Source organism: Xiphophorus couchianus, chromosome 1 (genome assembly GCF_001444195.1).
Source record: "Xiphophorus couchianus chromosome 1, X_couchianus-1.0, whole genome shotgun sequence".
NCBI classification, from domain to species: Eukaryota; Metazoa; Chordata; class Actinopteri; order Cyprinodontiformes; family Poeciliidae; genus Xiphophorus; species Xiphophorus couchianus.
In genome coordinates this window covers 23,316,095-24,398,318 of record NC_040228.1, presented here as the reverse complement: position 1 = coordinate 24,398,318, position 1,082,224 = coordinate 23,316,095, and the positions used below count along the sequence as shown (strand labels likewise).

The 1,082,224-nt window shown below is 38.2% G+C and overlaps 38 protein-coding genes, 5 long non-coding RNA genes, 1 other non-coding gene and 1 pseudogene across 118 annotated transcripts; 27 read left to right on the top strand and 18 right to left on the bottom strand.

Annotated features, from left to right (window-relative positions):
- The first annotated feature begins 4,857 nt into the window (after positions 1–4,857).
- kdm5c (lysine demethylase 5C) lies at positions 4,858–36,891 on the top strand. 4 transcript variants are annotated; one of them, XM_028015986.1, is made up of 30 exons: positions 4,858–5,189; positions 6,732–6,759; positions 6,915–7,062; positions 7,662–7,739; positions 7,937–8,059; positions 8,146–8,316; positions 8,454–8,588; positions 17,667–17,723; positions 21,039–21,162; positions 21,804–22,066; positions 22,149–22,307; positions 23,688–23,807; positions 23,891–24,049; positions 24,476–24,657; positions 24,764–24,926; positions 25,008–25,127; positions 25,922–26,116; positions 26,197–26,378; positions 27,088–27,212; positions 27,292–27,439; positions 27,526–27,616; positions 28,834–29,216; positions 29,294–29,432; positions 29,953–30,132; positions 30,595–30,723; positions 31,930–32,652; positions 34,043–34,085; positions 34,170–34,369; positions 35,576–35,770; positions 35,849–36,891. In XM_028015986.1, exons 3-30 carry the CDS (start codon positions 6,919–6,921, stop codon positions 35,855–35,857), a joined length of 4,740 nt encoding a protein of 1,579 aa, XP_027871787.1. In that variant the 5' UTR covers positions 4,858–5,189; positions 6,732–6,759; positions 6,915–6,918; the 3' UTR covers positions 35,858–36,891. The 4 variants fall into 4 exon arrangements, with proteins under 4 accessions (XP_027871787.1, XP_027871778.1, XP_027871798.1 ...); XM_028015977.1 differs by lacking the exon at positions 6,732–6,759; XM_028015992.1 differs by lacking the exons at positions 4,858–5,189; positions 6,732–6,759 and adding an exon at positions 5,231–5,592.
- A 1,054-nt stretch (positions 36,892–37,945) lies between these two features.
- Positions 37,946–64,114, bottom strand: LOC114143767 (PDZ domain-containing protein 4). Of its 3 annotated transcripts, none has more exons than XM_028016080.1 (8): positions 61,742–64,114; positions 50,342–50,395; positions 48,782–49,092; positions 47,624–47,711; positions 46,983–47,081; positions 46,844–46,906; positions 45,880–45,981; positions 37,946–43,261 (listed from the first exon to the last, which is right to left on the bottom strand). In XM_028016080.1, exons 1-8 carry the CDS (start codon positions 61,799–61,801, stop codon positions 41,261–41,263), a joined length of 2,778 nt encoding a protein of 925 aa, XP_027871881.1. In that variant the 5' UTR covers positions 61,802–64,114; the 3' UTR covers positions 37,946–41,260. The 3 variants fall into 3 exon arrangements, with proteins under 3 accessions (XP_027871881.1, XP_027871889.1, XP_027871898.1); XM_028016088.1 differs by lacking the exon at positions 61,742–64,114 and adding an exon at positions 51,018–51,234; XM_028016097.1 differs by lacking the exon at positions 50,342–50,395 and having other exon boundaries at positions 61,742–64,112.
- A 14,439-nt stretch (positions 64,115–78,553) lies between these two features.
- Positions 78,554–84,743, top strand: LOC114148741 (uncharacterized). Its single transcript, XM_028024201.1, has 4 exons — positions 78,554–78,851; positions 78,944–79,037; positions 81,992–82,364; positions 82,492–84,743. The coding sequence occupies exons 1-4, from the start codon at positions 78,653–78,655 to the stop codon at positions 83,506–83,508; spliced, it is 1,683 nt and encodes a 560-aa protein (XP_027880002.1). The 5' UTR covers positions 78,554–78,652; the 3' UTR covers positions 83,509–84,743.
- A 1,703-nt stretch (positions 84,744–86,446) lies between these two features.
- Positions 86,447–100,202, top strand: LOC114149109 (protein-serine O-palmitoleoyltransferase porcupine). 5 transcript variants are annotated; one of them, XM_028024707.1, is made up of 16 exons: positions 86,447–86,611; positions 88,241–88,383; positions 89,304–89,496; positions 90,310–90,353; positions 90,422–90,603; positions 91,945–92,075; positions 92,163–92,183; positions 92,374–92,388; positions 92,483–92,608; positions 93,353–93,453; positions 94,190–94,266; positions 94,343–94,406; positions 94,573–94,658; positions 95,570–95,680; positions 97,510–97,655; positions 99,397–100,202. In XM_028024707.1, the coding sequence occupies exons 2-15, from the start codon at positions 88,248–88,250 to the stop codon at positions 97,609–97,611; spliced, it is 1,389 nt and encodes a 462-aa protein (XP_027880508.1). In that variant the 5' UTR covers positions 86,447–86,611; positions 88,241–88,247; the 3' UTR covers positions 97,612–97,655; positions 99,397–100,202. The 5 variants fall into 5 exon arrangements, with proteins under 5 accessions (XP_027880508.1, XP_027880525.1, XP_027880517.1 ...); XM_028024724.1 differs by having other exon boundaries at positions 95,656–95,680; positions 97,510–100,202; XM_028024716.1 differs by having other exon boundaries at positions 95,573–95,680; positions 97,510–100,202.
- A 1,779-nt stretch (positions 100,203–101,981) lies between these two features.
- On the bottom strand, positions 101,982–106,408 carry LOC114145398 (uncharacterized). Its single transcript, XR_003595677.1, has 5 exons — positions 106,161–106,408; positions 104,630–104,758; positions 104,457–104,488; positions 102,456–102,525; positions 101,982–102,342 (listed from the first exon to the last, which is right to left on the bottom strand). It is a non-coding gene; the product is annotated as an uncharacterized LOC114145398 (long non-coding RNA).
- Positions 105,943–118,675, top strand: wdr13 (WD repeat domain 13). Its single transcript, XM_028018937.1, has 10 exons — positions 105,943–106,041; positions 107,510–107,597; positions 107,694–107,925; positions 109,304–109,413; positions 110,357–110,487; positions 110,574–110,881; positions 114,927–115,107; positions 115,238–115,379; positions 115,767–115,885; positions 117,975–118,675. Exons 2-10 carry the CDS (start codon positions 107,557–107,559, stop codon positions 118,157–118,159), a joined length of 1,449 nt encoding a protein of 482 aa, XP_027874738.1. The 5' UTR covers positions 105,943–106,041; positions 107,510–107,556; the 3' UTR covers positions 118,160–118,675.
- Positions 118,676–125,380: 6,705 nt separating this feature from the next.
- On the bottom strand, positions 125,381–130,812 carry gpr173 (G protein-coupled receptor 173). Of its 2 annotated transcripts, XM_028023752.1 has the most exons (3): positions 129,445–130,812; positions 129,287–129,316; positions 125,381–128,479 (listed from the first exon to the last, which is right to left on the bottom strand). In XM_028023752.1, exon 3 carries the CDS (start codon positions 128,305–128,307, stop codon positions 127,093–127,095), a length of 1,215 nt encoding a protein of 404 aa, XP_027879553.1. In that variant the 5' UTR covers positions 128,308–128,479; positions 129,287–129,316; positions 129,445–130,812; the 3' UTR covers positions 125,381–127,092. The 2 variants fall into 2 exon arrangements, with proteins under 2 accessions (XP_027879553.1, XP_027879545.1); XM_028023744.1 differs by lacking the exon at positions 129,287–129,316.
- Positions 130,813–143,556: 12,744 nt separating this feature from the next.
- ppp1r3f (protein phosphatase 1, regulatory subunit 3F) lies at positions 143,557–158,324 on the bottom strand. 2 transcript variants are annotated; one of them, XM_028006918.1, is made up of 5 exons: positions 156,862–158,324; positions 149,442–149,476; positions 146,626–146,708; positions 146,401–146,427; positions 144,139–144,278 (listed from the first exon to the last, which is right to left on the bottom strand). In XM_028006918.1, the coding sequence occupies exons 1-4, from the start codon at positions 157,746–157,748 to the stop codon at positions 146,401–146,403; spliced, it is 1,032 nt and encodes a 343-aa protein (XP_027862719.1). In that variant the 5' UTR covers positions 157,749–158,324; the 3' UTR covers positions 144,139–144,278. The 2 variants fall into 2 exon arrangements, with proteins under 2 accessions (XP_027862632.1, XP_027862719.1); XM_028006831.1 differs by lacking the exon at positions 146,401–146,427 and having other exon boundaries at positions 143,557–144,278; positions 156,862–158,298.
- A 177-nt stretch (positions 158,325–158,501) lies between these two features.
- On the top strand, positions 158,502–166,295 carry tspy (testis specific protein Y-linked). 3 transcript variants are annotated; one of them, XM_028007117.1, is made up of 8 exons: positions 158,502–160,113; positions 160,449–160,526; positions 160,613–160,724; positions 160,934–161,088; positions 161,209–161,285; positions 161,492–161,694; positions 162,410–162,506; positions 164,811–164,859. In XM_028007117.1, exons 1-8 carry the CDS (start codon positions 159,157–159,159, stop codon positions 164,812–164,814), a joined length of 1,683 nt encoding a protein of 560 aa, XP_027862918.1. In that variant the 5' UTR covers positions 158,502–159,156; the 3' UTR covers positions 164,815–164,859. The 3 variants fall into 3 exon arrangements, with proteins under 3 accessions (XP_027862918.1, XP_027862856.1, XP_027863005.1); XM_028007055.1 differs by having other exon boundaries at positions 158,515–160,113; positions 161,489–161,694; positions 164,811–164,857; XM_028007204.1 differs by lacking the exon at positions 162,410–162,506 and adding an exon at positions 164,971–166,295 and having other exon boundaries at positions 158,527–160,113; positions 161,489–161,694; positions 164,811–164,861.
- A 12,723-nt stretch (positions 166,296–179,018) lies between these two features.
- LOC114144257 (semaphorin-3F-like) lies at positions 179,019–203,466 on the top strand. 4 transcript variants are annotated; one of them, XM_028016905.1, is made up of 19 exons: positions 179,019–179,514; positions 181,528–181,621; positions 181,708–181,844; positions 190,729–190,889; positions 190,996–191,058; positions 191,150–191,269; positions 191,450–191,543; positions 195,303–195,422; positions 195,537–195,682; positions 196,859–196,973; positions 197,064–197,133; positions 197,280–197,424; positions 198,649–198,871; positions 198,954–199,042; positions 199,120–199,161; positions 199,665–199,822; positions 200,886–200,953; positions 201,039–201,166; positions 202,254–202,634. In XM_028016905.1, the coding sequence occupies exons 3-19, from the start codon at positions 181,733–181,735 to the stop codon at positions 202,632–202,634; spliced, it is 2,235 nt and encodes a 744-aa protein (XP_027872706.1). In that variant the 5' UTR covers positions 179,019–179,514; positions 181,528–181,621; positions 181,708–181,732. The 4 variants fall into 4 exon arrangements, with proteins under 4 accessions (XP_027872706.1, XP_027872697.1, XP_027872688.1 ...); XM_028016896.1 differs by having other exon boundaries at positions 181,505–181,621; XM_028016914.1 differs by having other exon boundaries at positions 179,020–179,514; positions 181,523–181,621; positions 202,254–203,466.
- On the bottom strand, positions 192,131–195,083 carry LOC114144279 (uncharacterized). Of its 2 annotated transcripts, none has more exons than XR_003595457.1 (5): positions 194,889–195,083; positions 194,075–194,188; positions 193,652–193,862; positions 193,272–193,541; positions 192,131–193,157 (listed from the first exon to the last, which is right to left on the bottom strand). It is a non-coding gene; the product is annotated as an uncharacterized LOC114144279 (long non-coding RNA). The 2 variants fall into 2 exon arrangements; XR_003595455.1 differs by lacking the exon at positions 194,889–195,083 and adding an exon at positions 194,319–194,385.
- Positions 203,467–204,819: 1,353 nt separating the features above from the next.
- Positions 204,820–212,058, bottom strand: LOC114148545 (WASP actin nucleation promoting factor). Of its 2 annotated transcripts, none has more exons than XM_028023922.1 (11): positions 211,782–212,058; positions 210,971–211,111; positions 210,249–210,335; positions 210,054–210,150; positions 209,723–209,752; positions 209,596–209,625; positions 208,104–208,299; positions 207,826–208,001; positions 205,951–206,507; positions 205,128–205,239; positions 204,820–205,039 (listed from the first exon to the last, which is right to left on the bottom strand). In XM_028023922.1, exons 1-11 carry the CDS (start codon positions 211,878–211,880, stop codon positions 204,981–204,983), a joined length of 1,584 nt encoding a protein of 527 aa, XP_027879723.1. In that variant the 5' UTR covers positions 211,881–212,058; the 3' UTR covers positions 204,820–204,980. The 2 variants fall into 2 exon arrangements, with proteins under 2 accessions (XP_027879723.1, XP_027879715.1); XM_028023914.1 differs by having other exon boundaries at positions 208,104–208,302; positions 211,782–212,057.
- A 2,788-nt stretch (positions 212,059–214,846) lies between these two features.
- LOC114146449 (sodium-coupled neutral amino acid transporter 3-like) lies at positions 214,847–237,061 on the bottom strand. 2 transcript variants are annotated; one of them, XM_028020493.1, is made up of 17 exons: positions 236,826–237,061; positions 232,344–232,458; positions 228,501–228,604; positions 228,331–228,415; positions 227,156–227,271; positions 225,714–225,787; positions 224,445–224,537; positions 223,612–223,696; positions 223,408–223,490; positions 222,550–222,608; positions 222,331–222,456; positions 222,075–222,154; positions 221,903–222,003; positions 220,636–220,760; positions 218,345–218,489; positions 217,383–217,486; positions 214,847–215,960 (listed from the first exon to the last, which is right to left on the bottom strand). In XM_028020493.1, exons 3-17 carry the CDS (start codon positions 228,539–228,541, stop codon positions 215,856–215,858), a joined length of 1,422 nt encoding a protein of 473 aa, XP_027876294.1. In that variant the 5' UTR covers positions 228,542–228,604; positions 232,344–232,458; positions 236,826–237,061; the 3' UTR covers positions 214,847–215,855. The 2 variants fall into 2 exon arrangements, with proteins under 2 accessions (XP_027876294.1, XP_027876285.1); XM_028020484.1 differs by lacking the exon at positions 232,344–232,458.
- A 936-nt stretch (positions 237,062–237,997) lies between these two features.
- On the bottom strand, positions 237,998–244,263 carry apex2 (APEX nuclease (apurinic/apyrimidinic endonuclease) 2). Its single transcript, XM_028043474.1, has 6 exons — positions 244,089–244,263; positions 243,910–243,993; positions 243,574–243,754; positions 242,873–243,016; positions 241,740–241,809; positions 237,998–240,195 (listed from the first exon to the last, which is right to left on the bottom strand). The coding sequence occupies exons 1-6, from the start codon at positions 244,201–244,203 to the stop codon at positions 239,101–239,103; spliced, it is 1,689 nt and encodes a 562-aa protein (XP_027899275.1). The 5' UTR covers positions 244,204–244,263; the 3' UTR covers positions 237,998–239,100.
- A 1,294-nt stretch (positions 244,264–245,557) lies between these two features.
- On the top strand, positions 245,558–264,701 carry LOC114155060 (protein bicaudal D homolog 2). 2 transcript variants are annotated; one of them, XM_028034767.1, is made up of 10 exons: positions 245,558–245,764; positions 247,619–247,945; positions 250,230–250,442; positions 250,551–250,703; positions 251,764–252,240; positions 254,341–255,213; positions 256,715–256,894; positions 259,360–259,511; positions 260,739–261,099; positions 263,182–264,701. In XM_028034767.1, the coding sequence occupies exons 2-10, from the start codon at positions 247,694–247,696 to the stop codon at positions 263,185–263,187; spliced, it is 2,667 nt and encodes an 888-aa protein (XP_027890568.1). In that variant the 5' UTR covers positions 245,558–245,764; positions 247,619–247,693; the 3' UTR covers positions 263,188–264,701. The 2 variants fall into 2 exon arrangements, with proteins under 2 accessions (XP_027890568.1, XP_027890655.1); XM_028034854.1 differs by lacking the exon at positions 260,739–261,099.
- Positions 264,702–276,779: 12,078 nt separating this feature from the next.
- Positions 276,780–291,926, top strand: nt5dc2 (5'-nucleotidase domain containing 2). Its single transcript, XM_028034976.1, has 14 exons — positions 276,780–277,256; positions 279,975–280,159; positions 280,261–280,335; positions 281,755–281,810; positions 281,943–282,036; positions 283,799–283,927; positions 285,185–285,245; positions 285,339–285,441; positions 285,574–285,675; positions 286,686–286,767; positions 286,868–286,954; positions 287,977–288,117; positions 289,832–289,896; positions 290,854–291,926. The coding sequence occupies exons 1-14, from the start codon at positions 276,878–276,880 to the stop codon at positions 291,113–291,115; spliced, it is 1,821 nt and encodes a 606-aa protein (XP_027890777.1). The 5' UTR covers positions 276,780–276,877; the 3' UTR covers positions 291,116–291,926.
- Positions 290,595–290,847, bottom strand: LOC114155250 (uncharacterized). The gene is made up of 2 exons (XR_003597711.1): positions 290,666–290,847; positions 290,595–290,630 (listed from the first exon to the last, which is right to left on the bottom strand). It is a non-coding gene; the product is annotated as an uncharacterized LOC114155250 (long non-coding RNA).
- A 27,236-nt stretch (positions 291,927–319,162) lies between the features above and the next one.
- rap1gapa (RAP1 GTPase activating protein a) lies at positions 319,163–381,620 on the top strand. 16 transcript variants are annotated; one of them, XM_028018546.1, is made up of 26 exons: positions 319,163–319,349; positions 341,223–341,258; positions 353,834–353,927; positions 360,221–360,256; positions 361,315–361,362; positions 361,598–361,636; positions 362,649–362,840; positions 365,233–365,336; positions 365,724–365,802; positions 365,888–365,941; positions 366,880–366,963; positions 368,867–368,967; positions 369,117–369,246; positions 370,608–370,763; positions 370,848–370,919; positions 371,006–371,092; positions 371,187–371,327; positions 372,340–372,462; positions 374,383–374,460; positions 375,239–375,348; positions 376,650–376,766; positions 376,929–377,046; positions 377,650–377,761; positions 379,150–379,226; positions 379,337–379,384; positions 379,506–381,620. In XM_028018546.1, exons 1-25 carry the CDS (start codon positions 319,306–319,308, stop codon positions 379,343–379,345), a joined length of 2,241 nt encoding a protein of 746 aa, XP_027874347.1. In that variant the 5' UTR covers positions 319,163–319,305; the 3' UTR covers positions 379,346–379,384; positions 379,506–381,620. The 16 variants fall into 16 exon arrangements, with proteins under 16 accessions (XP_027874347.1, XP_027874357.1, XP_027874331.1 ...); XM_028018530.1 differs by having other exon boundaries at positions 319,166–319,349; positions 376,911–377,046; XM_028018539.1 differs by having other exon boundaries at positions 319,166–319,349; positions 376,647–376,766.
- Positions 322,224–322,677, bottom strand: LOC114145188 (uncharacterized). Of its 2 annotated transcripts, XR_003595627.1 has the most exons (3): positions 322,663–322,677; positions 322,397–322,585; positions 322,224–322,315 (listed from the first exon to the last, which is right to left on the bottom strand). It is a non-coding gene; the product is annotated as an uncharacterized LOC114145188 (long non-coding RNA). The 2 variants fall into 2 exon arrangements; XR_003595626.1 differs by lacking the exon at positions 322,663–322,677 and having other exon boundaries at positions 322,397–322,621.
- A 1,084-nt stretch (positions 381,621–382,704) lies between the features above and the next one.
- Positions 382,705–385,396, top strand: aurkaip1 (aurora kinase A interacting protein 1). Its single transcript, XM_028018760.1, has 4 exons — positions 382,705–382,840; positions 383,503–383,602; positions 384,573–385,024; positions 385,118–385,396. The coding sequence occupies exons 2-4, from the start codon at positions 383,554–383,556 to the stop codon at positions 385,232–385,234; spliced, it is 618 nt and encodes a 205-aa protein (XP_027874561.1). The 5' UTR covers positions 382,705–382,840; positions 383,503–383,553; the 3' UTR covers positions 385,235–385,396.
- Positions 385,397–387,209: 1,813 nt separating this feature from the next.
- On the top strand, positions 387,210–402,075 carry LOC114145267 (matrix remodeling-associated protein 8-like). The gene is made up of 10 exons (XM_028018749.1): positions 387,210–387,409; positions 393,826–393,852; positions 393,939–394,238; positions 395,378–395,479; positions 395,553–396,014; positions 399,076–399,240; positions 399,350–399,380; positions 400,023–400,102; positions 400,215–400,268; positions 400,347–402,075. Exons 1-10 carry the CDS (start codon positions 387,382–387,384, stop codon positions 400,370–400,372), a joined length of 1,275 nt encoding a protein of 424 aa, XP_027874550.1. The 5' UTR covers positions 387,210–387,381; the 3' UTR covers positions 400,373–402,075.
- Positions 402,076–404,292: 2,217 nt separating this feature from the next.
- On the top strand, positions 404,293–438,090 carry LOC114144566 (segment polarity protein dishevelled homolog DVL-1). 6 transcript variants are annotated; one of them, XR_003595512.1, is made up of 16 exons: positions 404,293–404,779; positions 412,981–413,050; positions 417,509–417,630; positions 420,344–420,462; positions 425,410–425,548; positions 427,266–427,359; positions 427,490–427,559; positions 427,642–427,781; positions 428,272–428,348; positions 429,280–429,347; positions 430,074–430,385; positions 430,649–430,816; positions 430,896–431,111; positions 431,326–431,375; positions 432,300–432,338; positions 434,379–434,429. XR_003595512.1 is itself a non-coding variant. In XM_028017569.1 (15 exons), the coding sequence occupies exons 1-14, from the start codon at positions 404,610–404,612 to the stop codon at positions 432,302–432,304; spliced, it is 1,770 nt and encodes a 589-aa protein (XP_027873370.1). In that variant the 5' UTR covers positions 404,294–404,609; the 3' UTR covers positions 432,305–432,338; positions 434,379–434,473. The 6 variants fall into 6 exon arrangements, 5 of the variants coding, with proteins under 5 accessions (XP_027873360.1, XP_027873370.1, XP_027873326.1 ...); XM_028017569.1 differs by lacking the exon at positions 431,326–431,375 and having other exon boundaries at positions 404,294–404,779; positions 434,379–434,473; XM_028017536.1 differs by lacking the exons at positions 431,326–431,375; positions 432,300–432,338 and having other exon boundaries at positions 404,610–404,779; positions 430,074–430,151; positions 430,251–430,385; positions 434,379–434,875.
- A 3,742-nt stretch (positions 438,091–441,832) lies between these two features.
- Positions 441,833–446,296, top strand: tnfrsf9a (tumor necrosis factor receptor superfamily, member 9a). Its single transcript, XM_028015182.1, has 7 exons — positions 441,833–442,216; positions 442,726–442,845; positions 442,927–443,064; positions 443,157–443,229; positions 443,325–443,437; positions 443,518–443,691; positions 443,790–446,296. Exons 1-7 carry the CDS (start codon positions 442,072–442,074, stop codon positions 443,900–443,902), a joined length of 876 nt encoding a protein of 291 aa, XP_027870983.1. The 5' UTR covers positions 441,833–442,071; the 3' UTR covers positions 443,903–446,296.
- Positions 446,050–469,338, bottom strand: ccdc187 (coiled-coil domain containing 187). Of its 4 annotated transcripts, none has more exons than XM_028015145.1 (13): positions 468,954–469,338; positions 468,637–468,726; positions 459,860–459,922; positions 459,491–459,629; positions 459,248–459,338; positions 453,488–453,566; positions 451,587–452,912; positions 451,116–451,237; positions 448,256–448,318; positions 448,021–448,155; positions 447,840–447,934; positions 447,663–447,757; positions 446,054–447,581 (listed from the first exon to the last, which is right to left on the bottom strand). In XM_028015145.1, exons 2-13 carry the CDS (start codon positions 468,683–468,685, stop codon positions 447,430–447,432), a joined length of 2,409 nt encoding a protein of 802 aa, XP_027870946.1. In that variant the 5' UTR covers positions 468,686–468,726; positions 468,954–469,338; the 3' UTR covers positions 446,054–447,429. The 4 variants fall into 4 exon arrangements, with proteins under 4 accessions (XP_027870962.1, XP_027870946.1, XP_027870954.1 ...); XM_028015153.1 differs by having other exon boundaries at positions 451,116–451,219; XM_028015161.1 differs by lacking the exon at positions 451,587–452,912 and having other exon boundaries at positions 446,050–447,581; positions 468,954–469,331.
- A 1,887-nt stretch (positions 469,339–471,225) lies between these two features.
- LOC114146712 (prepro-urotensin II-beta-like) lies at positions 471,226–474,196 on the top strand. Its single transcript, XM_028021012.1, has 4 exons — positions 471,226–472,354; positions 472,718–472,843; positions 472,994–473,037; positions 473,820–474,196. The coding sequence occupies exons 1-4, from the start codon at positions 472,051–472,053 to the stop codon at positions 473,931–473,933; spliced, it is 588 nt and encodes a 195-aa protein (XP_027876813.1). The 5' UTR covers positions 471,226–472,050; the 3' UTR covers positions 473,934–474,196.
- A 126-nt stretch (positions 474,197–474,322) lies between these two features.
- Positions 474,323–862,955, bottom strand: camta1a (calmodulin binding transcription activator 1a). Of its 11 annotated transcripts, XM_028016512.1 has the most exons (24): positions 862,406–862,730; positions 857,786–857,887; positions 844,944–845,047; positions 696,391–696,458; positions 652,513–652,648; positions 560,321–560,392; positions 524,878–525,031; positions 517,397–517,537; positions 511,905–514,201; positions 510,698–510,824; positions 510,061–510,195; positions 491,030–491,226; positions 490,690–490,886; positions 490,525–490,603; positions 490,075–490,423; positions 488,744–489,219; positions 486,718–486,896; positions 485,350–485,593; positions 484,526–484,597; positions 484,412–484,432; positions 484,125–484,324; positions 483,762–483,836; positions 482,099–482,129; positions 474,323–479,981 (listed from the first exon to the last, which is right to left on the bottom strand). In XM_028016512.1, exons 1-24 carry the CDS (start codon positions 862,428–862,430, stop codon positions 479,949–479,951), a joined length of 5,514 nt encoding a protein of 1,837 aa, XP_027872313.1. In that variant the 5' UTR covers positions 862,431–862,730; the 3' UTR covers positions 474,323–479,948. The 11 variants fall into 11 exon arrangements, with proteins under 11 accessions (XP_027872313.1, XP_027872327.1, XP_027872305.1 ...); XM_028016526.1 differs by lacking the exon at positions 484,412–484,432 and having other exon boundaries at positions 862,406–862,737; XM_028016504.1 differs by lacking the exon at positions 482,099–482,129 and having other exon boundaries at positions 862,406–862,726.
- A 1,428-nt stretch (positions 862,956–864,383) lies between these two features.
- Positions 864,384–873,744, top strand: dnajc11a (DnaJ (Hsp40) homolog, subfamily C, member 11a). The gene is made up of 16 exons (XM_028023778.1): positions 864,384–864,538; positions 865,879–866,008; positions 866,150–866,223; positions 866,838–866,939; positions 867,023–867,148; positions 867,233–867,355; positions 867,475–867,548; positions 867,627–867,816; positions 869,401–869,486; positions 871,499–871,615; positions 871,919–872,074; positions 872,200–872,269; positions 872,501–872,558; positions 872,795–872,937; positions 873,050–873,179; positions 873,297–873,744. The coding sequence occupies exons 1-16, from the start codon at positions 864,467–864,469 to the stop codon at positions 873,320–873,322; spliced, it is 1,677 nt and encodes a 558-aa protein (XP_027879579.1). The 5' UTR covers positions 864,384–864,466; the 3' UTR covers positions 873,323–873,744.
- A 1,316-nt stretch (positions 873,745–875,060) lies between these two features.
- LOC114144408 (F-box only protein 6-like) lies at positions 875,061–878,998 on the top strand. 2 transcript variants are annotated; one of them, XM_028017317.1, is made up of 7 exons: positions 875,061–875,240; positions 875,429–875,511; positions 876,914–877,163; positions 877,256–877,370; positions 877,459–877,554; positions 877,638–877,773; positions 877,851–878,998. In XM_028017317.1, exons 2-7 carry the CDS (start codon positions 875,431–875,433, stop codon positions 877,995–877,997), a joined length of 825 nt encoding a protein of 274 aa, XP_027873118.1. In that variant the 5' UTR covers positions 875,061–875,240; positions 875,429–875,430; the 3' UTR covers positions 877,998–878,998. The 2 variants fall into 2 exon arrangements, with proteins under 2 accessions (XP_027873118.1, XP_027873024.1); XM_028017223.1 differs by having other exon boundaries at positions 875,362–875,511.
- Positions 878,999–880,131: 1,133 nt separating this feature from the next.
- Positions 880,132–885,066, top strand: LOC114145803 (F-box only protein 6-like). Its single transcript, XM_028019421.1, has 6 exons — positions 880,132–880,246; positions 880,382–880,532; positions 883,266–883,515; positions 883,609–883,723; positions 883,808–883,904; positions 884,199–885,066. Exons 2-6 carry the CDS (start codon positions 880,452–880,454, stop codon positions 884,343–884,345), a joined length of 690 nt encoding a protein of 229 aa, XP_027875222.1. The 5' UTR covers positions 880,132–880,246; positions 880,382–880,451; the 3' UTR covers positions 884,346–885,066.
- Positions 885,067–886,380: 1,314 nt separating this feature from the next.
- Positions 886,381–890,293, top strand: LOC114144342 (F-box only protein 6-like). The gene is made up of 7 exons (XM_028017100.1): positions 886,381–886,727; positions 886,865–887,015; positions 888,498–888,747; positions 888,841–888,955; positions 889,040–889,135; positions 889,213–889,348; positions 889,425–890,293. Exons 2-7 carry the CDS (start codon positions 886,935–886,937, stop codon positions 889,569–889,571), a joined length of 825 nt encoding a protein of 274 aa, XP_027872901.1. The 5' UTR covers positions 886,381–886,727; positions 886,865–886,934; the 3' UTR covers positions 889,572–890,293.
- Positions 890,294–891,561: 1,268 nt separating this feature from the next.
- LOC114144565 (F-box only protein 6-like) lies at positions 891,562–896,095 on the top strand. The gene is made up of 6 exons (XM_028017568.1): positions 891,562–892,047; positions 893,948–894,197; positions 894,291–894,405; positions 894,498–894,593; positions 894,678–894,813; positions 894,891–896,095. Exons 1-6 carry the CDS (start codon positions 891,991–891,993, stop codon positions 895,035–895,037), a joined length of 801 nt encoding a protein of 266 aa, XP_027873369.1. The 5' UTR covers positions 891,562–891,990; the 3' UTR covers positions 895,038–896,095.
- A 1,194-nt stretch (positions 896,096–897,289) lies between these two features.
- LOC114144499 (F-box only protein 6-like) lies at positions 897,290–902,390 on the top strand. Its single transcript, XM_028017440.1, has 6 exons — positions 897,290–897,595; positions 900,693–900,942; positions 901,046–901,160; positions 901,267–901,362; positions 901,581–901,710; positions 901,778–902,390. The coding sequence occupies exons 1-6, from the start codon at positions 897,518–897,520 to the stop codon at positions 901,931–901,933; spliced, it is 825 nt and encodes a 274-aa protein (XP_027873241.1). The 5' UTR covers positions 897,290–897,517; the 3' UTR covers positions 901,934–902,390.
- Positions 902,367–907,953, bottom strand: LOC114144619 (cell division control protein 42 homolog). Of its 2 annotated transcripts, none has more exons than XM_028017776.1 (6): positions 907,811–907,953; positions 907,115–907,255; positions 906,961–907,033; positions 906,133–906,242; positions 904,344–904,541; positions 902,367–904,185 (listed from the first exon to the last, which is right to left on the bottom strand). In XM_028017776.1, the coding sequence occupies exons 2-6, from the start codon at positions 907,217–907,219 to the stop codon at positions 904,096–904,098; spliced, it is 576 nt and encodes a 191-aa protein (XP_027873577.1). In that variant the 5' UTR covers positions 907,220–907,255; positions 907,811–907,953; the 3' UTR covers positions 902,367–904,095. The 2 variants fall into 2 exon arrangements, with proteins under 2 accessions (XP_027873577.1, XP_027873502.1); XM_028017701.1 differs by having other exon boundaries at positions 902,367–903,541.
- Positions 907,954–919,713: 11,760 nt separating this feature from the next.
- Positions 919,714–924,074, bottom strand: mfsd4ab (major facilitator superfamily domain containing 4Ab). The gene is made up of 10 exons (XM_028020978.1): positions 923,732–924,074; positions 923,447–923,645; positions 923,096–923,341; positions 922,836–922,998; positions 922,554–922,669; positions 922,236–922,409; positions 920,867–921,014; positions 920,718–920,788; positions 920,464–920,584; positions 919,714–920,346 (listed from the first exon to the last, which is right to left on the bottom strand). Exons 1-10 carry the CDS (start codon positions 923,959–923,961, stop codon positions 920,243–920,245), a joined length of 1,572 nt encoding a protein of 523 aa, XP_027876779.1. The 5' UTR covers positions 923,962–924,074; the 3' UTR covers positions 919,714–920,242.
- Positions 924,075–935,320: 11,246 nt separating this feature from the next.
- lemd1 (LEM domain containing 1) lies at positions 935,321–945,372 on the top strand. 3 transcript variants are annotated; one of them, XM_028020983.1, is made up of 11 exons: positions 935,321–938,879; positions 941,296–941,401; positions 941,529–941,675; positions 941,774–941,832; positions 941,996–942,061; positions 942,147–942,302; positions 942,482–942,568; positions 942,701–942,769; positions 942,913–943,002; positions 944,175–944,239; positions 944,409–945,372. In XM_028020983.1, exons 1-11 carry the CDS (start codon positions 938,691–938,693, stop codon positions 944,707–944,709), a joined length of 1,335 nt encoding a protein of 444 aa, XP_027876784.1. In that variant the 5' UTR covers positions 935,321–938,690; the 3' UTR covers positions 944,710–945,372. The 3 variants fall into 3 exon arrangements, with proteins under 3 accessions (XP_027876784.1, XP_027876793.1, XP_027876798.1); XM_028020992.1 differs by lacking the exon at positions 942,913–943,002 and having other exon boundaries at positions 937,093–938,879; XM_028020997.1 differs by lacking the exons at positions 941,996–942,061; positions 942,147–942,302; positions 942,482–942,568 and having other exon boundaries at positions 937,125–938,879.
- Positions 945,373–946,142: 770 nt separating this feature from the next.
- pm20d1.2 (peptidase M20 domain containing 1, tandem duplicate 2) lies at positions 946,143–950,613 on the top strand. Of its 2 annotated transcripts, XM_028020961.1 has the most exons (13): positions 946,145–946,437; positions 946,547–946,633; positions 947,739–947,974; positions 948,080–948,166; positions 948,255–948,388; positions 948,696–948,815; positions 948,945–949,020; positions 949,098–949,159; positions 949,235–949,313; positions 949,395–949,466; positions 949,548–949,713; positions 949,795–949,894; positions 950,120–950,613. In XM_028020961.1, the coding sequence occupies exons 1-13, from the start codon at positions 946,218–946,220 to the stop codon at positions 950,247–950,249; spliced, it is 1,569 nt and encodes a 522-aa protein (XP_027876762.1). In that variant the 5' UTR covers positions 946,145–946,217; the 3' UTR covers positions 950,250–950,613. The 2 variants fall into 2 exon arrangements, with proteins under 2 accessions (XP_027876770.1, XP_027876762.1); XM_028020969.1 differs by lacking the exon at positions 946,547–946,633 and having other exon boundaries at positions 946,143–946,437.
- A 5,448-nt stretch (positions 950,614–956,061) lies between these two features.
- Positions 956,062–966,147, top strand: LOC114146974 (uncharacterized). Its single transcript, XR_003595997.1, has 2 exons — positions 956,062–956,222; positions 965,424–966,147. It is a non-coding gene; the product is annotated as an uncharacterized LOC114146974 (long non-coding RNA).
- LOC114146936 (acidic mammalian chitinase-like) lies at positions 958,652–977,877 on the bottom strand. 5 transcript variants are annotated; one of them, XM_028021429.1, is made up of 12 exons: positions 977,766–977,873; positions 974,702–974,751; positions 974,599–974,628; positions 963,231–963,435; positions 962,740–962,796; positions 962,461–962,626; positions 961,740–961,864; positions 961,425–961,548; positions 961,152–961,337; positions 960,904–961,020; positions 959,227–959,359; positions 958,652–959,139 (listed from the first exon to the last, which is right to left on the bottom strand). In XM_028021429.1, exons 2-12 carry the CDS (start codon positions 974,724–974,726, stop codon positions 958,883–958,885), a joined length of 1,425 nt encoding a protein of 474 aa, XP_027877230.1. In that variant the 5' UTR covers positions 974,727–974,751; positions 977,766–977,873; the 3' UTR covers positions 958,652–958,882. The 5 variants fall into 5 exon arrangements, with proteins under 5 accessions (XP_027877230.1, XP_027877221.1, XP_027877216.1 ...); XM_028021420.1 differs by lacking the exon at positions 974,599–974,628 and adding an exon at positions 963,533–963,562 and having other exon boundaries at positions 977,766–977,869; XM_028021415.1 differs by lacking the exons at positions 974,599–974,628; positions 974,702–974,751; positions 977,766–977,873 and adding exons at positions 963,533–963,562; positions 963,637–963,699; positions 963,802–963,844.
- A 407-nt stretch (positions 977,878–978,284) lies between these two features.
- Positions 978,285–997,348, bottom strand: nfascb (neurofascin homolog (chicken) b). 6 transcript variants are annotated; one of them, XM_028019686.1, is made up of 29 exons: positions 996,895–997,334; positions 994,977–995,035; positions 994,242–994,395; positions 993,212–993,345; positions 992,579–992,684; positions 992,300–992,490; positions 991,934–992,056; positions 991,514–991,732; positions 991,149–991,260; positions 990,827–991,014; positions 990,620–990,751; positions 989,161–989,304; positions 985,898–986,009; positions 985,645–985,808; positions 985,416–985,563; positions 985,190–985,314; positions 984,992–985,093; positions 984,682–984,879; positions 983,602–983,672; positions 983,270–983,492; positions 982,837–982,952; positions 982,412–982,622; positions 982,176–982,298; positions 981,741–981,914; positions 981,520–981,651; positions 981,234–981,303; positions 979,482–979,493; positions 979,306–979,341; positions 978,285–979,213 (listed from the first exon to the last, which is right to left on the bottom strand). In XM_028019686.1, exons 4-29 carry the CDS (start codon positions 993,285–993,287, stop codon positions 978,982–978,984), a joined length of 3,540 nt encoding a protein of 1,179 aa, XP_027875487.1. In that variant the 5' UTR covers positions 993,288–993,345; positions 994,242–994,395; positions 994,977–995,035; positions 996,895–997,334; the 3' UTR covers positions 978,285–978,981. The 6 variants fall into 6 exon arrangements, with proteins under 6 accessions (XP_027875487.1, XP_027875496.1, XP_027875478.1 ...); XM_028019695.1 differs by lacking the exon at positions 994,977–995,035 and adding an exon at positions 993,584–993,650; XM_028019677.1 differs by lacking the exon at positions 994,977–995,035.
- LOC114146029 (piggyBac transposable element-derived protein 3-like) lies at positions 986,612–1,007,420 on the top strand. The gene is made up of 3 exons (XM_028019767.1): positions 986,612–987,903; positions 990,715–990,723; positions 1,007,410–1,007,420. The coding sequence occupies exon 1, from the start codon at positions 986,695–986,697 to the stop codon at positions 987,802–987,804; it is 1,110 nt and encodes a 369-aa protein (XP_027875568.1). The 5' UTR covers positions 986,612–986,694; the 3' UTR covers positions 987,805–987,903; positions 990,715–990,723; positions 1,007,410–1,007,420.
- Positions 998,251–1,006,459, bottom strand: LOC114145997 (calcium-independent phospholipase A2-gamma-like). 6 transcript variants are annotated; one of them, XM_028019724.1, is made up of 12 exons: positions 1,006,302–1,006,459; positions 1,005,425–1,005,548; positions 1,005,165–1,005,202; positions 1,004,807–1,004,963; positions 1,002,967–1,004,174; positions 1,002,011–1,002,163; positions 1,001,762–1,001,919; positions 1,000,526–1,000,620; positions 1,000,242–1,000,413; positions 1,000,074–1,000,131; positions 999,778–999,972; positions 998,251–998,835 (listed from the first exon to the last, which is right to left on the bottom strand). In XM_028019724.1, exons 5-12 carry the CDS (start codon positions 1,004,095–1,004,097, stop codon positions 998,377–998,379), a joined length of 2,421 nt encoding a protein of 806 aa, XP_027875525.1. In that variant the 5' UTR covers positions 1,004,098–1,004,174; positions 1,004,807–1,004,963; positions 1,005,165–1,005,202; positions 1,005,425–1,005,548; positions 1,006,302–1,006,459; the 3' UTR covers positions 998,251–998,376. The 6 variants fall into 6 exon arrangements, with proteins under 6 accessions (XP_027875525.1, XP_027875544.1, XP_027875534.1 ...); XM_028019743.1 differs by lacking the exon at positions 1,005,165–1,005,202; XM_028019733.1 differs by lacking the exon at positions 1,005,425–1,005,548.
- On the bottom strand, positions 1,007,038–1,009,024 carry LOC114146040 (uncharacterized protein At5g50100, chloroplastic-like). The gene is made up of 3 exons (XM_028019779.1): positions 1,008,702–1,009,024; positions 1,007,430–1,007,618; positions 1,007,038–1,007,343 (listed from the first exon to the last, which is right to left on the bottom strand). The coding sequence occupies exons 1-3, from the start codon at positions 1,008,843–1,008,845 to the stop codon at positions 1,007,140–1,007,142; spliced, it is 537 nt and encodes a 178-aa protein (XP_027875580.1). The 5' UTR covers positions 1,008,846–1,009,024; the 3' UTR covers positions 1,007,038–1,007,139.
- Positions 1,009,025–1,010,873: 1,849 nt separating this feature from the next.
- On the top strand, positions 1,010,874–1,014,067 carry LOC114145796 (monocarboxylate transporter 2-like; annotated as a pseudogene).
- A 13,254-nt stretch (positions 1,014,068–1,027,321) lies between these two features.
- Positions 1,027,322–1,027,393, top strand: trnae-uuc (transfer RNA glutamic acid (anticodon UUC)). Its single transcript has one exon. It is a non-coding gene; the product is annotated as a tRNA-Glu (tRNA).
- Positions 1,027,394–1,043,883: 16,490 nt separating this feature from the next.
- On the top strand, positions 1,043,884–1,081,726 carry LOC114141995 (protein FAM19A1-like). Of its 2 annotated transcripts, none has more exons than XM_028013108.1 (6): positions 1,043,884–1,045,117; positions 1,046,010–1,046,154; positions 1,076,703–1,076,843; positions 1,078,351–1,078,475; positions 1,080,707–1,080,782; positions 1,080,917–1,081,726. In XM_028013108.1, exons 2-5 carry the CDS (start codon positions 1,046,013–1,046,015, stop codon positions 1,080,737–1,080,739), a joined length of 441 nt encoding a protein of 146 aa, XP_027868909.1. In that variant the 5' UTR covers positions 1,043,884–1,045,117; positions 1,046,010–1,046,012; the 3' UTR covers positions 1,080,740–1,080,782; positions 1,080,917–1,081,726. The 2 variants fall into 2 exon arrangements, with proteins under 2 accessions (XP_027868909.1, XP_027868824.1); XM_028013023.1 differs by having other exon boundaries at positions 1,043,887–1,045,117; positions 1,046,013–1,046,154.
- Positions 1,081,727–1,082,224: the final 498 nt, after the last annotated feature.

Sequence of the window (1,082,224 nt, the reverse complement as noted above, 5' to 3'; positions counted from 1 at the left end):
TTTCAGTTTTTTCTCTCTCTCTTTTGAACAAACTTGATGGCTCTAATTTAGCTCCATATGGAGCTAGCGAACTCTGCTAGCGGTAAACGGTTTGTGCTCACATACCTGAAAAAACTGCACACAGAATATAACATGAGCACATGTTGCTACTTTTGCCACACACAATCAAAAAAAACAGTCTATAGCCATATAATTTTAAATGAAACTAAATCTATATCTGATTATAAAGCTTAAGTTTTACTTGTTTGAAGTCATGAGTATGTATGAGAATATTTCCATGTACAGTACCAAGATGTTATAATGTGGCACTGGAAAACCAGAGTGTTCCTGTATCCACTGGCTCACAGTGGGTTTGTAAATAGAGACTGAACTACCGAATGCATACCAGTTGCAGTTTTGCATTGAAAAGAGAAGAAAGTTACAAAAAGAAGAAATCTCCCTTGACTTTGCAATAATTTTCTTGGCTCCATGATGTCCCCATCCCTTGTTGCTGGTTACACTTTGCCATTTAGGCCATTTCTTTATTCTGAAGAAGACCTCAAATATTTGCTCTGTCTTCAACTTCTAAAACAATCGCAGGTTTTTAACGCTGTTCTGCCTTCCTGGTCTTACATCAGCTGGAGTCTTGGGACTTGCTAACACTTTCTGTGTGGGTTTGGAAATCTAATCAGTGATACAAACAATAATATATTTTAAGTATTTCTGAACCTTCTTGCTGTTTTATTGATATTATGATATACCTGCTCTTCCTGAGTATAATCAATATTGTTCGATCATTGTTTTGATCAGTGATTAATTATATCAGCAAATGTTTGTAAAGTATGAGCACATACAGATTCTCTCATTTTGCCATAACCACTGGAGGGTATTCTGATATGTGAAATGTGGTTTTCTTTCACATTATCATATTTTTTCCTTTCTGTCTGTAATGTTGAGTATTATTTAGTGTTAAAATAATTAATTAAGTTTGGATTCCTCCAAACAGAATCAGCCTTTTAGATGACATGACCAACAACATTAAGAGATAGCTAAGTTAAATTTATTTAACGAGTTTCTCTACATTGGGGTGATGTCTAAATATAAGAATAGAAATGTAATTATTAATAAACAACTGACAGTACAAGTCAGAGTTTTGCAAACAGTAATGTCAAACTAATTTGGGTTTTTTATTGATTTATTGTTCCAATTTTGTCCCAAGCTGGAATAATTATACAACACATAATTTAGATTAAAATAAGAAAAAAAAGCTTGAATATGTTGTAGCTTTTATCTGATCCACACAGAGCAAAAATTGGTACTACAGGTTAAAATAATGTTTGCTTGTTCCTTTGCAAGTTTCACTTTAAGCAAATGTTAATTAAGCAGATTTGGCCTGTCTTAAATTCCTGTCTTGTGTAGTAAATTAAAGAAATGCCAGCATTAATGACATTTCTTAACAATTTATCCTTCTAAAAAACCCTCAAGATTTCACCCTGGCAATAGAATAGCTTAAATAAATCATTAAAAGCGCAACATTCATATATTTTTGCTCTTCATGACTGTGAGTAAGCCTCTGACTAAGGCTGCGATCACACTGCTGCCTGAAGTGACCCAATTCCGATTTATTTTTTTATTTGTGCCTTAATGCGACCTGTATCTGAGCTTTTCATGACAGTCTGAACAACACAGATTGGATTTTTTTCCGAATGCCACCCACGCTGCTTGGATATCCGATACGTATCCGATTCTAATGTGACCTAATGGCCAGGTCGCGTCAATCGATCTTGAACGTCATTGATACTCGACAAACGTCACTATTCTGCGCCCTGACTCGCTCAAGCGGGAAGAAAAACGACAACCGTGGCGGACCATAATGAAGGTTAAGTTGTTAATATGCTGCTTCGGTCAGCAACAACTTCAAAATCGTAAGCTATGCTCCACCGTTAGCATCCATGTTTACTTCCGCAAACAGTGAGCACTTCTTCTTCTTCTTCTTCTTCTTCTTTAAGGTGGTCGGCAAAACACCGAGCACACTCTCTACGTGTGACGTTATTGCGCCCTCTACTGCGCATGCGGGATACTTTCAGGTCGTTTGCAGTTCACGCTGGAGAACACATACAGGTCGTATACATTTGGAAGTGTGAACGACCACGGCAAAAAAAAAAAAAAAATCCGATTTGACAAAAGATCGGAATTGGGTCACTTCAGACTGCAGTGTGAACGCAGCCTAAAACTGTATTTCCTTACGTCAGATTTTGGTTATTGTGTTTTTTTCCGTGTTGAGAAAAGCACGCTTTGTGGTTTTGCACATGTGAAGTCTTAAGCCAGAAATGGCCTTCTCCTAATCATCCCTCTTCTGTCACTTTGAAAATCAAAATATTATATTTTCTGATGGCTCAGCATGTCGCTGAAGACTTCTTGTGTGAAATCTCTACAATAGTTAAGAATGTAAAATAGCCTGCAGGTACATAGTTTATTTTTTTTGTTGTTATTTATTAATTTTCTTGTGGGCTATATGTAAGCGTTACCCCCTTTTTGCTACTGCCTTTTTCCAAGATAAAATTGAGCACTGATGTAGTTCGTCTTCAGTGCCATTTATTACCAAAATTACATATTTTTTGATCCAGAAGAGAATAAATCACAGAGAACAAAATTAAATGTCAGTAAGATGCTGAAACTTGAAGAAGATTTTAACTTTTAAAAAGGGATTTTAAGAAAGTTTTGAGAATGTTAAATGGAAAGTATTTGTTGGCTATTCTTTTTATTGTGTCCTTTTTAACTATTCCTGCATGAATATATCTGCACTTATTGAATAGATTGTACTATATAAACATGAATGTACATATTAAACTTTACATAGGCTTCTTATAATTATGGGATGAACTGCTCCCATTCTGTATTCAGGTGCGTGCATGTGAGTCCACTAGGTATGCACATTTAAAGGAAAGACAGGGACAGGAAAGGTTGTCCAAAAGGATTATTGACCTCTTTTCTTCTTTTCTTATTGTTTCATACTGCCAGAGCGAGAATGAGTTACAGCGATTATACATTCAAGGCCTGGGAAATGTTAATATGTCAGTGCACTTATTGATATTATTTTTCAACATGATTTTCTTTTTTTGTGTATGTATTACATGTAATGGAAGAATAGAGAACTGAGATGTGAATATTTATTGCTTCTGATAAATTAAAGTGTCCTTGCAGTGAAGTAACAAGTTTGTGTGTATGATTTATTTTCATTTTCAGAACTTTATAGTTCAGAAAATGTGACATGAAATATTTTTATGGAGTGTGTGTTATGATGCATTTTAACAGAAATGTTATTTTGTTGATCTGAATCATAGGAAATTTAGATAAAATCTGTCCAGTCAAACTTTTAGTTATTTAAAAATAATGATCAAATGTACAGTACCAATAAAAATTAAGGAAATCATTCATGTTTCTTTAAACAATTTCATTGGTTTATTTCCAACTATTTGTTAGTAAGCTGTAACTATTGATTACTTTATGGATTAGTTTAATTTATAAAATGTTGCCAGAGGTGTTCAAAACTAACGAGGACCAAAATGTGAAACAATCTTATGAATAAATAAGAAATTTTAATATGTTGTACATAATAATATACATATAACAATTTAAATAAAAATTTAAATATTTATATTAAATAGATGAAATTTGTTTTATGTTTTCTTAGATGAGCTAACACTTGATTAAATAAATACTTGTCCACATTTTAAGTCAAATAAAGTTAAGTTCCTTTGTGCAGAACATTTTAGCAATAATATCAGTTATTAAACAAGCATTATATTTTGTCAAATGCCATCATCAATTATACATAAAAAATATTAATAAGTATTCCAGTTATTATTAGTCAAATGTAACTCTAAATAAGTGAGTTTTTGACATGGATTTAAATTAATTTACTCAGTGTTTCAGCTGTTTTGCAGTTTTCTGGAAGTTTGTTGCAGATTTGTGGTGCATAAAAACTGAATTCTGCTTCTCCAGCCAAACATGAAAATCAATCTTAATGATTTAAAATTAAATGGTTTTTTTGTTTGGTTTTTCTTTTAACATATTTTCTTATAAAAATCATTATATATAAAAAAGTTAAAAAAATAATAAACTCATCATTTTAAATCATTTGAAACATTGTTGTTATTATGAATTATATTATTTTTTTTTTCCTATTTCTTTGCTTATTTGTTTATTTTTGAAAAGTTATGAAGGCTGGATTATACTATACGTACACTGCAAAAACACAAAGTCTTACCAAGTATTATTGGTCTAGTTTCTAGTGCGTATATTATAATACACTGGAAATAAGGCAAAACTAACTTGTAAGTAACTTTTTTTAACTCAAGAATTCTTTACAATTGGGAAAGAAGTACTGGTTCCATTGGCAAACAGTTTTTCCTTGCTATAAGTGAAATAATAGTACTTTCTCATCAATATTAATGATTTATTTACTTAAAACAAGCTCCTAATTTTTGCAGAAATGTCACTTGTAAAGTTAGTGTTGTCTTATTTCAGGTGTGTTACGATATTCACACTAGAAACTAGATCAAAAATATTATACTTGGTAAATTTGGTGGGTATTTTTCAGTGTAAACCTTACCTCACTAAATCTGTAAAAGTATTGAAAGAGGTGAGCATTTCCTTTTATGATATAACACGGGCTGTTTGAAATATTTCTACTGCTATTTGTAAATACATGTGTATGATGTGATGTCGATATCTTAATTTCCGCAAAAAGACATAAAATAATTTTGACCTACTTCCTCACACAACAGTGTCATTGTGATTGCATGGCATGTTTGCGTACGTGCGCACTACTTTCAGGAAGAAAACGTGAGAGGCGGCGTGTGCATATTTGAGGTTGTACTTCGGTCATGAGAAAAAGCTAAGATGGCGTCTCGTTAAGATGCACAGGATGGCCTGAAGAGAGTGATGATGTTGATCGGGAAATGATTTATCACGACAGTAATTGAGAAAGTTTGAGATTCTCGTTTAGTATTAAACGAACATCAGCCACTCATACATTAAGCCCGTGCGGTTGGCAGAGCGGTGTGTATGGAGAACCGAAGCTGAAAACGGGTCAACTTTGCTAGCCAACAGAACAGGACCGAGCACAGCTGGTTAGCTAACCACCAACAGAGGAAGGAGTGCGGCCACAGTCTTTATCATACCCCGGGACATCGAGGTGTCTTCGGGTCAGTCACAAGAATTCAGCTAGACACTTGTACTATAACGGACTGGATATATAACTGGATTTTTGTTAATGAAAAATACTTTATAGTCGACATTACCAGCGCTGTGTAGTCATGGGTTAGCAGGTCTGCGGTTACATTGTTGACTCCTTCAAGCCACCCAGTTAACGTTAGCAAACGGATGCTAGTTATCTCCACCAGTGGGAGGCAGTGGGACGGTGCTGCTAGGAAAATTTGGAGGCCTTGATGCTAACCCAAGCTGTTAGTGGTGTTATGGCCTCTCGTTGCTGGATAATGGACGTTAACTCGGGTCATTGTCATCAGTAGGAGCAGATGAGTGACGGATAATTTAGCTTCACGGCTTTTGTTTTTTAATACTAACCGTGTTTAACGGCTGTCGCTAAAGGTAAGCTTAGTGTTTTACGTCAGTTCTCACAAGAACTTGCTAACACTGTCAGCTAATGAGATAAAATAACGAAGCTGGTTTGTATCGACATTAAAGTGGAGCTATGAGTAATTTTTGGCTTAATATTGATGTTTTAGGATAGAATTGTAAACCAAGCCCTGCCCACTTATAAGTGGAGATGCCTTTCTGGCCTTTTAATGCATCAGGGTTCATTGACTCAACGCCATTGTTTGTCTGAAGGCCCGTGAAAAATATAATTGACTCTCATTGAAATACTAACATCAAATTGAGTTTATTTTAAGATTATTTTTCATGAATATTCCCGAAATGGATCCAAACCTGCTTCCAAACTCGGTCTGATTGTTGCTGTCTTCTCACATTAATCAACAAATGTTATCATCTGCTAAACATTTGCCTTTTTTTTTTTTGCTTTTGGTTGTGGAGTAAAACTGATAAAGTTTAAGGTTTTGTTTACAGCGTACCTTCATGTTTGGTGATTGGTAGCACTCATTTGTCTTCTGTTTGGATTTGCTGAAGTAGGCCTAAGGATTGCTGTGATCACTCTTCCCTATTTTGTCTAAAAGAAATAAAGCAAAAATTATGGTTGGTTAGTAAATATAACCACCTTCAGACAGCTAAATATAGCCAGAATTAGATGGGACGTATGTAAATATATAAACATGAAAAATGGTTGGTAGATGTTTCCATGTGTTAAGTAGATAAGAAACACCACTGTTACGCAAATTATTGCTGTCAGCTCAGGTAACTGTTGTTATGCTGTTAGGTAATGTTTGAAATTGGACTAAAAAGGTGTAACTTGAGTCCTTACTGGCCCCTCATGTGCTGGGGTTTGTTTTGTTGTATCTGATGTTGGGGGAGGGGATTTCCTGGACAATAAATTGCATCCTGGGGTTTTTCCATCAATAGAGAAGCAAAGATTATAGAAACTACTGTCCTGTGAAAATAATTGAATTGGAAAATGTGATATATTTGAAGGAACCATCAAACTAGTAGTAAAATGAGGAAGTAGTGATTTTGAAAGACTAAGCATGTTAGGTATTGTTTGAATAAACTAATTGAAGTTTGAAATTTTAATTTTATTATATCCTTTATTCAAATTTTTTTTGTTTTCCTGTCAGTGGAAGGATTTGTTGTAATATCCGTCAGGTAATGAAAACATGTTTTGGCTGCTCAGAAATGTAAAATTTTGGCTACAAATAGCTGCACAGATTCAACAAACAGAAATATTGATGATATTATACCCACTTGTTTGTGTGTAAAGTTGTTTAACTAGTTTTTTTTTGTGCTTTTCCTGTTGTCAGGGAAATGGAAGTGGAAGAGTTCATCCCCCCTCCGGAGTGTCCCGTTTTTGAGCCGTCATGGGAGGAGTTCCAGGATCCCCTGGGCTACATCGCCAAGATACGTCCAATCGCAGAGAAGTCTGGAATCTGCAAAATCCGACCTCCGCCGGTAACTACCTGCTTTTGTCTAATTTACGTTGCAGAAACTGGATGTTTTGCATTTTGTCGCCTTTAAAAAGTGTTAAAAGAACTCTGCCCTTCCCTTCAACATGTCTCATCTTGATGAGACATGTTGGAGAGAACCATGAGCTCATCATCTGGGCTTTCTCTCATTGCTTAAAGAGATATTAATCACTTTGCATGTAAATGAAGAAAAAGAAATCTCTGACTTATTCTTTTTTTCATTATTGTGGCATTTAGTAAATAGTTTGAATGATCAAAATCTTTTCTGACTTAAAACAAGAGACGTTTGGTCGGATGTAACTTCAGACAGCTTGGAAAAAAAGGCTTATGTCTTTTTTTTTTATTTGGTGTATGTAACTATTTGTTAATTTATGAATATTCACAGGGGAGATCTGATATTTTTTAGCAATTGCCTAGAAATTTGTAATTAGTCTATAGTAAGATGTGATTTTTCTCTAGATAAGTGTTTCTTATTCAATAACATTAGCTGGAAAGCCACATCTAAACAAGAATTAAGCTCAATCTAAGCACAACTTTCCAGGATAATTCACAAGTTAAAGTATGAATTTCTTTGCTCTCACTCAGGACTGGCAGCCTCCGTTTTCAGTGGAGTTGGAAAACTTTCACTTTACCCCTCGCATCCAAAGGTTAAACGAATTGGAGGTAAGGCTCGTCCTCACTCTAAACTTTGTCCTCCAATAAAACTTGCTACATTTTCCAGACGCATTTTGAAGCAGATGGTTGTTATTGTGTCTCAATTTAATTTCATGCAGCACTAAATGTTCTGCAGCTGTGCATCATGCTGCATCTGTTTAGCCGGTATCGTGACGTTATTTGGGACCGTTGTGTTCTCATTTTAGGCTGAGACCAGAGTGAAGCTCAACTATTTGGACCGCATTGCCAGATTTTGGGAAATTCAAGGTTCTTCTTTAAAAATCCCACATATCGAAAGGCGCATTCTGGATCTGTACAGTTTGTCAAAGGTGAGTAAATCAACATTCGCTGAGGAATGTCAGCTGTTTGTTTATTTGAGAGGATTTAAACAGTGTATTTTTAAATTTTTCCTCAGATTGTGGCGGATGAAGGAGGCTTTGAGCTGATCTGTAAGGAACGACGATGGGCTCGTATAGCGCAGCGGCTCGGCTACCCTCCAGGGAAGAACATCGGGTCTTTGCTGCGCTCACATTATGAAAGGATTGTCTATCCATTCGAAATGTTCCAGTCTGGCGCCAGCCTGACGGTATTACTCCACTCTTAAGTTGTATTTTGCCAATTTTCTAAATTAAATTGCAATAAATAAAAAATTTAAAGAGGCAGGTTATTGTGTTAATAATCTCCATTTTGAACTAAGACTGTTATTTTTTGTTTGATTTGAAGCATTGCAAGCCAAAGCACTATGATGGAGAAGATGTGGATAAGGAGTACAAGCCTCACTCCATCCCGCTGCGACAGTCTGTGCCGCCGTCTAAAATGAACAGCTACGGACGCAGAGCAAACCGGTGCCAGCCTGACGTGAGTCACCTGCTGCTGCTTGTTTTTTATACCTACATACCTCTGGTACCAGTAATGCTTTGTGGAAAACTATTTTTGATGCACACTATCCAACTGCACCTTTCTTCTTATTGATTGATTGTTTTAATATGAGGGAAATTAGAAAATCATGTAGTTTACCAGCGATGATCCATCACTCAACACAATTCAAATCCATCTGTTTGCTTTTATTGTCTATGTTTTTCACCTTGCAAGCTACAACTTCAGTTTGTTCATATATTCAACATATATGAACGTTTTACGGACTGTTGAGTCTATAAGAAACTTGTTTTTATGCCATCTAGGAATTTCTTTGTATTTACAGTTCTTGTGCTCAATCGGTAATTGGGTAGTTTTGCCACTTTTGGTTATGACTAAGTAATTTTGAGAAAATGAATGAAGGTTTAATTAGAAAAAAACCTCACCTTTTCAGCCCCTTACAAAACTTTCCAGAGTTTTTTTCTGCCCCTGTTTTCTCACATTAATACCAGAAAGCTTAATAATTATTTTTTTTTTATTTGAGGTCTTGTGATAAACCAAGACTGCTCTATATAACTAGAAAGGTTAAGAAAAAATATACATTTTTATTTTTTACAAATGAAGTTAAATTGTGCGGCATACATTTGTATTCAACTAATTTTACTCTAATGCTTGTATTACAGAAGAGTTTAACTTCCAGAAGCGATATCTCGTTATGACAAGAGAGTTTCTCGTTAAAACGAAATATAAAAATTCCCTCCTGACTTGTTAAAAAGACATGAAGGATCTCGTTGCGACTCTCCTTCTTCCCACCTTTTCCTCTGGACGACATCTAAGAATCCCAAGAGGTGCTGCGTTTTATTGTTTCAATCTTTATTGTTTTTAAAAGAAGATATTTTGGTTCAAACCAGAGATAAGTCTGTTTTTTTAATCTCGTTTAAACACGATATTGTTCCTAAATTTATTTTCAAGCTCTTGCATTCAAACGCTTCTGTACAAAATAAAATTCAGTATGTTGATTTGAAAAGTCACCTTCTCCTATTTGAATAAACATATACTGTAGTTGTTCTGTTGAAAGCCTCAGGTTTTTTATTATTTAGTAAATGTTCGTGAACAATTTGATTAATCAAGCACATGGCACATAAAGTTGTGGAGATATTGTTATAAGCTAAGTTTTTAACAAATTTAGAGACGATGCAAACCTTAAATATACTCCAGAGTAATGTTTGCCACGTAGAAGAAGGCGCTGTACTCAGATGAGACCAAAATAAACCCTTTTTTTAATATACAAAGTACTCTGTGGTGGAAACGACAGGGAAGCTGGATCTGATGAAACGATGGCTGGAGATGAATATTACAGTCCTGCTGGAATCACAGCAAAACGTGGATCTGCAAAGTATTTACTGAGGAGGCTGGGATACAAATGCAAAGCTCTGTTTTTAGACTCTTATCTGTGAAGATGTCACTTCGCTTTTATCTATTATTCATGTTGGTTTGTTACATAAAATTGTAGTAAAATGCATCAGAAATTAATATAAAATTATAAAAATTTGAAAAGGTAGGATGTTAACTTTTTTTTAAAATGTATTTTGAATTTTCAAAGAATACCTAGCTTGTTGCATAATATACATCTCACAAATCTCAAAATAACAAATGAATTTTAAGGAAACACAATACTATAAAACACCAAAACCAGGAAGAAAATAGCTGACATAATCAAAAAGGAGTGAGTAGAAGTATAGCTTATTGGTCAACAAAAATAACTAGAAAATGTGCATTTCCTGCGAAAATGCTGTGTGAATGCTGTATGCTCAATGTTTTTGGTAAAAATGCAAAAGTCCTACCCGAACTGTATTTGAAACACTTCACAACAGTTTATAAGCTAATAAAGTAAAACTCGCTAAAATACTAATGATCACATCTAGGCTAGCACCTGCATGTTGACCTACAGTAACACAACCCATGCACACATGGGAAAAAAAATACATGTAAATCTAAAATTAGCTAAAAAGCTAAAGCTAGCTTAAAAAATAATGCTAGCACCGAGGCTGGCAGCTAGCATGGTGGCTACAAAAACATTCTACATGCAGTATAAATCCCAGAAACAGGAACTCTTTATACCTGCCCATATGATCCCATATATACATACACTCCCTAGTTTCTTTTTTCCACCAGGGTCTGCATATGAAACAGTTAAATCAGTTTCTGGGCAGGAATAAACACCTCGAGTGAGAAACATGCACCCAAGTTAGAACCGTTCAGGTAAAATTTGTGCTGCCAGGTCAAAGTTCAGTCAGCTTCTAGTCGCATCTTCTTGTGAACAACCATCCACATTTGAAGCCAGCGTCATGACTTCAGCTTTTTGCTCCACCCGAGTCGTCATTGTGTTGCATTGGAAGCTGAAGCCTCTCATGCTCGCTGCGCATGACGGCTGCCTGGATCTGCTCTTCATGAACCTCAGCGCCAACCATGCTGTCCACGTGTGCTGCTCAGCTGCAGAGCGTTTTTCAACCGGGATGGCTCACGCTGTGGCAATATGTGGATTCAATTTGAGGAAATCACATGTACCGTATTTTCCGCACTATAAGGCGCACCTAAAAACCTTCAATTTTCTCAAAAGCCGACAGTGCGCCTTATAATCCGGTGCGCCTTATAAATGGACCAATATTGAGCCACAACAGGTCTCGCAACTACGGTAAGCAGCCGCCGACTTCATTTTTCCCCGTGGAAGAAGAAACGGAGGAAAGCAGACGCCGACTTTATTTTCCCCGTAGAGGAAGAAACGGAGAAAAGCAGACGCCAACTTCATTTCCCCCGTAGAAGAAGAAACGGGAAAGCAGACGCCAACTTCATTTCCCCCGTAGAAGAAGAAACGGGAAAGCAGACGCCGATGCAGCCAGCAGTGCAAGCTGGGTTTTGTGTAAAGACCCCAAAATGGCTCCTATTAAGAGACACGCTTACAACGCAGAGTTTAAGCTCAAGGCGATCAGTCACACAGTAGAACACGGGAATGGGCTCTTTGCACCTGCCGCACTGACGTCGCAACCGCAAGCGCAAATGCGGCTCTCTTTTTTCGCTTTGAGTTACCATGACAGCTAGAAAAGACAAAGTCTTATTTCAGACGCAAATAAAACAATACTATGAACATTGCTGTCTTCCTAATATAATGGGCTTTTAAGTTTTCATGGATTTCCAAACGATCCTGAATTAAGAAGACGGTGGCTTGTAAATATTCGTGCTACCAGTTAAAGCTAATGCAGCACAGCAAAGTTTACAGCCTTCACTTCACTCCTGATCAACTTCTTCAGCCTAAATCAGAAGGTAAAGGAGCTTTCTGTGTTATTTCCATGGAATCACTTCTGTATTCAGCCTGAATGATCGAGTTTATGGGAACGAGAGAGCAGACCAGAGCCAGACAGCCGAGCTACTGATCCACCTGTACAAACCGCTGTAAACACCGTCCTGCTTCACAAGAAGCATGCAAAACTAATAAAGCGAAGTAACACGGAAACCTTAAGGAACACGGCCATATTTTTCTAAAAGCAACAACTCTTAACCTGAACAGTCAGCTGAACTAGAACTCCGACACCAGAGCTAATGTTAAGCTATGGGCTCGTTGTGCTTCAGAAGCAAAAAGCCTGAACCGTAAATTCCCCGTTACTTGGTCTCTGACACTAACGACAATAAACCACGTAATATACTTGAACATAAGGTAAAAACATTGTCCGTTAATGAATTATGAAAAATGTTTAGATACTTAAATAGCACATTTTTACAAGAAAAATGTCCGGCATAAGCTAAAGCTAATGTTAGCCACAAAGTTTAAAGAAAGTAAAACTCACCTTCGTATCTGTGTATAACGAGGCGAACATCTTAAAACCTTTCTCCAGCTTATTGTCGGGGCTTCGGCTTGATGTACATCATTAAGCTGAGGTGCAAAGAGCCTATAGAGCAGCAGAGAGAGAATTTAACATGAACAATCAATGGTGCGGAAGTGGAGGAAGCAACAGCTGTTCATTTTGGGAATGAACGGAGTTTTCAGAACGCTGGTTTGTAATCTATTAATAAAGTTTGACTGACCTATCTGACTATTTTGTCGACATTCCCTTTATCGCAGTTCCATCTAATGGATGCATAACGTAACCCCAGCCTCTACTGTAGCGTCTATTCTATGCGCCTTATAATGCGGTGCGCCTTATATATGAAAAAAGTTTTAAAATAGGCCATTCATTGAAGGTGCGCCTTATAATGCGGTGTGCCTTATAGTGCGGAAAATACGGTACACATTTTTTTTTTTTTTTTATGAATAACCTGTTCACTGCAAGGCAATCATTTCAAAGGTCTGTGTTCTCAAGAAGGCCTGTCGTGATTGTAGATTTTGCTGGACGATAAATTGTCCCAGAAATTATTGCTCTAAACAGTAATATTGTTGTTTTTAGACCATTAACAGGGTTAGGGATGCACAATATATTTGCAATCTCGTTATCTGCCGATATTAGTAATTTTTTTAACATATCTGTAAAAAAAACAAACCGCTGGGCCGATACGAACAATCAATTTTTATTTTATCTGTTTCTAGTTGGGTTTTTTCTAAAGGTGTCAAAACAGTACAGAAAAATACATAATACTGATAAACATCTGTTATCGCCATAACAGCAATATTAATATCGGATATTGATATTGGCCCAAATTTTCATATCGGTGCATTCCTAAGTTACGTAATGGTAATGGCATTATAAACAGCATTAATAAACGTTAAATTCTTATGAACAATTAACATTTGGGGAACTGGCAGACATTTAAATATGCAAAATAAATTAATAAAAACAGAAACAACCAATAAAATGGGAACTGAAGTTTCTGTAAACAAAAATGTCCTTCAAACAAAATAGATAGTTGAGACTGAAGAATTTTATCATCCAGTTTTTTGTAGAAAAAGAGAAAAATGATAAGTCATTAAAATGGAAACTATTGAGTTTAACTTAATTTATCATGTGATTAATTGATTTACTGCTTATTGTAACAGGCCTGTTCTTAAGTTAAAAGGAAAAAAACCATTAAATGAATGATTGTTGCTGTTAATCTGCTCCCTACTCGGTCAGAAGTGGAATTAGGAGTGGACCAAAAATCAAATTCTGATCAGAAAAATCTTAGTCGACTCAGAAAATGTTGTAAGCCTACCATCTTTTAAACGTTCTTTTTCTTTTCTCACATTTTCTTCTGGAATCCAGACAGAAACGCACTATAGGTATAGTGGGGTTTTTTCCCCCACACTCTTTATCTTTCTGGTCTTCCAGGAAACATTTGGGATCTATTTTAGTGTTTCCCCTTTTCTACAGCTTTTAAAAATTAGACTGTTTTAAAGTGTTTCTTTATATCTGACAGGTTGAGTAACTTTGGTGATTAAAACTGATTTTCCAATACAATATCAGAGCACCATAAGACTGAACACTGCACTTGCTCTTTAGTTTTTATGAACTGTAAAGCCTGATGTTTGATCATCAGTCAAATGAGTAAACTCTGCGGTCTTATTATGAACGTCAGGTGTGTTTTCTGTGTTTGACGTGAGCTGCGACTATAAATGAGTTTTTTCCAGCGAACTGAATGGCGTCAGACGAATGTTTGTGTCCAGAAAACGATTCGGTGCACTCAGAGCGGATTCCAGCTTGCTTGCTTCCCATCCTGCTGCTTTGCTTAATTCTGCCGTTATTGCTTTGTGCTTCTGGGGTATTTTGTTTTCTGCTCACATTCTTATGCTTTTCTTTGATGCTTTCTCATCCAAATATACAAAAAGGTAGTTATTTTTACAAGCTGCGTGATGTGAAAATGTGTTTTACTCTCTTGTTTCTATTGCACACACAGCTTCTGGATCAGGCTACATCTGGTTATAACATTCCTATTTTTACATGCATATTTATGTTTCTCCATTTACATTTTTCTCCTTTTTGTTGGTAAATTTTGCAAACTGAATTAAAAGCGATATATGTAGGACAGTGTGTGAGGATGACCATATCCCAAAAATCATGTAATGTTCATTCAGTTAATGGGTTATTCTCTAGTAAAATATCACTGCACCTGTTTGAGTTTGAACATAATATCCAGATATTCTGCTTTCAGTTGTCTGCAGCCTTTTTGTTTTACTAAAGCAACCAAAAATTAGACTGACTTGTCATTGTTACATACCGGCGCATACATTAAATTAGAATAAACATAATCAAAATGTTGTTATATGCATACTCGTTTGGATTTACATGGAGTGTGCCAGATGTATTTTTATTAATTTTGATGATTGGCAGTAGTGTGTTTGTGATTTGTTTTTTTTATACATTTTGAATAGAAACACTGAAAAAGCACAAAAACATTTATAAAACATTACATAGCAGCAAACATCGTCAGTAGAAAAGATTACATAGTTAAATGCTACAAATGCCTACAAGTCTGGAATAATGTTTCATAAGAAAATTAGCTTGAGGAAAATGAAATGTGTAGTCTGAGATATTTAGCCCTTTAAAACTTTTATAGGCTAGATTTTCCCCATTTAATTTATCTCGAGATGTTCAAATTCTCTTTAAGCACTTTCTCAGTAATTCTCTTCTAAGTAATGTTTTTGTTCACTAGATTAACTAATTATTTATTAATATTGCCTTAATTTCAAATTGAAAAATGCATTATTGAAAGGGAAATAAAATGATCTTGTAACTCATTAATTCAAAGTCTTCAAATTATTTGACATTGAATAAAAAAAAAATCAACTGGTAAAACTGCGATAATGTGATGTGGTTGAATATTTTGGTTCACCTAAGAACCGAAATCAGTCAAAAAAGTTTGTATGTTTTTGTTAATTTTGATGATTATGGCCAACTTCAAATAACAACCCTATTCTGTTTGAACAATTGAAACAAAAATGTTTTATTTAAAAAAAAAAAGAAAAAAAGAAGACAAGAGTGCAGATTGCACAGTTCAAGGTTTCCCCCAGAAAACTTGCTAAGCCCGGTGGTTGGGCGCTCGGCAGTCATTCATCCAGCGGCCCACCGTGTTTTTGAGTTTAAAAAAATGCTTAAAGTTGTCAGAAAATTTGAAAATATCAGTTAATAATTATGTGTGATTGGAGGATTAATACCTGAACACCAACCATAAAGTCTTAAAAATGCAAACATTTAAAAAAAGAAACTTGGATAAGCAATGCTCAGCATGGAGGGGGCACAAGTAAAGCCTGGTGGCCCGCCAGACTTATAATACACTGGGGGAAACCCTGCAGTTGTCATATAAACAGCCATGCCACAAATGCTACAAGAAGCTAGCTGATCAGAGAGGCTTTTTCCAGACACACTGATGGAAATTTGAGTGAAAGAAAGAAAAGTTTGGTCAGAAAAAGTTCACTGCAACCGTTTCATTCTTTGCATTGAGCCACTCCCGAACCAGAGACGGCGCCAGAAGCATCTCAAAGGGAGAACAGATTGTTGCCCAATGGTGCAGAAATCCTCTCGTGCATTTAGGTTAGAACCCAGGGTGGCAGAAGCTGCTTGAAGTCCAGCCTGACACAGTTAGCGATGATTGAGGATTCATGTCGTTTGCAGAGGAAGGTGCAGCCGTGTACCTGGAAACTTTAAAGCACTTTTTGTTTTCCTCTTTTGCCAAAACGTCCATTTTTTTTCCTCCAGCAGGACAAAACTTCTACCACACTGCCAAAAGGTCCAATACCTGCTTTAATTATCGCTGTGTTAAGATTCCTGTAAAGTGGTCTCAACGTAAACTTTGAACGTAAATCTGTGAATATACAACTGGAAAAAAATTAAGAGACCTCAGCGCTGAACCCCACTAAAAACCTCCTGGTTATTCCACCAAATATTGATCTCTGAACTCTTCCTGAGTTAAAACATTAGTAATGTTGTTTCTAAATGAATATGAACTTGTTTTCTTTGCATTATTTGAGGTCTTAAAGCTCTGCATCTTTTTCATTATTTTGACCGTTTCTCATTTTCTGCAAATAAAAACTAAAATTCTGCTTGGAATTTTGGAGACATGTTGTCAATAGTTCATAGAATAGAAGAACAATGTTTATTTTACTCAAACATTTACCTATAAAAAGTAAAATCAGAGAAACTGATCATTTTAAGTGGTCTCAATTTTTTCAGAGCTGTATTTTTAAATGCTATGCTGCACTGATGCAGCAATTAATGCAAAAGGAGCCATAATCATCAAAACGATCAGGAGTAGATGCTCAAAATACATCTCTGTGTAACAAATAAATACACATTTTGAATTAAAACACTAAAATGCCTTACATTTTTGATAAAATTACACTTGTATAGTTCAGTGTCAACTTCTCTCCTACTGCACCAAAGTGCTGACAGGATTCATAAAACCACCAGTGGAAAAAAAAACACATAAATTGTTCATTGAAGCAGAGCGGTCTTTCACAATGTGGACATCAATTTTCCACTGATGATGATTAAATATTTCAGATAAAATATCTCCTGTTAAACTGGGTCTTTGTCCTGATTATAAAAGTTGCTAGTGAAGCTTTAGTTCCCATTCTTTTTCACTGTTGAAAACACTCAGCTGTACTGGACAGATTCAAAGGTTTGGACCCAACAAATTAGTTTCTATATCCTCAGATTTATCTTCTTCATGCTGGCATACTGTTTTATCTTGGTGTGCATGAAAAGCAAGATTGTAAGTAAGCATTTAATTGCAGAACTTAAGACTTTTCAAATATTTAGATTTTTGTCTTAAAAGCTGCCTCATTTAAAATACATATCTGGATGCAGCTGTTTGTTTGCCTTCCACAAAGAGGAATTTGATCGTATTAAATTGACATTTAAAACAGATTATTACATTTTCTAAAACAAAACTCGATCTTTGGTGGCCTCAGAACATTTTAATCTGTCAAGACTGCAAATGAACAGACAAAAACACTTTAAATGAGGCAACTCTCTCCAGAACATTCTGGTAAAGGAATATAATGTGCAGATGTTGAGAGATGTTTTATTCTGGCTTATCTTTTCCAGACTTTACTCCCTGCCACTTTCCATTTTCCTTGTCTTAGTTTATTGTTGCTGTTATTGTCTCCCCTTGCAGGGTCCAGAGGATCTGACCCCCCATCCTCTCACCACTGGCTCTCAACTCATCTCTGCGGTACTGCCCCTCTGAGCAAAAGAGCTCACTTTCCGCCCCCTCTTCCCTCCTTTTGCTGTCCCTAACCCACCATACCTAAAAAAAAAAAAAAAAAAGAAAAAAGTCTCACTTGTTTTAAAGTACTAAAACATTACCATGCCATCAGGAATGGGGTGTCGTTTCAGCAAAAAAAGCAGTAATTATTAAAATTGCGGTTATCAGTTTTAGCCTTATTGTGTAAAGATGTATTCCAGAGTTTTCAGGTTTTTACAGATGTTGCCAGCTGTCCCCGAAACCTTTTTGTAGCCTTCTATACGTCTATAAAAAAACATTGAAACTGCTATAAAAAACTAACTCTTCCAGGGTATTTTTGACTCGCTTTGCTCTCTTTCTTTCACCCATATTCTCTTTACTAATTCTTGCCTTTAAATGCTTACTTGCTGAGCTGTCCATGTCCTAATTTTTTACATTTCCTTTGATTCGGCCTGCTCTGCTATCACTTCAGACGCCAACACTGTGGCTGCATGGGTTCTCATTTGAGTGCATTTACGTAGACCTATTAAAAATACTTGTTTAATTAACTACAGAGTACAATTTGTGACTAAAAATAGTCAAATTGGTGAAATTTGCTTCTTTTTTTGCTTGTTTTTAGTTAAAGCTAACACTTCTGTGAGTTTGTCCTACATCATCATGCAAATTTTCTTTTGCTTTTTCTGTTTTCGCTTACAAAAGTGTCAATAGTATTAGAAAGTATGAAGCAAAATTGGAGGAGTGACAGAGTTGCAGCTGCATGACTGAAGGACTTGCAACTAGAGATGCACCGATCAGATTTGTGGCAAATTCCTAATCACTAATTTAAAAAGTTTTCACCTACTGCTCTGGCTTTTTTTTTTTTTTTTTTTTTTAAATCAGATTCTGATTGTCATTCAGAGGTATAACTCATAGTGTTATTTATGAGTGTTATTTAGACACTATTACCTTTAAAAGGGTTTAAATAGTATATTTTTGTAAAATGAAAGAAAAGAAAATACTTCAATGTACATTTGTAATATATTTTTTATTCTGTTAAGCACTTCTGGATGGATGCAAACTGCATTTGGTTGCTTTGTACTAGACATGTGCAATGACAATAAAGTTTAATTCAATTCGAAATAACACTTATGGTGTCTAAATAATGCTAGTAGTGTTTAAATATCGCTAACAGTGTTATTTCTGTTGAGAATGCGCATTAAGTAGGTACATTGGCCCCAGAGGTGACGTCACACCATGTGCGAGAAAGTGGTCGCCATAAAACAGAATTGTAGTTTTAATTTTTAGATCAAAAACAAAATAATTGATTTTTTATTATTTTATTTTAAAATTTTTACCTTTTAAATGTGAGTCTTCCAAAAGGCTGCTAATATTTTTAAATCCAATCTGATCAGTGATGGACGGAGTTTGAAATTGTGAATGCTCCTTTTTACGCCTGAAAGTCTCACTTCTTTTAGAAGGTTAACATATTTATGAAGCACATTTAAAATTACATCATGTTTAACAGCTTAAAACAACAAAAGTTATAAGAATAAACATTAAATAAATAGCTGATATGCATTTGCTTAAAATTATTATTTTTTGCTTTGTCTGAATTTAATCACCTCTCTGAAAAAACAAAGAGCGACCTGCGTCTTCTGCTCGGAGTAAGAACCACAACAAAGAGTCCCTTTAACAGTTAGGTTTGATTTATTTCCTTGTCAGTAAAAGTAAATTACATCTTATTGTTTTGAACAAACCAGTCGTTTTTGTCCTGAGTTTCTGCTTGATGCATTTCTACCTGCAATTGCTTCAGGTGGTTTTGATTCAGCCATTTTGGAATCACTTGGAAATCGAAACATTGTGGAACAGCATCTTTTAGGGCATTATATGTTTCTTTTTCTTTCTTTTTTTTTGTCATTGATTGCATTTTAACAACATCTCAAAGTATTGTGAAAGGCTTTTATTGTGAAACTCTTACCACACAATAGTTTTGAAATTTGCACCCAGCGTTTATTTCAGTGGGTCAGTTTTAGTTGTGGAACCTGTTCAAAATGATGACAGGGTTTGTTGGGTTTTAACTTTTTAAAATGTGTTTTGACTTTTTGCAAGTTTAAACCTGAGTCTGTTAGGTTTTTTTAAGTTTCGATAACTTAAAATGGTATTCTTTAAAATACATAAATCCCTCATAGCAGGATTCAGTTCAGTGCAGGTAAGAGAAAAACGTTGGTTACATGAGAAGAGTTCAGAATATCGTCACACTGAGTGTTTTTCTGTTTTTGTTGTTTTCAAAGATTTGGTATAAAAATACTAAAAAATATAATTTTTTTTAAATACTGAATTTTGTTTTTGTTTTTTATTAATACACAATTTTTTACATTAATAAAAATGTAAATTATAATAGAAAAAAAAATCTGACTTAAAAATTTCTTTTTTTAAAATACAGATTTTTGATTTTTTAACATGTAATTGTTTAATGTTGATAACATTTGTTATAATTTTAAAAATTGAATAAGAAAATAAACTTTTTTTAAATAAATGTTTAAAATTTATCATCATCTAATTTTCTTTTTTTTTTCATAATTTTATTTAGTTTTTCTAGCAAATATTAATTTCTTCTAGAAAGTTTGAGGTTTTTTTGTGTGAAAATAATAAGAAGTGGTGAGCAGGGTTGACTCTTGGCAAGTATTTTTCTCTTAAAGTGTAAACATTGGGGCGTGCTGTGGTGGCGCAGGGGGTTAGCGCGCAGGGGGTTAGCACGCCCCATGTTTGGAGGCCTTAGTCCTCGACGCGGACGTCGCGGGTTCGACTCCCGGTCCCGGCGACCTTTGCCACATGTCTTCCCCCTCTCCTCGCCCTCCTTCCTGTCTGCCTATTGTCACAAAAAATATGAGCCACTAACGCCACAAAAACTCTTCGGAGAAAAAAAAAGTATTAACATGTACAACTCAAGCCTTTTTTAAACTTTCTATTATTAAACATCTTCTAAAAACTTTATTGTTCTTTACATGTTTTAATATTTCATTTATATACTAACAGTATGCAAGAATATGGTGTATGTTGAAACTCCCTCTTCACCATGACTGGTTGCGTCTGCTGGTGGGTTAGTTTTCTAGTGATGGATGCTCCTGTCCTTTTAGTTGCCACTGGGTTAAAGGTTAACATTTCCTTCCTTTGAATCCCTAATCCTTTCTTGTGATGCATTTAGTACGTTTACTTTGTTCTGCACTCGGTGATCACTCGGTTGTTGCTTTGCTTGTGTGTTTGGTGAAGTAGATGCTGCTGTCCGTCCGTGGCTTCATAATGAAAGTGTTGTTTTATTCGCAGCCGGAACCAACAGAGGAAGACATAGAGAAGAACCCCGAGCTGAAGAAGCTGCAGATCTACGGAGCCGGACCAAAGATGATGGGACTTGGACTTGTAGCAAGGGACAAAGGCTTCAAGAAAAAAGGTGAATTTAGTGTTATTTGTCATGTTACAAGGAGTTCAGCTTCCATTTACCATATTTTTGCACAAATTGGAATTATGAAAATTATTTGGGTTAATGGAAACACGGCAATTTAGAAAAAACACGTTTTTGTGCTAGGATGAGGTGGTTTTTCAGCTGTATAGAAATGATTGCATTTTTCAAACCTCAGTTTCTTAGATTAATCACAAAAATGTTTTTGAACAATAAGAAAATTTTTGACTTTCAAAAATTTGTTAGAAAAAATCAGAAATCTTTGGATCAGTATTAATTTTTAAAAAATAATGAAAAATTTTAAATGACAAAATTTAAATTTTTTTGAAATTATAATTTAAATTTTAATATCTTTTTGATATTAATGCGACATTGACAAAGCTTTACACCCACTGGTAATGAAAACGTCCATTTTAAGGTTTTACTCATGACGCTGCTGCATTCGGTTGTGAGTAGTCAGTTCACTCAAGTGACTCAAATCTTTTTTGTCCTACTTAGAAATGTGTATCCAACCTACTTTAGCCAAAAAAAAAATAGTTCTATGACTTAAATCATAACTTTCTTCCATAATTGAAATCCTCCAGAGTTTGTGATAAGTTGAAGACGTTGTTCTTTTTCTCTCTTCTTTTCAGATGATCTGCCTCAGACTGTTACCATCAAGGACGCCACACTTCCTGCTTCTGACGATGCTCCTGGTGACGCTCCCATCAAACCTGAGCATCTCGACCCAGAAGAGAAGCAAACTGATGAGGGTTCATCCAACCTGCAGCTTCCTCCTCTGACTGTTACAGTCAAAGCGGAAGTAAAGAAGGAAGAAGTAAAAGCAGAATACGGAGAGGATGATGGATCCAAAATGACCATGAGGCTCAGACGAAACATTACCAACCCTCAGTGTGTAAGTCCAGGAGTTGTTGCACTTTTAATTTGTTCTGATGTAATGAAATGATAATTGTTTTCTTCTTTTCTTGCTTCCAAAGGTGGATTCTTTTATCTGTCGGATGTGTGGCCGGGGAGATGACGATGAGAAACTCCTGCAGTGCGACAGCTGTGATGAAAACTATCACACGTATTGTCTCCTACCGCCGCTCACCGATCCTCCAAAAAGCAAGTGGCGATGCCCAAAGTGTGTCGCTGAAGTAAGTTGAAAGATTTTTTTTAAAAAAGACTCTAAAGCTGCATTGACACTGCAGTCTGAAGTGAAAGTGGATTTTTTATTATTTTTTTTGGACGTTGTCGTTCACACTTCCAAATATATGCGACTTGTATGTGATCTCAAGTGAGAACTATAAACGATCTGAAAATGTCCCGCATGTGCAGTAGAGGGCGCAGTAACGTCACACATCGAGAGCGTGCGAAGAAGAAGTGCTCAGTGTAAACATGGTGGAGCATACAGTATCTTATGATTTTGAAGTTGTTGTCCGACCGGAGCCAGAATATTAATATCTTAATCCTCATTATCGTCCGCCATGTTGTTTTTCTTCCCGCTTGGGCGTGTCAGGACGCAGAGTAGTGACATTTGTCGAGCATTAGTGACGTCCAGGTCGGATGGATGCCACCTGGCCGTTAGGTCACGTTTGAATCGGATATGTATCGGATATCCAAGCGGCCTGGGTCGCATTCGAAAAAAATCTGACCTGTGTTGTTCGCACTGTCATGAAAAGATCAGATACAGGTTGCATTAAGGCAAAAAGCTCAGAATCAGGTCACTTCAGGCTGCAGTGTGAATGCAGCCTTAGTCACGTCAAAGTTTAGTTTTACAGAAGATTTACAGCAGCATCAGCAGACCAAATTGCTTCATAACAAACACAACATCACAGGCAGATAGATTATAAAATAGAACATAAAATCAAGTAAAAATAAAGACAAATAAGGCGTGCCGTGGTGGCGTAGCGGTTAGCGCGACCCGTATTTGGAGGCCTTCAGTCCTCGACGCGGCCGTCGCGGGTTCAACTCCCGGACCCGACGACATTTGCCGCATGTCTTCCCCCTCTCCTTCCCTGTTTCCTGTCAGTCTACTGTCGTATAAGGGACACTAGAGCCCACAAAAGACCCCTTGGACGGGTAAAAAAAAATAATAAAGACAAATATAAATTTGGCAACAATACCAAAAGCTAGTAGTATGAATGAAAACCAAACAATACCTACATTTTAGTTGCAGCATTTTTCTTTCTTCCTTTACCTTTTCTCTTTAACTTGTGTTGAAGACCAGGGAGAGTAGATGAGTTTTCACTCTGGACTTAAACTGACCGACTGACGGAGAGAGCTTTACAGACAGGAGACGTTTCGGGTTTAGAACCACATATCCAAGCAGCCTGGGTCACATTCAAAAAAATCTGCTCTGAGTTCTTCAGACTGTCATGAAAAGACCAGATACAGGTCGCATTAAGGCCATAAAATCAGAATTGGGTCACTTCAGGCTGCAGTGTGAACACAGCCTAATTGATTTCTTTCAGCCAAAAGAGAAACCAGGGTTAATTTTGAGTTTCCTTACTTATCGCATCTTGTCTTTTCCTCAGGAGTGTAAGAAACCGTCGGAAGCCTTTGGCTTTGAGCAAGCAACAAGAGAGTACACTTTGCAGAGTTTTGGAGAAATGGCCGACTCGTTCAAAGCCGATTACTTCAATATGCCTGTTCATGTGAGTTCAGCTGGAAATTACAGGACTCTTTGATGTGAGATTAGAGACAGAGGTTAAGTGTCCAGCGCTCTTGTTTTGTGTAGATGGTTCCCACTGAACTCGTGGAGAGGGAGTTCTGGAGGTTAGTCAGCAGTATTGAAGAAGACGTGACTGTCGAATATGGAGCAGACATTCACTCCAAAGAGTTTGGGAGTGGCTTTCCTATGAATAACGGGAAGAAGGAGCTCACGAAAGAAGAGGAGGTATGCTGATAGTTTTCTCTTCTTAGCTCATCGGTTGTTAATGGCTTTCCTGTGTCATTCTGTGGTACATTTTGATAAAAATGAGCCTCTTTTGTTTATATAAAATAATACTTTATTTATCCCCACAGGGGGGAACATTTTGTTTTTCCCAGCATAGCACACAATACAAATTAAAATATGTAAATAAATAACAAATAAATAAAGTAATAATAAACATACAGCAAATAACAATGGGAAGTGACAGTCTAACGTTCTGTTATAAATTGTACATAACTGTAATGTTATATGTTGGTAAATACAGGTGAAAATATTAAATTATGTTTTGCATATTCTCCATGAATGATGTTTGTAGCCTGAATTGTTCAAATTAATTGAGAACGAAATCCTTTTCATTGAAACTGAGCCATTTTTGTCTCTGTTGGGCAGGAGTACGCGCGCTCTGGCTGGAACCTAAACGTGATGCCTGTTCTGGAGCAGTCGCTCCTCTGCCATATTAATGGGGACATCTCTGGGATGAAGGTGCCTTGGCTTTACGTGGGCATGGTGTTTTCAACGTTCTGCTGGCACATTGAGGATCACTGGAGCTACTCCATCAACTACCTGCACTGGTACTTCACCTTCATCGCCTCTGTCTGTGTTCCTGTATGAGCATGAATGCAGTAGTAAAGTGTTTAAGTGAAGCTTGAGGCTCCGTTTTCCTCCCTTAACCTCCAGGGGTGAACCCAAGACTTGGTATGGAGTTCCCTCTGCGGCAGCTGAACAGCTTGAAGATGTTATGAAGAAGCTGACTCCAGAGCTATTTGAGTACCAACCCGACCTCCTGCACCAGCTCGTCACCATCATGAACCCCAATATCCTCATGGCTCATGGGGTACCGGTCAGTACTGCATCAGCGACGGCTCAGAGACGAGCCGCTCTGTGGAGCTTCTCCAGTTAACTTCCTGTTTCCAAACTCTAGGTGGTACGCACTAACCAGTGTGCCGGCGAGTTTGTGATCACCTTTCCTAGAGCCTACCACAGTGGCTTCAATCAGGGATATAACTTTGCTGAAGCAGTCAACTTCTGCACTGCAGATTGGGTACGTTTTTCTCACGTTGGTCTAATTTGTAGAGTCACAATAAGAAATAAATCAATTGCATGATAAATTAAAACAAGCTCAGTAATTTCCATGTATTCACTAAATTTATTTCAAACAGGCATAAAGTAAAAAATTATCATGCCCAATTGACGTGCAATTTTACATTATTTGTTCAAAAAGGAGCAGATAGAAGGTCTTCTGATTTCCTGCTCCTCTCGTACTCGGCTTATAAACATTTAAATCTGTAAACATCAAATACACTTAAACTATTTCCATGTTGTGTGACACTTAAAATCCACTTTCTCATCCTTAAATGTACAATTATTTTATACCTTTTTAAAATTATCAATAGCATTTTAGGTCTGTTTTGAGACAACATATTTCCCAGTAAGCTCCTTTTTAACCTGGTTAAATTTTGCATTATTTGCAGTTTTATCTTCTCTCTCTGTTTCTACCAAAAACTGGATGAAAGAAGTCCTCAGTCTGATGCTTTGGTAAAATTATTTGAAGGGCAATTTTGTTTACAAACTTCAGAAACAAGAAATAAAATTGTTTTTTTATTTATCTATTTATTTTTGGATATTTAAAATGTTTTTCAGTTTCAGTGTTAAATGTTCATTAGTTTGAAATTTACTGATACTTAAGAACGTGTTATTGTTTGTATCACTTGATAATAATCTCAAAGCAACAATAAATTCTGTAGTTTATCATCCAGCTAAGTTTATTATTGATACAGGCCTAATTGGCAGCTCTACTTACACGATACTAAGGAGTTTATGTGTTTGTATTTGCAGCTCCCTGCTGGTCGACACTGTATTGAGCATTACCGCCGCCTGAGGAGGTATTGTGTGTTTTCTCACGAGGAGCTCACCTGTAAAATGGCTGCATGTCCAGAGAAACTGGACCTTAACCTGGCTGCAGCTACGCATCGGGAGATGTTCATCATCGTTCAAGAGGAGAGAAAACTGCGCAAGAATCTGATGGAAAGGGTGAGGCGCAGAAGTGAATGGTGATATTTATCTGGAGGTAGACCGTAGCTGACGTTGTGAGGATTTGTCTGCATTTGCAGGGCATCACGGAAGCAGAGCGAGAAGCTTTTGAGCTGCTGCCTGATGATGAGAGACAGTGTGATAAATGTAAGACGACGTGCTTCCTCTCCGCTCTGGCCTGCTCCAACTGTCCCGAACGACTCGTGTGTCTCTATCACACTCAGGATCTGTGCAACTGCCCCACCGAAAAGCTCTACCTCAGGTATAACCTTTGAAAATTAAGTAAAAAATAATGGTGAAACCAATGTGAAAACTAATGAACAGTCATTAAAACAATGGTGTGAAGTGGTCACACTTTCCAAAAGCCGTTAACTGACAATTGTAATTAGAGTTGGACGGAAATGATTAATCATGAAATAATACTCAACTGATTTAGTAATTGATTAATCATTAACTGGATTATACAAAAAAACGCAGTTTTCTGAAAGGACAACATATTCAGAGCCGATATTTAAACTAAAACTGTAGAAAAAATTACATTTCGCTTATAAGATTAAAAAAAACACTTTAGAAAGAGAAGTTATTTCTACCCATAACAAAACAATTGATTTCTGAAACAACTAGTTGCAGCCCAAGAATAATGTTTGTGGCTAATGTTGTAACAAACCGAGACAATGAAGGCTTGAATATTGTTTTCTAGGTACTTAAAAGAAAGATAAATTGATCTTTGGCAATTTGGTGCAGCTGAGAGAACATCTTAGTTCTACTTATCTTGTAGAGTGTAAGCAGAAGCTGCAGTCAGAGAGGAAAAAGTAAATAAGTTGGGTTATCATTAACATAACAATGAAGGAAAATATATAGGACTGAGTATAGAGCCTTGGGGTACACCACAGCAAGTCCCCTCTTTAATTTTTCTGGAGCCACATTTCCCTGTCCAGCCTTTACTCACGGTTTTGGTTTTTACCCTGCAGGTACAGATACACCCTAGATGAGTTGCTGGCCATGCTCCATCGATTAAAGGTTAGGTCGGAGTCCTTTGATTCGTGGGCCAACAGAGTAAAAGAGGCACTTGAACAGGAGGAAGGACACAAAATAGGTAGAAAATCCCCCTAAATGACAAACTAAAACTGGAAGAGAGAAGTTGATCTTTACGTTAAGTGAAATTTTATTTGCAGAAATTCTTGACTTGGAGAAGTTGAAGACGGAAGCAGCAGAGAAACGGTTTCCCGACAACGAGCTTCTCAGGAAACTCAACGCTGTTTTCAAAGACATCGCGTTCTGCCATCAGAAGAGTGCCGAGCTCCTCAGTAACACAAAGACTGGGTGAGATGATTCACAAGCTTCACCTCTTACATTAGCAGCTTGTTTTTATTCAGACTTATAGAAACTTTCATGTTGTTTCCTTTCAGTGATGATAGGATGACTTTGGCTGAGCTGAAGTCCCTGGTTGAGAAAATGCAAAACCTACCATGTGTGATTAAACACTTAAAGGAAGTGCAGGTAAGAAACATGTCGAATAATGTTGCAGTAAATCACGTGTCAAGCTGGAGGCCTGACGGCCAAAAGTGGCCCAACATAGGCTGTTTATGTGGCCCTCCAGACTCCACAGGAACACATAAAAAGAATCTTTAAAGATAATATTTTATCAGTCAAATCAAAGCAGAATAATAATTCAAAAGTGACTGAATTACTCGTTTAGTTGAATCTTCTAATGTATATCTAAAATTGCATAAAAAAAGACATAATTAGTTAAATAAAAACTCTGCAGAATGTGAAATTTTTTATCTGATTAATTGTCATAATAATCGATTAATCGTCAGAACGATAGAATAATCTATTAATAAAATGATCATTAGTTGCTGCCCTATTTTAGACCAAGTGCAAGAGATGAAGATGATGCTGTTTTTAATAGTTGTAACAAACCTAGAGGGGATAAGGTTGTTTTTAGGTCCTTTGAATAAAGATTTAGCAATTTGATGTAATTGAAAAAACATCTTAATTGTATTTATTTGCTTTTCTAATCGAAGGGTCTGAGTTAAATCATCCATAGAAGTCAGACCAGTCATTGAGATCTTGTACAGTGTTAGCGGAGGCTGCAGCCAGCCAGTTTTTATCTGCACATTGCCAGATTACATCAATCAGTCCTTCCAGGGTTTTTTTTGCAATTTCATGATCCCAGGAATGCACGCAAAATCATCAGATCGTTACACTTTTTCACACTAATGCCTAATTGTGAGTTTATTTAAAATTTTCTGCCAAAATAGTCAAAAACACCTGCAGGTGGCAGTATTTCCTACGATTACTTCTGCCTCAGGGTTACTTAGCCTGTGATCGATGTGGCACATTTACTGTTAAACATAAACTAAAATGTTACAAAGTTGCTTGCAAATATTTGTAAATTATATCCACAAAATAAGTTATTTTGTTTGCAAAAATATCATAAAAACAATTGATGAATGGGGAAATTGTTACATATTTAATTTAAAGACGTACTCATCGAATGCTCAGATGGCTACTTATTAATATTTTAACAGTTTAATAGGTTTGATCAGTACATTGTGGTACAACCGGCTCTTTAAGAACATTCATGATCTAAATGTGGCTCAAAATGAAAATAAAATGCCATAAATAAACAACCCAACGTGATCAAACTGTAGGAAGATGTCTCATGAATTTATTTGTCTAAAATTCTTCCTTTCAATGTTTAATTTTTCAAGGTGGTTTTGCAAACAGTTGAGGATTTCCGAAAACAGGCCCAAGTCCTGGTCAACAACAAGGACTGGAGGAAAGAGTCGCCGCCTCCTGAGCAGCTGCAGAGTCTGCTGGAGGACGGGGGCAAGCTGCCCGTCGTGGTGCCCGAGTGTAATTTACTCCAGGGCCTAAAGGCGCAGGGCCACTGGCTGGAAGAGGTGAGGCGCACGCTGGGCACAGGAGGAGGGGAGAAGCACGAGGTGACGCTGGAGGTGCTGAGGAACCTCATGGAGGCAGGCTGCAACGTGGCTCAGAGCGTATCCGTGGAGACGGCCATGGCGGAGCTTCAGGAGCTGCTCACCATCGCTGAGCGCTGGGAGGAGAAGGCACAGATCTGCCTGGAACAGAGGTAACAACACCTAATTCATTTGGTAGCTGTGATGACGATATAGAGACGTCAGATGATCTTTTGTTTCGCTCCTGCAGGCAGAAGCATCCTCTCTCCACCCTGGAGGCGATCGTGAACGAGGCTCAGCTTATTCCCGTCAAGCTGCCCAACATCGAGGCTCTACGGGGCTGCCTGACGCGCGCGCAGGCCTGGGTCACAGACCTGGAGGAAATCCAGGTACGAAGAAATCCAAGCAACACAGTTTATGCAAAATACAGGAGCAGGACCTCTTCGGCATTCCAAACACACAAAACCAAGCAGTTTTAGTTTATACTGCAGATATCTTCACACATAAAATAAGTCAGGGCAACTTTATTTATGTTGCACCTTTCAGCCTGAGACTATTGATCCAAAAGGGAAAATAGATCAAATGAGATTTTTCTAATATAATTTTAGTAATTTGTTTCAGGAATCTTGCTATATATTTTTTTGTTTATCAGGAGATTATAGATTTATCTACATTACATACATTTTGCAAAACTTGCATAATTTCTGAAATTTTTTTTTCTTAATGACCATAAACCAACATACAGACATACCAAAGAAAGAGAAATTTATATATATAAGGAGATGGCATTAGGGAGCTAAATGGTAATAGTATTTTAGTATTTTTGCTGTTTCTTTCATGTTTGTGCTCTAAACCATATAACATGGTCAGGAGAAATGAATGAATAAAGTCATTAATGTGACGTTGCAGAACGGGGAGCATTACCCATGTCTGGACGACCTGGAGGGCCTGGTGGCGATTGGGAGGGACTTACCGGTCTTAATGGAGGAGCTGAGGCAGCTGGAGCTGCAGGTGACCAGCGCTCACTCCTGGAGGGACAAGGCCACCAAAACCTTCCTGAAGAAAAGCAGTCAGCACAGTTTACTGGAGGTGAGCTTCAAACAAACCAGAGATGGAAAACTCAGAACAACTTCAGTTAGCCGTCCTGTTATCTGCTGAAAGCTTTGTTTTCTAACAGTCTGAGTTAACTGTTTTATATATATGCATATAAAAACTAAGAGCCCACTGCACTGAACCCCATTGAAAACCTCCTAGTTATTCCACCAAATAAATACTTTATTGATCCCAAAGGGAAATCATATGTTGTTATAACTCATTAATTCAGATTCTTCAGAGTTACTGTAGATGGTGATGGCTGTTGGCAGGAATGATCTCTTGTAGCAGTCTGTATTTTAATAATATCATTAATTAAAATTAATTACATTATTTTAATTATATAATTAAAATTAACATTTGAATTATATACTTCTCAGTTCCAGGTTTATTGTGTTTTTTGCACCTTGTCAAACTGCTGTGAACGTTAAACTGTGACCCGTCCTTCGCCTGCTGCAGGTTTTGTGTCCGTGTGTGAAAAGGAGAGAGCGGCGGACTGAGCCGGAGCCGCTGGACGAAACTCTGGACGACTCTGATTCCAACACTTTGGGTCTCTCTGCTCAGGCGCTGAGGGACCCGGCAGCTATCGTAAGAATCCTGAACCCCAATCTCCAGGGCACGGGTGTCCGACCTTTGGCCCTTTCACTGATTTTTGCAATTCAAGAATGATAAAAAATGTAGGCGTTTCAGCGCAACTAGTTGACGGAGACAGATGGAGAATTTGTTTTTTATTTGTAGTCTGGGTAAAGTTATTATCAACATGATGGAAAATGACAAAATATTTGTCTCTTCATAACCAAGCTTTTGGAAAAATTAAACAAACGTCTTTTCAAAGACTTTTATTTAAAGTCGGCTTTGCTTCACCCAAACCAGATTTTATTTTATTTGTTAAACTTGGCAAAACATAGAACATATTTTGAAAGAAAGTGACTTGAATCCTGTTTTTATAACTGAGGATTAATTTGTTGAATTGAGTTGAGAACAAAATGTTTTATAAGTTTTAGATCTCCGAAGAATAAGACATCATTTCCTAGTTAATTTATTTGCTTGGTTATTATATTGCTATTAAAATGCTGCATGTTTAGTCTATTGTTCTGCAAGCCAAAACAACAAAAAATGTTTAAAATTATAACTTTTCTGATTTTTATTTTTATTTTTAAAATTCACAAAGTCTTAAAGTGTTTTGGTCTGGTTTCTAGTGTAAATATCTTCACTTGAAACAATACAAAATTAACTTACACACAACTTTTCAGGGAGATATAGGAGCTTATTTTAAGTGAATAATTCCTTAATATTGATGAAAAAGTTCTAGTTCCACTGGCCGATTATTTCATGATCTGGGCACTGCACCGTTACCTAGCAACCTCAGCCAAGCCCAGCCCGTCACCTAGCAACCCAGTTCTAGTTCCACTGGCAGATTATTTCGCTTATAAAAATCTATTTTTCCCGTTATAAGCAACAGTTTTATCAATATTGTGGAATTTATTTATTTAAAACAAGCTCCTGTATTTTGCTGATAAGTTACTTGTAAGTTAGTTTTGTTTTATTTAAAGTTTACTAAGATATTTGCGCTGGAAACTAGACCAAAAACAGTTGGTAAAATTTAGTACTTTTGCATTGCAAGTCCTTTTAACTTGACAATTTTGTCCCACATGACAAAGCCTTTGAACACCCCTGCTCTAAAGAACACAAACGACTCTTTTTCTTTCTCTCTTGTTTTCTTTGTAGATTTGTGTTTTACGCCTCACTAGCTCCAGATACGTTTGTGTGATTGTGTCGGTGTTTCGTTTCCAGGTTTTGGCTTTCAAGGAAGGTGAGCACCAGGAGAAGGAGGCGTTGCTGAGGCTGCAGAAACTGAACTTGTGTAAATCTGGACTCAGCTCGGCGAGCTGTAAGGAAAACGGGCGCTGGGACGAGACCATGGACACGGACACGTCTTACCGTTCTGAGGACTCTGTGAAGGAGACCAGAAACGGCAGCCGCAGCGCCACCGCTCAGTCGGTGTGCGTGTGCGCCGGGCCGCCGCGTGCGCCTCAGCTCCGCTGCCATCTGTGCAAGGACTGGTTCCACGGCGGCTGCGTTTCGTTCCCCTCCCTCCTGCCGCCCTCCAGCCCACAAAGCAACCGTCTCTGCTGGTGGGACTGGGACACCCGCTTTTTGTGCCCTCAGTGTCAGCGGTCGCGCCGCCCTCGTTTGGCCACCATCTTGGCGTTGCTGGTGGCGCTCCAGCGGTTACCCGTGCGCCTGCCAGAAGGAGAGGCTTTGCAGTGTCTGACGGAGCGAGCCATCACCTGGCAGGGCCGGGCCAAGGAGGCGCTGGAGATGCCGGAGCTGCAGCGAGCGCTTCAGGAGCTGCAGGAACTCGCAGAGAAAGAGGAGCAGAAGGAGAAAGACGCAGAAGAGAACTCGGTTATTGTCTTATCAGACTCTGAGGGAGGAGAAGGAGAGGACGGCGTTATCGACTTAACGGAGGACAGTTCACCCATAAAGAAGACAAAGGAACTCGATGCTTCACAGGTAAGTTATGTTTTTCAGATTGTTATTGTTTTTATCAAATCTTAACGTTGGAACTCGGGCTTTAATGATTCGAGTAATTCGATTTTTAAAATTCCCAGAGGCTTTGTTAAGTTACCTTTTAGTACCAGATGCAGTTTTCTGGCCAATCGCCGATTACAATCTTTAAAAAACCTGACCTGCCAAATCCGATTTTGGCCGATATCAATTTTTTATCTGAAATGTTGATCACAGATGACCCGAAATTAAGAATGTTTGAGCCAGTAAAATTGTTGCACCCTTACTTTTTAGTGCACTGTGTTGATTTTCTTTACTGTGTACAGCAAGAAGGTGCTGGTCAGGTTACCTTGATTGGTCTTGCATGCCAGAATTAAACACATCAGTTAAATTACTTAAATATATAAAAAATATGTATTTAAATCCATTGGCTCAACTTATTGTAACCATGTTGGTCTTATAATTAAAGGGATTAAAAATGTCTTTAAAGTCTTGAATTTAAATTATTGCAAAAATACTTTAGTAAACAAAGTGTTTCCTAACTTTGTTAGTAAACACTTTACTAAAATAAAGATTTTATTTTTTGTATTTCGACTTGTCAGAGGTTAACAGTGAGCAAAATAAACCTGATAAATTATTTTAAACTGCTGCTAGTTTGAAATATTTCCAGACCTCTTTCTGCTTTCTGCAGGATTATTAGTGTAACTTTCCTGTTTTTAGCTTTAATTTTTATAATCTGGTTCCTGCTTGTTGTTCAAGAAGAATAATGATGTGGGGAGGGGGTGACTGAAAAAACGTAAGAGATATCCATTTTATAAATTATTAAAACTAGGTTAGAATAGTTTTTTTCTGTTTAAGTTTTAAAAGTTAGCAACATTTCTCATTCAATTCTTTTTTCATACTTATAACTTGAGACTAACAATAATTCAGTTGAATTGTGTTTTAAGGAATAAAATTTCTCGTTAATTGTCCTGCGGTCGTAGCAGGAGGGTTAATAAGACATTTGACAGCAAAGACCGAGTGGGAGGAGGTGTCCCATCAGACAGTCAGTTCCCGAAACCACACAGACAAAAAAAAAAACATTTGTAAAGGCGCACACAGGGTCAGTTCCAGGCTCCCAGACTGCATCCAGAGTGAAAGGCTCATCATCTTTTAAGATGACAAGAGGGTTAAAAAGGACTAAACTATTTATTTATTATTTTCTCATGTATTTATTTTACTTAAGCAGCTACTATAGAACAGGATATTTCTTTTAATTCAATTAATCGTCAAAATAAATAGTAGATTACTGAAATAATTGTTTACAACAACTCTAGATGTAGCAAAACCTGAGCTTTGTCACATCTTCTGTAAACGGGTCAAACTTTTAAATATCTGTCCTGTCTCTGTTTGGCAGGCTGAGTGTCAAAATGGCATCAGCAAGAAGTCAAATGTTACAGGTAGGACGTTCTGCTGGTTTCTTCCTACGGACCGCATCCTGCTGAAGGAACGTTTTTAATGCTGCCCTCTCGTTTTGCTCCCAGGCGTGGAGTCTCTGCTGCCCCTGCTGCCTCTTCTGAAAGGCCGAGTGGTGACGCTGTCCCCCGGCGCCAGGGAGCAGCTGGAGAAGCTGCAGCTGGAAGGAGACCTGCTGGAGGTCACCTTGGACCAGACGTACACCATCCACAGAGTCCTGCAGGCCGCCTCAGACCCTCCCAGAGAAACTCTGCAGACGCTCATTCAGGTCAGGCACAGACATACAGCAAAACATTCTATTGAAATCTAACAAAGACGTTTCAGTCAAACCTACGGATGAACAACATAGAGTGTAAACGTACTGACGAAAAGGTGAGACGTATTAAAACTAAAGATACACTTTAGGCTTTCAGCAAAGGTTTCTGTTTTTATATTCAGATGCTTTATTTATGTATAACTCGTTAAACTCACAGAAAAATCTTAAAATCGTATCCTTAACTTTTTAAATTTCAGGAACACACTATTAAAAAGTGAGTTATTAATGAGGATGGCTTAAAAACTGATTTTAATGGCTGACTAGAACCCGAAACTTACTGTGTAACGTAATAAGGTTCTAAAATCTGGTTACCTTGATTTTTAAAAGCACTGAACAATGCCAGAGTAAGAAAGCGTCAACATAATTTAAATAACTTAAATATATGAACAAAAATATTGTTTTAATTCATGTTGGTCTTAAATGTAAAGAGTTTTAAAATTGCATAACAGAAACCCTTTAATAAACAAAAGATAGATTTTTTGAGTGTTTTGATTTGTCTGCTACCAATCAGAGGTGATCAGTGAAAATGTGATTTTGATAACTGAACGGAGGTTTAAATCCATAACTTATCTGGAGAACAGTATCTGCGTTTCCATTACAAATGTGCACAAGACATTGTCAATATTCCACTAATATGAAACAAAAACACTATTTTGTAATTGTGGTGTTTCCACTAAGTAATAAATGCAATTAAAATCACACATGAATAAGTTTAACTGATAAAAAACATGCCACTCCGTCATGTTCCTACCACTTCCTGTCGTTGTCCACTTTGTGGTTTCCACCAGAAGTAACATCCTGTAGTAGATCATCTGACTCTGTTGAAGCGAAGAAAGTATTTTTCATTTGCAGTTTAGAATACAACAAAAAACAAAACCACCTCATCCTCGTGCCAAAGCTTTTCACCTAAAAATTGGGGTTTTTTTCCCTAAAATTGCCGTGTTTCTATTGAGCAAATTTATTTTCAAAATGTCTAATTGTGCAATTGTATGGTCAGTGTTAACGCAACTAGTGATGATGCAGTATTCCCGGGTTAATTATTTTTTATCTGATGATCAAAATGAATTAAGGACGAAGCAAAATTAAAGAATCTGGCTCCAGGTGTTTTTATGAAACGCTCTGGCAACTGAATTAGTAACATTTTTACTCTCTCAAAAGATCGAGCTTGAGGAGCAGAGGGGGGCGAGGACGAGCCGCGGACGACCCAAGGACAAAAGGAAGAGAAAGGGTCACCGAGGCAGCAGCGCGGACGCAGCAGGGCATCAACCCCAGGACGCCTCCCAGTCGAAGAAAACCTGCCCTCTGAAAAACAGCCCAACTCGTCCTCACTCAAACGTCGAAATCCATCCAGAGGTAACGCTTTGGTTCTCAGAAACGTCTCTAGATTGCTCCTGATTTTATCAAAACGTAATTGTGTTTCTGTTTGCTCAGATTTTGTGATGCGGCCAACATGGGAGCTGCGTGCAAAAACATCTGTCCAGGAAATAGAACTCTCCGTGCCAGAAACAGTGTCAAGTTATAGAGAGATGCAGGACATCCCCCTGTCCCCCTTTCCACTTTCTCCTCCTCCATTTACCCTGACGCCGCTTCATCCCTCACTCATGTGGTCAGACACTAACAGAGAAAGGACTCTTCTTCTGCACTCCACCGTCGCATCGATAACTCAGCAGTATCTCTCATTTTCATTATTATTATTTCGTCACATACTCTTACCTGAACATTTCTGTCCAGACTGTTGAACCGATGCGAGACTTGCCGTTAAAGCAGCTTCTTTGGTTTCAAGTTCTCCGAGGTCAGTCGGTTGCGTTTAGCAACTCCCCACGTTGCTAAACGCTTGTTCAGTCTCAGGACCAACAGCATCACTTTCACTTCCTTTGAGCGCTCATGTTGACCTTGGATAAGCTAATTTAAACTGTTTTTTGGGCCTGAATCCTGACGCTGAGTGCAGGATTTAAGACTGCTGACCTGAGACAAACGGCACCATGGTTACACATTCTTTTTTTTTTCTTTTTTTTTTTTTTAGTTGTATTTAACCTTGTGTTTGAAGCTGTTCCTAGGAGATGTGCATTTTCAACACCCTGAGTAAATTTTGGGAAGTGTTTTAAAAACAGGCATTAATGTTTTTGGTGCTACTTTCCCAGAATAAATATATATGTACCTCTTGGCTTTATCTTTCCATCCTTACCTTCTGCTCAATGCTTTGTTTTTGTAGATGCCATCCTTTTTGACTCCATGATGTATTCCTCTCAGTCTGATCCACCACCTCATTATTTTCACTTTGCAAAATAAGGTTACTTAAGTGTAACTCATCTGGTCTCAATTTGTTTTGTTTGAGCTCAAATGACTATATTATTATTATTATTGTTGATATTGGAGACACAAAGTTGTCGTGAGTTTGTGTATAAACTTTTCATTTTACTGTTGCCTTTGTTTCTTTTCACTCTTGTTAGGATAAAATAAAAGTTTAGAATTGTTTAGGACTTCGGGTCTCCTTATTTCTAACATCAACATGACAATTTGTTGGATGTGGGCGATATGGCTTAAAAATAAAATGTGATATAACTTTTAATACCACTGTACAGTATTAGAGGCACTTTAAATTGGAAAAGAAAATCAAGAGTAAATTTTCACCAAAAATAACTTATAAATTGTCTAGAAAAAAACAAGAACATTTCTGAGTTTCAAGTCAAACATTTCGACTTTTCAAACTTAGACATTTTCTAGGAATAAAGCAATTTTCTGAGATTAATTTTGATTTTTTTTTTTCTAGCAACTTTTAAACTTTTGGAGATCAAAAATTCTCTTGTATTTTCCAGAAAACGATGTTAATGTTTTTTTTGCTGCAAAATATTTTTTTCTCTCTACAGTGGTCCTTTGTAGATTTCTGTTTTTAATCGTTTTGTTTTCTTGCTTTCTTTTCTAAAAAACAAATGACTGACAGGAAATATTTTCAAAAGAGGATCTCATTTCAATCATCCCTTCTGAATTGTAAAAGTATTAGGGCAAGGCTACAAGAATTATTGTTTAATTACAAGAATATGGCTATATTAGCAGAATAAAGATAAAATGTCTTAAAAATTAAGAGTTGATTAGAGAAACAAAACTAGTTACCAAAATCTGACATGACCACCTCAGTTTGAGAATCTGTAACAGTTACACCAAAATATGACTTAAGATGCTCAACATATCTCTGCATTTTTTTTATTTTTCATCTGCACTCAATTTTCTCAAAATTACAACTGAATTATTATAATATAACTTTATTCCTGTACTTAAACAACAAACAAAAAAATTAGATTGGCCCCAATATCCCATTGTAGAGTTGACCTGAATTCAAAGTCGAAATAACCAGAAGCTGTAAAACAGGCTTGTTAAGCAAGATGGCGGCCCTGGTTGCCCTGACATCACTGAACTAGGGAAACCCAAGAATCGCATTAGTGAAAACAAATCCCGGTTTTCCAAAGATTCAATTAAAATCGATTTATCACCCAGCCCTACAATCTGCAGGAGAAATGAACGGACATAGTCTTAATGTTCACAGCATTTATTTATAAAAGCTTTCAAACTGCAGACACATCACAACACTTAACAATTACGTGTTTTTCTTTTCTCTATGCTAGGACTTCAGCAAAGTCATAGAAAGACGTACACAATTAAGAGTAAAAGCCTTCAATATTGAAGCGCATGGGTGGGGAATCCTCTCTGTATCAAACATGCACGAGTTTAGTGGAAAGAAGCAGCATTTGTGCGGGTATAATAGAGAAGATACTCCATATAGGAGGAGCAAGTTTCAGAAAACAGCAGGTGCAGCAGATATTAGGCGAGTTATAGCTTGAAGAATCCATGAATAGCCCTGGTCACAGTCATAAACAGTACAATACCCTAACTGGTCTGCGGGAGTAGAGAACTGCATCATCTTCAGGGCGGGAACTTGCAGTGCCTTGCAAAAGTATTCATGCCTTTTATAGCATTTATATCGGTGTGTTTTATGTGGTTTCAGACTCAAATTAGTTGACAATTTTAAACAGGAAGGTCTCCTAATAGCAAACAATAATATAAAAAAGCAGAGTGTATTTGTGTTAAACTTGTGTAATGCGAAAGCTACCTCTCCCTCTGGCATTTCTCTCATGAAAGTGGATTTATCTGGTAGAATTTCAAACGGGCCAATCAGCGAACAGAAGAAGAAATTGTAAACGATGACGTAGATTTTTTTTTTTTTTTTTTTTTTTTTTGCGCTTGTTTATAATTCAGCCTGTAGTTTTAGCAACGGTAGCGGAGGAAGTGAGCGAAGCCGTTCAGTCCGCGTTGGCCACGGTTCCCAATATTACTGAGTTAACAGTAACGGCCATCTTTGTTCGGTCCGGCACGTCTCTCTTTGCAGCAAAGGGTGGTTGTTTACAGCTCAGGCAATTTCCGGTAAGCTACGGAACGTCGAACTGGCGCATTACATACGTCACGGGGAAAGTAACCATTAGCAATTGGGTAAAATTTAAAACTTGAACTACGAAGCAATCGTTTCTCAATAGTCGAGGGTCCAGATTATGTACGAACTTTGAATCAAATAGTAAAATAGTGTAGAACAATGGACTGTTTTTAATTTAATTTAATTTATTTTTTTACCAGGCTACCTAATTAGCTAGCGATATATATACTGTATATCTGTAAGTGTAAATCCAGCATCTCTTTGAAAGTGAACAAACAGCATCGTGAAGACCAAGAAATGGAGCAGGCAGGTCAGGGATAAAGTTGTCGAGAAGTTTAAAGTTGTTTTGGATTATGAAAGGGAGTTTCACAGACCACAATTCATCATTCAAAAATCAAAAGTATGTCATAGGTGAGACCAAAATTTACATTTTTGGTTGGCTTGAAAAAATTGAAGCATAAAACAAACCTTTTTTTAGAAATGTAACAGTTGACCTTTGACCCAGTCAACTGTAAATCCAATTGATAGCTTGTGGCAAGATCGCAGATGCTAATTTCAGCTGCAGAGTTTCTGTTTTTATTGTGAGAATATGTGGAAAAAATCGGGATGTATGAATACTTGTGCAAAACACTGTTCCTTAGCTTATGAATCAGTTGAAATGACAAGAAGAGCTACAACAGAGCAAAAATACCCAGTTCTTTGGATAATGTTAATCTAAATTGCCTAATCTATTTTTCGGGTGATGATATCAACATCTTGTCTGTGCTTATTAAAAGGTCAACAATATTTATGACCTAAATCTTTTTCTTTTCTTGTTTTTTCTTGTGGAGGCATTTTACATTGATTTTAATGAAAAATTGAACTGGTCCAGCCTTTTTTCTTTTGTGCTTTACAGTCAGTTCTGCCTGAAAGAAAGGCACGGCTCAGCTGCTCATGTCCAAGACATGTCTGTGCTTAGATAACGTGTTAAAAAACAAACAAACAAAACAAACTGGTGAAAGTTGTACACGAACAATGCAAAAAATATTACAAAAGATGCAGCCAAGCAGAAAAAGTTGTCTTACTTGCAAAGTCTTACTTGGACACCAGTTGTCCAGTTTTTATGGCACATGAGTGATTTTTCTTCAATGTTTTCTTTCACAGCTGCATTGTTCTTGGCCCCATTTTCCATTAATTATAAAAAGGTGTTCAAGACCTGTAAACATTGCTGTTTTTATTGGCGAGCTTCTGAGGAGCAGCTGGTGTGATCGTGGTATGTAGCATTGTTTTTGATTATTGAACACTATCTGTGCTTTTTTCCCTTTGTCTCTAGCACTGGAATTGCTACAGGATACTTAAAATTGATCTTTATGTTCACAGTGTATATATATATATTTTTTTTTTTTCTTGCGCTTTTGGAAGAAGTTTTGTTTTTATTACTTGGGCCTGTTGTGTGCCAAATTATGTTATCTCTTTCTAACACTCTCTTTTCATTGCCCATCTAGTAACAAACCTAGTCCACACGTAGCCGGATGTCTGGGAAATTGAATAGATTTTTATGCGATTTGGCCTTTCAATTTCCACATAAACTCTGTGTGATATCATCAAAAACTATTATTAATAAAAATTTTGAACAAAGTGGAGATTTGAGAATTGGAAACCGGAGATTTAGAGGTACATGCATTACAATCCGTGATAAATAATGTTGTGCTAATGTTACATGTGACCATTGTTTGGCCATCAATGGAGGAGAAATTCGACAGAGAATTAGGGCAACACTAAGAAAAAAACCCCAAAACATTACAACAATAAAATCATAAAATTACGAGAATAAGTACAAGAATAAAGTCATATTATGAGAATAAAGTTAGAATATTACGACTTTATGACTTGTCTCGTAACATTATGACTTCATTCTTGTACAAGTTTAATGTCATAATGTTATCCCTTTTTCTCGTGATTTTCTTCTTTTTTTGCTTTTTCTCAGTATGGCTGTAATACTCTGTCGTAGAAAAATGACTATCAGAGACCAAAGATCAGCTGCCTTACAACTATCCAATCATGCCATTCATTGCCGTTTGTTGCTTTGACGCAAATCCCAAACGACATCATCTTGTATTTTATAAACTTTATTTTCTAACACAGTATTTAAAAGTAGTCTCTCTGTCCACATAAATGAACCTTCTGGCATCATATTTAATTCCTAAGAGGAAGTCGTGCTTTTTGAGAAGTATTGTGATTGGCTGATATAGGTTTTAGCTATGCAGTACACTGCCCCCTATGGGTTTGGCATGTTTACTACAACGCACAGTGGAGTAATTTAGTGAGTTCATGCAGATGAACATTTTTCTTAAACCAATCCTGTGTGTGCGGTATTTTTTTAAAATTATGTGGCGGAGATATTTGTTTTTATAAAGACCCGGCTACATGTGTACAACGGCTCAAACTGTGGTAACAGACAGCAGGGGGTTGTAGACTTTCTTCCCGTCTGCAGACCTGCTCCCATGCGCCAGCAGCTCTTGTATAGTGATCCAGTTGTCCAGGATTCTCCGACTGCGCTTCTTCATGCTCCTCCGGTGGCAGAGTTCCAGTATGGATGCAGGTTCCTGCTGCTGTGGCGCCCCCTGTTGACCTGCCGCGCTGCCGCCCTGCTCCCTATCACGCTCCCTGAGGCAGTCGAGACGGCTCTGCATCATGAACTCCCTGCGCCGCCGCTGCTCTCGGGCTTTCAGCAGCTGCTGCTTTCGCTCCTCTTTGCTCCAGTAGCGACCCATCTTCATTTCGCTCACGGCGTCATCGTCCGTCGTCATTCCGCTTCTTTCCTCTCTGATCTTTATGGCACGAGCCTTCAGGAGGCGATCCCTCACGGGTCGTTTGGCCACATAGCGTGAGCCGTCGCTGCGGATCTTCACCTTCCACTCCATTCTGGGGGAAGCGGGCAGCAGAGGAGGGGACAACGCTGAGGGAATGCCATCTGGAATCTGGGGAACATCTTTACATGTGCTGCCCAAACTCATTGGACTCGCATCGTCTCCTAACTCTATAGTGCCCTCTTTGGGGGGATTCCTGAGTCCACCCAGGTGCTCGGAGGCCGAGGGTGTCCTCAGCTGCATGCAGCTCAGGTAGCGTTGAGGGGGCTTTACGTCCGTCTGACGGCGGGACAGATATGGGCTGTTTTCTGCGCTGCGTCCGCCGGCTCTCTCAGCTGTCCAATTGGTTCTAGGGTTGCGTCTCATTCCCCCATCCGAGCCCCTCCTACTTCCTACATCCCGGGACAATGACCTAACCTTTACCCCCGGGCTGGATGTCTTTGCCTCACTTCCTCTCCGGTGAGTTTGCGGAGAGTATGGTTGGTTTAAGTTTGCTTGGATCCCATCCCATCTCTCTTTTTGTCTGGTGGACGGTGGAAGAGGAGACTGTCCTCCCTCCAGACTCTGAGAGGACAGAGATGGGTACTGTTCACTGACCAGAGGCGTGCTCCTGCAACTTTCTCCCCCAGTGTTGTAGGCACTAGTGCTGTCTTTATCAGAGCGCTCTCTCTCAGGAAGCTCGTTGATGTCTGATAGAGCCTGGTGACAAGACTCCTCACTCACCAAAGAACCATTTGTCTCCAAGCGCCCAGCTCCTAACCCAGTGCCTGCACTTGCTCCATTTTTATCCTCATGAGGCCAAACCTTCATACAACGCTCCCTCAGCTGCTGCATCTTCTGCGCTCTCAAGATATTGCGACACTTAAACTCCAGATGGCGCAGCTCTTCTTCTATTAGGGCCATCTCGTGCTGCGTCAAACTCTCATTCCTATTCTCGTCCAGTGGCACATCCCCTTCCTCTTGTTCCATCCCCGGAACATTGCTGTTCTTCTCGTAGAAGCACTTGATCTCCAGCAGCTCTTTGTATCGCTCGCACTCTTCTTCGGTTAGCCCAGGCATCATCATCCGCATTGAATCTGCCATGTAGCTCCTCTCTAAACGTTCCACCAGCTCCAGGCCTCCTCCTCCATTGAAGCAGTCCAGTCCTAGCAGAGAGTCAGTGCTGAACTGAAGGTCTTGGGAGTGCAGTAATGGTGGAGTGTCCCCTCTGCCCGACAAGAACTTTCGCATGCTTCCAGGTGTGTTGGTTGTGTTTGTGTTGGAGGCACTGGTGTGGTCATCCCCTAGTAGGTCGTGTTCTGACGACTCCTCATAGCGTGTGCTTTCATCTGTCCGGCCAACCCCGCTGTCCAACTCTTGGCTGTTACTCAGGACAGTTAGGAGCAAGTCAGGAGAATCTCTGCTCAGCAAGTGAGCGTGATTGTGACTGGAGAGGACACCTCCAATCGCAGCGCTGACTTGTCCTGCACCTTGGACGGAAGGGCTGCTCCTCAAAATGGTACTGCTGCTCAAATGAACGTCGTTGTCCAGAGGCTCCAGTTCCAGCTCGTCTGGGTCCAGCTGGTTTTCATTCTAGCCAGTTAATGAATTTAAATTTTTTGCATTACAGAGGAGAGGTTCAGTGTTGAGAAAGGAAGACATAGAAGAAATAATAGATTAGGAACGCATCTACTCAATTTAAAATGAAAACATTTTCCTAATACTTGCAGTGAAAGGGATAGTATTGTCTTATATGTTCTCCAATCAAGTCACTATTATCTTCAGTTGCTATAAAATGCTGTTTTTATCAAATATAACTTAAAAGAGATTTCAACTGGCAACCCAATATAGAATTTGACTCATATCTTACTTGTACTAACATCTAGAGACTCTACTGGTGGACCATCAGTGTCATTCAAAACGTCCTGCAACCATTGTTCACGGGATTAACTCTAATGTATAAAGACATACAGTCTTCTGCTTAAAGTTCTCACTAATTTGAATTCACATACACAAGAACTTCAGTAACATCCCAATCATTATCCTTAGGGTTCAAAGCAAAGTGCTAAACTTTTGAAGCAGGAGAAGAACAGGGAGAAACATGCTAACGTTAGCTGACTTCAGATAGACATGTCTGGTTAGATTTATTTGTGGAATAAAAGTGAAATCTATGCTCGTCGTCAAACCCCAGATTTAGATTGTGTTGGTTTTATTAAAGTATTGAACTTCTATTGACAAATTCCCATTCTGGGAAATGACTCGGCCTGGAATCAGGGGACAAAAAAAACAACAGCTGTGATTGTAACTCTTCAATTCAGTCTGCAATTCTCTTATCGGTTAAATGAGAGTAGCTGTCCTTTCTGACACCAGGCGGCGCCAAAGGTCTGAGAAACTTTAACCAGTTCAGTTTCTATTGAATGATTTGAAAGATAAAGCGATTAATTATGGTATAGATTTAAAAAAAGGGCTTATTGAAGACTTTTTATTATTCAATGTTAGAATGAGACAAAATAATATTTTTACTTTATGCAGTTTCTTCTTTTTAAGGTTGCAGTTTAATTCAGAAGCTGATGTAATAAATTGAAAGTACTTTAAACACCTTCCTCCCTTCCTCCTCTTCCTCCTCTCTGCAGATTCTGTCTAATTCGTTTGATTTAAAGGTGAACTGCGGGCGTGCCGTGGTGGCGGAGGGGTTAGCGCGACCCACATTCAGAGGCAACGTGGCCTCGACGCGGCTGTCGCGGGTTCGACTCCCCTCTCTCTTTCCCCCTTTCCTGTCAGCCTACTTTGAAAAAGGGACACTAGAGCCCACAAAAAGACCCCTTGCGGGGTGATAAAAAACAAATAGAAAAAAAATAAATAAATGTGAACTGCATGCAGACTGCTAGACGTGTTGTATTGATCCTCTTCTTTAACAAAACCCCTCGTTTCTTCATCTTCCTCACCATCAGATCAAGCTCTAATCTCTTCTTCTGTGTTTCCCTCTGATGATTATTCGTCCTTCCCTACCGCTCTCCCCGGCTTGAATCTTAATGTGGGACAATGCCCCGCCAATACAGATCTTATAAGACCTTCGCGGGTATTTACTCGTCTTTATATATTCAAACTGGTATTGGAAGAGAGCAGAGTTTATTTGTGCTCTGTGTTTGACCTGCTCTGTTTTTAATGAGTGACTTTTAAATCTGCCCTGCAGCACAGAGCGAATACAAATGTTTCTGTGCTCACGTAAACACTGCATGTCTCTGTAATTATATTCAGCAGAAAAAGCTTGGCGGAGGAGTATTGCTTATGTAGGATCTCATAATCTGTTAAAAGTGACCTTGTGAGTTCCACTACACTATTTGTCCTTGTTTCTGTATACCATCTTTGTTTTTAACATTTTTGTGTACATATTTGCAAAAGAGACAACTCAAAGACAAAGAATTATGTTTCTTTTTCCTCTTTCAATTGGATGTTGTCTTCTAAAATGTAATTTAATATCTGGCTTAGGGCTACAATTAATCTTTGTAATCCATTAATCTCTCGATTGTTCTGATGATTAATTGGATTAAAAAATGGCACATACTGCTGATTTTTCATTTAACCACTTAAACGTTTTTAAACAATATTAGAAATACATTAAAACGTGGAAATAAACAAGCATTTAAATTTCTAATTTAAATAAGAAATTATTATTTTTCCCTAAAATACAATAATGTATTTGCATTTCTTTAATATCGGCGTCATCGTTATTTGTTGCCAAGCTAAAAAAACAGTACTTTGAACATCAATATGTGAAAATTAATCAATCAAATGTAGTGCTAATCTGTTGACTTATTATGGATAAACTGAATAATAATTAGATCGTAAAAGGTGTTTAAGAGATTAGTTTTTTTTTACAGACTTTAAACCAGTTGAAGCTAAAACTATTACAATCGATACGTTTTTTAATTTTAAATGCAAAATGTGTATATTTTTTGTACAATCTTTACTTAATTATGCAGAATGTCTACTTTTACGTTTATATACTCCATTAACAGTTAATTGATTATTAAATTAACTGATGATTATTTCAATAATTGGTTCATCACGATTAATCAGATGAACTGTTTAAGCCCTAATCTTGTTACATGAACTGTAAGAGGAACTGAGAAAAACGTCTTTCCAGTTCAACATTCAGAATCGAGTCTTGCAGCTCTCTTCCCCAAAGACTGCATATTCAATTTCCTCACCTCTATCTCAGGCCTTGCAAGGAGCAGGGAGACATTAGTGCTGTCCTCTCTGGTGAGAATAGCTACCGCCTCCTCTCTGTTCTGGATGTCCACTCCGTTTATCTGAGAGGAAAAGAGGAGGATGACTTTATGAGCTTATTCCAGATAATGTAAGGCAGCAGAAGCCAAAGATGGATTCAGTTAAACTGGACATGGATTAATATTTAGGAGGAATTCATAAAAGATACTCTAAGCTACAGAGCCTAACAAGGAATCACACATTTAACCTATGACTGGACAATATACAATATAAGCGTTTCATATAGATAATTATTGATTTAAAAACTTTTTTGTGTTTGTTTTAAATATCTGAAATGGTGACATGATCTTTCCTGTTTTATCCACAGTTTTCACTCCACAATGTTGGTTTTTATTTTTAAGCAAAATGGCGGAACTTAAACTGCTGCTGCACCAGTTACTCGACAGGTTGTTGCTAGGTAACCATAGAATGACTGAGTTGCTAGGTAACCAAAGAGTGAGTGAGGTTAGTTGATTCCACCAACCTTTCTTAGCTGGCCGTGAGAGGTTGAGAATCTAAAATATTTCCTCTGCCTACATCTCCCAGAATGCTGTGCAGTTATGGATCGGAGTTCAGTGACTATTCCATCAGATGTATTATCTATTGATATTAATATATTATTATTTATTTATTTATTGCCCAGCCCTAACTTAACCACTTTAAATATTCTCACATTATAATAACTTGCGATTTATTTTACTGAGAGTTTAATAGCCTAGAAAAAAATACATTAACATTAAAATTAAAATAATTAAGCTAAAAAATGAACTAATTCTGAAAGTGCAGACCAGAGATTTTTATTTGTAAAAAAGTATGGTTTAATTTGAGATGGTCTACCATCTAAGACCCCAATAAAACACATTGAAGTTGGTAGATGTAATATGAAAAAAATTCAAAGGTTTACACCTGTAGTATTCTGTCTCCTTTACGGATCCGTCCATCCATCGCAGCGATGCTGTTTGGGTTCACCTTATAAAATAACAAGGTGTTAAAAACCACAAAATCATCGAAAATATTTAACTAATATAACTTTTCTTGACTTCACCTCTCCCACGTAGATCCCAAGGTCCTCCTCATCATCGGTTCTGTAGCACACCGTCAGACCCAGTTTATCCTGCTGACGGGATTTGTACAGCTCCACCTCCTAGAGCAGGTAAAGAGGAGGTCAGAGGTCATGGTTAATACGTACTCAAGGAAGAACAGCACTACTTAAACATATTCCTACTTAGGACTCAACAACACAAATAAAAAACTTATTAAGCTATAAGCCTTTCATATCAGTTGAATTATTGATTTGTTTTTTTCTGTTTTTAAATATCTGAAATACTGTTATTTTGTAATTTTTAAGTACTCAGGAGGCACCGTGGTGAAATCTTAAACTGCTACTGCGTCAGTTACTTGTTGCTAGGTTACCAGAGAGTGAGTTGCTAGGTAACCAAAGAGTGAGTGAGTCAGTTGATTCTGTTGAGTTTTTTGCTTCATTCAGTGAAGTTACTCACAGTGGGTTGAATATCCAGGAATTTTACTCGACTAAGTAATAATAATTATAATAATAATAAAATTATTCAAGTAAAAGTTAAAAAGTGCAACATAGTAAAAATATTCCTAAAGGGAATTTTTTTCCAAAAAGTTATCAAAGTAAATGTAGCTAGTAACTAGCTAACTCTGGATTTAAAAATCCCTGACCTCGTATTCCAGCTCGTCGTTTCTGTCCACTTCGTGCTGACTGATGTCGAAGTAGTCGGTGGGGTCGTAGTACACAGGCTCCGAGAAGCTGAGGACGAAAACATTCAGGAAAATACCTTTCAATTGGAGCAGCTTCTGGCCTCAAATGTGTATTAAAATGGACCAAAATAACAATATTCAGTTGAATATTTTTCAAATTCAAAACTAATTTATTGATCTCAAAGGTAACTTAAACATTGTTGTAACTTATATTAATTCAAAATTTGTCAAAGAGTTGTTGTAGACAATACAATTAGAGACCTAGTAAACAGGAGTGTCTAAAAGGCCATTTGTGTCCCTTAGATTTTTATTGTGGCTCTAGCTGCAGCTCAACAATGATACAAATTTGTTTTTTAAACTCTTGTTTTGAATAAGGGTAAAATTATTACCAATATAATTTCTTACAATGAAAAAAGTTAAGTACAACACAACATGTTTACAAACAAACTTCCATAATAAGTAGAACCTTGTTATCTATTGTTTTATTGAAAAGACAACTTTGCTTCACCCAAATCAAGATTTATTCAATTTATTAAACTTAGATAAATATAGCAAGTGTTTTGAAAGAAGATGCCCCAAATCCTGTTCTTATAACTGAGAATAAATTTGTTTGACGGAGCCTAAAATAATTTAAAAAGTAAATGCATTTTATTATTACAGCAAATGTGTAAAATCCTTCCTAGATAATTTTTTTTCAGTACATTTGTATGATGACATACTAGGACTGTTAATCTTATAATCTTATATATATTCTAGAAAAAACAAGAACATTTCTGAGCTTAAAGTAAAAAATGTGCTAGAAAAACCTAATCTCAGAAATTTTCTAGTAAAATCTTAAGAATTTCTGAAAAGTCAAACTTTCTCTTATATATATATTTTTAGAAAATTTCTGAAATTAATCTTTTTTTTGTGCCAATTTTCAACTTTCGGAGGTCAGAAATTTTCTTGATTTTTTCTAGACATTTTATAAGATTAATCTAAAAATTTCTGAGTTTTTGGAAATTAACTTTTCTTTTTCTATCTAAAATGGCTCCACTACGCCGTCATACTTTTGACTCCACAGTTTTGGCCCATGTGACCAAACATTTGGACACCCTGTATCGAGCAATTCCCACTCACAGTTCGTTGAACAGATATGGCTCCGGCAGTGGGGGCAGCGGCGGGGAGGGCGTTGGGTCAGGAGGGGGCGGCGCTCCACAGGGATGCTCTCTGCTCCGGCCCAGAGTCAACATATGCTGGAAGCTGATGTCCGTCTGGGTGCAGCTGTCCACGCAGTCGGCCATGCCCATGGTCACCGCCACGGGGCCCCCGGCGGCCGCAGTCGGGGCCGCGCGTCTCCGAGCGCCCCGCTTCAGGATGCTGGACAGCCGGGGATCTCGTATGTCCAGGGTGGGATCTCCAGACAGGCGAGAAAGCTCCTTCGCATTCACCTGCAGCAGAAAATTAGCATAAATACAGATCGGTTTGAAAAACGACAACCATTTCATCTTGTCATTTCATATCCTCCTATTTAGGCCTGAGCAGCGAAGTGCTGTGAAGGCCTATTGTAATCGTATCGTTTCTTCTTATTACGATTCTGCCCCTCTAAGGAATGGGCTTTTTGGGAGCTTTATCGTATTCAAATACTCAAAAGTTGCAAAAGAAACGACTCAACGCCGCCACCTAGTAACTTTCCAAAAACCCTCCGCATTGACCTTACTTCATCGTAGAGACATGACATTTGTTACACTTGTAGAGCTCCCTAAGACGCATAGAAAATACAATTAATGTCATATTGCAAGTCAAACAGGAATTCGGCCATTTTGGATTGAAGTTCTGATTGACCCCATTTTTGCCGTTTACAGCCTTCGCATTTGACCGTTGGAGCTCCCGCTGGTCGCCAGGAGGCCGGAGCGGCGCTGAGCTGTGAGGGCGGCCCGACGCCGCTGGAGGTTTTAATTTTTCTTTCATTCACTCAGTGAATATAAATAGTATTATGGAGTATTAGATACAGATATCAGGGCCATTAAAGAAAAAAAAAGAAGAGAACTGTCACAAAGTCTCAGAAAATTTGTAGAGAAAACAAGAAAATTTCTAAATTCTTAACTTTTGAAACCGAGTTTCAAAAGTTAAGAAGAAAAAGAAAAGAAGTTTTTTCTTGCAAAAAACAAATTTCAAAAGTTGAAAATTTTGAAATTTATCTCAGAAATTGTTTTATTTCCAAGTTTTTCTATAAAATTTCTGAGATTAATCTTTTTTTTCATGCAAATTTCATCAGAAATTTCCAACTTATTTTCTAGAATGTTTTTTTTCTTGCAAAGTTTTTACTTTTCAAACTCAGAAATTTCCCAGATTTTTTTCCTAGCATATCTTTAACTTTTCACGCTTGTTTTTTCAAGAAAACTTCTGAAATTACACTGTTGTTATTAGGGCCACGCTATGAAAATGAGAAAAAGTTACAGTAGAATAAATAAATAAAGTATTTCAATAATTTTCTTGTAACATAGGATTTTCTTCTTGTAATGCTACTCCTTTTAAATGGCTCACATGAAAACCTGCCACTGTGCCTACAATAAAACAAACTGTAACCTTGTTAGTACGCAAAAGAAGATGAATATGCTTTAGCCAAGTGCCAGTTTTCTGAAAGGAACTGCAAGCAAAAAACATCAAGCAGTAGTTCAGAAAGTAAATGAAAGAGACCTTTAATCGACCATCAGCGTCAAAAGAGCACAGCATGTTGCCTACATGACCCCTCTGCAAAGAGAAACAGAAAAAAAGCAATAAAAATGTAGCTTTAGTGAAAAGATTTCTATAACTGGTAGTAAAGGAGATAACCAAGGTTAAAAAGACCCAACATTTCTACAATAAAGGAAGCATGTGAATATGACAACATATTAGGACCATTGTAGACAGAAAATAAAGTAAAAATAAATAAAGATAAACTTCTGCCAAAAAACGGAATTTTTTTAGATTAATTTCTGAAATGTTCTATAAAGTATGATTTTAAAAAGGTGATTTAAAAATGTTTTTCTATATAACAGGCTAAATAAACCTGTTGTTAATTTTTTGCAGTGTAACTTTACAGACATCACCTCGTAAGAAAATGAAGTTTGATAATCCTTTTGATTTGTTTCTGCTGGTTTATGGTTATAACCCGTCGTATTCCTGTCACTGCCGGCTACGCTTTGGGATTTAACTCGGCGCCATAAAGTAATACAACAGGTCCCATTTTAAAGTGTTTTCATCGTTAGCTCAGATCAGCCTGAAGCAGCTGATGAAACGGGCAGAACTGACGATTTAAACTGACATATTGAGCCACATTTTTGACCGAAAATGAGTCGGGATTCAGCCCGTCTCTGAACATTCAGCTGCTGACCTTGAACATCACCGACTCCACGTCTCTCGTTCATCCTCTCCTCTCCTCTCCGCTCCCTCTCTCTCATCTCATGTCCCCTTTCCAGTAATTGCATGTCAAATCAATGTTCCCCTGTGCAGCCAAGCAAAAAAACTTTCCTGCCACATTCGGCTCCTGCTCCCTTGATATTTTCCACTTCTTTTTTATTTTGTATGTGTCTCTCTATATTTCTCTCCTTTCGTCTCTTGTTTTCTGTCCCCACACCCCTCTCTCTCTCTCTTGCCTTTCTGGACTCTGGGTTTCTTTCGCCGTGCTGCCTCAGCAGTTCTGTCGGCTCCGTCCCCTCCCGGAGGAACCGACGCCTCGCCCTCCTCCGCCTCCATCTATTTCAGCCGCTCCGTCTCCTTGTGTGTGTTTGTCCTTCCTTGCGCTAATGTTCCCCCATAAATCTTACTGTCTGTCTTAATGAGCTTCTTCGCAGCAAATGAGATGCTTTGCAGCCAACATGGCAGTTTGGTGAGGAAATGAATTAGTACTCTGTTATCTGTATGTTCTGCATTGTGCAAATATTTCTGCCTTGCATTCGTGATTTTATACAGAAAGTATCTGCATCCCCTCACCTTTTCCACAATACAAACCTATTTTAATACACCAAACAATCAGCAACACGTTTTCAGACGTTTGTGTAAATTTATAAGATAAAATAGTGCATGGACATACAAAAATATGAAGTATTAACTGCTTTTTATTTGTACATTGAAGTTAAATGTATTTAAATGCATGATTATTGTCTTTTTATGTGTACATTATTTGAAACAAATGCACTTTTACAAATATTTTTACTATCCCTTTCTTTTTTTACTTTTGCTATATTAATTTTAATATGAAGTATTGCTACTGTTAATTCAATTCAAAAATATTTTATTGATCCCAAAGGGAAATAAAATGAAATTACTTGATTAAAATTTCTATGTACTCCACTCACTGTAATCTCACAATCTTTTTTAATTTATTTATTTTTTTTTACCAAATATTCACTTCAGACACACACTTGCAGTTTAAGTTTAAGTTTTTACACAATAAAAGAAATTTGTTTTGAACAATGTCTATGTTGTTACTTAGTAATTTTAAAAAATAAATTATTTTAATTTTGTTCTTTAAAATACCAACATGTCCATATATTTTGATCTGTCTGATGATGAAATTTTTCAATATTAAATGATTGATGTTTTGATCAGTTACACAGCACTTGAATAGACTTTTCATTTTTGTCTTTTTTACTCGAGTAATTTCTTTTACTTTTAAAATATGTAAACATATGTTGAAGCATTGCTACTGTTATTTGAGTATAATAATGTTTAAAAATGACTGCTACTTACTTATTATACCAAAACAACATGAGCTTCAGAGAAAGATGAATAGATTAGCCCTAAAACCTCGTGTGACCCACCCAACCAGGGCCGGTCAGAGCCTTTCTGGGGCCCTAACAGCTTTTCTTTTGGGGGGGGGAGAATCATACCAACACCAGATGATTTATAATTCCTAAGCTACTCTATATCTGTAACACACCTAGTATCATTTGTAATTAGCATACATTATGCCAGTGATATTATGACTATTAATTTTAACATTACAGGAGAAACAAAGTAAAAAAATCATTTGGATTTTAAAATTTAAAGTGGTATTTAAGTGTGCCATTTTATTTTAACTATTTGAAACATTAAATTTAATTTATTTTCCCCAGCAATGGCAGCAGCCATCAACAGGAAGAGATTGATCATTATTATTTACAAAAACAACACAAAAGTTGTTTAACCATAAAAATAAAATAAGAGACCACTGCCAAATTATCAGTTTTCTGATTTTAGTCTTTATAGGTCTATGTTTGAGTAAAATGAACTACTACTGACTTTTATTCTACGTACTACTGACATGTCAAAAATTTTGTTTTTATTTGCATTAAACGAGAAATGGTCAATGATAAAGATGCAGTGCTTTCAGACCTCAAATAATGCAAATAAAACAAGTTCATATTCATTTAGAAGCAACAATATTAATGTTTGAACTCAGGAAGAGTTCAGAAATCAATATTTGGTGGAATAACTACGAGGTTTTCAATGGGGTTCAGTGCCGTGGGCTCTTCTTTTTACCAGAGCTGTATTTTTCCATCCTGTCATGGTAGTTTAGTGCTCTTGGGGGCCCCCTGGTGGCGTGGGGGACCCTAAACAGCTGCTTAGCTTGCATTGCTTTGGGACGGCCCTGCATCCAACAGTAGAAAATAGGACGCCTTGTATGTAAAATGTATAAAACTGATTTTACAGGCTTTTGTGAATAAAACAAATGCACAAAATATCTTTGAATAAATCTATAACAGAAGAAAATGTGGGGAAAAGCGTTGTGGTCGGCTGGTATGTTCAGCCTCAGCGCTGTTTGCTCTCAAAGCCATTAGTAGACAGGTCTGTGGTCATGAGTGGCAGGTATGAATACTGATGGAAGAAAACGAAGGGGGATCTCATTTATTATCAATGAGAGGTGCTGAGATTGCTTTGAAGATGACTTCATGGAGGATAATGGTTGCTCTGCATTACAAGCTAGTCCGCTTCCATGTGTTGTTCTCTATTATCTGAGTTAGTAGGTCATCACATCTATCTTCTACTTATAAGCAACACATGTTTTTTTTCCCTTCCAGATAATGAACACCCGGATCTCCACACCCAACGCTTGAATGTGTTAAAAAACTGGAATTAAAATTCATAAAAAGTACTCGAGGATTCGCCGTGTTGGGGGGTGGGTGGCATGTGGTACCGGCAGCGGCGGCGCAGCTCTGGGTGGGGTTGATGTGGAGAGATGAAAGAAATGCAAAGAGTTCAAAGTGTGAAAAAAGCAAAGCATGAAATGTTTAGCAGGAAACGGGGAGAAGAAAAGGGGGAGAAACAAAGAAAACAAGGAGGTGAAGAGTACTTGCAGGAAAACAGACTCCCAACAGGAGCTCCTGGGAAATTATTAAACGGCTGCTGCATAATTATTGTTATCTAATTGTCCTTTAAAGAGCAAACCGATCACAGGAGCTGAGATTAAAACAGGCAACGCCACATTAGGATAAAAAAAAAAAGTCACATGCTAACGTTTCCTCTCCAGAGTTTTGCTTCATGTTCATTTCAAACAGCTTTCCTACAAGCGCAGAAATCCTCACCAGGATCACATTGGATTCCACTTGTTCAGTAATTGATTTTTCTCATCTCCCCTGCTTTGAAGACTGCTGCAGTCACCTCCTCAGAAAATCAATTAATCTGGGGACTGGGCTGACCATCTGCAGCTCCAGCTGTTTGACATCAAGCAGCAGAAGAGGAAGGACCGCCAAAAACAGAGAGCAGGAGCCGCGTTTTCCTTACAAATGTTCGTCAATATTCTGCTGATGGCGGATGCTGTGTTTCCATTAAATAAGAAATTAATTAAAATCATATGTGAATGAGTCATAAAACATCAAGGCAGTAACGACTGTGAACAATCACAGGAGATATATTCATATTTCAGGATCAAATAGGAGCAATAAATCAATTAATCGCATGATAAATTAAAATGAGCTCAATATTTTCTATTTGCATGATTTTTTTATTTTTCTCTTTTCTCTCTTTCTACCAAAAACTGGATGATAAAAGTCTGCAGTTTGGTGCTTTAGCCTAAACTAACCTCTTTTTAAGTGACTACTTTGTTTACAGAGACTTTATAATTCATTCTATTTGTCGTTTCTGTTTTTGTTAACATTTTTTTGTTAAAATTAAAATTTTATTCATATTTGAGAATGTGTTTTTGCATTATTATGCCATTAGCATTAGTTGAAAATGGTCTCATAATAATATTATCGTTTATCGCAATAAATTCTGGGACAGATTATCGTGACAGGAATAGCAAAGAGCAGAGAGAGAAATGATCAATCTCATCCATTGATCATAATAGATAAGGATCAATTATGACTCCAGTGTAGCAGCTTTTTGACCAAACAGTCGACAGAAATTTGAAGAGAAAGCAAATGTGGTGGATTAGCAGTGTTTGATGGAGTCAGCCATGACACGCTGCTGCTGCCAGGAAGTTGAGCCGTTGTCATGACAACCAGTGGACTGTCATAAAACCACAGTATTTAGTCAGAGGCTTATTCAAGATTTGTTGTAAGACTGACAGCTACTGGAGCCCTTCATTGTCATCCACAATGATTCTTTGAAGATACTTAGACAATATGAGTTATGATGTTTAATTTCCCTTTGAGACAAATCAGTTTGAATGGAACTGAATGTATTTGTTGCCAGTTTGACGGTGAGCACACCGCCATGTTGTTTCAGTTCTAAGTCTTGTCATTTGAGCAGATAATCGTTGTTGCTAGTGTGTTTAGCTTCCTTTAATATTGGCAATTAATAACCAGCTTGTACAAATATTTCAGTACACTTTTAAGAAGACAAAACTGACTTACAGGTAACTTTTCAGCAAGATATAGGAGCTTGTTTAAAGTAAATAATCCTTAATATTGATTTAAAAAATACGAGTTCAACTGGCTGATTATTTCACTTGTAACATGGGAGAAATGTCTTGTTATGAGTGAAATAATCTCAGTAGAAATAGTTCATTTTTTATCAGTATTAATAAATTATTCACTTAAAACGAGCTCCTATACCTTGCTGAAAAGTTACTTGTAAAATGTACCGAGATACCGCTCTGGAAAAAATTAAGAGACCACTTAAAATGATCATTTTCTCTGATTTTACTCTTTATAGGTAAATGTTTGAGTAAAATGAACATTGTTCTTTTATTCTATAAACTACTGACAACATGTCTCTGAAATTCCAAGCAAATATTTTGTATTTCTTTGCAGAAAATGAGAAATGGTCAAAATAACAAAAAAGATGCAGAGCTTTCAGACCTCAAATAATGCAAATAAAACAAGTTCATATTCATTTAGAAACAACAATACTAATGTTTTAACTCAGGAAGAGTTCAGAGATCAATATTTGGTGGAATAACCAGGAGGTTTTTGGTCGGGTTTAGTGCAGTCTTCATTTTTTCCAGAGCTGTATTTGCACTAGAAACTGGATCAAAATACTTGGTAGGACTTTGTGTTTTTGCAGCGTTAATATTTTTTTCCAGCCGGGTTTTCTTGTCTCTGTCTCCGTTTGTTTTCCCTGACTCCAGCCCGTATCTGTCTGCAGGTCACTCGTCCCGATGTGTTTACCTCTGGTCGAACGTCGGATGGTTTCTGCGTGCCACGCTGAACGACGGCACACTTAGGTTTGTTTAACGACACGCGTTGTCATGGAAACTGCCTCCTGCTCCACACAGAGCAAAGAGAGAGAAGAAGAAGGGAGCGGCTGCCGGTTTGTCGTGTCTGGGTGGGTCTGTGTGGGTCAGGTAATGCGTGCTAAACACAACATAAAAACCAATATGCTTTATGTTTCCAGTACAGTTCTGCTGCTGCTGCTGTGTCTAATTTATTAGCTTCTCCTTTTTTGCTACCTGAGGCTACAGTCAGTATCGATGGGATGCACGCCGATGGGTGTGTACCGAGAACCAAAGAGAAACGAATATGCAGCAAAGGGCTGAATGTATAATGCATGACTTTTATTCCTTCAGCAAGAGAAGCATTTAGATACAGTTGAATTTAACGGCCTGAATTAACAGCAGAACGTTGCCTTAAGCTGTGAAGTTCTGTAATTATTGTCTGAAAACAGACAACCATAATTTGAGTTTAAATTTTACACTTGAGTAAAGAAAAATAGCCCCAAACTTGAATCCTGTAAAACTGAAGAACATAGCGTGAAGAACCATGAAGCTAAGATTTAATTACGTCTACTTTTATTTGGCATGATATCAGCATTAATCAGGCGGCTGCACAGCCAGATTTTCTGGTTTTCTGATTATTACATGCAAGAAATCAAACTAAATTTAAAAAAGCAGCATGCCGTCCACGATCATCCCTCGTCTGTTTAATAGTTTTGTTTTTTTAAGTTAAAAATGTGCCAGCTCAGGCTTCTGCGAGCCGCCCAGTTTTCATTAGTATTTTCTTTTGCTGCTTCATTATGCCATCTGCGTTTGTTCTGCTGTCCCACGCTCCTCTGCCTCCAGCCAGCAGTGCTGCTTCAGCTCTAACAGACCGCTGTCTGTGGAAATCCATCCCAGAGTATCTGTTTACCTTGCACAAACAACATCTCTGCAGTGGCTCTGCACACTACATGACAACTCTCCACGCTTCATCACTCTTCCTGGCTGTCGCTGTGGACTCTGCTCGTCGCCACGCCTCCGTGTGTGTCAGCCGGAGCTGAAAACGCTCCTAAACGGCAGCAGCACAGTTAATCTCATTTTGACAGATCGGGGAAATCTGTTGCATGAACCAAAGGTTTGATTTTGACCTTTCGTCTCCAAAGATTTGTGGGGGGTTTTTGCTGCACACTTTAGCTAATAGGGATGGGTGTTTATTGTATCGTTTTACTGCAAAAACATAAAATCTTGCCAAGTGCTTTTTGTTTAGCTTACAGTGCAAATACATTTGTAGATTTAAAATAAGGTAAACAAACTTACAAGTAACTTTTCAGCAAGATACGTGAACCTGTTTTAAATCAATGTTTCCAAAAAAAAACAATTTCTACTGAGATTACTTCACTCCATAATAAGACATTTTTCCCAAAAGTGAAATAATCTGCGAATGAAGCTAGAATTTTTAAAATCAATATTAAAGAATTACAGACTTAAAACAAGCTTATATATCTTTCTGAAAGGTTACGTCTAAGTTAGTTTTGTCTTATTTCAAGTAAACAAAGATATTTGGATTAGAATTCAGGAGAAAATACTTGGTAATAAATCTAATTTTATTTGTGTAGCACATTTCAGCAGCAAGGCAGTTCAAAGTGCTTTACATCATAAAAACACCAAAATAAACAATTAAAACACTACATTTCTACAAGTCTTTACACGTCAAAATGTTGGTTAATGTTTCATTAATTGTTTCAAAAGAAACTCTAAACAAGTGGGTTTTTAGTTTAGATTTAAAGCAACTCAACGTTTCGGCTGTTTTGCTTTTTTGCGGCAGTTTGCTCCAGATTTGTGGTGCGTAGAAGCTGAATGCTAAGTAAAGATTTTGGTAATATTTTGTGTTTATTAATTATTGTGAATGTTGATTTTACATAATACTATCAGGATTGATAGTTTTACTTTTTTGTCCTCTGTTTGATGAAACCATCAATAAATACAAAAGCGCAGTATCTCTGATTATTGGCATAAATCACACTTCTTTATGTGACTGGTGTCCTAAAGATTTACAAATGGGAACGTTTTTCAAGAGCATTATTTGTATTTGTGGGGCTGTAATTGTTGTGACACACAGTCACAGTCATACAATTACCTGAAAAAGATGTAATAAATCATTCTTATTGTCACTTTTATCGTTTCACGCAGAATGTTGTGATAAAACTTTAAGTCCATATCGTCCATCGCTAGTGACATGGCACACAGACAAACAAAAAAGATGAATAACATTTTTAGTTTCTGGATATTAAAGACGTTTAAAGAGGCAGATTGTTGCAAGAGATGACTCTTTCAGGGATTGTTTGTCTTATTTCTTTCTTAGATAAGGTTGCTGATGTTGAACCTCTTCTGGATTCATAATCAGCCTCCCTGCACCATTTTTCTCCTCGGCCTTCACCTACAAGATTAGTGGGCCCTCCCAGAGCTTTTGTATTTTAATTCCCCCTTCCTATACGAAGCATTCATATTAATTATTTTGAAGGTCGAGCTGTAAGACTAAAAAGGACCTTAAAAAATGAGTTTGGCCTTTTTCTCTCCTAGTATCATTTGCATGTTTGTGCTCCCTTTTTATCTCATTAGCCTGCCTTTCCTTGGACTCTTCCTCTGTTTCTCGCTCTTTCTCTTTTGGCATTGCCTCTGGCACCAGATGCAGCCAAGTCCAACATGCAACAGAACCCCAGCTGAGGCTTTGGGGCTCCACAGATACTAAAAGTGTTGCTCTGCATAACCGTGAGTGCTGAGCGTTTCTCATGCTCTGTTAAGATGAAGATCTATTTAGGGTTGGGGGATGTGTCACCGGGTCGCCAAGCAGGAACGTTTGTGTGGCAAAGCACAGCCAGATGAGCTTACTCAAAGGCAGACTGAGGTGTCTGTTGGGGAGGCTGTAACCGTGGCAACGCCTCTCTTCACTTTATCCCGGTTTAACAACCCATCCATCCTTCTGGCTCCGAGGCTCTGTCTACTTTTGCACCGTACGATGCTCTCATGCTATCGTAATCACAGTGAAGCATCATTATTCTAATTATCACTATCATTGTCGCTGAATGACTGCTTCATGCAGCAATTAGTAGCACGGATAATGGGATAATGAGCTTATATCTGCATTTAAAACAATAAAAGGAGATGAACATCAAGCCAAAAGAATGGTTTTACCTAATTTTCAACCCAAAATCCATCTTAATTTGATTAATTTTGTTATGAGAGATTATAGCATGAGGATGTTTTGATCTTACATTTGTATTGTTTTGTTCCCGTCCATGAAGATATCTGACAAGATGGCGTTAATGATTTAAAAAGCTTGTAAAGCTGTTGGTTATTGAAATTAATGATTTGTTCTGCTAAAGAGGAAAACACGTCATGTGACGTGTGACTCTCCATAACAATGCCTTGCATATGATTCATACCGCCTGTCTTTTACACATCTTACAAGCACAGCAACAAGGTTTCAGCTTGATTTTATGTGTTAGACCAACACAAAGCAGTGAATAGCTGTTCAGTGGAAGGAAAATGAAGATTTTTATGAATGAAAACCGAAAAGCCTTGCTAGCATAGCCTACTTTATTCTGATACGCTAATATATATTTAAAAAAATAACACAAAAAATTGCCTTCAGACGGCGTGATGATCCGGGAACGCACCATGTTGGTCAAGAAAGCTAACATGTAGCATCACTGTGAACATGCACACCATGAAACATGGCTGTGCTAGCGTCACATTGTGGGGATGTTTTACTTCTCCATTAACAGCAAAAGCTGGAGATTTTAGAAATTGCATGGAGATAAAGTCAGGGCAATTCTGGAAGGAACCGTGTTGAGGTCGGGGAGGAAGTTCCCTTAACAATAGGACTCTAAACACCACTGAAGGGTGATCCATAGGGGGCGCTGGGGCGCCGCCCTCACAGATGTAGAAGAAGGAAGAAAAAAATAAAAATGATCAGCAGTGAGTTTCCACCGGCAGACTCAGTGCTCTTCTTGAAGTTAAATAACCAATTGCGTTGGTAGGTAAAGATAATAAACATTTAGTCACTCAGAATTACTGAATTTAACGTCTTTGGGGCGCCCGGAATTTCGCCCCTGTCATAGAAGATACCAGTTTCTCGTTGCCATGGAGATAACGTTGCTAATGGCGACGGCAGTTGAGGGGAAGCCTAAGAGTTCTGACAATGCGGAGGATTTTCCAAATGACCGGTAAGCTACAGCTTCTGTTCCTCGGTACGTTTTATTAGTTTTAGCTGCTATATTGCTCTGCTCTTTTTTATTTACTTTTTCATCCGCTGCTTTCATTTGTTCTTTGCTTAAAATCAGCTATCAAGGTATGAAGGTGGTTTATTTGACGCTTATATGCTGTGGTTAGCATGATACTAATGGTGTTGCTAGGACTTTTTTTAAAAATTGTTAATAATGATGCTGCTGTTGCCTTTTTTTGAGTTTATGCTGATATTGTAATGTTAATGTTTGGTTTATGTCAGTGTTTTCTGGGTCAAATGGCTGACTGTGAACATTCAAAACATTTCAGCTACACTGGAAATATTTACATCAAAACACACTCGTAAGTAAGAATGGCCCATTCAAAGTCCTGACCTAAATGTATCTGTGGTGAGCCTCTGGCTGAGCTTCAGCTGTTTTCCACAAAATAATGAGTAAAACTTTCAGTCTCTACGTGTGTCGTTTTAAAAAGGATTAATTCAGAGAGTTAGAATACAAAATAGATTAGATTTTGCAATAAAGAATTCAGAAAATGAAAGCTAAAATTTTTCTTTCACTTTAGAATTGTGAACTTCTTTGTGCCACAAAATGGCAGTAAAAGAAAATGCATTGAAATTAGTTGTTGTCAAACTCAGGGCCCGGGGACTAAATCCAGTCCATCAGAAGTTTTTATGTGGCCCTGTAGACCAGTGTTTCCCAACCCTGGTCCTCAAGATACATTGCCCTGCATGTTTTAGATATTTCCTTGCTTCAGTCCAGCTTATTTCAATTGATGACTGATTAACAGGCGTTTGTTGAACTGCAATCAGTTGAATCAGGCATATTAAAGCAGGGAAACCTCTAAAACATTTAGGACAGTGTGCCTTGAGGACCGGGGTTGGGAAACACTGCTCTAGACTCTAGATAGCTACATAAATAGATCCTTCAAAATAAAAGTTGTGTGCATATCATTTTATCAATCAAGTCAAAGCTGTTTTTATCTGTAAACTGCCAAATTACATCAATGACAATATTATTTAACTCATTAAATGCAGAGCCAACTTTTTATTCATAGTTTTGACTGTTTGCTAATGGGTAGTTTTGTAAGTAAATTCTGCCACAACTGACCCATGGAGGACATTCATGATCTTTAATTGGCCCAAAGTGAAAATGAGTTCGACACGCTGTTGTAGCGGCCCAAAATGTAAAAAGTTGAAGGGATGTGAATACTTTTGCAAGGCAGTCAGTGTTAGCTCAGAGGAGGAGAGCGCTCACCTGGAACATCACCCTGTATTGCTCCTCAGGCTTTTGAACCACACACATGTTGCACCCCATGGCGACGGCTGGCAGGGAACAACGGACCCTGCTGGTCCTCCAACCGAAGTTCGGTTCTTAAGGCAGTATTCTTTGTCTGTGGCAGTGGGAAAATCCCACCCTCATTCGCAGGGGGTTGTGGTGTGTAACACCAGTCCTCTTCAGAGTGACACGCAACTCATTCACAGCAGGGAAGGGCACTGTTTAATTGGCTGCGTCACTGTTCCGCTGTCTTTTGTTGTGCTCACACGTTGGAAATTATTTTATTTGTAGATATTTTCCATGGAAATCTGTGTGCTTATTGGCAGATCTCTCTTCACACTCTAACTGTCCTGCAGGTTTGTGCTTCATTAATCAATCAGGCACCAGTCTCAGACATGTCAGTGCTTCTCCCAGACAAACGCGACAGTGCAGAACTCCTGCTGTAGCCAGCTACTCTGGGTCATTGAGATCTAGAGCTGCAGCATCGAGTAGTTACTCCCAGAAGACGCCCGCTGTGGCTGAACTCCCCCACTCTCACAGTGCTACACGTTCAAACAATGAGACCATCTAACAACTTGCAGAGGATGCCTCTTACTCCTCAGTCCCACATTGTCCTACCCTCCTGCTTTGCTCTCCAGGCTTGCTGAGATAACGTGTCTTTGCTTAAAGCCGAGTCAGCACTCTGTCTTGCTCTGGTCATCTACTTAAGGATCAGCATATGGTTAGAGGTATTTCTTAATGCAACGGCACTGAAACTCCTTGAGGGCATGAGTGGGATTGAAAGCTTTGTGTCAGGTTGTGCCCATGACACCATTAGCCAGAAGCTGCAAACCTTTCCTGTGCACTGAAGATAAGGTAACCTGCGACACACCATCCTTTGAGCTACAAGCTGCTCTACTTACAAACACACACCACTATTTATTCAAAACAATACAAGGCATTTATATTAACTGCACCTACCCTGGATCTCAGCAATATTCTGATCGTACCCTTCCATTAGTCCTCGGACGTGGCTCACTCAGTACTCAAACTGCTTCAGGGTGAGACTAGTGATGGATTATGTTTAGATTAGTGACCTCTTGAGCAGTAATCAGACAAGACTTCTAGATGTCGAGAGAAAATCAATAAAAAACAGCCCATGGATCAGTTCGACTTGCTGGCATATTGAGGAAAGGGTTTTTTTCCCCCTTGAAATTCTGCAAACATGTTCCTCAATATTGATAGTTGCCCTGAAGACCTCACTTTTCACAGTTTGCAGGGACCTGATCTCAATCTTAATGCAAGCTCCTCTCCTGTCTCCTTCCTGTGAGTCTCATCGTCTGGGTTAAACCTTCTTTTTCTTTAGTCCTTGAGCGAGGATCGTCGTGTCTAAAAGGTCCATTGACAGGGTTGCACAAACTAATCCTCAGTCAAGGCTCCACAGCACCTGTTTCCTTTTTGCGTAAAGCCTGTAATCCCCCAAACTCCGACTCCTCTCACCAGCCACACACTGAGACGAAAGCTATCTCTGTCCAATTAGAAGCATGACAACTCGGCCAAAACAACCCCAAACTCTGGAGAGCGAGGCGCCAGACGCGCTCAGCAGGCAAGTGTGCTCCAACTGTCACCCTTTTCCATTTTCTCCTGCTTCAAATCTATCTACATGTGTCAGCCCTACATGACTGTCAGGATGATGCTCTGCCTCTCCTTCAGGATGACAAACACAACATGACAGGGTAAATATTGCCTTCGTACATTTAAGAAAAAGAGTCCTCCGCTGGGGAAAAGAAAAAAAAATTCACGTGGAAAAGTCAGTCCATCATGAACAAACAATCCAGCATGTCCAGATATCCCTCCCCTTTTTTTCTGGTCAGGCTGATTGTCGTATCCTCGTCAAAGTGTGATTTTATAGTAAATAAACAAAGTGAAAGCGCTGAGAACATTCCAGGTGGTTGGAGTGGTGAGCAGTGCCTGTCTCAGGTCAGTGATAAATGCCCATCAAGATCAGAGGAAGCTCTAAGGGCTGATTGGAGACGTCTTGCCTTCTCCCTCCGGGGACGCCGGTAAACGCACTCCCCCCTCTGCAGCAGGGGGGAGGCACAAAAGGCACTTGTTTCCCAGCAGCGATGGAGGATGCAGATCTGCACGCAGCACTAACACAACTAAACCCAAATCTTCAGGATCCTGCACCTAACAACTCCCGTTTTCTGTCTCTTTCCCCCTCCACACCCTCCGTTTCTCCTGATTCAGGGCTGGGCTGCTGCAATCTCTTCTAGTCCCCCCTATAATTTTTACCCACACCTCATTTGCTCGCCTCTCGCCCCTCCTCACGCTAGCCTGCCTCCGTCTCCACTCGTCTGCAGACGAGAGAGAGAGCAAGCACTGGAAAGTCTGTGTGTTCGGTCTGTGCAGGACGGAGCGAGATAACGAGCAGAGCTGCATGAAAGTGAATGAAATATGAAGGTTTGCATCAAGACCCAAACAAACAAGGTTCAGTCACTCGTTTCATGGCATTTAGGAAATTCGGACTCCGCTTGTGTTTTTCATAGATATCTTGAAAGGGGGGGAAAAGATGATTGCTCTTCTTCAAGCAGTAAAGATGCAGATAGAGAGCTTGAGACTGCTTCTGCATTCATATGAGGCTTCGCACTGACACAAAGAAAAAGCAAAATGGGGGAAAATAGAAAGGAAAAAAGAAGTGAATAACAGGTGTGACAGGATAAATTGAAAAATGTGGAGGAGAGCCAGGAGAGGGAATGCAAATGAGTGAGTGGGAGAGCAGTGGTGAAGCGGAGATGAAGTGAAACAATGGTTCCCTGCAGTAATCAAAATGACCTGCTGAAGGCGGGGGTAAAACAGACGCACATGGAGATATTCAGGTCTGGGAGATACTTATGAGTTAAAAGTCTCCTTTATTTGATGTGCAGTTCCACATCCAGTGATTTACCATTCAAGGCTTTTTGCTGCAGAGGCTTTTGCTGAACGCCACCAGGCTGGAGAAGGAAGCGAGTCCATAAGGGAGAGACGAGAATTTCGTTAAAGATGCTCTCTCTGCAACCTCATTTATCAGCTTGCCCCAAATAAAGAGCCACATATCCTTGTGTGTCTTTTTCTGTTTTTTGTGTTTATCTTTTTCTCTTTCTCTCTCACTCTCAGACACACACAGCCAATCTACCCCCTTGTGGGATATTGTCCATGATCCAGGCTGAAACAGGATTTCATGGTGGCTGTGTGTGGCTCAACAGGCTTACAAGTATTCCTGCCACAACATTTTTTTTGTCGCTTAAAGCCAGCCAAATTACATTGAATGGTGATGACAAATAGAAACAATGTCAATATTGATATTTACAGATCTATAAGCATGAACAATTCTGCTGCTAAATGTGTGTACAGATGTACAATAAAACCATCCATTTATTGTCTCTACCCGCTTATCCTTGCAAGGTCACAAAGGGTCTGGTGCCTGTCTCTGGCCCATTGGCCGCCTATGGAGGCCAATGGGCCAGAGGCGGAGTACACCCTGGGCGGGTCGCCTGTACACCCCGCCATGCATGCACACACTCATACCACAGAGCAGTTTGGAGGGACAGATTAACCTAAAAGTCATGTTTTTGTACTGTGGAAGGTAGCAACATCAAACCCTTCCGTGCACAGGGAGAAACATGTAAACTCCAGACAAAGAGCAAAGACTGGGATTCGAACCTGCAACCTTCTTGTTGCATTGCAACAGTGCTAACCAGCGCCATTAATAAATATAAACAATACTACTACTTACAACTATTAATGCAAATCCTCACAAATTTTGCATGAAATTGGAATTTCCACCAATCATTTTTATTTTTCCATAAATCTGACCAATCACCTTAACATTTTCTGTATTTCCTTCTTTTGTGACCAACCGTTTTAGCCTCTTCTAATTTAACTTCTTGTTTCACAACTTAAGCTTGTTAACGAGGATACTAATGTTGTTACCTATTTTTAAACATTTTTGTAAAACCACGTAATGGCAAAAATAGACATGAAAAACTTTACAATTCTTTAAAAATGGTGCCACAAAATCAGTAACTTTAGACTGCAACAATCACAGAAAAACATTGCAACATCCTGGGTGGACTGGCTAATAATAATACCAAGACGGCCACAATGCTGAAAGCACCATAATTTTACAATTATCTCCCACATGCACAGATATTTTGTCTGTCAGCTTTACTTAGTAAAGCCCAAAATGCCAAAGGATGGCGGTATCATGTTTTAAAATATTAATCGTATGAAGCGCATCATGTCTGAGCAGGTGGGTCCAACCTGTGCAAATCGTTTCAGGACGTTTCCTACCTAAATGTCACGGTTTGTTATTCATTACTGCCTCGTTACCCTCACCTGAACAGAGGTCACATAACCTGGAGTTCAATGCCCTTTAATTTCTGAGCTGAGCTTCACCTTTGTTCCAGTGTTGCTCAACCCTATTGACCTCTTAACTTTTCATGAATAGAAAGCAAGAATGCAGAGGGAGAGCTGAGGCATTTAGGAATCTACCCATTTTCAGGAAGACAGGGAAGAATTTAGCTTTGTTGTTTTCTTTGTAAAATAAAAGCTGGATGGATGAAACTTTTAGACAATGGAACAATGAAGGAAGTGTGGAAATGCAATCATTCTTTCCTTACTATGTTTCAATTTTCCTTAAAAAGGCTTAGAAAATGATCAAACGTAACCTATTATGCTTCCCTGAACAGGTTAGGATGAATCGGTGGGCTATACAAAACAATTTCATTGCATTTTTTTTTCACAAAATCTTTCCCAGATAAGGAGATTTTATCAGTTCTGCTTATTTTGACCTCCTTTCAGTATGAGTCGTTCAGCGACTCTTGTCACTTTAAATCCAAATAAACTTCTGGTGGCCACAACGTTTACACTATACATGAAAATGGCTGCAAACAGATGCACAATTATACATCCATACATCTTTGAAAGGCATTAGTAGAGTCTCCTGCACAACCAACAAGAACGGACCAAGTGATGGTAAGTCAACATCAAAATACTTTTTTTTTGATGTTTTCCAGCAGTCATTGTACAGCTCATTAAGTGGTAAAACCAGCTGACCAAATGTGCTGGATCTCTGCAAAAACTCTGACAAATTTTTGAAATGGCTCATTTTCCAGACACCAAAAAAAATTAACTTAAAAAAAACCCATCTGGGTGGTTTTTTAAAGGCTTGAGTTGTTTTTAGAAAAAGTGTAAGCCCAAAAGAAGGTACAAAAAGCACATTTTCTATAATAGGTTCCCTTTAATTTAAGTTACATGCATTGCCAGGCAACTTAGGAGCGCTTGTCTGAGATAGTTTCCAGGGGAGTGAGAGAAATAAACGATGCAAGGAGTTCGGAGAGTAGGGGGAACAGAGGGATTTGTGCAGGGGGTAATAGTAGGAAGTGAGGTAAAAAGCCTTGTAGCCTGGTCTAACGGTTCCACCTCCATCCAGTGGATTTCCGCTCCTTCAGAGGGAAGCAGGACCTCATGGCAGCAGCAGATGAAATACAGGAAGAATTTTAACAGAGTCCTCATAATTTATTTACTGCTGTGAGCAGAAGACTGCTAGTACATAACATGCTGCAGGAAGAACCATATTTTATATTGTTTTGCATGCTTGTGTACACACCCACACACACACATAGTGGAGGTGTTTATAGAAGAACAAGCTTGTTTGAGTGTGTCCTCTTTGACGAAGTCAGGCTGGTGATTGACAGGTCATTTAAAATGACCTTTTCCAGAAGCCTCATTCACATTCTGGAGAAGTCACCTTGTGTGTGTGAAAGCTATCAAACATAGGAAACGAGGAGAAGGACTGAGATGACATGAGACAGCAGAGGAACAGATGTGAAGGCATGATGGAAAGGAAGGACAACATGTTTGATGAAAAATGACAGAACACCTTACATTACGTTTTTGTTGTGTTGTTTCAAGGCAGCTCTGTGGTCCATTATTTAGATTCACAAGCTGCTGAGTTGCTAATCACAATATTACTGCATTCATAAAATTATTATTCTACAGAGGACCTAGGAGGATTTGTTCAAGGTTTAGTTTCTTATTTTTAACAATTGTAGTGATTTACAAAGGTTCTGGCCTTTACTGAGCTCTTTACTGTGAATTATTATAGAAGAATAAAAGTAACGCGTTTTGAGCATCAGGTGCCTCTGGTTTACATTCAAAGTCTACGTGGAGGCACGTCAAGGGCCGATGCGGTGCATTTCGAGCGTTTAAAGTGGCGTGATTTGAACCGTTTGACGCATTAAGAGCGTCAAACACGTCCAACGGAAAACAACGGGTAGAGGTGAGGTGCCCTCGACGCGCCTCCGCATAGACTTGAATGTAAATCAAACACGCGAAACGCTAGATGTACAGCAAAATGTCAGGCGTCTGCATTCAGTCATCGAACTAGAAGTGTCATACGTGTTTGGTGTGAACGCAACATTACTGCACAGCCATCGGGGAGAGATTTATTTGCATCTGCAAATGAGTTCGACAAAAACAACACATCTACAAAATATCCAAAATCTCTCAGTTTTTGCTGAACACATCACTTTTTATAGGATTTAATCTCTATTGGTGTGTATTTGAACATTTCTACCAATGGCATTGCTTTCCTTCATTTGCGCAGTCATCCTGGCACAATTCATACTGTGCGTTTATCACATATTACGGGAATCGAAAACATCTGGCTCCATCTCAAGGAGGTTGACTGACACTTAGTCAAGTTGTTTCCTTATCTGACCAAACAGAAACTCCCTTCTGACTCCAGCCGGCTTTCCTTAAGCACTAAAGGATTGTTTCCCAGTCAAAGTAACCTGTATCTGTGCCATAACTTTTTCCTTGCACAACAGTATTACAAAAACATTTCTCTCTGACATTATCAATATGTAGCATTTGGTTATCGGCTAGAAAAAGGCTTACAACTTTTGTCTATTGTTGTCCTGGCGTATCTCTGTAGTTAAGTTGTGATACATTAAGATGCAGAAGAACAGACTGAGCACTTCTTTTTGCTCAATATTTTAAATATTTCTGCTGTCTTTCATCGTTTGTTTTTTCCCATAGAAAGTACCATCTCTGTTTGTCTGTCGTCAGCTTCCAGCCAGTCGCAGCAGATGGTCGCTCATCCATAAGTCTGGCTCTTCTGGAGGTTTTTTCCTGGAGAAAGAGAAACGTTTCCCTCCGCTTTGCTCGCCCAGGTTGACAGACTCCCTCACCATTCCTGGTGTTGTTTTATAACTGAATAGAATTTAATTTTGTTTTGAAAACTAGATTGCACACATCTTTAAATTAGCTTATGTTTAGGTTTGAGGCATGTGCTGGTAATATTTAGGTGCAGGATAATAAACCTGGAGCCTAATCTAGGGTTATTATTACTCTTTATGTAAAAGCAAGTTTAGATGGCCATTTTATGACACATCAAGATCATCATGTTTTCTTGTCTTTTCCATTTTAAAGATTGATTATAGAAACATAAATATTTGTTTCACTACATTTGTAGTTTTAGGGATAAAATGAACTTGTTATTTACTTCCTTGAGACAAATTAAAATAATGTTTCACTGGTTTTGGTTTCACTTTTAGGGGTTAAAATAGGCATTTTCATGCTTTTAACTCCCTGAATAAATTTATTTAAAGTTTGAACTGCATTTTTGCATATATTACATCAATATTTGCTACAAAAGCCTGATATACTTAATGCTTTTTACACATCTTTGTCAGAGTGCAGCCAATGGTGGCACACACCTTATAATCGCCGTCTATGGAGAGTCTCTTTTTTCCGAAATCTGAAATCGAAAGTCTTCCAAAAAGACACAAATCAACGTTCTTTCATGGCCGTCTCAGACCTAACTCCTACAGAAGACCTGTAGGACGACCCAGAACCCAGCATGATCCAGAACCAGGAGTAATCAAATATGAAACCTGAAGGTCAAAGATCCATTTATCGTAAACAATCAACCCACAAGCTGGAAACTCTCATATTTAAAGTTTATTTTCACTTTTAGCAATAAATATGTAAAAAAAACAAATGGTATTTTAAACTATATATAAACAAGAATCTCCTGCAAAAAAATAGAAACAAATGAAGGGGTTTAAAAATGTTTTAAAAGTCCAGAAGGTCACAGAAGAACCCAAATGTGTAACACACCTGCAATAAATAACACAAAGTGAATAGAAACAGAAGCCTTTCATCGTGATTGTGTTGCCTGAAATTCATGTGTTTATATATATACATGGTGACTAAATCAAGGTTATTAATGAATATATGTGACAAACTGAGGAGTGTAGCTGCTGCACAGCAATAATAGGAAGTGTGTTTTTCTGTTTATGAAAGTGATAAGCGTGAAGCAGACACACTTAAGAGATGTTGAGCAGAATTGAGTCTGCCAGTCACAAACAGGAGGACAATCTTGAGGGGCATGTAAGCCCTCTTAAACAAATTAATGGCTTTTGGTGGTGATCAGCGCGATGGCAGCTGATTCCCTGATGCCAGCCCATCAAATCCTCACTCATCCATGCTATTCCCAGTTCTCCAAGGCTCTTTGCTGCTCTGTCTCTTCAGACAAAGGAGGAGATGTAAATGTAGAGGTGAGACTGAGGAGGGAAAGAATTAAAACAATGTCTTTCTGTTGTTGCCACTTTAAAAATGCATTGAATCTTTTCCTCAATAGGATCCAGCAGCTTGAATATATTTGCCATGAAACAGAAGGAACAAAATGTAACTGGAAAGCTGGAAGTGGATTGAGAGAAAGTTTGGCACAGGCACAGAGGATGTGAAATAGCCTTAATTAATTCAGCTTAAGAGTCTGTAATGCTTGAATGACTTCCTGTTCCAGCTGCTGCTTCTGCCTGGATCACAGATGAACTCGCATTTAATAACAGGGCGGAAACTTATCTCATCAGCTCAGGAGAAACGACAGGATTGTCACGGTCTTTTGGTTTTCTACATTTATATACTTACATTACCTCTGATTTAACAGTGCAGGATTTTATCACATTATAGAGAGAAACATCATGCTTTTATTAGGGGTAGACCAACACAAAGTGGGGCATCAGTGTGAAGTGGAAGGAAAATGACACATTGTTTTTACTTTTTTACAGAAAAAGTCAGAATAGTGTGGTTTGCATTTCACTTTCGGTCTTTTGCCTTTTGTATGTAGACATTCTAATATTAACATATTTCCTAATAAATTATTCCTTTGTAGCACTTGCTGTGATGTATTATGCTTCCTTTAACAGGTTACGATAAAGAACGTGTTCATAAAATTTTTTTTGCACAAAATGATTCTTAGATAAACAGATTTCAGTCTGGTCACTTCTGCCTATTTTGAGCTGCTTTAGGACGTCTTGTCACTTTCAATCCAAATAAGCTGCTGCTGGCCACGCCCCCAAATCAATGTTTACACTCACATGAAAATTATTGATAACAGATGAGAAATTCTACAACTGTACATCTTTGAAAAGCAGAAGTGGAGCCTCCTGCAAAACCAGTAAAATTCAGAAAGTGGTGAGTCAACAAACAAAAAAAAACAATTAACTTTTCTAGTAACCACTGTAGTGACCTGTATGTACTAAAACCAGCTGACCAAATGTACTAGAGATCTGCTTGGGTTGCTAGGTAGCGGCGCAGTGTGACTTAATAATTGGGAGATTTCTGAAACGTCTCATTTTCCAGACACCAAAAACATGAACGTATTGCTAAAATAAAATGTCTGGATATTTTTTTTAAGTGATTGGGTTGTTTGTAAAAGCAGTTGAGATCCAAATGGAAATATAAAAATGTAAAAAATGTGGATTTTGCATAATAGATCCCATTTAGGAGTCGCTGTCCTCCCTTAAGACCAGTAAGGGTTAATGGTTTCTGGAAGAAAACCATTGACAGGTTTTCTTTCAGGATTACTTTTCATTTAGCTCCACCCAAATTAAATACCTTCTAAGCACAACTGGATTTTATTCAGGAGTATCAGAATAAAATGGACTAAACACATATGCAATCCACACTTTTCAGATTTTTTGTAGCCCTGCTGGCTGTATAATAAACCGTAGCTGGAGCATTTTCTATTGTTCCACTCCCCCTCCCTCCTTTAGCATCATTAATTCACCCAGTCAATAAAGATTGTATGATTCACCTAGAAATGTATTCAACAGCCCACATCCCTCACCTGTTTGTCCCTGGGGACACTGGAGCATGGACACATTCGGTCCATGATGCATTATTAAGAGAAAACACACAAAATCCAATTAATTCCACTTTATCCCTCCATCTCTCCCCCTTAGCAAGCCTCCATCCCCAGAGGATCTCACCTAATGTGATCCCCAATGCCCATCTACTTCTAAATGTGAGCTTTTACAGCCACAAGCTGGGGCATTTTTTTTTTTATAAAAGAGCTGAGCTTTTATTTACCAGATTAATGAAATAAATGTAGCTTCTTCTTGAAATTGCAGGAGCTGCAGGGAGCGTGAGCAGAGTTTCTGCGTGCACATATGAAGGTTTTCACAAACCGTGCTGCTTCTTCTTCTTCTCCTGTCAGCACAGGCGTATAATAAACAACATCTTTCCCACCCAGGTGTTTTCAGACATCTGCGAGCTGTGACTCCTCTCCTCCCACACACTCCCACTGTTTCGCTGCAGGCAAAGCCGAATCAATACGTCATTAGCCAGTCTCTCTGCTCGCCCCGTGGTCTACATCCCTCTCCACTCTTACTCCATTCTACCTCGCAGTTCACACTATTTCACGCTGCTTTTCCCCTCCCTTCACCGCTCCTCTCATCGTCCGCCGACCCCCTCTTTTTTACTCTCCAGCCTTGCTTCTGGCCTATTGTGTGTTTCTGTGCAATGCTGATGTGGAAGGGAGAGGGAGGAAAGAGGGATAAGGATGATAGAAGGGGGTTAAAGGTGTAAGAGAGGGATTTGAACCAGAAGTATGAAGGAGGGGGAGGCGGTTGAGGGCGAGATGTGAGGGTGAAATGATTGTTGTAGTGGCTGGATCCCTGAAGGAGTGAGTGGTGGCAGGAACGACAGCCCCATTACTTCCTGGTAGCAGTGGCAGCTCCTTGGGGCTGTTGGGTAAACAGAGAGGCTGTAAAGGTGTCAACATGGCCAGGTAGCGACATCACTCACGGGGAGCAGTCAAACGAGTTAATGAGCATCGGCGAGTCAGGCCGGCCGCAGGCCAGCTACAATAATATTGAATGTGTTAATAATGGAGGGCTGAAGGAAACATAAGCCAGTAAATAAAGAATTTAAGAATATATATGCATGCGTTAATGTCAATAAAACTGGAAATGAATGCAATTATTTCCATAAAAAGCTCAATTATTGCCTTCAATTTGAAACAAAATGATAAATGTGGAAATCATGAATTTAAATTTGCATTCGTCAAATGTATAAAAACACAAAATCCTACCAAGTATTTTTGGTCTAGTTTCTGGTTCAAATATATTACTGCACATGAAATAAGACAAATTAACTTAAAACTAAAATTTCATCAAGAAATAGGAGGCTTGTTTTAAGTAAATAATTCCTTCATATTGATGAAAAAGAATTTGTTCTGTTGGCAGATAAATTAACTGATAACATGGAAAAAATGTCTTAACAGTGAAATAAACTAGATCTTTTTCATCAATATTAAGGAGTTATTTACTTAAAACAAGACTCCTATTAATCCTAAAAAAATTAACTGAAAGTTAGTTTATCTTATTTCAAGTTTACTAAGATATTTGCACTAGAAACTAGACCAAAATTACTTGGTAAGATTTTGTGTTTTTGCAGTGGATGCCATTTAGGAAGCATAAATCGAGCCTTCACAACCCCTAAGACTTCTTCTGCTCTCTGTAGTTCACCAGTTAATATTTAATATTTAGTCTCACATCAAAGCATTGAGCTAGTCTCTCAAAAATATTTAGGTTTTTCTCACGTTTAAAGCTGTCGTTGTGTAATTTTGTTTCATGAAAGCCGTTTGAAGCTGCAGTCCTTTGTCACAAATCAAGAAAGTACTTACTGACAACATGAAAGGCTTCAGAAAATAACAATATGCCACAGTTTAAAGACATTTAACAACGTTTTACAGCCTGGAAAGAGTAACGAAGATATTTTTAAGGAGTTTCAATTAGTTCACACTGGTGAATCTTTCAGGGGGTGATCTTCCAAAATTACTCCAGGAGTGCTACACAAACTCACCCAGAAGAACCAAAAACAGATAAAAACCTTCAGGCTTCTCTTGCTTCAGTTAAAGTCCGAGTTCGTGATTCAATAATAAGGAAGATGTTGTGTAAAAATGACATCAAGGAGAGTTTTAAGGCCAAAATCACAGCTGACTAAAAGTAACACATTCACCAAAGAATGGATCAATAATCCCAGAGATTTATTATCTATGCCAACATCATTCACACATCCTTTATTACTGTTGTATCCATGAAGTTCTGGTCCAGTTTGTTGGCTGTCCAGGCAGTTTCTCTAACCTTTAGTCTCTTCTTTTTCCATTACCAAACTTTTCTCAAAATGACCAATTGCCACCAAAATAATCTTCCTCCTGACATCTGAGAATAACTTGAATTACTTGTCCTTCCTGTTCTCTTGCATCTATCCAGAAATAACCTAAATTGTCACTATGACTCATCAAATTCACTTAAATTGGTTGTTTCAACTTAACAGTTTCTGTCCTTTGTTGTGCTACAGCAAAGAAAATACTGAAATTATTGACCTGAAAGCATAATAAAGAAAGAAATCAATATTAAACATTCAAATGTTTATGATTGACACATTTAAATTATTTGAGATAGATTTATTCATCTTTGTGTGCTGCTTTTTTAAATCTATTTGAAGTTATAAAAATGAATTCATCGTTATCTATTAATTGAATTGTGTCTCCAAAAACAATTTGTTGAAGCACTATGAAGTCTTGCATCTTAATCTCTTCATCTTTTCTATTTTCTTTCCTCTATATTCATCCGTTCACAACCCGCCCCACCCATTTAGATATAAATGTAAATGTTTACTTCAGATTCCTCTTTCTCTCTCTTCAGAGAAGGGAGGACTGAAGAAAGTGATTAAAACACGGATGCTGTGCAGCGATTTGAAACCAGTTCAGAGACGCACCTCAGCCACAACGGGAACGGAAAACAGAAAAAGAAACGTGAGTGAAATAAAAACAATGCATGAGGACCACTGTTAAATTCAGACTTCTTTCTCAATCACCTCCTGATTGGTGCATCTCTGAGGCTCCAAGAGGAATAATGAAACATGTGAGGCTGCAGCAGGTCTCCAAAAACAAGAAGGGAACCAGGTTTTAGCTACGGTGCCATGCTTGCTGCATAGAGAGGCGTTGGCAACACCAGGGAGGGTGCAGATGGAGGAGTCACCTTGAGGCAGAAGAGGGGAAGGCGGAGGAACGGCACGTAATGCCAATATATTAGTTTTCAGGTCATGATCCTGCAGATATATTGAGCAACACTCTAACTGATCAGCATTTTCAAATGGAAAAAAACTTAGTTTGTGGCAACATTTCATGAAATGAAGTGGTATTATTAAAGAAATCAACCAAAAAGGAAAAGAAATGGAAAGAACAATCACCTGCTGCCTCTGTTTATGGTTGAACATAAACCATAAATGTTTTTAAATTTGAACCAGAAGACATTTGTTTTCTTCCAGCGCAACTGGAAATTAAATCACATTGATTGTATTGATTTGCCTCTTTGTCACAGATTTATGCTTCATGATATGTCGTGTTTCATAACAATTGGAGAAGCAGCTTTCAGCTTCTATGCACCGCAAATCTGGAACGAACTTCCAGAAAACTACAAAACAGCCGAAACACTGAGTTACTTTAAATCAAAGCTAAAAACCCTCATGTTTTGCATTGACTTTGACTCATAATAAGTGGAACATTAATCAATATATTTGATGTATTGATGATTTTGATTATTGCATTTGACAAAATGCAAAGTTTCTTACTGATTTCACAATTAATGACTGTTTGTTGTTTGTATGTTTTCATGACGTAAAGCACTTTGAACTGTTGTGCTGCTGAAATGTTCTATATAAAAAAACACGATTGATTGATTGAACAAATTAAACAGATTTTAAACTATCTTTATGCTAATGCTGGGTTGGATTTTTTAAAAAGAGCATTAAAGAAAAAGAAACCAGATTTAAATGTAGTTTCATTTCTTTTAAATGTTGACAACTATAATTTTATTTCCACTTCCAAATTATGCACTACTTTCAGTAGCATAAAATCCCAATACAACTGTGAAAATGTTTGTTTTAGTCTCTCAAGTGCTGAATAAGTTGGTATGTGAACATTTTTACACGGTGCTGTGACATGGGGGATAATGTTTGTTTGAAGGAAAATTCAAAATTGGTTTAAAAGAAAAAAAGAAAACAAAAAAAAAGTTTAAAAATTCTTTTTAAAAATTGTTTTATCATGGTTTAAAATCCATAAAATTGATTTGGACATTGTTTCCAATTATTTAACCACAGTGACATCTGCTGGTGAAATACAGCCACTGATTTAAAGTAAACCTGTTAAATTCTTCATTATATTTTCCATATATTTAAACAAAGAAACATCCTGTGGGGCTGTAAATGTGAAAGTATTATTACTCATTAATGACACAAAAACGTAATATTTTACCAAAACTTTAAAGGTTAAATATTTCTCTGATATCACGAGTTTAAAGGTGGATTCTTCATTCATTTTGTTAAATAAATAAGCGTCCAACCTCAAACAGTTGTTTTAGAGATATGCAGCACCAGACTCGTGATTCCCCGGCCACGGTTCGGTTTAACCTTAATTCATAGAAGCATGAATAAAGATGACCCTTTTTGTAACTGCATAACCTTGTGCCCATTTTAATTATTTCTGTAAAACTAGCCTGAACTTGTCTAATTAAGAGAAACGATCCCTCAGTTCTGTCAGCGTACCCCTGAGAGCGTCGCTAATTTTATTCTTCACACTCTGTTCTATTAAAAGCATTTTTAATGAAGAAAGTGAGCAGGCAGAGAACAAGGCAGGAAATCATACCAATGAATGACTACATGTCTGTGCACACATAATAAAACAAGAAGCTTTAACGCTTCAAACCACGGCTGGTTCTTCAATCTGAGGAAATCTGGAGCTGGAGGCTTGCTCAACATGTTAACCTCTTTAAAAAATTTAAAAATCTCAATGTACAGCTTTTAAACATAATAAATTAAAAGAAAATGGAAATGCACAATGATTTTGAATGGTAATTCTTAACAGCTGTAAAGTCTGGCTGAATGTGTGAGGATGACGCAAAGGAAAAGTGACGCATTTAGTCTGACATAAATCAACAGTTTGTGCATAAGACTAGAGTAAATTAAACAAATAAAGTAGTCAGGCTCTTTGTAGGATGGGAATGTGTAATTTATAAATCAAAAGTGTAAAAAAGAATTTTGCGAGTATGCCTCATTAATAGAAAAGCACTCAATTTGCAAATTTTCTTGAACTCAAATTAATGAAGAATATTAATAAAATATATATATATATATATATATATATATATAGTATATACTGTATATACACATACATACATACATCCTCAGCAAACTGAGTAGGATTTGGGTCACTGTTTCTTTGAAAACTTTTGCAGTATTTAGCCCAATATAATACATTACATGAAAGCAAATTCATTTCCAAATTTTATATAAAATTAAAGAGAAAGTAGAAAATAATAGTACTTTTAATACTTTACATCAAATTTTCCATTTCCATTGTAATAATTCTATATTAAGCATAAACGAAAAGTATCTGATCTCGCAAGCCACAAAACAAGAACAATAATCCAGTTCTTCAATTTAAAAAGAAAAAAAAAAAGCTGGAGAATAAATTTTGTGAAGAAATTGAAAATGTTTCGGTTAAATCTGTAACCACAACCAGCAGGGGGCCTCGTTGAACTGTGTTTTAACATTATTAATATGATTTAATATTGTACAAATTAGTACAGCAAACAAAATTCTCTTCCAATGAATGATTAAACGTAGGTGGGACAATAAAACAAGATATTTATTGTATAATAGTAAGACATGATCTTCCATTTTGTTTACTCATACTGAACGTTTCAGTGATCTAAAACTCAGTTTTTCCTTTTCCAACGTCAACATTTCACAAATGAGTTTGAACAAAAAAATGAAATAAAGTTGTGTTTACCATTCATTTCAACTTGGCTCTCACCATGAAGAATGGTCTAGTACATGTAACTTTTAGAAGAAAAAATTCAGTGCACTATAGATTGTAAAAATCTTCCTATTTCAAGTGATGGACAAAAATATTTTAAACATGGTATAAAAGATAAACGAACAGTCGATCGGTTTGGTCGTAATGCTGCGTTCCAGTTGTTTCAGGAACTGGGAAATTCCGATTTCTCAAGCTGAAAAATTACTGGTAGGCCCTCTTACTTCTCACTGGGAAAGTGGGAGCAACTCTGACTACCTCCAGTTAGGATGTATACTCACATTAATATTAATAAGATGTGGTGGAAATGTTTATTTTACAAGACACATGTTAAAGTGCGTCAAATATCAATGTTATATAGCGCCTGAAACACTAAACTAACAAATTAAAAGTGAGGTTTGTTTATGGAAGATAAAGCTTAAAATTATGTTTGGCGACGCCATGTTGAAGTCCAGGCTTCTTAACAGCTAGAATGCTGTCACCAACGTCAGGACGTCAAACCTAGCTCAGAGTTCCAACTTCCGAGGTAACTAAACGCAGCATTGAACCCCTGGATGTCTCTCCAACCGCTCTGTGTGACGTCATCAGAGGGATGCGCGCGCTTCTTAGCAACGGAAGCTGTGTGTTTGGCTTCTGCCGTTGACTTCCCCAACACACCTCCATGCTAACGCTGGCTACGGCTTTCTTTCAGCGCAATAATGCCGAATTGTTGCGTGACCGGCTGCCATAACCGCTATTACCCCGGTTCCACCATAAGGTTCTACAGAGTTCCCAGCGGGAACCGGCAGTTCCAGGTCCAGAGGAGGCGTTTATGGATGGAGGCGATCCAACAAGCCAACGGGAGCCGCAGTGAAATCCGTGCAGACGCTCGCATTTGTGGCGTTCATTTCATCTCAGGTAGCGTAAGGAGCTGCTTAGCAGTGAGCAAAAAATATTTAATAATATGGTTTTGCTCAATATTCTCTTCTTTAACTTCTTTTTGTTCCCAGGAGAGGCTTCCACGGACCCAGACAGGCCTAATTTTCTCCCCACGTTGTTTACATGCAGTAAACTACGCCAGGGTCCAACTAGAAGGGCAAAATGGTAACATATATTGACTATTATTTTTAATTGGATTAAAGTATCCAGTCTAAATACTAAATGCATTGCTACATTTTGGCTGGGACCTACATTTAGACAAAATACTAATACTAAAGATCAGCATAAAGTGCTTAAACACTGCAGTATGCCAATTATTGCCGTATTTTGCTGTTAAATATGATGGCGTTTTCCAATTTGGATACATTGAAAGGCATTATAACAAAATTGGGCATACATTAGGAATTATATTTGAAAACACAATGTTTGTACCCCCATTTGACTTATCTAAATGTTTTTACACCATCCATTCCTACAACAAACATTCATATCACCGTACCAGCAATAATTGTGTAAAACAGTGAAGAGCTCAGATGAAGCCAAATTAACTTGGTGTAAAGAAGAGTCGCAAAGTGCAGCGCAAAATTATATTTACAATATATTACAAAATCCTGCAATGGTGAAACGATTGGGAAATATTGTGATAACTACATAAGTTGTGGTGTATTTCGTTTTTCTTTCCTCTCTTTTTCATCTGTGCTTACACAATTAATAAGTTAACGTGGAAAAAGCAAGTTCATAATACTTGGATTATATTAGTTAACAATTATTGAACTCCAATCAGTTCTTTGCCATCTGAAAAATGAACACATTGATATGATGATCTATTTTGTTGCTCTATTAAGATACAATTGGAGATCTTTTCTGTTTTTTATACATATATATTTATGTACATGTACTTATTTATGAAAGAATATTGACTACATATTCTTAATATGCTGAGTCACACCAAGACTTCATCAAAATGTTTATGCTTCCTTTTGATTTTATTTTTGCTTTGGCTTCACATTCAGACTCCACACATAGGAACATAAAAACATTTTGTGAGCATAAGATGTTTAATATAAAAAAAAAAATCCTACATTTCCCATAATTTACAGAAAAGAATTGAACTGCTTTAAATATTGAATATATTAATATTGATTATGTTTCGCTCCAGTAATTGCTTAATTTGTCATGCATTATTTTCCTAAGAAATGTGTTTTTATTGATCTTTTCAAGCTAAGCCCGTCAATTTGAATCTTTGCATGTGGTTTATTCGCCTCAGTAATCATCGTTCAGTGAAAGCTGCTAATCATCAGGTTTATTTGAAGCAGAATTTCATAATAAATTGAAGGAAATGTAAGTAACAAGTGTGCTTACGTGCCATCCCTGTGTTTATTTGAGCATACTTCATGTTAAAAAACTGGAGCACTTCTCATTAAATGGTCTACCAAACAGGGTTACACGTCGTGTATACTTGTTAATAAAAAACATCAGTGTGTGTGCTATTGATTTGAGATTTAAACTGACAGAAGAGCAAATAAATGGTTTATAACTGCAAGTCTAATCATGTTTTGCGCAGATGATGCGTATAATTATGAGCAGCACAGACACTTTGCTGGTTTCCAGCCATGCAGCTCTGTGTGCAGCAGACTGTGGTGCCTTGTGCATTCTGACAGCTTTCTGTCAGAACTAGCCGACTTCTGTCTTTGGGCATCAGTTCCCCTTCTCTGCAGATGAGCCTGTTTCAGTTCAGCGCAATTTGTTCCTTCGACAACTATCGACAGAAACAGCCCAGAGGAATTGTGTTTTTGGAGATACTAGCACAGTCTGGTCTAAGCTCATTTACCATTTGCACTTGATTAGTTAATGGCATCTGCTAACAGATGATGTTGTGAATAGGTAGAAGTTGTTTAATTTCGCCTGTCAGTGGTCATAATGTTACGCCTGACTGGTGCACGGGTAAGCCCAATAATATTTATAAGTTTACTATTCAAATTTTAATATGAAAAAAGAAAGACAGATATCCTTCTAACCACTATAAAAACGTTTAAAGGAAGTATCCCTTTTTTTATTTTTACGTTTTAGTAGAGATGCGCGATATATCGGCACCAACATGGGTATCAGTGGATATTAGTCATTTTTTAACATATTGGTGTCAGGCCAATATTTCCATTTTTATCTGTTTCTGGTGTTTTTTCCCAAAGGTATTAAAACGGTAGTGAAGTATATGATATCAGAAAATATCGGTTATTGGCCATAACAGCAATATTAATATCTGATATTGATATTGCCTCAAATGTTCATATTTTATTACAATTTTTGTATCTGATTAAAAAAGGCATGAAGTTACTTATGTCCTTTTACCCTGCATTATAAATACTGACCAGATTTTTGCATGTTTCCACTGGTTGGAAGGCATCCCTGCCATCACCCTAATCTTTATCTCGCTCCACAAATCTTCAATCACGTTTAATTCAGAACTCTGGCTAGAAAAATCCACTCCAACTTACATGTTGGTAAAAAAAATTAACTAAACAAAAATATGTCAAGGGTATAATTAATTTTGGGCTTAATTGTTTGTGTTTCTCAGTCAGGATTGGTGAGAAACTAACCCTGAGCTTAACTTTTAACTTTAACAACTTTAAAAATGTTTAAAGTTGACAGAAAATTTGAAAATATCACAAGGTAATTATGTATTATTGGAAGAAATTATTACCAATACCTAAACACCAGCTATAAAGTCTTAAAAAAGCCTAACATGAAACAATGAAAATAAATACAGATATTTTTTTTGCACTTTGATTCAGTTTCATCCTCATTAAAGTGTACAAAATGTTTTTATCCTTTATCCGTGACTTGTTGTTAGCATGTGGCCTCCCTATGTATTCACACACTACGTTGCCTTTGTGACACAAACTGTTTCGTCAAAGAGATTCTTTAATCCGTCTTTGCTATCACTATTACTGATGTGTTAAAAACGTAGAATAAATTAACAATTCATAGCCTGGAGGGGACGCAAATACAGCCAGGTGGCCCTCCAGGCTTATAATACACTCTAAATCTAAAATTACAAGATTTAAAAGCATTGAATGTCATACTATGCCACATTATTAGATCTTTTTTTGTTCTCAAAGGACTTCTTCTGCCTGTCGAAGAAGTCAAAGACAGAAAGCGAATGTGGAGACCAAAGACATATCAGCAAGGGGAGACGATAAAGAGAATGAAGACACGACTACTGTGAGAGACGATGAAGAGACTGAAGACACGACTACTGTGAGAGACGATGAAGAGACTGAAGACACGTCTAATCTCAGAGACGATGAAGATGCTGCAGACATGACTACTTTGACAGAAAATGAAGACATAACTACCCTGAGAGACGATGAAGAGACAGAAAAACCACCAACCCAACCTGCAGCTGAGTCTTTAATGGACCACCAGTCCTCTGCTTTGATTGAAACTGCAGATGAATTTTTACCGGAAATGCAAACTTTGCCAATGTCAAAGGTAGCAGTCACCACCTCTTTGTTGTACTTTCATACACTTGTAGACTTGTAACTTTGCTTTTTTTTTATTTAATATGGTTTCTTTTTTTAGTACACTAGTAATCTATTCTGGATTTTTTGCCAAATAGGAGGAAGAAACAGAAGATGAGAAGATCCATGATAAAGACCCAGAAGTGACCGAATGTGAAGCTGAACCTGAAACGATGGAGACAGAAAACAAATCCAGCCCAAGTCCATCACCACAGAAACCACTAGGAAAAAAAATAGATAAAATGAATCCTGTTGTGCTCCTAAAGCCTTTAGTTTTACCACAAGGTGCTTATCACGTTGACCTGAGCGCCTGTACCGCGGTGTCGTCCACAGAGCAGCGTGAAGACACGAGTCAGGGAGGATTAACGGAGTCGACCGCCAGCAGGGATCAGCCGTCCTTTCCTTGTAACCTGTGCGATCGAACCTTCACTACAAGCCACTACCTGAAGCGCCACAAACTGCTTCACGTTCGAGACGTGAGGAAGTGCCTCAGGTGTGGCGCGCTCTTCTGCCGCCGCCACAACCATGTTTTGTTCCAGACACGGACCGAGCCTCTACCCGAGTCTGAGGAGAGTTCCTCCAGCAGCGAGGACGAACCTCTGGACTCAGAGCGGGAGAAAACAAGCAAAGTAACAGGAAAGGCTGACCACGCTTTGAGGGTTGAGACTGACACACCTGCAGACAGTCCTGCTCCCAGTAACACACCGTTACTGAAGACTTCCAACCAGACGGATGTCAGAAAACCTCTCCTGGTGTCGGTGAAACCTGCTGCTGTTCCCTCTCCACCCTCTCCGATCACCAGGTTCCCCAGCAACCCAGGAACCATGTTTCAGATTAAACCGCTCCTGTCGGACATCTCTCCCGCTTTGATACGACCAAATCTTCCTCAACAACCCCAACTCCCACCTTCCCTGAAGATCTTTTCCACTCAGCACCTCACCTCGGCCTTGCTCGATGTTCAGAGAAACTACGAATACATTTTAAGCAAGCCTAAAAAAGTCGAGGTGAAAGTCAAGGAGGAACCAGAAGAGCCGGTTCAAATTTGCCCAGTTAAGGAGCCAGTAAAGCAGGTCAAATTGGAGAAAATCGCTTATGACCTGGAGATGGTAATTTGACTTAAAGCTGCTAACCTGACTTCAGTCAAACTCACTTGAGATAAAATGTGTCACCTATAGAACAGTGTGCAATGGTTTAATCCAGATTTTATTGTAAATCTCTACGTAAGACAATATCTTCTCTTCTCAAACATGGCTCCCACACTAACCCTAACCCAAGGCCTTTGATGACATCACATAAGGAAACCAATCAGAGTAAACATCCTAAATATTCAGATATTTTCAGTCAAATTCCACTGTTGATGTGGCAGCATGTCTCAGAAATGGAGGAAACGTTGATGCTAAGCTTTCATGAAAAGCTTTTTTACTCTTATTTTTCATAATCTGGAATCATGGAATTTTTCTCCTAAATCATAAACTTAAACCATTTTCAATATAAATGTAAGTCAAATGCTTCTCATAGTCATTCATCCAGATTAAATCTTATTAATTTCAGCTGATCAGACAGATTTCTGTGCCTCTCATGATGTCATCAAGACAAACAACAGAATTATGAGGTATTTTTTGCTTTCTAAAACAGTATTTTTTGTGAAATAATACAGCGGAAATCCACATGTCATTACCAAATCATGTTTTTATTTTAGATATAAGTGTGTTAGAAAAATAGGAGGGAAATCCTACTCACTCCCAGGTAATCATGATTGATTTGTCTACTGTAACTAAGGTGTAAAACTGCGATCAATTTTCACTATTAATTATTAGAGGACTGCTGCTCTAATAATTATATTTTTCATGTTTTTGGGTGTTGGATTAATCAAATAAAATTTTTAGCTATTGATCTACATGACGTTATATCACTACTGTTGGATTTTAAATGACACCTTTACATGTAATTATTAAGTCGGCATTCAGGCTGCAGCTTATTTTATAGTTTTTGGTTTTTTGTATTCAATCAATTTTTTTTGCACAGAACTAGCATTAGCAGTGTTCCACATTCCGCATTATTTTTCTTTTCATTTCAGTTCTCTTATCTACCTCAGCCAGCTGTAAAAGCAAATAAAACTTATTTTGTATTACAGATGAATGCTGCTTTTGGACACAATGTATGTATGTTTAAATACTCCAGTATTTCTGATATAAAAGTATTAGATTTTTGTGTAGTGCAGTGTGCAAACTAAAGAAAAGTGGCAACACTGATTCCTGATTTTCTTCCCAGAAAATGCCTGTCAGATTGTAAGATATGAACTAGTTTTGCAGCTGCTTTGTTTACTGAATAAACAAAAATTTGTGTCACATTTGTTGTTTTGCACTGTGTAGATTTTACTTTCACCTCGGGTCATTTTCTTGGCATTAATGTTTTCCATAGACGTCCCCAGATCTTTTTAAGCTGTGAAACAAATATAGATTTTTGTAAATGACCTGTAAGCTTTTTGTTTTTCATTCCTGATTTAATTTTTCTAGACTTGAGAGAAGCTAAAATCATGGAAAGTTGATGTCTGATTTCCTTTTTACTTGGACACAAAACGCCAGACATGTTTCCGTTAGAACATAGTTTGTACCTTTTTAAAAGTTCAGTACATGCTTGATATTCTTGGCTTTGAGTTCTGTTTTTCTACTGCATGAATAGTTTAAAATTATGAGGGTAATAAATATTATAATAGTGATTATGTTGATAGATGCAGTTCTTTGAATGCATGTTATTAGATAAATCAGAATTTGATCTCCTTTATAGGAACACTTTTGATTTTTACTGTGGTAAAAACTTTATTGTGATAACATTTTTTACATATCACTGAAAATGAAAAAATTATTAACCAGCTGAAGAAGAGATGCTCCAAACTATGAATTTCACACTGTGTTTTTCTTTATTTGCAAACTTTTGGCTATAAATTTAAATGTAAAGGAGTTTGGAAATGAGACCAAGATCCAAGTAGTGTAAATAATTTACACTACATTGAAAATTTATTTAGAACTTATCATCGTTTCTATTACATTATAGCTTCAATGTTTAGCTTTTTTATATTTGGGAGGTCAGAAATTTCCCAGTTTTTTCCTTGAAAATTTCTGAGTTTGTTCTAGTAAATTTACAACTTTTGAAATTCAGAGCTTTCCGAGTTTTTTCTCTGATCTTAATTTTAAAAATTTCAGAGTCTGTTCTAACACATTTTTGTGTTCTGGATGTCAGAATTTATTTTTTCCTTGACAATTTCTGAGGCTAATCTCAAACTTTCTGAGTCATTTCTTTTTCTTTTAGCAAACTTTCCACTTTTAGAATTCAGAAATTTCTATGTTATACTCAAAAAATTCTGAGTTTGTTCTAGCAATTCTTTTAATTGTTTTAACCTTTTTTAGTCAGAAATGTTTTTTTCCTTGAAAAATTCTGAGGTTAATCTAACAATTTCTGAGTATTATTTTTAGTAAATTTAAAATTTTTAAAACTCAGAAATATCTAAGTGTTTTTCTTTAAAATTTCTGAGATTAATATACATTTTCTAAATATTTTTTACTCAAAGGTTTTCCAGGGTAATCTCAAAATTTTGGAGTATTTTTCTTTTAGCAAATTTTCAACTTTTGAAACTCAGAAATTACCACGTTTTTTTCTAGAAAATTTCTAAGCTTAATCTTTAAAAAAAAAAATCTGGCTTTGTTATAACAAATCTTCGACTCTTGAAGGTCAGAAATTAAATTGTTTTTGTCAAAAAAAATTCCGAAATTGTTCTCGAATTTTCTGATTTCTTTTGGCAAAAATGTACTCCTCCTTATTTGTTTTTCAGTGGCCCTAATACATTTAAAGAAACAAAAGCATTTATTAACCACCTCAAAAACCCAGAGGGCCTTTCTGTGTCCATCAGCCAGAGGTGCACCTGAGTCCATCTGCAAGCTGTACACGTCCCATTGGTTCGGATGCGCCGGTCACAATGGCCGACGCCTCTGACTGGATGCTTTACGCGTCAGTTCGACGCACTCAGAGCTCTGATTGGCTGGCACATGTTCTCGCGTGCCTTCATACACGATAAACCAGTGGTGCTGATGCTGTGACAATGGGAGATATGCACCATCTGAACTGAGGGTCCGGCAGCGGCTGCACGCAGGCTTGACGGACAGCAGAGAAAACATCCGGATAAAGACACAAGGAGGAACCTCCTGGTTCTGCCCGGAGAGGGTGAGTCTTACCCCGGAAACCAAGCTGGCATTCCCGAGCCGTCCAGTAAGCTGTGTTTGAGGCTGGGGAGCGAGTCTCAGGTACGATATCCTGGAAATCCTGCTGGCTGTAGCAGCTTCAGGGCGTTTAAGACGTATTTTCTTCATGGCACGCCGCACAACGCACATTGAAGCAGCCGCGCTGTTTATTAATGCAGCTGTGAGTCAACTCATCCCTTTGCTGGACTGCATTGCGGAGAGCAAGCCTTGCAGAATAGCACCTAATAATCATTCATATTCGGTTAACACACTGATCTCAAGACCCGATTTCACCTCATCGGTTTGCAGCTTTCACGTGTTTTCCATACTTTGATAATCAGATGAGGACGAGCAAAACAGTTGCACCTGAAATTTCATCTGTTCCAGATTTTTTCTGCAGCTGCTGCATGAATTATCACAGGTTTGGTTCGATTTGAGTGGGATGTGTTGACACTGAACACAATAAGCAGATACAGCGTGACTCGGATGCACACAGTTCGCAATCGGTTAATCAAACTTTAATTGTAGAGCACTTTTCAAACAAACCAGTGTGACGCAAAGATTGGAAAACAGTCATAATAGAGCGAAGCACTTGAATGCATAAATTAATTATGTATGGAATAATTATTAATTGTCTGCATTTTCTGTATTTGACAGTTTACAAGTATTTTTGGTTTAGTTTTTTGTGAAATGATTACCTTGGAACACTTAAATTAAGACAAAACTAACTTACAAGTAACTTTTCAGTGTAATGTAAGAGCTTGGTTTAAGTCAATAATTCTAAATATTGATTTAAAGTACTAGCTATTAGTGAAATAATCTGCCAATGGACATTTTTCCAATTTAACTTGCAAAACGGGAAAAACGTCTCGTTCCAAATAGTCTTTTCTCATCTGTATGAATGATTGACTTAAAAGGGTAAAGTTATCTTTCTTGCTGAAAAGTTACTTGTAAATTAGTTTTCTCTTATTTCAAGTTTACTAACATATGTGCAATAGAAATTCAACCAGAAATACTTGGTAAGATTTGTGTTTTTAGATTGTATTTGCAGTTTCTACCTTGCTACCTTAGACAAATCTAATAATAATAATATTTATTTATTTAGCCAGGTTTGTCCCATCAACATGTCTTTTACAAGAAAGATCTGGCCAACATAGTGGAAGAAAATGACTCAAGTAAAACAATTGCACTTCTGCAACTTGAATGTAATGGGATCAGTTTTGCTTTTAAATACATTCAGAGATATGAATGTATTTATACATAGGCCTGCTGTGTCTGCATACATTTAAGCTCTGGTTGCAACCGTGATGTAGTCGGAGAGGAAAAATAAAAGCTTTATTCCTTCTTTCTGTTCCGACGCATTTTGTTTTAAACTTGTGAATATGTTTTAATTTGTTTTACTTTTGCGGAAACAGGTTGCTGTGTGCATGGCGCACATACAGAGGTGACCATGTTACTTTTAAGAGACAGTAATGAGTATGATGAAACTGCATGATGACTATAGTCTTAGAAAGTGAGGAAACGCAACAAATAAACAGTTTAACTTTTACAGCATAACCCCTTCTAGTTGCTCCATAAACCAAGGTTGTTTGGCTTCCATCTGCGTCCCCAGTCCAGAGATGGGAGTGTTCAGCCGGCAGAAGTTTTTCCAGGAGCTCACTCATGGCTGCCTGCTGCCTACAGCTCAGCAGGGCCTGGAGCAAGTATGGCAGCTGCTGGTTATCTGCCTGCTGTGTCGCCTGCTCTGGATGTTAGGTGAGCGCTTTGGCTACGTTCACACTGCAGCCCGAAGTGACCCAACTCCGATTTTTATTGATTGATTGATTGATTGATTTATGTGCCTTAATGCGACCTGTACCTGATCTTTTCATGACAGTCTGCTTGGATATCCGATACGTATTCGATCTTTCCTTCTTCTTCTTTTGTGTTTCATTGGCGGACGGCAACCAATATCCGATCCTTTCAAATATGACCTGATTCAGGTCTTAGATTCAGGAATCCTAACGGTCAGGTCGCCTGAACGTCATTGATACTCGACCAACGTCACTATTCTGCGCCCTTATACGCAAAAGCGGGAATTAAAACAACAACCATGGAGGACTATAATGAGGATTAAATTGTTAACATGCTGGCTCTGGTTGGACAACAACTTAAAAATCGTAAGCTATGCTCCACCGTTAGCATCCATGTTTACTTCCGCAATCACTGAGCACTTCTTCTTTTCTATTATGGCGGATCGCAAGCAACATTAAGGTGCATACCGCCACCTACTGTACACGAGTGTATAGCAACACTACTTTACATCTGTTACATTTTGTTTTTTAATGTTGTATTCTGAAGATAAATAAATAATGCTTTCCTTAATCTGTAAATATCCACTATGTTTCCTTCATCTCCCAATATTCCTTTCACTGAGCACGTCTTCTTCTTCTTCTTCGTTTTTATGGCGGTTGGCAAAACACCAAACACGCTCTCTATGTGTGACGTTATTGCGTCCTCTACTGCGCATGCGGGGCACTTTCAGGTCGTTTGCAGTTCACAAAAAAATTTCGATTTGACAAAAAAAAATCGGAATTAGGTCACTTCAGGCTACAATGTAAACGTCAGTCATTTTGGTGCTGTTTACCTTTTTAAGTTGCTATCTCGTAAATGGGTTTTAAAACTTACTTTGTCAGGTCTCCCTTCCTTCGTGAAGCACCTGTGCACGGTGGCGGGAGGTTTCTACACGCTGTACTTGTTCTTTGAGCTCCACATGATCTGGGTCGTCCTTCTCAGCCTGCTTTGCTACCTCTTCCTCTTCCTGTGCCGCCATTCGACCATCCGAGGAACCTTTCTTTCTATAACGGTTCTCATCTACCTGCTTCTTGGGTAAAAATGTCGTTTTCAGATACCTGAAATAGGTATCTGACAGATAACAAATAGATACCTATTTGTTTTTCACATAAAGTGGCATTCTGCCACATAAGTGGCAGAAGTTACACTGCCGCGCAAACAAATATTTTAGTAAACTTGAAATACGACAAAACAAACTTTTCAGCAAGATATAGGAGCATGTTTTAAGCAAATAACTCTATAATATTGATCAAAAGTACTAGTTCTATTGGTAGATAATTTCACTTATAGGGAGACATTTTTCCCATGTAATAAGAGGAATAATCTGCCAATGGAACTATTACTTTTTCATGAATATTTAAGACTCAGAGTAGAGCCGCTGCTCCTTGACGTCAGGTGGGTTGAGGTGGGTCGGGTATCTGGTCAGGATGCCTCCTGGACGCCTCCCTGGTGAGGTGTTCCAGGCACGTCCCACCGGGAGGAGGCCCCGGGGAAGACCCAGGACACGCTGGAGGGACTATGTCTCTCGGCTGGCCTGGGAAAACCTTGGGATTCCCCTGGAGGAGCTGGAACAAGTGGCTGGGGGAGAGGGAAGTCTGGGCCTCCCTACTTCCCCCGTGACCCGACCCTGGATAAGAGGAAGAAAATGGATGGATGGATGAATATTTAAGATTTATTGCACCTATGTCTTTGTGAAATGTCACTTATTAATTACTTTTGTCTTATTTCAAGTGAACTAAGATATTTGCACTAGAAATGAGACCAAAATACTTAGTATTTGGTAAGATTTTGTGTTTTCACAATGTGGACAAACTTTAAAATCTTAGTATTTTTATCTATCTTGATCAGGGAGCTGCACATGATGGATACCACCAACTGGCACAAAATGAGAGGTAATGCAGAGTCTGTTTATCTTGCTAACGAGCGAAAATATTACAGTAGTAATTTGTAATCTGTGTAGGTTCACAGATGGTAGTTGCCATGAAAGCTATCTCCTTGGCTTTTGATCTGGACAGAGGTGTTGTGACCAATGTTCCCTCACCCATCGAGTTCATGGGCTACATTTACTTTGTGGGCACCGTCATCTTTGGGCCCTGGATCAGCTTCAACAGCTACAAAGAAGCTCTAGAAGGGCGTAAGTTGGTAAGTTTGAGGCAGTAAACCTTAAGTGTTGGAAAATATTTAGAGATTTTCACACACAGTTAGCTTACCAAAGGATTGTGCTTAAAAATAATAATGGATAAGTAGCTTAAGATTGAAAAGAAAAGCAGAAGATACCAGTGGAAAGGGAACAATGCCAGGATTACTTATGAGATTGGAGCAATTCATGTCTGGTGGAATATTTTTCAGTTTCTAGGTGTGAGTTTCTGAAATTTTGTTTTTAGACACTTTTATAATACACAAAGGTGGGTAGAGTGCTCAATAAATTGTACTCAAGTAAGAGTAGCATTACTTCAATGTATTTTTATTCAAGTAAAAGTTAAAAGTAACCATCCAAGAAATTATTCAAGGAAGAGTAAAAAAGTATTTGGTAAAAATTCTACTGAAGTACTGAGTAACTGATCAACTTATCAATCATTTTATGTTTAAAAACTACATAATCAGACGGATCAAATATAAAGTTAAGTGGAAATTTGGTATTTTAAGAACAAAAATGACAATAATTTATAAAAATAACTAAATCAAACAAAATACTTTTTTCCAAATCTGCTGCTTTCAATTTAAAAAAACTTATGAAACGTTAACAAAAACTGCAGGTGTGTCTGGTGAATTTTTGATTAAAACATGTTGGTTTTTCATTCAGTGGGTAGAAAATCCAGAATTTTTACTCAAGTAAGAGTAGAGACACTTCATAATAAAATTACTCAATCAAAAGTAAAAAGTATAGTGTAGTAAAATACTAATGAAAGTAAATGTTTTTCAAAATAGTTACTCAAGTAAATGTAATTGAGTAAATGTAACTAGTTACATGTAACAACTCTGACAACACATAGCATGGCACCAGTACACAGATCGAGGTTTTCCTGACCTGTGGCTGCACTGCGCCCCATGCTGACTAACTGCATTTGCAACACGTAAAATAAAATAAAATAATTATTTATGTTGGGCTGAAAGAAAACAAAGATTAGAGTCCAGACTTTTAGGATCTAAATAACTCAAAATGTCCCTGCATTGACTTGTTTTTGGTTTTGTCAGTCACATTTACCAAAACAGCAACTCCCTTTTTATTAGGATGAATAAAGACAACAATAAGTGTGTTAAGAGAATAAATGTTTTTATTTCAGGTTGAATATATTAAGATGTTTTGTTAGAAATGCCTAGTAGAGAAATACTCTGCCAAATTTCAAAATTAAAAGACACTTTCTGTTGGTCTAATGGAAAAAAAATCCCAATAGAAAAGGCTGAATTTGTGATTTTTTTTTTTTTTAGCCTTGACAAAATGTACCAAGTTAAAGTCAGTTTTAACTTGTTTCTTCTTCCCAGAGTTTAGGATGGATTTTAAAAGTGTCTCTTAGCTGGGTGAAGAGCCAGATCTGCCTTGTCGTTTCCAACTGTGTGGCTCCCTACCTCTTTCCCTACTTCATCCCCGTCTATGGAGACAAACTCCTACGAAGGCGAGTGATGCACAGAGCTACGTTTAAATGAGTTGTAGTCTTAAGTTTTCTATGAGTTAATGCTAGTGTGGCCTGTTGTGTTTACAGCAAAAAGAGGAGGAAGATCAGGTGAGTAATGGTGTAAAGCTCTCCTGGTCAGTCTCATCATTGTAGATGATTTAGTTGCATGGTTGTTCTGTTAACCTGTTGTTACCATCCTTCATGTGCACCAGGGTCTCCCATTTTCCATTTCATCACCTAGAATCATCGCAAGAAAAGACAATGTAATATTGTTTTCTGTTTCCTCATGCTCTCCCAGAGGCTTGCTGGCAAAGTATGTTGTTTATTCCTGTTGCATAGTCAGTAAAGTTGGACTTTAACTGTGATCGGATCATAACAACCATCTATATGTTCCTGGTTTGCGTTAGGTGGCTGCTGGCATATGAGAACACAATGTCTTTCCACTTCAGCAATTACTTTGTCGGCTACCTAAGCGAAACTACTGCAACTCTCGCGGGGGCGGGCTTTACGGAGGAGAAAGAGAACCTCAAATGGTGAGAAATCATTCACCTCCTTTAAATTTGACCTGTTATTTGTGCTTAGGTTAGGTTAGGATAGGTATGTGGGCTTTACAGTACATGTTCATTACATTTGTTCCACAAACTCATTAAAGGGTAATAAGATTTTAGTCTGCTCAGTTCTGCCTATTTGAAGCTGTTTTAGGGCGTCTAGTCACTTTAAATCCATATAAGTTGCTGCTGGCCACGACCCCCCAACTCTACGTTTACATCACATGTGAAAGTGGCTGAAGACAGATGTGCAATTATTCAACCGTACATCTTTGAAAAGCATTAGTAGAGCCTCCTGGACAACCAACAAGAATGCACCAAGTGGTTTATGGATAGTAAGTCAACAACAAAATATTTGTCTTTTCCAGCAGCCTTTGTACAGTACTTACAGAAGTAAAACCAGCTGGTCAAATGTGCTGGAACTCCACTTGAGTTGCTAGGTAACGGGGCTGAGCTTGGCTGGGGTTGCTAGGTAACGAGGCAGTGCCCAAAGATTGTGACTTGAGGATTTTGAAGCAATTAATTTTCCAGAAACCAAAAAATATCAACTTATTGCCAAAAAATGTCGAGCAGTTGGGTTGTTTTTAAAAGCAGTAGAGAACCAAATGGATAGAAAATGTGCAAAATGTGAATTTTGCATAATTGTTTCCATTTAAGAGAAGAAAAAAGCATCCATCTGTTTTATTTAATTCCTGTCAAACTCCAGCGGGTTTCCGTTTTGCGTTGCAGGGATCTGAGCGTGTCCAAGCCGCTCCGTGTGGAGTTTCCCCGCTCCATGGTGGAGGTGGCGACGTCATGGAACGTGCCCATGTCCCGCTTTCTGCACACATGTGAGTGGCTGTCAGCAGCGACTGCTGGACTGATTCATGTTAATATGAGGTCACCTACGCAGTCATGAAATGTTCAGCATTTTAAAGGTCTCAATAATTATGGAAATAGAAAAGAATATGGGAATTTCACTTATATCTATATTTTGTTCTTTCTTTCTTTTGTCCCTTCTTTAGTTTGTTTTTTTGTCCTTTGTTCTTTCTTTTTTTCTTTCTATCATCCTTTTTCTTTTATCCCTTCTTCTGTTGTTTATTTTGTTTGTTTGCTCTTTCTTTCATTCTTTATTTCTTCCTTTTTTCTTTTTGTTCTTTATTCTTCCTTACATTCTTTTTTCCTTTCCGTTGTCTTTTTAGTTTTTTCTTTAACCTTTTGTCATTTTTGTCATCTTTTCTTTTGTCATTTCTCTTGTTCGTTCTTTTATCTTTTAGTTCTTCCTTTCTGTCTCTTTTTCTTCCTTTTGTCTTTTTTATTGCTTTTTTTTTCTTTCATCCTTCCTTTCTTTCTTTTTGCCTTGCTATTTTTTGTTCTTTTGTTTGTTTGTTCATCCGTCCTTTCATCCTTTTCTTCTTTTGTCCTTTTGTCTCTTTTCTTTTTTATAGAGTATGTTTTTTTTGGTTTTTTTCAGGCTTCATATTCATATCCTGCCTCCATAATGTTTTTTTAGATATTTAGATTTAATATGACACATGAACTTAAACTCTGGATATTTGGGTTTGGTGTGTCGTGTTCTTCTCTCAGATGTTTTCAAGAGTGCCGTCAAATTCGGGACGTTCACTGCCATCATGGTGACGTACATCGCCAGCGCGCTCTTACATGTGAGTTTATATAACTTTATCTTATTTCAAACGTCTTTGTATCAACAAGATTGTTGAAGTTTTTTGTATATTTCAGGGTTTAAGTTTCCATCTGGGTGCAGTTCTGATATCTCTGGGGTTCATTACGTACGTGGAGCACGGTAAGAGCCAAACTAATGGTTCGTCTTCTCCACATGAAAACATTTCCATTTAGAGGAAGTATTTAACTGCTTCCGTTCAACATACTGCTTGTCATTTTCCTCCATGTCTGAAGAGAGTCTGTCATTCGTTTATTTTTCCTAAGGCATTGACTCTGTTTTATTTCAGTTTTTCGGAAGAGGCTTGCCGCCATATTTAACGCTTGCGTGCTTTCGAGGAAATGTCAGCCAAGCTGCAGTCACCAAAACAAAAAGGTAATGAGTTTGCAATGCGGCGTTATGTGTTCGTATTTTTAGTTGCTTTTCAACTAAAGGAAAATAAACTAATTAAAAATATAACTAGAGAAAAAACTCACATCTCAGCTCCCCAAAGTCAACCAAAAAAAAACAAACTCAGATACACATATTCATCACCGAAGCAAAGCATCTTCGTAAGAGGCACCATCAGTTTGGTAAAACCTCCGAGTTTGAAAAATAGGAAAGAAAACATTAACATTTTTTGTAAAACCTTTGTGTAGATCCTCGTAAAGTGCATTTAATTTTCTGAAGCTTTAAATTTTACTTGTTTAATTGTCTGTTTTAGCTACATTTTCAATTCCGGTTTAAACCGTAATTATGCTGAACCAAAGAAGATTACAAGTTTCAGACGTCAGGTTTTTGTTTTAACCGAACATCAAATGAATTTGTTGCCGTTTTTTAGATCTGCTTTTCTCTGCACTGTATTCAGAAATGTAACAATGAAATCGCTCGTTTGTTGTTGCTGCATTGATTGTCGAGCAACACTTAACAATACCAGACTATCACTTTAGGAAACATGAGATCTTACACTTGATGTGTGACTAAAGAAGCATGAATATCATATTGTGATGCCTACATGGAGTGCTGGAGTGAAAATACAGTAATCTGTTGCTATTCTTGAATATTTCAGTAATTTACTGAAATGTTACCCAGCAAAAACATTCTTAAAGATAACATTATTTAGTTTGGAAATAAATATTTATTTCAAGAAGCTGCCATATATGTGCTGCATTTCTTTCTGTAATTACATTCCTTAGCTTATGCAGACTAAGTTATGTTATTATGGGTCACATACTTTAAAATAACACATCCAGTCAAGGCTGCATGAGATCCAGAGTCGCCTACCATAATGCTTTCTCTGTTTGCAGAAGCTGTGGGTGTATATGATTAACATAGCATTTTCTGCTTTGGCAATACTTCACTTGACATATCTGGGCTCTGTGTTCAACTCCAGTGTGGACTACATGGAGGAGGATGAGGTGAGATGAGAGGCTGCTGCGCCACTGAGGAAATGCACATTTTGCTGCAGTAAAGCAGCATCTGAAAGGAAAGAAACAGAGAAAATTGTGTTTAATAAACAGCTAAACAGACACTGCTGCACTGCAGGTGATGTGAATCTGTGATTTAATCTTTTTTGTGTTTTCCTCTAAAACTGTCAGAAGTGGGCAGAGCACCCAGAAATTATATTCAAGTAAGAGTAGCACTACTTCAACAAATTTTTACTCAAGTAAAAGTAGAAAGAAGACATCCAGGAAATGGCTCAAGTAAGAGTAAAAAGGTATTTGATAAAAAAGTCTACTCAAGTACTGATAATTTAAATTAAATTCAAATCAATAATTTAATATTTAGAAATTACATCATCAGATGGATCAAAATGTAAAGTTGAGTTGAAAATTTTGGTATTTTAAGGACAAAAATTACAATAATTTATAAAAATAAAATATAAACTGCAGGTGTGTGTCTGCATCTGGTGAACTTTGGTTAAAATATGTTTGTTTTTCATTCAGTGGGTAGAAAATCCAGAAATGTTGCTCAAGAAAGTAGTAATAAAATTACTCAAGTAAAAGTAAATCGTACTTTGACTTTAAGATCGGGAGCCCATTCGCTTTATTTCTTCTTCTGTGGTATTGTTAAATTGTATGCACCTCTTATCTTGTCCTGCGGGAGAGAGGTGGGTGTCGTTTATATATATATATATTTTTTTTAATCTAAATACATCCAGTTTATATTTATTAGGCTGGTTTTTGTTATTGTGTAAGACTCGTGTTTCGAAATAAAACATTTTCAAAACATTTTAAATTTTTATAACTCCAATTTTCACTCTTACAATTGTAATATGTAAATCCATTCCTATAAGTGAACTAACAATTGTAAAGTAGCAGGAATTAATTTTAGTTTTGTGTACCGGTAGTTGTTTTCTTTCGAATAAAACGAGAAACCATCCATTCGTCACAGCCCAATTTTAAATTAAACCAGCCAAATGCAGAAAGGGTCCGGTTACACAATCCGACATTTGTAGTGGATCCTGTGTGTGAAATTAGCCTAACTTTGATTTGATTTTTGCGGAAATCACACACCAACATCAGTGAAAACCTTTCACGCTGCTTCTCCTTTTGGAGAAGGACGGTGACAGATGTGAGTCGGCGTGCGCATCTTTTTAAAGATCTTTGGTGGCTCTATTTATATAGCTCTGTGACAAGAGAACACAACATTTGTAAAGTATTTATAGTGGAATGCTACGTAGCTTTAAGCTGTGTTCACACTGCAGCCTTAAATGACCCAATTCCGATTTTTTTTCTTCTATGACTGTCTTTTTCGGCTGCTTGGATATCCAATAAATATCAGATCTTTTCACATGTAACCTGAATCTTAGCGGTCGGGTCGCCTCCGGAACGTCATTGATACTCGACAAACGTCACTACTCTGCACCCTGATGCTCGCAAGCGGGAAGAAAAACAACAACATGGCGGACGATAATGAGGATTAAGTTGTTAATATGCTGCTCCAGTCAGACAAAAACTTTAAAATCGTAAGCTATGCTACGCTGTTAGCATTCATGTTTACTTCCGCAAACACTGAGCACGTCTTCTTTTCTTCGTCTTCTTTTTTATGACGCTCTCTGTGTTATTGCGCCCTCTACTGCGCATGCGAGACACTTTCGAGTTGTTTACAGTACACGCTGGAGATAACAGACAAGTCGAGCACGCCAAAAACAATCCGATTTCACAAAAAAATCGGAATTGGGTCACGTCCGGCTGCAGTGTGAACCCACTCTATGACGCGTGATTGATGTCATCGCCTCCTGCAGGACGAGATCACCCACCACACCGTCCAGAAGTGGTCTGAGCTGAGCTGGACGAGCCACTGGGCCACGTTCGGGTGCTGGATCCTATACCGCCTCATTCTCTAACAACTAGTGACCGAGAAGAAGAGGGAAGCAATAACGAGAAGCAGGTTTTCCCACTTTTCTGTACTGTGACTTCACCCTGCATCAGACTTGCAGTTTTCAGGTTGTGCTGTATGTGGGTCGGGGAATGCTATTCTAACCTTCTGGGGGCTGGTTTTGATATCTGTGAAAAGAAAAGGACAGACCGCAGCGCCTTTTTTCTCTCTCCCTTTTGTCTGTTTCATATTCTATTTTTATCTGAGGCTCAGTCATCATGGCCTCCTGTTGTGGCAGCGTTTACCACTGTCTCACTGTGACTCACAATCAATAACTATCAGCATGGCGGACACGTGACGGTGCGCGTGAGGCAGACGTCCTCCAATGGCGACAGCCCACCATGTTTCCAGCTGTTTCCTGGTCATGCAAAGCCTCGTAAAACTTTTCACATTTAGTAGTTTTTAGTGGGATTTTATGTCTTATCCCAAGATAAAGAAGGGCAAAATTGTGAAGTGGAAGAAAAATTTGGGATGTAATTTCAGCTGCAAGTCATTTTGGTTTGCGTCAAATTAAGTTTTTGTTCGTTCTTATTTGCAAAACAGCTTGGACTTTAACTAGGACATTCTAGAATATTTGTATGATTTGATCCAAGGGTTCATCCAGTCGTTTAATATCCTAGAAAATGCTTACATTTCAGTTATGGTTTGGAAAATGTTAGATATGCAAACTGCACAATTTTCTAATACAGTGAAATTTAATGTTTGATTAAAAGCCTAAATTTGGCTAGGTTAACCATTATTTACAGCTAAAACTAGATATTTTATGCACTTAACAAAAAGACGTATTTTTTTCAGACTGACTTAAGTGAAATCAGAATAAACTTACCTTGTTTAGAGAATTACCCACATTATTTCTGGTTGCTAAGTAGCAGAAAGCTTAGCAAGAACATTTTTAGAGATTTAATTTTTTAAAATTTTCTTTATATATGGTGTTTTAAGCATTTAATTTGAGCAGGAAATTTACCATAACATGATTTGTTTGGATTGTTCCAGTGTAATGAATATTTTTTTATTACTAATTGCTCAATGTCTAAAAATAAAAACTGGCTTACATTTTATATATTAAATAAAATTATTGAAATTTGTGGACTTCTTTTTTTTGTTAAGTTAGTGTTTTATTCATGGACCTGTCAGGTGTATGACCTTAATCTGAGGGGAGACATTGCAAAACATAAAATGTAGTTATATTTTAGTTTATATTGTTTATTGTAATAAAGTAAAGTAGGAATAAATTATATAATAATAAATTGAATTATTTTTGTTTATTTGTGGTGTTTTTATATCCAAAGTTTGGTGCTGGGAAAGTTAAAAAATTTACCTGGAAAATCATTGAAAATGATTAGCTCTACATATTTTCCCATTAATTCTGACCGATGCATCCCCACAGCATGCTACTGCCGCCACCACCACCATGTTTCATAATGCTGATTACTCATTAATGTCTAAATCATTCACTGAATTGTATTTAAATTGAGAAAACAAAAGGGTTTACAAAATAGGGTGACATAAATAAACTTGTTTTTGGGTCTTTGTTAAATATTTTCCTTCCACTTCATAATTAGAATCTCAGTAAAATACATTTAAGCTTTTGGTTGTAATGTGACAAATGTGAGACGTTTCAAGGCGCTGCACTGGTGACGTTCCCTAGTCTTCTTGTCCTCAACAAATCTAATTAAATGTCCAGAATCAATAATGCAGTTTCCTGTGTCTCTGTGATTTTTATTTTTATTTTTTATTCTTGTTTTTCTCCCAGCCAGCCTGCATCGTGGCTGCTTGTTTGCGGTTCTGTCAGGGAGCCTAATCAAAACCCACAGAATTGAATTTTTTATGAACCCTGGTAGGCAGGTGGAGCATGGCTAAAGGAGACAGCCGGAGACTCTGGCTGCTGTAACCAGTCGATTGTGTGGAACTGCTTCCAATTTAAAATACAAGAACCCAGGAAAACCAGCGCACGTCTCTTTCTCCTCCTAGGAACCAACAAAGACTTTATTTACTGAAATCAACAAGCACATGTTATTACTAGACTGCATTTTTACCACTAACTAATCCTCCTTTTGTGATTTTTAGATATATTAACGGTTTTAGATGATTCAATCAGATTTTTTTGCTAGTGTAGTATCCTGATGGTGTTTTTTTTTTGGTCTGACTTGAATTATGTCCTTAAACATGTGATTTTGATTTTTTTCCCCCTATTCTTTCTACAATGTAACTTAAGAATCAGGGTATTTGAGATGTATTAACAGAAATTCTCTTTCAGTTTTGTGTAAACTAAAATAAAATGATTCGTTATTCTATACCAAGCATTTCTCTTACCTCCAGGTTATTACTTAATAGGTGCTTTTAATGATTTACCACCTGATGAACGAGTATGAGTGTGTGCATCAGAAAATTAAGATTTGGTGTTAGATATGAGCTTTTGTTGATGTGCCAAGTTTCTGCTGTAGTGCCACTCAGTATAATAACCACTGTAAATACCTTATATTTGTGTTTTGTCTCTAAATATGTAAAACGCAACGGCATACCTGTGATAATTTTATAAAATTTTACATGAAACGTCAAGATGCAGTCCTTGTTTTGATTTAGTGAATCTCATTGAGAAATTATTTAATTTTGATACTACAATTCAAAATGGATTTAAAAATAGATTGTTAAAATATAAAGTATACATTTAATTTGGATTCTTCTGAAAATTTATTTTCAAAAAGTATAAGATAAGACTAAAGAATAATTTTATAACACTGATGTGGACGTTGATCCAGCTGGAAAATTAAATCAACATATCGATGAAGCTTCTCAGCAAAACATCTCATTCTAAATATCTGCTCTGATTTGGGTCTTGATAAAAACATGAAAAAGCAAAACCAGCGGGTGACGTAATGGCACTACAAATGTTTACCTACAGAAACATCCCACTGTTAGAAATATTTCATTCCTTTATTAATTTAATTTTAAAAAATATCCTCGCCGTCGTTCTTATCCCTTTAAATTGATCTGAAAAGAGGATTTTGAACCACGGAGCAGGAATTTGATGATATTTGTGATTATTGCGGCTTAAAATGACTGATTTAGCGGCATCTTTTTCAAAAAGTAGCGATTTTTAAGCTTTATTTTTGCAATTGTAAAAGTAAAGCTTACAAAAAAAAATTTACTTTGTCATTATTATTCCGGGCATTAGCTAACAAGGGATATACAATTGGTAACAACCGTAAGTCGTAAAACAGGAAGTTAAATAAAAACGAGGGAAGGGGATTGGTCAACATACGGCCGAGTCGCAGTGATTGGTCAGAAAATAAAGAAATGGCGAAAACGTTAAAGTGATTGGTCAGATTTTCGGAACACTTACAAGAAAGTTGATTTGACCAGATACTATTAAGAGTAATAACTACAATAGAGTAATAGTATTAAATTAAAACCATCTCATTTACTTCACTTGTATTGTTTTTATTTACAATGTGGTTCTGGAAAAGTTTAAAACTTACCTTGAAAATGCTTGAAAAGTGCTTGATTTTTACCTTGGGAAAAGTTTACAAACCCCGTTTAAATGTAGAACATTTTTTTCGAAATATAGTTCATTCATTGAAATCATATTTGCAGTTTCGTCTTACTCTGTATTACTGCTCTAATAATCCTTTTTTGCGTTTGCATACCTCAGTTAACGATTAATCGATGACTAAATTAGCCAATGATTATTGATTTGATTTGTCACGATTAATCCAATGAATCTTTTCAGCTCGAATTTTAGTTTACCTCGTCCCTGCTGTACAATGTAGAATGCTAAGACCAGATATGGTTAACAACATAATACATTATATGTTATTATAATAAATTATAACATATAACAGTGAACAGTCTTCTTTACTTGTATTGTTTTTTTCCAATGTGTGGTGCTGGAAAAGTTTGAAAACTTACATTGAAAATGCTTGAAAGTGCTTAAAGTTTACTGTGGGAAAAGTTTACGAACTCAATTTAAATATATTTTTTCAATAAAAATGTATAATGTATGTAATTAGTATACATTATACCAGGGCTATCATGACTATTAATTTTAACCTTAGAGGAGTTACGGAAAAAAATAATAATAATTTATTCAAATTATATATACAGTTTTGACTTAAAACTCTAATTGTGTTTTGTCCCTAAATATGTAAAACGCATACAGTAATATAATTACTGCTTCATAATGTTAATTTTAACTTTGTTAGTTGAAGTAGCGATGAATCAATTATTAAATTAGCAGATGATTATTTCAACAGTCGATTAATCCGATTAATTGTCTCAGCCGTACAATAAAGGCATCGTTTTGATTACATTTACTAAGATGGTACATCACAAGATCAGCCGTGTGTAATAAATATTCTTTATTTGAAATAGTATTTACAAAAAAACGGATGAACTGTTTGCATAAAGGAGGGATTAGTCTGGTCCAGTCTGTTTCTTCACATCCAGTGAGGAAGAGTTTGGGTTAGACAGGCTGAGAGGAGCAGATGGTGATGGATGGAAATCAGTTCTGCCTTGTGCCTCTCTGTGGGGAAAAGCAGATGTTGTATTGAAAGGCTGCACAGCGGCTTGAGAAGGGAAGGTTCGCTCAGCCCCGTCTCCCCTGAGGATCCCCGTGTTTACGACGACAGGACCCCAGCAGCGTCTCCAAAGCCATCTTCACAAACGCCTGGAAGTTATTGCTTCTCTCCCTTCGGCTGTCCTGCGAGGGGACAAAACGGAGACAGATACCTTCACTGGGAACACAGCAGGCTTTACTACTTCCTGTACTACAAAGTTGTTTACGTCATCGTCTGGATTTTGGTAAATGCTTACCTCCTTGCTTCTTGTTATCATCTCCTTTCTGATCACCTTTTTTCGGCTGTTCTTTAGGACTTTGAGGTTGCTGTAAAATTAAAACTCAAGTAAATATCATTAAAAAATTTTAATATCTTTATTTTGAATGTTGCTCAGGGCCGGTCAGAGCCTTTTTGGGGCCCTAAGCAGCTTTTTTGGTGGCCCTCCATCTCCCATACCAACATGTAAACACCAGAGGATTTATCATGATTTAGCACACCTACTATCATCAGCACCATTTGTAATTAGCATGCATTGTACCAGGGCTGTTATGACTATTGATTTTAACCTTACAGGAGTAACAAAATAAAAGTAAAATTGGGTTTTGAAATACAGAGTGGTATTTAAGTGTACCATTTTATTTTAACTATTTGAAACACAAAATTTTATATCTTATGTTTCCCCAACAGTGGCAGCAGCCATCAACAGAAAGAGATTAATCATTATTATCTATAAAACAAAATAGAAATAGTTTTTTCATGTGTGATAGCAGTTAGCTTGCAATTTTCAATGTTATTTAAATATATATATATATATATATATATATATAATGCTAATTTTGTGCTCTTGGTGGCCCCCTCGTGGGGTGGAGGGCCCTAAGGAGTTGCTTAGCTCGCATTACCTTGGGCCGGCCCTGAGGCTGCTTCTCCAAACACATAAAAGCAGCATTCAGCTTCTATGCACCTCAAATCTGGAACAAACTTCCAGAAAACGGCAAAACAGCTGAAACACTGAGTTCTTTTAAAAGCCCAGCTGTTTGGAGATGATTTTTAAGCATAATAAATGGAACATTTACCAACATATTTGATGTGTATGGATGATTTTAACAATGGCATTTGACAAAATAAAATGTCTTTTATTGGTTTATTTTAAGTTTATGATGTTATTTTATATTTTCAGCATTTAATAAATGGGAAAAAATAATTACTGGGAAACATTCAAAAGTTTTTTTTTGTAAAGGAAGGAATTTATAATTTAAGGGAACAATGTGAATTAAAAAATGAAAAATTCATAATTACAAGGAAAAGCAGATTTGGCTGAAAATCAAGAAATGTCCAAACATAAAATAGTTTAAAACATCATTTAAGAAAATGGTCATCACTGCGTATCACAATGTGAGAAATAATAATAAATATCAATGTTATTGTTTCCATTTAATGAAGCTGTCAAATATTACTGCTTTATGGAACATTTATTTAAAAAAGAACTTGCTAAAAATGATGCTTGCTCATAATGGCATGTGATCAATGCACTGTACTATTTATAGATGTATAGAAAATACTAAGACAGCATTAAAATTAAGTTATTATATATTGTAATTTATCGGATGATACTTTAGATGTAAGATGGGTGGGTTTAAAAATAAGTTCATACTTCTGCACACTCCTTTGAAAGTGTAAATATACTTTACCGCTGTTCTTTTGTTTTAAATTTATTTTTTAGTATAAAACTTTATTATTTTATTACACTTCATTCAAATAGAGACAAACTCAAACTGTCATGTTGCTGAAATGAGCTGTAAGGACTTGCCATTTATTGTATCGTTTATCATTTATCGTGATAAATTTCTTATCACGATAAATTCCAGGTAATGATGTTTGAGAAACCCTAAAACTCTCTGTTTTGTCAGGATTGATAGTTTTACCATTTTCTCCACTGTTTGATCAATAAATACCAATAAATTCAAAAACATTACCAACCATGTGCAGGTTAGAAATAAAATGAACACTTCTTTATGTGACTAGGAGGAAGTTACGAATGGGAATGTTTTTCAAGAGCATTGTTTGTGTTTGTGGGGCTATAATTGCTGTGACACATACAGTTCCCTTAAGAAGATTTAATAAATAGTTTTAATTGTCACTTTTATCGTTATCACAAAAGTACTGTGAAATATCACAATAAATCTTTAAGTTCATATTGCCCACCCCTGTGTGCTATACAGTTAAATTGATTAATTGAAATATAAAAGTGAGTATTTACCTTGGTAGCTGACTTCTTGTCCGACTTGTTACCTGGATGTGGTTAAATTACAAGATGTGATTAAAAATGTACAATACAGCTATCGTTTATTTAATTTTAGCTTTGATTTAGTGTTCAAATAATAGAAAATAAAAAAATGATTTTACAAATTTATCACGGTCCATGCTGCTCACCTTTCGTTCCTGGCATGTTGGCTGTTCTCCAGAGTCTTTTGTGTTTTTTATTTGGAGGGGAAACGCACTGTGCTGCCCGAGTCGACCATTTATGGGCCGTGCTGGTGAATGGCTCCGTCACTGGGGCCCCTTCGAGAAAGAGCAGCGAGAACAAGCAAAGAGCGCGGTCAGCTGAGCAGCGTGTCCCCCGGCTCTGCGGGCCTTTGCTGAGCCAGGCGAAACCTTCTAATATCACCATTGTGAACTTACTGGAACTGGGCGCCCACCCATTGTTTGAGGCAAGTAAGGATTCCCATTGTGGTAAATTATATGGTTTTATTCCACTGAACTGAATCAAGAATGGTCTCACATCATATAAAAATACTTCTAATGTTGTCAGAATTGTATTGTATATGAAGTTTTGTTGGTGTAGAGTATCCAAACATTGAAAGATTAGCACTACTTTAACATATTTTACTCAAGAAAAAGTAAAAAGGAGCTGTCAAAAACATTAAGAGTAAAAAGTATTTGGTAAAATACTTGTCTTTTAAGTAGTACTGATGAAAGCACCAAAGATTACATAATCAGATACTCCAAAATACAAACTTATGTGGAAACCTTTGGTATTTTAAATATCAAAATGAACGTTATATAAATTACTTAACAAAACAATAATAATGATTGTATTGTAATTATTAAATAACATAATTACAAAACAAAACAAAACATTAGGAAAAAGAAAAAAGCACATTGATGTAATTTAGCTACATACAGGACATGTGTGGTTTGATTTGATTGATAAAATAAAGACATTACAGGCCACATAAAAACTTGTGACTGATTGGAGGGCTTTGAGTTTGACACAAAAATCAATTAATCGCATAATAAATAAAAAATGAGCTCAATTATTTCCCTTGATTAATAATCTTTGAAGGGAAATTTTGTTTACAGAGACATCATAATCCATTTTATTTATGGTTGTGTGTGGTATTTATTAGAATTTTATTTATGTTTTGGGCTGTTCATTTTGGATAATTAAAATATCATCCAGTTAAGTTGTCTATACAAAATTAAAGTTTATTGATTTCTGAAAGGGTGAAGGAAGGTTATGCAATGTATTACTAAAAAATCGTCTCAAAACAACATTTTGTCGTTTGTCTCAATAATTACTGCGACAATTTATCGTCCAGCACAGATATTTAATTGTGACAGGCCTGCATTTGCAGTAAATAATTTAAACTAGCCATATTGTTTAAAGAACCCTCGCAGAAACTTCCTTTCTCCATACTCAAATTAAACTGTGTCAGTGAATCTCGGTGGAAAGAATAATTTATATTCGAGATTCAGGAGATTCCGCATCAGCCTGAGTGGGTTTGGTCACGCGGGTCACGTGACTTGACAGGAACAGAAGCGATGGAGAAAAGCTAAGGAAGGTGAGCCGTTTCTAAACATATTTCACCATCTGTCTTTGGGATATCACGACGGTATGACACTTATCTGTTGTGTAGCATTTCTACGTGATACAGTCTTCAGATCGGCGTCAAATACTTACAAATAAATCAGGTTTTTTTCTGCCGGAGCAGTGGTAAAGTTGTACTAGCTTCCTTGCTAGTTGCTAACTGATGCTAGTTAGCTTCGCTGCTGCCAAAATGCTCTTCTGTTGTGGTTGTTGCTGGAAAAATATCCAGTAAAGACGCTTTTCCTGACTTTATATGGTATTTTAAATGACGCTTTTCTTGTTATATTCGCATGTCAAAGGGAGATACTGAAACATGCAGCGATGGCATAATTTTTTCTTTGCTTCTGCATCATCACCTGATTCAACCGACAGTTGCTGTTATTTTTTATCTGAAGAGTTTTATGTCAAAATAATTAATTTTATGTGAGTTAAATAATTAGCATTTTTACAGCTGACATTCTGAGTTTATTTAATTTTACCTTTTCGTTTTTGAATTTATTTTATGCACCTCAATTTACATTGCAACCTGTGAGAAGATGGAGCTCACAAAAAAATACTTAATTATAAATACTTTAGTAGTTACAGTAAATGCAAGTTGCCTAACATGAAAATGTTTTTATTCATTCAAGAAGTTAATGTTAAAACAGCTACAAGTTCTGCCTTGGAATAAAGATACCAATGTTAAATTATTGTTCAAATTAAACATTATATTTAAATTCTAAAATTAATGTTTAAATTCTTTCTGATAGAAAAACATATCCTGAGATATCAAAATTAGTTGACATTTGGTAAACAGATAGTTGAAATACATCTGCTTAATGTTTTAAAATCTATTTGTTATATGGTAAATCAGATACGGTTATGTTTTACCAACACTGTTCCATCTATGTCAATGATGGAAAAAAGATGGTATTCTGAGTTTATCTACTGTATCAACAGAAATTCTTGATATTCTTTACCCATAATACCATATAAATCTGTTTTTGAATCAAAGCAGGTTAATTTACATAACTTCATAACCCTGGAGAAAATAATTCAAAGTGCTTTTTACAAATTAAATGAACAAATGTAAAAAAACAAACAACTTTTGCTGTCCTATTATTGATGAAAATAATCAACAGATCAGCCCTACGCTGTATTGATGTACAAGTATTTTTTAGATGCATCTTTTGCTACAAATAATCAAGTGTTTGCTAAATTAATGCTAAATTATTGCTCTTTAGGCAATAAAAAGCTTATGTTATTATTTAAAAAATAAAACATTAGAAATATATTTGAAATAAATGTACTTCTAAGATTTGTTTAGATTAAGCTTCAGTGGTGAAATAAAAAATTTAAAATGCGTTAAAAAAATCTTTTTTTAATGCATTTAGTTGTCGGAATAATCAATTATTAAAACAATAACTGGCTTTAGCCCTGAAATGTGAGCTTTTGTTTCCCAGGACTCTGCCCCGGCAGCGGCTTCCTCTCTACCCAGAGTGATTGTGGAATGGCAGCAGTTTGGCAGCAGGTTTTGGCAGTGGACGCAAGGTAAGACACAGCCACGCACCTGATGACCAGGAAGTGAATGAGTCATTTTTTTAGTTACGATTATCTGCGCCCGTGTCGCCTCTTTTCCCTTTGCAGGTATAATGCTTACCGCACGCCTACCTTCCCACAGTTCCGAACTCAGTACATCCGCCGACGCAGCCAGCTGCTCAGAGACAACGCCAAGTGTGGCTTTGAGCCAGGGCTGCGCAGGCAGTACCTGAAGCTGCGCAGTCAGCTGTTGGCCCTGCGCTACGGGCCGCTGTCTGAGCAGAGCAGCTTCAGGGCCAGCAGCGTGCGTAGCTCCCGTACCACGCTGGACCGCATGGAGGTCAGACTCAATGAAACGGGACAGTAGGGAAGAGAGAATAGGGAGAAATGTGGTTGGAGATGGGATTTAAAACACACAAGTCAAAGCCATGCAGCAAATTGGTTGCTGTGCATTAAGCTGAGCAGCTTGGTTGAAATGGCTGGTGCTAATAAGAAGATGTAGTTTTATTTTGATCATATTTGAGGGCTGGGTGATATGCATTAGAAATAAAATCAACATTTTGTTTGTTTTTTCACACCAGATCTGATTTTGTCTTTTAAAAAATAAATTGCAAATGACAGAAAATATTTTCAAAAAGTGACTTTTTTGTTTCTGGTGTCCCTTCTGTAAGTTGTACAATGGAATATGAGGGCCAGGCTACAATTATTTTTGTATATTTACAAGAATATAATCATAATATTAGCATAATTGAGACTATTTTACCAGAAGAACGTTTTAAAATTTCTGTAGTTAACACGATCAGATATGGCCACTGAAGTCCGTGTGGAGTTTAAAATGACCTTATCACTGATAATAATTTAATGTGTTACAAGATGAAGCATTTCCTTTTCTGTGAACCAAAGTATATAACTTCAGAAGATGCTCAAAGTTCCTCATTTCAGTTTTTTGTTAGTTTTTGTGTTGTAGTTCTCATAAAATTACTACTTTATTCTCCTAATATTAGGAGTTTATTCTTGTATTTCTATGACGTTTTTCTTGTAATATCAAAGTTTCCCTCAGTGTATCATAAGCCTGGCGGGCCACCAAGCTTTACCTGTGCCCCCACCAGGCTTAGCATTGTTTATTTATTTTATTTTTTTAACGATTGTCTTTTTTAAAGACTTTATAGTTGGTGTGTAGGTATTAATCTTCCAAAAACATGTAACCATCAAGTGATATTTTCAAATTTTCTGTCAACTATAAACATGTTTTACCTCAAAAACATGTTGGGCAGCTGGATGACTCCCCAAGCACCCCGAGAAACGGACTTAGCAGGTTTCTTTGGGAAACCTTGAGTATTATGACTTTATTCTCATAATTAAAATATACATATTAGCCTGTCCCTAATATTTCACTATAAAGTTGACCTAAATTAAAGTCCGAATAAATAGAATCTGTGAAGAACGCTTGTCAAACAAGATGGCGGCCGTGGGCGTGCTGACATCATAACCAAGGAGTGCTTTAGTGAAAGAAAAACAAGGTTTTCCACAAGTTGACTCTTAAAAATATAAAGGTGCTTTATTGCCCAGCCCTGCCATATATTAAATAGATTTCTTTATTTGTAAATATATTATTTATAAACAGCTGATTTATGGTTATTTGAATAACTTTTTCCAGTCTTAACGTTAACTCATCCCTTTGAGATTCTCTCTCTGCTTATGTTCTGTTTGGTCTGCAGGACTTTGAGGAGGACCCCCGCGCTCAGGGGGCCCGTGGTCACCGCCGGTCCGTCAGCCGAGGCTCCTACCAGCTGCAGGCCCAGATGAATAGAGCCGTCTACGATGAGAGGCAAGAAGAACAGCGACTACCTGTTCCTGGTGTCGGTGCAGGGATGCAACGAACGATTATCTATTGATTATTCTCACAATTAAACCGTCACATTCTGTAGATTTTCCATTTAACTAGTTAAGCCTTTTCTTTACAATATTAGAAATACATAAACAGATTATTTTAATTTATATTTTTGAATAACAAAAAAAACATTTTATTATCCAAAATGTCACAATGTAGCAATCCTTTGGAGAATTTGGATTGATAAAGATATCAAAATCCCACTTGAGGAGTTTTGGGTAAAACATATTTACAGATAAAGATGCTTTTATGTTAAAAATGAAATGTACATATATTTTTTGTACAGTTTTGGCTTAATTATTGCTTTGAATATGGCTGGATTTTTTTTTTTCGGCAAATGGCCTTTCCTTTAAGGAATCAATTACTAAATTTGTTGATTATTTTAATAACTTGTTCATAACAATTAGAATTAGTCTAATCTGTCTGAGTAAATTCCTACCCAAAAAACAAAAATCTTTCTGAGTTTGAAAAGTAGAAAATTTGCAACAACAACAAAAAAACTAAGAAATTTTTTGATTAATCTCAGAAGCTTTTGAGAAAAATGTCTTGGAAATTTCCAAGTTAGAAAATTAGAAAATTGTTCATGGGGAAAAAAAGGAATACATTTCCACCAAAAAGTCAAAATTGTTTAACTTTCCAAACTTGGAAATTTCCAAAAAATTTTAAATTGTACAAGATTCTCAAAAATTTCTGGGATTAATTTCAAATATTCTGAAATTTTTCTAGCAAATATTTGACTTAAACAATTTTTATAGGAAAATTTTGAGATTTTATTGGCAGAAATTTACTCTTTTTTTTTTTTTTTCCCATCTATAATGTCAATAATACCACGTCATACGTTTACACACCATTTTTAATTTTTTATATGCTTTTGCCCCAGGCCCCCGGGCAGCTTGGTGCCCACCTCGGTGGCAGAGGCAAGTCGTGCCATGGCAGGAGACACAACCCTGAGTGAAAACTACGCCTTTGCTGGCATGCACCACATATTTGACCAACACGTTGACTCTGCTGGTACGTAAATCGACCTCTAGGCTAAATCGTTCATACAAACATAATTTTCACTTAGTTTTTTCTATTTTTTTCCTGCTTTATCAAAGTCCCACGTTTGCAGTTTGCGAATGACGACAAGCACCTCCTGGCCTGCTGCTCGTTGGACGGCACCCTGTCCATCATGGCGCTGTCGCCGCCTCCTCCGAGAGTGAAGCTGACCCTGAAGGGTCACGGCGGCCCCGTCACGGACTTCGCCTGGTCTCTAAGCAACGACATCATCGTGTCGACGTCGCTGGACGGGACGCTGCGGATCTGGAACGCGGAGGACGGTCGGTGCATTCGGGAAGTCAGAGACCCGGAGTCGAGCGAGTTGCTCTGCTGCACCTTCCAGCCGATGAACAACAACCTCACTGTGGTGAGTTCCTCCGTCCTGTGGCTGAAATCACGTCATAAATTTGCTTTTGTTGATTTATTGATTCTCCTTTCAAAAGCCACTTTTACTGCTTAAACAGATTTATTGTTACAAAATTACGCATAAAAATATTCTTACTTACTCAAGAGAGATTGTATTTTTAATGAGGTTTGGCTCATTAAACACATCATAAGTAATGTTTACCGTAAGAAGACAGTTTGGTGACAAAAACACTGAATTCACAAAACCGTAACTTAATTTTACACAAATGTAACTTTATTGTTTACATTATTTTTATTTAAGGAGTTAATTAGTGATCTTTTGTGTTTTTTGGGCTTAAACTTTAATAATGATGGTCTTTTATTAGGTTTCAAAAAGTCTTAAACTTAATTTCCCCCAGTGTATTATAAGCCTGGTGGGCCTCCAGGCTTTGTTGTGCCCCCACCAGACTTGACATTGCTTATTTATTAAAGTTTTTTTTAAATGTCTCCATTTTTTAAGACTTTATAGTTGGTGTTCAGATATTAATCTTCCAATAACACGTAATTATCAAGTGATATTTTCTAATTTCCTGGCAACTTTAAACATTTTTTAAACTCAAAAACACAGCGGGCCCTTGGTGAACGACTGCCTTAGCGCCAAACCACTGGGCTTAGCAAGTTTTCTGGGGGAAACTTTAATCATATAAATTTTATTTTATTCAACATTTCAATAGTTTTCGATATTTTAGCTTTTACATTACCAATATGAGCCTTCTAAAGCAATTTGTTGTCAAGTATCAACCCCAAAAATCTGATTTCATACAGTATTTCAGAACTGTTTCATATTTTTTTACTTTATTCTTTTACTAAATATTGCAGGTTTTGTTTTAAAAGGTAGACAGATCATTTGTAATTTCTTCTCCTCTCTCCAAAAATAATGTAAAAATATGGTTGTAAATGAAAAATGAGAGTTCACATTATCCACTACTATACTCCAGTGAAAGATGGCGTAATAATATTCAAGATAAGGCAAAAAATTAGGAAAACTACAGACATTAGAGAAGTTGACAATCATGATCTAAATGTTCGAGGATCTCAACAGTTGTTGGGATTTCTGGTCACGATGTCTAAGAATCCTTAAAATAACTTCAGTATTTATTTCAGTAGTATAATCATAAACTGAAAATGTTTGTAAATCCATCTTTTAATTTGGCTGTGTTTTCCTGGTTAGAGATAATTCATATGCAGTTTGGAGCAAATCGGTGAATAAATGTGTGATTTAGATCCAGACGTATGCAATAAATCAGGGGCCTAAATCCTGAGATTCATCAAATTTACTGGTGAAATTATTTGCACATCTTGCTGTATGAGAATTTCTTTAAACTTTGAAAATTATTTGCGTCATCAATCGATCTTCTGGAAGAATGAATGCTGGACTTACCGGTTGTGTTTTGTTTTAGGTGAGAGAGTAAAATTTAGATTTTTTTATTTCAACAGATTTTGGCTGTTTTCCTTCCTTTAGTCTCACAAGCAGCTTTTATTTTCTTTTATTGTTATTCCAAATGTTTCCTGTGTGTGAAGTTTATTGATAATCATTGCACGCAGAAGGAAGCCCTTTACCTTGTTGTAAATGCCTGAACATTGATTAAAATTTCACTATTAAATGTCAGCGCTTGTAACCAGGATTAGAGTTGCAGAAATTTTTGAATGATTTTATTTTTAACCTTTTTCTTTGCAATGATGAATTATCTCCCTGAGGAAGCTGTTATGTAAAGTAAGAGTTGTTTACGTTAATTTATACCGCTATGAATCATGGGGGAAAAGTGGGTTTGGGTTGAAACCAGGGCTGTTGATGTTAACATGCAATTAATCTGAAAATTTTAACACTTTAATATAACATATGTAAAAACTGAGAATCTTCAGACCTGCTTGATTTGAGACAGTAAAACATTTTCTTAAACTTTTTCTTGTTTTTTTAAAACCACGCATACAGTGTGCGCAGTTGCCCAGGGCTACACCAGAAAGGGGCGGAGAAAATAAAATGCATCTTATCTGACGGTTGTCCAATAAACAGGTTTGCTACGACTTGTACGCATCTGTAGTGGAGTAAGTTCCCCTTAGGTCAGAGGGTGTACAAACTTTTTGCAAGGGGGTGGCAACTGTGAAGTTAAAAGTAAGCCGCAGTGGGCCATAAAAATTTTAATTTATTTATTTTATTATAAAAAAATGCAGAAAACACTTCTACATATGCAATATTTAAAAATGTAATAATTTTAAAAATAATTTTAGATGTATTCTAAAATGACAGTTTAGAAATAAACTAACCAAATTAATTGTGTTGATCCACCTCAAAAAAATCATGCAAAAAGTGTAAGCAAAAGAAATCTGGGAGACTTTGCACATGCAAATTTGCATGCAGCCTTTTGTGCTGTGGAGGATAAATAGGTGACTGCTTCACCTATTTAGTTCACAAGAACTAATGGCATTTATTTCAGTCATAATCTTGCGGGGGGTGACCAAGGTTCCATCACTATGTGACAGCTGGTCAGCAAACCTGGCAAACATGATTGACATGGCAGCACTGAATGCACATGTGCTTTATCAGGCATGCATTGGGGTGCAGGAGAGACGGGTGGACTTCCTGGTTGAGCTTGCAAAAGAGTTCGGTAACTCTCATGTGAGTGAGAAGAAGGCACACAAGGAGAAACTGCTTCGGCAACAACCTTCCACACCCAGCTCAGGCAAAAGGGCGAAGTGTCAGGTCAACCATCGATGCAGGATGCGTGTCCTGAGGCCGAAGCATCATCAGTGACCCCTCACACCCCCACCATGGACTGTTCTCCCTGCTGCCCTCTGGAAAGAGGTTCTGCAGCATCCGGTGCAGGCCCACCTGGTTCCGAAACAGCTTTTTCCTACTTGCCATCAGACTGCTGAACTCTTACCTGGACTGCACTCAAAAACTGGTCTCCACTTTATACCTTGCACATGTACAGAGCTAAATAACTTCTATTTTACTGTCAGTCCTGCACTTTATATTTTATATTTAGATTTATATTCATATTTTATACTGTATTTTATTTTACTCACAACATTGGAACCTCAAACATTGTCCTGAGCCGTATGCAACGAAATTTCGTTCTGTATACACCCTGTGCATTGAAAATGACAACAAAGTCAGTCTAAGTCTAAGGAACAATTGTGCAACTGTGAGATGCGTTGAGGCCATTACCAGGGTACTTATAAGGTAATGGTCTTATTTACAGAACAAAAGCACCTGCTAGATAAAATCCTTCAGGCCAGTCGGCCCATCTCTGGACTCCAAAGGTAGAAATACAAAATGGCCTTTCTCTGGTACTCCTAGTGATAAGGAAAAGGATTAGGGCCACCGAAAAAAAAAATATATATATTTTTTTATCCATCTATCGTGTAGATAGAAGAATTCTGACTTCAATCTCAAAATTCTGAGAAAGGAATCTCAGATTCTGAAATTCAGGAATCTCAGAAATTCTGAGATTAAACCAGAATCTAAGACAAAAAAGTCAGAATTCTGAGAATAAAGTCAGAATTCTGACCTGTCCTTTTCTATTTATTGCCCTCTTATTTAGGTAAACAAGCAATAGTTACTGGATGTTTTTGGTACTATCAGGTTAAAATTAAAGCAAACATTTAGAAAAGATGAATAGTTTGTGTTGTTGGTCAGGTTTTCCATTTTAATTTATTAATTATTTGCACTAGAAACCAAAACACTTGGTCAGATTTTGTGTTCATGACTACGTCATCATCAAAAAAAATTTTAAAAACATTTTTTTATTTTTCTGTCTCATACCAATCACAATGCAGTGACAGTTTCAACAAATTTGTAAAGTAATATTTTTTAAATAAAAGTAACATATTGCAGCTTTAATCCTGATTAATCGCAGGGCTGCTTGATTAATCTGATTAAACACTAGCTGAAACATTTCTATGTTTCTAGTCGCAGTAGATCTCGTGTAGATCACTTCTGAGTGTTGGTGTCTGCGCTCCCCGCCGTCCTGATGAAGGTGTTCTCGCTCGGTGTCGTGTTCCAGGTGGGAAACAGCAAGCACCACCTGCAGGTGGTGAACATCTCCACTGGGAAGAAGGTGAAGGGGGGCTCCAGTAAGCTGACAGGCCGCGTGCTGTCGCTCTCCTTTGATGCTCCGGGGAGGATCCTGTGGGCTGGCGACGACCGCGGCAGCATCTTCTCTTTCCTCTTCGACATGGCAACAGGTACAGGCGCATCATTTCCATCTGACTGAGGCCCGAGTGTCCGCATTACAAATTCTAATCAGCTTTTCCCAGAATAATGAGCAGCAGCTCCTGGTGTGTCTCCGTCCGTCTCCCTCCTCTGTCCCTCCAGGGAAGCTGACCAAAGCCAAGCGGCTGGTGGTGAGCGAGGGCAGCTCCATCTGCAGCATCGCCGCTCGCTCCTGGATCAGCCGCGAGGCCAGAGACCCGTCCCTGCTGGTCAACGCCTGCGTCAACAAGCTGCTGCTCTACAGGTGAGCTTCATTTATTAGCAGCTTGTTTACTCACTGCTGTTCCTGTAAACTCTAAACAAGGTTCGGACGGCAAGTCAAACGTTTAAAAATGCTTCCACTTCAAGCAGGTGTCTTCAGAGTTTTGGAAACTGTTTCATTTCTGTGTAAAGAAAATAAACATTTTCTTTATTTGGTCATAAAGTGCAATATAATGTTTGGCTAAAAGCTTAAATTTAAATGCTTGGTTTTGGGAGGTTTACTTTTTTTTGTTTAAGTATTGTTTTTATTTCCAAAGTCTGGTCCTGGAAAAGTTTGAAAACTTTCCTTGAAAAATGCCTGATTTTTCACTTTTCAAAGCTATAAATACACAGCTGTTTCTCATTCATTGAAACTGTTTCCTAATTTCAGGGTTGTGGACAACGAAGGAACGCTGCAGCTGAAGAGAAGCTTCCCCATCCAGCACGGATTGCAGCACGTCCACAGCATTTTCTGCCCCCTCATGTCTTTCAGACAAGGGGCCTGTGTGGGTAAGGAGTCCTGCAGCTCCCACTCTGGTGGGCTTTGTGCTCCTGCTGGGGTCTCTTAGCAAACCTGCTGCGATATCTGAATGAAAAATGAGACCAAACTGCACAGCGAGCTGCAGGCCGTCCAGTGCAGAGAAGGAAAAAAGACACAGATATGAAATCAAAAATAGCACCAGGCTGCTTTCGGATTGAAAGGAAATATCTGGAATTAGAAAATTACAGCAACAAGGCGGCCTGTTGTTCTGCAGCACGTTGCAAACATGGTCCCAGCACCCCCACATTTCACTTTTATCTCCTATTTTTATTTCACAACAAGCCGCGCCGGTGTCTGGATCTCACTTGGGTTTCCCAATTACCAGAAAAGTTAAAAATATCTGAACTTAAATAGAGAAAAATGATCGTTTCTGTCAGAGACGATGGTCTGAGCGAGTACCTGGTGCTTTTTACACTCATTTGACTGTTTTAAATGCCATCCTTTACTAAATAAAGGTTTGCAGTTATTGCTTGTTAAGTATGAAATAAGTAGTTTTAATACTTAATTCTGTTGAGAAGTTTAAATTCAGTTGTCAGATGAATGTCACAAATTTTTATTTGAATGTTGCATGTTGAAAAGTAGAATTTTCAATAATCCAAGAACTTCACAGACAGACTTAAATAAATCTCCACCGATCTCTGATAATATTTAGTCAAATCCAATAACAAAATCTAATTAAAAAATATTTAGTCAGATTTCTCCTTGCAAGTTGCACTGTGACGCTTTGTGGAGCCATAAATGAGCTTCGGGGATAATTGTACGTGGTTGTTTGACAAGTTTTCTTGGCACAATTTCTCTTGGGTTTTCAGAAATGTTCGGTATTGTTGAGATCAGGACTTTACAGCAAGAAAAAGACAAAACAAAAATGGCTTCCATGGGGGAGTTCTGATCATTTATCGTGTTGTTTGCCATTTATTGTGGTAAAAATCGTCATGATAAATTCAAATTAATGATGTTTAAAACCTCACAAAACTGTCATTTATCGATAAGTATCAGTGGATTTGAAAATATGATTAAGTGAATGAATGAATGTGTGACGCAAATCACACTTCTTTATGTGACTGGTGTTTTTAAAGAGCAGTGTTTGTGTTTGTGGTGCTACGATGCCGTGCAGTTATTGTTTCTTTTATTGTTATCACAATAATAATACCACAAAATGTCCTGATAAAACCTGGAGTCTGTGTCACCCACCCCTCGTTCTGAGACAAAAACACAAAATCTCAACTCAAACTTGCTAAAAACATCTAGATTTAAACAAGATTTATTTTCTGTCGTTTTCACTACAAGGAAAAATCATGGCGGAGAAAACATAATCTGTTTTATACTCTCTTGCACTGAATGTGGCCAGTTCATTGTTTTCTATATTCATCAAAGCTGCAGTAACTTTTATATAAAATGTTGTTTTTTTTAAATGTAGTTTAATATGAGACAGATAATCTACTGCTGTCAGAAGAAATGTACAGCTCCCGGTCAAAAACAACCAATAAGAGCCAGCCTGTTGCAATAACCAATAAATCAATTAATCATGATAAATTAAAACAAATTTAATAATTCCCACTTGAATAATTTAATATTTTTCTCTTTTCTGTCTCTCTTTCTACCAAAAACTGGATGACAGAAGTCTTTAGTTTGGTACTTTTTTTTAGTTTACAGAGACTTTATAATTCATTTTATTTGCTGATTTTTTTTTTTTGTTTTGTTTATTTTCCAGTTCCAGTGTTAAATGTTTGTGAGAATATAAAGTTTATTAATCTTCGAGAACATGTTCTTGCATTATTGCAACATTTTATTACTTGAAAATTGTATCAAAGCAACAATATTATTGTTCATCACAATAATTTCTGGGGCAATTTATTATCCAGCAAAATTTGTTACTCTGACAGGCCTAGCTGTCACTCAACCTCATGTACTTGCTGCTAAATGAGCTAATTGTGGAGAAACAACTTACCGTTACAGGAAAACCATTTATTTACCGTCATCGGTGCTAACTAGCATGATCTGTACTGTCATCCCAATGTTAACCTTCTTCTTCTGTCTTTAACTCTCTTTGCGTCTCAGTGACCGGCAGCGAGGACGGTTGCGTCTACTTCTTCGACGTCGAACGCAACACCAAGGCCATCGTCAACAAGCTGCAGGGTCACGGCGGCCCGGTGCTGGACGCGAGCTTCAACTGCGACGAGAGTCTGCTGGCGTCCGCCGACTCCACCGGCATGGTCATCGTCTGGAGGAGAGAGCAGAAATGAAAACCCGAACAAGCTTCCATCCACTACATATGAACATGTATGAATAAAGACCGGCCTGCTGCTCTTTACCGTCCAATCCCACCGTGTAGGTCTTCACTGGAATGTATCAAACATCTAAAGTAGTGAAACTAAAGTGCAATCAGATAGAGCCTCTATCTGCGTGGGCGGGAAGAGACCGTCCTCCTGCAGCTGGAACCGACTTCACCACCATGCATGCGTCATGGCTCACCTCCAGCCAACGTGAAGAGGACGCGGTGTAATCTTACTGGAAAAAGCAACACTTTATATCACACTGATGTTCCCTCCGGCGTAGCTCCCTCACTATTTATGTAACTGTTATTCAAGCAGTGTAATCAAGTGTTGTTTGCTCTCAGTCGCCTGTTTGCCTTTGAGACCCTGTGCATGAAACAAGCAGGTCGTTTATCACTAAATGTTGCCGTGTTTATCAGTGTGTTTGTTCGTGTGTGTGTGGTGATTCAGATAATTTATTTAACACAATAAATGGCTGCATTGTGATTTATTTGTGTCAAATGTTTTAAATAATTTGAAATATCGGAGGAGGGTGCAAATATTTGTTGAGATCAGCAGGGGTGTCCAAACGTTTTGTCATGTGGGATAAAATCAAGTCAAAAAAATTATAAAATAAAAATGTAAAATCAAGCAAATAAAGTTGCCTTTTGTTTTAGATTTTTTAAAATTTAGATCCAAAATAATTTTGCATATTTTCTTTATTAAATTACGTGTTTTTCAAATAATTTTAAAAAGACGAGAATAAATTAGTTGGACTAATTTATTCTCTATTTTGAGTCACTTTCCTTCCAAATTCTTGGTAGGATTAAATAAAAAAATAAATGTTCTTAATCTAAAAATTTAAAAAGATGAATACTTCCTATAATTTTTAACATTTATCATTGTAAGACATTTATGTTAATTATTTTACCCTGATCAAAAATAAAAAGTTTAATAAACAAACTGCAACTCATCCGTGAGCTGCAGTTTGGGGCCACAAAAAAAATCAGTCGACGGGCCACAAATGGCCCCTGGGCCACCCTTTGGACACCCCTGATTTAAACAAACTGGATTTCCTTCAACAGACTTCACTTCTAAGCATAATCTGGAAATGTTATGTAACATTGAAATTGAATCTATTCCAGAAATGTAAAGGGACAGTAATTATATATATATATATTTATATATATACAGATATACAGTATATATATGTATATGTACCTTTTAATTTTAAAATAAAATTTAAAAACATGTATTTTATGAAATAAAATAAAAATTATACAACATTTTTATAAAATAAAAGTGCTGTATAATTTGAAACTTAACTTAAAAGAGACTTTGCAATTTAACGCCTTGAAATTGGACCTCTGTCTCTTTAAGAAGCTCCTGTTCTTCCCGAGACACTGCGTCATTAAGCCCTTAAAGGGGCAGTATCATGCATTTTCCATAATATGGAAAACACATAATACGGAATGTTGATTTATAAAAATAAATCAACAGTTATTTGATTTTATAGCAAAATTAAGTAACTGTTACCTCCAGTAGCTATAAAAATGTAAATATCAGACATGACTTTAAAATAATTTCACTTCACCAATTTAAAGCCTTGAAATTAGGCCACTGTCTCTTTAAGAAGCTCCTACTCTTTCGTCTATCAAACGTTAACACTTTTACCAGCGTTTAACTTGCTGCATTTCCATTAGAGATCTTTGTCACTGTTATGCTAATGTAAAAAAAAACACAATTTTGTAATTGTGGTGTTTCCATTAATTAATTAAATTGATATCACATGTGAGTAAGCTTGTTCATGCGATGAGTCATTAAAACTAATGGCAGCGATGGATGAAAACATTACATTAGATATGTTTATAATTCAGCCTTCAGAGGAGACGTCGGCATTTTTACTCAGGCGTTGGAGCGAGAATCCTCTTATATTTAGGAGCGATACGTATGTGGCGTTTTCGGAAAGTTGTAGTTTACGATTTTACAGAAGAGTTATGGATTCCACACGTTCAAATTACACTTTTTATGAACTCTGTGAAGCTGTGAGAGATCTGATGGAACCAGCTGCACATTCTCTGAAAAAACAAACAAACCATACATTTTTAACATTATTATTCTCAATCTGTATTTGAAGTTTATTTGGAATAGGTCTGAAACTATTTGTTTTATTATTTGAGCAATTAATGATTTTGATGATTAATTGGATAGAGTATTAGCCTTTGCTAGCAAGGGTATACTCTCTTGCTAATAAAGTTTTCTCTATTAGCAATGTTACTCTTGTTAGCAAGGCTAGTACACTCTTGCTAGCTAGCACAGGTATATTAGCAGCTATATTAGCAGAAGCTATTGGGTCTGGTTCCTGCAGTGGAAAGGGAGGGAGGAGAAAAACTAGACAGCTAGCTAAAAAGAAAAGCTAACTAAGAAAAAACGCAAGCTAGCTAACTAGCTTAGAAGCTATTTTCTTTTTTTGCGTTGATCATGATTAAATGCTAGATTATCGCTAGGTGGCAGGCTCACGTTTCGTCTAAATCATTGGATCATTTCTGTAACCCATATGATGCTGATCCTTCTGCGCAGTAACAGCTTGGTAATTTTTGTTTCTTTTGTCCATTTCTGATGTGATCCAGGTCTTAAAACGTTTTAAATTTGAACTGGTGAAACCCTGAATATGTTGTGCTACTAAATAAATCAAATTATTTCTGTGAATATAATGTTTTAGCACCACAATATTTTCTGAAGAGAGTAGGAAATCATAGAGATGGGGCAAAAAGAATGTCTCATTATTTGTTTGTGATCCAATACTTTAGGTCTCCTGAAGCCATAAAAGTGATGCATTGGTGTTGCATTGCCAGAATAATGCATTATTGATACTCCAGAGATTATTCTTGTATTTCAGTATCCACACTGTTTTCAGGAGAAAAGAAAATCAGATTTAAAAATTAATTTTACAAGCATGGAAACTGTAACCTTCACTGATTTTATTATTATTTAATGCTCTGCATATTAATGTTTCTGCATCCACGTTACCAGCAGTCATGGTCAAATTCATTTTTTAAAAATTTTACGATGAAACTGACTTGACTTTCTAGAATAATACCAGCTAAAGATGAAAGTTTCAGGTTGTCAGAGTTCACAGTTATTTGAAGATTTCAAAACAGCAGGAAAACTTATACAAGGTCAACAGAAAAACTCCTTTTTAAATATACAGCAGGTGTGTTTTCCCTAATGGGTAAGGTGGCCTTTTTGTTGTGATGGGGAAGAGGGAAGCAGACTAAAAATAAGCAGTCAGAGATGAGGAGGCAGACGCCATGCAACCTGTCAAACCTGGAATATTTTGAGGATTCTGCTCACAATGGAAACATCTCTGACATGCACAGCCTCAGAGCTCCAAGGCAGACAATAGAAATTAGCTTGCATTCATTTTTGAAATATAAGCTAATTATTTTTTAGTGTAATTATACAGTCATCCACTGTCTGGATTTCAATCAGACTCTAATTAGGACAAAAGCATATTCCTCCATCATATGCATTTTATCTTAACGTAACATAATTATTCAGCGCAGCTTCTTACATAAAGTTTGTTTTATGGATGCTTTTACCTGAAGTGCAACTGGCATTCAGCATCATGTAGCTTTTTTGTTGTTGCATCAGACGTGGTTTTATACCTGAAATGATGTGTTTTTACCAATAAAAACATTTATAAGGTACACAAAGGAAAACTAATTTTGGATGGACATCTTTTTACAGTCAGAGTTTTGAATCTGTGTGAGACGTATGAGTCTAGAGAGAAAATATAATGTTTAGTTTTCACCTTTTTGTCTCCATTTATGCCGTTTTAGAGACTATAAACCAGAATTTGTAGACAAACGTCTTGGGGGCATTTTCCAAAAATCAGTTAGTTGTCAGCTAGTCCATTTGATCATGTTTATCATATTTCTAATAAAGTGTGCTTTATTAGAAATATGTGACAGATTAACTCATGATAAATGAATTATGGTTTTAACTTTACTGATAAACTAAACATTTATGACATCCATTTTTACTTAACCCCCTCTGATTCCCTTATGTAAATTCAGGAGGAACCAATAGTTCCAGAAAACACATAATTAGCAAAAAGACTTTGTAATTTAACAATAAATTATTCTGTTCTGTTAAAAAAATATCAGCGAACAAAAACAATCAAAGTTTGTAGTAAAGTTGTTAAACCATCTAAAAGAGAAACAACTGCAAACCTAGAGAAGTATAAATCATAAAATCAGAAATCATGGGAACCTGTAGAGATCAATACAAAATCAATAATACAAGTTTAGATATCAAAACTGAATTGTTTGGTTTACATGAACCCAAAAATTATATTCAAGTAAAAGTAGCAGTACTTCAACATGTTTTTACTCAAATAAAAGTAAAAAGTAGCCGTCCAAAAAATTACTAAACAAGTATTTGGTTGGTACTCGACTCAAGTACTGAGTAACTGATCAAATTATCAATCATTTAATATTTAAAATTACATCATCAGATGGACCAACATATAAAGCTGTGTGGAAATTTTTGTATTTTAAGGACTAGAATGTAAATAATTCATACACGTAACATGATTAATTACAAAATAAAAAAAATTAGACAAAAGATTTTTTTCAAATTAGTTTCTTTCAATAAAAAACTAATAGAAACTGCAGGTGTGAGTCTGAATGAAAACAACCTTCCTTCAGCGAGGTTACTCAGTCGAGTAGGGATATTTTATAATAAAGCTACTCAAGAAAAAGTAAAAAGTACAGTGTAGTAAAACATTACTCCTAAAGGTAATTTTTTCCCAATAAGTTTCTCAAGTAAATATAACTAGTTAACTACAGTATATACAGTATATAACTAATATAACTATTTACTGGTCCCAAAACATCTGAATCAGCCTTTTCCCCACCTGATAGCGTTCTGGAGAGATAATTTAACTATTTGATTCAACACATAAAGATGCTTCTGAGAGGTGAAAATGGAGACCACTGGTTTAAATCCATGTGTTAAAATGGCCTAGTCAAAGTTCTGGTGTAAATAGTAAGAGGAATCCTGTGGCCATAAATGACAAATAATGTTTGCAGACACTTCAGAGCTATTTTGAAAAGAAGTTGATAGAAACATGACTGCTGTCATTGCAGCAAATTGTTATTCCTTAAAGCAGCGGTACGACACTTTTATAAAAAATATATACATTTTATATTTATATAATTTTTTTTTTTTTTACATATTTGTTGAAACTGTTGCTATGTTGTGACCGTAGGAGTCAAATAATCTATGAAAAAATCAAGCTCGTCTTCCTTCTCCCTATGTGGCGCTGCTCAACCCAGCACAGCCTGTCATGAATGCTAATTCTAGTTAGCATCCAGTGACAAAAGATACCGCTACAAGAGATCTATCCTGCCAATAGCCATCACTGTCAACAATAACTTTTTGAAAAATTTAATTAATGAGTGAACAAGATCCCGAGATACTTAAACTCCTCCACTCCTCCACGAAGCTCTCGATTTACCGGTCGATCTACGTTCCCACCCTCATCTATGGTCATGAGCTTTGGGTCATGACCGAAAGAACGAGATCGCGGATATAAGCGGCCCAAATGGGTTTTCTCCGTAGGGTGGCTGGGCTCTCCCTTAGAGATAGGGTGAGAAGCTCAGTCATCCGGGAGGGACTCAGAGTAGAGCCGCTGCTCCTTCACATCGAGAGGAGCCAGTTGAGGTGGCTTGGGCATCTGGTCAGGATGCCTCCTGGACGCCTCCCTGGTGAGGTGTTCCGGGCACGTCCCACCGGGAGGAGGCCCCGGGGAAGACCCAGGACACGCTGGAGAGACTATGTCTCTCGGCTGGCCTGGGAACGCCTCGGGATTCCCCCGGAAGAGCTGGAAGAAGTGGCTGGGGGAGAGGGAAGTCTGGGCCTCCCTTCTGAAGCTGCTACCCCCGCGACCCGACCTCGGATAAGCGGAGGAAGATGGATGGCTGGATGGATGGATAATTAATGAGTTACAACATTTAATTTCCCTTTGGGATCAATAAAGTATTTTTGAATTTGAATAAATGGTAAGTTGTTCCTCCACAATTAGCACATTGACTGGCGCTAAGACCCTACCCCTGGCTCTGATTGGTTGCTTTTCGTCAAGAGCTATGCATTTGTTCAGGCTGCACAGATTGGGTAGAGATGAATCTTTTCACAGATTATGTGTCTCATAACAAACTGTCATGACAGTAACATATTTTTTCATAAAAGCTACATACTGAACCTTTAAAGTATTGACATTGGATAACTACTTTTTACATATTTTATTAACTGTAAAAACAATTCAAACCATATGTCATTTTCCACCTCATTGTCTATCCCATAAAATCGGAGTGAAACATGTCATAGTTTATGGTTTCCACATGACTAAGAAAGTGTTCACACTGCTGCCAGAAGTGACCCAATTCTGATTTTTATTCTTTGTTTGTTCGTTTTTTGCCTCAATGCGACCTGAATCTGATCTTTTCATATCTGGATTGTTTTCTAATGCGACCCAGGCTACTGGGATATCCGATAGTATCTGAACGGCCAGGCCGACCTGAACGTCACTGATACTCGACCAACGTCACTATTCTGCGCCCTAAATACGAGCAAGCGGGAAGAATAACGACAACAATGGCGGACGATAATGAGGGTTAAGTTATTAATATGCTGGCTGCGGCCGGACAACAACTTTAAAATCGTAAGCTATGCTCCATCATTAGCATCCATGTTTACTTCCGCAAACACTGAGCGTTCCTTCTTCTTCTTCTTCTTCTTTTTATGGCGGTTAGCAAAACACTGAGCGCGCTCTCTATTTGTGACGTTATTGCGCCCTCTACTGCGCATGCGGGACACTTGGAGGCCGTTCGTAGTTCACACCGGAGTCACATATATTTGGAAGTGTGAACGACCACGGCAAAAAAATAAATAAATAAAAAAATAAATCAATTTCGACAAAAAATTGTAATTGGGTCACTTCATGCTGCAGTGTGAATGCAGCCTAAATGTGAAAATGTTCAAGGGATGTGAGCAGTTATGTAATTTTCTGTACTGGAAATAAATGACAGGTAATTTTAAATCAGACGTTAAGTGTTAGTTAGAGCTAATGTCAAAACATTTCTACAAAGGATGTAATTTGCGTCACCGAGTCGTCACGTCTCGGTCCAGGCAGGTCATGACTCAGAATGCATCAAAAGTAGAGTCTTTATTGATGAGTGGGCCAAAAGAACCACCTCAGTTAAACTTTACAGTTACAGAATATCATCTCGCAAAAGAGTGCCAGATGTAAAAATTATGGACCTCACTTTGCCTTTTCCGCATCAACATCTGTACAAGTTGTAATACCCGGTCTGGAACCTATGAAATGCAGTGGAATGCATGCTAGAACAGCAGGCTGTGCAAGTGTCCACATTTAAAAGATCGACTGCACATTAATATCTCTATGCCTAACGCACTGAAGGTCAGACATTTGCATTACATGAATCTTAATTTGGAGAAACAATTCAGTGCAGACTGAGCCGGGATCCACACAACAGCCTGATTTCGCTTTGATTTTTCAAACACACCATGATCCAGACACTCAAATCATGACATTTATGTTGAAATATAGGAGGGCCTGGTAACATTCGAGTTTCCTTCATGGCGCGTCTTCTTTTGCGTTGTATTCTGGTGAAAGCATACAGTAACAGTACAGTACTTTAAAACATTCCCAAGACCATCATTTGCTAATAAATATACATTTGCTATTTTTTTAAACTGATGTAATATACGTACATCGTTCAAGTCATTAAATCCTATGCCATGTTTGTAATATACAAGTGCCCCTTTTTTAATCTTATCCCCCGATATTTCACATTTTTAGCACATTAGCATAAAAAAAAAAAATCAAACCACATTTTCAGTTGCAGAAATTCATTTAAAGGATAAATTTCCATAGGATGGCAGCTGAATTTTGCAGGACTTAGACAACAAAGTGTGGCTGCCTTCATTTTGACTCAGTATTACTGAAACCTATTGTATCAACATTTCTCCTGTCAGTCTCATTCTGCCTTTCTCTCCCTTTTTGCTCACACACACACCCTCTCACACACACACACACACACACACACACACACAAATGCTATAGAAAAACACACAAGCAGGAATGTACATTCCTGTACAGTCTATACAATAAGAAATCAAGTCATATTTCAAAATAGTGTCATCTGCTTTAACATGTATTGTTTACAAATAAAGCAAAACAGGCAATTTTTTTTTTCATTATATGATACAAAGAAACCTGACACGCCCTAAGTCCAAAAAATCAAGCATGTTTGGGGGGCTTCTGCGTTCACAACAGCTATTTAAATGAATCCAAGGGTATCGGGTCCGCTTAATATTCTGCAGTCTTCTTTGAATTACATGAAAAGGCGTCCAGAGGGGTCTGTCGCTCCATTCAGACCCCTTTGAGTTCTTTGATGTGTTTCAGAGTTAGCATCACTCTGATCAACACTTTCTATTCACAGTCCACGGCACATTTCTTCAAGGGGCGTTTTTATCCGTTTAGGGCCTTATGTGACACAAACTGGTTCTCTGCGCCGTGTCCGTCTGAAATAAGGCAACGTTATTTTGAAAATGGCATCTGTCACACCTAATTGGAGTGGTGATTGTTGTGATCTTTCCAAGCTATCGTTCATAAGTCAGAAGTACACATCGCCAAACGTGTTGCCAGGGGTTTTCTAGCGCCCCTGTTCGGACCGTTTTCACCTCACGGGACATTCTTCAAGACAATCCTGAATTTGGTAGCAAAACCTTGATCTTGTTGTGCAAAACAACAAATCAGACACCAACACTTAAGAGGAAGTGCACTAAATCCCCTCTGCTCTCTCTAAATCTGAAACCTGGACCCTAATTTCCTCTCACATGATGCAGTAGGCCTCATCCTGGGGCAGATGTTGTTTAGTCCTCCAGTAGGTGGGGAGGTGGGCTCGCAGCACTTTCCTCAGATCCTCATTGAGCAGGAGACAGAAGATGGGGTTGACGCCGGCCTGGGCAAAGCTCATCCACACCGTGATGGAGAGGTACCTGTGAGGGATGGTGCAGGACTGGACGAACACCCTCCAGAAGCAGGCCACGATGTATGGCGCCCAGAGGACGAGGAAAAGCAGGGTGATGGTGTAGAACATCCTGCCCAGCCTGCGCTCTGACCGGACCTCCTCCATCCCAAGCAGCCGCCGGTGCTGATTGTGTAAATTCTGCCTGATGCCCAACAGAGTCGGGGGCATGGGGCCGCGACCGAACCCCGCGATCCAGTTGGCTGCAGCTTGGCCTGTCGCTCCGGGACCGTGAAAGGTCCAGTTCTGGCTGATAGCCGGCACCAGTTGGACCGGTTTCATCTTACGGTGCCTGTACTCAAAGAGCAGGAGCTTGGCGTAGAATCCGTGAGTGGCCAGGACGACCACAGCCAGCATCAGCATGAAGCCAAGGGTGTCGTTGTTCTTCAGGTGGCGGTGTTCAAAAATGCACTGGTCTTCATCACGGATGAACTCGTAAGTTCCCACGTTGAAGACGGGAGGGAACGCCATGGCGACGGCCAAGGTCCACACCATGCAGATGATGGCGGCGCAGGTCCAGATGGTCATGCGTTTGGCGTAGAAGCGGTGGTGGGCGATGGCGAGGTACCGAGTGACAGCCACACAAAACAGCATGAAGGCAGCATGAAAGCAAAACAGAACAGACATGAAAGCCACAACTTTGCAACTCAATTTGCTGTAAGGCCAGTCCGAGCTGTTGTGGACGGAAACCAGCACAAAGGGGAAGCAAGCGGCGGAGCGGACCGCATCGGCCAGGCACAGGTCCAGGAGAAAGAAGTAGGGGGCCTTGTGGAGTGTCCTGTCTCGCAGCACCAGCATGGACACCAAGAGGTTGCCCACGAGGCTGACACAGATGATCAGCCCCAAGAAGACCAGCTTAAAGTAGGCAGACACATCTGTGGCAGAGAGACCCCCACTGCTGCCATCACTGCTGCCATCACTGCTGCTGCTACTGCTGCCACCTTTGCCCGGTCCGCTCTGGGAAGCCAGCACAGCCAGTAAACTGCCAGGGCCATCGATGGCGAAGCTCTGGTTCGACATTCTATCACCTTCTGAGAGAGCCTGCCTGATCCGGGCCCTTGAGAAAACAGCTATTATCCTCCTGCCGCCGCCGTCGTCGTCGTCGTCTCCCCTTGGTCTCTACAAGGAGAGGCCGAGCGGATCTTTCCTACACAACAGAATCATCTCTCTTCTTTGTCCACGGCTTCAGCGCCTGAGAACAGAGACACACATTTCCGAGGTTTAAACTAAAAGGAAAACAAGATGTCTGACCTGCGTGTTGGTGAACTCAGTGGATACAAAACACACAATTGTCGTGTTGGACGACACGGCTCTAAAATCTCTGCCTTCCTGTTTCCCTAACGCTGGGATCAGATCAGCAGCTCTACAGCATGCCAGCTCCTTGGCTCTCTCAGTAATTACCTAGCCCGTTGCTAAGATACTACAGCTCACATACTTTGTGCAAGTGTGGGTGTTTGAGTGAATGCATGGGGGTGTACAGGGATGGAGGGCGGGTGGAAACGATGGGGGGGGGGGGGGTGGAGCAGACACAGCATAACCAACCCTGGACATGTCCAACAAACAGAGATGTTGTAAATGAGCAAAAGGACATTTTATGCTTTCCCCTGCGCTCCGCCGTTTGAGTGCAGAGGAGCAGAATCTGTAGCATTCGTGGCAGAGAGCAAATATGGGGATGTAGCAGCAGAGCAGGAGCAGCCATTTGGGTTTTTTTCTTTGACTCTGCGTCTGTGTGAAGTGTGCTACCTCACTCAACAGGAGGCGATAAAGTGATAGTGATAAAACAATGACAATTAAACAAGCCAAATCTGAACCAATTTGACCATTTTATATATTTATATATCCATATATTTATATCTACATATATAAATATTATGGGCGGAGATGATAACAATGCACAGGGACACTGGTTTGGGTGGGCCTTGTCAATGTAGGCCACGAACATCACATTTATTCCCTCCAGCTCTATCTTTAAACAAAATTTGAAAGCAAATAATTTCACCTGATTAAATGGCTGCCAGTCCAGCTAGGCCTGAAACACAGGGTGGAGTGAAAAACAGATGAACAGGTGTCAAAATCACCTCTGCTGGGTGTTTTTTCTCCTCCTTTTTTTTATATGTGCATGTTTGAAACGGAGAACAGACATGAATGATAACCTACCTTTCATTCCCTCATTGTATTTTTGTCTTCTCTTAAAAAGCACGCACCAAAAAAATAAAAAAAAGATCCCAGTCGCTTTGTTTCACTGCTCGTCAAATCGAGAGTAAGACACATAATAAAGCTTCATGCCTCTTGATGTGCTCAACAACACCTGTTATGCATAAATCCATCCAAAAGAGCGACATGGAATAAACATGAGACGCTGTCGAAAACCAATAGTAATAATCAACAGCTGATCGAGCAATCCAGAATGAGGGGGATGTGTTTAAAATAGTAATAATAATAATAATAAAAAATCCACCGCCACCCTTTTACAGGGGCAGAGAGGGAGGGAGGAGATGGAGGGATGTGTTCAATTGAATATCATCCGAGAAAACAGATTTTATGTTGCATCACGAAGATGGGATGGCATCTGCTTTTCTCTGATCATATATTTCCAATTGATGTCAGAATCTCGACGCTTAGAATAACCCACCCACCATCGCTGGGGAGGGGGAAAAAATCGCGGATCCCCTAAATAAAACGTCTTGGTGTGCACAATGGCTAGTGGCAGCAGGACAATTAGTCCACCCAGACAACAGCCTCGATACGCCTCGGTTTCCCATCTTTCGGTCAAAAATTAAAAAAAAAAAAAGAATTAAAATAAACAAAACAAAAAGCGATGCATCTGCCCCTGAATTGTCGGTATGTAGTCTTTGTTTTGCTGCCGTAGCGAAGGTGGGCTACATCTTACTGGTCCACAATAAAAGCCTCCATGACAGATGGAATATATGAGGAAAAACCGAAGCCCAAAAAAATCCAGCCGAGGTATATTTATATATAAATATATTTAAAAACAACGCGAGGACTGAACCTCGAAGACGCTGCGCTTCGACGTCACCTTTAGGATTTCATCAAATAACGTAAAAAAAAAAAAAAAAGCGAAGGAAAACAGCGCGGCCAGGATCAGGCGAATTATTCCTGAATAATCCCAATTATGGCTGCTAGCGAGGAGCCAGCTCGCACATTCGCGGAAAGCGTCGGTTTTATTCGGAGGGAGAGAGAGAGAGAGAGACAGAGGAGGAGGAGAGGAGGAAGAAGAGAGGAGGAGGAGGGAGAGACAGGAGGAGGAGGCGGACCTGCTGTGCGGTGTTGGGGGCCACGACTTAAAAAGCCTCTCAGGGATCCGGGGAGGTTGAGGCTGTTTTCTACCGCATGGACACAGAGAGGAGCTCCAGCTCTCCTCCTCCGACACGAACCGGGCCGGATGGACGCGCCGCACAGGCCGTCAATAACACCGCATGTAGTGGGAACATGGAGGAGGAGCGGCACGTTCAGCCAGACATGTCTGAGATTTATGAGATTAAAGTTTCTAGAAAAAATATAACATTTATGAGATTAACATCTGAAAGTTTCTAGAAAAAATAGAAAATTTATGAGATTAACATCAAAACGTTTCTAGAAAAAATAAAATTTATGAGATTAACATCTGAAAGTTTCTAGAAAAAATAGAAAATTTATGAGATTAACATCAAAACGTTTCTAGAAAAAATAAAATTTATGAGATTAACATCTGAAAGTTTCTAGAAAAAATAGAAAATTTATGAGATTAACATCAAAACGTTTCTAGAAAAAAAAATAGAAAATTTATGAGATTAACATCAAAACGTTTCTAGAAAAATTAGAAAATTTCTGAATTTGAAAAGTTGAAAAATTGCTATAAAAAATCAGAAAACTTTAGATCAATCTCTGAAGTTTTCTAGAATAAAAGCTTCAAAAGTTGAACATTTTACTAGGAACAAATTCCGAAATTTAAAAAAAAAACAAACAAAAAAAAAAAAAACTGGAAATTTCCCAGTTGGCAAAATAAAACAAATACTAGAAAAACTCAGAAATTTTCTAGAAAAAAAATCTTGCAAATTTCTCAGCTTGTAATGTTGAAAATGTTCTAGAAAAATCTCTTATATTTTCTAGAAAAAGAACCATGGAAATTTCCAAGTGTGAAATGTCAAAAATTAGCTAAAAAAAAATCGGAATATTTGAGATTAATCAAAGAAATTTTCTAGAAAAAACACTGAAATTTCTAAATTTGAAAAGTAGAAAATTTTCTAAAAAAAAAAAACCTGAAATTTTTTGCTTTATCTCAGAAATTTTCTGGAAAATAAAACGTGAAAATTTCTGATTTTGATCATTAAAAAATTTACTAGAAAAAATCAGAAAGTTTTAGAATAATCTCAGAAATTTTCTAGAAAGAATTAGGAAATTTCTGAGTTTGAAAAGTCAAAAGTTTGCTAGAAAAAAATCTGAAAGTTTTTTCTCAAAATTTCTGAGTTTAATGCCAGAAATGAAGTTCTCCTTTTTTCCACAATATGCCGTTGAGGTAGAAAAAGACTCTGGTGAAGAAAAAAGTGGACAAGGTTCCCATTTAGGAAACTATGATTCCAGGTATGTTTTTGATGAGGGAAAACATTCTAACATGAAATAAAGCTGAAAAAAGTAGATTTTGTTTTATTTAGTTGTTTAATTGTTTTATTGATGTTTGTATTGAATATCTGTGAACTGGACTGATTAGATTTTTCTAGGACTCTCCTCTTCTCGTCCTTTTCTTGAAATAAACCTTTTTATTTTTGTGACGTTTAATGCGACAGACCTGCCCAGAATGCTACATAATTATATAATTCTGTACTGTTATTAGGTTCGTTTTATTCATTGCCTTCGTCAAGGTCAGCTGATTTCTCTAATTCCCAGACTTTAAGACAAAAATATTTTATTGCCTCAAAACTAAACTCTTGCAGTAATCTTTATTTCTGGTCTGTTGGTGGTTCAGATTGCAGCAGCTTTATGCACACATTGCTGCATATGCATATGCTTGTTTTATAAAGAGTATTAATGTCTTACTTTTCATTTTTCAGTCAGTAAATGGTTAACACGATTTTATCTCTCAGGTCATCTGACTTTGTTCACTCCTTGAGGAAGAAAGTAGGACGTTTCTTCGATCTGCTCTCTACTTCCAGTCTGCAAATGTTTGAAGGGTTTAATGCATGTTGGACTCAAAATTGTTTAAAATACATAAAAATAATAAAACATTAAAGAAAAAGCATGCAATAACCTGTGTTTTGTATAAGTGATTTCCTTAGAAACTTGTTTTGAGACACCAAACGACGGCATTAATCTTTATAAAAACGTTTGTATAGATCATTTTTATGTGAAAGGCCAACACAAAAGTGGCAAACAATTGTAGAAAGAAAATTACACATAATTCAAAACATCCTGTCATGATTGTTATTGTCAATAATGAAATAAACCAACTCTGACACTTGAAAATAAAGAAGAAAAACTGATTTAACTGTGAGTTAGTCAGGCCAAACATCTAAAAATAATAATGTTGTGTGAAAGTGTTACTTAGATTTCAGTTGTCTAGATTCGCTGTTACTGTATTCACTGTTCATAAAGTTTATCCATGATATTATTCTGAAGTCAATTTAAATTCTGCTTAAACTTTTACTACTTTTCCAAAAATAATTTCTTCTGATTTTTCTGCAAAAGTCTGAAAAAAGTGGACTAGTGTTGTTGCGCAACACCCCCCCCCCTCCTTTCTGTCTCTACTCTCTCACTCTCGTACTTCCTCTTCTGAGAGGGGAGATGTGCTACCAGCTCTCCGTCTAACGGGTCCGTTGAGTTTCCTAAATCTGCTGGGATTTACCCTGTCCAGAACTGAAGTAAACTCTGTTTAAGCTGGTTTCGAGAAACGATTCGCCTGGTTATCTGACGGCCTACATCCAGGTGTCCCACCCTTCTTCCCCCTGTGAATTAGCCAGACTGAGCAGCCTACAGCCAACTAGTTTCACAGAGCACACCTGTTAACGGTCGCTCGTTCTCTATTTTGCAACTTGCATTTGTTATTGAACCAGGTAGGTTTTAGTGACTCGGTCGAGTCCCAAGGATGAGGTTTTAAATATGGGCTACCAGCAACCTAAAAACATTTTCCACCTCTTCCTCTCCAGAATCAAACATCACAGCTATTTTACAACCATCAAAGAACTTTAAGGTGACTCATTAACTGAATGTCCACAACATCTTTTAGATTTTCTTTATGCTAAATATTTTATTAGTAAGGCATTTTTGCAAGGGTCAGTACAGCTTAATTCAGTAGCAGAAATAATCAAATAAGTAAAATCAATCATCTAGTCTATCTTTCCCTACTGCTGATACTGAGAACTAAAAAAGGGAACCTTTGAGAGAGACGGACGGAGTTTGGCGCCTCGAACCCCAGACCTGGCACGATGATGAAGAAGGTGTTGCAACAGGAGGAAGATGTTGATCGATGAAGGCCAGGATCTCCGCAGGTCTGATGAGCCTCCTCTCCGCATGGATGCTGAGGTCACACAGGACTTGGTGCTGGCAGGAAAAAAGGCACCAGTTCTTCTTCCTTGTCTTTGTCTTCATCTTTGTCTTTGGGGTCAGAACCCAGCCGATGAGAGAAGTGCGATTCGAAGCCACAGATTGTGGGCCAGACGGGTTGGTCTCCATGTGCAGGACAGTCTCCGGCTCCGTGGCCCCGGCTCTTCTTCAGCTGCAGAGTTTTTTGTCCATCTCGATCTTGGCTCGAAGCTGCCCGGAGGATCCAACAAAAGGTTCCTCTTTTGCACTCACCTTATATAGGGTTCATCCACCCCCCTGGTGCGCCTGCTGTCTGCTTAGACAGATGATCTCATATCCATCACTGTCTTACAGACATTTCCTGATGTCTGTGCCAATGTCTCAGGGTTGCTCAACCTCCTGTGTCCCTTGCCTGCACAACCTTTCACCTACTCTCTACCTCCAACATATCAGTGATGTTTAATTGCAGTTACACCTTTTTACACCATTTCAAGTTTAATGTCAAAATCACATTTATATCACATTTATTTTCTTTAGCTTCTCTGATTTAGCATTCATTTATAATTTTATAACCATAACTTATATCACATTTATTTTCTTCAGCTTCTCTGATCTATCATTCATTTATAATTTTATAACCATAACTTATTAATTATTCTTATTATAATCTTAATGTGAGTTATTACAGATGTTTTTCTGAAAAGAAACCAAGAATAATACATGATTCTAATTATTTACTACTAAAGTTACAGTTACTTGTTTTTCTTGTAGTTCCCACAAATATAAGTGTATTATTACAAGTAAACCAATATTCATATAAGTATTTTACTTTGAATCTTATCCAATTACTAATAATGTTTAGATTTAATTTTTTAAAACTTTCATGCTTTAAAATAGTCTCAGCTATTTTTATAAATCTGCAGGCTGGAAACTTCCTCTTTTTCCAGGAAACCTGCTTTTCCTGTTTAATGACTCTCTCTGACTGACTATGATTTCTTATGATTAGATAGAAAAAAGTAGAATTAAAGCAAAGTTTGCATGAGACAAAAACAACACACACAACCAGATTTATTTTATTGACACTTAAGTCTACTGTTGGGCCTTGATATCACTTGAGTGATTCATTTTAAAGATAACTTTATTATTACTGTTAAACTAAAATCTCTAGCATGGGGAAGTGGGATGAGCTCGGATTTTCTTGACACCCCCTCCACGAGGTCAGACCTTTCACATGCTGGGAGTCCATCACCCTCCTGCAGTTCGCCGTCCTCATCCACTAGAAAGAGAAGAGGTTCGTCTGGGATGTGAAGATGCAGATTCTTCATCCTCAGTTTTCACAGAGGGCTCAGTGTAGTCATCAAAACTCCACTTCTCTTGACACCCCCTCTTTGGAGTTTTGATTTCCCCCATGAGGTGATGAATGTCGAAGAAAACTTGGATCGCTCTGATTCTTCTACAGGAACCTTCGCTGGATGAACTGTCGGTTCTTCAGGATGTGGAATGGTTCTTTAGGGAAGATGGGCTGAGACAGAAGGCCTCAAAAAAAAAACTTTTCTGGCTGTTCAGCAGAGCAAAGCAAAAAGCATAAGCATCATGACGCTTTATCCGTAATCATGATCCTTTTCCATTTTAATCCATCAGGTTGTGACAGGAGTTCTTCTTTAGCATAATCCAATTTCTTCACGGCCCTCCCAGTCCAAAGCCTTGAAGTTGTTCTTTGAACGGCAACCTTCCTGTAATAGTGGCCAGTCTAATATAGGATGGCATGGTGCTTGATTCTCTGGCCATCTTCTTGTAATGTTCTGGTTCGCTGTAGCTAAGAACTGGCTTGAGCACTGCTTCCTCATGGACCCCTTTCTTCATCAGTAGTACTGTGTTGAAGTTCAGTACTTACTTTACAAAATCTTGGGCGTTGAATCTCAGCTTGATCCCCGTAGTTGCAGGCCGATCTTGAGCTTTAATCCAAACTCTCTGCCCTGTTTTCAGTGACACTTCAAGCTGCAACTTCCCTTTTCCTTCTCTAAGCAAAAAGGAGAAGTGTCTTCGCCTCCCTGCTTTCTGTGACGTGAACGGAGTTCCTCTGCAGGGGAAGACCTGCTCTTCTAGCAGTTGTCACTGTGTCCATCAGCACCAAGAGGTACTTCTCACCTCTCTTTCCTGTTATCCCATTGGCTCTGCTACATCCATGCAGACTGAACCCCATGGGACTGTGCTCTTGATGAACAAACCTTCCATCCGCTGCCCTGGGTGCCCTGCGTATCGACCACATACCTCAAAGTCACACAGCTGCATCGGATGGGCTGAAGGGACATCCAGCAGTCCTGCTTGCTCAGTTCTTCACGGGGGTGTAGCACGCCTGCATATTCGAGGGCCTTATGCACGCACCGTACTACCTGCTCCCCGTGCTACTCTAGGACCACCTGTCCTTAGGTGTTCTGTCCCACCTCGACACCGGCAGAGACAACCTTTCTTAGTGGCACGAAAGGTCGTCATCTTTGCCCCTCCATAGGGCTTCTTCTCAGGTGTGCGCCTTGTCGCTGCACCTCAAGTTTCGGGCGGAGCCTCAGTTCTGCTTTCTTCTTCCATAAGTTGTGATGAGCTACTTGTTTCCCTCTCGCGCTCTCAAGCTGCTTCTCTCGGGTCTGTGTGATGACTTTAACCATGTCTGCGTCTGTGGGATGATGTCAGCTGCTGGTGTTTGTTCCTCTGTTGCCGGATGTCTTCTCGATGGCTGCAGTGGAGGACGCGGTGTGCTTCCTCATCCATCGTCGGCTGATGACACCTTTCTCCGTCTCCTCTGCATGGTTGCTGGCTGGTCTGGTCAGCATTACATCACGAACCACTCCAGCAAGAGTGAGCCAGCTTTCCTTTGTCAGGGGTTGATGTTTCAGTTCCTCATTCTTGGAACCAACTTCCCCACTTGCTTCAGGTCTGAGTCACAGTAGCTGTGTAGAAGCTGATGCAGTTCTGTTGAGGTCTCCTCCTTTTCCAAACGATCTGGACGGCCGGCTTCCTCCGGTTTCTTCCCCAGATTTTCCTCCTCGAAGTGATCATCCATCACTCCGTCTCTCTGTCGGTTCGAGTTGTCTATCCCCCAAAGCCTCTCTTTAGCCTTCGAGCAGGGATGGGTCTAGACTATGTTGGCTACTAGCTTCACTGTCTGGATCCGGTCATTTATCCTCAGTAGAAGCTTTCCCTCACCTGTATGCTATACAGTTACTGCAAGGGTTGTGACTGACGGCCTTATCAGTCACCATTAACTCTATTCCCTAAGAGTTAACCATCCAAGTGAGCTATTCAGAATCACACATCTGTTTTTACTGACTTGGTTTATGGGGCCCTCCTACTCCGTTGGACTGGGCCCCACGTTGGGCGCCACTTGTTGTTGCGCAACACCCCCCCCCCCTCCTTTCTGTCTCTACTCTCTCACTCTCGTACTTCCTCTTCTGAGAGGGGAGATGTGCTACCAGCTCTCCGTCTAACGGGTCCGTTGAGTTTCCTAAATCTGCTGGGATTTACCCTGTCCAGAACTGAAGTAAACTCTGTTTAAGCTGGTTTCGAGAAACGATTCGCCTGGTTATCTGACGGCCTACATCCAGGTGTCCCACCCTTCTTCCCCCTGTGAATTAGCCAGACTGAGCAGCCTACAGCCAACTAGTTTCACAGAGCACACCTGTTAACGGTCGCTCGTTCTCTATTTTGCAACTTGCATTTGTTATTGAACCAGGTAGGTTTTAGTGACTCGGTCGAGTCCCAAGGATGAGGTTTTAAATATGGGCTACCAGCAACCTAAAAACATTTTCCACCTCTTCCTCTCCAGAATCAAACATCACAGCTATTTTACAACCATCAAAGAACTTTAAGGTGACTCATTAACTGAATGTCCACAACATCTTTTAGATTTTCTTTATGCTAAATATTTTATTAGTAAGGCATTTTTGCAAGGGTCAGTACAGCTTAATTCAGTAGCAGAAATAATCAAATAAGTAAAATCAATCATCTAGTCTATCTTTCCCTACTGCTGATACTGAGAACTAAAAAAGGGAACCTTTGAGAGAGACGGACGGAGTTTGGCGCCTCGAACCCCAGACCTGGCACGATGATGAAGAAGGTGTTGCAACAGGAGGAAGATGTTGATCGATGAAGGCCAGGATCTCCGCAGGTCTGATGAGCCTCCTCTCCGCATGGATGCTGAGGTCACACAGGACTTGGTGCTGGCAGGAAAAAAGGCACCAGTTCTTCTTCCTTGTCTTTGTCTTCATCTTTGTCTTTGGGGTCAGAACCCAGCCGATGAGAGAAGTGCGATTCGAAGCCACAGATTGTGGGCCAGACGGGTTGGTCTCCATGTGCAGGACAGTCTCCGGCTCCGTGGCCCCGGCTCTTCTTCAGCTGCAGAGTTCTTTGTCCATCTCGATCTTGGCTCGAAGCTGCCCGGAGGATCCAACGAACGGTTCCTCTTTTGCACTCACCTTATATAGGGTTCATCCACCCCCCTGGTGCGCCTGCTGTCTGCTTAGACAGATGATCTCATATCCATCACTGTCTTACAGACATTTCCTGATGTCTGTGCCAATGTCTCAGGGTTGCTCAACCTCCTGTGTCCCTTGCCTGCACAACCTTTCACCTACTCTCTACCTCCAACATATCAGTGATGTTTAATTGCAGTTACACCTTTTTACACCATTTCAAGTTTAATGTCAAAATCACATTTATATCACATTTATTTTCTTTAGCTTCTCTGATTTAGCATTCATTTATAATTTTATAACCATAACTTATATCACATTTATTTTCTTCAGCTTCTCTGATCTATCATTCATTTATAATTTTATAACCATAACTTATTAATTATTCTTATTATAATCTTAATGTGAGTTATTACAGATGTTTTTCTGAAAAGAAACCAAGAATAATACATGATTCTAATTATTTACTACTAAAGTTACAGTTACTTGTTTTTCTTGTAGTTCCCACAAATATAAGTGTATTATTACAAGTAAACCAATATTCATATAAGTATTTTACTTTGAATCTTATCCAATTACTAATAATGTTTAGATTTAATTTTTTAAAACTTTCATGCTTTAAAATAGTCTCAGCTATTTTTATAAATCTGCAGGCTGGAAACTTCCTCTTTTTCCAGGAAACCTGCTTTTCCTGTTTAATGACTCTCTCTGACTGACTATGATTTCTTATGATTAGATAGAAAAAAGTAGAATTAAAGCAAAGTTTGCATGAGACAAAAACAACACACACAACCAGATTTATTTTATTGACACTTAAGTCTACTGTTGGGCCTTGATATCACTTGAGTGATTCATTTTAAAGATAACTTTATTATTACTGTTAAACTAAAATCTCTAGCATGGGGAAGTGGGATGAGCTCGGATTTTCTTGACACTAGTAAATAATTTCATTTAAAACCAAACACATAAACACTAGTGTAATCCAAAGAATAGTACATAACAGATTAAATTAGCTGTAATTCGGAACAAACTAACTCTGCCACACTTGAAAATAAAGAGGAAAAACAGATTTAACTGTGAATTAGTCACGCCAAACATCAAAAAATAATAATTTTGTGTCAAAATGTAACATAGATTTCAATTGTCTAGATTGTTTTTAATTAAATTATTTATTGAGCATATACTGCTGATATCTTTCTGAAGCTGAAGCAGCAATTTAAATGCTGCACTTCTTTTTGAAAATGAATCTGCTGATTTTTCTGTAAAAGTCTGAAAAAGTGAAGATAGTTAATAATTTTATTTAAAGGTCAAACACACACGCCAATAATCCAAAGAATGATTAAATTAGCATCATTAACTGACTGAAACACAAACAACAAAATAAACAAGAGGACAATTAAAGCCCCTTTAGCATCAGTTGTTTTTTTTTTTATCATCTGAAGCCGTCCATGACATTTCAGATTATAATCCTGGTTTGTTTTTCAGCCTTCATATCCGTCTCTCAGCTTACAAAGCCTGAGGCGCTGCAGGATACTGCGACTTCAATGCAATGTGTGACCTTTGGCTTTCTTCTGCAGCTCATGTTGCAGTTTGTGTTCAGGAAACGCAGCGCGCTCTGCAGACGCTGGCGTTATTTTAAAAGTGACTCCGGTCTATTCCGCTCTGCACAACAATGCCACGTCTCTGCATTAAGCTAAACAAACATATTTTGGAAAACAGATGAAGACAATAAGGTCAGACAAGAGGGGATTGGATCGGGTTTAATTTTGGGACGTTGCAAAAACGTTCACCACTTCAAAACATTTGACTTTGTGCTTAAATTCATTTGTGAGGTTCACAAAACAGAGTTGTACAGTTTGGTGCAACAACATCGAGAGTTTACTGGCATGAATCAACTGGAATTCCCGTCATCGATATCACTTCTAATTCATTATTTACTAGTGACTGAGGCAAAGTCATTTTCATGCACTTTGAAAACAAAACTATTTCAAGATTTTGTGCCACACTGAAAATGTAATACTCCACAACTTAAAATAAAAAAGTACGCGTCACCAACGACATGTGGACCATTTTAAAACGTAACTTTCTGGCAGCTGGTTGCTGCCATCTTGATATTCTGGATGCATTAGAGACCATATTTAGAAAAGACGGAGGAGTGTCGTTATCCCTCGTTTGAGTCACTGCCAGGTGTAAAGCTTTGCCTGCATAAGCACTCAGAAGAGTTCTCCCATGAGATTAAAATGTAAAAATATATTCTCAATTTATTGCACCATTACACCCAAAAGCTTCAGCATTCGCTCAACCTTTAAGTGTGTCAAAAAAGTTCAGGTAAAGAGACAAACTAGCACCAGTTAGAGGCAAATCACAAGCTTTTATAGTTATGCTGGATGCTGGGTCCATTAGCTTTAGCAGCTAGCATGCTGTGATGCACATTAAGTGGCTAGTTTTTGTTACATTTACCTCAGACGTCAGAGGTTTGATCTAAATATCACCCAACTTGACCTTGTTGCAGTTGGAAAACCAGTCAAGCTAAATAAAATTAGCGATGGAAGATAATAATGTATTTCTCATTCAAAACATGAAACTGGATGTTCAATAACAGACATTGTGTGAGATACAAAACAATTTATTACAGCAGCAGTTTCTGAACACATGGCAGCCATTTTGGATTCCTAACTGGGGAGCAAAAAGTTGCCGGCTAACGCAAAAATTAGCTGTGGTGCATAGTCACACCTCTTTGGAAAACATTTGGCAAAATATCTGCTAAAAATAAAGTGAATTATGTGAGATTTCCATATTTGCTTGATTAGCTGTTTTGGTCAGAGACTAAATATTGTTAGCATAAAAAGGTAACAATCCTGCATTTTTCTTGCCTTTTCTACACTTGAACCTTGCAGAAATATGAACTTAGGAAAGGAAGGTGTGCAACTCTTTGTGTTTAATGAAATTAAACCTTTCATAAATGCAGATAAACAGTTTTTAAGTGAAGCTGTTGCTGTTTTTTAAATGCATGGTGGCCATTTTGGAACTTTCCAAGTTAAAATTTGAACTCAACTTTACAATTTTAAGGGATGCTATGGTTTATTTTCATACTTCCCAGTTCAAATGGGAAACACTGATGAATGGAGCAACAACACCAATTAGTTTTTCTGTATCTGGGAACATAATTCACAAAAAGCATAAATAAACATATCATTTATAGTAAAAATTGTACTTCTTACCTCCAAGTTACTTTACCTGGGACTATAATTTAGACAAAAACTATTTCTAGAGCAGATTAATCAAGTTTACCTGTTTTTTATATGAAATTGCCTATTTTCACGATTATAGAAGTTGCCTTCTTCTTGCCTGGACAAATATATATTTCTCTTTGAAAACTTTATGGGAGGCTTTTATTGTATTTTTATTTTTATTAATACAATTTTAGGAATTCAGTTAACTGGGTCAACTTGAGGACAGCCACCCTTAAAATAGTAAATATGTGCTTTAAAACGGGAAACTATTAAGAAAATAAACATTTTCTAGAAGAATGAGGACATCAGAATATGTTAATAATTTATCGACTTAATAAAATCAACAGCAAGCCATAAATAGATCAAAAACTGCGGCTTCATCAGTTGGATGTTACTAAAGAAATTTCTGACAAAATAAACAGTCTTACTAAGATCCATTTTTAATGTAATTCTGAAACGCATGAGGACGTTAGGAGAAGAAATAATAATAATAACACTTTAGAAGGTGCTGTTTTTTTAAGAGTGAATGTTCTCTACAAAACAAAGATGTTTTATAGATAAAACAGAAATCAATAAGAGACTTTAAGGCACTTTCTCACTGGCGTCACTTTTAATTTTACTGGCTATATTCATCTTTTAATACCTGAACCTGTGCTACACACAATGAGTGCAATAAAAAGTGCATCTTAACACTAACTAGACAATATCACATGATACACTATTAATATTTTCACACAACAAGAAAAGATAATTCATCGATTGTCTACAGAAAACAATTGTGCTTTCCTTTTGCTATTCTGCTACATACATGGCGTAAGCCTGCAAAAGTCTTCATTCCCCATTAGATTTTCCATATTTTGGTTAAATTAAAGTGACAAACTTCAACATATTTTGATCTAAATAAAGTAGTTCATAAAATCATGCATCGTTTTATTATTTTCAAACGGGAATCTGAAAATGAATCTAAGCAAAACAGATGAAACTCAGATTTGAAGGAAATCTCAGTTTTTGAGTCTTGCAACAAATCCGTAAGTGGATTTAGCTAAGACATGAATTTGCTCTGATCATTTGATCTCTGGCTCTATGTTCAGGTGGAAGGTCAACTCTGCTCTGATCTGAAGTATTTCACAGCTTCCTGCAGATTTCCTCACGGTATTTAGCTTCATCCGTCTCCTCTTTAGCTCTGACTAGCTCCTCTGCATCTCTGCATGAATCCACTTTACCGTAATCCACTACTTCGTGTTGATCCATCACATAAAATCCCAAAGAAATAGTTTGAAGTTTGCACTGTAGTTGTAGCACACACTGCAAAAACATTCAATCTCACACTAGAAATAAGAAAAACCAAGTAACTTTTTAGCAAGAAATTTGGGTCAATAATTCCTTAATATTGATGAAAACGTTTTAGCTTGTATAACATGTAAAAGTTTTGTTATAAATGAAATAATTTGCAGGATTATTTACCTAAAATAAGCTCTTATATCCTGATTGTAAGTTAGTTTTGTCTCATTTCGTGTACTAAAATAGAAACTAGATCAGAAATATTTGGTAAGATTTTGTGTTTTTGAAACGTAACAAAATGTGAAACAGCTGAACGGGGATAAACACTTTTACGAGCCTCTGTATGTCTGAATTTTGCACCAAATCTAGAGACGTGAGCGTTATTGAACTCATTGGCTTCTTTTTGGAATCATTAAAAGGCACTTCGCTTGACAGCAGATCAGACTGAACCTTTGGAGCAAATCCAGAAGAACCAGAAGCAGCTGAAGTGCATCACTAGTGTAGCGGAAAACTTTAAATGTGTCCGTTTGATTTCCTTTACTCAGCTCAAGCATGCAGACGAGTTTCTAAATAAAGTGTAAGAAACAGAATCAAATAGATGTTTGGTATCATTGTACCCCGTATACGGGCCTGTTTCTCTTCTGATTTTCTTTAGTTCTTCATCTCATACTTGTGCGTGTGTGTGTAAATAACTGTGTGAAACACTTACATCGGGTTTCTGCTTCTCTGACCAGAGTCTTTGAACGCTTCAAATAAAGATATAAAGACAAAGATGGCTCCTTCTCCGGTTTATTGAGCAGCTTCTCTACCCTCTACTAACGAGTTTCCACCACACCAGAGAGAGGGAAACACCCAGCAAGAAGATGTACGGCTTTAGATCGATGCTGTAGTCTTCGTCTTCAGACATCAGGCCTAGTGGATCGTCGAATGAGGCAGAGTGAGGAGCGGCGTCTTGGCTCGGCTCAGCGGCGTTCGCTGAGGGTCTATCTTCATCCTCCTCTTCCAAAAATGCACGAGTCTCAGCTGCAGGTCTTCTGTCTGCCTGACGTTCTGCAGATTTTGTGGACATTTCTAAAAGCCTTTCTTGTTGGCTGAATTGTACAAGGACTTCTTCCATCAGACTGGAACAGGAGACACACTCAGCAGCCATGCGCTTGTCTCCTGCTGCTGACAGAGGACAGAAGCGAGGAAGAGTTTCCACTCTGTCAGCCTGAGACTCGTCTGATCTCTGTTCGGGTTCTTGAGATGAAGGACGTGAGGGAGACGGCGACGCAGCGGGACGGCTGTGCACAGACTGCTCTGGTGTTTCTTTCTCGCGCACCCGGTGGAGTAAATGCGAAGGCTGAGACTTATCTGGTTTGAGTGCAAAGGCAGAATTGGACTGAAGGTCGGGTTTGGAGGATGCTGAAGGTGCAGCAGGTGTGGACAGTGTGGCGCCGGTAGATAGTGGCCTGTGTTGAGATGTGGCGGAGGGACCGGACTGATGAACGGGTTTCTGTTAAAGTAAACAAAGAAAAAACAATGAAAGCTCACAGCAGAGAAATGATTTGAAATCAACAGAAAAGCATTTTAAAACACACCAATGCTTTTCATAAACTTCATGCTGACAGTGTGACGGTGAAGACGTAAAGACATAAAAAGTGCAGGTGAGAAAAGGTCAGTTCTCCAAATCGTAAATAGTAGGACCTCTTGTTAAAATGAATTAAAAATCAATCCATTTTATAAAAATATAAACATTAGTTTTATGTTTGCCTTTCATTTATTAAAAAACTGAACAGATCAAAATACAACCTCTAGGAAGACGTTTATGATCATTTTTACGTACAGCCCTATAAAAAAAACATCCAATGACAGATTGTTTTTAACAACACCGAAAGTTATAAAAATAAACGTTTAAATTGAATGAGAGAAATTTTTAAAATATTTTTGTTACATTTTAAGGAAACATCACACATTTGCTCCACTTATATTAACTATTATTATACAACTCTGACACCAGAACGACATATGGGCGTAAACCAAATACAGCATTAATGTAAACTACATTTTTTTTAGTGTTTAAATATATTTTTGGGATAAAACTGGCAATTATTATACGATTTTTTTCTTCTTTCTGCTGCCTTTCATTTTATTGATATGTATATTTTTTCTATTGTATATAATTGTGTAGTTTCTAATGAAATGAATAAATTTCATAACTAACTAACTAACTAACTAAATTTTTTCTAGACAATGACTAAAAAGTAAAAAGAAAAACTTTAAATCACCAGTTGTCAGGCAGGTAAGAAATGTCTTGGCTGGTAAAAATTACGACATGGTTGATATACGACTAAAACTCCAAAGTTACAACATTGCAAACCTGTAATTTTACCCAGAACACAAGAAAACACAACAAAAATGTATTTGTTATAATTGTGATTTGTAGCAAACAAAGCAATAGTAGGGAAACACGAAATCGGTATCTGTGTCACAAACAGTTTACAAATCATCCCAATTTCTCGTCACCAAAACATCAATTTGACGATGAAGCAGTCTTGAATCTTGACGGGTCTAAAGCAACTAAAGTTGGATGGTATCGGGCCGTAAAAGACAGAAAATGTCGAACAGATTAGAAAGTTGTTAAGGAGAAAAATAAACCACAAAGGTCAGAAGTGTGAAATGTTTTAAAGTCTAAAAACAATTTCCACTTCCAACTCAAATTTCTGTAAATTAGGATTCTATGATTCATAAATACTCCCAACTATTCAAGGTTCAGGTTGAATTGAAGTCACTTTATAGTAACAACCACTGCTAAATCAATTAAACAGTCGTAAAAAAACAAAACAATAAGAAAAAGATCCTCCAGTTATGGCTGGACAATAAATCAATAACAATATATATCGTGATAGACACTCTTAAAATATCAACAGATAATACATATGACAGAATATTCAATAATTTTATTGAACTCTGATCCAGGACCGCACAGCATTCTGGGAGATGTAGGCAGAGGAAGGACTAGCTGCTCAACCTCTAGCAGCTAGCTAAGCAAAGTTGGTGGCATGAACTAACTCACTCACTCTTTGGTTACCTAGCAACAACCTGCTGAGTAACTGGCCCAGCGGCCGTTACCAGTTGCCTCTTAACTGATTAAAACTACAGAAGTTAAAACTGTGGATAAAATGGAAAAAGGTTGCACCACCAGTTAAGTAGTATTTTAGATATTTAAAACAAACACAAAACTAATCAATATTTATTGATATAGACTGATATTAAACGTTTATACAGTGGTACATTTTTTTCAACCATATTGTCCAGCCCCACCTTCAGGACAACCAAAAAAACTAGCATCAAGTCGTGATATAATGCAGAAAGCATGCATGTGGATACTGAGTGAAGTGACAAACACAACGGACGCAATCAGATCCGTTCTTTAAACAAGGTGACATAAAGTTTATTGTTAGTTTATTTCTGAAAAAAATGCCTTACTCTATAATCTCAGTTTTAAGTTTTTTAGTTCCGTCTATGGTCATTATTCTGCAAAGACACAGACATATTGCAAACGCCAAAAACCCCAAAGAGCATGCAACATGAAACGAATAGAAGACGTGCTGCAGGCGTGAGAAGTGAGACATTACCTAAGTTGTCGCTGACGCTTCAATGAGCTGTGAACAATATAAACAACCAAACCAGAGATGATATGTTTTTTAAAGTTGAACTGAAATGTTTTAGATCCATGATTCTAACTAATAAAGTGAATAGCTTTTTCTTATTACTTGTAAAGTATGAATTTGTAATCTACTGCATGATCCGTTGTACTTTTGCGTTGAGTTAATTTCTTCTTCTCTTCCTTTTATCCTTACCTCCACATCGATCTCAGGATGAATGATGACTGGACACGCAGCTGATGGCCTGACTAGTTCTGCTGTTAAACTCTCTGGTTCCTCTGTTGATGTGAAACAGAAGAAATAAACTCAAAGATTAGAGATGAAAACAGGAAAAAGCAATACCAGGGTTTAGACAGGACTCCCAGAGTTGAACTTGCTACTTTTTACTACCTTTTTTACTACCTCTACAATATTTTTACTACCAACACAAAATCAAGGAAATTTCGCGCCGATTTTCTCAGTTTTGGGAGAGCGATGATCGGTCGATATTTACGTGAAGCCAATCTCATTCTCTGATCTTTTCTACTTCAGCAAAGATCTAAAAATCAGCCACTTTCCTCTCCTGCTCCGCATTGAGAGGTGTGACTGATAGACCGGTCCACCAGGTCAAATCTGCAAGCTTGTAGTTTTCAAAAGTGACCCCACTGTTACCAACTCAGAGACTTTCTTTCTATATTTAGCGACATTTCAATAAAAAAAATGGCACTAGCTAAAACTGAAATCGGCAGGTCAAATTTTTTATAGATTGATAATCTATGATCTGCGAGAAAGCTGCAATCGGTGCACTGACTCATGTAAGATGACGGCTCATGTAAACTTTATCCTACTTACTGTGACTTTATCTTGACCAAAACATTACATGTTAAAAACAGAAAGCACTATTTTTAGTGCTTGTCCTAAATCCATAACACTTAGCATATATATATATATATATATATTTTTTAAAGAATATCAGTAAAATGCAATGGCATTCCAATTTCACAAGCTGATGTTTTATTCTCAATAGAATATTAGTTTGCTACTAATTGTCAACACCAGGACAACTCAATAACAAGGTTCAAGGTTTTTATATTTTACAGGTCATTAAAAAGTTTAAATAAACAAATGTCCATGTGAAATTTAGTGTTTCGGTGACCAACACACCAACTCTGTCAGATCGTTGTTACAATTAAAGCAGCTGTTTAAATTAGCTAATCAACCACCACTGTGTTCAGATGATCATTTTATAATCCCAAAAAAAACATCAAGCCTGAAAACATGAAACTGTTAAGGACTAGATGTGTTGCCCTTTGTGTGGGAAACGTTTACGGTTCAGGCTTTTTGCTTCTGAAGCAACAACAAGCCCTATAGCTTAACAGTAGAGCAGCTCTGGTGTCAGAGTTTGAGTTCGGCTGACTGTTCAGGTTCAAAGTTGTTGTGCTACCATTTTCTTTAAGGTTTCCATGTTATTTCGTTTTATTACTTTTGCATGCTTCTTGTTAACAGCTCAAATAGGACGGTGTTTACAGCAGTGTGTACAGACACATCAGTTGCTCGGCTGTCTGGCTCTGGTCTGCTCTCTCCTTCCCATAAACTCTCTTTCAGGCTGAATACAGAAGTGATTCCATGGAAATAACACAGGAACGGCTCCTTTATTTACCATCCGTCTCCCCCCGGTAGTTTTAGGCTGCAGAAGTTGATCCGGAGTGAAGTGAAGGCTGCAAACTTTGCTGTGCGGCGTTAGCTTTAATTGGTAGCAACGAATATTTACAAGCCACCGTCTTCTTAATTCAGGATTGTTTGGAAATCCATGAAAACTTAAAAGCCCATTATATTAGGAAGACAACAATGTTCACAGTATTGCTTTATTTGCGTCTGAAATACGACTTTGTCTTTTCTAGCTGTCATGGTAACTCAAAGCGGAAACAAGAAAGCCGCATTTCGCTCATACGGATGTGACATCAGCGCCGTACGTGCAAAAAGCCCCTGGCAGTGAAATTTTCACTTGTGACTATGTTCACACTGCAATCTGTTGTTAGTGGTGCAGTTGGTGTTATTTAACTTACTGTAGCTGCTGCAGTGTTCAGAGCAGCACAGCTCTGAGCTTTAGGCCCTGTTTACATGACAATGATCCAACGAAAATAGATTTTTTGTTCCATTTCTGTTAACACATTTACATGAAGACATTCTAATGACAATCTTAGGCCCTGTTTACACAACAACCTCTGGTGAAAATGGAAGAGTTTTGCTGCCTGTCTGCAGCTCCCGTCCGTCGCTGGTAAAACTTTTAGCTCGTAGCTGAGCTTGAGTTTGAAGTTACATCGCTTCGTCTGGCACCAAAAAACAAAACGGGATCTGCTCCATGGTGGAGCCTCAACCCGCTCAGGAATCCGCTGCTGATGAATGGTGGATGCTCCGGTCGGTGTGATTTGATCACCGTCCCATTCCAGGTCAAATTTAGATTTTTTTCCTGCATACTTTACAAAACGCCTTTCGGTCATTCCTAGTCTTTGAATCTCGGATCACCGAGCCAAAGTTGTGAAAACTTAGATTTTCCCATGGCGAAGCGGAAAATGACTAGCTGGTCTCAACACGTTAGGCAGTTCCAACACAATGCATGCGCACAGCAGCTTGGTGTCTATCAGTGACAGCTCAGGTCCTGCCAGTACGGTAATTATAATTTTTTATACAGATTTTAGTAAAACAAACTTAAAACAATAAGTGAGCATCAATGAAAAATTTTAAATATTTTGAAGGGATGATGAAAAATTGACTACTTTTTACTACCTTTAGTTACTTCTTACCTTTTACTGGCCTTAATTTGAGCTAATTTAATTTGCTACCTTTTACTACCATACGGAAATCCTGAATGCTATAAAAACATCAAATGAAGAAAAGCATGTGAGAATAATACAAAGTTATATATAACATAGCATAAATCACTGTCAACATTTATGTAGCAACATATTTTAAAAATGTGTTCAATAAATAAGATGATGAAGCAACAATTTGTGTGGATGTTTATTCAGTACCTTCTCCTTCCTGCTGATCTTCCTCTGATGTCAGGCTGCAAGAAAAGAAAGCACATAATGTTGAGCAATTTTTAAACATTTTCTCAGTTGTGGTGAAAATGAATAATGATAAAATAAAACATACATACAAAACGCATAAAACCCTATAAATTTTGAGGACGATTAACATTCCTATTACTGTGGTTGCATAATAGATTAAACTTCCTACAGATTAAATTTTGCTAAGTAAACATTAGAATATATTTAGTAAAAGTGCTAATTAAGAATCAGGAACCAAATGAATGAGGTGGAAACATGATGATCAAGATTTACCAAAACAGAGAGATTCTGATATAATTTAGATTTAGAACATTTTTTAAATATAATATTAGACTTGCATAAAAAATGGAAATAAACAAATAATTTGATTCTTTTAAGAAAATAAACATTTCATTGCCTAAAATGCCAAAACGTGACATTTCTTTAGTGAATTTTAACTCTGTGAATATAGAAAAATTACATTTAAAGAGTTTTGGGTAAAACATATTGACAGGCAAAAGTGTTTTTATCGTAAATGTGTGTATATATATATACTTTTGAATATGGAGAGAACTAGAATGTTTTTTGACTTAGTACCCTAATATGTTTCTTTTTTTCTCCTTTTGTCCCTTCATTTCTTATCTACGTGTTGTCATTTCATCCCTTCCTATCTAAAAATAAGTCATGGACTTGAACCCTTGTGTGATCATTTATTTTTCTTAGCAATTAGGTTTTTTAAAATAATTATAACATATTTTAATAACATTCATTTTACCTTTGGGATAAAGCAATTGAATTATGGCAATAAATAGTTTTAAAAGGCTCAAATCTCATGTAAAATCTTTATTACATTCTGAAAACCATGCCTTATGCCCCAATTTTTATGCATTTAGGTTCTGAATCAGGTTTGGGTCAACCGATCCTGAAATATGACTGATTAGGAACCTCTAACCAACCTCTTGATGATAAATGTTATATATTTGAGTCATAAAGCCGCATTTCTTTACAGAAGAATAGGCAAATTTGAGATATAATCTGATATAATCCAGGCCACATATGGTAAAAAACAGCATGAATGTTAGCCAATATGTCTCACAATACGTGCTGTTTAGTGGAACACAAAATGTTTTAATTATTTGTAAAGGGGTTTTTGAGAAACACCTGCTGGTTGTTAAATGCCAAAAATGAATGTATGGAGAGCAGTCGCTGACGGAGCTAGATAAAAACAAACACTTTGAAACAGGAATGTTGTCCAAGGGTTTTCAAACGACGGGGCGACGCCACGTTGCCAAGAGCCCGAGGTAAGCATGCCAAAAGCTGAAGACGTGTGACACGCATGTGACAAGAGCTGCAGGAGCTTCTTGTGTTTTATTCCATGGTCTGCCTTCTATGATTTAAAAATATGAGCCATACAATATATGACCAAGATTTATGTGAAACTATGATTTATGCAATTCAATAAATTATTTCAATACTTTTAAACTGATTTAATTACAGAATCAAACTTATTGTTGAAGATTTCTGACTTTTAGAATAATGCAATTTGAGTTTTACCGGCTTGGTTACAAAGTTTAACGTTGCATTTCCAGAGTATGTCCGAGTTAATTCGAATGTCTGGTCTGTCCCTTGACCCTGAGCATGACATTGAAGGAAAAAATAGCTTGCTGAAGCCATGAGGGCAGGTGTGTGTGAATTTGATTTATATCACATTTATATATATCTGTTAGCTAAGTTTGAATGTTTCATTCTTTTACTCAAGAGAAATAAAAATCAGACAAATTCAGGTTTACCTAAATATTTTAGATAATTTCATAAATTATGCATTCATCAATTATCTTAATCTGTATTGGATAAACCATCAGAAACTATCGCCAAGCAGCTGCAGAAGTGGAAAATGTACATGATGGCTATCAGTTTATGAACTGTTTGATCCTCTTTATGTGTCGCTAAGACGATGAGGGACTTTACCACAGCAAGATCTACCATCTATCATGATGTTACAATAAATAAGAGGATTATTTGGCTTTGATAGACTGCAGCCTCTTAATTACATGTGGGGCAATTCCTCTTATGAGTCATAGAAAAGGTCAGAGTTAAATTTTAGTGTGAGGGGAAACGCCAGGACTGAAAACGACACCTGCCCTTTTCCTATTTTCATCACGTCACACACCACGCGGGCCACTGGCATTCAGCACAGGGTGTGAGCTTTCCGAAAAATCTCTTCCCGGGCAAGTGGAAAAAACTGAAACAGAAATAAGAAATTCAAAGAAACATGCCTTTCGTGTTGTCTGAATATACGTCATAATTTGGATTCGGGTTCCTCCGTGGCAAAGCGTCGATCACTGAGGTGAATGCTGGTTTTAGCCAGAAAGGCTCAAAGGGTATTAGTAAGGAGATACTGCTCTGTAGCTGCTGCCCCTGTGTCTGTGTTGCAGGGATCGCTCTATCTAGGAGCTAATACTGACCTGTAACGTTTCCTTGAACAGGTTGGGATAGAGCCAACACATTCATTACATTACAGATAATGGTCAGTTCTGCCTATTTTCAGCTGTTTTGTGGCGTCTTGTCACTTTAAATCCAAATAAGCTGCCTGTAGCCACGCCCTCCTCAACTCAACATTTACAATGGCATGTAAATGTAACTATGCAATCAAAGATCTTTGAAAAGCAGAAGTAGAGCCTTTTATACAACCAACAAGAATGCAGCAAGTAGTTTCTGAATGGTAAGTCAACAACAAAACACTTGTCTTTTCTAGGAGCCATTGTACAGCACCAAACATACTATAGCTCCACTTGGGTTGCTAGGTAACAATGCAGTGCCCATCAATTGTGATTCAACAATTGAGATGTTTTGAAAATGACTCGTTTTCCAGACACGAAAAAGACATTAAATTGTTGCAGCAGAATTGATTGCTTTGACTAGGGCATGCAAACTGGCTAAGGACAAGCACCCGACAGTGTACACAGATAGCCAGTATGTTTTCTCTACACTGTTTTATTTTGCGAAACAATGGGAGCGTAGAGGAATGACAACCTCTACTGGGAGACCAATAACACATGCATCTTTGCTTAAAGATCTTTTACAAGCAATACAACTCCCAACTAAACTAGCTGTATGTAAATGCGCAGCTCACACAAAAAGCAAAGATGAAGTTTCAAATGGAAACAGACTAGCTGATAAAATCGCTAAAGAAGCTGCAGCAGGGAAGCATAGGAAAGGTATATTCTCAGCACAGACTGAAGGGGAACAACAAATGATAGACAAAACAGTACTAAAAGACATGCAGGACAATGCACCACAGGCTGAGAAAAGGCTGTGGATAACTAAAGGTGCAAAAATGAATGTCGGGAACATTTTTGAGGTTAATGACAAACCAGTGCTTCCTAAGTCTTTATTTAAAGCAGCAACAATTGTGTCACATGGGCGCTGCCATGTGTCGACTGGGGGGATGGAATGCATAATAAAACAGCATTTCACAACGTATGGTTTAAATTCTTACTTAAAATCTTTTTGTACTGCATGTCCAGTCTGTGTGAAATACAATCCTCAGGGAAACATAAGGCCAAAACGAGGCAGGTTCCCAAAATCATCTTATCCCTTTCAAACTATGCACATGGATTTTATTGAACTTTCACAAAGTGGGCCATATAAATATTGTCTGGTGATGATTGATGCTTTTTCTAAATGGGTTGAAATAGTTCCAGCAAAGCATGCAGATGCTTTGACAGTAGCTAAAGCTATTTGTAAAACTATCATCCCAACACATGGCATCCCACAGACTGTTTATAGTGACAATGGACCACATTTTGTTAACCGAGTGATACAAAACATGGCTACACACTTGGGAATGACATTAAAAAATCACTGTGCCTATCAGCCACAGAGTGCAGGGCTGGTGGAAAGAACAAATGCTACTGTGAAAAGTAGATTAAGAAAGTGCATGGCAGACACTGGCCGATCCTGGCCAGAATGTTTAGACTTGGTGAAGCTCTATATGAGAATCACATCAACAGCTGATGGTCTAACACCTTTTGAAATAATTCATGGGAGAGCTTACAGATTGCCTCTGTTTGCTCCAGACATACAAAAAGCTGATGAAGAACCCACAGACAACGTATATGAATTTCATGTATAGCTTTTGCAAAAGGAGAAGGCTTTGAGAACTCTTGGGAGAAGGCTCTGAGAACCTTTTCTCCGAGGAATCCACAGAGCGTTCTGGGCTCCCTTACAACGGCTCCTGTTTTTATTGTCTAAGAAGGACAGGCAAGGGGGCAGTCAGGAAAAACAACAGAGGTCGTAAAGCTTCTAACCCAAACATCTAACAACCCAGGTCTAGATGTGATATCTGATCAAAGGTCTGAGCCCGGTTCAAATCTCGGTCAATACTGTCAAGAAAACAAAATACGACTGCTCACAGGTGGTTACTAAATTAGGGGGTGTTCTTGCAAAAGGGTTTAAAGTCTGAGAAACTCATTGTTATCTATTTCCCGTAAAGTTGAACAGACAGTAGTGACCTCCAGGTCATTTGAAGAGAACACTTTAAACAGAAAATCACAAAGATCTATAGACTTAATGTGAACTAGAGTAAGAAAATAAAATGATAATACCAAAAACTCTCTAACAGTTGCTAAAAAAAATTATTTAAAAAAGCTGGATGTTTTTTAAGCACTTGGGTTGTTTTTAGAAGCAAATGGAAGAATAAAAACATGCAAAATGTGAAGTTTGCAGCATAGGTCCCCTTTAAAAAATTTTCAATTCGGTTTTTCAAAGATTTTAAACAGAGACACAGTAACTTTTACTTGTGAAGATGAAGGAAAAAATCCCATTTTTTTAAAGAACCTAAAAAATATATTATCTATTTGTATTCAGAAATAACCCACCTTAATAAAATCCAATGCAAACATCTGTCATCAAAAGTCACCTAATAGATAAACAGAGTTCACAGTGTGTATTTTAATTTTAGCATAGATACAAACATGCATGTGCTGGAATGGCCTATTCAAAGTTCAGAACAAAATCTACTTGAGGATCTTTGGCAACACTTGAAAACTGCTGCTAGCAGATGCTTCTCATTCACACTGACAATATTCACATTTAAAAATACTTTACTAATCCCAAAGGGAAACTAAATCTGGGCTGTTTTGTAAAGCAGAATGGGGGAAATGTATTTAAACCTCTAGATTTAGCATAATCCTAAAGACTTGCAGCTGTAATTAATCAAATACTGATTCTGGGCGGCTTAATAACAAAAGTCCACATTTTTCTTAGTTAAAAAAGTTTAAAAACTATATTTCTCTATTCTTCAACTGCACAAATGTCCTCTACACTGTGTTGGCCTAATCAGATACATGTCAATAAAATATTTTTAAGTTTTGGTTTGTTGTTGGTGGAATATGGAAAATGTTAAAGGGTTTAATACTTTTGGAAGGCATCGAGTTCCTAAATATAGCTATTTTCTGAAATCAGCTCAGTTGTCCTGTTGGCATCAATGACAAAAAAAAGTGGACGGCGGACAAAAGGCTCTTAAGCCGATTTAAGTTTGACCAACAGTGAACTCTGAACTGTTCAATTCACAGCTGTCTGAAGTAAAGCCTAGATCAAATCATCAGGGGTCTTCCATTTGTACTTCAATTTTAACAGAAAAAAAAGTGTTTTATTTATTGAGAATGACAACAGTATTAAGTATACATTAAAAGATTTACTTTGTTTATTTATATATATTAAAATGTAAGATTTAAGAAGAAATATCAGGTTTATTTTATAAAAGTGCAACCGATGATCTAAATGGTTTGATTGTTGTGTTTATATAGTTACAATTTGATTCTACAAGTTTAATATTTTATTTGTGTTTGAGTTTGTTCACGTCTCAGCGAATAATAACCAGTTATTGATTATTGCTTTTAAGCTCAGACAGTTAAATATGTCCTCCTCTCTCATATTCCAACAAATATGTGTTGAATGCTGTTATTGGTGATGTTCTTAAGAGGAAGCAAACTCTGCTCAAGGCCCCATACAACATACAGCCCTGGTGTACTACTGAGTTCCAGTTTTACCTGGAACTGGGAAAATCCAACTTCCCAGTCAGGAAAATCAACTGGGAAACTGGGAGCAACTCTGACTACCCCCACTTACAACTTGTGAGGTGGACTTCTCGTTTCAATATGACCGCTCTTTGCACCAATAGTAGTAAGATGTGGTGGAAAAATGTTTTTTCTTACTAGACACACATGGCAATGTGAGTCAATGTGATTGCCAGGGCCGACCCAAACCTTTGCGGGGCCCGATGCAGATTTTTATTTGGGGCTCCCCCATACCAACAGATCAACACCAGATGCTTCATTATCCCTAGGCTAGTTTAAATTTGTAACATACCTATTATTAGCATCATTTGTGATTACCTTACATTGTACCGGCTTTAATAAGTCTATTTATTTTAACCTAACAGGAGTGGCAAACTTTTAAATATATTGGATTTTGAAATGCAAAGTGGTATTTAAGTGTGTCACATTATTTTAACTATGTGAAAGTAACATCTGCAGATAAACACAGAATTTACAGCAAACAAGTTGCTTCACATCTTATATTTACCTAACACTAGGAAGAGATTAACCTATTATTTGTGCACCACCTATGTTTTTTATATGATTTTTTAAGGTTTTATTGGCTCTAGTGGCCTTTATTTGATAGTTAATTGACAGGAAAGTTGGTAATGAGAGAAGGGGCAAGACCTGCGACGGCAGCGTCAAGGACCAAGGCCTCCATACATGGGTCGTGCTTAACCCCTGCGCCACCACAGCACACCCCGTGTACCAACCATGTTAACTGTGTTAAACTATTGTTTTTTCATGATTGTTTTGTTTAATCATACTTTTTGCTGACATATTGGTGTCACCGTAATGAAACTCTGACGTCTTAACTACAAAACTGTTATCTCGTGTCTGATGTCAAACCCAGTTCTGAGTTCCCACTAACTAACTGGAACACAACATTTAAGCTGCAGTATGTAACTTTTAGGAGGGTCTTAGCGCTGTCAATCACCCTCTGTGTGGTGATGCTCATTCACCACACAGCGGCTAGCAGAGTCTGTTGTGAATGCTTAGGCTAAACAGTTTTCCTGTAAGTTGTTCCTCCACCATTAACACATGAGAGTATATGAGGTTGATTGACAGCACTAAGACCCTCCTCCTGGCTGTGATTGGTTGTTTTTGGTTAGGAGTGGTGCATTTCTTCAGATGGCAAAAGTAGCTCAGGGAGGAGGTGGAGGAGATTGATCTTTTCATGGATTATCATTGTCATAACGACATGGTGACAGTTTTAACCAATATACTAAAAAAAACATATTTTATTAAGTCACACACTGCAGCTTTAAAACTGATGACTTTCAGGCACATAAAACAGCTACCTGTAGACTTTCGGACTCTTCAGGATGCTTCTTTTTTGTGCCATATCAGTGCTGGTCTGGGCTGTATCATCTTCATAGGACAAAAGCAGCGTCACAGCGTAATTCCTGGAAAGGTTATTGGCCCAGTAATCACCAACCGAGGTTTCATAGCGCACGACAAACTCAATGCGTGAGCCGTGCGTGGTGTACGGTGGTGCAAAAGACAGCTTAAAGGAGAACTGATCAGTGTTGTCGACGTTAGATCCAAACACGTACTCTGCAGGGTGATCAAAGTAAGTGCCCCAGCTGTCCATGGTTGATCTGATGTACACCGCTTTGTGGAAGGAGATGTTCAGGACTCGAATTACTCCACTGAATGCAAGCGGCTCGTCCTCTAATGGGGATATCCGTTCAACTTCCACTTTGTTGGAGCGCACAGCCTGTAGCAGGACGCCGCCGCTGGGAACGTGGAACTCCGGGTGCACTCGATAGGTCGGCTCCCGCTCTGCTTTGCGGTATTTCGCCTCCTCCTCCTGCCACTTTGCGGTGTCTTCCTCGTCCGAGTCGAAGGCTACGAATTCGCGCACATCCACCAGGTCTCCACCTGTTGTGTCGGCGAACGAGACCCGCTTTCCTGCAGAGAGCGCCTGGTGGATCCGCATGTACTCGGCTGTCTCGTCGAAGATGGACGCGCCCCGCTTTCTGGGCACCGGGGAACACCTGGGGATGAACCGGACATCATCGGTGTCATCATCGTCCTCATCATCCTCCTCATCGTCGTTTTTCTCAGCGGCGTCCGTGCGTGAATGACCCTCCGCCTCTCCGGCCGACTTGCTGGTTTTAATCGTTTTGAAAAGGCCCTCTTGGCTTGGTATGGTTAAGAAAGACATATCTGCAGAAGAGTGCATATGTCGCCTTCAAATTACACACTTGCAAGTACTCATGGTTTGAGGAGTGTGGATCCAGCGTATCTGCGTTACGCACGGAGAAGCCCCTCCGTCTTGACAACGCGTGTGACGTTAAATGTCACCCGTGAAAAACCTGGCTTTCCAGTCCTTGTGACAGACTATCCCCTGGCTAAGATGCCTTTATGCGGCGCTGCTTGGCAGCTCTTCTGAAAGCAGCAGCCTCTAATATTAGTGCTGGTTCCTTTGACGTGACCCAAATGTGTTTTTTTAACTGGTGTAATCCTACTGCACCCAATGCTTCTACTCAGTCCGGGCTGACTGAACGCCCTCTAATGGAGACAGTGGGTAAAGAAACCACTCTTGACACATTTACTCAGTTCAGCCTTTGAATGAACTGATGAATAAATAAAACAATAAACTAAATAATAAAAACTAAAAAAAAAAAAAAAAAAAAACTCTACGGAGATATATAAAAAAGTGCGAATATTAAATAGGAAATATCTCAGGATTTGTTAGGATTTGTGCAATTTGATTTATCAGCATTTTGGTGTTAACATTCGCCTTTTGCACTGATCAAAAACTAAATAATAATAATAATAATAATAATTAATAACTAAGCAAAATTCAATAAAATCTACCTGACAAAAATGAATTTGATTTTATATAACTGAGAATAGATTATACCTGTTCCTCTTTCAAAGCATTAATATAAATTTTGTATTGAAAACTCATATTAAAAACTGAAAACAATTTAAATGCATTGTTCAACGTTACTCTAACAAACCCAGAAATTAAAAAAATGACTTTAATACTGTTTAAATGTTATATATGGAAGAACTGAATTTCAATATTTGGACGTCGTGTCCTTTTTGCGCAGTTAGCTCCACCTCAGCTAGAACGCCATGTAAACACACCCTTGCTGATGATTGGCTGAGACGTTTTAGCGCGGCGTGGCGTAGCCAATCAGAGGATTGTTTTTCTCTGGCGTCGTTTCACGGGTAGTAAGCTAACGGATAATGCAAATCTAAACTTATCTGGAGAACGCGGGTAGTTTTTGGAAGGGTGCATTGTGTTGGTAGGTTTGAAAGACTAAATAAAGTACTTCTTCTTGGGATTATATTGGCGGAGATGCTGTGGTGTCTTCAAGGCGAGGATTCAATAATTGGGTAACGTAAGCTAACGAAGTTAGCTGCAGCTTGCCCATTTTAACGTTCCGCGCGAGGCCGCGGAGAGTTACGAGAGCTGCTTCCTGATCTGTGGTTACCAAGAATGTAGTTTAAGACTACTAAATATATCGTAACGTTGCGCTAATTGTAGAAGTTGTTGCGCCAACTGTGTAATCGACCGCACTTATCTTAAAGAGCCTGTTGGCCTCCTAGCCTGTTAGCACGTTCGCTAGCCTGCTAACATGAGTGAAGTGACTGACTACAAACAGTCCGGTGACCCTGCATCGAGGAAACGGAGCTTATCACTCGAGGAGGACGAAGACAATGCAATTCCTCATAAGTCCGCTAAAGTAAGTGACGACGCAAATGGAATTGGACAAACTTCAAAAAGTTGCGAAAACAGTGAAGTTGGAAGTAAAGAAGAAACTCAGAGGAAGCCAAAAGATACTGTTGCTGAAGAAACTTCTGTGCGGACAGATAAGGCTTCGGATCATACAGATAGCACCAGTGAGCAGCCCGTCAATAGCTCCAGCACTGACGGTGACCATGCCGACATCACCGAGAAACCGCAGTCCTCAGAGGCCTCGGCACCCACCAATTCAAAAGAGGAAACCCAGAAAACAGCTGAATCAATGCAGCATCCATCAACTCCTGTGGACCAGTCCGACTCCGCAGCCATAGCAGCTGCTGAAGCACTGGCCAGTCTCACTGGCGGAGACGGAGAGGAAAGCCAAGAGACTCCGTGTTCATCTGCAAAAGTGAGACCAGTGAAACATGGAAGTAAAAACAAACAGCGGCCAGGCCAGCAGCCTTCAAAAGTTGGCTCAAAAACACAGGCAGCTGCAGACAGCTCCACATCAGCACGGAGTACCGACAGAGAAGATAAAGATGATGCTGCCGAAGCAGACGAAGGGGATGAATCCGTCTCGGGATCTTCCTCCACACCCAGCTCCTCTTTCCCATCTGACAATGAGGACAATGATGATGGGGAGTGTGCGATTGTGTCGGTCAAAATGGCCCCAGAGATGAGGCAGTCTGTTGCTCTACTGGCACAAGTGCAGATGAGACTTGAGGCTCTAGAGAAGAAGAGCGTCAGACTCCATCAACGGCTGGAGCTGAAGATTAATCGCCAGAGACGCCCGCATCTTGATCAGAGAAGCTCCATCACAAAAACCATCCCGGGGTTTTGGGTAACGGCTGTATCCTTTAAATCAAAATGATCCCATCTACTGAGTGCACCAATTTATCAGTGCCGATTTTGGGAGACCGGGATCAACCGATGCTTGCATGTGGAGCTGATTGTGTCCCGCAATCTTTATCTACCTTAGCAAAGGTCTAAAAATCACCCACTGCAACTTTGCGACTTTCCTGCTATATTTAGCAACTTTTTAGACAAGAATAATAGGCTCTTTTTAAAAAAAATAAATAAATCAGCGATTAGACAGAAAACTGCAATCGGTGCACTCCTACTTCCATCTTGTCTGCTGCATGTTTTCTTTCTTTTGTTGTTTTTATCTTAACATCAACTCCTCAGCTGCTGAACCATCCTCACCTCTCTGCTCACATAGATGAGACCGATGAAGATGCTCTTAGTTACATGACTGATCTTGAAGTAGGTTTGGTTGGCCCATATTTTAAATAATTTTGACAAATCTCACTTTAGTAAATGCAAAGCAGAATAATTTGTGCCATTCTCAGGTCGAATCTTTCAAAAACACCAAACTCGGCTACAGGATTCGCTTCCACTTCCGACGGAACCCATATTTCCAGAATAACATCATTATGAAGGAATTGCACCTTGGCATGGGAGGTAAAAGCTGTTTCCTTGTAAACTGAAAAAAAAGTGATGATATTCTAGAAGCGTGCTATAAAAGAGGATGATTTAAAGTTATTTTGTGTAACTCTGAGTTTGTTTCCAGGGAATGTTTACAAGTCACATCCAAATCTGTCTGCTCCACAGTTTAACTACATTTTCAGTGCGACTGCAGTGGTACATGTTTGTTTTTCTGATGCGCTCAGGGTCACCCATGTCATTCTCCAACCCCATCCTCTGGCACCGCGGACACAATCTGACCGCTAACAGCGAGCCCAGGAAGTCATGCCGCGGCGTTTACGAGACGTTTTTCAGCTGGTTCAGTGACCACAGCAACCCAGTGCAAGACGATGTAGCACAGGTACAGATCACTGCTAGCTCAAGTTAGCAGTTAAGTTGCCATAAAGTTGATATTTGTGCCTGGTGATGGTGACAGAGCCACCTGTTTTCAGGTGATTTTATTTTATTATTTTCTGTTCAGATACTGAAGGACGACCTCTACAGAGATCCACTGAGATACTACCTCACTCCTCTCTGGGAACCGAGGGAGAACGGCAGGTGAACCAGACAGATCCACACACAGGATTATATTCTGATGGAGGAACAAACTGCAAGTTTAGAAAGAAAAAAAATCTGAAACGCTGTTTCCTTAAATTACAATTTACTGTCAAATGAGATGTTTTCTTGTTTTCATTTTGGTGTTTGTCCAGAATAACTATCGTTTGTTGCTTGCATGACCGTCTCTATGCTTGTTTCTCCAGTAGCGCCACAGAGGCCAGAGCGGCTGGAAACGGAAACGGAGATGATTGCGTGGTAATTTCTGACTCGGACGACGAGCCGGGGGAGGACACTGGTGATGCCGATCGAGGCCGCAACAGGGAGGACGAGGAGGATGACGATGATGAAGAAGAAGAAGGTGTAGAAGAAGAAGAGGAGGAGGAAGAAGACGGCAGGCGAGCGAGTCCAGGTCGGTGCAGAAACAGAACTGTTTAATAACCGAAGTGTCCAGGTAGTTGGAGTTTTTGTTGTAACCTTTGTTTTTAAATGTGAGGCAAGGTTTATTGGACTTTTATAACTTTCAAAAAATGTATAATTCTTAGACTATTTCAGATTTTCTTGTGTTACAAACAAAAATGTCAGTTTATTTTATGGTGATTGACCACAAAGAGTGGAGATAAATGATGGCTTTAAAGATTATTTACAAATAAAAATAAAATAAATGCATTTTTATTTGTCTCCCCATTACTTTGACTTCAATATGATCCAGGGCAACCAATTATATTAAAATTCACACAAGTAGATAAAGATCCATCTGTGAGTAATTTAATATAATAAAGCTCATAAGAACAGATGGAAACTGCTGTAATGGATGAAAATTCTTGTGATAGAGTCGGAGCAGGATCTTCTTAAAGAGGCAAATGTAATTTCAAGGCGTCAAATTGCAAAGTCAAATTTATTTTAGTCATGTCTGAGGTATACAGTATTTTTATAACAACATAGTTACTAGATTGTGCCATTTTATAGCACAACGTGCCTGGAAAATACAATACTGCTCCTTTTAATGAACGTTAGAGAGCAAACAGCATCCTGAAGAGCGAGGAATTGTAAACATGTTGGAGATAAAGATAGTCAAAGCAGGTTTGGATGATAAAACGGTATCCTAAGATTTGAATGTCTCACAGAGCTCCTTTTAATCCATCATGTGAAGATGAAACGGGGTGACACAACCGCAAACCGACCCAGACACGGCTGTCCATCTAACCTGACAGGCCAGGCAAGGTGACCATTAATCAGAGAAGCCCCCAAGACGCCGAACGATACGGCTTCACAAACCATCACAACACTCTTCTCTGTACTGTAATCGTCAGTATTCAGTTTTAACTCTCTGGTTTTTGATCAATACAAATGGAAAGAACAAACTAAGATCAACATTATTAATGGCTAATAACATTTCTTTTTTCAAAAACACCCATAAACTAAACACAAATTCCAGCAAACATTGTAAGACATCAATTAATACTGAACAAATATCAATTTATACTTCCTTAATATTAATGTATAAAACTCACTTGCTGGTTAAAAAGTGGTGGCTCCATGCACCGCCTGATGTTCCACATAGATTATGTATCTTATTGAATTTTTAAAGCTCATTTTTATTATTTATTATGGCCATTTTGTGCTCAAGTTAAATATTGTAATTGTTTTATTTCTTCACTATGCAACACCATGATGTGGGAATGCATTTCTTCAGCAGGGACAGCGAATCTGGTCAGAGTTGATGGGGAAAATGGATGACAAAACCTTTTAAAAGCTGCAAAATTATTAATATTAGGGTGAATGTTGATATTTCAGCTGCTGTGAAATGTTTTGTTCAAATCTCAACGATCTGTTGTTAGATATGAAAGTTGACATTTGCAGATTCTATCCATCCAATCTCAAGGTTTCCCCCAGAAACCTTGTCTGGTGGTTGGTGCGCTAGGGCAGTCATTCATCCAGGGGCCCATCATGTTTTTGAGTTAAAAAACATGAAATTTGAAAATATCACTTGATAATTATGTGTTATTGAAAGATTAATACCCACACACCAACTATTAAGTCTTATAAAATGCAAACATGTTAAAAAGACTTGAATAAATAAGCAATGCTTAGCCTGGTGGGCTCACAAGTAAAGCCTGGTGGCCCGCCAGTCTTATAATACACTGGGGGAAACCCTCCAATCTGACTGATCTTAAACTAGAAGAATGTCCAAAAATTCCAGTTTCTATTTGTGCAAGACCTTGAGACGCAAGTTATCGATTTAGTTGATTGAGCTTATAGATATAGTAAATATTAATTAATATTTTTCTTAAAAACCTGAGTTTTCTCTCATGTCAAGAGCGTTGGCTCTTTCCACAACTTGAAGCATTACATTTTTCAGATGTTGAATAAAAAAAAAACATAATATATATATATATATATTTTATTTTGTTTTCGCATTTTATTCAACTCAGACATATTTATACAAGAGGTTGCTGAATTGAAACATGAAAAGTAAGGGTGCACCGATTTATCGGCGCCGATTTCCTTAATTTTGGGAGATCCATGATTGGCTGATATTTACACGTGAAGCCGATCTTAACCACCTCAGAAAAGATCAAAAAGTCTCCTGTTCTGCAGTGAGAGACGTTTGGCCACCAGGTCATGTCTGCATGTTTGTAGATAACAATCGTCATCCCTCTGTTGCCAACTTTGCAACTTTCTTGCTATATTTAGCAACATTGGCAGGCCAGGCTTTTTTTAGATCGGTAATCAGCAATCGACCAGAAAACTGCAACGGGTGCACCCCTAATAAAAGTATAAAATATGTGAAGTGCATGAAAGAGATGTTCATGCACTGTTTGTGTAGAGAAATGGAGACATTATTAATGCCACTTGGTGTCAAAGAAGTGAACAGAAACTGATATACAGCTCCGAGGCCACTTAAAATGATCAGTTTCTCTGATTTTACTCTTTATAGGTATATGTCTGAGTAAAAATGAACATTGTTCTTTTATTCTATGAACTACTGACATGTCTCTGAAATTCCAAACAAAAATTTAGTATTTATTAGCAGAAAATGAAAAATGGTGAAAATAAAAAAGGATTTGTGCTTTCAGACCTCAAAAAATGTAAGAAAAATAAGTTCATATTCATTTAGAAACTACAATACTAATGTTTTAACTCAGGAAGAGTTCAGAAATCAATATTTGGTGGAATAACCAGGAGGTTTTCAATGGGGTTCAGTGCAGTGGACTCTTCATTTTTCCAGAGCTGTTTTTTTCTGCTGTCAGAGAGGTCTACTATCTGTAGTGAGAACGATACTTTGTCCTGTTAATTGTATACATCCTCAGCGAGGCCGTTCAAAAACATGGAGCTTTAGTCGCAAAGACAGTTGTTTCTACAAAGTGATAAATCAGAGTGTTAGTTTGTATAAATTTTTTTCCACTCCAGTTCTACACCACTTCACGACGTCTAAAAATACATTAAAGTTAAAGTTAGCGATGTGAGGAAATGTGCGAGGCTCTTTCAATGCACTGAACGGACAACAAAATGTGTCTTCCTCAGATGAGAGCCAGGAGGAGGAAGAGGAGGGTAGTGGAGAAATTGTGATCGATGGTAAGACATCACCGTTTTTCACGTTCTCTGTTCAAAACAGGAGTTGAGGAACAGAATAAGATTCCGTTTCATCTTCTGGGATTATTTCTGTGTTGTTTTTATCCTGCAGGCTCTGAAGACAGCGATCAGGAGGAAGAGGAGGAGGCCTAAGAGGAAAAAGTGAAGATAAACGGATGCACACCAGTCAACCGCAGCGTTAAAACCACCTGCTGGTGTTCTTTAGGTCCTCTAAAGACCTAAAGAACTTTAGAGTCTGTGCCTCCAAACCAGTCCTGGGTCATCAGGACGCGGACGCAGGATCTCTGGGAAGTCATCTGACTGACTTCAGCGCTCTGGTTTTTATATTGTGGCTGCTGCGTTGTGTGTGTTTGAGCAAGCCGCCGTAGGGACCAGAAACTGGGAATATGAAGAGGAGACGCAGTGCAAACATTGAATCGTTCTTCCTGGTGTCATTTTTATGCACAAAATATCAGTCTTTTTTTTTATTTACCTAAAATAGACAGACGCTTTTAAATCAGGGTAAACTGTAACAGTAAAGCCAAGGCAGCATGTCTTTTCTCTCTATTTATAGTCATTACTGTGTAACTCTTTCCTTTTATATCTGCGCACATTTTCAGGTTCACTGTCCCAACTCCAAAAGTTCAAAAAGATAGTTTCTATGAACCGTTTATAACACCCGACTTGCATGTAGTTAGATTTAGCCGATTCGTCACTTAATACTGAAATCATCAGAGGCATTAATATTGATCTTTTCAAGCTGTTTTTTAACTTGACGCATGACGAAGCGAATATGTCATGAGCTCAATTTGATATAATGATCGTACATTTCAGATGCACTGAGTACAGAACCAAAATGTCTTCTCAGGGATGATCATGGTGGTCGTTTTGTTGAAATAACTTGGCTAATTTTAAATCATTTATGCTTATACTTACTGTTGATTGTGTATAAAGAAATGTGGACTCTACTGTCGTATATAGGAACAATAATTATTTTGATAGACTACCAGTGTGTTTATCGTTTTCCTCTGCCTGTGCCGTCACGTCACATCCACACCTGTAAACTATCTCTGATGTTCGATAATCCTCACATAATTTAATCTGTGTTTCTGTGGATTCCCAGGTTTATGTAAGGCGCCCAAACAATGCGTAGGAACTTTGAGCTTTCTTTAGACTTAAATACAATTTGAATAACCGATGTAAACATCCAAAGTTTGTCTTTTAAGATTACATTTCTAAAAAAAAACAACAACGTTGGTATTTATGGGTCTCCTTTTACACATTTGTGTTATGGCATGCCTGTTAGCAAAAGTTGTAAGACGAGATCAATAGCACACTGCTGTGTAGAGGAATATTGCTGTGTGGTATAAACTTCAAATTCACACCAACTTGTAATGCAGTGCACTGTTAAAAAAAAAAAAAAAAAAAAAAAACCAACAAAAAATAGCATTTGTATTCGCTTGATTTTCTTAGCAACAAACCTGTAAATACTACTTCAGCAAGGTTTTTTGAATAAGATTCATGTTTTAATTCGTGGATAGTTATCAAATAATCAGGATTTTGTCTTTGATTGTTTTCTCAGACATTTATATTTTGTGTGCTGTGATTTTTTTTATCGTTGTTTTTTAGAACGGTGTAGTTTATTTCTACTTTTTGTCTTTTTGGTTGATCTTGTTTGCTTTAAAGATAAATGTCCACCTTTTGACTCGGATCTAATAAATAAAATGCTGTTTGACTTTGCTGATCGTGAGTTTTACATTTGAGCTGTTTTGAAAAAGTATTCATCCAAACAGAAATATGGAGTATTTTAGAGAAATTTTTTGCCAAATTCCAACATTGAGTAGTAGGTAACAGTGAAGTGGAGGGAAAATGAGCAGTTTTTCATGTTTGTAGAATCACCTTTTCTCCAGTTACATTCTTTTGGGGGTATCTAGAAACTTGATTTTTTTTTTTTTTGTTCATTCTTCTTTGCACAATAGCTTAAGCGGAGTCAGATTGGATGGACTACACCCATTTAAAAATTAAATTTGAACTTTAAGAGGGTTCAAAAAGCCAGACAGATGTTGGAGTTGGGGATTTCATCCTTGCCCGTTACGATTGATGGAAGAAATGGTTTGAATTTCCTCCTTCGCTTACATTTCCTCTGGGATTTGGGGTTGTGGTTTAGTTATTTTAGCTTTTCAGAAGCTAATCAGTTGTAAAAACTATTTCTTGTCATGGTTTCGCATCTTAATGACTGTCCAGATACAAAACCAGAAGAAATAGTTGCCCAAATATGCAAAAGAAACAAATGAACAAGAGTAAAATTAAAATAAAATCAGAACTGATGTAACATGCTAACACCATAAATGATAAAATTGTCAAAAAAAGAAAATTGCAGCTTCTAGCAGGTTTTCTTTCAGGGTTGCCCTGGATTTAACGTCTTCCTTCTTAACTTTAACCAGTTTCTCATTCCCCGCCATGATGCTGCCTCCACCACGTTTCATTGTGTAGATCCAGATTCAAGGTGGTAGGAAGTGCTAGATTTCTTCGACATTGTTTTTGCATGCAAGCTAAAGATGTAAATGCTAATCTCATCTGATAGGAACAACTGTTTTCCACATATTTTGCTGTGTGTAGCAAACTGAAAACGTACTGAGGTGCAATATTTTCGGTTTTTTTGTCTCCATTCAGGGTCTCCCACAGTGTATTATAAGCCTGGTGGGCCTCCAGGCTTTACTTGTGCCCCCACCAGACCAAGCATTGTTAATTTATTCCAGTTTTTTAAATTATTTCCTCTTTTTAAGACTTTATAGTTGGTGTTTAGGTATTAATCTTTCAGTCTTCCAATAACGCACAGCTATCAAGTGATATTTTCAAATTTCCTGCCGACTTTAAACATTTTATAGCTCACTCGGCTGGACGACTGCCCTAGTGCGCGTAGCACCTGGCTTAGCAAGTTTTCTTTCTTTGTTATTGAATCGTGTTGTCCACTGATGACAGAGAGCTAAAGTTGGGGAGGCAGAAAAGAAAACTCGAGGGCAGAAAATGAAATTTAAAAAGCTTTCCTAAGTGGCTGACAAATAGCAGGTATGTTGTTCCAATCTATCAAGAGGAGGATTGTAAATATTCAGGTTAGCTTAAATTACTAGTAAAACAACAGGTCAGGTCATTGTTGTCCTGTAACTGTGTGCTGTAGTTTCAACTATATAGAGGTGCAATAATGTGTCAGTACACAGTGTAATAACATAACATAATTTTCTGATTTTTATTTGTACAGTAGAAATAAAAATCAATGTTATTTTTGTTTAGTGTATCACATAGAATCCAAATAAAGTTAATTAATATTTATGGTTGTAAAGTGACAAAATGTGAGAAAGTTATTTTAATGTGAATTTGAGATATACAACAAAATTACATTTCCATATTTTATGTGCCGAGCTCTTTAACATGTTTTACCTCAAATCACCACAAGGCGGCAGTGTTAAATTAAACTTAAGTTTCTATTGCTGGACATAATAGAAGAAGGTTTGGCAATTCATTGAAGATTCAAAGCAGTGTTTAAGCTTTCAGGTGTCAATAAAAAGACAGGGCTAACTGTAATAAAATGATTAATACTGATGTATGGATGTGACTTATAGAAACTTTGAGATGGAGTTAGCTGTAATGCTTTTATTTCAGAGAAAACAAAACGACTCCTGCAGCTGCTTCTTGATGTTTTCCATCTTTGATATGACAGCGGTTGTGTGATCCTGCTAGCGTGAATGCAGCGCTGCAAGTAGCCCCGGGAAAGGCATTTTTGGACAGGCCCTGACAAAGGAGCAGCAGCTCTGTTGCAACAGTACACTTAAACCCTTGATTCCACTTTTAATGCACAGCTATAAATATTCCACTCGCAAAAACCTGTCCTGGTGTGGACCCAGCAGCACCCAGAGCATGCAATCTGGATTAGGCCTACACTATTAATACTGATGATGAAACCCATGGACTCCCCATGAAGGGGGCCCATGCTAAACAGTGTTTGTCTCCTCTTACAAGCAGCTTAATCCAGCCCACCTAAAAGCCCAACGTGTTTTCTTAGATATAAATTAATAATAGGGTTGGTTCCTACAATATTGATTGTGACAAACTAAGTACAGATTGCTGGGACAGCAGAGCTTTCTTCAGGCTGTTTTGTGGTCTGGGGGTTGTTTGTAAAGCCTTTTGTTATGTGCGGGGCGGCAAAATCCTAAATGGATTCCTCTGTGTACACTACACTCCCCTGATCTGAGCTCGTATTTGTACTGTACACAAATCTTCTTGTCATGCCGCTTCATGTTCTCATGTTTTCAGTAGTTTTTCCAAGTCTCAGACCCTTTTAGAGGGAGTGAAAAATGAAAGGGTTGCACACAAAAGCTAATTCTTCATCTGCAAGATTGATGATTAGGAGGGTATTCTCTCCTGGAAAGACTGCAAGAAAAAAAACCTGCAGCTTCTCTTTGAGTCTCATCTATTGTAGATAATCTCAGAGGCTGAGGTGGGGCCCCTGAATACCAACAATCTGTGTGTGAGTGTGTGTGTTTGCACACGTGCACATGCTTTATGCTCCTTCATAAAGAAACGGCTCGTATCCTTCTATGCATGCAGTAGTATTTTGCAGGAGGTTGTGTGCGCCACTTACCGGCTGACAAGTTTTTTTCCCAACACTGCTTTTCCGCGAAAGTGCGATTCTCCCCCCGTCATCAGATCAAGAAGTCGGGAGCTGCAGAGAGGGGAAAAGCAGCCAAGAGTGAGAAAAGAGGACAGAGCGGGAATGATTGAGGGAAACGGATGAGTGCGTTGATAAGAGGAGCTGCCCTGGCCCTGACAGATACACACAGCAGATGGATGACTCTTATCAGGGAGATCACAGAGAGCACGCTCACGCCTAGGCCCAGTTACAGAGAGCCATGATCACACCAGACAGACGAATGGGCCTAACCCCCAGCAATCAGAGCGCATACTGTAGACCCCTGTACAACAGTACACACTCACGCACACCCACCCCTACACCCCTACACCCCTACACACACACACACACACACACAGTTGACAGAATGAACAGATTGCGGCGCCTGCGATACCTTAGCGTCTTTGACATTGAAATTCACCTGCAGTCTGGTGTCTGAAGGATGGGTGTGATGAGAGCAAGGGTGCGAGTAAAGATAAGAGAATTCAATTTAAATTCAAACAGCAGGAAAGATGCATGTGTGTTTGGGCTTCTGTGTCAGGATGCACACCGTCGCTGTGCTTCCATCGGCCACATAGTTGAACAATACGGCATTTTGAAAAGACATTTGCTTAATGGAAATGCAGCAATTTCTAAAAAAAACTCTTATTTTTCAATAAAAAAAAAGTTTTATGAGGTGAGGTGTTTGGTTTATTTTGAAAAGCTGAAATGGAAATACTTTTTCCTCTTTACACGAGTCACATGATCAACAACCGGATGTTACCACTGGCACAAACTACTACGAAGAAGTCGACAGGAAGTAGTGCGGCATGATTTTTAGCAAACTTATTCTGATCTTAATTGTGTTTTATATTTTATTTTCTGCAGGTATATTATTAATAATATTTTTTATATTATTTCTAGAATTGCACCACTGATGGTGACAGCACGTTGGAGTAACTCTGTACTTTCACTGAAATTTTTTTCTCTTTTTCAAACATTCATTCCTGCCTTTTTGGAGGAAAATTGCTTTTTTTGGATAACTGTTCCTTCTTGTTCTATATATTGATTTTATTTCATGTCCCTTTGGGATTAATAAAGTATTTTTGAATTCCATGGAAACACAGCAATTACAAAATTCTGTTTTTTCAACATTAGTGTAATATTACCAAAGTTTTGTGCACATTTGTGTTGAGTTTCAAAGTAAGAGATTACCTACTTTTTCAGCATTTAACTTTTTTTTTTTTTTTTTTTTTTACAAATTCTCTTAGGACAGTCTGGATTGAGTGGAAAAGCAGGAGTCACGGGATGTATTAGAAAAAATGGGTTTTTATTTTAACCCAAAAGGTTACACTTACAAAAAAAATCTATTCTTGCTCATAAAAGAGGACAAAGAAACAGGAATGAATTCAGCTAAAAATGTGAACAAACTAATTAGCTGACAGCACAAATGAAATATAATTGACTTAAAGATATAACACACAAGGGTATGTATAATACAATCATTAACTACAACAAACAACACAGTACAGATAAGTTTGTTAATAAACTAAACAGTAAAGAATGAAATCAAATGTTTTTAACTTTAAATACATAAGCTTCAGCAAAAACTGTTGGTGCAATCCAATCAACACCATGTATTTAAGTGTGCTAATCCCAGTTAAAGCTGGCAAAAGAAACAAAACTTAATCTTAAGCACAAACAAAGATGAACAATGAGATTCTAAAAATACATCAGTAAGCTAAATGTGAACACTTACAATGTATTTAAAGCAACCAATAAACATTTTATGGGAAACTAAATGGTTGTTGTGTTTAAATGAGGTGCATAAGAGAGTTACCAGCCATGGTTTTGGCCATCACAAGTAATTATTTTTTTTTTTTAAAAGATGGAGCAGGAGTCTTGCATTTAAAAAAAAACAAACACCACTTTGGACTGTTATTACACTGCAGCAGCACTTAACTATTAACCGGCTGTCACCGTGGCATCTTGAGAGGGTGCTGACAGATTTACCTGTTAAGACACATCGTTTTTACTCTCACTCATCCTCGCCATCTTCTTCTCAAGTACAGTAAGTCTGCACCCTCCAAGAACAAAAACACACCCCGCTGTTATTTTGCAAGAGAACTTCTTCAACAGCTGTTTGTTCTCCTTGCTGAGTTTTATTGCCGAGGGAGAGTGCCAGTCCTGTCTTCAAGGCAGATGGCGGCTGGCTGGCCCCGCCGGACACGTGGCGCGTTGGACTGCTGCAGACGCTCTTCCATCGCCTGGAAGCTGCAGCCATCCTGTGCCTGCACACTGTTCTGAGTCGGAAAGCCCACTTGCAATTCAGCGCGAGGTGAACAGGCTGTGACTGGAATGTGTGCCATGTATGCGCCCTTCATGTCAACAATGTTTTCCATAGTTACTCCTCTTTGATAATCAGCGATGTGTGAATTTCATGGATGACAGGCAGCACCTGTTCCTTTCCTTACACGTTAATGTTTACATTTTTTCGCAGCTGTAGGGTGATGATTATTATGCTGTGGAGCTGCAATCATAAGAAATGTCTCTTTATTTTTCTGTACTATGTGCAGTGACTTGCAAGAGTTTACATTCTGACACCCTGCAACCTCTATAAACATTTGTTTTATTGAGATTTAATCATGACAGAGCAACGCAAAGATGTTAATTTTTGTTTCTCAAATATCTCTAAATAAAATTTAAAACATTAATCTGTAGGTAATTTAATAACCTCAATACAGGTGGCCTGTTAACTCTTATTTAACTATTATTTTACCAGGAAGTCCCTTGAGATAAAATCTCTTTTTCGAGGGCCAAGAGGCACACTGATGTACGGTATGCAAAACAATAATAAAAAGGCATAGAAAATCAAAACATCATAAAACAGACTTAAGTACAAACTAAACATAAGAATGAGATTTTATAAAATTATTTAAAAGAGGCTTAAAAGTAGCAGTCACAATGTTTTTAAAAGAGTTTCATATGGGAACACTGCAAAAACACAAAATCTTACCAAGTATTTTTGGTCAAGTTTCTACTGCAAATATCTTAACATAGATTTTCCCCAAGTGTATTATAAGCCTGGAGGGCCACCAGGCTTTACTTGTGCCCCCACCAGGTTAAGCATTTATTTAGGTTTTTATTTTAAATTTTTGCATTTTTAAGACTTTATTGTTGAAGTTCAATTGTTAATAATCCAAACTTCCAATAACACATAATTATCAAGTGATATTTTCAAGTTTCCTGTCAACCTTAAACATTTTTTAACTCAAAAACACGGTGGGCCGCTGGATGAATGACTGCCAGAGCGCCTCTACCACCGGGCTTAGCAAGTTTTCTGGGGAAAACCTTGTAGTACCATTGATATAAGACCAAACTAGCTTACAAGTGAATTATAAGTGATAGAGGAGCTTATTTTAAGTCAATAATATTGATGAAAAAAGTACTTGTTCAACTGGCCGATTAATTCACTTATACCTAATGGGGAAAAATGTCTTGTTATAAGTTAAATAATCTGCCAGTGGAACTAGTATTTTTTAATAAATACTATTAAGGAATTATTAAGGAATATTAAGGAATTATTTACTTAAAACAGTTTCCCATAGCTTTCTGAAGTTGGTTTTCTCTTATTTCAAGTATACTAAGATATTTGAACTTGAAACTCGACCAAGAATACTTGGTAATATTTTGTATTTGTTAAAATCCCAGTAAAATACATAGAAGCTTGCGGTTACTTTTCAAAATGTGGAAAATTTCATGTATGAATACTTTTGCAAGGTGTTGTATATAATTTACTCTGAGGACCATGGTTTCCCAGGCCAGGGCATGCCTCTAGGTTGCAGGCATGTTCAGACACTCTTCAGTTCATCAATATACCACAGGAGAGATCAGCAGGAGGACAGATAATAGGTTGTTTTTCCTCCAGGGTACAAATACTATGTCTCTGAAATTGTAGTGATTGATGTGTCTGTGGAAATACGATTTATCTGGAGCTTCTGGTTGGCCTGAGGTTATAAATGTCCATCTCAAGTAGGCATGGGGATCTTCTGGACTGATCTTTTGGCTGACCAGAAAAAAACAGATATTGTTGTTTTCAAATCCACACTGTTTGTTTCAATGCTGCTAGCGAGACCTGGCTTCTCTTACTCTCACATCTTCAACAAAATATAGTGCCTTACTAGAGTATCTATGTCATTCAAATATACCTAGATGCTAATTTTGTTTTGCCCATTTATCTCAGATTTGATGGAGAGCATTTGCTGACTGCTAAAGAAAACAATCCCCACAGCATGAAGCTGCCACTGCCTTGTTTCACAGATGGAATGGTGTGTTCTCATCTGACCAGAGCACCTATACTCCACCTATACCCCGCTTGGACTTGACTTGGAAACTGGATTTCTTGTGTTGTATCTTGCTTTTAGTAATTGTTTTCGTCTTGACATTTTTTAAATGAACACCAGATTTGTGGAAGGCACAACCAGTAGTAGCTCTGTCAGATTTTTTCCATCTGAGTCATGCATCTCTACGGCCCAGTCTTAGCTGCTTTTCTGATGAATGCTGTGCTGACCAGTCAGTTTCGGTGGATGGCTGTACTCATTCTGTGTTCAGATTTTGCAATGAGGGGTTCTCCGTGAAAAGTTTGAAGCTTGGGGTATTATTTTATAACGTAATTGTGCCTTAAAAGGAACGTATTATGAAAATAAATCACATTTAGCATGTTTTTGTACTTCCATTTGGGCTTCCTACTTCTTCTAAAAACAACCCAGCGCTTTTCGTCAATAAGTTTGTGTTTTTTGGTGTATTGAAAATTACATGTTTCGAAAACATCTCAAATCTAACGTTACAAAACCTTGCAGGCACTCCCCCTCACCTAGCAACCGCAGCAAAGCACCGACCCGTTACCTAGCAACCGAAGCAGAGCTCCAGCGTATTTGGTTAGCTAGTCGGCCCGCTGTACGATAGCTGCTGGAAAAGATAAATGTTTTGTTGTTGACTTACCATTCAGAAGCCGCTTGCTTCATTTTTGTTGGTTGTACATGAGACGATTCCTCTCCATACATATATAATTGCGCTTCAGCCATTTTCACGTTTGAGAGTAACCGTTGAGTTGGGGGCGTGGCCAGCAGCAGCTTATTTGGATTTAAAGAGACAGGAGGCCCTAAAACAGTTCGTTCTCCATAACTTTCTTTTGGACTTGTCTGTTGTGTTCCTTGGGATTCATAATGCTGTTTGTTATTTAACAAATGTCTGAGGATGTCACAGAACAGATTACATTACACTGGTGGACTTTTTTGGCTGATTAAGTCACTTCTGCAGGTAAATGGTTGCACTTTAGGCAGTGAATTACTGCATGTCTCTTACTTTCAAGATTTTTATTTGCTAATTTTTTGTAAAATAATGTAGGATTTTTCCTTCTACTTCAATTTTATGCACTATCTCTTGTTGGTTTTGTTTAAAAATACTCTATTTTTTCCTTCTTTTTTTTTTAATTAACAGAAAATTGAGAAGCATTAAAAACAAAAATATGGAATCAGGGCTGGCCCAAACCTTTTTGGGGCCCTACGCAGATTTTAATTTGGGGCCCTCCATACCAACAGGTTAATATTGATGAAGAAGTACTAATTCCACTGAAAGTTAAATAAAATAATAATAGGTTAATCTCTTCCTGATGTTGGCTGCTGTTAGGATAATATAAAATATTAAACTTGCTAACTTGTTTGCTGTAAATTTGCATTTTGTCCACTGATGTTACTTTGAAATAGTTAAAATAATATGGCACACTTAAATATCATTCTCTGCATTTCAAAATCTAAATATTTAATTTAGTTTGCTCCTTCTGTAAGGTTAAAATCAATAGCCTTATTAACACAGGTACAATGTAAGCTAATTATAAATGATGCTAGCATTAGGTAAGTTGTACAGAGCAGTCTGGGAATGATGAAGCATCTGGTGTTAAATAATTATTGGCTTAAAACAAGAACCTATATCTTGCTGAAAAGATACTTGGAAGGTTTTTTTTGTCTTATTTCAAGTGTACTTATATTTGAACTAGAAAATAGACCAATAATACTTTGTAACATTTTGTGTTTTTTCAGTATTTGTATTTTGCTGTACTTTTTACTGACTTTGTTTTACAGTTTATCACATCAAATCAAAAAACATTAAAGTTTGTGTTTGTAACGTAACGACATGTGAACCAGTTTAAAAAGGATGGAATCCTGTTATACACTCCAGTGGTGTGTGCGTGGCGGTGTGATAAGGATAGCTGATGATGCAGGTACCGATGACGTCAGCCGGCGCCTATAAAGCGCTGGGAGCTGGTCAGTGTCCTGGTGTCCGTGTCCAAAGTTTAGAGCACACGGAAACTTAAACTCTGCACACAGTCGTGACTCACTTCCTGTGCTGGAAACAGAGGGATGCCTCCTGCAGGGCGGGAGACAAAGACTCCCCTCCTGGTCACACTTTGACGCACAGCTGCTGGCAGATCATCTGGCTCACACCCAGGTTTAAACATGGCATTCACGCTTCGCCGGTGTCAAAGTCGTTTAAACTTAAGCAGGATCATTAAAAGATAAGCAAATAACCAAAAGCTTTGTGAGCCCTGCCGCCGTCGGCACTCCTCGCTGAACTTTATACACTCAAACACCACAACTTCTCGTGTGTTTGTTTAACTGGACTGTCTTCCAGGGCGCTCTGGCTCAGAATACACTCCCAGTTTGCTTTTTTTGTCTTCAGTCCCCCCATCATGCGTCACAGCCCTCCACAAAGATGAGAGGTGCTCAGAAGCGGCTTCAGTTTCAAGCTCGAGGCGCTGTTAACAGGATGGGTGTCTTTTACACCCAGCTGCCCCCCACCTCCTGTTTTGGTTGCTTTGTCACTGTTGTCATGAGTGCTTGTGCCAGCCAGGGAGGAATCCCGGGAATCTTTTTGGGCTGACCCAGCTCTCTTGTGGCGCTGAAAAGCGATGGTGACACAGTCCTGGTAGTAGGCCCCACTCCTCCAGCTTTAATAGTAAATTTCAGCTACTGCTGATGCGTTAAGAATAGCCTGTGACTCTCACAGTGCTAGCGGGGGGAAAAAAAACAACATTTGTGTAAAAAAGTGTGAATTCCCATCACAAAGTGCAGCTGAATTATTCAGCCAGGAGGAAAGTACTGGAGCAGCGTGTTAGACTTTGGCCTCAGGTATAAACTGACTTTCCGTCTGCTCAGAGAACTCAAATACCCATGGGGCATGTTGATCAAATAAGATATTCAAAGCTTTAACTTTAGATTTAAAGTGAGTTTCTGCTGCTGGTGTCTGAGCTGAGAAAGCCTTTGATGTGCATTGTAACTGGTTGTAAATAGATCAGTAGGTAATAGTCTTTTTATATGGCTGCTTGTAAACTCTCCTCCCCTCCCACCATGCATCACTGTCTTTATGGAGGCTGACAAACAGATTTAAAATGAGCAAAACAAAAAGAAATTTGAAATTTGGGACCAGAAGCATTTTTTTTGTATACATTTTTGTCCTTCATATGAAGTTCGCAGAAGAAACATGTACAACAATCACATTATATGCTGCTAACTTTCTCTAAATCCTCTAAAACACGTGTCAAACTCAAGGCCCGTGGGCCAAATCTGGCCCACTATAGCTTTTTATGTGGCCCTATAGATTCTAAACTAAACATTGAATCTTCTTAAATATTAATCAAATCTATGCAATTTTTATCTGTTTACTGCCAAATTATGTCAATCAATCCCTCCTGTTTCTTGCGAATTATCGTGGAAATTCACGCAAAAATCAAAAACTCCCTGCACTTTTTTGCACTAACACATAATTGAGAGTTTATTGCAAATTTTTCTCAAAAATTATCAAAACATTTTTTGCTTGTGCTGAACAGCTGCCTCATCTTTAATTGATATCAGATTATAGTCCATGATCTTAGCAGCTGGTAATAAAAAGTTGCATTTACCATCATAAATAAGAGCAAATATTGCAAATATTTCCAAATTAGCAAGACAAACACTTTGAAAAATCACTGAAAGTATTACAAAATCCTGGAGGAACTGAAATAATGTTTATTAACATTATTTAATTTTATAAATGTATAGATGTTTAAACAGTTTGTGAGCAGGTTTTATCAATACATTCTGGCACAATCGGCCCTTTAAGAGCATTCATGATCTTGATTCGGCCCAAAACAAAAATGAGTTTGACATCCCTGATCTAAAATATCTCTGATTGGACTACAAGCGGATTAATTTAACTTAATTTATTTGATAAGGACAGAAACATTATTCAACATTTCTACAATTTATGTCAATATAAACATGCAGGAATTAACACAATAACTAATTTTCATCCTTATTCTGAGACAAGTGAGCAGAAAAAAAACAAACAATTCGCTGTACAAATCACAGGACAGAACATTAAAAATAGTAAAAGAAATAACATTAGTAAAAGAAAAAAATTACACAAAAGATAACTAACTAACAGACAGAAACAATTATATAAAAACACAATACAAGACCCTCCACTAACAGAGGAAGATGAGTAAATAACTGGTTTCCTTTCAACCAGTGATTGAGTTTCTTTTTTCAAAAAAATCAGGTTTTAGTGTTTCCCATATATTCTGGTTTCTGTTATATGAATGTGTCTCTGACCAATTAAAACTTTATGCTGTTTTCAATTTGAATGATAAATTCAATGTTTGATAATTAAGATCAAATTGGAAAGTGTCTCTGAATCTGTCTGTATGACTGGATTAAACTGAATTAACTTTTCTTTCACCTGTTCTTGATGTGAAATAAACTGTAATGAATCATGAAGATTGATTGTTTGTGTGGGATGAGATGATGTTTGTTTTAAAAAAAATCACAATTTATGTTTCATAGTTTAAAGCTCTCGAAGCTGAAGTACATAACTTTCTTTTAAAAAATATGTTTTTAACATATTTCTTAAAGCTGTCACCATGTGATGACAGTATGAGACAGATAATCTGTGAAAAGCTCCTCCAATCAGACCCAGGAGGAGCATCTTAGCGCTGTCAATAAATCTCATGAACATGCTGCTAAATGTGAAAATAGCAGAGAAACATTGGTGGCCATGCTAACTAGCCTTAGCATTAATGGCAGCCTCAGGGAGAAGATGTATTGTAGCAGAAAGAAAAGGGTGGAGAAAAGGTGCCGCACACAGGCTTGATTGACAGCACTAAGACCCTCCTCTTGAGTCTGATTGGTTGTTTCTAGTCAATAGAAGGCAGACCAGCTTGATTTTTATTACACCTTATCTATCTCATATAATGTCACAACATAGTGACAGTTTCAAAGAATATGTAGGAAAAAATTATAAAAGTTGCAGCTTCGACCATGACAACATTTGAAAAGTGCCCGCTATTAAATTTCAGCTTGGAGCCTCATGCAGGCAGGCATGGGTGGGCTGTGCTCCGCCAGCACCGACAGGGTTAATCACACCCATATGGTGCGCTGAGAGGTTTGGTCCAATGCTGCTGTGGGCCAACAGGAGAGGGAAGGCTGGGTGGGGGCAGAACAGAAGGGAGAGGACAGCGGGGCAGATCACTCTCCCGACACCTGCACCTGGTCACTTTGGTTCCCATTCAATCACCAGTTCCAGTCCGCTTCTCCGATCCGTGGACCAACATCTTGATCACATCACCGATGGTTTAATGGGCAGAAACTTTTGGAGATTGTGGGACAAGCGTTCAGGGATCTGATGCCATTTTCTCTTTCTTTTCTTTTTATTGTTACGCAGAAGAATGCCTTCGGATAAAAGCGACTGATTCGGCATTGTTGTGTTTTTTTTTTCTCCCACGGAACTATCACTCCTTTCGGATTGTTTTATTCCTGTGCAGGTCTGCTGCTGTAAGACATTTTTTTTTTTGTTTGTTTCTTTTTTTCTTTACCAGTTCGGTCTCCAAAGGCGCAAAACCCGCGGAATGCCGCGGTAACATCTCGCAAGTTGTGGCTGTTTTCGCAGAAATCAAAGGTAAGGACATTTAACTTAACCCCGGTTTAACTTTTAACTCGCGTTTGGTTACTCTGTAGCGCAGTCTCTGGTCCTTTAGAAAGCCGGAGTGCGCGTATTTGTCCCGGTTCCTATTTCTGGATGTTGAGTTCACAGGTAAGTGCGCACTCCTCCGCTTATGAAAGAAGCTGAAAGAAATCCTGTAATTATTTAAAGGGAAGCCATATATTATTACAGCAGAACTTCAGTCTGTCCTGAGGCTCCCACCCAGCACAGAAACCCAACAGAACCGCTGTGTAAATATACCACGAAGTCAGTCCAGCACACAGTGGTGACATTTATAATTATAAGGAAATGACAAAGAAAATAGAGCGTAAATTTACACCAAAGTGGTGTAAATTGTACCAAACTGTAGACACATGCTTGGTATTCTATTATCTGATAATTTTTTATTATGACTTATTAAAATAATTTCTCAATCTATTATCTTATCTATGTGACTATGCAGGTGCAATCCCATAAATCAGAATATCTTTAAAAAGTTCATTCATTTCATTATTTCAGTTAATAGCTAATTCACTATGTAGGTTTATTACACTTAACGTTGTACATTTCACATTTTTATTTCAGTCAACTTTGATTGAGTAAACGTAAAACAAAAAAGTGACAACATTTTCAGACAATTTGATTTAAATGTTACATGAGACTGGTAAAAACAAATTTCGGGAAGTGTTACGTCCATTCTTTTTAGTAGAAAGTTTAGTGGAAGGAAAAAGTTTACTAGAAAACATGCACAAACAACAAGGAAAGCTACCAGCCTCACTGCCAAAGTAGTACTAGCACCTGGTTTAACGATTATAACATCATAGATCCCCCATGGGAGACACCAAACCCAATAATAAAAATGAGCTAACAACGGCTATTAAAGCTACCAGAGCAGCTCAGCAGAGATCTCCAACACACTATGCCTCATTGATGCCTTAGTCTTGCCAAATTATCCCCTTTCAGTAGGCCAACTGTTCTTTAAAAATGCTCTTTTATATCCTGTGTTGCATCTAACTCAGCCATAATTAAATTAACAGGAATAAATCTCGCTCTGCACTCAACCAATCCATGTAATGTACGAGTTCCACATTTTAAACTGAATAACCGAGCTCATTCTGTGATGTCCTAATTGATTGTGAAGCACTAGCGCTTTACTTGCTGCGGCTGTGAAACATCTGATGGAGGGAATCGGCGTCAGATTCGCGCCGCGATGCCAGGAAGGTTGTTTAAGGTGCTGCCAGCGAGGCCTCTGTTTCTGATTTTCCATCGTGTTCCAGTCGTTTCAGTTTCGATAGAATGTTCAAAACGTCTTTCTCGGGAACATGTTTTCCAGATTACGAGTTGCTGCCAAATCTTTTGTGAAATCACGCTATTTAAAAAAAAAAAAAAAATCTTTTTCTTTTCCAACACCTCCTAATTTCCAGGCGACTGTGGATCTCATGAGGTTGGAGAAGAAGCCCAGGGGATGTGTTATAGACCCAAGCAAAGCACACCTTAAGGGAGACCATTTAATGGATGTTATGGACTCAGCTTTTAGTATTCATAATTTATATGGGATCCTCTCCAGCAAAGTGCAAATGCATAATGAATGTCTTGAGTTACGGTCTAACAGTTGGACTAAGTTTCACAACACGCCGTAGCTGTCAGGGATTGTTTCAGCCGGGGTTACCTGCTCCTTTGAACTGTCATGTCCTCCACTCATCAGCTTCTCAGAGCGCTTTGTTGAAAGAAAGAGTGAGGGAGAGCCAGAGGGGAATCATTGATTGGCGTGTTCATTGTCTTCTCTGCGCAGGTAAAACGTGAGTGAAATACGTGCTGAACTAAGTGCTGTTTGTAGAAGAATTTGTCCGAGATGAAGGCTTGGTGATTTTAATCTCACGTAATTGCCAGACTTCTTGGCCTGGCGAGCTCCGTTTTGCAGTCCTAACACATACCTCACTACATTTACACTCTAAATAAATAATAGGGCTGTCATATTTTCCAGAGCAGGTGTGAAGATTTGGACGTTATTCTCTGCTGCCTAACTACGCGTCTCGTCTGAGGAGGCTGCAGGCCAGGCGTCTGATCAGAGACATCAGAGAGAGTCCGTCCTTCCCTCTTTTTTTCTGTCTCCCATTTCTCATGGGGCACTCTATAATAACGCTCATTCCTCTTTCTTCTTTTGTCCAGATTTAGATCTCTGTGGGCTACCTGCATGACTGTTACCATGACAGCATCTGGAGCCCAGCTCCTCCTGTTGGCCCTGTGTGTTTACAGAGTCTGGGGCCTGCAGCAGTCTGCGCCGCGGGTTCGCCTCTCCTTCAAAGGTGAGCTCATACATATGAAGTAAACTCCTCTGCCTGCGGGTTTTTTTTTTTTTTTTATTATAACAGCTTATTTGTTTGGTTCTTGTCCGGTTAAATCCCTGGCAGACTCGCAAACTTGTTCACACCAGAGGTTTTGCTTCCGTTTTATGAATATGTAAAGAGCGTACTTCCTGCCGCATGTCAAACTGCGGAGCGCTGAAAACAAAAGGTGGATGTTACGTGTGGCTGGTTACACGTTGTGCCCTTCGCCAGCGTTTCTCCCCACACCCTGAAATGCTCACGCACTGTGATGTGACCTGTCAGGCTCTTCTTTGTTGCGATGTCGGGTTACAAGAGGAAAACGCCTGAAACTTGATCCCAGGAGTGAAATGTATACTTTAAAGGGGACGTATTGTAAAAAAATTCACATTTTGTGCATTTTTGTACTTCCATTTTGCTTCAGAAAAATCACACTGATGTTTTTTGGCAATAAGTTCATGTTTTTTGGTGTCTGGAAAACACGCCATTTCAAAAACCTCTTGGTTATTAACTCCCATGTAATGAGAGCTGCGCCGTTACCTAGCAACCCCAGTCAAGCCTATTCCGTTACCTAGCAACCCAAGCGGAACTCCAAGACATTTGGTCAGCTGGTTTTACTGCTATATGCACTGTACAATGGCTGCTGGAAAAGACAAGTGTTTTGTTGTTGACTACCATCCACAAACCACTTTCTGCCTGGTTGATTGTGTAGGATCCTCTACTAATGCTTTTCAAACATGTACAGTTATATAATTGCATCAGCCTTTTTTATGTTTAAGTGTAAACATTGAGTTTGGGGGCGTGGCCAGGAGCAGCTTATTGGGATCTAAAGGGACAAGACGCCCTAATTCAGCTCAAAATAGGCAGAACTGAGCAAACTAAAATATCATTATCTGAGAATGATTTTGTGTAAACCTGCTTTGTGTAGCCCATAGACCTATCCTAACCTGTTCAAGGAAGGATAATAGGTCGCCTTTAAGATGTTAAAGACTTGACTTCTAGGTTTAAAGCTGAGACGGGGAGAATCTGGTTTTTTGAAGCCTTTTTTCTGTGCAGGTATTTGGGATTTTCCCCTTGTTCTCGGCTCACCTGCGCTCATTAACTCTGATGGCAGAGACTTTTCCTCACAAATATGAGGACGACACCTTTGATCAAAACAATGCCAGGTGATTACTGTTATTTCTGCCTCCCTGTCATGGTGTCACATCAAGTTGCGGGAAGGGCTCCACGTGTAAGAACACATGCCCGACGCCGCATGGACGTGAAAATGAGAGGTGTGGATCAGATTTATAACATTCTTGAGTGCTTTGATGTGCAGCTGATTCAGGAGGCTTTGGTTTCAAAATAAGGTCTAGACAGCGTCTTATCTTGTAGTAGTGCATGGATTCAGTGATAAAAATGCATGATTTACATTTTAAAAAGCAATCTGAGGCAGATTAGGGGTAATCATGAGATCTATGGTTGACAGAAACACTGGCGGTGTACGTGCAAAGCTGCTGTGCATTCTTCTGATTTTGTAACACTGACAACAGCTGTCCACATGCTGCGGATAGCTGCAGAGACAGATCCATCCTAGTCCTGAGAGAGTAATGGCCATGCTTTTTTATGTGACCTTTCACACTAATCCCTCTCCCGGTAAATAGCTTAGCAGGGTGTTTTTGGAGCTTGGTGCGCACACTAGTTGATGGATCAATCGCACAAGTTTGGTCTTGAATTTGCTCCTTCTCAGACTCATGTAAACTCCAAAACTGAAGTGTTAAAGCAACTCAATTTGGGTCGTGTTTTTCTAACCCAACTCTGGGACGTATAAGACAACATCAATGTGTTTTGATTCAACACCACAGGGAGTTTGACCCAGAATATTGGGTTTGAGGTTCAACCCCAATATTCTGGGTCACAATGCAAGGTTTCCCCCAGAAAACTTGTTAAGTCTGGTGGTTGGGTGCTAGGCCAGTCATTCATCCAGCGGCTCATCGTGTTTTTGAGTTCAAAAATGTTTAAAGTTGACAGGAAAACTGAAAATATCACTTAATAATTATGTGTCATTGAAAGATACACCAACTATAAAGTCTTAAAAATGCCAACATTTAAAAAAATAATAATTAAAGAAACAATGCTTAGCCTGGTGGGGCACAAGTAAAGCCTGGTAGCCCGCCAGGCTTATAATACACTAAGGGAAACCTTGTAATTTATACTAACATAGGTAAAGGGTAGTAAGAGAATCTCATTGTTTAATAACCAGGCCTGTTGCAATAGGCAATAAACCAATGAATCGCATGATAAATTAAAACAAGCTGAATAATTTCCATTTGAATTTTTTTTTTCCTTTTTTCTTTCTCTTTCTGAATAACAAAAGTCTTCGGTCTGGTGCTTTGATCTCTTCTAGCCATTTTTTTTAAGAACAGTTTTGTTTACAGTGACTTTATAATTAATTTTATTCATTTTGTCTGTTGTTTTGTTTATTTATTGTGGATATTTAAAATGTCTTACAGTTCCAGTATTAAATGTTAATTTGAATTTAACGTTTATTGAACTTTTAGGATGTGTTCTTGCTTTATTATGCCATTACTATTATGTTAGTTGAAAATAGTCAATATTAATGTGGACTGTAATAATTTCTGGGACAATTTATTGTCCAGCAAAATGTGTTATTGTGACAGGAATAGTGATAAACCACCATGGATCCATAGTACAATGGATCCCAGCCTATTCGCTGTTTCATTATTTACAAATTTTCCCACTCTCAAGTTTTTCTGTGCAACATAACTCCAAATTTTTGGAGGGCTATTGTACATATAACAAAATTTAAAACAGACAAGATTCAATTATCCCAAATACTGGCTTTGTAAACTATAACATTTGATTCAAGTCAAAATATTTCAATTAACTCCTGCATTAATTTAGTTTTATAGTGATTTTTGTGCAGAACATCACACCTCTCTGCTGTGCTGCTGTGCACACCTCCAATTATCTCTATAATTGGATTTTTTTATAGAGGAAAATTCAATTATAAATACTTTATTTTTCTCCAGGGATATCAAATAAATTTGTGCTAAAAATACAGAATGATGTAGTCAAGACAAACAGATGGTGCTCAGTGTGCAGAAAGAAAAAGTGTTTTGTAACTTCCAAATTTTACTCAGACAGTTTAGCTTGAAGGCTGGTTGTGAATCAGTGTTCTACCTTTTCTACCTTTACAAAAATCTATAATTTTTACCTAGAATTTCATAAAATTCAATTAAAGTGCATCTTTCTGTCCTTTGCCATCAGCAGAAGTGTCAGGTGTGGTGTAGGTTTGGTGTAATTTACTATATGCTGTTTTAAATTAATTGAATTGTTTTAGTCGGTTTCATTTGGACAATCTGTTTTTTAATGAAAGATAACAAAGGTATTTATTTTCTTGCAAGAGTGTGAAAATTGGAAGTGAGATTTAGAAAATCCACTTGAGCATCTGTCTCTCAAAAAATCTGTGCACATTTTTAGGTCAACAAACCCAAATACTCATCACAATGTTAGCAAGAGACATATCCTTTAAGCCTTTTAGTTGCTGCTTTCAAACATAAAATGTCTTAAAGATTTACAGACCAAAAAAAAAACAGAAATTTATATTTGTTTTTTAAAAACGTTGAATGTTCAGCTTGTTGCTGAGCATGTACAAAAAAAAAAGAAGGAAAAAAAAGACAATTCAGTTATGTTTGCATTTTAAGTAACATTTTTTTTTTTTTAATGTTTGCCCACCAGTACTTTAGCACAGTGATTTCAGCCTGACTGGCGAAAAGTTATAACACCATTGGCTTAAAAAAGTAATCAACACATTTTACTTGGAATCTCTTTTGACTTTGTGACTCATTAGTTGGTCAAAATGTTGAACGTTGCGCTAGCTAATTAGCAAGAAAAATGCTAATTATTTGGACAGTGGATCAGAAGGTACTCCTGCTGTAGTGGGTTTGAACTGCGTCCGTTTCAGTCACTTTGCGATTGTGTGTTTGGGCAGGACACTTCAGCTGCGTTGCCTGCTGCTGGTGGTCATTGGGCCGCTGTGGCCACCGTCAGTGTGTGAATGTGTCTATTAATCACTGATTGTTGTGTGGAATGGTTTAGAATCCTTTGACCTATACTATACAAGTACCCATTCACCACAACTCAACCCACTGGCATTAATTTTATTACTCAGCATAATTAACCTTGTGATGAAGGAGTGTTCCGTCCAGTCATCAGCGTACATTGTCAGATCGCCATTAGCGTTGCACAAACTGTATAAGCTGTCATTTAGTCAGCCACGTGACACCATGACGTAGAAGTTAAATCGTCTGACTTAGCCGTTAACCAGTGAGACCATCATCACGGACCGGGCCGTGGTTTGTAGGTGACTGCAGCCAGGCCCTGCTTTGAATACAAATAGAAATCTAGCCATCTAGTTATCATTAGAAACTATTTATTGACTTATTTTGTGTCGTATCTTGTAGCGTATGCTGAACTCCTCCAGCAGTTTGTTGACCAGCTCCTCCAAATGTCGCGGACGTCTTAACGCGCATGCGCACGCATGTGTACTCACTGCACGTCTGCTACTCTGACAGAACAAGGAGCCGTTACGAGTGGGAACGTAGTCTCACGGTAAAGTTCGTGTCCACATGCAAGCACGAACGCACACAAAGATGTCCTCAAGAGACAACTTACTTTTTGATTTCAGCTCAAACTGGCGCGGCTCGTCGCGGCTGCCTCAGTTGTCATATCCATCCTAGCTTGTAATTTTCGGTCATTTTCCCGGTTCAAATTTTCAAATGGGGCGATACAGAGAGAGTCACATGATGTCATAATAATATCGTCAGAACGTATTGTGTATTTTTGGTCACAGATAATTCATTTAAATTTTCTCAGTGTTATGATTATTTTATTTTGCACACCTTGTTTGTCATTGTTTACTTGAATTAGAAGCAATTATTTAGTGGGTTTTTTCTTGTCTGAGAAAAAAACCCAACAACTTATTACAGTTCATGAAACCTCTTTACCATTTTTCTATTTCAACTGCTGGAAGAGGATAAGCTAAATCTGATCAGGTTTCCGTACAAAAGTGGGATCTTTTAAAGAATGATCTGGTCTCTTACTTTAGTGAAATTTCTGGATGTTCTACTTCAGTGAATGAAGAACACGTTTGTTTTTAACTGAAATTCAACACACGCTTGCAGTTTTAGTTAAAGTCTCTGAAGTTTTATATGGAAAGAAACTGATTTTGAAAAATGATGATTTGGCCTGATTCTTTTGCTATTTCGTAATTATGTTATTTACATAAATAATTTTGTTCTTAAAAATACCAAAATTTCCACATAATTTTATATTTTGGCCTGCCTGATTATGTTACTTTTAAATATAAAATATTGATAATTTGGTCAATTGGGTTTCCTTTTTACCAAATGCTTTTTATTCTTGAGTCATTTCTTGGATGGTTTGAGTAAAAATATCTTAAAGTAGTCGTATTCTTACTTGAGTGCAATTTTCGGATAGTCTACCCACCTTTGACGATTTTGTTGATGGGATTTGACAAAATCTAATGTTTATTGCTTGTTTCATAATTGGCATTAAGTTTTTATGATGCATAGCACTTTGAACTTCCTTGTTGCTGAAATGTGCTATACAAATAAACTTGCCTTGACTTGACGTCTCTTACTTAACACATTGAGCCACAACTTTTGACCCAATATTTGCTTGGTCTGTCCTACATTTGGGTTGAGAAATGACCCTGCAGATTCTGTGTCTGCACTGAGCTCTCACACTCAGCCGCTTGTTAAAGGTTTTAGATCGACTCTCAGGTTTTAGTCATAAAGCAGCACTCTGCGGACCCTTCCCCCTAGAACAGAACAAAACCCAGAGAGGTTAGGATTTAGTCCCCAACTGTTTTCTGCTACTCCCAGGATTTATTGTTCATTGTTTGTGACAGCAAGCCCCTTTGTTCCTCGAGGCGCCTGTGGAGGAGGTTTCGGGGCATGTGACTCTTCAGAGCGATCGTGCCGGACTGAGTGACATTCTGAGGCCACATGTGGTCTGCAGAGGACAAGGACTTCATGTTGATTTTCAGGAAGTTGGGTCAATTAAGGAGATTTCAAAGGAATTAACTGAAGCTTGTTTGATTTGTTGGTTCAGCGTTGCTAGAAAGCAGAACGTGAAAGATGTGTAACTTGAGCCGTGTTTTAGACTCTCGTACCCTTACTGTGCTGTCACCAGGCAGTTCATACAGAAGATGGGTCTGGGACTAAGTGGTTCTGGTCATTATAGTGACTCAGTGACAATACGCTGTAACCTGAGAGTTCATAGTGGGCCCCATACTGGACTTCCCAGAATGTCCTACCCAGTGTTTCCCCTATCGATGTCAGAATGTTGTCAGACGATAAGTGTTTGCTGAATGTTTACCAGATGATGGCAGGACATTGTTTGCTATTTTTGGCGAACAGAGACGAGTACAGGGGTGCGGCGTTGCTGCATTTAGCCCGTTCGGTGAATCCACCATGACCGTGTTGGAGCTCAGCCATTGGGACTTGTTATCCTGTGGGAACAGAGCCGGACTCTGAGACTCCGTCCCGCTTCGACCGGAGATCCGACTGCGAGGCTTATTTTAGTGGCACCTCCACTGCATCCTGTTAACGCGGGCCTCAAAAGGAAGATGGCAGGCCCTTTGATGTAAATAAAGATTGCACTTCCTCTTGAGTCCCTGTAAGTCTGCTTCTGAGGGTCTCAGAGAACATTTGTCATTGTTTAAGCCTGTTGTCTTTAACATGCCTCCATCATGTCGCAGGGAGCACATATGGTGGCCAATATTTCAGACATGCCACAAATGTGTGTGTGGGTGTGTGTTGGGGTGCTTTCCATGTCTTTAATCTGATGCAACGAATTAGTGAATTGTTAAAGGGAATCTATTCTGCTTTCTTTTAAACAAGTTAGGTCAGTTTTATGATCTATACAAAACATGTTCGTTGCATTTTTGGCACAAAATCATTCTCAGAGGATGAGATTTTACCTGATCAATTCTGCCTATTTTGAACTGCTTTCTGAAAGAGCTATTTTAGGGTCCTATCACGTTTATGCAAATTATTTGTTGCTGGCCACACCCCCAGCAGTTAACATCAAAGCACGTGTCTTTTCCAACAGCCATTGTGCCAACTATAATTAAAGCTGAACAGAAGAAAGTTTTTTAAAAGTATCTGAAAGCCCTGTTAGAAGCAATTTACCTATAGCTGAATTGTTTAATTATTGTATATAATATGAAATTATCAACATTTTGTATAAACTGTAATACATTTCCATTGCTGTTTATATTATATTTGAATGATTTCTACTGCATAATGTGTGTTTTAATAATGGACCACAGGACGAGTAGCTGGGTCCTATTATGTACTGCTTTCAGAATGAGCCGTGTTAGGGTTCTGCCACCTTTATGCAAATAAGGTGTTGCTGGCCACCTGTCTCTGCCAACAGCCATTGTACCAACTATAATTAAATAATTAAAGCTAAACAGAAGAAAGTTTTTAAAAAGTACCTGAACAGCATCTTAGGAGCAGTGTGCTTGTAACTGGATTGTTTAATTGATCAACATTTTGTATAAACTAATTAAATTTTAATTGCTGTATTTGAATGATTTCTACTGCATGATGTGCGTTTTAATGATGGATCCCAAGAAGAGTAGCTTGTAAATAAACAAACAACATAGCAATAAAACCAGCTGACCAGCTCCACTCTGGTTGCTAGGTGAGGAGCTGGGATCAGTTGGGGTTGCTAGGCAACGAGGCAGTGCTCACAGGTTGTAATTTAGGATATTTTTATTTAGCACTCACCTGTTTGTAGAATCAGTAGAGACCCAAATGGAAGCACAAAAACGCGCAAAAAAGGAAGTTTTGCATAAGAGACTCCCTTTAAAAACGCTGCATGAGTCAATTGCTCTTGTAATAGTTTCATTGGATCAGTTGGGGTTGCTAGACAACGAGGCAGTGCTCGCAGATTGTGACTTAGGATTTTGAAACGACAAATTTTCCAGACACCAAAACATATTAGCTTGTGGCCAGAAAATGGTTGATTTTTTTTGTTTATTTAGCACTCAATTCTCTCTAGAACCAGTAGAGACCCAAATGGAAGCACAAAAACTTGCAAAAAAATGAAGTTTTGCATAACAGTCTCCCTCTAAAAGCTTTGCATGAGACTGGGCAACGAGGTCAGTTGGGGTTGCTAGACAACGAGGCAGTGCTCACAGATTGTGACTTAGGATTTTGAAATGACTAATTTTCCAGACACAAAAACATATGCACTTATTTCCAAAAAATGGTTGTTGTTGTTTTTTCTTTTTTTATCTAGCACTCAATTATTTCTAGAACCAGTAGAGATCCAAATGGAGGCACAAAAACGTGCAAAAAAATGAAGTCTTTATAATAGTCTCCCTTTAAAAGTTCAATCAAAGCTTTTAGGAGAACAAAAAAGAGAAACACTTTCCACTGCTGCGAGTCTTAACAGGTTACGCTCTGCTGAACACAGACCTGATCTTAAGAATTAGCTGTGAGTTCGACTGACCATGTTTCCTAATGGAGCCACATGGCTTTTCCTCCAGTGCATGCACTGCTTTAAACCCAATCAGACACCAGAGCACATAAAATATTGAGATCTTAAAAGCGAATATGCTTTTTCAAAACGCTCAATGTTGAGTCATATTTAATAAGTGACACATATTTTCCCCCCCAAAAAAACTTGAGTGTGTTGTTTCAGGGACTATAAGTTCATCCAAGTTGGTAATGAAAATATGTTAAAGGCATAAGGGGAATAGCAGGAGTGCTCTGCCTCCAGCCGAAGTGCTTTTTTTTAAAACATTACTGTAACATTTTCCACACAGAACTCATGGACACAAAAGCAGCGCGACCCTTCAGTTTTTCCTTCAACACCAGCGACTACAGAATCCTCCTCATGGATCAGGACCAGGGCCGCCTCTACCTGGGCAGTCGGGAGTACCTGGTTGCTCTGGACATGCACAACGTCAACAAAGAACCGCTTATAGTGCGTTCAAGCTCTCTTCTTAAATCCACTCTGCTATTTGGCATGTGGTCCTAAATCTCTGAGTAGTGCAGTGATCCTAATGTCTGGTGTTTTTTCTCTAATGCAGATCCACTGGCCAGCCTCTGCAAAGAGAAAGGGAGAATGCCAGATGACAGGAAAGGGCAGACAGGTGGGACCTTGTGCTTATATAAAAATTAATCCTTCTTTCCAGATGCTGCAGCAGTGATAGAATTCCATTTATCTTACTCCTCTTTGTCCAGGGTGAATGTGCCAACTTTGTGAGGTTGATTGAGCCGTGGAACCGCACCCACCTCTACACCTGCGGCACAGGGGCGTACCAACCCATCTGCACATTCATCAACCGAGGCTGGAGGGCAGAGGTGAACACGGCATTTACAGATCCCCAAGTGGGATTTACAGCAAAACGCCCCAAGCAGCGCAGACCTGGAGAGCTTTGTCCTGCTAAATATTTCAGGACGGCAAACTGGGACACTGATTTGTTTATGATTTTCCTTATGCTCTATTTTTATGCACACTCTCTCTCTGATCTGCCTCTGCAGGACTACCTGTTTAGACTGGTGTCTGGTTATATGGATTCAGGGAAGGGAAAATGTTCCTACGATCCTAAGCAGGAGAATGTTGCCGTTTTGATCAGTAAGAAAAATGCCTGACTAAGGCTACGTTCACACTGCAACCTGACGTGACCCAATTACGATTTTTTTTTTTTGCCGTGGCCATTCACACTTCCAAACACACCCTGTATGTGATCTCCAGTGTGAACTGCAAACGACCTGAAAGTATCCCGCATGCGCAGTAGAGGGCGCAATAACGTCACACGTAGAGAGCGTGCTCAGTGTTTTGCCAACCGCCATAAAAAAAAAAAAAAAAGAAGAAGAAGTGCTTCGTGTTTGCGGAAGTAAACATGGATGCTAACGGTGGAGCATAGCTTACGATTTTAAAGTTGTTGTCCGACCGCAGCAGCACATTAACAACTTAATCCTCATTATAATCCGCCATGGTTGTTGTTTTACCTCCCGCTTGGGCGCAGAGTAGTGACGTTTGTCGAGCATCAGTGACGTTCAGGTCGGATGGACTCGACCTGGCCGTTAGGTCCATAGACATAATATATGGATAGACGCCTCATGGGCCGCTCTCGCCTATTGGAGCTGACGAGATTTAGGGCGGCCATCTTGGAGCGGTATACCACTCCACTCAGCCTTATATATTTGGCAGGCACAATAAAGGATCAGCGCATTTAATAGATCATAACACGCTGAACAGTAATCACATTGTCACATAATTAAATTTTAGGCATACAGCTATTAAAATTGCATGTATAGGAACGTATAGTTTAGCATATTTAAATAATTTTGGTGGAATACAATGTTTTAAAGTATGACATGTTTTGCAAGATACAACCAAAGATGCAATTTATTCACACACATTATGTATATATTCCGATAATCTCATATATACACACATACACACATGCATACTTATCTGTTGTGACAGTATTTACATATTCATTACATTTTTACACAATCTAATAGCCTTGAAATAGGACAGTTTTGCAGAGCTTTTTTCTGGTGTTGCCTTTCTGCAAACCAAGACATGTGACTTTTGCAATGTGGTGCATCCTTATCTTCAGAAACACAGACACAACCAATGACAGCAAGTCAGAATGGTGATTGTCAATGCCAAATTGTGTCTCCTGAGTGTGTTCCCCAAGCTGGAAAACATCTTCTGTTCCAATGTCTTCACGGACTATGTATGTGACGGCGGACAGCTTAGGAGGATGGTTTGGTGAAGCACCACGAATCACCCTCTCTGCAGCTCTCACCACCTTCACTACGCCTTGTGAGGGAATCACTAACCCGCCATTATTTTTCAAAGTCAGAAGATGGTAGTTCTCATCAAATGAAGACGGTGTGGCATCTTGAATCAAACTGACTCGACATGGGTCACAGGTTAGTTTACGCAGAATCTGCCTCACAACAAATCCAGATATGTAAACCAAGGCATTTTCTACCAGACCACCAAACTTGGTCGGAAGATAGCTGTGGTCGTCCAGAATGGCTGAAATCCTAGCAAAAGGACAGGGATGCTCTTCATTAGATTCAGGAGAGGACATTTCAACAGCAGACAGGGACACGGTGTTGTCTTGTGCTGCCACATTGCCAGTCTCACTGGGTGTAACCCCACACCGAACCATCAGCCGGCGGAAGATGGCCTGGAACTGGCATGCTGATGGGTTGTTATTCCAGCCACCTTGAATGGAATACAGGGATACAATACATGTGTTAATCATACGACATAACATATGAACACATTCATGAAGTATATTTTATGAAGTTATTCTAACTGAAAGGACATCAACAGTACCTGACGCTCTGATGGAATTAAACAGGAGCTCCAAGTGATCTTGGCTGAACCTGTATGTGAGGACATACCGCTGCACTTGGAGCAGCGGTATGTAATTTGGGGAATATTAAGGCTACCTTTGTAATGTGTGCGGATGTGGGAGGGGAAATCTTCGCTTCTCTCTAAGGTATTTGTATGCCTTTGGGCCATGGAGATGAAGTGTGAGGGCAAACTCTCTATATTCGTTGGAGTATTCATGGCCCTTTTTCTCCATAAACTCTAGTTGTAGATCTGACAATTTAAGAGGAAAAAATATAAACTCTTCTTCTGATGTAGCTCAGGAGGAAAAATAAACATACAAGAAAATGTACACAAATTTTGAGGAATTAATTTTGAATTACCAGAGTAGAATTCAAGCCGTTCTTTGAGTTCTTCAGTAATGAGATTTTTTTCACTCAATTCCCCCAAAAGTGACTTTGCTGTGGTCTTTGCCCTCTTCTCTCTGGCCATGGTGTTTTTCTTGTCCCGCTCCAGATATTCCACTCTTGCCAACGCTATCTTATGTTTTGCAGTGACAGCGGTAAGAGAAGCTGGCAAAGCATAGCAATGATCCTAAAGACAGAGAGATGGACATCACCCATCACTTAGACATCACTATGGCACACTTTCTTTCAGACGACAGCAGCACTGTGTGTGTCTTCAACTATGTTGGTTTTATTTGTTTTATTTGTGACAACATTCAACATGAGGGTTAGAAAATAATTTAGATTTTAATATGATCTTGACCATTATGATATGATATTTACAATAGAAAAAATACTCACATCATTAGACTGAGGTTGCAGGTCTGAACTACAAGTTTCTGGGTCATCTTGAGAGGCCACATACTCACTACTTTGGGCTTTTGTGGAGGTTATTGTAGTTCTGTAGTTTTCAACCTTAAATGTAAAAACCTTATGAATATGGACTTCACAGTATATACTACCTGTACATAAACACACATATATCCCTTAAGGCTAACATTATGCACATTTATGAATGCTAATGAACTTTTAATAATGCACCTACTCTTTGAAGGTGAACTGGGAAGCTGAAAATTGATGGTATCACATCAGCTCTCAGTCTGACAATCAGACTGTTTTGTCAAAATCCTCCGTTTTGAAATGCTCACTGCATAGTACAGATGAATCACTTGCAATGAATCCATCCCTCCTCAAAGCTATTTCCCACCTCTTCCTCCTCTCTTTATCTTTTGGAAACCTTTAAAACAAAAACGTGATATCTGGGAGTGTGTACACAAAAACATTGTCCGAATGAGGTCCATGTTATTTGCAACGGTTGAAACTAAGGAGCCTTGTTGCCTGCTTAAGCTGAGCATTCAGAAAAACGTTACACTCACTATTTTTGATCTTCATATTTTAAAGAACATAAAACTCCAAATTTGATTAAAATTTGTTGATAATGATAATTAAACAAAGCTACTGAAATTGTGAGTAGGCCTGTTTGAAACATATTCCTGTCATCAAATCTCCGGCTGAAGACCGATTGCTAACATTTGCTGTCATTTCGCTGGTGGGCATAAATACAGTACAGTAATATTACATTCACAACATACTAACAATAATATGTCATTCTTACTTGTGAAAAGTTATCCCCCGGCCCCTGACATCAACAGTTCGTAGATTTAAACACGAATAAGCCGAGCAGAACTGAGGCATCTTCTGTTGTTTTGGTTCAGCAAAGTACGAGGGTATACCGCTCTAAGATGGCCGCCGTATTTCCTGCGCCGGAGCGGCCAATGCGGCGTCTACCCTTATATTATGTCTATGGTTAGGTCACAATTGAATCGGATTCGAATCGGATATCCAATCGGCCTGGGTCGCATTTGAAAAAAATCCGAGCTGTGTTGTTCGGATTGTCATGAAAAGGTCAGATACAGGTCGCATTACGTTAAAAAAAAGAATCGGAATTGGGTCACTTCCGGCTGCATTAGACGCAGAAAAAACGCACCCAAGCTGGTCAGTAAATGGTGGAATCTTTGTGTGTTCACAGACGGAAACTTGTACGCAGGTGTACATATTGACTTTATGAGCACAGACGCTGCTTTATTTAGGACCATGGGAGGGAGGACAGCAATCAGGACGGAGCAGTATGATTCCAGGTGGCTCAACGGTGAGTAAGTGTGGGTGTGAAGAAGTAAAACGCCAATGATTACACGTTCTAGATCCTCTCATTTCATTTTGACAACCACTCGTTTCAGTCCTCTTTCTGCTTTTTATCCTCCAGAGCCGGTGTTTATCCAGATCCAGCAGATCCCTGACAGTGCAGAAAAGAATGATGACAAGCTTTACTTCTTTTTCCGGGAGAAGAGTCTAGACACCAGTGGTGGGGCGAGCCCCACGGTTTTAGCCCGGGTGGGGAGAGTGTGTCTGGTAAGCAGAACCACGCTACTAACCAAATTACTCCATGAACATTTTCACATCTTTTCATGCTACAACCACAAACCTCTGGGTATTTTATTGGATGGAGGGACATACAGTAATGCATAAATGTGATGTAGAGGTTTCCAATGTCTCTCTAATAATAACGATCTAAAAAGTCACTTAATGAGCAAATAGAGTGTGAATATTAAAGTAATGATCAAAACAATCCACCTCTACCAACAGAGTTATGTTAAATAGCTGTTCCTCCAAGATTTTGCGATTGTTTTAGTGTTTGTTTTGCAATCAAAATTGGAGATATTGTGGTGCCAAATTAGAAAGGAATTTTTATAATATTTGCTCTAATGTATGATGTTAAATGTGACTTTTTATTACTCGCCGTATCAATTGAGGACTATAACTTAACCTCAAGTAAGGCTGAGGCAGCAGTCACTTATACTCAATGTCTTTGATCAATTTTGATCCAATTTGCAGTAAAATCACAAAAAATTTGAAGATTAGTTGATTTTGTGTGAATTTCCTGGTTTGTGAAAAACTGGAAGAACATATTGATGTAATTTGGGGTCTAGAGGGCAAAATGGAGAGCTATGGGCCTTGAGTTTGATGCATGTGATTTAAAATGTGATCTTAAAGGGGAACTAATATGCACAACTAACATTTTGCATATTATTTTACTTCTATTTGGGTCTCGCCTGCTTTTAAAAACAGTCCAAGCATTTAAATCAACCACCTAACCATTTTGTGGCAATAAGTTGATGTTTTTTTGGTGTCGTTTCAAAACGTCTTGATTGTTGAATCTGTATGCTCTGTACAATGGCTGCTGGAAAAGACAAGCAGCCAATAAAACAAAAAAGCGTTTTATTGTTGGTTGTGCAGGAGGCTCCACTTGAGCTTTCCAAACATGTACTGTTGTATAATTGCGTATCTTTTTGAAGCTATTTTCACATGCCAGTGTAAACATTGAGTTGGGGGGCGTGGCCAGCAGCAGCTTCTTGGGATTTAAAGTAACAAGACACCATAAGGAGCAGACTAAAATCTCATTATCTAAGAATGATTTTGTACAAAAAATGTAATGAACATGTTTTGTAAAGCCTACAGACCTGTTCTAAACTACTCAAGGAAGCATACTAGGTCACCTTTAGCCATGTCTTCATATTTATCTTGCAGAATGATGAAGGTGGACAGAAATCCCTGGTGAACCGCTGGACGACATTCCTGAAGGCGCGTCTTGTCTGCTCGGTCATAGGAGACGACGGAGTCGAGACGTCGTTTGATGAACTACGTAAAGCCCTGAGAAAATTGTCTCCCATTTCGTGTTAGCTGCATCTGCTTGACTATGATTTTAATGAAATGCATGTCATTGTTTTTCCAGGAGACGTGTTCATTCAACCAACACAGGATGAAAGAAACCCCATGGTGTACGCTCTGTTCACCACAGCCGGGTGAGTCATTTTCTGGAATCCAGGTTCACAAATTCAAAGTAATTTCTTTGTTTTATCAACACATTTTTGTGGCTAATTTATTTTCTAATTTCATGGGTTGGGTTTGGCACCTTTATTTAAATATTTGTTGTTTGTTTTTGCTTAAGCTCTGTGTTTAAGGGCTCAGCAGTTTGCGTATACTCAATGGCTGACGTCCGCAACGTCTTCAATGGACCGTTTGCCCACAAGCACGGCCACAACTACCAGTGGACAGAATACACTGGGAAGATTCCCTATCCACGGCCTGGAACAGTAAGTTTCATTCTCATTGTCTTCACAGAGAAATATGACAAGAAAGAGCAAAAATAATTCAGTTTCTATGCACCACAAATTTGGAACAAACTTCCAGATAATTGCAAAAAAGCCAAAATATTGAGTGCTTCTAAATCTAGGCTAAAACCCCATCGGTTTAGAGTTGCGCTTGAAACATAATTAATGAAATATTAATCAATAACTTGATGTGTGTTCTATGACTTTGTGTTTTTATGATGTAAAGCACTTTGAAATGCCTTAAATTTGCTATACACATAAACTTGATTGATTGATTGATTGATCGATTGATAAGGTGGGATACTTAGAAAACACTAACACACTATTTGTAAAATGTAGAGTATTAAAATTCATTGACAGTATAACTATTGACAGTTTTAATTCTTTACAAACCCAAAATATTTACGAAAATCCATTCAAAATTTGTCTAAGGAGGAAATTTATCAGTTAAGGGAGAAATTAAACTTTCTGAATTTAAAAAAAGAAAATTCAGAAGTAAAATGTTTGTGTATCAATAAGTGGAGTTAAATTTGAACATTGTCCAATCATAAAACTGTCCAAATGGATTTACTAACATTACAAATGGCTGGATTTACTATATCAGGGTTTCCCCCAGTGTATTATAAGCCTGGCCAGGCTAAGCATTGCTTATTTATTTAAGTATTTTTTAAAGTGTTTGCATTTTTCAAAACTTCATAGTTGGTGTTCAGGTGTTAATCATCCAGTCTTTTAATAACACATAATTATGAAGTGATATTTTCAAATTACTTGTCAACTTTAAACATTTTTTAACTCAAAAACACGACGTGCCGCTGGATGAATGACTGTCGAGCGCCCCGACCACCAGGCTTAGCAAGTTTTCTGAGGGAAACCTTGTATGTTATATTATTAGTCAATTATTGATGTTGGTTTTGTTTTGGACCTTACCTTTGTTCTATCATCCTCTGTAATTAAAATTTAATAGATACTAGACCCGTGGGTTAACTATTAAATATAAGTTATGTAAATGTATTATGTATATGTAATAAATGTAATATGATGCAGGTGGTTAAGGAGGAGAAGTATTGATAAGTTTGTACTTCCATCCACTCTCTTGAATATTTAAGATAAAAGTTTTGTAATTATGTTTCATGCTGTAAGTATTTTTGTACATATTCAACATGACAGTGGTGTAATCAAATCCTTTTTCCTCCCTATTGCATCCAGTGTCCAGGAGGAACCTTCACTCCAGGCATCCAGTCGTCCAAGAACTTCTCTGATGAAGCTGTGAATTTCATCCGCTCACATCCCCTCATGTTTCATTCAGTGTATCCTATCCATCGCCGCCCCCTGGTGGTGAAAACCGGCGTGGACTACCGGTACACGGCCCTTGTGGTCGATCAGGTGGACGCAGTGGATGGGCGCTATGAGGTCCTATTTTTAGGCACAGGTGAAATAGCAGCAGGACAGATGGTTGTAATACATTTTCATTGAGAAATGTTAATAATCAACAATATTAATGTTACTTTTAGACCGAGGCACAGTGCAAAAAGTCATCGTTTTGCCCAAAGACCCAACAACCATGGAGGAACTGACTCTAGAAGAGGTTGAGGTTTTTCGGGTATGTCTCCGTTTGCCTGTGTTCATTCAATCACAATAACCATATAAGTTTAAGTATTTTTCTTCATTAAATTACAGACCAGAGTTCCTGTTAAAACAATGAAGATTTCTTCAAAAAGAGTAAGCTTTTTTTATTCTTCATACTGGAGACACTGCAGGTTCTCAAAAAAGTATTCGTACCGCTTGAACTTTCCAGATGTTGTTACAATATTTGAAAACACCCTTCTCTTGGTAACACATGGTGGTGGCAGCATGAGGCTGTGGGAATTCTTCAGAGGCAGAAAATCTAGTTAGAGTTAATGAAAAGTAACTAAATGAAGAACTATCCTGGAAGAAAACCAGTTTGGGACTTTAATAAACTGGAGCAGAGGTTTTCTTTCCATCAAGATAACAACCGTAACATGAAATCAGAGCTATTAAATAAGGTTTTTTAAACTAAACACATTCGTGAGTTTGGCCCTTGTTCCAATCACAGACATTGATGTTTGCAGCTGAGATGTGTCAAAAATCTTTGCTCTAGATATTAAAATGTTCAGAAGGTACGAATACTTTCTCTACTACCTTTGTTTACATGCATCTACTGCCTCTTTGAGTTGAGCCCGTTTTTGTTTGTGTTGCTACAGCAACAGCTATACGTGTCATCGGACGCGGGGCTGACGCAGGTGTCACTGCACCGCTGCGGCGTGTACGGCAGGGCCTGCTCCGACTGCTGCCTGGCCCGTGACCCCTACTGCGCATGGGATGGAGAGAGCTGCTCTGCCTTCACCCCTTCTACCAAAAGGTTTACATCACCTCATATTATCACTGTGCAGTTATGTTGGGTTTACTGAAGCACACCTGACAGTCTGAGAGACTCGGTTCAATTGGGGAGCAAAGTCATGACATTTGTTACATTTTCAGCTGGTGGGATTCACTTTCACACGGCACCGGGTCGAACGAACCAAACTCTTTAAAAAATCTGTTCCCCACTTCAAAAACACCAAATCTTACCAAGTATCTACTTCCTAGAGCAAATATCTTAGTACACTTGAAATAAGACAAACTAACTTACAAGTAACATTTTGGAAAGATAGAGAGGCTGGTTTTCAGTAAATAATACTTAATATTAATAAAAATGTAGTTGTTCCATTGGCAGATAAATTAACTTATAACATGGGAAAAATACCTTGTTATAAGTTAAATAATCTGCCAATGGAACAAGTGCTTTTTCATCAGTAATAAGGAATTGTTTACTTGAAATAAGTGTCTAGTTCTTGATAAAAAAAAATTAACTGTAAGTTAGTTTTGTCTTATTTCAAGTTTACTAAGAGAGTTGCACTAGGAACTAGACCAGAAGTACTTGGTAAGATTTGGTGTTTTTGTAGTGCCCCACCCCCAACATTCTGTCCTCGCCTGTGGTGGCGCCACACCAAGAACCACTGAAAGGAACAAGACAAAACGCTCAGAAGAAGACAAGAGTTGAACTTCTTTCTTGATAAAATGTAAAGAAAATTGAGTGGCGTTGGATTTTAGCAGTTCCGCTTTTTTGTTTTTGTATAAAACGAGCTATTTCTCCCACTAGCGCTAGACTCCCAGCTTGTGTTTTAGTTGTATTTACCCAGAATCCCCTGCGCTATAGTCCGCTTCCTGCTTTTGGAGCAGCCTCCGGTCCACTTGGCGTTCATATATACTTGGAGTTCACTTCGAACGAACTGATATTTAGGTTTGTAGGTGGACCAGAGTTAACTTTTTTGATCTGAATCAGAGTTTGATTACAACACTTCTCCAAACAAACTAGAGTTTGATTAAAGTGGACTAAAAAGGACTGGTGTGAATGAATCCTTTAACTCTAATACTTGTTGTAGGAGGAGCAGAAGACAGGATGTAAAGCACGGTGATCCACTAAGACAGTGCAGGGGCTTTAATGCCAAAGGTAAGATGGAGGTTTTAATTGTCAAATATAATAAATATGTTGTTGTTTTTATTGTAAGCTATTTTTTTTCTGTTTACCTGCGCAGTGGAGAAACGTCTGAGAGAGACGGTGCAGTTTGGGGTGGAGGGCAGCAGTACTTTCTTGGAGTGTCAGCCTCGCTCCCCTCAGGCCACAGTCAAGTGGCTTTACCAGAGGGAGGGAAAGAGGAAAGTGGTGAGGAAGTAAAATTTATTCATTGCAAGTTTAATAAGAAAAGACAAATCAAAAAATAGTGGTTTAAGTTTGGCTGAAGTCACGATTCAGTAATTCCAGTCTGAACCTCCTACCTTGTGTTCTGGATTAAAACCGTTACCAATGTTGACGAGAATAACCGCTGTTTCCCAAAAATAATGGTTAAAAAATTTACTATTTTATACTGTACAAATTGTACTTATTCCAACCACTTACTGTTGTGAGAGAGAAAAAAAATCCTCAAGCTACAGATTTTAGCATCCCAGTTCAGTTTTGCTGCAGCGCTTTTCTGTTCATTTGGGTTTCATGTGACGCACAAAAATTGCTAATGGTTGTCAAAGAATTAAAAAACAAAAGAAAAAATTTTGAAGCTTGACATGCAAACCCAATTTTTTGTAATACGACCTGTATCTAATCTTTCCATGACAGTCTGAATAAGAAGAAGTTTGATTTATTTTATTTTTTATTTTTGCCGAATGCGACCCAGGCTGCTTGGGTGTCCGATCTTTTCAAATGTGACCTGAATCTTAACGGTCAGGTCGCGTTGAACGGAACGTCATTGATACTCGACAAACGTCACTACTCTGCTTACTGATACGCGAAAGCAGGAAGTAAAACAACAGCCATGGCGGACGATAATGAGGATTAAGTTGTTAATTTGCTGGCTCCGGTTGGACAACAACTTTAAAATCGTAAGATATGCTACAAAGCTATTAGCGTCTATGGTTACTGCAAACAATGAGCACTTCTTCTTCTTCTTCTTTTTTATGGTGGTTGGCAAAACACTGAACACGCTCACTGCGCCCTCTACTGCGCATCCGGGACACTTTCAGGTCGATTGCCATTCACAATGGAGATCACATACAGGTCGAAAGTGTGAACGACCACACCAAAAATAATCAAATTTGACAAAAAATTGGAACTGTGTCACTTCAGGCTACATTGTGAACGTAGCATAAATGTGTTGAGTACTTTCTTATGCTGCTGGTGCTTTGTTGCATCAATTGTTAGTTCTTTAGTTATTAGAAGGATAGAAATCTAAACTTGTTGCTCATTCTTTGACCTGTAGCTGAATCGTGTTGGAGGAGTTCTGAAAACCAACCAGGGAATCCTCCTGAAGTCTCTCAACCAATCAGACGCGGGGCTCTACCACTGCCTCGCCACCGAGAACAACTTCAAGCACACCATGGCCCGCGTGGCTTTGCGCATCCTGGATCGGGACATCGTTTTGGCGCTAACCGCTCAGGACGAGGACGAAGAGCCAAAAACCCGCCAAGCAGGGGCGTACCCTCAGTCTCTCGTCTCCTCCACACCTTTCCCACCTGAGATCAGACTGATTAACCAGTACTGCCAGTCTTACTGGGACCAAGTCAACCCCAAACAGCAGCAGCAGCAGCGGAAACGCACTAACCGCAGGCACACAGAAAGTCAGGACCAAGGTCTTGGTTAGGCGACGGGACGGTCCAACACCGGTCTGTTTGGACTTTATGCTGGACGTTTTAGTTCGACACACGTTTGTGTGTCACTTCCACTCATTTCGGGGGGGGGGATGACGCCATTGTTTTATCATTAAAGTGTTGTTAGTTTTGCAAGTTTGAACCCAGTAAATCCATATTAAATATAGTTTACACTACTGATGACCACATTCTAAATGATGCCATAGTTACCAAACAGCAGCTTTATTACAGTGTATAATAATGTTACTGTTGTTAAAAAAAAAAATAAAAGAACTGTTCAGTGGAACAAAGCACACTTTTCACACAAACTTGGTTTTCTTTGCAAAAAAAAAAAAACGCTGAATGCAATAATGCAAATGATAAGCCTATAGTTACACAGGTATGCTTTCCTTTAAGTATCTCCAAACAGAAGTGTAATATATTAATTGTGAATATAATATTAACGGTCATGACCTGTTGTTTCGGTTTCCCTGTATTGTATGATGCTATCATGTTGATATATATGCATATTTTTTGCATGCATACTGTTGTTCGTTGTACATTTCACGGTTGCTCCCTTGTTGTGTTCTGATGTTGGTGAGTTGTAATGTTAAGCTAATTCCATTGGATGTTGATATTTACTGCCCTCCCATTACTGTCCTGTGCTTTGGTGACCTGCAGTATGTGAGTAGTGAAGTTCTGTGTAGCGTACAGTGTTCTTCTTCCAGTTATGCACTTTGTTGTTGGTGGCATTCATGGGAAATGGGGATCTTTGCACAGATGTATGACAAGAATTTTTTTTTTTTTTCAATGTACAGTATGCGATAAAAATGGGAGCGAACCTGGCTTGATGTAGTATTGCTTGTTATTCTGTCATCCTACACTGTTTCTAGAAATTTTGTCAGCAAGGAGACAAAATACCAATATACGGAAATGGATTAGGGCCACTGGAAAAAAAAAAGAATAGTTTACACTTTAATTTCAGAATTCTGACTTTAATTTCAAAATTCTCAGAATTCTGACTTTAATCTCAAAATTCTGACTTTAATCTCAGAATTCTGAGAATTGAGAAAAAAGTCAGAATTCAGACTTTAATTTCAGAATTCTTATTTAAACTGAATTCTGAGTTTAAAAAGTCACAATTCTGACTTCTCAAAATTCTGACTTAGATCTCAGAATTTTGACTTTAATTTCACAATTCTGACTTCAACTTTCATCTCCGAATTCTGAGAATTGAGAAAAAAAATCAGAATTCAGACTTTAATTTCAGAATTCTTATTTTAAACTCAGAGTTCTGAGTTTAAAAAGTCACAATTCTGCCTTCGACTTTCATCTCTGAATTCTGAGAAAAAAAAAGTCAGAATTTTGAGAAAAAGAATTCTCAATTTCACTCAAAATTCAACATTTTTACTTGTTTTTTACAGATATGAACATTGCTGCATATTTACATTTGTGTTGATGGATGAGAAACGGTTTATTTGCCATGAAAGCATCTAGTGATTGTTTTGAAGTCTTGGTGAGATGTCAGACATTGTTAAAGATAAATTGTCCCAGTAATTATTGCGATAAACGATAATATTGTTCTGAGAGAATTTTCAAGTTATATTTTCATAATGACATAATAATGCAAGTTCGCCTTTTCTTAAACTTTCATTTTATAAAGAACTCTTAATGCTAAAACTGGGAGATATTTTAAATATCCAAAATAAATCACAACCAAAAATAATACATAAAAAGAAAAAAAACCACAACAAAGACCATAAATAAAATGGATTATGATGTATCTCCAAACAAAAACAAAAGTTAATGTTTTCTCATGGCCGTTTCCTGACTTTCAAGGATAAACACAAAGGCTTTACTTAAAGGGGATGCTCTCATGTCTTTCCCCTTTTGAAGAGTGGCTAACACAAATGGGTCCCTGTGTAACCTCATATGCAAACCCCAGGGAAACAAACTTGTTAGAAGTTGCCAGACCTTATGATCAACTCTCCACTTATTTTTTTACATAAATTCTTCAGGAATTCTGATTATTTTGTTAAAACAACAATTTATTACCTTTAGATTTAGGTTTTTATTTTGCCTCCATAAATGAATGTGACCACATTCAAGGTCGGGTTTTCTACAGAAGATAATCAGGAGGAGTATCTGTATCCATCACTAATAATTTCTTCACATAATTTTAAATAAGAAACGTTCAGCCTTTTTAATGAACCGTTTGTCTTTATTAACTCCAGCACAAATGCAAAAACAATTTTCCCATAAATACGAGTCGTTTTCCAGTTTGAAACGTCACATGTAACAGTTATTGAGCTTAAAACTAATATCTAATAAATTCAGAATCCGCAGCTGCCGGTGTTTTATCAGTCGTCCCATTCGTCGTCATCATCATCGTCATATCCTGTATCTTCTTCACTTTCATCTGCAGGAGCGAACAAACACACACATGAAGGGGTCTGTTCTGTTTTTGTTTGGGCTCAGTTTTCTTAAAAATGTTTACCGATGCTTACCGGAAGAGTGGATGACTTTACTCCTCTTCTGCATGACCATCATGAGGGCCCCTACGATGCCCTCTCCTCCGTCTGGCGTTGAAGGCGGCGGCGGCTCAGAGCTTTCTGTTACCTGCAAAAAGAAACACACATTAAATAGGTTTTATTATGCAAAATTCATATTTTTGCACATTTTTATATTTCCATTTGGGTTCCAATAGCTTCTAACATTTCTAAAACAGGCTAAGCACACAAAAAAAACATCCAGTTGTTGTTTTGGTCATTTTTGGTGTCTGGAAAATGACACAGGAAAACTCCCAGATTATTAAGTTACAAGTAATGGGAACTGTGCTGTTGCCTAACAACACCAGCAAAGCAAAGCCCAGCCTAGTTACCTAGCAACTCCGGTGGAACTCCAGGGCATTTGGTCAGCTGATTTAACAGCTGTATGCGCTTTGCAATGGCTGCTGGAAAAGATAAGTGTTTTGTTGTTGAATTACTACTCAGAAACCACTCGCTGCATTCTTTTTGATTGCACAGAAGGCTCCACTTCTGCTTTTCAAACATGTACGGTTGTATAATTGTCCATCGTTTGCAACCATTTTCACGTGTGAGTGTAAACGTTGAGTTGGGGGGCGTGGCCAGCAAATTATTTGGATTTAAAGTGACATAAAAACATCTCATCCTGAAAGGAGCAGAGCACTGAGCAGACTAAACTCTCGTTATCTATGAATGGTTTTATGCAAAACCTGTTCAAGGAAGCATAGTCAGTCACCTTCATGTTTGTTTATGGATGGAAATTTAATTCAAAGTGTAAAAATATGAGGAAGGGTTTATTTTTTACTTTTCTGAGACTCTTTCCAAGTCGGATCTGATCGAGCAGGGCGCCTCTGCCCTCTCCTCCTCCGGAGGAGGAGGATGAAGGAGCAGGTGGTGGAGGCGCGCCACCGATCTTTGGAGGAGGAGGGAAATCTGAAGGAGCAGAAGCTTGAGGAGGCGGAGGAGGAGGAGGAGGAGGAGGTGGCGCTCCTCCCCCACCACCCCTGCTGGGTGCAGAGGGGACAGGGGGTGGAGGGACACCCATAGAGCGAGGCTGGCTGGATGGTGGCGGAGGAGGTGGCATGCTGTGGGAGGCCCGTGAAGACGGAGGAGGTGGAGGGCATGAAGAGTGGACCGGTGTAGGCGGTGGAGGTGGGCCTCCTCTGCTTGTTGGAGGAGGAGGTGGCAGGCCGCCGCGGGATGGAGGCGGTTGAGGGGGAGGAGCTCCGCGCTGCGCCTGGCCTGGGATGGGAGGCAGGGGGCCAGAGCGACCTCGGGAGGGAGGAGGAGCTGGGGGCCCGGGGCCCGGCACAGGAGGCAGGGGCCCCTGTCGGCTGGAAGGAGGAGGTGGAGGAACATCACCTGTGACGTAAACCGAAGGTTAGAAATGAACCCAATTAAAAATGCAGGATGTAATTTTAATTAAAAAAATACAACTCTGGAAAAAATTAAGAGATCACTTAAAATGATCAGTTTCTCTGATTTAACTTTTTATAGGTAAATATAAATGTTTATTCTATGAACTACATACATGTCTCTGAAATTCAAGGCAAAAATTTGGTATTTATTTGCAGAAAATGAGAAATGGTCAAAATAAGAAAAAAGATGCAATGCTGTCAGACCTCAAATAATGCAAATAAAACGAGTTAAAATTCATTTAGAAACAACAATACTAATGTTTTCACTCAGAAATCAATATTTGGAGGACAAACCAGGAGGTTTGCAGTTGGGTTCAGTGCAGTGGGCTCTTAGTTTTTACCAGAGCTGAATGTTTTTACATATTTATTAAAACTTCTCCTAGAAACTACCAATCAGAACCAGAAGGAGGGACTTAACGCTGTCATTCATATGAATGGCTTAGCACCACAATACATTAAAGATCTGCTGTTGTCATAGCAACCGTCCAGACCTCTCAGGTCTTCTGGTTCTGCTCTGCATCCCCAGAAGCAAACATGGAGAAGCAGCATTCAGCCTTTATGCACCACAAATCTGGAACATCTGGAAAACTGCAAAGCAGCCGAAACACCGAGTTCCTTTAGATCTAGACTAAAAACTCACCTGCACAGAGTTGATTTTGAAACATAATAAACAAAAAATTTATCAAAATTTTGATTTTAACAACAAGACTTAGCAAAATGTAAAGCTTCAATTGTTAACTGTGTGTTTTATGATTTTGTATTTTTGTGTTTTTATGATTTAAAGCACTTTGAAATGCCTTGTTGCTGAAATGTGCCATACAAATAAACACTAATTGATTGACTGATTGATCTGCTCACATCCCCTTGGTCCTCTTCACTCTCTGCTACACAACAACTTCTTCCCGACTGCAGCGTCTGCCATGAATGCTAAGGCTAATTAGCATAGCAATGACAGCGGATAAACGGTTTTTCTGTAACAGTAAGTTGTTTCTCTGCCATTAGCACATTTAGCAGCGCATACACAGGGTTGAGTGACAGCGCTAAGGCCTTCCTCCTGGCTCTGATTGGTTGTTTTTGACAGGAACGTTCATTTCTGTCGATTTAGAGGATCTTTTCACAGATTATCTGTCACAGTATAGTGACAGTTTTAATAAATATGTTTAAAAAATTTAATTTTTTTATTTATAGAAGTTACTGTAGCTTTAGTTTCAGCATTTGGGAAGCAGAGGATTAATTAGAAAGATGGAAATAAAAAGTCTGACCTCGGTTCACCTCCCTTTTCACGGCCTCCATGCCTCCTGACTGCTCTATGACGTTATAGATCAACTGGGACGTCTGTTCATCCTTCAGGTCAGACATGGAAATGCCCGCCTGGGATAACAGCTTCGACAGATCCGGGTCCAGGTTGTTGGGGTCCCATCCTACATGCGTTACATGCCTGTCAGAAAGAGAAAAAAAAGAACAAGCAGAGTCCATTTGTGAATGCCAGAATAAATTAATTTGAGACATCTGGTTGCGTTTTAGGAGCTCAAATCCTTACTTAAATCCACTTGGTGCTCCTATGTCAGCCTTGGAGATCTTCACGCCTTTTTTCTTGTCCTTTTTGCTCTTTTTTCCTTTGATGGAGACGGCTGAGGGAATGGCAGGGGAAGGCATGGAGCGGTAGCGCGAAGACTGGATGTCCGGGTTCTGGATGTCCACTGTGGCCATGTGGAAAGATGGAGGGCTGGGAGACGCTGCTTTAGGGAGAAATAAAAGCTTTAACATTAACACATATGGACAGAGTAACAAAAATTATATGTGACAGTGGCACTACTTTAAAATATTGTTACTCAAGTAAAAGTAAAACGTATCTGTCTAAGAAGAGGAACTGAAGAGTACTGAGTAACTGATCAAAACATCAATTGATTAATATTTTAAAAAATAACACAATCAGACACAACAGGATATAAATTATGTGAAAAATGTTGTTGTTTTAAAGACCAAAATGAAAATAATTAATTTAAATAATTACAAAATCAGGTAAAAGATTTTTTTCCCCCCTGAAATCTTTCAATATAAAACTTATGAAAGTTTAATAAAAAACTGCATGTGTGTGTCTAAATTGTTGGTTAAAAGATTTTTGTTTATCAATCATTATGTAGAGAATCCAGAAATTTTACTCAAGTAATAGTAGAAACACTTCATAATAAAATTACTTGATTAAAAGTAAAGAATACAGCATCGTAAAAATACTCCTAAAAGTATTTTTTCCTCAAAACTAATTAAGTAAATATAACTAGCATACTACCCAACTCTGGGTCTTAATAATAAAAACAAAAATTATGATAAAATATTTCAGATGCAGCCATACTATTTACTAAAAAACCTGTAAAACAATAAAAACTCAACTGATACTGTATATTCTAAGAGAAATGTTTCGGACATATTATTAAAATTTTATTGTTTGCAAGGCGACTCGCAAACCTGACTAAGTAAACTCAGCAAATGGCCCAAATATTCTAATAAAATATTCTAATATGCTACAAAAACATAATGAAAGTTTCCAACTTTGAAGTAAATTTTTCTTTTTAAATCTAGTAAAATTATATTTAATCATTCTGACTTTCGAGAAAATATGATTTGGCTCAGCGAGCAAACAAAGCAAATGTTCGGACGACGTTCAGCAAACGTTGTCTGAACGTTCAGACAGAACGTTCACTCCATAATATAATTTTTCTTCTTTTGTTTTTTTTACTGTAATTTAATTTTATTTTATTAAATTTATTTAAAATGTTTATGGCTGTTATTATTTTTATTCTTATTTTTTTTAACCAAATTTTTTACTTTTTTCTTCTTATTTAAAGCGAATACTTCTGAATGTACTTTGTACGTCTTCCTGACGTTTTTATAAATGTTGCTTTACGAAACTACCAAAACGAACTTAGGCGCTACAAAGTTATAAAAGTCTCTGGGTTATCAAAACACACAAAAACTTTAATGTTGTTTTAGTAATAAGGCGAGGAGAGCTATGAATCATGGGAGATACACACCAGGTGGAACAGGAGGGAGGGAACTTCTGTCTGCAGCGATATGGAAAGAGAAAACACGTAACATGTTTGTGATGCATGTTTCAAATAAAGTTTTAGTATTAAACATCCGGTCCAGGGTTTATCTTACCATTCTTCGGTGGGGGGCGCTGTTTCTTCTCTGTCGGTTGTAAACAAGCCACCATTTTGGATCACAGCATCAAAGATGTCACAACAGCGCCGTGAATGCACAGAATTCAATTAAAAAAAAAAAAAGAAACGCAGAAATAAATGAATAAACAAGTAAAATAAATCTGTACTGTCTGTATGAAGATGTAACACCAACAAAATGTTGATTTCACAAGTAAAAAAAAAACAAACTAATTCCTAAAGAGGACAACTTGAGCTTAAATGTTTATTTTTTTCTAAGAGTAAGAAATGTTTTTGCCCCTCTGTGCAGTGAGGAAGTTGTTCATGCTGACCTTGTCGGTTGTGTCTTTGGTTGATTTTCTCCATGATGGTGCTTTGGAAGGCGTCCGCTTCCTGTTGGTCCGTAAAGTTCAGCCCAACCTGACAGTCCTACGAATGCACATCGAATCAAACACTATATGAAGAAATGTGGAACTTGTAGAGAAACCTTTGACTTATAAATGCAGAATGTGCAGGGAATGTCTTACATCTGCAGCAAAAGTATGAAAGTACGGCAGCGGCGTCGAGTAAACAAGCTGGTTGTAGAGCTCTTGCTCCCAAATTTGCCTACCAGCCTGAGGGGAAAAGATTTTAATCATCTCTCAGGTAAGCTAGGTAATTTTAATTATAAAGCACATTTTCAGCAGCAAGGCATTTCAAATTGCTTTACATGAATTAGAAGAAAACACAGACAAAACCAAAAGAAAGACAAAAATGTAAAAGTATAAAACTACATATAGTTTCCTCATGTTTAAGAATAAGAATAATTAGTTCATAAGTTATAAACCAGTAGCGGTTTCTTTAGATTCTTGTTCTGATAAAACTAAATGTTGGTTCCAGTTGTTCTGGGTTTAGTTCTAAATTTATTCAGTATAAAGCTAAATGTTGGTTCTCCACGCCTGGTTCTTGTTCTGGGTTAAGTAGATGGTACTGTTTAAGTTTGTTCTAGATTTGTAAACTAACAGGAGTTTCTCTTGGTCTCATTAAAAGTATAAAGCTACATATTGGTTTAATGTTTAGTTTATAAAAGTAATAAACTAAACAGTTTTCTGTTTTAAATGTTGGTCTAAAGTAAAAAGGTACTCCACAGTTTGTAAAAGTAATGAACTTTAGTAATTTGTGTGAACTATTTGTGACTTTTCAAAAGGAGAACTTAGTGGAAAACACCTAAAGATGAGCGTGATTTGCTGGTTTTTGGTTGTTGTCTGACCTTCAGGTCGAACATGCGTATGAAGTAGGAGCGCTGAGGGTTGTCTTTGACGAAGCAGAGCACTCCAGTGTGCTGCAGACTCCACATGGCTGGGCTGTGAGGCAGAGCCATGAACAACTGGGCCACTGCTGTGGCCATCGACTACACCCACACACACACACACACACAGAGAGAGAGAGAGACGTTGGACACAGTTTAGAGCTGATATGACTTGTTAAGGCATTTTATTGCAGTTCAAATGTAAATTTGCAGTTTGGCGACGATGATTAACTTCCTCCTCTGCTTTCATTTGCTCTGATAAGTTTTTCTTCTGTTTTCTCTGTCGCACCTGCTGTTTTCAAGCTTTGCAGGTTTTTAAATCCAACAGAGAAACTCTGAGCAAATCTTTACTTTAGTGGATTAAAAAGAATGAAGAACAGACTAACTTCTGCTCTGCTACGAGACTAAACACAGTCATGAAATCTAATTTTGACAGAGGAGGAAGAATCGATACAGCCACCATTTCCTGTTACAGCTACCCACTTTCTTGATGACCCAATGTAAGAAAACGTGTATTTACATCCTTTACTAAAAAAAAATCATTGCAAAAATAAACACCTGATGTCTTTTTTTTCAGAAACTAATAACTAAAAGTCAAAAAACTGAACTTACAAGAAACAGATTCAAATATGTAACCGTTAATTTAGCGATTCACATCAGGATATGACTTTAGCTACTTCAAAAAGAAGAGAATGAGACTGAGTAAAGCCTTGGATCAGAAATGAGAGTAAATTAAGAAGCTTATCCGCCTCCCTGCCAGTTGTGAACTTACAGCACACCTTCTGCCCAGGAGCTCCTCCAGCTTCTCATTCTCCTGTTGGCTCAGCAGGGAGCTCGGGATGCTCTCCGGTTTATTTTTCCCACGGCTCATTTTCCTTCTCACAAATGCTCCGGTTTATTTGAAATTAATATCTCCTGCATTTGCTAGAAATAAATAAAAAACAACAAACAAAAACGTCCTCACAATGCACTGCCAGAAAGGAAGTTTCTCTTCTCTGTTCTGTGCACACATCAGCTCAAAGCAGGAAACGGACAACCACACTTCTCTAACCCCCACTTTTCTTCTCTCGCTCAGAGTCGATGCGCAAATCAACTTGTTACTTCCATTTTTAGAGAGTGAGAGAGAGAGAGGCAGGCGGTGTGTGTGTGTGTGTGTGTGTGTGTGTGCTCTTCTGCTGCCAGTGCCTTCATTTTACAGCCATGCAAACAAAAACTTTTTATCTCAAACAGTTGAACATAGAGTGCATTAAAAGGGAAGTTTTTTTTTCACTGACAATAAATTAAACTAAACTTTTCCAGTTTTTAGAGAGATTTTTTTTTTTTTAGCTTTTAACAAAGTGGAAAGTTTGCACACATTTCCTTAAATATTTGTAAAGCTATCTTTCAATAAACTGCATGATTTGGAGTGAATTATTTTGGTATTCTTCAAGAAGCTTTTCACTACTGCTTGCTGCAGCTTTGGCCGATTCCCTCTGACAGAACTCATGTAACTGAGTCGAGTTTGTTCAAACTCGTTTAAACTTTGCCTGCAAACTTTCAGAACTTTGTTCTAGTCAAATGATTAACCTTGTTGCCCTTTAGGATACTTTGTAGTAAATTCAGCGGTCTCATTGACAATTTGAAAAACCCATTTGTGCCGACGCTTTAACTTCCTGTTTGTCTTGCTGTGTTGCACATTATGTTCTTTCTTCTTCACCAGATCCCTCTGCAGGAAACAATTATGCTGCCACCACCGTACTCTACAGTTGGGATGTTTTTTTTTTAGGCTTGCAAGCTTCCTAAATTTTCCTCTAACTATAGCAATGGTCACTGAGACCAATAACTTTTTAATAAATGTCTATAAAAAATAAAAGGTCTTTATCTTTGAATATATCCCTTTCATGCATAGTGGTCACTACAGTGGACAGCGTTCTAAAAGCCATTTTCTTGTGCTTCCTGTGGATTTTTATGTTATAAATGCACACAGACCACTGAAGTGGACACTAATGCATCATAAAATATACCATCAACTACTGGCCATCAGCTGCAAATGCAAGAAATTATTTTTGTTAAATACAATATGGCCGACAGACAAAAAAGCAGGAGAACCGACCCGGTCCCTCCTTCTACTGTAGACGACTCTTGCAAGTAAAAAAAAATATTGTGACATCAGATAACCCCTAAGGAACAATACTACTGATGTATTTTTCGAATAACAACTTTGTATTTGGACAAAATTACAACTGATCACATAAAAATAAAAAATAAAAAACATTTATTTTTACAAAAAAATGTTCCTACCTTTTTTAATGCCTTAAGAAAAATTTTTTAAAATGGAAAATAAATTCTGACACAAAGGATCATAATTCATGCATGAAAGGGATGTTTGCAAACAGTAATCTCGTGATTTCAGACTGCTTGGAGTAATGGCTTCTTCCTGTCTGAGTGGCCTTTAGGTCCACATGTGCGGTAAGTGGCGGTCATTTACCGGCTAGCTGCTTGCAGGGTTTGCCCAAGGTAACAATTAATGATGTACATGGACCCGAAGCCCCAACAAGTAAGCTGGAGAAAGGTTTTAAGATGGACGCCTCGTTATACGTTCACAGATACGAAGGTGAGTTTTACTTTCTTTAAACTTTGTGGCTAACATTAGCTTTAGCTTATGCTAGTAGGCAACATTTCGCGGACATTTTCATTATAAAAATGTGCCATTTCAGTATCTAAACATTTTCATGTTTTATTTTGTACCTATTTTTATTTTGTACTTATGTGTGTTTATTGTCGTTAGTGTCAGAGACCAGGTAACGGGGGATTTTACGGTTCGGGCTTTTTTGCTTCCGAAGCAGGAAGCGCAACAAGCCCATAGCTTAACAGTAGAGCAGCTCTGGTGTCAGAGTTTGAATTCAGCTAGCTGTTCAGGTTCAAAGTTGTTGCTTTTATGAAAAATATGACCATGTTCTCCGTATGGTCTCCGTATTATTACTTTTACATGATCCTTGTGAAGCAGGACGGTGTTTACAGCAGTTTGTACAGGCGGATCAGTTGCTCGGCTGTCTGGCTCTGGTCTGCTCTCTCGTTCCCATAAACTCTCTTTCAGGCTGAATACAGAAGTGATTCCATGGAAATGACACAGGAACGGCTCCTTTATTTACCATCCGTCTCCCCCCAGTAGTTTTAGGCTGCAGAAGTTGATCCGGAGTGAAGTGAAGGCTGCAAACTTTGCTGTGCGGCTTTAGCTTTAACTGGTAGCAACGAATATTTACAAGCCACCGTCTTCTTAATTCAGGATCGTTTGGAAATCCGTGAAAACTTAAAAGCCCATTATATTAGGAAGACAACAATGTTCACAGTATTGCTTTATTTGCGTCTGAAATACGACTTTGTCTTTTCTAGCTGTCATGGTAACTCAAGGCAGAAGCAAGAAAGCCGCATTTCGCTCATACGGATGTGACGTCAGCGCCGTACGTGCAAAGAGCTTCTCTTCAGCTTCTGCAAGTATTTTGGTTGATTTAACAACAAAACACATAAAAACATGTTCATCACTTCAGCAAAAAGCCTTCCCCTGGTGATTATTATTATCAGACTTGTGGAGGTTCATGATTCTCTTTCTTATATGTTGCCAAATTTGATTTGATTTTGCGATTAGGTTAAAAAAAAAAAGGAAATGTTTTGTGTTAAAATGCACCCAGAAGTGTGTCTCCATTTAATTCAGTGATTCCAAACATCATCATCTGATTTTCCAAAACTTCTATGTTGCAGACTAATCTCAATGTTTGCAAATATCTTAATTTGAAGACAGTATTGTGAAATATTCTAAAAGAAAAAACCAGCATATGTGGATTAAAAAAGACAGACATGTAGAAACAAAAGATTTTTATTGCAATATGTTAGTAAAACCAGTCAGAAAATGAACAGGTTGCTTCACAAAGGTCCAAGTGTTTTGGACCAATTTCACAGAAAACCCTTTATTTTAACCTTATCAATGGGTAACATACTGAAACGTTTCTGAACGTGATGAAGCTTGGTAACACTGGATGCTTTGAGGCTCTACTTTTACACCTGATAAATTAAAAAGAGGTAACTTTTCCATCAATATAACTACATAAATACACTCTTTGGTCTGCAGCTAAACTAATATTTTAAAAAAACATTGCGTTACTTGTGCAAAAACCTTTTTCTGCATTTTGGCTCACATGATTGTCAGGAAATTGTCTGAACAGCAGCAAAATCCTGCACATTGCACCGGATTATTTGGTCACCTCAGACTCTGCCTGAAAGATAGTAATTCTTTACATCATTCACAACAAGAGACATAAAAAATATCACATTAGATGAACTTCACTTCATAGATAGTTGTTTCTTTACTAAATAAAACAATCTCTGTGAAAATGCAGTCATTGTTCTTTATATTTTTCAAGACACATGTAGGGGAAAACTATTCTGTTTTGTTTGGTGAAACGGTAAATAAGTGTAATTTGAAATATTAGGGAAGTATACTGGAGGGATGTTGGCAGTGACTGAACTATTCCATGGAACACTGAAGTGGGATTTCCAACTTAGTCATGCTGTTCTCATTCATCCTCTTGCTGCCATCTTCACCCTGACTTTGAGCGGCGGACTCGGACAGAACAAACGTCGTGCCATCCTGTGCTCCCTCCTCCTCAACAGGACATTTTTCTGCGCCATCACACGTCAAAACATTTTCCTGATATCGACGCTGGCGAAGGTTCTTCATTTGTTTTTCCTTCGTTGAAAATCTCCAGACTCTGGACCGGATCTCAGCTGAACGGGGTTATTTTTTGGGAGTGTTTTGGTTGACATTCTGTTTGTAGTACCTTTGTTCAGTCACAGCATATGTAGCGCGAAGCTAGTGGGCGCCTCCGCTTCGGGACTTTCCGGTACTCCAGTCGATGAATATAAATGACAGGCTCATGATCATAAAGATGAAACCTAATGCTGCAAAGCATGCGGCCTGCAGGAGACATAAAGAGAATATCATGTGCCCATTAATTAGATTTAAAAATAGTAAAGCAAACATAAAACACAGTGAGTGTGTTTCACTAAACCTACGTTCACACAACAGGTAAATGCGGCCCAAATCTGCTATTTTTTTGCCCTTATGTGACCTACACAAGGTCAGGCTGTTCAGTCTGAGCAGCCTGATTCCGATCTTTTCACCCAAAGAAATATCTGACCTGTGCCGCTTCCACAGGTGGTACTGATTTGTTTTCAAAGCGTCTGCAGTCTGAATAGTCACGTTGCATTTTATTCAGCTTTTTATGTCATTGATGTGAGAAATGCGTCATAATTCTGCACCAGAAGCGATAAATCAGGATGTAAACAATGGTTGAAAATTATGATCATAAACTTATGGCAGAAGTCTGTGTAACTAAAGCGGGACACATCACAATCCAACCACTTCTGGTGCTGATCATTACGCATCCAAACAGATTTCTCTATATAAATTACAGTCAAAACGCCACAAAAAATCGTCACTATTAGTTGTGGTTTCTTTTTATTACCTTCCTCTGTCTTCTTACGATTTTGTCACGGTACTGTCGGCTCTCGTTGCTGAGTAAACTTTAGAATCGATCCGTAAACGGCTCCATCCATTATTACTTCCGTAAACAGGGCGCTGCTGTGTGACGTCAACGTCCTTCGGCGCATGGGGTTCGTTTTGGAAACGTGAACTTTTTCACACGGAAGTCTCACTGCGGTCAGGTTCAATCAAAATAGGTGAAAAACTTCGCCCAGAAACCACATTCGTGCGGCACGAACCGCTGCGTGCACCCCCCAATAAATACCAAAAACATGCCGCTCGGTCTGGAGAGGGGAGCTGCTACTTCCGTTGCCGTTTCGTGTCACCATGGCGACGTTACCGTGACAACGCTTATTTGATCGAAAAGCTACGCTCAAAAAAGCGTTTTAGCCGATTTTTAAAATGTATTTATTAGCTATGTTTAGCATACGGAATGTAGTAAGTCAACACGCTCTTGACAGCATTTAAGCTAATGTTTACACACCGAATGTTATTTTAGTCAACATGATAACAATCACCTGCATCCTACTGGTAGCACCAACATGCTAGTGATAGCCCTCATGCTAACGTTAATCTAGTACCTAAAATAAGCATTTTAGCTATTTTTTAAAATTTTATTTATGTTTATCATATTGAATGGGTGGTGATACCACACATGCTACTGAGTAATTACATGTTAGTCAACACAATAATGGTACTGATAGCATTTTAGTTCACACTAACATTGTTGGTAGTTTTCAGCATCAGAACGCTGGGTTCCAACCAACAAGCAAGCTTTGGTTAGTAGTATAACTGACTATGCAAAAAAAAAATCAGAATTAAGCAGCAAGACCTGCTGTAGCCTTAGATACGTACCTGAATCTTTGGTTTTGACTTGAAAGGCTCCTGCTCTTCAGGAACAATCCGGATGTAGAAAATAGCGGGTAGGATGAAAATGAGACTGGGGGCCGATGTGGCTCCTGCACAAGACAAGAACGGAAAGCAACAAGGATTTTTTATTGTAAATGGTTAATTTGACTGTAGAATATCAGTAAAGCACTGACAATGAAGTTTTACAACATTGAAAAATTAACTTATATCAGTTTTTCCATTCAAAAAGAGAGGATTTTATATGTTATATAGATTCACTAAACCACAAGTGATTAATTTTAAGCTCTTTTTTTAACCAGTTTTGATTAATAGATTCTCTCTCTACAGGGTTTTGTCTCAGACCAATTTAAAGGCCACTGAGATCCTGGAAGATATTGGTACTTTTGGTAATGTGGATAGGTACCAAATTTAAATTAGCACCTCCACAAAGCTTTTTTTCTTAGCAGAACTCAATTGTAAGTGTTTTAAAACTTTTGGCTACACTGTGGAAAAAACACAGTGGAACAACACCAGTAGATGTCATGACTCAACAATTCACCACCAACTGTGAAAACCTTGAAAAAAATTCAAAATCCTCTCTTTTTCTTTCCACTCAACTTTCTATTACTGTACTTCGATATAGCTCTTTGAAGAAGTAGCTTCTTTAGCAATGACGACTGTGAGTTATCCTCCTTGTGGACGATGTCAAGTCCACAAGATTATTTAGACATGACACCATCTCTTTATTTTATTGGTCTCATGTTATATTTATTTTTTTAAGGAACAAAATTAGGCCTATATGTTTTTATTAGCTGTAAATCATAAAAATATAAATTAAGTTTCAAATTTATAACCCTTTACTTTTCAATACTCTAATTAAATGAGATGGACCTGAAATTTAGAGTGGAGTTCACACTATAGCATCTGCAGTGAGGCTCCTATTTCTTTTCCCTGCAGTGCGAACGTACCGATGACGCCAAAGATGTCCTTGATTGAAGGGACAAATATAACGAGCAAATTGACCACAAAGATGAGACTGAATGCAATGAGGATATGTCTGGCCCAGTGGAAAGGCTTATCAGGGAAGAAGATCTGGAGCACCGCTCTGCGAATCTACAAAAAAAACGAGATAAAAAGAAGGGGAAAACAAAATCAGTTCCTTTCAAACACAAACATTGAGCATAAAGACTGCAAAAAAAATCCTAAAACATTTAAAGAAAATTTTATGTGCTCTTTAAAGTGATTAGGAAAGAAAGATCAAGCAGTTTACAAAACTCAATAATTTGCTTAAAGGTTAGCTTAACTTGGTTTTAGCACAAAATTTTGACCTAAGTTTGTTGTATATATTTGTTACATAAATTAAAGACACATAATATTTAAGGATATTTACATACATTGTGTATCCTTCGAATGGCTACCATGCTCTTGAACTGATGCTAAACTAAGCTAAGCTACATGCAGGCCTTAAATTCACATTGGGATAATCTGATGACATCAAACTCATATTGATCTTTCACTTTAGGTATTTGCAAGAAAAATAGACTCACTTATAAAAAAGGGTAGAATTATTTTAACTGTAAAAAGTTAATTTAGTGTCATCTACAATCAGTTTTCTTTTTTCTTCTTGTGAACAAAACAAAACGGTTTTCATAACTTCTTGTTGCATCTGTAAGTTAAGAAGCAAAGGTTATTACAGAAGCTCCCCAGAGTCGATATGGCTAAAGGAAGTCGACCTATTTCCTTTGTTGTTACTGCGTCAGTTTCAGTACCCTGTTAGCATAAAGTCAAGATGGTAGATTAAAGATCCGATAAGCCCAAACAGTAAGAATTTGGACTGGGGGTAGGTTCAGCGTTGTTCAACGTAGGAACCCAAAATAGCTAAATTTGTCTAAGCTAAATCCAAAATTTAGCAACTTTAAATTCCAGGATTTAAAACTACTCTTAGGGTTTCAAATAATAAAATCTTAAGCAAATATATAAATTGCAGTTAAAACAAAAATACCCCCTTGCTATTATCATACTTACATTTTTCATGTCATTAAGCAAATATAGGTATGTAATCTGCATGTAGATTAAAAATAAACATCAGTTTGGTTAAAGCTGTGAAAGAAATGCCTGTCTAAAGTTAATGATGAAATTAATAACTAAGATAAATTACTATTTTAAAACACTTAAAAAAATTGTCATACACTAAAACATTTGAAGGTGGTTTAATTTGAAAATAAAAGTCCACCTGCTGCCTTGAAAATGCAATTTAAGTCAAAAATTAAATTGCTTTGGTTTTAACTCAGAAATTAAAATTCATGGAGTTGATTTAACAACAAGAGACAAGTTGTCTAAACATTGGTTTTTATGTTCATTAATCTTGAGCTGCGAGTTTTACCTTAATGATCTAATTTAAATAAAATAATTATTTCCCAATATGCAAGAAAATAATGCTCCACCTGGTTAAAGAGCCACATTTCTCTATTATTTTACTCACAATATGAAGTTAAAATATCTACTTATTTTACTTTAGAATCATTTAAACTCTTGTTTCAAATTGCATGAATAAAATTTCTGATCTGATAATGAATTTTATTAAACATCACAATGAATTCAGCTCAGAAACATTTAGTGTGAACAGGACATTATCCTCAAGTTGCATTAAAATAAACATTTGCTTTAATACAAAAACATGCAGGATACAAAAACATGCCGCTAAGCATTCTGGGAAATAGCTCCCACTCCTGTTTTTTCCTCTTCTTTTAGTTTCTTTTAACCTAAAAACTCTAGTTTATTCAACTATTGGAGGTTTGACAAAATTAATTAAAAGTTAACACAACTCACTACTGCAAGTTTATCTTTCATAAACTCACATATTTAGATTCAAAATCCAAAACTCATTAATTTATTTGACTTAAAGAGTAGAAGAGAGCAGACACGACTAAATGCGGCTCAAATGTTTTACAGTGTGGCAGAGAATCAATCTCCCCTATTAATGTTTTCACTTTATGAAATTGTTAATCGAAGCTTTTCTAATTAACGGATGTTTTTTGGGGAAACTAAGGAACTGAACAGACAACAGGTGAAAAGAGACAAAGTCTAAAGATTAAACATAGAAAAGAGCTTTAGTGGATTAGAAAGTTACTGAGAAAAAAGTAAATATTTCACCAATAAATTATTGGTTTGATTTTCTGCTCATCGGTTTTGTTGTGTAGTCTGTTAGATATGTGGGACCTATTATTGTACATCTGAATACTTTCCCACTGTTTCTTACCGGGAACAGAACCACGGGGACAGTGAGAGTGACGGCCACCAGTACAGCCAGACGCACGCAGAGAATCAGGACGTCCAGAGGATCCACTTTACTGTAGGTGTGAAGCAGCTCTGCCTCGACTCCAGCTACCCAGAGACAACACAAAACACTTTACTTAATTTTTCTCATTTGCTGCACTTTTCCAGACATAAGTGTTCGTATTTTTTTCTGTCAGTGAATTGTCTCATGCTACACCAGTACTTCTCAAATAGTGTCAAAAAGTCTGGTTCTTTGAAATAAGCGGTTCTTTAAATAGTCATTTCAAAGTCCTGCGGCTGATTTTTTTTATTCTGATGTGTTAAAAAATTAAGTTTTTCCTTATTTATGAGTAATACCAACAATAACTTTACAAGACAAAGCATAAAAGCGTGAACGTAAAATGTTCTTATCCCTTCTGACAAGCTGAAACATAAGCAACAATGTTGCAAATTTAAAATGTAAAACTATAAACTTTTTGAAAAACAAGCTGAATGCATTTTTATAATTTTAAAAGTTTTACTGTAAAATTGTACATCCCAGTGAATCATTTTAATTTTCTCTGTTGACTGAGCAGTCTTGATTAAATGTTACTAAATGAGTTAATGAACTGAATTTGGAAATTGTTTTGAAACTTAAAACAATAAAATAAGCTACTACCACATGGAGAGCAATTTCAGCCAAAATTAATTAATATAATTAAATAAATGATTAAATAAATAGATGTGTAAATGAATAAATAAATAAAAAACAAATAAGTGTATAAATAAAATAAATAAATGTATAGATAAATAAGTAAACGAACAAATAATTGAATAAATATAATAATGAATGTATAAATAAAGAATAAATACATAAAATAATAAATAACTCAATACATAATTAACTACGAATAAGAATAAAAAAGCCAATTACTTATTTATTTAGTTTTGGCTGAAATGGCTCTCCATAGTTTTAATATTTGGGTCATTTAGTGGTGGAGCCAGTATGAAGTAAAGATAAATGATTAAATATGATCTGACAGAAAATAATTGAGAAACACTTTACTATGCTGTAAATGACATGGTGACTGTTTCAGCATATATGTAAAAATATTTTATATACACTGCTCAAAAAAATAAAGGGAACACTTAAACAGGTGTTTAACACTTAAAGTGTTCCCTTTATTTTTTTGAGCAGTATATATATATCTATATATATATAGATATATATATATAAAAGTTATATATTGCAGCTTTGGAGAGAATCCTACCGTAAAAGGTGAGGTAACCGAAAATAGCGGTCAGCAGATACATGACAAACATTGCCAGGATGGAGATGTTGGCAACTTTCTGCATGCGCTTCTTGTTGGCACTGCAAGAGGGGAAAAAACTTTATTATCGCTGTTCTACATAGCAGAGACTGACTATGACGTCCTGACTTACTTCCGTAACTCTGTGTAGATGGGCAACACCTCTGGGTGGCAGACAAAAGCGAAAGCTATGATCGGGATGGTGTACGCTGCCTAAACGCCATAACAAAGTAGAAGCCTGAATATCAGCGATCAGATGTTCGCAACCCAGCTGTTGACACAACGCGCCTCACTACTGTTGACTTTACACACTCTGGTGTGTACTTGACCTGTGCAAAGCAGGACATGAAATGCACACGGCAATAAAGGCGATGTGGTGTTTTACTGACCTCGGAGTTGATGGTAAATAGTTTGGCATCACATGTTGAATTAAGCTTTGAGAAGTCATCATCATGAAGGCTTGTAGTATTACTGGAATCAAAGAAGCAGGGGAGGCTGAATTTCTTGTAGATGACCTGGACAAAATGCATCCACAAATTTATTAAAAGACAAATATTTGATGGGAGAGCAGCTGTTTATATTTTTTCTTTTCCATTTTGATGACTCACTGAAATAAGGAAAAACACCATGCAGGAGAGAGAGAAGCCACTTGTATAGCCAAGGTACCCTGGAGTCCAATAAAAAGAAAATAACATGATTATTTAAGTTATTTTTTATCACTTTCAGAGTCAGACATGAAAACAGACAACAAAAATGTCTACATGAGAAGAGCATGAGGAGTGACAAAACAGCAGGCTCTTTTCCACTAGACCGCCTCGAACCGGTTCGATACCGGTCTTCTGTCAGAATGGGAAACGTGCAGCGAGTACGGATGCGTGCGCATGCGCATTAAAATGTCCGCGACCGACAAGATACGACGAAAATAAGTCAATAAATTGTTTTAAATGATAATTACACGGATCAGCGCCGAAGCGACAGCGGACCGCAATCATTGATTGGCTCGTGATTTACGTCACTAAAAACTGCAATCGGCATTTAGCATTTAGCTGGTCCACACACCTTACCGGTTGGTGGCAGTAATGCTCACCCAATGTTTTTTTTGACAACCGCCAATAAATTTCAGTAAGAAGAAGAAGAAGCGTTTAGGCGGAGAGCTGTTCAGTATGACCGCGAATTAGCAGCGCTACTAGCCGCTAGCAGCTAGCCGTTCTGAAATACGGGGAATTTCTACAAGACAAAATAAAATATCTGGGTTTATTTTATTTTAGTCCATCAGAACCAGGTCGTCGATGAAAACATTTGCTGAACACAGCTGCTGCGATAACAGCCCACCCACAGTAACGAGGAACAGATCGTACAATGGAGAAGCTCGGTGCCTGGTGGAAAACCGAACTGCCCGTTAGCCGGTTGGTGCGCGACGTGCCAGTGGAAAAGCGGCCAAAAGAAGGTGAGAGTGGCCGACGTACCGAGCTGCTTCATGAGTGCAAGGGGAAGAATGATGATGGCACTGACAATGATGATCAAATACCTTCCATCCAGGAACCATTCTCTGCGATTTGGCCACACAAACAGGTGAGAAAATCAGAATGCAATCAAGCAAAAAACGATGACAACAAAAAACTGAACGTGCCATGAGAGAAACCAAGAAGAAATGTGAAATAAATGCTTACCCTGTGTTTACGTGTTGTTTACCAAGAAAAGCTTGAATAACCAGAGGGAGCTCGGACTTTACAATGTAAAGATAACTGGACATGGCTGCAAACACATAAGAACGAGGTTATGTTGTTTGTTTGTGTATACTGTATTTTATGACAGCAAAACTATTATTTTTACTTTTTAATTCAAATATATTCTGTCATATTCATTAAATTAGAATATGCATTCTGGGGATCATTTGTGAAATTAAAAGTACCTTCTGAAAATAACTGTTAAGCATTAAAAATAGTTTTCATTATCTGTGAAAAATCACAATAAATAATAGGAAATAAAGGCTTGATAACATCAGTCTATGTGTAATTAATCTATATAATGTGATTCACACTGCAAAAAACACAAAATCTTAAGTTTTTTTGGTGTGTTTTCTAATTTAAATGTCTTAGTTTTGACTTACTGTATTTCAAGTGTACTAACTTGCAAGTGATGTTTCAGCAATATATGGGAGCTTGTTTTAAATAAATAAGTCCCTAATATTGATGAATAAGTACTAGTTATAAGTGAAATAATCTACCAGTGGAACAAGTACTTTTTCATTACTAACTTAAAATAAGCTATTTCTTGCAGAAAACTTACTTGTAAGTTATTTTTGCCTTATTTCGAGTGTACTCAGATATTTGCACTAGAAAGTAAACCAAAAATACTTGGTAGAACACTCAGTAAACTAGGTTACTGGAATAAATTAACTTTCCAGTTATATTCCAATTTATTAAAAATGACTGTATATTGACATAGGAAAAAACCCCCAAGATAATATAGAAATGCATCATAAGAGATGAATTAAGAATACCTCCAATATTGTGCACAGTGATGACGATGGCAGCCAGCATTTTCCCCGGGGGTCCAAAAGCTCGATTTCCTAGCTGCTCATACGCACGGATACCTGAAAACCAACCGTGGGAATAAATATTAAGACTCCATTTGCTGTCATCCATTTTTAAAGATGTGTTTTAAAGGGCTTAAAAGTATCTTTTATCACAGAAAAATAATCTCACACTGATTTTAGCTACAATCAGTTTTTCAGTAGTGGGGAAAAAAAATCTCATGTAAATTTTGAGTGTCAACTTTGCATTATTTGGTAAATAATGACACTTTTAAAGAAAAGTTGTATTAAAATCAGCATTAAAAGTAAATTGAAAGAATCAACTTTGCATTAGAAGTGTAATTATTTACCAAATGACACTTCATGACAACAGTCAAGCATTCATGAAGCATTCATGACACTTCTTGTGTCATTCTTATCAAAAATTTTCTGTAAGAATAAATGACGACCAGTTTTTAGTTTGCTGTTAGAGGCCACCAAGTCTTTATTTAAGATGTTTTGGTATTTTGAAGAGTTCATGATGTCAAGCACTCTCAACAGGTTTCCAGAGTCTTTAGAAGAAAAACTTGCTCAAAGCATAACAGATTCCCCGCCATTGTTACCAGATGGAATGAGGTGTTTTTCTATCCATTAAATCCACCATTTATTTTAGACAAAACCTTACCTGGAGTATGTTTGGCAAAAGTAACCATTTTAGTCCTATTTTACCAGTTCACACATCTTTAGTTAAAACTCAGCAGGGTTTCTGTTTACCTTCGAGATGGTAGGGCAGAAAAGGTGATTTCCTGGCTTTAATTAGTGTTTTGGTTGTAGATATGGGCGTCGAATCATTTTTTTGTGAGTATTTCTTGCTATATTTCAATGGCTTGTTCGATTGTCTTTCCAATTTTGAAGAACAGCTAAAAGAAATTGGTCTCAGTGTCACCTCCTAACTCTTCCCCTGGGAAACAAACTTGTGTGCCATGAAATAAAAGTTTCTAGACACTCAGATCGAGTAACATCTGAATAAAAAATGCTTCAGTAACATTTCTTTTAAAGGGATATTGTTTAGAAATATTCTTCTTAATATCTGATTTTTCCCCCTATACTGAATAAATGTACAGAATACAAAAAAAATTTCAGAGTGAAATTAAACTACTTTTAGGCTTTTACAAATCTTTACCAGGAACGTCAAAAGTTTTCCTACTTATTAAGGCATAAGTGGAAAAGCTATGTAAGTTTAGTTGAGCCTCTTACCTACAACTCCGGCACATTTTAGCAGGAGGTGAATTGAATATGCAGACAGAAGAGCGATGAACAACAACAGGATTCTGAAAGACAAAAACCACATCTGTTGGCACTCAATCATAAAAGTAAAAAAAAAAAACAACAATAATTTGGATTAAACCATTTTTATAATAATTCCTGAGATTATCATTTCAGAACAGACACTTCCCACACCCACCACATGGTTCAGTCCAGCTCCAGGAAGGCGTGACCTGATCGGGTTTCTATATTTAACCATTTAAATCTGATTTACAGGAGCTGTCTGCTCTAAGGCAGGTTCTGAGATCAGAACCTACCAGTAGAAAAGCTGTTCATGGCGTAACGCTGTTTACATTACACCTGAACCATAAAAAGGATTCCAAGAAAGGCGAACGTGATTTCACAGAAACATTTCAACGAAACTTTGATCATTTTAACAAGATTGTCTAATAATCTGGAAATCTGAGCTGTATCAAATGACACATCTATCTATCTATCTATCTATCTATCTATCTATCTATCTATCTATCTATCTATCTATCTATCTATCTATCTATCTATCTACCTACCTCATATTTATTATTATCTTTATTATTAAATGTATTATTGATAATGGTAAGGATTATAAATATTAATTTATTAAAAATAAAATACTATTTTATAATAAAAAAATTTAAGAAATATTTTTATTTATTACAATATATTTATAATAAATAAAATATTTTTATTATAAAGTAATAAAAATAATATTTATAAAATAATAAAATTATTTTATGAATAAAATAATTTATAGGAGTAGGAATACTGCTGTTATTCCTACTTAATAACGGCAGTAGGATTAACAACAATGTTAATTAAATTATTTTAAGAAATGTTCACTATTGGTATTTAATAATAATAATAATTTTATTTACTTATATTTTTACATCTTGGACAAACAATTGCATGAACATGTAAGAAATCTCACAATCTGTTAATTTTATTTGTCTACGATTCTAGAATATTATCTAATTCACATTGTACCTTTAATTAAATTTTTTAAAGATTACGTATTTGTGAAGTCATAAAGAAAAAGGCACAAAGTGGCTAGAAAAGCTGAGATAAAAGTACTACAAAATAAACAAAAAAGTGATTGAAATTCAAAAGAGAAAAATGTAAAATGTGCTGTCAGTAGATATAAGACAATGTTTTCAAATAAGGATATTTTGTTAAAATCCTTTTACTTCCATTTGCAAACCACATGTTTCAGTCCACAACATAATTCCCAATAAACTCGCATGACAAACAGTCCTGCTGTAATTTTTAGAGAGCAATCAGGGATTCACCAAAAATCAAATAAATATCACAAGCAGCTGATGAAATACAACACTGTAGTGTGTTTTCAGTCTGTGCACTGAGCAGATGGATAAAACAATTTAGTTTAGTTTACTCACATAAACAGAATGATTCCTGTGTTGGACATTGCATATGCGAGTCCCAGGATCCCACTGCCCATGATGGCGTTACTAAGGTTAAAGATGGACATGCCGAATGACGTCTTTCCCTCAAACTGAAACAAAAGACATGAAAATGTTTCTTTCTTTATGACAAAAAAAGAAAATCATTTAAAATGAAGGAGAAATATATGGTTGCGTTCACAGTGCTGCCTAAGGTGACCCAATTCCGACTTTTATTTTTTGCCTTTATGCGACCTGAATCTCATATTTTCAATACAATCTGAACAATACAGGTCCGATTTTTTTTTTTAATGCGACCCAGGTCACTTGGATATCCGATACGTATATCGATACGTATTCGATCTTTTCAAATGCGGTCAGGTCGCATTCACCGACCTGAACGTCACCGATACTCGACCAGAGTCTCTATTCTGCGTCCTGATACGCCCAAGCGGGAAGAAAAACAACAACCATGGCGGCTTAAGTTGTTAATGTGCTGCTTCGGTCGGACAACGGCTTTAAAATCGTAAGCTCTGCTCCACCGTTAGCATCCATGTTTACTTCGGAAAACACTGAGCACTTTTTCTTCTGCCTCCTCTTCTTCTTCTTTAGATTCTAACGGCAGCTTGCTGTTAAAATCACTGAACACTTCTTCTTCTTCCTTAGATTTTAATGGCAGCTTGTCATTAGATTTTTTATTTTTTTTCTCCCCTCCAGGGGTCTTTTTTGGGCTCTAGTGTCCCTTATATGAAAGTAGGCTGACAGGAAAGGGGGAAGGCCATGTGGCAAATATCGTGGGGTCCGGGAGTCGAACCCGCGACTTCCGCGTCGAGGACTCAAGGCCTCCAAACATGGGTCGCGCTATCCCCTACGCTACCACAGCACGCCCTTCTTTAGATTTTAACAGCAGCTTGCATCCATTATTAACACTGGACACGTCTTTGTCTTCGTCTTTTTTATGGCGATTGTGGCAAAACACTGAGCACGCGCTCTATTTGTGTCAATATTGCGCCCCCTACTGCGCGTGCGGGACACTTTCAGGTCTATTGCAGTTCACACTTTAGATCACGTACAGGTCGGAAGTGTGAACCATGCCAAAAAAATCCAGTTTGACAAAAAAAATAGGAATTGTGCCACTTCAGGCTGCTGTGTAAACGTAGCCTGAAACTCACATCTGTGAAGTGAACTTCTTTCTTTATGCTGGTTTTATGTGGGAGAAACTCAGAGTTTTCTTCCATGGCTTCAACTGAATCAAACCTACATTGGAGGAAGAGTCAAAGTGTTAACTTAAGATCAACTCGATGAACTTGATCGTCATTCTTGCTCACGTGGAGTTACTCACCCGTCATCTCTGCTGTGTCCATTCATCTTTTGAAGCTCCATTTTTATTTTACTTGCTGTGGTTGGGCTGGTTCTGGTTGAATGAGTCTTTGAAACTTGAAATGACTGGAAGCAGATAAACAAACGCCTCATTATTGACACATCCAAAAGAAATCCCTGCAAATCATAAAATCGCTTAAGTACGGGGAACCTTTGGTGTCAGCTGGATTGATTTGGACATTTAAACTCATAGAAAGTACAGACTAAGCCAAATTATCTTTCATCTTGAATCGTTATAGGGTGTATCTTACATTACATCTGAATGTATCACCTTCTCTCTTGTTTAACCTGCTTTTAAAGTTGAGATAAGATCTTGAAATGTATCTTACAGGAAGCACCAGCAGTATTATCTGCCTGATACAATCCTAATGCAACGGTGGCACACTTTTAAAGGTTATATAAGCATCATCGCCTGCCTACACTGCAAAAACACAAAATCTTACCAATATTTTTGGTCTATTTTCTAGTGCAACTGTCTTGGTACACTTGAAATAAGACAAAACTAATTTACAAGTAACTTTTAAGCAAGACATAGGAGCTTGTTTTAAGTCAATAATTCCTTGGTATTCATTTTAAAAACTACTAGCTCCATTGGCAGATTATTTCACTTATAAGAAATTTTCCCCATGTTATAAATGAACTAGTGCTTTTTCATCTATATTAAGAATTATTCACTTAAAAAAGCCATCTTGCTGAAAAGTTACTTTTAAGTTAGTTTGTCTTATTTCAAGTGCGCTAAATACTAGACCAAAAAGAAAAAGAATACAACACATTTTCTTATTCAGTAGGGTTAACATTTTTTACTACCTAGTTAGAATAGAAACCAAAAAGACTGTAGTTTTTAGAGATAGGCATATCGGACTCAATCCACAGGGTTGTACAGCTGAGTCAGATCACTTTTTCAAAGATGTACATAATGTTAATCAATCAAATTTTATTTGTATAGCACATTTCAGCAGCAAGGCATTTCCAAGTGCTTTACATCATAACAAACACAAAAACACAAAGTCATGCAACATAGAATCTACATTCAAAACACGACATTAAATCAAGTGCCATCATTAAATTAGTACTTGATTAAGTTTCGAATACAATTCTAAACAAGTGTGTTTTTAGTCGAGATTTAAAGGAAGTCAGTGTTTCAGCAGTTTTACAGTTTTCTGGAAGTTTAAACAAATATTATGGCTGACTTAGATGTTTGGTGTTCATCCACGTCCCTTTACCCATTTGGTCAAGTTACAACAGGATTTTATTGGGATTTATTTATTGGAAAGTAGTGAAGACTTGTGAAATGTAAGAAAATTTGTGGTTTCTATATTTTCTTAAAGACTAAATGGATTTAAGTTCAGCCCCAATGAGTCAAAGCTTTTTTTAGAACCAGATATTGTAACACTAATAGCTGACAGTCCACGTGACATTTTTCTACTTTCTTCTTCTCAAAATAGTTCAAGCTCAGATAATTTGGATGGAAAGATTATCAATTGGAATTTGCTCTGGACTTTGATTGTGCCATGATAGCACATGAATATGCCTTTAATGTCGACAACATCGAAGGTTAAAGATGGACATGGTGGATAAAGTCTTTCCCTTAAACGGAAAGTAAAATTCCCAACAGTTTTACTTTCCTGCTGGAACACCAACTACAGAATAAAGTTCTTTACAGCTTCTAAGAGTTTTATTTCAGAGATTGTTGTGTTTTTAGCAACCTCGGTTTTCCCATAAACTCTGAAAATATCTCCACAGCATGATGTTACCACCACCAAGTTTCTTTATTGCTGAGCTGTGAATCTCTGCAGCTCCTCCAGAGTTAACTTGGGCCTGTTGGCTGCTTCTGCTAGTTTAGGTGGATGGTAAAGTCTTGGTTTCTGGTTGCTTTACAAATATGCACTAATTTGGGTTTGTCCGTCACATAAAATGCTTATGAAATATATTGAAGTTTAATTGTATGAGTGCTTTTGGATCCACTGTTTCCAGGAAACATAAAATGTAGATCCAAGAAGTTCAACATTTGTTTTTAAGAGTTCTGCTTTCTAATTTAGAGATGTTAGAAACAGAAATCGGATGAACAAAGAACCTCTGCTTGGTGTTCTTTTAAACCTCAGTTAAGCAACTGGAGTCGCTTTTTAAAAATGTTTTAAAAATCATTATTGATTCCCAAGAAAGCTAATTTTACAAAACATATAGTCACAATATCTTAACGCTAATTTCAATATGAAGGAAAGACATGGTAAATAAAACAATAGTTACAACTGTATTTCCCAGAGAAAGATTAAAATGATCGGGATGAAAAATGGGATAATGTAAAAGAAAAAAAATAAACGAGACTATAACTTGTAGTTGTAAAATGTTTGCACATTTGGCAAAAATGTGGTTGTTAAATAAGGATATTTGTACATTTTCTGAATTCTCTGTTGGTATTTTTTTGTTTGGCTTGCTTGGTTTTTAGAGAAATTTGTATAATAATTTGTCAAACATGTATGTAATTAATTACGAAATTGGCTTTTTACCAAGTAATAATTTGGTACCATGCATCTCACCTTTTAAAAGATTAATGAAACCTCTTTTTATAAATAAACAAAAAAATGATTAACTAAAAATACACAAACTAGAAACAGAAGAGAGTCTGTCACTAAAAATAAAATCAGATCTGAGTTTCACGTAGTCTATCCAACTTCTCCACCACATCCAGCCTCATGATTGTTGTTTCTTCCATTTTATGCATGTTAAATGTTACATCCATCCATCATTTAGGGTTGGCTTGTCCTGTGGTAACCATTTTCTTGTAATGTTATTTTTACTTGCTGTTAAGACTGGAGCAGCTTTAAGTCACAAGGACTCGTGTTGCCCTAATCTCCTATGGGACGCGTAAAGCTGGCATGGACACCTCTGGGAAAACCCGCAGCTCTGTCCTCCGGCCCTCCAGGGTCGTGGGATACTTCCTTGTTGCTCCAGAGTCAAACTTCCCCCTGGTTTCTCACATATGACCTCCAAAGGGCACTTTGTCACCAGACTTGACCCGCCGTCGAGAATTTCGTACAAAACCAGAATAATGAGCAGTTCTGTCGGCGTACAACCACCCATAGAAGTTGGCACTTGGTAGCAGCCAGCTACAGAGATAAACAAAGAGCGGCAGTGTAAATTGGTGCCGTTTAGACTAAATACAGGGTAGTGCTTTCCCAGAAGGCTAGCCTGAGGTCAGGTTTGGTTGGACTCACTTTCTTCAGCTGCATACCCTGTAACTTTCCCAGGGCGGACAGCCAATTCATGAAACCACTGAAAGCATACCAAATGTCAGGAACAGTTTGCAACTAAACAAGTCTTTTGTTGGGTTCTGACTCTTTAAAAGGCAATGTTTGCTCTGAGCAAGCTTCACATATTTTAATGAGGATGGAGACTAGAAGAGGGGGTGAGCAAACTAGTCAAACCTGGTTAACAAGGAGCACGACCCATCAAATACGTCTTCTGTTTGATTTTACACACAGACAAAACAGAATATGTGGATACCAGGCGATAAACACAATAGCAGCCCTGTTATTTTTATTCATAAATACCAATTAAACTGACCCAAAATACCCTCTCTCTGTGCTCTCATTATAAAAACATCACAATAAGACATTAAATAAAATGTTCTCAGTGAGAACAACATTTTCATTGACACATAGTAGATCATTCTTAATATTTGGCTGAGTGTGCCACATGGCTTTTGTCTGACGCAAGACTCACACACTATTGACAGTTAGCCCTTCCCTTCCCTTCCACATCATCTACAAACCAGTGAGACTCACACAGTTTAGCAGCAACTTACTCCAGATGTAGATCTCCTTTATGAAATAATAAATCCTGATGGAAGTTTGCCTAAGTTTTCCAGAATCCACCAGTGTCTGTGTGGAGTGTGGCTCCAGGGAGTCTCTCCAAAGCTCCTTGGTAGTGAAGAAAGGAGAGTGTGAGGGAGATTAGAGCCAGAGCAGGAAATGGGAACACCCATTTTTAACCCTTTGTTAAACCCCTCACAGGTGGTGTTAGAGCTGCACGTATGCAGGCAGGGATCCGCTTACCGCCGAAACAGTCCAAACACTGGTGGCTGTGTGAAGGCAATGAAGTGCCGGCTGTGTCCAGAGAAAGTGATTACTTCACAGAACCCCATTATTTATAACTATTTCTGTTAAAGACTTTGGTTCAAATCCCATCTTCTTGCTGCTGTTCTCTAAAAATGTAACAATTTTTTTCTTTTACCATCTTCTTCACTCTGTAAGTGGTGAGATAATTTAAGTTTGTCACAGGTAGAGTTTTAAACTTTTAATCAGCTGTGGATTTAAGTGAGTGGCTACTTACTGTAGCTACTGTTGAATAGCCGGTTATTTCTTTGAATGTGTGGCATGTTTTCTTGTCTTTCCCATTTAGAAAAGTGGATGAGTGGAACTTTAAGGTGAGGTATTAATTTAAAAAAAAGGTTTAACTGCATTTATTTCATAGGAATAATTATTTTATATGAACATGTTACTTATTAATGCTGGAACAGAGTCAAAATAAAAGCTGATATTTTATAACATAATATATAATCTACATTTTCAGCATGAGATTATTCTACTCAATGAAATTTATTTTAAGCTATTTGTATGCATTCCTTCTTTACCAGGAGTGTATAGAAATGCTAAAAACCATTTATTCTCAATAATTTTTCACATTTTTCCCACAAACTTCAATTTATTTGATTTGGATTCAGTGTAAGAAACCAATACTAAGTAGGGAATAGTAGTGAAGAGGAAGGAAACTGATTTTTAAAATGTTATGCAAAGGAAAAACCCTGGAATCCAGAGCAACCAATCGCCTTCAGGAGCCACTTAATTACTAATAATTACAGTTTTAAATCTCTACAGCTGTTCAATGACTGACAGACCACCAGTTAGGTATCCAAACTTTTAAGGGAGTGATGTTGGGTTAATCATTCAAAAACAATTTTTTTAGTACATTTTTATATCTACCAAGACCTGGTTTTCCACCTGCACTGAGCGCGTTAACCTGAGAGGTGTGGTGCGTTTTTGTTCGTCGCCTCACTGAGTAAATAGTTTCAATAAGAGTTACAGCTGCAGGCTTTTTTGGAATATATTTGAACCAACTATGCAAATCCAAAAGACCCAGTGAATTAAAATCAAGCCAGATTGGGATTATTTACAGTCAGATTCCTAATCAGTTTAGGTCTGGACTTTGACTGGGCCATTAAAACACATGAATACACTGCAAAAACACAAACTCTTACCAAGTATATTTGGTCTAGTTTCTAGTGCAGACATCTTAGTACATTTGGAATAAGACCAACTTAAAAGTAACCTTTTAGCAAGATATAGGGCAATGTGAAACTAATTTCTGTTTTGGGCCATATCAAAGATCTAAATGTTCTTAAAGGGCCGGTTGTGCCAGAATCTATTGATAGAATCCATTAAACTGTTTAAATATCAATAAATAGCTGTTGATTTCAGCATTCAATAAGTAATATATAAAGAAATAATATTGAACATCTTTTCAGTCCATCCAGAATTTTGTGATGCTAATTTAGAAATATTTGTAAGAAATGTTTACAATATTTGCTCTAATGTATGATGTTAAATGTAACTTCTTATTAATAGCAGTATACATCCCGGACTACAACTTGAGACCGAGTAAGGCTGAAGCAGCAGTCACTTAAACACAATATTTTGGGCCAATTTTGAGAAAAATGTGCACTACAATCAGAAACATTTTTTGATTTTGTGTGAGGTTGGTATAAATGGACTTATTGATGTATCTTAGACTTTAGAGGGCCACATAAAAAGCTACAGCGGGCCAGATTTGGCCCCTGGGCCTTGAGTTTGACACATGTGATAGAAAAGTTTATTTTATGTAAATAATTCCTTTATATTGATTAAAAAATACTTGTTCTATTGAGAGATAAATTCACTTAAAACATGAGAAAATGTATTGTTATAAGTTAAATAGTTTGCCAATGGAACAATGACTTTTTAATCAATTATTTACTTAAAATTAGCCTCTATGTGTTGCTAAAAAGGTACTTTTAGGTTAGTTTGGTCTTATTTCAAGTTTTCTATGATGTTTGCACTAGAAACTAGACAAAAATACTTGGTAAAATTTTGTTCTTGTAGTGTATGACTTAAGCTAAACCATTCTGTTGTCCATTTGGCTGCATGTTTGTTGTTGTGAACCTCCACTGCAGTATCAAGTCGAAAGCTTTTCTTTCGGGATTGCTCTACATTTCCATCCATCCATCCATCTCTCTATCAACTCTGAGCCGCTTTATTGCTGCCTCTATGTTTCACGGTGAACATATTGTGTTCACAATGATGTTTATTCAATAAATGTTAACACTTATGCCCATATTTATGTCGCTTTATCCCATAACACACTACAAAAACACAAAAGTATTTTTGTCTAGTGTCTAGTGGAAATATCTTAGTACACTTGATATAATAAAAAAATCTAACTTACAAGTAATTTTTCAGGATGTTGTATGATCTTACTTCCAGTAAATAATCCTTTATCATTGACTTTGGCTGTGGCTCTATGGTAGAGTAGTCGTCTTGCGATCGGAAGGTTGTAGGTTCGATTCCAGCTTCCTCCTGCCACATGTCGATGTGCCTCTGGGCAAGGCACTTAACCCCAAATTGCCTACTGATCTGCGTATCGGTGTATAAATGTGTGCGTGTTTGTGAGTGCGACTGGGTGAATGTGACTCTAGTGTAAAGCGCTTTGAGTGGTCAAAATGACTGGAAAAGCGCTATATAAGTTCAGTCCATTTACCATTTACTTTAAAAGGACTAGTTCCATTATTTAACTTATAACAAAACATTTTCCCAAGTTATAAGTGAAAAAATCTGCCAATGGAAGTAATAGGTTTAATCAATATTAAGGAGTTATTAAATAATAAATCATTCTTAATGTTAATGACAAAATGCTTGTTCTATTGGCAGATAAATTAGCTTATAAAATGGGAAACATTTCTTATTAGTGAAATAATCTGCCAATGGGACTAGTACTTTAAAAAAAAATCAGTATTAAGGAATTATTTTCTTAAAACAAGCACATATATCTTTCTTAAGTTACTTGTAGGTTAGTGTTTTCCTTATGTCAAGTGTACAAAGATATTTACACTAAAAACCAGACCATAAATAGTAAGATTTTGTGTTTTTGCAATGCTAAAAAGTTACTGAAATGTGAAAATATATATATATCAATCCTCATAGGGGGGAATACTTCTACAAGGAAATGTAAATATTGACCATTCAAGCAAAGAAAAAAATGGGAGAGTAGAGAATGCCATCTGAGGTTGCTGGTTTGCATCCTGCCCGTCGCCATGGCGATGGTAATTAGCTTAGCAGATCAGTGCTTTTTCAGGATGCGTCACATGTGACTGAGGAGCTGCAGGTGCTGTTCTCAAAACAAACTACGAAACCTACACACACGCAACAACGGAAGTGACACACAAAAACCCAATACCCCGACCGTCACCACAGCTCGGGCAGAAAGTCTTTCAGCCCTTTTCCCCTCCGACACAAAACATTTTAATATTTAGACGTCATGTGACACGTCAGCAAAGTAATAAAACACAAAGTGTACTCCAGCGTAAAGGTGGATTATGGAAACAAGACGAGTACCATCCAGTTGTGCTTTGAATTAGAAAACAAAATGGCACCAACTTGTGAGACATAACATTTCAGTTGGCTGATAAAGTTCAACTTAGAGATACAGGCTTTAACAGCACTCCCACTTTATCTCACTGTGACACAAAACTAGCTGGAAAAGATGTCGTTCAGTTACAGATTGTATCTAAGGCAAGTTTCCTCAGCTGGTGGAGTTTTTAATATCAGTCTTATAAGGCATAATCTTAAAGGTAACACATATTTCCAGCTATTTGCTGTTTATTTGCAGAGCCCTTACACATGGTGCGATTATAGGAATTGAAAGAAACTTCACTTCTGATTTCAGGAATCAGTAACTTCAGAAGGTACAACTAGATAAAGTTGTTCAACAAACAAAGTATTTTTTGTTTCAGCAGCCATGATTTTCTACTTCTACTTCGTCTTTTAAAATCCCACCTTTGCTCTGACCATTTCACCGGTAAGACTAGTCAGCATTAACTAATCCTTTAACAAAAATAATAATAAGAACAATTCTAAGAAAGGATATGAGTGTTATTTTTTAACCCTAATTCTATCACTAAATTCAAGTACTTTACTTTTCTTCTTTTCTTTTTTGTCACATCACCTCGCTACATATTTAAATCTGAAACACTTACAGAGGAAACGCTGAACACGTGGAGCGCTGTGAAGAGACCTCTGCTGCCGTCCACCTCTCACAGAAGAGGTTGACGTCTTCAGTCCAGACAGATGTGAAAGACAGGAAGGGGAAACGTCAAAATGTGGGGGCTGATTTATGCCCAAAGTATTATTTCCAAAGAAAACTGAAGTTGCAGCAAAGAATGAGCAGCTGAGAGGAAAAGATGGTGGAAGGGAAGAGAAGGTAGTGACTACGCGCGTAAAAATGTTCCTCCCCCCGCCACCCCTTTTTTTCCCCACTCGGGCTTACATACTGTACATAGTACTCTGTTACATAGTACTCTGTTGCATGGTACTCTGTTGCTTAACAATCCCATTTTTGGGAAAAAAAACAACCTTTAATATACTTCAAAATAGTTTATTTTTTAAAACCGTCCTCTAAAGTAACACAGGATAATGTCTGTGGATTTAAAACTGCATTTTCCCCTAAATAGTGAACTCATTGTCGTGCTTTATTATTGTGCTTATGCAGATATTACAGAAATGTACTTTTCATTTTATTTCAAAGCTTTAACTTTAGTTTTGAGCCTAAAACATTGCCATCCAGTGGGTAAAAATGGGTTTAATGTAACATTACTAACTAAGGGTGTATTCACAACAGTCCCATTTAGTCCGCTTCGCTTGGGAAGTGTGAATGCAAATTTGAACTCTAAAAAAGCAAACTCTGATCCGTCAGAACCTAGGTCTCGGTCCGGTGGAAGTGAACTCTGATGCGGTTGGAAGGCAGTGTGAATACAAACGGATCGGAGAACTGGTGATGCATGTCACTGGAGAAATCCTACCGCTTAAATCTGACACTGCTCCATTTTTGTTTACATTTTGTGAAGTTGCGCTGGTCTTCTTCAGAGGCTTATGGGTCAATTCCTTTACTAGTTCTTGGTGCAGCGCCACCACATGCGATGGGGGGGAACAGGTTTTTCAGTTCGTTTGGGTCGTTTCACAGTGCAGCTGTGGCTGAAAATTAACAAATGTTGCAATTTTTGTCCCCAATCGAACCGAGTCTACACGACTATCAGGTGTGCAAACACCCTAAGGTTCCCGAATTTTGCCATTTAGAATTTGTTAGTGAAATTTCTGACATTTTAGAAGAAAAAAAAAGTAATTTAAGCAACCTTATGCAGTAAAAAAAAACAGGACATCATTAGTAAAAAAAATTAAGAAATCGTGGTTTCGTCTCCAGTTTCAATCCAAGGCTGGGTTGATGACAAAAAAAACATTGTCACAAAATTACGGCTTAATTAATCTCAAACTGTATTTTAAAGGGTCTCTAAACAAAGAAGAATATATTGAATATTCAGCATAGATTAGTCTGGAAACTTTATATTTTAGACGGGAGGTGATTAAATGCAGTCCAAATTTCATAAAAATACACTGAAACGTTCTTGTAAGTGTCACACTGCTTTTTGACTAGATATGGAAATAATCCATAAAAAAAACTTGGTGAGATCGATGGAAAAGAAACATAAATAAAATAAACTAAGTTAATTTGTTGAGAGTTCATGCTGCATGAAAGGTTGTAGCTCTCTGAGCTGTGAGCCATTTTGTTCACATTAAAAGCAGACAAATTTTATATCTATTAGCAACAAATAGAGGTGGGAAATTATTGTGTCACTTCTCAAAAACGCTGAAATTTTAAGTACCTGAAAATATATTTTTTTAAATCACAGTTGGGATTGTTTCTTTTCCACTCTTGGTGCAAAGAGAGCATAAATATTCTGTCTCCTTGCATCTAATTAGTTTACAGTGTAGCTCATTTTATAATGCTTAAGCTTAAAATTTAGAGCAATAATTTGACTATATCATAGTGAGAGATATTTTACCTTCACCTTTGCACTATTGTGAGAAATACTAAATGTTGTGCTAGATTTAAACAGTAATTAATCTAACATGTCAATTATTGTTCAACCTATAGAATGTCTCAAAAGCTAAAAAAGAAAACAAATTTTAAGGGAATATTTTATACATACATTTGTTAAAACAGCTCAACATTAACAATAAACTAAAAATTTATTATTAGACAGCTGGAATCTATACATCTGTAACCTTTTATTTTGAAATATCCTTAAAGATCAACAATTTATTTCTATTTGCATGGGAGTAAAAAGAAAAAAAGGACTCATAGAATATAAAACTATTTTATTTTTAAGTCAGACGAAATAAAAATCTATAAAAACAGTGAAATGAAGAGGCGTGTGAGTGTGATGGAGTTTTAACAGTCGCGCAACAGAAAACGTGTTATTTTCCTTTTTCTACCCACATGAAGAAGTTGCAGCGCGCCTCAGGGTTGGAAGTGTGTCCCTGAGGCCGTCCACACACAAAGAAATGTTTGCCCATGTTTGGGCCGTCTTTTCTCACAGTACGGAGCACACAGGGCTCCCTGTGCACCTTGCAGCAGGGGGCCGGGGGCGGCCCGTGAAGCACAGACTTCCAAAACACAGATGATGCCCCCTTCTTGACATCCGATTGCCCCTCAGGGAGGCCAGAGGCCGGCTGTTTGGCCTTCACCGCGCTGCCTGTTTCTCCTGCGGCGCTGCTGGTGCACAGCTGGGACGGAGCGTCAACAACAAGCTCAGTGTGTTCGGTCGTGCCGCCCGTTCCTGAACGCAGCTCACCGGTTGCGGATGCCTTTGGCTTGCTGTGCGATGAGGTAAATTGGTCCAGACCAGGTGTGTTTTCACATGGTTTAAGATCTGTGAGTTTGGGTTTGAAAAAAGAAAGGAGGTTACCCTGCGGCTTTGAGGGGGTATTTGTTGTCTTTGACTTTTTCCCCTTTGGGGCAGCAGATTCTGACACCGATGATCGTTTTTTACTATCGCCACAAAACGGGTTCATGTTCTCCCTCTTTTCCTCCTCTTCCTGGGATCCAGGTAAAGCTTCCTTCGACTTCTGGTCCACCTTCACCAGGAAGCGAGAGAGTTTCTGCTGCTTGCCGGCAAACTCAGGCAGGTAGCGAGTGCAGAGGGGAGGAGGTTTGGAGCAGGGAAGAAGCGAACATTTCAGGTGCGCCCAAACGGGACAGTGATCGGAGCCCTCAACCTCCGGCATAATGTCTGCCCCCGAAAACTGCTCCTGGGCCAGCCGGTGGTCCGCAAATATATAATCAATACGAGTGCCGTAGTTAGTCTGTCGGGCTCCAGTGAGAGTGGACCAGCAGGTGAAGGCGTTGGTACGAGTTGGGTGAAAGTAACGGAAGATGTCTATAAATTTTCCCATTTGGACACAATCTGTTGTCTCTGATTTTTTATGATGTTCCTCCTCTTCCTCTTCTTGGACGCTATTGTACAAAAAGCTATTCAGCCATTTCCTCCCAGGATTCTCAGCAAAATCCTCCTGTGAAATATAAGAAAAACATTTGGTAATTGAGCAGGAACAGGTAGAGTAATGGCGAAATGAAGGTGCAACCTCTTTCTATTCCAGGAATTAATGATTCTGATCATTTAAATCTAACCTCAAGAACAGAACAAAGACAAAATGAAAAAGCGGTGTGTCAAGCTAAGTATATCCTCACTGGTTGCATAAAACTTCAGAGGGAAAGTAGCAAAAAGGTCATCATATGATAAAATGAAATTCCCACATCTATAAGCTACATATATATATTCCTTTATTTAATCAGGTAAACCCCATTGAGATCTAGATCTCATTTTCAAGAGGAACCTGAGCAAAAAATTTGCAATACATAGCAACCTGGTTACAAGATAAAAACAATTAATACATATGCACAAGTATAAAACAATAAAAACAATTTAAAAACAATGACACTGTTTCATAGAATCTTGTTGCCTATCTTTAAGAACTGCTCGAAATAAGTCCAGTGAAATCATTTCCGACATCTTAAGTTCAGACTGCAACTGATTCCACGCTGTGGGGGCCAACACACTGAATGCCTGCTTCCCTTTTTCAGTTCGAAAGCGTGGGACATGCAGAAGAATAATGTTATTGGAGCGAAGAGAACGAGAACTGACAGTTCATGCATAAGTTGTGGCAATTTGCTAATGTGTGGCATAAAAATGTGTTTGCATAATGTACCAGAACCTTCAGAGCCACATAAAGACAGTTACAAAGTCGGCCTTCTGTCACCTGAAGAACATTTTCAGGATTAGCAGACTAATGACTCAGCGAGATCTATAGAAACTCATCCATGCCTTTATCTTCAGTCGCATTGATTACTGCAACAGTGTCCTCACAGGTCTGCCTGAAAAATCAGAGAGATGATCCAAAACGCTGCTGCTTGCGTTCTGACTAAAACCAGGAAGACAGAGCGCATCACCCTAGTTCTAAAGTCCCTACACTGACTCCCTGTAGCTCAGAGAATAGACTTTAAAATACTGCTGTTATTTTATGAATTACTGAATGGCTCAGCACCACAATACATTAAAGATCTGATGTTGTTGCATCAACCTTCCAGATCCCTAATGACTTCGTTTTTTTTTTGTTTTGTTTTTATGATGAAAAGAACTTTGAACTGTCTTGTTACTGAAATGTGCTAACAAATAAATTTACTGATTGATTGATTGAATGTCAAAGCACGGATCTTTTCACCTCATAGTCCGGTAAACTCGGTTTGATTGAGACCAACATTGCAACATTTGTTGCACTTTCAGCTGGTGGGGGTTGCTTTTATAGTCCACAGTGTCAAACGAACAGAACCATTTGAAAAACCTGTTCCTCTCCTCGCCTGTGGTGGCGCTGCACCAAGAACTACTGAAGGAAACGACTTGAAAACCTCCATAGAAGACATGAGCGCAACTTCCTTCTTCATGAAATGTAAATAAAATGGAGTGGTGACATTTTAAAGTTTGCAGGCTTTCTCTTGAGTCTTTGAAAAATACTATTACATGTACTTCAATCACAGCAGTTTCAAAGCTTTTACTTACAATATCTCTTGGGTCACAGTGATCTATCTGCTGATGAGAAGTATTCACATCTCCTAAAACGATGACATGGCTGGAGAACAGAAAAGACAGTTTAGAAATTTGGTAGAAATAAGCAGAGGAATAGCAGAGTTAAAATGTAAACATTTTGTCAGATTACAACCACAAAGTTCAAAGAATTTCATTAGGATTTTATGTAAAGGAGCAACAGAAAGTGGAAAATTAATTAAGTACACCAGAAATGCTTCTGGAGGATTTCTCTGCCAGTTGGCACAACTAAAAGCAGAACCTTTTGACTTTTCACCTCAGATTAAATGGAGATTTTCTGTGAATTTAGGTCTGGACTTTGGCTGGGCCTTTATAACTCATGAATGTTTGAAAGAAAATGATGCTTTCACCACCATGCTTCACTGTGGGTATGGCGTTTTCATTGTGAGGTTCCGTGTTGGTAATCTATCACAAATAGTTTTTTTAAATGTAGGTCAAAAAGTTAAATTGTGGTCAAATCTGGCCACATCTCCTCCCATGATTGTCCTCTGCATGGCTTGTGAAACTTCAAATGGGAATTATTATGCAACTAGGTCAATGAAAGTCCACGATGATGCAACCTGCTGGGTTCCCCTAGTTTCCTTAGAAGATTTTTAAGCTATTTTGAATGATAAAGAGAGCTTGATTTATTGCTTGATAACTAGGATCAACTAGAATGTATGTGTAATTGAAATTAAATAACTTTTTTTTGGTAAAGTGCTTCAAAACGTAATTTGTTGTGAATTGGTGCTACATCATTAAGCTGAATTGAATTGTAGCTTTCTTTCTTGAAGCGTTTCCATCAAGTTAAGATCTTTAGTGGTACATGACCATTTTCAAATTCTTCCACCTGAGCCGTGAATCTCTGCAGTGTTTCTTTACACTGAAAACAATGTAAATAAAAATATCAATAGTTATGGTTGTAACATGACAAAATGTAGAAACAAGGGTATAACTGCTGCCAATTATTTATGGACAAACATTTATATTTTAACTTTTGAAGCTGTAAAGTAGTAATAATATTAAAAGAAAAGTAGTTTGTGTTGTAATTGAAACGTTTGTGGTAAAAGCAGGAAACACCTGTGCCAAACTCTTCGTTCTACACTCACCTCCCGCCTTTTAATAACGCTTCGGCCCGACACTGTAGCAGCTTGTAGAACTGCAGCTTGAACTGCTTTCGCTCCGGCTTGTCTGGGTCAGCGCGTGGGCAGTAGACATTTATTACGGTAACAGTCTGCTCTGTGTCTTGACCCCTGTGGATGGGAAGCAAAAAAAAAAATCAAGCACTGCTAAAAATCAGATGGGTTGTTTTTAGAAGAATAAAGTTTGGGATGTGGTTAATATTAATTAATAACCAAAACATCTGAATGCAGAAACTAAATTCAGTCCCTATTCTAACAAATACATTTTTCATCCATCCATCCATCCATTTTCTGTAAACCCTTGTCCCTAGTGGGGTCCGCAGGGGTGCTGGTCTCCTAACGTTTAGGGCGAGACGCGCGGTTCACCCTGGACAGGTCGCCAGTCTGTCGCAGGGCAACACAGAGACAGGACACACAACCATGCACACACACACTCACACCTAGGGAGAATTCAGAGAGACCAATTAACCTAACAGTCATATTTTTGGACTGTGGGAGGAAGCCAGAGTACCCGGAGAGAACCCATGCATGCACAGGGAGAACATGCAAACTCCGTGCAGAAAGACCCTGGACCTGGAATCGAACCCAGGACCTTCTTGCTGCAAGGCAACAGTGCTACCAACTGCGCCACTGTGCAGAAAAAAATGTATTTTAAATTTTTCTCTTACATTATTTTGTGCTGCGTGATGACGGCTCGCCCCTCATTGTCCAAAAGCTGCAGCTCTTCACTTGAAAAGTCACGGTGGTCACCATAGCATCCAACAGCTCCTTCATGGTTGGTAAGCAGGCCTGTGAGTCCCTCTTCAGCAGCAGAAGGAGTGGCACTATCCCTGCAGTAAGTCGCAACACCTGTGAACACCAGGCATGGGGGAAAAAGGTGTTGACATAAGTTTATGAACTTCCTTGTTCTGCAGCACCTATCTTTAAATAAACACAGCAAATCTTCTTTATCATAGTTTGTGTGATTTTTATGGCTGGGAATGCTGAATAGATGCGTTGTAAACCTGAATAACCGCTGCGTCCTCGACTGTAGCTGAAATACGAGTTGTAGCCGTCAACAATAGCCGTCCGTTCATCCAGCAGGTCTCCTGAAAAGCATAAATGAGTTTAACCTTTTATTACTTTTCATAACAGAGCTCTGATTGGAGCACAATGTGCAGCAGTTTCTGTTTTTAACACTTACTTGTGACTTTTGTCTCCTGAACACAAATTATATCTGCGTCCAGGCTATCAAGAGCCATTTTTATCCCGCTTTTAAACGTCCTGATGCCGTTAATATTCCAGGTGACGAGCTTCATGGTTTCAGACTTAAACTAGAGAGCGGCAAAAAGCCACTGTGAAAAGCCGGAAGTAAACCGGATGTTGGGGCCGACGCAAGCGGAAGTCTACTTTTGCCTTTTTATTTTTCATTGGCATTTTATTAAAACGCTATTATTATTGATTTCAAGGTGCTTATGTTTAATATTTATGAATTATACATCATTATATATTTTTCGGATAGAGACAGTAATAAGCACGACGCCGAGGTTGATGTTAGATTCTTAACTTTAGCTTCAGAGTCAGTCAGTAAAGGGCTATTTCATATATTTAAAGAATATGCAATCTTCAATCTGCTCTGAATCAAAATTTAAGTTACTCATAATGGTCAAAGCTCAGCTGAATAATTTCATAACACTCACGGGATCTTTAAAATTGTGATTGGTATTTGGAAGATTATTCTCTCAGACAGAAAAGTATGAATAGTTTCTTGACACCGTACATTAGTTACAAAATCACAGTGTGTGCTTAAAAGGAACTGACAAGCCTTTTAGAATAATGTAGTCTAAGTCTAAGATTAACTGAAATAATTTGGTGGTCAAACCAAAAAAGATGAGAAAACATTACAATTTCAATGTTTTTAAGTGTTTATATATTGTATATTTCATTGTGGAATAACATATTAGAGCTTTGAACGATGACACACCTGATCACACTAAGTAATTTCCTAAAAAGACAACACAAGAACTGAGTTGTCAAAAATATTTAATATTTTAAAAAGAGATAAATATGAAGCGTTGTGCAAAAATATTTTAAAGACTAACATAAGAAAATTAATACAAATAAATAAGATAATTACTAAATAACAAATTCAGGCACACATTTAAACATTTTTCAGTGTGTAACTTATAAAAGTAATGCTTACAGTAGTTAATGTGCATGTTAGAAGAGGTTATAGTGTTACTGTCTTCACTTGAAATGGCACAAAAGGCTCAGTAGCGTGAAACCAAAAGTCTCACTTTAACATAAACTGTGGGTGTGTATCTGTGTCCAGTGTATTTTTGGCTAAACATCAGAATTAAATGGGATACATGCATTCTTGACGTGTCTGTAGATTATTCATAAATTTCACACAAGAGTATCAATACTTTCATTATAATATTAGTTAACGAAGTCAACAGAAAAATTAAAACCACTCCTAAAAGTAAATATACAAATAAACGTGCACTTTGTGTTCTTCTTTATTCACATGCAGTTCAGAACTTCTCTTAACAACATTAAAAGTTCAAGTACGTTTACTCAAATTTCGGAACCGATCACAGATTAAAACTCTGCGGTTCTATCTGCAGTACCCTGGTGGTACATAAGGGGGCGCCGCTGTGCCCTCACGTTTTCAGCGCGCGCTTGACACTCGACCCCTCGGCGAAACGAGGGAAGCAGGTGGGTTGGGAGGAAGGGGAGCGGCTGTTCGCTAAACCAAACCTGGTACCGCCGCTAACTAACGTGATCAGGAGACCGCTGTTGCTGAGCGCTCCTCTGGAAGGAGCAAGGTGGCGGTTTTGTGGCGGCAAGCGAGCTCCACCGTTGAAATAAAACAGCAAGGTGAGTACGTAGTTTGGCTACTGATGGCTGACTGTCCGGGCTAATTAGCTTGTCTGATAGGATTCAGCTGGGAGAGAGATAGAGAGATAGAGATCTCTGTTTAGTTTAGTTAGTCCTCTGCTTTGAAAACGTATCAGATGTAGATGCTTGATCTCCAAACTCTGCCAGTAAGTCAACATTATGGCTTCATTTGCTGTGTAGATCACATTAAGCTAAGCAACCGATGCTAACAGTCTGGGCAGTGTCCTGTTTCTCTGTACCGGTGTCGTGTTCGGTTCTGTATCCCTGTCAGGCTATCTCTTATCATTTATATAACAGGTTAGTCTAAGAAAATCAGTAACATACGATTGAGTTCTTGTATTTGATACTAAGAGAGACTGCTTCGTGAGCTGGTAGCATTAGATGCTTTCAGGAGGACTAACTAACTACATCATCTGGGCGCTGGACAACAACCGGGGCAGCTGCTACACCCATCTTCGGTCGAAGGGTGTCGACGACTCCCCACGTCAAAGAAACATAAATCCACGTTTGTTTGTTTGTTTGTTTTTATAAACAATACTTTATTCTGTAACCGGCATCTGTAATTCCATAGTTTGGAAGCCAGGCAGATGCGAGAGGATTGAGCTCAGCCATCTCACTGCAATAATGGGATCCAGTTTCTGTCTGTCTGTCGCTGATGATCACAGGAGTCATTCATACCGAGCTTTAAATAATTTGAACGAGTCTAATGTGCTGTCTCTGAACGCAAACCCTTCAGTTTTACATGAGAGCATAAGCAGAGTCAGCGCAGAAACATGAGATGGACATGAAATGCTTACAGTTTGGTAATTTTAGACTTTAGCCTCACCAAGCAGAGGTTCAAGTTAAAACGCTTCCTAACTCAACTATTGACAATGTTCATGTTTGCGATTCTAGTAAAGTTGAGGCACTGTGTAAGCTATACATAAAACATAATGAAACGATTTGCAAATTAAATAATAAAATGTAATAATAATAATAAAATGTAGCTTATTTGGTTTTGAAGTTTTAAATTCGTTTTTAACAACTGTCTACAAACGTCTGGGATCTGAAGAAGCAAATTGGTAAACCTGTCACAATAATACATTTTGCTGGATGTTAAATAATCCCAGAAGTTATTATGTTAAATGTTAATATTGTTGTTTTGAGACAATTTTCAAATAATATAATGGTAATGTCATAATAATGCAAGTACACCCTCTCAAAGAGCAACAAATTTTTACTTTCTAGCAAACATTTAACACTAGAACTGGAGGAAATTTTTATATCTAAAATAAATAAACAAAACAACAAATGAAATAGATACTGAAGTCTTTGTTAACACAATTTTACCCCAAAATGGAGGCTAGTTGAGACCATTGCACCAGACTGGAGCCTTTGGTCTTTGGTAGAAAGAGACGGAAACAATCAGTCGTGCAAATGGAAATGATCAAGTTTGTTTTAATTTATCATGTGGTTGATTTATTCCTGCAGGCTTACTATGAGTTTATAGTGGAGGAAACTCCTTGAAACCCAACTAATGAACTGTAAAACCATGGTGCAACTAATGTTACCTTTTTTGATGTGCTCCACCAGATATGCAGGCATTTTTTTATTGTACCGTAATTTATTTTTGATTTATCTGACCAGACAACACGTTTCCACTCAAACTCTTTTTAAATCAGCTTTGTCTCAGGACCGCAGCGTTCGCATATGGTTTCTTCTTTGCATGGCAGAGCTTTTACCTACATTTGCGGATGGCTTGGCGGGTGGTTTACAGACAATTTGTGAAAACCTGTCTAGCGTTGTTGGCAACAGAACCATCCCAGGTGTCAATGTTATGCCTCTCGTTTGCAGGGCGGTGGTTATGAGGGTAGAGGAGTGAGGGTGTGGCAGCGGATCGTCGGCAGATAAGCGCGAGACCAGGTAAAGATGTTGGAGACGGATGCCGACCCGACGGGTGGAGAGGTCGAGGAGGATGTGGAAACAGACATGGGCAGCAGCGACATGAAGGCCGAGGTGATGCGGCTCACGCTGGAGCTCCAAGAGGCGACGGAGGAAAAGCTGCAGGCCGCTCGGTACGGGCTGGTGGTGTTAGAAGAAAGCGCCGCCCTCAAGATGAAACACACGCAACTGGAAGAGGAACACGAATCCCTAAAGCTGGAGCTGCAGCAGCTCAGAGAGGTAAGACGAATGTGTTTGCCATCAATGTTTTAAATGATGCAACCATCAACAAACTCTAACTAAAAGGTCCAAGGTGAATTTTCTCAATGATGACATAATCATTTGATCCAGCATGGGTGATAAATTTACAGTGATGTGCTTCCATGACCTTTTAATCCCAGACTCAAAAGTCAGTAATCCTCCATTTATAAATATTGTTGTGTGATATAACTATAAGCCAACGGGATAATTTAATTCTACAATGTTGGCAGAAATGCAAATAACATAACGGTGCTATGTCACTACTCCTACTGATAATTTGAATTTTCACAGCTGAGGAGCGGCTCGCAGCGTTTCTCAAAGCCGTTTAAAAATTCCTCTTTTTCCTCTTTATATTTGCACCTTTATGAGTCATAGATTTAAATTTGTATTAATTATACTTTAGGAATTATTCCTCTAAAATAAAAGCTTGTCTTCATTTGTGGCCTAAAAGGAAATTAAACTTTGTCATGTAATGTCTGAGGCATCATGAGGATAGGATTATCAGGATGTCCACCGTTTGTTCAGAAACACATTGTACAGCTTTATGGGTTTAATTAGATGCAAACAGTAAACTCTGTGTCTCCCTGCGAGCTCTCACTTTCCCAGGAGGAATCCTGAACTCTAGTGGCATTCCTGTTGGCTGTTGGTTGGTTCTGACTGGAAACTCAGAAAATCTTGCTTCGTAGTGCGAACAGAACAGAACATTAGTGTTTTGCTCTTGCTAACAATGATTTCCACTGGCTTTTACTCTGTTTTTGACTTGATTTGTTGACAAGTTGGCATATTCCCATCAATATGAATAGTAACGGGTAACAAATACTAAATTTTTTGGGGCAAAAAATTAAAATAAGGTAACATTTTGCACAATTTTACTTTATGTGCAAAAGAAAATACTCCATGGTGTTTAAAAAATGTCCATCATACATAACACACTGGGGGTGCGGCCAACAGAATCCCAGACAACTGGGAGTGGGAGTTAAGTTTCATCTGGACTTCAGTACCATTTGTTTAAAAGGGCCAATCCCAACTGTTTGATCAGCCATTCCTAATACATTTTATTAATGTGTGTATTTTAGACCCTTGAGTTCAGAAATAATCTGAAACACTAGCATACTAGCATGTGAGGGAAATCAACATACTGTAAACTTTATGAAGAGTTATACCCAGAGTAGTAAATAAGCTAAAACTGGGAAAAAAAATCAGGGTTTCCTCCAGAAAACTTGCTAAGCCTGGTTGTTGGGCGCTAGGGCAGCCAGTCGTGTTTTTGAGTTAAAAATATTTAAAGTTAACAAGAAATTTGAAACTATTACTTGATAATTATGTGTTATTGGAAGATTAATACCTGAACACCAACTGTAAAGTCTTTAAAAATGCAAACATTTTTAAAAAGACCTAAATAAATAAGCAATACTAAGCCTGGTGGGGGCACAAGTAAAGCCTGGTGGCCTGCCAGGCTTATAATGCACTGGTGGAAACCCTGAAATGTATACATTTTGCATTGAAGATAAACAAAAAACCCTTCGTCTGTAAATATCTTATACTTAAAAGTTCTCAAATGTCAGATTTTGCTTCACCTGGTTCAAATTCTGCATAAAGAAAAATCTCTTATTAACCACCTTTCGCTATCCTTTTATCAATTAGTTGATCCAAAAACTAATCAACAAATTATTGAAATAACAATTGTCAGAAGAAGCTTTACAATTTATTTTTATGTGATTAATTGTCAGGATAATCATTAGTTGAAGCCTTTCTTGGTAATAAATGTTGCAGAGAAACATAAAGGTATTTTTCAAACTCCATGTTAGGACAAGCACTTTCTGAAGGGTCACAAGCTTACAGAATTTTAATTCTTTCATAATCGGCTTAAACACAATTTCTTGGATATTCAAGATTTAAGGAAAGCAGTGTGAGCTAGTGCCTCCAATTAGCATTATTATGTAACAACAAAGCGCTTTCCAGTGAAACATTTTTCAGCGTTTATTTCATCAGTAGCCATCAGTGTTCTGCTTCCTGATTATACAAAGCTGCAAGTAGATGCATTATGCAGCTATAAGCCAAGCATTAGGCTTTTACTGTGTTTCTAGAGCACCATAGATAGGAACAAGACTATTAAAGTCTGCGTTTATTCCTATCTTTTTTATGAATCTAGGATAACTTTGAGTTGTCCTTGATTCATCCATCAACTCGGTGACTATTTCACATAGATGCTTGTGAGATACTTCACGGTTTCCCTCCATTTTTTACTTCTTTTGTTTGTGTAAAGGCTTTTGCAGATTCTGTGAGCAGCCAGAAGCGTGCAGCTGCTGATGGAGAGTGTCGGGAAGAGAGCCTGCTGCAGGAGACGGCCTCCAAAGAGGCTGCCATGGCAACCCGGATGGAGGAAGTTCAGGCTGAGCTCAAACAGACGCGTCTTGCTCTGGGCAACGCCCACGCCGAGCTCGACAGGCTGGGGGGGCTCTCCATCCAGCTTAAGAAGGTACGCTGTGTATCCACCAATCAATCCTGTCGGAGCCTCTTGTATTCAGTTAATTAATCAATATATGAACTTTCCAGTCTGAATTGAAAGTTTTCCTATGTTCTGTAGGAATGTGAATGTCTGGAAGCGGAGAAGAACCATTTGAGGGATGAAATGAAGGAATATAAAGTACGTGAGCTGCGTCAGCTACAGGACAACGGCGAGCTGGAGGAAGAAAATATCTCCTTACAGAAACAAGTGTCTGTGCTAAAGGAAAACCAGGTCAGTTGTCATTTTGCCATTTTTGTTCCCGTTGCCTGTTGAGTTTGTGTTAATTGTGTGTATGTAGCAGGGTTTTATTTTAATAATATTACAGATGTTAAGTTTGTCAAAATGTGTTTATGTTTTCTTTGAATTTATTTTGTTTAGTCAAGAAGTTGTTTCACATTTATTGGTGTTAAAAGCAATTTATCTATTTTATTTGTATATTTTAATATATTTCTAATATTGTATCAAAAAGGTGGTTAAATGAGAAACCTGTGGAATGTGACAAATTTTTAATCCGATTGTCTGAATAATCGATTACTAAAACAATCGTTTGCTGCTAAGCAGTTAGCTGCTTTCCAGCTACAGCTCTGTCCTTAAACAGCTCAGCAAGATTGCAGATAATATTTAAAATGTGTTTGGGGTTTATTTATACAGATGTGGGTTTGCTTTAAATAGCCTGCTGGGTCTGATGTGTTTACACAACCTTACAAGGATTTCCACCTGGGAAAACTCTGTTTATCTGTCCTTGCTCCCTTAGTTCTGTTTTAAATAAACTGGATGAACCAACTGCAGCACACGTCAAAGTGTTGCTACAATAAGATATGTCTTCTCATACGTTTTGTCTTAGCCACATATTTCGCCAACAAGAAAGGAGCTCTCTAAGCAGTCTGCCAAAAACTGGAATTTAAGTATTTCCCTGGCATTTAATGGATCTAGAAAACAGACACAGAGTTTGGGAAAATACTTAAATTTCCAGATTATATTCCTAAATCTAATTGTCTAAAGTTCTGTATGTCCATTTGTTCGTCTGTCCAGTTAGACATAAATTAATTTATTTATCCGTCTCTTTTTCCACCTGTTGGCCAAACACTAATTAGTTTGCCAATTTTTCCATTTCTACATCCTTAAATCTTACATAAGTCCATCTGTTTACCTTTGTGTCTGTCTGTTGGAGCCTGAAAAGAGTAAAATTTGTAATGTTTTTTAAGATAATAGTAAGGAGAAATATGAGAATTTCTGGTTGGGTGAAACTTTAGCTCTATTTAAAGAAAATACATACGTTCTCTGCTTTTAGGTGGAGTTTGAATCAATAAAGCTTGAGCTATCCCAGAAGAACGAAGAGCAAGATGAGCTGCGAGCGCAGCTGGATGAAGCCGCGAGGCTGAGGGAGATCGCAGAGCGGCAGCTGGACGAGGCCCTGGAAGCGCTGAAGGAGGAGCGGGAGCAGAAGAACAGTCTACGGCGGGAGCTCTCTGCCCTGACCCTCAACCCGTTCGACTCCGTGGGGAACCTGGAGCTCCATTTGGACCAGCTGGATGACAGCCAGGAGGAGGGCCGCGGGGGGGAGGGCGACGCTCAGGAAGAGACCCAGGACAGCAGTCACACCAACGGATCTGCACCCAGCTCCAAAAGCAACGGCCTCGTCCATCGCTACTCCACGCCGCGCAACAGCGACGTTTTCCTGCGTCCTCCAGCCTCAGGCCTGGTGTCTGACCTGCTGAGTGAGCTGCACTTTTCAGACAGTCAGAAACTAAAACAGCAGCTGCTACAGGTATGCAACAGAACCAGCCTTACTACTCATACAAATATTACCTTAATGATATTGAAAAAAACTTTCCCATTGAGTTTTAGAGGTGGAGTATTGTGTAAAATCCACCTTTTTGAGCTTTATGTCATGTTATAATGCCATTTCTTCATCAAAAAAGTTCATTCATGTTTGGGGTATCCTTAAACCTTTAAGCCCGGTAGTTGGGCAGTCATTCAGCCAGCGGCCTGTCATGTTTTTGAGTTACAAATTGTTTAAAGTTGACAGGAAATTTTAAAATACCACTTGATAATTATGTTTTATTAAAAGACTGGAAGATAAACACCAACTATAAAGTCTAAAAAAATACAAACATTTAAAAAAGACTTGAATAAATAAGCAATGCTTAGCCTGGTGGAGGCACAAGTAAATCCTGGTGGCCCGCCAGGCTTATATTACACCCAGCAGGAAACCCTGGGTGCCTGAACACTTGCTCTCACAAAGTTATTTCCACTGAACCCCTTCTTGGAGCTTCCACCCCACAGAAAACCTCCCACCGCGCCTTCCCCTCTCAGCTCCTGCAGACTAGCGGCAGCATTAATTAGTAAACACCTGGTGGAACTAGGTGTGAGTGTTTTTTGTATCGTTCATCTTGCTTTATGGTAAATTTCATATTATAATAATTTTACTAAATAATCTTATTTAGGACATAGGAATGTTTTTCAAGAACAGCATTTGTGTTTGCGGGGCTATAATTGCTGTGACACACAGTTAAAGCCATAGAGTTACCTAAAAAAGAAACAATTCATATTTCTTATTGTCACTGAGCTCCTAAGAACAGTGGTAAACGGCATCATGGAGGAGCATTGTTGTGGTGACGTGCTGAAGGTGGAGTGTCGGAAAGAACAGGAGCTTCTTAAAGAGACAGAAGCCCAATTTCAATTCATTAAATTACTTTTAAGTCACGTTTGGTATATGCAGAATTTTTACACTAGCTTAAAATAATAGATTCTTGATTGAGCAATAAAATGGCATTATGCCTGGAAAATACAAAATACAACATATTTAAATAAAAATACTAAATTAGTGTTTGGTTCAGTAATGGCTGATTTATGTTTCTCTTGATGGTTTTCTTTTTTATCTTTTATGATGGTGTGTTTTGTAGTTTAAAATATGTAAGAGTGACAAAAAAGAAGGGGATCAAATATTTTTTCACACTATCATACTCTAGGGCTGAGCACATTACTTTTGAATAAAAACACACCTGTTCATTCATCTTAAATGAGTACTTGTGTCTAATCATTAGCTTGCACTTGACATCTTGTCTCTACCAAAACAAATCACTAATCTCATAAATCTGTAGATTTTAGATGAAACTCCTCTTTGTCTGTTCAGGTTCAGTTAAATACTAACATCCATTATTGTCCCGAGTGAGGGAGTTTCAGCACCATTTAGTCTGTGTGACTAAGCTGTTAGCTGGCACTTCCTGTTGGAAACCACATCCGCTGCACTGTTGCGTAACAACTGCTTCACTGAGAAATCTTAGTCCACTCCTAGTTATTGTCAACGCAGCTTCCTTCTAAGAGAATGTGTCTCGAATAATTAAGAACATATTGAGTTGTCCCTTCTCTTTGTTTGGAGGAAATACATTATGTATGATGCACTTAAGTTGGGGGCTTGGGTTTAAAAGCTCCTGTCTAGCAGATGTTTGGTCTCTGGATCTGCATTAAAAATGCATCAAGAGGAAGAGGGAGGGGAGGTCTGAGAAATCATCCTTTTGTTTTCTTAAAATAAATAAAGTCAGTTTGAATTATTTGAATGAAAACTATGAGTGGCTAGAGTTTTTTTCTACTGATGACATTCGCTTAGAGGTTATTTTAGTGTTGTAGTTTAGCCGCCAGCCAGCAGAGGGCGGTTATCCTGAATCTGGTGTCAAACTGCCTGGGGAAAATCCCGGTTCTTTCCAAAGGGCTAACCTCTGACAGCCCCATTCAGCGTTACTGTCACGGCTCAGAATGATTGACAGGCGTCTAGCCACGTCCCCTCAGTTTGCGGCTCATTGGGGCTAATTTTGGTTGGCCCAGGACCATTTTAAAATGTTTTTTGTGTATTTGTGTGTATTTTCAGACAGAAAGGGAGAAATCCAGCCTGGGTAGCAAAGTGGAGGAACTGCAAATGCAGCTGATGATGTCCAAACAGGCTCTAAGTCAGCAGGAGGACAAGGTTGGTGCTCTCACTCAGCAGCTGGAAGCCGCGCAAAGTAGTCCGCATCCAAACCCGGAGGCAGAGGAGAGGCAGAAGGTGGAAACTGGAGAGGACGGCAGTGAGGGGTTCGACTACGAGGTTGACACTAAGAGCAAAGAGGTGCTGGAGGCACGAATGCGCGCGGCCAGCGAAGAGCTCCTGAAGCTGCGAGACGAACTCTCTCAGGCGGGCGCGCGGTACAACACCCTCGAGCAGAGATACAAGCAGGAGAAGGAGCGATGGCGGGGCGAGGCCCAGGAGCTGGCCGACAAGATCCGACAGTGCATCAAGTCCAGCAAGCAGGATCAGGAACGCATCGGCGAGCTGGAGAAAGAGATCGGAGCCACGCGGAAAGTGGCGATCGATTCTGAAGGGCATCTGAGCGTCGCTCAGGAGGAGCTGTTGGCTTTCTCTGAGGAGCTGTCCAACCTCTACCACCACATCTGTGTGTGCAACAACATCACACCCAAACGGGTCACCCTGGACTACTACCGGGACAGTGCTAGGGGTGGTGGCGGAGGAGGAGTGCGAAGGTCACACCACGTCTTCGCCCAACACAACGCTCAGAAGAAGCCTCGGGCAAACGACATGTTCATCTCCAAAGCTGCGGCGCTGCAGTTCATGGGCGAGGTGGACAGCGCAGGATCCAGCGCAGACTCGCTGACCTGTCCCGGGTCCCCCACTCTGGATTTCAGGGACCCGTCCAATGTGTCCAACCTGGTTGCTGTCATCCGTTGCCAGATCAAGCACCTCAGGGTAAGAGGGCAGCGTTTATTTGTACAACACATTTCAGCAACAAGGCAGTTCATAGTCCTTTACATCATAAAAACATCAGTCGTCAATTATGAAACAAGAAATACACATATTAAAATCATCAAGCAGATGTACATAAAATATATTGATCAGTGTTCCAGTTATTATGAATCAAAGCCAGCTCTAAACTGGTGGCTGTTTAGCCTTGATTTAGAGGAACTCAGTGTTTCAGCTGTTTTGCTGATTTCTTGATTTGTGGTGATAGAAGCTGAATGCTGCTTTTCCATGTTTGGTTCTGGTTTTGGGGATTCAGAGCAGAACCAGAAGACTGCAGGATCAGCTGCTGCTGAGGACTGATTTTTCAGGCAGACCTGCAAGGACACTGTTGCAGTAATCAACGCTGCTAAAGATAAACGCATGGATGAGTTTCTCTAGATCTCGCTGAGACATTAGTCCTCTATTCCTGGAACTGTTCTTCAGGTGATAGAAGGCTGACTTTGTAACCATCTCTATGTGGCTCTGAAGGTTCAGATCAGATCTCTAGTTAATTACTGTGATAACTGAAGCAGTGCATTGACTCTAGATTGTTCCTCTTTAGGTCCACAGATAATAACTTCAGTTTTTATGGTATCTGGTGAAAGTTATGTCACATCCACACATTGATTTGTTCTAAGCATCTTTTTGGTGCTTGTATGAGTTCAGAGTCACCTGGTGACATTGTAAAGTAGCATGTAGATGGTAAATATGAGGGTTCCCAGGATTGAACCTTGTTGGCAGCACCAGCTCACCTCTTACAAACAGGAATAAATCATTTCCAAATCTTATTTTCTGACTGCTACTAAAAGCCAGGCTGATATTCAGAGTGAAAGCTTTTTCCCCTGTACAGATTTCCTTGAACCTGACATTGTGTTCAGACAGCAAATGTTCTTGAGCGCCTCTCAAATCCAGCGCCGGTTCAGGGCTGTACTGACACGTGCCTGTGTGAGTTTGTTTGAATGGATTGGATTACCAGGGGTCAAAGTTGAGTTGTGGCCTCAGGAAAACACAATCCTTTGAGCAGACATTATCTGAAACACTGGAAAGCTTGTATTAGTTCTTTCTCTGACGTGAAAAAGATTTCCATACACAAATTAATTCTACAACTGAGTGTGGGCATTTATCTTGTCATGTATCGTGATAGATTTCTTGTCATGTAATCGTTGTCGAGATAAATTCAAATTAATGTTCAAACTGTACATATTGTCAGGATTGTTATGGATTGAAGTAATGAATAGTTCTTATTGTCACATTTATCTTTATCACAATAACAGTACAAAATATAATGACGAAACGTAGTCCAAATTGCCCACCTCTACTCTAGAAATTTGAAAGTTGTTGCTGAATATATTGTAAATAATATAGTGATTTGTTATTTTAAACTGTTGCAGAAGTGCAAGAGATTTAGCAAAGCAGAAAGAAATCCATTAAATCACTTTTCTCTATCCCTGTGTGCGTGTCCACTCAGGTGGCTGTGGACCTTTGCCGTCAGAGAGGAGCGATGCCGTACTCTGGGCTCAGCAGCAGCGAGGAGTCGGAGCGGGATACCGAAAGCCTTTTGGAGGAAGTCCTAAAACTCAAATCCCTTCTCAGCACAAAGAGAGAGCAGATTGCAACCCTGCGTACTGTCCTGAAGGCAAACAAGCAGGTAAACGAAGCTGCAGCGCTTTTCCTCGTCTCTTAGGCTATTTGGTTATTCCAGCAGCATTATCCGTCAATTCAGGCTAAACTTTTGTGCAGAAATGTGATGAACGCATTATGTATAACCCATAGACCAGTGTTTCTCAAACTTTTTTTCAGGCTGAGGACCACTTTACCCCATTTAATACACATTCACGGACCACCTAACCTGAAATTACCCCCACAATAATGCAACATCTTAATATATACAACCTGAAATTAAAATTTTTGTCTCTTAACTAATATTGTTCCTCCAAATGTGAAGGGTTTTGCAATAAAACCATGAACAAGTCATTTTGAGTTATTTACAGATTCTGAAAGTATGGATTGTAAAAAGTTCTTTACTTCAAGTGTTGTGTGCACTAATAGCATTTTAGGACTATTTGTAATTTAGAAGCATAAGAAAAGAAAAATAGACTTGAGTTGTGTTGGCAAAAACAAACATTTTCTTTCAGCCAGTAGATAGCCGAACATAAATAATGTTATTTTAGGTGTTAAGATGCAGTTAGTCAGCGTGGGGCGCAGCGCTGCTCACCGCCTCAATGCTATTTATCATAAAAGCATTCAAAAACAAAAATTCTACAACTCATCCTGAGAAACTTTCCACCATAATCTTCAGGCTTTCTTTTTAGTGACTCTGTCTTCAGTCATTTATCCATTATTATTTTTAAACGCAATCCTTTGGTAAGCTAACTGTAGCGTCACACTTTGAGCTAACAAATGGCAAATTAGCAGTTGTAACGCGGAGCACAGTTTGAAAAAGACTGCCATAGACGTATCATAATCTCTTCCAGGAAGCATAATAAGCCGTATCACTCTACTTCACCATGTTGGATGCATTAAGTTGCTGCCATCTGATTGGCTAATATGCATATCACCATCATCAGGTGTACCTAATAAAGGGGCCAGTGACTTTCCCTTTTCCTTAGCATTTTGAATACTGAATGATTTTTAGACTTTCCAGAGCTTAAGCCCGCTGTCTCCTCCACTCGTTTATCTCATCTGACCTACTTCTGTCGTTTCTCTCGGTTACTCCAAACACTCCCCAGGTGACGCTTTTGTCTGGAATTGATATATTCCATGTTTATTTTCGCGTCACACAGTTAAACTGATGATGCTGTTACTGGGACAGACTGGGCTCAGGACTCCGGTTCGTCTATAATAAAATATTCATAATACTGCATTAGATTTGGTTTGTCTTTACCATCACTGGAGTGATGCAGATTCCTGCTTAGCTTAGCATTGTCCTGTTATTCTGGTACCAACAGAACGCCTTAATGTTCTGTTTGAAGAAGCGACCCGCTGCTTTTCCTGATGTCAGTCAAACGGCATTCATTTATTTTTAGTCTGAACTGAAATAAACGACTCTGGTTTAGTCGTTTGGTCGTTTATCATATTTTTCACTAGTTTTTTTTACATTTGTTTGCTTCAGTTTTTTAACTGTTTTTTCGCAGAACTTCTGCCAAATAATTCAGATAAAAAGCTTAGTTTGTGTTAATGCCAAAACCACACTGTTAAAGAAATGCACCGCTGCTTTGTTGGTAAAGTCTCAGAAAGGCAAATATTGTTGTTGCATTATATATATATATATATATATATATTTATTTTTTTTAAATGTGCGAATGAAACCATTAAAAACTTCTTACTTCAAGGTTCGTACAGCTGCTTTTCAATTTGATGTTTCAAGATTAGGAAAGTGCTTGATTATTGTTAAAAGTCCTTGAAAGTGTTTGGTGATCAAACTGCTCGGTTTTGTTTTAAACGTAATCGGTTTGATCAAATGCCTAAATTTTGAAAACATTAAAGTTAAAACCAGATATTTTTATACAGCCGATAAAGACGCACACACATTTTTTTGTCACTGTGTAGTTAAAGTTACCAAAATTATTTCTATTTGCTAAATGCCAGAGAACCTGGGAAAATGTTTTTTTTAAATTTTATTTGTAACTTTGAATGCTGAGTTTAAGCATTTAATTTGAGCAAGAAGGTAATTTACCATAAGGCGATTTGTTTCAATGTAATGGATATCTATTATTCCTAATAGACTTATTGAGCCCTATAATTGAAATAAAGGTTGAATATATTTTATAGGTTAAACAAAGTTATTAAAATTGGGGGATTTTTTTTGTTGAATAATGTTTTGTTCTTGGATCAGTCTGGTATTTGAGGTGTGTGTGAGATACTTCAAAACATAAAATTTAGTTATGTTTTAGTCATAATTATGCTGTAGAGTACTATCAAAAATATTAACATTAATAAATAATATCATATATGTTGAATTGGGACTGTTTTCTTTAGTTCATTTGTTTATAACTAAATTTGGTGCTGGAAAAGTTTGAACACCTTCATTTGCTTGAGTTTTACTGTGTGAAAGGTGCACAAACCTTGTTTAAATGTTTGATCTTGAGGTCGTTTTTGTTTTTGTCGTTGCAGACGGCTGAGTTGGCCTTGTCTAATCTGAAAACCAAGTATGAGACGGAGAAGAGCATGGTGTCGGAGACCATGATGAAACTGAGGAATGAGCTCAAAGCCCTGAAGGAGGACGCTGCCACCTTCTCGTCTCTCAGAGTCATGTTTGCCAGCAGGTAAGGTTTTTATTTCTTTTATTACCCATTATAAGACCTGACAAAATATTTTTAAAAGTTTTTTCTAGCACTAAATACTTTGTAAAAGCACTCGTTAATGGTTAATGAGCTTACTGGTCTTATTACACCCGTGCACGCTCCACAGTTTCACGTGAAGATTATAAGCCACATGCTCTGCCTTGTGCGGGGAAAAGGACGGGCCGATTTGTCCGGTTCAGGCGGGTCATGTTAGGGAGGAGGTCCGGAAGAGGTCCGAACGTTTGCGAGTAAAACTCAACAAAACCAAGATCACCAAACTTTCCCTCAATAAATTCCTCTGCTCAATTGGAAAGCAGTGATTACACCAATGCAATAAACTAGAAATATGCATAATTCTCAGATTTATTTATTTTTATTTATGTAGCAGGCGTTAAAGAGCTCAGAGGTTCATGGACAAGTATCAGCTTGTCTGGTCTTTTTGCAGACATTTATGAGCTGCTACTTGATTATCCTTCAGAAGGATTCAAGAACAGACAGTAATCAAGGCCAGCTGAAGTCTGATCCAACAGATTATAGCTTTGGAAAAGGTTCTGATTCAAGCCTAGGTTAGCGATGCCACCATGTGGACGGATGCTAGAACTGCACAAGGACTACTCGCCCTCCGTTCACCTTCCTACTTCGTTTTGTTTTGTCTGTGGCTCTAAAACTCAACAAAATGCTGTTAAAGATGGTGATGAACATATGTAGCATCATAGGTTTTATAAATGTGGCATCATTAATTTCAATCCTCGTTTTGTATGAAGAAAATCATGAATGTTCAGAAATTCCTGAAGTGATCAAAACGTCTTTTTTTTTGTCGGTGTCAAACAATGCAATTAGAAATGTTTTTGCACGATTGCATTCTTCTGCAGGCCATAACGTCACAAAGCGAAGTCTCAGATTGATTGACGATCTGCGTTCGTCTGCAAAAGTTCAGATTTTCCATCTGCAGCATTTTCTGTGTTGGAAATGCTCCTTGACAGCTCAGAAATCAGATTTTGTCTGAATGCAGCATAAGTTGTTGTTTCAGTTCTCCGACGTAATTAGCAACATTTCAGATTCTAAAAGTCGTCTTATTTGCGGTGCTAGTTGGTATTTGTTGTAACACACTCACTTTGTCTTTAACCTGACTGTTTTTCTGTGCCTTTTGATGAGCTCCTGCCCGCCTGTTTGTGCATGCTGCATGTTGACCCTGTCCACGTCTTTCAGGTGCGATCAGTACGTCACCCAGCTGGACGAGATGCAGAGGCAGCTTGCCGCTGCTGAGGACGAGAAGAAGACTCTTAATTCCCTCCTGCGCATGGCCATCCAGCAGAAACTGGCCCTCACTCAGCGCCTGGAGGATCTGGAGGCTCCTCAGGCCCCCCGCAGCCTGAACAGCAGCCCCCGGCGCTCCCGGGCCAAGGAGCTAGCCGCCAAGTCGGGCCGGGCCTCGCGCAGCCCCCGCAGCAGCCCCGGCAGGCCCCAGCTGAGGAGCAGTCCGCGGGCCAGCCCCGTCCTCGGCAGCAGCGTCCCCGCCTCGGCCACCCACCACTTGCGAGCTCTAACCCGAAGTCTCCACACAAGCCCTGTAAGAACCTCCTCTTCTCTTTCTTCCGACAACAGTTTTCACACGAGCAGCCGGTCCCACGGTGGCCGGGGTCTCCCAAGAGATGCCACCTTCATTAGAAGTCGTAGTATCAGTGATGTTTTTAATACGGAGGTGAGTCATAGACGTTCTCTGCCTCGTAAAGACTCCACCAGTTCTTTGAGCAGTAACTTAACAGTCAGTTCGAGTGATAGACGAAGGGCTGCGTCAGGCCGGAGAGCTTCGGTCCCTGTGCGCCAGGACACATTCATCAAAACTCGCATTGCTTCTTCCTCTTCCAGCAGGCAGAAGTCTGCTTCCTCTTCACATGCTGATGATCTAACCTCCTCTAAAGCTTCGCGTGTGTATCCTAACACAGCTAAAGCATGGGGCGAAAGCCGGCAAAACCCAGACCCAAAAACACACCTAGACGCCTCTGTGAGGAAGAAGCAGAACAGGTCAAAATCTGTGCAAGGAGCAGCTGCTAGCAGCTACTTGTTGCCGTCAGAGTCGGCCCATTCACAGCCAAACTCCAGACACTCAGCGGCCCAAACAGTCGCGGCTCTGTCTGCTCACAACCTGCCTGGTAAGCCCAGGATGAGCGGAGTCTGCAGAGAGTCTAGAGGCAGATCTTCCACTGCCGTAAATAGAAGCACAGAGGAATCACACAGTGCTGCCAACAGGAACTGTGGTAATAAAAGTCAGGCTGCATCTTCCAGGGCCCGGAGCTCTCATTCTAAATGCTCTCGCAAGAAAAAGTAGCAGCTTTATGATTAGAAAGTATTATAAATATATGAGACGTTAAATTAGCTGCTTTGTATGTCTTCTGTTTTGTTTTGTACCTTTGTTTTGGCAAGAGATTTGTAGGTTTAATTGGTTTATTGCTGATTGTTGCATGGCTTGTAGTGACTTGTAAACGTTTTCATACCACTTGAACTTTTCCACATTTTGTCAAATTACAACCACAAACCTCTATGTGTTTTATTGGGACTTTATTTGAGACAATTTCTCAACTCATTTCTACAAACTTAGGCTTTATGCATCAAAAGGCTGAAATTTTTTGCCCGTTATTTGCAAAACATCTCAGGGAACTACAGTTTTCACCCCACAAAATGACTAATACTTCAACATCTTTTACAGAGAGGCTTTTTTATTTTGCAGGGTGATTTGCAATATTAGTTTTGCTTCATGTATTGCAATTTCCTTCTACTCTTCTGTAAAATTTTTACGTGACTCTCGGTGAACTGCAGATCTGATGTTTATGGACGGAGTTGCAAGAAAAAAGCCATGGCTTTCATGACCCCCCAAAATTAAATCCTATTGACAATTAAAATGATTTCTCTCTACTGGCACCAACATTCTGCTTACAATCAACACAGATTCATATAAAAATGAGCAGTAGCAACTTAAATGTGTTGCTTTAAGTCTTTTAAAGCGACAAATTCCATTTATAAACTCAGTTTTTAATTTTTATGACTGTTCAGACTGTGTGATTCTCAAGAAACGTTGCAAATGATTCATTGGGATGTGCATTTTCAGATTAAAGAGTAACTTTAAAAACTGTAAACATTGGTTATTTGTTAGCATAATCAGCTTATTCCATTCAAAAAGGTATGTAACTTTTTTTTGTGTGCAAAATTTGCTACGACATTTTTCTTTTTAGTTCCACAGACTTCTGTATCTCGTCTCCTCCGGTCAGCTCTGTACCCTGGTGTGCTGGTGGAGGCTCCGTCTTCTACTGGGTTGAACATGTTGTTTGAGCGCTGCTGCCCCCTAGTGACTGGAGGCTTTATTGTTCGAGCATGAATAAAAAAGTTTTTTTAGGTTTCTATTTGTGGAGCTGGAATGAAAGTTATCTATTTCTATCTTTATACTTCAGATTTACTTTTTTTCACATAAAGTCTTCATAAAATACATTAAGGTTTGTGGTTGTAACCAAAACATGGAAGTTGTAAGAATGATTTTGCGAGTAACTGTAGGACATTTGCTTGTCATTATCATTCACTCATATTATCAGTTCTTTTCTTTCTGATTAAGTTGAACTTAATGTTTTTGTTTTGTCTCTGTCTCCCCCTGTTTCCGTAGCGCTGAAACACTCCCACCATCACTCCAAAACCCCTCTGCTCCATAAGGACCAGTCTTCATCTTGTGACTTCCCTTCCACCTGGCTAATTCCTCCATCCTCCCTGCTTGACCTGAGACATCCTGTCCATCCCAGATATGACGCTGCATTAATCCCTCTCTGCCATGGAGTGAAAAAAAATCTGAAAAGATTAAAAAAAAGACAGAAAATCTTCCATCCCAGCCTCTTGCTGTGGAGAAACCTGCATGCATCCTGGAGGAGGCTGAAGAGTCTAACCTGCTGCTCATTTCTCTCTCATTGACTGTGTCTGTTTTGTCTTTTTCAATGCGGTATATTGTGGTGAACCATCGACAGTATTTATTCCATAAACAGAATCTTTCTTGTACAGTATTTCCTATCCTCTGACTCAGATTCAAGGCTGTGATCTGTTCTCTGGAGGCGTTAACGTCCTCACACCCTCTTGCCTTTAACCTGGCAACCTTGTCCGGGCTCTATGGCTTTCTTTTGCATCAGAAAGACATTAGCTCCAGGTTTTCCCCCAGAAAACTGGCTAAGCCTGGTGGTTTGGCGCTAGGGCAGCCGTTCATCCAGCGGCACGTCATATTTTTGAGTTAAAAAATGTTTAAAGTTGACAGAAAATTTGAAAATATCACTTTGTAATTATGTGTTACTGAAAGATTGGAAGATTAATACCAAAACACCAACTATAAAGTCTTAAAAATGCATAAAGAAACTTTTAATTTTTAAAAAAATAATAAATAAGCAATGCTTAGCCTGGTGGGGGCACATGTAAAGCCTGGTGGCCCGCCAGGCTTATAAAGCACTGGGGGAAACCCAATGATCGTTTCTTAAAATGAGCAGCGGAGATTTACCGACAGATCTAAGTGGAGCTTGCTGTTGTCGTTTAACTCCCACCTGTCTTTTTTTACCTTCTGACTTTCCTTGCCTGTCAGCTACACCCTTTAACTAGAGGTCAGTAAACAAGATTGTTTTATGTGGAAATAGATCAGCCATAACGTCACCGACTCAGGTCAGAACCATAAATATTCAGATTGACAGTTTGAGAAGTCTTCAGTGGAGGTCTTACTTTACAAACTATGCAGACCGGTGCCTATTTCCTGCCTGACTTTTGGTTCAACACTAGCTGCGTTTCCATTACAAATGTGCGCAAATCTTGATTTAAAAAAAAAAAATTTTTGAGAGGGAGGTCATCCAGCCGATATCGGCCCTTGGCCTCCCCCTCAAACGGCTGCTTCCTCACCCCTTAGTACATGTAGATCTCCACTCCCGTCCTGATGTCTCGAGTGGCGAGGTGGGTCGGCTAGGCCTGGGAACTTTGCTAACACACATTTGACATTAAAGTTCTTGGAAGAATGGTTCATCATTCGGCCAAAGGTTGCCAGCTGCGGATGACATTCGCTCAGGTGGACCTGAGAGTTAATGCAGAGTTCCTTGTCCCCATACTGGGAAAAAGTAAATATATGATTTTTCTCTCGCCTTCAGGGACCCTTGGCAAACATTTTTTTAAAAACCTGAAATAAATAAGCAATGCTTAGCCTGGTGGGGGCACATGTAAAGCCTGGTGGCCCGCCAGGCTTATAAAGGACTATTATTGTGCTTTATAAGCACAAACTTTTGGGGGAAGCCCTCAGCAGCACTAGTGACTTTACCACGGAAGTCACATAAGATGGATCTCTTGGTGAATGCCTTGGTCGCAAAGACCCTGTGGAAGAGAAAATGCATTTAATTTATTGAATTAACATAATCACCTGGAATAAATAGAATTTTGAATAAGTTTGTTCATGTGATAAGTCATTAAAAATTCGTCCGGTAGCGCTCACCATCTATCAGCCATCAGAGGAGACGTTGGAGTGACAAACCTCTGCTAGGGAGCGGCTACGTGTGCAGCAGTTTTTGCAATTTTACCGAAGAGTTGTAGAGTTAACATTTTCAAATGATAAAGCTTTTTATGACGCTGTGAGAGATCTGGTGGAGCCAGCCAGCTGCGCATTGTCCACGAAAACCAAAAACAAACTTATCTTCCTCCTATTTCCTGCCGTCTTCATTGTTTCTGCCAGTAGTAATATCCGGTTGTCGATCACATGACTTGTGTGATGCGAATACAAGTCTTTCCATTGCAGTTTTGTGAATTAAGCTCGCAAAAATTTTATCTAAAAATTTGAGTTTATCCCAAATTGGCTTGTCTCTATTAAGCAAATTAATTTTTGTAATTTCAATTTGTGTATTTTTATGTTTGATGGAAACGCAGCTACTGGCTGCAGCTTCGTTAAGAAAAAAGCCATTTAATGTCCTAAACATTGAGCCGCTTTCGGGAGTTATCTTCTGTAAGAATCTCACTCGACATGAAACATCCCAGCATATTAGAAAAATCAAGAAGTTTATATGTTTCAGTTAATTAATTCAAAAAGTAAAACTTTGGTTTTTAAGATTATTGCTTCAAGCTAATGGAATCCTAACAGTTTCTCGGAAAATTGCTAAAGCCAGTAGAATTTCTGCATCAATGCATGAAGGTGATCACTGTGTGACAAATTGGTAGCTTTTCTGTAATGTTGGATTGTTTCTCTGCTATTAGCACAGCAGCAGTTTTGAGTGGTGTGTACACAAGTGTGATTGACACTGCTAAGACCCTCCTCCTGTCTCTGATTGGTTGTTGTTTTTTCTGACTGGGAGTGGTGTATTTCTGCAAATTGCAGTAAGACCACAAGGGGGAGCCAGAGGAGTTTTTTTATTATTATTATTTCATTTATTTATTTTCACAGATTATCTGTTTCATAATCTATCAGGATATAGCGAAGGTTTCAACAACTATGTAAAAAATGTATTTTTTATACCTACTGAAGCTTTAAACCAGGTTTTGGTTTGTTAGAGTGTCACCTTTTTTTAACATTTTTTCCTTCCGTCTAACTTTTAGCTAATATTTTGCAAAAACATTTTGTTGTCTCAACAACTGATTCGCTCTTTTATTCGTCTTGCGTAATATTAGAATTTTCTGAGAAACGATTTGGATTTTCATTAGTTATGAGCCATAATTCTTAAAATTAAAGTAAATAAAGTCTTGTGAGATGAGTCTGTTTCATATTTTGAAATGATTTTCTGAAATAACTGAACTTTTTATTGATTATGGATTTTATTGGCATGCAGCTGTGTGTTTTGACAGGTTGAATTTAGATAAAGTAACGCTACATTTCCTTGTTTCTCTATTTTATTAGCTTCCATTAGCACTTCAGTCTTTCTGCTCTTTATTCTCTACCACAGCTAATCAACAAAAATTCACATTATGCATTTCAGATTAAATAGTTCTGTGCTCTAGTGTAAACGTATAGTAATCACAGTGAAGCTGCTGCTTGAGTCCTGTGTTTTCTAACTACGATAGTGTCTCCTGCTACTAGTGAAGATTTTGCCTGTTGAACATAGATTCCCCTGAAAACATTAAATCTATTAATGCTATATGAAGAAAACTGCAGGTGGAGCGATAAAAGTGCATGACTCTACGATAAAGGATTTCATTGTCGGGGCATCTCTGTGATCCAAGAGAGTCGCTTTATTCTGACGGTCACCTGGTTCGTTGACATCATCTGGAAATCAAATCGTACCATTCTCAACTTTTGAGAGAAACAATCAAATATTTGGAATTTTAATGAGGAATTATTTTAACAATTTACTGACCATTTGCTGCAACATCCTGCTTTTTCATTTCTGTGCCTTGGTTTTGGTTCTTTTTTTTTAATTCTCCACATTGCAGTCATTGTTCATTGACTTTTATTGGTGTAAGAATTTGTTTTAACTGCTCTTGAAGTAGATTGAAGCTTTGATAAAGGTGACGTTTCATTTTGGTAAAATATTTTCACTTTTTAGCTCCTTTTGAGGATTAAGTAATCCTGAAATGTTATCTGCTGTATTTATTATGGAAAATTGCTGCTGTGTGGAAATAATAATGAAAAAACAAAGAAGTTTAAGGTTCTGACTAAACAGTAAAAATGCTTTAACATAATGTCATGTTGCACTGAAGGTTGTAAAATTATCTATTTAACTCACCCTGTGGATAATTTATTGCCCTTTGCTGTATAATATTTTAACTGTATTTAATTGGTTTGCATTTCCTGTAAATCAACTTGTTGTTCAAACACTCCAAACAAGCTGCCTGAGGGTCCTCAACTTTTTATGTAAATGCAAGTTGACCTTTGTTGACCTTCAGAAGAATAAAAAGCCGACACTGTACACCGTTTCAGTTTTGGGATGAGTTTGTGATCGTTATTTACACAGAAATGAGTTCTTAAATGCTTTTATTTTTAAAAAACAAAACTTCAGATTGTAAGAATGTCACTTACGGTGATGCAAACAATAATTGTATTTACACACCATAAATAAACATACAGTCGTTTTTCCCCTCATTTAAGTCGAATCTAAAACTTTTCAAGTTTTATGTTGGAATTACCCAAATTATTCTATTTGTTTGAAGCTGGAAAACTTGCCCAGAACTTTTTTTTGTTGTAACTTTTCTCAAATTCAAATGTTTCCATACATTTTAATTGACTGTTTGCAAAAATCTGGTTTCAACAGCATATTATCACATGCAATGCAAATATTGGTATCAAGTTTTAAATTAAATTCATGTGTTAAAGTTGAGAGTTTGCAGGAACTACTTGGTGCTTCATGAGTTTCCGTTTCTCAGGGGTAAAAATATGACGTGACACACTAGCCCATTTTGTTTTTTCTTCAAAGTTAGACTACCGACATGCACAACTAACAGTTTGATAAGGGATTCAAAAGATGGCAAAGTGGCATATTTGTTCTGACATTTTAACAGCTGAAAAAAGCCTCATCTGTCCTACCATCACAAACATAAATGTACAGTTAGCTTATCTCCACATGGACTTTAACTAGAACTGTGTGCTTTGGTCAGATAAAGTTAAGATTTCTTTCAGCAACAAACACTCTAGGTGGGTTTAGCATGAAAGAAATAATAAACATTTAAAAAGATAATCTTACACTTATTGTTTGGCTGTTTTTCTTTGAAAGGCCTGGAGAATGTAAAGGTAATAATTGGGTGTTCTAGTAGGATAATGATCCAAAACACAGGATCAAACCAACAGTGGAATGGTTAAATTTAAAGGAAAATTCATCAATCTAGAGACACTGCAAAGAGAAAAGGTCAAAGGTCTCACTGTGCTGCAGACATGTGAAATGTTCAAGCTGCCTTTCTGTAATGTTGATAAAAAAATATTTATAAAAAAGGTTTTTTTCACATTTCTCAAATTTAATGTGAATTTTAATTTTTCAGTGCAACTTTAATAAAGAATTTATTTGTTTTAAGAGGCTTTTCTTATCTAGAGGTGAATATGAAGGCGGTTTATCTTGTAAACAATGTTAAAGGTTCTTTGTAGAACCAGTGTTTGTTTGGTTTTTGTCCCTTCTGGGTTGCTGTAGAAACATGTCTGTGAAACAAGATCTTTCTGTATGAAGAGTGTTAAAGGCTTACGCTGCTTGTGGCTACGCCTCTCATGTCTAATTCAGCAGCTAATCAGCGCGGGTCTCACAGGTGGATTTTCCACCCACTAATCTGTAAATAGAGAAGAAGTCACCATCTACCCTGTGAGAAAAATGCACCTCATGTTTTCACACAATCCTTTAGAAAAGAAAGTATTATTCTGTTCAAATCCGTGTTCCAGTCCGAAATGGAAAAAGACTTAGATTAAGGAACAGTTTTCCTGGGAAGCTGACCTCAGCAAAAATGTGCAAGTTTTCCCTAATTTTCATAATTGTGGTAGTTTGGAAAGATTTTTACTAAATCTCAGAGGTTTGCTTGTCTTGCTTTATGTAACAACCATACCGTAATACATAGAAAAGAATTTAAAAACACCAACAATGTTGACCAAAGTGCTGCACAATCCAGCCAAGCATAACAGCTAAAGAAGAGACAATATGCACAAAATATGAAAATGTTAAAAGGAAAGAAGCATAAAAAAACAAAACTAATATGGAATAAAACTGATGTCACATTGACGCCTGACCTTAATTTAAAAGTCAGAGAAAATATTTTAAACAAGATTAAAATAAAAGTAGAGGAGCAGGCCTTAACATCCATTTAATTATCTGATTGTCGGTTAATTCAGTGAAATGTTCATGTTTACTCTTGATGTTTTGTCACACGTTACCCAAACTGTAAAACTCTGTTATTTGGAATTTCAGAGTATTTCTCATTGGGATGTAAATCCAAAAATTATTTATTTAAAAACAACAATGAATGAAGTTTGACATCTTTTATTCTTCACTCTGTACAAATATGCGCTGTATTAAAATGTTAGTAACAATTAGTAACAAATTTCATTGTTACTAAAATATTAGTAACAATATCAATTGTTACTAATATCAATTGTTACTAATATATTAGTAACAATTTTTATTATTACTAAAATGTTAGTAACGTTTTCTGTTACTAAAATGTTAGTAACAATGTTCATCGTAACTGATTAAAAATGAAAACTGAACAAGATGTAACAATAAATATTTGTTATTAAAAATGTTAAAACAATGTGAGATTAAATGTGTATAAGTTTTGCTCTACACACACTTATTTAAAAGCTTTAATCAACCAGCATTTCTATAAACGGCAGCAACAGTTGATTTATAAGCTAGCAATATCAGTAATAACAAAAACCTCAGTAGCCTAAAAAATACAAAGCTCAGTTTAGAGCAATGGAAGTAATAATCTCTGGTCTAAAAGAGGCAAAGGTTAGAGCCTAAAATAAAATTCCTAAGACATATTTAAAGCTTACGCTGCTTACTCTGATGTGGATTATTTCGCTCCAATGTGGGTTTGCGTTTCAGCAGAAAGTCCAAGACGAGCGAGTTTATCGTTGGAGCTTGTTTTGAGCCGAACAAGTTAGAGCAATTTTATATCACAGATAAGGCAAATTTAAGATGAAATCGCAGCAATCTGAAAGAAACATTCAGGATTTAGAGCTTCTTGGAAGTTGTTTTGCATTCAGGCGTAAGGATTTGATAAAATCCTGAAGATGGGATATGCTTTTAGTTCATAGGTTAGTTATACAAGGCTTCACATTGGAACAGTCAGCTTCATTCATAACTACAACTCAACTCGTTTCATGCCAGATGGCTTTGCAACATTGCTGTGGATTTCTTTCAGTCATCTGGTATGGGTTTTCTTGTGCAATGTGCATGTGTTTACACACATATTTAATCAAGTAGAATATGTGTCCCACTGAGACTCATTTTATAGACTAAAAGTACTTTTAAAATAACTTTGAAGCAGGTATTAAGCACACTTTTCTGATTTAATGTCATGTTTTCATCAGCTCTAAGAAGAAAATAATCTCTGTTTTTTACAGAGATGGGTGCAGTATAAAAAATTGTACTCTGGTAAGAGTAATACTACTTCAACATACGTATATTACTCAAGTAAAAGTAAAAAATAGCCGTCCAAGAAATGACTCTAATATGAGTAAAAAGAAAAGGTATCTGGTAAAAAGGCAAATCAAGTCTTGAACTGATCAAAACATCAATCATTTAATATTTGAAAATAACATAGTCAGACGGACCCAAATATAACATTTTATGGAAATGTGGGGTATTTTAAAAATCAAAATGAAAATAATTTATATGAATAATATTTTAGAAAAATAACAAAATCAGGCAAAAGTAATATTTTTCCAAATTAGTTTCTTTCTATATGAAACTTTTACAAAAACTGAATGATTTATTTTGGTTAAAATAAGCTTAGAGTATCCACAAATTTGACTCAAATAAAAGTATCGATATTTCATGATAAAATTACTCAAGTAAAAAGTGAAGACTCCCCTAAAACAGTTTTTCTTGAACGGCTCGTTTGCGGGGGGCGCCCCCTAGTGTTCCGTAAGGAACTGCATGTAAACAGCCGTTTATTTATTTTTTTGTTACCGTGACGTCATCCTAAAGCGCGACGCTACACCTAGCTTACCAAAGGACGTGTTTATAAATAATAATGGATAAATGGCTTAAAATCGGATCACTCAAAAGACAAGATGGAGATACTGGTAGAACGAAAGCAACGTCAAGAATAATCAGAGGAAGCCAAGAGAGCGTTAACGGTTCGTTCACTGGCGATTCGATTCTTTCGAACGGCTCTATGCCGCTAACGGTAGGACTCGAGTCTCAGTGAGAATTTTTTTTTGTTTTTTATGACTTTGCTTGCTTATGTTGCTCTGCTCGCACATGATACCACTGTTGATATATATTTTTTAAATTAAAAATGATTAAATTAAATTAGTTAATTTAGTTTTCATTCATACAACACTTGGTAGCAAATAACTACTATTTTGCTACTCGATTTCCATGTGTTTGACATGATTGGAAAGCTTAAAATTCACACTTTCAGAATCTGTAAATAACTCAAAATACCCCGAGTACAAGTGTCGTGTCAACAATAGTGTTCAGAGGCTGATCATTTTTTTAATTTCAGGTTGTAAATATTAAGATATTGTGTTTTTACGGGGCGAGAGTGTTTTAAATAGGCTAAAAAAGTTTGAGAAACTCTGTCCTAAATGTAATTTTCCCCCCAAAACGTTACTCAGGTAAATGTAACTCGCTGCTACCCAACTCTGGTCCTAAAGTATAAATATTATTTGTAAAAGGTTTCCTTTAATGTCTGATTTTCTTCTGCTTGATTACATTTTCAAATCAGAGCAACAGCATGTCCTTTGTGGTCATCTGAGACATGTGACAGGACTGCTGCCTATAACATACTGGGGTCTTTGTCCTATGAACCAAGGTTAAACAACAATTCATACAGAGCTGGAGCTTCTCATGCACTGCAAAAACACAAAATCTCACCAAGTATTTTCACAAATATATTAGACTTGAAATAAGATTGAACTACTTGTAATTAACCTTTCAGCAAATAAAAAGTGCTTGATTTAAGTCAATAATTCCTCAATATTGGTGAAAAAGTACTTATTCCATTAGCAGATTATTTCACTTATAACATGGGAAAAATGTCTGGTTATAAGTTAAATGAAATATCAATGGAATAAGTACTTTTTCCGCCAATATTAAGGAATTATTGACTTAAAAAAAGCTCTTTTTACCTGCCGAAAAGTTACTTGTAAGTTAGTTTTATTTTATTTCACATGTACTATGATATTTGAACTAAAAACTAGACTAAAAATACTTTTGTGTTTTTGCAGTACATGACAAGCTCCAGCTTTATATAAACTGTTTTTTTTAACCTTAGTTCATAAGACCAATGTTATGTTATTTAATCATTATTGACTTAAAACAAGCTCCTATTTCTTGCTGAAAAGTTATTTGTAAGTTAATTTTATCTTATTTCAGTGAGCTAAGATATCTGCACTAAAAACTAGACAAAAATACCTGGTGAGATCTTGTGTTTTTGCTGCGTTTTTCTATTCCATGTTTCAGAGTTCAGTTAAAGCTCTTAAAAATCCCAGCATGAGCTCGTGCTGAGCTCAGAGTCTGCGGTTAGACTGAGTGATCTGTTGCTCCTGTTTATAACAACAGAAAACCACCAAAGTTGTTTACAGCTCTCAGGCTCGACACCTTGTCTTTATGGACTGCAGAGTGTTTTAAGAAGTTTGTGTGCCTGCAGGGAGTGGTCAGAGGAAATCTGTTTTGTTTTGGCCCGACTGGAGCCCTGTGGGCGTGGGACTCGAGTTGCCATGTCAGGCTGCAGCCAATCAAACCGACTGAACGCTGTTGCTGTGTGCAGGGAAATTTAGGAAAAAGAAGAAGAGGAGGAGAGGGTTGTGGGGGTGGGGATGAGAGTCTTGAAGTTACCGCTAAAGTCCATGAAACTGGATTCTTGTGTTGGTCCTTGAGAGGGGAAAAAAAAGAAACAGGGGTTAGCTTTGTTGTTGGAGGTCAAATAGGTCAGAATTTTAAGTCATGTGATTTTACAGGGAATGGGGATGAAAGAATCAGTTTTTTGCTGCTTGTGGCGTCTCTCTAATGAATCGCTCATGGAGAAGGCAGAGACATTTGTCTGTTTCTCTTAAACGTGGAGAAAGTATGCGAGGAAGGCGGTCAGTGTGAGTTACGATGAAGCCCAGGAGCTCAGGAGAGAACGGCAGACGTCTCAGGAAGACTTTTTAGTTACTCACTCACCCCATTCCTGCTGGTTGTTCTGGGTAAATTGTCATCGACAAGCTGATTTTCAAGTTTCTAATCTGGTGGTGTGTCTTAGACCTTAACCAGAAGCTGGGAATTATTTATTTCGCTGCTGTGCTGAACCTGTAATTTCTTCCAGTTGTGAAGCTCTGAGCTCTGAACGCAGCCTTGTCACAGTTTAAATCTGTCTCGTGGAAAAACGTAGTCCTGGACAGAAGTAAACATTTGAGATTAGAGCATCTGCACTCACAGTTAAGAGTGACCAAACCCTGTTGATATAATCAGGATGAGCGCCAACGCCGACTTCTTCTAAATCATTTTGAGAAAAAAATACAAGAAAAACTGCATCGTGATTTTTAAGTAATGTTAATATTGCATTTGATACAGCTCTGGTAAAAATGAAGAGCCCACTGCACTGAACCCCACTGAAAACCTCCTGGTTATTCCACCAAATATTGATTTCTGAACTCTTCCCGAGTTAAAACATTAGGATTGTTGTTGATAAAGGAATGTAAACTTGTTTTATTTGCATTATTTGAGGTCTGAAAGCTCTGGATCTTTTTGTGATTTTGACCATTTCTCATTTCCTGTAAATAAATACTACATTGGAGAGTTGTCAGTAGTTCATAGACTAAAAGAACAATGTTCATTTTACTCAAACATATACCTATAAAAAGTAAAACCAGAGAAATCGATCATTTTAAGTGGTCTCTTAATATTTTCCAGAATTGTATATTTTATATGTATATTATATATGAATAGTTCAATCACAGCAGAAGCTGTGATTTTTACAAAAAATATTTTCAAGACAGTTACTACAGTTTACTGCTGAATTAGTAAATACTAGTCAGAATTACACAGCAAAAGAACAAAGGAGAGATTATAATCAAATTACTGACATTTTTCACCTTCTTTGACTGGACCTCAGATAAATACAGGCCTTGTAAACATATTTATATCTGTTTTATTATTATTATTATTATTATTAATTATTTTTGTCACATATAGTCAACCACAAACTTTGTGCTAATGTGTATTGACAACACAAACTAGCTCATAAGTATGAGGTGTATAAAGAAGTTCCCGGATTGTTTTTAACAAATAAAAGTGTCAAACAAAATACAATAAAATTTGGAAGAAAGGGTTCATCAGGAAAGAGGCCAAGAAAGCCATGGTAACAGCCGTGTTGATCAACATGTCGCAACGTCAGGCTGATATTTTCCTTCATGGAAGCTGGTTATAGTTGATGGAAGATGGATGGAGATAAATGTAATGGTCTAGATCAAAGGTATTAAACTCATTTTTGTTTTGGGCCGAATCAAGATCATAAATGCTCTTAAAGGGCCAGAATGTATTGATAAAACCTGTTCACAAATTCTTAAAATGAAATAATATTGAACATATTTTCAGTTCCTCCAGGATTTCACGATTGTTTTGTGATTTTTAAAAAATAAAAATCAAAGTGTTTGTGGTACTAATTTGGAAATATTTGCAATATTTGCACTTATTTATGATGGTAAATTTGACTTTTTAGTACTCGCTGTAAATATTGTGGGCTGTAATCTCAATTTAATTATGGCTGAGGCAGCTGTTTAGTACAAGTGTGAAAGTTTTTAAAAAATGTTGTGGAAAATCTGCAATTAACTCCCAATTACGTATTAGTGCAAAAAAGTGTGGGGATTTGTTGATTTTATGTGAATTTTCACAATAATTTGCAAAAATTGGAGGGACTGATTGCTATAATTTGGCAGTAAAAAGATAAAACTGCATTGATTTAATTGATAACATGATATTTAAGCACATTTAGTGTTTAGTTTAGAATCTAGAGGGCCACATCAAAAGCTATGGCGGGCCGGATTTGGCCCACAGGCCTCGAGTTTGACACATAGATCAACGCAAAAATGACAGAATGGCCCAGTCAAAACCCAGACACAAATAAAAATAAGATGAAGTTCTAAGATGCTCTCCATGCAGTCAGAAGTTGTTCTTATGTTAAACTATGAAGTGAAAACATGGAGGCTGTTGGTTTTGGGGGGATGGGCTCATGGCGTCTCCCACTGGCAACGCAGCATTCGAAGGCCACAATAATCCTGCGTGACAAGCCTCCATTTTGGAAAGGCACGTTTTCCCGATAACAGCTTTGTCTCGGTAGGAGGTTTTTGTGGTTTTGGTGTAACAAAACCAAACAACATTTTGCATATTTCCACAAAACAGAGTGAGGAGTAAAAACCGTCCATGTGCATAACCGGCCCGCGTGCAGCAGTGACCTTTCACCTACTAACACTGAGAGAATTAGAAAGCTGCACAGCTGAAATCCATGTGTTTAACAGGAACTGAAAAAACTATTTGTTCTCACCAGACTATTGTTCTTCTGAGATTTCACTGAGCTGGAGATGAGGAGGTGATGAAACACGCAGATAAACGTCCCGTTATCTCAACTGGTCACAAGCGCAGCTGACAACAGCTGCCTGTCATTAAAAATAATAAATCCTACAGTTTTAAACTCAGTGTAGAGCTGGAAAATGTGCAAATAACTGACTTTTTATGCATGTTTGTTTCTGGAAACAGAACCTTTGCTCTGCTTAAGTCTGTGCGTTTCTCTTCTGACTCACCGTGTTTCAGTTCTGTCTGCAGCCTCCAGCTCAGAGGAGCACAGTGACCCTGCATGTGCCTAGTTCTGCTGGAGCCTCTGGAATCTGCTGCTAAGAGCTATTCTTACATTTACCTCACAATTTCATGAAGCATTTATTCCCACGTGTCAGATAAACTTTGAAGAAACTGTGATAAAACCCAGATGCTTTGAAAATATTAGGAAGAATCTAACAGCTGCTGGAAGGAAGGATCTGCGGTTAACGCTCATTTGTGCACCCAGGATGCAGAAGACTATCACTAAAGGAGCTCTGCACTTCTAGAAATGTAAGTTTTTGGCAATTCTTCTTTCCAAATTAGCTCAACCTCAGTGAGACTGGGTGCAGAGCATCTGCGGGAGTGTTTGAGTTTTAGCATTAGCTTTTTTCAGTTAATTTCCATTTACAATCTCAATGGATTGTAATACACTTATAGATGTGTTTTCGCCAAGAAATGTAAATATATTTTTTCCCTTTTCCTTATAGATGCATTTTTGTCATGAAATGTATCCATATTATTTTTCTTTTTCTTATTTTTCATTTTTGTGATGCCTTTAAGTCAGTCAGTTTTTGTATCGGACGTTTCAGCAACGCGACAAAACACAATGAATTGAAAGGAATTGAAAACAAAGCGCCACCACGTTTAAAAAGGCATTTCCGGAACACATTAAGAAACTATAAACACTGTTTACCGCTGTTTCAGTAACTCAGATAACAGGGGTAAACAGCAGCTAAGCGGTGATGTCAGTGCTTATGATAGGAGCAGTGATAAGAGGCCCTTCCCTTCCACAGTGGGGCACTAGTGGGGGTTTTGAGTGGGCGTGGCCTCTCCGAGCGAGGTTTGTTTTCATGCTGCTGCTAGTTGAATCCTGCAGTAGCACAGACAGCAGCAGGAGCGAGGCGTGTTTACATATCTCCGTGCAGAAAAATGTCTTTTAAGACCGTGGGCACCGTGCTGACACGGACACTGTGGGCCCGGGGCAACAGGACCCCTCCACTCGCCAGATCTCCACGCGTGAACAGACTGTCCACCTCGTGCAGGGCGCTCGCAGGCTCGAAGCAAATAGGGAAAAACAAGGGGCAAAGTTGCAGCTCGGACACGGACAGGCCGAGCGGCGGAGACGCGCCGTCATCCAGCGAGCCGCCGCACAAATGCGGCAGCGGGGAGAAGAAGAGGCAGAAGGAGACCGTGGGCGCCCCGGGCGCCAGCGGCGTCAGGAGACGCTCGTTCACGTCCAACGCGGCGCCCATGGACCAGACGTCGTTCCTCTGGAGTCGTTACAACGACCTGAAGCGGCTGGTTTACGGTAAGCACAGGATCCCCCCTTTGTCCTCGTAACCCCCACCCCACCCCACGGAAAGCAGGCACCCCCTTTTCCACGTCACCAGGCAAATGAAGATGTTTATCTGTAGCCAGCGAGGACATTTTGTACGTTTGAGGATTCCCCTATTGTGTCCTCATTTTGCAGATTTATGCTCGTTCATAAGTGCAGCTGGTCACTTCTGAGCTGAAGTTGTTTTCAACGAGTCAGCATTTATTTTCTACCGTCACAGATCAACTAAAACAGTAACTTTGTGTTGTAGTTTATCCACCTCTGTGCAATACATGAACCACTAGCCATCAGTCAATAATACTGAGAGTATTTATTTAGTAACAATGCTTGGTTGACTTCTGCCTGCAGAATCTGTGTTTTAAACCACTGGCACTCTGCAGGACTCCATTCCTTTTGGATTCATTTCTGGAAACTCCCAACAATTTTTATTCCTACAAACGCATCATCCCAACTGTGTTCAGTTGGATAATAATGAAAAATGAATTAGATTTATGCGTTTGAGATCAGTTATTTATTGTTATGTGTGTGGTAGCCTCCCTGCACAATGAAATTCTTTCTTTACTGTGTGCATTTGCTTTAATGCATGAATTTGGATAATATTGTAGTCCCTCAATTTTCTGTTGTATTTAAATTTTCTACCTCTATGACCTCTATACTTCATAGTTTACGTCTCTTTTATTTATTAACCAAAACGTTGTTATCTGTAGCATATAGGCATCAGGTTGGTGTTATGGAAAGAAAACTTACATCTTCACAGCTGATGCAATTAGAAGTTCTGTCCAACAAGAGATTTAGTTGGTTTTCTGTGGCCAAGCTGTAACCCTGTGTGTTGCTGCGCAGTTCCAGCCAGCTGGATGAATAAAGGTCTCGTGCACTTTCTCCTTACAAGTCAGACACTTTTGACTGTTTGGAAATATTTTGCTCCCTGACAAAACATGAGAAACTGTGAGGTTGAAATTACAGGAGCGCCACCTGCCACTGGTCAGCTGTTGATTAGCTGAATGCATGGAAGAAGGGAAGACCTGCAACAAAAATATTGAGTTTGAATAGGAATGTCTGGATTAATGTTTAATAATTTTGACTTAATTTTGTCCTTAATTCTGAACTGTATTACAAGGTTTCCCCCAGAAAACTTGCCAAGCTCGGTGGCTGGCTGCTTCATTCAGAAGCCCGTCGTGTTTTTGAGTTAAAAAATGTTAAAAAATTGGCAGGAAATTTTAAAATATCATTTGATAATCATGTTTTATTAAAAGATGGGAAGATCAATGCCTGAACACTAACTATAAAGTCTTAAAAAACGCTAACAATTTAAAAAATATTTAAATAAATAAGCAATGGTTTGTTTTATAAGCCTGGTGGCCCGCCAGACTTATAATACACTAGGAGAAACCCTGGTATTTGATGTTAGAGGCTTATATCTGGGGCGTCAACTTAAATCTGATTACAACACTTTAACCTTAATCAATATCTTCTCTCATAGAAACCCGCAAGGAACTCTGTTGCTCAAATATTGTTTTTAATGTTCTCCGTTACGCAAAGTTGTGCTACTTTGCCTCTTGGCGGTAAAATAGTTTAAAACTTGCACAGTATATTTGCATTACAGGGTTGTTTACATTGGCTTGGCTGCAACTGTTAGCAGATCTGCAAACAAAGTAGAAGTCCAATGCAACAACCCTCTAAAGTAAACAAAACTGCTTAATTACAGTAAAACTCAAAAGGAGCATGGCGGCTTTTCTTAGATTTGCTATTCCATCTATAAGGGTTTCATTATTACATTATTGCAGAAATGCTAATGCGGTTTTACATGTATGATTTTAGATTTTCTCTCTGACGTAAACTAATGTGCCTGTAACACTGTTTACAGTGGAACGTGGAAGTACGTACAGTACCAGTACGCCACTGGGTACACTGTGTTTTTCCTGTCTGGGTGCGCTGCCTCTCTGAATGTTGACGCGCACAAAAAAAAAAAAAAGAAGTTTTCTCAGCCGCCGACTTCTGCTGCAGATTCTCAACTAGAAAGCCAGTCATGCATTCCCTTCATGTTTACAGTTTTACAGATTTTTATCTTGTGGATGAATGTCTTTGTGTGAAAAGAGAGGCGCTTTTAGCTGCAGGGCGTCCAGCCAGAGGGTTGCTGAACGCACGCCTTCTGCCCAGCTGCGGCGCTCATTGAACTGTCCCAGGAGGGAAGGTCATGACCTACTTTCCCACATAGATCTGATGTAGTGTTCGCTGATACAGTGTCAGCGGGGGCATTACCGTCCGAATGCAAACAGATGAATCTGTTCGCATCGTGTCGCGGCTTCTTAACTCGCTGGGCAGGAAGCGGATAAAGCAGAAGTAACCTGCGTTACAAGGCACTCAGGAGTGGCTTTCAGCCGCACATTTCAGTGCACAGAATGTTCTTTTTGGGCTGAATTAGTTTGGTCAAAAGTCAGTTGACATCTGAGAACTGCAGGCAGGTTACGCAATCCCCGCCGAGCTCGCCAGCCCCTGGCTGAAACAAAAACAGCAGCAGGAGAGTTTAACTTCTTTGCTCGCTGCAGAAGTGCAGAATCAGCAGCCGCTGTTAATCCTCACCTTGCCCACATAATCACAGGGTTTTCTTTCCCTCTTTACTCGAGTCATTGTTGTCCCGTCTGATGTGATGTGTCAGTATTTGAACTCCCATCTGTCTCTCTCTCTGCTCAGACCTGATCCCTCCCGGTGCGTGTAAAAGCCTGAACTCCTCGGTGATCTACGCCAACAACGAGGTCAGCTTGGAGGAAGTGGACATCTACGGCTTTGACTACGACTACACGTTGGCTCAGTACTCCAACGCGCTCAATGCTCTGATCTACGACACAGCTAAAGGATTCCTGATTGAGCACTTTAAGGTATTGAAATAAAACTAGCAGATTTGTAGAGGAAGGAAAATATGAATAACGGAGGTTTTAAAGTTGAGTTAATTCATGCACTTTGTATTTCTGCATTGCAGTATCCTGAGGAAATTGCAAAATATGAGTACATTCCCAACTTTACTGTCCGAGGTCTTCACTATGACATCCAAAAGGTGAATATCTTAAATGTACTATTGCAGAAAAATCTGTGTGTATGCAGGTGTTTCTTAAATAGGAATACAATAAAAATATATTTCACTAATTTTTATCATGTAGGTCAGATTCATTATGCATTATTTCAGTTGTTTATTTCTGTTAATTTAGCATGTTTTGTCCTGCAGCCAGTGAAAGACCAGATTTCACAGACACTTACAATATTACTTATAAAAACTGACATTTTCTAAGTGATTATTGCCATGTCATGGCTTCCACAGTCAGGGGAAAAACTGCTGATTTAAAAATTCTCCAGAAAAAAAATACACAAGAAGGGGAAGGACACAAAAGGGTTAGGGTTATAAAGCACTGGGAGAAACTCGGCGTTAGCGATTGGGTAAAATCTAATCCAATTAAAATGGAGTCCATGCCTCCAGCAAACAATCGTTTCTCAGGACCCTCATCAAGTCCAAAGTAATTTTACACCACGTAAATCTACTATTAAATCAACCTGCACTCTGTTAGCTTAGCAGCAGTAACACAGGCTGATCAGCTTCATGCCTCCATGCTAGATGGACATTTATCGTATTGTTTATTATTTATCACAATAAATTACTTCTTATGATAAGAATTTGGATTTATTTTCGTCGCAATAAATTGTAATTAACAATGTTTAAACCTCCCACAAAGCCATCTGTATTGTTGGGATAATTATGGTAGTTTTGCTATTTTCTCCAATGAAAATATCAATAAATATAAATTAATATGAAAATATGATTAAGTTCAGTTACAGTTACTTTTTTTATGCGACTGAAACGTATTACAAATATGAATGTAAGAGCAATGTTTGTGAAGCTATGATTGCTGCAGACACAACAATACAGCAACCTAAAAAATTTATAAATAGTTTGTATCGTTATCACAATACTACCACAAAATATTGTGATGAAATTTGAAGTCCAAATCGCCAACTTCTACTCCACACTGCAAAAACACAAAATCCTGCCCAGTATTTTCTAGTTTCTAGTGCAAATATCTTATTACTCTTGTAATAAGATAAATTAACTCAAAAGTAACTTTTCAGTAAGATATATTAATGAAAAAGTACAACTTCTATTGGCAGATAAATTAACTTACATCTTGTTACAAGTGAATTAAACTAGTAAATTTCAATATTAAGAAATAATTTACTTTAAACAAGCTCTTAAATCTTGCTGAAAAGTTCCTCTTGAGTTAGTTTTGTCTTAGATATTTGCACTAGAAACGAGACAAAAGTATTTGGTAAGATTTTGTGGTTTTGCAGTGCATGCTCAGGCTGAGTTTTGGGTTATTATAAGCTGCAAGTCATAATTATCACCACCCTGTTTAATCCACGCAATAGATAACTTTTTTTAAATTCTCTGTTTGTTCAAATAAAACCCTTTTTCGCTCCTCTGTAGGGACTCCTGATGAAAATTGATGCCTTCCATTACATTGAGCCAGGAACAGTGTACCGGTAGGAGCTGCCGATCTTTTCTATCTAAATAAAACACATTGATTTATTTCTGCTTCCCTGCTGCTCAAGGCAAAACATTGTTTGTTTTGTCAGATAATATTATCCTCTAAACAAAAATGTTGCTGCCCTCAGGGGTCTGAGTCCAGTGTCGGACGATGAGGTCCTTTATCTCTACGGGGGGACTTTCCACGTCCCGCTGTCGCAGGACAGTGGATTCTACGGAAAGGTTAGAAGGAGGTTTTTTTTAATTTAACGAATCATGTTTGTTTTCCTCAGCCACATTATTTTAGTTGTGAAACAACTTTTGAGCAATAGCTGGCATGTGTTCCAGTTACTTCACTTTGTTTTTGGATTTTCTCGCCGCTTCTTTCAAGTGTAATCGGTTTAGTGTGGCACTGGGCTCACCATGGTGCAGATTCTGCAGGAAAATAACGATAATAATCTCATCTGGCCACGGCTAAACAAGCAGAGGATGCAATCTGGCGGTGTTCTCAGATATTGGACAGGCTGGAGCATTGCATAAGACCAAATCCTAACTTTGGGGATCTTGTTTATCCCATTGGCGTGATGAATCAGCTGGAAAGCAGCGTTCCCATCTCTGAAGCACTCTCTGGAAAGATTTCCTGTGTTCTTGATTTCCTCCGACTTGCACGCAGTCAGGAAAGGCAGAAATCTTTACTGGACGTGGAAGTTGAGCCAACATGAGTCCAACAAAAGCAATTATGAGTGAAATGTTGGGTTAGGTTGGCATTATTTCTTTGGGCAGACATTTTAAATCCAACTTTTTCCTAAATAAACTTAAGCAGAAAAGTTTTTGTGCGGCTGTAATCTCATTGCCTTTGTTTACAACGAGGCCTAATAGTGGCTAATACTGTTATGTTAATCCATTTTGGGCTGAGTCGAGTAATCAGATCAATCGTAATGAGTTGATTAGTCAAATAATTGTCAACTAATTTGGTAATCAGTTAGACGTTAACTGGACTATATAGTTAACACATAGCAAAAGGACAGTTGATGAAAGAACAACTTGATTAAGCCAAAACTGTACAAAATATAAAAACATTTTGCATTTAAAATGGAAAAAATAAAATTGTCTGTAAATATGTTCTACCTAGAACTCATGAAGTAACAATTTTAGCTTCACCAGGTAACATAGCACCTGTGGTATCCAGTTATTAATCAATTAATCCAAAAATGAATCAACAAATCAGACCTACAGTGTACTGATTCAAGCAGAAAGTGCTTATTTTTTTAGCTACAGATTCATCCTCTGCTAGAAATTATTAAGCGTATGCTAAAAGAATGCTGCGTTGTTGCATTTTAAGCAATAAAATGTTTAGTTTTTTATTTTAAAAAAGGATTCTATGTATTATTTGAATCTTTTAAAGTACTTCTAATATTGCATAAAAAGGTTGACATGGTTAAGTGAAATATCTGCTGAATGTGCCAATTTTATTTATTTGATTAATCGCCATAATAATTGACTATTAAAATAGTTGCTAGCTGGAACCCTAAATTGATAATAAAAAAAAAAAAGGATTATGGATGCACAATATTGGATTTTTGGTCGATATCCGATATGCCGACATACTAAAACTCATTTGGCCAATAACCGATATCAATGTTAATATTTTTTCCTATATCTACTTACCAAAACTACATGTCTGTCTTTACTGTGGAATTAAAATTCTGCATTCTCTTTGTCAGTTTAGCCTGCTGCCTAATGCAAATGCTAAAAAGGACGCTGGAAATGATGCAACACTTTCAACTTGCACTTTAATTTCAAATTTATTCATGACATTTTTTCTCTCTAAGACAATGACAACACTGTTGCAGGCATCATTGTCACTGGTTTGTCATATAAAAAAACCCAACGTATATTCTTCTATTCTATTTTGACAGAATATCCGATGTTAAATTTTACGGCTAACATCGGCCGATAATATCGTGCGTCCCTAAAATAAATAATAACTTCTTCCTGTTCGCAGGGACCGAAGGTGAAGCAGTTCATGGACATCTTCTCCATCCCAGAGATGACCCTCCTGGCCGTCGCCAACGACTTCTTCATTACCAACGACATCGAGTACGACCCGGTTCACCTCTTCAAAGATGTTTCTGTGAGTTCCTCTGCGTTTCCTCAGCATGTAGTTCATTCAGTGCTGGCAGCGAATGCAGGGCAGGGCAGCGCAGCGCAGGGCAGCGCAGGGCAGGGCAGCGCAGGGCAGGGCAGAGTGTGTATGTGACTGTTTTCACATCCAGTCCCTTAATCCTTCAGCTGGAGGCTCAGGAATCTGCTGAGCTGTGGCAACATTCACGAGCAAAGCCAAGAACAATCAGTGCTTTTCCTCTTTAGCTACAAACGTGTCATTTTCCGGGAACACCCGGGGAAAATCTATAAAAAAAAGCTCACTGAAGGATTCCTAAATGTAACGCTCTGAATCCCAAAATCAGCTTGTTTTAAAGTTTAATATAGTTCTTACATTAAGTAATAATATCCGTTGGACCTTTTTCACATTTCGTCTCGTTACAACCACACCCCAATGTTGAAAGGAAGGTCAAAGGTCATGTTCGAAGTTTGCCATAAGACATACAGGAGACACAGGAAGCATGTAGAAGATGGTCTCCTTCCAAAATGGAGCTTTTTTACACTTTGAGGTCAAAAACTAAACGTCACCTTGAACACAACAGTGAAACATTACGAGAATATCCAGAATATTACAACTTTATTCTTGTACGACTTTGTTCTTCGAATTATTTTCTGAATTCTCTTTGACTTTTTTGTAATTTTATGACTATATTCTCATGTTGTTATGACTTTATTCGTGTAATATTGTGACTTTATCTTCTTAAATTTATGGCTTTATTCTTGTACGACTCTATTCTCAAACTATTATGACTTTATTTATTTTGTATTATGACTATTTTGTAATTTTATGACTTTATTCTCATATTGTTATAACTTTATTAACGTAATATCTTTATTCTCTTAATTTTATGACTTTATTCTTGTACATCTTTATTCTCAAAATATGACTTTGTTCTTATAATTTCGTGACTTCAAATCAAATTTTATTTCAGTGCTTTACATCATAAAAACACAAAAACACAGTCATGCCGTACTAAAGAAAAGTTTAAATAAAATTATGAGAATAAAATTATAATACAACGACAATAAAGTCGAAAAAGAATAAAGTAAATGTAATGTTTCAATTGTTGATTCTGTGTTGCTCTTAATATTCTTTTGTAATCTATGAGATAAAATCCAAACAAATTTTACTCAGGTCTGTATTTTTAACGCGATAAACTTAAAGGTGTAAATACTTTTGCAAGGTGAATATGCGAAGAATATAAACAAATTTGTTTTTACACTGTAGGAAGCAATTGGCATGGTTCATCTCAAAGGTTACATGTACAAGTGGATCATGCAAGACCTTGGTAAGAAGCAACTTCCTCTCTTTTCTGCTTTAGTTCTTAACCTGCATGTTGCTGCACAAACTCAGTCACACTTTGCATCGTTTTCTCTCACAGACAAGTTTATTCTGAGAAAGGAAGAGACGGACGCTGTCCTTCATCGGTTGGTCAGTCAGGGGAAGAAGCTGTTCCTCATCACCAACAGTCCCTTCAGCTTTGTGTAAGTCTGAGCCCTGAGAGGTCTCCGGCTGCTGCAGTTCATTCTGACTCACAGGAAAGGAAATGTTAAAAAAAGAAAAGAAAGAAAAGCCATGTTGCAAGTTGTTATGCTGTATTTTTCCTCTCTGTGTAGGGATAAAGGAATGACGCACATGGTGGGGAAAAACTGGAGAGACTTCTTTGATGTTGTTATCGTGCAGGCAGATAAACCTCACTTCTTCACCGACTGTATCAAGTAAGTAACTGCTATTTTTTAAAGTTTATTGGGAAAGTAGCGATTAAAAGTAAACCTTTTTCATATTTTGCCACATTGTGGCCTCGAACCGGCTACATTTATACGAAACCGCTGCCAGGAAACTCCTGGTATTTTCGGATGTTTTTAATTCGGAAAAGGTTCCACGTTTAAACGGTGCCATCTTGCGTCAGCTGAGGTTGCTATGCTGACCACGAGATGGCGCTGTCATCTTAAAATATCACCAATCGCGCATGCGCTTTGCTTTTGACCCTCAGCTTCTTCGCTTACGCCTCATTAGCTTACGCCTCATTGAAAACAATAATGCGTCTCCCTCTACCATGGATGATGGAACATATATATTCCTTATCAGAAATTACTACAGAAAAGTTTCATTAAGAGGCTTGGTTTCAAAAAGAGCCGGTTTTATAAGAAATTCTCCGATGTAACGGGACGCACATCGGATCCGACCATTTTCATGGCGCTTCGGATCAATTTTCTGGCAAAGCGACTCGCATAATCATGTCAAGGTTGTAACTCTAAGTTTAATAGACAGCTGCTGGTAAAAGGAAAGAAAGAAAGAAAGAAAACTCTAAAATTAATAAATAAACCTGGTCTTGTGTGTTTGTTTTTCAGTTGCCAAGAAAATCATAATTTTTTCACCAAACTTTCGTCATTGTTCACTTCAGCCTGACAAATATTCAGCGTTTTCCAATACATTCTGTGTATTTATAATTTTTTTTATTACTGATATAGAAGGATGGAAGCTAGCTGATAACAATGTAAACAAAAGAATTTATTTGATCTCTTTCTTTTCCATAAGAAAGAGATCAAATAAATTCTTTCTTTTGAGAAAGAAAAATATAATGTAATGTATTAACGTTTATAGAACCTAAACAAACAAGCATTAAATCCACAAAACTGATAGAGAACATGCAAAACACTCAAATCTGTTTTCTGCTGCTCGGCATTTAGTTTCAGAATATGATCTCAGCAACATCTTTTTGTTTCAGACCTTTCAGGCGCTTGGATAATAACGGAGACCTGCGGTGGGAAAAGATCAACCGTTTGGACAAAGGGCAGATCTATAAACAGGTTAGTAATACGTGTCAGTGTGCGGTTTTTCACTCTAGGTGTGTTACAAGATGCTGCAGCTGCATGCCTGTAAGTGAACTTGGTGTGTTTTGTTTTTCAGGGTAACTTGTTTGACTTCCTCAGACTGACCGGATGGCGAGGATCAAAGGTTCTTTACTTTGGAGATCATCTTTATAGCGACTTGGCTGTGAGTATGGAAGCTTGTTGATTTTTTTTTTTTCCCTCAGTAAAAGTTCACATTATGACTAAGCATTAGGGGAAACATGACTCAGCTCCTCTGTTCAATTTATCCGGTGGCGTCAGTGTGTGATTAAAGCAAAGTTGGAAATTTCATTGGAACATTTGCTGATGAGTCTTGACGACGTGACCTGAGGAAAATAAAGAACTTTTTTTTTTTTTATTTAACGTTGCTCTGAAGAAGATTTTTGTACATTTTGGTTAGCTTTGTGCAGTTTTTAACAATTTTAATTTTTTTTTTTTACAGATTTTACTAATAATTTAAGCATTAAACTGTATCTCTGGACAATTATGTTTTTATTCTTTGACTAAATGAGAAATTAAAATATTCAGATTGTGTATTTTTATCTGCACATTTAGAGTTCTCGCAATGTTAATGAAGTATTACAAGGTTTCAGTCTCATTTTAAGTCTGGATAATGAGAAAAAATAAGAGAATGGAACATTATTTGTATGTCCAGGTTTTAATTTCTTATTAAAATGTTTGAAATGAGTGGATATGAACAGATCAAACCCCAGACCTGCACCTTGGACAGGATCAGCATTATATCAGTGGTTTCATTATCTACTGTGGCAAATTTAGAGCTTGACATCTTAGACTCAACAAACCAGAAGTACAAGCTTGCGACTGTAGATGTTTCATGGTCAGATGCTGTGCATTTGATGAAACAGATAAAGACATCGATCAACATCATTTTGGTTTTTAATGCCACTTAAATATTTAAACCTGAAGCAGCAGGGCTGATAAAATAAAGAAATCAATTTTATGCTCTATATGTCTTTAGTTATCTCTCCGCCTTTGTTGCTTTTCTTTATTATTCAGAGTTAATTATTTATTGTGGATCAAACTTCTCTGCACTGTTGCTTCTCCCCAATGAAAAACAAACATTTTAAAATACCTCTGCTCATAGCTAGATAAGAAAACTGAAAGTTCATCCAACCTTTCTGTCTTTTTTTTTTGTTGTTGTTGCAGGATCTGATGTTGCGACACGGCTGGCGCACCGCAGCCATCGTCCCAGAACTGGAGCACGAAACCAAAATAGTGAGCGCGCACCGCTACGCTGTGACCCTGACCTGGCTGCAGGCCCTGACCGGCCTGATGGAGCGGCTTCAGGTGAGCAGTCAACACCCAGTTCGCTCAGATATGTAAGGTTTTTACAAGCATGATTCTGTTGACTAAACACAAATCTCGATCACCTGTTGAGCCGCTTTTGAACCCGCGCAGACATTTCCAGACGGCGAGGCCAAAGATTTTTTACAGTAAAATCTTCTTAATCAAATAAGCGGTATTTGTTTTGAATCTTTACGCAATAACGAGCCAGGAAGTTCTAGCATTTAAATCTGAATACAAAAGCTTTCCTCTTTTAAAAGGCAAAAAAAAGCACCTTTTTTCCAGAATGAGACATTGTTTTTTTCTCTCAACTAACAGGAAGCTAAACTGCTCTCAGCAACTATAACAAAGCTATAATCTGCACCCTAATAGGGCTTGGCTTCTGAACAGGTCTGTCTAAACTTGTCCACAACAGGGAACGTGCTGAGCATTTTTAAACGAAATGACCTCAAACGCTTCGTCACTCAATTTCCTCAGTGACTTACTGTTCTTTATGTATTGAAGTAGCTTATATGTAGACACCTGCCGGTATTAGTAATGTTTTAGGACTGCAGGAGACCTTGATGGCAGCAAAGGGCTCATCACTAGTCTGCATTTACAGCAAGACGAATTGGACAAAATAACAATAATCATATTTTTTTTAGGACCTTTGATTTATGGGTGTTTTGTTCTGCATTATGAGAAAAGAACACAACATATTTTCTCATCTTGCCCCTTTGTATGTTGATTTTTTAAAGCGTTTATTTAAATTTGCACTCTCTGAAATATGTGTGTTAAACTCAAGGCCCGGGGGCCAAATCTGGCCCGCCGTGGCTTTTTATGTGGCCCTCTAGACTCCAAGTTACATCAATAAGTCCTTCCAGTTTTTCACAAATCTGCAAAATCAACAGATGACCCACATTTTTCTGATTTTACTGCAAAATTTTCTCAAAATTGGCCAAAAATATTAGATTTAATAGACTGCTGCCTCAGCCTTACTTAATGTCAAGTACTTCTATAAAAAAAATTCACATTTAACATTATATATTGGCACAAATAGTGTAAAACATTCTTACAAATATTTCTAAATTAACACCACAGAACAGTCCTGGATGGACTGATCAGTGTGAAAAGATGTTTAACATTATTTCATTTTAAGAAAAACGTATTGAATGCAGAAATAAACAGATGTTTATTGATATTTTAACAGTTTAATGGGTTTTATTTATACATTCTGGCACAACTGGCCCTTTAAGAAGATTACTATTTGTAATATGGCCCAAATAAAAATAAGTCTGACACATCCAACCTTTCCATCAGATCCGGTTTTATAGCAAAAGTTGCAAATCTTCACAAAAACTGACTTTTTGAGCTTTTCGTAAGCAAAGCTGTGCACCGATTTCTCTCTGAAGTGAAGACGTAACGCATGTGGCAGCAGTAAAGGAGAAGTAGCAATGCTGAGTAAAATTAGACAGACACAAAGTCATGAAGTACTTATTAGGAAGCCGCCACACACAAGTGACCTCTGTCACCTTTCCTTATGGAGGAAATGCCTTCAGAGACAAAACTTCAGTTTACATGCCTCTGCAGGATCATGTGGAACCTTTTGAGCTCCACATTCAGCAACTGTTTGCATTTTTATCTTTAACTGAAGATGAGATAACACTTTTCTCATGACAGAAATAATCATTGCCGAACTGCCTCAGTCTGATGTTTGAATGCATCTGTAATATTTCAGACACACCGTGACCCAGCCTCCAAAAAAGTTTTTCTGGAATGGCAGAAAGAAAGAGAAGAACTGCGGTGAGTCTCTAAACTTGCCTTTTAGTCCAAAGCTCCACCCAGTAAACCCACTGACCTCTGACAGTCTACACAGTGCTTCCTGTTGCCAAGTGCAGCCCCTATACAAAACAATCCTTTCTATAGCCTTTTGTGTCGCCCTATACATCTAGTCTGCTCTGTGACGTCTGCATGCAAAGTAATGTCGTGCTACAAGCATAAACTGAACGTTTTTGGCCTCTTTACTCCATTCTGATTACTGCTTAGCTTTCAGGAGTTGTTCGTTTATGTGGACAGTCATTTCTTTATAGGTTTCCACTTTCCCTTGCAGCTTGTTCATTAATGTTCTTGAATAAAACACTCAGACTTTATTAGCCTAATTGAGTAACTTCTGAATTTAGTGACTGCATAATAAAAAGGGACCTAACTACACTTTTCCTATTAAAATAGCATGTGATTATTGTGCATGATCATGTTTTTTGAATGTTTTTCTTGACTTTTTATGCTTTAAGTCTGTAAATATGGAAGTTTTTTAAAAATAAAAGTGTTTCAGAAAATGTTTCAGACTATGTCTGAAGAATCTCAATTTTCCAAGTTTTCATATTCAAGAAGATTTAAAAGTAGTGATTTTGTTCCAGATATTAAATATATTATTATACATCACTGCAAAATGTAGGCTACATACTAGCTTGGTTTTATCTAAACATGCGTTGATTTTTTTTTTTTAAAGCAAAATTTGCGCTGTGGACTAGCTAACCCTATGTAGCTAGGGTACCTATGTACCTACATGTACCTATGTAGGAGAGAGGCTTTTAGGTCAAAATAGGTAACGGATTTAATCTGCCTTATACAATATTAACTTTTAAACTTTTCAGATTAATCACACGCCCTATTAAAAAGATAAACAAGTAGGAAATGTCTTTAAAGGCGAGTATAAGCATGTATTTGTATTAACTTCTCTTACAAATTTGTATCCCTCAGGGTGATGACAAAGAACCTGTTCAACCCTCAGTTTGGCAGCATCTTCAGAACATGCCACAACCCCACCTACTTCTCCAGACGCCTCAGCCGATTCTCAGACATCTACATGGCTTCTCTCAGCTGCCTGCTGAACTACGACCCCTCGTACACCTTCTACCCCCGCCGCACGCCCCTCCAGCACGAAGCCCCCCTGTGGATGGATCAGCTGTGCACCGGCTGCATGAAGACGCCCCACATCGATGACATGGCCAGCATTCGATGAGAGCTGTGCTCTCCCCGCTGACTCTTCGGACACATTTTAGGTCAAAAGTGGCAAACACTTGAGGTAGCCGGAGCATTTAGTTCCTTTTAACAGGGTCTGTTTTTATCCAAGAAGGTGCTGCACAATTCCTTCCACTGGACACTGCTCACTCGTAGAGGAAACCTCCTCACTGGGTCCACTGGAGGGCGCTGTAGAGCTACAGTTGACGTGTCAATGAAATGTGGTACAAGATTGACAGAGGATTGGTGAGAATGGGGAAGCTGTTTAATACTAAGCTGCATCGCACAAATAAAGAACTAAAATCTTTTATAATTCTGTGTTTACCTTATTAACCCCAACGTGCTGCACTCTTCGTGTAATTACAGGTGCAGCAATGAACAAAATACCTCACTATGTTGAACATAATCAGTGGCGCATGGAGTGGAAACTAACCGTTTAGTGATTTGCATATGGATTGTGACTTCTTCAATCTGATTGGTCGGTTGGTTGCTAGGCAGCACAGCGTCCGTCCGTTGCTCGCCTGAAGACGACGGCAGAGGCCGAGTACAGCTGCTAAGTCACACTTTAGCGCTGGCGAGTGAAATGTTTCTGAGCGAAGGCTGTGGCTGTTATTAACCTACAGGAGCTGCTGCTGCTAATTTAACCAAAACAGCGACACAAGTCTGGGTCCAACTGTTTTTGTTTTTGTTCTGTTTTTTCGCGCTGTCCCGCCTTTCTGGAACCAACTGTGTACTTCCTGTTGCTCTTTTTGTTTTGATGCAGCGTGAGATTTGTTGTGATGGGAGTTATCAATAAATGCAAACAGCTAACAGAGTGGTTCATGTTTACTTTTATCTGCATTTTATCGTAGTTATTTTTATACCGACCACGAAAGGTTCCGGATGCTGGCTTGGATGCAAAAGCATGTCAAGATGTTTCACATTAATTAATTTTTTTTGAATATTTATAGATATTTTCAGTCATTGTGTATACTTTTGAGACTAGTTAGCAACCTGGTAGTCAAACTGCCTTGAAAACAATAATTCACAAACTACTATTACTATTTCAAAATATAGAACATCTACAAACCTGCCGATAAATTAGGTCTGCACCACATATCGCAAATGTATCGTTATTGCAATAAATCAATTAAGTAGAGTCCGTTCAGGCTCTCTGTGTAATTAATATAGCTCTTGATACTTAAAGCTGCAGAATTTCACTGGTGTTCTTTGGTTTAAAAGGCAAAGAACTAACAAACATTTTTCAAATAATTAATAAAATATATTTCCATGTCCCTTTTGACAATCATTTTCCTGATCCACGGTGGCAGCAGAAACTTTTGTCATTTTATTCACAAACATGTTTTTAAAAAGTAACTTTTTCCTTCAAGCTGCCACTAAGCTTACTTTTCATTTAGCCTATTTTTATTGTACTTCTGCAATATTTCAAATTTCTAGGATATTAAATGTTTAGTTTTCATTATAAGTGGAAAATCATCATAATGAACAGAAACAAAGGCTTGAAATATCAACCTGCCTGTAATTAAAGTGTAAAATGTATTTCACCAAGTATTTATGTTAATGAAATTAAGGAACTTTTGAAATAATATTCCTATTGATGCACCTGCATGTTCATGTATCATCTGAACATTTAAAACTGTTAAATAGTTCAAATGCATTAATATACTTGGGGTGGACGGTTTTTAATCTTATCTACCTATCATACTTGACCAACTGATGATAATTCTACATTATTTTAATATTTAAAACATAATGAGGTCAAACAACTTTTTATATGAGTGGGAAACAGATTTAACAGTGAAACAGTGAATTGGTCACTTACTGGTGTTTGCATTTCATGCTTCTGTGACTCCAGTCTGAATTTGAGGGTTTTTTTTCTCCATCCTAGCCGACCTTTTCCACGCAATCGATTGGAAATCAGGAAATTAGATGAGAAGCTTCACTTTAATGAGAAACAAATGAGGTGGAACAAATGTATTTTACACACTGTTGTTGGGAAACACTTAATATCCTGTAAATTACATGCAATGAATAGAGAAACCTCTTCAGCACTGATTTGTATGACATCTGCTCAGATTGTAGTGTTTGACAAATTTTAAATTCCTTTCTCCTTTTTATCTATTTTTACATTTCACCATTTTGTTGTGGCTTCTCATGTTGAACTTTCTTCCTCAGAGCCTTGGTGTCTGTCCATGAACAGCTGCACGCTCTGGTTTGTGTGCTCAGACAGCCACTCCCAATGCGCCGCAGCCTTTTCTATTATTAAACGTAACAGGACCTTTGCTTTCACAGCTAGAAATCTCAACGTTTGAGACATTCCCAGTGATGGAGGATACTCCATCCCTCCGCCTTGCAAAACTAAAACAACAGAAAGAGAAGCCCCCCCTCTGTGGAGAACTCACAGCCCTTCATGGCTCAGGTTTCTCTATTGTCATTCTTTAAAAGCAGCACCAAACCACAACATGTTTATTTTTTATTCATGTGGTTTGCCTTTCTGCCAACAACCACTGAATAAACAGACGGGTAAAGCTCTGCTGAAGGTGGAGATCTTTAGGTGGAGCTTTAGCAAACAGATTGTGAACATGAGCCGTAAAGATGGCCGCCTTTATGTAGAGACCAGTCGGTCTGTCTCCAAAAATCAATATTTTGTCATGAGTACATGTAGTAATTTGGGATAATTTAAAAAAGATGACCAAAGACTTGATTAAACTACCGCTTTGAATGTGTTTTCTCCAACTTTATATTTCACTATAAATTTGTTCATTTAGACTTGAAGCACGTTAGATGTGGTCCTGCTTAAAAGTTATTTTCTCATTTTTGTCCTTAACTTTGTTTTCTGCAACAATGCTTTGATAGGGAACTTTTTTTTTTTAGTATGTAATTATCGACCCTTTGCAGGTGACGTCACTCTATTCGAAACTCCGCCTACTCCACCATGATGGACGTCCAAACAAAAACGCACCTATGGTGGCCTAATATCGCTTTTATTTAGTTGCTTTCGCAGTAAAAAGTCACCGGAAGCTGCGCGGTAGGCTGCACGAACAGACAAGGATGAAAACCAAACTTGTCATTTTATTTTGTAACTTTTAACGAGGAAAAATACAGCAGCGATTTATAGCAGTCGTCAATCTTAATGGCGTTAATGTTTTTTAAAAAGGTTTTGTTGGCTCCAGTGGCCTTCATTTGACAGATAATCGACAGGAAAGTGGGCAATGAGAAGGGAAAGACATGCGGCAAAGGTCGCCAGGCCGGGTCGAGGACTAAGGCCTCCATATATGGGCTGTGTTTCACCCTTGCGTCACCACAGCACCCCCCATGGCGTTAATATTAATGTTCATATACTTTAAAAGTAATCATGATTACAAAGATCAAATTTTGCATTATGGCGAAGGTAACAGTTAGTAACCATGGAGATAATGCCGCACCGTCATGTAGCCTAGCATGTAGGAGGAAAAAACTGGTTAGCATCTCGTCGTCTGTACGTTTTAATGCTGCTCCAGTTTATGGGAAATGCTGTTTATGACATAGTGACATAAATTATGTGGTGTGAATTCAGGCAAAGTTGGAAATTTGATCAACACGTGAGGAGGGACAAAATATGGGTCGCTTTCTGAGCCAGCGGTTTCATGCTTCTGTAAATACCGCCATCTATAAGCCCCAACCAGGTGAGTTACGTTCACAGACAAATTAGCTCGACTCAAACAAGTGGAAGGCCATGAATAAACTGACTAAAACAACTAATGAAAACAACTTCAGTCTTATGTCCGTCATGGCGTCTTGAATAATTAAGTGACGTAGTTGCGAACAGTCAATATTTTACAGTCACTATTTAAAACTTGAAAGATATTCGCTTGACTTTTTTTAAAGGATTGTTAAGTTTTACAACACAGTTTAAGTGATTTATTTTTGTCATGTTTTCTAAGCACATTGGATTAGAAAAGTTTTGTACAGGATTGAACATGTCTAGGAAAGAAAAGCAAACACTGTGAGCCTGAGATTGTTTATCCTAAATTTAATCTTGATGCAAAATAAAACCGTTTCAATTATTATAAATTATTGTCATCCTAAATAAATGACTTAAAATACTGATTCACAAAATCAAAGCACTGAGTGGTTTACTGTCTTTTTTTCCTTTTTGTGATGTTTAAAGAGAGTTTCTAAGAAAAGGAAATTTAAGATTCATTCAAACTTCTTTTTAGAAAATGGATGCATCGCTTTCCTACATCACTAAATTATTCATGTGCACGCTATATTTTTGAGCCATCCTCGCTCAGAGGAGGATTTCTCCAAAAACTACAGGAAATAGCTTATTACAGTGAAAGCAAGCTGCCTCTTTGATCGTCCTGAATTGAACCGTCATCGTTCCCACTTCTGCACCTCACATTTATTCTGGATTTCCACCACAGATTGCACCTGTGCTGTGCATGATAATTGAGTGTTTGCTTGACTTTTTGATGTCAGTCTTATTAGCAGCCAGCCACTGGTTATTTCCCCCCCTATATTTCCTGGAAAGGATCTGTCTTTGTTATGCTCTTACTCCTTAGAGAGGTACTGCACCCTTGGAAGTAGCCTCTCTTAAAATGTGAGCACTCTTGAGTGCATAGCATGCAAGACTAATTCTTTAATTTGGAGGGTTGGATTTGATGCAATGTCATTGCGACTCTGTCGGGACGCATCAAGATTAAATTCAGTTGGACTCAATAATAAATGTCTGGCATACTTTCAATGATGCAGAGTGCAGGAACGGTAGATTAATTTCCTGCTGTGAGATTTTTGTATGAAGAACGCTGAGTTATTTTACCTTATTATTGATCCTGATACCTTCCTGCTGGCTCTATTGACTCTTCTTCTGCTCCATATCTGTCTCAGAGGTCATAATTGCTTTTTTTATTTTTTATATTAAGTCTTTATTTAGCCAGATAAAAAACCCATTCAGATCAACATCTCTTTTACAAGAAAGACTTGGCAAGAAAGACGGCAGCAGCACACATCTTAATAGACAGTAAAGTAAACAGAAATAACAAAAATAGACATTAGAAATAAATAAAATGTGAACAAATTGACAATGAAGGGCGATATTTAAGATTTAAAACACAAAGGCACTGCTGACAGGATATTCCTTTGTCTGTTTTTTAAAAAAATTGTGAAAAGCTTCAGCTCTGCTTGGGATTTTATTCATGAATTTGAGAGAGGCACACTTTTGATCAAAACAGAGACATTGCATCTGAATTAGCAGCAGAGTGGGTTGTTAACATTTACTCATCATTCAACACAAATTGCCTTCCTTCCTCAGCCCACTTGTGAATGAATATTTATAGATTTGCTTAAAAGAACATATTCTCATTTGACTCGATTTGCTGTTCAGCACTAATGATCTCGTTTCCGCACCACTGAGCTGTTCGACTGGGGAAGGGATCCACTTGTAGGAATATTATTTAGTTCAACATTTTTAGAGCTATTGAATTCTCACAGCGACGACCTTTCAAGGTAACCCTTTGATTGTTGCGCTTCACAGATTAGCTCAGCATCACTGGAAGGTTGTTCGTTGCAGGACACCCAGCATATTTCCTGACTCATCAGCAAGCCCTTCTGCCCTGCAGGACACTCCTGTGTACACAAATGCAGACGTTTTGAAATTATTTTTGGAAATACCAGCTGTTACGAAGCAGCGACTGTCTCTGCCTACGCACATCCACAGGGCTTTTTTGTACTTTGGCATGCGAAACAGATGACAAATCCAAGATTTTGTCTTGGAGATTAAAGTGTTTGTTTTTTTAATTTATTTGATTCCATCTTTGTAAATGTTTCTCCTTTAGATCAACTTTGACTTTTGGTCTTTATACCTAAAAAGACTTAGAGTGGGATTGAAAAAAAGTAAAACAATGATGTTGAGATAAGTTGTTTGAATAAGCTCTAAATTATGTTGAAAGCATAAAACCCAACATGACAAGAACAAAATCTTACATAACAACCAGAACATTGCTATGTGCTGACAATGTTCAAAACATAAAATTATGTTCTGAAAACAATATATTTGTTGCGATATATTGCAACGTCATTCGCTGTCAAATATATAAGATGGAAACTTGTATTGAACCATTTAATCATTTACATAATTTGCTGAAAATACATAGTTTCCACAAATCTGAACCGGAAGTGATCCACACCATCTTAGTAGGCAAGTGGATGAACAACGAAAGCCTCACCATTGTGCATTGTGTGTCAATGCATTGTGTCAGTGGATTGTGCGTCATTTTTTCAAGCCCACTCTAAATCTTTTCAGGTATAAAACCATAAATTATATTGCAGCGGCAGCGCGGCTGTGCATGTGGAATAATAGTCTTTTTGCCCTCCAGCAATGTCCGCATGCGCGAAATTTCCTTATGTAAACAATAACATGCAGGTCTATATTTGTAAATCTGATTATGAATAAGTTAGTGCCTTAACCTCACTGCACGTCACTGGTTTAAATATAATTATATATATATAGATTTAATTATACATATATATTTATCCGTATATGTATAGAGAGGAAGATATATATAGATTGATATCGATATGTAGATATATATATACATATATATAGATTTATAGAGAGGCAGATATAGATAGATATATCTTGCCCAGAAGGATAAAGTTTTCAAAAATGTTTCCAATTTGTATAGTTTAGACTTCTTAAAGGCTCATTTTGTTCCATGTTGTTTACATTTTCTTTTTCCAAATCTCCCTTTAATTAATACATGTGGTTGTCTTATTTTGCCCTGCGACAAACTGGCGACCTGTCCAGGGTGTACCCCGCCTCCCGCCCGGAACGTAGCTGGAGATAGGCACCAGCAACCCTCCCGACCCCATTAGGGACAAGGGTGGACAGAAAATGGATGGATGGTTGTCTTATTTTCTGTTTAGAATTAGAAATAAAAATCTTACAATGAATGAACATGAGTACTGATGTTGAACGTGGGGGAAGCCGGAGCACCCGGAGTGAACCCACAGCTACACAGGGAGACGTTTCCCACCGTGCAGTCCTGGCTTTTTCATATTAAAATGTCCAATTAACAACAACAGTAGCTTTTTTTCCAATTAGCGCCAACCACCCAACCCACACATGGCCCCACCCCCCTTTTAACTCTAGTATACTGGAGACATAAATTGATGTCTACGCTGGACGGATGTTACTTCTGCCTTTGAACTGGCGCAGACATGAGGGAGTTAAAGCCTTTTTGATTCGCCTCCACAGAGAAATCTTTTTCATGGGGCTCTCTTCTGGTTCAGAGACGTTGTTCTGCTCAGCTGATTCTCCAGCTGCTTGAGTCTCTGATTCCTCAGGTGTTGTTTGGATTCCATCTTTGTTTAATGTAACCTTTATCTGTGGAGGCGATGTTCTCTGTTTTTCTATGAGACCACTCTCCCGTTTTGTGCAAACTACCTGTTACATCTTCTGAGACTTTGCAAGGTTTTGTCTCTAGTTGCTCAGAAGCTGTTTGTGGGATCTCTAGTGTTTCTAAATCAGATTTTGGTGTCTCAGTGCTGTGGATCAAGTTTTGATCTGTCTCTATTTTATTTACAACAGTTTCCAGTTTAGCTTTCTTTGCCGTCTTTCTCTTTTTCATGCATTTTGATTTAGTCAATGGCCTTTGGTCATCTGGCTGATCCCCATTCTGTTGTATTTTAGTCACCATTTCGTCTTCAGTCGCCTGCTGTAATTCACCAATCACTGTTTCATTTCTATGAATCTCAGTTATGATGGAGGAGGCTGTCTGATACGGTGGCCGACAGGTGCAAATGCGCAGCAAAAGAGAAAACATGCAAACAAACAAAAAACACGCGCACAAATTAAATGCGGCAAGCAAAAAGCGAATGAAATGCAGCAAACAAAAAGAGAGACGCAAACAAAAAAGACACCCCCGAATGAAATGCAGCAAACAAAAAGAGAGACGCAAACAAAAAAGAAGACACCCCCGAATGAAATGCAGCAAACAAAAAGAGAGACGCAAACAAAAAAGAAGACACCCCCGAATGAAATGCAGCAAACAAAAAGTGAGACGCAAACAAAAAAGAAGACACCCCCGAATGAAATGCAGCAAACAAAAAGTGTTGAAAACGGAAGTGCTCCAGACCACTAGGGGGAGTCAAAGAGTCGAGACCGAGCCCAGAACGGTATGACTGACACAAAGTCTATCACGCTACCCATAAATTATTCTGTTATTCTATAATATTATAAAAGACGGCGTATCTGAAAAGAAATATAGTAATACGTACCTTTACTTTCTTTCAAATTTCTTTCTCTGAATCTTGCATCTGGTCCCATAGAAATGAATACTATTTTCTTTGACTCCCCCTAGTGGTCTGGAGCACTTCCGTTTTCAACACTTTTTGTTTGCTGCATTTCATTCGGGGGTGTTTTCTTTTTTGTTTGCGTCTCTCTTTTTGTTTGCTGCATTTCATTCGGGGGTGTCTTCTTTTTTGTTTGCGTCTCTCTTTTTGTTTGCTGCATTTCATTCGGGGGTGTCTTTTTTGTTTGCGTCTCTCTTTTTGTTTGCTGCATTTCATTCGCTTTTTGCTTGCCGCATTTAATTTGTGCGCGTGTTTTTTGTTTGTTTGCATGTTTTCTCTTTTGCTGCGCATTTGCACCTGTCGGCCACCGTAGTCTGATCCCCAACTATTTCGGAAAAGACGTTTTCCGGTATTGAAACTTCATCTTGTTCAGTGTCTTCCACAGAAACTTTAATATTGTTGAGGGTCTCCGGCTCACAGGCAGCTTTCATTGCTGCCTTTCTTTTGTTCTTGCACTTAGATTTCTTTGATGGTTTCTTGTCATCTTGCTGGTCCCCACTTAGTTGGGTTTCAGAGACAGTTTCATCTTCATTGATCTGCTCTACTTTAGCGATCTCTGTTTCAATCATATAAATGTAAGTTTTAATGGAGGCTATATGATCCACAACTGTTCCTAGTATTGAAACTTCCTGTAGTTTATTGTTTTCATTATTGGGGATCTCCAGCTCACAGGCAGCTTTCATTGCTGACTCTGTCTTGTTCTTACCTGTAGATCTCTTGAATATCTTGGTCTGCTGATCCTGATGCCCATTCAGTTGCGTTTCAGAGGGCTGTTTTTGTAGCACTAAAGAGATCTCAGTTTGTGTCCAAATAGTTTGATAAACTGGTTTTAATGGATAACTGGATTCGAGCACATCCATCTCAGTTTGAGTTGAAGTTGTTCGACTGACTGGTTTTACTGCATAGCTGGTTTCCTGTAGATCCATCTCAGTTTGCGTTGAAGCAGATTGATAATTTACTGTTTTCTGCTTTGGGATTTCTTGCAAATCTGTCTGAGTCTGAACAGAAACCATTGACCTCTTGCTCTGTCTGCTCTCTGAGAGTCCTTTCCTCGCCAGCTCTTGCTGTTGTCTAAGTTTAGCATTTAGTTTTTTATTTGTATCGAACATCTTATCAAGTTGTTTCATTAAATATTTCTGCATTTCGTTGTCCGACGGTTTCAAGTTACCTCTGGTTTCCAGCACATCCATCTCAGTTTGAGTTGAAATTGTTCAACTGACTGGTTTTAATGGATATCTGGTTTCCTGTCCATCCATCTCTGTTTGTACTGAAGCAGATTGATAATTTAATGTTTTCTTCTTTGGGATGTCTTGTGAATCTCTCTGAATTTGAGCAGAAACCATTGAATCCTTGCTTTGTCTGCTCTCTGACAGTAGTTTCCTCACCAGCTCTTGCTGCTGTCTAAGTTTAGCACTTAGTTTTTTTATTTGTATCGAACATCTCATCAAGCTGTGTCATTAGGTATTTCTGCATTTCTTTGTATCCCAATTCAGTCTCCTTAAATTTGGCAAGACATGAACAGTTTGTTTGACTTGTTGTCTTGTCAGAAGAGTGGGGCAGATTTTGAATTTCATTTAAACAGCCTCTTTGAACATTTTCTGCAGTCTGAACATCAGGAACCTCAGTTAAATTGTCTGCCTGGATGTTGTCCTTGGGCTTACCCGTAGAAGGACTTTTCTTGCCTTTTTGATCCAGTGTCTCCAGCGCTTTGGCGATCGATTCATTTTCAGTCACCAGTGAAACATCCTGCGGTTCAGTATTTTCAGCAGAAACCTTAAGCTCTTGCTGCTCCAACCAGACTGCAAATGGCACCTTCTTCTTCTTGCGCTTGAGCAGATTGGGTGGCTGTAATTCCCTTTCGACAGTGTTGTCAGATGCAACGTGTTCGACTCTAGGTTGGTTGGAATCCATTGTATCCTTTGCTTGTTTCAGATTCTAAGCTAAAATCACTTCTCTAGAAACTCGGTATAGATTTCACGTTAAGTTTGATGTTGATCTCCAAAAAAAATGTACACCAAAAAAGTTCATGAAAAAAAGTGGAAAATCTTACACCCAAGATAGATAGACTGCTAAATAAATTCTCAAGAGAAACGTGTCAACAACTGCTGCTAAACGAGCTTATATAATCGCTGGTAAATAGACTGAACTTATATAGGGCTTTTCCAGTCATTTTGACCACTCAAAGTGCTTTACACTACTACTGTTTTAGTCACATTCACCCAGTCGCACTCACAAACACATTAATACACCAATACGCAGATTGGTAGGCATTTTGGGGTTAAGCCCAGAGGCACATTGACATGTGGCAGGAGGAAGCTGGAATCAAACCTACAACCTTCCGATCGCAAGACAACTACTCTACCATAGAGCCACAGTCGCCCTGGTGATGTCAGAACTCTGCCTTCGGAGTTGTATTGTGATGTCACATTGTGGTTTGATGTTCAGAGCGGGCTAGTTTGATGGATTTTTTATTAACACGATGGATAAGCACGACCTGACTGCAGAAAGAGTCAGTGGGCTTTTAAACGGTCACTGGTTGCCATAGTTAACATTGACTTGCGGTCAGGGGAGGCAAGTGAGGCAGAGCAACACCTGTCATAATGGAAACATATAATGATAAAATAATTTATATTGCTATTTTCACCCTGTGGTTTGTACTGTAAAGTAATTATTTTTTATTTAGCTTAACCAATTTTGATTGGTTAAGCTAAATAATATATGAACTGATTTTCCATAATTTTGCTTATGTATTTAATGTACAGTGTTTCTTGTCACCAACTGTGTGTGTAATGTGTTTCGTGTGCTGAGGAGCGATCAGAAACGGCAGAGAACAGATTTTAGGCGAGGCAGGCAGTTCTCTTGCCTCATGTCAGGGGCCGCTCATGATCCCAGACATCGTGATTCCACAACTGCAGATTAAGAGACAGTAACAGTGAGCTAGCCATACAGTAAATTCAAGTGCAGCGATATATTTATAGTTTTCTCCTCGTACCACAGCAATCACTTATTAATAATGGCAAAATAAACATTAAGCCTAAAACCATGTTACTGCAACAGGCTGACTGTTCTGCTCTTTGTGTGGGAAATATTTCAATGTTTTTTTTTTTAGGGACGTTGTTGTCAGTTGCTATGATGTAACACTCACAATGTGTTTACAGCTAATAGAAAAGATAATAAGACCAGTGCTAGGTTTGGCTACGGGAGTAGAGAAACGTGTAAGTGCCATAGACCAGAAAATAAGTTTAAGCTGCCGGCTTATTATTTGTTGAAAAGAAAAGAAACAACATGACCAACAGTTGACGTAGAGTGACACAAAATTCAATCCAAAATAGTTTCCCCGTTTCTTTCAGAATATTGTATTTAATCCCTGTTTGAAATTTAAACCTAATGTTAGGTATTAAAGGATACTATTTATTTTAACCTAGGTTATAGATCTATTTAAGTTCAAGTTGATACTGTTAATCTATTTAATTTACAGTTTGGTTGTTTTTTAAATCTTTTTAAATCTATTTTAATTATTTAGAATTCTTTTAAGAAGTTAAGGTTCTTTAATTTCCTATTTTAACCATTTCTTGTTTCTATTATAACCCAACAGACAATTTTACACACTAACAGTAGATATTGAATGTGGTTCGAGAAGAGAAAAAAACCAACAAAACACAACAGAAACAATCCAGCAAAAGACCGAATAACTTGTGCTTCAAATCAATGTCTTTCCTCTGTGATGATCCTCTGATTTCTCTGAATCCACTGTTTTTTTCAGCAGGAAAACATGGGCAGGTCATACCAGTTGGATGATTCCAACGTCTGCGTAGCTCCTGCTAGGCGGCAGTTACAGGACTCCTGGGTTACGGCTCGCCATCTTGTTTCTCACTAGCGGACTCAAAGTCAGAATTCAAATAAGATACACCTTTTAACTCACCAAGTCTAGTTCTGTAACATATAACACTCCGAACGTAGTCAGTAAAAAAAATGCAGAAAGCTCCTCCTCCAAAAATGGAAAAGGTTTTCCGACAACAGGTAGACTTTTTAATCGTCGATTTTCTCTTATCTCTCTCTCTTTCACAGCACAACTCTTAGCTTCTTCGTTCTCTCTGCTTCTTCGCGCTCTCTGCTTCTTCTTCGAGCGCCAGAGAACGTAGCAACCCGGTTGGCTGAAGCAAGTCACATGGGCTACACGTCAATGTGACCCTTCAGAATAAGAGATTTTACTCAACTTGACCGTTTTAGCTGCTGACAAAATAAATCTCCGTTTTATATGGTTTTAAACTAAATAAAATATAACATGAAATACAGCATTTATAATGTCTGTAATTATTATTTTTATATTTTTAACTATTTTAAGATCTATTTATTCTCTATTTATTTTCTATTTATGCATTTTATAGCTATTTTTATGAAAAGGCTTATATATAGTGAGGGCTATGTTAACCTGGGTTACAATGTCAACGAGTCTTGAGTTTAAACAGGTTTTCCCTTTGCTGTGGAGCACAGCACGAAATTAATAATGCCTAAATTTCCATGTTTCATTGAGTCAACTGAATTATTATATCGCGGCGGCACGGCTATGGATGGCATGTAAAAGAATGGTTTTTGCCTTCCAGCGTTGTCCGCATGCGCGAAATTTCCTTATGTAAAAAATAACATGCAGGTATATACTGTACACTCATGATTTCAGACTGTGGCAGGAAGCCGGAGCGCCAGGAGAGACACCTGAAGATTTCTTTTTGATATTTTACTCATGAAATTCTATTGCAAAATGTATTTCTGACATTTTGTAATTAAATGTCGGAAATACATTTAATTATTTCTGAACCTTTATTCTGAAATAAAGGCTCTAGTAAAATGGGTTATGAGAGAGGGGATTCAAACCCAGGACTTTTCTTGTTGCAAGGCAATAGTGCTCCCAACTGAGCCACTGTGCAACCATTTTATTCACAAAATTAATGTTTTACTCACACTTAAGAGAATTTAGAGACCAATTAACTAAACAATCATGATTTTAGGCTGTGGCAGGAACCCGGAGTGCCCGGAGAAAAACCTACAAACAGGAAACCTGTAAAATCTTTTTACCCTTTAATCCCATAAATCTTTGTTTTTCTGGTCGTGAATGTTTCAGTAACTGAACCCATCAGGACACACATGTTCTATCCCAGTCTCAAACTCCTCCAGCCTCAAAGAACTTGCTTATTTTCTCATCTGGGATATTTTCTGAGAATACATAGTTTCCACAAATATGAATCAGGAGTGATCAACTCCATCTTGGTAGGCAAGTGGATGCACAATGATGGAAAAATATGTGCATGTAGAATATAGTGCTTTTGCCCTTCAGCGTTGTCCGCATGTGCGCAATTTCCTTCTATATAGGGGGTTCTATATGTGTAAATCTGATTAAGATTAAGTTAGTGCCTCACCAGCTTTGCACCTCACATCACTGGTATATATATATATATATATATATATATATATATATATATATATATATATATATACTGTATATACAGTATATATACAAAGAGAGAAAGAGATTGATATCGGCATGTAGATATATATAGTTGTCTATATATCTATAGACATCTATATATATTTATAGTGAAACATATAAATATAAATAAAGAGAGAGCTTGATATCAATATATATATATCCATCCATCCATCCATCTTCTTCCGCTTATCCGAGGTCGGGTCGCGGGGGTAACAGCTTCAGAAGGGAGGCCCAGACTTCCCTCTCCCCGGCCACTTCTTCCAGCTCTTCCGGGGGAATCCCGAGGCGTTCCCAGGCCAGCTGAGAGACATAGTCCCTCCAGCGTGTCCTGGGTCTTCCCCGGGGCCTCCTCCCGGTGGGACGTGCCCGGAACACCTCACCAGGGAGGCGTCCAGGAGGCATCCTGACCAGATGCCCGAGCCACCTCAACTGGCTCCTCTCGATGTGAAGGAGCAGCGGCTCTACTCTGAGTCCCTCCGGGATGACTGAGCTTCTCACCCTATCTCTAAGGGAGAGCCCAGCCACCCTACGGAGAAAACCCATTTCGGCCGCCTGTATCCGCAATCTCGTTCTTTCGGTCATGACCCAAAGCTCATGACCATAGATGAGGGTGGGAACGTAGATCGACCGGTAAATCGAGAGCTTCGCTTTTTGGCTCAGCTCTTTCTTCACCACGACGGACCGGTACAACACCCGCTTAACGGCAGACGCTGCGCCAATCCGCCTGTCGACCTCCCGCTCCCTTCTTCCCCCATTCGTGAACAAGATCCCGAGATACTTGAACTCCTCCACTTGGGGCAGGACACCCCCCCTGACCCGGAGAAGGCACTCTACCCTTTTCCGGCTCAAGACCATGGCCTCGGATTTGGAGGCACTGATCCCCATCCCGGCCGCTTCACACTCGGCTGCAAACCGCTCCAGCGAGAGCTGCAGATCACGACCTGATGAAGCCAAAAGGACCACATCGTCTGCAAAAAGCAGAGATGACATCCTAAGGCCACCAAATCGAAACCCCCTCAACACCTTGGCTGCGCCTAGAAATTCTGTCCATGAAAGTGATGAACAGAGTCGGTGACAAAGGGCAGCCCTGGCGGAGTCCAACTCTCACCGGAAACGAGCCTGACTTACTGCCGGCAATGCGGACCAGACTCTGACACCGGTCATACAGGGACCTGACAGCCCGTATCAAAGGGCCCGGTACCCCATACTCCCGGAGAACCCCCCACAGGGCTCCCCAAGGGCTCCCCGAGGGACACGGTCGAACGCCTTCTCCAAGTCCACAAAACACATGTAGACTGGTTGGGCAAACTCCCATGCACCCACCAGGACCCTGCCGAGGGTGTAGAGCTGGTCCAGTGTTCCACGACCAGGACGAAAACCACACTACTCTTCCTGAATCCGAGGTTCGACTATCCGACGGACCCTCCTCTCCAGGACCCCCGAATAGACCTTGCCAGGGAGGCTTAAGAGTGTGACCCCTCTATAATTGGAGCACACCCTCCGGTCCCCCTTTTTGAACAGGGGGACCACCACCCCAGTCTGCCAATCCTGGGGAATTGCCCCCGATGTCCATGCGATATTGCAGAGTCGCGTCAACCAACACAACCCTACAACATCCAGAGCCTTAAGGAACTCCAGGAGGATCTCATCCACCCCCGGGGCCTTGCCACTGAGGAGCTTTTTAACCACCTTGGCGACCTCGTCCCCAGAGATTGGAGAGCCCAACCCAGAGTCCCCAGGCTCCGCTTCCTCAATGGAAGGCATGTTGGTGGAATTGAGGAGGTCTTCGAAGTACTCTGCCCACCGGCCCACAACGTCCCGAGTAGAGGTCAGCAGCACACCATCCCCACTATAAACAGTGTTGGTGCTGCACCGCTTCCACCCCCCTGAGACGCCGGATGGTGGACCAGAATCGCCTCGAAGCCGTACGAAAGTCTTTCTCCATGGCCTCTCCAAACTCCTCCCATGCCCAAGTTTTTGCCTCAGCAACCACCCGAGCCGCATGCCGCTTCGCCCGCCGGTACCCATCAGCTGCTTCCGGAGTCCCACAGGCCAAAAAGGCCCGATAGGACTCCTTCTTCAGCCTGACAGCATCCCTCACCGAAGGTGTCCACCAACGGGTTCGAGGGTTGCCGCCGCGACAGGCACCGACAACCTTGCGGCCACAGCTCCGATCGGCCGCCTCGACAATGGAGGCACGGAACATGGTCCACTCAGACTCCATGTCCCCCACCTCCCCCGGGACGTGTTCGAAGTTTTGCCGGAGATGGGAGTTGAAGCTCCGTCTCACAGGGGATTCCGCCAGGCGTTCCCAGCAGACCCTCACAACACGTTTGGGCCTGCCAGGTCTGACCGGCTTTCTCCCCCACCACCGGAGCCAACTCACCACCAGGTAGTGGTCAGTGGACAGCTCCGCACCTCTCTTCACCCGAGTGTCCAAGACATACGGCCGCAGATCCGATGACAAAGTCGATCATCGAACTGCGGCCTAGGGTGTCCTGGTGCCAAGTGCACATATGGACACCCTTATGCTTGAACATGGTGTTCATTATGGACAATCCATGACGAGCACAGAAATCCAGCAACAGAACACCGCTCGAGTTCAGGTCGGGCGGGCCGTTCCTCCCAACCACGCCCCTCCAGGTCTCACTGTCGTTGCCCACGTGAGCTTTGAAGTCCCCCAGCAGAACAAGGGAGTCCCCAGGAGGAGCATTCTCCAGTACCCCCTCTAAGGACTCCAAAAAGGGTGGGTAATCTGAACTGTCGTTTGGCCCGTAAGCACAAACGACAGTCAGAACCCGTCCCCCCACCCGTAGGCGGAGGGATGCTACCCCCTCGTTCACCGGGGTAAACCCCAACGTACAGGCGCCGAGATGGGGAGCAACAAGTATGCCCACTCCTGCCCGACGTCTCTCACCCTGGGCAACTCCAGAGTGGAAGTATGTCCAGCCCCTCTCAAGGAGACTGGTTCCAGAACCAGAGCCATGCGTCGAGGTGAGACCGACTATTTCTAGCCGGAACCTCTCGACCTCACGCACTAGCTCCGGCTCCTTCCCCACCAGAGAGGTGACATTGCACATCCCAAGAGCCAGCTTCTGCAACCGAGGATCGGACCGCCAGGGTCCCCTCCCTTGGCCGCCACCCATCACACAGTGCACCCGACCCCTTCGGCCCCTCTCACGGGTGGTGGGCCCATGGGAGGGGGGGCCCATGTTTCCTCTTCGGGCTGAGCCCGACTGGGCTCCATGGGTAAAAGCCCGGCCACCAGACGCTCGCCATCGTGCCCCCACTCCAGGCCTGGCTCCAGAGTGGGGCCCCGTTGACCCGCGTCCGGGCGAGGGAACACCAAGTCCAAGGTTTTCCTTTGTCATTGGGGTCTTCGGGCTGCACTTTGTCTGGTCCCTCACCTAGGACCTGTCTGCCTTGGGTGACCCTACCAGGGGCATGAAGCCCCAGACAGCATAGCTCCTAGGATCATTGGGACACTCAAACCCCTCCACCCCAATAAGGTGGCAGCCCAAGGAGGAGATATATATATATATATATATATATATATATATATACACATATATAAATTTAGATATAGATATCTTATATGACTTTGATATATAATTTAGATATCTTGCCCAGAAGGATAAATAGTTTTCAAATTTTTTTCCAATTTGTATAATTTATACATCTTAAACCAGGGGTCTCAAACTCCAGTCCTTGAGGGCCGCAGTCCTGCAACTTTTAGATGTGCCTCTGCTGCACCACACCTGAATAGAATAACTAGGTCATTAGTGAGGCTGGGAGAACTGATCTACACAAGGAGGAGGTAATTAAGCCATTTCATTCCAGTGTTTTGTACCTGTGGCACATCTAAAAACTGTAGGACAGCGGCCCTCGAGGGCTGGAGTTTGAGACCCCTGTCTTAAAGACTCTTTTTGTTCCATGTTGTTTACATTTTCTTTGTCCAAATCTCCCTTTAATTAATACATGTGGTTGTCTTATTTTCTGTTTAGAATTAGAAATAAAAATCTTACAATGAATGAACATGAGTACTGATGTTGAACGTGGGGGAAGCCGGAGCACCCGGAGTGAACCCACAGCTACACAGGGAGACGTTTCCCACCGTGCAGTCCTGGCTTTTTCATATTAAAATGTCCAATTAACAACAACAGTAGCTTTTTTTCCAATTAGCGCCAATCACCCAACCCACACATGGCTCCACCCCCCTTTTAAATCTAATATACTGGAGACATAAATTGATGTCTAAGCTGGATGGACGTTACTTCTGTCTTTGAACTGGCGCAGACATGAGGGAGTTAAAGCCTTTTTGATTCGCCTCCACAGAGAAATCTTTTTCATGGGGCTCTCTTCTGGTTCAGAGACGTTGTTCTGCTCAGCTGATTCTCCAGCTGGTCGAGTTTCTGATTCCTGAGATGTTGTTTGGATTCCATCTTCGTTAAATGTAACCTTCATCTGTGGAGGCGATGTTCTCTGTTTTTCTACAAGGCCACTCTCCCCTTCTGTGGAAACTACAGGAACCCTACCTGTTACGTCTTCTGAAACTTTGCAAGCTTTCATTGCTGCGTTTCTCTTCTTCTTACGTTTATATTTCTTTGACGGTTTTCTCTCATTTAGTTGTGTTGTGGACACCGTTTCTTCCTTGGTCGCCTGCTGTGGTTTACCGATGACTTTTTCATTTGTGTGAATCTCATTTTTGATGGTAGTTCTCTGATCCCCAACTGTTTCTGGTATAGGACCTTCTTGTAGTTCACTGTTTGCTCCAGAAATGTTTTCATTATTGACAGCTTTCAATTCACAGGCAGCTTTCATTGCTGCCTTTCTCTTGTTCTTACGTTTATATTTCTTTGATGGTTTTCTCACATCTTGCTGGCCTCCATTTATTTGGGTTTCAGAGACCGATTCTTCTTCAGTGATCTGCTGTACTTTAGCGATCTCTGTTCCTTTTGTATGAATCTCATTCTTAATGGAGACTCTCTGATCCTCAACTATTTCCGGTACTGAAACTTTTTGTTTACTGTTTTCTCCATTAATGTTTTCATTTTTGAGGGCCTCCAGCTTACAGGCAGCTTTCATTGATGCCTTTCTCTTGTTCTTATGTTTATATTTCTTCAATGGCTTTTTCTCATCTTGTTGGCCCTCACTTTGTTGTTTTGTGGAGACCGTTTCTTCTTCCATCGCCTCCTGTGGTTTACCGATGACAGTTTTATTTGCATGAATCTCATTTTTGATGGTAGCTGTCTGATCCCCAGCTGTTTCTGGTACTGAAATGTCTTGTTGTTCACTGTTTGCTCCAGAAACCTTTTCAATTTTACGGGTTTCCAATTTAGATGCAGCTTTCATTGCTGACTCTGTCCTGTTCTTACCTGTAGATCTCTTGAATATCTTGGTCTGCCGATCCTGATGCCCATTCAGTTGTGTTTCAGAGGGCTGTTTTTTTAGCAATAAAAAGAGCTCAGTTTGTGTCGAAATTGTTTGATAAACTGGTTTTATTTGGCATCTGGATTCCAAGACATCCATCTCAGTTTGCGTAGAAATTGTTCGTCGGACTGGTTTCAAGTGACATCTGGTTTCCAGCACATCCATCTCAGTTTGCGTTGAGACGGTTTGATAGACTGGTTTTAAAGGATAACTGGTTTCCTGTACATCCATTTCTGTTTGTACTGAAGCAGATTGATAATTGACTGTTTTCTGCTTAGGGCTTTCTTGTGAATCTGTCTGAATATGAACAGAAACCATTGACTTCTTTCTTTGTCTTCTCTCTGAGAGTACTTTGCTCATCATATCTTTCTCCTGTTGAAGTTTAGCATTTAGCTTTTTGTTTATATCGAACATCTCATCAAGCTGTTTCATTAAGTATTTCTGTACTTCGATGTATCCCAATTCAATCTCCTTAAATTTGGCAAGACACGTACTATTTGCTTGACTTGTCTTTTCAGAAGAATGGGGCAAATTTTGAATATCATTTAAACTCTCTCCTTGAACATTTTCCGCTGTTTTATTATCAGGAACCTTGGGTGTCTTGGGTGGCTGTAATTCCCTTTTGACAATGTTGTCGGATGCAACGTCTTCGACTCTAGGTTGGTTGGACTCCATTGTATCCTTTGCTTGTGTCAGGTTCTAAGCTAAAATCACTTCTCTAGAAACTCGGTAAAGACTTCACGTTAAGCTTGATGTCAATCTCCAAAAGAAATGTGCACCAAACAAAGTTGAAAATCTTACTGTGAACTGCTAAAGAAACGGCTGCTAGACGGTTGTGATGAAAGTAGATGATGAGCTTATATAATCGCTGGTGATGTCAGAATTCTGCCTTTGTAGTTATATTGTGATGTCACACTGTGATGTCACAGTGTCGTTTGATATTCAGAGCGGCTAGTCTGACGGATTTTTTATTAACACGAAAGATGCGCGCGCAACTTGACTGCAGAAAGAGTAAGTGGGCTTTTAAACTGTCACTGGTTGCCATAGTTACCATTGACTTGCGGTCAGGGGAGGCAAGTGAGGCAGAGCAACACCTGTCATAATGGAAAAATACAATTATAATCTGCCAGAGGAACAAGTACTTTTGATAAATATTAAGAAATTATTGATTTTAAAAAACCCTTTTAGATCTTCCTGAAAAGTTACTTGTAAGTAACTGTCTTAATTTAAGATATTTGCCCTAGCAACTAAACCAAAGATACTTGATAAGATTATGTTTTTGCAGTGTTCAGAGCAATGTGCAGAGATATCTCTCCGTCTCCCAAAGTATTTATGAAATGCTTAATCTGATCAGAGCATCTTCTTCCACATTTAAAAAACTTTAAATAAACTTAGCTTATTTCAACAATTCCCTCCTCCATAAATAGCAAATTTGTGAGGTGTACGACAGAGCCGTGAATCTCTGTTAATTTCTGCTTTGATGATCTTTTTGCCAGGTATACCCATTTGAAAATAATTACAAAAACTGTATTTTTCCCCCCACTTTTCAGTTATGCTTTACAATGTGTTGGCCTATCACATAAAATCCTGATAAAACACATAACATGACTGATGCATGGCTGCTTCAGTAGTTGGAACCGTTCCTCTCAAGAAAAAGCTCTTCCTTTAAAGTCATAGTTGAGGCCTTTCTGAGTGGATTTCCATGTCCTGCCTCTGAACCATGCTCTCTCTGTAAACTGTAAAACCCTCCACAGATGCAGAAAATGCCCAGCAGAGGGCACTTTGACTCTGTCTGCTGAGATGCACTCCTCACACTTTAATAATAAACGCATGCTGATGTACATGTTGCAACTTTTCTGTGCCTCCACATACAGACAAATTGGTCCATCATACAGTGATGTTTTGGTGGAAAATAAATAGTTTAAATTCAGTTTTCCCAGCCTGAGTTGAAAGCAAAAGGACTATAAGTTACCCTTTGGCTGTTTGTTATTTCTAAACCCAGCCAAGGGATTTAAAGTGGAGTGCTTTTTGGGCTCGGTCTGTCGGTGCTGTGGCGAGTGATCTATTGATCACCTGGCAAAGGGACAAAGTCTTCCTTAGTCGCAGGGATTCATCAATCGTGGAGCTGCCAGCAGAGAGATAGTATGGCACTGAAAATCTATTAGAAGAGAAATAGATCTTTCTCTGCAACGCAGATCAATATGCAACATGTCCTTGTGGCTGTTCCTTTATTCTCTGTCCAATCATAATTGTGTGAAGGAGATTGGCTGCCACGATATATTGATTACATAATCAATGCAGAATTGATGTCAAAATTAACTTATTGGTCCCTTCTTAGAAATCCGATGATGCCATTTATTATTTAAACAATAAGATGGACTGATGAAAACTATTGAAATGAGAACATAGAAATTACAAACACGGCAAAAACACAAATTCTAATCAAGTATTTTTGATCCTGGTGAAAATATCGGAGTACACCTGAAACAACACAAAAATATCAGACAAGTGACTTTTCAGTCAATAATTCCTTAATATTGATGAAAAGTACCAGTTCCACTGGCAGATTATTTCACTTATGAGAAAAATGTGTTCTGCCAGTGGAATAGTACTTTTCTTTAACAGGGACGTCTAATAAGAAGATAAATGAAGTGAAATGCAGCACAATCCTGGGGTAAAACTCTGTTGGAGGCTGCAAAAGATTTAAACTGCTGCAGCAGCCAGAGTTGGTTTAGATTAAAATCTGGTCATATGTTAGAATAGCTTGATAGGAGTCCAGAATGTTTTCCATCCATTCTGGCTGAAACTGACTTGTCTGCAAACACAATTAAGCAAAAAATATTAATGCGTAGATATGAAAAGCAAAATACTAACTGCAGTGAAAGTTGAAAGCAAGACACAGAAGCTTGTTTTGAGTAAATAATTTCTTAATATTGATGAAAAGTATCGACCGATTCAGTTTTTGTTTCTGTATCTGATCTTTTCATGACAGTCTGAACAACACAAGTCGGATATTTTTTCAATGCGACCCAGGCCGATATCCGATACGTATCCTATTCAAATGTGACCTAACGTCCAGGTCGCATCCATCCGACCTGAACGTCACTGATGCGCCAAACGTCACTATTCTGCGTCCTCTGCAAGCGGGAAGAGAAATAACAACAATGGCGGATAATAATGAGGATTAAGTTGTTAATATGCTTCTTCGGTCGGCAACAACTCCCAATATGTAAACTATGCTTCACTGTTAGCCTCCACGTTTACTTCCGCTAACACTAAGCACTTTTTCTTCTTTTTATAGTGGTTAACAAAACACTGAGCATGCTGACGTTATTGCGCCCTCTACTGGGCATGCCGGACACTTTCAGATCGTTTGCCCGTTCACACTGGAGATCACATACAGGTCGTCTATATTTGGAAGTGTGAATGACCACAGGGAAAAAAAAAAATCCTTTTTCACAAAAAATCGGAATTGGTTCACTTCATCCTTCAGTGTGAACGCAGTCTTAGTTCCACTGACAGATTATTTCACTTACAGCATGGGGAAAATATCTTGTTATAAGTAAAACAATCTGCCAGTGGTACAAGTACTTTTTAAAATCAATATTACTTAAAACAAGCTCCTATGTCTTACTGAAAAGTTACTTGTATGTTAGGTTTATCTTATTTCAAGTCTACTAAGATATTTGCTTTAGAAACTGGACCAGTAATGCTTGGTAAGATTTTGTGGTTTTGCAGTGTAAAAGCAGGACAGAGCTAATTTCCCCTCCTCTGTCCACCATATTATTCTGGCCCTGGGTCGTGCAGCCTATGAAAGGCCACAGTGTGCGAGATGAGGCTGTGTGTGGTTTCTCCCAGGGGCCAGAGTGACATGTGACCTCAGCAGGAGGAGGATGTGTTCGGTTCCTCCCCATCAGACAGACAGCGATCCATACTGTAACATCTTGTATCATTTTCAGTTGTCTGTTTTGTGGTGTGTTCAAAGCATGTTTAAAGTCCAGCAGAGGAAGTGAAAGTGATATATTTTTATAAATGTGTTGCATGAAGTGTAGAAGGGAGGAGAAGTGCTGAATTACAAATCAAATATGACACCTAATCCACCCTCAAATCTCTCACCGTGACAGTGTGGCATTAAAAAAAGCCCCCCGCCGCCTCCCCAGTGTGTCCTATCAGGTAATTCGAACCATCCAAAAATAACAAATGGCTTTAAATAATGTGCCTCGGCAGCAGCCGTGCCTGCTTACGCTCAGAGAGCTGCTGGAGCTGGAAAAGTGCATTGAAAATGGGATCTTCACTGAGCTAAAGCGCGGATTATTTCCTCATGCTTCAAAGCACAAATGGCCTTTGAATGTTCGCTCCCTTAAATATTTGCATGGCACCCCTTTCTCTACGAACTCTCCCTCTTTAAACATCCAAGTGCACCCAGTGTGTGAGCTCCTCGTTCATTCATATTAAGGAAAATATTTACGATGTAAACAGCACAGTGGTCACAAGCAGCACAGAGTAAATATTGGGGATTGATTGAGCTCTCTCCTTTTCATCAAGTCTGTAGCTTTTTGAAGTGGAAACAAACAAAAACAGCCTCTGGTTGAACCTCTGATTTGAGATATTTTTAATGGTAACAAACCAGAGAAAAACCATGTCAGTCATCTGCATTTTCAATTTCATTTCTAGATTTATTATTTTTTTTGTGCAAAAGACCAACAAAAAGTAGCCCAAGATTGTAAATTATGGATTTTAAAGTTTTTTTTATGTATTATTTTAAAATAATTTGATTCACCTTAATAAAAAGAGGGCCAAAACGGATAGATGCAAAATATATTTGTGGTAAAATACACAAAAAGACAAAACAAAACAAAACAAGAGATCTCTATTTCTTTTTCTTTTACTGTCAATCAACACAAAGTGTTTTGAAAATAAAAATAAAAACTGACATTTTCTACAAAAATCTTGGGAATTCCTGAGTATCAAATGTTGACAAATTTTCAACTTTTGAATCTCAGAAAATTACAAAAGTTGCAAATTAATTTCAATTTATGATTCTTTTGTAGATAAAGAAATTAATGTAGCTACTTTATTTGCTTGATTTCATTTTTTTTTTCTACTTTTGATTCAACAATTTTGGCCCACATGACAAAACGTTTGGACACCCCTGGTCTGTGCTAACCTTTGAACATCTTGTGAGGCTGCAGGATGAAAACAATGAGAAAAGCACAAAACTAGTAGATAAAATTGATGCGTTTTAAATTTTATACTCGTATAAGGCAAACACATTAAAGTATACAGAGAAAATTAAGTTCTGGCCAGATTCACAATCCACAGCCTGAGGAGAAAATACTTGCTATGTTGTTGCGTAAACAACATCCGCTTCCTTAAAGGCAGGTATGTCCTTCATCTTCTCCGCAGATTTCCTGCGAGGTGAAAGCAGGACTGAGGATGAATGAGAGGTTTTTACCTCCGTTCTGTCCACTCCCTCTCATCTTTTATGTCCTACGCAGCAGGCATGCTCCAGCATCTATCCTCACTGCTATCCTTTCGTCGGCACAGGCTGGAAATAAATTATTGAGTTTATGGGGCAGTATTTTAGTCAGTCACAGACACCGAGTGGGAGGAAAAGTGCTTTTTATGCCTATAGTTTACAACAAAATCAATCAGTGCAAGTTTAAATATGTTGATGTTGTCCAAAATCTGTGTTTTGGCTGTTTTTAGCCATTTTACTTTGTCGTTGTGACAAAGACTTGTAATTATTTGTCAGGGATCTCAGTTTGTTTACCCTTGGGAGTCTTTTTCTGTGAATCTACTTTCTGTTTTTGGACAAAAGAAGAGCCTGAACTGCTTGCAGCTCTGGGACTTGTTCCCGAGGTGATGTGATTAAAGGCTTCTGTCTGGGCAGCGCCCATTTAAATGTCTTAAAAACATTACTGCTACTTTAGCTAATTGAATTATAGAGAGAGATGACTGACACTTCTAACAAAGCTGACATGTGAAATCAACAATGTGGCACCTAAATAACCCAGGCTGTGTTTATACTGTCCTAAAAAGCACCCAAAGTTTAGATATTACATCTTCAGACTGACTTCACCTCCTGAGTGGGTCTGAGTGCATATTTTAAATGCAGCGGAAATCTCAAATTCAGAATGTTTCAAAATGTTTTTTTGATTTTTGTCGACTTCAGTCGAAGGAACATAAGTAGATAAGTCAGAAAGTAAGACAATGCTTGGTTAGACTTCTGCATAATTTGAAATTGTTTGCAAACAAAGGGGACGTAGGACGATGTACATTCAGTTCCCTTTTCGTCTGATGGCTATTTTTAATATAAGGATTCTGCAGGTTGTGAAGCTCCTACATGAAATTAACTTGGTTATAATATTCAGACAATGTGCCACTTTAAACACAGCTTTATCTCTTGATTCTACAGATCGGACATAACATATACAGCTCCATGTGTAATAAATTCTCTTTTTGCTCCTTTTATTGCTATTTTGAGCTCCACTGAAATGATAGGCAACTTTAACCTGATTCCTTTGTGTTTTGATATGACTCCTTGATAATTCAGCCTGGAACAGATTACAGTGCAGTTCTATTTAAAAGTGTACTGACTAAACTGTGATTGTAACATTTAATGAGTAGTTTGTGCAAAAACCTAAAGTACAGCTTTGAAGGCCGTGCACAGAAAAGTACATTGTGGTTTTTAAGAATTAGACACCTGGAGACAAAAACTGGCATGTTTTGAAAGTTGTAAAACCCCAGCATACACAGCTTTGAACTGCTATTGCCAGTCATATCAATATTTGTTATCTGACACTTTCTTAGAAGCAAGGGATGTCCAAAGTGTGGCCTGGGGGCCGTTTGTGGCCCTCGGACTAATTTTGTGCAGCCCCAAACTGCAATTAAAAAAATTCAACAAATCTACCCACAGATGCAGATGGAGAGTTTTAATTTGTAATCAGTAAATATTGGGCGTCTTTATTTGCTTGATTTTAGGTTATTTTCTTTGGCTCGCCACTCTACGTTTGAGTCTAAATTTTTGGCGTAAAGTTTGGACACCCCTGTTTCGAGCCATGCATCTGTCCAGAACAATTACTACACGGCAAAGAAGTAAAACCAACACAATCAGCCAAGAACTGTGAGGATTTTAAAATAAAGCAGTGATGTAATTATGGAGCAGTGATGTAATTATGGAGCAATGATGTAATTGTCTTTCAGCCTGATTGTGGTTGTTTCATAAACCCATTGATTAATTAAGTGCTCAGTAACCAGAAGTGCTTTGCAGTTAATGTGATGCAGGCATCACCGTTGGTACTCTGAGATTTTTACTTCCTAGATTGGTGCTTTTTTTTTTTGATGGATTTATGATTAAAAGCTAGATTAAGTGTCTTCCAGCTAATAACAGTCATACTTCTTACCCGTCTCTGCTCCTTATGACGCTGACCTTCCATAAAAAACAACGTGAACGCTTTGACAGTCAGCACCTTTCAGACAGCTGGCTGATGCTTGATCTCGGTCCCTTTTATTCAATAATCTGGGGCAGCATTAATGCATCGTTGTCGACGCTGGTCGTTAATCAGGCGCAACAGGAAAGTCCAGAGACTCAATTTAATCAGTGCAGATGCAGTAAAAGCACTGCAGGCATAACTCTGAGTTAACATTCCCCTTTGTGTGCACGCCAGAGGCTTGCAGAAGATGAAGAGATAAGAAAGTCGTTCAGAGGTCGTCACCTGCCGTGCGGTACGCAGGAGTGGAGCAGTTCAGCAGAGAACATGTCCGTTATTGAGACATATCTGAGGAATGCTCATCTGATGTCTACAACTTGTTGGATTAGCTGTCCTGTTGTGGAAAAAGAGGAAGAACCGGTGTTACTAGACTGTTACATAAAGTCAAACTCTCACTGATATGCTTCCTTTTAGAAGAAAAAAGCTGAATTATCTGACTTACATTGTTTTTTGAGTGCATTTAAATGAATAAAACAAATTTAACTTAAAGTGTTTCCTCTGTATGCCTATAATACACACATTTAACATATTATGTGGACGTTTGGGGCTAATTTACAGCCATTGTAATACAAAATGTAATACAAAAAAAAAATTCTATATGAATACTACAGAAAGTGAGATACTGGGAACACACAAACCCGTTATTTTTTAAATCAAATGTCCTGAAATTCTGGGATCGTGTAACATTTAAAACTGTACGATTCATGTTTAAAGTAACTTGGACACAAAATAAGAAAGGTTTTGTGGCAGAGAGGGGGAAGGAAATTTAAATAAAAAAAGCAATATATTAGAACAACCAAAAAGAGCTTTTGTTTATCAGTGTGGATTGAATGATGAGTTTTAAAAAAAGTACAAATATAAGCCATAAACAGTTTAAAAAGGGCCAGAAATGCTTAAAAATGTATAAATAACTGTACATTTAAGGAGGAGAATGTGAGATTTAAGTGGAAATAATTTAAGTTTATCAGGTGTTTGGAGATTTGAATGTTTATAAGTTGATGAGAGAGAGGCAGGAAATCATAAGATGTATCGATACCTGCTCCTTTTCGGACAAGTAATGTACAATTGCACGTCGATCGTGCGTGATAATTGTTTTAATTTCTATCAGAAATAAATAAATAACATAAACAAGAGGGAGGACGCGTCGTGTTTGTGTGGAAAGCTTGTCCCTGCGTCTCCTGGTCAGCAGCCCCCGTTTCTTCACAGCCTTCCTCCTCAGTGTCCTCCTCATCCTCTTTCTTCTCTGTCCGTGAAGGAGGCGTGGGGGCTAAAAGAGGAAGAGGAGGAGGAGGAGGCAGGGCATGTCAGGCTTTGGGGAGTGGAGCACAGGCGGCAGGCAGTGCATACAAACACACACCCCGACACGCACACAAACACGCTCAGTCAGCGTAAGTGAACCAAGCGCCGGCTCCACTCAGCTGTGAGTTGACTGGCTCTGTTTTCGCCAGTATGCCGCAGAGGAAGAGGAGTTTCACTTTTGGAGCCTATGGAGGGTAAGAATGAATGAGACTGATTCCTAATGACTCGCTTTAATGTGTGACTGAGTCTGAGTCTCTGTTATTAGCTGCTGCTTCGGTGACTGCGGAATATTTTCTACTTTGCCGTTCCTACACGGGAATGATGTCATTTTTATCGCCTTATTCCTGCATGTCTTTCTTTGTGTATTTATATCTTTTACTAATGTTGTTCAAGCATGAGATTTTGATACTTGAACGGGATCAGTGTGACCAATAAATGAACTTAAAATGGGGGGACATAAAACATTCCAATAGTATTAATCTACAGAAAAAGACAGCAGTTATACATATATATATTTTAGATATTCTTGCTTTTTATTCAGCATTTTTTTTAAGGTTTGTTGGTTTTTGCTGCGGCATTTTCTTTATTTTCTCTGACATGCTGGAATGTTTGCAGGACACAAAGCATTAGTCAGCAAGTATTTTTGATGGGCATGAGGTAAATAGGTGTCCCGGTGCAACTGTTGCCTGGCAGAAGAGATCGATTATGTGTTTGTGTTTGAAAATGGCCTGCAGAATGTCTTAAAAATATGCTACTGTTAATTAAGAGGTTGCTAAAATGACCGAGCGGTACCAGCGTTGGTACACACAGAACACATGTTCTGAATTTTCCTGTTCAGATCACGAACTCTTGGCCTGAAAAATGATCCCATGTGTGAAGAAGGCTTGTAATTCTCCAGAGGAAAGTGCATGCTGAGCATGAACGCAGCTTTGCACTTTTTTCCCGCCTGCCAGCATATTCAGGTTTCCAGTTGTCAACGTTGCGAACATGTTTATGTACATGCAGTGTTGATGCTGACAGAAAAAAAATCATAAACTTTTAAGACGGCAGCTTCGCTCTTGATCTGAGGAAAACTTGTTGCTGCAATTAGGCATGTCACGATAATTAATAAATCAATTAATCTCATGAGAAATTAAACCAAGCTCGCTTGCATAATTTATCGTTTTTCTCTTTTTCTTCCAAAACTGGATGATAAAAGTCTTTAGTCTGGTGTTTTAGTCTCAACTATCCTTTATTTTGAAAGGCAGTTTTGCTTACAAAAACTTCACAATTAATTAAATTTTTTGTTTCCGTTGTTTTGTTTGTTTATTTTTGGATATTTAAAATGTCTCCCAGTTCCGGTGTTAAATGTTCAATAGTATTTAAAGCTTATTGATCTTTGAGAATGGGTTCTTGCATTGTTATACAGTTCTATTACTTTAAAATGGTCTCAAAACAACAATATTATAGTTTATCGTGATAACTTCTGGGACGATTTATCGTCCAGCAAAATTTGTTATCGTGGCAGACTTAGCTGTAATTTTTCAATAATTTTATGGACGAGCATATCTTGTTTTCACCAACATTCACGTTTGAATCTCAAACCCTTTCATTTGGGGTGCCACAGGGTTTATCTTTAGTACCCCTTCTATTTGGTGATACATTCATCGTCGAGAGTCAAACTAATTTTCGTTTTGGGCCAAATCAAGATCATAAAGGCTCTTAAAGGGCCGGTTGTACCAGAATGTATTGATAAAACTTGTTCACAAACTGTTAAAATATCAATAAATTCTTAAAATTAAATAATATTATTGAAAAAATTTTCAGTTCCTTCAGGATTTTGCAATTCTTCTTGTGATTTTTTTTAATACCAAAAATGAAAGTGTTTGTGGTTCTAATTTGGAAATATTTGCGATATTTGCACTAATTTATGACAGTGAATTTGACTTTTTATTACTCTCTGTGTAGCTCATGGAATTTAATCTGACATCAGTTAAAGTTGAGGCAGCTGTTCAGTACAATAAAGAAAGTTTTTGACAATTTGAGAAAAATCCACAATAAACTCTCAATTGTTAGCACAGAAAAGTGCTAAATTTTGCGTGAATTTTGACGCTAACTCTCCAGGAGGGACTGATAACGTTTGTTAGTAAATAGATAAAAACTGCATTGATTTGATTGATGGCATAATATTTAAGCACACTTAGTGTTTTGTCTAGAATCTAGAGGGCCACATAAGAAGCTACGGCGGGCTGGATTTGGCCCACAGATTTGGCCTTGAGTTTGACACATGTTGTCTCGGGCTTATAATAAAAAAAAGTTTGATCTTTTTTAACCTCTTTATGCTGATGACTCCTGTTGCTTTGGCTCTCTGAATACCACAATGTTTGATGAAATGGCTGACTCGTATCGTGATTAACACTTGCATTCGGACATTTTGTTATTGTCCCTGACCTCTACATCGTTCTGCTTACATCTCCGACCCCGCAGCGCTTCATATCTCATCTTGTAATCTGAGATTACCTGGTCACAGGTTGTATTAACACCAGAGGAGATGGATCTTTAAAATTAATGGCACCTTGGTTGTGAATTGGGCTTTTTCATTATTTTTGTTAGAAAATCCTTAATTTGATAAATTATGATAGCTTTATTCTGTTTTATGTTATGTATGGTTTGTTTTAACCCGATTTATATAAATACAGCTCTGTTAAAACTGAAGAGCCCACTGCACTGAACCCGACTGAAAACCTCCTGGTTATTCTCAAATATTGATTTTTGAGTTAAAACATCAGTATTGTTGTTTCTAAATCAATAGAAACTTGTTTTCTTTGCATTATTTGAGACCTGAAAGCACTCCATCTTCTTCGTTATGTTGACCGCTTCTCATTTTCTGCAAATAAAAGCAACATTTTTGCTTGGAATTTCAGAGACATGTTGTCAATAGTTCATGGAATAAAAGAACAATGTTCATTTTCCTCAAACTTATACCTATAAAAAATAAAATCAGAGAAACTGATAGTTTTGCAGTGGTCTTGTCATGTTTGGTTCCAGTTTATGAACCCACATGCACGAACACAATCAGGAGACGCGTGTGCAAAACAATAATGAAGTTTATTGACAAGAGGGAATAGGGTTGGGGAGAAAACACGGAGCAGGAGTCTGGAAGGGGCAACCAGTTCAGCCACTGTCAACGAGGAGAAGCTGTTAGAATATACGAATTCAGGAAGGTGGATGAATATATATATTGACGAAGGGAAAGGCTTACTAGGAGCGGATGGATGTTTCCTTTGGAGCAACAACGGACCCAGGGGCGGCGTGGAGAGGCAACGAACCGTTGGAGGGCGGACAGGTAAGTCAGACTGAGTGGAGGAGCGAACTGACGGCTGGTCGGAGTCCGGGACAAACGACCCACAGAACTCTCCTCTCGGAAACCTCCGGAGGAATCCAGGTAAACCTGACAACAGGAAAAAAACACAGGAGGCGATTATCTCAGGAAATGCTCAGAGGGCCAACTCAGGAACGATTTGTTACCAAGGTAAACAAACACTCAGGCAAGGAAGTGTCAGCTCGCCGCTTCTTAGATACTCCCAGCCTCAGTCAGACAATGCGCCACAGGTGTGTCCCCGGGTTTGACCCGACGCCTCTCCAGGGGCTCTGCTCCTAGGCGGCATCTGGTGGAGGAAGTGGGAAGCAGCAGGCTTCCACAAAAAACAAAACAAAACACCGATCCTGACAGTACCCCCCCCCCCTCAACGGACGCCCCCTGGCGGCCGAGAAGAGGTGGACGGCAGAGAGGCGGCGTAGTCCCTTATCAAAGAGGGGTCAAGAATAAAAGAACGGGGAACCCAGGAACGGTCCTCCGGGCCGTAGCCCTCCCAGTCGATGAGGTACTGAAACCCACGACCTCGCCGACGGGAGTCCACAATCCGGCGGACGGAGTATGCCGGGTGACCGTCAACATCACGGGCGGGAGGAGGGGGTTCGGCCGGAGGGCAAAGGGGGCTCGACCGGACCGGTTTGACCTGGGAGACATGGAAGGTGGCGTGAATACGTAAGGAGGAGGGCAGACGAAGCTGTAGAGCCGTCGGACTGACAACCGACAAAATCTCAAACGGACCAATAAATTTGGGTGACAACTTCCTGGACAATGACTTTAGGGGAATATCCTTAGTGGACAGCCAAACCTTCTGACCAGCTGTATAGACTGGAGCCGGCGTCCTCCTGCGGTCGGCCAGACGTTTGTTTCGTGCGGCTGTGTGGTTGAGTGCGGTTACAGTCTCCTTCCATATCTTATTGCAACGGCGGATATGATGCTGAACTGAGGTTACCGAAATCTCGCCCTCGTCAACGGATAACAAAGGTGGTTGGTACCCCAGGGAGACCTCGAACGGAGACAACCCTGTAGCAGAAGAGATGTGGCTATTGTGGGCGTACTCGACCCAAGGGAGATGCTGAGCCCAGTCTTCGGGGTTGGAGGAGGAGATGCAGCGTAAGGTAGCCTCCATCTCCTGGTTCATCCTCTCGGTTTGCCCGTTGGTCTGGGGATGATAACCGGAAGAGAGAGCAGTTTTGGCACCCAATGCAGAACAGAACTGTTTCCAAACCTGTGATGTGAACTGGGGGCCCCGATCCGACAGGATCTCTTGAGGCATGCCATGCAGCTTGAAGACATGCTTAATCAATAACTGGGCGGTCTGAGCAGAGGTGGGAAGCTTGCGGAGAGGAATGAGATGGCAGGATTTCGAAAAGCGGTCAATGACAGTAAAAATGGTGGTCATACCTTTAGACGGGGGTAGTCCAGTAACGAAGTCTATGGCAATGTGCGACCAGGGTCTCTTGGGAATGGGAAGGGGCTGTAACAACCCTGCGGGAGGCTGGTGAGATGACTTGTTTCTCGAACAGACGGGGCAGGCGAGAACAAACTCCTTCACATCCTTGTGAACAGAGTCCCACCAAAACCTTCGATTAATTAACCCGACTGTGCGGCTCATACCTGGGTGTCCGGAGAATTTGGATGAGTGTATCCACCGTAGGAAGCGGGATCGGACGGAGGTGGGAACATAGATTCTCCCTTGGGGACAGGACTCGGGTGGGGGCTCCAGGCGTTGAGCCTGACGGATTATAACCTCTATTTCCCATGTCACCACCCCTACGGTGCAGCTAGGGGGTCATTAATGTACTTCTCCATGGTTTGGCGTTCGGGCCGGGAGATATTGTACAGACGACTGTTGGGTAGTGGGGCGCCAGGCAGAAGGTCGATGGCGCAGTCGTATGGACGATGAGGTGGAAGTGACAGGGCTTTATCTTTATTAAATACAGGCGCTAGATCATGGTATTCAACGGGTACAGAAGAAAGATCGGGGGATTCACTCTCAGAAGGATCCTTAGTTGGGGAGCTCGAGGGAATAGCGGAACGAAGGCAAGTAGCATGACAGTTGGACGACCAGGACTCTATGTGAGCTTTAACCCAGTTAATGTGAGGGTTATGGGCAGATAACCAGTTAAATCCTAGAACAATGGGAGAACTGGCAGCACTGAACACAAAAAAGGATATTGATTCAGTATGGTTACCTGAAACGACAAGACAGACTGGCTTGGTTTTGTGTGTGATATGAGGTAATGCTTTACCGTTAAGGGCAGCAACACGGAGGGGAACCGGCAGTGGTTCAACCTCAATGGACATCTGCTTGGCCAGAGTTGAGTCGATTAGATTTTGTTCGCAGCCCGAGTCGATAAGTGCTGACAGGGGAAGAGACAAGTGATTATTTATGAGAGTTGCCGGTAGGATGAGACGAGATTGGGTTGTGGGTGTTGGCTCCAACAGTCTCCTCGTCGTTACTGTCGGATCTGGGGGTTTAAACGGACTTGACAGTTGGCAATGAAGTGGCCAGACTCACCACAGTACAGGCAAAGACGTGAATGTAACCTCCTACGTCTCTCCTCCGGGGTTAAGTGAGTTCGCCCCAGCTGCATGGGTTCAGGCTCCGGAAGAGGTGTCGATGCCGGGGATTCAGGACAAATAGCAGGTAGGTTCTGAAAATGGGATCTAAAAGGTGAGTCACGACGGTTTCGTTCTTTAGCACGTGATCTGATGCGGTTATCTATCTTTATGGTGAGTTTAATGAAATCTTCTAAAGTCTCTGGTTCATCTAAAGTGGCTAGTTCATCCTTTACCTGCTCACTCAGAGCGTGGAAATAAGCGCTCTTTAGCGCAGCTGCGTCCCAACCAGATGCTGCAGCTTTAATTCTAAAGTCAATAGCGAACTCAGAAACTGTTCCTTGACCCTGCTTGAGAGTCCACAGCTCTCGGGAAACTGAAGTCTTGTCGGTGTCACGACAAAAAACCTGCTTAAATTCCTTCACAAACTCAGAAAATGTGCACCCAAAGTTGGTGGGGGAGGGAAACTTAGCCTCAGCCCACTCCAGAGCACGTCCAGTTAGCAAGGATAACATATAAGCTATTTTGGCATTATCATGGCGAAAGCTCTGAGGTGAGTGGTTGAAAATGATTCCACATTGCAAAATAAAGCCTTTACACTTCCTCACCTCACCACAGAATTTTTCAGGCGCTGGCGGTCGTACCTCCGAAAACGTGGCGTGGCTAATAGGATCCGGAACTTGAGCTGCCGCTGGTGGTGCGCTCGGGTCCTGTGCTGGTGAAGAAAAGCTATATTAAAAGGCAGAGCTCTTGTTTATATTCAGGGGAGGACTAGAGAAAAGTCAACCTGCTCAACTGTTACAATCTCATACTTTAAGGAGTTAACGAGGATACTTTTTGGATACTTCCACAAAGTGTATACTTGAACACGCCATCACAGTATTGAAGCCTAAAGTAGCATTCATCCCATTGGTTGTGGCTGTGTTTTCAAAGAGTAAGGAAAGTGAAACAGAAAATAGAGATAGGAAATGGTTGATCAAATGCTAACACTTCCAAGAGTATCAAATCAAATCAAATTTTATTTGTATAGCACATTTCAGCAGCAAGGCATTTCAAAGTGCTTTACATCCATCATATCAAACACAGAAACACAATGCAACATAGAATCAACAATCAAAACACAACATTAAGTCACGTTCCATCAATAAATTTGTAATTGATTTCGTTTCAAATACAATCCTAAACAGGTGGGATATTATCGGAGGAGACGCACAAAACTATCACTGCACCTGACCCACAAGAACACAACCACATCTCCAACGTACATCATGTGCCTGTCGCAAAACCAGCACAAACCACACAAATACAGTCCACATGCCCATAACGTGCATGGCCCACTAAAACAGCTGACCTATTCTGCTGTTTTTTTCTTTACAAATTATGCTAAATTATAAAAATGGGAAAACAAAGCCTACCCGTGTGATCCACAGGAGGTGGAGGATGGAGATTCCCATGTTCAGGTGGTGTATAAGGTGTCCAGAAGAAAGTCCAGAAGGTGAAGCAACAGTATATGCTTAATTTCTACTCTTTGGGCAAACATTTAGACTAGATTTAATTGTTTAACCCGCAGTTTTAGCACGATGCTCAGAAAGAGTGCGGCAGATGTCACGGTTGTCCAACCTGATAACCCGTCAGCTCTTCAGTTCGCAAAACCACAAAGAAAAAGTTAATAAACCAGCAACCCCACCAGAACCGTGCTCGCGATAAAAAGCTCAGGCAGGATCCAAACAACCGCCGGAGGGATCAAACTCTGCTCATTAATTTTTAGCTTACAGAAAAAGCGCCAAGCCATCAAATAAGCAAAAGTAATCTGATATACCTGTGCCCACCCCACAGACTCACACAGATGCGGGCTTCATACAAGACGCTTTGACACAAAAGGTCTATTTTCTCTGCAATTTTGTTAATTGCAAAGAGGATTAGATAATAAACAAAACAATCCCATAACTATTTACGTAAAGGAAAATCTCAGGGTAACCTGCATAGCTTCACGCGCTACTGCCAGAAGGGTTGGAGGTGGTTCAGATGTCTTTTCAGGACGCTTAAGAAGTGTTCCCACTAGGAGAAGAGGTGTATGCTGAGCCAAAGAACGGATGCATAGATTGGTCTGCTGTATTTGACCTCGTTATTTGTTGTTTGTTTCATCTTCTGCAGCTAGTGGAACAATTGATTGAAGACAGTGGGGGAGTGAACGAGCTTTCTATTTTAAGCAAACAGTAATTTTTTTGTGTGTGGCAGTGGCCTGGAAAGGCATTACTCTTGACATTTTGGTATGTCAGCCTGATAGATCAGCGGGGGATGTGTAATACACCCTGCCTGCTTCATTTTATTGGCATTCAATGAAAGAAATGCAGTCGCCAAGGAGCTCAAGATACAAGAAACCGCTCTCCCAATCAACCTTTGATGTAGCTGGTATTTGTTTGCACAAGGTAGATCATGACCTCGCTGAGAATTGCTATTTTCTACAAAAAGGTTTGCAGTCCAGATTGATCATGAAGTTGTAAAAATAACTTTTTTCTGTCTATTACTTGTAGAAGATCACATGTTTGTTAATAAGATGATGCATACTATAGCTATGTGGCTTTGTCTGGTGGCTCTGCTCATAAACTCCTAATCATGACAGAGCTATGAACTGCTAAATGAGCGCCCTCACAGTCTGAACAATGAAGCTCTATGTTGCATAGAAAAGCTGGAAGAATGCTCGTCAGTCCTGTGAAAAAAAGAAAACAGCTGAATGGAAAGATCGGCATTGTTTTGAAATCTGAGATGTTCTCTGTTGTTATTGGTAAGGTCATCTGGTTATTTGAAAAATGCCATTCCTGCAAGTAAACAAGAAGACAAAAAAATGAGAACAGTTTGGTTTATTCTGCAGATTCTGAGAGGAATTTAACATTTTAGTCTGAATGAAAAAATGTTCCTTTATATTCATATATATAAATCAGCCTTTTTTGACAACTTGTTGTTTAAACCTTACACTGTAAAACATTTAAAGGTGGTTTAACCTGAAAATGAAAGTCCACCTGCTGCCTTAAAAATGCAATTAAAGTCAACAATTAAATTATTTTGGTTTTAACTCAGAAATTAAAGTTCATGAAGTTGATTTAACAACAAATACAAGTTGTCTAAACATTGTTTTTAAGTTAATAAATCTTGAATTGTGGGTTTTAACGTAATGTTGCGATTTAAACCAAATAATTATTTCACAATATACAAGAAAAAAACTTCCCTCACAAAGTTAAAGAGCCACATTTCTCTGTTATTTTAACTCACATTATCAAGTTAAAATATCTACTTATTTTACTTTAGAATAATTTAAATTTTTGTTTCAAATTGCAAGAACAAAATTTCTGATCTGATAATGAATTTTATTAAATATTACAATGAATTCAGCTCAGAAACATTTAGTGTGAACAGGACATTATCATGAAGCATTAAAATAAACATTTTCTTTAATAACACACAAGAGTCAGATCAATATAACGCACTTCCAAGCTGCTAAGCATTCTGGGAAATAGTTCCCACTCCTGTCTTTTTCTTCTTTCAGTTTTTTTAAGTGCTAACCTAAAAACTCTAGTTTATTCAACTCTTGGAGGTCTGACAAAATGAATAAAAAGTTAATAAAAATTATTACTGTACGTTTATCTCACACATTTAGATTCAAAATCTAAAACTCACTAAATTTATTTGACTTAAAGAGCAGGTGAGAGTAGACACAACTAAATGCAGCTCAAATGTTTTACAGTGTACTGCGTTAAGACAAAAGACAACAGCGGAGAAACTAATTTTGTTTGAACAAAGGTAAGCGTTGGCATGATTAAAGATGACTGTGCAGCAAAGCAGAGCTGCTGGAGGCCAGGCAGCGCGTTCAAGCACCCTTCTGAGGGCAGTGGCCAAACAAACAGCAGTTGCAGGGCAACCAGAGGGCCCTTCAAGGGCCCTGAAGGGGGCCCACCATGCATATTTACTGTAACAGTCAACATTCACATTCATATCTACAACCGCAAACCATCTGTAACAAAAAGGAAGCCGAGGCATGTTAGCTTTAGTCATCTGTCTAATGTTGACCATAACTCTAATGTTCAATACATTTTTTCTTAACTATGAGTATAAAATCATGAACAAGTCCGTGCGATAATTGGGGTGTCAAACTCATTTTCATTTTGGGACAGATCAAAAATGTTCTTAAAGGGCCGGTTGTGGCAGAATATGTTGATAAAGCCAATTAAATGGTTAAAATATCAACAAATAGTCGTTCCTGCAGGATCTTGTGATTGTTTTAGTGCTCTGTAGTAATCAAAATGACAGATTCTGTGGTGCCAAGATAAAACTGATTGTAAAGACGTTTTGTGATAATGTATGACGTTAAATGGGACTTTTTATTACTCACCGATTCATATTTTGGGACCAATTTTGGAAATATTTGCAGTAAAATCTGAAAAAAAATGGTAGATTTGTTGATCTTGTGTGAATTTTGCAGATCTGTGAAAAACTGGAAGAACTTATTGAAGTAACTTGGAGTCTAGAGGGCCACATAAAAAGATTAAGTGGGCCAGATTTGGCCCCCGGGCCTTGAGTTTGACACATGTGTTGAAAAGCATCATGACAGTAAATCAGGAGTGTCCAAAGTGTGGTCGGGGGGCCATTTGTGGCCCTTGGGTTGAGTTTTGCGGCCCCCATCTCCAGATCAAAGATGATATAAATTTGACAGCACAGATGATTGATGTAGATTTTTTTTTTTTTAGTCAAGGTAAATTAACTATAAACATAATTTTCTTAGAATAGAAAATGTTGAGTACAACACAAAGTATTTGTCTTTTTATAACTAAACTTTTATAAACCTATAAAAAATGCAAAATGAAAATTCAACTTTGCTCCTCCTAAACCAGCTTTTATTTAATTTATTTAATAATAAAACCTAAATGCTTTTCTGTTAATACAGCAAAAACTTTCTAAAGTTTTACAATGAAAAATGTCTCTTTCCTACAAAAAACAAACCAAACAAACACAAAAAAATCTACTTTACTTCCTTGAATTTATTTTTATTTTCTTGGCCCACAAGTACTTTTTACTCAACTATTTTGGCCCTTGTGAATAAACGTTTGGACACGCCTTCAGTAAATCCTTAATACATTATATTAAAACTTAGAAACGTCCTTTTTCAGTGCATTTAGAAAGTTTTTACAGAATTTCCTTTTACATTCTGTGTTTTTATAGGAATTTATTTGACAGTACAATAGAAAGTAGTGAACTGTAAATGTGTGGTGAACATTTTTACTCAGCCCCCTTCATTCTGATACCCCCAAATGAAACTGCCTAATTTATAAATCCATCTCTGAATATAACTGTCATTAAATACAAGGCAAAGCTACAGGAAATCCTTACAAAGTCTAATTATCCACCCGTAATATCAATGGAAAGGTTTCTATGAATCATGTGTGAGTGGCCCAGTCAAAGTTCAAACCTTAATTCAACAATAAATATGAGGCAAAACCTTCAAATTAATGTTCACAGAGATTCTCCATCCAGTATGACTTAGATTGTGCTATTATTTTAATGGGAACATATTATACTTTTTAATATTTCAATACAAATTTTGAATAATAAAATATGAATAACACTGAATCAAAGATCAAAACTTCCCTGATCCACAAAAAGACACAAATCAATGAATTATTAAAATAATTCATTGATATATAATCAGAGAATCAAGAAACGATTATCACACATGCGTCAAGCACACAAACATTGTTGGTTTACGCTGGACTCTTGTCATAAATATCCCTGTGGAACCGATGTGTGTTTGTTACGGTGTTTCTTACTGTACCGCGGCGCCAAATGAGGACATTCAGCGTCTTTGTGCTCATTTCTGTGGGCTGAATGAGCCCATTGACAGCAGCTCAGTCAGCCCACACAGGCTGCCCAGATCTGCTCACGTTTACTATTGTTTTGACAATGTTTCTGTTGGTTACTAATAAAGAGCATTTTTCAGAACTACGAGCCTTTAGAGCGTCTCAGTGTCAACTGTTGTTTTAATATTACCTAGAAAAATGTGAAATGAGGGTCTGATGTGGATGTTAATGTGAGTAAGACGGATCCAATGATTTTAGATTCGAGGTTATAATAGTTTAAAACTAACAAAATAGCAAAAACTAAAAAACTGAAAGATTTTGTTAACTAAAAATAAAATGGTAAATAATAGTGAGAAAACTATAACTAACTTGAACTATGTCATGCATTTATAAAAGTAACTAAAACATGCTATAATTATAGATATACTATCCTTCATTTTTTGTGTTTATCAATTTTTTTATTAGCCTTTCAAATTTAAATGGATATTTTTTTTGGTACACAAGCAGCTTATGTCATTTGTCAGCACTAATCCACAAAATGGCAACAGCAAAAGTTGTGAGGAAACACAAGTCAGTCAGTTGTAAAGCAATAATTTAATATATCTTTTTGAAAATGGGATTTTCTGTTGAGCCCAATCGATGTAAATATAATCATAATACAATACTTTGACCTTTTTGAATTCTGCGCCTAAAAAGATTACAATAACTTAAAAACTGAAGAAAAAATAAACTATATTTAGTATTTAATTAATAAAAACTAATAAACATATTCTGACTAATTAAAGCTAAATGAATTAGACCACATGTGTCATATTGAAGGCCTGAGGGCCGGATCTGGCCCGCTGCAGCTCTTTATGTTGCCCTCTAGACTCCAGATTACATCAATAAGTCACTGCAGGTTTTAACCATTCTACAAAATTCACATAGAATCAACAGATCCGCAAATGTTTTCAGATTTTACTGCAATTTTCTCTCAGAATTAGTCATAAACATTGGATTTAAGTGACTGCTGTCTGAGCCTTACTTGATGTCAAGTTATAGTCCGTGACCGATACGGCGATTTATAAAAAGTCACGTTTAATATCTTACATTAGTGCAAATATCGCAAGAAATCCTTACAAATGTTTCTAAATTAGCACCACAAAATCTGTGATTTTGATTACAAAAAAAATGTTTAAGAAACACTTTCTGAATGCTGAAACAAACATGTATTTATTGATATTCTAACAGTTTAATGGGGTTTATCAATACATTCTGGAACAACCAGCCCGTTAAGTGTATTCAGATTCTTGATATGACCCAAAATGAAAATGAGTTTGACAAACAAAAAAGTCACGACAAAATAAAACTAAACTACAACCCTGGTTAAGCTGCTTTTAAATTAAACTCACAACATTTGCCATGGACTGCTAAAGAATTACATAAATGTATGTAATGTGGGCTGCACAGTGGTGCAGTTGGTAGCACTGTTGCCTTGCAGCAAGAAGGTCCTGGGTTCGATTCTGCATGGAGTTTGCATGTGACAGACTGGCGACCTGTCCAGGGTGACCCCGCCTCTCGCCCAGAATGTTAGCTGGAGATAGACACCAGCACAACTCCCGATCCCTCTAAGGGACAAGGGTGTTCAGAAAACGGATGGATGGGTATTTCAGGATGTCATTTATTGCCATAGACAGCACAGAAAGATACAGTCTGTATAAATGTGATGTAGGACATGTGACCACAGGAGTCTGCCATTTGTGTGAAGTGAAGCGAGATCACATGATTGGTCATTTCTCTGTCAGGGTTTGCATCCCCACCCCCTCATTCTCCTGTCAAACTTCCCTTTCCCCACTGTTGTGCTGCACTTTCTGTGTTTTTGCTGTCAACACATATTTTTATCCAGAACCAGGGAGAAGTGTTGCCTGGAGAATTGGGTTGTCTCCTACTTTCTGTCTGAATCGGTCCGTTCAATAAAACACTATGGCGTCATGCTCAGTAACATCCGCTAAAAACAGTGTTCACACTTTCTCACATGTTTTCTGCTGTTTGAAATTAGGATGTAAACTTCATTAAAAGGTTATTTTCTTAAAGAGGGAGGTCAGATTTTTTTGTTGAGAATTTATGAGAAGCCAGTATCTTATCTGAAGTTGAAACTTCTCTGAGAATCTTCATTAGGATAGAACTGAGATTAATCAGATGCATTCATCCATCCTTTACAGTTCATAAGTTTACAGTAGATCAAGGGTGTCCAAACTTTTTGTCACGTGGGACAAAACTGTAGACTCAACTGTAGTTGCGGGCCAAAAAAATCCAACTAAAATCAAGCAAATAAAGACGCCCGATACTTACTGTAGAGCCAAAACGTGAAAGGGATTTTTACGACGATGTATTAGGGAAATGGTAGATGAAAAAAAGGAGTACATTTCTGCCAAAGACTCAGAAATTTTGTGATTAATCTCAGAAAATTTATAGAAACTTTTCATCCATCCATCCATCCATCCATCCATCCATCCATCCATCTTCCTCTGCTTATCCGAGGTCGGGTCGCAGGGGTAGCAGCTTCAGAAGGGAGGCCCAGACTTCCCTCTCCCCCAGCCACTTGTTCCAGCTCCTCCGGGGGAATCCCAAGCCGTTCCCAGGCCACCCGAGAGACATAGTCCCTCCAGGGTGTCCTGGGTCTTCCCCGGGGCCTCCTCCCGGTGGGACGTGCCAGGAACACCTCACCAGGGAGGCGTCCAGGAGGCATCCTGACCAGATGCCCGAGCCACCTCAACAGGCTCCTCTCGATGTGAAGGAGCAGCGGCTCTACTCTGAGTCCCTCCTGAATGACTGTGCTTCTCACCCTATCTCTAAGGGAGAGCCCAGCCACCCTACGGAGAAAACCCATTTTGTCCGCTTGTATCCGCGATCTCGTTCTTTCGGTCATGACCCAAAGCTCATGACCATAGATGAGGGTGGGAATGTAGATCGACCGGTAAATCGAGAGCTTCGCTTTTTGGCTCAGCTCTCTCTTCACCACAACGGACCGGTACAGCGCCCGCTTGACGGCAGACGCTGCGCCAATCCGCCTGTTGATCTCCCGCTCCCTTCTTCTCTCATTCGTGAACAAGATCCCAAGATACTTGAACTCCTCCACTTGGGGCAGGACACCCCCCCTGACCCGGAGAAGGCACTCTACCCTTTTCCAGCTCAAGACCATGAGCCGGAGAAGGGTAGAGTGCCTTCTCTGGGAAGTAGAAATTTTTCGACGATTGAAATTCAGAAATGTCCATGTTTTTTTCTAGAAAATTTCTGACATTACTCTCAAAATATTGGGGTTTTTTTTGGCAGAAATTTAATACTTTCTTTTTCTACAATGTCCCTATACGCCGTAGCAAAATTTGCACATTTTCTGTATTGAAAGAAAAATAATTTTCATGACGGCCTGAACCAGGCCACTTGGATATCCGATACGTATGTGAACGTCATTGATACTCGACAAACGTCACTACTCTGCGTCCTGATGCGCGAAAACGGGAAGAAAAACAACAACCATGACGGAAAATAATGAGGATTAAGTTGTTAATGTGCTGCTCTGCTCGGACAACAATTTTAAAATCGTAAGCTATGCTCCATTGTTAGCATCCATGTTTACTTCCACAAACACTAAGCACTTCTTTTTTTTTTATTGCGGTTAGAAAAACTCCGAGCACAGTCTGTTCGTGTGACGTTATTGCGCCCTCTACTGTGCATGCGGAACACTTTCAGGCTGTTTGGGTCACTTCAGGCTGCAGTGTGAACGTAGCCTTAGTTAGCAACTGATGGTTTATGAAAAGGTCCGAAGTCCCAGGATGATTGGGTAAAGTTTAGTTAGGTTATGATCTGTTTACAGTGTTTCTTACATTTTGGGTTAGAAAAATCCTGAAGGAACATGCCACAGCGCCAGATTTATGTCCGAGTAATGAGTCGTGATTTTAAGCTGGATTTCTTCGGGCTGGATTTACTTGCTGTGAGCAATGTCGCTGATTTGATACGCACTAATGGCCTCGGCTAATTTTTAAAGTGAGGGAAATGTTAAAAAAACGTTTGCAGAGAGAGGGAGGAAATCTCATGCAGATGAAGTGGACCTACTTTCTTGTAAAGTGCCACAGCTGTTGACACTGGTGGGTCTCTCCTTGAGCTTTCTCATCCCTCCTGGATGTTTGTTTCCATGACTACCACTGGGTAGGCTGATACCTTAAGAGCAAGGAGGAATTACAAATTTTGGTGTAATATTTGCATGTATTGCTAAGCTTTTAAAATGTTGTCATTCATGTGGACTATTATTACATCTCCCAATGGGATTAGGTGTAAAAACTTTACTCAAAACGCAGATTATACGAACCCATTTGACTTTCCGTATAATATGGTATAAATTCCACTTTATTACAGAAGTATTCACATAACTTACACTTTTTCACAGCTTTTCACATTACAACTGCAAAATAAATTATGTATGTTTACTGGACTTAACTTTAAATTTTTTTTTCAAATACAAAAGTGTTTTTAGTGCAACTAATTACCATAAAAAGAGAGACAGAGCAGAAAACGAACATATAAAATCAAATTAGATCGAACTTCTCCCCTTACATAAAAACATGGAGAATAGGTGACAATGAAACTACAGCCAGATCTACAGTGGAAGGGTTTAGATCAAGTCACATTCAGATGTTAGGATGGCCTAGTCAAAGTCCAGCTCAAAATCCAACTGAGAATCTATTATGAATCTCTTTCTGAGTAACTACAGGCAAATAGAAAAAGTACGTGACACTTTTCAGATTTTTATATTTAGAAATACATTAAAAACCATGTTATGATTAGAATTTTGATTTATCGTTGTCACAATAAATTACAATTAATGATCTTAAAAACCCCCAAACTGTCCACATTTTCTAGATGGATAGTTTAGCTTTTTTTCCTCCACCGTTTGTTCAATGAGAGCATCAGTAAATATGAATAAATTAGAAAATATGATTACCTCAGATACTGTGTGCAGTAAAAATCACACTTTTTTATGTGACTGGTGTCCTGAAGAAGCAAGTTGCAGATGGGAATTGCGAATTGCATAAAGTTCACTAAAAAGAAGTAATAAAAATAAATAAATAAATAAAAAAATTCAGAATAGTGCAGCACAAAGCATAACTCCAGAGTTATGCTTTGTGCATAAATTCAATAGATTGTAGCTTTAAATGTGATGTATGTGAGCACATTCAAGGGATAGGAAGACTTTTATAATTTATTTAAACACCTTATATATAATACCTGTTATCTAGAACCTATTTTCACTGGCAAATCATTTGTGCAGCAGTATCTCTCCTCTGTCTCAACTGCTGAGTTTTATGTTTTTCTACTCACTCAAACTGTTTATTTAATATTTGCTCCAAAGATTTTGATATTTCCGCTTGGAGCCTCGTTCTTTATTCCCGGCACACCCTGCTTGATCTCATTTTATGGGAATTTTGTAAAACTTGAGAAGGGATGAGCAGCAGAGGAAGAAGTTCAGAAAAATGTTTTTGCAAGTGATTCATGCAAAAACAAACTTTCTCTCCAGACTTCAGTTCTCCTCGTACCTGGCTCCAGGCCCTGCTTCCTGTAACTAACTCTGTTTTCCGACAAGGAGGAAGTTTTAAGCTTTCATTTTATTCTTTTGCAAATTTCTCACCAGAAAAGGAGAAGTCCTAACTTTGTTTTTTACTTTTGGTTCCAGCGTCTCCTCTTTTTGGGTTTATTGTGATTGGCTGCGGTTTTGTTTGTTATTGTTGAATGAATAAATTAGAAGCCAGTTTTTGCCGTTACTATTGTTCTTTGCATTCCTTTCATTCCACTTCTTTTAGGTAATAAGTAGAAATAATTACAAAAGTTTGAATGATTGACTTCATATTTCACTTTCCTTTTCCCATGAAAAAGAAAGTTGCTCTTGGAGAACAAAAATATGTTTCATTTCAACACAACATATCTCCATATTATGGCCTGATTATTACTTCTGTTTTATAATAAATATACAGACGTAGATGTTGAGCCACAGGGTTCTGTGTCTCAACATGAAGACAGATGATCTGTTAATTTGAAGGTCTCAACATACACTTATCCCCATTTAACTTCTCCAATTTTCATCATCATATGAGCCTCCATTAAAATAACAAAAAATAAATAAATTCAGTCAGTCTGTTTAAGAATAAAGAGTAGAAATGGCACATTGCTTTAGCTAACAGGTATAAAAGTTGCTGGAATGATCAGCAGATATGAAATTGCTATAAAGGCAGACCATTTACCTTTACAGCACTTTGTAGTACGTTTGTTTAGCTACCAGTTAGTACTGCCTTCCCTTCAAATTTATCTTGTAAGTTGAAACTCAGAACTGGAAATGACTACTTCTCAGTTGAAAGTCAGGAAATAATGGGATTTGCTGATTTTTTCTTTCTTCAGTTTTTTATACATCAAAGCACTAAAAGAACATGTTTCCTTATAGGCATTGTACAGTAGTTATTTTGCCACTAGTTTAATGCGATACAAGCTTTCAGAAGTACAAATAAATTTACTGTTGAAACTTCACATCAAAATAACAATATAATAATAATAATAAATAATAATATATGACTAACGTTCATATATTTTTTTAATTAGAAAGATATCAAATACAGCATTTTGAAGAAGGCGTATCTAACCATTGGTAACCATGGAGACAGTGCCGCCCCGTCATGTTAGCCTAGCATGAATGAACAAAGCTGGTTAGCATCTCGTTTTTTGTATGTTTTAAGGCTGCTGCGGTTTAAGGGGAAACGCTATTTACGACATAGTGACATAAATAATGTGGTGTGAATTCAGGCAAAGTCGGTAATTTGATCAACACGTCAGGAGTGAGAAAATATAGGTCGGTTTCTAAGCTAGCTGTGTCAAACATTTGTAAATCCCGCCGTCTTTGAGCCCCAACCAGGTGATTTACGTTCACAGACTCAGACTTAAGCAAGCAGAAACCAAGGTAAAACTGGCAAAAATAACTTGGGAAAACTATATCTGTCGCTTCGTTCAATACTCAGAAGATCAACATTTTAATCTTATGAATACTACGAATCAACCTAATCCCCAAATTATTCAGTCTCCTGAAAGATTTAAAGGGTTTAAATTTAAGAATAAATACTTTTTGATTTAAACCAACATCTTTCTTCTAACTGGAATAAATAATTGCATTTTGGAGAGGCCCAGGCAGAGTCTTGACATGAAGCTGAATTTATGGAGGATCAAAATATTACAGTGATGCCAAGAAAAACCTGGAGTTCATCCCAAATAATACATTTATAAGATACCGGTAGAAAGGTGCAGAAAGCTGATCAACAATTATAAAAAGGATTTAATTGGTTTAATGCCAACAAATATTTTTCCTATGATTATGAAAAAGATATAAATAGTCTTGGACTTGTAATTTTAATGAAAGGGAAATGAGAACATAACCATTTTGCATTTGTTTTTAACTTCTTTGTTGAATTGTATAATTTCAAATTTAAATCAGCCAACAGTATCATTCTGGACTTTATTGTACCACCCAGCTCTGGTTATCCAGTTGTCATTTGGACTGTACTTTTTTTTTCATTTTTGGAGTTGTTTTACTTGCAATAATTAGCCAAAATTTCTATGTTCAAAGTTGGAAAAATCTACTAAAGTTAGAACCAGATATGTCCCAAATCTGTCCAAAATTCTGTATCCAGTTTGGCTTTTTTAAATATAAATTGTTTCCAAAGTGGTGATGGCAGACTGCATCACTTAATTCGAGTGTTGAACTATTATGTCTGTAGTTGTTGGAATATTCCTTAGGGTTTCAATGTGTGAAAACAGAGGGAAAATATATTATCCTTGGCTTGTTTTGCTAAGTTAGCATCACAACAACGAGTGAATTGTGCCTCCAGAATGCAGTCAACTCATTACTAGTTCAACGCTCCGAGACAAATCTACCACAACATAACTCACAAAACTAAAGAAGTGATCATAGCAAGGTGGCACTGTGTTGTTGGTGTTTAGATTTGTGACAGGAAGAGTCTGACTTCTGTCCAGAAAGCTTTTATTCAATATTTTTATATAGGTTTGCTTTCTAAGTGTAGATGCAGATATTTTAGTACAGGAACAACATTCACTTTTGTCGCGTCTGCATGTTTGCTACAGCAGCTGCAGCCATGAATCACCTTCATCACATAGTGACTGTTAATATTAGGAAAGGTTCCTCTGTTTTTATCTATGTGACATTTCTGTTGATAAAAACATGAAAGAATGCTTTAGAGGCGTTTACAAAGTTAATCCTTCAGGACTGAGGGATTTTTTTTCTACACATGTACTGCCATCTATTGGCAGAAAGTGGTTTCATATTTTCATCCTTCAAAGTCTCCCACACTAAATTATGATACTGTTTCTGGTGTGGGTGTTACACTGACCCATATTTATAGAACATGTATCAAAAGCAGAGCCACGAAATGTTTCACAAAACAATTAATCTATAAAACAACCAATTTTTGCTATAAAAATGGCTTTTTTCAATATAAAGACCAAAAAGAGTTTTGAGGATTTTGTTTTATTTCTCCAATTAAATCCTTCTTGACAATAAAAGAAAAATAGACATTCTCTGATAGAGTGTCATTTTGAAACAAATAATGAAGGGATTACAAGATCTTCCCCATTTATGCATCAAATAGATGTCCCTAATTATGTGATATTTACAAAACTAAAAAAAATGCAGCACAGGACAGAGTGTCTGTTGGCTGGCAGAGTGTTTTTCATTATGTTATTTTCATTTACATAATGAAAATAACTAGTAAAGAAAACAATTTGAGAATTTAAAAAAAGCAGGGACGGAAGATTAATGTGAACTAATTGTGGCAAGAATTTAATCAATAAATCACAATAAAAAAGACGAATCAAAGCATGTAATATATGAAGGCCTGGTTTCTAAAAGATGATGCTGAAAATATTCTGATATTAAATAAACAGTTTGGTGTCAGAATAAGGAAGATAGAAATCGGGACAGGCTGTCAAATGAGAAAATGCTTAAAGTTGGGATTTAAAGGAGGGCAATGATTCATCTGACCTGATTTCTTCTGGCAGGTCTTACCAGATCCTTGGGGTCTTGACTTCAAGTGCAGAAAGACCTCTGCCCGAGGATCTTGGCACACGCCTGCACATACAGCTCAGAGAAGACAAAAGAGGGATGTGACAGAGGCCATGAAAGGCCACAAAAGCAATCAGTATAATGAGATTTAGGCTCTGATTCAGGAACAGATGACACATTTTTTCTTGTCTTGACAGTGAGTTATGAGCCTTACAGCTAAAACTCAACCAGGATAAAATTCACTTTGTCTTAAAAAGAAAAAGAACAGAGAAATAATCAGCATCTAATTCCTGAAAATGATACTTCAACAGATGGCAAGAGGCACTTCAGTGCAGCTATTTTAGATTTTTCAGATGAGGTTGGCTAAAGTGTGTGCAATGCAAAAGCGTTTCTCAAGTCTTTCAGGAGTCGCCTGTTTCACTTCCTTGATACTCCCAGTAAATCAAAGCCACTTTCCAAATTTTTAATAGTAAATAATTTAGAAAACCATGTACCATTCCAGCTGATCTGAACTGACACATGAAATCTTTTCTGCAGGGTTAATTTATGTGCCAGCAGGTGATGCTAATGTGCTTTTGACTGTCAATAAAAAGTTTTATTGAAGAACTGCTTCAAGTGGTACAGAAGAGGATTACGGCCACTGAAAAAATATAATCTGACTTTAATCTCAGAATTCAAATTTTGTGTGAATTTACGTCAAAATCCAACATTAATATATAAAACGAATCACATAACTACACCTTCCTTGTTAGGATTTGTAACCTTCCACTTTATTTATACTGAAAGCCTAACTAAAGTATGAATGCTGTCCTGAATCTTGGCTAGATTTATTTGACGGTTCATAAACAATTGAAACAATTCTGATTCTATGAAAAACGTTTTTCCCCCCCAAAAAAAATTTAAATTCAAAATTTAAAAATACTTAATTGATTCCAGAGGGAAATAAAATGTACAGGTACACGGCATCCAAAACAAGAAGAAACAGTTGTCAATAAAAAAAAGAAATATTTTCCACAGAAAGCCAGGAATGAGTACAGAGCTACTCCAACATGCTGCCGCCCTGAACGGTGAAAGTCTAGGAATATTGTCCCTAATCCTCTTCCGTACAATAGAGCCTTTAAAATGCGCTTTTCATCTGCTATTTTTAATCTATTTTAGGGTAAATAATCTGAAAGAGAGTGTAATGCTGTTTCTGTTTTGTGCTTTTTTAAAGAGTGGACAAGACCTTCTCCAAGGCAAGAAGTATTTGGTGAGTACTTCATCAATTTCAATCTAAATAGTTTGTGACAGGACTCTGAACAGAAAAAGGAAGCTATGTTTTACAAGTTCCTTTAAAAAGAAAACCCAACCCGGTTTGAAAACATTGTGTCTCTCTGGAGTGGAGTTCGGTGTCGGTGACTCAGACTGTCCTTGTGATGTACGAATGTGTGGATCCGTCCACCAGCTCCACTGTAAGTAAGACGAATGAGGCTGTGAAAGGTAGAGCGGATCAGTCCATGCTGCTGTTTGTGCAGAGCTGCCAAGGTTAGAGAGAGCTGTGTGTGACACACACAGGCCGACAGGGATGTGAGCATGCACACGACCCGCCGCTGATGCAGGAACACAGCGACGGTACCACTGAGTGGTACTTTACCACAGAAATCATCACACCTTCCCACTGGAATACAATAGAGGGGGATCACTCTTGACAGCCAGGCCTGAATTACTCAGTGACTGGCCCAGTTTGCACCGGCTACAGCCTGACTGTCCGTCAGCTGCATCTGCTTCAAACCTAATGCCCGCATCGTGTCTAAAGAAGGCAATAGAGATAAAGAGGAAGATCGAAAACTGAATACAAAACAGCACAGGAGATAAAAGAATGAAGAGGGAGGGAAGGAAGGATAAAAGACTGGTTGAGATGACTCGAAGAAGAGAGATGGTCATGTCTGCTTTACATCAAAGAAGAAAAGTAGGATAATATGAGTCTCTCTTTAAAATTCTGAGAACACTGCAGGATGGATTGGTTGGCACTTTTCCACTGTGTCACTATAACCTTTTACCGTAATGGGAACAGATTCACAGGAGGAGAGGTGACTGCAAAACTTGTTGTTTGTGGCAACGTTTAAGCCGCCTGATTACTGTGTACAGAGTCATCCTCTTAGAACAGAAAAGAATAGAAATAGCCTTTACTGTTGCTCAAAAAGGAAATTCAGGTGTAGCAGCAGCATCAAATGTTCACACATAAAAGGTCTTAAATTGTTAAAACTATATATATAAAAATAAGATTAACAAGATAACATAAAAATTACAATTATTGGGAAAGACCAAGCAAAGACAAAAAAAATAAATAAAATCGGATTTCACAAAAAATCAGAATTGAGCATTAAAAGGATCCAGGATTAGTTGAACATGTTGGCCTAAATATGTTACAATTTTCCTATTACATAAAATAATGCTGTTTGTGATATGCCAAAACTCCTAATTACTTCAAAACTGTACATCTTTTGTTATATTTTCACCCATGGAGGTTGCCATTTTTTCACCGATGGGTTGATGAGACGGATAATCTGTGAAAAGATCAATCTCATCCACCTCCTCCCTGAGCTACTATTGCCGTCTGAAGAAATGCACCACTACAACCAATCCGAGCCAGCAGGAGGGTCTTAGCGTTGTCAATCAACCTCATGTAGTTGCTGTTTAATGTGTTAATTGTGAAGAAGCAACTTAGCATCCTAGGAAATCTCCACCATCATCAATGGCCATGCTAATTAGCATTAGCATTCACAACAGCTTCTCCTAGCTGGTGTATAGCAGAAAGGTTGAGGAGGATATGTAAAAAATATAATTTTTAAAAAGTTACATACTGCAGCTGTAAGGCTTAGGAAAGTAGAGACCTTGTTTCATTGTGAACTGTAATTTCTAATCTAAAGCTCAGCATGCTGCATGTGCTCTCAGTGGGTATTTGTTCTTAATCTGTTCCATGTATTCAGTGTCAGGAATTGTTCAGTTTTCTGGGTCTTATAGCTGATTAAACGTTAAATGACCATCTCCCATCTGGTGGGTCATACACAATAAATAGATGATCCTCCAGCCCTGTTTTCATGCTCTCCAGGGAGGCCTGTAATTGGTTGTAATCCGGTCTTGCTAAGCTCCCTCGATGGGAGGAAATGGGAGAGGAGGGTTAGTGTGGATAATGGCTACACTGAGATGTTCTCGGAGGGGCCTCTCTCCTTCTCTATCTCTGCACAAATGAACATACATTCAGACACAAAGTGCACTCCGGCCCCTTGTCCCTGAAGCATGATGGATGGATTACTGGAGCTGGTTACTCCCTGCCTACTGTTTGAAAGGGCTCTGCTGATGCCACTGCTGCCATACATGTGCTTCAGCACAGATAACTTACCGAAAGCATAGGCTTAACTTTTGACCAACCTTTTGGTGTCACTTTTGCTGGAAATGAACAATTTAGACAAGACTTAAGAAGTTAGTATCCGTCTTAATGGGTTGGGTGGAAATCCTAACTCTGATTTTCTCTCATCACTTATCAAGTTAAATACTGCCGCTTTCTGTCCAGACCTATTTTTTTAAGTAAAAAAAAAAAAGTCCATCTTCTGTTTTCAAAGGATTCTTGTTTTTGAATGGACTTCAAATTCAATTCTTCAGAATCCTCACCCCTCTGATTGTGCTAATCGATATTAGGTGTCACTGTAAACACCTCTGTGTTTATGTTTACTGCCCTGTCTCCAAATATTCCTCTTCCTACCACACGTTCAGTTGTGACAGGTGTCAGTTCACTCGTTCACACCGATCAGCGCGCGTCTAGCTGAGCTGTCTGAAAGAGCGACCGTGGTGGGAGAGCACGCTGTCAAGGCCGATGAAGACAAGACTTTCTCCTTGTGAGTCTCCTGCTGTCCGACCAAATATAGCACGGGAGTGACAAGCTCGCCCCTGGTTCTGCTCGTCTCAGTAATCCAAGTGCTGCCGTGTCATCCATCATCCGGCACCAGTAACAGATGTCTTTAAAAAAACATAAAGCTCAGATGACAGCCGGCTACTGAAGGCGGAGATAAGAGCCAGACGACTACGACAGGACATTTGAAATTTATGTTATCGGAATTTTGCAGCTTTTCAGTTTTAAAGTTTTCCTCTTAACCTGCAGAAACTTTTGTTTGTACTGCAGAGATGTTTCGACTTGAGTTGAGACAAGGTATCCTCAGGTATTTAGGAGACAGGGCCTGTCTCTTTATTGATGGCTCTGTCCTTCAGGATATGTTCTTGGGGACACGATTTTCCTTTTGGAGCCAGTTTATTGACATTAAATGTGAAATGACTGGTGTGGTAAGGCAGAGCGCTGAAGGACGTTTCATCTTTTCCACCGCAAACGAGAAAAAAAAACATATGCCCTGTTTATCTTTATTAAAAGAAATTAATATGTATTGCACACCAGTACCAGATTGTAATTTCAATATCACCATAGCAAACATCTGTTTGACTGAAATGTCCCAGGGGTTTCTTAATCTAAACAGACTTTAAACTGGGAGTGTTTGAATCAACATCATCTATTAGAAACAGGTATTTGTTATGAAACATGGCTTCCCATGGTAGGAGCTGCAGGTTTTGATGAATCCATGAAAAAACAAAACAAAAAAACCCAAAACAAACTCACCACACTGTTTATATTCCTTTGCAAAGCCAGGCCTTTAAAGATAATTTGATTTTGCAAACCTCGCCTCAACAATCAAAACCAATGGGCTCCACTAAGAAGCTGCCAAGCACTCTGAAAATTAAAGTAATTGATGCCTGCAAGGTGGGAGACACCTAGTAGAAGACAGCAAAGTGTTGCAAGGAACCCGTCTGCTCAGATCCTAATGCTATTAAGAAATAGGAGACTTGTGCTGTGGGAGATTGTGAAGACTTTATGATGGAGCTGCTTGCAGAATTGCAAAGAAGGCAAATAGAAATCCACATGAATCCATGATAGTCTTAGGACAATTTAGTTATTATTCCGCACTATTTTTTATTTTTTTTTTACTTTTGCCATCAGATATGCAAAAATATTAAACTTTTATGACGGGTTCTTTAGGAAAAAGCTCTTACAAATATATCCATAACCCTTGAGATTATCTACCTTTGATCATTGCAACCACAATTTTTAGTTTAGTCCCATAAGATTTTGGATTCCTTAAGAAGATGAAAAATAATCTAAAAAAGAAATCTATACAATTACCTTTTATTGGTTCGGTTGTTTGGCTAAATGACCTCCAATATGACCTGATTATGTCAATGACCAAATTTTAAAATAACTTTTTTACCATAAACATACTTTGTCTTTCTGCTTGACTTGAAATCCTTTACAGTACATCAACCTTATAGTTTCATTATCTAGCTCAAATGCTGCACAATTGTCAAAACAATCACAATCAAAGCCACAGCAGGGCTCAGACAAACTGCAGAGAAACCTTGGTGGGGATGCAGAGTTCACTTTAGTGTGGATGTGATTGGCACTCCTTTTTTGCCTTGCAAATGTCCTGATTAAACCAGGTAATTTGTTTAAGAGTAAGGAGAGGCAGGCTTTAAAGCATTTAAACCCAGCAGGGAAAGCCTTTAACGTCATGCTGCTTGAAAACTTAGAATTAGGTTTATTTATTTAATGTAAAACATTTATGCAACTCTATTAGTTCATGGAGTGAAAGTGGCGTGAAAAAGTGTTAATATCTCTTGATGTTTTCCAGTTTGTCATGAACAAACTGGAAAACATCCAGTTTTTTTTACTTAAAGGAAAACCACAACCACAAACGTCAATGCATTTTATTGCAAATTTAAATTACAGAGTAGTATGTAAGCATAAAGCAAAAGGAAACTGATACATGGATGAAGAAATTATTCACTGCCAAATTCAAACATTTTGGCATCCATTTGTATTCAGTTCTATTTACTTGGATACCCCAAAGTAAAATCCTGGTTGTCCAAGTCCATAATTGGTAAATTAAGTCAATTTGTGTGTAAATTGATATCAGTATGAACCCAGCTCTTCTCTAAAGGCCTCAGTTTGTTAGCTAACATTAGCTAACAAACTAAAACAAAACTAAATAGATTAAGGCACACAGTCAAAACCTTGCTGATATAGTTTTAAAGCATGGTAACTTTATAAATCACTATCCCAAAGTTTGTTTATCTCATAGAGCAAAGTTCATTGGAAAATGGAAAGAGTGTGGCACAAGTGCAAACCAACCAAGATGTAACTCTTCAAATAATTTGACAGACCAGTCAAGGAGAATATTAATTTGAGAAACAGTCAGACCAGCAGCACATGCAGCTGTATGGCTGTACGCACTCTGCGTACCTTGAGATTTTCCTTTAAGTAAAAAAAAGAAAATAGTTATCGGATTTTTTTTATTATTTAACCCTCTTTAACTAAATTATTAACAAAATTGTGGAGACAAAAAAGGTCTTTTGTGTCAAAACATCCTGTATGTAGTCCACATCTGTGTGCGTCTGTTGGGATGGGTCTAAAATTAAATTTTATTGGTCAGTTTTACTTTTGTTTATTTGGTGGCTTGCTGCTGTTTCTGTAAGCTAAGTGTGACTATAAGGTGTCTATGCAGTAAAGCTAGCTAAAAATTAATAACCAGACTCTGAACCATCCCGCAGTTCGAGGGGTGAGTGATCCCTGCCTGAACTTTTTACCATGTGTGTGGTTCTGGTGGGGTCACCGGTTTAGAAAGAGCAAATATTTATTTATTCAGATGTAAAGCTGTTAGAAACTTAATCGTATAAAGCAACATTCCTTCAGTTGTGCTTCAACATCCATGGCCTGTTGCATAAAACCCCAATAAACTACAGAAAATTTGTAGCTAAAATGTGATAAATGATCAAAAAACTACAAAGTTATGAACACTTTTGTAAAAGCTCTTTATGTGCATAAGGAGAGGAAGTAAGAAAACTTTTCTGGGGTGATGCTCAGAGCTGTTTCGCAGCATGCCTCCTGTGACTCATTACTGTTTGTCATACCCCAGTCCCCAAACCCTCCTCCACTAAGGCTCACAAGTACTAATTAAATCTTTCCTCGAGCAAACATACACTTGTTAATTAATTAAACTTAATATATACAGTATATACAGTATATACAGTATATACAGTATATATATATATAATTCCAATAAATCATTGACACTTGATTCACATTGAGCACACATCCTGACTCTTTTGTTTGTCTGGCTGTAATCCCTTTGGAATTACGGGATCCAGTGAGCTTTAGCAGCATTTGAGCTTCAGTCTCAAAGGATGTTATCTAACACTTTTTTGATTGAGAAAAGCTTCCCAAAAGCTGAAACTGAGCGGCGAGGCGAGGATACAGGAGCAGAATGATGCGAAAACTTTGGGACGGCAGTGATTCTCCAAGGATCCGAGCAGAAGGGAAGGAGCAGAGGCCATTTCACCGGGCTAATGGGATGGGAATCCCTGATAGCGAGGTCAGGCGGAAGGGATTACCTCTGGGTCTCGGTAGAGGACACAGAAACAGGAGGGTGCTGTCAGTTTAAAACCAACTATCCATGTCCACACGAGCAAAACACAAAGCTCTACAAGACTCTGTCTTTTCGTTCTCTATTTTTATATTATTTTTGTATTTTTTTTTTAAATGATGTGAGTAATCTGTCCCAGAATTGGTATGAGCCCGCTGCACTGATCCATGATAAAATTCCAGCTAAATTTAATCAGATTTTAGGCAGGGCATTCTTATTAGATCATGGTGTTTTTTATCTATAAGCTCAAAGCACTCAATCAACCCATCCAAATTCCGGTGTGCTTTTTAAGGAAATAAAAATGACAACCCTCTTACCTCGTTTTATGAATAAAAAAATTACTGGAATCTGACAAATTGCTAAGCTTGTTTCAATTTTACAGCTTGCTTTCTAATCCATGAAGCTTTGGATGACACCAGCAGTATTTGTTTGTTTCCGTACGCAGCAGCTCCTAATAGAGCCCGGCATGAGGGCTGTGCTGTAATCCCTTATTATCTGCTCATGTCTGACACACAAAACGCACGCCGCACACACACCGGACCTCGGTTCAGGTACCGACTATAAGAGGCCGCCTGAGGAGCAGACTGACGGGAAAAGGCTCTGCATAAAAAGACACAGCTTCTGACATTAGTCGAGTGTCTCCTGGGAACTGTGCATGTCAGATTAGTGCAGGAAACGCACATGCTCACAGGAGATTTCATCAGACTCATTATAGTAATTAAAAACCTCCCCACTCAGGGATTGTCATTCCACACAATGAGCTTTATGGAAGTTGTAACGCTTGTTCAACCTTTGGGAGTTTAATGTTAAACTAAATCACACTGTTTCATATACTTTTTTGGAACAAATGTGAAAAAAAAAATTGTTGGCACTGCAGGGAAAGACATGTGAAAAGAAGCTTTGAAATAAACCTTTAAAGTAAGAAGCTTTTTTAAAAAAAAAAAAACAAAAACAACTTTCACAGTTATTTGTGCCCCTGAGAATAATTTAAAAATAAATATTTGCTGAACTTTTTAAAGTTGATCAGAGTTTATAATATTAATCTGCACCTTTCTGTTTTCCTGGGATTTAAAAATGATCCAACGGAGAGCCCATTTTCTTTTAACAAAACAACTCGCATGTCATGACAATAATCCCATAACATAAATTCAGAATGGTTTCAGGGATAAAGCAGGGAAGTTGGTAGGAAGAAAAATGGTTAACAATCCTCTGTATGCTCAAAAGTATGTGAAAAATTATCGACCCTTTGCTCGTGACATCACTCTCTTCGAAACTCGGCCAACTCCGCCATGACGGACATAAAAATAACCTAGACGCGCTCCTGTAAAGCCAGCCAAAAAACGCATATATGGTGGCCTAATATCGCTTTTATTCAGTTGATTTCGCAGTAAAAATGGTCACAGGTTGCTGCGCGGTCATTATTATTGACAACCTTTGACATAATCGCGGCTTTGCAGCGAACACGTTATACAAGGTAAGAAGACTAAAGTTTATTTATTTTGAGAAGGTTCGAGTCTGACCCTTGGTAACCATGGCGACAATTGTGCTATACAATGATGCTAGGCAATTATCATGTAGTCAGAATTCTGACTTTAATCTCAAAATTCTGACTTTAATCTCAAAATTCTGACTTTAATCTCAAAATTTTGACTTTAATCTCGGAATTCTGACTTTAATCTCAGAATTCTGACTTTAATCTCAAAATTCTGACTTTAATCTCAGAATTCTGACTTTAATCTCAGAATTCTGACTTTAATCTCAAAATTCTGACTTTAATCTCAGAATTCTGACTTTAATCTCAAAATTCTGACTTTAATCTCAGAATTCTGACTTTAATCTCAAAATTCTGACTTTAATCTCAAAATTCTGACTTTAATCTCAGAATTCTGACTTTAATCTCAGAATTCTGACTTTAATCTCAGAATTCTGACTTTCTGACTTTAAACTCAGAATTCTGAGATTAAACTCATAATTCTGAGTTTAAAGTCAGAATTCTTTTTTTGTTTTTTTCGGTGGCCCTAATCCTCTTCTGTACAGAACAAGAATCAAACACTGAGAACTAACATTTAGCTTTATACTTTACTAATCTAGAACAAACTTAGAAAATACTATCTACTTAGCAACCCAGAACAACTGGAACATTTTAAAGTCTAGTTTTTCTTTTGCTTTGCTTGTTATTGTGCTTGTGTTGTTTTTCTTCTAATTTATATAAAGCACTTTGAACTGCCTTGAGGTGCTTTATAAAAAAGTGCTATATAAATAAAGCTTCTTCTCCTTCATCATCTAAGTGTTAGATAGTAGTAATTGTGATAAAAAATGTTTTCCCCTAATATGTGATGAAAACAATTCTTATATTTTAAGGCTTTTTACAAATACTACCAGTAGTGCCAATAAATGGAACCGTGACTGTATTTTTATAATCATGAATGGTCATGTACATTTGTGTTTTTTTTTCAACATGTAGCCCATGTTGGTTGCCCTAGCAACAGCTCCTCCAAGCTCATGAGACAGCATGGGATTGAAGGATAGCCCCTTTCCCTCAATAATCCCTACTTTCTCTTTCCAAGCAGCTGAAATGGGGGAGGGTTGCTACTTTGATGGGTGGAAGGGTAGCAAGTATTATAGGCTCAGTGGGACTGTAGTGGAGCTTCAGGTTTCAAACATGAATGAAGGATGTAGATGCAATGTAGGAAAAGACAACTAAAGAGTGCAGATGCGTGTTGGTGTGTGTGTGTGTGTGTGTGTGTGAGAGAGAGTGGTGAAGAGAAGAGGGGTGTGAGTGGGAGGGTTGAGAGGAAAGGAGGAGAATAAGAGAGGATGCTGGCTGGAAGTATACTGCAGTCTGAAGAGCTGAGAGTGAGACCAGCAGGTGAGCGACGGATGAGGAGCGAGTAAGCAGAGCGAGTAGCAGAGACAGAGAGGATCACCGAGCTCAGGCAGGAGGAGGGGGAGGCTCAGGCGGTGAGTCATCGGTCCAGAGTGCGGGTCGCTGTCCGGACTTCACGGGGAGCGCCTGGCTTCCTGCTGCCACTCTCTCTCTCTCTCTGTGTGAGAGTAAGTTTGCAGCTCTGCTCTGAGCTGGACGTCAGGCTGTCCCCATGAATCTCCGGACGGTTTTCGTGCTGCTCCCGTTTACCAGCTGGGGTGTGTTATGTAATTTGAAGTGGTGAAGTGGTGCAACGAACCGATCTGGGCTCTTGTGGTGCAGCTCACGTTTATGAAAAGGGAGTTTGAAGTTGAGATTTTTAACTCTCATTTTGATCTGAATCTTTCTAGGAATTTGTTGTCTCCAGTTTGTCTCATTTTATGAGTGCAAGTTTGCACCAGTATTCCCTACACAACATATTCTTTAAATAGATTTCCAGTCATAAATTTACCCTTAATGTGTGCCTCTGTGTTCTCCATCGATTTGCGGAGGATCGGTGAGAATGAAGAGTCCAGGGTGGCTGATGCCCGGTCGTATTGACCTCCCGCGGGGAGAGCTGCTCGGGAAGATGTGGTTTCTTGTTATCCTGAGAACCGGATCATGTTCAGAATTGTTCCCATTTCATTTGGATGCTTTCTTGATTGCACAGTCGCTCGTTGTGTAATAGCTTTGAGGCAGCGCTGGATGTTAATGATTCATGCTCTGTTTTCTTCACCTACATTTGAGTCTGAGTGCACTCAACAAATGTGAGCCCAGATTTGAGTCACTGTTTGCCTTTTCCACAGCCTCCACAGCGGCTCCAAGCATTCCCTCTGCTGTACCGTCATTGTATTCTTGCAGAATTAATCGCTTTTGGCTCAGAAGCGTTCATTTCTCAAGAGGTTGTGCTCTGAATATTACTTTATCTGGAGTGCACAACACCTTCTACATGCAGGGAAAATGATATATTTTTCACTGCCGGGGCTTCAGCTTTCTTTCATCATCAAAGACAGCAATATTTAGATTCAGTTTCTATTATTAATGCATCAGGATAATTTCAGGTCGTCTTTCATGCTTTTTTAAACTGACTTAATTCATTAAACAAACTTCAGCAGAATGTGGCCCCCTGTCAGTGCACATTCATCAAAGTTGTTGTGGAGAAAAAGCCAACCTGGTTAAGTTTAGAACAAAGGATGCGTGAAAACAGCTTTGCCATCAGCAATTTGCAACTTGACTGAATTAGAGAAGAGAGAAAACTTTTGAATAAATGTGAAGCTTTTCATATTGTGTCCCCTGGTAGATTAAGTATTTTTTATTTGCAGCTCTTCGAACTAAAAGAAAGGTGGAAAAAAAACATCCAGAAATATTTAGTTTTTTAATTTTGTATAAGCAAAAAAAAAAAAAAAATGCTTGTTAATATTAGAGTAACATAAATACATCTGGTTATTTACTCACAAAGGTAAAAGACCAAAATTGAAATTAGAATTCTGTAGAGGATTTCTGAAATTTAATTTTTACTCAATCTTTGTCTGCTGTGCTTGGATTTTAGCTGATGATAATTTCTCTTTAGAAAACATTTGTAATAAAAATATTCTTTGCTCATCTATGCCTTGAGCAGTTGTTAAATATGTATGTTAGGAGCAGAGGCAATGTGACTCCACATTGTGGGAGAGCAGTTGGTGTTGCTGTTTTATTTTAAAACAAGGACAACTGGCTCTAGCATATGACATTGCTGATTAGCTGTGTGTATGGTTAGAGTGGCTAGTGTGGCTAGCATGGAAAAATATACTATTTCTTATCCTTCTTGCATTTCAATGACAGTGGGAGATATGCTGCCTTAGATAAATAGAGCTCCAGCATCGTCTTACTAACCATTTGGACCAACTACTTCAAGCTGCAGCAATTTTCATCCACAAAACTTCACAATTGCAGCAAAGATAACAACATTACATAATCTCTTGCAACATTGTGCAAACACTCTGTGCTGAGGAAGGTTCACTTACTTTGGGATTCTCAAAAATGAAAGTGAAACTGATGGCATGACCTATGTTTTGATTAATTTAGGAAATAATTATCTGAGTGCTTGAAACTGAATTTGCTGGTGCTCAGTTGGTGTTATATGGAAAAATACAACAAGACGGTTATGTGACAGCAAAATTATTGAACCACGTTCTGACACAACTATACACTGTGAATTGAACCCAACTATTTAAATCAGGAGTTCATCAAAACACACATACCAAAATTTCATGTTTCACCAAATCTGCTTCACCTCTATAACTATATTTGATATGTCAACGTACATCAGCAAGATAGGAAAAAGAAAGGCAGTACCTTAACCCCAAGTCTAAGATTTCCGATACATATATGTAATTATAACATGTGCTGTGGCAGATGTTTAAGGCTCAAAAGGATAAAATAAAGCAACTTTGCTGTATTTGATTCTGCCTTTCTATTTTCTGCTGAAAGTCTCATTCTGTTGCAAACTGAACAAACTACAGACACATCTCCACATGTTTTACTATATATGACTTTATTTTCTAAACCTCACTAATACTGAAAATGGCTATGTTTGGATCTTCCTCACTGAGTATCAGTCAAATGAAGTCAAGTCATTTCTGCAAAAAAGCATTTATAGTAACGTTACAGAGTCACCAAAACAAACATTAAGCATCACATTTCCTCAAATGCCACTATCTAAATAATCAATACACACCAAATGTGTTGATCAGTGTTCGATTTTCTACTTATGTAACTTCCAGAACTGTTTAAAGACAGTTACAAAGTCAGCCTTCTATCACCTGAATAACATTTCCAGGATTAAAGAACTAATGTCCCAGCAAGATCTAGAAAAACCCATATAATACAAGTGTTTATCTTTAGCGTGTTGAATTTTTGATTCTCCATGTTTGGTTCTGGTTCTGGTTCTGCAGAGCAGTCTCTACAGCAACTTGGTGGTGCTTAGCTTGGTGCTGTCACTGATCAGAAAAAGAACAGACATTTAAATTTACGACAGGGCGGTTATCCATCAGGGTTAATCCAATAAAAAAATTGCCCGGTTACAGCCACCAGACTGTTTCTTATGGTATATCTTGTTAAAATAAATAAAAATGTTCAAAAGTAAAACATTTAAAATACATCTGATCAACATAAAAAGATTTAGATAGCTGTGGTCCGTAAATGAATGATTCGGGATTTACACCGACATGAAATGTATAGTTTCCGTCTTTTCTTAGAAATTCAATTCCAATTTTCAGTGTGTCTAAATTAAAGAAGAAAGCCTCCAGCCAGAGCAGTGTTTCAAACACAAGTGCCTGTTCTGGTAACCTTCTCCATGACATTACCTTTTCGCTGTTCGATCTCAGACTAAGTGACCTTTTCTGACCAAATCTTTTTCTTGCATCTCTCTGATTGTAGGAAACAGGATGGGGCTGACCCCCGAATTTCTGCACCAATAGAGCCCCAGCTGTTGCAGCCTGAACTGACCCACAGCACCTCACCTCTTCACAAGGTAGGGAGAGGGGACCCAGGGGCATTAAGTCTGAACCGTGACCCCCTGACCTTATCTGTGTGACCCCCTCTATCTGTGATCCTTTGTTATTATCAGTCTCCTCACATTCTGTCTCGTGTTCTTTTGTCTGATGTGCTTTTCAGTCCTGCCTTCTTTTGTATAACTTGTGTAATTAAAGCACACAAAGCTCTGTGGCTGCAATTATTATGTTTGACTGACTCGATTAATAAAGGCCTATTTTTAGCAGGAAATAGTCAGCCTCACGCTGACAAATTTTCGCTCCAAGCTGAACGAGCATGATTCCATCAGAACCCACAAGTCACAGCCCATAACAGGACTTGTCTTTTTTTCATTTCAAAAGACATTGTCACCCATAACATCATCAGTCATGTGCGATTAAAATAGATCGCAGCTGAGGCGGATTCACTTTAGAGTTTAGCTCATTGTCAGTCCTAAAAATATATCACAGGGCCGGATGTATTTGTTGGCACCGCTTGTAACGATGGACAGAAGCCTAAAGATTGATTTGGCTTTCATTTCAGAAGATTTCACAAAAATCCAACCTTTAATTTGGGCATATTTTGTTAAATACTCATTAAAAAGTAGAAATAGAGCAATCCCTTTGCCACGTAATCAATATCAATAAATAATACATCTGATAAAATATTCAATTATTTCAGTGAACTTTGACCCAGAAATGCATGGCATTCTGGGGGATGAAGGCAGAGGAATGACTTTAACCGCTCACGGCTAGTTAAGCAAGCTTAGTGACATCAACTCACTCTCTCACTCTTTGGTTACCTAGCAACGACCTGTTGAGGAACAAGTTTTCATGCCTCATAACTGCTTAATGGAGTAGTGAAAACTGTGGGCAAAACAGGATAGGTTTTGATTTAAGTAATTCAGATAATTGAAACAAAAAAACGAATGAATAATTATTATGGTGACACGTTTTTCAGCCATATTGTCCAGCCCTTCATCGAAGCTGTCCAGGACAAAGCAGACTTTATTCCTTGAGCTGTTAAGACTATAATCTCTACTTTAGTGTCTTTATATTTAATCTCAGACATAGAATTTTGACTTTTATCGAACACGTGAACATTTGAAATTAAAATTTTAGCCTTTAAGTTTAACCTGAGGCAATCTTGTTGCCTCAGGTTAAACTTAAACACAGCGGTGGTAATAAACTTAAGTATTGTAAAATGTTGAAACATTTACATTTCTTTCTGTTCTATCTTTTGTGTATCCACTGAAGTTATTATTAAATCCAGATTTGAGTCTATAACAGTCAAATAGGCCATTTTTGTTTTAAAACCAAATACAAAAGGAAGTTCTAAATTTCTGACTGCAGAGGATTTATATTTATTTAGGAGAATCAACATGATTTTGGAACAAATCAGGGAAAATTTATTCACTTTCACCTTCACAGCTTCAAGCAAATCCACCAAACCGCTGAAAACCTTCAGGCTTACCTTTTCCACATTGAATAAATTAGATGTGGAAAGAAAAACCTGCCAGGGGTATTTTGTGAAAATAAAATTTAGATAGAGCTACACTGTGTCCGTGATTGTAAGCGGATAACATCTCAGTTATGTCAGATTGGTTTTCTAAAGGATTTTCTCACTATCCAACATTTCTCACTACCTGACTTAATCTGTGGGTGGCAAGGGGAGTGGGGAGAAAAAAGGATTAGGAATGGGAAAAATTCGAAGCTGGGTTGTTGAAGAGTCACTCTTGATCGCTGCAGCACTCTGAAGGTATCTCACACCTGCTAGTCTCGTTATGCAACTAGGAAGAATATTTGAAACCTCATCCTTTTGCAGGTCTTTGACAGCAAAACAGTAGAGAATATGGTTTAAATTCATTTATTTTATAAATTACCTCAGTTTTTTGCGAAAATTAATGGAAAGCATAGGAATGAATACGCATCAGCTTAATAGGGCAAGACTCAGAGGGACTGTATCAGTTTAATCAGAGCCCTGCAAAAAAAAAACAGGTCAATCTGCAATTAACCCCACCAGGTCTTACATAGTTGAACTAGTACTGTACTCGTACATTTTCATGAAGACAAACAAAGCCACCTGCATTCTTCAAACGTTTTTTTTTATGTCAAAAGCTTTGAATGTCATGAAAATAATTAGCTGTTTTACATAAACCTTAGTCGTTAACCTCTGCTTTGCTTTTTGAGGAAGTTTCATGATTCAACCCTCCTTCAGTCAACCATCTATATCAGATATTATTAAAGCAAATTGCAGTGGTTCCGCCAAATATATTTTGATTCAAAGAAAACTATTTCAGCTGGACCCACTTCGCGAAGAGTCCTAATGAGCTCTGTGAGGCTGCAGAGAGTTGCAGCTGAAACATCAGGAGCGTAGAGGTGGCGTTGTGTGTTTAATCTGTGCATTGTCATAATGACGATCCTGCTAGCTCTCATAATGAAAGGTTGCAGCTCTCACACCTGCTGTCTATGCTGGTCCGACTCCCCAGAGATCCTCCCCCACTTCCTCCTCTGTGTCTGCAAAATGACGCGGGTGCATGCCGTCTCCTCGCTATTCATTATGTTTATACATGCAGTGCATTGTAAAAGTATTCACACCTACACATTTTGTCGTATTTATTTATTTCAAACAGGTTTTTAAAAATAAAGACAACAAGCAGCCAATAGGACAAGAGAAATCTGGCGTACATAACCAAGACCAAAAATAATTTACTTATCACTACTTTTCTGTTTAAAAAGGAGTAGGAAGAAGTGATTTATTTATCTCAATTTCATGAAATATTTTACTTACCGCCTCAATCATTTTCAGAAATTTGTATATTAAATACATGATTTGGTATTAATTTGCCTGTTTGATTTATTGTGCTAAAGAACCTACAAATAAGCTATATTACATAAAACAGAATAATTACAAACTGACCCATAATAATAATAGTAATAATGACAATTGTGAATAACAACCGGACATAATTATCAACTTCTTGCCAATGTACACCATAAAATATACTTCATGATCTGAGTTCTCTAACAAAATAAAATAAACTAATGATGATAATAATGACAGTAAAATAACAATATGCTTCTAATTATGATACTACATATTATAATTACAGTAATATATACAGTATATATATATATATATATTTTTTTTTTTCAAATTTCCTACAAAAATTTGTGGCATGCTGATTTATTCTACCATTTTTACTCTGATACCCCTAAATAAAATCCAGTGTGACCAACTGATTTTTGGAGTCACTAAGTCAGTATAAAGCGTCCCGCTGTGTGTAATTTAATTTCAGTGAGCTGTAATCCATCTGTTCTGAGAAGGATTTAGAGATTTGTCAGAGAACATTAGTGACCAATCAGTATCATGAGGACCAAGGAACACACCAAACAGGTAAAGGTAAACATGTTGTAAATAGTTGCTAGGTTACAGAATAATATCATAAATCCCAGTCAGGGGAACTGAAACAGTAACTTTGGAGGAGCTGCAGAGATCAGCAGCTTAAGACGGATAATTTTTGAAAAGACGGCTTTCATCATGCAATCTTTCCTTCCTGGAGAAATGTAAAGAAGTATAAAAATATGTAATTTGCAAGCAGACACAGCAAATGTGTGGAGGAACATTAACGCATCACATCGACCTGAACGTGACATCACCATGAAGCATTAGTAAAGCATATTAGTTGATTTAAAACAGAGACAACATGCAAAAAATATTAAAAAAAGATGGAAAGTTAGTTTCTATCTGTAGTTCCTGACTATGTGAGTTAATAAAACAGTTTTAAGCAATCATAAAAGTTCATTGAAAGTTTCATATACCGTATACACAATCACTGTACTGTCATAAAATTGCCCAACTTCTGCTCTGGAAGATTTCTAATAACACTTTCCTGACATTACAAAGAAAGTCCTTCAGGTCAGGGGAAAGTTTAAGACTTCCTGGGACTTTGTTCCATTCTCTAATGCCTTTGAATGAGAAAACTGTCTGCAAATGTGGAGCTACCTTTGGGTTTTCTGTAGTCATTACTGTTGGTGGAGCTGGAGCTCCTGGTTGTGAACTCAGAGCAGAACTGGAAAAAGGTTTTCAATGCTGAAGCAGTGGTATTACTCATCATTTTAAAATAAGCAGCACTTTAGAAGAACACATCTTCATTAAACACAGAAAGCCTATTCACAAAACCTACTAGAGGCTGTGGTGGTTTTTGACCCTGACCAAGTATGTGGCATTTTCTAGCATTTTGACCCTGACCAAGTATGTGGAAATATTACAGGGTATCTATACTAGATTCTCACCAATTTAGTCATTTGTTGCCACATTTTTCTTTTCTGTGTTGTTAAATCTTGCTACCCTTTTGTTGGTTGTTAGTTGCAACCGTTTATGACAGCAGAGACGTTGGACTCCACCTCCAGCTGTCAGTCAGGATGCACATAGTGTTTAACGAGAGGCGGATGATGTGATCCCGATTTCATCCTGTAACTCTCCAAAGAGTTAAAGACTAGCGAAGACCTCTAACTTCACACTGAGGATTGCTTATCTACGTAGATTTCAGGCTTTGCACTGCAAGCCGGCTGATGACACAGCGTGTATCTGCCTGAGGATCTTGCCTCTGGGTTTTAGTCATCAGGGATGTAGCTTTAGTTCAGGATGCAGTTACCTGTCTGAGTTGGCAGGGAAGCTCAGTAGTCGTGACGAGTTGAAATCTGACGTTCTAAAGTTAGTGACAGTGAAGTGCTTTGAAGCTGTAGGATTTTAGTTTTCAGTGAGGCGAACAGAAACGATGGCGGAAAACCTTCGCAGTCGCCAACATCATCCGATGGTGACAAAGACACACTGGAGGAAACCGAGCATTGTAAGTGATTTTATTTTGAAAACACTGCAAATCTTCAACAGAAGTTAAACAGAACAGAATGAAAATTAAGTCCCAAGCCATTCACTTTATGCTAAATATTTTTTTACATTTTACACAGATGTACATTTTGTTGTGTGAAAAATGTTAACGTTTTCTAACGTTTTAGTGAAAAGCCAGGAATCGTGCAGAAGCTCTGAGCTTTTCTGCTCCTAATCTTTGGTTGCAGCCAGAATTGTTTACTTTCAGGGTTTGTGGCAGACTATTGTTTGCACATGGTGGAGAACTTTACTCAAACTCACACAAAGCTAAGACATGATTGCTCTGTACACAGAGTATTTGTGTCGGGCTTTGCGGGTCGTAGCGTTCAGCCGTCTCTTAACTACACCGGGTCGATAAAGTCCACGGATTGGTGCTGCTCATTGTCAGCTGTTTCAGGAATGTTTTGCATGTAAAAACCCAATAATACTACAAGGCGTTGCCAGGGAGAGTTGTTCAGATGATTTGCATGGAGCATGTGTAGGGTGAGGCAATTACAGGTAGAAAAAAAAAAGCATTTTTTGCAAAAAGGTAAAATGTTTGGACAGATGTGAAAAGCAATTACAGCTATAAATACTAATCAGGGGATTTCAGAAGGCAGTAAAACTAACTATTTTGTTTTTATGCCACAATTTTTTTGTATACTTCACTTTGTATTTGTCTCTCATACGTAATCCTGAAAGAAACACTACTTAAGATTTATAAAGACAATTGGCTGAACTGGATTTTATTCTAGGATGTCAGAATAAAATCCTCAGGGGTTTATTTGCTAAAAATATTTTGAAAACCAATATCATTTTCTTCCTTCTTTTTTTCAGTTATGTGCTTTCTGTTGATTTGCCACATAAAATCCCAACATGTTGAATTTTGTTGCTGTTTACATAGTAACAATACTTTTACAAGGTACTGTACGTATTACAGTAATTTTCACTTAATACTTAAACCTTAAAATAGTCTGTTGCAGAAAACTAAAAGGTATTACCATCTGCCCTTTTGATAAAATACACAGATTTGACCAATTCCTTGTATTCAGAAGTATATTTGCTAAAAATGTTTTGAAAACAAATATTTTCTTCTGTCTTTTTTCTTTTTAATCCTGTGCTTTCTGTTGATTTGCCACATAAAATCCCAACATGAATAATTTAGTTGTTGTTTAGATAGTAACAATACATTTACAAGTATTATAGTTATTTTTAGCTAATAGTTAAACCTTAAAATAATTTGTTGCAGAAAACTGAAAGGTATTACTATCTGTATTTGATGAAATACTGCAGAACTGATGTTTGGTCCTACGTGATTACCAAATAAAATGGTAATCACAAAAGAAGCTTAATCAATTAAGCTTCTTTTAAAGTAAACATTCACGTCTGTCAGATGAACTCAGACATGTCATCTCCTCTCCTCAGACCACAGATTTATTTGAAATGATTGAAAAGATGCAGGTAAGATGATGCATAGATCCGTGTATTTCCGTCTCGCCGCACTAAGCTGAAAACACTAACCAGCCGGTCTGTCTCTTTCTAATTCTGCTGAATCTCTTCCTGGCGATGACACTCCTTATCTTTTTCTGTTTTGTTTTGTTACTGAATTGAATCTTGAGTCTTGCTGGTTTCACACCAGCTGCTTTTCCTCAGCGTCTCTACCAATGTTCTGGTGGAGACATTGGCTGACAGCGCTGTAAGCTTATTATCTCAGTTCAAACACTATCTCCTGGTTTTCTGAAGCTTTTGGAAGGATGTTTTAATAAGTCATGAAATCCCACACAGAAGAGGCTAAACAGTTCTATGATGGAGCTTATCAAAAGGCACAGCATTTCTGTGTGTTTGCAGTTTATGCTCCAGTGATGGCGTACACACATTAGTCATAATTTTCAAAAATATCAAAAGCACTGCAGACAAGAAAGCTTCCAGAAGCTTTCACATATTTCATGTCTTGCAGTTGCTTTTTGTGCAAACAAATATATTTCTTTCGATGGAAACAGAGCTGCATAAAATATATTTACCTTAATAAAATCTAGCCTTGTCATGACTGCAACACCATTTCTCCATTTCTGCATCCTTCTCCCTGTTGTCTATCACACACACACACACACACCCACACCTGAGTGAGAATGGCTGTGAAGTATTTCCACTCAACTTTGCATTTTTGTAAGCCTCCAGCGTCCAATTCCCACACTTCTGCAGTTTGTTTACTACTTTGCTTCCACTCCCCACCCTACACTGTCCTCTAGTCTTTCAGTATCCCTTCCCCGTCTATGAAACGTATCTGTTTCAGTTTTTTTCCATCTGTCCCTCTTTGACACTGCTTTGCTTCCTGCCTCACGTCTCCTGGGAGAAGTCTGCCGTTATATAACGAGTTTGATCCTTTTCTCCCAGTTTGTTGCGTTTTATTTTTAGACTATGATTATTACACTGCTCTGCGAACATTGTTTTTTGTGTGTTTGTACTGGGACGTTTTCTTGTGTGCGATTTCTTCTTTTATTGTCTTCTACCTGTGACAGGGCAGCAGGATGGATGAGCAGAGATGCGCCTTTCCTCCACCTCTGAAGGTACGACTTCGCTTTTACAGGCACTTTATTTTTAATTATATATAACCCACACTGAAATATCTATGTAACATTGTAGTTCTGCTGAATTGTTGAATGAATGATTTGAACAAAACTTTGAAGGGATTCTTTAATAATGGGATTAATAATAGGATATAAGAAAGATTACATAACAGCTATATAACTACTCTATCAGTGTATATTTAGAATATATTTTTATTATGTGATTTTTTTTCAGACTGAAGAGGATTACATTCCATATCCAAGTGTTCATGAGGTGGGAAAAACTCATCTTTTTTTACATTGAGAGAAAAATTTGATCACCTGCTGATTCTGTATGTTATTTATCTCGTAAAGAAATGAACAGTTTCTAATTTTTAATGCTTACTCCATGTTTATTAAAGAAAAACAGATCTGTCACAGACATAACATTACATAATACATAGTTTAAAAGTCGAGAAAATGTGTATCTAGTCCTTTAGTAGGACATTGCTTAGTATTTGGCGGAGAAGGAAATATGTTGCATCCATCACTAAGATATTTCTTACAGATAGTTTTCCATTTTTGCACACAAAAATGTGAGTTTTGGTGCATTTCTCCTTATAGAAACTTTATACTTGCTCGTGGTCATTTTGCCTCAACCTACTTTAATTTGTACCGTCAAACAAACAACTTTGTGCAGATTTTCTAAGCCATATAGTATTAAGCTATTTTTCATGATCGTTAAGTATTCTGACAATGAAATAAATCAAAATTCTGCACTGTTTTTTTATTAGAAACATCACCATCTTTCTCATGCCATTAGAATTTAATTTGCATGGATTTCTAGACTGAAGTTTTTTTTGATTTTATTATAAATTTACTTTTTGGTTTCAGGTATTTTTTTTTTTTTTTTACTAGGTGCTTCTTGCAGATTCTCCTCTGACAGCCTTTTGGTCTTGGCCAAGGGTACAGAGAGGTAGAAAAGAAAGATATTGATTTTGTGAACTGGTGTGCATTATATCGTGACAAATAGTGATTACTGATCAGGAGTGATTAACTCATTAATCTGGAGGTTAAATGGGTGTGTAGCAAATCTGGAAGCCAGAAATAAGGCTGGGTTTTCGATTATCAAATATTTTTCACTTAATACCATCTAGTGCATTTTCACCTTCTTTATGGATTATCTTTCTCTGCATTTAAAAGAAACGAGAGAAAAAAACTGCAAAACCAACAGGGAATCAAATTGCTCTCTCTCTCTCTCTCTCTCAAGTTTTTGCAGTGCTGATTTTCACCCATATATTCAACAGGTGTTGGGAAGAAAAAGCCCCTTTCCTCTCATCCTGCTGCCACAGTTTGGTGGTTACTGGATTGAGGGAACCAACCATGAGCTGAGTGAAGCTGGGGACCCGGAGCAGCACCGACCGCCGTCACCCAGCAGCCGCACTAAACTGGAATGTAACACAACGGCCACACTGTACAGGAAACACTTCCTGGGCAAGGTGAGCTGCATGACATGCAAATTATATTTACAATATCAATGCAGCTTCTTCTCTTTTGATCTGAACTTTATCAAAAATGGTGAAAAACACTTAGATTGTTGTAGGAAAGCCAGACTTTGCATTTGCAAGCTGCATCCTCAATGCATAGAAGTCATACAGAAACACACCAACAACAGGTATCATTTTTGTCATAAAAACACAAACAAAACCTTTCTGGGCTTAGTATTTATTTCTATGTCTGAAGAGAAGATTCCTGGAAAAGCACAAGTCTGGTACTTCTTTGTTCCATCCTCAGACTGACAGCTTGTACTATATTTACATTCAGAGCTGTTCAAACTTAAAGTTGGAACTTTATTGTTGAATATTGCAGTAATATCTTCAATCTTCTTTTTCTTGTTTTTTATCATCTCACAACTTTCTGTGAAATTCAGAAATTCAGGCCAGTTAATGTAAAATACATCTCTTTCCTTTGGAGCGTAAATGAAAAACATTTGAAATAAAAGCAGCATCCAAGCAGTCTTTTCCAAAGGTAGAACTGCAGTAATGATTGCGATTCAATATTTAGGGCGCCTCAGTTTAAACTGAACAATAAAAGAATAAAAATAGCATGGTTTTTAGTTTCCTCTGCTATATTTTGGCGTCTCTAAAAGATTGAATACAAAGTATTAAGTACAGATAGTATTTATCACGGATTAGAGAAGCACAATCTCATGTCGGCCTCCTAAACTCAAGTTACCACACACAGAGGGCTTCATCAACAACGCACCAAATGTGACACAAGGACAGGAACACATAAATGTAAAAGATGTCACGTAACTAGTCCAGCCTTTGTGTGCGTAGCAAATGAACTCAACCATTTACAAATATGAAGATGTTGAAAAAAAATGGCATTAAGGCTGTAAAAGTTCAAGGGTGTTCCTGTTTACTTGTGAGATTCTATGTTTTATGTTTCTGCGCTTCAGTGTGAGGATTCAGTTGTTTGTGGTCTTTGCTGAAACAGAGACTCGCAAACTGACCTCCACTTCTAGTTTTAGGAGGATGTTTTACATTTATCAGAGTATTACTTACGTAATTTTTAGGAAACATAAAGGAGTTGGCTTTACAGAGTGCCAAAAGAGCCACAGTTTAATACATAAATGAGTCATTAAAGGTTTTTATAAGTAATTGATATAAATTTTTAAAAAAATGAATTAATACACAAATTGCTAATGATTTAAATGTGTCAGTGATGAGATAAAAAATAAATATTTGAAATTCATTAATTAAAGGTTACAGTTTTGTAAAAAAATTAAGAGACCACCGCACTGAAAACCTCCTGGTTTTTCCACCAAATATTGATTTCTGAACTCTTCCTGAGTTAAAACATTAATATTGTTGTTTCTAAATGAATATGAACTTGTTTTATTTGCATTATTTGAGATCTGAAAGCTCTGCATCCTTTTTGTTATTTTGACTTTTTCTCATTTTCTGCAAATAAATACTACATTAGTTCATAGAATAAAAGAAGTTTTTATATTCATATAAAGAGTAAAATCAGAGAAACTGATTATTTAAAGAGATCTTGTACATTTTTCCAGAACTGTATATAAGACCATATACTTTAGTATTTAATTATTTGTGCTGTGAAGTTGTTTAAACGGTTTAAACATTAGTGTCTCATCAAATAGATGCTAATGTTTAACTGGTAAACCTGCACAGCAACTCAGTGTCAGATGAGTTTTATTATTAAGAGCAGAAGAAGTCAAACCATTTTACTGTGATGTTTCAGGCTGGAAGATAATATGAATTTGCAATGCGTCGCATTATGCAATGAATTATTCTACAGGCTTAAAGGGAAACGATTATTAAGTAAAATAATAAAATATGTTTTCAGTGAATAAACATCCATTTTTGGTTGTGAAATACTTGGTTTGTTGTATAGTTTATAAATAATCTGTTGGTTTTCCGTTTTTAATGATTTAAGTACTTAATTGGGGAACATTTAAACCTCCAAAGTTAGTTGGTAATAATAAAAAAATAAACCTGGTTGTGTAACATTCTTAAAATCTCTTTTTCTGTGTGTAAAGTCTTAGTTGAAATTGTAAATAGGTTAAAATAAAATGTGCTTACTCACTAATTTGCATTTGCAGGTTCTTCCACTGAGAATTTCACCATTTTTCCACCCATGCTGTAAATGTGCTGAGGTGTTAATCTGAGTTTGAGCGGGAGAAAATATCTTGTGCAGTTAAACTCGGATGTATCTTAAGATGTTTTCCACATCTGTATTAGAGACGTTAACAAGTTTGTCTGTGTTTGACTGGTGGAAGTACTGCAGCAAAAGGACAAATGCATTGATTATCTGGGTTTGTTTTTGATGAATACTAATGGCGTTGCGCTAACTCTGTGCCCTCAGGAGCACTTTAATTACTATTCACTGGACAGTTCCCTCGGACATCTGGTGTTCTCCATAAAATATGATGAGATTGGTGACCAGGAACATCTCCGCCTCATGCTCAGGTAACACTCAGTATGTATGTATGTGTGCAGCCTGTGTGATTCTCAGCTTTACAAAGAACTGTTGTACAGGCTTAAAGGAAAATTCACCACTTTCAGCAGCTGAAGAGCTTCAGCAAATGCAGCGTAATAATTTTTCTCCTGAAATCCCCTGTGTGGTGATGATGTGTGACTGGATGGACACGTCGTCCTGCTGTTACTGCAGCAGTCATAAAGCTAAAGAGAGTGTCAACAGAGCTGTCATCTCCAACGACGGAGTAACAGATGGACAATTTAGGCCAGTGAGTGGGTGTGATAGGAGGGACAGAAGGCAAAGAAAGGGGAAGATGGACGATTGGTTTTTGTTCTGTAGCATCTGATGGATGAATTATTGCTTTATAACTTCAACAGAACCAAGCTGAAAACCTACCAAGATGTGATCCCCATTTCCTGCCTAACAGAGTTTCCCAACGTGGTCCAAATGGCCAAGGTGAGAAGAGATGCATTTCTGTGAACAATAACTGATCAGTCGTCTCATCCTGACTTTTTCTTTATTTTGAAAATTTAAACCCAAGCTGGTCTGTGAGGAAGTCAACGTGGACCGCTTTTACCCTGTCCTCTATCCAAAAGTAAGTTGGCATCACCAGTTTTGCATTTGTCTCTCTCAATAATTTAAAATTTAAATAGTTTGACAAGCAGTAGTGGGCATTACGGCAGTGTCAAGAAGTATATATAATGATTTAACTATTCCACAAGCCTCAGTGTATTTTATTTATATGTCACAAGATACACCAAAAAGACAAAGAAGCCATTCACAGTTCCTCTGGTCACATAAAACCAAGTTTGGACATTTTGGTTTTCTTGCAAAGTTCCATCTATGGCAGAAATAAAACACTGCACATCAGCCTTGACACATTTTCATAGTGAAACATGGTAGTAACAGCATCATGCTGTGGAGATGCTAGTGTTAAGCAGGGGCAGAAATGCTGGTCGGGGTTGATGGGAAGTGGGATGGAGCTAAAGACCGGACAAAATAGGAAGAAAACCCATCAGAGGCTGAGATTTGACTTAAAAACTGCTCACAGACCCAATCTGATGTAAGTTGATCTACTTTGCTTATTATTTCCAGCAGATTCTGTTTCTAGACGTCCAACACTGACAGTCATAATCTAAGGGGCTTCCAGCTGTAATCACAGATCCATAAATGTACTTTATAAGTCTGAATAAAATGCACAAAACTCTTTCCAGATATTTTTCTAAAATAATTAAGACATTCATATCACTTCATCACCAATTTGTTCTTTTACCTCTGAATTTTTTAAAACCAAACTACTGAGACAAATTATTCAGAACTGGCTGACTAAAAACTCAACATATCCACTAAAATAAGTCTCACACTGAATTTGTTGAGTAAAATTTTGCAAATCATTTGCATACCTTCGATGCACAGAAAAGAATCGAAGGGAAAGTAAGAAATACTTGCTAATCAAGCTCAATTGGTTGCAATCAATCAGCCCTTATCAAGAAGATGGTTGACAAAAAATGCCTTTTGTGTGTGTTTCTTTAGGCTTCAAGACTCATCGTCACATTTGACGAACATGTGATCAGCAACAACTTCAAATTTGGGGTCATCTACCAAAGGTTCGGACAGGTGAGTAACAGAGCAGGTGTGCTGCAGGAATGCCTGGAACCTGCTGTTCGTGTTCCTCCTGTGAACAATGAGCATGCATATCCAATGCAATTTCTTATTTTCCTCAAGGAAGCTGATTATGCTCAGTCCGTCTTGTGCTAATTATGTCTTTCTGTCAAAGCCAGTCATTGTTGCTGCCTTCAGCTCACCCTCTCATTTTCTGAGCCAATCAGTTCCTTTGTGTCAGGGAGCAGAGCTGGAAGGACGAAAGAGCAACTCTGAGCTATTCCAAGAAAACCTGCAGGTTCTGATAGGCACGTGCTGATAAGACCTCAGAGTAGCCGCTTTTAATTTTAACAAAGACTCTCTGGTTAGGGTGACATTCAGGAACTAAGAAGATTATAAACAAAGGCAGCTTCTTTCTTCTTTATTCTGCCTGTTTTAAGGTAATAACTCCTCTTCTCACTATCAACTGATCATCACAGTTTAAGCTAAGAGGATTGTAACCACAAGCTCCCTCATCTCTGAAGGTTCTGTCTAATTTGGCTGCCATATTGAAGTTATCACAGCACAATATGCGTATCTTTATTTTTTGTGCTTGTGCCATAACTGCTGCTCTGCCAAACAAATGTTCTCTGCTGCTCTTCTCAGTCCTTCTACTTGATATTATTAAACTAGACTTGGAAAGTACTATTGGAATTCATTCACCTTTTCAAAAAGTTATTTTTCACTTTAAAACTGTAAACACTAAAGTATTTTCTTGGAATTGCACATAATCAAAAAAAACAAAAACTAGGAATTTCATTTTAGAAGTAAAGCCTATAAATTTATCGTTTGCGTTTACATTTATCCATATTTACTTTCATAAACTTAAATAATGTGCAACCAGATTATCTTTATAACTCCCTAGCTGTACAAATCCTTCAGAAGGTTGTTTTAGAGAACAATAGTGAAATAAATTGCATTAAAATCAACAAGAAACACAACAGAAAGGTCAGTAATAAAGTTGCGAAGAGATTTAAAACAGGGATGGGTTAAAAAAATTACAAGATTTGAACATCTCACAGTTAACTGTTCATTGGTTTACATGCAAAACCCCATGTGTGAACACTATTCCCTCATTCTATGAGATGTTTTTTCTTAAGGATCTGCAGAAAAGATCAGAATTTTAATGTTTTGAATATCAAAATTCATGTAGGTAGAATAATTACAAAATAACAAAATCAGTCAAAAGAAACTATTTTCCAAATAGATTTCTTTCAATATAAAACTTAAGAAAAAGTCGTTTGGCTAAAACGACCTTTTCATTCAGTGGAGTTATTCACAGTAGGTTGAGAATCCAGAAATTTTACTCAAGTACGAGTACTGACTGAACCTTCATAATACAATTACTCAAGTAAAAGTAAAGAGGACAGCATAGCAAAAATACTCCTAAAGTTCATTTGCACACACAAAATCCCAATGTAGTACATTCAGCTCGTAACAAACGAAGAGTCCACTACACTGAAACCCATTGAAAACTTCCTGGTTATTCCACCAGATATTGATTTCTGAACTCCTCCTGACTTAAAACATTAGTATTGTTGTTTCTACATGAATATGAACTCGTTTTCTTTGCCTTATTTCAGACCTGAAAGCCCTGCATCTTTTTTTGTTATTTTGATTCATTTTCTGCAAATAGATACAAATTTTTTTGCTTTGAATTTTGGAGACATGTTGTCAGTAGTTCACAGAATAAAAGATCAATGTTCATTTTATTCAAACATTTACCTATAAAAAGTGAAATCAGAGAAACTGATCATTTGAAGTGGTTTCTTTTTTTTCTTCCAGAGCCGTATATGTGTGGTTGTAATGTTATAATGTTCATGAAATATGAATATGCTTGCAAGAATTTTTATTTTTCTATCCGCTTCGCTGGATTCAGACGTCAGAAGAGGAGCTGTTTGGCAACAGCGAAGAAAGTCCTGCCTTTGTAGAGTTCCTGGAGTTTCTGGGAGAAAAGATTGAGCTACATAATTTTAAAGGGTAAGAGTCAAACAATAGTTGTCAAGGCTCTAAACGAACTCCACCATACTCCTATTTGCCTCCCATCATGCACGCTGCAGGAGCAAATGGTCACGCTTTCTGCAGTGATGGTGGAATATCCTGTTAGACATGCTTCTGTTTACTTGCAGTTTCCGCGGAGGGTTAGATGTGACTCATGGGCAGACTGGCACCGAATCCGTCTACTGCAACTACCGCAACAAAGAGGTCATGTTCCATGTGTCCACAAAGCTGCCTTACACAGAGGGGGACACGCAGCAGGTAATGCAACACCATGGGACACTGACACACCTTCCGAGATTCATATCAAGCGGTCAGACAAGTTCCCCTCTGGAGATAACAGTACACCATTTCCCTGTTTACCCACGCTGAGTTAGAAAACAGAAATGCATAAAATGTACACATGATCCATTACCGTTTGCATATGTGAGCTGATTTTACAGTTCTCGTGTGTCGTTTTTTTTCTCACACACAAATACTGATTAGTAAATGCTAGTTTACACACTCCAGCATGTCACATTTTGTACAGACACAGATGGGAATGTCTGTGTTAACATGCTCAGCCTCCCAGCCAGCAGTAGTGGGTGTTATATATATGCCAGGTTGACCTAAAACAGCGAACTCGTCTGGCTGACTTCAAGAGAAATAGCGCCTCTTTGTGGTGGTTTGCAAATTTACGTGCTGGCAACTGAAAGCAGAATGCATTTGCTCTTTAATGTTTGCATTTTCTGAAAATGGAGGGTATTCATCTGATAGATGAAATATAGAACTACATCCTTTACACCTGCTGTATTTTATTTATAGTTGCTTGTGGTTCTTTTGCTTTATACAATTGGAAATGTGCAAATTTTACAAGCTTAATGTCATAAATTATGAAGGCGTTCTTGATTATGTTCCCAGAATACTTGAGAACTAAATTAGCAGTGGGGTTTGTTTTTTGGCTTTGAAGTTAAACTTTAGGCATTACACATTTTTCGTATTTCTGTTAGTTTCCGTCCACAAACAGTGGTTTGCTTGAAAGAAAAAAAGTCAAGTTTTCATCTCATCTGAGCAGAGCTGTGTGCTCTAAATGACTTGCAGAAAACTGCAGGTGGGACTCTGCAGTAGTTTTCTTTTCTCCACTCTTCTGTAAAAGCCTGATTTGTAGAGGTCATGTCTGCAAAGATTCTCCCACCTGAGCTGTAGTTGTCTGCAGGTCCTCCAGAGTTAACATGGGACTATCTGCTTCTCTTCCTAATACAGAATATAAATTCTGCTTTACATTTCTCTATAGATTTAATTCTGTGTTTTTTGGTCTTATGTTGCTGTTTGTTCGCTAATGTTCTCTTAACAAGAGACTTTCACAGAATAATTGAATTTATACTGACATAAAACTACCCTTGCTTGTGCTTTTTATTAGTTACTTCTGAAGTTAATTGCAATACATTTTACTTAGGAGTGTCAGAGTAAAGGAGGTTGCATGCCTTCTAGTTTTAAGACATCTATTGGTGAGAACCATTGGTTTCCATCTATTACATTACTTTGTGGTCTTAAGATGAAAAAATGTGATCACAAACTTGAAACATTTGCAGATTTCATGTTAAATATAACCACAAGCTCGTCCTGGGGATTTGTTGCTACAGTTGCAGAGAAAAAGGCACATAGGCAACGACATCGTGGCCATCGTATTCCAAGAGGAGAATACTCCCTTTGTGCCGGATATGATCGCCTCCAACTTCCTTCACGCTTACGTCGTGGTCCAGGTGGTCAGCCCCTGCTCTGACAACGTTGTCTACAAGGTAATCTCCTCACTTTCCTTCTTTCTGCTTCTTCCAGATAGTTAATGTGAGTAATTATTCTTCGGCCTTAATATTTGTTCCCAGGTTTCAGTCACGGCTCGGGATGATGTTCCTTTCTTTGGTCCAGCTCTGCCAAACCCGGCCATGTTTAAAAAAGTAAGAAACACAAAGCTTAAGAATCAACCTTGTCATCATATTTTAATTTCAAACTGCTTTCCTCTCTCTGCTTTGCTTTCATTTAGGGCCCTGAATTTCACGAGTTTCTGTTTACAAAGCTAATCAATGCAGAATATGCGTGCTACAAAGCTGAAAAGTTTGCAAAGCTTGAGGTGTGTTCTTGAACATTTTTTGTCAAACATAAAAAATCTGCACATTCAATTTGTTTTTCATTCTCTCTTTTGCATTTGCGTGTTTTGGTTTCAGGAGCGAACACGATCAGCTTTGCTTGAAACGCTTTATGAGGAACTCCATGTGAACAGCCAGGCCATAATGGGAGTTGGAGGAGAGGATGACAAGCTGGAAAATGGGAATGCAGGAGGAGGGGGATTCTTTGAATCCTTTAAGGTAAACAGAGAGTCAGATGCACAAACTGCACTGCCATAAGAAACTATGTAAAAGCAAAGTCCTGTTTGAAATGTGCAAATCTTTAATCCAGGTCCAACATACTTTAGCGTAATTTAGGATTACATTTTGTATGTTTTGAGTGTTTCCACAGACATTTTACTGGCTAATGAAAAAGGAATTTGCACCATTCTTGTTGTATTGATCTGCAACCTTTAGAGGTGCTGCTGCAATTAGTTATTTGGAGACAGCTCCTTGTTTCCAGGCTTATTTAAGCCTGAATAACCGGCTGCCGTCTGTAACTTTATCAAGCAGACAGAATTGAGCAAGATATTGATTTTCTCCATAATTCACTGCACAAAAGAAAATATTTGTATTTTCAAAAATGTCAGCCTATCCATACGGCAGATATTGCTTTTGCTGGTATTATAAAATGATAAAGATCCATGTTATAACACTGACACATTGACTTTTTGTGACCTTTGTTTTTTAATACCTGTCATTGGATTTTTCTTATGGCTTTTCTCTGGCAGCTCAGGCTCTTGACACTTGTACACAAGCTGGGCTGTAAGAGCTTTATCACTGTCTCCCAGTTGGTGTTAAATCTGAATGAAGTGGATTTCTGCAGCTCTTTGCTCCTCTTTGCTTCCCGGCTTTTCTTCCTCGTGCATCTCGGCAGTAACTTGACGCTGCGCTCTCTGCATGCCTCCTTGCTGCCACACTTTTTCACGATGCTGTCACCAATTCAGAGCGAGCGGGCGGATTTCGGATTGCTCTGCTTCTCCGCTGCGTTACATCCAACTGGATTTAACGACTTTTAGCAGCTTGGTGGTTTGACATCTGCTCACTCTTTCTTTGTCGTCCTGCCATCTACCTAAATATAATAACTCATCAGCAGAGCTGTCTGCTTCTTCCTTTTCTGTCAGTGGTAGTCAAAGACGTGATCCCGGTTCCTGTAGGGGACAAATATCAGTGCCATCTGAATGTATCTCCTCCTCCTCATCTCTTTCTGTAGCGGGTGATTCGCGGTAGGAGCCAGTCAATGGATGCCATGAGTCTAACTTTAAAGAAGCCATATGCAGTCTCCAATAACCTGAGCAGCCACAGTCCTGCAGAGAGCCCTAAATTTCCTGGGATAGTAAGTACAGTGCCTCTCTTCGCCTCAACTAAGGCGAACCTTGCTACCTCTGCCTCCTCCAGCACCTCTACTAGCGTATCGCCTCTTCCTCACACGCTTGCTGCATTAACTTCTCACATTGACGCACCCTTCCTTCAGCCGAGAAGATCAATAACGGACTGCTTTGGTCTGGAAGCTGCCTCTCATGTTGCAATTAGTTATGAACTGTCTGCAAGATGGAGTGAGAGGAAACTGAGTGGTTATCAGGCTCATGGTGATGGTTTGGGGTTAAAGCTGTCCTTTTTAAATCCTAAAGCATCTGCATTCTTCACTGCACAAAACATAAAATCTTACCAAGTAGTTTTGACCTATTTTCTAGTACAAATATCTTACTTGAAATCAGACAAAACTAGTTTACAAGTAACCTTTTCTAGTACTTGTGCTAGTTCTTTTTCATCGATATTAAGGAATTATTGACTTAAAACAAACATCTCACTGATATGTTAGTTTTGTTTTATTTCAAGTGTCTAATATCTTCACTAGAAACCAAACCAAAATTACTTGGTAAGATTTTGTGTTTTGCATTGTAATACAAGCATAATAATCTCTAATGTGTTCCAATATTTTGCTAACAATATGTCTGCTATTATGTGCACAATACGTTAAGCATGGGTTCAGTTGATAAGCACAGAAAATTGTTGAATGAAGAAAAGGATGAGAACCTTGTAACGTTGCCTTATTTCAGGATGTTTGTAGGCTAAATTAACTAATTCAAAGCATCATTGTTGTTTCAGCTCTTTAGTCTAGCAATAGTACTTTTCTAATCTGAGCTGTTTACAAGGTTTTTATCCGATGTTACCGTTGCATTCGACTTACATCCACCCATCATGGGGATTACTATCCTAATAATGGCATTTATGTTGTTAGATGTATTTGGAGAGACCTGGCTTCTATCTGTATGAGTTTCCTTTCCAACACAAGTTAGGATGGGTTTTTCTGACCATTTTTGGTCCGTTGTTGCCAGAGTGCTAACAACACACTAGCAATAACAGTTCAAATTCATCATTTAAAAACCTCAAATTATTTTTATATTCATGTCCATGATAGCTGCATGCAAACCTCTGAACATACAGCTCTGGAAAAAAATAATAGGCCACTTAAAATGATCAGTTCCCTTGATTTTACTCTTTATTTGTACAGTATATATTTGAGTAAAATGAACATTGTTCTTTTATTCTATGAACTGCTGACAACATGTCTGAAATTCCAAGCAAAAATGTTGTTTTTATTTACAGAAAATGGGAAATAGTCAAAATAACAAACAAGAAGCAGAGCTTTCAGACCTCAGATAATGCAAAGAAAAGTTCATATTCATTTAGAAACAACATTACTAATGTTTTAACTCAGGAAGAGTTCAGAAATCAAGATTTGGTGGAATAACCAGGAGGTTTTCAGTCGGGTTCAGTGCAGGACTCTTAGTTTTTTCCAGAGCTGAACAATGGGGAAAAACAGACAGATACATTGAACAGGATTTATTGTTGCAACCGTCAGTAAAAATGATTTCTTTCTTTTTGAGAAGACGCTCTCTAACGGTGTTTAGCACATTATGATGACACCTAATACTTTATCGTCCGCTCCTCTCTGCTGCTTTTTTTAATCTCTTCTTCATCATCTTCCTCACAGGCATATGTGGCTTACATAACCGGTTCATCATGTCTCTCTCCCATTCAGCTGCCTGTGTTGCCCACGGAGCCAGACTGTCTCCATTTGTATTCTCTAGTTAACTTATGTTTGACTGACATGACTTACTGCATGAAATCTCATATATATTTGTATAAATCTCATGTTTTCTCTCCTCTTCCTCCTCATCTCTCTTTTTTTGTGTCATCACCATCCTCTCCTCCTCCTCACTCTTTCTTCTTCTCTTCCTGTCTGCCTCAGTCATTGCTTGTCCCAGGCAAAAGTCCCAGTAAATATGGACGCCGTGGCAGTGCCATAGGGATAGGAACAGTAGAAGAGGTTCATGTCTAATTACTAACTACTTTCTAACTTATTTCTGCTGCTTTCTGTTGCTTTTATTTGTCTGCATGGCCCCACTGCATCAAGGCCGAACATGATTCCCTGCACATTTCAGCTCCTCTTAATTCCTTTTGGAAATCTAATCATTTGAATTGTTTCGTTTTAAAAATCACCCAGAAAATTAAGAAAATGACAGATCCAAAATGATATTTAAATGCTAAAGTTCATTTTAAAACTGACACACTTTTTCTCATTTTACTGTTTTCTGCTTTGCTGCAGTAGGTTCTATCTTTCTAGTGTTTCTCTACTTTGTTTATGTCCAATTAGTTCATTCAAATGATTCAGTAAGCCCCCCTTACAGAGGTTTCACAAAGAGAATTGCCTTGCTGCTCTCTGAAGCCGCACAAAATTAAAATCTTTTTTAAGTTCCTAATTTGAGACCTTTAAAATGGAGACTGAATGAACAAAGCGGCTGCTGAGAAAGCATATTTACAGCCAGGCTCTGCAGCCTTTAAACTAATCTTTTATCTCCCGCTTCAGCGCGCTGTTCTCTGACAGGGGGGACTTTCACCTGCTATTGGCATGAAAGGCTTATCTCTCCCATTTTTCCTCGTCTTTGTAGCACCTGAAAAGCCACATATTACCCCAATAAATCAGAATGAAGTATTTTTGGAATTTGCTTTCCTTTTAAATAAAATTTAGACTGTGTTGTGGATCGGAATAGAACTTTAGAAAGTATTCCCACAGTCTGACACTGATTTTCTGCTCTCCCTGCCAGTCTCTGATTATCCCGGGAAAAAGCCCAACAAGGAAGAAGTCAGGTCCTTTCAGCTCCAGGCGAAGCAGCGCCATTGGGATTGAAAACATCCAAGAAGTCCAGGAGAGAAGGTGGATGGAGACTGTTGTTTATTATTACTGTGCTTTGAACTTGTTCTCATTTTGTCACATTACAACAACAAATGTCAAGATATTTTATGTTATAAACTAACACAGAGTAGTGCGTATTTGTGAAGAGGAAGGAGAATGATAAATATCGTCAACTTCCTAAAATAATGAACGATGTCATGTTTTGCCAAAAAATTTAAATAAAAAAAAAATCACCACTTCTTTTTACCAAAAGATAATTTAGACAAAAAAAAAACTCACTAATAATCCATTATTTTATGAAGATATTGAAAAGTATGACATGTATCTGTATTATTTCCTTCTGCTCTGGTGCCTTTAGACAATCTACATTTAATATTCACCTGTGCATAATTTCATCTCAGTATAAGACCAGCTGTTCTGTGAAAGCCTCTGAAGTTTATTAGTGAATAAACAGCATCAAATGAACTTGAAATAAGACAAAACTAACATTCAAGTAACTCTTCAGCAAGATATAAGAGCTTGTTTTAAGTCAATATTTCTAAATATTGATTTTAAAAAGCAGTTTTATGTCAGAAAATGTCTTGTTATAAGTAAAATAATCTGCCAATGGAACTACAACACGTGTCAAACTTAAGGCCTGAGGGCCAAATTTGGCCCGGTGTAGCTTTTTATGTGGCCCTCTAGTCTCCAGATTAAATCAGTAGGTCCATCCAGTTTTTCACAAATATGCAAAATTCACACAAAATCAACAAATCTCCACATTTTTTCTGCCTTACTTGATGTCAAGTTATAGTCTGTAATTGATACGACGATTAAGAAAAAGTCACATTTAATATTGCAAAACTTCCTTACAAACATTTTTAAATTGGCACCACAAAATTTGTAATTTTGATTGCAATAAAAGACTAAAACAATCACAAAATCCTGAAGGAATGGCTATTTATTGGTATTTTAATTGGCTTTATCAATACATTCTGGCACAACCGGCCCTTTAAGAACATTCAGAGTTTTGATATGACCCAAAATCGAAATTAGTTTGACAGCTATGAACAAGAAAGTCCATTGGCAGATTATCCCACAATTTGAACATCCAGTAGTGGTTATCCTTTATCTAAAGTTGGGAATGGTATTGTCACAACTGCTCAACAATCATTGTTTACCAAAATGACCAGCCTGTGTATGAATCAGTACAGCAGCCAGGAGGAGCTTCAGAGATCCACAATGAGTACCTGCAGCACTCTTGGTTGCTTTGTTGGTCATTTCTAACATTAGTTTTTTTTTAAGCTTTGTAGAAAACATATTTTTTGTATTTTCTGTAGCAGCAGAGACACATCTCCAAACACTCAGAAGACTCCTGACAGTGGCCATGTTTCTCAAGACCCGAAATCCGACAACTCAGACCAGAGCTCTCCTGAGGTCCTCACAACCACCAAGAACAGGTGAGCATAACAGATTGCAGCAGCATAGCATGTTTTTTTTTTAGCAGAACTTGTCATGCGTCGCCTTGCATAAGCATGGCACCATGTTGTAGTGCTGTGTGCGATGCATTTGGTGGGATCAGAGAGTGATAATCCAGGGTGCAGCTCCTATCTCTGTGGCAGGACCCCTTCCATCCCTGAGGGCAACGACCTCTCTCGTTCCTCGTCCAACGCCAGCAGCTTTGCCAGTGTGGTTGAAGAGAACGAAGCCGAGGCAGCAGAGGACTACGACACAGGCATGGTGAGTGAGAAACTCTGCAGTATGTAACTTTAATTAAAAAAATATGTTTTTTACTTGTTTGTTAAAACTATCTCCATATTGTGACAGTTTTAACAAACCTCTTCCTCCCTGTCCTACTGTTGTCCTTCTGAAGACATGCACCAAAAACAACCAATCAGAATGAGGAGGAGGGTCTTAGCGCTGTCAATCAACTCATGTACTCGCAGCTAAATGTGCTAATGGCAGAGATTCAACTCACCATTACAGGAAAACTGTTTATCTGCCGTCATCAGTGGCTATACTAATTAGTCTGAGCATTCATGACAGGCTATGAGCAATATGCAGTGTAGCAATAAGAAAGAGGGAATGATCAGCGCCATGTGGAGGGGTGATTGGCAGCGCTAAGACCCTCCTCCTGGTTCTGATTGGTTGTTTTTGGTCGGGAGAGGTGCATTTCTTCAGAAGGACAACAGTAGCACAGGGAGGAAGAAGTTTTGTTAAAACTGTCACGACATGGAGACAGTTTCAACAAATATGTTTTTTTTTAAATAAAAGTTTACAAATATGTGAAAAATACTTTTTAAAAGTTTCGTACTGCAGCTTTAAGTCTCTTGTGACACCCAGGAGAGTCTGTCATCAGCCGGGACGCCTCACAAGCGCGACTCCCTCACCTACAGCACCTGGTTGGAGGACAGCATCAGCTGCACCAGCAGCAACAGTCGTGGCAGCTCTCCAGGTTAAAACCTTGTGCAGTCTATTATAAATGACATAAGAGCGATAATTTTTAGACACCATGCAACACTATAATAAGCAATAGTCAGTTCATTTTGGTTACTACTCAATGTTACCATTAGGTCAGCAAAAGTCCCCATTTCTGATAACAACAGTGAACTCTAAAGATAAAGTTGCAAAGAGATTTTTCATGTGAAACACAGAAAAAAGAAAAAGTCCCTCTTGTGGCAACATTATGAGATCTTTGCAAGTTGCAGATTCATCATTATGATGAGAGTTTCTGGAGCCTTCGGGAAAAACAACTAACCTCAATTTCTTTTTCTGAAACTGCAGAGAAAATATCCTGCTAAGAAAAATACTTTTTAAAAATATGATGTACATGTCAGTTTTTGTGATAAGTAGTTCCCAAGTATCATAAAAGAATAAGGCTTACCTTGTAAAAAATATACTTAACACTTAACCTTTTCACATTGCATCACATAACTAAAGACTTTAATGCCTTTTATTGGGATGTAATGTGACAGACTAATACAAAGCAAAGCAAAAGATGTATACATTTTACTATAAATTATACATGTTTTTAACCCTTTCATGCATAGCGTTTCTAAAAGCCATTTTTTTGTGGATTTTTATGTTATAAATGCACACAAACCACTGAAGTGGACATAGGGCATCATACAATATACTATCAACTACTGGCCATCCACTGCAAGTGCAAGAAATCTTTTTATTAAATACAATATGGCAGAGAGACGAAAAAGCAACTCAGGACTATCCAGTCCCTCCTTCTACTGTAGACGACTCTTGCATGTAAATAAATTATATTGTGACATCAAGTAACCCCCAAAAGACTATTACTACAGATGTATTTTCCAAATAACACCTTTGTATTTGGAGAAAATTACAACTGACCACCTAGAAAAAAATCAAAACTTTTTTTTTTTTAAATTTGTTTTGTTATAAATTTTTTTCTTTTACAAAACATTTTTTCCCCACCTTTTTCATGTCTTAAAAAAAAACAAAAGGTTTGGGGGAAAAAAAGTGACATAAAGGATCCTAATTCATGCATGAAAGGGTTAATTTAATTGATTATTTGTTTGCATATCTACTTTTACTCTAATACCTCTTAGTGACTATTGGTTGGTAATTCACTGACATCAGATGAAGCACTGTGCGATTCATCAGCCATGGCCCAACAGGAAACCCAAAAAGACACAACCGGAATGCCACGTACTGGCTGGATACATCATATACATCACTATACATAATTCTCCACTTTGCATTGGCCTATCGCATAAAATTTCAATAAAATATGTTAAAGTTTGTTGTTGTATTGTGACAAAAAGCAGTCACTAAGGTTGATTTTACTTCCTCTGCTGTCCTGTCCCTCAGGGCCTGGTAAATCTGATCGAGGGAAAGCTGCCGACATTCGGATCAAACTAGAACGATCACATGACCATCAGTCATCAGTGAGTCACCTGCAGTTATTTTACATTTTCCACTTCCAAATTTCTGCATGTTTTTTATATCTGTGATTTATTAGTCTTTTATTTGATTATTTGTGCTTCTCTTTGTACAGAACTGTTAGCCCTGCCCACCTGATTATATCCTGAATCTCCATCTTCAGGTTGGACTCATATCATTCAACACTCTTACTATGATCAAATGGAATAGACATCCTGTATGAAAATATAAGTGATCATACGTTGCTGGTGAGTTGTAACCAATTGCCTGTTTTCTCCCCAAAGCAGTCCCATATGTCTCACACCTTCTGAGAACCATGCATTTGACATGACGGGTGAAAAGAAGGAGAACGATGATGAAGATGAGAGAGGACTATCAGCATTTGGCTGCTCAGGGAGGACATGCATCCAGAAACCCAGAGGACACTAGGAAGGGTTACGCACAAAAAGGGGCCAGATTTTTTACATCCTTTGTTTCCTTCCACTCATTTCTTTGCCTGTTTCCACATCCGTTGCCTGGTTGTACTTTTTATTATTTTTTTATTTTCCTGGCCTTTGTTGTAGTTGTAGAAGTGCACATTTGATCTGCAAATGTAAATGTTTTATCTGTGAAAATGTCACTTTTGTTTAGTTGTCTTGTTGAAGTCATGGCGTTCTGGCTGTAAAACGTACAGACTGTGCTCTTAGCTGTCATTGTGAGGAAACCTTCAGACTAAAGATAAAGACAATTTAAAGGGCATTTATCATCATGTTTAAAATTTCACCTTTTAAAATTAGGCTTTTTGTTTCACAATGGCAAAAGATTCCTTTCCATTTCTGAAGTGGAGCAATATGTAAAGATATGTGAAAAAAGGAAAATAATAACCAAGAATGCAAGTTGCAAAAGAGTGATGACATTACGTGTTGGACCCTGCACACGACAGACACAATAACATGTTTTTTAGACGATAAATTGTTCCAGATATTATTGCGATAAACGATTATATTGTTGTATTATAGATAATAAAGAAAATATTGATAATAACGCAAGTTCTCAGAAGTCAACAAGCTTTGATTTTGATCAGAACATTTCACACTGAAACAAGATTTTAAATATCCAAAATAAAACACAACCAAAAACAATAAACAAAACGTAAATAAAAACCACACACAACCAAAACTATAAATAAGTATATTATCATCAGAATGGCAATTATTTAGCTTATTTTTTATCATTTAAATTACATTGAGAAATCTACTGAATAGATAATTGTTTTGGAAAATATGAGTTCTTACCTCATTGTTTCCACCAATTTGTGTAAAGGAATATAAGTGCAAATTGTATTTATTTATTTATGCTTTTCTAGTGTTAAAGTACGATGACATTTGCCCTTTAAGGTTTTTCGCTTAATAACAATCTCTAATATAAATTCTGAAGGATTTAGCACGTAACGTACATCAGAAAAGTTTACTTGTGTAAAATCCAAAGAGAAGAACATGATTGATGCACTAAGACACTTTCTATCTACTTTCTCCAAATTAAGCACATTTAGCAAACGATAACAGTTTACTGGAAAGATGAATCTCGACTGATACTCTTAAAGTTTTCTTGGCCTTCAAGTTTATGTTACCTCAATATTTCCACCCACATTCTCGCCTCCCAAAATACATCAATTGTATTAGATTAAATAATAGTCAAACTTGATTCGAGGAACGGAAGAATTGGTTGCATTGCCTGTAGTAATAAGTCACTGCCTGTATGACCAATATAGTCATAGTCATGTTATTTTCTTACTTCTGTCTTTCTCTAACCATGTTTTTATTTTTTCCTTGGTTCCTGGTGAAGTGTGAGTTACACGGTACCTCTCTGGTGATAACACTCAGCGTCCTGTCATTCAGCTTGTATATGTTGCTTTGGTGTAATTGTAGTCTTTACCTGTGACACCTGGCTTGTTTCAGGGCTCTAACCTTGTTCAGTGCAGTAAGTTTGCAATGCAAATATGATCAAACCATGTATATTTATTTGCTTTAAAAGTGACTAAATCCAAACTAAGCTACTGGTTTTGTGTACATATATATAAATTTGACAGGAGTACATATATTTATAGCCGGTGGATTTTCAATTGGGAGGAGCAACACCATAAGTTTACTGCCAAGTTAAATATTTACTGTTGTTTTATGTCATGTATTCTTGATTTCAGATTTTATTTGGACAGTTTTGTAGATTTTTAAAGGTTTTCAGACTGTAAAAGGGAAAATGTCTCTGTACATCCCATTGACCATTTCAGTTGCCTTATATCACACAACGACAGTGTAAGTAAAGCCAGTGCAGGCAACAGTTAAGTCATCAGGATTTCCAATGAAATGAATGTTTTGTTTTTGCTTGTTTTTACTGTAAATAAATACCCCAAGAAGTTTAAAGTTTGCTGGACATTGTTTTTACAAACACACACACATGCACACACAATCTTCACAAAGCCAAAGAGAAACTTCTTTAACTAAATGATTCGATGGGAATTTTATTCCCCCAGAATAAAATTAGAGGATTCTGACAGTCCAGAAGCAGACGACTTCAGGCATAAGTCAAATAGCCACAAAGAAACTTAATGTAATCATGATTAAAAATAAATCTGCTCATGAAACAAATGACTCAGTGGAAACATGTTTCCATAGACGTTCACAATAATGCAAATTCACAAAAAAATAAATACGAAATATGGGCATATCTGCTGTTGATATCGTCACATCATACACTTAAATAGTTCTGATCATAAATTATTTTCCTGAAACATTTTTCTAATAAGTTTATAGTAATTTGATGTAATTAAGGACTGTCCTATATTGTGCTATTTTCATTTAATATTTAAGATGGTTTGATTAAAGTGGAATGACACATTTTTATGTGTTTTTTTCACATGTACTGCTGTAGCACAAAATCTGTGTTGTTTAGATAGTACTAAACATATAAACATGTAATTGTGTAGGATAAATATCTGTTTTTTGTCCTCAACGCTCCGTTTATTTTGGAGGAAGAACTTTTTAAAACTACAATTTAACTCATTCTCTGGTTAAGCGTGGTGATGTATTTGTGTTTCTTCTTGAGACACTGCTGAACTCCGTCAGATCCACAAAATAATTGTCTAAATCAAGAGGTGGTTCACATCTAGACACAATACTTCCACAGCCATCTTACATTCCAGATTCAAATACTATAGATATTGAATAAATACAAAACTACTTTAAAACATAAACTAAAAATGGTCTCTTGTTTATATTCTGGTCACTTATAATTACGCCTACGTGAGAAGAGAGTATTAGATTATTAAGGCTTGGTAGCGGACTGTGTAATACAATATACAAACTTTTTTCATATTATTTTGTAAATGTGATGTTTTTCGGTTTGCCCTACAACCACAAAAATGGAAATAAGCTATAGTTAATTATTTTCACTATAATTGCAACCCATTTAGCTGTGCCCGCCATTCGTTTATGTCCAAATTCAGGGTACTTGGCGTCATTCGGTTCTCGCGGAACCATTGTTCTGTAGTCGAAACAGGAAACGTAGTAAACACATGTTGCACCTACCGGAAGTTAAATTCCTAAATCACATTGACAAGGAAACCCGGTCACGAAAATATTTGGTAATGTAACATTTATTTTCATTTCATATATTGTCAGTAGTTGTGTTGTCGTTCTGTTTAACACGGGACTTTATTCCTCTTATGGAGGAATATTCCGTAATGTAACGATTTTTAAATCCGCATCCACAGTTAGCTGGATAGCTAGTAGCAAAGCATCCTTTCAAATACGAAAAATGCCGTTATTGCTATGGTTTCTTGGCTTGGAAAGGGGTGAATGGACTCTGGTTCTACTTTCAATTTATTTTATTCTGTTGTTTGATCAATTTGCATTACTGTCTGTGCATACTCTGAATTTTATTTGGCTAATTTTGTGTCACTGTGAAATATATTATCCGCAATCTGGATTATTTTACGCAACATTCCCTGATCTACAAACCCAGCTGCAAATAACTCTTGCATTGTTTTAAGACAGAATAGTTTGCTTAAATTTGAGAGCTGGAAACAAAATATTCTTGCCTTTATTTGGTAAATCTCTGTTCATAAACTAATCAATCAGATTAACTTTTAGTCGCTTTCTGAATCAACTATGATGCAGCAGGGACACAACTAAGACTGATAATTTCATTATTCTTTCTAATTACCTCCGTTTAATTGTCTTTATCCTTTGTTTTGCTTAATTTGACAACGCAGTTGTGACTAATTCAGCTCTATCTTGTTTGCAGGACCTCTGATGAAACAACCCATTACTGATGAATTTATTTAGTTGATCGCTGATGATGTTTGCCTTGAGAGTTGTCCCACGTTTATTAAGTAGAACAACCAGTAAGTATCAACAAAAACACAATAAAAATTTTACTATTATTCTAAATTTTTTCCTATATGCCTCCTGAGAAAATTGCAGCTTAGGAAAAAAAATTTATTTTGTATTTTTCTCTGTAGCTATTACCTGGTGATAATAGTTCCAACAGCTTTCTAGGAAAACGTTTTCAGTACTAAAATCTGGCATTAATCATTTAATGTGCCCTTGACTTTTTCTACATCTCAAAAGGAACACTTACTTAAAAAATGTGAGCTAAACATTGCATGGTTTAAAATTATTTTTCCACATGTGGCATGCATCTAATTGCCTTCCACTGCGACTAAAGCTGCAGGTCTTTTAAGTGGTTTATCTTTAATATCTTTGTTCATTTAGAGAGTGAAATGTTTGATGATTCATCTTTGTGGAAAAAGAAAAGCTTAAACTCTTCTCAGATTGAAAGTTGAAGCAGGTTCTGTCTCTGTTGGATTTTATTTTATATTTTTGCTCAGCTGTTCTAACAACTGAATTTTATCTTTGATTGTGGCTTTATGTTTGGGGTAGACCTGGAATGTGAACCTCTTGACTAAACTCAAGTCTTTTTTGACCCCTTAAGTTTTCTTTGTGTATTGTTTCCTACCTTTTATTTTCCCAATACTCTTACCAAGGGGTAGTAAAAAACTCTACGTCTCATTCTACGTCTGACACCATGTATAAAATGGGTAAACATTTATTTCTAAATCTGTATAAGATAGCTAAAATCTGCAAGACTATAAGTTTAAAGTTGGCCCTTTTTTATGTTTCTCAGTTGCAATAAGGACACGACAGAAACCTGTTTTTTATTATCTACCTATGCAGCTGTGCTCAAACATTTCACATCACTAAATGTTTAGATACAAAGGGTTGCAGTTGCATTGTGTGAAGTTTAAAAATTGAGTTGAAATGATCATACTTTGGAAAACCATCTTAAATTACTCTTTCTCTTTTAATTCCCAGATGGAGTTCAGGTTCATGGAGGGATTCTGAACACGTGCCTTCCATCTTCCTGCTCATCGCTACAGCAGAAACTAAGAAATTACTCGACAGCAGCAGACAACACGCCTCCTCCGCGATGGGTCCAGCTTGAGCCGGAGCTGGAAGAGGCTCTGGTGCCGCGGAAGCTTTCGGTGAGTCCGCTGGAAAGCTGGCTCTCTCTCCGCTACTCCCTACCGCCGCTGCTGCAGTCGGCGCCGCCGCAGGGAGACGTAGAGCTGCTGCAAGAGAAGCTGCTGCCGCCGATCTCTGTGCCCGTTTTGGAGGACGGGGAGGGCTCAGCAACACCCATGAGATGTAAGAATGTTTTAGAGATCCGGCGGCGAAAGATGAACCGGCATAAGTACAAGAAGCTGCAAAAACGGACAAAATTCTTGAAGAGAAAAGTTTTGGAGAGCAGGGGGAGAAGAAAGCAGGTGAGGAGCAAATGGTTGAATGTAACCCTGCTGTTCTCTTTCTCTATGTGTGAGCTCTTGTCAGATAAGCTTGGTTATTTATGTTGTGTGCAGAAAAGATTTGAGGAGGATCTTGAGAGGATATGGAAGCGAGCCGGACTGAAGAAAGCTCCGGACGGCTGGGCCGCACCTAAGATCTTTATTAAACAACACGGAAAAAAAAGGAACTGAGAAACACTAAAAACAAATGTTTAGTCTGTGTTGCATCTTTCCCACCAGCTGACCCTGAACGCCTCTCTTCATCGCCAGGTCATAAGGTCACGATCCCTGTGGGTTCGATTAAGTTCTGCAAATTCATCGTCTAAATAAAGATCTCACTCTCATTTCACTCAACATGTTTTTCTTTTGTTCCTTTTTCTACGTCCAGTACTTTGAATAATTATTTAGAATCCTTTGACTTTTTCACATTTTGTCATATTACAGTCAGAAACAACAGTTAATTTGATAAAGCAAAACAAAAAGGATAATGGTGGCATGGGAGAAAATTTTGAAATATTTTATTGATCCCAAAGGGAAATTAAATGTTGTAACTCATATTAACTAATTTTTTTCAGAGTTATTGTAGACGATGATGGCTGTGGGCACAATGAATCTGCTGCAGCAGTCTGTATTACAGTGAATTTGAAAAAGCCTCTGACTAAAGACGCTGTTTTTCTTATGAAGTCTCATGAAGAGTATGGTCAGAGTTGTTTCTAATTCTATTGATTTTATGCAAAATCATTTTTTGCACCGTCATCCCTAATTGTTCAACAGTAGTCCCCAGAACAGAACCTGATGTGATTGATAGTTTTTAAAAATAATCTACAAATAAAAAGTCTGAAATGTCTGACATGCTTTAATGTTCATCCCAAATGAGTCAATCCCATGTTTCTGCCAGCTTTACCAACTCTTGATTGCAAAAAAAAAAAAAAAGGCAAAATTCAGTCAGATTGGGGAGAATCGATGATACTGATTTAATAAAGAAGTCGATTCTTTATTTGAATTAGATTTGTACTTTGACTGGGCCAATCTAACACATTAATATGCTGTGGTGTATTCCAGCCTCGAACAAGTTTTCTTCCAGGACTTTTTGATCTCCATTCATCTTCACATCAACTCTGAACTTCCTCTCTGTCCCTGCTGAAGATGATGACGATGCTTCATGTTTCACATTTTGGGCAGTGGTAGGTTTCTGCCACATTCCCATAATGCATTGCATGTCGGCCAGAAGATTTAATTTAGCTCTCAGCCAACGAAAGCATCTCTTATTTTCCCACGGTTGCTACATGGTTTGTGGAAAAGGGACTGGCTTCTTTCAGCATTGGATTTCCATTTTCCACTCAGCCATAAAGATCAGGTAGGTAACCAGTCGGTCTAATTCATTGGTTTTCACGATGCTGTTAATTTTCTGGACCTTCATTGATCAGCTATATTTATTCAGAGATTTAAAAAATGTAGCAACTCTTATTTATGGCTATTCGATTACATGGAAGTGATTACAAATCTTTCATTAAAGACTTGGAAAACCCATATCGCTTTCCTTCCACTGTAATTATGAGCTATTTTGTGACGATATATCAATTAAACCGCAAATAAAATAAGATGTCGTTCGTGGTTTAGGTTCAAAGGTTGTGATTTTTGTTAGTCACTAGATGGCGATATTTCGCCGTTACATAAACTAAGTAAACGTGACATAATTTGGTTTTGAGTGGTTCGGTCTCCAAAAGGCATTTTAATAATCCTTTAATAATGGGTTTATGAGTTTGGAAAAATCTGCAAAGATTCTTCTGGACTTCTACGAGCGAGTTTTGTTTAACTTAAAAAAAAGAAGAAGACGGAAAGTGAAGGGGAAGTTTTTCCATCTGGGAAAAACTATCATGGAATATGCGCGAAAAGAAACCAGAGTCCAAACAACAGGCTGTAAAATGTCGGGGGCAAATGTTTCAACAGCATTCATGCGGAGACTTTGGAAAGAAACAAACATTTTCTTGGAATAAGGTTTTGTTTATAGTGCAAAAGAAAAAAATGTGAGATCTCTTGTAAGAATAAATGTGTTTGCGAGTCTTTTAGATGGGGATTAAAACACATATTTGCACCTTTTCTTTGTTTTCATGACCTTTTTTTAAAAGTTGGTGTGTGTGTGTGTGGCCCAGCGGGCCGGAGCTGTGGCAGGGTTGAATTTCATGGCCTGGTGAAGGTGGAGCTTGTGGAGCTTCCAGCCTGCAGGAACACAGCAGAACCCAGCTGCAGCTTCGCAAAATCCTCAGTGTTTCAACTGATGTGCACAACAACACCACCTCTGACGGAGCCACACATCTGCTGCAAGCGCCGAGGAGAAGATGCGCCTAGATATGAATCTCCTACTGAGTAAGTTCCTTGTTTTGTTGTTGTTTTTTTTAATTTTCATTTTTTATCATTCTTGTAGAACTTGAAAAAAGTCACAAAGGAATGTTTGTTTTAATTGGATCCAGGTTACGAAGAAAGAAAAAGCTGTCAAGATATATATCCACTTAAACAATAGAGATTAAGTCATAAAATCTGATGACAAGTGGGTAGTTACACTGATGACAGCAGCAACACAGAGGGCCACATGTAAACTTGTGTTTTGTGGTTAACAATATGCTGGTTAGGGCAGCAGAAAATGACACACTGAGGTGTTTTTCTCCCAGGAGGGTCAGATCAGCTGAGAGAAAACCATATTTTACTGTGTTCATCCGGAAACCCGTCATGTTTCATGCTTGATTGGTGACTGTAATAAAATAAAACCCTCACAAGAGCTAATTTTTCCCCCCGACAAGCATGTATTGTTAAACTAGCATTAATACTTTTTAGATACACTGAGTTTTTATACAAGTTTCTCTCTTTTTTAGGTTCAATCAATAGTTGCTTCTTGCCTTTTTTTTTTTTGCTTTTGTTGCAGTTGTGCTGGTGGCATTTTTTGTTTCTTTTGCTGTGTTTCTAACAAAGAAATTAGGGAGTTATTACACTGAGAAAAACCCATAATGCAGGATAGAAATTAAACAAAATAAAAATGTTTTTTTCTGTATAATTCATTATAAACAAACTGGGTTTTTAACTTTTACTGCCACCTAACCTCATGAAGTATTAAGAAGTCTACTGTATTTTGTGTGTAAAAAGAGAGCTGAAAAACACCAACTTAATTTGGGAAATATATAATAAATCTTCATTAAGTTACTAAAATAGTTCCTAAATTATTTAGTTAACTTCCTGGTGTTGTTTTTCATATATTAAATCTCAAATAGACCTTTGTATGTATTTATGTCTCAGGAAACAAACTATTTTCAGATTTTCTGTTCTGAATAAAAAAGATTGAGTTTTTTACTCATAAAACATAAACCTCAGCCTTCAGCACGGCTGTTTTGGCTACGACTGACTCCGTCCTGCTTTTGCACTTTTGCAGTGATCTCATTGTTGTTTTTTTTTTTTTTATGGATTCAGCCCAATGTGTTTCCAGTTAGCTGCAGTCTGAGAGCAGGAGTCAGCACAATCCAGCAGCCGGTGATTATACGTGTCAGTAATGAGTGTTTTCACCACAAGTGGGTCGCTCTGGGTCCGGGGCGACGTGGAGCAGGAGGAGGGGGTTTCATCCGCAGCATGTTTATGATGGTCGGGTCTGTTTTAATGATCGGCCACAAACAGCAGAGCAGCTTGGAAAAGATGAGAACTGCTGTTTGGATTTGGACTGTAGCTGCATGCAGCCAGTCATTGGAGACAGAAAATGACAGGGAAAGAAGAATAAGTGTGTTTAGACTCTGAGACCAGTCACCCTTCATCCCACTCCGTCCAGCTTAAAGTGGCCCACACATCACAATGTCATCAAATAGTGCTTTTATTTTTATAGGTTTGATTCAGCTGTTGCACCTTATGAAAAACAACATTCTTCACATCACACAAGACCACTAAAAATGTTTTTACGTTCAATAAATTAGAATATTAATGCAAAGTTCATTTATTTTAGCAACTTTATCACAAAGATAAACACATTGTATTGATTAATTACACAGAATTAAACATTTAAAAGGATTTATTTTTGTTAATTGTGATGATGTTCCACTTACAGCTAATGAAAATATGACTTTTAAAATTAAAACATTACATTAGACCAATAAAAGAATATATTTAAGAAAAAACATAAATGTGAACTTAATGAAACATGTTAAATACCTGCTTTAAGGTTATTTTTAAAAGGTATATAGTATTTAATCTGACAAACGAGACTTATTGGGACTTAAAATGAAAAGACTGCTTAAAATGATCTGTTTCTCTGATTTTACATTTTATAGGTATATGTTTTAGTAAAATGAACATTTTTCTTTTATTTGATATTTTATTTTCTTAGTATTTATTTGCAGAAAATGAGAAATGGGCAAAATAAGGAAAGAGATGCAGGGCTTTCAGACCTCAAATAATGCAAATAAAACAAGTTCATATTAATTTAGAAACAACAATGCTAATGTTTTAACTCAGGAAGAGTTCAGAGATCAGTATTTGGTGGAATAACTAGGAGGTTTTCATGTGTAACTTATTGAATATGACTGTACTATGTTATGGCTTACACAGTAATGCGGAGACTCCTGACTTGATGGTTGTTCATCAAAAAGACAGAAAAAATGAGTAATTGCATAAGAAGTCGCCTGTTCGCAAAATGTTGTGTCCAACAAGGTTGGTGGAACGTTAAGTGGAAGAAAAAACTGCAGCCTCGAGAGATTTGTGAAGCCAAGACAATTCAAGAGTTACACGGAGAATGAAAAATATGCGTTATTGTTTTAACTGAACATTGTAATTATCAGAGAAACTGAATCAACACTTAGCTATCAGGTATAATTACGAAAGTAAACACTTGAAATATATCGCTCTGGATGTAATGAATCTGTGTAATATGAATTAAAATTTTTAAATATAATTGTTGAAATAAAAAAAGTTTTTAAAGACATTCAGACTTATGTAGATGCCTTGTTTTTAGGTAGAAATGTTTTGATAAAGCTAATCTTGAATGCTATTTCTAAAACTCATCTCTGTCTTCATTTCACTCACCATGTCTCAGTTTGTGCTTGAATGTCTAGCTGACTCTGCAGACAAACATTTGTCACGCTTAGACTTGTGACTACATGATGAGTAACTCACACACTCACATAACTCATGAATGACAACATTTCTGCTTACAGATCAAATTTATTTTTTACAACTTCACTTTTCTTTACCTTTCAGGATTCTCCTTCTGCTTCATGCGGTTCGAGTGACAGCAGCCATTTGCTAAATATCTGTTATTATCTCCGGTAATTCAGTAGCACGTAGTTAAGCCCTAAAACAGTCTGATGAGTCAGTGCCAGTGTTTTATAAGAGACAATTACAGGGGCTGAGGCACTTTTGTTTCAACATCTGCATGAAAGTATGCTTCAGTGAAAGAAAATAAGTCAGTAAAGTTTTCCAGAATGAGGTGTTTTATGTAGGGTCGGCGCGGCTGCCAGATCAGATTTTTACGTTTTAGAAATGTCATAAAAAAGTCCCAGAGTTTTATCAGCTATACCTGCAACATCTTACAAGTGTTTTGTGTTATTTGTAGGTCTAAAAACACATGGCAGATCATTCTGTTTAAAATATGTGACAACATGAAACCTGGATACTAGGGGTGCACCGATTTGTTGGGCAGCCGATTTATCGGTGCAGATTTTTGTAACTTTAGGAGATCGGTGATCGACCAATTTTACATGTGAAGCCAATCTTATCTACTTTGGCAAAGGACTAAAAATCAACCGCTGTCCTGATTTGCTCTCCAGTGAAAAACAGGTTTGACTGACAGACCGGCCCACCAGGTCATGTCTGCAAGATTACAGTTAAAAATTATCTCTCCATTGTTGCCAATTCAGCAACTTTCTTGCTATAATGAGCAAAAATTCCATACGAAATAAAATCGGTATCGTCCAAAATTGGAATTGGCAGGTTAAGCTTTTTAAAAGATCGGTAATCGGCGATCAATGTCAAATTTATTTATATAGCACTTTAAAAACTGGCTTAAGACTGCACCAAAGTGCTGTACAAAAATGACAATAAAATAAGTTGATGAAAAGATAAAGAAAAATAATATGAGAAAAAATATACTATAAGTATAACGTTAAAATAATAAGAGTAATAATAAGTAAAAACACACACAAGAAAGAAAAAACAGAAATCAGATCGGCCACAAAACTGCAATCGGTTCAAACCTACTGCAAAATTCAAACAATTTTCTGTGAAAATAATAGAAATTAAACTAATCTTTTAAATACGATTAAAAAACAAAGAAAGTTTTTAGTTTAAAATGCAAAGCATGTAATACTTTACTGTAATCGCTGTGACTGCTAAAATGTTACAAAACTTAGATTTTTATACTTACAATCCAAATTTATTTCTTTTTCCGACTTATAAAAAAAGCCGGTTGCCCCTTTTATATGTTCCACCCTAAAATGAAAAGCTAATATTAGTCATTCTAGATTCCACATCTGGTCTGTTTTTGTATTTATTCTCCAGAAATGTTGCTTTCCAAAATTTATTTTTCTTGTAAGTTAGAGAAAAATAGCAGCCTGCTGACAGGATGTGGGAGAGGCGCATGTGTCACTCTATGCATCATACAGCCAGCTAAGTAAACTGGGATTTTTTTGTCTAGCAACTCATTAAAAATAGTCTGTGTTGTAGAAGTTGTAGGAAAAAATGGGTCAGAGGTTTTTATCAGGCCGATTCTGTGTTTTTTTCCCCCGTTTCATGTAAAAAAAAATGATTACAATGCAACAGATTCTGTAATTTTTTCCAAAGAATCTTCAAATATGCACAAAATAGAGTTTGATCTATTTACAAAAGTCAATAGTTACTCTTAAACACTGAACAATGCACAGACCTCAATCTGCGTTTTCCAGATGTTTTTTCTTCTTGTCCAATAAGAACATTCAACACAAGCTACAAAACTGTGTGACAGCACTTGGGTTTTTATGGCTTGGTGTTTTCATTGGATGTCCAGAGGAAACACAGGTGTTTGGTCAGGTTCCTGGATGTCGGAGAACAGGCTGTGGGTTGAATTGGAGCCTCTGCAGGATCACGGCCCTGCAGAAAGCCATCCGCTGTCACCATGAATAGAGGCTCTGTGTGCTCTGGCAGCATCCACCTCCACTGGCCTTTCAGTAAACAGACAGCCAAAAAGCACAGATGATTAGAAATAGCAAGTGAGCAAGTAGGAAAGTCACCAGAAGGAGAAAATACAAACAAGAAAAATTTCCAGGGTATATTGTACGTATTTAGGGATGTTTTTCTGAGTGACTCCACTTTGGGATTTTAGTTTCACCCTATTGTTTTTTTTTTTTTTTTTACATTTTCCCTTCTGTGACTTTGAACTGAACCCACATCTGCTGAATCAGAAAGTTTTTACTGTCTTGGCAGTGCAGATCCAAAAAGCAGTACTGCAGCTTTAAGGATGGCAGAGCCTGACACAAAGTGGTGAAAAAGTATTTGCTCCCTTAAAAAAATCTGTCTATTTTTTATGTTTTTGGATCATAAATTCTGATATCAGTCAAAGGTAAGTTGAGTAAATACAAAAAACAATTGTCAAATCTAGGTTTTATTTATTAGTATATTATGTTATCAAACTTCTTTTTGTGATTATCACATGTATTAGAGAACTTCATTTAAATTTATCTGCAACTCTGTGGTCTGAATCCAACATCCAACATGAGGCTAAAATGTATCAAACAGCAACAAATTTTGCCCCAAAATAAAGAAATTCAAGAATAGATGAGAAACAAAGGTGGGTTAATTTGCCCTTCTCAGTGTCTGACAGGCGGTAGAGGTTGGCCCGCTTTGCCCTGTGTATTGTCTTGAAGGCTTAACGCCAGGTTAAACCGTGGAACAGATTAGTTTCCTCCACATTAACAGAAGTTTGTGAAACTATGTTATGTGTTTTATTCAGTGTGATAACTCACATTTTGTCAAGAGTGTTTATTTTTCCGAGGTTAATTACACTTGGTTGCAAAAAAAACAACAAAAAACAAATTTTCTATGTTTTTTCCAACAGAATTAGGACTATTTTGGTCAGGTTTTTATTCTAATTTGATTTAGAGAACTCCAATCTTCTGACTAAATTGATTAAATTTTTATGACATTATCACAGTGTATTAATTAAATGTTACAAACTTATGTGAGAACAGGTTATGCATTTTGATGCTCATGTTGTTCAGTGTATTGGCATAATTGAGCAAAACCAATGTGATTTTTGGATTCAGCACATCAAAAATTACCCCAAAACGATTGAAAAACCTAAATTCTTTTGTTGACCAGTGCTATTTAAGTTAAGGTTTGCAGATTATTTTGTTTATCCCAAGAGTGAAAGTAAAACAAAGATTTAAGCCCTGAAGTCCCTAAACATGGCAATTTAGTAAATTGTTAATATTGAGTACAATCTGAGTCTACTGTCATTTACACAATGTCAGCATATATATTCTTATATATTCAATGTTTGACTGATATTAAAGCTCTATTGGAGAAACTGTGGATGTTGTAAACAGGTTTATTTGAAGACACTGGAATGTGCGGCCATTTTAAAGCACTTTCGGGTATTAGAGACTGAAATATAGGAATTGGTGGTGGTTTGCCCAGGGTGCCAAACAGGTTAGGACCGCCTCTAAGGTGCTGTTACTCCAGTAAGCCACACTGAGGGAAGTGACCGACCCAAAAGAACCCAGGACAACATTTTAATAAAAGCATCAAAATCTAAACACCATGTCTTTTTTTTTTTCCAGTTCTTGCCGTTCTCTTCCTGCCACAAGGTAAAATATTCATCCTTCTGAGCAATGTCTTCATGAAAGACGAATTTCTAATGAATTTATGTAAATGTGTTAATGCGTTGTGTCAGCTTGGGGTCAAAGCAGCAGGCCTGCTGTGGTGGAGGCCAAGAACATCACCCTCCCTGCAGGCTCCAAGGCCGTCCTGCCCTGCCACAGCCCCCGCATGGTGTGGACCCAGGACAGGCTGAAGGACCGACAGAGGGTGGTCCACTGGGACGTCTCCCGCAACAGCCCTGAATATTCGGTGGACCGGGTTCTGGACATGTCGCCTGGAGCTCGGCAGAGGGTTTACAACGGCTTTAATAAGGGACGCGTCTCCATCCCGGACTCGGCTTTCACCGACGGAAACTTCTCGCTCATCATCAACAGTGAGGCTGTTTTGGTTTTCTGTAGCGCTACAGTGCCTCATAAAAGTTTTAACAACCGCTGAATTTTTTATGTTTACAGTTGCAAACTTCAGCGTGAAACATGGAAAATTGCTGGGTTTTTTAAATATTATCTCAAAAACTGTGTTTTGGGGTATCAGTCAACCAACTTTGCTGCAAAAAAAACAATTTTACCAAGTATTTTTGGTCAAGTTTCTAGTGCAAATATCTTAGTACACTTCACATAAGACAAATATAACTTATAAGTACATTTTTAGCAAGCTATAGAGGCTTGTTTTATGTCAATGATTCCTTATATTCATGTTCCATTGTCAGATTATGTCACTGGCAACAAGACATTTTTCCCATGTTACAAGTTAATTTATCTGCCAATATAAATAGTAAGGAATTACTTACTTAAACCAAGCGCTTATTTCTTGCTGAAAAGTTGCATTTAAGTTAATTTGTATTAAGATATTTGCACTAGAAACTAGACAAAATTACTTAGTAAGATTTTGTGTTTTTGCAGTGCACAATTTTCTGTTTATTCGGTCAGTACTTAATACATCTGACACAAAATAACGCTAAAACTGAATGATGTAATTTTTTTAAATTCAGCATATTGTGAAGATTTTAGCCATTTATGATATGGAAAGACAGTTTGCCCTCTTCATACAGGAAAAAACTGTGGTTTTTAAGAAAATAGCCGCTTATCAATTAATCATTAGTCAATTGATCAGATCAACCAACTCTATATTAAATCATTAATTGATAACTTGCAGCCCAACTTGCAAACATTTATAATAATTGTTGAGCAGGGTTTTCCCCAGTAAAACTAGCTGAGCCTGGTGGTAGGGGGCGCTGTAGGGCTGTCATCCAGCGGCCTACCATGTTATAAGTTAGAAAATGTTTAAAGTTGACAGAAAATTTGGAAAATATCACTAGGTAATTATGTTATTACCTAAACCTAACCACCAACTGTAAAGTATTTAAAGAGACAAACGTTAAAAACATAAATTAAATAGATATACAATGCTTAGCCTGGTGGGGTTGCAAGTAAAGCCTGGTGGCCCGCCAGGCTTATAGAGGGAATAGAGGGAAACCGTGGTTGAGTGTTTTTTAAATTATTTCTTGTCTTTCAGATGTTGTAAACACAGACAAAGGAGTTTATACCTGCAACTTGCACCACCACTACTGTCAGATTCACGAGTCCATTCAGATCCAGCTCAACGTCACCAAGTCAGGTGAGGCCATCAGGCGGTGCAGCAGAATAATTCAAACTATCAGCTGAGATTCACAGTGATGTGGTTTTTCCAGCTCGGAAAGAGAAGCGCTACTGGGACGGAGAGAAGAATGTGTTGGTGGTGCTGCTGGGCAGCTCCATCGTGCTGCCCTGTGTGAACCGCCGGGCCCTCTGGAGAGACGGCCTCCAGGAGGACCAGCAGCAGGTGGCGCACTGGGACTTCCAGCCCCCCGGGGTGCGTCCCAACAAGGCTGATCGACTGGTGGACCTCTACGCCTCCGGAGAGCGACGGGATTACGGGCCTTTGTTTGCCCAGAGCAAGATGAGGGTGGCAGAGGACGCGTTCACGTACGGCGACTTCTCACTGACCATCTCTGACCTGATGCCTGAGGATAAAGGCCTGTATTCCTGCAACCTGCACCACCACTACTGCGGTCTGCACGAGAGGCGCATCTTCAGGCTGACCGTGGGACCTTCGCTACCGCGTGAACCCACAACGCCTCCGAGAATCTTCTTGAACGATGAGCTGGAACCAAGTAAGTGAGTCAGGCTTAAGGGAGTTCGACCAGAGATTTGTTTTTCGGGCATCTACTTCTCCTGTTTTCCTCTCTTGGCTTCCTGGTAATATTGTGGACAGAGGGAGTTTATTGCTCTGGGTGTTTTTCATATTTACCCTCATAGTTGGTCAGTTAACTCAGACTTTGCTCCTGCCAAGTTTCTCCTCAGTCCTCCCTGTTTTTTCTGCTTGAGCTAAAGAGGGAGGAGGTTCTGTTGAAGGAATGTAGAGACCAGTTGAGTGAGAACGAAAGGAAGAGGTGAAAGGAAAAGGAGGCAAATCTTTCTGTAGGTTGATGACCACTAATGTGGGATTTTTTGAATCAGTTTTTTTTTGCCTTTCTTTCTTTAGAAGCTTTAAACCGCCTGCAGCGGAAGTGGTGTAAATTTCCCCACCAACTGTTTTATATTTTACAACGCTTTGTGTAGCTTCACACATTTTAACTGCGCTTACTTGAAGAAGCAGACCAAAAAAGTGCTGTAATTTTGGTGTTAGGGTGGGGATATCTTTCCTTTTTGTTCTCCTTTAACCTAATTTTCCAGAAAGTCCCGGCCCTCTGTCTAGACCAGTGCGGTATCGGCTCTGCTGTTTATTCTTTCTCAAGCAGCCTCTGCTGCTCTGCTGATGTGTATCGGCGTCTGGCAGGGCCATGTTTACTCGCAGTCAGAGGAAGTCCATCTACATCTGTTCTAAATTTGGTCCAGCTGTTACATGAAAGAACAAAGCGAGGCTGAATGCATGTCAGACTATAGATTCTCCTCCCCTCCTCAATAGCTGCCAGCCCGTTTAATAACTCTATAAATTACGCTGAGAGGAAAAGAAATGCACACGTGGAGCCGTGGGATCCAAATTTGTACGAGGTGTTCAGCCTCTCTTCCCACGCCATCGAGCTAATCTCGAACGGTTTGCTCTCTCCCAGGTTTCCTAGCACTTTTTATCAGAAACGACAAATGTCAGGAGAGCTTTTCTTTTTCACGCCGCAATCGCTCATGTCAAGTACAAACCGACTGTGTCCTCCTTATCACAAAGAAAACATTTTGCAAGCTGTCAACAATTCAGCTCCAATCTCAGTCTTTGAAAATGAAGATGCTTTTCTTCGGTTCATTGACTTGCAAATGATTCATGGCCCGCTGAGCAAAAGAAAACAACATTAAAAAACAAAAGAGAGAGCGAGTTTCTGCGAGCAGCATATGTGAAATAGCCTTTGACACGAACAGACTCGTCTGATCTGTCAGGATGATGTTAATGGGCGGCTCCGGCTCTCTGCAGGTCAGTTGTACTCCACAGAGACACTGACCTCAGACTTGTCTCCATTTGCATGCATATTAGGTACATTATACAGTGGCAGCTGATAATTAGCTCCAGCAGTGGGTGGTGGAGGTGTTTTATCTTTTATTTTTTCTTCACGTTTGGCTGGTTTAGGAAGCCAGAGGTTTCCTAATCAGTTACGCCATCTTTCTAGTTTCAAGGAAAGAAAAAAAAACCTCTCTTCTCCACCTGGACGATTTGCTTTCATCACAAAAACAAAGTTGTCTTCATCCTGTTGCCCGTTTACTGCCCAGCACTGAGCTGAATGATTTATTTTCCACTCACGCAGCAGCTGGATTTCTGGGTGTTTGCGAGAAGACTTAAAAATTGCTGTGAATGGAAAACTAATGCAGACACGCAGGCTGACCACATCACTGAAATTGCCTCGGCTTCCTCACATTTCTCCTCTTTTCTGGTCAGTCTGTGTTTTTACTGTGGAGAAGAAAAACATAACAGCTGCATGACACCGGGCCTGGAAGCCATTACGCCGTTCTGACATTTAACTTTCCCCCTTTTCTCTGGAGGGAGTAAGAACTATTCGATGCGTTTTCTTTCCAGAGGTATTCAGAACCTTTAAACCTTTTCACCTTTAAGTGTAAATATTTCTTAGATATATGAAATATATCTAAGATTATTGATATATTACAGCCACATGTTACAGCCGCATGTTTTCCAGGGTGTCTTTACAAGCTTTGCACATCTGGACTTGAATATTTGCTAAACCTAAATCTTATGTTTTTAATTGGATTTAGCTCTGTGTTGACTGAGCCCAACACTTGAATATGCTTTGATTTTAAAGTAATCATCGTACGTCTTGCTATATGTTAAGAGTCTAGATCTCTGCATCGGTCTCAAGGTTTTTGTTTGTTTTTTAAAATTATTTTGTATTTAGCTTCATCCATCTTCTTCTTCTCATCAGCTCTGAACAGCTTCCCTTCCCCTACTGGAGGAAAGCATTCCCCAAGCATAATGCTGCTTCCGCCATGTTTGAATGTTATGCTCATGATAATAACCAGCCCTCGTTTCTGCCACAAATAACATTTTGCACATATTTCACTTACGGTATCATCTGAGCAGAGCTCTTTCTTCCTCCTCTTATGTTAACTGTATTTATTAATCAGGTGGCATTTAAAGGAAATTTAAATGCACTGGATTTTATTTATGGGCATCAGAATATAAAAGCACGCCGCACATTTCAGAATTTTGGTGGCTAAAAATATTTTTAAACCATTTTTCTTCCATTTCACAATTATGCACTGATTTGCATTAGAGTTTGAGCTATACTAACAGTAACTTGTTATCATTTAAATGGTTATCTCTTCAGTTAAAGTTGCATCACTTTTCCTGAAGGTCCTTGTAGCGGCTAAAATCCTATATTTTAGGCTACTGGTTGTGTGGGTTTTACATGCGCTCAATTAAGATTCATCATGCCGATCTTCAATTTGACTTATAATAAAGTCATTTATTGTCAGAACAATGTCTGTTGTCTAACTATTTCCATTTAGATCCACATAAATTCAACATCAATCCAAACCAAGCACAGTAGAAAACTGTTGCCTCTTCCCATTAACAACACCTGAGCAGAATCATGGTTGACTTTAAATAACCCCATCCCCCATCAGACACTCAGAACTCAAAATGAAATACGCCCCCTGGTGGCAATAAACAGAGGAAAGGATAAATGGCTCCTACAGTCTTTGTTTGATTTCCCCCCCCCCTTTTTCTGCCTCCAGAGACGGAGGAGGTTTCAGAGGACAGCCCCCGTGTGGTAAACGTCTTCCTCCCTGAACAACGGGGTTATTTCGTGCAGCACCTGGGCTACTTCCTGGCAACCTTCCTGCTGCTGGCTTTCATTGTCATCGCTGTCATCGTGTTGACTAGGCGACAGAAAAAGAGAGGTAATCTGTTTGTTTTGTTTGCTTTTTAGCTGCAGTCTTTCATTCTGTTTTGATGTTTTCTCTGAATATTTAATGTATTTTCATTCTGATCACTGGTTGCTTGTTTCAGGGTTGGAGTACGAAGTGGGTAGATCTGTTGGGTAAGACATGATTCTTTACTAAATACTAAAATATTCTCCTTTTTACGTTATGCTAATAAGAGTGCCTATGTAGTGAAGGAGTACTCATTTTAACCCAGAAAAGGAATTAGATTAGTCACTCTTTAGCTTATTTTTTTTAAGAAACTGTAGAGTACTCACTATTTAGACCAATATTGTACTTCTTGGTTAGTTTTTTAGATTATTATGCAGCCCAGAAAAGGAATTGGAACAAACTTAGAATCCAGAAAAAAAATTCTTCCAGAGCAGGGAGATTTAGTTTTTATTATTACTTACTGTGGAGTACTCATTAGTTTTACAAATTTAGAGCACACTTATTTAGCAACCCAGAACAAGGATTAGAACAAACTTACAATCCAGAAAGACTAATTTAGCAACTACATTTAAGACTCCTGTTCTTCCAGCCCACAAAAGGAATTAGACCAGAGGATACTTATCACCCTGAACAGGAGCACCTAGTTTACATACTTTAGATCAACATTAGATTATTTTTCTTCTTTTGCTCTTTCCTTTGGTTTGTTATTTTGTTTGTATTTCCTTTTAATTCCTGTAAAGCACTTCGTATTGCCTTGTTGCTGAAAATGTGCTATAGAAATAAAATTACCTTACCTTTTGTGTTTGCAGGGGGACTATGATCAGTGAAGGTGAGATAGCATTAGACTGCACAGAGATGAGGACTTACAACCAAGACTCCTTGAATTCAGGTACACTGAACCTAATTTATCCTCAAGCAGCAAACACACGTGGCTTCTTCTGGCTACTAATGTGCTTTTTTTTTTTGTCTGGTTACCCATGTGTTTTCTCCCGACTCCACAGAATTCAAAAACAACCTACTGAAAGAAAGAGATATGGTGAAAGAGTGCAATAAGGGTGAGACATTTTTCAATGCAAGTGCAGGAAAACACAAGCAGACACCGAAAGCTGAAGACTGTCCTCTTTTTCTTGCAGAATTCGATGGGAGGATGTGGAAGTGAGCGAGGCATTTCTAAGATGCTGCTGGCAGGTCCAGGGCAAACACTGGCGGCATAAAGAACGACGGAGAGAAAGAAGGAAAAGAATAAAATAATGACACAGGAAATCCAGGAGAAAACACAGGAGGATTACTCCCTCTGCTGTAACAAGAGCAAACAAAGCTTTTCCACGTTTAAAGGCTTTACTCTTTCTTTTTTACCCCCTTTTTCTTATATATGTACAGCTTGCAGTTTGATCAACAAAACTATATGGTTAGCTAGATTTTGTCCACATTTATTTTTTTCAGTTATTGTTGTTTAAAAGCATTCAGTTTTTTGCGATATGTGCTATGCATGCTCTCAGATCACTCTTTTTTTTATTTTCTAATTTTTTTTAACTTTCAATCTTTTGCAGAAATTCAGCTGTACTGTAATATGTAAACTATACAATACAATACAATTCGGTCTTATTTATAAAGCACTTTAAAGTAACACTATTGGGAAAAGTCCTGTACCCCAAAACAAATAAAACAGACAAAAACAAATCAATAATTAAAACATTAAAGCTTACACCTCAAGCTGTGTCAAAAGCCAAAAAGCTACGATAAAAATTAAATATAAGGTCAGTTTATGATTGAGACACATGTATAAGTGATATACATTAATATGGGCAGTGTGGTTCTCAGCCCAGGGTGTTATTTAGTTGGGAGTTTTTAATGCTTATTTGCTTGTCCAGTCCATTGGGGAATGAGCGCCCCCCAGTGTTGGGAAGGCAAAAAACGTTCACCTCCGGAAGCCTAAGTCGACCACAACACATATTTCTTCCAAATGCAGCAGTTTACTTTATTTAATGTGCTCATCTAGCTTCACATCTAACTCTTTTGGTTGTTATAATTCACAAATATGTGCAGCATCAGGGTGAATTAGCTCAGTTCTGACTCTGACATGGCAATGTTTTGAGATTGAGATGCAGATTATGGCCTGCAAACTCATTTTGTGGAGGGTAAAAAATATTAGCTGCTAAAACTTGGAGGTTATTGGGAAGTTACAGTCCATGACTGATAAGGTGAGTGATAAAAAGTCATATTTAACTTCATACACTAACGCAAATGTCATAAACATTCCTCACAAATATTTCTGAATGGGCACCACAAAATCTGTGATTTTGATTTCAAAATAACACAAAAGCAATCACAAAATAGTGAAGGGACAGCTAATTATTAATATTTTAACAGTTTAATGGGTTTTATCAATACATTCTGGCACAAACGTTTAACTTCGATTTTGATATGGCCCAAAATGAAAGTTTGTAGAGGGTTTGTGTGCACATGGCGAAGCTCATCCAGGTATTTGTATGTCTTTTAATGAACAAATAAAGAACCCCAACTTATTTTCTTTCTCAAACTTCCCATTTAAAAGTTTTTCCTCAAAAGGAAAATTCATTTATTTCTAACTAACAGTGATCAGAACTGAGGGTTCAGTCAGTGGAAACTCAGGAAATATCTGAATATTACAGAAAAAGATTAAATTGGGGACTTGAAGATGTCATGACCTGGTTAGTACATGACTAATTTTATTAAGGTAACCTGCATGCCAAGCTTACATTTACTATGAACTGTGTAGCTTCTGTCAGGTATTTGTGTCTGTTATTGTAAATCACAAGCGATAGCCCAGTCTGTCAATTATTTGCAGTGCCTGTTTCTCTGAAATAAAGATTTTCTCTCATTACAAATATTTTCTTTGGATTAATTAACAGAGCTCGGAAAAAGATGTAACTGTGGTCTAAAGATAAATCATAAAATCTAGCTCTTTGGTCACTGAAATGTATTCAAAATGTCAAGTAATTTATTTAAAAATCAAATCTATTTTATTCTCATACAATATTTTGTTTCGTTACACACAGATATATCTAAAATCCTTGTTTTATCTCATTTTTAAATTGTGATGATTATGACCTGTATCAATAAAATTCCAAATTAAAATTTTTCAAGATTTTTAAAATGTTTTTTTTCCTAGAATAAAATTGAATTAAAAATTTTAATTAATAATTTTAGTTTCAATTTAAAATTTAATTAAATGTAATTAAAATGTTTATTAAAATTAATAAAATAATTCAATTAAAATCAAAACAAAAAATTAACTTTTTTTTTTTTTTTACAAAAACTAATGATAATACTGACTTTTAAATTAAGAAACGTTATGTTATGTTATGGACTACACAATCATGGGAAGACTACTGATTTTAAAATATTCCAGCAGCTACTGACAAAAAAGGACAAGCAGCAAGGATTGAAAGTTGAGTGGAAGGAAAAACGTGAGGTGGACAAAGACTCATGAGTAAAAGCAAAGCCCATCTGCTGAATCTGGAGAAGATTTGCAAGGTGTAAACTGTGGCCAGAGTCAGTTCTTCCAGAGAAATGTCCCTGCAGAGAAGCATCCAGGACTTGGATTTGAACGATGACATTCATTGATCTGCTTCTGAATCAGAAACAACATTGGAACCGTCTTACCTGGGCTAAGGAGAAAAAGGACGAAGGACTTTTAGATTAAAGGGAATTTTTCATTTAATTTGTAACATAAGTTGATAAAGTTTAAGTTTTGGGAGCCGTGTCAGTTCAGGTGTTGACCCACCGAGTTTTATCAAGTCCAAAGTCAACACTGTTATCGACTGGCACATTTTAGACAGGGAAGCTTCATGGAGATTCTGATTCCAGTTTCCACCATGGCTTGGTACCCTAAAACTACCAGTAACTGGTTTGACTGGGTAAACTGGCCTGAGTCCCACAGAGAACCTAGAGTATTGTCCAGAGGAAGATAATCTGAGCTACACTAATATCTTAGAAATTTTATCTGTAAGAAAAAAACACATTATATAGATAATTTATACACAGATGTTTCAAGGTCTTTGTTTCTGTTAATTGTCCATTTACAGCTAATGAAAACATGACATTTGAAATTATAATATCATACCAATAAAAAAAATACAAATAAAAATGTGGACTTAATGAAAAGCATGTTTAAGTTTAATGTGACTCATGCTCATGGAATATATATTCGAGTTTGTTAAATATAACATTTTACAGTAGGCTGAGATGACTGTATTAGAAGTACTTGTTTGGTCAAAAACTGGATTTTTGGTTTGTCTTTAGCTGTAAGCCATAATAATCTTAATCAAACTTTTTGAAACGGGGGCCAAAACTGTAAAGTTAAAAGTATTCATGGGCCACAAAAATTGTATCTGTTTTGTAATAAGGATTGCAAAAACAATTATTTTTGTAAAAGCAAACAAAGTACACAATAGCTTAAAGAAATGTACTAGCCTGATTTCTTTACAGGAATCTTCTCTAAATCGTTTTAGATATATTCTAGGCTACAAGAACATGATATGAATGAGTCCCTCCTTAAAAAAACAAAACAAAAAAAACCCCCAAAAACTATTTTAACCTATATTTAATACTTTTGAGTAAAAGTTACTGTATGTTTGAGATGCTACGCACTGTCTGTCATTGTCATATTAATTTTTGTAAAATTAAAACAAAAATTTAATTTTTGTGCTGTTCTTTTAAAGATTTCTAGTTTAAGATTATTGAAATTTGTTTGCATCCTTTTTAATCAGTGAAAATTTCACTTTAATTTGCTTGAAGCAGAACAGTTTGGTGAAATAAATCTGCAATAAATATCTCCTGATCTAAATTAACTGTAATAAAATCACTTTCTACCGTTTCAGTTTGACTAAAATGACTAAAAACAAATTCATTTATACAATATATTATCTATTGTGATGCATCTTTATTTTTTGATGTAAAAAAACTAAATAACAAGACGTGCCTATAGCTTATTTGCGCTTTATTAGACCGTTTCTTTGTTTCCTGTACAGTGGGGTGAGGGGGTTGTGTAAGACGCAGCTCAGACTCGCCACTAGATGGCAGCACTGTCTAACCAATTAGAAAAATAGCAATATTCCCAACTCCATATCGCAAGGATGTGGACTGTCCCTTCCTGTTTTAGTGCCGAGAGAGCCACCGTAGCGCCTCAGACAGTAGCAGGAATACAGGCACCCACAACGCGATTATGTCCGGATTTTCGCCGCGTTCGTCGGGCACACGGAGCCGCACTACGCGCCGCGGGCTGCGCCGCTTTCGCTGTTAGGCGACGCGGTTATGCTGTTCTCCCGGTAGCTGGTAACATAGCAGGCCTGTTTATTGCGCTGCCAACCCTTGTTCCTTTCCTGTGTCAATGATTGTCCTCCCCTCAGTCTCTCATGGCGGAGACTAAAATAATATATCACATAGACGAGGAGGAGACTCCTTATCTGGTCAAGCTGTCTGTTCCTCCGGAGAAAGTCACTTTAGCGGATTTTAAAAATGTCCTCAACAACCGACCCGTCAATAGCTACAAATTCTTCTTTAAATCCATGGACCAGGATTTTGGGTAAGTGGCCGGTTGTTATTATTATTATTTGATCTTTTTTTTTTTTTTTTTTTTTTTTTTCCATTATTATCCAGCTCGGGTTGCTGGTTTTCAGGGCCCAGATAGATGGAACATCAATTGAGTCGGGCTGCAGCCTTGTTACCTGCGTGTAAATTGTAGTTGCATGTCTGTCTCCATGCTCCTGGCACCTGCTCATTATTCCAGGCTGCCCTGCGCTCAGCGGAGGAGGCACACGAGTTGTTTGAAGTGATACCAGATCCGTCCGGAGCCCTAATGACGCTGCTCTGCACGGATTACACACACAGACCAGACCAGAACCCCCTGCTCCTCTTATTAATGACAATATCCCAACCAGCTGCAGCAGCGTGAGGGTCTGACAAAAGGTTCATGCCCAAGTTCTCAGGTTTCAAAATATTTGGCCTTTCTTTCACTTTCCCCTTCGCGGATTAGTCACAGCATGTGGAGTTTTTTTTTCTTCCTTTTCTGTTTCCAGAGGTCTGCTTAACTCATTAGGGCTATCATAGGAATTAATGTGTAAAGCAGGTGAATCCTGTGAATAATAACCCTCAAATATTCAACTTCTTAAAGCCTTCTTCTAAACAAACCAATGAATATAAATTAGTAATGCGCGGATTAAGCTTGGCTCGTACCGATTCCCAGTTTTCCTCCAGGACTGACTTTCCGATTCTGATTTTCATCGATTCGTCTCACACTATTGCATTCAGTTAGTTGTTAATCAGTATATTTTCTTTTTATAAAAGTAATTTTTTTCAATATCTAAGACGTTTAAATGTAAATCAAATTTATAAGTATAAAAACAAAAACGGTGGAAATCGGAAACTCTTTCTAAGCCATCATCTTTACTATTTGAGCTGCAAAACCGCACAATTTATGAAGTGCAAATAATAAATAAGCCCAGGACTACTCATGTGTTCCAGTTGTTGTTTTATTGCCTTTGCTGTTTAGCTAATAACTTTATAAAAATTAATCTAACTTTGTTCCTTCCTCGTCTACTTTTGGAGTACTTTTCCTGTGATGGAAAAAGCTTTTTGAGCTTAGAAACTTTGATTATGGTTAGGATTATTAGTATTCCACAGTTTTTTGCACGAGGAATATAAAAACAAAATGCTCTGCTTACATTTCAAAATGAGATTAAATTAATTTATTGTGCGATATTTAGCAGAAATGTTGCCCTATTTTGGTCGTGTTTCTTTTTGATAAGGAGTATGTTTTATTTTTAGAACAGCCGAAGCTCTAACTATATGCAGCGAAAGATTAATATTACAAAAAGTTTGTGATGAATCTTATCACATTTTTCTAATTCTAGGTAAACCTTATAGTTACCTTATTCTGATCTCTAGTGGTTTTGAAAACACCAGGAAACAACATGATTATCCCCATTTATTCATCAATGTTTACACGTTTTCTGACTTTTAATAAACTTAATATGTTTATTGGTTTGATGCATTTATCAAATAGGCAGAATCAATGTAAAATCTAAATATTTGAGCTGCTGATTATCAATTAGAACTGATTGGAAAACATTGCGAGACTCCCATGGATCTATAAAAATGCTTGTTTGTTCTTTTCGAGGAAAAACAAAACATTGCTTTACTTGTTTATCCCAGAGTAATAGTGGTTAAATGACACTCAAATTACCATAATGGAGACAAAGTGTTGCATTTAACATGTTTAAATAAGTTCTCATTTAAAAGAAATAGAGCATGCAGACTAGAAATGTTAGCAAAGAATCACACCAAATTCGAATTTCCAGTTGTTTTGTTCAATAGCTAAGATGTCATTTCTAATTGGTATTTAGGAACTAATTGATTAGAAGATATAAGAACAGCAGTAAAACATTTCAAGCCTTTTTGTGAGTGTTCATTAGTTGTTTTAATAATAGAAAGAGGAGATCTCGCTATAAAATGGTTTTATGGTTACTTTAAAACAAAGACAAATGACGCTAAGATTAGCATCTTTTATTAGGAATTAGCGCAGGTAGCCTGAGCAGCTAACTTTGTTCCAATGTACACTGTTGCTTTTTTCTAAGCTTCCCTGCTTTGCTGACTTTTTTTTTAGAAAACCTCACTAATACTGAAAGTAGATTCATTTGTGTTTCTTGGAAGAGAAAGATTGGGTATTTTAGTCTGCTGACATCTGATCAATTTGAATATTTGAATATTGATTTTTTATTTTTTTTTTTTCCGTTTTAATTTCAGAATGGGAGCTTCCTTTCACGTTTCTTGTCCTCACCTTGTAACTTTGTCCTGGCTTTCAGGAATCCCAGCAGGTCTCCAGTTTGCTCAGTCAGCCAGCGGATGAAGTGTGTGTCATATGTGGGCACGGGTCACATTAATATGCAGTGCTGTAATCGTGAGCATAGTTGGAGGAAGTGATTCCACAGAGCCAAACATCACTTATTTCCACTGCGTTCTGGCCTGACGAGGGAAACTGGCTCTTCCTGGTTGGCGGAGTGCTTTGTCCCCGGCTCTGGCTTCCTGCCTTCTCGCTGCAGGCTGGGCTTCTCGCTGGGCCTCAGGTGATCAACAAGCAGATTATGGAAACAAACAAAGCATATTTGCTCACTCCACATGGAGACATGACTCAATTTTCCTGAGCACTTTGCTATGAACGCCAGACGTTCTTGCATGATTGTGCACCGAACGGCATATTTCCACACTGAAAAAACAACAACAAAACAACAAAAAAAAGGCATCTCGACATTCACTCTGGGCGCCTTATAGTACTGGCACAGTATGGAAGTGAAAGGCTGTCAAAGGCTAAGAGAAAAACGACGCTTTGTGGTAGCCATACTGGCTGTGCTGCATCCAGACAGACAGTATGGCTGCCGGAGAATTAGCAACCACAGAATAAGAGTGCAGCGCAGAGAGGGAAAACATCAAATCCCCTTGCAGTTATATTCAGTGTTTGAAATGTAAATGAGCAGTCAGTGCTTGGTCCTCTGTAGTAGACCCCCTGTTGTGCAGAAGGGGGGAAAAAAAGCCAATTTCTTGAAGGATTTCTGGACTACATTTATGCTTGCCATATCAGCTCTTAAAGCGACCGCCACACAGATTTGGTAAACGTTTTGCAACCTATGTGAGCTCACCACAGAGAACATGGCATTTCAGGTTCCCCAGAATGCATTTCACCACCAGCTACAGCATTTGTATCCACACATCAGAGAACAGCAACGTAAACAATGCATTTTGTACAGATTTATGCTTAATTTATTTTGGTTTTTCACGTTTTCTACAATTACAATCTTCTGTCTGTCAGGACGGATAAAACAGAAAGGAATCACGTTTGGTTTGTAGTGACACAACCCACTCGCCTTTTCATTTCGGAAACTTCAAGGTGACGTTACAGAGTTTCGCCGTCGCCGCTGGCAGTGGTGAGTGGGTTCGAGTCCTCACTATAATTCAAGTCACAGAGACTCTCTGGTACTGAGGAAGCAGCCAAGCTGAAGGTCTGAAAGAAACAGGCTTGTTTGTGACTCAGAAAGTAGAGGGGCTGGCAGGGGGATCTATCTTTTGCAGAGATTGTGATGCAGAGCTTCTGTAGTTGAAAGGATGAAATTCTGCAGCTTTTTGCTCAGATGTGCTCCTTTATCTCCTCACGTACGTTTGAGGACAAATTTGAAGGCTGTGCTGCAGTTTGTTGTCATACAGCGTAAACAGCAACACTTCCACTGTGGTAATGAATTCATGATAGTGAAATTCATTACCATGAGGGAGAGAATGTTGACTAAACTATCACATTTTAGGATTTAATGCTGTAAACACTGTTATTACAATTAAATCTATAAAATATAAATGTGAAAAAAGATTGAGGTAGTTCTTAAACAAATGTAAATTGAAGGACATTTTATTAGTCCTGTATATTTATCAGATCTGCTTTTCATTTTGACATAAGATTTAAACTTTAGTTTCATCCTGTTAGCATCCAGATTGCTCAGGTCTTCTGGAAAATGTGTTCAGATAAAACCCAAAGTAAGAACAAAAATCTGTGAGCTGTACTGTAATTTTCAGAACAGTCTTACTGAAGACTTGAGGACTATTGTTGTATTTAATAGAAAACTTAAGATTAATCCTTTTAGCTTGGCTTTTGGCTAAGCTTTGGTAATTAGGATTAATTATTTATTATCAAGTCTTATGCAAAGTTATCATTTGAGTTATAAAGTTATCGACTTTATTTCTTTTTTTGTGATGTATTCCCGTGATTAATCAAATTTATCGCCGTTGTTTGAATTAAATGCATCTACTTAAATGCCGATGGAGGAAAAATTGACAGATTATAATCTCTTTGCTCGTCTATCGATGCAGATAAGCCCAAAATTATTCACACCCCTGGCAAATTTAGGTTTGAAATTATTTCCTTTCTACCATGAAGTTTTTAACGGAAAATGACGTAATTTAAGCATCCCTTAAAAGAGAATAGAACAATATTTTTGGAATCATTTTTCAGTTTTTAATTACTTTTTTCATTAAAATGGCATGCTGAGGTCGGAAGGCCACTTTACCATCACCCTAATCTTAACTTCCTCCACATTTAAAAAAAAATCAGATTCACATTCAAACTAAAGGATTGTTTTAAACTTTAATCTGCTGTGTTTCTCCTCAAAATGGTAATATAAATGGAGATAAATTTATAATTTAGTACAAAAGTCTGAAACTTTTACAACCCAAAGAGCCATGTTTGCTTATTTAGAGCAACAAATATTATCTGAACTTTAAAAAGTACAACAAATTTACAAACAGTAGATACTTATCTGAAAATTTAAATTGTATTTTTTTTTTTTAAAGAACCACAATTTTCTGTCTGTTTTAGACTTTTAAATAAAGAAAAATTGAGGTTTGGAAAAAGTGAATTGATGTATTTACTATGTGATGTTGTGTGTGTGTTTTTTTAAAGCACATAACCTCCAACCTCATGACAAAAAAATAAAAGATCTACAGAAATATTACTTGTTCTTTTACTGCTGTGCTGTTGTGGAAATCCAGTTTATTTATTCCATGTAAAAACTTGCATTTGTTTTGATATTTCTATTTAAAAACATGAGTTCCTTCTCTATCATTTTTAGACAAATATTTAGAGCCACAGCGGGAGGTTCAAAGAGCCACTTAAAGCTGCAGAGCCGCGTGTAACAATCTCCTTATCTACTGAGGCTGTTTCTAATCCTTCTACCTACAAATATTCAGCTTTTTTGATTCTGCCCACCTCAGACTGCTGCTGTGTGCTGATTTCTACCTCCTTCTGCTTTTTGGTTCAGGCTCAAAGTTTCCCACCGCGTTCTTCTTTCAAATCCCAAACAAACACGCCTTGATCTTCTCCAGATGGGAAAATATCTGCTGCAAAATATTTTATAATTGTCAGGGTGTAACTTGTGCCATTAACCTGTAAAATCTGCTGAAGCAGTCCAGTGTAATGACTGAGTGGCAGCTTCACACCAGACTGCGCGTCTCTCCACACGTGGTTTGTTTGTGTAACATTTTTAGTGCCTGAGCATGTTACCAGTTCAAGAGGGCAACGCAAACTTGTCCTGATATCAGATGGAAGCTGTTAAAGATGTGATCTGGTGCAGATTGAAAATCCAGCAGCTCAGTCCTGACAAACAGAGGGAAGAAGCATGGCTGCTGTGTTATTTATACAGACCACTCCCACTTCCTCTCAAGTCACCTTACAGCTGTGGAGAAGAGGATGCAAACACTTCCTAGCTAGCGAGCAGCCGGCCCGGGACGGCCGGGTTCTCATCTCCCTCCCGTTTCCTCCCTGAGGTGGAACAGGCCACAGCGGCAGAGTCTTTGCTCTGCGGTTTCCACAAGGCTGCGTTATCTCTGCCCACCACTCCCAGCTATACAGCTCCCACAGCATCGCGCACACACGTAAAAACAACAACAAAAAACTTGGCTAATCGTTTCAGTTAGCGGGGAAATTCTGGCAAACATGAAGTGCTGGAGAAAAAAAGGAAGCTGTAAAGTCGCTGCCAAAGACACCCCTGCGTAAAATCTTCTTAGGATTTTCTGCTGCTCAAGTCGTGCCTCTCCCTTTCTATAAATCCTGTTCAAAGCCAAGGAGCTAATGTGAGATCTCCACAGAGTTTTAGAAACACTTGGTTGTAACAAATCAGGGAAAATCCCAAGAAATAAAACCACATAAAGACATGCAGGAGAGCAATAAGCTGAAAACTGCCAAATATGTCACTGTAAGCCACTTTACGCGCTTTCCCCTCTGCTAGCGCGACAGACCAAGCAGGTGTGGAGTCTTCTCGCTGCTGAACCGTGTCCCAGCAGGTCAAAGGGTAACTGTCAGGTATTTTTGTTGGGAATTTACTGCTGAATGCAGCGAGGGAGCCTCTCACACCGGAGGACTCTATTAATACACAGTGCAGCGCCCTGACACGCTGTCACCATCGCTCTGACTCATCCATCTGTTCATTCATCCATCCATCTCTCAACTATTGAATAATTATGCAGCAGGAATTTACAAACAGCAACTGACTGTTTACTTATTAGGGATTTCCTCTAATTTTACCCAAATACAGTTGAAAAAGAGATAAATCATATTTTTTCTCGCTGTCTGACATTGATTCAGACTCTATTGTTCCTGTTGCTACGATTTTATTTAGGATCCCATAAGTCCAATCTATTTGTTAAATGCCAGAATGATTATGGAGATCCTTTTTTAAAAGAATTGAAATTTACAAAGGCACATGTGTTTCATTACTACAGCGGTGTCAAACTCATTTTCGGTTTGGACCAAATCAAGATCATGAATGCTCTTAAAGGGCCAGTTGTGCCAGAATGTATTAATAAAACCTGTTTACAAACTGTTAAAATATCAATAAATTCTTAAAATTAAATATTATTGAACACATTTTCAGTCCCTCCAGGATTTCACGATTCTTCTTGTGATTTTTTGCAATAAATATCAAATTGTTTGTAGTACTAATTTGGAAATATTTACAATATTTTGCGCTTGTTTATTTATTTGCTCATTGATTTGATCGATAACATAATATTTAAGAACCCTTAATGTTTAGTCTAGAATCTAGAGGGCCACATAAAATGCTACGGCGGGCCGGATTTGGCCAATGGGCCTCGAGTTTGACACCTGTGCATTAGTATTTAATCGAATTGCTTTTTAACTTGCATGACGTTTTGGGTATCCCATCTTCTAGATTAAAGCAGCAATATGTAACTTTTATTAAAAATAAAAAAAGGTTTTTACATATTTATTAAAACTGTCACCATGTTGTGACAGTGTATAATATGACACAGATAATCTGTGAAAAGATCAATCCCCTACACCTCTTCCCTGAGCTACTGTTACCGTCTAAAGAGATGTACTGCTCACAACCAAAACCAACCTATCAGACCCAGGAGGCGGGTCTTAGCGCTGTCAATCAACCTTTCTAATGCTTTTCAATGTGTTAATGGTGGATAAACATGCTACCGTTACAGGAAAATCATTTATACACCATTATCAGTGCCCATGATGAGGAGGCACACACAGAGTGATTGACAGCCCTAAGACCCGCCTCTTGGCTGTGATTGGTTACTTCTAGTTAGCAACCAATCTGAGCTCGAATTTTTTTTTTACAGATTATCCGTCTCATTCTATACTGTCACAACAGTTTCAACAAATGTGTAAAAAATATATTTTTTATACATTTGTATAAAATGTACACAATACTAGTTAAAGCTGCAGTTACATGCTGCAGCTTTAACTAGTATTGGAGTGCAATATCCTTTTTCCAACCGTTTTAAAAGCTTGGTGAGTGGTTTGGGTTCATCTTGTTGATTACATTTATCAAATGTTAGCGGCATCTGTGTGTATCTTTAGCTGTCCAGCCCTTGAAGCTCATTGTGAATCATGAAAAGCTTTGCAGGTTATCATTTCTGATTTATGATCTTTCAAACATGATATTTCAACTCACCTCGTTGTGCCCGGTGCAAGCAGGCAAACAAACTTGATGTCCAAGTGTTACTGATACGGACTCAAAGTGGCACCAGTGCTGCTCTTTAAAGCTCACCGTGACTTAAAGCTGTCAGAGCCATTTTGAAAAATGTGACTGTCAAAGTGTGAATGTGGCTCTGTGCTCGCCAGTGCTGTGTGGAAGTGCAGCGCTTCCTGGTTATCTAAGGTGATTCTGTCTCTGCCTCCCAGTCCTGTAACTTATGTGTCCTCCCTCTCCACAGGGTCGTCAAAGAGGAGATTTCCGACGACAACGCCAAGCTGCCGTGCTTCAACGGGCGGGTGGTGTCCTGGGTAAGTGAGATGGGTGGTGCAGCCTCGCTCTCCCTTTCTGCCTCGGCTGCATGTGAAACGCAGATCATTCAGTTGTAGAAATGTTGCACCTCCTTAGAGACTCTTAAAAATTTGGCCTCGCCACTCAGCCGAAGAGTAGAGGTGTAAGTGGGGGCCATTAGATATTAACACCCTCCTCTTCTGCATTGAATACTGTTACTCTAATCTTATCAGCTAATGCACTGTTGAATTAAGTAACCCTGTAGCGTTTGTGGCGCCGGACTATAAACATGAACTAAAGCTCCCATTTGGGAACAATAAAAAGTGTTTGTGGTATCGGTGAGAGGAGGATTTACATCTTCATCTTTGTTTTTCCCTACAGGACACAATATTTCAGTTAAAGCGTTTAACATTGATCTAAAACTAAAGTATACGATGTATAATTTAGTTTGACAGGCCACTTATCCAATCAGCTTCATGGATCTTTTGTGTTGCTGCTACGTTTTATTTTATTTTGTTACTTTCCTTTATTGATCTCTGTGGGGGAAATCATTATTCTGCTAGCCTGCCTCCATGGGAGGTCAGAGGTCAAAATTAACCACACTGTGTTGGCCGTGCACTTGTTAGGGACTGCCATACTCAATAAGAGTTAATTAGGGTAGACGGTCACTGACAGCAGGACCTAAGGTATTGACTAACGCCTGAGTCTGTGCAACTTTACGACAGCGCTCATTAATTTACTTGTATTTATTTATGACGGGGGACAGTGCTAAAATTAAAACAAAGTAATTGTTGCTCCACACATCGGCTCTCTAGCCAGTGGCTAATATGCAGATCAGTCACTGATTGGTGATCAAATGCTATGAAATTAAATCAAGATCAAACAACTACCTGCTTAAAACGACATACAAATAAAAGTAACAGTTTAAAAGTTACCCATAGGCGTTGAGATTCTATGGTAACTTTAAGTAATAATACACATTTAAAACCAAAAAACACATTTCTTCTTAAATGGTCGTAGTAATGATCGCTACAATTTGTTTGTTGTTTTGTTTTTAAATCTTTATATTCTACATTTAAAATCTCCGCCTGGATATTTTTTGCTTATTTTAACTGTACGCAGTTCTTTAAATATATTTGCCCATTTATCCTTAACAACTTTCAACATCTAGCAAGTTATTTTCGCCCCTCAGATGGGGTGAAATTACCGTAATAACCCGATATTAGCTGGAACGGGCAACATCTCCCCTTTCAGAAATTGCTGAAATTTTCAGATTGCACAAAGTGTGGTGGAATTAGGTTCTGCTAATTTGGCTGGATCGTCGGCGCTACGTTTAGGACTTATAGGGTTAATAATTACACATTAGGAAAATGTAGACTAAACGGCCATTAAATCTAGTAATTTTTAGTTTCTTATTGAGCGGAAAATAATACAGTATTACAAGCTGATACTTACTAATTAGCTGACTTATTTGTAATTAGCTAGCTAGCGTGCAGTGAGCTTCTTTACAAATATTTCGCCCAATTGTAATTTTAAAACAGTAATATCTTCAAAAAGTAATTTGTGGCGCTTCTTTAGTTTCCACACAGTGACAAGGACAAAGAGCCAAAGCTCTGTTTCTGGTTAGTGAGAGAAAAGTGATGGAGTCTTTTTCTGCCGCTGACCGGCGGTGGCAGCAACAGCTGGGGGAGGGGCGGCGCCTCGTTTGTGAAAGAAATCGAGATGCTTTTGCAGGAATCTTATTAAAAATACATTACACTCTAAGAGCCCAAATGAAGGCAAACAATGTTGTTTTAAAACCTATTAAAACCTTTGCTATACCTTCATTCTGGTAACATGTCATTTTAACGTTTTTCAAAACGTTTCTCATTGTAAAGAGAAATATTTCTGAGATTGTTATTGACCTTTCTTTTTAAAAAAAATAGCTTAAAGGATTCAGCATTCATTATTATTATTAGTGTGTGAAGTGTCTTCAATAGTTCACTCAAAGTTTAACAGATATTGATAACTGTTAGTTATAATTTCTCACATCTCCTTTATGTCATATAAATTATACTTAAAGCTGAAATTCTGCTGCTAAACCATAAATATTTTTCTTAATACAGAGTTTCTGTGTATTATTTGGTTGGTTTTATCTGATTTACTACACTTATGTACGTATTTTCTCTATTTCTGAGCTGTGGTGTAATAATTTTTGTCGCTTGTATTTTCGCATTTTTGGAGACAGTTCTTTAAAACTTTATACAAAGGAACTGTAGAAGAGCATCTATAAAGTATTTTGCTGGGTTTTGCTTGCAAATATAGATTTTACATGTACTTCAACCAGAGATACATACTAATTTGACTGAAATGTGAATATCTGATTTGACTGAAGCGAACCGTACACTTACGTTAGGATCCGAATTGTGTACAAACTAATTTGCAAACAGTGGAGCAAAATAATTAATAATCACAGCCAGATTGTCCTCAAATGTAGTAAAAAACATCATTTATGACTACATACAGTAGTTGGTCTTTCTTAGAAAATAGTTTCAGTTTTACCATACCATACCATACCAACTTTATTTATAAAGCACTTTAAAACAACCGCAGCTGATACAAAGTGCTGTACATCAAAACACAACATAACAATAAAAAAACATAAAATAAAAACTTACAATTTAAAAACAAAACATACAATTTAAAACTAGATCCCGCTAGAGTTGAAAGCCAAATAAAATAGATGGGTTTTAAGACGAGCTTTAAAAGTGGACAGTGAAGGGGCCTCCCTGACCTGCAAAGGCAAGTTGTTCCATAATTTTAAATAATTTTAAATTTAATCGATGTCAGTTGCTGTTCAGTTTTAGTTCTGCAAGTAATAAATGTTTTGCTGAGCCTTCGTACAGAAAAGGCTGTTTGCTGTAGGTGCTGCTTGTGACCTTGTTTCCCGGTGATTTAAAAAGGAGGAAAATCACTGAATGCATGAAGGTATTTGCAGCATGAAATAGGAGATGGTCTCTGATTTATCTGAAGGTATGCAAGTTTTTTGCAAATCTGCTTAACATCTCGAGATGCTCCTCAAACTTTAGAGAGTTTAAAAGAGAAAATTGACATTTTTTTAATTGTTATATGAAACATGACTTTGAAACTATGCTGAGCTAGACTCTAAACCTAGAAAGAAGTTTTGTTAAAGCAGATGCTGCTAAATTATTATCAACTAAATACAAAGCTGTTTTATCACCATACATCTGGAAACCTGCACTGGTATTTGATTTTGGCAAATTTAGAGTTTGTCACCTAACATGAAGAGAACCAAGAAGTGAAGTTTAATTTTCCAAAATAAGCAGCTCTTATACATGCTTCCCACATTTAATACACATTTCTTTATTGAAATTGTTTATTGTTATTAGTCTGATGTTAAATGTTGTGGTTGTTTTTATGAATATTTGATGAATCGATCTGTTCCATTAGGAACCCGTGCTAAATTGTATAAAATTTCTTGTGACCCATTTCATCAGTGTTCAGTTCTCATGTGAATCTGACTCAAAAAATGTTTTTATGTTTGTCAGATTGTCAGTTCATCACAGAAAATCATTGGAAGTCCATTTTTATTCATCCACTTGATTTAAAGAAATGTCCAATTTCGCATATTGTAAAAACGTTGTACTGCATTCAAACAGAGCAAAATATGTTATTGCTATTCTAGTTGTGTTCTCGGGGAAATGTTCCAGATGAAATCTGCAATTACTAAGATCAAACAGAACACGGCAGGAAGTAATAATGTTGCAGATTTTTTGAAAATCTCAATTCTCTAAAAGCAGAACAAGACTTCTCCACTGCTTTTATGGGAATCTACTTTCACCCAAATGACTCCTTGGATTAAAATAATGACAATCTTTTCTGTCACAGAGCAAAGGGACACTTTCTATAGAATATGGTCAAAGTGGATGGAATAACCTTAAGTCTGTTAGATCTGATTTTTGATTTGCCTTGCCGCCACTCCCACCCAAGTTCTTGTTTGCTTGTTTTTGTTTTGTTTCTTTTATATATATATGTATATATATACAGTACAGACCAAAAGTTTGGACACACCTTCTCATTGAATTCAATGAGAAAGTGTGTCCAAACTTTTGGTCTGTACTGTATATATATATATATATATATATATATATATATATATATATAAACAAAAGCAATATAATGTAATTATGTTATTATAATATAACATATGCTATCTCACAAAAAGAAATCTTATAAAAAAAGATTAATCGTTGTCCCTGCAGCTGCTCATTGCTATAACCTTCACTACTCTGGTTCAGATGAAAGAATGGCATCATCGTTTTGTAAAAGCATTTTGAGACTGCAGTTTTAAAGCATTTTCCTGTTTTCACTGCTAACCACTGCAGTTATCATCATTTTTTCCTAAAAGATATTACCTCTGACTGCACTTCTGCCAGTCAGAAATAACTCTGATCATTTATCCTCCTGCTCCCTCTCAGCTGGTCCTGGCAGAGAGCGCTCACTCTGATGGAGGGTCTCAGTGCACGGAGAGCCACCCAGAGCTTCCCCCTCCCCTCGAGAGAACGGGGGGCATCGGAGACTCGCGACCCCCGTCCTTCCAGTAAGTAGGCTGTCTGCTGCATGTCATGCATGCATGCAGGCGTGTTGGCAGATGTTTCCATGCGCCACCCGGGCCGTTTCTGCTGCAGCCGGTCCATATGTGCTAATTAAAACTCATCGTCGTTGTCGTCATCGACTCGTATGGGAAGTGTAGGTGGCTGCTCACGCTGAGGTGTGATTATGTAGCATGAAGAAGTGTCCTGAAGTGTTGGAGAAGGCACGGGTGTGAGAATTTCTCCCACCCACGCAGCCATGAAGCGGCGAGTCGCTCCAGCCATCTATGTAAACATGATGCGCTCGCCGTCAGGGCTGCTGATGCTTGAAATAGCCTCTGCAGCGTAAACATCTTCAGGCAAATACTTGCTCTCAGTGAGACCCATTGTGTTCAGTCACTCAGAGCATTCATCCGTTGCACGGCTAATAAAGACGCGCAGGCCCCCAAAAACACATCAAAGGTCAGAAATAGAGCCGGGCCGTGGCCACCTCGGCCCAGACTTTAACTTAAACCTGGCTGATTATAAAATATCACACCGGTCACCAAGTGGCCGCTAAATTTAGCTGGCAGGGCAGCAGAGGCCGTTACAACGCTGCAGCAATAAGACTGAGGCTCTATATTGAGAACATGCAATCTGTCATGTCGCAGTCTGTCTCTTTATCCACTGTTTGACATCTCAGCTCGCTTTTGCCCTCTATGGACCGCTCCCCGCAGCCTGGCTGTCAGCCTGGCTGATGATTTTATTGTTCCCAGCCAGATTTCACTGCTGCCACCTTGTGGCGCTAATGGCAACGCAGTCCTTCCTCGCAGTGCCTCATTTCCCTCCACCCCTCTTCCTCCTGCGCTCACTCTTTCTCTTTCTCTCTTTACCGTCAGGCCTTTCTCTCAAAGCAGCGTTACCTTTGCTTATCCAGCCGTTCCTACCTCTCTTGAATATTATTACCACTCCATTACTTCTTTGTCTTTTATTCATGCATTTCACGTGTTTCTCCGCATGAATAGCTTTATTTGAAAAATAGGTGTTTGGAGCTGAGAAAGGGACACACAACTGATGTGGCTGTGCTTGCTAATCCGGATTAAAGCACGCATCTCTATTTCCCAAGAGAGGGGCAGCGACGACGGGCAGCGGTAGGGGGAGAACGAAAGGGGGCGTATATTGAAAGAGGGGCAGCATTTGTTCACCGCTGTATCTGAGATAATCTCCCTCCGGATCAGCGGCCATCGACACCTCTCGCTGCCGTCTAATCTGCGCCGCTGTTCGTATTTGCATGCGTGCGCTGACCTGCGCCAGGTGCACCCATTAGTTCTTTGCAGCAGAAGCGTGCGAGCACGCCCCATTGAGCTCTTCATCCCGCTGAGTGAACACGGCATACACAGAGTCCTGTCTGCTCTGTTATGTTTAATTTGCATGGATTATCCACACACACCGCCGCTGAGCTATGAGAGGTTATTGTTTTTAAACAAGGCTGGGTGATGTTTGAAAAGGAGAGATGTCATTTGAGGTTGTTTTCACACCTGATAGTCCGGTAGACTCGGTTTGATTGGGGAACAAAATTGCAACATTTGTGGCATTTTATGCTGTCTCACTGCAGACTTCAAACTAGCTTGTTCTCCACCTTGCCTGTTGGTGGCGCTCCAACTGGAATCAGATAAGGAAACGACAGCAAAATCTCAGAAGAAGACACAACCACAACTTCCTTCTTCACAAAATGTAAAGAAAAACGGAGTGGCGTCAGATTTTAGTGATCTCTTTTGTCTTTGGTATAAGACCAAGAGCCGTTTCTCCTACTAGCATTAGACTCGGATTTGTTTTGATTGTGCATTTACCCAGAATGCGCTGCGCTATAGTTCACTTCTGACTTTTGGAATAGTTTCCGATCTACATATGTATATATATTTATTTATACACATATAGCACCAGAGTTCACTTCAATCAAACCCAGACTAACTGTTTTGGTCCACATCAGTTTGATTATGCATTCACACCTCCTCAAATGAACCGGACTTTGTAGATAAACAAACTAGAGTTTGATTAAAGTAGACTAAATATGGCAGGGTGCAGATGCACACATTCTACCTGTGATTTTTCATGCAGGTGTTTCTCACCTGCCTAAGTGTGTGTGACAGACAGTTGAGTTCTCACCAGCTTCAGGTTTCCAAGGAGCCCAGTGGCAGTTTGAGTCCCCCGGTGCCTGAGGCCGCCATGTTTCCAGCCCACTGACTGAATAACAATCCTCTCTCCTCCCAGAGCTGAAGTACACAGGCCGGCCCGTTGCTTTGCCCACACCTGATCTACCACTTTTCACTTTTTACGTGATCCGTCACTCTTCCCCATCCGTCTCTCCCCAAATCACGCTCCAGGCACCATCTGGGCTTTTCAATAGATCTCATTAATACTAGCATTGTCCGGAACGGCTCCCTCTCAGGCTATGTGGTCATTAATGACACTTAGTGCGAAACACATCACATGCCGCAGAACAATGCATCTGCTATTTTGGCCCCAGAGGGAGTGAATTTGAAACAGAGTGGCGATACGAGCAGCATATTCCCCTGCGGCCGAATGGCACAGGAACTGATATTGTAGCACATGGAAGGATGCTGGAGGTTTTGTTTAGGAGTGCCTGGTCGACTGGAGAGTTACTTCAAAACGTTCCGTGTGGCAGCGTTGTTTGAAACCCCCCCCCAAAAAAACCAAAGTGTCCTGGTGTGTGTGTTGCAGTGCCAACGCAGTGAGCAGCCGCGACGGCCTGGACACGGAAACGGGGACGGAGTCTCTGCTGAGCCACCGCAGGGAGCGAGAGAGAGAGCGCGCACGCAGGAGAGCGAGAGAGACCGAGCGTGAGTATTATCAGACAGACGCAGATTGACGTGGTAAAAAAGTCTCATTATCTCGTCATTTTTTTGGTGTCATTACATCTCAGTATTCCCTACTGTAATTTGTAAACCAGGGGTGTCCGAAGTCTAACCTCAGTTCTGGAATTGAGCCAATCTGGTCTGCAAACATAGCTTTTTGATGGAGATGTACACTTTTCCATCTTTTAGGGCTTTTTTTCCACAGATATGCAAGTAATATTTTCTCAGATTTTCTTAAATGGTCAATGCAAATGATGGTCAGTATAATTTTCAAGTCATGAAAGGAAATCTTGCAAGATCTTCCTTATGTTCTGTATCTGCAATTATTTACTGATCCTTTTTCTGTATTTAAATAAAAATGTAAAATTATGTTTATTACTGAGTGGAAGCAGGAGTACCTGGAGAGAACCCACACATGCACAGAGAGAACATGCAGGAAGACTCTGGCTGGGATTTGAACCCAGGACTTTTTTTGCTGAAAGGCTGTGATCAGTAGTAAAGGTTAATAAAAGCTTCACTACAATTGGTTTCAGTAAATTTGATTAAACCAAATCAAAACAAATGAAAGCAATTTCAGATTTTACAAGGGAACCATTTACTATCTGGTTTCCACTTTACAGCAGCCAACTGTACAGGGTATCGGCCACATAAAATGGTCATAATGTGACCAAAATCAAGACACAGCGTAACTTTGCAGAAGGTTCTAGTGGTACGACTCGTTCTATAACCGCTTCACATTCTCTGTAGGAAGAAAATAAGAAGCGAATTAGTTCACTGTGGGTTAAAGTTTCTGGAATTTACTGTCTTGCCCAATAATCATCTGCTTTCCACGTCTCAGGATTCTGATTTCCTCCTGCCAGTCACACTCCAGTCTGAACGATGGTTAGATCTGGTCATAAGACTGCTTTTTATGAAACATTGGTGGGAAATCTGCAGGAGTTGTTTCTGAAATACAAACCACTCTGACATTATGTACTTGACTAAAGAGAGGATTTAGGTGAAACATGAGTCACAGATTGCGCTGCTTGCACTCTGCTGTTGCTGTTTACAGCTGAACTGGATTTCGCTCTCCCTCTGTGTGTCTCCCCCGTCCTCCTCACAGCGAGCCAGGCTCCCTACTTCCTGCGCCGCTGGCTCATTAACCCAATACTCATTAATTTATGTGGTGCAATTAGGATGACAGATCAGCATCAGTTTGGGGTTGTAGGAAGGGCTCTCACATGCTGGAATTACATTCAACCATATTATTAATACAACTGCATGTATAAAGTGATCACTTCTTTAACGTTTCCATATTTTGCTACTTTCTAGCCACAAAGTTGAGTGTGTTATATAATAGACCAAAACAGAGTAGAAGAAACTGCATTTCAGTCAACTTTACTCTTAATTCCACCTGAATAAAATCAAATGCATTCAGAAGCCTTCTAATTTATAGAGTTAATCTTTATGTATTCTATTCTCTGTATAACCCATCTGTTCTTTTACAGTCTCAGAGATTTGTCAGAAAATATTAATGAACAAACGGCATCAGATGGATCATAGGTTAAAGATGTGGAGACGTTTAAAACAGGAACAAGTTATACAACAACTCTTTTATCCAAAAATAGAATGGCACAGAAAGAGCTGGCCACTTATGTTAGCCGACAGAGAAGGAGCCTGGAGTCTGGAGAAGCTCAGGTTTGAGATTTAAGTTGACAGGGTAATTATTATTCCTGCATTCTCCAAATCTGGTCCTCATGGAAGAGAAAAACACAGAAAATATGTGGAATAAAATGCTCTGGTCAGATGAGACCAAAATGTATCTTTTTGTGCCTCACTATAAACACACCAGGCCTGCAGTGAAACATGGCGATGGCAGCATTATGCTGTGGGAATCCTTCTCTGCAGCAGGGCCAAGTGAAACTGATCAGAATTGATGGGAAAATGATGGAGCTAAAAATACACAACAATTGAGCAATGCTTCTTCTCTCCCCTTTTCTAATATGCTACCTATTTTCTTTGGTTCTAGTGTCCTACAGTTCTTGTGAAATGTTTGTTATTTATGTAATAAAGGGGAAGCTAGATATCATTTACATACTTGAAGTAAGTAATAAAAAAACTCCCAACAATATACATACAGCCAAAGGTACAATAAAATAGTTTAGCTCAAAGCATCTTCACCTGTTAGAATGTCCAATTGAAAATCTGTTGCAAGACTTTAAAATTTTAAATTATTCTGCTTTTTATCTGGCTGTTTTTATAGAGGGATGGGCGAAAATGTCCATCTATAGATGGGTAAAAATAAAACTTACAGATGCACCAAATACAAACTCAGTAGGTGACATCAATATAAATACATGCCACATTTTTCAGATTTTTTCCCAGCTGTACCAGTATGTGCTATTTTCTGCTGGTCTGCCCCATAAAGTCCCAGTAGAATAGCCTGAAGTTTGAATGTAAATTCCTCTGCAGGACTTTCTCTCTCTCTCTCTCTCTGCTTTCCCAGAGATTTATCTTCTAATGCTCTGCTGGATTTTGTTAGGATCTTGATTTGGCAACAGATTCCTTCTCACTGCTGTTACAAGCAAACTGAACATCTGCTGTTTTGGCTTTGTTTTCGGGTGAGATGTAACCCAGACGAACAAACTGGGCATCTTCCTGCTTCCTCCACTCCATTTTCTGGTGGGTTACCACATCCTACGCGACTCTTCGGCGAAACCCAGCCCCTCTTCCCGTCTCGCTGCCCCTTATTGCCTGTATGTTTGTTGGAGCTAATTAAATGAAACCACCAGAGGGAGCCAAGATGGCCCCTGAGGGTTCACCAGCAGCTCAGCAGCTCATCAATCTGGCAAGCAGGACCTGGTGAAATGTAATTCGGTTTGTCTGAGTGTGGAGAGCTGGATGTGAAGACATATGAAGCAGGAAGTGGCAGCGCCCCACCTTGCTGCCTCGCTGCCGGCAGCATCATGATGAGCAGCAGGAATTTCCCTGACACCTTATCCATACGCTTTAGGTGATTCCTCCTTAGTGTGAGAATGCTCGCTGTTGCACGGTGATGAGTTGTTTGTAGCTCCACCAAACTCATCTCCTCATATTTGATGATTAAAAAAAAAAAAAAAGATGCTGTTGGATATTTTACAGATCTCGAGGGGGAAAAGTGTGATGTGGATTTTGTTATTTTTCAGGTCTGCAAATGTATAGAAAAAGAAGATAATCTGGAAAAAAATAGTGCTTATTAATTTTAGTAAACACTAAACGTGGTGCCCTCTCCTCCATTTTGTTTTTTCTGTTTTCCTTCCTTCCCTCCGTCATACCTGTTTCTCTTCTTGTTTTGTTTCTTGTGTCCTACCTCCTTTCCTTCTTTTTGTTAAATATTTCCTTCCTTCCTCCTTTTATATCCTTACTTTTGTTCCTCATTGTTCCTTGGATCCCTCCTTACATATTTTCATCGTTCCTTCCTTCATTCTTACTTTCTTCATCTGCACATCCTTCCCAAACTAGTGAACTATAATATCTTACACTGAACATAAACACAGATGCACGTAAATGTTTGGAAACATTTTAGATGAAAAATGTTAAGAAACCAATTTGTGATCCAAATGGCATCCTGGAATCTGGAAAAAAAAAACTAATTTCAATGCATTTTTTCTAATAAAAGAGAAAAACGTATTGAGAGTGCTGCTTTTGCATTAATTGTAATGATGTTCCCTGCTGTCTGGATTGAGGTCAAAGAAAATACAGCTAAGCCAAAGCACTTTTGCCAGTATTAAAGTATTAACAGAGAGCAGAAAGGAAAAACAGCCTCTGAAATTAAACCGCTCTCTTTTCGATTTAAAGGAGTCTTGCATTTCTTTTAATGATATAAGTGGTGTATAATTGTTTAAGCTTAAATAAAGTTGTTTTTTACCTGAAGAAAACGGCTGCAGGTCGCCTATAATCCCAAAACCAATGTTCTTTGTTGTTGTTTGGTGGAATCCTGTCATCTGATTGGTTGGAGGCAGATTAGTTTGAGGGTCTACTGTATAGCTGCGTGCCATATGAGGAGTGAGTGAGTGAGGGAGGAAAGGAGGAGGAAATACTTTCTCTTCACTCTTTACTCACTTTGTCACTTTGGGATGGACTTCCAGCTGAGGTGAGGTGACGTTAAATAACGATTCAGGATTCATTTACTGGAAACATTAGCGTTTCTTTGTGATTCGTTATATAGTGGGTTTTTTTTGTCAAAATATAACATCGTAATGATTATTTAGCTACAATTCTTTACTTCCTGTCAGTGTGTTATGAATCATGCAATATCTGTAATTCATATATTAACAGTTTGACTGTCTTTGAGGTAAAATGCTCACTTGATTTCGAGGATTTCTGCTTATTCTCCTTACTGTTCATGTCTCTGTTGTAGATGAACTGTGAGCAGCCAGCTGGTGGCTGAGGCTTAGAGAGCGGCTGGCATCACAAAGACGCACATTTTCAGTCTGGCTCCGTGAACCTGCACACTTGTTTTTCTTTCTTTCTTTTTTTTGCTCTGTTTTGTTGTTATATTGTGGGGAAAGAAATATGCCTGGGTGAGAATCCTGACCCGTTCATGTGCAGTAGCTCAGCTTTCGTCAGGGCGGAGCTAGCCATGGAAACCCCGGCGTGGCTGGAATGTTTTACTCGCTCGAGGCGAAAACACGGGCGGCCACGCCTTTTTCGCCTCTTGACACCTTTCCGGCAAGTCCGCTGTTACCCCGAGAAAGCGCCGCCTCAAAGGCAATGTACGTACAGATCGGGGTGAGAATTTCTCCAAACTTTAGGAGCTGCACTTCCAGTTTCCGCTCTTAAAAACCTCTCTTGTGTATGGTTTTGTTGCTCCCTGATTCCTGCTTTTCCCTCTCATTCTGATCCAAGCCTACGATGAGCAACATGACCTCAGATTCTGACTCACAGCGCGTCTTCTGCTCTCTTTCTCTGCAGTCCCTCGCATCAACGGTCACTCTAAATCCGAGCGCACCGCCAGGGACTCGGCCATGGGTTACGACAGCGCCTCGGTAATGAGCAGCGAGCTGGATTCCAGCTCATTTGTTGACAGCGAGGAGGATGAGGATGCCAGCAGGTAACGTGCCACCTCACATCATAAGATGTGCTTCTAAGCCCCTCAAACACTGAAAGAAACGTGTGGGGGGGAGATAGCGATGCACGTAAGTCATGGTGGGTCACATATGGTTCTGTTAAAATGGTCAGAATTTCAGATATCAAACAAATGTTACTATCAGATGAAGAAACACTCAATAAATGCATTTTTAAAAATAATTTAATGTATCAAAGGGAAAAAAGTCGACCAAACTGACCTGGTCCTATATGAAAAATAATCGTTCCCTAAAAATAACGATTTTTAGGGATTCCTCCAACTCAGTAATCAGAGTTGGAGGAGTTTTCCATTCTACTCTGCAGATTTTTTAAAATTCAGTGAAGCGTTTTAGATCAATTGGATTTAAGTTTAGACTTTGAGTAGGCCACTCTAGGCGAGTTTGGTCATGTGACAGTGATGGCGATGCAGCACAGTATTGTGGGAAGCAGAGAAACAGTAAAGTCAGTGAATTATATATGTAATAAATATTGGTAAATATTGCATATAGGTGGGGTGCTCTGGTGGCACAGGGGTTAAGTACAACCCACATAAGGAGGCCTTAGTCCTCGATTCAGCCGTCGCAGGTTCGATTCCCAGCCTGGTGACCTGTGATGCATGTCTTCCCCCTTCTCTCATTACCCGCTTTCCTGTCAGTTCACTATCAGATAAAGGCCTGTAGAGCCAATAAAACCTTTAAAAAATACATTTATATTGCATATGGGTCATAAAGGCATATGGGATATCAGTACCGGTGATTTCATATTTGTGCATCCCTAAAACAAACATCTGTTTATCAGATGTTTTAAGAGAATAGGCTTTACTTTACAGCTTTATGGATTTAAATTCTACAACTTTCTAAGTTTAATCGAATAACATATGATTAATTACATAATTATTGTTATAAAATATTTTTGCTTTGGCTTTTGGTTGTTTGTCTTGTTTCTCTCTATGCTGCCTTGTGATGGATAGAAACGCATCGATCCATGTTTTTTTTTACTGCCGATACAATACAAATATCTGAGATTTAGTGTCGGCCGATACCGACCAGATGCAGCAAAACTTCGCTGAAATGACTTAAAATGTTTATTTTTTAAAAAATCAAAGACATAAATGTACTGTTTTACAATTTATTTTCTAACTCTGCATCAGTAAAGCACATCTAAATATAACAATAGCTTCACTAGCTTGATCAAACATTTAAAAACAACTTCAATTTGTTCAGTCAATAACAGCCATTCTACAATAAATAACAAAGAAAGTGAAACAATAGGTTGACCACGTTGGTCAAACATAAAAAAATAAACTGCAATCAACATATAATGTGAAATAAATAGTAAAACATAGAATTATACTGAATAGATTTGCCTTTATTGATTGAGCTCATTCTCGCTAATACCCAAAGATTTATTTCAGTATCAGGACCAATACAGATATAAATATTCAATCGGTTTGTAACAAGCAGTTACAGTCCAAGTTTATTGTTGCCTGCAAACAAAACATTACATTTCTCCACTCAACCTTGACTCACTCACGTATTTAATTATCAATGTCGATTGAAGTTGGCTCCCAAAAGAAAAACAGCTTAGGGACTGAAGCGGTCTTAGGGCAGCTTGCTTTTATCGACTTGGCCTTTTAATCGGCTACATCTCATTTTCTCTCTCATTCTGTTTCTGAAACATCATCTTCCCTCCTTGTGTTTTAGGCTCAGCAGCTCCACAGAACAAAGTTCTTCTTCGCAGCTCATGCGCAGACACAAGCGGCGCAGACGGAGACACAAAATGGCCAAGATAGACCGGGTACGCACTTCTAAGCCCCATCACCGCCAGAGCACAAATGAACGCTGACGCCGAGCAGCGGAAAGCGATGAGAGAGCTGATTGATATGGACTCTGTGTCACTTTTTATTTACCTCTTTCTCCCTTTCTAGTCTTCATCTTTCAGCAGTATCACAGACTCCACCATGAGCCTCAACATCATCACCGTCACACTCAACATGGGTAAATGAGATTTGCACGTTGCCTTTTAGTTTTTTTCTTTATTTCTTACTCCTCACACTTTTTTTTCTTTGCTTTTTGACAGAGAAATACAACTTCCTGGGCATCAGTATTGTAGGCCAGAGTAACGACCGGGGAGATGGCGGCATTTACATCGGCTCCATCATGAAGGGAGGAGCCGTGGCTGCTGACGGCAGAATAGAACCAGGAGACATGCTCCTGCAGGTACACCTCCACTTTTACAAATTGTTTGTGATGAATTGAAAAATCATGATAAGTATCTGTCTTCTTCACGTACACCAGTGACTCTTTAGCTGCCACAGTTAATGCGTCACAGATGAGACGAAAAGTCATGAATGTGTCTACGCCTGTGGTTTTTAAAGCATATCGATAACCACATCTTATTCACTTCCGTAGCAAGGCTTTTATGTTGCAGTTTTCCTTTCTGCGGTTGCCGTCTTGTGATCTCTGTACGTCAAGAGTTTTGTTGTTACGCATCGTCTGAAGCACGTGAAGGCTGATTGTATTTTCTGTGATCGCTGCATTTTATGTACAGTTTAGGATTTGTATGAATCTGAAGGCCATAAAGCTCTAAACACACCATTGTAAACAGAAATATCCAAACTTCCTCTCTCACCAAAACGTTCAAAATGACTTCTAGGTCCTAAAAAGCCGCACAGTGAAACCTGACCTTAATGTTTTGTATGTGTATCAGGTAAATGATGTGAATTTTGAGAACATGAGCAACGATGACGCTGTGAGGATCCTGAGAGAAATTGTTTCTAAGACTGGGTAAGAGCATCGAACTCACTCAGTTACTGTTGGAGAACAGCATTGATTCGTCCAAAACTTTCTGTTTGTGCTTTGTAAAAAACATTAAATGCTTCAGTTATATCAAAAAGTTGGATTTATATTACTACTAAATAATTTTTTAAAAGATTGTTGAGGCATGCCGGCTGTCAAATTGTCACATATCTCCCTTACATCTTTATTGCAATACATTGCTAATACATGCAATCCATATTTACTGTCACCCTCATTAAGATTTGCTAAAAAAAAAAACCTTCATTTTTTACTGAAGTGGTTTAAAATAATCTTGTCTTTCCTATTTTTAAAATTAGATGACAGAACTACATCTGTGTCAGATCTTATGAATACTGATTAAAGGATCATTGTTGAACAAAAAAAGTTAAATATAAATATTTTAAAAAGCTTCAGTTATGGTTAGTTTATAGGAATTGCTCTGGGTTTTTTGTAAATGTTACAGCTGACTTTTCCCACAAATGCACTAAAGTTAAATGGTGGATTTTTTTCTAAATATTTCAGTGTGAAATTATGCTGCAGCAGTAAAAGATTCCCTTATTTTAATTTTTTGGGCACATTTTCACACAGATTTGAATAAATATGAAGACAGATGTTAGTTTACGACCCATCGGGGTTTCCATAGTTACACCCAAACCTGCTAATGTATAATATTCATACAGCTGCATCACCGATTTGTACTAAACTGTTTTTCAGCTTATTATTATTTAAATGTAATTAAATACTATTTAATAAATCTGATAATCTGTACGTAAAGAGGAACAACAATTTTAATTAATAAAATTTTCAGACTTTGTCTTTTATTTTTTAATATGCCTCTCCACTCTTTTCAGTTTATACCTTATATTTGCAGATGTTTGTGTTTTTACCCTTTACTTATTTTTAAATTCTTCCATTTTAGCCCTATTAGTCTCACTGTTGCCAAATGTTGGGATCCGTCTCCGCGGAGTTACTTCACCATCCCTCGTGGTAAGATCTTCCTCGGTCATGCAAGATGACGCTTGCAAAAAGTATTCACACCCCTTGAACTTGGTCACATCACTACCACAAACTTCAGAGTAATTTAATGTGTTTAGCAAAAACACAAGGTAATGCGTAACAGAAAAGTTTTCTGTGCATTTGTATGCAAACCCTTAAGTCCGCACTCAACCACCGTTTCTGCAATTACACTTACCAGATGTTTGGACTTCTCTATTAAAAGAAAAGCGTAGCCACAGCATGACGCTGCAACTTCCACTTTTCAGAAGAGTCTGCTCAGAATGACATGCAGTGTTAGTTTTCTGAAAGATTGCAGGAAACTTCTGTTTTCTTCTCAATTAATTGTCGTTTACTGTGTCTTAACATGGCATTTGGCTTCATCCAGAACTTCCTCTGGCTTCTTTAAAACGATGGCTTTCTGGTTGCCTCTATTACATAATCATCCTCTTGTTTGTTGTCAGATTAAACTCTGATGATCTTAACAGATGAATGTACTAATTAGGTGACTTTTGATTTTATTTAGGACCTAAATAAAATCCACAAATTTTTCCTTTACATCACAATTACCCTGCTTTATGTTGGTCTATCACATAAAATCCCAAGAAAAGGCACTTAAATTTGTGGTTGCAATAAGATAAAATTAAACAAGGGTGTAAATATTTTTGCAAGATAAAATGTTGAGTTAGTTACCTGAGCATTTTTGTTTAATATACTCAGCGGAGCCAGTGAGACCCATCGACCCTGCAGCCTGGATTTCTCACACCACAGCGCTGACGGGACCTTTTCCACATTATGGTAAAGACAGCCAGAGTCTTCTTTATGAAAACACTTTGAGTAATAATTCAGATTCTGGTAAACATATATATATTTTCCCCCATTCTTTCTCTATCTCAGAATTTGATGACCTGCCTCTGTCGGTTGGTAAAACAGACATGGCAACCATTGTGAAGGTGATGCAGCTGCCTGACTCTGGCCTGGAGATACGCGACAGGATGTGGCTGAAGATCACCATCGCCAATGCCGTCATAGGTGAGAAGAGCAGAGCAAAACGTTACAAGCACACGCATTCTGTGGTTTTAAAGCCAATTTACTGTAAGTCGCACAGAACTGAACAGAAACTACAAAAGATATTCACTACACACAATGTTGTGAGCTGTGATGGTATCAAAATTACTAGTGCTTGCACATTGTAGTCTCTGGGGTCACTTTGTTGTGTCAGCAGCATTTCCAGCGTGTGTCGCAGCTGGAGCCACCATGTCTGCGTGTTTCTGTGTGTGTGTTGCTGCGTTTAGGTGCTGATGTGGTGGACTGGCTTTACTCCAGAGTGGAGGGCTTCAAGGACCGGCGAGATGCAAGGAAGTACGCGAGCAGTCTGCTGAAACATGGCTACCTGAGACACACCGTCAACAAAATCACCTTCTCCGAACAGTGCTACTACACATTTGGGGACCTCTGCCAAAGTATAGATGCTTATTCCTTTATAATTGAGCCCCTCTGTTACTTCTTTATGCTTATTTGATCCTTCTCTCCCGCTTTAAGATATGGCGTCACTCAATCTGAATGAAGGATCCAGTGGCGGAGGCTCTGAGCAGGACACATTGGCGCCACTACCTCCCACCACCAACCCCTGGCCTCTTGGCGGGCAGCCGTTCCCCTACCCTCCATTTCCGTCGGCGCCCCCCTGCTTCCCGCCGGGATACTCCGACCCGTGTCACAGTTTCCACAGCGGGAGTGCCGGTAGCCAGCACAGTGAGGGTGAGCAGCGACGATGGCGCAAGACGGGCCCCCTCGGTTTTCCATCACCAAATCATTAATTAATGTAATCTGACTCAAACTGTCTGTCACACGACGTCCGTGTTAGCAAGCGTGTGACTCATGCTTAACGCTAGCCGTTCTGGCCCTTTGCTTTTGGATTGCCTTCTCCATCGTTCAGTCTGTGTTTTCTAAAACGCGTCCTGTTGTCGTCAAGGTCAGTCATGAGAGCGTTGAGTCACGCAGCTGACAGCTCTGCAGTACTGGGTGTGTACAAAACGCTATAAGACATCTGATCAGCCGTGTGATCCGGAATCACAAGCAAATCCCATCTGTTTCTCTATGAGTTCTCAGATGATCTTGGTGATGCATGATTTTTATTTTTTATTTTTTTGCATTGAAAGAGCGCAGAGAACCTGAAGGTTTTGGGGGGGAAAGGGTTGGAGTGGGAATATTAAACTGATCTATTCAGCTAAGCTATCGGTTTGTTTTTCATCACTGTGAGTGATTCATCTAAGCATGGCCATATCTTGCTTTCAGCCATTCTTTTCACCAGTCTTTGCAAGAACGGAGAAAACAGACTTAAGAGAAAGGAGGGGTAGCCGCTGCGCTGCAAAAACACAAAAACCTACCAGATAATTTTGGTCTAGTTTCTAGAGCAAATATTTGGTACATTTGAAATAAGGCAAATTTAACTCACAATTAACTTTTAAGCGAGATATAGGAGCTTGTTTTTAAATCAGAAATACCGTAATATTGATGGGGAAAGTGGCAGATTATTTCACTTCACTACCAAGCCATTATTCCCTTGTTATAAGTGAAATAATCTGCTAGTGGAGCTAATACTTTTTCATCAATATTAAGGAATTTTTGACTTAAAATAAGCTCCTATGACTTGCTAAAAAGTGTTAATTTTGTTTTATTTGCACTAGAAACCAGACCAAAAATACTTGGTAATATTTTGTGGTTTTTTTGCATTGTATTTATGCTAGACCATAATTTGTTTAGTCATATGCATGTGTTTGTTTTTGTTGGATTATAAGCCATGATTTATTCAGCCGGACAGGGACAGGAAAGCAGCAGGAAGCGGAGTTAGTTGAAAGGCAGTGGAGCAGGTTTAGGATGGGGACGTCTGGCCGGTGAGGTGTGTGTAATCCTGTTGTTCCCTCTGTTTCTGCTGGGCTACGGTAGACTGAAGGAGGAGGTAGTCCCAGGACACTGGGGGAACCGGTAAGCCTGCTAACCCCCTCTCCTCCTCCTCCTCATCTTCCTCCTCTGCTGCTCTTCTCACTCACCATCCAGTCTCGCTCTCCCTCCGTCCTCTCATCTTTTTCTCCCACACTCAGCATTCTCCACCTATCATACCGCAGCTTTAAGGTTTTCTCTTTCTTCTCTTCTCCCTCCATCCTTTGCCAGCTCCGTGATTTTTTTTCTGTTCCTGTGTATCCTTTGTGTGACTCTCCTGACAGTCGATTTCTCCCTCTCTGCACCTTTGGGCATGCGTTTGTTCTATGCGCTGGGAGGTGCATGATGCAGGATGATCAATCTTGAGGCTTGTGCTGCTTGGGGACAATCATGCACCACTTTACCCAGTGCTGTTGGGCTCATTGCAGGAGTTGAAATGTTGTTTTTGCAACGTGTGGTACACCTCCATCAGTGTAAGCAGCACAGCTGCGCTAAAACCGCCTTTTTGAGGTAGATTTGATGATCTACTTAGTAAGTTACTGAAACGAGTTGTGCTTTTTCTGATGCTGGTGTGTCACGTTTGTTTGTGCAGTGCCTTGCAGACATATTCAAGCCACTTGACCCTTTTCATGGTGCATTACAACCACAAATATTATCGTATTTATTGAGATTTTATCTTGTAAATCAATATAGTAGAGCATTGTGGTGGATGACTGGTTTCAGGTTTTTAGACGTATTTACATCTGAATGTCTCTACCAGCTTCATGGAGACTACTTCTTTTTTCTGAAACTTGCTGCAGATTTTTAATTGAATTGGGGTACAGACTTTGACTAGGCCATTCAAACACATAAAAATACTTGGATTACATCATTCTTTTGTAGCTTTGGGTGTGTGTTTAGGGTTGTTTCATGTTTTTTTCACCCTGTAACATGTTTTTACCCTGCATCCATCTACCCATATAATCTGATCCCCATCCTTCTCTCTGCCCCCACAGCATTATACTGCCACAACTGTGGGGATGGAGATGTGCATATAGCATTTACTTGTTGTCCAAAACATTAATTTTCCATTCCATGTGCCTCAAATGGCTCTTAAATCATTTGTAGTAAAAAAGTAATACTAATGTGTTTGAATAAAGATATGATTATGATTTTTGATGGGATGATTTCACTAAATATACACAAAAGATGACTCCAAAACAACCGGTGATTTTTTTAATGTCCTTTTTAAAAACCGTTTGTTCTTTCAGAATCAGCTTTGTAGTCCAAGGCTGTGAGCCCAAAGAAAACGTTTCACTTTGATTTCAACCGATCACAGATCACATATATATATATATATAAAATATATATATTTTAGAGGAAATAAAGGATTTTTTTATAGAATTTTCTACAAATATAGTAAAAGACAATCTATAAATCCACTTTATTGCAAAACTTTTTCGTCTGATGATTGTTTTTTGAAAGCGAAAACGCATTTTTTATTGTGATCTATCAAAATTAAAGCTCATGTAACATTTGTCGCCCAAAACAAGTTTTATTTAGATGCATTGAAGTTCAAAATGGCTCTTTGTTTGGAAGAAAATTCCAAAACTATTTAATTTCTTGACGTAAAATAGAGTTAATTTTCTGGTTGCAATGTAACAATTTGTTAAAAAAAATTAAAAATTCAAGTGGTATGAATGTTTTTCCAAGCGCTGCTTTCACTGTGAATGTTTGTGTCTTTAGAAACAGCAGCTGCAGGATGATTGTAGTTGTGGTGGATCTTTAAGCTCAAACCTTTGACTTAATCATGTTTTGCTCTTGACTGGTGACTCTTTCCTAGATAGCCTTATAAAATGTCACATCTTAAACAATAAGCTTTAATGTATATTATCCGGTTTAGAGTTTCAGCTTACAACGTCTCCTCTAAGCTGTTGTTTAATGTGTGACCTTTTACTATTTTCCTGCAATCAGTTTCTGGTTCTGAGTCAGCTCCATCTGATCTGTTGCAGCTGCCACTCAGTGTGTTTTGGGCTGTTTTCTGCAAATGCTGCAAAAGGCCCGCTTGAAGCATCTTTTTTTCTTCTTCTTTGTTTTTGTCAACAGGAAGTCGAAGCAGCGGATCGAACCCCAGCGCAGGCAAAGACAGACGCTCCCCGCAGGAGAAGGCTCAGAGGACGATGTGCTGCGAGTCGGAGTCGGGCGTCCGCGGAGCGAGGCGGGGCGACCGCTCCGCCAGCCAGATGAGCCACCACAGCCACGCCAGGTCGAGCCTGAGTCACAGCCACTCGCACAGGAGCCACTCGCTGTCCCAGAGCAACCACCCCTCCTTCGGCTACAGCCACACCCCCTTCACGCAGGCGGGGCCGGGGTCCTGCGCGCAGAGCGAGCGGAGCCACGCCTCCTCCTACGGCCCCCCAGGCTTGCCTCCCCCTTACTGTCTAGCTCGCCTCGCCCCCAAACCCTCAGTGAGCAGCAGCACGCCCCCCGGAGCGCCGCCGGGGAGAGAGCTGGCGTCCGTTCCCCCGGAGCTCACTGCCAGCCGCCAGTCGTTCCAGCACGCCATGGGCAACCCCTGTGAGTTTTTTGTGGACATCATGTGACAGGACAGTGCCTTCAAAAACAAAACAAAAACACAGTGAGCACAAAACAATCCTCCCTGAACTCACTTGCGTGTTTTTCTTTTTTCTCCTCAATCGTTTGAGCACCCTTAAAGCTTCTGTATGTAACTTTTATTAAAAAAAATGTTTTTTCTTTTTATTATTTCTTAAAACTGTCATGACAGTATAGTATGAGAGACAAAATATGAAATATTCAACTTCCTCTACCCCTTCCCTGCAGAAATACACAGTTTGGTCAGAAACAACCAATCACAGGCAGGAGGAGGGTCTTATCGCTGCCAATCTTGCTCATGTACCTACTTCTCACACTGTCCTCCTTACTCTCTACTATGCTACATCTTCTTCCAGATAGCAGAACCGGTCATGAGTATTTAGTTTAATTAGCTAAATCAATATACAGATGAAAAAATTAAATGCACTAACAAATCGGCCCAGGTTTCCTTTATTTTATATTTCTCATCTACCTCGACAAACGTCTGAAAACGAACCGCTGAGACTTGACTGACAGACCCACCAGCTCATGTCTGCACTTTTGCAGATACGAATAGTGACTCTACTGTTACCAACTCACTGGATTTCTTGCTACATTTATCAACATTTCAGACCAACAGTAGAATCAGCAGGTCAGGCTTTTTAAAGATCATAACCAGAAAACAGTAATCGGCTCAGGAAGAGGCAAAAACCCTGTGGGATTATATGAAGTCACCACCTAAATATTATAGAGAAAATATAATCCAAGAATACAATGCCTCACCAGTCGATCATTAATTTATTAAATACAATCATATTGAAAAAATAAAAACATCTGCAAAGCATTAATGAAAACTTAATAAAATATGTAATAATGAAAAAAGTTACACAATTCAGTGCAGTTTTAAATAACGTTTAAACTCTTAAAGGTCTTTTACAGAATGCTAAGGCTAGTTAGCATGAACACCAATGATAATGGATAAACAGTTTTCCTTTAACAGTAAGTTTGTTTGAGCAGCACATGGCCAAGCATGATTGACAGCAACACCTTCCTCCTAGCTCTGATTGGTTGTTTTTGGCATTTCTTTAGACAGCAATATTAACACTATGAGGAGGTAGAGGTCTCATATTAACCTATCACAACATGGTGACAGTTTTAGTAAATTTATAAAAAACAGATTTATTTTTTAATTAAAGTTACGTACCGCAGCTTTACGTCCAGAATGTAGATACCACCCAGGCCCCTCTGTGGCCCCTCTGTGGCCCCTCAGCTTCCCGATGTCCACAGAAAGGAATACGGGCTGCGATAGCACAAAGGAAGGATTCTTCTCGCTCACAAGCACAGGTGCTCCACCTGAACCCCGTGCCCTTTTTTTACGGACATGTACAGTTTGTGAAACGTTTGTGCTGTTTGATGTGGTGACGTCTTCGAAGCTGCCACGCAGATATTCTGGGGTAAAACCTCGGACATCGTCTGTTCAGCGAGACCTTTACCTTGGCTGGAACTGGATCTCAATCCCCCAGACCCAGAACCCAAAACTCTGGACTTGCGTCTGTTTGTGTCCAAACCTCCACCGTTTCTGGGGCTTCCTCGCCAGCAGCTTGCCTGAGCTCCGACTTGCCAACACTAACCGAGATCTGTGGACCCAACAACCGGCTGCCAGTTTGACCAAGGCTGCGCCGTGCATGTCTGAACTGCTTTAAAGAAATTTTATGAATTAATTTTGTTTGAAGTATTAGCTAAACTGGAGGGGAGGAGGTTCCCTCTTGTTCTAAAGGATGAATCCGTACACTGGAAGATTTTGTGATGTTATTTATGTGGTCATGTTGCGTTGATGATGTTCTCACAGTTTGTCTCCTCTAAGCCTCCTGACAGACAATCAGACATCACCCTTTGTGAATCAGAGGCTACTTTCCGCTCTCTCAGCCATTTTCTGTCAAAAGTGCAGTATGTGTCAAAAGTCTACACACCCCTGTAACTGCAAAAGGTTCTAAATAAACCATTTTTAGAACCTTTCCCACCTTTAATGTAAACATATTTTCTCTATTATTCAACTGGAAAACAAGCAATTCTGTCAGAAGGTGAAATGTACAAAAGATAAGTGCGGCACTTACCTGGTTGCATAGGTTTCCACAACATTAAATGAATGAACTTGATTCAGTCTTCTTGAGTTCATATCTGACATGAATTATAGAGAATTTCATGAACGTCAAATCAATTTCAGCTGTGCCAGAAGGATTTTCCTCACATTTGCATTATTCAGCTAAAGCAGAAGCTTAAGGAGAGAATAACAAAAGATCTTAACAATGTCACTGTAAAGAAGTACTTTTTCAGAAGAAAAGTACCAGAAAATAACTATAACATAAATAAATCAGTAGTTAGAGAAAATATATAACACTCAAACTGGATTATTTTTTATTTTTTTTAACATAAGAGTTTCATGCGGTCTAGCAACAACTTGAATTAAATCTCCAAAAATCCTGTGGAACTAATGACTTATGATTGGATGAAACCAAACTCTCACAAAATGCAAATTACAATGAAAAACACAACATTCCCCAAACAGGAAATTGTAAAAAAAAACCCCAACAAACATTAAGGTGGAAAAAGTTATGAAATAATTGATCAAACTGTCACATCTTCACGTCACGAGAAACTTCCGTTTCACCAGGCGTGTGTGGACGTTTTACATGCACTGCGTCGTTATTCCCATCAGGTGAGACGACCTGGACATTTCCAACACTTTGATTTAAGCACAGTGACACCAGCAGAAATGTGAGCACAACTATCCAACTGCCAAACCAGTTTGCTGTTGCAGCGTCGTAAGAAGTCGGTGAGAGAAGCCGGCGCCTCACATTATGTGGTGGATCGCTCTTTCTTATGTCAGAGATGTTTATGTTGCCAATTCTCTGTTTGTTTGTGATTACCATCAGTTTCTTCTCATTTCACATGAGTTTAAAGTGACTTCGAGGGGAATCCTGGCCAACAGAATAACCAATCCCCTTGCCAAACAACGGCAAACCCCTGACGCATCTACTAAAAGAATATCTACAACAGGGAACTAACACTCTAGTTTTATGAGCACTTTTTCATTTTGTCTCTCCCTTTAAGTATGACACACTGTTTGCAATCAAAGCTTTCTCTTTCATTTTGTATCGTTACAAAAGAAGAATAAAATGTACATAGAAATTTATTATATATAAGAATTAAAAATATATCTGTTCAACTTTTTGTCTTTATTGTCCTTTTCTAATCTTGCACATGATAAATCACTGGAATCATACAAACACACGCTGTGCTTAGTCAATTGTTGACGCCCCAATTGATTGGTCACAGATGAAGAAAGAAACAAATTTCCTCAGCTAAATGAAATTATTTTTATTCAATATTTGAATGAGTTTAGGGAGAATTCAAAACCCTGATTGATAGTTCTATGTTTTTCGAAATCATCAGAACGTTTTGCTTAATAACTTTTAAAGTTTTTCAGTAATTAAGTGAAGCATTCCTTCGCTGCTTCTGTGTATCTGAGGGTTACGTAGGAGGAGGAAACCTCGGCTGTCCATCCCTCTAACACTTTCCAGCAAGAGCAAAAAAAAACAAACAACCTGTATTCCAAACTCCTCCCATAACAGAGCTCCTAAATACTAAGTCTATTAGCTTAGCCACACTTTAGTGGAACCCAATGGAGCCAGCAGTTTGGTATTCAAGATCTAGATCGAATTCATCTGAGTATTAGTGAGGTTAAAAACAGAACCAAAAAGGAGAGATTTGCTCTTTCTTTACCACAAAGCTGCAGGGGAGGCACCAATCTGTTTCCTGCTGTAACCTGAATGTGCAGTAAAACAGTATTTTACGCTGGGTTAGGGTTTGGGAAGTTGACAGGTGTAAGGACTTGAGGTAGTGATTTCTAGACAACTAAGTCAGAACATGTCCAAAACTGCAGCTCTATTTATATATATATATATATATATATATATATATATATATATGGGCACATGTGGTCTGATCCAAAAGATGACTGACTGTAGCTCAGGCTGCTAGAGATGCAAATTCTGGTTTTGATAGAAAACTATCAGAATATAACGCAGTTCTACTGAGTACCGTAGTCCGGGTCTCCACAACTTCTGCTTTACCATCCTATCGGATTTTACTTTCACATCAAACCCAAAATCTTATCTTGAAAATAAGGAGCCTTGCCTACTAAAATTAATTAAAGACTCCTGCATCAAGATTGTGTAAACTGCATTAACACCACAAGATGGAGACACTGCACTAATAGTGAAACAAAAGTTTAATTTCTCACAAGAAAATGTATTTTGAACTTTGAGACGCCATATATATAAATATATTTTTTGTTTGGCAGCGGTATCAACGATGCTCCACTGGGAAGAAAATGGTGGTAAAAGTAAAATAAAATAATAATAACAATAATAAAAACGCGCCACACCAAACGTGTCATGATCTAATCTGCGTTCACAGTTCACGCTAACACCCTCCTGCGTGGAAACTCCGAGTTGGGTGTACTTTCCCAGTGGGTAGATGTTACTTTCACAATGTTCAGACACCCAAAATGCAGCTCGAGACCACCGGTTAACGTGTCCCACCAACCACACGCGCGCACGCGCGCACAGACACTTACAGACAGGCGCGTGAAAGGAACGTTCCCACTCACGAGAGGGGCGTCAGTGGTCAGGAAGGAAGTGACGTCGGGTATTCGATATTTTATCACTCAGCTGCAGAGGCAGATTAAACAGCGCGTCGAAATATCAGAAGCGACCTATTTTAAACAGCGTGCGTCTGTAAAATTAAAAGCGCAAATAAAAATAAGTTGTCTTTTTCTATCAGAGCTGACGCGACTGTCACCGAACCTACATGTCAGCCTACATGCGACTACATGCAGTCATTTACCAGCAGGCTGAACGTTAATGATACTTACCGAACGATTTAGGAGTATTTCCCAAGTCAGTATGTTAATAGGGGGGGGGGGGGGGGGGGGGGAGTTTACATCGCCTCACAGCGGGCAGGGGGCAAGGGGGCGTTTAGGGGTAAGAGTGGGAAGTGTTTCTGAGACTTTTGACATCATATTTGTGCAATCTGTACATAGAGGGAGGTGAATCAAAACTTGCGTGTTTCTTTAGAAGGTCAAAGATCATCTTTTATATGTCAGGGGAATATGACAAAAAAATGACACAGAGGTGATTTGGTAATGATGTTTGAATTGTTGTTGTTGATTACCTGACTATGAGTGCTGGTATGCCATAAATTTCCCAAATTTAAGACTTACTGGAAGGAAACAGTCTTTTAAGAGGAAATAGATAACAATCATTTATTTTAGTTAGATTTATTTTCACTTAAAAAAAACAAAACAGCATTGGGCTTTTATTTTCAGTTTTGCTATCTCAAAACAATATGTGTGATTTAGAAAGAAACGGAATTTTTTAAAACTTCAGGCTTAATCAGTGTCACATGGTGTAAAGCGATCATAAATTGTATTTCACATAATTCATCAGGATGCTTGCTTGACTCAATACAATGAAAATATGAGAAGACGTGTATGATATCATCTTTACCCGTAAAAAAACCCCAAAAAAAAAACAGTTTTTAAATCCACTGAATCTATTGTGTGGCACAGTTTAGGTTTCTTTTTTTTCTTTCTATTTTATTTGTTGTGGACTCAACAAGCGAAAAGTTGATGTACACTGGAAACTGAAAAAATCCACACCGGGCGCGATTGATTTCTAACAAGAACCCTGGAATCAGCATTTCTGATCAGGTCAGGTTTGTTTCTGCACATGGCTGTTCATGTTGAAGGGAGAAGAATGAAAGCTAAGCTGTCTGATCTGTCTCCTGGAACAAAAAGATCCAGATCCAGGACCGAAACCAGTTTCCAGTTTTTTTTGGTGAGTGCAAAAATAACCCAAATGATGATGATGATGATGATTTTCCCGTTCTATAAATTCATCACATATGAATCTAGAAAAGTGTAACGCACATAAAATCAGTTTTATGTTGGTTGTGCAAACTACTGAAGACAGGTTTGTTATGAATTATGACGGTCGTGTTTAGGGGAAAGTTTTTCCCATGCGGGAGCATCAAAAACTGTCACGCATGGGACTTCCAGGTTAAAGTGGGTCATGTTTGCGGTTCCACTTCCTGCTGAAAAAGCCAGGATGGGAGTGTTGGCGCTATTTATTCTTTATTTCTTTATTCATTTGAATTTTGTTAGTTTATTCTTAAATTTCTAGTTTTTGTATTATTTGCAGAGTTTATTTGCAGGTGAATAATTGTTGATTCTATTTATATTTTGTTTTATTATTTGTTCTTATTTTCTAAGACAGGAGGTAAGGTGGATCAATCCACTTTCTATAAGCTGGTAAAGGACCAGCAGGCATTTGGGTTTGGGGCCTATGGTTTTTACCAGAGCCACAGAAGTAGACAGGAGAACAAAGAAAAGTTTGAACGTTGTAAATTTTTGCTGAAAAGGAAAAATAAAAGCAACCAAGATAATCAACAAGTTTGGACATTAAACTTCTTTTGCCTGCTTAAAGAATCTTGACCCCAGTGCCTTATAGTGGCTGATGGACCTTTGATTGGTTGTTTGGTTTGACAAACAATTGCCACTACAGGGAGATTTAAAAAATCAGAGAAATGTTTGACCTCTTTTTCCAGCTGTAACAAGGAATGGAGTGAAATAATATTTGTCTCAAATAGATGGAAACAGAAGAAACTTTAATTGATCCAAATTGTCACAAAAATATTGAGAGTAAAGCATCCAGACATATATGATACATCTTATATCATCGGGGTAAATGGTGTCGTTTGTTCTGCTTTTCCTGCTGCAACACAGTTCTGCATCTTTACATCATTTATTGTGCCTGACCTTCACTGAAATACATTTTTTTTCTCTCTTTTTAAAGTGCTAAAGAAATGCAAGAATGTCATTTTAATTTAACTTGTGTTCAAATTTGAAAAATAAAAGAGCTTCAGCTTTCATCAGCTTTATGCCCCGCCCCCCCCAGTCATAAAAGGCAAGCCCAGCTGGTGGTGCGCTGAGTCTGAGCACAGAAAGGCTTACCAGACAGCGCTTCAGCTGGATACAACCTCAACTCAGTGAAGCTGATAGATTCTATGCTCAGAGTAACATATCAGAAAAAGCGAGCATTTATTTCTTGGATTATCTCTGCGTTTTGGGAGCTGACACTTCAGGATGACCGGGTTCTTCTGGATGCTGGGTCTCACTCTTCTCGCTCAGGGCTTCCTGTGTATCCTTGGAGACGTTGAAGTTGGCTGCAAGAAATGGGTTCCAGACACACAGGTCAAAGGCAACATTAAGTGTGTTGAATGTCGTCCTGGTGAGTGAAAAATCAAAGAATGAAACAATATTTTGTTAGTTTTATGCATATTATAAGTGATTGTGTAATTAGAAGGAATGTAACAAGAAAAAAAAATGCAGTTAACATTTACAGTGTTTGACATTTTTGGTGAAAAAAAAAGGCACAAGTTCTTAAATTTGCTTGAATTGCTCTGTAACCTTTAAACAGCCAAATGTAAATGGAAAGAAAAAAAAAAGTAGTATTCCTGGCTTTGGGGAGTTCCTCTGTGGTGGCTGCATGTGACCAAATATAGTTTCAGTGGTTTTTCACCTAATACCACAACAAACGCTTGGCTGATACGACTGATTAATCCAGTCTGGGATTCCTCTGACTAACAGGATTCACTCAGATGTTTTACGGCTATGATTCACAGTTGTCAGAGTTCTGATTTGCTGGGGGAGATAACCATGTACATAAATCATACAGTGTAGATACTCAGAGCTGTTGGTGTCTGATTTGTGATTTTACATGCGTGGATTTCTTTGCAGGGAATCGGGTGGCCCAACAGTCTGGCACAAATCCTCAAGAGCTTTGCACTCCGTGTGAACGTGGAACTTATACACTTAAGTCTTTGGCTTTTGAATGTGCATCATGCACCCAGTGTATTGGTATGTTATGACATTAAGGAGAAATATACATTTTTATTGTAGCTCTATCTCATTCTAATTTCTCATTTCCATATTTTGCAGGTGCTCTTGTCCATTTGAAAGATTGTACCCCCAAAAGTAACACACAGTGCGGGTGTAAAAAAGGTCTTCGCTGTGGAAACGCAGAATGTTCCTTCTGCGTGGACGAGTGTGGAAAAGGACAGGAACCTACGAAAAAGCGTATGTATATCTGTAAATATTGGGTTGTGGCCATTGAGCAAACTTGATGTTTTGGAAATCAGCTTAAAAAAAACCCAAACTATCTTTTACAGGTGACTGTGCGCCTTGTCCTAAAGGAACCTTTAATGACCAAATTCACCAGAAGTGTAAACCCTTCAGTACCAGGTGAGTTATCTTTCTCCCTTAAACTTTTTTTTTTGGCTGCTCAAATGCTGATTTAACAGAGACAAATTAAACTAACTGGGATTCTTTCCTCAAAGGTGTCCAGATCCAACTCATATTATTGTATTCAAAGGAAATACATCTTCTGACATCCTATGTGAATTTCCACAACCTCCGACAACTCTACCCGTGACCAATCCAGAGAAACCTGGTAAGAGAGGAACCAGTGGATGCTGTTGAACTTTTATGCTGATTTTCAGTGACAGTAAAATGTATCTTCTTGCTTTGAAGACGGGAACAAAGAACATCCATGGCCGATGGAGTCATTTGCGGCCATTGGGGCCCTGATGATGTGCCTGGTCGTCTTTATCGTCCTTGTGTCGGCGCTGATCCATTGCAACGGCAAAAAGGAAAAGGCACAAAGAACTCCCTCAAAAACACCCATCGTTATTAGTAGCCCTTCAGGTAATGATCATTTATTTTTAAACCTCTTCAACGAAGCAGTATCCAAACACAGTGCGAGAGTATTAACTTTTGTCATATTATTTCCCCTTGTTTCTTAGATGAGCCAAGGACATTGATTGCTATTGAATGCAGTTTTCATGAAGCCCAGCAGGAGCAGGGAAACAGCACAGAGTCACTCATATCTAAGGACTCAGAGCAGGAATTTGTGTGAATGCAAGCAAAGTGGCGTCTACAACTGAGGAAAACGTTTTTATCCTAACAAGATGGGATTCTTTGGCAAACTGAGCCATAAGTTTGAAGGATTTTGACCTAAAGAAGACGCAGAGCTGAAATGACAGAACGAAGGTGACATCCCTCTACTGGTTGTTTACTATTTATCCTTTGACTGTAAATACAATCACAAGAGGAAGGGGAATTCTGAGATGGGGGGGGGGGGGGGGGGGGGGGGGGGGGGGGAAACCAAGTGGACTTTAACTGTGACTTTTTTAATGCAAATAACAGCAGCCACTGTTCTTCCCCTACTGGAGGACAAAGCAGCTTTATTAAGTATTTTAAAACACTGCACCCTACTTGACATTTAAGTCTTAAAGATTCTTCGTAAAGTGTAGGTATAGTGACGCTGGTAACTGTTTAAGCTATCATTTCTGTGGAAAAAAGTGTGTGTTGTATAGTGCACGCTACAGTGTTGTTCAATTTGAAAGTACAGTGCAAGTGGGCGTTCAGCTTTTAGTCATTTGTCATACCGAGCCCACGTACGCCTTCCTGGTGCAAATGTTAGCCTTTACCTTCGTTCCATTGATCAACCTAGTTACCTACTGGTTTTTTTTAGTTGTTGTCTTTTCTGCTGTGTGTGTGGCGCGTATTGTCTGGTTATTAATAGTGTAAGTACGTAAACGAGGCCAAGAGACAACAGCGCTGCTTTTGATCAGCTGAAACCACAGATTTACATGCATGCTATAAAAAGACAAAACCATTTCCATCCCCACTGATTGCCAGTGAATCAGACATTTCTTACTTTAGTTCAGTTAGTTACCAGCAGTAAATAATTGAGAAAATTGTTAATGCATACACCAAGACTCCAGTGCTTTTAAACAACGTGGGCAAACCCAGTTGATGACGACGTAGCTTTGTCAGCTTCTGATAGGTTGATTCAGAATATTTGACTTGAATGGATGTATATACCTGTGAGTGTAAACTTCAAACAGACTACTGTACTTACAAAAACGGGTTTTTGAGGAGGTCAGTGATCCTAAGTATACATTTAAATTAATTTCGACCGACTCAGTTACACCTGTAGCTTATGGAAGCAGATCTTTTGACCAAAGTGATGCATCTTAGTGCAATTCTACTAAATATGACTAAATGTACTAAATGTACTAACTTGTTACGAAATGTTATGCCTTTTTTTAAGGATTGTGTGCCTATATCTGGTTTCAACTGTAAAACTTGTAGCTATATTTCACTTCCAAGTAGCACTGAGAGATTTAACTTGGTTTATTGTGAATGTACTAATGTAGCCAGTTGGCTGTAAACGTTGCAGAACAACACAGCATAAAACTTGATGTTAACAAAAACTTCATGGGCTTTCCAGCTGTTGCTTAATTGCTAATCAGAAAAAAGTCCAGAAGGGGTTTTCCCATTTTGTCCTTAGGGGTTCAACCAGCAATGAGTCTTCAGACTGGATGAATTTAACAACAACAAAAACTTAGGATAAGCACAAGCAACTTGACTCATGCCTCTTGCACAACAGGGATCACAAGTAACCTTTAAGGTCATTCATTAGTCATGGCTCGAGTTCATTTCAGTGTCATATCAAAGAGATAAAAACTTGGCAGCTTTAACTTCAATTATAGATCAACTCAAGGCTTCAGGGTCAAGTGGAAACCCCCACTGCCGTTTTGTTTCCTGTAAAACTCCTGCACTTGAACAAAGTAGGTGGCCGGGGAGATAAGACCAACAGGAAGGGTTGCGTTTTTGTTTCTTTCTTCTTTCGCTTTTTTAAAAGCCGCATTTCTGGCTCGAACTGTAGCAGGCGTTATTTCTTAACAAGATGGAACAAAGAAATACTGTGTGTGGGCTTCTGGTGGAAACAAAGTAAGCCCACATCTATTGTAATTTATCACACAAGTGTGTAGACTATGAGTCACTGGTCTCAGGGGGCGACGGGCAAAATTCTCTGAAAAGAGCCAAGACATACGCTGATTGTAGCACTTTATTTGTTCTGTCATCTGCTGCTTAAGGTGAATGACGCACTCCTAAAGATCTTTTCCACCGTTTATTGAAGTCAGAAAATGGATTCATTCTGTGTTGTATTTAAAGTTTTACATTGTACTTTTATCACATTTTTCAAACACCAAATAAATGATATATATATTTTTTATTTGTTGTGCTTTTATACAGAACAGCTGGAAATAAAAACAGACTATTCTCCAGCAATAGGAGAATTCCTTATATATGCAAGTACATATATAAGGAAAAAAAGAGGAGGAAGTAAAGCACAAAGAAGTCATTTCAGATCAAACAACAGGAACAAAAAAAAAATCCCAAAGTTTTTACTCATTAGAATGTATATTAGTGCCTGGTATGAGGTAATTTCCCACATAAACAACCAGATCTTTGGTGTCACAGTTCACCGAATAAAAAAATGTAGCAGAAAGATCAACATGATTGTAGGAGGTTTTAGTGTTGGACCAGGGAGTGGAGCTCATCCTGTTAAAAATACTGTTTTGTTTTGTAAAAGCGTCTATACTCCTTATGTTTTCCACATTCCTCATGTTACAACCCCAAACATGAGAAGACGTTGGGGGATTTTATGTGAAAGCCCAACACAAAGTAGCAACTCTGACTGTCATCTGCTCCTTTGTATCTGGAAATGTGAAGTAAAGGGATAATTTTGTGTACAAATCTGAAAAGTGTGGCATTTGAGCAACAAGCGGTTGTTCATTTGTAAGCGTAGACATTACATAATGTAGATTTTTACTTGTAAATACTTTTTAAAACAGACAACTCCATGTTTATCTGTCATGAAAAGCCAATAAAATACACTGCTTTGTGGTTTAAACGTGACAAAATATAAAAAAGAAAAACTTTAAGAGGTATGAATACTTCTTTCAGCAATGAATTAAAAAAAAAACTCCTAATGTTTTTATCAGTTTTCATTCTCAGGTTAGTTCATTTGATTGTCACTGTACAGCTGTAAACAATAACACTTGAAAACAAACACAAAGGGAGCACACATGCAAGTGCAGGTGATTAAAAACCATTTCACGTGCCATCAACATAATCTCTCTTCCCTTTTGGCTTCGGAGTAAATAGTTTGTGGTTAAACCAAACTGAAAGGTGTCGTTTGGGGCTTTTGTCCAAATCCCAGCCAGGAAACTTCAAACGAATTGTATCTGAGCTAATTAATGTCAGGCGCTCTGACTTCAGCTCATATAAAAACCGAAAGGGTAGACTTGTCACAACATTTGGCTACTTATAAAACAGCAAATAATAATGCTATTATTGTTAAATTAAACACTAAATATACACATTTTAAAAAGTACTTCAACAAATTAAACATTTCCCTTTTGGTTCTAGTGTCCAATAATAATGCGTCCTTGCTTTACTAATCTAAAGTGCTTGTCTTTGTTTTTCTTTCAGTTTTTGATGATAAAGCAATAAACAATGAGAAACCTTTGTTAGATTAAAATGATCTTATAAAAAACCCCATTTCCCATCAGCACAATCTGTTTAAATTTATTGTTGCTTGCATCCTTCCCTTTTCTCTTTGGGTTTACTCCGTCCAGATTTATCCGCCTGTCGTTTTGTCGGTGGTATGAACGTCGGCTCCTCCAGGGTTAGGTCCTGTAAGCCGGATTGGGCTGTGGGGAGCGCCTCACTGGTTTGACCTGTAATTGACACAAACGTTGTGAACACAAAGTTATTGTTTCAACTGTGTAATGATGAGACTCATCTGTCCTGTTTGTTACCACTTTGCCCTGCTTGGAAGCTCTCTGGGACGTGCACTCGCCCCTGGAAGGTCGGGTCCAGCTCCTCTGCTATGTTTCTCATCTGCTGGGCTTTTCTGCAACGGCAGCATCTGTCAGTTTGTTAAATGCATAACACAGAATTGATGCTTTAATAATACAGATACATTATTTTCTTACGGTATGGCGTGAACAGGGCTGGGTGGCTGGTTGTCTGGTGAGCAGTCTTCAGTCGGGGAGGGGAGACCCTCCGAGTCGAGTCTTTCTCGATACACCTGAAGAAGAAGACATAGATCCTTTTGATCCTTTTATTTATAAAACTAATTAAACTTTTATTTCCTGGTGCACAGAGCACGCGTACCTGTCTTTCTCTTGCGGCTCGCCTGTCGTGGTGATTGATCATCGCTCTGTGTTCATGCCAAGATCCTGGCCCTTCCAGTTCACGAGATCTTCGCTTTGCCTTAATTTCCTGCTTCTGCATAAAACGTGCAATTTCCTACAACAAAACAAAACAAAAACAAAAAATCAAGGTAGGATATCACACAAGAATTTAAAGAATATTGTTATGAACAAAACACAGGAATTCGCCATTGTACCTCATCTTGTGCAACCTGAGCTACCCTGAAGTCCCCCTCTGGATAGGAATTGCGTAAAGATGTCTGTAAAGAAAGTAAAGAACATTATTTCTTTTCATTTTCCTCCTGTAACAAAATCTTCACCTTCAGCACCTTGTAAAAGTATTAACACCCCTTAAAATTTGTCCACATTTCTCATGTTACATCCACAAATGTGACTGTCTTATTGGGGTTTTAAGTAGTAGACCAACACAAAGTAAGTGCAGGATTTTAGTGGAAGGATTTTGGTGCTTGTTTTTCCTTTCAAATAATCTGAAAAGTGTGGCCTGCATTGGTATTTTCCCCATCCTGGTTCAATGCAGTTACAGCTGGTAGTCCTTGAGGAAAGTCTCCAACAGCTTTCCACATCTTGAGACAAATGTTTGCTGTTTTTTCCTCACAAAATAAGTCAAGCTTAGTCAGATTTGATGGGATTTGTCTGAAAACAAAGCATCAATGCTCAATTAGATTAAGATCTGGACTTTAATTAGGCCATTCGAACTATCAAATAGGCTTTGATCTGTAGGTTGTAGTTCTGGCTGTACGTTTCAGATCGTTGTCCTGCCAGAGGCTGAATCTCGACTTGTTTTAAGTAAATTTACTGTCAAATAAACTCCGACCACCTTCCCTGTCCTTCCCCACAGCAGGATGCTGTCAGCAACATTTTTCTCAGTGGTGATTATGTGATCACTGTTAATCTGCCATTGCTACTGTTTGTAGGTTTGTAAATGCTTAATTTTAAAACCATCCAAACATAAACATCCATCTGCATGTTTCTGTGCCTTCTAGAAGGCTTGTGGTAAACTTTAAGTATGATTTTGTATGGATTTCTTTCAGCGTTTGTCACTCATCTCTAAAGAGCAAATTTATGCAGTGTGCGCTAGAACATTTTATTGTTAGGTAATATATAGACTCTGAACCTAGCAAACTTGTCTGGGCTAGTTCGCTAGGTTCACCCAATATCAGATGTTATTTAGCAGCAGCAGCAGCTTGGGAACCAGACTACCTTGTCAGGTGTGAACTCTGTCCTACTCAGGACTTGCTCTGACTTGTTCATGACTGTCTGATCTCGTGATTTTGTTGTGGAAAAAAAGAACTATTACCAAGCACAGTCAGGTGAAATCACTCAATCAGGTTTATTGAGTGATTGTCCTACAATACAGAGAGCTTGTAGGACAATTAATGAAGCAGTTCTGGGTGAAAACCTCTCCCAGGCATAGACAACACATGAGCTTTATACCGAGGATAAGGGATCCAAAACAAGGGGCGAGACAGTCTGGTTCTGATGCAGCTGTAGAAAACAACTTCCAACCTTGTACATGTAACCCAAATAGCTTTATCCGGTGGAAATGTACAAGAATTTAGAATAAACCCAGAGCAATATAACTAGCAGATATTACCTTATAATAATTTTCTACTACAGATTTTGATTTAGAAGTGTTTGGTAATTAATTGTTTTCACAACAACTGGAAACAGTCCCACAACCTGAAACTCTCCAGAGTTACCATGGCTACCCGTCTTTATCCTGCCTATTAATTTGTGACAATAAGGCCTCATTAGATTTGCACGTGTCGCATTCTTTTCATTTTTAGATTGAACATTTTTTTATAACCAAACTTCTACACAACTTTATTCCAGTCATGTCTGCTTTGTTCTTTGGTCTTCACGATGCTAATTGTTCATTAATGTTCTGTAGAAAATGTTTGAGCTTCACATAACTGCTGGCTTCACAAGGAGCAGGGCTGCAACGATTCCTCGAATGATTCGAGTTCCTCGATTATAAAAATTCCTCGAGGAAAATTACCTGCCCCGAAGCTTCGTTAAATGATGTTTTATTATGTAGCGCACCGTGTTCCGGCCGGGTGATTTTTTCTGTTGCGCAACGCTCTCACTTTCGCAAATTAGTTGTTGAAGAAAGCTAAGCGCTAGTAGTATAAAGTTCTGGGGGATTTCATTGAGTTATGCCTGAGTACAGCAGCCCTTCTCCTCCCAGAGCTGCTGCCTGGTGGTGATGAAGAGAAAACGGCGGTGATGTAAGTGTAGCTTTAAGGACAAACCAGAAAATAAATTTCATATCGCAAAAAATGGGCGGCAGAGCGCATCGTGGCAGTACATAGCTGGTAGGTGTGTTTCAGTCGCTCATATGGACATAAAAGCTACAGATGGCTGGACAAAGTGAGAGTTCACCTATTAAATGGACTGAAGATGAATACATAAAGTAAAGACTGGAATATAAATAGTTTTAGGAGTGTCTTTGTTAGCCTGCATCTTTATTATTAAATTGAATATTTCAGATTTTTATACATTTTTTGTCCAGGTCAACTTAAAAAGTGAGCCATTATTGTTACATGTTAATTTTCTAAACTACAGAAAAGCAATAGTAAAGAGTCACAAATACAAAAATTTAAGCCAATGTTGACATCCGATAGTAATACTGCTGTTATGGTAGAATTTACCAATATTTTATTTGATCAAATTTTTATTTGATTACTCGATTAATCGTCAGAATAATTAATTAATTAATTAGTTTCGATTACCAAAATAGTCGTTTACAACAGCCCTAATACTGAGATTAAATTAAATTTAACGAGCGTGGCTTCTGTTTACTGACTGGATGGCAAAATCATTTTATTTAGGAGTGAAAGAAATACCTTTTATTTGTGAAAAACAATTTAAAAATAGAAAAAGAATCAATTCAAAATTTATCAAAACACATCCTTTCCTTTTGTGCTATAAAAATGCTTTTTATTTTTGTTCGTCTATCTTCCAAAATCCTAACAGTAGTGTTTGTGGTTTTCCAAAGGCATTTATATAATCTGTAAAACGTCTTCGATCCCTTACCCTCCTTAGCTGTTTATCTTCCTCCTCCTGAAGCTTGCGGGCCAGTTCTTCATCTTGTAGGACCTGATTCAAGTCTCCCGGATCCAGGCCTGCCTCGCTTGGCTCTGGTTGCAGATAAGCCCCTAAGCGGGGAAAACTCACTGTGATTACAGTGAAATGTATCACAAGATTGATCAAAAAAATTTATGACTCAAAGCCCAAGGTTATTTGGAATCACACCAAGAAATGAGAGGATGAAGTTGGAGAAGTCACTTTGCAGATCAAGACTTGATTGGTAAAACTGCAGGCACTGAAGAGATATAAAGTTTCTAGACTGAAAACAGAAAAATTTCTCACTTCAGACACCAGAGCCACAGGTGAAGCCCACTCCCACAGCAATGACTGAGTAAAGATTAAGAGATCAGATGGAAAGAACACATTGGAAGTGTTCCCCTGTGCAGATTTAGAGTTGGCTGCAGGTCGGGGTGTTACCTGCTGCTATGTGCCTCGACCTGTGTCTGGTCGAACCCCTGCTGCTGCTGAAGCTTTGGCTACGATGTAGCGCTCGTCGCCTTGGACGCTCTGCTCTTCTCTCCGCCTCCTGCTCCTCATCTGAACTCAATGTTTCTTCTGTGATCTTGTGCCAATGCCTGCGTTCGCTCGTCACCCTCTTTACTCTGGTATGATTCGCTTTTCTCTCTCTGTTATTCTCAATGTTTACGTATTTGTGTTCGCTCCAACTTGTGCCTCTGTCAAAGATATGAGGCTCTCCACTATTGCGGTCACAAACCTCTCTGTTATAATTACGCCTGTCTTGGTCTGCTCTGTGATCTCTCCCAAAGCTTTCTCCGCGTGACAATCTCCTCCTCTGCCTGATATCTCCATGGAAACTGTGCCTAGTGGCAGTGGCTCGTTGGAAGGCTCTCTGATGTAGTTGGGAGTCACCATAGGAGACCTCACTCCCATAAAGCACCTGGCTGTCTCTGCTTTGAGGCCTTATCTGCAGCGGCGCCCCACTGCCACCAACCTTCACAGGCACACCTCTGTCCTGCAGAATGTGGCCGAGCATCTCCCACACCTTCAGGCTGTCATTCTGCTGCATAATCGGTTCTCTCGGATCATCCTGAAAGCGGACGTGTTTATCGGGGTTCTCCTTGCAGCTCCAGGTTCTTGCCAGGTCTCTGTTTCTGTGTCTGCTTCGGTTGTGTACGCTCACCGATTCGCTGCGGCGACATCGCCTTTCGCAGGCCTCGGCTGGCCTTCTATCTGCTTCCTGAGTCCTGCCTTCATGTTCATCGCTGTCATAATCCACATTCCTATATATCCTGCATTGCACGTTATCATTTTCGTAATAGTCTTCCTCAACGTTTTCGCTCTCCTCCTTTCTGCCTGTTAAGTCCTTTGCGAAGCTGCTTCGAGTGCACAGACTTCTGTAATTCCTCTCTTGTGGGGGTCTTAAAGAAGTCTGTTGTTGACGAGGTGCAGTATTTGCTCTGTCATACAGTCGCCGGGCCCAAAGAGAGAGCTGTTCAGTAAAAACAGTGTCCGAGTCTTCTGAATCCTCATTCACAGGCTCTCTGAGCTCAGGCCTTCTTTGCCTGCTGGTATCTACATGCCCTTGATTTGACCATGAAGTTGTGCTGCTCTGAGATGCTGCTCTCCTGGGAGAACTAGTCTGAGGCCCAGTTAACACTGAACCACGATGAGTGGTAGAATGCTGCCACCTGCTGGTGACAGGCGAGTACTGCTGCTGTCCTCGGTGAGGGCTGCTGAATGTGTGGTGGTGAGAGGACGGCAGCGCAGGATCACTGGTGCTACCTTTAGCATTGATAAACATGCAAACAAAAGCAATAGGGATGGGAGAGTCTGTTAGTGGATGGTGAAAGACAAGTGCAGTTAATAACAAACCTAAACAGAATTAAAAAAGCTGCAAGTGCAAGAGTTATACAAGTAGCTTTACACCTTTAACAGAAATGTTTTCTATTTACAGATAGCAATGTGAAGCATGCTTAAAAACACAACATGCGACGCAAATGACAGATTTAGAGCAAAACTACTGCTTCAAATCCGTTCTCAGACAAAGGACATGCTTTGAAAAATATCAAAGTGATATTTTTGTGCCATTACACTTTGATTCACATTTTTCATATACAAACAAACACAAAAGATTGTATTTCAGTTGTAATTAAGACAATACACCAGAGCTGATCCAATATATGCCTAACTGGACCATCTATCATCTGTAACCCAGAAATGAGACTCCATGTCACTTCGGCTACGATCCAAGACCAGAAAAACTTCTAAAGAGGCAACAAAAACAAAACCTAGCTATACAAAAAACAAACAATCAATCAATCAAAATGGCTGTCAATTTGTCAAAATGAAAAAATTACCTTCATGAAAATCCTCCTGGTCTTGACTCCTCCTCCTGACCTGCTGCTCCTCCTCTTCCTGCAGCTGTTTAGCTATTTCCTGTGAAAACACATTCATACGTAGTACTTTATTAAATCAGTTTCAATGTATTTTAAATCAGGATTACTGTAATATTTCCATTTGTTAAATGGCAGAATAATTAACAAAGGAGAGAGTTTTCTCCTGATGACTTTGTGCCATCATCCTTTGGAAGATCAACAGAGAAATTCATTACCCCCATAGAACAAGCTTAGTACCAACATGGGCTGAAAAGCCATGCAGGGAGGAAGAAGACAACATAAAGAGTCAGGTAACAGTTTGAAAGTCAATGTAGGGACAAATAACTTTTTGGATACACCATGTGGTCTGTTGAAACTAAAACTGAAGCGTCAGGCCGTAAAGACCATTGTTAAATTCGGAGGAAAAAGGAATAATTCAAGCTTTGTGGTGTGGGGGAGTTTTGAAGCAGGAGGAAGTGGGTCTCTAAACAGATTAGATGAAATAATAAGGTAAAAACATTATATAGAAGTATTAAACCATCACTTCAAGACAGAGAAGTTATAGTTTGGCTACGTTATTGTTAAGAAATTTAGCAAAAGAAATAGTTAATCTAATTTAACCCCAGACAGTAACAAAAAAAGGTTGCACTTTTTTTTTTCCATACGAAGTTTTGAAAGTATCTGGTTGCAACTGTATGATCACGCTTAATTTGGAGTAAAATTTTCAGTAGTGAATAATAGTTTTTTTTTAGTGTATCATCGACATCTTGCATTGGATTACATTTTAAAATAGTTTCTCAATACTATCTACCAGGGACTGAAAAGCTTCTCAGACACATGAGAGGCAGGAACAGAATTATCTGAAAAATACAAATGTCAACCGAGACACTAAAAACGATACAAAGTGAAGAGAGCAACAATCAGCATCTTCTCAGTCTACTGTCCTATTTTTAACTCTTAATACATATAGACAATCTAAACAGTGCTGGATAACAAGCAGCTTTCATCAGCTAAACTGCTTCCATCAGCTGTTAATTATTAATTTAATCCATTTACTGATTAGTTATCTAACTAAATACTAAAATCTTACTGTTTTTATAAAGTGTTATGAATCATCTCTCATCTATGGGTGTTTTCCGTCTGAATTAATCAGCAAAACTCTTTCCCTCTAGTTGTTTTAAGCAAGCAGCCAGGTCTGACATGAACACCAATAAAACGAAATGCAGATATAAAATGGCTGGCATGTAACACTGTCTGTTGGGATTGTTTTGTCATTTCTACTAAAACTTGTGATGGGAAAGACGATTCAAAGCAACCTTGATTCTTGAATCACTGTTACTTTCAGCCAGCAGAGGGCAGTGTTGCATAAACTGAAACAAGACAGAAAACGACAGTAACTTCATCACATAAGAACAAAACATTCAAAAAAGCATATTATACACCCTATTAATCTCTTTGTTTAGGATTATAATTTTACTTAAAACAAAGAAGAAGCAATTTAATATTTTACTTCTTAATTTATTTATTCCTGGGAAACTGTTTCAGACTAACAAAGTGACAAAAAAAAAAATCTAATCATACAGACTACATTCAGGAGATGATCTTTCATTCCTGACTGGTACAAGTCAACAGGACACACAGTGATAACACGCTGCCATATAGGATATGGAGTTAGTGATATTTTGTGATCGGGGTTAAAAAACCCACCGCTTGGTCTCTGTCCTCTCTGAGGTGAAGGCCGTGTAACACCTGGGTGCTGCTTCCTAAGAAAAGCGACTAATTATGTTCTTCAAAGATCAGCAAATTCTCCTTGTGTATTTCATGAAGTCTCTCTACAGGCTTCTTTTGCAATATAAATCAAAACAAACAGCAAGCACAGCTCCTTTTTGTCTGCAGCAGGGGCCACTTTGCCAACATCAGCACATAATTAGCAGCTTGCCATGACAGGTTAGGTATTTAGAGCCACAGGGATCTGGCATTTAAAACTGCACACCCCAACGCCTTCTGTGTCTTAATTAAAGACAACCTAATGGGAGGCAAATGTTTATCAACCACTTTGGATTGGCCAGTTATTAAATAAGGTATTAACAGACCTCAGCACAAGGCCTGATGGTTTGTTTGGTTTTAAAATAAACATTTACATCGATGCATATGCAAGAGGTAAACAGACCTAAAGAAAACATGAAAAAACTTCAATTACTGTAAGTTGTTTCTCTATAAATTAAAATATATTGCTTTTAAAAAAACAAACAACTTTGTTTTATCTTAACATTTAGTCAAATTCAGGTCAGTTATATTACCAAAATGATTTCTATATGCTAAATGCTTTCTTGTTATTCACAGGCTTACATAAATGTCCTTTGTATTTGGTAGAACTGCTTTTGTAAAGTGTGTTGGGTATCTTTCCACAAGCTTATCACACAGTGTGTTGCTCACACACACACACACACACACACACACACACACACGCACACACACACACACACACACACACACCTTTTCAGCTCCGCCTAAAAAATTTCCATAGGCCTAAAATAAAGGCTTTCTCGTGACTACTTCAAAACATCGACTTTGTTTCCACTTTGTAACAAATTTTCCTGTATGACTGGGGTTACTGCTCATTTGGGAGACTCATTTTTGCCTATATTCTTCTCAGATGTTTCTTCAATATTTATATGTAATCATATTTCTATTTGGTGAAGGGTGCCAGCAAAATACAGCTACGACATGATGCTGCCACCATAGCACCTCACAGTTGGGATGGTGCACATTTCCCCTCCAAATCATGATAACTATTGCAAAAGACTCAACTATACAAGGGCGCCACAGTGCTCAAAAAACCCAAACCATGACACAACCACTGTCACCCTTTCCTCAGGAAATTGAGTCAGCTTTATTAAAGTGGATTTGTCTCTTTCAACATTCAACTAAGAGTATAAACATGAATTTAAACCTGACCCTTTCAGCAAAGATGAATGGCACTCACTGTCTTTCAAGAATGTGCTTTTATACGCAGACTTGTCTAGAAAAAGGAAACTGCCGCGTAAAGAAAAATATTATGGTGGAGTGGCCTTGAGGCACAGAGTGCTGGACCAGATGGGGAGTTTTACTGCAGAGCGATTTTTTTTCTTTGCCGTATGCAGCGTAGCTGTTTATTTCTAATGATCTAACATAACCCAGTGTGAAGTTTTAGGATTGGCCTATAGGGGGAAGATGAAAACAAGCGAGAGGTGATTGATGCTTGCCATCTGGCCCCACCATCATGTCCAGATAACATTCTGTTCCATATAACAGCTTTCCCTGCTTTGTTTTTTTAAGCAATAAAACAAACTGATCAGTTTCAAAAACAACAAGCATTAAGAATAACCTTAGGTCACTAGTTAGTTAGGTAAAACCCTGTCAAGATTAGAAAAATACAGATGCATCCAAAGATGAAAATAATTTCCCTCCAATGCACTGCAAAAACACTTACCAGTATTTTTGTCTAATTTCTGGTGCAAATATCTTGGTATGCTTTAAATAAGACAAAACCAGCTTACACGTACATTTTCAGCAAGATATGGGAGCTTGTTTTAAGTCAATAATTTTCTTAATGATGAAAATGTACTAGTTCCATTTGCAGATTATATCACTTATAAAAAGCCAGTTTCCCTTGTAATAAGTGAAATATTCTGCCAGTGGATCTAGTACTTTTTTGTCAATATTAATGAATTATTTACTTAAACCAAGCTCCTATATCTTGCTGAAAATGTACTTTTAAGTTAGATGTGTCTTTTTTCAAGGGTAATAAAATATTCGCACTAGAAACTAGATAAAAACATAAGATTTAGTGTTTTGCAATTAACTGTGAAAATCTTGCAAAACTAACTGAGAATACTCTAATGGTTTAAATGTAGAATTAGCCACCAGAGAAATCGCTTCAGGAATCATCCAGATGAGCAGCTGACAGGTTGGGTCTCTGGTTAACAGCTGGCTTGTCTCCTGCAACCATCTAGAGGGACAGCGAGTTCATCCCAGAACCACTTTTCTGCAGTTGCTGGCAATTACTGACTCAGGTAGTTATGAGAGTGAAAGCAAAGTTGAGCATATTTCGCTCCCTGATCTGTTCTTGACAGGCAAATGTCCAGAGTGTCATATTTTCTTGTAGAAATGTGATTTTCTCATTAATTCACCAAACATGTTCTACTTTTAGTCTAATATCTGAAAGTGATTAGAAACCTGTAAGTGATTTAGTTAACCCTTGTAGACCAAACGTAGCGGTGACGATCCAGCCAAATCTGCAATACCGTAATTCCACCACACTTTGCGCAATCTGAAAAATTCCAACAGTTTCTGAAAGGGGAGACGTTGCACTTTCCAGCCAATATTGGGTTATTATGGTAATTTCACCCCCGCTTTAGCAGGAAGTGAAATTAATCTGAGGGGCGCTCTTTTGGCAAATTACGAAAAGTACTGCTAGATATTGAAAGTTCTAGTTGTTATGGATAAATTGGCAAATATATTTACTCACAGGACATTTAAAAATCTCTGTACAATTAAAATAACCAGGTGGATATTTGAAATCAAGACTCAAAGGGCTAAATTATGATTAATTAGCATTAGCATTTGTTTTTTCTAATTTTAATAAATGGACCATTCAATCACCATTGTCTGAATAAAGTATAGTTTTCTTCTTTCAATCCATTGTGCTCTAAAATCTGTAGCTCAAAAAGGAGCTGAATGTCAAGTTAAAATGTGCAACTTTCTTGTTTTTGGTATAGATTCTTCTAAATACTTGTTTGGCCCCCACAAACAAGGAATTGTACTTTTTAGGAGTAAATGACCAGCAATAACATGAGAAAGTCTTGGCATTTTTACATAAGCGCTTATTGCGTAGCAATAATCAAAAGTTTATTTTTATAATGTATATTGACTTTACCAAGTTTTTGTCCAGTTTTGGTTCAGTACAACGTGGCAGAGGTTTAAGATATCGTTAACATAATTGGCATCTTTTCACAATTTGTTTGTTAGCCCCTTACTGTTCCAATGGTAGGCTGCCAGCTGGTAACTACACCCTTTGCCTCATAAACAAATGTTTTGCGCGTGACTCAAACTCTTTAAATTGCCCCAAAGTTGATGTTCTTGGGGATTAATGGTAACATTTCAAGAATAAGCTTGCCTGTGTGGTCGCCTGGACACAGAAAGATCCGTATTTTTGTTATTACTAAACTTCCAAACAATCCAGTTCAATAAAATGTTCCAGAGCAAACGGCTAAGTCATTTCAATGTAACCAGCAGCTGTGCAAAACCAATTATGTATTATTCTACCTTACAAGTGTTGTTTACATGTAAACAAAAAAATCCAGCATCCTTAACCTGAGACTGAACCTGAATCCTATTAGCACCTCCATGTGGTGTTCACACCATATGTGAAGACTGACGCTCTTATATATGGACTGTTTTTATAAAGAAAAAACATAAAACATCTTAGAGATAAGTTGTGCAAGTTATTAATGGTGCTATTAAGCTATGAGTTGGTAAGATTTGATTGTTGCATTTTCCTGGTACTCTATGTGCATTCCTGACTTTTGGGAAATTAAATTTTTATCACCATATTAAAAACAGGAACAAACAACACTAAAACATCTCCAATTTACATATTATGGAAGTTTTCCTAACATATAAATATAAACATATAAATCTGTTACTTCAAAAAGATTTTTTTTAAGTATAAAATTTATTGCATTTATGCACAACACTCACCTCATCGTCCTGCTCCCTCCTGTGTACCTCCTCAGCGCGTCGCTGGAGCTCTTCTTGAATCACCCGGGCGTATTCAAAGTCCTGCTCCTCCCTGTGCAACAGGAAAGGAAATGGCTTCTTATGCTCATGAATTACTAAAACAAATAATCTGATCTCAGAGCAAACACACTGCATGTGGGAAATTCCCCACAATATATTTTTGGAGCATCAGAGTGAGTTGAGAGAGAAGCTGGAGTGACTTACATTTGTCTGGAAACCTGTTTGAGCAGGGCGCTCTGCTGAGCCCGCTGCTGCTCCTCCTCTTGCTGCAGCCTCCGGGCTACCCGGATGTCATTTTGCACCAGTTGGTTCTTCTGGATATTGGTGGTGTAGTATTGCTCAACTAAAGGCAGAGAACAAAAAGATAATATATACCAATATAAATTGGATCTGATTTGCTTTGGACTTTAAATGTATCCTACAAGAAACAAATACTTTTTCTGTGCAAAGAGTCATGCAAATAATGATTGTTAAGTAACAGTAATACTGAATTACAGTTCAATGCAATCAAGCAGCTCAGTTACTTGGTATTGTGAGGTTTAGCTATTTATACACGATTCATTTTATACTTACTCTCCTGCTCTTGCAGGCTGTGTGCCAACACTCCATCCTCAAGCACAGCAAAGTTCTGGCAAACTGAAACAACAGATACCAGAATCACTTCAGTGTCCAGTCAACAGTTGTTAAATATTTAGCAACAATAAAAGATGAATTATTAATATAAAATTTAACTAAACCAAATGCTCAACCATGTGGGACACCAGCTGAAAAGCATATTTGGATTTACAACTTCCTATTTGACTAAATCAACAAACTACAGGAAATTGAAGTGACGTAATTTATCTAATTCCACGGTAACTGTGGACATTGTTTTCATATTTAAAGGAACATAACACAACAATCCCACATGAATCCATTGAATTAGGTAAGCATGATATATCGGCATCAACAGTTACGTTGGCCGTTGTTAGTCAATTTTTTAACACTTCAGTACCGATAATTACAATGTGCAGATTTTAATAACCGATATTTATTCCCATTTTACTGTTTGTGTCAGCATTATGTGGTTGTTTCGAAATGGTCAGAAATAGATCAGTAAATATTAATACTGGACTTTGATATTGGCCCAAATTTTCACATCGGCGCATCCTTACATCAAACCTTATAACCTCAGGCCTGAGACTAAATGCACTGGATTCAGCAAGAACAGATTTAAGATGATCTAATATTTGATTCGCAACAGGTTTTTCCAACACTTCAGACATTTACAAATCAACATATGATCACTACATTTTAATATAACTAAATCAGTTTTCAGTGCACTGATCTCTTTAAACGTGATTTTTTCTACTCTATAAACATAATCAGCTCATGTGAAGTTTTCAACAATCGGAGCACGTTAGTCTATTCTGCTTCAGATACTCATTATAGCACATATATAGTCTATGTTTTAATTTGCTAGTATCTTGTTCACATTTTTAGCATTGTTTTGCAGGAGCAATTAAAAGAAAAAAAATAAACTCTCCAAGACTCTTGGTCGCTTCAGGATGACTTGAGAATAGTTTTTTATTTTAATAACTGCTTTTGACACAAAGGCTAAACAGTGCAACTATCATTTTTACATAAATTACAGCCTAAGTAGATTTCAGTGTCTGTGAAATCTGGATTCTAACAAGACACAGACTTTTAATCAAAGCACACATGTGGCTAAAATTAGCACTCATCACTTATTTCACAAAGATGTGTGTGCACAGCCGTTTCTCAATTTAAAGCAATGTTTTGCTGAAAAACTCTTTAAGATTCAAGCGATTGGTAGCAGGCATGGATATAACAAACAAATGAGCATGCAAAGTTTGTGAGCTATAACCTGCTGCCTCTAAAAACAAAGTGTTCTGGTTCAACATATTAAGGCACTGAGGCAAACAGAGTTTAAATCTTATTTTTATGAAACTAATATCTGCTGCCTATGATGTAAATCATAATTTATCAGCCATTATATCTATGTTATTCCATAGAAAGACATGACAGAAACTAAAACACAGCCTGAGTGTTTACACATCTGTCAAACAAACTGAAGAGTAACTCAAATAAAGAGACGGCACCATTGCTGCATTTCGTTCCTCTCAATTTCTAAAGCTCTTAATAACTCTCAGTCATCAGATAAAAATGCCAAACAAGCTAGCAGGTTTTAAAAAAGTAGGTTATTTACAATAAAGGCTTTGAAATACAAAGTGAGTAGCAAATGACACGACTCAATGTGAGGGTAACATACTGAGGTTATTATGTGCAGACAGCAGGAGCCATCGGTGCAGCTCACTCACAACTGAAACATTCAGAATTTGACTCCTTCCACATTTGAAGACTGTTTTTCTGCGCTTATATTTCTGTGCCCTTTCAAACTGCCTGCTGTGTTTTTAAACTCGACACTTATTGACAAATATAGTGTCCCAAAAATGTTGCTATAATTCAGAAAACCAGACACATAAAACCCCAAAATTACAGACCATAGAAACACTAGTTACAAAACATAATGGGGGGAAAAAAACTAGAATAAAAAAAAATAAAATAAATAAAGTTATTCAAAATTGTGCATACTCTTGCAGTTTTTCTGAGTGTCAGTCTTCTCATAGTTTTAAGGTGAAGCTTTTAGAAATTCACTGGTTCTGTTTGTCTTTGTTGTTTCGTGTTTTGGTCCATAAGGGCCACCATAAACGTTTTAATTGCTTTCAGATTCACACATAAATTACCGGTAACACTTTTTCCCACTTTAGCAACCACAAAGTTTCTACATCTGTTCAAGCTCAACATGTCATATTTCAAATATCTCCAGGTTTAATGCCCAATGTTTGACACCTACAGTCAGAAGTTTGTTCAAATAACAGCAGATAAGTTTAGTGATCAAGCTTGCATGCATGTCATTGCTTGTTAGAGATTTTATTTGTCTTTTTTTTTATATGACTAAGGGAACGAGACAGGGCATAAAATGTGAAAATGTGGATGTTGTGTCACACCATTTCTTTTCTTCCAAACTTTTTCAGATTTAGAAAACCTCAGAAGAAGATTTACTTCTTCTGACTTTTAAATACCGCAGAGGAACTCTGTGAACCAGATCAAATCAGGTTTTCATTATTCATCCAACAACAAAGAACTGCTCTGGAGTTAATAACCAGGACAGCTGCCTAACAAATCATTTTGTCGTCGTTCTAGCGGTATATCACACATGGCTGTTAGGAATGCCATATTTTGTACCATTGCTTTTACCAGGTGTTATGTTGTTTTCACTGCGTCATTTTTCCTTGCCTAATAATCTCCTGGCCATCTACAGAAAGCGGTTAAACGCTCTAAACATATTATTTTCTATTAGTCAAAAAGTTATTAGCCGACTCAATCAGAAAATGGATGAGTTTCCTTCTATCAGAATCACTCCAAACAATTTGAATAACATTTTTCTATTCATTGCCTTGACATTTGACCAGTGTGAGAGCATTGACGCTCTCACGCTCTCATACCAGATATCCTTAAGTTATGACTTTGTTAGCACAAACTTTTTTGTCATGTCCAAAAGTCTGTGGAAGCCTGTTTTAGCTGTTGCATCCTTTGAGGTTATCGGATGGATAAAAGGTTAACAACAGAGCGTTATTTACTTCAAGTAAATATATTCTAACGCCCCCTAAAGGCAGGAGGATGTAAAGCATTCACCCTATTATATGGAGCATCGCAATAATAGATGTTTCAAACCTGGCAAATATGTTCAGAGAGCACTGGAAGCAGAGATTAGAAAGACAGGAGTGAGGAAAACATGGATTCATCACAACTGTCATTTTAATTTAATAGTGCAATAGACTGTGATCATTTGTGCAGCACTATGTACGATCAAGTGCTACTGAATACACAAAGCAAAACTGATTTTCGTTTTTTTTTTTTTTTTGCTGTAGACAAGAAAGAAGTTATATTTTTGTAGAGAACCAGCCCAGACACCACTAAGCCCTGAAGGAGTCAGTTTACACCAAAAATGAAACCCATTTGCCCCTGGAAGCGTCAAACTATCCCAACAAAGATATTCATTGCCACTTACACCTGTTGTGGAGCTTAGGGGAATATCCGCTAAATGGATCTCCAACCTGCATGTCGGCGAGGGAGGGGCTGAATTTAAGTCTTAGCCTCATCCGGCAGGGCAAAGTGACAGCTCGGAACAGTTCCCTTTTAATTCCAGCACAGACAGAAGACCTGGCAGATGGAGAGATGGGGAAAAAATGGCGCGTCTTGTCTGGCATGAGCCTAAAGGAGGGTGTGGTTGTGTCTGAAATGTAGTTTAACTTGTTTTTCCTAACTCCTTTAAAGTGTGGTCACATTACGCCTTGTGTGTAACAATGACCGCTGAACAGGTTTAGAGAAAGAAAGTGTAGCATTCAGGCCTGATGGTAAAAGAAAAAAAACATGTTCAGCGCAAATCCAGGGGCGACTACCGTAAGCTTCTTAACAACGGCTTCTAACAAGCCTGTCTGTTTTCTAAGAGGATAGTAAATCAGAACGCACACATTAGGTTGCAATGTTTATACACAAGAGGGTAAATGTTAGGCACTCTATTGTTAGATAATTACTGAACAGGAAACTATGACCTGCATGATTTTTGGTGAACAGCTTCAACCTACTGAGGAGAGCTGACAGAAAATCATTCAGGACAAAATTATGCAGATTATGATAGGCATGCAGCTCCAGGGAGCAACACTTCACACACACAGAGACAGTTTTCTTCCATCTCCATTGCTACTTGGATAGCTGCAGTAGTGAGAGCCTGCCAACAAAGAAAGCAGCAAAAGGAGAAAATGACAAGGGTTCTATTTTCAGCCAAAATGTCCCACTGACCGCCCACACACACACTCTCTCTCTCTCCACCTCTCTGGACCGCTCCGTTTCTCCTCGCGTTTTCCTTTTTCTGCAAAAGTTTTACCCACAGACAGCTTGCCTGTGGCACGGCTCAAAGCGTCTTGTGGAGAACTGCTCCCGAGCAGCACCAGAAGTAGACCTCGCTGTCGTTGAGAACAAAGGGAGGTGAGGGGGGTAATGGGACTGGAGGGGTCAGCTGGAGAGACTGAAATTAGGAATGAGTGAGAGGTGGGGGAATTCCAGTGGGAGCTGCGTTCCCAAAGCACATCAGGGCTGTGTCAAGAGGAGCCAGAGGAGAGCCAAAACAGGAATAGATAAGGGGGAGGGAGCAACAAAAACAAAGAGAGCTGGCTTAGCCAAGACACTTCTAGCTAAAAAAAACAAAAAAAAACAACACAATGTAGGTGAAAAGGGACAAGGCTCTTGGGAATTCCAGCAACATCGAGATGTTAACCAAACAAGCCCGGTGTCAGCAAGTTCAGGAGATCTGCCTGGTCAAAGTGGATAATATTGTGCAGGGTGGGGGGGCGAATTATCCTGAACAGACATACTGATTTACATACTGCTATTGTTCCGCTGACAAGTTTATAGATGCTATTACATGCTTTGTTTGTGCGTTTCCCTCGGCTCGATTAAGCATGAAAACTGCAGAGCTGCACAGAGTGGCCTTTGTGTGTGGAAACAAGAGTGGAGTGCTGAATTATCTCCCCTGATAAAAGACATGCAGACCTACTCCTAACCCATTCATTAGTGTGGACATGCCAAAGACAGAGCCAACCATCTATATCCAAGCCACAGCTCAGAAATTCCTAACCACTGAGTGTTTTCCTATTCACAAGCAAGCAAGGGCAGCATTTTTTGGTCTGCAATGTAATTTTAAATACTTTTCTGCAGTATTAAGTGACTTGACTTAAAACAACAACAAAAAAACATTTTAATTTCTCTTTGTGATTTGTGGTTTGTAATTGTGAAGAGGATGGAATCCATGGGCATATTTTACAAATAAACTCTGAAACGCTTGGCGCACATTTGCATTCTGCCCCCCTCCTCTACTGAATACTTTATAAAACCACATATCAGTGCAATTAGAGCAAGTTTTTTCACATCCGCAGACCAAAACGTTTGCTCATTCCTAAATAAATTAGTTATTTATCAAGTCTTGCCACAGATTCTTAAGTAAATTTGTCTGATTGGGGACTTCTTACAAAATATGGATATTTTGAATCCATCAAATCTGACCAGCTTCTTTGTCACCACTGAAGAAAAGCATCCTCAAAGCACGTCACATTTTGCATGCAGGCCAGAAAGTTTATTTTGTTTGATCTCACCAGCTGCTCAACTGCTTGTGACAAACTGCAAACTGAACTTTTTGATGCTTTCTTTCAACATGGCTTTAGCTTGCAACTCTACAACGATCAACAGACATGTTCACCTGAGCTGTTAATCTCTGCAGCTCTTCACCAGTTCAGGAGTTAGCGGTTCAGTTCAGGTAGACATAGATGACTTGATAAGTGTGCATCTGTGCCATACTTCTTCCATTTATAGACGATGAAACGTGTTCTAAACGTATCATATTGTTCTATAACAAAGCCCTATCCTAAATGTCTCCACAACTCTGGGTTTTATTCATGGGTGATAAATCAATTTCATCAATTAATTAACATTTTTTTTTTATGAAGATTTAAATTTGGGAAAATCTGTGTGTGTCCCCCATTCTCGTGGCTCTTCTAGTTCAGAGTGATGTCGGCCCACCCAGCACCCACCATCTTGCTTTACCGCTTGTATTTATCTGGTCTTTGAATTCAGGATAACTCCCAGAATGGTGATTTGAACATATGTTGTCATTTCTAATTTCTTTTTTTTTTTTTAAAAAAAGACAGGGAGAGATTTTTTTTTATTAAAATAGTAAATTGGATGAAAATTGGTATGAAAAAAATCTGAGCTCTTATTTCAAGGCACATCACATCCCTACATGACAGTCTTTACAGATTTCTACTGAAAGGATTTTGACACTTTTCATTTCATCATTATGCACAACGTTTTGCTAGTCTATTGTACAAAATACCAATAAAATACATTGAATTGTGTGGTGGTGACAGAGCAAAATGTGAAAAAAGGTCAAATCGAAAAGCTACTTTACAAAGCCATTGTATATCAGTAAAGATAACCTAAATAACTAGGACACATAAGGATCCTTATGTGTTTTGCATTCAAAGGATCACGTTTTTCAGTCATTCCCTAATGTTTATCTGCCCTCAGCATACCAGCGAAGTCAACGACAAATCCAGTTGTGTACAGTAGAATCAGTGAACCTTTGTGTGGAAAATTCCCTCCTACTCTAGCCCACTGGTATCATCCTCTTCCTGCATAGATGGAGCCAAAGAAACGAGCCACAGGAAGTCTACACTGCTCACTGAAATGAGTCACAACACGGCGTTATCAAGAACACCGAGACTTTTCTAATGAACTTGACCTTTGGGCTGAATAAAAAGACTATTGCAAGTCAATTAACAGACATTTAACAGCTGCAGCGGTTAGCTTGTTTACAAAAGACAGTTGTTGAATGTTTCTTCCAAGGATTTGTAGAAAATAAATATTAGTTCTTTGTGATTTTAGGTCACAATTTAGAAACAAAACTTAGAATTTCATCTTTCAAAATGCTGAAACTTTTTTTTCTTTTCTTTTTTTTACCCCTCCAGGGGGTCTTTTGTGGGCTCTAGTGTCCCTTATATGACAGTAGGCTGACAGGAAACAGGGAAGGAGAGGGGGGAAGACATGCGGCAAATGTCATCGGGTCCGGGAGTCGAACCCGCGACGGCCGCGTCGAGGACTCAAGGCCTCCAAATACATGTCGCGCTAACCGCTACGCCACCACGGCACGCCCAAAATGCTGAAACTTTTAATTCCATAACATTGATGTCATTCAAAAGTTCTTTCAATACCTTTTCAGGTAAGCAGCTGTTTTGTCATACAAACAAATTCTGCTGACATACCTGCCAATTTATTAGGCACATCTAAGAAATTGTTTTGTTAATACAAATAGCAAGTCACCCAGTCACATGACAACAATTTAATACTTGTTGAGCATCATAACAGTCAAGAAAATGATTTAAGTGACTTTGAACGTGGCATAGTTGTTCTTGGTTTGAATATTTTAAAAACTGATGGTCTCCTGGAAGCTTCACACACAACCGTCTCTCAGCTTTACAGAGAATCGTCCTAAAATATAAAAAATATTCAGAGTGGCGGCTGTGGATGGAAATATGACACAACAGTTGAGCTGAAAGGAAATCAGGTGGACTGGTTCAAGATAATAGAAAAAGTTTGCTGTGGCTCAAATAACAACTCATTGCAACCAACGTTCCCGGAGGACCATCTCTGAAAACACAACGTGTTGACCTTTGAAACAGATGGGCGACAGCAGCAACGGTATCAAGTGCTACTTCTGTCAGCGACGAACAGGAAACTGAGGCGACAATTGGACAACATGGAACGGCCCAATGAGTCTTTATCTCCGAGTCTGAATTGGACGCATCCCGCTTTGAATCAATTTTCAGGCTGCTTGGGTTGTAATAGTGTTTTCTTTGCACGTTTTCAGCCCCTTGATGCCAACTGAACATCCTTTAAACACTATCTGAGCATTAATACTGCTCGCGTTCTCACTAAAACCAGGAAGATAGAGCACATAACACCAGTTTTAAAGTCCCTCCACTGGCTCCCTGTAGCTCAAAGAATAGACTTTAAAATACTGTTGTTAGTTTATAAATCACTGAACGGCTCAGCACCACAATACATTAAAGATCTGCTGTTGTTGTATCAACCTTCCAGACTTCTCAGGTCTTCCGGTTCTGGTCTGCTCTGCATCCCCAGAACCAGAACCAAACGAGGAGAAGCAGCATTCAGCATCTATGCACCACAAATTTGGAACAAACTTCCAGAAAACTGTAAAACAGCTGAAACACTGACTTCCTTTAAATCTCAACTAAAAACCCACCTGTTTAGAATTGTATTTGAAATGTAATCAATTACAAATTTATGGATGGAACTTGACTTAATGACTGATTCTATATTGCTTTGTGATTCTGTGTTTGTAATGATGTAAAGCACTTTGAAATGTCTTGCTGCTGAAATGTGCTATACAAATAAAATTTGATTGATTGATTGACTGAATACTGTCCGCATCACTGTACAGATCTCCATATGGCTACTTCCAACAGGATAATGCAACATTTGCTCCATATCATGATCAATTAAGACAGTTCTGACAGTAGAAGTGTGTCCTAGCGAGGTATAACAAATGAAATAGTCCTTGTAGCGCAGTGTGCAGTTTAGTAACAGAGGCTGGTTTCTTACCACACTGACTTCTTTCCAGCACATACTTTCCAAGCACTTGTGGCTCTATCAAGGCTGCAATTATATATTTCAGTGTGTGTGTGTGTGTGTGTGTGTGTGTGTGTGTTTACCTTCTTGGACACGTGGAAGGTTGGACTGGTCGATCTCCAGCTCTGCCATCTCTGCCCCACTTTCACTCCTTCATGGTGTTTTAGAAGACCCTGACACATCACAAAGGAGGGGGTGGGGGTGTTATGGGAAATAATTAAATGAGTCTTGTAGCAAAACAGGGGAGTGAAAATGAAAACACTTGAGTACTTAAATATGTAACTTAGTCAGCGTGGAAGGTGTGGAGACAGAAGAGTACAGTGTTTGCAACAGTGTAAACAAATATGTCGGCAACGTAACAAGCCAATAATCGATACAGGTAAAATTATAATAAACCTACCAGCTTCCAGCTCGCTGCCCACGAAGGCCGCCGTGTCGTATATGTGTGTACACGCAGCTTATTCAACAAGTACCCAACATAACAACGAAGTGTCAACTTCTCCAAGCTCTGTTCAGTCCCACCTTCCTTCTTCTCCCTTCCTCCTTCCTCTTTTGTGGATCTCAGCAAATTATCGGAGCTGTCACCAGCGCGCCTGGCCGTCTCTAACGCCTGTGGTTTCGGTGTGAAGCCTTCGGGAAAGCGGCGGTGCTTGACCCCGACAGAAACAAAGAGGTGTCGGCTCGGTGAGAGAAACCAGAGGGGACAAAGTTTAGCCAGCAGTCTGTGGGGCTGTTCCTTCACAGCTCCTGTTCGGCGGCGGCGGCGGGGGCGGTCATTCAATGCTGCCTTCACGTACACCTTCAGCCTCCGAATCTTCATTATCCAAATTTAATCAGCTGGAGAAGTGTTTGCTAACATTAGCTTGGCGCTTTCAAGCCTGTTTTAATTAACACCAGTGAATATTAGATTGGGAAAAAAAGGTGAAATATGTTGACTAAACAAGCTTAGTAGACAGAAACAATTGAATCAATCAACGTAGGTAAGGGTTTGTTTGGTTCTCATTGTTTTGCTTTCAGTTTATAGATAGCTTTCTCCCAGCCGTCATCACCTTACAGATGGTTCTCACGCATTTAATTAATCCAAATAATCCAGACACTCAAATTTCCTTTGAAGTCTAAAAGTTGAGACATTAAACACTTTTTAAGTTTTATATGTTATTGTGAACCGTATCATCATCAAACAAAACTCATCTAAACCCCAAAAGTGCCATTTTAGAAATATGTGTAATGTGAGAGCTGGTCATAAACTAACCTCACGTTTGATGCAGAAATTTCAGAAATGTACAAAAACTGGGTTACATTTCTTTCCATCCGTGCTATTCGGTTCTACACCACTGATTATTTAAAGCCTGTAAGGTTTCAGGCCATGTCTGTGGTTTCAGACTAGGATATTAAAGGATCAAAAACGAAGAGCTTCAGTAGAAATGTCAGCTTTACCCACAAGAACAAATATCTTAAGTTAATAGCTTCCTAAAGAAAACGTTGCCCTCTAGTGGTTGTTGTAAGATCAACAACCGTGGAAACGAATGGTCACATAAAAAAATAAATAATCGTATGTAGACGTTTTCCATCAAGAAAATAAAAGTCATCTGTCTCTTAAACAAATGAATAAATGAACGATTTAACCAACAAACGATTTAACTAAGATGCTATTGTGCTGCAATGACTCACAATAGTATATAGTATTTCTAATGTAATAATTTCTGACTGATTTTAGATCATATTCCAGTGTAACAACAAAGAAAGTGATAAAGGCAAAGTGCTCCTCATGAATTAAATGTTTTGGTAAAAACATTTAATTTTTTAAAATTATTTGGTAAAAACATTTTACCAAATGTTTTGGTAAAAACATTTAATTATCCAACACTAAACAACAGCATTTTAATTTTGAAAAGGAATGCTTTTTTGTTTCTTTTTTTTACAAAATACACAACTCCTTTTTTAAAAATGATACAGGATATAACAGCAACACTATAATTCAAAGTATTTGAGAGGTGTTGTAAGGACACAACAAACCATTTATTAAAAGGTAAAAACAACTAGAATTGTCATTTTTAGCAATCTTGTTAAAGTAGATGTACAGAATCAGTCAAAGCAAACAAAATAAATGGATATGATTCCATATGCATTTATCAATATCTTCAGGGAATGAATTATACAATAGCTTATACAACTTATAAAGTTGGTTATCTAATTATGTCTGGACAATTTTGCTCCACAAAAATGGGATTTGGAGTCACTCCTTCTGTTGTATAAATAATTTTATAAACGATAAAGTCTGTGTCTGGCATCCAAGTAAACAGACAGAAAAATACGAAGTATGTGTCAAAGCCAAACAAAACAAACAAAAAAATCATAATTGATGGTCTATGGAACACAAAGTTGGTGGATAGTGAAGCTCATTATCAGAGGCAACAGCAATTTAAGGCAAAACAGAAATTAAATTAGTTAAATTCTCCGTTCTCCGTTATTAGCATAATCTTTATCAATTTGTGTTTGGCTCTTCCTACATTTACTGTTTCTTGACTAAGTGTTTTGTAGAGCATTCAGCTTTATATAAAGTTCGAATGTCAGAATTAAAATAATTGAAATTTGAACATCTACAGACACACATGAATATAATATCAAACATAGATTAAAATTTTCAATTATCTGCAATTTAGGAAAATCTAGATTGGTGAGATGTTTGCTGTGGGAATGTCATAATAATAACTAGTAGTTATTATTATGACATTCTAATACAGTTTTGGTACAATTAGTACCAAAACTGGTATTCAACTTCCCAAGCAGAAAATGTAATGTTGCCTCTTCAGCTGCCCACAAAATCAGATGAGTGTTTGAATACTTAATTCATGCCTCTAGTAAATATGGAAATTGCAACCGTAGGTGGAAAATGTAACTTTTTAAGTAGCTTTCATCTTTTTGAGCAGCAAAGCTGCTATTACACTTTCCAACCACACTGGATACACTCATAAAGGTTTGGTTTATTGTATGACTAAGAGGAGGAGAAAGCAGACCTAGTGTTGCAGAGCCTTACCAAGCTTCTAAATATTGTGCATTAATCAGGCTGAATTTAGTGACCCGTGGAAAATCTCCTGCTGCCTTGAATTGATTTAAAATGTCAGACAGCTCATAGAAAGGAGGGTTATGAACACTTTAGCCTGCCCTGAACTTCTGATGAAGTAATTACTTTGGTTTATTAGGATCTCTCTCTACTTCGTATGCAACAAGGTTTTAGGAGTCAGATGACCTAAACCACTTTAACAAGGCGGTAACATAAAGGTGGAAGTGATTCATCTGCGCCGTTTGTGTACCACCTGCTCCCCAGTGTGGGTGTTGACATGACAATCTATGCACCTGCTTTAATAACATTTATAAACTCAGTAAAATTGGTTAATCAAGCCAAAGAGCTGGTAAAAACATGACCGGTGGCTCTGGAAGACAGTGCGGTGTCTTCTTATTGAGTCCATAATTCACCTGTGTGTCCCTGTTGATTTATGCCAGCGAGAGCGGATGTGACTCTGCATGTAGCTGACGACTGTCAGCAAACAAAAGTGTGTGCGCGTGTGCCGTGCCAGTCAGGTGGACCCAGCTGCAAGTATATAAAACAGCTGGGGCCACTGCGCATTCAGAAGTCTTCACCAGAGGACCTGTGTGCAAATCAGAACCACTTCCCACAACAGCATCAGACAGTAATGAAGTGCAGCCATCTCTTCTCCTGGGCCTTTGTACTTGTGGCCTCTGCCACCCTGCTGGCCCACCCTATCACAGAATCGGCTGAGATGCCCTATCCAGGACCAGGTGAGCAAAGGATAATGCCTCTATTATAGCTTTAATGAAAAATAATCCATCAATTAAGACGGGCAATTAGCATTTTCAGTCGTACAATTTAATTTTAAGAGATTAATGACATCACAGTCTTAACCTGGGGCCATAAAATAATTACCTGAGTGCTGCAATGCTCAGCAGTGATTTTTCTGCCAAAGTTCAGCTAGCAGGCAGAAAAATGTGACTGGTTCTGTTAATGCGGTCAATTTTCTGTTGATTAGAAGTGACTTTATGTGCTGCTGTGGATTAGAAAACATTCGGTGTTTGAACATTTTTGATGTTTTTTTAATACATTTTTCAACTACCTGAAATGTATTTATTTATGTCTGACCTCAGCGTCAGTGGAGGATCGCATTATCGTAACGCTGGATGACGAGTCTCTTCCTGAGCAAATGTTTACTCCTCAGGACGGTGCAGCTCTCCGATATTCCACTTTTACATCTGGGGAAGTTAACAGAGACGGTAAGAGACACTTTTAAGAACAAATTTGAAACCATTTTTCTACAATGTTCATCTACTTCAAGTATGGCCTGAAGAGAAACATTGCAAAGACAAGGTGTTAGACAATGGATATCTCGAATATTTCGAATCTCTTGTGTTCTTATCCCTCAGGTGTCAGGACGACAAATCTGGTGCCAAGAGGAGTCAAGAGAGAGGTGTGTGACTTCAAACATTTACATCCTAAAAACGGGAAAGAGAAATGCAAAAAAATCTTAGCCGCAGAACCTTTAAACAATATGTCTCTTGAAAAATTACAATCTAAACTGCATTTTGCACAGATTTTATGACATACCAAGGTAAAATGCGTAATTATGCAGCTGAAGGAAAATGAAAATCATTATGAGAAGATGAAAAGTGTGGAGTGCTTTTATTACTTTCCATTTCTGGAGGTGAGGGTCTGCCAGCATCACACAAATAGGGCAACCCGGTCTTTCTCCCTTGCAAAATAACATTGAATTGATGGTGTAAAGATTTTGATGTGTCGCGGGACAATTAAACGAATGTATTCCCTCACCATGATGCCTCCACCACCATCCTTCACCACAGGGATGATGTGTTAGAGGTGATCAGAAATGTTAGTTTTGATGAGATGTTCAAAGCGCTAGACATTGTAAAACCTAAACCTATGACTCTTGAAAGCAATTGGATTTAATTTAAGGGTATCAGAGGGGCATGCATACAAATGCAACCCATACATTTTCAAATTTTTCTTTGTAAAAAACAACATTTGTAAATCATATACTTTTTCCCATGAACAATTAGCTTGTATTGGTCTATCACATGAAATTTCAGTAAAATTAATTGAAGTTTCTGGTTAATTAACACTTTTGAATACTTTTAAAAGGAACTGACCTGCATTTCTAATTGAAACTGTACACTTTTATATTAAACATGGTACTATACTGTAGATATCTAACTATTATATCTTTTCTTTCAGATCTTATTAGAGAAACAAAATCTTCTGAAACCTTACAGCCGCTTGCTGGGCATCCGTAAGCAGTTAAGGAAGAGAAATGGAAATTCCGAGTGTTTCTGGAAGTACTGCGTCTAAAAACCAAGCTAATTGGATATCTGCCTTACAAGAAGCAGTGCTTAATACTGAGGAAAACATATGCTTGATACACTTTTCAAGGGCAGACAAAGCAAACATCACACTCCATGCATGCATACATTACATGTTTCCAAGGTTCAAACCTTTACTTTCAGTTGATTTACTGTCAGATTTACTTTTAAACTGTGGAAAGTCATGTTAAGATCTGTGTACGTATTCAAAATGATTTGAGATGTAAAAATCAAATGCTACAACGAATAAAAATAAAATAAAAGTGTCAGATATGTCATTTCTCTGCAGTTGTTTTTAACTGAAATGTACTGGTAGGAAAGTGGAAGAATAACAATAAAAGTAAAGGACGAAGCAAAAAGACATGGAAGAATAGGTTCTCAAGTTTTCTTCATTTTCTCCTTTTTTTATTATTTTACAGCAGAAAGAATATAAAGCATTCAGAAAACATCTTCCATATTTTAAGGGCAATTCAAAATGTTTTGCATGGCTTCAGCAGCAGAAATCTCTTTTTTTTAAAAACATATCCATTGAGTCAGTGACGCTTGTACATGCACAATTACAAAAATAAAACTTACAAACAAGAAAAGGGAAGAAAAAGGAGGAAAGCATAACACATTAGGAGAACCGAGAGGAGATGGACATTTTTTCTAAGGGTGGGGAGAGGAGAAAACTCGGGTCACATAACAGGGAAAGACAGAGAGAAAGACAGCTATAGAGGAGAGGAAAAAAGATCTAACACTAGTTCACATGCAAAGTGTCGAGAACCCATGACTTTCTATCAAAGCAGGGCTATTTTTTCTTCTCTTCAGTTTGGAATTGATGAAAACGTGCAATTGGGTAAAGGGTGCCATATAATTGCTGTCAATAAACTACTGAATGCTTGTCTTGCAATACTGGCATTTGCATAAAGAGTAAGTCGACTACACGTGTCCAGTCATTTTTAAACTTTGCTAGGCCTGATAGGGCTCCACAAAATAATTTCTTTATTGCTGTGTCAACACGTGGATCATACTGCTGAACTGGTTTCTGTTCTGTTGCCCTGATGCGCCTACCTTTCTGCGGTTTGGGTGCTTCGGAAAAAGGAAGAGGAGGAAAGGCAGATTCTCAGGTCAATTTGCAGAACATCTTAGAACTGATAAACGCTGTGTGCTAAACAAGTGTGCCTGTCACTCCACCCTCGAGAAATGGCAGTAAAAAACAAGATTTGCAGTTGCAGTTTTCATAGAACTACACCTAATCTTAAATACCCTCTACAGTTTGACACTTAAATAAATTAAAGGCCTAAAGAGTAATGCAGATCTTCATAAAAGTCATTAATCTCCAAGAGCTACATAGGGTTGGAGTCCATTTCAGGGTTCCACCTGTTCAAGGTTAGTAAGACGAAATTTATTGTATTAATTTACTTTAAACATTGTACAATGAAACCTTCAGTTCCATGTGTTTTAACCATTTGTGTTTTCGGGTTTTAGCTTCCTCTGACGTGAAATGCATGTCCTGCTCTGTTTCCTCCTCCCCATTTTGGCACCCTGAGTAAAATACAAAAGGGAGGTCAACCAACGCTAAATGCTTATGTGTCCATCTGTCCTAGAAGTGAGTTTGGTGGTACACTGACTGAGTCTAAATGAACAATAAAAAGCAAAAGAAACATCTAAGAAACTTGTTGCGAAATATAAGTCTGTCCTCATGCTCTGCCATGAAAACATCCGTAGCTACCAAGTGCTGATCATTGGCTTCGTTTGCAGGTTTTGTCTCCCCTACAATCACATTTCTCCCCTCTATGATACACCAAACCAGCTGCTTACTGTTTGCAAACATTATGTCTTAATCAAGTCTATCTGACTACCAGTCCAAAGAAAATAAGCATGCTTTAGGTGCAGCTCAGTCACCCAGTTAACTATTTACCATGCAAGCATTATAAATCCTTCTCCCACTTTTTTCCCCCAAAACATTGCATTGGCTATGCATTCTGACCACAAACCGGAGGATGAGCGCAAGGCAGCAAACCCCGATCGTGGCGTTTCTAAAAAAGTCAAGCTGTTCCAGTAGAAAATGGAAGAGGCAGAAAAATGAAAATAAAGCCGTAACGCGGACAAGCTGGAGCGCTCCACTTCTACTGTGCAGAGGAGTGAGTGTAATGGTGCGATTGTGTGACGTACTCCCTCAAGATCAGGTACACTGAATGCATTCTGCAACAGGTGTTATGAGGACATGAATAGGCACTTTCTACATAAACATTGCAAATAAAGTTTACACATCAGGTGATTTGGAAAACAGCACGACAACAACCAGTTGTTCCAGAACATCAGAGAAATATCTATAGATCCTAATGATGTAAAAAATAAATAAATGAAAATCAAGTTTTTCAGTGGCACTTGGCTGAATTTTCACATGTTTGGATACAGAGTACACTTTCTGGCAGAATAAGAATTAGACAGCAGCCAATAGGCACCTAAAAGGCTCTAATTATTTTCCTAAGCATCCTATGTTGTTTTGATATTGTCCAGTGTGTCACAAGAGAGGCTAGTGCTATAATTTACACATAAATATATTACAGTCATGTTTAGCTTATTGATTTTTCATGGACACGTCTGAGATCATCCAGTGTTTCCTAGAATCACATGAGCATCTTTGACAGTTTATTTTGTAGTTTTTCCAACTCCAGCTTTTGTTTAATACAGCCTTCTCATAAACTTTCACTCGACCTCGTTTAAAAGCCATGTTTGCGTGACGTAAAAAAATTAGACCATGCTGCATATTTCTAAACTTCTCCATCCTCTAATGTAACCCATCTTTTGTAAAATTCAACTGAAAAACAGTTTTGCAACGTTATTGTTAAAAAAAAAACCCCATCATAACCGGGTTTCATGAATGTTTCCACAACCTTAAACTAAGACATTTTCCAGCCACCTTTTGATTTTACTTCAAAACTTTATGCCAGAAGAAATGTTAGGATGTACAAAAATAAAATATTGTTAAACTTTAAATTGCCAAATTTTCAGAATAATTGTGTAAAAACGAGTTTGCTATGAGGGCAGTGATAAGTAACTGAAGAAAATATAGGCAGTAACATCACAAAGGTGGTAGAGTTTGTAAACAGTATGGGTTTCTGTCAAATAAAACATCCAGTCCTGGTTAAAAACTTCCTAAAAATCTTCTGTGAGATTATTCATTTGCGCAAAGAACAAAAATGTAACTTCTGTGCCACAATTCCAAAAGGTTTGCATGGCATAAAAAGAACATTACACGTCCCCAAAAGTATCCCACGGTAAAATATGGGTCTGGCAGCATCATGATGTGGGGTTTCTTTTCTTCAGATAGTTTTGAAACGGCTTAGCCAGAGTCCTGAACTAAACCCAGCAGAAAATATGTGGCTTCATCTGACAAGGACTGTGGAAAAGATAAGTCCATACATTTAGAGATTTGAACACATTTGTCTTTGAAGACAAGATGTTGAACCAAATTTTGATTCAGTTTCATCACTTAAAAAAAAAAAAGTCTTTGTTTTTCAGTTGAATTCTACATAGCTTACAATTCTGATGGGAAGTTTAAAAATTATTTATCATGGCTCTATTTTTTTATTTCACAACACAAAGACCAAGACAACACTGCAGGATACATCTGCCTTTGGCAATCGCTACTGGAAACATTTCTAAAAAAAAAAAAGAAAAAAAAGACACATGCTGTGCAAAAAGGTCAAACTACCGTCGTTTTCATATTACAAATCTCAATCTATGAATCATAAATCAAAGGTTAGTGCATCAGGTTGCACAGCTGAGGTGATGAATTCAGTCTGTTTCAGTGATAAAAACAGCAACACCTGTGTTTGCTTTGTCAGGATCCAAATGGGAAAGGCATCCGTTTACAATCTTTGAGTTCAGACAAGATACCTCTATGATCGTCACATTCCATTTTTACTGACAACAAAAATCAAGCACATATCTGATGTGGTATATTAGGAGATGAACAGAACCCTACGATATATCTGGATGGTGGAAATATAATGAACTTGCACTAAAATGCCCTTCGTTTGAAAATGAGTCCCTTTACAAGTTATGTTTTCTTCAATCCTCAGTCAGTCAGGATGTTATGGTTTTCGTTCCTTTGAGTGTATTTCCCTGTATGATTATCTGTTCTGCAAAAATGGACTTAAATAAATTCTTAAGCTTCATAGCAATCGTATACCTTGGCACCATTGGCAAAAGTTTCTTGGGAGCCCAAACCAAACAGATGATGACAAAAAAATGAAAGTAACTATAGTGGATTTAAGATAATTTTTAAAGACCTCTCCTAACACTAAATACATTATTTTTTTTAACTTTTTCATATGCAATAATATCATGCTTTAGCAAAATGTTTGTCTCCGGAACAATCAAAATAAAGTAAAATACTCTAATAGTGAAATATTTTTAATTTTACAGAGCATAGCCACTACTGCTTTAGTTTTTTCCCCCCTTTTAACTCTGTTCATACTTTTCATGCACTTAGCTCATCTTTATCCCAGATATTTACACTATGTACAAACAATAGAACCATACTTCTTAAGCATTCAAACAAAACTATACAAATATTCTGTTTTTGTCTTGTACCTGTTTTCGACCCATTTTTAATGAATAAAATAATATATTTCTAAAATACAATCCCTGTAAGGGAACATGTTCATTTTCCCCCTACATACTTGCAGCCTTCTTTTATGTACAGAAATCACTCAATTGTCAAAAAATATGGATTTGTCAAACCCCTATTTTGGGACAAGCTTAGGGACCCCACAAAGAATCTCTAAGACGTCAAGGCAATGTATGTGATTTTCCCCTCAGAAGCCTGCAGAGGCTCCGGAGTTCAACTCAAAAGAACAATAACAACCTGCATGACTACAAGAGTTACAACACAAAAAAAATTATAAAAAAATTGACATTTTGCTCCCCTCTGGGAGGGGAACCAAGAAGAAAACAAAATAACTGGGAGAACACGGATATTAGCTTAATTACAGAAATAATAACGGCTCTTATGAAGAGAAATGTAGAAATAAAATGAAAATCAGAAGAAAGACTGAAGAGCTAGACCATAAACACACAAGCAAAGACTTTTTCTGTCTAGAAGTCATGCATTTTTTTTCTTGGTAGGATTTAACAACATATAGCCTGATACAGCTCACCAATACATTGGACATGATGGAAGGAGTACATTGGACGTTATGAAACAAATTCAAGTAATAAAGGGACTATATATATACACAATAAAGCATAGTATCTTTTTAAAAGAACATGTTTTATCCCCAATCTGCTTCAGCATGAATGTTTGGACCCCACTACATTCATTTGTAGCTCCAGCCAGGCGGGCGGACCGGTGGGGTCGAGAAAAGAAGGACTGGAAAGAATACTAAGTTTAAATGGATACTGTTAAATCACCAGCATTGGGTTTAAAGTGGGTGGGGTATGTGTGGGTGTTAAAAAAAGAAAAATCTGTCTTTGAGTGAATTTATTGGTCTTAAAAAATAACCATGAAATACAACGAGAACCCAGAGTGTTTCTGCATGGTCTCCTTGTCCTTTGAGATTTTCTGCAACAGCCCTAACTTTCACCTCTCGAGATCTTCACGTTTGACCGACCGCCTGTCCTCCGTCGTCCCTCATCACTGTCCAAAACCTCTCCATAGCTAAAAAAAGAAATAAAAATAAAAAGCAGTCCATGAAAAAGTGCAAAAGATGCCATGAAGCCAATGTTCTGCACCCGTTGCCCCAGTTCTTTGAGTTCATAATGCTGTTGAAGTCACCAAGTCAGTGGAAAGAATAAACATGTAAAAAAAAAAAAAAAAAAAGCTGTCATACAACGTGATAGCAGTTGAACCATTAACACTGCTCTAGTAGTATTAATAATAGCAGTGCTTGACCCGATGTTTTTTTCTTTGTGTTCTGTTCTCTTGTAAAATGTCTCAGGTACAAACAAAAAAAGAAAAGAGGAGTCAGGAGAGTGATGTCACATCGCAAGGGGGCTCTTCTGAGGGGTCTCATGTGCCCTGGCCCTTTTCAATTCTTTCACCCTGAAACACAGACAGACGACAAATCGTTAATGGAAGAGGAAGTTAGCTGCACAGAAAATGACACACACAACCATAATCGTAACACTATCAAGCAGGACTAAAACATAAAGCTCAGGTCATCAGGAGCTACGTCTTTTCTGGGAAAAGATAAAGAAATTCTTACAGTGTTGCAAAGAAATACACACAATTAGTCATTTACAACAGCTTAAAAAATCATTACTAAGAATTACATAGATTATGAGTTTACATTGAATAAAAAATATCAGCTTGAAACACTCAACAAGTAATAGATTATCTAACTTCATCAGTCGACCAATCTTCCTCAGTCTTAAATTTTTGTAAACATATATTATTTCTCTTTTCATGTTTTCCTGCATTACAAACAGACATGGTATATTTTTTGGGGATTTTATTTGACAGAAAAACACACAGAGTGTCTGTGAACAGCATCTAAATTCAATTTAGATCCGTGACTGATCCATTCAGTCACACTGCTATGCTTGTATCCAAAACATTACTCCGTATCTCCAGCTTTATGTTTAAGCTGGAAGGGAAAGGCTTTCACAGCTTTGTCTACGATAAAGCTTAGAGTTTCCCACCTGAGCTGAAGCTCTTTGCAGTTGCAACAAGCCTTTAGCAATCTCTCTTATTAATGCTGCTGTTTACAGATTGTCTTATAACCTAAATCTGCTTCTAACTTTATCTCTGACCTGTGTGTTGAGATACTAGATCTTTATGATGCTGTTCACTGATGTTCTCTAACAAACCTCTGAGGCCTTCAGGAAAAAACTGGATTCACACAGAGATAAAAATCACACACATCTATTATTAAAGAGCTAAGTGGTGTGTGAGGGCAATTAATTGCACTGGATTTTAATCAGGTGTATCACAGTAATGAGGGGACTGAAAACAAATCTGAATACAATTTTGTGTTTGCTTGTGAACTGTCAGTAAACAATGCATTGTTTCCACTTCAACTTCACAGTTATACGCAACATTGTTCTGAGTGAACAATGTTGACCTTCAGAGTTAAGACTGTAACATGACAGAATGTGTACAAAACTACATACACATACAAATATACATATATGTGTAGTTTTTGATTCAAGGAATGTTTGTGGAGTACAAAGAAATCCCCCAGTATAATTTGATGGAGTTCATCCTGCTTGATTACTATACAGAAAGCAAGCGCTGCAAGATACAGAAGAGGTCACACAGAAACTGGGATCTTGTGTGTGAAATTATTGAATCACAAAATATTGTTTATTCTCTGATCCCAACAAGAGGACTGCTGCCACAACATTATATATAGCAGATGAACCTATTGCTCTAAGATCAGGTTAGCTTTTTTCTTATTAAAGGAAACCTTAAAATACAGCTATTTGTTTTTAAAGTTATGAATCCCACAGAAAATGCTTCACAGAGATTAGTAAGCAGAAATTGAAGGGAGGACGTTTCCCCTCACAGTCTATCGAGTGGCTTGAAATAGAGCATACAGTCAGCCAGCCAGCCAGCCAGCCAGCCAGAGAGACAACTAGAGAAACAGCAGGTTCATAGCATGCCTAAAAGTAGAAGAGCAAGACCCATAGTCGTCACCACTTGACATGCAGCAGGATAAAACAGAGTTAAGAAAAAGCTTCCCGCACTGTATAACTGGGAATTTGCAAAACCACAGAAAGCTAAATGAAAAGAAAAAGAAAAAAGTGCAATTTTCAAGAAGAGAAAGAGAAATAAGGAGAATCAGAAAAGTCTCTGTTAAGTGTTGCAGTGACATTGTCATTCATAAGCGTTTTGTTAGTTAAGGAAGTCTCTGATCTAAATCTGAGCGTCTCAGTTCACCTGTGGCTCCAGCCAGCAGCCTTCATGCAAGCAGGCATCAAGCAACAGTGATGGAAAATGAGAAGGACTGGGAGGGAAGAGAAGAGAACATGAGGAAGGAGAAAAAGGGATAGACCGCCATGGATAAAACTTCAGAAAGAGATACGAGCTTTATTAAAGAGCGACAGTAAAACATAAGAGAGGTCTGGGAAGAGAAACAGATGAAGAAGAGAGACAAAGAGAGAGAGAAAGAAAGAGAGGAAGGGAGTCACGAACTGAGTTGCTGAGGCTGCACTCACCCGCTTGAACAGTCTATGGTCCATCAAGGGGCTTGGCATAAACAGCAAAACAATACCAGACAGCTATTAGCACACAGTAGGCACTGTGAAGGAGGGGCAGGGGCAGCTGGGGGCGGAAGGTGGAGCTAAGGGGTGGGAATATCTCTAACTAATGATTATTTTCAAGAAGATGAAAAATAAATAATTAAATCTAACACACCCAAGCAAAGAAAAAAAAAAGAGAGATGGACAAAATTATCTGGTTACAGTAGTGGTGAAGAAAGAACACCACTGTGCAATATCACCACGGTGGGAAATGATTGAAAGTTAAGTGGTATTAGACAGGGGTGTACTTGCTGCTGTAACTTTTATTGTGGCTTATTGATTATTTAAATGGAAACTACACGTCTGTGTGACGAGCCAGCAGAAACGGAGACGTTTATTTGGAGTGTAGAGCAAAAGGATTGACATCCCTTCAAACTTTTCCACAGTTTGACCCGTTAAAACCACAAACATCAATGTATTTATTGGGACTTGATGCGATAGGATAGCACAAAGTAGCAAACTGGATGGACGTTAAAAGAAACATTTTTAATTCTTGTCCAGTATCGTTGTCTTGTTGGAAGGTGACCCCTCTGTTCCTTTGTACAGACACAATTCTTCTCCTAATTGTTCTGAATTTAGCTCCATCTATATTCCTATCACCTCAAAACAGGTTTTCTGTCCCTGCTGAGAAAACATGATGCTGTCATCACAGTTTTTCATGCTGTGAAAGTTTTTTTTAGGCTGTTGCACCTCACATAAAGTTTGCATGAAGGGCATTTTGTTTTATTTTGATGTGAATTACGTCCTCAAGTTGCTTGCTGTAAACTATGAACTGAACTTTTTATGGCCTGTCAGTTGTAGTTGAAGGCGTGCGGCCATGTCTTGAAAGATTGGCAACTGTGTGGTTTTGTTGTTTTAGTTTTCAGATGATTGACTGTTCAGTATTGCTTGGTTTTCATGATGCTTCTCATTTAGTAACATTAGCTGTGTTTCCATGACAAATATGTGCAAAACTTTGTCAATATTCCGCTAATGTCACAATTACGATGTGTTCATTAAATAAGAAATGCAATTAAAATCACACGTCAATAAGTCATTAAAAAAACATGGCACACTGTAATCTTCCAACTGCTTCCTCTCACCTTCTTTGTAGTTTGCGCCAGTGACACCATCATGTGGTGTGGTGCAAAAAAAAAAAGTTTCCATTGCAGTTTTGCAAAATAAATCAATTTTGATACACTCATCCTTGCACCAAAGCTTTTAAACGAGTTTTTCCAAATTGCCGTCTTTCCTTAAGCAAATTTATTTTCAAAATATCAAATCGCCCAATTATATGGTCAACGTTAAGCCACTTCTTAGACCTTCACAGAACATTTGTATTCCCCCTAAGATTCAGTCATACAGGTCAAGTTTATTTGAAGTGGACTTTATTTAGGGTTACCAGAGAAAAAGGGGCTTGACTACAAACGTCCACTATAGACTACTACACTTAGTGTTGGTGTAACACATAAAATCCCAATAAAACACATTGACGTTTATTGTTGGAACTTGAAAAGTTATGAAACGGTTGATGGGGTGTGAATACTTTTGAAAAGCCCTTTTATTGACAGTGCTGGCTGGGGTCGCTGTCTGGACCTACCTGTGGCGGCAGCGTCGTAGGAACCTCATGATCTTCCTGGCAGCCTGATCCTGCCTCTTCGTGAGCAGACTCCCTCTATGAAGCAGCAGAAGCACTTTGAGTTAACTTTATCACTCAGCGAAAAAAAAAAAATCTAAATCACAATGTATTTAGTAAGCAAAAAGAGATTACACATCATCTCTCAAACTTATTTTTGCTAATGATTTTGTTGATAAATGACTCAAGACATTAAGCATTTTTCAGCCCTGCAGACAAGCCTCATAATTTAACTGTCACTTTATCATTATGTAGCAAGATGAAGTGCTTCTTGCCGCATCCTACAGTCTACAGCAGAGCGGATACACCCTGTTACTTGGTGTTTACCTCAGTTTGTGCTGCACCAGGGCGGCAGCAGCCCCGCGGTGATGGGGCTTCAGCTTCCCAAACTCCTTGTAGCTGCGGTAGTATTGCTGAATGAGTACAGCCGCCCTCCTGCTCTGCTGGAACTTCTTTTGTTCGTGGTAGCTGCGAAATTTACTCTGGATAAGGATGGCGGCCTGCGTCATCTTCTTATAAAGTGCATACTAAGGACAAAAACACATCGACACGTCAGGACTCGCTCGATGACAGTCGTGCTGTGGCTTCATGCTAGAATATGACCAACAAGTTACCTTTAGGGCTATCCATGTCAGCTTGTAAATGAGGGGAAAAAAAGACGCGTTTCGAATGTTTGCTCTTTAAACGTATTCAGACATGGAAACAATATCGCGGCGTTCGTTCCCTACCTGCTTGTATTTCTTGTAGCAACGTTGTATAACAGCGGCAGCTACTTCCTGTTGCTCCCGGAGTGGCCGCCCCTGTCGGAAAGTAGAGTGGAACAGGTAAGAAGTTACAGTAGGAGCTCCTTTCTGCCACAAAGGATATATGTAGCTTGCCGAGGTCATGGTTAGCGCATGACCGCCTCAGATAAAGAGCACACTTTGTGGACAAACCACCTGTCAAACAGTGGAGGAAGTGAGCTGCTGCCCAACAGAGTCACCTCAGAATCAGCTGGCAGATGGGCTAAAGACAACTGTGAACGACAGTGAACAGTTTGTGATAATAAAACTTATTGAAAGTATCTCATGGGTGGGTGGGAAGTTCAGGAATGGGACTGGGCAACGAGGAAAAAAGAGACAAAGACAAAGTGGGAGCTCATTGCTTAATAAATGTGTCTAAGTAATGCAGGGATACGGGGTCAGTGCAGCTCCCCTAAGCAAGGCCATGCTCTGCTCAAGCCACCTTTTCCATGCTGGAACCACAGGGACAGATTTGTGTTTCCTCTTAATATTCTGGTACAGTTAAAAATAGACATACAGAGAATTAGACAAATATAGAGACTGAAATCAATCAGTTGAAACCATGGTTAGAAACAGTACAACACAAGAGAAAATAGGTAATAAGCCACGTTACATATGCTGAACTTCAATCCATAGCCAGATTAAAGGGAATCCTTCATCCCTAAAATCCAAAAACAGATCCACCCAGTTACACCAATCCTCAGCCTGTAGCTCTATGAGTCTGGGCTACAGCATAGACAACTTTCAGGACCTGAACACCGGGACTGTACCTTGTACTTGCGGAAGGCAGTTTGGACCAATCGGGCAGCCTCGTACAGCTCTCTCTGCTCTGGATCTGACAGAGTCAGCTGGGCCAGGTCTCGCTCCACTTTGCTGTTGGAGGCGTTGATGAACTCACTCCAGTCGGACGGGGAAGGAACCGCAGTCCTCTCCAACGGGCCCTCTCTGAGCGGAGACCCCCGAGGACTCAGGTTAGGGTTAGATGATTGTGTCAGTGGCTCATTGTACAGAGATCTATAAAAAAAAGCACAATTTATCATTTTTAATTTAAGCTATTTTAGTCTTCTCTGTATATTATTTTCTATAAATCTGCATTAACATTATGAGATGAAATTAGAAAGAAACAAACTTCAGCTACTAAAATGTTTGAATTTAACACTGTATTCTTTAAGCTTGATTTTGCCCGCCAACTGATTATATTTAGGCAGTCTCAAAATTTGATAATTCAATAAATAGATTTTCAGAATAAATTTATTGGCTTCTGCTAATAATGCAAAGTTTCACTTTTAATGGCTTCCTTCATATTTGTTGGATTAAATTACAATCCTGTGAAAAAAACCTTTTGCATCCTTACAGATTTCAGAAAAACTTTATTTGAAGGGGTGTGCATAAGATTGACATAACACGCGTCATGAATATGAAGGAGTCCTCATGAATGTTTATGACTGTTAATTTGATTTTGATCATCAGAAATATATTAATTTTCCAGATTTTAACCTAAAAAACTGACTTTGAAATGCCTGCAGTGGGGTTGGATTAAATATAATAATTTAGGTTTACTTCATCACAGATTGGTTTGGAAATAAATTTAGAATTGACAGATTTTGTCTATGTTGGAAATTAAAATAAGTTGGATGATCTGAAATATTTAGGTTTGATAAACAGAAGAAATCTTTACGGGGGACAAAAACCTTTTCACAGTAGCCATGCTTGCATGGATTTGGAAAAAAAGTGTTTCTTTTTGCTTCTCACTTCAACATTGTGTCTTTTTTCGTTAAATTGTTAAGGAATCACATTTTTGGATGACATTCAAAAGAGTTTTGAAATACAAGCCCCTAAAAATGTCAAATTCTTTTTTTTCTTATATTCAATTTCTTTGTATTTGAGCAAATGAAACATAATCTCAGTTTTTACTCAAATATGTAAACTTTATTTAATATATCTTTTAGTTTTCTTGTGACATCTACAAATCAAAGGTTGTATTTAAAAGAGTACAAACCCATGGTGAGTTTTTGTAATGTATATATATGAAATAATTCATCAAAATTGAATCTTTTAACAAAAACAAACTTGGTTTATGCATATAGCACAGCAGTGTGAAGTTCGTTGTATCTCCCCTTTTTCACGGTCCTCCTTACCGTAGGTGTATGATGCTTGACAGCTGTTCTACGTCTCCCAGGTAGCTGGCTAGCCAGTTCATGGTGGTGCTGACCGCCGATGTGTCTAAAGGCCCAGAGTCTGCAGCGCTGAAGTTCTCCCTTTTGATTCTTTCTGGTGTTGCTTCAATGATTTGTTCTGCCAGAGTCATCATGTTTACCTGTTGTTTTGAGAAAAACAAAGATGACTAATGTCAGCACCTATCTAGTTAATTTTCGTCACGATAATATATGCATGCAGACTACTTATGCATACTTGTTTAATGCTTTTGGCCCCGAGACAATAATTTGGGATTTTAATAATAGGACGGAAGATAATAATAATAAAAGTGAAATTGCTAGAGGCTAGAAATACTTAATCTGTTGGAGGAGTAATTAGACTGATATGGATGTCTGAAAGGATTTCTTGGCTGTTGAAGACAATCAATAAGTAGAGTTTATTATGCAGTGATGGTCACTGACATGGTGCCAAGCTGCTTTGTTGTATATTACCTACCAAATGCAGGAAGTGCTAATATTGTGCACCCATACAGCACCCTACTTCTGATAGTACATATGCTTTGCAGAAAATCAATTCATGTCTGCACATTTTCACTAAATTTTAATAAATATTGACAAATACATACTGTATGTTGGAACCACTTGAAAAAATAGGAAGAATTTAGTTTGAATAATACACATTTTTTCTCACCAGCAGAGACAGTATATGTAGATGGACTTTATTTTAAGTTGGAGCCTTTTTGCTAACTAAATCTTTTTAATATGGACAGTGTTAGGTACAAGACAACATATTTCGTTTTTATCAATCTTGCCTTTTGCTTTTATTCAAATTTTATAGCAAATAACACCACAAACACCCAGTGACTTTAACTCAAAAGGACACTTGAGCATATTAGTTCATGATACTTGGCTTTTTCATAAAGAGTGTCCAAATCATGTTCTTATTCTAGACCAAGCAACAGAAAACTATTCAACCCAGAAACTGTGGGTTATTGTAGAACTTAAAAATTAATAAAGCTAAAGTTGGGGTCAACAAAGTTGGACAAAGACTCAAATATATCTTGCCACCATGCAGAGTGATCAAAATTTCAATTTTTCCAAGCTCACAATTAGAGACCTGAAGCAAATAGTGTGGCATCTGGAGGTCAAAAGTTTCCATAATAAAGATCAGACAACATTTATTTGTCAACCTGTTGGTTGTTTGGGAGGCATGTCAGGAAAAAGCCTTTTTATCCTATGTTCAGAGTTTGCACCAGCTGGATTTGGGGTGGAACAAGGGATGAAAATGTGGAAAAAACATCATGCCTCATACATTATGAGGCATGATGTTAGAGGGCATTGCATCATAAAGTCCTTAAAAATAACCAGAGAGTTTTAACAAAAGTCTGGTGGACAGAAAATTTAAAATAGGTCATCAGTATGTCCTTCCAAAGGACAAAGAATGGAGATCTGAAGAGAGAAGCAGTGACTCTGGACTATTTAGAGAGATTGTGCTAAGAAGAAAGGATAAAAATGAAGATTTATTCCTGTTTGTCTGGCCCAAGTGGGTTGTGCAAAAATACTGCCAAATAATTGTCAGTGTGCGACCAATGCTTTGGTAAAAAACTATTTCTTAACATGCTTTTTTAAGTTGTAAAATTTAAATATAGATTTTAGTGAAAGATTAAGATTTAATTTCTTTCTTCTTTTCTTTATCAGGGTTGCCAATAAAAACAGTCCAGACGCTACAAAAACACAAAATCTTACCAAGTAGTTTTGATCTAGTTTCTTGTGTAAAGATCTTAATATATCAGATTTTTTTGTTTTGTCTTTGCAGTCTACTGTAAGTGTTGTCTCAGTTACTGTACAAGACTATGTATTTCATATCTGTAATAAAGTTGCCCAGATGTAGGTTCATCTGTTAAATTTATCCTTCTGCTGCAATATAGTTGGAGTTTACACACCAAGATGTGTGTAAACTATCTTGGTGTGAAAGAGTGAAAGATCTATTTCACTCTTTTCTGCTCACCTGTAGGTCATCCATCTGCGTGAGACAGTCCTGATTCTCCAGGTCCTCTCGATACGACAGCAGTTCTGAATCTGCCATTTCTCTGTCCGCCATAACCAGCATGCCCAGCTGCTCCCGCTGCCGCAGTCGGTTGACCAGCTTCTCCTTTCCTAAACTGCTGCCTCCACTGATGCCCAGCGCTTTCTTCCCCATGCTGCTGTGGGAGAAACTCTCTCTGGAGTTCCACCTGGTTGTCCCAGTGCTGCCTCCTGTTGGTAGACTTTTGTCAGCGCTCAGGCCCTCCGCGGACATGCTCTTGGTGCTGGAGGACAGTTTGTGGAGCTGTTGCTGCTCCAGGCTCAGAGGAACAGACATGGGCTTGTCGGGTCGATTATGAAATAATTCCGGGTTAGGTTTATGTTTTTTAGCCAACGGGAGATCTCTTTGGCCCTCGCTGCTGTAGCAGTTAGAAGGTTCTGATCTCGGCCTTCTTAAATCTGCAAAATAAAAAAAAGATAAAGTGACACCATTAGCTGAAGATTCCATTATCACTTTTAAGTCAAGACTACAGACTTGCAAAATGTCAATGTACTCTACTGGATTTTATCTGATGTCAATGTGCTCTGATCAAAACCAGTTGACTGTAGCTCTGGCTGCATGTTTCAGGCTCAGATTTCAGATTTTCTACCAGGATTTGCTCTATATTTAACTCTCTTCACCTTTTTTATATAAGCATCTTAGTACACTTGAATGAAGACAAAATTAACTTGCAAGCAGCTTTTCAGCAAGATAAAGGAATCTGTTTGAAGTAGATTATTAAATATTGATAAAAAGTACTAGCTCCACTGGCAGCTCTTTTCACTTAAAAATGTTAAATGGAAAAAAAGGGAAAAATGATATAAATGAGAAAGAAATCTGCCAGTGGAACTAGTCCTTTTTGTCAATATTCAAGAATTACTGATTTAAAGCAAGTTCTTATGTCCTTTTAAAAGTTTACTAGCAAGTTTGTTTTGTCTTATTAAGTATCTTAGTATACTAAAATATCGGCATGAGAAACTAGACAAAAATGTCTGTAAAATGTGGTTTGCAGTGTATATGACCTTCACAGCTAGTCGGTTGCACTGGTTTTTGATTTGGGTGTCAGAGTAAATGCCACACTTTTTACATTTTTATTTAAAACAAATTACATGAACCATAAATCATTTTGTTTTCAGTCCACAATCATGTCTTGGCCTATTAAATAAAATTCCAATGAAACACATTGAGGTTTGTCACTGTAACATGGTAAAACTGAAAAACGTTAGCACTTCAGGTAGCGCACTTATCAGCAATCTTTCTGTAATCAGACTAACCTGGGTTGGGGCTGGTGGTGCTGGGTGTGGTTATTGTGTTAGCAGGACCTCCTTTCTTGTTGCCAGGTGCTACTATGCTGTCGTTTGCCCAGCTGACCATCCAGCTGTCGGAGGTGGGCGCATCGGGGGCTGGGGAGAAAGACATCCGAGTCGTTGGCGGTAGAGAGGCGGGCGGCTGCTGCTCTTCCCTCTGCAGTTGCTCCAGACACTCAGCCAGCTTGGTGTGGCCACGAGAGCGAGCAATTGACAGGGGCAGACGACCCAAGGAGTCTGGGATGGCAAGGGCCCGCCTGTCCCATTTATACAGGACGACTGCTGCCTCCAGATGACCAAGCGCACATGCCCACATCTGGATTGTAAACAGACAAAAGAACAGCAGCAAACAAGTCAGAAAAGTGAAAAGTTGTAATTTATAAACTGTTTCCTCAAAGGGAGAGCTTTGGTACTCACCAGAGGTGTACAGGAAAAGTGATCAACATTTAGAGGGTCCACTTCCAGCTCCAAGTCAATACTATCAGCATGCTTATTGCTGCATAAGAGAGAGAAAATGATATTTGTTGTGGTGCACTATTATGATGAATTACTGTGGCGGATGCTGGATAATTTCATTCTCACCGCCATTTGATGAGTGTCTGAATGAGGGTGGCATAGCCCTGGCCAGCAGCCAGGTGAAGGAGTGTCATCCCTCTGAAGGTCTTGGAGTGGATTAAATGTTTGGACTTGGCCCAGCAAGCTCTGCTCATCATCTTCTCACAGACCACTACAACACGGCTCTCAAAGGAGCTGCTGGCCTGCGTCTGGCCAGATGCACACTCAAAAACAAAACACAAACTGCTATTAAAAAATATTTTGTTTTATGCAGTATTTGTATCAATAAGTGATGGAAAAGTTTAATGAATGTGCTTGGGTTCTGCCACGTGCAACAATAATCGTCCAGCATGATGAGGCTTTTTACCTGTGACTGACTATTGTTCCCTCCTCCGGCCCCTCCTCCACTACCTCCTCCTACTCCTCCCCCACCTCCGCCTCCTCCTGCTCCTCCTCCAGCGCCACCACTCCCCGCACTGCTTGCCTGCTGGTGGCTGGCCATCTCTGCCATCCTCCTCTCCATCTGCTCCAAGCGCTCCAGGATTGACATTCTGAACTGGTTATCTGGGCAGAAAGTGGGAGACAGAAGAAGAACGCGTCAGCATCAGCTGTGAGGAAACAAAAATGTCAGTATGCTCATTACAGCACCAAAAGTCCTTAATCCTGACAACGCAAATTATCACACAGTACGCACCACAAGCTGCACCAATATGGTGCTTTGAGGAGTTTCAGGGATCTCACTGTGGCAACAGGAGGCTTACAATCATCCATTTAAGAGCAAATGTCCAACTCCATTTTACAGAGGAAGCAAAGTTGATTAACCTACTATACAATAATAATCATGTTATAAATAACCTGTCCAGTGAAAATGAAAATGCTATCGATGAGAAACTTAAAAAAAAAAAATTACATTAGTAAACGGATAGAGTGCCCACGGACACCTCCGATTTGATCTTTCATGTACAACGGCTTTATAAAAAAATGATTAAAAAAAAGGTGAATTTCCAAGTTTTTCTAAATGTGACAAATCAGAATATTTACTATTGCATACAATAGGATGGATAATAAATAAATGACAATAATGACATATGATCAATATCAGCAGAAAGGACATCTTATGGAATGTTCAGCTAACTCACTTACTCTTTGGTTACCTAGCAACTCACTTACTCTCTGATTACCTAGCAACAACCTGTTGAGTAACTTGAGCAGCAACAGTTTCAGGTTTTGCCACTGTCCCTCACAGCTGCTTAAAAAATGTAAAAAAATAAAATGCATTGAGTGAAATAAGAAAATGAGTACAGCAGCTTGAGAAGAAAGTGTGGACTTTAAACCAAAATCTAATAAATAATTATCAATATTGGCTAAAATAAAATGTTTATATTGTAATTTCAGTCATATTGCCCAGCCCTAACATACACCAGTTATTGTGTTAAATTCTAAATGCCTTTTTGTTACATTTTATAAAGATTTTTTTAATCAGATAAAAACATTTTGAACATTTAGTTCCTAGTTTTAAAACTTCCCCATTTAGTCTATAATTGCAGAGTGGAATAAGCATTGTTGTTATTTATTATGCTGTTACATTTGCTTGATTAAGTCAGATGACAGTAGACCTTTGATTAACAATTACTTTTAAAGTGTAATTTAATTGATTACTGGCTCTGTTAATTATAAAGAAATACAGAATATATTAGTGTTGACTAATATTGAAATACTGAGAAATTTCCTTGGTTTTTGCATAAATGGGAAAAAATCGCTTAAGAAAAAAAAAAGAATAGAGAAAAGATATATTTTTGATAGATTACACAGCCGATTAATTTTTGAACTTTAAAAAAATTTGACCAAAGTTAGTCACACTAGACATCCCATCAGTCAATTGTAAATGACTTTCTACATTACACCTCTTTTACAGAGCTGTTAAGCTCCAGGGCACGCACGAAATTTGAAAGACAGCACACTTCAGACAAGACTCTAGAGATACCATTCTACTGAAGGTCTTTTCCAGCTGATTAGATACAACCCATTATGGCCCTGTTCCCTGCACCTGTTTGGAAAAGAGATTAAGAATCTGACAGGACAACATAAATCAAAACCTATACAGCTATCTCAGGTCCTTGAAAAAACAACCTTTCCCACATCAAGATGGATGGAGGCGCATTTGATGACAGGAATTGAATTTTACTAGAGGTTTGTGGCGATCAGAGAGGTTATACTGCCACAGATATGACATCTGCGCAACAAAAAATGATATTTTTTATAACACAACAAAAAATGATATTTTTTATAACACAACAAAATTTACAAAAAACATGTCAAGAAATCTGATCTTATATTGATTCTATTAAGTGAGTGATTTTAAGAGCTAACGTTCTACCTAGATTCCCCTGTCATTGACTGCGTTGTTGTTTTTCATCAGCCTTTACAAAACCTTTTAAGCCTTCTTGGCTGTATATTCTCCTCAGGTATACCTTTCATTCTCTGTGTAGCTTTCTTACGCAGCATCCCCTTAAAAGTATACTTCACATAATTGGTGGCTAAGATTAAAAATCATTTGGGTCCAATGAATTAAAGCCTTTTTAGTCTAGACAAAAAAAAAACAATTCCATAAGTAAATCTTAAATTACTTATATTTATTATTGTAATCTTATAATCTTTACTCTCCCCCATCTGAATGAAACAAAATATATTCACCACATATACAAATCGCCCCTTTAAGATTTAAAAAAATTATACTGCAATGTTGCAGCAACTAACAGATTGCTATACAACATTTCAGGCTAATCTGTACAAATACAAATTCGCTCACTTCTGCATGCTAAATGCTTGAAGGGATGCTAGCCCGACCTGCTTTTTTATTATTTCAGCTAATAACTAACTGCACTACCTGACCACTTGGGGGCAATCACAGAAGATGCTCAGTTGATTCCCACAGATAAATCCCAGAATGAGATAGTGATGGCATAGCGTATGTAAAGAACTGTAAAGCGCTTTTTATTTTCATTAACATCAAACATGGTAAGAAGGAAAACAGTATGTCAGCAGTTTAAAATGACAAAATTACATTTCTCCTTTAATTTCTAAACAACATTGTGTAGCAAACTTCATGATCTTTGCTAAAGAGTTTGAGACTTAATTTGTGTTAGTAGACCAGACTTTTTTGGTAGCTCGGGTCTTTCACCAGCAAAGTTATCAAACTACCCCACTAATAAAGAGTTTAACTTTAATATGCTTTATAAAGACAAAAGTTTGGATTCTCATTATCAATACAGAAGTTTCGACCAGGTGCAGGACATGTTGTCACTTCAAAAATGGGTAAATTTCTAGTTTTCTGCTAAACAGCACTTTACATTTTGCTGTTCAGCAATTCACTAATCTTTAAACCGGCTGGGAATAAATAAAAATATTTATAAATATTTTATAAATAAAAAAAATTGCAGCTCATAGATGGTCCGGTTAAACAAAACAAAAAATGGGCACTTTATGAGCATCAGAGTGCATGTACACACTCCTAAGGTATGCCATGTACAGACAGTGGACAGAGAGCCCACTGCAGCAGGGAGTATAGAAGACTGCATTAGCATTCTCCATTTAGCTACTATGAGGCCGTTTCTGTGGCAACCTGCTGCCGAGTGGTAACTAGGCGACAAGAGAATGGCTGTGTGTGTATGCCCTGCCTGTGTGCTATTGGCTTATTGATGAAGGGGAGGAGAAGGACCCAGTATACAAGACAAAATGTAGATAGACAAACAATAAAAATTAAATTTATAAGTCTTTTCCTGCATGCCATTTTTTTCCAGCGCTGATGCATTAGGGACCCGATGGTTTGAGGTGGGGAGCCTTCACAGCATGACCCGGTGACATTTGCGCTTTATGGTGTCTTGGCACCCCCAGCTAAAGGCTCCATAGAGAGCTAATGTCACAGTGAGACACAGTAAAGGAGGTCAAGTAGCTTCTATCATTGGGAAGAAAAAGCATAATGCCACTGGCTGATAAATTGCTGCTCTCTGTGACAGTATGCTGCACTGTGAAAAATGGGCTGAAAGAACAACAATGAGGCCCCTGCCTTTAATTCCTCTGTGTGCTGTACACTACCTAGGTGAGCATCCTGTCAGATCAGCATGTCATTTTCATAATAAACAGCAAACTGCTCAGAGTGTTTGTACAGCTTCCCATTAGGCCGTATTTATCTTTGCCCATCAACATATTGGCTTGTGGACGGTAGGGAGGTGAGGAATTGCCAGCCTACTCTGGTCTGAGTGCAGGAGTTGAGAGGGGAGTCAAAAGGTAGAGGCACATGCCTTCATATAAGGTTGTGCTCTCATTTTGCTTTCGCCTAATCGGTGGGAAGAGATACAAACGCAGAGATGGAGGGAAAGAGTCGGGGATAGTTAGCAGTAGGCTGACATGTCTTTGTTCAGACCCAGTGCTGCAGTGTGCTGCAGTGCAGATGATGTCATCTCCACCTGCTGCCTGCTGCTCCAAATGCGATGCACGTTCACTGCAGAGGGAGGATGGGGGTAGAGACGAGTGGGAGGAGACAGGGAAGGTGAACAGCCAAACGGTACTGTAACAACGCTGTGACGCCATGAGGGCCCTCCCCCTCTCTGGTTTACTCCCTTGTGACAGTGCACGGTTGCAGACGTGGTCATTGTCACACATTACGACCAGATTTTCACAAGGCATTTTAAAACAGCCCTGCCTGCAAAAAATGTACTAAAAACTCTCTGTAAGAAATTTAAAGTGTGCTCTTTCAGTCAAGTTGAATGTAAAATTAGTGGCTTTTATAAAGTTTCTGTAAATGAATGTGGAGATTTATTCTCATGCTTTTATTGGAATGCCATAATCTCCTACCATAACCAGACAAACATTTACTCGCATTTCTTTTTAACATTGCATTAAAATAGAAATTACCTCACTACTTTACTGAATTAAATCCCAAACATTACAATCTCAACCCTCTGTGGACCCGAACTCATTCAATTCCAAGTTATGCAAAAACATAATTTACTGAAAATTAAACTAATCAAAACTACTAACACAGCTAAGATTGGAAATATTTTTCTACGTAAGTGAATATGAAATTGTAAATGATGACCCGATTATATGCTGCATACTTTCCTATGTGTATGTAGCTATTAGTTTCTTTCCTTGAGGCAATCTGGATTGATCTCAAAGATAAAAAACATGAAACTCCAGCAAGAGGCACAACTGAAATATGGGGCTGTGGGCCCCGAGGGCTCTGGAAATCACACAGCATCAATTCAGAAATCTACAAGCTAAAAACCACTTAAAATCTTTTGTTTGATTTTTATGTTAAGATCTAATAACTTAAACACTGCTATTTTAACAATTTCTGCTTCCTAAGTCTGAGCTACAGTGAGTTCATATTCTAATTGTCAGATTTAAATTCTAGTATTGCAAATCACCCTAGATGTTTGGTCTACTATCTAGTGCAAATATTTTAGTGCACTTGAAATACGACAACAAAACTAACTTTAAGTAACTTTTCAGCAAGATAGAGACGCTCATTTTGAGTAAGTAAATTATTGATACAAAAATCACTAAGCATTGGTGCCAATTTATTTCATTTAAAGTGAAATAATTTGCCAGTGGAGCTAGTACTTTAAAAAAAAATCAATATTAAGGACTTATTGATTTAAATCAAGCTTCTACATCTGTCTGAAAAGTTACTTGTAAGCTAGGTTTGTCCTATTTCAAATGTAGTAACATCTTTGCTCTAGAAACTAGATGATCAAAAATATTTGGTAAGATTTTGTGTTTTTGCAGCTCGGACTGTACAGGAGCAGCTTCACTAAACAAAACTAAGCAAGTTAAATGAGGAAACCACAAAGATTATAATATAACTCAAATTACCCTGAGCTTTACAGAGCAGTAAGAAAAAATAATTTGCACTGGGATAAAAGTATGCAAAGTGTCTGTAAATTACCTGCTTATTTTTACTCAGGGGAGATAAATATCCCTAAATAAATAAATTTGAAATGAACTTTTTACCCAAGGACTACATAATCTGTAAACAATGTGAAGTGATTGTCGAGCAAAACATCAAAAGTGAACTTTAGAAAATGATGTTTACTCAAAGTCTAGAGAAAGGGAATGAACTGATGTGACTCTGATAAATCTCCCAGCAGGAGTTAACTCACTTATTTTGATTTGATCACAGGATCATAAGTCACATGGCCTAAACAGAGAACTGCTGGAACTGGTTTAATATTTACAAAGAAATATTACATAAAATTTGCATTTTAATATTTTTTCACATCTACATAATTATTTAAAAGTACCTAATAGAAATAAACGGATCCAAAATGACTTGTTATGGGGTAAAACAATTAACAGATTGTAAATTGAGGTAGGATTTGAGATGAAGTTATTTGGTAACTTTATCGGGATATTTTAAATTCACCCTGATTAGAATAGTAAAACTATCAACGAGCAACAAATGTAGATATGTTTCTAAATTATATTCTATTAAATTTTTTGGTTAAGTTCTGTTTGTTTACACAGCACCAAGTCACAGCAAATTTCAGCCGAAGTCGCTTTACAAGACAAACAGATCCAATTCATATCTAATGGCTCCATTTTAACAGGAGGAATCATTCAGCAGAAACTCAGTATGAGTGACCCTGTGCTGCAGCCAAATTTAGCAAAAGAGGAGAAACTGAGAAAGTCACAGTTTGTTCGAGGAAAATCTCTCTAATCAGTTTCTAAGTATTGTAGTTTAAGGTGTTCTTTATGGGTTTTTATAATATTTGTGACAAGGCATGACTGCTGTTTTCTTAACTCCAGGTTCTGTCAAAGGGCACCGGAGCCCTGAGAGAGAAGCAAGGATCAGAGGACTTTCTATGGTATAATCTACAGTGGTCTACAGTATCTGATCAATGACAGCTCTAGGACATGGCAGCAGCTTCTCATGAGACAGGTTGATATACTCAGGGATAAGGGAATAAAGGACAGCACTGCTTATTAAGACCCAGCAGAGCCTAATGTCAGAGCAAAGGGGCCACAGGAAGAAAGAAGACAGCAGGGGAAGAGCGAGAGTAAACCAACACCAGAGTGAAAGGAAAAGAGAACAGGACAGGAGACAAGAAGAGGTTCATGAAGAGGAATAGGGGAAAATAGAAAAGGGCAGGAATTACAGTGCATGACAAGACGGGGTCTGCTGGTGAAGCAGGATGGAGAATTTAGTTGACCCTACTTAGAAATGTCAAGGATGAGAGCAGGCAAACTATTACTGGAGTGAACTACAACTGCTGGAGTGGAGCTGGAGAGTCTAAGCACAGATTTATGGACCTTACTGTTGTACCATTTCAACAGTAAATCACTGAAATTAACAAGTCTTTACCACATAATGTCAATACACAGCACAGAACAAAAACCTCGACAAACAACCACATCAATTTGACTTAGGAATAAATTGCGTTTCCGCTTGCCATACTTTGGGTTTGTTATTGAAGAAAGGCTGTCATCTTTCAACCTGAAAGAGCTCACTTCTGATTGACTATGACGGAACATCTTTAATCCTCACATCCCAACCTCTGGTCCTGTTCATGCCAATCAAGTTCAGAACTGAACCTCATTATCTTCCTGCAGCTACGCACATCCTCAGATGTAAACCCTATGGAAGGACCAGAGGCCGACCTCCCTCTGGGTCTTTGTGTGGGCTGATTGACAGGGGCTAGTATTTGTGACCATGGAGAGGAAGAGGCCACACCATCTGTCAGCCGCCCTCGCAGCTGGAAGACATGGCAGTGTGCGCATCAAAGACATACTATCCTCGCTTTAAGTTCTTCTAAGAGCAGTGATTGAGTAAGATTTTAATTGCTCAAAGATCAAGACCATGTAACTGAGATATCCATAATTTGTTTAGAATCTATTTGTCCAATCATCTGCTATTCGGTTTCTTTAACTTGTGGCCAGCGGTGGGACGGGACGCAGGGCACACCCTGAGCGGATGGTTCATCTGATGTATTACAAGGTTTGGAGACAGACAAATGCAATAATAATTTTAAAGGTGTAGTTTTAGATCTCTCTGCAGCTACAGAGAGATCTGTGCCTTGTAAATGGAGTCACATCCCTGAAACATTTATATATTTGTAATCTTATTACCAAAAAATCGGAAACTTGGTTCCCGCAAGTTTTATCAAGTGCCCCTGCTCTAACACCTGATTAAAAATAATTTAATTCTCATTCAATTTTTATTTCAGTCAAGTGACTTCAACAATGAAAACATCTAAAACATGCAGGAGACAAACTTCCCCCTAAGATGCACCAACACAGAGTAGCACATAACTGTGAAGAGGAAGGAAAATGGTTTTATATACTTTTTTTTCAACAAATACAAATCTTAGATTTTAGTCTAGTCCTCAGTACTTTAACACTCCTAAATAAAAGCCAGTGAAAACTTGCATTTAGATGTGACATATTAAGTTAAGATGCGTCATATCAGAATAAATTAGCACCACATATCAGGGAGGTCAGAGTTAGAGAGATAAACTTTAAACATCTCAATGAAGGATATTAAATCCGCAATCCAAAAATGGAAAGAATATGGCTGGACTGCAAACCAAAGGAGCTCTAAACTGAGAAATTAGAGAGGCAGCAGAGAGATGTTTAGTAAATCTGGAGGAGATTTAGTGCTCCCAATTTTTTGGCCTTACTTTTTCTAGTTTACAAATGTGGTATTTATGAAAATCTTGCAGGAAGAAAGTCCATATTGAAAGAAACCCATAAAAAGTCCTGTTTCCTGTCTTCCACAAGCCATGTGGTGAACATGTGCTCTGGTCAACTGACACCTAAAGCAAACATTTAAAATAGTTTTTTGTCACACATAAAGCAGTCATGTGCAATGAATTACAGTATGTGTTGTAAAGAGGCTCATTTGTCAGATTAAAAGTACCTTATGAAAACCGCAAACATTAGTAAACATCCATTTCAATAAGCCCAAATTTCTGTATTAAAACTTAATTTATTAGTTCAGATATTGTATTGGATGATTGTTTAGATATTGTAATTTGAACGTAGTGTTTTCATTAAATACAGGTGGAAAATCTTTCTTATTAACAGGAATGAAGGCTGTAAAACATGAGTTGATGTGTAATTACTTGAATGTGTTTCACTTTGGGAATTGAGTTACTAGCATAAATATTTTTTTCAATAATATTCTAGTTTATTGAATGAGTCTGCATATATGGCACAAGAAATAACTATTTCACCCTGAACTCACCATTAAAAGTGGTGGCAGTATTATGCTGTGGAGCTGGTCAGAATTAGTAGGAAGATAAACGGCGATAACCACAGAGCATTCCTGGATGAAAACCTGTCAGAAGTTGCCACTGACTAAAAACTGAGGAGGAGCTTCACTTAAAACCACAACCCCAAGCACTGACAACACTAGACTAATTTAAATCACATTCATGTGTTTGAATGGCCCAGACAAAGTCCAGATATAAATCAAACTGAAAATATGAAGCAAAAGTTGAGGACTGACGTTCACATATGTTGTGTATCCAATCAGATTGAGCTTGGCTAAAGAAAAATGGGCAAACTTTTGACTTTCTAGAGGCGTGAAACTGTAAGAGACACAGCTCAAAACATCTTTAACTAGAGTCTGCAATGTTTTCATTCAGGGGGGTGGAATACAGTTGTAAGCCATAATTTTAAGATTTTTATTTAAAAACAAAAAGAAAGGAAAGGTAAAACAATAGTCCCTTTTCTTTCTCCTTCACAATTTTGCAATATCTGTGTAGAGTTACCACATATGAACCATAAGGTTTACCTAACAGAAAACCTGTAAATACAATATGGACGTTTGTGATGAATACAGCATTTTAAGGTACAAACAGGCATTTAGCCTCACCTCACTTGTTGTGCATAAAAACATAAAAAAGCCACCTGTGAATTATTATATCTGTTGCAATGCTTATATGCTGCATTTTATTTTTCACCAGTTTAGCCAGACATTATAATAATCTCTAACAAGAGTCAAAGGTGTTCAACACATCTCATCCTCTTCTTCTGGCATTTATCCAGTTATATAAGTCAATATGAGTGCAGTCTGGACACAATAGATTCAGTGTGTCACACTGAAAGTAAAATGCCAAGAGAGGAGACCCAGGGGATTTACTGTCATCTGCTTTTATACTAATGGAGTAATTGTATTGGCTTTTTGTCTTAGGAACAGGACAAGCTGTATTTTCCAGATGTTCAGTAACAAGTGCATTTCATTTAGCTTCCTGTTTATGCAAACAAATGGCATGAGCTTGAATTATACAGCCGCAGACAGAACAACTTAAGATGAGAGCAGGAATTATTTTAAAAATGAAATGTCTCAATAAATAGAGAGAGAGCTCAAGGGGCAACATACTGCTGGCTAAATGAAGCCCCATATGTTTAATCTGTATAAGCCTCAATATTAATCTTTTTTCAACAAATCATTGTAAATTCAAGTTTAACTTTCATTCTTATGTTAGAACAGCAAACAAATAAGAAATTGTGAAGGCGTCAACGTAATTTTGAAACTATACAATTTATATGGTAGCCCTGAGGTGCCACAAATTCAAAAACACAACATTAACATAGCACAATTACAATTTACCAATAGGCCACTGTTAAAGTATGTGTGTGTTCATCAATAAAAATAATTTATCAGATTCAGCTGTATCAAATGTAATTACTGTGCCCCAAAACAATTAAATAATCACATCAAAAAGTTTTTAACATTGTCATTATTATTTTTTTTATTCCTAAATATAATAGTGTGTGAGAGATTCTGTCAGTGACATTCATTAACTTAAAATATTTTGCAGCGCGGCACTTTACGACGTTCGGCCCATTCACTTGTACTAACTTGCTGGTAGATAAGCCACTTTCAATATGGCGGACGCTATAAAGTATCGCAACAACAGGCAGACCCGCTCAAGCAATAATTTCCGGTTCAAAAGCACTGTCATCCAATCAGCGATCTCTCAGGTCTCCAACTGGAACATACCCTTTCCGTTTTGTTAATGTTGTAGTGCTTCGTTAATGAACTTCGTTAACTGTGTTTTTGAATTTGTAATTGTGCTTTCTTAATGTTATTGTGCTTTTGTAATTGTGTTATGATAATGTTGTTATGTTTTTGAATTTGTTGAAGTGGTTTGCACCTCAGGGCCACCGTAAATTTATCTTTGGGAAATCTGACTCAGAGTTAGAACCTCTTTTTGAAATAAAAGTACAAATGACAAACTTCAAAACAAAACTTATAGCTAGAAAGGAGAGACAACTGGAACTGCATGGACATGGAGTGAGTAAATCATATTTTAGATTACACATGCATATCCTCAAAAGCACACAGAATTATGGCAATAAAATCCAGAGTAGTAATCTTCACACAAGCTTTACGCATGATTTAAACTCACTTCCATTCATCTATGCAGCGCTAGCTTACAGAAAAAGTCATCTGAGGACACTACACAGAAAAGGTAAACAACTACAATTTATCGTAGTGATGCTACACTACTATACTTCCACAATGAATAATAGAATATCTACGGAAAACATTGTTTTTCTCTATTTTTAAGAAAGAAAACCCAGAAGGCAACTTATATGCATGAGAGAAGTCAGTCATAGTAAGAATACTATCTATACTTAGGTGATTCAGGGTTACTGGGTACATATGAAGTGGCACAGGGCACTTCATTCCTATAGCACCTTAATGCACAGTTCAATTCAAATCATCGTACTCCTGCTCCTCTGCTGTGCTTTATCACCTGCAGATGGAAAAATTCCCATGACATTGCTGCTGTTAGCAGATCTACAACTACAATTACTCCTTCTGTCAGTACAAGTAAAACCAGAGGAGCTGTTACACGAACAACTACTACAGTGGTTAGGTTCGGTAGTCACACTTTATAAAAGCTCCAAGTTACAATCCATAAAAAAACTTAACAGAACTAGTGAACCATGCAGCTCTGGAAAAAATAAGACCAATGCATTTTTTTTGCCATCATCATCTCTACACGAATGACATTATATTCTAGAATTTTTGTTCAATTGCAACACTGATCATCTGAACCCAAGAGCATTGTGAAAATCTGCCAAGACTCATGTTACTCCATCTAATATTTATTTTTAAACTCTTACTTAGCTTAAACATTAGTGTTGTGTTTTAAAAGTGAATACAAAAGTTTTCTCAGCAATATTTGAGGTCTGGAAACACTGATTTTTTTGTAAATAAATGCCAGAAACTGGATTTCTATTTGGTAGGAATGATGTCAGTTTATTGAATAAAATAAAAATATAAATTAAGCTACATATTTTGTTGTAGTCTTTACACATTTTCCAGAGCTGTGCTTTAAAAGACAACATTTCTGCCACCTCCAAAGTCTTCTGTCCTCAATTGTTTTCTTTTAAAACCAGAAACTGATTTTCCTCAAAGCAGAGGCAAGGCATGGTCGACTCCTGATACTATTATCATGCATAAGAAATAAACAAAACTGTGCAGCCTTTTTGTTGCTGGCTTTCGGGCAACAGTGCAGTAAATGCATTTAGTTTACTGCACCATTACTGGTAAACATTGCACATGAGCAACAGGTAGGTAATGCACAAGAAGAATCTTCATGTAACTAGTTTGGAAAAGTCTGGCAAGCAGAAACTACGGAGATAAAGCTGTAAAAGTCTTTGTTCACGGCTGTGTGGTGCTGAAAGCGGTCTGAGCTGTGGAGAATCTCAGCAGCCACACACATGGCCCAGATAAACTCAGCCGAGCTTATGGATGCGACAAGCCTTCATTGCGCTAACAACACGTGAAACTGCACCTGGGTCACGCTGACCCTTTGGTTATCACCATCCAGATACAAACACCCGGAGAAATAAGTATTTGGAAAATATGCACCCTGAAGCATAACTTTAAAAGAAGACCGAGAATGGTTTGTTTTTTTAAGTTTCGGAGGTCGCCCTAAAACGCACGAAGCGCAAGTCGTGAGTCAGGAGTTGCTTAGTCTGAGCGCTTTGACGCATGAAACAGTTGGTAAGCATGTGGCCGAAACAACTCCGCTACAGCACTGCCACTACAGGAATACAGTAAAACAGAATAACTCTGCATGCGGCGCTCAACGAAGAAGAAGGAAAAAAACGTGGAACTTGTGGCATACACAATAGGCAACCCAAAGACAACACAATCACAAGACAGCACAGCACTACAGTTATAAGGTTGAGCTCAACACTTCTAACCTTCTATTTTATTTTCCATTGGCAGAGTCCACCTTAATGCCAAAAACACAGCCCCTTTGTCTGTTTGGAAATGCAGGTGTCATTCACTGGCATCCTGACCCAGAGAAGTCCAAGCAGGGCTGCGTTTCTTTCAAACCTGCCACTCTAAAGCATGCTGCTACACGTAGAGGAAAAACAACAGAAAAAACCAGCATATATATCCTTGGTGTAGACTGAGTCTGACTCTCAACAGATCACTCGTCAACAATAGAACAAAGTGAAGGAAAAGAGCGGCGTGCAGAAAGAAGGAGAAGAAGACCGCTCATGCTCTTCCTCCTCTAATAGCCCACTCCTCCTCCTGCTGCTCTCCTCTTCACTTTGTTTCACCTCGCGCACATGCACGCTCTCCTCGTGTTTCTAGTAGTCGCTGCGACCCCCAGCCTGCAGTAAAATGACAAATACCGCCGCGAGGAAAACGTTGTGCGCACGTGCAGCCGGTAAACAGACGCCCTGATTCCCGCTTTGTTGCGTTTCCTTCAAGAGTCGCGCTCCGCAACTACTCGCTCTTTTAAATTTTATATATATATATATATTTTTTAAAAAAGAAATCGCAGTTCCAGCAGATTTGTTCAACTAAAATCAAACCAGATTTTTTTTTCGTGCGCCCTCACACGGAGTCTCTCCCACAAACGCGTGAAAAGCGTTTCTTCCCGCAGCGCGATCTGATGTTTTAAACCAGAGCCACTTCTAACCGCGGGAGTTTGCCATGTTTACCCAAACACGCCCACTCCTCCTCGGCGCCTGCATTGTGTGTACACGCTTTGCCATTTGTCATGCCTCGGTACAGTCAATAAGGCTCTCTTAATCACTGACGGTCAGCTCGTCTCCGAGCGGGGCTCTAATTCTGCCGCCGCTCGGCTCGCCGGATCTGGGATCGGGGACTTTATGTGGCAGCGGCTCTGCGGCTCCGAGAGCTTTTCTGTCCTGCCTATGGCTCCGTACCTGCAGTGCTGCAGAGAAAAAGCGCCCCTTCCCCCACTCTGCATTATGACAAATCAAGGCAGGCAGGCAGGCAGCGGTGCCATTAGCACATCACAGCACAGTTAGTCTTCCATGGGAGAGGAAACTCACAGAGCCGAACGGCACACCGCTGCGGACCCGCACTAAATATTGACACGAATGCCGCTTCGCCAGACCCACAGCCCGTTAATCAGTAGACTGACTATAGAAGCTTGGGAAAGGAAACAGAGGCTGCCACATTAATGTCTCTGGGAGTCACGGTGTCTGTTGTGCCTCCAAACAGGGCATAATAGTTGTAAGGAGTGCAAATAGCGACACTCTACCCTGACAAACGTGGATTTAATGGTTACTAGAGCGGACAAGATCCACAAGGATTCAAGCTTTAACAAACTTACTGTCAACCCACGTGGATTTTTAAAGCGCGCTCAGCAACAGTTGCTTTCCACGCAGTGTGGTGCTGAAGCACTGTCTCACACACGCTGCCTGCTGGAAGCTCCTTATTTATTTTAGGCCAAGTCCGATTCCATCTATTCACTTAGAAATTTTTAGCTCTTATTTAGACATGAGCCATGTACAGACGGGGTTAAAAAGTTATGGTTTCAACTTCTAAAACCCTGAGTCATGTGGTTTAAGATGCCAGAAAGTGTCACAGGCTTCTAAAACTGTATGGAGTATGATGTAATGCAGTGTCTCCTGCACTGCTCCAGCCCAAACTGTTACTGCACACTGCCAGTCAGTTGGCTTAAAGCAGACTCCTACACTTTGCTAACAGATGAAAGAAAGACCAACTCAGCTTTCTGGAAATATTTAATTTAGCAAAACACTTCGTCACTCATGGGGAGGAAGCTGCAGTGGCATCCATCATTCTTTTTAAGATAACACAGATGTACAGCTGGAAAGATACAAGCAGAATTTTAAAGCAGCTGACTGCAGTCTGGCTAGCCAAAAAACTAGAAATAAATTGCCTTCCAGTATTATATTCTTGTGATCACATTACTCGTGATGCTTTTTCAATAGAGGTATGGAAAAAAAGAGCAATCAAATTCTACTAAACAACTTCTCAAGTTTTAAGGAATAAAAACGCTGAGATTTTCCATCATATCTCTTGGAATGGTTCTAAGTTTTATTAATGAGATACCATAGAGAGCACCAGAGTAACTCGAGTTGCACAGTAGTGCTGCTGCTTTCCAAACTATAGCTGCATACTTCTAGTCAGCTGGCTGATAGAAAGCCCCTGTACATTTCTGTCGCAAAAAAAGAGAAGTGTGGCCAATTGGTCTTATTAAAATAAACTACAGTAGGCAGTTTTTAGCTTTGTGTCTGTAAAGCAGCCGACTGCAGGCTGACTACACCAGGAGACGGTAATTAGTTAGAGCTAATTCACCTTTTATAGCAGCTTCTTATACTTGTGCCACTTTAGCATACTGGCAAATGTGTATAACCAACAATTAAGCTACTAAGGAATATGAGCATTATAGGTGTTAGGGGCATCCTGACTAGTTATCGTGGATCAGTGGAAGGGCTTTGTAGCTCATGAAGGCAAATATATAAGATGCTTGGTAACAAAGGGGTTTAAACTTTATTTTTAAATATAATTACTGATCTGAAATATTTTTTCAACTATACATTTTTAATGGTGAAACATTCACGGTAGTCTCTAATGTGAAATGTTGTATTCCATAACAAGACAAAATTCTTAATTATTGCTAATGAGTCTAAAAAACATGCAAAGGTAAAATATTTCTCAATTCAAAATATTGTGCCATCACAACAGCCATAAGAATGCAAAGTTTCATGTATTTTCTTGGATATTATATTAATTTCTTTTTGAAAAGCAAGAAATCCGTATAAAATAGTGTCATATTTTTGACAAGAGCAAAAAAAAAAATAAAAACAGTATTGTCTATGTTGATGTATTTTGCTGCAGAGTAAAAATCTACATGCTATATTAAATTTTGAGACACTTAATAAAAGTTCTTGTTAGAATAATTCTCAGTGTACCTTAAATGGTTTAAAGATCATTATACTTACAAAGTCTGCTCTTCTGAACCCCAATACCAACATTATAGATAAATTTGGAATATATGATCAAAAATTGACATAAATTTACATTATATTAAAGCAGACTTAGTTTTAATTCAGTGTGGGTATTTGAATTATTATTCAAAAAGCATCACTGACATATACTGCAAGATTGATAACTGTTTAGATAAAAGATATGGGCATTACTTGCAGGAATGTTTAAGTACCAGTAGAATGGAATCTGTGAAAAATTATGATATATGCTTTCAGCATTACATCATTCCTACTGTGTTTAAACCACTGCTTAATATGAGTGCCATGAGAATAATGTAATAAAGAATAATATCAAAAACACCAAAAATATGATTTCGTTTTAGTCACTAACTATTCTGATATGTGGGTGTGACGTCTGCCACACAATCACAATATGTCTTCTCTCACAGCCGGCAGGTATTGTTATAAATATAACCATTATCAACATTACAAAAATTACCGTTATGAACATAACCATACCTTGTCAATATCTGACCAGTTTTCTACAAATAAATGTAACTATGAACAGAAAGCACAGAACTTATTTTGCTAAATTGTAGACAAAACAAAACTGATCGATTTGGAATTTTTCCAGTTATTAAAAATGTCACAAATGATTTTCCCTCCATCCCATATGATCCAGGCTTAAATAAAAAAAACAGCCAAACATTACATATATAACCGCTTATTACAACACACCACTGTTCTAAAAATAGACACAAACATGACGTTACACAACAAACTGTAAGATATGGTGTGCAAGGAGTTAACATAGCTAAAGTAATAGGGTGGGTTGTGTTTTCCCTGAGACAGTCGGCTCCTCCTTAGCTGCTTCTGTGAATGGGCCAGTTAGGCAGCAGGGTATGAATGGCGGAGGGATCTAATCATGCTGCCATGTATGTGAGTCGCCATGCAGGTCTCTATTTCTCACTAGCGCTCCTTGAAGGGCTGTCTGCAATGCAGCTGTCCTGTGAGCCTGTAGTTCATCGTGCCCTACTTTATTCTGTCAATGCTCAAACACTGCAGCAGTACCTCTGCCAGCAGCTACACACACACACACACACACACACACACACACACACACACACACACACACACACACACACACACACGCATGCAAACACTTAATGGCTTTTATATGCATCATGAAGACCTACAGCAGGCTCACTGATACACAGACATTAATTGTTTGAATGTGAAACTACAACTATAACTAATCCACAAAAGAGGAAAGAAAAGTATTTCTTTGCAAAACTAGCCACATAATTATGATTCATGTCCATCTGAAAGCAATCAATCAACTAGTCAAATTTTATCTATATTTATAAAGCTCTTTTTTTATACAGTGCAGCAATGTGAAGTGCTTTACAGAAAAGAAGCATCCAAACAATTCCCTTTGATTAAACAAAAACAACAAAAGAATCCCACACATTTCCAGCAGAAAGATGCCTTAGCTTCACATCATATGGTAGCGAACCCAATAACCCCACAGAGGTTATTACATAGCAACACACTAAAAAACACAAAAAGCATCACAACCAAATACCAAATATCAAAACCAAAGATGCCAAAGAAGGGATGATATTCTTTAGTAAATTAGAAAAAAAATGATTAATAAAAGGTGAGTAAAAGCAAATGCTAAAAAGTACATAAATATTTACAATAACTAATATAATAATCAGATGATAAATCAAAATAAATCAACTAAAATAATGGATAAAAATAAACAAATGGAAAAAAACAAATGGTAAAACAATGAAAATCTTTTAAAACTCAGATGCAGGGCAGATTTAAACCAAAGCAAGAGCAAATAATGGTTGTAAAATAAAATAAATTCTAAATAGCTGCAAATTCAGATGATAAACATACCACAGACAACAGATAAATCTTCAGGTCAAACCAGCCAGAAAATGGCTCAATAATAATTTTTTTTTTGTGTGTGTACAGTCGAAAAGTCAAAGTTCTTTTTGTTGTCTCATACAGTAGCTGTTCTTTTTGCCCCAATGACATCATTGGGGCATAGAATTTTTCAAAACCAAAACGGAATAAAAGATCATGTGAACTAAAACCTCAAACATAATCTCTATTTATGCATCATGCCAAATAAAGAGCCAAATCAGTGATTTTATTCTTACTATATTTACTTTTAAATCTGACATGACCAATAAAGCATTTGTAAACACAGACTGTATGCCAAACATATTTTATACACAGTGACAGTTCACTTAGCTAACAAGTAAAAATCAATTAGAAAGCCCTCCGCAGGAGTTAGTCAGTTAACCAAGCAGTCATGGTTCTAGACTGTGGGAGGAAGCCAGAGTAGATGACAGACTTCACGCAAACACAGGGACAACATGCAGACTCCCTGCAGAAACACCTCAGACTGCAACTGATTGTTCTGAAACTAGAACCTTCTTGGTGCAAGGCAACAATGCTGCCAGCTTACAGCCAAATGAAGGACGGATCTATACATTTATATTGTTAATGTCAACTTGGTTCTTAGCCAACAGGAGCAGCAACCAGTCTGGTCTTCAGCTGCTTCAAAGTTTGACATATTTTTCATTTAGAGATGGTTTTCAGCACACAATTGCTGTAGAGAGAGATTACACGAGCTACAGTTGCTTTCCATTAATCTCAAACCAGTCTGTTCTCTCTTCTCTACACAAATGTTACTCACTAGATATCTCCTCTCCTAAGAAATGGTTGTCCATAAAATCCCAGAAGACTGGCAGTTTCAGAAACACTCAAACAAGCCTTTCTGGCATCAACAACTAAACTGTTGTGCCTGAAATGTGACTTCAAAAACAAAACATTCTGATTGGCTTGAACTTGAGCATGATTTATTCACCTAAAAGCTTCATCTAAAAGCCTGAGTGCATTAATTTGATTTCAGTCAGCCAATGATGTGATTGACTGATCAGCTATTTGTGTTAGCAGTCAAAAGAACAGGTGTACCTAATGAAGAGGGTGCACCATAACTACTCAAAACTGGTAAAGCTACACGGAAAAATTTTAATTGGAAGGTTTGAACTGACAGAAAAATCAAAAACGACATAAAAACATCTCCTGTTGCTGAAATGATGCAAATAGAAAACTGATAAGAGGACCTACCGTCCAGTGAAAGCCAGTCGTGCTGAGAGGATGGCAGTGATGGGAGAGCCCGAGCCTTGTACTCGAACACCACAGAACTGGAGATAATCTGATTACTGATGGCCACCTGTAGCGTCACCAGGCCTGTATCGTGAGCTGAACAGAGAAGACATGATAAGACTCTGGGAGAGCTTATTCAAAGTGTCACAAATTCTTAAAACCTTTATCTGAAAGTGCAAATAAACATTAACCAGCATGGATAGTTAAGTCGATGTTGCACAACTAGCAGATTTAATAATGGAATCAGGAAGAATGAAGTCTTAAAATAATAAAAAACTAAACTTTAAAACACAAATGTTCTAAAATAAGGTGGTATTAAAAAAAGTTGTCATCCAATAAACAAACTAAAAATTGTATACAATCTTTAATGAAGTGGAGAGATTTGCAGTAATGTTTCAGTCAAGACTTTTTGCATCAACAACAAAATAAGTTACAATATTGCATCAAGAAAGGGCTCCTTCACTTATACCACAAATAAAAAATGATCCTAATATATTTTTATTTAACACTGATGCTAAAGTTTGTTTATTAATAACATAAAAACAAAATAAAGCAGAAACTTTGTTTGCAATGTTAAGAACTGTTTCCTCTTTGCTACCTGGGCAGTAGCAGCGCAGCACCCCTGGCTGGATGAGCGAGGCCGGAACCGAGATCTGGTCAAACAAGCAGCTGTAATTTGAACTGGCCTCCTGCCAGGGACCAGTGATCAGCACCTTCACTCCACCCTGAAACATACACGGTGATTAAAGAGGGCTCACAATACATTAGTAGAATTAAGTAGATATACTCGCACTTAAAGTTAATCTCCCAGCTGCAGCGTAAAGATGTTGAAACTCATGTAGGTGGCTAACCACTTAATTAAATTAATCTCTGCTGCCACCATGTGGACATTCAATGATATTTTCTCCTAAATCACCACCAGCACTGACTCGAGGTGCTTTGGTGCCACCCAGTGGCTAAAAGTTGGCATTACAACGGCAACACAAAACTTCAAAAATCATTTGGATAAATGGAGTCTTTAAAAGCTACTGGAGAACATATCTTGTATTAAACAAAAAACACCAACAAAAACACTTTTCACCGAAGAACACAATATGATGTTATTCTCCATCTATTAGAACTTACTCACTTTTCAGTGATTGTTAAATTAGTTGTACAATTTTACAAGTGCAGTAGGTATCCAGTAAAATATCACACTGGTTTGGATTCCATATTTCGTGATCGCTACACTCTGTCATAGCAGCAATAACATTTTCTTTTGTTAAATTTGAAATATTAACTAATGTTTTTATTGTTATGTTATTTATTTCCACTATTTTTGCACACAACTTCATATTTTTTATCTGTGAAATGAAATCATCTCAAATTAAAGGAGATGTTATGATCAGTTATTTACCAAATACTTGTCAACTCTTAATGAGTGATTTCTTGGGTAGCTACTTTTTAGTTTGACTTGAGTGAAAATATATTAAAGTTGCTGCTTTTACTAATTTCTGGTACATTACCCACCTCTGGTTTGTAGCCTGACAAGCAAAGTTATAAGTGAAACGTTTGTGAAGTTATTGTTGTAGCCTGTGAAACTTGGAGCTGTAAATACACCTTAACAGCCAAAAGTTAATAGAACAGGTTCATTGCATATGAATTCGTTGCTGCTGGACAGCTATGAGATTTCATTGAAACATTTTAAAGTAGACAAAAGCTTTGGCCTTAAATTTGACGTTATAGTTTCTCTCAGGTTTTTGATTTCAGTTTTTTGTGTTATTCCATACAGGCGAGAAGAAGCAGAGAAGAGTCGAATCTCTCACCTCAGGATAGGACCACTCAGGGGAGTAGTCAGTGACCATGAAGAGACGACCTGTGGCCTGTAACATCCCCAAAGCCCCTTGGGCAACAGCTGCAGAGACGACCTCTGCAACATTCATGTAGGACAGCGATCCAGCTTCTCCGGTGTTGCCTCCTGCTCCTGCGCCTCCGCTTAGTGACTGAGGGCTGCAGCAAGGCTGAAGGCAGAGCTCTGAGGGGCTGTAGCCCGAGCCTCTGGCTCCTCCGTCCTCCTGGCCCTGATGGGGGGGCCCACTGGCTGGGTTCTGATTTTCAGCGTTGTGAGATGTGACTAGCTGGTGAGCATACAGGGCACCTCCAGCAGACATGGTGGTTCCACTGCCGTCCACTGAGATGAAGTCATTGATGAGGTCAGAGAACTGGTTTCCAAAGGATATGTCAAAGTGGTCCAGACTGATCTCCATGCCAGCTCCACCAGCTCCTCCATTGTTAGCTGCTCCGGTCAGACCTTGATGGGCTCCCACTGCATTGTAGAGTCCTTGCACCATACTTGTGCCTTGGAGGAGAGGCTGTAGCTGCTGGGTGCGGTTGCTACCGTCACTATTTCCATTATGCATTGTTACTCCTTCACCTGTAGGTCCTGCCCCTCCATTGCTACCATCTGAAGCCTGTTGCATGTAGTGCTCTGGTCTCCCCCCCTCTCTGTTTGCTGCTCCACAGGCCTGAATGTGATCCCCTGGCTTGAGGAGGTTCTCGCCACCATTCTCTGTGGCTCCAGTCTGAGCTGAGTTGACATTACCTGGTTGTTCTAGACCAACAACCTCTTCGTGTTCTGTTCCCAGCCCAGGAAAGGGCCCCTGGTACTGCAGCAGCTGGAGAGAAGCCGCTTGGGCAGACCCCTCTGTGGGTGAACCTCCATTACAATTGGCCCTGTGTTGCATCTGGCTCTGGTGGTGATGATGAAGGTGGCCATTGCTGGAAGGGGAGTCAGTTTTTACCACTTGCAATCCCATATAAGCTCCAGAGTCATGGGAGTTGTGCTCCATAAGATGTGATTTCTGGCCCATGCTTGACCTGGCCTGCTGCGTCTGGCTGGTTTGAGAAGCATCCTGAAGGAAGAAGCTGGGCGAGCGATTCTGGTGTTGCATATGTGGACTAGAAATGGCCTGACCATAGCTCACTGTGGTAGCACTAGAAGAATATTCTTGCTTGGCATCAATGGCACTAAAATCCATCTGCTCCAAAGTGGTGCTGGGACTAAGCCCCCCTCCTGAAGGAAGCAGTGAGCCTGTTGGGGTCAGACTAAGACTGCCCTGACCTGATCCAGCACCAGATGACACCCCACCACCACAGTTCACAACTCCTCCAACCTGGTAACCACTTTCTTTCATCTGCTGCTCAAATGATGTGTCTTCTGTCTTGATGTTCTTTACGAGAGCTGAGCTGAAGGGGTAGCTATTGTCTGACAAGTTGGGAGAGCGCTGGAGACTCCCGTTGGTGCTACTGCTGCCGCTGGAGGAAGAAGATGTTGAGGAGGAGTTGCCCTCTGTCTTCATTGCGCTGCCGCCGTAGGTCTGGCCCTGTTTAGGGTTGTTCAAGAAGCAGTCAGGATCAAAGTTCATATTGGTCTCTGGAATCTTGATGGTTCCAGAATCAAGACTGCTGGTTAGCACCAGTTCTTCAGACACACTCGCTGTAGACAACATTGACAGACTGTCTCCTGCCGTGGTAGTCCCAGGTTCCCCTACTCCTCCTCCTCCGGGGAAGGCAAATTTGTGTCGATCAGCGGTCATGGACAGCACCAATCCCTGTGAAGTGGCATCTGCACCCATCAGATGAGCATTGGGACCCCCAGTTGGAGACATGCTATAGACAGGTTCTCCAGTGACCTCAGACATGAAGACACTCTGGGACAGGCCAGACATGACAGACGGAACATGGGTCATCCCTGTCACCACGGGGCTGTCTGCCATGTCTGGATCACTATTGAGTCCGCTGCTGATGGACACTGGGGAGTTCTGCGTGGTGTCAGGGACCTCCACTTGGTTGGTGGATGACACTTCTGTGCTGTTTTGGTGCAGGAGGACAGGCTTGTGGACTTTGCCATTGCGTTTCTCTCTGGCACTGCCACCACCTCCTCCTCCTCCCCCAGAGCTTTTTCCTCCACCATGGGCACTGTGTTCGGTCTTCCCTTCAGACACATCATTGTTTTGGACCTCAGAGTGTGTACTGCTGTATCCACCAGAACGGGGGTCCACTTTAGGGGAGATGATGCGGTGTTTGCCGCTGTTGCATTTGTGGTGTACACTGCTCCCTGCACCTATATAAAGAATGACAACAAACATATTCTTTGAAATGTCGATTAAACAACACAATTTAATAAGACAGTCATATGAACAAAAAATGGGAGTGTTTTTAGTATTCATGAATTAGTAATAAGCGTGAACTTGAGACAGCTAAGTATTTTGTAAGTATATAAATATTGAAGTAATACTGCATAATCTGCCTTCTTGAAAATGAAAAAAAAGACATTTAAGTCCAATTCACTTAGAGAAAGCCACTTTATATCACAAAGTTTATAATAGAGCAAGTACCTTCAGTACTTTGAAAAGTACACTCATGTGTTCTTGGTACTTAACTCTGGACTCAAGTTAAAATGAAACTTCCATGTTTTTCTGTGTTTGGGTCCCTCACAACCACAATACATGACCAAACATTAAAACATTTGAAAAGCAGGGGAACAGCTTCAATAATATTGAGACAAATATATGTGCGTTTAAGGGAAGGTGCAATACTTTGCTCTTAAAATTAACAAATTAAATAGAAAATGTTAGGCTTAATCGACATGGCATCGATAATATTGAATTGACATGGGTTATGTTATATAGATGTGTTAAATTCAAAGCAATCAAAAAGTTTATTTCAACAAACCAACTAAAAAAAGTGACACTTTACATACTTTGCTGTTTTTTTCTGTTAATTTTGATTATGAATTACAGCTAATGAAAGACTGGTGTACATCAACCAATGACAGTTTTCAAATGGCAAGATAGCCGTAAAAAGAAAAAGGTGCAAAAGAAATAAGGATGACATCAGCCTTAAGGGATTGTAAAGTAGAGAATTAAGAAGTTTGAGGAAGATTCTTAAAACATGTGTTGCAGCTGGAGCCAGCGTTTCCAAAAGTCCCCACACACTTTATGTGTGTGTGGTGACGATGGACTGGACCTATTGCATTACTTGTGTTAAATCAACTCTGAATCAGAGGGGACAGAAGAATCTGTGTTGGGCTAAAGAAAAAAATGGCTGGTCATTTGCTCAGAGGTCCATAGTCATCTCTTCAGAGGAAAGCAAAGTTTGCATGTAATTTGGAAATTAGTCTGGCAAAGAGCGGAGAGGCACCGACTCCAAGTTGCTTGAGATTCAGGTCAAATGATGGTGATTTGGGGAGCCATGCCATCTGCTGCTGATGGTCCACTGTGTTTTCCTGAGTCCAAGTTTAGAGCAACCATTTACCAATAACATTCTGAGCACTTCCTGCTTCCCTGTGCTGAAAAGCTCTGTAGAAATGCTGATTTCATTATCTGACAGGACCTGACACCACCCTGTGCTGCCAAAAGTATCAATATCTGCTTTAATGCTTTAATTAAACTATTGAATAAATAATCTTTTTGATGTTCTAATTTGCTGAAATGCTCATGTTCATGGTAAATAGGTAAAAACAACAATATGGCTAGATGATGTGTGATTATTAATAAAGTAATGTGAGTTGAGTTTTTATGTTTACAGGTATCAAAAAGCTTTTTTATATATAGCTGAGCTTTTTTTCAGAGCTTTTTATATATAGCCATTTACACATTTAAATAATATGGCAACTTGGGGTGAAACACAAAAAGTAAAATCCTACATTGTACATGATTAACATTTTTTATTTTATGGAAGCAACATTTAAACACAGCTGACCTGTTAAAGCTAAATTAAAAAGTAAAATAGTACACCTTTTTTTGTCCTCTCATGGTAAAATAAACATGAAATTACACATTTCATTGTTTCCTTTTTAATTCTCTGTAATCAAAATGGACACATTCTTATGAAAATAGAAGATAACCTGCAAACTTTGGGATTATTCTGTATTTCGTTTTAAAGTTTAACTTCAAAGAATAATTTTAATGTGATTATTTAAATAATTTTGGGTGAGATGCTGTGCTCTCTACTTTTCTGACGGGAATTCTGGGCATTTTTAACAACAGTTAACATAAGTTACAACAGAAAAAAAAGGAGCAGCTGTCTGAGCTTCAATAAACACAACTGATAGCTGAAACGCTGGTCAGGATGCTTTGTGAATGTGGAGCAGAAACTACATGGAGGACAAGGTGAAGGAAGTTTAATCTCATAAATGTTTATTGATCTTTATGGGGAACCTGAGACTGGGAGCATATTAAATAGATAAGCTTACAGTGCTATTGAGAAGACCGGAAATACGGGCAATAAAATGATTTCCCATGACCTGACTGCAGGAACACACACACATCCTTTATCAATGCCTGTATATCCAAATATCTAGCTTAGATTTTAAGTGGATAAAGATACTGTTGATTGGATGTTTTTATTATGTTCTAAGCCGAACACTTTTTTTCTTTGTTGTGTCCCTTACACTTTTACTACTTTTGAAAAGTTAACAATCAATTTATTGTAGCACCATGAAAGATAGGAAAGACAAAATATTTTTTAAAGCATTTTTGTCATGTACCATGAAGTAAATGCATATGAAAAATACATTTGAACCTGGAAAAGAAATGATAAAATTCAACTTATTTCACATATTTAGTTTTCAAACTTTTTAAAACAACTTTTAAATAACTGGATTGGCAAAAAAAATTATATTATTTTCACTTTTTTTGCTTTGAGAAGACTTTGGTTGTAAATTGGACTATAAAAATAAACCGAATTAAACAAATTGAATTGTAAGGAAGTGGGTCGGTATCTTTCAGACCTGGTGATGCAATAGGCTACATGACACGCCTGATTTATTTAAGCCTTTAAACATGCTAAAGAATTTGACATGCCATCTAATTCTCCTTTGCAAATGCTGTAGTACCTTAATAAATAATTCTAAAATAGCACACTGATGTGTTCCTGAGCTACTTAACTATCATACAACCAATGTTATGATCTATTAAAAAAAAGAGTCAGAAAAGCCCAGAGAAATTTTGTAAACTGACCTGAAATTGCCCATGAATAAATATGTTAATTTAAGTTCTCTCTTCGAGGCACAGGGAGCTTAGGGAGATAAAAGATCAAATGTCCAAATAAGTGCCGTAAAATTTAAACCAGCTGGGCTATTACAGAAATGACCTTAACATGGATAACCGCATGTAAAAATATTCAGCTGACACAACTCTGAGTTGTGAAAGACCTCAGTCACTTTGTTAAATTTATCACACAAACCATTGTGTTTAGACGTTTCTGCAAGTTATTTTCTTCATAAAAAGTTACTGCCCCACCCACTAGCCCTTACCCAGGGTACCCGTGCAGAGGCAGTTGTGAGTCCGGGGAGGTGGCTTAGTTTGGTGGCTGTCCAGAATCTGTTGCACTAGCTGCTCCACTGAGAAACCAGAGCTGCTGTTCCCATTGCTGCAAGTCCACTTGATGCCATGAACTGCCGGGAGAGAGGAGGAGACAGAGACGTCAGCCAGCCCAACAGACCACCAGCCACGCCAGCCTTCCACCCCCACCCACTGCCCCTGTCTGACTGCCGGTAGTCCCCATCCTCCACCGAGATCACCACTTTAAAAGCACGCAATCGCAATAGCAAAGCAGAGAAATTCAAATGTCTAATTTTCCACAAAAATCTACTTATCCACATACGATGTTTAGGTTAGAGATGTCTTGCGTGTTCTTCTTTTAAAATGTTGTGATAATGTTTTGAGCAGGTTTATTTTGCCAACTTTCCTTTATAATCCTAAGAAGCCTCACAGATCTGGTGGGAAGTTCAAATATAGTCACAGGGATCAATGCTCCTTTGTATTTGAATGGGTTTTTTTTTCAGGTTGTGCAGTGTCACAGCAATTTGATAAATGAACATTAAATTTCAGAAACAAGAATTTGGTCCACAGATTCATTGGGAATTTCCTCTAATCCGAAAAGGTTAAAATATTTCCAATTAATGTACATTAGATAGTTGCACCTCAACCACATGCTTACTGTAATTCTCAAGATTTTATAATAAATAATTGGATATTTGACTCCTATTCTTGGTAGAATACATTTAAATTTGCTAGTTTTCTGGCGCAAACCTGCATGTAAACACATTCTGCAAATTTCAGTAGGGCACAAGTTAGGATATTCTAGAAGGTTAATAACCTTGTGCATTAAAAAATAAATTTTAATAGGTAATTTCTTTGTCTTGTTGAAGCAGCTTGCTTTACATCTTTATATAGTGTAAACCTTTAAATTAAGAAGCTGCTTTAGATTATTGAGTGATGTCGCTAAAGTGAGATTATTTGAGAAATAAATTGAGACTTTTAAACATTAGAGCACTTCACCAACTTTTAAGAAAGGCTGTGATATCTTCATGAAGGGAGGTAGTTTTGCTGCTAGAGAAATTGGTGTCAGACAATAAGTGGAATTAAAAAAGTGAAGGATTATCTTCTGATCCTCCTACTTCAACTCAAATCAACAATGACCTGATTATTTGGCTCACATCTGTGAATTATGTGTGGTGCTTTTGATACACCCCTGCTTTATAGTTAAGATGTAATAGAATGATTGGTTCCATTGTTGTTTTGCATCAGGATGAGGTACATTAAATGTATGAATTTTATTTTTGTGCAATCCAAAGTGGTCAAATATAATAAACTAGGTTGGATTCCCTTCTGAACTTCTTTGATTCGGCAAGGCAGAAGAAACATGTCTGAGATTTTGCTCCATGATGATATGATGGCATCATAGATTTGGTGCAATAAAGGTGGCTGCACAGCCACGCTGAGAGTCTCCCATTTCACCACATCCTAGACGATGGAGATCTGGTTACTGTGGAGGTCACTGGAGTCCAGTCAATTATCATTAACATTTTCAAGAAACCACTTTGAGATGATGTGTGACACAATACATTATCCTGCTGGAAGCAGTCATCAGAAGATGGGCACACTGTGCTCGTAAAAAGTGGGTACAGTCAGCAATAGTAATATAGTAGGATGTGGCATTTAAATAATGCTTCATTAGTATTAATGGGCCACAGTAAAAATATTTCCCATACCATTATCTGTTATTATGAAACATTTGTGAGCCTGGGCAGCTTTTCCTGTGCTTAGAGCCACATGGGACTGGTGTGGTCCTCTGCTGCTGCCCATCTGCTTATATGTCTTGTAGTGTTCAGAGATGGGATGGCGTAGACTGGTCACAGTGGTACTAGATTACCCAAATCAGAGGAGGAAAACTACATTCAAATTTGTCTATATGACGTCAATCAGAAGTTAGATAATTGACACATGGACATAGTTGGGTGTTCCATTGGGGAAAAGATCAGAAACTCATCTCAAAATGGACACAGAAGGCTGCCACTCAGCAGTCTGTACTTCCTTCCTAAGATGTTGGCCTCAACCATGTACCAAAAATGTATGGACTTTGCTTAAACACTGAACTGAACTCTTATAATTATGCCAGTAAAGGTTGCTGATGGTTACAAAACATGAACAGTGTAAGCGTAATATTCAAAGGGAGATTTAAAAAATGTTCTTCGTTGAACAGGTTAGGATAGGTCTATGGGCAATACAAAACATGTTCATTATAGTTTTTGCACAAAAAGATTCTTAGATAATGAGATTTTATTCTGCTCAGTTCTGCCTATTTTGAACTCCTTTCAGAATGAGCCGTTTTAGAGTCTCTTGTCACTTTAAAACCAAATAAACTGCTTCTGGCCGCGTCGCCTAACTCAATGATTACACTCGCATGTGAATATGGCAGGAAACAGATGCCTAATTATACAACTGTATATGTCTTAGAAAAGCATTAATAAAGCCTTGTGCACAAGCAAGAATGCAGTAAATAGTTTCTGGGTGGTAAGTTAACAATAAGTTTGTCTATTCCAGCAGCCATTATACAGCACAAACAGTGGTAAAAATAGCTGACCAAACATGCTGTCCATTGCTAGGTTGGGTAATAACACACTGTCTGCTGATTGTGGCGTAACAATGAGGAGGTTTTTGAAAGGGCTAATTTTCCAGACATCAAAAAACATTAACTAATTGCCAAAACAACATTTGAGTGGTTTTTTTAAAGAGCTTAAGATGTTTCCAGAAGCAGCTGAGACCCAAATCAAAGTATAAAATGTAGTAGGTCCCATTTAAGCCAATGCTTGTTGGAGTGAATGTATATATTTATGATTGTATAAATAATTTTGACTGTGTTTTAATTAGACTTAAATAATCTACAATAAACTGGTTATGCAGCCAAATTCTCATATTTAATTCATCAAATTAGTTTGCTGAATTACCATTTCAATTTGAACCCCCCCCCCCCAAAAAAACTTGTTCATCTAAATCAGTGGTTCTCAAACTTTTTTCAGTGATGTACCCCCTTAAATTATATTTTTAGTCAAGTACCCCCTGACACGGGCAAAACATTTTTGGAATAAAAAAGAGGTACAGAGATCGTGGACGTAAATCCCATTAAAACATACTTTTCCATGTACATTATGTACTTCGTCGGCTCTGGTTTTGCCTTCTTTTTCACTTTATCTGTACTTTCAGCAGCATTGCTGCTACGCTTTAGCCACGTCTCCATAGTTACAGTGTAATCATGATAACGATAGGTCGTTGACGAGTGCCCTGGGTCCGTGGGTCAAACTAACTTGGTGGGGGGGTCCGTTTTATTTTAAAGTATATTGAAACTAAATACTGAATATAAAATTCAGTGCATGAACACACATTTATATTTTATCGAACTTTTTACAAAATAATTTTTCCCAAGACTTATTATGAGGAGCCTACTGATTTTTTAAAGATATTTTGAAAAGCTTCACGTACCCCCTGCAGTACCTCCACGTACCCCCAGGGGTACGCGTACCCCCATTTGAGAACCACTGATCTAAATCACATAAAGACAAACCTTTTTGTGGCATTTATGGCAAATCATGAGGATGAGGATATATAAATCTCACACTGCTTAATTGAAAATCTGCTCTTTACTTTCCCTTGTCTCAGTGTTGAACTTCCTGCTGCAGGATCCTGCATGTCAGTGCTGATGAAACTGACAAAGAAACTTGACCTAAACTCAAACTCCACCACAATCTGTGACTTTTTTCTTAAAACCTGTGAAGAGGAAAATCACCAAGCAGCTCCTGCTGTACCGAGGGAGAAAGGTAGCCTTTCTCCAGGAAAGTTCTCCTCCCTCCCTCAGTCACACCTCAGTGGTACCTGCTAATACTTTCTATTGCTCCACTTGTCAAGCAGACATGATTTCTGATGGGACAGATAGTGCTTTTTAGTGGTCATAAAAGCCTGGTAGGAGACACCACTGAGTGCTACAGTGCTCAGGCTCTCAACCGGAGAAAAAGGTAATATTTCAGAGCAGAAGCATATTTAGCCTATCAGACAAAATCAAGCCAGCTTTAATTTAAGTCCTCTACACTTCAGCAGCTCTTACGGCTATATATGAAAGTGAAAAATATATAAGGAAAGAAAAACGCAGAGAATTTGCTGTTTGCATTTGAGATAAAAAGGACAAGAGAATCTGGTAAGAGGATGGAGGTACTTTGGATTAAAGATAAAAATTGTTAAATTAAAGTGGAAAAACATTGGGAAAGACTAAAGACTGAGCTGGGGCTCAAACTTGACAGCTTTTAGATCTTCTGCTAGATTATAAGCTGTCACCAGCAGATGTCCGTAGAGCCACTGTGATCAAGCAAAGATTACATAATCCCCTGACAACTCATAGTTGCGTGTTATAAAAACATTATGAAATGAAATTCATTTATACTTTGTTCCAGAGAGACTGATGTGAAAAAGGATACAGAGTAAACATAAAAGAAAAGATTAATCTAATATCAATTTAATTGCTGCACAAATAATTGTTTGTATCTGGAGATTTGACTAAATGACGAGGCTTCACTCGCCATTAACCTTCTGACAGATGCAATGCAAATTGTACAAATGAGTTGATGCTAAAATCTCTGATAAAGACATAATGAGGATAGCAGCACAACCGGAATGCTTCTGCACGTTCACTGGGAAGCTAGTGAGAATGCTGCAGGACAGAAGAGCGTCCTTTCTGCTAATCTGACTCTGACAGTGTGACAGCAAGAGCGAGAGCATAACACGACAAAACTCCATCCACCAAGCGGGGCCATGCCTTTGTCTTAACAATCTCGTCTCCTCTCCTTCCTAATCGCTCATGCCAGATTGCCACAGTCCTCCTCATCTAGACGAGTGTCACCCCTGAAGGCTCTGGGTGGCTGATGTACAGTTACCCCTGTGTCTGCCTGTCTGCTCTTCTCACTGACTGTTTAATTCCAAAGCGGACATGACAGGAGCAGCGGCACTAGGTTTAATCCTGGGCCGATCCGGCGGAGAAACAAAGCAACAGCCAAGTCAGATGATCACTCTGATGACTGCCTGCTGTCATAAAAACGGCAGCACCACATCGTGAGGAACTTTGGGAACAACATAGAAGAGTTCCCACAGGAAGGCGTATTTGTCCATTTTGCCTCTTTGGTCCAAATCATCTACCCTGAGGATCAGGCTTCTGCCTGTCAGAGTTTGTTAGAGCTGCTGTCAGTAAGGCCGGGGGACGTAGCTGTGCAGTGTACGGTGTTTGTTTCATTAGACGCAGAAAGTAAATCCAGCTGGCTGTGTTGGAGCTGTGGACTGATTGAGTAGTAATGTCACGCTCTTACACTCCGCCCAGTTTCTCGCTCCGTACTTCTTACCCAACACTACAGCATGCTATGGATGACGATGCCTGTTTTTAACAGAGCTTGAGCATTTTAAAAACTATTCAGTGTTTTTCATTTAGGTCACAAAGTGACGGATATAATCAACTGGTTTTCATTTTTTCAGTGAATTATTTTGTGGAGTATTCATTCATGCCTGACATAAGACAATAAAATTTGACAGGAACAAGTGCCATAACTGCAACATTGTGCTCACAAAAAATTAAAACAAGTAAACATAAACCTATTAATACTTCCTAAACTTTTTAAAATATTTTGTGACATTAAAACATCACATCCAAAAATATCAATCAATGTGTTTGATAAACCAACACAAAGTAGGCTAGAAGAGTTAAATGGAAAAAAGATAATACATGACTTTCAAAATGTCAATACTTTTTGCAATTACAGCTGTAAATATCTTGGGATTTGTCCCTACAAGCTTAGTGCATTTAGAAACTGAAATATTTTATCATTCATTTTTGAAAAAAAGCTCAAGCTTAGACACATTAGAAGGGGAGCATTTATGAGAATCCATTTTAAGTCCTGAAATAGATTCTCAGATAGATTTATAGCTCGACTTTGACTAGGCTATTCAAATAAATAAATAAATAATCTGCCAGTTGCAGAAAACTATTCCAAATCTAAATAATTCAAGACAAAACTTGAAGTCTAGACATCTAACCGTCACTCTGGTAAAAGGTACTTTGAGATAAAGTTAGAGCTAAGCTTCAATTTGAGACAATGTAACGCATGGCTTATTCACAGCGTCCTTATTCAAACTTTATCCTCGTTTGGGGTGAGGGTTGCTATCTCACATAACCATTAGATGGCAATGTTTCTCCATGAACGAGGTCATGTCGGCGTGCTCTGTGCTTCAGGAGGAAGGGGAAAAAAGAAAGAGAGTAGAAGAAGAAAGACAGGCAGCAAAAACAGAAAGAAAGCAGGAGAGGGAATTCTTGCTCTTTATGTTGCCCCCCTTATGTTGCCTGGCAGCTAGAAGGCATCTCACTCTCAGACACTTTGTCCCAACAACTGCTAACGTTAATGACTTCACGCATTATTGCAAATGGAGCTTGATTTGTACATTAAGCCACAGATGTAATGAATATAGTGGATCTTTGTTGCTCTGACGCTGTCCTGAGGTAAGACTTTATGTTGAAACGTCTTAAAACTAATGCAGTGTTGAGGGGGACAATATAGCCCAGATTTCACTGATGATGGCTTGGACTGCCTACTCAGTATGCAGCTTATAAAGCTGCTGACACCTTCCTCTTCACCTGGCCACATCACCAATAATTGGCCATCGGAATATCAGTCACAGCTCCGCTGGCCCCTGACAGACACCCTAGAATCACAGTCTGGTTGTTAAAAGGTATCTTACAGGAACTCAGAAAGTTTTTTACTGCCTTCACAAATTCCCCTTTTGGACATTACCATCATCAGACAAAACCCTTGCTTTTTCCAAAACATTACCTCAGTCTTTGCCCAGATGTATGGTCGTAAAAACACACATTGCAACTTGCTGATCTTTGGTACGCCTAATAACAAAGGGAAACAATCCATTCAGGAAGGAAGGAGACAGAAAGAGGCTGGGAAGGGGTGGCAGGGGATTTCTAGTGAGTCTAATATTCTTGCTCACATGCACTAACATGAATCAATAACCAGCTTGTTGCCCCTACTCTGCCTTGACTGCCTCTATGGTCCAGACAGAGGGGAGCTGCTGTCTCAGCCTGGCCAGATGGTTGCCAGAGGTCAAGGGAAAAAGCTGAACTATGACCCAGAAGCAGCAGACAGCTCCGGGAAGCGGATACTGTATTATAGCAGTCTAGGAATACTGGCAGAAGATGATTGCTAGAGTTAGGTGCTATGGAAACTTACTGCAAACTTCAAATTATGCGCTCCTCTTAAAAAAAAAAAAAGAAAAAAGAGACTCTGTAAAGCTGAATAACATGCATCCATGAAGAAGACTGTTGTAGTCTATTTTACTAAAGTTTAATAGTGGAAGCTCAAAGTTAAAATGACAAAAAGAAAAAAAAAGTTTTCAATGCAATTTTTCAAATACTAACACATGGGCTTTAGCTGTCCAATCAGCTCCTCTTTGGTCCATTTGGCCCATTCCTTCTTGTCTGTATTGATGGAGCACAGGATTGGTCCGCATGGTTTCCCACAATCCTCAATAGCTGGAACATTCAAATAGTGGACAAGCACAATGTCTGGGTTCTGTAGAGAAAACACAAAAAAAGCAGAGCAAGTTAGACAGTGTGATTAAACAGGCAGTCTGTTGTATTGTTTGACAAATTAAAGATTAAAGACAGTGTAGAACTCTCCCATGCAGGGGGTTAAGGGTAACCCTAACCCTGTAGTAGTAGTACATAGTTAATTCAGTACAGATGTGAGTGCCTTTATGTGGGAAAAGCAAACTGGGTTATGTGAGGTAAATGTGGCTGAGCTTAAAACACTTCTGCGGTAAACCTCACACCGACAAAAGAACCCAAGAACAAGAAGAGGAAACGTTCAAGCCCTAAAGCCAAGCAGCAGAACAAATCAGGGATCAGAAATTGACTGTAATCTCACTCATTATGTGTCTGCCTGTATTTCTGCATCTCAAAACACAACAGTGCATACCAGCGGGTGAGCTAATGCGGGTGTGTACACACATTTGCATGTGTGTTAATTACAATGTGTGTCAGCGTAACACACTTATGGCATTTTGACAAATCCTCCCACATAGTGTGATGATGCCCTCAATTAACTCTGGCGGTATTTACCAAGTCAAAACTCAACAATTTACTGCATGCAAATGATCACTGGGTTACGTCGGCAAATGTTTCTAAATTGACAGAATATGAATAATAGCATAATGTTATGCTGGTATAAATACCATAAAATTCCCTTTGATTACCCAACACTTACACAATGTCCCTCAAATATTGATAAAATATTTACCAATATTTTAATAGTTTAAGTGGTTTTATCAAGACATTCTGACACAACTGAGCCTTTGAAAAATTAAAATGAGTGTATGACACCCGACAACTTTGTACATTCTTCCTTACAACCAAAGTTTTCCAGCCTTTCCAACAATTTCTCAATAGTATTTAGGTCTAGCATATGAGTCTGATTTAATTTAAACCATCTCCTTGTAGAACTGGCTATAAGTTTAGGTTTATGCTCCTTCTTAAAGAGGAACTGCCACCTGAGTCTAAACTCTTTTGGACTCTGTAACAGATCTTCGTCCAGAGCTGCTCTGAATTTGGTTCTATCCTCCAGCCGCAGCTAAACAGAGCATCCCCACAGCATCATGCTGGTGTGTTTATGGTTATCTGCAGTGCTAGTTTTCGACCAAATACAGCATTCTGCTTACAAACAAAAAATTTTAAATAGTGCCTTCTCCCACATATTTGCTTTGTACCTTATTACTCTGTTTTGTCAACAGATTTTCCTATAGGATATTAGGATCCTTGCAGTCCTGTTAGAGTTACTATGGACCTTGTTGCTGGTTCTTCGATTAATGGCGTCCTTGGCTGTCATATCTTGGCAGGTTTGATGTTGTGTCATACTTTTCAGTTTTCAGATGATGGATTAAACTGTGCTTAATGACATTTACAAAGCTTGAAATATTATCTTTTAACCTAACGTTGCTTTAAACCTAACCCTAACTGCAGGAATGATCTGTTTTGTTCATAGTTTCTGGTCGTGTTATCAGTTGAAAAAGAAAAATACTTTTCGTTTTTCTTGTACTCCTCTATTATAAACCATGTTATTTTGATCAGTAATTTTTAAAAGATATTATAAACACATGGTTGATATTATTTTCGGGGAACAAACTAAAGCAGATTCTCCTGTTTATGCGAGTCAGCAAAAAGATAAAAAAGAAACACTCACGTGTGCACACACTTAGATCTAAACAAGATGCAGGAATAGATGAACCAACTTTGACTTTGATCGAGAAAAATGTTGTGACAATGTGTGTGAGCGCACTGGGGTGTGTGTGTGTGTGTGAGTGCAGTTTGAAGCTTCATCAGTACTAAGTGGCAAATAAATCACAGTGTTGCTACTGTAGGGCTGTGCTCCCTCTCTGTGTGAACCATTAATCTGAGAAACAACCCCCACCTTCCGCTTCTCTGTTATATCAGACAGGGGTGTGGCTGTGACGCGCAGACATACTTCAATAAAAACATCTTAAAAAACACAAACAAGTCCCGCCTCTCTGTGATGTGTCTGGGCTTCTGTAGCTCAGTGGCTTGGAAAGCAGGCTGAGGTAGACAGATGACCTTTCCCACAATTTCCCACCACGAGCTGCAGCTGGGCATATCAGTGCTTTATTTCCCTGCTTTCCCTGTCCCCTGTCATCAGTTCGGACACTAGGTGATGACTGATGCCCTGATTGGCTGGTGATATCACAGATGGTGTGCAGTGTCCCAGATGGCAGCGCCAGCTGTGTCAATAGTCAAGAGATGCCCTCAATCTTTACTTGAACTGAGAATGTAGACAGCTATGTCTAATTATGAGCGGTTGTGAACATGTAGATGCAGGTGGGGGTTAGAATGCACACACGGACACATGGCACATGTTTCAGCATGTGTAAAAAAGAAGCGGGAAAGCACAAAAACAGACAGAAAAGGATAAAACTCATTAGCATAGTGTAGAAGAGACACTTACAGGACACACACACGGGCTAGTTGGAAACAATCATTCACATGGTTACACACAATTTCCTCCATTCAACACCCACTCTCCCAACTGTTTCTACCTTTTCACCAGGAACAACACAGGTATGCATCCACACTTGCAGAACTCGACACAAAGAAACATTCCCATTTTGCATGTCTGTGTTTTACTCTTAAGAGTCTGCTCTTGTTTGGAAGCCAATGAGGGAGCAAGAGGTGCATGACGTCTGCAACTTTTCACTCTCTCTCACAGTTACTTCTCTCTCTCCACTTACTTTACAGCATATTTAACAGTTCTTTCCCAACTCAGGTGCACTTCCACGCGGAGACGAAAACAACACAATGAAAATGTAAAGCACCACATAAATCTATCAGGATGGTAATTTAATTTAATTTCCTGCTGGCTGCTTTCTTTTTCCACAGTGTAATACCAGGAGTTGGTTCTCCAAGAGCAGAGGGAAAAGGCTGAGGGGGAACTTTTTGCCTGGATAGTCTTTTTTTAGAGAAAATGAGATCTCATTAACTTATTGATTAATTGTGTAATGTAGTCTTTTGGTTGTTTTTTTCCCCTCTCATTTCCCATGCGGATTTCAGGGCAGCTTTCCAGCCATGCTTCTGCATTGCTGTGGAGAAGCAGGCAACAGTTGCAGGAATTTGTAATGTGCAAAGATTATAAGAACATTTTTCAGCATCTGTTTATGCACCTAAAACCTTTTGATTCTCAACTAACATGTGTCAAGAAAATCCGAGCTCATCCCACTTCCCCATGCTGGAGATTTTAGTTTAACAGTAATAATAAATAAAGTTATCTTTAAAATTAATCACTCAAGTGACATCAGGGCCCAACAGTAGACTTAAGTGTCAATAAAGTTAGTTTAACAGTAATAATAAATAAAGTTATCTTTAAAATGAATCACTCAAGTGACATCAAGGCCCAACAGTAGACTTAAGTGTCAATAAAGTTAGTTTAACAGTAATAATAAATAAAGTTATCTTTAAAATGAATCACTCAAGTGATATCAAGGCCCAACAGTAGACTTAAGTGTCAATAAAATAAATCTAGTTGTGTGTGTTGTTTTTGTCTCATGCAAACTTTGCTTTATTCTACTTTTTTCTATCTAATCATAAGAAATCATAGTCAGTCAGAGAGAGTCATTAAACAGGAAAAGCAGGTTTCCTGGAAAAAGAGGAAGTTTCCAGCCTGCAGATTTATAAAAATAGCTGAGACTATTTTAAAGCATGAAAGTTTTAAAAAATTAAATCTAAACATTTTGAGTAATTTGATAAGATTCAAAGTAAAATACTTATATTAATATTGATTTACTTGTAATAATACTTACACTTATATTTGTGAGAACACTTATAAGAAAAACAAGCAAATGTAACTTTGGTATCAAATAATTAGAATAATAGATTATTCTTGGTTTCTTTTCAGAAAACATCTGTAATAACTCACATTAAGATTATAATAAGAATAATTAATAAGTTATGGTTATAAAATTATAAATGAATGCTAAATCAGAGAAGCTAAAGAAAATAAATGTGATATAAATGTGATTTTGACATTGAACTTGAAATGGTGTAAAAGGTTATAAAACTGCAATTAAACATCACTGATATGTTGGAGGTAGATGGTAGGTGAAAGGTGACAGGAAGGGAAAAAGGGGAACTAACAGGAGAGCAGAGATGATCAGCACCTTATATGGAAACAGGAGGTTGAGCAACCCTGAGACATTGGCACAGACATCATGACATGATGTCTCTTAAGACAGTGACGGATATGAGATCATCTGTCTAAGCAGACAGATGAACCCTATATAAGGTGGGTGCAAAAGAGGAACCTTTCGTTGGATCCTCCGGGCAGCTTCGAGCCAAGATCGAGATGGACAAAGAACTCTGCAGCTGAAGAAGAGCCGGGGCCACGGAGCCGGAGACTGTCCTGCACATGGAGACCAACCCGTCTGGCCCACAATCTGTGGCTTCGAATCGCACTTCTCTCATCAGCTGGGTTCTGACCCCAAAGACAAAGATGAAGACAAAGACAAGGAAGAAGAACTGGTGCCTTTTTTCCTGCCAGCACCAAGTCCTGTGTGACCTCAGCATCCATGCGGAGAGGAGGCTCATCAGACCTGCGGAGATCCTGGCCTTCGCCGATCAACATCTTCCTCCTGCTGCCACACCTTCTTCATCATCAAGCCAGGTCTGGGGTTCGAAACGCCAAACTCCGTCCGTCTCTCTCAAAGGTTCCCTTTTTTAGTACTCAGTATCAGCAGTAGGGAAAGATAGACTAGATGATTGATTTTACTTATTTGATTATTTCTGCTACTGAATTAAGCTGTACTGACCCTTGCAAAAATGCCTTACTAATAAAATATTTAGCATAAAGAAAATCTAAAGATGTTGTGGACATTCAGTTAATGAGTCACCTTAAAGTTCTTTGATGGTTGTAAAATAGCTGTGATGTTTGATTCTGGAGAGGAAAAAGTGGAAAATGTTTTTAGGTTGCTGGTAGCCCATATTTAAAACAACATCCTTGGGACTCGACCGAGTCACTAAAACCTACCTGGTTCAATAACAAATGCAAGTTGCAAAATAGAGAACGAGCGACCGTTAACAGGTGTGCTCTGTGAAACTAGTTGGCTGTAGGCTGCTCAGTCTGGCTAATTCACAGGGGGAAGAAGGGTGGGACACTTGGATGTAGGCCGTCAGATAACCAGGCGAATCGTTTCTCGAAACCAGCTTAAACAGAGTTTACTTCAGTTCTGGACAGGGTAAATCCCAGCAGATTTAGGAAACTCAACGGACCCGTTAGACGGAGAGCTGGTAGCACATCTCCCCTCTCAGAAGAGGAAGTACGAGAGTGAGAGAGTAGAGACAGAAAGGAGGGGGGGGGGGGGTGTTGCGCAACAACACATGCGAAGCTATTAGAGACAATAGTTCACTCACTACCAATGACCTTACAGACCAAATGTCATCCCATTCCAGAGCGAGAAGAAATGAACACGTAAATTAGCCCTTTTAGCCATACCTCTCTGAAATCAAAATAAAAATGTTTTATGCCACAGCAAAGACAGACAGGGAGGAACCCCATCTATTTGAAGTTAAGTTTTGGCAGATTCGCCTATTCATTGATTTGTTTTGTGGAATTGAACTCTAAATTTCATCCATCATCATCCTCTTATCCAGGGTCGTGTCCCGGGGGCAGCAATCTAGGCAGAAGGCCCAGCCCTCCCTCTTCCCAGCCACCTTGGCCGACTTCTCCGGGGGAAACCCAAGGTGTTTCTAGGTAAGTTGAGAAACTTTGTCCCTCCAGAGTGTCCTGGGTCCTTCTGAGTCTCCTCTCGATGTCTGGAACACCTCACTAAGGAGGCGTCCATTTGCAAAGCGGCCAATCAAGAAGAACCATTCATTTTACTTGATATTGATTGGTTGAGCCATCAAGAGTGGAGATAAGGAAGACTGTGGATGTTAGCTTCTATGGTAATGCCAAGCTGGTTTCCACTGTGCGCACTAATGCATATTACAGTACATTATATTTGGGTTTTGAACAATTAAAATAGGCAATTATATACATTTTAGAAAGAGTCTCAAGGATTTACACATTTTCACAGTTCACATTGTCTCCATTAGAGCTGATAACCAGAGCCTCAATGCACCAATTAGTGTTATTTGTGAGCATGAAGTTTTCAATGTAGCAAAATGTGCTGCCTTATATTATAAACCTAGAGAATGTTTAATGTATTCTCTAGATCTGTAAATGTCTATAGATTATGTTATTAATATTAAGTTATTAATATGAATAACAACACTCCCAAAACTCTCAATGTAATTTAATTTAGTATCAAATAGTTTTCTTTTTCTCAGTGTCTGCAATTCTAGCAATGCAGATGTTGGGCAAATCGCCAGAGATTTGGAACAGAACATACATCTGCTTAAATGTCTACAGAATCGTGTTTTTTGTGTGTGTTTTTTTATTTTTTTTTACAGTTTTTACAGTGTTTGTCACAAGTGGTTATTCATGCTTTGAAATTTATAGGTAGCGTGCCTGTCTCCTAGGTCTCTAAGCTGCTGTCTCTCAGACATTCCTCCTAACATCCTCCTCCTCACTAGATAAATTGCCATATAAATCATGAAATGAACTCCAATTCAAGTTAGAGACTGGGTAATACATTGATGTCTGAGTTTGGTGTAACGACATCACTCTTTTGCAACTGAAAAGCAAAGAAAAGTAAATAAATAAGAACGATGATGTATTTGTCTTTAAACCTATGACAACCATGTCCCAGAACAGTTCCTGTGCACAACTCATGCACAGGAACCATGATATTGTCAGGAAAGACAAGATCATATCTAGATACACTCACACACTTGCTTCAGAGGATCCCAGTATTTCCTCAAAGCAATTAGCATTACATGGCACGATAACTTACTCACCAACTATTCATACAAATTAAAGCCTGAATATATCATGTATGCTTGTGCGTGGCCAAAATTTCAATGTGGCTTGAGTTGTGTTTATGTTTACTGCACCTCCCTCGAACAGATGGAAAGATGTTGAGCTAATTACTAGCAGAGTCTTGGGGAGTCAGCCACGGGGGCGGAAGGCCTGCTGAGTGGGTGGTGGTATGCCTTCTTGCCCCTCCTTTTCACCAAATTTTGCTCATAAACACCAGCAAACAAAGTCAAGGACGCACATTTAAGAAAACCCACATACTGAGTATGCTGAGATTTTTTGGAGTCAAAGACAAAATGCACCATACACATATGAAAAAAAAGGTTGATGTGTCAACACTTCCACACACATTCAAAAACACACGCATGCATGAAGATATGCAAGACATCGCCATCGCAACCGAAGGATAAAGGTGCTGTTGTAGCCTGGCAACAGGTTTCTCTGGCACCCACGCACTTGAAGGCAGCCAGAGCTCCAATGATCTCTCAGTGACTGCCTACCTCGTCCTGGAGTCAAACACCCTGTTCCACTCCCCAAAACCGCAAAGTGAGAAGAGGAACATAATCATTAATGGAGCAAAAAAGACAAGGACAGTTTCGATGTCAATGTTGACATATACTGTGACCTTCTCCTTTATGTGCTCTATGTCATAGGGCTGAGGGAAAATGTACCTCACTAAGAATTGTTTAAAGTGCTGTACATATATTGGTAGAAATGGCAACAAGTGGTCAAGTCTTGTCTCCACTGGCTCATTAAGACTCTGTGACCCTGCCACTCTCTTAAAACTACTCCATGTAGCTGCTACCTCAAAAGCTCACAATAGCTCATTAACAAGAAAAAAGGCAAAGAAGAAAGACAGAATTTGAGATAGAAATCTGTAGAAAGACACAGAGGCAGAGACAGAAAGAAGAATGAGGGTAACAGCTCTAATATTGTCATTCAGGCGGCTCTGCTCCATGATTGTACTCTACCGGAGAAGGCCTCGCTTTCACAACTCGTGCACAGGAGAGATAAGAACACCATTAACATGAAAGGATCTTAATTGAGAGGGGATGCTTCATGGAACTCGGATGAGCCAGGGAGTGCAGGGGGAAACCTTGTTCCACTGCGATAAAACAACCCACACCAAAGAGTGGAGGCTTCAAAAGGCCCATCAGCGTACCATCTGGGTTAGGGGAAAGCCTGGATTTTTCCATCTCAATCCAGAAGAAGGAAAAACAAAAGCAAGAAAGAAAAATAAGAAATAAGAGATGGGAGGACATTCATTTCAATAAAAAACAAAGCAAGAGAAGTCTATTGTTTCATTGCAAACATTCTACAGTAACTGAAGAGGAGGAATATATCTTGGCTTGTGTGTTGTTTATAAAGGTATATGCACTTTTGTATTTCTGCCTGCCTACGTAAAAAATATAAATAGCAGATGAATGAGTGTCGAGAGAGATATCTGTATGTTAGCTGGTGTACGTTCATCAGTATGCATGCAGAATGAGTGAAATGAGCTGTGAGTCTGAGGGCATTGACTGCATATTCATGCTGTTTATGTGCGTAATGCATATTAGAATTTGTTGAGCGTATCCTCACATATGTCTGTGCGGTTTTAAGTGTGTATGAAACACCTGGGAGTCAGATCTGTGCGTTTCATTCTTGTTCTTCTGAATTCTGCAGATTCGAAATGCGATTAAATTCTTGTGCACTTTGCTGTGCGGGGGCAGTTACCCTGGCAGTGGCACAGTGATGGATAGCGTGGTGTGCCAGTCATTAGGCTGCCTCCTGGCCTCTGGCACCGAGGTTGCACTCTTAAACACTGCCCTCCCCCACCTGTCCCCAAACACCCCTTCTCATTTCAAGGTCAACTGCGTCCATGGTGCTGTAGGTTCACCGCCACAAGTCACAAGACTTCTTCATTTTTGTAGGGAACGTTTATTGCTCAGTGCCCAAGGGAGTGTTTTGGAGTGTGGGGGTGGCTGGCTGGTGCAGTGCCTCGTGCCAACACACAGTAACAGAGTCATCCACATGCGGAGCATCAGCACACATGCACAGAGGCTCGCACGAGAACTGTGGTAAACAAAACTGCATGTCAAACCTTCCAAAAAAAGCAACAAACAGCCTGAAGCTCCAGTTGAGGAGGCAGAGCAAACCCCTGTTTGAACCCATTTCTTTCAGGGTCGCCTGTGACAATCTCTTTGTTTAAATGTTCCCAGTTTAAAATATAGATGCCCTAATTGGAGTGTGGAGCCTATACGTTAAAGCTTATTGCAACAGTTTCCCTCTGCTCCACTCAGCTCTGCACCAACAACAACTCAGCTAAGCTACTACAGTGCCTGGATTTACTATCAGGACAGTGGTAAGAGATTAGTCATTGACATATTTTTATGCCTTCAGAACTAATCCTGAACTAGGTTTTTGTGGAATATCCTCATCAATTTTTCAGAAACATTCCTCAGGTAGTGTTTAAACATTTTTCAATTTGTACTTATGGGCCAAGGATTTAACATATTATTGAGAAGGTACTTTGCATACCTTGGTTGTAACAAGTGGTTATTTGACTTTCTGCTGCCTTTCCATTATTTCATATATGTCCACACAGCTGTAAATATTCTCACTTTTGTACCCTTATCTGAAAATCTAGAGATGGTTTTGACCAAAATAAAACGTTTCTCAGATCAGTCCATCTGATGTCAGCAACCATGCCCCATTCTAAGTGATTTAAACCTCTTTTCTTCTCCATTGTGTTACCCATTTTAAAATTGGTCTTCATAATGAGAAAGCAAAGCACACTGAGTTGCTGCCATGCCATTGGGTGATTTCCTTTTTTTGTTTACAAGCAATTAGACAGCTGTAGTTAATAAAATGCATGGTGAAAGCGCAACAATGAATGGTCTTACTATCAGTCCAGTGGTAAGTGATTGCACTTACAGAAGTTTTATAAGATATAATACCTCAATGTCTGTGAATGATGTGGTAAGACAGGAAACAAAGCAGAGGCTGTGATTCATAGAGTATTTATACCCCACCTCTTTTCTTTCACTACCTCATGTACTGGGTGGGAGACACGAAAGGCATTGCTTGGAACTTTTGAGGAACAGGAAGAGGCCAACATGTTTGAATGCGTTTCATTGGAAGCCAGGGGCTGAGGCCTGTGATGTTTAATTCAGCAGCATATAATCACTCCGATGGAGCTGAGAGTGGGGCTTTAAATAACTCAGCTTAGAGGGGCAGAACTGTTTCACTCTGTGTGGGACAATGCAAGGCAACACGTGCATGTGTGTGTGCAATTGCAAATGTGTAATTGTTTTTTTATGTGAGTGCCTTTTGCAATTCTTGCATCTTAGTAAGAGCACAAGTCAGAGGGCTCCACTATTTTTGTGCGTGGTCCTTCTTAGAGTTGAAATATGTTATTCGGGTAACAGACCACAGCAAAAGGTATGTGTTTGTTGCTGTGGCAGGCGTCTCAGCACATTAGAATAAAAGTGCAAAGGGCCAGTACTCGTAGACCTGAATATGGAGAAGCTTTTGGATGCCAAACGGCCAGGCAGTAAGTCAGGCGGTGAGGTGGGCAGTGAGGCATTGGAGGCCCTTTAGCTGCTACAACTCAACTCACAGTTTACAACCTACTTATTCATCCTAAGGCCCTTACAGACCTCACTGGCTTCTCCATTAGTTGTGGTGGTCCCAAGTGAGAGGCCAGGCAGTCCAGGGGCAAACTAAGAAAGGGCCATCACAACCCCATCCAGCTGCCGTAATGGCCTTAACACAGCCCATGGCACTGATCTTAATATTCAGTGACTGAACAGGTGATACTGATTCACGCAGGAGTGAAAAGAGGTAAAGCAAGTCTCTAAATCAACTGCACACCCTCCCTTCATATCCCCTTTGTTTGGTCTCAAAATAACCTCTTAACCTCTTTCAGTTGCTTGCCCCCTCATTTTCATCTCTTCTTCTTAGGGCAAAGTGCAATTCATTTAGTGGAGGAAACACAGGAAATGCCATGTCTTTCTTCCTCTCTCTCCCTCCCTCCATCAGCTCTCCCTCTTCTGCTCTCACTCCCTTTCATATCAGCGCCGAGTTTGATTTGTTTGTGTGCGTTGTCGGTTTCCCCTGTGCCAGTCGACAAGGCATGCTATTTATGTGCCTCTGCCCATGTCTGTGAGCGAATCAGGACTTCACAGGAACAGCCCAGGGAGTGAGATGTGCTGGTGCATTTCTAAACAGGGAGTCGCAGGGAGGACTGAAGTGTGTCCAGTTATGAGATAGGCCAACTTGGCCACTATCTGCTTCTGCATTACCTCACTGAACAATAATAGATAATGGAGCTTGTTGGCATCAATGGCAAAGACTGAGACTGTAACTGAAAGCTCACCTGGTCACCAAGTACATAAATACAGGAATATGTAGATATCTGTACTCACAGGAAATGCTTGAGGGAACTGGAACACAATGGTTGTGTAGCGATACAATTATGGACACATTTTCAAAGATGTGCAAAAAGGATTAGAATAAATTCATGTTGTAATGCAGCAGCATGATCTCACAGAAAATGATACTAAGAATCCAACCTTTAATTGGAGTACCTTTATTTTGTGGGAAACAAATCAATGTTTAGAAATAATAATTTTTAACAAAATCACCAGCACTGCTGGTACCCCTGCTGACAATACGTTGTACATTTCCTCTGCCCGTGGGACACACTTAATCTTCTCCAATAACAATTCACACGCTTGGGGCATACAGAAAACAGAGTCTCTGCCAAATCCTCTCTGCACAATCTCTCTAGATAACAGAGACTCCTGGGTCCTTCTGTATGATCTGATTTGTTCTCGTCAGCTAAAGCTTTCTAGAGCATTTTGGTCTGTGGATGGATATGACATCCGATGAACCAGTTCTGGGTTGATTTTGCCATATGTTTTGGGTATTTATTCTTGAAAGATCCAATGGCAACCCATCTTCAGTTTACTACTCGAGGTCACAAGATGTGTAAAACAAGATGCATCTTTGGTTTTTTTAATCTATTTTGAAACTATATATAAGTTAATAATGTACTGGAAAACTTCACATTAGAGGTTAGAGTGGTTATTGTGCCTATAGAAATATGTTGACTGAATTGAGTTTGCAAGACTTCTTAGTGATTTTTTCTCTCAATTGTGGCAATTGTGGTATACGCCTATTTATCTTAACCATCCCCCCACTTTACCAAAGCAATGGGCTTAACTTACCCTATGGGTTGGGTGGTGGGTTAAAAATTAAAGAAATGAAATAAAATGAGATTAAGTCTTAACCTTGGCTGAGCAAAGCCAACTGTTGCCATTAATGTCCCAGTAGAGTTAAGCAAATTCGGAAACATGGTGACCCTAAGCTGCCTATTCTAGCTGTTGTTATCCAACAGTGGTCTTGGTCTGTGTGGCCATTGGTCTTTTTCAGACAGTTTTAAGAAATGCTGTGTGAAATCATGCTACTCCAATAAAATATTAATTTTACTGATTTCACACATCTTCAATGATTGCACCACCAAATTTATCTACATGTGTTTGGTCAAAACTCCTCTGCTGAGGCTGTGTACTCTGTCAAATGTGTTGAAGGGCTCATTATCATTACTGGACTGAATATTGGAGCAAACCCTGAGCTCAGCTTTGTCAAGACCTCTCTGGAGACACACACACGCACACCCCCAAAGACACATGCACACCATATAAATGGGTAATCAAACGTCTGCCCTTGTGGGGAAAAAAAAGCTCAAATAGTTTCTAAGCAACCGATAGTGTATATTGGTTCCAGATGAAAAATGAAAAATAAAGACGGCATGTGTGGTTGTGAGCGTGACAGAATAAAAGAATGAGGTTGAGATAAACAGTGCATATTAGAGAGAGATAGAAGCATTTATGGGATGAAGTACAGAGTGGTCAAAGATAAGAGGCTGTTTTATTTGGATATGAAAAGAGACAGAGAAAAAAAAGGCTCTACCAATCTGATCGACAGACTGCAGCTTCCCAGCTCCTCCACAGGGGCAGTGTTGACTGCGGGTTGAGTTGAAATCCACAGATAGTTAGGGGACATGGGAACGTGTGATCAAATCACAGCTCAGACACAGATCATCAGGGGAATAAATAAGTAGCTTACACCCTGTTGCAAATGTGTAACACTGCAGGGGAAGAGATTATGCAAGAATAAAGGCACAGGCTGCAGGAAACAGCCTAAAACGCAATCCTGTTCATCATCACAGGTTCAAATGCAATACACAAGGGTCTGCCCTTTAACACAGTGAAAGGTAAAAACTGAGATTAGTAAATATGTTAAAAGAGTGGCGTGCAAAGAGGCGAAGAAGTTTTCTGAACATTTTTGTGTTGGGTAGCTAAAACAAAAACAAGCCTGCTTTAAACATGATTCAACAAACAGAAAGAGTTGCATTTTGTTTGTTTATCTGTGCGCAAGCGTGTGAAATGTGAGAAGCCAAACACCGTGTAATAACGTCTCAGTGTGTGTGTTTCCCCGAGATACAAAATTGTGATCACATGTGTGCATGTTTTTGTACATCTGTCAAAAAAAAAAGTATGTTGTGTGAGAGCTAGTAAGAAGAGTGCTATCTCAAGTCAGCAGCTGCCATGGAAAGGCATCCCAAAACAAGCACCGGGCTGTGACAGCGACAGAGCAACCGCAGCCTTCTGGTGGTGTAATAGGAAATTAATTGAGACCATCAATATGGTATTAATCATTAAAGCACAGGTGCTGAGGTGGCACTTTGCTGATTGCTCTACTGTTGGCAGCACTTATATACACAAAGAGTGAAAGTTTAACCTGCTGTTTCGCAAAGAAAATGCAGTAGGGGGCAAATTGAGAAAAGTAGAGACAAGGAGTGATCTCTCACTTTAAGCTAAGAGGCCAGACTTTTCTGTCACCTATAGAACAACATGTCATGATTGGTTACTTTGCTATTTTGTCATTATTTAATACAGTTAGGGCCACCCGTCCTCCCAAAAACACTTCCACATGCACATGACTCTGATGACATTATTGTGAGGTGACTGATCAGCGCTGCTTTTGAGTACATGCATTGTTTTTACCCACTTCATTACAATTCTACTCATTCTGTACAGCTGCAGTACAATGTGAGAACACGGGGAGGATTTCAGGAACAATGCATAGAAGCAGAACCAGGCTTGGTTGGAACGGTCAGATTTTATTAGCAAAGATTTTCAGCAATCATTTCGAGCCAAGTTGTTCGAAAACCCATTTACTTCAGTTAATACGTCCCATTAAGATGAACTTCAAGTCCCAATGATTTTTCTTGCAGAACTGCCGCTCCATCTGTACTTCCACCAAAAATTATCGTTCTTTAGACTGCCTCACAACGAGCCACATCTTACCGCTAGACTGTTTCCGTTTTTCTACACTGATATTCTGCAAATATCCTGTGGTGTTTTTTTTAAAGTTCAATACAAATGCACGCAATGTATCTATTGAAAGTCATCCCACTCAGTTGTACATCAGTGTTTTATGTACAGTAAATTTGTATTACTATTATTGATGTTTTTGTTAATCTTGTTTTTTATATATATTATTTTACACTTATGGAACTCTTTGTGAACTAATGCTGCTGTTACATCTGAATTGTTCTTCTAATCTCATCGTATTGGCACCTGCAGTATGACCTATACATGGGTTCAGTAATATTTACAATTCAAACAGCCATCCTGGTAAAAAAAACAAACGAACAAAAAAAACCCTAACCTTTTTCTAGCATCATGGAAACTACATAATCTTTAAGAAAGATTAAAATATTCATTACCCTCAAAAATGTAGAATGAAAGATTGTTTTCATTCAGCCAAGAAGTTTATTTCTGGAAGTAAACGTGAGGCATTTTTTAATTTAAACTGTAATTATTCATACCCTTCTTAACAATCAATGAAAAACCTTTCTTGGTATTACATTAATCAAATTCTTCCTATAATTACTGAGAAGCTTATTGAATGTCTCCACTGCTAAATTTGACAATTCACCTGCAAAGAGCTCCAAATCTTTGAGGTTGGAATGCCTCCTAGCCATCACCCTAATCCTTAGCCCCCCTCAACTGATTCTCCAGTAGATACTTGTCAGAGGTTTGTCTTTTTCCACTCATATGCGATTGCATAAGTGTGCCCAGTTTTATCTGTGTGTATTATAAAGCAGACACTATTCCACTTAGGGGTAAAGTTTTAAATTTATTCAAAAAGAGGAATGTTATCTGGGTAAGCTAAAGAAGTCAGAGTTCTTCTTTTAGTGGAATAAGTTTTTGAGACCAGCCTCCTGTGACATCATTGACCACAACCCAAACAAAGCAGAATTACCAGATAGTTTCTTTGGGGTGCTTTTGAAAAACTTTGGATTTTGTGAAATCTATCCTTTTGTTGCCCAGCTGTTATTTCGGCAGTGTACATTTGTTAATGAAAAAACAAAATACACTAATGGATGGTGTTTTCAAAGGCCCTCAGGTCAGGGTTTACACAGAGAAACACAAATTCTTTCTACTTCAATTTCAACTTCCCACAACAGCTCCTTAAACACTCAGTCAGAAATTTAAAAGTTACTCTCAAAGACATTCATATCAGAAAATGTCAGGTAAACTTCCCTGCAAGCCATGTTTCTAACAACATCTAATCCTTCGTGAGGCAAAACACACGGAGGACTGGAGTGCCGGCGTTAATCAGTCAGAGGACAGCCAAATTGCAGCAACTACATTAAGCTGTTAAGCACACCACGTCTCCAAATTGTTGAAGGTGCCTTACTGAGATGAATGTTTCGTCTCATGAATAATACATCACACACACATATTCACAGATAAAACCGGGTACACCTATGTTGTGTATGTGAGCACGTATGAATGGAAGAGCACACGAAACCTCGCGTCCGTCTCATTGACACAGCTTGACAGCTGAGCAGGATGGCGAATCGCAGAGTGGCAGAGTTCAACGCTTTCTTCAGGCAGAGTAAAGTCCAGCATCAGCCGGCCTCCCAAAGCATCTCGCAGCAAAGCACCTCTCCACGTCTGTCAGTGTCAAGGCTGAGCTTATGAAATGTTTATGATTCAGGAACTGTAGATAAGATGGAGATTGATCTGGATCGAAAGGCAAATAAGACTGCCAAAACTCGGAGTCAGCTGAAAAGCAGGCAGGAAGAACGGAGCAGAGGAAGAGGAGGAGGAGGAGAGGAGACTTAGAGAAAAAAATGCATTAACTCGGGGGTCTAGCCCTGAGAGAGTGCAAAGTAATAAATACTTCCTCTCAACTCGCTCTGTACTGGACTTACAGAACAAACGTTGACAGGTCATCTCGATGAGCTGCTTGGTGCTGTTTGTCAGAGAGCATGTTTGAGCTTTTTCTTTGTTTGATTGCTGTCATACTTGACACATGCAGTTTGTGACTACTGGAAGTTTTATTCTTCTATGACGTGTTTAGAAAGCAGCAGGTCGACAATGCTGTTTTCACAAACAGCAGGTAAAATTCTCTGCCCAAGGAAGTTAAAGGTTTCGCTGCAATCTTTTTTTTGTGGAGTTTTGTGTTCTCCTCATGGGCATGCAGGTTCTATTATGGCACTCTGGCTTCCTCTCACAGTTCAAAGCATGCATGTTGGCCTCTCTAAATTGCTCCCAGTAGCGAGTGAAGTGATTTAGAGAGACCAACATGCATGTTTTTGGTCTGGCAGAGCACTGCAAAAAAAATCACCAAATATTACCAAGTATTTTCATCTAGTTTCTATTGTAAATATTTTAGAACACTTGAAATAATACAAAACTTAGAAAATGTTTCATCAATATATAGAAGCTTGTTATAAATCAAAAATTCCTTAATATTAATTAAATGTGCTAGATCCACTGGCAGATAATTTCACTTACAACAATACATTTTTCCCCAGTTTGAAGTGAAATAATCTGCCAGTTGATCTAGTACTTTTTCATCAATATTTAGGAATTATTGGACTTATTTGTAAGTTAGTTTTAACTTATTTCTAATGTATTAAGACATATACACTACAACCTAGATAAAATACTTGGTAGTCTTTGGTGTTAAAACCCACATGCATAGGAGAAACTCTATGAAGTGCTTCAGTCCTTCTGCTTTTGTTAAGTTTTGCAGAGCACAGCAGCCTGAACACACCTTCTCCACATTGGAACATACTGGTGGCAGCATTATGCCGAGGAGGCACTTTTCTCCAGCCTATAAAATCCAATAAAACACACCAAATTTTGGAATTTTTATGCGACAAAGTTTAGGGGGCACGAACACTTCTGCACAGCTCTGTTTGAGAAGAAAGATGAAGTAAGACTTTTACAAAAGCAAACATGTCAGATAGAAGAGGCACATTTCCATAGTGACTTGTCTGAAGGAGATAATTGGACTTCAGTTGAGAAAAAGGAGGACTTGACTGTCTTCAGAACCCTGGTGCCGGCACATCAGCTTTAATTTAAGGCCTCTAACACCCTAGCAGAATGCGAAGGGATGTCATCAAATGGAGCGTTTTTCAAAGGCCAGAAGTATGTGCATGCATGCATTCATTTGTGTATTTGTGTGTCTGCAGCTGGGCCAGATAGAGGGATAAGACCCTTTGATGAATCTCCCAGTGGCCCTGGCCAGCTTGCAGGAGCGGAACAGAGAAGAGGCCACCAGAGAGTTAGGGTCCAAGCTGTAGGGCTTGTTCTCTCCCTCCCTCTCCCAGTCAGCCTTCCCTTTACCTCCTCTGATCAATACTAGTTTCTAATCACTGAGGACAGCATGGTAGTCCCCTCGTTCTCTCATCTCCTTTCTCAGTTTTTCTTCTCACTTTTACAACCTCTGTCTCTACCACACTATTGCCAGCTAGCATAAATTAAGACGCACTGGCTTTCTTTCCCTCTCCATGCGTACGTGCCTATACGTGTCGCCTTTTCAGCCAGGCGCTTCTCTGCCGGTGTTTTTCTGCATATTTGTGAAAGGGAATCAGTTAAAGTCCCTGTAAATGCACGAGCAGGCTTATACAAGGCTGCTAAAGTGTTTGCATGTGTCTGTGTGCAACAAGATAAGAGAATTTCCCTTAGAAAAGCAACACAAACATAAACCCCAGTGAATAATGTGCAGCATGCATAAACTTGAATAATAACACGTCCTCTCATTTTGGTGGCTTTATCCTAGTTATCTAATTGCCTATGTGTTTTCCCCCCCCTTTAATAAACTAATGAATGTTGTCGTGTGGAGGTCTGGAATCATATAGGCAGCAATAAGACGAGCTGCTTTAAATCCCCCACACTGCATCAGAACAGCTGAATAATTTGTAGAAGAAATAATTACGGGGCAGAAGAGCAGGCATCAATCCTGGAACACCGACGCTGCCCTCGCTGGAAACTACCTCACCCATAAGCCAAGGCTCCATTAGGTATTGTCTGGGGCCTGCAGGCTAATTTGTTTGCATCAATAATACATTCAAAGGATTTATCTAACTTGCAAATGAGCGTTCGTTTACTGGTTCAAGAGGCAAGGAGGAGGGTAGGCAGCAGGAGAGTAGGTGTGAACAGCTGAAGCAGCTGGTTGGGGCTATCTGGGACGCAGTTAACTCTTTATGGGGCTACAGAATGGTGGTCCATATTTAGCTGTTTGGTTATATTTAAATGTGTTTGCTTCTGACACTCAGCGGGAACAGCCACAGTTTTTGTAGGGCAGGGACGGGGCCAGGTGTGAGCGGCCAACACTTGGAACGACATTAGAAATGAACCGGAGTCCCACTGCAATCACAACGCATTACCTGCTGCACCAAATGCTCTCTGATCAAACGCCAAAATGATGCAATGACAAAAACAAGAGCAGGTCCACGTCTCTCTTAGAAGAAATGGTGGGGACATTAGTTAGACATGGTGGGTTGTCTTCGGGGGACGTTTGTATCCTCTGAGGATGGACCCTTTGATCTCTCGGCTGTCGTTGGGCCGGGTTGGAAGGGTGAGGAGCAGGTCATAGCAGAACCGAGCGAGCAAGAGAGAAAAAGACCAGAGAGACAAGAGATTGGAGAGGAGGAAGGAAGCTGGCCACGAACATATGCTGCCTCTCGGTGCCAAGCCTCGCTGGCTCAGGCAACCCACACATACGCTGCACTGCTGCTGCTGTTAGCACTCAGGCCCTCTCCAACACATACACCATGGCACTACTTAGTCAAACAAAGCTGGAGAGATGACTCTGGAAAGAGACAGGGTCTCCCCAGTCTCAGCGCTGCCAGGACAGGGTGGCAGAACACAGTCTGATCAAACACACACACGCGCACGCCCGCGCACACACATGGATGAACAGAAAGAGAGCATGAGCGGTGGCTAGCAACCCCAGAAATTTGTGACGACTCTGATGTTGGTCAACACACACAACACTGTCGGATAAACTGTGATATGAACTGACAAACTTTTATAGGCTCCTAATATGCTGGCTTCTTTCACTTTGATGAATTATTGGTGCAGGCTGCGAAATATTAATTTGTTCATGCCAGACTTTAGATCTGAGCAATACAGTGGGAGATGAAAAATACATTTTGTGTGCTTTTTTTTTGCCTACTATGAACTTGAAATACAGTGAAATCATTACTTTCTGGTGTCTCAGGGTCTTACATTTCCAGACTGTGAGTCATCCTGTTGTTAGAATATCCAACACATGAGACGTTTAGATTCTTACTTCAGCCACTGTTTGTGATGAAAGAATGATATTATGAATATATGTATACATATAGGTTGGAATGACGATGAGTATATGCACAGTGGGCCTTGAAAAAGTATTCTAATGCCTTGAACCTCTCCACATTTTACATAAAAATCACTCTGTCACTTTATTAGGATTTTATGTGATAGACCGTCATAATTCAATCTATAAAAAGTATATGGATCTGTTTTGTGAAGGCTACAAAAAATAACCTTCGATGTAGTTTTAACAGCTGTAGAAAAAGTTTTTAAAAAGTTGTTGTTAAAACACAGTGTTATATAAGCTGACTCTGGAGGAGTAGCAGAGATCCAAAGCTCAGACAGTGTTAATCTCAGCGATCACTTGTGAACAATGTGAAAGACTGCTCTGGTCATATGAAGCTAAAATTTACCTGGAAACTGTATGAAAAATGCTGCGTGGCAGATCACTGTAACAAAGCGAGACATTAAATTGGTGTAAATACTTTTGCACGACCCCTTAAGACTCACAAAATCACGGGATGTTAATAATTTGTCATATATTTTATAATTAACTGACTAAATGGTTGCACAGTGGCATTTAACTCAAATTAATCTGACTTTCAGGTGGCGTAATATATCTGTAAAATAATAACTAACTAATAATGAACTGCTGCTTTGTGGCTGCGAGGGATCCAATGAAATGTTCCCTCTGAATGGCCTCCAAACAAAGCTCGACACAGCTCCATACTGGGATTTAAATCAAGGGGATAAAGTGAGAACGCAAACCAAATCACATTCAATTTGCCCGCTGACACACACAGACGCACCAACTGGCACGCACAAACACCGATTTGTGTTCAGATTCCTTGTGAGCCCACTCATATTGTAAACTCACACAAGAATGCAGACACACACAAACACCCTCAGACGCCGAGATATATGATAACAAATGCTTGTATAACACAAAAATCAAATTCAGGGTTCATCTTGCAATCTGAGCCTCGCAAACTCAATTCCGCTCGGCTGCCTCGGCACCGTGTGCTCCACGTCTTTTCCATGTGAACGAATGGGGTCAGTATCGTCACATAAACATCATCCGTTGCTCTCGCTTCCCTCCCTCTCTCCTCCCCCTTTCCTCTGTGAATGGATGCTGAGCACTGGTGCATATCTACACAGGGATGGCAAGGGCACCAAGGAGAGAAAATCAATACTATATCTCACCACTAAGCACAATCCCAACCAAAAGCAGCTGGAGTTTGCAGGTTGCTCCATAAACTGGACGGCTTCATCTGCCTGGCCACTGTGTCGCTGGATTGCTACAGTAATGCACTACAGCACAATGGCCTGGGCCAGAACCTGCCAGACACAGAGGTACACACACACACAGAAAAAAAAAAATACTCACACGTACACAGAGACAAACAGCATACTCCCAGGGGCTTAGGAATTGCAACAGCAATGAGAAAAACTCTCGAGAGGCAGGAGCAGAGTTGACAAATACACTCTCCTTCCGTCACATCCAAGGAAAAATACCTCTGGACCATTTAGCCCACCCTGACTGCGCCTGTGTACAGCCACATGTGCACCCCCCCCCCCCCCACACTCACCCTTTCGCCGACAACTCACACGTATACATACAAACACAGAGATGGCCCCCGAAAAAACCTGTTCTAAAATTAGCAGATGGGAAACAGAAGTGGGGTTATTATTATTGCACACACGTCCTGCCTGGTCCCACCAAGGAAGGGGAAGAGACTAATGATTTTCCTGGTGCAAGCAATTAAAAAACTATTTGTCACCTGCCAGGCCGCATATGACGTTAGGAGCCTTGGCAGAAGAGCAACGCCACGTAGAGGAAACACACACACACGCTAAAAGTGGGTTGCACCATGACGTGAGGTGGATAAAAGGACGTCTTGTGAAACGGGTAAAGCTCGAGAGTTAAATGAAAACAGGCAGGAAAAGGAGAGGGGAATGAAGCAAGGATGGAGGAGACGGGTTTCATAAGAGGGGGACAGTGTGGGGCTGAAAGGCTGATTTATTTGGGCAGGTGAATACAGGCCAGTCAGAACCTCAGACAGCACACTGCCATCAGGAAGTCATGTAATATTTAAAACACAGCCAGTAAAAGTCACTCTCCTGCTGCTCGGCTCCTGGCTAAAACAGAAATATATATTTTTCTCGAATGTTAACAGCACAAACACAGAGAAAGTTCTCCTATAACTGTAAATTATACTGTGTCTACATCCAACTTTTTTGGCCTCCTGAACAGAAAAAAACATGAACTTTTTCTTACTGAGCTGCTAAAATCTCAGTTGAATATTTTTAGGAAAAAAAAAATAAACTGAAAGCTGAAAAAATAAGGATTTATATTTTGAAGAAAATCAACATTTTTGTAACGCCTTGCAAAAGTCTTAATGCCCTTTGAACCTTTCATATCTAGCCATGGGACAACCACAAACTTTAGCATATTTTAGGGAGATTTTATGTGTAAGACAAAAAAATCACAAAATAGACATGGTTTGGAAAATTTTATATATAAAATTTAGAAATTCAGCACCTTGTACAGTTTTGTGTGTCTTTTTCAGCTTTCCACATCTCACAATTTAACAAATTCTATGCAGAACAGCTCAATCTGAGTCAGACTGGATTGAGAGCATTTGTAAACATTGACTCTCTCTCAGATTCTCAGTTATGTAAAAATCTGGGCCTTTCTAAAATATAAATACAGTTTGATCTAAGTCATTTCGTTGCAGCTCTGGGACGTCGTCATGTGGGAAGGTGAATCTCCTTCTCAGTCTTTTTGCAGCCTCAAAATACCTACCAGAGTAATGCTTCATTTAACTCTTATTTAACTTAAAGAAATATAAAACCACATCATAATGCTCCCACCACCATGTTTCACAGTGGGCATGGTGTACTCAGAGTATTAGCTTACCATTACACAACACATTTTGCCTGGAGGCTTAAAGCTACCTTCCTTATATTTGTTGTGTCCTCAACATGACTTGTAGCAACTACAAATGGGAATCCTCACTGATCCTGGTTTTTTATCTGTAAAGAAATTTGTAAACCTTTTCCTGTGCATGTTTTAAAGCTGTCTACTCTGCTAGAATCTCTGTATTAGGCTGTATATTTGGTAAACAGAAAAATAAAACAGCATTAGCTGAATTTTCGACGAAGTCTGTTGAGAACACAAAATGATTTTCACTGTTGCTCTGCTGTGCCCCGTTGAAGTGCGGCGGGAGGCGGATTTATCATCTGCACAACGCATGAGGGTCAGGATTCCACACGAGGGGCGCTGAGGCTGTCTAAAACAGCCCGCAATTTATAAGGAAATGCTCCATGATTCTGCTGCACCAGGCCAATATTCAGCTCTGGGGCAATGAAAAGAAAACAAAAACTATATAAATTCATAAAGTGTGAGGAGAGTCCTGAATATTGTTAAAGCGCTGCGGTTCAGAGACGATCCCTGATTTGGCTTCAAGTGGCCGCCCGGCCGCAGTAATTTATGAGGCAGCTCGTTAACACCGGGTGATTTGCGCTGCTCATTTGCTCCCGCTCATCTCGACCAAATGATATCATCTCCTACTTCTAATCTTCTAATTCTAATCGCCATCCTCCGAGCGCCCCCGCCACCTCTTGTTTTCCTCTCCTCCCGCCATATCACTTCTCCTAGCCTCTACCTTCCTCTCCTCCTCATCCTCCTCATCCTCGCTGGCTTGCGTGGGCGTATTTTGAGACGGGGGAGAGCAGACGGAGATGGGAGCAGAGCCGTTCCACTGAAGCGTGCGCGCTCGTTTGCGTTCGGTATGGCATGTACTCCCTTCAAAAAAAAAAAAAAAAAAAAAGACTAAAAGAAGTGTGGTTTGACTCTGAAGGCTGAACGTGTGCTCACAGTTACTTTTTCCACCACCCCCTGCTGAGAGAGAAGGAGTGCGGGTCAAAAAGGAGAGGATGTTTTTTTCTTTTCCTTTTTGAAACTTGCAGAGAGGAGATAGCTCGGTAATGTTGAGGAGATAGTCTGGTTTTGCAAAATAGAGACAGATGGAGAGGTGGGATGGGGGTGGGTTGACCAGGAGAAAGGGTAAAGAGAAAGCGTCAACCAGCAGCAAAAGCAGCAAATATTGCAGTTTTAAATCGAAGACAGTGTTTTGGAATCATAATGGAAAACTGCGGAGCCCTGCTGGACTTCACTCTCACTTCAGCTACTAAATTGATTGAACCACATTGGCTGAATTTCTTTTTCTTATCTCATATCATTCCTATATCTCTTTATCTGTAATCCAGAGAGAAATCAGCCTCTTTCAAAGCAAAACGAAGCAAACCTCCCCCAGAGACACAGATTTTCACAATGAAAATTGCCAATTATAGAAATTTCAATCAGAGCTGGTTAAAGTGGTGGCTGGTTAAAGGGGAATTGAGATCGATAACTGACTGAATGCAGAGTGGCTTCAACGACTCCTGTCTCGCATCAAAGGGAGCTTTCATACCAACTCCTTTCTGCTCATCTTAATTGTTGCCCAACACTTCCCCGTCTCCCACCCTCACCTCCATCCCGTCTTTCCCTGCCTCATCCGTCCCTCACATCCAAGTGATTGTGTCGGTATGTCGGGCCTCATCCACGACTAATTGGGGCTCAGAGGAGTAATCAGGGCAGGACAAATCAGACAGTTCTGGTCATTAGCTGTGACCAGTGTTCTCTGGGAAGCTGGGAGACACGTGCACGGCTCTGCCATCACGCCTGAGCCTGCAGAAATGACACAGGCAGACTAAAGGCTGGACGCGAGTGGGAAACGGCGCAGGTTTGTGACACTGATTTTTTGTTGCTTTTTGACACGCACTGAGATAAATAAAACAAAAGTAAAGGCCCGGTAGAGAGTGAGAGGAAAAAAGTAGTGATATTTTCTCCTAAAATATTCAACACATAAGATTTTAAGTGTCGAATCAACGTTAATCAGAGCATGGTTGTAGCAAGAAAGACTTTTAAATTGTTTTATATTAGAAAAACGAGAAGTGTGGGTTGCCACTTTACTTTGAGTATATAAATATAGAGTAAATGAAACCAATTGTTATCCAAAGTCTGCTAATGACTTAATAGATTATAACTCTGTGTAGATTTTCTCAGAGTAAAAGTGTATTCAGTTTGCATTCAGAAGTCATATTTTCTGAATTGCAAGTTGGGGAACCAACAAGGAAATCAAATTTGCCATCCAGTCCCAAGTTCAGCGTTTAACATCTCATCTAAGCACATAAAATACAGCTGAATACAGCAAATATAAACTATTTACTCACACTTTTGATTGTCTGAATCTGACTAAAACAGTGGCACACATCACCAGTGTAGTAAAAACCCACTAAAGACCACGTTCCTTTAGTGTTTGAAGTCATTAAATAGAGAAAAATACGTTGATATTTTAATTTATTGGTGATAAATTAAAAAAACTTTCACTGGTTTTCTGATGTGCAACTAACGTTCAACTCACATCATACGTATTTTCTTCAACTCCCAAGACAAATCAAATGTTAAGTCCCATTGACTGTTTGGTGTGCCAGTCATGTGACTGCACATTTTCATGATCACACCATTCCCACTGTGAAACACAGGGACGGTAGGATGATGCTGTGGGCATGTTTGTCTTTAGTAAGAACAGATAAACTGTTCAGAGCTGTTGGGAAGGTGGATGGAGGTAAATAAAGGCAGAAAAAGACTTCAGACTGAGTTCACCTTCCGGGAGCAGGAAGCTGTAAATACACAGCGGAGCTACAATGGAATGGTTTTGATGAATATTTATATCCAACATTAATCTTGTTGTTATGGCCGAAAACCAATATTTATTGAAATAATATACATTTGACTACCTCATCTTGAAAACATGACCAAACCGCTGACTTCCCCACTGCTTCAGTTATACTCTCCACCATCCTCTGCTGCATCACTATCATTGTCACATGATTGTACCAATAAGACACGGCAACCTCCTCCACTTCCCTCCAGAAACAAACGGCAACAAGATGGAAATAAATATCAGTTGGAAATATCAGCCAAGTTGTATTTTAAGTCATCTTAGCGCTTATATATTGTGGATTCTTAGCACAGAGGATTTAAAATTGGTCTTCACAGGCACTTTCCATACGATCTGAATGTTCTTAAGCTTTGGTTGCAAAGAATGTACAAAAATGTAAAGTCCAGATATGCTAAGCTTGCAGTAAAGTGCCCCGAAATATAGTTAAAGCTGTATCTGACAGCAAAAGTTGATTGTAAAAAGTACTGGCTCTTTAGGGTGACGTAAGTCAGACATGCATCTTTTTCAGAGTAAGAAATTTTGAAAACAATATTTCAGTTTCTTTGTACTTCACAAATATATGATATATCCCCAGTTATTTCAATAAAATAAACTCACAAAATGTGGAAATTTTGTGGAGAATTCATCTTTTTGCAAGGCACTGTATATATATCTTCAATATGGACAAAATAGCTTTTTTTTAACATTTACAGTCAATATGATCTCAGACATGTGATTTCAGCTCTGCATCCATTTGATCTTGCCCATAAACCCAAAGCAGAGACGAACACCATGTAAAGTATTGGGGTCAATAACAACATTGAAGTCACAAAATGTAAACATGTCGATGTCTCCTCTTTCTGAGAGCGGGAGCAGGACTCCAGAGCAGGATGAATGTCAATTCGCCTTGCTGGCAGAGCCTTAACCTTTCAGGAGAACTGAATTATTTAAGCACCACATACCTGTTGTGGGACTCCGTTTCTCCATCTGGACTGAGGCCGGTTAGGAGGCTGCACGAGCCTTTGGCCACGCAAGCCTCCTTGGCTGCAGAGGGAAAATGGCAAGACAAATGCGGCGGGGGATTTGTGATAATTGGCCATGCTGGTGGGCCAGGCAACAAGCCTACAGAAAAGGTCGCGGGCACTAAGGAACAGATCAGGCTGCCACAAAGAGAGAAAACTCAGCGTGCCTCCAGAGGTTTGCTCAACTTCTCTCTCGTTCATTGTATCGAAAGAGGGTGCATCAGCTGGGGGGCTCGCAATTAAGCAGGAGAGTGACCTTCTGTTTGTTTGGAAGACAGAAGCCTCAAAGTCACTGATTTTGAGTAGAAACCAAGTTAAAACTTGTATAATTATTTAAAAGCGCAAAGAGAGGAATTATAAAAAAAACTACATGTAGCTACAACGGGTGGAAATGGGGTAACGTTTGCATGATGGCACAAAAGGAGAGGAAGAGGGAGACAGTGGAGCCACGGGGACGTGGCTCACACCCCAACGTGCTCCTGAAACAGCTGTTCTCCTCATGGTGGAGAGAGAAGGGGATGCCAAGAGCAGCGTGATGCTGAGAGCCTCCATGGTCTCCCACCGTAGTGAGCTCCAAAGTCTGATACACAAAGACAAGGATGTGCACACGCTGACAGGTAGGAAAACACACACACACACACTCTTACAATGCATGTGATGCCACCTGTACTTGCTCAGTCCAGCATCGAGGTTCTGAATTTAGCAGTAGCATTGGCTAAAGTCAAATTCATACACTATGAATCTGAACTCCGACTCCGTCGAGGTGCATTTCCATTTGATACAAACAGCAGCCTGCATAGCTGAAGGCAATTATATAGCTACAGCCTCCGTTTGCCCTGAGGTTGCAGACAGCCAGTCAGAACCTCACCAGGCTTTACCAGCTCTCCACCCGCTCAGTGAAATCAACAGAATGGTGCCCGGGCTCATCCATGATTTATCTCGGTGAAATATTCATTATGTTGCCTTGCATAGTCTGGACGCATCTGATGTGCATCTGGACCTGACAGCTCTGCTCCGTCATCACACATCACCTGAACTGTTCTGAGTCAGGCACCTGTCTTCCAGCGCTCAGCACAGAAGCAACTCAACTGAGCTGAAAGAATAGAGGACTCTGATAGATATAAAATATCCATCTGTCTGCCTTTAGCCTGCAGGCACGGGCCGCTGTGGATATCCTGCCTGCGCACCTTAACAATGGACCCGCACAGCAGAGGAGCTTCTCAACATTTCTCATTCAATTAGGCAGACGAGAGAGGCCTCCGTCTTTACTAGAGCCGAGGCGTGAAGCATGATGAGTACACGTGTTGGTCCCTGTACATGATCTGCCGGCTGCACTGGCTTCAGGTAGTTTGATAAAGTAATACAGCCTAAAAGTAAAAAAAAAAAAAAGGAGAGGAGAGGAAAAAGTGCACAGTGCTTCAGCACCATGGACAGCTCAGCTCAGTTTAAAGCGCTAAGGGCTCTCCTTAATCGCAAAGTTATCATTCTGCCTGTCCAATTAGGTAACCTTTGAATTAGTCTATAAATTAAAATTGCTGAAATATTGTCTAATAGTGCCGAAATGATCAGGAGGACAACAGTGACAAGTCATTTTCCAACATAACACTAATTCAAGTAGTTCCAAAGTCATTATTGTCCGAAGGACTAATGTAATAGGAAAAATGTAACTGTGGTGAATGATGGTATTAATAATGTATTCATGTGAGACAGAGACTAGAGCAAAGTGGCCTAAGCTGCGAGGGGTAAGAGCGAAAAAGAGATAGCTCTGAAGAAACAAGGTCGTCAGCATTCCCTCCTGCCTTACGAGTCATTTCATTATCTCGCTCCTCTCTCCTCCTCTTTAAAAGTGGGGAAAGCGGGAAGAGGCTATTGACCCCTCTCTGTGTTTGAGTCAGGCTGCGGGACAAATGAAGTTTTCCCTCAGACCCCCTCCGTAATCATATCATAATTATCTCCCACCTCCGTGGCCCCGCGGGCCAGCACAAAACTCCACTGTCTGATTTGATGGAGAGCCACAAGCGGGAAATTACATTCGATTAACACTAAACAAGAGAAAGGGACAATCGAATCAATCAGCGGCACCTGGACGGACAGGGTTTCTTTTTCTTTACGTGCGATCTCGATAAATCACAACATCATCAAAAATGTAATAGTATGTTATTGATATCAATTAAAAATGTAAATTCTAATAGACTGATTACACACAGACTGATACATCTCAAGAATTTAAGGAAACTCAATCTGTTTCTCAAAAAATGTGAATGTTACATAAAACCAGTAAAAAATTTGTTTTAATGTCAAATTCCAGCCTTGTTTCAGACTCTAACAGTGAGTGTTAGCTCTGTTGCTTCAGCACTTTTTTCTACAAGGTTTTTTCCTTCCACACAACTATTTATATACGTAGATCCAGCGCTCTGAACAGCCGGCTCGTTTGGAAAACGACCTCGTAGTTCATGCTCCTTGTAGACGGCGTCGCTGACTGTCTGTCACAACTTGGACGTATAATGTCTGAATTAAAAATGACCTTCTGTAGTTTTATGTAATATAATTTTTTTACAGAAAATTTTTTCATGAGTTTGTAACCCAGTCCAAACTAAAGGTGTTTGTAATGAGTTCAGTTCATAGAAGGAGTGATAATTTAGAATGTATCAAGCATGTTTGCTTAAATATGTTAAAATTGTTATTAAGTGTTAACCGGAAACTGTATTTACCAGTTCTTAAAAAAAAAAGTAATCTTCACCATATTTTATTTTGAAAGGGCTCATGTTTGTAAGAGGAAGTGGGGTAGAGCAAAGGAACTTGACTGGTCCGTGGTTGGCTGAGGGTCAGGAAGGACAGGAGAGGGAAAAAAAAGAGACAGGAAGGAGAGGGATGAACCGCGCCAAAAGAATAGAAACGTAGCAGAGTTTTAGAGAACAAGTGTTTTGCACATAATTTGACTTTCAACTCGACAGTTTTGTTGATGTGTGTCAACACTGCACACTGTTTTGCCACTGCTGTGACGGTTCCAGACCGGAGCTCACCGTACCGTAGGTGTACCGCTCGCTGACGCATTGACGTTCATTAACACAATGAATGGACTTTGAGTACTGTAGCTAACTCAGCTAACAGACAATTCAGCTAAGGTTTCCGTCGTGGAAGCTTTACGAGTTGAGCTTGGACCAGCGAGCTGCGCTTATGCTGAGAGTTTGTGGCGGGGCTGGAGAACTGGATCTGCGTTGGACTTCTCTGGTGTTCCTGGATCCTCAGGACTACCGGACTGGTTGGGGACCTGAGGACATCTTGCTGGCTGGGACTGAGGACGGGTGAGGTGCCGAGAGGGTTCGGGTCTTCACTTGGAGCGGGGTGCCCAGTTCCACGCTTCGTCGACACATCAGGCCTGCAAGGGTTTTTTTTTTGGGACTATATTTTAGTTAGTTATTGCCGGCTTAGCTGAACATTAAAGTGTGGGCCCACATTGATTAATATAGGTTCTAAAATCAAAAGAGTGAAACATTTTGCATTTTGTGCATTTGTTATTGTGTTTAATATATGTTCAACTCTCATACAGGTGTGTGTTTGATTTATTCAGAACTGTATTTGGAGTGTATTATTCCTATTCAAATCTATATTATTTGGTGAGAAGGAAAGAAAAGTACTAGTATATCATTACTCTAAGGTGAGTGAAACTCAACATAAGTTTAAACACGAGAGTGTAATAGTTATTATTTGTAACTTAATGAGTTTAAGGAACTCCGGGGCCCTTACCTACGTTAGAGCGGTATAATTGGGCTACAAGTTGTAGATCTTAATCAAAAATGAAATAAATACGAACTTAAACAACATCACTCTGTGTGTAATAAATCTACTCATATAGATAGTTTGTCTTTTAGAATTGAATTTCTGAAGTAAAGTAACTCTTTCCGGGTGTTCTGCACCCGTATATTTAACACATTCCTGTTTAAATGTTGTGCATTGAAGTAGCTTTTATACATATTTTTTATACAGCTTTATATTTGTATATTTAAAGATAAAAAATATGATAGGATTGTTTGATGGTTTTTTGCGATGTTGACTTTATTTAAGAGCGATCTGCAGAGCTCCGCTTCTCAGCAGCCTTTTGGATTCAGTCTTTGTAACCCCGGGTTACTGCAGTGGCTCTTTTTTCCCCAGTCTTAGTCATTTGCTGGGCCAGACATTCTGAAGGGGTCTAATGCCATTGGGAGGTGGACGTGGTGCGGGGGGATGGAAGGATGAGCAGATTGAGAGTGAGAGGTGAAAAGAACATAAGAAAATGAACGGGCTGAGAGGAGACCCCCCTCCCAGGTCTTTATTCCTGTCCCCTGTCTCATTACCCAGGCTTTGACTCAATAAAGAGTGGATAAGGAGTGGATAAAGAGGCACACACACCCCTGGTTAACCACCCCTCCCTTGTTCCATAGATTACTTTTTCCTAACTTCCCTCTGTCTGTCCTGTTTCTCCCTTTTTTACATACTTTTTTCTTCAATCTTTAAAATCTACCTCCCTAATTCTCCTTCCTTTCCCAGCCTAACTTTTTGAAAGTTAAGTCCATGAGACTCTCCCATTCACAGCCTGCCTCTACCCTCTCTGTCCTCTGCGTTCCCTCCCTGTCGGTGCTGTGTAATAGGAGTTATTTTCATCCCTTTCTCTCTGTGACTGCCGGATGGCTGAATATTTACATTTTTCACTCACTGCTGACCTTTCCCTGTTGCCGCTCTGGGAGCTCCAGTCTCCTTGCCGCTCTGATGTTGACAGACTACTGCCTGCAAATCTCATATGGACACAGCAAATGGTACACAGGGACTTAGGAACAGTGCGGGTTCAGAGCTCAGAGGAATATGGAAAAAGAGAGAGAGAGAGCGAGGGAAAAAAGAGACTGTAGCTGAGGAGAGTGGTAGAGGTGTCCAGCTGCAGGAATCTGCACCTCCAGTATAAAAACTACTGGGATCCTTGTTCCTGGCACACATGGCCTGAACAGAGATGTAAGTCAGGCTTTCCTAGAAAGTAACACACCGAAGAAAATGCTTGTTTGGGAGATTTTATTTGGCAGCAGAGGTTGCTTTTGTCTTTAAATAAATAGCTGTGTACATATGCAGCAACTCCGGGATTTGGGAGATACATAGGAAGATTCACTAAGCAGTGAGGGAGGCGAGAGCCAAGGATTCACAGTTTCTATCTGATCCTGCATGGGAGTTGGAGGAAAACAATCTAAGCAGACTTCTCAAACTTTAATGACTGCGTGTTTATGTCTAACAGTGAAAGGTTGAAAATGAAGGATGTAGTGAGTGACCCAGAGTGACCCCAACATTTGTAGCACAGGGTGTAAAAGTGTTTTTTTTTTTGAGTGTCTGAATGTCCCTGTGCAGTTTGTGTAAAACAAAACTTGGCTCCCTGTAAAACAGCTCCTGTCACGCCTATCCAGAATGAACTACACGTAGGTTCACATGTTTTCAAATTGTAAAACATATTTTCATTCTCAGATTTGAGCTGACAACTACATTTTCCACTGTTGGCCTGAAAAAAAAAAATATTTTTCACATTACTATCACATGTTTTTAATGGGAAAATGAAGTGCGAGAAATCTGAATGTGATTTGATGTTTGCAGTGTTTTGTTAACACAAAACACCTTGAACCTTTCTCACATTTGATCAAATTGTAACCTCAAACTTCCATGTATTTCAATGGAATTTAATGAGATACATCAAAGCAAACATGTGTGAAGTAGAAAGAACATTTCCAGTTTACAAGCAAAAATATGTTTATTTTCTCCTGCCCTATTTACTCTGAAACTCCAAAATAAAATCCAACGCAACTAATTGCCTAAATTAATAGTATGTAATTTAATTCCATAAAAACACAGCTGTTCTATCAATGGCCTGCTAGTTTGTTAGAGAGCGTTAATCAACAAATGAAGTTTAGGGAACAGAAGACGATGTATCAGGGATGTGGAGAAGGTTATAGGGCAATATCTTAACATTTTGATATCAAACGGAGCACCATACTCTCCATTAACTGAACAGAAAAGAAAAGAAATGCTATGCGACAGCTCCACACCTTCGAGGATATAACTGTCCACCTAAACCAGACAGGAGAGGAGCAGCCAAGAGCCCCATGATAACTCTGGAGGAGTTGATGCACAAAGCCCAAGTGGGAGAATCTGTTGATAGAACCGGTGTTGGATGCAATCCACAAATCTGGTCGTCTTAGCTGTTTTACACAGAATGAGCAAAAGTCAGTTGAAAAAGACATAAAAAAAGCAGACTGCTGAAACTGCAGCAAAGAAGGTGAATCTGTTCTATAAAATTCCATTCAAAAGCTTTAAAGTTGAAGGTCGTAATGAGACAAAATATGAAACACTTCAATGGCTGTAAATGTTACGCCACAGAACCGGGTATTTAAATTTTCTTCACAAATTTAAATACCCGGACTCTAGATTTTAATTCACAATCTTCACAGCTAATTATACAGGTAGAGATGTAAGAGAGTTAAAAGAACTGAATGTTTTCTATAGAAGATCGCTTAACAACCTTTCCAATAAATAAAGCTAGATTACTTTTTAATAATATGCTGAAAGTATAATCAAGTGGGTTCGTGTACAATAAAGAAAAAAATTGCATAATTAGTTATGCACACTGAAATAAGAAAAGCTTGGAAGGGGACCACACAGCACGAAAGAGGGGCTTGTGAAGTTTGGTCTGCTGTGAGAATGCTGTTACTCTGATTATTGTTTTTATGATAATGTAGATTTTCTTCTTTGATCATTTTCCCTTTAAAGTAACGCTATGTATGATCCGATTTTGAATAAACAAAATAAAAATAGTTAGTTTAAACACAAATTTCATTTACTTTTGAATAAAATTTGTGCATCACAAGAAAACACCCACCATTCAAAATAACCCCTATTTTTTCCCATCAAGAAACCCATTGAGAGGCATAAAAAAACTGTTTTGTTTCCAATTCACACAAACACTATTAGAAGATTTTGATTATATGTCCTCAGTTTAGTCTGAATGGTGGTTTTGCCCTGCATTTGTAAAAGCAATGACAAATTGTTTTTCTGTGAAAACCTGTGTTCCTGAGCCAGTGCTGTAATTTACACTACAAAATCAGGTCCCTTTTTAATGCAGTGCTGCCTGAAGGCGAGACAATCACAACCATGCAGCATTATTGTGTGGCTTTTTTTTTCTTTTTTATCTTTTCCCTTGTGTATTGAAATTTCTCTGGGTACTCTGAATTTTTTATGAATTGCTGAAACATAGATATTAAAATTTCTCATTTCTTTGCAATTTTACATTGGGAACATTTATCTTAAATTTTGTGGAAGTCCTCTTTTATTCAGCATGTTGTTTCTCCATCTAGAACTCATAGATATATGTTTGATCTGTTTCACATTTTATCACATTACAAATAAAAACATAGGTTTTTGTGATAGAAATGCATTTCTATTTCCACCATGTTTCACTTGAAAATAACTCAAACTCAATCAGATTGAATTAAGAACATAAAGGACTAAAACTTCAATAGATAAATAGATTTAGATCTGGACTTTGAGTGTTAAATTTCCACCATATACATCTGGCATCTGACCTTTAAAGCTACATTTTTATCTTTGACCAGAGCTCTGCTGTGTCCCCTTCGCAAGCAGAACTTTTCATGTGTTTCTTTCAACAATGACCTTCATCTTGCCACACTGTCAACAGATTTAAACACCAGAAATGTGAGTTAATCCAGAGTTACCACGGCTCTCCAGGCAGCTTCTCTGTTTAGTGCTCTCCTTGCCGACCTGTCAGATTATGTGGACGGCTGTGGCTCGACAGGTTTGCTGTTGCAAAAAAACTCTTTCCATTTTTAGATAATGGATTGAACAGTGCTCTGCCAAATACAAACTCATATTTTTTTTTGGTAAAATAAATAAAATAAAACCATGTGTTAAAGATACACAAGATTTTTATGCCATTGCTAAATATTGTGATTGAAACATTCAACTTGCTCTTCTTTTTTGTTATAATCACTTTCCCCCCATACCTGAAAAGCTTTAGCTACACAGTCATTAGCACTTTGCATCAGGAGCAGCTTGCCAAATATATTGATAACTTGTAGCAAGTGAATTAATAGCCTTTAAAATATAATAGTCTTCAACATATTCCATCAAAGCAATCATTTTCGGCTGTGATTTTGTACATATTGCTGTTGGAATGATGATCGCTTTTCAATGCATTGTGCCGCTCTTTGTGCTGCGCTGGTCGATCACATAAAGTCCCAATAAAATATACCGAATTTGCTGTCTGTAATGTGACGGAACAAGAAAAACTTGAAGGGGTCTGAACACTTTTGAAATGCTCTATAGACATCGAAAGTATGAGAGACCCATTGGCTCCATAAACTCCTATTCTTGGTGAATGCGCTTACACACTCTTAAAGCTGTGTGTGTCAATGGCTGTATCATGCACCCTCCAACTGTAATGGCTGCCATGCAAAGGGGAGAACGATGAGATGTATTGGGGAAGATGATCAAAGGGCTGCTATTTACAACCACTCTCGGGCTGCAGACTGGACGACCAATGGTAAGCACACTGTACTGTACAGGGAAGCTCTTCCATCAGGCTTTTACTGCCCATCACCGCAGCTGTTAGGCAGGGGAGATGGCAAAGCTTTTAGCGGACTGAGATACCGTCCTGCTGGACGGCTTGTATGGGCAATGCCATCAGACAAAAGAATGACTGGGAAAGATAAGGGAAATGGAGGCTGGGGAGGGAAAAGGGAAGGAAGAGAGAGGGAGGTAGAGAAGGAATAAGTTGATGCCTGCCTGCTGGCTGTCAAAGTTAAACGCTTCGGCTTAATAGAAACTGATATCCGGCGACTCGTTCAGGTTTTTGTGAATGGGGGAGGGAGAGGAGAGTCTGGGAATTAAATAAAGCAGGAGAAGAGGAGGAGTCCTTACCTGGAGCAGCCAGTAGCACCTGCGGTGGAAGGTGGGGATGATAGAGGAGTGGACATAGCAGCCATACAGACACTGAAAGGAGGGCAGAGAAAAGGAGAAAGGGGGACAGAAAAAAAGTGCATTACATTACAGGTAGAAGAAGGCAAAGGTTTGACCTCTCAGCCGACCGTGACACCTGTGATTTTTGAACCTGCAACCTTTTCCCTCTACTTCATAACTCCCACTAGAACCATTGTTCTTGAAAACAAAGACAATGACCTCGAGGCAGACAGGGGGTGATATTCACCAATGAACTCCTCAGTACCTGCTCCTGACTCCAATATTTTCTTTTTCTTCATCCACTTATAACCAGCACTTCCCCTTTAATGAGCTTTGTGTTACAGTAACTTGTTATAGAGAACTTTATTTCCAAAATAGTAATTACAAGATCAGATATCTTGTAGGCAAAGATGCATGAAACCCTTGCAAAAGGTGTTTCTTTTTTTTGTTCTATCTGCACAAGGATACGATGATGTTTACGAGCCGAAGGTGTTGGCAGGTATTGTCAGCTTCCACCCAAAAGCTGGATTGTGTCATTATTTTTCGGTTGTCTCTGTCAAAGCTACAAAAATCATTATTGTCCTTTGTAAACTTTGCACCAGCAGCAGAATGCTTTCAACCACGGAAAAATACAACATCTAATTTATGGCAGCATCTAACATGGCAGCACAGCAGCAATGTCGTGGAGAGGCATTAAACATACAAGATCTAAAGAAGCTTGTCTCTGCCTGTGCCTCATTGGGTCTGAGGATGTGCAACATTTGCAGTGATGCAGTATGACTTGTTGTGGATGCCCCAGTAAAGTTAATTATTGTTCAAATAAAGTAAAGTCAAGTTAAAGTTGGACTTGTTAGATGATTGCACTCATCAGCATGCATACCATGTGAGCTTTTGCCTTTTAATGATGCACTTGAACCATTCTTTCTTTCAAGAGAGGAATGGATATGCAGCGTACAACATTTCAAAGTTGTCACGAGTTTGAATTCATTATGGATTTTCTCTCATCCACACAGGGTCAAATGTATGCATGCGAGATCAGATATATACGTACACGCTACGGATTTCTGTTCCTTGACGTCAACAGGTTTCTGACATATTTCTATCTGGTCATTTGACTACACTTCTCATGTGAAATGGTGGAGGTGATGTACAATGGTTTCTTTCTTAGCATAAATCTGTCTTTTAAAAACTGTTTCTACAGGTTGAGTGTAGATGAGGTTGGGGCCATAAAAGCAATTAATGAGGTGTTAAAAATTCTCCTCTAAACCCAGATTTAAATCCTGTTTGAGATTAGAGATCTGAGATTAAATGAATGCACCAAATTCATTTAACCGGCAAGTAAAATTTCTTGCCAGATTTATATAAAAAAAAGTTTAACATTTACCCCCTTTATTATTAAAGGGGGTAAATGTAAATATTGAAGCCTGCATATAAACATTTTGACCATGAGTAGAGTAGAAATAATTTCTGTGAAACTTGTGTACCAAGTTCTTATTTTAAGATAATTATCACACACTGGAGAAAGAAATAAAATTAGAATTAAAAGACAAAGATTATGAGTGTATGTATACTTCTGATTAGAACAGCATAAAAGAAGATCTCAAGTTTGCTTGTTTTTTTAAACAGTGATTAATTATAATTAAAAACACTGTTTACATTGGCCCAATGCTTCCCGAGTTTCATTCTGCTGGGAAAGAACTCTTAAATTCACCCTGCCGAGAAACCCAGAGCATAACTAAAGCACAGTGTTATTAATATCCTTATCGTAAACAGATAATACTTCGTCTCGGGGCTCATTACTGTGGAAAGAGCAAGGCAGGGCTGATAACGCCCCCTGGTATCTGGCGAAGAGGCCAGGAGACATTCTTCAGCAGCCAGAAGGAGAGGTGAGTGCAGTAAAGCATCACACACCGAGAGACGGAGCAGAGCTGCATTCTTCCGTCCTCTCTCCTTCTCAGTCCTTTGTTAGATTCACAGTCCTGACCCTGGATGACCTAATGGGAAGGCTATACTTTTTCTAATTTATAGCAATCTATAATACTTTACCACTGCTCAGTTATCACCAGGTTAGTTATAGGCAATGAATTTATTATACAGGGAAATTAGTTAAAAAGCAGCCAAGAAGTTACAAAGGACAACAAAGACAATGATTTGCCATCCCAAATTTCTGATTTCAGTCCCTTGAAAATTTGTGGGGGGACAAACCAGCCTTAGCTACACCAGCAATAGGTGTAATATGGGTAGTAGCATGCAATCTTTGCCAATGATTTGTTTTTAATTGTATGCTAGACGAATTTGGTTGATTTAAAAGCAAGGTTTGTCCAGTATTTTTAAGCAACAGATCAAGCAGGCAGGTTGAGAGGATTGAGTTTCACTTAAATCCTCTCTGGTTTAAATTATTGATAAGGAATCACTGCCTGCTCCATATCAGAGCATGTACACATATGCACAGAGGTGTAGTCTTGTCTTCCACACACGGACATGCACACAGAGACACTAACCTGAGCTTCAATATTCAGCAGCTGTACTGTATGTGTTCAATAAGTTGAGGTGGGTTTCCTGGGGCGCTGGGAATGAGTAGGCAGCAGAGGCAAGGGGACAGGCACCGTGGGAGGGATGAGGGAGAGTGTTTTAATATTGGGATGGTGGGCTGCGTTGCTCGGAGGACCGAATGATAAATAGATGCCTTGAAGTGTTCTTTGTGCTTGTCTTGTTTAATTAAAACCTAGTTAAAATGAGAAGGGCTCGCTGAGGTGGATAAACATTGATTTGCCAACATCAAACCCTCTGATGAATGTACGGCTACAAAGGGAAGGCAAACAGATGGAAGGACGCATAATGACGCTAAGAAAGTGCTTACAGATCTTAGAGATACGCGTGTTTATGTGTGCGTCCAGCTCATTCACAAGAAAGAGAAAACAATTCACAGACGCCATCAGCCCTTTCTGGTTCTCCAGGTGTTCCATTGTTCTGTTCACACCTATTTGTTTGCTGATTTCAATACCACCCAAAGTGTGTTTGTGAGCGTTTGAGAAGCTGCGCTCCTGCAGACTGCCTCATTTTCTTATGTTTTTGCTGAACCCTCATCTATTACAGCTGTCTGGTATAGGATGTATGCCTCCTCCCACTCCTATAACTCTACCATCCATTACTCTACGCTGGCGTTGGACAGAGGCTTCCTCCCACAACCACAGTGGAGTGAACATCACATTACAACCACCACAGCTACACACATTTGTACTTTGCAGCTTTGTGACTATTTATGTCATAAACTGGGCTTTGTGAGCTTTCAAGGGATTACCGATGCAAGGCTGTGCACTGATCTATGAGGCCTTAAACAGTTTCACTACTGTCATGTTCTGCAACAGTTTTGGGAAAGGTGCTTACAAGCAGAAATGCCAACGTTTTCTCTTCGACACTTAGCATTATGTGCCAACACAAATGCTGATACAACGCCAAATTTGCATTTATTTTGATGGCAAATATGGAATAGCATACCTTTACGGAGTAGATTAGGATCGATTGCACATTTAAAGCAAGTGAATTTAATTTTGGTGGCCTACTTAACTTACTTTATGTGCTTTGACTTGTTTGATTGATGGCATTATTGATCAAAAGCATAAAATCTGGGTTCCTTCATATTTTTATAGCAAAGTCTGTACATTTATCGACAAAGATTTTCTGTTTCCATGGATCTCAGTCTTTTTAGTCATTTTAAAACACAGATAAGAACCTTTGCTAAGTTCGAGTACGTGGATGGTTAAATAGATGGATGCATGGTGTCATCAAGTAAAGTAGGAAAAATTTCTTTGCTAAAGTTTAAGACTATTTCAGTCACTTCAGATATCCTCATGAGTGTGCCTTTGGCTTTGCAACCCTGCAGAGTTTTTGCATGCATAAAACACTAAACGATAAAGAAAACTGACTCTTAAAAAAAAACCTAAGTAAAAGAAAAAGGCACTTAAAATGTATTGTATCCCTAATTCCGGCTCCTGAGCAGTTACTCACAGATCAGGGTTAATATTGTTCTAGCCTTGAGCGCTTGGCCCCCTGAGAGTGACCTGCAGCTGGACAGTATGACGCCGCTTTGACATGCTCGACACGACTGACAGGTTTCCTGGCGCAACAAGCCTAAGTGACTGGGGTGAATGGGGGAGTGAATAAATTAGCCCCGGGGCTGCTCTTCTTCCCCTCTATTTGCCCCCATTACTCAATGACACAAAGCGGCATGGCAGACAAACAAGCAGCTTAAAGCGTAACACAACAGTTGAAGCTGTCAGTGCCAATATACAGAAGACATTAAACACAACGCCAGCCTGGGAACCTTGTACTAGTTCACTATTTCTAAGGTCTTAAGTACAAAAACAATCGGAGGAACAACAAATAAAGTATAGTTATTAAATCATAAACCCACATTGTTATGTTGTTGGTCACAGCATCATGCATATTTATAAAATATGATTGAAGCAACACAAAGTAGAGTATGATTGCAAGCGTGGAAGGAAAATTATTTTAGTTTTTTTAAATTCAGTATTTAAATTCAATCCCCTTTACTCTACGTACTACGCCTAACTAAAATCCAATGCTATAACCTTCAGAAGTCTAACTAGATTCGACCTGCGTGTACTTTTTTTCTTATGTTGTAACTTCCTGTTTTGTGACTGTACTTTGATTATGACACAAGCAACGAAAACCAAAGCCAAATTCCTCGTTTGCGCCCACAAACCTGCTGAATACAACTATAAATCTGCTAAGACATGATTAAATGGCTAAAATGACAGGAAGAGTAACAAGAGTAATAATCATGGAAGAAGAAAAGAGGCTCATTGCAACTCTGGAGGAGCAGCAGAGATAATGTAGCGACACAATATATTAGTTTAGCAGTTTTATGAAAAACAGTCAAGAAGAAACCTGCTTGTAGTTTGTTAAAAGCTTTCAAAAGGAACACACTAAACACGATTATCTGATAGGAACAGGACAAAAACACATCAACGTAAATACTTAAGTATTTGTGTTACACTAGTGACACAATGTTGATGGTGAGAGTCAACAATGCAAAGGTTCAGACCTAAATCATATTGAGAATTTCGGAGAAAACTTGCAAACTGTTGTTCAGATACATTCACCATCCAATCTGGCTGATGTTTTGTTGATGTTTTTTGGAAATAAGAATTGGAAAAAAAAAAAAAAAAAAAATCAGTCTCCAGATGTGCTGATAGCAATATAACTGCTACAACTGCAGCGAAAGGTGGCTTCCTAAAGCTTTGCCTTGGGATGGTTCAGAAAGTAGTGATAGGCCTGAATCATTTTCCCTTCACTCCACAACTACACTCCACTTCATGTTGGTGTGTCACAAAAAATTCACATAGAACACAATCAAGTACGTAATGTGACAAAATGGGGAAAGGTTTAAGAGCTACGAATCTTTTTGCACGGCGCTGTATATAGACCCAAACCCCCGTATATGCACCGCTCATCAACCCCAAGCACTTATCAGTAATTCAAAGCGCATATCAGTTGCTGGTGTTTCTACTGCTTTCTGCATGCTGAGCGTCTGGGTGACAAAGTGACGGCAGAAGAACCATTATTTGCTGTCTATGGGCTGTGACAGATGACAGCACATTGCAGGGCAAGCAATTAAACAATAATTATACACACACATATTCTCTCATAAAAACTGCACTTTCCCAGCATGTAATTTAGAAAATCTTCAGTACAGTGGTATGAAGACATTGAAAAAAATACATGTGGTCTCAGACAATGCAAACGCAAGAACACACAGACACGGTGTCACTAATCTGAATGTTTTGTTAGTGTGCTGTCATGTGTGCAAATGAGACACAGAAAAATGATTTAGAACAGTTAACAGAATAATTCACAAGAAGTATGACCGTAATGTATTTATTTGCTGTCAGTCCAGACAGCATGAAAAAGGAGGAACAGCACCCCGTGTCCTCATGGAGCGAATTCATTATGCATTGTCACTTAAGCAAGTGGTCAAGGCGATGAAACGGTGATGAGGCCCGGTGAAAGGATATTACTTCCTAGAGTCAACGTGTCCACTCTTCCCTCCTCTTGGGGAGTCATCTTGAGTAGAGCTGGATTGCAGTTCACCCAGGGCAAACAGTTTATTTTAAAAAAAGCCTTCAGATTTAGAACCAGAGCTGCTTGCTACCTGTAAAACCTGTGCAGGCTACTGCCACATCAAGCCCGGAAAGCTCGGCGCCCCGACGATGTTGCGCTTACATTTATCTATCACAGCTGGCAGGTGTCAGACACAGCCAGAGATGGGTTTGTAAAATGAAACGTCGGTGAAGGCAAAGCTGGCAAGTCAGAGTGAGACTGAGGGAAGGGAAACTCTCTCATTAGACCATAATGATGTGTGAAAACAGTCCTAATCAGAGCGTGGCACCTTATTTAAGCTGGCAATTTGCTGTTTTCCTGCAGTGATGCAAAAATTCCACTGTCAGAGGCTGCAGCACATCTGTCTTTTGGGTTGATTGTCAGTCCCAGCAGGAAAAACAGACATGCTTTGTTATTATTAGTACACAGATAAAAAGAATAGCTAGTTTAACTTTTTACCATCCAAAAAAAGACACACTCTTTACCAATTCGGTTCTTCCAAGGATAGTTCTCCACTTTGACACATATTTGACTTGTGTCCTTAGTCAGCATTTGTTCCAATACATTACCATTCAGGATATAAATATTCTCTACTGGATATTCTGTAAATTTGTCAGAATTCACTGGATTGAATGACTTGATTCGAACCATTATATATTTGTTGCGATGGACACCCACCTGGTAAAGTCACTTCTGGCTCACTGCTTCATTAGAGGTAATGTATCATTTTGTGTGTGCGGAGGGGTGTGTGTGTGTTTGCATATGTCTGTTCACATGGATGCCTGGGGCAGGTGATACAGCCTGGGGCGCAGCAGCATAAATAGAGCTCACACTGCAGCCAATCAGACGGCACTATCAAACTCTATCCGTGAAGGCAACGCAAAATCCATACGCAATAGCGATTCATGAACCATGCAAAATTCAAACCAGCCTGACCATCGACAGCATCCATGATGACTATTGATCAGCCCACGATTTCTGGCTCTAAACAGATGTGATTGGATGACTTACCGCAGAAAAGTGCCACTTCCAGTTTGGAGGATGAGCTCATTTTCGACTGATACCATAACGCTCTGTATCTCACCTGCTGTCTTTACAGTCAATACACTCTGCTGTACTCTCTCCGATCGTTCGGCGGGAATCAAATTATCCATAGTGTCTGGTAGGGTGGCACTATGCCCAGAATGCCTATAATATGCAGGATATCGCTTACATTTTGATTTAGAGAGAAATGGGTAGTTCTGGAATGGCCCAGTGGATCTTAAACCAGCTACTGCCTCCCTTTTTAAAAAAAATTCTTCTTTTACACGCCTTTAAATAGGCTACAACTTGTGGAATTGTAACAGTATAATTTTTCAATGCATCTTCAGACTTAAGAAACGGTTGATGAGACATTATACATAATAAATCAAAGGAAGCTTAGATGTATCTCCCCAGTCTTCTGCATCAGACCAGCTGCAGCCTCTAAATCAGTCAAAACTGAGCAAGCTACAAAATGAATCGGCAGGCTGTTCCCGAGCTGAAAGGGGGGCAGAAAATAGAGAACAAACCTAAATTCTTCAACAAAGCAAAACAATTGGCGCTCAGGAAGAAAAGGCATGTGTTATGGAAATGATTGGCCCTAAAAATAGAAAGCTCATTGTAAAATAAACAGAAACGTTTGATAAACAGGCTCAGAGGAGGAGAATTAATTAGCCACGCTGGACATGTAAACACCGCCATACATCAAGTTCAAAAGGAAAACAATAACAGGACCAATGCGGATTGAGAGAAACCTCTGACCACTTGTAGCGCTAAAAAACATAATTCTGTTTCACTTCATTTCTGAAGAGCAGAAAAAAAACAACTAATTAAGAACAAAAGAAAGGGAAGGCATTTCGTGTGAAGGGAAGCTGTAACAATAAAGCTGCTGGGAGATTTTTATTTTACTGCAGGAAATAAACATGAGGAGTATGAGAGACGGAGAAGGGGAACAGAGAGATACAAATGATGGACAAGGGGGTAAGGAGCTTACGGTCATGCTTCTGTACATGCAAGAGGAGGCTTGCACACAAGCCCATGAACGTCTGTCTCCCTGACTGAAGACACAGTGTCTGTTGATGCTAATGCTAGCCAGCTGGGCTCTCCGCCAAAGGCATTAAGGGGAATCGAATTCCACCAAACTAGCTTTAATCAGCAGGTTTTAAGGTTAGAATTACTTTCCCTCTCCACCAGCCTGCTGGCCAAGGTTAAAGCAGACACAGACGGGGGCTGGGCAGGCTCAGTTAATGGCTCTATGTTGTGTGCCACCATTCGCCAACATGCGAGGACATACATACAAAAAGGTGAACTGACAGCAATGTCAGAAAACAAATAAGTCCACAAAAATGGAAAAAAAATAGAGGAAACAACTGGTTCCTTCAGAAATCACACATTTTATGCAACTATACTGCTATGACAGATAAAAGGATACTGTCTTTAGTTATGTAGAATGTGAATGTGTGTTCACAAACCACTCAAAACCATGTTTTTAAAGTTTTGAGTTTGCTCAAATAATTTCTTCCTATTTGAGCAAACTGAGGCTGAGAAACATTTCAAATCTAAAGAATAATTTAATCTAACTATATATTCTTTATTTTAAACCTCGTTTCCATTCATTGCAGTTCTGAATTTCCAGAATATTTTTATGAAAAAGGAGATTATAAATACATAATAATTGCCAGTGATCCTTTATTGGTGGATGACCTTTATTGGAGTCACATAATCACTTCTTTTTCTGTAGACTGTGACTGTTATATAGAAAACTACTTTGAATCACCAGTAGTTGTGGAAACAAATCATCCTAAAGGTAGACAAAGACAGATCTATAGGTGGGAAGAAATGTGCATTGGCAGGTGGGTCAATAAAATTGCAAAAGGTTGAAATAACTAAGGGATGAAATAGTCTTTGTTTCCCTAGATTGCCCTTAAGTGTGTGCATGGTTTGACCTTTGTGTACCTGTGTTAACCCATGATGTACTGACGACCTACCCAAGGTGTAACCCCTCTTCTCCCCCAATTACCGCTGGAGGTAGCCACCAGCCACACAAGCAAGCACAGACGGATCAACACAGGATAGGAATCTGACACATTTTGTATTTTCATGTTATTGCAAATATTACTGGAAATGGATGGATGTTTTAGCATTAGATTTTTTTTTTGGGGGGGGGGAGATTCTTTTCGATGGATAAAACTGACGTGTTTAACAAATATCTCCAGAGAAGTGAGGTCAGGGCCTTTAAGTAAGGCAAAAAAGAAAATGTTGAGAAAGTAACACAAAAAGAGAGTTTAAACAGCTTTTGCAGACGAGCAAATATGTCAGGCTGATTTCTTTTTTACACTTCACAAAGAGTCCAGTAAGGTCTGCCTTGACCTCAGCATACAACAGCAGTCAAGGCATTGATGCCTGTCAACAAAAGAAAGCTCGGGAAACCTTGCAGCTCTTCTGTCAGCTTCTCAAAAGTCAATCTGTGTTCTTCTATAGTACACACACTGTGCACATAGTCCTACACATGCAATGGGAAGAAATATTTCTTTTTTACTTTTTCCTTTTTCTTATCTTTCTTCTCTCCTTATTGACTTTGCTTCACATGGAAGAACATGGACTTGCTGTGGAGATGAATTACAAACTAAATCTGCAGCCATGCTACCACTGTCAGCATCAGCATTGTTAAGGATTGTTCTTACCAAGAACACAAAGAACTATGTGCATAATAGGTCTGAAAAATCTGTGAATGTGACAGATGAGACTTTATAATCTGATGCTAAATTTATACAGTGCAGGTAAAAACAAATATGCATCCACTGACCACGGGCATGAGTATTAATTGTGGATCTTCAGAGATGCATTCAAACCACATAACAATGCTGATGAATTTAGAAAATCTATTGGATGCACAAGTTTGGAGTCATTGTGGATTTGTTCTTATCCACATGGTTTTACGTAATTATAAATAAAACTATACTAATATTTTTTTAAAAGTTCACCTGCCAATTGCAGAGAAACCACACACTGTTTGCACCCCTCAGCAAACTTCAGGCAATAATTCTGACTAAATATTTAACCCCTTAAATAAGAACCCCATTTCTCTTGTTTAATTATTGACCTGATTTAAACCAGTTTTGTTGTTTATTTCAGCTGTTCTAAATGACTTAAAGTTTCAACCATATGTTAATTTGAGATGAAAACTAGGATTTTGGAGGGTTTTTATTTATTTATTATTATTTCATCCACTTTGTGCAATGTACTAAAATCACTAGCAGTCGATTTTGTGAACAGTGTCCTGCAGAGCTCAACTCTAGGCACATTTAAGTGAGGTGAGAAGCACCAGAGTGTCAGACCTGATCATTCAAAGCTGTCTGTATGTACAAATTTGGCCATGTGTGGATTACAGAAAATTCACAATCCATTCAAACTTGTGAACTCACTTCTTGCTCTTTGAAGATCAATGAAAATGTGTGAAATTCCACCCGAAAAGCAGAACAGTTCGAACACAACCAAAATAAAAGCGTTCCTGCCCTCAGTAATCATATACAGACTTTCACTGGTACTGTATGCAAAAGATGAAACTGCAAAGGATTCCAGATCACTATCTTAAGACAACACTTCCTTATCGCCTCACCTTTGAGCTGACCTACAGATCACCTGTCTAGAAGAGACACGCGAAAAATGTCTTGCAGCAAAGAGTAATGTGCATCTCTTAGCATTACAAGCTAGGTCAAATATGACAGGCTCTTCATTCCATTAAAAAGTTGAGTAATGGACACAGCACAGAGGTTGTAGAGACAAGGGGTCAGAGGTTACACTTTAGCTGTCATTTTTCAGTGGGCGCGGAAAACAGCTGAGTATGGGGAGAATTTCCTAGGCCTGATCTCTTAGTGAAACACAAATGCATGTGCTGGAGGATGGCCAAAGCGGTGTCAATGCAGAATCTGTACGCATGTACCGCTAAGAATAACAGCAGAGACGACCGCAGGTACAGACGTGTTCGTGGTACAACAAAAACCCAACAAAAGGCAAACATGTTTCTTATCGTAATAATAAATTAGTCGCAGCGTAGCTTTGTAAGACTGATCCTGCTTATTAAATTCCAATGGCAGTGTGTGAGTCTGTCAGACCGCTGATTAACCTTCGCTTGTGTTTGAAAAAGGTAAGGATGGAAGTGTGCAGAGAAGGGGAGTGTGTCCTTTGCATTAATGAGAGCAAACATCAAACTTATAGTTCCTCCCTTAAACACACACACACACACGCACAGCGGAGACCTGGTGAAGATGACGTCAGGGACCCGGCTTCCCTGCCGTGTATTATACCGGGCGGACGTGCTGCTTAATTGTGGGAGAGAGCCCAGATTTGTAATGCTGCACCGCTCTGTTAGGGCTGATTAGCAGACGCTCATGCCCTCTCCCCCCGCGGTGATCTATAGGCACTCAAAATTTCTAATATCTCCAGTGTAAGCAAGGAGGAGCTGAGAGGGACTGTAAATCATGACAGGTTCTACTGAGTGCAGGAGTGAAAAAAAGAAGGAGACGGATGGAGAGAAAGACTGAGAGTGAGTTATTGAGAAAAATATTCAGCCTGTATGGAAACATGAAGGAGGGAGAGGAACGGGGTGAGGGGGAGAGGCGGCAGAGCACATATAGGTGGAGAGGAGCACACATCAAGGAGACATAAAAGAGTTAGGGAGGAGAGAAGAAAGAAAAGGAGAGGAGATATGATTACCAAGGAAACAGCAAGAAAAGAAATCCAGTCGGGGAGGAAGAGACGGAGTGTGTGGAGTAGACAAAGAGGAGAAAGAGCATAGGAGGAAAAAAGGGAATAGGAGGACTGAGAGACACAGAGACAGAGGGAGACGGAGAAAGAAGAGGATAGAATGAATGCTAACAGGGAGCCCAAACCCAATGCTGAGGCTTTATCCTTCACAGGCGGAGGAGCAACAATCGCAAACACATTTTCTCTCGCCCTGGCCCTAAGAGAGATAAAAAAGCAATTTGTATTCTATTCCTATTCAGCGTCGCTTGGCCTGTTTCTCTGCCTGCATATTTGTAAACACAGCTTTGTCAGAGCAGCTTAATCTTCCCAACACAAACACAGACTACAGGAAGGAGGGGCGAGGAAGGGTGAGTGGGGAAGAGCGGCGATGAGAGGGGGGATAGGGTTTGAGGATGAGGTGGAAAAAAGAGAGAAAAAGTGAAAGGGGTAAAAGGGGTGAGGAACGAAGGTAAAGGGACGTTTGGGAGGCAAGTGAGGGGTCATGAGAGAAAACGGAAATAAGACTTGTTACTGTCTGTGGTGCCTTATGATGTCCTCATGTCAACTGTGAAGGACCCAAACTCGCACTCGCTCATTATTCTACCCACTGGAGTAAAGTTCAACAGGCTGGATCACTGAGAGAGCCAGAAGAAGAAAACCCATAAAACCCATCTTCATAGTATAGCCTGGATGTGACAGATGGAAGAGGTGGGCGCTTGTGCTTCTCTAACTGTCACCAAGCTTAAATTAAGTGCTTAGGCTGCACATTCACCCTGACATCTAGCGTTCCAGGCCTGGACTTCCAAGCTTTCAGGGGAACCAAAGTGCACATTCTATACAGGCTAAATAACAGAGTCATGTGGAAGGACAATCACATCACTGCAACTGACTGACTATACACCCGAGCAGAGACAGAGAGAGAGACCCACGCACAGATAGGGAGAGGGAGAAAGAGAGGCGACTTGGAAGTGGTGATCGTCTGGGTGCACATTCGCTCACAGAGGCGTGAAATTAGGCAGAGCGACACCTGCCAATACGCATTGCATTAAAGCCTGCTAGGTTCACCTCACTCTTCGGCCTCTCGAATCATGCCGCGTACTCTCTCATTCCCCCTCATTCTGCTCCACCCTATTTTCAGATCTCTTCATTATGGCCCACAGCGCCCAATTAAAGACTGATAGCCACTCCATTCACTTCCAATACAGCATCGTGGGCGAGATGGTGCTACACTTCGGAGCGTGGCAACAACCCTCATCAGTTTCTGTGCAATTCTCTTCCTATTCACACTCTACAGGCCCAGCTGCAGTTGCACGCCAAAGCAGCTGGATTAGCACAAGTGAGATTAGTTACCATCATGATGTCAATCATGGAGGCACCGGATAGTCAGAGGAAGTCTTATTCAAACGGAATCTGCACAAAGCTTTGCAAAGCTACTCGCGGTCTTTTGAATCCTTCCCATCCCGTTACATTGTGTCCACAAACTTTATGTATTTCATTGGAATTTCATGTGACAGAAAAAAAAAATTGTGCATGTGCAAAAAATCCATTCTAAGCAGTCAACTTCAAAAACACATACTTGAAAAATAAATTTCAACCAATTTCTTTCAGAAGTCATCTAATTAATAGATTCAATCACTGAGCAATTTTATCTCTGTATTCTGTAAATCCAGCTGTGGGTTGTTGTGAAGAGGAAGATGAAAGACACCGAACGCAACAAGACAGACGACCTGAACGCTGCTATCAAAGCTGACCGTCTCCATGCCACAGTGCACTGATGCAGTGATTTATGCAAGAGGAGCCCCAACCAGGTAATGAGTGCCAAGAAATGTACACACTTTTAAGAATCCTGACATTTGTTCTTAAAACATATCTTTTTTAAATGGTCTAATGTGACATTTAAATTTTCTGAGACACTGAATTTACATTTAAGCCACAATCATCAAAACCGCAAAAATTAAGAGCTTGAGATACTTTTACTCCATGTGTAATAAATCTCTATAAAATGACTGTTTCATTGTACTTTTACACAATATTTTATTTTATAGAGCTGAAATAATGTATTATCTACCTCTCTTCAACTCAAAACCTAAAATAATAAGGGGTTCATGAAGTTATTTTTCTTGTAAGTAATGCATCTATCTTTATGTTTGAGCTTGTAGGGATTGAAATGAGGCCTTACTCCAACCTGTCAGCTAACTCAAGTGTACACTGTTTTGAGGCAAACTTGTTAACTTGGTTGCTTGTTTGCTGTGGCAGCACTTACAACAAGTGTGGATGCAAGACAACTTCCCTCTTTTGTGTAATATTTATCCATCTGCATCCCACTGTAGATGAGTAATGCAGGCAAAAATCTCTAACTTCCCCAGTGCTCCTACTTGTGGCTATGTGTGTGTGCGTGTGGGGGTGAGCGCGAGTGTGTGTGTTGAGAGCCCTGCAGACAGAGACGCAGCCAAGAGACAGATTTGGAGAGACAGGGATTGCCACAAACAGACAGAAATGAGCAAAGAAAGACAGGGAGAACACGCAGCAGGCAGATGGGAGAGCCTGTGAGCCCCCAGGCAGGCCTGTGTTGAAGACTGTGGGGAACGCGACTGAAGGAGACCGTATTATGTGCAGATTGTGAACGGGGGAGGAGGCTGGTTAAGGGGGTGAGGCGAGTAGACAAGAGAGAAGGAGAAAGACAGAATGAGGGAGAAGGAAAAAAATCAGCCAGTGAGCCAAAATGAGGGAAAGGAAAGCAAATGAAAAGTGACACTTTAATTCAGGGGGCTTCTTCTGGCTGAGTTATTATGAGATGTTTGTAAGCTGACTTGTTCCTGCATCTCCTGGCCTTGTGCCTGACTCACGCTCGCTGAGGAGACCTGTGGCGCTAACCTGTGTTTATCTGAGCTGCACAGCAGGGGACAGCACTCTGCCACCATGCTCAGCTTTGATCCTCCCACTTTCACCATGGCTTCCCCCTCTGCGTCCCTCCTTCACTCCCTCCTTCACCCTCACCCATATGTAAAATGTCTCTGTACCAATGCTCCTTTTGATATGGTCAGAGTCTCACTTCACTCTTAATTAATTGCCATTTCTCTAATCTGGGAGGCAAAGGTTAGCTTTGGCTTCACAGACACACTTCTGAACACAGCACAGTACCAGCGCTTCACATGAAGATAACGACCGAGAAGAGAGAGAAGCGAACTACATCAAAAAGAGCGAATCTGTGAGCACGAGAGCAAATGCACATGGAAATAAAGGAAGAGTAACAGGAAGACAGGGTGAGGCAGACATAAACACAGAGAGAAAAATGGTTTTTGCAACGGAAATTATTTGACTTTCCAGCTGGGAAAATTTAGGTGTCTGAACGCGAGAACCTGACCAGGGTACGAGATTTCAACGACAAGAGGGAGACAAAAAAAAGACCCATAAGGGCTTTTCCTCAGTTCGGGAGGCAGCTACAAAGCAGACAGATAAAGGAGACAGGCAGATAAAGGAGACAGACAAATAGAGGTAGAGCTGGAGCTGCACACAGCCAAGACGTGGCAGACAGGTACAACCTGGCAGCCAAAATAGACGAAGATGGGAGGAGTGAGGGAAAAAAGCAGCTCTTAATGAAGCAAATTTAATCAGCCAGAAGGATGCACACACCTTCCTTACACGTTCAATACAAATATATGTAGAGCAAGAAACACTAGAACAGGGATAGATCCATTTAGGAATATGGGGAACGAGCATGATGAGAAATGCAACAGAAGAGCAGGAATGGAAAAAGAACCTAAAGCAAAGTCACTGTGAACTAGAGAGAGAGGAAGAGACTGAGACAGACGGAGAAGGTGGTGGAGGGGGGTGGTAGTCAGCTGGAGTGCCGACAGGTCTCCGGAGGTTGTAATATATAGCAGCGTTTCAATCTCTCAACAGCAACTCCAGCCCTCCTTTTTCATATCCTTCAACAGACTGAGGACGGAGAGATACGTCTGTCCTTCGGAGCCAAATCGGCATTCAGGATGATATAATGTGCACATTTTTTGACATTATATCCCAAATCTGGATGGTTATTTGTAACTGGATGAGAGCGCTGTCCCCATTCTCGTTTGAGATCTCAAGGTTACCAATGGTAAAGAATAGATATGAATGCCCATGTCAGACACGTTTCTATGTTTGTCTTGTAATGTCTCCGCTCTCCCTGAAATCTCCCTGAGAAGCTCGAGTCCAATGCATGATTTATCTGCTGCATGCGCCATTAATCCAGCGACCATGCATGCCTCTGTCGAATAATTGATCTCTATGCTACTGCAACTAAATCCGTCAAAAGAGTGACATCCCATCTCCCTCCTCGATGCCTTTACTTCCTCTTTGGTTCTCTGGAAACCACTGCGTTCCAACATAAAACTCAAGCTGCTCCAACAAGAAAATCTAGTTAGTATTTTCACACCTTTTGTGGTCAGCAGAGCTGTGGAGGAAAAGGGTTAGAGTTCGCCAGAGAAGTGGTGTGTCATTATGGGTGAGTGTGAGAACGGTTCCGCCACCAGAGGGAGTTTTGAGTTTATATTCTGAAAGGAGGCCAGACCGATTGCAATAACACACACAATATTAAGATGATGTAGTTGACAGGGTAGTTTTAAAGTGCCAGTACCATCAGGGATCCAAGCAGCAGTGACCTCTTGAGATGGTCAGCTCCGAGTTCTGTGTTTAGATCTCAACAAACAGCTGCGTGGAGCAGAAGGGGAACAATAACCTTAATTTATGCCCACCCTCACTTCCTCCTTCTGCCTATCTGTTTGACTTGCTTTTGCATACTGCATTTAAAGTAATAAGTACAGTATCTCCTTGGATGCCACAGTGCTATAAATCAGGGGAAAATAGACCTGTCATCTTAGTAAACAACGCATGCGGCGAGTTATCATTAAAAAGAAAAGAGTTCTTGAGGACGCCTAGTCATGCATGAGGATGAGCGTTAGACCAATCTACCAATCTCCTTGGTCTGCCCTGAGTTTCAGAGGAGGTACACACAGATATGGTACAAGCTATACAACACCCATTGCACTTACAAGAATCGATGGAAAAAGAGTTATAAGTAACCTTAAAATGAATAGATTTTGTGTTGCAGCATAGTCTCACAATGAGTTCATCAGTTCATTAATTCAGCGAGGGTAATAAATCACATTAAGAAATAAAAGTTTGTTTTTTTAGAAAAAAAACCCCACCAGTCCAATAGTTATTAACAATCCTCTTTAAATAAATACAGCTAAACACTTTGCAAAAAAAAAAAAACACTTTTATTCTCTTTGACTTGATCAGAATATTTAGAAACTTCTAATAAGAAACCCATGACTTTCTGTGCGCCTGTGGTATAAATATGTCATGAAACAGAGAGCTTTTTCTTCTAGGCACTCTTCAAAAAGGGGAAGACAAGAGAACATCCTATACAGATATGTGTACATCTTTAAAAGTAATTGTAAAATACTTTACAATTAATAATACTGTTACAATCAACCCTGGATGATGAAGTTTATGTTGAAATCACACATTGTAGAAGGTTGGTAATTGAGAATAAAAGATCTCTAAAGCAGCGATTGGCCTCCTGAGATCACTGAATCTGATAAAACTATTAGTATTACACACCAACCTGTTACTTAAAAAGAAACAGGTTGCTCTAACAAATGTAAAAATGAGGACGTTACCGAACACTGTTGGTTGTAACCAGAACAATAAAACTGCAAAAACACCTAATCTTACCAAGTATAATTTCTAGTGCATATATGTTATTAGACTTGAAATAAAACAAAACTACCTTATTGTTTCAGCAAAATATAGGAGCTTGTTTTAAGTAAATAGTTCCTTAATATTTATAAAACAGTTCTAGTTCTATTGGCAGATAAATGTAGTTATGACAAGACAATTTACCCATGTTATAAGTTAAATAATTGCCAACGGAACTAGAACTTTTTCATGAATATTAAGGAATTATTAACTTGAAACAAGCTCCTATATCTTGCTGATAAGTTAATTTTAAATTGTTTTTTCTTAATTCAAATGTTCTAGCTGTTTGTGCTAGAAACTAGACAGAAAATACCTTGCAAGATTTTGTGTTTTTCCAGTGAAGATTTGTTCAGACGATTCAAAGACGGAGCTGTTGCAAAACATTATGGCGAATGTTGTACAATAGGTCTGTTCCCCCCGCAAATAGGTAAAAACCAGGAATTAACTCTTTGAAAGCCAGGACATTTGAAATAAAAATTAGGTTTCCTATAAGCTGGTCTCCCAAAAGTCAATGCACATATGGATCAATAGGACAATGCTGCAAAACATGTGTCCAAATTGACACAGAAAGGGAAAACAGTCTCAAATAAACCTTTACCAGTCAGTGTCAGACCGAGAACAGATAACTAACCTGAGAGGTCAACTGACAAAAGAGGACCTAAGAGAGGACCAAAAACTCTGGATGATTTAAAGAGAGTTTCCAAAGTGGAATAAACAGTGATTATTTCCATTGTATGCAAAAAACTGGTGAAATGTTCTAGAAGAAGTTCTGTCATATTGGCCAAAGGGGATTATAACAGCAGGTTGCCAATAAATGTAGCCCCCATAATTATGTTAAAAAAGTGTACTCAAAAGAATTTAAAGCTTTTTATGCATCTTCACAAGGGGTTCCAAAAAGTGAGAAGGGTGCTATATAAACCTTAAAAAAACAGAAGGGGAGATCTAAGATTTTTAATTAGTTTTATGATCTCTACAAATAGCCTTCGCAGTTAGAAAAAGGCATCATGGGGACTTGCTTGGGAAAGCTTTTGAAGTAAAACCTACCATTAATATATGTGCATGGACATTCATATGTCAAACAGTTATTAAAGGAGAATAAATATGATCTTTTGTGCCGCAATTCAGACAGCAGAGGACGGAAAAACATTCTGCCCTTGTCTTGAAATGTGATGTGCAGTTAAGGAGGGTAACTGTTCCTAAATATGCTGAAAATGTTGATTTCCCCAGAGCTTGAAGCACAGATAAAGGCTTCAAAAAATAACATTCTGATTATGATATTTACACTATATTATGACTTCTTATAACAAATGGTGCACAATCATGGACTCATTCAATCATACCATGTTGGTCGAAGTGACATTAGTAAGATTTAGGTCAGTGCTCAGAAAATGAGCTCCGGATTCGATTGCAGAGACGACATTGTTCAATGTCACAACAGTGCCATGAAAATTTAGGATCATTTGTTATGTTGAGCTATCAATGTTTATGACAGTCAATCCATTCCCAAGTAAGCTGTATGTCAACCTTTGTGGCAGCTTTATGACACATGGATCACATGAAATGTCATGGAATGTCATCTATGTGTTTGCAAACGCCAGAGCACACGTGATGGATACAAGGGTCAGAGATAAAATCGCAGTCTTTAACACATGTCTGCAGAGTAGAAGTGGTGCTGGTGATGTTAATCAGGCGTCAGTGTTTCTGCGACCCTGTGTAAGGTGGCAGCTGGATGGCCTCTGGCAGCTATTTGCATGCTAAGCTGCATATCCCACTCCCATCGCAGAGGCCCGTCAGGTGTAACCGATTTGAGGTTACGGGCGGCTCTTTGCGCTCTCCTGTCTGGACGCGATTGGTTTGAATCCCCGATGTCTGTGTGCATGCATCTCCTGGTTTTTCCAAAGGGAGTATAGATGGAGAGCATGGAGGTCAGAAAAACGGGGAATGAAAAATTTACCAAAAGAGGGAGAAGGTAATAGATGGTCAAGAAATGTGGAACGTTAAAAGTAATTTTGAAAAGCATTCATACCCCTGGGACTTATATTTAGCACAACTGTGCCACATACTGTATGTCTATGCTATTTATTTGGAATAGTACAAAGTTCTCAAAAGGGTATAAATGATGAATGGTTTTTAAAGATTTTCAAATAAAAATATGAAATGTGTGATTTCTTTACACCAATACCTCTAACAGGAATCCACTGGGCTAGACAGATGGTACCAAAAAACGTGTAATGTGTGATACAAATCAAACACTGTGCATCACCTGGAACACACCAAAAATGAGTGAGACATGGTGTTATCAGAATCATGCTGTGAGAATATTTTTTTTATTTTCTAACAAGGACAAGGAAGGCAGTAGTAGTAAGTGAAACAATTGATACACACAGCAATTCTACATCTAAACATGTTAGATTTCAAACAAAAACAACACTATGTCAATCAGCAAAAAGTCAAGGATACAATGGAAAGGTTTAGGATAAAATATATTTATGCTAGAAGGACCTAGTCAAAGTCCAACTGAGAATCTGTAGGAAAATTTTGACACCGATCTCTGACCAATGTGACTGCAGAACTGGCAAAACCGTGAAGCTGGCGATCGCAGCTACAAACTATTGTCTCAGAAGATGAATACAAATGCATGCCACACTTTTCAGGATTTTATTTATTTTTTTAAATCACAATATATTCTACTTTGTGGTGGTCACATATCTAAAAAAAGATGAGAAAAGCTTAGAGTTGTAACAGGACAAAATGTGAATAGGGGTTATGAGTACTTTGGTAAGGTAATCTGCCGACCTGCAGATCATTTAATGAACTAGAGTTAACACTAAAGCCAGAGTTCTTCCTCTGGTGGAGGACTGAAACCATCTAGTCTCAGTCCTGGAAGTTTCTCTAAAGAGGACACAGAAGCTACAGCCCATTAGCTCCACGAAAACACGTTATATCCCTGAGAGATACTTGATGAGAATGAAGATGGCCACATCTGTGTATAGCGTGCCTGCAAACAGGCCTCCAGCACTAGTTGTCCTATACACTAATAGGCTTCGGTGAGGCCAACAAAGTGCTGCGACTGCACTTTTAAAGTGGGTGGAATTACTCTGTTACTGAAATCGTAAAAAGGGGCACTGTGTAGAGAGGGGGAAGAAATCTGAGCCTCAAGTGTATAACAGCTTGTCTTCTGAAAGGGAGAGCTCACACGCACTTGCATCTCCAGACACAGAAACGTGTCTTTGACACACGCCGACTTAATTAAATTTCCATTTCCATCAGATGTACATGCTTCATCTGACTCTGCCTTGTGATGATTTCATTCGTCCTGCCAGATAAGAGCCACTTGAGCTCCAGAATGCATGTCAGCCTCTGTCTGCAGCTGCCATCCTTTAGACGTACTTGGTGACAGAGGGGCCCTGGATGTCATCGGCAGCCTGACATCCCGCGAAAGCTCCTCCCACTGTCAGGCCTCCCTCCCCTTTAGGCCTTTTCTTGAGAAGCCCCAGAGCTCCTGCCCTGTCTCATTATGTGGGCGAAATGTTTGTGGGTCTCTCTGTGTCATTCTGTCGCTCTGTCAGCTAGCATAATGCTTCCCAGTTGGCGCCCAGCTCCCTCCACCACCTCACCCCACCGCCCCACACACAGCTCGGTTCGGTTTGTGTGTCTGTCAGCGAGCCTGTCAGAATGGTCTTTTAATCCAAAAAATTCATTTCCTCCACCACTGGATTCTTGTCACATTGCTCCAAAAAAAAAAAAGGAGAGAGAGAAGGCACAAAGAGTGGCTATTAAAGTCTAGAGGGTGTCCACACTAATGCACGACTCAAATGTCACTCAATTTACAACTGACGGATGTAAATACAATACCTGGATTTGTCCATGTGTGTTTTCAATTTGTTCCCAATGCTGTGGGTAAAATTTAATTTAGTAGGGATATTTACACAACCAGATGACAATGGGGCATTGGGGAGTGCTGGTGAGAGTTGCCTTCCAGCCTGCAGATTAATAAAAGCTTGTGCAAAGATCCAAAGGATGACAAACAGCGAGAACTAACAGCACAAAACAACAGCGAAACAATCAGCTTCTTGAAAAGGCTTAAATGACATTTAATATATTTACTGGCAAACATAAACATAAATTGACACTGGGAGGCTGGGAGGAGTGAATACAATATCTGTGATTGCTATTACTGGCATAAGCAATGACAGCGCGCACTAGATTGGAGTGGTATATTGAATTTCATGTTCTTTGAAATGGAGTCTGAAATGTGAGATTTGTCTTTTGCCTCTGAATAGTTTCCACCAAACCGCCGCTTGCCTCTCTCCCCCCCTCTTCACATACGCCTTATTCGCTCTCATTTGGAGACTGGCACATTCAGTTAACTAACGCAGGGGATACGGCAATGCTACACTATTACCCCATTCTCTCAATCGCCTGTCAAAGGAGTGGAACATCAGATGTGATTTGGGGATGCTTTCTTCTTGTTTCTGTTTCACATCAGAAACGTACCTGCTGGGAAGATTTCCCCACTATAAATTTCTCCTATCTGCAGCTGAAACGCTATTCATCTCATTACGGTTGATTGGGATCCTCATTACATTAGAGGGTGCGCGCACTGGCGTGTGTGTGCATGTGTGTTTTCATGCATGTAAATAAAGACAAGAGATAATGAGCAGAGAGAAAGGGAATGGGAGAGAGGGAGGGAGGAGTGTGTTAATGAGTGTGAGATGTGCTGAGGTCGCTGTGTTTGTTCTGTAATAGTGCGTTGCCGCAGAGCACTGCCACCTGAGGTGGGTGATTAGAAGTAATTATATAATTACACAAAATGTGATAATAAACAGCACAGAGGGAATCGGCTCCATCTACTTTGCTACATCTCATATGTATATATTCAAAGACTAATTTTCTTATGTGCAAACAAATACATAAACTAAATCACTAATCTCTACAAAAAAAATGACACATTGTCATCATTAGCTTTTGTCATCATTAACAGTAAATCGCACTAAACTTTTCCTGTCAAGTTACAATTCTCCACATTTTTTTAATTTGCTTATTTCCAGAACAATGAAGAAGATATTTTTAAAAATGTTTTCTTGTTGCTCTCTTCAAATTCTGAAATTCACATTCATAACCATTATTTCATCTCTAAATAAAGTGGGAAAGCAATGGGAGCAGATCAAAAGCATTCCACATACCTTAAGATATCGCACACGGTTGCAAAAAAACAACAGTCTAAAGGAAATACCATCAAATGGTAAGAAAATGTAATACTTCAGAATAAAGAAAAATAAACAAATATCTTTTTATTCCTTCATTGAAGAAATATAACTTATATATACAACTCTGGAAAAAAACTAAGAGCCCACTCCACTGAACCCCTTTGAAAACCTCCTTGTTATTCCACCAAATATTGATTTCTGAGCTTTTCCTGAGTCAAAACATTGTTGTATTGTTGTTTCTAAATGAACATCAACTCATTTTCTTTGCATTATTTGAGGTCTGAAAGCACTGCATCATTGTCATTATTCTGACCATTTTTCATTTTCTGCAAATAAATACAAACTTTTTGCTCGGAATTTCTGAGACATGTTGTCAGTAGTTCATAGAATAAAAGAACAATGTTAATTTTTCCAAACATATACCTATAAAACGTAAAATCAGATAAACTCTTAATTTTTCCCAGAGCTGTATATATCTTATGCACCTTATAGTCTTAGCCGACCAAAAATGAAAAAGGTTTATTTTGATTTAATGTCAGAAAGTGAGAGAAAGGTGGTTTGCCTTTTTATATAGTGTATGTAAATATCTAATTTCAACTATACACGCAAACCCATGCACATTTCTGCACCAACAGAGAGGGACGGACAAACCCATTCACACCCAGATAATTCCAACCTGATACAAAAAGTAATGGAACACTCACACTTGTCCTCCACTCACACCTGTGAGTAAAAACCGATTTGCTCCGTGACACACAGTAACGGCCAATAAAACAAGTGCTGACTCGCTCCCAAAGGCAGTCGAGGGGAGCGGGGGGACAAATGAACACAAACTGGGAGTAAAAAGCTGCTCTCAGGAGGATTTTGCCTTTTCTGTAGTCCTCATGCTCCTTCCTGCTTGAGTGAGAAACACTATCTGAAAGGGCCTGCAATTGTCCGTCTCATCTCTAGACTAGCTGAAAGAAGAAACAAGTGTGAGGGGGGCGGGAGCGGGGATGGTGGGCTGATGCATCCCTCGGCTCTATTTGAGAGCAAGTGAAATGGCTATTTTATTGTTAACTCCACTTAGAGTAAAAGCAGAATGTAGCTGGGTGTCCATGAATCCAAGTGTGAATGCCTCTGACCTTCAGCTGGAATATGTGGTTTTACATTCAGTCTGTATATTCCGGTCAAAAAGGAGCACAAAAATGCACACAACGCCAATGACAGGAGTGACTCAAAGCACTTGGAGTCAATGGGACCGGTAGAGGTAGAAAACACATCAGCGCGTGAGGGAAAAGTAGTGAGAAAACAGTATGGCAAGGAAGCAGAATAATTACTACTAATAAAGCTTAATGGAATTCAGGTCTCACGTCAGGTGCAAGATGATATGATTACCGCAGGGCGGCAGAGAGAAATTGGGAGCTGATCCGTTAATCCCACCGTCCTTTTGTCTGTAATTCGGTGAAAATATGTCTATCTATATGTGTCTGTCTCTACAAGATGAAGAAGTATGCAGAGTTAAATTTCGCACAGCAAGCACATGAGTTTAAAGTATTTAACATTCATAGCTGCAGAGCATAGAGAGCTCTGAAATTCAACAGTGTATCCGCAAATTGCATTAGATTTTATATTGGATTTTACTTTATTATTGGTGAGTGTTAGGGTGCATGTCTCATGGTGTGCTCTTTGAGAGTCGCTCACTGTGACCTGAGTGTCCCTGGTAACAGAGCATTCGACTACAAGTCAGTGGTTTCTCATGGTTTGTCTCATTGTGTGCACATGCAAGTTCAAATAAATGTTTGTTCACATGCACAATGGCTGAACTTTTCAACCGTCTCTCCATCTCCAGGCCTCCTGCTGATGCCTACTGACCTTAGCAGAGAGTCTCAGCCTGCCAGCACAGACAACCAGCCTGATGGTTGAAAAGATGGTTCACACTTGGACATCATGGGGTGTTGTGTAATCAGGTTTGTGCAAAATTGAAAACATTTTAAAACTGTTTTCAGGAAATTCGTCTGTTTAGGCTTTATGTTACTAACAAAGTATCCTTTCATAGATTAGATTTGTGTGACAGTCATTCAGGGCATGGATTCCAAGGTAATGTTTTCAACATTAATACTTTTTAATTATGCATTTGAAGCACCATTTTTAAATGTGGATGATTATACAAGAAACAACTGCATTATGTGACCACTTTTCTCAGCAGAATTAGCAGAGTTCACTTAAATTGGTTGGTTTCTGGTGAGAACTTGGCTTCAGAGGACAGTATAGAAATATTCCATATGGTTAAAGTTTGGGGATGTTCTAGATGATTAATGCCATTTAAATTTTTCCATTGTAAAATTGATTTTGAGGTGTGTGTGGGATCAGTTCCATTGGGCCACCTACTTATGGCCAGTTTCTCAACCATTATTCTCAAATTAAGAGAAACGGGAATGAGTAAGGTATCTGTTCCTGTACCAACTATCAGGCATGGTAGTGGTACCTTCATGCTGAGGGTCTATTTTCTAACCAGTGGTACTGCTAGCATGTGAACCAGGCTATATATATATATATATATATATATATATATATAATTTCCAGTAAATTAAAACTTGTGCACCAAATTTTGATGTCATATTGTACATTAGGGGTGTCAAACTCATTTTCACTGTGGTCCATATGAAGATCATGAATATTCTCAACAGACAGGTTGTGGTAGAATGTATTGGAAAAGTCCATTAACAAACTGTTCAAATATTAATAAGCACTTCTTAAAATAATATTGATCATCTTTTCTCATTGATCAGTTCCTCCAGTATTTCACAATTGTGGTTTTGCCACCGGGGGTCCGGCGGTGGCGTAGGAGCAAAGTGTGACCCATGTATAGAGGCCTTAGTCCTCAATGTGTCACGAGTTTGAGTCCCAGCCCGATGACCTTTACAGCATGTACTCTCTCTCTCTGTGTGTCAAATAAGGGACTCTAGAGCCAACAAAACATTAAATAAGAAAAAAAAAAAAGAAAAGAAATACTGCCACCTGCAGGTGGGAGTTTGTCACTTAAATGAGAACTTCATAAAAATATATGACTGGATTTGTCTTACATAATCAGTCCAACCCAAAAGTTTTTAATAAATTTATAATTAAGAGCCAAAGTTTATATGGTATGCCAAGCTTCTGTCTATATGAGGACAAGCATCATGTCCCTAAACACCCAAAACAATCGATTGCATTGTTTCCCCTTCTTATACTCATACTTATTCTTCAGTTCTTAAATCTACCTCAACTTTCATGATGTTCCCAGCTTTCTTCTGGTTTCAACATGGCTGCAGCCGAGAAATTGTTAAAGCATGGTGAGCAAAGAAAGAAGCGGGCGTCATTAGCCCGGGTGGAGATGCCTTTTCTCAGCCTTCCTCTATCTCCCCACAGCACCTGCTCCCTCTCCAGATGAGATCAGGAAGGTGGGGCAGTGGAGGGCAAAAGAAGGGTGCAGCACAAGCACGCTCGAAGCAGGAAGAGAGGCAGATGAGGGTGCAGAGAGGAGATGGGAAGGAAGAAGGCTGTGCATGGAAGATATCAGCCCAACCCTTAAACCAGGCTCGAGGCGCCCGTTATCGTGGCTTGATTTCTTGCTACGCTGCTCCACATGCTCGGTTCATTGTAATGGCTCTTGGGTGTGAACATGGACGTGGCAGCTGCAAGTCAAAAGGATTAGCCACTTAAAGAGGAAAAGATGTTTATTTTCAGAGAAGCAGGCTTTTAGCACATTTATCAAAAATAAGCTTCCAAGGCAACAGGGAAATTATATTCCCTGCGGGAAAAATCTGCTTTCTATATTTTTTAAAAAAAAAAGGTACCCACGGTGTAAACAAATGGGAATAAACATTGTTAAAGTACAGGTAAAGTCACAACCTCCCCAATAGGAAAAGCTATGATCAGTAAATCACATTTTGAACACACCTAACAACCAAAAACTACAACATTTTTTTTTTCTTAGCATATGGTCGGCTTTCAGCACTAACAGAAACAAGACCATTTTTCATCACCACTAGAAGATGAAAGACCCATATGAATCATTATGTTTACATAATAGCATATTGACCTTGTGTTGTAGGAGATAAAATACACTTCATTTCAGAGAGCAATATGAGAAGGCTGTTTTCTCTTTATTTTACTTTGCACAAAAGATTATGTTGCCCTGTTGCCCTATATTATATACAGGGTAATGACATAATTTAGCACAACCGCAGCAATGCTTACTCAAAGTAGCTGAAATGTAACACAGTCACTACATTATCTGAGATGTGCTCAAATGTAGCTATATTAATCCTCAGAAATCTGACTTTTTGGAGTTGTTTTGTACTCTGACAAAGACGTTAGGAAATAGCTGGAGATGTTGAAAACATGCTGTGTTTATGAAGTGAACGTCAAAAAATTTCTTAAGAATTGATCTGATTCAACCAGTTCAAAATTCTTTTAAGATAATCCCTAATAAATACAGGAGTAGCTATTCCTCCTGGTATTATAGACTTTAAATGAACGCTGACATTTTCTGCTTAGAATATTAAAGGGTACATCTACATCTACAAGGTGAAGCATCTCCAGTCAGAAGATGCTGTTACCTCTTCTACTATTTAAAAAAAGTAATGGATCGTGATGACATGGTCACATCATTGAGGGGTGACTAAGAAACACAGAGCCTAGAAAAAGCCAAGGTGGAACCAAAAGGCCTGATCAACTTGTTTTGTAATTGACTATGAAGTTTTTTTCACTGTACTTTTTGTTTGCTTGCCGGTCTAAATGTGACCTTCCCGCCAAAACTACTGCGATGAGTTGACATATTCCATAATAGCAGCACCATGGGAGGTGTTGGAAATGAAAACCAATGCGGTTAAAAGCTAATTATCAGAGAGAGTTGACAAAAGATTTTGGACCAAAGTAAGAATACTCTTAAATCGGGTTTGTTCCTCATCCTTCTGCCTCCTAAAGTTTTCCCTGAAACAAAAGCTTCCACTTTTGATTTCTAAAAGAGATGCTGACAGAATTTTTGATGAATTTATATTGTTTATTAGCTTTTAAAACAAATTAATATGTTTTTGTTTACTTATTGAAATAGATTATTAGGTTTATTTAAAATGTTCCCCATTCTTTTCACAAGCAGGAAAATAGTCCTTCTATTTCAGTTGTCAGACTTGTGATTAAAAAAAAAAAAAAAATAAGTTCTATGATGCACAAATCTCATTTATTCATATGCAACAAGGAGGCTCCCAGATTAAGGAGTATTTACTCTTCAAGTTAATTTATGATAAATATGATGTTAATCAATGTTAATAATGAGACATATACAATTTTTACATAAATCTAATTTAACATGGCCATTATTAATTGCTACATTAACTGTAGCCTGTTTTTCCAGCAACACCTTCAGTCCTCGTTTGTGATTGTTGCTGCTGTTCGGGGCCTTTATATAGTGGCACAAAGTTTGTAAAAAGGTTTTTACTGCCAGCCAATCTCAGAGCTTGTTGTGTTTTTACAGAGCATCATCTCTACTTTTAGTGTGGGGGTGGGATAACATACTGGATGTTTATTAGACCTCGAGTCAATGCCCAGGCAGGAGTGCAGCTATAAAACTGCCCGCCATCGCTGGCCAGTGGAGGCTGTCAACTGGGTCGCGAGTCTGCTCAGGCCAGATGCCACTGAGCCGCTAGGAACTCTCCTGCCCCCTAATGCCCATTACCGCCAAGTTGTCCTGGAAAGGTCTAGGAGTCATGCACACACACGGGTTGTCTGCTTTGTTTATTGTGACATGCAACCGCAACCGGTATGTAATGAAAATTCAAAATAGTTCCATTGCAATCCAGTTTACTACATAAACATCTGTGCAGTCTCGCCAAGTATGTCTGCCTTTTTTTTTTATTTCCTATACAACAAAATTCAGCAGCACCCCATTTAGACAGCTGCCATGCGTGGCAGAGCAGGTAGTGCACGCTGAACTCTGGTGGCCCTTCCTGGATTTATTTTAGAGTCCTTTGTTCTTTAAAGGGAAAACCGATCACTGACCAGAAGCACTTCAGAGACCCCTGTGGCAGCATGAGTGAGAAGCCTCACTGAAATGCTCAGAATCATGCACACACATCACGTCAAAGACCTGGGGAGAGTGGTGAAATGCTCGGTGCTTAGGACCTGATGGACGCAGCCGGTCCCTTCCTCATCGATCTTTTCCTCAGACCATTTAGCACCTCTGCTACTATGGGCTCCGTGGCCACAGCTGTGTCTGTGTGGCCTCACCCCGCTGTGAATAACAGGAGGATCATGAAAGACAAAATATCAGTCGGCATTTGGGCTCCATCTGATACACTTTTAGGGAATTGTGACTATGTTATGGAGCCGAGGGGAACGGCACCATCTTTATTGCTCTTTAATCAGAGGAGTGCAGGCTGGGTAAAGATCAATGATCTTTGAGTGTTAACATTGACTTGGGCCTACAACTCCCAATCAAGGGCCCCTCTCCCACCTAATGTTACATTTAATGAGCCAATTAGTCCACAATGGCGTGGCCGGCATCTTAAACTGTTGTTTACTCTGCATTCATTATTAATATCTCTTAGTTAGGTATGAATAAAATTAAAAGGAGCAGGGAGACCATTAGCTCCCCATGGTGGATGCTTATTAAGATAGGATGCTTTGTTATCTGAGATAGGGGTGGGGTGGTAATTGTTTGCGGTGGGTAGGATATGCTGGTTCAGTAGCAAGAGCACTGTGATTTATGCAACCTTGGAGATGTTGTTGCGTGCATGTATGAGACGAAGTGGTGTGGTTCGCTCTAATGCCTCTGAGAGAAGAACAGCCTGCTTTCAATGGCTTCAGATGCTGCTTTAGTTCCCTCATAAACACTTTCTGTTCTTGCCCTCTTCTGCCTTCCCTTCTATTCCTTCCTCAACCCCCACTCCTAGTTTAATAGACATCTCTGGGAGGGGACATGCAAATTTGTTTTATGTCCCCTCTCTGTCATTGTCTCTCTGTTGTTTATTGTTTCATTTCCCACATTTTGAATATTTGTAGAAGAGTAGATAGCCTTGCAAAAGTATTCCAACCCCTAGAACTTTTTTTTATTTTATTTTTTGCATTTTGCTATGTTTCAAAGACAAACTTCAAAGTGCAGCACATTGTGGTTCAAAGCACTGCAAATGTGTGAAGTGGAGGGGAAATTATGCCACAATTGCAGCCGCAAATCTTTTGAGAGTATGTCTATACAAAGTTATGCATGCATAGATTTAAGTTTTTGCTTATTCTTTGCAAAAGTAGCTCAACCTCAGTCAGTTTAGATGCAGAGCATTTATGAAGAGAAACTTTTTTTTCATCTTGTCTGAGATTCTCGGTGGTTCGTTCTAACCTTTACACTGTAGCACTGGCTGTATATTAGGCATTGTTCTCCTGTTAGAAGGTATCCCTTCATGCCAGTCTCAAGTTTTTTGCAGGACTGGCCTGTACTTAGCTCCATCCTTCCTCCTACCAACACTAAATAATGTGAAAACACACAAAAAACTAAAATTTCAGATAAAAAGTTGTAATTTCCCATCAAAACCTCCAGTGTGAACACAGGCTAAGAAACCTAAGAGGCCTTCACAGAACAGCTGGACTTACACTGAAAATAAATGAGAGGTCTTCTGAAGGAAAGTGGTTGTACTGTATTTAATTTAGTTGTCAAAGTAAACTGAAACAAATTAAAATATATTAAACAGTTTTTGGACTTTTTGTTTTTAAAGCAGAGTTTAACAACAACAATTCTTCCACTTCACTATTATGTGCTACTTTGTGTTAATCTATCACATGAAATCGTAAAGAAGTACAATGAAATTTATGGAGAGAAAATGTGGAACCATTTAAAGGATAGAAAGACTATTGCAAGATCCTGCATAGGTGGTCACGTTGGGTCCCTTTTAAACAAGTTTTAAAGATATTAAAACTACTGATCATTCAACAGAGCAGGAGGCGAGTCAAACTCAAACATGTCCGACAATTGTCGTCGACTTGTTCAGGCAATTCCGGATGCGTGTTACGTGGGGACCGAGACGAAAGTCTGATGGGGCTTTTTGCTTGTTTTGCTGTTCCTCCTGACAAAGATAGAGTAAGAGTGTGTGTATAGAGGCTGGAGCAGAAAAAAATAAATCAAAAAATCAATAAAACATTAAAATCGCTTCAGTCAACAGAGCAAGAGCCGGCTGCATCCAGCAGCTCTTTTGCAGAGAAAGATTCTCTGCTGCTTCAGCTGATAGGAATGGCTCTAAATATTTAGTGGACAAAGACGGGTGCTCACCTCAAAGAGGCTCTGGTGTTTCAAGAAGAGAATTACCAGAATATTACGCTTTTTGGGTGTGATATAGTGGTTACTGACTTCAGGCTTGGTACTTATGACCAATCATTTTCATTTCCTTTTAAGAATTTATAAAATTAAATGATCAGTGAACCAATTTAAAATGACTTTTGCCAACCCCAAGGCATCTGACTTAAAAGATAGTGACTTAGGGGAACAGTGATTAAATTATAACAAAAAATCTGCTAAAGGCCATATTACAAGTAATGACAAATGGCAACATTTGTGTTAAAGTCCTCTTCACCCCTCCTCGATTCAATCATTCCTCTGCTCCTCTGCGGGCCCCAGTTAGAGCAACAGGGTAAGCCTTTTTGGTTACACTGCTCTACGCCGCCGAAGCAGTGCATAATAACTCAGCCAACATCGTGATGGAATGTGGAAGCAATTGCTTTCAAGCTTCGCTCTTAAAATAGTTGTGGTGGCAAGCCTGCTGCTTTAAATAAGCGGCTGAGCCTGTCTGGAGAGCATCCTTAATCCCAGTGGTGAGAGACACTCCAACAGGAAGACACTGGGGTGAAAAAACACTCCCGCACAAGAGAGACTGGAACAGTTTACAGCAGGTAACTGTGGGATGCAGGATTCACCGGCAGGGCGAGATAGAGGGTGCGTCACAGAGCATGTGGAGGTTTGGAAGGGAATATATGGAAATGAGATGGCTTACCTACAAATACCCTCAAACCTGCGCTCACATGCTGCTAAAATACGCCTCTCTGGGACACCAGAGCATAAATTTAAAAATGTAAATTGAAGCTGGTCAAAATAATTGAAAACAAATACTGGCAAGGGGAAACACCGAGCCTTGAAAAAATATTTGTACGTCTTGAACTTTTTCATATTTTGTCATCCTTGACCTTCAATTCATTTTTATTGGGATTTCATGTGAAAGACTGACACAAAGTGGTGCATAATTATGAAGCAGAAGGAAAATGATATCACCTCCTATCACAGTTACAGCTTCAATTATTTTAGGATACCTCTCTACAATATTTGAACATGTAAAGACTTAAACTCTTGCCTATTCTTGTTTGGAAAATAGATGACGCTTCATCAGGTTGGATGGAGAGTATCTGTGAATATCGGGATTACGTGTTGAGGGTGAAGTGTGTGATTTTACATCACACACATGAAATTTTAGTCTCATCTTTTCATAGCACTTTCTTCAACATCCTTACAGTGTCCCCATGGCTTGTGGAAAACTTTGACCAGATATCCTATGAACAAAGGTTTTCATATTGCCACTTTTCAATAAAAATGCAGATATAAAGTGCACAGCTAACATCTATCTTTCATCAGTCTCTTTCACCTGAGCTGTACATCTTTGCAGCTCATCCAGTGTTAAAACTGCGTAATGCTTGGCTTGCACAAACTCTCTGGTCGGGTAGATGGAAATGTCTAATGCAGTTTTTCTGCTCTTTCCATTTCTAGATGGGGAATGAAAGGTGCTTTGCTGGATGTCTAAAATGTTTCTACATTCACAGAACAAGTGGAGGGATATACTTAGTAAATAAGAGCTGGAAACTATTTTATTAGGGTCATTTCTTAAAGCTGTTTGTTGCACTGGATTTTATAGACGGGTGTCAGAGTAGATAGGTTTACAGACAAATACATGAAACACTTTTAAAAGTTTAATTTGGAAACACTGCTCTACTGTGTCTTGGCCAATCACATACGATCATCATAAAATACGTAGAAGTTTGCTGTTTAAACCTGTGAATTTAAGATGTTATCAATACTTTTTCAAGGATTATCAAATAGAAAAACACAGGCAGTGTAAAAGGAAGCCAAGAAGGAAGCATCAGGGTTCACAGTTCACCATCTCCACTCTTTAGATTCTGCTTGTGCTTTCTTCGAGTTTGTGCCAGCTCATGCTCCGTTCCAGCTGGATGACATAATGCTGGGCCAGACAGGAGGTGAGGAGGCGATGACGTCACCCATCACCTTAGCCAGACCTCGTTTTCATGTTTACGCACACACACACACGCCCCCACGCGCACGCACACACACACACACACACACTCCAGCTCCCTTCTGAGAACGCCGTCCATTACGCAAAGATTTTGGCTTGTCCCCTTTACTTGGTATTTTCATTCTTCTCTTCTTTTACCGTTTTTCCTGCCCCACCCTTTAATTCTGTTCCACTCACCGCTCCATCCAACGCCCCCCTACACACACTTCTCTCCCTCGCCGCCTGCCACCCTATCACTTCCGTCCTGCCTCCTTCCTCTCTCCCACCCTCTCTCCCTCTGTACCTGAGGCTCTTGTTCTTTTATAGCAAATTGAACCTTTCACTCTGAAAGAAATAATTACTCTCTGGAGAGAAAGGGGACTGCCATGGAATGCTGATATGACACACAATGTCACCTTGCCACTCAGAAGCTGCCTGCACACCCAGCTCAGAGAGCGGCGAGTGGGGCGGGGGAGACGGATTTGAGGGAGGGTCATAGAGCGGGAAGGGTGAGACTGGATATAGAATAAAAGTAATAGAAAAGTATCAGAAAAGAGAAAAGGAAAAGCTCCGGAAAGGGCGAGGGAGAGAAAACTTCTTGCATCGGTTAAAGAAAACAGGAGATGGAGGCAGAAAAACCACAAAAGGACATGGAAGGTAATCAGCTGGGGCGAATAAGTGAAGGAATGGCCAAAAAAAATTCAATAGAGATGGAAATTACACTGACTGAGAAGACTGACAGTTGTAGATGGAATTGTACAGGTGAAGTGAAAGAAGCGGACAAGCGGGAATACGTGATAAAAGGGAGATAAGTAAAGTTACAGGGCAAAAGTGCGAGTGAGAATGAGGTCTTTTCTGTGGGTTGGGGGATGTGGGGGGTAATAAAGGGTGGAGACAGACAGGGTGTGTTAGCAGAGCCCTGACTGGGGTCAAAACATGGGATACATCCATCTTCATCCGTTGGTATGAGCTGGTGAGCAGGAATAGCGAGAGCCGTGAGCCGAATCGCTGCCATTTGCACTTATTACCCATCATGCCTTTCAGGAGAGCGGCCATGCGGTCATGCTGTGGGCCTCCGAAAATGTAACAGTCCTCTTTGGGGCTGTAGGGTGGAGGGGACATGATGTGATTATGAGTGGATAGGAGAAGCTGAAGATTGAGAAATTTTTTTTGTGTGTAATTGAAAGGGTGTCAAACTAATGTTTTACAAATTCAGGACAGGCAGTCAAACAATGTAAAAGTAGTACGCAATAAAAGTTAAAATAAAACCAAAACTAAAATTACCTCAGAAAACAAAATACTTTCGGATTCACTACTATGTTTTTCACACCAAACTGCAGTAATTGCTACACAAACAAGAAAAAAAAAACACATTAATAACCAACAAATTAATAGTGATGCTAGCAAACTCAACAACTGTCTAAAGATATTGAATAAATAAACAATTTGTTTAAATCTTCTCACATTTTCCAATGTGTTTCCGATATAATAAAGATATCTGAATAATACCCGAATAATGCCAACAAGTAAACAAGGCTAGTCAGAGTAATCCGTCCACTACTGATAACAAAAATAAACAAACTTGAGAATAAATATATATATAAATAAAAAAAAATCATCAATTTGTGACTTTACTCTTTTGAACCTGAATATGTGCTTTCAAATGATTTCTATAACATCTGTAAACAATAACAAAAAATAATGGGATAATTTCCTTCATCTATGATAAACTGAAGGTTATTAAACAGTGACAAGAAAAGTTGCATCATAAAACAAATTGACATAAATTAATTAAACTAGTATTGCAATGATTGCACACATGAATATCAGTTTGTTTAGTTTACAAGGAATCCTTCTCTGCCTCAGAGAACAGTTGTTAAAATTTATTCTGTGCATCTGGGGAGAGCTTTATTAACTCTGAAAAAAAATAATCAAATGATAGATTAAAATTGTGTCTGAATGTTATACATTATGTGGATGCCTATAATTACACAGTGGTTTTTAATCAAATAAATCAATCTATTAAAACTTGCTAAATCTAATGGCTGAAACATATATTGCTTTGATTGCAAATTGAACTAAATGAAATTATGCAATAAGAGGTTTCTAAATGAATTTCATATTTTGTTAAATGGCAGAGATGTACTGTCGTTACAGAAGAACGTGATTCCACGCAGAAAAGCTGTTTGTTCATTTTGATGGTTGGTAGTTTCATTGACATGGCAGATTATTCAGTGCTGCTGGTTCTGAGGCTGTCATACAGAAAATGTACAGCAAGTCTGGAAGTTAATCCTTCACAAGAACCAGTTCAGAGTTTTGCTTGTGATGATTAAATCCTTGTTACTTAAGGTATTAGTTCACCACTTAAAATTTTCTGGCCATTTCAGGTTCATTTCTCAACTTTAATGAGCTAAAGCCTGAGACAAAAAGTTGTATAATAGTAGCTGATGTATCAAATATGTCCTTGCGTAGCATCTGTAATCTGTTCTTAGCCATCTGTTTGTGTGATGGTCAAGTTTACAATGAAACTCTAATTTATTCTGTATGTATTCTGTGTGAATCTCTACTTAAAACAAGATTCATTTTGATTTGAATGTTATTTAAAAAGCAGAACATGTTTGATGTTTGACTTCAGTAAAAGCCTTACTTAATTTAGGGATAACTTTATCTTACGAAACTTTCAATTAGGTAATAAAATAAACTTTGTCCAATTAGCAAAGGTGTATTTATATGTATGATGGTGAACAAGCTTTCCAGTTCAATCATTGATTTCTCTGATGAGCAAACTGAATTTAGGGTGTGGGGGAAAAAGGACTTACTTCCTTAGCAGCATAACCAAAATGCAAAATGTTCTGTGTTTTTAGAAAACAAAACATATACCTAGATATATAGGTATATGTTTGAGTAAAATGAACGTTATTCTATGTGTTCTACAACATGCCTCCAAGCAAGAATGTAGTATTTATTTGCAGAAAATGAGAAATGGTCAAAATAACAAAAAAGATGCAGTGTTTTCAGACCTCAAATAATGCAAAGAAACAAGTTCATATTCATTTAGAAACCAAATACTAATGTTTTCACTCAGAAAGAGTTTAGAAATCAATATTTGGTGGAATAACCAGGAGGTTTTCAATGAGGTTCAGTGCAGTGGGCTCTTATTTGTTTCCAGAGCTGCACATATAACATGTTTTGAGTGAACCTATATATCTTGATGCAGCTGTTACATCTTAATTTTCACACTGTGGGACAATAAAGACTATTTCTATTATTTTCTATTCTATCTAAACACAAACACTGTAAAAGTTAAATACTTAAAGTTAGAGTACTTGTGGTTGAAAATCTTTCTGTGCTGGAACAAGACTATAAGTTTGTTTCCAGCTCTAACTAGCTTGGAGACAGACTTAACCCTGAGGCAGTCGTTGCCAAAGAACACCACTCCTTACCTGGTGTTGTCAGGGAAACGGTATATATGCCAGCTTATTAGAATAGATTAAAAAAAAGTTTTATCCAAGCTTTACAGTTTCCTTATTCCATGATAATTTAATGACTTAATCACAGTTAATTATTATTACTGGTTGTTTTTTTTTATATGGAAAATAAACCACTTGACTGTGAAAAACCAGGAAGGTGCTTGTTAGTCATGTTTCCACTGCCAAGGAGGACCCAGTAGAGGTATCTGCTGTGACAGAGGGGATTCTCTGCATCTATAAAACTTGTTTGTGTTCACTAATGACTGCAGCTGTGAAACTGTATCATTAATTTTATATGTTATTGATCGACCTATGCTTGTGGGTTTTAAATACATATTAAGGAGGAAGATTCTGGATAAAGAAATTTTAAATAGATGCTTTGGGTTGTAAGCTGTGGATTGATTTTATTGATGTTTTGTACTTTCATTTGAATAATGAAATGTAAATTGGCAAATATTACATGTGTCTAATGTCTACATCAAAATAAAAATGAATAGTCATGAACCAGGCTTTTAATTACTCAATTAGACCAAAATGATCTCGCAATAGCCAAAGTTAAACTAATTTAGCTAAATTAGTTTATTTATGTGCTTGTTTGCTTGTGCAGATCACACCTTGTAGTAAAAAGAGTGCTGGAGAAGAAAGGAGAGGAATTCTGATGATGTTTGGCTGCAGTTCTGGGCAGGTTTCCATATCAGTCTGGAACCCCTTGGAAAAAGGAATTAATAGAGTTGAAGGAGGAGTAAAGTGAGAAGATTCAACGTTTAATGTTAAGACCAAAATTATTTATACCCCCGGCAGAATTAGATTTTAAATGATTTTCCTTCAGCAGGAAGTTTGTTTCTGAAAGAAAATGATACACATCTCTTAAAAGATTATAAAACCATGCAAAAGAATGTGATTTTCTTATGCTTGTAATCTCAGAAAGGAAAAATGTCAAAGAATATTTATATCCCTCATTATTCAATGGACAACTCTTTGACATTCTTGCAATCAAAACATCCACCTGCTTATAACAAGCTTTTTGCCTTTTTCCAATGGTATTTATGTGCTATCAGCTCCATATCATCACTTTTACCCTAATCTGTAGCTCCCTCCCTCTCCATCAGATTTATGTTGAAACTCTGGTAAGGCTTTTCAAAAATGCTGATGTGACTTATAGTTAGCTTGAAACATGTTGATAAAATTAAATCTGCTCCAGGTACGAATATTCTTTGGGCTTAACTGTAAGAGATCCGGAAATACATGCGGCTTTAAAATGAATTGTTGTGTAACTATAAGTAAATCATTCAAAAAAATATATGCACAAGTTATTTTATTAGAGCACACTGTAATGATTTGCTAAAAAAGAAAAGAAACAACATCCTGTTTTTCAGATGTGGCACTGACATGAGAGACTAAGCTGAAGATTACTTCAGACCATCTGCGCACCCAAAATGGCAAAAGTCCCCTAAGGCTCAAAGAAAGAGTAGCAAAAGGGCCTTAAAACTCTTAAGACTGCAATATGTTGAAGCCTGGTAGCGTCTACAAGAAAAAGGTCAATCTAAAGGAGCCCCACAACTCAAAGGGGTAAAAAGAAGCTGCAGCAGTTGCTGGTGTGGTATTAAACACTTGGGTACTTTCTCAGATGATCTTTATCAACACTCAGACTATTCAAAACAATTTTGGTGGCAAAATGGAGAGGTCGTCATTGTTAGTTGGATATTTATACAGTCCTTAAGTATATACTTAGCGGGCGCTTTATATGTATCTACAAAGACATCTATTATCCGAGAACCCCCAAACACACACATTTCTTTCATCTCAGCTTGTGAAATGAGAGCTATTTTTAATATCTGCTCGACTGCTTTCTGAATAATGGGCAAATATTACTCAAGGTCACATCTCATTTGTCAGGCTGTGAGTTGAAGGAACGGCTCAGTGCACTAAGGCTAACATTCAGCTTTTATTCCGCTGATAAAATCCACATTGACTTTACGACTACAAGCAGTTAAAAAACAGAGAATAAGAGGCATTGGCATGTGCATCAGAGTGAGAGTGCTGGACGAGCACGGCACGCCTCAGGAAGACCTATGTTTGGTACAAATTGGCGAAAATCTATCAGCTTATTGCCTTGTGATGTTTTAACAAAATGCCAACGGTGGCAGGAAGGAGTGGCTCTGGGGATAAATCATGCTGCCTCTGATCCCGTGGCAGCTTTATCACAGAGATGTTCGCGCAGTAGCTGAGGTGATCAAACAGGAGCATTGATGACTTCATCCAGATCTGACATGCACGGCACTACAAATACCTGGCATCTCTCTGGGCAAACGTTATTTGATCCTGGGAGACAAGCTTACGACAAGGTGGAACAAAACAGTTACTCTTATGTCTGAGACAGTGAATGACAAGGCACAGTTTGCCAAGTGTGTTTATGTTGAATATAAGAAATGTAGCAGAAAGAGAGGACAGCACCCTGTCGTGCCTTTCAGCTATATTATTAATCATAAGGGTATGCTGTTTACTGTCATACAACTGTAAACTATTACTGTGCATTGCCTGTGTGTGCTTGCAACCCCACAACCCCCAGTCTTAGGTTATTAAATCCTATAGCCCCCAGCATGCATCTCCAGCTACGATGCTTCCAACTCTGGCCTGAGACTTTTATCTTCCTCCCCAACACACAGGCATGGCACCTCCATGATGCTTTCAATTTTCTGCTCTGTGCTTCTGTGTTTTATGAGCCTGTGCAAAGGTTCCAGACTGACTGCCCGGGCTGACCTGGACTCCCTGCATGTCGATGCGTGCGCACTGGCTAGGGTGACATCAAGGCCACCAGCCAACCAGCAAAGGGCCCCGAGGCGTCATCAGCCAACCACAGAACACCCGGCCACCCCATCCACAGATAAATATGAAGGCATCAGGCTCCACACATGCTGGCAGTGCTGCTCTCTTTTCTCACTTCTCCTCTCACACACACAGAGAATCCGTAACGCGCAGTAGCGGGCCGAGGTGACAGTTGCTTTTGTCCAAAATATTATAGCTTTTCATAAGGCTCATTCTTTGCTCTGAACAAAAAACAAACCCTAGATTTTCACTGGTGCAGCAAAATAGTCTAAGCAGATATTTGTTTTTGTTCCAGTTCCTGTAAAAAATGAGTTATGTGAAACTGACAGAAATAAAATAGAAATCCCACGGTTACCTAAGCAGATGGATGCATGAATAAACCTTCCATATAGTCAGAGGATGTAAACAAAGACAAGTACCCATGTCTAATTATATTTTAAACATCCACTGACAAAGATAAGATAAAACGCATCTTCTGTCTGCTTCAATTTGTGCACCAAGCGATCTTAGCATTAGTTCAAGCTGGCTATTTGTCGCATCAGCAACTTATTGAATAGAGGTACGTGAATTTTTTTGTGCAATTTATTTAATAAAAATCTGGTAAACGAATATACAGTAAATCATCACAAATATTAATAACACAGAAACTGCTTTACAAAATCTCTGCATATAAACAATAATGTGTGATGATGAGAAATTTAGCAATACAATTATCATCATCTGTTATAATAAATAGAGACTTTTAAGGATGCATTTTTCTGTTTTTCTTGAACGAGTGATGTTACAACAAACAACTTCAACTACTTTGACAAACAAGAACTGGGTGCACACATGTAAATATGTTTTGGGTTTTCTCTAATCCAAACAGCATGCAACATTTACATAAAGGCTCAGAAATAAACTGACTAATATTTGGATAAAGGACTCTTAGCAACTCGAAGAGAAAATACAAACATTGTATAGCTGTCTGCAAGCCTTTGAAAAAGTTAGTGGAGTTTGAGAAACTGGTTGGTTTTTAATCACAGTCTACACATTCTCAATAGGGTTGTGTTCAGGGCTTTTTAAGAAGCATAATGTTAACCTGCTTTATCAATAGGAGAAACAGTTTTATTGTGCCTTTAAGGTCCTTGTACGGTTGGAACATCTTGTTTAGCTTTTAATTGGGGGTAAGGATTATTATTCTGTCTTGGATGTACCGGTACTAAATCCACATCCAAAGCCTTGTACAACCAATATCAAACTTAAAGTTGTATGAAGCTTAAATTGTCACCTCTAATGAAGGAAATTGATCGGGATGTTCCAGAACAACTTAGGAACAACAAAGCTTCAAATTAGTTTTACTTGGAAGATGCTAGAACACCAACATCACTGTACACTGTGGAAAATTTTGACATTAACGTGGATTGAGGGTTTGCAGATAAAAAAAAAAAACTAACTTCAAAATCATCATCTTAAGCCATGGTAGAAATCTGCAATTTTCCACATGAATAAGCTAAATGTCCAATGGAGAAAAGTTTTACGGTCAATAATAGCAGTGGCTTTATAATGCTGAGGGTCTGTTTTAATGTCATTCATTATGAACTGGTGCACCCAAGTGAATAGAATAATGGAGAAAGTTTATTCAACTTGACTTCAAATTAGTTGATTTGTTGACATAAGTGGGTGAATAAATAGGACAAGCATCCAAACTGCACATTGAAACTTGCTTTTGAATTGGAAAAGCAAGCTAACAGTAAGCTTCTACTTTATTATAATTTATGCACCGTATATTAGCCCTCCTGTAGTCTTAGCGTGATGCTCAGGAGGAGCACGGCAAGTGTCATGGTCCGACCACCAATTCCTGAAACCACACACACAAAAACTTGTAAAAGCACATGCGGGGTCAATGCGACCCAACTAGACCGGACAGAGTAAAAAACACATGGAGTCCAAGTAACCACGTCTCTTAAGACCGTGGGGGGACGGGGGGAAAGGGGTTAGACAACAGTAGTTCTGTCTGTACAATTTTATTGCTGGTTAGATTGGAGAAAAAACACAATGCAGTGAAACTTGTGCTTCCACGCTTTGCTTTCTTAATTTACTTAAGTTATTGTATTTTTAAATTGCTCTGAAGAAGAAATGGTTAGGAAAGCCCAAAATTAGAATGACAATCATGTAATGTATGTAAACTACTGACTAGAACTTTCACTTTCCAGTAGGACATACAGTAGTAGCTCATGTTAGTATCAGTTATTAAAAGAACTCGTGTATTCTGGCTTGAATCTTAGTTATTGCCTTCTGGCAGTCCAGGGATCCAAATCAAATCATTGCATGCACTGAAACACTTTGGACACAGGTTTTTGTCAGGTGTAAATAGAAGTCTGATGGAGGTAATTCAATGAGGAAGAAATAAAGCCTTTAAGGGTAAGTGATGGTCTAAAGTCCAAGCCTCAAACTGAAAAGGGAGAAATAAATAAAAAAAGGAAAAGCGCTGCTACAAGCTCTCGAGGTGTCTCCCTTTCAGAAGTATGACTTCTTTTACCTCCTTGTCATGCATTTGCACCTGTAAAAAGTGGTCAGAGGGGGCAGGGTTTAGGACCTTGTCAAATCCTCCTCAAACCTAGGGATTCACACACTATTAAATATAAATCTCATGTGACCTATGAGGCAAGGATGGAAGACTTTAGCTCTCCTGAAGAGGCTTGAATAGCGAGCACAGGGTTTTCCTGTGTGGGAGAACATTGTGTGATGCATTACATTTCACTACCCAGCACCCATAGACCACCGCTTAGCTGATCTTTGAAAGATATTGCTTATAAAAGAGATGACTCTAGGCGACGGCCAAGTTCTGTAGTTTTATTACACCTTGGGGCTACAGCGGCCTGTCTTTGGAGAGATAAGGTTGTACCCTTTTCATTTTGTATCCTCCGGCCGATATTTTAAGCTGGCTTGTTAAGGGCAGGCGAGCTGAACACTGGAACAGAGTTTGATGCATAGCTTTACAACAGGAGCCGGGCCCATAACGCTCAAAGGCCGATCATTACTGACCTTAATAGCCCAGTCTGCATCTGGGCTTGATTGATCGTGCCTAGCAGGTTGTGAAATGCACCATCTGGAAGGAAGGAAGGTGAGATGGGCAAGCAAAGACGAGGGGGGGGGAAGCAGGCAACATCAGCCGAGCACGGAAGAAGAGAGTAGGCAAGGAAAAAAAAAGCTAATCTGGATCATCTTGTACTGGAATTGATGGCCAGAGTGGGATGTTGTGGAAACTTAACTGCACTAAGAGGCCAACCAAGCACCATAAACACCATCCCCGACATAAACAACAACACTTAGCTAGACTAGGTGTATACAATATTCAGGAGAAGGATATGCTGCTTGGTAACTCTAGTTCACATGCTTAGTGAGGCTGGAAAAAAGTCAGCGTGGCTTGGGTGGGACAGCTGCCTAGTAGAGTAAGCGCAATATGAGTTATATCAATAAGTGTGATTTTGAATGCATGTGAGTCCACTCAACAGTGTGTGAGGAACAGGAGGGGGTTACACAATGTGTCCTGCCACAGTGCTTTTTACGACAGAACCTGCATAATGTATGATCCTCGAATGGTGCAGATTACAATACAGCACTCAATATTCTGCAGCACAGCTGAAGCCAAAATACCATTAGGTCACCACTTTCTGTAAGCCACGTACCAAAGAGATGGCTTTGACTACCACAAGATGAAAATTAACTTCATCCCACTCAGAGGTTCTTTACATTGAGTATTAAATCAACAAAAGCTGGTTATCCAGCCACACAAAGTCTGCACTCTAAACAAAGGTCACGCTTAGAAATAGTCTTACTCTAGCCATTCATGCTCAATAAAATTTCACAATTATAAATATTTAACTTTGCAGAACCCTGCTGAGAAGCTCTTTCGTGTCTGCTGAAGATCCCAAGAGCCCATCAGGCTTGCATTCTCCATGCTTATGCTCTCCTCTCTGTGAGAAAGTAATGGCAGATGCGAACAGGGCAAAGTAAAGTGCATCAGGCTTCAAAAAAAAGAGAAAAAAAACCCAGGAGACTGAAAGACTCCCTTTTTGCACTTCATTAGACCAATTATTTGGCCTGCTGAGTCATTTGACCCAGCCCAGCCATGTGAGTTATGATAAATGCAAAGAGGGTCTACAGCCCTGTGAAATGTTTAGCATCAGCGCATATTCCAGCATTTTGTATAAAAGCTGGTACATTCCAGACCATGTTGAACATCATAACTTCTCCAATATAAAATTGTTAAACAGCAAATTTAGGTATGCTGTAATCAGCAGCATAAAATGTCTTTGGGGCCAGTTTTACACCAGGGAGGAGGAAAGGAAACATCTGGTATCAGCTAGATTAGGAAATGGAACAAGAGAGAGAGGAAAGAGGAATTGTAGATAATTGTGTCTCTAGTATTTGCATTGTAACTTGCAAAAGTATTCATACCCAGAGGAAATTTTGTTGCTACATTTTATATACAAGTAAAGAAACAACTCTGCACGATGCTACCGCCACCGTGCTTCACCTTAGGGATAATTTATTCAGGGTGATGATGCTACTGTTTTATTCAAAATTCAAATATACTTTATTAATCCCAAAGAGGAAATTAAATATTGTTTAGCTCATTTATTTAGATTCTTCAAAGAGTTATTGAAGATGGTGATGGCTGTTGGCAGGAAAGATCTTCTGCAGCGGTCTGTTCTGCTCCCTGTTGTAAACCACCCTGTTGCTATGGTTACGCATCATAACAAAAGGGCAAAATTATGAAAAACATTGCAAAAAAAAAAACAAAAACATCAGCCCAACCACACAACATCCCAAAAAAAGAAGGAGAAGTTATCCACAAGAGATATTTTCTTCCAAAAAGGAAGGAATGAATGTTTGAGAAAGAGAAAAATATTAAGGAAAGTACAGAGTACAGTACAACGTGCTGCCACTCTCAGCAGAGCAGTTCTAGAATTTTAAATTCTAAAATTTAAGCAAGGCAAAAAGTTAAGTTTTTGTCTCATTTGACCAAAGCAACTTGTCCCATATGTTTACTTTGTCACCCCTTTAAAGCAGGTTTCCTTATGGCTTTCTTTAAACAATGGCTTTGTGTTCACCACAAGTCAATAGATGTCAGATTTGTGAAGTTCACAGCTAACATACAGTAAGTCCTGTCATACTGGAGTTCTGAATCTATGTATCTCCTCCAGAGTTACCAAGGGTCTCTCTGTTCTGCTTTTGTGGTATTGATACTATCAGTCTATATGCCTTTGTGTTTCCTGTATATTTGTATGTATTATCGGACATCTGGTAAGGTTTCTGAAGATCTTGTGCATGTGCATTTGTGTTTGTGCTTGTGTGGGAGAAAGGGGAAAACGATGACACAGGGCCAGGTGGAACGGAGACTTCTGTCGCTGACTCAACACCTTTCTCATTTTATTACCAAATCATCCATGACAAACAGCTCTAGTGTTTGGCAAAGGTGAAGCAGGCAGGATAAGAGCTCTGATGAGAGAAGTGGAGGTCATCCGCATATGGTAAACATTGCTTGGTAATGTAACATGTCTGTGTCACTTCAGATGCTACCCTTGCATGTTGCAGCCATCAATATGTCATTTTTAGATACTCTGATGTGACAGTGATGGCCTTTACTTCCTATAAACCTAGATTGTTGAGACACAAAGAGCTGGTGATGGAGAAATCTCATCACCTGAGTGACTATCACAAGAAAATGCATTGTGACAACCCAATCAATAAACGATATAAAACATAAAGTAAATATTCTTTGCAAATATTTAAAGCCAAGTCAACCACGGGAATGAAAAGAAAGGCTTTTAAAGCATGCTAAAAGCCAAATGCATCTAACCCAGTGCGGACCACATTTATTATCTGGAAAAGGTGTGTAAATCTAAAAATAGCATATTTGTACAGTGAAAATAAATCGATTTTTTTTTTCAGGAAATAATTGTTTCTAACAAAATCTCCAGTGGCAATAATATTACCATTCCAATTCTTTAAATTACTTTAAAATAAATGCAACTGAAGCACTTTGTAAAATGTAAACTTTACTTTTTTATGTTCAGGGGCTACTAATTAGTAATAATTAGAAACAGAGTCTAATTTCTCTTGGTCAATGGCCCAAATTTCTAAAGCTTACTGAACTGCAATAAAGAGTGTCATGTAGAGGCTGTCTGGTCTCAACTGGAACTATTCTAAACACCAACTACATGCCAAACAGTTGTTTGGGACAGAAGCCAGAAAAACATTTTTCTGCTCTCTCTCACAAACATAAATTTATGTAGTTTATTAGACTACAAGGATATTAACTGTGCACTTTGGTGAGATGAGAGTAAGACAACAGTTTTCAGCAAAAAACAATCCAAGTAGATGACAAAAAAAGGATGAATATCTGAAAACGCGTTCCAAAGGATGGTGGGCAGTTTGTAAAGCTGTGGGCCTGGGAATGCTGTTAGCATCAATTCATAGCACCCAGTCTGCTACAGCCTATGTAATGTACATGTCATCAGCAATTCAAAGTTTTGATGCTGCACCAAGCACTTTAACAATGGGTCTCCAATTCACCAAACAGCAACAGAGTCAGATCTCAATCAGAAGAAGAACTCTGTGTTTTAACTGAGTCAAACGTTGCATAAACAAAATGGTATGCCTGATGGTGTTTACTGACATGTTAATGTGGACACTATTAAAATCCATCCATCCATCCATTTTCTGTACACTTGTCCCTAGTGGGGTGGTGTGGGGTGCTGGTGCCTATCTCCAGCGAACGTTTCGGACGAGAGGTGGGGTACACCCTGGATAGGTCGCCAGTCTGTCGCAGGGCACTATTGAAATCATCACTTTAAATAAAAATGTGGTGAGCTCCATCAGAAAACTGAAAATGGTTCATCATTAAGTATTTGAACATGATATTGATCCAAACATATGATTAAATTAACACAGAAATAGTTCACCTGACATAAAAACAGTCTTCAATGGCGAAATCTGTTCCAAAGCCAAAACCCAAATCTTGTAGGAGTCTCTAACAGAAACTATAGGGACTATATCGGGGGTCAAAATTCCCTTTTGTTTGTCTTAAGAGAAGGTAAGATGCGGGCTGAAAGAATTTTTCAGGGATGGAGTCAGTAGCACCGGTACCTTGCAGCAAGAAGGTCCTGGGTTCAAATCCCGTTCTGAGGTTGTGTGTTCTGCCCATGGATTTATGTGGGAGCTCCCTGGGTTCTCTTGTTTCCTCCCAGAGTCAAGAAACATGACTGCTAGGTTAATTGGGATCTCTAGATCGCTCTGAGGTGTGAGAGCGTCTAGCTGTTAGTCCTGTGTTTCAGTGTTGCTCTGCGATATTATTTTATCAGTCAAATTATATGTAACTGAAAAGATGCTTAATAATATCCAATTTCAAGACGTTTTCAGCAAATGCAGAGGCATATTTAATATTTGTTTATATTTTATCAGTTTGCTATTGGGTAGTTTTATCAATATACTCTGCCCTTTAAAGATATTCTTGATTTTGATGTGGCCCAGAATGAAAATGAGTTTGACATCCATGGTCTAGGGTGTAAACTGCCTCTCGCCCAGCGGCCAATGGAGACAGGCACTCTGTGACCCTGCAAAGAGAAGCAGGTATAGACAATGGGTGCATCGATTTCCTTTCCCAACAGATTAAATGTTCAGTTTTTCAATATTTTTCAAAGTGAAATTTTGCTCCTGGAATAAAAGGTGAATTTATTTGAAGAATTTATACACAACTACATCAGAGTTTTTCAATAAAAGGTTGTTTTGGACCTTAAGCTGTGTAGTGTTACTGAGCAGATGCTGAGGAGTACGGTTAGAAGGCAGGCCTGCCATTCCTGATGTCAAAGTCTTATGGTCTCTGTGCGAGGGAGCAGATTATCCTGATTGACGGCTATAAGATGCTAAGGATGGAGCTCAGAGCGCAGCGAGGCTGGGCGTTGGAGTGGAATGGAGTTCATTCATGAGTTACGAGTGTTTCAGTGATGTAGTAAAAGACGAATAAATCCTCCCAACAGCTTGTGAAAAAAATACAACCTTATGCTTGTGATGGAGACTCATACAAGACAACAGACTCAGACACTGAGGGCTGACACACATACAGTTTGAGGGAAAATCTAAGGAGAAATCGACACCAGGTACTGTTGCGCATCAAACTGTCATGCCATTTCAACTTCCGCTTTTTTTCCCCCCCTCAACTAAATTTTACATTTTACTCAGAGCCAGGATATCACTGAAAACACATAAGAGCAGCACTGCAGGTTGTCACGCTGTCCTCTGTCAAGTAAATGTTTCAAGGAGATTTTCTCCACTGACGAGGCGGTGGAGAAAAGCGTGAAGTCCCGAGTAGACAAGGAGCAAACTGATATAAATACCAACACTGCACAGACATCTTCTTTGCCTCTCAAGGACCCAGACCTGCAAGGACAAATAAGTGTCCCTATTGCTGTCCCTGAGTCCCTGTGCTTAAAGAGGCCAGGTTAAGGTTAAGAGGACCTCAAAACGGCCAACCACCAATGAGCTGATTTACAAAGTCTCATCTCTCAGGAACTCCGACCAGGGACATGTTTTTAGCCTGAGATAACCTACTTTGAAAACCACAGGATCATACCAGTCTTACAAACATTAACCCTATAAGACCAAAGTTTCAAATCTTTGCCTGGATACTTTCGCTTATTTTAATGATATGCAGTTCTTTAAATGTCCTGGGAGTAAATATATTTGCCCATTTATCAATAACAACTGGAACTTTCAATATCTAGCAAGTGATTTTCACAATTTACCATCTATTAAAGAGCACCCGTCAGATTAATTTCACTCCCTACTGTGGCAGGGGTTAAATTACCGTAATAACCCGGTATTGTCTGGAAAAGCAACATCTCCCCTTTCAGAAACTATTGGAATTTTTTAGGTAGAGCAAAGTGTGGCGAAAATACGGTACTGCAAATTTGGCTGGATCATCGCCGATACGTTTGGTCTCGAAGGGTTAACAATCCAAGGCAATACGCTACAGACCAAATAAAAAATCAGGTTTTAGAAGAAATTATTACTTTAAGAATTAATCCAAACTAATTCATTTTCCACTGTCATAAAAGTATGTTCCTCTATCAGGCTAAGTGCTTTAGAAGCTCCCTGTGGAGACCAAGTGTTAAAGATTAACATGTCATCACAGAAGGAGCAACACAGACATTTTGACAGTTACACTTGTGAGCCGAGACTAAATCTAACACCTGCCTCACACCTCCTGTCCAAAAGCGCACCTGTTCTGACACAGGATAGGGCTTAGAGCCATTCCTGGAGCTATGTTTACACCTGTCCCAGCCTCAGGGAAACACACTGCCCTGGGTTGGAGTGCGACAGCCAGGCATCAGGAAGATAATGGTCGAAGCTAGATGCAAAGAAAAAGGAAAAACAAAACAAAGCAAGGGATTGATGGAAATTTTAAGTTAAACTGGGATAGAGAAACGTCAACGCATGAGCATGCTCAGCGGCAATGTGGTGTCGAGGTAACATTGATGCATGGTGTGACCTTACTTGTAATGCCAGCCTTAATCTACGCAAGTGGAATAAATGAAGTGGGTCCGCTGCGGACGTGTCACCCAGACTTATAAAGACAAATCCACCGCCGCTTTGAGCTGTGTACACGTATTCATAAAAGTCAGAGAGACGTTTCGACAGAGCAGAGTGCCCAATACTCTGCTCTGCTCTTGGTGACAAACACCAAGCTCAAGCTGTTACGGCTGCATTAAGCTGTCTAACTCACTGTGGTGGTATCAGAGGTGAAAAGACAACTCAGTAAGAACATGACTTGACATGTAAACAGTTTTGTTTTGCTTTCTTTATAGTTCAAATCTATTTTCCACTATATCAGATATTCATACCAACTGAACTTTTTATATTAACTATGATTTTATGTGATTGTCCAACATAAAGCAGAGGATTGTTGTGAAGGGGAAGGGAAATGGCCTCCATGTAACCCTAAACCTACTCATGTAAAATTTGGGGGGTCAAAGTAAATTGAACCAATTACAAATGTTCACCTTTCTTAAAGAAAAAAAAAGATGCCTTCCTTTCTATTTGACAATAAAGCACAACTCAGTTTTGATCTATTTTGAAATCCTAATTAAATACAAAAGTCTGTGGTTGTAAGCCAGCAAGTAGAAACCATCAAGCAGTGTGAAAACCTTTGCAAGGCAAAAAGTATGTCAAAAATGTGTCGATTAGAATGATGGTCTGCGAAAGTGCATAAATATTTATAAAAAACTTGGAAAAAAAGACAATACCTCAGCCTTCCACTCATTCAAGACGAACCAATTTATTGCAAAACCCAATATGCTGACTCTAACGCATCTTGTCATAACCGCTCATTACGGTTTAACGATTGATATCCTGACAAACAATCTTTCCAGCTGGATAGCCAACTGGCTTTCCTGTTAGCAGTCAGTTCATACTTGGCTGCCTTTGGGGCATGTAGTTTGAGCAAAGTGCCGTCATTGATCACTGTGAGTTAAGTCAGTTTTCTGCAGAGCCGTGGGAGCGCACCGGATTGACAGAAGGCCTTCCATGATGGATGTAGGACTGACAGCGGACATACGGATGCTGAGGTCTGACACATGCAGTGTTTGCCAGGATAGAGGTGTGTCTAACATGCCAAAAAGCCTCTGTGCACTCTTGCCCCTCCCATCTACCTCTGCCCCCTGTCCAGCTCTCGCTCGTACATGGCTGTGATTAATGCCCCCAAGCCAGGATGATGATAATAATGGTCATAATTAATCAAGGGTTCTTCCTACACCTCTAGGAGCCAACAGTGACCTGAAAAAAACACCCAGACCTCCTTTCCCATGGTCCCCTCCTTCCTCTCTTCCTCCCTCCCTTCTTCCTTTCTTCTTCGTCTCAGTGACAGGCCTGAACCCTGGGCCCGGCAGAAAGAGCCATGCATTATCCTGCCATCACCACTTCTATTTATATCACACCGTCCATCACTATCACTTTACTATCCTCCACAAGCCTTTACTCCGCCCACCTTCCCAAAGTGGAGTTTTCTTGAAACTGCCCCATATTTCCTGGAGGAATAATGCTGCCTATGCAAATGGTCGGGAGTCAAACAAGCAGCATCGGTGACAGTGAGAAACTAACATCATCATTTTTTCTGACATCCACAGAAACAACATGCAAAACAAAAAGAGCCACAACCTCTTGCTGTTTGAGGCCCAAGAGTCTCCCTCTTTTCCATTGGTAGTATTTTCTTGAAGACTTGCCATGCTGTATACACATGTACAATAGGAAGAACTTCTATATAGAAGAGTGTTTATCTCTTAAATACTTTCAGTATATGTGCAAGTACAGAATGACATGTGAAATTCCTTGGCGGCTGCCATATAACAGTAGCCTAAAGCAATGGAAAAGTTTTTTTTTTTGTCTCACCTTCGCTTTATTTCCCTTGGTGAGGAGATACAAAGCTACTTTGCTCGTCTGAGTTGTACGTGCCAGGCATGTGTTTAAAACCACTGCCTTGTCCCTGAGCTACATCAAATGCTTCTTGCATAATACTCCTTTTTTATTTTCACTATCATGTTATATACGTGTTGCACAAAAGTACCAAACCACTAAGTGCATGCAGGTGCTGACAGTGCTTACACATCACAAAAAATATTAACCCTACTCTCGAAAAGCTAAGGTACAGTGAGGAAGCTCAGACTAACCTAAAATAACTTGTGATACATTGAGGGGATTTTTTGTCCAGCTAAAAGCAAAAGCTGTTTTATTATTATGCTATTTAAGTATTCACACCTTTTGGACTCTTTCTATATTCTGTCACATTACAAATACAAACGTCAAGGTGTGTTTAGTTGGGCTTTTCTTTTTGTATAGATAGACCAACTCAAAGTAGGGTATGAATATGGAGTTATGCATGGTTTTCAGAGCTTTTTTACAGATGCAGTTTTAAAAGTGTGTCATTATGTACTCAGATAACTACACTCTGATTATCCCAAATAAAATCTAATTGTACTCATTGGAGCACAAAGTTAGTACCCTGGATGTAATTTGGGGGTATCAGAAAAAATAGGGCTACATACAAATGCACGGCATACTTTTCAGATTTTTATTTGGAACTAAAAGATTTTTTAGGCCATACTTATGATTATTTTGGGTGTAACTTTAAATTATTTTGAAGTCTGTGATGTTAACAAAATGTGAAAAAATTCAAAGGGTAAACATGCTTTTGCAAAGGACTGCATGCTCACTGATCATGTCCTGTATTTGTTGACACTTTTACATTCTAAAACGTTTAAACTTAGTTTTTTTGGTGAATCTTGGTCAAATCTTCTCTCCTTGCATTACCTCTGCGTCAAGCCTCGCTGCCCACAGTGGATCCTGTCTGCAAGAACAACAGCATGTAACATCTTCAAAACTGTCAGAGATACACCAAGCACTGGCCTACATTTGGTGTGCAGAAGACCTGTGCTTGGTTGTTGTTATATCACATTCTTTCTACTGCATTATAAATCATATCAGCTCACACTTAGCTACACAAGGATAGCAACAAGCAAAAAATCCCATATACAAATTTGGTACATGATCCGTTTTTATCATTACCGTCATCACTGACGCTGTGTGTGTATATGCACTAAAAATTCACCATAGATCTGACTCAATCTGAGTCAGAGCAGCACTTTGCAGATTTACTGCGCTTCCTCTTTGTATTTGTGCCAGAAAGCTTTGTGATCTTATTTCATTCTGAAGTAATAAAATTAAACTCTTACATCCCACCATGGGCAAAACATGAACAGTTTGTTTATACTGCTTCAATGTGCCTACAACTGTGAGAACAAAAAATGCATTTTTAAAAGTAATTACAACCTCGTTGGTTCACATCACAAGTCACAGTAAAAACACAATCTGCTCTTATATACAACCATAAATGTGAAACAAACCATAGCAATCCATATGTTTATTACTGGATCAGAAACTAAGCAACATGTTTTCATAGCATTAATTTTAGTATAACTATCTGAATATGTATTCACAGCATTTTAAATAGGACCTGTGTTGTGTCTTAACAACATCTTAGCTTTTGTCTTTGTTGTTTAATGTTGTTGTCCCACTGCATGATCCATAAATGTGTCAACTGCTATATAGGTGCCCTCAGACGACCTATTTTTTGGAAACTGTTCTAAACAAATCATTTTCCTTTTTTAAAGTGATATTGTCAGGAAAAGTCAAAATATAGCTCCTGTGTGTTTGGCAGTTTCTTGGAGAGCTGTATTATTCTAAATTGAACTTTTCTGGGACACCATTTTCCTGGAAGACTGGTAACTGCCCTCAACTGCTTGTAAATGATCGATGTACTTGAAATGGTTTTGACAGTCCTTGTAAATTGTCCCAGAATAATGGGCAGAAAATTTCGAAGATCATTGTCCTTCATCACCAGGATGGTGCTGACATGCATAATTACAATCCAGTACACATGTGGATACTTCAGATTAGCAAACTATCAAAAGCTGAGGTGCTCGCACTTACAGATGATAAGCTAATCAACCACATTTGATTATTTAAGAGATCTGGCTGCTACTTATCCTTTTTATTCCAATTATATGAACAGGGTACAATCTAGCTCTGGTTTGGGTGTAATTTTAAATAAACAAATTCACCACCTAGTGATTAAAATTGACCAGATTTATTCTGATCAACTCTGACTTGTTACTGGCAGGTGAACTTGTAAAATATGCTATATAACATGCAAAAATTACAGGAGACAGGCCCTCAAATATTGGAGTTTGTCACCCCTATTGTAATTGCTAAGTCAGAAATCAAAAATCTGCACCAATTAGTCTTTTTCTGGTCTCATCAGTGATTATATGTTATGATGTTTCATGTCTTCTTGTTCATTTGCACACTTGATTACCAAATTTAGGGTTCAATGATGAGATATGCATTTTAGTGAAGACATGGTCCACACATGAACATCTCAGAAATTTTTAAACAATTTTAGCACATATTAACAACAGGTGTATATTACAGACACCTCACAAGCACAACGGATGGTCTATTAAATGCAATCATATCGTGTTTACAAAACAATGTATAAGACATTGTCATTTATTTGAACAAAGAATCAACAGGTTTTCCTTCTGCCTATGCTGATCCCGTCTTTATCTACAATAAATTAAAATTATATTTTAATCACTTCCTATGAAATCAATTTTGTTGGCTGACAGTCAACGACTGTCAAACTGCCTTTGTCAAGAGGTTTCAGCACAAAGCGTTTCTGGTAGTGTTACACTCTGAATTCATCTGGGTCAGAGTTTATTAGGTCAGATAGCCTGCAGAGAAATGGACTGAACTACAGGCAGGTGAAAAGAGGCCAGAAAAGAATATCAGGAAGAAGAAAGAGGTGGAAAAACATATATCTGGAATAAGGTACAGCTAGGTCAGGCGTTGCTGGCAGCAGAGCAGTCATCCCCAGTCATCGGGGTGAAGAAGGGAAGAGCCTGAAGGCATTGAGTCTACCACTGGTCCACCATGTGTGCGCCACAAAGAGTCTAAAACAGACTTCTTATCGCTAGCACTATAGGTAATTTCCACTGAACACGAAGATCCTGCTGATAACCTTGCTGAACCTTATCTCTCTGCAGAAGGCTGAAGACAGCGAGGCAATATTGACAGAAATGTTTTCAGATTATATTCTCATGACTAAATCAATACACATATGAACCGTCTCCTCAGACTTGAGTTAGCAAATGAGTCATTGTGAAGGTCAAACAGTTAGCCCATTAAAGAGGCAGCTAGGTGCACAATTTGGCAGCAAATCTCCACCTCCTCCTGCATGGCATGGAGGTAACAACCTTGAGGAGTTGATTAGCGATAGAGACAGCTCCCACGACATAGGAGAGCCCCACCTCATAAAATCTTGGGCTCGGCAGCAGAATAAGAGAGCCTGGGAGAGGGGAACTAGAGGGAATTCGAGGTAGAGGAGCTGCCTGCCTCATCTTTTACAGGACAAATTAAAACCACAGCGGAACAAGTCATAAAACAGGAAATAATGAATTCAATTATACTTTTTAGTGTTTAGCGGCTGCTGGTGAGATGTGCTGAGTGGGCAACATGAGGCAGCGGGCACAGGCTGATGACTGTGTTGGTGGCGCTGAGCTTTGCTGAGGGCTGCGTGTGCTGACTGCATGTCTTCATGCCCCTAGGAGCAGTTTAGACCTCGACAGGGCCTTCATTAGCAAATGAATGACTCTTAATTGGCCTACAAATACACAGGATGCTTGTTGTTGATTATAGAGATTTTTCTATTCTTTTTAAGGCACTTTGACACAAATTGATAGAAGAAAAATTATGATTTTACATATTTCCTATTTTTATTTGTTTAACTGGAGCAGGTCTTATTTGCTTTGGGTTTTGGCTTTGTGGCTGCCTAACAACTGAAACTACAGGATGCCGAGGGAACTAGTAGTGGTGCAGCGATGCATCCAGCCCATAAGATGAGGGGATGCACAATGTGTTTTGATTTTGACCAGTTAATGTATTTTAGATTAAATGCAATCCATATTCTTGGAAAAATTCTAACAAAAATGATCTGAGCATGCAACTTTGATACTAATACCCAAAAATACATACAAGAATTTCAAGAACTCACCTTAATATCTGAGCATCCCTGTTCACTCCTCAAAGTGAAACGGGATATTTCCTATGATCAGTGGTACCATTTCCATCCATAATCAACAAATAAGAAACCCAGATTAATGTGGCTGAAGAGTCTAAATCTTAAGCAACCACAAAAGGGCAGTCAGTATGTCTGCTCCTTTCACTATGTCCAAAAAATGCCAATAATATCAGCTTGATATTAATAAGCAATATTAGGCATTTAGCTGCTTTGGATTACATATTTGGTTTGCAGCAGAAACTCTTACTTTCTGAAGATTTAATTTATTCTAAAACTTAGCTACAACAAGGGAAAGTAATACCATATTTATTAATGGCAATTATTTTGGGATGCAGCTCGGACCGGATTAAACAGCCATTGACTGGAAGATGTGTCACTGGAGCTCCCATTCTGAATATTTCACAAATTGAAAATACATGTAGGCCCATTTGCTTTTTATTTTTATCTTAGCTGTTTACTGTGTCAGTATAACGGTCCCTTAATTATGTCACATTATTTGTGAAAGTTATGTTAGTCTGCTCTAAACACTGCATTGCATTAAAAGGCTTTTGTACAATGATTTTATAGCCTATTAAATAAATACACCAATATTAGCAATAACCATCAGTAACCAATATTTACCAGTATCATATACACTGTATAAAAGTGGAAATTTAAAGGGTGTGTCATGTATGGTTGACAAAGAGAGGGAAGTACCGTTGTTTACTCAGGGCACCGGTCAGTCCAGGATGTCCCTACGGACAGCTTGGGTGCCTGGACAAATTTAGCAAGAAATTCCCCGGACGTTTTGTGATGTTTTGGTATTGCAAGACCTCATGCTGCGTTACAACAATTTTTTGTGAGCTTGGAGTTGTTGAAATTTTATGACAACACATGCTGTCCCCGGTTCAACCTGATCGCTCGATTAAATAATTCTTCAATCAAGGCAAGTGTCTTCTGATCTCTGAAGGTCATTATCGCATAAAAGAGGCGTCTTTTCTCCAGGGACCAAATACAGTAAATAAACAGAAACGTGCACCTAAAGAAATAGATAGGGCGGCTTTTAGCACAGGCAGTGCTGACCTTCATTTTATCAGAATGACAGACAACGCGTGACTTTGCTTTGTCAGATTCAAAAGCAAGACTATGACATCTAATAAGGGATTCTGAGAAAAGATTCTGGGACATATTCCCTTTCTTCAGCCTATCTATATTGCTCTCGACTTCCCCCTCCGCCTCTCACAGTCTATTTTTTACTCTTTTTCAATCCGCTCTCGTTTGTCCCATGGCAGTAGTAACACCTCGGCAGGAGGGAGAATCACAGACAAGAGTCCTGGTGTCCTAGATTCAGCAACACTGGCAGGATCACGGCTCATACTGGCCTGTCCTGCCGTACAGGACTGAAAAGAAATCCATAGATACCACTGCAGATTAAGAACACCATAAAAGAGAACACAGGACGTTTACTCTCTGCTCACATGCACAAGCAGATGATGATAAAAGGGAAACATGTTTTTTTTTGTAGGATTATTTCATGTTTGTTATATCAGTAATGCCATCAGCACACTATTTTATCTATGTGTACCGGCGTGTTCGTGTGGGATAACCGATAGTACAGCAGTATAAAAGGAAAACAGAGTAAAAAGTAAACATAGATTTAGGACTTTATATTGATGGAACTGAGAGTAAAGTCATAATGAAAGGAAAAATAACTTAAAGGAAAAAAATGACAGAAAGAGAAAGAACAAATAATTATCTCAGGAAAGTCGGTGTCCCCTCCATGCTCACCCACGGCCAAGCTGCCAATTAAAAGCCTGATTAAAACCGACAAAGTGTCTCCAAATGAAGAAAGAGCTGTTGGAGGTCTTGACTGCCGAAGCCTGTCAATTACATTGCCAGAGGAAAGCAGTGATGGAAGAGCAGAAAGGGGGTGGCAGTGTCATGAGACCTTTCAGTGTGTATTCTCTGTCTTTCTAAGCACCTCCACAAATATGGATATGTAATAATTTCAAGGCGTTAATTCAACTCATACTTCTTTTACGTAATTTTTGACATCTACAGTGTTTTTATAACAACTGAAGGCACCATAAGCCTAAAAAATACATAATAACACCAACTTAACAACCTTTTATCAGCAGTAGTTTGTCTAATTTTTGTGCTTCAATGTGGCCCTTTTATTGCCTTTTTGGCAATAAAACTATCAGTCTTTAAAAAAAAAGAAGAAGAGGTGAATCAAGTCCATGCATATTTGTACATATATAAAAAAAATTATTTAAAAATGAATAATAATAATTCATTTGAGAAAAAATAGCAATAAAAATACATCCTACTGTTACATATGGCCCTATCCGTTTAAATATTAGGGAATAAAACAATTTTTACAACTTTTTAAAATGAGTTTTCAAATACATATCTGAATTAAAAAACACACCAAAACATTGAAATTCAACTACTATACCGATCACCCATAAGAAAGCCACTGGAATGCAAAACAGAAATGTTAAGTTAAAACCATTGCAAATGCATGCTTTTCAAAAAAATATTAGGAAATAAAAATCAATTCAGTACTTAATTCACAGCAGATCTGAGAGCCAGAAGCATTTTTGTAATTATTGTGAAACCTGCATACATTTAGATATTAATGTTTGTGCAGATAACTGGCAAATCATTAATATTAAGTAATAACAAGCTTGGTCCAAGAATGGAGACACATGACAGTACATTTTAGATGACAGTTCATAATTTAACCACCCCAAAAGCTTTATTTAAATCAAAAAGTGCTGCACCTACAACACATCAACCCTAATCAAGCAAAAATGTAACCTTTTTCATTAAAACATAATTAATATAGGCATGTGGCTACTACTTTATGCAGGAAAGGTATCATACAATGAACATAGAAGGTATGACAAATCACGCACAGCAATGACACAATGTCCTTTTTGTTTCCTCCTCTTTCATGTTGCCATTGTAAGTCACAGAAGCCCCAGAGTGATGGGCTCAACAGCAAAGCCCTCAATCCCTGATAAACCACCCACGGTGTACATCAGCTGCTAAAATATGATGGTATTCGTAAGGTCGTAAATCTTGTTTTAGTGGGATGGGAAGAGAAAAGAAGCGCTTTTCTCCCCTGTGTAGTTGCAGGCGCATCCCTGTAGCCCATTCCACCTCCATTTAAGCTAAATGTCAACTTTTCAGCCCCTTTTCCCTCCTTCTCTGCTTCCTGTGGTTGTCATTTGTTTTAACACTGGGTGAGGAAAGTAGGAAAATAAGTCAACAGGAAAAAAACTAAAGAGAATTTCTTGGCATTGGCTTTGGGGGTTGAGTGGATGGCCTGAAGTTCTATGGCTTACAAAGTGGAGAGAATCCAGCGGAGGGGTAAAATGGATTCCCAATCTGTCTGTATCTCTAACCCAGCAGCCAATGATATGAGTAATAGGGGCTGCTGTTTGGTACAACAAAGTTCTGCAGCTCAACCAACAGAATAATGTCACATCCCAGTAGGACCATGATACTCTAATACTTCATATTTCTTTCTTATTACGCAGATATGAATCATCGTTAAAATCCCTTATGACATTCTTTGAGTTTAATTAAGTTTAATCAATTTTAATATTTATTTACCTTTGCGGTGCCAAGTAAACGTATTGCAAGATGCTCTGGAAAAACTCTCAGTGAACTAAAGCCAGATGGCTGTGGATTAGTAAATAACTCCTGTGCAATGTCATGAGGAATGAATAGAAACACTTTGGCTGTACTATTGTCACTGTCAGTTCACTGCAATAAATCATTGACAGCACTCATCTACTGCAGCACCGGTTACCCCTCCATCCAATAGGGGAAAAAAATCTAAAAAGAAAATCTGCTTGAAACTCCATGTGTGAAACAGGATATTAAAGCATTTGTTCAATTTATTGAAGATCTTTACTGTTTTTGCCACAGTCACCTTTGAAAAGTTGGCATTTGGTGAAGAGCAACAGATGATAAAGGTTGCATGGCTTCTAAAACAGATTGCTGTGTAGCAAGCATTTTCATTCAGCATGGAGAAAAATACAGAAAGACAATGGGAGGAGGAGAAGCAACACACCATTGCTAATACTCAATACACAGAGCATTTGATGAAATTAAGCTCACAACACTTTACCTGAACAAGTGAGCAATAACAGGCAGCCTGGGCAAAACTAATGGCACAATAACACAACAGAGTAAATGTTTTAACATAAAAAACTACAACAAATAACAACAAAGAAACTAAAATATAAGAAATTTATTATGAAGAAAATCAGTTTCTGGCCAAACTGTTACGGGACATCCATAAAACACTGTATGGTACAACTGATCTTTTTGCTCAAAGACTTATTCAACAGAGGTGCAACCACTCTTAATATTTAATTGTACAACCCACAGAAAAATAAATGCAAGTTTAAAATGAACCCTCTAAGTCCCTGTCACTTCCCCCTACTTTGGCATTCAGGCTTTATAGGAATTCTATTGGAAATATTGTGAGTTTGTGCTCTTCATACATTAGCATATGTGCTGTCGCTGTCATTTCCAAACCTTTTTTCCTCACAATACACAGTATAAAGCAATATGAAGCTAGGTCTGACTATGTCAGTGCACCCATTCAAATGGATTCTTGTTCAAAACTTAAAAAAACATAACTGCCTTGTTTACAGCATTTCATTGTCCTGAGTAGACAGCACTGAGAAAAACTGAGATATACAGCAAATAGAAATACATTATTAAAACCCAGAGCACAATGTATCTTAAAAGAGTATTATGGTATGTCACATTTTCAAAACAGAGTCCTAAAAAATATTGAAAGTACTCACTTAAATAGGCATCGGACTGTGCTGCTATTGGATTTTAAAATACATTTTTCCAAAACAAAGAGAGTCTTTTTATCTTCCTATCAAAACAGGAAGGCATTACCATATATGGATGGTGCCATGTTGTATGTAAGCATACAGACTGAACATCTCTCATGTATATTATTAGCATGAAGTGACTTAAGGTGAGGCCACATGACATTTCTGTGGGTCGCCTCTATTAGACAGAGTGCTATGGAGTTTGAGCGGTATAACACACACACGTCCTTGGAATAGTGTATTTCAAGGACACCATTTGTCCTTGAAACACATTACTCCAACCATACAACAGCTACATTACAATTGTACAGTTAAAAGACAAACTGAGTGATTCTGTGGAGAAAAGTGAGACACGCATAGACATTGTATGTTGTTCTAATATAAAACATTTTGGCGAAATGAAAACGATAATCTCTATTAGCATCAGAGCGACAACGGAACCAGAGAAGAATTTGCGACATCTATCTGAATGCTAACAGAAGGTTGGCTTACAGCTTTTGTCACAAATAGTTATTCCCACAGATATAAATTTTAAATGCATTCATAGGTCACCATTTTGTTAAGTCTACAAGCTTTTAAACTCAGATTACAGTTCTTGTACTTCCTCGTCTTTACTGTTTATATTACCACATAATTGTTCATTTTAAGAACTCAAATTAGAGCTGGAGACTTTGCTATCCCTACATTTGTCCTGTGTAACCATTGTGGTTATGTTTATATTTTTTTGGCACTACAAATGATAAATGGCATGTACAATGATGTATCAAGTCCACAGGACACCAAAGTGCTTCACACTACATTCAGTCTTTCACACACACATATTCACACGCTAATGGTGGCAAGCTACTGGATAGTAGCCACAGCTACTCTGCTTCAGTTTGCCATAGGTGAGGCAGCACCGGTGACACCAGGTCCTCCAACCACAACCAGCAGACAAGTTGAGTGAAGAGTCTTGCCCAAGGACACAATGACAGAATAAAACCAACAGCCCACAAAGTTCCAAAAATGGCAGTATATGCCTTTTAGAAGCTTTGAAATCACAAACTTAATTTACCGGTAGTCTTTATTTTTTAAAAAATACTCCAATTAGATGCACTTTTACTTCCTGAGACAATACTGAAGATTCAACAGGCAACTTAAGATATGTCAGACAACAATAAATGGCATTTTTAAATTCTGCAATGCCTTCCTGGCACACTTCAAGTGCTAGTGGTAGTGTGAAAATAAAATAAAAGGACAAGCTGAACAGTGCCTCAAGTAGTGCAAAAGATACACAATGAATTCTGTGCTCTGGTCTTGGCTGTAAGAGCCACTTTGCTGACTGTGTCCCCTGTGTGCCAGAGCAGGACGACAGTCCTTTGTGTTGCAGAAGTCTTGGGCCATTGAATTCCCCGTGTCAGCACTTCTTTGCTGGGGACTGATCCCCAGAGGTGCTGATTCTCCCTGGGCACCCCCACTGTGAATGACGTCCACCTTCTGTTCACATCCAGAGGGGTAAAATGGGCCACAATCTGACCCATTTCAATGACTCCCTCCACTGTGTGAACCCAACTGTCCTTAAAAGCCTAAAGTGATGATAGGAGAGGTCATCTATAACCACTAGGAAAGCAGGCACACTATTATCAACTCTAGATGGTCTCAGAAAGACTCTCAGAAGGTAAGTCGCTCATGGACAGAGAATGACTTTTGTGAGAAATGATGGCACATCTCTGCACTCTGACTCTACTTAAAAGGATAGTTTTGTCCTCTATGTTTTTTGTGTTGTAGAGATTTTTTCTCTTGCTAGTTTAATACTATCACATTTTTACACTACTTTTAAGCATTTGATATGTCCTTTCTTGTCTTACACAATGATTTTGCCTCAAGCTGTTTATTACAGAACATGACTGTGGGCTATAAGATGTCCTCTATGAATTGCTAAGTCTGCATTTAAATTGTCTATGAAGAAGAAGAACTTCCTATGAGCAAGTTTTTCTCACCTTCCCATTTCCTCCATTTACCAAATGACAATATGAAACGTTCTGTTGCTTGTGTTACAAACAGTACTACGCTCTTTTTAGAACTGTTATGCAAACGCCACTTTTGTAAGATGATCTGGGACATCACAAGCATATTTATCATATAAAGAAAAGCATTATACTCTCCTAAACCATACTAGCCTTAACCAGCATATTCTAATTAACTATAGAAAGAAAATCTGTTACAAAAGGATAAATAAACTCCAAAGACTATCTATAAGTAACATTTACAAGGGAAACTTTGTAGTCAGGGTTGTTCATCAGGAATATACATCTAGACTTTTAATCTAATGCAACTTGTTGCATAGAGGCAGACTTTTTCAAATTTTCAACACAGAAGTGTGTTCTGAAAAATCACAAAATCTTACAGTGTACTTTTTTGCATAGTTCCTAGTGCAAAAAACTTAGTTTACTTTAAATAAGACACAACTAACTTACAAGCAACTTTTCAGTGAGACATATGTTATTGTTTTAAGTCAATAATTCCTTTATATTGATAAATAAAAAGCACTAATTCATAATTTCCCAAAGTTTCCTGTGTGAGAGATTTCAAACAAGCAAGTCATGGCTAAAATAGATTACCTTTCAGACATATGAAAAGCATCATCAGACAATTCCCAAAATCTTACAATGCAAATAAGAAACTTTGGTTCTCTCTAAAATCACTGAGCCCCTTACCATACAGTAAAAAATTATCCAGCATTTATCTAGCTTTTTAAGATTGTTTGTTCTATTCTTATGACTCAAATCTGTCTACTGGTACCTATAGCTGTCAATTCTGTCAGTAGATAACTGTGCATCTGCAGGCCAAATGGTGAATTGTGAATTGATTTCCTAGTCTTTTCAGGAACACATATCTGTTTATTCATCACAACAGCTTAGGACAACAAATCAAAAATAAAACAAGAACTAATTGTTCAGATACAAGACCCTACTTTTTCTTTATTCACTTAATAGATTGATATGGTACATATATATGGTATCATATCAAAATGAACCAAAATCTCTGAGGAATTGTTCCAGCATCTTGATCTATGCAATGAAGAATTAAAGCAGCTCTGTTACTGCTAGCAAGTGTAACTAATAAAGTGGCAAGTGAAGTTATGCCAACACATTGACCTGTAGCAGCCGGCCTTGTACGCTCTACTCATGAATCTCTACCAACTATGGTAAGTCTTTTCCAAACTCACAAACACACTGAGGCTTGTCGTGCATTTTCTATCAGTCACTCAGCCAATACCCAGTTTCCCAGTTATTTGACAGAGCGTTCTTCAACTGGGGGCGCACAAAAATTTGCAGAACAAGAACAGAATGAGGTACTGCAAATGGTTTACAAGCTGGCCTCGGGCGGAACATGGTGATGGAGAAGGTTACAATACAGGTCCGTCCCACTGAAACTTTTACAGCCCGTCTGGATGGAAATGTTTTCATAAGCGTATCAAATTCATCAAGGGACTATTTTATGGGGGGTCGTAAAACAAAGTGTGAAAAATACATTGCCACAGGCCAGAGAGGGTTTAACTTCCAATGGTCCTGGTGTGACCAGGAACTGAGCCTGAGCATCTCTCAGCAGAATATGTTATTTCTCTCCAGAGTAATTTCACGGTCAACATGGGCAGAGTTGCAATACTTCGGATGCTCATAACACAGGTGGGATGGCAGTTCAAGGCAGCATCATAACTATTGATGTGTAATTGTACACAGTCACAGAGGACACCATCAACCTATCTGGAACAACTGAATCAACTAGCTCCTTATCGAATAAAGTAGCTTACTGTCATACCAGTTGATTACATTGCAATAACAAATACCTACTTGGAAAAACATATAAAAAAAACACCTTGACCTACTGTGCAATCGACAGGACTTTAAACTCACTTCTGAGTTTCGGATGAAGTGGTCAAGTCTTGATAAAAGTGCTGCAATTTTTTTCCTTAGATGTCTCCCTGATGGACAGGCCAGACGCTATAAGATGACCGTCTGGATAATATCTTAGATAAGAGTGTAGCTGCAGGGGTCAGATGAAGACGCAGAAGACGGGGAGAAAAGAGTGAGAGAGAAGAGGAGCTGCAAATGAATGCAAAAACTGTAGAACACCTTGACAGGCAGATATCTTGCTATGCACGAGATTCACCTCGGGGGACGTCTGGCTAATTTCCAATGAAAACAGCAGACTAGTGAGGCAGGAGGCAGAAGGAGGAGGTAACACAGAACAGTGAAGAGGTAAACTATTTTCAGTTCGGAGACAAATCTAGTCACTTCTGTTGTCTGTACTTGCTAGAGAAAATTTGCTGAGGATAAATAATGGTAAAACAGGTTCTTGATTAAGGAGTTCTGATAATGGTATATGATTCTTTTAATATCACTTTTCCATAAGGGGGCTCATTTGCATATTTATTGGGGTGCCATGGCTCCATTGTATGTCATCTCTGCATTTCTTAATCTAAGCCCCAACAAATAGAAACAATCTTATTGCAATTACAATATCACTTACATTCACTTTTTTTCTCTCACATGCAGCTTCAGCTTACATCCCAAACGGCAGTGAGGTGCACACAGAATAGCAAACAAGTTTTCTTCTAGTCTCATCCCTATAAAGGGAAATACGGTCCCTTTGGTCTCCAGACACACTTGATATGCAGCCTCTGCAAATTAGCCAAAAGGCTGCAAATGCGAAATGACTTGATATTCTAATCATCTGCATGATATCACAGCACAAAGAAAAGGGAACAGTCATCTGTATTGCCTTGATTAGTGAAGAGCGCAGGCAGAAGAACGCTATTGTCTGTGTCAACTAGAAACACTCATTTTCCTCCAAGAGGCCTCTGTCTAATAGAGGTGGCCAGGAGAAAATTTGTGCAAATATTCCAGCTGCAACAGAAAGGCTGCCTCATCAACAGTGGTGGTATATATTTGGAGGTAGTGGAAAGAATGAAGGAAAAAAAAGAAAGGAAGGAAGGAAGGAATGAAGGAAGGGGAGAAAATAGGTAAAAGAGTGAAAACAGAGGTTGCTCCTAGAAAGGTCAGGCTGATTGTCTCTGCCCAAATATGCTGGCCTTTTCAAAATTAACTTGGCAAAGGCGATATTTTCCACAAAGGCGGCATCATGAATCAAAGAAGCGTCTATAGTTCATCCCTGAAAGCAAAGCAACTTGCCTCCCTGTGAGCTCCACTCTTCCTACTGATGGCCCACCCTCCCATATAGCACTGACATCTCCAGTAATTATGTAATTAACACCATGGCAGGCCAGATTTCAGAGAAAGTACATTATAATTGCATTCGGTCGTTCATTAGTTTGGCTAAACATTTGATACACTGTGCACAAGTGTGGCAGGGGGCCAAAGGCTGCTTGTTTTTTTTGGAACGCAATTGCTGTGTCAATGTCTTGATTGGTTCCTGCTTGATACCGCTGACAGTACAGGTTTTTTTAATTCACCAATAATTACCCTCAGTCCCTGATACAATAAAAAAGTCACTGGTCTCAGCTAAGATAAACCAATTGGCTGCACTCCTTTTGTCCCTTGCCTCATGGTCTGTTTTCTAGCGTGAATTATGTCCAGCAGTTAACTTGGGAGTGAAACTGATGTTAGAAATGAAGAAGCAACAAAAATATTAAAGCAGACAGTTCAGCTGTTACATTTTTTTATGCACAAGTACCACTGGGAATAATTTGTAATGAAAAAAAATCAAAGGACAGTTCTACCGTATATGGGTTTAACTGTACAAGAAGCTTCACATGGTCCAGACCTATTTGTTTGACTGGAATGTGGAAGTAAAATATCTAAGTTTCAACCTTTAAAAAGTTGCTCTATAAAATCACTTTCTCACTGAGAGTCACACAATTAAAAGGAAATTTGTCCCAATTTGCTAACCTGTAATGAGATACTTTTCGTGTGATTAGTGGATCACACTATTATGATGTTACTCTCCAGTTAGGCAGACAGACCACTGGGTCCCAGTAACACCATATTCGTCCATGTCCCTGTGATGATTTCTTCAATTAAGCCTTCCTGGCAGAGGAGGCCAAATGCTTAACTAGGCAGAATTGGAGCTGCCACTAGCTAGAGGTAGCAATGGGCTCCACTTCAACAGCTCATTCATCAGGGCCGGTGCTACCACTGGGCCACCTGTTCTGACACCATGCAGGGTTGGAGTCATTTGCATTCTGCTCTGACCGCCTTCTTTCGCCCTCCTCACTTTCTCTCTTTCTCTCCTTTTCTCTCTGTACAGGTTCTAAAGTTTCTCAGTGGCAAGTCTGGCAGATAATTGAATACCGGGGTTTGATTTAGTTTGAAATCAGTTTGGGAAGGGGCTTTTCATTCATTATGCACCTTTGCTTTGGCACTACGTCTAAAATCCCTCAAACTTTGGCATGGGCCTCCGACGTCGTCAATTCAAAGTGAAATTAAGTAGCCTAGAATTGGATTGACAGGCAAGCATGATGGGCCATGTTGTCAAGGGGTGTGTGTGGACTTTTTGTTTCCTCCGCATTCTTGGGGTGTCTCTCTCCTTTGTGCTCTTTGTCACCACCAGGTGTTGCTGTGAAATAAGGAGAGAGGTGTCGACAGGAGGCAGCCATGCACAAAGCTTGACATTTTAGCCATCTCCCTGCAGAGACATAAGGCTATTGTGTGGGTGGATGTGCATATCCCCAGATGTATAACAATTTGCTCTGTGAGCATCCACATGGGAATATGTGCAGGCCTGTATTTCAAGTTTGAATATCAAGTCCATGTTTGCCCACAATTTTTCCTGTATTTCTACCTTTGATTGTTCCACATTCAATATGAAAATATGCTGAAAGTTCAATTTGGTTATCCTTCAGATAAATAGGAAAATATATACCACAATCATAATAGGTACAATTTCACCCTTAAATTGAAAGGGAGAGGTAAATGTACATAACTTCAAAATGTAAGAATAAATTGCCATGAGTTAAGGTTTTTTTACAAATTGCAAGAAATACTGTAGCTTGGTTTACAGTTAATTTGTTGCAACCACAAACTTAAAAAAATGGATTGGGATTGTATGTGGCAGACTAACAAAAAGTGACACAGTGTAAAGCTGAAGGAAGAAATTACTGAGTTTTCAGAATCTGAAGCTTACTTGGCATTACCTTCCCCGACAAACCTGAATGAAATGGTTGGACTCCCTCATCAGCAGTCTTGTCAAGTCTGCAGATGACTGGTAGTGAGCTATTTGATCCAGGTGGTGGTGGTGGTGGTATTATTGTGAACTGGACTCTAAAAGATATCATTCTAGCTGGCCATATGTTTAGGATCACTCGTCACAAATTTTAAAACGGGACTTCTAGTATCCTTCTTCCTTAGTTGGTTGTCTTCTCTGCACCACCTGCTTACTAATCTTGGATGCTTCTATTATTACTAGTGGTCTATTTGCCAAATCTGTCAGGGTTGGTGATCAGCAATGATCATTTTACAGTACATTTATACTTTTAATTTCCACACATTGTCGTAACAGAAACTGTAAGATGTACAACGTAATCCTGGTTTAAACTTCAAAACCTTACCCCTGAACTGTCTGGTATGTACCTGGTATACAGCTGGGCTCCATCTCTTAACAAGTGACAATTAATGGCAAAACGTTGTACTTGTGTCAGTGCAGGTGTATTGCAGAAAGGGGGTTTAATACAAATTAATGGCACACTTTTCTTATCAGAAGGTAATAATTCTGTATGTTGTTGTAAATTCTTAAACCAGACATCGATCTCCGGCAAACAATTCCAGCTCGTGAACTGCAGCCTAAAGTGAACTTCAGCTCAATGCGATTGAAATAGCTGACTTGGTTGGTCAAGAAACTTTTTCCTTTAAGAAAGTCTTTTCTTCTTTTTTTTTTTTTTTTACTTTACCTTACCATTTTGGATTGCTGTAATATTGAATGATGAAATGCATTCAATTTATTTTATTGCATTTAGCTGAATATGTAAACACAGTCCATACAGTCCCACATTCACTCTCCATTTGAAGAAAACTCATCAATAACTGCCGCTTTTCCAGTATCAATGCATTTGCAGCCAAACATACCCAAGCTGTAACAAAGCCTCTTGCACATATAACAGATGAGCTTACCACAGACTTCCCCATCATGTGGAAAGAGAACGATTTTTCTTTTAGCTAACAGAAACCTCTGTTCCATAACACAACACAAACATGACAATAACATAGCTGGCGATAATGCCAATAATTTTTTATTTCACTCTTTCACAAAACAGCTTCTAAATCAATTCTGAGCTCTTTCAGTAAAAAAAATTATATTTTGCCAAAAGAAAAGTACGAGTAGAGTATTAACTTCACAGCAAAGTCTTTGGACACATGCAGCTCACTACATGTTTTTCTCACTCTACCTCATACATTAGCTCCCTTATTTTGCCTGATTCTTGACTCATTGTCATCTGGCTAACTTGAGGCTGTGGTAGATAGCTCAAGCCCCTGGATATGATAATCCGTGGGCTGCTCTGACCTTGGGAGAATGTGTTTGCGATGTGTCAGACCCCCTAATTCATCAGGGACAGGCCATTAGCTAACTATCCAGGCACACAAACACACAATGGAACAGGAAGGAAAGTTCTTGGGGAAACAGCAGTGCCCCTCGTTCCTGAGACATCATTAGTTACTGCCTTTCAAAACTGCTGAATTGGGACACTTACCTGACTTGGCCCATTTTTTGCACCATAAGAGCTAAGATGTTGATGAATGAATGCATGGAACTGTCACTGACAGGAACTGGGGACAATAGGGTTAAGGATATATTGCAGCTAAACTCTGAAAAAGATGTAAACAATGAAGGGTGCTGCATACATTCTGTTTACCTTCCACATTTACTTCAATTAACAAGTTATTAATTTATATCATCCAAACATTTTCAATCCCATTGCATTGCAAATGAAGGACAGGGTATGCAAATTGAGTATTTTCAAAGAATTTAAAAGATGGTAAGGGGCTGCCTCATGAGGTCAGTGGTTGGTAACAGCCTCATATATCTAGATGCCAAGTGAGATGGAATGGTAATTACTCCTGTGCATCTCTGTGCACAGAAACAGCCTCTATCTTGTAAGCAGCAATGTTTGACAGCCTCAATAAGAGACTTGCACTGCACCCCCTGCCCTCCGCCTACATGCCCCTGTGACAAGTGGTCAAACCCATTGTCTGGTGCCCCCCAGGCAGGGCATGGGTGACATCCCCCCTCTGATAATCCTGCCCATCACATCCATCATGCCACCCTGGTCACCCCACGAGAGGGCACAACTGAGGGAATCTAATCAGGCAGTCTAATTGCAGAGCAGGGGTAGCCAATACCAGACCTGAGAGGCTGGCTCTGCCTGGGCAGGCTCAGAGGACGTCAATAACACTCAGCGGGTGTCGATTCATCAAACCTGCTTAATGTCATTAGCCCTGAGAGGCTCGCTTTTCCCCACTGCACCACATCCCCACCTACCACCATCACCCTCCCAACCCTCAATCTTATTCATTCATGCATCAAAGTTTCTCTGACTCGCCTCCTCTTCTTGTTGCTACATCTATTCATCACTTGGTCACATTAGTTTTTCCCCTACCTCCTATTATATGCGATATGTTTACCCTGCATAATAATTTCGAGACCTGCTTAGAAAAATATACATCTGTCTTTCTGTGTTTGGGTAGTTAGAATATGAATGCGTTTCACGTCTCTGTTTCATTACAAAACTTCCTGACTTTCTAAGTTCCACCTTGATTTGGTTTTACTCTTCTGCCCCAACATGTTTCCCCTCCTGCGCTCCAACAACATGTGGCTTATATTCCAGCTGTTTATTAAACAATGCCAGAGCCTTCTAGGAGCAGGTGATGCAGTCAATTACTCCACAATTACCTGGGTAATTATGCAAAGGAGGAGAGAGAAGAGTGGCATCAAAGAGATGAAGAGAACTTTGGCAGAGGTGTATTGGCTAGGCTAGCTGTGGTTCGGGGCCCAGAATAGAAAGAGATTGAGACCTTGAAATGACAGTGCCAGAAGCAATGCACCTATAAAGGACGATGCATGGTTTTCCATGCCGACAACATATATTTGTGCCAAATTAACATCCAAGAACACAGGTTTGAAAAGTCAGTTTCTGACTCAGGACACTGACATTCTGATGTTTGTGTCTATGCAGAATTTCAAAGTACATTTGTAAGTCAGCTTTTCATGTCTCAGACCATAGAAAAAGGGGGTTTCAACTATTATGAATAAAGGTGTTTGAAAACCAAAGCACACACCGTAATTTTGCATCTCCTAGAATCACATTTAGAAGCAAAAAATAGACTTTCTGTTGTAATTTTGTAGTTTCATTTGCATAATCACCTTCTTATAAAATAATTTTGATTAATCTCTGTAAAGAATTGCTTCAATTCACTGTGTTTTCTTTGTATTAATTCCCAGCTTTCTTGACATCTTAAACATTTCAGTCAGACTGAAGTCTGAACTTTGTAGATTATACTGCTGTATTTAGGATCATTGTCCTTTTATACAACCCATTCATGCCAAGCTTTAACCGTTGGACATATCGTTTCACATTTCACCCAGGCATACGTTCATATGCAGAGGAACCTTTTAGCAACCTTTCCAAGCAAGCTATGGTACATGGACTGGTTACCAGTGTTAATGTACACCAAGATTTTTAAAGGTTACCATTACAAAACTGCTAAAACCTTCAGTCATGAAGTGTTCAGCAGCTATCTGTTGATGCACACTGCAGATCAAACAGCTGAAGGAAGGCTACTACACCTTTCTCCACCTTACAAGACGTCTGAAAATATTTCCAGTTTTGAAAACAGAGTCAGAGTGTGGAAACTAACAGACCACTACCCATCTCTCTTATGAACACTATTTTAAAACAACTGATTTTAAAACAACTACTTTCAAAAGCACACTTTTGAAAGTAGTTGACTGCAGGCTGGCTATCTGAGAAGATGAAAAAAAAGAGAAATAGATTAAATCTCATACTGTTTACAAACGATACTTGTTTGGTCTTTTTTAACTGCAATGTCATAAATATTAACATTTATGTATCCATGCTTTCTAATTATGTCAAATCTGAAATATAACACTTGCGATTTTTTTGTAATTTCATTGTTTAGTGCATGATCTGATACTAGGGTTAACTTGTTGGGATCTACAGTCCTGGGAAAATTTGCAGCCGTCTTATCCATTGTCTGCTTTGAGTAGCCATATTGCATAATTTTTTGTTTGTTAATAGACATAAAACCTTTTCCTGATTGATGGACATACTGTAAATATTTGTTTCTTCAACAACATTGAAATCTTTTACTTTGGCACACACACCTGTATGTTCCAGATCAACACATTTCCCAGGAGCTCATTTCAAAGTTAACAGTAGTCTAGTCTTCTGAAACCCAGGTGTCTTTACAGCTTTACAGGAGGCAAGAAGCAGGTCCAGGTGTCAAATAATGGCTGCAGAAGTACACAGAGATTTGAAAAGACAGAGGAGGAAAACAATCTGAAAAAACAATAAAGGTTAAATAAGAGTTGGCAAGAAAATCAGTAGAGGGTTGCACGTAGCGCGTGTCGTCTCTAGAGCAGAATCCGATTGAATAAGTAGAGCGGCTTACTCTGTTGTTTTGCTTTAAAGATCCTTGTTAGCGCACATAAAGAGCAGTCAGAGTTGGTAGCATGCACATTCTCTTTCTCTCTAAGAATACTCACTGCTGCTAACAACCAGTGCTGCTCTGCAATCATCCGTGTGGACTGTTTTACACATTGACAGTGAAGCTCTTGTCAAGTGGGCCTGGCAAGCATATCTTGGGGTAAATTGAAGCATACAGTGGCTACTCTGAAACAAAATGAGTCAGATGGGAGAAGAGGGTCTAGCATATTTTCTGCCACGAGTATTTTGTGCACTTGGACTGAAGATATTTTTCACTGGCAGGGTGAATACTAAATTGCTCTGTGTCAGCTCATCCCTTAAGGAGTATTGTTGGTGGGTATATGGCTTGCCCACACATGGTTTCTCCAAATAGCCTCAAGCCAGTAAAGCCATCTTAACTCTCTCCAGGCATCTCAATGTGTTGCTGAGGCTGAAATTTTGCTTGCCTTTAGTTATGACTCTTCAAATTGAGAATTCTGTGAAATATTTGTCTTCATGTTTCTGATCAAATTCTAAATCCCTGGGACATTTGCAGGTAGAGAGCACTGTATTATTCAAAAGTATATGTCAAAGATGGAAGCAAAATAAAATGTGGTTCTTTTTCTTCCCTTTTTCTTGGTTCAACTGACTACGAATAGTTTATGTCTTATGTGACAGAAGTAGGTGGTCACATGACCGTCATGTGTTAGTGAAGATGGGCATGAGGGAATAACTTCACAGCTCTGTATCTTAAATCTGTGGGATTAGGCTCCATTAAACATGGAGCACTGCCAAAGCTTTATCTCTGGATTTTCACTCTGAGACAAAGGAGAGAGTGCAAGGGGGAGGGGGACTGGGAGCGAGAAATAGCAATGAAATGTCCTTCACCTTTATCGACCAAATTATATAAAAAAGGAGGCATGAGGAAAAATTGCTTGCCTGGTCAACAGTACAATGGTGCATAGCACTCGTGAATAAAATGCCAAAATGTTTAAAATCCAGGCAGGAACGCTTAATGCTGGTCACTACCTCTATAGCTATGTTTAGCACAAACACCTGTTCATATTCCCTTGGCACACTGGCCACTTCAAAAGTAATGACCACTGTTGATTATCTTTACCTCTTTCTCTGAAAGAAAAACCCTCTAGCTTTTTCTTTATTATGATGTATATTGATATCTTTAATTAAAAAGATTATCTTTACTGTATCTTAAGACAGTAGTAATGCATCGAGGAGCAAAGACTTCTCACACTTAGAGGACTTTATCTGTGTCTACCTTCATTTTCACTCCGAGAAATGACCTATAGCCTCCCTGTAACTAGAGCCAGAATAAGGTGAGCATGCTGGGAGTCAGGGTGGTCCAGTGATGAACACCCTCAGTGTCCCCCCTTCATCCTCTTCCTCTCTCTCTCTCTCTCTCACTCCTCTCTCTCCTCTGGGCAGTTATCGATCGGATCTGCTCCTCTCTCAACTGGAGCCATGATTCATGTTGTTCCGACCGGTCTTCACTCACCACACACAGACACAGCTCAGTCATGCTCTTTCGTATCTATGTGTCCATCTGTCTCTGCCTGCTCTCCCACTCTCTGCCCTCAGGCAAGTCAACCTGCTGTCCATATATAAGGCCACTGTGGCCTGGTTTGCTCTTGAAAGTTCTGTTCTGTTTTGTTTTTATTAACTCTCTGAATATGCTTATATTATCTGTTTTTATCATAAAGGGTAAATATTATGCTTTATCACCAAAGAACCTGTAAAGTTCAAAAGTGTAAAAAACGTATATGAATCTTAATTTGGCTTTCTATTGTTTCTCAAACTACATACCAAATTAATATAATAATTTGAAAACACTTTTGGTGGCAAAAATTAATTAACTGCCCTTCTTTAACCCTTCCATGGTCTTGACGTAATGCTCAGGAGAAGCATCGCAGATTTTACAGTCGGGTTGTCCTGTTCAGTTCCCAGAACCACAGACCAAAAAACAAAACAAAACAAAACAAAATAAATCCAGTAAAAGCACACGCAGGATCAGTGTGACCCGGCTAGATTGCCCACAGGTTTAAAAGCTTGTAAAACTTCTGTTAAAACTTCGGGAGGGTTGATCACTATATTTGGATGGTGGAACACCACGTTAATGTATGATCAAATATGTCTTATGCATGTGTGGCCACTTAAAAAGGAGTTTCCTGCAAAGATTGTCTATGTAGGAAACAACTGAAGACAAATGCCTTCTCAGTCTCTCTCTTACTCTTCCCTCCCAAGATTTTGAGACATTTAGACTCTTTGATTTAAGGGAAGGCACAACTCAAACTTGACAGAGGAGGACACAAGACAGTTCATCCCAGAGCTACAACTGATAGCTCGAGCGATGATTAAACAGTGAGACCATGGAGGCTACCGCAGCTGCTCTTTGTGATCAAGAAGCGTCTCAGGTAAGAAATTGCTTTCTTACTGGTTATGTTCTTTCTGTGTCAGTACAGCAGGTCTGACAATGTCCACAGATCTCATGAAATCAATAATAATTCTCTATAAATGCCTCTCCTGCATGTTTAGCAACAATAATTAGCTCAAGCTGAAACTCATTTTTTTCTGAATTTTTCAGTGAAATGAATGAGAGCTTCTGATTTTACATCAGTATTCCCACTTCCCTTCGATCCTCCATGTTAAACATTAATTTGTAGTGACTTTTATGGCCTAACAACACATTGGTAAGGGCACACTAGCTGCAGAAGGACTGTAGAGTTTGACATTGGCGTGACACACTGGCCTCAGTGCGATGTTTCCCAGTAAAATTCAGACTGATTTTGTATCGAGACTTACATACTACCTTATAGCTTCCTGATATTAAGTAGGCAATTCTAGTCAGTTATTATTTAACCTTTCAACCTTTAATTAATCAGGAAAAAACTCCCTGAGATAAAAGATCTCTTTTACAAGAGTGTCCTGACAATAATCCTGTTAAACAGTTAGTTACAATAAACAAAGTACAATATTTATAATATTTTGAAAATGTTATGATGCACAAAAATATATTATTTTGAATAATAATTACAAGCTAAACAAGCCAAGTTTAAATCCGTTCGTGACATGCTGGTTCAGCAGCTGGTTAATTAGCTGCTCTCGAACTGCTGCTCTCAGACAACATTTTCTTTCTCGTCCTCAATGTATAAGTCCACATTTAAACTTTCACTTTATTAACTAAAAAGCAAGCTGAAGGCTTTGCAATGCCTTCTTGTGTCTTGGTGGACATTGTATTATGAACTGATAGCTGAATTTGGTGTTTCACTTCTCAGGCGCACCAGAACCAAATGTGGAGAAGCAGCATTCAGCTCCTATGCACCACAAATCTGGAATAGACTTCCAGAAAACTGTAAAACAGCTGAAACAGGGTCCCTTTAAATCTAGACTAAAAACCAAGAGGGTTAGAGCTGCTTTGGAAACATTATAAATGAAAAATTATTCAACAATCTGATGTGTAACATCATGACAAAATGTAATGCTTCAATTGTTTACTGTGCATTATACAACTTTGTATTTTAATGTTTTTATGATGTAAAGCACTTTGAAAGGCCTTGTTGCTGAAATAAAATGTTACTGATTTAGGTGCTTGTTTTGCATCTTTTACATGTTTTCTAACATATTTATTAATTTCAAGACTACAAATGAATATAAGTATTGTTTACAACTTACTATTTTGGAAGTTGTAAACAATAAGACATCTACACCCTGTATTATAAAAGTCTCAAAAACTGTGTAAAGCCACACATTCAGTTAAATACACGAATGCATTTCCCATGTGGCTGCTTTTACTAATGCCAAGTTAAATCACGATCGTGTTACAAAAGATTTGAATTTTTATGTAGGTGATGTAGTATTTTAAAAATATACATTGTTTTTTTCATGTCCCAAAGTGTGCCAATTGTTGCAATGCTGAACATGGATCCTTCTTTTTAAAATAAATATATAAAAAAGCAAAAACAAAACAGAGAAAAAGAGAGCAAGCGAGAGAGAAGCAGAGATATGCTTAGGCCTTGCAGCAGCAGAAGCACATAAAAGCCTAGCTTCAGCCAAGGCCCCTGCTCCAATGTGTAGAAATTAATTGAGTGAAAAAAATCTGCTGTTTAAGGTTGAAGTGGGTTATGGGAGGCAGTGTAACAATTGTTTTCTGTTTGCCAGTGGCTATATATCGTTCATTCCGGCTTTCTCTCTTCTCTCCGCTCAGCACTCTCCCTCTCCGCCCTCCCGCCTCCCTCACCATCCATCCACCTTCTAAGCCTCTCTTGCTCTCTTCTTTCTTTTTCATCAGTCCTCTATTTTCTACCTTCTCCAGTCTTTTTATTTATTTATTTATTTTATCTTCTCATTTTCATCTATTACATAGCAAATGATTTTGGTGTCCTCAAAAGTAATTTTCCAGTAATAACCGCTTGTATTTCAAAAACGGGTTTTGGCTAAATCTGCTTATATGTATAATTAGTGTGACAATTCATTCACAGGTGTTGCATGACTTCATATAATGGCGCTTTTTACCATTTTAGTCATAAAAGTGTGTCAGAGAGGAAGAGAAAGCATATGCGTTTGTTACATTTCTACATGGCTACATCGTTATGGAGTGACAGGGGACCAGTGTCAACACGTAACGCTGAGCTATCTTAGCAAACCCCTAGGGCTTAGACGAATGATATTTTCTCTTCACATTTACATGTGCAACAGAAAGTCTCCTGGTGCCTTCCATTTCAACAACAAAAACAACAAAGGTTAAACATATCCATTGATTAACATCAACAGAACATGTTAAATGCAAGACAAAAAGGGGACATCTATTACAAAAACACAAAAATATCCTGCTCTTCACTATAAAAACAGCGTCAAAGGAGCCAAAGGATCCTGTAGTATGATCAATGCAATTAGAGCACACTAATAAAGTGCTGTCTTTGTTTACTATCCGTTTAAGTATTTTCGCTGTAGCCTGAAGCAAAGGAGTTTAAACCTGTTTCCTGTGTTAAACCCGTCTTCGCCACCCTTTTCTGTGAATATCAAACCTTGCAATATCACTATGAGAAAAGCAGAGTTGCTCAGCCTGCATAAATCTATACAAACACTTCCCCATTCTCTTTGAACTTTGCAGTTCAACTCATTATACCTATTTTGAAGAGTGGATGCTTGAGCTTTGGATACATTTTGATTTTGTCGTTATTAAATGCAACACGGCAGCAAATTACATCTAAACTACTGTTTTTCTGGTTAATATTGCATGGGTTGAAATGCAGTAGCCAGCAGAAAAAAATCCAGCTTATAATAAAGAAATATACATGTAGCCGATGTGAGAGATGCTTCTGTGTAGCAAATTGATCTCACTGCAAACGTCAACAGAGAAATATACATATATATATATTTTTTTTTCTTCTTTTTGCCGATGAAGCAGAAAAGCTGTTTTGGAAAAGCAAGACTGCACAAGCGTTTAGAATAAAAGGGCAATATTATCTCTTGACTCTACACTTAAAAATCCATGCCTCCTTTGCTCCCCTGTAGCTCCCATCTTCCACTCCAAATCAGAAATATGTATGAAGAATCAACTATGAAAAGAAGAGAAAAAAGTTTTTCCAAGGCTGTGCAGTAAATGCAGCTCATTATAAATATTACTCACTTCAAATTTATTAGATACATATTAAGCTATGTAAAAAGCCTTAAGATGTCTTTATCATGCATGAGTCTAATATCAGACAAAAGAGCTAAGACAAACCTTATTAAGTAGATAAGAGAAGCCATGTACAAATACTGATTTTGCAATAAAGAAGATTTTTAATTTACAGTTTATTTTCTTAGTTTCTGGTTAGTATTATATGATTTCCTGGAATTAAAATATGAGGTCACACAGAGATCCATTTACTTAGCTGAAAAGACATCAACATGAAATTCATGTATTCATCTTCAAACATTATTATAACTTCTTGTTTTGTAGTTATTGTTGTAAAGCACTTTGGTGCAGCCCCTATTGTCTTTAAAAGTCCTTTATAAATAAGCTGATGTACATTTTGAAATGGCAACAAGAAAAAAGGGTTTTTGACATCAGAGCACTAATAAAAAAAGTTTAAAGCAATTAGAACCATGATAGAAACGTTTATAGAAACCTCATCTTTATCCTGGAACCATACACAGTTAGGATGGTGATAAGGGAGGTTAAAAGTCAAAGCCTAACCCTGAAAGCAACACATATCTACTGTTAAGTACGAGGAAGATCTGTGATGCTGTAGACTTTTTGTTCTCTCTCAAAAGCCTTAAGAATTTTGTTGAAGTGGGTGAAAGAATGAACTCTGTGAAATAACAGGATATTGTGAATACAAATCTGGTGGAACTGGCAGAACACTGAGACCTGGTCAGCACTTTATCTTTCAACAAGGCCGTGACCTAAGGTTTTGGTCTTGAGAAATTAGTCAGCAGGCACAAAATCAACTTTTTTTTTTGGCTTTCTGAGACTTTTTCCACCCTGAATAAAAGTACTCTCAAAATAAAGGTTAGGTTTTTGAAATAAAAAGGTCTCAAATTATGCTAAAGATACCCTTTCCCACAATTTTAGCCTGCTGGTGTCAGGCGGGTGAAAGGTCCTATACATTTTCAGAGGGAAACCAAATCTTGTTCATAAATATACAGGATACAGAACTCAAACACTAATAAAAATATTGAGCATAATTGTTATTATCAATCTAAATTGTACTTCTTGCCATAGCAACATCCTGAAGTTACTAAATCACTGAGCTAGCTTCCCGTTTGCCAAAGAATTGATATAAAATTCTGCTACAAGTCTATAAAACACTAAATGACCTTGGTCAGAAATAAATGTAGCTTGTCAAGTATGAGCCATACAGACCTCTTGCTCATGGTTACCAAGGTACGAACTGAACAAGGTAAGACAGCATTTAGTTTTTATGCTCCTGTGCTCTGGAACAAACTCCCTGAACGCCTGAGATGTGCAGAAACTGTCGGCTCCTTTAAATCAGGACTGAAAACATTTGAGTAAAAACAGCTTTTGGTCAAAGAATCTAACCAATTAACTGTTTGTTTCTTTTATGCCTTTATTGTCTGCTTATTTCAGTCAATTCTTGGCTATTTTTTGTCTGTCTTTGCTTTGATGTCCTGTAGAGCACTTTGGATTGGCTTGTGTATAAATGGTGATTTACATAAATAAAACCGTCTTGCCTAGAAAACATTTAGGAAGATCTGTTATGGCTTTTAGTTGAAAATTATAAGTGTCTCCTATCTGGTGACCCCTTACAAAATGTTCAGGAGGCACTGCTGCTTCAAAGGAAATATAGGGGAAAAAAATCAGACAGAGGTAAGAAATGCATTAAGAAAAAAGAAAGATAAAGAAGCAAGATAAAATCAGACGAAGTTTTAGTGAAGATGTGCTCAGAAGATGTAAGCATGAGCCATTTTATGCAATTTTGTAAGCCTTGCTTTGATTTCAGCCGGGAGTCAGATATCAGCTGACCCCATGGAACTGGCCTCTAGGCGGGAAACCCCAGAAATGTATGCAGCAGCCAAAAGCTGGCTTTAGATCATTAAACACACATTTTACAAAGAACTGTAAGAGGGGTGAGAGCTTGAGCGGTGCTGAACCGACCTGACTTTCTTTGAACTCCTGCCTCCAAATTCATGTGGATCAACAGCGCCCAGGAATGAGCTGAAGACTACACCAGAGTGGGCTTTCGGTGCTTAACACTGAATGCCGTCAGATTTGGCAAGGCTATTTCTAGAGGAATATGAATATCTGAGGAGTACACTGGCCTCGCTCTGTGAAATAGCAAAGGGCAAAAGACTTGGTGAAAGGTGCTCATTATCATAAAACTCAGGCCCCGTTTTGCTCATGGGTTTGTGTTTAGCTAATGAGACCAAACAAAAGCAGAATTCGCACTCAGGAGCAAACCATCGAGTCACAAAAAGTTTGCTTGCAGCCCACAACAGTTTTGTTTTGTTCACTCTTTTTACAAATCTCTTGCCCTGACTTTTGCGTATCGGGCTTTAGCTCTGCTTTGATATTCCCTGAGGGGTTTCGTAAATTAAACTTTGTTGATTCGGTGCGCAAAAGTTTAAAGATGATGAGCAGAATCTCTGTTTCTTCGAGTCATTATATGTCATCCTGTGACCCATTATTCTTTTAAACTTCAATATTTCTATACACCCAGAAGGGATGCATGCATAGACGCTGCTATAGAATGCCTCAATTAAGCACAGCTTATAAATGAGAGGCAAAGTCCTCAAGTTCTGGAACAAATTAAAATATCTTCCTGTCCGTTTCCTAGAGGACATCTCATCCCTCCCCTTCACAGTACACACGGACCCCTGGAGAAATGCCTCAGCATGACAACACTCCATGAGGCAACAAGTGGTAAATTAAATTACCTCAGTTGACTTTAATGCACAGTTTCTTGACAGGCTCTATATGCTTTATACTCTGTCTCTACAGCAACCATTCTAAAATTAGCCTCTCAAAGTTGGCTGCTGGCTTGAAAGGGTGATAGATAGGTCAGTATAAAAGGCAAACCAAGGGTTTAACTGCTGCTGAGTGATTTGGCAATTGTAAGATGTAAGAGACAAAAACTAATTACTATGGGCTTAAAGAAAAAGCACAAGTAAAGTGGACGCTCCTGAGGATGAAAGTAAGCTGTTCATGTGGGACGGCTTTAGTTCAGTTGCTAATAACTACATAACAGCCCTCATTAAGACCAGGCAGGGCAAGATCACTGCTTTCATCAACGTTCCAGGAAAAAGAAACACAATAAGTAGAATGTGCAGAAACTTACATTTTTAAAAAATGCTCCTAATAAATATCTCAAAATAACAGAAATGCACCTGCTAATCTTCTCATTTACATTAAGCAGCCACTTCACTAGGTACACCATGCTGGTACCAGGTAGAACCCCATTTTTACCTTCAAAACTGCCTTCATTCTTGGTAACATTCAACAAGGTGTCTGAAATGTTTCTTAGATTTTGGTGCATATCGACATGACAGCTTCACAAAGTTGCTGCAGATTTGTCAGCTGAACATCCCTGATGTAAATCCCTCCCTCCGCCAATCCCAAGAGGGATTTGTTAGGTTGTGGCATCTAAACATAGCTTAGATAGTACCAAGGGGGCAAAAATATCCCTCACATACACATTACACCACCAGAAACCAAGGCCGTCAAAACAAGAATAGATTAATTGATGTTTTCATGTTATTTAAGCTGAATTGTGTCCATTCTCATCAACAGAAAAGATTTGTCCACATAACTCAGCCTGACTGGACATTTTTGATTTTTTTGACCACTCTGCAAATCTGAGAAGCAGTTGTTGGTGAACATCCCAGTAGTTTCTGAAATATTTATAACATCTCTCACTAATAACTGTACCAAATTCAATGCAACCCCTTTGCTCCCCATTCTGATAATTCTTTTGAAATTCAACAAGTTATCTTCACCACTTTAGAGTTGCGTTCATGTGTGAATTGAACAAGTATACCTGAAAAAATGTGGGAAATAATGTATTTTTTTTTAGGTTTCTGTAAGCTAAACAGACTCAAAACAGCACTTTTTACATCTCTTTAATAAGCAAATATTTATCATTTTTTAAAAATCAGAGACGTAATAGATTCTTTTGAATGTTTATGTTATGTAAAACCAAACTGTAACGGATGCAAGTAGTAGTAGATTTCTAACAGTTGCTGTGTAATTACCTTCCAAAAACTTAAATAGGACTTAAAGAAGAGCCTTTGGCTTGTAGTTGAGTACTTCATCAGGTCATTTTTATGGTAGTTTATTTAGGCAAGATTGTGTTTGCTTCATATTAACTGAAAAAAAAAATCACTGATCAGCAACCCCTGGATTTTGAGAGCTTAAGGTTAGGGTTATAACCATGGTATCTGTGTTTATAATACCACCTCCAGGTCGGATTTACTTCTTTCACAATCAGGTAATTCAAAAGTGAGAAGCTAGTTGCACATTTCCAGAAAAGAGAATGAAAAAAGGCTCTTAGAGAGGAGATGAAATGATGGAACAGGAATCAATTTGCCGTCTTTGCAGGCATTCAGCCGCCTGCGCTCCAGCAGACAGCATGTAAGGCTGAATAAAAATGTAGAATCTGAAGTTTTGTTGCTTTGATCATTGCCTGTATTAGTGATTTGATCTTAATTTCACAGCTCGCTTGGATCAGGGGCAGAAGGTGTCACCGCACTTACAGAAACTCGGGTATGTGTAGTGCATAACTCTCACATATACTCACAATCTGGTTTTATCAGCCACTGCATCTCTATAACAGAGCTACTAACTGAATGCACATACATACACCCAGGGCAAATCTATTTCACACATGTGCGTCCAGTTTAATTATAAGTTACAGACACCACTCACCCATGCGGGTTTGAAATTGCAAAATGTTATATTTCCCCACCAAAACTTTAAGCTAGCAGACAAAAATAGTGTGAAATGATCAAGTCATTCATTTGAATTTAGACCAACATGTTTCCCTAAATAGGAAAGATCTATGAGTGTTTGATTTGCTGCGAAACAAAAGGCCGGACGGCTAAAACACAAAGGAACGAAGAGTTGAAGGTCATGTGATATTGAAAGCCAATGCGGTGGAGCATCCAATAGCATCCACTCCATTATAACATTAGCAACTAATGTTTTGACATTTGTCTTCATTATTATCAATGAACAGAGCCGATTGAGCCACCAGCATGCTCCATTAGCTTCCTTCATTGCACAGTTGCACAGTTGAAATCACACATTAGGGTGGATCCAACATAAAATGACAAGTTATCAGGCCTAAGGATGCACCAGCTGATTATTTACGTGGCGGAGGGGGAGCGAGGAGTTGGGTGAAAGGATAGCAGGGTGTAGCAGAGGCAGGAAAGGGAGTTAGGGAATTGGCAAAGTACTGTACTGGCATTAAGATCTGAGGAGCATGGAGGCACAGAGCAACACAGCACACCTTAAGAAGAGAAGCTCATTTCTATCGGTATAATTAGCCTGTGGTAATGAAATAAGTCAGAGGCACTGCCACCTTCACTTAAGAGGAAATCGATCCGTGTTTGAGGAAGTTTATTAAACCTTCGGAATAATGGGGAGAAAGGATAGAAGGGGTGGAGGATTGGAGGAGATGGTGGTTGAGTGTACATTAACAGATAATCAGCTAAGTACGGGTGGAAGCTTAACAAGAGGCAGAGTATAGATCTGTAAAAGAGGGTAAATGCATATAGTCTTTTTAATCTTAGGTATTTTAAACTACAGTATAAATACAGGGAGTATTATGGTAATATAAATTATTCTGTCATTATGAGTCTTCTTACATTTTTTTGTATCTCTCTCCTTTGAGCCAAACGTTTGGAAATCATTTAAAGCGATTTTAAGAAAAAGGTTTTCTGAACTTCAGATTATTTGGGGGAGTCTTAAATGCTTTCTCAGACATTTAATAAAAACTTAATTCCTACAGGAATGCATAAAAAGTCTTCTTAATTCAAGAGATGAACAAGTGCTTTGTCGACAATAAAATAAGAAAGAAGACATTTCAGATTAGGCCTTTAGGCGCTTTTTTTAGTAGAATCCTGGAAAAAGAGACAAAAGTTCTTTATTTTTGGAATTCATAAATAAATACCAAAGATAGCCTGACACAGACAAATGAAAACTTTTCTGTTAGCACCAACAAGGGGGTTACTAGAGACAGAAATCTTACACTACATGATCAACTAAAGGATGATGCATCTCCTAGGTCTTCGAATATAATTTTTTAAAGATGTGATTTTCAGATACTCTCCAAATTCAGTGGATAATTTTTCTTTCAAACTAATCATTCTTGTTTTATTCTTTACTTGTTCACTCTTTTTAAGTACCACTGCAAAATACGTGGTCATGGTCAATTAAATGGGCTCAATTAAAAAGGAATGGAAAGAAAACTGTTGAAGTCAAAATGAAAACTATGAAAGCTTTGAAACTCCCACAATCATGACCACTTTAAAAGATTAGAGGAACGACTGCCTGTAATGAAATGGGGGTCATTTAAAACTCTGCACAACTTGAATTTACAGTGCCTTGAAGATGAATTACTGGACTTCAGTTTTTTTCATATTTCAAGAACAAATGTCTACATGAAGTATTTAATTTGGATTTTGTGAGAGACCAACAGAAAAATTTAGATAGTTGTGAAGTGGAAGAAAATGTAATTAGGTTTTACCAAATTTGAATAAATAAAAAAGTGAAAAATATACTTGTGTTTTTAATCTGCTTTACCCTAATGCCCCTAAATAAAATTCCAGTCAACCAATTGCCTTCACAAGTTGCCTAATTAGAGTCCTGAGTATTGCTAATGTCAGTAAAAATAGTTATTCTGTGAAGGACCCAGACGTTTGTTACAAAACATTAGTGAACAAAGAGAAATAATCAAGACCTATGAAGACAGCAGACAGATATGAAGTGGAAAAATTTCCTAAAATATTATCTCAAGCTTTTAATATCCTGTTTGAAGTTTCCCACCAACCATGTTTGAGACAAAGCAAACACATGGAAGAAAATGTAGTTCGTTTCAAAACCAACATTCAGCACATGGTGGTGTCAGAATAATGCTGTGTTATGATTTTAGGTAATAATTGATGAGATTGTAACCACTACTTAATTTAATTAGCAATACATTCAGTAGGAAAGTTACTTTTGTTCTAGGGTCACACAGGAGGATGATAAGCATAAAAGTTTTAACAACTCAAGTTTATTTTTCTTTCCCCACAAAAAAATAATAATCCAGGTAACACTAATTACCTTAATAAAATTAAGGTATAAAACTTAAATTGTCCACCCTTATATAAAAATATCAAATTAATATATAGAAAATTGAGGGTAGTTTTTTTTAAACAGTAGCTTTAAAGCTTATTTCAACAAAAGAAATTACATATTCCAGTTAGTCCTTCAATATAACAGTTCAGTCGGTCAGTTCAGTCAATGTGCACATAAGTTGTCCGTTATGAAAATGTTCATGAACAAATAGTTTGTGGAATAAAAAAAAAGATTTTGGGGCCCTCCTTTTTGTTCAATAAGCTTATCTGTTGTCCACGCAAAATATCCAGCTCCAGCAGCACCAGGCCCTCCAGTCCCTCCGTCTTTCCAGGCTTCAGTCCGAGTAACAAAGATGGCGGCGGAACCCTCCTGCTTCTGGAACCACTGGCTCGTTCAGGTATCGGTCGTCCAAAAAACCCCCCAAAAAAACAACCTGCATGCAGAGCGTTAACCGATCATGCAGGTATACAGAAATCATAGAAATCTTTCAATTACCTCTCAGTGAAAATCAAATTAGCGTTTAAAATAAACCAAAAACGCTCAGTAATAAAGAAATTACTTAATAAACATCACTTCACCATAAACAGTCTCATTTCACAGAGGTATGCTGCTTACAGAGCGACACTTTATACTCTGGTTGGGTTTTTTTCCCAGTTCGAAAAAAACTGAGCAACGTTAGCTCCAGCTAGGTAGCCATTCTGCGTAAGTAAGCAGCTGAAAATAAAACAACAGACTCACCGGAGAACTCTCAGAACAGAATGTACATTATCCAGTTCAAAATAAACAGATTTCTTTCATATCACAGCAGCACTTATGCATAGTAACTTCTCTACTTCTGCTGAAATGTGCTTAGTCTGCCATTTCTTTTTTCTTCTTCCCTCTTCTTTACTCTTCTTCTCGTACCGACACAGGAGAAATGTGGGTCTAGTGCCCTCTACAGGACATTCTAAGAACTAACAAACACATTAAACATACAGACAGATCAGCATAGTTTATGGGGGTTACAAGATAATGAATTAAACCAATTACAATACAATCAAACCTGTAGGAGTCTGCAAAAGACTTAAGGCCGGGATGAAGGTTTACCGTTCACAAACACAGCAGCTTAAAATGACTCAGTTACACTGAAGTGGTTTACATTAAAATATATTTATGTATTAGAATGACCCTGTCAATTAAAATGAGAATGCGTTACAAGTTTTAAAAATACTGCTCACATTTTGCTCAATCTAACTGAGCAGGAGATATTTGCGGAAGAAAATTCAAATATTTTAGTCTTTGAATGACATGTGAAAGTTAGTTCAACAGGGTATAGTCTAAACCACTTAATACAGTTTAACAAGCAGATTTCTACGTATAAAAAACTTTAAATTACCTTAAAATCCAAATAAAATATACTGATGGGATGTCTGTGAAAAAAAGTGGAAAAATGTAAAAAGTACAAATACTTTTGAAAGGCACTGTAGGTGTGATGTCACTCTAACGGACAACGTCAATTAATAACACAAAGTGATAACACAACCTACACTGGATTGACAACTCTGTAAGTTGGACCTTTGCCAGGAACTAGTGAACAACTTGAACATCAGAAGCAGGGTGGTGAGATAACCACTGATGGACGTTTCTTCTCTGGTTCCCCAAATGCATGCTGGTTGATGTGGGTTCTGCTTGCTCATTTATCCAGCCGTCTGGCCAACTCACCTGGAGTGATGGGGGAGACGTCGGGAAGGCAGGCTGCTATTTCACGGCCTGTTAAGCGCTAATGCCGCAACATGCCCCGCGCTCCAATTTTAGGGAACAGGGAGCATTACCGCCCAACTCAAGGTTCTCTCTGTGTGGACAGTCGACTCGGACAAACTCAGAAGCAGGGCGCAGGGGATATCAAAGAGGGAGATGTACATGGGGGTAATAAAGGCACTGAAAAGTCCAGCAGATGAATTAAACGAAATAGAGAAAGGGGGATGAAGAACACACTGAACAGTAAAAGGTGGACACCTTGGAGAGTGTGGAGAAAAAGAGTGGGGCTTCGGTTTACACGGACTGCTGAGCCAGCACTGAATAGCAGAGAGGACAGAAGCACACACTGACATCTACTCCTGCTATGCAAGAATGCATCTGGCGGTCCCCAGAAGGCTCATGCCCCTATACTCACAGCCTCTCCCCCGCCAGAGCTACTGAACATCACTAGCCTGACCCATCCACAACACTTGTCCCCAATGTGCACTAAATCTGGCCCATGTAATAACCACAGAGCCTCTATTAAGCACTGGGTGACTGGGGAATCAGAGCAGCAACAGCAGAACATGAATGAACACCCTGAACAGGAAGGCAGAGTAAGGTATAACAATTCTTTTTTTCTCTGTTTTCAGAATATGTGACATTCATTTTGTACAAAAACACAAAAACAAAAGGCCGGTTTTCAAAATGAAGTCTAGTGTGGAAATTGATAGCTCTAAATCCTCCACCATCATATTCACAAAGCAGAGGGTAAAGGTCCAGTCATTTGTATTTGTTGACAGTGAACATGACTAAGCATGATGCGTCACAGATTCTATCAGAGGCCAGTTTCAGCAGTGATGGATCACCTCTCTTATTGCCATGCTCTGTCAGTCTGAGGCCTGAGATGTTTAAGGACATGAGTCAGATCTTCACAGGCTCCAAAAGGTGAATGTTCACACACACACACACACAAACGCGCACGCAGGGGTGTGTGTGTGTGTGTGCGTATGTGCACCGCCACACACCCACACACCAACAGAGAAACATAGAGGCCAAAAAACTAAACTCAGTTAATTAGTGATGTATGTTTGTTTTTTTTCTTTAAAGCTTGTTTCTCCAGATGTGGTTATTATATGAGACAGAGATGATATGTGGGAGTATGTGGGACAAGCTATCTAGTGTGAAACTAAAGATTATTTTAGTAATCAAGGATTAATCAGATAAAAAAGTGCCACATGCTGCAAATTTTTCATTTAACCACTTAAGCTTTTTTTAATGCAATATTAGAAATACAATTAAATATTCAAATAAATAAACAGTTCAATTCCTTTTCTAAAATCAGAAAAAAACATTTTATTGCCCAAAATGCACTAACAACATTCCTTTACTGTATACATGATAACTAAATAAATACTTCTATCAATACAGAAAAGCTCAGGCCTTTCTAACATCTATACAATGCAGGGCTAATCTGTTGGTTGTTTTCAGGATTAACTGATTAATAACTAGATAGCAAAAGTTGCTTATTAGGAGATTTTTTTTTCCTACAAAATTTATTCCAGGTGAAGCTAAAACTATGCCAGGGTGTCTGGGTAAACATATTTACAGACTTTTTTTTAATTTTAATGCAAAATTGTAATTTTTTTGTAATATTTTGGCTCAATTACTGCTCTGACTGCGTTGTTCTTTCATCAAATGTCCTGCTTTTGAGTTTGTATACTCCACTTAATGATTAATCAATTGCTAAATTAATTGACAAACTGATTCTTACCAATTAATCATTTCACCACTAAAGCTATTCCAATCTGCTAACCGTATGGAAAAGTGGTTACTGGGAAACAAAGCATCACAACAAGCCTGTCAGCTTCTTCAAACCGACCACATGACTAACTGCACTGTTATTGAACCTTCAGAGTTGCTTATATCAGAATCACTGTCAGAAGCATGCAGGGTTTCCATGGCAACAGACAAAACTCATATTATAAGTGAATTCTGCATCAATATGTGAATCTGCAACTCCTGTTTTCACTCCAATATGGTGATTATGCTACAGGCAAAACCTCAAAAACAATTTTTTAATTTGCTGCTATAATTTGGAGGTAAGAGAGTTTATACTGACAACATAAAGGGCCAAGATATTATTAATTTCTCTCTATTTTTTTTGTGTTTTGTTTTGTTTTATTGATTCTGGTGAGTGCCAGAGCCTCTGGTTATTATTGAGTTTTTTGTCCAACAAAGCCAATAATAACAATAATAATAATAATGATACCAATAATTCAATTATGAGCTGATTTGAAAAGAGAGCATATATAATTAAACTGAGAATAGTGTGGTTTCCATCAAAATCAAAAACAATATTAATCTTAATTTCAGAATTAAACCATAAGGCTTTTTTAAAATGTAACAATAACATACAGTATTTGAAGACAGTATTATACATCTCAGAATATCATACTTTACAGTATCAAACATGAGCCTCTGAAAAAGCTAAAAGTCAAAAGAAATATCATTTAACATAGGCTATTAAATGTTTAATATAACAAAAATATTTTTAAATAAATCATTTTTGTCATATAGAGCCACATTTCTCACTTCAGCAAAACTGAAAGAACAGAAATTATTCAGCTTTTAAAACAATTTTCATCTCTGACTTTTTACCACCATTTTGTTTGTTTTCTTTCAGATCCTTTCTAAATTCAGAGCAGACTGCCACCAGTGTGCAGAACTGCATCATGAAATAGAAATCGTCAGGACAATTTACAAGACCTGACAGCTTTGTAAATCACCTCAATACTGGTCAGCAAAAGAATAAATAAATCCCAACTATGCAATAATAAAAACACACAGATCTGGATATTCTTTTAGCCGTCTAACATTCTCGTAGAAAAGCAATAGGTTTTGTAGGAGCACTCTCATTAGAAAAAGATTCATACATGTGATGAGTTACTGTTTTTTAAAAAAATATATTGAACATGTTTCCCATCTGCCTTTCCCACATTTGGTAAGGGTACATCAAAACTCACACAATGCAGGCAAACCGTCAAGTGTATATTTGTTTGACAAATTTACCATGTTGCCTGTTAGGAATTATTTGGGTCACTGCAAATACGACTGCCAGACATGGCACAGTTCGTGAGCACAGCTAAGCTGATTATTTGCTGGAACAAATAAGAAGTGTGAAGAATGCAAAGCCATGACTAGACAGAAAAACATCTTTGCAAAAACTAAAAGGAAGAACCCAATCATTTTAAAATTTAAACGATATTACCTAATGTTACGTATCGAAATGTTAGGATTCTTCCAAATAAGAAATTACTTGAATACTATCAGATTTCAATGTCTAGAGTTGTGTTTCACAAAAAGAAAGCAAGACTGAAAATTTATGGAAGGAAATGAAGATCAGAAAACATGGAAAGAAATTCCAGAGCACTGGAGCAGAGAAGGATGGCTCAAATTATCCTTACAGGAGACCTCTTGAAATTATCATTACCAACATATTTAATTTAATAAATTACATAAGTAGTGTGCAAACTACATATCAATTATTTATTTAGTAAGTTGGCCTTTGTAATCCTATTTACATCTGTCGAATCTTGTCTTGTTCTGTTTTCACATAAACTGCATTTTAATTTGGTTGGATTCTTAGTGAAGCTGCTCTCAATCAAAATATACCCTGCTTTAGTTGTCAAAAAGAAAAATGAGACTGAAATTTGGAGTGAAAAGAGCCCGGATAAGACTGCAGTTTTAATTATAGCACTACAAGGCTGGTGTTCCTCTTTGATAAAATCCTGATCCTGTTTAAGCACATCAGCTGACAAAATTGTCACTCACATTAATTAAAGAGAACATTTGTGCTGCTATTTCAGCTATACTTAGCTGTATAACAGTTTGAGTGAAAAGTTAGGACTGACAGAATGTAGCAGGTCCTTTTTCTTATCTGCTAACATAAACTCTAATTGATTGCAACACCAAGATCGGGGGGTAAAAGTACTAAGGGATGGGTGACAAAACTGTTTTTACCGTTAAGTTTAAAGTGAGGGGAGATGCATTCATGATCAATAACCATTTCCAACAAATAAAGGTAACAGTGCATCTAACATCCTAAAAGGGCCCCATAGCAGTCACATTACCTTCCCATTGAAGAAAAATCTTAAAATTTGCTCTAAAAGTTTCTCAGTTTACAGATTTTTTTTTCAACCCTCTATGCAGCAGCATCTAGTATCTCCAGGAAGAGTTGTGCACCATTGTCTGTTTAGCTTTTACTAATATAAGCTGTTAAAGTGCCTCAACTTGTTGCTGAAGTCATTAGATATCCAGCCAAAGGATCCTAAGGGCATTTGAAGGTTGCCTTTCAAATGTAAAATAATGGCATCTTTATGGACAAAGTTTCTAAAAAAGTTAATTAACCTGCCTAATTCAACCTGTTTGGATGCAATACAGTACATGTCCTAAGCTTTTCTTGGGCAGACACATTTTGAGAACAAAAGAAACAACAACTATAAGATGAGGTAGAAAAAATAACCAGTAATTGATAGAAGTAAAACAGTGACAGACTGAAGTACCTTTTTACTAAAGGTGAATAATGCTAAAAGATCTTACCTTAAGGAATGTTACCCAATGATTTTAACAGTAATTACAGTTGCCAAAAACAAAAACTAGCTATGGTACAGGGCACAACCTTGTGCTTGCATGACACTGAAACTCACTGTACTATTAGTAATGAGCAAGTTGAGTAAAGCAAAAAAAAAAAAAAAAATCTGAAAAGAGCCACCGTGAAAAACTTTCCAATGCATCAGTTAACCAGAAATGAATATCTAGAGTAACACAGTGGAAATGACATTTGCTAAATAAGTGTACTTTTGTTTGAAATCAAAACTTGTGGATATTATCAAAAAGTGACAGAAAGTATTGCCTCTGAACATCACGAGCTATGCATTTAGATGCTCAAGAGCAAACATGAAAGTTGGGCAGCTCAATGCATTCAAAGATCTGGAGGTTCACTCAAGAACAACAATCATTACATAAAAACACTTTTGTAATCCATCGAAACTGACAGTCTATGGAATATCCGAACCATCAACCATTGTATATTAATGACAGTATAATAAAATGACCCGTCTAACTAGAATCTTCACTAGCTAAAATTATTTGTCATAGTCCAACAGGATAGATGTGTGCAGTCTGAGCAGGTTATCAGAACTCCGCAGATGACACTGAACTGGCTACGCGAATAAAGAGGCCATTTTCTTGAAGTGACAAATATGCAGAGGAGACAGAGACAAAATGGAGAGCAAAATCCCTGAAGGTAGAAAGCCCAAGCTTTGTCTTTGTCACACAGTGTGACAAAGACACACAACATGACACCCCGATGTGTGCACCATGGCTGTATACTTTGTGTTTGAGGTTTTTCTGAATGGAAATCAAAAATCCCAAACCTCTCTTATCTCAATCCCTCAACTCTTGTTCTTCTGGTTTCATTGCTTGTTACTTAATCTGTCAGTAACAACAAACCTGAATCCAGACTTTGGTTCTGCTGAATACTTTAAAAGTACAACAATGAGTCTTTGTGTCTGATTAACACCTCCTACATCAACCCGTGTTTAAACGCTGCATAAACGCCACTGCAGGTCCTACAGGTGAGTGGAGAATGATACAAATGGCCGTTTTATGTCAGGAGCTGGTGTGGGCAGTGACTTGGTCTGAGGTGAGGGAACACTTGCTCTACAGTGCTGCTTTGAGCCAGCAAGATTAATGTAGGCTCTCTGGAGCAAAGGCAACAACCACAGCTTTAATAAGGTACAAACAATCGGTTCCACTCCACTGGCTTCCCAGGGAAAACTATTGTTGTGCTGCATTGTTTCTTGGTGTGGTTCCTTGGAGAAATGTGTCTACTGCACCATGCGACTGTCTCCGTTACAGCCAGGGGAGAAGTCAGTGTAGGCCTTCGTTTGTCTGTGTCAGAATGAACGTTGGCTCTCACCCCAACTCTTTCCCCCATCCTTTCCTTTCACATTTAGTTTCTCCCACCCCTCCTCAAACTACCCCACTCACCTCAACTCCCTGCACTTTCAGCTTCATGTGATCTTCTCGCGTGGTCTTCCCATCTTTCCTCTTCTTCCAGCAGTAGCCGTCCTTTCTGTACTTCACCTTCTTCCTGTTGTACAGTATCATCGACCCATTCTGCGGCCTGGAACCACAAAGGAGAGAGATTAAATGAGATAAGAGGATAGGCAAAGTACAGCACAACCAAGGAACTCACTTCGGAGACGAGCAACGAGATCTGACACAAGTTTCCACCCTGCAGAAAATGTACCAGAAACCTAGATGACAAGAATTCTTCATGGAGATTCTCGGCATTGGTATTCACGGTCTGACAACGAACAAAGCATTCCTCTGCATTTTTAGAGTGTGTGCCCTGCCAGAAGTTACAGTGCGATTCATTGCACGGTAAATTATATAAAGGCTAGTGGCAGAAAAGTGTGGAGGAGTGAGGTTCCATCATTATCTCTCATTCATCCAACCTGAATGGTGCTGGAAATCCACAGTGAAAAGAGAAGATTCTCTCCCACAGTCCATTCATAATTAATTCTCCCTCCACCAGACCACAGCCTGTTGCTTCACCATGATATAGTGTAACTGTTTGATGATAATTTGCCTTTCCACTTAGATTTGTAATAGAAACATTTGGCATTCTGTGCTCAACATTAACAGAAAGTGTAACATAAAATATGTATGGCCTTTTTCAACAAGTAGCATGCAGTCACGGTGGATACAGTTGTGTGTATTGGTATTTGCCTGTTTTGCAGAAATGCTTTGTGTTATCACTTCAAATCAATTCATATTGCATATTTTCAGGCTTCCCCATCATTCAACACAAGTGCATGCATTGACTTGAGAGAAGATATACAATCTTTCTGCAGGGACAGACTTATACAACATCCTTTCACCATCAACAATTGGATGTGCATGAGATGTACACTGTCAGAAAGACAAATCCACAGAAACATGTTCTGCAAATAATTTAGAAGTGTGTGCTACAGAACAGAAACCTTTAACGTTCTTTTTTTGGTATGTTTAATCTGCAAGAAGACCTTTTTTTATTTCATTAGCACAGATAAAAGTATTGCTGGTGAGAAATACATCCAGACTTTGGAAATGGAAAAGAAAGTTAATAAAATGATCATTTGGTTGGGCATTTAGATGGATTGGTGACCTATCACTGCAAATGTAGAATGCCTATTTCCCAATAACCGCTGGAGATAGTCACCAGTATAGCCATTGGGATGATTTGGTTGGCATGGCAGAACAGCGCTGCTGCCACAGAAAAGTACAAAATTCATGGATTCAAAACTTCAGCAACAGAGAATCTTTACATGGAGTTTAAAAGTTGAGTGAATTTCTAAAAGATCCTCACATGTGATTGATTGCAAATGGTTATTGTATCCATAACTCTTGGTGCTACTACAGCTTTAACTAAATAACACTTTACCTACCATCAGTGTCGGATGTTTTTCTGCAGTACTCATAATTTGATTTGCAGCTAATCCAAACTGCTGGATTCTTGAGATATGTTGAAAAGCTCTGTAGAACATGTGTTATATGTTGTTATACATATCCAACACTAACCTCTGCTGATGCAGAAGTTTTGCAAGTGCCAATCAAGAGTCACAGCAATGATCTGACTAAAAATCATTACCTCAACTCGCGCTATGCTGGGAAACCTTTATCTGACCCTCATATTAGCACGTTGAATGCCTTCTGTAGCTCCAATAGCAATATAGTCCATCTATTGTCTGAATAATTCAGGTAATAATTATCAAACTGCTTGGGATACTCATAGTGTGCATAAAAATGGACTCTTTCATCACACTAAATGCTTACCTGTTTGTCCTAATAAATATGCACCATACACAACGAGAGCGCATCATAGAGAAATTATTGATATGATAAATCTTGATATTTTACAAAATGATTTATTGATATACATTGTTGGATACATTTTTAATTTTTCAAAAATAAAGCACCCAAAAAGTTACATGATGTTCGTCAATGTTTGGTATTGGGTTGATCTTTATTTCAGGAAAATTACCTTTGTAAAAACTGATTTAATTAATCAATTGCTGCTATATATGATTTGAAGAGAGAAAGAAAAAAAAAACTAATCTACTGAAGGGCTGAATGCCATAAAATGGTTGTGAACTATCAGTCTAAAGCATGTCTACTGAAAAAAACTTGATTGTGGCAAGACCTGTTTTTTGTCTCCAAAACCAACTGCAAAAGTTTGTGCAAAAACAACTATGGTAAATGTAGACTCACCACACACAACTATTTACAGTTTGGATCTTACTCAGAAAGAAAGATTTATGTCATTGTTGCTCCTGCGAAGTGAGTGAGAAGGAAAGACACCTGCCCAAGCTGCTGAGAAGGCTGGGTAGCTGAGGGAGGCTTAAGCATTCAGGCAGCTGGTAAGCTGTGTTAGCCCTCCGCTCAGTTCTCCCACGTATAGACAATGTGCGTGTACACAACAACCCCTCCTCTCCTCCAGAAACACACAAACACACAAACTCAAACAACTAGAAAAACACATCAAAGTAGAGAAAAAAACGGGTTGATTTGTGCTTTCTGTAGCAATAAACAAAAAATAAATAAATAAATAAGAGCCGTTGTTTTGCATTGTTTTGTTGTTTACTGTAACATTTTCTTTTTCACAACGTTTATTTATAACCCTGCATGCATCATTTTGCAGGGCTGCCTTTGGGGGCCGTGGCGTGTGTTTATCTTAGAATCACTCATCAATCTTTTTTTTTTCTTGCCGGATCTTGGGGGCCGGTGGGAAGAGGAGGAGAAGGAGGAGGGGGGGGGGGGGGGTCCCCGCGGCCCCCGCGGCCCCCGCTCTGTGGCCCCTGACAGCACCTTCTAATGAGAGACGCCACTCATACACTGATGCGCTCACTCTGTGCTGATCTCCATGCCTCTCTCTCCCCTCCCCACAGCCCCTCTCTCCTTCTCGTCAGTCAGCTCAGGCTGTGCACCAGGGAACGTCTCCGTCTTTTCCCTTGCGCCGACTTCTTTTCTGTTCTCTCACCCCTCCCTCTTGTTTCATCTGTCTCAGGATCCCTCACCTCAACTCACCCACACCTCCCCTCTTTCCTGCCATCTTCCCCTCGCCTCTTGCTTTGAGCTTTGAATACTTTGCAGAAAACAGCTATTAGGAAGACATTTTTATTGGTCATGCTTGAGAAGTTGTACTCTACCACTCAAAGGCTGGGATGTACACAAAATATAAATCATGTTCTACTTTGCAGGATCCCTAATGTCATCCATAGTGGGGCAGTGATCATAAATAGCAGCAGGGAATTTTGCAGACTGTTACAATCAGCACATGCTCTTCTAAGGATTTGCATCCCAGATTGCTCGAGTTACCATAAAAGCTACCGAGTTCAGACTCCAACAGCTCTACTTGGGATCAATCGAACCTGAAAGTGACCCATCTAAAAAGTTTGATGGTATTATTTATTACACTATCATTCTGCGGTCTTGTCCTTCAAAAAGTTATTAGAAGTGTGAGCTTCTTAAAATGTAGCCCAGCATGAGACAAAAAGATGGGCGCAGATGAGATAAGGTAGAAAATCAATTGACATAGGGCTATCTGATCTCCTCCAGAGCACTGGAAATTGGGGTGAGGCTTCGGTGTCAAAGGCTCAATGCCGCATTTATCGGCTCGGTGCAAAAACTTATTCGCTCAGCTATTTTGGAGGGAGCATTTGGTAGACACTATTTACGATTCAAGGCACTTTGAACTTAAAGACAGCCTAGGCGTCCACTCTGGGCAGGATGGTAGACCAGTTAAAAAGTCTTGCTTTGTCAACATAATGCATCTCTTCTCCCTCTTGTGGTCTCGCTCTTTTTCTCTTCCGATTCTTTCCCACTACTGTTTACTTAGGCGCTTCAATTAATTTTATCAGAATTACACATATTTATACATGAGAGGAAAGCTAAAAGCTGTGTTCTTGTAAAAAGCATGACAGGTGGCCCTTTTGTCTCAGATACTGAAATGTAGCAGATTAATATGGAAATGCAGGCTTCTGTCAAAGTGTTCCACATCCGCCTTTCCTTTTCCTCCTTTGAACTTTTCTGCGATAATAAGATTTACCCTCAGGACGGTGTTAGGCCTTGTCCACTCCTTTAGGAAACATTCATTTACTCAGGTAATGACATTCGCTCAATCAGATTTGTTCATTTGAAAAAAAAAGTCAAAGGAGGGAACAGGTTTTTTTATGAGGCAGTTGACGTGCTTAGAATCGGTAGCACAGTAAGACCAAGGGAGCGATTGCAAAAAAAAAAAAAAAAAAAAAAAAAAAATGTATAAAATCTCGGCTTTATAGTCTTAAGGCAGAAATAGAGAATATAAGATGAAGAAAATCATAAACAGAGACAGGAAAACAAATCTGTTAAAGAAAAAGGTTGGTGGAAAAACACTGGTGATTCATGCCGGAATTATGGGAGAAAAAAAAAGAAAATTTAATGTGGATGTATTCATTTACAGCTGCTGTCATGCTGGTTCCTGTTTTGCCATGTGGTTGGCGTATCTAAAAATGCATTTTATGTGGGTCTAAGTGTGAAGAAATAAAGCATATTTTGTGAGACATCAAATCCTGGTACGACTATGAAATATGCCTTGTTTTTGATGCTTCTCTCTTTTGTGTGGTGTGTATGTCGCAATGATATCACAGTGGGGTTTTTTTTCCATGTTCAATAATCACAAAATGAAAACCCCAAAACTTTATGTGGCGCTAAGGAATTCCCTGAAGTAGGTACATATTTGAATTAATTGACTGAAAAATAAAATAAATGAATTTAATCAACTTGTAGGTCAGCTGGTTGTCCGTTGCAGTTTTTCTAAGATCCAACATGAGGAGGTGGATACATTTTCATAACCGTAGATAAAGCATCTGCATGGTGTAGCGTAAGTTTAAGTACCTGCTTCAAATGACGTGGCATAAACTATACCACCACTGGACTTTAGAGAAGTGAAGATGGTGATGAATCCCACCTCATTTTCTGGCAACCCAATGGATGAGTCTGGGTTTTGCAGTTGCTAGGTTTATGACATTAATATTATTATTGTAAAGTTTGGTGCAGATGGCATTATTGTTCGTTGTTGTTGTTTTCTGAAATTGAATTAAGTTCCAGCAAAAACCTTTGAGATAAATAAACGTGGAGACTGTTAGCCAGGCTTTCTCATCCAACATCAGTGTCTGACCTCTAAGGTGCTCCATTGGAACAATGGTCAAAATTTATTCACAAGATGCTCATTGAAGACAGCCTTCTCAGAAGGATTAAGCTGTTGTGGCTGCAAAGGGTGAGCAAACACCATATAAGAAGCTTTGTATCAAGACAAGGCTGCATATAAAAAAGTCTCAAGGCGCTTTTTACAACACTTTTGATCATACATTATATAGTATGTGTGGGAATGCAGATGTTTTTGGCAAGTTGTAAAATCATTGGCAATATGAAATAGACCTAGAATGTTTAATTTGTGAAGGATAAAACAACAATGGACCAAAATGGACAAGCTCTAAACTTACATACAGTGTATGAACAATAGTTGTAAGACAAAAAACTGGTGGATTACTTTCAAAAACGTTTTTAAGCTCCACATTCACAAATGGCTTGTAAGACTTAACTGTAAAGCTTCTTCTGTACAATCATACTTTAGAAGCAGTCAGCACACAGATACATCTGTGAGGGATAATCACACAGTATAAAACATGCTCTGTTGTCAGATCTATCTCTCTGGAAGAGGTGAATGGCACATTCTCCTGGCTAAAGACAAAATGATTATCCAGATTGGTTTAATGAGGCAAGTCCAAAAGTCAGTCTTTTTTTAATGGTATGCGTTCCCCCTGTAAAAACCAACTAAGCATATTATAAAGTGGGAGGAAATTGTGGGAACAAATAAATAACATAAAATTATGATCAACCACACGGCAGTAAGCTGCGTCCCATTTTACTGCCAAGACAGCCCTGACCCATTGAGGCACATTGCACAGTTGCTCAGATTGGATTAAGGTCTGTGAAATTTAAAGGCCAAGTCAACAATTAAACCTGTTGGGCTTCTCAAATCATTCATGAACAATATTTGCTTTGTAAAAGGTAACATCATCCCACCTACACTTCCTCAAAACTTTACATTTGCACAGTTTTTCAGTTTCTAGCACATCAACCTCTTTGGAAACAAACTTTACTCCCTGCCAGATGAATTCCAATACCTAAATGGGTGCCATGAAGGGGTAAAAAGTATTTTTTACTTTACCTGAATGGTTATAATTTTATCAGTGCATAAACCCCTGATTAAAAGATTTTAATTTCCCTTCTAACCTGCTGGATTTGAACCAAATTTTAAGCTGGGTATCAAAATGGTAAAGGACGAAATGTAAGAGACAACAAAGTGATTTATTGAAAATATGTTTCAGTGGTAACAAGCTGTTAATTATCTGATCAAAAGTTTTAAAGAATAACCATGAAAAATCCAAACTAAGTGTCCAAAAATGATCGAGAAGTAGATTCACTCTCCGTTTTTGTTGAATTCTTCTGACACCCAGCCAAGCATGTGAATTTTTCCCGCCTCGTTGCGACACTGATCCATATGGTGAAGACGGCTTTATGAAAGATATAACATGACTACCTCTAATGATTTATTATTAGAGAGATGTTGTTTTCCTGGAAGAAGTCATTTGTCAGAACTGCAGCATTGTGGTGTAGGATGGCGCCACAGATGAGGACCCTCAGTCCAGAGAAATGTCATCTCCACATACCCAGCTGTGGTGTGATGCATCTTGAAGCTGCATTGTTCCACTGATGCAAAAAGCTCACAGATAACAATGGAGCCTCCTCGACTATGATGCAAGGAAATGATCTCCAGAGGGATCTCCTCGTCATGCCAGCAGCATTGGAAGCCATCAGCAAAGTCCAGAATAAACTTTTTTCTAAGCAGAGCATTCAATGTTCCTTCTTGATTATTCCCTTTTTAGGTCAAAAGGAGTAAGTTTACACACATAGCCTTTAATCATGTTTTTTTTGTCCTTTCATTACAGATGCTGTCTCATGGTTCTTGAGCTCAGCCTGCACCAGTAAAGGGCTTATTTTGACAGATTACAATTTGTTCTCTGTCTTCACAGACATCCTGCCGGATCCTCAGGCACACCACAGGTGAAGTTTGTTTGGGGTTCACCACTCAATTTTTAAGAAATTAAAAATGACTGCCTGGCAGCATTCAACCCTAGAAGTGAAGGTGCTTTGCAAGGCGCCTTCTGGATCTCAACAATCCTGTCATGTTAAAACATAAAAAGCCTTGCTTTTGCTATCAAGGGGTCATGAAAATGTGAATCCCTAGCAGAGTATTGCATGAAAGGCAGATATTTCAGAGGATTTTCAAGTATGAGGCTATTGGTCTTAAACTTTTTACTTGAAGATTAACAACCGGTTTGAGTTTAAATGAAGCATTCAATCAATTGTCTCCTCTAGTTTCTTGCCTCTTGCAAGAAACTGATCGTGATCAGGAAGTTTAAAAGAATATGGTCTTATATTAGATTTTGATCCAAAATCTGCAAAGTATAAATAAAAAAAAAAAATCAGTTGGTATGTGAGTGATGTGCCACATGCATGCATAATATTGCAACGTAACGTAAATGAACACCCTTTTCTAACCCCACCAGGTACTTTACCAGGTATAAAGTACTAGGGGGAGAATTCTTCAGAAACTGTCAGGTCTGTTTTCTCACTAATTTTGTTTGCAGAGTGCCAACGTTCAAATCGCCACATATTTTTCAGTGGTTTTTTTTATATTATTACTTCAATTATGTTTGACATCATTAGAAAGCTAAGAATATGCCCTCTCACAATCTGTAAAGAACTCAAAGGAAAATTGTTCCCGATTTTTTCATGGTCAGTCGCAAATATATATATATATATATATATATATATACTGTATATATGAAACTCCACCCCAGTGCCACTAAGTGTCATTCTGAGTGACAAATTTGTTCTTGAAAACTCCTGACAGAGCCTTTTAGAGATATGCACAAAGTTTCCAGTCACCCTGCTCAATGTAGTAACAAGTAAAATGAGAAAACATAAATAAAGCAGTGATGTTGATCATTTCTGTTTCTGTCAATCACGGGTGAAATATAGATCACCCATGTGAAAATAAATGTGCGCATCTCCAGCTGTCAAAACCGACCAGCGATATTTCACACCTAATGTAATTACATCGCAAGCAATGGTGCTCTATTAGATGGCACATCATCTGTGAGTTGTAGACGTGCAAGTAGAGAGGTGCCGGCTTCACATTGGGAGCGCCTATCCGAACGTATCACGTGCAATTGATGACTCGCAGATAAGCTGCTCCTTTCAGCCCTGCCAAAGCATGCATCAGGAAGTGGGGCGTTCGCTAAAACTACTTTAAATGTAAATCTGCCACGGCCTCGAGATTGAGATTCATCGTCTCCACTGCTCCGGAGCTCGCCAACTCCCTCCCTGCCAGAGCTCGTACGTCGAGACGCTGCCGGTCGACTTCCTTTTTGACTGCAAATGAGGCCTCAGCACCTGGTCACTGCAATGCCCACAGTTCCTAGTACTTTGGTCTAGAGTGGCCTCAACTCTCAGTCGTGAATGCCTAATGGTATATGATAATTAAGGGTGTAAGGCGAAATGTGGTGCGTAAGTCGGGCTCAGTTGAAACAGGTTTTGCGCCATCTTTTAAAATCTCATCACATAGACTCTTTCACTTAAAAAAAAAAAAGTTAGGTTGCCTGGTGTGTACTGTTTAATTTAACAGAATCACTTTTATTATGCACATAACATTCGAAAGAATTAGGAAAGAAAACAACAACTGACACAAATTAGTCCAGTGAATCATCAAGTTAAGTTTGCCAAACATGTTGAAACATACTGATTTCCAAGGCTGTGCAGATGGAGCTCAATGTTTGTTTACCCAGCGTGTTGAACTAAATACCATAGTAATGATGAGAGGGTAGCGGAGCCATTGGAGTTGTAATTCAGAGTAGGAAGACAGATCGCACTCCTCCCTTTTCTCTCTATCTATACTGCCTACAATTGCCACAGAACTCCAGCCCCAGCCCCCTGCCTTCCAGCAGGAAACAGATGTTCCCTCCACACTTATCTCAATGAAAAAATCACAGACAATTTACAAAGAATATAAATTACGGTTGTAGCTACACATCAGTGTCTCTGTCCCTAGAAGACCTTGTAAAGAGGATAAGGGTGAATTGGTGTGTGTAGGGCGGGTGAATTGTTGTGGGTGGGGGGGGGCAACATGAAGCGAATGGAAGCGGTAGGGGGAGGGAGGCGGGGGTCTTATCTGGTCCCCAGCAGCCAGGCAGAACGAGAGGGCGGCTGGTGACTGGCGGTGATGCCGCGCTGATAGCACTAAGCTGGTTTCATGCACATTTCAGGGAGGCTGCCATCACTACTCAGACTTGAAGCTCTCAGCTGCTGCCAGTGGATGAGGCTGGGATGGTATTTATAAATAGCCCATGTCATACAGTGGTTACAGCTCTCCATTCTCTGTGTCAATGCATACTATCACACACAGAGCAGTAAGGACTATGTGCAGTCATGATGTACAACTTCTGTGACAGCAAATTTGAATTTCACAGTTTGTAAAAGTTGTGGCCCGCAGGTCATTTGTTATTCACTTGAAATGCATGCTGTCAATGTCTGTTTGCAGGTGGGACTGTGTGGGACGAGGACATACAATGTGCTGGGTTGAAATGTTGATACTGTTCATCATACGGTGCCTCAGAAATGCAAAATAAAGGCTTTGAATTTTTTCACATTTTATCAACTAAAGATTTTACTGTATTTTAATGGGATTTCATAACCAATGCAATGAGTCAGAAATGTCAGTGGAGGGAAAATGATTGCTTCTGAGAATCTGACTGGGCCGGTGTAACGCATGAATAATGTTTGGACCAAACCGTCAGAGGGTAGTGATCTTCTATCTGCAGTCTCAAATCTTTTGCATACTCTGACAGGCTTTTATTAAGAATTGTCCTGTATTAAACCCCAGACATGCTTTTTCAAAACACTTTTTCTAATTCCTGCTGATGACTCATCCGTACAGCAGGATGTCATCCCCAAATTATTTATCTGTTTGTTTGTTTTATTGTTACCTGACTAGTCCACCTGCTCCCACATGTTTGATGTGTCTACAAAACAGCTGCGTACCTTAAAAACATCCAGGAAGTTTTTTGTTTTGCTTTCTTCTTGTGACTTTGTTCAAGTCAGATTTGTGGATCTCAAAACTTTTAGTTGTCCTGTTTGCAGATTCTTTCATCTGAGCTTTGAAAAGTTTCAGCTCCTTTGGAGTTTGCATAGTTCTGTTTGACCGCTGCTCTGATTATTGACGGATTGAAAGTGGAGATGTTCAAAGCTTGGGACAGTATTTTATAAGCAAACTTTGTTATAAACTTTTCCACAACTTTCTTCCTGACCAGTCTGGAGTTTTCCGTAGGATAAAGGATTTTGTTTATTCTCTGATGTTTCAACAAACCTTTGAAGCTTTCATAGAAAAGCAGAATTTATACTGAAATTAAATTATGTTCAATCTATAATCTAATAAGGTGTCTTCATAAGGCAATTGCACGGCACACTTTGATCACAAAACGCTGAACTGAATTGTTGAGGATTTGTAGCTTTGTACCTAAATAGGTTTTTCTATCGTGTGTGTTGTGAATGCTTTTTCATTTTCTTTACTTTTCATGTATTAAAAGGGAAAAAAGTGACTGCAGAGATGTTGATTCATGTCTCACATCCTCCTTGCTAATCTCCACAAATCATCCATGGTGGCTCTCAGCACATTGTAAATAAAGGTGCCATCAGATTGTAGCTTTTCTACAGCATGGCCTCTCCTGTGCAACTGCAAACCAAACCTCTACACAGCTGCCTTATTATGACACTTTGTAAAGAGGATGTTTTTGTATTTTCAATAATGCATGGCCAGCAGGGAATCACGTTCAACCTTATTTTGCGTCATGCCGCAGAGTTGCTGTTTTAGCAGCTTGAGCTCCTCTACAGTACAAAAATACTAATGCAATTAAATGGAAGATGTACTAGCCTGCAGTAACAAAAGGTCAGCTGTTCATTATTAGCAAAAACTGTGTTGCCTTCTACTAAAATGCGAAGCAGGGGAATTTAATTGCAAAGTTCAAAATAAAGTCATGGGTTTTATATGGTTTAATACCTAAGATAAACATCAGTCAAGATGTTTAAAAGCATAAGCTCTGATGCCTAAATAGAAATTATAGGTTATTAAGTGGAAAGGGCAGAAAGTAAAACACTAAACTATGGAGCTAAAGTCAAAAGAGCTATATATAAATAAAACTTTAAACAGAAATGGCTCATTCTGAGTGATGTGTACACATTTCTTTTCAGTTGTTTAAACAAATGGCTGAATTGTTAAATAATATTATTATGATAGCAGCAGATGATAAAACCAACATGTGAAAAAGCAAACTGTGTGTCCCCAGAGATCAGTACAGCAACAGGATGGATCGAGGACACACTCCTTCCCACGCATCGTGGCACATGCCAAACCGAGCATATGGATCACCTGGATAAAGCCCCTCCTTATCGCTCCTCCAGAGCACTCAGTGCCACTGAACTTCCACTATTGATTCCAGTGACGGAGCACAGCTAAGGCCAGCTATTGAACCACTTATTATTAATTCACAAATCCTGCCTTGTCCACAAAAAAGTGAGAGAACAAAGCACACACTGTAAGAACAAGCTGAAAAAAAGCAGGATAAAGGTCAAAAAACTCAACTTTCTCCAAGTGACAGAGCCGCTGAGGTAGAAGTGATGCTTTTCAGCCTATCAAGTTATAAAGCTAATCTCAAAGTCCCCTCTGTAACAAAACAACCTCAATATAACTCTACCAAGGTTGGTGTTGAGTATTTCGAAATAGAGAGTAATAAAAATGGAGGGAATAAAAATAGAGAGATGGATAGGAAAACAGAGGAGCAAAAGATGAAGCTATTTTTTTCTCTCTCTTCTTCTCCTAGGTCCCATATTAGTCTGGAGGATAGACCGATGACGATGAAAGGCTAAAATTGAGCTGTAACTCTATCTGGGTGCTGGAGCGAATCAGAAAGTCTATCCCACCTTTCACCTGGGAATCACAGCTCTGTCTGTGCCCTGTCTGGTCACCATACCAACCAAAGCCAGGCATCATGGCTTTAATTGGAGCCAAGGGCTCGCGGCAGCTCAGGCGCAAATAGAAGGCAGGAAGAAGGACAGACATTAACCGTAGCTAAATGATGGTGGCCATGCAGATCAAATCGAATTTCAGGCTTTGCTTGAATTGCAAAGCTGATACAGTCTTAAGGTAGCACTAAATATATTGAAGTTACCTTGCTGAAATGCTTGCTTTGGATTCCAGCTTGGAGCAAAGCTGCTTTTTTCTCTGTCAGTAAAATCCTGATACCACACACAGAGTATGCATAAGCATCATCACACTGTGAATCACCTTTGTAAACACAAAAGGTGCCAAAAATTAAGGTATACAGACCAGCAAGACTACTGAATAATTAAAGGTGGTGATGATATGAGACAAATCAGACCATAAAAGATGCATAGTGCCTTTCAACACTACTCATAGCTTTTGAACTCTCTCACATTTTGACATAGACACAAGTTTAAAAACTCCCCCCCAAAGAAATACATATTCTATGATAACAAAAAAGTTCATCAGTACAAAGACAAAAGCAGTAGAGACTTTCCCCGGCGGCATCTCAACCACACCCACTGCAGCTTCTTTTCTGATGCATCCCAACACCTCAGGAGTCTGGTGCAACAAGAACGGATACTGTAGGTGGAAGAAAATACAACAACAACGTCTGTTGTCTTATTGAGATTTTATGGGCTAGACAAAAACAGAGTGGTAAATACTTTTGGATTAGAAGGATAATTCTGTGTCTTTTACAACCTTAGTGACGTCCAACTTCTGGTACTTTCTTCCATAACTTTGTTGTGGAGGAATGCTAAATGCAGATTTTGGTTTCCAAAATGCAAATATGACTTTCTTTCAACAACAACTTTTTTATTGTCATCAATTTTCACACTTCTCTGGTGTGTTTCTTCCCAGCAATCCTCAGAGGCCTTCACATAACAGAAATTTACCTAAATTAAATTGTACACATGCAGACTACTCATTTGTTTTATGAAGGAAATTGGCTCCACGGGATGAAAGTTTGATGTTCATACTTTTGCACGGCGCAGTAGATAAATGTAAATTAGTTGTTTATACATCTAGAATAAATTAAGAACCAAACTATTGAGCGCTTTGAGCGGCAATTGATAACTGACATTTGTCAAGAAGAAAGAAAAAAAAATGTAAACATAATTTTTAAAAAAGTAAATGTCACTGAGTAAAATCTTTGACCTTCGGCATTAAACGCAAGCAGTTAACATAATGTATGCCAACAACAATATCATGCCAGCATGAGTTCTTTCATCTTCCTAAAATAATACATAGACCAAGCCAGCTTTGCTGTTGGTAATTAGTAGTAGCGCTCAAACAGATTTACAAACTGAACTAAGAGTGAAATCAAACGGCTGCAGAAAAGCAGTGTGTGGGACAAAACAGTATGATCGGGCTTTAAAAAAACTAATTAAAGCACCGGCTGGTAAAATGATCAGAGTGTGGTTGTACTGGGACATTTCCAGTTGGGAATGTGTGTGTAACAGTGTCAATGTGGAGCAAATAATTCACTATAAAGACTATAAAACCTCTAAACTGAAATATGTTTAATATCCTTTGTGTTTTTTGAAGATTAAAAGTATAAATACGTTGCCATTAGATGTACATTTTCCACAGACTGATTTACTAAAACATTTGCCAAAAAAAAAAAACAGTCAGCTGCCATTGAATGAGTTGTACCAGCTGGCTGACTGATGTCTGTCCAAGTAGAACTTCATAAACCTGTGCCACCATGTAGAAAAGTCATGAAGCGTAACTCATGGCTTGAAATATTGGGATGCACAATAAAAAATAGGTAAGTTGAGGAAATGGATTAAATTGTTTTGTGACAGGTGACTTGTTATATTGAAACCTTGCGTTTTACTTCTAGCTGGCTGCTTCTGCTATGCTGTAGCCTCTTCACACTGATTCATCAGAAAAATGGAAGCAAACAGAGATAAGAAGGAAAAAAACTGTAGGCTAGGATGTACATAGGTTTGTGTGTGTTTGCAACTCTGTTAGTCATGTGGTCCCACAGGTCTCAATGGTGTCTAACACTCTATTTCTCTGGGTATGTTTGTATATGATGACCCCTGACCTCGGACCTGACACATGTCTGCGATCCCTCTGCTGTGTTTCTGATGCCACAGCCGGGGGCCAGGACCTTACACACACTCCCAAACACACAAAGCAGGAACGAGTGAATCACAGGTGAAGCCAACTCTGTTTCACTTTCTTTATTCTCAGATCCATGATACCCAGACACTAAACACAATACAACAGGGCATCCACTGAATTTATCTTTTTCTATCCTTCTATGTATGAATGTATGAATACATTCATAAAGTAGTCAATGGGGCTCACCTCTAATCATGAACGCCGCTGCCTTCTCATTTTCTAAATTCACTGGTCCATGAAGTGCAGAGTGAAAAACATAAACAGTCTCTCCATATGAAATGATCCACACAGAAATGTTATATTAAAGGTTGAGTATCACAGACAATTTTTTTTTAATTATTAGGTTTATCAACCTAATTACAGAGAAATTGAACTTCTTGTTTTATATATATACAATTTAAATCCATAAAATGATCAATTCTCACCAGTGGTCGGAAACGCAAAATTATGATATTCTTCTGATCAGTAAATGTGGCAAAGCTAAGCTAAAAAGCAACTAAGGGATTTCAAATTTATAAATAAAACAGAGGAAGGAAGCTGTTTAAAAGAAAATTCTTTTCTAAGATATGTTGAGACATCGCTGTAGTTCGTGTAGGCTGCGAGAAAGTGAGGGAAAGCACAACTTCGATAGAAACCAGGAAGGGCCAAAATACATCCAGGTACATCAGTTTTATCCATTTGAGATTTCAACCTCATTCTGTCATGAAAAACATAGAAACTAAAATACTGGCCACATTGAGGAAATCTTGGAGACAGGGTAAGGATCTGACTTCTCCATAAATTACGCACAAGATTTTAGTTACACTAAAAAAATGGAAAAGACATATGTACCACCTAAAAGATTCACTGTATTTGGTTTATGTAAACCATGTCTTCTGTTTTGTTGTCGAAATATTAGTGCTGGGCTCATCTATCCAAAAAACTTATCTGGCCTTCATGGTTTTGATTTGACAGGAAGTATTTCCTATAAATATCCCATGACAGTTAAACTTATACAGTTGCTCTCTCATTAAACATGCTTTTCATATCAGCTGTAGCAAGAGCCTCTAGTAGGTTATTTGATTGTATTTAAGGGTTTTTAGAGATTTCTTTTGGCACTTTGATTCTGCTCTATGGGTGAATTGACTTGGATTGGGCATATTGGTTTTTCAAAGCTGACCTCAAATTATTTTTAAATTCCTTACCAGGCTTTAAAGCTGCTACATTTTTCTTCCTGAAGTCCTCAGATAGCGCATTGGATCCCTTCATGGTTCTTGCTTTGTCCTCAACAGTCAGAAGCAATTCAGATTAGATGTCTGAGGTTTAAATAGAGAAAGCCTCCTTCAAATGGCCGAGTAGCAATTGTGTAGTTATATGGACCTAATATGGTATTGTCTGTGTGCAAAATTATATTGTTATGCAAACCTTATGCAAAATGTGTTTTCTTTCATTTTAAGTCTTTATATTACTTGAATATTTCTACAATGTTAACATCCATCCATCTATTTTCTTTACACCCTTGTCACTAGTCTCCAGCGAGACGTTTCGGGCGAGAGGCAGGGTTCACCCTGGACAGGTCGCCAGTCCATCGCAGGGCAACACAGAGACAGACAGGACAAACAACCATGAACACACACATCTATATCTAAGGAGAATTTAGAGAGACCAATTAACCTGACAGTCATGTTTTTGGACTGTGGGAAGAAGCTAGAGTACCCGGAGAGAACCCATGCATGCACAGGGAGAACATGCAAACTCAATGCAGAAAGAACCTGGGCCGGGAATCGACCCCAGGAGGTCAATAATTCACATTGACCTTTAAATCTTATTCTGGCTAGACTCAAACAACTCCACACAGTTTGGAGTGGCATGAACACACCTAATAAACATTTGTTTCTACCTTAGGGAAAAGTAGATTTGTAATCATCTATTTCTAAAACCGTAAAAAAGTTTATCTATAGTGTGGCACAGTGAATGACTTTGACACCCATTCTGCAGAGGCATTTTCAACCCACACCAGTATCCAGGCTTGTTGCACCAACCTGGCTGATTAACTATTTCCCACATATTTGAGATACCGGTGAGACTACTTATCTGTCACCTTAGCAAGGGGATCCTAGGAGCTCATGCTGGGAGTCAGGGAAACAGCAAGGTAAAAGTTAGCTTCTGACTTTTCCACCTTTCACTGTCTAGCAACAATAGGATACAATCTTGAATTAGGGCTGTGTTTGTCGTGTAAATAAAACACCTATCTGAAGTGTAACAGTCATTTATAACCAATCAGCCACTCATGTTCTTTAAAAGAGAATAATACGATATATAAAGTTGTAGGATTCAATTGCCTATGCATAAGCCCAGATGTTCCTCCTTCTCTGTCAAGTTTATGGGGGGCAAATAGATTTCAATCTGGCTAACGCTGATGTTGTGATAAACTACATCTGGAAGAAATCATGAGAATTTACATCATCTTCTGACATTTAACTACACACTCCACACACCATCAGCGTGGGGTGCTCTTTCGATACCAGGGTTTTGAGCATGCCTGCGTAAGAGTGTGTGTGAGAGTCAGAGTATGCGTAATTAAATATCTATTCCTGACATTTACCCTTTCCGTCCACATGGCTCTCGGCAGGAAGAGGCAACCTGGGAATGACAATCTTGAATCCTGCAACATATCACATTTTTTGTGTGTGTGTCGGTGTGTGTGTGTGTGTGTTTGTGCATCTGTGTCAGAATTGGAATACACAGTTATTAAGGGGGAGGCCTGCCACTCATGTGTCTCCAGAGGGTGAGGAGACCAGACACCATATATAAAGGATAAGGGAAAAGGCAGACTAACGGGAGAAGCACAGAGAAGCACAGCTAATGAAGGAGAGGAAGGAAGTGGTGAAAGTGTCAAGACACCCATTGTATCACAGGCCAGGAGCAGTAAAGACAAGCTAGTGGCCTCTGCAACTTTAAGATTGTCATTAAACTCTTGCCTTAGTCATGTTTATGGTCGGCTTTGTGTGTCAGAGGAGAAGGGGATCGTAAAGCGGGGCTTTGTCTGTTTGCCATTGATTTATTTCCTTCGTTAGGTTGATGACACTGCCTGCTTATGATGTCCTAGCACAGACTATAATTACAGAGCACTTCTGTCTTTATTGATGTCACTTTGTTAGTTTAATTATGCTATATTGGGTTTTAGAGTCGTGGCAAGAGCAAAGCTATGATGTAGGGCAAAAATCATCAATGGAACATCCTGTTTTGAAGACGTCGGGTGCACAGAGTTGAGAGATAATTATTTCATAGACATATAAAGTAGACTTTATGCATCTCAACATCTACAAAGACAAAGAAAAGGTAATCTAAAAATTAATGACTATTCCATCTGTGTTATAAGCAGAGACAGAGGGAGAAGGCGGCATGTGTGATGAGGGCCTGAATGGAAATGAAACACCTGGGTTCAACCTTGAGAGCGACTGTTTACACTCCCAATCCCCAGGTGCTGGAAGTGACTGAGAGTCGTGGAAAAACCGTCAGTGGGTCTGTGAGTGAGAACAAGTGTGTGTGTATAGACATTGTGTATATGATGGGATGGGACTCAGGGGGGAAGCAGTGCCACGTCAAGGTGACCGTCGAGTGAAAAAGGAAGAAGGAGAGGCCACCTGCTTGCTAGCGATAGCAAAATGAGGGTGACAGCCATCCACCTGTCTAAGAATACTCTCATTTCAGACCCCATCTGCCCAACCCCCTATGGGATACCTCCTCCCAAGGGGTACTCATGACCCTCGCTGTGTTTCCACTCATTTGGCCTCCTGTTCACTGCCCCTGAACTTGAAGAAAACTGCAACTGCTCACCCGATCAGAAGCCATCCCGGTTTGCTGTAACACGGCATTGCACAAAGGTGGCTTTGAGTAGTTTTATTTTGCTTCTCCTCTTCTTCTTTCAAAGTGACATAGCCCGCAGACCTTACTTGTAAGAATGGGCAATAAGTCGTCTGGCTTGACTAAGTCATCACACATGGCCAACAGGGAAGGCTTTTATTTGTTCTCCTTTTCTTTCTTCCCTGATGTTCTCCAAACTGAAAACTCATCATTATGTTCTGTAGCACAGATAATAGTTGGCTAACAGCAGAGCAATTTGGCAAGTCAAACAATGGCCACATATAGACCACTGTCTATTTTTCTTTTTTCTTTCTGCTCTCGCTCCCTCTGTGCATGCAGGTGCCTATGCTTCTTACATTGGAGTGTGGAAAAACAAACACAATCAGATTCCTTCAGGGGACTAATCCACCCTGCGGATGAATCGCTTTCTTCGAGGATGACTGTCTGACTGAAGTCAGGGGCCATTGTGCGACTCCCAGGGCTTCTGACTCATGGTCTGGACCTGGGGCTGTGTTTGCACTTTCTCAATAGGTTTCAACCACATAACCGAGTAGGGTCTACGTGGAAAAGACCCAGCAGACTTCTGACATGTCTTATGATCTCTCCCAGTCCCTAAGGGCAAAAAAAAAATCCTGCTATACTTTTTGTTCTCTTGGCTGAGAAAAATCTGTTCATGAAATCTAACTCTCAATGACAGAATAGAGAAAAGGAGGGACTTGACAGATGAAGAGAAAAAGAATTTAGAGCATATATTAAATGCAGTCAGAAAAATTCAAGTCAGCCAAGAAAAATATTAAATACAAAATGAATGCTATGGTGCAAAATAAGACAGCCATTGCAAGGAAGATGTAATTTTGAGAAGGTTGCAAAGGTTTATAATTCTGCTATCTCTTTCTCTCTCATCTCAGGCTGTTAGATCTTTTGCATGTTCTGCTTGGGCGGGTAATGATTTATGTGTTACACAATCTTAGATCATCTTGGTTGCTTCGTCAGAAAATAATGCATTATAACTCATATTCTTGGTGGATGTCAGAAGTTGAAACAGAAACTCTTTTGGCAGCAAGATGTTGTGTTGCAGAATCTACTTTTTCACTCAACAGATGTAGATCATCGGTCTGTTTATAGATATGCCAACGAACAAGTTGTTGAAAACAATCTGTTGATTTTCAGCTTGATTAGCTGTGACCAGCGATGACTGGGTTGGGAACCTGGTATGAGCCTTTTTTGCTGAGCGAAGAAAAGTAGTTTGCTATTTAGGAATAGAAATTCTTTATAAATCAATGAGCTTTAAACTCACTTGATACAGGGACCTCAGGTGGTACTTGGAATACCCTCTGCATTACGCAAAATAAATTAGCTATATCCACAATGAATAGCAAACAAAAAGGCTATAATGTAAAACAAATAAGCCAAAACAGCAGATGTGTAGTTGAAGCAGTTGGATCTCAGCTTCTCACAGTTGCTACTCAAACGGAAAGTGGATTCAAGAATATTTCAAGGTACAAACTGAGATAGACAATAATTAACAGAGAAATACCAATGAAATCAGTGTTCTGTTTACCTCTGAAGCCAGAACTTAAATCGGAAAATAACATCAAGTCCACCTCAACTTTGTTCTACTTGTAATTTGGAAAACCAGTAGGATTTGAAAATTTGTTCATCCGCCAAACAGGAGAATTACTTTTGGTAATACAAGCTTAAGGTAATAGAAAAGTGTGAGCATTTGTTAGTAAACACCTGAATTGGCACACTTTATGTTTTGACTTAAAGTAAAACCCTTTTTTATGTGACTGGTCATCTTTCTCTTTGCTCTTCCTCAATTCCCTTAATTTGATACAGTTAAAAGCCTCGCAGAAAAACTAGAAAACGTATATTGGCTGCTGTTGTCATATAATTTTGTTTTACATTTCTTACAACTGAAACTTAATTAGCCAAAATTTGTGTCTGCATGTCATAACCTAGATGGAAAATCAGCCACAAAATGTTTAAACCTGATGTAGTGATTTCTTTAGAGCCACAAAATGATTTTTATTTGATTCACATGTGATGTTGATCTGATCCCCAAATGTACTGGTGTGCAAAAGGATCAAGGATCTAGTCCTACTTAACAATAGGTCACAGTTATTGTTAACTTTTAATGAAATAAGAGGAAAGAGTATGAAAATGCTTTTTTTTTTTTTTTTGCAGTACACCAATGACCAAGTCTCTGTAGGTTTATGTGTTGTCATTACAGCCAATATTAGTAGCCTGAAACTGATAGAAGAAGCAGAACAGTATATATGGCTCTCCAACTTTTCCATTGCTTGTGGTGACAATTAAGTTGCTTGAATGGGTGCATGAGGCATCAACAGAAAGCAGAAAAACAGATAATCATGCAAAAACCCATCATCTTTCTGCATTATGCTTCAGGTAATTAGCATGTCTCAGCCATTAAACCTGCCAAGAGATAGACTTCTATACTGATATACAAGTACACACATTTACATTCTTGCAGATGCACAAGCACTTACTGGAACAAAACATCAAAATGCATATAACCCTGTATAGATGATAGCTATTAGAATAGATCTGTGTCTCACTGCAGGCCCATTCCTGTGAGCTATCACAAATCCAAGTGAACAGGGAGACATTTCTGGGGATTCCTAGGATAACACATGGAGAATTGTATTTCAAATCCAAGCGCTGTTAGAGACCCAAAAGACTTCTTTATAGTGCAACAAATGATTACTGTTGTGCACTTTGATCAAAATGTTGCTTCAAACTTATGCAGGACCTCACGGGGAATCTGAAACAGTTGCCACTCCCGTGATGAGTCTATGCTGCAGCTCAATTCTCCTATAATCATTTGCTGATCTTCACTGGTGATTTAAAAATACACTTCTCATTAATCTTTGCTTATCACAAAAGCTAAATTGTCTCCCGCAGAAATTGCATTAGTGCGTGTTTTGGCCAAAGGCAAGAGACAGCAATAGATAGTAACAGGGTTTGCAATGGGAAGGCAGGGGAGCATGGGCGAGAAAAGGGACACTGACAAACTGAAAATAAAATAATGTGTAAATAAAGAGCAGAAGAAGATGGAGAAAACAGGGAGAAAAATGGAGTCTAAATAGAAGGAAGGTATAATGCTGAGAGAGAATGAGGTAGAAAAAGAAAGAGGGGGATGAAGAGGAAAATGGGAAGGTTGGTCTCATTACTAGAAGACCTTTTCTCTCCCTCCAGGCTTAGGTGACCCCAGTTCTTTACCCTTCTGCCTTTTCACACCACTAATCATTAGGTTTTAATCACCAGGATATTGTCCCCCTTTGTCCCTACCCCTTTCTCCCCTTCTTCCCTCCATGTCCTACTCTGCGCCCTAGCCTTTGCCAAGGTCCAGCTAATTTTATTCTAATTGGCTGTGTAGCCGGGAACAGGTCTACTCTGCTGACTGTCCCCATCCATCCACTCGTCCATCCATACATCATGTTCCTCTGACTGTCTTCTCTGTTCTTCCTGTCTGTCCTCTTCTCTCCTGCTGCCATCACATCTTCACACCTGTGCTTGTTTCTCCATCTCCTCTCTGCCTCTTCTTTCATTTCACCTCTAATTTTTCTTCTTAGCCATATGCTGCCGCTACACCCCCCCATCTGTCTTTAATGCCGCTTACTGACATCGCAGTTGTGCAGCCGTTTTCCAATTTCTATTCTTTCTCTCTCTCTTTCTCTGCCGTTGACCTTACATTCTGCCAGACAAAACAAATAGCCTTGATGTTGTCTGCCAACAAAAAGCTTAGTGTGACTGCCTCGATCCGCACACAATGGCATGAAAGAAAAGTGAAGCTGTTCAATTAGGTAAAGCTGAGGGCGGAAGTCCTACTTTCCTTTTATGAGGGAGCGAACAGACACGACAGATGATGGTGGAAAATAAATGAGAGAGTACCATGAGCAACAAAGTACGAGGAGATGAGATGCCTGTTGGCAAATAGGTACAAAGAATCAAGATCTGGGATCTAAGCATCTTTTTTCAATTTTTCTCTGCAACTAGAGAACATATTTTTTGACTAAAAAACTGTTGCTACTACCATATAAAAATGATTTCTGGAGGGTATAAATATAACCCAGTAAAATTATTTAAATTCAAATCAAGCAGATTAGTTTGTAAATGTAAAGATGTGTGTTGCACTTATTTTATTGGTTAATTTTAAAATTTTATGCATGTTACCTGCCCAAATGTTTGCATTTTAGCCTAATACGAAAATCTTTAAGAAGTAGATTTTAGTACAAGACTTACTCTTTTTTATTGTTGTTTCTGACTAGCTTTACTTTTAAATCTTAGCTCAAAATGATTTTTTATTGCAAAAACTACCAAACGTTTCTTGTTGTCAGATGGAACCTTAAAAAAGGTAGAGTCAGATGAAAATCTTTCGTTACAGTCGTTCACAGTAAAAAAGAAAGAAACCCTCAACTTTTCCTTTTTCCTCTGGATCAACAGCTCCAATAAATTTTCATTACACCTGTGTGAAGCGCTTCAAATAGAGCCACAGAAGCAGAAACTAATTACTTTCTAATTTATTGACTAATGGCCACAGCCCTGGGAGACAGCTGCAATTGTTCTAACAGTCCTGCTGCTCTGACTGCACTCAGGTCCACTTTAGATTCATAACCAAAATAATTTATCATTACAAGCACATTCAATTGAACCGTATAGACCATAACAGTGGTAATTTATATCATTTTGTTGTTAGGGATGTTATTTTTTTGTCCCTTGTCTTGAAAGGATGCAACCTACGCAACTGGACTGTTGGAAGCAGATGATACTGGTTTCAGGCTTACTTTATGCTTCAAAGATTGCTTTGTTTGGTGCCTCATTATCAAACTGTAAAGCCTTAAAGAAAACAGGATTGATTTTTTTTTCTTTGCTGGAGTGTTATCTGTGAAAAACATGACTAAATTTAAGCATGTTCAAAACAACTTAATAGACACATTTAAGGTTCCAGATTTCTTTTTTTAGCCGGGCATTTTCTGTGCTGATAACAGATGCATTTCCTGTAAGTGCCCTATCCCTTCCTTGCTGGGAAAAATGGCTTCCAGGATGGTAATGTCCCCATCATCAAAACTCAAATGGTCACCTAGTGGTTTGAACAGTGTGATAACAACATTAGCCATGTGTCAAGCATTTCTTAATCACTATAATGGATGCCATTTGTGCATTGATGGGATATTCTGTAGCTACTTTGAGATGGCATTTTCCATTGGTGTCATTAACATCGAATGTCCATATGATCATGCAAATTCATTATGTAAGCACTGATTAGCCCTGACCTTGCCCTCTAGGAGGTGAATAGTTTGAAATAATGACAATAAATCCCCAGTACCGTATGTAGCGTGCATTTAGATTTGTGTAGCATGCAAAAGCTTGAGAATATCAGGGGTAATAGTAAGATGCGTCCACACTTTCATGAACATATGGGATTTGTCAAAAGACTATCGGGAACTGTCAACCAAATCCAAAACATTGTTCACCAGAGATAGAGGCAGATGGATGTTTTCCTGCTTTTAATGCAGGAAAAAAATCGTTATAGCATAGAAACTAAAAAGTTGAATTTCAAGTGTAAGTGCACAATTATTGTTGATACAATCTCACAAAAGAACTGTGGATTTTTCCAGCTCCTAAGTCTGCTTTTCTAATTCAGACCTGGCAGTTTATGTTTTGCAGAATTCTGATTATAGTCTTCAGATGATGAATTAGACATTAGTTTGCTTCAGACTTTTCCACAACATGTTCCTCGGTCCTCACGATGCTCTTTGGCTAGCAATATTTTCTGCTAAACCTTGAAGGCCTCCAACAAACAGCTGCAATAATTTAAAAACAAATACAATGGACTGCATTGATTATCTGATGTCCAAAAAGAATCGCTTGCTATTAGCTTGTACTTAGACAGGACTATTTAGAAATAGACACAACCTTTTTCACATTTTATTCATAAAAAGCATTGAAAACTTTCCTTTCATTTTCTGTTTGGTGGACAGGGTTTGTTACATCCAAATAAAATACAATCAGATCTGTGGTTGTAATGTGGCAAAATGAGGCAAAGTACAAAAGGCATGAGAAATTGTCTGTTCTTAAAATGGCTGCAGGTAAGTCTTGCACATTGTTGGGAAGTGTGCAGGTGGATGTTTAGAAGTGAATTCAGTTTTAAAATGTTAAGTGGAATATTATTGACTTTTTAACATGGGGTCAATTTTACCTATTAAGCACTTCAAGTTTTTTAATGTTTTTATGGAAATATCTAGATGATATCAACACATTTCACATAAGAGCTCTCTTCAAAATGAATTATTAAAACAAATCACCAATACACATTGAAAGAATTCATGACAATATGCTTGTTTATTGCTGGAATCCATAATTTTTTTTTTTTACATATCTTTTCCAAAACAAGAAACATCCCCAAAGATCGGGGTAAAGTTCAAGCAAAATTTGAATCCATGAATTCCATATTTTCACAGGACCGATAAACCATTCCAACTATTTTGATAATTCCTGCAGTTGCATTGTGTTTGTTTAGTTTTGGAAATGACAGTAGTGTGGCCCTGTGGGAGGGCCTGAACGCTGGCAGCCTGTCTCTATGGGAGGCAACCTTCACTGACACGACACCCCTCGATTCAAAACATAAAATCTCAAATTTACATTTTCACCAGTGTTTCAACCTTAAAAAACCAATGTATCTACAGAAACTTTAAGAAAATGGGTATCCACCTGCGTCGGTAGGTGACATTTTTAATATTCCTGTTTATTGTGCTCATCTAATCTTAAGGTTTTCAGACAGCAAAGCTTTTTACCACATGATCAATAATATTCAGCTGGCCACAAAAACAGAGAAGATGGTGTGTTTGGAGGGCATCTCCTGGGACGGACAATAAGGACACAGAATAAAGCTGAGACCAGAAACACACAAACAGCCGGCACACGCAACACATATACCCAACCTGTCCTAAATTTCCGAGCCCCTCATTTACGTCAGGCTCCTGTTTAAGACACAAGGCACTTAATGGAGCACAGCCAAAGCACGGCGTCTGTTTTTTTTTTAAACTTGTGTGTAAGTGCATGTATGTGCTATTTAATGCTGCTATGTTGGGCTGCTACAGTGTAGGCTGGAGAAAGAAAAAAAATAGGCAAATATAGGAATAGATACATGCATACATATCTATACAGATAAGTGGCAAACATGGTAAAGCTTAAAGTGTGGAAAATAATGGTGGAAATGAATGACATTAAAAGAAGTATATACTCTCCACACCTAAATGAAATGCGTCGGCAGCAGGACTAAAAATTCAGTGAATAACAGTTTTTTTTGGCATAAGAGATAGGGAGTGAAATCAATTTCAGGGCCAAGTGTGGTACCAAGGTCGTGCAGAAGGACAAAGCTCTGTTGATCTGTTCATATCAATTTGCTCCCTCCTGAAGACAGAGAATGCAGCATGCAGTGCTGCATCTTTAAGAAATATTGCCCAGATAACGGTGCCATAAAACACATAATTTTACAGTCAAACCATCTCAGTCTCCAATGCACTTGGAGCGGAAGCCATTTTCAAGCAACATAAAGTTTAACATGGCGCTACATCTGCCGAACCGCTAGCTTTCACACTACATGGGACTGGGCAATTTAATTAGGGGACATGGGATAAGTGGGATTAGGCGAAGGCCCACCCTCTCTATTTGGACCCGAACTCTCAGGAACTTGAGATCATTTCTGCAGTGAACACTGAATTATTTTATCCAGTGAAAACAGTGGCAATGTTTGTAAAATATGTATAATTTAAACTTTTGCAGATCATAACCGCGCCACACAGTTCTTGGGTAGATGTAAAGTGCTTTGCAAAATTATTTGTACTCCCTTTCAGTGAATATTTACATTCTGCGCTTTTAAATGTAAAAAAGTGTAGAATGTGTTGAGCACCTTTTTTGCTGCAATTTACAACTGCAAATCTACTGAGGTATGTCTATACCAGTTCTGCACATCTCGTGACTGAATGTTCTACCCATTTCTCTTAAATTACAGTAGTTCAGGTTCAGGCAGATTGGATGGAAAGTGAACAATTTTCAAGTCTAGGGGTGAATTATCAACTAAATATAGGTCTGGACTTGGTCATGGTAACATCAATAGGTCTGTTTTAAACTATTCCACTGTAGCTTTGTCAGCATTTTTAGAGATGCTACCTCGTGTAACTTTATGGCATTCTTCATTAAGTCTGTCAAGAATGACTTTGTTTTTGCCACTCCTACATAAAACCTAGATTTGTGAAGGACTGCACAACTGGTAGTTGTCATTGTGACAGAATCTCCTACTTAAGCTGTGGATCTCAGCAATTCCTCCAGAGTAGGACCACTTGGCTGTTTATTTTATTAATTATTGAATGCTCTGCTAGTTGAGCCATACTCTTTTTAGATGATGGATTGCATAGTGATGAGTTATTGGACTTAAAGGGCTAAATACATGTACACAACACCCTTTTCAAATTATGGCTAGTAATGTGTTGGCCTACCAAATACAATGAAGGATGAGAATTATTTTGCTGATGCTGTTCAAATGTCCCTGAACAATATGCATGCTTCAAGTAAATTCTGTAGAGCCATGATTTCCAAAGACATGAATATGTACTTTATCACTACATGCAAAATACTACAAAATCTTAGATCCAGCTGTCTAGCCTGCACTGAACATCAAAATTAAATTGAACCTTATTGACAAGGTAAATTTTTTAAGAAATGTCTGTGGAGATCAAAAGTACAGTTTGACTTATGAGTGAATTGTGATTAGTCTGAGGAGTAGACGTTGAACAACGGGCTTTCTCTTAAAAAGTTGGGAAAAATTCCATCTCTTTTAAGGTTTGCCTGATGTCTAATGGAGTCTCCCTCCACTGAGCATTACAACTACCTGAGAGAGAGAAAAGAAATCATTATCGCACCCTAATTCAGAACAGTATGGATTACAAATTGTCTGGGGAGAAAAGTTTGATTTTTACCCTGACCACCTAAGAGCTAATTCCCAATATAAATTTAATGGATCAATGGCAATGAAGGATTCTGGGGGACCGTAAGACTTTCAATAGTGAATTACCATGAACAACTGGGATTAGAGAGCTGTGTGCAGTCATACAAGAGAAGAAAGATCTATACTGGACTCAGAACAACATTTTAGTGCTTTAAACCTTTTGTGCTTCTTGGAATAATGTAGTACGATCACACGCATCAAGAAAAATAAATGTCTTTATATAAATGTCCCACTGTGAAGTTTGAATCACAAGACAAACTCTCAAAGCCCGCCCATACAAACGTGAGATGTTGGCTTTTAGGTGAGAAGGGAATAGCCAGACGAAGGCACAAAGGCAAAACTTCAATTAAACCGTAATGGGAATCAATTTGTTTGCCTTAATTACTTTGTTAATTTGTTGAAGCATCGACTTCAAAAATTCCTGCGTCATAGTTTCAGCTGTGATAATGGAGCCGTGCAGGCAGGGAGGGGCGCTTGCTTGGGTTGAGTGCTTTTTAAATGGCTCACCCTCTGCTTCTAAACAAAGTGCTCAGTGTGTCTTCACACCCATCTTTGAGTCTGTTTTAACGGGGTGTGTCAGTAATGAGGCCCTCCTGTAGTGTTGCGCACCGCTCCTCTGTTGGTGCAGAAAAGCACACCCCCGCCATGCCCTGACATTCTGACAGATAGAAGCCGTGGAAAGCATATGGCCAACGTGACGATGCCCCCCTACGTCCTCCAAACTGTCGTAGGGCTCAAGCATAATGAGTGCTAGAAAGATGGGACCAGGTCCTACACATGGACGACATTAGTCATCTCATTTTTCCACACATGCCACAAATCAGTGAGAAAAAAGAAAATAACCCTTACCTGGTGTAAAAGTGGAGAGATGGCATAAGTTTGCGACTTCATACACAAAAAAAACAAGTCTCCCAGAAAGTGTACTTTCAATTTACAAGAGCAAAATGCGTTTTTCAGATACATTTTAAATTTAAGCATAATAAAATCTAATGTTCAACCAATTTAGTTGGTGAGCTTACCTGTATGGATTGGGTGGTAAGAGGATTTACTGTAGTATCCCATAGCAGAGGTACTGCGTTATTCATAACTGATGCAAATTTGATGCAAGTCACGCTAGAAAAACAAGGTTAAATAGATTACAAGTGTACTTTCTCTTGTCTGTTGTATAAGTAATGTCATCTTCTCCACAAAAATGTCTTGTGTTTAGTAGAATAACTTGAGTGAACATCACACTATGATGTTGACACAACTTGCCAGTGCAATATCAGCAATAACCTGTTTGATTTTCAGTGGAATAAATGCATTTAACCTAAACGTACAGAAAATATGGAGTTAAAAAGTTGAAAAGCTTTTTAGTCCTTTACCTCAATAGCTGGATAATAAGAAGCTCTTGTATTGCTTAAAGTCCTCTTCTGATTAACTGAACAACCCTTAACTACATTTATATTAGTTTTGACTATTTTTGAAGCTCTTATGATTCCATTTCACTTGACACATTTCAAACATGTGTTTAAGCCTTTAATCACTTTTCAAGCTTCCTTCTTTGCACTGACAGCTTGATTCAAAATCCAAAGTGATGAACCTCTAGGACATCTAACTGTCCAAATACCAAAAGAGACCAGAACAGCGTGTCGTCTCAAAGTAGCCTGTGGCACACAGAACCCTACTGGAACAAAAAAAGGCCATTTGCAAAAACATAAGATATTTAGAAATATCTTTTTTATCTTTATAAATCAATGGAAAGGTGTAAAAAGTGCCTTAGATAAAAATAATAAAGCCTTGATAAGTTATGAAACTGATTTAGTTTCTGATAACACATGAGATGGAGGCATTTATAGATGATAAAGTAATTTAAAGTAGATGGTATTCACTTCATTTGGTAGACTGTCTTACAACGCTACCAGGTATTTTTTGGACACAGTTAATAACATGAAACAAGTGGCTGTTGGCCAATCCAATCACCTACAACGCCAGAATAAAGTAAAGTGATAGACAGTCAGGTTAAAAACAGTCACAGAGAAATTATGGTCCAAAGGGGAATGAGAGACAGTTTGTTTGGTCAGAAAGTGGCTGTTCTTCCTGTCAAGTGTCAGAGCTATTAGCCTCTAGAAGCTGAGGTCTACAGTGACTAGACGTGATTTTAGATAAGGCGCCCATTGAGCCATGCCCTCGACATGGACTCCCTCTGGCCCAGATTCCACTGCCAGTTTCATTCCCCTTCTCTATCTGCTCCGTTATCCCACAATGTCTAGACACCTCCCAGCATGCACTGCTCTAACCCAGCCAACTGGGGTCTCTCTCTCAGCTTTTCTGGCCTCTTTCTACTCAACACAGCGTCACAAAAGCCATAGGAAAGGTACAGAACAATGCCAGGGAGTTGTGTCTCTCTCTTTCATTCCAGGCTTTCACTGGAAGATTTAGAAAAGGATGCTCAGCATTTGTTTCGGTCCTTCTCTAATAGCGACTCTATTATCTCAATGCAAGTCTTAGGAAAAACTAACACGCAGTCTCAAGCCTTGACTGAAAGTGTGTGGCATGCACTTTCTAACAAATAAAAGCAAGTGGAAATCTCAGAAAGCATTTATTTTAGCATAAATTACTGTATACCAGAATATTTTAAATTAGCAGATTATCAAACAGATTCCTACTTAATACACAGGTTCTATGGCTAAGGTTGAAAGTTGCAGAAATGTTCTGTACATTAACCCCGTTCCCCAAAGACAGAAGGGTGGATGCTACAGATTAATATCAAAGCTAATGGAATATCCTTTAACCTCGCTGCAGTAGAAAGCAGGGGTTGCAATGAATTACCTATCCTACACACAAAGCCAGAGCTTCACAATTATGACTGATCTCTATTAAATTACACGGATTGAATCAGAGATCCTTAATTAGGCCCCAATAAAAGTGTCATGTGGCTTCTGAAACCTCTGAGCATGCCGTGATTGGATAAAAATGTGAAAACATACTAAATGAAATTGGTTTACCGCTGAGCCTGCGCCCCATGACTCTTGAGTAGAGCTGCAAAGCAGGGGGAAATAAAGTGAGGAAAAATAAGTAAGAGAGAAAGAGAGAGAAAGGGGAGAGATGCAAATGCAGAGAAAGAGCGAGGGGGGAGTCTCAGAGCGAGTCACACCTCTTTGCCTCAGAAAAGCTCTTAAATTCCATGTGTGACCTGGGGGAGAGAGCTCTAAAGAGACAGCCTAAGACGCTGTGATACAGAATCTGACTGTTGCTGTGAGCTAATACAGTCTCCATAAGCCTAACTAAAAGTACTGCTAAAGGTGTGGCACAAATATCCAGGGGTGAAGGAAAAACCCAGTATATGCTTAAATCTTGTGTGCATGCAAAACACATATTAATACATAAAACACTCGTAACTGCACTGAATCTTGAAGGAGCATCCATGGTGATGATGTGAGGTTATTAGAAATAGCATTTCTTTGATATCTGCTAAATCAGTTCTAGGGGCTGCTTCAGACAGAGAAAGGTGACAAGATTTTCATGAAAACACAATGTTGATAAGGTAAAAGTTGATCAGAAGATATTAATTTTGCACTTCAAAAAGCAAAGTCATTTCTATGGTTTGGGACCAGCCATGCAGGGAACATGACAAGAGTGCACTATGGTCAGGTGAAGCCGAAATTAAACCTTTTAGTCCACATGTAAAATGCTATATGTGTCAGAAAATGGTCTCCCTGAACATATCCACAGTGAAACATGGTGGTAGCAGCATCATGCTGTGGGGATGCTGTTCCTCAGAATGGACAGAAAAATCACACAGTTGATGGTAAGATGATGATAATGATGGAAAAAAAGTCTGGGAAAGATTTGAGACCTAAACATATAGGTACAGTAGAGTGAATGAATCAATGCATCATGTGTTAGAATGACCCAGGCAAAGTTCAGACCTAAGTGGAAATGAGAATTGTAGAAAGTGTCAATCCAGATGTTACCTCAATGTTGTTACAAGGAGAAATGTGCACAAATCTAATTCTCCAGATGTACAAAGCAGGTAAAGAAAAACTATTTCCACTGTAATTTCTGGAAAAGGTGTTCCAACAAAGTATTGACACAGAGAAACTGAATACAAATCCATACTTTTTCGATTTTTACAAAAGAATGTAAAATCCTGTATTAGTTTCCTTCCATTTTTCAGAATCATTCGCTCGATTGTGTTGGCCTATTTCATAAAATAACAGAAGACATTCAAGTTTGTGATTGAAACCTGAAAAAATATGCAAAAGTGTAAGGGGTATAAATACTTTTGCAAGGCACTGAACACCACAGCTTTCTCTGCTGAAGCTTACTTTCTGGAGTTTTCTCTGTTTGTGTTCCTCCTGGCTTCACTTTAAAGCTGCATCCGTTCACTCTCTCCAGTAAGATCCTGTCTCCTTCTCAGAGGACCGTCTTTTTTATGATGTAGGACTTGCTTCTGAGGAAGCAACACACTGTCCTGGTGAAGACGCTGTTCCCCACTCAGAAGACATCCTTGTCTGTCACACATGCAGATGCTGCACTGATGCAAACTCTGTGTGGCACACAGAGTGCAACCCCCTCCATTCCTTCAAAGCGCACCTTCAGTTTTCTCATCTTACTGTGACCTCCCCCCCTCAGGGTTCTTTTGGGCCCAGGTTGCCTTTGAAGGCCAGGAGTGTAGGATGAGGTGGAAGAATGAATTTGTGGTCTTGCTGTCTTTTCCTAGTGGAGGAGGGACAGAGAAGCTGTGTGCATCTCTAACATCAAACAGCATAAACCTAAACTTAGCCAGCTTAACCTCATAAACAACTGCCTGGTTGGTAGAGTTCCCCGTTTTAAATATCAACAGATGTCCCATCATCATCCATTCAAAACAATTGATACATATAAAAAGGGCATTACAAAAATCTAAAAAATTCTTAAGACACAATGAACAAAATCACTGCAGAGAGCCATTTTCCATTTTTTTTGTACATTAAGGCAAATACATCTGAGACTTTGTTGTTTCTAAAAACTGGAACATAATGCTTCCCTGCTCCCCTGGACCCACGCATTGCCTAATGTCAGGATGGAAAAAAGCTTTTAAGTGCTTTAAACCCCTGATAACCCAAATGCTTGGTCTCCCTCCTGTGAGGCATGTGTTTGTCATAAAAAAATGAAATCCACAGAAATAAAAGCAAAGATGGGGGACTTTCCGACATTTTGGTTGCTGGGGATTTGACATCTATAAAGGCATTAACGAGGCAACTGAGAGCAAAGAGGCTCCAAGATGTGTTACATGATGACATGGAAAAGCTAAAAAATAAATAAATAAATAAATAAAGGGGGGAAGTGTAAGGCTGCAGTCTCATAGTGGAGTACAGCACACACTGGGCTTACTTTTTTGCCCTCCCATCGTCTTGCACATTTGCCGCTTATGTTGTTTATGATGTTTTCTTATTTTTTGAGAACATGGAATCTGGAAGAAAAAAAAATGCAGATCTGCTGCCACAATATGAAGTGCACAAACAAAAAACAGCCCCCAACCACCTTCCCACTCGCCACTAATCCTCTCATGCCCTAATTGTGGGTGCAGTCACCCCTGATTCACTTCTTCGGGGAGGGAAAAAGAAAAAGAGTAAAAACTCCAGCCGAAAACAGACCTCCCTGTCTCTCTTTCAATATGATTCCTCGCCAGAGGACACCAGAACAGTAGGTGGTACTCTCTCTCCATTTCATTTCACTTTTATCTCACTTCCCCTTTGCCTCTCCATCTTCTTGTCATTTCAAGCACTCTTTTTTTTCCCTCTTCTTCTCCAACTGTAAATCGCCTAAGGTGATTATGGATTGTGATGGAGGTGGGTGGAAAAGGCGAACCCCCTTTCTTTGTTTCTTTAAAATAGGTTTAATATACTATCACCAAGTACTGAGAACCCGTGTTACACTTTTAGCATTAATTTGGCGGTACAACAAAACTGCGCTGCGATCAATGTGGTGTTGTAATGAAAACAGAGGATGTGGTCAGCTTACTTGCTGCTGGGATAATTTTACTATTACTGCTCATTTTTAACTTTCTGAAATCCCCAGATTTGCAATCACCTTAAACTCATCTATTCACAGAAAGAAGAGTTTCATTACTGCCTTTTTTTTTTAATGCCTGAGCTCATTTAAGACATCAGAAGGAATTCCTAGAAAGCCGCCTGTGACTGGAGTCTGTGCTTTGTCTGAACATCGCAGCCTCTGTTGAGAGACACTGTTGGAAACAGAGGGATGCAAGCCGTCACAGCATCCCTCTGTTTTCCTTTCCGTCTCTTTTTCACTTGGTATGTCTGATTCCTGTGTTCTTTTTTTTCAGGATTAAAAAATAAGGTGCATATTATTGGAGATTATTCAGTTTATTTTAAATATTCGGGTGTCAAAGCTTTATACTCTGATGACACTAAAAACAGTAAAGCCCAGAACAATGGATTCTGCTCACTGGAACACTTTTATTTTGCCCATTAAAGAGTGTCAACAGGACTCTGTCATTGGCCTCTTATTTGAAGACACTTTCAACCTACTCTGAAAGTACATAAAACAGAAACCCCACAGAGAGAGCTCATTCCACTCTGAGAGGGCTAATTTAAAGGAATATTCCTGACTAGTTTAAAGTCTGGCTAGAGTCAGGTACAGAAATAATTAGACATTTATATGGAGGTACTGTTAGGTTTAAATTATTTTCATTTATCCAATAAGATATTAAGTTATTTTACATTTCACTTCTTGTTTTGCGTCAAGAACAAACTTATTTAGCAGAATAACAACTATGACCACACAGTAAACGTAAAGAAAATATTCAGATTGAAATAAAATATTGAACACAGAGTACGGAGTATGTCTTTTATAGTTTAAAGTTAAAAAAAACATGAAACAAAAACTTCTTCACCCTTTGTTACCCTCATCTGAGAATAAAGCAACAATTTTCCATTTGTAGAAGTCATAAAAAAGACTCTAATGAAGAGAAATCTGTCAATCTTAATTATGTTATTTCTTTTAAAAAGATATTGAACTGAGATATATATTTTTCCTATTTCTACCTCTTTCTGAAAAAGACATAAATATTAATTAATCCAATCAGCAATGGTTCTCACCTTTCCAACTGTGCACTCCTCTCAAATGTGCATGACAAAAAAGATTTGAATAATTCATCAATTGTCTTATATTTGAATTGATTAATTCACTTATGCAAAATTAATACATGGCTATCTTGCATATCTCGCCAGCACCATCCTCTCCCATCTTTAATGAAGCAGTTAAAGTAGTATGGGCCTTGCCTTGAGTAAAGAACTCAGTGAGCAAGAGGGTGGAGGTGTGCTAGCCCAAAGTATCAATCTGATACATTTATAATGATGATGTTTCATCAGAAACAACTGTCTATCTTAAGAGATTAAGGTAAGAAGTTCCCCTGAAACAGCTCTAAGCTGTTTCTTAATCACAAAAAAATTTTAAAAAAGAAAAGTAAAGTAACCAGGGCAAGCTTATTTTATTCATACACCACCATTCATACATCAAGAAATTCACAGTGCTTTACAGGGAAAAATGAACATATTAACTAAATAGTTTAAAACAAAGACTACACTGCAAGAATAATGGTCAAATGTAATCACAATAAATGAAAGAAACATTCAATACAACTGTAAAAGCAATAAATAGCAAATATTTTATGAAAAGACACTGATAAAATAACCGAGGTCTTGTGTAGTTCTTGTCGTGGGGACACTAAATGAACAGATCAAGGTTTGCCGTTTTATCCTCATTGTAGCCGAATGTTGATTATACTGTGAACTGTGTTTGCCCATGATGAGGTCAAAAGTTCAAAATGATCAAAAACAATAACTGTTGCCTTTTTTCTCCATTAGGCTGACGGATAATCTGACCCATGTACTCGCTGATTATATGGAAAAATATAAAAAAGGTTGTAGTACTCCATAAACCATTCTAGGGGGAGCAAGAGATATTGAATAAAAACAAATCAAGAAATGAGCCTTGGGAAACCCCACATGTAATCCTCAGATTTATTACCAAGTAAAAAGTACTCCTAGATTTCTAAATAAGAGCTCCACCAAATAATAGACAATTTGATATATTTATAGTGCATCAATAAATAAAGGCCAGGCTTAGCGTTAAAATGACAACAAATGATAAAAGTGAGCTAGATTTATAACAGTAAAGTGTAGCTGCAGAAAAGGTCTGTGAGCAGTAACACGTCTCACTGCATAAGGCCTTGATGAAGAAGATGAACCCGAGCCAGGTTTCTGCACTTGCCTTTGCTGCTTACTGATGATGAGTGCAAAGGTTCTGTCCTGCCATTTCACATTTTTGCACTATTAATGATGCCACATGGCAACTTATCATCCAATGTACTTCCTGTACTGAGAAGCTCAGTTAGGGCAAAGAAATGGGACAGAATGTGTGCCAGTGCGTGCATGCGCTTGTGTTTTTACACTCATGTCGTGCCTGTTCTTCACTGGTGATTCACCCAGCTCTCTGGCAGGAAGCCAGGACCTATTTTCTCGTCTTTACATAACAGCAAACAATATCATTGAAACTGTGTGTCCTTTCCTTTCTCTCCCTCCTCCACCTCCTCCTTCTGTTTTTGTTCCCCTGATGCTTCCCGGTCTTCCTTACCCCACCTTCCTGTCTGTGTGGGACCTTATAAGACCTCACTATATTTTTGCTCTCTGCAGCAGCACCACAGTAACACCCATGGGATCGTGATGTGACGGGTGAGGAACAGGTGCTATCTGACCACACCCAAAGAGAGTGGTATGGTACAGCAGATTCAATAGAATGGCACAGAAAAGTGCGTAGGATGTGAACCTGTTTGTTTAACTGAAATGCCCCCTGGGGACTTCCTAAAGGCCTAGAACGCACTATCCGTTACACCATATGCCTACAGGACAGTAACCAGCTGGGCACCAGGGCATGATGGGCTGAAAATAGGGATTCAAAGGCAAAATCCTTACTGAGCTGGCCAACATACTGCCATTCGGCCCCAAGAGAGTACCATGATGACGTGGCAAAGAATGGTACATAACAAGGTGGGGAACAGAGGGTGGTGGAAATAGAAAATCAAGGGGAAAAGAAAGAGGGACAGCAGAAAACTTTAGTGAAACATACAAAGTTGATGAAGAAAAATCCAGGAGAGCCATTGTATGTGAGTGTTGTGTCAGGCTGTGTGTAGGAGAGGTGTAGGCAGAGTTTAAAGTCTGGACAGCTCAGTGACTCAGGTGTGAATAATATGCTGCATCTACCTTGTATGAGTAAAAGGGAGCCAGGAGAAGAGACTTTGGACGGCATATAGAGCACGGGTGGTTGGTATGTATGTCTTTAGGAGGCAGATCAGCTGTGCCTATGGCCGGCTCCGCGACAGCCAGGCTGCACGCTGCTCACCGGTGCAGAAGCGCTAATTGAATTAAGTCTTTATTATCAGGCTGCAGAGGCAGCACTTCTCCCCATCTCTGCCCGCTTGGCTGACACTTTCTCCTTGAACACCTGCTTGACATCAACTTCCTCTTCTATTTATTTATCCCCTCTCTCCTGTGGCCAGTTACTGGCTACATTCCTCACTCCCATCCATGCCTTTCTCCGAGTTGGCATGCTAAACAAAAACAGGGCTATCATTATTTTTTATGCTACATTTGTTATCTGTACTTCACAAGGCTACTCAACTTAGAGGACCTGCCTTAGATAACTTTGTCACAGCTTCACAATTTTGTATTAGTTCCTACCCAAAAACAGCAGCCCACACTTAAAAGCAGTAATTCCTGATCCTGGGATTTATTGGAAGCTGTTTTGAGCATGAAGGGAACAAAAGCGATAAAACTGGATGATTTTCTTTGTTCTGTTGAATGGCCTCCAGTCTGCAAGCTAGCCAGTGTAGAATACAGCAGCTGGGATGTGAACTAACATATATCTAGTCCCCTGTCCATTTCCACTAGCCTCAGGCTTAGGCTGCTTCCCAGGGCTCAGAATGGGCATTACTTTAGAGGACAGACAAACATGAGGCTCTATCACGTTGGCCAGCAGTCTGAGGCTCATGAACTTGGCACAACACTAGCTGTAATCTATTGACCGCTTGCATTCTCTTCTCCAGTGCCCCCAAACCACAGGGCTTTTCTCTATCTGTCACCTAAATCCATTGCTCACCTCAAACCACCTCTATCTGCTGTTTACTCTGGTTTGCTCCTTTTTCTTCCCCCGTATATGTCACCTCAATCCTTCTCCATTCCATCTCTTCCCTGTTCTTTCGCCTATTTGCGTAAAAACCGTTGTTCCCTCACTCCTTTACCCCTCCACCCCATCCATCACCATCCCTCCCATCTTCATCTCGCCTGTTCGCTTCTCTTATCGACATGTTTCCATTTTCTAAACTGCTCTCGCTCAATCAAATTCACTCTTCCTCCGTAGACCATTTTTCATTTTCTCTTTCATTCACTCTTAGCTTCATGCTGCCCGGGTTTGCCTCACTCCTGTCCACTCCACTCTCCCCGGTGGGCTTTATTCCACACAGCCCGCAAAGACACCAGGTGGGCTTTGCTGTCCTTGTCACGGCTGTTCACTGGACGGAAGCAGCGGGGTACAGCGTCCTTCAGGGCTCGGCACTTTGGAGCAGCAAAGTGTCAGCACTCCGCTAGCTAAAGTTTTACTGAAAGAGTTTAGAGTGGAAACAAGAGAACACGTGAAGGACAAGCAGAGGGGAGAGATGAAGGCATTGACACCAGGTCACGTTACCGAACTGTCTCTTCACGTTAACTTGACATGATGGATTTATTTCATAACTGCAGCTTGGGTCAGTGCCACTAGCCCTCCTGTCCTGAATCCACTGTAATTTTATGAAATACCTCTTCATCTATCGTGCCTTTGTTCCTCTTTGCATTGCTCCTCCTTTGTGCCATTCCATCACAGCATCTCAGCCCTGCTGCTCCTTCCTGTCCTTTCTCCCCTCTCCTCTGAAACTCTGCCAGTGAGCCAGCCAGTGCCACAATGCATTAGGACCAAACACTATCCGACGTGCTTCTCAGGCACATCTTACACATCAGTCTCTCCACCCTCCTATGCATACACTTGCATACACCATCAGAAAGTCCAGCACTTCTTCACACCATCTGCCAGACCGGGTGACAGAGATGCAGTTTACACATAAGGCTTGAGGGAGGTCTTATTCACAGTGGCAGACTCACTCCAGCACTACCTCTCTTATCAAAACAAAATTACATGGCTCAAACAAAGAACTTTTTATTGTCAGACTGCATAAATCTTCACTTCTCGTGAAATTCATTTTTTCCCCAAAGATATGACAATAAAAAAGGACAGTCATAAAAAAGTGGTCATACCACCTAAACTTTTCATATTTTGCCACAAGACGTCAAGGTAATTTTAGGGATTTTATGTGATAGACCAACACAAAGCAGTGCATTTTGAAAGCAGAAGAATCAAAGTTGTATTTTTTTTGTATTCAGCCCCCATTTATTCTGATACACCTAATTAAATCTAGGGCAACTGACTGCCTCGAGAAGATCCCTACTTTATCAGTGTGTAGTTTGATCTCATCATAAATCCAGATGTTTAGTAAAGGCCTCACTGAGAACATCAGTGAACAAACTTTATAATTATCAGTAAACACACCATACAGGTCAGGTAAAAGGTGAGATGTTTTATGTATCAAAAGCTTTAAAAATTATTCATCATTCCTATTTCAATTAACACTAATGTATGACTTTGGTTTATGACATAAAATCCTACTAATTTAAATTGAGGTTTGTCATAAATTAACAAAATGTGAAAAAATTTAAGGGACATAAATACTTTTGCAAGGCTTTGTATACGTACGCAAGAATAAAATACAATCCCCTTTCTTCTCTTATACACACATCAGATTCTGAATAAAGTCACAGCCTCTATACACAATAGCAAACAAAACAGTCATTAGTAGATTTCAGGCTCCCTTTTAGGTCTGCTTCTCGCCGCTGTTGGTGTACCCGCGCCTCTGGGGTGGCGCCGAAGCTGTAGGTTTTAATAAAAGCATTGTCTTTGGAAGTTGTCTGAAGGGACTTGGTTTCATTTTGGAGGGCTGCTGCACTTGCCGTAGATGCAAGAGTAGAGAGGGCTATTGCGCTGGGACGCGGGGGCTAGGAGGTTCAGTGTCATTGTGGGACCCTCGAAGGACTGAATCTTATTGTTTGATAGTTTCAATATACAATCTGTTGGTGTGTGTGAGAGAGAGAGAGCGCGAAAGAGAGAGAGAGAGAGAGAGAGAAAGTGTGCATACTTCCTCTATTCATACAATGTATAAATTTGGCCAATCTAAACTTGTGTAAAACTCAAAGCACACAGCTGTCACAAACCACTGCATCAGCTTTCTAATAGATTCACAGCATTTTTTATATCGCAACAAGAAGTCATATTGATAAAACACACACTGTGCTTTGTGTGTGTGCGCACATACACACACACAAAGAAGTGATACAGAGCAAACTCTTTTGGTTTGAAGAGAGTTGCATTTAACCATACTCATAAAATCAACAAGAACTATTAGTGCTCCACTGTTCTACCATGAAACTGCGCAGTGGTAACAAGACACTCAGTATAATGAGTTATCTCTCTACGACACACAGGTGTCCATTAGGTCTTTGGGCTGACCAGTCTGTGACACCATTCAGTCAACAGTTACTCCATCTGTCAGCATTCAAACACCTTGGAACAAGACCCTCAAGGGGACATTTGTGTCATCCATGATGGACAATAACAGCCTGCTCTCAACAGGAGCGCAATGTTTAGCCCATGATGAGGTCAAATCAAATGTTAATGTCTGAATTTGGAACCACAATTCTTTGCGATCCTCCCGTTTTGCCTCTGCTCCCACAGGTACCTTCAGATGCCATCAGCAGAAGCAACACGGTCACATCTTTAAAGAGGCAAAAGGAAAGAATGAGTAAGGCTATCCAGAAACCAGCAGTAGAGGAAAATCCTAATTGTGCCTATAAGTGTGTTCCCTCCTGTGGAGCGAAGGTGCAAGGTAACGGCCATCTTAAATCACAGCCTGGCTGTGGCCTTCATTAAAGCCATAATGCCAGGCTCTCCCTTTAATGGAAATGGAAGGCAGAGAGGCTGTTGGTGTAAATTAAAGTGTAAGGCCCGAGTAGGGAAAGATTTCCCCGGCTCTGACAGGTGCAGCCTGAATTAGCTGCAGTGCTGTTCGAGCAGTCAGTGGGAGAACACTGGTATTGATTTTAAGCACTGTTGCACTTCCTATCTAAAAGGGAATGTGTATTACTAGAGCTAAGGACATCAATCACTCAGCATTCGACCACTGTCCCCTGGCATGCTTCGGATTTGAAATGATAAACAAACAGAAACAGACCAAAACAAAAGAGTGGAGCTGACTGAATCGGTCCTGTATGAATGATACTCGTACGCATCGGAATAAATCTCACAACAGACATCTGTGCGTGCATGCCGTTGGTCCACTTGATTTAATCTTCCTTGTGTTGACAGGATGCCATCTCTATTCAGGGCATGTCCTGCATTGTGTGTCACCTTGGTCAAACAGCTGGCGTCAGCTCCTTGAGCTCAGGCTGCGGTTCACTCCTCTGTTTATGACCTGCATGTGTCAGAGCAGTAGCATGCGTGCAGCGCAAGCGGTGCAGCGCTGTGCCACTCTGTGTATGACCCCGCTGCTTATCTCTGCTTTCCATCATACCCCGCTGACCCAGTCTAGAGATGCAAGCTGGGGAAGAATTAGCCTTCTTAGCCTATTCCTCACAGGGGTCAACCCACAAACAGACGCGCAGACTTCGCAGCCGTAGCGAGACGCATGCATGCACCGTACAATTTGCAATGACAAATAATGCAGGAGCACTTGACCGCAGGTGTCCTGGCTATGACCTCTCACACACAACCTTGAGCATAAAGCTTTTCATGTAAAAGGCTGGCAATCAATCAGATCCAATCAATCACATGCAAGATAAGGTATTTTCACGCTCTACCATTCATCACTACACCAACCCTTTCACTGACATCAACAAAATAAAAACATCCAAAAACATTTCTTCCCGTCTTTCACACTTGGAAACGCACACCCACATACACACACGTACATACCACGTCATGGATTGATGGCTGTGATAAGGCATGGGATGTGTTGTCAGGTGTTTTGTTATCTCTGTAAGTGCACTCTTGGACATATTCCCTGGTGACACATCTGAGCTACCACAACACCTGGACCAAGACACGGCCAGCATGAGCCACCTGGGAATTGACCAGCAGACCCTCATGGTGACAGATTGTAGCCAGGAGCAACTTGTGAAGAGTTTGTCTAAAAAGTCACAGCATCAAACCTTGCCCATTTTCAGCCTGTCTCATCCTGTGCTTCTAAGTGCCAGGATTTCTGACATTTTTGATGCTCTGGCAATATGAGCTGCATTTCAGCTTTTTGCGATGCAAAGAGAGTAACAAAGATGAAATGTTACCCACTGCGAAGCCTTTGAATATCCACACCCATGAAGGGTTTTTCAACATTTTGTCATGTCACAACCACAAACTTCAACCTATTTTAATAAAAAATAAATTGATAGATAAAAAAAATACAAAGAAAACTAATTAGGCAATTTTACTACACAAAGATAATTTGATCTAAAAAAAATTATTGCAGCTCAGGTTATATGTAGTAATTGACTTTGGCAGGATTTTTTAAAATTAATTTTGTTGTCAGTGCTGACCAGTTTGTCAGTCTCTTTCACAGAAAAGCGTAATACAGCCACTGTAATGTTTCACTGTGCAGACAGTGCATTTGCTCTTTTCCACTACATACATTTCTTGTGGGTCAAAAAGTTGGTTGTGTTCTTGGCCCTTTTATGTAATGCAGGAGTTGTGAAGTGCTCTATAAATTGTATTAAGAGATTTCCCCACTTTAGCTTTGGATCTAAAAGAGTAACCATGGGCCCTTTTCTTTAATAGTTGATCAGTTCTTGCGTTACCTGTCAGTTTAGGTAGAGGCCACGTTGTGGTGGATTTAAAGGCTTGAATAATTTTCTATAAGATACTTAAAGTTTGAGATGTTGTTTTAAGGCCTAACCCTGCTTTAAAATGCCTTATTTATAATTTTTATGAATATTTGGTATTCATAATGACCACCACCAGATGGTAAGGCTGGTGGTGGCCTGGTGCGCCCGGTGTGAATGTGTGTGTGAATGGGTGGATGACTGAATGTAGTGTAAAGCGTTTCAGGTTCCTCTGGGCTTGATAAAGCGCTACACAAGTACAAGCCATTTACCAATAATTGAATGTCAAAAACCACGTATCCTTTTCCTTCCTCCTCACAACTATGGCCGACTTTGTTTTGGTCTATCACATAAAATCCAATAAAATACACTGTGGTTTGTGGTTGTAATGCCACATAATGTGAAAACAGCTCAAGAAATATGATTACTTTTGCAAAACACTGTATGCAGGCCCACATCTGAAGATTTATAGGCTTTACGCTGAACTCCAATTAATTGATTCAGAAAGCCGGTGGTTCTCCTTGATTAGAAAAAAACAAAACAAAACACAAAAAAAAGTAAGACGGTACACAGCTCTTTCAGTCGGTAATTACACAAGCGAACATTTTCTAATTGCCAGTCTCTTTATGCAGAACTCTTATCAGTGGCTCTCAAACGCAGAAGGAGGAAGGACAGGGTGAGAAATGGGCCTTATGCCAATGGGCCCATGAACATTTACACATTGGTGGGAATTGTCTGAAATGCCAAAAAAGTAATCCCAGCTCTCTAAATAAATGCAAGCAAAGATTCTTATTCCAAATGCATGAAGGTGTAAGTTTTCAGAGAACCGTGTGAAACAGAGCGCGTTGGTTATGGCAATGAAATGATTGGTTTGTCTGACAGCTTGACAGTAGTCACGACAGACCACAACGGGCCAAGGATGTGAACCCTCCCGCTGTCTGATCTTAGTAGATTAGTCAAAGCAACTCAAACAAAAAGCAATCTAGTGCTGTCAAGTGTCAAAGTCATATGCATTATTAATATTCATCCTGAATATTATAAATAAATACTTTACACACTTTCCTGCCACAAACACACTGCCTAACATTAAGTTTTATGGGCTGAAGTTAACTGAAAAGCCAAGGGGGTTATTTTTTTTTTCATCTATATGAATACATTAACGAGCCGCGTGAAGTGCAATTTCAGAAACCCCTACACATTTCCAAATATCATAGTTACTCTTGGCATTTTATTCCACATGTGGGTGTAACTTGTGACCTCGACTGCTGAGTGCTGAACGTGCCCACAGATCGAAATGTATTAACATACCACTCAAAAGCAGATGTTGTGCTAATGCCGGTTATGTTAATTGGCATGCTAAAAGGCAGTTATTAGTCAGTATTAATATTCTATGATGTATTTGGAAACTGTGAACTTTTCAAAACAGCAATCAGCAGCATGTAAAATTAAACATCCCCACTCTGAACTTGAGGGCTCATGCAACTGTCTTAAAAAGATATGTATAATGAATTATGATAATTTTTGTTCCTTGCATGTAATAGTTTTGAGGCTGTGAATTAAAAAAAAGAAGAAATGTTTATGTTTAAAAGAGGGCAGCAGTGTAATTGTCTTACCTTGTTTTAGGGGATGTCGTTAGCCACTCTTCATGCTTTTCAAATGTTATCAAGTAAGCTGCAATCTCCTGTGAAACAGAGAGGAGAGAAAAGGAGTAAGGCTTGAATATGTCATCTTTAATCACTGTTCTCTTGTGTTTGTAATACATTTGTGAGACTGCTTCATTGATATTCAGACAGTCTAACCAGCAGAACAAACACGGGAAAAGATGGAAACAGGGGCAGCGTCGGGGAGTTCAGGCAGGTAAGCGCACCCGGATAGAAGTAAAATGAAAGACAGAAGTGGGATGCAGCTGAGGTCAGATCATCTTTTGAGACCATCTTTGTTATGAAAGCTTTGATCAAGTTCTCCTCTGAGGACATCAAGGTGCTCTCAGAGAGATTGACATCTCTGTGTTTAAGAGCGAAGAGCTTTTAACATTTTAGGTCCGATCCTCCCCCAAATCCCTTTGATCTGCCCTTGACACTCCTCTATGGATCAATCCACTCTTTAACCTTTGAATAATAATTACATCCAAGTCTCACAATATTGACATGCGTGCGTACTGCTACTTCAGAAAAAGCTGTAGATCCTTTGGAGTTTTTTGTGTACAAAGAGATGCTATAGACACTGAAATAGTAATATATATATATATATATATATAAAGAAGCCTTAACTGCCACTGGCATAAATAGAGATACTTCAAACACTTTTATGTTTCCCAACCTCATCCTGCCCACTGAATCCGTCTGAGTGAAAGGAGAGAACACGCAAGGCCATTTTCCCACCAGAACTAATAGGCAGAAATAAGGAAACTTTAAATAATGGTTGACAACCTAATGATTACTAGTGACAGCCAGCAATTCAATCTGCACTGGAATGTTTGACAGACTCTTACAGAAAGTAAGATACAACAGCAGACTCGATGCACTCTTGCACAAAACATTGTTTTCTCATTTATTAAGAATATATATTTTTGCTTGAATGAGCGCCACATTTGAGGCAAAGTTGTCCACAGAAACAATAAAGAACATTTACACTTCATTGAGTAATAGGATCCTAAGTGTTTATCAATGAGGCTGCCTGTTGGATTAGTCAGGCCTCACAACTAGACAGTAACTCTTTCAAATTTAAGTTAAGGCCTTAATGTGCCAACTTTGCATCTAACCCTGTTCTCTGAATACAGCAGTAATTGGAATGTGAATTTATGAATGCATGATTGAAAGCATTTTTTTTTTTTAATCGATGTATCTGAAATTGCTGGTTTAAGGCCCGAGCAGAACTAAGAAGGTTCAGAAATGCATGGATTTATGGTTGACTGACAAAACCAAAACTATATTTCCTTTATTGACCATATTAGTCTTTAAATAGTTTGCCATGTCATCACATTTTCTCCAACTTCATAACAGGAAAACGCTTCATTATGCAATTTATGATGAAAAGGACATCATATTTAGAACTGAGTGATAGGAAAGTGCTGTGATGACTATGTATGGTTTTTACTTTCAAAAATCAAAACTGAGAATAATTTAGAGCAGAACTGGGTGACAATTTTTATGCTTGTCTCAATCTAAGTTAATCCTCATATAAAAAAAACATTATTGGAAATAAATATTGTTGCGCTTTGATGAACAGAAATCTTTTTTGTAAATGTTGAACGGTGTTTTGCAGTGTAGAAAATGCAGTTGGTTAAAGCTGGATAAATATTATAGATTTTGACAAAAGATGATTAAATGCAATCCACAATCCTTAAAAAAATATTTTTTGGACCACATAATATTCACCAACATCAGCATCATAAGTCACTTTCAGTGTAAGGGAATATTTTGTTAAAGTACTCTATTGTAGGGAGTGTGCTACAAAATTAAATTAATTGTATTTATCTATTGTATATGTATAATGGTAGCAGATGATGACTGACAAATGATGTATCTAAATCTTCTAGATAATTGGCCTATGTCACAAAACATATGTCCATCTTTATTAGCAAATTATTTAATACAAATTAAGTACAATTTGGAAAAAAGCAGAAAAATCTACTTCAGTGAAGCACACAACAAAAGAAAATCAAAATTGCTTTATAGAATCCCTGAGACTCTCCAAGACCTCCATTTTACAAAACACCTTGGTATGCACCACTGTAAAGAGTTCTCATTGGCTCATCGATGGCGTGCCACAAGTGTGACCTGGCACAGACTCAGCCGGCTTGCGATAACCCGTAGGGATGCTGCAGGGTGTTGCGGTGTGAGGGGTTCCCAGGCTGGCAGACATCCCAGATGAAGAGGGGGTGGTAGCATGACTGGTACTGTTGCCTCCAGGAGCAGGCTGTGAGATAATGCAGCGCTGATTAACTTCCCGTTCTCCTGGCCTAACGACCAGAGGCACCTAGGCCATGACAAGAATAAAGTGACTTAAGAAAAAAGATAGGAAGGGGATGGGGCTGCTCTTCCGCTTTGTAACTTCTGTAATTTAGCAGTGAAAAAAGCAATAAGACACTGAAAAAAATATATATATACGGCTACTTGACAGAGAAAGTATAAAAATGCATGGGTGATATGTGAATTTAGTAAGGATTAGCAGGTACTGTTAATTAACTAATAGTAACACTACTTTCCTCCTCGTGTTTTTAACTAAATTACATCGGCGATTAAATTAATTCCTTTTCTTCCCCTGCGCTCATTTTGGGAGGGATAAATGGCAACAAGAAACTCGTTCAGTGACCTCTGTGCTTCTGAGCACCCAGCCTTTTCATCACTCTTGTCATTAAAATTGAGCCAGAGCTTCTGTCTCAGTGGACGACGATAATATACAGGGCCACATGGCCTCGTATTAGGAAGAATCCAAACAAAACAACTACAAACTACAAAAAAGTACACCTCTACCTCCGGCTTTTTGCTCCCCCCCCTTATCTGAACAGATGCCAGGGATTATTCCAAGCCCCCGACCAGCCATAAAGGTGCAATAATCTTATGGCGAGGAAACAAACAAAAACAGACGTGCAGCCATTAAACAGCTGCAAGGAGACAAAGTTTGCATGGGGCGGCGTTATGAGAGGCTAGCGCACGTTCAGGTTGAGCAAACACGCTTGAGGGTTAGCGCAGAAGGTGAGGAGGCGGGGGGAAATGCGTAAGCAGCACGCTGAACACTGATGGTGCATCAAAGTCAAAGCAGCTGCCGTCAGTGGGCTCTGAACTCTATCTGCTGACCTCGCTGCCTCTAGACTGCTCTCCGTCGCTGGGGAAATATTCAGTGAAGGCTCTGTGAACACACACCTCCTACCTCACTTGGCCCTTATAGTTAGAATCCACCTCATGTAAGATTGTTTGAACTTCATTTCGTTACGCCTCAGTCCTCCCCTCAGTTTGATCCTAACTAAAGCTTTATCTCCAGGTGTTGTTCTCCACATCACAAATTAAGGCAAACTCCCATGCAAAGCAGATCTATATGAAGACGAAATCAACATAAGCTTGCGGCAAAACAGAAGCAGAGACAATAGCTAGTCCAACTGACAAGGTGGTTTGCAAGAAAGGGCGCCTTTCATTTTCCCGAGGAGACGACAACCTGAAACTGTTTGTTGTAAGTGAGCCGTCTCATTTGTTTCTTTTGTCTCGGCAAAAGCTACGACACTGTTAGCAGTGGCAGCCGCATCTGAACATGACGGAGCAGTTCCAGAGCTGATGGAGACGGGGAGGCACAAGTGTTTGTTCTTCTGTCTGCCATGCCAGAACCACAAGGTCTGATTACTGGTTACCTGCCTGTGCATGGCACTTCATTAACATGCTTTCAGGAGCTGTCACTCCTGCGCTCATCAACATGTTCTCTGTTCTCATATCCTCCACACACACGCGCGCATGCACACAACAACTCCATTCGAGGAAGTGTCTCTTTCCCATAAACGCAGAGGTGAAAAGGAAAGCCACCAGGAGAAAATTTCCGTTCTGAGATGACTGGCTTTTACTGTCTCGCTTTTCAAATGATATTTCCACTCTGAAGGTACAACATTTCCTCCAGAGAAAATCATCTTTGAAGCATCTACCTATTTGAAATCAGAAATGACACTGAAATATTCATCCCAATTTTATGTCTTTGCATCAAGACAGGATGCTAGGAGCGGAGGGCAATACATTTTCAGGAAAACATGCATGTTTGGGTTCATCCCATATCCTAATATTATTAGGTTTTAAGGTGACTTCAGCAGAAACTGCTCCTGAGCCTGATCCGATGAATTTTCCAAAGTCTGTGCATTTCAGACCTCAAAAAATGTCAGTAAAAAAAATGTGGTTCTTGTTTGATGGACACATTTTGATGTAGATTTACAGTCCCTGGATGACCAGAGTGTTTTCTCGTTCTATCAGCACCAACTTTGATTTATGTAACAACAAAGAGAGGTGTTGAGAGGAGCAACGCCTCAGCATTTGGATGACAAACCTGATCCCTAGAAACAACTGTCACTGTGCCATTACAAGGGATAGATGAGTCTTTTGGCATTATCTGAGGACAGATCAGACACCTGTCTCTAAACACCATCCATAATGTTTCTGCTTTCCTTCTGCAATTTGGGCCTTTGAGTTGAGCAAAATAACAACGTGAAAGCAACTCGGAATTTGAAAGAAAGACATTTTCAACCTTGTTTTAAAGGACACACACTTACAGTTGTCTGTCAGTAATTTAGAATATCACTGAATAGTAATTCCATTTAAAAACATAGTGATAAATATATTAAAACTTTTTCTTGTTAATTTTGATTATTTGGTCTTAAAGGTAATAATAACAGCATAACATTTATTTTCTTAGAAAATTTTAATATTAAAAAAACAGCATATTTAACCAAAAACTATGATGACTTGGCCATTGTCCAGCAGGAAGTCGCTGACATCATCCATCTAGGAAGGTACAGTAAGGTATAAAAGGTCATTGCTAAAGAAGCTGGCTGTTCATAAAATGCTCTAATGGAAAATGAACTGAGAGGAAAACATGGGAGAAGGTAGTGAGGCAAAATCCATTCAAGATTTTGGCAAAGACATCAGAAGGGTCTCACCTGGACTAAGAAGAAAAAGCAATGGATTTTCCTCAGTGCTTCAAAGCCCTCTTTTAAGTTTTGCATTTGCAAACCAAGGTCTCAGAGTTTGGTTGAAGTCCAGTCTGAAGTTTCCAGTCAGTGATGACTTGGGTAGTCAAGTCATCTATTCCACTTAGTTTCATCAAGTCCAAAGTCAACGCAGTAGTCTATCTGGAAATTGCAGAGCACCACTTGCTTCTCTCTGCTGTCAGCAGATTTTCCAGCAGGACTCTGCCCCTTTCTACACTGGCAAAAGTACCAATACTGGTTTCAATGACCATGGTATCATTCTCCTTGATTGGCCAGTGAACTTTCCTGACCTAAACCCCACAGAGAATCAATGCAGTATTGTCATGAGGAAGACGAGAGACACCAGAACGGACAATGGAGACGAGGTAAAAGCAGCTATTAAAGGAACCCAGGTTACATAACGCCTCAGCAGGCTGATCGCCTCCATGCCATCCCACAAGGCCTCTGTAATTTAGGATACAGGAACCCCAAACCTTTATTGAACACATACCATAAAGTACAGAACACAGTTTGCAGTAGGTTGGCATTTCTGTGTTAAAAATGTAATGGTCCTTGTTACATTCTAATTTTACAAGAAGAAAAAAGTTAGAATATTAAAAAAACATAATTTAAATAAAATACTCTGGGTTTAAAGTATTTACACAACACTGTATATTATTTTTACCGTTGTATTCCAATTTATTGAGATGTACCTGTTTCCTAACTTCACAATTTAAGGCAGTGGTCCCACAGATTTTCTTCTGGGCTCCCCTAGTGGTTCCCAAAGATTTTATGGGCCCCCCTATACATTACAATAAAATCCCCGCAAAAAAGAAAAAAAAAAATCAACTGGGCACACACATCGTTCAACCAGACATAAACCTATACACATATTTTGTTTTCAAACTCCACTGAAGTTTATTTCACACTTCAAGTTGCAACAAAACAAACTACAAACCATCTTTACAGTGAAACACTTTTGTGTAACTGTTTATTTTCTCATTCACCCATACCGTGAATGGGTATTCACGGTATGGGTGAATACCGTGAATACCACGCTCCCCCTCCAAAGGCACTGCGCCCCCCTTAGGGGACGAGCCCCACACTTTGGGAACCACTGATTTAAGGGAACAATTGATAAAAAAAAAAAAACACAGCAAATCATTCCTTACAAAGTCGGCTGCAATCAGTCTTCATCACTCCACCAGAAAATAGAGGGAAAAAATTATTTAACTCAAAAAACATATGTTTGCCCATTACAGAATTGTTCCAGTTATATTGGTCCTCCAGTGACACTAATGAAAACACACTTAATAAATAGCCATATTAGAAGAACTAAGTTTAGAAACAGTATTGATTGCAGTAAAAGCTCGAGCTAATGAAATGAATATGAGAGAGCAGAGTAATGTGAAAGAATAGATGGAGGGAAAGTCTGAGCAGAGCACAGCGCCTCCAGCCTGCCTTGTGGTGAAGTCTGGGGAATGCATCCTCAAAGCTTTGACCTTGCCCTGCACTTGAAAGCAGGAAGTGGGTGAAAAGGGAGGGGTTGTGGGGAGGGGGGCAAAGGAGGGATACAGTGAAAGGAGCCCTCCCTTATGACCTGGGTTTTTACTGTCGAGTGCCAGGTCATCTGATATTTCCTCCAGGGCAGCCCAGGAAACCAACCTTACCAGGGCCAGGCACAAATGGACTTGTGATGTGTTTGGGAAGGGCAGAGGGGTTTGCTGAAGCACCAGGCAATCACGAGATTACAGTCCCCCACACACACACACCCCCACACACACAAAAAAACCTAATGCAATTAGACACAGATGGAGATGAGCAGAGGAGAAGAGGATGAAGGAGGAGGGTTGGGGAGTTACTGAAAATGGAGAAGATAATCAAAAAGGAGAGAAGAGGAAGAAAGTTTGAAGTTTTTTTCCCCCCCATGACAATAAAAATGGATTTAAAACAGTAGAAGTGTGACGACATGGTGATTAAAGAAAGTGTGCTTTGGTTCGATTCTGCAAGCAAAAGCACCTAGGTTGAATATTATCGCTCTTTTTTTTTTGTTTATACTTCATGAATTCTTAATGCACAAGCAATGATGTATCACACACCATATCTTCGCAATCTCATATGGTCATATTCCTTTTTTTATGATCGAGAAGGCATTCAGATAGACGGGGAAAATTCCAGCCACCTGTAACCTGCAGCTCGCCTTAAAGGCTGTCTGAATATGTGTTATAGGGGATGCAGAGGATTCACTATGAAGACAAATGGTCAGGGTAGACAAAAAGAGGCAACTTAATGGAGATGAGGCAGGAGAGAGGGAGAGTCAAAGTGAGAAAGTTTGGAAAGTGAAAGTAAGCTACAATAGTTTCCTGTTGACAGATGCACTTGGCATCTGGTGGAGAGGAATGAGGCTATTCTACGAGTCCCTGTGCTGGGTTAAAAATATGCCCTCTACACCATGCTGCTCATAAGGATCTGCATGGGGTCTCCCTCCTGACAGGGAGGAGTGGAAGTCACACTGTGTCCACTCTGTTACTCCACTGTGAAGAGAAAAAGAGTTGTTGTGCACCTACTTCCATATAATCAGTAGCCATCCTGCATTTTGACAGCTGATGAGTTGAAAAGAAAATAACGCATGGATAAATCTACAAGGGGATTGACATCAAGATAAAAATTATATTTACATTCGTTGGACAAAGCCATTCATTTATCTGAACCCTAAGTATGAAGGTGTGAAAAGGTTTTGACATAATTTCTTGGTAAATTATGTGATAGTACAAGAACATTTTAGTGGGGAAAAAAATAGTAAAAGAATATATATATATTTTTTTTTAAGAAAATCACCATCTTTACAATTATTTGTACCCCTGTTTCAAATAGTTTGTGCAACATAAAAATGATAGCATTTAGTTTTCTCCAATAATAACATAATATTGGAGCATTAGGAGCTTTGACCTTTCTTTGCACAAGGGGAGGAAATAGTAAAGCTAACATTTCAGACAAGTTTGATGATTTTTTAAACATCACTAAATTGGAATTTATCATGACAATTATAAATTAAATTCTTATCATAATAATTAATAAACAATATGACAAATGCCTGCCCCTACATCATCCTGATAGGACTTAGGTTTCAGGAGTAAGGTGTCCATGGATGAAGGCTTATTTTCGACCTGGGGAATTATCTGTGTCGACTGGCCATATGTTTTGAATTAATATCCTGCTGATACCCAGTGATGACTCTTTTTCAGTTTTCTGGCAGAGTACACCAGATTTTTTTTAAACACCTCGTGGTATTTTCTAACATGCTCATAGTATGATTTATAACAACTGATGTCCCACAGTAACACGGTTCCTTTGCTGTACTGAACCGTGGATGTGGGTTGCTTTTATTGAGAACACGTTCAATATAAGTCTGGTCAAACACTCGGGTGGCAGTGGCTCAGAGGGTTGCTAGTTCAAACCCCTGTTCATCTCAAATGCGACATTCGTCACATCGTACATCCCTGCGGTTTTCACATTTTTTTTATGGCGACACATTTGCAAGGTTAGAGGAGAAGCATGTCGGTCAAGATGTCAGACAATCTTAATTTTTTTCAAGACAATATTAATTTATTCATATTAATTTATAACACTAAATTGGAATAAATTTATTGACTATAAAGGCTGGACTAAAAAAAACAGATTTAGTGTATGATTATGCCACCGCTATAAAAGATGAATTACTTGTAAGATGTTTTACATATCTTTAATGGTGTGCTAATAAATATGGCCAGCACTGCAGTTCTCCAGCATACAACCACATCTTTATCACGAAGTCTTGGCCATACGGTGGAAGCAGTATGAAGCAACATGGCTCTGTTTATCCGACTCACTGTGTGCCCTTTGATCTCCTGCAGTCCTGCTTTCTCTAGCATTATAAAACATGGAAGGAGCAAGACAAACCATCCACTGGCCTACATTATACATAGTTTTGAGATCAATTTGGCATCGATTCTGGATAGTGATGCCTTCCAGTAGCTGGTCAATGCTTATCTTCAGCTTTCTGCTTGGCATGCTGGTCACAAGACTGTTCTGGAAAAAAAAAAAAAAAAAAAGGCATTCTCATGGGTGGAGGACTCATCTCACTTCACCTCCCTGCTCCCACAATCAATGATACCTACAGCAGCTGCTCTGCCAGCGCTCTGTTGTGTTTACTGTACTGCTTCTTTATGCTATATATGCTAGAGCAAGTATTTGCAGTAGTGACAACAATAGCAGGGGAGCGGTTTAATTTTGGAAGGTTGTTGTTAGAAATAAATGTGTTTTGTTCGCGGGAGATAGATCAACATTAGCCTGTTATATTGACTGCAGGCATTTTCTGTCATTTGTGAGAGAAGTCAAAAAGAAAGAACATCTTTGAGAAAAATAGAAATTCATTTGAATTGCAAGACGACCCACTCAACCATAGCTGAAGTTGTGCACTAGGCCACAAATTTCAATCATGGTTTTATCTGACCAGAGCACTGTCTTTCACAGGTTTGGGATTTCTCATGGCTTTCTGTCAACATTGGCCTTCTTCTTGCTAATGTGAGGCTGCTGGGACTGAGTGGGAGGAGTCTTACAATGGGGAAATTGTGGGGTTGATCCCAGATTTTCCTTCCATCATACGGGAATGTGTTGGTCACTTAACCAAAAACTCCAACCGATCTGTGAGTGTGGCCAAGTGAATTGGGGTGTACAAAAAATAACTAGAAGAGCTCTATATAAGTTCAGTTAATTTATAATTTATTCATTTAAAGATTCTTCCACCTGAGCTGTGGACCTTTGCAGCTCCTTCAGAGTTACCATGGACCTGTTGACTGTTTTTTTGAATGATGCTCTTATTCCCCAACCTATTAGTTGAGGTGCAGGGATATGTACCAGGATGAGATGGTTCAGGATTCACTAACTGTTTTCATACATAGAAAATATTCTAGGGTGAACATCAATATGATTAAGTGTCTTAGAGACACAAGCAAATAAAAAATAACTAATCAATGCATTTAAGTGCTCCTGTTGCTTGGATTTAATGTTTAATGTTTCTTTTATTTTCACTGAATGAGAAAGTTGCCACGTCATGCTGTTGGGAAAGATTAGAGAATAAGACACAGATCAGCCAAAAGAGCCGACTTTAGTGTCATGGCTTTTGTCTATGATGGGTTTTTTTTGTTGTTTTTTTTCCAAAAACTTTGAGTACAACATAAACTTTGAGAACTCATAAGTGTGAATAAGAATAAATCAGCAGCCACGTACACTGAGTGAGGAGTCATCATAAAGTTGACTAAGATGAAATACATCCATCTTCTTGTCAGCCATGATTAAGGCGTGTTATAACTCAATGTTTGTTACTATGCACAAGACCCATATGGGACCACCCATTGTTGTATCCGTGAGAGCCGTATGTAGAGTGATGATTGCACTATATATTTTTTTACTCTTCTTTCTCTCCCTCTATTTTCGAAGGTCTCTAACCTCTAACATGTCTCTGAGACGTGCTGCAGTACTGACAGGAATATAAAGTATGGCGTTCCTTAAAAAGGAGAAAAATTCCATAAAGGGCTTACTATATTGTACAGCACACGGTGTCCAGGCTTGCTCCTGATGGCCCAGGGCTGCCTGACCTCTTGCGCCTGCACTGCACGTCCTTTTCATCAGCTATGCAGCTGGATGTGTGTTTCGCTCTGTTGACAGCCAAACCAAGGAGAACTGAGGGTGGCCAAGTCTGTGTAATCATGAACTCCCCACAACCCCGCTACCAAGACTCCTGGCTGTTTCGCCGCCTCCGTTTCCCAACTTTTCTTCCGTCTAAACTGTTCGCCAGAGGACAGAAGCACCGCGGGAGGAGTCAAAATTACAACGTGTCTCCTCGATTTCCAATTCTTTCCTATATGTCTTTTTATCTGACGTGTGCTTTTATTTTGGTAGACAGCAGATATTGGAAGTGCCATGTCTGATTGAACAGCCAACAGCTAGATGGTCTATTTGATTCCTATTACAATTTCAGTGTTTGAAGGAGTGCGGCTATTAACGGTACATTTTTGCCTTTCTTATTCTCCCTTTGAAAACGGTCTTGCAGCGAAGATCCAAAGAGAAGCATTAAATGTCGCCAAAATATGATTCATGTATTATTCTTTTCAGAGAAGAGACATTGTGGGAATCTAAGCTCAAATATAACCGAAATGTTCCCAAAAGTCAAGGAGAGGCACATTTATGCATGAATCAAGTGGTAGTGGAATTCAGAAGGTCAACACATCGCTTATCAATCACCTGATGTCAGCTTTCATTTTAATACTCATTCTAGACTGATGCAAAGGAAGAAGAGTGGAGCTCAGATTCTCCCACATTCAACACAACTGCACAGGATTCAGCCTTGTGTGGTGCTGAAAGCCTATTTATTTCAGGCTCTAAAATCAATTAATGCTGGCATTATCCTTTGAATTGCACTATTCACTGCAGCCAAATGAGCAGGGCACCCTTGCATGAAAGTAATTTTGATTTTTAATCCAAGAACCCTCCCCAACCGGAACCACCTACAGGTCAATCTCCTGAACTCCAGATATCTGTGGCGCTGGAGTCATGCACATGTGCAAGCTGGCTTCTGTGACAAGAATGTGTTTATGAGTTTGAAGCGTGCTGTGTAGCATTCGGGTGATGTGCAGACAAAAATCCTCAATTCTCGCCGGTCTCTCGCTGGCATCACATAAAGAAATCACAGATAAATGCAAAAATGATGAAGTAGGTCTTGGAAAAATGATGATAGGTAGGGACAATAGAGAGAAGGGGAAGACAAAAGAGGTAGATAAGAGGAAATCCAAGAAATAAAATCCCACTGAGGTATTTTATGCATAAAAGTGCTAAATAAGATTTGCTTAATCAGCTTTAAGATCTTTGCTATAGGAGACGATACACTGATTTGCAAAAGTATTCGTACCTGTTGAACTGCTTGTCATTTTGTTACATTAAAACCACATACTTCAACATATTTTAATCAGCAAGTTATTAGAGAAAACAATACATGTTTTTCCACTCTGTTTTCATTTTAGTTGAAAAAATAAATATATGGAAAGTGTCGTAAAAGAGCTTTTTTTCTGATGCATGCCCCCTCCACCACAGTCCTCAGATTTCATTTGCCTCCTTTTTTGCTCTAATACCCTTAAATAAAACATAGAGTTATCAGTTACCTTTAAAGGTCTCCTGCTAAATACAACACACAGGTCAAGGATGGAATTGTGGAGCAGCTTAAAGCAAGGAAAAGCCAAAAAAATTCTATCCAACTTTGAGAATCTCACAGAAAAGCAATCAATCTATCATTCAAAAATAAAGAGAATATGTTGAAACTGCAAGCCTTGTAAAATATGGATGTCCACCCGACAGGTCAAGCAAGGTAAGCAGTAAAGAGAGAAACCACTAAGAGGACTTTGCTAAGGAAATTCAGAAGTAGATGTATTTTGACAGGACGACTATGAGTCATGTACTTGACAAATTGGGCCTTGCTGAGACTTGTTTGTCACAAGTCTTGAGGGGTAAAAGAGAAAAGCTGGGGAAAAAGTTACTCTGGCCTCCTTTTTATTATGTATGAACCAGAAAGTTTATCACAGCATTTATAAATAGTTATGGCAGTAATGATAAAAGTAATAAGTTACTTTCTGGCAAAAGACTGTGTGGCTGTGATAGCATCCTAATGCAGTCAAAACCACATAATCACAAATACTTTTCTTATAAACATAAACAAAACAAAAAAACCAATAAGATAAATCAGCACAGAACAACTTACTGAATAGTCTACATCAGGACACCAGTAAAATTAAGTAGGTATATTTTATTGCTAAATACCAAACAATAACTGCATTCAAACATATTTTTTTTATTTTATTGATATTTATTGCTGGCTTCAGCAACAATGTAAAATATAAATATCCTTTATTGTCCCACAGTGGGGAAGTCGTGGAGTATAAATACAGTAAAAGTTGCAATACTGAGAGTTTTTCCAGTTTTTGAGTTTCTAAACATCATCATGTTAAATGTATCATCATCAAAATAAATCAAAGCTGTTATGATGATAGAAATAATAATAATAAAAAAACTGGTATTATAATTGCCCATGCCTACTATGCATAGTGGCAAACCAACGCTACATTGTACTGAGCAAACCACTCCCACCATAAGACAAGGCGATGACAGTACATGCTGATGCTTTCCTTCAACAGGGACAGAGAAACTGATCAGATGTTTTAGGAAGATGAATGACGCCAAATGCAGGGAAAGAAAATCTGTTAGATGCTGCAAAAGAACTGAAACTGAGACTTTTAGCTTTTACCTGTGTTAAACAGAATGAGACAAATTGAGTAAATTGAGACAATTGCAGTAAAATAAGGTTCTACAAAATACTGCATCAGGAAGGTTAAATACAAGCGTGTAGGAAAAGAGCAAATGAAACCTTGCTTAATTTTTCCTTCACTTCCCAACAATGTACTACTTTGTGTTGATCTTTTGCACAAACACCTAAATGTACATTGCCATTTGAGCTAGTATGTTACATAAATTTACTTCCACCAGGCACAGTATAATTATAACTCTGTCCTGTCCATCCACAAAGAGTGACACGCTGAGCTCCTGTAGGAAGGGAAAAAAGACATGAATACAGGAGAAGCCTGAAATGTGCACCAGAGAGATGACCACATCCCCGCTCAGGCCAATTAGCCAGCAGAAACTCTTTCATTTCCCGTACAACTTGTCAGCATGAAAGGATCACCCTTTGTCTGTCAGACTCGTGCTTTTATCTTCTTCTGCTACGTCCTGCACACAGTTAGTCCAGCAGGAAAACACGCGCACAGACGTGTAACCCTTTAATTCAGCCAATGAACAACTTACATTCCTGCGGCTCCCTGCTCTGTTCCTGTCATCTCTCGGTTTGCCAGACAGCGCACACGCCTCAGCAGAGCAAACATATTCACGTATGACCAGCAACCACAAGCGCAGACGCTCATACAATAGAATACCAGTCAAATCCTTGCATGAACAGCTCTCATTTTATCTCCCCTCAGCTGCTGCCATCGCTCTGACTGATGTGATTGTTAGTTCAGAGAGAGGACTTTTCTTTAATTGAAGTGAGCGTGTGCACATGAGCGTGTTGTGTGTGTGTAGCGATCTGTCCAAAGCATCGGCTGGCCATGGCTGTATTGTTTGGCCTATCAGACAAGCTGTCAAGTACTCTGCCTCCCTCCCTCTAGACTCTCTGCCGCTTTGTGTTGACGTTACAATAACGGAAATATGGGACTGTGAAGGTCAGGGACGCCTGAAGCCGAACCGACCGGCAAAAGCCAGCATTCACATTTCCTCATGCCAGACACATACATTACACTAACAATCCACCTAAGATGCAGTCAGTGAGCACACAACATGAGCAATAATCACATTCAATGACATTTTTACTAAACTGACATTAGAAAAAGCTGAAGTGGATCTCTTGAGCGCAGCTCCATAGATTTCTCGTTTGCTCTTTTTTCCCCCCACAAAGCAAACTTCCCTTAACTTTTCTGCTTCTATCTGCATACTGCCATCTGCCTCTTACACACTTTCAGTCTCTCTCACATCTCTCCTCTCTGAAAGTTCGGCCCGTTGAGAGAGGCTGCTCTTTGTGAAGGCTGCACTCGCAGACGGTCAGAGATCGATCAACCAGACACTCCGATGTCCTGCTCCCTTTGTGAGCCCAATCTGCCTCTCAGCACCTCTTCTCTGTTTATCTCCCACACGTCTCTCGCTGGCTGCATGCTCTTAATTAAACATGCCGCATGGCTATTAATTGTCAACCAGATTCAATTTGTTCCCCGGGCACGCCATGAATGGGCCTCTCCTCCCAGAACAAAGGTGTCCGAACAACCGTGTCAGAGTTGGACAAAAGGCCCACGGCATCACTTCTATCTCAAACAAGCGGAGCTGCTACTAAGCAGCAGGCAGCCATTGAACGTAGTGCTATCCACACAGGTTTCCAAGAAAAGCTGCTCAGTGACATTTAGACTAAAATGGAAGAATTTTATCACAGTTTAGCCAATATACCTTTTCAAATCTGCTTAATTCATTTATAGATATATTTTTTTTTTACAAGCAAACCCTTCAGAGATATCTTAGAAGTTGGAATGGGCTGGTTACCAGTGTAAAGGTACAAAATAGTCACTTTCTATTGTACACAGTTTGAGTTGCTTATTAACACAAATGGCGAGTCAGCCGATCTCATAGCAACAACTCAATGCATTTAGACAACTAGATTTGGTGAAAACATTTTGCTGAAGCACAAACAAAGCATCAGACTAGAAAAAAAAAGGGCTTTTAAGTGATCATTGAACATGCCGTGATTGTTGGTGTCAGACTTGCTGGTCTGAGTTTTCCAAGAACTGCTGATCAACTGGGATTTTCACATACAGCCATTTATCGGGTTTAGAGAGAATGGTCCCAAAAAAGAGAATATATCCAGTGACTGGCCGTTGAGTGGACAAACCTGCCTTGCAGGTGTCAGGGGTGAGGAGAGAATGAGCAGACTGAAGTCAAGATGACAGAAAAGTAACCAGTCATTATAGTCAAGGAATATGGAACCGTTCTTGAAAGCACAACTTTGAAGCAGATGATCTGAAAAAGCACAGGCCCAAACCAGATACCACTCCTCTTAAGTACGGAATATAAAACTCACACTGCAGTTTCAACTTCAGCTAGCAGCGTTTTTTAAATTTTTTTTTTAATAAAAGGTGCTTTAAAAAAAGCTTTGATCACTAAGTGCTATATAAAAGAAAACTAAAATGGCTAAACTTCCTTTTATTGCACACTGTGATGTTCTCATTTTTATGTACTCATCATGTAGCAATTCGAACAATCTCGCTGTGGAAATGTGCTGTACAAATAAACTTGCTTTGCCTTTAGCACCAACTCAGCCTACCTTACTGTTGCTGCTGGTCATGTCCATCCCTTAATGACCACACTCTTCATTTCCAGCAGCATTTTATTAAAGGTCAAATCATTTCAAGCTGTCTTCAATAACATGGTAATGAATTCACAGTACTCCAATGGGGTCCACAGTCAGTAGATCTCAATACAATAGAGCTCCTGATGTACTAGAACGAAACATCTCTGTCAGGGAACAAAACGTTGTGATGCTGTAATGTAAATGTGGAGCAAAATCTCAGAGGGATGGTTGCTACAGTTTGACAAATTTATGCCATAAAACTTGAGGCAGGGGGACAACATATTTTTGCGAAGGTGTATACCCCGATTTTAAAAAGTATTTTAGAACTAAAGATTTCAGGTTTAATGTCCTTAAAATTAGTTGAAAGAGAAAATGCTGGAGTGACCAAAGTATCTGATGTGCTGATTAAATCACGGAATATATGTACACCCTCTATCACTATGCTGTGTTGCTGCACGCTGCTGGCCAGCTTTGTTAAAAAGCAGATGACCATACTTTTTGGGGGTATTTTTGCACAAAGCCAACTTTGGTTGTTTCAGAATCAGAATAGAGGGTTGTTGTGTGGAAACCAAAAGGGCACCAGTAACACTGTTTTAAAAAAGTCTGCAGCCACCAGGAGCATTTCTACCATGAAGCTAAATGTAGCCAACAATTATTGTGTTCCTCTTAATAAGACAATGGCAAAAGGGCACAATTTCTGGCTCAATGAGCATTTGAAACTACTCCCAAATTGAGCAAGTTTTATTCTGGTGAACTGGATTAGATAGATTTTTTTTTTAAAGAATAAATGTTTTAAAATCAAAATAGCCATTACGTGGTATGGCAATATTATTATTGTACAATAATTATTACTATGTTATGTTGTTTTAGCAGAAGTATGGTTAATTGTCGCTGTTCAGTTTGAACGGAAACAGATCAATCCTTTCATACATTTTAGTTTTTAATTTATGTGTCAAAACTGTGATATTTTTACTCAAGGTTAGCATAGCAAGAGAATCTTATACCAGCCCAAATCTATTTGGAATCAAACAAATAAATAACCCTGCGGTTGCTGAGAGGAGCAAGCGGCAGCCAAGGAACAATATAATTTATAGCCATGCATCAATGTTACTGGAGGCTGCTCCAGCTTTGAGCCAGAGCCCACAGAGCCAAAATATCCATCCCCTTTGCAATTCCATCAGCTGTCCCACCTCTCAGTCACCCCAGCCATCACCCCAATCAGTGCTCCCTTTCCAAAGTCCAAAAGCTAAAGGGCCCAGGCTGGTGCCAAAAAGGTCTGGCTTGGGTTACTGTGTCATATAAAGGCATAAACCAACCCGTTCTGAACCCTCTGAGTCACACACAGAGCAAAACCCAAATCAAAAGCTCATATAAACTCACACTGAGACCTACATTCCATTGTGTGGCAAGCCTTGTTCAAACACTATGTTGTAGAATTTTTAATGAGAGTTTGACGAAGGTGCTGTAGCATATGGGGAGAGGAGATGTTTTCCCTTGTGGGCTTCTGTGCTTGCCTCTTCAGCAATCCCAATATTTTTGCTGCTGGTGAAATTCACAGAGCATTTGAGGAATTACTTATTTAAAAGATAAGGTTTCCTCTGTTGTCAGCAAAAAAAAAAAAAAAAAGAAAGAAAGAAAAGAAACACTTCTTGTCCATAAGAGGCAAAAACCAATGCGGTGTGAAATCAAAGATCACCCAGAGACAAATAGCACTAACAGGCAGGAGCAGGGGTGACAAACGCTCCCTCTATGCGCTCCCCAAATTAATTAAGACCGGAGATTTAACGTAGCATCTCTCTCACAAAGGAGAACAAGCAGCCGTGTTATTGTTAAAGCAGGACTTCTAAAAGAACAACGCTCCTCTTTTCACTGTGGTAATCACAGCATGTTTACCCATGTCTCCTAAATGACTGCTTCATTGAATGTTTTATGTGGCAGCTTTGAGAAGTCATTGATCTCTGTCTAGGCTCTGAGACACCTCCGTCGAGTCTGCTTCAGTTGCATAAGTCCACCTGCTTTCAGCCCAGAATCCTTGGGGCAATGCATTGAATGTCTTACCCCAGGCAGCCTGCTAATCCGCCGCATTCGCAGGTGTCTCTGTCTGGCCGCGAACACAAGATAAGCACAAGCCTGAAGGAGACAGCAATGGCCAATAGACACGAAGTGCACAGGCGGCCAGCAGAGGAGACGGGCTGAAAACAGCAGGTCTGAGACCGGGCCCGAATAATGACGCCTCATCTGGGAGCACCCAGCGAGAAACATCTGCATCCCCTTATCTCCACAATGGCTTCACAATCAAAGCGACAAGCCGATCATTTACTGGATTACTCTGCAGTAAGCTGCTGTCTAATGTTCACTCACAGATTAGTGTGGTGGAAATGTTTACACCAAGTGAACCGGGGGGGGGGGGGAAGTTGTCTCGTCTTAGATAAGAACGAGGGACCGGCATGGTGGCCCTAGGCATGGCTTCAACTGCACTTACCAAGCATTGATTCCAGCTACAATTTTCAGTGAGCCAGTCGTGCTTGAGAAATTCTAACAAGCCAGGGTTTAATTAGTCCAAGAGAGTAATTTTGAGACATGTAATGTCGAATGGTATCGCTACAATTAAAGCATTGTGCCAGTACTAAGGTGGAAGCACAATACTCTTTAAATACAGTCAGGGGTCTAAGTAAGGAAGATGAATTTAATTTCAATAAATGTTGAATGGTCACAGTTTGGGCCAATTAATTTTACACAATGTAGTTGACTCCAGACAGAAAGCCTGAGAGAAATAAAAGTTTGGGTAATTAGATTTCCTATCAAGGGCAGTCACACCACACTACATAATATCCAACATTTAACAAACGCTTCATTTATACTGCATTAACAATGAGGGCTCCATGTCCTTGATGTTGGTGAAATATGGAGAGGGGAGCTCAGATCGTACCAATCACGTGTAAGGGCATGCTCAGTTGTACCTTTTGGCCTTTTAATGGTCATTTATTGTTCATCAAGTGTGCGTGTGGGTGAGAGCTTGCAGGTCCCTACGTGTGTTTTATGAGTTGTCTCCTCCAGTTGGGGGCAGCACTGCCCTGGCCTCAGTGGCTCCATGCACTCATCCATCCCACGTCTTGTCTAATTAAACATCGTTAACATTCATCCCAAGGTCTTATGCAGATGAGCACAGAGGGAATGTGGTGCACTGCGCATTAAGAAAACAACTCGGGGGGTGGCAGGGAGGTGAGCGCTGGGATGAGATGGGGTTGTAACCGAATTGAGACGTGCCTGGATATCTCCGATTTGACCTCATTCATCAATTAATTACCACCATTAGTAGGAGGTGATGTGGAACCAAAGCTGAAATCACTGCACCGTGGCATCTCCACCACCAATTTGTTGTCCGCATGCGTGTGTGTGTATATGTGTGTGCTCTTGAAAGACAGGATCCCATTAAGAAGTGATCCAGGTACGTTTGAGTGTGTCTGTGTGTATGTGTACCTACTCTATGACCAGAAAGGCAGACGTGTAGACAAAGTGACAGGCATCAGGCCAAACTCTGCCATCGCTGTCTCCTCAACAGAGCTGTGATCGCAGCTCAGTCCTGTCATGTGGCTGTCACTCTATCATTCACAGTCATACAAACACCATACAATCACACCTCACCACTCTGCAGCCGTACAAACACCTACCATGGCCCCATCTTGAAAGGCACCCTTTGTTCTTTATAGAACAGTTGCTTGCGGTGCATTTGGGATGGAAACTTGAAAAACAAGCGGCAACTGTGCCCTTCCTTACATGTTGACTTCCCTAGTTTATCCCAGGAGTCATAAACCCAGTTGTCTGATGTTCACACAAAACAAAATAAGAATAATTTAAAGAGTAGTGTATCAGACAAGCAAATGAAATTAATAAAAGTTGCATCAGCAAAACATTTTATAAATAAATTTCATACCTAAATAAGATTTCATAAAAAAGGGCCATGGTATACATACATATTATACATACGAGGACAACTTCGTAGGAGTTCCTGGTAGAAATGTGTAAAAACCCTTATTTTATTACAATAGCATTTTTGCACAAGAGAAAAATAATTATATATATATGTGTGTGTGTGTGTGTAACTTTAAATTTAAGCAATTCTTTAGAACAAATCCAATTGAAGAATTTTTCAAATTAATTCTTCGCTTCTTTCAGTTGTCAAACTATTTCAATAACTTTCTAATTTAATGAGGTATAAATTTCACGTGATAAAAAAGTCCAAATCTTTAAGTCACTGGTCACAGGGCTGAATGACAACCCACTAAGCACAGGCGGTAAGATGGTAAGGAGATTTATAATATCCTGCATAACTCCCAGTTGGAAATTCAAAGCAAGGAGTGGATCCCTGGGTTCACCAAGTCTCCAAAATAATCATTATGCATCATCTGTATTCAACTGGTGGCTTGGGAGGGATGCAGTAGAAAAGATTTTTCCTTCCTGTAATCACAAATCCAAGTATGTGGAGTTTTCTAAATGTGATTGCAACATGTAACTGTAAACAGGGGATTTGATCAGATGAGACTGAGCATTTTGGTAATAATCACTCCAATAGGGTCTGGAGAGGGAAGAAAAAAAATGACTATGAGAAGATGCATCTTGTGCCCACTGTTAACCCCTTGTACACCAGCACATTTTTGCTTAAACCACCACAGAGCTAGGGTGGTGCATGTATACCACTAACATCAGTTAAGACATTTTAAAAACATTTCAAGGTTCTTTGCAGTTTGTGGTCAGAGGTTAGCCAAATTATGCTAAATTTAGCTCATTTACATTTTAAGTAGCAAAGTAATAATTGCTGCTCAATTTAGAGTTTGCTTGATACGACACAAATACGCTTTATCTGTAAATGAATGGAGACAATAAAGGTTTATGCATGGTGGAGGATCTGTGATGCTGAGGGGTTGTTTGTCTTCCAAATGTGCCACAGAACCTTCTCAGAGTGCATAACATCAAAAACATTTTTAAAAATCTAATATTTTCTGTACAAATTAGGTAAATTATGTTAGTAAGCCAAAAATAGATCATCACTGAGTGTCTTTGTCTGGGGTTTTCAACTCCAGGTCTCAAGGGCTGCAACTTTTAGATATGCCTTTGCTTCAACACAGCAGAGTCAGATAATCAGCTCATTAGAGGGACTCCGGAGAACTTTGCTCCCAACTGAGGAAGTGATTCAGACCTTTGATTCAGGTCCGTTGAACCAGGGACACATCTAAAAGTTGCAGCACATCGGCCCTTGAGAACTGGAGTTGAGTACACCTGGTCACTGTGGAATAATTACTCAAACCATACTGAGCCATATAAACAGAGAAACAGAAACGGTTTCCACTTTTTCCCATGACCAGCTCATTCTCTAGAGTCTCCAAGTAAAATAGAAAATATGTGGGTTGAGCTGAAAAGAACACAGTAGAAGAGAAAAACCAGGATTCTGGACAATCTAGACAACAGACTGCTCAAAGACCCTCTGTATGCTCAATGATTGCGAAATAACTGTTCTGTTGGCCAAGGGAAAATATATAAAGTATCATCAGGAGGCAATAGCAATTGTACCTAAGCCTAAAGGTCTGATTTCTTTTTTAATTTCCAGTGTGAGATTATGATGCTGCATGAAAAGATTTACCAGAGAGGAAATAAACGAGTTTCTGTCTATCCAGGTATGTTTAGTTGACAAGCTCTAATGAATTACTACTTTGTGTACTGTTTTCATTCCAACACTCTAAAATGGGCTTGATGAGCTTGTAATGACAGATATAGCCTGAAGGAGTACCTTCCAAGATTCGTGTAACAGTACAAACATGACTTACTCACATATTTTTGAGGCCAACTTGATGGCTGGCCATGCACGGCTGCACAGCCCAGCACTTCCTAAGATCCTGTTTGTAACTGTCTCTGGAACAAGAGCCCAAGGGAGGAGCCTGCTTAAACTCACTCACCTTCACCGCTGGCATCAGATGCATCTCTGTGCACAGCAGGCTTCCTACACGCACTCAAGCACACAAGACAAGTGTGCATGTTTTTAAAAAATATATATTCTAGCGTACAGACTTGTCACACAGGCCGTGTGCAAACACAGCACAGGGTCAGCACATCACATGGAGTCCTTTGCAGAAATGAACAGTTTTCCTCAAAGGACCTGTGTCAAATAGGCATGCATGGAAAAGCAGAAAAAGCACTTTGCCCCTGCATATATACCTGATGCAGGAGAGCCAAAGTGTCCTCAAATCTTCCTCCACCAACAGCCAATAAAGTCACCTTCACAGATTACCGGCTACTATTTAGTGACATGTCGCTTCTATAGATATGCAACTGGCGATAAGAAAGACGTAAACAAATTTGTGGGTTAAGTGTGGCGAGAGATCAAACTAAAAGCAGGGGGCGCTGTGTAGATGGCTAAGTACTGGTAGTGAGGGTGAGCAGGCGGGCTCAGGAAACGATGATGAAGTGCAGCATTAGTGCGGTGATTAACTCCTTTCCTTGCTCTTCCTCCTCTCGTTCAGTCCCATTTCCTCCCACTGTGAGAAGGGAGGGGAGTCTCTGATCAGTGTGTGTGAGATTCCCTTGACACACCGTCCATCTGTGAATATGAGATGGCAAGCCAGCATGCCTTCTTCACCAACATTCTGCTGAGATGCCATCTCAATGCCTCTCCATTACAAAACCTTTCCTCTCACTTTCTCAGAATAGAACTAAAACTTTGATAAGATGTGCAATATTTAGAATCACATGATGCAGGGTAAAGCTAGTTTGGGCTATACTAACCTAATAATATTAATTTTCTTGGGACTGATGTAAACATGGTCAAGACCGAAGCTCATATTTCCACATTTCTCTGCCCCACTGTGGTTTGTAGTATACACTCAGGCAAAGGTAGAGAAGAGTTGTATAGAACAGGATAATTCATTTTTAAAGCTAGAAAAGCAGACGGCCCTGAAGAAAATTATGATTCTCAACAAGAACGCGTCAAAAACCTGGGCTAAAAAAAACGTTGGAGTCCTTCGACTTGATGAAGTGCTACATAAACGCAAGCTACTTACTATTTTACCATTTATACTGCCAAACTCACCTTCAAAGATGAAATTTATTCTCCTATTTTCTGCCATCTCAAACCACAACTACAGTGGAAATATAGAGAGAATAAAATAGCAGTTCTACTTTCTCTTAAATAAGAAAATAGAACCAAATATAGGTAATTAAATCAAATAAAATGTCTTCTCAAATGTTTTCTGCAGCATTTAGGTCAATGTATAAGGATAATTTACAGTATGTTGAACAATTTTTATGCTACATTAGCAAGATGTTTAAGATAATCCTACTCAAAAAAAAAAAGATAACATTAAGTTAACTTTTACTGGAGACCAGACTCCATATCACAACGCTTGGTAAAAAAAAAACCCAAAAAAGTTCTTTGGCTCTTGTAAGGGAAAAAGGCCCACATCAGTATGGATCCTCCACCACACTTAACACTTAACATATTATGTCTGTTTCAGATGCTCATCCTTTGTCTGTTTGAAAACCTTCAGTTTAATTTCAACCTTACCGAGTCAAAACTAATGGTTCTAATTAAAGCCCAAATAATGTCTCATTAAATGTAGTTTTAAAAAAAAAAATCTAATTTCCTATGAGGAAATACGACAATAAAGTAGCACACAAATAGCTAAAAATATATTTTAAGACTATCGGTACATCTTTACAATGCCATGTGGATGGTGCTATAGCACAAGTAACTTAAAAGCTGAGAAGGTAGTACTTAAAGTCACTGGTTGTACCTCAGATTACGTTGCAACTCTTGAAAAACTTTGTTACATTTTTACAGCTTAGTACCAAAATAACAAACTTATAGCTCTGAAAGCATATTACTAAAAACCTACCAGCTACGCACTAAAGTGCTTTGACAAAGTGATATTTAATTTAAAAAAACAATAAGGGCTGAAATACAACTAGTTTTACTATGTATAAACCTGTCTGGGTTGTAAACAATGAAGCACAAGCAGATATTTTAAATTTAATTTTATAACCCAAAACAGTTTAATATAAAGAAAAGGGGAAAGTCTAGTGATGATACAGCTCACAATTTTGACAAAGGATTTTAAGTATTTGTTTTATAACTATAGTCTTTTTAGGATACATATGTTTTGATTAAAAAAAATTATACTATTTTATACTTACTTGAGGTAAGATTTAAAGCATTGTCGTTTAGAAGCTAGTAAATACCAAAACTTGACTTCAATTCACAAAGGTCGTTCTTTTCTTTTTACTATCGAAGAAACCAATTTGCACCTCTTTAACTCGCCATTCTGCAGTAAAAAAAAACGTATAGGCAATCCTGTGTTTATGAAAATAATGCTTTTATTACTAGAAGTTAATGCTGTTTGAGGCAAATTTATCCCTCTTACACGCTTGAAATAATTTCATATAGATTTCAGCCCCCTCAATAGGTAATGGGAGTGCTGTTGAACAGAGGTCAGAATATCATTCAGGCATGGCTGTCTGGAAAGCACTCAGAGGCTCCTCAGAGATCCCGTTCTTATGCAGACTGAAAATGATGCCTCGCGAACTGCACACAGTGGATGCATTTTTATAATAGTTCAATAACATTTTGGCACAATTTCCTCCCAGAATAATCTGCCTGCTTGTAATTCCATCAAAACTTTGTATCATTTGAGGATTACTGCCTCTGTTCTCTGCAAAAAGGGGATAAAACCCATGAAATAGAGAAGCACTCGCACACGCCGGCAATCAATGCTAATCACAACAGCATTTACAATGTTTGTGAGATTTTGTAGACTTTCACCTGTTATAAGCATCATTAAGTGCCCTTCAGTAAAGGTGATTTTACAGTGGTTTGTGTATCTTCTCTTATCTCTACTTCTCCCCTGAGCTCTTATAAATTCTCAACAATTACATGCCAAGGTTTTTTTTCCAAGAGTAAAAATTACCTCTGTCTCCTTTCCTTTCTCTCATCCTGGCATCGCTCATCTATTATTCAGTTTTTAATTTGGCTATTTGAGGTTTGTTCCCTCGTTTGGCGACAAGTAAGCCTCTGCTAAACAGGCACCTTATCCATTACACTAAATCTAGCGCAGAGCAGACAGCATTCTGGAATTGACCATTAGTGGGGTTATTGATATAACCACCATTCCCTCTCGTCATTATCCCTCTAATTTATCCGTAATTGTATAGCAGCTTTTTGGAGTTATTCTCACCTTGGATGCAAAGAGAACGTATCATCACTTTTTGAAACTTTGGGAGGGAAAAAAAAAAAAAAAAATCACTTTATAGAAGAATTGTCACAGAAAATTCCAGATCTCAGTCTGAAGCTTTTGTATGCGTTCACAAAAGTTTCCAAATTGCAGTGGGCTTTTAGTGAGGGTTTTCACTTCTGTGCTTCTGGCCATCGTAGAGAGATAAACCTCTCCGACTTCTTCAAACTCCTATAATCATATGCAATTGTGGTAAAGCAAAAAAAAAGAAAAAGAAAAAGAAGACATGCCTCTTTACTGGGATCTATGGCTCATTGTATCTTATGTGCCACACGAGCCAAGGATCAATAGCACTCAATAGTCTATTAATAGGCAAGTCCTGGCTCTGTTCAGACTGTAGCACCAGCCTGTCCACTAGAGCGGGCCGTGAAAAGAAGACGGTGCAATAGAAACCAATCCTCGCTCCTCTGTTAGCAGCGAAAGCCTCTTAATCATCTCAGTTTCCCATTGACTTACCGCTTCTCTCCGTCTCGTTGAAGGCCCGTCTTAGAGGGATACTTAACCGACCCTCCCTTATCCTCTCCTCGCCACAAAGAAGATGACTCTGCCTATTGAGAAGCTTGGAGGAGAGGTCAATGAGGTTTTCCTAAGTTCCACTGTCACATAATTCCATTTTAGACTGATACATTTGTGTAATTACTAAAAAAATATGCAAGGATTCCTGTGTTAGTATAATACGGCATTTCAATGATTACAAAAACAAGGAATAAAACACATTTATTACACACTGACCACCACCCTCATTCAGTTATAATGATAATAAGCTATAACAGGCAGCTCATAGGCACTTGGACAAGTGCAAGTACATCTTCACTCTAAGTATAAGTGATCCGCCTAATAGACCGTTGAAGTTATGTGACAGAGACACCAAAATAGCACTCCAGTCGCTCAGTCGTGCAGGCAATCAAAGGACACCTGAGCAATATAAAACAAATATTGATATTGATCCACCACGTTTAATTTCCTCCCACCTCTCATAATGTAGAAAACATCAAACAGAGCTTTGGGACTTTAACTGCTTACCTTCTTGAAGAGATTAAAGCCACAAATTGAAGTTTTTTATCGATTAAATTGTGTGTTTGCTCATGACTTGTGTGTGTTTTTTGAGAGCGTTCATCAAAAGATATTCTTAAATTTGAAATCAATTATTTTTACTCATTGACTTGACCTAAAATAAATATGGTGTCAAATTCCTCTGGCAGCCTACAAATTGCAAATCACATTTAAGTCTTTATGTGCTGTTTTTTGGTAAGAAATGGGCGTGTAATGGGATCTTGATGTTCTGCTATCAGCAGATCCCCCCACCAGAGCCATGGATCTCTGCAGTTCCTCCAGGGTTACCCATGATTCTTCGACTAATATTTGCCTCGCCAAAGCTGTCATTTTGGGTAGACGGCCATATTATGTTACATTTGCAGTTCTTTGGATGATGGCTTGATCTCTGTGAGGTTTTATTTTGGGGTAATAGAGTAAGGAAGGCGAATATAATTACACAACTGACAATGATGTACAGAATTTTACTTGGTTGCTGGCAGTTTTGCAAGTAAAGTTCTTCTGGCAGCTGTGAAGATGTACAGAATGTACTGCAACATTTCAAACCTTTGGTACCGCCGCAATGCAAAAAACATAATTTGCACACTGAGTGACAGACAGAATATGAACAATTTGTAAGCACTGTGAGAATACCGCCACTTGGTAACCATTAACCATTAGACCAACAAAGCTGAAGTGGGTACCTGCATTCGAGCTTCCCATTGATGATAAACTAAAGAGTAATTTCACATTTTTTAAGATATATGAACAGTAGGGCTGCACGGTGGCGCAGTTGGTAGCACTGTTGCCTTGCAGCAAGAAGGTCCTGGGTTCGATTCCCGGCCGGGGTCTTTCTGCATGGAGTTTGCATGTTCTCCCTGTGCATGCGTGGGTTCTCTCCGGGTACTCCGGCTTCCTCCCACAGTCCAAAAACATGACTGTTAGGTTAATTGGTCTATCTAAATTCTCCCTAGGTGTGTGTTTGTGTGTGAATGGTTGTTTGTCCTGTATGTCTTTGTGTTGCCCTGCGACAGACTGGCGGCCTGTCCAGGGTGTACCCCGCCTCCCGCCTGGAACGTAGCTGGAGATAGGCACCAGCAACCCTCCCGACCCCATTAGGGACAAGGGTGCACGGAAAATGGATGGATGGATATGAACAGTAGCTGTGCCAATCTAGATCAAAATTCAACAATAATTTTAGTGTAATAGGTTTTCAGAATATTTTCTTGGGGTGAAAAGCAGTTTGAGGCTAAGAAAATCTGCATTTTCTTTGTAAAAACACAAAAAAGTGCATTGTCAATATGTACTTGGCACTGGGACTATATAAATAATTGGAAAAACAGACGTTAAAAGTCATGTATTGCCTATTTAAACCTGAACTCAATTATTAGCGCAGCTGCAAAACCATATTTTTGTGAAAAACAAGAGATTCTGCCTTCACAAAACATTTCTAAAATCTTGCCTCGCTCTGATGAGCACACTGTATCGTCATCGCTCAAGTAAAAATGTGAGGAAAGATGGAGAAGCAGTCATTCATATTTTCTTTTCCTAATATTTTCCCCTCTCGATTCTTCTGCTATCAGGTGCACAGCCGGTAGAGGCTGAAGCTAGGAAGGGGAGGTGGTCAGCGTCACATGATCCCCCCTTGGTAGTTGAACACCACCCCCCTTTTGGGAGATGGGGGCTGTCACATTCGTCTTTGTCACAGTGCAGCATGCCACCCATTCATCAGGCCTGCCAGCAATGGCATCCCTTTCCTCTCTGTGCCCGGAGAGTGGGCACGTCTGGGCCTGACTGGTTCCCAGATACACACAGAGAGCAAAACACAGACACTCTGATGGATTCATTTATTAGGCCTTTCATTACCCAGAGGGCCAATGGTGAATCGCAATGCACTAAATGCCGCAGCTTTGCACAGCTATGCAGCTGCCCTCTAGGCCTTCAGCTACCACGGACAGGCTTTCAGAGGACGGACTAATCTTCAGCACTGTAACTCATTAGACACCGGAAATTATTCATAATACTGACTTATATGAGTAACTTGAAGCCTAAAACATTGCCACAAAAGTTCAATTATGCAGATTTTTACTCATCTGTAACAAAACAAACCTTCAGAGTATTATATTATGTTAAAAAAAAAAAACACTAGTCACTGTCTGGCATATTCCCTTCTTTTTACTGGGAATTATTGTAAACAGTTCATCGCTTTTGTGAACCTTGTTTAAAAAAAAAAGCCAGCCAAGAATCAGCGCTTTTGTCCCAGCAGCCTGCAAATTTAAAAAGCTACTGGAGAGAAACCAACCACCAAGTAGATGTGTGAGGATAAAGTTCAATACTGCCTGCAAAACTTAGTATTATTGATTGCCCCGGATGGTAAATTCAATATAGTCTAAAGAAGTTAGAATTGTGGATCTACAAGCCAAGCAATTCAATAGTGTTCATCTCATGCAATGGTGAGGATCTGGGGTCTGTCTGATTCAATCCCAGAAGCCGTGGAGAAGGCTAGCAGGGATGAGAGAGCCAACAAATGCAATACGCTGCAGCTTCAGAGGCGATCCGAGGAGTCAACAAATTTAATAGAGCCACTTTATCCCCTCGTATGTTCGTGCAACTGGATTTAAAGTGTGGAGGTTCCTTCTGTGAAGTTCTTATGAGCTAAGGAGTTTATCTTACACAAATGGACGTCTGTGATGCATCTTTCAGCGAGTCCAAGAAGGGCCACTGTTTAATTGGAGCAAATACACGGCGTGTGTTCACCAGTGACGAGGAATGCTTGTGAAACTACCGCTCAAAGTAATGTCTGTCACAACGGTGGCAGAATTTCTTACTGCACCTTGCAAAAAGGTACAATCACAAACTCCAATGTATTCTACTATGATCTAATTTGCATGCATTAAGTAGTGCACGCAGTTACAGCAAGAATTATTCATCTGCCTACTCTTTTTTTATTATTACAGGAATCAAACCTTTTATAATTGCTAACCACACAATGCATTATTGTCAGCTATGTACCCTGGAAACAACGTCTGTCATAAAAATACAAAGGTTCGGCACAAAGAAGTGGTTAAATATCCACGTGATGAGTTCCAAATCTTTGAAGTTGGAAGACTTCCTTTCCATCACCCTAATCTTTAGCACATTCCACATATTCTCTATGAGATTCAAGTTGTTGCTCTGGCTGGGCCACTCCAAAACATTTAAATTACTGCTAGTAATAAGAAACAATGTTTCCCCCAGTGTATTATAAGCCTGGCGGGCCACCATGCTTTACTTGTGCCCCCACCAGGCTAAGCAATGGTTTATTGTTTTTTTATTTTTATTTTTTTTACTATGGCCTTTTCTTAAGGCTTTATAGTTGGTGTTTAGGTATTAATCTTCCAGTCTTCTAATAAAGCATAACTTCCATACATAACTATTAGGTGATATTTTCAAATTTGCTGTCAACTTTAAACATTTTTTACAGTTGACAGCATGGCGGCCGGCTGGATGAATGACTGCCCTACCTCCCAGAGCACTGGGCTTAGCAGGTTTTATGGGAGAAACCCTGAGAAATGTTGGTAAAATTAGAATAAATTGATACCTAAATTTGACAGGAGAAGGAATAATACCTCAAAACAAAAAATAACAAAAAAATGTCCAGCCAGTTGCAACTAATTTTATTGTCCCTGCAGAAAAAGTATCTCCACAGCATCGTACAGCTACCACCATGCTTCACCATATGAATGATGTGTTCAGGATGATGTGTAGCATTAGTTTTCCACAACACCACCTGGCTATGTAGCCTGAAAGGACAAGAGTACTCCGTTTCGCAGTCAAAAGAAAGTCAAAATAAGTCCTTTTATAAAGTTTGCTTCAAACCACGTAGACAGAATTACTATTTAGTTAAGGACACATCCATTTCCTCCAGAGTAATACTCTACGTTAGACTTGGGTATAACCTGTAAATTTTTAGCGTCAGATATTCCTCAGACGGAGAAGAGACCGATGGGAACAGACTGTCACAACAATAAAGAGGTCTTCATATGAGATGAGAGAGATGCTCATTTTAGAAGCACTGTTGAAAAATCCAAATCATGTAATCCTGCGAGACCGTGTACGACTAAGACAAAGGCACAATGGCGACAGGACTCATCTCACCCAGGACATTTACAATCAAGGCCAAATTAAGTGTGGCATAAATTAGCCATAGATAACATAAACTAGCGCACGGGGGATGGAGAAGGGATATGATGTACATCACTCAAGAGGATATGATACATGTCTTTTCAATTAAGAGTTTGAACAATGTCAAAGCTTTGCTTTAAAATAGGCTGTAATAAAAGAACTCATTTGAATATTTGCTCCATTCTCTCAAGATATTAGGATGAGGAATAACCCGTTAAAAAATGGAGAAGGAGCACAGTAAGAAGCAAGGCTCTTTTAATTGCTGGCATGTTTGTTTCCCTTTATGTGACCCATGACAGTAAAATTAGGTTCAAAAGCAAACAAAAAGAAACAGCTGAAAAAGCATTAAAGTGTGTTCCAGGAGGAGGTGGAGACGTGCTAGGAATGCTCAGATACAACTTTATCTGTGAGCAACTCTGAATAACACAGGGGCTGGTTGTAATCCCAACACTACGCTGTGCTGCACTGTCAAGCAGCTAATAAAAATAGGCTGGTGGCAGATCAAGTCTGTGATTCAAATGCATTCAAAGCCTTTCTTAAGTGAACTGCAGAAATCCCATTCTCTCTCATTTTTTGACCCACCTCTCCCCGCCTGCTTTCCAATGGTTCTCCACACGTCTCTCCCCACTCCCGCTTCATCTCCCCGTCTCCCCTCTCTCAGTATCATCGCTAAATCTATTTGGAGCTGCCGCTGGGAGCAATTGACCAGAAATGGGTTTGTGTACATTTTGAAAACAACGTCTGTCATAAAAATACAAAGGTTCGGCACAAAGAAGTGGTTAAATATCCACGTGTCTGGCCGCTGGTACCCCCTTAGGTGTCCCCAGCTAGGGAAACTGTTGACTTGGAACGACATCAGAGCAGCCCACCCATTGTACTGTAGCTTTGCTTTAGCAATGTGTGTACTGCAAAAATCAATTCCTTGTCTGTCTGGGACTGCTATTTGTGCTGCACATTCTATTACCACGGTCTGCCCATTCAGACAGCAAGCTAGGGTGACCAGCATGTACAAATGTACTGCTATCACAACAACAATACCTCAGAACCACCCGCAGAACAGCTGCGCCCGGAGAGACATCGCACTCTCTCCTTTTGACGAATCAAGCCGTGGGCATGGCACCATGTGACAGAACCGCTTCCATTTGTTGGAGTGAGATAATATGACTTCAGCTAAAGCCTTCTGAACCTCAAAGAGCACGTTCATCTTCATGACTTTGAATTCATTACCCATCAAAGATAAGTCTCCTTTTCACACACGGAGCTCTATTTGTCAGTGTCACCACACAAAGGAAAGGGGAAACTTTTTCATGCCAAACATGCCTCCAGTTCAACTTTTGGTTGCCCCCTTGAGCACTGTTTTTAATTAAAAGAACCCCACGCCCCCTTCTCACTTTCTTCACACCTTCTCTTTCTTACAGGAATGTCTCTTTGATACCATTTTATTTTCAGAGCTTTGAAATAGTTATGATAACATATCTTTCAATTACAGTTTTATTGTGACTACCACCTGGTTGTCATTCAACTCCTGTTACCGACCTCAAGGAACAGTATAGCCGCTAAAGGGGCAAAGCGATGGGTCTGCATAGAAACGGCTCTCATTTTCACCCATCGCACACACACTAGAAGGAAAAGGGGTACCAGTAGCTGTTTTATCTGCAAGCCGAGGGAAAAGGCACCACCGGGAGAGACGCTGTGGGGTGGTGGCAGATAGGGAAGGGAGGACGGCAGATGAGTTGAACGCTGTGTGAGGGGACGGCTCGGACCCAATTCCCTTCATCCCAAACCTCTGCTGCTTCTCTCTTCACACTGACAGGCGGTGAGATTGAGGGCTAAGATTAGCAGCCACTTTCTCACAGAAGGCCAGGGAGATACAGTATTAAGAATGAATGGCCACATCATGTTGTCAATGTTGTAACCTTGGCAACAGACGGGAGTACTATTTTCGTCCCCATCATTGGCCACCAGGATGGTTCGGCAAGAGATACCAAATCATCTCTGGGTATTGTGAGGATTGCTCATAGGCACTTTTGTAAGGAAAACTATTGATGATATTTTCACTAGAAGTATGACTATTTTACATTCTTTTAAATGAAGCAGTAAAATTAAAAAAATTTACCTGTTCAGAAATACAACTGCACAATATATTGACTCGTATTTGTCAATGCAATATGATTGTGTGCAAAATCATAACTGCAAATGATGGTTTTGATGCAATATTTGGTGGATTGACATATTTCAAGTCGCATGTATTCACTCCAGTAATGAGGCCAATAATGTATTTGGCCAGTTTTAGTGCCCAAAATGGTAAAGCTCACAGAAAGTAATGGGATATTTTGATGAGGAAATAATAAAGTGCTGCCCAGGGTGGAAGGTACTGAGAATAGAGTTATAAACGGAAGACTTTTACCAATTTTGTCTCCTCCTTGTTGTTCTAAATATTAAATATTATTTGAATTTTTACCTAAATTGGAATGATCAGAAATAAAATACAAAGACGATTTTAAAAAGACCAATTAGTTGTAAGAGTTTGAATTTATTGTGGATTTTCTCAAATCCAAAAAAAGATCAAATCTGGAAAATTACATGTTCACCAATATATAATTGAAACTCACTTAGCAAGTTCATTTCAACCACAACTCAAGACCAGATCAAGATAAGACCAAGTGAGAGAACATTTTAAAGACTATTGTTGTAATCATTATGTAGTTGTTGCTACAAACAGAGAAAATCTCCCTGCAACAGCCCGATAGGAAGTTAACATGTAACAGGGCTCTATACTAACTTGATGCAACTAACTTGATGTCACTGATGCAACAAGCTGGTAACAAGTTAAAAAGAAAACCAGACGACTCCAAAGATCACACACATCCAGTCAAATGTTAACCTATTTAGCATCAGCTGCAGGCAGAGTGAGTGGAGGCAACAAGTGGAGGTGGAGGACTTGACTCACTTAGCGTTCCGTCTCTGTGTTGTTCAGACAGAAAAACACCCTCATATTTTAGCTGAAAAAATGTTTCTCTCTTCCTTTCTAATCCCTCTCATCTTCTCACTTACAGCATATAAGGGCACAAGCGGCAACATTGAAAAAGCTGAAGGACTGTTTGTTGCATTTCGACACACAAAGTTCTAAAATAAAAGGGGATTTTTGTAAGATAAGACCACGTTTTTCAAAATGTGGCCTCCAGACAAGCCTCGAGTATCACAACACTAGTTTTCTGGTACTGGTACAGCGCACAGTGTGGGTGGAATAATTACTAAAAGAGTGTTTTCTCTGCAACTTGCTAAGGAACATTTACAAAATTGTCACTGTGTAGGTATTCAAACATTTGAGCCCATGTATGATGCTGAGTGGATTCAGGCAGGGGAAAAAGAAGACTTCTGCACCCAGTTAGAAAAAAAATAATTGAAACTAAATTACAATGAGAAACATTAGAATGAGATTATTACAAGTAATGAGGGCGCACACTTTTCTTAATACAATTGTATCTTTTGAATGCCCCATGAGAAACCTTTAAAACACATGTTGAAATTGGCACAACGGCGGCTCACTCTTCTCTTATGCAATGAGTCAAAGAGTTGTCAGCAATCGCACTAAAAGACAAGAATCAACCAAAATGAACTCCACAAATCTGTTGTTGAAATTCACTGAACAGATGTCAGTCATAAATTTCAAAATAAAATGTGTCTTTTTGAACAACAGCAACTTTCCGACTTCTAACGCCAATGGAATCGCATGAATCACAATACAAGTGCTTAGTAAACCACGACCTCATGCTGGGAATGAGAAGTGTTTGATGTCATACGTTACATTGTATTACGTTGACTCATATTTGATGCAAATCATACACAAATACTGCCACGATTCCAGGAATAAACCTACAGGAGTTCAAATTACTTTGAAATATTGACTTATCTCCTGCTACACAACAGAACTCAGGAAGCTTAACATGCTAGGCTGCGAAGGCTTATCAAGGGCAAACTGGCACACAGGCTGGTGTGAAATCATCTGTTTTTGTTGTGTGAACTACTTTCTAATTTGCTTCTTCCCTGTGATTGTTTTGCGTGCGGAGTCAAAGCGTTGTATTAAAATCTAATCTTCAAACACCAACCTGGCTTCCACTGATCAGCCACAGGCTATTCATCACCGCTATTACCTCACCACACATTTTTATCCCTTCCTCCTCCGGTGCTGCTGGCCAGCTTTGCTCCCTCTCCGTCTCCATCTGACTGACCTCACCTCTCTCCCTCTCAGTCCCAGTTTTGATTTACAGCCTCCTGTTCACCTCATTGCTCACTTTTCCTTGCATCTCTTCGTCAGTTCATTCATCCCCCCCCCCGTCACTGAGTTCTTGCTTTCTTCTTCCCCATACGAGAATGCATCTTGTCTTACTTCCATTAACATCATTACAATCTAAGTATTACACATTGGGCCACCTGCTGTTCAAACGCCATTATGAGACATTTGAAGATCAGGGTGCAACTAGATCTCATGGCATGAGATGTTGCAATATGAAAATGTAAGTTGCTCTAACTGAAATCTGGCTTTTAAAGCTCCATCAGGTAAATGTACGGTAATATTGTAGGATATCGTTGTAAAGGTGAGTGATTCAAGCTTGACACCATGTATCTATTTTTGAGACTCTTAATTTGAAGTATAAAAGGAAGTAATTCTTAAGTTGCTGCCCAAATAAAAAATATATGAAGTAATAATCAAAACATATATATATATAAATTGTGTAGTTTCCACCATGTTTAATTCTTTTATTTGGAAAAGATACTTAGAAAGGTACCAATGCTAAAGTTTGCACCAGCTTCACAGATTTCCGTAAGCCCAAAATGAAAGAAAGATTTTCATTGTACACAGTATCATTCTTCATGTTTACTTCAAAATCTAAAAAATACTTACATCTTTCGTTAATGTCACATTTGTCAAGAACATTTAATCTTGTTAACCTTAACTATAGAAAGCAGGAAAGCTTTAATCTGATTTAATGTCAGTGATAAAAAAAAGTGGTGTTTCAACTGTATTCTTAGACCTATTCTCAAAGATTATCACTCATAATCTTTAAGATTTATGTGAATGCTGTCCATGTTGCATATTCCTGCTTAAGGGATCATATCCAATCGAATCCTTTTAGATTTGAGGTTCCAAAATGTTAAAGGTGTTCACTGTTGTGACATCCCGTTTGCTGCAAAAATTAGTCAATAAATTGTACTATCTCCAACACTTATAACTCTGCATTTTGTTTTTAGTTCAGAGATGCGTTGCATGGATTTTGTTAAAGTCAGGTGGAGTTTTTTCTTTGGGAGGAGAAACTGCTGTTTTTGTTGTGGTTGAAATACGACAAATTCTTCCACAAAATAGATTGTAATATTTTCTCCTCCTCATTTAAATCAATGCAGTACCCAAGCAGAAATTGCAAAAATATCCTACAATTGAATCAACACTTTTCTAAAACAGTTTAAACAACATAACCTTTGTGAGGTGAGGATTTATTGCAGTGTCACTTTATTACGGTGAAAAACTACACACAACCGTAGAATCTATATGTATCATCCACAGTAAAAATTGTTGGCGTCACTGAGTACTGATATTACTTATCAACATAGTGTTGCAGTCTAAACATGCAGCTGCTCACAGAAGTTGTTTTGTGCCTATAAGAATATCATTCTCATCTGCTCTAGTAGTGCTGTGCACACGCCCAGCAGGGGGTTTCACTTTTACTTTTGGAGAAACTTAAAAATAGCACCACTTCAGGGCAATTTAGCCGCAAGTGTTTTCCCTCCACTTCTTGTCGGCAACTGCAAATGCTCAAAAACTGGCGGACTGCTGAATCTGGAGGATTAGGGAGACGACTCTTTGATCAGAGCTGGGTGAGCTCTGAGATGTTTTTTTTCTTCTTTTTTTTTTTATATATATATAGATTTTTTTTTTGCTCTCTCTTTTCTCATTCTTCATTGTGCCTTCCTTTTTCCCTTGTCTTGCTCTCCTTTTTTTCTCCCTTCCACCGTTTCTTTGGCTATGCCCACTGGCACCCCAGAGCTCCCAGACAGAAGGTGGCAGTGCAACATAGTCGAGATAAATGGGTGTACGGAGGGGTGGAGAGTGTACATCAGAGAGAGGGAGGCACGGGAATTGGGACAGCACATGAACAACACATTTCTTGTACAGATGACATGAGGAATAAGTAATCCCCAGCCATTTCTGGTCTGACTCAGCAGTCATTTCTCTGTCTCCCCCACAGGAGATAAGTCTAATGGAATCGCAGCATTAGAAGTGCTGCATAGCCAGGTTTGGTAAAACTCACAATACGCCTCTTTCTGTTATGACACAGATTTGTTTGCCTTTCTGCCTACCAAGGGGCCTGTGTTGGAGGCTGCTGCCCTTCCTTACAGATCAGCGTGGGAGGGGTCCTCAGCATGGCAGAGGTTGGTCTTAGGATGAGGTGGTTGCAGCATTTCCTTTATCAAACTTTCATCTGATTCGTCCATTGTGCGAGGAATGAGAACTGCTATAGGCTGCTATGTAATGGAAGACAGCTATGGACTCATGAGCAGTTACACAGACAGCAGCACATCTGTGTGCCGATGAAATATTCAGGAGAAAGACAGCTCTAGAGAGGAGCCTGAGCTACAACTCCTCCACACTTCCTTCACCAGCGTTAATGATTTATCAATAACTCTACCCTCCCGCAGACTTGCCTGCAATTTTTTTGGGTGCACCTCATTAAAAACACCTGCCTGAAATGGGGAGGGACTCCACATCAAAAATAGATCTATACTAAATATAAGAGCGGCCGCGAGTGGGCAGGTCCGGCCAGAGCAGAAGCTTTACAGGAGGAGATAGAGAGGTTTAGCAGCCCCCTCTGCCCCTAACCACCCACTACCCCATTCCAACTGCAAAACATAGCCCACAGTGATGTAGGAGTTGCAGCCACTGAGCACATTGCGTATTTTCACCTGTAAAGTACACTCCATGCACTTCTTTGGGGCTTTGAGTCAGAAATGCTCAGAGATCTGTTGAGCCTTAGTGAGGTAAAGAACAGTTTTTACATCCCAACACCGAATATCTCCACTACTCTGTAAACTGGGTTTTACTATCAGTTGTCGGTAGTTTTTATTTAATATGTTTTGGTTTTGTTGGATCAATTTACTCCTTACTAGTTATTTCACTGCCCGTATATTGGCGTACATCTCTACCAGAAATTATACATGTTTTTGCAAAGTAGCTCAAACTCAGTCAGGTTTGGAAGAAGGGTGTCGGTAAACTGATTCTAGTTTTCCCACTGTTTCAGATTCATATTTATGTGTGGACATTAACTAGGCCTTTTTAACATATGAGTGATACAACCTAAATCATGTTATATTAGCTCTGATTTAGTGTTGTTGTTCTGCTGGAGGGAGAAGTTCTTCCCTCGTCTTTTGCAAAATATAGCAAGCACTTCTCAGCTTTCCATCAACTATGAGCAGCTGCTCTGACCCTACTAAAGTAAACCGTCACCACAGTATGAAGACGTCACCACCAGGATTGACAGGTTTGTTAGATTTCTAGATATAAACAGCTTGGAATGTTGTTAAAAACTTTTTCTTGCTTTAAACTTCACCATAACTTTACAGTTTGCACCTTTTGCAATTTTTTTTAACCAACCCAGTTGCACATTCCTCTGGATATGAGTATTTTTGTTTATAACGCCACAGTATTTATGCTGAAATTTTGCCCTTACTGTACAGTATTTTTATCCTTCTGTTTTTATATATTCTTTTTTATATTCTATCTTTGTGTAAGTCTATTTTCTGTTATTGCCTGTCACTTTGCTGCTGTTGCAAAAAAGAAATTGCAGAAGTAATATAACAAAAAGTGAAAAAAGGTTGAATTGGTAATAAGTTTGAAAGAGACTCTTAACTGTCTCTCTTTGATTTGAACGTTTTACTTAAAGTGATGCAGAATTATTTGCCTTACTGTACCATAACATTACGGTTATAGTGATAACTCAGGTAATAGTTGAAGAATCCTTCAGATTTCCATGGCAAAGACTGAGAATAACTGTATAGTATTAGCTGCGCCTTCAAAGTCAATAGAAACATCAATACTAGACGGGGATAGCCTCGTTGGATAGGAGAGTGTCCAGGTATAGCTTTGGGGAAGAGAATAAAGGTACCAGGGTGTAAAAGTGAATGTTAAAACTATAAAAGCAGTGGGTCGATTCACAGGGAGAATAAAGGGAGGGGCTTGCACAAAAAGTTCATAACCATAGAGGAAGCCTATTAACCTTGGTTGGTACTTTAAATGTCATTATTTTGAGCTGACACAACAAAAAGGCCTGCAAGAGCTGTTCTCTTAGCGATGCGCCATGTAAATCACTTTCACAAAAAGGAAATTACTTCCCGGGGCCCAGTGTTATTAATCTAAATTCTCTGGTTAGTCAAATTGTTGCACATAATAAATATGGAGCAGCTCATGATGCTCATCTGCTGTGACATCCCATTCTCGCCAAAACATTTTTTTCCCTCATTTTCTCTTTATTCATGTCTCAATGGCGCTCCTGAAAGAGACAGCTCTACTAAACAGCTCTAACACTGAGGGGTAGGATGGGTGGGAGGAGGACAGGGCTGCAGAGACACTCTGTCTCTCGCTCATCTTCTCATCTTTTGCTTATATGATGCCTGTCTTGGCTGGCTTCTCTCTCTTGCATGTCTTCATCTATTCTCTGTCTCAGACTGTCTAGCTTGACGCCACACGCGCACACACAGACGCAGAATCACACACACACACACCCTCACACACCCCAACATCTCTTCTACCCTCTAGCTGGCAGCTGCAGATCTGTTTGCCAATATAGAGCAGACCAGATAACTCACTACGCTGTCATATTAAAATAAGCAGCCTTGACAGAGAGATCATTTGCATGCACCCCATCACCAAATACCAAACTGTCTCGTGTTTTCCACAGAGGCCATGCCATCAGAGTGGAGACAGCGAGACCCAGAGACACATAAGAAGGCTGGATAAGGGGGGGAAAATGCGATTAGGGAAAAAGAAAACAGAGGGAGAAGAATCAGAGTCAAAACTCAGAAAAAAGTCCCTCTTTTCCAAACAAACCGCTACGATTATGGTTGTGATCATGTTGGACGACAGAAACTATCTAAACAACTTAACCGCCCCTTGATTCAGCATCTCCAGGACTCGCAGGACTGTGTCCGATGGGCCTCAGGATTGCTCTAGACTGCATGCATGTATGCGTACATATGTAAGTATGTGAACTTGTGTGTCCTGATTATGCAGGTATAATTGTGTGGAGGTGGGGAAAGTGGAGTCTCAAGGTCAGGGTGGTGTGGCTCATCAGTTCTAGCCTCTATCACTTTAATTAACTCCTCCGAGGGGCTCAGGAAAAGGCCCTTGTTAAAAATTCACCACAATGGGGCTGACAGCCATTGTACGAGAGGAAAGGGGCAACATGCAGCTTGCTAAAAATAACTCCTCAAAGCCCAGCACATGACTGGAGAGATAGGCCATTATGTAATTTCAGGGCCATGTAAAATTTGTGTCAACGTGAACATTACCTCCATTTATAGGCTACTATTATCAAAACAACATAAAATATTCCTTGTGTTTGACTGCATGTAAGGCAAAAGAGTTACAAGGCTCCTCTACATCCAAGAGAATTTCTTTAGAATAAAAAGTAGCTGCAGACTGGAGAATGCTAAGTCAGGGTGACATGAAGCGTAGTGTTACTTCAGGACAAGGCTAACATCGTGTGGAGAGGACTAAAAGCAGAGGCTGTGTAAAAAAGCCACATATATAGGGAAGGAGAAGATGTTGGATCTAATAATACCTCATTTGTGGTTTGTATACAATCTTTTTTCTTTTGAGAAACATTTAGTTGAATCAAAAGAAGCAAACACACATTTGCACATTATTGCAATTGGCAAGAAGCCCATCCTATTTTGTGTCCTCAAAGGCTTGGTTGTGGCAGAATGTATTGATAAAACCTGATAAATGGTTAAACTATTAATAAAACGTCTCTGGATTCGTTGATTACTTCTTGAAATTAAATAATATTGAATATCTTTTCATATCGATCAAATCTGGCAGTAAGCAGATGATATTGATTTGATTGATAAAATAATATTAGCACACAACTGTTATTTGTTATAAAATCTAGAGAGCTACATACAATATTTATGGTGGGCCAGATTTGCATCTCAAACCTTGAATTTGACATCTGCAGTGTAGATGACTCCAGTCCAGAATAACAAGGTTAATCAGTCTAGAACTTTATATTAGCACCAATTGTGCTTTTAGCGCCTGATGGTTAGCCAGTCATTATGTTTCCTGTTTACAATTAGGTGGATTAGTTGTTTCAGTCAACACAACAAGGCACACCATGTATTTCCTTCTTTACTTCAAAAGAGAAAAAGTCCTATACATACAGTAGATACAACAGGAAATCAAGCTTAAAAATAACCTTCAAGTCAAGGGCTCATAACAACAGCAAACTTGCAGATAGGAACTGGAAGGGGAATGCAGATCAGTAGCACCTGCAGTGCATGTCAATTTAACACACTTTAGACTTATCTCACTGAAGAACGTTGACACATATAAGATTCCGCCTTGTATTGTATTATCAGAAATGTCGATGCTTTTGATGAGAAGGGATCTTTGGGCTGTGTGCCTACTAACTAAAAGCTGCTGCTGTGAGCTTGTTAAACAGAAAATAATAGGAGTGTATTTTTTGATGCACATAATACACTTTGTGATTTGTGGAACCTTTATTTGTTTAGCTTTCTTAAAAATATTACAACCTCTTCTTGGCTCACTCTTGGGTATTTCAAATCATGTCTTGTCTCGGATAAACCAATTAAAACTGAAACTCACCCCCCCCCAAATTTATTGTTTTTATCTCTTTAAAAAAAGATATTACAAACAAGTCAAATGAGTGACAAGCACTGTGATAGAAAATAAAATGTCAATCTAATTGATGGCAGCATACACCATTTCAGGAAACAAGGACATCTGTTGTTTTATGAGACCATCAAAGTTCAATTTTCACAGCAAGATGCGATGTGGAGGGTGGCAGAGGACAGATCTGTATCACTGTGTTTGTGGATCAATTGAGAACTTTAATTAGCCAAAGGGTCAGGGCAGCCACTGCAGCAGGCCCAGGTAAAGCTCATCAGTGAGGGGGCTTACAGGTGCCTTCAGCCCTAATCTAACCGCCCATCTTGCTGAAATTAAAGCGGCAAATGGGAAATTGATTTCTAGCCCCCCTCCCTGTCCACGGCAATATCTTTTTTGTCTTAAGGACATTAGATTGGTTTGCACTTGCCTAAGCTGTTCTTTAAAACGTTCATTATTGATACGGAGTCTGGGGTGGCAGACTACCAGGGCGACCGCGGAGAGAATGAACCCTTAAGGAGTTATGTGAACTGCTGACTTTTTTTTCGGTAGCAACAGGTCATTCATGGAAGAATCCTCAAAACAAGTTTCATGAAGACAAAAGCTTTGACCTTTCCACTCAACGATCATCCTGAGCTTCTGCTGAGACAGCACCTACTGCAAGATTGAGAAGATTAGACCACTCTGAGTGAGCTGGGCTCAACCCTTCAAATAGAACCTCTTGCTATCATCCTGAAGATCAACTTAAATCAAACACGTTAGTTCTAAGCTAAAAGAAAAAGCCCCTTGGCTTTCCATCTTGAAAGAACACAAGGCACCCCGATTCCAATCCATGAAAAGCTCAGTGACTAAAAATACAATAAAAAAAAAAGAAAGAGAGAGAAGTGAGTCAGCAGAATCTTTAAAATGATGTGATGGTAAAGCCGTGGCTACTGATATCACATACAATCTAATGGAGTCTAATTCATTTCCCTCCCTGCATGTCACTTCTCTCAGATCGCAAGATCGCAGTTTCTGTTGTGCGTGTTGATGTTTTCTACTTTATGGCAGGATGCTATTTGTCATTCTAATGAACCTCTCTGTGGGAAAAAAAGTTCCCAGGGAACATTTCTCAAGATGTCAGGGAGCAGAGAATGTAAAGTGTGCAACACAGTTAATTCAAGTGGGCCTGCCCTGCAGGGAAGAGGCCGCTGCTGCTGTATCCGTTCTTAAAAGGGGACAACTCATGCCAAATTAGGGAGGGAAGCAGAATATTTAGGAACAAGTGTTGAAGGGTCTGTTTGCTTCATTTGGGAAACATCTAATGTAAACCTTAGTCAGAGCACCAAGCAGTAAGATGAACAGACCTTGTTTATCTGAGGCTCCAATACAGACCTAATAGCCATGTGTACACTGTGTAGCTTTATAGTCCCAATTATTCAAAAGCCAAAGGAAGCAAAAGTGCACAAAGCTAAAGTTAGTGTGAGAGCAGAAGAGCTCATTCTGCACTGTAGAGAGAGAGAAGGAAGTAGCTTGACTGTTGTGTGCACGTGATAAATCTGCTGGTATGCCAGGGCTCTTTTCTCATTTGTTAGGCAGCCATGTGTGAAAATGTTAATGAAGGCCCATATAATCTAGGAAATTCTCACTATTAGAATTTCCTTCACGTAGCCAGGCTTTCTGCTTACACACTGACTTTTGTGCGCATCAATCCTTCTCCTGTCGTACTAATAATAGACCTAATTGCCTCAGTCAGCCCACTAGCTTTCTCTTCCTCTATGCATCTCAAAAAGGAGAAGGGGACCGTCTCATCACAAACTCCTGCTAGAGAACCAGCAGTATGTTAGCATGTTTACCTGAAACCAGATATTCAAATACACTGTACAAAGAGACACAACTTTTTCTGAAATTGAATCAGATAAAACAGTTCCTGTTTTAGGCCAGTTAAAATTGGAAATAAAATTGCTAAATACAAGAACAAGAGAAGACATTCTTCATATTCAGAAGTTTGAATAGATATTCTTAATATTCCTCCTTAAGCTTTTTACGATAATTTGCTGATATTTTGTCTCATCCCTTCAGACCGACCAGAAGAGACTAAGTACACAACATTTTAGTTTTGACCACAAATAATTTGTGGCCTTCATGATGATCTCTCTAAAACACTAACTTTGTTTTCCTGAAAAGACTTTGTAACTGATTTAGTGGGATGCTGAATATCATTTATGCATCTATAAGGCCCATTTTTACCCAAGCTTTCACTTATATTCATAAAATATTCTTTCTCCATGATACCATCGTTTTTATGAAGTACATCCGTTCCTTGTGTGGCACCCAATACCCAAGAAACCCGATGCTATCGCCCCTTTAATTCACAGTCCGTTTGTTCTTCCCAGGCTTGCATTTTCCTCCAGATGTAAAGATTGTTATCATGGCCAAACACTTCAATGTTAGTTTCATCATGCCACAAAAATAGGATTTTATCCTTGACTGCATTGTCGAACTGTAATGTGGCTTTTTATGTTGCTTTTCTTGAGTAATGGCTTCTTCCTTGCTTATTGGCCTTTTGCCCATAGTTTCTTTCACTGTGGAAAATGAGAGTCTTCCATCAGCATCAGCCAGCATCTTCTCAAGGCCTTTCGCTTTGTTCTGGTGTTAGTTCACAGATTTAGCACCAAAATGTGTTCATCCCTGGGATACAAAACCAGTTTTCTTCCTGAACAGTATGATTCTTGGATGCTCTCGTCGTATTTAGAGTTGCAAATAATTCTTTGAACAGATGAATGTCTGGAAAATTGTACCTGAGATTATACCAGCCCATAACTCGGAATAATCCTGACTTCATTATATCTCTCAGTGATGTCACAGAAGGATGCAGTTTAAGTTGTTGCCTTATAATGCATCTCCAGGTGTGCCTACATCAAACTTGAATGTTTTGAATTAATGTGGAAGGATATAAATCCATGATCTCATCTCTGGGTTTTCCCTAAAGATGATGGCACAAAAAGTTTTATATGGTTTGTGAACTTCAGAACAATAAACTAAAAACAGTCTCTTCATTCTGATACTATAGATAAAAATAGTTCTGTTAATCCAAGCTGACATAAGTCATGTTTTAGTCTGATTTAAAATTAAGAAAGTGAGAAAATAGATTATATATATTTACGGTGCCTTAAATATTATGCACTGGCATGCTGCACCTGTCTAGCTTTCATCATCTTTTCTTCTAAAATATTAAGCATCCAGATGCAACAATATTTGCTGGGACGCTGACAGACAGTGGAACACTTTTTTTCTCTCCTCCCTCCAGCTCATTCATTATAAATACGGCAGAATAAAAGTAGGCATTGTGACATGATGTCCCCCGCTAACCTCAAAGACCCGCTGTGTTTGCACTGCCTGTTCTACAGCGGACAAATCTCTCTGAGTGCCAAACAGTTCCTTGCTTGACAATGTTTAGCTAATATTTCACTTCATCCTGTCCTTGTACACATAATGTGAAAATATGAAGATCCCTTTTGAATTTCCTGCTTGAATTAACATTCAATGAATCTGAGTGCTTCTTTCCTCTCGTCGCTCACGAAGGCAGAATTGCGTAATTACACTAAAAGGAGAGGGAGAGGTGAAGGTTTGGCATTCTTAATCTCTCAGAGTAGAGCCTCTTTAAGACAGTAGTGGCTGTAAGGCGAAAAACATCCATAAACCTTCAGGGAACTACTAGCACATCAGACCATTTTGGTCCAAGACTTAACATGGCACCCAGCTCCTAAAAATACCCATAAAGTATTTTCAAAAATTAGAAAAATATATATTACTTTGAAGCCCTTTCCAGACATACATCTATTAGGAGTGGATCAAAAAGCATGTAAGTAATCTTTATGCAGCCAATTTTACAGATTAAAACATCACAGCTAAACTAGTGAAAATTAAACAAAACAAAACATAAGTTCTAAGCTTAATGAAGGATTTATTCAGACACTTTTTAAAGGAGTCATTGCCTATGAAATTCCACAGTGGAAGTGCAGCTAGTTGAAATAAATGATCAGGTTTAAAAATCTGATGGAACACTTAAACTATGTAATTACAATACATAGTTACTTAAACTGCTAGAACAACATGAATAATCACCTTCAGTTTATGATGTGAAGCTAATCTTGTTAATTTCATAACACTTTCTTAATAGAAAAAATAACTAATTTGTACTAGAAGAATAACATATATTCAAAAATGATTAGTCAAACACAATTTCTAACTTTAAAATGGCCAATGTGTTGTCAAATTTGAGGAAATGTGATGTCAGGGGCAATGATGAGACGCTTTGTCTAATTAGAGATCATTTGATGAGAATTATCGCTCAGCCATTGTTTAATGACTGTCGTACAAATGATTAACTCTGACAGTTTATCTAACTCAGATTCCTTAAAGGAACAAAATAACTCAATCTTATTTAATTAAACATAGTAAGAGTTGCCAATTTTATTCAAAAGCTTTCCAAGATGAAGTTAAAAAGACCCAAAAACACATTTCTGGAGGATGGAGTATGAGAGGAGTACCAAAAATCAGAGGCAGGTTATGACAAAACCAGAACTGTAAAATTAGCAGTGTACAGGAATCATCAATACTAACCAGAGAAAATAGTGAACTTTTAAAATTGTTTTTAAAAATGGTTTTTGTTTTGATTTTTTTTACATGCATTCTTTCTCTAACGTGGTAAAGTCCAATAACTTAGTGAGGACAGGAAACAGTCATCCTGAAACAATTATGGTTTAAACTGATAGCCAGAAGACAACAAGAAAATATATGGATGCTCAAAAAGTTATGGACAAAACAAAATTACCCATTTATGGCTTGTACCATCACGTTAAGAGATTCATACAATTAAGTAAGGGCAGACGCACCAAAGGTTTTCAACTCAACTTTTTTTATTATTATTATTACTGCAACTGCTTTTGCCAGTCAGAAATAATGACTGGAACAGCATAATTGGTGCAGCAGCTCATGCAGTTCTCAGATCCCTGTGGCTTGATGGTTGATGCCATTATATACAACATATGGGTGTAATTCACAGCTATTTTCAGCATCATTTCTACTTGGTTATAGTTGGAGAATCCAACTTTAATGTCAAATGAATGCCACATTATTGCTTGCTTTAGCAACACCGTCAACACTATTGGGACAACATGCTGAAAGTTTAGTAATATATTACAATTTTGGGTTTTAGACAAACCCAACTTAATGAAAATGTATTCCCAATGTGTGCACTCAGTTCCTCCAGACTAGTGGCAGCAAAAATGCACATTTATTGAGATCATAATATAAACTAATTCTCAGTCTAACACTCCTAAGGACAGCTGTAAACAACACAATGGAAATAAATTAATACATTTAAATTAATAAATTGTTGAGATGATATACTGTAGGCGGAGAGCAAAAGATTCTTAAAGAGACAAATTAATTTCAAGGCGTCAAATTTCTTTTTATCTATGTTTTATATATACAGACTTATTGTAGCAAATGAAGGTAACATAGTCACTTGAATGTGCTATAAAGTGGCAGCTGAGATGGTAAGTTAACACCTGGAGTTACTCCCAAGAACCCGAGTAGAGGATCAATGTCATAAACTTTGGCTGTTTGCTGCCACTATTACAGATGGGCCTTTGATAGGTTGTGTCGTTTCATATTTACAAACATGGCAGAAACGAGCCATCAAAAGAACATTAATATAAACCCATCAATTGAATGTCAACACATTCTCCAAATACCAGGAAAAAAAAGAGATGTGGTAAAGCTAAAAAAATAAGAAAATGATGACAAGGCTCATTTAGTTTGCTTAGGCTTCTGCAATATAAGCCAGTGTGGCCCACAAACACACAGCGAGTTATAAAACACAAAAATAAGACTGTCAGGGCTGCCAATTATTTAAAGCAGTGTAAACTTGCATGTCACAAACATTGTCATATAAAATGCAAGAGAGTACACAAGTGTAATGAAATGATCTGATCTGTGATGCAAAAAATAGTTTGAATGGGCCAATGTAAAGTATAACTGAGGGATACTGAAACAGTATTCGGAGTGACATGAGAAATATCTGTAAAACAACAGAACAAATCATTGACAGGAGATGAGGCATTTCATTTAAAAAATAGCGAAGCACATTTGCAAACTCTCAGAAATAAAAGTTGTTGTTTTTTTATCAAATAAATTTGTCACTAATATAACTATAAAATCAGAACATTAAGTATATGTATATGTATAATATGCATATTATACATATTATAATATGTATAATATGCGTATACATATTACACGCAGTTACAAACCAAGTAGGTATATGCTAAACTGTTTGTTTTGTTAATTTTTATAGCCCCTAAAGTAATTTCTATTGCTTTATCAAATCACCAAAGCAATGTTTTGTTAATTTGTTTTTTTCCCCTACAATTGCATATATGTAATAATGGTTTTCAATAATTTATTTTAAGTTTTATCTGCTCCTGATTGCAAGGGAATAATTTGGTTAGCTAGTGTTTTGCTTTTGCTCATAATTATTATATTTCATTTAGTTTGCCAACAGAAAATGTGCAATCGCAAAACCCAACTGTCACCTCTAAATTGCATGTGTTATTTTGAATAATTCGGTGTACTTGCACAAACACACACTTAAAATGCGTTCGTACCCTTTAGGCTCGTTTTGGATTTTTATGAAGGAGACTACCACAGCAGCCACAGATAGATGAGCAGGTGTGCTAACCCGGGGGTCCGGATGCCTTCCAATTAAGACACATAGAGGCAAAAACGCTCTTCCACACTGACCTCGCCTGCATACATGAATTTCATTCATTTCAGACACACACTGACCACCTGTATCTCTGAGCCATCCCTCCTACTGCTCCACCTAGCAGATCTATTTACCCGACTTGTATAATAAACCCAATTTAATATGCATCCAGCTGTTTGGAGGCACAATGTACACTGTATACTGTTTTTGATTAAAAGTTCCAGTATGATTGTAATGTTTACATCGTGCCACTTTTGCTGTCTCTGTGTGTGGGATTTGCATTTGCACATGTTCATCAAATGCAACTGTTACAATCACTCTCCAAGATTGTACTGGCTGTCATCATCTCGCTTCATGCTTATGACTAAAAGGGGGAATGTTAAGTGCTTGCTAAGCTGAAATACTGTTCACTGCATGACTGAAGTCAGCCAGAAGTCAGAATATAGACTGTCATAAGCCAAAATTTGTTGGCTATTATTGTCATTAATGAGTTATTTACTACTGCAAATAGTAAAAACAGAGCTGAGCAATATGGCTGAAAAACTCACTGAAAAACTATCAATAATTGTTGATAGAGATAATAACTGATTAGATGTTTGTTTTAAATATCTGAAATACTTCCAGATTGGTGGCATGATTTTTCCTGTTCTATTGAAGCCGCAGTCATGAGGCACAGTGACAAAACAGTATACTCCTGTTACTCAACAGGTTGTTGCTAAGTAACTAAAGAGACTGAGTTAGTTGATGCCACCAACCTTGCTTAGCTCACCATGACAGATTGAGCAGCAAAAGCCTTTCCGCTCCCTACGTCTCCCAGGATGTTGTGTGGTTCTGGATCAAAGTTCAATGAATATTCTATATATTGAGTATTTTATCAGATGTATTAGCCATTGATTTATATCACATGTCTATTGCTAAATATATTGTTATATACAAGATCAAACTCAATGCAAAGTTTAACAGAAGCACATAAAGAAAGACTTGAAATATAGCCAAAATAAATAGATTGTAAAAAAGTAATTTGATATGAATAGAAATTCAATTTTAAAGGTTAAATTTGTTCCATTTTAAGGTAAACTTTGGTAGTTGTAAGTAAATTCTGCAGATCATATTTTTAGGAACAGGGAAAAAAATAGTTTTATCTTTTTAAGGTTGACCATTAGAATCAATCTTATCTAAGCCATTTGTCTCAGGATTTGTTGAACATCTCCAGAATGCTCTTTTGTCTCAGCTTGAGTGACACTGTTTTCTGAAAGGTTAATTGCTTCTTGTAGTAATAAAAGGCCAGATTCCTGGCTGTGATTGACACAGATAGAGGTTCTTTCCCTCCATGTCGAGGTTTTCCTCTACATCCATACTAAACTGCCAGGTCAGTTTCAGACAATTGTGATTTATTATTAATGACATTCAGTGCACTTCCTGTGACATTCCTTTTATAGGGTCTTGTGCCTTTATGTGGCCCATCTAAGAGAGATGCTTGTCCGCCCATGGCCAGCTTTATGGCATTTGAGAGAATAAATTTTTCCAATGTCACAGCTAGAGCCAATAACGACTTATTTGATGCTAAAGATCAAATGATTCATTCTGCAATTGTGCATGAAAATTTACTTTTAAGTAACAACAATAGAAATAGCAGAGTAATAAATCCTTTGCCCCTCTGCTATGAGATTACTCTCGGTCTGCACAGTCCTGGAGGTAAGACACAGGGACAAAAAGATGACATAACCATTTACTAACACAGCTTGCTCTGGAGAGATTGCTTGGGATATATATTGGGTAGACGAAGGTTTAAACCGGCAAGAGAAAAAGTAGCAGAAGAAGTAGCTGAAAAAAAATAGGTGATGCCTGATTTATATTCAACCCTCAGTCCAAAAAATCCCTCGGAGCAGCTTTGTGGTTGGAAAATTTTGAAACTTTTTGAGGCAAAGTTGCACATTACATATAGCTGCAAATGAATCCATGGGAAGAGTCAAGCGAGGCAACACCTCCAATGCCTCAGCAGTTTTTTTTCTTTTCTTTTTACACACATTTGGAAGAGACTGAAGGTCAGCCTGCCTCCTCATCAGCCCTTTGGTGAGGGCCACACAACACACAGAGCAGCTGGAGGTTGGATGCTTAGGGTGCACAGCAGCCTATCATTGACCACCACTTCCTGCTTAATTACCTCCCTTCCCTGGCCCAGTGTCCATCCACCACACTCTAGTAAGTAAGGCCAGGGTGCTCCTAGTCTCATTAAAGCCCCTCTAACTGAGGCAACATGCAAACATCACTCGGCACCATTGAAAACTATTGCATAAGCAGGAAGGTTCAGCCAGACATAAGGAAACATCTTACGAATACACATCTCATCCAAGGCATATTAGTCATAAAATTACTCCTCACCGGCAGGTGTTATAGTAGTGATTCATGCATACTGCATCCAGGTGATTAGTCCCCTAATGGGTATACTAAGCACACAGAAACACACTCCAGCACTATCCCCCTCCCATAACAAGCTTTGATTCCCTCCCATGCCAGCAAAGTTTCCTTGTCAGCGTCTTTCCCACCGCGACCGAGATGGAAAAAGCTACTTCACTTAGAGGTCTTATTTGTTTGCCTGTTTGTTTCTCCCTGTTCGCTTTCATCTTTATCTTTTATGACTGCCCCCTTCTCCCAATCCAAACTCCCCAGAGAGACAAGCGTGAAGTGGGGGACTTGGGGAGGCGGACGCGTAGGCAGGAGACTGAGGGGGGGCTCCTTTGAAGAAGGTCGAGGAGAATTGAAAATGGCCGGTGTTATGAGGGAGGCGAGATGAAGAAAGCCAATCTGCCTATGAGGGCAAAGAAGTGGGAGAACAAGTTAGAAAGAAGAGGGATAAAAGTAATTTTAGAGGGAAAGGGAAAGTCTTTTGGAGCCTGTTTGTTTATAAGGGAAGGAAATTAAGAGTAAGTGACAAGATATATTTTCAAATTTGTTAGAAAAATTCTTATCCAGACTTCCATCTCTGTCAGTTTAAGACCAAAGGCTCATGCAGTGCACACGAGGGCCACAAGGAGGTGCTGTAGCAGAGGGTGCTTTGACAAGGAAGCCCCTCTCACCAGCAGTTCTGCTCATCAAGCAGTGTGCCGCTCTAGAGGACAGGCTGTTTTTCCACTGAGATAGAACTGTAACTATGCATGCAGGTCCTATAAAAACTTTTTGCTCACCTAACAAGAATGGATAGCAGTCGAAATTTCAAACAGTCCTTGTTTTGTTGCAGCTTTTTGATATTTCTTAGCTAAAGGCAGCAAGGATCTAACCACCCAGAAGCATATTTGTAATTAAGATGTTCTGTCTCTCATCAAGCTCCTTTGTTTTTTCATTTACGGTTTCACAATACTCTCTTGTTTGCCAATCTTCTAGGCTGTAATTGTTATAATTGTGCTGCACGAAAGAAATGAGAAGAAAACAGTCAATAGTATGCACACATATTATGAGGTAAACTAAATAGGAAACTACACATACTGACTGCTATATAAGATACAGCTTGCTAGTGCCAGTTAGTGCCTCTTTTTTCTTCAGGACAGCCAAATTATTCATGGCAGAAATTGATAAGATACTGTCACACAGTTACTGTAAATTTGGATCTGTACATCCATGATGCAAATCTCCAGTTTCATTATATCACTGAGATAGATACGCTACTGGATTAATAGGTAACTGTTGAGGCCACTGACATGCTTTAATCTCATTGTAATTTTTAAGACACCAGTTTGAAATGATTTGCGCTCTTCTGACATGGTGGTAACGTAACCATCAGAAAATTTGTAACCTGGGTTTATGACAGGCTATGCATGATCAGCAACAATACTCTGGCAGGATATGACATTTAAGCAATGTTCAGTTGGTAGAGGGCTCAACGTGTGTCAAGAAAACGCCATCTGCCATTACACCAGTGGTTCAGACCACCATCAATTGTCTGACTCATTGCCACAATGTGGGATGAATTCATGCTTTTTTGCCACCCTTCCATTTGAAAGTTGATGCTCAATTTGTGATTTATCGCACCACAGTAATATATATTTTTTTCAATTTGTCATTATCTAGCATAGGAAAAAACTGTGGGCTTTTTCATATTCTTAGCTGACAGGAATGGTAGATGGTGTGGTATTCTGCTGCTATAGCTCATCTACGTCTGAAAGTAGTGCATTGGACTACTTGGTTGACAAAGCACTTCTGCCTTGGTTGTCAACAACCAAGCCAGTATCAACAACATGCCTTGGTTGTTGAAATTGCTGCCCTGTCTCATATCAAAACATTTCTGTCAATGGGATGCTTTTGCTTTTTTGGACGATATTCCAAGACACACACGCACACACCCCCACGCCCAGACACGCCTACATACGAGGTCATACATACTTGAAAAATCCCAGCAGCTCAGGAATTTCTGAATTACTCAGATGAGCCAGCCTGGCTACAAACCAAACATGCAGTGTTCAAAATTGCTTTAATTTCCTTTCATCAATGATAAGGCTCTCCTTGCACTTAAGCAAGCTGTCTTCATCACATCTAGATGTCTAAATGCATTGAGTTCCTATCGTGTGATTGATTGATTTATTACTTGTGTTAACCAGCAGTTAAATAGGTGTACTTAATCACATGGTGTGGCGACTGAGTATACACGCGCATTTGGAAATTTCTCCCTAATTCAGGCTATGATGGGTGCCACTTCTTTACTTGCAGGCTAATTTCTTTAGCTAGCACTCTCTGGGGCATTTGTGTTGTAATAACGAATGAGGTGATTTGTTTCTTTCTCTCTTTCATTGGTGTGCTGCCTCTGCTGTCCCCAAAGGTTTGGGCCGTACAGAGCCTGTAAGATGGAAGTCAGTATATTAATCAATATGTTGACAAAATAAAGCAGCCAACATTCTGCCAAATCCCAATGGTCTGCATCACTTCTCATCCCAAAATTCACAACGCCACCGAGGTCACCCTTTTCTACGCAAATGTAAAACACTGGTTCCTTTTTTAGCCGTATCATACATGACGACTTATGCTGCTTCCAAAGGACACACACTGTCACAAACACTCACTTCCCAAATCATGTCCTTGACTTTGACTCTCACCCAGCAACAACATTTGCAAGTGCAGATAAAGCTCTGGGTGTAACATAAATGTGCTGCACATAGAATGATTTGGAAACACTGTCCTTAAACATGCCTTATGGGCAGTTTTGGACTTCAGCTGAACTCAATTTGGTCTACAGACAGCTAGAGAGTATGTTTCACAAGTCAAGCAAAACTCAGGTGTAAATACTAAGCAAAAATGAATCAAACTATTCCTTCTTAACTGTTCTCTAAACTCTTTGTTCTCCATTTTTCTCTGTAGCTGACAAGTTCCGCTGAAACTGACTGTCTTCCTTTATCATTTCTTCCTGCTCTCCCTCTTTCTCCTTCCCACTTCCTCTCTCTGACTGTGACCCTTTTTTGTTATTTGCTATGCTGCATTTTTCGTTTTCTTACTCTCTGCCAACCGCTCTCTTGTGCAAGGCTTTTTGTGAGGACCATTCCCTCCTGACGTTTACAAATGAAATGAATGAAAACCATTGGTACGTGACTACTCTACAGAGAGACGCTCCATTATACCTTGGTTTACTCAAAAAGAAGCTTCCCGTGATTGGCTAAAAGCCGGGATACCGCACTGAAAACTGTTACCAAAGATAGCAGAAGATTCAAGGAAGTGGAATAATGGTGGGCTTAGAGAGAGAGCCTTACCCAATGTTTTTTAGCCCTTTGAAAATTGATTTATTCTTACCGATCCAACAGACCCCATGTATTCTCAAGCAATGGATGAAGGATGAAAGGTATCATTTGTCAGAAACCCACTGGTCCACTCAGGAGAGCAGGAATTGTTTGTGAACATGGATAAAAATCCTGTGTATACGCGCACAGTTATGTGTCATCTCAGTTGCTTTTTTACTTCAACTCTCCAACTCTTACATTGACAAATTGGGTAAAGTTTTTTGGGGCAAGATATATGATTGTGCTTCTATGTCCCCTTCAATAGTCTTTAAATCAAACTGTACTAGGAATGGGCCAGTATGAGATTCCCAAGGTATAAATACCTCTGTACCTCACTGTATGACAGTATTTACACATTTTAAATAATATAACATGCAACTATAACTAAAAATAAAGAGGTCAATAAAATTCATTAAAAAAACCCCATAAAAAATAAACATAAAAAACCCCCCTGAAAGTTAGATTTTAATGTGACTTTGAACAGAATATTACAGTTTTTACATTCTGTTTATAGAATAACAAGCTGATATAAGCTGGATAAAGTTTCATGTATTTTATATTGAAAGAAATTCAGTTGAAAAAAATGTTTTTTGTCTTATTTTTGCACTTAAAATTAAACAGAGGCACACAGTTGTTGATGAACTAAGATTTATAAAATTTCCTCAAAGCAATAAAATTTACAGTACATTTTAATTGCGCATGTAATGTGTTTCGGAGGTTTTCTCCTTAAACACAAAGTTGTCTATGTGAAGGATGCTATGCCAAAAGGATTTTGAAAACACTTCAAACTGCTCCTGTAGATCTATTACAATTCTGTAAATTCCCAACATCTCATTTTAGATATTTAAAATACACTTCAAGCCATAAAACCTGAAGTAATAAAAATTAATGAAGTTCTCAACACTCAAGAGTTTATGTTTTTGAACAATTTGGGGGAAGAATATCGCTGGTTGGCTTGTTTAGAGAAGTTTTCTGAAGTTCTGGAAAACATCAAACTAATGTAATTACTTTTTATGAACCTCAGACAGAAGCATTTTTGATTAAATCAGCTTTCCTGTGAACACAAATTCTCTTTATGAGATCAACAATAACTTTGTGCGTCCTGAGTCGTGCATTAAGTGTAAGCAGGATCTCTAAGTTAGAAAAGCCTCATACAGCAACCAACAAAAAGAAAATGTTTCTAGGCTCTAAGCATGCAGATTTAAACATGATGCATCAAGGGTAAATGAAAACCAATTTTGCAGATGTTTGCACAAAGACAGCTCAGCTAGGGACCAATGAAACTTGTTTTTTTTTCCCCTACATTTTGAAATTCTATTTGTTTGTTTTTTGTAAGGTTTAGTTTTTGATTTTTTTTTTTTTATTACACTTAACTATGTTTTACAAAGTAAACACTCAACTATACAGAAAAAGTATTATAATAGTTTAATAAAGACACCATGTAAATTTTTTGTTAAAATGTTAAATTAAATTTAAAAAACATAAGAGTTTATCAACGTTAAATACATTAAACTTAAATCTTTTTTTGGAAATAGAAAAAGTTACACACTTCATGAGAGTAAAATATTTGACATCTTATCCCCACACGAGTTTTTGTCGAAGAGCCCAAACAGTTTCAACAAATGCTTGAAAACTATTATATAATCTTCTGACATCACTTGACCTAAAATGCAGAGACCTTTATCAGTTATTTATTACCATTTATTTGTAAAGGACTATTTGATCCAACACATCATACAAAATAAATGGACATCTTGCATTTAGTAAGACTCTTTGCTAAGTGGAACAGTGCAAATGATATACTGCTAACTGCCATCTAATGTTTTGATATGACTTGTTGATAATTTGGCTTGCAGCATATTCTCTTTACAGTTTCAGTTAATCATGTGCAGATGCAACTTAGACAAACAGAAGCTCCCGTGCTTCATAAACTAAGCTCTTTGCTTTGAGCAAATACCATAAATATTAATGTCTTGTGTAAGAACTCAGGCCTCTACCGCGCGGCTGTGAGCTTGAGCAAGAGATGAGTTCTGGCAGAATGGGTTACATGAAACAGACAAAAACCTGCACATCAAGACCTGTATTTTAATTTAAGCCTAGGATAAACCCGGATCAAATTCAAGAACTCTACAAAATCTCCCGTTTTTAATTCTATTTTATTCGTCAAATGCCTTGATTCTGCCTGTCTGTTCTGCATTGAGTAAATCATACACACTACTCATTCAAAGAAACTCCAAGTGAAATAATTGTGCCTTTTTTGTCAATGTTTGCTATAAATGAGTGAATAAATATCCAACTGAGTTGGTGGGAGTGGTCAAGGTCACAGAAGGCACGAGTTATTCAGATCTGTATTGTCTTTTTTGCATGGGAATATGACCAAATATATTAAAACAATCTAATTTTTCTTATATTACCAGGCAGCACAATCAGCTCAATATTTTTGTGTCGTATTTCCCATTCAAAGTAAGTGAAATGAAGCCTAGCATTTGTTTCTTTTTTGTTGTTCCTCACCTGTATCAAACTCAAAATATTGGGGTGTGCCGTGAATCACGATCAATACGCAGCGTGATATGCCTACGAGTTAAGATGTTAAAAAGGAAAATGTTCAACCTCAAAGGAAAATATATGAACAGCTCTGTTTTCTTTCATCTTGTTTCCCAGGGTAGCTGTTATGTTTCTCTCTGTTTTATCGACCTTGAAGCTATGTAAACATCAGTTCAACACTAAAGAAAAAGTATTTTATCAAAGGGATATTTTCTATGACAAAAACATTTTTTTATGTTTAGCTTATCACATTCACATCTCTCAATAAATTGATACAAAGGGTTTTATTTTTTTTTAACTTTGTGACAACAGTCATTATGCTGCTAGCTTTGAAAAGAGCGTTATCGCTTTTGCAGATTACATGAGGTTCTTCATGATTTTCAACCCTTTAAATTACATGACAATAGCACCAGGCATTAAAAATATTCCACTGGTAATGTAAGCGGGGAAATGAGGGAAGCTACATTGGCCGGGAATAAAAAAAGATGCTTTTGTGATGGAAGAAGCCTGAGCAGATGTCAATCAAACACTCTGAGAGGCAGCTCTGAGTCCTGGGAGGGGTGTAATGGAGTTCAATGTGAAGACAAGGACGCTTTCTTCAGTAGACGTCAAAACTGTAATACACAGATCAGTGTGCTCAAATAAAACAAAATCAATTCGAACAACATCAGCGCGGCACTGGGATCCCCCACCCCCCACCTCTCAACCCCAATCCATCCAGGACCGTCCGGTCTTTCAGAACTCTGCCGTGATAGCTGTCCTGCCTGCATCCAACCCCCCCGTTTCCTTGCTCTCACTGTTCACATCCAGCCTTGCTTCCTCTCATCATAAATCCACAAACCACTGTCTAGCATGCTCCATCTGTCTCCCTCACTCATGTACTGCTAGACAAAACCTCTCTGCAACCCTAGCCTGCCAGCAGCCTGTCCTCCAGGCTCAGTTTAAAAAGAATGAAAAAGACTAAAAAAGTGGAAAAGCGTGCTCAAAGTATAATGTAAAGACAGCATGAAGATCCACTCATGTCAATGTCACAGCTGATATTCATCTCTGTAAAACAAACTTTCTGTGGCATTGTAAAACCTTTTTGAAACTTATACCAAATGGATTACAAAATGTATAATGTCTGTCCGGTACTTTTATGCAGATACTCTCCCATATTGCAGCCTAGTCTAACAAAATGGACTTTATAAAACATACACAGAATGCAATATATGTAGAAAAGTTTAATTTTGGTCTTATCTAGCCAGATAATTTTTTACATCTTTACTACATCCTCTGCATATCTAGTGACAAACTGCAAACAAGAACAATGAACACTTTATTTATTCAATAGCTTTCTCCTTGCCACTCTTCAGTAAGTAGGGGTGCACCAATTTATACGCCGGCCAATTTATCGGTTCCGATTTCCTTAATTTTGGGAGATCGGTGATCAGCCAATACATGTGAAACTGATCTTCTCCACTTCGGTAAAGGTCTAAAACTCAACCACCATGCTCTCCCATGAAACTGATAGACTGGCCCACTGGGTCATGTCTACACATTTGCAGTTAACAACAGTCACCCTACTGTTGCCAACTCAGCTACCTTCTTGCTATATTTATCAATATTTCAGACAAAAAAATTGGTATGGGCCAAAGCCAGAATAAGCAGGTAGGGCTTTTTAAAGATTGGTAATCAGCAATGGGTGAGAAAACTGAAGTTGGTGCGCCCCTGATAATAAGGTTAGAATGCATGAATAATTCTCAGTGATTTATAAGTTCTTTGTTGTAACTTGACAAAATGTGAAAATTTTATGGGTCATTAACACTTTTGGAAAGCATTGGAAAAGTGAAGAAAAAAAGCCAGATAAAATCTCAAACAGCAGATCAATGAATTTTGCCAGGACAGATCATTTATAACTTTGACATTCTTAACATTTTCACAATATTTAACCAGACAGTCAACCAAAATATGTAATGAAGAAAGTAATTCCTTTTCTATGTTGTCCTGCTAAAATCTACTAAATCATTGTAGAATTGATGAGTAAAATTGTGGCAGCATAATCAGTTTCATAATCAGAAAGTTAAGCTTTGTCAACCTTTTAACTCCTTGAACACAGAAAAGCAGCGCTCTGCTTTGAAAGTGGCATGAGCATGTATGCTAGTTTATGCTCCCTCAGAGATAAAAGATGCCCCAAAAGAACCCAGCCCAGCAGTCCAGACTGGGCTCATTACATCCGACCCAACCTTCCATATACTACCACTAGGGTCCTGACCGCACAGTGGGTCGACGCCCAGCCACAGGGGTCCATGTGTTAGCATTCAACAGAGGGAAGAAAACAACACCAGTGGGCTCATATCATCATCCGCCTCAGAACTCTTAGGGCCTGACACCTCCTCACGGTGCTATTGTTTCGCCTGAGTGCTGCTCTCTTGCCCTTTTCTCTCCACTACAGCGTGCGGGAAAGGGCTGCACTGTCAGAGGGTTGGGGCTTGTTTAGACAGCAGGGGACCCCGGCGGCACACAGTGGCAAACATCAACTATGATTGGTCAAGTGAGGCGAAAGAGAGCTTGACGGGAAACTAATCTGACTGATCCAGGCCCCTAGAGAATTATATCCCTTGTGTATAACACACAACATAACTGAGAGGGGAATAAAAATGCTTTACCTGTTGATGACCAGAAGAGGCCCGGAGGATCCAGACATTGGGAGAAAAAAAAGAAGAAAGGAGACCATTATGTTGTTTGCTTTGTGTATTTTTGAAGAAATACATGCAACGCGTAACCGTAATAACACAAAAGACTTAAAGTGAATATTTTCTGTTGGATTAAGAGACATTTTGATGAAAGAAAAGCTGTGAAGCTTCATTCTTTGAAGCAGCTCTGTGAGTTTTTGTTTTCTTTTTAAGTCCCTGTGTACCAAGGTGTTTGATGTGGAGATGAGCGAGAAACAGTTTCCTTGCACTCAAACTGTTGAAATGTGTCACTTTTTCTGAATAAAACTAAATGTGAACAAAACAAGATTGGTATAAACTCTAGTATTTGAGTTTGAATGAAGTTGTGAATGTCTGGACTAGATCTTTTCACATTTAAAAAAATGTATAATACAGATATGTATTATAGAGTAAAAAAACAGTGACCTTGGTATGAACTGGCCACTGACAATGCAAAGCACAGTAAGAAAAGCATTCAATTTACTGTACGAGACTGCTGACATGTAATGATATATGCATGCACTTCGCATAGCTGCACTTTTAGTCACTCTGTAAATCAGAAGGTCAGAGCAGCTCCTTTCTCAAGCTTAAGGTAGGAAGTAAAAGACATGCAAACTAAATGTATAGAATAAAAAAACTATAATGTTAATCTCAAAACTTCTGGGCGCTTTATTATTATTATCTATCAATGTGTATAAGTAGAAAATTGCCTGAGTTAAATGGCCTATGTGTGATTGTAAGTGGAAGGTTGTTGTCTCTGGCTAACTCCACTCCTGCAGGTCAAGTCTGATTACAATAATCACAGCAAGAGTCACTGATGAGCTGGGTGTCCTAAATGACTTTCCTTATGGGCAGAAAGAAAAAAAGGTTAATTCCGTTTTTTTGCAGTTATGGATTTTCTTAATTTAAGTGTGAAATGATATAAAGTATTCATGTTATTTTGATTCTGTTGCTGTAAGTCTTTCTGCATATTTTGTGCTGTAACAAGAAATTATGACATTTTCTATATCTATCAGATATCATAAAAATTGCACCTTCGGTGGTGTTTTTTTCAGTTTTTTTTTTTTTTTTAAATTAAGCGCTTTCACTCCTGCATGAGACCTGCACAGGGTTCAAGTGGCATCAGTCTAATTCCCCACTCAAAGTTGATCAGATCAAGTACTGTGGGCAATGAATTACTTACATTTGAAAGCAAATTTTTTATGCTGCAAAATCTCTTAATAATAAGATCAAACTGTATGAAAATCTCTCCTCAAAGTTTGTGGCAATCAAGTGTCTGAAGAACTTAGGGCTGCATTTCTCAGAAGCAAGAAAACCCCATCCCCTTCTTCATAGATACATTTAGCTGAAATGTCTTCCATCATCGCTCTTAACTTTGCCTGCTGACCATGTAACACAGCAGCTGGAAAGGTTCCTTCTGTTTAGATTTACAAAAGGATAAACATAAAACTTTAAGCACTTCATTCTTTTTGTAATGTTTGTTTTTACAATTTACCTCTGTAGGGATTTCTGCTTCACAGATATTCCAGTTAATTTAAGTCTATCTCTTCGGTTTAAAGCACTCACACTGTGTTTTTACAGGAAATGCAATTTTTCTAGATCATATTGATGCTCCCGCCAATCTGTCTCTTATCCCTGAGACGTTTAGTACTTGCTTACGACCTATTACTACGTTCCAGCAGCCAAGATTTTTATATGCTGTGTGAAATGGGTCTGCAGACTGAACACCACCTGTCATCAACACAAACAGCATGCCATCAACAAACACAAACCAAAAACTGTGTCCCACCATTAACGTAGACTACTGATGCAAAAGTGCTTGTCTTGCCACAACCATTTTTGTACTGTAATGCTTCTATTAGTTCCTCCTTCCCTTGTTTCTAACAAATAGAACCAATTTACCTCTCTTTTACACATAATAAAATGAATGATGATAAAACTGGGATGAGCATTTGTGGGGGGGTTTTTGCCTCCTGGAAGACAGGAGACCCATTGAATTTCATGAATAAATGAATGAATTGAAATTCATCTAATGATACCTCAGGAATCATACCTCAGGAATCCCCTTAGCAAACACCCCCACACTGTTAGACTTCAGAGGAAGCTCCGTCAGTACGTAGTTCCACAAACAAATTTAATCTTGCTGAACAAATGGAGCTGGGTTCACTATGGTAACAGCACGTAACACCTTCCTCCAATCTGTCTCTTTGTGCATGCTTCTTCATTAGGATTCATAGATCGGCAAAGAAAACAATTCTTTGTCTCTCATTTGGCACCATATGAATAATTGTTTTTTTACACCAACACAAGATAAAAATATAAATCCTTTTTTTTTCTCTAGGCTAAATAATCTAGATCTTTCTTCTTTTGTAGAAATGACTGAATTCATCTGTTCACCCAATAGCTGCAGGTTTAGCTGTTTCACAACACAGTTTTGTTTAAATTAATTAAGGTTAATTTTAGAAGAAACAAGTTACACTGCTGTTTACTTATCCAAAGCCAATTAATTTATTAACCCTGAATATTTAGAAAAAAAACCCAGCATTTAAATGTAGAAGACTGAGGTACACATTTGTATACTTATGCTTTTTTGACATTACAAAAGCAAGCTGTTTCAAAAATGAGTTTGGAGACCACAACATGCCCTAATTGATATGACCTTTAATTGCTCATCCAGTGCAGTAGAGAGAAGAGGAAGACATCAAGCTAGTCCACAGTGGCTTGGGCTAAAGAGGCGCTGTGTAGATTGGCCTATACTCCCAGGCCCCGTGGACATAATTAAACCTGAATAACAAAACACTTAGGACAAGTGTTCTGCTCTCCTGAACAAGATCCTGAAAACATTCAGGACACCAACTTAGTATTGGTATTTCAGTTGGCCAGTGATTCAGAATGGCAGTTTGTGGAGCTTAAAAAATAAGTCCATGGATAAAATTGGGATCGCTGCTAATCTTCAGAGAAGATATTGAAGAGAATCATTTCAGATTCAATATTTTCTTTTCAAGGGGGCTGTTATGCAAAATTGACTTTTATTAGCTTTTTTATCATGTAATAATGTTACTCTCTCATCAAACACATTGCTTTGATTCTTTCGTGCATGTTTGAGAAATCCTTGAATCTTCTATGGCAGTCATGTCTAAATGCTTGCTAATACAGCATGCCACCCATTTCCACAAAGCTCCTCGCTGTACATTATTTCTACAAATGACCTTTGAATTTTGTGATGAGTTTAGTAAAGTTTAGAAAAATCAGAGAGAAGTTAGGGACATTTGCTTTGACGTATAAATGGGGATAATCTTATGTTTTGGTTTGAAACCACTACCTACCAAAAACCAGCTTCAAACTTTTAAATTTTTCTCTGATGTGTAAAAGCCATTGTAATAAAAAAAAAAAAAAAAAAACTATTTTCAAAATCAGAAAGTCACACCTCAAAGAAAAAGAAATTAGTATAAGTCAAGAAAAACCTGATCGACCATAACAGAATATGATGAAATCATTGTATTCTTCTTCCAAGGAACCTGAGGCATGCTTTCACTTTTGTTACAATAATTGTTGAAGAAAAAAAAAACAAAGTGTACACACCTAAGTGTCATACTTAGGAACAAAGGACAATTAGCAATTTGCATCATAAAGTAAAAGATTAGTGCATCTCTGAGACCTTCCAGATAAATGAGAGTAGATTTTCTTTAACTCTTCATTGATACATGAAAAAGTACAAACCCTAAGGAAAATATCCGCACTTTGTACTTTAAACTTTAAATAAATCATATTTGGTTTTTTTTCTATAACCGGCCACTGGGTTGATGAAACACTCGGCATAACGTCTGCACACTTTGTATGGAGAGCACAAGCTGGGCAACTGGACTTTCACATGGAATAAGACATCACTAATTTATACAGAATACCAGAAGCTTTGAGTGAGTGCTCAGCTTGAAGTAAGCCAAAGGTTCAAGCTGTCCACTGGGGATGTGAAAACAGTATGTTTAACTACTATGTATTCAGACCAGCAAACTGCTGGTCACCACGTGATCCCCCTGGACAGGCTCACTGTTGGCCTTTTGCAGACCCCCATCATATCCACCTGCAGTCTACCTACACCCCAGAGAGCTCCCAACACAGAAGCCATATGAATGCAGGTGCTGGCCGTCCAGACGAGGCCCTCATTAGCTTTCCTGTGGCTCACTAGCTAGTGATTGCAGAGGCCTAGGCTGCCTTGCCTTGAGGGTGGGGACAAGTCCTGATTGAGAGCATGCTTTATTACAGAGGCTTAGGTGGGGGCTTCAGGATTAACACATAAGTCTTCCACCTTCATGGGTGCGAAGAGCACTTGTAGTGCTCCATGCAGCTGGAGGCGGAGAGCAGCCCAGGGAGTGAAACAGCTTTTCTCACTTTGCATTGATAGACTGACCAGAGGCTTAACTCACACATCCTGGAGGTCGAGATGGATTTATGTTACTAACAGCAGTCAGCCTAAATCTCCAAAGGGCAGACAGAAGTTTTTGAGATGGTAATTCAAGTTAATTAGTTTTAATAACTTAGGTTTCGCTGCATAAGCCTGGGTATTTATGCGACGCTAACATTTTCAGACATAGCTACGTGAAAGACCCTGCAGCGGCTTGTAATTGTTTCACAATTTCCACCACAGGGGAGAGCTGGTAAAAGGACTGGCAGCTTGTACCCTTTCCTCTCAGAGGTCTCTTACAAGTGGGCAAACCTTAAGCTAAACTGCCCTTCAAACTCATGCTCGAGTAGGAGCAATATGTGAGAAAAATTGCGCCAGCTTTATGCAATACCTCATGAAATATTTCTTGACATTGCTGTTCCTACAGTCAGCAGTCAGCTCTTACCTTGAAGTGCATCTGAAATGCTACATCTACGGTATGTGCATAAGACAATATTTGATTGTGTTAAAATACTTACTATAAGCCTCGAAGTAGAGACCCAGAAGAATAGAATTGGATTGTATTTGCATGCCTCTGTACTTACTAAATAAAAAAAATGCATTTTTAAATTAACTTTTAGTTTGCATTCATGACTGATGTTTATAGTCGACAAAAAGCCCCCACCTCTTCTTTTATATTACCACAACCACTTTCCTCAGATGATTAAGTGATAAGAAAGGAATTCAAAACAATAGTGGAACAAACAACTTTTCGCTGCTGAGCCTTTTGCATAATGATGATGCCTGAGGGCCAACCGATTCACTGAAATCTGCTCTCTGTGGGGAGAGGGAAACCTAAAATAGCACCCTCTGATTGTCACACAATTGGCTTAGACTGCACTGTGCAGCTGTGCTCCAAGCCTGTCTGTCTGTCATTTAACTGATTGCTGCATGAGCATGACTGCCAACCTATCAGGTGCATCATCACTGAGATGTGGGCCTGCGAAAGCACGCCACAAAATTTATCCCCGGCTTCTTCCAGAAACACGGGGGTCAAAAAGCTGAGTGTGTACGGAGCACAGTGTGCTGCTGCATTAAACAGTTTCTCCAAATGTATTCCGGTTTTGATTATCATAATGCCACAATGGCAGAGTTCAAAGCATGGATTGTACAGCTGCAGATATGAACAGAGACAACTCCCACCCTCCTATTATAGGAGAGGAATAAAGGGAGTAGGAGAGAGAGAGAGGAGAACAGACAGTGAATTCCAGGGCAGTCCTTGTTAATTACTGGGGTAACAGTGTGATAAAACACTCATCCACATCTGAGGACTATTACTTTCTGCCAATACTTCCACCTTTGTTTTCAAGTCGCCAAATAATATGAACATACATTACTCCCTGAGGAAACAATTTGTGTTTACCGTTCATATTTAAGGGTTGCTGAAGGCTAATCCACAGTACAGTGGGAGATTAGTCCATCCTCAGTTGTTTTAGTCAAAAAGCTTTGTCATTATTATGACAAGTCAGAATGCATTATGAATCAAACTGAAATTAATTTGCAGCCAAAATATGTTTCATTACTGAGTCGCCTCATCAGTTATGGCAATTTTTCAGCTTTGAGGAGGAATAATTAATATCACCTTGAAAACATTTTGTTTCCGCAGTGTTAAAGCTTGTAGAACATCAGTTACAAAAACAAAACCCAGCACTGTAGCCTGTCTTTGGCGTCATATCTTCAACGTGCTCAATTGGTGGCAACTGCAGGTTGTTTTTTTTAACGGCGCTCGGTGTGTGATAACATGCTGTATCTCAAAATATTAATTAGTCTAGTCTGTGTATCTGATTACCGACCCGCCTAAAGTGAGGGTGATAAAAATGGTGTGCGTTTTATCTGCCGTGCTCTCTGTTGAAAAGAAGTTACAGATAAAACCGGTATCATGAGGTTCATGGATGATGAATCATGTCCACAGTATTTTCTCTCCCTTCCGTAGTCAATAGGCCTGTAACGTGAGCACAGCACCGGGCTGTCCCTAGGCAGGCTGACTGAGCCCGCTAATGAAAACAGAGGAAAGGAAGGGAGAGAAAAAGAGATGGAGAGCTCTGTCTGAACAAGCACAGTAGGGATACCTTCAAGGTCATTTCCAAAGAAAAAAAGAGGAGGGGTGAGTTAGATGTTGAGAGACGAGATGAGTGAAGTGACGATGAGACAAGAAAATTGCAGCCAAAGAGAGAAAAAAGGAAACTTTTTTGCTGTATATACAGTACCTTGCATAAAGTCTTTATCCATAAAAACTTTTTGACACTTTTTCCTATTGCAACAAAACTGAATGTTTACTATCAAGAATTTATATGGTGACCAACAAATATGAGCAGTTTGGTCTGACAGAGAGAGAGAAAAAGTATGTATCTTTTTATTCACTGTATAAACTTCTGGTTTTGAGTGCACTTTAGATTTTTTTAAAACAAGTAACATTTTACATACACTATTTTTTCTTGCTCTATCAAGTACATCAACATTTGTGGCTGTAACAGAAAAAAAATTATATTCTACGAGTATGTATACATTTGAATGGTTCTGTAATGATGACAAGTGCTGCAGAAGTCTAAATAATTCCCTAATATTTTTACAGTTCAGTTATCTTTTTAAGTGCCGAGGATAACATGGACTGTATAGCTATAAAGCAACACAGCAAGAATAAAACTGGCGGGGACTAGCTAGTGCAAATAAATAAATGGGCCATGTTTCACTTTTATGAATACTTTAACATTACTTTATCAATAACAAATAAGACATTTTTTGATAGCTCAGCATTCAAAGTAATAGGCAGTGGAGCAATCCACAGAGCCAGCTGGAAGTGTAGAAGTAAATGTGTAGCCAGAGAAGAAACGGTGCCTGTCATAAGGATATCAAAAAGCTGGACTATTCCAATAATGCCCAAGTGTGGACACACACTGAGGCATGACGTTACAGCAAACCTATTATCTACTTTTCTGTCATTTTGGCCTTTCTACTACAAACTTGGGAACACATTCAATTTCAGCACCGGAGCTGTCTGCCTCTCTGACCATCACACTCGCACTCTTTCTCACACCCTCACTGATTGGGTGTGTCCCCTCGGGGAGAAGATGGTGGTTTTAACAGCGCTTCACCCAACCTTAAAAAAACACTTAGCACCATAGATCTGGAGTCGACTTTTTCCCACTATTAAAGGTGTCAGTGCTGCTTGCCACTAATCAAAAACAGGCCTGCAAACAGAAATGCAGCGCCTCACAGAATATGTCACAAGAGATAGTTCTCCAAATGGGAAACTTTTCAAAGGGGGGATACACTCAGGAATTTATGGTAAGACGAAAGAGTATATGTGTGTTGGTGGGAGATCTTTGGGGTGCAAGATAACAATTCAGTTTCAGAGATATGTCAAATAGGATGAGAGAGAGAGGGAAAAAAAATGCCTTGGATCTAAAAATGGGAGGTCTTAAATCACAGATGGAAATACTGCTACCTCCACACTCTGATTCTAATCTCTTCGTTTACTGGAGTAAGAAGCACAAACCTTTCAGCTACAAAAAAGCAAAAAGCTGGGGGGTGTTGGTCCTGAAACCCTGAACTGTCTAAACAGGACACTTTCTGCCACTTGGTGGTACAATGACAGGCTGTTCTGGTAAGACTCCTACAGTTTCTATGGTCACAAATGCAGCACAAGGGCATATGAAACACACATCCACAAACATAAGCAATTGCAAACGCAACGCCCTTATAGCTCTGTCTCATCATGTCGTTTAATACGAGGATCAGTAAATGCTGGGATGGCAATCTCCAGTCAATCCATGACAGCTGGAAGCCAAGAGCCTTTCATTCCCTGTCTCAGCGCTCCTTTGTTTACAGGTGGTGTTGTTTGTCATCTCTTACCTTTCGATAGCCCAACATCTCACTCGATCAGGCTTTTGTCAAAAGAGGCAGGTGTGTTCAGAATCACACTCACAGATGGGAATTAGGCAAAGGCTGTTACACTGACGAAAACGAAAGACTCTTGGGCCTCTTACTCCATTCAATCAATATGCAGGATAAGACCAGCCAACATCAAGAGGCAAATGGGAACGAAGCAATAAACAAAAGTTGCAAGCATTATTACAAAGGTACCTCCAAGTAGCTACGGTTGGCTGCAAATATATATGGTTAGTTAGAAGTATATCAAATAATTATGCTAGCCAGCGAACATGCATAAGCAGATCGATACGCTCTATGTTTCCATAGTCAAGCCTTTTTCTTTTAAATGGACAGTGTACTGCAGTTTGCACACTGTTGTATCTGCATAGCTACATGCTTAAAGGTGTTGCTACTTTAGGTAATGCAAGCATCCCTCCAGACTATGCACACTCATAACCTGACTCAATAAAAATCTGTTTCTTGGTTTCTCAGCTGGTGTGGCCAATTAGTGTGAAATTTAGTGACAGAACTGTGGAGGAGATGGGACAGTCCTTGTGTAATTATTGATCTAAGTTTACTTGCCTGCTTGGCTACATGTGGGGAGAGGAGGACACAGTACAGGGTTGTTCTCCTACAGTGTCTAATTAATCGTGACATAATCTGATACTATAGCTTAAAGTTGTTGAGGATTTGTGATACCCCCACTGGTGCGTAGACTTCAGAGTGCTGTTCGTTGCACCGTAATTGCAAAGCTTTTTCTTGGTGCCACAATTAAGAGTGGAACCCAGTACTATTATATCCTCTATTATAATCTCTTCCAGACCCTATTTATCCCTGTTCTAGTTTGGTCGCTTTTCTTTTGACACTGTGCCAGTCTGCACAGCACAGAGACACTAATCCTTGTAGGTTTTTAACAAAGACCCAAATAGTTTCATGCCTTTTGGCATATACCCATGCCTATCAGTGTCAGTGTCAGACAAATTGTAGCACTTTGTTCAACTGTGTTGCTTTAAAGAACAATACAGATGAGTTGGAATAGATTGGATAGTAGGGACGATGATAATTCTGGAGGAGCTGTAGATATCCAAAATTATTACAATTAGAAATCTATTATCGATAAAAAGACAAGAGCAGTCGTGTATGTAGTTTAACAAGTAGGAGACATAACAAGTATAGAATAATTAGTCTTTTGTAACATGTTTTTGTAACATTGCGGTGGCAGTATTATGCTGTGGGGATTATTATTTTTTAGTTGGGGCTGTAATACTTGTCAGAGTATATGGTAATGTCAATGGAACTAAACAAGGTGCAATCACAGAAGAAAACCAGGAAAATGTTCCTAATCATACAACCAGAGTTACAATGAACTGGTTTAGGTCAAAGTACATTCCAATTTTAAAATAAATTAAATCCAAGCCATAAATCCTATTAGATTGTGTGGCAATGCTATCCATTTATTCTGACTAAGTTTGAGCAATATTGCAAAATATAATGGACAGATATTTCCATTTCAAAGTGTGCAAATCTGATAGTTACATAAGCCAAAAGATCTGTAACTGAAATTGCAGTAAATGTTGGTTCTACAAAGTATTGACTGCGGGGGCCGAATACACCACATGAAATCCCATTAAAAACATTGACGTTTGTAATTCTATTGCAACAAAATGTGAAGAACTTCAAGCAATATAAATACTTTTGCAAGGCACTTTGGATTTCAGCTGTTTTTACTTATTTTTCCCATGATCCTATTCAGTAAGTTCTATATTCTGGGGGATAGCAGGGAAGGAGGAATAACAACACAAGACGAACTGCATAGAAAGGCTGTTTGTAAAGCACATAGAAGGAACTTCATCTCATAATGAACTTTGTGGGTCAGACAAAGAAATACTGTGCGAAAAGCTGAAATAGCATCTGACTCTTGGATCTGAGCTGCATCTCCAAGAGATGCTAACCAGCATCTTTCCTTCTCCGACCACTGTCTGGGATTACTTCTAACCAGTCACTCCCTGTAGGTTCCTCTGCAGTGCTTCAGTCAGAAAGACAATAATATTTATCAGAAGAACAGAGGGGCTGCACAGAAAAAAGGGAGAGACAATTTAAGTGGTGTCTTTGATAAAGCAGTGTTTTTGAAGCACAGCCCGCTTAACTTCAACAGGACAAGAGGAAATAAGGATGGGAAAGCGAGTCTTGCTAAGGTGCTCCACATCAATACACACCACAGGTACCTGGATGCCTCCCAAACAGAGGAGAGACTCTAAAACCGCCTCTCCTCCCTTTAAACTTGCACTCTTTGATCCTCTCTCTCTTCAATGTAGAGATTGTTACTGCCTGCACCACTGAGAGTTCAAGCACCCCACAACCTCCACCATTTTCACCCAGCTTAGTTTCTGCAATGTCTGCTTCTCCACTCTAGGTAAACTTTGGAAAAAGGACAGAACAACTTTTCCTGGGTAGCAGCCATTTTAAACAAGTTGTTGGGCTGTAAGATGGCTGGAATAATGTGAGTTAGCAAATAAGTATGTTAGTGACTTAATGGTACCATTTACTGACAAAATTACCGCTTTTCTATCCTTTATCTACTTTCATTCCTTTGTATTGATTTTAAGTTTCTGTCCTGGTTTGTAGGGTGAAGAGGTGGCATGGCTTGCTTTAAACGTAATTCCTTTGGCTTTTGCCAATTAACAGAGGTGCAGCAATGACTCAAGATACCGATGGACCTTACCAGAGGGGCCGCTTTTCATTGGCTGATGCCCATTCTACGTGGTCACGTGCGTGACCGTCTCACAAACACACCGTTAGCTTCCCGTTAGCTAAGTACAGCATAATGGCAGAACTGATACAACTTCTACACCTTGAAGCCTGTCTGCTACACAGTCTTACGTTAGCTAAACAGATCAATATGCAATGTGTGCTGTATCTGACATACACTAAAGATTTTATTTGAGCAGAAAAGGCTTTGGACTAAACTGTTACTCGTGTTAGCCACGTTAGCACCAAGTACAGCTAGTCAGTCAACCATCGCTGTGTTCAGGGAAGCGCTGATTAATAATCGAGAAATAGTAACGGACTGAATGTTATGTTTTTAACGTAATCTTTGCTCGTCTTGCGGGGAGCAGGCGGTTGCCACGGTAACATGTGTGCTTAAACTACAAAGAGAGATAGAGAGTAAAAAGGTAGGAGTGGTTTTGAGTTGATCACCTGTTCGGGTTATTTTACCTTTGTTTCCCTTTGCTGTGGCGCATTACAGCCGCTGTAGTTTCTAAACGTTGGACTAATTACCTCGTTCGTTTGTGAGTTTATGTCATTCACAACAAACATCAAACAGAACAAATATATTTCATAAAATTTTAGCAAACAAATGGCTTCTACCGTGGTAATTATGTGAAATTAAATTAATTATATCCCAACTTCAGAAGATTTGCCTTTACCTTTACAGAGCTCTTTGGTTCCTCCTATCAGTCTGTAGCTTCTCATATTGAGGTCATCAAACCAAATTTCAGATCTACCATAACTGACTGACACCTGCTGACCTCAGGTTTGCAACCAGCTTGTGACTGAGAAACCAGTAACCTCCTCCCAGATGATGACATGAACTTGTTAGTTCCTCTGTCCATTGTAGTAGCTGAAATATTGTGAAAATCCGGTAGAAATTATGCACTAATCAGTCATGTTTACATAGAAACAACGCGCCGCGAGGCTTTGTTTGTGATACTTGGGGTCACGTGGGTCGGTTGTGGGCGGAGCTTGGTAAGGTCCATGTGACCCAGTAGATATCCCTACAAACAAATCCAGTCTCTCTTAGGCTTCAAAACAAAAAATATTCCCTGTCATCTTTAATCTTTACTTTTTCTTTTGTTCATTTAAGTTTGCTTGATAAAGCATCCAGACTTGAATGTGCCTTCACTCAGCCAAGGTGTTTTAAAGTTTTCCAGCACATTTATTATGATAGTCACTCAGAGCTGGTTTAATAAGATTTTTACTCCTAAAAAGATATTTTTATATCATCCACCCTGTCCGCACTAATCTTCTGCTGTGTTTGCTGTCTCTTCCCCATCCACATGTAAGCTACGTTTTTACTGGCTAAAACTGACACAAGAAAGCTTCCATGCAGATTGGATAACCCAAAGATCATTACAAACTGACAGAGATGCCCAATTTGTGTGTCATCACCACAGTTTTCAGGGTAACAAATCTTAAAAAGAGCAAAGCTGGATTTTTTTTCCCCCCATACCCATCTCACTTTGTCCTGATGGACAATATATCCATTAAGCTTTCAAATGTGCAGAAAAACCAGATGTTTACATAAGTGTATGTAAAGACACTGATATAAAATCAGACTTAAGCCTTGTTAATCCTGTTTTAAGTTTACGCACCTGCAAAATGTCACAATAAAATGAGCATTTTTTCTTTCGTCAACGCATACACCAAAATTTCTTTTATTGAAATAATTTGGGAAAGAATTGATGATGACATCTTAGCCTCTTAAGGATTCTGTTAAGTTGATTTACAACATTTTAATAAATCAAGGCTTATTTTAAGCAACCACATTTCAGATATATTAATTCCTTGTGTGACATGATGGAGAAATAATAAAAAAATAAAATCAGAAAGAGAAGTGTGAGCCTCTATATGTTTGGTTCATCTTTTCAAACCCTATGGGATGTCCAGCCATCATACCCAGAGACGCTCACTTATATTAGCGAATATTAATACTTTTGGAAAATATTTAAAGTCATACAGTGAAATGAGGAAAAATTTTAATTACATACAGTATATAGACATCTGTTTGTTTTTGAGCTTGCATTTGAACTGCAACCCAATCTATGTTAAATAGAAGAAGCAAACTAAAGGATGGATGGATGTTTATGGTAAGGTGGTTAATTGTAGCAGTATTGATGTTTGTTTGGAATAGCTTAACTATAATTGATTTTGAAAATGTGTAGTGTAAAAAGTTTAGTTTCAGAGGAGTTGATTATATTCTGCTGCCAGAAAGTTCAGAAAACATTTTGAGGAGTAAGAATGCAGATTCTCCACACATGACATGTTTCAACTCTTCTGTTTATTTGGATATAATTATTTAGTCACTCTTCACTTCAAACTCCCTTCCTGTGGCTGTGAGATACATTTTTTAAGAAGTGTGGGAGTAATTTTAATAAAAAAAGGAAACAGTCAAAAAGAACAAACTAACAAAAAGCTTTGAGACTTTTTGGGAAATGCTTGTTATATGAATGTTTTTGGGGGGACTAACCAGGGATGCTCTTTTTATTTACAGGAAAATGTCTCACATTTTGCATTTGTTCCAGTATGAGTAGATTCATTGTCTCTTTTGTCACTATTTCATGTGATTACTTTAGCGCTCAGTGGCATGTTTACAGGATTTTTTCTTATGGCAAAATAGTTTGTTTTGTGAATGCCAATGTTATTGTATTTTGCTGCTGTTATAGTTTGTGTGACAAATTGCTACCCTTGGACATTGTGATGGATTTTCCTTCTAACAGATTTGCTAGTAGTTCGATGAAGGCTTTTGGCTTGCCTTTCATGGATAGTTTGGTTCTATTAAATGTTCAGCAGCAGAAAAGACAATCCTTGGCAGCACTGTGTCGTCTAACAACCACTATAAAGTGGACACAGTGGAGTGGTTTCACCGTTCTCAGCCAACTGGAGGTGGGCGACAGATAGGGCTCTCCCTTCCCATGAGAGCAGAAACTGTTAACACAGCAATGGCTTCGGCATTGCTGAGTGGCACAAACGCAGGGAGGGGCCGCGTAGAGAGAGGACTCACCTCTCTCTACCCTCCAGTTTCGCTCATCGAGCAAAAAAGCTTTCTCTTGTCTCATGGTCTTGTGTAATGTGCGTCAAGATCCCTGGAATTCAATTATTGATCCTTTTTAGCCGTGCCTGTAATCTTCCTGTTCCGGTCATATGCTTTGGGTGCCAGCCAGTGTCACACACTTTTCCCAAAAGGATTTCTTTTATTACCAGCCACTGAGAGAAAAACCGTTGCCAGTTATAGAACTGATCTGGATCCATTCAGCCTGCCATTTGCCTAAACCTAATTACATTACATTAGGGGGAATGCCTCCATAAACTGTGGAGGTATAACAGTGTACTCTCTAATGACTGTTCAATTAAACAGAGAACACCACGAGGCATAGAGGGCCCAAAAAATGAAAGCTGCAATATTTTAAATTTACAATCTCTTCATGAAGGCCAGCAAAAAGTAATTAACTGACAATTCATGTCTTGAATGAGACGACATCATAGGGGGAAATAAAAACATCCTTAAGAAATCTCAAACCTGTAATAACAGCCAAAAATAAAACTGCAGTTGTTATTCTAGGGCAACTAAAACACTGCGGGTGCTGGTCATTTCATTCCTACCTTTTGTGGTTTTGTTGTACAAAAGGGAGCAGTCTGTCACAGGACATTTTGTACCAAACACGTAATTGTACCTCATTTGACATCTCATACTTTGACAACTTTAGACTTAATCTTGTTCTCTGTATTAAAAACTGTAAAATAATTTAGCTATATGACTCCAATAAATAATTTCCAACAGCAGAAAGACTCTTTAGGGTTATTTCGGTTCTAATCAGGAGACATAATCTGTCATATTTTGTTAGTCTGACCCGAAAAGGGATTAGCTCAAAAGTGAAAGGAAAAGGACAAGGAAAACAACACATGTGCGAACTGACATATATGGGTTAGCTTAACATTTTCATGACACATTTTCTTCATTAATAATGGAATACTAAACTATAAAGAAATACTACTGGTTGGTCTTGGAATAAAATGGCAAACGTGGGGCTACATATAGGAGTAAAATACTCCACTACTTATATGGTTAGTCCCAGTACATGAAGCATTTTTATTGTTTCTAATGGTCACAAATATTGTGTTTGTTTTGGGATGAAGAGTGTAAAAATGACCATTTCTGTGTAGTTTTCTGCTGCAGTATCATTTTCTCATTTTCTTTAGATCAGCTGACCAAGCTCCAGTCACAGTAGGTGTCTGATGCAAAGAATCCATGACAGTCTTGGTTAGCTATATATTATATAAATATGCAATACTGACATAGTATTAACTCAAAACTATGTGTCTCCATACCCAATAGACACGCAAAGCAGATACAATATATTGGTTTTGGTGTTAATCAGTTTATTTGTCTCATTGGCTGATTAATACCCTTCAAGTCATTTTATCAAGTGTCATAATTCTAGTTACATCATGCATTTGATTTTTTAAAACTGATAAGTTTAGCAAAATCTTAACGTTAATAAAATTGCTTTTCATTAAGGTTGTGTGAACTTTTGATAAGTGACTTGATGCATCAAAAAAACTTAGGAGAAGTTAGTGAGGAGAAGCAGAGGGAGGGGTGTGTGGGCAATGTCATCACCTCTGACAAACATGCAGTTGTGTTTAATTATCAAGTGTTTACTTTGCTGCCCCACACGTCAATCGCACAGACCCCCAACAACCTGACACAGTGGGAAAGCATGCTATTAACAAGAGTCAACAGAGCAATGATCTGTTGCTGGTGTTCCTGTCTTGCGTTGGGCAAGGATCTGTACCCCCACCACTTCGCTCCACCTGCCTCTCCAGTCTGCCGAAGTTAATTTATCTGGGTGATAAGCAGGTGGACAAGAAGGGGGGGAGGCCCTCAGACTGAGCAGCACTGTCAGACCTGGCAGACTGAGTGACAATGCTAATAGCCAGGTCCCATTAACCTCACCGCACGCTTCACCTTTATCTACCACACAAAAGACTGTTTGTTTGCTTGTCTGATGATAATATTTACCTCGTGATTTGGCGGCTGCAGACATGACAAATATATTTGTGCATTTTGAGGAGGCAATGTGATTCAGGTAAAATGGAGGCGGTGGTGAAGGGAGGCAGCGCTCTCTGCAGCTCCGGTCTTTGATAAAAGGTAATGTTCTTTGCCTAATCTGCAACTTTATAATAAAAGAATGCTCTTGTTTCTCTTTACGCACTTTTAAATGAACAGGGTGCTGGTCTGCTATTATTCTATCATGCTCCTGGCTTACCACTATGCAGTGCAGTTCAGCTTCATAAAACACAATGCATGTGCACATTGCACTAGTGCATTTGGGCAGTTTATTCTCATCTTGGGGCCGCAGTCTTATAATGAAGAAGTTGGGTCTGAGCATATCGGCAAGTCCTGTGGAGAGCTCAGGGCTCTTGCGCCAGGCAAAAGACTAAGAGATATTGCTTTAATTGGAGAGTTACTGATCCTGCAAGGCATTTGGCTGCCAGACGTTAGCATCAATGCTTCTTGCTGTATTCTGCTGTGCAATCAAAAAAATGATATTGGGGGGACAGCAGGTGATCCATAAAAGCTGTGTTTTAAAGCCTTGTTAATTATTCTTTCAGAAGTATAATGAACAATGGGGATAAAACCTTGTGTGGGGCAAATCTATTTGTGTAAGAGGAGGAGCCTGCTTGATTTCTGATGCAGTCAGAGATTTTAGCCCCTTACCTCTGTCAACATCAGTATCATTATTAAATGTGTATATACAGGCTCCCTGCTTTGATCTCTGAAACATAGCTGACAGGTTTGATCATTAGTTGGACACTCTCAGATAAGAAGTTCAGATGAAGATCAAGTCATTTAAAAAACAAAATAGCCCCTGCTTCAGCTCTGAGGTTTTACATTTTTTGAAGATAATAAAAATAATCTGGTCATTGTCAGTTTGCAAAAATATTTAAGTTTCACCCAAGGTGAAAGAAAACTTATAAAACACTGTCATCTCTAAATAAAGATGAAGCAAAATGAAGAAGCTTTGTGTAAAATTATGTACATCTAGTTATTGAGTAGCGTGTAGAGCCACATTTAGCAGCAATAACCTGAAGAAGGTGGTTGATGGGTAACTTCATCAGTCTCTCTCACTGTTGAATTTTGTAATTTATTAAAGATTATTTATTATTTTTTGCACAGCTATCTTCAGGTCCTGCCACAGGGTTCCAAACGTGTTAACATCAGGAGGATGACTCAGCCACCTTGTTCAAATGCAACTTCCTAAAACCTACAGAGTCCTGGGTATTACTTTTGAGAAGGGAATGTATCCATTTTAAGTCAAATCATACTTATCCAGTGTTTCTTTTTTCATCTTACCAACATGGACTTTAACTTTCACAATGCTAAATAAGGCCTGCAGATTCTGAGATGGAGTTCTTGGGTTTTTGTAATTTCTCTGAATGTTTAACAGTCTATCCTTTTCAGTTGGATAATTGCCAATGGTGAATATGTCTTTTCATTGCATTGTTGTTCAAACTGTTTTGGAAATCATCTTATAATCCTTTTCAGGATTACAGGCAGCAGCAGTTCCCTCTCTGAAGCAATCTTTGATATTGCTCTGCTTTGGAAATACGTTAAGAGAAACTCTGAACTCCCCAGAGCAGCAATCAGCCAAACTGCTATTTTTACAAAGATGGTAACACTCGCTGATAAAGTAATCAAGTGAATTTGAGGTATACTGTAGTATTTGATGGCTGCTACTCTTCCTGTTAAATCCTATAGAAGCAGAAATTGTAAGCTTAGTATTCACAAAAAGCTGTTTGACGTTTGATTTGTGTTGTTTATTAAATATTAGAGTGGGCAATCTATTTATATTTTTGCAGATATACATTACATCCCATTTAATTTTGTTACATATTTTATGCCATGAATAGTATAAGTCTAAAACAGGGTGTTCTTTTTTTCTTTTCGATCTGTGTTCATAATTGTGCTTTTTATGCAAAATAAAGCAGATGCAGAACATTTTATAGTTTGGCACAGTAGCGGCACATGCATAGATTAACTCCTATTTGATTAAGCAGCTGTTGTCTCAGTATGAGGCTGTGCAGCACATCCCTGACGTAGACCAGGATCTATGCTTCAAGAATTTTGTTTCAGTGTAGTTTTCCATATTTCCTTGTGTGGAACAGACATTGTATTCTGTCTTTGGCTGGAGAAGGCTTAATACATCGCAGGCCTGCCAGCTCTATCGCTCTGTAAGAGATATGAGAAGAAGGAGATTAGCTCAGCTACCCATCCATGACCTTGATATTACGATGAAGACTGATAAGAGCTTTCTTCCTCCACCTGCTCAAAGCCTGCAAGGCTGTTTAAACAGCCGGCCAGGCAGTCACCATCCATTTTAAGCAAATGTCTTCTCCCGGAGTTCAATTTTTTAGCTATTCTTTTCACTATCCACAGTCAATTAATGATGTCATATGCTAGCGGTATAAAACAAATGCATGCCATGTACTGGAGCCTTGAGAGACAGATAATTATGGAAAGCAGAAGAGCTTAGGAAAATTGATGTACAGTTGGAAGTCTTTTGGATTAAAAAAAAATTCCACTTACACAAATTTCCTTTTAAAAGTTTTGGCAAAATTTACTTCACTGTTTCCTAAGAAGTTTGACTGTTTTTTCTCGTTGTGACAAATTTATTCCTTGCTAACAATGAGATGAGATTACTTTAGAGCACAATATGCTTTACAGAAACAGATCTGAACCCAAAAAGACCACAAAGCAGCTGTTTAAAATAATGAGCAGGCCTAAAGTAATCTGAGCTTCATCCTCACCTAACAAAGAGATTAGAAAGAAATGTGGAGCTCAAGTGCCCCGCATTTGCTGACTGTGCTGCCAGAGTTTAGTTAAGTTGTTGCTTCCGTAAGCAGCGACAAACTTTGTGTATTCCTCCTAAACCAAATCCACTAAGATGCTTTATGGGTCTGAGGGAATGCCACAGATTTATTCTAGTTAACACAAACACAGGACAGTGCAATCATAAGATATATTAATCAATGCTTCCATTTTAAAGCTTTCAAATTGCATCAAATGCAAAGCTGTTCAGAAAACATTCAAATAAATCCATGACAGGCATTAATTTTCTGGAGAAATAATACTTGAACTTGTTTTTACATGACAAACCGGTCACGTAAAATTGGAAATTGTGTTAATGAGAGCAGTTATATTGAAAATTCAGCCATTTGAAAATACAAGGGAGAACTAAACATGTTCAGGTCCAAAGGTCCACATATACATGCATATACAGTATATGTACATGTGTATATTTAAAAACAAGTTATCTCTATAAAATATAACAAATGAATGTGAACTAGCTCATGTTGTGAGAATAAAGTTAGTGGCAATAAGGAGACAAATGAAATATTTAGTCACTATTTAAGCTTTAGGTTTCTTGAAAGACTAAATTGTTTTATGTAACCTTTTCATACTCAAAAATAAAGTTTTCAGTTAAGTAGCAACCAAAAATCTGTTGCATTATTTCTTTCCTACATAAAAGCAGCCAAAAATAGAATTACCTCTCTAACTGCTATATTGCTTAACTTTAAAAAAAACAACACATAATATATCTGACACATAACTCGTTCTAAAATACCTGAATAAGAAAAGTTAAATTTCCATCTTTACATTTGCTGTAGATCCTATCATGGCCATTAACTTTGCACTTTACCAGACATTTGCTGTCATATAATAAGCTTGTTTTTCTGAGCCATTAATTTCTGTCTTGTACTCGACCTGTACAAAACAAAGTAATGGATCCTCTCCTTTTCAAATGTAGATTTGGTATTTATGATTGAATATCAGCCTCATCCAATTATCCACAGTCCATGGCTGCTCTTCTTCGCTCCATTGTAAGCTTGTTTTCTTCTGTTGAGTTAGAAATATGGCTTATGTTTGGCTGTTTTAGGTTCAAAGCACATTTCCTTTGACAGATTTCTAATATTTCTTACACAAACATTGGCTCCTCTTTCTGCCCTTTTGTTGTATATTTCCTTTGTTGTGCGTTTCCTTTCTAGGCATACCGCTTTTAGTTTTCTGTCCTGTCAATTTGACATCTTCCTTGGTCTACCTGTGTGTTTTCTTTTAACAAGTTCCCATTTTGTTTGTACTCTCTCTAAATTTAACACTCAGCTGACTGGGAACCGCCACACTTCTTGTTAAGTAAGTTCTCAAAGGAATTTAATAATCCTTTCCAGTGTTTTAACTGACAGCTTTCTTGTTGATGCTTGTTTTTTGTCAATCAGGTTGGTGCAAAAGATTGTTAGTGTCGGCAAGCTTTAAGTACGGAAAATTGTCTCTTCTTTCTTCTAATTTTTGCACACCTTCAACATAAATCACAGCAGCTTTGTCCAACGTCTTGAGGTTCCAGGCTATTAAACTGTAAAATAGTCATTTTTGCTGCACATGTAAGATTTGTAATTTTTTTCCACAAGTAAAGAAGCTGAATGATTGCACTCCGAGTGTAGTAACTCCCATAACTCCTGCCCTGAGGTTGATTCTCTGTGTTTTTTATGAACCAAGAGCTCAGTTGGCAGTGACTTTATGTAACCGCAGCAGTTGTTTCCAAAATGACTCTGGCTTATCCAGATGTTGCTTTGCATACTTGACACATTTGTGATGAGGTGATGATTCTCCCATGTGGTGTCTTTGTGTAGAAGCAACACAGCAGAATAATATTTTATCTGAAGCTTCACCTTCTAAACCATGATTTCCACAGTACCTGTTAACTGGCATGTGTTTATTGATGTGTCAGATTAATCTGAAACTGTAAGCGCTTTTATGGCCAGTATTTTTCTGACTGGCATCCTGAACCTGTCATTCTTCTCCTCAAGAAACAATAGAAGAAAAGATTCATTTTGCATGTATCGTACACCACAATTAAGATCAAATTCAAAGTAATACAGCAACAACGGGAAAGGTTATTTTTGCATATTTCCTATCACCAACACCACATGCTTCCTCAAGAGGAAGGAGTGCTGGAAAGTCAACTCAATGCATTTGGCATTCCTTAGAAAAATCTTCTACAGCTGACTTTGACTGTACCTAGTGGGGTCTTGCATGAACTGTGCTCTCGACCAACACACGTTCTTCAGCAAGGCTCATTCAGAAAATAAAAACTGTTCAAAAATGTTTTACCCATATAACTTAACAAAAATAGTAGTGATCTGTGTGGTGCTAGTTTTTGGAGAAAGTCCAAAGGGAGCACTGAAGTCAGGTGAAAATTGAGCAAGTTCTCATCCCGGCTATATCATCGCATTAACTGCAGCTGCAACTCATTCAAAAAGCTGCTGCCAGAGTCCTGACCAACACCAAGAAAGTGGATTATATCACAGCAGTTCTTAAATGACCACCCTGGCTTCCTGTTTGTTAAATAATACTCTTTAATATTCTGTTATTCATCTACACAACATTAAATCTTCTTAGGCCAAAATATGTTCTAAGTTTTTTGTCAACTATGAATCAAATAGACTCTTACGTAATTAGAGACTTGCTTACTGTGTTCTCGTGATCAGAAATAAACAATGAGAGATAACATTTTACTTTTATCCTCCTCAACCCGACAACAAACTCTCTGAAAATCTGAGATACATTAAGGTTGTTGGCTCCTTTAAATCTGAATTGAAATATTTTAATTTGTTGCACCTTTTGGTCAAAGAGTCTAATGAACTGTTTGCTTGATCACTGAAGCGTGGAAATAAAGATTAGAATTGGATTTATACCAAAATGTTTATTTAAAAAAAATGCTTTTGGCTATTTAACATACCAAACTCTCTTTTTATCTCATTGCTAATATTTACTGTAGATGTCTTGTAAAGGATAGCCTTGTATGATCTGTGCCATATAAATAAATGTGCCTTCCTTTTAGATTTAAATGGACTTGATATAAAGTAAATGTGTCTAGTAAAATGTCTTCTGGCCGTGTTTGAAACAGATTTGAAACCAAAAATAGCTTCTCTCACAGTTGAAAAACGTATGCAAGACCATTATTTTATTATTTTAGTTTTTGAATACTGCATGCATTACTGACCCACTAAAGTAAGCATATGGACCCAACCTACTCTATGGCCTAGTTCTTGACAGTAGTAATTCCTTACTCTTGTAAAGCCTCTGCTCTTAGAAATAGTGTTTCCACATGTCTCCACTGCTATGACACTACATGTCTTTTTAGTACTCATTGGTTATTCAGCTTGGATTCCATGTCTACAGCTTACTCATTACTGAGTCTCACTAAAAGCACCTGCAATTTTCCACACTGGGCTGGTATGTCACAGAGGAAATGCTGAGAGAGCAAACCTTTCTTTTACTAGAAAGCACAGAGTATTAAAGAGATGGCATTAGGACATGATGAATAAAAAAAATATCTCTCTTATATTGGGCCAAGGAGCTGATGGGATTTTTATGCTAGACTGAATCTCTGATGCATTCTGCAAGCAACAACTGCTCAGAACATATTTGTTTGTTACTAATGTAGCGGATAGCTAATAGACGCTACCGTGCTTTAAAATAGAGAAAATGTAATGAATTTTGACAAGATTCTTTTTTTTTCTAGCAGAGGGATACATTATCTTGAGGGGGGAAATACATATCCAAGTATTTGTTTAAAGAATGATAAACAAATTACAGAAAGCACAGTGCGTGACTGTCCACTCAGTTTCTTTTCTGAATCTAATTTGCTTTCAAGTCAAGAGGAGTTTGCTAAAGTTCAGCATATTTTGTTGTTTTTTTGTTAATGTATGATTATAATCACTTTATCGTGTTTGCTTAATTAACAGATATGAGTTCCAATTTTTCAAAACAGAAATAGAAGAACTTAAAGCATTTATAATTCAAGATTGAAATAGTCAAATAATAGCATATCGTGTCCTTAACTTGACCTGGTTATTTATATCTCTTTTGATAAGTCTGTAGAATGCTGTCTGACCATTAAATGAACTAATCTTTTTTTTAAGACGGGAGGCTCACAGAGATTGAAGGCTTAAATGTATAAAAGGCTGAAGAGAGAAAAAGACATAGCTTACAGGGAAACAACAAGAGAGGTGTAGATGGAAACCAGGAAGTGATGGAGACGGTGTTGTGCCAAAGTTAAGCGCTGATCCATGCCGAAACAGATGCATTTGATCACAGCAAATCTCAGGCTCAGAGCATAAATACATAATAAACAAAAATTAATAGAGGCAAGCTCCATGCATGTGTTTCATCAGCCTGTAAGTTGCCACAACAGTGACTGGAGCAGAAGCATCCATGTAGATGCTGCTTAGAGTACAGACTTGTTAACATATCTCTGCCTCGCAAAGACGTACACGGAAATACATTTCACCCACATTTAATTAAAAAAAACTATTCAAGTTTATGTAGGAGGAATTAATAAATAACAAGAAATGATACAAGGAAAAATGTTTCTGCCAGACATGATGTTTAAGCCAAATTGGATCAATATCTCTGAACCACTGTTACTATGTAGAGCAAAGCAATTACTGTAATGTACAGGCTACAGGCTAGATACAGAATACAGTGTCTCACATTAGAACAGTGATGAAGAAGGAAATGCAGCAGAGGCATTCCAGTTGTTTGACAATCCAGTGTCTGCAAAAACACGTGTATTGTTCAGTAACAGCAGCTTAAAGCTAATTCTATAAGTGGCTGGAGTGCTGGAGAAGCAAAGAGAATGACTCTGAGCTTACATCTGAATTCTATGGCATGCAATTAAACCGCCATTTTCTCCCAATAGTCCAGCAGAAAACACAGGGAAGTCAAGTATGATGAATTAGTCTAATGATTTCACAGTAATATTGCTCGGACACGGAGCTGCAGGAAATTGCTGTTCCCATGTGAAGGGCTTAAAATTACCCCCGAAGATATGACTGAACTTTTGCCATTGTATTTGTGGTTGTCGTCATTATTCTGTAAACATTTTTGATTGTTATTTACTTATTTTTCTCTGCATGGGCGTCAGCTGGATGTACCTTGGTTGCTATAGCCATTGTGGAATTGTTTTCTCTTTTGCATTCTCCCTTAAGCCCTTTCCTGTCACTCTGATCAGATGCTATAGCAAATACATAAACCCTAATGGGATACTCATGTTAGGTACCGACTTCCTCTCCAAACTCCTGATTTCCCTCTTCCTTCCCCCTCTGTCTCCTTGCCAGAAAGTGAATGACCGTCCCATATGAGGCAGAGAGATGCGTGACAGAGTTTGCACGTTATTGTACAGACAGTCTCAGATGTCTGGCCTTTGCAGTGAAAGAGAAAGGGCAGGGAAAAACTTGATAGAGAACACAACACACACCCACACGTAATGCCAGGAGGCCTCGGGGGTGAAGGGCACAGGAGTCAACCCGGCAGTTCGGTGGTGAACGCTAATTAGCACACAGTTCTGACCTTGACAAGCCATCCTCTCTGCTCCGTCAAGAGGCAATTGTTGCCACAATCCAACACAGACTGAAAGAAAAGCCTCAGCTGAATGAGACCTATTGATGGCAGAGTGAGCAGCGAAGAGGCAAGGAGACAGGAATAAAACACTGCTACAATGCTTGACTCATTCCCTCAGCAACTTGCTGTGACTTTGGCTTGTTGAACCCTGATTTGGATACATTACACAACTCTGAAATGCAAAGAAAACAACAACAACAAATCAGGGTAAATAAGATCTGCATATTTCAGGCTGTGCCACTCTGGCCTGGTCAGATCCTTTTAGCCCTATTTACGTGATTAACAAAGGCTATAATGTTTTGTTTGAGTAGATTAAAGAGCCCAGGGTACAGTCAGGGGGGAGGTGCATGGAAAAGATCATGCTCAAGACATTTGTGTTTACATGATGAAAGTAAGTTAGTTTTCACAAAAAGTCTTTGTCTGTGCCAAACCAAAGGGATTTAGATAGAACAGAAGCTGAAATAAGAAAATACGTGAAAAGAAAAACTTCAAATAGAGACAGTTTAAATACATTTTCACATTTTGAATGCTCTGTTAGGAACATGGAAATTACTTAAAAGAAAGATTTTTAATATTTCATTCTGGTGTAAAGTTAATGAGTAACATTGCACTATTTTGTGCAATTTAATTTGAAATCCCCCAAAGATTTCATCCAACACAGACCTCACATTACTGAAGTGTGTAATGGAGTAGTTGTACTAACTGGTCGACTTTTAGACAAGCCGATGACTTTTTGTTTCACATCTATTTGTCGCAATCACATGACAGGAACTGGGTGGGAAATGTCAGATAGTTTGAACTTAATTAGTAATTAGTAAATTATCAAAGGGGTACTGCAAGCCCTGGCAAAGACTACCGGAATATCATGCAACTTGTTACATGTTTGGCTCTTATCCGTTTAACTGATTTTCAACATGATCAGTGTCATCGTGTTGAAGGTCCTATCAAGGCAGCATTAGTGTTTATAAAAACTCTGTATGACAGCAGAAAAATATCTATCACTGTTGTTGTTGGCAGGTCGGTTCATCTTGCAAAGTCAGAGAGCCGCTGCCTGGAGTCTCTGGATCAGCAGGTAGGTGCATTGAGTTTATCTGTGCCCTAAATAAACTGTAATAGCTTATGATAAGTTTAATATATAATGTTCCAATGTGTACAGCTGTCTAAGATATACATACACCAAATCACTAGTACCAGCTGTTGCTTGAGAAAAATACTAAAACTCGACTTTGTGTAACTTTTCAGGTCACAGGGACAGAAGTTCACCAGAGCTGGTGCTGAAGAAGTATGGAATGACATTCTTTTTATATTGCGTAACTTACTGCTGTCCAAGTCTTTTGTCGGTATTCGCTGTGAAAATACCTTATAAAGCTTGGAAGCTTCTGTGAAGTCTGCTACTGCGTTTCTGTGACGTTTTAACGACTAGTCAAAGTTGACTTGACTTTTTTCATGTTGACCTTGACTTTAAAAAATATAACATCTAGGGTAATGATGCACTCAACTCTAGACCGAAGGTCAACAATATTGGATCTTGAATTAAGATTAGGAAAATGTAGCAATCCCCATTTCATTTTTAGAAAAGATTTTAAAAAATCAAACTATTTTAAAGAATATGTAATCATAGCAGACTACAGTAGCACAGTTTGGGTTAGATGCGCTCATAAAGGGAACAGTGATCGTGTTGTTAAAAAAAAGTGCTAAAATGCATTTAAAAAAAAAAAAAAATCATTTCCAACAGCTTTTACAGAATCCTTGTTGTTATTCAGGATTAATTAGTCAAGTATTTGCATGAAATAGCCCTTTAGAGTCAAAAGGAAATGACACATCTGATGCCAGCCTTATTGTTTTAATTGTTCTTAAAAAAGGTTTGCATTTTGTCTGCTACTCTGTCACTGTATTATTTATTTATTCATTTGCTCTTGGCCAGTCTCTCATGTATTTGTTACTAATCTGTTACCAACTATTTAAGCCAAGTCAAATCCTGAAAGAAACTCTGATAGAGCTTCATGAGACAGATTCCACTTATCTAAGCTTTATGAGAAATATATCTAATATTGACTGCAATATTGCAATCCAGCCTGATCAAGTAGGGCGGAGAGTGAACTTATGACTACTGACCACTGTGAAGATCATCTAGTATTAATTGACTAGTGTTCCTCTCAACTTTGTAGTCCCAATGTTTCCTTTTCAAGTTTACAATATTTTCTGGATGCAAGAGTGAACACAGCCACAGAATTGTCTCTTGAATTTGCATCACTGCCTATGGGAGCAGGAGTAGACAAATACCCACAACTACTGCAGAGACATTTGCCAACTGTATGCTTTCCACTGAAGACAAAAGCCAGATGTTCATGAATATTGGTGGGGTTTTTTGGCTTGTGGGAAAAAAGAGCAAAAGAGTGGAAATGAAACATGGAAGACGTCAACCCTCAGAATCATGTTCTCGGCTAAGCAAAACATGAAAAGTGTTTGTGCATTTGGCTTTTAAATTACAAAGGTAAACATGTTAATGTTAAACGTGGCACTTTGTTTTAATGTAGGGATTTTATAATATTTAGAGAAATTCCATCCATTTTGACACGTTAGTGCTTAAGAATTAAAGTAAAAACTATTATCTAACACTAATTTGTAAATACAATGAAGCCACTCACTTGTTAGATGGCTGATTTCTCATTGTGAAAAAATATATCCCACAGATGTGCTTTTGAAGGAACCATTAGGAAAATGATGAACTCCAATCTTAACTCTAAAACTGCAACACTATTGAATACCATGAGTAAAATTTAAAAAAGAGTTCAAACATGCAATTAGCACAATTAGGCATAACACTCTCACAGTAGTTCACCTTGAGAAGTACCACAAAATCATATAATTATAATATTTCACAAAAAAGTACAACATAAATCTGAATCTGTATCTAAAAGCAACAATTACTCCTTCTGCTGCAAAAATATTACAGAGGTAATTAATAAATTGATATGTAGACTTATGCAAAAATATAGAATAAAACCCAGCTAAATTTATTATTTGTTTTCAAGTGCTTCCATTATCCATTTTGACCATTATGGTCTGTAGTGGCACAAGTATAATAAAGTCATATTTATTATAGTCAGGAGTTATTTAGTCAGGCTATCTGCTCAGGAAGCCAGGCTGAAGTCGGATATTTAATTGACATTCAGCTTGAAAGTGAAATGTTTATTAAGATAGATGGGAGATTCTCATTTAGCTTCCACACAATGATGGAGGTGACTGATACTCTATGTTCCTTACAGCTAAAGAAAAAACTCACACGCTGTGGCATTTTTTGTGGGATTTTCTTCAAATCTAAGGAATGGTATGAACTAAAATGAAATGGTTGCCCTGTTGAAACTGTGGCAGCTTAAAATCTTGACAAAACCTTGATAAACACCAGTAACCAATCTCGTGCCCATACATAATGAAATCCAAGAATCTGTAAAGATAACATGCAAAAATAATCTGTTTGTGACTAATCTTTAAGCTTTACCTTTATACATTTATGCATTTTTGAGTTTTTTCCACATGCAAGAGAGCCTGGGGAAACTGGGGAGAATTTAAATTAAGAGTCAAGCTTCTTATAAGGCCAGTTTACTATTAGAAACTTGTTTACATGCATAACTTGTCCTGGGTTGACCCTAGTTAAAAATTTATGGAGGAAGTTTCTCTATCTTTCAGTCATAACTGGAAATAAAATCCCTCTAGAGCAAATACGTGGCTGCTTTCTCAGGCTGTCTCGGAGCACAAACTCAGCCCGCCTTTTAAGCTGTCTGTTCACGCTATCCTCATCATCTCTATGTCAGTTTCTGACTTCCAGGGGAAAACTGAGGCTCAAGGTCAAAGTGTCACAAAATTTCAGGCAAACTTTCCCCTGATAGTCAGAGCAAAGTAAAAGAAATATATGCAATCTAAATCCTTTGTTTGGAAGCAGCAGAGGAGAATGTTAACGCTACTACTCAGCTCATTACTTTATAACACTTTTAAGCTGAAAACTTTATGTGCTTAAACATTACTTGCATGTTGATAAAACGCCGTGCAGAAAGTGTTAGAATCTATCATCTATTACATTAAGTACTGCGTTTAGAAGTTAATGGGTGTCTGTGGAGTACAGGAGCATTGTGTGGAGTGAGTTCTGTGTGAGTAGGCAGCCATCAGGGAACTGAGCCATGGCCATGTGCTCAGCAGAGTATATCAGGACCGACAGTGACATCAAGGAGTGGCGACAAAGCCTTATGACGAGCATGAAGCATGCTTCTGTGTAGGTGTTGGGGTCAGCCTCCAGTTACAGGGTTAATGACTAGCAGTATGGGGGAGGCCATCTAATCCTCCTGTTGGCCATTCGCAGCACGGCATTTCCCTGTCAGCACAGCTGTGTCTGAGATGGGGGTGTTCAGTGCCACAAATAATGGGTATGAACACAGGATAAAGATTTATCATGCATATTAAATCATAAGACTGGCCTTAGAGTATATTGTATAAAAGGATGAACAGAACGTGGCATGAAAACAAAAGAAGGGGAAGGAAACCATAAAGAGAGAAGAGCTGGGGCCTGAGCCAGCTCTCCCCCAGCTGGGATATAAAGATGACTGATATCTGCTCCTCTTCCAATCCAATCTCTTTATGCTAAAATGAGCCAAAGATAGGAGCTAAGAAAAGGCAGAGGAAGGAAACAGAAACTACTTCTTCCCTTCCTAAAGTTTGTCTCAGTTGAGTTGCAGACTTCACACTCTCTTCCTCACCCTCTTCTTGTTACCCACTATTTCCCCGACTAACAGACTTAATGTTTGTGGTGGCAGACAGGCAGACAAACACCAACATCAGGTCCCTGGACAGATGTGCTTCCCAGTGTTCTGCACAGAAAACGGATTGTTCAAATGCTGAATAATTACCATGATAATCATCTCTATCCCACAAGGGTCTGAAAATGCATACCTGACATCTGACATTTGGCACCCATCGCTCCTTTCTCCCTTTCCCAATCTGCATAATCATATTCATACCTAATTTACATGCATATGTTTGGAAAAAAAAGAAATAACATTGTGAATGTTCAACATTGAGACATAGGCTTCATGAAAACTAAATATAATGCATCAACGATAGAGTTGAGGATGTTAGAAGATCAATCAATATAAACGTATAAATAACTTCAGTCCTTTGTCTAATTATTTTCATATTTTATTTGTTATATTCAGACATTTATCTATTTTTTCTTTTCAATTCTCTCAGAGATATTTAAAAATGACAATAAGAGCTAAATATGTAGTTCAATATTTAGTTTTAGATATATTATTTTGCCTTTAAATAATGTAAAACAGTGTTATTGCCATGTCTGACTCTAGTGAAAGGACAGGTCTGGGGTATTCTGACCTTTCACCCACTTTAACTTCTCTGTCAGCATCTTATAACACAATCTATCTTCCTACATGAGCAACGTCACAGAATAGTAAAAATGCAAGTATTGTAATAACTGTGTTCAGCTGAAAAGATATGTTGTTTTTATACATGTTTAACAGTCTTTAATTATAATAAATTAATTTAAAAGAGAAAAAAACTACAACGTTAAATCGTAAACTTGTGACTGCAGCTCCATACATGAGATAGTATTTCATCTATAATAACTATAGAATAAATAGTAAATTCAGATGTTTCTAATTGGCTGAATAGGGCAATGTTGGTGTATGTGTTTGAATATTTATTTCTTACTGGCTAATCAGACTCATGATGGCTCCTTCTCCTGCCCTTCCAATATCCCACAGAAACAAACCACAGAAATAGCACAACTGAATGAGAGCAAACACTTGATTACCATTGATAATAATAAATATAATCCTTGGAAACATGTAATTAATAAAAATTATGGCCTTCTCTTGTAAATAGGGCCTTCATACAATAACATGAAGGACACATTTTTGTGTAAAATGCTACATAAAAAAAAAGAATCACCTCATTAAATCTTAAGGTTTTTTGTTACAGCTGTATTACATACTGAAAATACAAAATAAATTTGTTTTCACACACATTATTGAACCTAGACATATTTAGAAAATATAACAGAATAGAAACCTGTGAGGTTGCATAACAGAAAAAAAGTAAAAAGAATAAAATATGTGAAACACTTAATTCCCAATGAACATTCAAGTTAAAAATTAAGCTCTGGTGTCAAGACAGTTTAACAATTAGTAGTGAGATTGGAACTTTGTACTGTTAGTTGTGCATTCAATTCAGCTACCTTCGTGTTGTAGTGCCTCTAAGAGGTGATTGAGGTTTTTCTTGAAGGAATGTTAACTTATGACAGCATTTTGCATTTTGCCATGGACTGTTCTTGGATGCCACTGTCATGATTATTTGTCGTACAACTATCAATTGGATCTACTTAAGGATGACCAGTGGTGCTCTCTTCTGGATGGCGGCTACACCACAACACTAAAAGATCAGTTTAAATGAACATTATTAGTCAAATTTAACATGTTTTAATTAATTAAATAACCACTATGCAACAATTAATTGTTGATATATATATATATATATATATATATATATATATACAGTATATACATGAGTGTATGTGTATGTGCTGGGTTTTATTGACGATACATTGAAAGGAAAAAGGAAAAGGTAAAGTCAGCAGTATCACATTATGTCAGAGATTTTACTGCACATTAAGCATTAAGAGCTGTTACTATTCAGTTTTCAAGTAGGCATAGAAATATACTGTATTATTGCAAGAATACACAACTATTCATAAGATGGTTTTATCAATGTTTATCTCTGAGTCACACAGTTTGAACATTTTTGCAGCTTGCCTGGTATGTGCTGCACTGAGAGACCTTAGTACATCAATTACAACAGAAGTCTCTATGCTTCATAAACGCTTAGTAAGCTTTTTCTGTCCACACATATCAGACATTTATACAGCATCAGGAGATAACAAGTTTAGAAATGGTGAGAAGTGATTAGGCAAAGCACTTGACAGATATGGGAAACACTGTTACTCCTTGTTTAGCACTTGCACAGAAGGCATCAGACTGAAGGTAGAGCACGATGGGTCCCACCCTCCCCCTCTGCAGCCCCCCAGTCACCCTCCTCTTTCCTGGGTAAAACACATGGCCCACTGACAAACCAACAGCTCTTCAGAGCAGCTTGGCTTCAGCGTGAGTTCCAGTCCCTCTCACTCTGAATCATGCATGCTGAGATGAGACAGCAGTCCAGCCACTCATATTTCCTCAAAAGCACAGTCACTGATACAAAGCTTGACTGGCAGCCAATATCCATCTCTGTAGCTTTTTGTTGCCTCCACCTGAGAGAAAAGCCCTTAAACTGTTATGGCCACTCATTCCCTCTGAAACCCTATTATGGCTTTTATTACAGAATGGCTCAAGCACAGGGTCACCCCTCAGTGGATCATCTGATCTGGCGTACCATAGGGGGGGGGGCGAGTGTTTCCCTTGCTAAACAAAGACAACTCAACAATGTCAGGGCTCCCCATGTATCGTTTCTTTGTTTCTCATTAAACACAATTAGGAGAATTTCAACTGGGATTCCTGATCTTCCCCCCTATTTTTTATTTTTTTTGGCAGTTACCCTTTTAAACAACCTGAGGAGGATTTTAACATGCTATTACCCTTTGACACAGTGTTGGCATTAGAAGCAGAAGAGTTTTGAGATATTTATCTGGGATATCAGAGAGCAAAATGGAAAGCAGGGAAAGACCTGCGCTCTCCTGCACGAAAAGATGGAGAGGGCGCCCGGGGGCAGCGGGGTTGGAAGGCCCCAGCCGAGGCCCTGTCCACTGTAACCTGCCAGACACCGCCTGAATCCCATTTATTCTTTGTGACCTTAAATAAAATGCTGGCTACCCCTGTGGGCCCCATGTGAGGCTAAAACCAAATGGGCTGTGCTCACCACACTTTCTACCCCACTGCTAGAGAAAATGAGCTTTATCTGTGGGGGAACTCAGGGCCATGTGACTAAAATGCCCCCGTCCCTGCATGAGTTTCCCCACAAACCTCGTTCTGCAGTTAATCTTCAAAGCTGGGGTCATTTAATTACTGGCATTTGGTATTAGAGTCCTCCAATGTGTCAAGTATGTTTAATTTATTTTGCAAAGCCTCTACTATAGCTATACATTGCAAAGACAGTTGACAGTGAGAGATATGTTTAAATTCCTTATCATGAAAATGTCCAAACATTCTCATTTCGCACACGTTCTCCAAGGTGACATGGGGGCTGTCTGACAAAGGTGCAACTTAATTACTGCAAAGGAGCTGATAAAAGAAATATGTAATCCTAGTTGATTAAGTTACGTTGTTGAACCAGTGGGCGGTGACAAGTTGTTGAAAGGTGAGAAACTGTTAGATTAAACTCAGTGTGAGCCTCTCTGTGCTGTCAAGGACTCAAGGTACACAATTCAATGCCCCACACATTTAAATTAAGCTCTTATATCTGAAATCAGTTAAAATTGGATCATAATTGAGAACTGTGAGGAACACGACACAAGGTTTTCGACAATTTAGAACAACAAATCTGACAAGTTGGAATTTGACATTTTATTTAACCCCTAAATGATATCCAGTGCAGGTACGTACAGATGGGGGTTTGCAGGGTGTGTAAGCACCCTGCTTCTTTCCTCCTTGTTGCTCCAAGTGCCCTATCTGTTTGCTTTTTTTTCTTTAAGAGTGTGGGGATCTGCCTGTGCCCCACAACAATAACATTTAACTACTAATAACAATTTAGCTAATTAAAACCTTGATTTCCACCTGAGGAACATGCCTCAAAGTGCACATACAGCCTGCCTTCAGCTGCTTTTTGATTTCCTTTCAACTAATCTTATTACCAGGCATGTCCTCACCGCTGCACACAGGATCTGGGCTGGAGGTGAGAGACCGCGAACGTAATACTGATGTCGAACTTCAGCGGCTAAAAAAAAATGTTTGGTCCATAACATTTGCAGCTCAAATCCGAAAATGCCACATAAACAGTAGCTTAAAATACTGTACTAATAATTTGGACTGCAGTATGAATGGAAAGCCAAACCTGCCACAATTTGATAAATCAAAATCTCCCAAAATAACGCATGAATATATCATTCTGCAACCGAGTCCCCACCTAATAACAATGATATAGTATGATGCGACATTGCGTTAGATTCTTGATGAATATAGGTTGCTATTTTTCTGCCTGATAAGTTATGTTGTTGTAAGATGTTTAAAATATTTTTTTCTTTACGCTCATTGCTTTTGTTTTTTTGACTTTGAGCACCCTCGCTTCCAAAGGTCTCTGCACAGCCTTGATCCAGTACAACCACTTGGATTCATAATAAGTTACCTAAGAAGCACATAATCTATGTCTGCAGGCCTCGAAGGTTTGTTAAAGACGAATAATGAACAACATGAAGACCAAAAGAAGATCTAGGATAGTAAAAGAAGGGCTGGGGTAAATAACAAGTTTTTACCATCTCATAGAACACAATTCAATCCATTATGTAAACATAAAAAAGCCACTACTGAATTGCTGAACTGCTGTGGAGAGAAGATAACCAAGATACCCACATTATTAAATCCAGAGAAGCTGCAGTGATCCACAACTCAGGAGGGAGAAGATGTTAACATGCATTACCATCCGCTCCACAAATTTAGACTTGATCAAACAATGGCAAAAAGAAAATCATTGTTGAATGAATGGTAAAAGATTTCCAATTTGCGTTTGCCCTAATTCATGTAGTGTCAGTAAAAATTGTAAGGAGGATGAAACTCTAGCCAGTCTGGACCAAAACTGGACTCTCTGGTCTCCAAGCAAAATGCTAAGTGCAAAACTTCAGTCTCCTTATGTACGTAGATGATAGAAACATCCCTGAACAGATTTGCAGCTGTATTTGCAACATAAAGTGGTTTTACAGTGTATTTAGTAAGAGGGACGAAATACAAATGTGCACTGTACTATTCAGATTTTAAATTTTTTAATATTTTTGAAAGGTAAAGATCATTTTAATTCCACTTCACATCATGAACTGCTGTTTGTTGGTGTATCATATAAATGCTCAACAAATTACACTGAAACTTGTGGTTGCAACATAAAATGAGTACTTCTGTAGGTTTCAACAAAAAAATATTTCGATGTCCATATGTTGTTCCTTGCAAATGTCTCCTTGTATTTCCAAACATGTGCTGTTAAATTTCCAGTCCAAGCACAGGAAGTTCTCCATCCTCTACATAAAACCATGCAAAGTACTGGTGGTTTTCAAGTGCCCATTACACGTCCATGTGGACCCAAAAGTCTGCATGAGTGACTCTAATTAAAGTGGAGTTAATCACAAATAGCTGGATAGGTCCACAATTGAGGCATATGTTAAGAATGAATTACTAATTAGAGCGGCAAGCGGTGAGTGAAGTCCCAGGCTGCTTGAGAAGTCTCTGCACGTTACTAATATATGAAAAGGTATAAACAAACAGCAATCTGGTTGTTTAGCTCCTCCATCCCACTTACAAGGATCCAATTATGGCAGATCCCTGGAGCCGCCAATACAATCAGGCAAGAATGAGTTGGCGAGATGATTAACTAGGAAAGCCATACACTCTGTATGGCTGTTTTACCAGCCAGCAAGCCAGCCACCCAGCCAGGCAGCAAGCCTTACATGACAAGGGTGGTTATGGTTGTGGGTGAGCCCGAGGGCTTGACTCCTACAGCAGACTAGTGGATGGCCCAACACAACAGGCAACAGAAAAAAAGCACAGTCTGAGCGGCAGATACTAAATGTAATAGGTTCAAGCTAATTCACTGGATGGATGGCTTTTACAGCACCCCATAGGGTGATACTCCAACAATTAACACTTAAAACTTCTTGAACAATGCTCATGCCACTGCTCTCTTAGCAGAACACACCTGTACCAGAGGCAAGCCGTAGCATGGATCCCTCACAGTTTAATAATTGAGTGTTTTTGTATTACAGGCAGGGACAAAATACAGCAGAAGCCTCCCATCAGGTCAAAATCCCATGTGTGAGCTGATGGAAAGTGATCAACATTTTGATCACAGCTGGTCGGATTTAAGACATGAACACCGAAAGCAAAGGTAGCCTCTGTCAGCACAGCGGCTGTAAAAACCCTCTCCAGAGTACACCGCTTTCAATACATCCAACTGTGCTTTTCACAACACATTCAGCAGGAATATCAGTGTGCAGCCGAGAGGTAAGCTGGGCGATGGATGAAATGTGCTTTTTTTGCCATTTATCATTCAGCGCTGGAGGTTGTGTACAGTTAGCCATCTGGATCACAGGGAACTGTAAAACATTTTCCCTCACACCAAACTGCAAGGAGCAGCTGAACAACACAGAGAGAGAGACAGGAAGGAAGGAAGAAATAAAGGAAGGAAGTGGTTGTATGCTGTGAACATACAACAGTGTCATAGAACTGACAATAATGATTTGTTAACATCAGAATATTATTTTCGCATAATTTTAACCAGAATATATTAAGATGACAATTCTTAATTCTGTCTCCAAAGCAATGATGGTGACATAAATAAAGTAAGAATCCCCCATTTGATGACTTTGTGTTTCTGTGTTTGATATGATGTAAAGCACTTTGAAAAGCAAGGCGCTGCTGAAATGTGATATACAAATAACATTTTATTGATTGATTGATAAATCTCAGATCTGAACCCTGATTTACAAAAGCCAAGCCTTCAGACTCTTAATACTCAGACTTGTGGTCAACAATCATTATCTCATGTAATTAAAGTTAAAAATAATCTTTTAAGTTATGATACATTACATTCGCCTCAGAATTCAAAGGTTGGATCAGGGAACATTCAGCCAAGTTTAGCCTTTTCTAGTTCTAAATCATTAAAACCTGACTAATATGAAACCAGAAACCAGAGGGATTTGCTGATTGTTTTGGTGCTAAAATGACCAATAAAAGATAACAAAATTGTTTCTCTTTTATAGAGTTAACAAAGAAAGGTTTCATCATTCTGTGTGTGCAAATACATTCATGAAACAACTCAGCATAAGTGCACATAAATAGTTAATAACTGCAACTTTCATAGCATTTAACATATGACATAGCCTTACTGGATAGTAAATTTGGGACTGCTCAGGGAACCTACAACTTCATGGTTGGATCGGATTTCAGGTGATTCAACACAGATTAAACATTTACATTTTGTAGTAATTGCTCTTGAGCCTAACTTGACACCCAAACACTTAAGATACATTTTAATCTTTTAATATTTAATCCAACATGCAAAACACTGATTTGAGCTGCTTCAAAAAAGCATTGAATTAATAAAGGGTAACATTTATCCAATTAGGTGTATAAATATGCATCAGTCATTCCTGAAATTATTTTAAGAATTTGAGATCTGCTATGTTGAATTTGCAAATAAGTCAAAATATCGTTTATTGTCACGTTTAATATCTGTCACACTTATAGCATAGGTGTTCACATTGTCCACTCTATGGATATATAGTATGAAGTAAAGGCTTTTGAGGCTCTTCTTCTCCTCAATCTGGGTCAGAACATTTTTTGGGGGGAAATCATGTTTTAAATCTGCATTTAAACAAATGGTTACATGTCCCATATTATGAGATAAAGTGCAACATAAGGAGCGAGGCGATAAAATGTGTATCTTGATAACCAGGAAGTGTCAAAATAATGATGCAGCTACTTTAGTTTATCTGTGAGAAAATAAGATGTCTGAGGCAAGATTCCCTCGTTTCATTTCAATATGATCTTTATGAACCTACAGCTAACACATGAACAGATTGCTTTGATCTATTAGCAAACCATGGTTTGCAAACGTTGCTGACTAATAAATGAAGTGCATCCTTTTCATAAGGAAAAATTATGCACATGCAAAGCAACACCTATCCGAGCTGAAGTCTGTAATTTATGTGCTGGCTTGCTTTTAATCCTTATTACATGTGGTAAAGAGATTTTTAATGAGTTTCAAATCCACCTCCACAGGTTTAACTTATGTCTCAGGTCTTTACAGTGGGTGTTAAACTCAAGCCTAATGCATCTGCTTTTAGGACTAAAGTCCAAATCAAGTTAAAGTCTGAAACTAGAGTCAACATCTCTCTCATGCGTTAAATTAAGCCTCAGGATAGAATAGTAAATGTTTGGAACTCATAACCCACACCAGCGAGTGATAAAAGGGAACTAATTGGTATGGATCCAATAAGACAATGTTATTTTCAGTCATTAAAGACTTGAGACTCGACTTGGATCTACAGAAAATGGCTTGTGCCTCTTCGGTAGTAGAAGCTGCAAATCTGGAAGCTCACAAGTACACAAGGAAGCAGTCAGATCTTCACACAAGAAAGACACCTGCAGACACACCGCTGGAGGTGAACAGCTTGATACAACCAATCCTACACACACATTTGTAGACAAACTCACAAACACAAACTCACAGCAGGAACCCAGCCGAGCTTTAAACTGTGCATCGCTGTCCACGTTTCAGAAACACAGCCCACCTTGATTGCCTTTTTTTTTTTTAATAAAGACCTTCCGCACCACTTCAATTAGAGACACTGATTGGTGGCCGTCCTTGTTCCAGCAGGAGGCTACTCAACTTTCAGCTCAGTCCAGCTTTTAATCCAATCTGGATCCACCTCCTGCTCTGCTTCTTCTTTGGTCTCACTTAAAAATCTGGCTATTATGAGGGCATCTATGTGTGCCTTTGTGCTTGTTTTAAAATACAGTACACTAAGTTAGTACAGCCGTGCCTGGCAGCCAAGTATTTGTTTCCCCTTCCCCGGTGATTAATATGTGGGCTTGTGGTGGAACTGCAGGGAGAGAAAGGGAAGTTGGACTGGGGATTTGTTTGTGGTTTAATTAGTGCATTCCTGGCAAATTCTCCTGCCATAATTATGGCCAGTGTTATTTCTGACCTTTCCATGTTGTTTCTTGCATGCTAGGCTTTTGTTTGATCATGTTTGATTCAAGCTTTTGTTTTAGTGCATTCTGTTTAACTACAGCCATCAACGTTGCACAAAAACAAAAACACTTTTACAAGACGGAAAAACAATATTTGCATCTATTGTCCTTTTTTTCAATTCTTATTTACATTTGAAATAGCAAGTTTTTCAATGTGGAGTGATTGGGATCGATGTCTAGGACGCCTACTGAGAAGGGAAGAATCCACGTTTCTAAACATGCCATCATTTTTGCTTTCATAAAATTTGATTTTGGCAGATGCTCAACATTCTCAGAATATGTGAATATCTTCTTGATGTATGCATCCACCAGCTGCCTGTCAGAAATTAATATAGCAAATGTATGTGTTTTCCACTCTTTGACATCTTCTTTGTACATGAGGGAGGAGATGAGAGGCAGAATGATTTAGATATGCATGTTAGCTGGAGAAAGACAGAAATATAAAGCCATTTTGGGAGAAGCAACGGCTTTACTTAAATCACTGATAAGACAGAAATATTCCTAAGATATGCATTTAATTCCCAGATATTAACTTTGTCAACTATAATTACACAGATAGCCTTTTGATGTCAGTTCTCAATAACATAGCATCCACTATGATTTGTCAAAACACATAACCAAAACACATAAAGCCACACCCAGACAACAAATGCCTGTCACACACCCAGCCATTATACCACAGATACAGCCTTACCCTATAGACACTACAAAGGCTCAAGTACAAGTGTCTGTAATGTGCATGCATATATGCATGCACGGATGCACACAAAGTCAACAGTTAAATCTGGGAGCAGAGTCTACGACGGGGGAAATGTCTGCTGCCTGAGCCTTCGAAGGGTGGCAACGGCTTCCTGTTTCAAGCTTTTCTTTAGTGAAAATGCTTAAAACGAGCCAAACGAGTGCAGTGCTTATCCAGCAAAATTGCTGCTAGATGGAGCAGAAAGTGCACAAATTTTCTATGACACCCCAGTAATGAGGTTTTATATTGACCCAGGCATTGAGTGGAAGAGCTCTGTGCCCCTCTTATCCTGAACTCAGTCAGCTCTTCTCAACCTCTGTTTAGCTCCATGAGAGCAAAAACAAAAAACCAAACAAAACAAAAAAAAACAAGTATGGGCTCAGAAGAAAGAATAGGGTGTGAATTCAAATTGAAAATAATTTCTGCCTTTTTTAAAACTGTGATGGAATTATTTTCTGTATCAACAAAAATAGATATTTTCTTCTATCTAATTTGTACATTGGCAGAAAACAGGCTGCTTTATTCCAGTTTATAATAAATGCACACTGACAGCTATTTTAATATCTCAAGCTGGTAGAAAGTAAAACATTCTTAAATTAAATTGAATCACTTAACTTTGTTGGGGTTTTGCTTTCTTTAAGCTCTTTATTTCACTAAAGATGTAATATTATAAATTAGGTAGTGTATTATCATGGCATATTTTTTTGTGAATGTAAATTGATGATAGATAAAATAGGTATGCAGTGTGTCCTTTTTAAAAAAAAAAAATCAAAACTAATAAGAGGATAGTGAAATTATTAAATGACTAAAGGTAAATATGTGTTGGTTTCTTGTTTGTTTTTCTGGTAAATATGTCAAATTATGTTTTTGTAAGCTATGCCGAATTAAAATTGTTTGGGTTTTTAATGAATAGCCAAATAAAAATTAACAGAGGCAAAATCCTATGTTCTGATTAAAGCTGTGCAGTAGAATATATACATAGACATATATACTGTATATATACCATGGTTTAATCTGTTTCATGCTTAATGTGCGTTTGTGCACAATGTTTGTGCTCATTGTTATCAGCCACAATCACATTAACTTGTGTGCCACTGCTGTAATTTTCCAGTAAATTGCTCTAGGATGTTAATGTATGTTTGGGAATCTGTTACATTTTGTACATTGCTTTGGAAAGTGCACACCTCCAGAGAAATCTTTCTGTTTCCCTCTGAGAAGCAAGCTTCTATGTTCCTCCCCCACCCATTAAACTGTCTACTGATTTTAATGACGGTCAGAGAAGTTGATGTGATTGGCCAATACTAAAGCCTGCACCCACGGCACTTGAAGAAAATATTCATCTGGAACCTGCTAATACGTTTCGTGTTAAGGTGGGTTTTCAGCTATCGACGTTGGACGTTTGCCTTTGATAATTAAACCTGAAAAAGTCATTTTTGTATACACACTTAAGGAATTAAAAGGATATTTTCTTTACATTTTATGAGCTGAAATCACTGCAATCCACACAATGCTTTCCTCTGATTTCATATATTTGATTTGTTTGTCACAGAGTGAAATATACTTTAAGCTAATCTATAATATATGAAAGAAGTGTAATGGTTGGCTTGTAGACAAAACTCTATAAACCAAAGTGCAACAGCTTTGATAACTGTGCATGCTTTCTGTTTGATCAGAGCCTCCCTGAAGAAATTCCTCCTCCCAAGTATCCTAAGGGCCTGAGGCAGTGGTCCATGATGCACAACCTTATATCCTACAGCTGGAGCAAGTAAAGGTCAGCACTGGATGTTTGTTAAAACCAGGGTTCTGCTAGCTTTAGCTACTGCATGATATAATAACATGTATACCTAAAACCAGATACACAACATAAGGAGAATATTGTCTCACATTTAATGAGACTAAAAATTACCTGTTTTATATTAGGTAAGATTTCTAAACTTATTTATGTTTGAGTAATGAGAGAGGATATTTTTTAGATCTATTTATTTATTTATTTATTAGAATATATTTACATACTGCTCATATTTCTGAATGTGATTGCTTCTACAAATATTTTTGCTCTTTCTCCCTAACAATTAGAGTAACTTTTGTAAGTCAAGTTTGTTTCTTTAAGTTTAAATATACGTTGTTAGCTAAGCTAACTTATTTGTGGGCATTGTATCTTCGACGTGTATAACTTGGGTGAAAGTTTTGGGTCCACAACATGTTCTTTCCTTGTTATTCCATAAACAAAACACACCCTAAGCATGATGCTGCCCCCATCAAACTTTACAGTTGTAATTGTGCTTTTCTTCTTAAAATGCAATATTGGTTGCATGAAAAACAACACTTACATTTTAGCTTAATCAGACTAAAGAATACATGCCTCAGTGCATTTGCACACTACAATAAATTTTTTTTATGTCGCTTCTAGTAAAGCCCACCATCTGACATAAATGTAAGGCTCCAGGTTGTGAGCAGAAAACTGGCCATGATGTTGTCTTCTGATTACCTCATCAGGATAACATGCACCGAACTAATTTAAGAAACTGCGTCACAAATGAGTACTGAAAAGTCAGCAATCCTCGAATGAATTAAAAACGCATGCTTGGGTGGAAATCATTTTGGTACACATCATTTAAAATGGAAACTCGCCATTTTAAGAAATGTTTTTTTAATTGAAATGATCTTAGGATTCCAAAAAAAAAAAAAGTTCATTAAAAGTGTTATTTGCTTTGGGAACTGAGAGACACTGCGTCTGAGGCAATTTTGTGCCTGTTTTCTATAAAATCTGTCTGAGGTGCCAGGATTCAGCATGCGCTTTCTGACAAACATAAGCTTTAAAGGCCACTCACAATGCATTAAGAATGTTTTCTTTTTGACAACACATCAAAATGTGACCTTTAAATGATTCTTGTTATCAGGGACACTGAACAAGAAAATCAATGGGATGCAGCTAGAGAGGAGGGATTAAAGCAGGGCAAATTGATCATTCCATTTCATTTTCATCTCGATTTGATGTGCCAGCCATACACACCTAATCTGACCACAAACTGCTTTTAACACTTCAGGGAAGAATCCTTTGAAGCCAAAAAATAAATAAAAAAAATACAACAATCTCAACAAGCTTCTCAGTTACAAAACCAGCAGGGAAAGGGCACGATCCTTTACTGATAGTTAACCTAAATAATAAAGAGCCTGTTTTTCCTTTTCCCATTGCCTTTTTCCTTGCTTTTATGGTGCGCCTCAGTTCTTTTGCCTGTCTTCACCATAGGGAATACACAGCGCCAGAGCTCATTGTCTATTTCACACAGTTTGTGGGTCCATCAAACTGCAAAAACAAATACATTAATCATCAGAACACACTGATAGATCATTAATTATTGTACCTCACTGTTGATGTCACACATTGTTGAATCCTATCATGGCTAATCACATCACTTTGGAGGAACTTCATTAAACATCCAGTTCATTTACAAAGCCAAGTCTGGACGCGCGTGCACAGAGTCAAAGACACAAGAGGCGATATACATTTTCTTCGTTTTTCAAGAGGCTTTCTGCAAGCATTAAAAGGAATATCTGCCAAAGAAGAATTGCTCTATTTTCTGTCCTCCTGCATGCAGTTAAGATTGGGAGCGTATTACCGCTGAAATGGCAGAGCTCAACAGATAACCACGATAACAAAGATAGCAAATCTGGGAAATGAAAAATGGCACTTCTTCTCTACAAGGAGATACATCAGTGTTTATTAAATCAATGCCAGACAGAGAAATCTGAAGGTAAAATAATGAACCACTTATAAATGATCCTTGCTTCCCTGGGCCTTACCTGATCAGGCTGTTCAGGGACCACCAATGCGATGCATATTAGGAGAGGTCTATTAATCCTTGTGCCTCCTCATAGCTGACTATAAAACGGCTGAGTCCTCTGTGACTTACTATGCACATCCTTTATAATTTTTCATTGTAACTAAAAAAAAAAGTCAGACACACAACTTTCATTGATTGGGTGTAAAAGTTTGGGTGGTATGTGTGCTTTTTTTTTTACACAAGTGTGGGTATTTCATTATGGCGCTCTGGGAAACATTACACAGCTCGGCTACCTTTCACACAGCATCCATGGCAACTGGAGAGGCTCCTCTACCGGCAGAAATGTGCTTTTAATTGAGTGACATCTAATCAGGCAGTGAAATACAGCAGTTGAGTTAACAAAACAGGTCAACGAGGGACAAGGACTACCAGCTGCAAACCCCATCACGGCACAGCGCTTAGCCGGGGTGTTGACCAACCCATATTAGTCAGGTTTTAATGAACTAAATTATAGGGTTGCGTGTATTCTTCACGAGATCCTTGGGTGAATGTGTGATTGGGGATGATGAGCCCTTCTAAAGACTACACCAGCTTTGGGAGGAGGCATGTCTTTGATGTGCTGAAATTAATGGAGCTGAGGCGTCTCACATGCTATGCCTTACCACATACTAAAAAGGCTCAAAAGGATGAATTTTTTAACATCTGTGTGTTTTTTTCATCCCCATTTCTGTAGGATGTTATATGCGGTACCAGGCGTGTTTATCGTTTAGTTTCTCCATCAAACATTACATCTACTTGTAACCAAAAACAGCGTTCCCTGCTTATTATCATATGTTGAAACACTACACTGTGGGACACCATCAGCTCCCCTCAACCTGGAATTATCAGCGAGGACAGTAGACTGCAGTGACACACACAGACAGAGGGGGTAAAGGCACAAGCCCAGCAAACTGCCTCTCTGCGCTTTGGGGAATCATTGGAATTCATGATCTTTTCTCAGTATGCTAACAATAATCTTCAGCTAACTCTGTCTCGCACATCACTAGGCATGGCAAACACTTGTCTTCGCCGAGTCCCAGGCAGCTCCCCCTCGCCATGCAAATTTCAGGGCTGTGCCTCCCTTTGTATTACAACAATGTCCTCAACCTTTGCCAATCACTAGCTTCCGTGCAGCAAGATGACAAAACCGCTGCTCCTGAGTGGCTTGATACAGATGCTCTCACTCACAGAGGATTTTACTTTGATAAACCTTTAAGCTGTAAACAGCAGCTAAATGGGCTTTTTCTGTTTGCAGATCGCAATAAGACACACATTAACAGGCTCTAAATGTCTCTACTAAACAAATGCGCCATCCCTGAAGTAACTACATCCCCACTACAAAAGGGTACAGGATTCTTTCTTTAATATGCTAAGCAGGATATTATAAATGTTTCTGCAGTAAAGTTTGCTGGCTAATTTAAATGCAAGCAAACCCAGGCTGCATTTGTACATTCCACTATGTGGAAAACTGCAAAAAGAACTCCTAAATTAAACATCCTTAATGGATTATACAAAGGGTGGAGCTACAGGCATTACAGGGTCATGCAAAAGTCTTTGTAGAAACTGAGGTTTTTCAAATTTTTCCAACCTATAACCACAAGTTCTACAGTAATGTCTTTTATTTTATGTGGCGAACAGAAAAAGGGGCACAAGAGTAAAACAGAAGGGAAACAATGCATTATTTTCAACATGTGTCTTTTAAATGAATATCTAAAAAGAATTGCTTTTCAGAGTAGTATGATGAGTAAATGGGGACCACCTTTGTGTAATTTAATCTCACTTTAAATACACCTCAGGGGTATTTTAGACAATGCTAGTAAACAAACAGCTCAATGAAGAGCAAGTAACACAGCTGACAAGTCAGCAATAAACTCAAGAGAATATCCCAAACACTAAACCTCTAACAAAGCACCGTTTAACATAAAAAATAACGGAAGGAATATGGCAACTAATAAAAACATAGCCTTCCACTTTGATGAAATATGAGAGAAGTAGCTGCCAAGAGGCCCATGGTTACTCTGAAGGAGCTGCAGAGATCCCTGGCTCAGGCAGAGATTTGATATTCATATATTTTCCTCCAATCTAACTGAACTTGAACTATTTTGCAAAGGCTGAGGAAGAAAAACCAAAAAATGTACAGCTAGAAATGCTGTAACAAATTTTCTTCTGCACTACTCTGAATAGACTCCTATTTAAAAACTTGTAATTATGTGTCTTTCCACAACCCTTCCTGTTTGACAGTCAGTGAGACATATATCTTTAACAATGGCATCAAGGAGTTATTAGCATCTGCTTCATTTATTGATGAAATTCGTTTTCTGTTTTATGTATCCCTCACAATTGAGTGTGAGAGCATTCTAAGACAAATTTCCCTTTAGGCACAGTAAAGCTGAAGCCTGAGAGCTGAGGTAAACAGTAAAGATTAGAACAACAGATGGTTCTGATATAGTCAATTTGCAGCATACTACTAAAAGAGGTGCTGAATATGTTATGAGTACCACTGAAGACAAATAAAGATATAGCCATAAGCTCAACTCAATAAATTGTTTGCTGATGTTTTAACAGCTTTTTGCCACCTCGCAAGTTTTAAAGATTTACAACATTAAGGTATAAATTTTTGGCAACTGTGAAGAAAAAAAAATACTACATTGTGAAAAAGTGTAACTATATGACTCCAGTGTGCAACTACCCTATCTTAGGGTTTCTTCATTAACATTAAGGCGGTAATCTGGTGACTATTTTATGATTTCAATCACTTCCTAAAATGCCTCTAAAGCGGCACGTCTTATCTTATTCGCGGCATTATTACAGAACCATTTCAACGGCCTCACCTCCAGAGTGAAGCTTTGATGGTGTCAAGTGGGAGACGACAACCAATTAAAAGAAAATCAGTCAAACAACTCGGGGTCAGATCTCAAGATGCTCCCAATCACTCATAATTTCCTGTTGTTATGCTGCCTTTCGACTGCTCCTGATTAGTCTGATAAGTTGGCGCGCACAATGGTCAGTGCGCTGGAGCTCCAACCGCGCCTCATCAAAAACAAACATAGGTGAAGATTCCTGCACCACTAAAACACTACACTTATCTGTCTTTCCTCTGATTAAGTTCAGCGGCCTTCTGAGCGTGGTTATGTTACCGTAAACAAACAGGAGCAGAGGTAAGAAGACTTCCGAGCGGCTGAAACAATCCTGGCAGGACTCTGCTTAGTTTTAGGAATGCAAAAAGCTCGAAGATTATAGGAAAGGCATGCGTGGGGTCTGGCAGGACAAGGCAGTAATCCTTATAGTATTTCTGTTCACGTCCTCCGCTGTTAGTCATTACTGTGTGCAGACGAGGGGTGATGTTTACTCTGCTGAGACAAGCAAGTCTACTGCTCTGGGTTGCAACCTTGTGACTTGCTTCTCCCTCCTGCTGCCAGCTCTCCGAACGTCGAGCCCTGGCCCTGCCACACCATCAGCCTGCTGGCCTACTGCTGCTTCTGAATGCCAACCGATTATAGAGAATAATTTTTTTTTTATAAAAAAAATTTAGTAAGATAAAAGAAAAAAAAAAGAGAGAGAGACTTTTCTTTGCATACTGTCTGTGTGGTGGGTGTTTGGGTGTTATTTCAGGAAATAATAGCATAATACACACAAGGGATGTGAGTCTGCAGTGCACTGCTGTGCCACATTGCCTCCTTTTGTCTTTAGTTTCCTTGTGTTGTCACTTTCAAACATTACCTCTGCCCACACACTCACAAAAGAGAAAAAAAGAAAAAGAATAGAGGAAGGGAGAGACTGATGGTGACAGAGACTTACTGCATTACACAATGTGCGAAATAGGGAGTTGTAATCCTTGGTAATAGATTTAAGAAATCAATGGAAATATGGTTAGACGTTTTATCATACAATGATGATGAAAATAAATGACAGAATGAGAAAGAAGTGAAAAATGTTTGCAAGAGCAGCTGATAGCTTATTTGTGGAACTCTAATGGCTGAAGGACAACAGAGAAAAAGTAAACAAGAAAAATAAAATAAAACAGGAACATAAATTAATAGGACACTTAAATTCTGATTGATCAAACTGAATATGGAGGAAAATCATATGGCAAGAGGACAGAGGAAAACACAGCACCTTGCAGAAGTATTGCACCCTCTTAAACATTTTGACATACAGTATAACAACCACAAACTTCAACATATCTTATTAGAGATTTTTTGGCCAGGCCAACTCAAAATAATACATAACTGCAAAGAAAAACCAAAATAATACTTGACTTTCAACATTTTTTGTAAGCAAAAATTTTAAGAGTGTTATTCATATGTATTCAACTCCTGGATTTAATATTTTGTAGAACCACATTTTCTCACTACAATTTTTGTACATCTAAACCAACCTAAAGAATTTTTTCTATGAAATGAATAAGCTTTTTTTTCTTAACATTCTTTGGCACAAGTTGCCTTTATTGAACAGTAAGTTGACTGGAAACAGGGCGGAGAGAGGGAGAAGACATGCAGCAAATGGCCTGAAACTGGGAGGCAAACCCAGGACAACTGTGCTGAGAACTTCAGCGTCTGCACATGATGTAAATGTTCTACCAACTCAGCTGCTCAACTCTTCAAGATGAATGTGCTTTTGATCTAAAAAAGTTCACTGAATTCCACTGTCCTAAAAGGTCTAGGTTTGTTCCAGCTTCTAAAAGGTTTTCACCCAGGATTTCCATGTATTTAGCTCCATGTTCCTGTTGAAGAAAACCATCTCCACCACCATTTTTCACATTGTTAAGGGTGTTTGTTCACCATGCTTAGCATTTGGTATGAATGGCATAAAGATCAATTATAGTCCAGACTGACCTGAGCTCTTCTTTTTGCTGTGTCTCCTGTATGGATTGTGACAAACTGAAGAGAGGAGTTCATTTGGCTTTTCATGCTTACAGAAAGTTTGGGTTCGGTTGTTCAAAACTCTTTCCATTCTCAAACAATGACTGAAACGGTGTTCCTGAGATTTTCAAAGCTGCTTTATAAATTCTCCCTGACCTGTCTGATGTGGTTCTTTGGTATTCTTAATGCTGCTTGTTACAATGATTTTCTTTATGAGTATCAGACAGAGCTGATTACTTATGCACAACAAAGTCATGGAACGTCTACTTCACAATAATACCTTGTTTTTTTTTTTGTTACTAAAATTCTAAATAAAATACCTTAAAATTTGTAGTTTTTCATGTCAAAATGTGGGAAATTTCGAGTGGTATTGATATTTTTGCAAGACGCTGTGGAAACAAAACAAATGCGTGAAATAATGGCAATGAATGTGATTTCATCATGGCAAAAAGGTTCAAACCAACATAAAGCACCAAATAAAAAATGAAATGATTACCAAGCTTATGCAGGAGATCAGGGGTCAGAGGTCAAGTTCAATATAAACACGGAAGCCATTATGGCGTCTGCATGGATGTCTCTGGAAGAAATAAACAAGGAGGTGAAGTAAGTACACTTCAGGGTAAGTGCTGTTTAAGTCCTACAGCTACTTGACAATATGTAGCACTCAAATATTAATGTGACACAATGCTGTAGTAAGCACTGATTCACAGCAGTACACAACTGGTGGTGCTCAGTTTCCTTAAGTGGTGCAAGGCTATTTCAGAGTTTAGTGATTCGCAGACACACTTATTCCAGCCCTTTAAAGCAATAGAGGGCATCTTTTTTTATCATCCCATAACCATGTCTAGGCAATAAATTTATGTTTGGTCATTCTGAAACCTCTCAGCAAAATTAGGCAGACTAAGAAAGCCTCCAATGCAATGCTAACACATCACTGGTGCTCTTTGTGTCATGATTTCAAGCCCATATCTTCAGCTCCAGTTACACACATAGTAGATGTCATAAGAGCACATACACTAAGGAGAACAGTAAAACAAAGTGTGTGTCTGGTGCTTTTTTGGGGGGGGTGGGAGGGTTCCTCTAAAATAAATAAAGAAATAAGAATCCTATAGTAGGTGCAGCAAACAGTCTGCAAAGCTCCAGCACACTGAAGACAACAAAGGCATTACTCTTTGCCAAATGAGGAAAAACTACACAAATGGCTGTGCAGTCCAAGCAGAAAGTGTTCATCTGTTTGAGTCGGCACAATTTGTTATGCATAAAATGCTTCACTTTTGTTGGAGATGGTTGAATGGAATGGAAGAGAAATGCCCCAAATGAAACATACTCTCTGAAATATTATTCAAATACTCTACACTGCATGTATTTTTTTTTGTTTCAAAATTTATTTTAGCTATTTTCTTATGAACCACAGTAGCAGCAAGTTGCAAATGGTGCTCTCGTTCAGTGACACCTCATTCTTTCCCAATTGCTGATGGATTAATTGAGGGATAAAGAGCACAGGTCCTGATGTTTTTAATTGGGTACTTTGTGGATACACAATTAAAATAAAAGACAAAAAATATGCAAATATCACAGGAAAGCATAATGTGTCCACAAAAACATGCATATTCTAATTAAGACCCATTGAACTGTTCCTTTTTAAGTAAAACATAAAAATTCATGCAAAGGCATTCAACAGGACTGATGGTTTACTTGTCAGGGAAAGAAGACAGAATATGTTTTGTCAGGAGAAATGTGCTGCAAGGTCCTTGGCACTGCCTGAAAAATGAAATCCAAACAACATCAGATGTAAAACAGCAGCTCTGTACACATTAAGCCCTGAGGCAGCATATCAGCAACAGGAAAGGGAAATACCTTTCAAAACAGCCCTAGCTTTAATAGGTGTCGAACACTTCACGATCAACTCTCAAATAAGTGTATTTTGAGATTCCTCTGTAGTGCAGTGAAAAGCAATGAAACAGTAGGGGAAAAAACTCAAGGGCTGGGGAGACACTTCACATGATTCTGCATCTGTGAATGATTAGTTTCACTACCTAAGATAAAACATGCGTAGCAAATGTAACCTCATCTTAATTTGCATGTCACAGCGAGGGTGGAGGAGTTGGGGATCCTCGCTCAGAAGACAGACAAAATTGCTACACAGCAAAGCCAAGTGCTGTACAAATGCCTAAACGCCTAGCCCCGCACGTGTTTTCCACCCATCATTAATTGTCTGATCTTTGTGGAAAAGGAAATAGCACGAGCATGAGCAGACGGCAGTTCCCACAGGTATTGGCTGCTAATTGCCGTCAACTGTTCAAGGAGTCCTTTCTGGAGAAAACAATCTATTCCTCCTATTCTCCTCTGCAGAATTCACATTGGAATTTCTTGGGAGTGCAAGATAAATGTTTATACCATAATTACTACTAATTGCGCAAATAATTGCAAATTTCTTGTGCCACCTAAACCCACAGTAAAACAAAGGCAATCTTTGTGGCTGTTGGCTGTGAAATTGAAACAGTCCAATTTCTCCGGTCTGCCTTCCAGTCATTCATTATCTAGCATTTGTATCTGCTTTGTGGTAAAAAGCCAGACTTTGCAAGGAGGGGAAGAGAGACGGGGGATGGGGGGAGTGATGACAGGGATTCAAGGATGCTCTGAATGTAGACACGCTGTTGCAAGCATCTCGCCTCTCCTAACAAAACATCAGAAAAGCTTCAAAGCCCCATGCTTTACGCTTTGGAACACATCTCCTGATTATACCCATGGCTCCTTCTTCCAGAAGATGAAAAAAGGAAACAAACAAAACATCATCTGTAAATCGAGGTAGCCTTTTGCAGAAGGTATTTTGCGACTAATCCCTTTCATTCCAGGTCAGTACAATATTAGTGCTTCTTCCCTGCTCTGATGGTCAAATCACATTTCAAAGATTCTGTGTGCCTCTCATGCAGGGAAGAGGGGAAAAAAGAGAGGGCAGCAGGGAGCTCCGGCAATCCCCCATCTATTAAAGACGAACCAATCATCAAAGACAAATTACAGTACACTTGACTGGGATGTGCAAATTCCAAATTAGATGCAAGTCATCAGAAGTTCAGCATGGCAATATTTTGCATGTACAAATTGACAATGTCTGCTTTCACATCCGTGTTTAATACTGTAATAGGATAAGAAATAAAAACATAAATTTCATCTGAGACTATAAAATTAATTTACGTTACAACTGAGCTCAGCGTAAAAAGATGTATATGTTTTTTATAGGAACTGCGCTTGATCATTGACTGGAAATTGCCTCACTGATAGCATAATTTAACTCTTTTTTTAATTTAAATTTAATTCAAAATTACTTATCTCTTTAATCTGTTTTGTTGGTGACAAAATCTGTATTTCTGTCCTTCTCCAAAAGCAAAAAAAGCCATAGATTATAATTCAGTGTCTTGTTTTTAAAATATATGTCTCCCTTTTTGCAACGTGTTGCTGAATTATTTCAACATATTGATAAGACATTTGTGATAAGTGTATTTCTATATGACAATCCTGTCCTTTTGTGTGCTTTTAGAACAAGTTAAAAAAGTCATTTGAATTTAAGATTCTCATCCAACTCCCTGCTGCTTTTGCTTTTAAAAATGTCCAACACAACAAACTCACTGCTCTATGAATTCTTTATGCAAATCCTCTAACACAGCAACTGTGCGTCTATTTATATTGTGCTTTTCCAATCTTGAACCTTCCTGATAGCAAAGTTGCTTTCCTTTTAAATGACAACATATACTGTACAAAGAACGCATTTACCAAGCAGAAATGACAAACACTTTAGCTTTAAATATTAATTTTTGGAGATGTATGAACAGTAGAAACTCAATTTTCCTTATATAGTCAACATAAGGTTACATATTAAACATAGCTCAACATAAGATTTATCAAATATGCTAATAAAGATATGAAGCAGCAGTGATACTGTGACACCTACACCGTCTGGTTTAATACAACTTTGTCCTGAAGCAAAACATGCCCGGTTCTTCCTGTATCTGGCAATAATGAATCATGCTTTCATCAACCAAAAGCCATGCACTTCTACTCTCCACCTACTGAAGTCCACTCCAGCAATCCTCAGCATAATTCTCCCTTGGTCCACTTCAGGCTTCACCTCTTCTTAAAATGCATGAGGGCAATTTTTATTTTTTTTTTTCCAGAGACTCTGCGACGCAAGCTTGCTGCCTGAAGCCATTACCGAGCAGCTGATGCAGACACTGCAGATGGACATGTGTCATTCAGCTGAGCTGTCAGATGAGGAACAGTCAAGCGTCTGTCACCCAGACAGACACATGAAGAAATTTATCCTATATACCCTACCCCCCCACACACACTGAGACTGAGACAATGCAGAACTGTACATTCTGACATTCTGAGGTTTTTGGAAGATAAAAGGCATAACTGACTTTTATTTCTTGCTTTTTTGCTTTTCATTTCATAAAAAACACAAAGATTTATCATCGAACTAAATTCTCTAAATGGTTTCCCCCAGAAAACTTGCTAAGCCAGGTGGTTGGGCGCTAGGGCAGTCATTCATCCAGGGGCCCGTCGTGTTTTTGAGTTAACAATGTTTAAAAACGTTGACTGGGAATTTGAAAATATCACTTGATAATTATGTGTTATTGAAAGATTGGAAGAGTAATACCTGAACTAACTATAAAGTCTTTAAAAAACGTAAAGAATTTTTAAGTCTTTTAAAAAGACTTCAATAAATAAGCAATGCCTAGCCTGGTGGGGCACAAGTAAAGCCTGGTGGCCCGCCAGGCTTATGATACACTGGGGGAGACCCTGTTATATATATATAACAATTGTTAAGGTAGTAACAATTCTTATCGCCTCAACCCGTAGTGGTGGAAACCACACAGGATGAAGGACACAGACTATGTGAATAAAAAATAAGACTTTCAGCTGCTTCCATTCACGGCTGGGTAATAGAAATTAGCTACTTTCAGAAAGAAAAGAGTGCAAATATTCAGTATAATGTTTAAAAATCCTTAACTGACATTGTGAACAATAAACAACTACTACACACTAATTCAATTCAGCTTAATTTCATTTAATTTTAACCCCAAAATTAAGGTGTGTCCACATTGTTTCATGCAAATACCTGTTATGTGCTTCAGTTAGTGAGGACTTTATTGATGTTTGGTAATTTATAGAGCACTGCAGTCAATAGTCAACAGTAATTGCTTCCTGAGGACATCAATTGTTGACATGTAATAAAATGTAAATGTGTAATAAAAATAAAGATACTTGCAGTTTGTGGCAAAATAAGATAGAAAGCATATAATTGTGTGAGCATATAAAATAACAACTCAGACAATTATAAATTGTTTAATTATATTTTATACATCTTTTTGTATTTGTCAGTACAAAATCTATTTTTCCACAACATTTAAAAAAAAACTTAAAATGATTTGTGAAACTACTATGTCTCATCAGTAAGTAGCACAACCTTCCATCATTCCCCTGCTGGGATTTCCATTGTATATTTGAAAAGGAAGACAGCCAAAATGCAGTTAATTTAAACAATAGAAACACAGACAGACAATTACCCAGCCCATAGGGAGTCACAGACTAAAGAGCTGGTCAATGTTTCTGTGCAACATATGCATCAAAAAGGCTGGGTCAGCTCATTCTCCTCTTGCTCTCTAAGTGCATCTTCACCTAATCTATGTCCAAGGGTGGGAACAATTGCCACATCACTGAGGTGTGAATACGTTGATGAATTCACCCTTTACTTTTGACACCTGATATGTAAAAGCCCGGATTATACTCAGAAGCAATGAGTGGTACTTTGACAAAGTCAATATTTCTCTCTAACATGCAGAGTAGGCATGCAGACTAATGACAGACCCGGTATATCACCAAATGAGTGCACAACAGGGGTAGACGACTGGAATTAATAGCTCCAGCAACAAATGACCTGACAGGACAACTGCAAACACACAGACAGACAAAACAGCATAAAAACAAACACACACACGAGCAAGTACTGTCACATACAAAACCACAGTGTATTTATTCCTTAAAAAAAATACAGCAGCCAGCATACGGATACAGTAAATCCAGAGAGGACTGCCAGCATGTCACTATGTGTGAAAGAGAATAATATTTGCAAGTGCTGCTGTGATTTCAAGGCTTCTCCATCAACAACATTGTGCTGTCACTACTCTGTGATTTTCACCCATGACGGGCTTTTTTTTTTTGTTTCAGGCAGTTGTGGTCAGGTAAACAGATTTTTATTTTTTTCATGTCTTCAATAGAGCCCACAACTCATTTAATGCACCCCCTGACACCTTCCCCTCTCACTTCTTATACTCCCTCTCCACCCTCCCAGAGCAAAAGGCTTATCATGAAAGCACAACAAGGATATATTGTCAGGAATTTTACTTTTAGGTAGCCCTGATTGAAAGAGGCTGCATTTGTGCTCTCAAGTACACCCTTCCTCTATTCCCTTCTCCATGGTGCACAAGAGTGCCATTATGGTTGCTGTGGACCTCATCCATTCATCATTCTTCTCACCTATGAAGCAAAACACACATATATCAACCATAGCTTCCCTCCCACTTCCCTAAATCATGCTTTGTTCTGCTGTGTGTAAAGAAAACTGCCTTGGCTTTGGACATCAACACCCGCTGAGCTAAATAAGAATGGAGACCTTCACTTTTTTCTGAACTGCAAACATTATTACAATCTCGGAAAGTTAACAAAAAGTGATTTGGGTATTGTGAGGGAAGGTAATATTTCTGTATTTAATATTTGTATTAGGAATGACAGAAAACGCTTTTCAGAGTTTTTAAGTATCTCATTTGGGAAGGGAGCAATTTCAGTTCAATCCACAGGTTTAATGGTTGTGTTTGGAGCAGATATTATCATAGGAGTCTATCTTAACAGCCTGCAGCTGGCTGGAGTTGTTTTGTCCTCTGCATCTTTTTTTACAGGGTTTAGCCTTAAGCCTTCTTGTGATTTGAAACTTTGCAGGTGATATCAGGTTTCATTACAATAAATACAGAATATTAGAGCGAAGATCACAAGCTAAAGAAAACAAGCAATTTTCTAAAAATATGACAAAAATAAGAACCATTATGCTCTGAAAATTACACTAGAAATTGTTCTGAAATGCCTATTGTCTGCATTTAACATGCAATGAAAATAGTCTGTTTGCCAGCGATAATCAGTCTGGTGAGACTGTCAAGCTCCATCATATACTTAGGATTGATGATTCCCAAAATATCACTTTGCTTTCAGACTGCAAAAACTGGAGGTTTTCAAAGTAGGATGGGATGCAGATATTTCTGTTACTGAGCACATTTCCTTTCTAACCAAATCCCAGTCTTTGTCCAAGAGCCAGACAGCCTATATACTTTAAAGACTAGACTTAAAACTTTCTTATTTTGTAAAGCTTAAAGCTAGAGAAGCTTAGGTTGTCCTGATCTACACTTTACTGCCTAAAGAATTGGGTCACTTGTCTTTACACAGACATGAACTTTTATGGCATTCCATTCCTAATAGGAAAACTTTATGGTACTGGTTCATACTTTGCTGCTTCAACAATTTCAACTCTTCTGGAAAAGCTTCAACAAGCTTTATTAGTGTGTTTACAGGAAATTTAAACCATTCTTCCAGTAGAGAATTCAGGAGACCAGGCACAAATATTGGAGGAGAAGGTCTGGCTTACAGTCTATCCTCTAATTCATCCCAAAGGCTCGGTCAAGACAGGTCCCTATGCAGACCAGTCGTGTTTGTCCACATCACTATCACTCATTCATGTGTTTATGGACCGTGCTATGTGCACTGGTGCACAGTTATGCTGGAAATGAAGGGGTCATCTCCCAACTGTTCCTACAGTGTCATGAGGGGAAAAAAAGCATGCTGAAAATGTTTTCTTTTGCTGTAGCGCTGAGCTTCACTGAAACAGAAAAATTGAGATGAACTCCTGAAAATCAACCCACACCAAAACCCTCATCGAACCAAACTTTATTCTTGACACAAAGCAGTCAGGCAAGAGTTGTTCTCCTGGCAACTGACTAACCTGGATTTGTCCATTAGCTTGCCAGAAAGATGATGACATGACATGATTCTTCACACCAGAGAACATTTCTCCACTGAGTCCAGTGGTGGCATGTTTTATACCACTTCATCCATTGCTTTCGATTGCACATAGTGATGCATGGCTTGGGTGTTTGGCCATAGAAAACCATCCCATAAAATTCTCTACACACCTATCTTGTGCTAATCTGAAGAGCACATTAAGTTTTCAGGTCAGTGACAATTTAGTCTGCAGAAAGCTAGAGACCACTGCCCACTGACGTTCCACAGAAGCAGTGATTTTGTGACCTACAACTTTGTGCCTGTGTTCCTAACAGCTGCTGAATATTTAGCAGTAAAATATTCTACTTCTGGATTTATTGGAAAGGTGGCATTCTCTCACTGTACCAATTTATAGAGCGACTGAGACTGACCCATTCTTTCAGAAACGTTTGTATTAGACGTCAGGATGCTTAAATGCTTGATTTTTATAAACCTATTGCCATGGAAGTGATTGGAGGACCTGAGCTCAATAGTTTGGACTGGTGACCCATTACTTTCAGCAATATAGTGCAACTCAGTAGTTTTACTGCTATTAACCTAGGCTGTCGGAGGATATACTGACACTTTTTCTTGCCTTGATACTCTCCCTTACGGCGTTATTTGCAACTACAGTATTGCTTCCATTAACTTTGTGTTCTCTCTTCATTAGACCCTTAGAACCTACACCTGGCTAAGTGCCTCTGTGTTTAGATGTCTTTCTTGGAGAGAAATAATGACAACACATTTTTCTCTTGTTGCTAAGATAGCTTCATTACAAAGCCCTTTCAGGGTTTAAAAGAAAAACACATCCTAATTGACCATTGATTGTCACTATTACCAGCATTAATTTATTGTACTTTTTTTTTTAATGGAAAGTATGCTAGGTCCAGTAAATCTGTGTTTTGCTGTTTCTCATTCCTAGATAGTGTCAATAGATTGTCAGCACAGCTGCTTGGTAACTTTGTGTACTCCTTTTGCTTTCTGGCACAATGATTCTATATTTACAAGCGTCTTTTACCTGGACAGAGCCACTGACAGCTGCTGCTGTCATTAATGCTGAGTTCTTTTTCTTTGTCTTGTTCTCACTGAATGTGCTCTGGGCTAACTGCTTATGCATGTCTTTGACTGAAAGGCTTGTTAGCAGTTAATCCTGCTATTAGTTTTCTGTTCTCTTAGTTTAAATTTTCCATTACAAAGTACTCTTAGCACAGTGATTCTTTGTTTGGCTGTGTCTCTTTCTTGGATGGGGTCACTGATGTTTTTTACTCCCTGGGATTAAATGATCAATCATTTTTGCTGTGCTGTATGTTAATTAGATTTGAATTTAACTACATTAGATTGTAGATTAATCTTAGAAAGTAACTGGGCTGTAGATGAATGGATTGAATTTTATATTTAGATATAAATGAGACCTGCTTAAGAAAAACATTTGTGGTGAATTGACCACATTAACTAACAATGTACTCAGTTATTCTTTGTTACAAGCTTCTTTTATTACATTTTTTAAAGAAAGGGTTTATAATCATACTCAGGTGTGTAGTTGGTTTAATCCCTTGTCCGTAAACACTTTTATAAGAACAGCTGACTGTTTAACTAATGTGTGCTCACTAAGATCCTTCACAGATTGAAATTGTTGCTGAAACAAATCTGAGTAGAAGGTAATCCAGGTAGTCAGAAAATGATGAAAAGCATCATTGGTAAGATTGCCAAAGATTTTTCAAATGTGCATTTGGCAAAGTAATCACACAAACACATGATACAGTATCAGTTGTTGGCTATGAACCTGCCAACAACTGATGGTATTAAGTTTATTTTGTGGTGGGTGTCACAAAATAAACTCTAGATTGTTTAAATAACCACAATGCTCTATAACACATGTGTCAAACTGGAGGCCTGAGGGCCAAATCTGACCCACCGTAGCTTTTTATGTGGCCCTCTACATTCCAAATGACATCAATAAGTCCATCCAGTTTTTTGCAAATCAGCAAAATTCACACAAAATCAACACATCTCCACATTTTTCTCTGATTTTACTGCAAATCTTTTGCAAAATTGGTCAAAAACATTGAGTTTAAGTGACTGCTACTTCACCCTCATTTGATGTCAAGCTATAGTCTGTAACTGATACCGTAAGTATCAATTACAGACATTTACAGACACATTTAACATCATACATCAAACATTTCTAAGTTTGCACCACAAAATCTGCAATTTTGATTGAAAAAAACCCACTAAAACAATCACAAAATCCTGGAGGAACTTCTATTTATTGATATTTTAACAGTTTAATTGGTTTAATCAATATATTCTGGCACAACAGGCCCTTTAAGAATATTCAGAATTTTGACATGGGCCAGAACAAAAATGAGTTTGTTCTGGCCCTGCTCTATAACAAAATAATAAATGGTGTAAACACACAATGTGTTAAAATAATACCAAAAGAAACATTTATTGTGGATCCTCTAACTTTAATGTCCTAAAATATTTGTCCCCCAGCTCAAGTCAGAAAGAATAAATGCATGCAGAGAAACACAGAGGTGGAACTGACTCAATAGTAAACTTTTGAGCAAGAAATTCTTGCTGCCTTACTTCTTTCTCTATGCATAATTTCAGGCTATTGTTCCTTTGATTTGTAGTCACAGTGCTTGGTTAAAATGTTGGCTTTTACTCTGTGTATGGCTGGGATTTAAAAACAACTACTTCTTAGAATTTCCATTTAAAAGAAAATGAATTTAAATGTTATGTAAGCTTCAGCAATTACATCTACCAAACTTTGCATCAGACAAAAGGAAATGTGTATGCAAATAGGGTATTTTTACAGATGTTATACATTAGCTACTAATTAACAATTTCTTGTTTTACAACTTTCATTGACATCAAATAGTTACCCTTTAAAATCTAGATAATGATGTATCCCGCTGGGGCAGCACAATAGATAAAATCCCTGCACACGTCTTTTGAGTCTTTAAGGATATTTAATAATCAGTACAGTTTTAACTCAGCTGGACATCTTTTACTAGTAGATGTAGGATGGCTAGTTTGCATATTGTATGTATGAGAAAGTTAATTGTAGTGGGATTATTTGCCATTTATTCATTACACAAGCTATTTCTGTTGCATTATTCATCTTCGAACAGGATCCGGGGCATGTTTTAATCATACTGAATGCAGATTGACAGTGCTGTGTCACCACTCTTTTCTAATGAAAAGCCAGCAGAAAGCTAGCCCATCTTTGTTCGCTGCTGCAAATGTTAAAGCTTGAACAGATTAAAAAACTGTCTGTGTGCAAATATCACTGAAAGTTTAATGAAAAGAAGATGTTTACATGTTTTTTTTCTTTTTTTTTTTATAAAAGGGATTGAAAACTCCTATCAAAATGGACCGCTTTGCTTGTGAAGCAAGTTGCATTGCTGTGTGCATTGCTGTGATATATTCAGGCAACGCAGTAGGTGGGCTCTGTCCTTTTAATCTCTAATCCTTCCCCCTCTCAGGAGGAGGAGAGTGTGGGGATCAGAGAGCAGAGAGAAGGTATCCTCTTCTGGACACAGACCAGTGCAATGGCACTTCTCCTGTCCCGTACTGAAGCTGTCACTGCCGGTGTCTAGGTCCATGAGGCAGGCAATTTCAGCATTGTGGTGTGAATCGATACCCAATCACATCACGTTCACAGGCAGCACATCAACCTGAAGAGCCCATAGCGCAATTTACAGCATATTGTTTTTGGCCCTGGGAGCAAACAGGCACTAGCAGCAATAGAAGCATCATGGCAAAGCAAGACAAGGCCTTGTCATGGCTATAACAGCCTTATCTCTGACCACAGAGGTACTCATACTAAACAGCAGAGCCAAGCAAAGGCTCGGGAACACACAGAGTGCATAATGCATCCACTGTTTTAATTCAGTGGGAGGATTAAGAATCATGGTCTTAACACAAGTGTATCATTTTAACTAGACCCATTTAAAGTATATCTGTCACCAGCTGTGTATCAAATGTACTTCCCTTTTAGTAATTTTCAGTAAATGTCAGGGACAAGAGATGTCTAATAATGAAACACATTTCTTTGTGAAATAAAACCAAGCCGACCAAGAATCAGGTTGCAGGAATACTATGAACCACCACAATTGTAAAAATAAAATAAAATAAACAGCAGTACAGCCTTGCAAATATGTATCCCTCTTTACCCTTTTCATATTTGGTCATGTTAAAACATTAAATGTCCTAATTATTTGATACACTAACATAAAGCAGACTGTACTTCCCAAGTAGAAGAAAAAAACATACTTGAGTTTTAACTTCTGTACAAATAAAAATCTGGAAAGTTTGGCAAGCATTTATTACATTCAGCCACCATAAGTAGATATATTTTAGAACCAGACTTTCCTGCGATTACACCCAAATGCCTTTTTTATTTTCCAGTTGACAGCTTTGCACATCCATAAACTGATATTTCTGCCCAAGTTTAGCTTAACTGGATGGATTAACTGGATTCTGTGAACGTCAAATTTCAAATCAATTAGATTTAGGTCTGGACTTTAATAGGTTCATTCTGGCACATTAATTTGAACTAAATCATTCTAATACAGCGCTTACTACATGTTTAGGGTCCTTCAGCCTCAGTCCCTGGTCTTTTGCAGACTCAAATTTTAATAATAATGTTTCTTTCAGGTTCCCGTTATGCACAACTTTGAATTAGATACAGTAGTTGCATTTTATGTTAGCAACCAACATTGACAAACCAGTCGGAATAATATGAATTAAAGTTTTTGATTGTAACATGAAAAGTAACTGCAAATAAATATTGAAACATAGCACAAAAGCAATGTCTGAACATAATAACAGGAATTCACCAGTGAGCTGAAAACATTGCAGGTGGTATTAAAAGAAGCATACTCTGAGGTTGTGACAGATTCATCATTCAGTGTAAAGAACATAATGTTTGTTTGTCTGCAACTTGCGTCTTGCCAAGCCAACAAGTGGTTTCTATGCACACCTGCAATCACGATATGGTTCCACCACGGGGTTCCTTCAATGAAGCCAGCAGCCATGCTGTGAGCTCCGTGTGCTGTATGGATTAGAGTGGAAACCGCATCGTATTCTCCAGAGAAACACAGACTGAATGACCATGGCTGGCAAAGCCATAAGCGATAAAAATATATATATTTTTTGTTTTGTTTTGCTTTTACCAACAGAATTACAGTTTTGACCTTAGACAGGAAATTACACTGAAGAAAGGCAATTATGAGAGTAAAATAATTGAAAGGAAAATAAAAACATATATTTTGTGTATTTCAACTTGTGCAAGGCTGCTACACACGGTACGAGAATGTGTTCTTTTGACTCAGGTAATCTACTATTCTTTAATATTAAATCAGTAACCTTATCAGGAAAGCACAACAGGAAACAACCCCATTATTGGTAAAAATGTGAGACATATCACTGCTGTTTGATTGATGCAGCTATTCCCCACAGAGATAAAGCCTCTACTTCAACCTCAACTACAGAGGACGACACAAAACACTGTACCTAAGATGGTTGTTATGACTACGTAATTCTTTTTAAATGGTGCTTTTATACAGAGCAAAACTGACTGAGGCAAGTCAAGGGCATAACGACTAAAGCATTTTCCCCTCACAGTTCAAAGCTAAGATCAGCTTTTTTTTTCTGTGATCTTTGAAATGCAGTCGTGATGTGGGTGTGTTTGTGCTTGATTGGAGAATCTTTTTGTAAGACAAAATCTCTCACATAAATACAGTTGGAACAAGTTTTGAACATGAGCAAAATCTAATTCCTGTTATCATTGCTAGATATCCCAGTTAACTTTTATTCACAAAGGAAATGGCACAATAGTTGATAAAAAAAACCAAGAATAAACAATGCTATAAAACTTAGCAGATTAATTTTAAGCGATTTAAACAATTAATGTGATATTTTTATATCAAAGTTAAAAAGTAGCACACAGAGAGACAGGTTAATCTCCTTTTGTTCAGCACTTAGTGGACAGTCACAGCTCCTTCCATTGCTGTCGTTATCACTGCTTCCACCCACTTATGGCCTTGGGGAAGATGTAGACTGCAACTCGTCTCTGTCAATAGTCATGAAGCGATGCCAGCGACACTCTTTCTATCCTATTCCTGCACAGGCAGCCTACACCAGTAACATGAACAGGAGTCAGTAGTGCTGCATCAAATGAATGTGTGAACCTGCAAACACGGCTAATTTGGGGACAGTGATCCAAAATTCTGCTGTGGTAAGCCTTTGCTTTTGTTATTCCATTCTAAAATATGCTATTATTTCTAAAGCACTAAGAAATGCAAGTCATTCTTTCTCCAGAATCTATTTTTCTAGCTAAATTTCTTTCTTTTGTTTAACTTTCTGATTTTAGGAAACAAATAGTATGGAATAAGGAAAAGAAACCTAAAATAAATAAAGGCTATAGAACAATATCTAAAAAAAGATATCAATATCTAAATAACATTTTCATGTTATCCAAAGGGGAATAATTCTTTGTCTTATTACATTTTCGGAGAGACTTGTGACTTTTCCAATTAGATACAAAATTATTGGTAACATAAAAACACGATAAGTATAAAATCAATAATTTTTGTTTTTACTATAAGTATAGCTGAGTTCTGAGTCAAATTTGAGTTCCTTGTCTGAGGTAATATAAACATATTCTTTCATATTCATATCAACTTGAGTATTAATTTTGAGTCGCTCTCTTACATTCTCTAGCAAATCAAACTAAAAACAAATATAAGATCGTTTTCTGCTCTGGAGCACATTGTTTTCCCATAGCAGAGTCAACCAACACATCTTCAGTGAGATGACTTGTAGAATCTAAAGAGAAACGGATCAGTGGCTTTGTGCTGACATTTCCATTTACAGATAGCAACAGCTAATACCTTTGCTCTGATTAGAAGCTGTAATTTCTCTATTTGAATAGCAATCAATAAATTCTGTACATTTGTGCACGGTGCGCAAGACGCTCATAAGCAATGTGAGTGCGTCTAGTATTTCTGCATATCCACAGATAGCCCAACCCCCCCGGACCCCACACCTTTTATTACCATATTACAGACCGTCCGTCTTTTACCGCCACGGATGATCTCCACACGGAGATCAGTGTTCGTGTAGATATATATAAATGTGCATTTTCATCATATCCTCACGCCAAGCAGATTAATCAGCAGTGCATTCCCCTGCCAACCACACCTCATCCATATTCCTGCTGGCTTATTGCAGGGGGAGCAGCTGGTGATAAAGCAGGATCGATATGCAAAGCTAGTAAAAACATAGCGAGTACAAGAGCATGGCACAAAGGCAAAAGACTAGAGATGACAGGACAGAGAGGAAGGGAAGGTGTTAAAAACTTCAGCTGCAGCATGTTAAGATGAGAAAATGAAGGGCTACACATTCTATGCAATAGGTTAAGACAACATAAAATATTCCTATGTCACTCCTTAGGCTATGGTGGTTCAGATAATTTTATATTAATTTTACAGCATGTTAGCTAAACTTCAATATGTGCACATGAAAAATCCCTATGTGCATTACAAGGTCCATTGAAAAACCCAACAATTGAAGGTTAACTCTTCAGGCACAGTGTAAATCTTTTATATCCACACCGAGTGAAAACAGTTCATAAGTGCAAAAATTATTTTGACTGCAAAAGTCAAGCTGCAATATAACTTGGGACACAGTACCTTTAAACCTTTCTGACAGGTAAACCTGGAAAAGCATCAAAGATGTTCTCTCCTTGTCATATCCCCAAAACTGCTACTGAGAATGGAGTGACAACTTTATTTCTGATCTGTTACATAAATCAAGGAAAATACTGTGAAAGTCAGCTCTTCAAACTAAGAAATTCCCAGTGCTTTCTAAGCTTCGAAGGATTTCTTTAACAAAGTTTCACACAGGAGTGAGAGGGGAAAAAAGTAATTTCTTTGACAGGCAGACATTATGTGATAGAGGAGACTTTTCACTGCATTAAAGAATGGGGCTCCAAACAACAAAGAGATAGCAGCTGTTTAAAAGGCCAATTTTCCAGTCCACATTGTCATTGTCACACTCTTAACTCCAAAGGCAGACATGCACTCTGGCATCAAAGGCCATTGATTTTCTAATCAAGAGCAAATGATGATTAAGGCATATCTGCCCCCTTATCTTTCCGTTTAAAATCCTCCTTTCTGGATTCAATTTGACTTTGGCTGTTTTGCTACTGAGGGGAATCAGGACAGTCAAAGACAAAGACACCTTGTAGAGACAACAAATGGTGTCATAAATGATTAAGGCTGGTAGAACAGAAAATGATCATCCACCTTTTTTCTCCCTATAGGTCATTGAAAGCTGGTATTGTAACCTTTTTCTTGTCTTATTTCTCTACATCTGCAACCTAAATGTGCCAAACTGTTTGGCATTGACATTTCAGAACAGCATGTAGTGCTGTTTTAACCCTATCACTACAAACATTTGATAGACTTATTTTGTGTCACATACACTTATTTCTTAGACCTATATGCAGAAACTTTATACTTTCTTCACTAATCTATTGTACAGCGTCCTGTACTTTCCTCGTTCCCTCTAGTGGAGGATCTAAGTACTGCAGGTGGCCAATTTAACTTAAAAATCCACAACGCCTTCTAAGATATCTTTTGATTATTTTCATCAGAATTTGAAAGTTAAGTTAATCATAATTTTTTTCACACAATTTATCAATGTAGCAAATCTTTATTTAGATAATAGATATTTTGCAAGTTCAATTTTTAAAAAACAGAAACTTTTCTTAATGAGGCTTTAAACTTGGAACACATGCAGAATTTTTGCCTTTGGAAATGTATAGAAGTACATTTAAAGAACATATTTCACAGATAATCTAAGTGCTTCACAAGGATAGCATAAAGGTTTAAGTGCAATTACAAGACAAAATACATGTTTCAGGTTTTATTCAGATCATTTAAATAACAATGAGATAAATCTTATCTTTTAAGAATGTCCTCAACTGCTTTTACAAACAAGTCAAAATTATGTAAAAGGAAAATTGTTCCACATTCTAGTCGTAAGCCATTTCCTTTAGTTTGGTACAGGTAACCAGTGCTTAAACATGAAAACTTTATGTTCAGCAACAGTGGAAGATGAAGCGACACCATAACAAAACGACATGGTGATCATCGCAGACAATCCAGAGCCTGAGGACTCCCACCATCACTGAAGTCAGCTGTTTTTAGGAACATCAAAGCTTCCCAGTGAACTACACGAATCAAAAGAAAGCTTTATGTTGACACTGATCAACAAGGATCCGGTGAGTAGCTTGCTCTACGTACATGCTGGTTCATTTCATCCCCTTCACCATTTTGTACTTTTGTAGTTTTGTCCTTTTTGTAAATATTAAAAGAAACTAAAGTACAATTGCAAGCCCAGCTATCTGTAGCACAGAGTCCCTTACTAACAATTCACACACATAACACATCACATTTGAGTCTTTTTGTAGCAGTAGTGCAATGTCTATGGACCAATTTGCCTCTTCGTCAATTCATACCCACATTTTGTACCCATGTGTTGCCATTTGCAATGATACTCTACTGACAAAAGTCACAGGATTTAAAAACATGTTTAGAGTAAAAGAGGCACATTACAAAGTTCCCTGTCATGAGCATTTTAGACAGTAAATTAGATAAGCAAGTACAAGTTATAGTGTCTACAACTTATTCAAAGCATTCACTCTTACAATCACCAATGATGACCATGGCAATGTGATACAAGAACAGATAAGGTACTATTCATGTTTTAATGGAAAATTAAACCACTCATTAAGTAATTTATCATTTGTTCCTTGTAACATATAGTAAAAACATAAAAATATACACCTTTGTCTTCATTGAATGTAAAAATGTTTTTTTTATTTGTGTGTACCACTACACTCCAAACACTTAATATTTATGGGGAAAGCTGCTTTATAAAACTGTAGATATGGAAGAAACTTGGTAAATCCACTATCGCTGCATGTATTCCCACCTCAGTGCTCGCCTAAATTCCCAAACTGGGTAGCAATAAACAATGTTAAAAAGGTTGGGAATAAAATCCCCATTTCTTATACGTTGATAACATTAAGAAGTAATACCACAAAGCAGAGCTTGGTCACCCTAAGGGTGCAAATGCTCATTTCTTAGCAGACTTCAATTATCCAAACTCTCTTCCCTGGTAGGTCTTCCTATGTATATGTTTAGCCTTTGTGCTACACCTGCCTGAGGATGAGGGATTAACTTCCATCCGGCTCCCTAAGCTTAGTTTGGACTTTGGGTTTAGTCGTCCTTCAGGACCAGCCTGGAGCTCAGCTTAAGAAAGACACCCAAAGCCTTCATCGCCTCAGCGGCCTCTCTTCCACTCACCCTCTATTTGCACCGTTCCAGCTCAGATCGTAAACACTGAAATGGAGGCAGAAAGAATCAAAGACAGATGGGCATCATCAGTCCCTGACCTTCAGGCAATGTGAGCTGAATATGCAAAGCAATATGTTGCGTTTTTAAATGCATTGTTCCCATAGTGGAAGCAGGGAAACAGAGACAGACAGTATAGACAGGCGGAAAGAAACACCTTATAAAACATGCAAGGGCCAATATCTTTGATGAATAGGGGTCATTGTGTTACAGCTGTTCATACTCAATACTCAATTTTAATGAGTTATTACACCAGGAAGAATTTCCTCACAGACAAATAATAAGAAGCAAGGACACTCATTTCCAGATCCATAATTTCCAACTCGCAACTTATAAGTGTTCATCACACCTAAACCAGAGCATGATTGGAGGGTCATTCGTGGTGGGTTTTATTCTCTGGTGCATTCATCTTGTTTCCTATTAGCTTTCCCACAAGCCTCTAACTCCGTGATGTCACTATACCTGAAGCGATTGTGAAGCAGAGCATCCATCACGATGGAGATGAGATAATTGTGGGATATCTTTGGCTGCACAGTGAGACCTAACTTGAGAGCAAGAGAAACTGCAGAAACAGGAGGCTATTGTGTTCACAAAGTCCTCTCCAGACAGATGGTATAACAGAGGGAACTAGTTTTGCTTTTACTACTTTCCTCTATTTTTGATGCTTACATATGTTGCCTCTCAGAAAGTAAAGATTAAATTATCCCTCCAAGAATTTCTTGACCATATTGAGTTATACTGAAAGTATTATCTTTCCTTTTAAAACCCAGCAGACTGGAACAGTGCCTTACAAAGGTGTTTATAAGCATTAAACATGTTTTATTTTGTTACATCACAACCAAATTGTTGTGATGAAGGTGGAATGTCAGAAAGAGTAGGAACTTCTTAAGGAGACAGAACAATTTCAAGGTGCCATGTTCCTTTTAAATTATGCTTGATATAACAGTTACTTGATTGCGCTATAAAATGGCATTATGTGCCTGAAAAATACATATTATAAGTTCTTAAAAGATCTCTAGCAGTGAATTATATTTTTTTAAATTATCAGTCATCATCTTATGACTTTAACATTTCGCCAAATTTAATTCTGACTTTTGGTGAGTGAGATCATTTAAATCTACCTGCAAAAGCAGAAATGTGTAGCTCAATCATTTCCATCAGCAGATTGCTGAACCATTTCTAGTCCCCCATGATTTCCTCTACCTGTCCTTATCATGGAACACAATGTACCAATGTAACCCGCACCTTCGCTAGGGCAAGATTTGTTTTCTTATGGAGAGGTTTCTGTAGATTTTAACCTTAATCCTGTCAGCTAATGTGAAGGCACTGATCCGCAGCTGTCTTGAAGGTTATCTGTGCATGTTTCACACCCGCAGCATTCATTATTTACATAGCTGCTCCCCTGAGGCACCAACCACCACAGGAGGTGTAGATGGGAAATCTACCTCCCAATCTGCCAGTGACACATCCATATCTATACTGCATGGCTCACTGACTCAGGAGGATGTCATGTCAAGATTATCATCCATTCCCTGGAAACTTCATCATCATTGGCACCAGAAGCCCTGTCAGCGGATCAGGCTGGCGAGTTTGCCTTTTAAATCAGGGGTTCCCCAAATGTGGCAGCTCAAGGGACAGCTGTAGGGAAGAGGGACTTGAACTGAACACAAAGTAACAACGCTTCACCAATTAAACCCTATATGAGTATGATGATGAGGATCCTTGTCTTTTTGCTTCGTCATTATTTGCTACCTTTAGTTTTGGCCATTTTATACCTGTCTACCAGAGGATATTTCACACCTATTATTGGGCAATTCATAGCCTCATGGGGAACGTTTCGTACCTACTTTGACAACCGACTGAAAGTAATTTTCTATATTCTTTTCAGAGTTCAGTGTTAAGAGATGTGGTTTTATGACTCAAATAAATTATGTCTTTCAGAAGGAAGTTGCTTCAAGTTATTCTGGTTTGCTCAGAGGTCATAACCCTAAAATGTCAGCTGGCAAAAATGAGGATGGGAACCAGAATAATTCGAAATTGTGTATAAAGACAAATTTGAAATAAGTATAAAACAAATAAGATAAGATACTGGGAGAAAATAGCATTTTATCACTATTTATCTGCATAATACATTGAAATACTTGACTACATAAAAATATCAACTGATGCATAGATTCAGTACCTGGGTACAAAATGGTTTGTTTTCAGGAATGGCAGGAAAATACCTAAGGATACCATACCAACGTGTCAGTATAGACGGTGGGAACACAAGGGGGGCAAACTGACCTCAGCCTGGATGTGGGGCAAAAAAATCATCAACACCAGTCTGTTTTCATTTTATGTTCCCTAATCAAAGAGGTCATGGATATCCAACTGTGAACAAAACTCTGCTTGATTTGTTTTGTTTTCTGAAGCAAACAAAGCTGATTTTATTTTTAAATCCAGCAAACATTTAGAAGAATGTGATCAGAGCTAATAAAAACAGTACATCTGCATTTGGAATTTGTAATCTCACATAAAAGCCTAACTAAAAGAGGTAGCAGCACATACTGGAAATATAAAAAACATGACTTTAGCCATTATCCAAAAATAATAAAAGACATAAACCTTCTATGTAGGCTCTAACTTTTAAATGTCTTTAGAAAAAAATGAGCTGAGACATCAGTGGGAGTATATGGCAACAAAATTAAGGTAATTATATTTTGTTAATGTATAAATTACTCATTCACCTAACTCCCATTCACTTATCTGGAGTGGCATAAATGCATCTGCAGCTTAATGCAGCAGTTTCATTGCCTTATCCCATCCACCCATGGATAATTAATTCTAATGATACTTTTTATCTGTGACAGCCATTACGATAAACATCAATGCACAAACCCACTCATGCGGATGTGCTATTGAGCGTAGCCTTGACCTTTCGGGACCCCCTCGGACCTCCAGAGACGTGTGTGAAAAACACCCTGAACACCTACGCCTACTCTTTAGTGTTCAGAGGTTGATTTGATATTAGTGTGAAAGGAGTATTTATAGAGTAGCACCAAGCTTCGTTCCCACATCCTTCCACCACCCTGAGCTCGGCCCAGACACTATTGGCAGACCTGCTCACTCACTGGAAAAGCCATCATGTCAGCAAACTGGCAGAGGATAGCATGTTGTGCTAACAGGTTTGGGGGCTGCATCAAGGAAGCGAGTGCACTTCATTATATCAGTGACAATACACTCTTGTTTTTTCTTTAATGTGTTATTGCACATCAGCAAGACGGTGTCTGAAAATGTCATTATATTTTATGTTATTTTTCACACCAGATAAAAACAAACCCTTTGCTTCCATCAGTATAGAGACGCAGCTATTGGCTCGCACAAAATGATGCAATCTTGAAAAACACTTCTGAGCCCGTGCAATGGGCCTCTCTCTCAGTTAGCATTAAATCAAAACAATTTCAAATGTGTCTGTGAGGGTGTTAATAAATAAGAGGCTTGTGCTCATCAACTAGTTATCAAGTGGGAGATCGATGACGTCTACATGTAGAGTATGATTCATCTGTAAGGCAGCATTCATGTTAGATTTGTAATGTTGCCCTGATAGAAAGAACATTCTGGCTTTAAATCCCAGCCTGCATCTCCTGATCATGCAGGTGGGGGTTCAGTTTACCCTCCTGTAGGTTTGTACGCCCATTTTGTACATTGCTATTTCATCACTCCCTAATGCTCACCTGTAGCATTTCAGTTTAGTTTGGTCATTAAAAAATGCTTCTAAAAATTCTCAATTTATATCTTGCAATTTATATCACATTTATACTGTTACAATAAATAACTAAAGGTTAAGATGACATGAGAGAAAAAATAAACAGATGAATAAATTCAGGACAAACCGATTTAAATATTTTTTGTTTTTTTTTAAAAGGACTTTTATAATTTGGACAAATTTGCAAACTATTTCTCTAACGAGTAACAGTTGAAAAAGGACAAACAGCTTTTGCATACATAGATGTGCTAAAAAAACATAGATGTGCCAAACAGGTGTAAAGAGCGATGTAAATTAGATAAATAAGTCAAAGACCATCAAAGAAAAGTTTATATAATCATGTGCAAATGCCTTATATACCACCAACTGCCCTCACTGCTCCAACAGTATTATCCATTGGCTTTCCAGGTGTTCCTCCGTAGAGGAGCTTTGATCAGCCTATCACAACAATTCGCTCTTTCATCTTGGAGAATGTAATTTGGTTAAAGGGAGATTTAGAATCAAGGTTCAGCAGGCCCCGTTCTTTTGTTTAGTATTCATGATGAGTATGGTAATCTAGTGTTTCTTTAATGAAAGTTATCAGTAACATAAAATTCTCATTAATACAGAGTATGAATATCCAACAGGAGAGGAAAGAAATAGGAAGAAGAAAAAAATAGCAATATGAGAAGTTAGAAAAACAAAAAGCACAGGAAAGGTAGCTGAAAAAAGTAACAGATTAAACTGGCAGTTTCCATTTAATTTAAAAGTCAGCCTTCAGAGTTTTGATGTGGGATTGTTTGAGAAAATGAAGTTCTTTTTGTCTTACAGAAAGGCATGTCTACTGCTATTTCAGCAGTTTATCTTAGGAAGCCTATCAAACGAATGACTGCAAGTCTAGCATACACTTTTACTCATATCATCAAAACAAGTTCAAGACTCCTGAAAACTGTGAGACACAAGAAGAGAAAATAAGGTTGCTTTTATGTTATTCAAATAATTTCAGAACTAAGAATCTAACATCATCTTCCTGCCTTGATCTGGGTGAAAATCTATAGTCTGCTCTTGTAAATTACAGCAGTTTTCTTCTGCCAATAATAGTAGTTTGTGCTGTTGTGTCGGTTCAGAAAGCTGTGTCCCGAGGCACTGATAGAACAGTTAACAACTGTGCATGACATAAATTATTGTACAGTTTAGAAAATCAGTGAAGTATAAGACATTCCACTAAATATGATTGTGTCCTTGCCTTCAAGCAAAGTTGTTTGTGTGTGTTTTCTGAAAGCTGGAAGATTGATTCTGTTTTCCAACCTACAAATGTGCAGGTGTTTTATTAGCTGTACACTTTGTGAGACAGAGTCAAACCACAAAGAAATGCTGTTCCTGACCTCCCAGTTTGACCTTTTCAGTATTTGTAGTGTAGCAAGGAGAAATGAAAAGTTCCACTCCACTTTCTCGGTTTAATACAGTGAGTAAAGGTCTATTCCTGCATTTTCTTTACTCTGTGTGGAACACATCAATCTAACTTGGTGGACCGAACTTGTTTGGATGCCACTGACTGAGTACCATCGCAGATTAAAAGCTAAATTATTAAGCCACCAAGTCCAGTTGATAAATGTTGTGCTGTAGCTCAATACATTACAGGCATGTGTGGACCAGCCCTTCTGTAGGATTTATTATGCATCGGGAGAGATAAAGGCCATTGATTGTCTCCAACAAGGTCACAAAAAGGTCTCTTTTCCAAATGGAAAGGTCTATCTCCTGTTGCAAAAAAAAAAAACTAACAAAAAAAAACTTTAGACTCATTTGGTCATTCTGTGCAATAAGTTTAATCAAATTTGTGGGAAGAAACTATAAACTGTCTCACATCTACCAGGCATTCAGAGCGATAATGGGCTGTATTTGTATGAAGGGATATCTCACTTTTACATTATTCATAGAGCCGTGGAAAATGCAATGGCAGTGCTAATATAATATTGACCTAACCCCAACACTACATGAATGGCAATAGAGGCACGCCTTAAAACACACACACGAAGATGCACACACACATCTGCAGAAAGTCTTACTGGAACATTTCTCTTCCAGTTATAATCAATTCTCAAAATATGGATGATAACTGGAAAGTCAATAGACAGGAAACTTATCTTAAGGGTAAATCTTCATTTTAAAAAATATTTTATGGGGCACTGGGTGACTCGGAGCGTAGAACTCGCGCACCATGTGCAGAGGCTGTACTCCTTGTTGCTGCTGTCCTGGGTTCCTTTCCCAGTCTATGGCTATTTGCTGCATTTTCTCTCTCCTCTCTATCTACAACAAAAAAGTATTTTACATTGTATTTATGAGTACAAATTTGGAGTGTACCTGTATTTAGGTTTTCCAAGCTGATACTTTTTATAATTCTCATTTTCTATGATTTGCAGCCCAACTTTAGCCAGACCTAAAGGAGAGTTTCTCTGAACAGCCATTCTTATGTTCTGGCACAGATTCTCAATTGATTTTTTTAGGGGTAGCAGAGTAAAGGTACCTGAATACAAATGCTCAACGAGCCTCGTAATTATGCATTAATTTGCTATGGCTCATCACATTAAATCCCAGTAAAATACTTTGAAGTCTGTGGCTCTAAAGAAACAAAATGTGATTTTTCTTGTCACAAGTGTTTTAGAAAGCACCGCTGACTTTTCCACATTACTAATAAAAAATTAATTTGTATGCTATCTTGCTGTGCATCACACATGATTGCCAACAAATAGCACAACCTAAGAGTTAATGCATGAAATGCACATAGTTGAGAGTATGCCCTATTGAGAAAGTGCATAAGGGAAACAAGCATTCATGCCTCAGGTCCAGGGGAGATTTCTAAGCATTTTCATTGTTAGATACCATCAAAGCACATTTACTCCTTTCTACTTATAGTATATAAACATGACTTTGAAAAATACCCTGCAGTGGGAGAACAGCCGAGCCACTGAGGGTCCATGTTGCCTCATCAACAGAGATTTCAAAAGGCAGTGCAGAATTTCAATGGTGCTTCAAGGTTCTGCTAAAGGACAGGCTAAGGGAGTGGGGAAAAAGGGAGTGGAGGAGGACAGGACAGGTTATTAAAGACTCTAGCAATACTTAACACATCAATGTTTTAAGTTGAACCTGGACTGCAAATGCTAACCTCAAACTATGACATAGCTACATGAAGCTCCAACAGTTCTGATAAACACAACATAATAAAAAAAACAAGCCAAATACTTAACAGCTAAGAGAAAAAGTCAGACTTTTGTCACTGTTTGAAGAAAGTACTAACAACCTCTGCTAAGTGTGTGAGAGTCAGAGTGCTGTGGTAGACATTTTAGCTATCTGTAATGTACATTCATTCCAATACGTTTCAGGTTCAGTGCTTTACAAGCTCTGACATACAAGGGATTAAACAAGCTGGGTATCTGAAAATACAGCACTGGAAATGTTGAAAGTAAAAATCCTATCTGTGTACTTTGTTTAATTAAAAACTCATTCGCATCATTCATAAGTTTTGTGTCATCCTTGTAATGTTTTTTTTCTCTCAGATATTTTTCAAAGCAACAAAATCCTTATTCTGTAGTGAAGTATGACAAGGTTACTTCTGAATATTGCTCACAAGCACCTCCCTTGCAGTGACTCCATCAACTTTGCCTGGTAGAGATAGTTCTCAAATAAGTTGCACAGATCTGTTGTGGAAGGCAGAATTATGCATAAATACAAAACAAAAACAAAGCGGAGAGCAGAGCGAAAGAAAACAAAAAACATCTCATTTTATTCGATTTGGACAGAATTTGAGAGGGAGAGAGTGAGTACTGCGAAGAAGCTAATCTGCTTTGTGGCATTCAGGTGCCTAAAGCACAACAGAGCAAAAGCACAAAGTAGATTGAGTCCTGCCCATCCTATGTGTGACTTTTAAAAGAAAAGATAATTGGAAACAACACAGGTTGAATGTTCTAACAAGGGCTTCAGAAGAGAAGCCCAGCGAGAGCCTCCTTGTTTCAACCTTTCCTGGGCTAAAAAGGCTTTTTAAGAACTTTCTCAGTCCTGATTTCTGGGGCCTGTGGGATGGATCATTACGTCCTTGTCGGCTTTATTTTTTCAAATTCAAATTATTTTTATTGATGTGTAAACATCTTAAAGAGGACATGGACTTCACATGAACAAAGGGCTCAAGGACTTCCAGCTTCTCTGAATCCTTCTGGACCAGGATCCTACAAGCTGACTGAATGGGAGGCTTTGATAAGAAAAACCTATGAACGTACAGGGGGATAACCTTTGATACTGAAAGACAAATATACTATCCAAAAGGTCAGTGTGACCTATGCAGGAGTTATGTTACAAAGTAAGATATATATACCCTTGAAAATGAGCATAAAAGTGGTTTTGCAGGACTGCAGATGGACCTATATATGCTCGAGGAAAACAATATTAATAATTCAAGAATGTTGGCATTTTCTTTTAACATATATCAGTTAAAAAGTAAAGCATATTTGATTTCCAAAAAGAAGGCATTTGACTCAGATTCTTAACAGATCTGCTAGTGGATTCTTATGTTACAAATCCCTATTGCTTTCAAATAAAAAAAAAACACACACAAAAAAACGTTTGTAGAAGGGGAGAATATAACAGCCCACTCAGCTGAGCACACACAGACATGAGAGACTGGCAAATACCCATGTCCCTTGTCTCTGAGTTTTAAAGATGTCTAACATATGCAGTCGAAGAGCTAAAAATACAAATTGTACATGGACAAATGTGTCTGTTAAGAGCATGTTTTCTGCAAATGTGTCAAAACTGCAAACCTCAGCTTAGCAGTCTTGCTTGAGCAATAAAAAAAACTTTAGACATTACTGTAAATGATTGATAAAAGCAAGAAAAGGATTGCATTTTATTGTTTAATCCATTGCTAAAAACAAGGTCAACGTTAGCCTCTGTTCCAGTTCTCTGACAGTGAGGTGGTTTATTTTGATGAACGCCTGATGTAGCTGGGATGTAGAGGCACAGCCATGCCTGGAGCTGTCCATCAGATAGAACAGGGCATGATGGGCTAGGATCCAAACGGGCCCACAGAGAATCCCAGCCTGCTGTTGTTGCTGGCTCCTCATTCTCAAGGATCTTTAAAGATCAAAGAGCAACACACAACAGGAGAGACAGTAAGACGGAGATAGGGATACAGACAGATAGACCAAAGAGGGTGAGTAAGGAAAGCAGGAAGGATGCCATGAATCAGAAGAACCCATATGGCCCTCCACTGATTAGGCCTCCTACCGAGTCCAAAGAACAGTCAAAGGGATTTCCTGGAGAACGTCTGTGAAACATAAACTCTTGAGTCAGGGCAGCTTCCCTCCATCCGGAGCCAGATGAAGCATCTTCCGATTTCAGCTCCATCCAAACATGTTGCAGTTTGTAGAGTGGAAACAATCTGCTTCTTTGATACTCTAAAAAAATCCTCTTTCCTCTAAGGAATAGCTGAAGCTATGCTTTTACTCTCTGAACAAAAATAAAAAGAAACATGGTGTGCTTCTGTTGTTTAACCTCTGCGAAATACAAAATGGGACAAGCAATAGAGCTGAACAAATATGGAGCTTCATGGAGCATTACGGAAAAAACTAAGAACATCTAAAAATGGACAACAAAAATACGGCTGAAAGAAAAAGGCTTGGAAACACGAACTCAGCCAAGCAAAGGCACAAGTTTATTGGAGATCCCCACAAGGAGTTAGTGGTGATGGATGTGCTCAATCAGAAAAGAGTGTTGAGTCTAAAATGGATGTGGTCAGAAACTACAGGTGATGGATAAAACACCAGAAATATCACACAAACCTTTTGAAACAAGCATTATATTGTGAAATCAGTTTAGCAGTTAAATATATTTATTTAAAGTCATCTATCCAAGCTTCAGGAAACACTTAAATTATCCACAATGGAAAGAAGAAATGAAGTTCAATCTTTTCTCTTAAGTTGAACACATTTTATTAAATTTTATTTATGATAGTTCCACATGAATATAATAAATCAAATTATCAAACATAATTTCATTAAAAGTTGATCCTTTAATGTGTGGCTTTCAATCAAAGTCTTCCCAATAAGTTAACAGTCAATTTTAATGTCTGTTACCTTCATGAATATACAGTATATCTTCTGTTAGGTAGACAAAAACGGTTGGTAGATAGGTATGATTCCAGACCATCTCCAAAATATATTATATGGTGGTACATCTCTAGTGATAGATTATTTACAGCTGACAAACTGAACCGATAATTAAAATCAAACGAAAGAAAATTAATGAAAACAAATGACCAAATGTAAATAAACATAAAATGTGCCCCTTTTTGCTAAGTTTAATCTTTTGGAATGAGTTCAAACTCTGTCAGGTTTCACACGAACATTTATTGTAGCTTTATTGGTCCACACAATAAAGCTAGATGATATCCAGATTCATTCCAATGCTAGACAAAAAGCCAAAAAGCTTTTTAACATTATAAATGGTCTAGTTAAACACAAACATAAACTAATCTCTGAACTTATTAAACTCTTGCATGAGTCTTCAGCGTGTTTCCTTTCTTTACATGGTTTCATATTCCTTTTATGTGAAAACGCAACATACTTAAATGTTAGCCTGCTTCATTTACAGTACAGTTCAATTCAACAACAACCAATTTTATTCAAATATCAACCATCAAGGCAAAACAGACCCTAAGCATAATACTATCCATATTCCACCAAGCTTGTTAGTTGGTCCTGAAGTTTCACCTTGACTCCTTCAATTATGCATCTTGCCACTGTGGCCAAACAGTTCAATAAGAAATATTAAAAAATAAACAAATCAACCTTAAAAGGTTTTGTGAAGAAGTCAATGTGGGCAGCTGCATTTTGCCATCATGTTTGAAGTTTTAATTTTGGAGCAGGGTCAACCCTGTGGTTGAAACCCTCTCAGTCAATGGAAATTAAAATCATAAACACAAATCAAAACTGGTTTTGAAATGGGCAGGCTAGCATTAAGATTTCTGGACTATCACGACCTCAACCCTATTGAAAATCTGTGGACTATGCTTAAAAGTTGAGCTTGTGCCAAGAAACAAGCAAGTTTAAATGAACTCTACCAATTCTGCCAAAAAGCATCACATTTTCATTACACCCCGAAATAGAGCATCCTAAATGAGTCGTTAGAAGTTCAAAATTAATGCAGGTGCTAATAATCAGCATTTGTAAACTCCTAACATAAACTGTAAATCGATTCCTAAAACCATTAATACTGTTTATGGCTGATAAGACTGTCGGAGGCGATCACAAATATCATAGGGTGATAGGTGGAGAAGATGAATAATCGTCCAAAGACAGGAGTAAACACACATGGGCACACCAACTGTTTTCAATTCAGATTAAGAAAGTTCTTTTAGAGACATAAAGAAAAGATCATGCATGTAATCTGCATTTTACATTCAAAGGTGTATGATTGACAACCATTTTCCACATAGTTTGTTTTATTATAGAATACAGCAGACCTGATATCAGAAATAATAAATTGTGTAACATTAAATATTTGTAATTTTCTAATCTTGTTCAAGCCTTAAAGTTTAGCATTAGTGCAGTAAACCAGCATCAACCTTGTCTGGTACACAGAAAACACAATTTCTTTCCAGCTCACGTTTTTCTAGATGTAAGCTTGTAAAATCAGATTGTTCAGATGTTATTCCCAAAACGTTACGTACACTCACTGAACAATAAAGCACCGGTCATGAACAATACTTTTGATCTGAAGCCATATGCATAATTCAAAGTATAGTAATTTTATGCTTCAGTATTTTAGCAGAGGCCCTCTTGTATGCAGCAATTTCCAGATGCATTTGTGACAGAACGTTAAACCACTTCTTTGTATTCCACAGGGTAAATATGACTAAAGGCTAAAGCTGCTTTTAATTTTGTTGGCAGTCAGTCTCTATGTATCTTATTTGAGTGTTCCCTCTTTGTTTAAGTGTAATTTTTCTTTTTTTTCTCGGATGTACCTCCTCTTTGAGCAGACGAATACATCTGAATTTATTTTTGATTAAAATGTTGTCCTGTTTGATGTCACTTCTCCTTTGTGTAAAGATGATTAGAATGCTGTTGCAATTTGACAGTTCACATTTACTTCAACTGCTTTTCTCCAGGTCATGTCAAAAAATCCACTCTTTTCATTCATTTAAGATTAGACCATTTTTAATAAGTAATGAAAGTGACTGGTTTCTAACATTAAAATAGCTTAAATAGCTTAATCATGCTAGCAGAGGTTTCCTGACATTAATGTAATTGTCACTGCAGATATGACTCAATAATCTAGTAAAAGAAACGTGGATAAGTTCTTCATCTAGTGACGACTTGAAATACAGGAAAGAAATACAGAGACACCAGAAGATGTTTTGTTTTTCACAAACAGATTCGGTATATTAACAAAACACTCCAGCATGTGGCTATGATTTACAAAGTTCAATGATTAGATAAATTCAGAAAGGTATGATGGTAGACGATATGATAATACTGCCATTCAACTTTTTTTGCGGCTGACACGCAAGTATTCATTCACACAGACGTCTAGTGTATATGGAAAAATATAACAGTTTATTGAAGCGTGGATGCGCACATCAAAGAACTCATTTTCCTTTATCTTGTAAATAAAGTTAAACTCCATTACAAAAATGGTTCTGCAAAGAAAAATCCTGACCAAGCAATTCAGAGAGAGAAAGGCACAGATCTTTCCATCTATACCTGAATAGCTTTGCAGCTCAGTGAACACATGAGGGAAAAGGAAAAGAGACGGAAGATAAGAGAAAGGAGGGAAACTGGAGGAAGTGAGAGATGGGGAAGAAATCGAAGACACAAGCTGGGTTCAATTTAGAGGCTTCCCACAGGAGGTGGAGTGACCTGTATACGCTACAATAGAGGTCATGCAATTTTGAGTGGATACCCCGGTCTTCAGAGGATACTGAGGACCCCTGCCTCGATGTGCACATCCAGGGGAAAAAGAAAAAGGTCCTTGCAGCATGCAGAACCCCCTTGAGTAACCTGACTGGTGGGTTCCCATTACAGCTGCCTCGCTACACCGTAGCCTCGCAATTGACACTTCACAGTACGCTACAACACTAGCAATCAGTAAAGCTATCAAGCTCACAGGACGCAACTATGTAGTCAGTCATCCATAGAAACTCTACAACATCCTTATTTTCCTGTCCTGTAGCCAAATGTAATGAAAAAATAACCAGGAAATGTATCATTTAGTAAACTGTAATTGGCTGGAAACAGTTTAATGCTCACTTTAGAATAAGTCGACGCAGATATAAGTTAGCCTGGGTGTTTTTGAAAAGTTGGCAAAATGCAATAACTTTATTTTTGCGGAAGGAATACATATTGGCATTTCCCAATCAATTCCCAACAGAGTGGTTTAGCAACAGGCTGAAAATATGAAAGAGCTGGAAAAAAAAAAAAAAAACTTGAACTTTGGCGTAAAAATATAATTTGCAGATTCAGATCTAGTCCGACACAATTCAGCTTTTCAGTACCTGTTCATGGACAAACATATAACCTTGAAAAAATTAAAAAACAAAAAAAAATTACGGCTAACAAATAAACAGAAGGATGGACAAACATGACCTTTAATTTCTGCTGATTGCCCTGGAGAAGTTAATGAATGCTTCTGTAAACATTTGCAAATGGTGGGAGTTATTTTAATTACTCTCCTCAGAGAAAGTCGTGTATGGCAAGGAGCTCAAATGAAGATAAACATTTAATCAAGCATGACCTTGCGTTCGATTAGGTGAATGTCCATGAAAACAACACTGTCAGTTTAGGTTCTGCAGAGTAATGACCAAAATGCAACAGAATGGGCAATAAAATGTCAAATATCAGCTTATTTGGGTAGCTGGGTGTTTCTAATACAAAGCCATTCTAATCCATTAAAGAAAGCTTTCGTCAATCCAGAGTTTTAATGAGGTCAGGATGTTCTAAAGGGGATGCCCCAGCTTCTGCACTAAAACTGTCAAACCAAATGCCAAAAATACACCACAACATCTGGTTTGTTTCATTGTTACAGACTGAGGTAGAATTCAATACAATGTTGTAAACAACTGAAGAAATGATCTATTGAATTGTTTAAAAGAGAATACAAAATATAATTGGGTGTATGTTTTTTGTTTTATTTTGTAGGGAAATCATTTCAACATTTTATTTAAAACTACTGACATATTTCCTATTAGCTAGGAAGGTAATATTTGAATTTAGGCTGTAAGCACCAGTTTCATCAACAACTTATTAGTATTCACATGTTGGACTTTTTATATTTTTGTCATGTTACAGCACCTTTATATACATTTTATGCAAAACAGTACATTATGTTTTTTAACATTTGTTTTCCGAATAAAAATATTGAAAGTGTTGCACTTCTCTTAAATATATGTTGTGTTTTGCAGGAATAACAGCTGCAAGTGTTTTTGGGAATGCCTCTGCGAGTTTTCACAATAAAATCCATGCCCTTTTGCTTTTTGCAAAATAGATTAACTTAATGGAAAGTGTCTGTGAACATCCATTTCCAAGTCTTGCAAAAGATTATCCACTGGAGTTTGATAAGTGATTATGTTTTGGTCTAACTCTAAACCGTAGATGTCCAGCTCCAGTCCTCCAGGGCCGTTGTCAGTTTCACATGTGTCTCCGCTAAATGCAGTTAATTTAAATGGTCCAACAACTCATCAGCATGACATGCTCTGATGATGCATGCTAATGAGCGACCAATTTGATTCAAATATGTTGAAACAGTGAAAGAACTTTCTTTCACTGGTTCAATGACCTCTTAACCGTCTTTAAAAATCTAATTTGTGGAGTGTATGACTAATAGTTTCCACACCTGATTTATGGATAAATGGACTCTATTTACCAGTAAGGTGATTTCAGAAGGTAAAAGATTCATTTTTATGTAAAAATGTATCGTTTTCCTTTCACATTTATGTGCAACTTTGTGTTGTTCTCTCAAAGAAAGTCCTAATATAATTCATTTAAATCTGAGGATTTAATTTGACAAAATGTGAAGAAATTCAAGGGATGTGGATATTTTTTCAAAGCACTGTACCAGTTAATTTCCTCCTGCAATTACAAATATGGCACAGATGGAAGAGAGCGCATCACAAAGGGTTTATATTTGCAACAACTGCAAAGGCATGAGACATCTGACTGTAAAATATGATTGGAACATGAAAACCAAAATGTGCTTGTTTTTAGTTTTGTTTTTGCTCATCTTTTGCTTTGGCTGTTATAGCTGACCCACAGCCCACAAAGATATAAACAAATCCAAAGTATGCATGTAGTTTTAGGAAATAATTAAAAAATCTCACCAGGTTGGCGCAGTATACTTTTCCAACAGACTAGAGATATTAATTAAGTAAGAGTTTTCCTACAGATAAGAATTGCCCCTTTGCTAGCTGGGAATGAGATCCATAACGCATATGTGAGATGAAGACCTTTTGTAGTCGTATCTTTTTAATTCAAATTAAAATGTAAAAAAAAAAAAAAAAAAACATTAAAAGAAGACATTTCTTTATCCAAGGAACAGATGCATTTAAGTGAAAATGATAAGATATTCTCCTGACTGGTTGTATTCACAGAAATGATGGATGCGTAAAATGAAAACAGCAGGGCCTAAGATAGCAAAGTGGCGTGGAGGCGGTTAACACAAATTATGTTTCAGTCAGCGATAAGGAGTGAATGATTGCACTGCACTGCATCCTGTGGTATTTGTCATTATTGCACCTTCCTTCTTACAGTGATAACTGTGGATCTATCTGATATCAGCCTTAATTTCATTTGTTGTGGTTTTTGATCACCACCCCCGCCTGTTCCACCCGCTGCCCGGTGAGTCCGCAGAGTGTTTCTACTGGCTATCCTGCTCTGTCCTGAGTGGTGGCATATTGCATGTAGGCACCACGCGGTGCTGCTGCTGGCATCGATGTGAGGCACAGAGGATTATTCCTGACGACAAGGGCATTAAATGTGTAGCAGGCCGGTGGAGGTCTGAGCTGATGCTCTCTTGTCTGTTTTGGTTCAGCACCAGTTCAGAAGCAGTTTCCTCTGAGCCGAGAGGAGGCTCACAGTACTCAGAGCGTTGTGGCGTTTATTAAAGGCTGAGGGTGTCACACCAGCTTAGACCAAGTGTCCTCCTTCGACCAAGACTTCATGCTGTACTAGTCTGCCTCTGCTTCTAAAACGGAGTGCTTTGCAAGGCAGTCACTTCTTCACAACTGAGGAGTTTTCTGTTTGTCCCACTTAAGTCTCTTGTTAAAAGCTTAGAAGTTTACATAAACCCAATTGATCGCATCCAGCATACAACATTCAAAACATACATACCGTGATTCTGCACTGAAAAGACCTGGATAGTGAAACTGGACAGTAAAACCATTAAAAGTGCCTTTGAGGAGCATTCATATCCCTTATACTTTTTACAATTTGCCCTTTTACAACCATATTCTGCACATAATTGTGAAATGCATATAAAAAGATATTTGTTTTAAAAAATTGTAGTAAAGAAAATCGAGAAAGTCTGATATTTATTGTATTCAGTCACTGTGAGTCGTAAGCTACACAGAAAAAAAGTGCAATTACCCCTACAGTTAATTTGGGGGTATTTTTCCCCCCATTCTTTTGTTTTATATAGCTCAAGTTCAGTTAATTTAAATGGGTATTGTGTAGAATCTTAAGTTTCCAGGTTTTGTTGCATATTCTGAGTGTGATATAGGTATGGACTAAGCCCTTTTAATACTTAATATGCTTTGATCTTAATTATTTCTTTGTAGCTCTGCTTAAACGTATAAGATAACTTTCCTGCAGGAAATGTAAACATCTGGTCTCATCTGACCAACACATCTTTTTGTTCACATGTGGATGTCTTACAGTTTTATTTTAAAAATTAATTTTTTTCTTGTGTGAAACCTACAGAAGCGAGACAGTTGCACCTAAAACTGCCTTATTCTTTAATACAACCTAATCATTGACTTGACCGATCTGTATAATTAGGTGACTTCAGCAAGAAATTTGATTTAACAGGATTTTACTTAGAGGCAACAGTGAACACAAATGCATTTAACATTTTTTCATATTTTTATTTGCAAACATATTTTAGGCAGGATGTATTAGTTTCATTCCCCTTCACAACAAGGCGCAGTTTTGTTTTGACTGAAAACCTTTATTGAAATTTGTAAACCGACAAAATGAGCTAAAGTTCGAGGAGTATGAATACTTTTTAAAGCACTGAAGCTGAAAAGAATTAGTCTACACAAAACAAAATGACCACATTTAGATACACCATCTTTAAACACGATAAATAGTTGGAGCCATGCTAATCCGAAGTGAACCACATAGATAAAAGGCTATCCTAAAAGCAGTTGTAGGCGAAATTGTAATTCTTGAGAGCAACTCCAGTCCTGCATTCCAGCCCGACCAAACATCGAGCCGACTCTGTTTGATCCTGAGAGGGATATAGACCTAAAGCCTTTCCTGTGTGAGATGTCCTCCTTTAAAAAGATTCTAATCTCGGCCCAAGCGTCTGGCAAAATAGAGGTTGTTGTGCTGGAGCGCCAAACAGACAGTTGGCTTCAGACCTGAGGGGAATGCTGTGAAGGTTCGTTTGTATGTGTCTCACCTGAGAGGCATGATGACATCAACGGCTGAAAGAGCAGTTAAAACCAACAAGGTAAATACAGAGTCTCTGAACAATTTCTGTTTGCTATGGCGACTTACTTACTATAAGCCGTGCTACCACCTTGTCATCGACAGATGAGAGATCACTGAAATGTCCCTGATAATTGCAACGGGACTAAAAAAAGATGCTTCAAACAAAGCAGTTCTGTTTTGTTTCCTTCAGTGGTAGCTCTTTTGTGTTATCAACAACTGTCAGGTAATTCTGTCCTTCTGATAATTCGAAGGCTTCCAGCATATCCCTACCTTGCATGCTTCTCATGACTCACTGACGAGATGCCATTCAACCTCTCCCCTGAATTTTGATTCAATTGGTTTATTTAATTTTCCAGTAAATGCTGAAAATGTATTCCTGAGCACCTCCTTCAAATCAAACCACACAGGGGAGTCATGAGGTGGGTGGAAATGAATAGCTCTGTTTCAGCTTTACTTCAGGTCACCAATAACACCACAACCCCAGACTCAGTCACCTTCAAAAAGTACTGTGCAAGTGTTATAAAAAACAGAACTACTCCAGAATTGAACATGAAGCGACTGCAGTGAAAAGTGGACAGCGGTACAGAGACAATAAATGTTTTATGAATATTCCTTCATACAACTTTTAAGCAGTTTTTCTCTCAAGTCAGGAATTCTTTATTGGAGGTTCACCAGTGCTATAAATGAGCTCCAACTAAAAATAATCCAGCAACACTGAAAATTAAGGATGTCCTGATCCAATCCCAAACTATTTTTAATTGATAGGTATCAGAGTTCCTGACTAAACTCAACTTCTATTCCCTGTTGTTTGTAATTTAACCTTGACTAACTATAGTTAGTCAGCATGTAATGCAGAAATACAACAAATCACAGTTTGTTTTGTGTGAACAGTTTCTGAAACAGTAGTTTAAATGATGGATGATTAATTTGTCTTTATCTAACAAAGCATGTTTTAAGCGTAAACTTGCTAGCCAATCACCCATCTCTGTAGACGAGTCAGTTTCTGATGAACTCTGAATATGCCGATCCAGAACTGTAATTTTCTTTTCAGGGGGTTATTCTTATGTGGATTTGGACGTTTGCTTGGAGTAACTGTGATGCTAAAAAATAAAATCAATCTTTATCTTCTGCTTTCTAGCATACACATCCAGGTTTGGGTTAAAATACCTTTGGCGCAAAATAAAGATGTTTGGAACCTCCTCACACACCAACAAATCCTTGCACATGAGCTGTAAGACTGAAGCCAGGACTGGATGTTTTCTTTGGAAGAAAATGCTTCTCAGAAACTCACTCCTTGGCCAAAACATAAAAAGAATACAGGGGACTGTTGCCTCATGCAGAACACAATGAGTCCTTTTTGGAAATCGGTGTAGTTCTTTCAGCATTTCTCTCCTCTCAGACCAGTTTCATGTAATTTCAATTTTTTTTTTTTTACACTAGTTTCCTTTTATTTTCTCCAGACACTGATCACTCTAACTGTGCTATCATTTAGAAATATTTTCTGTGAACATTTTATATTCTCTTCTTCTGGCTGTTTTCTGAACTGGGGATTTAACTAAATGATGTAAACGTGTAGAAGTCTGAAAAATCCAACTGGGATAGTTCAACTTTATTTCAAGTAAATCACGTTCAACAAAATTCATGGTAGAACTAAACCCAATGTCTACTATGGGTTTAGTACACAAAGGTGTGCACTGATTTGCAGATGTAAAAAGTCTTGGTTATGTCTCGGACATGTCGGATTAGGGACTTTTATTCTCAAGAACTGCAACTGCAACATCCCTTACCTCACTCACAATTAGAGCCTTGGAAGTTTTTTTTTCTTAATTTCAACTTTAGCCCCTGTGTCTGTATGAGAAGAGCAGAGCAGAACAATGAGCAAACAAGAGAAGAAACATTTTTGAGTGCAAATATATCTGGTTTTTTGTTTGTGAAACACAGCCAAACAAACCTCTAAAAGAGTTGCTCACTTGGAGTTGTCGTCTTTGCTCACTCTGCCTGCACGCAGATTTTACTTAAATGTTTGCAGCAACAACTATTATTATGATGACATGCTCTTTGAAATTGTATCTCTTTCGTCTCATCTCCCTCAAAGTTTTGGTTTTGTCTCAGTCTTGCTCATGGTCTTAACTTGATATAAGTTCAGGTGGTCTTGACTGCAACACTAGTGTGCACATTGATTTAACCAATGCTTTTCTCTTCAGATTTCTTTATGAAAAAAAATGCTCATTGGACAAAAATCAACAACTGAACCAGCTGGGTTACTTTAAAAAGATAATTTTCATCAGTTGCGATTTTAGACTGACCTTGACCTAATTGTATAATAACCATGATCAAATTGAATTGAATTTGAATCTATGTGATTGATTTGATTTGAGCTGATCACAGATTTCTGGATGTTAGTAGAAATTGTCTTGTAAAGTTTGAGATGACAGTGAGTTGGACCTACATAAACTGAATTAAACTCAACTTAATCTTTACAAACAAGTAAATTCTAAAACCATGTACCCAGATTGACTTTAGCAACAGATAAAGAATGCTTACACAAATGAATCAATCATCAAGATAGCTCCTGCTTAACCTCAATCAATGGATTAATAGATACATCAAAGCAGATTTAAATATTTCACACTGTTATTTAACTTGTGGGCTTCCGACACACTTAATAAAAACTGTTCCAGTAAAATATTATTTTTTTTGTAAAAACACATAATAGTAAGACAAAAGAGGAATAATTATGATATATAACATACAATAATGCACTCGACTCAGGTTTCTGAAATATCAAAAGGGGGAAATTAGTGCATTAAGCCTGCTGAGCTAGTGCCAGAAATATGCACAAAATTGATGAGGTGTCACTTTCAGTAAGAGTCACACAATTGCACCGACAAGAGCCTCTCTGATCCCTCCCCTCCTGCCTGTCTGCCACCACCGAGGCACAAACACTCGGATCTGCATGGTCTGCACAAAAAAGAAATGTCCTTGGTTTTAGGAAAGGTTACCTCGCTCTCCTCGGCCTTGGCAAACATTATTGGCATGCATAACGTGACACCAAGAAAGCCGCCTATTTTGGTCATTTTTACTGCGTTCCCTCATCAGCAGGCCAAACGTCCACAGAACAATCTGCAGCCCAGCGACCAAAACAGAGAGATGATTTTATTTGGTAGCAGACGACAGTCCGTGCTAACAACTGTGGCCGACAGCCTTCCACAGCAAATGCTTAGACTTACATTTTGAGATCAATTTCAAAACCATGTTAATTAATTTAGACTGCTGGCAGCACAATGCAGGTCAAACAGGGCAAACAAGTTACAACATCAGCCAATTAGAAACACACAAGCGTTTTACATTTTCTTCATAACTAGGGCAGGTCTAGTGTGAGCCCAGACATGACAGATGGAAACTTACAGAGGATGGAGACCGCGAGTGATGTAAATTATACGGAGCTGGGCAAACTCCCTTCTGTGGTAATGAGGACTTTAATTTTGTTTTCTTTACAACAGAAAAGTTCATGTTTTAAATTATTTTGTAAATATAAGCACAACAGAAAATCAATGTGAAAAAAATACTTGCTCACTGTAACTGACAGGCCATCTTTTTGAATATCCTGTTTCACAACACAACCCTATCTGGTGCCTTATTATCTGGTTGTTTTTCAGTTAATTAACTTTCATCACCGCAGATGACTGTATTTATATGGCTGCAATTTGTTAATCCCCAAAGCACGGATGGTTGATTTTTGCGCATCGGCCTTAAGATTTGTCATCGAGTGTATTTAGGTCTAATTACTACCAGTTTTTCTCTGAAAAGAGAACAAGATTTTCATCCATCAATAGTGAAAATGAAAGCAATAAATTCATCAACCTATCCCCAGAGAAGGAGAGCAGGCTGACAAATGAGTTCTGAGGCAAATGAAGCAACACAAGTCCCTGTTTGGGAATTACAGTATAACATGTTTAAGACTTATGTCTACTTTCTTCTAGACTCCAAGTGAATAATTCATCATAAAAACTGTTAGAAACTATTCCCTATGTCTTAACATATTTTACTTTGTATGCCAAGCATACACAGCACTGTTAAAATCGCAGTTTCTTGTGATGTAGCGAAACATAAGGCTAAGCTAAATCCTTTCTAAACCTTTTTGCACATGTGACATTTATCTTTTAACTGAAAAGCGAACAAATCTGTTAGAATGAAAAAGAGGTTGCATAAAAATGCACACGTTTGAACTAATACTCTATTAAAGTACCTTTTGATTTAATTTCATCATTCAGTCTTACTTGTTAGGAGTAAAATCAACATGCCATATTTTGACTTGAAAGTCTCTCAGATTGTGAGGATATTTTTTGTCCAAAGCCCTCTTCGGCTGATCCTCCAGATTTAGTTCTGGACACAATTTTTATTAACACCAGTTTATATTGCCAGTTTAATTCCAGATCCCATAGTCACACCAAAACTTTTGAAATTATCTCAATTTTTAAAATGACAAATATGACAATCTAAAAGGGATATGTAGATTTCAGAGAGTTATTCAATGTCATTTTTTAACTCAGCGCTGCTAATTCAAGCTTTTTTTCTATTATAACAAATATTCTCCACTTTATTACACAGAATAGTTTTGAATTTAAAAAGAAATAAAAGTATCTGAAGACTATCCTCACTTATGAATAAAAGCATTTGTGCCTAAACTTGCTACAAAAAGCATAAAAGTACATGACGTTAGTTGACATGTTCCTAGATTATAAATGATTGTTAAATTGTCTCAATCTTAATTAACCATGTAATTTTTTACAAGACACAAATTTCTCTGTGTAAAATGCTGTATTGTTTCTTGTTATTCTGTTCATGTTAAATAAAATTAGTTTGAACTGTCTTCAGTTAAATTAACACAAAGGGTTATGGTAATTAACTTTCACCCGACAAAAGATAAGCATTTTGATCAGTATTTTATACCAAATGGTGCTTCCTTAAAGAACAAGATCCTGAAGAGTGAATTATAAAATCCAAATACAAATGTCTGACAAATATCTGGATATAAGCAAAGTATAGAGGAAATGTTTAGTGATTTTTTTGCATTTTGTTACAATCTACCTCACATTTACAAGTGAAACCAATCACACTCTTGCAATGGATTTTATTTCTTTAAAGTTGTGATTTCATATAAAACAAATTTTTAACATCATATCACTTCAGATGTTTGTCAAAGTAATTAATTGGTTTCTTAAGATCAATTTTAATAGCAGCAAATGATATAGTCAACTTTAAAATTAAAATACTGAAAATAGCAGCCCATAAACAGAAACAAAAGTTTAATAAAATCACAAGCTTACTCATCTCATACTTTCACATGAAGCTGATGTGAGCAGCTTGTCTCCACTGTTTAAGGCCACTACAATAGATTGTGTGACTTTGTTCTGAAGAGAGTTGACATGACTTACAAATCTGTTTAAAAATGGTCTCTGAGAGCAGCGTGTCTGCTGGAAGGATATCTCTGCGCAGAGATGGATTTAGTGGAAGCAGGACTGATAAGCAGCGGCGTCCTTACCTCATTAGTGTTCCACCGGTGCCTCTCCTTCGGCAGCGACGTGCATTTTGGTAGACATTCAAGCAGCTTCTTGGGCAGGTATATTTTCAAATGTCCATGTTCATCTACAACGAGAGCGAAACAGAAAAGAATATTAAGCAACGGCTTCATATCTTATTGACTCACTTGTCTTCCCTCTTTATCAGTCTATCAGTCTCTCGGCTTTAAAACGCTGACTATAAAATAACTATCCCCAGCTGAATTAGGAAATTAATTTAAGAACAGCATAATGCATACATTTTAGTTTGTGGTCGGCTAAATTATTTTACTGTGTAATGCAATCTGTCAGGGGAGTTTACCAGGAATTTTTCACTGTCAACTTGGAAAGGCTGTGTCTATTCATTATTTAGACACAATAAACACCCTTGAGTGATTTTATGGTGTATGGAGAGTTAGTATTGGAGGATGTGTGCTGCCCTAAAGAATGTGGGGTATTATTCATGGAAATAAATGCAATTACCAGGGCAATTGCTTAAATCATAATGTATGTATTTCAAGCTACAATTTACAAGAATTATCAAACTAAGATTTACAGACAAACCTTTGACGTAAAGAAATCAAGTGTATATTTCTTATCGTTGCTCTCTTTTGCAAAATATGCTAAATATCTTATAGTAATACTGAATAAATTTGAAAATTATTCAAGTTTATTTCAGTAACTTAGTTCACTATTATAGAAATTATTTCCACAAACAGATGTTTCCAAACCTTTCTGTTAAAAATTATAATTTTCTGCTTATTGGTAATGAAAACACAACATTTAAGATTAAAACAATTCTTATTTACTTTGTTTGTGATGTAGTTAACTTAAAATGTATTTTTAAATGTTATGGTTCCCAGATAATATGCTCTAGTTTTCAAAAGTATTTATACCCCTTGATTTTTTTTTTTTGTATGTTGTATATTTTGTTATATTATTGAGATTCAAGATCAATCCTCTGTAGTGCATAATAGTGAAGTGGAAAGATACAGGATGCATGGTTTTTCAATATTTCTTTTTACCAACTAATACCTGCAAAGAGTGTTCTGCATCTAAATGAGTCAATACTTTGCAACAATAGTTTTAGCTCAATACAGCTGAATGTAAAATATAAATGACCAGTAATTCTCAAAACTTTCCATAGATTCAGACTTGTTTCACAATAATGACAATCTTACTAGCTTGCTTTAGTTTTGAGCTTATGCGCACATTCGGCCCAAAACATATTTATCTTTGCTATAGAGAACATGTCTCCTTTCTTAACAGTCACTTCCAAATAACTGAACTTTACAGGCTTCTGGAAATTATAACTAAGGATTCAAACTTGCCTGAGAGATTTTAAATTTTTGGATTTTGTTACAAATCAGCACATGTGAGTTGATGCCTTAAACACATCCACAGAGGTGCATCTATTTAACATAATAAAGATTGTTGATTAAACTATAATATATAATCATCTGGGCTTTCCCAAGTTTCTTATAAGCATTGTAACTGTAGCTCTATGTCATGTTGAAGGTGTGTATTTGGACCCAAATGCAGTGAGCCAGAGATAGCTTGTGAAGGATGTTAAATAAAAATGATGAACAAAAAAAAAAACTTACAAAAATCAGGAAGCCAGAGCAGAACAAAAACCATAAATCCAAGGATTTATGGCAGCAGGGAACAAACAGAGAAAATAACAATGTATAACAGGATTAGAGAGGAGGAACTAGCCAGCAGTATGAGCAGGAGAAGGGTTTAAATACTGTGAGGGTGAATGCTGGAACAAAAGACCGGGGCTGATGAGCTAACGGGCGCAGGTGTCACAAGAGAGAGAGAAAAAAATGGCACAGTGGGCGAGGGAGAGTACACAAGTGACTAGGAAATGAATATAACACTAAAGTATAACTAGACCAGGGGTCTCAAACTCCAGTCCTCGAGGGCCGCTGTCCTACAGTTTTTAGATGTGCCACAGATACAAAAACGCTGGAATAAAATGGCTTAATTACCTCCTGCTTGTGTAGATCAGTTCTCCCAGCCTTGCTAATGACCTAATTATTCTATTCAGGTGTGGTGCAGCAGAGGCACATCTAAAAGTTGCAGGACTGCGGCCCTCGAGGACTGGAGTTTGAGACCCCTAAACTAGACCAGAGTAACAAGTAATAACTGGAGACAAGAAATAAACATAACTAGAAACACTAAGAAAGACTGAACTAAGGTAAAACAGAAACAAGACTGAGAGATTTAAAGAAAGAGACTGAAGTACACAGAATAATCAAACCTCAAAAACAACTCAAAACAACTCAGCGCATAACAGTCTATTTTTCTGAAAACCAAAAACAGATTTTTGTCTAGGATTCCCCTACATTTATTTATTTCACCCTGTTCCTACTGCAGAGAAGTACATTCACAGCTCGATTCTGATCCCATCTTGTTTTATCCATGGACAGGTGTGGTGAGGGTGATGTGAAAGTATTAGTTTTCTTCCACACATTGCATTTTTCATGCAAGCCAAAAGGTTTAATTTTATGCTCATGTGACATGTTTGCTGTTTGAAAGAGACTTTTTATGGCTTTCCTCTTGTTATTCTTCCATCAAGGCCAGATTTGTTGAGCACACCACTACTGTAGTAGCTGTCGTTAATTTCCTCCTAAACTGTGGGTCTCTACCTCTTCGCTTCTGTGATTAATACAATATCAAAAGATATGGATATTTTTGCAAGGATCACTTAATTCAATTTGCTACTTAGTGAAATAAAATATCAATGCTGTAAGTAAATTTATGATCACTGTTAAATAAATTCAAATACTATCTTGAAAAAGTAAGGCAGTAAAGTCTGAGCAGATGATCACATCAGGCTGTTTCACTGAGAAAGTATTTTAACGTCAAAAAAAGAACAAATACAGGTTGATATTAACTGTATACCTGAAAGATGAATTTATATTATTCATCTAGCTGCCAACTTCCCATTTTTATAGGAGCACAAGATTTATAATGATTAAAAGCAGTGTAACAATGCATTTTTATGTGAGACTATTTAATCCATGTGAAAATGAATCTATTTTTCAGCTGTAATGTCTGCATGCCAAACTGAATATAAATACATTTGCTCAGTATAATGCAAATGACTCCATCTGTAATGCAATAAAGCTTAAAAATAAATTTCTACAAGAAAACAAGCAAATACCTGGAATTGAAATGGCTTTTTTGTGATTATATAAGTGTAAAATGGGAGAAAATGAGAAATAAAGTGAGTGAAAAGAAACAGACTAGATGTCAGTGGTAGATATCAATGTTCAGGAAAAGAAAGAAAAAGTTTTCAAAATGTAATCATTGAGATAGAGTCTCTGTGGCTTCTCTGCTGCCTATCACACAAATATAGTACAGTGTCACTGCCCCTGAACATCCATATGGAAAATTCAACCCAGTTGATCCATAGAGACAGAGCTGGCATGAAGCCTCTGGGTGTAACGTGTAAGGTAGAACATCACTATACCCAAAGGAGTGGCGAAGTAGATTTGTAAAATCTGCTACACCAGCCTGTTCCTGTAATACTACATGTAGACTCAGTTTTTTATGAGCTGCACACGCAATCATTGGCTTAGCCCAATTAAGAATCACATCCAGCATCTGCTGTGAGGTACCGGCACAGTGGTTTTATCGTCAAAAGTGGAGAACAGGCTGTCACTGAATGACACAAGGTGAAGGAAAGATAGAAAACTATAACTGCCTTAATGTGCAGTCTACTTACAGGAGCTTAAAATGGGATAAAATAAGCAAAGCGAGCCCACACTTAGATTAAAACTTGAGGGAATTTCAGCTTTATATTGTACATTAATATTAGCTGAAATTTGATAAACGTGTGACAAACCTAGATATTTTTTTTTCACTTATGGCAACTTCTTTCTGTAGAGAAATTAATAGTTCCCTGAATCACCCTAAGGCCATACAGTGCATGGCACCAACATATTCAGTATGTAAAATATTAATAGATATTAAACTTTTCTCATGTTGTGTCACATTTTAATGGATTTTTATGTTTTAGATTCACGTGAAGTAGTGCATGCTTGTGAAATAGCTGAAAAACTTACAGATGCTTTCAATCTTTTTTTTTTAATAAATGAAAAATATGTGCATATCTATTCAGAAACCCCCAGAGTCCATACTTTGTAGAATTACCTTTAGCTGCAGATATAGCAGTAAGTGTTTTGAGGTATGTCTCTCGCAGCTTGCATATGTAGAGACTCAAGATTATGCCCATTCGTCTTTGTAATTTAACTAAAGCTCAGTCAGATTAGATGGTGGGTGTCTGTGACAGCAGTTTTCCAGTTGCCAAGATTCTCAGTTGGATTTCGGTCTGCACTTTGGCTGGCCTATTTAAACAAGTAACTACTGTCATATCCAAAAAGTAGGTAGCAGGTATTGAACAACCTTTTCATTAAGCCCAGATTTGTGTATTAAAAATGTTTTTTTATTGATCAGTGTCAGATTTCCATTCTCTGTAAAAGGAAAATCATCACAATTAACAGAAATAAAGGCTACAAAACATCAGCCTGTGTGCAATTAATCTACATAAGACGATTTGTTTGGTGATTGAGTTAGTGAAATGACTAAACCTTTCAATAATAATCTAATTACAGAATGTGCCTGAATGCTTTTATTTATTCCACTCCACAGTAGCTCTGGCTGTATGTGTAGGGTTGTTGTCTTGCTAAAAGTTAAACCTCAATCCCCGTCTTAAAAATTCTGGAGCAACTAACAAATGTTCTTCTAGGATCACGGTTAGCTCCATCCATCAACTCTGACCAGATTCCTGGTCTTTCCTGAAGAAAACCGTCCCCTTGTCATGATGATGAACAGTGCTCTGTGAGGTGTTCAGAGATTGGCATAATGTTTTTATAACCTAACCATGACCTAAACTTCTCTACAACTTTATCTCTGATCTGTCGGTTGTGCTTACTGGTCTTTATGATGCTGTTTGCTTGATAATGTAACTCTGAGGCCTTCACTGAACAACTGGATTTACTTAGATATAAATACACACAGGTGAACTCCATTAATTAGTTGACCTCTGAAGGCAACTGGTTGAATAATAGTGAAAGAGGCAAATACATAAATGCACACTACTCTTTTCAGAAATATAATTTGCAAAAAAGCTTGGAAAACCACAAATCCTCTGCTTCCATTTCACAATTATTTGTATTAGTGTGAAAATTCCAGATTCAACAAATTCTGCAAACAGATATGTCTGTGAAAGACATTCTTACTCTTTTAAAACATTTGGAGTAGGAACAAAAAAAACTATTTTAAGAGAGTTGCAAATATTTTCATCAGTGGTTGTAAAAAAAATTTTAATTTTTATTTGCACTGGGGGTTTTTTTTGGGTGGGGGGTTACTACCTTATTTGCAAACCAGTGGCTTTGGAAATTGGTTTCCTCTCCAAAATACTTTGCAGTTGAAACCTCTATGCATAAGTTGGAGCATTAAATCACAGCTGTGTTTAACTTATAAATTCTTTACAGGCAGGATCGCTCAACTCTTTAATACCTAAACTACATACTGCAGCACCATCATGTTATTGTGGCTGGTTTTTAAACATATTGCTGTTATAAATCTCAGTGTCTTCAAGCAAATACTACATTTAATTCTTCTTCTCTTCTATATTTGATGTTGCAAAATTTTCAGAGGATTATAACAGAAAAGAAATACCGAAATATATTGTTAAACAAATTACAAAAAAGTTATCACTTCCTTTGACTGCCTATTTACTTACAGTTTTTTTTTACATTGTCCTCATTGTCCCTTCTGACAAATCTAGCCTTCTCAAGATTATATTTTTGTAAAATAGAAAATTTTCAGTAATTTATTTCACTCTTTAATCACTGATGAAAGTTTAAAGTTTAACAAAATAAAGTGACCATTTTACTTCACAAGGCAAGAGAAGGTGAGACTACTTTTCAGGTTTGGGAACTAAGAGATTACTGATGTGCATGTTGATTACAGTGTCAAAACTCTCCATCTGTGCCATAAAGGTGTTCTCTACACATCAAACTATTTCCAGGTGTTACTTTTACAGCATATAAAGTATAACGGAAATTCCTTTAGACTCCTCTCCCGTATACTGTGAAAATACGATTTTACGACAGACTCCATATACCGTACAGGCAGTAAACTGCATTTGGTATGAAAAACAAACTGTGGATTCAAAATGCTGACTTTCAGTATTTTGATACTGTGTGCATTGCTCCAGAATAGCGAAGTCAGTCAGCTGACCTCAATCCAACTGAGCATGTGTTTCACTTGCTCTCGACCAGACTCAGGGCAAAAAGCCTTCAAAACAAGAAAGATATGAGCGTGGCTGCAGCACAGGCCTGGCAGAGCATCACCAGAGACCATGCCAAGTATCTGTTGTCGTCTAAGGATCATGAATTACACAATCAAAACAACAGCACAGTCTGCAACCAAATATTTAACATATATCTAATTAATCGCAGTGTCTACATTTTAACAATGAATGCTATCTAATCAAATGTAAACGTCGGTGTTCACTGTATCTGCCTCTGATACAGAAGAGTATTCCAAGCTGCTCCGGCATCGTTTTAAATGCAATTGTGTCTTTTTGTTGTTAAGTACGCCACGTGTTTTAGATGTGGCACTTCAGATCAACACTGTTGGCATTCTCTAATCCAGGAGTCCTTGTCTAACTTCAAAAGAAGGAGTTTGTTTGTTTTTTTTTTTTTACACGAGCACAGTTCTAACAAAGCTCTCAAAGCTCGCAAGCGGAAACTCAGCGTAGAGGAGGGCTTTCTTTTCACAGCAATGCACGCTCAAAGTTTTTAAAATTCTTTTACATCTATTTATTCACACTAATAATATCTGAGCTTCGATTTCTTCCACTGGGCATTTCCACTTCTGAAGAAGGAACTTCCAAAAAGAATTGCTTATTAATTAAAGATCTGCCCACTGTGGAATGAAAACTACCGCGATGTGTGCATCAGCCGAAAACAACCCCAGGGAGAATACCTTAGAAGCCACATTTGGACTATACTTAATATACAGTAGAGTTCCCAAATCAAATTGTATGATTTGATTAGTGCTTAAAGAACAAATACATACATAACCATAAGCTAATGGCACACTAAAATAACTCTGCTTCTCTGCGTTTTGCATACGAGTCTCCCTTTAAGGTTTAATAAGAAACTGAGATTAAACAGCAGGCTTAATAACTGCCTGTAGCTGGTAGCTGGGGAAAAATACACAGAAAAATACAATTTGGTAGTAACACTAAAGTGCAAGACAGGCTGCTACAAAGGTTTGTTACATGAGAGGATGTGCTGAGCTGAGCTGGCACACTGCAGCCAATTACATTCCAGGTCCTGATGAGCAAGTGAGTTTTGCTCACATACAAAAATCTAAACAGAGACGGAAACTCCTTTCAGCACAAAGGTTTGCAGCTTTTATGTTACAATCACAGGCTGTGTTTGTGCCAAATAGCGGTCGCCTGCACATGCTGCTCCATAATTTACATCACCCTGGCTGTAAAGATATATTTTTCTCTGCTGATGTTTGGATTATCACTGATCTTGGCTGCTAAGCAAACACTTGGGCTGAATTTAAGGGTATTTGTCATGCTCGCTTGCTCCAGCCCCACCCTAGAGATGAGAGCGAGGGTCATGAGACTGGAAAGGCTGACAAAAACAAATCTTTAATCAATATCTAAACCCTGAACGCAAAACCCTCTCTCTTCTGTCTCTGTCTGGGAGCGCTCTGGGAGTGACAGTTTTTCTTTTTAATCTGTGCCTGCATTGTGGAGAAATTGCAAGCTAATGTTTTGGCTATAGATCACTCAACAAATCGCCAGTGGCGGTGCATATCTAAAGCAACTGTTTGAATGCTAACACTTTCCACAAAGGCTAATATGGCTTGTAGACATGAAGAGCACTGTAACTATGTTTCAACCTGAATCACATCAGAGCTAAGTTACACAGTTTTGCTGCAGATATAGAAACTTTGGATACAGCAATAATCTGTAATTTTGGTATTTCACATAACAGCAATAGCCTTACAAAGATATGGTTATCCCTTTTGTCACAATACAAATACAAAAAAATGCATTTCTATTGTGAATGTATGTGACAAATCAACACATATTAATGAAAGAAACAAATAATTTATTTTTTTTTCACAGATGAAAATCAGTGATTTTGTATTCAGGCTCCAGGGTAACAAATTATCTTCAGATGCCACCTAGTTATTAAGTCAATAAGTAATGTATTCTTAGCATAAATCTAGATGTGTGTTGAAATTTCTGGCCTACATATAAAACTTTACATATAGAGGATAAATTAACGGCACACATTCCACTGAACAAACCAAGCCTATAGGGAAATGGGTCAGATTTGATGGGAAGGTAGCTGCAGCTAAATACAAAACAACGACATATTTATCTAATATTTATTTGTAAATACATATGAAAATCGTGTTGTCCTTTTCTTCTATTTCATAACTACCAAAACAAGGTAGTTATGTTCTACCTTGTTTTGGTTAATCCCGCAAAATCTCAAGTAAACAAGTTTTTTGTTGCAATATGATAAATGTGGTCAAGTTAAAGAGAAAAATACCTTCACAAGGTGTTGTATTTACAGACAGATAACAGAAATAAAGAAATATATGTTTTTGTTTTTTTACCGGCAACTCAAGGGGTTGTAAAGAGACTATAAGCAGAGGATAAACATCCATCAATCACTCGAACAGAATAGAAAAAATTTACAATTTGATTTTCTGTTAGTTTATCCCTGCATGTTTAAAGAAGCCAATAAAGACGAATATGAGCACTCTGCCAGCATGATCGCAGTTACCTCAGATAATTGAGTTTACACAGCTAACTGTGGCTTACTTGTTTATAAACATTCAATTCTCATCACTGACCAGTAAGAAGTGCTGAGAAATTCATTTAGGTCTAACACCACTGAAGTCCAGAATCATTAAACTGGATGAGTTTCCCTGCACAAAACGACATCTTAGAGTTTAGTTTAAAGACCTTTACAGATACATCAGTTTTAATGCCGTGAAGGACCATTATAAAACACCAATGTCTTTCAAAGAAACAAATCTGACCACTGTTTTACATGCAGCTGCAGTGTATAAAAAAATAAGCCATAAAATACTGAAATATAATGGGATATATGAAAATTGGCAATGAAAGAAAGTGGAAAATTAAATGTAGAAAAACTTCTCTACAACAGGCCAGATGTCAAAACAGCAGTGAAAACTCAGAAAATGGGTAAAGAGGCATAAAGTAGTAACAAGTTGTTGGCAGAGGAAACAAAAAGTAGAGATGAACTCAGACAACCAAGGAGATATGGTCAGCTGGTGACATGCTGCATTCTAAAAGCACAAAATCTGAAAGCGAGACGTGAAAGAATGAGGAGGAACAAACAGGAGGTACAAACTTGCAGAAGAATTTTCAGGATATTAGTTTTGAGTGCATTCATTTCTGAGGAAACGTTTTTGTTGCCTGTGAATCTGTGATTTGCACATATCCCTGTCAGAAACTATAACAGTACGCAAAAGGCAAGTACCAATTTCTTTCCGACAAATAAATCCAACTAATAAATTAAAAACTGACTTGATTTTTATTACAAACCAAGTACAAGACATCTCTTCACTCTTTATAATAATTTTATATGGATTCCAAATAACAAAACAAAAACAATTTCACTCTTTTACCTCTGTAATTTGCAGAACCATTTCTACAAAAGTGCCACGACATGTAGACACTTTTTTGTATCCAAAGAATTTCCATTTTGCTCTTTACTTCTTATTGTTATTCTCGCAAAAATGCTTGCAGTCCTGTGGCACTGTGATGCCATCTTGCTTGCACTGCTCTTTTGAAGTCTGCTCATTGATTTTCAATTATGTTTGAGTCAGGGTATTGTGAGGGCCAAGGCCAAACCCTCAGCTTCCGCTTCTTAAGGAGCTCCATTTTGGACTTTGATATTTGTTTTAGGAGGGTTTCAGTTGCAGAGGCCCTCTTTCTCTTTTAACTTTTAACAGAAATACAATTTTTGTTTAGTTAAATGTGTCAAACATAAAAGTGTCCTCTCTCCAAATTTATATAATTGAGCTGTTTGCCTATAGTTTCACAAAGGGGTCACTTAATTTATAGTTTAAATTTTTTGCTTAAATTTTAGGCACAATTCTATTTTGCACGAAATCCTTCTGTTTAAAAGTATTGCTAAAATTGTGAGACCGATCAAGTTTTTCTCTCCGCATATAAGGCATCTACTCAGTGAAAAGTTCACTGCAATGTCAAGTTCTGCTTATTTTTCTTGAAGGCTTTTTGCAGTTTAATGCGAGCTACAGTTTGCTTCTCTAGCAATCCATCAAGGAGTTTTCTCAAAATGTTCTGTTTTCCTCAGACCTCGGCTTGACCTTCATCATTCCTGTTAACTTACTTTTTCCAATTGAATCGAGAATTACAAACTAACTCTAAAAACATTTGTCTGTTTACTTCTCGTGACTTTCTTTTGTGTCAAGGTTTTAAAACTACACAAAAGAATTGAAGCTATGTCTGAATTTCTTTACTGAACTGTCCAAGGTCCTGATGGCTGCTGATAGGAACATGGAGAAGAGTGAGCAGACTTGGATTTAAAATAGCAATGCATTAGTGTAGGACTGGGAAACCAATTATGTTTATCATTTGGCCCATGGCCTGTTTGATAATACCCTTACATGCAGTGAAATTACTCACCACCCACCAGTGTAAAAGAGAAAAAAAGTCTCTGACAAGTAAACCTTCATGCTGTGATGTTACAAAGCAAACCAAAACAAAGAAAGCAGTTCATGGCCTCTAGAGATAGCATCTAGGATGAGTGTTTGACCTGCAATGTACACAACAGCTGCTGGGAAAGATGTGAGGGAAGTTTTTTTTCCCACTACTGGATACATGCAATATAGAAATTTCTGAGAATCTCAATGGACATCATCTTTTATTTGTTCTGCAACTAGACAAGAAGCAACATGTGCAGTAGTATTGCAGCTTTTCTTTTTTTGGCCATTGTTTACAGCTGCACTTTTAATGCTTCACCAGTGGGAACACAGGGTACACTGTAGATTTATGTAGCATAATAAGGAGAGACTGTCAAAAAAAAGTCAAACTGCTAAAAATAAATAATGAACTAAAAAACATTAAAAAAAACCTCGGCCTATTACTGGAAGTTCAACAAACATGCACACATGGTTAACTGCCTGCAACAAACTGAAAATGACTCTTTATGTGTTCTCAGCCCTCAGTGAGCTCACCCATCCATAAAAATCCCATCTCAAGGAGAGCAGAGGTGAGGTCTCTTTTTCTCCACCTCTCTTTCTCTCTTCCTCTTGTTCTTTTTTCACTCTTCTCCCTCTTGCTTACAAATGCGCGCACAAAAGAGCGCCTTCTTTCTGTATCATAACTACTCCCACAATTACTCAGACGATTACTCAGATCAATGGTTTGCCTGCCTGCATTCTGACTGTCCCCCCCTCCTTGGTAGGCAGAAAAAACCTCCAGGCTGAACACATTAAACAGAGTGTGTGACATGGGGGACAGGATAGTGTAATATCACGCAATAACATGAGAGAAAATAGAAAGACTGGCAAAACATATTGTCAGTCAGAGCTGTCACACATGAGGGGGTAACACAAAAGTATATCAGCAATGTATCTGTTACAGTCTACAACCCTGTTTCATAGATCTGCACAAGCGCTCCCCTGCCATTAAATCTCTAAGACGTTCTCGGTTAAAGAGAGCAAAACAATGTGGTGCTGTGGAGCTCTCCCAGTGGCAGTTATCACTGGTGAAGCACAGAGCCTAACAAGGGGTTGAGGTGATTTCATGCTCTCTATTTAGAAATGACAATACATGAGCACACTTAATTACGCAGTCTCTAGTCTAGATCAACACGGTCTTCCAGCAGTGAAGGGGATGGTGTATTCATTAAGAGTAAAAGGGACTCCTTTCTGCTGAGAAACAATCGGCTTCACAGAGGGGGACAGTTTCAATGTGGGAAACAGACAGAAGGCTAAAAAAGATCAGACGTATTTTCTAAAAAGGAACGAAAAGAAAGTCATCCAAAATAAAGTCAAGACTTTGGCCTATATTTCTGACTGATGTGTTTTGGTTGTGACGAAATAAAGCGACTGTGTGCAGAACTGTGAGTGCAGTCAGGCAGTTCCCTCAGAAGCTGGTTTTTACAAGTCATAAAAATCCTCTGTGATGCTTCTTTTTTTCTCCCTCTCTCTCTCTCTCTCTCTCTCTCTCTCATCTTTGTTCTTTACTCCCGGTCTGCAGTTTTCACACAGCACAAAATGTAATGACAGGAAGACAAATAATAATTCAATTTCAATATCACAGAATATTAACGTTTAAGAAATGCATGAATATTTTAGTTCTATGCTGTTTAACCTGCCAACATTTTTAATTTGCTCTGTTGCTTCCTCGTCATCAAAGGAAGCTTTGAGAAAAGCAGACAAAAGGCAAAGTCAGAGTCATAATTGATGGCTCAGGGCTCAAGCTTTCTCTCTGAGGGTCTGCTCAGGTCCTGATCCCGTGGCCTCAACCTGAAACAATCACTCTTAGTTAACGACAACACTTCAGCTATTGACAGCATGATCCTGTAAAGCAGACACTTCAATCAACAGAGCAGCCGCAGGAGGTGTTGTGTTGGAGGGGAAGAAAACAAGGGAGGGGGCATGGGGACGGATGAAAATCAAGAAGTAAATAAATGAATTGATGAATGAATAATAGATTGGCCAGCTAGTGGTGACTAGCAGCAGGAATGCAGTATTAATAACTGACTCTTACTGTTCGTCTCTGTGTCATCACTGATACTCTTAGGTGGACCATGGCCAGCATAACACACTGCTGATCTGTACATTCGATCCGGATTACGAACTTTCTTCAGTCCTTTAGGAGGCAAAGAGAAAAGTAGAGAAAAATCGAGGAAAAGTAGTATTCTTCCAGCCTGTGACAACTAAGCACAATCCCCATGCAAAAAGTACACAGAAACAACACAGAATATTTAAATACATACAGACAAAGTGCGTGTGTTAGAATTTTAAATAATAAGTTGGAAAATGGCTTAAAAGAAAGGCATATTTTATTGCAGCTGTACAATAATACTCCAAAAAATTTCTGAAAAATTCAACCTTCTACTTGAGCACATTTATTCAATTTGAGAAAAATCCTATCTGTTATGAAATAGTTCTTTTTTGTTTTTTAACAAAATCAGCAATACCACAATACAATAAATGTAACTATAGCATTTTTTTCACAATGTATTTTTTACTAATTTAAATAGTAATCTGAGTTTCTAGGGATTTTGAATTAGTAATTAATAAGAATAGCTCTGGAAGGTAATTTTTTTTAAATCTCCAGATCTCACTGTACGAAGAACTGCAGCATCAAGTGACATCATATGGTCACCAAATCCCCACAAAAACCATAATACTCTTTCTATATGCCAATCAGCTGGTTGAAAGGAATGTGAGGAAAAAGTCTTATGTTTTACCATCACAAATGTAAACATTCGAGATTTTTACAATCTACTGGGACTTTCACTGAAACTCTCTGCATCAGTCAGACGAGGTTACAATTACATTTATCCTCAAAAGATGCTGCAGGTGGTTAAAACAGAAAAACAATATGTGGGAAAACTCCTCGTTTTTTCCCACATGTTAAGTATGGTAGACGATCTGTGATGCTGTGGGCCTTTTTTATTTCTCAACACCATGGGAACGGTTTTAAAGGCATTATATTGTGAACTTTATTAAATGCCATGTCATATTATATTGCAGCTGAAAATTGGTTATCTGTGGTCATTTTGAAAAGGATAATACTCAAATCAACTCAGAAATAGCTTAACTGGGACAAACCTAACACAGTCCAGAAACCTAAATCGTATGGAAAGGACTCATGAAAATATATAAGGAAGTTTATAGTAATTGACAATATCTCTCTGATTATAAATTCTCATTTCTTCAAAGGTTACATCAGATTATGTGTGGTGCTATTCCCAATAATTGCAGCATCACATTTTGTTAAAAACAATAATTTCTCAAAATTTAATTCTTACCTCCAGCACATCAATTCACTCAAATTAAAGGTTGGATTTTTAAATGTTTTTATTATAATATAATACTAATGCAATAAAATAAAGCATTATTATAAAGCTTTTAACACTTCTTTATCATGGAGGCAAACAATTTCCAGAGAACTGTATTAAACACACAAATCACGTTTTTGTTGCCCTCAGAAATGTTTTATATCCTACAAGGAAATAAATAAGTAGTAAGGGTCAGTGTAGCTGTGACCCTCTTTGATACAGGCAGTAACATTTCTTATTGTTTAAGTGGTAAACTGAATGATTCAATACAATCAATCAGTTGAGACCGTGCAAAGCAGTACGTAAAGGTCTGCTACGTGCAGGAATCAGAAGCGATACGTCTCAGCAACCCCAGACACTGCCCGACTAACATCCATCCATACCTCACTGATCCAATTAAAAGGCAGAGCAGAAAACCCAGCACCTGATTCACTGATTCAACACAAGACCAAGGGAAGAAACAGTCTGTCCTACAACACAAGGTTCAAATCTTCATGCCTCTTTTTACAAAACAGCATAGAAATGTTTGTATCATTGCTGCACAAGCATTTTTTGGAAGTTGAGGGCTCACTGTGTGCTTGCTTGATGTTTTGCTGGCGTCTCACATTGCATTCTGATAACATCAAGGCGCGCATTAAACCGCACTGCTTAAAAATAAGAAAATAAGGTCTGTTTTAAATCGCCCACCTTTGTTGACCGTTTTTCCGTTCCTGTATTTGCATTTTTCTTATTTTGAATGAATATGAGCTTACAAATTTTGGTCTAAAATTTTTTTTTAAATCAAACTGTGTGAAGATTCAACTTTAGCGATTAAATAAAATCTTGAGGCTTGCCTTTACAAATCCCCTTGCTTCACATATGACTCTTGTACTGAAATATTTGTATAAAACAGTGACCCGGCAGATTTTTTAAGACTGCAGGCTGTAGTTTTCTCTAGAGCAGTGTCATTGTGAGGCATATCAAACCTGTCCTTTCAGTGCCCTCCTAGCCTTGTGCTTTAAGTAACGCACACACTGAGATTTTTAGGTGTGTGAAGGGGAGTAAAAATACCCCCGAGGGCCTTGAGGCTTGAGAGAAATACACCAGGATGTAAACATTACACCACAGAGTAAGTCCAGGTCATGGCCTCTCATTTGTTATGGACCTTTCGTGAGACCTGCCAAACAAGTGTGAGCCATCAGCACTGCCCACAAGCCACAAGGACAAAAGGTTGAAGTAGGGGGGGAATTCCTGACTTCATAGCTGAGAAAAAATGCACAGGTCCTCGTTACACAAAAACTGCGGTGAAACTCGTGTCCTGCATTAACGAAGAGCACAAAACGAAGAAAAAAGTGGAAGCAAAGACTTCTGACAGCTCTATATAAAAGCTGTGAAGATCAAGTCTGCATGAGACGACATGGCATTTACATAAAGGTGTGAAGTAATCTCCCTCTTTCCCTATGCTCTCCACCCTCCTCCTCCTTTTTCCACTGACCGGCCTCTCAGGAGCACTGAAAATAACTTGACCGGCTCAGCAATGGGACTTTCAAGCCTCGGTTTTCAGTGAAAAGCTTCTTTCATTGGAGAGGCTACACTACGACTCTCAGATACAGCCTGCATGTTTAGTTCATTTAATGTTAGGAAAAGACTTAAGACTACAACATAGTCAAGTCATTACTATCACAAAACAGATGTCTTCTTCTTTTTTTGTCCAAGCCCCAGACAGAGTCCAAAGATATGAGAGGCTCCTTAGCTCAATAGCACCCCCTGGTGGGACTTCTTTTGGTGGTTGGCACACTGACATCCAAACCAACTAAAACCACAGTGTTTAATCTCTACCTTTTTCTAAGAACGAAAAACAATTTAAAACACTGGCAATTATGCAAGAAAAGAATTTATCTTCGAAGTTGCTGACGCTAAGTTTGACAGAGTTGTTTTTTTAAATAGTCAAACACAATAAAACATTAAGAACTGATTGGAAACAGCTGAACCTAACGTGCAACATCTTAAATTATGCAGCTAGTTTTAAAGTCTAGAAACTCTTTTTGCTGTACCCTGAGGCTATTAACATAAATAAACATAAAAATAGAGTTTTATCGTATCCAAAAAGAACATAGTGTTTCAGAAACATTATTGGACTCACAAAAAAAAGTTAATAATGACAGAGATTTGCATGCCAAAAGGGCATAAACAGCTATTGAACACCCCAATACTGTCACGTAAATTTGAAAATGCATTTTAATATATTGAAATTTGTTGCGATAACAAGAGCAATTAGATAACTCAGCCAAGCCAAAGTACAAGTACGAACGAAAAGCTGCGTTTTAGTCTATCGTTCCCTTTATTTTCATGCAGGCGTAATTTAATTACTCACCCAAAAAATCCATGGGCCTTTCTGAATGGGCATAGATCTCTCATGCATATGAGTTGTAATAAAATATTCCACTAAAAAGGAAATAATTAAGCCTGGTGCATCTGGTTCTCAGTGAGCGAAGCGTGTGAAATCAGCTGAGAAGGGGGAGGAAAGTCATCATTCTGTCCTATGTGTAAAGTAATGTAATGGGCAGGCTGCAGGAAATCCTACTCTCCATCCTCCCTCTTCATCTTCTGGTGTGATGGCATTTCAAGCGCGACAGGACATCTCAAGGCAACACAATGGTTTCATACTCTTGTTTCAGACCGAATGTAGGGCAAAAAAAAAAAAAGTATTGGAAAAACATTATTTAAAAATAGATCACAGTTCGCTGAATGCCAAGGAAAAAACGCTCGCGCTTCAAGGAAGAACTGAACGACCCTCTACAACTTACATATTTTAAAACAGGCGTGTCTTAATTATTATTTCAGGGTAGCCAAAACAAGCGGCTGGAAAAAAGGATAAACTAACAGAACGGAGCTCTGAAATAAGAGAAGAAGTTGGTCGATCCCGATGACATGTTGTCATTAACTTAGCCTTGTTGGGAGCAACTTGCACTGCACGTCGTTTTGACAAGAATCCGGAGCACAATAAACGGTACACGCGGTACTTTTAACCACGCTGACAATTTGTCCCCGTGGCGTGTTTTTTTCTCTTCTTTTTTAATAATGTGGGCTATGCTGGGAATACAGCGGCTGGCTCCAATGAGAGCTAATATTAGCTGGCTAGTGATGTCTCCACGTTTCAGCTGCCTCTGTGTGTTCGGAGGAAAACAGCGGCGCCGTTCTCCGCCGAAAAAATTTTCTCTCCACTCGTCTCACGCTCGTGACATCCCCGCGCGGAGTTGCGGCCGCTCCGTAAAAAAAAATACCCCCACACCACACCGCGGTCACACTGTTAAATTTAATCCCATTATATTTCTTCTTACCTTCCGGCTTGTTTTCGGCAGCCATTTCCCCTTCACGCGCAACATCCTCCTCCTTCCTCACGACCGTGGGTACCACGCGCGTGCACGGCGAGGACAGCACGAGGAGGGACCGGAGCGGCACGCGGCGAGTCGGTCCGACCAAGGCGAACTTACTATTGGCTGCAAGGCGGTGAGTGACGGAGGGGCTCCGAGATGAAAAACAACATCTCTCCTCACCTTGGCACCTCCAGCTGGGATTTTGTTCCCCCCGTTTATTGGTTGTATTTTGAAGGCATTTCTGAATTAAGCTGCTTTTAATAAAACTGTGGGTAAAAGAAAGATAAATAAAACTATATCCGATGCTTTTTGAATAACCTATTGAGTCAAAACTAGTTTGAATGTTTTATTTTGAGGTTGTAGGTTGTCAATCCAGAGACACCAAACTCGTTAGTGTCATGGAGTAACAGGGTAGGATCCCTTCACTAGAAAAATATTCACCTTTCTTAAACATGTGAACAAACTACAGTCCATATAAAACAATAACAAATATCGAAACTCGACATTTCTATCTGTCTGACATTAAATTAGACTATATTTTTCCTACTTCTATTTTCTACAGGCTACTAAAATACATGTAGAGTTTGCTTTATAGAAGTTTCATCACTTTTGTGTAATTCAAAAGTTGACGTGTTACTGTGCCATTTCAGAATTTATGAAATCCCACATAATGATGCCAGAGCTTTTTAAGCTTCTGATAGGTTTATTCCAAATATGAGTTAAATGGTGTCATAACTGTGGATGTCACTGGAAAGGATTTCTTGACATCCACTAGTCTGCTTCATCCTTGAGTACATTTGACAGATAACTAAAAAATGCCACTTTCATCTGTTTAAACAATTATATGCAAGAAGAAACAAAATGGGAATTTCCAGTCATTATTCAATTCAGAAAGAAATACTGGATGTGTCCCAGAGGAGAACATATTTAGGTCCATAATGTGCTTATTCACCCCTGAATAAAAACTAAAGACCTCTTGAAGAGGCAGGATGAAGCTGGTGAGAGTATTATTATATTGCCATGTTTCACATGCAGAATGACAAGCAGGACACAGAATGAAAAGGTAAACCAAAAGAAAATGTACAATGCAGGGAAATTTGGCCCTCTGAGTTCGGCACCGTCTTGAGGACAGTGTAGGAGTTAAGAGGCATAGAACATAAAGAGGGATGCTTTTGACAAGAGAAATGGATCTGAATGGAGAATCTGCTGAAGGCTTGCATTCTGGAGGAGAGTCCAGTCGGAGTCGAACAGATGGTTTGTAAAATATTGTGTGTTCATGAACAGGGAGTGTTGTAGACTGGGCAAGCAGATGGTGACTTGAGAATGATGGAGCTGTTGTGGACAACCATGGAGTGGTGGAAACATTTGGTGGAGTTCTGACGTTTGGTTGTGGAGTCGAGAAGCTGCAGAAGACAGTGAGAGTCCTCAATATGGGAGGGACTGAAACTACGTGAAATGTAGTGAAAAAAGACCTTTACAATAATGCAAGGCCACCAAGAGGAAGAAGTTATATTATAGCTGAAGCTCTGTATTAAAGGGTGATGTATGCAGTTCAGTTTAGGTGGTGGTGCTGAAAGAACAGCTCCCTTGCTGCTTGCATGACCAGATATAAGTCATTGCAGAGATTTTAACAAGAAAGGAAAAGGTAAATACAAATACGTGTATACACCCAATATCACGGATTTTGTTGGACTGAAACCTGTCAGCCACTGTTTTAAATGTCACAAAAATAAAAAATAATAATTTATTGAACACTGACGTCATTAGAACCCCCCAGACCCCAAATATTTTCTGCTTTATTAATCTTTTTAAAACATCTGGTACAAAAGTAGAGAGTTGTCCTGTTTTCCGTACAAACGCGCCTGATTGCGAACTGACGTGTGAAAAAAGTTGCTTGACTTGAATGTGTGAATTTCCTTTCCCTTTTTAATTTCTTTCGCTCCTGCCACCGGAGGGCGACAGACAGCGCAAGAGAGCCTTTTCTGCGAGGGGAACGGCACGAAGTAGAAATGACCGGGCGTAAACATGGCGTCTGCCTTGGACGACGATGAGATCTGCAATGATGATTACTATTCCCTATTAAACGTTCGCAGAGAGGTACGGGATACACTTGTGACGCAAATGATTTTTTGTACTGATGCATACATTAGGTACTCTTTAGTTGCTCTAAAGCTGATAGCCAACAGTTGCTCGTTGAATGAGATGTATGTGACAAGGTAAGCTAGCTTGTGACCCACGACATTGATTAGTGTGCACTGACATTTGAGTTAGAAGCCGAACAAGACTCTGTGTGGAGTATTGAGTTAAAGTTTGGTCAGCGTGAATCGTGTTTTGTGGAAGTAAGGTAGAAGAGTTCCCTCTTACTATGATAATCTGGGGGCTAATTGACAAGATAGTTTCAGTTGTCATGGATGTGCTAACTGGCTAGTGCTACAACTCTAACTGTTAAGCTCCAACATGCTTACAGAGTGGATGTGATAGTTTATCTGTGATGTCAGAAAGTGTTCGTTCATGGTACTTTATTTGGTCAGCTTCAAGTGAATGCTATTAAGGTTTGACTTATGGTCACTGTGTTCTTTATGGTTAGAGATGTGATTCTTTAAGAAATACCACTATAATTACTCACCTCGTGTGTTTATTTTCTGGCAAGCAGGTGGCTGTAGACTCAGTACTTAAGATCGGTTTTAGATCAGATCATTACATTTTCAAGTAAATTATTATAATTGTGTCCTGACATTTCTTCCATAGTACAACCTGTTGCATTACTAAGAATTTAAATGTACAAAGACACACAAAGCAAATTATGTTTGTCTTATGAAGCAATAATTTTGCAAAACCAAAAAATTAAAGTATGTTGATATCTAACATAAAAAATATTTATGTTAGATATCAACATACTTTAATTTATCTAACATAAATAATATTTATGCTAGATAAATAGTATCTAATGTGCAAAGCTAATGTGTTACTGCTAACTTGACAACAGTTTTGATCATCATTATACCAAAAGTCTTACTTTTAAAAGCAAACTATCATTGAAAAGTGAAATAAATACACAATATTGGTATCAAAATATTGAATTATGCAATAGTACTATGTTTCTAATAACATACATGGAATACAAACCAGCCAGGGCATACTATATACAATATAATACATCTCCTCATTAGTACAGCGGTGAGTATCCCCGCCTGTCACGCGGGAGACCGGGGTTCGATTCCCCGACGGGGAGTGAAGTTTGTTTCAGGTCCCTCTTGAAAATGAGATCTAGATCTCAATGGGGTTTACCTGATTAAATAAAGAAATATTATTATTAACTATCTGGGAAAAACTCAACTGAAAGCTTGAGGTTGCAAAGTTGCTACTTATTGGTGTCACTAAGATGTTACTTAGATCAAAAGTCTCATTATGCTCTTACACTCTGTGGTCCGCTTTAGGCCACCCAGGAGGAGTTGAAAGCAGCTTACCGGCGCCTGTGCATGCTATATCATCCTGACAAACACCGCGATCCTGAGCTAAAGCGACAGGCTGAGGCTCTTTTTAACCTTGTACACGAAGCTTATGAAGGTAGGTCAATCTTACAGTAGTATTTTCTCTTCAGCTTAGCCTAAACAAGCTTAACCTAATTTTGACTGTTTTGATTTACTTATACTTTATATAATTCAGAAATGCTCACAAGTCTTCAATTATTTATTTATCTTGTTCTAGTGCTTAGTGAACCACAGGCACGAGCTATCTACGATATCTATGGCAAGCGAGGGCTCGATGTGGATGGATGGGAGGTAAGTATTATAGATGGTGTAGTGGCAACAACTCTAAAAAAAGGGGCAAAAAATGTATCTAGAAACAATAGTCAGACTACAAGCAAGAGAAGTCTACTGAGAACACTATGACAATATCTTAATAATTTTTTTAAAATACTTCATATTAAATTTAATTTTAAATGCCACTTGTACATTGTTTGCCACATATAAACTTGTCCAAATGCCAACAGAAAATCATTTCTTTTTTGAAAGATTGTAGATTTCTACTTGGAGAGCTTGCACCAAAAATTTAACTCGCCTTCAGTAATAATAGATGTTAAAGAACCTTACAAAACTTATTTTCACTTTAAGTAAATTGCCTGCAGAAGTTGGTTTGTATTGCAAAGAAGGATAGCTGCCGTTCAGTAAAACCACGACTGTAATTATGAACAAGGTTTCAGTATAAGCTCTCTTTTGCAGTTTAGGTCAATTTTGACATATATGTTTATTAATAAGAAATATGAAGATGTTTTTTTTTTTAATAGCAGCTTTAAAAGCATGATGTGACTGTGCATCACTTTTTCTTCAAGTTAGTTAGCACTTAGTTATTGTTTGCATTTGCTTTGTATTCAGTTCCTGTCCTCTTCCTCCAGGTGGTGGAGAGGAAAAGAAGTCCTGCTGAGATTCGGGAGGAGTATGAACGCCTTCAGAGGGAGCGAGAAGAGAGAAGGCTTCAGCAACGGACCAATCCAAAGGTGTGTGTACACTAAGATGAAAACCTCTCTTTAACTGTTGTAGGTTCCTTTGTGTGCAACACTAATCAATAATCACTTCACAGGGAACGATAAGTGTGGGCATTGATGCCACAGACCTTTTTGACCGGTATGAGGAGGACTACGAGGATATGGTGGGAGGCATGCCACACATAGAAATCAACAGGATGCATATATCACAATCTATAGAGGTACATGACTGGCCTATCTGTTGTCTGTCTTTGGCTGTCAGGAAGGTGTTTGATCCTGTTTTTCCTCTCAACGTTCCTTTGCAGGCTCCTCTCACTACAAAAGACACAGCCGTTTTGTCTGGCTCCCTGTCTACCCACAACGGGACTGGAGGTGGCACTATTAACTTGGCTTTGAGAAGAGTTACCTCAACTAAAGGGTGGGGTGAGGTATGCTTCATTCTTTCTATTTCTGGTTATGTTTGTCACAAAACAGTTTTCTACCTGTCTTTTAGGAATCATGTTGATGTTTGAAAATCTGGAGTGTTTTTCGTTGTCTGTTTACGCAGGTAGAGTTGGGGGCCGGAGACACTCATGGACCTCTCTTTGGAATGAAGATATTTCGGAACTTAACGCCTCGATGGTATGTTTAGCAAAGTAAAATCCTGTTCGAAGTTGAGTCACAGCAGCTCCAACGATCTTTTGTTTTGCTTTGTCTCAGCTTTGCAACGGCTCAGTGTGGGCTCCAGTTTTCTTCGCGGGGAGTTCGTCCTGGGGTGACAACGGTGCTGGCTCGCCACCTCGACAAGAACACAATGGGCTATCTGCAGTGGCGCTGGGGAACCCAGTCCTCCATGAACACCAGCGTAGTGAGGGACACAAAGAGCAGCCATTTTACCATCGCAGTCCAGGTTAACAAGCAATTCCATTTACCTATAAGAGTATATGCATGTGTGCTGAAATGCAACAGTTTGGATTTTAGAAAATAAATCATTCCTGAGTTTTTCCCACCTTTTAAAGTGACTTATTACAACTTTATTAAAAAACAAACTGAAAACTCTAAAATAACGTGGCTGCATAAGTGTGCACACCCTGAAGCTAAACTTTGTTGAAGCAGTTTTGATGTTGTTATAGCACTCTATCAGCATAGCACATCTTGACTTTGTAATGTTTGCCCTCTCTTCATCCAGTCTGTCAGACTGAGAGGCATCTCCTGTGCCCAGCCCTCTTCAGATCCCCCTACAGTTCCTTAGTCGACAGCCTGAAGCTCTCTACTCGGAAGCCCGAAGCTCTCCACTCATAAGAGAAGAAGAAAATAACTGAAAAGAAAGAAACTTATTTCTAAGCAGAATAGATCTAAACAGATAAATTGTCCACACTGGGAAAACAGCAAATCTTCTCATAGATCGTTTCTGTAAAATAAGTATTGTTGGTTTTAGTCTTCTCCTGCTGGTCTGACCATTTTTTGTCTGATCTGCTGTGTGTTTGGCGCCATCTTCTGACTGGGGTTATTATTGTCCTACCAGCATTCTGAGCATACAGATCATGATAGTTTTATCTCACAGCCTTTGCAGTAGAACAGATAATGGAGTGCACTAGTAGATATGCATTTGGCTTGATTAAGGCTCAGTTGTAAAAAAAAAAAAAAGTCTTCAAAGCAGGATGATGCTGCCACCACCATGCTTTATTGTATTCTTTGTGGTGATTGTTGCCTTTGCACCAAACAAACATTTTGGAACCAAAAAGTTCAACCTTACTTACATCAGACTCTAACACTTTGTTTCACAAGCTTGTGGGAGACGTGAAATGTGACTTTGCTAAATTTAGCTGGGCCTGGATCTTTCTCTTTGTTAGAAAAGGTTTCCATCTTGCCACCTTATCCATTAGCCACTACATAAGAAGAATATGAAAGATTGTGACTTGTGCTGTACAGCAAGTACCTGCCAGAAATTCCTGCAGCTTCTTGAATTTCGTTGCAGGTCTCTTGACTGCCAGTTTTCATCTCGTCTTTTTGTTAATTTGGGAGGCCATCCAACTCTTGCCGATGTTACCTTTTTATAATATTTTCTCTCCTTCTTCACTGTGTTTTGTGAAATGTTCATCGCCTTAGAAACCCATCTCCTGACTAATGACAATGAGATCTTTCTGATGCTTTGGAAATTCTCTGCGAACCAGTGGTTTTGCTGTAATAATCGACTTGAGAAACTATTAATTAAAACCTACTGGAGCAGCTGAACTTTATTTGGCATTAGTCGGAGATACTTTAAATCACGGCAGGTGTGCTCTGACTCCTATTGAACATGAATTTTAATGTGGTGGTTAATTCTGAACACAACTACCACCCCTGTTCCAAGAGGGCGACACACTTATGCAACCTGCTCATTCAGCTTGTTTTTAGTTGATTTCTTCAGGTTATTCAGTGATTAGAAGTTCTTTATTTCCTCCAGAATCAACAATCTCCTGTTAAAGTTGTGCCAAAATGTGTGTCTCTGCAGCTTGGCGTTCCTCACACCTTTATGATGATGAGCTACCAGTACAAGTTTCAGGATGAAGACCAGACGAAGATTAAAGGCTCAGTAAAGTATGTTGTCAGAACACACTATATGTGACGTAATGCAGTTGTAAATTTATATGAAAGGTGAGAAAATTACTTTCAGAACCTCTTGAGGAAGTCCCAACAGATAAGTCATATTTGTTTTATAGATGATGTTGCAGAATTTTGCGACTGCAAAAGATGTCAGTATTCAAGTAACAGAAAATGCAACCCTTTCACAGACAGAGATTAACTTTTAAAAAGTAAAGTGTAATCCAAGTTGAACTAAATACACTTTTTGTTGCTGTTGTTTGGGACTAAACTTTACATCAGAAATAACGTAATGTACAACAACAGCAAAATATCCTCCTCCCCCCCCCACACACAAAAAACAGTTTCCTTTCAGCATTCACCAGGCAGGACACCACCAGGTGGCGCTTAATGAAACTCTTTCCTCTATTTAATCTATATCGGGGGTCTGCAACCTTTGGCTCCGGAGCTCTGGACTTTATACTTTCCATAATGGCTCTTAATAACTTTGGCTTAAAGTGATAAATAGCCAACTTGTGTTTTCTAAATTCATATAAATGCAGTTTTGTGCAGTTTTTCCAATGTTTTATTGCATAATTGCACTGAACGTACTGGTACACCAACAGTACCAGTAAAAAGAAACTGTATCCATTCTCTTTTTGCAAATGTTTTCTTTATTTTAAACCCCCAAAAATTAATAGTACCTTTTTAAAAATTACACTTTTCCAATTGTAGATATTTATAAAATAAACAGATTTTCTCAAAAGGTCATGTAACATTTGCAGCCCTTGATGAGTTTTATTTGGTTGGACTAAGTGTGAAAATTCCACTTTTGGATTATATGGCTGCAAACCACTGATCTACTGGGATTATTAAATTCCTGTTAATTTACCTGTATTATTATAATTTATATGGCAAGGCAGGCATATAAATTATAATAATAATTTATATCATATATTTTCATTTTCATCATGAAAAAATATGATGAAAAATTTGCACACTTATGATTTGAAACAACCTGAGAAAGGTCTGTCTTTAAATGCTAAGCATCAATTACTGTTTTTCTGTATAGATTTAAAAACCATCTTCCTCATTTAGTTTTATGCTTTGGTTCTTAACACATTGCATTGACATATGGGTGATGAATAAACTCACTATTCTTGCCCTACTCACCAAAAAGATGCCATCTTTGCCCAGTATTCATGAATTGTTTGTTGCTCATGCAAACTTTGACATATGAATTTGTGCAATTTGATGTGGAAAAAAAACCCCTTAATGACCTTAACCATCATCCTTTACCCCGAAGGCAAAATATATTATTGATTCTCTGACAGTCTTTTCAAGTTAAATTGTCCGGAGCGTTGTTATAAATATAACATGCAGGTTAATCTTATTAATTGGAATATTGTGTGAAACTACATTTATTTTAGAAATTCAATTTAAAAAATGAAACTCATTTATCACACCTAGTAAGATATTTTAATCATTTATTTCTATTAATTTCAATGGTTATGAAAACCAACAGATCAGTCTCTCCTAAAATCAGAATAAGAGAATTTATTAAAGAAATGTCAGCTTATTTTAATTTATGTAATGTTCAATCCTCTCAAGGCTGCAGTTATTCTTGTTGTTTTTGCACTTTTGTGCCACATTTGTTCCTTCTACTTAACTTACTAATAATATATTTTATACATCCCTCTATGAACAGATACTTTATTTAGCACTGATCTGGTTTGCCTTAATTTCTTGAAATATATCATTTTGTGTGTGTTTGAATCTGTATCGGTTTCACCTTTTGAATTAAATTACTGAACTAGATTAATTTTTCACTGATTTTGTAGTTTATTGAGATGCACCAGTAAACCAGAGCAAGAGCTTTTGTTTGGAGAATGAAGGCCAGTAGCATTTTGCATAAAATGGGTGACAAGTTGTAATCATCACATAGTTTCAAATGTTTTACCCAATAACTTGCAATCTAAACCTGAGCAACCCACATGTGGTGAGATGGTAACTCTGTTGTAATGTGACAGATCGGGTTTCTTTGGGACGGTGGTGGAGTACGGCGCTGAGAGGAAGATCAGTCGGCACAGTGTGGTGGGGGCCACTGTCAGCGTGGGAGTCCCACAGGGCGTCTCCCTCAAGATCAAGTGAGTGCAAAACCCTGCTCCACTTTATTTTATTCCCACCTGTTCTGTTTCCAAATGTTGGTTTCTTCTATTCCACTGTACTGTTACCATGGCACCTGAAAGAGTAAAGCCAAAACTGTCAGTCAGTGAAAGCATGTAGACATTTCCTATTTCTGCCTGCGCTGGGAGTTGTCGTGATAGATTTTCTCTAAGTTTTGTTTTCCAGAAGATGTGTAGAATTACCATGGAAATGGTTGATTTTAATTTACTATCTATGTTTCTATGTCCTCGATGTAAACGATAAAATAATTTCTCTAACTTCAGGCTGAACAGAGCCAGCCAGACGTATTTCTTCCCTATTCACCTCACTGACCAACTCTTGCCAAGTGCAGTGTTCTATGCCACAGTTGGACCTCTGGTTTTCTACCTCGCCATCCAGCAGCTCGTCATTCGGCCCTATCTGCGGGCCCAAAAGGAACAGTAAGTAACATTCCTGTTTGTCTTGGCTGCTTCATGCAAGCAGTCTTATTGGAGAGGACTCTCTCCTTTATTGCTATGGTCAGATTTCATGGCCTCATTTTATTTCTTCATTTTGTTTTATTCAGAGAGTTGGAGAAGCAGAGGGAGAGCTCAGCCTCTAATATAGCAAAAAAGAAACAGGAAGCAGAGGCTGCTGTGAGTATTTGACAGATTTATATGTAGTTGTGGTTCGTGTCCAACTTCACGGCGGGGTGCGAGATTAGAGATATCAATAAATGTGTCTGACTGCTGAGAAATATTTTGCCTATCAACAAGTAAGATGAGCAGATGAGATTGCGTTAGATAACATGCAAAAAAGTAATGGAATTTATTGGCTGCATATCTTGATATCTGACTTCTAGCTTTCGTTTTTTTCCACCTCTGAAGGTTTTGCTCATGCAGGAGTCTGTCCGAAGGATTATTGAAGCAGAAGAATCTCGAATGGGTAAGAACATTCATATTTGAGCAGTGATTTAAGTATTGAATTTTCAGTTACACTTTATTTCCCGAAAGAGTTTTTTAAAAGATTTTTTTGGAAGACTGGAGTCGGGACCAAAAAACATTCCTGATGCTCTGGCACCCTTCATGTCAGAATATTATAAATTAATTTTGTTTGCAAACTGTTGTCTGGTGACATCGTATAGCACCGCATTGTAATGTTATTGCTGCTCCTTTATTTAGGCCTCATCATCCTCAACGCTTGGTACGGCAAATTTGTGACGGACAATAGCAGAAAGCACGAGAGGGCAAAGGTCATCGATATAACTGTGCCACTTCAGTGTCTGGTGAAAGACTCCAAACTCATTCTCACTGAGGCCTCAAAGGTAAGAACTGTGGTTCAATGCAGGAACCTAAAGCAAAGCAGACTCAACAACTACTGTGTTTTAGTATTTACTGGTACAACTGATGGTGCATTACTTTGAGTTGTCTGTTCAGTCAGGACTCCCTGGCTTCTATGACCCCTGTGTGGGGGAAGAGAAGAGCCTGAAGGTGCTGTATCAGTTCCGTGGAGTCATGCATCAAGTCCTGTCAGGAGACACAGAACCACTCAGGATACCAAAGCAATGTAAGTTTTTCTGGATAGCACAACACGAAAGTATTCGTGTTTTGTTGTTGAAGGAAATTGTATTGAAGAAATTGTGAGGGCTAATTGTAATTTCTCTCTCCTTCTTTTTTATTCCAGCTCACAGGATTGATTCAGACACATAGAAGTGCTTGTTCTGACCAAAAAAGACTTATCTCTAGACTGTTGGACAGAAGATGAAGAGACCTATGTTTTAGATGCAACTTGGAAATCAGTCTTTGTTACCCAGAGATCATGAATTTACCTGTTTGTCCTGATGTTCATTTAAATATTGAGAGTGGAATAAGATAACAAACTGGATTTATCAGAACCAGTATCCATGGACGGGGTTTTGGGCTGCGAAATGTGACAAAAATTTGCTGCTCTCATCATAAATCAGTTCTGCCCTCGTTGGGATCAGTTTGGTTTTGGGAATGGCTTGCAAATTTTGACAGAGTTCTATGTACTTGAACAAAAACTGCAGTGCCTACTGGATCAAAGACATTAAAGTATCTCTGTTTATTTGCCATATTATTAAAATCATTCTCTCTCATTTTGCTCAAACTTACATTGTATTTTTTTTTTGTTTTATTCCATATTTTTCTATGAGAAAAGACTGAAATTACAATGGGTGATTTGAGTTGGATTTTGTAAGTCAACAACATAATAGCTTGAGAATGCGACATCAATTGCCCAAAACAGCACAATGCATCATGGCAGTTTAAGACAGTAGAGGTGGGTTGGTGTTTGGTGCGGTTTTGTTTTCGTAATCCATGTCTGTGGTTCTCTTTTTATGTAGGTTTGAAAAATACCTATCAGTAATCCATAGTGGTGGAGAGGTGAAGTTTCATGTGAGGTTATGAGCTGACGGGCCACAGTCCTTCATATGCTCCACTGCAACATCGAGTGATAATAACCTGATGTGTGAAGTTTTAAATTGAATAAATGAATGAATAATGTTTGTGATGCAAATACATAAATTCTGAATATTGCCTTAATCTATTTTTATGAAACAGTGGCTGTAGATAAAAAGGAAAACCTTGAAACAAATATGGGAAAGGGTTGTGATGTAAATGGGCTTGTGTTCTTACAAAAATGTCACCAGGGACAAAATATAAATATATTTTTTCTTAAATATGAAAATCTTTTACTGTTCTCAGCTTCAGACGGTTTCTCTGTTTTGAGATGTTTCCATCTGGTATAGAAAATACTCTTTCAAAGAGTATGGGTGTAACCAGAAAAGCATCAGCAAATTTGTAGAAGTTGGGATAAAACATTTTCTGTCCTTCCCAATATTCCAGGGGATTCTCCAGTCCACAAATGTTACTGCATGGTTGTATCCTGTCTTGTTGAAAGTACCAGCTTCTTAGACATTTTCTGAATCCTTAGGCTATTGAGCATTTCAGTTGTTGACTGATGTCCTAGATACCAATGAGTTAAAAGAAATGTATCTAGCTTAGGCAAAAAGTGTAAAAATGTGTATTATGTTTTGACTTAACAAGCTCTAGTGACCTCTGTGTTGGTCAGAAAGACTCAAAACATGCCTTAATTAAAAGTCAAGAGGATCTTGTTTAAGAAGATGCCAAACACTTTATTATAGACCTCCGACAAACATTGATACAATGAGCCTAAACCAGACATGCACCAGTCTCAAAAAACAGAATGTTTCCAAAGGGGTTGTTAACTTCATGAGGTGATAACTATGACTAACAGCTTTGGAAGCGCCATCATACCAAAACTATTGTCTAGATAATATTTTACAAAATTTATTGTCAAGCTTTGCAACCCTGAGATGGACCAAAATATGACATTTTTAACTCCGACCCATGGATTAGTAGCTAGGAACCTAGTTTGCCCGGAACCTTTCTTTAAGGAGCCGTTTAAGACGGTATTTCCGTTTGAGCAAGGACCTAAAAGGCATTCGTCGCGTTTCTAAATATGCACACTATACCATGACTGTTTAATTTTTACGTGGATACACACACATATTTATCCCGAAATTAAATCGGACGTCGCAAAGATAACGTGATGATATGTGGGTAAAGGAATACAACTAATCAAAAAGTAAGGCTAAAAATGCCTCTTAGCTTTTATTATTTTTTTTAGTCTGGATGGTTGTTAGCTTTTATCTGGGGTTTAACTGCACTTTCGTGTTTGTTATTGAGTGACGCTTTCTCTTTTGAAGGTGTCTGCGACTGATTTAGTCAGAAGTCAGCTCTGTAAAACACATCAGAATTGGGTTTATATTCTAGACATGAAGAGGAGGACTAGAGCCATAATGGGAACTTCATACAGCGTCAACTCACCTTCGCCGATACGGAGTTCTGGTGAACCTGTAAGTTTTATTAGAGACACTGAAACAGTCACTCTCAAATTGCTAATCACATAAAAAATTCTGACTTTTTATTTCTGAGATTAAAGTCAGAATCTTTTTCCATGGCCCTAGGGGTTCGCCATACATGGAAAAAATCATGTTAAATCTTGATTGTACTTCAATAATAAAAGCATAAATGTTGTCATAGTGTTTGGGCCGAGGTATTAAAGGGACTTTCCCATCAGTGGTATGTGTGTACATGTATCATTGTGGACGGGAAGGAGCTTCAGTAACAGTCCATAGATGCAGTTATTACATTTAAACCAGAAACTAGAGATCAGGCCCCGAATCTGGGTGTAGTGATGGACTCTGACCTGACCCATCAGAGCCAAATAAAGACAGTTACACCTGAAGCACATTTTCAAGATTAAAGGTCTAATGTCTCAGAAAGATCTAGAGAAACTGATCAATGCGTTTATCTTTAGTCGCATTGATTACTGCAACAGTGTCCTTACAGGTCTGCTTGAAAAATCAGTCCTCCAGCTGCAGCTGATCCAGAACGCCACTAATGGCGTTATCACTACAACCAGGAAGACAAACCGCATCGCCCCGGTTGTAAAGTCCTTCCACTGGCTCCCTGTTGCTCAGAGAATAGACTTTTAAATACTGTTTATAAAATAGCTAGTTTAGTTTATAAATTACTGAATGGCTTACATTACATACATTAAAGATCTGCTGTTGTTGCATCAACCTTCCAGACCTCTGAGGTCTTCTGGTTCGGGCCTGCTCTGCATCCTCAGAACCAGAACAAAACATGCAGAAGCAGCATTCAGCTGCTATACACCACAAATATGGAACAAGCTTCCAGAAAATTGTAAAACAGCCGAAACACAGAGTTTCTTTAAACCTAGACTTAAAACTAACCTGAGTTGCTTTTGATCTATGATAAATGAAACATTGACCAACATATTGATGTGTAACAAAAGCACTTGGCAAAATGTAATATTTACTGTTTTCTCAGTTGTTGACTGTGTGGTGTCTTCTGGTGTCTTCTAAGACTTTTGTACTTTTGTATTTTTATTATGTAAAGTACTTACTATGCGTCGCTATACAAATAAACTTGATTAAAAACAACAACGAAAAAATACATACAAGTATAAAATATGAATTTTTTGAACAATTTGTCTTCGTCACATTTTTTTCTTTAATTGTGATGTTTATAAACACTTAGCATTTTGACAGGGTTATGTAGACTTTTTTATAAACGCTGTATCGGTTATACCTCCAGGATTAAGTTATTGCTGCCCCAATACAACAAAAACTACTTTTTGAGTGTGTAATACTAAAACTTATAAATTCTTAATCTAATATCTATGTTTGAAATTTAGAAAACTATTTAAAATAAATCTTTTGATCTTGCCAGGTCATCCCTCTTCCTTTGGACATATTGGAGGAAATCTTCCTAAATCTGCCTCCCCAACACGTGGTGTGTGTGTGTCGATTAGTGTGCCGCCAGTGGAAAGATGTGGCCGACAGCGAGTCTTTCTGGAGAGAAAGATGTAGAAGAGAGGGATATCATCTCCATGATCTTTCCAAAGTACCCAGCAACTGGAGGTTGTTTTACTTCTTATGCAAGAAGAGGAGAAATCTCATAAAGAATCCAAGAGCAGAAGGTGAAAATTACCTTTACTTAACATTACACAATAGGATTATTTTCCTGCAATGTTTTAGAAAATCCACAGATACTCATCTTTTGTTTTCTTAGATGAATTTCGGGGATGGAGAATCCTGGATGAGGGTGGGGATCAGTGGAAAATAGAGGGAACAATGGTGCAACATTCAAATCCAGCAGTAAAGAAAAACTATGTGACCTCCTATGGGTGAGAATTCACCAGCAATTTTCACGTGTGTGTATACAACTGAGGTTGTAATTACTAATTAAGTGATGTGACAATGTGTTGTCTGCAGACTCTGCAGAAAACAGCAGTTGATCAATTTGAGGGAAGAAGGTTACAGCCCATCATTTATGGATGAGTTCCAGCCACACATCCGGATATCTGACTGGTGAGAAATATGCACACAAATTATTTAGGATATTTTTTTCTCAAACAAAAAGAAAACGTCAATTCATGGTTGTCCATTGTCAGGTATGCACCCCGCTGGGATTGTGGAAGCATCTATGAGATTTGTGTGCAGTTACTAAATGACGAGCAAGATGTTCTAAAGGAATTTAGTCCTGAGCCCATTTCCTTTCCTCAGTGGAATGATCAGCAGTGGAATCAAGTATGTACATGTTACAATGATCAATGCAACTGCAGACAAAAATAACTTCATGTTACTGATGTTATTTCTTCTTTCAGATGGTGCATGTCTTCAAGAACTATGGGCCAGGAGTGAGATATGTCCGTTTTATTCATGGTGGCAAAGATACACAGTTCTGGGCTGGATGGTATGGCATTCGTGTAACAGAAAGCTGTGTTGAAGTTTGTCCAGCATTGGACAACTAGCTTATTGACATAACTGTGTTTGGAAGACAGCTCTGGATATCTTTGAGTACTTGAGTTAGGAAAAATATTTACCTTATGGCCTTCTAAGCAATTTTTCCTCATTCTGTAATGTTCTCACAAAAAACATAAGTCAGGAAGGTTTTTATTCTTATATTATTTCCAGATGCCAAATGTTTAATTATTCTGTTAAATCTCCCCTACACATGCCTCAGAATATGTTTAAATTGTACAAAGACGCTTTGTTAGGCTCATAGTGAGTTATTTTTTTATGATTTGGATGTAAATCAGTTAAGCTTTGCTTTACTTGTTTGTAGGCTACTCTAGAACTAGACACACTGCCGTACTGCTGAACTATGTCAACTTACTTAATCGAAAGTTCATTAGTGAATTAAACAGTCCTGCCTAACTTACTAAGACAATCAATGCAATATAAATAGTTGGAATTTCTTTATGACTCTTTTATGGTATGTATCTTACATGTTTTGGAAGACAAAGCCACTACCTTAATTTCTCTTCTAGACTAATTTGCACATTTAATTTTTACCGATTGTTTTGTCTTAAATGCATTAATCTGCTGCTACTTACATGTTAGTTGAATGTTAAGATGCCTCCTATGTATGCGGTGTAATGAATTAAGAATAACCTCAAACTTTGCACTTTATGTACATGCATATTCATGGTTTGCAAAAAAACCAGCCTCATTTTATGCAGCCTATCCCTTTAAAAAAATACTTTAAATACTTAAAAATTTGGCTGTAATTTGAAATGATATATTTATTGTAAACATATTTCTGATGTGATGAATATTTTTACCACGTCCTTGTAAAAAGTGGACCATAGTAGGGTAAGATGTCTAAAATGTTTAAAGTTATTATTTTTTAAACCTATATGTATGTATAGTGTTCATAATTACATTTTTCGTGGCAACACTGCATGACAAATATGAGCAAGCAGAGTGTTGATAAAAGCTTCCTGTTCAATAAATGTTTTTGGCACATTGAGCCGTTGTTGTGGTTATTGTACTTTTCCATAATATACTGATCCTAAAGTTTCTAAACGGTTGTATTTTTTCTGTCATGTGTATTATGAATTTCTCACTATCTTGAGCATCTTTAATTTGTTCTACTTTAAAAACTGCAATTATCGACATTTCAAACTTGGACTAGAATATTCTAAGCTGGTAGCAGATGAACAAATGTGTCACCATGAAGTGAGGGAAGTCACTGGTAAAGCATTGTTTATGCAATCAGAATCATTTTTGTTTTTTCCTCTCCAGTGTCACCAATTTTGATTGAGATTGCATATGTGGCTTACTGGATTTTTTTAACACACAATATATTTTAATTTATTTCCCTATACATAATTTCCTGCGCATGAACCGACTAATAGCTTACGAGAAAACGCAAAACTTATTGGTAGGGAACTGTAACGGGGTTCTATTATGATTTAGTCAAACATAATGACTGGTCCAAGTCGGAGATCGTTTTAGAGGATTTATTAAGCTCTCACAAAGATGGCAGGTGCAGACCACACACAAGGGACATCCAGAGCAGGTTAGAAATCAAATAATCATTAGTACATTCACTGCAACAGTCCATCACCTCCAGCGTGACTTCTTCAGGAGTCTAACCACAGACTGCCCTCCTGTGGAGCAGAGCCCTGCTTTTAAAGCCACAGGCTCCGCCTACAGACAATCCAAACAAGCAAAAATACTAAGTAATTACTTCTAACTCAAATCAACTCTTAAAGTATACCAAATAATAATAATAATAATAAGAGAAAAAAATAAATAAAATAAACTTGTAAACAAAATACAATACACAACACCCAGTGCGCTCTGATGACATCACCACCTCATGTGACTCCCTCCCGGCACGCCACAATCCGGAAACACCCTACTTGAAAACAGAACCGGGAAAACGCTTAATGCTGAAAACAGGTTAGAATGAATGTTTAACTGAAGCAGGAACACCGCGTGTGCACCCACGATATCGCCCCAGTCGGCGTGTGTGCGCGGGTGTGCGCGAATGCTGACACGGACTCTAAGTCCCAGCTCGTGACGGCTCCTCCGTCACAGGAACATTAAAGTAACCAAGCAGAAACTTGCGTCGTATCTCAAAAAAACAAAAAACAAAAAAAAAAAAAATAGCACTTCCCTAGGCGGGGCTCCCTAGTTCCGCACTACCGCATGAACCTCATATTGAAACTGATCAAATCCCAGAATACAGCTGAGGAGTTGTCTGGAAAATATAAGGCTACATTTTTTAAAATTTACATCTTTTCGCGTTTATTCTTTTTTCTTTACTTTAGAGAGTTGTTTGCTTTTATCTCAAGCCTAACTGCACTTCCCTGTTTGCTATTGAGTGACGCTTTCTCTTTTGAAGGGGTCCGCTGCTCATTCATTACAGACAGACAGCTCTGTAGAAACACATCAGGCTCGGATTTATCTCAGACATGAAGAGGACGCATTCAGTCATGATGGGAACTGCATGCAGCGACTCTTCACCTTCGCCGAATCAGAGTTCTAGTGAACCTGTAAGTTTGTTTGAGACACTGAAACACACACAGCCACTCGCCACAGCTTCTTCTTCTTCTTCTTCTTTAGATTTTAACGGCAGCTTGCATCCAATTATGTTGCACTACTGCCCTCTATTGACTCCTACTACCTACTCCTCAAAGACTCTTAAAAATCCCAGTGTCTTTTAAAAAACGAAAAATCTTCTTTTTCCCCTCAATATTATTCAGCTGATCGATCACCTTGTCAAATTTCAATTCCCTACTAACACCTAGTTCTGTTTTTAATAATCTTCTGTGACTTTCGTATTTCCTACATTTAATCAAAACATGTTCCACTGTTTCTACTTCATCACACCATCTACATAAACCAGTAAGGTGTTTCCCCATCTTAAAAAGAGTTCCGTTTAGGAAACTATGCCCAGTTCGTATTCTATTTATAATTATCTCTTCCCTCCTGTTTAATCCTCTGATCCTTTCTACATCGACTGTTTTTTGTATTCTAAATAAATGTCTTCCTTTAATTTCATTTACCCACCTATCTTCCCATATCTTCTTGCATTCTTTCCAAATTATACTTTTGCCTTCAGATTTAGATAACTTTATTTGCATAACAATATCATCTTGTTTAATTGTCTCCTTCGCCAGCTTGTCTGCTCTTTCATTCCCCATAATACCTACATGAGCAGGAGTCCAGAATAATACAACATTTTTATTTTGTTCACAGATCCTATGATGAACCGCCATAATCTCATATAAAATAACTCGCCACAGCTCTGTATTCAAATTACTGATAATTGGGAAAAGGTAGCAGGGTCATGAAAAAAAAAATAAAAATCAAACTTTTTATTTCTGAGATTAAATTCAGAATCTTCTTCGTTGGTCCTAATCCTCATCTGCAGATTTCTCCTCACAAGGGAAAAAGTCACGTTAAATCTTACTTTAATAATAAAATCATAAATGTCTTAGTATGTGAACCGAGGCCAGTGAGAAATACTTTACTGTTAACAGAGGTATTCAAGGGACATTTCCTTCCAGCTTGTCAATCAGCGGTATGCGTGTGTGGGGTGTGTGTGTGTGTGTTTGTGGGAGGTTGGGGAGGTTATGTATTTGCTGCATAGTGGAGACCCTTTTCCTGACAAATATTACGTTGTGGGGACCCACTGCTCTTTGTGGGGACCAAAGCCTGCTTGGCCCCCACAGGGAGAAATGCTGTTTTTGTGTCAGGGGTTAGGTTTAGGACTAAAGTTTGAATTGAGGTTTGGTTAGGGTTAGGCTGTAGAAGTCAATGGAAAGTCCCCGCAAAGACATCGAGACAAATGTGTGTGCGTGCGCTTGTTAATGTGTCACTGTGGAGGGGAACGATGTCCAGTAATTGGAATCTAAAGAAACCTCTGTTTAAGAGTGCTCAACTCAACTTCTCCAGAGAGCAGTGACAAGCATTTTCTGTTGCTGCTCCATTTTAAGTTGCTGGATGCTTAGAAAGTTGGGGTCTGGGGTATGAGCTTTGCCCATTATGATTGATGGAAGAGAAGTTTGAAGTTTCTCCTTTTCTCACTGTTCTTTGGTCCTGTTCTGCATCATGCAGTCGCCTTATAAACTGGAAGATTAAAAACTTGTAAAATGGAAGCTTATAATCACGTTGATTAAAAATATGACAATACTAACACTGAAAAACAACAACAAAATATTTATTTAAAGTAGAAAATATTAACTACTCTAGCTGATGCTAAAATGATACATTAAGTGACAATGTTATGACATTTATGTGTTGTTGTTTTAACATTGGAATACTTTAAAAAATCCATACAATAAATACTCATTTTAGTGGAAGGTTTAAAGGAAATGTGTTTACTGCAAAAGCTTTACTGTGCCACTCTGTGCAGCTGTAGAAAATTATTTTTTTCTGGGTTCTCAATTAGATAAATCTTAAAATCTAGAAGTAGCAAGATGTAAAATGTAATGGTCCTAAAAATGTAACTTTAGTGTACCGAGATGGTAGTATATGATTACTGCTAAAAAACCAGAAGAAAGCTTTTTTTGACTTTTTGCATTTTTCCCCTCTTACAGATTTGTTTTTGCAGTTGAATAGTACAGGTTAAATGTTGTATTTAAGTCCGAAATGATTTATCTTTGTCCTAATTTTTCTTTCTTTCATTGTGATGTTTATAAACACTTACTGTTTGGAGAACTCTATGCTAAATTTTTGCTCAGGGCCCTCTTGAAAATGAGATCTTGATCTCAACAGGGTTTACCTGATTAAATAAAGGAATATATATATGTGGACCCTTTGTATCCACTGTATAGATTTTACCAAAAGATACGTTAATCGGAATTATAAAAATATACCTTTTTATACTTTCATAATTAAATTGAAGACATGTCAAGATAAAGTGACAGACTTTCAAAAAATAGGCATGAAAATTTATATAAAAAAGAGAAAGCATATTATAAATAAAGAAAATAAATGGTGCGGCTAGCTGAATCTTCCCAGATTTACTCTATTATTCACACATTAGAACATTTTAGGCATTTAAGACTATCTTAGCTGGGAAAGTCAGCAATTGCTAAAGGTGGACATTTATTTTCTTCACCTCCATGATGAAGTTATTACACAGAAAAAAAGGAGAAATGAAAATTACTTTTTGTGTTTTTCTTAAAGTCTTTTATGTCATCGGTACTAAAAATCCTTCAATCTAATGTCTATGATTGAAATTGAACAAACAATATAAAAAAACATTTTTGTCTCATCAGGTCATCCCTCTTCCATTGGACATATTGGAGGAAATCTTCCTAAATCTGCCCCGCCAACACGTGGTGTGTGTGTGTCGATTAGTGTGCCGCCAGTGGAAAGATGTGGCCGACAGCGAGTCTTTTTGGAGAGAAAGATGTAGAAGAGAGGGATATCAACTCCGTGATCCTTCCAAAGTACCCAGCAACTGGAGGTTGTTTTACTTCTTGTGCAAGAAGAGGAGAAATCTCATAAAGAATCCAAGAGCAGAAGGTGAAAATTGCAATTTATTTAATGTTATACAGTAGCATTACTTTCCTGCTACGTCTTAGAAAACCCACAGATACTCAACTTTTGTTTTCTTAGATGAATTTCAGGGTTGGAGAATCCTGAAGAACGGTGGAGATAAGTGGAAAATAGAGGGATCTATGGTAAAACATTCAAATCCAGCAGTCCAGAAAAATTTTGTCACCTCTTATGGGTGAGAAATCACCAGCAGTTTTCACATGTTTATACAATTGAAGTTGTAATTACTAATTAAGTGAATTCAATCCGTTGTCTGCAGTTGGTGCACAAAAGAGCAGGTGATTAATTTGATGGAAGAAGGTTACAACCCATCATTTATGGATGAGTTCCAGCCACACATCCGGATATCTGACTGGTGAGAAAAATTAACATGAATAATTTATGATTTTTTTTCTCAAACAAAAAGAGAACTTTCATTTATGATTGTGCATTGTCAGTTATGCAGCGCATCCACATTGTGGAAGCATCTATAAGATTTCTGTGCAGCTACTAGATCACAAGAAAAATGTTCTCCAGAACTTCAGTCCAGCGCTTACTACAATTCCACAGTGGAGTGATCAGCAGTGGCATCAAGTACGTACATATTACATAGATCAATGCAACTGCAGACAAAAATAACTTCATGTTACTGATGTTATTTCTTCTTTCAGATGTTGCATGTCTTCAAGGACTATGGGCCAGGAGTGAGATATGTCCGTTTTAATCATGGTGGCAAAGACACACAGTTCTGGGCTGGATGGTATGGCATTCGTGTAACAGAAAGCTGTGTTGAAGTTTGTCCAGCATTGGACAACTAGCTTATTGACATAACTGTGTTTGGAAGACAGCTCTGAATATTTTTGAGGACTTGAGTTAGGAAAAATATTTACCTTATGGCCTTCTAAGCAATTTTTCCTCATTCTGTAATGTTCTCACAAAAAACATAAGTCAGGAAGGTTTTTATTCTTATATTATTTCCAGATGCCAAATGTTTAATTATTCTGTTAAATCTCCCCTACACATGCCTCAGAATATGTTTAAATTGTACAAAGACGCTTTGTTAGGCTCATAGTGAGTTAATTTTTTATGATTTGGATGTAAATCAGTTAAGCTTTGCTTTACTTGTTTGTAGGCTACTCTAGAACTAGACACACTGCCGTACTGCTGAACTATGTCAACTTACTTAATCGAAAGTTCATTAGTGAATTAAACAGTCCTGCCTAACTTACTAAGACAATCAATGCAATATAAATAGTTGGAATTTCTTTATGACTCTTTTATGGTATGTATCTTATCTGTTTTGGAAGACAAAGCCACTACCTTAATTTCTCTTCTAGACTAATTTGCACATTTAATTTTTACCGATTGTTTTGTCTTAATTGCATTAATCTGCTGCTACTTACATGTTAGTTGAATGTGTATTCATGTTAAGATGCCTCCTATGTATGCGGTGTTATGAATTAAGAATAACCTCAAACTTTGCACTTTATGTAAATGCATATTCTTGGTTTGCAAAAAAACCAGCCTCATTTTATGCAGCCTATCTGATAGGTTTATTTTGTCCTAACCTGCAAAGAATCAGCCAGAGACAGAGATTAGGTTTCTTTTCTTTTCTTTTCTGCAGAATAGGAGGATTGAGAACAGACGCGACGAATCGCTGTCAAACACTGTCTGGACTCAATTCTGCCAGATCTTTCTTTGCATTTCTCTTTATTGTATAGAAAAAGGAGGTTGGGCTTCTTCACACAGTCACACAGAGAAATGACCAACCGTCTTTACATTCTGGAACCTCCTATGGACATGCCCTTACAAGGGCATGTGGCTGACCACAACTAATCAGTTACATATGGAACTAATAACACATGAATGTTTTAACGTTTTTAGCTTCCAAGCAAACATTAAAAACAAAGTTAATAATATACTACAAAAGAAAGAGAAGTTAAGTAAATATAAAAAGAAGAATAATATGAGAGTAATAATATAAAAAGAATAATATGAAAGAATAATATGAAAACATAACTTGTAAAATAAACTCATAAGTAAAAGAACAGGAGGATAATTTTTCTAACACTATCCCTTTAAAAAAATACTTTAAATACTTAAAAATTTGGCTGTAATTTGAAATGATATATCTATTGTAAACATATTTCTGATGTGATGAATATTTTTACCACATCCTTGTAAAAAGTGGACCATAGTAGGGTAAGATGTCTAAAATGTTTAAAGTTATTATTTTTTAAACCTATATGTATGTATAGTGTTCATAATTACATTTTTCGTGGCAACACTGCATGACAAATATGAGCAAGCAGAGTGTTGATAAAAGCTTCCTGTTCAATAAATGTTTTTGGCACATTGAGCCGTTGTTGTGGTTATTGTACTTTTCCATAATATACTGATCCTAAAGTTTCTAAACGGTTGTATTTTTTCTGTCATGTGTATTATGAATTTCTCACTATCTTGAGCATCTTTAATTTGTTCTACTTTAAAAACTGCAATTATCGACATTTCAAACTTCGACTAGAATATTCTAAGCTGGTAGCAGATGAACAAATGTGTCACCATGAAGTGAGGGAAGTCACTGGTAAAGCATTGTTTATGCAATCAGAATCATTTTTGTTTTTTCCTCTCCAGTGTCACCAATTTTGATTGAGATTGCATATGTGGCTTACTGGATTTTTTAAACACACAATATATTTTAATTTATTTCCCTATACATAATTTCCTTTTGCAAATGCATAAGCACAAACTTTAAACTTCTATAGCCGCTGGTGAATCCAACATAAACCGGAGGTGCGCTTTTATTTTGAAAGGAGACTATAAATATAAAGGAGGGCACCGTAACGCCTTATGCCATCGCGCACGGCAAAATCGAGTGCAGGTTGGCTTTACTGGCTTTTCCGAAGAGGCGGCTGTCTGTACCCGTGTAGGTCAGGGCCACTGACATAAAAAAAAAAGTTATGTAACACTTTTAGTATTCAAGATTCTGTGTATGAACCGACTAATAGCTTACGAGAGAACGCAAAACTTATTAGTGGGGAACATTAAAGTAAGCAAGCAGAAACCTGCGTCGTATCTCAAAAGAAAAAAAAAAAACAAACACTTCCCTAGGCGGGGCTCCCTAGTTCCGCACTACTGCATGAAGCTCATATCGAAACTGATCAAATCCCAGAATACAGCTGAGGAGTTGTCTGGAAAATGTAAGGCTACATTTTTTTTTAAATTTACATCTTTTGGCGTTTATTCTTTTTTCTTTACTTTAGAGAGTTGTTTGCTTTTATCTCAAGCCTAACTGCACTTCCCTGTTTGTTATTGAGTGACGCTTTCTCTTTTGAAGGGGTCCGCTGCTCATTCATTACAGACAGACAGCTCTGTAGAAACACATCAGACTCGGATTTATCTCAGACATGAAGAGGACGCATTCAGTCATGATGGGAACTGCATGCAGCGACTCTTCACCTTCGCCGAATCAGAGTTCTAGTGAACCTGTAAGTTTGTTTGAGACACTGAAACACACACAGCCACTCGCCACAGCTCTGTATTCAAATTACTGATAATTGGGAAAAGGTAGCAGGGTCATGAAAAAAAATAAAAATCAAACTTTTTATTTCTGAGATTAAATTCAGAATCTTCTTCGTTGGGCCTAATCCTCATCTGCAAATTTCTCCTCACAAGGAAAAAGTCACGTTAAATCTTACTTCAATAATAAAATCATAAATGTCTTAGTGTGTGAACCGAGGCCAGTGAGAAATACTTTACTGTTAACAGAGGGATTCAAGGGACTTTTCCTTCCAGCTTGTCAATCAGCAGTATGCGTGTGTGGGGTGTGTGTGTGTGTGCTTGTGGGAGGTTGGGGAGGTTATGTATTTGCTGCATAGTGGAGACCCTTTTCCTGACAAATATTACGTTGTGGGGACCCACTGCTCTTTGTGGGGACCAAAGCCTGCTTGGCCCCCACAGGGAGAAATGCTGTTTTTGTGTCAGGGGTTAGGTTTAGGACTAAAGTTTGAATTGAGGTTTGGTTAGGGTTAGGCTGTAGAAGTCAATGGAAAGTCCCCGCAAAGACATCGAGACAAATGTGTGTGCGTGCGCTTGTTAATGTGTCACTGTGGAGGGGAACGATGTCCAGTAATCGGAATCTAAAGAAACCTCTGTTTAAGAGTGCTCAACTCAACTGTGCAGCTGTAGAAAATTATTTTTTTCTGGGTTCTCAATTAAATAAATCTTAAAATCTAGAAGTAGCAAGATGTAAAATGTAATGGTCCTGAAAATGTAACTTTAGTGTACCGAGATGGTAGTATATGATTACTGCTAAAAAACCAGAAGGAAGCTTTTTTTTTGACTTTTGCATTTTTCCCCTCTTACAGATTTGTTTTTGCAGTTGAATAGTACAGATTAAATGTTGTATTTAAGTCCGAAATGATTTATCTTTGTCCTAATTTTTTTTTTCTTTCATTGTGATGTTTATAAACACTTACTGTTTGGAGAGCTCTATGTGGACCCTTTGAATCCACTGTATAGATTTTTACCAAAAGATACGTTAATCGGAATTATAAAAATATACTTTTTTATACTTTCATAATTAAATTGAAGACATGTCAAGATAAAGTGACAGACTTTCAAAAAATAGGCATAAAAATTTATATAAAAAAGAGAAAGCATATTATAAATAAAGAAAATAAATGGTGCAGCTAGCTGAATCTTCCCAGATTTACTCTATTATTCACACATTAGAACATTTTAGGCATTTAAGACTATCTTAGCTGGGAAAGTCAGCAATTGCTAAAGGTGGACATTTATTTTCTTCACTTCCATGATGAAGTTATTACACAGAAAAAAAAGGAGAAATGAAAATTACTTTTTGTGTTTTTCTTAAAGGCTTTTATGTCATCGGTACTAAAAATCCTTCATTCTAATGTCTATGATTGAAATTGAACAAACAATATAAAAAACCATTTTTGTCTACTCAGGTCATCCCTCTTCCATTGGACATATTGGAGGAAATCTTCCTAAATCTGCCCCGCCAACACGTGGTGTGTGTGTGTCGATTAGTGTGCCGCCAGTGGAAAGATGTGGCCGACAGCGAGTCTTTTTGGAGAGAAAGATGTAGAAGAGAGGGATATCAACTCCGTGATCCTTCCAAAGTACCCAGCAACTGGAGGTTGTTTTACTTCTTGTGCAAGAAGAGGAGAAATCTCATAAAGAATCCAAGAGCAGAAGGTGAAAATTGCTATTTATTTAATGTTATACAGTAGCATTACTTTCCTGCTACGTCTTAGAAAATCCACAGATACTCATCTTTTGTTTTCTTAGATGAATTTCAGGGTTGGAGAATCCTGAAGAACGGTGGAGATAAGTGGAAAATAGAGGGATCTATGGTAAAACATTCAAATCCAGCAGTCCAGAAAAATTTTGTCACCTCTTATGGGTGAGAAATCACCAGCAGTTTTCACATGTTTATACAATTGAAGTTGTAATTACTAATTAAGTGAATTCAATCCGTTGTCTGCAGTTGGTGCACAAAAGAGCAGGTGATTAATTTGATGGAAGAAGGTTACAACCCATCATTTATGGATGAGTTCCAGCCACACATCCGGATATCTGACTGGTGAGTAAGGCTAATTATTTGATTTTTTTTTTTCTCAAACAAAAAGAAAACTTCAATTCATGGTTGTCCATTGTCAGGTATGCACCCCGCTGGGATTGTGGAAGCATCTATAAGATTTGTGTGCAGTTACTAAATCACAAGCAAGACGTTCTCCAGGAATTTCGTCCTGAGCCCATTTCCTTTCCTCAGTGGAATGATCAGCAGTGGAATCAAGTATGTACATGTTACAATGATCAATGCAGCTGCAGAGAAAATACCTTCATGTTACTGACGTTATTTCTTCTTTCAGATGGTGCATGTCTTCAAGGACTATGGACCAGGAGTGAGATATGTCCGTTTTATTCATGGTGGCAAAGACACAAAGTGGTGGGCTGGATGGTTTGGCATTCGTGTAACAGAAAGCTGTGTTGAAGTTTGTCCAGCATTGGACAACTAGCTCCTTGATGCAACTATGTTAGGAAGACCACTTGGATCTAAAATCAACCAAGGATTGCTTTTACTTGTTTGTAGATTTCTACATCTGTTACTCTAGAACTAGACACACTGACGTACTGCTGAACTATGTCAACTTACTTAATCAAAATCCATTCATCAATTAAACAGTCCTGCCTCACTTACTAACACAAACAATGCTATATACATAGTTGGAATTGCTTCATGACTCTTTAAATGTATGTATCTTACCCGTTCTTATCTATTACAGAGCCACTACCTGTATTCCTCTTCTAGCCTAATTTGCCCATTTACCTTTTAGCAATTTAAAAATAAATGCATTCATCTGCTGCTACATACATGTTTGCTGAATATGTATTCATGTTAAGATGCCTCCTATGTATGTGAATTAAGAATAACCTCAAACTTTAAACTTTATCACACTGCATATTCTGGGTTCCTCATTTTATGCAGCTGTCAAAATTATGTCCCTTTAAAAATAATGTCATTGCCTAAAAATTTTCTGCAATTTGAATTGATAGACCCATTTATGAAGGATTTCTCAAGGACAGTCATTAAAATTTTTCCTCATGTCCTTGTAAAATGTGGACCATAATATGGTAAGTTTGTAGACACATATCTCTACAGTGTTAAATAGTTATTATTTTTGAAACATATTTTTGTACTGAAGGACTCATAATCACATAAATGTTTCTGGCATATTGACCGTTTGTTGTAGTTATTGTGCTTTTCTAAAACATGCTAATTCAGAAAAGTACAGTAAAAATTCAGTTTTCACAAGTATCACAAAACATGGTGCAAGTTATGATTTTGTAAAAATTACCATTTAAAAGTATTTTTTAATTTATCCTAAAGCAAAAGGTCCTCTGAATATATTATGAAATAGCACATGTTTTTTATGGATATTTAAATACATTTGAAATTATAAGTTTACACACACCTCATAAGACACCCCTTATTTTCTGACTATCTGAATTTAAATCAAACTGAACCTCTTGTTTTAGGTGGAATTACTTAAATTATTTCCATTTGCTAAATGCCAGGAAACTTTGCAAGAATATTTTTTAGAGATTTTTTTTTGTAATGTTCAAATTTACATATACATTTACATAAATTAGAAAATACATAAATACGCAGTGGTAGTTTACGGTATGGGCTACATGGGTAGCAGCCCAGGGTGGCAAATCTCATCAGGGGGCAGTGAGGTGCGACGTTGTCCGGCCAAACGGGCTAACACTGCCTCTGCACACTGGTCTATTTTGTGTACAGTCACAAATATCTATTTTTTTTCCCTTTAAATCTCAACTGAAAACCCACCTGTTTAGAATTGTATTTGAAATGTAATCAATTACAAATTTATTGATGTAACTTGACTTAATGATTGATTCTATATTGCATTGTGATTCTGTGTTTGTAATGATGTAAAGCACTTTGAAATGTCTTGCTGCTGAAATGTGCTATACAAATAAAATTTGATTGATTGATTGATTTAAAAATGCGCACAGTTCCACCTTTAAAGAGCCTCAGCAAAACTTATTTCTACATTCTTAACTCTGATGAAGAAACTGTATCAAATTTATGTTTGCTTGTGTAAGGCGCACTGCACATTACAGCGGCATTTTATTAACCACTTGGACTACCGATGCATAAAAAAAAAACAATCAAAACTGTCAGATGACTTTATTCCCTCGTGAAAAATAGTACGAATTGTTTGAATGTATTTTTGTCTTTCTTTGAGTGTTACGGAAAGTTTCTGTTAATATATTAGAAAGGATAGAAAGAGACGGAAAGCCCATATTTGACCTGTTTTGCTTTTGCACTTTGCACACATTTGTGGTGCATTGGTACCCTAAGAAAGAGACCTGGAACTTCAGATCTCACTAAGGAGATATAACATACACGGAGAAAACCCTTACAAAAACGTTATATTATAGCTGGAAAACTCTCTGTATTCAACATGCCACGCATGAACCGACTAGGACGAAACAACAAAACCTATTGTGGGGGAACACAAAAGTATTGCTTGGGATGGGAACGCAGGACCTTGGCAGGTATCGCAAAAAAGAAAAAAAATCCTCCATCTTCCTTACGGGCATCCGTAGTTCCGTGCTTATTCACGTATTTATGAGACGAATGTCGAAACTCCTCAGCTACACAAAGTAGTTGAGGAGTAGTATTGAAAAAGTAAGGCTAACCATTTTATATTTTTTCGCGTTTATTTATTTTTTTTCTTTAGAGGGTTGTTAAGCTTTTATCTCGGGCTTAACTGCACTTCCGTGTGCGTTCTTGATGAACGGTTTCTCTTTTGAAGGCGCCTGCTGCTAATTCAGTAGACAGGCAGTTCTGTAAAACATATCAGGTTTGGGTTTATCCTAACCACGAAGAGGACGCCTAGAACCAAAATGGGAACCACGTACGGAGTCAGCTCACCTTCACCGACACGAAGTTCTGGTGAACCTGTAAGTTTGAGACACTGAAACACACGCAGCCACTCACTACAGCTCTGTATTGAAATTATTCATCACTACCACATGGGACTTGGGGCTTCTGACAAAAAAATAAAAATCTCACCTTTTGCTTCTGAGATTAAATTCAGAATCTTCTTCGGAGACCCTAATCTTCATCCGTACAGTTCTCCGCACAAGGAAAAAGTCACGTTAAATTTTGTTTTTGCTTTAATAATAAAAGCATGTTGCAATAGTGTGTGAGCGAAGACCTGTGAGGAATACATCCATCCATTTTCTGTAATCTCTTGTCCCTGGTGGGGTCGGGAGTGAGGAATACATGTTACTGTTAATAGAGATACTCAGAGGACTTTTCCTCTCAGCAACATCAGCCATATGTGTGTCACTCTGGACCGGAAATATCTCCAGTAAGTCAGTCAGTCAGTCAGTTCTGATGAACTCTGACTAAGACTTCCCTGGTCTTTTTCCAGACAGCAGAGATAATATTCGTCAGTAACATGTTCGATGAAAGAGATGTTTAAACTTCTTCCTTTGCTCACTGTAATTTGGTCCTGCTCTGTATTATGAAGCCTCTAAGCTGGAAGATTATACACTTGTAAAATGGAGGATTGTGGTCACATTGATGAAAATTAGGACAATACTAACACATTGACTATTAATGCTTTAAAATGCTTTAAAAACGCTATACAACAAACTCATTTTTAGAAGATGTTTTAAAGCAAATGTGGTTTTTTTGTTGCAAAATAATTCCTGTGCTACTCTATGCAAAGAAAACTGGATTCTGACTTCTCAATAAAATTAATTTTAAAATCTAAAATAGTAAGATGTAAAATGTAATGGTTCTGAAAATAGAACTTTGTTGTACCTAGATGGTGGCAACTGTCTGATGACTAAAAAAAGTTAATAATAAATAAATAAGTTAATTGTAATTGTAATATACTTTTTACTTTTTTAAGACATGCTCAGGATAAAGTGGCAGAAGATTGATAGAAAAAGAAAAGCATAAATAAAGTAAGCAAATGTTGCAGCTAATTGAAACTTCCCAGGTTTACTCTAAATTTCCAAAATAATTGGTATGCATTTAAGACAGTTTCTCAAACGTTTTCAGGCCGATGACCGCTTAACCCATTTAACAAACACTCACAGACCATGTAACTTAAAAATGCCCCCGCAATAACACATTTCAATATATACAAGTTGAAATGAAAATATTAGTCTCTTAGCTCATTGTCTTTGTTCTTCCTAATGTAAAGTGTGACGCTGTTTTGTAAGCGACTGGTCACAATAAAACCATGAATAAGTCATTTTGAGTTGTTTACACGTTCTGAAAGTATAGATTCTAAGCTTTCCAATCAAAAAAGTTCTTTGCTACAAATGTTGTGTGCACTAATAACATTTTAGAACTATTTGCCATTTGGAAACATAATCAAAGAAAAATAGACTTGCGTTGACAAATACAAACGTTTTCTTTCAGCCAGTAGATATCCCACCATAAATAATTTTATTTTAGGTGTTAAGACGCAGTTAGTCAGCATGGGATGCAGCTCTGTTCGCTGCCTCATCACCTTCATGTCACATTCAGGTTTTCTTTTTAGTGACCTGGTCTTAAGCCATTTCTCCATTATTTAAAAAAAAAGAATCTTTTAGTCCGCTAACTGTAGAGTCTCACTTTGAGCTCATGTCACGGTAAATAAACGGTTGTTTATAAGCAGCACCTCACAGTTTGAGAAAGACGGCAATTGATAAGAGTGGACATTTATTTTGTGTACCTCCAGGTTGAAGTTGTTACTATAAAAAAAACTTCTTGTTGTCTGCAGTGCAAAAAAATCTATTAATCCTTTAATGTCTGTGAATGAAATTGAACAATTAGAGAAAAATGCTTTTGTCTCATCAGGCCATCCCTCTTCCATTGGACATAATGGAAGAAATCTTCCTAAATCTGCCCCCCCAACACGTGGTGTGTGTGTGTCGATTAGTGTGCCGCCAGTGGAAAGATGTGGCCGACAGCGAGTCTTTTTGGAGAGAAAGATGTAGAAGAGAGGGATATCAACTCCGTGATCCTTCCAAAGTACCCAGCAACTGGAGGTTGTTTTACTTCTTGTGCAAGAAGAGGAGAAATCTCATAAAGAATCCAAGAGCAGAAGGTGAAAATTACAGTTTATTTAATGTTATACAGTAGCATTATTTTTCTGCTATGTTTTAGAAAATCCACAGATACTCATCTTTTGCTTTCTTAGATGAATTTCGAGGTTGGAGAATCCTGAGGAACGGTGGACATAAGTGGAAAATAGAGGGAACTTTTGGGCAACATTCAAATCCAGCAGTCCAGAAAAACTATGTGACCTCATTTGAGTAAGAATTCACCAGCACTAGAAATGTTTTCATTTGTTTATACAATTGAAGTTGTAATTACTAATTAAGCGAATACAATCTGTTGTCTGCAGTTGGTGCACAAAAGAGCAGGTGATTAATTTGAAGGACGAAGGTTACAACCCATCATTTATGGATGAGTTCCAGCCACACATCCGGATATCTGACTGGTAAGAAAAGTTAACATGAATAATTTATGATTTTTTTTTTCTCAAAGAAAAAGAAAAATTTAATTTATGATTGTGCATTGTCAGGTATGGAGCGCGTTCGGATTGTGGAAGCATCTATATTATTTCTGTGCAGCTACTAGATCACAAGAAAAATGTTCTCCAGAACTTCAGTCCAGAGCCTGTTAATATTCCACAGTGGAATGATCAGCAGTGGCATCAAGTATGTACATATTACATAGATCAATGCAACTGTAGAGAAAAATAACTTCACGTTGCTGATGTTATTTCTTCTTTCAGATGGTGCATGTCTTCAAGGACTATGGACCAGGAGTGAGATATGTCCGTTTCACTCATGGTGGCAAAGACACACAGTTCTGGGCTGGATGGTATGGCATTCGTGTAACAGAAAGCTGTGTTGAAGTTTGTCCAGCATTGGACAACTAGCTTATTGATGTAACTGTGTTAGAAAGACAGCTCTGAATACCTTTGAGTACTTTATTGAGGAAAAATATTAACCTTTTGGCTTTCTAAGCAATTTTAACTCAGAGACATCTTGTCACGTACTGACAAAAAACATGTAAGTCAGGAAGGTTTTTATCCTGATGGCAAACGTTTAATTATTCTGTTAAATCTCCCCTACACACATGCCTCAAAATATGTGTAAATTGTCTAAAGACTCTTTATACGTAAAGTGAATTGATTTTTCTATAACTTGAATGTAAAAGCAGCCAAAGTTTGCATTTACTTGTTTGTAGATTTCTACATCTGTAACTCTAGAGCTAGAGCTGACATACTGCTGAACTATGTGACCTAACATAATCAAAAGTCCATTAGTCAATTAAACAATTAAACAATCCTGCCTCACTTACTAACACAAACAATGCAATATAAATAGTTGGAATTGCTTCAAAACGGTTTAAATGTATGTATCTTACCTGTTCTGGAAGACAACGCCACTGCCTTTATTCCTCTTCTAGACTAATTTGCACATTTATTTTCTACCAACTGCTATGTCTTAAATACAACCATCAGCTTTTTCTGAGATGTTAGCTGAATATGTATTCTCGTTATGATGCCTTTATGTATGTGGTGTTACGATTTAAGAGAAACGTCAAATTTGCACTTTCTGTAAATGCATATTCTTGACTTGCAAATAACAGCCTCATTTTATGCAGCTGTCAAAGTGACGTCCCTTTAAACATACGTAATGTTAATACTGAAATTTGAAGTTATGTATTTATTGTTGAAGTATTTGTCTTTGGACAGTCATGAATATTTTTTTACTACATGTCCTTGTTAAATGTGGACCAAATTCACAGTTGGTCAAAAGAGCAAGTTTTTAAACACAGGTCACTGCAATGTTAAATAGATATTACTTTTGAAACCTACTTGTGTGTAAAGGATTCATAATCACATTTTTTGTGGCAGCATCGTATGACAATATGATCAAGTAGAGTGTTCATAAAATCTTCCGATTCAATAAAAGGTTTTGCTATATTGAACCGTTGTAGTCATTGTACTCTTTCAAAACACACCAAGTTTTTAAACAGTTGTATTTTTCCCCATCGTGTGTATTATGGTTAAAACTCAGTTTGCACATGTTACACTGTAAATTTTGATTTTGTAAAACTGACCATTTAAAAGCTTTTTTAATTTATGCTACTAGTAAAGTCCTTTGAATATATTGTGAAATATTTAAGTACAATTGAAACCAAGTGTTAACATACACTTAATAAAGACTATTTTTTTCTTACCATCTGAAGTTAAATCAGACTGAAATTCTCTTGTTTTAGGTTGGCCAGAATTACTTAAATTATTTACATTTTCTAAATGCCAGAAAACATCGAGAATTTTTTTTTGTATGTTTTATTTTTTGTAATGTTCAAATTCAGAAGTTTACATACATTTTGTCAATATCGTGGATATTTGTCAAAAACATTTCGAGTTTCCTTCACAACTTTCTCACAATAGATTCTTGAGAGTTCTGGTCAATTCCTCCTGATGGAGTTGGTCGATTTGCACATTTCGGACCAAAGCCGGTTCATCTCTGGGACACAAAGTACCCACCATCTGGAGGCTGTTTTACTTCTTGTGCAAGATGAGAAGTTGAAAAGCCTTAAAATTAACTTTACATAATGCTGTGCAATATACACGTTTTTCAATGTATCATTTTAAATATTGTTGTTTTATTGTTTCATTTTCTCCACAGGTGACTGTCACCTGTGGAGAAAATGAAACAATAGTACAGAATTTTAGTATAATGGAGACATGAGATAGAAACAGATTACTGTTAGAGGAATTTAGGAAAAAAAAAAAAAAAAAAGGAAATATATAAAACTTAACCAGCATGTATCCCCTAACTCTCAACCCCATGGCGGCTCACTGCCCCACCCAGCGGCAGTAATGATCACGATCACAATAGCAATAAAATACTGACTTTGAGCATATCACTCAAAGTGATGGAAATTTGTCTCCGAAAAGCCGTCACACTAGGAGAATCACATTTATATACATGTAGGCCTATTAATGATCCCGGAGTATTTAGTGTGCATAAGTCACAACTAGGAGATGTGATAATCTTATCGTAAATTGGTGGTTAAATATATCCTATGTATAAATTTAAAATGTAATCTGGTGGTCGGCGTTTACTTTAAATTAATCTTGGAACAGGCACTGTAACGCACTGACGCACGTATTTACGAGGCGGAGTTGAAGAGGAGCTGAGCTCATGAGGAGAAACTTCCGGAAAGATATTCGCTTGGCGCTAAGTTACTTTATATAGAAACTCATCTGTAGGACATAGGCTTGTATTTTAGGTTTAGAGTGGTATTATACTGACGTAACAGCCACCAAAACGGTTTTCGTACGAAAGTCTCGAGTCCTGACGATTTATTCCAGATGAGACGAGCAAAGCGACAGTAACTATGGGTGAAGCGCTCAGCACTAAATTACCGGTCAGACGGAATTCAACTTCTAAATCGGGATGGGATTCAACTGAGCATGTAAGTAAAACAAACATAACACACACAATGTTTACGTGGAAATGTTCTTAGGACAAATACAATTAGCAATGATATAAGTTTGATAAAACAACGTGAAATAAAGACGCGATTAACCCTCTGATGCGTAAGTGGGTCCTTTTTGACCCGGTGAGGTCATGAAAATTTTCATCACTTCATATTCCAGGTATTCCTCAAGAAACCTGTTACTGATATCATGCAATTCAAAATGCTAATATACCTTTTATACATTTTAAGAAATAGCATGTTTTATATTACTACCCCATTTTTCCGTAATGGGGTCAAAAATGACCCGCATTCATTTCCTATGGAATTTAATGGGAATCTTTCTTTCTTACCAACTGTGACTGTCAGGAACACATTTTTTGTGAACCATACACACAGAGTCCTAAGTGTCACCCCTGAATAATAATATTTTACACAGCAAGAACTTTTACATAATTATCTTTATTTTTTACCTCACAAATGTGTGTGTGTGTCAATCATGAGTACTGACAGTATTATTGTCACAAATCAACCTATTAGCCTTCTTTTAAGTTAGCCAACACTAATTATCTAACCAACTAGCTAACATTACTGCCTGTACTTTATTGTGCATGTGTATTATTTGTGTGTGTGTGTGTGTGTGTCTTCTCTGTGTGTGTCTGACACCCTGGATGAGAAAACCAAAAGAGAGAATGTGTTGAATGACATGCAGAACCTATTGATCAATGTTCAAGGTTCTTTCTATAATTTTTATTTATATAATTATGAAAATAAAAATTCATAGGTATATAAATAAATGAATAAATGCAAATGAGCCAGAAAAGAATAGAGTGCTTCTCCGGGTCGGAGAGGATGTAGTGCCCAAGTGGAGTATTTAAGTATCTCGGGATCTTGTTCACAAATAAGGGAAAAATGGAGCGGGAGATCGACAGGCGGATTAGCGCAGCGTCTGCCGTCAAGCGGGCGCTGTACCTGTCTGTCATGGTGAAGAGAGAGCTGAGCCAAAAAGCAAAGCTCTTGATTTACCAGTCGATCTACATTCCTACCCTCATCAATGGTTATGAGCTTCGGGTCATGTCCGAAAGAACAAGGTCACAGACAGGAGCAGCTATAATGAGTTTTCTCAGTAGGGTGTCTGGACTCTCCCTTAGAGATAGGGTGAGAATATCATTCAGAGGGGACTCAGCGTAGAGCCGCTGCTCCTTCACATTGAGAGAAGCCAGTTGAGGTGGCTCGGGCATCTGGTCAGAGTGAGTCCTGGACGCCTCCCTGGTGAAGTGTTCAGGGCACATCCCACCGGGAGGAGGCCCAGAGGAAGACCCAGGACACCCTGGAGGGACTATGTTTCTTGGCTGACCTGGGAACGCCTTGGGATTCCCCCGGAGGAGCTGGAACAAGTGGCTGGGGAGAGGGAAGTCTGGGCCTCCCTACTTAGGCTGCTGACCCCACGACGTGACCCCGGATAAGTGGAAGAAGGTGTGTGGATGGATGAACAAATAAATAAATGCACACAAATACATACACACACATGCGTGATACTCACAGCACAATAGAATACAGAGCGTAATGTTAGCTAGCTTGGTTAGCTAGTTTCAAGAAACATGCTTGTTCTCACACACGCCCCCCCACTCCCTCCACGCCCCCCCACTCCCTCCACGCTTACACACATACACATATAATGAATGTTGACATTGTTCCATTGCTGTTGTAAATTTATTTTTTTTTAAAAAATGTTCTACAAATTGTTCTAAAAATGTTTGAAAAGTGAAAAATTAAAATATTTCAAACATGAAATTATTCTTGGGTGACATTAAACACACCAAGCTAGCTAAAAGTAGCATAAAAACACATTGATTCTAACACGAGTCAAAAAAGACACACCCATGGAAGACTGTATAGTAGGTCACTCACGCATCAGAGGGTTAAATAATTCAAATGTTTTCAGTGGAAATTGAAAAATAAGTAAAGCTTTGATTGCAGTATTAAATGTTACTATGAAGTTTTTTTTTTCATTTTTGTAAATATTTTGACGTGCTTGAAAAACAACTAAGTTAAAAAGTTCGATTTTTAAAAACTGATATTTCTACACTATTTTGTTAACCTCTGAAATCTTATTTCCTATCAAAGACAAGTTTCTTGGTTAAAAGAAAAATATTTAATGCTTAGAAATGTTCTAGTGATGGCTAAAACAAAACAATCACAGATCTCAAAAGAGAGATAACTGAGCGGATAAGTAGTCTGTAGTCACCCGTCCTCTGTCTATGCAGATACATTCAGATATCCAGGTAGCATTCAGCTTTCTTTAAAAATTTTTAAACACTGAACAACTCTATCAAATAACCCATGTCACATTTTCTTATAACAAAGTGAAAAAGGAAAAAAATCCCGCCCTCCATGAAAAGCCAGGTTGGTGTATCTTTATCCATTCTAATGATTGATTTGATAATAATCACTGATTATTCATTTACTGTTGACAACAGACATAGTGAATACAAATTAAAGTATGAGCCAGTATAGAAATAAGCTATGTTTACATTCATACATAATCATGTGAAAAGAAATGTCAAAGCTTGAACTAAAATGTTCCAGAACATTTTAGTTCAAGTTTTAGTTCATATGGAATGTCCCATTCCAGAATATGTCCCATTAACATAGGATCCTCCACAAAAATATAGATTTTTTTTAGTATTTTCCCTAGATGGACATATTAAATTTCTGCATTTATTTACTATTATTATTAAAAATGGTATAACGCTTAACCTTTGACCACAGGAAATAATTTTGCTAAACTAAATATTTTATTTTATTCTTACATCTTGACATTGGTTAAATGTAATCCAGATCGCTCCAAAACTTTACCTTTCAACATAGTTTGTGTTAAGACATGGAAGGGACTGTGTTGTCAGCACACAGGTATGCAAGTGTGTGTGTAGTGAACTCTGATTTTAAAACATTTTTTGTGATTTTTCTCTATCTTTTGTTGTCTAAAACTCTGCAAATTTTTAATGAAGCTGAATTGAGCAAATCTAAAAAAAGTAATTTCCCCCTAATATTTAGAAATTTGAGGTAGTAATTCTGTTTTCTGTCATGCTAGGCTTTTAATATTCCCTTGGACATCCTTGAGGAAATCTTTCTAAATCTGCCTGCCCACAAGGTGGTTTGTGTGTGTCGATTAGTTTGCCATCATTGGAAAGATGTCGCAGATAATGAGTCTCTCTGGAGACAAAGGTGCAGAAGAGAAGGGTATAATCTGCACGAATCTTCCAAAGTACCAAGCGACTGGAGGTTCTTTTACTTCATGTGCAAGAAAAGGAGAAATCTCATAAAGAATCCAAGAGGGGAAGGTGAACAGATGTTAAGTTACGGGAGGTGGAACAAATGCCATTTTTTCTGCTTCATAAAAAATGTACTTTGATAAACAATTATTAATTTCTCTTGATTATGCAGATGAATTTAAGGATTGGACGATAGTAAGGAATGGAGGTGATGGATGGAGAGTAGAGAAACCTATTGCACTACACCCAAATGCAGAAGTACAAACAAACTTTGTAACTTCCTTCAGGTAATTGTTAACTCAAAAATTCTGTGAATGTGGTAATAATTTCTCATGGTTTTTATTAAAGTTGTAATATACAGGAGAGCATGTAAATCCTCATTGTTGTTTGCAGAATGTGCACAAAGTCACAGCTCATTGATTTGGTGAATGAGGGTTACAGCCAGGCTTTTATGGATGAGGTTCAGCCCCACATCAAGGTGTCCGACTGGTGAGAAAAACGTCTCTGCTCAGAGAGTAATTACAAAGATTTAGGTAGAATTCACTTTAAAATATATTTTATGACTGATCCACAGCTAAATGCACTCCAGACACTTGCATTCAAGCTCATTACCCAAATGGCAATGTCTTATAATCTAAACTTGTGCAAAGAAATTCCATACACTCGCTGGGTCCGAACTGAACCTAAAATTGTTTCTGTCTCGTTAGGTATGCACCTCGATGCAACTGTGAATACAACATGTCTGTGAAGCTGCTGCACAGCAACAAAAGGATTATTGAGGAATTTACTCCTGGTACTATTCACCTACCTGAACAGGAAAATCGCAGGTGGAAACAGGTATGCACAAAGTGTAGATTCAAAACCTGAGAAATCCTTTGCATAACATCCTTTATTTATCTCCCAGATGATCCATGTGTTTAAGGACTATGGACCAGGAGTCAGATATGTCTACTTTGAGCACGGCGGTAAAGATTCTGTATTCTGGGCAGGATGGTATGGGATTCGCTTAACAGAAACATCCATTGAATTATGTCCAGCACTGGACAAACAGAATTATTAACCCTACAGTGGTTAAGAAGACAGGTTTTAACTACTATTCCACTACAATACTCTTTATAGCATGTTTGTGAAACATGTTATAGAGAACTGTAAAACAGACATGTAATCTTGATTATCTTAAACTGTAACAAGGTATTTAAAACCCAATACTTACAAGACTGTCAATTTTGATTTTTGTACTTTTAAATCTATTTATTTGGAATGTTCTCAGTCTTTTTCTTGTCCTTCCTTTTAAACGTTCTAGTAATTACTGCTTTAACAATTATATAACCCAGTGTAGTAATGTTTTTAAATATGCTCGTTCACGCTGCTCACAATGTACCTTTAACAAATTCTTGTAGTTGTATTGCTGTAGTTTTCCTGCCACTTTTTTGTCCACGTGTAAAAATGTCAATTTCCCCTTTGTAATTATCAAGACACAGAACAACATGTTATTTGAAGATTTAATCATAATACTGGTTTATTGTTGTGCTTTTTTTATCACAAGCAAGATACAGTACAACTTTGTCAAGTTGAATACAATGAAAAAAACATCTTTCAGGTTAAATTGACTTCAGCGCCATCTCAGCTTCTCAAACCTCATGAGTAATGCACAATTTCATTCAGTAAATAAGTTATTCTTACTATATTTACAAGTCACTTCAACAATTCACCTTAAAAATTCGGCATGGAAAAGACATGTCATTGGTTCAGTCATTTAACATCAAGCTGTTACTGATGAGATGCAAGTAATGTTGAAGTTATTAAATAATTGAACTGGTTGCAAAACTTTGGCCTGTAAACTAAGATACCCAAGTCATCACAATGAATTTTTAAGCTTGACCTAAATGCTGTGAAAATTTCCCTGGCAAAAAAAAAAGTTCAAATTAATATTTCTACAATTGGAAGTGAAATATATTTCCTGCCTAATTTCTCAGGCCATGTCTTGGAAAAACTAGGACAAAGATGGAGAATTAAGTAAAGAAAAAAAAAAATCATCCACTGCATTCCTTAGATCTTCCTAAAGGCCATGCTGGAATGATTAAAAGACATTTTGAATCTTAAAACACAAAATAAGGAATATTATTGCTAATGTAAAAGCTGGTGATGGAAGAATGTTGCAGTTTGAAACACGTTTATTTAAAGTCATATTTTTAACAAAATACAAAACGATGTGAGCATTCCAATTTTGTGACACTTGAAACAAGAACTTTTTGTGGAGAAAACATTTAATCTGACATTTCTCCATAAAAAGCAACACTGAGGTCAAACTAAGGAATTATTTCAATGTGTCATCTCCAGTTAATTGGTGGTTTAACCAGTCAAGAGTTCACATTGTTTCTGACCAGCGGTATCAAATTACCCAGCACAGAATAACAGAGGTTTAAAAATCATTTAACACATTAAATGTTTTTAGGTTACGTCTGTGGGAAGGCGAAAATCTCATGACATTTCAAATAACGATGGAATGTCCTTGTGCAGAAAACCGTATCAGTACTGTTAACCTAGGTTAACGGTCTGAAGAAAGCAGCGAAGAATCTTAGAGCAGAACACATTTAGGCCTTTTCTTAGGTTCGGGAGGCTCCAGGGCGGCTAGTATTGCCTCATCAAACACATTCTTTAATCCTTTCTGTGGAAACAAAATATTGTTATTCAAAACAAAGCTACCTCCAAGTGCAAATTGATCTCATCTGAACTGTATGAGCAGAAAAAAGCAGAGTAGAAATTGAGTGAGGCAATCAAAAATCTTCCTTTATTCAAACATTAAACAAGATTCTCCTCATGATCAAGTCGTCTAATGACAAAGGTCAGTGGAAAATTTTGATGCAACAGTCGAGAAAAACTCACAGTCCAAGACAGAATATAGCTTAGATGGATTTGTAGAATATAACACAAGTTGTACTGAGAGAACATAATGTGCTTTAAAAAGAAAATCTTAGTCGTGTCCACTTCTAGATGGACGAAAAGGAGACAGAAAGGTTGGCACTCGTACCATCTTAGGCAGCGTGAATAACTATGATCAGGCCAAGTTGAGAAGAGAGCACACAGGAACAGAAGAAAAAAAGGTTGATGGGCACAGAGTTTTCAACTTCAAAAGAGTTTGTGGTTACTTTAGTGAGAGACGTTTCTTTACAATGAAAAAGCAGCAGACAATCAAGAGGCAAAGCAAGATGCAAGAAGACATCAGAACAAGCAGCATTTTCTCTTTCTCTGAGTTTCAGGGGGCTCTAAAGCGGCTAGGATAGCCTCATCAAATACGTTCTTCAGTCCCCGCTACAGAAAAAGACAAAGGAGAAACACACGGATACATATACAGTGTTAGATGGCGTTTGGAGCCGAAAGCTGTTAGCAAAAGACAAGTCAAAGTATTTCTAGCATTGTTGTTGAAAGGATGGCAAACATGCAGGGTTCAGAGTAGAAACAGGTCTTACCTGAGTCAGGGCTGAGCACTCCACGTATTTGACTGCCTTAAGGTCTCGAGCCAGCTTTTCTGCTGTCTCAGGGGTGATTGGCTTCTGTTTGTTCTTGGCCAACTTCTCCACTGTGGAGGGGTCATCACGGAGGTCAATCTGAGTGCCTACCAACAGGAACGGGGTCTTGGGACAATGGTGGGTGATTTCAGGAACCCACTGGAGAAGGAAAGGGACAAATAAAATTGTTACTCTGGCTAAATAACAGTATCAGAAGCACGCAGATGTTTCTATAAATAAAGTCATGTACTCTTTGCTCAATTTGCAAAAGATGTCACAAATAAGTGCTCCAAAAAATTACTGAAATGTTTATTTCAGTCATTGAAAGAAATTGTACCATTTGTTTCTTATGAACAGATATAGAAACATTAAGAACATTCTTTGTCAAGTACAACTTACATGCATTACTTAAAACCTTAGCTACACAATCTGATACTGTTGATCTCAAAACCTGTATTTTAATTTAAAAAATTGTAAACATTTTCTAATCCTTCACAATCTAACATATTAGCCATCCCTATTGATGAAGCCTTTTTTGTTATTTTAGAGAATTGTTCTCTCAATATTTCCCTTTTTACAAGAAGGAAACTAGTAAACTATTTAGATGCTTAACATTTGTTCTTTTCTTCTCCTTTAATCCAAATTCTACAGTTTCCTGTGGGTAAAGGTTCTTGTTGACATCTGTTAAATTAACAATGTTTGCACAATGTACAATCACAGGGAAAATAATTGGTTTATTTTATTTAAAATAGGTAAATTATACAGTAAAGTGCATAGATAATTGTGATTGAGAGCTTGTTTTTATTTTTTCTACTGTCTAATATTTATTATACTGCCATGGCAGAGTGACAGTTTTAAGACACATATGTAAAAAAAAAAAAAAACATGTTTACTTACTGCAGCTTTAAATACCAAACATGTTACTTGACAAAGAGAAAGGAAATGCAAGTCATTGTGAAATAGAAATTCAGAGGCAACTTAGCAATATCTTCAATGTTTAAGATTTGTTTTGCATCCATCGTCCAGCTTGGATTTGGTTTGGGGATCGTACTATTGCTCCTTGAAATCTGGGAGCTGACAGTGCAAATAAAAGCTATCAACTGAAAGCCTTGAAGCATGTCTGGGTTGACTATAGGAGACCGATGGGTGCAGCGTCGCTCATGGTACAGACAGACTTCCTCAAAGCAAGCGCTTGCAGGTTTGGCATATCGCAGGAGCCATATATTATGTCGTCAATTCCAGGCGAAGCTGCACAATTGTATTCTGCAACAAACTGTGCCTTAATGAGTTTAATTAAGCACAAATTGGTCTACAATGTACAATTTCTGCATAATATGAGAGGGTTTGAACAAGACATTGTAGGTCAAGTTTGACAAGTTTGTCAAGATCTGCTCATGTTTTCTGAAGGCATTTGACATGTTTTTATTACAGTTTTGTAGATGACAGCACATGATTACAGAACTATCTTGCAAGAATTTAAGAAAGTAACTTCTTAAAGTCACTAAAATTACTTGATGTCATGGACTAGAACAAATGGCAATGTAAGTTAGATATATTTTAACATGAATAAGCTGGACAAATGCTCTGTAAACTAAAAGTAAACTCCTGAAAAACAGTTTGCATTAAGTCTATCTAAACCATGAAATTAATCTATAAATAATAATAATAATAATAAAAAAAGAGTTCAAATAGTTTTACTAAGATTTTTAGGTGTGAATACCATATTTTAAATGAACTTTTTTTTTCTTACCTTTTCTTTAACATTCTCAAATGAGGAAGGTGAAACAACAGAGAAACAGACTAGGAAGACATCGGTCTGAGGGTAGCTTAGTGGTCGTAACCTGTCGTAATCCTCCTGACCTAAACACAGACAAGACAGAAACTGACATGCCATCTCTCAGAGAAAAGACACTAAATTTCTAGCATTGCAAAACTTTAAAAGCCATAGACCACAGGCAATGCAACAAACATATGCTAACATGCAAATAGAACTTAAGAGCTTTGTGTTGTTCTGTTTTTACAGCATACAACAGAAAGCCTGTCTGGACATGTACCAAAATTTTTGCAATGTTAAAACCAAAGCAAAATAGGACACAAGAAGAGTTTCTCTGTCTCTAGCTGCACAAACACACAACAGTGGAATTATCCCTATTCTTGCAAATGTCTACATCTAATTAGAATTTACGTTTATTAATATCTGTAAGCAAAGTATCTGCACAGATCCTGCATAATTCAGTTCAGTTTATTTGTACAGCAGTAATTCTGAATATTTTACCAGACAAAAATAGTCAAATTCATCTTTGTCCATTAAACATATACATTCTGATGAAATTCATTGCAAATAATTAACATCTAACCCTACACAGAAACATTTAAATTTACAAATCTATTTCATATTACATGTCTGTCTTTAAACAATGCAATACAACCACATGCCAGTTCCAGACAGGGTTATCACAACTTGTAGTTAATTTGTGAGAAAGTGCATATGATGTTAAATTTAGCATAACGAAGAAAAAATGTTTTTAATTAGCATGTTAAGGAAAAAGAAAAATACTATATATACATATATATATACCTGCTGTATCAAATAAGCCAAGGGTGTATGGTTCACCCCCGATCATTACAGTTACTGCATAGTTATCAAACACCTGCAATCAAAGAGAGAAATGGTCACAGTCCGGTCATGCTTTCAAATTCATCTTTCAAATAGGCTGAACAATAAAACTTACTGTTGGTACATATTCAGAAGGGAACTTGTTGGTGGTGTATGAAATCAGTAAGCAGGTTTTTCCCACTGCTCCATCTCCAACCACAACACATTTGATAGTCTGCATCTCTGTGCTTTCGGCTGCTGCTGACAATTACGTTAGCTGCAAGAAGAGGGGGAGGAGAAAGCTTGCATTGATTACGACATAGATCTTCGAATAAAGTCAAACTCTGGACATAACTATGTAGTGCGCTCTGCCTTTCAAAATCCCGGTACAACTTGATGAAACCGGTGTGATGCCAAGAAAAGGCAGCATTGACTTGTTCAGTCACACCCCATGATTATCAAAGCTGTCTTGAAGCTAACACTAGCTGAAGAACAATCACTTGTTCGCAAAACAACTTAGCTGAATAGACTACTTAGGAGTAGTTCTAAAATATAACTATATCCTGTTTAGTTGATTAGTTGAGCTATTAGCAAATGGAACATAAAACCTCCGTTTGTATCGTTTAGCAAACTAAGCTACTGCAGTGCTGGCTAATGCCACATAGTGCTAACAGTGCGTTAGCTTAGCCACCAGTCGGTAACGGTAGTTTAGGTCTCCGTGTAGACTTTGCTGCTGCTAGCAAACTACAATATCCAAAACAATGACTGTAATAAACGCCCACTCGTCATATAACTTTAGATATATGTGTAGGTTTTGTATAAAGCTACGTACCTCCGTTTTTGTACTTGATAAGTTGGCTGTTTTCGCCGGGCGTTGGCACCAGCGACCTGAAACTTGGTTCAGTCAGATAGCCGAACCCCTCACGTCCACTATGTCAAGTTAGACTGGATAATCCCGGAAACATATTTCAAAAATAAATCTCCTGGCGCTGTCAGTACACTATAAACTTACATATTTCACAAAGTAGCAGCGAAAGCGACACCTAAATTGCGACATTAAATGTAATGTTATAAATCGGTAATATTTTGACGGTGGATGTGCCTTTTATATCACAAACTGGAAACCATTCCCCGGATGCTCTTATTTTAAAAAGCACAGGCCTTTCGTTATGTTGGCTAACTTTGTGTAATGTCTTGCGAGTGGTTCCAAGTGGTTCCTGCAGCAGGGATGGTGATGTCACCTCAACCCCCCCTGACCTTGCATCCTTCCTATAACTCAGTTCAGATCCATTCTCTTGAATTTAGTTTATTTATGGTATACAACTCTAAATCATAGCAAACCTCATGCCGTACCACTTGGGAAATCTCCAGTTGATGTCAAATAATCCAGTTTGAATCTAATTATTTATTAGTCAAATAATCAGACCGGTGACCACTTCTCTGACCTAAGACCTCTCAGCTACATTTTCTTTCTTCTCTCCAATTTGCATTATTTGGTTATTTCAACTCTTAATTTTATGTTTTCTCTTTATTATTATTTTTCTCAGAAGCTACATTAGGCCTGGGTATATCTGTATAGCGGTGACATCTTCCTGGTTGGGAGCATTAGGTGAGATACTGCTGCTAACAATGTTCTCCTTCTCCTGCTATTAACTTTTATTTTTTAACATAGGAAGTACTTCTTTTTCTTTTTTGTGTGTATGTTCTGCATTCTCAAGCCCACAATCAGCTATGGCAGATGTGTTTTTCTTTCCTCTATTGCTACATTGCTGCAAAGTCAATGGCACAATGCATGTAGCAACAATTATGTTGCTACATGCTCAACCAGAAGGCATGAATGTTGCAAGTCAATGACTTAATAGAATAAACTGGGTTCCACAAAAAATCAAGCTGCTGTGTCAGCATCTGTAAATGTTATGGCAGCAAACAATTTTTGACAGATTTGAAAGTATTTGAGTTACATTGATTTGATAAAAAAAAGTAAAGAAACGGACTGATACAAAAGGAAATGCTCAATAAAATTTGGATCACTTGCCTCAAGTGATGTTACTAGAGGTTCTAAATTTAGTTGTTGACATTTGAGAGATACATGCGATGATGAAGAAATGACAATTTACAACAAAGTGACAAAAAAAACCTGACAATGACCAATTTTGTAGGTGATAAACAATATTCAAAATAAGTATGATTGATTTTACTATAAATGCCTTGCTGGTGTCTTTAAAATTACTGCTGGTTGTTAATTTCTACTGTTTTTATACTATAGTTTTGATAGCAAAACATATTTGTATCCTCAGGAAGCAAGTGTGTATGTATGCTGCAACAAACCACAGAAAATTGTTTTTCCTAAATGTATTGATTTTCTACACTGTCAGAGGGCAGTGAAAGTGGACTGAGAATATTGTTTTCCTTTATTTGCAGGGAGATATCAGAAAATTGATCTCTTCAAGGCTACTAGAGGCAGAAAGAATGATTACATTGACAACTCAGCCTCTTAAGGCTTCAATTTAAGTGGTTGAGTGTTTTCTGTTTCAGTAACCTTCTTTGAATTTGGCTGAGAAAACAATATCCACAGCAGCTGGCATCATTTAACCTCAACTTTTTTTTTCCTAGTGGCCTAGACATGTTTTGTTGATGCAACCACTTCACTCAGGTATATTACATGCCACAAATGCAAAAAAGAGAGGAATTAATGTAAACAAGATTGAACTGAACTGAATTGCTTTAATTTCATGTTCATGGTATTTCATTACTTCTGTGTTGCACATAAAGAAAACAATTGATTCTAAACAATTCTTCTAAATCCAAGAATTAACAGTAGATGTATTAGATTGCACAAGTAATTGTAATTGTGCAAAAATGTTAAGTAATCCAAACTAATGATAAACAGTTTGATTGCAATAACTAAGACTCACAATTACTTTGCTTTCAGTAGCTACAGCTGAGATAGTATGACACTTATCTAACATGATTAATAATCATCACAGTCTGTTTTACAGAATATAACTTACTTTATTGAAGAATTTTAAAGAAAGTTGTGATTAGTAGACAGTGGGAATTATGACTTATGATTTTACCTGCATGTCCTGAGAGGCTGTAACACTATGCCGTTACATTATATTCTCCTTCAGCTTCTTCAGCTGCCACACAGGAGTCTGTGTGGCAGCTGAAGGAGGAACAGCTTGTCCTGCTCTCTCCCGTTTTTACTGATAACGTTGCCTGAGCTATTTTTAAAGTGACAGTTTTTATAGTTATATTCACATTTTCAACATCATAACTGGATTACTACAAACCTAAGGACTGGGGGATTTTCTTACTTTTATTTTTACCTTACTTTTCTTCATCTCCAAGTTGAATCAGGACAAAATGCCTCCGGCCGACCCCAAGGACATTAGCAGTATTATACAACGACTTCAGTCTATAGAAATGAAGATCAAACAGCTGGAAGTGAACTTTGAAATCAACGCTAACTGTGGAAATCAGACAACTCTTCCTCAAATCAACGGAGAGGTTGTACGCCTCGCATCAAGCAGCTCACCCTGGAACGCTCTGGGTGCCAAGCCGAAGCAAACGTCTCACACCGCAGATCCGATGAGGCGACTGACAGGGAGAACCCCTCACCTTGACGAATCAGCGTGGCCGGCTCTGAGCCGAAACCCACCTTCAACCTCAACACCTGCTCCACCAAAGAAAAACAAACAAGCAGCTGCAACCAAAACGGTTCCACCGACCCCGCTCCCAAGGACAGAGCGACCAGCCCGGGCCTCAAAACATTCTGACTCTGTGGGAATCCCACTGAAAAACAGATTTTCTGTACTCCAGCCTGAGCCTCTGAGTGAAACCTCGCTTTCAAACACCAACAATGAGGCAAGACCATCACATCCACCCCCTAAAGACAAAGCGGCTACCAGGAAAACGAAAGGTATGCCAAAAGTGCTTATTGTTGGAGATGAGGCAGTAAATGGAATCAGTCACGTTTGCAATCCCAAGAAAACGAGAGTGATTTCTTTTCCTGGTGACACTGTATCTGATTTAACTCGTAAAGTTCTTTCGCTAACCGCTGATCAGCCAGATATTGAGTCCTTAGTTGTGCATGTTGGAGCCAACGATGTGGCAAAGCAGAAATCTGAGATTCTGAAAAAGGACTTTAATATTCTACTGAACACTATGGGAAAGTTAAAAATGAAGTTATTTCTCAGTGGTCCAATTCCATCACCTCAATGGGGAGACGAAAAACACTCCAGGCTGGACATGATAAACAAATGGCTGATTAAAATCTGCTCTGCCAGCTCAGTGACCTTCATTGATAACCTCTGGATCTATTGGCAGCGCTTTCACCTTTTTGGAAGAAGCGGACGCAATCTTAATAAACATGGGATAAAGCTACTCTCTGCAAATCTTTTTCATTTTATCAACAAGGACAGCAACGTGATCATCACTTCAGAAGAACAGGCTCAAGGATTTCTGACTAGGAAGAAACCTTATCAGGAACAAACAGTTTCAAAAGCAGCTGATACATCGACTGGAGGCAGAGCGACTGGTTCCCTTCCTCCTTCTCCCCTCCCTCTCTGCTCACCCACTTATTCACAGGATTCACAAGATACACATGGAGAAATGTCTTCTGGACCGGAGTTTCTTAAATTTACAGATGGAATGAATCAACAGGTTGTACTTGGGACGTCACTCCTTAGTGCTCACGTAGCAGACCTCACTTCATTTAAGCCACCTGACTCTAACGTCCCAGAGGATCCATCACTCTGCGTTTCTGAGGTCTGAGGCCGGGGTCCAGACTTTATCTTTACACCCTTCTTGCTCCAGAATGTGTCTGGCCCCTCGGCACTGCAGAACAGGACATTACCTGCCCGGATCACTACAAGAAAATTTACAAGAAACAGAAACATAAAATATAGGGGACCTAATTCAAACATCAGACTGTTCCCCTGCCTAAAAGAACCCCAGACTGAAGATTTCTTGGCCTCCAAGTCACTTAAACTAGCTCTTTTAAATACCAGATCTCTCTGTGCTAAAGCTCTATTAATTAATGATTTCATCACTGAGCATAATATTGATGTTATGTTTCTGACAGAAACATGGTTGAATGATAATAATAAATCGATCGTACTAATTGAATCTGCGCCTCCTAACTACAATTTCTTCAATGAGAATAGAAAACACAAAAAAGGAGGAGGCGTGGCTTCAATATTTAAGAATACCATAAATTGTAGTAAAATCTCTTTGGGTCACTTCACCTCTTTTGAGTATCTTGGAATTGAGGTTAAAGGCCGCAAACGAACTTTGACTGTAACTCTATACAAAACTCTAACTTTTGTGGAAAATTTCTTTACTGACTTGAATGAACTTCTATCTCTCATATGTATAGATTATGATTGTTTAATAATTGTTGGTGATTTCAACATTCATGTTGACAACCCCCAAGACAGAGGGGCAAAAAAGCTTGCTAATATTTTAGAGACTTTTGGTCTAACACAACATGACAAACAAGCAACACACACTCAAGGACACACACTGGACCTGGTTATCAGTAAGGGTGTGAATATTTCCAATGTCTCTGTAACTGATGTCGCCCTGTCGGATCACTTCGCTGTTATTTTTGAAAGTTCTTTATCTTTTAACCCACTTGGACAAACAGCAACCATCACAAAACGTTCTCTCACTGAAAACACAGCAGAAACTTTTAATCAAATCTACTCTTCTTCCTCACCCTTAAGTTGTAATGATGTAGATAAGTTGGTAAATGATTTTCAGTCTAAAGTTTCAGATATTAGTGATTCCATTGCCCCAGTTAAAATGAAGGTTGTGTCTGGTAAAAAGAAATCTCCATGGAGGAATGCACAAACAGTTAGATCGGCAAGACAACTCTGCCGTAGGGCAGAACGAAAATGGCGTAAAACTCAACTCCACGTTCATTGTGACATATATAAGGAAAGACTACGTAACTATCATTTAACACTAAAACATGCAAGAGAGGCTTTCTTTGCAGATGTCATAAACAAAAACATTAATAATGCTCGAGCTTTATTTGCAACAGTTGACAGAATCACAAACCCTCCTGTGACGTTACCGCCTGAATTCCAATGTATTGCCGCCTGCAACCAGTTTTCCAGCTTCTTTTCAGAGAAAACTCAAAAAATCAGAGGATTAATCTGTACATCCACTATAAAGTCAGTACCAATGCTGTGCCCAAACAAAACAAATACAGGAAAAATGACCCAATTTCAACTACTTAATTTTAAAACCTTAGAGGAAATTATAAGTCAACTAAGCTCCAGTTCCTGCTGTCTGGATGTTTTACCCACACATTTCTTTAAGAAAGTCCTGCCTGTTATTGCTGCTGATCTGATCCAAATAGTAAACTCATCGCTCTCATCAGGCGTTTTCCCCCAGGCTTTGAAAACAGCAGTAATCAAACCACTTATAAAAAAGAACAATCTGGACAAATCACTAATGCAGAATTACAGGCCGATCTCCAACCTCCCATTCATCAGCAAAGTTATTGAAAAAGCTGTGTGTAAACAATTAACTAGCTTCCTAACAATAACCAACCTCTTTGACTCCTTCCAGTCTGGTTTTCGTGCTCACCACAGCACAGAGACTGCCCTCGTAAAAGTGTTCAATGACATCCATATAAATACAGACTGTGGGAGAACCACAGTGCTGGTTCTGTTGGACCTCAGTGCAGCTTTTGACACTGATGACCATGACATATTACTGAATCGACTGGAGAGTTGGGTCGGACTCTCCGGTCCAGTGCTTAACTGGTTTAAATCCTACATAAAGAACAGGGATTTCTTTGTTTCAATAGAGAGCTTTTCATCAAAGAGGTCAAAGGTCACATGTGGGGTACCCCAAGGTTCAATCCTAGGGCCCCTTTTATTCAATATTTATATGCTTATAACAGGAAATAATATTAGCTACCATAACTATGCAGATGACACACAGCTCTACATTACAATGTCACCAGGTGACTCAGAGCCCATCCAATCACTGAACAGATGCTTAGAACAGATAAATGTGTGGATGTGCCAAAACTTTCTCCAGTTGAACAGAAACAAAACTGAAGTTATTATTTTTGGACCTAAAGAGGAACGATCTAGAGTCAATGCACAGCTTCAGTTATTACAACTGAAAACCAGCGATCAGGCCCGAAACCTGGGAGTAGTGATGGACTCTGACCTGAACCTCCAGAACCACATAAAGACAGTTACAAAGTCGGCCTTCTATCACCTGAAGAACATTTCCAGGATAAAAGGACTGATGTCTCAGCCAGATCTAGAGAAGCTCATCCATGCATTCATCTTCAGTCGTATTGATTATTGCAACAGCGTCTTCACAGGTCTGTCCAACAAATCAATCAAACAGCTGCAGCTGATCCAGAATGCTGCTGCTCGCGTTCTCACTAAAACCAGGAAGATAGAGCACATAACACCAGTTTTAAAGTCCCTCCACTGGCTCCCTGTAGCTCAAAGAATAGACTTTAAAATACTGTTGTTAGTTTATAAATCACTGAACGGCTTAGCACCACAATACATTAAAGATCTGCTGTTGTTGTATGAACCTTCCAGACCTCTCAGGTCTTCCGGTTCTGGTCTGCTCTGCATCCCCAGAACCAGAACCAAATGAGGAGAAGCAGCTTTCAGCATCCATGCACCACAAATTTGGAACAAACTTCCAGAAAACTGTAAAACAGCTGAAACACTGACTTCTTTTAAATCTCAACTAAAAACCCACCTGTTTAGAATTGTATTTGAAATGTAATCAATTACAAATTTATGGATGGAACTTGACTTAATGCTTTGTTTTGATTATTGATTCTATATTGCATTGTGTTTCTGTGTTTGTAATGATGTAAAGCACTTTGAAATGTCTTGCTGCTGAAATGTGCTATACAAATAAAATTTGATTGATTGATTGATTACAGAATACTCTCAGGATGTGGAGGTTCTGTTATTCTGTAAAGTGAAACAAGTCAAAAGAGGAACAAAAACACACCACAGCTCAGAGGAATATTAACCAAAGTTTATTTAAGGCTTCGAAAATAAAATGGTTCATCAATTTAAATACCTACATTAAAAAATGTAACATCTGCATAGATTCTTTCCCATTGGATTGATGTCACCCCTATGGGGTAACGCCATACAAACATATTTTTGGCACAAATGGAACCCCATATTCCTCCTGTGACAGCCCTCTGCTGCTGCAGATGGCCTGGTAGAACGAACATGGGAGTTATTGGTGTTCCCAAATGATAGAATAGGGACTTCCAGCACACCTGCCATTAAGAGGCTCTCCTGATCTGCGACTCCTGGGCTTACGCTGGCCGGTACACCCGAGTTGTCACCAACATCCTTCTTTACTTTTGTTTTTTGTAATAAATGCCTTTGACAGGGCTTAAAACAATTGTTGGTGTTGTGTCTCCCCAATTGTTATGGTCTTTGAACCAATATGTAAAACCTGTGTTCAATGAATGTCCACTCTATGTCTTCTTTAGCTGCTCCATTGTTCTTGATATCACAGAAGACTGTTTATGACTGTGCTTATGATTTACCCACAAACCAGCTCATTTACATATCAGTCATTTCTGATTCTGGGTTCCTTGAAGCCTCCATCCTCCAGACAACCACATGTGTCATTGCCAAACACCCCAATGTCACTAAAAAGAGAAACCACCGTAGAGATGCCCACAGACTAGAGGAAACAGAATAAAACATGCACTACAATTAGTTTACATTCACTGTGCATAGGAAATCATTGTTTTTTAAGCATAATTTTTTTAAATAAATGAATGATAAATTGCTGAGTATACAACACTATCTTTTTCATCATTAATTTAAAAATATTTTTAACACCCACCTTGTTTCCTGTTGTGCCAAGAAGCTACTTTTTGTGGTGCTTGGTGTTGTAGCTGGAGAAAACAACATGTTGCATCAAAAAAGAAATTTACAATATTTGATAAATAAGCAAATTTCACAATATTATACCAGATATAAAACAGTTATGCTTGTTTCTTCAATGAAAAATTAAGCATTTTGTGGTGTTGGGACAGAATTTGGGTGGTTTTAATCAAACATTTGGTAAAAAAGAAAAAAAAAATGACCCAGTTTGTTGGGGTAGAGAAAAGTCAAAAAGAAGCACATATTTTACAGATAACCTTTTTGAACTATGCAACAATCTGATCAAGCTTTACCAAAATCAAAATCAAGCTAAAATTTTCCCAGCAGCTATAATTTGATCACTGAAGCACTCAGAAGTCAACACAGACAAGTAATAGTTTATATATTGTGTTACGTACTGAATTTTAATTTTGCTATTGTCAGTGATAGTCCTACTCATTATAAAGTTGTTGTGGGCAGCAGTATTGAGCAGCTGTCTTCACTGTTGCTATGCAGTTCCTAAACATTTGGATGTAGAGTTTGCATCACCAAAACCCAACATAGTGATGGTAACAAAGGGTGTTAAACCAAATATCAACAAAATCTTTGGTAACCTAAATAAAACATTAGTCACTTTCTTGGGGGCTTAAAATGCTATAAAGTTAATGTTGATGTTTTAAAACAACCAAAGGCTGAAAGAATCCACATTAGGAATGGAACTGGACCAGAAAAAAACAAAAATTTGATTGTCCCAGAACTTTTAAGAGTGTACCTTTCAAGACTGTTCAATTTAAAGGCCATTGACATTTTTATTGCACTGTATTTTCAGAGATATTTACTCAAAGCAACCTAGCAAAAATTGTGTTTTTTGGGGGTTGCAAAATTAACAAGTAGTGTAATTAAATGACAAACACAGTAACATATTTTGAATGAAATTACATTCTTAACATTGTTTCTACAAAACTTAAACATATATTGAAAAACAATTACTAGAACTACGTCATCAAGCACATGTCCCCCACAGAGATTTTAAAACAATACAAGATCTATTAAGATAAACACATTAGCCTAACCCTTGCATTAAAAATGATTAAAATTGAATTTTCTGTTGAGCTATTGCTTATAATTGTTATTAGAATATGACAGCTAGCAACACCAACAGATCTTCTATGATTCCCCCCGAGAAAAGATTTGAGTTCAAAACTTTCTCTCAAAAAACCTAAATATTGGATTTTACAGGTTAACATTAACGTAAAATCAAAGCAAAAACAATCAAAATTCAGTAGAGTGACTCACAACCCTATATGTTATAATGGGAAGTCTGTGTTGATTCAAATACCTGTTTGAGTGATGACAAGCCTGACACTTTTGTAGACGTTTCTTCCAGATCTGGATATTACACACCAGTACTTATCTTCATCCCTTTCCATGAGTGAAGTCATAGTTACGGTGAAGACGCCTGCTTCCCGATCATCGGTAATAGAGCATCTGTCATGTTGTGTTTTCCTGGTTGTTCTCACCAGTATTCTACACAGTTCATAAATTGATCCTTTGCACCAGTATTTAGGGCTTTCCTTGAACTTAAGGTCATACTGACATGCGATTTCCACCAATCCACCGGGTGCTGCCGTTACTTCTTCTGGCGCCAACAGATCAACTGAGTCCACTTTATTCTTCATTAGCAACAAAAGACAGAGAACAGGAACTGCAAAAGACAAAGTCAGTACCATTAAATACTCAGACATTTTAGTATCTCTTGTTATTAATCTGTTTGAGTACTGAAAAAATTACCACAAATGTTGCTGGCAGAACAAGCTGAAGTTCTCATGATGTGGCTGCAGGGAACAATGTGAAGTACGACAGCAAATTTTGCAACTCGAGGCTTCCTCTTATCCCTTATGATTATGCAACAAAGTTATTCACAGGCTGGTTGACAAAGTTTATTTGTGTAAGTCTACTTTTGTTTATGAATTTGTTTATGTTGAGCTATGCAAAGTTACATTATCATACTTTATCCATGTTATATTAGTGTTTAATGTCAGTGATAAACTGCTCTGGTTGCGTTTCATTATTTACATGGTATTCTAATCTTTGTGATGGGATTTCCCAAAGGACTGATGTTGTGATGAATCATATGTTATGATCAAAACTTCCCTTGTAAACTGAGGAATTTTTACTTTGTTCTGATGCTTCTGTGAGATTAGTTAAGTTTCTGTGGAGTTTGTTCAGTCTACGTTTTCCATACAGCTTTCTTTTTTTCTTTAAATACCTTTTTAGGTTCTATTGGTTTTTAATGAACATTAAACATGAACATTATTATCACTGACAATAGCAAAATTAAAAGGAAAGAGTTTGGTGAGAGAAAGGGGAAGACATTCATATGACCTTAGACCAGGAACTGAACTCTGCTCCACCAGCTGAGCTACGCCAGCTTTCTTTACCAACTTGTCAAACCACATCCATGTAAAGTTTGATGTAGTGAACAATGTTCTCCCCAGTTGATCAACACTCTATGTATTTTTCACATACTGTATTTTTTTTGTGCGAACAATTTCTTTATCATTTATCTCAGTTCTGCATAGCTATTCAGAAATGGAGAAAGAACTGGAACAATGACAAACTTTTCCATGAGTCACTGGACTACCACAATTACCACAAGGCCCTAGAGTGACAAACAATTTGACACAGTTTTGCTCGTAATGCAACCTTTCATGCTGTCCTCCAACATACTTCATATACCAAGACTGTAGTGTTGGAAAAGATACAATGAAAAGAAGAACTGAGTCTTGAGGAAAACCGAAGTTTATTCTTTGAAACACTAATTACATAATAACATTTAAATGACAAGATTTAAACCATCTACGGTAGTTTATTTTCAATATCACTAAACCCAGAGAAACCACTACTAATTTACCCTGGTAATTATAATAGATTGTCAGACATGCTTTTGCATCACTTTTGGAGTCTAGGACAATTATTTTATATGAAATACTCAAATATGTTTAACTGATACCTAATATATAGAGTGTGTCGTCTATGACAAAACAGTCATAAAAGTGTTCTCTATAGGGCAAAATAGGAAGACTATAATGGAATTTTGGACCAAGTAGATTTTCCTCCTCCTTTTCATAAATTAATTTCTGGATATTTGTTTTATTTCATTACATTTTTAAGGTAGCCCCTCAAAAACGGACCAATATATCTGCGGAACTTAACAAGATCACTTCTGCTTTCTAGTTTTCTCTGACCACGTTTTCCTCCAGAAAATATGATGTCAGCTTTTAAAGACAAAGAAGAAATGCAGTAAAGGAAGTCTTCATTTGGTAAGTTCTCCATTTTTTATGTTAATTCTTTAAAGCTGATTGCACATCCCTACTTATGACGCATCACCTTCCTTCTTTCTGCATAACTAGAGACGTCAAACATGTTTATCTTCAAATGTTTGGTGTCTAAATAGGTTCTCAGACTCAATTTGTCTCCAGATTGTGATTTGACTGCTAATGTTTTCTGTCACTGCACACAAATTCAAGCAACACAGTCAAATCTTAGGCCTGGAACTGCCAGTATGTGTTGTTGTTTTAAAAGATGAAAATCTAATTTTATATACTTCTCTAAATAAATGTATTAAAGAATCATCTTGTGCTAAAGTGGAAGTTTATATTTTTCTAATAAGTCCTCAGGTTAAAGATATAGATTAATTGTTAACTGTAGAAAGGTTGGATGAGGCCTGGATGACTTTTTCTTTCTGGAGAACAGCTGAGTTTTTCTCTTTGCATTTTGGATAAATTGAAAGACAGAGGATGCATTTCCAAACAGTTATTTTTCAAAACAAAGAAAACAAACATTTGACTTGTTAAACTTTATTGCAATAACTTTGTATTACTCTTATGAACAAATGTGGTGAGATATGCAAAACATCAAAGTACAAAAATGTTTTTAATGGATAGTTTAGGATTTTGGAAGTGCGGTTCTGTTAAAAGATTATAATCAGGTTATGTTTCATAATGTAAGCCACTATTGGGTCTTCATTTAGCAATATAGATTAGTTGATTTGAGAGTCTGACAGACCAGTAAGGTTTGCTTAAATCACTCTAATTTTTTAAAGATTGGAGTGGTTTTAAAATGGTTAAAGTCCAGTTGAGTCTTGATCCCCTTCAAACTAACCCTGTGCTTTAAATTCAGGGTTTTACAAAAATAGAGACAACATGACATTAACATGACCTGGTAAAAGATTAACTGCTTATAATCCTTTAGCACATGTACACTTTCAAAATCTTGGCCTATCCTTTTTCATTTCCAAAAATCTAGCCATATAAAGCACGAAACCTTTGTGATTAATAAATTAATTTGTATAATTTACAGAATAAAAGAAACTATGAAATTGTCACAGTGTCGTCATTCTCTTTCTGTTCTGCTTTGGCTGATCCATTCTGGTCTGCTCCTGGTTCTTCTACCATTGCTGACTTCTTTGATATTCCTGTTCCGATTTCAGAAGAACGAAAGAGAGTTTTGAGAGAGTGTTAAAAAAACCCTTTAACACACCTAAATCTACAGGCTTAAAAGAAATGTTTAATGATTCTGGTTCATGACGTACCTGTGAGGTAATTTCTGTGCATTCGATGAAAAAGCAGGAGACCAAAGAAGAGGATAAACCCAAAGCAGGCAATTATCATTCCGCACAACAGGAAACTGTAGCTTCCTTCAGTTTGAATGATCTGTGGAGAAAATATCAAAATTAAACTACCAAACATAAATATAAATAAACCCCTGCTGTATGTTTGCGAATAAGGACATAATTCTTCTCATTTACAAATGTACAAATGTTTTTTAAACAACGGAGGCACTTACTGAGCCAACCAGGACCTGCATTACTATCTCTCCCATCCCTGCACTTGTCACCAGGACAGAGGTTGCACATCCTGCAAAAACAAATTCATACTCTCTCATTTGATTCCACCAGTGCACCACTATTTTGTGATAAAAATCAAAAGTTATACCCTGGTAATCAAGGATATCCTCAGTGTAGGCAAGCATACAGGGGAAAATGCTGCTCAAAAAAAGTCCACATAAACAGGTTCCGACAAACAGAAAGATGCTGCTGGTGTAGAAAATGAGCAGCATCAACACAGTAACAAAAGCTCCTGCCTGCAAAAGTAAAGAGAGTGGTTTGTCTAAGAGCACGGAGTTTCAGTGAAAAGGAGAAATATCTTGCTACAGCCACACATTTCTGTGAGAATCCAACACAAAGTGAATCATTAAGAAGTGGAAGGAACCAGATGCATGTTGTTATTTTAACAGACAAACATCTGAAACTGTGGATTGAATAGGTCTTTTAACAGCTATTAAATATTCCTAAATAAAATCAAGTGCAACTAATTGACTTCAGAGATCACCTAATTAATAAATGCTATGTGCAGTGGAACTTCCTGTAGACACTATGTCCAACATGAATCATAGTGGTAGCTGCATAATGAGGTAAAGATGGATGGAGCTAAATATGGGACAATCCTTTAAGGAAAACCTGTTAGAGGTTGCAAATGACTTGAAACTGGGACAGAGATCACCTTCCAGCAGCTCTAAACATACAGCCAGAGCTCCACTTGAATGTTTTTCATCAAAGTATATTGTCAGTAAAATTTCCTAAATTAGATTATAACTGAAAGGTTCATTTCAGAAACTCAATTCACTAAATTAGATGGAGCTAGTTTTGTTCAAGCTTTTTTTCTGGTAATTATGATGATTTTCTGCTTACTGCTAATGAAAGCACGACATTTCGGATCAGTATGTTATATAAGACCAATTTAAAAAACCTTTTTTTTAAAGCGGTAATGTAGGCTTAATAAAAAGTGCGATTAATACCTGTATTAGGGTTATTTTCAGAAAGCACTTTTGATCTGTCGAAAGAGAATAATACGAATGCGTTTTCCAAATTATAGAATATGACTATGTGCTATGTTAATTTAGACCTAATTCTTACTCAAATTCTGTGACTGGTTTTGAAAACAGATGTTTTTTAGGTGCTCCTCCTTCAGTCTCACAGGAGACTGGCAGAGATATGAATGGTATGAATTTAACAACAACTCTACATGGGCTCACAAAAACTCAATGCTCTAATTGCAGTAATAAGCATTTTAATAAAGTAACGAATGAAGGAAAATGCACACGATACATCCCAGATTAAAAACATATATCCTTTTCCTTCCTCTTCAGTTAATCACCAGTTATTCTATTACATAAAATCCCCCAAATATGCTTAGGTTTGTGGTTGTAATAAGAAAAAAAAATCCTCCAAATCTAAAGAAGTATGATCAAGGCACTGTGCGGTATACTAAGAAAATGTGCCTCAAACTTCTTAGTTGGCCTTACCAGGTTGAACACGAGAAGCCGTACAGGTTGGAAACGATATGAGAGAGGAATAGACAAGAGGCGTCCAGCTGTGATCGCTCCCCAGAAAATACTAGCCAGGTAACCTGCTGTCTTGTTCGGCAACGACATCGGTGGGGCCACAGCGTAGGTGTAAACAAAGCCAGCATATGCTCCCTGAGAAGAAAAAACATCCAGTTTCATGCACCCTATTTTCTATGCTTTATGGGATGCATATCTTGTATAGACTAATAAAAGTTTATTTGAGAAATAATGCATGTGAAATGAATACCGTGTGATTTATTTGCACCTCTCACTCACCACAATGCCATCGGTCATAAAGAGCACCATCCCTCCAAGGATATGAATCATAAAGAAGGATACTGGCAGTCCATGCAGGTTATCATTCTGACAGCAGCTGAAGATACTCCCATGACCTGTGGCAGAGCAAAAAAAAAAATCAGAAATGATGTATCGGTGTGCACAAAATGGCATTCATTGTTTTGTTTTCGTATTTCCTGACAACGTATTTGTTATTCATGAAGGAATGTAAGATGAATTAAAATGAAAGCAAAAAAATATATATTTCTTTCACATGCGTACCTCCAGCTTCATGTTCCTTCTGCTCCAAGTCTGGGCCCTCGGCCCCCTGCTGGGTCTCCATTGCTAGTTCATCCTTGTCTAAAAGACGTGGAGAGCTGCCAGGGCAGCATGGAAGTAAGTTCTCCCGATACATGAGAAACAGCACAGCAATGGGCACAGGCAGCTGAGAAAACAACAAAATAAATACATTTTAAAAATTTCCATCAAATAAATAAGTAAAAATCAAGTGGCGACTAACGTATGCCTGCCGAGTGTCTTACATTAATAAGCGCCATGATCCAGAAAGCATATTGCACAATTGGCTCCTCCTTCTCCACTCCATCATGAGGCAGGTGGCTCTGAGTTATGTTGTGCTCCGCAATTGGACTGTATCTCAGCATGCTCCTGAAATGATGCATGATCTCGGTCTCGTTCCCCGTATGATTCCCACAGCCTGTCTCAGAGAGGAAAGGATCTGCAATCAGTGGACTCACCAGGGCTCCAAACCCGATGAAGAAGTGCAGAGCCTGCAGAAGCACATAAAGGGCAGGAACGTCAAACTACCAGAGTTTTGGAAGAACAGCAGCATATCTCTCTATCCTGTTATTTAAATGAGCGTCTCTTTAGTTTACCTGTAAGAAAATGGCTGAGTCCTTCTGATAGATGGTGACCAGTTGAATGTTAGCAATGGTGTCAATAACCCCCATTGCCAAACCAGACACAGCCATGGCGATGGCCAGTATGAGGACATTATTACATACAGGAATGATGGCAAATATCACAGAAATGAGAAGAGCAGAGACAAATAGGGCAGCTAGAGCACTGAATAACCTTTAAGGACAAAAAAAAGAGACAGAGACAGACACAGTTAAAATGAAGACGAATCTCTTGACGCTTACTTGTTTAGTGATACTTACGTTCTCTTGAAAACGCCACCAACCGAGCTGCCGATCAACAAGCAGAACTGCTGAGAAAAGAAGACCCAGGTAATCTGACTCAGTGTTGAGTTTGTTTGACATTGCAAGTCCAATATTGTAGGCCCAAGAAAAGCAATGCACAGTCCAAAGCTGAAGAAAACGCTCCAGTAAGTCAGCGTGTGATGGGCGTTTCGTTTGAATAGAGTTACAATCCTCTCATCTATGAACATCTTGGGCACAGAAGACCACCAGGTATATTTTTTTCACAACCGAATGTCGAACAAATCTCTGAGGTTCTATTGACTTCTTCTTCAGTGAAATGGGTTTCTGGATCTCTATTTAAAGCCTTCAACTCTCTCCCTTTTTTGCATTGCTCAACTGAAAAGTATATCCTCCTGAGTTAATGGGTGAAGTCTTGATTCCTCCAACAATGTTATTCCAATCTGAATGGCGTCAATGTTTGACTTAGAAAGAGGGCTGCTTGTTGAAATGCTACAAGAAAGTTAACATTTGTGTGTCACTGTATGTCACATTTATGTTAATGCAAAATGTGTCATACAGAAAGCAACGACACAGATCTGTCTCATGTACAGATTGTGAGATATTTGTCATATTTGGATAATTTAAAAGTCACTATTTTCTTTTTTTCTCCAAAGAGTTTTTGCGGCTCTAGTGGCTCGTATTTTTTCCCACAGTAGGCAGACAGGAAGGAGGGTGAGGAGAGGGGGGAAAACATGTGGTAAAGGTCGTCGGGACCGGGAGTCGAACCCGCGCAGTCCGTGTCGAGGACTAAGGCCTCCAAACATGGGGCGTGCTAACCCCCTGCACCACCACAGCACGCCCCTTAAAAGTCACTATTGAGAACAATAATCGTCTTGGTAAGTTGTTGAATAATATCATTTGATAAAACTCAAAATAATTACAGCCAGATTAAGTAATTTCCATGGAATATTTATTATTGCCCCAAAAACAAGGCTTATGCAGGCTTCAAATACAAGCCTGCATAAGCATAAGATATACATGTCATGTATATCTATACAATATAAGAAGGAGTGTATGCCCTCAACATGTGTTGCTACATTTTAGTTATCTTTTGGCCTGTGAAAATGTTAAAATGCTAACAAAATCACTTGTACTGCAAGTGGCGACTTTTATAGTTACTGTAAAATAAATGTAAATGAGCATTTTTATATGATTTTATTCCTCAAATTGACCAGAGTCTTAGATTTGTTTTTTTGAATAGTGGTACTAAGACAGATTGACAAGCCATTCAAGTAGGGCTGGAGACCCTCAGTATTAAATTATTATCTGGTGGCCTTTGAGATAAAATTGCACCGGGATTACCAAACTGATAATTATCCAAAACATACGACCAAATAAACTCTGAAATAGCTCACCAGACACAAAGAGACAGAATATATCAGATGTTTCATTAAGAGGTGCACATTAGGTGGCATCCTGTTATTACATTTATCAGCTTGAATGGTTGAAGTCATGCTTAGATTTCCTTGAATTGGTATGATGGAACAAATAGCACTTGGTGAGCCAGTGTTCATTTATTTATTACAAATTATCTGAATTTGCGTCTGTATCAGGGACTAAGGTGTTTCTAGAATGAAATCAAATCAGGACAGGTTTGGCCATGTACTTGGTGCAAAGCCCCAATTTGAAACCATCAAACATTTCTTTGTTTCAATGTTGTGATTAGGTTTATTTTTCTCTCAACTAATTAGTTTCTTCCACTGTTAGTATTTGTGTTAATCTAAATATATGAGAAAACACAATATGCACAATATGCGCAAATAATGCTACCCTATTTTAGAAAAAAAAATACGAACTGACATTTATAGGAGTAACATTTTTGTAAAATAAATGTATATAATGATGAGTAACATGTTACATTCGGCTACCAGACTGGAATAAAAAAAGAGGGCATAATACCTAATCCTGTTAATGTGAGAAAGGAGGAAACAGGTTGTGACCAAATATGGGCATCTGTCACATTCACAGTAGAGGGAACCAGAAATCAAAGACTTGCTGTTTTTGATTATTATTTTGAATTTATTTATCTTATGGGAGGAACTTTTGACAAACTGATAGAGCAAGACGACATAAATCTTTACACTGCTATGTGTCTGCGAATCTGTCACTAAATCATCTTGCATATGTGTTTCCAGACTGGTTCGTATCTCACTTCTTTTGTGATTTAATTTGCCTCAAAACATAAAAAATATGCCTATCTGCATTTGTCAGCTGCGTCTTAAAAAAGAAGAATCCTCTTTTGCTAAATATGTCATGTTTTCTTGAGATGATATCTCTTGCTGCCGTGATATCTTTCAGAGTCAGCCATGCAAAGCCTCCAGCTGTGTAACTGATTTGCCAACGTGTTGAACATGTTGGTTATGTTCTAAACCCTGAGAAATATGAATGTTTTTAGAACAGGCATTCATTAACATTCACTTCCTCTTCATTGAGATGCTGCAACATGACACGAGTTCTTCAGGTAATTGTCAACTAACACTATCTTGGAGAAAAGTGTTGAAAATAAGCAGCAAATTCTGGTTACTGAAGTAGTCCATCTCTTTCTGAACCGAAACATGTCAGTTTTCAAAGCACAGTGTTGAATTTAAGTGAAAACAATACATCATTTATCATTTAAAATCAATTGACATTTGAAGGGATATTTAACCATTAAAGCTGAGGTACATGGTATTTCATGAAAAAAAAATTATTTTCATTTTCAGATTTACAAGAGATTAATCATTTCATTTCTGTCCTGTCATATACACCCTACTACTCAAAATGCATGCTGGATAAATGACAGAGAAGTTAAATATTTACTGGGTGACAGCTCTGACCACACATAAGTCAGCTTTGTTACTATGTAGAGAATGTGCTTCATGACAGAAAGAAGCTGCCCAAAATGCATTAGATGCTTTTGAAAGGGAGTAATTATAAATGTACTATTATACAGGAAAATTACCAACACCAGATGTTCCCCAGTGAGCACTGTGTTTACATGTACTCAGATTGCATGACAATAATTTGCTCTTCTCTCCAGTACAGCTGAGACCTGAACTTTTCAGTCTTCCAATACTGGTTTTTATTTTGCCTCCAAATTGTTTAATGTCACATTTATCATCAAGAGATTTCCTTGACTATGAATGACGGGTGAATTCTTCACAGTGTTGAGTTCAGTTGTGGGATTTTACCAGCAATACACAATTATTTTCTCTTTTTATTCCTCCCTTTAAATTATTGCATCTTTGCTATTTTGTTCAAGACTTCTTTAAAAGACTGGAAGAAATCATAGCACCTAGGAAGTATAAAACAAAAAAATGCAGAATTGCTCAGAAGCTTTGCATGGTTGTTAAACGAATTAAAGTGTTTGTCTTTGTTCAGCAATAAAGTCGACATCTCTATAGAACCTTGGATATCTGTTTTCATTCCTGAATAATTTTGTTACAGATTTACAGAGCTGATAAGACCAATAAACAGCTAAAAGCTAGAACAGACTTATTTTATTTTATTTTATGTTTTACATTTTTTGTATAAGTAAAGAACACATATTCTTACGGTTGTAAGAATAATGTTAATGAAACTGTTTGGTAATTTCAGAATAAGCAACAATAAATGTCATAGTTCATTTATATTTAAATAAAAAAAAAAGAGAGCTCACATTTGGGATTGGAAAGAAACACACTTGCCTCTAATATCTTAAAGGAAAGTATCACATTAAACACACAATGCTTAGTAGATTTGATTGACTAAATCTTCTCAGATTCCCGATGGTTGAATATTATACTAGACTAGATGCTTGTTGAGCCACAGCTGCTTCTAAATGAGTTTGTGAATTTAAAATTGATCACAGAGACAATTTGCTCAGTAAACAGGCTTCTAGAGTAAAACTCATTACATGCTCACTAAATTATTCTACGCAGAGATGGTCAAATAATCCAATGGAGTGAGCCAACCAGCACATCATTTTCTGATGTGAGAGGAATTCCTAATCAACTATTTTCTTCCAACACTAGATGGTGTGAAAGTGCTGCCCTGTTTAGTCAGCAAACTATCAGACCTCCACGAAAATTGTTTGCAAAGAAATCTCTGTGAGGAATTGCCAAAATATTAAAAATAAGGAATCCAATGAAAAGCAAACTACTTATGAATATCACATCTTTAATTCAGTCCTTATTGTTTTTTTTTTTGGTCTTGGCAGCCACTTCAAGGTCCAAAGCATTGCTGCCTTGCTCTCCTCTGTCTCATCTCCATATGCTGACATTTATCCAATCAGCAATCAGAAACCTGAAGCAGGGCCAGGACAATGTGACAGGAATTATAAGAAGATTACTATTTTTTTAATTCACACTACCCTCCCCCCAAAGTTTTATAGTATTTATCATGCTCCATTAGGATCCAAACCGCCTGCAGAGCAAGTGTTCTGATTTAAGACATTCCCTAACCTATAAATCAAAACATTTGCATAATATTCAGCTCAAACTCATCCATTAGTCAGTAACACAAGTGAAACAGATTAGCCAAAGGAGATGTGTCACAGAGCAGTGAGAGACGTTTCTGTCACCCTTCCATATTTCTGCAGTCAGTCCTTGCAGCTTTGGATAGAAATGCCCTGCAGAGAACCCCCCTCTACATCTCAACAAGCCTGAAATAGAGGCAGTGATGTGAGGTATGCAAACAGACGTGTCTGCGGGGCAAAACACTTCTATTCTTTTTTGGCTTGGTGCACTCTAAAAGTGAGAAAGGTAAAGTTGAGGTAACAGCGGTTCATGAATATATCAAAGGATACTGTAAGACTGCAAAAATGAAAAATATATATTTCACTATTAAATAAACATCGGCTGTCTAAAAATGACAGGCTGGGTTTATAAAAGTAAGAACAAAGACAAAACTGTCCAAGAAGCATACTTATGTCTATTTCTATATTTCAAGATTTCATTTGTTATATTATATTGGATAGAGATGACTTGAAAAAATACAAAAGGCAGTTTTCAGTCGGGATTTCATTTAATAAAGCTGGGTTCAACCAACCTCATGCAGGAGGAATATAGCTCCAGTAAAAGTTTGAACTTACATCCAATTAAGTTGCTGTGGAAAAAATCCCTCCAATATTGCTGACTAACAATAATCCTGGGTCAAAATTTCTCAACAAGAATTTTAAACACTCCTTGCTACTTATTGCAAATTCTTGATTGGGGGTGATGTAACAGGTGGCATGAAGGGGAATCACCTTTTTTTGTTTTGTTTGGATAACTGTTTTCCATGAATAAATGAATTCAGAATTTCAAAACAACATGTTTTGTTTATTTACTTGGCAAATTTTTGTCACAAATGTGAATTCAAATGCTACAGTATAAAAAATGTAAGTATATTGTTGCATATGATTTTGTTATTAATGGTAATGATAAAAGTGCATGGATTTGCCTAAATCAGTAAATATAAAGCTAATTTTATGGATACTTTACTTAAACAAGCAGAAAAGTCTCCACTCTACTCTGATTAAGTATTTTTATTGGCCGATCATTTGTTCTCTGTGTAACAAAGACAACCAAGAAAACAACATCCGTTGTCATAACTCTGGAGCTATTTGCCTTTTATTTGCCTCATGTATTGTTACAGTGAATATTAAAACCTGTAATTACAGTGCTCTTTAACTGCTTTCTTTCTTTAATAGGATTTGTAGGAAGAAAAATGATCCAATGTGGAAACATGCACAGGAGTAAAACAAGACCTTTATCATTATTAGGATACAAAGTAAAAAAAAAGAACAAAGTTGGTACTAAAATGTATTATTTTAAGTACAATAACCATTATTTGCTTCAGTACAGGAAAGACAAGAGAACATGCCATTCAAGTGTGGGAGAAATGTGGTGACCTTATAAAAAAAGTACATGGAGCTGTGATAAACAAAGCTGGAGGAAAAGTAAATTTAGTCACCATGCACAGTGAGAAGGACCGTGGAGGAGTGGCACCATAACCATTTTAAATCCTCCAACATATCTTTGTGCCAATAATTCAATGATTTGAGTTGAATTGAGGAATAAATAACTCAAGCTATGCATCTCAAAATGGACTCCTACATTTCGTCTAACATTACAACAAACTCTAAAATATAAAATGCTTGCTAGACTCAGCTGAATTGATCCTAACTGGCCTGGTTAGACTTAAAGTAGCCGCTAAATGAATCTCCTTTGATCTAATAATGTAACAGAGTACTTTTGCAGAAAGGTTTTTTCTTCCTTTGCATCAGCTGTCACGGTTAGGATTGTTATCTAAAAAAAGCAGGATCACTAAGAATGATATTCACAGGTATGTGATTCTGCGGAGTGGATATGACAAAATAATCTTGACTTAAAAAGCCTAAATGGATCCAACACACGAGCAAGAGAGGATTGTCGTCATTTTCATGGATGAGATGCTGTCTCATTGTATGAGGACAGATAATAATGCTTGAGTGCAATCTGAATGGACTTAATGAATGGAACGAGACTGATTAAAAAATGCACAAAGGGTCATTCTATATTAGGAATCAAATCACTATTACAAGCTGCAGATTTTTCTATTGGTGAATCATAAGACGAGAGCCCATGCATGCAGCTGTAATATATGTTTTGTTCAGACGCCAGAACACAGAAAACACCACGGTGATTCATCGCTTTGTACTGCAAAAATGTCTTTTGCTTCTGCCTTGTTCTCCTCCACCTCTCCTGACACAGATGTATGGAGGGGAGCAATGATGCGTGTCTTAGTGAAACCTGGTGAATAGTAATGAACCACGACTGTGTGTCTATTTGAGGGAAAGTGAGAGGAAGACAGAGTGGATATGGGAAGGGTTTGTGGGTAAGGAGGAGAGGAGGGGGGTTCACTGAAAGAAAGGGGAAAAAAGGCTTTTTATTGCAGTTCTAGCAGCAAAAAAAGTGACAGACATTAATGCTTTTCACTGTTTCCTTAATCATCAGGCGTTCTAAGAAGACCAAGGTGGCATCACTCATTAAAACCTGAAGTAAAGTGTTTCTTTTCACTAAGTGGGTCTCATGTTTCTCATAAAACAGTGGCTTTCTCTCCCCATTCACCCCCCTGCCTTACACAAAACACAGACAGGGATATGTGGGTGTGTTAGTGGAGAGAATGAATGAACGGGGGGAGAAGTGAGTGAATTTGGCTCCGAGAGAGTTCAACAGCACCTGCTGTCTTCAGCTCAGATTCATCAGGCAAAACTAGTAACTGACTGTAAGGAGGACAACCCCCCCCCCAAAAAACAGCAGAACAAAGACCAAGAAACTCAAGACAAAAAGATGTTTTCAGTGATTTTTTAAAACTAAAACTGCAAAATTAAAAGGTTTAGCTTATATTTGAAAAAATCAGTAGCCTGACAAAAATGTAAACTTCTGCTTTAAACTGAACAACGACTGAAATATTTAGTAACCGGCTGCAAAGATCAACGTGAGTGCAAAGTCTGAAAGGAAGGGAACATGCACAATGGAAACCCCCCTCCCTCCCTAACTCTTTTATCCCCTCCATCCAGGACCCATGGGCTCTTTGCCAACTTGGAATCTTAAGAACTCATTCAAAGGAAAACCAAAGAAAGAAGAGACTTGTTTAAAACCAGAACCCATTTTTTTTCCTTCACAGTCTGTTGTTTTCCCTCACATTTCCCACGTGAGGATGGATTTTCTGGCTGTCGTTCTCCCTGACCCTACCTCTGAAGGAGGGAGCGAGGGGGGGAGAGTAGAATTGCAATTCATGTAGCGTCCAGTCAGATGTGCGTTTTGAAGGTCTGTTAGCTCTCTCTCCTCTCTCTCTCCCAGTTTTCATTCTGCTTTTACTCCGTCTCCTACTCACATAGTAACTCCTCCCCCCCACCTATCCATTGTCTTTCCATACAGTATCAGGCTGAGTGGATGCCACAGTAGGTCCGGCGAGGGACGTGAGAGAGGAGGAAGAGGAGGTAAGCGTCAGATTTGTAGCAGAATCTGTCCAGGATCAAATGCGTGTCACTGTTAGTTTTGGAAGTGGGGTTTATAGCTGGTCTTTAAGCTGTTTCTTTTTTTCTATCCTGATAGAAAAAAGAGCATCACTGATAGCCTCAGTGATGCTGTTTGACTCACATGTGTTGTATGTAGTATATAATGGGATTTTATTTGTGTTGTCAGGCAGTTGAAGATGCTTTTAGCAGGTCAGCACATATCAGATAACATGTTTTAATTCGTAATGACTGAGTGTTAGGCAACTACGTTGACAGTGATAATAAAAAGAGTGCTTTTTGGGTTTTTTTGTAAATAAAAGGCAGGTATTCATAACACCTGCCATGAATAATCTTTAAAAAACATGAAATAATATTAATAAAAAAAACCCTCATCTGGTCTCTGATGATTTCTGTTTGGCTCCAAGCAAAGAGGAGACATGTACGATGTTTAGGGATTAATACTAATCCTGCCTGTGGCTGAGATTCACCTTCTCGTCTGGACAGAGTCTGACAGAGGGGGCTTTACTAATTTATGCTGAGACATGCATGAGCAGAGGAACCCTGCAGCTCAGTGGCAGTGGTCTCCTTTGAACCCAGAGTGGGCTGATTGAGTAAGTTCTTTCCCCTGGACGGATGTTAACAAGAATATCCTGAGTATGCTTTGACATCTTGGAGTGAGAACAGTAATCAGCAGCAGTTTGTAAAGGTTGACATCACAAACTATTTAAATGTGCTTCATTTTGATGATTATATTCAGAGAAAAAGTGTATCTGTTATAAATATGCGTGTCTTTGCAAAGGAAAACTGAAACAGGTGCAAAAAAAGAGAAAAAGATGTGGTTCTTTCAGAACTGGACAGTTATGGCGTATAGTTTAGGAAGCTTTGTGTGCTTGTTCAGAGGGGAGGAAAGAAAAAGGAGGCTCTCAATGGAGCTTTTGTTGTTTGAGTTGGAGACAGCAAAAGCCCAAGAAACACTGACTAACAAATACCTGGCCTCGCTAAGCCTCACATACCTCGGCTTTGCACTTGATACAATGTCAACAAATGCCTCCTCTGTCCTCCATGCTAGCCCGTTTCCTCTCGGTCCGGGAGGATTTTTTCATGTTTTTATAAAGGCTTCTGTTTTCTGAGCAGACATCTGGGTGCGCAGAGTTGGCCTGCACAGCTTGAGTACTGAGTCTCTGCTAACACAAGCCTCTGAAAATGACCCACAGCACTCAGCAGTGCTGAAAATCTGTGTAAATGCCTTTTAGGTGAAATATGTAGAAAGAGTAGAGTGAATGCAAATGAAAAGGATTTGAATTGTAAAACACACAATCCAAAAAGTACATATTAGTCATATTCCTGGGAATTCATCTGTCCTATTCAGTAGAATGAGTATTCTTTCTTAAGTGGATAACTTCCAGCCGCATTAAAATGTTACTTTTGTGTCTGAATATATTTTGGGCATTCTTAAAAACTGATGAGCCTTTTATGCTCATCAGTTAAACTGTAGTTCAGGGTTACACACTCTTTTTCTTTGTTCGTGAGGAAGTTGTGCAGAATATAATAAGAGTTTATGTATCAGGAGGTTTTGTTTCAAAACCTCCTGATTTGCACTCCACCTTCTCCCTGCAGAGGCGAGTTAAAAACTACATTTTTAATCAAAAAGATTATTCCATAACCCCCCCCATTAAACGCTGGACAGCTTTAGGGAGATTCTTTGAGATTTAGCCAGAGAGAGAGAGAAAAAAAGGTCAATTTATGTGAGTCTGTTTTGTGAAAAATACAATCTTTACTGTTTATAGGCTCACAAGACAGTTTCAGTTTTCTCCCCTGGGCTTCAGATGAATACTTCCAGTTTCTTTGGTTAATTATTCATGCGGATGTGATCCCAAATGCTGAATGCTGTATATTTTTCTCCTGGTTCTCCCCATTGTTTGCAAGTTCGGTCTGGAACGCATGAATATTTTAACTGCATCTGAGTGCACAATTTTTGTATTATCACCTTCAGTATCGAACCACACATGCGTCTTATGGCTTTCTATTCCTATGTGAGTTCTTTTTGAAATGTCATGTAGGGTTTAAAGCCATTGGATGCACAGTGGACCATCAACTGAGGAGCTCTTTTGGGATTTGTTTTAAAATTACCTTTAATGTGAATCTCCATTATCTGCAAATGGTACGTTAAAATAATTCCAAGTTCACATATTTAGGTACATCTATGATTTGGCATTTTTTTATGATTAATTGAGTTTTGTGGTATTTTATTTTAACCAGAAAATAAAATGTACAGAACGTGTATGCAGAAAGACTGGACAGATTTCTATGAAAGTAATTGCTTCTCAAAGACATATGTCATGTAGTGACTGTGAGACATTCTTGCCATTAAGCGTTTTAAAATGAAATTTCTTGACTTTTTCAGTCTGCCCTGTTGATTACCTTGTAGTCCATTGTGGCCAAATTAGACCGTTTCCACATCACTGCCTCAGGAAATGACACACATCTAGTTCCACCTAGGGTTAATTAAAGTTTGCGTTGCATCATTATGCTCAGAATATAATGACACCACATGCTGCTGCTGATGATACAAGAGCTAGTCTCTAAAACTACTGGCAAAATTATATAGAGTGCTTTATAAAGTATTCATACCTCTTGAATGTTTTAGCAAACAACAATATCAGTGTATTTTCTGGGGCTTATGTGTGATCTATCACCACTAAGTGGTGTGACATGGAAAAAACACATGTACATTTGTTTAAAATTGTTTTAACAATCTAAAAAGTGTGATCTTTTAGTCTTGTTATGTCTTTACTGACTTTGTACAGCAGCCTGAATTTTTGGTCTTTTCTTTTTTTTGCAACATGGCTTAATCTCATTCGGAGTAAATGGAAATAATATATAAACATCAATTTTCAGGTTTTGCCACAAATTCACAATAAGATTTTGTCTGGACTTTGAGAGATTCTAACATATAAATATTGATTTTATTTGATCTAAACTATTTTGCAGCAGCTCTTTTTACGTGTTTAGGGTAATTTCCTGCTGGATGATGAATTTCTGCCTTTTGCAGCCAGTTTTTCCAGAATTTCTGTTGATCTTCTTGTCAACTCAGAACAGCTCAGCAGTCCCTGCTGAATTAAAGCCTCCTCACAGCAGCTGCCTCCACAATGTTTGGCTGTGGGGATGTGTATTCAGGAGGCGCAGTGTTATTTTTCCACCACACAATGTGGTGGCAAAGCCAAAACCCAAATTTCTTATATCTGTGGACCTCCACAGAATTATCATGGGCCTTCTCTGATTAATGCTCCGCAGTCCAGGCCTGTCAGTTTAGGTGATTGGCCACATCTTGGTAAGTTTGCAGTTGTGCCATACTGATTCAGGAGTGCATTTTTTTAAACTAAACACTGCTTTAAACTTCTCTACAATCTTATACTTAACCTGCCTGGTGTGTTTTTTACCACAGTATATAGATTTTTATTTGTAAAAGAAACTGAAATCCATGCATTGTTTTCATTGCACTTGTGCTGGTCTATCACACAAAATTCCATAAAATGTTTTAAAATGTATCGTTCATGTTTTGGTTGCAATTTCTAGAAAATTTCCAGGAAACCTTTCAAGAGTTGATGAGCTGCCACAGCTGCAGGGTTGATTGAAAACAGTAACAATTAAAAAATGGCAAATAAAAAGGTTTAACGGTAATCTCATACTTCTGTAAGCACGTCAAAACATAAATATCTCTACTACCAAGCAGCAGTGTCGTTACAGATCTGCATAAAAAGTTAATCAAAAAGCTGCAGCAGATCCAGAACACTGCTGCTCGCATTTTCACTAAAACTAGGAAAATGGAGCATATCACCCCAGGTCTAAAGTCCTTCTACTGGCTCCCTGTAGCTCAAAAAATAGACTTTAAAATACCTTCGTTAGTTTAGAAGACACTGAACGACTTAGTACCAACATAAATTAAAGACCTGTTGTTGTTGTGTCAAGACCACTCAGTTCTTCACGTTCAAATACTCTGCATCCCCAGAACCAGAAGGGTTCTGGTGAAGAAAGAGTTCAAGGTTTTGCAGCAGCACTCCTGTTAATTTAATTCAAATTAAATAGGTGTGTAGGGATTTTTTTGTATGCATTGTAGAGTATCAGCCTAAAGGAATATTGATTCTGAAAACAGACTGTTAATCTCCCAGTAGTCAAAGCTTAATTTCATCCTGATTAGCTTGTTTGAAAATTGATCTAAATTAGGTTGAACTCCCACATATTAAACGAAAACATACTATTATTATGCCCATTGTCATAAAGAGATAGAAAAATGCACTGATATATTCAACCAAAGATTGCCATAATTAAATGCAACACTGAATCTCATTAAGTGGAAAAATATCTCCTTGCTATAGTTTTAACTCATCTCATCGTGTGATGCAAGAATTATCTGTACTTTATAGCTACGTTATGATGCAGCAAATTTCCAGATATGCTATTTAACTAATTTTAAATTTAATGCCAGGATTCTCTTGCAAAAGCAAGTTTTAATCTCAGTTGGATTTTCTCTGGGAAATAAAGGTTAAAAAATAATAAAGCACCATCTTGATGTGGCATCCATTGGCGTGATGAGTAAAGGGACTGATTACCTTTTTTAACATTGTGGAGTACATTTATAATAAATTGAGCGACTACTATTTTGGTCAATACTGGTTCGTCAGCAGTGGTCCAACCTCTTCAAAAAACAGCACTCTAAATAAATGTGATGCAACTTTTCTAAAATAAGATTGAAAATACTAAAACAAACATCTCAAATATTTAATTATAGTTGTATTTCATTAGTAGCCTTCAACTTCCTGGTGTAAATCTTCACATAGAAATTTCAAAGTAGCATTTAAAACAGACGTGTGTATTAAATTTGACCCAAACAATCTTTTGTGTAGTTGACATTGCGAAAACACAAGAGTCCCTTTGTGTTTCAGTATATGATTTTTTTTCACTTTGTTTATTGTAAAAGCTACTAGTTTCTATAACAGAGGGACAGTTCTTATAAAATAAGATGGCTGCTAGGAAGAGCTTTTACTTTGATTGTATCTGTTTATTTGGATTTAGCAGAAACATGAGCCCCACTTTGGTTTATTTCCATTTTAATCACTGCCTACATGCTAGTTTTGCAGATTTCATGTGGATAAGCATCTGGCTGGTAGTGACCTCTAAGAAACACACTGTATCTTGATTGCTGATTTACACAATACATTTGCTGCTTTCCAGACAGTTTGGAATAAATTCTTTGGTTTTCATCTGTTTCCATGGGGTAAAATAGGACAGGTCACACTTTCTTTGTGACTTATACCAGGACACAACTTTGGTAAAAATGCATCAGCATATGTATCGAGCTCTACACATAAAAAAAAAAAAATTAACAAAGCAATTCTGTTCTGTTTGATCAGGCACTTTCAGCTTTTTCATTCTTGGATCTTGGATCTCTTCATGTCCTCGCTTCATAAAGGAAAAATATCTAAACTGGTTTCAAAAATGTTTTTCTGTTGCTCTACTATTTATAGTTGTTACTAGCGAAAAACAAAAAGGTATAAGGATGAATTAGACAAATGTCTTATGGTTTACTGTTATCTGATAATCTGGGATGATATGTTGTTGTTTGGATTAGTTCTTTCCAAGCGAAGGTACATTCATTTATAAAACACTTTAAAATCAGACCGCACTGAACAAAATGCCGAATATTAAGAATGACTTGTTGAATAAAGTGAAAATTAAAGCAAAAATAAATTGATTAAAAGTAGAAGTAAAATACCTAAAAAAATAGAATGATATGAGGTAAACATATCAGCAATGAAACTTTACATAGACATGAAAAAAAAAAATCAAAATAAGATTAACTTTTACAAAGGCCAAAGGGAAGAGATGGATATAACCATATTTAACCTAACCATCTTTAAAACCATTTTAACCATGTAATTTGGGAATTGCAATTATAAAAGCCCTCTGACCTCTGAGTCCTTGACTGTGTCTTCCATCAGTGACTGGTCAGTTATTCTGTAAAAGGAACCTGTAGTGCAGGATCAGTAGCTTCCACACATTTTAACTGTGGTAAAAAAAAAAAAAAAGACTTATGCAAAGAGATAAAGCGATATGGACAAAGAAATAAATAAAATAACCCCCCGCTCCCCTGAATTCCCTCAAGAACTGCAGAACTTTATGTATTAATAACAACACCTTCCTAAGTATCAGTGTATTGATTTACAAATCCTATTTAGTGTTTACAGTGCAAAAATGTTTGAGTATAATCAGAAAACAATGCAGATCAGGTTTACACCACAGTTTGTGACTCTTCTCCACCGTGTGAAAATGTTTAATATTGGTGGACCCACATACTGTCTGTTAGACCAAATGAAATGTCTTTCTTAGAATTTTAAAGCTTACCTTTATCATTGTTCTTGAGATTTCCTGTTTCTGATAAAATCATAAAATAATATTTTAGTGAAACTATGTAACTTTGATAATCACAATAAGCAGTAGTAGTCAGATGAAATGCTTTTCTTGGTAAAACATGTTTGCAAATGTTGTGTATAGACTATGTTTTGTGGGAGCAGCAGCCATATTGGATATTGATTTTAGAGTTGCTTAGGCTCTAACTTGGAAAGTTGGATGTCTGGCTTCAGGAAAACGATTTAATTAGGTTATTTTTTATTAGACTAAATAAGCCGCACACAACTTTCAAAATTGGAGTACTTCTATCTATCCTTCTAGCTTTTTTTGCTGCATTATTGAACCATTAAATTCAAAAGTACCCATAAGCACCTTTGGCTAGGCCTGTGTGGTTAAAGCTAGTTTATTTGTTGTCAATCAAGTTTCCACCCGCAGCTGTTCCCAATCCAGACCGCGAATCAGGCTCTCACACCAGGCAGCGGGTTTCCTCAGAGCAGCTCTGCCCGGTGCACCTACAGCTTCAGACTTTTCAGAATTAGATTTTATTCCTGTCGTTGCTCCTGTGAAATGCCATTTGTCGAGGACCCTGCTTGTCTCTCTAAATCTCGCCTAAAGTCAGATTTAGTTGCTCACAATGTGGAGCTGCCACCTGCAGGGAGCAAGAAAGAGGCTTATGTGGCGCTGCACCTGAGACACGTCGACCAGACAAATGCTGCGGATTTCTCCAGTGATGACGATCAGGAGCACAATGTGGCAGTGAGTCTATCAATTTACAGCTTTTTTTTTTTTTTCTCCAAAGTGGCATGACGCACAAAACGGAAAACAGACCAACAAAAGAGTGACTTTTTCTAGCTTAGCGCCACATAGTAACCTCGAAATGACGATAACCCCCGAAATGACAAACTATTAGACTAATAAATAAGTTTACTCAGTGAGGGATTGTGGGCCAGGCCTCTCAGACGGTCTAAAGGTCCATTCCCCTGAGTCCACCAGCTGTAAAGCTATAGTATAGATTTACATGTGCTTCTGTACTTAGCCCATGCCTCTACAGACATCCACACCTGCCACTTTCAGTTACTTTAGCCAGCCACAAAAGCTTCTCTATAGGTTGCTTGAAGAAAGGAAATTATTGCTGTATATTCTCAAGTAGCAATCACATATGGAACCCCAATTTTAGAAACTTGTTAGAAACTGCTTTAGCATTACGGTCAATAGCTTCTGTTGATCTGTTTACGTTTTTAGTTGTTTTTTTTAAGCGTTTTTTGGGGTAAATTCTGTTTTCACTGGAATACCCAACTTTAAATGGATGAAGAGCTGGGACAAAAATCTTTATCTGAAATTTGGCAGTTATGCAAAAGTAACAAAATGCAGAGATATTTTGCTATAATCATGGGAATTTTTTTTTTTTTTTAAGATAACTGGTGCTATTGTGACATCATATCACAAACTATCCATTTGCTACGTTTCATCAGACTGGAATTAATAACATTTAGGAGTTTCCCTGCCTGACAGGAAAGCAAGCATCTCAGAGACTTGAAGCTCATCACTGGGATGGATATATAGTAAAAAAAAAAACCCAAAAGAACTGTGCCAGTACTTGCCAACATTTATGAAAGGGTGTGGTTGCTCTAATATGCCAATAAAGTTTGTGTATTAATAAGAGTTTTCAATGTACAAACCTTTCACTTTGTTTCATAATGTTTAGAGATTCTTGTCTCCTTTCCAAACAGAAACAATCTTATTGGGAGAATGAAAATAATTTAACATGCAAATTTGTCCAGGGGTGTAAATAAATTTGACTTTAACTCTAGATGGTTACAGCTTTGGGCAGGAAGAATCTCCTTCAGTGCTCTGTGTTGCACCTGGTCTATTGGTCTCTGACCAGACACTTTGTTGTTGGATTGCTGTGTTATGTAGAGGGTGCTGTGTGTTGTCTGTAATATTTTTCTTTTTATGGAGCCCAATTAGCTATGGGAGCTCCATAACAGAGAGAGAGAGAGATGTTGTTTGCAGCTATTTTTTTTTTTTTTTTAAATCACTGGTTCTGCTTTCACAGCAGATGACTGCAGATAAGATTGCACTCCTGCAAAAATTAAAGCACCTTATAAAGAACCTTATTGCTGATTTTTGAAGATTCACAAATGTTTGACCTTGTTTTATCCACTGGACCTTTTAAATCAAACTTCATCTATATGCTAATTGTGCTGTTGCAGTTGCTGCTCCAATATTGTGGAATAATTTGCAGTTATGCAATAACTGCTCTAATTTTACAGACTTCAAAGCCACGTCTTAAGATTCATGTCTTCTCAGTAGCTTGACATCTTTACTTTGTGCTTTTTTGGGGTGTTTTATTAAATTTAATTCTATATTGTCACTTCATTTTCTATATATTTGTTAATATTGTGTTATCTGCATTTTTGTGCTTTGAAATTTTTATTGTATTGCTTGTAGATTCAGTACACAATTGTTTTTTTTTATTCTGTTAATCTTGATAATTAAAGTCAAATAAATTTATCTCCTTAGCAAATTGAAATATTGTATAAAAACAGGATTTTAAATAAAGAAATATTTTGTTATGGCCTAAACAGTGACTGGTGATACTGTCATTGATACCTTCCACAATGACAATAAGCCACAAAAAGGTAATGTCTAACTAAATTTCTTACTCAATGTTCATAGAGGGTTGTATACCATCAATGATGAAAATAACAGGAAGGGAAAATGTAGAGAAGAAAGAGAGATGATCACAACTTTGAGAAAACTGTGAAATGTTTATCACTTGTTGCTATGAGACATTTTAGAGCTATAAAATACTTTTATCACATTATTTTTGTTTTCTGTTTTATTGAACCATTTCAATGCTTTATTTTTGTAAAACCATTTAAAAAGAAATGTCGTACCAAATAATCTTAAATCAGTAATGCCTCTATTGCATCTGTCAGGGCAGCTGTGCCTCCTGTCCAGAAGCCGACCACTATTAGAGTGCGAGTGACTGAATGTTGTGTGTTGGGTTTTGGGGTTTGTTGGACTTGATAAAACGCTATACAAGTACAGGCCATTTACAATTTACCAAATGATCTTCCTATTATAATTGACAGTACTTGTATCCCATGTTCTGTGTTTCAGCAGTTATTCATTCTTAAACATCATTCATTTTTGTTGTCTTGCAAAGGGAGGGGATCCAGAAGGCGCAAAGGAGCTTGACCCGAGTGCATTGACGGATAAGGATCTCAAGGCTTTGTTATTCAAATATGGAGTTCAGGCTGGGCCCATTTTAGGTAGGATTGCTTTTGAGAATATCTTTTCCCCTATTTTCATAGAAGAAAATTGGACAAAATTGTGGTGTTAGTGTAGTTAGTTTCTCCTAAGAATAAATGAATTTTACTGACTGTACTTGAATCTCAGCCTCCACCAGGGCAGTGTATGAGAAGAAGCTCAGGAAACTGCTTCAGTCTGCTGGAGAGGGGGAATCGAATGAAGCAGATAATGCTGTGCTCTACTCCGACAGTGACGAGGAAGACGTGAGTGAAAAGGACGAGGAGAAAGAATTGGGTAGGACTAAAACTGTGGTGTTTAATCCAGACATTTATGGTTCCTTTCACACGATAATTATTCCTTTGTGGTGTTTCTTTTGGCTTGCGCCGGTTCAGAGGGAGAGCAAGAAAAAAAGTCTGAAGCATTGGAGCTGAACCAACAACAGTGCAACGAGGTGAGAAACGATTTGGAGTTCTTGTATCCATCTGCTGTTCAATATGTTTACTTTTCCCAGTCTTTGCTAATACATGAAACAGTGTATTCATAAGGTCAAAGTATCCAAAATATGTTTCACTTTGTGATTTGAGTGCATGTTATGAATAAATATTTCTTTGCAGAAAAATGTGCCAGCTCAGAAGGGTGACTTTTTTTATCCACAGTGTTTTTTCTTATCATCAAGACTGGTAATTCCTGCAGATTTACACAATATTCTGTCAAAACCCAGTATCGAGCGATGGTAAAGGTTTTTTTTTTTCTGCTTCATCTTAGCGTCCTTGTCCTCCTAGAAACAATGAACGTAGTTCCAAGAGGAATTCAAAGAATGCATTAAAATCATCAGAGCGAACTCGTCCACACCGCTCACAGACTCCTGCAGGAATTAGCAAAGTATCCTCTATAGCTCAACACTCAGGATTAAGATCAGGGGTAGGCTGGTCTCTGTGTTTGTACATTCTTTAAATTTCTTACTTGGGCTTACATAAGTGCGATATTTTCATTTGAAGCATAGCATTTCAATGCTATGCTTCAAATTCATAGCATTGAATTTGAAGTAGCATGTTGATGCATAGTAGTTGCTTGCAGCATGCTCATATTAAGCCTTACAGGTTCCCTCTGGATCTCAGTCAGTGGTGTCCAGTAGTTGCTCATCATTTTCCTCACAGGATTTCAGCATCACTCAGATGGTTGAAAAGGAAAGTTGTACTTCAAGCCTTATGAATTTACATTTTACAGCTTTAAAAATTGAAATGTTTATGTCTCTGTATTTACTCAACACACACTCCCACCGCAAACTAATGCCAAACGACAACAACAAAAAAAACCAGATGGAGAGTCGGAGCGCACCCTCTGCTTGCTCCTACAGTAAGCCGGAACATTGGTCCCGCTCCAGCAGGGTTAGTAGTGCTCAGATTGTTCAGTCACACTTTAAGTTTAACTTGGTGCCGGTTGAAGGGTTTTTAGAAGTGCACTTGCGGTGGAAGGAAATTGAGAATACAAAGGTCTAGTGAGTCATGGTCCTGCGTCTCCTTCTCTGTAGCTGGACACTGACATTGAAGACAAGGACATAGTCGTGGAACAGGCAGTGCGCTACACTCCCAAGGACTCCGCTTGTGTAAAGGAAATCAAGGCATATACACCCTTTTGGTTTAATTCAATTATCAGCCATATCACTGATGTTTTGGGGTTTAAATTTTTCTGTCTGAAATGTTACCTGCTGTTCAAATTATTCACTCCAATCAGACCGCTTTAAAACCAAGTTTTATTTTAAGTTTGAATACTTTTCAGGTCATCGGGTTAGTTAGAAATGGAAGTAATGCTGCCTATTTTTATTTATGAGAACTAAAGCTGCAGACATTTAAATGGGACAATGTGAAATCGCACATAGCTTTAGCATTTAGAAAACAACTTTATTCACTTAAAGCCAACTTTTGGTTCTTGGAAAAAAAAAATGTCCTAAAGACAAAATTATGTCTCATCCTATTGGGTTTCAAACCTAATAGGAACATTCAATAGGAGCAGAAAATGGATTTAATTCAAAATGTACTTCCAAATAGACTCAAAGTGTGGCATAATTTCTATTCAGCCTCCCTCCATAGGAAGACTTTGGTAGAAGCACCTTTTTCTACCGGCCTTGTACAACAAGAGACTGAATTTCAACTTTTCTTAGGGTCGTTGTCCTATTTGAAGGTGACCTTATGCCTCATTCTCAAGAGTTTTAGACCCCCTCACAAAGTTCTCAAACTCCAGTTCTTGAAGGCCTGAAACCATTAGGTTTGTCCCTGTAATCAAATGCCTGAATTGGCTCCCTAACATGCTAATTCAAAATCTACAGTCTTGTTAGTAACTTATTTGATTTGGGTGTGTTGAAGTAGAGATGCAACTAAAACCAATACTGTACTTGAATTTTATATGTAAAAAAAAAAAAAAAGTCAATTGGTATCCTGAAAGGGACTTTACATCTCTAAGTGAAACTTTACACTTAAGGAAAACGGCATTGGTCTAAATGCTTTATTATTGTAGGATTTTTACTCCAAAAAGTATTAAAATTGAGGATCTGAGTACCACTACTGCCATTTAAGGTTTCTGTCCAAGCAGTCATTTTCCCATCCCTCACTTATTTAGGTGAATCAAGGATCACACAGTGATCCTTATTACTGCGATTTCCTTATCTTTACTCACCCCACTGTGCTTCTCTTTTCTTCACTTCTGGTGGATTGGCTACTCTGCTGCACAGAAAGAATTTGTCTAGTTCTGATCTAAGCTGATGGTAGTTTTTGCTTTCATTTCCACTGTTCTCAGGATCCAGTGAAAGATATTTTAAAGGACCTTCTTCCAGACACAAAGACATCACCTACAGGGATTTAGTAAGTGTCACAACATCAACAATGAACATCATAACCTTAAAATCAGTCTTCACAGCTATTCATGACATTTGAGTGAACACTCAATGTGTTAACTGTGCAGAGCAAGACAATGAGTTTTTTTGTGTTGGCAAGTTAATGGTTTACTAATTAACTTGCTGTTATACTTCAGTGCCACTCCTCGGAGACCCATCAAGGGTGCAGCTCAGCGGCCCATCCAGTATGCATACCCAGACACTCCAGTCACCCCCACAACCTTAGAGAGACAAGAGGTGGCGAGACGTCTTGCACCCGTCTACGTCCAGGTTTTGGTCTTCTTCGCTGTGATGTGCATCCTTTTCTTGATATTTGTTAATGTTGAGAACACCAACAATGTGGTATCCTTGCTGGAACGTCAAAACCAGAGGCCAGATGGTGAAGAGGGAATCCCAGCGCTAGATGAGACACAGGATGCAGCATGTGGAGAGCTTTAACTTTTTTTTTTTTTACCAATCTATGCTGACGTAAAGGTGTGAGCTTGCTGATTTAATGGCCAAGACTTGACCATTGTTATTAGTTAAGAATCTGCCAGTCCAGTTTAACACTTCTGAATATTTTGCTTGACTTTAACATTAAAATGTTCTTATCACTATGTTGGCCATTGACAGAACACTTATTTAGGGGAAGGGAAGATTTATTCCTGACTTAAAATTGTATTGTGTATTGCTAATTTAGATTCTTTAATCTGTATTGTATCACTTGTATGATTTTATACTTGATTGTTCAATAAAATATATTTTGCTTCATATATTTAACAAATTGGCTTGGAGGGGAAAATTGTTTTTAATTTTGAAAACCTAAAGCATTAAATATTTAAAAAATTCACCTCTGGATGGTACTTTCTTCAGACATCCTTTGCATACATTTCTGAAGAATTTTTCATTTTGTAAATGTATAGTTGAAGAGGTTACGAGGGCAACAAAGTGGACCAACAGGAAATGGAAACCTGTGCAAGCCAAACTTTTCCTGCCACCCATCTTTTATTCACAATCTGTGTATACCTCGTCTAATTTCTGTAATACTTATTTATAAACACAAGCACCTGTTAGAAGGAAGATTTATACCTGTTTGAAAATTAAAGTATGCATTTCACTAAATTCCTTTATGCGATTCTTTGTTCCTTGAATTTGTGTCAGACTTTTTTTTTGCTTCATACTTTTTTGTTATGCTTATTGAATATATGGAATTTACCTACTAGGATGTTTATATTCTGAAAGTTAAGTTCAATGAAATGAACTAAAAGAATCTCAACACTAAAAGCTACTAAGAACATGAGGGGAAAAAAGAGCACTTAAAAAGAAAACTCATGTAGTCTACAGAGAGTTTGGTTAATTCCCTTATTCACTCTTGTATGACATAAATACTTGTCTGAGTTTCTTAGGATTTTAGTACTCTGAAGTACATATCTAAAAAGGTTAAAATCAACAGTGCAAGTCTTGTATCGCAGCTTTCCTCAAAGTACAGTTTCACAGTATGGTTTTTGATTATGTAACATCTATTGTTCATTATGAAAGCAATAGCCATTTAGAATGACAAGATTTTTTTTCCCAAATGAAAACTTAAATGTGCATTGAATTTGTATCCCTGTGCATACATGTATTTTATTTTTCAATGACTTTGGTTTCATTTTCCCTGATTAAAATGTAAATTCTCAAAGTTGTTTAATCTCAATATTTAATATTTTAAGTCATCATAGAAGCAGCTTCTCATTCCCTCCAACAAATTACAAATCCTTTTGGAATCCAGTTGCTTCCAGACTGTTTTATGCTGTTTTATAACATCATTTGCTTGCCTTTACCATATCAGTCAAAATGTGATTGAAAATGTAGCTTACCGAGTTCCATGTTTGGCCAGCAGATGGCACTTCTACAAACACTGGTCTGCATTGTTTTTCCTTTTGGATTCCAGTTTTGCAACTTTTGCTGCCTGTCACAACAGACGCATGGCAATGATGGAAACAAAGAACAAAATATGGACATTTTTAAAGGTCATTGTTAGCAGCTTGCTAATTGCAGCGTTAGTGTTATTCACTGCAGCGACTATCAGGACTCTGTCTCTGGACGTAAATGTCGGATTACAACTCGCACACTGGGAAAAATCGAAAAACATTTCGCTGGTGATTGACGAGCCTCACAGAGAGAAGCTGCTAGGCAATTTCAAAGGTAATTTAAGCCCTGATTTAGCTTGGAGACTAACCCAGTCCACAGAACTATATGGGAGCATGTTGCTAGATCCTTTAGCAGTCAGTGTGTTTCTTTTTCATTCAAACAGAGGCACTGAGAATCCCCACCGTGTCATTCTCTGACACGGAGACCAACGCCACAGCGCTGCGTCAGTTTGACACTTTCCTCCGTAAAGGTACAATAGTAATAATAATAATAATAGTAATAATAATAATAATATGGGGTCCCGTTCCCCGATTCCCTATAAACAACCAGGTGCCAAGTCCTTATTTATTTGACCTCTATTTTTAAACGTGTAGTCGTTTATGCATCCTACACGTTGGGAAATTGTTGCTAACTAACATTTTATCTGTTACACCTAAATCCTGCTAACCTGTTTATGTTGTGTTAGCTGCTAACAGGAGCTAACTACGAGTGCTTGCTAATGTCCTCATTAGTTAAACCCACTTTGCTTAGAGACCTCAATGTTGATTAATTTTTATATAAGTTAGTGGACATGCTTGTACTCAAGGCAGATAGCTGATGTTTAGAGTAGATATTACCTATACGGCATTTAAATTATTAATTAGACCACATTGCTAAAACAAAAATATCATTAATGAGACGAAGCTGAAGTTGGTTTCCAATTCTAGCTTCCGATTCGGGAAATGGCTAACTGGCGATTCCACCTAACTTTTCACTACCTTCCGCATCTTTAATCGACACTAGTTTAAAAACTACATCCAGACACTTCAAACCTGGACTGGATTATTCTGCTCTAATAGCAGAATATTTAAAACCATGTTTGTGAAACTTTTATCTGATTTGTGAAACTTCAATAAAGGTTTATTTTACCACTTTTTTGCATCAGGATCATACTAGAACTGCTCCAGCTCCAAAACTACATCCAGACACTTCAAACTTGGACTGGATTATTCTGCTCTAATAGCAGAATATTTAGAACCATGTTTGGGATTTGTGAAACATTTTTCTGATTTGTGAAACTCCAACAAAGGTTGATTTCATCACTTTTCATCACCACTTTTTTTTTTTATCTTGGTCTAGATGTTGTAGTTTTTGAGCTGGAGCAGTTCTATTGTGACCGAGATCACAATAAAAAAAGTGTAAAATTTTAGTTTCATTTAAACAAAATTAGTGAGTGTCTGTAATCAATTTAGTCTTTAATAAGAATTTAAATATTAAACCCTTTAAAATTGTGTCTAGCAAAGCATTTACATCAATAATATCTCAGATTCTAAAAGCTTCTCCTGTTGAAAGAGTCCTGATTCTTCTTTTTCCAGCCTTCCCCACAGTTTTCTCTTCAAGCGTGGTTCATCATGAGCTGGTGGCTAATTACAGCCACCTGTTTCGGGTGCAGGGATCTCAGCCTGACTTGGTACCGTACCTGCTGCTGGCCCACATTGATGTAGTACCTGCCAAAGAGTCAGATGGCTGGGAGGCCCCTCCCTTTTCTGCCGAAGAGATAGACGACTTCATCTATGGCAGAGGGACCATAGATGATAAGTGTTCTGTAATGGTAGGTGAACATGTAATGATATACTGCGAGAATATTCTGAAGCTGCATCATTAACGTACATTTGCAGGCCAGGCTAAATTTATTATTTTCCATTTTTTCCTATAGGGAATACTGCAAGCATTGGAATACTTGCTGATTAGAGGCTACGCTCCACGCAGGGGGTTTTACATCGGTTTTGGTCATGATGAAGAAGTATTTTCACTACCCATTACTCGCTAATGCGCTTCTCCTTTTTGCTTTTTGAAGTCTTCCACTGAGCTCTTAAGTTTGTCATTTTCAGATCAGGGGTTTCCATGGAGCGAAGAACATTGTCCATGTGATGAAGGAACGTGGCGTGAAGTTGTTGTTTGTCCTTGATGAAGGCCTGGCTATACTTGACGGAGTCATCAGTGGACTTGATGGACCTGCAGCTCTGTGAGAATTTCCCACACTCAGTTTGAGCGTGATATTTATGGTTGAAGCATTTTTAAGGAAAATGTTTCAGAGGAGTTTATGGTAAAAAAAAAAAAAGTAGTTCTTGTGAGAAAATAGTTGATTGATCTATCACTGTGTTCACTCAGAAATTTCATAATAAATTGAAGCATATGCACCCAAGTTATTTGCATTTTGAGCTTTTTTTCCCCATCCTGACAGAAGAATTGTTCAAATGTATCTTTAGGAATTCAAAATTACAGACGTTAATGACCAAAAACTTCTCTCCATTATTGTATCATTTTAACAGAATTGGGGTTAGTGAAAAGGGCTCAGCCAATGTGAAGCTCAGTGTGACTATGGCGCCTGGTCACTCATCGATGCCTCCCAGGGAGTCCAGCATTGGGATCTTAGCTGCAGCGGTTAAAAGGTGCGAAGTTTAATTCTTCAGCTTTTTTCTTTTGCAGTGAAAAATTCTTTGATTATTTTAGATGTGCCACTGCATCAAATTCTAATTGAGTAGAGCATTTTGCACATCTTTGTTGTATGATTTCTGCAGACTTGAAGAAAATCCCATGCCTAGGTTATTTGGTCATGGTCCTGAACGTGAAACCTTTGAACATCTGGCCCACAAGGTAAGAGAAGTCATAATGTAAACAAAAGATATTCTACATATCATTCATATTCTTACAAAATTTCTGCTTTTCTCCAGTTTGGGGTTCCTCTTAAGTTCATAATGTCAAACTTATGGCTCTTCTCCCCGCTCCTTGGCAGGTAACCACATCACATGTTTCAGTGATATCACATTGTTCTTCACCTGAAATAAACTTGGTGTGCTTTTTTTTGCAGAGTGTTAGAAAGAAAGCCAGACACTAATGCTTTTGTAAGAACAACAACAGCAGTGACTATGTTCAATGCAGGAGTTAAGGTATAAGAATTGGTTTCTAAACCATGAATAATTCAGATTTTTATTTTTAATCTAAAGTCAGTATAATCTACATTTCTTTAGGTAAACATCATTCCTTCCCTTGCTGAAGCTTATGTAAATCTGCGAATCCACTCTGCACAAACACTGCAAGAGGTAAGAACAGAAACTTTATTCCTCTTTCTTGGAATAACTGTAAACTTTTAAGTTGAATGAGGTGAGTTCTGTCTTGTCCAGGTCCTGGACTTTATCCACGACACTGTGGGTGACCAGCGAGTGAAAATAGAACTTATTGATGGCTTTGACCCACTTCCCGTTAGCTCTTCTGATGAACGGTCGTTTGGGTTTCAAATCATAAAGAAAACAGTGTTGGACATGTTCCCCACACTTACAGTAGCTCCAGGTACACACAGATAAAATGTAGTTTAGTAGTAAAACTTGTGTTTTTCTAGAAAACATTTGGTAATTTTTTTAAAATGTGCAGGTATTTGTGTTGGGAACACAGACAGTCGACATTTCAAAGACCTTACCAATGATATTTATCGCTTTGCTCCAGTCTGGTTCAAACCAGGCGATGCTCAAAGGTAAGGACCTAAAAAAACACTCAGAATAAAAGGAACCCGGTTACATTTTCTCTTGTGATTATCCTAAAAACATTATATTAATGTGTGTTGATAGTTTAAATTATAATCCAGTGAATACTGTAAAGAACATTTTACACATCACAACACGAAAGAATGCAGAATGAATCTAATAACGAGATTCTGTAATTAACAAGCATGTTTTTGAAATTGTGTTTATTTTTCCAGGTTCCATGGTATAAATGAAAGGATTTCCAAAAAGAACTATGAGGAACTTGTCGTGTTTTATTTTAATCTTTTTCAAAATTGTGACATTCAAAAACTTCCTGAGTCGCACACCTCTATTCACGAACTCTAAGGAACAATATTCATTGGTGTTGGAAAGGCAGTGCAGTTTGATAGTGAATGTTAAGAATACAGATGACCTTGTTGCTGTGCAATAATTGTGAATCAAGAATGTCAAGAGGATAAGATAGAGATTGTTTGGTAGATTGCTGCCTTAATCTAAAAAAAAGATTATGCTTCTTTAGTTCACTGGAAGAACTATTTCATGAGCTGCTGTTAACAGTGTCATAATTTACTTTGTAATTTTTGTGGTATGCACTGAGATGACAAAGCTATCAACACATCTGTTTTAATGTGCTTGTCTTTTATCATGTTTTTTCATGTAATGACTGACATTTGTCAAAGTTTAATAAAATAAATTACAGTTAAATATTTAATGTAGTTTGCATAATTCTTTCTCTTTTAATTTACTACAATGTGCTTCTGTTCCTCCCAAAATGAAAAAGTTATTAATTTGTTGTTGGAGTTGCTCTGTTCAGTTACAGCAATCATTGTCTTTAGTTTTATTTATATTGTTGTTTATAGGCTGCTTAAAAATGAATGAAACCTGTTGGAACGAGTTTTCTGATGGCAATTTGTGCTTTGAAAGTTCAACAGAGTTATGCAAACAGATATTGATAACAGATAACTCAGGAAAGTTTTTTTTCAAGTTTAGGACACTATACTGTTGCAACATCTAGATAACAATGTTTTGTGGAAGACCTTTGACCTCATGGTGGAGCAAAAGCACTACTTCTACATTCCTATCTGGAGTTGCTGCACATTTGGGCAAACTCCATGCTCTATTTGCAGATTTAAAAAACCTTGTAGAACATGGTACATACACGTGTCACTGTTAATGTTTTCTGCTAAAATCTCTAAGCTTGTAGAGCTTGGTTATTATTGTTATTCGTTATTAAGGTTATGTTATGGTTATAATGTTATGCCTTTAAAATGAAAATATAGAAAGATGGTGATCTAGATCTGTCCCAAACAGGTGATTTAAAACATACTGTATGTATTTAGTCAAATCTATAATTGGGGGGAAAAAAACCCCAAACATTGTCAGAAACCTTTGCTTAAATAAACCAGCACTTTAACTCAGATTGAGTGCTTTGTGTGATTACACCGGCCCATCAAAGGCTGATGTAATCATAAAAATCTCACTGCCTTAAGATTTTTATGTAGATGTTGCTCTAACAAAGTTAAATTACTGCCTAGCTGAAATCTTGAGAAGATAATGAAAAGAAGATTTTCATGATCTAGTGGATAAAAAAACAAAAGCTGTTCTAACATTGATGAAAATAATTTTTTTTGGCGTGTCATCTTGGAAACAAGCCTTTTTATTAAGTTCAATCTTTTAGGTAAGTACCTGGTTTGTTTTAGCTTTGGATATTTTGTTGTGGGATGTAAACCTATATCTAAACTTGTATTTAATGAAAAATGGGACCTAATCTTTTTTAGCTACTTGTGTAAGTATGTAAAAAAATGAATGAAAATTCTTCCTATGTTAATAACCAGTTTATCAACCTAAATGAATGTGTCAGTACTAGGAACATTGAATATTAATTAGGTTAAAGTATTGCACAGTCCTCCCAGAACTGGGTCCTTGAAACTTCCTTCACGCAGACTAAGAAAATCAAGTCGCACTTTAAAACCAGTCAAAGTTCAAACCAACACTAATATAACAATACTGTCTTCATGACATGAACTAAACTTTTACAGCCCTATAAGTCTTCGTACTAACAGAGATTGACGTTGTTTGTTTTTCTTCCACCTCAGCATGGAGGTTCCTACATGTCTTTTGGTGAACTCTAGAGGACCCTTTGATATTAGTTGGCTTGAAAAGTTGTGCTCTCTCAAAGTTTTGACTGTGTAACAGTTGTATGTAATCTCACCCATCTTAGTTGCTGAAGTTTGTGCCAAATTTCTTCCATTTGGTGACTTAGAGATTTTTTTTGTGTCCATCCCCTGACTAATACTTTTCAATAACTTTTTCTCTGCTTTGCTTGGAGTGTTCTGTAGTCTTCATGTTTTAATGCTAGCCAGGAATACTGATTAACCAGGGAATGAACCTTCAGGACACAGGTGTCTTTATTATACAATCACTTGAGACACACTCACTGCACTCAGGTGATCTCTCTTCCACTTACCGTAAGACTACTATCACCAACTGATAGGACCCAAGTTGAATTAGGTCAGCCAACTTAAAGGGAGTGAATATTTATGCAGTCTCCTATTTTCTGTTTCACATTCTTATTTAATTATTGTTTAATAGAAATCAGTTTTCATTTTGATATTAAAGGATTTAGCCTAGCTTAGTTTAGTATGATCATGAATGATTTATAAAAAGAACAAAAAGGGTGAAACAGCCAAGGGGGGAATGCCTTTTATAGGCCCTCACTTCTATAAATAAAGTTTATGTTAAGGCATTAAGAAGTCTAAGTGTGTGTCTCTGTGTTGCCCTGTGATAAACTGGTGACCTGTTCAGGGAGTGCCCTGACTATTGCCCACTGATGCCCACTAGAGATTAGCACCAGCCTCCCTGCAATGCTGCACAGAGAGGCCGGTAAAGACGGTGGATGAATGGATGGACATCCAGTATAATGGTGACATTATCTAATACAATGGCACCACATAGATATAGCTGCATATCTATAGATATGATGTTGCTTCCTGTTATCTTCACAATCTGTTCAGTCGTCACATAGTAAAGGAATCACATTTCAGGGTAATTGCCTCCTAGTTAATAAATAAATAGTTTAAAATTCTGGGAACTTTATTTTTTTTTAAAGCAATGTAAGGACATTTCCTTCAGTGTAAAAAAATTATGATGTGTAGATCTCCAATTATCAGAAAACTGCCTTGGAATATTAATGAATCCAACTGGCCTTAATATTTATTAGATGTAGATTAATTACTTACATTTAGGATTAACCAAGGGAAGCAACCTTCATCTTAAATAGTTAAAATTAAGGCAAATGTTCTTCTTACAAGAAAAGATTCTTCCACATTCTTCCTGTTGATTGGAACCTGTTGCTCAATAAGCCACATTCGAATAAAGATGTGGCTGATCAAGAGACAATGTACCTGATCTTTGCAACTTTTAATGCAAAGTTGACACTTTTAATGGACTTTCAGTGCAACGTTGCATTAAAGATGTCATTATTTACCAAATGACACTTCATGACAACAGACATTCATAATGACTCCTTCATGTTCATGACAGGTGTTATGTCATATTTATGACAATGTCATGTCAGTCTTATACACACCCCTTGAAATAAAGTGTTACCGCAAAAACCATATACATGTTGACAGAAATGTCTTTGTCCTAGTTTTTTTTAAATTAATTTGACCATTTTTATTTTGTTTTACTACTTTTACTCTGATGTACTTTGTGACTGCTGTCTGAGAAAGGTGCTATATAAATAAAATATACTTACTTACTTTAATTATTATACAGACATTATTAACTGGATAAAAAACAATATTCCAGGATTTGTCAACAACTGACTTTCCAAATAATAATGTGATATACACCAAAAACTCATTATATTCATCATACATGTCAAATAATGATGCCATACTGCACTGCAACAAGAAAGACTGCAATGAAATTTGAGGAAGCAAAAACAGGAAAATTTATTAAAAGGTATACATGTCTCCACACATTACAAATTACTTCAGTACACTTGAAACATCTTGGCAGATATGACAAAAGAAATCTCCTTTTGAGTTTTTAAATAAAGGTGTTAAACTTTTTCAGCAAGAACACAGTTGTAGAACGAGAGAGGACATTATATTGATGCTGTCCATCCAGCATTTAAATCCGCAAAAGCTTGACTGAATCATCTATTATATACGCAACAGTCGCAGCTGTAATTGTAAATCAAATTAGCAGGACATCTCTGTATGTACGTGATTCCGGCGACACACTGATAGAAGGTGTGTCTATCATGTTCATTGACGTAATTACCATCACGCTTGCCTACACAGAAATTACGTCCAGAAAACAGAGTTCTGGTTGTTTTGGGATTTTTCATGCCAGGAGATGCTGTGGTTGCACGAACGCCAGGCTGGTTTGAGGTATCGCTGGAAGTAGTCACTAGAAACATAAAAAGCATGCAATTTTTAAGGCAAGCGAATCAATGCTTTATAGAAGAGGAAATAGTGACACTGATCGATGTTCCACCCGAATCCAGACAAGAGCGGAGATATCCAATGAGAGGATAGTATGCAAAAAATGAAAAAATCTTACCAGTCAGAAGACACATCAGAAGTGCCAATCCTGAAAAAGAGTTTAATTAGTATTTTTTCTTAACAGCTCTTGGAACATATTAAAATACAAAACAATTCACCTACCAGCCAGGATGGTCAGTCGTGCCATGATGAAGCGTTTTCTTCAGAATATTCTGGAATATAGCTCTGTTTAAAAGAAGAAATCATAAAAAGATTACATTAAAGGTTTTAGAAGTCAACCACAAAGGTTTGTACAGTTGAGGGTCAGATGAAAGTGTCATTGGTACCTTTTCTCAGGTAGCTTTCTCAGGTATGTCTTGCTGCTCCAACTGTTCTCCCTTTTATAGAAGAAATTTGTAAGGAACAAAGTCCACATGAGTGAGTCAGTGGTTGAGTCAACGTCAGATTTTGGTTTTGTTTGGCTGGTGATGAGCAGATGATGGTTCCCCTTTTACGTTTTATTAGCTGATAAATGTACATGAGAAGCAAGAGATAACTTCTCAACTGCGATTTTATGAGACTGCAAATTTGTTCTTGTAAATAGGAGCTGATAAAATGTTTTCCAGTTTTATGGTACATGACTATCACTCTGTAAAGTGATCTTTGGTTTTGTGCGCATCACACAAAGCCTTTTTGTCTTAATACTCGGAGACAATTAGCTTCACTATTCATGCAAATTGTTGATAATTGCATTCAAAAGAAACATTACTGGGAATAATAATTCCCAGTAACACCTAATTTTCAAGCATACTTGAAAATTAGGTGTTATAACCAAGATTAAATCGAACTACATGTAATTAAATGAGATTAAATAACTGGATGAATTTGATCAATATTTTTTTACAAATTGGGTTCAGTTTGCAAAGGTCCAAAACTTGAACCTCTGTCCTCTGAAGTGAGAGAGATTTGACTGACAGACCGGCCCACCAGGTCATGTCTGCACGTTTGCAATTAACAATAGTCACCTCACTGTTACCAACGCAGCTACTTTCCTGCTATATTTAGTGACATTTCAGACAAAAGAATTGGTCAGACATTTTAAAGATCGGCGATTGGTCAGAAAACTCCAGTCGGTGCACCCCTAGTTTTAGTAACTATGTAAAGATTGTACGTACAGTATTTTTAAATAACTGCATCCTCAAAAATAAACTGAAGAAATTATGTAAGTAAAATGGAGACAATATATTTTCACAATGATGTTACAGTTACCAACAATTTTCTAGCTCATGGTTTTTGCAAAGTATTAAATCACTATGTGGTGGGCAGTTGGGATCCTCTGAACTTGAAAAAGTGCTGTGCAAGTACAGACCATTTACCATTTAATATTATTGTAAATGCAGTTGATTTTCTTTAATTATTTTTAATTTTATTTTATATTGTCTGTATCCTAACATCAGTAAAGCTGAAGTATCTGAGTAAAATGAGCTAAAAACTGATGGACTGTACAGAAAGTTGTTAAAATTCATATTTGAGGAACAAAATAAAAAGCTTTTAGTAAGCAAACTACTTGTCAAAAATATAATTGTGTGTAGTTTTTAAAATTGTTTTATTTTTCTTTACGTACTTGTGAAATGCAAATAACTTGGAAAAAAACCATTTAGAATTATGTTTTTGAGATTATTTGTCATTTCTGTGACCAGAGGGATGCAGTGATTAAAACTGAAAGTAGTTCAGAGTGACAGCTGCATAGATATATGAATGTGTGTTGATAAGATGTCCTTGACCCAATAACACTAAGATGATGCCACAAAGAAGAGTTGTCAAGGTTCAGGATCTAGTTTCACAAGTTAATACATGACAGATTCAGAATTGGGGTGTGTCTTTTTCCTTTCTGGCCCAGATTGACTGGATTTTTAAGTAGTAGCAAATAAACTTAGATCATCATAATGTTGTGTTGTGTAATGAATAACTATTAATAAATGCCAAAGACAATGATTGGCAACAAGGATTGCTGCAGTGTTTGGCTCATGTAACTATCAGAAATGTGACATAAATAGCTTTATCCTTTATTGTGCCTCAGTGGGGAAATTAATTTGTAACAGCAGCAACGCTACAGAGCATTGAGGCATGCAGGTTTTCAGTGTAATATGAGATCATCTCATTTATCCAATGTTACTGATTCCATCGTAACAGTGAAAGAACAAAAGTTTAAAGAAGTAGGGCTTGCATATTTTGATGTCTAAATTTATGTGAGCATCAAAAAGACATAAAACTATGTTAAGTTTAAAAGAAAGTTATCCCTTCTACAGGCCTTCAAGTCAAAGACTAATTGAAGAACCAATCCCTGATTAGACTTAGAAATATGAGGAGTTTGTCGTGTTTTATTGTAATCTTTTTCAAAATTGTGACATTCAAAATCTTCCTGAGTCGCACACGTCTATTCACGAACTCTAAGGAACAATATTCATTGGTGTTGGAATGGCAGTGCAGTTTGATAGTCTAAGTTTTGACTGTGTAACAGTTGTATGTAATTTCACCCATCTTAGTTGCTGAAGTTTGTGCCACATTTCTTCCATTTGGTGACTTAGAGATTTTTTTTGTATCCATCCCCTGACTAATACTTTTCAATAACTTTTTCTCTGCTTTGCTTGGAGTGTTCTGTAGTCTTCATGTTTTAATGGTAGCCAGGAATACTGATTAACCAGGGAATGAACCTTCAGGACACAGGTGTCTTTATTATACAATCACTTGAGACACACTCACTGCACTCAGGTGATCTCTCTTCCACTTACCGTAAGACTACTATCACCAACTGATGGACCCAAGTTGAATTAGGTCAGCCAACTTAAAGGGAGTGAATATTTATGCAGTCTCCTATTTTCTGTTTCACATTCTTATTTAATTATTGTTTAATAGAAATCAGTTTTCATTTTGATATTAAAGGATTTAGCCTAGCTTAGTTTAGTATGATCATGAATGATTTATAAAAAGAACAAAAAGGGTGAAACAGCCAAGGGGGGAATGCCTTTTATAGGCCCTCACTTCTATAAATAAAGTTTATGTTAAGGCATTAAGAAGTCTAAGTGTGTGTCTCTGTGTTGCCCTGTGATAAACTGGTGACCTGTTCAGGGAGTGCCCTGACTATTGCCCACTGATGCCCACTAGAGATTAGCACCAGCCTCCCTGCAATGCTGCACAGAGAGGCCGGTAAAGACGGTGGATGAATGGATGGACATCCAGTATAATGGTGACATTATCTAATACAATGGCACCACATAGATATACCTGTATATCTATAGATATGATGTTGCTTCCTGTTATCTTCACAATCTGTTCAGTCGTCACACAGTAAAGGAATCACATTTCAGGGTAATTGCCTCCTAGTTAATAAATAAATAGTTTAAAATTCTGGGAACTTTATTTTTTTTTAAAGCAATGTAAGGACATTTCCTTCAGTGTAAAAAAATTATGATGTGTAGATCTCCAATTATCAGAAAACTGCCTTGGAATATTAATGAATCCAACTGGCCTTAATATTTATTAGATGTAGATTAATTACTTACATTTAGGATTAACCAAGGGAAGCAACCTTCATCTTAAATAGTTAAAATTAAGGCAAATGTTCTTCTTACAAGAAAAGATTCTTCCACATTCTTCCTGTTGATTGGAACCTGTTGCTCAATAAGCCACATTCGAATAAAGATGTGGCTGATCAAGAGACAATGTACCTGATCTTTGCAACTTTTAATGCAAAGTTGACACTTTTAATGGACTTTCAGTGCAACTTTGCATTAAAGATGTCATTATTTACCAAATGACACTTCATGACAGACATTCATAATGACTCCTTCATGTTCATGACAGGTGTTATGTCATATTTATGACAATGTCATGTCAGTCTTATACACACCCCTTGAAATAAAGTGTTACCGCAAAAACCATATAGATGTTGACAGAAATGTCTTTGTCCTAGTTTTTTTAAATTAATTTGACCATTTTTATTTTGTTTTACTACTTTTACTCTGATGTACTTTGTGACTGCTGTCTGAGAAAGGTGCTATATAAATAAAATATACTTACTTACTTTAATTATTATACAGACATTATTAACTGGATAAAAAACAATATTCCAGGATTTGTCAACAACTGACTTTCCAAATAATAATGTGATATACACCAAAAACTCATTATATTCATCATACATGTCAAATAATGATGCCATACTGCACTGCAACAAGAAAGACTGCAATGAAATTTGAGGAAGCAAAAACAGGAAAATTTATTAAAAGGTATACATGTCTCCACACATTACAAATTACTTCAGTACACTTGAAACATCTTGGCAGATATGACAAAAGAAATCTCCTTTTGAGTTTTTAAATAAAGGTGTTAAACTTTTTCAGCAAGAACACAGTTGTAGAACGAGAGAGGACATTATATTGATGCTGTCCATCCAGCATTTAAATCCGCAATAGCTTGACTGAATCATGTATTATATTCGCAACAGTCGCATCTGTCATTGTAAACCAAATTAGCAGGACATCTCTGTATGTACGTGATTCCGGCGACACACTGATAGAAGGTGTGTCTATCATGTTCATTGACGTAATTACCATCACGCTTGCCTACACAGAAATTACGCCCAGAAACAGGAGTTGTGGTTGGTTTGGGTGTTTTCATGCCAGGAGATGCTGTGGTTGTATGAACGCCAGGCTGGTTTGGGGTAGTGCTTGAAGTAGTCACTAGAAACATAAAAAGCATGAGGTTTTTAAGGCAAGCGAATCAATGCTTTATAGAAGAGGAAATAGTGACACTGATCGATGTTCCACCTGAATCCAGACGAGAGCGGAGATATCCAATGAGAGGATAGTTTCCCTGACCGCAGAATTGTCCAGAAAAGTCGTCCATATCCAGAGACCAGACGAATGCTCCGCCGTAGTTGTTATCTTTCACATACTCTGCCTATAAAATACAAACATTGGGTTTTATTATTTTTTTTAAAGAATCAAAATAAAATTGACCAGAACAAAAACAGTTTTAAATATTTTAGGTCAAAGGAGGTTGGTTGGGTCAGCCATGAACAGAACAGTGTCATCCAGTTGTGCAATGAGTAATATTCTCTAGACCTGATCAGGAGACAACGTCTCGTGTTTTAGAAATGTTTCTTAAATAAATGAAATAGAAACAAGGAATACATGCAGTGTGTGAATCAAAGTCTAATCAGCAGACTTGCTAGATCTTTTATATTGGAAATGTATTTATTTTCATGATGCATTCACATAAAAACAATACAAAGTACTGTATTACTTCAATTATTTTATTTTATTTTTCTGAATTACTTTAGTTTTGTATAGACATTTATGTTATAGCAATTTTTAACTTAAAAAAACCTTGGTACAAAAGCATTGAAGCACTGAAAGTTAATAAAATCAACACTTCAAGTATATTTATATGAATTTAAAACTTTTCCTTTTTAAATTGGTGAAGGCTTAGACATTTCTAAATAATAATTAATGACTTTCTGTTGCCCTTTTCTGTAAAAAAAGAAGACCTTTTTTGTCAGGGTATTTATCTCTGAGTCCCTAATTTTGTCTTGCCATCCAAAACAGGGATCAGGACAGAAGGAGTGGTAAAAAACAAACAAACAAAAAGAAAAACACAACAAACAGCTTTGTTTAGACAACTGATCTAAAAGCAAGTTGCATTTTGGGGGACTCCAACTGCTACTTACTTAGTTTTTGCATGGAAAAAAGCATTTTCCTGGCATTCTCTCTGCATCATAACTTGTAACTAGGTTTTTTTGCAAAAAAAAAAAACACTTCAGGTGAGCTTGGCTTCAAGCAAAACATGAATACGTAGAAAAGCCACTCATGCAGTGGCAATATGCTGAAGAATTGGTAATGCTGTGAGCCTGTTTTTCTCCTAAAAGAGCTAGAGAAGCTATGCTGCATAGCATTACAAACTTATTAAATTTCCAGGAAATTTCAAATAAAAATATGCTTGTTGGGGTTCCAATAACCATAGAGGGCAACATTAGTCCCCTCTCTTAAGATAGAAACATATATTTCTCTCTTTCATATCAGTTGGATTTTTGTCTAGGTATTTTTTTTACTTGAAATATACTTTGAAATGAGCAGACGTTTCCAAATGATTTTCTCTTTCTTTTGTTTTTTTTATGAAATCAAAAAAAAGGATCCTGGGATTTAGTGGGACTAAAGGATATTCGTCATAGGGTTGTAAAAAAAAAACCCACTAAAGGATCCAATAGATGGGAAATGATGTCACATCAGAAGTAAGATTTGAACTATTGTAACTATACTGCCATCTTCTGCCCAGTTTTGGTAACTAAAATTTGTGTGATTGATCTTTAGCTTCGTTATCATCAGCTTCACAGAATTTGTTCTGATTCATAGAGCCATTGCATAAACTGGGATGGACAGGGACATGCAGCAATCTTTCCTTATTTGTATTGTAGCTCTTATTGTATTTAAAGGATGACATCTTACTTTGATTTCATAACTCTGCATGTTGTCGAATCCCACCCATTCATTGCCTTTGACTGCATAGGGAACCTTTTGTTCCTCAATCCAGTGAGTGGTGGCTCCATCAAGGAAAGTGCAAACCTGTAGTTAAAAGATGATAAACCTAAATATCATCCCAATTTTTTTGTATTTACTTTTTTGATTTTGAGTATGTCTTTGTGTTTGTCTAAGAATTTTCTTTAGTTTGTGTTCGTATTATAATGAATTGTTACCTCATAGTAGGACAACATTCCTGCTTCTCGGGTGTAGGGCCCAGCAGTGCCTGGTCCACTGGCTGATGCTGCAACACCGCTAGCTGCTGCTGATGATGTGTGAAATGTGCGACCATATGCAGGAAAACCAACCAGCAGCTTTTCTAGAGGAGCTCCTTGATCTTTCCAGTATCTCATGGCAAAGTCCTGCAGCAAAACATGACAAAGTCTAACCAAAGAGATAACATCACCTTACATGTCTCTAGCATGGGATTGTTGAAGGTTTTTACTTACAACATTGTAGTAGATATGTTGACCATGCATGACAGAGCTGTTATATAGAGGGCTGTTGTGGCCAGTGAATGAATCCCAGGCTCCATGAAAGTCGTAGGTCATGACGCTTACAAAGTCTAGATTACTGTCGTAAGAATAAAATACAAAATGCAACAGATTGTATATATTTTGCCAGTTAACATCACAATTTTTATTGTTTTTATCTGTCAGTTTCTTAATAATGGCAAATATTAAGAATTTGTCAATCTTTGTTCCTGTTTCTATTTGAAAACAAGACAGATGTAACATCTTTAGCTTTAATTCAAATTAACTCACTTGGACACAGTAGCAATCTCATAGCCGTTATCAATAGTTTCCTTTCCAGCCGCCACAGCAGCTGTGAGCAGCAGTCTCTGCTTTTTGGTCTCAGCAGATTCCCTCTCAAAGGCAGCAAGTAATTCCTAAATGGAAAAGAACATTGTATGTGTTAAGACGTCTGCCTGAGTTTCATCCAAACGTAGAAATGCTCTGAAAAATCAATTGTTAACCAGAGCCTGGGGTAAACTGTTGGCTAGAAACTCAAAAAGCCAGCCGTTTTCAGATCAATAGACACTAATTGATAACAAAATAATGCAGATAACAAAACTCTTTGATGTGGAAGCTTGCTACTGACTGAAAGAGCTAGACTCAAATGACTCATTTCAAATGTCTGCGAGGTATAGAAAACTTAAGTTAGAGGAAGCAGTATGTCTTTTATCTGAAAGAGTCAGAAAGTAAGATATTTATCTAATAATGGGAAGGCTAAATGGAATAAAGCATGTGTGCTTTCATGTTATTTAAGGATACAAACAGAGTTCAGCAAGTTCTGAAAACAGTTTATAACACCCACTCCAATGTAATTTTGTTCTTGTTCTAAAACCTTGTACAGGGGCCATACACTCACAAATGAGGAAAAGCTTTGCTCCTGGTTTAAATACATTAAATCATTAATAGTTACAAAAATTGGAGAAGCGAAATCAGTCACTGAATTCGGATCAATGCATCAAAATATCCTAACCTGGCAGAGCAACGTGAACCTTTCCTTGTCCTCTGGTGGGCTTCCTCGTGATCCCGGGTACTCCCAGTCCAGATCTAGTCCATCAAAGCCATGTTGTCTCAGAAATCTGATGGAAGACTGGATGAACACCTGACGGTTGGCCGGAGATGAGACCATGAGGCTGAATCTGTTAATATTCACATAGGTTAGTGGTTATTCAATTAAAACGTTTTTTAATGATTCATTAAGGAATTCATTAAAAAACGTGTGTTTGCAAGCTGTTATATTTTGCAGACTCACTGTGTTGTTCCAAAGTTCCACCCACCGACAGCCAGCAGAGTTTTCAGCTGAGGGTTTCTGTTGTGAAGATGTAGAAATATATACATCACTTATACATGTTGAATAAAATGTGCATTATTTCTGAAAGGAATAAAACAGACATAATCCTACAGTGACCTATATGTGTGCTCAAAAATTTCATCTTAAAAGTTCAAATAAAATGAACATAATCTCTGGAAAAAAAATATAAATGTACTAAAATATATAAAAGATTCTTTTGTATTTTAAAAATTTATATTAGCATGTGTCCAAAAAAAGAATAATAGATTCCAAAGCTCATCGCCATTTTCACCAGGCTGTTTGTGCCCATATGTGTTCACATAATGTTCTAGATTATTTTTCTGAACCTTAAATGTTTAAAATTTTTGTAATTTTGAGTTACGAATAAACAACTTCCAAATGGTTATCTTTATTAATAATTTATTGGGAAGTTAAAGTGATACTAAGCTCACCTGTTCTTCAGTGCATTGAAGGATTTATACATAAGATCATCGTTCCACTCAAACGTAGACAGCTCATTGGAGGAGCTGATTATGGCGAAGGCGTAGATGAGGTGCGTACAGAGGTTTGGATCTATGTTGTCAGGGGTGTATTTTCCAACCCCCGGTCTGTACTGGGACCAGTTGGTAAAGTAGCACACCAGTTTGGTGGAATAGACTATCAGAAAAAAAAAAAAAAGGATCATTAGTAGGTTTATGTATAAACAGTAACTTAAGTGGAAATTCCAGGATAAAAAAAAAATAAAAAATCTTACCAGTCTGAAGACACATCAAAAGTGCCAATCCTGAAAAGGAGTTTAATTAATATTTTTTCTTACCAACTCTTGGAACATATTAAAATACAAAACAATTCACCTACCAGCCAGGATGGTCAGTCGTGCCATGATGAAGCGTTTTCTTCAGAATATTCTGGAATATAGCTCTGTTTAAAAGAAGAAATCATAAAAAGATTACATTAAAGGTTTTAGAAGTCAACCACAAAGGTTTGTACAGTTGAAGGGTCAGATGAAAGTGTCATTGGTACCTTTTCTCAGGTAGCTTTCTCAGGTATGTCTTGCTGCTCCAACAGTTCTCCCTTTTATAGAAGAAATTTGTAAGGAACAAAGTCCACATGAGTGAGTCAGTGGTTGAGTCAACGTCAGATTTTGGTTTTGTTTGGCTGGTGATGAGCAGATGATGGTTCCCCTTTTACGTTTTTTTAGCTGATAAATGTACATGAGAAGCAAGAGATAACTTCTCAACTGCGATTTTATGAGACTGCAAATTTGTTCTTGTAAATAGGAACTGATAAAATGTTTTCCAGTTTTATGGTACATGACTATCACTTTGTAAAGTGATCTTTGGTTTTGTACGCATCACACAAAGCCTTTTTGTCTTAATACTCGGAGACAATTAGCTTCACTATTCATGCAAATTGTTGATAATTGCATTCAAAAGAAACATTACTGGGAGTAAGACTTAGACTGACTTTATTGTCATTTTGCATGCACAGGGTGTATACAGAACGAAATTTCATTGCATACGGCTCAGGACAGTGTTTTGAGGTTCCAATGTTGTGAGGTTACTCCAGAATAAAATAAAATACAGTATAAAATATGAATATAAATATGAATATAAAATATAAAGTGCAGGACTGACAGTAAAATGAAAGTTACTTAGCTATGTATATGTGCAAGGTATGAAGTGGAGACCAGTTTTTGAGTGCAGTCCAGTTAAGAGTTCAGCAGTCATTTTCAAGTATAATAAAGCATACTTGAAAATTAGGTGTTATAACCAAGATAAAATTGAACTACATGTAATTAAATGAGATTAAATAACTGGATGAATTTGATCAATATTTTTACAAATTGGGTTCAGTTTGCAAAGGTCCAAAACTTGAACCTCTGTCCTCTGAAGTGAGAGAGATTTGACTGACAGACCGGCCCACCAGGTCATGTCTGCACGTTTGCAATTAACAATAGTCACCTCACTGTTACCAACGCAGCTACTTTCCTGCTATATTTAGTGACATTTCAGACAAAAGAATTGGTCAGACATTTTAAAGATCGGCGATTGGTCAGAAAACTCCAGTCGGTGCACCCCTAGTTTTAGTAACTATGTAAAGATTGTACGTACAGTATTTTTAAATAACTGCATCCTCAAAAATAAACTGAAGAAATTATGTAAGTAAAATGGAGACAATATATTTTCACAATGATGTTACAGTTACCAATTATTTTCTAGCTCATGGTTTTTGCAAAGTATTAAATCACTATGTGGTGGGCAGTTGGGATCCTCTGAACTTGAAAAAGTGCTGTGCAAGTACAGACCATTTACCATTTAATATTATTGCAAATGCAGTTGATTTTCTTTAATTGTCTGTATCCTAACATCAGTAAAGCTGAAGTATCTCAGTAAAATAAAACTGATGGACTGAACAGAAAGTTGTTAAAATTCATATTTGAGGAACAAAATAAAAAGCTTTTAGTAAGCAAACTACTTGTCAAAAATATAACTGTGTAATTTTTTTAAATTTTTTATTTTCTTTACCTACTTGTGAAATGCAAATAACTTGGGAAAAAAAACATTTAGAATTATGTTTTTGAGATTATTTGTCATTTCTGTGACCAGAGGGTTGCAGTGATTAAAACTAGAAGAGTTGTCAAGGTTCAGGATCCAGTTTCACAAGTTAATACATGACAGATTCAGAATTGGGGTGTGTCTTTTTCCTTTCTTGCCCAATTTGACTGGATTTTTAAGTAGTAGCAAATAAACTTAGATCATGATAATGTTGTGCAAGAAAAGGTTTGACTTTGTAATGAATAACTATTAATAAATGCCAAAGACAATGATTGGCAACAAGGATTGCTGCAGTGTTTGGCTCATGTAACTATCAGAAATGTGACATAAATAGCTTTATCCTTTATTGTGCCTCAGTGGGGAAATTAATTTGTAACAGCAGCAACGCTACAGAGCATTGAGGCATGCAGGTTTTCAGTGTAATATGAGATCATCTCATTTATCCAATGTTACTGATTCCATCGTAACAGTGAAAGAACAAAAGTTTAAAGAAGTAGGGCTTGCATATTTTGATGTCTAAATTTATGTGAGCATCAAAAAGACATAAAACTATGTTAAGTTTAAAAGAAAGTTATCCCTTCTACAGGCCTTCAAGTCAAAGACTAATTGAAGAACCAATCCCTGATTAGACTTAGAAATAAACCTTTAAAGATTGATAATACAAAGAAATTTCCAAAACTAACAGCAGAATAAGACTTCAGTACAATCAATGAGAGCGCTGTTTCTTAGCTATTTGGTTCTAAGTAAATCTTGTTTTAATCCTTTCTGTACTTAAGCTTAAGAATAAATAATTATCAGAAAATTGTAATGATGGAAAAATGATATAAGCTGTGTACATTATTGACAAGTTAAAATTGTGAGCAGCCAATAGAAAGCTGACTTTTTTGATACCTTTGGGATGTTAATCATTGCACATATCAATACTGAATAATCCTGAATAGTGATACTAGTAACTGGAAAATTAGATGATGTTCCAAGTAAGTCTTTGTGATTTTAATAATGATTTCATTGTAAAGATTTAAAATATATTACTTTGGTAAAACTAGGACAGAAGTGCAGTGCGTGAAAAGGAGAAGCTGTTTGGAACAGAGAGGTATGTGGCAATGGGACAGACAGTAAAAACAGATCATGATAAGCTATTACATGAGCATAAAGAGGAAGTTTATCTGATGTTAGGGGTCATGCACCTCGGCGTAACGAGAAGGTAACAACGAGATCTTTCAAAGATTTACCAACCAGTTTTAGTGTGATGCACAAACAAGGCAAAAGATCGCAGAACCACAAAAGAGGAACTCCAGATTGGGCAAAATGGGGAAACAAGTTAAGCTTCCAGGCAACAAAGAAATAATTATTATTGCTGATCATGACACAGGAACATGTCCTCATAAGGACCAAGAATGAGTTAAGATTCTGGTAGAAGAAACAGTCACGTACACACAAACTGAAAGGAGATATTAGGGCAATCTTTGAAAATAGACAGAATCTCCTCATCAACATCATGAGGAAAGATTGTGAGATGAGGGACGATGAAGGAGGTGGGAGTTCGTCCTGTTTGTTGCCAGTTCGATCTTTGGTCCTTCTGGCTCTGTTGTTGTATCCTTGGGTAAGACACGTCACTTCGGTGCTGGTGGTGGTCAGAGGGCCTTGCTTTGTCAGTCTGCCCCAGGGCAGCTGTGGCTGCTATCCGGTAGCTTGCCACCACCGATGTGTGAATGTGTGTGTGCATCGATGAATAATTGAATGTAGTGTGAAGTGTTTTTGAGTCCTCTGAACTTGACAAACACTATAGAAGTAACATATCATCAGAACTTTTAGAGAATTTTAAACAATCTTCTTGTTAAAACAAGGAAATTGTTTGAACTAAACAATTTCCTTTTGTTAAATAGTCTGTTTAACAAAAAAGAATACTATTTCTATTTTATTTTCATCTCAACCGTCTCAGAGTTATGCATCTTAAAGTGGGCTTAAGTCTCTTTGAATTTGGATTTACTTATAAATCCAAAATTCAGTTTATTCTTGCATTTTCTTTGTGCATGTTTATCTATCTTCCTTAGATGGGTGTTTGTCTTTCTTGGTTTCTTATGTCTTCTTTAGTTTCTCTCATGTTATTAGTCTGCCTCTCGTTTCTTATGTAATTCGTTTTGAAATGTGTGCAAGTAGAGCCCGCTATAATAGCCTGGGACTACAGACGAGCATTATTTTTGCCACTTGTGCGATATAGAATTGTAGGGGGAACTTATGGGGAAATGCGAACTGATATAACACCAGATTGATGATAGCACCATGGAGATTGCACCATGCATGTTTCACTGTTACGAGCCACAGTTTTTTGCAAGCAGTTCAATGTTTAAACTAGTATTGCTGTGCATCTTTGTTATAAGCTTGACCTTCAAGCACATGCTCCTTTTGTAAATATTGCTATTAGTGCCAACCTGTCATCCTTTGAATTGAAAAACAATGGAAACTGCCCTTATTTGTAACAGTGAAAATTAAACCAGAACCTTTTGTTAGAAGGGAAAGGTTAGCCATTGTAAATGGCTTTAAAGATAACACAACAGGATCTTTCTAATCTTTCAGGGTGGTAAAATGTAAATTGGAATCTTGTTTTTCTTGATTTTAAAATAACTTTCAGCTTTCAGTGTTCAAGAGTTAAGAAGTACAAAATAATTATTATAAAACCACATAATTATGAAAGCATCTTGCTGTTCAAGCCACTCCCCTCCCCGAAACCTTTTGTGTCATATTTCTTTTCTAAAGCCTAGAAAGGTTTTTTTGGTCATTTAGTTCCTTTGTTAACTTTGTTGAGAACTATGACTCATTTCGTAGTTCTTGTTTTATGTATTTTCATGAAATATGTTTTTTTTTATTTTTTTCAGTCAGCTCTTTAATACATCTTGATCATTTAAACAGCTTTTCCAGCCATTATCTCCTTTTGTTAAATAGTCTTCTGTTTACCAAAGAAGAATACTATTTCTATTTTAGTTACATTATAATATGTTAGTTTTAGCTAAACTAATATAGGGTTTTTTCTAAGAGCGCCAATATTTAAAAGCCAATAGGTGTGAGTTAATGTTATTTGTACTTTAACTTGAAATTAACTCCCTGAGACAACAGCTTCTCTTTGTGCTTCTAGAGCTCTGGGTGTGGAGACATTTTAGGTGACCCACCTGCATGATGTTTACCTATTTACCAGCTTTTCAGAGATTTACCAATTCTGAATCTGATTTTAAGAACCATTTTATGCTGGTTGGAACCTGTTGCTCAATCAGCCACATCTGAATACAGAAGCACTTCTGATCTATTATTGTAGTTATTAGTACACCACCATTGATATTTTAAAAATGTCAAATATTACTCCTATTCATTCTGACTGTTATATTTTCCTCTTTAATTTGTTTACTAATTTCTCATTTGAGATTACTTGGGGGGGAGAACAAACAAACTATGTTTTACATCCAGGATTAGTCAACAACTAACTTACAAGTCATTTTTTCTAAATATTTGACTATCTATTGTAAAATACACAAAATACTTATTATATTTAACATGAAAGTCAAATAATGATGCCACACTAGGCAGCAACAAGAAGAAAGATGGCAACGGAAACTGAGGAAGCAAAAAATAAGAACATTTATTGAAAGATGTTGGTCTTTAACAACAGCAAATCTCCACATTACAAATTATTTTAAGGCACAGTGCACCTGAAACACCTTGGCTAAACAATCTCCTTTTGGTTTTGTAAATAAAGGTGACAAGCAAGAACATAGACCCGGAGAGGACATTGCATGCACATTGCCAATCCAGCATTTATATTCACAAAAGCTTTACTAAATAATTTCATATATATGTTACTTATATTACATTTTACATCAGGGAACATTTACTATTTTAATTAACAAACCGAGAATACAATGCAGCCCAATTTCATAAATGGTATCTTTAATTAGGGCCATTCGCAACAGTTGCATCTGTCATTAAAAACCAGATTTACAGGACATCTCTGTAAGTAGGTGTTTCTACTGGAACACTGATAGAAGGTGGTTCTGTCTTTGTCATTTCTGTAGTTACCATCAGGCTTTCCATGACAGAAACCACTTCCAGAAACAGGAGATTTGGTTGTTTTGGGAGTGGTCGTCCCAGCAGCTGCTGTGGATGTAACAGGGTTGGGCTTGTTTGTGGTCGCTTTCCCAGTTTTCGGGCGGGCAGTTTTGGTTGAAATGTGGCCAGGCTGGTTTGTTGTAAAAACTGGTGCTACTGTGGTTACAGCAGGGTTTGGTGGGGTATCTAGAAACACATAAAGCATGCAATTTTTAAAGTAAGCAAGTCAAGGGGGAATTAATGACACTGATTTCCGGTTTTTACCTGAATCCAGAAGAGAATGCAGATATCTAATAAGTGGATAGTTTCCCTGACCACAGAATTGTCCAGCAAAATCATCCAGATCCAGAGACCAGACCAATGCTCCACCATAGTTGTTATCTTTCACATACTGTGCCTACAAAATATGAACATGGTGTTTAAAATGTTAATATTTCTTAATACAATCAAAATTAAATTGACCGGAACAAAAACAGCTTTCAATATTTTAAGTCAAAATATTTAGTCTGGGTACTCCCTGAACAGAACAATAGTTTAGAGGTGATAACACAAATACATGAGTAATGTTCTTTAGACCTGCTTGGGAGACTGTGCCTGGTATTTTAGAAATGCTTCTTAAGTAAAGGAAACAATATAAAATTTAATATGTGAGTCAAAGTCTAACCAGGAGTCAAATGTAACTGCTAGATTTTTTGTATTGAAATTCTGTATTCACAGTGAACTTTTTATCAATGTCTGTCTTTGTGTTTCAAACCAGAAAACTACTGAAGAGCTAGTCACTGCCAGTCAAGGTGGTACAGTTTAATACAGACAGAAATCATCATCATATGTGTGACAGCAACTGCCAGAATATCGATTGAATATCGCTCATTTGGTTGAAATGTAAGAGGAACGAGAGCACCAAAGAAACAACACACATAGACACAGCTAGACTCTAATGTAGAGGTGGCAAACTCATTTTCTTTTTGGGCCCATCAAGACCATTAATGTCCTCAAAGGTGTGCTTGTGGAAGAAAGTATTGAAAAAAAAACCCCTAACAAGTTGTTAAAATATTATTAAATAGTTGTCTATCCATTCAGCTAACACGTTTTTTTGGCCTATGTACTATATTGACAAGATGAACATTAGCATTAAAACACTCTTTATTAACCATTAGGCATTCCTTACATGGAAAACACACCTTCACAACTTGTAACTGGAATTTCTTGTCAAATTCTAGCAAAAGGTGAATTTAGCTTGAAGCAAAAGATGGATGATTATAATGAAGGACCTGTGATGCTGTGGGCCTGTTCCTCCTTTAAAAAACCTGATATCACATCAGAGGTAAGATTTGAAATATTGTAACTATAAGTCCAGTTTTGGTAACTAAAATATGTGTGTTTGATCTTTGGCTTCATAGCTGCACAGAATTTGTTCTGATTCATAGAGCCATTGGATAAACTGGGATGGACAGGGACATGCAGCAATCTTTTCTTATTTGTATTGTAGCTCTTATTGTATTTAAAGGATGACATATTACCTTGATTGCATAACTCTGCTTGTTGTCGAATCCCACCCATTCATTGCCTTTGACTGCATAGGGAACCTTTTGTTCCTCAATCCAGTGAGTGGTGGCTCCATCAAGGAAACTGCAAACCTGTAGTTACAAGATGATAAACCTAAATATCATCCCAATTTTTTTTTTGTTTCGCAGTATCTATTTTGTTTGCCTAAAAATTTTCCTTAGTACTGTATTGAATTGTTACCTCATAATAAGAGAAAATTCCTGCTTCCCGGGTAAAGGACCCAGCAGAGGCTGCTCCACTGGCTGGTGCGCCAACACCGCTAGCTGCTGCTGATGATGTCCAAAATGTGCGACCATATGCGGGAAAACCAACCAGCAGCTTTTCTAGAGGAGCTCCTTGATCTCTCCAGTATTTCATGGCAAAGTCCTGCAGCAAAAAATGACAAAATCTAACCAAAGAGGAGATAATATCGCCTTACATGTATCTAGTTTGGGTTTGTTGGATATTTTTACTTACAACATTGTAGTAGATATGTTGACCATGCATGACAGAGCTGTTATATAGAGGGCTGTTGTGGCCAGTGAATGAATCCCAGGCTCCATGGAAGTCGTAGGTCATGACGCTTACAAAGTCTAAGTATCTGTTAGACATAACATTATCATAAGATAATTTTCACTTCAAATGACCATTTTCATTACTTTTTATTTGATAACTTTTTAAGAGGTTTACATTTTAACTCCTCTTTTCTGTTTTTTTTAATTAAATCAAGACATCTGCAGCTTTGCATCACACTGACTCACTTGGATACATTTGCAATCTCATAGCCGTTATCAATATTCCCCTTTCCAGCCGCTACTGCAGCTGTGAGCAGCAGTCTCGGTCTTTTGGTTTCAGCGGCTTCCTTCTCAAATGCTGCAAGTAATTCCTAAATGGAAAAGGACATTATCTGTGCTAAGTTTCATCCAATCGTAGAAATGCTTTGAAAAATCAGTTAAGTTTCCTGCAACCGGTCGCCCAGAAACTCAAATTGCCAATCTTTTTCTGATTATAAAGCACTAGCTAGCAGGTAGCTCTAATAACTCTTGGGTTTAGAAGTCTGTTACTGACTGATACAAACAGACCAGTGTTTCTCAGTCCTATTCCTCAGTGAACACTGCCCTGCATTTTCTAGGTGCTTACCTTCTGCCACACAATTGGCCTGAATAAATGGGTGATTAAATGGGTTTCTCCAGCACTTGATGTCATACATGAGCTAAAGCTATGATAGATATCTAAAATATGCATGGCAGTGGTCCTCGAGGACCAGGATTGAGAAGCACTGACGACTTCTTGACTCTCAAATTGAGAAGACGATTTGAGAATCGACTTCCTAGTCTGAGGAATAGGGATGCCATTATCGATTAACAAGATAATCTAAAGTTGATTGATCTAATTGATCGACAAACGATTGATTGACAAGCAGCCATTTTCTTAAAAATTTCAGTGTTTGTTCAAGTGTCTTTCTACAACATGAAGGGTTATTTTTTTTATAATATGCTGAATTTTAAACAAGAAACACATCATTATATGTTAATATTTTGTGTCAGCTATATTAAATACAGACTGAATAAATTGTGGTTTCTCACATTATTAAATTTAGACATTTAAAAAAAAACAGATTGCTGAAAAGAAAAATAAAAGATGAAAGATGAAATCAGTGGTGAAAGCAACACGTTGTGTGGTTAGTTGTCCTTTCACTTCAGCTACCTAATCATGTTACAATTCTGCGTTACGCCTCCTCGTCTTTTCTGTCATCATATTCTTGCCTTTAGCGCATCAATAATTTTTGATTGAGAAGTTTAGGATGCAGCATGGCTGAATGAGTACCAAGATAACTTCAGGACCTTGTACAGTGTTTATATTTCAAAACACGACTGCAGTAAGTGCATTTAGCATCCCACAGCGCTTTCCATTAGAACAGTTTAATGTTCCTGTTCTGTAATCCCTCTGCCATCTTTATTTCTGTATCAACTTGCTCTATATAAAGCTGTGGTGTGTAACTTTTATAACAAATATGTACTTTGAGTTAAACGTTAAAATTGTCACAATGTTGATACAGTATAATGTGAGACAGATGTGGTTCTGTTTTAAAAATACACCACTTGGTCAGACTATCAGCCTGATATTATATTGTCACAGTTTTAACAAAAATGTAAAAACATACTCTTGTAAAAGTAACATACTGCAGCTCTAAGGATAACCAGCAGCTCCCTCTTCTGGATAGTAGCTACACTAAAACACTGAAAGAAGGTCTAAGGAACTTTATTAGATAATAGATCTGAATTAATTTTAATCTAATAACCCATGAATTGACAATTAATTGTAAGTTGATTAATTGTTTGCATCCTTACAGGGGGACCAACATGTCTCTCTGCAAGAGAGCAAAAAGAAAAGAAAAAGAAGGTAGGAGATTTATCTAATAATGAGAAGGATAAATATAATAAACCATGAGGACTTTATGTTATAACCTCATAACATAAAGTCATGAGTTTGAGTGTTCAATCTTTGTTTGTTATGGAAAATACCATATTTTCCATAATAAATTATTGGCAATCTTCTAGAAATCTTAGACTTGAGGTGGATCTACATTATGAACTCTAAGAAATACCAACAGAAATGATTTAGTAATTCTAACCACATTAATCATTATCATCAAATTCTGAAAACAGTTAGAAACTAACTCATAATTTTATCCGTGTTCTAAATTAACGGTATTAAAACGGTTCTAAAGTTCACAGTTTTTCACTGTTACTTCATCAGAATGAAGTAATCAAGCCTCTGCTCCCGGTTTAGACACATGTAATTATTATTAATTACAAAAACTGGAGAAATGAAATGAGCCACAGAACCGACATGGTGCCGATTTGTGTTGCGTGAAAATGTCTAACCTGGCAGAGCAACGTGAACCTTTCCTTGTCCTCTGGTGGGCTTCCTCGTGATCCCGGGTACTCCCAGTCCAGATCTAGTCCATCAAAGCCATGTTGTCTCAGAAATCTGATGGAAGACTGGATGAACACCTGACGGTTGGCCGGAGATGAGACCATGAGGCTGAATCTGTTAATATTCACATAGGTTAGTGGTTATTCAATTAAAACGTTTTTTAATGATTCATTAAGGAATTCATTAAAAAAACGTGTGTTTGCAAGATGTTATATTTTGCAGACTCACTGTGTTGTTCCAAAGTTCCACCCACCGACAGCCAGCAGAGTTTTCAGCTGAGGGTTTCTGTTGTGAAGATGTAGGAATATATACATCACTTATACATGTTGATAACCAAATGGTTATCTTTATTAATAATTTATTGGGAAGTTAAAGTGATACTAAGCTCACCTGTTCTTCAGTGCATTGAAGGATTTATACATAAGATCATCGTTCCACTCAAACGTAGACAGCTCATTGGAGGAGCTGATTATGGCGAAGGCGTAGATGAGGTGCGTACAGAGGTTTGGATATATGTTGTCAGGGGTGTATTTTCCAACCCCCGGTCTGTACTGGGACCAGTTGGTAAAGTAGCACACCAGTTTGGTGGAATAGACTATCAGAAAAGAATAACATTTTTATTAGCAGGCTCATGTGACTAAAGTGCAAATTCCAGAAACAAAAAAATGATAATTCATACCAGTCTGAAGACACATCAGAAGTGCCAAACCTGAAAAAGAGTTTAATTAATAATTTTCTTAACAGCTCTTGCAACAAATTAAAATATAAAATAATTAACTTACCAGCCAGGATGGTCAGTCGAGTCATGATGAAGCCTTTTCTTCAGAGTTTTCTGAAAATATAGCACAGTTTAATTAATGTAACAAACCATAAAAAGATTATAATGGAGGTATCTAAAGTCAATTTCAAAGGTTGTACAGTTGAACTGCACTGCACAAAATACAATGTCTAGGTTGAAATAGATGAAAATATCATTGGTACCTTTTCTCAGGTAGCTTGCTCCAACCGTTCTCCCTTTCATAGGTAAAATATGTGAGGAACAAAGGCCTCACACATTAGTGACTCATTCATTACGTCAAGATTAGAATGATTTGGGGTTTTTTGGCTAGTGATGAGCTGATGATTGTTCCTCATTTATGTTTTATAAGCTAATAAATATTCTCAAGATGAGAGTGTTATGTAACCTATCAACTGATGTCACACAAAGGACTGTAAATCCTTTGTAAAACCAGTCAGCTGACTGGTTTCCATGACATTTTCATAGTACACAACTAACACTCCCAGAAGTGATTGTTTAGTTTTGTTATGCATAACGCAAAGTGTTTGAAAACGTAACATAGCTTAGTTAGAATTTTACAGAATGAGCAACACATTTTACTGCCAATTAAGTTACACATTGCTTATTTGCAGTTGATGTCAGATAGCATGGTACATGTCATGTAATTCAAAACTATGATATGAAATTTTAAATTCATATCATACTTGGTCAACTTTTGACTAAGTTGTTTTTGACCAAAACAACCTGATCAAAAGTAATTTAGTGATACTTGGACATTTCCACGGATCGTCTTTAACAATAAACTGAAGCAAACATAAATAAAATGTGACATGATTCTTTCAAAATGTGGTTACAGCACTACAAGTAATTATGTGGCTGATACTTTAACAGTGTCAAATTATTGAGAATAATAATATCTGTATACTAAACTCCTTAGGGCATAAAGTTTAGCAGTAAAACAAGTTCAAATTGATGGATTGAAAGCAGTGTCTGAATTTCATATTTTTGGAACAAATCAAAAGCTTTCTGTAAACACACTACTCAGTCAAATACTTAACTCTGCATAGCAGTTTATTTTGAATTTTTCTTTGCCTGTGAATACAGATAACGTGAAGAAAACCTAATTGGCCTAATCTCTTTATGAGATTGTTAGTCATTTCTGTGATTAGAAGGGCGCAGAGATTAAAACTGAATGTAGTTCGCATGGGCAGCAGCACTCATAGATATGCCTGTATCTATAGATAATATGTCCTTGCCTTAATAGCTCTAAGTGAATTGATGTTTTAATACTCCAGAATTGTCAGGGTTTAGGTTTCATTTTTTGCAAGTTAATTCATTACAGATTCAGAATTTCATTTTGATTACGTGCTTACTATTTTTCAAAAGTCGGAAATTAACTTTATCATCATGATGTTGCGCAACAAAAGGTTTGGTTATAAATAACTTTTAAAATGAAAACGTTGGGCCACAACAATGTGCAGCAACTTCTGTCTTATGCAAGACAGAAGTCTTACATAAGACTTCTGTCTTATTAGTAATTAATATAATTAATTACTATGTAAGAGTTTAATTAAACTAACAAGTTGGGGAACCAACTGTTGATCAGGAATGATTAGCCAAATGTAAACAGTCTCTGTCAGAATCTGAAAAGATTCCTAATGCAGTGGTATTCTGAGGTCAGGATCAGAGTGAATTCAACGCTGCTGGACAGCAGACACTGCAAACATACACCATAAAATACACAAACAACTTCTCTGAGAATTTATTTCTTTTTAATTCTGTTTTTTAAATAAATATTTCATCTTTTTGTCAATCTATATGCTTTGATTGCCTGTGACTTTGCTGCTGGTTTACCGGAATTGTCCCCTTTGTGGCACAATGAAATATATGTCTATTCTATTCTATTTTATTTTTATTTTTTCCAGCTAACACACACAAAGTAGACATGTGGTTCACCTTCTCTCAGGACATTGGAAGGAAATCCACTTTGACGACATGATCAGAGACAGCATTTCTTCTTTGAGAAGTTACAATTCTTGTATATTCTTTGTGCAAGAGTTCAAATAACCCAGGCTCAAGGGTTAGTGTTGGCAGGAATACAGTCAACAGATTAGCAAATGGCAGACTGATTGATTTTGGATCCAGGGTTTCTGCAAAGATGCAGTCCTTTTCCCGTCTACTGAGAAATGTTACAAATGTAATCAAACCGAGCCTTCTGGACTATCTTTGAAAACACCCCAAAAACATGATTGCCAAAGTATTTGGTAAAGCATAAACTTTTAAAATTACTTTTCCATCTTCAAAACATCAAAATGAGTTTTTAGAGTGAAAGATTAAACCTTGTCTCATTCACAATGGAAGGGGTTTTGTTTACAATGTCTAGATAAAATAAAGCTAAAATGCTAAAAAACATAACTGCCCCTAAATCTGGTATCTGGTTGTGGTGTAAGTTTTTATTTAACATGTAATGTAATGCCCACCTTCCAAAAAATGCCACTTTGGCTTCTCAATACGCAAAGAATTCCTAAAGGACCTTTGTGTTCTTCATGGTCAGCAGTGGATTTGACTTGTTAGTCCTAGACCTTTAAAATTGAGTTTTTTTTCTTCCATAAGTGAAATCAAGGGGGTTGTGTGTTTAGTCTGGCTATCTTTGTCTGATATTTAAATGTAATTATCCAAATCATTTAAGTGTGACAAAAAAGCAAAAACAGAATAAATAATCAATAGTTTTTCACAGCACTGTGTGAGTAATGCCAGATTACACTTAATTATTTTCGACATGTATTTGATGAAAGCTAATATGAGTTGTGTCTGCTTCTGACAATAATTATTGCAAAAGATCAATAGATGACACACCATGAACAAAGCTTTAAATTTACTTCAAATGTGAAACATTCACATTCACCTAAAGCGTTCCTGAAAAAAATGTGTATGTTGTATTTCTTTCTGTTTCGTCGGATATTCATTTAAAAATAAATATCTAGAATTGTCATATTGTAAACCGACTATACAATATTTAGAAAATCACAAACAAAATTGTAAATTAAAACTCCTTTAAAAGTACTTACCCTGTCATGTTAGTAGATTTATGAGCCAATGAGAAACATACCTGCCTTACAACATCTCTTATACTTCTCTGTTTCTGTGTGTTTAATCTGATAAGAGACGGGGACCTGTTCTCCACAAAATGATTCCTGCCTGAGCTTTAACTTGAGTAAACAAAGGTCTGAGTAAACAAAGATGGTTGAAGATCTAGATTCAGGTAACCCAGAATGAATCTCTATCTGTCTGTCTAATCTTATTTATCTGATTTACACGAGTCCATCAGCTACCAAGATTAAACACACTATGAAGTTCATTCATAGACCCTTTGTTTCCACTAATTTGACCAAATATTCCTACTATACATAGCGGAGTCTCTCCTTATGAATGATTTAGATTATACTTTTCCACAGTGAAAGACAATATTACCTACTGACTGTCTAATAAAGCACATTTATATTTTTTAATCAACTACAGCCACAAAGAATGCACATAATAAATATATGGATTCAGAAATTTAGTATTCAGAGTAAAATAAGCCCACATATTTATAAACACTTTTTTATTCATTTTTTGCTTCATACACAGCTGATGTTAAACGTCAAAGAAACACTGTTACGGCAGAGAATGCATCAAATTAGAAGAGCACTTCAGAAGCTATTTTAAATTGTTCTGTTTAAATTGTTTTCCTCAACGAGGAAAGCATAAGGTCAGCTTTTTTGTTTAAATTTATAAATCTAAAAAGCTGACCATTATAAAATTTGAACCAAAGTTGAGGAAAAAACCTTCAGAATGTGTTCCACTCATAATTAACACAAACCTTACAGTTGGAGTTAACAAACAGAAAAAGATGCAGTTAGAGAGGGTAAGTTGGTCCTTGCAAAAGTTTTCACAGACAAAATAAAAAGCTCCTTCTCAATCTCTCACACTACTTCAGTTTTTGTAAAGATATGTTCTATATATACACACAACATGAAAGGAAAATCTTCTGTTTTAACAGATAATGTCTAAAAACACACATATGTCAAGAGGATCCCAACCTCTGCATGTTTCCCTCCTCCATATAAATGAAAGTTGAGGCTTGTAAAATAATAAAGGTTTAATAGCAGCTCTATTTCCAGCTGTTTCCTCGTCAAAAGGACTCAAATCCTCACTTCCTCTGTATGCTTCCAAGAAGGTACAAACACAGTGAAGTTCCAGGGAAAACAGCCGTAGCAAGAATTGGTCCTTGAGGTTTTAGTCTCATGCCAGAGAGTAGATGGTATTCATCGGAGAGTGGAGCTCTAGATTTCCACCAAAGTCCAAGTCCCTGACATCTCTCCTTGTTCCTGTATACTGGCCGATGAACGATCCGTCCTCATTGAACTGGATTTCTCCTCCTTCTCCATATTCAACCAGGCTGTCATCACTGTCTGATCTCTTCAGTATCGCCGCCACAGATGGCTGAGCTCTCTGGAGCCCTCTTTCCTCCTCTCTGGCAAAAAGAATAAGGGTGTCACCACAAATTGGATCTCAGAAATATGAACTATTGTTGACTAAAAAGCAGTAAAAGGTAATGTATCATACCGCCGAGGATAGGGCAAAGTTGAGACACGTGCTATCCTAAAATATGAAAACATTTAATTAAACTGTAAAATTAAAACATTGAAATTCAGAAAGTGAAAATGTAATTGTTTTTGTTCATAAAGTTACTGTAAATAATGTCAATAGTGTCAATAAGTCAACATTTAGTCTTTTCATACCTTTCAAGGGACCTTGAGTGGTTGAGTGGAAAAAACAGAGGGTTGAGGTATTGGAAGGGAAAGTTTTAGATAGAGAAAGAAAAGTAAACAAAAAAAAAAAAACTATTTAATCAAAGGGTTACAGAAAATAAGGTCAGATATTTGATTTGAACTGTATCTGTGCTCAGATGTGCTAAAGCATGATTAACAATCTTCTTGTTCTTAGGAATGGTTCACGTTGGAGGTTGTGTCTGGGCAGAGAACATTAGTTCAGTATAAAATCATTCAAATATTCATTTCATTGTGTATTTCCATGTGTTTTTGCATTGTTGACCGTGAAAGTGTGTCAGGCCTAAAACAGGCTGAGGCTCCATTTATTGGAGTTAATAAAACTTTACTCCAATAAATGGACCACCAGTAGCCCAGAAAGGTGAGCTTGCATTACTAGTAAAGACCATTTTAAATCCCTTCTTAAAACTTTTTTTTATTTGTTGGCATTTAACTGAGGCCTGATACTGTAACTTTTCTGCCTCAATATTTTATTTTTATTTTATTCACTTATTATTACCCTTATTTTTATTTTTCTCTTTCTTTTTCCATCAACTTATTCTATTGTGTTATCATTTTTGTACAGCACTTTGGTTTTAAACCGGTTTTTAAAAGTGCTACATAAATAAATTTGACATTGACATTGACAGTATTTTCCCTTTTCTTCCCTCCTCACTAAACTGCATAAGACAGGCCCTCAATGTCCTTGAAACATACTAAATTGTCCCTGTTATCTTTTCTGCACATGGTAAAGCTAAATCCTGTTAATGCTAAAGGTGGCTGCAGTGCTTACACAACATAGCTTTTTCTTTTGTGACGTAATTAGTCATAACAGACCACCAGCACTCATAAAAAACTGAATAATAATTAGTTTTTACTTGGCAGTTTAGTTGGGTATTACTGGATTAGTTAGAGTTTGTTGATTGAAGTATTTCAAGTGAAAGACTGACATATTTTGTTAATAAATTCTTATATTTTTGGGAGAATTTGGCTGTTTTATTCTCTGTATGTGTCCATGGCTTGCTGTTTCAGAAAATTAGTGCTGAACTTATTCCTTTGTCTATTGGCCAACCACCCCACACCTCATTAAGCAGGTATTCAATAAACAATGACTGAGACTGAAAGGAATTTTAGCTTTTATTTCCTGATAAACGGGTGATGCCTCAACTTGGGAGTTTTGATTAAAATTGCTAACTTTGTTAATAATTGCCTTTAGTTATAAATAACCAGACCAAGCCTGTTGTTGAACAACACTGTATAATATTAACTTCACAAATGTCACTCATGCAGGCCTCTGCATTAAATGATATCAAGTTGATTCAGGACGAAATGAGCCAAACTAACTTTCTATTTTGTTATTCAGATAGTGTCATGTCAAAGATTTGATTTTTCCAAAGAATTTAGATTTGATTAATTTAGGAACTCAACAATAATTGGTTGCAATGTGCCAATCTACAAAAAAACAAAAACAAAACTGTTTTCATTTATATATTTAAAACTCATCCTTGAACATGTTCAGTTAGGATGGACATTATTGATACAACAATGTCACAGAGCATTTTCAATTTGCAAAAGGAAAATACACAGATACAGAGCAAATCCATGCAAACAATGTTACCAGAATATAATCTGAACTGATAGATGTGTGTTACAGTGTGACATTATTCCTCATTACCAACTAAAAACAATAATACAGCTGTTTATCTGTTAGTTTTGAATGTTTACCTGTAATCAAATGTTCCCTCCTGATCTTTATCATCCACCAGTTCCAATGAAATGTCTTTTTTGTTGCGCACTAATTCATAGAAAAAGTTTAATTTAAACAGTTGGCTAGGAAAACAGAAGCAAACAGCAATTGTTCTGTAAAATATCTACAATAATTTTGCTGATTAATTGAATATAGATTTATGTAAATACTGTGATGCAGCACATTATGCTGGTTTAGAGTATGTTTTTCCAGTATGCACCTCTGCATACTGGAATATTTCACAGGATTTTCCCTCATTTGTACCTGGATATTTTCCTCCTCGGCTCCTCTTGATGAAACACACTATGAGGAGGATGAGGACGATGAGAGCCACAGCACACATGATGCCAATAAACCACCCCTGAGTGGAAATGTCCACCTGGTCCTGAGCATATACTGGGACAAACAATCACACATGAAGAAAGTCAGCATTTCCCAGCACTCCAAAGCTGTTGTGTCAAAAACCTAGAGCAATAGTAAATTACTCTCTGTGGTGTAGTGGGGAGACTCCTCCGTATGCCATTCTCCCAGCCCGACCCGAGTGTGTGCAGCCACAGAGAATCTGTAGCGAGTGTAGCGGTCGTATCGCCGAATAGAGAAGCTTGTCACATTTGGTGGGAACTCCTCCACTTTCAGCTCTTCTCCTCTGCTTGCATTCACTGTGGAGAGGTAGGATGCTTTACAAAACCTGGACAACTCTTGATGTTGATACTGGAACATTAAATATTTAAGTATCTCACTCTCCCACTGAGTAGTTACAAAAGTGTAACTATCAGTAGTATTTGGATTTCTATGTGCAGAAACTGCAATGGTTATAAGGGGAAGTGATCCATAACCAGCTTTTCTGGAATTACTGAGTAATTGATTTTTACGTATTTCTAAGTGCGCTTGGCATCGTTTGTTAGAGTCTTTTGGCATACCTGTCTGGTATTTCAGGCTGTAACCAGTGATAACACCATTAGGCTCTTCTGGTAGGTCCCAGTCAACATAAATGCTGTCCAGATGTCGCTGTTGGATCCTGAAGGATTTTGGAGCAGATGGTACTGTAAAACAAGCCCAGGATTGTAAGCAACAGTTTGATGGAAAGTCTGTAAAAAATAGCAGCAGATTACTTGCAGATGGTTTATTTCATTATTATTATTATTTTTTTTTATACCTCCTTCCGGTGTGGAGAAGTGGATGTGATTACTTGGCGGTCCTTCATACCGGCTGTTTGTCACTACTATGTACATCTTGTAATTGCTATAAGGAATGAGGTCAGTGACAACGCCTGAAGGTTCTGGATCGCTGTTTGGAAACACTTTCGACCTCATGCCTCTGTTGACCCTGTGCCACCTCAGCTGGCTGCTGTCTCTCCAGTAGTAGACCTTAAAATTCAGAAGAAACACTTTTCAGTCTGCCTCACACAATCCTAATTTCCTAAAATTTCATATATTCCATGTATTTTCATATTGTGAAGCATAAATTAACGGTGTGGCAACCTTTTTTATATTAATATCGCAATGACCTATTTCAATGTACAGCAAGGATTCCATAGCTATAATTATGTTTTATCTTTTGTAACAGTCATAACAGACCCACCTTGTATTCCTTGAGTTCTCCCATAATAGATTCACGTGTCACTGGGTCCCAATGTAATGTAACCTGAGTGCTCTCGATGTCAGACACTCTCAAGTTCAGGGGGGCCGCTATCGGACCTGGGAGAAAAATAGAAATGTAATGCCAGCTTATCTTTACTGTTGATAAGAGGAAGTCTTTCAGAGTAGTTTTTTAGGTGAGAAAAAAAATATGAAGACAAAAAGAGGTATTGTCTTCTGAGAGAATGTTGATTGCATGTGTCATGTTTGTCTTCATAAAGTGGGAGAGACAGTGGGGATATTTTGGAAATTTACCACAAACTATTTTGGTGATTTGTTAATTATTTATGGAGTGCATGTTTTCGAACGTTTCACTGAGGTTTAAATGATAAAGCAGCAAATAGACAAACTGTACCGTAAGTACAAACAGTACTTACGGTCTTCACCAGAGTAACCAGTGACCACGGGCGACTCAGGTCCAAGCCCAAAGTCATTGACTGCCTGGACTTTGATCTCGTAGGGGGTGAATGTGTCTGCGTCATATATGTAATACTTCAGCCACTTTGTAGTTGCATTTTTCCACTCCTCTCTGGAATCTCTTCTTCTCCACCAAACCAGATACTTCAAGTGTGGTCCATTCCACTCTCGCCATGTCAGAGGCTGCAAACAAAAGAATTGTCAATGATTTATATTGTGGTGTTTTGTGTTAAGGAAGATTTATGTGGTAAACTCCCATAGGAAAATACAGATTTATGTCAGTCCTAGTTACCTCCCAGCTGATTTCCATGTTATTTCTCCATGTACCCACCCCTTTCAGATTCTTTGGAATGACATCGGGAGCTGTACAAGCAAACAAAATTATTGATTTAAAACCACATGTTCTAAGCTTGGATTTTTCCGAGCTGAAAGAGACAAGCAGACATGATTTTATCAAAAGTTATAAATCTAACTCATTTTTTTCTTTTTGATCAGGAGGTTGTTCAGAATAGCAACTCTCTGGAAAGTCTGCTCATTAACTGTTAACCTTAAACGAGTCCTAAGACACAGGAGGTCGACTCACAGCCTCGGGCGTCCTTCTACATTGCACTCTAAACTGCTTCAATCCTGAGGAGCAGCTTACTCAAAGTGTAACACAGATTTCTCCACTAGGAATATGATTACGTGGCACATTGATTTCCACAAACTTACCGAGGACAAACGGAAAAACCTAATGGGTCGTAATTAAAACTAGTTTATTCAGTATACTAATGATATGACTCCTCTTTGCCTGCTACTACTTTCTCAGTATTAAACCCTTCTAAATAATAACTAAGTTTTACACTTGTATGCATGATTCCTCTTTACTTACTGAATTAGACGAAAGAGGGAGAACATTATAGTTGAGGTTAAGAAAATTTGAAACAAAATTCTATTTTTCTTCTTATTATTATAACTGTATTAACAATAGAAAACTAAATGAACTGATGGAAGTTGCATACAAATGGTTTCATGGGAATTTCACTTACACAGGCTACTTTGTTTGGATCTGAGTCACAAAGAAAACTGATAGAATAAAAGTTCCAGTCCTGCTAAGCAAACTCCAGAGATTACATATTGCATTATTTTGTCAAAAGTGATTTCTTAATCTGGGATTGTTCCCCATTTAATAAACATAAAAAATAAATTTTCTATTATTTACATGTTAGATTATGCTACTGCATGAGAAAAATATCATTTATGACTTTAAAAATGTCAGTGTGAACTTCTCTCTATGTCCTTAAATTGTATATAAAAACAATCAATCATATGTCTTGTGTTTATAAGCTAATAATTGCAAATATCACACAGTGTCACTCAGCAGGACACCCACGTGCGCCGCTGGTCTGGAAGCGCTTAGATGGCCGACTGGGACGACTCGATCCAATTTCATTGTTAGCAATAACCCTGAACTCATAGTAGGTGAAAGGTGACAGATGCAGCATGACAGAGTTGAGACTTCCTGGGTATGTTGATAGGTTTTTCCACTTCCCTGGTATCCAGTCATCATCATCATATTGCACTAAATACTCTGTCAGAAATAAAAAAAATAGTGCTTAATATTATCATGAAGAACACACATACAAAACATTTCAAAACCAAAACATGTATTCCTGTGAGTTTATTTAGTTTAATGATTTTACCATTAATGGGGCTGTGGTTGCTGTCTCCAGGAACCCAACTGAGTCGCACACTGCGCTCATATGGATCTGACAGTTCCAAGTCAGTCGGAGGACTTGGTCGGTCTACAACAAACAAACAAAAATCAAAACATAAAAACAGTTTTAAGACAAACAGGCAACTCATCTGCTAAAATAGATTTTTCTTCCTCTGGGTCCTACCCATCACCATTAGGTGTGCTGATGCAGACTTCTGTTCCAGGTCATTTTGGATGACACATGTGTAATTCCCTTCATCACCTCTATTTACATTAGTAATGACCAGATTTGATCCATCCATAGAGACTCTACCAAAGTAAAAAAAAAAAAACCTCAAATGATCACACTGAAATAAAAAGCTTACATTCTGTTGTGAGACATGAATTAAACTTGAGGAAAAGTCACAGACCTCCAACTGAGAGCAGCTTGCTTTTTGTTTTTCATCCATGCTGTTGTGATTGATGCAGCGGTGTCTGGTTTTACGCCACACTCCAGGCGCACATCACTTCCACGCAGGACTTTCATACTCTGTGGTTTGGTCACAATTATTATGGGCTCTAAAAATTATAACAAACAATGCTATTGTCAGACCGTTAGTAGAGCCTCCTGGTGACAAACGTTTTCTGTGTCATCTTTACCTTTGACCTCTACTCGGACTTGATTCTCATCTCTCCCTGCAATGTTGCTGATCACACACAGATAGGTACCCTGGTCTTCTATCTGGATGCGTTTGATCTCCAGGGTCCCGTTCCTATGGATCCTGAAACGATTTCCCTCAAGATTTCCTTGTCCGTATCTGGACCTGTGTCAGACAAACCATAAACCTACAGACACTGAAAGGTTGCTCCCTAATGTCACCCAAGACTTAGAAAATGTACACTGTGGCCTTACCATCGCAGTTCAGGAACGGGAGAGCCAAAGAAGCGACAGTCTAAAAAGGCACGATGTCCCTCTATCGTCTTTATGAGCTCATTCCTGGGCCCAATAATACGAGGCGTTGCATCTGAGGGACAAAACACAAGATCATGTCAGTAAATTTGGTCACTAAAAGTACAGAAGTAACTCGGATAACACTAGGATGGCTAGGTTTTCGATTTCTCGCCAAACTGGCTGAAACATGGCCACAAGACCCTGTCCAAACTGACGACTCTGATGGCTCAAATTAGCCTCCATTCATCTCTTCTATTGTCCAATTTACAAGGTCATTACCGGGGTTTTCGACCTCCCCCCTGAAAGTCCTGATACAGGGTCAAAAGACCCTGATTACAAAAACTGAGATTAGCATCCATTCTTCAATTGTGAATGTGGCCATTGACCGTCACACCAGAAGGTGGGGGTGTGAATAGTCCATGTTGGGGGTGGGTATCTATGACACCTACAACTTGTCCGGTTAGTTTCGAAGCATACATGAAGTGTTTTTGGAGAGATGTGACCTTTTGCAGCTGATCCATGATGTTGTGCTGCATTATCCAGGTCATTTTGCCAAATGTACATAGAGTTTGCAAAACATACAATCTGTTTCAAGAAATGTGCAAAGGTTTTTCTAAAAGAAATTAGTAATGTTTCTCTTTGAAATAAAGCTAAGAGGGTATAAAATGACCGTCGTCATCTTGCGGGGGGTGAACAAAGTACCATCACTAGGTGACAGCTGGTCAGCAAACCTGGGAAACCCAAGGATCATTGCAACTATGGCCCGATGCCGCTTCCAAAACATCATGCGACACCTGCGTTTTGATGACATGCTTACACGCAGAGAGCGAGCGGAGACCGATAAGTTTGCTGCAATCTCCGATGTTTGGGGATCGTTTGTCACCAACTGCATCGCATCCTTCAACCCTGGTCGACACATCACTATTGATGAACAGCTTTATCCATCAAAGACTCGCTGCTGTTTCCTGCAATACATAGCAACAAAACCGGACAAGTTTGGCATCAGGTTTTGGGTGGCTTGCGACTTGAAGTCAAAGTATATCTGCAATGTCTTCCCATATCTCGGCAAGGACCCCAGTCGTCCCAGCGGGGAGAGACTGTCCGAGTCTGTAGTGATGAGGCTGATGGAACCGTTCATGGACAAGGGCAGAACTGTAACCACGGACAATTTATTCACATCACTGTCACTTGCACAACGACTGCTTAGCCGGAAAACCACTATCCTCGGCACAGTCAACAAGAGACGCCGGGAAATTCCTCAATCCACTTCACAGACGGATCGCACTGCATTCACCACTCAGGTGTTTTCAACCACTGGTGCCACGCTGACGGTGTATGCGCCCAAAAGGAAGAAGGCCGTTTACATTCTCAGCAGCATGCACAGCGTGGTTGAGACTGAGGATACCACCAAAAGGAAGCCAAACACGGTCACGGACTACAACAAAACAAAGTGTGGTGTGGATGTCATGGACCAAATGGTGCGGGAGTACAGCGTGCGTGCAGGAACACAGAGATGGCCAGTTGCGGTGTTCTACAACATGGTTGACATGGCAGCACTGAATGCACATGTGCTGTATCAGGCATGCATTGGGGTGAAGGAGAGACGGGTAGACTTCCTTGTTGAACTTGCTAAAGAGTTGGGTAACTTTCATGTGAATGAGAAGAAGGCACACAAGGAAAAACTGCTTCGGGAACAACCTTCCACACCCAGCCCAGGCAAAAGGGCGAAGTGTCAAGTCAACCATCGATGCAAGACCAATAATGCGACTGTGAGATGCGTTGACTGCTACAGGTACACATGTGGCAAATGCACCAGGGCCATACCCTGGCAGTGCCAGGTATGTTCTGACAGTGCAGACGGACTGTGAGTGCTGAAATGCCAGTCACACAAGGACATGCCACTCAGCCCCCCATGTGCCTAGTGTAAATATGTGTGGAATTGTTTTATTTCTTGTATTTTTTGTGTCGTTTTTAATGACAAGAATAAAACGCATTTAACCAAATAACAGTTGTTCTTTTGTATATTTCTCATGCTGGAATTTCAGTCCTCTTGACTTAGACACAAATACTTCTGGTCATTGCTCACAGCTGTACCTGGCTGTAAAATTTCTAATTCTCCATTTAAAATATTATAATGAATTCATTGTGCTTGGGTGCGCCAGTAATGGCCTTATTTACAGAACAAAAGCGCCTGTTGAAAACAGCTAATAGGATGATAGTTTAAATCCTTCAGGCCAGTTGGACTATCTCCAGACTGAATAGGTATATGTCACAATGGACTACCTTCAGAAAATTGTGCAACTGTGAGATGCGTTGAGGCCATTACCAAGGTACTTAAGGGTACTTAGGCCATTTGGCCATCTCTAGCCTAAATATGAGTGTTGTCTACGTGGACTACCTTCAGCCGTTCTAGCCCCATTCAGCCCCATTCAGATGATTGTGGGGAGAGTCACAAAGCAGATACTGCAGCTGGATTAAGTACTTTTAGATCCACAACCTGCAGACTTGTCGGTAACAACTGTTCTTTCATAATTGTTTTTCTGTTTTTTTAAAAGGAGATTAAATATCTGCATATATTTTCACACTTTCTTAGCTTAAACAAGGCAAAGATAACTTTTCGCCCTCAAGGTTGTTCTAACAATTAATCTTTAACAACTATTCTGGCTGGGAACTTCCAGTCTGAGAACTTCCAGTTGAGTCACAAACCAAACATTTTTAATGTTGCAGTTTTGTTCCTCAAATCTAAGATTCTATTTTTAGTAAATAAACAAAGCTAAAAAATACTCAGATTGACATTGACAAAATAGATGTTTATCTCTTTAAACAGTATGTAACTACATAAAGTTGTTGATTGGTGTTGACTGTATTTATAGGTAAAAAGTATCTAGAGTTGGTCAAATGAACTAGCCAACCTTCAGGCTAAATGTTCACAGGACACAAATGTTTAAAAAAGTTACATTTTTAAAGCACACCTTTTGACTCAATAGTGAAAACAGCTGACTGACCAAAAATAGCCTTTAAGTTTTTAAGTAATATACACAAGATGTTGTAGAGTCCAATGTTATCTGACTATCAACATAGAAGAGCGTTAGGAAAACATCTAATGGATATTTATATTTCAATGTCTTTTGGATTGTTCATGATTGTTTGTAAAAATGATCCACAATTTATAGCTTAGTGCTAACTGAAAAATAACTGAGTATTCTCTAAATAACAAAACTTACGTAGCACATTGACAAATGCATTGGCCAGTAGGTACCCATGCTCATTGGAGGCATTGCACTGATAGACAGCAGTGTTTTCTGTGGACACACTGCGAAAGGTTATCGTTTCTCCAGACACCTGCCTGTTAGACTGTGGTGTAGACGCTGAAAGACAAATTACATGTGGATGAAGAAAAGAGTGGGCAAGAATTAACATTTAGATTCATTTTTAAAAGTTCATTCTGTGCTCCCCACCATTTGACAAACCTAATAAACCTAATTAAAATGTATATTTTGTTGCATTCAATTTTTTTTAAAAATCTTCAAAAATCCAAGGTGCTCTCTTTAGTTCCTGCCAAAGATGTTTTCTACAAAATGTAATCATGAGATGATCATGGGAGAAGGTTGACTTGGATCTGGTGACCTTTTCATATATTTTAGATGATCATCCTGCTGAAAGAAAAAAAACATCTGGTATTCCGAAAGAGGCCAACAGTAACACACATGCTTCAGCATAACTGACCTCATCTGTACAAATCATGACATTCTGGCTAAAAACCTGGAAACATTTAACAAATTGTTTACTTAAAATCATAATAGTAGAACAACAGGCTAGTTGCCTCTGCAGCAACTAGTTTTCTTCTACTTTGGATTGAGTAATTATGTTAATCTGCTAAACTCAAGATGCTGCTTTTTACTGCAGTTCTTTAAATGTGAACCTTACATATTTAATTGCCTCTCTTATCCTCTCCACAGTGAGTGGTAGCAAGCTAAACCTGAGTTCTAGCAGAGATATTTTTGTCACTTACCTGGTAAGGTAATATGATCAGTTTCTCTGATTTTACTTTTTATAGGTATATGTTGTTCTTTGTATTCTATAAACTACTGACAACATGTCTTTGAAATTCCAAGCAAAAATGTATTATTTATTTTCAGAAAATGAGAAATGGTCAAAATCACAAAAAAGATGCCTCATATAATGCAAAGAAAACAAGTTTATATTCATTTAGAAACAACAGTACTAATGTTTTAACTCAGGAAGAGTTCAGAAATCAATATTTGGTGGAATAACCAGGAGGTTTTCAATGGGGTTCAGTGCAGTGGACTCTTCATTTTTACCAGAGCTGCATGTGTGTCTAGACAAGTTTAGGTAACTATTTTCTTGCTGCCCTTTTCCTATCTGGTAAGGTCAACATTTTATGTCTTTCGTTCATCTCTTCTTGACTTTTCCATTTGTAAGAATAGCTAAGAGAAATGGGACTTTGTGCTACATCATATTAATACTCTAGGGTAACAGTAAGAAATAAATTCCTCATTAAAAGTTCCTAGACAAAGTTGGATTGCTCTAAAGCATATATTTTTTTGAGATTGCTGATTACTACACTAGATAATGAATGTATCTTAAAACTACTTTACAAATCTCTACCAGGTTGACAATAGATTTGGAGGATGCTAAACACATCCTAAAACAAAAACTTACTCTCAATTGGTTCCCCGTTTATGGACCAGCTTATTGTCGGTCGAGGAGCCCCATCAGAGCGGCACACCAGCTGTCCGTTTTCCTCAGGAGCCAAGATCAAATTTGTAGGCCTTTCCAACCAGAATGGAGCCGCTGTTCAACACAGAGCACATTAGCTTGTGCAAAAATGTGCTCCAAATAAAAACAGTTTGTTTTTGAAAGTCTCACCTCTGACCCTGACTGTTATTGTGTGCTCAATATACCCGATCCTGTTGGTAGCTGCACACATGTACTCTCCAGCATCTTCAAAAGACGCCTTTGGAATTTGAATCATTTTGTTGAAGTTTTTCACTTTCATACTTGATGTCACTGGCAGGTCCTCGCCGTCCTTAGTCCAGGTGATGCGAGGAGTCGGCCTTAATGATGGATTAAAAAAATACTATTTTGTAACAGCAAAGAGGAGAAGATTTGCATAAAACATTTTCTATGTTTGTTTTTCTGAAATTCAACAAAAGTTACAAAGTTCTTGAGTTTGTGAACTTGAGCTTACATCCCTCCAGCTATGCACTCGAGAAGCAGCTCTTCCCCTTGAAGCACAAGAATGGAGCTGGATGAGCCTTTGGGAGACAGCCAGGTGGGGGCGGCCTCGGCCACTGTTCGAGCTGCCGTGGAAACCATTCAGAAGACATCAGCCGCACACACATACACACAGTAAAGGTCCAATCTTTTCATTAAGCAGCACAAACAAGAGAGCAATGCTCGTGTTTTTAGGATGCAAGCTAACATTCAATTAGACCAACCAATAACATTGTGTGTTATAATGAGCAGAACAGGAATTCAAAGGCAAAAGTCACATCTGCACACCCGCTTGCAGAGATTCCCATGAGAATTTAAAACGAGTGTTAAGTGACTCACTTGTAAGCACCTTCACAACCACAGGCATCTTTTGCTGAATCATATTCTTATAAGGAAATCGAGCGCTACAGCAGTAATCAGTGGTGGAGTCATTAACCAGCACATTAGAGAAATACAAATCTCCATTGACCCCCATGGAAACTCTGCGATCCTGCCGCACAGCCTGCATGGTGGGAAAAGCTGTCTGAACAGGCCAGTTGAAAGGTCTTGCATACGAACCTAAACAAAATAATTAGAAATCCATTATATAAAATATTGTTCCGAAATAAAATTCTAATCATACGTATCAGCACTAATGCCCAGAGAACATATGTGAACGTATGCATTTTTAGGCATTTATTAAGAGTGAACAATAAGTGTGGTTAGCACTGTTGGAGTATATTTAGACCCAAAGTTCACTACTGTGTGTTGGACACTTACAGCTGGACATCCAGTAGGTTTCAGGTTTAGGGGGGCCTGGTGGAGCGTCGCAGGGCAGGACCAGAGGAAGGCCAGCGCTGATTATAACAGGCTCCAGAATCTCCCGTGGCCACACAGGAGGTCCTGCACAATCACAAAGGAATGCATATCTCATCTGAGCAGCAAACTCACCAAACCCTTTTGCCTCCATGTAAGCAAACAATTTAAAAGTATATCACACTGTTGTACACCACACAGGTGAGAATACAGATTCACGTGTTCGATTCATTATTTATGAACATAAACAGCAGCAGAGTTCTCACTGGTCACTGACATTTCCTTTAACTAGATAGCACAGTTATTCTTTAGTTTTGTATTTTGACTTACTGTACAGCCGTAGTCTGATCTTGTGTGTGTATGCGGACCCATACAGATTGGAGGCAACGCACTGATACTCTGCTTCGTACTGTTCAGGATTGTGTTTGGCATAGATGTCTAGAGTCCCTGAGCGCCTGCGCATTGACACCTGGGAGTCACGGGCCACATTGAAGTACTTCCCGTTACGCCTCCATGAGAAACTTCATATTTAAGGAGAAGACAGGGGAAAAAAATCAATGAAGTGACTGCTGATGAGGCTGTTATCTGCTCTTTAGCTGGAAATCTCACATAGGATGAGGGTTGCCTTTGGCTTCACACTCCATGACCATTGTTTCTTTGGGATCCACAATGTGCTCCTGTAACGACTGCTTTATGATGGTTGGAGGTTGTCTGGCTGAAAGGATGAGAGATAAATCAGGCATTTCTACAAACAAATAAAATGCCTAACAGAAGTATTTAAACCTTTGTCTCACATTTTCACATAAAAATCACAAACGTCAGTGTGTTTCATCTGAATATTATGTGATAAACAAACAAAGGGAAGTGCATGCATATTGTTCAGGATTGTGGAAGAACAGGTAATTCCCTAATTTTTAAACATTTTTAAGAAATTAATCTGAAAAGTGGGGTATGCATTGGTTATAAGCCTTCTTTATTCTGAGATCACTAGCTAAGTTCCAGTGCAAATAATTGTCTTCTGAAATTGCCTAATTAGCAGACAGAGTCTCTTAAGTATTGACTTCACAACTGCACATCTCTTTGCATTGATCTGTCACATAAAATCCCAATGTAATACATTCACTTGTGTGGCTCTTGTGTGAAAAAGAGTCATGAACACCTGAAAAATGTGCAAACACATTTACAGCCAGCAAACAAGACAAAAAGAAAAGAAAAAACACACAACTGAGTTTACTGACTCACTTTCAAGAGGCACGTCCAAAGCCCAAATACTCTGCCACAGAAACAGCAGCAGCCCTGGTCCAACCAGTGTCCTCATCCTTACAGTTCATTTAGTCCAGTAAGAGTTTAAGGCCTCCAGTTCAAATGTTCTCAATCTGATTAAAGAAAAAACATGTGAATTAATCATTCTGTTAAAAAAGGATCTAACAACGCTTTTACAGATGAATAATCTCCAGATCATCAACAGAAATATTCAGACACTTTAAATTGTATGAGGTAGCAAATAGATGAGAACAGAATTTATTTTTTTTTACAAGGACACTAAGAATAAAACATTTCACTTATTTTATAACGTAGTAACATTGCTACAATCAAAATTATATTTAAATATACCTTTTGGGGAGTTTTAGTCATGAGTGTTGTGAAAGTTTTGCCGTTGCTGTTAATTCTGTATCTATAACTGTTAATTCATAGGACAGAAAATAGAAATATAATTATTTAATTATCTTGGATTTCAGTAAATTGCTCCAGTAACAATTTCAGTTAAGGTAAAATTATGTACATATGAAATAAATAAATGTTTAAATAAATAAATTATAAAGCAATGCAAAAAACTAGCTGACAATATAACAAACAAAAACAGATAATGACAAATGTAAAATTACAAGAAATTTCCAGTTTTCTCTTGACAGAGTCAGTGAAGGTCAGTTAGATATTTCCCCACTGAATAGGTTGTTGAATATATGGTGGATGTAAAGTAAAACCTAACAAACACGTGTCATAATTATATCAAGGAACCTTATTCAAATATTGTTCTGGCTGAACAGATATAATAAAGAATTTAATGTCTTGGCCTTTAGTTGACATTAAATGTTAGACTGCAGTCTGATTCAGAGGTGCCTGAAATGCACAAAGCCTGAAAAAAATCAGAAAAGAATATCTTCCATTGAAAGGATTTAATTAGAAGTCTCTTCAAATGCATTTTTCTATAAATATGTAATGAATTATACATCGTCTTAGTTTGTCAAGAACAAAAGTTATGCAAACCTACCTTACTCCTGTAAACTTAAATTACTGATCTCTCCTCCCCATCACTATGGCCTTCTCCACGCATAAATAATTCAATTACTTTTTCCCAGGAAATTATTCTTCTTTTGCACTACAGCAATTAATGCCCGAGTCCTTCAAATATCAGGTCAAGAACCCTGGAACGAGCAGAAACACATCAGTAATTGAGTTTCTGTCCGTCACTGCCACTTACACTCTTCCCACCCATCTCATGAATAATGAATGACTCCATTCAACTCCTACACTTCACCCACTCTACCGTTCAGGTCAAGCTCTCGAAAGTTCCTAACATCTTCATTAAGTACAGACACAGTTTTATATAAACTTTCAGCAAATAAATGTGCAAATGCAGCCCAGGAATTTCTACTTTTCTTCTGAATGTTTACTTTTTTCAAACAGAAACAGAACTTTAGGCAAAATGAAAGCACAAAGCAACCTCGGCTCGGCACTGTTTGCATTCTTGGTGGTTCTGACAACGTCAAAATGTGGGCTAAAGCAATGCGCTGCACATTATGAATGAATTGTTTGTTTCTGTCACATGAATTTTACATTGCCAAGTCACATGATGTCCTGAGGGCAGCAAAGTTTTTCCAAAGTTATAAAATTTACTTCAGATTTATATTTGAGTTGTTTGGACACTATTACAACCAGTGATTTGTCTTTAGAAATAATTTCCAAAGGTATTTAAATATGGAAGTTAAAAAAGGGGGTTGCTAACCTTTGTTTGGTATGTTTTATTTTCTAGAAAGAATGGTAGATTGTCCACAGTATCCTGACCTGTGTGGGGTACCAGAAATAACAGAATGGTTCAAAGACCAAGAGTTACTGGCCTGAACAAAAGCAAGGCAGAGAGTGAGAGTATAATCAGAATCAACAATAATTAAATAATTACAAGGACAGATATATTTATGACTCTGCAGTTGGTGTTATCTGTGGCCTAATCCACATAAGTATCCAAAACACAACACCAGCCACCTCACATTGAACAGAAAAGCAGAAAGAGCTGTGATGAGCTGCTTGGCTCTCAGAAAAAGCTTTTCTGCCCATACATTGGACTGTGGCAGGCCTGTAAGTGAGCAGCGATCAGTGCCATGCACCAGATTACACAGTGAAGAGGCGCAGGGGCGCGTGGGACCGGCTCAGTGACGACAATAAGGGTCTCTATGCCCGTGGGTCTCCTCTGGCACGAGTGCCCAGGGCTCCTGTGAGAGCAGATGGCATGTGTAAGGGGGTGTTAAACCAAACAGGCTCCCCGTTCAGCCTCAAAGCCGCTATCACTGACACTTTGACGTCACTGCATCAGGACGAGCGCATGAAGATGGAGAAAAAAAAACACTGCTGAGCAAGACGCTGCAAAATTACATCACCACTAATGTGCATTAAGGACATGACGGTCTCACAATCAGCAGAGGCAAAAACCTATCTTAAAGCAATTTTTAAAAAAGAACAAAATATCCATATTTGTTATAATTTGACTATTTGACTATAATTTGACTATATTTGACATTTGATGAACTCTTCTTTATTTCATGGCTTTTTTGGGCTTCTGGTTTAGTATTTTACGTAATTGGTTTGAGGTAACGGGAAATTGTATCATGTTGATTTTGATGACCCTTTTTTTCCAAATGTCAGTTGGACAGATGGCCTCATATGTTGATCTTATGGACTACTCATTATATGCAAGATGCCAAGGTCCTATGATTGCAAAAAAAAAAAAAAAGGCCCAAATCATCTCCCTCCCAAGCCTGACATAATGGAATATGATTCAATTATCATCTGGATTACAACTTTCCATTGGTCCTCTATATCTTGCAACTGTAATAAAATGAATTTTTTGCCTGTTTCTTGTGTTATTATGTAACACACTTTGAACTTCCTCTTACGCTGGTCTTATGTCTTAGGAAAGCAGATTTTTCCCCCATGATTGTCAGGAAAGTGGTATGATGAAATATATCTTTATTGTGCTTCTTGAAATAACTTTCTTCACTTTTACTTAATATCTCCAGATTATTTGGATGATTAATAGAAATGTAAAACAGAAACACTTAACTATCCCCCCTGCTGTCTTGAGGTACTTCATATCAAAAGGATTTAGAGCATTGTTTTAAAAACAGCATAAAGGGAGTAAAAATATACTCCCCTTGTTTTTTCCTAATATAATTAATACGCCATTTTATCAAATACTGAATACAAACTTAATGAAAGTACATAATTTAAACCTAGCAAAAATATTAAACTTGGTTTGGGTTACATTTATTCAGTTCATTAACACTTCAGTAGTTTTTAAGTACCTTAAAAGTAAAAATATTACAGAATTTTCTTTTTATGAGGTATTTGTTTTCTAAGATTGTAAAAGACTTGTACTTTTCATCAAAGCCTTGCAAGCACATTATTTGTAGTTACAGTGCCGAGTTCACAATCATAAAAAAATCTGCCGATGTCCAGCCCCATTTCTCAGATCAGAGTGTGACATCATTTTAATGGAGTCCTTAATGGCTGCTGAGAGAGGCATTATTATTATAGTACACACCATGCAACTTTATATTGTCATATGTTTCAATACTCTACATCTTGTATGGAGAAATACAAATCATTTGCTAAACAAATTGCAGTTAGTCAATATTGGGAGGTCATACCTTAATTTTGTTTGGTCTCTGTTTACGCTTTCTGCCTTGAAGCACAATGTCTACTTCTTCTTATCTTCACGCACTGTCATCTTGCAGAATCTCCAAACTGAGTTTCATCACTCCTTCTTTTTACTCCATCTTCTCAAAGCAGGTGACAAGCAGAGAGAAAACAGAAGCTACTATAAACTGTTTGGATAGCTGCTACTGGCCCCGGTCACGCCTGGCAAACATGGCCTGAGAGGCTGTGATAATAAATCCATTGTGAAATCCACACATGAATATTACGTCATCTTCATTGTGTTGGCAACATCAAGCTAAACAGAGCTGCTATGTCATGTACTAGATGGTAATTTAGGCTTTTTTAAATTTAGCAGTCATCCCATGCAGTGTTTATCGGAATCATCTAAAGTTCTCCTTAAAGTTAACCAGATTTGCATTTCTCTTATGTGTACGTTCTGTGAGTTTGCTGGGCTGTTATGGACCTTGTAGCTTCACCCTGGCTGTCACGAGCACACTCTCCCCCACAAAGCGTTTCTGTTTGAAACAAAGTCAGATTGTTGTGGACAGGGGGAGCACAGCTTCCAGACACATGTGGTTGATTTAACCCTTCATATTCATGGTTCAGTAAAACCCTTGCAGTTTTGGACACACACAGTATGCAGAAGCTAATGAGGAATTGCAAGTTATCCATTGTTATTCATTATCTAATAAATTAATTCTTACATGAATTTGTCACATAAGTTATTGAACGAAGTTTACAGATAAACACAACATAAGAAAGGTACAAGAACCATATTACGAAGCCGGATATCGGTCCCTGCCTTCACCTCAGAGTCCCTCCTTGAAGATGGGGAGGCGACAGGCAGGAGTATTCTGGGTACTTTTTTGAGCCGTGTCATCTGGAAAGAGAAGATGGACTGCTACAGATTGAGGGTCACGGTTCCCTCAAGCTGAATGACGATGATTGTACAAATAAAGACACGGGGGTTTTAAATCAATACTTTTTGTGAAATAAATGAAAATCACTTCTAAATTGATCATTGATATGAATTTATATATATAAAAAATGTTAACAAAGACAGCTCTAAAATAATTCTGTAGTTCACATTACATAAAATGAACTGTTAAATGAAATCCTTTCTGATGAGAGTTGCTTATTTTGTCTTATGTCATCTTATTGTAATATTGTTTAGCACATTTGTTTGAAACCAATAAAGAAAACACATAAAGAGAGCAAACAAATGCAATAACACAAGAGAAGGTGTTACCTTTTTTGTTTCTTTGATAGTTCGTCTAAACTGAGCACAACTCAAGAAGTTCTGTGAAATAAATTTCTTGACATTGTACAAACAAGTGTCAAAAACATAAAATCTGTTGTATTTATTCTTTTTATTTATTCCATACATTCTTTTGCTATTTTTCTGTAGCATTTGTAAATATGCTTCACAGCAATGCACAAACTGACATGTAGAAAAGCTGCAGCTCACCAAATCATATCAGCGTCTTCTTTATTTCCCAAGTCCTCTGACTAAGCCAGTCCTTGGCTTGGCTCATAGATGAGCGCTGTGTGCTTAGAACTAAACACAGCTTAGCTACTTTGGACCGATTTATGTTCAGGTAGTCCTGGGTATCTGTCACAAGCTTATCCAGTGTCTCAGGATGATTCTCATCCAAGGACACGTCAGCATTCATCATGGGGTTGAAGCGGAAGTAGACATCTGGGGGCAGCAAATCGCCCAAGAGGGTGTGGACCCCTTCAGTGTCGGTGGCGCTGAAGATCAGGTTATTGATATTGGCTCGAAGGCTCGTGAAGGTGGAAGGGCTCCTCTTGACATCGTCATAGCGTCCAGTGCCAAGGGACAGCACGCACTGAAAGGGTGTGTTGGGCCACATCAACCGGCTCTCGTGGACCGCCAAGGTGCAGGGATTGTTCATGATGATTCCTCCGTCCTGCAGCGACAGAGCACAGATTCAGATTTAATTCCACACACATGCTGTACAGTTTACAAGAGCCAAAGGAAGTCAATCCAACATTCTAGCTCAGATATCACCTAACTCACTGTTGCATAGATATTACATGTCAATATGTTTATCACTCATTGCTGTAGCAATGAAAAACTATAACAAAAGGAACTGCTCAGCAATTCCTCACTACATTTTATGTGGCTTAAAATCCATTAAACCTCCGACTTCAGAGTTTGTGTCACAACAAATTCTGCTCTTAGATCAGTGCTAATAGTAGCAGTCCCGCCGACTGTTTTCTGGGAAGATTTAGCAATGTATGTGGATCAAAACTGTGACATTTCTGTGGTCTTTTGCGACTCTTGGCAGCAGTTTTTTCATACTCTGTATGGCTCTCAATAGTCTTAAACCCTGTAGTGCCAAACATGTTTGCACAGCCTATATGTAGAATCATACAGGTTGGCAACAGAAGTGAAGACGAACATCAACCAGCCAACCGATGATAAAGTTGCACTTAACCATAATAGATGCAACAAAGCTGGTTAGCTCGCTAAAAAGCAAAAATATATCAGCAGCTAGTTATCGGTAGCCTCAATCGCATAGAGTCACAGAATGCAATGAAGATGTCTGCATGTGTCTCAAACATTTTCCTGACATAAAGTTCCAGGAAAAAAAAAACAAAAACAAAAAAACACACAGAAACAGTAGTTTTACACTTGGTCTATTTATAGTCCTAAATAAATAGTCCTGCCAAGACAAAATTTGATACCTGTGATTGATATAAAAAAGATCAAATTATGGTTTTTTAATAAATTTAATTTTGGATGCATGAATTTAAGATGATTTTAAGGATGCATGGTTATGGGACATGTTTGTGATTAGGTGATGAATATTTTACATTAATAGTTTTATTGCAGACAACTTTATAACCTGGTGGATGTCATTCTGCAAAAGAAACTCCTGGAAGTATCCAGGTGCGGCTGATGATGCACGCACTGCCTCCCACATCTTGTGGCTTGACCCTCCTGAAAAGCGGCTAGGGCAGCCTGGTTTGTGGCTGTAGTTGCGAAACACAAAGGCCTTAGGGCCTGTGCCCCAGTTCACAACTGCACTGATAGCTGCAACCTGAAACATAGGAACAAATCCTTCGTTGCAAAGCTTAATGTGGACCAGCTTTAACCTAAATATCACACCTCATCAATTTTGAAAGAAGATATTGTCTTTACCTTTGGAGTGCACTTGTTTCTGGATGTTTTAATAAGCAGCTCAGAACCCAGCGTCTCCCTTGTTCAAGTGAAATAGGTAACATGTGGGGAGTATAACTTATATCTCATTGTAAATGTTCATTAAGTTTCATTCTAATGCATATAAATAGATTTTTTCAGAGTACGTACTGTAGTATTTTCTCCCAGGTTGCGGTATCATAGTAGGAATGACTCCATCCCATGTTCACGGTGCCAACTAGCGGGTTTTGCTTGAAAACCTCGGTTCCAATTTGACGGTACATTTCAGTACACTCCTCCAGAGAAACACGGGCCAGCCCCAACATGAAAGCTAAGATGGCTCCTTTTAGCATAAAGAAGCAATGACTTTAAAGTGACACAGATATAGATTAAAACAGAAATATCTTGACATGTCAGACTTAGCTTGTTTTCTTTCTTGTTTTTTTAGTTTTTACCTGTGCTCACTCCACAGATATAGTCAAACAGCTGGTAAATCTTTCTGCCGGTCTCGTCTTCTAGTATCTTTAGTAACTGGAGAGGTACAACACCTCTGGGAAATGAAAGAACAGAAGTATTTACAGTTTTCCAATTTTTATTTGCGAAAACCCCTAAAAACCAAACAAAAACTGAAAATCATGTATCCTTCTCCTTAAACTTTCTATCATGTTTTGAACTATTACATAAAATCCCAAAACATTGACGTTGGTTTTTGTAAAGTGTAGAAATACTTCTAAAAACAATGTAGTCATATAAAAAAAGTCATTTTTCATGGTTCAAAAGTCATTTTAAAGTAGAAAAAAATGACTGGAATAATTGTTATACAAAGTTTGAATTTTGCAAATGTATCTAGAACTGGATTGTTGTAATTAGCATTATGCATTAGAAGAACATGTCTAATTTGTAACAAATGTCTCTCAGTACAATCTTGATTGAGATACATGTTTGATTAAATTATAAAACTAAAGAGTTTGACAAAAATTAATTTTGTGGACATATATGTTTTATGATATACAGAAAACAAACTGATAAAGAAAAGCTCTTGTAGGCGGAGTGAAGCATCTGAATAATTTATGGAAAGACCTTTGTCACATACAGTACTTACTCAGAATGAGGGATTGCTAAATTAACCTTTAAATCAATTGACCGGCACCCATAAAAGGTCATATTTTCTAACAATTAGCATTTAATACCTTCTGAGTTTGACTATAATGCATTAAAGTCTTAATCTAACTATATGACTAGATTTTAATAGAATGGCTTGGATCTATTTGTATGGAATTTTGATTGACTTGGATTCTACATAATTAGATATTAATTATTTGTGCTTGTGTTGTAAAGTTCATTTAAATTACAGCAAATGTGAACTGACACTAAATAAGGACTTAATCAAATTGAAATATTTGCTGAAGATGCTGGTTCTAGCATTGATGTTCACTGATTCCTATTTTTGTCCTTAGTATTTCCTCAGTATTCATTTAAAATGGACTTTTTCTGCTACATGTCTGTCTTGGATAATATGACACATTATTTTTTTTGATTTACTCCAAGATTAAGTGAAAACAGCTGATCTATAATACTTTACGAACAGGTACCACCATATTGCAGAATTTAGTTAAAGAAAGCAATTACTGTAGTTCATTTACTTTGTGCACCATAACTTATTAACAGTAAAGTTTCCAATATTTACTAACCTTGTACCTCCACCATCAATGGAGAGAACTCTGATGCCACGACCTTTGACTGGATCCACATAACCAATCAGAGCAAAGGCTTCTCTTATAGCGGCCTGCAGTCCTTGATGGTGTTTGTAAGTTCGCCGCAGTCTCAACAGGTTGACTATAGATGTCCCCTGGGAAACAAAAAGCCTCTTGGATTTTTATATATATTTTAAGCTTTTTAAACATTTGCAACCCTTTCTTTGACACAAATGTTCACAAGACCTGCCAGATAAAAGACTTGCATGCTGGGAAGCGGATAAGGTGTTCATTGAGTACTTCTATGCAGGCAGTCATAGCGTCTGGAGTTGAGGCTTGTCCTAGTCTCAATATTAACCTAAGCGTGGTCTCCTCTGCATGTCTGCGGGTCAAGACACACTGAAAATACACAACGTTTGCAGAGCTTTAAAAGTCTGAGAAACTCATATGAGGCAAAAGACCATATAAAATCTTAATACCTCTTGAAAGTTTTAAAACATTAGCATGTAAAAAACACAAACTTCAATGTGTGTTAAAGGGGATTAATGTGATACACCAACACAGGTTGAAGATAGTGAAGCTATACGGAAATATGTGAACTGATTGCATTTTACAAATTAAAAATCTGAAAATAATAGTGTGCAAAACCACATATTGATGCTATTTAGGCTAGAAGTGAGTGTTTTTTTTTTTTTTTACCGGTACATCAAGAGACTGAATTATTTTTGCCCATTCTGTAATGAAAGTGAACTGCTGGTCCCATCTAACGAGAGGACGTTATCATACATACTCCTGGATGATAGATTGAGAGATTATATATATTCAAAGCTTGCAGTATTGTTTTATAACCTAATCCTGCTTTAGATTTCTCCACAAATTTATCTCCAACCATCTCTGATGTGTTTGTTTGTCGTTATGATGCTGTTTGTAATATTCTTCAACAAACCTCTGAGGCATTCACAGTACAGATAAAAGTAAAATATAATTAAATTAGCTAGTGAGATGTCTTCTGAGTTATATTATTGCCCTGAACCTTTTTTAGGGCATCAGATTAAAACTATCCTTAACCTTCTTCAAAATAATTAAAGTTGGTCTATTACACAAAACTCTATCTATTTTATTAGGGTTACTGGTTGTAATGTGACAAAATGTGAACAAGTTCAGCAGGTATGAACGCTATTAAACGTGTCAGATCAACTCACCCTATTATTTATTGTGATCTCTGGTAAAGCCACAGCAGGAGTGACTTCAGTCTCCTGAAACATTGACCTCAGGAAACGTGAAGCAGCAGCAGTGGGATGGCGAAAGACATCCATCAAAGATGTTTTCTGTAAGGATGCCAGGTCTGTCTTTGTATTAGGGTCCTTCTGTTCACTTTGTGATCTAAAATACTGATTGATATGAGTTGATGTCTGAGAATAACTGTCTTCCAAGCTCGCAGCTTTTGAGGTAGGTTTTGTTGAGACAGGAAGTTCTTTGTCACTGTGAGCTTCATCTACATCATCGCTGGCGCCAAAGTATTTATTGATGTGTTCCGCAGTGTGAGGGAATAATTCCTCAGAGGTGTTGGGGTCATTTTGGTGTTCCATTGTTGTCTGCTGTATATGTTGTTTAACTTGAGGCTTTTCACCAGAGTCTGGGATTTTTTTCTTCTTCTTCACCCTCCGGGACATAGATGATAGGTCTTTCTTTTGACCTGTCTCATCCAAAGAGAACACTGAGTTGACATGTTTGGCAACATAATCGAAGGTCTCCCCAAATACTGTAGCCAAAGAGCTGATGTGAAATAAATCCAGTTCAGACTTGTCATCACTGGAGGCAACAGTCTCTGGCTCTTTCTGTTTCTCTTTGGATTTCGAAGACTGTGCTGGGCTGCTACCTCCTGGTTTTTTTTGAGTTGCAGCTGACCACTGACTAAACCTGCGCTTTTGTGACTGGTACTGATATTCAGGAACTGTTGCAACAAAACTGCCATTTTCAGCAAACCCAACAACATGGCTCCTCTTAAGGTAAATGTTAAAGTGTCTGGACAGTGGGTGACTTTTCAGTACAGGTGCATTAAAAATCCCAACTGGAGCTTTGGTTTTAAATGCCTCCTTATTAGTAAATGAATAAAAACACAGATAACGGAGATTAAAGAAGATTGAAGCATAACTTGTAAAGAGCTTTGCACTGCTATTAAATGTATAAAGCCTGAATGAGTTTGGACAAAGTGCCAGTCTAAAAAGGGATTGGTCTCTTTTGAGACAGATCATTGTGTACATATTCCTGCATGATATTAAAGTCCTCTTAGCGACACCTGAGCATAAGACAGGGCAAAATGGGTGACCCATTCTTGACTCAATGTGGTATGCAGCTCCCAGACTTGTTGTGGACACCTCTTCTCTGTTGCAACATAATCAACTGCAACCTAGAAAAAAATCCATAACACAATCTTAATGAATCCAACTGATCAATCATTGACAAATTAAGACCTACAGTACATCATGCACAGTGACATGTACATATATAAATATATATATATATTACAAATGTTTGATTTACACACAGTGCCTTGCAAAAAATGCACTTTACTGAGAAACCAAAGTGAAGTGAAGGTAAAAATTTAGTCAGTTGTCTTTTCCCCCAAAATTAGAAAAGGGTAACCTTTATTTGGCATTCGGCAACATGTTCTGCTCTAGCTTGTTTCCTAGAACTGCTTACTGGGAATATTATCCCAAGCTTGATTGCTCAAAACATCTGTGAAAGCAGGTAAAGAGAATATACAACCTTGACCTTGATTATGCATATGTCATTTGCAAAGAAATAGTCAAAGTAAGCAATTTGACTACTTTGGCGAGTTACCTACTCCGATTACTTTTACTGTGACAGGGCAAAGGTGTGATCTAAATGATCATACCTTAACCTTCATAGCAGATTTGATAAACAGATTTACCTGAAAAATAAATCCTTGTTTTGTCTTAAATCCTACTCTAGTAAGCTTCTGGGGACAAACAATTTGGGTAAACAAAACCTCACCAAAGAGCAACTTCAAATTTTTACCTGTGGCAATTGCATGAAAAAGATTTGCCGTATTGTGTTGATCCAGACTTTGGGTGGGAGCGGTTCTGTTTGTGGACTGCTGGAGTTTTGGACCAGTTCAGTCAATCGTCATAAAATGAAGCTATGTCATGAAGTCATGTTGTCATTCCTGGAAAATCTAGAATTAGCAAGAGAGAGAGTGTCTCTGAGCTGTTAGTCGGTACGTCACATCTCATCACACACAGAGTCAAACACACACAATATATATCTTAAATGATGTTCTAATATATCAAGATTTAAAATGTTCTTATAACTCATTTGAATGTCATCTTGAGATATTGACATCTTTCACTCTTAAAAAAATATTATTTACACTCACAGGTTCACCCCCAACATATAATCTCATCATGTTTCTTTCTGGCAAAAAAAAGAAAAAAAATCAAAAGGATGAAAACTGAATTGCGTCTGTTTTTTTCCACAACAGAAACATTTTGTGCAAACTACAGTCCTACACAACTAACTTGTGTAACTTTTCAGATGACGAACATGCAACACATTGGTGGTATTCATCTAACTTTACCTTTCAGGAATGTTTGTATGCTTGTATCTGCTTGAACATAATATTAAAGGATTACTTACGAACAAAATGAAGTGTTAGGGTTTGACATATCACAGCAAAGATTTCTCTCCTTTAAGTCTGCTCATAATAATGCAGACTTACAGTGGCATCTAGTGGCAGTCTCCTCACAGTCTTATTTATTTGCTTTTGAAAAAAAAAAAAAAATCTGATTTTCTGGTATGACAGGAAATTGACTGCATTTTGCTTCAGTGACTTTCAGTCGTATCTCTGCACAATACATTTAACAAAATAGAACAGTTGCCATAGCAGAACTCGTTTTCTGTCTGTCTTTCAAATTGCTTTATTGTCTGATCAGGCATCTTTTGCTGCTTAAAGGTTTTTTGTTGTTGTTGATTGTTTGTCATCTGCCAGCCTGTTTGCCAGAGGGCACGTCTTTCTGGGTTGATGATGAAAATACAAGACTGAACTGCTGATCAGAAAATAGTGTTGTCACTCAAAATGAGCTCCATGAAACAGATTAAAACTTTACTCTAATTGTGCTGTCCTTAATACATAACTATGTGTAGCTAGACAGCCAGCCAACAAATAATAGAACGGAAACTTGCTTTTCTTAACTGAAGATCTTGTATAAATGGATTTTTGTAAATACAACAAAACGCAAAAATACATCAATAGCTAATATCCTCAAAATGCCGCACACAAAACGTTTTTGAAACTGAAATATAACAGTAATGGAAAAATGCATTACTAGCCAATACACTCATCTTAATGCTACACTTAAAACGTTTTTATAACTGAAATACAACAGAAAGAAAAATAAGAAAAATACACTTCTAAATGATACTTATCTTAATGCTACACTCAAAAAGTATGTACACTGCTCTACATTTTATCAACAACAACGCCTAAGTGTCTTCCAAATACATAAATACTTACAAAGATGAAAGTTTTCCAACGCGTATAAAGTACATTCAGATTATTCATAAATTGCTTATTTTCTCCTAAATACCTAAATTCGTGTTGACAAGGTTACCGGAGAGATATACGTCAAAGACAGTTTGCTGCTAAGAGCGCTCACTCGGTCATGTTTCTGCAAATGCAATACAGTACTGTAGTTTTGATAGACAAAGATAGTTTGTAAAACAAATGTCACACTATTATGCAATTTCAAATCCTTTCCCTTTTTACTGTTAGCATGAAATTATAAATTGAATTTACACCATGAAAGTGTGTAATGTAACTTATTCCCACTATAAACTAATTTAGAAAATCTGACCGAAATGGCATCACAGTCTATCAGATTGTTTTCTCTGATCCGGCATCTTTTGCTGCTTAAATGTTAAACATTTGTTCCAGGAGACATTTCTCTGAGCTGTTGAGAATACAAGTTGAACAGAAAATAGTGTCACTCAATATGAACTCCATAAAACAAATGCAAACATTATTAGTTGTATTTTTGATATTAAATGTGAGAAAATTGTTTAGAATCAGATAGGATCCGTATTGCTAATCAAAATGCAGCCTCGTCTAATTTCAGTCTTTGCTTTCCCCCCCATTCTTGCTGCAGTTCAAATGCTTTCAAAGTATTTTTCATTGATCCAGACAAAATAAAAAGCATCAAGTCAGAACAACACACCTTATATATATATATGAAAAAGCATAAAGTCTTTACCACACTTACATTGAAGTATTTTAATTAGATTTTCCTGCAGTACAATATGTAACATATTCATATCAATAAATATACAGTAGCTCATTTTATTAATGAAGGAAGTCAGGAGGAGTCAACTGATTTCTTTTCACAGCGTCCTGTTGTGCAATCCCCTGCCCGTCCAGTCCACTTAAGTCGATTCCTTGCAAAGATGGCATATGACTTATCCATAAACGGCCTCACCGGTGACCACATCATAAAGCGGCCCAACCAGCCGAGCCCAACGGCGCCATACATCACTGCAAACGCTGGAACGCCGTGATGCACCTGACAATGCAAAAAGTAAAGATGTAAGTGCATTTTAGCATTCAGATTCTTTAAGTCTCAGTTAAGTTGTTGTGTTAAGCGTTAACCTCGTCTTTCTCATCGATTACAGTCATTTCCTCCATGGCCATCTCATAGGTGACATCATTGTATTTTGCGCCGTCGTAGCCTGGGCTAGAGATGTCAATAAAATGAACTTTCCCCGGCTGGTTTCTTTGCAGGAACTGGAGGAAGCGGATCTCTGTCATGCAGATGGGACACAACCCATCATACAACACCTGGAGTAGAATAGAGATTAAAACACTTTAATCTGTTGGATTTTACTCATTCACAACAACAAAAAAACAAAACATAAGCACAAACAAATGAAAAGCAGACTGCATTAACTAGAACATGTTCAGTATTTACCTAAAAATGTGTGGTGAATAAGACTTATTACTAACCAAAATATGAATATTATATCTTAAAACGATGTGTTATAATCAGCCAAATTTGGCAAGTATAAGGATGTTGACAAGTTTCAGAGAAAATCCCAAACCTTCAGCTCTAGTTGGTTGTGCCTGGTAGGTAGTGGTCAGTAGCAATAGAAATGTGTGAGCTGATGACAGTGTCTTTGATGCACATGGGGAGTGAATGCTGGTCTCTGTGGTCCAACCCAAAAATTTTATATTGGTTCTGATAAAAAGATGTCAGAATTAAGAAACATGATTCTTGTTTATGAGTGGGATTATTTTGTCAATAATGCTGCTTATTATGTATAAATTAACCATATTGTTCAGAGGAGCAATGATGGCCTATTTCTGGATATATAAGAGAAAAAAGTGGATTTTTTTGGAGGGTGAGGAAACAGGAAGTTATCAAAATACACAGTGCATCACAGTGTGGGACTGCAAAAAACAATAATTTCATTAGTATGCCTAAGGTTATTTTTCATGAGTGATAATTTTCTTCATAACATGATAATAATGAGCTTTTATTTATTACATGATGAAAAAAATGCATCTGCTGTGATAACATTTTTTTAAACATAATTATGGAGCAGATTTTTGGGGGAAAAAAGCATCACTATGGGGGCATGTTCAGCAACAGTATGGAGTGTAATTTTTGAAATTTCTCAAAGTAAGCATATATTTCATCACTAAAAAAAAAATTAAGAGCAGCCTGATTGATTTTAAAATAATCCTTTGGCATAGACTTCATTTTGTAAGTAATTAAACTTTGAAACGATTTTATTAGAATGAAAAGTTTTTAATACAACGGGTATTTTTTTATGTGAAATCAACAACTGAGCTTCACAATGTACGTTTCCCAGAGATGTCAATGCTCGCTGTCAGAAAAATGAAAGAACAGGCATGTCTCACCCTGACGCCTGCAGATTCAGAGTTGAGGTTCCTCCGCTGGTGCCTGCAGAACCCAGGCGTCACCAGTTTCACTGTCGGATTTATACAACTGGGGAACCTGACTGAAGCCGCCGTGGCCAAACCCACTCTAACTTTACAAAACATAACTAACAAAACCACTCGAATGAGACACTGTTGAAGCGATCGATTTAATAATGCAGCCGACTGAGGCTGAAGCTATTAGAAAGTTCCTAAACTTGCGAATGGAAGAAAAAAAAATAAAAATACAGTGTTTATGTTACACATATCAAGAACGAACACATAACAGCGGAGCTTCTCTTCTTCTTGAGTTAGGTCAAACAACAGTGCCACCTTCTGGAGTGTCTTGTATTGAATCTAATAAACTTGGAACCTCAGTAATGCGCTCTATTTGCAAATCGTTCTAATTTTGTAAAACAAAAGAAAAGAAAAAATACCTTTTTAATTTCACATAGCCACTACCTTACTATTTTATTTTTATTTGTTATATATATATATAGTACAGACCAAACGTTTGGACACACCTTTTAATTCAATGAGTTTCCTTTATTTTCGTGACTATTGACATTGTAGATTCACACTGAAGGCATCAAAACTATGAATAACACATGTGGAAATATGCACTAAACAAAAAAGTGTAAAACAACTGAAAATACCCCTTATATTCTAGTTTCTTCAAAGTAGCAACCTTTTGCTGTGATTACTGCTTTGCACACACTCTGCATTTTCAAGAGGTCGTCACCTGAAATGGTTTTCACTTCATAGGTGCCCTGTCAGGTTAATAAGTGGGATTTCTTGCCGTATAAATAGTCATGAAAATAAAGAAAACCCATTGAATTAGAAAGGTGTGTCCAAACTTTTGGTCTGTACTCTCTCTCTCTCTCTCTCTCTCTCTCTCTCTCTCTCTATATATATATATATATATATATATATATATATATATATATATATATATTTTTTTTAATTAAAACTCATATCCTTAAGGCCAAGCATGGTTTCTATGAACAACTTCTACTTCGGAATCTATGACTGTATGATTTCTGGGAATTTAAGTAAGACATTTATTTTAGAAACGGAACCTTAGGTCAAGGTCAAATACTGAAGAAGTTTTAAACATTTCTGCCACAAATAGAGGGGGTCATCATGTCTCCACAGGAACCTTTTGGTGACAGCATGTTTAGGAGTTGTGCCAGAAAAACACATTTATGCCAGAAGACCTGTGCTTCTTTTTCTCTGTCAAAGGCCCTGGAAATCTTCAGACAGTCTTGTGGAAGATGGGGGGATTGTGCAAAGAGGAAAGATCAAAGATCCCTTTCTGTGTGGACTAACCTTGTAATTTAGAAAAGACAAAGTGCTGCCCTTCATGCAAGAGGAAGTGTACAAAGTTTTGGTACCTGGGTTAATAAAACATTTGTCACATGTGGCTTTACTGAGATAGTTTCCTGCTGAAAGAATGCCTTTTTCTATAATGTTCAGCGTAACTTTATACTCTTGCAATAATCATTAAAAATGTTTAGATTTTGCGACTGTACATGTTCTTAATTTGCACGGTTTCTAAAATCTTAAAACTTGTAATTATTTTGTTTCAGTGCCATGTTATACTTGGCTGTCTAAATCAAATATAATTTCATTATTTTATGGCTTCTATGTGCTAATAAATTATGTGTTAAAACATCTGTTAACCATCATCTGCAAACCAACACCACAAAACACAAAGATGTATCAGGCATAAACTGATGTGATAAAAAAACACATTCTGTAACTTTTAAAGGAAATGTTGCATTGCATGATGAAACTCTTATAACTCTCCACTTGATCTTTAGTTACTTGCTGACATTTTTTTTTTTTTTTTTTTTTTTTTTTTTTGAGCTCCATGCCTCAGGAAGGGGCGACTGCTTTTGTTGTGAACAGCCACTTCCATTTTTTGTGGAAGCACATGTGATGAGATCAAAGGACCTGCAGCAGAGTGCTGAGGGAGGAATCTATAGTTTCACAGACTGCTCAGAATAGTTTTAAGGACCTCACAGAGGTGAGGAAAACAATCTGTTTATTAAGGAGTATAACACTGGGCCAGAATGTATTTAGAAAATTGCAGTTGCTTGTTCTCTGTGCACATCTTATTATCTGTTTCCACTTTCCAGTCTGAGGATGAACATGCCACCTGCAGCAGCAACCAATCTAGGCTACACGCCACCAGATGGAGGCTGGGGATGGACTGTCGTCTTTGCCACTTTCATCTCCATAGGATTCTCTTATGCCTTTCCCAAGTCCCTCACCATCTATTTCAAGGAAATTCAGGAATATGTTTCAGTTTCCTACAGTGAGATTGCCTAGGTGTCCTCAGTCATCCTGGCATCTATGTATGCAGGAGGTCAGCAGCAGCCAGAGGCTACTTTTACAAAAATTCAACAATCACTTATAAAATTTGCTCTACTGGTACTAGTATGCTTGAACAGCTACATGTTAGCAAAGCTTTTTATTTATTATTTGTCGTTGAAAGGTTAACTGAATTAAGAGAAATTTTCTTCTGTCAGCAGACCTGTGGTCATGGTCGATGGACTCATGGTGTGCGTTGGCATGGTGATTGGTTCTTTAGGAACTAGCATAATTCACCTCTGTGTTGGAGTAATTGGAATTGAATACTATTTTTCTTTTCTTTTCTTGAGTAATACTTTTTTGGGGCTTAATGTTACTTTTTGCATAACAAATGTCATCTTATTGTACGGTTAAGTTTTAGTATTGAAAGGTTTGCTTAAAGTTGCTCAGTAAGAACTGGCTTTGTTTCAGTCATTTGACCTTGTTTTCTTTCTCTGTGAGGTCACTGGCACTTGTTCAATGGAATATATTAATGTTTGCCAAAATCGCTGCAAAATAGGTCTGTCCTCAAAGTCTTGGCATAAGTATTTGCATTGCAATTTGATGTGACAGACTCAAACACAAAGTAGAACATACTGTATTCATGAAGTGGAAGGAAAAAGATACATTGCTTTATAAATTCTTCACAGGAATATCTGAAAAATGTGAAATGCATATGTATTCAGCTCCTTTGAGTCAATGCTTAACTACCTGCAAGTGCAGCAATTACAGATCACATCTAGCAATAGCATCCTTTGTGTGTTTTTTCTTTACCTCAACCTCAGTTAAATTGGATGAAGATCACTGGTACTCATCAATATTCATTTCTTGCCTCTGATTCTCAACCTCTCTATTTGGACTTTGACTGCTTCATTTTACTCTGTTGAAAGCATTTTGATATTATTTTGGGTTTATTTAGGTTTGTCCTGTCAACTCTTTTTGCCATCCCTAACAGGTTTCCAACCAGCATTGCCAATATGCAGCTACCTTTAACACTTATCTCATTTATCTTATTCATAATTCCCATGGGTGAAGGAGGATCCTTCATGGGTTATTAGCTTCCCATGGGTCACGTCAGTGTTTGTTGATAGACAAATAGGAAATTTAAACCATTCTTTTGTTGTTTGGGCTGCTTATTTGTAGTTGTTGCTCTGTCAGAAAGGTAGCTTTGAATCTCTGTCCAGCCATATCTTCAAACATGGAGACTAACCGTTTAAAGACTCATAGAGGGATTTGATCATAAAAACAGCCCATTTCCAGCAACAAATCATAACTATTGACCAAACAGAAGAGATTTTTGGAGTTTTGCTAGACGTCAGTGGTTGTGATAAAGGATCCCACACATTGGTCTACATAGATGACAGTTTTCTATCAACAGATTCTCCCACATGAGTTGTGGATCTCTGCTCCTCCAGAGTTACCCCTTTCTCACTGCTTCTCCGAGTAATTCTCTGTCTGGTCTGTCACTTCAGACAGACAAACCTCCATGTATTGCTAGATTTACATTTTTGCCATACATACATTTTGAAATGCTGGATGGCGCTCTGTCGGATGCTTCAACCTAAACATATTCTTTTATATCCTAATCTCCCTTTGAACCTCCCCACATTATCCCTGACCTGCCTGCCGTGTTCATTTGTAATCATTTGATAAACAACGTTTTCATAGAACAGCTAGATTTGTATGGTGATTAAATTGAACACACAGAATCCATTTCCTAAGTGACTTCTGAAATTATTTATGTGCACTAGATTTTATTTAGAGAATTTAAATGGAAAAGGACATAATACAATTGTACAATCTTTATGATAGTTTTTGATAAGAAAGATCTAAAACCCTGTATTCTTATTATTCTACTTCCCAATATGATGAGCATTTACTTTTTCTTTCAAAAGGTTTTGGTCTTGTCTTCAACCTGCGGTCAGCTCTGACAATCATCGGCACTTACTTTCAGGTCAAAAAGCCACTCGCAAATGGACTCGCTATGGTGGAAGGTCCAGTTGTTCTTTCCACTCTGGCCCCTCTCAATTAGTTCCTTTTATATTCCTTTGGTTGGAGAGGGAGTTTTCTCGTCCTGGGGTCCATTGTTCTGAACTGCTGTGTGGCTGGTGCTTTGATGAGACCAGTTAATAAATAAGTCCGATCCCAGTCCAATAATGACTCATCAGTGAGCAGGAGGAAAACCTCTGAAGAAGCTGCTGCTGTGGATATTGGCTCATTTTCTGCTAACCCTCCAGTCAAAGGTAGTAAAAACAAAAAAAAAAGTCAGAGCTTTGTTTCCAGATATATAGACATCTCCCTTTTCACACACAGAGGCTTTCTCATTTATCTTATTGTGTTTTCATGTTTTTTGACTCTTTTGTTCCTGCTGTGTTTCTGGCTCCATACGCTAAGTATCAAGGGACAGATGAATATTCAGCACCTTGTTACTTCCTATTTTTGCTTTGGTGGACATGTTTAGCAGACCAGTTACTGGATTCTTAGCCAACAGCAGGTGGATTAGACCAAGAATACAATCTTTTTTCAGTTTTGCTGTTTCATACAATGGTGTTTGCCACCTACTTTGTCCACTGGCATCTGGATATGGGGGTCTGGTTGTTTATGTGGTCTTGGTTTGGGATGGCAATTGAAATGCTCTCTGCACTACTTTTTGAAGTTCTGATGGACCTTGGTGGAGCTCATCGCTTCCCCAGTGCAGTTGGACTTGTCACTATCATCAAGTGTGGACCAGTGCTTCTTGGACCCCACATTTCAGGTTTGTGAGCAATGTTCATGAAGTATAATTTTTCAGAAACGTAAGTTGACTCGTCAACTCTGCATTCTGTCTTTTAGGGGCTCTGGTTGATGTTTTCAAGGACTACAAATACATGTAATATGCATGTGGTGTGCTCATGCTGGTGCCCGGTGTCTTTCTCTTCATCATGCATTATTACAACTACAAGAAGCTGGATGAGGATTACAGGCAGAACAGCGGTGGAAATAATGACTTCTGAAGAGGCAGTGAAACTTAAAATTAACCAGAATGAGAAAATAAGCAATGAAACACAAGATTAAGCTTTTTGATTCACAGTTTTAGATCAGAAACATGGAATTCCAGTTGTATTACTTTTTTAAATAAAGCTATTTGTCTGGAAATTTTGAGCAAATGTGTTAGATTCTTTTAATATTTTGAATGGCTAACTTTATATTCCCACATTTTGTTGTCCTGGGTGTAATTTTATACTGTTACTTTCAAAAATATTCTTACACATCGAAAATGTTCAGTTGTAATAAGACAAAATGTGAAAAAGTTTAGTTATTTATATATTCTATAGTAATTTTAGGTGACAGACCTACACAAAATAGAGCAAATATGCTTTCTTTTGAAAAGAAAATGATACACAATTTACATTTAGACTCATATGTTGGATGGGGAATGTCACAGAACATCATGTTTTAAGTATTCTCCAAACTGAATTTAACTTGTTTGATTAAATCTGTTTCCTTCCTGATCAGACACCTATATTTATTTGTGAGATATTTAAAATTTGGGGTTATTTTGGCACAGAACAGTTGTTTGAACGCTAATTGGCAATTGAGACTTCAAAAAGTAATTGTTATTTATTTATTGTTATGTAAAATGGAGCTAATAACAAATGCATGCAGCAGTTTTCCTATATTTATTTTTTAAAAAATAAATAAATAAATAAAAAAATAAGTAAAATGAAAACCATGTATCATTTTTGCTTTACGTTACAGTTATGCATTACCCTGTGTTGGTCTATGACATAAAGCTTTAATAAAAAATATATAAATATATAGCCTAAAAGAGTTAGTAAACATTTAAGGTGTGTATATTTTTGCAATGTTCTGTACCTGTACTGTTAAAGACACCGCAAAAGTTAATTATCTTCGGGTGGCATAAAGCAATCAGTTCACCTTTTATCCACTAGATGGCAATGAACCCTATCATGTGAAAGTGAAAGCCAGAACATACAGTATAATATCTCTCCAACTAAGCTTCAGTTATTAGGTCTTTACAGCATTGAGTTCTTTAATACAGGTGATGACCCTCTCTATTAAAAATGATGAATGTAATTATCTGATTGTTTCTTGTACAAAATTCCTCATCTTACCTCTGCACTTACCCCATCCTTAAATTTTAATTCTCCTAAAGGAGGAAAAAACAACATCTGTTTTTTGTTCATGTTCTAGTTTGCAGTAAAATTTATTTTTAGTGTCATGGGGATCGGTAAAAGCTGTTCTGCTTTTGCTTTACTAAAGTAATAAAAATTCCCTTTTATGTTAACGAAATATTTCAGAATGATCTTTTGAATAAGAGCAGAGAACTCTATGTGCATTTAAATAATAAGCATCCATTTACGTGTGGCTGAACCAATGAAACGCTTTCCTTAACCTTACTGACACGAAAAAGCATTGTGTGTTTTACAGATTGAATAGAACTGTAGGACTTACCGGCACATATTCTGATATTTTAAAATAGGTTTCAGTATTTTGTGTATCTTTAACGGGCAACTATTATGTGAAGTTGAAATTCTGACTCATGCTTCATCAAAGTGAAAATAAAGGAAATACAATCTGTGATCTCGAGCCAGGTCAGATCTTCTCCTCATAGGTCAATTGTTCTAAGCCCACACACTTGATTGCAGTACTCCTCCTTTACTACACACAATACAATATTTCAGAGGCAAGCAATCTGAAAGCAAAACATTGTCATTATTACAGATATATGCTTAAATGTCCCATCTGTATTATGTCCCTGGAAGGTTTGTATTGACTTACTTTATAGAGGGATGAAGCTCTATTATAAAAGTGAATCAATAGCTATATTCGCTTTGGAATATGGCTTAATTTCAATCAGTTAAACATCATTGGTTCAGAATTGACCAGGGTGGCATCAGTTCCACTGTGTGGCTTTTCAAACAGTTAATGTCACTTACATATGTAGCACAAAGGCAGAATCATAACGCAAGGCCAACACACTCCATTTCAAGAAGCTTATTCAAATATTCAATAAAATTAACTCTTATTACAGATAAATTTGAAGACAAGATTAAAACATAATCTTTTCAACCAAACACACTTCTTCTTCATACATGCAAAAATGAATCACATCAACGTATGAATGTATTTTTTACTGTAAAAGTGGCCCATTAAAAGGTGAATAATATAATCTTTACTCAAAGCTAAGCAGCCATAAAATAAAATATTGTAAATAGATCCCATTTGCAACCTTGGGCCTAACATTCATGCATCAAACTCCCTGAGTTTTCTAAGTAAATATACAAGTATGAGACTTGATGTGCACTTCAATGTGTCTTTGAGAAATGTCTGCTTATTAAAACATGAGAATGTCAAACCAAATTGGGTACTTATTACAACAGTATGTTAACCCTCACTGTGCATGTTGAACTCAAAACCGAAGGGAGTTTTATACTATTAAAAGCTGGAAAGCTGAAAAGGTCAAAGCTGGCCAAACCATGTTTTTTGGACCACTGACAGAGTAAGAGGACATTTGAGTTAATTAGTTTTCACTGTTTCAGACATCAACTATAATCTAACAATTTACTGTCTAATGAATGGACACAAAGAGAGAGAGAGAGAGTGAGGATCTCCAATTAGCGATAGCTCCCAAACGCTCTGTCTCAACTCCTCACTGAACAGCTTGAACATAATCACCGTGATGAACTGTGACTGATGTCAGTAAATCTGCCCTTAATTGGGAGCAGAAAGATTGAATCCAGGGACCTCGTTGACTAATCCTGATGATGCTGAGACATCTGGCTGAAACCCCACTGCTGGTTAAAGCAGTCAAACCCGGGTTCTGTTCCAACCATAAAGCGGGGATGTTTGGAAGTGAAGTAGTGCCACTTTCTGGTTAACTCATCGTGTTCCCCAATAATCTCTGCTAATCTTCTTTATCTATGACTGCAGAACTAAGCTGTCTACACAATGTTTGCTCTCAGAGGAAGGGTAATGAATACCAGAGACTTTCAGAGACTCCATGAAAATAAACACTGATAGTTGGGGCAGCTAACACAGTCGCACCGGGAATGTTGACATGTTCTAACAGGCAGAGGGGCCCGTAAGGACTCAATCAGACAACAGGCACTATCCCCTCCTCGAGCCTGTCCTCTCTGATAGAACACAAGATTTACTGGGGTTGTTTGGTGAAAACAAAGCACTTGGCTCTCAACATCACTGTCTTGTCAAAGAGCTACTATGACTTACAGATCACTGATAATCACAGAGAGCCCCAGCCAGTCAATCTCTCTATCATATTTTTATTCCAGACATATAAGAAGCACCACAGTAACAAGATAAAACAACCAAGAAAAAAAAAAACAAAAGAAAAAAAGAAAACAACAGCATTTAGTGGAATTTCAAATACTAATTTCAAGTATAATGGATTTTTGCATAACTATTTGAAATCTCTGGAAATCAGCCTCCATTAAATAAAAATAGTTTGCCCAATCAACAGTTCTTGAATTTGTGCAGGCTAATGATCTAATATTTTTAGATTTCTTCATCTATGTAAATATTATAAAGTTTTATTTGATTATAAATATATTAAATTATCTCCAACTGGTTAAAATTTAAAATATGGTTTAAAAGAATTGGCCAGTTTTCTATGTAAAAGTAATCGATTATCTTTATTGTTTGTTGTAGCATTAATATAAATACAATATAATGATATTGTCTTTCCTTTGTATTTTAGTTTGGTTTGTTCACAAATACATCTCAGTTAGTAATGATTGTTTTAAGCTCAACATGACCTCTCTCTGAAAGTCCACCAGGTCTGTATCTGAATCCTAGTGGTAATAAACTGAAATGAATTAAATAAAACATGTATTTTGAATATGTAGTGCTAAGAACTAGTGAACAAGAAAAAAACATAAACCTGACCCCCACACTCCTTACAAATGTGAAATATTGTCAGCTGTTCAGGTAAAAGGTTTAGTTTGCAGTTATGTGCAACACACCTGACAGAAACTAACTCTTTTCCATATGCCATCAGGGTTGTGTGTTTCACAACATTATTTGCTACAGGGGACATAAAAAAGCAAAGCAAATATGGACTCAGTTTAAAAATAATAAACACGGAGGGTTAAAAATAGATATGAAAATGTACACCCAGTTTCCTCGAGAGAAAGAGAGAGAGAATGAGAGAGAGAGAGATAGCAAGAGTCAGACAGTGTGATTTCAAAGGCACTTTTTTCTTTAGGTCAGGGCCTGAAACAAGAATCAGCTGTGAACTGAAGCGCATAAAGATCCACAATGACGTGAGCAAGCAGCAAATATAAACAGACAGCGGTCACTATTCAGGGAAGATCTCTAAATGTTTTTGTAACTTCAAGTGCAGAAGAAGCAATTTAAGAATTTCACAGACTCAATTCCTATTTTATCTCTGGCACAAACGGTTTGAGCTTAGTAATAGTTCTCATCTTAGAAAGAAAGAGAAAAAGTCCAGATATTAAAGTCTGTGCCTGGTCAATAGTGACGGTAAGATTATTACTGGCTGGGGATTTAACGCATGATGAGGTGAAATTGCAGGTTTCTGGACAAGGATTTGATAAAACCATTTTAGTATTAGGCTGTAGAAAATGATCAACTCTCCAAATTTAATTACAATATACGTGCATCATTTTTTTTTTCCAGTAAAATTTTCTACTTAAATGGTGTTTAATTAAATATCATCTGCGTTTATGTGATAACCAAAACATTTAAAATTCATTACTATGCGCCCAAGGGACAGCATACTCAACTCAAAACAAAACCTGTGGCACACCCTCGACTGAGGAGCAAATGAAAAGGCAGGGTTACCAACAGAAACAGGATGAATCCTCTTAGTGCGGTAGGAGGAGAATAATTTCAGGGATGACCCAGATATACTCACAGGCTGTCTGAGTCTGTGTGTTTCAGGACACTGCCTAGCTTTAAGTCACCAGAATGCAACACTGATATTTAACTTTCTTCAAAACTAATACAATGTCTGTCACCAGAGCATTATAGGATAAAAGAATCAGTTTAAAGTAATTTTAACCTGAACTATAATTCCTGATTAAAAATGCAATTTAGATGCCTAAATCTGCTAAACCCAAGTAGCTAACGCAATATAAACACGTTCCACAAAAATAGAAGAAATGTATAAATTAAGTACTTTTATTGATGGTTCTTTTTAGTATTTGCTTTCTTATCTGTAATTCTGTAACACACTGTGATTTTATCTCTGAATGGTGCTATATGAATAAAGTTTACTTACTTGATTGGGAAAAATAGTACATATAGCCTTCTCCTATAACAGAGAACTTGGAGCATATAGAAAGAGGGGTTTAGGAAGAAAAACAGACCCACAGCATCACAGATCCTCCACCATGCTAAGCAGTGACTTTGTCAGATATTCATCTTTTGTTTTAGGCCAACAAACATGGCAAACCGATCTGTCATGTTTGTTGGCAAAGAGCTTCATCTTCCTGTCAGTGGTCCAAAGAACACACTTTCAGTAAGTCCCTGTAGCGTTAGCAAACTCAACGGTTTTGTATTTAATGATGTTTTCTTTTTTCTAGTGTAGTGAAGGTGGAGCTTGATGGATAAATGTCTCCCTGCAAATGGTTATTAACAATGCATGGGACGTCTCGGTGTATTATCAGTCTCAAGTCTCTCAATACTTTTCTTTCCATCAGAGGAGTACATTCTCTTTTAAAGGAGTCTAAAGTACATGAATAGAATGAGAGGAAATTGCCATAAAAATGTTCTTATTCTCACAATGAAGGCATTCAGACTTCAGTGGTAGACTGACTAATTGTATTGGATGTAGTCATTAAAAGAACCAATTGTAGAACTATTCAGGTTTTCTTTAGTTGATAAAAGTAACCCAATATGGTATTTTTCCTTTTCTGTAAAATTAAAACTCTGATTCCATAAATATTTGAAATTTATAAACATCTGATGTGACTTGAGAGAAAGCTGGCTAAAAGATGTGAACAATTCACCAGAGATTTGTAAAGTCCTGGTGCCCCCAAAAAACGGATAAATTAATGAGACACCTTGTACTTAGCCTTGGATCTTGTTGTTTCACCTCTCTGTGAACCGGAATGGGTCCCTTGACCTGCAGTTCTAAACATCTGGGTTCTCTGCTCAGTGGGCAGAGAATCTCTGTACAGCATTTATTCGACCCAGCCTCAAGGTTATTTCTCTGTGGAAGCACTGACTCTTTTCATCCTGGCACATATGTTCCTCTCTTTGAAATTCAGATCTGAAAAAATAAAGAAAAATATCTTTTTGAAAGATTAAAGAAGATTATGGTGACCAAATTTTAACCTAGCTGATCCAGGCTTGGTTAGCTCGGCTGGGCACAAAGTCTTGTCTTGCCCTGTGCTTACAGCTCAGTCAATCTTTTTATGTCTTTCTCAATATCTCCTTCATCACTCTTCATCAATGACTGAGCTCTCAAAAGCACACTCGGGAAATTGTTTTTTTGTCACAATCTACATTAGTGTTTAAATGTTTGAGGTCAGGATTTTTGCATTTCTTAACTCTACATGAGTAGCATTTGCAAACATCCAGTTAGCATGTAAGTAGCGTCTCAGGGTTGCTATGAAGACTGGGAGACCCAGAGACGTCACAATTTGCTGCAATTCTTAAAAAGTCAATTTTGGTGACAAACCAAACCGGAAACAATATATATGAATGCTTGTTCAATCTAGCAGAGAGTGCTTAGCAAAACACCAAGTTAAACATGTGTCTCTTCACACGTTTAACCCTTTCAAATATAAAATTATTGATTACTCATTGGAAACTCATAGAAAATGGAATGACATTTAAAAAGGTTCAATTTCAATCAAGTTATGCTTAACTGACTCAGGACTTTGTGGACTGGTACCAGTGGAACCACCTCCTGGTCAACATGAGGAAAACCAAGGAGTGGTATCAGCATCTTTTTTTATTATTGTACCTATATATAAATTTGCTTTGCAGGCACGTAAGAGCCATGAAAAACACAGACACATATAAAATCTCTCTACAACAGGACTCAAAATAGCAAAGAAAAGGAAAGGAAAAATACCAACTGAAACAATCAAACTTAAATGATTGTTGGGAACAATCACATTCCCAATATATCACCCAGTAGTTTTGTTATCTGTGATGTAGTTTAAACATTTTTTTGTTATATCTCTTTTTAATTTTTAAATATTGTCAAATTGAAGTTTGAATTTACTACATTTTCCCTGTGAGTTAATGAGAATTGGCAAGAGAATTTGACTTTGGCCAATCATACCCGTGTAATAAAGACAATGAAATCTAAATATGTAACAATGGAGGTGATTTAAAATATGATTACATAGACGTATGTATTTATATCTAATGTATGCTACACAAATATACCAATAATTTATTTTAAAACCCTTTTCTAAAATTTTTACCAGGAAGCCAGGACTCCACAGACATTAAAATAGATTTGCAGCTCAATGTCTTCCTATGGAGCTAAAGAAGAGGGGGTGAAATTTTAACCCACTTTCTACTGCTATTTTGTGTCTAAACCATTCCCTGAGGGAAATATCTGGCTCTTTATCTACTAAACACTTTACTGTGTTCATCAGATAAACTCTGACTGTGTCTGTTTGATGCTTGGTTTTGTGAAGCAGGTCTTGTTTTTTCTTTCACCTCCTTTCTTCAAAACAGCTTCTGCTGTGGCCAAAAAAACAGTACACGATGAAACAGTGAGAGTAAACAGAACATAAAAGATGCAGGACGGGCAGCTGAACAAGGTGCTCAAGCTCACCAGTGGAGTTTTGGAAAGCTGCAGGGTGCTGCAGATTTAGCAGATAATTCTCTGTAGGTTTGTCACTACAAGTGAACTCGTTCATGCTCTTACAAAATTGAGATGGTAACATCTCTGTTGAGCTCAGTTTACTAAGATTTTGACATGTTAATTTTTTTTACCCCAAATCTAAATCAAGTCTCAAGTCTGTCCCCCTTGTCACTCAAGTCTCTCATGACTGAACCCGACATCCTTGTATGCATACCACCTAGTCAGCCAAAAACATTCAATTGCTTTGCTATGAATTGAATTCATCATTCTTAAGCCTAATTTAACTCATGACCATTTGACGTATTTATCTTTGTCCTAGTATTCAAATCCAAACATTAAATTGTTTTAATGTGTTTGTGTATTTTGAAATCCAAGAATACATCATATTTACCAAGTAGGATTATAACTATGCATTTATGTTTAAAGAACAAATTAATAACATTCTAGCACAAGCTGGGGTTGAACTTAGGAATAAAACAAAAAGAAAATATTTTTCTGTTGAAGAGTTGATTCATTCATCAAGGATCTGGTTGCAGGAGCAACACATCCAGGGTTTTCCTGCCAGAAGATATTTTTAGTCCCTCAAGGGAATTCTGGGTCTGTCCCGGGTTCTGCTCCCAGTGCGATTTTCATGAGAAACCTCCAAAGAGAACCATCCTAATAAGATGCTCAACCCACTTTAATGGACTATTTTTAATGCAGAGGAGCAGTCTCTCCTCCAAGTCTCCAGACACCCTGAGTCCAGTTAACCAATGAAAGAAGCTGATGAGGGTCGGACCACACAGCGTAACCCCCCCCAAATGGCTCTAATTTAAGGTAAATAACATGGTAAAATTCTGGCAACCTCAGCTAGCTGCTGGTATTTAGACAGACTAGGAAAACAATAGCTTAAAATTTGAAGTACATTTAAAATGATACTAGGTTATGAGCGAGTGAAAAGTATGTATGGATCGAAGCAAAGTTTCTTACATTAGGAAGGCTCATTTATAAAACAGAGGCTTATGGTGCATGACAACACCATGCTAACCCAGTTGGGTTTCAAGATTTTTTAGCTAGAAGCCCAAGTCCAGTCTAAAATCTTTTTGCAACATAAATGCAAATCGATTCAAAATCACACACTCTGTGTGCTTTCATGAAGTGACACTGGCCATGGAATTTGATCTTAAAGTGTGTGCTTGTAATAAATGAAATCATGAAAATTATCAAAACTAACATTGATCTCGACCCAGTGTCTCTTTGGTCTACAGAGCAAACACATTAAAAACAATAAGAGTAGGTTTCTATAATATTATAACCTTTTGTGCTTTGAAGAATATTTTACTGCAATGGATTTCTAACAAGTCGTCTACGGTTTTTGGATGGAGGAAGCTTATTTTAGAATACATCTCGCTTGACTTTTTAACATGATTTGTCCACTCTAAGACTGATATATTTAACTGCACATTGGAACCCTTATAGGACTATTCTGAAGGACACCATCTTGTCTCTGTCAAGATCTATGTTTTTCTGTGTATTTATTCGGAGTTTTCTGTGTCTCTGAGTCTCTGTGTTGTCCTGTCTTCCCCTTGATCATTCCCAGATGTGTCTTGTTTCCGTGATTACCCTCTGTGTACTTAACCCCACCTGTGTCCTTTGTTCCTCGTCAGGTTCTTGTCAAGTCAGTTGTTCTGTCTACATGCTGTCAGTTGTATTGATGTCCATTCGTGTAGCCAGTGCTACCTGTGTTGAGCCCCGGTTTTTCGCTCAGCAGTGCTGCCTGGTTTGTTGGACTTTGTTGGTTTACTCATCATTAAATATAATCGTTTTCTCACTACAACCTGATTCTACAACGTCTACCTCACCACCTCACACCACCAACTCATGACAGTCTCAAGCATTTATTAAGTTGTAGATGATGAAAGATGATGAAAACATGTAAGCCTCCTAACTTTTATTGTTTTTTCCTGTCTTGTTTAGTAGACTGGAGCTTTTGTGTTGTGTTTCGTTTTTGAAAAAAGAAAAATTGGTAAGTATATTTTTGGAAAAACATTACTTGTAGAGACAAGCCTAATTTGGTGGTGCAGGCATTCATTCAGACTAGCAAAGCTGCTACTGCTGGACATAAGTTTTCCCATTGGGATACAAATGGGTCATATTATGGCTTATATAGAGACAGCCATATCTTGAATGCAGACAAAAGAAGACCTTAAGCCCCCAAACTCTCAATCATGGCAAATGCTTGGAAGGGAAATTGAGACGCAAAGAAAAAGGACTTAATGAGATTATAGTTACCCATAATTAACAATCTGTAAAACACATTTCCCAAAACCAGGACCAGAGCTGTTCTTTTTGTCTGCTGTCAAGCCGAAGAATGCGCGAATTATCACGCAAACACACATTTAGCCCACTTTTCAGAGTCGACAATGCAAAGTCTCTGACCAATATCCTTAATCTGCCACTCAAAATACATTTAGCCTTTGTGAGAACAAATGTGCATGCCGAAAGACTGGTTTTTGGGGACTCAACAGCTTATTAGAACAATTGTTCCTCTTTATCTGTTGAACACAGACAACCACTAAAGCTTTCATGTCTGGGGACAGCAGTGTTGTTTTGTGCGTTTTACAGGAAGAAAACAATGATTTTCATGCGGATTATAATCTCTCCTCTGGATTTTACTCTGAATTACAATGCTACATAAGCAAATTTTGTTGAATGACTCAGGGAAGGACACATTGCAGTATTTACACTTTGCACACTCAGATATAATCTATAGTATTTGGATGCTGACAAGTAAGTGGGCTGTGTTATCAGTCTATCAGGGTGAAACACTTGAGTGACCAATCTGAACCAAGAGATATCATTGTAAGATTTAATTTAATTCCTCAGCCGTGATTTGAAACAATTCTATTGAATTTAAGATCGTTCCCAATCTCCCCTCTGCAGAATCCCGTAATAGGCATTTCAGAGGCAAGTCCCAAAGGATCGACACCAGGAATGGGCTCAGACTGCAGGCATGACAGAGAGACTAGGCATAGAAAGGGAGAAGAGCAGAAATAATTATAAGAGCAAGTGAAGCGTAGCAGCTTGTCCGTTGCTCAAAATGAAAAGCAGGATGAAACATGATGGTGCAAATCAGCCACAAACCCGTATACAGTACCTGATTCATTCACCACATCTGGATAATTACACAGTAGGATCCTTGTTATGCTTGGATTCCGTAACCGACCTGTGTCATTTACCCATTTCTGGCTAGCACCACGACAAATTAAGTGTACCATTACCTCGAATTGAAATTGTCAAAGAGAGAAGCAGGAATGGAGACTGCAGCTTTCCTTGGAGACGGCAGGAAACAATGTCTAAGTTATTCTGATAACTGAAGTGTTTTATGTTATTTTATTGATGCTTGTCCATGCTAGAAGAGTTTACAGAAAACTCGCCTTTGTGGCTGTGAATGGGTGCTGCATCAGCTGAAGTGAATGAATGTCTTCAGAAAGTCTTTGTGTTTCAAGGACAGTCTGGCTGACATCATGGGGTTTTGACTGTCACAGCTGCTTCTTTAAGCCAGAGCTGCGTGATTAAATTCCCATTCTTTTTCTGCAGAGACGTGGAACGATTTGGAAACCTATAAACCATATGGACAAGTCAATAAAGTGTCTTTTACTGAAACCTTCTTGGCTCGCTCAGGAGGAAATTACCACAGGATGCCTTTGCAAGCAGGGTACAGTATGTATTAAAAAGATTAGCTTTTGTTTTTGCATTCAATTACTTTAGCTAAGTCTTTTGAATAGTAACTTAGGTGGAAACTCAGAGCTAAGACTGTAGCTAGTGAGATTTATAAAAGGTTCTGTCAAAGGTTTTTGTCCAGTAAATAATTACCCTGATGTGAACAACCCTTTAAGTGTCTTTCTTTGGTTGATATGGGGATTACTTGTAGGGAAATCAAGACAAAACAGATTTCATTAATGATTAAATATATCCAATTTCAAACAGAAAAGCTATTTTTTAACCTTTGCACCACATTAGCAACAATTCTACAATTTGAAATGTGAAAAATGCCACGAACCTAACATACCCAACAAAATAATAGAAAATAATTATAAAACAGGCACATATCGAAATGTTTTGTCCCCGACACCAGTCCCAGTCATTTAAGAATAGATTGCCAGTACTGAGTGCGTCCCAGGCCAATATGTTATCTCTGAAAATCAATCCCATACATCGTCTTGTAAATTTGGTAACTTTAGAGTGCAGTAAAGTAGCACATAAAATCCCATCCCTTTTACAAATCACTCATGGCGATGTTCCACATGATGCAGCCACTTTTATTCCTCTTCCGTTCCTTGAAGGCAACAGACATTTTGTTTCAGAGGAAGTTTCTTCAGGACAGAGAATATCTGCCATCATTTCCTGGCTCAGCACAAATACAAAAGTTACTTTAATGTTCTAACATCACATCACCTGAAATGTGAATATTATATTTTTGTTTAAAAGGTTAACATATACTATGTAGTCTGCTGAAGTGCCTAGTTACTGTTTGCATGTCCATTCTCTGTTTTGATGACTCTGACAATTCAAAGAATGTGTCAAGATAGACCCACTTAATGATGTGCAAACAAAACTGACATATTGAAAAATGTGTGATATGTGGAGCTAGTGATGAGCATCACTAACTAAAACTTTAGTAATGCTAACAATAAAGCTCTGATTGTACACATTTTCTATGCTAAGCACTATACCTGCATAGTATTTAGCAGAAGCTAATACTAAGGCACTACAACCATGCTGACTGTAAACAGTAAATGACCTGTACTTGTATAATGCTTTATCTAGTTCAGAGGACCACAAAGTGCTTTACTACATTCAGTCATTCATGCACATGTTCACATGCTCATTGTGGTGAGCTCCATGTTAGCCACAGCTGCCCTGGGGCAGTGGGACAGAAACAAGGCTGCTATGCACCAGTACCACCAGGCCCTCTGACCACCACCAACAAGCAAGACAGGCGAAGTGTCTTGCCTAAGGACAACAACTGAGATAGAAACATTAGCCACTTAAAGCCTACCGGTTACAAGATGGATTCGTTCCACTGTCATTCCACTTACTGTAACAGAGTTAAAAATACACTTTGTTTTTGTAGTATATCACCCTCGATAGGTTCAATTTGTTATTGACAGATCACTTGATCATCAAGTGATTCTTTGGAAAATATTTCTCTCTCATGGTTTCAGTTTTATAGCTGTTGAGTATTGCTGATATAATGACATCAGTAGATTTAAACTGTTGAGTACTACAGCCTGTAGTTCAACAGCAATGCATTTGGGGTACACAATAAATGTGCTTTATGGCACTGCATCATGGTAGGAAAATGTGAGGATAAGAAAAAGAACTGCAACATAAGCTGTCTTTACCCACTTCAAAATAAGAGCATGAATATAAATATCTATATTTGTGTAAGTCTCATATGGTCTAGTGGTTAGGATTCCTGGTTTTCACCCAGGCGGCCTGGGTTTGACTCCCGGTATGGGAACAATCCTTTTTTTGCTATGTAGTGCAAATTTTTGCTCAGGTCCCTCTTGAAAATGAGATCTAGATCTCAACGGGGTTTACCTGATTAAATAAAGGAATATGAATCTAACTACTTAGATGTCGATAACAAAAACTTCAACACAAATGTCAAACTTTATTCAACTAAAAGTTTACAAAACAGCCAAACTGCAGAGGTCAAAGGGCGAGAGGCAGGGTACGCCCTGAAAAGGTCACCAGTCCATTGTGGGGTAAACAAAATATGTTAGCACTTTATAATTTATCCAGTAAAATTAATTTAGGGGGAAGCTAAATGTGCAAAGCATTGTCTCCGTAATTAGTGCATTAGTGTAAGAGTACCCACCGTGAATGGGACTAAATAAAATACATTTGTGGAACTGTAATGTGTCACTTTTAATGTGGTCACGTTCTGCAGTCATGTTTAGATAGTATTAGCAGTGTATTCAAGATCAGGATATGGTAATTGTGAAGTAACACATAGCAAGTGTAACTGTAGCAGCATAGAGTGCTGGATCTAAAGCTAATTCTTAAGTATAGTTAATCTCAATCAATTTGATTGAGATTAATATACTGATATTAATTAATGCCTGAATTTATTTTTAGTAAAGTCTAAAGATATTGCAGCCAAAGTATTTTTAGCACAAATTTTCCAAGTTTCTGTTAACAGCTCAGCTTTATATGTTGACAATTGAAAGAAGAAAGGCAACAGAATCACAAACAGTGCAGCCTCCAAGGTATTATAATGTATTCATCACAACACACAGCCCAAACAATGATACTCACATATAAAGTTTCAATCAAATCAAGGTTAAAGATAATTTTCTTTCTCTTCAGTTGACTGCAGCTCTGTTGTGAAGGCGCACAGAAAACATCTTTCCTCTCTCACAGAAACACAACCTCAAACAAAGTGCCTGCAGTCCAACCTTTTTATCTGTTTCTTGCCCTCAAACAATGCTAGCTAGAGTGAACAGATGCCTCGCTGCCCACCATTATTTTCTCACCCAGTTCCACTTTTACTAACTCTTAAATGTCAGCCATGACCAAAGAACACTAAATTTACTGGATTTGGCTCTGGGACTCGTCACAAAAGTCACTGTGCACTTCTGGCGTCAGAAAAGACCAGGTGGATAGCTTTTGTTTAAGTACCATCATCCCCACAGGAAATTATGTTCTTTTCATCTTATGATAAAACATTATCTTTGATATTCTGTATTTTACATATACAGAGTAAAGATGAAAACTACATCTTTACTGTAAAAACTACAGTTTGAAACCAACAGACATATAATAAAGCATTGTCCAACCAATGTAAACATGACTGCTGTAGCTTTACTTTTTATAGTTCTGATGGATGTGATATTTGTTAAAAACAAACATTTAGTAATAGATAAACACCAAAATAATAATTAAAGAAAGAATATTTTTTGGAAATAGTCTGTTATATTAGTCTGTTATAAAATGTTGATCAAATATATGGACATTTAATGTTTTAATACAAAATTTAATAAAGGCTTTGAATTCTTTATAAATAATAACTTTTATAATCCTGTAAAAAGGGTTAAGCCCTCTAAAATCATAAAACATACATCTTCACTTTGTCATGCTCTCCTTTACTTTGTGCTTCACAGAGGAGCCGTTCTTAGGATTAGGAGATCCATTTTAACATAATTCTAAGGTGATAGTCTTACACAATGAAAATGTGTTTGATTGAATATAAATGTGGCCAACTGTGCATTACAAAAATAACTCAAGAATATAGATGAAAAGTCTGCCTTGCTATTCTTTCTTAACATACACAGAGAAACAGTCCAACAATTAGGCATTAATAAACCTAAATTGATTTTAACTCTGATTTTGATGCTATGCAACTTTAAAGTGCTTTGCCTAGTTTTATTTGTAAAACAAAAAACAAACAAAAAATAAAAAAAACATCTATCTGTTTAATCCTACTTCAGATTATTTATGTATCACTTAACATCTTAATAAAAAAACACTAGAGTATGTGGTTATAATTTAAGAAAATTCTAAAGGATGAAATACTTTTGCAAGACCCAGGAACAAACCTAAATGGAGAACTTTAGTGTAAGCCTTTGAATCCTTTGTGAGACCCAATAATGCTAAATTTAACAAAATCTGAAGAGACTGGATGTGATCCGTTGGTAAAATCAGGTCTGAAGAAGACGCGAGAGTGTGTGTGCTGTATAATTATAACAGAAATACATAAACTCGTTGTATTCCAAAATAACATTATTGTTCTGTAAATGATAGCAAAATCACTCTTTAGACGTCATTTCTTACAAAACATCTTTTGTAAGAAGACACCTAATTTGGACAAAATAGCCAGGCCAATCAATTCCACATTTCAGAGAAATTGAAAGCAAAGGTTTACAGTTTACAGTCTTTTTTTTTAGGTAGACTAACACTTGTATAACTCACATAAACAGCCAAATAAACAAAATCTACTCTAAACTCCTGACACCAACCTCATCACCACAGAATGAAGATCATGACTGTAAATGCATGCAGCATTATACAATTTTTTCATTTTTTTTTTTTTTGCAACGCAGTCTCTCAGCTGTCTAAACAGGATGATTGCTGCTGGTCTGAAGGGTCCTTCAGTGAGAGGAGCTTTGAGACAAAGTAAGAGGCAGCATATGTGGGAGGTGCCAAATAAAACATCCCTGATTAACTTGTTCAGCTTGTGTAGCAATTGTGTTGCTTATAATTACACATCTGCACACAGCTACACAGTGTGTTCTTCAAAGTCTCTCAAAATAACAATTTCGATGGCAATTTGAGAGGAAAATGAAGGGCGTCTGAGCAGCAGATGTTCGTTTTCTCTGTCAACAAACGACAGACAGAGCTAAGACAGGTTACAATGTATCCCAGAAACACAATGCAGAGAAAACAAACAGTGATTGAATTTATAACCATCCAGCATTTCACTTCTTTAACAAAAAGTAAGATGGATGTAACAGATTTGTATTGAGAGGGAAAAGAACAAGACATCAGATCTCAATGTTTATAAACCTGTGTCTCGTCTGCATTGCAGTGGGATCCTCTTCTGTTATCAGGCTAGGAGAAATTATTGTTATTAGTTGTATAATCTGCTCTTTTGTACTAGGATAATTAGGTCAACATGTAGTTAAAGAATAATTCAGATCAGCCACTTTCAGCTTTGAATGCATTCCCTTTGCTCTGCCCTTCACCTGGATTAGCACCTCATTTCAAACTCCTATTTTCCAAGAACTACAAGAAACATTTCCCCATGGAAAAACCTTTCTGCAAAAATTAAAACTTTATATTGTCATATGAGAAACATCAGTTACTAAAACACTATTAATTATTAACTTGTAAAGTGCTTCTGAGAAAAAAATAGTAATTGCCATTTTTAACTGGTATTAAATGCACATTGCATTTAAACGGCTTTCAAGAGAGCCATTGTTCTCTTGAAAAAACAACGGCTGTTGAACTTAGCACACATCGGAGTTAATTTTCAGTGATATCACTTGTTATGGTGTACTGACATTGTGTTATGGTTTATAAATTATGCAAAACCTTAAAAAGCACAACATTAGTATCTGTTCTCCAGTTTCATATTGATTAACAGTGAAAATTTGATCCGCATTGACTAAATGAGTTGTAGCTGATCACTGCAACTCAGATGTTTCTAACAGTAAATCCATCCAGCAGATTACATCCAGATTAGATTATTGTAACTCTGTTTGTTTTGAAATTGGTCAGCATCTGCTGTCCAATCTGTGCTCACACTGGTTGTTTCTATTGCCAGACCTTTTTCTAACACCAGAAAAAAGGGACAATTTAATATCTGTGCTAACTTTTCCAAACTGGCTTTTGATTCTGAAATCTGAAATTATAGCTCTTAGACCATCTGATCATCTACCTATGAATATGCTTAGATGTAGATGGGACTTTTTATTTGCATTTTCTACATGATTTGCAGTATTTTTTAGCTGATTATTATTATTATTATTATTTTGCAGATTTGTGATTTATAATAGAGCACAGTGGTCAACACTGGTTACTTTAAATCTGCTCCATGAATCATGTTGATTAGATCATCCTCAGCTGCATTAGTGGGGATAATAATGTAATCCCATCTTTCTCTGATGAATAGGAAAGTAATTCTTCAATCACAGAATGACACTGTTTTTGTTACATTTCCCTCTCAATTTCAAACAAAGATTACACAATCTGTGATTTTGTCCTTAGAAAGAAAATTGGACTAAGTCGGAATGAGAAAGTAGTGCCTCAAAAGAAAATCAGAAATTGGTGTTGGCCTGTAAAAGTCTGATCAGTGTATCTCTTCTGAAACTTTCGAAAACGTCTGAAGAAAAAGCAAAACACAAGCGAGCTTAGAACACATTTCCTCAGTTGTAAATTGCAAATAAAAGCAACACTGATACTCCTCAACTTCTCCAACTTTGATGGAAAGTTTAGCTTGTTCAGGGTAATATTCTATTATCGTATTTAAAAGTCCTCTGGAAATAGTCTAACATAAAGTGCAGAGAAAAAAAAAGAGGGACACACTCCTCATATTCACAGTATACTGTATAAGTTGTTTTGTGCTCCTGAGTTATGGCAATACCACACAATGGATGATAGGACCATGGACTTATCAATAATGCATAAGATAGTGAGAAAAATGACAGGCACTCTTGCTGGTAGGTTCTCTCCAGAAGCAAGCCATAAATTTGCAGGGCAATAATAATGACTCTTCTCAGGGAAATAAAGGCCACCCTCTGCTCCCCATAGTCATAAACCTGACTCACTCTTCCATTGGTTGGAAGAAAAATGCTTCCTCTCCCACCACACAGGAGTCATACACCGGAGGTACTTCAAACAGTCAACTTGATATGCAATCATCTCTCTTTACACAGGAAAGGATACAATTTCAGTTTTTATATGAGCTATTTTCCTATTATGCTTGTGGAGGTGCGGAAAAAATTGTGAGCACAGTAATAGTGAAATAAAGCCCAGTTTAATAGTTTAGGCAGAAGTTTTTTTCTAATAATTCTTTTACCATCTTCAAAATGTCCAAACTGTGAAATTTTATTTTTCTTAATGCAGAATTGCAAAATAAGTAGCCTGTTTTTGTACAATACAAGTGCTGATCTCCAATTTGCAATAATCATGCCATTTTTTTTATGTCTTCATCATTCATACATGCTGGCTTAAATAATTACATTTTCACATTTTAAATGTAATTTTGTGAGCTTCAGTTATACATTTTCAAACTTATTGTTCTGTCAAACCAGGTTTAACAAATCTAAAGCACAAAGCAAATTAAGAAGTTTAACTTCTTATGGCGTTGGCTTATTTTTTTTTCTATCTGATTGAAGATCAGTCCTGAAGTTCTTGTTGCTACAGAATGGAAAAGTGTTAACACAACAGAAATATGTGAAATGACCATGAGCTTAGCAACACTGAATTGTAAGAAAATGTTACATAAACTGTCCTAGAAATATTTCCAACAAAGAATTAATGCTTTTTTCGTGGTAGATTTCTCTGATTAAATGAGACTAAAGGCAAATGAAAGTTTCAAAGGAAGGAAAAAATCCTAAAGAAATGATAAATGTTCAATCGCTTCCCATATGGATCCACTATACATTTAGAATATTTCTTTCTTTAGTATGATGAATGTTGGTTCATTCACAGTTAATTTAATTGAAACAAAAAATAAATCCAATAAAATGGGTAACTGATTAGATGAATTATGGGACAAAGACAAATAAATGTTAAAATGTTCTTTATAATTTTGTGTTTTTTATCTTCTAAAGGTTCTGTATCCTGCCCAATTTCCAGTTATTGTGCATTTGAATCGACTTATTAAAGAGATCAAATTCAATCGGTATAAATAATAAAATCGGTAAAGCTATGTACAACCTTCTGATAGTGATGACATTCATTGGAGTCATATAACCACATCACTTAAAATAGACTATACTTAGATTTCTGTACACTCTGAAGCAGAGTGTACAGAAGATTTACACTGTGTTGCAGTTATGCAAATAGTTTTGTAGAAAGCTCCTATTGAGTCTGTTTCTTACCTAGGAGGTTTGGGCATTAAATGACTAATACTACAAAAGTACAAAATTTCATCAAAGCAAACTGACCAACACCTAAATAATTGTGAAAAATAGAATACCCTTTGCCTCAGGTATATTTCCACTAGCATTTTTGGTTAAGTCAAATTTATGCAACAAAGATAATTGTTTAAGTGAAAAACACATCCATGATTGCATTCAGACTTTTTCAGAGTAATCTACACTTTTCCAGAAAATCTTTTCAATTCTTTGATATTAGGAAGTAATGTAATACAAAAACATTACCAGTTGAGTAATTTGGCTTTTTTTTATAGCTGTAAAACAACCTCTCTGACAAAGCAGTTATTACACACTGTGATGTGAGATGGAGCTGAAGCAGAGGAGTAAATTGAAAAGGAAGGAAGACTCAAAAGTTCCAACACCACCAATAATTTAAACTTTATTTGAGTTAGACTCATGAATAAAACTCTTCTTGTGTTCCATGTCCAAAAATGAATTCTATTGCCTTCACCAAAAGGGTTTCTTTTTTAAGCCAACTGCTGCCGGTGAGGTTATTCCAGCTGTTCAAGTCATATTCGGTCAGCAGTGGCCCAGAACAAATACTCTGGGAGGGAGAGTGCCAGGGCAGGAATCCATAATCAACTTCAGTGAGCTGCTTTTAGAGTGCAAACAGCAGGTATCAAACAGTTTAGGGTCCATTTGTTGTGCTGAGTGCTTTCCACAAAAGGTTGCAGGAGACACTCTGACCTTGTCACAAGGTTACGCTGAAGATTTTTGCTGAAAATCCCTTTCAGGTTGAACAGGAGAGCAGATCAGATGTGTCTTTTCTTGCAGTTGTTCCAACAGCAAGCAAATATCACAGATTAGCACATGGGTCAAGTTTCAAAAGCATTAAACTGCAGGTTAATCTTATTAAATACACATATTATCATAGACTTAAACCGAAAAGTAGAACCCATATATTATATTTTCATACACAGAATGATATATTAATTTATTAATTAAAAATCTCCAAAAAGCTTTTTAGCAGAGGGAAGCATGAAGTGCTCTAAGATTTTGTGATAGATGACTGCGCTGACTTTGGATTTATTAAAACACAGTGGACCAGAAACAGCACCAGACATGGTAACCCAAATCACCACTGACTCTGTGGAAAGTTTCCGTGTCTTGTCCCTCTTCCTGCAGACTCTGGTGCTACAATTCAATTTAGCTAATTTAACAAAAATGCCTTTTCACAACAAATGTCGTCTCAAGGCACTTTACAAGAAAGAAATCATTTCAATTTAACTACAAATGCACTGCAAGTGATCCTGGTTGTAAAACAGTGTGATGAACTCAGTTTATTATTCAAATTAGCTGTAAAACGTTTTCTGTATAAGGAAACCCAGCATCATTCATTCCTCTTCCTGGACGAGCTTGTAGTGACAGTAGGCAATCGATTGCATTGTGTTGTTGACTTTACACAATCCCTCATATCGAGCATGGATGTATCGACAGTGGAGTGGAAAAACTCTCTTTTAGCAGGCAGAAAGCCTCAGCACAACCTGACTCAGTAAAAGCAGCTGTCTGCCATGACCGACTGGAGGTTTGAGAAATCAACAGATACACAAATAAAAGAAAGAGAAGAGCTAACAATAAATTCCACATGTAATTCCATGTTCTTTTCAGCTGGTCTTTCACCGCATTTAACACATTGTCATTTCCGGAACAGGGGTGAATTATTATGTACGTTGTCATTCAGGCGTTGATGTAAATGTTTGGAGGGGAAAATGCAGTTTCCTTCTCTGGAGACAACTTACAGGAAGACTGACAATTTCAATTACATCAGCAGCCACAATTTTGTCCTGATGCATGATATGATTGAGCCAGTGTGACTTCAATGTGCCATGTCAAGCACATGAACCAAGGTGGATACAATAAAGCCTCTGAAAATGATTGACTGTGACTTTGGGGAGAAAATGTCCTCTTGCAAGATTTTAGATTTCATTTTGAAATCCCTCAGGACGCTGTAGCCTCCCCTCCCAGTGCTTCACCAGAACATGATTTTTAAAAAAAAGACTTACAAGTTGTACATACAAGAAAAGAAAATTTCAACTCAGTTGTTAGCACACCTGTGCATTCCATGCTGATAACTGCGGACTGCTGATTACATTTTTAAGGGAGCTTATAGAGAGGCCTGCTATTGTACTTGTGTTTTTCTTCACCTGGACTTCACATCTGAGAGCAGATTGTTACAATAGCAAATCTCATGAGACACTTACTGGATTGGAACGGTGCAGCCAAGAGCCAGAAGGCAACCGCATCTGCTCTCTCTGGAGACTGCCATCAACAGTTTGGGCTAAAAGTATGGCCACTTATGTTGAAATATCTACATGTTAACTCTATTATTTTAGCCTGAGTCTGCAGAACTGTAGCTACTTTTTTTTTTAGCAAGATGTTGATAATGTGCATGCAATGACATTTGATTTAATGCAAGCATCTAATAGAGCAGCTTCAAGTAAATGTCACTCAGACTGAGGAAATAATGAGTGCAAAAGGCATTTGTTTTTCCAGCCTTTAATCAAAGCCAAAAACATCACAGAAAAAAAAAAGGCCTGCTTTACGCCGGTGGACTGTTTTTTCTTTTTTATTCTGTTTTTCACCTGAGCTCTCTCATATAGCACCTCAGGTTTGCATCTGGGAAGTTAATGAGTTGTTTCGCCTCAGAGCAATATGCTTCAGTGTTACCGAAGATATAACAACAACAAAAATATCCTTAAAAGAATCTATTAAATGCTCAAATCAACTGATGTATAAGGAAAGATTCCCAATTTCCATTAAACACGATTAGCTCTGCAAACTCATACAAAAGAAAAAGAAGAAGAAATCCCACTCTTGACTTCAGTTATTTTAATAGCAGTCTTGGCTGCTTCCAGCCTCTGAGACATTAATACTCCACTGAATAAGATTCAAAGGCCAGATTCTCACACAAGCTTCTGTAAAGATAATCTTATTTCCTACTTCGCTGAACTTGAGAGTTACTCCAGTAGATAAAACAGACACCAACCGTTTCCCATTGACCTTTCCAGGGAGGAGCAGAGAACGCTTCGGAAAACAACAACACTCAATGAAAATGCAAATGAATCATTTGAAAAGCATTTCTCACTGTTTTACTGTTCGACATTTACTGACAGTGATTTATTGATCTTCAGGGGAAAGGATTTTAAGTTGTTAAATCAACAGCAAGATAATTTTTCCCTCTATCATCAAATCTGAAATCATTTGCACACCACTCGTCTTTCTGGTGTCAAAGCTCAGAAATAAACAGATGGATTTCTGTGGCACTATAGCAGGAATGCCTGTGGAAGTACGGGACTTTTATCTGTAAGAATCTCCACTCCCAACTGCGTGTGATACATGACATGATCTTCAATATGGCATCTTCTCCATGTCTGATAGAAATCGCCCCCCCTGGGCATTGTGTCATTGTAATCAGCAGCAATATCATCACTAAATGTCACTAAATGTTTTTGGGGTTTTTTTCAGGCAGCTCAACATTTTTTGAGATTCCTCTTTCGACAAGGGCAGCTACGGCTGAGGGGTAGGCTGCACAGGAAACTTCTCCAGTTTCTCAACTAGCTCTCCCAGTCTGAGCAAAACACAAAAAAATATTGACATTTTTGCTCTGCCTGGCCACCCTCCAGACACAGCAGCTATAAACACCTCCTCCTGCATGCCACTGGGAACAGGTATTTGACATGGAATCAGACAGGCGTTAAAACAAAATCTATAAAGCTGCCATTATTTGTAAGATGTGCTACTTTAACCATGCCTCTCTGCAAGCATGAAAAGCATATTACTTTGGAATATGTCTTCACAGAATCTCATCTCTGTTGTGTATGTAGCATCCAGACTGAAAGCCCATGGGACCTAACGGGCTGTCTCCTCCCCGGTCAAATCTGTACACACTATTTTAGGTCTAAGAGACAATTCTTGTGATCTTTACAGACGAAATTGTCCGTTTTTCTCAGGGTTACTTCTTGAAGCGTAACCGTCAGAGCCGTTCATGGAGAGGTCCATTGAATCAGTCGTGCATGAACCTTCTTAAGACAGAAGCTAGTTGTCTGCGGGCCAGAAAATAAAACTTGATTGGTGTGATGCACAACAAAATAATATATATTTTTGTTATGGTTAATTTGCTTAATTTCACATTAAAGAACCTTACACAAAATCACTTTTCTGCCATGGCCTTTGCAGTCCATAGGTCAAATTAACCAAAAACAAAAACCAAAAAAAAATGTATCCAAAGGCCTTGCCAGGTTTTATTATTACTTTGTTATGTTTCAAATCATTTGATTCTGGAGAAAAGATTTAGACAAAAAAAGTAGTCCTTATTCCGTTATATCCCATGCAGAACACAACACCTTTCTATCAAACTCTGGTTTCCAAGTGTTAATTAACTTCCTCCTGAAAATAGTATCTGGGATCTGCACCTTTTATTGTGTTTCAGGTGACACATGCAGAGATCAGAACCAGGTTAGGGAATATATTAATTCTTTAAAGTTTAATAGCAAAATTGGGAGATGTTTTTAGGTGCTTTCGGTAGGAATCAGTGAAATTTAAAGTACTTGTGCAAAGAAAAATATCCCTTTTGAAAAAGAAATGAGATAATCTATGGGGTCAATTTGTCATGTTTCATACTTTTAGATACATAAGGAGAGCTCCAAATATTCACAGCATAACAGCATATTTTGTAAGATATTTTGAATATCCTACAAAATATTCCTTCTGCCTTGGAAATATGCCTCCTTCCTCTCAAAGCAATGTTTATTCTCACATTTTAATGCAGTTTACACAATTTTACTCTGGTCCTGTTTGAATCATAATTCGTAAGCTTAATCTTTCTGTGTCTAAAACAGCTCATAATTTTATAGAAACTACGTAACTAGTTTATTTTGAAATAGTTACTGTATATTACTATTGTTTGTGTCAAAATCTAGCTTTGACCTTTCTTTCAAGTTTGATTTTATTTTATTTGTATCTACTGTACACTAGGAAGTTTAAATTAGTAAAATCTTCTCACGGTGAGAATGCACCTGATTTCAACATGAAAAATATATTTTAGTCAATCTTTATTAAGCTTAAGAAAACCTTAGAAAGAGAACAAATTTACTTCAGTTTATTTCTGTCTTCATTATCGTTATTAAGGTGTTGCCATATTAGGTCATTTCTTTGTTTATTCTTGCTGCTTTATGTTCTTTGTATATTTGGATTTATTTTTCTTAGATTACAGTCAACCCTTTTTGTTCTTTTCTCGTTTCAAGATCCTTGGATCTTAGTTCACATCCCTTTGTGTTAATGAGTTTCTTCCCTCAGTTTCACTGCATTCTCCTGCCACATATGTACCACATTTGCTCCCATTAATCCGTCTGGTTCGTCAGTATTTATGCTTTTGATTTTTTAATTGTCCATTACTGGATTCCTCTCTTCTGCCGCCTGTTTATTCATTCCATAATACAAGCTTCATTTACTCTGTTCATAGATTTGTAAGTTGGAATTTTTACTGATCAAAAACTTTAGTTGCTAAACTACTGACCTCTGTGTTTTATTAGCAGGGCTAGAATGCCGCCATTAAAACCTTCAATATCTGAAATTGTTTAACTTAATTTGTGGTTTAGTCTCTGTATGTTTGTGTGGGGCTTTGTCCTTTTAGGAAGAAATAGGACACCCCTTTGTTACATAAGTTACAGTCAATTGTTCTTTTTTTTATAAAAATGTACCATGCAAAGTAGATTCATTTAGGTATAAGCAATTATGAGTGAAGTTATGAGATTATTTATAAAAGGAAAGCTCAAGGGGAAACAGAATTTTTATTCTTAAACACTCAATAAATACATCAGCAAATGACAATTGGAAAAAGCAAGACTTAATCTGTTCATGAAAGATGAGTCCTACAGTTTCACAGAACTGAAAACCTTTTCAGTAAGAAATACTGAAAATCTCAGAGATAAACTAACACTCTTAGATGCCTTTAAAAAGTAGAAATGCTGTCATACATTTTCAAAAATAATATTATAAAATAATGTAAATAATACACAATTTTATCATTTTTATTTCACCTAATGATTCAATTTGATTTTGATCCTTCAGTTGTCAGTTCAGTCTTTCTTTTGTGGCGGAGTATTAAGGCCATTGTAGATGGCAAACAACAAAAAAATCAACACCCCCCATCCCCAAAACAAAATTATTCAATTTCATATCTTTACAAGAAAAACTTGAACATTTTCTGATGTTGAAAAGTTATAAATTTGCATGAAAATTTTTTACAGTGTTCCATTATAAAGGCATATATTTTCTGACATGGCAAAATCCGAAATTTGTAAGAAAGAAACTCACATTTATTGAAAAAATCTCAGAAACTTACCTAAATTATAGTCAGACATTCATAGAAATAATATGCTTTTGTAAATATCCAAATTTATTCTAGTAAATATGTGAGGTTTCTTTTCCAAAAATTTGCTCTTCCTTGGCCAATTGCTTCCCACTTATCTACAGTGGCTCTATATTGTATTCTTAAGTTTTCTCTCTGTTGCACCCTTTTTATTACAGTTTATGTCATAACCCCTTTCCCAGCTAAATAGTTGTAAATGAATTTAAGTGCTTTTAGAAAAGGGTAACGGTCCATATTTTCAGTAACATCAAACACAAGATAACTACTCAATTTTTAGTAGAGAAGAAAAGGTTATAGTTTGGCACAGAGAGTATATCCAATTATTCTTCAGTCAGAATAGAGTAAAAATCTCATAAACTTCAGTCTGGCTCGTACAGGAATGAGCTACAATTGAGCTACCTTTCATTGACCTGCATGTTTCTGTATCAGTACATTGTTAGTCTGAGATGCTAACGTAAACAATGCTTCATATCAAACACCAAAGCTTGTTTTTGTGATGTCTAATATCCTTGAATCCAAGGGTTCCAGCATATTTGAACTGTTTATATGGAGTTAAACTTCTTTGGGAAAATATCCAGTAAAATTATCTAACTCCTTTTCTAGGCTCCCCTAATATCACAAGATTCTGTCCTGTTTGGCTATTTCTAAAGTCTGGGCCAGTTTTATGAGGGCATTCAGACATAGCTGTTAAAATTCAAAACAAAACCCCCTTTTTGTACATCACAACATGTTCTTTTCTTTGATTGCAGTTTTATCTCAGATCACTTGTACACTAATTAAGCATCCTAAAGTGAGTCTCCACCGTGGCTCCAAGGACTTTCCACTGCAGGTAATACTTGCTGGTTGGAGGTCAGAGTTAAATCATGTCTGAAAGTCTTCATGTCTTTTAAATGTTCAGATATTAGGTGAGAAAACAGCAAAACTGAATGCTTAATTAGGTGCTTAATTTGCTGGAATCAAATCTTACAGACATTATTTATTAAGTTGGTGCTTCATGGTATGAGTAAAAAAAAAGCCTATGAATATCTCAATGTTCCCTTTTTGGTTTGTTCTCATCAAAAAGTTACAATGGAGCCAACAGACCCAAAGTCATTTCCACTAACATTTAATTTACTTCTCAAACTAGAGTTGTTTTTTTTTTTTGCCTAAACGAAATCTTCCATTTTTTTGTTTTTGTTTTTGATTTTGTGTCTACATTGATAAAAAAAAAATTTCCAGATGCATATAAAAATCAAGAAATGTTATGCTTTGTAATAACTGTGTCTTTAATCAGTAATCTTAAGTTCTTTGATATTTGTTACTTTTTCATTAAAAATGGTTAGAAAGTTGGATACACTCTCCAAATGTTTTACATCAAGTCCATTTACAATTTTTGTTTCAGAAAAAAAAAAGAAGTTATTTCCCATTTATTTAAGACTTTCTGTTCCTTCATTCTCACATAAAAAAGCATTGAGACAAAGGAGAATTGCAAGGACACTTCAACATGGGACTGGACTGGGGAACAAACCCATATCTTACAGCACTTGGTATTCCCAGTGAGATGTCTACCGAGTTCTAACTCGTCCCTACCCTGCTCAGCTTCCGAGATCAGACGAGAGCATTGATGATCTGGATAGTTTAGCTGCGGGCAAATATTTTACTCTTTGGCTGTTGGGGTGCTTCTCCACCTTTAGCTAGGCTTCACAATTACTGTAGGTTCTGTTATCCATGTTTTATTTTTGGAACATCCTTTCTCATCCCCAATGGAACTTGAACACATCCTTATCATCAATAATCATAAAACTAAGGTTGTTTTTGATTTCATTTATCTCTGTTTGCAGCAGAGTAAATGTTGTCTTTTGAGTTTCAAGAATTTCCTAGCTGACTCTCATTAGACTCAAATAAGGTGACAAAATGAAAAAACACCACATCTACATGGGACAATGTGTTCTGTTAACAATTAAAAACCACACAGTCTCTGAAAAGAAACCCTCTCAAAAACAACTCTGCAGTTTGTTATTTGGCTTCCTTTGGTACAGTTTGTCCCCGTCCCTTCTACAATGTTGCCAAATTCCTCAAACATTAATGCAGCATTGTAAAATAGCTTCTCTGTGGGTATTCTTCACTCCTTCCTGAACTGGGGATGCACTCTGTCTTCCCTAGCAAGCATCAAAATAAATTGTCAAGTATTTACGCCGTAGAGATTGCAGTGTGAGCTGTGGGCCTTGGGCATGTTCTGCATGCCAGTGATAAAAAAAAGATCACAATTCAAAACAAGAGCTCAGAATGCAGTAAAGGTGACAGAGAACAGGGCAGATGGAGCTGTTTCCTCACTCATACAGTATAGTGCTTATTTACTCTGAATAACAACACTTACCGCCCTCCCTTTTATAGGCTCATCATTAAGTTTCCTTCTTGAACAGGAGAATGTCCCCAGATGCAGGTGCATATTACCTTCCATTGAATAGACTATTGTTTCTGCATAAAGTTAGCTTACAGTTTTTCTTTTCACTCATTTCACCCAAATGTGTCTCACTTTTATTGAGTACAGCTTTTACTTTGTCTTAATCGTCTTATTTTGGTATGTATGTATTATGATTTACTTCATAAATTCAAAACTCACCCAAAGTGGAAACAAGAATGTTACATATTCCATGAGTAAAAAAAGGTTGACAAGATTTTTTTCTTGTAATACATTATGTATTTTCCAGCCACACGGTGCCATTTTATAGCACAATCAAGCAACTATGTTACCTTCAGTTGTTATAAGTCGTTATATAATGCTGTAAAATTTATTTTAAGTTATGTTCAACATAACTTTAAATACATTTTGCAATTTGATGCCTTGAAATTGGCCTCTGTGTATTAAAGAAACTGCTCTTTCCAACGCTTCGCGTTCAGCATTTTTTTCTATTATGCCATGTGCAACCATTCAAGCATTGGACTGAGAAGTGTTCTCAGTCCAACACTTCTCAGAGCATTGAACTGAGAAGTACTTCATATGATAAAATCAGCAGACTTGCAAATCCACCAAATTTCTGCTGCCGATAGTCTAGGGGAACTGAGGCTGGAGACTGCAGCTCCAAGGAAGAGCCTTGTGGAAATAGGAGGCACTTTGAAAGCGCAAGTGTTTAGATAACCCCGATGACTACCATCAGACACTAAAGGTGCAGTATTATGTAAAAAAACAAATTTAGCTTTACATCTTTTTATAATGTTATTCCCTAATCAAAAAAACATTCCTGCACTCAAGTTGAGTTTATATTTATAGCACATTTCAGTGACAAGGCAATTGAAAGCATCTTACACCATAAAAACATCACATAGTCATCAAATATGAAACAAGTAATAAACATTACATTTAGTCAAATTCCATCATGAGACTCATTAAGTGTACGCTAAATTTGTTGATTAAATTTTCAGTTACTGCTAATCAAAGCCTACTCTGAATAGACTTGATTTAAAGGAACTTAGTGTTTCAGCTATTTTGCAGTTTTCTGGAAGTCTGTTCCAGATTTGTGGTGCATAGAAACTGAATGCTGCTTCTTCATGTTTGGTTCTGGTTCTGGGGATGCTTAGCAGACCAGAACCAGAAGACCTGAGTGGTCTGGAAGGTTGATACAACAACAACGTTTCTTAAAAGTATTTTAGGGCTAAGCAATTCAGTGACTTGTAAACTAACATAAGTACAGTATTTACAGTGTATTCTCTGAGGTACAGGGAGTCAGTGTGAGGGTCTTAAAAGTGAAGTGATGTGGTTTTAGGTTTTAGTGAGATCACTGGTAAAAATGTTGCTAAAGGGTTAATAGAGGAGCGATGTTGTGATGACACCCTGAAGGCAGAAAGCAGGACTTTCTTAAAAAGACAGAGACTTAATTTCAAGGTGTTAAGTTACTAAGCCAAATTTCTTTTAAGTCATATTTGATATATACAACAATTTTATAACTGAAGACATATTTTCTTGATTGCTATTAAATTATTACATGTGGCTAGAAAACACATAATACACCCTCTTTAAGGGAGAAAATAAATATTAAATATTAAAGCGTGCTTTGTAAATGTGCACGCTTGCTTGTTATGTGGCTTGTATTTTCAGAGAATATGGTGCAACAGCTTTATTATCCATATTTGAAGTCTCCCAAATTTATTAGGGAAATATACAATGGTCTGATGAAGGCAATGGTTCTACTCATTTTAAAAATTATACAAAGATAAAAGATTGTTTTCTACAATAACAATGCTGTACATCACCAAAAGAACACCATCAAGTTCCATGGTAGTGGAAGCATTATGCTTTGGGGTGGATTTTCTTTAGCTGAAATTGTTAACCTTGGTCACAAAGTAAAATTATTAGTAGTTTCAAATACCAGTCTTGCCTCAAAATCTTATTATGAACAAAAATCGAGACATTTCATCATGGGTGAGAAGATTTTTTTTATATACACTGCAAAAGTAAACTGAAGGATTAAACAACCCTTTTTCTCTCTAGTAATCCTTCAGAGTTTTTTGGAAATACTTAAAGATACTTTGTGCATTTCACCAATGTGGGGCAATAGAAAACTCACACAAAAAAGCCGATAGGACAATCCATAAAAAGATGAGCAGCCCCAGGAGAAATGGCAGTTCTAAATGTAAATAATTGTTAATCATGTGGTCACAGCAGTGTGAGTGGTGCCAGCTTTCCTGATTTGCAATTGTCAGAAGCATATGATCTGATGGAGTCCCACTATGCCATCTAATCCAGAGGCAGTCTGGCTTTAAGACATGTGATACAGTTTTTACACTCAGCCAAGCTGCACGGGAACATTTGTCTCTCAGTGCTCGCTGAGTGAGGAGGGACTCAGCGAGAGCCGCTGCTCGGAGGCTGCCTCTCACTGGAAGGATGCGGACGCTGGAAGAAAAGATTCCAACACAGTTAATTAAGGAGCGCTCCACACGTGCTTGTAAAATGCGAGAGGGTAAATGAATTCAGTCACTGGGAGCAGCTCCTCAAGGTGAAGAATTGAAAAGCTTTAAATTACTCTTTTTTCCCCCCCTGACACCGGCTTGACGGTTATTTCTGAATCACTGGACTGTTGCTATCAAAGTGTGGAGCGGGGAGGCAGAGTCAGTGGAGTTCCCTCCTCCAGCCAAATTCAGAGTTCCTAGATGGGATCAACATAACCGGGAAAATGGATGGATTTACAGAAAACTGTTGAGATTTTTGCACACTATTTGTTGGGTTGCACAGGTAAGAGCCTTTATTTAGTAGTTTTTGCTTGAAAAACATAAAAACCTGAAATTGGCAAGATATATTTTTGAGTAATGCCTCTTTATTTTAAGAATTTACAGTTTAAAAATTGCATTATATGTCCTATGAGAACAAAGACGTTTGAAAAGTGAAAAGATGTACAAAAATAAAGTGGTTAAGTACAAGTAATTTAATAAAAGTGGTTTAATAAAAGTTTTATTGTCAGTAAAATGCAGCATCATAAAAGAATTTTGACTGTAAAAACCCAATTTTCTTTGATAAAAATAAGTGCTTTTATAAAAGAATGTACAAAACTACATCTTACCGATGAGAAACAGTCAAGTATCATGCTTATGCGTCCAGAACCATTCCTCCGGATAATTTTTTTTTGTTATAACTCAAGAGCATGGTGAAACATTACAAGCCTTTTTGATTCCTGTTAACACCCTGTCACTGTCACATTATTCTGGCAGCGAGAGAAAAGGCTCTGCAGCTGGCTTCTTGCAAAATCTTATCTTTCTTTAAGTTTCTTTTTTTTTAGTTGTGAGGCAGAGGAGCACAGCTCAGGAGTTGAAGGAAGTCAGCCTGTCAGGGGAAATCTGTGCTGCATGGTAAAAAAAGTCCTCAGGGATCACACTACATTTGCTGTGCTGTGGCTTGCGGACAAGACAGGGCAAACTGGGAAGAAAAAGGGAAGAACTCATACTTATATAATCCTAATCATACATCTGGATGACTAAGAAAAAAAAATCCACTGTGGGGGGCACTGAGGCCAATCACAGGAAAAAAAAAAGTGGCAAGTGAGTGTGATTTGTGTTTGTGTTGAGCGCAGGATGTCTCAGGTAGGGAACACGATGTCTGCTGTGTTGATTCCACCTCTGCTGTTTCTCAGCAGATGTGTCCTGTCATGTCCTGGCTGCTCTGCCTGTGCCTCTGGGTCAGCATAACGGCCATCCAGCTGTGTCAGGCCACCTTCTACGACACCATCCAGCAGCATCCTGGGACGAGGCCCGGCCGGACCACAATTCACACGATCGGTGAGTCTTTATGTGCTTTCTCCTTTGCTCTGGTTGTTAAAACGTGTATTGTCATTTTCCTATTATCTCTTTCAATTCATGTGGATTTCTTATGTGTTTAAGTAGAAAGCGGCAAGCCTAATTTTTTGCTATAACTCATAAAGTTATCGGCGTTATTCATTGTGCTTGACAAGATACAAACGTTGAATTTTAACTTTTGCCTGAAGCAAATAGCTTCCTATTTAGAGAAGTATTGTTCAAAAAACATGTGTGGGTCTAAATGTAAGGAAATGAAGAGGATCTTTTGGAGTATTGATACCAGTCTTATCTTCACAGTGTATGTTGCTTTTCTTTGATGTCCTTGCATTCTGAGTAGTGCATGTACACTGGAATAAATTGTGGGTCATTGGAAGTGTCCAATGACATCAGAGTCTCATTTATATAACTTTTCTATATAAATGAGATTTCAATGAGATTCAATTTCTGACCACCAGAAATTGAATTTCAATGATTCATAGAGCTACTTTCAATTTCAAGTGTCCAGCAACCCAAGTTGAATGTAGCATCTAGACTTTATACTGTGAGATTAAGTAACATTATTATTGAGTCATTATTGTGATATTTTAGTTGCAATTGTGTTGAAGGCAATAAAGCAAATCCTGGAAAGGCAGTAGGAGATGTTTTCCTATGCCAGTGAAATGAAAAGAAATGTGTAAAATTGTGACGGGGGTTTTACCGAGACTCTTTGCTCTCCTACCTAATTTAGGCGGCCAGATGGATTTCATGAATTAGATCAAAATTATTCCAACTTTAGATATTTTAGAGCAGCTTCTTCATAATAACAAGCTGGTTTATCAAAAATAATAAGTTTTTCTCAACTTCCAAAAAGTTGTACTGTTTTTCTTATTTAAAAACCACCAAAGTTGAAACATGCAGCTGCTGCTTATTTCAACTTTACTGCAATGATATGTACTCCTTTGTTAAGTCACTGCCATGGTAACACCAAAGTGTGCTTTTGATTGGCTCAGTCCCAGACGACAAGTTCTCTTCCATTATCATTTGCTGCACATACAGAACCAAACTCTCAAGAAACTTTTTTTTTTTTTTATATAGGAATTTGTTCCTGTCCAATTAAGAATCAGGGTTGATAAACCTATTTGGACTGCAGCTGCATAAATATTTGTTTGCATCATACTTCAGGCCAGGCTGTCTGTGTTAGACTAAAGCTGTGAGACATCATTATATATCTTCTAACCATCTTTGAAATGTGCTTTGCTTCCTGCAATAACTTTTTGAGCGTGCCCTCATTACATTAATAGCCCAGTTCTGAATCCAGAGTGAAACTGAATCCAGACGTTGAAACCTAGAGCAAAAGAGACTGATCAACATCTTAATAACCAGTTTGGTTGAGTTATGAAGAATCATATATTTAAAAGTAGTTGATATTGGCTATACATTTTTACACTTGGGATTTTCATTAAGATTTGCATCAGATAGCTGGAGAATTTCTATTCAGAAGATCACACAGATAGACAATGAATTCCCCTGTGCTTTCCTTCTTGAGCTATCACAGTTGATATTCATGCTAGACTGCTCTCTCTCAATTTGATCTGTGCGATTATGCTCCCTGTGAAATTGCACTGAATGAAAAATGACCAAAGGATTGCAGACAAACTTTTGTTTTTCTTAGGCAGGGACGTGAGGCCCTCGTCATGGTAAATAATTATGAACAGCACTCGGCAGAGGAGACGAAGCTGGATGCTGTCAGAACTTCAAAGGCTGATGTAGCTTGCATATGTGTGTGTGCAGGTCCTCTGTTATTTTGCACCTCAAGCATATCAGCAAGAGGTCTGTTCAATACACTCAATATTGTGAGTCAGAAGACTTCCTGTTCCAACACCTTCATTTTATAACTGGCATAGATGTGTGTTGGGAGAAGAAAAACGTAGCGGGAGACACTCACAAATAGGATATCGCCTCAAAAGTGGTCTCCTGTCAACAAAGGCAAATTGAATTAATATTTCAAATGTGCATTCAGGTAAATCTTTGAGAAAAAAAAAAGCCTGTTCAATTTGAACAATTTGATTCCTTCAGGATCTTCAGTTACGGAAAGTGTAAATGCCATGTCATTCCATTTACCATACTCTTCACTCTTGGACAGATGAGATGCCAGCTTTATGAGAGGAGGATGGGGTGGCTGTCTGGATTGTTTCTGACACTGGGACATTTGTTCTGTGCCGTGTGTGTTGTGCGCCTGGTGGATTGGTGGGAGGATTGGGGTTGACGGGTCATGAATTGGTGGCAAGAAGGCCATTGGTTGCAGACCACTGGGCCAATCATTAAAGGCAGCAAAATGCCACAGGTTCACGGTGGCTGGTATTGCCAGAGGAAATCGAGATTACAGAGGGCGAGAGATCAGTCGTGTCCTTGCCAATAGAAATTTAGTTCCACAGGGAGATGTATCAAAGTCATTCATCTGTAGTGTTTGGGTGAACTACTAAATTGTGACAAGGTCTGTGAACCTTTTAAAAGCTTTGGAAATGATAATTATTTATAAGGAATATTTATTTTTATTATCTAGATATTCTCAGTCACATTTCTAATATAAATTTTGCTCTTACTGGATGCCGTTACAAGCAAAGTGTGCCGGGAAGTCCATTAGCTAGATGACCCTAGAGTAGGTGCTTGTGCATGCTCAGTGATTCGGACAAGGTGCCCTGCTTTTCACCCTGCAGCCTTGCTTACAGATTGCTGCCTGCCACTCTCTGTAAGCTTTGGGCTGTTTCTCTGCCTTCCTGGTGCAGCCAGTGTTGCTCTCTGTGGCATGATTCAGAAGGTGCTGTATTTATTCAGTGCAAAGAGCGTGAACAGTGCTCAAAAGAGAACAGATTGTGCGTGTCGGTGCACTCACAAAGTGGGTAGAGACGTTGCTTTTGGGGTCGCACATTTCTCGACCCTCAAACATGTGCAGAGGAAAACACAGATGGTCAATTTTTCCTGACTGAAGCACTGACTTAAAAAAAAAAAAGAATACACACAAAAACTCACTAGAAAGGTGATTTTAACCATAAACATGTCTGCTACAATCCAAAAATACGCTGTATGCAGAGTTGACAAATCACATTTTTATTTGTTAAGGAGGGACACATTCTTTACAAGTATAATTACAAATATTTCCTTTATGTGTAAGCAGCAGTGTTTTACCCAAAAAGAAACAAAGCTATTACTGATGCAGAGCATCATGTGTAGGTGTTGGGAGAAAGGACAACAACAATAGTGGCTGCCTGAGGTGGCCTTGCTCCTTTGTGAACTCCCATCCACCAACAGTTGGCTTTGTGGGGTCAAACTGTTCATAACTGAAAGGTCACTGATTCACAGCTCAGTGCATTTTACCTCCCACCTTGCAGTAGCTGTAAAAAAGTATAGCTTAGAATGAACATTCATAACAAGATGAAAAATGCAGAGCTCTAGACCCGAGGAAGCAAGCTGGCAAACCCCCAAGTGTGCATCATTTTAAGGTTTAATTCACGGACACTTGAATCACATCCATTTAATTTTGTAACTATTGTTATAAAGTTTCGTTCATGATTGTTGAAGTGTTCTGTTAAAAAATTATACAATGAAACCAAATATTTGCATAAACTACATAAAAAGAGAGACAGGTATTTTTTTCTCATTTTCTGACTTTAAGTGAGACTAAACTTCTCCTGTTTTTATTTTAGGTGGGATAACAGAACAATTTCTGTTTCTTAAATAACAGATGAATAAGAGAGAGAATTCTTATTGTTTCTTTAAAATACTTTTTCATACTTTAAACAATTTAAAGCCCAGATGATGAGATTAATGCTTTCTGAGCTTCTGATCTAAACAAAGGCACATCTATTAGCCACATTCAGCCACAGATTATGACCTCAGGAAAAACATGATACCGTTTTAAAGATTTATGTGCATAAACCACTGTGGTGCTTTTCAATTTGAGTTCAGGTTGAACTCAAATTCATTGGAGGTTAGCTGTCAGCTTCAACCCCCAAGACCAACTAATTTGGTTTCATAATAATTGAAGACACTAAGCTACAGCATGCTAACTGTTTATAACATAATCAATCTTTGGTAATCTTACAAACGTTTTTTTAAAAAAAATCATATTCTATTATGCAATTTATCTAATAAACTGTGTATTATAATACCATAGTTTATTTGTGCCTGCAGAGAAAATCCCTAGAGATGCACTGAAAACCTGGCCAGTGCCTGAAGTCACCTGACTCTCTGCATGACAGGTGAATGTCTGTCAAAAATAATAAAAAAAACTTCAATCTTTTTCTGATCGGTGAAGGTATTATACTGAGCCTAAGCAATGGTAGGTGGTACTGTCAAGAAAACCTTTTGGGATAAACACTCATTCAGGCCACAAGAGAGCAAGAGGGAGTAAGACTTTCAGCAGGTAACAGCAAGGATGAAAAGCAAAGTTACTCTGTTTTCACCCTTTGAGCTTTTAAAATCTGTTATGGAAAATGCAGGATTTTGAACGTTGGCAGCCCTTCTGCAGCTCAGAACAGAATAAAGTTAAACAGTTTGTAGAATATGCATTTGTAAATACCTTTTTATGTAATGCTAGCAACACTAACCTTTGTAAAGGCAATTAGATGCTAAATTGAGTTTTAAAACGTATACTCCATACTCATGTTGTGTGTTTCAAACAGTAAAATGAATGTTTTATAAAACAGAAAAAAAATATACAGTATATATGAAAATTTATTGATGTGCATAACATAGTTTTAAACAGAAATTGGAATAATCAGAAGTCAGTTTTGGCAAGTAAGAGCTTCACAAAACCAGTGCAGAACCATTTCAAAATCTGATTGGTGCATCTTTAAAAACCACTCATGTACCTCTTTCTGAATCGGGACATGTTTTTCATCTGTACGCCAACAAAAGAACCACTCACTGGTAAACCTCACACTGAAACAAACATGAAAAATGGATTTTCAGCTGTCACAAACAAAGCTTGTATCTGCTCCACACTGTTTTAGACACTGACAATTTAATAGCCTTATATAATGCATCCTGGAGGCACATTATTTTGACATACATCTTCCTCCGCCCCTCCCCTGGACCTCTTCTCAACCATGCTCCCACTAGTGTCACTGCGGCGCCAATGGGAAGAGGCATTCAGCCTGAGCCTAGGGCCTCTCCACAGCTGGAGCTGAACAAACCCACTTTGTCCGGATGCTGTTAAACATGTTCCTGAGAGAATGAAGAACTGTTATCCATTAAGTTACATATCAGGACAATCTTCTACAGGGCTTTAAAAAGATTTCCCACTTTAAAAGACTGAAGTTAATCTTTTTTTTTTGTCATCATTTCCAGCAGTTATAAAGTATTCATGTATTCTTTTCTGCTTGCCCTAAAAATATATATATTCTAACATGAATTAATCGTAAGACAATCAGTAGCTTAATTATTACTGTATGCTCAGAGCTACACAAGTAGATTTTACACATTCTAGTATTTCCCATTTATTCACTCTTTCAGGATGTGAATTATTCATAAGAAAGATCTCCTCTAAGCTTGTGGATATTTGTTTAAACAGCATGTTTAATTGAAGTCTTTCAGCCAATTCGGTGTTGGAGCTATGAGTTGCCGTCACTTATGTGCAAAACGATTTTTTGTGGCCCACAGCGTAATTAATTAGCCAGCTTTCACTCTCTGAGACTACACCAGATGCTTTTATTTTTATCATTATTTTTAACCACAGCTAAAGTCTCAGTGTCTCAATAACAGAGGTGTTGACAGCAAGAATAGTTTATCAGCTCTCAGGCATGTTAAAGACTATGTTAGTGTAAATAACTTTATAATAATTTTCTGTATCATTCTAACTCATTTCACTCTGAGAACTACAAAAAAATAACGCCTTAAAGCTTAAAAAGTGCAGTCAGGCAAGCATTAGGTTAACGATATCGATACGGGCACATAATGACTACAAAAAGGCAAAAGCCTGATTCCAATGATGCTATAAAAAGATTGAATTATGTCTTCTGCATGTATTACTCCATGCAGAGAAGTTTAGATCTGATGTGGAAAGAAAGAGAGAATGTTTACTACTTGTCTAATGTGTCTCTGTGTTGGGTCTGTGACAGTCCAGTACAGTGATGCCAAATCCTCAGTTACAAAAGCAGCTGTTGGATGTCCTAAATCTCTCTAGACTTTGCTAAATGACATCATCACTTAATTTGCATAATTGACCACGTGCATGTAATTTATAATAGATGCCTTGGGAGAAAGGAATAACGTCATAAATGAAATATAATGTGAGTAATGTAAGAGTTGCCCAGGATACTGAATCACATTCTTACCGTGTGCAATAGTGCAATCACAAAATTGCTTTAATCCAGTAGTTTGTAGGCTAAAATATTTTTGTTGTGCATGCCCAGATTTGATCTCCATGTTACAACATCCTGAAGTTCAGCAGTGTTATTAGGATGATTGTGATGGTTACAAATGCAAGTTATTTAGATTCTATCATCTCAATATTCATCAATAGAATCACAATGTCAAGTTTACTAAAATCAAGTAGACCTATTAAATATGTTTAAAACTAACTTTATTCTTATGCCTGTTCTTTTTTTACTGTAATATTTCATGTGTCTGTCTTCATCAAGGCTTGTGTCTTAAGGAAAAGATCCAAAGCTTCATTTTTATTTTTTGTTTAAAGTCCCTCTTCGAAGAAGCTACAAGAAGTCACAATACAACATGAACATTTTCAACCTGATTATTTTTAACTTAGGCAGAGTGATAAATTTATGATAAAGAGTAAGGTTATAATAACCCAACATGTGAAATTTCGTTGCAATTGTGGAGTGAGGTGTGAACATCTGCTCTAACTTCAGCTGGGAGGGATTGATTAGCTGAGGAGGACCAGGCTGCCTATGACTGCTTTGGATGAGAGAGAACCCAAACAACAGGAAATGTTGCTAGATTAGTCAGTGATCAGTGCTTTTGAAAAAAAATCATCATTTGAGGGCTCTGAACATACATATAGCACTAAACTGCTAATCGAAAATAGAACTAAAGGCAGCTGATTTATTATTCATAGTAATTTGTGAAGTAGACTGTTTAAGCTTGCTGAATATGCTTTTAATATTAAACAACAAGGAGACAATGGTGCATTGCCATGGTGATGTCCATATTTATTAGCAGCAATGCCAGTGAAATAAGTGTAAAATAGACTTTGTTTTTATCTCCTTTTTTTCTAGTTTGAGCAGAGTGTCAGTGACGTTTAATGTTGTAGTTAATTACTGTTCATTTCTCTGAGCACTGAATATTATGACATATCACTAGTAATGCAAGTGTCTGTTGATCTTAATAAATCTTGACTAACAAAAACAGGCTAGTCTAAAACTGTCATTGTTTCCAACGTTTACTTGATAGTTAGATAGATTTGGATTGGGGACTGATCTGAAAAAGCTCTACTTCAGTCAAAGAAATGTAATAAAACATTAGATACATATTGCTTCCCTTACTTTGATGCTCTACAGAGAGGCAGAGCATTGTTTTTATGTTTAAATTCACTGTGCGACTCTTGTACACACAAACTGGAAAAAAATGAATGACATGATTATTCATTCCTACAACATCTTTGACCCATCCTCAGTGAACACACCGTGACATCTTTTAAATCCTTGTTCAAGGCTTAAATAGAGTTCATCCACACACCACTACAGTTTGAATGATGTAACCCGCAAGCAAAGAGTTGTTGCACTAAACCATAAAGTTCCTTAGGAATAGACAGCTTGCAATCACAAAATTAGAACATTAAAGTTTGAAGTGCATGAACTGCCACCTCTGGCCTAATATTTCTCTAAGGCATCATTAGGATTGCATATATGAAAGACCTACCGTATAATGAAGAGGAGAGAGACACATTTTGCCTCAGAGTGACGTTGTTAGTTGATTGTTTCAAACCACTTTGTGTTTCTTGGGTGTAGGAAAAGGAGCATCCTCCTGGGGTCATCAACCAGAGTTTTGGGTGCTGGTTTTGTTTGTAATTAGGTGCAGTTTTCTAAATATCTTGCTGTGACATTTTACATAGCTCAAGGATAATTGACTCTGAAAACCTGAATTCTGATGGAAGTGCTCACTTTTTGCTTTAATCCAGAAATAGTCCAAAACAAAGCTCAGGCATGCACACAACAGCAAAATGATTTTGCTCCTCTTAGTGTTCTGGAAAGGTAGACATATTTATTTGTGACTGCAAATGAATCTATTTTTTCAAAACAGAGCTTAAGGGTATCGTTAATATTTCAGATTAATTAGTAGATAATGATAGTAAGTAATTATCATACAAAACTTAATTGCTGTGAGTTTGAACAGAGTTTCGAGCAAATATAGAATCCTGTTTTCAATCTCATCCAAATAAAATATATTTGAGGAAAATACAGTTTTTATATTTAGAACTTTTTTGGTCCTACTGTTGTTCATCGTCTGCTAATGTGAATAAATCAGACTTTAGTCTGACATTTAACTGCATTTATATTTAATAGATTAATAATTACATAATTAGGAAGCATTGAAAGGCTTGTTTTGACTTTTATACACACATTCTTAAAGTGTGGAGTGAAAGGCCCAAAGGACTGCAGCTTAAATTAAAAATGAAAAGCATGTTTATTCCATAAAGCAGGGAAAATATAAAAGCTAGATATCATTGTGGCTTTTTAAATTTGCAGGAGGTCCAATTCTCTAGGAAAAGTCATCAGTAGACACAAGGCAAGGTTGGCTTAACTTTCTGATATAATGTTTTCAAACAGTGAGGACATATGTTATCACTTATTCAGGGGTAGCTTTTGTTCTAACGGGAAATTGTTGAATTAAAGAGCAGCCGTGTTCACACATAAACTCAATACTATTCAAATTAAATTCTAATTTTGAAACTGCAAATAAAATCACCATGACGTTACTCGTTTAGTCACACGTAAAACAACCCAACAAAAACACAAGACCATTTAGTAAAGCATCCTTGCTGTTTTCTCTTATGATGCAAATTATTGTAGCCCAACACATTGCAGACTACCAACAAACTCCTACGTTGCTAAAGCAAGACTAGCATTAATGTGAGTCATTGTAGTTTGAAAGTGAACACTGAAAATGCCAACAGATTTGAGAAAAGGCAGTACTGTTAAGAACTGTAACTCTTCAGGCTATTTTCACAGTTTAACACGCTGGGTTAAAAAAACACCCTTTGTGATGAAAGAGATGCTTTGGTTATTTTGCCGGTTGCAAACACGTGAGTCCAGCAGAGCATACAGGATCGGAAGGCAAGATGCAGCTCTGCTCTACTCTGGCAGTACCATTGTAGCATCTTGTATTGTTTTTTTTCTTTCTTTAAAAATGGCAACCTTTAAGTGAATGCAATGCTCTCATATGCATTGACTTAAATTAAGAATTTAGTGATGCTGTTTGCACTCTGCTTTGTTACTTTTTTAACGGATTTAGTCCACACAGAGTTTCTTAAAAGCTACATTCTTTGGCTTTGCATGATTCTTTCATGATCCTGGTGTGTTTGCTTGTCTTACTTTTCTACCGTATGCTGGCAAACACGTTTGGTGTTGGAGTGTCTTCTGACTCTTGGTAGCGCTTTAACACTTCTAAGTGCTTTACATGAAAAAATGTAAAGCAGCAACTAAAAAAAACCTTATATTGCAGTGGCATGATAGGGGGAAGCAAAGAAATGTTGGAACACAGACCAAAATTAATAATGTCACAGTTAATATTATTGAAGATTTTTTTAACCTCTATTAAAAGAAACTCAGGGTTTTAGCATTTTTGCAGTTTTCTGGTGTTTATTCCACATAAACGGAGCATTAAAACTGAATGCTGCTTCTCTCAGTTTTGTTCTGATTATGAGGATGCAGATGGAGTAGATTTGAAACCAAAAGACCCGACTGGTCTGATTTTTGATACAACTGCATATCTTTAATGTATTTTGGTCCTAAGCCACTCAGTGGTTTATAAACTGGATAAAGTATTATAAGATCTATTCTCTTATGTAAGAAGCAAATATAAAGACTTTGGAACTGGAGTGATATGTTCTGTTTTCTTAGTTTTAGTGAAGATCCGAGCTGCAGCTCTTTGACGTTATAGGCAGACCTGTGAAGATTTTGCTGCAATAATTAATTCACCTAAAGATGATTAATCCTTGAAATGTTCTTCGGGTGACTAAAAAAAGCCAATTATGATTTAAAATTATAAGGCCAGCAGAAAATATTTAACAATTATCAAGGTAAAAATTATTTTCACATTTTTGCAAATTATACTGAAAATGCAGTCACCCAGTCCACCTCTGTACAATTAATTCCTGTGTAAATACGGCTAGATTTCAAATTATTTCACATGACAAAGCTTTTGTTTTCCCTGATATAAGCATAAGCATTGAGAAGAATATCTTCGTACATGAACAATTGGAGCCAATTTCCTAATTTTGGATTTCCTCATCTGGAAAAGAAATTCTTTTGAAACCAGAGTTGTGGTTGATGGATCATTTCATATGACTTTGCTATTGTGAAAACCTATTTTGAATGCTTGGCAGGAATGTGAAATTCATTATCATTACTTAGACCTCATTAAGCTGGAAAGAAACATCTCAACTTAATAATTGGTTCCAAGGGGGGCGTAGTATCAGAAATAAGCAGAGTAATTAATATTGGGTTTATCGGGCTCTATGGAAGACTTCATATTTTTTTTCAACCCTTAGTGCACCATAAGTCTGCTAGCATATTTGCACTACAGATCCAATTACCTTTTCTGCAGAGACTGCGGCGTACATGTGTGGAAAAAAAGGGACAAAAGTGTCAATATTACATTCTGGCAAATATGAGCAATATGCTGGAGGTGCTGACTGAAAGCTTTGACATTGTAAAAAAAGAATGCAAATTACAAGAAAACGTCTGGCTTCAAATCTAAAACTGTAAAACTGTAATTAAACTGCAATCAATGAAACAATAAGTCACTTTCACAATGTCTAATTTAAAATGTCTAGCGATGTATGTGCTAAAATATTCCTGTAACATACTACAGTATAACATATGGTTCAGCACTTCCATGTTTGCAGCTGATCATCATCCTGTGACAACCATGCCATGCTGAATAGAATATCTGTCATGTTTCCCCCGCTGATCAGAAGTCTTGTATAATTATTACCTCTTACTTTTCAGACTTCATGGCTTAAATCCTAAAAAGTTATTAAATCTTTGCATATCACACACATTCGCTTGGCAGCCATATTTGCTCTCCGTGTGGAAGACCAGCAATCATATCAGAGTAAAGCAGCCACTCTCTAAAGACTCTGTGACTTTGCTCTCAGTCTGCTTCCTTTTCTTTCTGCTCAGCGTATCTCTTTCATCAGAGCAGACGATCTGAAAGCACAAAAATACAATTTTGACACATTTCCTAGTCAGGGGAAAAAGGGCCATAGATGGAAGGACAGGAGCAGCTTGACATTTGAAAATGAATGACATCATACTGACAGGGGATGTGTTTTTATGTTTTTCTTTTCCTTGTTTTTTTTTTGTTTTTGTTTTTTTTTTAGAAAGCTGCAGAGCAAAGACATCCAAAAAGAGAATAATGTAGATAAAGTGTCTTTGTTCATTTGTGTTTAACAGACATGAAAGCTGCAAGCGGGACTGCTGCTCTCCGCTGTTACACTCAACAAGCCACACATCCCCACCATGAAAACCAAACAACCACAAGACTTTTTCATTTATGAGTACAGCTCCTTGAGACACACAATAGCATTTTGTTAGCCTTGATCAGGGCCAGTTTTGCAGTATCCTGTGCTTGTGTTTGTGCCCATGCAAGACAATGTGCTTTGAGGCCCCAATGCAAATGAGTAACTCTTTCCATATCCCCCTATTTGCTGATTCCTCTGTTGCATGCAGTTTTGATGCATCTTAAAACAACACCAACTCTGCTCTGCGAGTAGTCATTTTTGCATTTCAATAAAGCATCAGCCAACCTTGGCCCAGTGCACAGGACCAATCTTACGGCCTCCTCGTGTGACACGCTGTCAAAACCAGCAGCCATATATCAAGAATTTCTGCATTTTTATTTGTCATGGGCACTGCTCTTTCAGAGTAGCAACGGGTAGTTTTCTGTGCCTGTAAATTGTTTTAAAATTTTCTTTTCCTGAATTGCACTTGTACATGAAAGTGTAAACTTCGACTAGTGTAAAAATATGTGTTAATGCTGGCTTAGTCCTAACTCTTGGTCTATAAAAAGGCTTCTCATTACCGAGGTATCACCCAAAAAGTATCTCTTGATGGCTAAACCATGACATTCTCAAGGCGTTTGGAACACTGTCGTTGCAAAACATACAAATTGCATTGTTTATAGACATATTTTTACAGGGTTTTTTTTATGATTGCTTTTGTTCCAAGTTTGAAAACAAAGCAGTTTCTTTTCTCATCACTTATCACAATTAGCACAACCACACACCCAATTAGCAGAACAATGTAGATTCTGCGTAAAATGAAACACTTTTGAGAAACAAAATACACTATTTTACAAAAACTGTTTTCTCATAATCTTAAACACATTGTCTAACACTGCTCTTTTAAAAGTGCTGATTATTGAAGTCTAAAGCACATTTAGCTGTCTGAGATTTTGTTGATTACTGTGTCCTATGTAAAGGAAGTAAAACAATAAATTCACCAAACACTACATAAGGCCAGAAAACATGGAAGTCAGACGAGAGTGATACATTTCTCCACACATTTAGAACAAAAATGCTTCACTCCTAATTTACTTTTATAGTCAGCAGCATGCAGGAAAGTTTCTTCATTTTTAATGGATGTTTCGGTTTTTGTTTTTCACAATTGCTAAAACTCTGTACACCATCCTTTAATTCAAAATTCAAAGTCTGAGAACACATTTATTTCTTTAATCGGTCTATTGGTAAATCCATATCCTCCTTTCACTTAAATAGTGACACTTTCCTCCACAAAATCATTAGTTTGTACTATATATAAATATAGATCTACTGGAGATTGCATTTTGAGCTTATTTGAAATTGGGATTTGTAATTACTGAACTTTAGTTTGTTTTCATTTTCCTTATTTTTACTATTATTTTAAAATCTTTTTTATTGTATTATTACTACAATTATTTCACTGGGAAATTCCCATCGAGATTAAAAATCTTTATTTTTTACAAGAGAATCCTGGCCAAGATTGGCAGCAAGATTCAGAGATCACAAAACATTCAAGGCAAAACAGCCTTGTGTTCCTGCCAAAAGCAAAGATTTCCTTCCAAAAATCACTAAAAACAGCCTTAAAAATATTTAGTAACAACAGCAACTTTAATTTAATCTTTTTATGTAACTTGTTCCAAGAAGATGGAGCAGAAAACTGAAAAGATTTATTTCCAAGTTCAGTTCAGACTTAGGGACTGAAAGTAAAAGTAAGTTCTCAACGAAGAGAAAGTCCTCAGGTGGATTTTCTATTTATGTAGGCGTATAAATATAAAGTAAGATGTCCAAGTATGGACTTATGAATAAAGATTTGCCAATGATGGCGTCTCCGAGTGACCAAGGCCATCCATTCAGCCCTGTCATATAACGTACAATGATGTGTAAAACAATTTAAACCTGTTGTAAATCTTAAAGCTGCATGATAAACTTAATCCAGTGAATGAAGACATTTAAGAAAAGCATGAATGTATAAATTGTCACCATAGTCCAGTACAAACATGAAAGTAGCCTGAAATGATATAAAGGATCTAATCTTGAAGATAAATGAGAACCTCATCCAGCTGCTGAATGTGGGGAGTCAAAGACAAAGAATCAAGAATCAAGACAAAGATATATATAGATATAGATCTATATCTATCTATCTATCTATCTATCTATCTATCTATCTATCTATCTATCTATCTATCTATCTATCTATCTATCTATCTATCTATACTGTATATACAGTATATATCATGTGACACATTCAATTTTCAGACCTCCAGCTGTAGAGCTGAGTGGAAAATCCTCATTTCAAATATCCTATTGGAAAACGGCATCACATTCAATTCATCAGCATTTAATACAAGCTTGCTGTCATAAAGATTTGCCTTTAAAACATTAGAAGTTGACTGTTAGGTGATAGACCAGATCAGTATAAAACAACATCATAAGCATGCAAATTTAATTTTGCATATGACATAACTAAGGCCATTTATATACATTAATAAACAGAAGTTACCCCGGAGGAACATTAGTGAGCAGATGGAGAGAATTGGAAGTTAGATTTCCTACTTGAACACACTGGTCAGATAGTTTTCAAACCAAAAATGAAGAGTTTCTGTATTAAAACCTCATGATTAAGTGTATCAAATGCTGTAGAAAAAAATAAACAAAGAGGGCTGCACCATGTTGCTTCTTATCCGAAAACATCTATAAAATCATTAACAACTTTTAGTGCTGCTGTATTAGTACAATGCATTTTTATAAAACAAGACTGAGAATCTGATATTTATGTTTTTTCTGTAGTCATTAAAGGGATTTCAATACATTGTAATCAATAAACATGATGTGCACTTCCCTGAACACTGTTTTTTTATTGTTTGACGTCCCGTGTAATCACTGGGTATGCACTGTTTTCATTTTGACTGCTGTGTGGATGATCTGAGGTTGTTCTTTTGTTTTTAGCCCCTTTCAAAGTGTTTTGAGATCGTTGTTCAGTTTGGCAAGAGTCAATGTGTCAGAGAACATAGTTTGAAAAAGAGCTTTTGTGTTCATAGTTCAGGAAAGAAACCGGTAGTTGGTTTCAAGAAATACTTTTTACCAATTCCATGAAAGAAGTTGTTAAAATTTATTGTTGTAGAAAACTCTTAGCATCACTCCAAGTTGTATGACTTGGCAGATTATGCACAGGCTGATGATGTTGGTCCTTTTCATATATTTTTAAAAAATCTTTGAATCACGTCTTGTTTTTCTCTATTCACCCTCACTCTCATCGTTCTTCTTTTTTATAGACACCTTCTATTTTTGTCGGAAACAGGAAAACACCTGCTGCCATTTTTACCGCACTTGCTCTAGTGCATAGTGCTGTTAATTAAGCTGTCATTATTTAAAAAAAAGACATTCAATACTTTCATGTACCACTCCACTTAATTTTTGAGCTAATTTGTGTTGATTTCTGTGCATCTGTTTATTACTTGAGTTGTTACCTATATTTAAGGTGCATTTTATTTCAATGGGTCCATTTGAAAGGCAAAAAACCCTAATGCACACCATTAATACTTATTTTAACTGCTGTATTTAAACACTTTCTCATGCACTGTAAATTTACAAATTTGAAATCAATTATTATTTCAATATTTTAAGCAAACACTCAAGTGCTAAGTCTTTTCCTCGCCATCACAACAAATTTATCACAACAGTTTATCAAGCAATATGTTGCTTGCTTTTCACCTACCGTTTACGTCTAAGATAACAACAATACTGCTGGGACTACAGATGCTTTTGCAGAAGGCAACGGGGGGAAAAAATAGTCACTCAGTTTGACACCATGCAGTCACATGTTTGGTGCCTCTCACTGGTTTCCATCTGCATTAATTTGACATTCTCTAATCTGGCGCTCCTGTTTCCTGTCAGCGACCGAAATGCTGCACCTTGCTGGCTTGGATGTCTGCAGAGGGCATGCACAGAGGGGAAAAAGCGGAACCTATTATGGGTCACCTTGGTTGTGTTTTCCATTAAAAGGTGACAGACGTGGTGTTCTAATACACAGGCAGCAATGGTTTGGGGACTGGGCCCTGCTGTCTCTGGTAAATGACTTTAAAGCTACAAAATAATTAACCACAGGACTTGGAGAACTTGCAGGGGCTTGCATTTGACATGGGCTCAGCCTGGTGTGTGTTTGGAGACATTCAAATGTCACATGCTTATCAAGATTGTCATATGGCACTTGTCTGTGAGCATACACATTCAGTGCAGGATATACTCATAGTATCATCTCCTGACAGTCACCTGAATCCAAAGTCTCAGGAGGAAAACTGGTTATCTGCTAAATTGAGTCCCCAAGGCTTTCCATTTCGAGTGTAACTACTCTTAGTGCGAGCCTCTCTGACATGAGCTGTTTTCATTTAAGTCAAACATTTTGCAAACATTAATTAGCTTTAAACCAAATGAAATATGATGCTCCGACCCCCTGTATGTATTGTTCATACAGTACATTCACTGACTTGAGCTTGTGGAACAGATGGTAGAAAAGCGTTGTCATTCAGAGGATATACTTGCTATCAACGTCTCCGGAGACAGCCTCGCGGTCTAGGCTCATTACAGTAGACAGCAAGTCATTGCATACTTATTGCATAGTGACATTTCTATTGAGACAGACTGACCATTTTCCTCTGTGCAATGGCTGTTTCATCACGTCTGAAGAACCATTTACCGGTCCCACGTGAACCCTTTTCACATTCATTAGGCAGGCTGAACACCAAAGCAACAGAAATTCACACCCGGTGCTACACATTCATGACATGCATGATTTGACAGCATTTGCCTTCATCTGGACTCGCTTGTCCATAACTTATCAGATTTTGAAGTAGGTTTTACTGACTCTGACAATGTGCTGCTTTCTGAACAAGGGGCTCTGCTGATGGCAGGTGTTGTTATTTGCATGTACTGTCATTGCATTATGCTCTGAAACATTTGAGTGTAAAATACAAAACAGATGTCTCTATTACTAAGTGTATTTTTGTAAATATTGTTTGAAATTGAACATGTCATTTGACTTTGCTGTTAGTTACACTTTAGAGAGAGAAATCATTGGGCTACATCACATAAACTAGATCACCTGCATCAAGATTAATGTAAACAGAGTCTTATTCTACTTTGTTTTCCTTAAACTGAAAGATATGTGTAATAAAGCTGCTAACAGAAAGGACATTAGTAAAATTACTGAAGCATTTATAACACCCTGAACATTTGTTAAATCCCCATGTTATTTATTCATTTTAGTTTTTTTTAATTTAGAACCAGACTTCCTTTTCCCCAAGTTCATAAAAATGAGACCACACATTTCTCTTAGCTCAGACGCCAGTTTCTCTTAGCTCAGTCTATAAAAACAAGAGAACATATCATTCTAGTAAGACGTGTTGATTTTCATAAGACAGAACATGACAATGAATGACAAAAAGAGGCTGGATGAGAAACGAAGTTTATCATGCCATCGACCACAAGGGATGATTACTAGGGTTATAAAAAAATATGTTAATGAAAAGCAACTGTTTTTTTAGTGTGAGATTAAATTACTACAATTTGGGTTTGTGAGTTTCAACTAGTGTCAAAATTAAAGTTTGCACTAAAAAAGTAAGTGGACAAGTTGGGTTTTCTGACAATACAAATTTTGATGTGTTTGCATATTTAATATATCTACATTTGCAAATGCAAATTTTAAAAATAAACTTATTTAGATAACATCAACAGCTACTTATCTGCTATAGCATCGGCATTGGAAGTAAATCTAAGAAATGTGAAATTTCTTTTAGAAAATTGTGACATTTTGTGTTACAAAATGTTAATAGAAAGTAACATTTGACTTTCTTCAGCTTTCAAAATATTTTATCCAGTTTATGAGTTTTAATAACCACTATCATCCAGAATAATGTAGGATATTGGAAACGTTATTTTATCTAATGTTTTATTGCATTTTCTGTTGTGAGTCAGGATGAAGAAAGGGGGCTTCACAGATAAAAAGGCAGATGTTCTCTATCATATCGAAATGTTTTGATAAGTATGTTTAGGACACTGTACTATTCCTGCTTCTAGAGGGTTTTTATAATGTTGTCTGGTAATATTCTAGTGTTTGCATATACTTTGGTGCTTGTTTTTTCTGCCTCTGCAGAAATCCTGTCAGCGACCTTCTTATATACAGTCCAAGACCATACGAGTCCATTCAGGTAATGTGATTTAGTACCAGCAGTTAAATCATCTAGTCAGGAACCACAGATATACTTTTTATATTAAAAAATGCTGATGCAACGTAAAGTTTACTACATCTGAGAAACTGCTGGGTTTTTTACAGCTTGGCTAGGATGTGAATAAAACAACTTTTCCAGTAATCAGCTCTTCTGTTTGAATGAACAAGAGGCCTCAGAGGAAAAAAAGTCACAAAAAAGACTGTATCAGTGCCGTGACTGATGCCCTTAGAGCTGATTGGTCGGTTCATATACGTGTCTAGATCTCTCAGGTCAAAACTCAATCTCACCAGATTACATTAGGTGTCTAGCACAGGTTGTCATGGTGATACAGTCCAGAAAAAAGCAAACCAGCTTTGAGACACTAGAAACCCAGAATTGTTGCTGGCATTAAAAATAAACATAGTCTCATAAAGCATACTGTAAGTCAGGGAATCCTGCAAAGATTTTATAAAAATAATAGAACAAAGTAAAAATGTTTTAATACTCAATTAATTAAAGCTGCAGTTGGAGGTCTTTTAAATTTAATTGTGTCATGCAAATTTTTGAGTGGTGGTGATAGCAGAAGGCAGCTGGATGACAGAAACAAACTTTTATTATAAGAAATAAAAGGCACAGGACCAGTAAATGTACCGTAATCTTCTGACAATAAACCGTTACCTTTTTCACATGGTTTGAATACTGCAATGCAGCTAAGGTATGTTTTTCTTCCAAAGAGTTTTGCAAAGCTTGACTGCTGAGCGATCAAGAGTACAGCACAAGGTCAAGAGCAAAACAAAAGTGACATTAAGTGCAACAACATAAGAGAGACTTAGAGACTGTGTGTGAGTGAGATCAAATCTGACACTGATGAAGACGACTTCTTCAGTGCGATCAATGATTTCTCCGGTTAGGCTACTGTACTTTTTTTTTTTTATTAAGCAGCCGTGTTACAGGAAATGTTTGGAAAAAAGCATGTTTTTGAATTCCCAGTATGTATTTTCACTAAAAATTAAAAAAAATGTCTTGGACACTTGCTACCAACTGCACAATGGCGCAGTTTTTAGCACTGTTCCTTTGCAGCAAGAAGGTCCTGGGTTCGATTCCCGGCCTGGGGTCTTTCTGCACGGAGTTCGCATGTTCTCCCTGTGCCTGCGTAGGTTCTCTCCAGGTTCTCCGGCTTCCTCCCACAGTCCAAAAACATGACTGTCAGGTTAATTGGTCTAAATTCTTCTTAGGTGTGAATGTGTGTGTGCATGGTTGTTTCTCCTGTCTGTCTCTGTGTTGGCCTGCGACAGACTGGTGACCTGTCCAGGGTGACCCCACCTCTCACCCGGAACGTTAGCTGGAGATAGGCACAAGCACCTCCCGACCCCACTAGGGACAAGGGTGTAAGATGAATGATCTTGGACACTTGTGGCTTATAGACAAGTGCAGCCAATATATAAACACGTTTTTTTAAGTTTGTGAGTATTAAGATGTGCTCAATAGTCCAGAAATTACGGTAATACTTAGTCAAACTTTTTTCATACTCTTCCCCAGAACAAACAACACAAACTGAGTTATAAAGAACCACTGTAAACCTCCTGATGTAAATACTCTGATGGATCTAATAAGTATGTGTTCTTTCACAGCCACCCAAAGGATGAACAGGATAAATATTGAGAATAAATAGAGGATGAAAAAAAGGGCCAACTTTCCAACTATCCTGTGCATCATCTCTTGTGAGCTAAAAGTATCGCTACACCGTTACTAAACAAAGTCTTGTGCAGAGAACAGAAAGCTGAACCACTTGAGATCGCCACTAATTTAAGAAATGAAAAGAAACAGAAAAGATACTATATACACTGACTCACGAACAAAGACATATATAAATATAAACCTAACAAAGAAAGCAAAGATACAATGAAATATCCACTCATGTAAATGAGTGGATAGATAAAATATATCTGAAATATGGCTTAAAATAAATCTTTGTCTCATGAAGAAAATATGACCCAGAACCTAATTTAGTGCTGCTTTCTTACAGCCAGAGGATAATGGGCTCAAACCTCACCTCAGATTTCTGTGTAGAGTCTACATGTTCTCGTCAGATGAATAGCTGACACTTTATTGACCTTAGGTGGGAGTAGGGTTGTGGGGTGAGATAATATTAGAGAAAGAGGTCTTAGAATGTGCTGACAGTCTCCCAAAGCAGAGAGATCATGGTATTGTCTATAGGAAATGTTCCATTTATTGCTATATTATGCTCCTGTTAAGACTCGTCAGTTTTGAAGTTATTTTCTTTTTAAACTGGATTAAATGAAAAAGCAGAAGGGAATGGCGTTAAAATGGGGATATTTACACTGTCAAATGATACAGAGTTTTAAATGTAACTGGGCTTAGTTTTTTTTAACTGTGCATGTAAACATTGCAAGTAGTCCTCTGCCTACAGCTACAAACCAGGCCTATATAGCCTGGTTTGTCTGTTAAATTTTTTTGTTGCCAGGTTTCTTGGACTAAGGGCTGAATGGGCCTTAGCAGGCTGTTGGTCCTGCTAAGGTGATTAGGTGACATGCCATGAAGAAGTGAGGGACGCAAATATTGAACAGAGCAACTGTGATTGTCTTCCCAAGTTGGTTTTGCCAATATGGCCATGGATTTTACTCTTGAGTTAAGCTAATTTGTCCGTGGACATAGCACACCTGTGATTTATAAGCAGTATTTTCCCCTATACTGGAGCAGTCCTAAAAAATACAAATACTTCCCAGGGTTTATTTTGTACGTGGTAGAGTACATGACAGTGGGGCATTATCTACATGGTTAATAATTATTCCAACGTGTACCTTCTCCATAATGCAATATTTGATTGCATCTTACTAATCTTAATTACTTAGGAAGTCTATTAATGTTAATCTTCTTACCTTGTAAAAAGTGTGTGCTACCAATTCATGAATACACTGACTGCTGCTATTCATCACCATCAACAAAAGATATGCGATAAGATGACGAGTTGTGTTTCCATCCTTGCACATTTGTGCATCCGACCACACAGCCTCTGACATTTTTATAGTGAAAATAACTAAATAAAAGCAATATTAAACAACCAACAGTCTGTTTTTGACAGTCTGTTTTTTGACCAACAGACAGACAGTCTGTTTTTTGGCAGGCTAATGCACACATAGGTTGTTAGGACATCCGCCATGGCGGAGTGGGGCTCTTCCTGAAGAGCGTGACATCATGTGCAAAGGGTCAATATTTCTGGGAAGTGTGTAGTAATTAGTTGTGCAGCACATTGGTGTTTGAAATATGACCGGAAGTCATTTACACACAATGTACAGTCATTGTACTACTCTGTTTTTTTTTCTGGGAAGTAGACATGAATAAATGATGATACAACGAGCCTTTGGGCATAGGCTTGTAAAATGCCTCCCACTCAACCTGCTGAGGTCTGAGACACCTTGACAGAAACAGACACAAAATAACTAATCCTGGAAATACGGCTTGTTTTAGTCAACAACTGCACACCTTGTGGTAAATTGTTAAATCTTAACTGTCTGTGTGGTTTATTTCTTGTTTCTTTCAATGTTTGTCTTCTATTTCTTTGCTCCTTCTGGGACATTATATTTTTAATCCCATTATTGTTTGTTTCACATCTTATAATTGGTGTTTTGTTTTTCAATTGTGCACCTCTTTTTGCTTTAATCTCTACATATTTATGGGTTGTATTGTTTCATCTTTGTGCAGGGATGTTGTTTTTATTTTGTTGTATTAGTTGTATGTTGTTCATTTGGAGGCTATGTCACAAACTTGAGGAATTCTTTTGTAATAGACTAAACGAAGTAGCACATAACACATAAAGGAAAATGATGCATGGCTTTAAATACTGTGGAAATAAAAACGTGTCTACATTTGAATTCAGCACCCTTAATTCAAACAGCTGAATCAGAAAGTAAACAAAGTCCACAGAATGGCATCACTGTAAAACTCGGCCTCAGTCTCCCAGCGGCTCCTACACACAACCTGGATTTCTACTGAAAGTAGAGGCTTCACAGATTCCAAAGATATAAGTTTTATCACAACCCACCCAGGCACTTAAACTGGGGCTTTAGAGGTTTTAAGTGATTTTCTTTTTACTCCAGGGGTTTGACAGTAATCATGTCTGTGTGTAGTTGTGAAATTAATTAACGAAATGAAGTTAATCATGGTTAATTCATGATTTAACAAGGGGGGCAATGAGATTTTCCATAAAGCCAGCCTGGTTTCCTTAACTTTTTTTCAGTTAATATATAAAATCACTATATTAAAAATGGTCTTTATATTTACTCTAGTTACCTTTTTCTAATATCAAAATATCATTGATATAAAACATTTAAGAGTCACAAATAGAAGACATATGTAAGGATGTAAATACCTTTTCATTGTACCTTATTATGTGGGTCTATTACAACAAAATCTGAATCTAATACATCATAGTTTGCTATTGTAATGTAAGAAAACACAAAAATGTTTTTAAAAATTCTCCATGAACCTTTTGTATCTATTAAAACCAAAACATGCAGCATGATAGACCAAAGAAACCAGGAGCTTGAACAGCATCAGCATACACAGCAAAGCATTCATTTTTCCCAGGATTTTATTTTTCACAATCAAGCCAACAATAAAAAAATCAATGCCACACATGACAGAATAGCTGCTACATATAGCAAAAAGTCACGACTTTTCCCTCTCAGCCTGAGCTGAAAATGAGCAAGCCTTGGTGGTGTTCACCTTTTTCACTGACAGTATCTGTTTTCATGCTCAGAGTAATGAAGAGGCAGGAGGGAGTGTGCCAACAAAATCAGAGCAGTTCCACTTGTGACCTTTTGCTTTTTTGTGACCTGTGACCTTATGAATGACAACTTGTGCGTGACCCTTGTTCTCTGTCAATCACAATGTGGCTGCCTCAAGGCAACACACCCCCACACGCGTACACACTCCGAAGGTGTGTGTTGTTTGGCAGGTCGACTTTGCTCATTGTCGCTGATAATAGGAGAAATGGAAATACAGAAAACAATTATTCCCTTGCATGGTTCCAGCCCACACCTGAAGAAAGCATTCAAATCTATCCATGTTATTCTTCCTTTTCCTCTGAAATATTCAGAAGGCAAAGACGGGCTCTTGGAGCATGAAGCGTGTTGCACTTGCGGGCTGAAATCATGGGTGAACTTGAAGAGTGCTAATCAGTGTTGCATTGCCTTTGTGCAAAGGTACCAAACGCACCTGCCGGCTTGAAAATACCTCACCGATTTGCATTTTTATTTGATTTTAATATATTCTTCAGAGGTGATGATTTCCAAATATAGAGTATCCCACGTTCTTTGCTCTGTTTGCTAGCAACAAGCAATGCAAGTTAATTCTGTTGAGTAGTGTGTTTTTAATAGATCAAAGAAGGAATCTGGGGCTGTCTTATGCAATTAAGGCGATGCATTAAGAAGAACAAGCCCCTGTGGGCTGTTGTTTTCAAATGATGCCCCACTGCTTCCACTAGCACATTACGGTTAATGCTGTGCCGACATGCCCTTTTGTTGAGCGCATCAGACAGCATGGCACATCCCAGCACACCGACTTCAAGATCAGAAAATTTTCAAATTCAACTGACAGGCTGTTGATGTCTTCGGAAACACAGGTAAAGCCACAAAACTTCACACACATGGCCAAAAGCAAACAATTATTAATCCCGTCTTTCCAACCTTGCATTGAAATTCCCCTGCCTTTTTTTTTTAAATATTCTTAACCCCTGCCAACCCCATCTTACTGACACTTTTATTAAAAGCTCTCACTTTAGTAATGCTAATTAGTACTTGTTGATTATTTTAACATGAACATAATTTTAACCAGACCCTGCAGATGCACTGAAAACCTGCCTGAACGGAACAGTTAAATGCAATGAACTTTGTGATGATCCAACTACCTTAGCAAAGGGCATGCCAAATGATTTACTACGGAGAAGGTTATGTGAGGCTGTGTTAATTATCCAGCATGAGCTCACTGTGACTCACGAACCAGTGATGGTTCATGTGTGAATGGAGGTCTGGATGTTCCCCTCCTTCTGCGGCCTCACACCCCCCCAGATGCCTGGACCAAAACAAATAAGACCCAAACTCTCTTGACAAAGACAAGCATGCAAAAATGTAACCGTAACTCCCAGGTATGACTGATATATATTGTTTTCTATCTTTGGTGGTTAAAAAGTTATTTTTTATGTTTTTAAAAATACCTGTGTAAACATTTTACAGATTTCAAATTGTCTTAATTAAACAGTCTTTGTTAACTATACTAGATAAAGTTTAATCCTTTACATTAAATGCACTATATAAAGAGGTCACGCAAACAAGCAGTATTTCTATATTTTTTTGCTCCTTTGATTCTTCTCAATTCTGGTCAGAAACCCTTATTAACCATGTTTGAAAAATTCTGCTGCACACAAAATTAGCCTCTTTTTGTCTCCCTCTTTTCAAACAGAAGCTCCTTTATGACTTTATCTGACATTAATTCATGACTGTGCTTTAACAAGAGACTGCAGAATCATCTCCACAGGAATCTCCACGGTGGTGAACAATTCTAAATGAAATTTCACGCATCCCCACTTTTGTAATCACAACAACGAACACCCAACTCCAATTAGCATTTATTGCCACTAAGAAATATGATTTGTACTTGGGAATTTGTTTGCTTTTTTTTTTTTTAAAAGATAGAAGACAAACTCAGCTTGAATTAAAAATAAAGGCAAATATTTGTCCTCTTTGATTCAACTGAAGCAACAGTGAGTTGGTTTAATATTGAAACAGGGAGGTCTCACAAGAATAAATAGAAAAGGCTTGTTAACACCTCTTTATATAACATATGGGAGGCACATTGAGTAAAATATTTACTAGAGAAGCATAAATACAGAGAAAACAACAAGGTTTTCTTCTATTAGATTTGATGGGTAAACAGATAACCATTTCAAGTATGTCTGTCAGACGTGTCGAAATTTGATGGAGATAAGTTCAGACCTATTTCCCTCAGAGAAAGAGCTGAAAGTTGTATTTATTTTATGTGAATCTGAATGGGCAAAACAAGGAATTGTAAATTACTATAGACTGTTTTGTTTGAATCTTATCTGTATTTTCTTTATTAATGCTTACTTGCAAAGTATTCATACATGTTGAACATGAAGTGAGACAAAAGAAAAGTAAATATAGTTTCAGATGTCTTGTTACAGGTCTGAAAAAAAGAAAAATCAAACCTGTGCAATATATTTGTATGCACTTTATGCTTATACCTCTAAAAAAAACCCAGAAGTCATGTTATTAGTAAATTAAGTTCTGCTGTGTGTGATTTAGTCTAAGAATAAATTCAGCTGAGATTAAATCTCACCATAACCGTAACTCCCAGGTATGATCAACTTATATTGTTTCAATCTTGGGTGGTAGTAAAGTTAAGAAGCACTTTTTATGCTTCTTAACTTAAAAAGAAGGCTTGAGAAACTTTGTTAGGAAAAGAGTGACAAGCAACAGCATGAATATCAAGAGGTACCAAAGTTAGGAATAAAGTTGTGGAAACGTTTAAATCAGGATTATAAAAAATATCCTGAGCTCTATCACCAAGTGACCAGACAAAGACCATTGTTGAAGGAATATGATTAGTAGGCAAAGAAGAAGAAGCTATGGTCTGAAGAAACCAAAACTGAACATTCTGCCTGCATGCAAAGCACTAGAAAACCAACACAGAGCATCAGCCTTAACAAGTCCATTCCCAATGTGAAACATGTTTGGGAAGGCAGTGACAAGGAAGCTGCTCAGAGTTAATGGGGAAAATGGATGTAGCGAAATTCTGCAAAATTCTAAACCATTTCAAACAGAGGCTGCAAAAAACCTTTGAAGGAAGTTTCACCTTCCAACATGTTACCAAATAATCCTAAGTGACTTAAATTAAAACAACAAAATCCAACTGAAAATCAGTCAAAGGACTAATAAATTGCTGTTCACAGAGGGTCCCTCTATAATCTGACTGAGGTTCAGCTATTTTGTAAAGAAGATTGAGGAAATCTTAGAGGTGCAGAAAAAGACTTGGAACTGTAAACTCATTGAAAGGACTTTCAAAACTATAAACTTAAAGGAGGGTCAATAGAAATGAATGCCAAATGCTCAGGTTCGATTTTATTAATATTTTGATACATGTCTGTCACGGGTTATGAATGCTCTTGCGAGGCACTGTGTACCTTTTCCCACACAAGTCTTCAGTGTTGTATAAAGTACTGAAATCTCAGAGTCAAGTAAAAGTATAAGTACCTCTCCAAAATATGACTTTGGTAAAAGTCCAAGTCACTGACTGAAATGTTACTTGAGTTAAAGTCTTAAAGTATCTGAAACTTCTTGTACTTAAGTATGGAAATTACTGTAAAAATGGATGTACTCAAGTAATGTAATGAAAAGTACAAGTAAAAAGTAAAACAAAGCAAATGCAGTTTGAATGACATTTTTTATATTTTGGTAAACTTGTCAAATACACTTAAAATAATGTACCCAACCAAGTGCAGGCAAAATTAAACCTGCTAATAGATATACCTGCAGGCATCATTTAGTTAAGAAAATAAGGTGCTTTACCTATAGCACAAGGTTAACTTAACCTGCTTTACAACTGAACCAGCTTCTTAGTAAACCCTCCAGGACAGAAAATACAAAGTTTTTGTAAGCCTTAAGTTTTCCCTTCAAGTAAGGTCAGTGCTGAAAATGAGAAAAATAAATAGTACAGAAAATGCGGCCAACATGAAGAAAAAGAGCTGTTACGATTACTCTACTTCACAAATCAGTGAATCAGTCAATGCTACAGTCAGTAGGTGGTGCACACAACTGGTCATTATGCAAAAGAAAAAAAGAATTGGGAGGGAAATGCAGCTTATTGGCATCTGTAAACCTGGTTTTGAACTTGCATGCCTTTCCTATATTCGTTAAATTTAGTCTAAATTGCTATCGCTATGGCTTCTGTCCCCCTTGAACAGAGGAGTCTAGGTAGCCTGCTACAGTCAACATTAGGCCTAAGCTAAATACACCACGTGTGGAACTGAAACAATACCAAACAAAGTTCATTTATGGTCAACGTTTCACAATACAGTAGTGCCTAGTGACCAAGCTATAGTTACTGAAACAGGAGGATTATAACCATTTCATAAGTTACCTCGATGTGTTTCTTCAAGTTGGACGGGGAGTTTTTGTAAGATAGAATTTCCACATCTTCGGGCAGGAATAACATAAACTTCATGCGGTACAACAAATCTTTAACACCCACGAAAGAGTATATTGTGTTTAAATAAGGCCATGGGCTCTCATCACCAGCTGGTGGTTCCCCTGGAGCCGTGTCCGACGTAGTTGCAGTCATTATGGTCTCCGTCTCCTCCTCCATGTGACTGCTACTGATTGCGAGACTTGCTTTGTGTTTAATGGGAGAAGCGAAACAGGTGTATCCTATTGGTGGTGGTGAACAAGCCCAGGCAAGTAGGCTATCGACTTTGTTCGGTAGCCTACTTGCTACTTGCTAATCAGTAGGTGGGGTCAAAACACTTTGTTTCTCTCTCTCGCTTTTTTGTAACGAGTAACTAAACCACACATTGAAAATGTATCGGAGTAAAAGTTCGGAAATATAGTGAAGTAAAAGTGAAAGTCATCAAAAATTTTCATACTCGAGGAAAGTATGAAGTACTCCAAAATATACTTAAGTAAAGTAGTGAAGTATTTTTACTTTGTTACTATACAACACTGCAAGTCTTTCTTCTCCAACATTTAAACTGTTCAAAGCACTTTGTGATTCTTCAATGGCATCTTTCACAATGTACAACTGACCTCCATTTCAATGTATTTCTGAGTTTATATAACTTAGAACCAGCTGGAGGCTTTGAGTTTTAATGGGGGAATAATGTCTGTTTGTGTCATCTCAATGAGATTGCACCAGAGCATCATTCACAGAACACCTCCAGTAAACACAAAATGCCAGCAGCTCCAGATATTTATCAGATCATCTCCAGTGATTTGGTGCAGTTTACTTTTTAAATACAGCAGGGTGTCACTTAAGGCTGAGTGCTGAGATGAATTTTTGCTCAAGAGAAACAACTCTGAATCGAGAGGACATTGCAAACTAAAATATTCAAATGTCGTAAAGTGATATGCAAATGCAGGCATGACGCATTTCACAAACCCACAGCTCATTGTCAAACATAACTTCAAATCACTTTGCTGGCAATATACCAGATCCTTTCCCCCTCTCAGTGCTCCTGCTCTCTGCAGCCTCCTTGATCTTGTGTCACGCTGACGGGTGTAATTGTCAGATGGTCCTTTACCGCACAACTCTCATCTGTGGAGAGTCTGAGAGTGGTGGGTGGGAGAGGCTGGCGGTGGCGGTTTGGTCGCGTCCATTTGGTCCAGTCTTCTGATCCTTCAGGACACAACGAGCAGTTTGGTGATAATTGCGTGGAGGCTCCAGTGTTAATATTTCTAATAACCCCAAAGCAGACCTTTCCTTCTGTCAATAGATTTTTATTTTCCTCTGCACTCCAACACATCTACTCATCTTTTTTACTTTCAGCATGCTACAGGGATCTGTCTGAGAGAGAGAGGAGAGTACAGATATAATTTCTCTGGTGTATTCTACTAAATCTGAGTAATTTTATCAGGATTTCTGCAGCTATATCAGTGCTAAATATGATCTAGTCTTTATCTTGTTGTTTAAATAAAATGCTACTTTTAACCATTGTTATATGAGGTGCTACTCACACTGTATGAAACTATAGCTTGGCAGAATGTTCCTGGTTTCCTAGCCACTACATTGTGCCCTGCTCAGAGGTCATGTTTTAAACATGTAAGGTTGACTGCCTCTATGTTTGAAAATATCTGAAACCTGACATGAAGCTATGACCAGACAGAATGTGTTATAATAAGATCTTAATCAAGACAGGTTTGAAACATACTTTTATTTTATATTATAATGAGATGGATGAATAAAGTAATATACTGATTGGGAGTAATTTTCACAAAAGAAAATCGATTTTTCCTTTCCATTAATTATTCTTATTGTTTTATTATGCAAAAATGGCAAAGTCTTCTTTTAAAGCACAAGAAAAAAAAGTTATTTATGGATTAATATCCATCCAGTTTTGATTAACTAATAGAGTGCCTTGCAAAAGCATTCATTAAAGTTTCCCAATTTTATTCATGTCACAATCTTAATCTACGATATCCGTCACTGAGGATTTTCCCACAAAGTAGTGTACACTGTGAAGTGGTACAAACGAGATTTTTATTTTTATTTTTGGTTGCTTTTTTTTTTTTTCTTCAAATAAATAAAATTCTGAAAGACATACCATTCCAATTTGTATTCAGTTCCTCCTCAGTTAATACTTTGTAGATTCACCTTTCCCTGCAAATACAACTGCAGAGGAAGCTGGTATCCTTTTGGGGATATGTCTCTACCCACTCTGCACATTTAGGAAGTGAATCTTTTACTAGTTCTTCTTTGGCAAAAGGAGCAGGGAAAATGTGAACATCAACTCCTTGTTTTAGAATGCCAATTAGATTTAGGTTTGAACTTTGACTGCCTCATTCTAACACAAATATAATTTAGCTGTATATTTAGGGTTTGTTGCCCAACTGGATGGCAAACTTCCAGACCAGATTCAAATCTTTTCCGATCAACTCTTCAAGCTTTCCTATCTCTTCTGATAAGAAAGAGCCCCACAGCACAATGAATCCAACATCATGTTTCTGTATCTATGCTCAGGTTTTAGACACGCATACCATTTGCATGTTAACCAGGACATGGTGTTCTCAGACCAGAGCATCCTTTTTTACATTTGCTGTATTCCTTACATTGCTTCTGGCAAACTTATTAAGGCTTTTTTACAATAATGCCTTTTTTCTTAACACTCTTCTATGAAGGTCAGATTTGTAGAATACACAACTAGTAGTTTTCCTGTTGACTTATTCTTCAACCTGAGCTCTGCAGCTTCTCCAGATACCACAGGGCTCCTAGGTGCTTCTCAGGTAATACTCACATTGCCTGTATTTTCAGCTTCGCCAGATGGCCGTGTCTTGGTGGGTTTACAACTGTGTCCCAGTCTCGTATTAAAATATTGTTTTATAACCTCACTTTGCTTTGAATATCTCCACAACTTTATCCTTGACCTATATAGTAAGTTCCTTATTTATTAATGTTTTCTAACAAATCTCCAAGGTCTTCAGAGAACAGTTGTATAATACAATATATACAGAGATTAAATAAGTCAAAAGCAGACTTTATTTAATAAATTAGTGACCTCTTAAGACAAATTGATTAGCAGGATTTAATTCAGAGTTCTCAGATTAAAGGGTGACAAATGTAAATGCATGCCACATTAAAAAATATATGTAAAATAAATAATTGAAAACCATAATTTTAATTCTCGGTCACAAAGATGCAGTGTTTTGATCTGTCTCTGGTCTATCATATAAGATCTCACTAAAATACATTAAAACTTCTGGTTGTGACACTAGGAAATACATTTTGAAAAGGTTTACATAAATACTTTTGAGAGGCAGTCTACAGACTGATGTTTACTGAATTTAATCTTAAGTTTTGTCTGTTTTTCTCCTCCTCAGAGGGAGGCACGTGCGAAGTAATAGCTGCTCACAGATGCTGTAATAAGAACCGAATTGAGGAGCGGTCACAGACGGTGAAGTGCTCCTGTTTGCCCGGGAAGGTAGCTGGAACCACAAGAAATAGACCCTCATGTGTGGACGGTGAGTATTTTAGGAACACATTATAACACTGAGCCATCAGCTTAGTTAGAGTCCAGACTTAGCACAACAAAAGCTTAGACAGTGTTTCAGGGTTTTCTACAGCAAAAGGATTATTGCATTCTATCAAATGTGATGACTTGCACAAAAAAAATGATAAAGAACCTGACATATTTTCTTAAAGATGCATAGATTTGTTCATATCTCTTAAAACATGAAGTCAACCATGCAGCACCTTGTCTCAAACAAGACAACATTAGGGCTAATGTCACATCCACATGTTGTTGCCAACAGACAAACATAGGGTTTCGGGAAGCGGAAGCTTTGCTCCAAATCGAGACAAACATAGCAGCTGAATTTAACACATCTGAGGGAAGAGGAGAGAAAAATAAAGCAGCATAATGCATAGAGATTCAGGCAAAATAGAAGTTGTTTACACACAGTGGGTAGATATTTCATAACGGTTACATGTGTGTTTTGACAAATATCTCCAATAAAGCCTCAATCCTTTGCAGGAAATGGATTTGGTGCATGGGTGTAACTCAACTTAAAAAACATATTGGCTCCAGGAAACCTCTCACCTGCAGCTTTTATCTTAAATCCTTTTGCAAATATTACAGCAATCTCTGAACAGACCGCAGGAATTTGAGGTCTCTTGATGTCAGCTCTGACAGATTCTTTCCCTCGGTCTCACATTACAAACCATTTACTGTCTACTTACCCTGTATTTAAAGCAATTTTCTCTTCTGATGGAAAGTGTGTGGTGTGCATTAAAGTCAAGTCTGAGTCACACCTCCCAGTCCTCTCTGTTGAAAGGAAAGCCAAAGTTCTCCCCTCTGCATTTAGGTCTAATTGCATGCCAAAAAACCCTATATTGCAGAACATATATATTTTTTTTCACTTTGACGACTCTAATAAATTGAGAAATGTAAAATATTGAACATTTTCTAGTTTTATTAAATGCCAGACATTCCAGCCTGATAAATTGGATCAAGAGATTCTGAAATGTAATATGGATTTTTGTATTTGAGCTGTAAAACATAGTTTAGAATGAAACATAATATCAAGGTTTCTGTAGAGTTGCAAAAATGATCAAATATGTCAATTGTAAACTATCTAGTTCATACCTAAGAATCCCAACCCCACTTGGGACAAGGATGTTAGAAAATGGATGGATGGATGGTTGGATGGATGGATGGATGGATGGATGGACCTAAGAAGACTAGAACACACTCATTTTTTACACTATTCATGTGAGTCTTAAATTTAAATCATATTGGCATTATTAGGTTCTAAAAAAGTCTCAAAAGTTGCTCACTAACACTTACACCAATTTTTCGAGAGCAGAAAAATATGAAGAAAATGCAAAATTTAAAGAGGTAAGTCCTGGTTGAATTGAAATGGAGTTATCCAGTCAGACCTTGAGCTCATCCATGTTTTAGGCTCTGGATTTTGGTTGGCTCTCATTTAAAGTTAAACATACCCACACTGCTGATTCTCTTGTCTGTAGCATCCATAGTAATTGGAAAGTGGTGGTGTGAGATGGAGCCTTGCCTGGAGGGGGAGGAATGCAAGACGCTTCCTGACAACTCCGGCTGGATGTGCTATGCCGGAAACAAGATCAAAACCACAAGAGTAAGTTAATCTGTCAAAACTAAGAAAAATTCTACATCCTTCACCTTCACTTCTTTTATACCAGTTAAGGACATTTCTATTGTTAAACATAATATAAGTTCAATAAAGTGAACTTGTTTCATTCTTGACAATTTAACTCCAATCTAAAATCAGTCCCACTATATAAATATGTATCTCCATAAACTAGACTAACAAAGTAAAATATGTTGACCTAGTATAAAGTATATCATAATGTGCAGTATGTGTCCTCAATACTTGATTGTGGGCTTGTTTTTCATGAATTACCATGTTAGTATGGAGTCACATGGAGGCAATCAGTCTGGCACTGCTGAGTGGTTCAACAAGTTTAACAGCAACCTTTAGTCCATCTGCATTGGTGGCTTTGAATTCTTGCATTTTGCTCTTGACAAGGAAGATGAGTTTGCTGGGCAATTAAGCAGAGTGATTAAACCAGGCAATGATATTTTGCGTGGGCATGTACCAAGTCCTGCAGGAAAATTAAAGCAGCAACTCCATAAAACTTCAAACTTGATAAAATGGGAAATGGCCTGTACTTGTATAGCATGAAGTATGCACAACTTCTGCTGTAGGACTGAATTCCAGACCATATAGTAATGACCTTTTGCGGCTTACCCTCCTTATGGTGGATGACCATGGCTGTCTACTGTACAACTGAAAAGTCAGCAGTCTTTCTCATGATTACGTAAGCCACAACACAACAGTTTTAGAAGAAAAATTATATTTTTATTGTTTTATGTCTGAATGATGGAACCATGCAATACTTTATACAAGTTTCACTTTTTGAATTTAAATTATTTACATTTTTCTAATATATTCTCATTCATTGACATGTATCACATTGTCACCTACAACACAGATTTGTTTTTCATTCTTTGCTTTATGTATAATCATGATTGAATCTGCATGAGGCCACTGTTTTGATGGCAGTATCATATGGTTGTTGCTAAAGATGTGAAGCAATCATTTTTAACCAGGTTGTTATAAAAAACAAGCTGATGCATTTTGTTGAAGAGCTGACACTGAAAAAAAAAATGTAATTGCAGGGTTCTGTAGAACTGCTGTATCTCCTGCCATTAGAGCTAAAGATAGGATGTTTCCTATTGCTTTTGATTGTACACCATCTAAATTACTTTACTTCATGTTAAATGAATTTCTGTCATCTTTAATTGGCTGTGTTTCTCTTTTGGGTATTTTATTATAAAATAAGGGTTATCAGAAGTAATTCAGATTACTTCTGAATAGTACTAAGCTAGTGCTCTTTCCTTAAAAGACTAATAGTCAATGCATTATGCATCATTCCAGTTTAGTTCAATCCAGATAAATGTTTTTTCTCATCAGTGAAAACACTTTTCCTCCATTAGTTAATGCTCTGTATTTGCCAAGTCAAAACTGTTAGGGTTTTGGGAGGAGAAGTGACTTTTGTTCTTAAAGCCCTGAAAGTTAATGAACTGCAGTCAGCATTAGCAAAACCCTTAAATTGGAAGAAGGATCAGCCTGTGTCTTCATTGACAGCCCACGAGATCCTCCGGCTCAGGGCAGGTGAAATTTTTTTGGGGTCTACGACATGACATTATTGTACCAACCGCCTCAGGATCTTTCAGGAAATTTAAAATGAATGTCTCACTGTGTCCAACCTCTGCAGTGATGGAGGGTTGTGAGAGGCCTTGCTTGTGCATTTCAAAAATCCTGCCACGTTCAAGGACAGAAAGCTTTTTTGCCTTTCCCATCAGTGGGTCACGAAAGTGTGAAAGCTTGATGGGAAATGACATGAAAGACATATTTTTGTGCACATTTTGACTCTTTACAGATAATGATCTTAAGCATTTGATTAGCAGGTTGTGTGAGGTATTTCTGTCTTCCTTTTGTACATATATAGATGTTTGTATGTATGTATGTGTGTACATGTATATATATTCATATCTTAGTCTTCTTTTCACAAAAAGTGCAACCTGAAAATTATGAAATTCAACAGGCGTTCTGGAGTTGAAAAATATTCACAGAAATAATGATGGGGCCGGAGCACTCACTTGCCTAATAAATGTGCATACGAGGCAGAGTGGAGCTGAGGGAGACAAACGTACAGCAATGTGAAGCTGGCTGTGGAATAACAAAACAGCAGTTATTGCTTCTGAATTTCACTGCAAATTGACTTGTTAACAACATAGTCTAACCTTCTGTTTCTGCCTTCCTTTTTTTTTTTTTTTTGTCAGAACACTCAGCCATACACAACATCGATGTATTAACATTTGGTTGGAGAGGATGCAAGGGAATACCTCTGGTTCAAAGGTCAGACTATTTCTACATACTGAAGCACCACTGTAGTAATTTATTTCTCTCATCTAATTGCTCAGCTCTGCAAAGGGCAAACAGACATTTTGTGCTAACCTCTGTGATGTTCACACTTTTTTTTCTTATTTTAGCACTGTCATTGGACCAATTATCACAAGAGACAATGAGCCTATTGTTGCTTCAAGAAATGTGAACACTTTCAAATCAAAGTGTAAAAATATGTACATAAAGCACTTGGTTGAGGCTCCTGAAAATACGGATGCTTCAGGCAGCCTAAGAGGAACTTCATCACAACCCTCTAATGAATCTATTTTGATCATTTTTCTTCTTCAACTTTGACATGGAGGATGGCTGTCTCTGCATTTGGAATTATATTTTGGGAGTGACTGCTTAGTGAGACGGATGTCTGCGGCAAAAACCCAAAACAGGAGAAAAAGAAATCAAAGTACATGGAAGGAACAAGTGCAGAAGTTGACAGCCCTCAGGATTTTTTTCTCCCTTTTTTAATATTGTGGAGTGTAAAATATTGTGCATAAAATGTTTGTCTTTTCCAGTGTACATGAAAACTTAATTTGTGCTGTTGGTAAATCTTCCCTCTTCCTCTTACATGCAAAACCCAAAACAGCCAAAGGTTGATGAAACTGAGTAGATGATGTGAAGATGAAACAAATGCATTGTGAAAGAGATGTTTGTGTTGAGACATTTTACCATTAGTCTGTGGGCTACTTGTATGCCTTTCATCACCTCCTAAATGGCTTTACGAATTGAACTCGCGACCATTTACCCTGGAACTGATGAACCCGACAGAAATGTGCAATCAGTGGGTTGTTTTCAATACTTGAAATGCCTTATTTATGTTAAATGGTTCAAATGATGATTCTGTACATATGAAGCCATTTATTGATATGTGCTGAATTCCATTAAAATTGTTGTTCCTGTAACACATTTTTTCACGTTCACTTAGTAAAATCTGAATACACTAAAAATGGTATGCATATTTAATCTTTTCTTCAGTCTGCAGGGGTATGATTATTTTGCTGTCTTTTTTTGTCTAAAATTTATCATGACCAGGACAAAAATAACTCTTTAAATCTAGAAATTGCTTAAAATTGACCACGTTTTCATAACCCTCTAAGCAACCCTGAAGGACTACCACTAACAATGTATTTTAAAATAAAACTAAATAAGCTATTTTCAAGATGAATCAATTAATCTAAACAACAAATAGAAAATATTTGCGGCTCCTTTGCTATACGTTCTACTTCACAGCGTTACCTGTATGCCTTCTCTTTTCCCTACGCACTTTTTTGAGGTTCTGGTTTAAATATTCAACTAAAAAATAGGACACTCCTTTAAGAAACTGATTCATCATCAGTTCTTTCTGATTTGTTGTATGCAAACATACAGAACATGACTTCATAAGCATATTTGTATAATTA

Bases quoted from the DNA above. Each gene is read 5' to 3' on its own strand.
- LOC114143767 (XM_028016080.1), bottom strand. From the start codon at position 61,801: ATGGGGTGCAACATGTGTGTGGTTCAAAAGCCTGAGGAGCAATACAGG. The intron at 49,093-50,341 runs GTCTCTTTCATT...TTTCTGCTGCAG, and splicing joins ACGCTGATGGTCGATTAAAG to GTGAATGCGAAGGAGCTTTC. The intron at 46,907-46,982 runs GTGAAGTCAAGA...TTATTTTATAAG, and splicing joins TTGGGATCTACGTGGGAGAG to GTGAACCCAAACAGCATCGC.
- LOC114146040 (XM_028019779.1), bottom strand. From the start codon at position 1,008,845: ATGTTTTGTAAAGTTAGAGTGGGTTTGGCCACGGCGGCTTCAGTCAGG. The intron at 1,007,619-1,008,701 runs GTGAGACATGCC...ATTCTACTCCAG, and splicing joins CTGAATCTGCAGGCGTCAGG to GTGTTGTATGATGGGTTGTG. The intron at 1,007,344-1,007,429 runs GTTAACGCTTAA...TTGCATTGTCAG, and splicing joins TAATCGATGAGAAAGACGAG to GTGCATCACGGCGTTCCAGC.
- LOC114144408 (XM_028017317.1), top strand. From the start codon at position 875,431: ATGAAGAGGAGGACTAGAGCCATAATGGGAACTTCATACAGCGTCAAC. The intron at 875,512-876,913 runs GTAAGTTTTATT...TGATCTTGCCAG, and splicing joins TACGGAGTTCTGGTGAACCT to GTCATCCCTCTTCCTTTGGA. The intron at 877,371-877,458 runs GTGAGAATTCAC...TGTTGTCTGCAG, and splicing joins AACTATGTGACCTCCTATGG to ACTCTGCAGAAAACAGCAGT.
- LOC114155060 (XM_028034767.1), top strand. From the start codon at position 247,694: ATGTTGGAGACGGATGCCGACCCGACGGGTGGAGAGGTCGAGGAGGAT. The intron at 250,704-251,763 runs GTCAGTTGTCAT...CTCTGCTTTTAG, and splicing joins CTGTGCTAAAGGAAAACCAG to GTGGAGTTTGAATCAATAAA. The intron at 252,241-254,340 runs GTATGCAACAGA...GTGTATTTTCAG, and splicing joins TAAAACAGCAGCTGCTACAG to ACAGAAAGGGAGAAATCCAG.
- tnfrsf9a (XM_028015182.1), top strand. From the start codon at position 442,072: ATGACCGGGTTCTTCTGGATGCTGGGTCTCACTCTTCTCGCTCAGGGC. The intron at 442,846-442,926 runs GTATGTTATGAC...CATATTTTGCAG, and splicing joins ATCATGCACCCAGTGTATTG to GTGCTCTTGTCCATTTGAAA. The intron at 443,065-443,156 runs GTATGTATATCT...TATCTTTTACAG, and splicing joins ACAGGAACCTACGAAAAAGC to GTGACTGTGCGCCTTGTCCT.
- tspy (XM_028007055.1), top strand. From the start codon at position 159,157: ATGAGTGAAGTGACTGACTACAAACAGTCCGGTGACCCTGCATCGAGG. The intron at 160,114-160,448 runs GTATCCTTTAAA...TCAACTCCTCAG, and splicing joins CGGGGTTTTGGGTAACGGCT to CTGCTGAACCATCCTCACCT. The intron at 160,725-160,933 runs GTAAAAGCTGTT...TGATGCGCTCAG, and splicing joins ATTGCACCTTGGCATGGGAG to GGTCACCCATGTCATTCTCC.
- LOC114146712 (XM_028021012.1), top strand. From the start codon at position 472,051: ATGCCAGCGAGAGCGGATGTGACTCTGCATGTAGCTGACGACTGTCAG. The intron at 472,355-472,717 runs GTGAGCAAAGGA...GTCTGACCTCAG, and splicing joins GATGCCCTATCCAGGACCAG to CGTCAGTGGAGGATCGCATT. The intron at 472,844-472,993 runs GTAAGAGACACT...CTTATCCCTCAG, and splicing joins TGGGGAAGTTAACAGAGACG to GTGTCAGGACGACAAATCTG.
- dnajc11a (XM_028023778.1), top strand. From the start codon at position 864,467: ATGGCGTCTGCCTTGGACGACGATGAGATCTGCAATGATGATTACTAT. The intron at 867,549-867,626 runs GTATGTTTAGCA...GCTTTGTCTCAG, and splicing joins CGGAACTTAACGCCTCGATG to CTTTGCAACGGCTCAGTGTG. The intron at 867,817-869,400 runs GTTAACAAGCAA...GTGTCTCTGCAG, and splicing joins ATTTTACCATCGCAGTCCAG to CTTGGCGTTCCTCACACCTT.
- lemd1 (XM_028020983.1), top strand. From the start codon at position 938,691: ATGCCATTTGTCGAGGACCCTGCTTGTCTCTCTAAATCTCGCCTAAAG. The intron at 941,833-941,995 runs GTGAGAAACGAT...ATTTCTTTGCAG, and splicing joins ACCAACAACAGTGCAACGAG to AAAAATGTGCCAGCTCAGAA. The intron at 942,770-942,912 runs GTTAGTAGTGCT...CCTTCTCTGTAG, and splicing joins ATTGGTCCCGCTCCAGCAGG to CTGGACACTGACATTGAAGA.
- pm20d1.2 (XM_028020961.1), top strand. From the start codon at position 946,218: ATGGCAATGATGGAAACAAAGAACAAAATATGGACATTTTTAAAGGTC. The intron at 948,389-948,695 runs GTGAGAATTTCC...TCATTTTAACAG, and splicing joins CTTGATGGACCTGCAGCTCT to AATTGGGGTTAGTGAAAAGG. The intron at 949,314-949,394 runs GTATAAGAATTG...ACATTTCTTTAG, and splicing joins TGTTCAATGCAGGAGTTAAG to GTAAACATCATTCCTTCCCT.
- LOC114144619 (XM_028017776.1), bottom strand. From the start codon at position 907,219: ATGCAGACTATCAAATGTGTTGTGGTTGGAGATGGAGCAGTGGGAAAA. The intron at 904,542-906,132 runs GTAAGAAAAAAA...TTCCTTCTCCAG, and splicing joins TTGAGAATGTTAAAGAAAAG to TGGGTTCCTGAAATCACCCA. The intron at 904,186-904,343 runs GTAAGACCTGTT...CTTTTTCTGTAG, and splicing joins AGTGCTCAGCCCTGACTCAG to CGGGGACTGAAGAACGTATT.
- LOC114144342 (XM_028017100.1), top strand. From the start codon at position 886,935: ATGAAGAGGACGCATTCAGTCATGATGGGAACTGCATGCAGCGACTCT. The intron at 887,016-888,497 runs GTAAGTTTGTTT...TTGTCTACTCAG, and splicing joins ATCAGAGTTCTAGTGAACCT to GTCATCCCTCTTCCATTGGA. The intron at 889,349-889,424 runs GTATGTACATGT...TTCTTCTTTCAG, and splicing joins ATGATCAGCAGTGGAATCAA to ATGGTGCATGTCTTCAAGGA.
- LOC114146936 (XM_028021399.1), bottom strand. From the start codon at position 974,726: ATGACTCGACTGACCATCCTGGCTG. The intron at 974,515-974,598 runs GTATGAATTATC...CTTTTCTGATAG, and splicing joins TCTGATGTGTCTTCAGACTG to TCTATTCCACCAAACTGGTG. The intron at 974,034-974,147 runs GTGAGTCTGCAA...GAATATTAACAG, and splicing joins TGGAACTTTGGAACAACACA to ATTCAGCCTCATGGTCTCAT.
- camta1a (XM_028016512.1), bottom strand. From the start codon at position 862,430: ATGGCTGCCGAAAACAAGCCGGAAG. The intron at 510,196-510,697 runs GTAGCAAAGAGG...TTCTCTGTTCAG, and splicing joins GCTGCGCTGCTACTGCCCAG to CTCACGATACAGGCCTGGTG. The intron at 484,598-485,349 runs GTACAGTCCCGG...ACTTTCCGACAG, and splicing joins CTGCCTTCCGCAAGTACAAG to GGGCGGCCACTCCGGGAGCA.
- wdr13 (XM_028018937.1), top strand. From the start codon at position 107,557: ATGGCAGCAGTTTGGCAGCAGGTTTTGGCAGTGGACGCAAG. The intron at 107,598-107,693 runs GTAAGACACAGC...TTCCCTTTGCAG, and splicing joins GTTTTGGCAGTGGACGCAAG to GTATAATGCTTACCGCACGC. The intron at 110,882-114,926 runs GTGAGTTCCTCC...GTCGTGTTCCAG, and splicing joins TGAACAACAACCTCACTGTG to GTGGGAAACAGCAAGCACCA.
- LOC114144566 (XM_028017525.1), top strand. From the start codon at position 404,610: ATGGCGGAGACTAAAATAATATATCACATAGACGAGGAGGAGACTCCT. The intron at 428,349-429,279 runs GTAAGAGCATCG...CTTCCATTTTAG, and splicing joins GAAATTGTTTCTAAGACTGG to CCCTATTAGTCTCACTGTTG. The intron at 430,386-430,648 runs GTGAGAAGAGCA...TGCTGCGTTTAG, and splicing joins CATCGCCAATGCCGTCATAG to GTGCTGATGTGGTGGACTGG.
- rap1gapa (XM_028018523.1), top strand. From the start codon at position 319,306: ATGCCGCAGAGGAAGAGGAGTTTCACTTTTGGAGCCTATGGAGG. The intron at 319,350-341,222 runs GTAAGAATGAAT...GCTTTTTTAAAG, and splicing joins ACTTTTGGAGCCTATGGAGG to AGTGGACAAGACCTTCTCCA. The intron at 377,047-377,649 runs GTGAGTGAGAAA...TGTGACACCCAG, and splicing joins AGGACTACGACACAGGCATG to GAGAGTCTGTCATCAGCCGG.
- ppp1r3f (XM_028006831.1), bottom strand. From the start codon at position 157,748: ATGCACTCTTCTGCAGATATGTCTTTCTTAACCATACCAAGCCAAGAG. The intron at 146,709-149,441 runs GTACTGAATAAA...TCACATCAACAG, and splicing joins AGATCAGCAGGAAGGAGAAG to AGGAACCAGAGAGTTTAACA. The intron at 144,279-146,625 runs GTAAGGATAAAA...TTACTTTAACAG, and splicing joins ATCCTGAGATCGATGTGGAG to AAACCCGTTCATCAGTCCGG.
- LOC114144565 (XM_028017568.1), top strand. From the start codon at position 891,991: ATGGGAACCACGTACGGAGTCAGCTCACCTTCACCGACACGAAGTTCT. The intron at 894,406-894,497 runs GTAAGAATTCAC...TGTTGTCTGCAG, and splicing joins AACTATGTGACCTCATTTGA to TTGGTGCACAAAAGAGCAGG. The intron at 894,594-894,677 runs GTAAGAAAAGTT...GTGCATTGTCAG, and splicing joins CACATCCGGATATCTGACTG to GTATGGAGCGCGTTCGGATT.
- mfsd4ab (XM_028020978.1), bottom strand. From the start codon at position 923,961: ATGTTCATAGATGAGAGGATTGTAACTCTATTCAAACGAAACGCCCAT. The intron at 923,646-923,731 runs GTAAGTATCACT...TTGTCCTTAAAG, and splicing joins GGTGGCGTTTTCAAGAGAAC to GTTATTCAGTGCTCTAGCTG. The intron at 923,342-923,446 runs GTAAACTAAAGA...GTGCTTCTGCAG, and splicing joins ACTCAGCCATTTTCTTACAG to GCTCTGCACTTCTTCATCGG.
- LOC114145803 (XM_028019421.1), top strand. From the start codon at position 880,452: ATGAAGAGGACGCATTCAGTCATGATGGGAACTGCATGCAGCGACTCT. The intron at 883,724-883,807 runs GTGAGAAATCAC...CGTTGTCTGCAG, and splicing joins AATTTTGTCACCTCTTATGG to TTGGTGCACAAAAGAGCAGG. The intron at 883,905-884,198 runs TGAGAAAAATTA...TTCTTCTTTCAG, and splicing joins ACATCCGGATATCTGACTGG to ATGTTGCATGTCTTCAAGGA.
- aurkaip1 (XM_028018760.1), top strand. From the start codon at position 383,554: ATGATGTTTGCCTTGAGAGTTGTCCCACGTTTATTAAGTAGAACAACC. The intron at 383,603-384,572 runs GTAAGTATCAAC...TTTAATTCCCAG, and splicing joins TTTATTAAGTAGAACAACCA to ATGGAGTTCAGGTTCATGGA. The intron at 385,025-385,117 runs GTGAGGAGCAAA...TGTTGTGTGCAG, and splicing joins GCAGGGGGAGAAGAAAGCAG to AAAAGATTTGAGGAGGATCT.
- kdm5c (XM_028015977.1), top strand. From the start codon at position 6,919: ATGGAAGTGGAAGAGTTCATCCCCCCTCCGGAGTGTCCCGTTTTTGAG. The intron at 8,317-8,453 runs GTATTACTCCAC...TTTGATTTGAAG, and splicing joins AGTCTGGCGCCAGCCTGACG to CATTGCAAGCCAAAGCACTA. The intron at 17,724-21,038 runs GTACTGCCCCTC...TTTTATTCGCAG, and splicing joins GCTCTCAACTCATCTCTGCG to CCGGAACCAACAGAGGAAGA.
- nt5dc2 (XM_028034976.1), top strand. From the start codon at position 276,878: ATGTCTTTTAAGACCGTGGGCACCGTGCTGACACGGACACTGTGGGCC. The intron at 285,246-285,338 runs GTAAGAAGCAAC...TTTCTCTCACAG, and splicing joins GTGGATCATGCAAGACCTTG to ACAAGTTTATTCTGAGAAAG. The intron at 286,955-287,976 runs GTGAGTATGGAA...TTGTTGTTGCAG, and splicing joins ATCTTTATAGCGACTTGGCT to GATCTGATGTTGCGACACGG.
- ccdc187 (XM_028015145.1), bottom strand. From the start codon at position 468,685: ATGGCAGAGCTGGAGATCGACCAGTCCAACCTTCCACGTGTCCAAGAA. The intron at 453,567-459,247 runs GTGAGTGTTGTG...GTGTTTTCACAG, and splicing joins GGAGGGAGCAGGACGATGAG to GAAATAGCTAAACAGCTGCA. The intron at 447,935-448,020 runs GTACGCGTGCTC...CTTCTTCTTCAG, and splicing joins GAGCCGCAAGAGAAAGACAG to GTGTATCGAGAAAGACTCGA.
- LOC114144499 (XM_028017440.1), top strand. From the start codon at position 897,518: ATGGGTGAAGCGCTCAGCACTAAATTACCGGTCAGACGGAATTCAACT. The intron at 900,943-901,045 runs GTGAACAGATGT...TTGATTATGCAG, and splicing joins AAAGAATCCAAGAGGGGAAG to ATGAATTTAAGGATTGGACG. The intron at 901,161-901,266 runs GTAATTGTTAAC...TGTTGTTTGCAG, and splicing joins AACTTTGTAACTTCCTTCAG to AATGTGCACAAAGTCACAGC.
- nfascb (XM_028019686.1), bottom strand. From the start codon at position 993,287: ATGAGGACACTGGTTGGACCAGGGCTGCTGCTGTTTCTGTGGCAGAGT. The intron at 985,809-985,897 runs GTAAGGCCACAG...TGTCTGACACAG, and splicing joins CCCGTTCCTGAACTGCGATG to GTCCAGATACGGACAAGGAA. The intron at 983,493-983,601 runs GTAACTAGGACT...TTTTGTTTGCAG, and splicing joins ACATGGAAATCAGCTGGGAG to CCTCTGACATGGCGAGAGTG.
- LOC114145997 (XM_028019724.1), bottom strand. From the start codon at position 1,004,097: ATGGGTCACCCATTTTGCCCTGTCTTATGCTCAGGTGTCGCTAAGAGG. The intron at 1,002,164-1,002,966 runs GTGAGTTGATCT...GTGTATTTTCAG, and splicing joins AGATCACAATAAATAATAGG to TGTGTCTTGACCCGCAGACA. The intron at 1,000,414-1,000,525 runs GTAAAAACTAAA...TTATGCTAAAAG, and splicing joins TATCTGTGGAGTGAGCACAG to GAGCCATCTTAGCTTTCATG.
- LOC114148741 (XM_028024201.1), top strand. From the start codon at position 78,653: ATGCCGAATTGTTGCGTGACCGGCTGCCATAACCGCTATTACCCCGGT. The intron at 79,038-81,991 runs GTAACATATATT...TTGTTCTCAAAG, and splicing joins CCAACTAGAAGGGCAAAATG to GACTTCTTCTGCCTGTCGAA. The intron at 82,365-82,491 runs GTAGCAGTCACC...TTTGCCAAATAG, and splicing joins AAACTTTGCCAATGTCAAAG to GAGGAAGAAACAGAAGATGA.
- LOC114148545 (XM_028023914.1), bottom strand. From the start codon at position 211,880: ATGAGCCGTGGGAAAAATAAACCGGAGAGCATCCCGAGCTCCCTGCTG. The intron at 211,112-211,781 runs GTAAGTTCACAA...GTGTGGGTGTAG, and splicing joins TCCTGGGCAGAAGGTGTGCT to TCGATGGCCACAGCAGTGGC. The intron at 209,753-210,053 runs GTCAGCATGAAC...TACAACCGACAG, and splicing joins CCAAAGACACAACCGACAAG to AGAAGAAACAGCGCCCCCCA.
- LOC114141995 (XM_028013108.1), top strand. From the start codon at position 1,046,013: ATGTGTCCTGTCATGTCCTGGCTGCTCTGCCTGTGCCTCTGGGTCAGC. The intron at 1,076,844-1,078,350 runs GTGAGTATTTTA...TCTTGTCTGTAG, and splicing joins TAGACCCTCATGTGTGGACG to CATCCATAGTAATTGGAAAG. The intron at 1,078,476-1,080,706 runs GTAAGTTAATCT...TTTTTTTGTCAG, and splicing joins ACAAGATCAAAACCACAAGA to AACACTCAGCCATACACAAC.
- apex2 (XM_028043474.1), bottom strand. From the start codon at position 244,203: ATGAAGCTCGTCACCTGGAATATTAACGGCATCAGGACGTTTAAAAGC. The intron at 243,994-244,088 runs GTAAGTGTTAAA...TATGCTTTTCAG, and splicing joins TCAGGAGACAAAAGTCACAA to GAGACCTGCTGGATGAACGG. The intron at 243,017-243,573 runs GTAAGAGAAAAA...TCCCATCCACAG, and splicing joins ATCACGCAGCACAAAATAAT to GGGTCAAGACACAGAGCAGA.
- LOC114146449 (XM_028020493.1), bottom strand. From the start codon at position 228,541: ATGGAGCTTCAAAAGATGAATGGACACAGCAGAGATGACGG. The intron at 223,491-223,611 runs GTAAGCATTTAT...GCCAAATCGCAG, and splicing joins AAACAACACGTAAACACAGG to AGAATGGTTCCTGGATGGAA. The intron at 217,487-218,344 runs GTACGTTCGCAC...TGTCTTGTGCAG, and splicing joins GGACATCTTTGGCGTCATCG to GAGCCACATCGGCCCCCAGT.
- LOC114144257 (XM_028016914.1), top strand. From the start codon at position 181,733: ATGACTGTTACCATGACAGCATCTGGAGCCCAGCTCCTCCTGTTGGCC. The intron at 195,683-196,858 runs GTAAGCAGAACC...TTTATCTTGCAG, and splicing joins GGGTGGGGAGAGTGTGTCTG to AATGATGAAGGTGGACAGAA. The intron at 201,167-202,253 runs GTGAGGAAGTAA...TTTGACCTGTAG, and splicing joins GGGAGGGAAAGAGGAAAGTG to CTGAATCGTGTTGGAGGAGT.
- LOC114149109 (XM_028024707.1), top strand. From the start codon at position 88,248: ATGGGAGTGTTCAGCCGGCAGAAGTTTTTCCAGGAGCTCACTCATGGC. The intron at 90,354-90,421 runs GTAATGCAGAGT...TAATCTGTGTAG, and splicing joins CAACTGGCACAAAATGAGAG to GTTCACAGATGGTAGTTGCC. The intron at 94,659-95,569 runs GTAATGAGTTTG...CTCTGTTTGCAG, and splicing joins GCAGTCACCAAAACAAAAAG to AAGCTGTGGGTGTATATGAT.
- LOC114145267 (XM_028018749.1), top strand. From the start codon at position 387,382: ATGCGCCTAGATATGAATCTCCTACTGA. The intron at 393,853-393,938 runs GTAAAATATTCA...GCGTTGTGTCAG, and splicing joins CGTTCTCTTCCTGCCACAAG to CTTGGGGTCAAAGCAGCAGG. The intron at 395,480-395,552 runs GTGAGGCCATCA...TGGTTTTTCCAG, and splicing joins GCTCAACGTCACCAAGTCAG to CTCGGAAAGAGAAGCGCTAC.
- LOC114146029 (XM_028019767.1), top strand. From the start codon at position 986,695: ATGGCCCGATGCCGCTTCCAAAACATCATGCGACACCTGCGTTTTGAT.
- gpr173 (XM_028023752.1), bottom strand. From the start codon at position 128,307: ATGTCGAACCAGAGCTTCGCCATCGATGGCCCTGGCAGTTTACTGGCT.